The sequence below is a fragment of the Leptidea sinapis genome, chromosome 32 (genome assembly GCF_905404315.1).
Source record: "Leptidea sinapis chromosome 32, ilLepSina1.1, whole genome shotgun sequence".
Lineage (NCBI taxonomy): Eukaryota > Metazoa > Arthropoda > Insecta > Lepidoptera > Pieridae > Leptidea > Leptidea sinapis.
The window spans coordinates 8,396,493-9,502,740 of NC_066296.1; the positions used below are offsets into that span (position 1 = coordinate 8,396,493).

At 35.8% G+C, this 1,106,248-nt stretch overlaps 14 protein-coding genes, 1 long non-coding RNA gene, 2 other non-coding genes and 1 pseudogene across 29 annotated transcripts; 10 read left to right on the forward strand and 8 right to left on the reverse strand.

Moving 5' to 3' along the window:
• Window positions 1-2,369: 2,369 nt before the first annotated feature.
• LOC126974326 (uncharacterized) lies at window positions 2,370-6,969 on the forward strand (the record flags this gene model as incomplete). Its single annotated transcript, XM_050821785.1, has 2 exons — window positions 2,370-2,473; window positions 4,132-6,969. A coding segment is annotated over exon 2 (2,775 nt), but the record flags the coding sequence as incomplete, so codon positions are not given.
• A 5-nt stretch (window positions 6,970-6,974) lies between these two features.
• On the forward strand, window positions 6,975-11,850 carry LOC126974508 (uncharacterized). The gene is made up of 5 exons (XR_007731529.1): window positions 6,975-7,560; window positions 7,679-7,903; window positions 8,815-8,937; window positions 9,509-9,637; window positions 10,356-11,850. It is a non-coding gene; the product is annotated as an uncharacterized LOC126974508 (long non-coding RNA).
• A 2,930-nt stretch (window positions 11,851-14,780) lies between these two features.
• On the forward strand, window positions 14,781-22,099 carry LOC126974463 (uncharacterized). 3 transcript variants are annotated; one of them, XM_050821968.1, is made up of 4 exons: window positions 14,781-15,082; window positions 16,122-16,407; window positions 19,621-19,839; window positions 21,599-22,099. In XM_050821968.1, exons 1-4 carry the CDS (start codon window positions 14,885-14,887, stop codon window positions 22,069-22,071), a joined length of 1,176 nt encoding a protein of 391 aa, XP_050677925.1. In that variant the 5' UTR covers window positions 14,781-14,884; the 3' UTR covers window positions 22,072-22,099. The 3 variants fall into 3 exon arrangements, with proteins under 3 accessions (XP_050677925.1, XP_050677927.1, XP_050677926.1); XM_050821970.1 differs by lacking the exons at window positions 14,781-15,082; window positions 16,122-16,407 and adding an exon at window positions 17,580-17,695; XM_050821969.1 differs by lacking the exons at window positions 14,781-15,082; window positions 16,122-16,407 and adding an exon at window positions 17,844-17,941.
• On the reverse strand, window positions 21,980-36,018 carry LOC126974487 (probable methylthioribulose-1-phosphate dehydratase). The gene is made up of 6 exons (XM_050822002.1): window positions 35,850-36,018; window positions 35,664-35,758; window positions 34,568-34,681; window positions 33,057-33,207; window positions 30,345-30,547; window positions 21,980-25,268 (listed from the first exon to the last, which is right to left on the reverse strand). The coding sequence occupies exons 1-6, from the start codon at window positions 35,865-35,867 to the stop codon at window positions 25,157-25,159; spliced, it is 693 nt and encodes a 230-aa protein (XP_050677959.1). The 5' UTR covers window positions 35,868-36,018; the 3' UTR covers window positions 21,980-25,156.
• An 868-nt stretch (window positions 36,019-36,886) lies between these two features.
• On the forward strand, window positions 36,887-59,055 carry LOC126974410 (uncharacterized). 2 transcript variants are annotated; one of them, XM_050821892.1, is made up of 14 exons: window positions 36,887-37,024; window positions 37,894-38,080; window positions 38,865-39,011; window positions 40,462-40,590; window positions 41,198-41,410; window positions 42,649-42,885; window positions 44,379-44,564; window positions 47,056-47,574; window positions 48,251-48,346; window positions 49,459-49,608; window positions 51,199-51,319; window positions 52,919-53,055; window positions 56,008-56,059; window positions 56,740-59,055. In XM_050821892.1, the coding sequence occupies exons 2-14, from the start codon at window positions 37,913-37,915 to the stop codon at window positions 58,914-58,916; spliced, it is 4,332 nt and encodes a 1,443-aa protein (XP_050677849.1). In that variant the 5' UTR covers window positions 36,887-37,024; window positions 37,894-37,912; the 3' UTR covers window positions 58,917-59,055. The 2 variants fall into 2 exon arrangements, with proteins under 2 accessions (XP_050677849.1, XP_050677850.1); XM_050821893.1 differs by lacking the exon at window positions 56,740-59,055 and adding an exon at window positions 56,244-56,433.
• Window positions 59,056-62,803: 3,748 nt separating this feature from the next.
• Trnae-cuc (transfer RNA glutamic acid (anticodon CUC)) lies at window positions 62,804-62,875 on the forward strand. Its single transcript has one exon. It is a non-coding gene; the product is annotated as a tRNA-Glu (tRNA).
• A 15,158-nt stretch (window positions 62,876-78,033) lies between these two features.
• Window positions 78,034-103,604, reverse strand: LOC126974580 (spondin-2-like). Its single transcript, XM_050822112.1, has 7 exons — window positions 103,292-103,604; window positions 88,405-88,616; window positions 84,075-84,179; window positions 83,200-83,379; window positions 79,658-79,896; window positions 79,149-79,294; window positions 78,034-78,331 (listed from the first exon to the last, which is right to left on the reverse strand). Exons 1-7 carry the CDS (start codon window positions 103,461-103,463, stop codon window positions 78,138-78,140), a joined length of 1,248 nt encoding a protein of 415 aa, XP_050678069.1. The 5' UTR covers window positions 103,464-103,604; the 3' UTR covers window positions 78,034-78,137.
• Window positions 103,605-191,116: 87,512 nt separating this feature from the next.
• Window positions 191,117-840,492, reverse strand: LOC126974376 (delta-1-pyrroline-5-carboxylate synthase). 5 transcript variants are annotated; one of them, XR_007731514.1, is made up of 11 exons: window positions 833,170-833,371; window positions 805,669-805,845; window positions 805,030-805,173; window positions 803,952-804,059; window positions 798,154-798,324; window positions 793,788-793,976; window positions 790,519-790,711; window positions 789,445-790,449; window positions 788,210-788,347; window positions 784,276-786,432; window positions 191,117-191,137 (listed from the first exon to the last, which is right to left on the reverse strand). XR_007731514.1 is itself a non-coding variant. In XM_050821853.1 (10 exons), the coding sequence occupies exons 1-10, from the start codon at window positions 840,401-840,403 to the stop codon at window positions 786,311-786,313; spliced, it is 2,346 nt and encodes a 781-aa protein (XP_050677810.1). In that variant the 5' UTR covers window positions 840,404-840,492; the 3' UTR covers window positions 782,915-786,310. The 5 variants fall into 5 exon arrangements, 2 of the variants coding, with proteins under 2 accessions (XP_050677810.1, XP_050677809.1); XR_007731515.1 differs by lacking the exon at window positions 191,117-191,137 and adding an exon at window positions 643,994-644,014; XR_007731513.1 differs by lacking the exon at window positions 191,117-191,137 and adding an exon at window positions 705,660-705,992.
• LOC126974378 (spondin-2) lies at window positions 267,028-352,501 on the forward strand. The gene is made up of 8 exons (XM_050821855.1): window positions 267,028-267,196; window positions 290,682-290,919; window positions 324,199-324,398; window positions 326,402-326,506; window positions 330,832-331,011; window positions 341,203-341,420; window positions 342,487-342,671; window positions 344,070-352,501. The coding sequence occupies exons 2-8, from the start codon at window positions 290,730-290,732 to the stop codon at window positions 344,270-344,272; spliced, it is 1,281 nt and encodes a 426-aa protein (XP_050677812.1). The 5' UTR covers window positions 267,028-267,196; window positions 290,682-290,729; the 3' UTR covers window positions 344,273-352,501.
• Window positions 309,389-311,797, reverse strand: LOC126974383 (uncharacterized). Its single transcript, XM_050821860.1, has 2 exons — window positions 311,521-311,797; window positions 309,389-310,285 (listed from the first exon to the last, which is right to left on the reverse strand). The coding sequence occupies exons 1-2, from the start codon at window positions 311,744-311,746 to the stop codon at window positions 309,639-309,641; spliced, it is 873 nt and encodes a 290-aa protein (XP_050677817.1). The 5' UTR covers window positions 311,747-311,797; the 3' UTR covers window positions 309,389-309,638.
• On the forward strand, window positions 488,222-488,303 carry Trnak-cuu (transfer RNA lysine (anticodon CUU)). The gene is given in 2 exon segments: window positions 488,222-488,259; window positions 488,268-488,303. It is a non-coding gene; the product is annotated as a tRNA-Lys (tRNA).
• Window positions 705,660-728,103, reverse strand: LOC126974373 (MMS19 nucleotide excision repair protein homolog). The gene is made up of 7 exons (XM_050821845.1): window positions 727,775-728,103; window positions 727,309-727,692; window positions 725,947-726,296; window positions 723,934-725,391; window positions 710,544-710,807; window positions 708,014-708,181; window positions 705,660-707,241 (listed from the first exon to the last, which is right to left on the reverse strand). The coding sequence occupies exons 1-7, from the start codon at window positions 727,860-727,862 to the stop codon at window positions 707,041-707,043; spliced, it is 2,913 nt and encodes a 970-aa protein (XP_050677802.1). The 5' UTR covers window positions 727,863-728,103; the 3' UTR covers window positions 705,660-707,040.
• Window positions 728,957-736,904, forward strand: LOC126974327 (uncharacterized; annotated as a pseudogene).
• LOC126974379 (uncharacterized) lies at window positions 729,563-730,860 on the reverse strand. The gene has a single exon (XM_050821856.1). The coding sequence runs from the start codon at window positions 730,809-730,811 to the stop codon at window positions 729,702-729,704; it is 1,110 nt and encodes a 369-aa protein (XP_050677813.1). The 5' UTR covers window positions 730,812-730,860; the 3' UTR covers window positions 729,563-729,701.
• LOC126974377 (docking protein 2) lies at window positions 737,266-741,416 on the forward strand. Its single transcript, XM_050821854.1, has 2 exons — window positions 737,266-737,565; window positions 737,759-741,416. Exons 1-2 carry the CDS (start codon window positions 737,485-737,487, stop codon window positions 739,307-739,309), a joined length of 1,632 nt encoding a protein of 543 aa, XP_050677811.1. The 5' UTR covers window positions 737,266-737,484; the 3' UTR covers window positions 739,310-741,416.
• On the reverse strand, window positions 741,404-743,333 carry LOC126974382 (DNL-type zinc finger protein-like). Of its 2 annotated transcripts, none has more exons than XM_050821858.1 (2): window positions 743,254-743,333; window positions 741,404-743,018 (listed from the first exon to the last, which is right to left on the reverse strand). In XM_050821858.1, exon 2 carries the CDS (start codon window positions 742,970-742,972, stop codon window positions 742,472-742,474), a length of 501 nt encoding a protein of 166 aa, XP_050677815.1. In that variant the 5' UTR covers window positions 742,973-743,018; window positions 743,254-743,333; the 3' UTR covers window positions 741,404-742,471. The 2 variants fall into 2 exon arrangements, with proteins under 2 accessions (XP_050677815.1, XP_050677816.1); XM_050821859.1 differs by lacking the exon at window positions 743,254-743,333 and adding an exon at window positions 743,128-743,223.
• Window positions 754,756-775,682, forward strand: LOC126974375 (rho GTPase-activating protein 19). Of its 5 annotated transcripts, XM_050821846.1 has the most exons (10): window positions 754,756-755,076; window positions 755,166-755,353; window positions 756,838-757,047; window positions 758,139-758,347; window positions 761,446-761,636; window positions 763,398-763,570; window positions 766,235-766,380; window positions 766,633-767,184; window positions 769,652-769,833; window positions 772,184-775,682. In XM_050821846.1, the coding sequence occupies exons 1-10, from the start codon at window positions 754,964-754,966 to the stop codon at window positions 772,698-772,700; spliced, it is 2,481 nt and encodes an 826-aa protein (XP_050677803.1). In that variant the 5' UTR covers window positions 754,756-754,963; the 3' UTR covers window positions 772,701-775,682. The 5 variants fall into 5 exon arrangements, with proteins under 5 accessions (XP_050677803.1, XP_050677805.1, XP_050677804.1 ...); XM_050821848.1 differs by lacking the exon at window positions 766,633-767,184; XM_050821847.1 differs by lacking the exon at window positions 756,838-757,047.
• On the reverse strand, window positions 775,617-780,869 carry LOC126974381 (uncharacterized). Its single transcript, XM_050821857.1, has 3 exons — window positions 780,725-780,869; window positions 778,211-778,885; window positions 775,617-775,815 (listed from the first exon to the last, which is right to left on the reverse strand). The coding sequence occupies exons 1-3, from the start codon at window positions 780,751-780,753 to the stop codon at window positions 775,695-775,697; spliced, it is 825 nt and encodes a 274-aa protein (XP_050677814.1). The 5' UTR covers window positions 780,754-780,869; the 3' UTR covers window positions 775,617-775,694.
• Window positions 840,493-1,106,248: the final 265,756 nt, after the last annotated feature.

Here is a 1,106,248-nt window from a genome sequence, read left to right on the forward strand (position 1 = left end):
GCGGGAAGGGTTCCGTAGAGCTCTCTATAACTTTATCATTGCTATAGGTATTTTGAAAAGAAAGTTCTGTCGTTGTTGAAAAAGTTAACGAAAAAAAGCAACTTTTTTAGCTAGCATTATTGTAATTACAATGACACTTGTACACCGTTTCTAATGTCCCAACTGACCTCTACTATATACCACTGGACTGGCGGCTGTCAAAGTGCTTTTGTGCCTGTTTGATATTCGCCATTTTGGCGCTGTTGGCCATGTAGCGAGAGTCTGCGGTACTAAAACTAGTGATCACAACCTCAGCAAACATCGATAGATGGTGGGAAACTATTTACAAAAAATAATTGTGTACTTTATTACGTTGATTCTTGAAATATAAATAGCACAGAAAACGAACGAAATTTATTCGAAATGCAAAAATACTTCAGAGTATTGTACGTTCCTTCGCAGCCATTTGTATAATACGTCAAAATTAGTTCTCTGGATGCTCGCGAGTGGCGCTTCAAATAGGCACGAAAAATTTGCTGTCAAACATAATATGGAACAGCCTGTCCAGTGGTATTTATACAGGTCAGTGTATATATACTACTTATTCGACAATAATTGCCTCAGACCTGAAAAATGTCAGCACCAGAAACACAGCTTAGTTAACTTAAACTTAGGACAGAGAGACACACTGAGGTCATTGCGCGGACAATAGCTTACAGAAACCATAGGCTTAGAATAAAGCAGCGTATAAAAGACCTGGCAGTCTGATTATACGAAACCAGTTTTGATTGTCAATGTGTGTGTTACCTATGAGTGGTTTAATATAGAATGGAGCTAATGCCAAGCTTGAACTCAAGCCAAAGCCACGCTCCTCTAATTCCTCTGTTGTTGCAAGAGAATGTGGGCGGCGGTGATCACTTAACACCAGGTGACTTGTATGCTCGTTTGTCCTCCTTTTCCTTAAAAAAAGCGTGGCTTGCTGTTTAAGACTACTCAATCAAAATCGGTTACAGTAGTTTCGCTTAACTTTACTATCTTGCTCTATGTCCATTACAGAAGTTCCTCTCACTCGCACGCTTTGTGTTTATTGTCTATGAGCCAACAATTTGGTACCAACAACGGCGCCTATTTCTTTCGTGAAGCAGTAATGTGTAAGCATTACTGTGTTTCGGTCTGAAGGGCGCCGTAGCTAGTGAAATTACTGGGCAAATATAAACTACTAAAAATACTTAGCATCCTATGTCTCAAGGTGACGAGCGCTATTGTAGCACCGCTCGGAATTTTTGGGTGTTTCAAGAATTGCAATCCACAGCATTGTAATGGGCAGGGCGTATCAGTTAAAATCAATTGAACGTCCTGCTCAGTATATTACTAGTCGCGTGAACTCGGCCCACACTCCGCAACTCACCGCACATTACTTCCTCACTCTGTTATTGGACAGTTGGTCTTAGTAGTGACCAACAAAGCACCAAATAATATTTGCGAATTTATTTGTTTATTTCAAAATTTACAAATTTATAGGAACGTTGATAAAATCGTGAGCGTGCAGTGCCTTAATATACATCATATATCAAAAGTTTTTCTCAAAAATAAAATTTATACATATTTTCCTTTAGTGATTTTTGTCTGTTTGTTTGTGCAAAAATCGCATTCATATCAACTACTATCAACAACTAGCTTTCGAACAAAATTGTAATTTGAATAAGTGTATGTGAACAGCTAACCTCAAAACATAAGCGCAGAAGGCCCACCATTAACTTTTAATTAGCGATTCAATTCCGATGTAGTTTAGTTTAGGTACCTAAACTGAATCGCTGAGATTCGTACCATTAAGTGCCAATAACGGAATGGCGTTTGAATCGCTTATGGACGAATTTAAGAAAGTTTGTCTGTGGTCCGTGGTGTGAGAATGAGATGACGCTGTACAGTCGTTGCATAAGTCTGTCTCTATTACTCGAACCATATGCGTTGCGTTTTGAAACCAAAAATGATATTATTTAAGCGGATATTAGTCAATTGAATCGCAATAACAGTAGGTACATGGTAGGCCCGTAGGCTAGCGAAACTATCTAAGAAAAAAGCGATTCACTCGATTGTATGAAACATGCAGTCATTGATAGATGACGGCTATAATCTGGTAAAAAACGGAGATAGCCGAAATCCACTACGTTCTATGCAACTGTTCGCATTCAAACTTAGACGGATCATACTTCGTGGCCAATTGCCATACTGTAATTACTACAATTTAAACTTATGCCAAATAACTGCACGTTTCGTACTAAACTAAATTTTAACTTTTACTTGGGCAGTCCTGTCTCTTATTACGAAGTATTTATATCCTCTTTGCATAATCCAATAAAGAAGATTAAAATTCTGTTTGACTTCTGTCAAAGTAATGTCGATGTAACGGTGCGAATAAAATGTCGGACATTAATATTAACAAAACCAATCAAATATGAATACAGTGTAAGCTTCGAAATGTCTTTAAACCAAGGTAATCTCTTTACAGATATATTATTGGTGTCTTTATAGTAAACAAGTTTATCAAGTAGGAGGCACCTTTGCACAGCATACCGATTCGATTACTGGTACCACAACGGCGCCTATTTCTGCCACGAAGCAATAATGTATAAGCATTGCTGTGTCTCGATCTAAAGGGCGCCGTGGCTAGTGAAATTACTGGGCAAATGAGACTTAACATCTTATATCTCAAGGTGACGAGCGCAGTTGTTGTGCCGCACAGAACTTTTGGGTGTTTTCCAGAATCCTGAGCGGCACTGCATTCTGCTTCCTGTACGTCTCGTCCCTTATTGTTATAAAAAAAAGTTTTTATCAGTTGAGAGTCTAGTTTGCGACAGTAATTAAGTGCAACCATTATTGCTTCGGTTTGAACTTAAATTAATGGGCTAATGAGTCTTATCATCTTAAGTCTCAAATTGACGAGCACAATAATTATTGCGATGACGCAAAGAATTTTTGTTTCAATCAGGAATCCTGGGTGGTATTTCATTATCATGAGCAGGGCAAAATACTTTACTTTAGGTGAAAGTCTTGTTTCCTAGTATTTTCTTCATGTGATGGAAAAATCACCACTCAATTGTTCCCCTCTTGTCGTTTACCCTCTATTTGATATGTAGGTTAGGCGGTATGAAACAAAGTATGACTAGGTCTAAGAATATAGATGGTCTCCGCTGCGCTCCAACTAGATACCGCACTACCTAAGAACAATAGCTTTTTTATTACGGCAACTATTAGATGCTTGTGAGCGTGGCATCTTCACACTCAATGGCATCTTTCAAGTTTTGTTATTTTTAGAATGTTTTGCTACTCAACCCGGCATTTTAGTTTCAATTATTTGCAAAGTTTAACAGAACATATGGCACGTTGACGTCAATGTCACACATTGTTCAAGACTGACTCGAGTACCTACACCCATTTGGGCGTAGTACAAGTTGCCGCACTTTGCGACTACGTCTGCGTTATCTAGTTGGAGCGCAGTGGAGACCAATCCTTAATATAAGGATATTATATTTTTTTAATAACTAAATATTGAACTATCATACTTTTATAGGTGGTAGCCAAATTGTAAATTCGATAGAAAATTATTTGACTCAACATCACTCACCACTTCTTATATTCATCGCTGCTAGCTCAAATTAATTCGTCGACATACTCACATAGAGCGAAAATATGTTTGCTAGGGGTGGAACCATAATACTTAGATAGGGCTTCAGGAAACCTCCAGAAATATTATTTTAAGGGATGGAGTTATGAGCTTTTGAAACAAAAGTTATTAATGTTATAGGAAATTATATACTGAATTTACTTAAATAACGAATTCGTCATGGTACTTATTCCAACTAGAAAGTAGGGTTATTCATCTTAATTAAATATTATTTTAGTTGTTTAAAGGTGTGCCTTTTTCCCTTGACCGAAAACTTTCAGACAACTTACTCCGATATATTTGACATAAACTGACTACTTACGTTTCTATTCATATCTTTTTACTCAAATATATAATATACCTTATTACCTATTCAATATAATATTACTTATATATTAACTAACTATGAACCCCTTACGAAAAATATCTATGTGTCGATAGTAAAAGCATTTTCTGGCATTCTCATTTCTACTAAATTTTCCTTTCAGATCATAAGAACTACCAGTTCATATCATAAGAACTGCGTGCCATAACTACACCGCAGTACAATAATGGCAAAGAACCAAATTAATAATGTGATGCAAGGGAATTATATAAAAAGAAATTTACTCGAAAATTATTGTGACAATAAAGAAGATTTAGCTGATCATTCCGTCTGTTCGTGTAAGGAATGTGATTCAACTGAATGTTTTGCAATACGAAGTGCTTTCTCCAGTAATGCCCGCACTTGCAAAGAGTGCAAGCAGTTTAAAAATAATATTAATCGGGCTAAGGAAAACGCACTGAAGAATAAAACAATACTGATATCTGAATCATCCAAAAACATTAATTCTTCTAAAGAAATGATTACTAAGCATACTGGAAACGATTCCAGTTGGCACAAATTAGTTAAATCTGACGTTTGTCATGACAGCGAAACTTATGAAGTCAAACTGAAAAATCATACAGGTTCTTACTTTTCGGATATAAGAAAAAAATGTTCAAGCATCCATATTCCTACCGCTGAGCCGCCGGTCGTGAACAATACAACAGCTGAGCTCAGTGCGCAAATCATCTTGGATGGTTTAAATGACTATCCGACTGCACGTAGTCTTTTAACTAAACCCGCAACTGAAACAAAGCCTGATATATTTACTCGCCTCCGAAACGTTTACAAGGAGTGCAGCTGCAAAATATGCGAATGCATTTCTGTAAAGCCTTTCTTATCCTCAAGAGATAACAATACAAAAATATGCTCGTGTAAGTCTTGCTATTGCGACGATTGCAAAATTAGTTTTGCTTCCAACGATTTGTTACATAAGAAACTAGGCGAACCAGAATTTAATCCTGTTTATAGCAACAGAAAGAACAATCGTTACCATTTCAATTCAAGTGCTTGTACATGTTCGCCCTGCCAATGTATTCAGTGCAAGTTATCAGGCATACAAATATCGACAACGCACACTGTTGCGCAGGCTGAATATTCTGTACAACATAATACTTGTGATTGCTCCCCTTGTGAATGTTCTAACTGTACCCACAATTACAACAACACTTCCAATCTACACGGAAGATCTATAGCAACCGCTACACAAGAATTTTGTCCTTGTGAAATTTGTACAAACAATATGTGTAGTAGCGGAACGAACTGTCTTTGTGAAACTCAGAATAGTGTGATGAGGAAACCAATAAAAAGAGATCATGATGAGTACGACATAAGGAGGTTGTATATCAATAATTTGTCATCTCCACACAGGAACGCCGCAAGAAAATATGATGTGTTCTATATGCAAGACGAGGGCAATACAAAAGCGAAAATTTGTGCGCACAAATCTGATTCAAAAAATATTCTTAGGGAAAAATCTGACTCTGCATCTCCACTACATTGCGACAGTCAGGACTATCCAAGCGTAAGGATAAATTCAAAGAAGCTTCCTCCTGACTGTGAACTCCTTAATTGCAGGTTTCAGAATGATGATTACCATGCGCCAATATTTGGCAATAGCCTTATCTATTGTAACTCCAACATTGAAATAAGTAACCAATGCAATTGTATTGAGTGTGAATGCATCACGTGTCAGGCTCGTTTAGGAAAGGGCAACTTTGATAGAAAGATGATATCATACTGTAAAAGTAATATACCAACAAAAATATCCAATTCTTGTGATTACAAACCTTGCGAATGTTATATTTATAGAAAACATTGTAATGGATCAGAGAAATGTGTATGTAACGTTTGTGACTGCATGAATAGTAAAGATATAGATACCTCAAATAGAATCTATTTAAATAATGTTACACGTTATGCTAGCTTTATAACACATAAAAAGGAAAATGTCACAAGCAAATCATGTGAATCTGTGGATTGCTCGAAAATGAAGAAATCTCCTAAACTCGTAAATACATTCGAAACTTTTGAAAATGAAGCTCAATTCGAAAATATCAAGAGCGATTTTAAAGAACAATCACTTTCAATTTTAGGAGAATCGCAATATATAACTATTATGGAACCAAGTGCGATTAAGCAAACTAAGGAAATATCATATACACCAGTTTCCCCGGTTTTTTCACGTAACTTTTTTGACTGTAATAGAGTTGCCGTGGAGCATGATATTGATTCTGATTTATACATAAGTGCAAGAAGTTCCATTGTTTATTGCTCGCGAGATAAAATAATAGATACACCAATATCTGATAGCGAACGCTTACGTAAAGTATCCTCATTACTGAATGAAATTTCTTTATATAGTGACCTTCACACTATAGAAAAAAGGGGATCGGTATCAAATGAAATGTCTTATGAAAAAGACGCACCGAAGAACTATTTAAAAATAACTGAGCAAGACGTAACCCTTCCCATGTTAGATGATTGCAACAATTTAATCATCAATACAAATGGTAAGTCTGTAAATGACAGTAACAATCCCAGTTCTACACAGATCGAAAAACAGAGCAATAATTTAGAAACAAAAAGTAATATTGGCAATAAAAATACAAACTGTCTAATGAACGTTTTTTGTACGCAAGAATATAATTTAAATTATAAGAAAATTGAGAATACCTTGCGCGAGGCACAGAGTTTTTCAAATCGACTAAATGTAATTTTGGATACATACGAGAATGCGAATAAAAACTTTGTCAGTGTGTCACAGAGCTTAAAAAATAGTTACGAAGCAATAACTCTCGGTGTCAATGCAACCCACTATAGAAAAAGTGTTGAAAATTGGGACGATGATTGGAGACCTAGAAGTGAATTCAAAAAAATTACTAAATACGACAAAAATAATAAAAATTCATTAAATAATGCAAATAGAAGACAAAAGTTGGTAAATTCAGAATATACTAAAAGAAGCTGTTACAAAATATCTGAATGTAACAGTTTTGAATCCTCGAATAGTGAGGACGCTGGTTTAAAACCGATTTTAGGAAGTCATAATTTGCTTGAAAATCTTAGTGCTACTAAAATTTTACATCAAGATAGCAAGCCTGAAAACGACAGTAATAATTTAAATAGTAAATTAACTATTAAGCCCACAAAAGAAAACATTAAAAAAAGCAACAAAATTTACTTGAATTACAGCTCTAAAGCTAATAAAAAGAGCCAACTACTTATTCGAAATCTGAACCGATCAAAAATATTAAATACCACAAAACAATTGATTGCATTACGAACATTGCAACGAAAAGAAGTCATCGATAGTTCTACTGAGCCAGCAGTATTTGATGAAAAGCTTAAAACTATAGTATCAAATAATTCAACAAGCATCGATTCAACAGTAAAAGAAGATAAAATCTTAAATACAACAGAGTCGTGTGTGTCATGTAATTTTTTTAAGGATGTAACTACCGATGTAAATGGTTTGAATTCAATAGCAGTTTGCAAAGGAATCAATGTTAGTTTTGCACATTCAGACATATTGGATATGGAAAATATAAAGGTAATAAGGTATAGTTTTATTGACTTAATAAAAGTTTCAAAGTCTGTGTTGATGCGTAACTGAATTACTCGTTTTAATGAAATTAATAATATTATGGTAACACAAAACTATTTTACAGAAAAGCAACGAAGCAATTCTTAAGGTGTCTTGCGATATCACTAAGAAGAATTTATATTTAAAATCGACCCAGAATCAGAATCGTAAGCATATAGCTCCTTCAACTCTGATAGAATTAGAAGTGAAAAGAGCATTAGGAATGATATCTCAAGAAATGCAACCAGGTTTATTATCACAGGAACTGATATCAAGGGATAATAAGGAATACAGCCTGATGCATGGTTTGGTAAGTTCTTAGTACGAGATTATTAATTTAAAACGAAAACATTTAATGTTCTCAAATTTCGAGACGAATATTATTGTACAGATTACAAAAGCTCGGCTTGGACATTAATATAAATAAAATTTAAATGCATTTCATTTATTCCACCAAGACCAGAAATCTCAAGAAAGCTTTCTTCTTCTTTAGAAGGGTAGACGCATTTATAAGCGTCCCTATAAATCGTTTTCAGGTCACTTTGATATGTCAAATGATGGTGAAGTAAGTTCAGTTTTAGTGGGTTGTTTTTTTAATATGAGGAGGCAAACGGGCAAGAGGCTCACGGGATTGGTAGAGGTCAGGCAACCGCCCTTGAACATTCGCAACAACGGGGTGTCAAGAAATGCGTTGCCGGCCTTTAAGGTGTGAGTATACATTTTTCTTGAAGGTCCCTAAGTCGTATCTGTTCGGGAAAACCGCAGCCCGTAATTGATTCCACAAAGTGGCTGTGCGAGGCAAGAAATTTCTAACAAAACGCGCGATTGTGGAATGCCAGACGTTTGCTTTTAGAGGCCAGTTTCGCCTTCTCTTCCAAGTGACCACGGAACTAAACGTCGCTCGATATATCGACGCTAAGCATGCCAATACAGGCTGTGGCAGTTGCTGCGATAGGTCGGTAATTTTAGTTACGCATTTGGTATATTATATATGAACACCATACATATATTCTGGCCTAGTCAAGCCTTATTGGTAATCGAAGAGCTGATGTTTCATACTACTTTGGATAGATGGCTATTTTGGAATTTACAATTGTAGTTTTTGTTAAAGCGGCAATACACTGTCAATGTTTCAGCTGTCTAGATATTACGGTTTAGTTACTTTTAAACTTTTCTGGGGTGGCCTAGTTTATATTAAATTTTTATTTTTTATTTTCATAGGAAGAAATGAAAGAGCACATAATTGTGTGCTTAAATGAATTATCGTGCGCTGCAGTTTTAAAATCTGAATTGAAAAAGATTAAACTTAGTCTGACACAAGTGAATCCAGAATGTATCTCGGAGGTAAGATCTTATTTCGTTGACAATGTGGTTTCTCACGAAGAATTGTTATAAGCATTAACGTATTTTTCTACCTCTGCATCAGATGTCGATTTAGGATCTCGGTTTATATCGTACAATCAATCTACTCGAGAATCAAGGAACGTTTCAAAAAAAGAACGTATTACCACTTAATAGGCCAGCAACGCTCCTGTGGTGCCTCTGGTGTTGCAAGAGAATGTACCTTGCATGCAATTGCAGAGGTGGTGGTCACTTAGTTTCAGGTTACTGGCAAACCGTTCGCTTATTGGTCTTTCTTATCCATACCTACCATTTCACTCGAACGAGGTAATTTAGATTGATTGATTGACATAATAGCTTTAAGGGTAAATGTATTCACTTGTAATAAAATCCCAGCCGCGGTTCAGGCATTATCTATAAATAATATTAAATGTTGTTTTAAAAAATGGTTCTGTCGTATATCTGCCTTTTTATGAATACGTTTCGACATGTTTTACTGTGGAGCAGATTGAGATAACTCAATGTGGTTTTAATTTTTTTTTAATTATTGTAACTTACTCATAAATTATTACAGGAAATTGCTAGCCGCTACAGCAACGATGAACTGAAAGTAACCTTTTTAAAACTGAAGCGAGTTTCTGATCACACTGTGTTTGTTAAATGGCATATTCCAAAAGCGCTTTCTGAAGTTCGGGGTTACGAGGTATAAGATACCATTTTATATTTTTTGATATAAACTTAACATTTGTTGTAGGCATCAGATACCTTTGATATAGCACCTAGACCATTAATTGTATCTGATACAGGACTCCAGTGGACCAGCTAACATCAGGGTGTCAAATTTGCGTAACGGTGTTAACTGATAATTTATCCCTAACTCACCAAAAGATAACTTTTAAAACTAAGAGATATCCATCCAAAATTGAATTATTGAAATGAAATCTAAAACCTGTTATAGTTAATAAATCATTGTATTTGTTGGATGCGATTACTAATTGTGACCATCATGTTCACGAAGCATCCTTACACAAACAATGAATTCAAGCTCAAAAGGTTGATGCATCCAATATACAGTAATTTATATTTATACAGTTAATTATTTATTACTTTTCATGAAATAGTTTATATTATGTAAACACGACTCATATATTGGATGCAGCACTTTACAAACTAATTTGTTATGTATATTAGAGTCATTGTAAAATACTCTATTTGATTAAAAAGAGTGGCCGTTGAGTTTCTTATATTATGTTCGTCTCGCGAGCTCAACGGTCAAGCTTTACGAACATATGGTAAATTCAGTAATATAAAAGAAATATTTGTAGTGACGATTCAAAACCACTTGGTTTAAGCCTAATTGATTAAAGTTTATTTGACTTTGAAAAAGAATTGCTTGTAAGCCTGTGTATGTTCTATTTCAGCTTCAATTAGAAGGTCGGATCGTGCAGAAAATATCGAATCCAATTCGGAATGTGGCGGTGGTGACATGTCTTCCCCACGCAGAAAAAGTCCTCTTCAGCATCAAGACCATTACCAACGCTCCCAATATGCACTACCCTATCACCACTACAGTCTACTACCCCAGACAGAAGTCCTCTCATAGATCATTGACGCATTAAAACAGGATGTTTAGGAGTACCAGAATGAATAATGGTTGTTGTTTAATTCACTGGAATCGAAGCATGCCATAGTGTATATTGACTGATGTATGTGTAGGTTAATAACGAAACATTATCTATCAACAGAAAGCAAAACTTGGTAAATCCATATTTCAGGTCACTTGAAATCTTTCAATGGGAAAGACGCTTCCCTAAAAACGGTTCTAGGAAGTCATCCTAGTGCAACAAAAATTATGCGGCAAGAAATTTATCCAGTGCTACGAAAGTTATGCGGCAAGAAATTCCAGTGCTACAAAAATAATGCGTAAAGAAATTGATCCAGAGCTACGAAAATTATGCGTAATGAAATTAATGCAGTGCTACGAAAATTATGCGTAAAGAAATTGATCCAGTGCTACGAAAATTATGCGTAAAGAAATTGATCCTGTGCTACGAAAATTATGCGTAAAGAAATTGATCCAGTGCTACGAAAATTATGCGTAAAGAAATTGATCCAGTGCTACGAAAATTATGCGGCAAGAAATTCCAGTGCTACGAAAATTATACGGCAAGAAATTTATCCCCAAAACGACAGTCGTAATTTGAATAGTAAAGTAATTTGAAATACCTTAGGTAAATGATATATTTTTTAATGATGTGTTCAAATGTCAATAATGAAGTTCTGCTGCACTGGATGAAACTAGATTATCTCGTTGAAAATAGTAGGTACATAATAATTATAAAATAATGGTGTATAGCAAAATCCATCAGTCCCATACACACAAACTGACTGACAGTGTAATTTTAGTAACAGTACTCCCAGTACGGACAGCAAGATGATATGTAAAACAGCGTTTGTCCCACGGGATATTTAATTTTGGGTTTAAAATCAGTACGTCTGATATACGTAGTCCCGTTGCGAGTCGGAGTGGTGACCGGAATGTTGTTAACGCCAGCGTCATCAGGTGGACGTCAGATTGCACGCAATACATTTGACTAGCTAGATTTTTTAAGTGTCTGCCTGGAAGTGACGTCTTTATGACTCATTAAGATGGCGGCCTGTCCCTTTCTTGAATTGCGGGATTCTATTATGCACATGAATCGCATAAGGCTGATGACACTAGAATGTAAGAATGTTTACACTTAATAAACCTGGTTTTTATTCTTCTGGAGTTGTCTAAACATCCTGTTTTATGCTAACATAAACGTGGTCTAAACCACGAACTTAAGTTTGGATGTATTTATGTTATATAAATCACTCTTGTTTCAGTTTAGCCAATAACACTGTTATTTGTTCAATAAATTATTTCAATACTTTTGTATTGTTATTTTCTCTTTATCATGAAGATTTTAACCGACTTCAAAAAGGAGGAGGTTATCAATTCGATCGGTATTTTTTTTATGTATGTACACCGATTGCTCTGAGATTTTCGATCCGATTTTCGTAGTTCTCCTTTTATTTGATGCGTAGTTTTAGTACATAGTTTGCCCAAGTAGTTTTCATTTTATGAACATTTATATGAAAGTTTTCGTCTACCTGGATGACATAATTGTTTTTGTGTACGGCTTTTTTTTTGAGTTTTCATTCAGCTTGATTATATATTATTATTAACTGACACTAAAACGTAAAAAATAAAAAAAATACTACGTTTAAAAAAACGACTTCAAAAACTGAAAAGTAACAAATAACTAAAAATTTAATTTAATACCTACTCCTCGTATGCAAACCTAAAATAGGTAGAATAATAATAATAGACTTAAAACCTATCAATAGGTAGCACATATAGATAATAGCATTTTATTAATATTAAAGGTAAAGGTGTATTAAATTAAATAATTTAATAATAATTGAGGGATGATGCAGATGTTGAGCGGGAACGAAGGGCGATGTCGGAAAGAGCTATTATGGTGATCCGTAGGTTTGCAAGGTGCTCTTCAGATGGTAGGATTACTCTTTTTAGGGCCTACTGCATCTCATGCTACACTTGCAGCCTGTGGACTGACTATACCCTTCCAAAATCGGGAAGTGGAAGATATGTCACTAGATTCTTCAGATACACCAAAAAAGTAGTTTTAAAACATAAAAAGAGTTTCGTCGAACGATTCAATCTTACGAAATCGGCAAGTGCCCCCGCGCAGCGTCAATGTCAATGCGTATTATTTTACGTGTATTAATAGATTCTGCTTGTGAAAGCTATTGAAACAGGCTATAAGACCATGCAAAATAAACCACCTTATAAATCAAATGAGGGTCACAACTTGGTCAGGGTGTAGTGTGCCGTACGGCATTTCCGATTTTGGTGTATCTGAAAAATCTAGTGACATATTGCACTTCCCGATTTTGGAAGGGTATAGTCAGTCCACAGGCTGCAAGTGTAGAATGAGATGCAGTAGGCCCTAAAAAGAGTAATCCTACCATCTGAAGAGCACCTTGCAAACCTACGGATCACCATAATAGCTCTTTCCGACATCGCCCTTCGTTCCCACTCAACATCTGCATCATCCCTCAGGGAAGGTGTTACCAATTGGCCAAGATATTTAAACAGATCACCCGTTTCTAACAGTATTCTATTCAGCTTTATAGTTGCCATTTCTGTTACTTTCTTAGGCCCTCCCTGAAAGACCATGCACTTTCTCTTTTTAACATTATAAATCAGCCCGTGTTCAGCTGCATAGCTCTCACAAGTGCTTACCAACTTACAACAAGTCCACAGACCGAAGCGCTCAGCAGAACCATGTCGTCCGCGTAGCTTATGATTTTGAACCATACGTCATCTATGTGACAACCGACATGCTGTTTGCTGAGCGCCTCGATCATACCATTAACATACAGCTTAATAAACAGTGAAGAAAAAACTATAAAACACACTTATAGAAAACCGAATTAAAAAACTGAAAATTTATTTTGAAATTTAAAATTAACATTTGACAAAACAAATTGAAAAATGGAATCAAATTAATCATATCAAATAATTATCAAATTAATGTATTGTCATCGGTCCTCCATAAATCTACGAAGTTTAAACGAAATCTGGCCGTTTAAAGTGGGTCAAAATCGCGCCCAAATGAGTCATTTACAAACAAACATACATACAGGTGAAGCTAATAAGCGTCGAAAAATGGAGGGCAAGATAAACCCATGCCTCACCCATTATGTTGAAAGTTAAATAAAATAGACGGCCAAATAATATTATAGGCTTAGGAAGTTTTTTTGTTATCAAAATAATAGCCCGTCAAGTTACGTTACACGTTGAGAGTCCATTCGGGTGGTGCTAGTGGAGAAATCGATTGATACTACCATCGTGAAATACCTTGGCGTATGGGGTGTGACTGTAACAAATAGTTCATTAAATAATTTAAGTACAGTACCTTGTTCAGAGAAACACTTTTTCACTAGTTATAATACGCTACACATACTTAGAAGGGGAATATAAATAATAAAACACAAAAATACTGATATAATCCCTTAATTACACAATACAACACTAGCCCCCTTATTCATAATGGTCCGCTAACTTAAAACAGCCGCTAAGGAGTGTTTTTTCTCATTCTGACTTAGGGCAATAGAAGAAGACAGAGTGAGAATTAGCAATGCTTTAAGTTAGCAGACTATTATGTATTCATAGGGTATAGGGTAGTTATTTATGCAACTGTTGTGTAATAAGGGGTATTATAACACGAATGTGGATTATAATCAGTTTTATACTATGCTATAGTTTCACATGAGTGTTTTAATACCTAATTATCAACAGTTGCATACAAGACTGTATCTACACCCATAATATGAATCTCGGTAACCTCAATTTTTTACCAGATTATAGCTGTCACCTGTCAATCTATCAATGACTGCACGTTTCATACAATCGAGTGAATCGCTTTTTTCTTAGAAAGTTTCGCTTGGCTGAAATCTGTAAATTGAACGAAATTTGCCAATGATTTGCAATTTTCGTGTGATATTATTTTTTCTTATAAATGTGTTCAGTAATGTTAGACACACCATTTTTTAGTATTTAGATATAAAGTACTTAGCGGTGTATAGAATGTAATACAAAAATTAATTTTAATAAACGTTTTAAAATTTTTGGTCATTTCAATATTAATCGTCTTTTATATGATTAGTATGATTTATTACACTTTATTATTTTTGGGAGTATCGAGGTCCATAGGCACTTCTACAGATGAAAAAAAATTGGAACTTAGATAAAAACATAGAGACGAACTTATTAATATTCTAAGGAGATTAAATTCTAGTATTAAGCAGATACTTGACATAATATTTCAAGCCAATAGACATAACAAAATTACATTCCCGAATTATTTTTCATTGAACTATATATACCTAAACATGTAAAATGTACCGAGGTTCGCTTAGACATCCAAACAAGAAAGATGACCATCAGGCAAAATCAAAAGACAAGCCTTTCGAAGTGGAAGACTATCCACCAAAAGCTAAAAGACTTCTAAATAAATCACAGTTGAACAGAAGCTGTGATGTTAGTCCTGTAACGAAAGACCAAGCCTTATCTACGGAAAATGTAGCAGTGGATCAGGTAGGTACAAAAACGGTGTGATTTATGCCAAATTTGTTTGTTTTTTTTCTCTTTGTTTATTCGTTAGTGATACGCTCTCTCCATTACAATGTAGTGCCAACTTGATTCTTGATTGAACCCAAAATTCTGAACTACATTCAATTGCGTTCGTCGTAAAATAATACTTGTACATTGCAAAAAAGGCGCTGCTGTGGTGCCCATCAAGCTCGTATCCTGTCGAAAGGAGTCTACCACTCGTTGTCTTATCAAGCAAGAAAAAAAAATGTGCTGAACTCAAACTTAAAAGAATTTTCAGGTTTTCACCCCACTCACCGTTTCCTACAGCTTTACCCGAAGACTGTTCGCCATTTACATTGAACTCTTTCGTTTAAATATATTTTAACAGATTTAGGGCTCTATTTTTTCAAAAGTTTAATTTAATGTCATTGTGCATAGAGCTTTAGGCTTTGTCTTTGCACCACTACGCTCTACCATATAATGCACCTTACTTAACTATTTACAAAATAGAAAAACAACTCCAAACATAATTAAACTTTAAATCAAGTAACTCCGCTAAAAAGGAAAACATAAAATTTTTCGTAAGTAAGTAGGTAGGTACTGTAAGTTATTTATCTTTTAAGTGACCGGCAGTTCGTTTATAGTTTTAAGAGTTTTAAGAATTCTCATCACCCTATTCAGCTTAAGAATAACGTTTTTTTTATGAAACTAAGGGACGATACGAGCAGGACGTTCAGCTGATGGTAACTGATACGCTTTGCCCATTACAATGCAGTGCCATTCAGGATTATTGAAAAATCCCAAATATTCTGAGCGGCACTACAACTGCGCTCGTCACTTTGAGACAAGATGTTAAGTCTCATTTGCACAGTAATTTCACTTGATACAGCGCCCTTCAGACCGAAACACAATTATGTTTACACATTACTACTTCACGGCAGAAATAGGCGCCGTTGTGGTACCCATAATCTACCCGGCATCCTGTGCAAAGGAGCCCACTACCACAGGTATATACCTACGTGTTTATTTAATTAATTTTCAGTATCAAAAACTTTTACTGGAGCAGTATGGCTTCGACCCTGTTAGCCAGGACAAAGGGGAGACAATCCTATTCCTAAAGGACCATATTACCTTTGACAGCAACAGGATACTACCAGAGCATATTGTAAAAAAGAGAATAAATTTCGGCGATGTACTTAAAGTTGATAATGAAGCACAATATACAAAGTTATTAAAAGACCAGAGTGTCTCTTATGAAGACATAACCTGTTGGCAGAATGTAGAGAATGCAGATGATATCGAAAATATATTTTGCACAGAAAACGCTGGTAAGAAGTAATTAAATAACATAAGATTACACAGTACATCATATATTGTGATAAACCTAAGCTCGATTTTATAAATAGGCAGACGAATGAATGTTATATTCAACGATTGATACAGAGAAATAACAATTCAAAACTGGAACTCAACATTTTAGTAACACTTACATTGTTATAGTTTTTAAAGTTAAGATCAAGTGCAGATAACCTAGAAACTTTCTTTTTATGATAATAAGGGACGAGACGAGCAGGACTTTCAGTATCCCGTAGAAAGAATTATGAGGTAAAAAATATTGTAATTGATAGAGTTTTAGTCCACGATTATAATGCTACCACTCTTATTACAAGGTAATGCGCCGTTCCAGAGAAAATAGCATTATAAGTATTATAACCTAACCTAAAATTATGACATTTTTATGGGGAGAAAAGAAAAGGAACCGCCTAGAATTCGTTTTTGGTACTCGCCGGCTGCTTCCGCGGCCTCCTAGGCTCGGCGCGTGCGTTGTTTTAACTACTCTAACATAACCTAACCAATTTTAAAGAATTGTAGTTGATAGGGCTTTGGTCCACGATTTTAGTGCTACAACTCTTAATACAACGTAATACACAGTTTTCAAGAAAAAATTAAAAAATATTCTACCTTCCCCCCTCCCTAATTTCTTAATTGGGGCGGGAAACGCCTACAATTCGGTTCTGGCACTCGCCAGCCGCTGCCGTGGCCCGCTACGCTCGGCTCGTGCGTTGTTTTAACTGTTCTAACATAACCTAACCTAACCATATTTAATAAATTGATAGAGCTTTGGGGATTTAAAACTTTTACTAAAAGTGTAGTTTACAATTACAATGAACCCTTCTAAAAATGTTTTCCTTTTATCTAAAAAAAATTATTGATGAAGCCGTCTAATCTGTCACCGACTATTTTTTACATTTCATTTTACTGTTTTTCATACAATTTATGGCTGTATGGGCTTGAACCCTTTGCCTGTCCTAATATTTTACGAAGAAACCATTATTACGATTATTTACGTGATTTAGCTGTTTTAGGTTAGATTTTTTTTCGTTATTTTCTTGAAAACGGTGCATTACCTAGAAATAAGAGTGGTATCATTATAATCGTGGACTAAAGCTCTATCAACTACAACAATATTTTTTGCCTCCAAATTCGTGCTACGGGATACTAAGTCCAACCCAATGACGATGTGTTATGATCATTAACTGACCAATCAGCAGTTTGCCCGCTCACCTCGGTTGGTGCGAATATAGGAGTTACATTAGGAGTTTATTGGATTTTAAGGTCGATGTTTGTATTAGATCCCGCCCATAATTTTCCTCTGATATTATCTTTTGTTTGTGTGATAATTTGATCACCGAATCTGATGTTGAACTGCTTTGCAACTTCAAAGGTTTTTCATTGCGTTATCCTAATCCATTTTATGTGAGAGCTCGTTAAAATAGGTACAACCCGATTCAGAGATTAGCTGGTACGAACAGACAGACAGACGAAAATTAATATTGTTTTTCTGACATAAGCAGCATATAGGTACGTACACAAGCGTAAAAAGCTGTTATTTTCGCATTACAATATAAATGTTATTTAAATATGTGCATATATATAGGTAGAATTTACTTGCCTATTTATTATATTATTTAAACAATAACTGTGTTGGTGCATTAACACTTGTAATATTTGGTGCATATGTTAGATATATTTAAGACACGGACAAGTAAAAAAAAGGACTCCGTGTCACCTTACATAACAGTGTAGCACCAAAACAAGCCAATTAACGTGTAAATACATAGCCCCACGCACACACACTACTACAAGCCGATAGGCGGCCATTATGAGAATTGTCATCGTCTATGACAGATCAGTTTGCGTCTCAATAAAATATTTTAAAAATGCCGTTGTGCATTGTGAATTAGTGTAAAAACGATACTATATAAGTATTTGTGGCCATATATGATTATTTAAGGGAGAAAAAATTGTGTAACTAGTATCCCCCGTAACCGCACACACACTAGCATAACGGTGCTTCGCGCAGTCCTTCTTTTTTTACTCGTCTGTAATTTAAGATTACCTAAGTCACCGAAACAACGAATATCAAATCTAGTTGACTTCAAATAAGAATAAATGAAGTGACTACAAAACTGGAAGTTTTGAAAGGAACACTCACCAGACAGGAGCACACCTCCTTTGCCAATTCAGATGTCACAACACTTGATGTTTAGGAGAACCTATATAATTTCTGGTAGACTCGGCATTATAACTTGTACGTTCAAAATATTCCGGGTGATTGATCGATCTTAGACCTTAGTTTGCTATATTTTTCATCAGCGACGATGCGGTTACGCACGCGGCCATTTGAGAGTTTTTTTTATATGACAGTTCGCCAGATGGCGCACATCACGGTTGTGCATAAGGAGGAGGGAAAGTTTGAAATGGGATAAGTAGGACAATTAGTATACTAATTGTTCTGAAGCCGCAACAAATTGTGTTATTACAAAAAAGTTAAACAAGTGTTGAACACTAGCATTAGATAAGTTCTATCACAAATATGTGTTTTTCAGTTGTTTAGCGTTCAAAAATCTTTAGACATTGCTTATATTTAAACACGAGTCGAAGCTTGTCTAAGATGTGTCTAACGGATAGATCATAATATTCATATGGAAGCTCATTATGGAAGATTTAGAGTTTAGATTATGTGATGACAGATAGATGACAGCTGTCAAAAATGCGTTCCTTTAATGGTTCCTGTACACTTCCGTTTATTTTGTGCTTAATGACGTTTTAGTTAAACACAAGCTAAACAATGCTTTGTAATAGAAAAAGATAAACTCCACTTTCGACGTCATTATTGTTAGGTCACTGTTTAACAAAACACGTGTCTAAGCCATGTTTAAATATTTTTTTTATAATAAAACCGTAAATGATGGCAAAATATTTGAAATACTATAATCAATTTCAGATTTATAAGGGCATCACGTGCCGAAAATATAAGAAATAATGTCCCCAGAATATAAAAGATATTTTTTTTTTCGAATTGATTGCGGTGCCTAGCGATTCAATAATGCACCTGCGTATATAACGACGGCCGGTCAGTAACTGGCGATGAACGTTGAATGAATGATTCACTCAACCTAACGACGCGTCGACGGTCCGCGTATTCTGATCAGTTCAGTAGTTTAAAAGCAACATTATATTAATATTTATTTTTTCAGAAATTCCAATGCCGAGGCAAATAGAAATTTGCAACATACCAACGGTGAAGGTAGTCGCGGAAAAATATGCGAAATATAAGAAAAACGAAGTGGAAGTGAGGAAAACTGAGGAAAAGATTGTTTGCTTGGAATATGACGTTCTTCCGAAATATGGAAAAGTTATTAAACCTATGCAAAAGCTACGGGCTTATTTCTCTGTCAGGCCTACTGATTGCCAGGGTGAGATCTTTTATCATATAGGTACGGACTAGTAAAAAAAGAAGGACTCCGCACCGTGATATTAGCAAGTAACGCACCTTTATGCTATGCACCTTTGTGTGCGGTTACGGGGTATACCAGTTACACAATTTGTTCTCCCTTAAATAATCATATATCCACAAATACTTTTATATTATTGTTTTTGAACTCTTTCACAACGCACGACGGCATTTTTAAAATATTTTATTGCGACGCAAACTGATCTGTCACAGACGATGGCAAATCTCATAATCGCGACCGATGGGCTTGTATTAGTGTATGCGTGGGGCTATGTATTTACACGTTTACCGGCTTGTTTTGATGCCTCACTGTTATGTAAGTTGACACGGAGTCCTTATTTTTTTACTCTTCCGTGCATATAGGTATGTCAGATCGGCGCGATTTTGGCGCGGCCGCAGCGGCCTGTCAATGCGTATTATTTTTTAGATTGCTCTTAATTAGGATGATATGAGAGAATGTATAAGAAAGCAATTGAAACAAACTATAAGACCATGCAAAATAAACTATCTTATAAACAAAATTAGGGTCAGTATCTGGTCACGGCGTAGTGTGCCGTACGACACTTTTGATCTTGTATATGAAAGATCTAGTGCCAAAGGGCACTACCCGATTTTGCAAGGGGATTATTCTCCGCTGCGCTCCAACTAGATTCCACATTACCTAAGAACAATAGCTTTATTACGGCAACTATTAGATGCTTGTGTGCGTGGCATGGCCTTTCAAATTTTGTAACATTTAACGCTTCGTGTTATTTTACAATGAAATTAATCTAATATATAAAATTCTCATGTCGCGGTGTTTGTAGTTAAACTCCTTCGAAACGGCTTGACCGATTCTCATGAAATTTTGAGTGCATATTGGGTAGGTCGGAGAATCGGACAACATCTATTTCTCATCCCCCTAAATGTTAAGGGTGGTCCACGCCAATTTTTCTTTTAATTTTTTCATCTTCCATCTACGATCAACAGTTACTTTTGTATCGCGATTTTAATATCGTGGTGTCTTTCTTATTTCTTGTAGTATCATTTTTACAAATTTTTTTTCGCAACCCAATTTTAGTTTCAATTATTAGCAAAGTTTAACAGAACATGTGGCACTTCAACGTCACGCATTGATCGAGACAGGCTCGAGTACGCCCGCTTGGGCGTAGTAATAGTTGCCGCACTTTGCGACTACGCCTGCGCCATCTAGTTCGAGCGCAGCGGAGACCAATCCTTAATGGTAATCCTTAAGGGTATATATTATTGTTCTAAAAAATAGAATCCTTTTTTTATGGAAAAGCAGTACAAACGAGCGTACGGGTCACCTGGTGTTAAGTGATCACCGGCGCCCACATTCTCTTGCCACACCAGAGGAATCACAGGAGCGTTGACGGCCTTTAAGGAAGGTGTACGCGATTTTTTTTAAGGTACCCATATCGTATCGTCCCAGAAACACCGCACAAGGATGCTCATTCTACAGCCTTGAAAACAGTGGAGGATCCATCTGTTATTCTGATGTCGAGCGCTGCCGAACGCAAAGGCCGATTGTGCTTCTTTGTCGCTCGTTCCGCGCTCTCGCTTGCACTTCAAGCCTTACATGGAACGCCTCAGAGCGAGGTAACGCCGCATGAGTCATGTTTTTTCGTGCGTGCAGCCGGCTCTATCGAATTATAAGACGTTGTCACGTCAAAAAGTCACCAAAATTGGTCGAATAATAATAACAATTTTTTCCTTTCTAGATATTAAATCACCCTTAACATCGTCTGTACGACTGAAATTCAACATTCCCGAGAAGGACATGAACGCATTGAACGATAAGGAAATTGAAATTATTGACGGAAAGATCTCGGAAAATAGACTGTATTTGGAGGACTTGCGTCGCATTCTTAGACACAAACAGGACGTGTACGTAAAGAAAAACAAAGCGTCCCTCGACTTGATGTGTTTGTACAGAATGGCAAAGAGGCAGAAACCGGTGGAATGTTCTAGTACAAATGTGCTCTCCAAAAATGAATTGGAAGAGATTAAGAATTTGATCAAAGACAAATGCACGTCTAGTATGCACGGGATGGATCGGCACAGGATTAAAAGCGAGTCGAAGCGGAATAAAACCATGAACGTTGTATCAGAGAGTATATTCGCTGAAATTGTTAAAAGTTTGAAAACTGATAAAGCAGCCGCACACAAAAATACTAATGTAATAGCAATTTGAAATTAAAATGATTCATTCTGTACAATAAGACCTTTTTTATTTCACTAGATTTATATCTGTAAGCTTTAGACACACTTGAAATGAAATGAAAATGAATTTATTTTGGAAGAAAAACTGACACATTCACACAAAAATGTTTATGAGAACAAAATATATGCTTAATCCAATACTTAACTTACTTAATACAAAAGAAACAAAAGCAAAACTTGATGTGGCAGTGGTCTTCCAAAACTGGAGTCCACTCAGTTATAGTTGTGTCCATACATTATGAGCACAACACTGATTTTCAGTGACCCCACTGTGTGAAGTTTGGAGCTGAACTGACATATTTTAAAAGCAAAATATATATATAAATTGAAGCACTAAAATAATTATTATAAAAAAATTGACTAACAAAAAAATGTTACTAAAAAAAATAATGACAACAAAAATAATAAAAAACGTATGTGTGTAAGGAAGAAAAAATAATAATAAATACGAGTAGGTATTTTATATAATACAATGAAATTTAAACAGTGCTCACCAAGGCAGGAGATGTAGGGAGGTATTGGTCATTAATATGTATTTTTTATATTTTTTTCTAAAGTCGAGACTGTATATAAACCCCGTAGCGGCGGTGGTAAATTATTCCAGCACTTGGTGGCATTGTACTTGAAACTTCCCCTGAAAGCCGCAGTGTGATGCTTGGGAGGACAAAGATTGCCGACAGATCCTTGTCACCTATATTCAGTTAGGTATGTTGAAACTGTTTTGAGCTGTCAGCCATAGAGGGCCATATATTGTCCCAATCAGCGTCCAGGATTTGACGCTAATTGAAAGGACTTATGATCAAAGACGTAAGTGCTCTGCTGGGGCTCCGAGTAAAATGCCGTATGCCTAAAAATGGCCGCTGAATTGCTTGGAATTGGATGAGAGATCGGACTAGAGCGTAAGCAATATCCAAATTCCGTCGGAGATTTCTAGATCTGTATTTTCCCGGGTACGGATCGAACTCTGATCGGACGTAGTGTGAAAGTGCTCTTATTTGTTGAAATTGTCTGAAATTAAACAAGTTTTCATAAATTCACATCTTCTTTAAACAACAAATAAAATATTACAAAACGTTCCATGAAAGATATAAAAAAATAAGGACTTATACGAATACATTTTAATCTTAAAACAATATAACACGTACAATCCTAAATAATGTACAAATGACACGAGGTATTGGCTAAATCAATTTAGAATTTATATAAATTAATTATTAGGTCAGTTAAACTATAAAGGAGCAGATATTTTATAAACGCATTATCACGCATTTCGTATTCTAAAGCGCCCTAATTGGGGCGCATTTTGACAGCAACTGTTGTCAGTGACAAAAATATATTATTATCTTTATATTTCTTATTTTTTTTTAACTCATACAGTAATTACAGTAGTTTTTGATCACGCTATCGGTTTAACGTCATGTTAATGTGTCAGTATGATGCGCGAATTAATTTTATGTATATTATAATCATTGGACATAACATCCACCCTGTATAATTATAAGACGACACGACTATACCCCATGGAGGGGAATTATCTTAAATATTGTAGATTTAACATTTTACTGAAGGAAGACTATATTCTTAGGCTACAGCTTTAGTATACCGATCGAAAGGCTTATTTTTTGCTACATAACATAGCATCAGAAATAAAAGAAAGAGCATAATTATTGCATTTGATATAAAATTTTGTTCAGAAAAATGAAAAGTTCCCAACTATTATAATAAAACATAAACGTTAGCTGATAGAATCAGTGTTCGTTCCCATTTTGAACAACTATTATTAATATAACATAAACGTTAGCTAATAGAATCAGTGTTCGTTCCCATTTTGAACAACTATTATTAATATAACATAAACGTTAGCTAATAGAATCAGTGTTCGTTCCCATTTGGAACAACTATTATTAATATAACATAAACGTTAGCTAATAGAATCAGTGTTCGTTCCCATTTTGAACAACTATTATTAATATAACATAAACGTTAGCTAATAGAATCAGTATTCGTTCCCATTTTGAACAAATATTATCAATATATTAACATAAACGTTAACTAATAGAATCAGTGCTCGTTCCCATTTTGAACAAATATTATTAATATAACATAAACGTTAGCTGATAGAATCAGTGTTCGTTCCCATTTGGAACAACTATTATTAATATAACATAAACGTTAGCTAATAGAATCAGTGTTCGTTCCCATTTTGAACAACTATTATTAATATAACATAAACGTTAGCTAATAGAATCAGTGTTCGTTCCCATTTGGAACAACTATTATTAATATAACATAAACGTTAGCTAATAGAATCAGTGTTCGTTCCCATTTGGAACAACTATTATTAATATAACATAAACGTTAGCTAATAGAATCAGTGTTCGTTCCCATTTTGAACAAATATTATTAATATAACATAAACGTTAGCTGATAGAATCAGTGCTCGTTCCCATTTTGAACAAATATTATTAATATAACATAAACGTTAGCTGATAGAATCAGTGCTCGTTCCCATTTTGAACAAATATTATTAATATAACATAAACGTTAGCTGATAGAATCAGTGCTCGTTCCCATTTTGAACAAATATTATTAATATAACATAAACGTTAGCTAATAGAATCAGTGTTCGTTCCCATTTGGAACAACTATTATTAATATAACATAAACGTTAGCTAATAGAATCAGTGTTCGTTCCCATTTTGAACAAATATTATTAATATAACATAAACGTTAGCTGATAGAATCAGTGCTCGTTCCCATTTTGAACAAATATTATTAATATAACATAAACGTTAGCTGATAGAATCAGTGCTCGTTCCCATTTTGAACAACTATTATTAATATAACATAAACGTTAGCTAATAGAATCAGTGTTCGTTCCCATTTTGAACAACTATTATTAATATAACATAAACGTTAGCTAATTGAATCAGTATTCGTTCCCATTTTGAACAAATATTATTAATATATTAACATAAACGTTAACTAATAGAATCAGTGTTCGTTCCCATTTTGAACAAATATTATTAATATAACATAAACGTTAGCTAATAGAATCAGTGTTCGTTCCCATTTCGAACAATTTCCGTATGTGGGTTGAGAGATGGATCCAAGCCTAACTTCTTCATTTCGACGGCCATTTCAAACAGGTAATCATAGCATTCAGTCCTGAAATCATAAATCATTTATTTGCATCAATATATAAGAGATTTCCACCTATGTTTTGACTCATCGTGATATCTGTGGAACCATAAACACTCCGTAGATACATGGCTGATATGACGACTATTATGGAAATTGGTCAGGGTAAAATTGACAGTCCAACCTTGATATTCCTGACCTCAATATTCCGTACCAACATTATAGAAAAAAAATCTCCTCTATATTCCACTCATGCGCACAAACTATTGATCACGCTCCTTTTTACCACGTACTTCTAAAAATTTTAACAAACTAAAATCATCCGAAATAGATCTTTTTTGTTCCAATTTAGGTAGTGTTAAGATTCGTATTATACAAAGATTATTTTAATGACAAAATAATATGACGTGTATACTTTTAGGCGAAGAATAAGCAGAAAACACGCAAACATGGTGTTTTTAGACAAGTTTTGTTGTGAAAGTATAGCATTACGAGCTATGAACACTACTTAATCCTGTTACACATATCCTTAAGTCTAATTTGTAGGTTGCTAATGCTTGCTGTTGGTTATAGTTAGCACTGCCGAGCCTTTTAGAACTACCACATTTCTTTGAAGTTAAACAAGATTTTTGGCATGGCGTGGCGCATTTTTTCGGTACTTCTCTCAGAAAAGTTATTCTTATAGCTCGTACTTTTTTCTGTAGGTTCATTTATTCAGATTAGTAGTGAATAACACGGATTGTAAGCATATAAACTGTTTTCCACCCAAGAATTTTGAAAATATTAGCTTTGTTACATAAATCGCGGGCCGGCAGCCGTGAACTCATATCGCTCAAGGTAGCTGGCATTTAGTGTCGCCTTAAGTCAATTTAAATTGCAAAAATGCGTAAGTTACCTAGTACATAGTAATGCCTTAATTAGTTTAAGCATTTGTAAAAACGTTAAAAAACTATTTAATACCTATTTGTGGAGGCTCTTAATTGGCCCATATGTAAACATGTATTTGTATTGACGGCTGTTAGCCACCCTATGAAAATAAAATAAAATAAGGTGTAGAGTCTTGAAATTTGTTAAGAATAGTCCTTCTCACACTCCTCACCCGCTAGTTTTTTTTTTATTATTTACAGAAAAACTTCTGTCGGGTCAGTTAGGTATTATATATATATATATATATATATATATATATATAATATATTTATTGTGTGCGTGTGTACGTCACAGAACTCCTCCTAGACGGCTGGACCGATTTTTATGAAATTTTTTGTGTGATTCGAGGGGGATTCGAGGATGGTTTAGATTCACAATTGAACTACCTTCTAAACGGCTGGACCGATTTTGATGATATTTTTGTGTGTTCCAGTGAATTTGAGATTGGTGTGTGTCTTCAGGTGGATTCGAGAATGGTTTAGATTCACAATTAAACTACCTCCTAAACGGCTGGACCGATTTTGATGATTTTTTGTTTGTTTCAGTGAATTTGAGATTGGTTTAGATTCTCAATTCCGTCCATATAATATAATTCTCTTGCTCATGTGTATGTTAGTGAAGTCCTGCTAACGGCTGGACCGATTTTTCAAATTTAAGACGTGTGTACAGGACAACGTCTGTTGGGTCCACTAGTATATATATTATATGAAAACACTCATCACGATATCTCTGGAACCATAAGGAGTAGTACAGCATGACTGTGTTGTAGAAAGTGTTGTAACAACAAAATTTTTAGGACTTTACATTGACAGTAAATTAAACAGGAAGGCACATGCAATAAAACTAAAAAGATAAGTAAATTCTGGTACGCACTCTAAGAGCTTTCAAAAGTCTCTAATAGACAAACTGTTCTGACAGTATATCATGGATTCGTTGTATCCAACTTACGATACGTTAAATTTTCTGGGGAAACTCATGCGAAAAAGATATAATTTTTAAAACCGAAAAGAGCTGCATTAGGTAAATGTTACCAGTTGGAGGCTCCTTTGCACAGGATGCCGGCTAGATAATGGGTACCACAACGGCGCGGTGTAAGCATTACTGTGTTTCGGTCTGAAGGGCGCCGCAGCTAGTGAAATTACTGGGCAAATGAGACTTAACATCTAATGTCTCAAGGTGACGAGCGCAGTTGTAGTGCCGCTCAGAATTTTTGGCGTTTTTCAAGAATCCTGAGCGGCACTGCACTGTAATGGGCAGGGCGTATCAATTACCATCAGCTGGACGTCCTGCTCATCTCGTCCCTTATTTTCATACAAAAAAAAATGTGTTGTCTTAAAATAACAGATGGTTGTAAACCAGACAATACGACATGGGTACCTTCAAAAAAAGCGCGTACACCTTCCTTAAAGGCCGGCAACGCTCTTGTGATTCCTCTGGTGTTGCAAGAGAATGTGGGCGGCGGTGATCACTTAACACCAGGTGACCCGTACGCTCGTTTGTCCTCCTATTCCATAAAAAAAAAAGTTGTAAACCATTCCTTAGACAACTTAAAATTTTTACTTCGACCTAGTAAAAACTAACCATTATACATTTGTCAGAACATCCACAATATAAATTTGAGAAGCAAGAATAGATACGTTTACATGGTAGCAACACAGTTCCTATGTACAATAGTGTTCTTGAAATGGCGCCGAGAATATCTAACAAGCTACCAACTAATATCACAGTTGACGTATTTAAAAAAGAAACTATTTAATATCCTACTGACAAAATCTTACTATTCTATAAAATACTTATTTTCACTCAATTGACTTTTTAAAATATCATTTTACTTAATTTAATTACATACTTACTAACTAATGTTTTTACCAATTTAAATTATTTAGATGTCAATTTACTGACATTGTGTATATCTTAATATATATAAATTACGTGACACGTTGTTTGTCCGCGATGGACTCCTACACTAATGAACGGATTTTAATGGGGATTTAGTCTAGACAGTAAATTAATTCTTGATACACATATTGATAGGATAGGTAATAAAGCGAACAAAATGTATGGTTTTATTATGCGAACTATGCGTAATTTTAAGAAACCCTCAACGTTGTTACTTTTATACAAAACGCTTGTACGATCACAACTTGAATATGCTGTTTCTATTTGGAACCCACTTTACAGTAAATACATACAGTATCTTGAATCAATACAAAAAAGATTTTTACGCAGTATGCATTACAGATGTGCAAGAGCCAATATTTCGTATGATCAATTGCTTGAAAAATACAATATTCTAGATTTAAAAGCCAGACGTGAACAACTTGAAGTAATGCTTCTATACGACATATGCCATAATAAATATGATTGCATTGATCTAACACGCAAGCTGTATTACAGAGTTCCTGTACGTCATCTCTCTAGGGCTACACGCGCTCATCAACTTTTTGCCTTAAAAAAGTGTCGTACAAATGCTGGCATGCGCTCTCCAATTCATAGGATGGTCTCATCTTATAACCAAAACTTCCTTGACATTGACATACTAGAAACAAGAGTGGGTACCTTTAAGAAACTGATATTTAACAAGTTGCATAAAATAATTTCGTAATCTTTGTGACTAATATTGTTATATAATGTGGATAAGTTTTAATATATATATTTGTATGATTCTATGTATGTGTATATGTATGTATTTTAAAACCTTTGGGATAAGGTGAGTTTAGTGAATTTGTTTCTCCAACACAAATAAGTAATCTGTGGATAACGTAGTTGATTATACATGTATTTATATTGTAAGAATTGTAATTATTAAGTAAGATGTCATGTATAGTTGTTTGTTGTTCCCAATAAATAAAATAAAATAAAATAAAATAAAATTACTTCATGGAGTGCAATTTGGTCCAACTTGAGAGATAGGATAGTTTTAATTTCGATTTGGTATAATAATTTTGATTTTCAATATTTATTTTGAATGGACATATTTTCTATGAGAGAATTTAGTGACGCACGGTTTGACAGTTCCGCTGTGAAACAATTTCATTATAACAACAGGCAGCATTTTTTACGAAATAATTCTTGATGTTTTGAAATATTATTGGCAAATTTCCCATAAAACAGTATTTTTTTATTATCTACAGAACAAAGTCTGTCGGGTCCACTAGTAAATAATATATTTGTTTGACTTGTTATTAATTATTATTATTTGTACGCCATGGCATGCTGGCAAGGAATGGAGAACTTTTATTGTGATTTGTAACATCTTATGTATAACCATGACTACAAATAAATGATGATATGAAAATGATGTCATCAGCATGACCCCACAGTAAAGTATTTCATTTCTATTTAGATTTAGCTATAATCGACCAGTCATTATGCACTTTTAATACATAACATTTACTTGTATGTAGGTATCTAACGGAATGTATCCGAAATATTAAAATATAATGTTGGAAATATGTAATGTGTCCACTGACCTCTACTATATACCACTGGACTGACGGCTGTCAAAATGCTTTTGTGCCTGTTTGATATTCGCCATTTTGGCGCTGTTGGCCATAGTACTAAAACTAGTGATGACAACCTCAGCAAACATCGATAGATGGTGGGAAAGTATTTACAAAAAAAAATGTGTACTTTATTACGTTGATTCTTGAAGTATAAATAACACGGAAAACGAACGTAATTAATTCAAAATGCAAAAATATTTCAGAGTACTATACGCTTCTCCCGCAGCCATTTGTATTATACATCAAAATTTGTTTATCTGGACGCTCGCGAGTGGCGCTTCACATAGGCACAATAAATTTGCTGTCAAACATATGAAAAAGCCTGTCCAGTGGTAGTTACAAAGGTCAGTGGTTCCTACTACTATCAAAAATGTTTGCTTAATAGATTGGTTACAGAAGTACCTACTCAATAGAAATAAAAACGATTATTGATCTATATATACATATATATATTTTATATAATGAAAATGGTCTTTCTTTTCCGGCTCAATCACGCCTAAACCACTGAACGTTTCGACATGAAACTACCACCATTCGATGCGAAATTTATCCTAGATGGTGTATGGCTACATATTTTTTTATTCTATTTGTAATAAGATGAAATAAAATTAAATTTATCTCCTTTTAAAATTCGGGCGGGAACGGCTAGTATTAATATAAATGTACTCACATGGTCTTCGCTTGCTGCCAGCTGTCCCCCCACACGTAAACCCCATGTCTTCTCACTAGCACGGCACTGGTCCCCGGGTACTCGCGTATCGCTTCTCCGAGACTCTCCGCTAGATCTTTTTCGAACGGTGTATTCTCAATTATTGGTACTATTAGTTTTTCGTCGTACCGCAGATATCGACCAAGGTTCGCGTCTTTTATACCCTAAAACAGAAGGTTTATATTAATGCAATTATCATTAATACTTACTCTGGCCATAAATACTGTTACAATTAAAAATAAACAAAATATTACATTTGAATTTGGAATCTGTCATTTTTATGTGATTGTTCATTGAGAAAAATTTGTTTACGGATGAGAATTTTTAAAATTGAGCAACATTTTAACAAACAAATTGACCATATTTATGCTCAAAGCTCAAAGGAAGCTTCCCAATTATTCGACAGAGTGCAACGTGGGTACTATCCGACTTCAGTGATGGTTTGGTGGGGTATTAGCTATAAAGGAGTGACTGAGCCATACTTTTGTGAAAAAGATATCAAAACATCGGCACAAGCGTATCAAGAAACCATTCTTGAGAAGGTAGTGAAGCCCCTTAATAACACCATGTTCAATAACCAAGAATGGTCCTTCCAGCAAGACTCGGCGCCGGGTCATAAAGTTGGGTCTACGCAGTCTTGGTTGGAAACGATTCGGACTTCATCAGAGCCTGGCCGTCGTCGTCTAGCCCCGATCTTAATCCGCTGGATTATGATTTATGGTCAGTTTTAGAGAGTACGGCTTGCTCTAGACGCCATGATAATATGGAATCCCTTAAATAATCCGTACGATTGGCAGTGAAGAATTTTCCCATGGGAAGAGTCAGTGCTGTGAGAAAGAGTGCAGCCAATTCGAATGAGCTTCTTATATTTTAAATTGTTTTATGTTTGTTTGTTAAAATTTGCAATAGAAAAATTTTTGAAGTTATACTTCTTTAGGCGCGTTATGAAAAAATGATGAGAGTGAAATTTTAAGATGCACGCGCAACACTGTAACACAAAAACAACAGGGTGAAGTTGGTTCCTTAAATTTTCTGACGTTTGCGTCATTCGTTATTTTTTTGGTTTCTTCGTCCATTATTAGGACAGGCAAAGGGTTCAAGCCCATACAGCCGTATTCATTATTTAATAATTAATTGTCAAAGCGATCTTTGCAAGATTTTTACAAAATAGGACTTTTTAAAAACGTAGAATAGCACGAGAAATAAATCATTTTAATGATTTTTGCTTCGTTAGGCCAAAGAAGTATAACAACTTGCGTGCATACATGTACATACACACGTTTTTCTTTGTTTCAGTATTTATGGCGAGACTATGGTATACTAAATGTGTTAGTATTTATTTAAGAATGAGATGTTCAGTGATCAGTCACGCCCAGACCATCCGGTTCCATTCCGGCCTTAATGTTCGTGTGGGATGTATTTTTTTGTATGCGTTACTTATGTAACGAAATCTTAAACAGAATTTTCAGCACACAGCTCTACCCTGTACTTTCCCCGGGGCGTAAAAAGAATAGGGAAGTCCCAGGCCCATGAGTGTCGTCAGAGGCGACTAAGGGCTTTTTAGAAGTGGGAGAGTCACGCTGCCGTCTTTTGACGTCAGCACAATCGGGCCAGACTCGTCCGGGTTAATTACCACACTCGCACAGAATACCGGTGTGAAGTAGCGGCCTAGTGCCGCTATGTTTCGCATAGGTTAGTGTCGAGGACCGGTGGCCAAGTTAGGATATCATCCTCACCATCTGGATGTGTGGCGGTCCTCCACAGTGCGGTTTACAAGGAGCTTTCTTCCACGTACTACAAAGCTGTGGAATGAACTTTCTTGTGCGGTGTTTCCGGGACGATACGACATGGGTACCTTCAAAAAAAGCGCGTACACCTTTCTTAAAGGTCGGCAACACTCCTGTGATTCCTCTGGTGTTGCAAGAGATTGAGGGCGGCGGTGATCACTTAACAACAGGTGACCCTTACGCTCGCTTGTCCTCCTATTCCATAAAAATAAAATATTATCGCTATGACACAAACTTAAAACTATTATTTTCTAAACGGTACCATCTAAAAGTTCCAGCTTTTAATAGCTATGAAACTTACACCTAAAAGAAAAAAATTATGACAAATAAAACTGAAAACATTTTTTTTTAAACGATGCGGGACTCGCACCCTCGACCTCTCGCGTACCGTGCGAGCGGTCTTTCCAACTGAGCCAACCGTTCGAGTGACGCACCGTTTATAAAATCTTGTAAACTTTGTTCAGCTTCAGTTTTATTTGTATTATTAATCCCAGAAGTGAGAGTTACCACTTTAAAATATAACAAATTGTTTAGTTAGAGACAGAGTGAGTGGAAACAAAATCCAATTTTAAATATAAAATATTCATATTTACCAGTGAGAGATGTCGGCTAGATTATGAGTACCACAACGGAGCCTATTTCTGCCATGGAGCAGTAATGTGTAAGCATTATTGTACTGGGCAAATGAGACTTGACATTTTATGTCTCAAGGTGACGAGCACAATTGAAGTGCCACTCAAAAGTTTTGGGTTTTTTAATAATCTTGAGTGGCACTGCATTGTAATGGGCAAGGTGTATCAATTACCATCAGCTGAACATCCTGCTTGTCTTGTTCCTTATTTTCATTTAAAAAAAAAAAACGATATAACTCAGGTGACAGTCAAACCTTGATCATCTCCTGGTGAGTGATGACAAACTCTTTATCATAGAGTAGAGTGCATCTAACCGCATGTGGAGAGTGGGTGTGTATGACGGCTCCAGCATTACGGTCTCGGTAGGCCAGCATGAATAGAGGTGTACATTGACTCTTCTTTAGCCTGGAATCATTATAATATACCTTGAAGTAATATATAATGATTATATAATATATATATAAGAATTTTTTATATGCTTGATGTAGCAGTGAGGTTAAGATAACACTTAAGAACGCTTACTGCCTTTCGCATTCAGTACAACAATGGTTTCAGGTTAATGTTGGCTGCCCAGCTTTTGCAATGTTCGCGGATGCGAGGATGGACGGCTTCCATGCCATCCAACGCAAAAGAACCGCATCATTGTTGAAGAGGTTGCGGGGTAGCCATAACATCATTCTGCAAACCATTGCCAGTCATTACGATGCGCCGATTATAAAGGCATTTATGCGGCTTCATGTGCCTGTTTAGTTATAATTATACTAATATAATTTATTAAGGCCATTTGACTAACAATTATTATGGAATTTTTTCAGAAATAGACTATTATTATATTAAAAGAAAATTTTGACACTGTTGAATACATGACCTTATTTCTTTTAACATACTTTTCATGGCATCTGGAAGATGTTCACTGCTGGACAGCTGGAAAAAGGACTTCCCCAAAGATCATCATGACAATTTGTCCTGTGCTGCCCTCATCCAACCTATTCCAGCAATCTTAACCAAATTGTCGGTCCAACTTTTGGGGGGAGTACCAATACTACCATACAAATGATTTAAGTTTAAATCTTTAGTGTTAATTCCGCCAATATTTGTTTTTAAAACAATTCGACACATGTTTCACCTCTACACGAGGCATCCTCAGGACATGTTGTCTCGCCAAAATCTGGCACAAGACTCTATTCAGTCTTGTGTCGAATTGTTTTAAAAACAAATATTCGCGGAATTAACTCTAAAGAAAACTTTAATATTTGTATAATTATGGATTTCTGCAAAGTAACGCCTAATTCAATAAATTTTCCAATACTACCAGTCGCCATTTGAGGACTTTACTGCCCCAACGGTCATCTGTCCGTCAACCTATGTGCCCTGCTCTCTGCCACTTCAGTTTCGCAACTATGTGAGCTATGTTGGTAACTTTGGTTCTCCTATGGATCTCCTCATTTCTGATTCCATATTGTAGGGACACTCCGAGTGTAGCACTTTCTATTGCCCTCTGAGCGATAGTGAGTTGACTCAAAATCTTCCTAATAACTCTTTAACATACTTTTATCTCCAAGCAACTGTATATTCTATCTATGTACCTATAAGATAAATTATATTTGAATAGTTTGGAGCACTTTATCAAAGTTTTTATTACAAATGTAATAATAATGTATAAATAACTTAAATATAAGTATATTTTTTGTAATAACAACAAAAGGCAACAAAAATTGATTATTAGTTTTCTACTAGCTACGAACAAAATATTTTGTTATCTTACTTTTTTTCAGGTGGTGGTAATTCCAGATCCTCATCATTAATGGTCTGCACAAATAAGTCATCAGGCTTCATTCGTTCCTTCTGAACACCAGATGGCGCTATGTATATTTTATCTCTAAAAATATTTAATAAAAGTTTCATTTCCATATTATAGATATTGTAGCAACAATATTAATAATAAAGCCACAATTATTTTATTACCCTTTTATAGAATTAAAATATAAGTTGTGTTAGTAGGTTATTTGTACTGAAGAGGAAAAACAAGACGGTTTATATCTGATGATATGTGATCATCACTGCCAATACTTTTGTAACATCAGAGGAGTATAATTGCTAATCATATCAATGAATATATAATGTTAATATCGAATATATGTACTTTCTTAGATATAGTTCTTGCCAGAGTAAAGATTTCTTCAGTACACTGTTTAGTTGGTCTTCTGACTTTTGCTTAACATTGGTCCATTCCATATAGGAATTCGTATTATCCATCAGTTTTTAGTATCAAATTGTTAACAGTGACAGGTGGACAGGGTGAAGATGTCTATTAAAGGCTATGTCTCCTTCGCATCAACAAACTCGCTGCAACCATTGACAAGTTAGTGTGTTATTCTGCTAGATTTATGTTCAAATATTAGTCGTTGCGTCATAATTTATTCTTAGAAGCTTAACAAATTGATCTATTTAATTTAAAAGTTAATTATTTATTAGATTTAAACTTGTTTGTGAATTATTAGTAGGTGGTATTAAAAAAAAACTCCTTTTGATCTTATTTCTTTTATACATACATTTTATTATTATATATATCTATAAAGTGACATATAGGAATAATATTTAAAAAAATTGTAGCTATCCAATTCAAAAAGTATAATAAACAAAGATAAACCTACTTAAAATAGGGTTTAATTTAAATGATGGTCCTACAATACTTTTCTATTATTTTGTTTCTACCTCCCTACATCAAATTTATTATTATTATTAGTATAAGCAAGATTACTAAATCGAGTAAGTATTGTATACATTAATCATCATAAAAATAATATTTAAATTTCAGAAATACTATCTCAATTATTGATAAATAACACTTGTATGATTACCCATCCTTGATAGATATTCCACCGCCTGTTCCGGTGACCCAACCTAGGTGATAGAATTGGGAGCATAGCTCTGGGATGAGAAGTCTTGGATGTTCCTGAGAAGCCAATTCATACGGATATTACACATAATATATAATATATAAAAAGATTATAATAGTCTTATAAGTTCAATAATAATATACATACGGGGCTCAGATTCTCCATTGTGATTTACTGTATCACGCAGTTTTCGTATGCGACAACGTGATCAACTGTAGTTTATCTATTATCACTTTAATTATGATGTAAACTAAGTAATAATACACAATAAATATTGTCTTTTCTTCTTCTGCCGGCTGGAACACTGCTTTATCGAACTCTTGACGTTGACGCTTGACAACTGACATTTGACATTTGAATTTTATTAATCAGTAGCTCTCTAGTGTTGTGTCAAGCGATGATTTTAATTTTTAGGAATGCCTAAGTCGCCCCAAGAGCCTCTCTCGATAGAGAGTAGTATTTCCGAAGAATTTAGAAATCTTTCTAAGCCGGAAAATTGTCTCAATTTATTGTTTACCGTTCTGTCTTCTTTGACAATAAAATTCGTTATTTCATACATTTGATGGACGCCTCAGGAATTCTATACATTGCCAAGGTATTCCTCCATGTATGCAATTGAATAGAATACCTGAAGGTAACATCTAATATATAAAATTCTCGTGTCACGGTGTGCGGGACCGAACTCCTCCGAAACGGCTTGACCGATTCTCATGATATTATTTTCATCTGTTTAAGCATTGCTGTTGAAGCATATTGTATTCAAAGAGGACATAAATACTACGTAAAAAGAGGCGGGTCTGAATAAGTAAACAATGAAATTAAGTTTAGTATGAAGCGTGCACTCATTTGACATAAGTTTGAAATAGTAGTAATTACAGTATCGCGATTGGGGATGAAGTATTATCCGGCTAAGTTTGAAAGCGAACAGTTGCTTAAAATGTAGTGGATTTCAGCGATCTCCGTTTTTTACAAGATTATATCCTTCATCTGACAATTTGTCAATGACTATACAATCGAGTGAATCGCTTTTTTCTCAAAGAGTTTCGCTAGGCTGATTTTATTCTGTTCTATTCAACATTTTACACCATAGAATAGTTTTTCATTTAGTTTCTGAACTGGCCTACAAATAAGGTTACATATAGAAAAATATAAAATCTTCAAATAGTGCTGTCAATTTAAACAACAAAACAAAAATATATATTACGATAATTATGTTGGATACAAAATTTTAAAGAAATATTTTTAAAATTTAATACCATGATAAATATAGACACACGTATAAAATAATAGCGCAAGATCCACAAAGAAAACATTTTAATCTGGTTTGTATAGTACAAGGTCTTAGTGTCTCTCATAAGATAGGAATAATGCAAATAGACCCTTATCCTTTTGCTAAGCTTTTGAGAAGATGGTTCTTCTGCTTATAATATAATAAAAAAGATTATGACATATCTGGCAGGTTTCCAGTCGAAGTTTTCAGTACTCCGCGTATCATGGTACAAATAATTTTGCTAGGCTATTTCAAGTTTCTTTGTAGTCTTGGTTGACTGACGGGAGACTCTTGCAAAGAATGTCTTTTTGACTAAACTGGAGTCTTTTCTATTGTTAAGCAGCTGTGTCATCATCATAATCATCAGCTGGAATTTTGACCAGATCGTCGGTCCATCTTGTGGGGGGCCTACCAACACTGCGTCATCCGGTACGTGGTCGAGGACTTTACTGCCCCAACGCCCATCTGTCCGTCGAACTATGTGCCCTGCCCACTGCCACATTGGGAGTTAGCAGCAGTGTACAAGCAGAATATTTAATGTTCCGATTTGACCTGCGATAATGTCCCTGCACAGATTGAAGGTTTTCTAGAACTATTATCGTTACTGCAATGACGAGAGAAAGGCGTGTCGCTTAGGCACCAGCCGGGCAAGATCTCGTCTCTTTAATTAATACCCCTAACAAATCAACACTACTAACATGAAATCCATACCAATTTGCTGAATTCCCATTTCTTCTTCCCATTCTTTTTTTCCCCATTGCATTTGTTTTATAAAAAGGTGTAGGTGTAGGACACCTAACAGTTCGACGCAAAACAAACCGTCAAAGTTGTAATTGTATTATTTTTATTTTGTGCTTTATCATCATGATCATGGCTTGAGAAATGGTACTATATCTTAGCTCAATTTGAATTTATTTATAGTTTTTCATCAAATTAGAAAATGCATGACGCCCCTGAATGTCTCGTTCGAAGATATAAGGCTCTTGACGAACTTATTAAGGAGCTATCATCAAAATCAAACAGCGAGGATGAAGCTTCCGACCCAGCCATCAAACTTATGTGCAACTTTTGGAATATTCTCAAAGCAGACCAAGATTGCAATCTAACGGCGAGTATCATATTATGAGTCGACTACATATTCAAAGTAAATTTATGTTCAAACAAGCTTAAAAATGCTTTAGGAATCACTAACAAGTAGTACCTACCTACATTTTTCATCATCACCGAATATTTAATATTTCTGATACCTATACCTAACATTAAATAGATTACTTCGCTTTTGTGTTGTATACTCAAAAGCCTTATAAATACTGCCTTGTTATGTTTTATACATTATTGAGTGGAAAGTATATTTAAATGAATGATGTTACAAGTTATGTCATAACTTTAGATCCATAGCATTTGATAACATCAGCTGAAACGTAGATTTATGCCAACAGTGACTATTTGAGAATTTAAGAGATTGTTTCCATCATTGCTGCGTTTGTAGGCTTTGTTGCAGTTGCTGATGAAGTAAGAGATGTAGACAAACCTTACCGACCTTACAAATAAACTTGCAAATATAGTTATAAGTACCTGAAAATGAAAACAAGAATTTGCAAAGTGTTGACTATATCGCTGACTACACTGTAAATAGAATCATAATAATTAAATTTGATCAACACACTCACAAAGCAACAACTCATAATTCTGAGCAGTCTTGCCAATAAACACGGGAAACTATAAACGTCCGAATAAACCAATCGTATGATTGTGCAAAATGTCTATTTCTATTCTATTCTATAATAACCTTGTACGTTTATTTGTAAGGCCATATAAGATTAGATGTGGTGAAGTCAGCTTTTGCCGCCTTAGTATGTTGCTCTATGCTCAAGTTTTGTAAACATTTACAGAAACCAGTTCAACGAGAACTTAACCTCCACCCTGTAAGGGGCACAGACCATGCATTCCAGTACAAGCCTGTAACATGCTTTATGTCTGGATGCAGTAGGAAAAGTAATGAACCTAATAAGGAACCGCAGTCATCGAAAAAGTGGCAAGTATATAACGTAGCACTTTCTTAATAAAAGGCATAAAATGCATTTATTTTCTCAAAATTGATTCCTTTAGAATTATTTTGAATGTCATTTCAATTATACTAGACACTACTACCGCTTCAGAAACAAATGGCGCTCTGAGAGAACCTTGCCAGCATTTTTTTTGTTTGCGGTCTTTTCAATAAAAAAAAATTACAATATTGTACAGTCATTTCTATCGCTATAAAATCATAATAATCTAGTCCCAGGCTGTCCGATCACTTAGATATTTAGCTGTGGAGTAATAGGATTTACGACAGTGCCATTTTTTAATAAAACAAATAAGTAGTGTTATTGAAGTGAAATTTCTAATGCGACTTCCAACAAACCTTGTTGCTAACAAATGCTATCATGGAGGGGGTATGGAAGCACTGTCGCGTTAAACGTTCAACATTCGTGGGGAGAGGGGATAGAACGTTACAGAGCGAGAGTGAATGCGTGGAACTCGAATGCATGCGCGTAGTATACCTGTTACAGGCCAGCGCGAGCGTTAACAACGAGTAGAGTCCAATAGTAGAGTAGAGTCTATAATAAGAAAATAGCTTTAATTTAATTCGGATACGAAAAAAGATGGACAAGATGGCCGCCGTGCAAAATTAATTTTTCAACAAAATGGATATCGTGTCCGAGGTTCTCAAGGGTGCCGAGAAGGAATTTGTGATCATTTTTGAAATCCAAGATGGCCGCCGCGCAAAATTATGATTTCAACAATATGGATATCGTATCAACGATAAAAAAAAATATAAATAATTTCTAATATTGACAAGAAACATTCGATTTAGAGAACAGAGATTTAAAAATTAGTTTGCCAAAGATATTTCACTTCTGACATGTTTATTTTGTATACACGCTATTTTTTTGTGAGTTGGTTTGAGATTTAACTCAAGACTGACATGAACGAGCACGTAAAACCTCAGCGGGACTTTTTTTGTAATGAGAGGAAAATATGGACAAAAGAACGCACGAATTACATGATGGGTAATACTCTCTCGCAACACCAGAGAAATCACAGCAGGGGGCGAGCATTGCTTTTCTAGTAAGGTTGTTGGAAGTTGATCTTTGAAATATGAAAGATTACTTACCGTAAGTGATTAGTATGTAAAGGAGGTATCGTAAGGATAAATTTTATGAGTGGGCGCTAAATAGAAGTTTGGTTATAAAAAAGCATAACCAGATTGAAGTAAATTAACTTTAACACTAGTGCTATATTTATTTAGGTTTTTAACGAGGTTGGCCCTGCCTAATTGCCTATAAGATATGTACGCCCCTGAATCACAGAAGCATTTCCCGCACTATGTTGCAACGCCATTCAGATGATGATTATATTATTCAAGTTATTGCGTGATACTGGTATTTGATGACTAGTATCAGCTTAAATAGTTACAAAATTAAAAGTGCCGAATATTCCAGTGAGAGCTGTAAGAAGTCGGTGACACAAGAACAGCAGAAATCAACCTGTTGCTCGTCACGAACTGGTAGTAGCACACCAGGTTCAACTAAGGAGACGGAGCCGCTGAGCAAAGTTCTTAATAATTTGAACGAGGTAAGGTTTTATCTAGACTAATTTGTATGTTTGTGTGAACGTGCTAAGCTTAAGATGTGCCAGTCGGGTTGTAAAATTATTTTCATATATGACACCTAAATTTATGGCTATTTAGTTTAGTTTCGTTTTGTTGCGCCCATTCTTCTCAGGTCTGAGGCATACCTTTTGGAATTTGTGGTAGTTTTTGACTCTCAATAAATGTTAAATCCTATTTTGAATAAAAATATTTGAATTTGAATTTAATAGCTAAGTAACCGCTTTTTACGTGGAACGCTATTTCATTATCAATATAAAATACTCCTTACAACATGAGCTTTCTGCTGGTGGAAGTTCTGTCAAAATAGTTCTGTCAGTAACCGTGACCTACACACATTTTAAATATAAGTATCTACAACTACCCTCTATATTTAATATATGGAACAGACAATTCAAAATTGTTCATGTGCTTATTGATATAGTTGTTGTGTTGTCAACTTCTTTGTTATTATTGATGTTATGTTTAATTTCTGCCAAGATTTTTACTATGCTTATATTGTCAATATTATAAGTATTTTCACTATCAGTTGAGAATGTATTATCATATATATTTTTTTGCTTTTTTACAAAGGCCGCGTCGTTCGACAGAAAATGCAACGATAAGATAAGCGCTTTGCTGGCAACTCAGCAGGAGTTGCAAGATCAGATAATCCACTTGGAGCATCGTGAGCAGGAAGGGGCAGAGTTGTTAAGACAGGCGGACAACATGTGGACCAGTATGGAGGAGTGTTACAAGAAGAAGCTGAAGGAGTCACAGGATAGACAGCAGGAGTTGATGAAACAGGTTGAGGCCCTAAACCATATACTTATAACATACTAGCGTACCTACAGATAAACTTAGCGTGCAAGAGAAGAAAAGGAAAGCGAATCTATTGTTTCTGTAACTGATTTTGACTGACAATTCGTAAATAGTCAGCGACACTTTAAATAAGCTACTCAATGATATTATAGTATTAAAAGAGGAAATATCATTGAAGCTACTTAGGATTTTGAATATTAAATTAGCTTACGCACAGATTGACAAAATTAAAACTGGATACGCATTACCGGGGCATCAGGTCGTCTTTACGCTGGTAATTTGTAATGTTTTTAAAGTGACCCTCATTTCTAGGATTATTACACAAATAAATAGGGCGACATCTCAGGTCAATTTCCTATATGCAGATATTGGGGTTGAGCAGGTTATCAACTGTAAAGTAAATCCTGTAGATGAAGCCACAACCTGAGAGTTCAACAAAGCATACAAGATTTTATGACGATACGTCACTCTAACGGTTAGCTCAGTTGGAAGAGCAGTCACACGGAATGCGAGAGGTAGTGGGATCGAGTCCCGCATCGTTCATAAAATTTTGTTTTCAAGTTTTATTTGTGTTTACGAATGAAGTGAGTGAGATTTGTAGTTTTGGACCTTTTAGAAATCAATAAAATTACAGTCATATGTAATATATTCATTAGGATTCACCTATGTCATAGTTTTGTATACATTTCATCACTTTGAAGTGAAACTTCTTTAGAATCGTTGCGATTTGAAACTCGATGAAACGAAAAAGCGAGACGATAGAGACACAATCAGGTAAATGTATAGGATTCAGCCGGCGGGAGAATGAGATTTATTAATTACACGTTCTCGGTCTCTAAAAATGATTTAAAGCGACAGTAAAAAGAGACAGACACATAAATTCGTAAGATTTAACGTGGGAGAAAATGAGATAGGAAGCATTATAAAGTGTTTTGGTACCAGGCGATCATATACTTACGCGAGTATACCTTAATATATTCTGACGTCATGCGCACAACGTAGTACCACACCAAAAACAAAAAGTGGCGCAAGAAACTCTTACATCATGATGTAAGAGTTTCTTGCGCCACTTTTTCTCTTCCAGAGCGCCATTTGCTACCGAAGCGGGAGTAGTATTAGAAATAACATCAAAAATAATTCTAAAGGTATCAATTTGAGAAAATAAATGCGTTTTATGCCTTTTTCTATCCAATTAATTCTGCTGATTCTAAAATTTATTTCAGATGAAGGATATTGAAGCGAGCGTCAAAAAGTGGCGAAATAATAAAAAGGATCTTGAGTTACAACTCGACCACGTGAATAAATGCCAGCAAGAGATAAATGAGACATTTCTTCAGAAAACAAGTGATAGGAATTGTATGAAGAAGGAAATAGAAGACTACAAAAAGAGAATTGAAAATAACAAAAAAGAACTGGAAGCGACGACACGGTCATTAGCTTCAAGGAGACATGTTACTGATGTTAGTTTATATATATCAAATAGGCAGCTACTACGCACCAGTGGGACGCTCCTTTGCACAGGATCCCGGCAAGATTATGGGTACCACAACGGCGCCTATTTCTGCCGTGAAGCAGTAATGTGTAAATATTATTGTGTGTCGGTCTAAAAGACGCCGTAGCTGGTGAAATTATTGGGCAAATGAGACCTAACATCTTATGTCTCAAGGTGACGAGCGCAATAATTGTAGTGCCGCTCAGAATTTTTGGGTTTTTCAAGAATCCTGAGCGGCACTGCATTGTAATGGGCAGGGCGTTACAACTTCCATCTGCTGAACGTCCCGCTCGTCTTGTCCCTTATTGTCATAAAAAAACCGCTCATTGTCTGAATTGTCATATGTAATGAAATTACATTGACTGAATTATATTTTGTATTACGAATTTGAAATATAAGTTCCGGATATGTAACCACTAACATAATGTCATACCTTATTATACCTACTCTTAGAGTAATAATAATGTTATTCATAATGTTAACACCAGAAACAGACGTAAACTTATAATGCCTGCTACTCGGCTAAGTCGAGTTAATATGTCTTTTGTGGGGCGGTGTATATGCTTTTACAACAGGATCCCAGAAAGGTGTTCAAAACAAAGTATTAGGTTATTCAAAAGAATTGTTAAAAATCGTTTGTGTGGTAAAGGTTACTATTACATAAATGTCTTTCGCTTGTTTTGTTGCGCCCATTCTTCTCAGGTCTGAGGCATTCGTTTTGGAATGGGTGGTAGTTTTTGACTTTCAATAAGTGATGTCACATCCAATTTTGAATAAAAATATTTGAATTTGAATTTGGTACCTATTTTAGTGAATATGTTCTACGAAAATGAACACTGGTGGTGTAGTAGTACTTATGTTAGAATCAGCGTTTATCTGTGAAATGTTTCTTTATTTGCATTGTTGGTTTATATAACAAAACAATTTAACACAGAACACAATACCATTTTAATCTTTTCTAATATCAGTTAAAACAGAGAACAATTACGATAAAAACACTAATATTAAAATGCAGTCCAGTATGACAGGAGACTAATGGACACTAAATTGTTTCAAAAGGGTTTCAAATCTTTTCAGTCACTTTCTCATACCAAGGTTTCTGTGTAAGGATATTTTTTCTCAATTTCACACAGGGTTCGCCTATAATGCTAGTATACTTAGTTTATAGTTTTTCCTATTTTGGTCGTTATCACACTGTACCTCCAATTACGGAAATAAACTTAAAACTTTGTTTGAATTTAAAAAAAATGTTGGTTAGATTTGATTAAAATTTTATAAATCAGTGTCTAAGGTCTTCTTATAAAAATATCGCTCATATGATTATGATTTTATTGATTGTTATTAATTTGCCATTTGTTTACAAAACATTTGGTAACAATGATTTATAAGTACTGACATACTACTGGTAGTTTTAACTCAGAAAACAATTTCACTATTATATGCAGCAGAATAAATTTTTAGGGACAAATCGAACGCGTAGCTAAAGATGTGGCGAGATTGGAAAAAAAATTAAAAGAAGAACAGAACCGGAAGCAAGAGAAAGAGAAGGAGGGAAATGGTTACGTGAAAGAGGCGAGAGAAGATTTGCAGAAGTTATGCAAAGTTTTACTCAGGAAAAAACTTGAAAATGAAGATTTACAGGCTGAGGTAACAAATATTTTTTATAGTATAGTTTTTTATTGAAGTTATACTTCTTTAGGCGCGTTATGAAAAAATGATGAGAGTGAAACTTTTAAGATGCGCGCGCATCACTGTAATACAAAAGTTGGTTCCTAAAATATTCTGACGTTTTCGTCATTCGTTATTTTTTTTGGTTTCTTCGTCCATTATTAGGACAGGCAAATTGTTCAAGCCCATACGGCCGTATTCATTATTTAATAATTAATTATTTAATTATCATCGTTGCAAGATTTTTACAAAGTTGTTCTTTCTAAAAACGTAGAATAGCACGAGGAATACATCATTTTAATGGTTTTTGCTTCGTTAGGCCCAAGAAGTATAACTTCTTACGTGCTTACATAAGCAAGCACACACACACTTTTTTATTGTCTTTAGGACAACAAACAAACATACAAACAGTATAACTTATAACTAGTTGTTGAAATAATTAAGTATTTGTATAATCAACTCCGTTATTCACGACTTCCTAATGATAGTGGGGTCATAAACAACCTTGTCACTATAATATATAAGTACTAGTGGACCCAACAGACGTTGTCCTGTACACATGTTTTAAATTTGAAAAATCGGTCCAGCCGTTAGGAGCAGTTCACTAACATACACATGAGCAGGAGAATTATATTATATGGGCGGAATTGAGAATCTAAACCAATCTCAAATTCACTGAAACAAACAAAAAAGTCATCAAAATCAGTCCAGCCGTTTAGGAGGTAGTTCAATTGTGAATCTAAACCATTCTCGAATCCACCTGAATACACACAGAAAGTTTCATTAGAATCGGTCCAGCCGTCTAGGAGGAGTTCAGTGACCTACACACGCACACAAGAATTATATATATAAAGATTACATATAATAATAATAAGCCTTTAATTGATTGCAACAATCTTCGAATACCCCACTCTGGGTATAGGCCTCCTCCATCTTACTCCATGTATCCCTCTTCTGTGCTTTCCCTCTCCATTCTATTCCTGCCATTTTTATTTTCTCATCTACCCAACTGTTTCTTGGGCGGCCTCTTTTTCTTTTGCCAAATAGTCCATCCCAAATTGTCGGTTCTACTGTCCATCTTCCATTAATCTCGCCATATAACCTGCCCAGCGCCACTTTTGTGTTACAGCGTACTCAAGGGCATCTATCAGTTTTGTCCTTTCCTAATGCTATCACTTCTAATCTTTTGAATTTTTCTAATTTTCAACATATTACCTACGCTATTTATAAACTAAGTACTTAACTACTACTTATAAATAGGTACACCTAAACCAGACATTATCTTATGCTGTAAATAAATATTAGTATTTACAGGGTCACATTATTGAAGTTTCGATCTATTTTATTTTATACAGAATGGCCATCTTTGAAGCTTCGAAGCCTTTGAGAAGTTATAAACGGTTGTCTTTTATGTGCAAGGCTGTCATTTTAATTTTGTTTTCTTTAAGAAACAATTCATTTTATAATTCAATATTTATTTAACATACCATACATTTTAAATCGCATAAAATTATTGAAATTTTTAATATACCTATTAGGTCTTAGTGTTATATTATTATTAAACAAACACCTCTCAATCTTAGGTCTCAGAGATTGCAGAGCGTGTAGATTCTGTAATAGTGCAGATGAAACCCCGTTACACATTCTCTCTGAATGAGGTCCTTTAATGCGTAAACGTAGCATCTCTTTGGGAAGTCCAATTCTTCAACCATTTGAGATACGTCAGCTCAATGCAAAAGACATAATAAGATTCATGAAAAGAATCAATGTTTGCAGTGAGCTATAGTTAACAGTGGCTATCACAATAGATCACATTGGTCATAGTGAAACAGGGCTGAAATGAACTGGATCAAAGCCACTTTACAAACCATAACCATAGGTCTTAGTGTCCCAAATTTGAAAATACAAGAAAAAACTAATAAGTTTTTAAGCTTTGACACTTTTTAGTCGTATTATCAAGTCATAACTCTTTACTCTGAGCCTAATAGACAAGGAATAAGAAAGAGCATGAAAGATATCTCACAACTGAGTGTACTTTACTTTTTTGCTTTATTTATTACAACTATTTTGTTAATAATATTAAATACTAGCTGACCCGGCAAACGTTGTTTTGCCATATAAATTGTATTGATCTTTTCCTTGCTAGTTGATAAGAGATGGCGCTAGTTGTATTCATTAGTAACAATCACACTTCTTTTATATTTTGTATAATTTACACTATAGTTTTATAAATTATAGCCTATTTATTATTCTGGTGTGTAAGCTATATTATTGTAAAGTTTCATCAAAATCTATTCAGTAGATTTTGCGTTAAGAAGTTCAAACTTTCCTATTTAACATCCAGACATACAAACTTTCACATTTATAATATAAGTAAGATATAAAAAAACTTCGAATTAGTTGCCGATGCAAAAAGATTATTGTGGATAGCATAAATGATCAACAGCTCTTAAAACATATCATCTTTTAGGGCGAAGCTCTCTTCCTAGAACTGGAGATGTTGAAACAGACATACGACCAGTGCACAGTTACTTGTAAAAATAAACAGCAATCGATTGAAGACGAAATAAAAGCAACACAGCAAGAGATAGATGGCTTTAAAGTGAAATGCATTCAATGCCATGAATGTGTCGACACTAGTGACGTAAGAAAATTCTGCACTGATTGTCCAAGATGTGAACAGAACAGGGAGTGTTTGCTTGAAGGTGATCATTGCAGTCCAGATCATACATTTGATTGTGTTTGCATGGATGTCAAGCAAAAGTTCCTCGATAACGTGTTCGACAATATGTATACAGTATTGGAGGGTAAAAGCAAGAGTTGTAATGGCAAAGCCATTGCGGAAACAGTAATGGATTGCTTGAAACATAGCAGGAACGGTAAATTGAATTCGGAAACGAGAAAGATTCTGCAAGATTTTATACTGAATACTATTAAGAAGAACTTGAATGTAACTATTGTTGGAGGAGCTGTAAAAACAAGATGCGAGGTACATAGTTTATTGCTTTGGTGTAACCGTCTATTCTTTTTCGCTTACGTATAGTATGTTAAGCCGTAGGTTGAGCAGCTTAGCAATTCTCTAAATAACAACATCGAAAATGGGTTGTCAAACTGATAAGAGATGTAACATTAGCTATTATTATTGCTTATAATCATGCATAGAAACTGTATAAATTATAATTATGTGTACAAAGTAGGATATTCTTTTTTTAGCAATATTATAAATGTAAAATTTTGTTTACATTTTTTTATTGAAAACGAGCGCAGGGGTCACCTGGTGTTAGTGATCACTGCCACCCAAATTCTCTTGCAACACCAGAGAAAAGGTGTACGCGCTTTTTTGAAGGTACCCATGTCGTATCGTCCCGGCAACACTGCACAAGGAAGCTCATTCCACAGCTTTGTAGTATGTGGAAGAAAGCTCTTTGAAAACTGCTATGTGGAGGACCGCCACACAACCAGATGGTGGGGATGATATCCTAACTTATGGCGTGTTGTGCGAAGGTGCAATTCTGCGGCAGGAATATTTTGATTTCTTGGTCAATCTCGCCGTAGTGGCATAAATAATGTCAATGAAATTACATCATAAATGACGGAAAAGATACCCGCTAAGGCTATTGAATCCATAAAAAATCATAGCATAAGTGCCTTTAATAAACTTTTAGATGGATCCAGAAACTTACAACCAATTGATGCTCTGCTTGAAAGGAATCAAAGTGAAAATACCACCCAAAGTTGACAAAGGCAGTGCTGCTAAAAAGGTTAGTCATATAAAACATAAGATTGGTAACCAATGAGTTACTCGTTAAATCTTCTAAATTGCGTGTACATCTTGCGGACAGTGGCACAATTTATCAACAGGAATTTGCTGAAGAGTTTTTACGTGTTGAAATTTGCAGGTCGATGGATATTACATGAAAATATTACTGTCCCTCCAATGTCCGCTACACTTTTTAAATATTTCTCATCTTCTATGTTGCTAAGCTTTTGAGAGAATTGATATGGTTCCCAGTGGTTGTCGCATAGTTTTCGCAGTGGCAGTTGTAATGGGTTTCACAATTTGTCGCTATATATTTGAGCAGGTTAGAGGCAGATGGTTCTACCAATGTTCTAGCTCCAATCGTTATTCTCAACTGCACACCTTTCAGTTTCTCTCGAGTCTAGCTCCTGGGCTGCCACGGTCTACGTGCTATAGAACGAATAGGATACTCGCGAACAAGTAGTGGCCATATAACTACAAACTCGGGGTTTAAATAGTCCTGAATAGCCAGGAGCAGAAGGTAACGAAAAATAACTGCAAGTATCTTTTCCAAGCGAATTGTTATAGAAGCTTTCACAAAGGAATTTCCTCAGCTAGACACTCATAAAATGTATTCATTAAGAAAAAATCCTGAGACACGATGAAATGTTTAGCGTTTAGTATTGTTGCCAATGTGTCTAACGGCCGTTTTAAATAACCTATCTAACCTTAGTTTAACTTACTAGAGGTAGACAAATCTATCGTTTTCACGCTTACTAACATTTCAATAACCTATTGACAGATAGCATTGGTCTATAACTATATTGGACATAACTATGAATAGATAAGATCTTGTCATTAAATGGTGACAGCAATGTATCCGTAAGTTAAAGTAAGGATAGATAGGTTATTGAAAACGGCCGTAAGTCAATATGTCATCGTCAATAACGGAATTATTTGTTTATTTGCACGTGTATTGAAAAGGATACTAATAAAATAACATCTTATCATGATTAGAGCGATCACTTACCATAATAGGTCCTCAAAAGAGCTTGCAGGAAGAGGAGAAGGAAAAAACTGTACCATATAATGTTGATAACCTTTTAAATAATTATCTTCAGCTTCTTCTTCTAGGAACCTTGTCCACACTGGGGTGAGACGAGTGAATGCAACTGTCCGAAGGGATCAAAAGGAGCTAAGGAATGCATTTGTAGCAAAAGGGCTCTCACACCAGCAAAGGATCCATCCTCACATCCGGTTGACACTGATGATAAGCCGGACCCGGTAAGTGCTATTTATTTCCCAACTCTGGCCTAAATAATGGATCATACTAGGTACAAGTAAGGCTGTGTCTCTGGAGAAGAATTGGTAAGAAACTCACAACTTCCACAGTTTCTTTAATATTACATAATGTAAAAAATAATACTATATAGAGATATTCATTATTGGAACGGCCCTGGAACCTTTTAAATCCTTATAAAATATAAACAATTTGTTATATTTTTAAAGTGATAACCCTCACTTCTAGGATTATTACACAAATAAAAAATGCTTAGGTCAGGGGTGCTCAAACGGTCGAGAGTGCTTTTTGAGTCGATCTCGAGAAAAAAATCCGGTATGATAAACTAAAATCGGTAATTACGTACCATCTTATGAAAAGTATGCTCAGTACATGCAGTGTCATGCAGATTTAACGTCCAAAGTCGCTCGCTTTAGTTAAGCTTAGAACTTTAGAACGCGTTTGTTTTGTAAGAACCAATAAACTCGCAATTTTGAATAATAATTATGACTTTTTTTAAGTAAGAGCAGACCTACACTTAACTTGACTAAAAAAATGCATATTTTGCGCAAAACTAATATCTATGTCATCGTGACACTCTACCTAGACGACAATCCTTTATCACACATACTTGAAGCCTCTCAGAGCCGATCGATCGTAGTCTAACAATTTTGAGGTAGATCGCCAGCAGTTCAAGCTTGAGCACCCCTGGCTTAGGTGAATGATGAACAGAAAAAGATAATTAAATATTGTAATTCATTGGTTCGTTTCAATCAGTTTCCTATATTTTTTAAATAGTTATTAAAACTTTTTGTTTTCATAAACCCTTTGAGGTTTCTCTAAACATTGAATGTCGCTTGTTTACCGCGCGATTTAAACGCGGGCGCTAGCGCGTATTATTTTGTGTGTAGCAAAAGAATACTTAAATTAACGGTGATTTCAGTGAATTTATCTGAAAGCTAGTGAAACAATCTGTTATGATAAGTGCAAATTATTAGATTTGTAGTTTTATTTTATTTTACACAAATCTTTCTTTCGTCATAAAGTTGAGAAACAGCAAATTTATGGTATTATTTATTAGTATTTCTGGTTTTATAATCAACTTTATATGTTATTTCCAAAACAAAACTGAAATACACACGATTTGAGAGTTAATCTGAGATATTCATGCAGAAAGACACCCACGAAATGGACGATGAACCGAGATTGTACGCGTTAGTGACCGTATATTCAGAACCGTATGTTTAGTATCTTATAGTTTAGTATCTCGTAGACTTTATATACTGATCAATAGGAAATTTAATCTTATTTTTATTGAATAATAATACTTTGGATAATTTATAAAACCAAATATCTTATGAAGCATAATATTGAGCAACGTATGAAATTCACGACATAAATTCGAAGATTTTTTTCCTTATATTATGTCGTGATAATTTACGTTTTCTGTTAAAAAAAAACCTTCAACGAAATATGGAATCAACCAACCAGCGTGTCTGGGCATTTTACAATATTTACAAGTTTTTTTTTAATTTGTAACTATGTAGATGCCTAAATACAAGTACTCCAACATGTATATTGGTTAATTTGAACAGGATGAAGAGGTCACATGCCCTTACAAGGAATCGACACCTTGCGCTCCAGATTGTGGCATGCAAGGAGTTTCGGGAGGTGTTGATGCTAAAGTAGCAGCCTGGAGACCTAGTCCGTGTCAAGGTATACTTGCAAATCCATAAATAGATCAGGGATATTAAAAGCCATCTCCCACATTTTCAAAAGTTTATGCTTCTATCTCGCTTGAGAAAAAAATACAATAATTATTTACTCAGTCAAGAGACCAACTTCAACATCAATTATAAAACAATATGATAAAGAAAATTTATAAAACAGCTGCTTTTAGTAATATATTTCACCACAGTATGAAGTAAATAATAATTTTTGCACAGGATGCCGGCTAGATTATGGGTACCACAACGGCGCCTATTTCTGCCGTGAAGCATTAATGTGTAACTTGGGTCTGAAGGGCGCTGCAGCTAGTGAATTTACTGGGCAAATAAGACTTAACATCTTATGCCGTTCAGAATATTTGGGTTTTTCAATAATCCTGAGTGGCACTGCATCGTAATGGGCAAGGCGTATCAGTTACCATCAACTGAACGTCATGACCGTCTCGTCCTTTATTTTGATAAAAAAAAATAACACATTAATTTAATTACATCACATTAATAAATATTTATAAACAATAGGATGAATTTTAAGCAAAAATGCACATTTTTTTATAAAATAAGGAACGAGATGAGCAGGACGTTCAGCTGATGGTAATTGATACGCCCTGCTCATTGTCATCAGCAGGGCGTATCAATTTGGGCGTAGCAGTGTCGCTCAGGATTATTGAAAAACCCAAAAAATCGGAGCGACACTATAACTGCGCTCTAAAGTCTCATTTGCCCAGTAATTTCACTAGCTACCGCACCTTTCTGAGCGAAGCACAGTAAAGCTTACACAATACTGCTTCACGGCAGCAATAGGCGCCGTTGTGGTACTCAAGTGTATGTAAACATAAAAAAACAAAATTATTATGTTGACTAAAAAGATTCAGTAATAGATATCAGTTCCTCGAAACCACGCTACCCAATGGTGAAAACAGCATGAAAATGGGTCCAGTAGTTTATGAGTTTATGGCGAACAGACAGACAGACATATTTGTATACACGTATAGTTATAAAGTCTGAGGAAATTTCAATAACTAAATGAAAATCTGTACTTGAATATTGCGCTATTTACTAACCTCTTTCTTGATTCTCTGCGATCTAATATATAAAATGCTCCTGTCATGGTGTTAAACTCTTCCGAAACGGCTTGACCGATTCTCATGAAATTTTGAGTGCATATTGGGTAGGTCTGAGAATCGGACAACATCTATTTTTCATCCCCCTAAATGTTAAGGGTGGTCCACGCGAATTTTTTTTTAAATTTTTTTGACATTTTTTTTTAAATTTGTTTATGAGTCAGCATTAAAAATACATACAACTTCAAATTTTCACCTATCTACGATCAACAGTTACTTTTGTATCGCGATTTTAATATCGGCAATACAACGTTTGCTGGGTCAGCTAGTAATGTATAAAAAAAGCGGCGTTCACAGAATACACTTACATACCAAGTTTCAACAGTATAGTTATGTTAGTTGGCTATGACATATATGGACAGACAGACATGACGAATCTATAAAAGTTCCGTTTTTTGCCATTTGGCAATTAGGGTTCCCCTAATAAAATAGTTTTTTTTTTATGGTAATATTTTTTATTAAAACAGGTACATCGTGCCAATTAAAAAATATGAGAGCAGCACAATGCATGCTTGGGCAAGAAGCATTAACCTCTGTGACAAGAGAGAGAGATTGTGCACCAACATGTCAAATAACTGCCACCATCTCAAAACCTTCTGATGAGGTAAGTTAATAAAGAATTAAATGTTTGATACTATTTTATTACGATTCAAAATCACTTATTGAACGTCATAAACTACCACCCATAAAAAATAGACTGCCTCAGACCTGAGAAGAACGGGAGCAAGAAACTCAGCACGCTTTTTTTTTAATAAAAATATGGATAACAATAAACATTTATAAAATAGAGAGCCTGAGGATGTCCGCTTCATTCCCAGTCTGTGGTATCATTAAGAAAATCTTGAATGTTTTAATAACCTTTCCCACACAAACGTTTTTTAAAAATTCTTTTAAATTTCGTAACACATTTCTTTTGTACATTTTCTGGCATCATATTACTGTAGAAGCACGTACATCGCCCAATAAAAGACTTACTATATTATTGAGAAGCAAAATTTAAAATGTTTATTTCTTTAAATTTTCTCTTGGTTCATTAGGACCTAGGTTATATAAATAGAGCAAATAGCCCTCTTCTGCAGCACAAAGATGGTATTAATATCGGTTACACTGCCCCATAACAATATAAGATAGGACATAATACTATGAAAATAATTAAAGTATGCTTGTCGCACCGTATATGTCAGTTGACTGTCTAATTTTTTCAATATCCGCATATGCTGCATAACTAAGCCTATCCGCCAATCCTTCAATATGGGGGCCCATTGCCACTGGCGATGCAGGATGTGGGCGGCGGTAATCACTTAACATCAGACACTAACCCTATCAGATAAAGCTAGTCAGGGTGTCGAATTTGCGTGACAGTGTGCACGATAAATTTTCCCTAACGCGCCAAAAGAAGTCAAACTTCAAAAAACCACAATGGTCTATTCCAAAATGGCCACCAAATAAAATAAAATATTGTACAAGAGTGTTTACGAATTATTATTTTTCTGATATAATAGTACGGAAAGTTTATGGACGAGTGCGAATCGCATTTTAGTGATTTTTTTTGTAGTGAATAACCGTTGGCGATATGTTGTAAATAGAAACGATTTTATTTCTTTATACCCGCGACACAGTTGCACAGAGTACTTTTATCTGTTGTAATATTGTCCCAAGACATATAAATTCGAAACAACCAACATGAGCTCACATTCCTGATTTCGTATTAAGAATGTAACACTCAACAAACGTATTCCAGTATTCCAAGACGCTAGCTTGAATTCTTAAAAGGGTGGACGTAATGTCTCCGCTTCTTAAAATACTTCCTTTCCTTCACAATAAGATTTTTTAGTATCAGCTGTGGCAAGCCCTAGTTGCTTATTAGGGTTCCGTAGCCAAATGGCAAAAAACGGAACCCTTATAGTTTCGTCATGTCTGTCTGTCTGCTCGTGTATGTCACACCCACTTTTTTCCAAAACTATAAGACCTATAGTGTTGAAACTTGGTAAGTAGATGTAGTCTGTGAACCGCATTAACATTTTCGCACTAAAATAGAAAAAAAAAACAATACATTTTTGCGGCTCCCCATACTTACAACTGAAACTCAAAAATTTTTTTCATTAAACACATACGTGTATCAATGGATAGGTCTTCAAAAATGATATTGAGGTTTCTAATATTTCTTTTTTATAAACTGAATAGTTTGCGCGAGAGACACTTCCAAAGTTGTAAAATATGTACTGTAACTTCTAAAATAGGAGAATGATAAAACTAAAAAAATATATGATGTACATTACCATACAAACTTTCACCGAAAATTGGTCTATACGAGATCTAGTACCAAGGTTAAACTGAAAATGTTTAGAAAACGAAAAACGGCTTAATGTTGAAAGTTCCCAATATTTTTATTGTTTTTCGAAGTAATCTCCGTTCCCCTCTACACGTCGTCGCATTGGATGGAATCACTGATAAAAGCAGTGGGCCCATTCTTCCTTAGGGGTTTCTTCTATGGCATTTTTGTACGCTTTCACCGCATCTTCAGGGTTTGTAAAGCGAACACCTCGAATTTTATCTTTAGTTCTTGGGAATTAATAAAAGTCGTAGGGTGACAGGTCAGGACTGTATGGCGGTTGACTCATTATCTCAACACCTGCCATAGTCAAATATTCAACAGTCCGTTTTGCGGAGTGTGCTGAAGCATTGCCGTGCTGAAGGAGGATCCTGCTTCGAGGGCGCTGCTCTCAAATTTACCAAGACAACAGGCTAACAGTGATTGACATACCAGTCTTCAGTAACTGTCTTTCCATTTTCTAGCACAACTGTCGCGAAATGACCTTTCCGACCAAAGAATGAGGCAATTATCTTTTTTCCTAGAATTCTTCCATTCTTTACCTTAGTTGGCCGATCCTCGAAAGAAAACATCCACTGAGCTGAATATCTTTTGGTTTCAGGTTTGTAGCAATATAGCTTTAATTTTTGGGCTTTTCAAGAATCCGGAGCGGCACTGCATTGTAATGGGCAGGGCGAATCAATTACCATTAGCTGCTCGTCTCGTCCTGTATTTTCATAAAAAATTATGAAATCTGAAACGACACCGGTCCTGTACTCCAATTGTATTCGAACATAACTCGGATTTCTTTAAACAATTCAAAAGTATGCAAGCTTACTCGAATAAGACATTATTATTTTTTGGGAACAAGGCCGTAATCGAATAGATATATTACGCTTAAAAATGTAGTTAAGTTTACAGCACATTGAGTAGTAATCGCGATAGTTTGTGGGGAACAATAATTTCGAACAATGTCTTTACATTGTGTAACAACACTTTTGTTGTTAAAATGTTTACTTAAACTACAACTAATAAAACTTTGTGACTGCCCTGAATGTAATTTGAGTTGCCCTACTATTGTAATAATCAACAAATCGACATAAGACCACTTATGCTTTTGTTCTTCTCAAGGTACGATTTATCCCGTTCAAACTATATAGTTTAAACGATTTATCCCGTTGAAGAACGTCATAATAGCAATACGATCACTAAATACCTAAGACGCATAATGTTGTTATGTTTCAGGATAATTGTAAATGCGGAAAATCTATAAGGAAGCCATGTGCCTGTCGTAAAGGTAAAGTTAAATTGTGTTTACTATATAACGTACTTATGGGAGTACAAATAATTATAAATCAGCAATTAATTAAAAAAAAAAACTAAGTTTTTTTATAACCATTTGATTTTCCAATATTTACTTTTTATTGATTCAGTAAATTCCAAATGTTTATGTTCTAAAACAAGGGATTTCCTCGTTATAGATTCTAGGAGCCATCCGCGACAAAGAATGATCGAAGAGGTTATGGGAGGATTTTATTTTGGCGCCAATGCTATTGAAAAAGTAAGTTGCACAATGCTGAATGATGACTCCGTTGATGTTGGGAAATAGAAGACCGAGTGCTACACGAAAGTGCTGTTATGATTTTATTACTCTGTGTTTGTTTGGAATAAATGATGTATCCAAACTACACAAGTTTTTTACTAGTAAAAATACACGTAAAATTTGACTATAATAGCATATAAAATTTATATTTTAAAATAAGATGTTCCTGAGGGTTAGTAAGTCTTGATTATTTAATATTCATCTCAAGACTTATAATCATGCAATTATCATGATATTTTTTTTTAATAAATTTTGATTTACTCTTAATCTAATCGGCTGTGATTCGCTTTAATTTGGTTTGTACTCCCATACTACTAAAGTTTATATATTTTTTTGTTATTTCAAAGTTAATTTTGTGATTTGTATATTTACAGATAAAAAACTAATGAAAGCAGCAGTTAGTACACAATATAGCAGGGAATTATCCACTAAGCTTATACTCCCAAAAAGTAACAAAAAAGGAGAAACAACTGACGAATGCAACTCTTGTACTAGTGGTAGACATAGTCCATTAAGAAAATTAACTGCAAATGAAGCGAAAAATAAAAAACAATCTATAAAACACCTAGTATGTAAAGAAACATTAACAAATAACTCAATCAAGAGGAAATCGTTAATAGGCGTTCGACAATCACTGCCTTATAAAATAGAAACTAATCTGATAATCGAAAAGAAAGTATCTCAGCAAGATTTTTCAAATCTTTATAAGGGTGAACCAGAATCTGCTTTCCAAAAAGAAGTACAACTAAATGATTTCCGCAAGTCAAGGGCATCTTTTAAAGCAGTTGTATATGATGATAGTAATATAATTGAGGATGTTTATCCCAAAATTTCCAAAACATCATCAGGGAATTTAACTATGGAATTAGATGAAAACATTGTTAAGTTATTTAATTCAAAAATAGGAGTAAATCAAACAATGCATGCCAATTTAAGAGAAAGTGAGTCTGGCACATATTATATGGACTTTATGTGTGATAAAAGTAGTCCGCATAGTAATAAAATGATCGTTACGAAAACACCATCAGGGAATCTACAAGTGCTTATAAATAAAAGACCAATCGTTTCAAAAAAAGAATCTTCATTAACGGATCAAAACAAAAGTCCTGGCAATGTGAAACCCAATAACATACACCAATGGGAATTATCTGGGACTTTATCGGAAAAATCGTATACAGAAGCTGCAGAGGTTGAGAATTCATTTTGTAAAGTCACTTTTAAAGGTTTGGATACGATTTCTGATTCACAAATTCTTTTACAACGTACCTCATCTGGAAACTTTAAGATTATTATGGACAAGGAATTTGAGAAGCGTTTTAAAGAAACTATTAAAAAATGTAAAGAAGAAGATGACTTAAATCTTACTTCAATCAAATGCCTTAAAACAGATTCTGAAAATATTATTCTAAGTTTTGAAGATGAAACAATTGAAGGCTTTCAAAATACGGTTTTGTTCAAAACCGAATCTGGAAGTTTAAAAATTTTAATGAATCAAACTGAAAATAGATCTAATCTATTAGCAAGATCTTCAATCATATCCGCATCGACTTGTCGTAGCTTATTGCATACAATGCTTGTGTCCAGTGTCTCAATGCCTGAAGAACATTTATACAATAACAGACAACTAAGAGATAGATGTTGTAGTGATACCACTATTTACAATTTGCTAAAACTAAGCTTACCAAATCCCGAAACTGGAGTATTATCTCAGAATCTCAAGAAATCTCCATCAGGTCAATATGCCATACTGTTAGATCAGCAATCACGCAAATCATTTATCTCAAATATGAAAGATTTGAGTAAATCATCTCAAAAACTTGTTTCAATAAAAAAACAAGGAAGGGATGAAGCAGCAATTTTAAATAGTGGATTTGATGATACATTAAATGGATCTATAAAATTAACGCCCTCTAAGAATATTTATGTGACAATGAAGAAATCACTGGTCAAAAATGCAAAATCAGACTCCGCATCAATTTCAACATGGCAAGAGTTTATAGATACTGTAGAAAACCCAGCAGTGAAAGCAATAACAACAACGTGTCATAACAGCAATGATTGTGATTGCGATCTTTCAAAGTGTGTTTGTAAAAATATTCACTACAAATCGAAAAACTGGTATGTTGATTTACCAACAAGTGCTCAGTGCATTAACAGAACGTTAGATGGACCAAATACAATGGAACACTTTAAAAACTCTAGTGGCACTTATCACTCTAATGTAAGCGATACATTTTCATGTGCTTCAAAACCACCACATATAATAGTAAAGCCTCGCTTGTGTACTTCCAATTCTGGAAAAAATAACCAAAAACACTTGAATGAAATTTGCAACTATCACTCTCATAGATACGCAAGCATCTCGAACGACATAATTGAAAATTCCGGATATTGTAATGTATGTACAGAAGATGAGAACATAAAATGTGATGATAAATCAATTGCAAAAGATCCATATCGGTTAAGTTTAGGCCAGCCCAGAAATAAATATAACGATTCATTAGACTATCTTCCCCACCAATTGCCCTCATTTTTGATACCCAATGATTGACATCTTTTTTGAATTCGTATTAAAATATTTTGCTTAATTTATGTGACGTCATATTGATAAACAAAAGATTAGCGATAGTTTGTGTACCCGAAAATAGTGACTAATGAAAAATGGGTCAATAAATTTGAACGCGAGTGTTCTTGTTACTTTCAATATTTTCCCGAAGGTTAAATGGGCAAAGTTCTGCAAACGACGTTAACATTATCAGATCGCTGTAAAGAAAAATTTATGTGAGCGTTTCTACTGGAATGGTTCGTGATTTCCATTGTGCAAAACAATTTGTGTTACTCGTTTATTTGGAGTTGTTTGCCATAAAAATATCTGTATGAAATTTATAAGATATATTACAGTTTGCTCTTTGAAAGAACGTAATATTGTGTTAGATGGTTTGTTGACCAAGCTTTAAAAAGTAGATTCAATTATTCACAAAATATGTGAGGATGTACGAACATATTTCGCATACTATAGTTTTCAATATCCGTTGAAAAACGAGAAGGATAAACTAATAATAATGATAGGCAATTCTATAGGGGCAAAACACGCAATTGGTATTTGTCAACTGGTGAGTGAGTGCGTGCAACAATATCAAATAAAAACAAGTGGACAAGGGCGAGTAAGACCCAACGTTCCGAGGGTTCCGTCCGATAGAGTAAAAGACGCAAAATCATTATTGAATTTATTTTATACTAGATGCTGCCCGTGATGTAGAAAGCCGCGGTGAAAGCATTTAACGTGACAATATTTAGCCTAGTTGTCCCGACCTCTTGTTAAAATTGCACAATTGCCGCCAAACCACACTATAATATCGCGCAGTTATTTATCGTCATATCATAACTATTCAAATATTTGTCCAAATTATGTAGTGCGGCTTTTCGGCGTACGCCAGAATAGCTGGCAAAAATAAACGAAAATTCCGAAGACTAATAATTTATATTTACTGTCACATTAAACATTTGTTGAACAATGAACTAAACGTTTCAAGAGGGAAGCTAACAGTCATTGTTAACAGATAGCTAGCACTTGTCCTTGATTGTGAAACGCAGACTATGGAAAGATAAGATCTTGCCATTAAACGGGGATAGCAATTTATCCCTAAGTAGAGATAAGTTATTGAAAACGGCTGATAATTCATTAACAAAGAGAGATAGATCGAAATTCACAACATATTTAGATAGATCTAACGCTGCTCTAATTATCAAGGCAAATTAGAAGTTCCTGTTTTAATTAATTAAAAAGTACTCCGCGAGGTAAAGGTTAATTAAAAAAACCTACTTCTAAAAAAGGTTTATGTGTATTTCAAAGGAACAAATCTAGAGCTCATTGCATTAAATTTTTCCCAGAGGTTCTGTGGCTTCTGCCGTGAAGCAGTAATGTGTAAACATTACTGTTTCGGTCTGAAGGGCGCCGTAGCTAGTGAAATTACTGGGCAAATGAGACTTGACATCTAATGTCTCACGTTAACGAGAGCAGTTGTAGAGACGCTCAGAATTTTTGAGTATTTCAAGAATCTTAAGCGGCACTGCATTGTAATGGGCAGGACGAATCAATAAACAACAGCTGAACGTCCTGCTCGTCTCATTGATTATTTTTATAAAAAAAGACAAGCTGGTATCAAAATTTTGCTAAAGAAATAAATGGTATATTTATGAAATCGAATATAGGAATCGCAAATGTGTTAACTCGAAGAGAAGATTTACGTCAACATATTCTAGATATTTTATGGATACAATTGCTTCTCCGAACAGAGTGAAACATGATCATGTTGAGGTAGTATCGGGTTCGCTCGAATACCTAATACTTTCATGCCATCCTCATTAGAAGTTACGGCGCTGTAAAGGATCGTGGAAATGTTGTTGTGTAAGAAAACTCAGTTCTCTAGGTTGTGGGGTATCGTATCTATAGATAGAGATAAATTACTACCTTCTACTGTCAGTAATAAGCTGTCAATAAATCTGAAGCTGTCCCATTATACCCGATAAGGCATTCTTATCGCCTTATATTGGGAGGCGTGTGTGAATTGTGTGTGGTAAGCTATACGTCCTCCCATTGACAGGCAGCGTGTACGGATAAGGAGAGTTACCGCCGATAATTTTATTGGGACAAAAGTCCACGATAGTTACGATTTTTATCTCAAGTAGGCCACAACCGGAGATAGCTGTATTTCATATCATTTTCTTAAGAAACTTCCGCAATATAGAAATACACCATTAAATTATTACATTTAATCGGTAAGGCTTTTGTTTAACTAAACTACTGTTTTTGAAATAAGGTAAGAGTTATATAGCTGTAAGGGCATGTATTTACCGTGGCTATAAAATATTGTAACAAATAATAATTACTTTAAGTATAGTTTTTTCTTTTATTAACGCGAGTGTTACACATTTAAATAAAATACTTTTAAAGGATTAAAACGCGTGTAATTGTAACTTTGTCTTTATATTAGATTTTTGCATCAAACACAGACGTCACTCTAATTTGCTCATACAGCTGGTATGTGAACACACAACGGACCGTCCAAACTACTACGTCCGCTTTGACCAACCAAAAGATTTGTTGTTTTGTGTGCGGTCTAAAATTATCTATCACCAGGGATCCAACAAGTCCACATCACTGTCAGTAAATTTTGCCAAAAACCTTCTGTCTATATCAAATAACGCCTCCGTGACAATAAATGGCGCTAAACTTCACAATGACAACTATGACAAATACTATCTTTGACTCATTTCATCTGCAGTCCCCCTGAAAACGAGATCTGGAAAGGTTTTGAAACGTCGGGTTAACCACGGACGAGTAAAAAAATAAGGACTCTGTGTCACCTTACATAACAGTGAGTCACCAAAAAAAGCCGGTAAACGTGTAAATACATAGCCCCACGCACACACTTACACTAATACAAGCTGATCGGCCGCCATTATGAGATTTTCCATCGTCTGTGACAGATCAGCTTGAGTCGCAATAAAATATTTGAAAAAATGCCGTCGTGCGTTGTGAAAAAGTGTAAAAACAATACTATAAAAGTATTTGTGGATATATTATGATTATTTAAGGGAGAAAAAATTGTGTAACTGGTATACCCCGTAACCGCACACAAACTTGCATAAAGGTGCTTCATTTGTTAATATCACGGCGCGGAGTCCTTCTTTTTTTACTAGTCCGTGGGGTTAACTAAGATGAAAATAAATATATTTTAATGCTTTAATAGAGTTTTCTTTAAATACTTTTAGCATATTATACGTACATTGAATATGTAGTTTGTTAAAGGGAAATAGATATTTGAATTAATTATATCAAAGAATATTGCAGCTTATTCGAATCCGGCCCTTATTATATGGATTAAAGAAGATTTACTGAAAGTTCTAAAGTTTTTCCATTATCATATTATCCTAGGTTTAAAGAACTAAAAGAAATATCCAACGAAAGTGTAAAATATTATCAAGCGGAGTTTGGAAGAAACGAATTTACAATTCATGGAATAGCAAACTTTTCTTAAATCTGAGTTATTTCGGTATTGCCTGATTGTGTGTTTCTGTGAAGTATATATTTTTATTCCCTTTCGGCCTTACAAATAAAATTGGCATAAAGTTATTACTAATCATACACCAAGAAAATGCAAAATGTTTACAAATAGACATTTCGCTTACGAATGGTTTGTTGGGACGTATAACGTTTCCCGCGTTTATTTGCAAGGCTGCTTGTCATTCAGTAAACTTCAGAATTACCATTGTATTGACATTGATCTTTGACATTGTCAACGATATTGTAAACATTTTGCATATTCTTTGTCTATGCTTAGTTATAACTTATACTAAGTTTATTAATTGTAAGGCTGTTTGAGTTTAATTTGTTGGAATTTTATTATATACAATAATTTGAATATTTTGTTGTAATCCGGTATGGTCTAGTGGCTAGGATACCTGGCTCTCACCCAGGAGGCTCGGGTTCGATTCCCAGTACCGGAATTTTCTTTTGCATATTATTATTTTATGATAGTTTGAAATCTATTGATTTTTAATACGACTTATTCGTAAATTTTTGACTATGATAATAGATTTGTCATTGGTTACATGAACTTATTATGCCTATTTCTCAACAGGTCGGGTTAGTGAGTCTTTAGTGGTGTTTAAGCTTTAACAACATGATCCCAAAAAATATTTAATAACAAATGTATTACGAAATTTAAAAAAATTTTTAAAAGACGTTTATTGAGCATAAATGATACCACAGTCTAGGAATAGAGCGACCACCGTCAGATTATGAAATGAAATGGAATTGAAAATGAAGGTGAAGCGGAATTTTATTTAAAAAAAAATACGGTTTGCACTTCGGGAGTGCTGGCAGAAGTGAAAAATTGAACATTAACGTTGTGCATTTTTGAATATTTTGGAGTTAGGGAATAATTTCGCACTAATTGCTTTATTTATCAGTATAAAAGTACTAGCATTTATGTGGTAATAAAATAAAATATGGTAGCCGAACTATAATTAAGTAGTTTAGAAGTATAAATCTTTCATCCGTAATTTCAACGGCTGTCTTACGAATTTTCGATCAAGTTACGTGTCTTGACGCGAGTTTAACATACGCATCCCAAGAAATGTGCTCAACGCCGCTAAATAATTTTTCAATTAAAAAAACGCCCACTGTTTCTTGGGCCCGTTCTTCTCAGGTCTGACGAATTAATTTCTGGTTGAGTGGTAGTTTGTTGTTGTTGCAAGAGGATGTGGGCGGCAGTGATCACCTAACACCAGGCGACCCGTACGCTCGTTTGCCATAAAAATAAAAAAGTGTGTGTGTACTTATGTATGCACGCAAGATGTTATACTTCTTTGGCCTAATAAAGCAAAAATCCTTAAAATGATTTATTCCTCGTGCTATTCTACGTTTGTAGAAAGAACAATATTGTAAAAATCTTGCAACGATGTTTTTGACAGCTAATTATTAAATAACGAATACGGCTGCACGGGCCTTAACCCTTTGCCTATCCTCATAATGACCGAAGAAACCAAAAAAAAATAACGAATGGCGCAAACGTCACAAAATTTTAGGTAACCTAACCAACTTCACCCTTTTGTTTTGACTTTCAATAAGTGATTTCATATCCTATTTTGAATAAAATATTTGAAATTGAATTATATTAAATCTTTCCCGATAAAAAAACCTTGTTAAAAAAATATTCAATTTTCTAAGCGACCATGCATGGATGCATTCATCAGCTCTATCCACGCAGTTGAGGATGTGTGTTGCTAGTAATAAATAAGCAACTTGAAGCTAACAATAATTATTCCAGCGCTATCGTCAGTTTTTCCGGGGCTTCAACCCTCTTGCTGTCTGATTGATTAATGGTTGACTTGATCTGTTTTGCGATACTTTCGGATAAGCTGGTTTTTTGCTTACTAGTTTCGAGAGGAAAAACAACATGCATACTTGACTGGCCCTTTTTGCTCTCATGAATTTTAAATTAATATTTTTTTACAATTATTTGCGATTAGTATAATAGATATTTCATCTAAGATTCTCCAGGATTCTCCTCTTAGATATTTCCATCTAGATACCGCAGACGTAGTCGCAAAATGCGGCAACTAATACTACGCCCAAGTGGGCGTACTCGATCCAGCCTCGAACAATGAGTGACGTTGACGTGCCACGTGTTCTGTTAACCCCAGTGACCCCCGTTTTTCTTCTTTTTCGTAACAAAAGGGGGCACACTATATACGCTTTAAGCACCCAGTTCGTAGAACATGTCGACTTGAAAACTCTGCAAATATAAGTTTTGTAGACAATTTGCTTGGGCGTGAATGGATTTGGGGTTTGCATACTCAGTAATATAAACGTTGTTCAGTAAGTAGCAGTGCAGCCGGAGACGTCCGCTCCCAACCTATGACCGATTGGAAGTGGCGTTTTTCATGTGAACTAAAAGTATAAGTCTAGCACTGGCCGTTATTGCGCAGAAGTCAAAAGAAAGGTATCTGCGGGGCTAGAGGGATGAAGGGCGAATTTGCGTAGTGCCGATTGGCTCGCCAGTCGTATTCCGTCCCCCGTGCCGATACGGCACCCCGGGCACTTCCAGTGTACAGTCACGTTCTGAATAGTATTTTTATTTGATGTTATTATTTGTTGTTGCTTATTATTAAGTTTACGTTTTTTTGATGACTGTGGCACCTAATTAACTTTGTACAGAAGTACAGTAGTAACACTTAACATTAATACTTTTCAAAGTATAATATTTTCGTTCCCAAAAGAACCTACCCACATTTCGCTCTGTTCTAGACTTTTTATTTCTGATTACATAAAAATAATGTCATTAATATTATTTTACTATTAATTAATTAAAGTTATATTTGTAAAGCGTGCGCAATAGTATCCATGCGCAACTATCCCCTCCACGTTTCGTTCAGCGCTAGACTCACGCGCCGCCACTTATACTCATCTTGGCGTTTCCGTTGTATTAATTAATTTATCTACACCCACGCTTTAAATCCTCTATTAAAGATTCTGAAACAGTTAGCTTATTGCCGACATTAAAACACCCAATGTTCTAATAACGATTACATCATCAAAAAGAGTGATGTAATGTTGTACTGAATTTCATAACAACACTCCTATGTTTTTTTTATCCCTTCATGCGCAAAGAGTTTCAACAGACAGACACATTCTTATTGCTCGATGCGTGGTATCTGTATGAATTTCAAAAAAAGAACATTTTCGTTTTCCCGCGTTCCACACTACCAGAACGTCGCGCGCTGTAAAAAAACGTAGGTTATTCGAATCCCCGCCATTTATCTTCGATATTTTTATTGTTTTGTTTACAAAAAATGAGCGATTCATTTTAAACGCTGCAAAAGAACATTTTATTCGAGTGAATTTTAATTATTGCACTATACTAAATGTACTACTAAAATAAATAATTGTTTCATTAATACTTAGTTTATTTGTATATAATCAGTAATGAATGATATTAGGTTACTACTAGGACTGGTGTTTTAATGTTAGCAGTAAGCTAAATATTCCAGAATCTTTTAGAGGATTCATATTCTGGGTGTAGATAAAGTCTTGTATTCAACTGTTGATAATTAGGTATTAAAACACTCATGTGATACTTTTATCACACTCGGCTTTGCCGTATAATAATAAATCCACATTCATGTTTTAATACCCCTTATTATACAACAGTTGCATAAATAACTATAATATCATAGGTATATTTATGTCATGTCACCACATAACTCACTGTCCGTAGCTGACAATATAGATACAAACCGATCAGTAACCGGGCTTCGGTACCTTTTGTTTCAAAACAACAAGGGAATTTTATAAAATGTAGAAATAAACAGTTGCATTTACGTGAGATTTTTCTCGATTTAACCGATCAATCAGCGTTTAGAGGCGCGTTTGCCGTGGCCGGAATCAATCACGGCGCGTCGCTCGGAAACTCCCAACAATGTAATGTGTTGGAAAATTGAAAACTTCCAATGCAGTGAATAGTGATGTTTCTAGGATAGATAGTCCTTCAGGAATCGGGGAATTTATTGCTAAAGTTAAGCTATTTGTTAGCTCTACTTTCGGTTTTGGAATATAGTAATAATATTGACACACTCTTACATAAATTATCTTGCCCCAAATTAGGCATAGCCTGTACTATGGGTACAAGACAACGATATATTTAATATAATATACTTAGTTCAACATACATAAATACAAATAAACATCCATGTTTCGGAAAAAAACATTCATACTCATCAAATAAATGGTTGCACCTACCGGGATTCGAACCCAGGACCTCTAGCTCAGTAGGCAAGGTAACTACTGGGCTATAGGGGTCGTCAGTCGTATATTAAAGCTCTGTCTTATCATTCACAATAAAAACAGTTATGACAAGATAATACTTACATGCCTTCGAATTAAAAAAATTACAAAAAGTCCTTCTGCGATGTACTTATTGGTTTTGACATTTTTTTTGAGACGAGCAGGACGTTCAGCTGATGGTAATTAATAGCCCAGTACAATGCAGTTCCGCTCAGGATTATTGAAAAACCCAAAAATTCTGAGCGGTACTACAACTGCGCTCGCTACCATGAGACATAAGATGTCAAGTCTCATTTGCCCAGTAATTTCACTAGATATGACGCCCTGCAGACCGAAACTCAGTCATTACTACTTCACGGCACAAATAGGCGCCGTTATGGCACCCATAATTTAGCTGGCATCCGGTGCATAGGAGCCTCCCACTTATATAAATATCACAAACCTGGTTACCAGTAATGACTTCATTAAGCAAATAAACAGACCCTTTACTATAAGTAGGCGTGAGGCCGAAAAAAGAACTGATGATATTTTATACTACCGTTCAAACAACAAATACTATTCAAAGTCCTATGAGAAATATTGTAAAAAACCAACGTCAAAGTCAAATAAACTTTATTTAATTAGACATAAACTAAGCGATTTTGAATCGTCGCTACAAATATTTCTTTTAAATTACTGAATTTACCTTATGTTCGTAAAAAGTTGAGCTCGCGAGATGAATTTATAAGAATCTCAACGGCCACTCTTTTCAATCAAATAGAATATTTTACAATGGCTGTTATATACATAACAAATCAGTTTGTAAGGTTGATGCATCCGATATAATATGAGTCCTCTTTAATTTATACAAAAACTTTTTCATAAAAACTTATAAAGTATTAACTGTATAAATATAAATTATTATATAGTGGATGCATCAAAATTAAGTAATTCTTTTACTAATTCTTGATAAACGACGATGATCTTAGACATTGTATTCTTCTTAAAATAGCTAAAGATAAGGGGATTGTTCAGGTCTTCTCATATATCCATAGCAATAATAGTGAGCGGGCTATCTCTAGATATAGCCCGCTAACTAAAACTAAACTTAAAGTTAAACTTAGCAGTGAAATAATTATTAAGATATTTCTAATACAGCTTTTAACACAATAAAACAATTTACCTATCGAATCCCGGTAGGTAAAGTGTTATTTTACGTATACCAAAAGAATGCTTATAATTAGGATCTTATTAATGAATGTATCTGAAAGCTATCGAAACAAGCTATAAGACCATGCATAAATTATTCATATTGTGTTTTATTTTATTTTACACACATGACACAATGTTGAAAAACCTTTATATTTTAGAATAAATGAGTATTATCAATGAAAAAAATTGGTTTTATTTATTAGTGTTTATTTATAATCATCTTTATATGCTCTTTCTAATGCAAAAGTTAAGTGTACAAGCTTTCGTAGTAATAATTTGAGATATTCATTCCGATAGATTGAGAAGAATCCATTGACCTTGATCGACCTTGATGTGCGAGATTGCTTGTGTTTGTTTTAAAATGTAACTGCTATATTTGGACAAGATAACTATTGAAATATATTTTACGATCGTTTTCAAATAAAGTAAAAATATTTCAACATATTCCAAAATAAATAAATAATAAGAAACAGACTAATGAATGGACGCTATTTGAAGACGAATTTATATGAACTAAAACTATATACTATCGTATCATTATAATTATTGTAATGTCTTGGAAATATAGTCTAGATGTATTATAAGAATAGCAACTTACCAAATATATGGGAATACTTCGAAAAAACGCAAACATTCTGCTCACTTCATTAATATTTGTTTGTATATATATGTATAATATGATGATTATAAATGTATTCATGTATGCTTACATAATATGTGGATTGTATTGTTGTCTGGTCGAGAGAAGTGTGTCAATTATAATTATCTTTATTATGTAGGATCTTCTAGCAACAAACAGGGCCCGTTTACGAGTATGACGCATGTACCAGCCATCGTTTCCCTCGACCATATAGCAAGGAAGGGAATACGCCGCTATCGATACTTAAATGTGAAGGATTGACGAAGCCTGCCACAAGAACTATACTGAATAACAATATGCAAAGCTCTACAAAATACCTATTCTTACAATAAAAGGTGTAATTTATACCTAATGCACCTCAGATATTATCAATAGCACGTACTATGCTCAACAGTCGATACAATACGTGAAACGTGTTTCCATGAAATATTGAATCAAATACCGAGCGCAGTGTGTTGGAATGCAAAACAATTTTCTTCGTATTTTTCTTGGATTTGGGAAAATCTCGCACTCAATATTCTGTTCTAGCAAGCTATTCGGAGTCTTGTCTCGAAGGGGACCGCAATAAAAGTGACATAACTCGGAATTTTCTATTTGTTTTGGCTTTTGTGTGGCTTTAGGGTTCCGCGAGTAATGGGGAGTTTAAGGCGAACATCGAAATGTTTATATTTTCAAAAAAGATTAAAAGGCCTTAAAATTAATATTGCAGAGATGACGAGGTAACATTAGCTCTGACTTTTCTCAGATTTAAGAATTCAAAATGAATATATCAGTCACGCTAGTATGGTACGAGTATCACAGGTCGTTGTGTGTCTGTTGTTGCCGTAATCGGTTGCTAGTGTCGTTGGTACTGCTCACTAAGGCGTATCGCTCCACGAGTACGTTCGCACTGCCAGTTCTAGCAGGGGTACTTCCAGCCGATCTGGAGGTGTACCCCGTGGGCAAGATTTTTTTTCTTTTTTTTTTTAAATTTATTTAATTATAAAAGTATGCACAGTTGGTACTTAAATTTTACATCTCGCCAAATTTTTGCAACAGTTTGTTGGCGAGTTTACGCTCTTAAACTATATTATAATATCGTGCATCTATAATAAATTAAACTATACCTAATTTGTAAGTTATCTACACTATTACTTATACACACATTACTTAGTTATAAATTCATAATATTCCTAAAAACCTACTAAAATCTTACCTGTTTACATGTAACAACTACTACTAATATAAATATAATATATAAATACTAATTAATATTAAGGCTTACGTGGAGACGTTAAGGGAGTGCTCTTTTAATTCAAATTCAAATATTTTTATTCAAAATAGGATTTATAATCACTTATTGAACGTCAAAATCTAAATCGATCTTAGATCTTTAGATCGAAGCGACCAGGGGCGAAAGGGTAAAGCAGAAGCTCCGAGATGGTCAGCATGTGGCAGGAGCGTTGGGAACGCGAAGAGAGAGGTGGAGATCTCAAACGCTTCTTCCCATGTGTCGGGGAAAGACTTCTGGCGACGTTGGTGTATCCCGACCATTACACGTCGCAATTGTTGACGGGGCATGGGATATTTAATGCAAGGCTTAGGGACCTGGGGCTCAAAGGGGACAGCACCAGTCCATGTGGCGCGTTGGATGAGTACCGCGATCATGTGCTTTGGGAATGCAGTTTGCATGATCAGGCGAGAGCCAAACTCCTGGACCATCTAGAGGTGGAATCACTGCATTACAGAGACCTAGTTTCTTCAGAAGTGAACTTCTCGAGGTTGATAAGACTTTTCGCAAGTTGGCACCGTGATGGAGGGGTAAACCAAGACGGTAATAAAGACACAGAAAGGAAGACTTCAGGAAGAGGAGACGGAGACGAACATGGAGTGCCCTACGACGAAGCCGTAGCTGTGGTCGGCCACCCTCAGAAAGGGGGAGAGGGCTACCTAGGGACGTATAAAAAATAAGATCTTGTAGGGAGTCAAGGTCATATGCCGGACCTCAAGTCCAGTACATTCCCTTTGTTTCGGGTTGGTACCAAGGTCGATAAGACCATGGGAAGGATGTGGGTTATGTCCATTGCTGTGGGTGTTTAACACGACAGCAAGTAAAATACAGTCTTATAAACACACGGTATAATAATAAGAGAGAAACTTTTCACTTCACAAAGACAGCTGTTATAGATTACGTAATAAGAATGTGGTGTTCCCGGCATGAGCGTGCGGACACAACCACCTTGTTTGATAGTTCTTTCCTCATTGAACACTGACTAGTGACCACTCGGCGCTCGCCCGGCGCCTGTTCTCGCCCGCACACCGCACCGCATCTTCGCATTCGCTTCTTGGCTCGACGTTTTTGATAACGACATAAATTATGTCCCTTAGTGAAGAGAAAAATTATGATGCCACTCAAAATTTGGGGTTTTTGCAAGAGCTATTGAACTTGCCTGGATTGTAATTCAGGCAGAGCGATTCACAAATCATCATTAGTTCGGTGTCTGGCTCGTCTCATCACTTCTCCTTATAATAAAGCCATGTGAGAATTTGACATTGAAAATATTTCTCGATAGAGACTTCTAACTAATTAAATATTTAGAAAATCTGTTTAAACTAAATTTGTACCACAAGCTGGCTTATTTTTAATAAGCTCACAGAGCAGAAATTCCACGAATACTTAAGAAACAAGGAATCTAACTGGCTTATTAACTATAACCTTTTTGCTCTTAATAGTGATTTTCATTATTATAACACTAGAAATAAGGGATTGCTTGTAACTAATTCTAGTAGGCTTCATAAGATACATAATAGCTTTAAGGGTAAATGTATACACTTCTATGATAAAGTCCCAGCCACTGTTCAGGCATTATCTACAAATAAATATAAATGTTTAAAAAAAATGGCTCTGTTGCAAATCCTATTACTCCACTGCTGAATATCTAAATGATCGGACAGCCTGGGACTAGATTGTGATTATTTTATAGCGATAGAAATGACTGTACAATATGGTATATTTTTATTGAAAAGAGCGCAAAAAAAGAATGCTGGGAGAGTTTCTTGCGCCGCTTCTTCTCTCTCAGAGCGCCATTTGTTTCCGAAGCGGTAGTAGTATCTAGTAGTTATTAGAAATGACATCAAAAATAATTCTAAAGGAATCAATTTTGAGATCAATTGAGAGACTAATGCCTGTTATGCCTTTATGCCTTTTTATGCCTTTTATATCTAAGTTGCAAATCAACACAGCATGATAAGCAGAAATAGATATTTTTAAATACTGTATTAAAATAATGGACTTTGGTTGGTAAAAACAACCAAAGAAATAATTGTAAGCTATTGCTATATCAATAAAATACAATTAATCAACTATAATTAGAATATACAGTTATACTAATGGCAAAGGTGTATTGAGAATAAAGATTTTTTTCAATGCAGGAGCATTTTTATTCTGGAAGCTTTTTACTAGATAAAGATGCTGATGCGCGCTTTCCCACTTGCTTCACTAGAAATAATATTTAAGGCATGCTAATTGCAAACTTGGTGCTGAAGTCAACATAATATATTTTCCACATGAACATAGCCTTCATATACTAAATACACAATTCGAATAATTACTAATTCTGTTGTCGGAGGGTCGGTTATATATTTTTATTTATATTATCGCTTATAAAATGCACACAGAATACCTTTATCTATTTACGGTGTCTGTGGATGATGCAGCTACAGTGTACTCAAGAACTTTTCTTTTGTATTAATTAACATTTACTTTTTTGACTTACTCGTGTAAGATATTGACTATTTGACGTTTGAGTATGTTAGTTGCATTACTTTACATATTATTTGGAGTTGAAATGATTTGTAAAAGGATGAAAATGTAAATCTTGATTATTACGAAGAAATGAGTTTCTTGTAACTTCTTCTCATTAGCTCACCTTTTGCGAAGTAGCAGTAGATTTAATAGGAAAAAAAAAATTTTTTGGCATTCATAGGTGTCACTTCCGTGACCTACATGAATAAAGTGATTTTGATTTGATATATTCATTGATCAGCTCATTCAAACTAAAAAACAATGAATTATTCTGCATAAAGTTTATACATACACGTAATATATTAGTTTAGATATAACCGATGATCATAAAAAGAAGTACTAAATAAAGGTAAAAGCTTTACAGGCGATCGTTAACTCAACGTAATCAAGTAGCATCTAAGATGTGGGATCCAAAGTTGAGAGGATCTCATAAAGGTGGCTGTTTTGACAGTCTTATGGGTGAGATGAAAAGTTTGTGTATTTAGTATGTAACCCGCGGTAGGACACTCAATTGATGTTTCCGATTGGCTTCACCAAATATTTGTATAGAGTTGCTCCACTTAGCTAATTATATTTTCCTATCTTTCTTCGACTCTAGTTATATATGTATTTTGTATCGATAAATACATAAGTGAACAAGCACTTGTTAGGCTTTTCTGTTTCTTTCGGGTACTAACTTAACATTTTTTCAATGTTATTCGGCTTATTTGCTCAAAAGAGAATCAAGCTCAAATTTGAATAATATTTTAATTTTTATGATAGTGAAATTCACATTTAAATTCTTACAGTAGATGTAATAATGTCATTAGCACACTAATTAAATTAAATTATTTCCTATAAAACTCTGCCAATTGATATTTAGATATTTATATCTTTTACAGTCGGAATTACGAGTAGCTGCTATCGCCTTCGCCTTGTACGGTACTCACAGACCTATTCGCTCCAGTAGGCCTGGATATTTTCCATAAATATAATATGCTAAGAATAAAAGCAACTCTATATAGATACTTAAGAGAGCAGAAATCGAATCACATACTCCTTGATTTTGCGAAGTTCGCACGCAGAATACCAAATTAACGTTGTCCTGCGATCGATCCGATGTTAACATTTTACTGCTGCCGATGTAATCGGAAAAATACGCCAACATCACACAATTTTATTACAAAAACTACGACGAAGGGATAGCGCATGAAAAACGACTCGAACATGATTTGGATATTTTTTACGGCTTCTGAATGATTTATCTCACCGTTTTATTTTTGTATTGGTCAGATACCTACGAGCTTTGATGACAGAATAAGGTAGAACTAGATATGTAACTAAGTAGTTATCCACAACAATTTAACAATAAAACAACCAACTTCCAAAATCCTATTCCAAAACAATAGATATAATAATGCACTAAAATGTATAAAAATAATTGCGTATTTTTATTTTGTCAGATCTAGACCAAATTGCAATGAGACCACACGGGAAGCACCAACTTTCAAATAAAAAAGAATTATCCAAATTGGTTCACCCATTCGAAAGTTCTGAGGTATCAAACATAAAAAATATACTGCCGAATTGAGAACCTTGTTATGAACAATATATACATACCTACCCTTTTGAATTGGTTCGCAGATTATAAAACAGACGTCAATACGCATACTAACATAAAGTGAAGCTCTGACAACGGCTGGATTACTTAGGGTTGTGTAGATACGTCGCTTTATTGTGTGTTTTCTACCGCATTTATCAGTGTTCCGAAGAGCTGTTTCACCATATTCCTGACGCCGTATTCCAACTTAATCATCATTGGCATTCCTCCACACTACGGTTTTCAAGGAACTTTCTTCCACGTACAACCAAGCTGTGGAATGAGCTTCCTTGTACGGGTTTTCCGAGACGATACGACATGGTTACCTTAAGAAAAAGCGCGTATATCTTGCTTCAAGGCCAGCAACACTCCTACGAGTCTTCTGGTGTTGCAAGACAATGTGAGCGGTGGTTATCACTTAACACCAGGTCACCTGGATATTCTATAGACAAGAAAATATTACTCATGTCGCTCAAACGCTTACTAACTTTAACAATTTGTTGTTTGTGATAACCCTCACCTCTGGGATTCATTAAATTAAATTTGTAACCAAAAATTATGAACGATGCGAGACTCGACCCAGCGAGCTTTTGGGTTCCATCCAAGCCAACCGTTCAAGTGACTTAATCATCATCATCATTCGGAAGACTGCTGGACAAAGGCCTCCCCCAAAGATTTCCACGACGATCGGTCCTGCCCTGCCCTCATCCAATCTATTCCGGTGATCTTGACCAGATAGTCGGTCCATCTTGTACCGTCTACCAAAACTACGTCTTCTGGTACGTGGTGATTGATGACTTTATAGCCCCATCGACCATCTGTCCATTGAACTATGTACATTGCCCACTGCCACTTCAGTTTCGTAAAACTTGTTATAATTGTTTAGCTTTGCAAGAGCGACATCTCAAGTCAATTTCATAATATGCAATTATTGGGGTGGAGCAGGTTTTCAACTGTAAAGTAGATCCTGTAGTAGCTGAAGCTACAAACTGAGAGTTGATATACCAAGATTTAAGACGGTATGGTTATGTCACTTGAACGGTTGGCTCAGTGGAAGAACGCTCGGATGGAACCCGAGAGGTCACGGGTTCGAGTCCCGCATCGCTTACTTACTTGCTGTATTCTTTTGCACTGCATGCAGATGCACATTGTGACTCTTTTGAGGTTCTTATGTTTTATGATAAGCATATTATATTATTGTAATGGTAACTTTATTATTAACTTATTCAGGTTAATCGAAAGATTTGTGTGGCTTATTATTTATTCAAACAAAACAAATCTTTTAACTATATTTACAATACTATGACTACATAAAATTAAAACTATCATTACGGGGAAATGTACCAAGAATACTGGCAGCATTTCCGCGCTGGATAGCTAGGCTGATCCGCTGACTGAAATAACTGCCAGCGCTTGGGTTTCCAGTAGCCTTATTGGGCGTGAAGATAGTATTTTGAACATTCTCCGCGTCCCTGGGCTCCACGGGCCAAGTGTCTCAACACCAAACGGCACAAAGATGTTTGACTCAATGACAGCGACATATTTGCAACGCTTGCTGTCTTCGGCAGTCGAAACAGCAAGTGTGTTATTTTAAATTTGTTTGCATAGATTGCATATATATTTCAAAACACGCTAAAGTTCTTTATTTTCAAGTCTGTAAAAATAGCCCGCCGTAATTCAAATAGAGCTCTTTGCTAAAGCTGGCTTATATATTCATAACAAATTAAGCTTAGGCTTAATACAGATGGTTGTGTACCGTCCCGATAACCAGCAATAAACTGTTGGTTTTATCATCACCATCATTGTCATTTCATCCGAAAGACGTCCACTGCTGGACAAAGGCCTCCCCCAAAGATCGCCATGACAATAATTCCTGCGCTGCCCACATCCAACGTATTCCGACGATCTTAACAGATCGTTGGTCCATCTTGTGCGGGGTCTACCAACACTACGTCTCTCGGTACGTGGTCGCCAATCGAGGAATTTACAGCCACAACGGCCATCTGTCCGTCGAGCTATGTGCCCTGCCCACCCTGTTGGTTTTATATACATTGACAAATATAGCGTGGCCAAATCGTGGCCTAAGCCTTCAATAAATCACCAAGCTCTATATTATATATTTTACTTGTGTAAAATTGCAATATCACACTTTATGGACACTAAATCTGACCGCCATAAATTATTTTTTACGGCGTGGCGTACCTGGGGAGAGGCTAGTAGCCACAAATGGATGAAGGGACAAAAATTCATCTCTTACTGTTCTACTTACTATATTAGTTATAGACAAATGAGGAGAGTTTTACCGTTAAAAATTTTAGGGTTTAATATTTTACGACGTTTAATTTGCATCAGCTGTTAAAACATTTTTCATGAGCTACCTGAAAAGGGGTCAATTTTTTCGAGAAGGACGCGGAATGGGGTAAAATGAACATTTTTCATTTTTACCACCAGATTCAAATTCAAATTCAAATATATTCATTCAAAATAGGATGTGACGTCACTTTTTGAAAGTCAAAAACTATCACGCATTTCAAAAAAATGCCTCAGACCTGAGAAGAATGGGCGCAACAAACTTTGCGGCCTTTTTTCCATCAAAAAATATGTTAACAAAGTAATATTGTACATTTAATCTTATTATTTAATAGCCTGAGGGCGGTCGCTCCATTCCCAATCTGTGGAATCATTAAGAAAGTCATCTATGTTATTCAAACCTTTACCACACAAACGTTTCTGCGCAAACCACTAAAAACCCCATTTGTCGTATCACCTTCGACAACACTCCCCTTAATCCTTGTCTAGTAACGGTGTACTGGATCTCAAAATGTCGAGTGATTGCAAAGCCAACTTGACCTCGAAGAAACTAAAGATAATATACAGACTAAGGCTTCAAACTAGCCCACATTTTAGAGCCCTACAAAATGCAGGACTGGCCACATATGGAGTATTGATGTCATGTCTGATCTGGCGCTCTTAGCTCGAACAACGTCCAACGCAGAGCTGCTGGAATTTTCAATGACCCATTGCTTTATGGATGGCACGACGGACGATTCACTTGGTGTTGCATAATGACGAAACTTTTTGAGTGTCTTCCACCGCATTTATCACGAGGAGTATTCCGAAATTCTTATTCACTTGATTTCTGCCACCGAAATGCACCTTCGCACGACAAGCCACCGATTAGGATATCATTATTAATAACTGGATGCGTGGCTATCCGGTACAGTGTGATTTTAAAGAAACCTTCCTTTATGGATTGAGCTTCCTTACACGTTGTTTCCAACGACACTTAAGAGGTGACCCGTAGGTACGTTTCTCCTCTTGCATTTATAATGTCATCACTGAAACCTAACTGTTAACTTGTTGTATATTTAATATGATAATATGTGTATAAACATGTAAACATTACTTGTAATAAGTACAGTGTAATAGTCTTCTACGTATTTTCATAAACTTTAAAAATACCCCGCGAATTAATGAAGAAGATATGCAAAATGTGTTTCTGGGCTTTTTTTATTATCTTAGTTGTTGTTCTGTGCCGTGTAAATTTATTTTTATATATTACACTGAATGCACATGAAAACAGTTTGCAAATAAATGTTCCAAATATAGAAATAATGCGATATGTTATGGGTTTCTCGTTATTTGGAGTATCTTAATTTTTTTTAAAGCAGATTTTATTTAGTAAATAGATTGGCGAATTTTTTTTATTACCAAAAAATATGGCTTATTTATTACTATGCCATATTTTTGAGACAGAATGCGGAAAACCGTCTAAGTCGTATAATATATGTGTATGTTAGTAAAACACATTAACAGTAATTGTGAAGAACTTTGATATCTTTTGTAAGTATACAAATGATTTAAGTTTTCTTTAGTGTTAATTCCGCCAATATTTCGTTCCGCGAGACTCTGGCTCTCAGATTTTGGCGAGACAACACGTCCTGAGGATGCCTCGTGTAGAGGCGAAACACGTGTCGAATAATTTTAAAAACAAATATTGGCGGAATTAACACTAAAGAAACCTTAAATCATTTGTATAATTATGGATTTCCGCAAAGTAACGCCTAATTCAATAAATCTTTGTAAGTGTAAAAGTTTTTCATTAAAGTAAAAGACAGTGACCTTCTTTATAACTCATGTAGATAAGGCATCTTTGTATTTTTATATCTATTTATTAAAAAAAAAAATCATTTGTACAAATATCTATGGTTTCAATTACATAATAGATCACCATTCAAAATAGTCAATATGGGCACAAGAGTTAATGTTTCCGCAGTGTTTCCTGTCTCTCAGGGCGGGACATTCCCTGCCCTTTCCTGTCTTCTGCCTCAATACCTGTCGTGTTCTGAACTTGTCACCAAACCCACAAGTTACCGAGCACGGACTCCAGTCACTCCATTCGGACACTAGGCAATCGTTAGCTGAAAATAAAAATATCTAGTTTCAGAATAAAATTGTTTTTAATAATTATTAATCATCAAATAACCCTTGCGAATATTAAAATTGTAAACTTGGTAACCGGCAACGCTTTTGTGATTTTTCTGGTCTTTCAAGAGAGTGGGCACTTTATTGTTATGAAACCTGATGGTAGCCCGTACTTACGCACGATTGTCCTTCATTTACACAAAAAAATTACCGTACAAAATACAGATGTCAGAAGTGAAAATTCTTTGGCAACAAATTTTTAAATTTCGTTTTTATTTACAGTAATCTGTTCTCTAATGCTTTTATCAAAATTTCAAATATTTCATTTTTTTTAATTAAATTTTTGGTTATTGTAATTAAGATGTTCTATTTGAAGCTTCACTACAAGTAGAACATCTTCCCTAAGAGCGTTGTATCGGGCAGGCTTAGCGCGTGGCCGCGAGTAAGAAGAATACAACGCTAGAAGGGACGATGTTCTACATACTAGCTATGTGCTTCATGCTACGTTCGTCCTTTCTCATGCTCTCTCAATTGGTCTCAATCGCTCTTTCCCCTATATTGGACAAAAACATCCCACATTTTTGTGTAACTGTATTGCGTTTCATCCAATAAAATTTTGCAGGCGCGTTTTGGAATGGCTACGAGAAATAGACTATGCAGGGTATGTAGTGAATTACAAGTAAAGCGAATATGAAAATCTAATAACCTTTATATTCAAGTAAACTGCTTAAAAAAAGATGTTTCACTTCAAAAACATGCTTCTGAGACTGTTTGTCTCAGAAGTTTTAAGAGTGTATGCCATAAAATACTCACGCTGAATCTTATTGACTGCATGATGCAACCTGGATCGGAAATGTCGTGGCAAATGTTTACCGAGTCCCAGCTTCTTGCCCTTAGCTACCGCTAGTACGACATCGTCCATACTCTTTAGATTTACGTCGAATTCTTTTTCTGTTGTTCTGTGGAAATATTATATTTTTTTTATGAAAATAAGGGATGAGACGAGCAGTACGTTTGGCTGATGGTAATTGATACGCCGTACCCATTACAAAGCAGTGCCCCTCAGGATACTTGAAAAGCCCCAAAGTTCTGAGTGGTACAACTGGGCTCGTCACCTTGAGACAAGATGTAAAGTCACATTTGCCCAGTTATTTCACTAGTTACGGTGCCCTTCAGACCGAAACACAATAATATTTACAGATTACTGCTTCACGGCAGATATAGGCACCGTTGAGGTACTCATAATCTAGTCGGCATCCGGTGCAAAGGACCCTCCATTGGTAAACCTAGAAGACGAACAAGGAAAATTATGCAGAACTCACGTAATCGGAGACTGTGTGACAACAATCACATTGTTGTCGGGAATATTCGACCTGGGAGTCCCAACTGGATCCTCTTCCAGGTCTTTTAGCTGATCAATGGAACTCTTCGTAGTGATCTCATTGTGTACTTGTCGATCAGTTTTACGCGGCATGCCTTTCTTCCTGTCCTTCAATCTTAGACTATCTAGGAGTTCCTTACGTGCTAGATTATTTAGTTCTTTTGCTGAATATTCTTTTAGCTGAAAGAAGACTAATAATAAAAATGTCAATTGTATATAATGCATGGGCTCGAATATAATTGCCAAAAAAGCAACTATATGGTTTTCAGAGACCATGGTTAAAATGTATGTATTCCGTCAATAAAGCTAAATGGTGTTGAGCTTAAGAAAGTTCACCATTTTAAGTAACTTGGACCTTCGCACGACACGCCACAAGTTAGGATATCATCCCCACCATTTGGATGTGTGGCGGTCCTCCACAGTGCGGTTTTCAAGGAGCTTTCTCCCTCGTACTACAAAGCTGTGGAATGAACTTCCTTGGGCGGTGTTTCCGGGACGATCCGACATGGGTACCTTCAAAAAAAGCGCGTACACCTTCCTTAAAGGCCGGCAACGCTCTTGTGATTCCTCTGGTGTTGCAAGAGAATGTGGGCGGCGGTGATCACTTAACACCAGGTGACCCGTACGCTCGTTTGTCCTCCTATTCCATAAATAAAAACTTGGACACTACGTCACCGAAGTCCTGGAAGACCAAACTCGCAGGTTTGCTCGATGTAGCAGTGAGGTAAAGATTTTCGAGAGAGACTCTTTTAAAGCATATTGTCAAAACTTCTATGCGAGCAGCCTGTGGGTCAGATATACTCAAAAACCGCTTAGCGTTATTCATAGTGCTAGTCATTATGATAGTTAATATTAGAAGAATTAATACTAATAGCACTACTTTTGGCTCTATATAACAAAAAAAATTAAAAAAAAACAACCGACTTCAAACCACTATTCCAAAACAATAGATATTGAATGAGAACTAGAATAAGATTGTATAAAAATACGCAATTATTTTTAAACTTCTAAGTGCATATTATATCTATTGTTTTGAAGTTGGTTGTTTTTTTTTGTTAAATTTTATTTTTATTTTTAGTGAAAATGAAGTATAGTAACTAACAATTTGTCTAAATACTTGTAGATATTCTAAATTTTTCAATGCAGAAATGAACGTAAGCGCTTTGCAATTTGATTACAGACAGACCCTTCCAGTGATCATCATATTCGACTACGATAATTACTTGACCATAACTACGTTTTTTAAATATCCTCATAGCATAAAAAAGATTCGGGCGAGTATCGTTAATTTGCTCCTAAGAATAATTGAAGAGTTCCGTTACTTTATCATGGATTCCATAATCAGAACCCATCCAAAGTCTCACCAAACTACCTTTGAAGATATCCTTTCCAATTAAAAAAAGAATCATCGAAATCGGTTGGCGCGATATTGAGTTATTTGTAAATGTATTATCCACTTTACTATAGGTACGTATGTTTAACAAATTGAAGACTTTTATGGTTTTCTCATGGATGCCATTGTCAGATCTGGACCAAATTATAATGGGACTACACGAGAAGCACATATAATCTTTCAAATAAAAAAAGAATTATCGAAATCGGTTCACCCAGTCGAAAGTTTTGAGGTAACAAACATAAAAAAACACACCGACGAATTGAGAATTGATTACAAACCTATCATGGACACATCTCACCTATAACTATGTAGTTATAGGTGAGATGTGCTTGAGTCGTGAGGAGGCGGGAGGCGAGAGCGGGTCGCGGCAGAAGGACACCGATTCCAAAAATAACATAACAATAATCGTCACTAGAATTAGATTGTATAAAAATACGCAATTATTTTTATACTTCTTAGTGCATATTATATCTATTGTTTTGGAATAGTGTTTTTGAAGGTTTTGTTTTTTTTGTTAACTTTTATTTTTATTTTTAGTGAATATGAAGTACATGTCATACGTAGCAATAGCAAGAGGCTCTATCTAGACATATAAATTATCTATTAGTGTGTGCTTACGATTTTTCTTAGAGTATTTATTGATAAGAAGATCAGTAAGGGTTTGTAATAAAGGAATGTAATATAGTTTACTAATACTGTAATTAATATTCGATGGCACTACAGAAGGTTCATCTAAGTAACCCTATTACTTCACTCGACTTCATCAATTAGTGTTATTGAATTATATTGTATTTATCGGGCCAAGGTAAGATTATCTTGTACTGCTCATGAATCTATAGACTATTGATCACAAATTCCTGAAAAGTATGGATTATAAAAACCGGTATATATAAATATGAATTGCTGTTCGTTAGTCTCGCTAAAAGTCGAGAACGGCTTGACCGATTTGGCAAATTTTGGTCTTGAATTATTTGTGGAAGTACAGGGAAGGTTAAAAGGTGAATAAATAGGAAAATGCTCGGAATTAAATAATAACAACAAATTTGTTTTTCCATTGATGCGTACCCCGTCGAATTTATTGACGCAACTGCAACGGTTTGACAGTTATGCTGTGAAACAATAATTTTATTACAACAATAGGGTGCATTTTTACGAAGCAATTCTTAATTTTATTATCTTAACATTATTTTATTTATAATATACAGAACAACGTCTGTAGGGTCAGCTAGTTAGTAGTTATATAAATAAAATTTATATAAGATAAACAAATGAAATATAACTTTATATTTCATTTGTAATATATCTTTTTTAAGAATCATTAAATAACTAAAGGGTCTATATGAATGTTAATTGCTTACGTATATATTAGGCATAAAAGGCATTTATTTTCTAAAAATTGATTCCTTTAGGATTCCCTTTGATGTCATTTCTAATATACTAGATAGTACTACCGCTTCGGACACAAATGGCGCTCTGAGAGAGAAGAAGCAGCGCAAGAAACTCTGCCAGCGTTCTTTTTTTGCGATCTTTTTAATAAAATATACAACATTGATTTACCTCAAAATTCTGAGCGACACTACAATTGCGCTCGTCACCTTGAGACATAAGATGTTAAGTCTCATCTCTCGTCTGTTGTTATACAAAATAAGGTACACATAAAAAATTAAACTCAATAAATTGTTCAAATTATTGACCACTGATCTGATGAGATTATCAAGTAAAATTGTAATCAAGTAAAGTTGTGTTATTTTTTTTTTGTTTTTTTTTTTTTTTTTATGAATATAAGGGACAAGACGAGCAGGACGTTCAACTGATGGTAATTGATACGCCCTGCCCATTACAATGCAGTGCCGCTCAGGATTCTTGAAACCCCAAAAATTCTGAGCGGCACTACAACTGCGCTCGTCACCTTGAGACAAGATGTTAAGTCTCATTTGCCCAGTAATTTCACTAGCTACGGCGCCCTTCAGACCGAAACACAGTAATGCTTACACATTATTGCTTCACGGCAGAAATAGGCGCCGTTGTGGTACCCATAATCTAGCCGGCATCCTGTGCAAAGGAGACTCCCACTGGTATGTAATTACCTTGACAAATTCAATCTTAGCTATTGAAGGAAGCTCTCTCAAATTAGGATAATAGAATCCAGCAGCTGGGTGGTTTGGCTGACGAGGTCCGTGTCTGGTGACTGGTTCTGGGGGGACGGTCTCCCAGCGTGGTGCTGTGAAGGTCAGGCCACTGGCAGCACCAGCATCTAGAGGCTCCAGCTACGATGGTTGAAACAACATTTTAATTAACTTCAGTTTTTACCGCTGGGTTATAATGAGTACATTAAGTTGCATTGCATATTTCGACTTTTTTAAATGAAAATAAGGGACAAGACGAGCAGGACGTTCAGCTGATGGTAATTGATACGCCCTGCCCATTACAATGCAGTGCCGCTCAGGATTCTTGAAAAACCCCAAAATGCTGAATGGAACTACAACTGCGCTCGTCACCTTGAGAGATAAGATGTGAAGTCTCATTTGCCCAGGAATTTCACTAGCTACGGCGCCCTTCAGATCGAATCACAGTAATGCTTACACATTACTGCTTCACGGCAGAAATAGGCGCCGTTGTGGTATCCATAATCTAGCCAGCATCCTGTGCAATGGAGCCTCCCACTGGAAAAACTTGCCTTGAGACTTACATTTATAAATTGCTGCATTAGATTATGAAGATCATGAATAAAATTGAGTATAAATATTGTTCAACTAAACGATTATTAAATAATATTATTGTATCCGATCTTAGTGTAGATTTGTCTATAAAATTGAACCAGTGTGAAGTACTACTGGATTAAAGTCTTATAAACACATAGAATAGCATAAAAAGATCTGTACCAGAACTGGTCCTATTAAAGAACAAGATACAACTATTTATATGTATGCACATTGAACTTTCCCTCGATCAATAAACTTACATCAAGAGTGAGCTCTTCAACCCAAGATGAGTCCACGCACAGATCCACCCTGTCAACTCCAATGAACCAGTCTGGTGATGGTATTAAACGGCACACCACTGATATCTACAGAAAAAATAGATTGAAACAAGGTAGAATTGTTTTTATGCATTGCGTCTTATTGCCATATATATATTTAAAAAAATCAATTATTAAAATTTTGATGCAACCGGTTCTCAGACCTACCAAATATATCGTACTACAATTATTGTATTCGATTGCCATCTTGCAACCCTATATCGGTTTGGTGGATGGAACAGAATAGTATAAAAATCGTGATACAAAAACAGTTGTAGATTGTAGACGGGCGATTTTTTTTTATGTATTTTTCAATGCTGAATCCATAATAAAAAAAAAATAAAAAAAAATGTCATAAAATTAAAAAAATGCGGTAGACTACCCTTAACATTCAGGGGGATGAAAAATAGATAGTAGCCGATTCTCGGACCTACTGAATATGCATATAAAATTTGGTAAAATCAGTAAAGCCGTTTTCGGAGGAATAAGGTAGCTAACATTGTGACACGAGAATTTTATATATAAGATGTAGTGCCACTCAAAATGCTTTAAAAACCCAAAATTCTAATAAACACTCGTCTCTTCCCGACATGAGACGTTAAGAGAGCCCTTTCCATTTCTTTCAATCGTCAAAGCGAAAAGTATATTGTTTTATCCAACCAACGCATACCGCCTGTTGAGGACAAGTAAGAGAAAGAGATTGAACGTAAAATTGTGTGTAGCAATCAAATAAAATTTCTTCCAAGAAATATATTGTGTTTATTAAAATAAATATTTATCATATAGAATCTCCATTACATGCGCGAAGTTTCTTTTACTTTTATGTGTATACTAGCTGACCCGGCAAACGTTGTTCTGCCATATAAATTGTATTTATCTTTTCCTTGCTAGTTGATAAGAGATGGCGCTAGTTGTATTCATTAGTCACAATCACACTTCTTTTATATTTTGTATAATTCACACTATACTTTTATAAATTATAGGCTATTTGTTATTCTGGTGTGTAAGCTATTTTATTGTAAAGTTTCATCAAAATCTATTGAGTAGATTTTGCGTTAAAGAAGTTCAAACATACATCCAGACATACAAACTTTCACATTTATAGTATTAGTAGGATTATGAAAGCCCAAAGTTCAGGTAATGCAAAAAGCAGATATTTGGAGGGTTATATTGTTTATGAATATGAATATGTTTCTTAATATTTGTATTTTCGGCTTCAATAGAGAGATAGATATCAGTTTTTTTCTAAGGAAGATTACTCAAAACACCATAATCACGTATATGACGGTAGTCCGGTATTTTCACAAGATACAGCGCTCTTCAAACTAAAACACAATAATGTTTGCAAAATACTCTTTGTACATATTAAAAATAACTGGAGATAACTACGTAAAACATAATAAAACGACCCCCGACGATAAAAATACTCACGCCTTGTTATCGTCGGGGTAGGCAGAGACAATAGAATGCCATTTGCTTCTATCCTTACAAACCTCACGCGCTTCCTATACATTCATTACTCTTTTCCTACATGCTCGCCGGTTGCGGGTGCTTCGGACCTCTTCTCAAAACGTCCCCAATTTCATCGACGAATGTTCTACGAGGTCTCCCGCGACCGACTTGCCCACACACACTTGCCTTATATATTTGATGCGTCATTCTTTCTTCACTCATTCGCTCTACGTGTCCAAACCATTTAAGCATTCCTTTTTCAGTCCTTGTCACAACATCCTCTTTCAAACCACAGCGCGCTCATATTACCGCTTTCGGAATTCTATCAGTCAGTCTTACCTCACACATACAACGCAGTGATCGCATCTCAACTGCGTTAATTCTGCTTTTATGCTTCTTCTGCCATACCCAACACTCACTTCCATACATTAACGTGGCGACAAGCACTCCATTATGTACAGCCATTCGCGCTTCTATTGGCACAGTCTTACCGTTTATAAAGGCATGCAGCGCTCCATTCACACAATTTCCCGCAGTCACTCTCCTTTCAATATCACCTTCATATCTTCCGTCTCTTGTAAACATGCTACCCAAATATACGAATTCTGTAACTTGTTCTACCCTTTTCTCTTCAATCGTGATAGTAACGTGATGTAAACATACAAATAAAATTTGAAAACAAAGTTTTATGAACCATGCCGGACTCGAACCCACGACCCCTCGCGTTCCGAGCGAGTGCTCTTCCAACTGAGCCGTTCGAGTGACGTGTTGTTGATAAAATCTTGTATGCTTTGTTCAACTCCCAAGTTGTGGCTTCATCTACAGGATCTACTTTATAGTTAATAACCTGCTCAACCCAAATATTTGCATATTATGAAATTAACTTGAGATGTCGCTCTTGCTAATCTAAACAATTAAGTATAATAATAAAAAGGCATAAAAGGCATTTATTTTCTCAAAATTGATTCCTTTAGAATTCTTTTTGATGTCATTTCTTATACTACTAGATACTACTACCGCTTCGGAAACAAATGGCGCTCTGAGAGAGAAGAAGCGGCGCAAAATCTCTCCCAGCATTCTTTTTTTGCGCTCTTTTCAATAAAAATATACAATATTGTACAGTCCCAGGCTGTCCGATCATTTAGATATTCAGCAGTGGAGTAATAGGATTTACGACAGAGCCATTTTTTTTATAAAACATTTAAATTTATTTATAGATAATGCCTGAACAGTGGCTGGGACTTTATTATAAAAGTGTATACATCTACCCTTAAAGCTATTATGTATCTTATGAAGCTATTAGTTACAAGCAATCCCTTATTTCTAGTGTTATAATAATGAAAATCACTATTAAGAGCAAAAAGGTGACGATTTTTGTGAACGTATATTAAATTTGCAAAAATGTACTGACAATGAACAGTCATAATATTTATTTCTTTGAATGTTTCTTTGAGAGACTGTCTATAACCAAGCTGATATATAGCACGAACACCTCTCTTTTGCAGAGCAAACACTATATCAATGTCAGCAGCATGACCCCATAGTAATATACCGTACGTCATGATGCTGTGAAAATAACTGAAGTACACTAATCTAGCGGTCGCAACATTCGTGTACTCTCTAATCTTTCTAACTGCATATGCCGCAGAGCTGAGTCTATCTGCTAGATGGGCAATGTGTGGACCCCACTGAAGCTTTTTATCTAACGTGATACCCAAGAAGACCGTAGTTCCCACTAGTTCCAATCTCTGGTCATTTATAAGTACGTTGGTTTGTACCTCCGCTGTGTTTGGTGTAATGAACCGTAAACACTTTGTTTTTTTACTGTTTAAGTGCAGATTCATCTCAAACCAACGCACTATATACGCACATACAACGCACATTATAATCCCAGAAGTGAGGGTTATCACTTTAAAACCATAACAAATTGTGTAGATTCACAATAATAGCATAATCGGTACGCATTGTTTATTTCCAATGTCGTTTAATAACATATTATGTTTAATGCCAATGTAGGTTTGTATCACTATGCTATTATATATGCGAGCGAGATATTGTTGATGACCATCGGGAGATAATCTGATATACAACTTTGCATAACACCTTTTTCCAATAAATATTTGTTTTGTTTGTTTTAAAAACAGAATTCTTCAACAACTACACCAATAAGATACATAATAGCTTTAAGGGTAAATGTATACACTTTTATAATAAAGTACCAGCCACTGTTCAGGCATTGTCTATAAATGAAATGTTTTATAAAAAAATGGCTGTGGCGTAAATCCTACTACTCCACAGTTGAATATCTAAACGATCTCATACCCTAGATTATGATTATTTTATAGCACTAGCAATAACAATACAATTTTGTACATTTTATTAAGAAGAGCGCAACCAAAATGCTGAGAGAGTTTCTTGCACCGCTTCTACTCTCTCAGAGCGCCATTTGTTTCTGAAGCGGTAGTAGTATCTAGTATATTATAATATAACAATAATAATAATATTGACACACTTTTTACACAAATTATCTTGCCCCAAGTTAAGCATATATAGTCTGTGTTATGGGTTACAAGACAACGATATATTTAACACAATAGACTTACTTAAACATACATAAATACATTTAAACATCCATGACTCGGAAACAAACATCCATATTCACCATATAAATGCTTGCACCTACCGGGATTCGAACCCGATATTAGAAATGACATCAAAAAGAATTCTAATTGAAATAAATAAACGAAGGAATCAATTTTGAGAAAATAAATGCCTTTTATGCCTTTAATACCCGCACCGTTACTATAAATAGGAAGTTTACCATAGTGTGTCCTTCATCCAGAAATACCATATTGGAACTTTGTCCAACGCCCTGGCCCACGGGCGGTGCAGAGAAATGATCGTATACCTGCGGATCATCATCACCTTCAGCTATTAAGCTATCAAGCTTTCCGTACTGAGCGAAGGCTCTGAGGGATTCTTTGGCTACGTCTCCAACACGATATAAAACGTGCGATGAGTTGTGGGATTGACCTGGTAAAAAATATTTAAAATAATTAGTATTCAACGAGTTAAAGTACATCGTACAATCGAACTTTGTAGTAGAGTACTTTTAGTATATTTTCAATAATAAAAGTTACCTAGACGTTACTCCTTATTACAACACTTACACGCATATTCTGAATTAACAAATAAACAGATACACGAAAGTTCAAAATTTTATTTCGTTTTATATAAATTTATTGTATTGAAAACGTACAATAAAATATCATTTATAGGTACCTAAAAATTAATAAAATAATGATATTAATGAAAATTTCCTCTTCGTGATATTATACAACAAGCATACTAAATGTAACTGAAAAATCTACGTTAGTAGGAAAGATGTTCTAGATAATTACAGATAGAGCTGCAGGCTACAAGAACTTTGCTTATAAAGCCTGCCTGTTACGTGGAGTATCATTTTAAATGAGAAATTACATTAATTATACATTTAAAGATCAATAAAGACAATGAGACAAAAATTAAATATAGTTTTCTGGTTTTTTAAAGGAAACAGTCATTTCCTTTTTAACCGACTTCCAAAAGGAGGAGGTTATCAATTCAATCGGTATTTCTTTTATGTATGACACTAAAAAATATATAATAAAGAAAAACTTCGTTTAAAAAAACCGACTTCATATGCTGAAAAGTATAAAATAACTAAATATTTAATTTAATACACCTTTACCTTTAATATTAATAAAATACTATTATTTGTATGTGCTACATATTGATAGCTTCGAAGTCGGTGCCAAGCCAAATGTAATAGTAAGTACCTACACTCACCACGCGTGTCTTTGAGGGGTATAGCTTCGACTAGAACAAAATAACCCAAGCTGTTTATAATATTAAGTTTTATTTTGTTTAGGGCTTGGCACCGACTTAAAACATATCACTAGGTAGCACATATAAATAATAGCATTTTATTAATATTAAAGGTAAAGGTATATTAAATTAAATTTTTAGTTATTTGATACTTTTCAGTTTATGAAGTCGGTTTTTTTAAACGAAGTTTTTATTTATTTATAATATGTTTGTAACCAAATCAAATCAAAATCACTTTATTCATGCAGGTCAAGGAAGTGACACTTACGAATGTCAAGTTTTCTTTTCTTTTATTTACCACCACTTCGGAAAGGATTGAGCCTTAATGAGGAGACATGGCAAGAAACTCATTGCCCCTCTTTTAAATCAATATTTATACCTTCATCTTTTTTTATAAATCATTTCAGTTACAATAAATGTAAAGTGACGCAATAAAAATACTCCAACGTCAAATGTGTAAGTCGAAAAAGTAATTAATGTAAATCAATACGTAAAAACTTGAGTTATTGAGTACAGAAGATGCATCAATCCACACACACCGTAAATAAATTAAGGTGTCTTGCAATAATTTTACTAGCGATTTAAAAAAAAATATTATCTTTTGTTGATACCCTACAAGATGGACCGAAGATCTGGTCAAGATCGCCGGAATACGTTGGATAAGAGTAGCGCACGACCGATCTTTGGGGGAGGCCTTTGTCCAGAAGTGGACATCTTCCGGCTGATGATGATGATAATAACTTTAATCTTAAAAACAGGAATCATAGTTTCTGGTACCAGGATCATTCACAAGTAGCGCCTATATTAAGGGGAAGTGAGTCCCAAACACCACGTTTTGACTGTACGGAAAATCAATTTTAAGGCAAAAAAACATCGAATTTTAAATATTTTTTGATGATAAACATAAGTTTAGGATTCTAGTTAGTAAGTTATGAGAGTCGAAACGACTAAACTTGACTCGATACAATAATATGGCATAGTTTCCTCTAAATATTCATTGTTAGAGAGATACTTTTACGAAAAAAAGCAGTTTCATTTGCTAGTTATTCAACAATTTTCAATGAAATTTCCAAAGTTCCGAATTATGTTTCCAAGAAATGTATCGTTTTAAATAAATAATTTTGTATTAATAATTTAAAGTAATCTTGCCAGCAAATAATCATGCCAATAAATATAAGAATTAGGTGGTGGACTGACATTAGATAAACTACAAGTTTTTTGCAGTGGGAGACTCCTTTGCACAAAATGCCGGCTAGTGAAGCAGTAGTGTGTAAGCATTATTGTGTCTTGGTCTGAAGGGCGCCGTAGCTAGTAAAATTACTAGGCAAATGAGAAGACAGAGTTTTTCAAGAGTCCTGAGCGGCACTGCAATGTAAAGGGCAGGGCGTATCAAATACCATCAGCTGAACGTCATACTCATCTCGTCCCTTATTTTCATAAAAAATACAATGAACAGGTATTAAGTCAGTAAACAATTCCTATTCCACCTAAAGCCAAACTGCATTAATATAAATCCATCAGATATTTCACCAACAATTTCCGGCTTCGCCATATTTCTCAGTAAACAATAAATCGTTCGATATTTGAAACGATGACCTATAAATTTATCCCTCGCATGAACAGAACATTTAAGTCTTTTTCATACGCTCGGAAATTGAGCACTTTATTCTTGGCTTACAGCTATTGAACGTTCTACAATGAAGATGTGACTTATAAAGGAGCGCTTATATGAGAATTTAATAATATTTTAATCAGTTATTGATTTTATATTTAACGTTCAATAGCAATAGTTGGAATAAACTGTTAGTCCATATTATAGTCAAAAGGTTGGTCATATTTATAACACGCTTTTTATTAGCTTCATCTGTATGTATGTTTCTTTTTTTTTAACCGACTCATTTAGGCGCGACTTTGACCCACTTTAAACCCTCAGATTTCGTCCAAACTTCGTTGAATATCAAGGACCGATGACAATACATTAATTTGATAAAGTTATACCATTTTTTAAATTGCAAAATAAGATTTTTGTTATTTTATATTACTTTTATCTATAAGGCAGTAATTGATGTTAATTTTAAACTTCAACTTTAACTTATAAATTATCGAATACCAAAGAGAATTTTGTGCTTTTTTTAACTAATAAAATATAATATTTAAATTATAATTACATCTTTAGTTTTCTTATCTTATGACATATTCTTGCAAATAGTAAGATATAATGCTTCAGTTTTTTTCAAATTTGATTTTTTTCCAAAATATGCAATTATATGCATTAAAATTAAAGAATTAAATAAAACTTATGTTTGTGTGATTTAAACACTTTAATGTGCTTAAAAATTCAAATAAAGAATTCTTTCTCTGTTATAAGAAATCGATTTATGACATTGCGAAAACTGCCACCAATTTTTTTTACTAATACAATGATATAGATATGAACAATTGACATTATATGAAGAAATGAAAAAATAACAATACAAATGTTAAAAAACAATAAAGAAAGAGGTATTATTGCTATAAAATATTGAAGGATTATTTAATAACTTAGAATGATAACAAACGAGGCAGCAGCGCGATTCGCAAAAAGGAAAGTTCTCAGCAAAAGTTAAGACGTATATTCCTAAGACTGATATTATGAACTCCCTAGATTTTTTTACTCGACTATTTGCTAATCGCGTCGTATATATATCGCAGATAAATGCTAATAACAGAGATTTAGTCAATTCCCTAAGTGATTTGATCAAATCACGGAGTATGTTTAAAGAAAAACACGATTTTATCATTTCTCTAAACAAATCTAGTGATTAGATCAAATGCCAGGGTTGGTTCCGTGAAATGACAATGAGTGACGCGACTAAAAGAACTTAGGTTGTAAATGCGAGCGAAGCTAATAATATTATTAAAAAAAATATATATGGGCCCCACGTCGTCGGGCTTCTTCAAATTCAAATTCAAATATTTTTATTCAAAATAGGATTTATAATCACTTATTGAACGTCAAAATCTACCACCCATTCAAAAGAGACTGCTTCAGACCTGAGAAGAATGGGCGCAAGAAACTCAGCGGGCTTTTTTTTTATATAAAATATGGATTACAATGCAATATCGTACAATAAACATTTATAATTAAAGAGCCTGAGGGTGCTCGCTTTAATCCCAGTCCGTGGTGTCATTAAGAAAATCGTTTATGCTATAATAACCTTTCCCCCCCACCCTTTTTTTTAACAATTCTTTTAAATTTCGTAACACATTTGTTTTGTACATTTTCTGGGATCATATTGTAGAAGCATATACATCGCCCAACAAAAGACTTACTAACTCGACCCAACCGAGTAGTAGGCATAACAAGTTTATGTTTGTTCCTCGTGTTAACATTATGAATGTCACAGTTTCTAGAAAATTCCTCAATGTGCTTATGAACATACAAAAGATTATCAAAAATGTATTGAGAAGCAACAGTCAAAATGTTTATTTCTTTAAATTTTTCTCTTAATGATTCCCTAGGACCTAGGTTATAAATCGCGCGAATAGCCCTCTTCTGCCGCACAAAGATAGTATTAATATCGGCCGCACTGCCCCACAACAATATACCATAGGACATAACACTATGAAAATAACTAAAGTATACTAATCTCGCCGTCAGTTAACCGTCTGATTTTCTTAACCGCATATGACGCTGCAGAACTAAGCCTATTCGCCAATCCTTCAATATAGGGGCCCCACTGCAATTTGGAATCAAGAGTAATGCCAAGAAATATAGCAGATTCCACTGGTTTTACCACCTCTCCATTTAATAAAATATTCGCATCTACATTTTTGACATTTGGCGCGGTGAATTTAATATATTTGGTTTTATGATTATTTAACAATAAGTTATTGGCGCTAAGCCAGTACACGATGTCAGATAGAGCATTGTTTACTTCGTCATATAAAAGTTGGCTTCGTTTCACTTTGAATATAAGTGAAGTGTCATCCGCAAACAATACCACCTTATGTTTTTTTTCTACAAGGTTAGGTAGATCATTTATATAAATTAGGAAGAGGCAGGGTCCAAGAATAGACCCTTGTCCTTGACTTCGACCCTCTGAATCCTATTATTTAAATATGAGATCAGAAGATCGAGTGCAGATCCTCTTATACCATAGTGGCATAGCTTCCTGACCAGCGTTGAATGTTGAACACAATCAAAAGCCTTAGATAAATCACATAAGATACCAAGTGCATTCTGTGATTCCTCCCAGGCCTCAAAAATATTCTTGATGAGTTCAACACCTGCATCCGTAGTCGAGCGTCCCCTAGTAAAGCCAAATTGTTTTATATGAAGTAACTTAGAAGTGTTAAAGTGAGTAAGCATTTGGCATTTATCAGCAGTTTTTTTCATTTCTAAGGATCTGAAAGTTTTAATTATTTCTTCTGGGCTAACAACACTGAATTTGAAATTTTGTTTACATTCATTAACATTTTCCAAAAGAAGTGACTCGGCAACACTGGTGGAGGAGACAAGGGTGTTAGAGATGGAAACTGGAATGTCAGAAAAAAAATTCTCAAAAGCAGAAGCTACTTCCTGCTCAGAGTGGATTTTTGTATTGTTTATTATTAGGTTATATTCAAACTTGCACTTGGCTTTTAGATAAACTTATCTGTTTTGAGGTGAGGTTACATTAATTTGATTTTCAAGAGGTGCCTTAAATTTTCATGGGAATAGGGGAGTGAGCCAGGTAACAGAGGAAATCTCTCTCCCCCCTCCCCCCCTCCCCCCTCACCCCCCTCCACCTGCGACACGATACTAAATTCTTACCAAATTATGTCTAAGTCTTACCAAATAAATCATATAAATACCTATGAAAATACTTTTTGTTATTTCACGGAACCAACTCTAGCATTTAGTCAAATCACTAGATTTGTTTAAAGAAATGATAAAGCCGTGTTGTTATTCTAACATCCTCCGAGATTTGACAAAACCACTGTTTTTATCATATCCCTGCGACATATATGTATCAGTTAGTTGTCTGATCTTTTTAACCGCAGTTGGATACAAAGAAATCAAATCCTTTCTAAATTTTTCTTTAAAAATATGGTGTACTCGTACTCGTACTCCCAAAATAATAACCAAATAGTAAACTATTACTTTGACTCATTTAGAAAACATCATTAAGTTTATGTCAATATCTTTGAATATTTCGCTTTGTAGTAAATTTGTATGGTAGACAAAACTCACAAGCTCTTACCATTACATAATATAAATTCAGCCTATTTCGATGCGTACAAAATTCAATATTCTTGTAGGAGTTGAGTTTTCTTTTCTCGTCACGTTCACAGCTTATACCGCGTTCTGAAGAACTTAATTGTCTCGATTATTTATTGCAAGCGCGTTTCTTTTGTTTGTCAAATTAATTTATTCTTTTTGAATATTTCGTAACAGGAATCGAACAATGTTTACCAAGCAATAAGCGCCACTGTTTTTAATATTTGTAGTAAATTATGTGTATCACCTTATAAAACCAAATGGCAGGAAATACATTTATGAGTCGCTTTTGTAGTTTTTACAATTTACATCCTAATGAAATTGATATATTATCACTAAATATACAAAAATATAAGAAATAGTTGTTGTTGTGTCCTGTTCTTAACTATACTCTTATAACTGTTAAAATTTTGTTTTGATTAAATTTTCGTTTTGTTTGTTGTCATTTTGTAGTTTTCCCTTTTGGTTTAAAATATATTTGTTTTTTTTTTTTCATTATTGTCCATTGTAAAAATAATTAGTATTTTATTTATGGAACTGTTTTGTCTTCTAGTTTATGTCAATATAATAATGGTATTTATTTTGATTATATAAAAAAGTTAGATTAAAAAAAATGAATTTCAATTTTTCAGTACAAAACAGCAATTTTATACTCAAAACCCCTAATATTTAACTGTTCAAAGAAGAATCTAACCAGCCAGTACTTTGAAGAACGGGGTATAATTGATTCATTCATTACATAAACTTTTTACGATGTTAGATATGTATAATGTAATTGGTTGGCGAAAAACTTTATTCGCATTTAATATGTATGTGATATTTTCCTCGATGACCTTTTGCCATCTTGTAGTTAGTGACCTGATCTCATTGCTATAAAAATTTTGAGTTTTCGGATCAATGCAACAAGTAGTTTAAGCAAACCTGTCTTGATCACACATCCTTAAGAATTCTGAATAGAATGAAACAAGCGGAAATAAGGGGTTTATTGCGGATCCATTAACAGTGTGTGATCTAACGTTATGGTAGTAAATGACCACACCCTTTGATCAATTCCGGCTGTTGACCAGACATGTTGGCACCGCCGGTGTATGAAGCATACATTGTTGTGTCGTCTGCATAGCAATGACTACTGCTGATTTGCAGCATATCATTGATATGCAGAAGAAATATATAGTGTATGCACCGTTGATAACAATTTTATTGCTCCGATGCGCCAAAAAGGTATGACCCATTTGCACATCCTCTCGGGAAACCCATTGGATGGCAGTTTCGCTATGAGCACTTTATGCCACACCCGATCGAAGGCCTTTGCTATGTCCAAACTTACCGCTAACGCTTCTCTCTTCAACTCAATCACTTGCGCCGATTTATGGATGAGGTATACTAGAAAATCACCAGCTGAGCGACGCTGACGGAAACGGTACTTACAGTTGCTGACCAGCTAGTCTCCTCTTGGTATCCCAAGAGCTGGCGGTTGTTAATCATCTCCATAACTTTGGAGAAAATGGAGGTAATGGAGCGGTAGTTGGACAGATCCGAACATATGCCTTTCTTAGGAATCGGGTGAACTAAAGGCGCCTTCATTTCGGGACTACGTCTGATGAGTAGGACAGCTGGAAATGACGGGTAAGGGCCGGCGTCAATTTTTGAGCACTTGTCTGTGGCACTATCGGGGATAGAATTTATGAATGTCCAAGGTGAAAATCGCCTGAAGCACGACGTCATGCGTGAGTTTTACCTCCGGCATGTATGACTCGCACCGCGGAACATGCGGTGGTGGTGCAACTTGGTCATCCAGAGTCGTGTCGGACGTGAAGATAGAGCCCAGGTAATAAGCTTTCTCTTTCGTTTCATGGGCCAGTGAGTCATTATCCCTGTGAAGTGACGGAATGGCTGACTGGTAGCAGTTTCCTTGGACAGCTTTGGCGAGTGACCAGAACGCACGAGTTCCCGACGGTAGGCGTGCAAGTCTCGCAAATTCCGCCAATGTGCTTCGACTTCGCGTCAGCAATCACTCTATTGAGGGACCTCGAGGCATGTTTGTAGTGCTTTTTTAGTTGGTTGGAATTCATATTCTTAGATACCACCGCAGTGGCCCAAGCCTGATAGCACTCTTGCTTTCGGCTAGAGGCCATTTTGCAGGAGCGGTCAAAACATTATTGTGACCTGCCACCGATAGGCACCGAGGAGGATGGCAGCAACAGCGTCAGCAGCGGCATTTGGATCATCCAGCGAAATCACAGATTTGCCTCCACGGGTAGGATGCAAAAAATACCGCATCTCATCCTACTCTGCTGACCTATAGTGCCACACGCGGCAGCAACATAAAAAGCTGGGCTGTTGTAGGCGCATGATCTGCACAGTGCTCTGGATCAGGCAATGGTCTAACGACCCCAGAGGAGGGTCGACGGAAACTAGGTCCGTCCGGATGTGAGGTCAACAGAAGGCCCAACAAGGTGTATGATCTTCTATGTCTGGGATTCGCATTGGCGCAAGAACCAGTTGTGTCAGACTATGGTCAGTATGACATATGCTAAGGTGACGTTGTGAACAGATATCTGTGCATGATCGGTGGTACGTGAGTCTAGCCATTCGGCATGTTGGGCATTAAAATCACCAAGAAACACGATCTCTGCAGTGGGAATCTGCTCCAACACGGAATCTGTAGCCATTTGGATGTGCTGAAGGAAACGGGAAGCGTTACCGCTATGGGACCTATACAAGTATGTGTTGATTAGCGGATCGTCATCGCAGTCTACGCGCAGCCAGATAAGGGATAGTTTCTGTCCTTCAAGAATACTCAGGCGTCGAGAACAGATATCCTCTGACGTCTTCCTGACGAAAGTGCACACGCCAGCCCGTGGTATAAAGGGTTGTTCCAGATTATACCCCGGGTACAAGAGGTAAGATGTATCAGCCAGAGAGGATATCTGTTTCTCGGTCAAAAAGAGCAGGGTTAGCTTCGTCGTCTCCAGGTGGAAATGGACGGCGTCTAAAATTCAGACCCCGTGATATTGTAAAAGTTCACAGCAAATGTGGTGGAGGGTGATTTGAGCCTCTTGCTCTATTTGCCTCGAGTCAGCACAGGTTTTCCCGCTCCAGACTACGCGGGGCAGCCCGGGTATCAACTATATGCACTAATTGTGGATGCATGGATGGCCTAATTCAGTTGTGTCCCTTAGGACCTTACATGGCACTATCACTCATAACTGCTTGTGGCCTGAACTGCATTGAGAAAAGGATGGTACAGCCGTGCCGCTTGTTTTTGCTCGACTTGGCGGGGGCACTGTGACGCCCCCAGAAATTTTGGCAAAATTTTTTTTTTTGGATTAGGAGGACAAACGAGCGTACGGGTCACCTGGGAGGTGATCACAGGAGCGTTACCGGCCTTTAAGAAACGAGTATGCGCTTTTTTTGAAGGTGGATACTATGTCATATCGTCCCGGAAACACCGCACAAGGAATCTCATTCCACAGCTTTGTAGTACGTGGAAGAAAGCTCCTTGAAAACCGCACTGTGGTGGACCGCCACAAATCCAGATGGTGGGGATGATATATTAACTTGTGGCGTGTCGTGCGAAGATGGAATTCGGCTGCAGGAATCAGGTTAAACAGCTCTTCGGAACACTCTTCTCCCCGTGATAAATGCCGTAGAAGACACATAATGAAGCGACATCTCTACGCAACGCCAAGTGATCCAGCCGTCTACAGAGCACTGGGTCCCCGAAAATTCAAGCTGCTCTACATTGCACGTGGTCAAATGGGTCGAGCTGATACTGGGGTGCGCCAGACCAGAGATGACAGTAATAATCCATGTGTGGCCGGACCTGCGCTTGGTAGAGCGCTAGAATGTGGGCCGGCTTGAAGTATTGCCGTGCTCTATTAATGACGCCCAGCTTCTTCGAGGCCAATTTAGTTTTGCCCTCCAGATGGCCATGGAATTGGCAATCGCTCGAGATTTCGAGACCCAGTATTCCGATACTAGGCGAGGCTTTAAGGGTAGTGTTGTCGAAGAGCGGTGATACGACAAATAGGGTTTTTTTGTGGTAAACGCGCAAACTTGAGTCTTCTGGGGGTTCAATTGGACAAGGTTCAATCTACCCCATTCCGCGACCTTCTCGAGAGAGGACTAGATAGAAGACACAAGTTTCTCCCGTTCAGTCAACGATTTCCCGAGAGAGACCTGCATGGCCCGTGTATAAGCACGATTGGAGAAATGCCTTCCGGCTCGCTCGACTTCCTGACGTCCAACGAAAACAGAGCTCGCCTAATAGTTTTCTGTCTGAACTGTACTTCAGCATACTTTTCCCTATCCACTAGTACCTTGAGGGAAAGTTGAAAACAGGCGCGATGTATGTTGTCACGTCTGTTAGTGGACAGTCGATATAGGGTGTTCAGCTGTACTTCAGGGTGCTCACCCAAAAAAGTTGGCCAAGTAGCCACCTCATCTCGGTTATCCGAGCAACGGGCGCGGTGGCCTTCAATTGACCTGAAGTAGATGGTTCCGAAAGGTTCCTCGGCGGTTACCCGTCAAACGTGGTGGAGGTAGCTTTACCGACACGGGGGCTATGGGGGAGGGGAGCTCACTGGGTATCAGTGCCCCTCCATTGGTGTCGGAGTCGTAGTGGCTTGGCGCAAATGGGATGTAGATCTTGATAACCGAAAGGTTGGGAAGTCCATGGGAAGGGTAATTCCGCTTGAACGCAGCCTATGAGATGATCGGCTTCTGCTTTACCACCATAGAACCTGTAGACACACGCATAGACGCGGACGCGGTCCTCTAAATCTACGCGGAGCCAGAGAGTAGACAGGTCCCTACCCTTAAAATTGCCGAGACGGTGACAGTAGATATCCTCCCTAACGTACACACATACCCCGGCATGAGGCAATAAATTATGCTCAATTTTGTACCCGGGGTACGTTAAATATGACGTATCGCTAGGTCGAGATATCTGCGTCTCCGTAAGGAAATACAAGGCTGGCTGCGCCGTCTTAATGTGATGGTGGATGGCGTTTAAATTGGAGTGAATTCCCCTGATATTGCAAAAGTCCACGTTGAGCGTGGAGCGGAGTGCCGTGGTGTTACTGCCTCGTTTGTCCTCGGTCATGCCCGGTTCTGTGCCCTCCCCAGAATACGACGGGCAGCCCGGGGAGGGATTCTCCGACTCTGGTAGAGCCGGTACCCTCCTGGAGGAAAATCTCTTTGAGCACCGCTGTCATATTGGGGGGGGGGGGGGATATGGCCTCCGGTCCTCGACGCTAACCTATGCGAAACGTAGCGGTGCTAGGCCGCTACTTCACGCCGGTATTCTGTGCGAGTGTGGTAATTACCCGGACGATTCTGGCCCGATTGTGCTGACGGCAGAAGACGGCAGCGTGACCCTCCCACTTCTGACTTATTTTATTTCATAAAAGAAATCTCAGAAAAAATCTATGCGTATATTTTGTACAATTGTTAATTTGGTATATTATATGAATATCAATTCACAACTTTGATGTATTTTACTTTAAGCCCTTTGTTGATATATTTCCAGTAAAGCAATACAACTTAAGCTTGTTAGTGGAATCATGATCCGTTTCAAAACAATGCATAATTCAAGTGCCTCTCAGCTCCTGAATAAAAGAGGAATTTGTGAGTTGTTCCACAATAATTATCTACCTTTGTTTGAGTACATTTTTATTTAAAAAGTTCTTGCAAGATAAAAAGTGTTTTTGTAAATACCTACTGAAATTTTTGAATTCATAAATTCTCAATGATGGCTTTATTAACAATAATTAAATAGAAACTTTTTTATGCGGTTTCTTCGGTAAAATATTTTTTTCTTTCAACTAAAATTACGTATCATACAAATACGCAAATTAAACCTACCAATAGGAATTGCAAGTGGATAACGATGAAGCTTATGACGTGTGTCGATCAGGTCCTAATACGGCTAATGGAAGATTTTTGGAGAATATTTATGTAAATGGGTCGAATATTGAATTAATTTAATCCCGACAGTTTATACAGATATAGGAATTATAAACCTTGCGGCAAGGTGAATAGAACAAACACTGATTGCTCTGTCATAGCGTTTCTTGGGTCCCGACTTAATGGATTGTTGTCCAGATTTGAAAGAAAGTGAATGAAAGTTGCTCGTTATTTGATAGAACAGAAGGGTATTGAAGAAAATGTTAGTAATGAGAAAGTAATGATAATTAAGAGAGATGAATGCATCACAAAATGAAATATTATCGACAATCGACATAATTATATATATGAAATGGTACAACACATATATTAAATAAGAAATTATACATACACTTAATGGTGACAGTTGTTATACTTGAAAAGTTTTCCTTTTCAAAATATTACATGACTTAATTGATTCCAATCGTATTTTAAGTAACATTAAACTTAACTGTCCAAAACATTATACACGTTCTATAGATACATTCTTTATCCCTGTTCGTGGAACTAATTATACTAGCAATTGTTTTATTATAAGAGCATGCAACACATATAATAATAATTATAGTCACTTAGACATTTTTCATAGCAGCTATCGAACTTTTTCTAAACAAACTAAGGTTAGTGTAAGGAAGGAGCACAAAAATGTTCTCAATACCACGGTTTTGCCACTAACAAAATGACATGCACGTTTAACATAACTCGCCCAAGAATTAATACCAAGTTTTCGGAACGACTCGCACCTTATATATCTAAATATTTATATAATTTTATGCATAAACATGTTGGTATATTAGACTTAAGTACAAAAAATATGAAAATAAAAATCAGTAAATACCTAGGAGAATTAGATTATGAAAAAACTGAAAATATTTTGATCCCTTGTATTTAATTTTACACACACATACACATAAACACACACACACACATAAACTTACACACACACACACACACACACAAACTTACACACACATGTTGTTACTTTAATTTTATTTTACTTTCTTTTAAATTTAGTATTGATAAATTTGTAGTTTTTTTAATTAAATTATTATTTTACAGTTGTATATAGTGTCTTCAAAATTTGTAATAGTAATGCCAATGATGACAACCAAGATAATGGTTTACTGTTAATCATATCTTTATTTGATCCCACGATACAATCTCCGACTAGTGTGGTGATTCGATGGCAATCATAATTTAGTCATACTTATATATAAGCTTATAAAATATTTAAAGTTAATGTAATTTATGTAAAAAGATCAATTTAAATAAATTATTTTAATTTAAATTCTTATTCTTATTCTTATTCTTAAACATCCTTAAATTATGTCCAGCCGAAAAATTTGATAAATTTTGTTTCTTTTGTATTTTTGTGTACTTTTTTCGCCTTATGTTTAATTGTATATCAAATAGTTATATTTTGTATTATATTCACTACTACTTTGTTTATATTTAAGTGGAAACTTTGGTGAAGGAGATTGGAACTGGGTACCCAAGTGATATTTGTATTATATATAGGAATATCCTCAGCTGGATTGTCTCCAAGAAGGCAAGACTGGCTGTTAATAGAGACGTGTTGATTCGTAGGTATACTTATATGGCAGAAGATGAACAAAAGCATAAATAGTTTGAGTAATATCATATATGATAGAAACATATTTGATAGAAATAGTTTGAGTAATATTCCAAACATTCTTCATCATCATCATTTCAGCTGGAAAACGTCCACTGCTGGACAAAGGCCTTCTCCAAAGATCTCCACGACGATCGGTCATCCAATCTTTGATTTGGACCAGCTTGTCGGCGCATCTTGTGGAGGGCCTACCAACACTGTCTCTTCCGTCTTCTGGTTCCACACCATATTGGTAGTTGATTAAGAGACATTAGATTAAGATACATCGTCAGATAATAATTATTATTATACAAAAAAGCTGCTGCAAAGTTAAACTAGAACAAAGAAGCAAAGATACAGAAACAGAAAGAAAAGTAAGATAATGAGACACTTAGGTATATACTATAACAAACAACACTACAAAATAGTACAAATATTGTAATCAATACTTTCAATGTGGAGTTAAAAAAGTTATTGTAATATTGTTAAAGACTTTCGGTAAACATAAAACGGTAAATAAAAGTAGATTCAATGTTCAAATTTATGGAGCTGTTGTGAATGAAGTGTTAGGAAGGGCCACTATTACAAATATTCCACAATGCGATTGAAGTTGTACTGAAAGATAAAGTAATGTTTGAGGCAAATCATAGATACTAAGTAAGTATGTCATGATTAATGAATAATTTCTGGCAAGTAAATGATAACATTAAAAATCATAAAATCGTCACAATTTTTTGAGAATCGACGATTTGTCTACTAAAGTAAACCTGAATAAAAATAATTTTGTATCATGATTTGGTTGTGGGTAGAAAAATGTATGCTGAAAACCATAATGTGAATGAACGAACCAACGGCGACGGTAGCATGAGACTTTCAGACGAACATCATTTTTAATATTTCCAAATAATTTTAACCGTCAACGACTTTTGTTAATGCGTTGAGAAGCATATTATTAACTAATAAATCTTAGTTAGTGTTACGGTTATAAATACCCCATGGTTCATCAAATTATGAAATAAAAATTGTAAAATTGCTCACCAAAGACTGAAGACCATTGCGCTTTAGGTCGAACCAATGGGTAATCCTTCGGAAAAGTATCCTCACTCCATAAGAACTTGATAGTAACTTTATAAACAGCCATATCATCACATGCTTCACAAAAAGTCGCTACAAAAAACAAAATGGCCGCCACTTGAAGTCGTAATTTCATCGTGAATGGACGTGCTTTACTACAGAAATATATTCACAGTAGGTACACTCGAATGAAAGTTACTTTGAAAAATTTCGTTTGCGTTATTAAGTTTTCCGCGTGCGTGCGTCGAGACGGCAAAGAGAGTGTGGACTTTTCTATTTCGAGTGACGAGTCCCCTTTGCCGGTCAGACAAAAATAAACAGTGGGCGACGATTTGTATTTGTGTAAGGCGCATTCGAATGCCGTTTCACTGACTTCAAACAGCTGCAAATTGTATTAATTGGGTTACAATGGGCAAGACTTCAAACTGTAACCAGTGTCGACCAGTTTAACCTGGGATGTTTCAAATCATAAATACCTAAACATTTAAAAACTATTACGCAATTCTGAAATTTTTGCAATAATTTGATGATCATATTATGGATTATTCAAGAACTTGTATGTAATATACCCCACTTTGAATTATTATTTAGTGATAGGAGAGGACAGGAGATAAATAAGTGCTCTTTAGTTGAGGTGACATTAAATATATAAATTTTAACAAAATCTCATTATTCATAAATTCAAATTCAAGTTTTTTCATTCCAAAAAGGGATTTAAAATCAAATATTGAACGTCAAAAACTACCATCTACTCTAAAAAGACTGCCTTAGGTCTGAGAAAAACGGGCGCAAGAAACTCAGCGGGCTTTTTTTTATTAATATGGATTACAATGTAATATCGTACAATAAAACTTTATAATTAAAGAGCCTGAGGGTGTTCGCTCTTAAACTTAAACAATTCTTTTAAATTTCGTAACACATATGTTTTATACATTTTCAGCGATCATGTTGTAAAATCATATACATTGCCATGTAAAAGACTTACTAACTCGACTTAACTGAGTAGCAGGCATAACAAGTTTGTGTTTTTTCCTCGTTACATTATGACTGTCGCAATTTTTAGCAAATTCTTTAATGTACTCATCATCAACATCAACATATAGAACATTATCAAGAATATATTGAGATGCAACAGTCAAAATGTTTATTTTTCTTTAATGTTTTCTCTTAATGTTTCTTTAGGACCTAGGTTATAAATAGCGCGAATAGCCCTCTTCTGCAGCACAAAGATAGTATTAATATCGGCAGCGTTTCACAGAATTGAGGATTCAATTACTATTATGTAGAAATAATCTTTATTACTCGAGTAACACCATTTTTGAATAATTTGTTCAAAAGATTACATTTTAATCAGATATTGATAACTATTGTTATAAAATTTTTTTGTTATTGAGATGTTCAAATGTTTTCTAACTTCTGGCACGAGACTTAATCTCGTTGGCGAGTCAACATGTCCTGAGGATGCCCCGCGTAGAGGCGAAACACGTGTCGAATTGCTTAAAGACAAACATTAGCGGAATTAACACTAAAGAAAACTTAAAACATTTGGATAATTATGGTTTTCCGCTAAGTAAAGCCTACTTCAATAAAAAATGTTAGTGAGATGTTCACTCACTGCATTGGATAAGCTTAAAAGCACTTTAGAAATGGAGCATTTTATCTTAACACTGTGTAGGTATTGTGTATTCATATCAGCTTAAAAATGTTTTCTATTGAGACTGTAATGTCTTTGTAATGCCGTTGCGGTGACATTTTCAGGTACAGTTGCCAGGAAGTGTTCATGACGTATGAATATCGTTTGTGTCTGCAAATAAGTATACTTTTGTTCGTGACTGAACTTTCATTGTTTATAGATAAACTAACTGACCCGGCAAACGTTTTGCCATATAAAGTATAATTCATCCTATAAAATGAGTAAGACTAAGCTGTGACGTTTGGCTATTTAACGCTCATACGTAACGTAAAGTCGGCTTGAGTTGACTAAGGTACTGTTAAAATTTACAAGAGTAATCTAAACACAACTATCACCATCCAAATATTTTGAGTTTTCTTTAGACTTCGAGCCAGAGTTTGGCGAGTCAATATCTCCTGAGGATGCCTCGTGTAGAGGCGAAACACGTGCCGAATTGTTTGAAGACAAATATTGTCGGAATTAACACTAAAGAAAACTCAAAACAATTGGATAATTATGTACTACCGCAAAGTAACGCCTATCGACCGATGATCTGGTCAAGATCGCCGGAATACGTTGGATGAAGGCAGCGCAAGATGCATCATGGATTGTTTGAGGCCTTTGTCCAGCAGTGGACGTCTTCCAGCTAAAATGATGATTATCTTAATTGAATAATTTGAATAATAAATTGAATTAATTTAACAAAATTCAATTTCGTCTAGTAAATAGTTTATTAAGTTTACCACTGTTCACCACCGACTATGTTTATAGTGCGCAAGATAACTTCAGCCTCCAAGGCCCCGCCCGGCATTGCTGTAAAAGCCTTTAGGGCTATTAGCACAGAGGTTTTTAGTAGGTAGGGGGTGTTTTCACCTGCAATACGTAAATGTATACTCCTTTTATCCAAAAAAAAAAATTCAAGATAAGTGTGATTGTTCCCAAATTCGGAAGTAATTTAGGACTTGTTATGGATAATGTAATTAATGAATATAAGTCACGTCAGTTTCATATAAGTCACTAAATGGTATGTGCTCATCGTGGTCATAACTCCACTCTACTCTTTTTTAACACAAGAGGAATCATATGGACGTTGCCTTAATTTATAATATACTTGCCGTTGATTTATAAAGCGTCAAATATCCTACTTGTTTACCACTAGCAGCCTTCTTTGCAAAGTATGTCTTGGAAGGCTTGATTATGGGTACCACAATGGTGCCTATTTCTGCCGTGAAACAGTAATGTCTAAACATTATTGTGTTTCGGTCTGAAGTGCGCCCTAGCTAGTGAAATTACTAGACAAACGAGACTTAACATCTTATGTCTCAAGGTGTCGAGCATAATTGTAGTGTCGTTAAGAATTTTTCGGTTTCTCAAGAATCCTGAGAGGCACTGCAGTGTTATGGGTAAGGTAACAATAACCATCAGCTGAACGTCCTGCTCGTCTCGTCCCTTACTGTTACAAAAAAAACATACTTCTGAATTATTATATTTTCTTTGATTAACGCGAGTGTTACAATGTAAAAAAAAAAACACTTTTAAAGGATTAAAATCCTGAAAACTCGTAAATGTCAAAAACGTAAGTGCCCCCTGAAAATGAGATCTGGAAAGGTCATGAAACGTCGGGTTAACTAAATTTTATTATGTAACTTTTACGCAAAATTTTCGATTTTACTACCTTCGAAATTCAAATGTAATATTTTGTTTATTTTTAACTGTAGCAGTATTTATTGCCAGACTAAGTATAAAAAGTTTGATATAAAAATTACAATAATTATTCCGTTTTAATATACACGCGTTTTAATCCTTTAAGAGTGTTTTATTAAAATAATTTTGAATTCGACAACCGAAGATACATTCGAACGTGGCGGCCGAGGATCAAACCGGTGTCTATGGTAAGAGTCAACAGTTCTAACTATTACGGACCTCTTTTGAAATTTTATAATACTCTGATAATAATATACAAGTAAATACTGAATTTCTTACAATATGTCCAAGAAAATAGCATCAAAGCAATAAAATCCACTATTTAATATCATTTCCGAAGTTCTCAAAACAAAAGTTGAAATATCACGTTTCAGAACAGCTGTAAAATATCGAAGAACAGACTGGCTCCGTCTGATCTCTAGGGCTTCAAGATTTACGGGCAAACCTCGCAACTTTTACACCAGATGGCGTTGTTATTTGAAACAAGAATTGTGAGATCGTGCCTGAACATACCTGAACTTGACTGTGAGGACTTATGAGTATTTACGACTTCCATACCTTAGTGGTTAGACCCTTACCTCTGGAAGAATTTTAGGCTAAATTAATTATTTTTGTGGGGATTGCGTGTATCTACGATATAATTATTTTATTATTTCTTTTTACTCATGTGATGGGCCTTAAGTGAGTTAAAATTAGGTACGCATGTAACTGTTACTATTTTTACATTAGATTTTGTTACATTTATATATATAAAATGTAACAGAGTACCTTTGTATAGCGCGCGCGCTACTAAGAGAGCGTCGTTCTGTTATCCATGTTAATAAATGAGGCACGCCATTGAATCGAGTCCATACTCGATAGCCTTACGCAACTCGATAGTTTGTGGAATGCAACAGCCGGCATGACATGTTTTACTCCGACAGGAATAGTGTTAGACTGATATAGAGAACATTGTATTAAAGGTCGGAACACATTACAGCGCCGCTGCGCTGCGCGTTGTTTCACGTCGCTAGACGGTAACTACCGCACTACAGCTGCAGTAAGCGGCAGCTCGCGTCATATCTGTAGCACTTCGCGTGCGAGCAACATATGAGCGATAGTGACAAGAATTTGGTCATTATTTCTTTATTGTGTGCAGAAGAAGAAACTATTAATGGAAGACGAAAAAAATTTCAAAGTCAAATAAACTTTATTTAATTAGGCTTCAACTAAGCGCTTTTGACTCGTCACTATAAATTGTTCTTTTAAACTACTGAATCTACCATAATATTTCGGAAAAAGTAGAGCTCTTGAAAAGAACATACAAGAAACACAGCGGCCACTCTTTTCAGTCAATACAGTATTTCACAATGGCTGTAATATACAAAATAAATTAGTTTGTAAGGGTATGCATCCAGAATAAATATAAAATATTATAAAATTATTAATTTATTAAATTAAACCACTAAAATTAATAATTAAATTAGTTATTAAAATTAATTAATTTATAAGACAAAATTCTATAAATTTAAACAATTAACAGTATGCATACTGAGGCGACGCGCCGACTGCTGTGTCGCACTGAGCGTCGCTGCGCGTCAAAATATTATTCTCTCGGAGGCAACTCTGCCGCGACGCGCAGTGCAGGTGCGACAAGTTCGATACAAAATGGTTGGAATTATATTATGACGCTTAGTGCCGCGCAGTGCAGAGCTAATGCGTTCCGGCCTTAATTCTAATTAAATAAAACATTGATCATAATGTAAGCTTTGGTATTGGTGTGTTACTTCTAAATTTGTAAATACTTTTAATAATAAGAATTGTTATTGGTTAATTAGTTTTAATGATTTTGTATAAATATAGTGCATCCGAATCGAAATATATATTCGATATTACAAATCAAATCAAATCAAATCAAAGTCACTTTATTCATGTAGGTCACGGAAATGACACTTATGAATGTCAAAAAAAATATTTTTCTTATTGAATCTACCGCTACTTCGTAAAGGGTTGAGCTAATGAGAAGAAGTAGCAAGAAACTCATTGCCACTCTATTACTCAAGCAGTTCTTTTATTCAACCTACAAATGCTCACGGCTCAGTTTTTAAAATAGTATTGGATAGGCCTCCATTCCCATAATGATAATAACATGTCTGTGATAATAACAGAATAAAATTTAATGACAAACACCAACCGAAGAACGTTGGCTGGTTTGTCATATACAGTAAAGAGTTAATATTGTCTATCTATTATATGGTATAGTGTCTAAACAATATATCTTGGGTTTTTAAGATGTGGCGAAAACAGTTTTTTCCTAAGATCAAATCGATGTAATTTGTTGTGGGACGGAATCGGATATTGGATGAAATTTGATATGTCAGACACATGCCTAGTAAAATATTATCTTTCATGTTGTTAAGTTGTTAGGAATTTATTTACCAATAGCACATTATGTATTGATTTTTATTTCAATTATTAGCAAGATATTATTGTAAAAATGAATTGTAATTTAATTCAATTAATAATAACAGGATTAAATAGCTACATTTAATATATTGTATCCTTATATTTTGTAAAATAATTGTAAGAATGTTTCATTAATTTCAGGGCCTACTAACAAATACATCATCAGAGAAAGTTATATTATTTTTCAACGGTAAAATTAATTGCATTACACAAAGTAGGTATGGAGCCAAATGCCATTTTTAAAACTCTCCATACATTTGGTATTAGTAAAATGTTTGTGTACCGGGCATTATTAGGGTGTTATTAGGTAAAATGAGACGTCCTTTGTTTGTGACAGAAAAAGATCCGTCTGTCCACGTAGTGTTCGTATGAAAAAGGTGGTCAAAGCAGTAAGGGAGCATAAGAATTTGAAGAAATCCTGTCCGAAAGCAAAAGATTGCATATCGGGAGATGAAGGTAACACTATAAGAGACTTGCTGGTCATTTCTTAACTGATAATTTAAAAAAGAATAGGATGGTAAAATCGAAACAACTACTAAGGCGGTACGCAAAGGGAGGTCACAAAAAATTTTGTTTACGGATGAGAATTTTTTTTACAATTGAGCGACATTTTAACAAACAAAATGATTCACAATTCACAATTTGTCGACAGAGTGCATCTTGGGTACTATCCGACTTCAGTGATGGTGTGGTGGGGTATTAGCTATTAAGGAGTGACTGAGCCACACTTTTGTGAAAAAGGTATCAAAACATCGGCACAAGTGTATCAAGATACCATTGTTAAAAAGGTAGTGAAGCCCCTTGACAACACCATGTTCAATAATCAAGAATGGTCCTTCGAACGTATCGGACTTCAACAGAGCTGAAGACTGGCCGTCGTCAAGTGGCGATCTGAATCCGCTGTATTATGATTTATGGTCAGTGTAAGAGAGTACAGCATGCTCTTAACGCCATGATAACTTGGAGTCCATAAAACAATTCATACGATTGGCAGTGAAGAATTTTCCCATGGAAAGAGTGCGTGCTTCTATTGATAACTGGCCTCAACGTTTAAATGACTGTATTGCAACCAATGGAGACCACTTCGAATAATGTTTTATATATTTAAAATTGTTTTTTATTTAAGTATAAGCATAAGCTTTTGATTATTAACTTTAAAATATCAGTTTAAACTTTGGTTGCTAGTGAATAACTTCATGCGCAAGTTATCTCGTTCCTAAGTTAAAAATTAACTTCTGCTAAGTAGCGGTTAAGTTTAAAGTTCACTTGGAGAGTCCGGCACTCATAACTCTCTTCGAAGTTTTAATTTGATTAGTCTTAAGATGTCACAGAATGATAATCTTGAATAAGGATTATTGAAAATATTATTTGTAGATAATAATTTTTATAGTAATGATAAACGTATGAGAAATAGTTCTCACTTAGCTATTATTATTACTTTATTATTATTATGTTACGAGTATTTGGTCTTCAGAGTCCCCGGCAAAAATGTATTTAAAATTCCGTCATTGCGTGTGGTGTCGCACCAGAATAGAACCACCACATCTACTCCCGTGGGTGTCGTAAGAGGCGACTAACGGATACAAACAACAGAGAATGGGCAGCAGCATCTTCCGTTAAGAGCACACCAATTACTGCCAATTACGCCTGCCAAGCGTGACGATTAAGGCATAAAGCCCCCAAAATATGACAGACATTATTATAAGGCCCCGGCCCCCAGTACCCGGCGGCCCCGCTTGTGGTGGCTACGGTAGCAGCCACATAAGCGACGGGGCAGGGGGTGCTAAGAATCCCTGGATGCTGCAGCGCTACCACAAACGAAGACCTTTGGCCCTGGCAACATACAATGTCAAGACACTTCGGACCGACGAGAAGTTGGAGGAACTGGAGAACTGAGCAGATTACGATGACGAGGTCCGAAGACAAGGTGAGGACTCGATGATCCTAAAACGGATACATGCTCCGGGAGGGCGACCAACTGTGCCAGGTTGGTGTCGGGTTACTCGTTTACAAATCTCTCGTCAACAACTTAACTAAGGTGGGGAGCGTATCGACTAGGGTAGCTTACCTCATACTCGGAATTACTGAATGGTATTCGTTAAAGGTCATACAGGCTTACGCTCCGATTTCGACCCGCTCAGACGAGGTGGTGGAGGCCATGTATGAGGACATCCCAACAGCTAATTCACACTCCGAAGAACCACTTCAACTTTGTCATAGAAGACCTCAACGCAAAACTGGGCAAACGTAGCGGCGATAAGTTGAGACTGGGGCAATTTGGTTATGGAAATCGGAACGCCCGAGGCCAGATGCTGGCTGACTTCATGGAGAAGGAGTATCTCTATATGATGAACTCCTTCTTCACGAAGCCAGAACAACGCAAATGGACTTGGATCAGCCCCGATGGTGCCACCAGAAATGAGATCGACTTCATTATCTCTACCAAAAGACATATATTCATTGATATCTCCGATGAAATGATCAACTCAGTGAAAACTGGGAGTGATCACCGCATAGAAAAAGGCAAATTGAATATCAATCCAAAACTGGAGCGGTCTCGACTGGTGAAGTCTACGCTCCAACCCATCCAGATTCAAAACCCAGAAAACTTTCACCTCGAATTGCAAAACAGCTTCGGAGGCCTCTGTAGACATGGACGAGTATAATAACAGGTTCGTGGCAGCTTGCAAACGGCTGGGTCTAAGTTGTTCAAGGTCAGCCGTTCAAAAAGAACTGGAAAAATTTCAAATTGATGAAGATAAGACGCCAAATGACCCTTCAGTCCACGGACGATGTTTTCCAGTATAGGCAGCTATATAATAATAATAGACAGATCTCCAAGTCATTGACTAGCGACATACGCCGCCACAATACAGATTGTGTAAAGGCGGCCATAAAGCGTAAAAAAGGCACAAAAGTATTCGCACGAGATTTGTCTATTGGGCTGAGCCAACTGACGAAGCTAAAGACCGGTGACGGCATGGTAGTTTCGTCTACATCCAATCTTTTGAGGGAAGTCGAGAAGTTCTACGGACAGGTAATACACGACCGCACGAGCACCTGTTACCAACAAAGCTGAAGACTCAAGGGCCAAATTAACCCGACACTATCCCGAAGATATCCCAGACGTCAGTAAATTATTATTATTATTACAATTGTATCGAAATTCGCACTTACAAATTACAAACATTATTATATTAACTTGAAAGTTTTTTAATATTAAATGATTGATGGAACTGGAACCCGATAGCAGATTAAGTTGATGATGAAAATGAATGATAAAAATAATTGTTAAGAAGTGTATATGTGTTAGATATTACTATAACATAACACAGACTACTGCATTGTATTGGACAGGGCGTATAAAATACCATCAACTAAACGTGATGCTCGTCTCATCCCTTAATTTCATAAAAAAAAATCAATTGTATTTTTAAATTCGGTCTGAAATCTTATCAGTGTAATTACTCCGTTAAAATTTAATGTAAATCCGTCACTGGAAATGAGAAGGACTTAATTCCAAAGCGAACATAAATTAGACTGGCCACAGATTAGATAATAAATCCCGTGCTTCGCATAATTATTAAAATACGTTGCGATAACACGTCGGATTATTAGATTTATGTCTAACAAGTTAAACCATGCATCGCCGTCTCTTACAAGAATTGATAACGTTTCATTTGCAGCACAATGATCTTATTTTTTATGAAAATAAGGGACGAGACGAGCAGGACGTTCAGCTGATGGTAATTGGTACGCCCTACCCATTACAATGCAGTGCCGCTCAGGATTCTTGAAAAAACTAAAAATTCTGAGCGGCAATTCAATTGCGCTCGTCACCTTGTGATAAGATGTTAAGTCTCATTTGCCCAGTGACTTCACTAGCTACGGCACCCTTCAGACCGAAACACAGTAATGTTTACACATAACTGCTTCACGGTAGAAATAGGTGCCGTTGTGGTACGCATAATCTAGGCGGCATCCTGTGCAAAAGGAGCCTCCCACTGGTAAACTCGATTTGTTTTCGTAGTAATGTTAAGGCCACTATCCCAAGAAATCGCCAAAATAATTATAAAACTACAGAATATGAAAAGATTTTTTTTTACATTTCTAATTTTTTATTAACAGTGCGAGAAATAATCACAGAAACAAAAAAAAATAACAGATGGAGCAATGCTAATCATTCAATCTAGATAAAAATTCTATGAAAATTAATTGCACACCAATACTATTTACATATGACATACACTAATGCACACATGAATAATTGCAATAGGAGGGTTTATTACATTAATAATGGGAGAAGAACAAAATGATCCATTGATTCTTCTGCAGTTAGCAAGGGATATACCGAAAGGGACAGTGTAACTGAAAAAACTCCCACGTAAGCAAATAGCACTCACTGCCTACGTCCGCTACCTACCCCAAAACTTTTTTTTGTTGTTTGATAGTTCAGCTATCGGAGATGTCGTGGCGTCATATTTATTTTATTAGAGAAATATTTCTTAACTGTGGTATGGAATTCAATGAGTTCTTTTTTACTTTCGTAATTAGTGTATCTTTCCATAACATAAGACGGCATTTTAATGTTGTACCTATATCAAATTGAAAGCAATTCTATCAACAACAAACACGTGTGTATCGAGAGAGCGACTACGACCAAAGGGGCCAATTGCCTACATTAAGGCGATTAATTTTCGGCGCGCTAGTGACATATCTACTAATTAATTTAATATTAATACTGTAATATCATTGAGTAAGGATTTCTATATTGGTTTTATTTTTTTTCTATATTATTATCAAAATATTGTGTTTGTTGCAAATAAATACATTTATTCTTTCTTTCTATTACTATCACTGCTTGTGGCGGTGACATGGGACGGGTCGTCCCCTTCCCTAAAATATGGTTGAGGGAGGCGATGGCTAGCTCATGCGTGATACTCGTGAACGGGCGCTGCGTGTGGTAGCAGGATGATCCTGTTGCCGGAGACTCGGTTTCAGATTCTTAAAAGTTATTGTGTATATATGTATGGATATATACATGTTGATTTATTTATAATCGCTTATAAAATGCTCACAGAATACCTTTATTGATTTATGGTGTATGTGGATGATGCAGCTACTGTACTCAATAACTTTTGTATTAATTTACATTTACTTTTTTGACTTACTCGTGTAAGACATTGACTATTTGACGTTTGAGTGTGTTTGTTGCATCATTTTACATTTTACATAATATTATATTGTAATTGAAATGATCTGTAAATCTTGATATAAAAGAGTGGCAATGAGTTTCTTGCTACTTCTTCTCATTAGCTCAACCCTTTACGAAGTAGCGGTAGATTCAATAAGATTTTTTTTTTGACATTCATAAGTGTCATTTCCGTGACCTACGTGAATAAACTGATTTTGATTTGATTTGATTTGATATTCAAGAAAATCTGGTCAAGAAATTCCATTATTTCTTTATAGTGATATTTTTATACTAGTATTTGTTTATAGTCATTATTAATGAGGAGTGAATCCAATGAGACAAATAATTATCTACAACACGTCTTGTTAGAATGTTTTAGATAGCTAAGTCAATTAACGGCCGTTTTAAATAACCTAAGGGTAGACACTTAGTTTAACTAACGGATACATTGCTATCACCGTTTAATGACAAGATCTTATATATCCATGGTTATGTCCAATATAGTTATAGTCCAATGCTATCTGTCAATAGGTTATTGAAATGTAAGTAAGCGTAAAAGGATAGATTTGTCTACATCTAGTTAGTTAAACTAAGGATAGAAAGGTTATTGAAAACGGTCGTAAACCAACAATTTAGGCGGTTAGGTTTAATTATCATTGATCGATGTTTTAATAGAAGGACAGTTTGAAATATAACTTTTGGATGGATTTGTGTATGTTGATCAGGGAATTGGTTTTCTAGTAAGGTAGGCACTCTAGGTTTAACTAGCCGTAGTTGCTCTTTAGTCCGACAGTACTAGGCTTCGAGGTCTAAATATTGAAGTTGTATATCGAATATGCAATCTGGAGACTGCCTATCCTAGGTATTTAGGATCTAAGTCAAAGTCAAAGTTCTTTATTTGCCAGAAACATTCACAAGTTGTTACAAATTTAAGAACAGGCACATGTTTCGTGTTCACAGACATGCAAATATTTTTGTGGTTTCACTTCACAATATTATAAATCTAACACAATCAATAATTAGTGCTACATTTAATTAAATCAACGTAAAGCCTGCTAAAAGATCTTACACCTTTACAATAATAAATGAAATGCTAGGAGATAATGTAGTAAAAATAATCACAACAAAATATAATATTATTGGGAAGAATAGTATTGGTGCCAGTTACCACTTCGTTTGATAATATTCATTTAGCGTAAGGAAAAATTTTGTGAGTGGGTGTTCAATAGTTTGGTAATAAATTACGGAACCAAATTAAACTAAATTAACTTTAACACTAGTGCTATATTTATGTAAGTTCTTAACGAGGTAGACACTGCCTAATTGCCTATATGGTATGCACGCCCGTGATATTGATATGTGTTGAAGAAAGACCGCCCACGAGAGGAACTAGAAATACTGACATATGATAGGCTCCAAAGGGCGCGTAAATCGAGTGACTATCAAAATTGTCCATTTTATTCCTTATTTTCATATTTTGTCCATTATTTTCATGTCACTCAAAGTTATTCCACACGCTTAAGCCAGACGAACAGAGTACCATGCTATTTATTTTTCCTTCAACTTTTAGCAGTCACTAAGAGTAAACCTCACGTAGGTATTTCTCATACTTTTGCATAATTTAATAGATATAAAATATTGAGGGTTAGAATCCTATATTTATGCATATAAAAAGTGTTAATTTTAGAGATTTAATACATCCTATATATCCAATATGTATTTTATGTATTACTAGCCCTTACCCGGGACTTCAATCGCTTTGAATTGACTTTGGGCATTTTTTTTTATCTTTAAGGATACTTTTCAAATAATACACAATATACAAACTGCTCTTTCCGCTGCTGGCAGCGCTCTTCTATGATATAGCGCATATCTCTTGTCAGTGTAGACAGTCTCTTTAATAGTATTTCCCTGTGAACTTTAATCTCCTATTTCATCCCCATGTAGGTCAAAGTTTCAAAGATGCTCGAACAAATGTGCTTTTGATTTTTTTTCTTATCAAGTGCCTTAATACAAAGTTTCATGGTTGTATCTTCGATAATTACGAATTTCCATACAAACTGCAATCCCCTATTTCAACGCCTCCATTTTTTTTGCAATAAAAGGTGGCCTATGTCCATTTTCAAGCTCTAGTCTATCTCTGTACTAAATTTTATAAAAATCGGTAATTAATAAAAAAAAACCCTTATGACTTTAAATTAGTCCAGTTAGGAGGCTCCTTTGCACAGAATGCCGGCTAGATTATGGGTACCACAACTGCACCTATTTCTGCCGTGAAGCAGTAATGTGTAAACATTACTGTGTTTCGGTCTGTAGCTAATGAAATTACTGGGAAAATGAGACTTAACATCTTATGTCTCAAGGTTACGAGCGCAATTGTAGTGCCGCTCAGTATTTTTGGGTTTTTCAAGATTCCGGACCGGCATTGCATTGCTATGGGCACGGCGTATCAATTACCATCGGCTGAACGTCCTGCTCGTCTCGTCCCTTACTGTCATAAAAAAAGTAGCAAAACAATAAATCCTAGGATTTAAGTGATGTTTTAACCCCAAATATCAATAGATAAATAGATACGTGAATCTGACTCACACTTGACCAGATTTTAAGTGGTACTTCTTAGTTAATATATAATTACGCACGGATACAGAAACAAAAGCTAGCGCCTAGATATAATCAGACATTTCTGAAGTTACTCATACAATTTCTCAGACACTATTCAAAATGGCGCCCGCATTGTATGTGTAGAGCATATGTCATTTCGAGATAACTTGCCGTCGGCCCTTCTCAAATAATTTACAATTATTATTACAAGCAATCTTGTTCTTATTCTTAAGAGATTTAGTTCCTTTAATGCCAGTGTATTAGTTTCTCTGAAGCTGCGAAGGGAACGAAAAGATCAAATATTGGTGTATAAAATTGTAAACAAACCGTTTACAATTTTCATTATTCATAAAAATAAAAGCATTTTTATTTTGAACCGAATCCATAGTCAGACTTGACATAGCCATGCGTAATAACTAACAGTTCAGACACAGTATATATATTATACTATATATTTATTCAAACAAAACAAATCTTTACAATACTATGGCTACATAAAATTAAAACTATCATTACGTGGAAGCGTACTAAGAATACTGGCAGGATTACCGCGTTGGATACCTAGGCTGATCCGTTGACCGAAATAGCTGCCAGCGCTTGGGTTGAGGCGTGAAGATAGTATTTTGAACATTCTCGGCGCCTCTGTGCCCACGGGCCAAGTGTCTCAACACCGAACGGCACAAAGATGTATGACTCACTGAGACCGACATATTTGCGACGTTTGCTGTCTTCGGCAGTCGAAGCAGCAGCCCTTACACCAACTGACGTAACTTGGACATGAGAAGGAGCCAGAGTGTAAGTCCTTTCAGGGGCGATGTATATGCTTTAACGACCTGTACTTTTGATTTGAACATTTTCTGGGATCCTGTCGTGTAACGTAATCGGTATTCAAAAGAATTGTTAAAAACATTTGTGTGGTAAAGGTTACTATAACATAAATTATTTTCTTAATGAAACCACAGATTGGGAATGGAGCGACCGCCCTCAGACTATTAAACAATAAGTTTAATTGTACATTATTACTTTGTTAACATAATTTTATGATGAAAAAAATAAAAGCCCGCTGAGTTTGTTGCGCCAATTCTTCTCAGGTCTGTAGCATTCGTTTTGGAATGGGTGGTAGTTTTTGACTTTCAATAAGTGATGTCACATCCTATTTTTAATAAAAATATTTGAATTTGAATTTGTCTATGCGTAAAATAAAAGTCTTTGCCAAAAGTAAATACTATGGAAGGAACAGATTTTTAATAAGAGCTTGTGACTTAAACAATAGAAAGTATGAAGATTAAGACCACTTATGGCATAACATCCTTCCCATGACATACGCGAGACCGCAGGCAAACACTGGCTCGGATTGGCACAAGATAGGGATAAATGGCACAACCTGGAGGAGGCCTTCACCCGCACGGGGGTTCCTATAAATGAAATCAAATAAATATCACCTTAACTAATAAATACTGACAAAATATACTTTATTTCATTTTAAACAAAATGTTACTTAGTTCATAGGAGCAAGTAAAAAGGCTTTTTATTTTATTTTTATTATGGCATAACATCAGTAAATTTAAAACAAAGTTATTGAAAAATAGGTAAAAATGTTATAAATTAGAGTACCTGTGGATTTGTAACATATTATTTATGAATTTTAGTGTATACCTACTTTATGTTAACTCAATAAATAATAGCCGCAAAATTTAAGAAATCATGTTATCTATTAAAACTTAATGGGCGCATGTAATAATTAATAATTAGGCTAAGTTAAACACATATATTGTGTTGTATGCTGTTTGTTTTTCTAATAAAAAAAATAAAAAATTACAACAACTAAGATTTATTTATAATTCCTGCTCAGTTAAAATGACCCATCTCTAATGGAGATAAAGCGAGCAATGGAAAGCGGATTTTTTTTTTTTGAGAGGAGGAAATACTGTTACGTATTTACGCCCCGCAACGGGGCGTAATATGTCGGACTCGAGTGTCCGCGTAAGCGGACGCCCCATACCGACTAAAACCTCCTCTGTGCTGTTAGCAGCCCTTTCACAGCGAAGTAGGACGTGGGCCGTGGAGGCCGTAAAGACTACGCAACAACAGTCGCGGGGCGTCTCGTAAGGAGACTCGAACCTCAGACCGGCTGTGTGCTTGTGGGAAGGAGAGAGAATGAAAATGAAGATGAAAAGATGAGAAAAACACACTCGTCGGCGAGTGTGGTGATGTTTAGTGTAATGTATGTAAGTGTGTGTGTGTATGTGTTTATGATTGTATGTATGTATGTTTGTATGTGTGTAAGTAGTGTAAATGTTAGTGTGCATGTATGTTTGTGTTTGTGTCTGTTTGTGGAGTGTGTTTGTGGTTGTGTAAGTGGTGTATGTCAGTCCGTCAGTCAGTCCGTGTGTTAGTGAGTGTAGTGAAACGATTACAGGACGAGGACTAACGTCTCGTCGGGTATCAAAACAATGTGTGGTGTATCTAGGGTGCAGGCCGCTGGCCATCGTCAAAGTGACGAGTGAAACCACTGGGGTTTGCGGTGGTTGACCGCGCCTACGCCTGCGAAGGTGTGTGCGTGTCTGTGTCGGTGTTTGTGTGGGTGTCGCGTTCGCGATGGTGATATCGTCATCCGGGTCTACCGTTACGTGTCTGGGACGTCTTATTGGGTTGAGACTATGGTGAAGGGGGGTGTACCCGCATGCCTTCCTAACCAAGATGTTGGGATGGTTAGGCGCCTTGTCAAAGAAGCGTCGCGAGATCTCTTTAAAGTGTTGAGCTATCGTCGGAAGCTCTAGGTCGCGGTGAAGGTCAACGTTTCGGATGAACCACGGGGCTCCGGTTGCCATGCGCGTGAATTTATTTTGAACTACTTGCAAACGACGTAAGTAGCTCGGTCGGGTGTGCGCGAAAACGACGCTTGCGTATGACAGTATGGGCCGTACGATGGTTTTGTACAGCGTCACTTTGTGTTTGAGCGGAAGTTTGGAAAGCGGATTCTTACTCAAAACGATTATTATCTACAACCATGCTTTAAATCCTATATGAAAGATTCTAAAATAGTTAGCTCATTGCCAATATTAAAACATCCAATGTCCTAATACCACATCCAAACGAGTGTTGTAATGAAATTCAGTACAACATTTAATATCATCCGTTTTCATAATAACACCCCTTTGGATGATATTATTATGGTTACTAGGACTGGCTTTTTTAATGTTAGCAGTAACCTTACTGTTTCAGAATCTTTTATAGAGGATTCATATCATGGGTGTGATAGTCTTGTATGCAACTGTTGATAATTAGGTATTAAAACACTGATTTGATACAATAGTATCACATCAGTGTTTTAATACTGTTGATAATAATCAAACCCACATTCGTGTTTGAGTACCCCTTATTACACAACAGTTGCATAAATAATTAGAAGCTCATTGATATTTTGATTATAATAATATATAATAATAATAATAAATTATTTATTTGGACCAACAAAGGCTCATAATGTGTTAAAAATACCTTAAAACCTAGTGTTAGTACAAGATATCTTAAAATCTAAACCTTCCTAATCTAGGACAGGACCGACTTGTCAGCACATGTATCACACAGCAGTGGTTCAGGTACTGACAATCGAACCTGTGAGAAAATGCCCTTAGAATACCATTGGGGCTAGCCCGGCCCCTTTTCAACAGGGACGTACACCGCTTACGCATAGTCCCGTAAAAACAATCTACGCGTGCCTCAGCAAACATCCCCGACGCGCTGCAGTATCGTGGCAGCCCCAATAACATTCTGAACGTATTATTATACTGAAAACGCAGGGCATTGTACTGCTTCTGAGCATAGTCGACCCACAGACTGCTCGTGTAAAATGAGGTGCAGTATGCTTTGAAGAATATTTATTTAGATTATGAAACCACTAGCTAACGCACATATTGATAAAGCAAAATTGGTTCACGCATTGTTGAGCTGTCAGTTTGTCTATACTTATCTAAGTTTATGAATTAAAATATGCTTGGAAATTACAGAATTACTTTCTATGTCGTGTTATTCTAAGAGCAACCGCAATTGTTTCACATACTTGGCATGACAACAACTGTACGCCATTTTGGTTCTCTCGCTTACAACATTCACGCAAACGAACTACAAACTCGCGACATTCAGTGTTTTAAACAATTTCTTTGTTCTTTTCAACCGATTTTAATAAAGGTGGAGGTTAACAAGTCGAGTACATGTTTTTGTTCGCTTGTTACTTTTTGTTTTAGTTCCAGTTTGAACAAGAAGACCAAAACATGTATTATTTATTTTTATTTATTTAGTTAGAAATACCAACATTTGTTTACATTGATGCATTATATATTTATAATACAGACTACATAATAATGTACTTAATGTTACAAACAATTACAGGTCCATACCACATGCTTTAATAATTTTCAGAGTAAATATTAGTTTGCGGAGAAAAAAAAACATATTTACTAACAAGTAATAATGGTAAATGTTAGTTTTAAATTATTACTATATAAGACTAAGAAATTAAATTATTATGACTACATTTTATTCACAATATATTGAACATGAGGAAATGTATACAAATACATATAAATAAACTCCCACATCAAATATGTACTACTGAACTTCCATTATAATAAATTTGAAAGAAAAGAAAGAAAAACATTTATTTCACAAAACACCCACAGGATACGCTTAATATTATAACAAAATAAAAGTACAAAACAAACCGAAAAAGGACATATTTAAATAGTAATTGATTTAATATTGGAAAGTTCCTTTGCAGTGCAGGAAATGGGTCACCAATAAGGATTTTAATGAAGAAAGCGTATTATAAAGTTTAGGATTATATAGATAATAAAAATGTATGGATAATATGAAAACAGTAAAATGAGGATAAAACTTGGTTAGTTTCTTGTCGGTTCTTCTCAGACAAAGTCTCCTAGTAGACTCTTTAACTGATGGCACCATAAGTGTACAAATTGTACCTGAATTAATAAAGAAATTTCATTTCATATATATATATATATATATATATATATATATATATATATATATATATATATATATATCTTGTAGACGAGACGAGCAGGACGTTAGAAAAGAAAGGTGAACCATTAAATACACAATCCAAGAAAAGTGCTCAAAGCCGCTAAAGAAGTTATCACTTCAAAATACAAAAATATTAAATGCATATACCATATTACCTATTTGTTGTAACTATAATGAACCGAATAATCCACAAGCACAAGCCAATAATATAAAGTTGAACTTATCACTTACCCTATAATTGTATTAAAATCATTAAAGTTTTCGAGAGTTGAATGGCACACAAACTTTGATTATAATTTTAATTTGAAACCTGAAACCTATGTTGCTTAAGCATCGTGTTGCGGGAAACTAAGTTAGGAACAAGTTGCCGGAACATCGCTTAACTTACAGGATACATGAAGTAACTTTAGACACACGGAATTCGGTTTATATAGGAATTTAGTAATGAACCTACATACTGTATATTGTGTATTTTCTATATTTATAGAAAAAAGATACTTTTCATCATATTAAATAGATTTAAATCTCATGTGAAAAGTAAACTAATTGAGAAAGCTTATTATAAGGTAGTTGATTATATTAATGACAAGAATGCTTGGTCCTAAAAATATCATACCTATATTGTTCTCAAGTGCCCTTGATTAGTTTTTAATATATTATATGTTTGACATTAATGAGTGTAGTCTGTATCGATATTGTATAAATTTTAATTTAATTTATAATGAATGACATTCCTATATTTTATAAACATATTATTTGTATTTTTAAATGATGACGTATAAATTATAATTGTAATTATTTGACGTGAAAAAGTGTATTTTGAAATACCTACTTTCAATAAACTGTCTTGATTTGATTTGATTTGATTTGATTTGATTTGATTTGATTTGATTTGATCATTCATTGATGTTTGACGATGAATTCATGTTCTTTTCAATATCCACACTAATACTATTCGTAGCATAGAAGAGATTCAATTACTTTCGCCTTTATGAGGCATTGCTTCCTGAGACTCTATTGATTCGATCGTAACCAAATGTTTATTTTATCATTTGCTGGGCTGAATTTATTATAATAATTATAATTGAGGATGCCACAAATACTTATATTAATTATTACCTAAAATAATCATCGAATGGTCTTGTCGTATTAGCGTCTCCAAACCAAGCAAGCTTTTGAAGGTTTTGTTCACGCCAAGAAAATCGCAGACTTTTCAATGTGTGGTTGTATTCACGAGATTAGACTGATGTTAAGATAAAAGAAAGTGCTCGATAGTTAATTAATTATAGAAATAGAAATACAAATATAAATATATTTATTTACCGTAGGGAATATATCCGACACAGATACTGAAAAATCGATGATGAATGCAAGCTACGTCGCCAAGTACGGGTTGACGATAAACTCAAAAAATAAAAATAAATTTAAAAATAAAAACACTCCAAATATTTCGAAAATTTATTAAATTGAGCCACCCATCCATGCAGTATATACATTTGAGGTTACGATTGACCCAAGAGCTCGACTCATGTAAACTTTAACCAACCTAAGCTAAAAAATATGTGGAATGTTAGAATAAATAAATAATATCAATTATCTACACTAAAATGTGAATATATTATCCGTGTATCAGCATGTTCTATACATCTCTCTCAACCGACGTTCAGTTCCGCTCTCACTTTGAAGAGAAGGGCAAATTGGCCTCTTAAAACTTAGGGTACTCAGTAAGGCAAGATAGTACTTCACTACAAGCCACTACCTGCAACTATTTTATTTTTATTTCATTTCATTTCATTTCATTTCATTTCATTTCATTTCATTTCATTTCATTTCATTTCATTTCATTTCATTTCATTTCATTTCATTTCATTTCATTTCATTTCATTTCATTTCATTTCATTTCATTTCATTTCATTTCATTTCATTTCATTTCATTTCATTTCATTTCATTTCATTTCATTTCATTTCATTTCATTTCATTTCATTTCATTTCATTTCATTTCATTTCATTTCATTTCATTTCATTTCATTTCATTTCATTTCATTTCATTTCATTTCATTTCATTTCATTTCATTTCATTTCATTTCATTTCATTTCATTTCATTTCATTTCATTTCATTTCATTTCATTTCATTTCATTTCATTTCATTTCATTTCATTTCATTTCATTTCATTTCATTTCATTTCATTTCATTTCATTTCATTTCATTTCATTTCATTTCATTTCATTTCATTTCATTTCATTTCATTTCATTTCATTTCATTTCATTTCATTTCATTTCATTTCATTTCATTTCATTTCATTTCATTTCATTTCATTTCATTTCATTTCATTTCATTTCATTTCATTTCATTTCATTTCATTTCATTTCATTTCATTTCATTTCATTTCATTTCATTTCATTTCATTTCATTTCATTTCATTTCATTTCATTTCATTTCATTTCATTTCATTTCATTTCATTTCATTTCATTTCATTTCATTTCATTTCATTTCATTTCATTTCATTTCATTTCATTTCATTTCATTTCATTTCATTTCATTTCATTTCATTTCATTTCATTTCATTTCATTTCATTTCATTTCATTTCATTTCATTTCATTTCATTTCATTTCATTTCATTTCATTTCATTTCATTTCATTTCATTTCATTTCATTTCATTTCATTTCATTTCATTTCATTTCATTTCATTTCATTTCATTTCATTTCATTTCATTTCATTTCATTTCATTTCATTTCATTTCATTTCATTTCATTTCATTTCATTTCATTTCATTTCATTTCATTTCATTTCATTTCATTTCATTTCATTTCATTTCATTTCATTTCATTTCATTTCATTTCATTTCATTTCATTTCATTTCATTTCATTTCATTTCATTTCATTTCATTTCATTTCATTTCATTTCATTTCATTTCATTTCATTTCATTTCATTTCATTTCATTTCATTTCATTTCATTTCATTTCATTTCATTTCATTTCATTTCATTTCATTTCATTTCATTTCATTTCATTTCATTTCATTTCATTTCATTTCATTTCATTTCATTTCATTTCATTTCATTTCATTTCATTTCATTTCATTTCATTTCATTTCATTTCATTTCATTTCATTTCATTTCATTTCATTTCATTTCATTTCATTTCATTTCATTTCATTTCATTTCATTTCATTTTATTTTATTTTGTTTTATTTTATTAGGAAAACAAACAGTATTACATGAACTAAATAGGTTACAACAAATGTACATCTATTAACCATTTACAGTTTTCGCATATAAGAGACTATAAGCGTGTTACAAATCATTAACAAAAATACAAAAAAAGGTCAAAAAGTAATACAATAAAAGTATATAGATATAAATACACGAAGACAAATTGAATGGATATTATAGTATTCAGGTATTTAGCAATCAAGAGAACACACACTCATCCAACGCCTCGTCAATGTACCTCTTAACGCGTTTGGTGACGTATTGAATATATCGAAATCTGGCAAGTCTACTGATATCTGATTTATTCCTTGTGGACACCTTATAAAATATGAATGTTGCCTGTAATTAGTACTGCAATGAGGAACGTATATAGTACATTTTGTCCTGGTGTAGTTATTGGGCGCTTTGATACCAATTTGTGATGTTAATTTTGAAGAGTCTATCTTAGAGTGAAGTAACTTAGAGTAAAAGACAGTATCAGCTATTTGACGTCTTATTTGTAATGGAAGTATGTGATGCCTTTTACATCTTATTATATAATCTGCATCATATGTATTACACTTATGTTGTAAATATCTTAAAAAACTTGTTTGAATTTTTTCAAGTCTATTAATGTGAACTTCATATTGAGGGTTCCAAACCTGAGAACAATATTCAAGGGTGCTTCGAACATATGAACAGTATAGTATTTTAATGAGTTTTATGCTAGAAAATTGAGAACATATCCGTTTGATGAAACCAGAAGATTTCTTGGCCTTTTTAACTATGTGTAACACCGAGGTCTCTAATTTCATTAACAGAATTAAGAACAACGCCCTTTATTTCATATTTGTATTCTATTATATTATACTTACGAGAAAAATTAATGGAATGACATTTTAACGCGTTTAGGTCTAGTTTATTAAGAAGACAGTATGCTTCAAATCTTTCTAGATCCGCTTGAAGAAGCTGACAATCTGAATCTCTGGTGATATTTGAGAATATTTTCATATTATCAGCATACAGTAAAAAATTTGATGTTTCAAAGCAATCGTCTACATCATTAATAAATATATTAAATAATAGAAGGCCTAGTAATGAGCCTTGTGGCACTCCAGAACACAGTAATCAAATCAACATACAGTAATCCAAGAAGAGGCATAGCCTTTTACAACAACTTGTTGACCTTTTTTCAATGTAAGAGGTGAACCATCTGAATAGATTTCCATGTATTCCAGCAAATTGAAGTTTCTGTAATAGTATGCAGTGATCAATTCGGTCAAATGCTTTACTAAAATCGGTGAAAACAGCATCTAGTTGTCCACCTCCGTCCATACCTGCAGTCGTATAATCAATAAATGATAACAGATTAGTGGTGGTTGACCGATTCTGCATGAAACCATGTTGTTCAGGTATGAACGTAGATTTTAGAGAGCTATAAACCTGAGTGTGAATAATACGTTCAAAGATTTTGGCAAATATACAAAGCTTGGAGATAGGCCTGTAATTTTTAATGTCATTTTTATTTCCATTTTTGTATACAGGAGTGACGAAAGCGGATTTCCAAATTTTAGGTACTATACCTTCATTAATTGATCTGATAAAGAGTATTGTCAATGGTTCAACAAGGCTATTGGAACAAGAGGATATAAATAATGGGTCGATATGATCTGGTCCCGATCCTTTTGTAAGATCAACTGACTTAAGGTATTTCCTAACTGTAGAATCATCAATATATACGGTGCTGATAGTTCTGCTATACACAGAAGGACAATGATTAACTGTATGTGAGCTTTGATGAGGCTGTGACGTGGGAATGAGGAAATTAGACTGAAAGTATTGAGAAAGAGATCACATATTTTAACACCTGTATCAGCTACATGACCCTCTAATGTTAATGTGGATGGTAGGGAATTGGAGCCTTTTTTATTTGATTTTACGTAGGACCAAAATAGTTTAGGATTTGCAGCAATAGAAGTTTCCATAGTTTTAATGTAATTCCTATGACATTCATCCTCCAATTCCTCAGCTCTTTTCCGTAGGATAGAAAAGGAAACATAATCATCGGTATTGCCATATGTGTAATATTTATTTATATATTAAAATTTTTCTTTAAGTATTTTTTTCAGAGGTATAGTGTACCACGGTGGAAAATATTTCGCATTTATATATTTTTTCGGTATATAGTTATTAATTAAGTTATATAAGTGATTATAGAAACAGTCCACAGCTTCATCCAAGGTCCCACAATTTAGAAATACATCCCAATCGATCTCTCTAAGTGACGAATTGATATTTACATAATCACCTGATCGGTACAGATATTTAAACCTAGGGCTAACCTTAAGTAAATCAGTTTCACTAGGAGTTAATTATATAAAGAGAGACTTGTGATGAGCATCTTCCGGTACTAAGGGGTCTAGACAGGTTTTAACGGATAAGGTATTATTACTTAGAATCCAATCTAGTACTCTGTTGTTGATATTATAAGAAGAATTGAACTGCCGCAAGCTTGCTTCTAGTAAAATATCAAAAAAATATATTTGCGCGTCTCCCTTAATACCTGTGGGATCGGGGTGATCATCATTATGGTACGTAGTCCATTGGATATCTTTCATATTGAAGTCCCCCGCACTACTAAAAATGTCATCAGGACAGATATCAACTACTAAGGATAGTTTATCTGTAAAATTTGATAGCTGAGAATTAAAATTGTAGCCAAGATGTTCATCACATAAATAAAGTACACAGAAATGTATTTTGGTCATACCACTCTTAGATTTAATCATCACCGTGACCCACAAGTCTTCGTCAGATGAATTCCATTCAAGCTGAACGACAGCTGTTAATTCACAGCGAACTGCAATTAAAACACCTCCTCCGTATAATTCCTTAGTAGCTGAGTAATTTCTGTCTCGTCTCCATACTGTATAGCGATCATCAAATAATTCGCTATTGCTAATACTCTCTAACAACCAAGTTTCCGTAATAAGTACATCATAATTACTTAAAAAAAGGTTCCGTTTAAAAGCACTTGTTTTAGTTCGAAGCCCCCTTGTGTACTGATAATAATTTTTTAAATTATTAATAGCCATTTGATATTAATAATCTGAAGCACAATTATTACATCTAAGCTTAAGAAACCTACACCCTTTAAAGAACATTTTATAACATTAGTGACTACAGTTTCCAATAAAAAAATTATGATAATAAAATAAGCAATAGGGGTAAGCAAAGGTATTATTGAGCAATACACGTCCTTTAAGAAATTTACAAACGACAATTCACAGTCAATATTCAGAATACGTCTTGAAAATGGGATAAAATATTGATGAATGCAAATGTTTAAGCATATAATATATCTGAGAAAATATAAAATAACAAAAATGTATTTGAATAATGCAAACAACGATGTAGAAGTTAGTTACTATTATACAAAGATAGTTAATTGGTAATTCAAAAGTACGCACAAATTTAATTATTATAATATAAAGAACAGCACTATCTAAGTAAGATGCAAGCGATAATAGTCCCGAACTATGCAAAGCGCTAGCAAAAATGTGCCATAAAGCAACGCTGTGTACAGCGAAACGGTGTGATAAATGCGTGTTACTTGATTGACTTACGTGCCGGATCCGTCTGCACACATCACTTCTACCGGTCTTGCGATAACAAGAACAAAAGACATCGGATCTGTATGCATTTTTCAAGCTTCTTGCAGTGAAATATAAGTGTGTACTAAATATCGTAAAGAAAAAATAAATTAATAAGTGTAATACTAAATACATAAAGTTATTATAAAGAAATACGATATTAATTATTAAATAATTTTCCCTAAATTCTTTTCTTCTTTGATAAAAAACACGGGAGATGTATCGGACTTTCGGGCCATTATCTTACAATGTCTAACCCATATATAACGAAAGTTCTTCTCCTTTGCTAACAATTTTGCTTTACTGAGCAGATTTTTATAAAATGGAGTCAAGTGGTCGTTAAGGTAGAAGTTACCTGGATTGTCTTTGTAACCAAGATCCGACAGCTTGTTTGCTTTTAGTTTACGAGCTGAGGCGATAAGCTCTTCTTTCTTATACCGGTTATTAAACGCAATTAAGATCGGTTTCTCAGTGTTGGGTGACCGGGTCGGTAAACGTGCGATATAGTTGATTTCACTTCTTTCCAAAGGTATGTTGCACAACAGGCCAATCTTTTCCGCTATATCGTATAAATGTTCGTTTCTCTTAAGTGGTATGCCCCGTATCTCCACGTTATTCGCCCTTGCAAACTGATCACGATCATGTAGCTCCTTTGTAAGTCTAACCACCTCCTCCTTTAATGTTGGGACCTCACGAACCACACTCTCAACGTTCACTATTCTGAACTCCAAGCCCTTGATAGTTCCAGAGAAGTCACCGATCAATTGGTGTGCCAGTTCTAATGAGTCCTTTAAGTTATTAACGTCATCTCTGATGGACTTAATATCCACCGCTAAAGAGGACAACGGTGCCAGTTTAACCATAATATTGTTTGGTTGTTCTTGCATACTGTCCAGTTGAGTGGGCTTAGGCGAGCTTCCACCTTTGCAATATGTGCACCTCCATGCAGCTCGACGCTCTGGTCCAAGTTTGCGGTACCCGGTCTCCGACATACCCGCACAGCTATAATCGAAATTACGCTTGCATCCCGCACACTGTACTCCGTCATTTAAATCTTTTTTACAAGTATCACACTTCATCACTTCGACAAAAACTTAAAAATGTTTGTAATAAGAGTATAAATTATAAACAAAATGGTATTGAAGATGAGTTAATGATTGCATAAACAAAGTGATTAACAGAGGAATTGCGACACTATTATTGTATAAATAAGGTTCAGTTTAAGTACACTTCTAAGGACACCGTACAAATAAAATATGAATACGTGTTATTTGCAACGCGAATAATTCGTGACTATATACGGAGCTAATTCAGCTTCATCATCTTACAAGCCATCACATGAGCCTCTTATCCGTCAGCCTCCTCTGGTATTAAAAAAATACCATTTAAATGCATGATTTAGTGGAAATCTTAAAACTATTAACTCAATTAGACATAACGGACGGCCCTTGTGCAGAAGAAGTCTGGTTGAAAATGAAACGCTAACATATAAGCATATAATCTTGGAATGTGTCGGAGTGGCCAGCCAATGGGCAAAAACTCTCGAAAATATCAGGTAAGTCTGAGAAGTTTGCGAACATCCCAGAAAGATGAACTACTGGGAGGAGCTGGGCTGGTTGGAATAACTGACCAACACAGCACGCACTATCAACCCTATTATGTAGGTCTAATTATGGAAATAGGAGCCCTCATAATACAAAACTCGATCGGGTGATTCGTAGATGATGTAATGGATTTTTCATGCGTGCAAACAATTGGTGTTTATCTGAATTTTATTTAAAAGTTCTCAGGAAAGAGCAAAGAAATTGTAAATATTTCTTATATGAAATGTTTGATAAAAGAAAAAAAACAGGTTATCTACTAACATTATTTGACCAGATTGATTGGAACAGAGCAAACATACAATTATTTCAGGCTTATGTAAAGCTTTTAAAAAGAAATCTCCAATTTTCAAGGAAAGTTATCAGAATTTACGGTAATCGGCCCACAATAACCACTCCAAAGAATCGTCCTTGCAAGGGGAGTTAAAAAGATCTTGATCCTATAACAATTTGAGCGGTCACGTTCCTGCGATGTCGATGTTTACTGACCATTACAACTTAATCCGGGGTTTGCGATGCGGCTCATCAGTCTTGATCCTTGAAATTAGATGCGTGGATAACTTGAGGGTACTTTGCTAGCTAGTATGTTAGCTAAGACTTTGCATACATAAAATATGAGGTCATTGAATTTTAATTTGAAGGTACTTTAAATTCAAAATATTATAAGGAAATGACAGACTCAGACATATTTATATAGTACGATGAACTTAATAATATTTATAGCTGTAGCCGTTTTGAAAATATTTTATTGAGCTCCAACCGATAATTTTTTTATTCAACGTTATTTTTTTATCTATCCAACATCCTGCATAAAATTATGGAAATAAAAGTAACGATTTATTAATAAAGTTAAGAACTTCATGGGATATTATTTTGACATTTTTTTCTTCTTAAATTCAGTAATGGTAACTAACTGACTTTGTGTAGTTTTAAAATAATACCTTTTTATAAACATTTGGGGAACTATTTGAATATTTAAATATGACATTATGATAAATACAAACATACAATATGACATAAAAAAAGCAACTTATACTGCCTATAAGATTCCTTTTTTCTATCCTTGTTACGTTTTTATGAAAACGCCACCATGTCAGTCTGTCTCCAGGATCAGTTCTCGAAGCCTATCCGTCTGTAGCGCTTGTATGACACAAGGCGATGTCATATCGCCGAAGCTGTTCACCGCTGCATTGGAAGATGTTTTTTAGCTTTTGGACCTGAACGGGCTGGGCATCAATATTAAAGGCGAATACATCACTCACCTTCGATTTGCAGACGATATCGTAATCATGGCGGAGACCATGGGAAACTTAAGCTCGACGGTCTCAATACAGCTTCCCAAGGAGTAGGTCTCAAAATGAACATGGACAAACGAAGACGAAGATCAGGTCTTCTGTTCGCGTCGCACTTACTCTAGTAACAGTTGGGAAATGTATTCTTTTAATTGTTGACGAGTACCTCTACCTTGGACGAATAATCCAATCCAACTAGGATGTGATGACTCACGGTAGGCAGACGTGGTCTGATGAGAAAGCTCAAGGTTGCTCAGAGGGCAATGGAGAGGGCTGTGCTCAGAGTTTCTCTGCGAGATCGAATCAGAAATGAGGAAATCCGTAGGAGAACCAAAGTCTGTGATGTGAACCAAAGCAAATGATTGCAAAACTGAAGTGGCAGTGGGCAGGGTACATAGTTTGACGGACAGATGGCTGTTGGGGCAGTAAAGTCCTGGAATGGCGATCTCGTACCGGAAAACGCAGTGTAGGTAGGCATCTCACAAGATGGACCGATGATCTGGTCAAGATCGCGGGAATAGACCGATCATCGTGAAGATCTTTAGTGGAGGCCTTTTCCAGCAGTGGACATCCACCGGCTGACTTAATTGCTTGTTTAGTGATAAAAATGCGCGCCATATATAGTATTTTAAAATCAGATTTTATTTTACTTTGTACCATTGACTGATCCCACATATGAGAAGAAGTGATGAGAGAGACTGTCCATTACATAGCAGTGCCGATCGGAATTCTTGATTGAACTCAAAATTTGGAGCGGCATCGCAATTACACTGGTCAGTTTGAGACATAAGATGCCTCTCACTAGCACAGTAGTTCCAGTACTAACTGAAATAGAATAACTCTTGCATATTTCTGCTTCACGACACATAAAAGTTGTGAGGAGGAGATACGAGGAAGATCTTCAGCCTTTTCCCTTCTAAAATTGACGCTTCAGGTAAAATTGACATCTGCTAAATCCATTATAGCAGGTTGTTTAGGCCCTTTTTATGACTTTGCCGAAAAATACATAAAAATTTCAATTTTATTTGGTTCAGTTCTTGTGATAGTTTCCATCATACTCGCTTAAATGTCACTGCTTGTGGCGGCGACATGAGACGGGTCATCCCCTTCCCTAAAATATGGTTGAGGGAGACGCATACGTCATGCTCGTGAACGGGTGGTGCCTGCGGTGGCAGGATAATCCTGTTTCCGGATCCTCGGCTTCAGATTCTTAAAAAATATTATTATATATATATATGACGTTATGACAAGATCACCCACAGTCATTTTCCTGTCTAAAGGAAGATTTTATATATTTTTTTCTGGCAAAGTCTTAAAAAGTGCCCAAAAACCTGCTTAATATAAATGCAATGACTAAATAATTTATGGGAATATCTTCATTTAGGTATATGCTCTGCTAAATTTCAACAATAAGTATATAAACAAAAACAAGAACATTTACTTTTGCCCTATTTCTTATTAGGGCAGATAAAACACTACTCAAAACATTACCAAAATAAATTATTATAACACTAGAAAAAAAATGTAAGCTGTATTATAAAAAAGCAACACAATATCGAATGTTTAAGGGTATTGGACAAGAATAAATTTTGATTTCTTGTTAATTAAAATTCACACAAATTGTTTGTCGCTTACGTAACTTGACACTTTTTAGCACTTTCTATCCTGATATTAGAACCATTACTTATGGTTTATATTTAGGTGTAGTAAAGCCAAGGCTATTACTTCCACCTTTTTTGCAGATTGCTCAATTCACTCGACAAATCAATCACTGATGTTGACCAACTAGAACTTGTAACTCAATAACATCGCCCTCTCATCCCTCGGGGTATCCAAAACATCCACACGACAATGATTTATATAGTCTTAAGTAGCGATCCTGTCTGCAATATATGATAATAATTTATTTGTTTGGTAATTAATATTACTACAGTTACAGTTCACTCACATTCATTTTCCTGTCTATTTCAAATCAAATCAAAATCACTTTATTCATGTAGGTCACGGAATGACACTTATGAAGGTCATAAAAAAACTTTATTTCTTATTGAATCTACTGCTACGTCGTAAAGGGTTGAGCTAATGAGAAGAAGTAGCAAGAAACTCATTGCCACTCTTTTATATCATGATTTACATTTTTATCGTTTTACAAATCATTTCAATTACAATATAATATGTAAGGTGATGCAACAAACATACTCAAACGTCAAATAGTCAATGCCTTACACAACAAAGTTCAAAAATTAATGTTAATTATTACAAAACGAAAGTTATTGAGTACAGTAGCTGCATCATCCACACACACCGTAAATAAATAAATAAAGATATTCTGTGAGCATTTTATAAGCAAATATATAAAAATATATGTATATAACCTCAATTTTAATCGACTCTTTCACATATGTCACAGTCTATCTAGGCTAATATTGTAAAGCAGTAACACACCTTAAAATGAAGTAGCGTCCCCTGTGCCACGTGCAATAGTTCACATCCCTCATCATCATAACGTCCACTGCTGGACAAAGGCCTCCCCCAAAGATTTCCACGACGATCGGTCCGGCGCTGCCCTCCAACGTATTCCGGCGATCTTGACCAGATCTTCGGTCCATCTTTGGGGGGGCCTTCCAACACTATGTCTTCCCGTACGTGGTCGCCATTCCAGGACTTTACTGCCCCAACGGCCATCTGTCCGTCGAACTATGTGCCCTCTCCACTCTCCGAGGGAAACTCCGAGCATAGCCCTCTCCATTGCTCACTCAAAATGAAACTTCTTTGATTGTTTACCCATCGCTTGACTGATATATATGAGTAGCTACAATACCAAACTATATCCCTTAATTTGGCTATCATCATGTCCTTCGAATGCCTCAACGCAATTTTAAAGACGTTATTCATTTGAAAACGAATTCAAATTCAAATATTTTTATACAAAATAGGATATAAAATTACTTATTGAAAGTAAAAAATTACTAACCATTCCAAAAGGTATGCCTCAGACCAGAAAAGAACGGGCGCAACAAACTCAGCGGGCAAGGTGCTCTTTATATTTAAGTATGGTTACAATAGAAAATCGTACAATAAAATGTATTCTTTAATAGCTTGTAGGCGGTCGCTCAATTCCCAATCTGTGGTATCATTAAGAAAGTCATTTATGGTATAGTAACATTTTTAAACGTTTTTAAACAATTCATTCGAAATTCGTAATACATTTGTTTTGAACATTATATGGGATCTTGTTGTAAAAGCATATACAACGCCCCACAAAAGTCTCACTAACCCGACTTAGGCGAGTAGTAGGCATTATAAGTTTATATTTGTTCCTGATGTTAACATTATGGTTATGATAGTTTCTAGCAAATTCACTTACGTGCCTATGTACTTACATAACATTATCAAGAATATATGAAAAGGCAACAGTCAAGATGTTTTTTTCTTTAAATATTAGTCTCAATGATTCTTTGTGTTCTATATAATGCATAATGTCATTTACATAACAGAAAGGAAATAGTTATCGTCAGTATCCAGCCTTATTTATGCATCTTCTCTTTCAGAGTGCCATTACTGTCGTTATTTTTTGCTAGATATCTGTACGATAATATAGAAAGCTGGGTAAAAGGTGTTTTATCAGAGATTAAAAAAAAACGACAATAGACAAAAGAAAGACTTGATTTAATTGGTAAGAGGCAAGCAATAGAAGCTCCTGATATAACGGTTTTTTTATGAAAATAAGAGCTGACGGTAATTGATACGCCCAACCAATGCAGTGCCGCTAAGGATTCTCGAAAAATCCAAAAATTCTGAGCAGCACTACAATTGCGCTCGTCACCTTGAGACAAGAAGTAGGCCGGAACGCATTAGAGCGGCGCTGCGCTGCACGTCGCTTCACGTCGCTCGACGGTACCTATCGCACTACAACTGCAGTAAGCGTCATTTCTATAGTAGTCCGCGTGCGAGCAACATTGCAAGATGAGCGATAGTGACGAGGATTTGGTCATTATTTCTTTAATGTGTGCAGAAGAAGAATCAATAATTATGGAAGCGAAAAAAAATAAGATGTCAAAGTCAAATAAACTTTATTCAATTAGGCTTAAGCTAAGCTCTTATAAATCTTCACTATAAATATTTCTTTAAACTTACTGAATCTACCATAATATTCGGAAAAAGTAGACCTCTTGAGAAGAACACACAAGAAACTTTTAATGTATAGAGTGTTTACAATCGCTTTAATATACAAAATAAATTAGTTTGTAAGGGTATGCAATGCATCCAATATATGAATAAAATAAAATTAATAATGAATTAAATTAAAGTAATAAATTTACTTATTAAAATATTTTTATTTAGTTATTAAAATTAATTAAATTATAAGACAAAATTCTATGAACTTTACAATTAACAGTATCCATACTGAAGAAGAATACGCCGCTTGCTGTGTCGCACTGAGCGTCGCTGCACTGCGCGTCGCGTCGCTGCGCGTCATAATATTCTCTCGGAGGTAACTATGACGCGACGCGCAGTGACGCGCAGTGCAGCACCGCTCTAGTGCAACATGCTCTATACAAAATGGTTGAAATAATATTTTGACGCTTAGCGCAGCGCCGCGCTAATGCGTTCCGGCCTTAAGTCTCATTTGCCCAGTAATTTCACTAGCTACGTCCCCCTGCAGCCGAAACACAGTAATTATACGGGCGTGCGTTGGCACGTACATTTGTTATTTCAGCACTTTTACGCCACATGCATTAATTTAGGTCATTTAGAGAGCAGTTCGTCATCGGTAATCAATCACGCCGCGCGTAACTCATAAACATACCATTTTAGAATCTATCAGTTTATTTTAACAACTATCAATATATCATTTATCAACTATCAATATATCAACTATCAAAGACTTTTACTTCTCTCGGACTTATCATTAAAGGTGTAACTCATACATCTTTTGGTCCTTCGAAAGTGAACTCGCGAGTGACTTGAGTGACGTATAATCGGTGTACGTGAATCGTTTACACATTACTGCTACACGGCAGAAATAGGCGTCGTTGTAGTACCCATAATCTAGCCGGCGTCCTGTGCAAATGAGCCTCCCACTGGTAAAATGCTTAATAATGCACTGCAATAAATATAACCAAACTGGTATGTTTTTCGTCAAATGCATTATTTCTAATATAATTAAAAATTCATAACAAACCAAGTCTTTATAACGATTGACGTAAATAAAACCGAGTGCTCTCTCGAAGTTTGCAAGCAGTGTCGTAAAATGAAACCCTCTTGTTCCCACGGGAGACATTAAAAGAAACCTCTGGCAAAAGGCATACATGATACATTCAAACAACTCCAGTATTTTACGTTTCAAGCGAAGCGGGATCATGAATGTATTATTAAAACAATACTAAGGGTTCCGTACGTAAAGAGTAACCAACTGGAACCAGTTTATCCGTCTGAACCGTCGAGCTAGAAATAAAAAAAAAGTTAGCAACCAGTTAGAAGCGAGGGAATAGTTCCGAAATAAAATTTTATGAACGATGCGGGACTCGAACCCGCGACCTCTCCCGTTCCGTGCGAGTGCTCTTTCACTTGAGCTAACCGTTCGAGTGACGTCGTTGATAAAATATTGTATGCTGTGGAAGAGCACTAGCGTGGAACGCGAGACTACGTAATAGATCTCGTTCAAACCAGTCTTCGTAGAAGTTTGCATGGTAATGTACACCATATATTTTTTTTTTAGTTTTATCATTCTCTTATTTTAGAAGTTACACGGGCAGGACACATTTTACCAATTTGGAAGCGTCTCTTGCGTAAACTATTCAGTTTAGAAAAAAAACATATATTGAAACCTCAATATCATTTATGAAGACCGATCCATTTACGTATGGGTTTTCTTGAAAAAAAGAAAAATTGAGTTTCAGTTCTAAGTATGGGAAACCCCCAAAATTTGTTGTGTTTTGTGTTTGTGTGAAAATGTTAATGCGGTTCACAGAATACATCTACTTACCAAGTTTTAAGAGTATAGTTGTCACAGATTCGGAAAAAGTAGCTGTGACACACGTACAGACATACATGACGAATCTATAAGGGTATTCTTATAAAAAAGTATTATAACAAAATATCTTGTTAGATGGTTTGTGTGCGTCTGACTTGCACTTATGATGGATTAAGTTTTTCCAACCCAAATAGGAAATTCAAAATAATTTTATAATGCAATATAATATGAAAAGTTAAAAGTATATTTACAATACCATGATATTGTCAGTATGCGTATCACTTCAGCTAGGTATAAAACTGAATGATGCACATCGATGTAGATGTGTGCTCAGGAAGATCTCTTGGGCATCACGGGCTATCCTCGTCTGGTATATCTATATCGTGTGGGACGTGACTTGCGTCGACACTCTGGCTCCTTTTCATGTCCAAGTTACGTCAGTTGATGCTGGGGCTACTGCTTCGACTACCGAAGACAGCAAGCGTCGCAAATATTAAAATCGTCGCAAAAACTTAATGTCGAGACACTTGGCCCGTGGGGCCCAAAGGCGCGGAGAATGTACTATCTTCATGCCTCAATAGGGCTACTGGTAACCCAAGCGCTGGCAGCTATTTCGGCCAACGGATCATCCTAGCTATCCAACGCGGAATGCTGCCAGTATTCTTGATACGCTTCCCCGTAGTAATAGTTTTAATTTTATGTAATCATAATATGAAAAGTTATTCTAAATACTGAATTAAATATAACAAATCTCCATAGAACTTTACAACTCCGAACTGTAACTAATTGAGACTTGTCCGGTCATTGAAGCCCAACTTCGTTTGGTCTTTGTTAATAGGTAGCCAGAAATCGTATACAAAACCATTTATCTTGACTCGGAAGGGACAACTTAGCATCGGTTACAAGGATTACTTTTTTTATTGGAAAGTTTGTGTCCATCTATTACTTAAATATTAATTAATGATGTTTTAATGAGTTTAAGATATTTTACGTAATAATTTATATATTTTGTAAATCATATCGTGCCCGTTAGACTCCGTATAAGTGTTATAAATTAGAAACAGCTTGATCGAATTGTTTTTTTTTTATTATTTTGTTTAATGTAAATGTACACACTTTTAGCCCAGCCACTGTTCAGGCATTATCTATAAATAAATTTAAATGTTTTATTAAAAAATGGCCCTGTCGTAAATCCTACTACTTCACAGCTGAATATCTCAGTGATCGGTCAACCTGGAACTTGATTATTTACTCGTAGATTTCATTAAAAAGAGCGCAAAAAAAGAATGCTGGGAGAGTTTCTTGCGCCGCTTCTTCGCTCTTAAAGCGCCATTTGTTTCCGAAGCGGTAATAGTATCTAGTATATTAGAAATGACGTCAAAAAGAATCCTAAAGGAATCAATTTTGAGAAAATAAATGCCTTTTATTGCCTTTACCTCAATAATGTTTTGACTAAACGGAAAGGACCAGCTTAAAAATGTTGAAAAAGGACGCGTTTAAAACGTTTTTCAAATTAATTCAAACTTACTTTGCTTATTTTTGTACTTCTAAGAACTATTTCGGGTCGTCTGTGATTGTTTGAAAACTGAATAATATAGTCACAGCAAAGAACTTACTCTTTTTCAAATTAAATATTTTTCATTCGAATAGGAATTTGAAATATTTTATTTAACGTCAATGAATGTTTTATTGGGAAAAGCTACTTATTTTAAACGGAGTAAAATTAAGTAGTTCAACAACAATTATTATATAAATATTAAAACCTTAAATTTTTCCTATTTGTCATTAGTCAATAGATGAAAAAGCAAAATATACCGTTTTAGTACAAAGCAATGCAATATTGAAAGTTTGGTTGACTTTTACCAGGAGCAAATATGAACTTATTATGGTTTATACTGGGTTATGTTTTTTTTAATGAAAATAAGGGACGAGACGAGCAGGACAAAGGCTTCCCGTAAAGATCACCGAGACGATTGGTCCTACGCTGCCCTCATCCAACGTATTCCGGCGATCTTGACCAGATCGTCGGTCCATCTTGTAGGGGGCCTACCAACACTGCGTCTTCCGGTTTGTGGTCGACATTCGAGGACTTTACTGCCCCACCTATGTCCGTCGAACTATGTGCCCTGCCCACTTCAGTTCGGTTCTCCTACAGTCTTCAGAGCATACGACACTACAACTTCATGAACGCAAGGTTTATTATATAAAACACAACAGACTTTGCTCACCGAGCGATTTTCATTGACGGTTCAGTCTTATATAAATACCCACAAATTAAAGTGTTCACCGATCCTAAGAAATTATCCGAAAAGTTATTAGTATATCATATAATTCACTATAAGCTTACGGCCTTACACATATAAACCCCATATAAAGTTATACCTGAGAAAAAACAAGGAATATGTAAAATGTTGACTTAATATCGCTAGCAACACTAAATACAATGATAATTCGGAAGTTTTCCAAATGTCAAGCAGCCTTGCAAATAAACGCGGGAAACTTTATACGTCCGAATAAACTAATCAAACTGTAATTTGTAACTGTATAAATACAGTAAAATACAATAATTAAAAGTGTTTTTATTCAACATACGAACTGCGCATGCTTTAAACTATACGATGAGATATTTAACCATTCAATACTATCTTCAGAAAGCAAATTGAACACAGATTATTTAAATTTCATACCTAAAAGGCACACAACAAAATATTTTGATAGCTGTATACATTTTCACCCACACAATTTGGTCTTGATTTCGTTAGGAATATATTACCTGGCTGTAGGGTTCCATAATTGGCCCGGAGGTTTAATTTTCTGGTAATATATACGTGGTAATACGATTGGGAGGTTACGTACCGCCCGCAGGTATAACTCGTGACGCTTCGCCTGACGCCATATTGAATTACCACGTCATAGCTTCCCGCCACGCTCAAATTGCAATATGGAGTTAACATATAGAAAGTACTTTATAATTTTTAACCGACTTAAAAAAGGAGGAGGTTCTCAATCCGTCAGTATGTTTTTTTATGTTTGTTACCTCAAAACTTTTGTCTGGGTGAACCGATTTTGATAATTCTTTTTAAATTTGAAAGCTGGTGCTTCCCGTCTGGTCCCATTTTAATTTGGTCTAGATCGGACAGTGGCATCCATGAGAAAACCATAAAAGCCTTAAATTTGGTATACATACGTCTAGCAAAGTGATGATAAATTTACGAATAACTGATGCCAACCGATTTTGATGATTCTTTTTTTATTGGAAAGGATATATACTTCAAATTCACTAAAAATGAATAAATAAAAATATTTTAACAAAAAAACAACCGACTCCAAAAACACTGTTCCATAACAATATAAATAATACCCACTAAAAAGTATAAAAATAATTGCGTATTTTTATACAATCTAATTAATTAATCTAATTCTAGTTACGATTACTGTAATTTTTGGAGTCGATGTCATCCAAGATAGGTTTGTAACTACATACATAGTTATAGTTGAGATGTGCTTGAGTCGTGAGGAGGCGCGAGGCGAGAGCAGGTCGCGGCGGAAGGATACCGATTTCAAAAATTACAACAATCGTAACTAGAATTAGATTTATTAATTAGATTGTATAAAAATACGCAATTATTTTTATACTTTTTAGTGCATATTATATCTATTGTTTTGGAACAGTGTTTTTGAAGTCGGTTGTTTTTTTTTGCGGTTCATTACTATACTTTCTATGGGTAAATAACGGGATATTATTAAACTAAATATTATTCAAGTTCAAATTCAAATATTGTTATTCAACATATGATGTGACATCACTTATTGGAAGTCAAAAACTACCACCCTTTCCAAAAAGAATGCCTCAGACCTGAGAAGAATGGGCGCAACAAACTCAGCGGTCTTTTTTTCCATGAAAAAATATGTTGACAAAGTAATATTGTACAATTAAACTTATTATTTAATAGCCTGAGGGCGGTCGCTCCATTCCCAATCTGTGGTATCATTAAGAATGTCATTTATGTTATGTTGCCACGTTCCTTACCACGTATTACATTCGTTCTTATTACGTAATATATAGCTGTGAAGTGAAATGTTTCTCGTTGTCAGCGAAAACCTGCGAGAAACTTAAAAAAAATTAGGGACGAGACTAGCAGGACTTCAGCTAATGCGCCGTGCCTATTGCAGTGCCGCTCAGGATTCTTGAAAGTCCCAAAAACTCGGAGCGGCATTACAATTACTGCGCTCGTTACCTTGTAACTTAAGTTAGCTTAAGTCTCGTTTGCCCAGTAATTTCACTAGCTACGGCACCCTTCGGAAACACAGTAATACTTACACATTACTGCTTCACGGCAGAAATAAGCGCTGATTTGGTACCCAAAATCTAGCCGGCATTTTGTGCAAAATAGCCTCCCACCTCGGGAAAGGTTGAGCTTTAATGAGATGAAGTGGCAATAAACTCACCGCCACTCTTTTAAATAAATATTCACAGCTTTTCAGTTTTAACATATTGTATTAATTACAATATATTATGTAAAGTAATACACCAAAAACACTGTACTACCATTTGGTATTTACTCAATGTCTTACACGAGTAAGTAATAAAAATAAATGTATATTTATAAATAAACGCAAGACTTATTGAGTTCAGTAGATGCATCAATACGCACAAACTTAGAATTAAGGTTAATCCGAGAACAATGTTAACCAAATGATTTGAGTTTTGATTGTGATTTGCCAGATTTTGGCGACTCAACATGTCCTGAGGATACCTCGTGTAGAGGCGAAACCTAGTCGAATTGTTTAGAGACAAATATTGGCGGAATTAACACTAAAGAAAACTCAAATCATTTGGATAATTATGGATTTCCGCAAAGTAACGCCTAGTTCAATAGACAATGTTAACGATAATAAAGATATTTATGTAAAACTAGAAATAAGTTAAATGACTTTAATTTAAAAAAACATGACGCTGAGTTGCCGGATTGCAAGGATCATCCAGCCACCACAAGTAGCACCCTATCACGAGCATGACGCATGGACCAGCTATTGCCCTCCTCGACTTTATTTTAGGGATAGGCCACATAGGGATAGGTAAAAAGATAAAATATGTACTATGGGCTTACAAAGTGGTTCAAAGTATTGTTTATATTTAGATCTCATTTTAAAATGAAATTTGTTTGGAGTTCCACAGTTCATTCTGCCATATTTATTTATTAACTGGCTCCCTTTTACATCCAGCAGGGACATTTAATAAAAGCGACGTTTTCGGACGGGTATTGCATTTGAGGGCAACCCTGCGTAAAAAGGTTTTAGGCTCCGTTTCAAATTAATTCCATAAAAAATAAGCTTGTAAAGTCCATATTGCATGTATTACTTTTATCATCTCTTGCGTAATTAAGAGCGACAGGCGAGGGAAGTTCTATTTCCGATCGTAGAAGCATGGAATGGATATAATTTTACTGTGCAAATGAAAATTGACACGAATTTTAGTTGTCATTTTGAATATATTTTGTACATAAACCGCCTGCGACTTCATTCGCGTAGATTTTACTTGTTAAGCAATATGAAGGAATCAGATTTTTCAATACTATTCCGTGGTTATTATCTTTTCAAATATAAAGCAGATAAAGTTACTCTTTTTATTAGTCAAATTAGTTTTATACATACAGGGTAACGTGCCTGATATGTGCAACAATTACGGTGTACATAGCTTTACTAAAACACTTAAAATATACTAAGACTAAATGACTTTAAATTTTACAATAATTAATATCAATAATATAAACTAAATTCTTAAATGCGCCCAAATCTTTAGTTTAAAACTATATAAATAAAATAAAATTAAGCTGGGTTTTCAAACCTGCAACATGCTGAGTTGGGACCATTTTTTTAAATTGTATATAATAAAATTTTTCAGACTTTTTGTTTTTTGCTTGTTTATCAATCTTAAGTTTATATTAATTTTTTATGTTATGTCTTTGTACAAACTACTTACTTATACGTTTCAAAATAAAAAAAGTTCCTTTCTTTTTTCTTTTCAATATAAAGAGTCATGAAACACGTCCAGCTCAATACGACCATTTATTAAATTGTACTCCTCAAGAATGCACTTGATCCTTTAAATATTATATCACCGTTTTTGTTACTAGGAATAAAAAGCGGCCAAGTGCGAGTCGGACTCGCTCATGAAGGGTTCCCTAGCAGCAAGTAACATAATATAAAAGTTCTTGCAGTTCGTTGTAACTTTGATCGATGCTTTAACAATAGTGTATTTAAAAAAAACTACTTACTACATCTCGTTGAAACCAATTTTCTGTAGAAATTTGCATGGTAATGTACATCATATATTTTCTTAGTTTTATCATTCTCTTATTTTAAAAGTACATGTGTCTACTGTGGTAATGGGGACACACATTTTACCACTTTCGAAGTGTCTCCCACGCAAGGTAAAAAAATGATATTAGAAGCCTCAATGTTATTGAAGACCTATCCATAGATACTACCCGACACGTATGGGTTTGATTACAAAAAACTGTTGAGTTTCTGTTCTAAGTATGAGGAACCCCAAAATTTATTGTTTTTTTTTATTATTATTGTGTGAAAATCTTAATGCGGTTCACAGAATACATCTTTTTACCAAGTTTCAACAGTATAGTTCTTATAGTTTCGGAAAAAAGTAACTGTGACATACGGACGGACAGACAGACAGACATGACGAATCTATAAGGGTTCCGTTTTTAGTCATTTGGCTACGGAACCCTAAAAAGATAGACGTTAGATAAATAATGCATTTATAAGTTATTGAGAATGTGAAGAATTAAAAGGAATGGATCATTGCTAAATGTGACTTGTTTTTTTGTTTAATAGATATAATAATAGAATTATATCAATTATTTTATGTATATACCCCATAAATTTAGTATAATACCCACCGTAATAGACGAACCCTGTGTGCAAGTGAGATAACTAAACTTACGAACAAACATAGGTGTGAGAAAGAGACGGAATAGATGAAGACGATGAAACGGTTTTGAAACAATTTAGTGTCCATTAGTCTCGTGTCAAATTGGACCACGTCTTAATTTTAGTAGTTTTATCGCTATTTTTCTGTGTTTTAACGGATATTAATTATTAGTGTCGTAGTCTGTATCAGATTGTGTTGTTACATATAGCAACAATACAACTAAAGAAACATTTTACAGGTAAATAATGATTCTTCAATACTATTTTCGTAATATTTTTTTTCGTGGAATATATTAAGCACTAAAATACTAAATATTACATTTTATTACGCAGTAAACATTATAATAATTTCAGAAAATATGTATTAGATAATAAAAAATTGTATACACGAATATGACGCCGTTTATCAATATTGTGAATTGACCAAAAGCAAAATACTAACACACTTCAATAGCTCACTAACACATCTGTAAAACTATCACACATGAACATTTTAAATTTATTCTCGCGATAATGAGGAGAGTGTTATGTAAGTTTATGATATCAGATAACCATACCATAAAATAATAAATAAAATAATGCAAAACTTTAGAACTTCGAGTTTTGGATTATCTAAAAACAATGAAATGTGTGCTGGGATACATAGTAGAAGTGAAACTTCAACGGACAAAGTTTAAAAAAAATATTTCAAAGATTCCCGTCAATACTAAAAAGATATAGATAGATAAGAAATTATTCAAAGAAAAATATTTGGAACAAATATTTCAACAAAAATTAGTTTCCAAAAAAAATAATTAAATAAATTTTGTTTAAAAAATTTCAAAAAATATTTATTCTAAATATTTAAAAAAAAAATGTGTATACTTTCAAAATGATAAATAACGCGACAGTGCTTTCATACCCCCTCCATGGTAGCGTTAAACATTTAACGTAACCTTGTTGGAAGTCGCATTAGAAGTTTAACTTCAATAAATATTGAAGTGAACTTCTAATCGAGCAGGGGCAGAAAGCAGATATTACTCTTACAATTAAGTTTGTCAACGGATTGTTTTATCAACCGATAGTGGAAATTCAAATAAACGTCATTTCTAATAATCCAGGTTGAAAGTACCGTAAAAATATATTTGGTGAGAGCTCTGTCGGCACGGAGTTTAAGCCGTCGTCACGTCAGCAGATTTCGTCAACTGTAATCCAATATGGTCGCAGGACGACGGCATGCGGACGTTGGATGGCCTAAGAAGAAGACTATAGCGTGAAAATAAATGATAAACTATTATAGTTATTTCATATATAACCACATATATTCTACGTCTAGTGAGAAATCTGTTGCTTATTTAATCATGAACAGCTACTATATTGGGTTCGCTAGTATCACTGGTGAGACTGAACAATAGTTCAACTGATCTAAACAAAGTCAAAGTGAAACAAGAAACTAGCGCAAACTAGAAATAAACATTATAAATAATATTCTAGAAAAACCTGAAAAACAGCAATTGCAGTCAATATAAGCATGCATTTAATTAGAATAACAATTTCTTCCCTAGTTATACTGAGGAAAGGAACAGGACCTCAGTTCGCGGATCGCTAAATTATGAACAACTTTCATCCTGCTCGTACGGCATTCATGGAAACTGATACAGAGAATTAAGTTCAAAATATTCGGGTCCAAGGTGAATAACATTCTGCTGTTTAGATTTTACACGTGGAAGGTTACCAAGTCGATCTCGCATCAACGCTACGTTTTAGTTAGCCGATGTCTTCAGTATTTACTGTCCCGATAAAATTTCTCCATCTCCTAAGGGACTCAAACCATTACCGAGTCAAGCCCTTGATTAGAATTTCAGGAAAAACGCAAATACGACCGTCTAAAGAAACCTGATGAACCTAAAACGTCGGGGAAAAGTGAAGTGAAATCAAGAAAGTTGCTCAGAACTAATCCAAATGGAGAAATACTGTGGATACACTCTGCCCCAGCTAAAACAATCACATTTCATAGGGAAAAAACGATAGTAACGATTATGAAAGTTCTTATAGCAAAAATAGACATGGTATGATATGATTAAGGACGCTCCCGTTTACCGCATTTAGAACACATAGTTGGGTCCATTTTGCGTGCAGTGTTGGGCAGTAATTCTAACCAGCGCAGCTACTTTTTGAATTTCAGAACAGTCCTTGGGTGTTCGCAGACATCTCGGAGTGACTTCATAGTCACTTAGGGTTTTGTCCGTTGGTTAGTCACCCCCGATCATTCCAGAAATACATGAGTATCTGTTTCGTCCTAGGCTAGACATCCTCTGCGCTTAGGGCTGTCTGTTACGCCGGTTGTGAACCACCTCAATTCGGATATCGAGTCTGTATAGACTGATAAGTCGACGTGTCAGTTTGGGCGATAACATAGATAGTGCAGGAATCGCTTCATTCGTGTCTACAGCTTGAGATATTTATCCACCGGGTGTTGTGTAGGTTTTCGGTGAGAGAGCATATCCATGTACGTTTTTGACTGAAGGGCGTGGTACAAAAAACTAGTCTTATAATTGCTTTCAAGAAACATGACATGTAACTTACCTGACTTAGGATTTACATCTCATGTCTAAGCTTATGATGCGGCATCGTAAATAAATAAAAAAGGTCAAATACAAGATTAATAATAAAGATAAAATCAAGAGGGAATTGACAGTTCACTTTAGGTGACTTATGGTGGACGAAGTTACTATCATAAAAATACTAAAAAAGGTATTAAAAATTTATCAGAGAGTATAAGATTACGTCTTCCGACTTTTGATGATGATGATGATGAAAAGGTTACTAAAGTTAATTGCAGGTACCCTCAAAAATAATAAAGCTTCTTTCTCCTTTACTTTGTGGCATACGTTAAATATGAAATTGTAATATTTTTAGTTCTGCTAACTTACCGGTTTGACGCGCGTCGCAAATTTTTTATTAAAACATGTCGCCCTGTTATAAATCAATCAATTGAAATAAATGCTATATCAAATGAAATGTGCATTTTTATTCTAGGAATGGCCCATTGTATGCTTAATATAATTTCACCGTATTATGATTTGCCGTGGTTAATAAAGTAGAATTTAGAGTTATTTTTAAACATTTCATAGCTTCGCCTGCATCTATGTATGTAACAGACTAACTTGAGAATGAAAAACAATAATTATAAGAAAGTTTATTATATTTAAAAAACAAATATCAATGAACTTTATATTGCTATAAAGCGAAGTATCCATATTTAAAAATTGTTTTCTGATTCTAAAGTCTGAAATCTGGCAAATATAATATTATTAAATTAAATTTATAAGTCGCCTGGACAACTCTTTAAAGAGGCCAATGGACAACACGAACCCATCTTCAAGAAATGCGTTGCCGGCCTTTAAGATACGAGTATGTTTTAATCTTGAAGGTTAGACCTAAGTTGTATCGGTTCGGAAAACCAACAGCCCGTAGGTTGTAAAATTCCAAAATGACGGGGTTGGAATTCGGCTGCTGGCACCGGCACCAACCCAAACCACTCCTTTGAACACTGATAAATGCGGTAGAAGGTGCAGAGAGAACCCACACCTTTACGCAACACCAAAGCCAATACGAGCCGCACTTCGGAGCGCCCGCCCAGAGGTGAGAAGGTCATCTTGATACACTTTGACTGAAGACTGCACTCCTTTTTCACAAAAATGAAGCTTTGAAACGTTATATCAAGGAGAGGTGTCTTGAAAATTACTGTGGCTTTATACTTGCAATGTAATCACTGTTTTATTTAACATGGGGTGTCCATTATTATCTATACTTATAATAAATCTGTAGAGATCAAATTTCTGTACAAAGAAAAAAATATCAAAAGCGAGTCAGGGGGATGTAAGAAGAGAAATAGAACAAGTCCCGATTTTTTTGGAATTTCTTATTTCTCTGTCTGTTTGTCTGTTTGTACGGGCTAATCTCTGAAACTATTCGACCGATTTAATTGAAATTTTGCATGATGATACTTTACGTCCCCGGTCAACAATTTCACAATTCATCCCGGAAAATTAAAGTGTTCCCATGGGACAGTAGATAACCTCTACTTACTAATAGCGAAGGACACAACAACATATGCACATGTTTTAATAACATTTGGCATTTTGATATATTTTGATGCCGGTCAACACTTTAAATACTTTTCATTCCCAAAAATTAAAGAGTTCCCGTGGGATAACGAATTAGTAAAGTATCTTATATTGCTTAGTAAACAATAACTTATGCACCTAATTTAGTAAAATTTGTCAACCTTATATTGGCGGTAAAGCGACGGGTTCCCGTGAGAAAGTAAAAGATTACATAAATATAGCCCAGCATAGTGTCATTCATATTAAATCAATTGTGTGTGACGACATCATTTCCACCTGAGGCAGATAGTAAGAACGACAGGTCATTTAGGTCAGACATAATATATAGGTACATCGATACATACTTAACTTAATCTACAACCTTTTTTTTTAAATGGAATAGGAAGACAAAAGAGCGTACGGGTCACCTGGTGTTAAGTGATCACCGCCGCCCACATTCTCTTGCAACACCAGAGGAATCACAAGAGCGTTGCCGGTCTTTAAGGAAGGTGTGCGCGCTTTTTTTGAAGGTACCCATGTCGTATCGTCCCGGAAACACCGCACAAGGAAGCTCATGCCACAGCTTAGTAGTACGAGGAAGAAAGCTCCTTGAAAACCGCACTGTGGAGGACCGCCACACATCCAGATGGTGGGATTTAATATGAATTTCTAAAAAAATATGTAAAATGACGGTAAATGAGCGAAGTTTCTAACATAATAAAAGCGTTCCAAATTTGATTTCAAAATATTCAAATAAGATTTTTTTTATTTTTAACAAAATTTATAGCCTACTAAGTCTAATTTTATAAGCACTGAGAGCTTAAAAACTTATAATAAAATGTCTATGTAGGTTTGTACATGGTAATATATTTTACACGAAGCCCAAGAGCAAAGATTGGAAAGGAAAAAGTTGAATCTTCGGCAGGCCTATCTCACTCCCTGTGTAGGTATCGAAATCATTAGTACGTTCCATGGCCTCTACAGAGAGGCTATCCAGTAAGGACTCACGAGCGAGAAGTCACCTACTTCACCGGTCAGACCGATCATTTAGAAATGGAGACACATAAAAAAGCAAAACGAAAGGTCATTGCAATCAAAAAATTTTTTTAAGCTTCCTAAAGACGCTGAAACAATCTCATTTAAAGTGATGATTATTAAATTGAGGTTACCATTCACATTCATGTAAGAAGGTTTGACTATGCCGTGGTCTTCCAACTCATACTAGCTGCATCTAATGTAGGTTTAACAACGCAATAATATTGAATTAAAATTACGATTATATATCTATATTATAGAAAAAACTACAAAAATATTTAAACTGGAACTTCTAAACCGCTTTTCGATCCTCGTTGCCCCATATCTGTCAACGCGGAGTGGAATCGCATCAAAATACACTACACAGAGACCAGCTCCGTCGTTATTGGACATAAAACTAACACTAAGGCGCAATAGATGTCACAAAGAACTTATTGCCCCGAATAACGCAAGTGTACAAGACGATCTCAGGCAGCAATACCCGCAAATCCTCAAGAGCATCTATCGCAGTACATGCCAGGATAGAAGGGTGTGGGCCGAGAATATTGCTGATGGTGCTCAAAGAGGAGCGGACGCCGGAAATCTGAAGGAGATGTACAAAGCCACATGGACACTGACGGAGAAACATAGTTCAAGGAGAAAACCTTTAAAGAGCAAAGACGACCAACTTATTGTGGCTTCGTAAGGGAGCTACAACGCTGGCAAGGGCACTTTGAGGAACTCTTCCGCATACCCGTTGACCCCGCTAAGAACATCACGCCAACAGATACTTTGACCTCAAGCACTATTAACATTGACTATTTACCTCCGACTGGTGAAGAAGTATTGCACGCCATCCGCACACTTAAAAATGGCAAAGCGCCAGCAGCTGATCTCATCACCGCGGAAATGCTTAAGGCGGACATGGTATCAGCCGCAAACGCGCTGATGCCACTGCTCCGGCGCATCTGGCGAGACAAAGAAATACCAGATGATTGGAGTAAAGGTATTTTTATCACCTTTCCAAAAAAGGGAGACCGCAGGCAATGCAACAACTGGAGAGGCATCACTTTATTATTAATACCCTCCAAGGTGCTATGCAAAGTTATCATGGATAGGCTTTTGACGGTCATCGACCCTCTCATCCTTTAGTGAGCAAGCAGGTTTTCACCCCAATCGATCGTGTACGGACCACATAAACACTTTACGTATCATACAAGAACAGGCATCAGAATGGCAAAGAGAAATGTACCTTATATTCGTGGATTTTGAATAAGCCTTTGACACGTTGAAGTGGACACATAATGGGCTCATCTCGGATGAAATAGCGGTACATGCGGGTCTACGACAAGGGTGCCTGCTTTCACCTATTCTTCTCCTTGTCGCTCTTGGAATGGAATTCTATAAAAAGGTAACGCACAATAAGCGCCACGGTATAGAATGGGGCATAACAAATACTCTAGAGGATTTGGATTATGCCGATGATATATGCCAAATTGAGCGACCTGTGCGAGGAAGCAGCGAAAGCGGGACTTTAACTTAATATAAGGATGACTCAAGGAATGAGGTGCGGGGTGACGAGCTCAGGCCCAGAGGTAGTAGAACGCGTCCACAAATTTTCTTATCTCGGGAGCTGCGTGTAAGAGACTGGAGGGACTGAAGAGGATATGACTTCACGAATCGCCAAAACACGAGCAACCTTCGCACGGCTCTGATCCGTATGGCAATCACGGAAACTGACACGGAGAGTTAAGCTCAAAATATTCCGGTCCAACGTGAAGACCGTATTGATGTATGGGTGTGAGACGTGGAAGGTCACCAAGCCCATCTCTCATCAACTTCAGGTTTTCGTTAACCGATGCCTTCGAAATATCCTCGGTATTCACTTGCTCGACAAAATTTCCAACATCATCATTGGTAACGCTGTCATGAGGTTCCAATCGACCAACAAATAAAACGCCGCCAATGGAGCTGTATAGGCCACACAATCCGGAGGGATCCCAACCATATACCGAGGCATGCCCTAGATTGGAACCCTAAAGGAAAACTCAAACGTGGCTGTCCAATGCAAACCTGGTGGCGGACTGTCATTGACGAAGCGAAGGCCATCGGAAAGACCTGGAGTGAAATTAAGAGAGATGCTAAGGACCGATCGCGATGGAGATGCACTGTGGATGCCCTCTGCCCCAGCTAAGGGATGCAGGAATTTAATGGATAATGAATAGAAAAAACTGAGCTATTTATAAATGAAGATCTTGTACTAGGTAGATACAGTTTTAGATAAACAAGACAACCCTAATGTCGTCAGAAGAGGTAAGAGTCCTGCGATAGAAAGAGATGCAACTTCTAGGTAAATTAAAATGTAAGTTAATAGCGTTTTGCGATCTAAATTACACCTTATTGTATGACCGCAAAAGACTCTATTTCTTTAACTGATTTGGCGGAGTGAGACTTCTGTACTTGTACTATTAGATATTCTTTGTCTTCGGTTAAATCTCAATCTTATCGCTTAAGATGACATAAAATTCCTTTTGTGATTTAGGTCCGTGGACTCAAACCTACTTTATTGTTGGCCCCATTTCAATACAATATTGCGAAGTAAAACTTCTGTTGGTTGAAACTTCACAATCCCAATCACTTCAGGATTCGATGGTTAAAGTTTGTTACGATGCGAATTCTTGAAAATATTGTATTCAAATTGAAAACAAATCGAATTTATGTGGGGATATTCGTTGATAGAAAGTTTAAATCTGATATTGGAATAGTATTTTTATTACGTGTAGCGAGATAATACAACCCATTTATATATTCAATTGTAATCATTAAGTGGCGATGTGAGATTGGTATTTAAATCTATTTACTTTGGACATTTCTATAACCGATCAATAGAACGTATTTGTGATCTCGTTTTCAATCCTTCTACGGAAGGACATATTGATATTTGTATATGTGAAAGTAAAAATAAATTATGATTTACATATTAGAAAGGCAGATTTAGAAAAGTTCGACCTTTGGCATACAACCTGGATTTTATTTTCAAAGCGGTGGTTAAGTTACATTGAGAACTTCTAGCTGAAGGTAGACTAGGTATATGTGCTGCTTGCGCAATTTTTGTGTTACTTCTGGAAAGATCCTGTTTACTTATGCTTATAAGTGTTTGAAGCCAAATTTTATCATTTTAAATCAATTTGAATAACGTCATTTAAGGTGACATTGAATTGCGGCTTAACTTTGAACAAAGTTGTCAAAAACATGAATTTATTTAAAACATTAAAACTTTACGCCGTTCTACGTACCTAGTTATTATATTTAAACTGTAAAAAGTATCATGTCATAGATGTTTCTCACATCTTTATCCAAAGTTAAACCACAATCTAAAGTTACCCAAACCGAGGTTATTCTTATAAGTTTTGATTAAATTGCGACTGTTTAAAAATACGGCAAAAACGGCAATTTATTTTTTTATATATAATGAAAATGGCCTTTGTTTGAGGCTCTTTCAAGCCTGAACACTGATCGTATCTACATGAAACTACAACCATTCGATGCTTAATTTATCCTAGATGGTTTATGGGTACTTATTTTTTTATTGTTTTAATTATTCCCTTTTAAAATTCGCCAAGCGAAGCGGGCGGAAACGGCTTTTCTATCTATATATATACATATATATATACTCGTATAATGAAAATGGTCATTGTTTGTGGCTCAATCACGCCTAAACCACTGATCGTATCGACATGAAACTGCTACCATTCGATACCTACGAAATTTATCGTAGATAGTTTATGGCTGATTTTTTTTGGGAATTCCAATGTTCCTTCAAAAATCATAAACAAGATCCCAGAAAAAGTTCAAAACAAAAGTATTACGTTATTCAAAAGAATTGTTAAAAAACGTTTGTGAGGTAAAGGTTATTATAACATAAATGACTTTCTTAATGATACCACAGATTGGGAATGGAGCGACCGCCCCCAGGCTATTAAATAATAAGTTTAATTGTACAATTTTTCTTTGTAAACATATTTTTTTATGAAAAAAAGCCCGTTCTTCTCAGGCCTGAGGCATTCATTTTAGAATGGGTGGTAGTTTTTTTAATTTCAATTTGAATATATAAAATTGTTAACGTTGTAATTAACGGCCCCGATATTCTCTCGTTAATTAATGTATCCGCTCTCTTGAGACACCCGAGAATCAGCAGACGCGATATTTTACAACAAATACTGCAAAGTCCGACCTAGGTCACTTTCGTACTCATATTAGAATTGTTCGCACTTACAACTGTACGCCTTTCGAAAGTTGGTGGAAGTAAAGATACCTATTTCTAATTATGAGTCTCTGCGTTTCGGCATATACTTCGAAAACTGATATGTTGCTAAACACAAATATAATTTGCTGTTCAGCAAAAAATATGCATTTTATGTAATATTTTAGTTGTGCCATTAGAAAATATGTTTTTTTTTTATGGAATAGGAGGACAAACGAGCGTACGGGTCACCTGGTGTTAAGTGATCACCGCCGCCCACGTTCACTTGCAACACCAGAGGAATCACAAGAGCGTTGCCGGCCTTTAAGGAAGGTGTACGCGCTTTTTTTGAAGGTACCCATGTCGTATCGTCTCGGAAACACCGCACAAGGAAGCTCATTCCACAGCTTTGTAGTACGTGGAAGAAAGCTCCTTGAAAACCGCACTGTGGAGGACCGCCACACATCCAGATGGTGGGGATGATATCCTAATTTGTGGCGTGTCGTGCAAAGGTGGAATTTGGCGGCAGGAAGCAGGTGTTTTGTTAATTTTAATTAATTTTTAACTTTACTATAGAAACTATTTAATTTTAATTTAATTTAACATACTTTTTAATTAAACTTTTAATCGTATGTGGTCATTTCCTGTAAGTGCAATAACACTTAGATTTATTTAGAATAATATTCAATTTAATAAGTTAGTTATTATTGCTAATAAAAAAATAAATAAACAGTACGAAAAAATAAACAATTTTCTAGAAAAGAAAAATTTTAATATTCTTCCAAATTAAGAGATAAGTATTATTTACTCTGCAAGAATAGTCACTTAAATGTTTTTTGTAAAAACTTTGAATACACAACAGTCTCTGGGCTCAGTAAGAACTCAATATTAAAAAACTTTCAAGATGGCTACCGCCCCACACTTTACGTTTCAAAATGAAAATGACGACAAGTTTATTAAATAATATCCACTGTTTATTAACTGTAGCGCATATTAATATTGAATCCGTTTTGAAATTATCAAGCATCAATATCAGGATTGCTTCATTATATTTTCGAGTAATTATAGTTTTGAAGCTGTATTTTAAACTGTTCTCTGCCTTTATTAATTTCATCCACATATTTAAAATTTGTTAGCAAAAAAAAAAGAAATTTTAAACAGCCATCTATTTAAAATTTCTTTTTTTCAACGGCCATCCGTTGGGACAGTAAAGTCCTCGAAATGGCCCCACAAAAGATGGACTGACGATCTGGTCAAGATCGCCGGAATACGTTGGATGTAGGCAGCGCAGGACCGTTCGTCGTGTAAATCATTGGGGAGCCCTTTGTCCAGCAGTGGACGTCTTTCGGCTGATGATGATGATGATTTGAAATTTATCACTTTCTCTTATCGTACAGCTTAACCTTTCCATGATAGTGTTTTTTTTTAATATAAGAAGGGTCAAACGGGCAAGAGATTAACACGATGGGAAGTAATATGTCAACTGCTAATGGACATCCGAAACACCAGAGGTAAAAGATGCGTTACTGGCAACTAAGAAAAGTATAAATATACGAGTATGATAGTAAAAACACTAAGAAAACAACTTCGTTAAGTTAGAAGAATGCTCTGTTCTTGAAATGTAATGTATGTTCATAGGCACATAATTAAATTAGCTAGAGGCTGTCATAACCATAATGTTAACACCAGGAACGGACATCCTACTAATATTATAAATGTGAAAGTTTGTATGTCTGGATATATGTTTGTACCTCTTTACGCAAAAACTACTGAATGGATTTTGATGAAACATTATAATAATATAGCTTACACACCAGAATAACTCATAGGCTATAATATATAAAACTTTAGTGTGAATTATCCAAAATATGAAATAAGCGTGAAGTAGGTAAGTCGAAAAGAAATCTGCAAATTATATGGCAATACAACGTTTGCTGGATCAGCTAGTAAATTTATAATGAGGCTACTCGGCTAAATCAAGTTAGTAAGTCTTTTGTGAAGCGATTTATTTTATAAGATTCCAGAAAATGTTCAAAACAAATGTATTACATTATTCAAAAGAATTGTCGAAAAACGTTTGTGTGGTAACGGTTACTATAACATAAATGACTTTCTTAATGATACCGCCCTCAGGCTATCAAATAATAAGTATAATTGTACATCATTAATTTGTTAACATATGAAAAAAAAGCCCGCTGAGTTCGTTGCGCCCATTCTTCTCAGGTCTGAGGCATTCTTTTTGGCATGGGTGGTAGTTTATGAGTTTCAATAAGTGATTTCACATCCTATTTTAAATTAAAATATTTGAATTGGAATATGCTTTTAAATCAAGAAAACTGCAGGCGATTATTGATACACAGTTCTAAAGAAGTGCATTATGTTATTACTTGTACGTTGGGACAAAACCTTAAAAATAATCTAAATCGCTCGACGATTTCAAAATATATTCCAGATTATCGTTCTTTGACGTATATATTCCAGTCTGATCAAATATAAACTAAGAAACAGAATTATGAGTACCGGACTGTCCAACTTACTACTCGAACTACAAACTTAGCCGCTACTTAGCCAAAGCTAAATTTTAACTTAGGAACGGGCTAAGTTAGCTTCTAAGTTATCTTACTTGTAGCTGAAGTTGAAAATGATATATTAAAGTTGAAGTGCTTAAACTTACCAAATACTCATTTATATATCGTAGTTTGGATGCTATTGCTAGTTGCTATTACTGATTCCATCTTCTTGCAAACTGTTAGACTTATCAAATGGAACTATGTGGCATGACAGTTGTATAGTAAAAATCAATGTTGAATGGTTTTTGTACACAACAAAACATTTTTACAATGCTCTATTTTCAGAAATAAAATTTGAAAACAAAATTTTACGAACGATGCCCTCGAACCCACGACCTCTCGCGTTCCGTGCCAGTGCTCTGCCAACTGAGCTAACCGTTCGAGTGACGTTTCGTCATAAAATCTTGTATGCTTTGTTCAACTCTCAGGTTGTGGCTTCATCTACATACTACAGGATCTACTTTACAGTTGATAACCTGCTCAACCCCAATTTTTGCTTATTAGGAAATTGACTTGAGATGTCGCTCTTGCAAATCGAAACAATTTGTTATGTTTCTAAAGTGATGATCCTCACTTCTAGGATTAAAACACAAATAAAATTAAAAAAACAATTATGAACGATGTGGAACTCGAACCAACGACCTCTCGCGTTCCGTGCCAGTGATCTTCAAACTGAGCTAACCGTTCGAGTGATGTATCGTCATAAAATCTTGTAGGCTTTGTTCAACTCTCAGGTTTTGCTCAATTTTATTTTCAATTTTTATTAGTGTAATAATCCTAGAAGTGAGGGTTATCACTCTAAAAACATAACAAATTGCTCTATTTTATTTATTATCACTAAGCCAATGATTATCAACCAGCTTGAAGTAGGCCCGGCATCTACCAAAGCGGAGAGGAGAGGAGATGTATTTTGATAACCAATCAGATTTCGTTATCTCCTCTCCGCTTAGCTTCGGTGGAAATTGATCAAGCGGAGAGAAGAGTAGATGTCTCATTTGTCCATAGAATTTTGTGAACCATCGAGCGATTAAGCGACGCTGCTTTCTCCTGGCACCCCGAAAGCGTTGTTATACGCACAGCTCACATCTCCTCTCCGCTCTGGTGGAAATAACCTGACAGCTTCGCAGCTTATCTCCTCTCGTCTCCTCTCCTCTCCTCTTTTGTGGATACCGGGCCATAGGTACTCCATCAGATTGCGTGATTAAACATAGTCTTGCAGCAATTCAATCCAGTTCGTCCCATTTTATCTATTATATATATATAAACGATTTTGTATTATATTATAATACAAAATCGTTTATTTCACACTTTACACAGTAACATATATTATAACTATATGACTGGTACTGGTGGTATAGTCAAGATCTTCGTGGTTATCCATTGTCATGGGCGTTGAACACGACAGCAAGTAAAACATAGTCTTATAAATAGACGGTAAAATAATTAACAAGAAAAGTTTCACTTAACAAAAACAGCTATAACAGGTTATGAAATAAAAACTTGGTGTTCCTGGTATGCGCGTGTGACACAACTGCCTCATTCGATAGTTCTTCTTTTACTGCCTGTGTTCGAAGTGCATCGAACAGCATTATATTACAAATATTGCTTAGTATATAAAGTTAATTACTTATAACCATGTCTTGCCTTCAGTAAGGGAGTACGCGTGTAACCATTGATCGGGCTGGTCCTAGTTACCATTAACCATTCGTCTATTACAGGGCCGGTCCGAGTATCCATTTTAACCATTGTAACCATTTAATCGTAGAGATTACGCGGATCTCTACGATTAAATGGTACATAAACTCACAAGTAGAACCATTAATTAAAATTATTTAACGTGTCATAGATTAATTTAGTGTTTTAAGTAAATAAATATTTTTACCATACAAACCTATTTATATATCTAACCCTAAGTGCACCCCTTTTCAGCCTGCTCCGCACTCGCACCGCACGCCGGTTACACCCGAACTAAGACGAATACCAAATCATCCGACGACATATTTATAATATTATACAGTAACATATTTAATATATTTGCAATGTGAATAACAAAAGGTTTTAGATGAAAACAATGTATGTCACGGACCAAACGTAAATACAAAGCCCCACGCATACACTTACACTAATACAAGCCGATCGGCCCCCATTATGAGATTTGCCATCGTCTATGACAAATCAGTTTGCGTCGCAAAAATTTGTTTTTTTAAAATACCGTCGTGCGTTGTGAAAAAGTGTAAAAACGATAGTATTAAAGCATTTTTGGCCATATACGATTATTTAAGGGAGAAAAAATTGTGTGTTTGGTATCCCCCGTAACTGCACACACACTAGCATAAAGGTGCTTCACTTGCTAATATCACGGCGCGGAGTCCTTCGTTTTTTACTAGTCCGTGATGTATGTATGTAATAATATTTATTCATAAATGTTACAATTTCATTTAAACCATGCTTCGCAAAACTGCTTACACAGCTTGCCGCTCTGTTTTATTTAAGTAGCACAAGTATAAAAAGAAAACTTCACATAATATTTTGAATATAGATTCCCATATACAGCTATATTGGACTTTTATTATGTATTAATATATGGTTAAAGAACTTTATTTTCATTAAGAACAGAACATATTCACTCACATGAGAAAAATATGAACACAGCAAGCACTCCATCCAGTTTTATTTGGACATTTTATGTTTGTCCCAACAGTGAACAGAAAAAATATTTGCTTATTGACTTGAAATTGATAAATCGATGACGTAACAAAAGAATTTCGAAAAAACATAAAAATATATTGGAGCATAAAATGAGAAAGGAAAATATTGTTTTCTTTATACATCAATAAGGTCGCGCGATCTATGAATTTATTGTTACTGTTTACTCTCAAATAGGTAGTCACCCAGGGTGGCTTGCACTCGCAATTTATTAGATTATCAAGTTTTCAAGTTTTTATGTTATTATTTAATAAACTTAAAGAAGTAAATAACACTGAATACAACCTAATGTAAATAATTCAAAGTTAAAAAAGTTAAGTTTTGAAAAGTAGCTCATTTGTATTTTTAACCGACTTCAAAAAAGGAGGAGGTTCTCAATTCATCGGTATGTTTTTATGTTTGTTACCTCAAAACTTTCGACTGGGTGAACCGAATTTGATAATTCTTTTTTTATTTGAAAGTTGGTGGTTCCCGTGTGGTCCCATTGTAATTTGGTCCAGATCTGACAGTGGCATCCATGAGAAAACCATAAGTCTTAAATTTGCTATGCATACGTATAGCAAAGTGAAATGATAAATTTACGAATAACTCAATATCACGCCAACCAATTTCGATGATTCGATGATTGATATAGGTACTTCAAAGATAGTTTGGTGAGAGTTTGGTTAGGTTCTAATTACGGAATCCAAGACAATGTAACGGAACTCTTCAATTCTTAGCGATACTCGTGCGAATCTTTTTTATGGTATCCGGATATTTAAGTCATCTACCATATATAGATATGGCCAAGTTATTGTCGTAGTCGAATATGATCAATGGGACTCCTTAACGACTTACAGTAAGGGTGCGATCTGTGGTAGAATTTCTTACTGTCTGTAATCAAATTGCGAAGCGCTTACGTTCATTGCTGCATTGAAAAATTTAGTATATCTACACATATATTTTAGCCAAATTGTTACTTAGTGTACTTCAAATTCACTAAACATCATAAATTAAAAAACATTAACAAAAAAACAACCGAATTCAAAAACAATTCCAAAAATGACAATAATCGTAACTAGAATTAGATTAATTAATTAGATTGTATAAAAATACGCATACTTTTTAGTGCATATTATATCTATTGTTTTGGAATAGTGTTTATTAAATCGGTTGTTTTTTTTCTCCAATTTTTTTTTTTTGTATAGAAACATTAGTTATATTTACCCTGAAATGTGTGCCCTTCTGATTTGTAAATTAAGCAGAGGCAAAGGTCTTACATAATTTACTAGTTGGCCTGTCAGACGCTGTTCCGTCAATGGAAAAAATAGTAGTTAAAACACGCTTTTATAAAAAACCGAACTAAAAAATAGAAATTTTTTTTTGAAATTTAAAATTAACATCAATTCCTGCCTTATATAAATTAACAAAACTATTATTTTGCAAATTGCAAAATGGGATAATTTTATCGAATAAATGTATTGTAATCGGTCGTCGATAAATCTACGAAGTTTGAACGAAATCTGGCTGCTTAAAGTGGGTCGGAATCGCGCCGGAATCCACTCAGGTTACAAACAAACATACAAACAGGTGAAGCTAATATAAAGCGTGTAGAAAATATGATATAAGTATTCGGGAATAATGTAGTCTAAAGCCAAAATGGTATTTTTTGATTTATCATTTCCTTGAACTACCCTGTTAGTAGCAGGCAAGACGGTGCGGGGAGAGGGTCATGTTGAATTAAGCAAAGCGATTACTTCTAAGATATTATAATGCTCATTTAAATTATATGGTGTAAAGGAGTATAAATATATGGTACTTATTTAAAATGATGAGGATTAATATCGTATTTGTGTAAGACATACGCACACACACGAGCTCACACGCGCACACACACGCAAACACACGCGCACACACGCGTTCTCACCAGCACACACGCAAACACGCGCACACACACACACTCACGCGCACACGCGCACACAAACGCGCACACACACGCGCACACACACGCGCACACTCACATGCTCACACGAACACACACGCACACACACGCACACACACGCACACACATGCACACACACGCATACACACGCAAACACACGCAAAAGTACACGCTCCCACGCAAACACACGCAAACACACGCACACACACGCACACACACGCACACACACGCAAACATACAAAAAATCGCACGCTACTACGCAAACACACGCGCATACACGCGCACACACGCGCACACACGCGAACACGCGCTCACACACGCGCACACACACACACACACACCCGCACACGCGCGCACACACACACACACACGCACACTCACGTGCTCACACGCACACACACGCACACACACGCGCACACTCACGTGCTCACACGCACACACACGCACACACACGCTCACACACGCGCATACACGCGCACACACGCTCACTCGGGCACACACACAAACACACACGCACACACGCAAACACACGCAAATACAAGCACACACGCAAACAAACGCACACACACGCGCACAACAGGCGCCAAACGCAATCACGCGCACACACAATAACACACGCGCACACACGTGCACAAACGTGCTCACACGCGCACATACGCAAATACATGCGCTCACACGCACACACACGCATTCTCACGCAAACACACGCAAACACACGCGCACACCCGCGCATACACGCGCACATACGCACACACACACGCGGACACACGTGCACACACGCACACACACGCGCACACACGCGCACACAAGCACGACACGGTGTACTTCCTTATCACTCGTCCGTGGTGGTGGTTTACTTGAATATAAAGGTTATAAGTTTTTCTTTACTCGTTAGTTATTCGCTTTACTCCTAATTTCTATTCCCTATACTCTTATTTATTTATTTATTTAATAGGAAGCCCACGGTGTATACAATGCATTACCTTATAGTATATTTACACATTAATTACTTACATTATTTAACATCGTATACCCCATTTACCTACCTCGACATGCAATTAATTACTTAATTAAATTACAAGTGCTTAAAAACATTATTAACATATGAAAATTTCCTCGTTTACTATCTAAATTACTTTATAAATTAGTTGCCTACCCAAAAATATAAAAAACTTAAAACTCTAAACAATAAAGAAAAAAGTAAATTATATATAAACTAAATTTAAAATACAGCAACTATTATTAAATATGAAAAAAACGAATGATATTATTCAATAAAATGATTTTTAATTTTGCGCTTGAAAATCGATACAGAGTTCCAAAATATGTCCAATTCTGTTATTTTAAATATATTGTTGTAGGACATTACAATTCTGTTAATAGGAGCGGTCCTACCTAGGTTACTCTTTGTAATTATTGGCATAAAAGTAATTTTATTTTTAATATGTGACCGTGCATTTTGTCTTGGAACTGCTCAATAATTCGGGCTATCAATAGCTCCATTTACAATTTTATGCAAAAAACAGAGATCTATTGAGTTTCTACGATTGCATAGTGATATGGTTTTATAAAGTTTTAAGAGATCGTTGGTATTATTAATTTATTTTAATATATTTTCCTTGTAGGCTAAGTGTCTCTTTCTTCTTCATTCTTCTTTATGCACTTGATAGTAAGGATTCCATACAACAGAGCAATATTCAAGTTTACTTCTAATCATTGAATTAAACAGCGTTAATTTTGTGGATGATCTTTTAAATTCTTTTGTACTTCTTATTATGAAACCTAAAAGTTTAATAGCATTACTCACCAGATTATCAATATGTGGTATGAAACTCAACTTACAATCTAGAATGATCCCGAGATCATTTATTTGATTGACCGTTTCTAATATGTTGCCATTTATACTGTAATCAAAATTAATATTTCTTATTTTTCTGCTGAAGGTGATACTGTAACATTTCAAATTATTTAATTTTAGATTATTTTCATTGCACCAAACCGAAAGTCTATCTAAATCCTGTTGCATATTAATCGAGTCTTCAATATTATTTATTTCACTATACATCTTGAGGTCATCTGCATAAAGATGGAATTGACAAAACTTAAAACATTTGACTATGTCATTAATGAAAATACCAAACAACGTGGGGCCCAGAGTGGAACCCTGCGGAACACCAGATGTCGCAATAAAAGTATTTGACTGGTACCCTCCAATCCAACAACACTCATCTCACGGTTTTTTAAAAATGAGCCCATTCATTGAATAAGATTCCCACAAATACCGTATGCCCCAAGTTTTGCAAACAAAATGCGGTGATCAACGACATCAAATGCTTTTGCTAAATCTGTGTAAACACAGTCAATTTGATTTGAACTATCTATGGCCGCCGTGCAAATTTATGATTTTAACAATATGGGTCGATACCCATATTGTTTAAATCATAAATTGTTGTTATACCTCGGATTCGATAATCCGAGGTTCACGAGGGTTCAGAGAACGAATTTGGGATCATTTTTGAAATCCGAGATGGCCACCGCGCAAATATTTCATTTCAACAATATAGATATCGAATCCGAGGTTCTCGAGGCTGCAGAGAACCAATTTGGGATCATTTTTTAAATCCAGGGTCTATATGTGCTTCTTCTGTGTCAAGTGTCACGAAAATGTGAGACGTTTTTATCCAAGAAGAGGAAGAGGGGGATTGAGTTCGATTGAGATAGAGTGAGAAAGGCCGAACGTAGGATGAAGCACATGGCACCGTTAGTAAGTAGAAAAACCTCCCTACTACACTCTACAGGTTCAGCGCGCGGCCGCGATAACGTAGAACATCTTCCCCACTAGCTTTGTATCGTGCAGGTTTAGCGCGCGGATGCGAGTAAGTAGAATAATAATTTCTAATATTGACAAAAAACAATTGGTTTAGGGAACTGATCAGAATAATTGATACAAACGAGATTTAAAAATTAGTTTTCCAAAGAAGTTTCACTTCTGACACATTAGGTACACATTACCTACTTTGTACGCACGCCATTTTTTTTCATACAGCTCATTCGGAACGCAGGTTTGCTTAGAGAAGAATGAGCAAGAAACTCGAAGGTTGCTCTTTTCAAAACAGATTAGGTATTACAAGTTTTTATTTTTAATACAATTAACCATCATTTCAATTACAATATAAGCAAAGTGACGCAACAAAAATACTATACTATAAACTAAAAGGCTTACATGAGTAAGTCAAAAAATTTACCAGTGGGAGGCTCGTTTGCACAGGATGCCGGCTAGTTTATGGGTACCACAACGGCACCTATTTCTGCCGTGAAGCAGTAAGTAAGTGTGTAAGCATTACTGTATTTTATCTGAAGGGCGCCGTAGCTATTGAAAACTCTCTCTACTAGTCTATGCAATTATAATTATTTATTTGATTTATGCAGTATTTTTTTCCTTCGTTTTTTTTTCTTCGATATTTATTCAAATAATACTTCTGAGCGTCGTGACCGATAAGAAAACATTTTTTTTTTTTTTATTAAATAAATGAGAAGTAAGTATTGTTCAAAAAATTTTAATTATCTTACAATACATGTAGGTTATTCAAGAATATTTATCATTGAAACTATAGGTATTATATTATGGTAGGATATTATGGTAACTGAAATAAGAAACATAAGTTTCAGACTTGATGTCTTCTAAATATCTGGAAAATACCGCGTCAATGGTGGTCCCATATTTTGTTGTGGATTCTTGTGGATCATTATTCATTTTAAAATTCAATATTTTCGAAAGAAAAGTTGTCAACCGCTCTGATTTTTTATCAGCGAAGTTAGTGTTGAAATCGCCAGCCAAACTAAGTGGAAATTTATTACCATTTGTACCAAGTATTTTCGACCCGTCTTCTGTGTATAATATATATGAATAAAATGCTCTACCTCCTCCAAATTTGGATTCGGAGAAATGTAAATAATAATAAAAATTAAAAAAACGCGATAAAAAAAATCAAGACGTACCCCATGCTCGAACCTGGGACCTCCTGTATAAAAAGCATACGTGATAACCGCTGTTCCACGGCAACTGTAATGATCATGGCGAAATATCTATATACATGTAGTAAGTGGGATGTTAGGTTATTTTCGTTACGGAATTTCTGGATTCGGTCTCCACGCTCAAGGCCCGCGAAAGAAGCTATGCAATAGCTTTAAAAAGACATACACACTGGTCGTCATTCCAGCGGGGTTTTGGGTGGGACACAAATCTAAAAATTAAATTGAAATTCTAAGATTTACTACTCACCTATGAGTTCTGAACGGGTACGGCGGTACGTGGGACAAGTAGGTGTCAGTGGGTACGCTAGAGCGCGGGTACTAGATTACTTACAGTATGTTGCGAAATCATATTGTATAAAATTGATTTTTGTACAAGAATTTTTGGTGGTTATTTATTTCTTTATAATTACGGTTAAGTAATCCGCGCATTTTTTTTAATTTTGCCATTAAATGAATTATAGCTCCAGGCTGTATGTATTTTAAATTATACATTATTACAATAATAACAGAATATTACAAAAAAATAATTACATATTTCTAGTGTAATGCAATACCTACTAAATAGAAATATTTTTGTTTGTTTCAAATTCAAATTGTGCGCAAATTAAAATTGACACAGGCTCCGTTATATCTAAATTGGCAATAAATTTTACATTTTTCTCCATTTATACTGTTATTATGAATGTGTACCTCACAATATAAACGTTCAATTTGTAAGCAAAATACGTTTTTGAATATACAAGTAAATATAGTCGTATTTTACAAGTAAGTTCCCCTGGGATGAGTTGTATTTACTGATTTGTAAATTAAGCAGAGGCAAAGGTCTTTAATAATTTACTAGTTGGCCTGACAGACGCTGTTCTGTCAATGGAAAAAATAGTTGTAAAAAAAACTAAAAAAACACGCTTTTATAAAAAACCGAACTAAAAAATAGAATATTTATTTTGAAATTTAAAATTAACATCAATTCCTGCCTAATGTTAATTAACAAAAATGGAATAATTTTATCGAATAAATGTATTGTAATCGGTCGTCGAGAAATCTACGAAGTTTGAACGAAATCTGGCTGCTTAAAGTGGGTCGGAATCGCGCCCAAACCCACTCAGGTTACAAACAAATATACAAACAGGTGAAGCTAATATAAAGCGTGTAGAAAATATGATATAAGTATTAGGGAATATTGTAGTCTAAAGCCATAAATGTATTTTTTGATTTATCATTTCCTTCAACTACCCTGTTTGTAGTAGGCAAGACTCATGTTGAATTATGCAAAGCGATTACTTCTAAGATATTATAATGCTCATTTAAATTATATGGTGTAAAGGAGTAAAAATATATCGTACTTATTTAAAATGATGAGGATTAATATCGTATTTATGTAAAACACACGCACACACACCCACTCCCACGCGCATAAACACACAAACACACGCGCACACACGCGCACACACGCGCACTCACCAGCACACACGCAAACACGCGCACACACGCACACACACGCAATCACTTGCACACACACGCACACAAACACACACGCGCATACGCGCACACTCACTTGCTCACACGCACACACAAGCACACACACGCAAACACACGCACCCACGCAAACACACGCACACAAACGCACACACACGCAAACAGACGCAGCAACACACGCACCTACGCTAACACACGCACACACACGGGCACACGCACACACACATACACACGCAAATACACGCACACACACGCAAACACACGCATACACACGCTCACTCGCTCACACACGCAAGCACACGCATACACACGCGAACACACGCACACACACTCACTTGCTCACACGCACACACAAGCACACACACGCAAACAGACGCAGCAACACACGCACCTACGCTAACACACGCACACACACGCGCACACGCACACACACATACACACGCAAATACACGCACACACACGCAAACACACGCATACACACGCTCACTCGCTCACACACGCAAGCACATGCATACACACGCGAACACACGCACACACACGCACACACACGTGCACACACGCACACACACGCGAACACACGCAAACACACGCAAACATACGCACACACACGCACACACTCGCGCACACACGCAAGCACACGCGCACGCATGCTCACACTCGCACATACACGCGCACAATACGCGCCATACGCACACACACGCACACACAATAACACACGCACACAAGCACACAAACGCAAGCACACGCAAACACCCGCACACGCACGCACACCCGCGAACACACGCACACTCACGCACACACACGCGCACACACGTGCACACACGCGCACACACGCAAGCACCCGCAAACACACGCACACACACGCACACTTACGCGCACACCCGCGAACACACGCACACAAACGTTCACACACGCGCACACATGCAAACACACGCAAACACACGTGCTCACACGCAACACACGCACACCCACGCAAACACACGCAAACACACGCGCACACACGCGCACATACGCGCACATACGCACACACATGCACACACACAAAAACACACGCATACACACGCACATACACGGGCACACAAGTGCACACACGCATACACACGCGCACACACGCACGACACGGAGTCCTTCCTTTTCACTAGTCCGTGGTGGTGGTTTACTTGAATATAAAGGTTATAATTTTTACATATTCGCTTTACTCCTAACTTCTATTCCCTATACTCTTTTATTAAGAAAGTATAGGGATAAAATTGAAGTTGTAGATATGAGTGCTTTGGTGCTTTTGATGCAAAATACAGAGAAATAAAAATTGGTGATATTAGAGGTTAACTAGGATTAGTTTCAGCTTCACGCACGTAGATCAATACCGAATCCAATCTGTAATCCAATCCGATGCCCAATTAACAAACCAAAACTGTGATGTAAATTGGAATACTAAGATGATGGCCGCCGCGCAAAAATATGATTTCAACAATATGGGTATCAAATCCGACGTTCTCGAGGGTGCAGAGAATGAATTTGGGATCAATTTTGAAATACAAGATGGCCGCCGCCCAAATTTATTATTTCAACAATATGGATATCGAATCCAAGGATCTTGAGGGTGCAGAGAACGAATTTGGGATCAATTTTGAAATCCAAGATGGCCACCGCGCAAATATTTCATTTCAACAATATAGATATCGAATCCGAGGTTCTCGAGGCTGCAGAGAACCAATTTGGGATCATTTTTTAAATCAAGGGTCTATATGTGCTTCTTCTGTGTCAAGTGTCACGAAAATGTGAGACGTTTTTATCCAAGAAGAGGGAGAGGGGGATTGAGTTCGATTGAGATAGAGTGAGAAAGGGTGAACGTAGGATGCAACACATGGCACAGCTAGTAAGTAGAAAAACCTCCCTACTAGAGTTAGACTGTACAGGTTCAGCGCGCGGCCGCGATAACGATAACATCTTCCCCACTAGCTTTGTATCGTGCAGGTATAGCGCGCGGATGCTCTAAAGTTGAATATCTCCCCTACTAGCGTTGTATCGTGCAGGTTTAGCACGTGGCCGCGAGTAAGTAGAATTACAATTTCTAATATTGACAAAAAACAATTGGTTTAGGGAACTGATCAGAATAATTGATACAAACGAGATTTAAAAATTAGTTTTCCAAAGAAGTTTCACTTCTGACACATTAGGTACACATTACCTACTTTGTACGCACGCCATTTTTTTCATACAGCTCATATGGAACGCAGGTTTGCTTAGAGAAGAATGAGCAAGAAACTCGAAGGTTGCTCTTTTCAAAACAGATTAGGTATTACAAGTTCTTATTTTTAATGCAATTAACAATCATTTCAATTACAATATAAGCAAACTGACGCAACAAAAATGCTATACTATAAACTAAAAGGCTTACACGAGTAAGTCAAAAAATTTACCAGTGGGAGGCTCCTTTGCACAGGATGCCGGCTAGTTTAGGGGTACCACAACGGCAGCTATTTCTGCCGTGAAGCAGTAATGTGTAAGCATTACTATATTTTATCTGAAGTGCGCTGTAGCTATTGAAAACTCTCTCTACTAGTCTCAAGGTGACAAGCGCCATTATATTGCCGCTCAGAATTTTTGTGTTTTTAAGAATCCTGAGCGGCACTACATTGTAATGGGCAGGGCGTATCAAATACCATCAACTGAACGTCCTGCTCGTCTCATCCCTTATCTTCATAAATAAAAGAAAAGTAAATTAATAATTATAAACAAGAGTTATTGAGTATAGTAAATGCATCAATCGACACATACCGTAAATATTATATAAAAGCATTATGCAAGCCTGTTTTTAAATAAAAAAAAGACTTGTGGCACTCGGGGACTGCCGCGGTAAAGCTATTTCATACCATTTTTTATCAACTTATGCATTTATAATTATTTATTTATTTTATTTATGCAGTATTTTTTTCCTTCGTTTTTTTTCTTCGATATTAATTCAAATTACACTTCTGAGCGTCGTGATCGATAAGAAAACATTTTTTTTTCTTTTATTAAATAAATGAGAAGTAAATATTGTTCAAAATATTTTTATTATCTTACAATACATGTAGGTTATTCAGGAATATTTATCATTGAAACTATAGGTATTATATTATGGTAGGATATTATGGTAACTGAAATAAGAAACATAAGTTTCAGACTTGATATCTTCTAAATATCTGGAAAATACCGCGTCAATGTTGGTCCCATATTTTGTTGTGGATTTTTGTGGACCATTATTCATTTTAAAATTCAATAGTTTCGAAAGAAAAGTTGTCAACCGCTCTGATTTTTTATCAGCGAAGTTAGTGTTGAAATCGCCAGCCAAACTAAGTTGAAATTTATTACCATTTGTACCAAGTATTTTTGACCCGTCTTCTGTGTAGTCCAGTAAAGTGCGATGAATAAAATGTTCTACCTCGTCCAAATTTGGATTCGGAGAAATGTAAATAATAATAAAAATTAAAAAGACGTTATAAAAAAAATAAAGAAATTAAAAAAAATCAAGACGTACCCCAGGCTCGAACCTGAGATCCTGCACAAAAAGCATACGTGATAACCGCTGTTCCACGGCAACTGTAATGATCATGGCGAAATATCTATATACATGTAGTAAGTGGGGTGTTAGGTTATTTTCGTTACAGATTTTCTTGATTCGGTCCCCACGCTCAAGGCCCGCGATAGAAGCTATGCAATAGCTTAATATAAAAATAATTTTAATTTTAAAATGATTAAATAAATGAAAACATGAAGCAGACCTCCCGGTAACAAGATCATCCAACCACCCTTTAATTAGTAATTATAAATCCGTCAAACCAATAATTTGGCAAAATGTATATGCGTATTTTCTTAGGGGTTCCGTAAGTCATATATATATATATCGGCGCAAATACTACAACACACCTATTATAAAAACGATAACAATTTAGTTTAACTAATTTTAGTTAAAATTAGTTCATAAGTTACATTGTGATGTGAAATTATTGTAAAAACAACATGAATGTAAAACACGAGCACGTGCTCCGGGTCCTATAAATACAGCTCGCACGATCGACATGGAAGTCTGATAGGTTCCTTACGGAGAAGATCGCTCCGCTAATGACTGATACAATAAACAAGACAGTGGATGCCGCTATTAAAGCGAAATCCAAAAAATATAACTCGTCATCTGACGTTTGCGCCCGCGCCCGCTAGAGCCCGCGTACCACCTCCGACCAAGCGCCCGCCTCCTATTTTTATAGGAGACCGAGGCCGCTAGTTGGTAATATAAAATAAGATCCCGAAGACGCTCTCCTTCCAAGCGAGAGCGTACCAATCTCATATCAAATTAGAGACTAAAGAGGTAGCGGACCACCGCGCCTTGACATCTCTTCTTAGAGAGCTGAGTGTGGGTTTCCACACGAACGCCCTGCCTGACATTCTGTCGGACCTCAAAGAGCAGGGTTACCCGGCACACGAGGTGCACCGTATGCGCGGCACCACCACTAAACAACCATTCAACATGGTTCTCGTCGTCCTCGACCTCACGCAAGAGGGAAAGGAAATTTTCAACATCAAATCGGTTTGCTCCCTTCAGGGCATCCGGGCCGAAGCTCCTCGCAACCGAGGGGGGCCCGGTCAGTGTCACAGATGCCAGTTATACGGGCACTCGGCACGCAACTGTGAACACACCCCGAGGTGTGTGAAGTGCCTCGGCAAACACGGCACGCCGGAGTGCCCTCGACCAGCGCAATGCGCGGAGCCCTCGGCCTGTGTCTTGTGCGGGGAGAAGGGGCACCCCGCGAGCTATCGCTGGTATCCCAAGACACCCAAACACAAGCGTCACCCAGGGCGCCGCCAGCCGCAAGGCAGAGCAGAGAAGGTGGAGTTCACTCCGACCTTCAAACCTGCGCCGCCTCCTAAGGTAAACGCCTGGGCGAGGTCTCCTCCGGCTGCCAACGCTGCCACAGAGGCCACTCTCGAGGCCCCCGCGCCCCTGCGTCCCGCCCGGTGGCGTCGGTCCCGCGACCGAGGCCACCGGCGCCCGCGTCCGCGTCAACAGGCAACCTAGGCGGCACCGCCATTGCCTTCATGTTTGAGCTGTCAGAGCTGTTCGACATAGACGAAATCACGGCCCTGGCCAACAGGCTCGTGACTGTCCGGGACGACCCGCCGTCGCTCCTACAACTTATGGCAGACAACGCCAAAATATTCCGTGCCATCTCCGATATAGGGGGAAAATTGAAAAACATTCGCGATGCCTAATTACGTAAGCGGACGGGTCAACCCACATACGCTCCGTATAGCGTATTTTAACGCCCAAGGCCCTTAGCCTCAACTAGACTTGGTGAAGGAGTTCGCTCACGAACATCAATTAGACCTATTCTTAGTGCAAGAGACATTTCTAAAACCACGTATACGCGATCCGCGTATCGCTAATTATAACTTAGTCAGGAATGATCGCACCACCCGTATGGGCGGTACCCTCATTTATTTTAAAAGGTCTCTACACTGTATACCTAAAGATCCTCCGGTCCTCACTAACATCGAGGCCTCTGCCATCCGAGTCAGTATGGCGAATCACCAGCCGATCACTGTTATCTCAGCTTATCTTCCGCCTAACAAGCAAGTATTAGACACAGATATAGAAGCATTACTCGGCCACGGGGCCGCAGTCATAGTGGGCGGCGATCTTAACGCCAAACACTCCAGCTGGAACAGTAGAACAAAACAGTAGTACAAATAGAAACGGAATCTTATTAGATTCGCTGACAGACAAGCTGAATTTTTCAGTAATAGCACCCGACGAACCAACACGTTATCCGGATAGCGTCGCGCATCGACCCGACATACTAGACGTTGCGTTACTTAAAAACGTAACGCTTAATGTAAATTCAATCGAAGTTTTTCACGAATTAGAGTCAGACCACCGGCCCGTCGTCCTAAATCAAGGCCCACCGGTTAACTTTCAACCACCGACGAAAACAGTGATCGACTGGCAACGGCTGGAAAAGGATCTCGAGTCTATCAAGTCCGACGACCTTGACCTTATACCGGACGTCATCGACTCGGTCGACACGGCTCACAGTGCTATCTCTCATGTGACGTCACATATACAGAATAGGATCAAGGCCTGCTCCAGGCAGGTTCCGACGATGCAACCGCATCGCCTAAACCTGCCGCCTGAGGTCAGGAAATTACTCACACAGAAGCACAGAGTCACTAGAGTTTACGATAGGTATCCGTCGGTCGAGAATAGGCGCCACCTCCGCTACCTACAGCGGGTGGTACGATAAACGTATCGCGGAACTCCGCGGCGAACGTTGGGACCGCTTGCTCGGCAACTTTAAGCCATCACATGTGGCTTTCTGGAAGCTGCCTCGCGCGTTCAAACAGGAGCCGCCCACTGTCATGCCTCCTTTGGACAGACCGGGACTGCAGCCGGCGCTCGATGACGATGAGAAGACTGAATGCCTCGCCGATAGCCTCGAGAGTCAGTGCTCTCCAAATGCAGCAGCCGACCCGACACACGTTGACGAAGTTGATCGTGAACTTGAACGTCGCTCCGCTCTGAGCCCTTCAGGCGATGTAATAAATCCTACCTCTTACGAAGAGGTGAAGTAAATTATTAAGGAGCTTCACTCCAAGAATGCCCCGGGGCCCGACACTATATACAATAGGGTTCTTAACATCCTAACCTCGACTCTTATTACTTTATTGGTTACCAATTTTAATATTCTATTGTCTAACAGCGCGTTCCCCGAACAATGGAAGGATTCCATTGTAAACGGTATCCCAAAACCCAATAAACCTAAAGCTAAACCGAGTAGCTATAGGCCTATTAGCTTAATTAACTCGATCGGAAAACTTTACGAAAGATTAATCCTCGCGCGTCTTAATCATTACATCGCGGAGCCCAACCTGATACTCGACATACAGTTCGGATTCAGAACCGCTCACTCGTGTCCCCAGCAGGTTCACCGACTCACCGAGTACATTCTCGTACGGCGTCAACTTCACGCTACCACGGCAGCCGTGTTCTGCCGCTGCCGCTGGAATCAACCCGAACAGCTCCTCTGAGCACTCCCCGTGATAAATGCGGTAGAAGATGCAGAGAGAACCCACATCTCTACGCAATGCTAGAGAATTAAGCCGATCGGAAATGACTTGATGATCGATGATTCGAGCCGCTCTTCGTTCTATGCGGTCAAATGGAAGAAGCTGGTACTGGGGAGCACCCGCCCAGAGGTGAGAACAGTACTCCATGTGAGGCCAAATTTGCGCCTTATAAAGTTGCAGGTGGTGGCTTTTAGTGTAGTACTTTCTCGCCTTGAAACTACACCAAGCTTTTTTGAGGCCAGTTTGGCCTTCTCTTCCAAGTGACCATGGAACTGAACGTCGCTCGATGTATCGACGCCAAGTATGCCAATACAGGCTGTGGCAGTTAGAGGAGTGTTCTCGAATCGAGGGGATACGACAAAGGGAGACTTTTTAGTGGTGAACGCACAAACTTGTGTCTTCTTGGGGTTGAATTGGACTAAATTTTGTCGGCCCCATTCCGAGACTTTGCAAAGCATAGTCTCGATTTCAGACACAAGTTTGTTCCGGTTCTCGTCGACGCTATCCTGGGACATGTTGGCACGGCCGGTGTAGGAAGCTACCCTGTGCTGTCGTCCGCATAGCAATGAATATTGTTGATTTGCAGCATATCATTGATATGCAGAAGAAACAGCGTAGGGAATAGCACGCAGCCTTGCGGGACACCAGCGATTATGGGTTTTAAGTCGGAGCATGCACCGTTGATAACAACCTTGATGCTAGTTAACAATTTGCACAACTTCTCGGGAAGCCCATAGGATGGCAGTTTCGCTATAAGCGCTTTATGCCACACCCGATCGAAGGCTTTTTTTTTTTGAGAGGAGGAAATACGGTTACGTATTTACGCCCCGGAACGGGGCGTAATATGTCGGACTCGAGTGTCCGCGTAAGCGGACACCCCATACCGACTAAAACCTCCTCTGTGCTGTTAGCAGCCCTGGCTTTCACAGCGAAGTAGGACGTGGGCCGTGGAGGCCGCAAAGACTACGCAACAACAGTCGCGGGGCGTTTCCTAAGGAGACTCGAACCTCAGACCGGCTGTGTGCTTGTGGGAAGGAGAGAGAATGAAAATGAAGATGAAGTGAAGATGAAAGATGAAAAGGTGATAAGAACACACTCGCCGGCGAGTGTGGTGATGTTTTGTGTAATGTATGTAAGTGTGTATGTATGTGTTTATGATTTTATGTATGTGTGTTTGTATATATGTACGTAGTGAAAATGTTTGTGTGCATGTATGTTTGTGCTTGTGTCTGTTTGTGGAGTGTGTTTGTGATTGTTTAAGTGGTATATGTCAGTCAGTCCGTGTGTGAGCGAGTGTAGTGAAGCGATAACAGGACGAGGACTAACGTCTCGTCGGGTATCAAAACAGTGTGTGGTGTATCTAGGGTGCGGGCCGCTGGCCATCGTCAGAGCGACGAGTGCCAGTGGTTTGCGGTGGTTGACCGCGCCTACGCCTGCGAAGGCGGTGTGTATATGTCTGTGTCGGTGTATGTGTGGGTGTCGCGTTCGCGATGGTGATGGCGTCATCCGGGTCTACCGTTACGTGTCTGGGACGTCTTATTGGGTTGAGACTATGGTGATGGCGGGTGTACCCGCATGCCTTCCTAACCAAGATGTTGGGATGGTTAGGCGCCTTGTCAAAGAAGCGTCGCGAGATCTCTTTAAAGTGTTGAGCGATCGTCGGAAGCTCTAGGTCGCGGTGAAGGTCAACGTTTCGGATGAACCACGGGGCTCCGGTTGCCATGCGCGTGAATTTATTTTGAACTACTTGCAAACGACGTAAGTAGCTCGGTCGGGTGTGCGCGAAAACGACGCTTGCGTATGACAGTATGGGCCGTACGATGGTTTTGTACAGCGTCACTTTGTGTTTGAGCGGAAGTTTGCTTCGCCCACACACAAGTGGATAAAGGCGACTGAGGACAAATCGGGCTCTATTGCATACCGTATCAATATGTTTCTTGAAGTTCATATTGCTGTTGAACGTGACTCCTAAGTATTTGTAATCCTTCACCCACGGTATGGGTGTTTCATACAATTTGATGACGTCGGTCATCACTGTTATCTCAGCTTATCTTCCGCCTAACAAGCAAGTATTAGACACAGATATAGAAGCATTACTCGGTCACGGGGCCGCAGTCATAGTGGGCGGCGATCTTAACGCCAAACAGTCCAGCTGGAACAGTAGAGCCACAAATAGAAACGGAATCTTATTAGATTCGCTGACAGACAAGCTGAATTTTTCAGTAATAGCACCCGACGAACCAACACGTTATCCGGATAACGTCGCGCACCGACCCGACATTCTAGACGTTGCGTTACTTAAGAACGTAACGCTCAATGTAAATTTCGAGGTTTTGAGACACCAGACCACCGGCCCGTCGTCCTAAATCTAGGCCCACCGGTTAACTTTCAACCACCGACGAAAACAGTGATCGGCTGGAAAAGGATCTCGAGTCTATCAAGTCCGATGACCTTGACCTTATACCGGACGTCATCGACTCGGTCGACACGGCTCACAGTTCTATCTCTCATGTGACGTCACATATACAGAAAAGGATCAAGGCCTGCTCCAGACAGGTTCCGACGATGCAACCGCATCGCCTAAACCTGCCTCCAGAGGTCAGGAACCTACTCACACAGAAGCTCAGAGTCACTAGAGTTTACGATAGGTATCCGTCGGTCGAGAATAGGCGCCACCTCCGCTACCTACAGCGGGTGGTACGGAAACGTATCGCGGAACTCCGCGGCGAACGTTGGGACCGCTTGCTCGGCAACCTAAAGCCATCACATGTGGCTTTCTGGAAGCTGCCTCGCGCGTTCAAACAGGAGCCGCCCACTGTCATGCCTCCTTTGGACAGACCGGGACTGCAGCCGGCGCTCGATGACGATGAGAAGGCTGAATGCCTCGCCGATAGCCTCGAGAGTCAGTGCTCTCCAAATGCAGCAGCCGACCCGACACACGTTGACGAAGTTGATCGTGAACTTGAACGTCGCTCCGCTCTGAGCCCTTCAGGCGATGTAATAAAACCCACCTCTTACGAAGAGGTGAAGCTAATCATTAAGGAGCTTCAGTCCAAGAAGGCCCCGGGGCCCGACACTATAAACAATAGGCCGGGATAGGCCCAGCCGGATACCGCTCTTCCGTCGAGAGCAGAGAGTGTCGCGTCGGACACGGATGGCTTCACCACCGTGAGCCGTAAAAAGAAGCGGACAAAGGAAGCATCTAGCGTTCCTTCCTCCCCGCCGCCCGCAAAACGCGCTCCGCGACCGTCCACCGCGACCGACCATCCGCAAGCCGTGCGGCCCCCGCCTCTTTTCATAAGCGACAGGGCCCAGTGGCTTGCAGTAAAAAGGCATAAAAGGCATTTATTTTCTCAAAATTGATTCCTTTAGAATTCTTTTTGATGTCATTTCTTATACTACTAGATACTACTACCGCTTCGGAAACAAATGGCGCTCTGAGATAGAAGAAGCGGCGCAAGAAACTCTATTCTATTCTTTATGCGCTCTTTTCAATAAAAATATACAATATTGTACAGTCGCTATAAAATAATCACAATCTAGTCCCAGGCTGTCCGATCATTTAGATATTCAGCAGTGGAGTAATAGGATTTACGACAGAGCAATTTTTTTTATAAAACATTTAAATTTATTTATAGATAATGCCTGAACAGTGGCTGGGACTTTATTGTAGAAGTGTATACATTTACCCTTAAAGCTATTATGTATCTTATGAAGCAGTACGCAGAGCGATACCCTCATCGCTTCAATACACGGCCAAGGCCTATACCAGCTCTATTAAGATAGAGCTGAAGACAATTGCGGACCACCGCTCTTTAACATCTATACTATCGTCAACCGGAGCCCCGTGGTTCATCTGAAACGTAGACCTTCACCGCGACCTAGAGCTTCCGACGATAGCTCAACACTTTAAAGAGATCTCGCGACGCTTCTTTGACAAGGCGCCTAACCATCCCAACATCTTGGTTAGGAATGCATGCGGGTACACCCCCCTTCACCATAGTCTCAACCCAATAAGACGTCCCAGACACGTCACGGTAGACCAGGATGATGACATCACCATCGCGAACGCGACACCCACACAAACACCGACACAGACACGCACACACCGCCTTCGCAGGCGTAGGCGCGGTCAACCACCGCAAACCACTGGCACTCGTTACTCTGACGATGGCCAGCGGCCCGCACTCTAGATACACCACACATTGTTTTGATACACGACGAGACGCTAGTCCTCGTCCTGTAATCGTTTCACTACACTCACTCACACAAGGACTGACTGACGGACTGACATACACCAATTAAACAATCACAAACACACTCCACAAACAGACACAAACACAAACATACATGCACACAAACATTTACACTACTTACATACATACAAACATACATACATACAATCATAAACACATACATACACACTTACATACATTACACAAAACATCACCACACTCGCCGGCGAGTGTGTTCTTATCACCTTTTCATCTTCATTTCATCTTCATTTTCATTCTCTCTCCTTCCCACAAGCACACAGTCGGTCTGAGGTTCGAGTCTCCTTAGGAGACGCCCCGCGACTGTTGCTGCGTAGTCTTTGCAGCCTCCACGGCCCACGTTCTACTTCGCTGTGAAAGCCAGGGCTAACAGCACAGAGGAGGTCTTAGTCGGTACGGGGTGTCTGCTTACGCGGACACTTGAGTCCGACATATTACGCCCCGTTCCGGGGCGTAAATACGTAACAGTATTTCCTCCTCTCCAAAAAAAAAAGACATAGAAGTCAGTCGTGCTCGGGCTGTCGCACAGTACGGACCCTTTCTGGGACGTCGTAACGCTGCCCGTTGAATAAACGAAAGTAATAAAATTCTTACTCGTGTAGTTTTCTTTGGAAGAACCAATGAGTGTTCTTCAGCAAGATAGCAATTGTGATGTCAACAGTAATGACGTCACACCTTTTAAAAACAATACAGAGGTTCTTTCCTCTTCATCAGAAGTGGGATGCGACCAGATCAACTGCGACCAACCAACATCCAGCAGAAGAGACCGTTGGTAGATAACAATACGCCATTGGAAGCAGGGTCACAAGGACTGCAAGCATACCCATATTATGGAAATCAGATGGGAGGGATACCAAGTCATTTCTTGATTCAAATGATGGAGAAGATGCAGAAAATGTCGGTGCATTTATGTGCTTTATCTACCCAAGCGAAGACAAAGGATTCAAGTCTTCTTAATTTGACTGTAACGAGTGCGCTGCTATGCGTATTGCAGAACGACGTGTGATGTAACATAATACCTTGCGCAGTATTCGCATGATACAGCGACGCTGAACGGCTGGAAGACCAATGTCCCTGAGACTGTATCGGCAGAAAATGCATTACCCACTCACCGAGATATACCAGACGAATATCTTTTATAAATCCACGAGGGAGTCCTACGAGAAAAGTGCCTGAAACGCGGTACCTCTGGCGGTGGTAGCTCAGGCTAACAACGTCATACATTTGTGATAGCCACGTTTGCTTGATGTATTCATCAGAGATACCGTTGGGCCGCCTTGTGGAATCGTGAGTAGACACGTAGACGCCACAGATCCGTATGAATATCTGGAGAGTGGTACCTCTGAGCTTATCATGTCATAAACTTGTATAACCACGGACCCATGATGTATCGATAAGAGAACGATGGAGATACCGTTGGGAAGCCTTGTAGAATTATGATTAGAAACGTACACACCACAGATGCATACGCGTGTCTGGAGCGTGTTACCTCTGACCTACTCACGTTACACACTTGTGCTAACCACGGACTCTTGATGGATACACAATGTGAACAGTTTTATTCTATAATTCTAAAACATCCTGATGAAAACCTTTTATTAATCTCCGAGAACTCTACGAGACCCTCCGAGAACTCTACGATACTCTCCGAGAACTCTACGAGACCCTCCGAGAACTCTACGAGACACTCCGAGAATTCTTCGAGAACCTCCGAAAAGCCTCTTAAAAATTTTATATTTTTGCAGTTCAACGAGAACTCTACGAGACCCTCTGAGAACTCTACGAGACGCTCCAAGAACTCTACGAGACCCTCCGAGAACTCTTCGAGAACCTCCGAAAAGCCTCTTAAAACTTTATATTTTTACAGTTCAACGAGAACTCTACAAGATCCTATGAGAATCTCCAAGAACTCTACGAGAACCACTAAGATCCCTTAGTTATAATTATAACTAAGGGATCTTAGTGGTTCTCGTAGATTATAACTAAGTTAATTATATATATATATATATAGTTATAATTATAACTAAGGGATCTCAGTGGTTCTCGTAGAGTTCTTGGAGATTCTCATAGGATCTTGTAGAGTATAATTATAGCATTTGTGTTTATGTAACTACAGCAAAGCAACTCAAGTTGATAACAGATGCACTACTCATAAAAACTTTCTATACTTGCAGGTCAACAAGAATCTGCGAGGACTCTGCGATAATCTCCGAATCCTCTACGAGAACCTCCGAATCCTCTACGAGAATCTCCGGGAACTCTGCGAGAACCTCCGAAACTTCTACGAGAACCTCCGAATCCTCTACGAGAACCTCCCAATTCTCTAAGAACATCTTTAAGAAATCTACGAGAGCACTCAATCTTCTACGAGAATCTTCGAGAACTCTACGAGAACCTTCGACAACCTACGGTTATAATAACAGTCGATAAGAACTAACGAGAATCTATGAAGAGAGAATCTGAGAAGAAACCACTACAACTTACAAATACCAACCAGGCTGGTGCACAGCGCGAACTGCCTGTCAGAATGGCCGTATCGGTGTAAATACTACAACACACCTATTATAAAAACGATAGTAATTTAGTTTAACTAATTTTAGTTAAAATTAGTTCATAAATTGAATTGTGATGTGAAATTATTGTAAAAACAACATGACTATAAAACACGAGCACGTGCGCCGGGTCCTATAAATACAGCCCGCACGATCGACATGGAAGTCCGCCACCTACTGCGCCACGCGCTGCTACGTCCGCCGCACCACAGCGCAGTAAAACGTCCAAGCCAACCGTGGTCGACGCCCCCGCAGGGGGGACGAAGGCGAAGCGAGTGACGCCGCTGGACCCGCGACTCACCAAGGTTATCAGCACACTAAACCAGTTGCTGATGGCCATCTAGGAACAGCGTGACCCTATTCCGCTGATCCTGGGTTGCATCACGGAGCTCTGCACCCTTTATGTCTGAGCTCCGCATCGCTTTTTGGAATGCCGATGGGCTCTTAGCGCAACAAGCCCGTCTCTTCAAGACCTTGCTCTCTCAGCGTCAAGTGGACATCGGCCTGATCAGCGAGACTCACCTGTGGACAAGTTGAAGGTTTCCGGATACTTCGTCTACCGGGAGGACCACACCTCGCCGATCGGGACTGCTTACAGGGGTTTAGCAGTCTTGGTTCGTCGGAACGTCATCCACCAACTGCTGCCAGTACCTCAACTGCAGACGTCGTACGCCCTAGGCGTGGAGATCAGCGTCAACCCATCCGTGTGTATGCCTTCTACAAGCCGCTGCAGAATCGAATTGCAGTGGCTGATGTCCACACCTTACTGGACTCGCCGCTGCCCACGATCCTCGCGGGCGACTTTAACGCGAAACACACGGCGTGGAACTCCAACATAGTTAGCCTGGATGGCAGACCCCTACTGGACGACGCAGACCGCCACGGCTACGAGGTGCTAGCCAGACGCACTACCCGTACTGTGCAGCTCACATGCCGGACGTCATCGATATAGCCGTCACGTACGAGCTAGCCGCTGCACCGTCGCTAGACGTCCTGGATGACCACCTCATCTCCAATCACCCAACAGTCCTCTTGGCGCTGAAGACAACCCCGATGACGACATCGCTGCCTTCTCCGAAACATCGTCAGGACTGGCGAATCTTCGCCGAACACATGGCCGAACATTCGCCGTCCTTTAGAGTAGAGAGCCCTGCAGACGTCGACCGATTCACCACGGACCTCAGCGCAACAGTGTCCAATGCGCTTTGAGAGGCCAGACTCGACGCTGCATCTACTCGTAGGCAACCCCAGCTCCCTGCTTACATATAAGCGATGATCAAGGAGAAGAGGAAGCTGCGAAGGCAATGGCAAAACCTGCGGTGTCCGACCATGAAGACGCGGCTGAACGCTCTGCCAAGATCTCTGACGCACTGGAAACAGTTGCAGTCGATTTCTGGGCCTCCGCCATCGAGCGAGCCGATGACGACTGGTCCGGCATGCACCGCCTCTGCCGCCAACTCTCCGGGAAGCCCTCCCCGATTAGACCCCTCATGGCCAGTGACGGAACCCCACGTTACCGAGCTGAGGATCGAGCGGAGATATTCGCGGACCACCTGAAGACGCAGTTTACACCCAACCCAACTACGGATGCGCAGCACGTAGAGACCATCGAGCGACATGTGAAGAATTACTTCGAGTCACCGATAGCGCCGACAGAAGATCCCGTCGTGTTCTCCCCCGGACAAGTTCAAAGGATGATTCGACGAACTAGACTGCGCAAAGCCCCCGGCCCCGATCGAGTCACCAACGAAGCCCTGCGTCACCTACCTCCGCGAGCAATCGCGACGCTGACGCGGCTCTTCAACGGAATCCTCCGTACCGGGCACTTCCCATCGTCGTGGAAGCTCGGCCGAGTCATCCTGATTCCCAAGCAAGGCAAGAATATCATGTTACCTGGGAGTTACCGTCCCATCACTCTTCTGTCTACCACCTCGAAAGTCTTCGAGAAACTACTGTTGCTGCACATCACGCCTCATCTTCAACCACGCGACGAACAGTTCGGTTTCCATGCCGAACACTCCATCACTTTGCAAGTGACGAGGGTACAGCACCACCTCGCTACCGCCTACAACAAGCGAGAGCAGTCTGTCGCAGTATTCCTCGATATGGAGAAGGCGTTCGATCGCGTGTGGCACGCCGGCCTCGTGTACAAGCTGTCCACGTCTACTACTCCCCGTCGAGTAGTTAAGACTGTGGCCACCTTTTTGGAAGACAGACGTTTTCAAGTGGCGGTTGAAGACGCTCTGTCCACGGAGCGTCCCATCCGAGCCGGTGTGCGTCAGGGAAGCTGCCTGTCGCCCGTCTGCTATAGCAGATACACAGACGACATCCCAGTCGCCGACGGCGCCATTTTAGAGCTGTATGCCGACGACGCGGCGTTCATTACCACCTCGCTGAATGCCCCGCATGCAGCGCTGAAGATGCAGCGAGCACTGGACGCGCTTCCCATCTGGCTGAAGGACTGGAGACTCAAGGTCAACGTGGCGAAGACTCAGGTGATTTCCATCGGGCGGGCGCGCTTATTGCCGCCCCCGGTTTCACTCATGGGCGAGACCGTCGAATGGTCACCGAAGGCTAAATACCTTGGTGTGACCATCGACAGGACCCTCTCGATGCGGTCCCATGTGAAGAACGTGGTCACCCAGACGCGCGCCGCACGGAGCCTTCTTCGCCCCGTGCTGGCGTCTCACCTGCCTCTCCGTACGAAGCTGTGCGTATACAAGGTGTACGTTCGCACGCGACTCACATATGCGGCCCCGCATGGTTCGCGCTGACAAGCGAGACGTGTCGCAAGTCGCTGCGAGCGCAGCAGTCGCTGGCGCTTCGCACCATCTCTGGAGCACCACACTTTGTACGGAATCAGGTCATCTCCAAAGACCTGCGCATGGAGAGCCTGGACGACTTCGTTCGTCACCTGAGCACCTATATGTTCGCGCGCGCCGATGGTGCGCGATCCCAGCATTTGCGTGGCATCGCGTCATACCATCGACGGCCGCTGGACATTAGAGGACTACCACGTGACCTAGTCTCCTAGGACACGACTGCTTCCTCGCCGCTGGCTGATGGGCGCTTACCGGTACACTACCGGCGGGCTCGACCTCGCTGAGCGGCGGGCGCAAGCCAACCATGGACCTACCACCCTGCCGCAGTCCGCAGATTGCTCGCGACACTACGCGGGCTCGATCGCACTGCAGCAGGACAACACCGGACATTACACCATGGACCAACCGGTCGCTTACAGTGCCCCGCCTGTAATTGCAGGCGGCGATTATATCACTGAAAGGGGCCATCGCCCCGAACAGTTACCCCCAGGCCCGTGAGGACCTACGCGGAAGACCCAGGTCGACATGGAAGTCAGTCGTGCTCGGGCTGACCTCTCTAGGACGTCGATACGCTGCCCGTTGAATTAACGAAAGTAATAAAATACTTACTACTACGTGTAGTTTTCTTTGGAAGAACCAATGAGTGATCTTCAGCAAGATAGCAATTGTGATGTCAGCAGTAATGACATCACACATTTTTAAAACAATACAGAGGTTCTTTCCTCGTCATATATATATATATATATATATACAATAATATAATATAAATAATATAATATAATATATAATAGATATGTTTTATAACTTGAGTACTTATTATTACTTTTAAAAATAACCAATAATCTAAGCGTAAGAAAATAAATAGATGCAGTTTAAAACCTTAATATTATCAAAGGTTTCACATTTTTCTATATAATTTGCTTATTATAAATAACCACCATTTTATGAAGCCATTTTGGTTCTAAAACGAGAATTCACAAGATTTTGTAAGGACCACTTGTATAAGGAATATTCGGGCTGGAGTTTAGATAACCGCTGCACATATATTTTTCTTTCCGGACGTAAATATTATGTCAAAGGATGCGAAGTCCGTATGCCATTCCAAAAGTACCCTATCCACAAGTGTGATACAAGTAGGGTAACCAAGAGTTGGTAAAACATAGTCTATGGCAAATTTTAGGGACATCCCAGATCACAGGTTTTAGATACACATTATCGTACAATAGCAATCGCCAATTTTTATTATTATTTTTTGATCATAAAATACTAATGATAAATCGTTTTTATTAATTTTTATTTCATCCAAAGTAAAATAACATTAACAAAACATAAAAATAATAACTAAAATGTGTTCATGATTCATACTGCTGATAGTTTTAAACAAACATAAAATATGACGTATAAACTTAATAAAATCTCAATGGCTCTTTCTAAAACCCCACCGTTTTTGAATTGGGTGATGAAAAGTGGATCGCGTATGATGTGAAAGTACAAAAAAGCGGCCAAGTGCGAGTTGGATGCATGATGGGTTGCAGCATGGAACATAATATAAAAGTTCTTTAATAATAATAATATTTGAGTTGATTGAATGAAAGGTAAATTGTGACTTAAGATTTATGACGTATCATTGAAATAAATCATCATGAATCATTTTTGAAGACCTATCCATGGATACCTCAAACGTATGGGTTTGATGAAAAAAATTTGAGTTTTTCTTCTATTTTTGTGTAAAAATCTTATTGCGGTTTACATAATACATCGACTTACCAAGTTTCAAGAGTATAGTTATAGTTTCGGCAAAAAGTGGCAGTGGCATTCGAACAGACAGACAGACAGACATGACGAATCCATAAGGGTTCCGTTTTTTGCGATTTGACTACGGAATCCTAAAAAGGGTTCTGGTACAGGTCAGTCATACTTCACAGACTATGGCAAAATCCGGGATAACTCACCTAAGTTGACGCTGAGTCTATAGTAGGATTGAAATGGAATTGTTCATTATGTGCTTTTACTGCTGGGCATAATCATGGATTTACATCTCTTCATTCAACAACTAGGATAAGATACATAGAATACGATTAAAGCAGGCAACTCCGGCAACTTGAGAGAAAGTTGCCGGAATTGATCAATAGAACTGGTCTTTCACACACAGCCACTCAACGAAACTCAAGAGTTTGCATCAGCCTCCTCAGATTTCCACCTGTTTTGGTCTCTTCAGAATTCTCAAGGCAGGGTCAGGTTAACATCAAGCAGAGAGGGCCAAAAATAGACATCGCATTTTTTATCAGAAGTTACAAAATTTTATTCATGACAATATCTACAACGTGGCAAAAAGTCATTGAACAAATGGCACATGTCATACACGGACGAGTAAAAAAGAAGAACTCCACGCCGTGTTATTATCAAGTGAAGCACCGTTATGCTAGTGTGTGTACGGTTACGGGGGATACTAGTTACACAATTTTTTCTCCCTTAAATAATCATATATACAAATACTTATAAAGTATCGTTTTTATACTTATTCACCACGCACGACGGCATTTTTAAAATATTTTATTGAAACGCAAACTGATCTGTCACAGACGATGACATTTCTAATAATGGCCGCCTATCGGCCTGTTACACTACGTAAGTGTGTGCGTTACACACTTACGTTAATCGGCTTGTTTTGGTGCTACACTGTTATGTAAGTTGACACGGAGTCCTTATTTTTTTACTAGTCCGTGATGTCATAGCAATTAAATTTCAATAAATTTTGAATATAAAATAATGTCTTGAGTTTTCTTTTAAAACGCAAAGAAATCATTTCCTCAACTAAATATTTGGGTAATGTATCAGAGGTCAAATTGACTGACCTTCTTTTGAATCTTTACATTAACAAGATACAGGATGAACTGACTGGCCAAATGGTGTTGTCGACCAGTCTATCGATTATTTCTTACAGACGAGAGTGAGCTATTTTAGTGCCAGTGATCGAAGACAACTAAAGAATCTGGTAAAAACGGTTGTAGTAATGTAAGAGTGAGTGCAAAAGGACACGGGATAGCTTACCGACCCGTAGGTAATAGTTATTTTTTTTGCAATGGCCATTACACTGCAGTGTCGCTCAGGATTCTTGAAACACACCAATAATTATGAGCGGGACTACAACTGCTCTAGTCACCATAAGACATAAGATATCAAGTCTCATTTGCCTAGTAATTTCACTAGCTACGGTGCTCTTCAGACCGAAACATAGTAATGCTTACACATTACTGCTTCACGGCTGAAATAGGCGCAGTTTTGGTACCCATAATCTAGCTGGCTTCCTGTGGAAAGGAGTCCCACTGGTTTAAATTGATCTGCTCTATGAAATAAATTAAAGTATTGAATTGAAACAATTTAATAATTGTTTACAATACTGTCTATATTAAATTAAAACTATCACTACGAACGGCAGATAATACCATTTGGCTGTAAAATAGCTGGTTTATTTAGAGCGCCAAAGCCCTGCGGATGAATATTAACGCTGGCATAACGACTGATCAACATCATCATAAGCCGGAAGACATCCACTGCCGGACAAAGGCGTCCCCCAAAGATCTCCACGACGATCGTTCCTGTGCTGCCCTCATCCAACGTATTCCGGCGATCTTGACCAGATCGTCGGTCCATTTTGTGGGGGGCCTACCAACACGACGTCTTCCGGTACGTGGTCGCAAAGACTTTACTGCCCCAACGGCCATCTGTCCGTCGAACTATGTGCCCTGCCCACTGCCACTTCAGTTTCACAATAATTTGAACTATGTCGGTAATTTTGGTTCTTATACGGATCTCCTCATTTCTAATTCAATCTCACAGGGAAACTCCGAGCATAGCCATGGAGAGCCCTATTAGCGACCATGAGCTTTCTCGGATCAGTGACGACTGATACGGTATGCCAATCTTAGGCAGGACACCCCGAGCACATCTACAATAGATGAAATAAATAAATTGTAAAAGAAATATATTCTCAAAGTTTTTGAATTTTGCAATCTGAGCGTGGCAGGAAACGAAGCCGTTCGTTATAATTCAATATGGCGTCAGGCGACGCGTCACGATTTATACCTGCGGGCGATACGTAACCTCTCAGTCATATTACCACGTATATATTACCTCCGGGCCAATTATGGAACCCCACAGCCAGCTAATATATTCCTGACGTCATTAAAATCAAATTTAGCGTATTAAAATTTACACCGTTCGCCTACCAGCTGTCTTCGTTTACGTCTGATGTAATTTATTGTACTTGACATTAATAAAAATTAACAGATATACCGAAGAATATACAGAATTGCTGGAAGATTAAGATTAACAATAATATACAGAATGAGTTTGACTATCACTATAACAAATAGCGAACGAACGAACAAGAATAAACGCTATGTAGCGAAAGAGACAGAGATGTCACAGAACAGTTTACCTGTGGGGCGTTTGCTATTATTTGTTGCATGTGGGCAAGCCAATATTTATAATAAAAAAAGCGGCGAAGTGCGAATCAGATCCGCCCATGAAGGGTTCCGTAGCAGCAAGTAACATTGAACGAAAGTTAAATTGCGGTTTTCGATTTATAACGTATTAAAAACAAGCTATTTACTAGATCTCGTTCAGACCAATTTCCGGTGGAAGTTTGTATGGTAATGTACCACATATATAATTTTTTAGTTTCCATTCTCTTATTTTAGGGGACACACACACATACTTTTCCATTTTGGAAGTGTCTCTCGAGCAAACCATTCAGTTTGGAAAAAACTGCTATTAGAAACCTCAATATTATTTTTGAAGCCCATCCAAAGGTAGCCCACGTATAAGTTAGATGAAAAAAAAATTGAGTTTTAGTTCTAAGTATGGGGTATATAAACATCAAAATTTATTGTATTTTTTTCTATTTTAACCGACTTCAAAAAGAGGAGGAGGTTCTCTATTCGTCGTAATTTTTTTTATGATTGTCATCTCAAAACTTTCGACTGGGTGAAGCGATTTTGATAATTCTTTATTTAAAAGCTGGTGCTTCCCGTGTGGGCCCATTGCCATTGCTCCAGATCTGATAATGGCATCCATGAGAAAACCATAAAACTCTTAAATTTGCTATATATATGTACAGCAAAGTGGATGATAAATTTACGAATAACTCAATATCGCGCCAACCGATTTCGATGATTCTTTTTTTATTTTTATTAAATTGCAAAAGCGGCGGAAGGACACCGTTTCCAAAAATAACAATAAACGTAACTAGAATTATTACATTAATTAATTAGATTGTATTAAAATACGCAATTATGTTTATACTTTTTACTGCATATTATGTCTATTGTTTTGGAATAGTATTTTTGAAGTCGGTTGTTTTTTTGTTAAAATCTTGGACCCGTAGCTGAGAAAAAAATGCGATAATTTTTACCAACTTTTCTTGCCTGCCTCACTATTGTTGGCCTGTTCACATTTTCAAACACCCATTGACAAGATTGCTGTTTTTTTTCTGGTTCGAAACAATAATTCCACGTTTTGTCTCCTGTGACAATGTCATAAACAGCATCAGAATGTCAGTGGTCGTACTTCATTAGCATCTGTGAGCACGATTCCACGCGAGCCCGCTTCTGCTCCTCTGTTAGTTCATGAGGGATCCAACGACAACGTTTCCGGACTTTCAATTCTTCGTGTAAAATTTTATGAATTTGGCTCATAACAATCCTCAGTCCTCGAATTGTCTCATATGTAATCCGCGGGTTTTCTTCAATTAGCCGCTTAACAGTAGCCACATTATTTTCGTTGACGGCAGTTGAAGGCCGCCCTTCACAAAATTAATCATGTAAAGAAACCCGACCTCTCTCAAATTCAGCAAACCATCGCCTCACGGTGCTACAGCAAGGTGCAAGACGAGCGGCACAGTCTTGCGGAGAGAGAGAACTTTTAAAATCATAAAAAATTATCGCTATAAAATCTTTTTAACTTAATTCCATTCGTTGCGTACGTAGAACTTTGATGTGTGTTAAAAACAATTGTTTTTTTTTTATTACTAAGAAGGTTGCAACGTTTCAAAAAATATAACATTCGAAATTCAAATAGTTCCGATTAGCTAGAAGTGATGAACCTCCTGAAATCCCCCGCCCCACCTCTTCATCTTCGTTTTCACTCCTTTTGTAAATATTTTATGTAAATATATTAAACAAAATAATCTTTAGTTATAACTAACACAATAAATGTTTTATATAAGTAATATTATCAGTGTTTGTCAATTATAATCTAACTGCATGTATATTTGTTTCAGGTATAATAAGACAATAAATCTGTTTTTAATTCTGGGCACCGGTCATTACTATAATCACTTGTAAATTCGTTAACACCGATCAAATGACACACTCTAAGCTTGGTGGTCTACTGAAACGTGACATTGGCGAGTTGTGGTGCCCCTTCCACAGAAGCCACTTGAAAGAATAGAATAGAATAGAAGTGAAGAAGTGTAAAACTTTTAGTGTGCCCCATGTACGTCAAAATTAGTTCTCTGGACGCTCGCGAGTAGCGCTTCAAATAGGCACAAAAATTTGATGTCAAACATATGGAACAGTCTGTCCAGTGGTATTTATACAGGTCAGTGGTGACGAGTTAAATGGCTCTCAAACTCTTTGACGATTTGTTAATAATATACCAATAAAAACTTCATTTAATAAGGATTAATTCTATTAAATAATTGTATTATGAAAATAAAATATTGTAAAATTAGTTCATAATAATATTTCACCTTCTTTTCTTTTCTTAAAAAGCCGTTAATTATAAATTTTAATATATATATTATATGCTTAATTATATGTAAGTATAAATGATATTCTATCTAATAAGTTTCAGAGGATTGATAGTATAACAAATTAATTGATAAACGGTCTAACTAACTAAGCATAACAAAAAAGGGATCCTTGTTTCCGAAACCGAGTTGTCCCTTCCGGGTCAAGATAAATGGTTTCCATCAGCATTTTGGTTACAATTGCTAACTCTTTACAATGACCTCACAAAGTTTTGCTACAAAATGACAGAATTCGCCTCAATTAGTAAAATATATTAAGCCCTTAAGCTCTGTCAAGAGTTTGAATAACATTTAAAATTCTCTCAGATTTTTGTAAAAGAATTTTATAGTGAACTGGATTTGTATATATTACATTATATACATCAATAACAAAATCAAGCTACAGAGGTATTGTGAATATTGATCTTTAAAAATGTGCACTCGTAAGCATCTATTAAATTTATCCACACATCTTTTATATACAGGATTATAAATGAGATTGAACATCTTTTTTTTAAGTACTTTTTTGAGATTCCGTTTTTGACTTTTTCTGAAAACAGCTTAAATATAATTATTTCTGCCGTGAAGCAGTAATGTTAACATCTTATGTCTCAAGGTGACGAGCGCTGTTCTAGTGCCGCTCAGAATTTTTGGGTTTTTCAAGAATTCTGAGTGGAACTGCATTGTAGTGGGCAGGGTGTATCAATTACCATCAGCTGAAGGTCCTGTTCGTCTCGTCCCTTATTTTAAATAAAAAACCTCCTAACGAGAATATATATATATATATATATATATATATATATATATATATATATATATATATATATATATATATATATATAAATTAATTGCTGTTCGTTAGTCTCGCTAAAACTCGAGAACGGTTGGACCGATTTGGCTAATTTTGGTCTTGAATTATTTGTGAGAGTCCAGAGAAAGGTTTAAAAGGTGAATAAATATGATAATGCTCGGAATTAAATAAATAAAACAATTTTATTTTTCCTTTAACGTGTCCCCCGTCGTTCAGAAATCAAATTGAAAGAATAGTTCAAAATGAATAACTAATTAGTATTTTTATACATAATATCTTTCTGACTTTCTCAGGAGGTAAAAAATAAACTTAATTTTAGCTAACTATTATAGATTAACTACAGTTGTTACTTTTTTCTTCTGATAGATAGTATCACATTATTTTATGTAGATTGATAAATCTTAAGTTTTGTCAGAAATTTAATTTCTATATTGATATTGAAGTTTCTTTTAGTGGTAAACGCGCAAACTTGAGTCTTCTGCGGGTGAAATTGGGCAAAAGAGAGAGGGCAAGAGATGACTCGATAGAAGACTTATTCAAAATCGTTTAATATTTTCAAGTTTAAGGCAGGACAACGTCTGTCGGGTTCGCTAGTAATATATAAATTACCAATAATCCCATATAAAATAAAATTTAAACTCAACAACGAATATCTCTAACTACATTTAAAACGACAAAAAACTAAAGTTATTCAGATGTATTGTGTTTGCTCTTTTCCCGAGATGTCTTTTCATGCCTCCCGGAGGGTTTCATTTTATGAGACTGCTTGCGAACTTTCACAGAGCAGTCGGTTTTATTTTCAACAATTGTCGTTAAGGCCTGGTAAGTAATGAGTTTTGAATTTAGAACTTACGTTTCTTTGATTTTTTGTGTCAAAAGTTTTAATGTATGAAAGATTTTTCTAAATTGTGTGTACAATGTTGTGAAGCGGGTTTAGAGTTGCGCTAGTTACGAAATAAAAATATAGTTCTGTTAATAAAACTGTGCTCTTAATAGTATTTTCATTATTATAACACTAGAAATAAGGGATTGCTTGTAGCTAATTCTAGTAGGCTTCATAAGATACATAATAGCTTTAAGGGTAGATGTATACACTTTTATACTAAGCCACTGTTCAGGCAATAACTAGAAATAAATTTAAATGATTTATTATTAAATGGCTCTGTCGTAAATCCTATTACTACACAGCTGAATATTTAAGTAATCCGTCGGCCTGGGACTAGATTATGCTTATTTTATAGCAATAGCATTGACAGTACAATGTTATATATTTAAAAAACACACTAATGTTTACACATAACTGCTTCACGGCAGAAATAGGCGCCGTTGTGGTACCCATAATCAAGCCTGTGCAAAGGAGCCCCACTGGTAAGATCACGTGACCATACGCTGGTTTGTACCCATTTTGAATGAATAAAATATGTATATTTTGTATATAATGTTTATTTAGTATCTAGGAAAGTTTACTGTTTACTGGGCGGCCAGGCTTAGAACATAATAATATAATAGGCGGTCATTGTCATCGTCTGTGACAGATCAGTTTGCGTCTCAATAAAATATTTTTAAAATGCGGCCAGGTTGTCAATACGATAATATATATTTCAAGTCTATGTAGTATAATATATAAAACTCGATTTTCATTGTCATTATTTTGTCTGCATGCAAGTATTGTTGCCTCGCTTTCTCAGTGAAATAACCCGAACGTTAAAAAGGTAAAATATCAAAGGTAAAATAAAACGTTTATGTATATGTTTTAATGTTTCGTAAAAGTAATCCTAAAATAAACTTGTGTTCCCTTCCAAAATTGTTTTTTTAGTCTCAAAAAGGGGCCCTCATACATGTCGCTCGTGACACATGATCATATAAGAAATTATCAAAGCTCTTGAAATTATTTAATATATCAAAAGTTGTATTCAGTTTTGACTGAATTTGAGTTTCGTGCAAGAGTTTGGCGAGTCAACATCTCCTGAGGATGCCTCGTGTAGAGGCGAAACACGTGTCCGATTTCCGCAAAATAACGCCTACTTCATTAAATTTTCAAAAATTATATTTGTATTAATATTAATTATAAAATATCAGGACGAGCGAGCCTTGCTCGGATTTTTAAGAAAGTAATCAAACTTGACCAAAATTAAAAAACTAATACGCCATTTGCCGGATCACCAAATGTCCCATCTGAGCTATTACAGTCTTGTATATAGTGGCGAAATTTAACTTTGTATTCTAATGTTATTGTAGGTGTTTCTTATTAAAACATGGATAAAACTACAATTTTTTTAAATTTAAACCTAGCTAGATCGAGATGTCACCCCCGAAATCCCCAGTATACTAAATTTTATGAAAATCATTGGAGGCGTTTCCGAAATTCAGATTATATATGTATATACATAAGAGTTGCTCGTTTAAAGATATAAGATATGTTTTCAAACAACAGATGACTATGCCAGTGAAGTTAGGCTGCCAAATGTTTATAAAGTTGTAATTTGTCAGACTATATAATTACGTGGCCTTATAATTATCAAAGCAGGGACTCGGATCAATATACACAGGATCAAATAACGCGAAAATTATGCATTGGACGGCGCGGCTTGCAGCCGGCGGACTCATTTTCAACCCATTACACCACGTCGCTTCAGGGGCTCAACTAGACAGAGGGGTGGGCAAAGCGATAATTCTATTACATGCAGAATTATTAACAGGTCATTTTATGGATAACTTGCTGTTACCTGCGACTTCGTCTGTATTTAACAAAGTAGCTATATTAGTTTTAATCCTGCCATATGCATTTACAAAACAATCATCGCTAAGTCAGCGTTTGTAAAAATGGTTTTCGTTTGACGGTTTTTTCTCCTACTTAGCGAATCTGAATGCCACGAAAAAGTCTTTTGATTTTTGGGGATGATAACACTCACAAATAATTTGGTTTTCTATTGGTCATAGAATTTTCAAAAAATTTTCAGTAGATTACCTCCTAGAAACCTCATAAATTTTACCTCTAGTGTAAACTATTCGTGACTAACATCCATCTTTTAGAAACAAACATATACATTCCATATGCAACTGTTTGCACCTATCGGAATTCAAACACTCGTCTGTATCGATCGTCGAAAAAAAACAAGTATATGAATATAGATTTTTCTTACTTCAGTGGCGTATCTAGGACAATATGAAAACGGCGCTTGCTTTACGAATGCCATGACCTTATTATTGTAATAGATATTTAATCTCGCTTAATTATCCAAAAAGTTGAACATAAACAGAGTTTATACGCAGTATTCTACTTAATTGATACAAGACCTGTGTTAACAAAATAATTTCATCATTCCCTTTCATATAATATACATTTGGACCTGCTAGAAATGTTAAAAGAAGAGAGTTTTAAATTTTAGGTAAAACTTACTTACGTAAAAGAGTGTTAGCTTAGCATAATTTTCTATTTCATTTTTATAGTCATTTAACACCTGAAGTTATGATGAGTTTAGGCTAAGACAGGCCAATTCAAAAGTATAGCAGGCTCTATAGATCTCAGCCTTTCAGTTGACTTTCTATTCAAAAGCATAACGGCCTTACAATTAATAAAATTGGCATAAAATTATAACTAAGCATAAACCAAGACTATGTAAAATGTTTATAAATAGACATTTTGCTTACGAATGGTTTGTTCGGACGTATAACGTATCCCGCTTTTATTTGCAAGTGAGGTCATTAGGAAAACTTCAGAATTATCATTGTATTGACAGTGTTGTCAACGATAATGTAAATATTTTACATTTTCTTTGTTTATCATCAGTTATAACTTTATACCAAGTTTATTTGTAAGGCTGTAAAAGTATTATTAATTTAGTTAATTACATTTTCCTTGAAAATATATTTTATACGAGTATTAACACAGCTATGTGAATTTCCAATAATTCACGCCTAGCTATTCTTGGAAGTGTGTTGTTTCTTTCGCTATTATTTATTTATTTATTTTATTATTTATTTATTGCTCAAAAAAGTGTATAAAGGCAATGTACGGGATACGTGTGGAGCAATCGTGTTGATCAACACATTTAAAAAAAAAACTAGGATTGTTACCTTTGTCATCGCTTTATATTTTCGAGATATGTATGTTTAAAAAAAAATTAAATCCGCGGGTCTGACGTGATCCACAAAGACTCGTTCTACAAGATGTTCCAAAAATTACAAAATATAATAAAAGTTGTGTATGTAATTGTGTTTGTGTTTATAATAAGATACCGAGTAGCATTAAAAATTAAAAATTCTAGATTATTTAAGAATAAAATATATAGTTGGCTAAATGCTTATAAGTCTTATTTTGTTAAGGAATTCATGGTTATGAAATTCTGATATTAATTGTACTAGGTTAAATATTTGCTGCTAGGAATAGTGCTAGCAAAACATAAGATAAGCTCAATATTATAATATTTTAACACGATTGTATACTATATTTCTTGCAAATAAATATATTATTATAATTATATTAGTTAAGGTAGCGAATGATGGGTGTGCCAGATGAATGAGTTTTAATTCTGAATGATAGCATATTAAATTAACAGAAATGAAAGTTTTCCGTAGCATGTGTGCTGTTTATTTGAAAGACTCATTAATAAATAATGACGTTACAGAGCAATGGAGAGTAAAAGAAGAGGTGTGGACAACTAGTAGTAAGTGGTTATGGCAAACTATAGATGCAGATAGTTCCTGTAGAAATAGAGAGATGTCTATGGGTATAGACAACAGACGCATTCGAATCTGATTGCCTAACGCCAATTGACTCTCGCGCCGGTTAATAACCAATTGTCACCGAGCACCGGTAGAGTTCGCACTCATTAATATTTCAACAGTGGTCAACGACTTATTCTCATCGCATAAAAGTACTTGGTGTAACGCAATTCATTCACAAAACGCCGAGCGAGCATAGTAGCAAACTTTAGCACCAGGAGTTCCTAGAGGATTAGCGGGGGCCTCCAGCTGCAGACCATCTCTTCCTTGAACCTCATGTATGTCTTTCTATTGTTTCGCCGTAACTTATTCATTTTTAACATCATATGTTTTTCTACGCACGCACACGCGGCTACACAGTAAGAAAATATTGGGATGGCTTGGTCATGTAGAATGGAAACGTTGGAAAGTTCGACTTTGATGTTTTTTTATTAAAATAAGGGACGAGACGAGCAGTTGTTGGAAACTGATACGCCTTGCCCATTAAAATGCACTTCCACTCAGGATTCTCAAAAAACCCGCAAATTCTGAGCGGCTCTACAATTACGCTCGTCATCTTGAGACATAAGATGTTAAGTCTCATTTGCCCAGTAATTTCACTAGCTACGGAGCCCCGAACTGAAATGCAGTAATGTTTACACATTACTGTTTCACAGTACACAATGTTTACACATTACTGTTTCACGGTAGAAATAGGCGCCGTTGTGGTACCCATAAACTAGCCGGCATCCTGTGCTAAGGAGCCTCCCACTGGTACATTCCACGATTAGATATAGATATATAAAAGGGGCCAGATCTAGAATATTCAGATGTGTAAATAGGTTAGAGCCATAAAGAAGCTTGCAAGACAGAATAACACCTTTTGTGGAGATACAAGATGGAAAGGAAAGTGACTCTATTGTCACTGTAAACATTTTTGATTGACCAGTCAGCCACGCTTGGAATTACTTGACTTACTTGACCTAACTTCCTGTATAGGTGGGGCAGAGGGCATCCACAGTGCATCTCCATCACGATCGGTACTGAGCATCTCTCTTAATTTCACTCCAGGTCTTTCTGATGTCTTTCGCTTCGTCAATGACAGTCCGGCACCAAGTTTGCCTTGGAAGGCTACGTTTGCATTTTCGTCGATTGTTCCAGTCTAGGGCTTGCCTCGGTATATACTGGGATCCCACCGGAGTGTGTGGTCTTTCCAGCTCCATTTGCGGCGTTTTATCTGTTGGTCGATCGGGACTTCATGACAGTGGTGTCAAAGATAATCGTTGGAAATTTTGTCGGGCCAGTAAATACCGATGATATTTCGAAAGCATCGGTTAACAAAAACCTGAAGTTGTGAGATGGGCTTGGTGACCTTCTACGTCTCACACCCATATATCAATACGGTCTTCACGTTGGACCGGAATATTTTGAGCTTAACTCTTCGTGTCAGTATCCGTGATTGCCATACGGATCGGAGCCGTGCGAAGGATGCTCGTGCTCCTTAGTATTTAGAATATTGAACTAGCACACATTGAACAATTAATTGATCACGAATTTATCGGGCTGTAAGGTTCTTCTATGTGCTAGTATATTGAAAGTCTATGGTCAGGATCGTGTCAAATGGAAGTAACCTCAGCCTGAATATTTGGGAGACAATCGTGATTGTCTCCCAAATATGCAGGAGATCTTTATGTATGTGTGTATTCAAATAAATATAATAATAATATTGACACACTCTTGCACAATTTATTTTGCTCCCAAACTATGCATAACATAACATACATAAATACAAATAAACATCCATGACTCGGAAACAAACCTTCATATTCATCATATAAATGATTACACCTCTCAGCTCTCTAAGCTCAGTAGGCAGGGTCACTAACCACTGGGCTATAGGGGTCGTCAATGAAATGATCGAGGATATAGCAAATTATGACACATTATAACAATGTTAATACCTTAGCTAGGGTTAAAGACTCCTTCATAAGTCTTGGAATTCAATTATACAATTAAAATTCCTGACAATATATACTAGGACTCAATGAGCCAGCCATCGTTCTTATACATTTTTTGTAGCTTTTTTAGTATCAAAAACAACCGTACTTCAAAAAAAATTTTCTATTTCCCACTCATTTGGCTGAGAATATCGATTTCCATCGCCAGTACTAACTATACCCCATGTAAACTTGTAACTCAATAACAGTTCTCCCCTATCTCTAGGGGTTGTTATAAAAACTGACTCCGCGAATGATTTATATAGAGTTTGGTAAAGCTCTCAATTCTAATAGAGGACAATTGATTTGTTTGATTTACTTGATTTACGATAGATAATCGAATATAACATTTTTATAAAGGTTTTTAATTTAATACACTTACACAAAATTATCAGCAACTCAATTTATTTAATTCCATGTCAACCTGCTTTCGTCATAATGTCATTGACTCCCTGCGTAAGGGAGCAAATTTGTAGAAATTACTATTATTTTTGTTACACTACTTTAAACGATCTGTATGTCTCTAAATCTTTTGTACATGCCAGTTATTGGTATTTTTGCTATGTTTCTTTTAGTTTTAAGTCTCCTTGTTGATATTTTTACATTTGTGCATGAATATTGTTGGCTTGGCAAATAAAGTAAATAAATAAATGAAGTCTTCAAATTTTGATATTGCATTATATCAAAAATATTACCAATTTTTTTATCAAATATTATTCGACATTGTAATATTATCCATACACATAATTATTAACATAAATTTCTATGTGTAATAAAAAAATAGCCTTAAATACGAGTAGTATATTTAATTCTTTAGTGAGACTTATCTTATGAAATGCTCACATAATGCCTTTATTTACTTACGGTATGTGTGGATTGATGCATCTACTATACTCAATAACTCTTGTGTTTATAAGTATTAATTTACTTTTTTTTTTCTTTTTTTTTGACATTTGAGTATTTTTGTTACGTCACTTTGCATATATTGTAATTGAAATGATTTGTAAAACAACTAAAATGTAAATCTTGACTTAAAAGAGTGGCAATGAGTTTCTTGCTACTTCTTCTCATTAGCTCAACCCTTTACGAAGTAGCGGTAAATTCAAGAATAAACAATATTTTTATATTTTTTTTTTGACATTCATAAGTGTCATTTCTGTGACCTACATGAATAAAGTGTTTTTGAATTTGAATTTGAATTTATCCTTGAATATAAATCTGTAATTTGGTTTCCATACTCAAAAAATATATAATTTTAATTGAATTAGTTCAGAAAAAAAAACAGTGTCTTCACTTAATAATAATAATAATAATAAACTTTATTACACTAAAACGGAGGTACACAGCACTTAAATATATATGTACTACGTCTTAAAAATTAACTTATCTTAAATAAAATGCAGTGTTGAATTGAAACTCTGATACCCATGATAAGATCTAACCTGTGTTATGGGTACCAGTGTTCGCGTAAATCAATTTATATTGGTTTAAGATAATAATAACATTAAAAATGAAGGAGCACGCATACATCTAAGGTAATTAACAATATTTTACAATAATTCATAATATATGTAGAATATTCCTACGTTGTAAACAGTATGTACTCATTAGTACTTTTTAGTTTTATATATTACATATCTTGAGGAGATCTTCAGTTTCTGTGTATGTTTTTGATAGGAGCCATTTATTAACAACGGAATTACAGGAAAATTTTGCAAGAGGATATATGTGACATTTTTGATTTATTTTATTATAGAGATGACTTGCGAATACTTGATGATGTCGACTGGTTAGAGAAGATCTAAAATTTGGAACTGGACAAAGTCTTTGCGATTTTATTCTTTTACTTTCATTTTTATCACTCTCATGAGTGTGGTGTGTTTTTTTTATTAAGGAATGAAGTATAAAGAGCTGTCGAACGGTCAGAACTCCAGATTCTTTGTAAAGCAAGCGCGTAGAGTATCTAAAAGGTTTAAACGTCATTACCTAAATCACAGCTCTTTTTGCCCGTTCTAGTTCCAGAAATCTTGTCTTTGCGGCACCTCCCCATATTGAAATGCAATAGCTGATGCTGAACTGGCACAGATCAAAGTAAATAAATTTTAGCGTATCACTATCAGCGGATGATCTTATCATTTTCAATATGTATATTAATTTTCGTATACGCGAGGTGAGTTTTTCCAGGGGAAATTTCCAGTTTAATTGGTTATCAATATAGACTCCAAAATATTTGATATTATTAGACCTAGATAAAGTTGGACAATCACACAAAGAAGCTGAGAAACAATTTGTGCAGGAGTGAGCCTTAAACGGGAAGATTTATGGAGATGTTTGACCCGGACATGTTATTGAAAAGGTTAAGTAAGTTGTCTTTGTAAGGTTAAGGGCCAGGAGATTATTAGAAAGCCAGTCAAGTACGTTTCCGAGGGCTTGTTCCGCTAGGCCAGTCACGTCCATGGACTAGGAGGGCTGTATCATCTGCATAGGTGATGATCGAGCATTTAGGAAGAGAAATATTGCAGAGGGCATTTATATATATGAGGAAATGGGTGGGGCCTAAGATAGACCCCTGGGGAACACCAAAACTTCACCACTCACAAATGAGTCAAGTTTTACGCACTGGGTTCTATCAGAGTATCTCTTTGAAAATATCTAGGGCGTGAACACGTATCCCCATTCTTTTCAATTTATTTAGCAGATGCGGAACTGAAACTGTGTCGAATGCCTTGGAAATATCTAAGAAAATTCCTATGCATTTGTTATGTGTGTCGAGTTTGTTAACAACATAGTCGACAAGAAATGACACTGCGTCCTCAGTTGATTTTCTCCTTCTGAATCCAAATTTGCTTGGGGCTAGAATGTTATAAATCTCTAGGAAGGAAAGTAAGCGATAGTTGAGTATTTTCTCTAACACTATAGTTGACAGCACAGATATTGGCCTATAGCTACTATATTTTCTTTGCTTTCACTTTTTAAATACTTTTGGAAATTGACTACTCATAATATAGTTTTTACATTTTACGTATTTTGATAATAATTGGTACCAGTATGCTACTGCATTGTTGCAGTAATTTACCGGTTATATCGATAAAAGCTATCATATTTATAATAACAAAAAAAGGCTAAAATATAAACTAGAAATTGATTCCCTGGAAGTGCGTAGAAAGTCAGCCTGGTTGACTTATCTTTACAAACTCATAAACAACCTTATAGACTACCCAGATATTCTCCAAAATATTGACTTAATTGTTGAAAAAGAAAACGGGAAGAAGTATCCCCAATATTTAGTAAATCTTATAGAAATAACTACGGTTTAAACTCTCCCACTCAACCCATGTGTGTAAACTATAATCTTAATATTCATAAATCCAGTGTCCTGATGTTTGTTTCCAGTAAACTCCTAAACTAATGAACGGATTTTAATGGGGATTACTTCATGGAGAACAGTTTAGTCCAACTTGAGAGAAAGGATAGTTTTTATTTCGATTTGGGACTCATAATTATTTTTATTTCCAAAATTTGTTTTGTATGCACATATTTTTTGTGAGAGAATTTATTGACGCACGGTTTGACAGTTCTGCTGTGAAACAATTTCATTACACCATAAACAATTTCAATACACATGGAGCATAAGTTACCAAATAATTCTTGATGTTATGAAAAATTATTGACAAATACATAAAAAACAGTATTTCATTTATTATGTACAGAAAAATGTCCGACGGGTGAGCTAGTAAAATATATAAATTATGTCATAATACTGATATTTTTAAAATCATAGATAATACTAGTTAAAAATATTAAATATAGATTAGTAAATAAATAATTAATAGTTATCTATGCTTACCTTTAATTAAGACACATAAATAGTAAAACTTATGATTGTATATCTCATTGGTAAATGTTCAATTATGTATCTAGTTGGTAAGCATACATAAATATAATAATTTCTAGAGAAGTTTCATTTCGCCTTCTTGTAAACCTTAATTTCAATTTGTACATAAGAACCGCCGATATAATATAATCGCGACAATTCAAACACAATAATTCGGTCACAATCGGATACGATTCATGAAATTAGAGCATAAAATGAATAGACATTATTCAAATGGTATTTCTGGTATGCGAATTACCGAATGATTTGTGAGCATAGATAATATGATACATGTAAATGAAACCAACAGAGAGGTTAAAATTGAATACCAATTGTTCCAGCTGAATGAATGATATTTTCACAATTTGGTTAAAACTAGGTCATATAAGCAACGGGAGTAAGAAGTATGACGAGTAAAATTTATGTTGTTATATAAGTGACACTTCTAACGTGACTTCCAACAAGGTTGCGTTATAGTTATTTATTTAACTGTTGATAATTAGGAATTAAAACACTCATGTGATACATGTCACTTTATCTACACCCAGAATTTGAATCCTCTAAAAGATTCTGAAACAGTTAGCTTATTGCCAACATTAAAACAGCCAGTCCTAGTAGTAACCTAATATCATCCATTACTGATTATATTCAAATAAACTAAGTATAAATGAATGAATTATTTATTTTAGTACTAATTTACATTTTGTATAGTGCAATTATTAAAATTCACTTGACTATTATGCTCTTTTACAGGGTTTAAAATATTTGGCGGTGTGCTGTCAACACTTGAATCGCTCATTTTTTGTAAACAAAACAATAAAAATATCGAAGAAAAATGGCGGGGATTCGAATAACCTACTTTTTTTACGGCACGCGATTTTTTGGTAGTGTGGAACGCGTGTAAACAAAAATATTCTGTTTTTGAAACTCATACGGATACCACGCATCGAGAAATAAGAATGTGGCTGTCTGTTGAAACTCTTTGCACATGAAGGGATCGAAAAAATAGCCAAGGAGTGTTGTTATGAAATTTAGTACCACATTTCAACACTCTTTTGGATGATGTAATGGTTATTAGGACATTGAGTGTTTTAATGTTGGCAATAAGCTAACTGTTTTAGAATATTTAATAGAGGATTTAAAGCATGGGTGTAGATAAAACATTTAACGCTACCATGGAGGGGGTATGAAAGCACTGTTGCGTTAAACGTTCAACGCTTATTATTATTACTAGTTGCTAGCCTAATTATAAAAAATATATAATAAGAATCCTAACAATATGGAAACAAATACTTAATATATTATAATATAGATATTGGCTCTGCGCAATCTACCTCGAAATACGATGATCGCAAGTAGTACTTATTAATTCACCATTATTTTATTTATTGAAGTGAAAACATCTTCAGCATCAAGTAAAATTTGAAAACAAAATTTTATGAACAATGCGGGACCTCTGGAGTTCCGTGTCAGTGCTCTGCCAACTGAGCTAACCGTTCGAGTGACGTATCGTCATAAAACCTGAGAGTTGAACAAATACGTCACTCGAACGTTTAGCTTATTTGTGCATTAATTAAATTAAAAACAAAACAAATTCTTTAGCATCGTTATGATTTGAAAGTGGATGAAACGAAAAAGCGACAGTAAGAAGAGCAGACCCATAAATTCATAATATTTAACATGGGATATAATGAGATAGGAAGCATTATACAGTGTCTTGGTACCAGGCGGTCATAGTTGAAGAACAGATTGTCTTATGTATGACGAGAGTATACCTTAACATATTCTGACGCCATGCGCACGACGTATTACTACATAGACACCAGGAGAACATATATAATGTATTAGTGGTGATAGTAATGTCATTTGTAGCGGTTGAAATCGTGTGGCATCCTAGCAACACAGCGGGCCTACTATGAACCCTTATTGCGATTCAATTGACAACCTAAAATGAACCGCTTTGCTATTTCGTACCACAACGTCATTAGAGCTATCCAATTCAGATTGATGTCGAATCAAGCCAGAAATTGAATCGCAAACTGTTTTAGTTCGTTCATTCATTCGTACCATGAGGTAACATTTCAATCTAAACTGGAAAGCTAATGTGTCGGAGTGAGCGATTCAAAAAAAGTTGCCATTTCTTAGCGGAAAGTGAATCTTCCTCGGCAACATCGGTCTGCATCGACAATCCAGCTAAGCAGGTCCATTTCGCGAAAGAAGTCAATCGTCGAACACACTCGGATGGGCAGCGTTCGGAAAGCTCCGTAAAATCTTCTCGTCCCAAATACAACAGTGTCTGAAGACGAAGGTTTTCGACCAGTGTGTGTTGCCAGTGATGACTTATGGTATGCAGACGTTCTCGCTAACCATGGGCCTGATGAGGAAGCTCATGGTCGCTCAGAGGGCAATGGAGAGGGCTATGCGATAGAGAGATCAAATGAGGAGATCCGTAGGTGAACTGAAGTCACCAACATAGCCCAAGTGATTGTGAAGAATTGAAGTGGCAGTAGGCAGGGCACATAGTTCTACGGACAGATGGTCGGTGAGGCAGTAAAATCCTCGAATGGCGACCACGTATAGGAAGAAGGAGTTATGGTAGGCTCCCATCAGATTGACCTACGATCTGGTCAAGATCGCCGGAAAACGTTAAGTGAGGGCAGCACAGGATCGTCCGTCATGGAGGTCTTTGGGTGAGGTCTTTGGCCAGCAGTGGACGTCTTGCGGCTGATGATGATGGTGGTTTGAAACTAGATTTACTGTAATGTATAGAGCGATTGTGGATGGAAGTATTGGTAAGTCAAACCAAAATTATGTTATTCATTTTATGTACAATAATCATTCATTTGGCTAAAGGTAAAATAAAAATGGCGTCTCTAATATAGCTGACTTTTCCCCGCCTGAACACACGTGGATCTTAGATCATTTATACGTCTAGATAGACTGTGGCAAATGTGAAAAGGTTGAAAAAAATTGTGGTTAACCTGTTAACCTCCATTTCCCACTTAACACTAACACAAAGTGACATACAAATCGCGATATTAAGACGTAGCTAGTCACGAACACTAAAGTAATAATCCTGAACTATTTTCGTCGGTTCTATAAGCATGAGGCTCTATCTAAACGAAGTCCTCCTTTTCTTTAAAAAAAATATCTCGATGTAAAAATTATATAAGGCTTGGGAAATAAATGGAAATAGTATTAGTTATTCTGTTCACTTCCAGCCAAATAATTAATAATTCTTTCATTTCCTGACCTTGGAGTTTTTTGGCAGCCTGTCAGAATAAGACAACGCCTTTCGTGTTCGGAAATTAAAGTAAAAGACCATTTATTGTATTTCTGCAGGTCATGACGTCTGACTATACTGAAACGTTACAAGGGGAGAATGATGCCAGCGATGAGTCGGCATTTCGTCAATTTGCTCAATTTTATTGTGCTAAGAAAAAGTCATGGATTAACACCTTTTGTTGCTTTCTGGATCTGGATGAAAAAGCCTTGCGCTGCGTAATACTTGTTGTCGATCGATTATTAGTAAGTTTCAGCAGTGGGAGGCTCCTTTGCACAGCATGCCGACCAGATTATGGGTACCACAACGGCGCCTATTTCTTCCATGACGCAGTAATGTGTAAGCATTGCTTTGTTTCGGTCCGAAGGGCGCCGTAGCTAGTGAAATTACTGGGCAAATGAGACTTGACATCTAATGTCTCACGTTAACGAGTGCAGTTGTAGAGCCGCTCAGAATTTTTTAGTAGTTCAAGAATCTTAAGCGGCACTGCATTGTAGTGGGCAAGGCGTATTAATTACCATCAACTGAACGTCCTGCGCGTCTTGACCCTTATTTTCATAACAAAAAAGGCTTTTTAAATCTCCTCTTACATAGTACTGTTAATTCACTGCATTTAGTTTAAGGTAATACCTACGTAAGTATTCATCCCTACACTGTGCTAATACTAAAGATATAAATTGTTGTTTTTTTTTTATGAAAATAAGAATAACCCTAAAAATTCTGAGCAGCACTACAACTGCGCTCGTCACCTTGAGACATAAGATGTCATAAGTCTCATTTGCGCAGTAATTTCACTAGCTACGGCGCCCTTCATACCGAAACACAGTAATGCTTACACATTACTGCTTCACAGCAGTAATGTGTAAGCATATTATAATATCTGTTTATTTATTAATAACTAGCTGACACGACAGACGCTGTTAGGTCAATTGAAAAAAAAAAAGATGTGCTTAAGTATTCGGGAATAATAAATATAGTCTAAAGCCATCGGGGATTAATGATTTTATAATATTAAGTAAAAAACTGTTTAAGGTCAATATCGTATTCGTGTTTATTTATGCAACTGTTGTCTGATAAGGGATATTTAAACACGAATATGGGTTTATACGATAATGGTATCACATGAGTATTTTATGACCTAATTGTCAACAGTTGCATACAAGACTTTATCTACACCCATAATATGAATCCTCTTTAAAAGATTCTCAAACAGTTAGCTTACTGCTAACATTAAAAAAGAAAGGCCTAGTAACCATAATATCATCCAAAGGAAAACGCATAATATAATGTTGTACTGGATCTCATTACAACACTCATTTGAATGATGCAATGGTTATTAGGACATTGGGTGTTTTAATGTTGGCAATAAGCTGTTTTAGATTCTTTAATAGAGGATTTAAGGTATGGCCTCCTCTGCTATTCAGAACTTGTCGGCAACGATTATTCATTGAATTAATGAAACTGCTTATGTCATCTTGCGGTATTCACTCCCAATGGAATTGTAGCAAACCTTTCAGCTGTTGGGTTGTTGTCACTCCGTCCAAGTCCTTCAAAACACGTCTCTGGAGCATGTTCCATGCGTGCTCGACGGGGTTGAGGTCTGGCGATTGTGCAGGACAGGGCAATACCCGGACGTTCTCCGTTGCCAAGTATTGACTGGTTCGCAGAGCTGTGTGTGAACGCGCATTGTCATGCATTACCGTAAAACGGAGCCAAAGGCTTGTGCTAATGGATGGACATAAGGTAAAATATCCTCAACGTAATTTTCAGCGTTCATGTTTCCATTTACAAAAACGAGCTCAGTTCGCCTGTTCTTCATAATACCCGCCCATACCATAACTATTGAGCCGCTGTATGGATGAACTTCCTGAATGCACCTGAGCCTTTCAGTATTTCCGGGCTGACGGTACACTCACACCCTTCTTGTATCAGGCCTAAACCTGAATCCCAACTCTTTATTATATCTCAATGAGTTTAGACAGCAATTTCGTTGAATGTTGATGGCTTATTTTTTTCCGACATTTCCAACAAATATCGTTAATGTATTCACAATATATACAAAAACTAAACAAATTATATACCAAAAACTTTCTAGAGAATTACGCTATCCATTGTTGAAAACAGCACGACAATCGGTGCAGCAGTTTTTAAGTTTTTCGCGTACAGAGAGACATACAGACGAGGCGGAGGACTTTGTTTTATAATATGTAGTGATAATATTGTAGTAATCCTTGTTCTGCATACTGTAACAAAGCGAGGATGTGACGTCATCGACGTCAGGTCTATAGATAATATATACGGGTACATTATGCTGCTGATACATTTTTCCCGAGTTCAATACGAATCGAGTAAGACATCGCTCATATTTTAGGAGCTTTATCAAATATTAACACGTTTTTGAACTTTTTCACAAGCCTATATAGAAATTATCCATTAAGTTACATATTTATCCGTTCACCAGTAGGAGGCTTCTTTGCACAGGATGCCGGCTAGATTATGGGTACCACAACGGCGCCTATTTCTGCCGTGAAACAGTAATGTGTAAGTATTTATTGTGTTTCAGTCTGAACGGCCACCGTACCTAGTGTAATTACTGGGCAAATAAGACTTAACATCTTATGTTTCAAGGTGACGAGCGAAATTGTAGTGCGACTCAGAATTTTGAGTTTTTCAAGAATCCTGAGTGCCGCTGCATTGTAACGGGTAATGCGTATCAGCTACCTTCAGTTGAACAACTTGATCGTCTCGTCCCTTATTTTCATAAAAAAATATACTTTCAACTGTATAACAAAAAAAACACAATTTCTTAAACGATTTTGCAAGAATCATGCTTCATATTATATTCATTACATAATCATTCCACCTAAATGGTAAAGAAAGGGCGCTGGAATATAATAATAAGGAATATAATAAATAGATGGTACAAGTTGAACGCGAAAAGTGGCCAAGTGGAAGTTGGACTCGCCCATGAAGGGTTCCGTAGCAGCATGGAACATAATATAAAAGTTCTTTAATAATAATAATAGTTGAGTTGATTGAATGAAAGGTAAATTGCGGTTTACGATTTATGACGTATTAAAAAAAACTACTTACTAGATCTCGTTCATACCAATTTTCGGTGGAAGTTTGCATGGTAATGTACATCATATATTTATTTTCTTATTTTAGAAGTAACAGGGGGGGGACACACATTTTACCACTTTGGAAGTGTCTCTCAGGTAATAAAAAATTATATTAGAAACCTGAATATCATTTTTGAAGACCTAGCCAGTTAGCTAGATACACGTATGGGTTTGATGAAGAAAAATTTTTGAGTTTCAGTTCTAAGTATGGGAAACCCCCAAAACTTATTGTTTTCTTTCTATTGCTGAGTGAAAATCTTAATGCGGTTTATAGAATACATCTTTTTACCAAGTTTCAACAGTATAGTTTTTATAGTTTTGGAAAAAGTGGCTGTGACATACGGACGGACAGATAGACAGACATGACGAATTTATAAGGGTTCCGTTTTTTGCCATTTGGCTACGGAAACCTAATTATAAATGCATCACATTCGTGTATAAATTTTTCCACGGAATGCTGCGTTAATTATGCCGGTCAGGACTCTTGAAAAACCCAAATATTCTAAATGGTACTACATTTACGCTCGTTTCCTTGAGACATAAGGTGTTCAGTCTCGTTTGCCCAGTAATTTCAGTAGCTACGGCACCCTTCAGACCGAAACACAATAATGTTTACACATTACTGCTTCACGGCAGAAATAAGCGCCGTTGTGGTACCCATAATCTAGCAGGCATCCTGTGCAGAGGAGCTTTAATGTAGGTTTTATCTACAAAAACTTTCTAGATAATAAAATAATTCAAAATTTTTTGAAATTAAGATATAACTATAACTGCTGTTCTAATATTATTCTACTTATAATTTTAAGAATTCTTCATTATTATAATATTAAATTAATTCACTTTGACATCTATGAACAAATGATTGAAGTTAAAAAGAAAATTCTAACACAGTAAAATTCCCCGAGAACTCGCGGGATCTACCGAGATGTCACGCTTACAAACGACCGGCGTAAATAAAACATTACTCCAAACAAAATGCAGTAGCTCCATTTTCTTTAATATTTATAAGCGCGCTGACAGACAGGCGAATAAAACGACGCTTTAATGTTTCAATCGTAAATCTCATTTTGGCATATTATAATTACTATCTATCGACCACTGACTTGTATAAATACCACTGGACATGCTGTTCCATATGTATGACAGCAAATTTTTGTGCGTATTTGAAGCGCCACTCGCGAGCTTCCAGAGAACTAATTTTGATGTATAATACAAATGGCTGCTAAGGAACGTACAATACTCTGAAGTATTTTTGCATTTTTGAATTTATATCGTTCGTTTTCCGTGTTAAGTATACTTCAAGAATCAGTGTAATAAAGCACATTGTTTTTTAAAGTGAAACTTTTATTACATCGTTTCAAACTTTTTCGTCTGTGTGTTGCATGTCGCGTGACGGTCGGGCGGCGCCTATAGTTCATATTGGATGCAATTCCGTTCGGGTGGAAGAGTAAGTTCAAATCCCACACAGTTGATAAAGGTTTTTTTATTTTATGAAAATGTAAAGCATAATATATAAATTTGTTTTTTTTTTCTATGCTGATTTATACCTATGTTATTTTGAGAAAAAAAGTTTCACTTGCATCGTGGTTTAATAAAACCACACAATTGCTTTTTTGTAAACAGTTTCTCACCATCTATTGATGTTTGCCAGTGGGAGGCTCCTTTGCACAGGAAGCCGTTTAGATTATGGGTACCACAACGGCGCCTATTTCTGCCGTGAAGCAGTAATGTTTACATATTACTGTGTTTCGGTCTGAAGGACGCCGTAGCTAGTGAAATTACAGAGCAAATGAGACTTAACATTTTATGTCTCAAGGTGACGAGCGCAATTGTAGAGCCGCTCAGAATTTTTGGGCTTTTCAAGAATTCTGAGCAGCGCTGTATTGTAGAGTAGGGTATATTAATTACCATCAGCTGAACGTACTGCTCTTGTCGTCCCTTATTATCATAAAAAAAGGTTGTCATCACTAGTTTTATTACCGCAGACTCTCGCTACAAAGCCAACAGCGCCAAAATGGTGATCATCAAACAGGCACAAAAACACTTTGACAGCCGCCAGTCCAGTGGTATACAGTAGAGTCTATAGACTTACAATACATTGGCGTAAAGACAAACAATGCGTGCGAGAGAGAAGAACACATGCGGCTGCTGTATCAAGCTAGAAAAGGTAAGCAAATCCAATGGTACTACCGATTTTGATTGACAAGTCGTAAAAAGCCAGACACGGTTGACATTTATAGTATTTTGGTTACTAAGACACTAGCTTATATAAACACTGACAAATCAAAATTAGTCACGCAATATGTATGGGCTGTCAGTTCGTCTATAAGCTAGTTAAGAACGCTGGGAGAGTTTCTTGCGCCGCTTCTTCTCTCTCAGAACGCCATTTATTTCCGAAGCGGTAGTAGTATTTAGTATATTAGAAAAGACATCAAAAAGAATTCTAAAGGAATCAATTTTGAGAAAATAAATGCTATATTCTGATCCCATGTATGTTATATTATGCATAAAAATCAATTTCAACGGATAAGCGAACCAAAGCTTACAATAATTGATATCACGAATTTTTTTCTTCATTTGGTATTTTTCTTTTTTAAGATTAACAAACTAGGAATTTTAATATAAGTCTCAAAATAACAAATGCAATCACCCTTAGAATTATTGATTTCCAAAAGTCTTGCGTTGATGCCTTTCTCATTTTATCACTTTTTTTTAATAATAATATAAAGTTATATTGACACACTTTTACACAAATTATCTTGCCCCAAACTAGACATAGCCTGTACTATGGGTACAAAACAACGATATATTTAATACAATATACTTACTTAAACATACAGAAATACATAAAGACATCCATGACTCGGAAACAAACATCCATATTCATCACACCAATGTTTGCACCGACCGGGATTCTAACCAAATAAAACACGTCACTTTTTAATTATTGTTAGAAGAAAAAATTACAATATCTCCGGGTCGTCGAACTGATGTAAAAAAAACGCAGCAGTTATAATCTCACATGTGGTTAGCCTTTAAGACGCGAAAGTAAAAAATAGCTTCAACTTGTTACAATAAAGCTTTTGTCATGAACTAGCGCAGCGGTGCTCTTAAACACTTAAATCTTAAGTCTTGTATCGCTTTCAGTTGTGAATTCTGAATGTGGAGCGCACAAGAATGGTTTTGAAGTTCTGACGGTTAAGGGACATTATTGTGTGAATTTGAGTCGGCTTTGTTGTTAGATTGTGCTATATAGTCAAGAAAAGTAGTGAACAATAAATATGTAGCGTTTGTGTTTATAAAAGGTTAAACGAAAAAGGGTATACAATTAATATCCAAAGTTCTCACCCGCACAATAGTTTCACAATTGCAAGCCAAGCATTTTGCTGCGACTATTCAAGTCTAACTGGGTTATGAATTTCTTTTGTTGCTACGAATATACAAGTCTAACAGTGGTATGAATTCCTTTAGTTGCTACGAATATACAAGCCTTACTGAGGTATGAATTTCTTCTGTTGCTACGAATATACAAGTCTAACTGGCGTATAAATATCGTACGTTGCTACAAATATAGAAGTCTAATTGGGGTATGAATTTCGTCTGTTGCTACGAATATACAATGCCAACTGTGATATGAATTTCTTTTATTGCTACTAATAAACAAGTCTAACTATGGTATGAATTTCTTCCGTTACTACGAATATACAAGTCTAACTGGCGTATAAATATCGTACGTTGCTACAAATATAGAAGTCTAATTGGGGTATGAATTTCGTCTGTTGCTAAGACTATTTAAGTCTAATTGGGGTATGAATTTCGTCTGTTGCTACGAATATTCAAGTCTATTTGGGGTAGCTTAGATAATACTCCATAAAAATGGACTAGTTCAAGGCTTACTCGAGCATAGAAGGTTCAGTACTTTTTATATTAGAGGTAAGTGGTACACGTGATGAAACCAACCACCCACATACATCAGTATCACACTTTTTTCAAAGGCTTGAATGTCGTAAAGGTTCTAGTATATAGCAGTTTGTGGAATGCTATCAATAATAGCTAATTTACAATTAATGTACAAAACTAAAACAATATAATGTACAAAGATTTTGATTCTCTGAATTTTTTCTTGCCTTGTTACTCTTTCTAAATTCATGATTCTAAGACAAAGGTATTTTATTAGGTTTAAATGGCCGAATATATTTATCGACTTGATAGTAGGTTTGTTTTGTCATCATACCTATTTGAAAAACGAAAATTAGATTTATTTTCTGATTCGTTATATTTCTTTTTCTCTTCTGATTGGTCCGTAGTTGTCCTTTATTGTGTTTATAAGAAGTTCACAAGAGGTCGAATGCATGATGTATTAATGCTGTTGGCACATGAACACTTGTATAAATTGGTGCATATGTTAGATATATTTCAGATTACCTAAGTCAGCGAAACAAAGAATATCAAAACCTAGTTGGCTTCAAATAAGAACAAATATAGTGGCTACAAAACTGGAAGTTTTGGAAGGAATACACACTGGTCAGGAACACACCTCTTTTGCCAATTCACACGTCACTAATAATGTAAATACTAATAATGTTTTAGTAATCATATATAACTACTGGTAGACTTAGTACTATAACTTGAATGTACACAGTTGTCCAGGCGATTGATCGATCTTAGACCTTAGATTTCTATACTCTTCGTGAGCGTCGATGCGGTTACGCACGCGGCCATTAGGAATTATATTTTGACAGTTTGCCAGATTGGAGGCAAAGTGGTCTGAAAAAAGTCATATGTATACTGCATTCTTCATCTTAATTTTTCCTGTCAAGTTTTCTGCCTAGACTTCAAGTTGGTCCCCTATTATTATTATTGTAATACCACTTGACAGTGTTGCTTAGAAAGATCAAATTCTGGGATTAAATAAACAAATCAAAATAGAACCCAAATAAGCATCGTCTATTAATAAAATTTGTATATTTAGTCTCTGAAGTGAGAAAGGTTAAGAAAATAAAGTCCTGTGTCATCCTTGACCATGTCTGTTAACTTTTTAAATTATTGTTTGAATATATTTTAGGATCAAAGAGTACAAAGGCGAATTTGCAAGTAACACAGATTATAATTTACAATGCAACTTGGCCCGCAACACAGACTAAGCTTATCCGAGCTGATGAATTATGCGGCACACTTCAAACTATGCGATCTGTGTTATGAACATATAGCTACAACCGGTTTTTGATACACAAATGAAAAATTTGAAAACAAAATTTTATGAACGATGCTGATGACTTGAGATGTCGCTCTTGTCAATCTAAACAATTTGTTATGTTTTTAAAGTGATAACCCTCACTTCTGGGACTAATACACAAATAAAATTTGAAAACAAAATTTTATGAACGATGCGGGACTCGAACCCACGTACTCTCGCGTTACGTGCGAGTGCTCTTCCAGCTGAGCTAAACGTTCGAGTGACGTATCGTCATAAAATCTTGTATGCTTTGTTCAACTCTCGTTTTTTTATGACAATAAGGGACGAGACGAGCAGGGTATTCAGCTGATGGTAATTGATATGCCCTGCCCATTACAATGCAGTGCCGCTCATTCTTGAAAAAACCAAAACTTTTGAGGGCACTATAATAGCGCTCGTCCCCTTGAGACATAAGATGTTGTCTCATTTGCCCAGTAATTTCACTAGCTACGGCACCCTTTAGACTAATAACAGGAATGCTTACAGATTACTTTTTTTATGAAAATAAGGGACGAGGCGAGTAGGGCATTCAGCTAATGGTAATTGATACGCCCTGCCCATTACAATGCAGTGCCGTTCATTTTTGAAAAACCCAAAACTTTTCAAAGCGCGCTCGTCACCATGAGACAAGAGATGTTAAGTCTTGTTTGCACAGTAATTTCACTAGCTACGGCACCCGTTAGACCAAAACACAAGAATGCTTACAGATTACTGCTTCATAGCAGAGAAAGGCTATTATGAGCAAAGGAGCCTCCCACTGGTAAATGCCATTTGCCGCTACTTTTTTCCACTTGTCCTAAGATATCTATGTCCGCAGTCTATCTAATAACAAAGATTATTTAGTGACGCTGCTACTTTCCACCTAAAAAGATGCTGCGATATTCCATTAAGGTTGGTATACCCAAGAATAATACATTGTTCACCATATGTTAGCAAATTCTTCTAGTGTGCAGTTTTAAGCCAATTGGGAACCACGGGTGCAATGCTCTTCATAGTACTCCTATGAGCATAATTAAACAGTAAATTATTTCACCAAGTTAATGTTTCCTACGATGGTGTTATTTCTAAGGACGAGTCGTAGTCGAGGGCTAACCAATTACTTACATGCTGGTGAAGGGGAGTCACACTTTCTGTCCTGAATAATCATTTACGAATACAACGAAATTTACAATTACGAACAATATTACGAATCCGTAATATTTAGTGTTACAAAACCGAGTGCTTTCAGTTCAAAAACTTAAAAATTCATAAAATCTTGTAACTTGCGCCGTGGAACAAGTGTGTTGTCTCACAATAGTAAATATTGTATGAGCTCCTTACCTTTGGACGAGCACACCTGCGACCTATGACCTGCATACTAGCTCCTCTATCTATAATTTTGATGTCAGGATATATATTTGTTCAACTCTCAATCTCTCAACAATATATAGTAAAAAAGCGGCCAAGTGCGAGTCGGACTCGCCTATGAAGGGTTCCGTAGCAGCAAGTAACATAAAAAGGAAATAAGAATAAGAATAAAACAAGTAAAAGGCAAAACAAAACTTCGCTCAAAATCATACAGTATAAATGAGCTTTCATCATTTATAAGTATAAAAAAACTACTTACTAGATCTCGTTCAAACCAATTTTCGATGGAAGTTTGCATGGAAATGTAAATCATATTTTTTTTTTCTAGTTTTATCATTCTCTTATTTTAGAAGTTACAGGGGAGGGGCAACACATTTTACCACTTTCGAAGTGTCTCTCGCGTAAACTATTCATTTTAGAAAAAACATGATATTAGAAACTTTAATATTAATTTTTAAGACCTATCCATAGATATACCAAACGTATGGGCTTGATGAAAAACAATTTTTGATTTGCCGTTCTAAGTATGGGGAACCCCCAAAATATTGTTTTTTTTTTTTTATATCTTTGTGTGAAAACGTTAATGCGGTTCACAGAATACATCCTCTTACTAAGTTTCAACAGTATAGTTCTTATAGTTTTGGAAAAAAATGGCTGTGACCTCCACGGACAGATAGACAGACATGACAAATCTATAAGGGTTCCGTTTTTTGAAATTTAGCTACGGAACCCTAATATAACGAAAAGTTTCAGGTTCTAAGCATGTACTTTGTTTTATTGAATTAGGTGTACATTGCGGAAATCCATAATTATACAAATTCTCTCGAGCCAGAGTTTGGCGAGTCAACATCTCCTGCGGACGCCTAGTGTAGAGGCGAAACAAATGGCGAATTTATTCCATACAAATCTTGGCCAAACACTCAATAAAACTCAAAAAAATTGTACAATTTTATTTTTCAAGCACGTTTTTTCAAATTCATATATTTTCATTCCAAATATATATTTAAATCAGTTGAAAATTTTGTTTGTGAACCTGAAAAAAAACGGGCGAAAAACATTTAGAAAGCTTTTTTTTTTCATAAAATTTCGTTACATAATGTTGATACAATAGAGATATTTTTCATATTCTTTGTAAGAAGGAAGTCTTTAATGTCAGATGGATAACGATGCCATACCTCTGTAAGGTGGATTTTGCCAATAGATTATCCTGCTGAAATGTGAAAATCCCTCTTCATCTACTAATAGTTCCATGCATTATTACTCAATGTAAATTTTCATTTGGATTAGCATTATGTGTAATGTGTACTTCCACTTATAAACAATCGGTGGATTTAGAATGGCACTATAGTTGGGCCATCACACGTGCGAACTGAGTCATAAAGAATACGTCAAAGGGATGTGACAATGCCGCACCACACGTTATCGATAAAGGGATGCCGCTCGATAACTAATGCAATAAGGTCAAATGTAGGTGTTTGTGAAAATTAAAAAAAAAAAGATTTATGCCATTGACCAACTGGCAATTGAGCATGGTCACGTATGCTCACGTACGCTGCCACCGTATCACTGCCAATATAATCCTATTGAATTGCTATGGGCTCAAACAAAGGGCGAATTGGCATCAAAAAACAATACTTTCAAAATTTTTTAACAAAGAAACAACCGACTTCAAAAACACTATGCCAAAACATTCGATGTATGTATGTAGTAACAAACGTATCGTGGATGACACCGACTCCAAAAATTACAATAAAAATATGTGCAGATACGAGTATACTACAGCCTCTGATAATAAATTTACATGAATAGCTGACAGAGAATAGATGACAGCGATAGCTGCTCAGACGATGACATTGACGTAGATTAATATTTCAAGCTGATCTTTGATTCGGTTTAAAAATTTTTATATTTATAATTATATTAATTTAAGTTGTATAAGATTTAATGTATTGTATGTTTTAAAAAAAGACAATAAAAACATCCTAAAAAATATTTTCCATTATTTCGTTAACCTTTCCTTAATTACCTGCTAATGACTATAGACAAATCCCTTCTTTATTGCACACAACACTAGCAGTGCGATCGAGTTCCGATATGTCAATAGGTGTGAGCGAGAGATCTGATAAAATGATATTTTATGAAACAGTTCGGACGTTTGTAATGGCCCAACTATAACGTTTAACGTGTATATTATATGAAGTATGTAGATATTTGTAGATCTTGGATTTATACATCTAGATAGAGCAATTTTTAGGCGACGCATTACAACAGGCCAGGTTTTACTTTAGTATGCGGGACAGCTACGCCTTACTGATTTATTTGTCACTTTATTTTAGTGTTTCGGAAAATAGAGTTTATCTGTTCGCCGCTATTTTATTCAATCAGTGTTCACAGCTGTCACAGTCTATCTAGATTATCTATTTTGTTATTTGGTTGGCAGACGACCCTGCATGATTAGTGCTAACTAATAATGTAAGTTTCCTTGTATTTTTATTATGAACAACGCCATTGGTTTTGGGTAAAGAAATATACTGACACTTTTATTATAAATGGTTAAAAAAATATTTTACTAAGCCTATGTATTTAAAATAATATACTATTGAAAAGAAGATTAAATTTCCTTGCATATTCAATCAAAAACAAGATAAAGCTACACACCAAAAATGTCGAGAAAATGAGTTTGAATAAATGTTAATTCATTACAAATCATAATAAAAAAGTTCTTTTTGCCAGTGGGAGGCACCTTTGCACAGGATGCTGGCTAGATTATAGGTACCGCAACGGTGCCTATATCTGCCGTGAAGCAGTAATGTGTGAACATTACTATATTTCGACCTGAAGGGCGCCGTAGCTAATTTTGAAATTACTGGGCAAATGAGACTTAACATCTTATGTCTCAAGGTGACAAGCGATATTGTAGTGCCGCTTAGAATTTTTGGGTTTTTCTAGAATCCTGCATTGTAATGAACAGGTCGTATCAATTACTATCAGCTGAACTTCCTGCTCGTCTCACCCCTTATTATCATAAAAAGTTACCTCTTTATAACAAAAGAATAGATATAGATAAAGAAAATTTCAACGCGACAAGTTTCAACCTGTTCAAACATCCCTCCCTCTTCATTAACTAATTGTTAATTATCCCCTGTCCGGAAGACGGTGACATCTTGATGAAGTCGACGAATTAATTTCTTTCCCCACTTACTAACGCGACTTACTTTCAAGATCCATTTCATTGATGTTACTTATGGAAACGTGAGCAGCCATTTTGTTTTTAATGTGATTTGTTTCATCTTTCCGTTATTATTTGAGCAGTACATTATGAAAGGCATAAAAGGCATTAATTTTCTCAAAATTGAACAGTCATAATATTATCTATTTCCTTAAATTTTTTTTTTAGAGGACCGTAATGTATTATGATTACCTATGTATAATTAATTGGGTAGGTATTCTATTTTTAAACAGTATAAATTTTATTGTAGCGTTTGATGCTCTCATTTTTTTATAAAAGAGGGGAAAAACGAGTATCAGGCTCAGTTGAAGTAATGAAGATGTCATGCCCCCTTTTAAAGGGAGAGTATGCTGTAAGGTTGAAGGTTGGTATGTTGTATACGAGCGGTTGTTTTAGAATACTAGATGTCAACATGGTGTGGGTGGAATTTCGTAAGAAATCATGATCTGTGGTGGGGTTCGGTTGCTGTTATCAAGGTGAACAGTTCCTCTGAGCACTCCAGGTCCTTTTTTATGGAAAAGGAGGACAAACTAGCGTACGGGTCACCTGTTGTTAAGTGATCACCGCCGCCCACAATCTCTTGCAACACGAGAGGAATCACAGGAGCGTTGCCGGCCTTTGAGGAAGGTGTACGCGCTTTTTTTGAAGGTACCCATGTCGTAGCGTCCCTGAAACACCGCACAAGGCAGCTCATTCCACAGCTTCGTAGTACATGGAAGAAAGCTCCTCGAAAACCGCACTGTGGAGGACCGCCACACATCCAGATGGTCAGGATGATATCCTAACTTGTGGCGTGTCGTGCGAAGGTGGAATTCGGCGGCAGGAATCAGGTCAAACAGTTCTTCGGAACACTCCCGACATTTTCTCGACTCAATTTTCTCCAAACATTAAAACTCGCACATTCAATGCGGATTATATGAAAAATAAAGTGAATGAATTCTTCCCCTGGCGTTCGAGCCACAATTTGTTTGAGTGCATTAAGGACCTACGAATCTCAAATTTTAATTGTAATTAGTTAAATCAAATTAAAATGTTTCATTGAAAAAGTAAGTAGTATTTATATATTCTATAATAGAGAGAGCACCGGTCATATGAAAGGTCCCTTTCTAACTATCAAATAATTTTATCAACTATTGACAAAATGCACTTTACGACAAAGTGTATGTACATTTTATTGCTCTTTAAATTTGGTAGTAATATTCCTTTCACCGAGTAGGGATCAGCTAAGAACGGACTTTATGAAATTCCACGTGCAAGAGTTTTTTTTTATTATGAACAGACCAACGCAACGTCTGTCAGTGATGGCTTATGGTACGCAGACGTGGTCGCTAACTATGGGCCGTATGGGAAAGCTCATGGTCGCTCAGAGGGCAATGGTGAGGGCTATGCACGGAGTTTACCTGCGAGATCGAATCAGAAATGAGGAGACCCGTAGGGTTCTCCTAAAGTTACCGACATAGTCCAAATGATTGGGAAACTAAAGTGGCAGTGGGCATGGCACATAGTTCGACGGACAGATGGCCGGTGGTGCAGTAAAGTCCTCTAATGGCGACCATGTACCGGAAGACGCAGTGTTGGTAGGCCCCCATAAGATGGACCAACCAGATATCTTTAGGGGAGGCCTTCCAGCTGATGATGATCATGAACGTCTGTAGGGTCAGCTAGCAGTCGATATTTGAATGAAGCACTTTGCTGTTTAAAAACACAAGGTTATGAATGTTAAAAATGATTAATATTTACACTTTTAAATTCAGCCCCAACAGTTGGGGCCAGTGAATACCTTAATATTCACTCGACTCATAGTTACATTAGTAAAATACACATTTAAATAAAACACTTTTATAGGATTAAAACGCGTGTAATTGTAACTGTTTTTTTTTACATTAGATTTTTGCGTAAGAGTTACATTTTTATTTTAGTTAACCCGACGTTTCAATACCTTTCCAGTTCTCGTTTTCAGGGGGATTGAAACCCCAGGGGTTATTATACGCGTTTCAATCCTTTAAAAGTGTTTTATTTAAATGTGTAACACTCGCGTTAATCAAATATAATACTAAAATACACATCGTAAGAATAAAATAATATATTTTAATACTTATCACACTTCTCTCATTCACCATGTCATGATGCAAATATTATAAAGTATTTCTTCCAAAGATATAATCCCATTACATATTCTAAAAGCATCATAAAGAATCTGATCGTTAGAACAGAGAGTTTGGGGACCAGGGGACCGGAGTAACGTAGAAAACCTTTCCGTGGAAGTATGATGGAATCATTTGATATTTCATACAGATATTTCTGCTTTAACTATTTATCGTTTTTAGGGTTCATTCCTAGATCAAGACCCTTTATTACGGAAATATGTGGAGGTGTTTAATCTCTTACGAGAATCAAAATTTATAGGATACTAGCTGACCCAGCAAACGTATTATTGCCATATTATACTGTAATTAAAAAAAATTCAATTATTAAAATTTTTGAGGTACAAGAAACAGATGCAATCGATTTATAGACCTACCAAATATAATTCACAATTATGGTATTCGATTGCCATCTTGCAACCCTAATAATATGCAAATCGCGATACAAAAATAGTTGTAGATCGTAGAAGGGCGAAAATTTTAATTTGTATGTATTTTAATGCTGAATCATAATAAAAGAAAAGTAAAAAATAAAAAGCGAGCCTTTTCATTCAGGGGCCATGGAAAATAGATGTAGGCCGATTCTCAGACCTACCCGATATACACACAAGTTTTCATACAAATTGGCTTAGGTGTTTCGAAGGAGTTTGGTAACAAACGTAACACGTGGCACCGACTTAAAACGTATCAATAGGTAGCACATATAAATAATAGTATTTTATTAATATAGGTAAAGGTTTGCTGAAGAGGTGTATTAAATTAATTTTTTAGTTATTTCATACTTTTCAGTTTTTGAATTCGGTTTTTTTAACGAAGTTTTTTTTTAGTTATATTTATTCATATTGTTATTGTTATGCTGAAATTTTCAGTCTTTGAGCAGCCATAATCTTAATCTAATATATAAAATTCTCATGTCTCATGTTTGTAGTTAAACTCCTTCGAAACGGCTTGACCGATTCTCATGAAATTTTGAGTGCATATTGGGTAGGTCCGAGAATCGGACAATATCTATTTTTCATCCCACTAAATGTTAAGGGGTGGTCCACGCCAATTTTTTTTTTCTTGACATTTTTTTTAATTTGTTTGATTGTGAGTCAGCATTAAAAAAATACATACAACCTCAAATTTTCACCTATCTTCGATCAACAGTTACTTTTTATCGCGATTTTAATATCGGCAATACAACGTTTGCTGGGTCAGCTGGTATATAATATAAATTACGTGACACGTTGTTTGTCCGCGATGGATTCTAAACTAATGGACGGATTTAAATGGGGATTACTTCATGGAGTGCAGTTTGGTCCAAATTGAGAGATAGGATAGTTTTTATTTCGATTTGGGACCCATAATTATTTTTATTTCCAATATTTGTTTTGTATGGACATATTTTCTGTGAGAGAATTTATTGACGCACGGTTTGACAGTTCCACTGTGAAATAATTTCATTATAACAACAAGGAGCATACATTACGAAATAATTCTTGATGTTTTGAAATATTATTGGCAAATTCCTTTAAAACAGTATTTTTTTTTATTATGTACAGAACAACGTCTGTCGGATCAGCTAGTATGTTATATTTTATGTATAAATAGATCTTGAATTGATATCTGATACTATACTTAATTATTATAATAATTATGATAATAAAATTCAAATTTAAAGTTATTTATGTCAAGAAAATTTGAAGTTAAGTAATATGGTTATAGTATATTAGTCTTGTCTATATTTAAGCTATTTTAAAAAAATACGTATATTATGAGCGCTTAAGGCATGCACAGTTCCTAATAATATGTACGGAACCATTGCACTTGTCAGGTTTCTTAAACACAATCTTTCATCAGTAAACATGTTATTTATTTTTATTTATTTTATTATTAGGGTCAGGTATTGGAAAGTAATATTTAGCTTAAAGGAACGAGTATTTATTTGTTTTCACTTCCACGAACTTTCACTTTGCCGGTCTGCCGCTGTTTCTCTTCAGCAGGTCACACCGTACCGAAACACTAGTTCTCTTCTATCTTCTCCTCACTCGATCACTTACCAATAGTTTTCACTACTTCTTCTTCTCTTCCATCTTCTCCTTCTCAATTTCGAGCAAAGAAGATGTAAATACTACGTTATAACAGGTAACTAGGTAAAAATTTAAATTTAGTTTAATATGAAACGTGCAGTCATTTGACATAAGTTTGAAATAGTAGTAATTACAGTATCGCGATTGGCCACGAAATATAATCCGGCTGAATTTGAAATTGAACAGTTGCTTAAAACGTAGTGATTTTCGACTACCTCCTGTTTTTTACAAGAGTATAGCCTGTCTGATGGTGTCAGGTGACTTCAACGCAAAAATCGGAGCAACGACAACGGATAATGAATTGCGAGAGGTTATAGGAAGATATGGCCTTGGTCAACGAAATGAGCGTGGCACAAGGTTTATACAATTCGCGGCAGATAATGGTCTTACCATTACGAACAGTATGTTTAAACACCATCACAGAAGACTCTACACGTGGATTTCACCAGACGGGCATTACCGAAATCAAATCGACTATATACTGATCAGGTCAAGATGGAAATCATCCGTTAAAAACACCGTTACTAGGCCGGGCGCAGATTGTGGTACAGATCACCAGTTGCTGGAGGCAGAAGTTAAGGTAAAACTAAAGGCCGCGAGATCCACTGAGAAACGCGCTCGTATAAGTGTCGTGGACTGCGAAAAATTTTCCAAAAGTGTAGAGGAACAGAAACACAACTGGGTAAACCAGAAACCTGATCAGTGTACAGTAGATGAGGTCTGGTCTCAAGCCAAATCGATTATAATAGATTCCGCAAAATCTGCTGACCGAACGAAGGACGTGACGACAAAACGCCAACGTTGGATGACGGACGAGACTCTCGCGCTTGTCGAAAAAAGACGTTTTTTAAAAGTTACTGGGGCTGACATTACGCAGCAGAACCGTCTAAGTTGCCGAATTCAAGCGGCTTGTCGTCGTGATAAAAATAGGTTTCTTCAAAATATATGTACCGAAATACAAATCCATGGCGAAAAGCATGAAACCAAAGACCTTCACAAGAAGATTCGTGAAATTACAAAAAAGTTCAGTTCTAAAACATGGACCATCGAAAACTCGGAGGGAAAGGTTGTGGCTGAACTGGAAAATACTCTGAAAGTCTGGAAGAATTACTGCCAGTCGCTCTTCTTTGACCCTGATTCGCGCAGCTATATCTCCACTGAACCGGAAGATCAGGACTTGGAACCTCTTATTCTTAGAGAAGAAGTTAAAGCTGCAATCAACCATCTAAAAGGAGGGAAGGCAGTTGGAAATGACTGTATTCCAATAGAGACAATCAGATGTTGCGGAGATTTCGGAGTAGATATGTTTCACACCATATGTAACAAAATTTGGGTGAGCGGAATGTGGCCGAAGGAATGGACCCACTCTGTTTTCATACCATTACACAAAAAGGGGTCTACAACGAAATGCAATAACTATCGTCTTATAGCGCTCATACCACATGCCAGCAAAATTTTACTCCATATAGTAAACGAAAGACTGAAGGAAATAGCACCAGAGCAGGCCGGTTTCGTAAAGGGCAAAGGTACACGAGAACAGATCCTAATTGTGAGACAAATAATAGAGAAAGCAAAGGAATTCAACAGACCGACTTTCATATGCTTCGTTGATTTCCAAAAGGCATTTGATTCTGTTAAATGGGCACATCTATGGAAGATCCTCATAGAGATGGGAGTGCCCAAGCATTTGGTGCAAATCCTCAGAGCCCTTTATGAACATGGTTCCGCTTCAGTCAAGGTGGATAATGTCACGTCCGACCCACTTCATCCCTCTGCAGGAGTCAGGCAGGGCTGCATTTTGTCGCCTCTTCTGTTCAATATTTATACGGAGCACATTATGAGGATAGCTCTAGAAGATTGGACAGATGGCATACCAATTGGCGGCAAAAACATATCCAATCTCCGATATGCCGACGACACCACGTTAATAGCGACAAGTAAGGAAAACATTGCTGAATTATTACATCGTATCGAGCATACCAGCCTCCAGTATGGCCTTAAAATAAACCGGCAGAAAACAAAAATGATGATTGTCGATCGAAGTCAAAACAATGCACCAGATATAGTCGAGATTGCTAATTGCGAGGTTGTACAGTCATACATATACTTAGGATCACTGGTCGCTAATACTGGTGGCTCGGAAGACGAAATTAGAAGGCGAATGGCTATTACCAGATCTGCAATGCAGAAGTTGACGAGGATATGGCGGGACAGGAATATCACCAAAGCTACTAAAGTTCAGTTAGTAAGATCTCTAGTGTTTCCCATACTACTATATGGTGCCGAAACATGGACAGTCAAAGAACGAGAGAGACAAAGGATTGACGCACTAGAAATGTGGTGTTGGAGACGAATGCTACGAGTATCTTGGACACAACGCCGCACAAACGTCTCGATACTTGAAGAGCTCAAGGTGAAAGAAAGGCTTTCATCTATAGTCAGAGCCCGTATCCTCAGATACTTCGGACATATCACGCGACGTGGAGAGCATGCCATAGAGAGACTTGTTGTTCAGGGAAGGGTCAACGGCAGTAGGTCAAGAGGACGCTCCCCTATGCGCTGGACAGACCAGATCAAAGCCTTAACCAATACTCCCCTCAACACATGTGCCAGAGAAGCAATAGCCAGGGATAACTGGCGTAGAATCGTTCGTCGTTCGACGTGACCACGACTGCTCTGTCAAGAGTAATCCGACGAAGAAGAAGAAGAAGCCTGTCTATCTTATCAATGACTGCACGTTTTATACAATCGAGTGAATCGCTTTTTTGTTAGAGAGTTTCGCTAGGCTGACTAGAACTGCCTTAGGCCTCGCTTGGTACGGCTTATATACCCCTGTTCCATTTTCAAAATGATTGTCTTCCATCTTTCAATTTAAATTGTACTAGAAATTTCTTTTAACTATTTTCATCCTGCTAACAAATTTTGTATCCTATTTTTCAACAGATCTAACAAGATTTGATCCTGAAGTCACTAGAAATTTCCTTTAATTATACAAAAAACAAAAAAATCCTTACACTGTAACGAACACGGGTCTCCAGCGTCTGAAGTAAACACTTTTCCGCTGACCTACGAGTATTGTTGACAGAGCTGAGTTATGTATGTATATATAATCTGAATCTCGGAAACGGAAAATCAATCAAGCTAGGTTTCAATTGTAAAAATGCAGTTCTATCCGTGTTTTAGAAAGAAACTGCTACAATAACATTAGAATACAAAGGTAAATTTCGCCACTATATACAAGACTAATAGCTCAGACGGAACATTGGGTGATCCGGAAAGCAGAAGACCCCGATTCGAATCCAGATGTCCTATTTGTGGTTTTTGTTCAAGTTTTGTACCTTCTTTAAAATCAGAGCAAGGCTCGGTCCTCCAGGTACTGTTATATGATGCCTGAATATAGGTTATATATAACTCATAGTCAAGCATAAATAATAATATGGTATAAATTTTATTTATAACACCATAGAACATAGAAACCCGTATTCAACATAATTGAACTTGACACTTGAAAACAAAAGAAAAATCTAGTCAAAAATATATTGCTTCGGTTTCTCCCGCGGAGATTGTTTTAAAACTTTTTAAACATTACGATATAAACTGGTAGGTATTAAAAGTTTATTCGTAACTATTAACGATCATAATAATTAGGTCATGATTTAAAAATGAAAATTAACTATTAAAATATATTCTCAAACTCCTACAGTGGAAACTGAAGTTTTAACAAGTTTGGCTTGAAAGTGCTCATAAAAATAATTACGAATGGACCACGAATTCGTTCCGCTGAAAATATTTTACCCACTTGAGAAACAATTTTATTCATTCGACCGTAACGCCATGATTTTACAATTTACCATGATATATGAAAGTTAGATGGAGCCTAAAATTTTTTTGGAGCAGTAAAATCAATCTGGAATATTTTAAAGATATTCTTATTAGTGATGGACGAAGATGCTTCAAATCCCTTGGACAGCATCATCCAATCCATCCTTCATACTCTAGGTGTAAAAACCTCTCATTTATCTCCGTCCTTAGAATGTTAGAGTTCTTTGGACATATCGCCAGAATAGGTAGCCGCAACCTCGAACAACTGATGTTTACTCGGAAGGTCGGAAGGTAGACGGACAACGCCCCAGAGGTGGCAGCCCTATAAAATGGTCTGATCAAATCCGCACATCTCTGGATACCGGACTTCATGACGCACTGCATGTAGCCAAACACAGGCGAACTATTGTCAAATAGTTGAATCCTCAGAGAAATCACGATCCTTAGAGATGAGGAATACGACGCGAGGAGAGAAGTGGAGAGGATTTCTGTTTAAATATATTTGTTTTGTTTTGTCAGTTTAAGACTGGGTTTTTGATTTCCGCCCTAAAATCTGCTCTCTCTAATCTATTTTTTTTCGGGAAGAGTACGACAAACGGGTCACCTGATGTTAAGTGATCACCGCACCCACATTCTCTTGCAATACTAGAGGAATAACAGGAGCGTTCCCGATCTTTAGATTGGACGGTGCAAACCCATAGATCTGAAGTCGTATTCACTAACACAAAGAAAACCAGAGAATGGGAAGCCACTCGAATGAAAGGCTGGAGCTAAGACACCTCTATCAAAACTTCTACTCCTATAGGCGTGTGCAGGAAGCATCGAGTAAAACTACTCGGTCACTTAAGAGAACCAGTACCTAATGGCTTCAATGTTTACACCGCCAAGGGTATGGGAATCTAAGCATGAGCTTAAGTAAATGTAGAGGGCATTAATATAGATCTCCATGGAGATAAATGTTTCAACCCCAAACATATTTAAAGAGCATGGATAAGAAGTGTTTTGTTTTCTCCTTTCAAATTTAAATATTTTTTTTTTAAATATGATATGATACCTCATTCGAGAACGTATACCTCAGACCTGAGAAAAACCTGCGCAAGAAACTTAGCGGGATTTTTTTCAAAGAATGGTGGTTACAGTATAATATCATATTATAGTAAAATTTATTATTTAATGGCCTGAAGGCGGTTGCTCTATTCCCAATCAGTGATATTTTACAAACATTTATTAACAATTATCTTGAAGTTGTTGTATAAGCATATACATCGCCCTACAAAAGACTTACTAACTCGACTTAGCGAGGTAGTAGGCATACAATGCAAAAGATGAGAAAAATAAATTTTATATTATTAATCAGGTAATAAATATAATTTGATTTATGTTTTATCTTCAATAGTTAGATTATGCGCCGCCTATGCGGCCTATGCGGCGCCTATTTCTGCCGTGAAGCAGTAATGTGTAAGCATTACTGTGTTTCGGTCTGAAGGGCGCCGTAGCTAGTGAGATTACTGGGCAATTAATGAGACTTAACATCTTAAGTCTCAAGGCGATGAGCGCAATTGTTGTGCCACTCAGAATTTTTGTGTTTATCAAGAATCCTGAGTGGTACTCCATCGTAATGGGCATGGCGTATCAATTACCATCAGCTGAAAGTCCTGCTCGTCTCGTCCCTTATTCTGATAAAAAAAGATTATAGTTCAGTATTATTTGTGTAAATATTGTAAGACCTTAGTAATATTTTTATTCACTTTATTCAATAACAAAAGCAAAATATCTTTATTCATTTGCTTTACAACTCTATCTATGCATATTCATAGTCAAAACCTGCCATATTTTTTTTTTACTCACCCTATCCTTAAGCCCTTGTATCTCGAGGTGTTCGTTTGCAATTAAAATAATTAAAGTTGCAGTTGGGTTTCTGGGTCAAATTCAGATGAAAACAGGTTATATCTGGGCTGATTAATGCTCGCCCACTTCCCCTAGTATGCTTCGCTACAATTGTCCCATTTTCACTGAATTATGAAGCACAGCTTCACTATTCAGATGCAACTTGCTTCCGCTCATAGAAGCGGTTTATAAAAATATTTAATAATTTTAATCTTGTTCCAAATATAATCTTGTTGTTGCGTTATCTTTAAATTTTATTGTATATAATAATAATAGTGACACACTCTTACACAAATTATCTTGTCCCAAATTAGGAATAGCCGGTACTATAGGGACAAGACAACGATATATATATAATAAAATATACTTACTTAAACATAATATATAAATACATAGAAATATCCGTGATTTGGAAACAGACATTCATATTTGTCATATAAATGATTGCACCTACCGGGATTCGAACCCGGGACCTCTAGCTTAGTGGTCAGGGTCACTAACAACAATTCAGCTACATGGCTCGTCTTCGGCTTGTTTCATATTATGATGATTTAAACCAATCATGCTTATTAAAATATATAATGTTATAATAATAAATAATACATTAAGATTTTCAAGTTTCGTTAGAGTTAGAAAATATTTTTTAATGTTTTTTTTTTGTAATGAGAATAAGGGACGAGACTAGCAGGACGTTCAGCTGATGGTAATTGATACGCTCTGTCCAATACAATGCAGTGCCGCTCAGGATTCTGGAAAAACCTCAAAAATTCTAAGCGGCACTAAAATTGCGCTCGTCACCTTAAGATATAAGATAATTATCATTTCCCCAGTAATTTTACTAGCTACGGCACCCTTCAGACCGAAACACAGTAATGTTTACACATTACTGCATCGCCGCAGAAATAGGCACCGTTGTGTACCCATAATCTAGCCGGCAGAAGGTGCAAGGGAGCCTCCAACTGGTAAACCGTTGGTGCAACCCAGCCTTAACACCACTAGCTACCTCATGCAATGTCAAATTAAATTTGATCACACATTATTAAGCTCTCAGGTTACGTTATTATATTGTAAGTTTTATCAAACAGCTATTATGAGCCTCAAGGAAGTGATTTTGGAATCCAAACAACTATTTTCTTTGCTATGATTTTGTTTTATATAATACTAGCTGATTCCCGCGACTTCGTCTGCGTAGATTAAGGTTTTTTTTAAATAATAATCAAGTCATTTATAAAGTTTGGAATTGAAGATTATCTCATGTCCTATTCCAGTTCCGGTTCCCGTTTTTGCACCCGTTCCCTACATATTATATGAATCTTATTTCGAGGTAGATTGCTATGGCAAACTAAACCTACTATTGGTATAGATATAGCTCATCGACGTGAATTTCAATTTTTCACACATCCCGCGGTTTTCCAGGATAAAATGTAGCCTATGTCCTTTCCCAAGCTTTAGTATAGACTAGCGAATAGCGATAGCGCTGTACCAAATTTCATCAAATTCGGTTCCGTAGTTCCGTCATAAAAGCTTAAAAAACAAACTTACATTCACATTTGTATATATTTTTTACCTGTTGTTAAGTGATCACCGCCGCCCACAATCTCTTGCAACACCAGAGGAATCTCAGGAGCGTTGCCGGCCTTTAGTATTAGTAGGTATAAAGGTATAAGAGGCATAGATTTTCTCAAAATTGATTTCTTTAGAATTCTTTTCGATGTCATTTCTAGTATACTAGATACTACTACCGCTTTGAAAACAAGGTGCTCTGAGTGAGAAAAAGCGGCGCAAGAAACTCTCCCAGCATTCTTTTTTTGGGCTCTTTTTAATGAAACATATAATAGTACTGTCATAGCTATTGCCAAAAATAGTCAAAATATAGTCCCAGGCTGTAGGATCACATAGATATTCAGCTGTGGAGTAGCAGAATTTACGACAGAGCCATTTTTTTATAAAACATCAAAATTTATTTATAGATAATGCCTGAACAGTGGCTGGGACTTTATTTTAAAAGTGTATACATTTACCCTTATAGCTGTTATGTATCTTATGAAGCATGTGTGGATTGTTTCCATGCCATAATGCACAAAAAAAACGGTCTCCATGTTGCAGCGTCTACGTGTAAGCAGTAACAGCATCCTAAATCATCTTTAGTTGCCAGAGCCGACTGCTCCTTCCAGAAACACTGGGTAGAGTTAGCTCTAGGTTTATGAACATATTTGACTAATAATATCAACACAGTTCAAAGTCAGAAGATATGCTTTCAGTCACATTAAGGTCAGTATAACTTAGTCCTAAATCAGACAAGACTACTCCGTACCGTGTTTTCATGAATACGGATCGAACTTTTATCGGACGTAGTGCGAAAGCGCTCTTACAAGTGCGTGACTTAAACTTTATTTATGTATAACATGTTAACATGTATCTTATGAAACCTACTAGAATTAGTTGAAAGAACAACAGCTTACATAGTACCTAGACTGATTAATAAACTGCCACGTGACTTGTCCGACTCGTTGACTGAGACAAATTTAAAACAGAATTTAAAAAAATACTTTTTAAGCCTTGACTGACCACCGATCAACTTATCGTGCTTAACTATTAATTGTATCAAGTACTTTTACTTTTATTTGTAAAATTATAATGTATAGCTAAGTTTCTAACGATTGTGAACTATTTTTCTTTTATTAATTTAACTCTGTTGGTGTAGACTTAATTTAGCAATTGTACAAACCTCAGTGGTTTTTATTGCTTTGAAACCGCAATGTAAAATTTGTTTTTTATTAATAAATATACATAAATAAAAAAGTTACAAGCAAACCCTTATATCTAGTGTTATAATAATGAAAATCACTATTAAGAGCAAAAGGGGAGCAGGGATTAAAAATATGTGATATATTTCTTGCAGTTCAAGAATACACCCGCATATAGTCGAACAGAAACTGTAAGTGGTGCTCCACACTGCAATTATTTCTACGACCTAGAACCTGGAGTTGTTTGAAATAATTATTGTAGTTGTGGCCTTAACGACCCGCTGCTTCAGTATACTCGGCCTTACTACAGTAAATTTAGGGTTGTGTATTGTAATATCGTGTTTTTGTAGGTAAAGTATGAACCAAAAGAGTATTTATGTTTGATAGTACCTAACCTTCATGGTCCGTCCTTATTTACCTTAAGCGTGTACAAAGCTAAGTTTCATGCAATTTAATTCACTTTACTCATGTTGGTCAAGAAAATGACACTTATGTATGTCTAAAGTTTTATTTCCTTTTTATATTTATCACCACTTCGGAAAAGGTTGAGCATTAATGAGTAGAAATGGCAAAAAAACTCACTGCCACTCTTTTAAGTCAACATTTATAGCTTCACCTTAAAAATTGGTAATAATAGAGACATAGTAAATAAATATGATAGGCTTTCAGGAACAGGAGAGAGTGAGGAAAAGCTAAATAGGAGATGAAACAAAATTAACTGATGTGTTATCAAAAACATATCAGATTAAGTGGAGGTGAAGCTAGGACAAATTGGTGACAATGGTACCCCCAGAGATGATAAAATAAATAGAGGCCATTAGTAAAAACGGTGGAATGATGAGCTCAGCCTCACAGTGGTACGAATTGGAGACGAGCTGCGATGGATAGTTTTCAATGGAAACTGTTTGAGGAGGCCTTTTCCAACAGACACAATACCAGGTATCCAGAGATATCCTGTTATTAAGATTACAAGATAAAAAAATGCTTATTTATTATTATTTAAAAAGTTGTTGCGATGGGAGCAGAGCATGTCTCCGGTGACGGTGTAAGGCATAAAAGGCATTTATTTTCTCAAAATTGATTCCTTTACAATTTTTTGGCATAATTTCTAATATACTAGATACTACCACCGCTTCGGAAACAAATGGCGCTATGAGAGAGAAGAAGCGTCGCAAGAAACTCTCCCAGAATTCTTTTTTTGCGCTCTTTTTAATAAAATGTACAATATTGTACTGTAATTGCCATTGCTATAAAATAATGATAATCTAGTTCTAAGCTGTCCGATCACTTAGATATTCAGCTGTGGAGTAAGTAGTATTTACGACTGAGCCATTTTTTAATAAAACATTTAAATTTATTTATAAATAATGCCTGAGCTATTATGTATCTTATGAAGCCTACTAGAATTAGTTACAAGCAACCCCTTATTTCTAGTGTTATAATAATGAATATCACCATTAAGAGCAAAATGGTGACGATTTTTGTCAACGTATATTAAATTTTCATAATTGTACCGACAAACACAGTCATAAATTTTATTTCTTTAAATTTTTTTTTGAGAGACTATCTATAACCAAGCTATATATATATATAGCACGAACAGTAAGTACTTCTGAATTATTAAATTAATAATTTAATTAATAAAAACAATTTTGTTTCAATCTGCCAATTAATAAAACATATTTTTTATTTTAAATAGGTTTGTCAAAAAAGTCATAAGCACGTTTATAATATCAATGAAGTCCTTTTTCAGCCCTTTTCACACTGTTGCTATACGAAGTACAAAGCAAGAGTTAAGTGAAAGCGAGAACAATTCGAGGAAGCATATCGTCAGTGTATTCGAATGAACGCAGTTTGCCAAGCTCTCCAGAATTTCCCGCGGGATTGTACTAGCAACGATAGAAATTGACACTTGCCGAAGTCTGCTTTAAAAAGGAAACAGTTAACCGAAAAGTTTATATCCTTTTATATGAATCAGTTATATCATAACAAACATCAAATTCAGAGTTAGGCTTGTACCAGACAGCCTCAGTTATGTCTGCAGTACTCAAATGTATTTTTGAAGGAAAATTTACACTTTTTGGTAGGGGAAAATCTTATGGAGCTGCGTCAACGACATGCTCATGACTGGCGTATGCGATAAATAAAAAAATAATGACACTTTTTGGATGGGGTAAATCGCGTGAGTTCGCGTCACTGAAACGTTTTTAGCAGTATATCTGTACAGCTAACGTATTGTGCAAAGTTAGTGCTGTGAATACAATGACATATCATTCGCAGTCTGATAAAGGCACGGCAAAAGTGTGCTTATAGACCATGTAAGCACACTATTCTCCTTAGTCGTGTGTCAACTGTTTGTCAATCAACAAGCCTTAGTGTGCTATTAAAAGTGCTTAAATAATACATGAACGACTCAAAAACATAGATGGTGTGACTCATCATCGGTAAGGTTATTTTATTTATTTAAGATTGATATGCAAAAAGCGTAAGTAATTTATTAAATACGAATATTTTTTAATTAAATATGGCACAATTATTGACAAGTCCCCAGACAAGACCCGCTTGTCAGAATGGACACATGAAAGGACACAGTCAAAAATAAAAAGAATTGAGTCGCTCTTTTAACCGACTTCAAAAAAGGAGGAGGTTCTCAATTAGTCAGTATGTTTTTTTATGTTTGTTACCTCAGAAATTTCGACTGGGTGAATCGATTTTGATAATTCTTTTTTCATTTGAAAGCTGGTGCTTAGTAACAATAAGAGATAGATAATATATAATAATAGACTTAGTTTTATTGCATATTATATCTATTGTTTTGGAATAGTGTTTTTGAATTTGGTTGTATTTTACATTACATTTTTTACATACTAGCGCTTTTTACACCTTATAACGGAAATATCCACAGCCTGAGTTATAACTCAGGCTGTGGATGTGGTTACACAGCTAGTTGAAAAAGTTGGTTATGGCGTTCATATCTTCTTCTTCCAATAATTTGAGAATATCTACTGGTATGCTTTCGGGACCTAAAGCTTCACCAGTTTTAGCAGATCTTAGTGCTTGTTTCATCTCCGTTGTTAGAATTGACGGTCCAGAGTGAACCGTGATAGTGACACTCGCGGAACTCCTAGAAGCATACTCAAACATTCTGACTATGTACTCACTCCACATCTTCTTCTCGCTTTCTTCAATGAACGATTCTAGAAAGTTCTAGAAGAAAACTTACGACTCGGTCTCTCATTTTCTCAGATTTAGCTGGATTGACACCAGACACCAAAATCAACAAAAATCACCTGATGACGTACAAAAGTGACAGATATCAAATGAAAACTGTCATAAGTTTCTTTTTATGTATTTTTACAGTTTGGTTAATTCATTGTTCCAGTCCAATAAAAACAATTTAATTATTGTCAATGGTTATTTCTTCGCAGCATCGACAACATCCCAGCAAATATGTTGCCCTTACCAGATACAGGGTTAATTTGTAAGGTGCTACATCCAATCCATGAATCGTGTTTATGAACACTATCACATATTTCATAAAAAGCAATAAATAACAAATTGTATAAATCTAAATTATCGTTTATTGGATGCAATCAACCTTTTGTATGTCTTTAGCTATTCTCAGAATAAGTCAAATATACAACATGAAAAATTTATTTATAAAAATAAATTTAAATCTCATTTTTTATTTGATTTATGAACCAACAATTTCGACTAAAACAAAAAAAACTAAATCATTCACTGGCCGTAAATAAATAATTGGGATTCGGATATGTTATCTGAGAGCTTTAAGTACATTCTGCCGAATATGGAGAGTACCTGCAAAAGCACTTAGAACTTTTGGTGGGCGGTTCAACATGAAAATAATGGCGAAAATAGGAGGCAGAATAGCAATGTATCAGCGTGGATATAAAGATGTAAATATAAGATAGAACAGAAATAATTGTCTACTTTGACTTTTAGGTCCTACTTTTTTTTATGAAAATAAGGGACGAGACGAACAGGACGTTCAGCTGATGGTAATTGATACGCCCTACCCAATACAATCCAGTGCCGATTAATATTCTTGAAAAACCCAAAAATTCTGAGCAGCGCTACAATTGCGCTCGTCACCTTGAGACTAAGATGTTAAGTCTCGTTTGCCCAGTAATTTCACTAGCTACGGCGCCCTTCAGACCGAAACACAGTAATGCTTACACATTACTCCTACACGGCAGAAATAGCCACCGTTGTGGTACCCATAATGTAGCTGGCAGCTTATGCAAAAGAACCTGGTATTATTATAAATAATCCTATTATAATATTATAAATGTGAAAGTTTGTATGTCTGGATGTATGTTTGAACTTCTTTAACGCAAAAACTACTGAATGGATTTTGATGAAACTTTGCAATAATATAGCTTACACACCAGAATAACATATAGGCTATAATTTATAAAAATATTGTGTGAATTATCTGTACATTTAAATAAAATTGGAGTGTCTCTTTGTAATATTGAAATAACCGTTTTTTACTAAATGTATATTATGAACCATATATTATACACCAAAATAACATTTTTTACAATTTTTTCGGTCTGTCTGTTTGTTCCGGCTAATCCGGCGACTTTTAGTTTAGATGTAATAAGGAGTAACTTAGGCTACGTATATTTAAGAAAAATAAAGCAATGTCCGAGAAACGGTCTAACTCTAAAAATAATTTATATGGCAAAACAACGTTTGCCGGGTCAGCTAGTTGTAAATATATATAAAATATTCAAATAAGCACATGAATACGAACATTAGCAAGAAGTTATGAAGAGATAAGAGTAAAGTAAGCATTAATTTGTCTGAGTATGTTAGGTAAGTAGTGTGTATTTTGCTCTTAAGGCTGCCCCTATACGGTTTCCAGATGAAAGTAAACTGTACATTACCAGGGAAAATTTATTTATGAATATCTCACAATATCTTATTATCTACCTAGTTTTAATTTGTAATAATACAAAATCAATCTAACAACAGTTTCAACAACCAGGCTCCTTTGCACAGGATGCCGGCTAGTTTATGGATACAACAACGGGGCTTTTTTTTGTCGTGAAGCAGTAATGTGTGAGCATTATTGTGTTTCGGTCTGATGGGCGTCGTAGCTAGTGAAATTTCTTGGCAAATCAGACTTAACATCTTAGTCTCAAGGTGACGACCGCAGTTGTAGTGCAACTCAGAATTTTTGGGTTATTCAAGAATCCTGAGCGGCACTGAACTGTAATGAGCAGGGCGTATCAATTACCATCTGCTGAACGTCCTGCTCGTGTCATACCTTATTTTCATACAAAAAGTAAATTTTTAATAAGACAAGAATATTAGCGATTCTTTTTTTTTATGGAATAGGAGGACAAACGAGCGTACGGGTCACCTGGTGTTAAGTGATCACCGCCGCCCACACTCTCCTGCAATACCAGAGGAATCACAGGAGCGTTGCCGGCCTTTAAGGAAGGTGTACGCGCTTTTCTTGAAGGTACCCATGTCGTATCGTCCCGGATACACCGCACAAGGAAGCTCATTCCACAGCTTCGTAGTGCGAGGAAGAAAGCTCCTTGAAAACCGCACTGTGGAGGACCGCCACACATCCAGATGGTGGGGATGATATCGTAACTTGTGGCGTTTCGTGCGAAGGTCAAATTCGGCGGCAGGAATCAGGTTGAACAGCTCTTCAGGACACTCCCCGTGATAAATGCGGTAGAAAACACAATGAAGCGACGTCTCTACGCAACGCCAAGTGATCCAGCCGTTCACAGAGCGCTAGGTCCCCGACAATTCGAGCAGCTCTGCGTTGCACGCGGTCAAATGGATCTAACTGATACTGGGGTGCGCCAGACCAGAGATGACAGCAATACTCCATGTGAGGCCGGACCTGCGCTTTGTAGAGCGCTAGAATGTGGGCCGGCTTGAAGTATTGCCGTGCTCTATTTATGAAGCCCAGTCTCTTCGAAGCCTATTTGGCTTTGCCCTCCAGATGGCCACGGAATTGGCGATCGCTCGAGATTTCGAGACCCAGTATTCCGATACTAGGCGAGGCTTTAAGGGAAGTGTTCTCGAAGAGCAGTGATACGGCAAATGGGGTTTTTTAGTGGTAAACGCGCAAACTTGAGTCTTCTGGGGGTTAAATTGGACAAGGTTCAACTTACCCCATTCCGCGACCTTCTCGAGAGAGGACTCGATAGAAGACACAAGTTTCTCCCGGCACTGGTCGACGTTTTCCCGAGAGAGACCTGCATGGCCCGTGTATACGGCATCACCAGTGCTGTCGTCTGCATAGCAATGCATGTTGGCGGTGTCCAACATATCATTGATGTGCAGAAGAAATAGCGTGGGAGATAGCACACAGCCTTGGGGTACTCTAGCGTTCACGGGCTTGGGATTCGAGCAATAACCGTCGATAACGACCTGTATGCTGCGCCCAGTGAGGAAGCTGTAGGTCCACTTGCATAAGCTCTCGGGAAGCCCAAATGATGGAAGTTATGCGAGGAGCGCCTTGTGCCATACATGATCAAAGGCCTTCGCTATATCCAGACCAACTGCCAGGCCTTCCCCCTTGCTTTCAATAGCCGCCGCCCATCTATGTGTTAGGTATACCAGAAGATCGCCAGTCGACCGATCATGGCGAAAGCGGTACTGCCGGTCGTTGATCAACTGGTGACCCTCAAGGTATACCAAGAGTTGGCGGTTAATTATGCTCTCCATGATTTTGGAGAGTAGGGAGGTAATAGCAATAGGCCTGTAGTTTGCCGGATCCGAACTGTCTCCTTTTTTTGGGATCGGATGGACAAGGGCTGACTTCCATGAATCAGGGACTACGCCTTTTGCATAAGAGTGCCGGAATAAACGCGTTAGCACCGGCGTCAACTCAAGGGCACACATTCTAAGCACGATTGGAGAAATGCCATCCGGCCCGCTCGACTTCCTGACGTCCAACGAAAACAGAGCTCGCCTAACAGTTTTCTGTCCGAACTGTACTTCAGGCATGGAGCTCTGACACCGCGGGATGGTCGGCGGTGTTTTTCCGTTGTCGTCAAGAGTCGAGTTGGAGGCAAAAAGAGTGCACAGGAGTTCGGCTTTCTCTTTTGCCGTATGGGCCAGGGTGTCATTCCTCATGTGCAACGGCGGCATGGACGGCTGGTTGAAGTTACCAAGAGCAGCTTTCGACAACGACCAGAACTTGCGTGTTCCGGTCGGGTAACTGGAAAGCTGCTCGCCAATTTTGACGACGTGCTTCGATTTCGCACGGGCGATTTGCCGCTTAAAAAATCTGGAGGCACGGTTATATTTCCTCTTCAGAACTTTGCAGTTCGGATCCTTTGAGCCCAGCGCCGCAACCCAAGTTCGATACGCCTGTTTTTTGCAGTCAGATGCTGCTTTAACTGACGCATCGAACCAGGGCTGCGATCTGCCACCGATCGGTACTACAGAGCTTGGTATAAAATTATCCATGCCCTGCAGTATCACATCGGCTACAGCAACGGCGCAGGCACTAGGATCATCCGACGGGAAACAAACCCTGCCCCAAGGGTAGGATGCAAAAAAGGAACGTATCCTATCCCAATCTGCTGACTTGTAGTGCCAAACGCGGCGGGTCGCTGGTGGTCTGCGACGTTGGCGACGGATAGGCACTACACTCCTGACCAGGCAATTGTCGGACGTTCCGAGAGGGGCGTCGATAGAGACCTGGTAACCATCGGGAAGTGTAGTCAGCAGAAGATCTAATAAGGACGGCATGTGGCTATCCACATCCGGGAGCCGCGTCGGCGACTCAACCAATTGGGACAGACCATACGCCAATGCAAAATTATGCACAGATTGCCCTGCGTAGTCTGTGGTACGTGATCCAAGCCATTCGGCATTTCAGCGGAGGGGATCTGAGCAAGCACGTCATCAAATGCCGCTTGAACGCAGCCCATGAGGTGATCCGTTACTGCGTTACCACTATGGGACCTGTAGACACACGCATAGATGCGGACGCGGTCCTCTAAATCTACTCGGAGCCAGAGAGTAGACAGGTCCCTACCCTCAAAATTGCCGAGACGGCGACAGCTGATATCCTCCCTAACGTACACACATACCCCGGCATCAGGCATGAAATTATGCTCAATTTTGTACCCGGTCTACGTTAAATATGACGTATCGCTAGGTCGAGATATCTGCGTCTCCGTAAGGAAACACAAAGCCGGCTGCGCCGTCTCAAGGTGGTGGTGGACGGCGTTTAAGTTGGAGTGAATTCCCCGGATGTTACAAAAGTCCACGTTAAGCGTGGAGCAGGGTGCCGTGGTGTTGCTGCCCTGTTTGTCCTGTGACATACGCGATACTGTGCCCTCCCCAGAATACGAGGGGCAGCCCGAGCGCGAATGCTCGGGGAGGGATTCTCCGGCTTTACAAGATCCGGTACCCTCCTGGGGTAGTTTCTCTTTCAATACCGCTCTCATATTTTGTTGGGGGGGGGGGAGGACGGGGGGAATGGCCTCCGGTCCTCGACACTAACCTATGCGAAACATAGCGGCACTAGGCCACTACTTCACGCCGGTATTCTGTGCGAGTGTTGTAAGTAACCCGGACGAGTCTGGCCCGATTGTGCTGACGTCATAAGACGGCAGCGTGACTCTCCCACTTTCAAAAAGCCCGTAGTCGCGTCTTACGACACCCTTGGACCTGGGGCTACCCTATTCTTTTTACGCCCCGGGGCAGCACAGGGCATTTCATAGGAGGATGTGGTTGTCAGACAGCAAGCGAAGCCTCACTATATTAAAGTATAGGAGTAGCACTTTCTCCTGAGTTGCGCAGGTAATTAAGGCAATAACTACATCTCCGAGAAAATAGATCCCCGAGTATTTGAAATATTAACAAAAAATATTTTAAATAAACAATATTCAATTCTTTATGATCTAATATTAAATTATTGTAGTTGAGCAGGTTATCAGCTGTAAATTCAACCTCATGCATCGTTCTTGTTTAATATACAACAAAGAATACTGTTCAATTGATTACTTTTCAGGTTCGTTACAGAAGTTGATTGAACAAATTAAGAAAATGTCTTATTTTAGACGTTCAGCTGATGGTAATTGATACGCCCTGCCCATTACAACGCAGTGCCGCTGAGGATTTTTGTGAAACCCAAAAATTCTGAATGGCACAACAACTGCGCTCGTCACCTTAAGACATAAGATGTTAAGTCTCATTTGCCCAGTAATTTCACTAGCTACGGCGGCGGCCATTACTGGTAACCTCAATAAAAAACATAAATAAATATAAGAAACAATAGATATAGATAAAAACTATTGATCAATTTCAGATGTCTCGAAGTGACAACACATACAATATCTAACGGAGAGTGTAGAGACAATTCAATCACAATAAAACAGAACCAATCTAAACCTGAGACGTATTTACAACACTTTTCGAACAAGCGAGCTGTTCAATTGGGGCTTTGGCCGCTTTTATTTTTCTAGACCAATTTGGAATGTTAAAATATGTCGCAATGAATGTATTCTTTTTTTTAATGAAAATAAGGGACGGGTCGAGCAGGAACATCAGCTGATTGTAATTGATACGCTCTGCCCAGTACAATGCAGTGCCGCTCAGGATTATTGGAGAACTCCAAAAGTTCTGATAAGTCTCATTTGCCCTGTAATTTCACTAGCTACGGCGCCCTTCAGATCGAAACAGTAATGCTAACACATTACTGCTTCACGGCAGAAATAGGCGCCGTTGTGGTACCCATAATCTAGCCGGCATCCTGTGCAAAGGAGCCTCCCACTGGTACTCGCAACATACATACCTAGTCTTGCCATAAATACTGAAACAAAAGAAATTTTATTAACTTAACATTAAATTAACATTGATTACTTTGAGCATAAATTCGGTCATTTTGTTTGTTAAAATGTTGCTCAATTGAAAAGAAAATTCTAATTATTCGTAAACAAAATTTTTCTGTGAACTCCCTTTGCGTACCGCTGCTGTAGATGTTTCTAGTTAACCACCCTATTCTTTTTTAAATTATCAGTTAAGAAATGACCAGCACGTCTCTTATAGACTGCAAGTCCTAAGTCATCTTTAAAACACGCGACACTGTTCTAGATGCTATCTTCATCTCCCGAGATAAAATATTTTGCTCTCGGACAGGATTTCTTCGAATTATTTCCCTTACTGCCTTTATCACCTAAATCGTACGAACACTACGTGGATGGCCAGATCTTTTTCTGTCACAAACAGAGGAGGTCTAATTGTACCTATGAATAGTACACAAACATTTTACTTATACCAAGTGTGTGGAGAGTTTTAAGAATTGCATTTGGCTCCATGCTTACTTTATGTAATGCAATCCCAGCGATTCGGTTCTCTCTACCCCATTTTAATTAGGCATAATATTGTACAATGTATTGGTGCCAAAATGAGAAAACTCAATGAACAATCACATTATGAAAATGACAGATTCCAAATTCAAATCTAATATTTTGTTTGTTTTTAACTGTAACAGTATATTTTATGGCCTAAGTAAAGATTCACGCTATGGACAGGTTTGGATTGGGATTTTGTGAGACAAAAACGAATCAGTCATACGTGAAAGATATTCATTCATAATTTGGGATCTAAATTCATGGGCTAATGCATTCCCATAACGCTCTGGCTGTTTGATATAGACTGTTAAATGAGATTTTTTTCTTTGAAGTGAAAATTTATTTAGAAGTTCTGAGTATTCTGTTTTGGCGGTATTGAATGAGACTGAAGTGTTATCTCAGCAATGTTACGCTCACGGATAAAGTTGGCTCGAATCGTTTACCAGTGGGAGGCTTCTTTGCACATGATGCCGGCTAGATTGTGGGTACCACAACGGAGCCTATTTCTGTCGTGAAGCAGTAATGTGAAAGCATTACTGTGTTTCAGTCCAGTGAAATTCCTGGGCAAATGAGACTTAACAGCTTATGTCTCAAGGTGACGAGCGCAGTTGTAGTGCCGCTCAGAATTATTGAGGTTCTTCAAGAATCCTGAGCGGCACTGCATTGTAATGGGCGGGAATTATCAAAATCGTTTCACCCAGTCGTAAGTTTTGAGGTAACAAACACAAAAAAAACACCGACAAATTGAGAACCTCCTCCTCTTTTGAAGTCGCTTAAAAAGATCATTTAAATGTAGTTTTCTAATTCTATTCAAAAAACGAATTAAGCCGTTATGCGTCGGGGTTATCATATCATAATAATGCAATGTCGCATCTGTTTTTTAAATGATGCTTCAACGAGAGAATGCAATTACTAATATTGTTATCGAGGAGCTTGTTAAGTTAATCATTATTAATAGTTTCTTGACCCTGTCATCTTCCATCATTGTCATCGACAATTTTAAATTTGTACGAAGTGATTGTTAAATAAAATTGTTTAGATATTTTGTGTCCTCTGTCATTTAAGGCGCGTAGTATCGTGAAATAATTATCTTTTTTATTAGTTTACTGGGAGATCAAAAAAAAAATATATATGTTAGTGACTGATATAATATGATCTACGATCTGAGGTTAAGTAATTTTGAAATTTGATAGTGTTAAAAATTTATTTAAATCCATAGTTGACCACCTACCTGTTAGTGACCCTACCTATTGAGCTAGGGATCCCAGGTTCGAATTCCGGTAGGTGAAATCATTTATATAATGAATATGTATGTTTGTTTCAGAGTCATTGATGTTTATTTGTATTTATGTATGTTTAAGTAGGTATATTGTATTTCATATTTAGTGTCATTTGAAGGTGTTTTTATGATATGATGCGATGAATACATCGATTAATTCTTTGCGCGGGTATTTTTTTTACTTTTTCTATCAAATTTTCGATCGACGTTTCAACAATCAGGGTGGGAGTAGAACGGGATGGCGTCATCATGAAAAGCAAAAATGACCGACCGGTGCCAAATCTAGGAGCAAACTGAACTATCGGCTGAGTCTGGCCGACTAAACAGTCGGTGGTTAATGAATCCCTCGAGAATTATACGTCACTCGAACGGTTGGCTCAGTGGAAAGAGCACTCCAACGGATTGCTAGAGGTCATGGGTTCGAGTCCCGCATCGTTCATAAATTTTGTTTTTAAATTTAATTTGTGTAATTAATCCCATTATTTATGTATCGCTTTTGCATAGATTACGAATGTCTCTAGCAACTAGGAATTGGCCTAGTTTAAATACTAATGGCAATATGATAATGTAAGATTACAATAATTGTTATTTATATTCATTAATTATGTATTTCTTAGTATATTTCTTCTTTTCTTTTTTAATAATTGATAAATAATCATCAAGATATTTAAGTACCTCTATAGATTTTTTTTTTATTTATTCACATAAAAGTTTACATAAAGAAAATACTTAAAGCTAGCATCAGAAAACCACCCGGTTTGTAATATATGCCCACAAAGAATTAAATCTAGGTACCTACTTATCTGGAAATGAAATGAAATTATTTATTTTGCTTTGGAGTAGGGTATGTCCAGATCTTCTAAATTATAATGTGTCCTCTATCCAGCTTATATTAAAAGCATGCAAAAATCATCCAAATGTTTTAAGTTTTGTTTAGTGTAAATTCCTCCAATATTTGTCATTAAACAATCCCACACGTGTTTCGCCTCTACACGAGACATCCTCAGGACATGTTGTCTCGCCAAACTCTGGCACGAGACTGAATTAAATGAGCTGGAAACCGCTCTTCTTCACGAACTGGGATTGGTCGGCTGTTGTAACGTATTACCCCCGGAAGAGATACGTAACAATGGTGAAGGGACCAAATTTGTTTGTTCATTTAACAATGTAACATATTATTTTTGTGTTTTTTTATTTCTTATTGCTCTAACACATTCAATAGAAATAATAAAACACAAAAATAACATGTTTACATTGTTGAATGAACAAATAAATTTAGTATTTGGTAAAAAGTATGATTTCAGTTTTTTCTTAATATTACGATATCAGAGCTGACCGTTAATTTACAGCTTTCACAATATAGTTACCATCAAATTTAACAGCATTAGTATTATATCCATAATATTTAGTAAAACTATCGTTTAATCTGTTCAATTGAAATAAGCAATTAATAGTGAGTAAAGTGCAATCACGTTCGAATATTTGACTCTACAGCAGAATCGATTTTGCTACCGGAAACACCGATTTGAATTTAAATTAAGAACGTCCAACGGAAACGGATATACGTCCGGAAATTGGCTTAGGGCTTATTTCCAAACGCTTTTAAAATACACAACATTCTTTTTAAGTAATGATATTAAATTTAGTCTTAATAATATTATTATTCTATGTATTATGATTCTTTTACTAAGATTGCCATTAGTGTATTCTGAATTTAATATAAAAAATAGCGTGCGTACAAAGTACATAATATGTCAGAAATGAAACCTGCTCAAAAAACTCAAACGTAAAGGCCTAAAACAGACGAGACGAGCAGGACGTTCATCTGATGGTCATTGATACGCCCTGCCCATTACAATGTAGTGCCGCTCAGGATTCTTGAAAATCCCAAAAATTGTGAGCTACACCGCAATAAGCGCTCGTCTCGTTGTTAAGTTTCATTTGACGAGTAATGTCACTAGCTACGGCGCCCTTCAGACCGAAACACAATAATGCTTACACATAACTGCTTCACGGCAGAAATAGGCGCTGTTGTGGTACTCATAATCTAGTCAGCATGGATCAAAGGAGCCTCCCACTTGTGAATCTCAATCTCGAATGAAAACAATAGAAACGTAAAGTATCCTGAAATGCAAATATACCCAATTTGGAATTTAAAACAATCGTTTAGATGGTTGGCCACGCTAGCAATTAATCTAAGTGTCCGACCCTCCATAAATCTTGTGCCCAGTTGAACTGCCTCCACACATCTTATAACAACGGTCTCACCGCTAATCTTCTTATTATAATAATAGTATGTCTAAATTTAAATAAAACACTTTTAATGAATAAAATCGCGTGTTATTGTAACTGTATTTTAACATTAGCTTTTTGCGTAAAAGTTAAATTTTTGTTATTTTATTTTAGTTAACCCGACGTTTCAAGACCTTTCCGGATCTCGTTTTCAGGGGGACTGCTATGAAATGCTAAATACAACCTAGTCTCGCCTTAATATTGAAACAAAGAAAAAAAAAAGACGTGTGGCACTCGGGGTCTGCCGCGGTGACGCTATTGCATAGCATTTTTTATCAACTTATGCAATTATAATTATTTATTCATTTTATTTATGCAGTATTTTTTTTAAATAAAATTAATTTAAAAAAAAGCAAATGGGTACTGAGTAAAATTTAACTTGCAAGATTTGATCTTATCTATATCAGACTACGGGACAGGTGAAACTAAACAAAAATGCTTGTCATAATAATAAAAATTAAAAAGACGTGATAAATAAAGAAATTAAAAAAATATCAAGATTTACCCCGGGCTCGAACCTGGGACCTTCTGCACAACGAGCATATCTGATAACCGCTGTTCCACGGCAACTGTAAAAGTGTGCCGAAATATCTATATACATCTAGTAAGTAAATGCGAGGTAATTTTCGTTACGGAAATTCTGGATTCGGTCCCCACGCTCAAGGCCCGCGTTAGAAGCTATGCAATAGCTTAAAAATTGCAACTAACGTTTATTACTTTTATCTACACCAATGCTTCAAATCCTCTATTAAAGATTCTGAAACAGTTAGCTTATTGCCAACATTAAAACACCCAATGTTCTAATAACCATTACATCATCCAAACGAGTGTTGTAATGTTGTACTGAATTTCATAAAAACACTCCTATGTTTTTTTTAGATCCCTTCATGCACAAAGAGTCTAAATTCAGCCACATTATTATTATTGCTCGATGCGTGGTATCTGTATGAATTTCAAAAAAAGAATATTGTCGTTTATACGCGTTCCACACTACCAGAACGTCGCGCGCCGTAAAAAAAAAGTAGGTTATTCGAATCCCCGCCATTTTTCTTCGATATTTTTTTTGTTTTGTTTACAAAAAATGAGCGATTCATTTTAAACGCCAAATATTCGAGTGAATTTTAATTATTGCACTATACAAAATGTAAATTACTACTAACTGTTTAAATGTTAGCAGTAAGCTAACTGTTCCAGAATCTTTTAGAGGAATCATATTCTGGGTGTAGATAAAGTCTTGTATGCAACTGTTGATAATTAGGTATTAAAACACTCATGTGATACTATTATCACACTCGGCTTCGCCTCGAGTGATGAATCCACATTCGTGTTTTAGTACCCCTTATTACACAACAGTTGCATAGATAACTATTACAAAAGTATGGCTCAGTCACTCCTTTATAGCTTATACCCCACCAAACCATCAATGAAGTCGGATAGTGTCCATGTAACACTCTGTCGACTAATTCGGAGGGTTCCTTACAGCTTTTAGCATAAATACGGTCATTTTGTTTCTTAAAATTTTGCTAAATAATTCTAAAAAATGTTTTCATCCATAATTTTTTTTTCTGTAACCTTGTAGTTGTATCGAATTCACCACCCTATTATTTTTTACATTATCAGTTAAGAAATGACCAGTACATCTCTTATAGGCTGCAACTCCTAAGTCATCTTTTAAAATACGCGACATGGTTCTAGGTTCTATCTTCATCTCCCGATATAAAATCTTTTGCTTTCAGACAGGATTTCTTCGTATTCTTTGCCTTACTGCATTGACCACCTTTTTCGTACGAACACTTCGTGGACGACCATATCTTTTTCTGTCAGCCCGGTACACAAACATTTTACTAATACCAAGCGTATAGAGAGTTTTAAAAATTGCATTTGGCTCCATACCTAATTTGTGTCATGCAATCACAGCGATTCGGTTCGCCATTCCATTTCATTTCATTCCATCACCCCACTCAAACCTTAAAATCGCAAAATATTGTAAAATGTATTGGCGGCAAAATGAGAAAATGCAATGATATTTTGTTTATTTTAATTATAACAGTATGTATGGCTAGACTAAGTCGTTATATATGTATAACAAAAACATCCAAATGTTGCGAGCCTTTTTGAGTTTAAACACGAGACTCGTGCCAGAGTCGGGCGAGGCAACATCATCTGAGGATGCCTCGTGTAGAGGCGAAATACGTGCTGAATTGATCGAAGACGAATCTTAGCGGAAGTTACACTCAAGAAGGTTCACAACAATTGAATGATTAAGCCTAATTAAAAAAAAAAAAACAAAAACAATAAATGCAAACTCGAGAATAACATTGCAGTATTATCATTATACTAGCTGACCCGGCAAACGTTGTTTTGCCATATAAAGTATAATTCATGCGATAGTTTTATAAGTATTAAATTATTGCCTATATTAAAGCCTGTACATCATTTTGTTCTATTGTCAATAGTTTTTGCAGCGCACGCAAAAATAGGTTTTCGATTTTACACCTTGTGTTACAAAATAGCAATTTTATTACGGATCCCTAATTTTGAAAACAAATAAACATAGCCTATAGCCTTCCTCGATAAATGGACTACCCAACACTGAAAGAATCATTCAAATAGGACCAGTAGTACCAGAGATTAGCGCGTTCAAACAAACAAACAAACAAACACTGCAGCTTTATATATTAAGTATATAGATTAGTATATTAGCCACAAGTTCAGAGCACTATTGTTAAATAAATACGTCAGCAGGGAAAACGTGTTATCCAAATCATTATTTACCAAGTATAATGAGGCAGAGTTTGAAACACTCGTAAAATAAATTCAGGCTATGATGGGATACCGTGATAACGGGTTATGAGTTCGTTTACTGTCGGCTAACACGCTACAATTCACTTAATACTGATAAGATGTACCTGCCTGGCTTTTATTCAACGGAAGCTCTGCAATAATAATATTATGACGTAACAAAGTCGAGGCTTTTCGATTCTGCTGTGAGATCGAAAAAGCGTACTTAGATTTTCCTGTTTTTTATGGAAATAAAGGACAAACGAGCGTACGGGTCACCTGGTGTTAAGTGATTACCGTCGCCTACATTCTCTTGCAACACCAAAGGAATCACAGGAGCGTTGCCGGCCTTTAGGGAAGGTATGTATATGTTTGTATTTAATTTAGCTTGGAGAATGACTAAGATGTATTGATTTTGAAATCAATATACCGCACGAGCAAGATTGGGAATTATGTTTGATGTCAAAGCGCTGTCACCGACCCAAAACACATTATGGTGACCTGAGAATGGAAGAACAACGAAATAACATCTAGAAACTTCTAAATCGGAGAAATCTCGCCGTATTTTTTTTTTATAAAAAAATATAATATATCATTGCTATTTAGTCCCAGGCTGTCTGATCATTAAAAATATATTCTAAAAATAAGTATAAAAATTAATAGTACTGCCTTTATTTTAATTAATCCTTAAACGTTATATATAGAAAAATAGTAGATAGACTCATAAATATTTATATGTTAGGGGTAATAATAGAAGGTTGATTAAACTTAGTTAGTAGTTAGTAAAGTTAAGCCGAAAATTAAAGCAACATTAATTTGTAAAAGGCATAAAAGGCATTTATTTTCTCATAATTGTTTTTTTTTACAATTCTTTTTGATGTCATTTCTAATAAACTAGATACTACTACCGCTTCGGAAACAAATGGAGTTCTGAGAAAGAAGAAGCGGCGCAAGAAACTTGCCCAGCATTCTTTTAATGCATCTGGCGTTATAATATCTAGTTGTACCCAATACTGGCTGGTAATACTAGTAATTCCAGGGTAAACCTTTTTTTATGATAATATAGGACGAAACGAGCAGGACGTTCAGCTGATTGTAATTGATACGCCCTACCCATTACAATGCACTACCGCTCAGGATTCTTGAAAAACCAAAAAGTTCTGAGCGGTACTACAATTTCGCTCGTCACCTTGAGACATAAGATGTTAAGTCTCATTTGCCCAGTTATTTCACTAGCCACGGCGCCATTCAGACCGAAGCACAGTAATGTTTACACATTACTGCTTCACGGTAGAAATAAGCGCCGTTGTGGTACCCATGATGTAGCCGGCCTCCAGTGCAAAGAAGCCTCCCACGGGTAAACCTAAGATTACATATCTTTCTAACATTACCTGTAACATTTACAGTTATATGAGTAACAATTTATTTAGTCTTTTCGCGGCATAAGATACTTTAAGAGCAACAAAACCAATTCGTAGTAAATTAATACCGAACAAATAATAGTCATTCACATAAAAGCCTCACAATTACACATAATGCCCTCAGCTATTGAAATACAATGAAACGAAAGGAAAAACGTGATAATATTTATTGATTGTTGCCAGTAACAATGTCTGCTTTAAACGTGATGTGAATTTGATTTGTTCAGTTCAGAAAAATGACGATTCTTTTACGATTTGATGCTAATGCTGAGATAAAAACGTGTTGCTAATATGAATTGCATCATAAGATACATAATAGCTTTAAGGGTAAATGTATACACTTCTATAATAAAGTCCCAGCCACTGTTCAGGCACTATCTATAAATAAATTTAAATGTTGTATAAAAAATGGCTCTGTCGTAAATCCTATTACTCCACTGCTGAATATCTAAATGATCGGACAGCCTGGGACTATATTGTGATTATTTAATTTGATTATTATTTTTAATGACTGTACAATATTGTATATTTTATATTGAAAAGAGTGAAAAAAAAGAATGCTGGGAAAGTTTCTTGCGCCACTTCTTTTCTTTCAGAGCGCCATTTGTGTCCGAAGCGGTAGTAGTATCTAGTATCTAGTAGTTATTAGAAATGACATCAAAAAGAATTCTAAAGGAATCAATTTTGAGAAAATAAATGCCTTTTATGCCTTTTATAAATATACTAGCAAATATAAATATTAATCGGCCTCTTTGATTTTACAATAAACAAGCACTGTCCGTGACTTTGTTCATGTAAAAAAGTACGATATTAAACTTTAGAAAAACATAAGTTTTTATTCGATTTTTATTAGCTTCACCTGTATGTATGTTTGTTTGTTTCGACTCGTTTGGGCGTGATTTTGACCCACTTTAAACAGACCGATTTAGTTACTTCGTAGATTTATCGAGGACCGATGACAATACATTAATTTGATAAAACTATTCCGTTTTTCAATTTGCAAAATCTTATTTATATAATTTTCATCTATCGTCTATAATTGATGTTAATTTTAAATTTAAATATGAATTTTCTATTTTTTAGGACAGCTTTCTATAAAATGCATGTTTTTTAGTTTTTTTCCCTACCAGTTAAATACTTGTATACTATGTGGTAATGTATTAAATAGTATTGTACTTAACCTAATAAATAAACCACAAACATTGTGAAGAATAAGATTGGGAAAGGTGAGCCTGTGTTTTTTTATGAAAATAAGGAATAAGACGAGCAGGATTTTCAGCTGATGGTAATTGATACGTCCTGCCGATTCCAATGCAGTGCCGCTCAGGATTCTTGAAACCGCAAAAAATCTGAGCGGCACTACAACTGCGCTCGTCACCTTGAGACAAGATGTTAAGTCTCATTTGCCCAGTAATTTCACTAGCTACGGCGCCCTTCAGACCGAAACACAGTAATTCTTACACATTACTGCTTCACGGCAGAAATAGGCGCCATTGTAGTACCTATAATCTAGCCGGCATCCGGTGCATCGGAGCCTCCCACTGGTGAATTATAAGTATTTCAATGTACTAGGCTCTCATAATAACAGTGAATGCATATATTGTTACGTAGCAATAAAGTATTATGATATCACGACCCCACAAAGCCTCACGTTTTATTAAGCTGTGTACATGTAACGCGTCAGTATCAATAAAAGTTTGGTCTTTGTTCGGCAGGAATTGGAGATGAAACACAAATATTTCGTTACACACAACGCGTGCCCTGTTATGCTTCATCATTATTTATTATTAAAAAGGTGGTACAACAAATTTTAAAACACAATTATTAAAATTTGAAAACAAAATTTTAATGAACTATGCGGGACTCGAACCCACGACCTCTCTCTGAGAGTTGAACAAAGCATACAAGATTTTATGACGATACGTCACTCGAAGGGTTAGCTCAGTTGGAAGAGCACTCGCACAGAACGCGAGAGGTCGTGGGTTCGAGTCACGCATCGTTCATAAAATTTTTCTTTCAAATTTTATTTGTGTACTAATCCTATAAGTGCACTTTAATAACATAACAAATTGTTTAAAAAATAAATAGACGAATTTCTGTCAGGCGGTTATGAAACTAATCAAAATCAATAATTTTGAACGAATAATTCAATAAATATTTCTATAGTACAACCGTAAGTTTATATTAAATTGCTTTATATAATTAAAACAAGTTACTCAAAGGCTTAAAATTAATTACAATATTTCAGAACGAAACTAATTAATTAGATTCATCCTATTAGTCCTAATATGATTCGTCGTTTAGTTTGAAGTTTGCTTCGTCAAGGCTTTAGCTCTGATAACGAGCGAATTTGTTACCAATTACGTCAAGTTAAGGTAATTAAATTTCAGAGACTTTGATAAAAAAAAATGTGAGCATTAATATTCGCTCATTATAGATATTTCTATGAGATTTTCTGAAAGCGTTTAAGTAGGTTAAATATTTTAGATGTATTCCAATTTTCAGTTTTTAAACGACTTCAAAAAAAAAAAGAGGTTTTCAATTTGATTGGTATTTTTTTATATATGTATTGATTATGTTGAGATTTCACCTTCACACGCCACAAGTTAGGATATCATCCCCACCATCTGGATGTGTGGCGGTCCTCCACAGTGCGGTTTACAAGGAGCTTTCTTCCTCGTACTACGAAAATGTGGAATGAGCTTGTGCGATGTGTCCGGGACGATACGACATACCCATGTCGTCTACCAAAGCGTACACCTTCCTTAAAGGCCGGCAACGCTCTTGTGATTCCTCTGGGGTAAGAGAGAATGTGGGCGGCGGTGATCACTTAACACCAGGTGACCCGTACGCCCGATTGTCCTCCTATTCGATAAAAAAAAATTATGATCTGATTTTCGTGATTCATCTCTAGTTTGATGCGGAATGTTTGCCATTTGGTCCAATAAATTTGACATAGTTTGGCCCAGTAGTTTTCATTTTATGAATATTTTTGTTTACGTGGATGATGTCATTATAGTTTGTGTACTGCTTTTTTAGGAGTTTTCATTTAGTTTGATTATATATTATTATTATTAACCCGTTTGCCGAAAAGTGGGTCTTAGGCTACCTGTTATTTATAGGTAACACATCTAATGCTAATCTTATACCTTTGATATTAATAAAACTCTTTTATTTGTATGTGCTACCTGTTGATAGGTTTTAAGTCGGTGCCAAGCTAAATGTAATAGAAGGTACCTACACTTGCCACGCGACTTTGAGTTGGATAGTTTCCGGTAGAATGAAACAACCCAAGCAGGCAAAGCACCGATTTAAACCCTACCCTAGCACATACAAATAACAGTATTTTATTAATATTAAAGGTATAAGCTTTGCATAAGGTGTATTAAATTAAATCTCTATTGAGTTTTTGGAGTCGGTTTTTTTAAACTTAGTTTTTTTTTCATGCTTGCTTTTAAATACAGTTTTCTTGGGGAATTTTTAATTTACCAATATTGGTTGCAAGCGTCGTTATGCCATTGCTTGCAACAAAAATCTTAATTTGTACAAATATAAAAATACTTACCCATTTCAATCTTCAAAACTAAATATTATTATGTTTGAGATAATAACAAAATAATACTTGAAAATGCATACAACCAGTCTCTATTTTGTACCAAGTTTTTTACTGTTTTAATGAAATTTGTTCATTTCTTTCGCTTTATTGTTTGTTCGCTGGATTTCCCCGAGGATATCTGTAACTTGGCGATATAAGATTTCATTTGCACTAAAACTATAAATAATATTACGTTATAATTGTATGTATTTTTCATGAAATGTTAATGTATCTAATGTTCTATAGTTAATTTGATGACTCTTGGCAAGGAGTCGGGGGAACCAGAACGCGCATATAGGGAAATTATTGAGAAAAGCGCAAAAAAAATTAGTAGCACTACGAAGAGCGTTCAATATAAGTGGGTAAGGGTAATAATAAGTGAACACCAATACAAATCTATGCTCTCTTTAAGCAATAAAGTGGGTGTGTAGGTACCTACTATTACATTTGGCTTGGCACCGAATAAAACCTATCAATAGGTAGCACATTCAAATAATAGTATTTTATTAATATTAATATTAATATTAATATTAAAGGTAAAGGTTTGCATAAGAGCTGTATTAAATTAAATTTTTAGTTATTTGATACATTTCAGTTTTTGAAGTCGGTTTTTTTAAACGTAGTTTTTTTTTATTGACTTTCAATAAGTGAAGTCACATCATATTTTGAATAAGAATATTTGAATTTGAATTACGTAGTACCTTAACGTGCAAAACTGGTTATATATTTTTTGTAACTTTAGGGATATTTCTATAAAATATACCCCAGTCATTCTCAAATGATATTTTCTGAAGATGATTGTTCTAAGAATAATTTAGCGCCACAAAAAATGTTGGTTATATAAAAAAAAATAGAAACACAAGACGTATCATAGTTTTATCTGTGATTAACGCGAGTTTTACACATTTAAATAAAACACTTTTAAAGGATTAAACCGCGTGTAATTGTAACTGTGTTTTACATAAGATTTATGCGTAAAAGTAACATTTTTATTTTTATTTTAGTTAACCCCACGTTTCAAGACCTTTCCAGAGCTCGATTTAAAAGGTCAAAGATAGCATTTGACATAGTTGTCATTATAGTTGAGAATATTGCCTCCGAGACAATAAAATGCGCTAAACTTCACTATCTTTGACTCATTTCATCTGGAGTTCCCCTGAAAAAGAGATCTGGAAAGGTCTTAAAACGTCGGGATAACTAAAATAAAAATATAACTTTAACGCAAAAATCTAATGTAAAAATACAGTTACAATTACTGGCGTTTTAATCATTTAAAAGTGGTTTACTTTAAAAGGCGTATCATATAAGAACCACAATGTCTTATTTTGTTAAATACCCCAGTCATAACCAGACTGAACTCATCAAAAAGATCTTAGCACTAAATATAAATGAAACGGATACCAAAATAGGATACTATTCTAACAAATTCATGAAGTATTATTAGCATACTCGAGACAAGATCCTTTATATTCTTAATAAAACTGAAACGGCGAGTGTTTCGTTGGAAAGTATCAACGTTTCATCAGTTCTGAATGAGTCTCGTCTCCCGGATTTTGTGATAAGCAACAACTTTTGTTTAGCTATTTTAAAGTTATTTCATTTGTTGTATTAGAATATTCTTTTCGATTTGACTTGGAATTACGTGGTAAGTTATCGTGTCGCAGATTCGTTTTTAGTAGGCTGATTTAGTTGGGTTTTTGTCTACCATTTCTTTTAACAGAATGAAATATTGTTAGCAAATTTGAGAAACCCACACTTGTTTTGCGATGATATATTTATTATTTTATTGTTTGTATTTATATATAGTTGAAATAAATTACAATTGTAAGATTCCTTTCATTAATAACATCTACTTCGCAATATTTTTATTTATTCATTTATTTACTTTGTAAACGTATAAGTAAGTAGTATTATACAAAGACATGACATTGATAAACAAGCAAAGAACAAAAAAGACTGAAACATTTCTATTATTTATATACGATTCAAAAAATGGTCCCAACTCAGCATGTTGCTGGTTTGAAAACCAACGATGGTTGGGCCATTTTGTGACGTCACGAAAAATATTTTGATATAAAATAAAAGCAAAACTTTTTACTGGTAGGAAACTAAAAGTAACGTGGTATAAAAACTAAATCTAAAACTCACATAAGGTTACCTAATTAAGGCATTAATTAAAATAGTACATTGATATACTTTTTAGTTCAGTTTATCGCATGGAGCAGTTTTGAATAACGTCAAAAATTAAAATTCACCAGTGCATCCATTTTTACTCTTAAACGAAACGTCAATTCTGGGGATTGCAAAAAGCGCCAATTGTTTTGCAATTTCCAGCTCGTAAGCCTAACAACAAAGCTATGTGTCTACCAATTTTAGTATTTTTTGTGTATTATCTATATATATAAAAATGAATTGCTGTTCGTTAGCCACGCTAAAACTCGAGAATGGCTGGACCGATTTGGCTAATTTTGGTCTTGAATTATTTGTGGAAGTCCAGAGAAGGTTTAAAAGGTGAATAAATAGGAAAATGCTTGGAATTAAATAAAAACAAAAATTTTTGTTTTTCCTTTGATGTGTCCCCCGTCGTTAGGATATCAGAAAGAATAGTTTAAAATGAATAATTAATTTGAATTTTTATATCTATCCAACTTTCTCAGCAGATAAAATATGAACTAAAATTTACCTCAAATAAAATTTGGAAACAAAATTTTTATGAACGATAAATCTTAAGTTTTGTCATAGGAAATAAAAAATATTATAAGTGCTTAGTCATATGTGTACGCGAACGAAGTCGCGGGTATCTGCTAGTTTCCAATAAAACCGTTAAAATACTTAATTGGAGTAAGGTATATTAGATCACCCGTACGAATGGTATTTTATTTCAAAATCAATCCAAAAAGTGTATCTGTTTTATCAATAAATACATTTTAAATCTTTTATTAAACGCAGACTTATCTCGAAGGCTTATTACATTATTGAAGATTACGTAAACGATATTACAATATGGAATTGAATAGTATGATAGTTGTTTTTTTATGAGTTTTATGGTCCAGCCTTGTATTGTTTTACTGAATTGTATTATTTTTAAAATATATATGTTTAAACTTTTGTGTAATTAGAATTTTGTATTTGAATTGTATTTTTAGTGATAGACGTTGACGAGCAATCTGTTGACTTTATGTCACTAATTTTTTTTGTATTTGACTTTGAATACCTAGTACTGATGGTGACCAGTTAACAAAATAAAAATTTCAAATAAAATCGATAAAATATTCACAAAATAAGTCTTATGTTAATATTTTATACAGCATTGTAAAATATTTTTTACCATCTTTCTCATTCTAACAGCCTTCTCAGCCATATTAGTGGTGGTCTTCTTCAGACTATGCCTTTTAACTCGGTCTTGTGCTACTTCCATCCAGCACGGCTTTTCAGATTTCTTTTTGTCATCCTTCCGTCAGAACTGTGGTCTGCAGGTAGGTCCCCGCCATCTGGATGTTTCATATGGCGGTCCTCCACAGTGCGGTTGTCAAGGAGCTTTCTTCCACATACTACAAAGCTGTGGAATGAGCTTCTTTGTGCCGTGTTTTCGGGACGATCCGACATTACCTTAAAAAAAGCGCGTTCCCGTTCCTTAAAGACCGGCAACGCTCCTGTGGTCCTCTGGTGTTGCAAGAGAATGTGGGCGGCGGTGATTACTTAACATCAGGTGACCGGTACGCTCGTTTGTCCTCCTATTCCATAAAATAAAAATAAAAAAACGGCAATTTCATATTTTAACCCCTTTTTATAATTCCCGGGCAGTTAATCATATTCACTTTTATTTTTGTTACAAGGTCTTCATTAATATTAATTATGTTTTATCGTTGTTTTAGTTTTAGTGAACTTCAACTCTAGACTTTAATATTAATAATTTAATCACATAATTATATTTTGGGGTTGTCTCTTTTTGAATCAATTTAAAGCCTACGGTGGGCAATTTATTATTATACTGAGGCAGAGTTACATTTTGTGAGCAGCATATTTTGCTATATACATAATATATCATAATTATATAAATAGTACAATGACGTTCTATACATATCGACATATCATCCGCAGTCTGATAACGGAACGGCAAAAGTGTGCTTGGCATAAAGGCATAAAGGCATTTATTTTCTCAAAATTGATTCCTTTAGAATTCTTTTTGATGTCATTTCTTATACTACTAGATACTACTATCTCTTAGGAAACAAATGGCACTCTGAGAGAGAAGAAGCGGCGCAAGAAACTCTCCCAGCATTCTTTTTTTGCGCTCTTTTCAATAAAAATATACAATATTGTACAGTCATTTCTATCGCTATAAAATAATCACAATCTAGTCCCAGGCTGTCCGATCATTTAGATATTCAGCAGTGGAGTAATAGGTTTTACGACAGAGCCATTTTTTTATAAAACATTCAAATTTATTTATAGATAATGCCTGAACAGAGGCTGGGACTTTATTATAGAAGTATATACATTTACCCTTAAAGCTATTATGTATCTTATAAGGCCTACTAGAATTAGTTACAAGCAATCCCTTATTTTTAGTGTTATAATAATGAAAATCACTATTAAGAGCAAAAAGGTGACGATTTTTGTGAACATAATATATAAAATTTTCATAAATGTACTGACAATGAACATTCATAATATTTATTTAATTAAATTTTTCTTTGAGAGATTGTCTATAACCAAGCTGATATAACAGCACGAACAGCTCTCTTTTGCAGAGCAAACACTATATTAATGTCAGCAGCATGACCCCATAGTAAAATACCGTACGTCATGATGCTGTGAAAATAGCTGAAGTACACTAATCTAGCACACTTTTCTCTTTAGTCGTGTGTCAACTGTTTGTCAATCAACAAGCCTTAGTGTGCTATTAAAAGTGCTTAAATAATACATTAACGACTCACAAAAAATGTGGCGTGACTTATCATCGGTAAGGTTATTTTTTTATATAAGATGGATACGCAAAAAGCGGAAGTAATTTAATAAAACGAATATTTTTTCATTAAATATGTTACAATATTATTGACAAGTCCCCAGACAAGACCCGCTTGTCAGAATGGGACAGATGAAAGGACACTATCAGAAATGTATAGATATAACAGTCGAAGGTTATTATGGTGCCATTTGTGGCATGTGCCATATTTCGGCTTTGATTTTGTATGAGGTGCATTGTCTATATGTATAGAACGTCATTGTTTTAGTACAAGAAACTATTTTTATTCATTCCAAAGATATAAATGTTGAAAACGTACTTACTTTTTGGAGTTGCACATGGCGGTGTGCCTAGACATAATGAGTCATTAGAATATCTAAATACGTTTTGTATTGTTTAATAATTTGTTTTTACAATTAATATCAGTTGTTACGATTAACTTACATTATTAAAGAAATGGTCTATTTCATAGTGAAGTGGCAGTAGGAAGTGAAGTGGCAGTAGGATGGGCACATAGTTCGACGATCAGATGGCCGTTGGGGCAGTAAAGTCCTCGAATGGCGACCACGTACCCGAAGACGCAATGGTGGTAGGCCCCCCACAAGATGGACCGACGATCTGGTCAAGATCACCGGAATACGTTGAATGAGGGCAGCATAGGACCGATCGTCGTGGAAATCTTTTGGGGAGGCCTTTGTCCAGCAGTGGACGTCTTCCAGCTGATGATGATGATGATCAAAGTTTTGATAAAACTACATAAATTTCGTTTGTCAATACAATTCTTTATTCACACAAGTTTAATAATGTAGTGTCGAATAGAAAAACGAATAATGATGATTCTAAAATCTGTTTTTATTTGTACAAAAAGAAAAATACTGATCAAAAACATTTTCTACTCCACTTTTTACAAAAGCGATACAAAAATAAACCATTTCTATTGAATATTCTGTGTCTAGCAAAAAAGACATTTAATTTTCCAATTTGTATTCAATTTTCACGCGAGCGTAATTGTGTGAAAAACGAAAGATATCGCCCTAATGGGAGTTTTATGGGAAGATGGAAAACGGTATTTGCATTCGACCATATTGTGTTTGCACAAAGTTAAATATTTGTGTGAAAAAGTATTTATCATTAATTTAAGTTTAACATTGTTTGAGGTGGGCAAAAAGGCTAAGGATAACTTGACGTAGTAACTTATCTATATGAAATAGTAACTTACAAAAAAAATGTAATAATGTTACACTTCCTTCTACATCTTAGATTGCATTTAACTTAATTTATCTGGTCAAGTGTGAGTCGGTTGCTACAAATTAGCATAATTTGTTTTTTATTTATTTTGCTATTTTTTATTTGTAGAGGAGGGGCAAATGAACGTCACGGCCACTCCCACGAACATGTTAAGTTAGTGCCCGATAGGTGTCGCTGGTCATATATCACGACTCACAGACAACAGATGGACGATAAAGACAACGAAATGGAAAGGGCCGGTGGGCATTAGAAAAGTTGGAAGACCGTGTAAGAGGTGGGCTGATGATGTGATTGTATACGCTGGAAAAGACTGGCTAATATTGGGCAAAGACTGAATAGTGTGGAAAAAAATGGAGGAGGCATTCAGCCAAAGAGGGGCCCATACTACTTATTAAACATTTATTATAATTAAGAAATAGAAAAAAAAATACTAACATAAAACTATTCTCTTTTTAAGTTCTTATAATATTAGGCTTAAGTTAAGTTTACTAACAATAATTATAAGTTTGTTTTAATTTTTAAATTTAGCTTAAATTAATAATGTAATTATGTAATTTAGTATGGGAATAAAAGGCTTTTTTATTTTTTTATTTTTATTTTATAGGTGTCGCTGGTAGCAGTGTTTCTTATCTTTTGTACCATAGGTCGAATTGATATGAAAATTTGTATAATATACGCATTTGATCATCCACTAATATCGTTACACTGGTAATTGCAGACAAAGTCGCGGGTAACAACTAGTTATTTAGTAAAAAAATAAAAGTCGTCACTGTTCGAAGGCGACTTAATTTATGCAAAATCGATCTTAATGCTATTTATTTAAATTCGAATGTTAAACGACATGAACCACCTTGAATTTCCACCAAAATAAATGTCATTGAGTGAGAGAAAAATTACAATAGATTGAACATTACACGCTCCATTACATTTTCATTGTGGCTAGCAGTTTTATGATTGCTATAAAAATTCGCCTCACGAGTTTCGCCTCTCAATATTTATGTGAATTCACATAATATAGGTATATAGCTATTATATTATGTAGCAGAGTGGGATATATGTGTTGTGGGATACATTATGTAGCAAAACATGTTTAATATAAATCTATTTGTAATATTCATTTGTAGTGTGCCATATATTGTGTTTTTTTATGACAAGGGACGAGACGAGCAGGACGTTCAGCTGATGGTAATTGATATGCCCTGCCTATTACAATGCTGTGCCGCTCAGGATCATTGAGAAACCCAAAAATTCTGATTCGGCACTACAATTGCGCTCTTCACCTTGAGACATAAGATGTTAAGTCTCATTTGCCCAGTACTTTCTCTAGCTACGGCGCCCTTCAGACGGAAACACAATAATTAATACACATTACTGCCTCACGGCAGTAATAGGCGCCGTTGTGCTGTCCATAATCTAGCCGGCATCATGTGCAAAGGTGCCTCCCACTGGTAGATGTTAATATAAGTTATGCCACAAATAGGTGTGAGTTATGTTTTATTGGTGTGAAATAGAGTCCTAATTAATGGTGAAAACTATCAAAAACTACACAATAATTAACATATTATATCATATTTTAATACACAGTAATCAGTAGAGATTCCTTGCGATACTTTGCGATATTTACCCGACCAATGAGCATTCAGTACGCCCCCAATAATCTCAACTGAAGCAAAGAAATAATAAAAGAGGTCTTTAATATACAGACACCACCCGCGACCCATTGACATCCTTAGTGCCCCTTCCCCGCCACCGTCTCTCACCCTGTGGGACGGTCGCGCACACAGTCGTCGGACTACAACATATACACTATTTTGCAAAATATAATATATATATATTATAATAATTTAAATAAATAAGTAAATAGTAGTTTCTGTCAATTTTATCATTACATTTCAAATAAATTAATGAATCTGTTCTTTAAATTATTCTATTCTTTATAGATTCCGATAGCGATACATACATTATATATTGGCGAAGTCATAGAAAACTTAATATATTATTTAGATTTATATGGGCGAAGTTAATTTAAAGCTGATAATTAAGTGGTATAAAAAATCTTTCGTAAGGTTAAAAAGAAGTCTATACCTAGTCTTGCCGTAAATACTGAACAAAGAAAAAAAAAATTCTATTGCATACAACATTTCATATTATTTTAATATATTTTTCTTGCACAAACAGAGAAATTCTCATTGTACCTATCAATAGCTCGGTACACAAACATTTTACTAATACCAAGCGTATGGAAAGTTTTAAAATTGCATTAAGCTCCATACCTACTTTGTGTAATGCAATCACAGCGAATCGGTTCTCTAATCGCAAAATATTATACAAAGTATTGGCGCCAAAATTAGAACACTCAATGAACAATCATAGATTAATGACAGATTCCAAATTCAAATGTAATATTTTCTTTAATCTTAATTGTAAAAGTATTTATGGCCAGACTAAGTATATAGACTCAACTCAACTAAAACGCAGCAATTCCACGCCTTCTAAATTCTCAACAGAATATTATTGTTAATATTAGCATAAAATGTAAATGCGATTTCATGTATCAATCGGTTTAGTGTGCTCATGGGAGCATTATTACTGGACAGCATACAATCTTCCACAGTTAATACAAACCTTTTGTTACGCGAGCGTTGCAGAGCATGGACAAACACAGCGAGAGAGAATCTACAACGAAGATTGACTTTTAGAATTTCCAGCTCTAGTCTCGTTTCTATTTATCCTTCGATTGTCATAGGGGTCGGGTTGTTGGTCATGTTTGAGAGTGAATTTCCATTTAAATTTGCTTTTACGTAAATGTAACTTTGGACTTAAAAATTGCAAAGGTTTTGATCTAGTAATTTATAGCTTTACAGTCCACGAAGATATCTTAGACTAAATTGAAATATTTAAGTAAAACACTTTTAAAGCATTAAAACGCGTGTAATTGTAACTTGGTAAAAGAGAATAAATTTCTCCCAAGACTGGTACGTGAAGCTATTGAAATTAAAACACCCAAATTTGAATAGAGAAATCGGTCTAAGATTATCTAACACTTGGGATCCAATAATATCTAAATTAAAATCCACAACTACACATACCAAAAAGAAGAGGACACTGTCAGTAAATTTTGCCAAAAAACATCTGTCTATAGCAAATACCACTTCCGAGGCAATAAATGGCACTAAACTTCGTAATGACAACTTTGATAAATACTATCTTTGACTCATTTCATCTGCAGTCCCCCTGAAAACGATATCTGGAAAGGTCTTGAAACGTCGGATTAACGAAAATAAAACTAAAAATGTAACTTTATTAACAGTTACAATTATACGCGTTTTAATCCTATAAAAGTGTTTCATTTAAATATGTAACACGCGTTAATTAAAGAAAATACAAAAATGAAATACAATGGAAAAAATTAAGATTTTTAGTTGAAAAATATTAAAGTCCATAGGTTTTCCGGTTGATAATTTGAATTCTGTTATAGCCTCTATATTGGGTGCCATTAGTGAACTCTATTCAAATATGCCCCAAATTGTTGTTAGAATAGTTCTAACCGAAATAGAAAATCCCCCAAAAGCAACACAGTTCAGCGAAAATATTAACAATTGTTAGAACAGCCGCTCATAAAATTTTACGACCAACAACTGTAGTCTATTCGGTTACAAACTGGATAAAAACATCACACGATTCCTATTGATGGCTTAAATTTTGTATGAAACTTTGTTTTTTCACTCGTCACAACAGTTAATTTAAAAATTTATGCGAATTTGTTAAATTGTGTTTGCAATCAACCCTACCGAAAATGTGAACGAAAAAGTTTTGAACATTAAATGATTTTACCACCAATTATTATTTATTACCTAGGTAGGTACTATAATTACAGAACAGATAATATTATGTATTTTGTGAAATTCTCATGGTATATCGAAAATATCGCAGTATTAGGGAACCCTTATTACCACCTATCCCATAGTTTCACTAGCGGGATGCTTCTTTGCACAGGGTGCCGGCTAGATTATGGGTACCACAACGGCGCCTATTTCTGCCGTGAAGCATTATTGTGTTTCGGTCTGAAGGGCGCCGTAGCTAGTGAAATTACTGGGCAAATGAGACTCAACATCTTATGTCTCAAGGTGGCGAGCGCAAACGAGCCGCTCAGAATTTTTGGGTTTTTCAAGAATCCTGACCGGCACGGCATTGTAATGGGCAAGGAGAAATGACCATCAGCTGAACGTCCTACACGTCTCGTTCCTTATTGTTATATAAAAAAATCACTTTGTTGTCCGTCGGTCGATCTGTCTGTCTGTCAAGACCGTTTATCTCGGAAACGCGTGGAGGTATCGAATTGAAATTTAAATGTTATCCTTAAGTCTACAGTCTCTTAAAGCTGTGAAAAAATCAAAAAATTAACTTTTAAGACTTTGATTTTTTCATTGTGAGTAAATTAATTGAATTCATGGTTTAATGGCTAATAAAATCTAACAGTTGTAATTGTGTTACACAATAGTAATTTATTATGACGGGTACTCACGATATATCCCTACTAATATTATAAATGTGAATCTAAGTTTGTTTGTCAGGCTTTTACGCCTAACCCACTGAACTGATTTTGACGAAATTTAATACAGAGATAGAACAGAGCTTGGAAAAGGACAAAGGCTACATTTAATTGCGATAAAATAAATGGAGTGGTTGCAATATATGGGGTTGGAAGTTTGTATGGGAATTCGTCATTTTAGGAGATAAAACCATAATCTTTCTATTTAGGCACTTGATAAGTAGTAATTTATAAACATTTGTTCGAGCATTTTTTAAATTTTGACCTACATGGGGATGAAATAGGAGATTACATTTCGTAAGGAAATACTATTAAAGAGACTGTCCACAATGACAAGTGGTGTCCGCTGTATCATAAAGAGCGTTACCAGCAGCGGAAAGAGCAGTTTGTATGTGTATTACTAGCAAAGTATTCTAAAAAATTAAAATGCTGCTCAAAGTAACTACTCGTATTCCACGCGGACGATGTCTAGGGCCCAGCAAGTCAACAATTGTGACGTCAACGGTTTTTTTCTAATTTAGTTATTTAAGAAAGAAACTAAGCATCAAAAACATTGCTTGTAAAAAAAAACACGTCTTGCAAATCAGTTCTACCGTAAAAAGTTGTGAGATCCATGTAATTCTAAGTCGGTCAATTTATTCAGTCCCTTCTTAAGTGTCCTTCTGTCTTAAGTTATTACGTAATTAGCTAACCAGACTTCATCTTATAGTAACCATATTGTTTTATAAATATTGTATGTTTTAAATATTAAATTAACTTTAGGTTCACTTGACCATGGCATGAGAACACAGTGTATCTTCTTCTTCTTTTTTTTTCATGAAAAACAAAATGTATCTCACAAGTAATACATATAATATTAAATTAAATTGTTAATTGTATTCTGGCTTCTAATTTTATACATAACAAAATTGTAGGGGGTCGAAAATGACCTGAACTGCTTCGAAAAAAGGATAGTACGGCTGTGCCGCTTGTCACTTTAAATATGTATATATAACCTAAACTTAATAATACATACAAACTTGCACACATATTTTTATTCAAAATAGGATTTTAAGCCACCTATTCGAAAAGATTTACCTGAAACCTGAGAAGTACTGCTATTGTATTTAATCCATTTAATACAAGAAATAGGCTTAGGTTTATATATGATATTCAGAGATATTTTTCTTACATACTTAACAGCTCCCGATGAATTTTCGAGGAGGTGTTATAGTGATTCGGACAGTTATAAAACATATTAAATTCCACTCTAGACACACCAATTAACACGAGTTAGAGACACAATTCACAAAACTTCCTTTGCATTACAATCGAGTTTCTTATCGTGGTCCATCCCAACGAATAGTTTTAATACTTCGCCCGTTTTTGTCTCAGCTGTGAGGATTCGCACCATTTGCCATTGTGTGAATTCCTAACGAATGAAATAACTTTTAAATGTGCGAGCCTTGTGGTTCCATTGATGTGCTGTCAAATCGTTACAATATAGGCTTAATAAATTATTTTCTTACTCACCGACTTTTGTTTTGTTGCGATAAAACAGAATCACTTCATATAACTTTTTATTTATTTATTACATAGTCTTCCAAACTGGATAAACAATTATTACTATGTCTACTTTATATTTTCTTACTTCTTTCTTTATTACTTTCACCAGCTCCTTTGCCAGGATGCCGGCTAGATTATGGGTACCACAACGGCGTCTATTTCTGCCGTGTAGCAGTAATGTGTAAATACTGACTGTTTCGGTCTGAAGGGCGCTGTAGCTAGTGAAATTACTGGGCAAATGATACTTAACATCTTATGTCTCAAGGTGACGAGCGCAATTCTAGTGCAACTCAGAATTTTTGGGGTTTTTCAAGAATCCTCAGCGGCATGGCATTAAAATGGGCAGGGCGTATCACTTACCATCAACTGAAATCTTGTCTCTTATTTTAATTAAAAAAAATATATATTAACTTATTTTTTTTTTACAAATATCTATTTTACTTACATTTATGTTATCGCCAAACGTTACGTTTACGCGAGTTGCCCTCATTAATCGTATACACAATACTACTATTAGTGTCTAGTTAGGCTATCCTAATGGTATACAAAAATAACATAAAATTGTTCTAAAATTAAAGTATGATAAAGTAAGATAACTATATTATTATGATACTTAAGTAATCTGATGTTTATCTTAGGGGTCTGTCTTAACATGTCTATATTATTAAAAACATAGGGTACCATATATCTATCTCTCTGTTAACTTGTTATTTTTAACATCTTATAGCTCAATGTGAGGAGCACAATTGTAGTGCCGCTCAGAATTTTTGGGTTTTTCAAGAATCCTGGGTGGCACTGCAATGGGCAGGACGTATCAATTACCATCAGCTGGACATCCCTTATTTTCACAAAAAAGAAGTTTAAATTATCTAAGATATTAACATAATACGAAAAGAAAACTTGTATACTAAACGGGCTATCTGTTGGAAAAATAAGAAAACTTTTCGGTTATAATAATAAGAAAATATTGAGTTTCACCATCTTACCTTGTAAAATTTTCTAAGTAGGAAAGTTCGGTGGTTTTAATTTGTCAGCCTTTATACAGTTTGCTTTTCTACGAAACAAAAGACTTATGTGGGGACCTGAAAGAAATACTGTTCATATACATCAATATTGAGGGTATTTTGATAAGTATATCCGAATAAGTCCACATTATGCATTAATGAGAAAAGTGCATTAAAGTATTGAGTGATCATAGTTAAATGTTGAAACTTATTATCAATATCATAACGTTACTTATAGTTAGAAATTGTTATCTAAGAAGTATGTGATACATTAATTTTTATTTTAAATGAAAATAAGGGACAAAACGAGCAGGACGTTCAACCGATGGTAAAGATGATGGGTGCTCGTCACCTTGAGACATAAGAGTTAAGTCTCATTTGCCCATTAATTTCACTGGCTACGGCGCCCTTCAGACTGAAACACAGTAATGCTTACACATTACTGCATCACGGCAGAAATAGGTGCCGTTGTGGTACCCATAATCTAGCCGGCATCCTGTGCAAAGGAGCCTCTCACTGGTAAAATAAATTTATGTATAAATTATCACTATAAGTAAAGAAAACGGGTTAACTTTGCGTAAAGGTGGTGTACTTATTTTGTTTTACCTGAAATTCGTTAATAAACTGTAAATCCATAAAAGCACTATTTAATAATACCTTTTATACTAAAAAGGAATGATTCTACCACTGTGACTCAGCTTATGTAAAAAAAAAACTTAATATTGTATTTAAGATAGTAATATACAGAATTAGTTTTTACCTGTTAATATTTTGCGAATAGTGTCTTATAAAATGAAATAAGTTATATATTTTTAGTGGAAGGCTTTAATTATTAGATAACATCTTTGTCGCGTATGTCAGATGGTAGTACAAAAGCTTCTTTTGACATTTTCAAATGAAACCTAGAACACAGAAAATTTAATAATATCTTCCTTGCAAGACAACTCGTCATCATTCCCTCGAGGAACACTATACGCATTCTTTAAAAAAAATAAGGCTCCAAATCCATTGGTGTTCAATTATTTTAATCAATTAAGTACAATAAAACCTTTTTTTTGCCCTGATATATTTTTGGCCTGAGCAAGGACACGGGCAACTTTAGAAAATACTAATTTCATCTCATTTGTTTTTTTATTTCATCATTTCATCCATAATTATAGAAGAATAAACAAGACATAAATTCCCAAATGTACCAAGAAAACATGACAGTATAGGAGATTAGAGTCCGCACAGAAAACATCTTGCTCTACTATGAAACTATGAGAAAGCTTACGCACAGCTTCTGTTATCCTATTACCTACACCTAGACCACAATAAGCATATAATTCTTTCCTGCGCACCTCTGCTCCTTTATCTCTTTCACGCAAATAAACCTATCCTTGTCTAACCAAGTTCGGGTCGGAGTTTCAGCCTTCAGCTCCCAGTTTAAATCGCGACCTCACGGTGAACGGACGTGTCCGTGATTAATATCTTCTCTAAAATTGGTTTTCGGGTGTGTTGTCGATCCGTAATGAAAAATTGATGAATGCTCGTAAATTATAAGCATTATTCGTAGCGGTCTAATCGTTGTGCTTTAAGAAGGATAGAGTTACAATGTTTTATTTATGGTAAGTGTATGCAGTACCACAATATTATTATTATAATTTTTTAAACATTCCCATATTATATTCAAAATGAATCATTTTTTTATGAGAATATTTTATTGTTACTCTGTCTCTACCTACTAGCATGGGCCAATAACAAATTGAAGAGCTTCAAGATATTATTAAAAACATACCTACATAGTTGTCAGTAAATAATTTTCTTTTACAGTATTAGGCAGTATATAATATTATTTAAACACATACGAAGGTAAATGAAGAGTCCGTTCATATTTATTCATTAAAAATGTGAAAGATTAATGCGTGATTTGAAAACTAATGTTGATTTTCGATAAAAAATAAATTGTATGTTAAATCATTTGAAATGACACATTATTTATCGAAATTTGTAAATACATGTTCCTTAGTTAGATCTAAAAACCATTCAAGATTATGTGTTTGATAGTGTGCCATGAAAATATATTATTCGTGGATGTAAAATATTTCTTTAATCTAATGTGCTCGTAAATAAATTAGACAAAATAAAAGCTTACGTTTAATTTGTAAATCAGCCAATTGCGACTCTGAAATGTGTATTGGTCGAAGCTTGAATTATTTGATTTTTATTTTATTATATTGTTTTATAGATGACGAAAACAAACATGTGTCACCTGATGGTAGGTGATCACTTCAGCTCATACTGGCATATATATATAAAGGTTCGACCCTTTATATATAAACGTACATAATAGTGAATTCGAATAATAGATTTCTTTTTTTATATAAATAAGGGACGAGACGAGCAGGACGTTCAAATGATGGTAATTGATACGCCCTGCCGCATACAATGCAGTGCCGGTCAGGATTCTTGAAAAACCCAAAATTTCTGCGCTCGTCACCTTGAGACATAATTCAAGTTTCATTTGCCTAGAAATTTTATTAGCTACGGAGCCCTTCAGACCGAAACACAATAATGCTTACTGATCCACGGCAGAAATAAGTGCCGTTGTGGTACCCCGGATATCTAGCCGGCATCCTGTGCAAAGGAGCCTCCCACTGGTTCTAACTACACTTACAAATTAGTACTCAAAATTATATTTAAAGGAATTAAACACATGATGTTTTAGTTGCATCTTCAAATTAACGTTTTCAAGAGAAATATCAGATACTTTGGTCTGTACGAAGCTTTATGGCATTACAGTGAATTATCTATATAATATTTTCATCTACCTGATTGATTATTAGCTTGGATCTTTTATAGTATAGTCTAGATAGACTGTGAGAGCTGATAAATATTGAAAAAAAATAGAGGTTAACAGTTAACCTCTATTTTGATCAATACACGCACACTAGCACAAAGTGACGTACAAATCGCGAGTGTAAGACGTAGCTAGTCACGCACACTAAATAAATAAAACTGGCTTACTTTCATCGGTTGTCTAATGTGATGTGTAATGTAATGATCTAAGATTATTAGTTCAAACTCATATAGTATCTAGGTAGATAGCCTCATTATTGAGTATAGGTATACTCAATAATGAGGAGACCCGTAGGAGAACCAAAGTAACCGACATAGTCCAAACGATTGCGAAACAAAAGTGGCAGTGGGCAGGGCACATTGTTCGATGGACAGATGGGCGTCGGGGCAGTAAAGTCCTCGAATGGCGACCACGTACCGGAAGACGCAGTGTTGGTAGGCCCCCCACAAGATGGACCGACGATCTAGTCAAGATCGCTGGAATACGTTGGATGAGGGCAGCGCAGGACAGATCGTCGTGGAAATCTTTGAGGGAGGCCTTTGTCCAGCAGTGGACGTCTTCCGGCTGATAATGATGATACTAACAATGTTATTAACTACAAATTTAAACTAGAAGTAACAAAATACCAAGTGCGAGTCGTAGTCGAACACGAAGGATATTTTTTTTACAACGACAATGTTGAAATATAATATATAATAATAAATCAATCCATACATAATAAATAATTATATATGAACACTAGTGGACCCCACAGACGTTGTCCTGTACACAGGTCTTAGATTTGAAAAATCGGTCCAGCCGTTAGGAGGAGTTCATTAACATACACATGAGCAGGAGAATTATATTATATGGACGGAATTGAGAATTTAAACAATTCTCAAATTCACTGGAACACACAGAAAAATCATCAAAATTGGTCCAGCCCTTTAGGAGGTAGTTCAATTGTGAATCTAAACCATTCTCAAATCCACCCGAAGACACACAGAAAGTTTCATTAAAATCGGTCCAGCAGTTTAGGAGGGGTTCAGTTACAACAGACTCACAAAAGAAATATATATTAAGATATCATTTTTGATAAGTTCGATTACTCGTAGATCCATCAGCACGCACTTTAATCAATAAATATCTCCACAACTAAATAAAATTCAACTCAGCCAAGCACTTCACCACAAACAGTTGATAATAAATGAATCATCGCCCGATATTGAACAGCATGTAATAACATCGTCATATCTTTAATTCCAAAGTAAATTAATACTTCAGTTTTCGTTCTCGACAGCTTCATTTAATATTGACAACGACATTGTGGCTCCTAGCTTACGGTATTGACGGTGTGGTCAATGGTTAAAATTGGGTCATATTAAAACTTGCTGTTGTGTTATAGTTATTTATGCAACTATTGGCTAATAAGGGTTATTAAAACACTCATGCGATACTATTATCACATGAGCGGTATTAAGAAAATAAACAATTAGGTACTAAATTTCATTTGATGATTCTTTAACCAATTTTTATAGACTTTTTTAGTTAAACAATAACAAATGAAAAGATCACTTGATCTAGTAAAAAAAAATTATAAGCATCAGTGTAGAATCATGAACACTGTTAATGGATAACAAACTTACCTACATTTATTTTTTAGAATTTCTTCATCGCCGACATCATCATCTAAGTCCGGCTAATTATCAACAGTTGCATACAAGACTTTATCTACACCCATAATATGAATCCTCTATAAAAGATTCTGAAACAGTTAGCTTACTGCTAACATTAAAAAAGCCAGTCCTAGTAACCATTACATAATCCAAACAAGTGTTGTAATGTTTAACTGAATTTCATTACAACACTCGTTTGGATGATGTAATGGTTATTAGAACATTGGGTGTTTTAATGTTGGCAATAATCTGTTTTATAATCTCTAATAGAGACTTTAAAGCATGGGTCTAAATAAATAATATAATAATATTATAAGATAATATTGACACACTCTTACACAAATTATCATGGCACAAACTAGGCATGGCCTGTACTATGGGTGCAAGACAACGATAAAGTTAATACAATATACTTATTTAAACATACATAAATACATATAAACATCCATGACTCGGAAACAAACATTCATATTCATATTATGAATGTCTGCACCTACCGGGATTCGAACCCGGGACCTCTAGCTCAGTAATCACTGGGGTCGTAATCTTTATATATAAAACTTCGTGTCTTGTTTCTTGTCCGCGATGAACTTCTAAGCTACTGAACAGATTATAATAAAATATTGCACAACTTATGTCAGTTTGATGTAACTTGACAGATAGGTTTTGTTTTCATTCGTGACGCTTATCTTTGAAGTGAAACTTCTTTAGAATAGCTGTCATTTGAAACTCGATGAAACGAAAAAGCGAGATGATAGAGACACAAAGAGGTAGGATTCAGATTCAGATGAGATAGGAAGCATTATACAGTGTTTTGGTCTTATGTATGACGCGATTATAGCCTTACATATTCTGACGTCATGCGCTCGACGTATTACTACATAGACACCAGGAGAACATAAATAAGGTAGCGGTGATAGTAATGTCTTTCATAGCGGTTGAAATCATGTGTCATCCTAGCAACATGTACCAAGACTTCATATGCAGTTAAGAAGTTAAATTTTAATTTTGCATCGAATACAGATATTCCGTTGATTGATTGTATCATCAACAAGATCAATATCAGGAATTGACGCAGTATTCCAAAGATATATGGACCATATTAACACCAAAGTATTTATTATTATTCATTCTTTAGTTACCATAAGTCTCTTGTATCATTTATAGAAAATTTAAGCTCCGAGTCTAAATCTATAGTAATATATACGAAAAAATGTAAAATAATTATCAAACTTTGTATCACTATGATCATTGCTAAAACCTACAATTATCCTCATCCCGAAATATAACAATCGTCCCATTATCTTAAAGCCAAAGTTTATGAAGGTTTCACTTCTTCGGAAACAATTGCACGCTTGTTTTTTTATTTAAAATTTTTGACTCTTCGTTTGACAGTTCTACTATGACAATATTTTATTACAAGAAAGGGGAAAGAGAAAATAATTCTAGTAATGACACGGTCTAGTAAAAAAAGAAGGACTCCGCGCCGTGATATTAGCAAGTGAAGCACCTTTATGCTAGTGTGTGTGAGGTTACGGGGGATACTAGTTACACAATTTTTTCTTCCTTAAATAATCATATGTCCACAAATACTTTTATAGTATTGTTTTTACACTTTTACACAACGCACGACGGCATTTTTAAAATATTTTATTGAGACGCAAACTGATTTGTCACTGATCGGCTTGTATTAGTGTAAGTGTATGCTTAGGGCTATGTATTTACACGTTTACCGGCTTGTTTTGGTGCCTCACTGTTATGTAAGGTGACACGGAGTCCTAATTTTTTTAACTCTGAACTTTCACAAATTCCCCAATGAACAAACAATATTTAAAATTTTGGTATGATATTTTGTATATAATATGTATTTATTTTGTTGAAACCAAGTGTCACCATCTAGCAGTATATATAAATCAGTGATATAAATCATATAATTGAGGGGGTAAACAGAATGAAGATAGTGGCGATTTTCAATATAGGATTATGTGTTGATAATTGAAATTAAGCCCTACAACTTATTCTATTACCTTCTTCACTACATTTCTCTCAATAGAAAGTCGCATGGTTTGTTTTTATCAGAAAAAGTAACATAAATAAGAATTTCACCTGATTACAATGCAGAGCATTATTGATTGAACCTAAAAATCTCACTTTAATGCTAGCTACGGCACCCTTTAAATCAAATTACAATAATGCTTGAAGATTTTTATTACGGCATGAATTGCTGTGTTATCCACATGGATAGCATTCTGTGATGAAATAAAATCTACACTTATTATAATATTAATAAATAAATGAAAGTAAACTGCATAAAAGGCATTTATTTTCTCAAAATTGATTCCTTTAGAATTCTTTTTGATATCATTTCTAATATACTAGATATTACTACCGCTTCGGAAACAAATGGCGCTCTGAGAGAGAAGAAGTGGCGCTAGAATCTCTCCCAGCATTCTTGATTTACGACAGAGCCATTTTTTTTATAAAACATTTAAATTTATTTATTGACTGTGTCCATACAGTGGCTGGGACTTTATTATAAAAGTGTATACATTTACCCTTAAAGCTATTATGTATCTTATGAAGCCTACTAGAATTAATTACAAGCAATCCCTATTTCTAGTGTTATAAAAATAAAAATCACTATAAAGAGCAAAAAGGTGACGATTTTTGTGAACGTATATTAAATTTTTCATAAATGTACTGACATAATATTTATTTCTTTAAATTTTTCTGTGAGATACTGTCTATAGCCAGGTTTATTACTATAGTGTGCGTGACAAGCTACGTCTTACACTCACGATTCGTATGTCACTTTGTGTTAGTGTGCTTGCATTGCTCAAAATGGAGGTTAGCTCACAAATAAAATTGGAAAAACAAAATTTTATGAACGATGCGGGATTCGAACCCACGACCTCCGGCGTTCCGTGCCGGTGCTCTAACCAACTGAGCTAACCGTTCGAGTACCGCCTCGTTACAAAAAAATTGTTTTTCAAAATTTATTTGTGTATTAAACCTAGAAGTGAGGGTTCTCACTTTAAAAAAAACAAAACATATTTTTTAGAGGTTAATTCTCAACCTTAATTATTTTCGACGTTTTCACATCCGTCACAGTTTATCTAGACTTATAAATGATCTAAGCAATATATCATTCATGGATATTTGAATTATTTTTAAATAAAGATCTGTTTTTTCTTTATTCAGACATAAAAGGTTGGATTCAATACGGGGTCAAATATATTTATGTACGAAGGCCTTCTATATTGCTTCTATACGCAAGTTTACCATGAAAACCACTTAAAAACTTCATCAATAAATTCGTTGGGTTTTATTGATGTGCAAATTTTTCTACTATAAAATCAACAAGCCTTCTATTATCCATACGCTTTCTGAATATTGATATTTCAGCGCTTCAGGCGCTACGTTTTACAAGCAATGTCGCTTCCAATTTCTGTAAGAGCGCTTCAAACGCTGCACGCGTGATGTGTGTAAGTAAGCAGTATTGGAGATGAAAACGCTAGAGTAGTTTTGAATTGTATTTTATGGTGAATAGAACGCAACGTGAGAAGAAATTTGATTAAAAATGTGTTTTACAGCATTATTTTTTTAAGGAATAGGAGGACAAACGAGCGTACGGGTCACCTGGTGTTAATTGATCACCGCCGCCCACATTCTCTTGCAACACCAGAGGAATCACAAGAGCGTTGCTGGCCTTTGAGGAAGGTGTACGCGCTTTTTTTGAAGGTACCCATGTCGTATCGTCCTGGAAACACTGCACAAGGAAGCTCATTCCACAGCGTTGTAGTACGAGGAAGAAAGCTACTTGAAAACCGCACTGTGGAGGACCGCCACACATCCAGATGGTGAGGATGATATCCTAACTTGTGGCGTGTCGTGCGAAGGTGGTATTCGGCGACAGGAATCAAGTTAAACAGCTCTTCGGAACACTCCCCGTGATAAATGCGATAGAAGACACACAATGAAGCGACAGTTTGGTGCAACTTAAAATATTATATTTAAACTAGCTGACCCAGCAAACGTTGTATTGCCAATTAAAGTAATAAAAAAAAATTCAATAATTTGGGATGTAAAAAATAGATGACGACCGATTCTCAGACCTACCAAATATATCGTACATAAAATTTATCGTACTACTATAATTATTATATTCTTCGATATCCATCTTGCAACTCTATTGCGTATCTGTGGATGTAATAGAATTATTAATATTAAAATCGCGATACTAAAATAGGTGTTGATCGTAGACGGGTGAAAATTTGAAGTTGTATGTATTTTTTAAGATAAGAGAGACCCCACCCTTAAAGTGACTCCTAATAAATAAGTTAAACCGTTCGAGTAACGGATCGTTATAAAATCTTGTTTGTTTTGTTCATCTCAAGTCAATTTCCTAATATGTGTGTATATCTATTGGGGTTGAGCAGGTTATCAACTGTAAAGTAGATCCTGTAGATGAAGCCACAACCTGAGAGTTGAACAAAGCAAACAGGATTTTATAACGATCCGTTACTCGAACGGTTGGTTCAGTTGGTAAGAGCACCGGCACGGAACGCCGGAGGTCGTGAGTTCGAGTCCCACATCGTTCATAAAATTTTGTTTTTCAAATTTTATTTGTGTATTAATCCTAGAAGTGGGAGTTATCACTTTAAAAACATAACAAATTGTTTAGATTTACAAGAGCGACATCTCAAGTCAATTTCCTAATATGCAAATATTGGGGTTGAGCAGGTTATCAACTGTAAAGTAGATCCTGTAGATGAAGCCACAACCTGAGAGTTAAACAAAGCAAACAGGATTTTATAATGATCTGTTACTCGAACGGTTGGCTCAGTTGGTTAGAGCACCGGCAGAACGCCGGAGGTCGTGAGTTCGAGTCCCGCATCGTTCATAAAATGTTGTTTTTCAAATTTCATTTGTGTATTAATCCTAGAACTGAGCCCACGTAAACCTTGTAAACTTATTTGAAAATTTCTCGCAGAACAATTTTGGGGATCAATTCACCTGTGTCGCGATTATGCAAAATTATAAACGATTATAAATGCTTAGACAAATTCAGTGATTCGCTGCCAAGCTTTCGCAAAAATGTAAAAGAATATATTGTAAATAAATAATTATAAATATGTATTCTTGATTTATTTAGTACCTACATATATCTTGACTTGTTTGGTAGATTTTTGTTGATTTCCTTATTTCATTGCATCATAGAATGATTTTTTAATAAGTTATACTTATTTTATATAACTATTTCACACATATTTTAGCATGCGGTATTACTTTAAAAGGTCGACTATTGAAATACTGCAACGGTTTCAATCCAAAATGCTTCGAATGATCACATCTGCTTCATGGTACACTAAAAAAGAAACGTCTACATCGAGAATTAAATATAAAAACTATAAAGAAGGCAGTAGATAGTAGACTCACTGCAAACTTATTAGAAACCATCCAAACCAACTTGCAAGGAACTTAATGAAAAAGAAACCCGGCACAACATTTATAAGATTGAAAAGACGAGCGCTACAAGATCTGATGGACAAGTAGATTATGAATCATATTTGGCCAAATCACAGGATTCTACTCCAAACACGACTCTTCATACAAATAACTAAACATACATACATACATACATAAATTCACGCCTCTTTCCCGTAGGGGTAGGCAGAGACCACTTCTTTCCACTTGCTACGATCCTTACATACTTCTTTCGCTTCGTCCACTTTCATTATTCCTTTCATACATGCTCTCCGGTTTAGGGTACTCTTGACCTGGCCTTTTTTCAAGACGTCCCTGATTTGATCTTGAAACGTCCGCCTAGGTCTACCCCTTCCAACACTTTCATTCACACTGGCCTTATACACTTTCTTCGTCAATCGTTCTTCATTCATTCTCTCGACATGTCCAAACCATCTCAGCATACCTTTCTCAATTTTTGTCACAGCATCTTCTTTCAGACCACAACGTTTTCTTATCTCACTATTCCTTATCCTGTCACTCAGTGTAACTCCTATCATACTTCTCAACGCTCTCATCTCAACTGCATTTATTCTGCTTTCATGTTTCTTCTGCCATACCCAACTTTCACTTCCGTACATGAGTGTTGGAACCAACACCCCCTCATGCACAGCCAAGCGAGCCTTATTAGACACGTTCTGACTGTTCATAAAGGAGTGCAAAGCTCCATTCACCATGTTTCCTGCATTCACTCTTCTTTCAATATCACTCTCATACTTTCCATCTCTTGTAAATTTAGAACCCAGATACACAAACTCATTCACCTGTTCAATTTTTTCATCTCCAATCACGATATTGCAGTCTGTCACTACCTCATCTCTTTCAAGCACCATCACTTTCGTCTTCTTTACATTCATCTTCATTCCCTTTCTACCAAAAGCTCCATTCATAGCAGTTACCATCTCTTGCAACTCCTCGGCTGAAGATGCAAGTAATACTTGGTCATCAGCATAGAGAAAACATTTGACGAGTAACTCATTCATTCTCAAACCACTGTCATTCTCTTTTAAACCTGTCAAGCAATTGTTCATGAACAGATTAAACAGCCACGGTGACGCTACACATCCCTGTCTAACACCTTTTTCGATATTAAACCATTCAGTGTATGCCCCGTTTATCCTTACACAAGCACTAGAATCTCTATAAAGCGATTGCAATGCTCGTATGAGGACACTGCTCACACCGCTCGTGGACAATGCTGACCACAATTCATTCCTCGCCACTCTATCATAGGCCTTTTCTAGATCCACGAACGCGCAATAGACCTTTTTGTTTTTAGCCAAAAACTTTTCGGCTATGGAAAAGACCTGATCCGTACATCCCATTCCCTTTCTAAATCCCGCTTGTGCATCCCATACTTTTTCGTCTGTTTCATTCACAACTCTTTCAATCAACACTTTTGCATACAATTTACCGACGACGCTGAGAAGGCTTATACCGCGGTAATTTCTGCAGTCTTGTCGTGACCCATTTCCCTTATACAATGGCACGATTACAGCTTTGCACCAGTCTCCTGGTACTTGCCCATTTCGCCAGCACACATTGAAGAGGCGGTACAGCTGGCTAGCCACTATGCCCTGACCAGCCCTCAGCATCTCGACGGTAATCCTGTCATACCCTGCAGCTTTACCTAATCTCATACTTTTCAATGCTTTCACTATTTCATCCATGCTTATCTCACTTTCATCAACATTTATATTAGTTTCAATAGAAGCTGCCGGATGTTGTTCATGCACTTCCTCTCTTTCAAACAAACTTTCAAAATACTCTTTCCATCTCTTTAGCACACATTCTTCTCCTCTTATAATGTTCCCATCTTGACTCCTGATTATACTGAGCTCCGAGGTAGACGTTTTTCCTCTGGCTGTTTTGATGGATTTCCAGAAGAACTTAATGTTTGACTGGAAATCTTCAGTGAGCCTCCTATCAAAATCATCCTTTCGTTCTTCTTTCTTTCTAGACACAACTGCTTTCGCTGCTGATTTCAATCTTTTATACTTCGTTCTTGCTTCCTTTATCTCGTCATCCGTTGCCTTTTGTACTTTTTGGTTAGCTTTTGTTGCTAACCAATCCAACCAAGCTTTCTTCTTTTCTTGCACCGCCATTTGTACCTCTTTATCCATCCACAAATTATAGTTCTTTCTTCCTTTCCTTCTTTTAGCTACCCCGCATACCTCAACAGCAACATTCACGACCCCTTTCTTAAATGTCTCCCAAAAATCTTCAATCACACCTATCTCTTCTATGCCTTTAAAACTTTCTTTCAGTTTCTCTACATACTCGTCTTTCCTTTCTTTTTCTTGTAGATTTTCCACTTTTACTCTGTCCAAAACACTCGTAGGCTCAGCTCGTCGGTGTCGCCAACGTTTAAAAAGGCCGCGCATTCGGGCTATGACCAGGAAGTGGTCTGTGTCGAGGCCTACACCGCGGTATGCCCGAGCATCTAGTACTTTCTTTCTCAGTCTTTCATCTACAATTACAAAATCAATCATACTTCTAGACTCACCCTCATCTCTTGTATACAAATGGATCTTTTTGTGGTTAAACATTGTGTTGGCCACGCAAAGATTCCATTCCAAGCATACTTCAAGCAGGCTTTTCCCATTTTCATTCACTCTCTCGTCCCCAAACGGACCCAGAACTCCTTCATACCCATCACGCTTTACTCCAACCCACCCATTAAAATCCCCTAACATCACGATCCGTTCATTTTCTCCGCATTTATTCAAGACCTCTCTCATACTGTCCCAAAATTCCTCTCTCTCTTTTTTGGCTTTTAATTACCCACCTCCGCACAGATCCGTCGGTGCATAGACCCCAAGGATAAACAAGCGAGTGAGTCCGACTTTTAACCTAATCCAGAGGAGTCTTGGGCTAACACATTCATGCTCTATCACACATTCTACTATTCGAGCGGAAAGAATCACACCAACTCCCTGACAGCCTCGACTGGTTTGGGGGACTCCGGACCAGTATGCCGTGTAGGGACCATGAACCGTGATATCACATCCTTTCCTCTTCGTTTCATTCACGCACAGAATATCTATGGATCGTTCATCCATCATCTGACATACTTCATCTACCTTATCATCCACTCCTCCTCTTACATTCAACGTAGCAAAGCGGCTCTCCATGGGCCGCTTTAATAACTAAAGTCCATATAAAATGTTATTATTGACACATTGCAGGAAAATAAGAGTTAAAAAAAACCTTAAAAGGTAATGCATTTAGTAAAAAGACCTTTGTAACTAAGAATAGATGTAACTGTATTATAATTGTAATTACCACTGGTGAATATAAATAAGTAATAAATGCAACAGCGAATATTTCTTAAAATAATTCTCTTTATCATTATTTATAACCTAGCTAAGGTTATAAATAGCACCAAAAGCCCTCTTCTGCAGCCCAAATATGCTATTAATATCGGCTGCGGGTGCACTATTAAAAAAGTACAGGACAAAAAGGAAAACGATAGATTATTGACAATTTACAACCGTTTGCCAATACTTATTTAAAGGAACATGTCATATTGCTTATCTTAAGGATGGGGACTAAGCCAACCGCCTTGAGGAATCGAGCGGAGCTAGGTTACCTCTCTCGCACAAGATTGCCATAGTTTTAATTCAGAATTAGAAGCATTTTTAATTTATTACCTACATAATACAATTGTCTTTACAAAAATAACAATGTTTAATAGTACTGGTAAACAGTTAATAATTTTTGATAGAATTTTTATCTAGATTCAATGATTAGCATGGCTCCAATTATAAGACTAAGGGGTATTTTAGTCTATTTATGTCTATTAAAGATAGAAATGCAAAACAAAAATGAATTTTCTTCTCATATTCTATAGACATAATTTTTTTTTTTTTTTGTAAAAATAAAAGCGTTATATAAACTGTTAAGAAATGATATGTTATGTTTTTTTTAAGTGATAACCCTCACTTCTAGGATTACTACACAAATAAAATTTGAAAAACAAAATTTTATGAACGATTTTATGAAGCCTGAGAGTTGAACAAAGCAAACAGAATTTTATAACGAGGCGGAACTCGAACGGTTAGCTCAGTTGGTTAGAGCACCGGCACGGAACGGCGGAGGTCGTGGGTCCGAATACCGCATCGTTCATAAAATTTTGTTTTTCAAATTTTATTTGTGCGTTAAGAAATGGTTTTTATAATGTGCTATTTTGGCGATTTCTCGGAATAGCAGCCTTAAAGGCCAACGCCAAGAACCCAACCTTCTGATCTTTTTAAAAAGCGGATATTACAGTCTATAGCGTTACTATTATAATGATGTGGTCTTCCTCACTGAAAACAAGACGCGGTGATATACTGACGGAACGTTCATTAAGGCGACCTATTTACGGTGTATTTCGAGAATATAAACGCCTACGAATACTATATTTAACTTTATAACGAGTCCAAAACCAACTATCGAATATCGGGTAAGCAATATCTATCGTCTTTGGCTTGTAAACATCATTAAATATTTTAAAATACATCGTATCTTTCTTAATGATTAGTTCAACTTCAAGCTTTGAGTTTATATTGAAGTTATACTTCTTTAGGCGCGTTATAAAAAAGGGATGAGAGTGAAATTTTAAGATGCGCGCGCATCACTGTAACACACACAGGGTGAAGTTGGTTCCTAAAATTTTCTGACGTTTTTGACATTCGTTATTTTTTTTTGTGTCTTCGTCCATTATTAGGATAGGCAAACGTACAGCCGTATTTGTTATATAATAATTAATTGTCAAAGCCATCGTTGCAATATTTATACAATATTGTTCTACAAACGTAGAATAATATTAATAATATATAGCAAGAGGAATAAATATTTTTAAGGATTTTTGCTTTGTTAGGCCAAAGAAGTATAACTTCTTGCGTGCGTGCATAAGTACACACACACTTGTTTTGTTCTATAATTGTGTTTTTTTGCCATTAAAACTGCCATTTAACTGGGATAAAATGCGTTATGACAATTTCATTAAAAATAAATATTTTTATTAAAAATCCCAGTAGTGAGAATCTAAATTTTCATTAAACAGGATCTTCGAATTATAGTTGGCATCTTAACGAGAGTTGAAACAGGCACTTAAGTAACCCTAGAATGTACAGGAGTACCAAGAACCGGCAAGAATTCGCAAAAATATGAGCTCGCTTCGAGCTATGTGTGAACCAAGAAGGTACTGGACTTCTGCTAGGAGTGCACGGCCAACCCGGCATGCAAAATGGACCAAACTATACCCAGTAGGTAGTGAGGAAAATAACTAAAAATAAAAAAATTCACAATGTTTATTATAAAATTAATATTATATCTGGATATTTTTACGGCCTTACAAATAAAAATGTCATAAAGTTATAACTAAGCATAAACCAAGAATATGTAAAATGTTTACAATAGACATTTTGCCTATGGTTGATTTATTTGGACGTATTACGTTTCCCGCGTTTATCCGGCGGCCATCTTGGATTTCAAAAATGATCACAGAATCGTTCTCTGCACCCTCGAGAACCTCGGATACGATACCCATATTGCTGAAATCATAATTTTGTGCGGCGGCCATCTTGGATTTCAATTATCTTAAATATTATATACAAAAATCCCGTGTGGCATAATATTCAAAATAATATTACGTAAATTTTATTTTAGTACTTTCCGACTTACATTTACCTATATATTTGAACAAATACGCTGTCGCATCATCATTATTTTTTTACTATGATTCCCGCTTTGTACTTGTTTGCTAAAATCTTACGTAATGTGAGCCCGAGAGACACGAACACAGTACCTTCCTTGACAGTGGTCACGGGCGTACTGCTGGCTTGAGCGAGCATGCAACCAAGGCGTCGCGTTTGATTTATTACGAAAAAAATTAATATAAAATAATTCAAAAAGCGTATTGATAAATCCCACACTAAAAACTTATAAATACTAATAAACTATCGAATAAAATAAGTTTTGTGTTTATAGCTATCATAGTTTTATGATAATATAAACAATTCAAATAAAATAGACTATTTTTCAAAAAATAAATCTATCGAGATTTTTTTTCGTAATCGTGTTTTCGAAACAGCGATAATTTAGATAAAGAAATGAAGATAAACATGTCAAAAAATTGGAGCCGTAGTATTTGTAGAAGTATTTAAGTAGATTTTTAAATATGTTACTTTTTAGGACTATAGCGCCTTAAAATGGAGTGAGGTGATAACGAGAACCGAATCGCTGTGATTGCATTGCACAAAGTAGGTATGGAGACAAATTTAATTTTTGAAACTCTTCATAAGCTTGGTATTAGTAAAATATTTGTGTATTTTGTGTATTAATAGATACAATGAGACCTCCTATGTTTATGACAGAAAAAGATCTGGCCGTCCACGTAGTGCTCGTAAGAAAACGGTGGTCAAAGCAGTAAGGGAAAGAATTCTAAGAAATCCTGTCCGAAAGCAAAAGATTTTATCTCGGGAGATGAAGATAGCATTTAGAACCATGTCGCGTATTTTAAAAGATGACTTAGGACTTGCAGTCTATAAGAGACGTACTGGTCATTTTTAACTGATAATTTAAAAAAGAATATGGTGGTAAAATCGAAACTATTACTGAAGCGGTACGCTTAGGAAGGTCACAGAAAAATATTTGTTAACTGATGAGAATTTCTTTACAATCGAGCAACATTTTAATAATCAAAATGACCGTATTTATTTTCGAAGCTCTCTTCCCAATTAGTCGAGAGAGTGCTACGTGGGCACTATCCGACTTCAGTGATGGTTTGGTGGTGTATTAGTTATGAGCCATACTTTTGTGAAAAAGGTATCAAAACATCGGCACAAGTGTACCATACTTGTTTTGAGAAGGAAGTGAAGCCCTTTAACAACACCATTGTCAATAAATAACCAAGAATGGTCCTTCCAGCAACACTTGGCGCCGGGTTATAGAGGTCGGCCTACACAGTCTTGGTTGGAAATGAACGTTTCGGACTTCATTACAGCTGAAGACTGGCCGTCGTCTAGTCCCGATCTTAATCCGCTGTACTATGATTTATGGTCAGTTTTAGAGAGTATGGCTTGCTATAAACGCCATGACAATTTGGAGTCCCTAAAACAATCCGTACCTACGATTGGCAGTGAAGAATTCTCCCATGGAAAGAGTGCGTGATTCTATTGATAACTGGTCTCAACGTTTAAAAGACTGCATTGCAGCCAATGGAGACCACTTCAATTAATGGTACACCATAATGGTAATTAATGTTATTAGCAATAGAAAATTTGTTGCTTTTGTATGTATTGCAAGACTAGGTATTATTCCAACAGGCTGGTTTCTCCACATATTACAAAAAGCTTATATCTTATTTATACCCAAATGTAATTCTAGTCTTTAATAAAACACGCGTACTTACGAAATGACAGAATACAAACAAACGAATGAAATTTTGATATGAACAAAACAACGTCAAAATAACTGGTGAATTTCACCGCAAAATACACAACAATGCTTTCTCTATTAACATTTGATAGACAGTTTTAATGAAGCGTATACTGACGATAACATGTTTCCATCATTTCTGTTTATACGGTGGAGTGTGAAATATGTTTAAGCTGGTTAAATTATATTTCAACTATAAACTCTACAGGATACTTTGATAGAGCTTAAAACTTACAATGGAGTTATTTTAGTTAGTAGTTAGATTTTTAAAGTTAAGCTGCAATTTACTAGAATAATTGGTCCGTATGGGTCTTCAGTTCACTTTGAAATATATATTTATACCACATCAATGTAGATGTGGAGTTCAGGTAGATGCTCTTAGGCGTCACGGGTTATCCTGCCTTAAATCGGCAGGCCTTATCAGTTGTCACGCCAGTATTCATGAAGTCATCCGCAGGGCATTTGCCGCTCTTAATATACTAGCTGTTTTAAAGTCAAATAGTATTACCCGCCGCGATGGCAAGCGTCCTGATGGAATGACGCGACTTGCGTCGACACCTGGCTCCTTCCCATGTTACAAGTTACGTCAGTTAGTGCTTGGCCTGCGTCTTCGACTGCTGAAGACAGCAAGCGTTGCAAATATGTCGGTCTCAATGAGTCTTACATTTTTATGCCGTTTGGTGTCAAGATACTTAGCCAATAAGGCCCAGAGGCGCGGAGAATATACAAAGTACTATATTCTCGCCTCAATAAGGCTACTGGCAATCCAAGCGCTGGTAGCTATTTCGGTCAACAGTCACTCTAGCTATCCAACGTGGAAATGCTGCCAGTATTCTTGGTACGCTTCCCCGTTATGACAGTTTTATGTAATCTTAGCACAGTTGGATTAGATTTATCAATTTAAATCTATAATAGTACTAAAATGTTCGAGCCAGCGTGAGTGAGGAAGAAACTAATGAAAGGAAGGAGCGATAGAACTTTTAAAACGCCTTATATTCTGTCCATTCTGTCTATTATTGTATTTGACGTATTGAAATTATACAAATGATTTAGGTTTTCTTTAGTGTTTATTCCGATAATATTTGTCTTTAAACAATTCGACACGTGTTTCGCCTCTACACGAGGCATCCTCAGGACGTATTGTCTCGCCAAATTTTTTTGGTTTTTTTACTTTGTTTGGTTACAATAAAACAATATACCTTTGTATTGTATAGACAAATTGGGGTTATAATTAATTTTAATATGATAATAAATTATTCAAATTTCCGAGCTTACACTGATTAAGAATAGAACTGCGCAGGCTTTAGCAATATCATGAATTGTTAAAACTTTATTAGAGAGTACAGCAACGAATAATAAACTCCTACCAACTTAGTTGTAGCTAATTGAATTGTTAAATTTGTGAACATTCTTTGAGTAGTCCTTGAAATGTTAACGAAATTTCAACGATATTAAGGAAAATCTTTACTAGCCCCGTGATGATTTTTAATAAATTCGTAAATAAGTTAAGAAATATAGTTAAATAATTAAGAAAGTTAATTCTTGTGTTTTTGTAAAATAATTCAATAAAAGTAATCTATGTAAAACCATGGTCCCTCAATTTAATAAATAGCAATTCTTCTAGAATGTGGGCCAGCCACATTCCAGCGCTCTACAAAGCGCAGGTCTGGCCACATATGGAGTATTGTCATCTCTTGTCGGGGACCCAGTGCTTTGTGTACGGCTGGATTAATTGGCATTGCGTAGAGACGTCGCTTCATTGGGTGTCTTCTACCGCATTTATCACGGGGAGTGAGTCCTGCCGCCGAATTCCACCTTCGCATGACACGCCACAAGTTAGGATAGCATCCCCACCATCTCGATATGTGGCGGTCTTCCACAGTGTGTTTTCAAGGAGCTTTCTTCCACGTACTACAAAGGTGTGAAATGAACTTCCTTGTGCGGTGTTTCCGCAACGATACGACATACCTTAAAAAAAGCGCGTACACCTTTTTTAAAGGGTGGCAACGCTCCTATGATTCCTCTGGTGTTGCAAGAGAATGTGGGTGACGGTGGTCACTTAACACTAGGTGACCCGTACGCTCGTTTGTCCTCCTTTTCCCAAAAAAAAATTAACTGTTCTTCAAAATGTCGTTTGACAGGTCAAATTGGATTTGAAACATGGAACTCGCTAAAAGTGCACATTTAGCTGCAGAGGAAGAACAAGCGTACGGGTAAAGTGTTTATAAGTGATCACCGCAGCTCATACTCTCTTGAAACACCAAAGCATGACAAAAGGTTACCAGCCAATCAATCTAGAAACATCGCTTAGTGAAGCACTCTGAATTTTTGTTTAATTTTTCGAAGTTTTACCCAATATTTTGTAAGTTGCTTTTTTAATAATACATCTAAACTATATTTCCAAGACATTAGAATATTTATAATAATATGATAATGTTTTTTTTAAAATATAAATTCGATTTGGAAGAGTGTCTCTTAACCTAAAACCCACGTTGATCGCGGCTAATCTAGTCCAAAACTGTGGATTCGTTCGAGAGATATCGTGGACAGAAGAAAAGCGAAAAAAGTGTTTTTTAATCGACTTCAAAAAAGGAGGAGGTTGTTAATTCCTCGGTATGTTCTTTTTTTATGTTTTTTACCTCAATACTTTCGACTGGAAGAACCGATTTTGATAATTCTTTTTTTATTCGAAAGCTGGTGCTTCCCGTGTGGTCCCATTGTAATTTGGTCCAGATATGACAATGGCATCCAGGAGAAAACCATAAGTCTTAAATTTGCTATACATACGTATATAGCTACCTTCAGACCGAAACACAATAATGCTTACACATTACTGTTTCACGGCAGAAAAACTTATACATTCAGCATGGCTATGACATCGAGAACAAATATTATTCTGCCATACTCACAGCACTGAAGTACTCCATAATTTACGATTAACACCCTATTGCTATAAATTTTCACATTAACGGAATTAATAATCGTAAACTTGACTGAAAGTTTCAAAGCCTCCCCTGTTAATTCTACCATTTTCACTAATTCTGTGTTAAGCCATTGCGAAAGCACTCTGTTTTTAAAGACTCCTTAGGTTTTATTATTGTTTTATGGCAATTTAGACTCAAGGGAAATAGTTTATACCCACAATATTATATCATATTATTATCATATACCTGAGTGATTCCTATGATATCATCCCCACTATCTGGATGTGTGGCGTTCCACGTACTACAAAGCTGTGGAATGAGCTTTCTTAAGCGGTGCTTCCATGATGATACTACATGAGTACCATAAAAAAATGCTCCTGTAATTCCTCTGGTGTTGCAAGGAAACGTGGGCGGCGGTGATCACTTAACAAAGGTACGCTCGTTTGTAAAAAACATTTTGTACAATATCGTTTATTGTGTAGATACTTATTATATTATTTTTGAACAGAATTAATTCAGTTGTCATATTTGTTTAGCAAACGTGATTTGAAAATAGATTTGTTAAACAATGCTATGGTAGCATACGAGTACAATGGTTCGGTAAGTTATTGTTGTATGCATTCATCTAAACTTGAGTAATTCTATTTGTTTAATGCAAACACAACATATCAAATTAAATAACTTAGGTACAACATTTTTAACCGACCTCAAAAAAGGAGGATGTTCTCAGTTGGTCGGTGAGTCGGTGTCAGCGGAGATAAGTTTGTAACTACATACATAGTTGTAGGTGAGATGTGCTTAAGTCATGAGGAGGCGAAAGGCGAACGCGGGTCGCGGTGGAAGGACACCGAAACTTACAATAATCGTAACTAGAATTAGATTAATTAATTAGATTGGTTAAAAATATACAAATTTTTTATACTTTTTAGTGCATATTATATGTTGTTTTGGAATAGTTTTTTGAAGTCGGTTGTGTTTTAGTTAATTTTTTTTGTGTTAAGGCTTGGAACTAAGCCAACGGCCTTGAGAAATCGATTCATAACAAACATAATACAATTGTCTTTACAAAAATAGCAAAACTATGTTATATTAAATAGTATTGGTAAACAGTTAATAATTTTTCATACATTTATTATCTAGATTGTATGATTAGCATGGCTCCAACTATAAGACTTAGGGGAACAAAAAACTTAGAAAAGGGGACTTAGGGGAAAAAAAGGGGAATAAAAACTCAGGGGAATTTCCTTCTCATATTCTGTAGACATATAATTATTTTTTGTAAATAAAAAAAAGGCATAAAAGGCATTTATTTTCTCAAAATTGATTCCTTTAGAATTCTTTTTGATGTCATTTCTAATAACTACTAGATACTACTACCGCTTCGGAAACAAATGGCGCTCTGAGAGAGAAGAAGCGTCGCAAGAAACTCTCCAAGCATTCTTTTTTTGCGCTGTTTTCAATAAAAATATACAATATTGTACAGTCATTTCTATCGCTATAAAATAATCACAATCTAGTCCCAGGCTGTCCGATCATTTAGATATTCAGCAGTGGAGTAATAGGATTTACGACAGAGCCATTTTTTTTATAAAACATTTAAATTTATTTATAGATAATGCCTGAACAGTGGCTGGGACTTTATTATAGAAGTGTATACATTTACCCTTAAAGCTATTATGTATCTTATGAAGCCTACTAGAATTAGTTACAAGCAATCCCTTATTAAAAAGGTGACGACGATTTTTGTGAACGTATAATAAATTTTCATAAATGTACTGACAATGAACAGTCATAATATTAATTTCTTTAAATTTTTCTTTGAGAGACTGTCTATAACCAAGCTGATTTATAGCACGAACAGCCTTATATAAACCGTAAAGCAATACTTTTAAAAATACACTATTTTAGAAATTTCTCGGAACAGCAGCCTTAACTTCAAAAGCTCTACGGCTATGTTTGATGTTATTTAATGTTTTTAGAAAGCGCTTTTTATATCCTTCAGTTATATAAACAACTTAATTCATAGCCTCATAAGTCCTTTTCAACTCACATTTGAGAAACGATTTAAGAAATGCAGTTAATGGATTCATCAAACTTAGTTGTCTCGATGTTTTAAATACTATCAAAGGACTGAAAATAGAAACGGCCACTCACCTCAAAAGCTACACGTCTCTCGCTTCATCCACAAAATAAAACTAGTATTTGTCGAGAAATCAAAACTGTTTTAGTTAGTTATTTCAAATAGTGATATCTGACGACCTGTTTAGCCGAGTGGTTAGCGATCCTACCTACTAAGCTAGAGGTACTGTGTTCGAATCCCGGTAGGTGCAAGCATTTATATGATGAATATGGATGTTTGTTTCCGAGTCATGGATGTTTGAATATATTTATGTATGTTTATATGCATGTTTATAAGAATTTATGTATGTTTAAGTAAGTATATTGTATTAAATATATCATTGTCTTGTAACCCATAACACAGGCTATATAATATGCTTAACTTGGGGCAAGATAATTTGTGTAAAAAGTGTGTCAATATTATTATTATTATTATATCTCAATTACTTTTTGAGTTTCACGAACTGAAATACCTAAGATTATTTGTGACGTCATTCAAAATATGATTTGATAAATGAATGTGAGAAAAATAAAAGTCATTTTTAGGATTCCGTAGCCGAATAGCAATAAATGAAACCCTTATAGATTCGTCATGCCTGTCTGTCTATCCGTGTATGTCACAGCCACTTTGTTCGAAAACTATAAGAACTATACTGTTAAAACTTGGTAAGTAGATGTATTCTGTGAACCAAATTAACATTTTCACACAAGAATAAAAAACAAATTATAAATTTTGGGGTTTTTTCAGCAATCCCATTTGTGTGGGGTCTTCAAAATTGATTTGAGGTTTCTAATATTCTAAACGGAATGGTTTGCGCGAGAGACACTTCCAAATTTCGCCTTTTCCATTTAAATAATTTCATATCATTTTCCTATCTACATAATAACTTGTATACTACATAGCTTGTATATTATGTTATTTGCTGCTCCGGAACCCTTCATGGGCGAGTCCAACTCGCACTTGGCCGCTTTTTTATTGATTTTACTTTCAAAATTATATTTTTAAACTCAATTATTAATAAAATATTAATAAACCCATTACACCAAGAACTTGTTAGAGATAATCTTGCCTGTTGCCTCTCAATATATTCTTGATAATGTAATAAATGTTCATAGGGACATAAGTCAATTTGCTAAAAACTGTCATAACACCAGAAACAGACATAAACTTATAACGCCTACTACTCGGCTAAGTCCAGTTTGTAAGTCTTTTGTGGGGCGATTTACATGTTATATGCTTTTACAACAAGATCCCAGAAAGTGTTAAAAACAAAAGTATTACGTTATTCAAAAGAATTGTTACAAAACGTTTGTGTGGTAAAGGTTTCTATAACATTAATGACTTTATAAAGGAATAGAGCGACCGCCTTTTCAATATTACATTTTATTTTACGATTTTACATTGTACCCATACTTTTATAACCTAAAAGAAGCCCGCTGAGTTTGTTGCGCCAGTTCTTCTCAGGTGTGAGGCATATCTTTTGGAATATTACTACTATTTTGATTAAAAATATTTGAATTTGAATTAGTTTTGTTATTGCATTCATCACCTTACACATCATCATCATCTCTATTTGTTCTACTTGTCTCTTTGTAAATCTATATTTTAGAAATATCTAGAAAATATTTACAAAGCGATCCATGTCACTCGTATGGTGCAAAGCGACTTTATTGTTTGTTCCGAAAAAATATAATTTAACTAATATAATAGAAGTCTACTCCATTCCTTTTTTGCCGCAGCAACTTATCGAACTATTAAAATAAATGGTTATCAATTAGCATTTTATTACTTATTTAACTTTTACAATATCAAAAGATATTTTAACAGAGTAAAAATTTAGTTTCAGATAAAAACATTAAGTAGTTTTGTGATAATGTATTGTGTCAGCCAAAAATTCATCTCACTTTTAATGTTTCGAGGGCAGTTATACACCCAAGCATTACTAACTTGGTAATGAGTTTTTCATGACGCTTTCCAATACAAGTGATAATAAACTTGATTTCGAGTTTAATTGAAGACTGGACATTTAAGATAATTGTGCTTAAAATTTGAAAGAACAAAGTTACATTCACAGAACATTAGTACAAGATCCCACTGCTTAAATCTGCAGGATTTTTTGATTTATCTAATTTTAAATTAATGTTGAGAGAGTATGCAGTGTATTAGCGATAAAAAATCGGCTACAATTACCTGACAATTAATTTCAGTACTTATAATTAATTTGCTCATATAAATTGCAATTGTATGTATGTATTTTTAAAGTATTCAGCACTTCGGAATCGGTCTGTAGGGCGCCGTAGCTAGTGACATTACTGGGCAATTGAGACTTAACATCTTATGTCTCAAGGTGACGAGCGCAATTGTAGTGCTGCTCAGAATTTTTGGGATTTTTCAAGAATCCTGAGCGGCACTGCATTGCAATGGACAGGGCGCATAACTTACCATCAGCTGAACGTCCTGCTCGTCTCGTATGTAAAAAAAAGAAGAAGAATGTGAGGAATATACTCCAACATTATGAAATATCGGAAATGTCATCCAAAACTCTTCTTATAACCAAATATATGTTTGAATGTGTTCAAATGTACATAATTCTTTTTATTACAGGTACCAACCCTGAAATAATGAACAGCTAGTGCAGTGCCCGTTATCGATATGGCAAGATTAGTGCTAGTGTTGCTCCCCGCGCTCGCGGTGGCAGCACTGTCGCCGATCGATTCAGACACATGTAACCCGGACAAGATGACTGTTTATAAGATGGTCCTGCATACATACTGGACGAGAGAGAAATTCCCGAAGCATTATCCGGATTGGCGGCCGCCAGCGCAGTGGTCACGTATCTATGGTGAGTAACGGTTTTGTTTACAAATACTAAATAAAAACAATATGAATTATCAACTAACAAATTCCTAGTAACTGAAAATGGAACAGTTTGTCAATGCTAACCCTGTGCGGGAAATGCAACCTTAAAAATATCCTTTGAAAGTTCAAATCTCAACGATCTTCTCGAACATGTTCTACATTCGATTTAGGTCGTCTTCATTATGAATTCCTTTATTAGAAGTTCGGATTATGAACGACTCGGTTCATAATAACACTTAACTCCAATGAAAATAATTTTAAAATCGCTCGTACTCAAAATAAAAAGCGCAATTGTAGTGCCGGTCACAGTTTTTGGGGTTTTCAAGAATCCTGAGCGGCACTGCATTGTAATGGGCAGGGCGTAACTATTATCATCTGTTGAAGGTCCTGCTCGTCGTCCCGTATTGGCAAAAAAAAAGAAATATGAACTACACTGGCCTTCAAAACATCACACTTTTAAAATTGGGATAACGTTTTGAGTTCACAATATATACTTTCGAAATAAAAAGGACTCCAAAGGGAATTTAATTTTGTTTATAAAAACTTTATAGTCGGTAACCTTCTTTTAAGAATTGGCTGAAAAAAAACTTCAAAAACAAAACCATTCCTTTTTCAAAGTGGACGTTTCCGAATTACAATTTTACCATTCACATTTTTCTTTCTTTTTTAAATTTTTTTCAAGATCGATGGGTCTTGTTTTAAAAATTTATGCTAAAAAGCACATAACATTTATTGATCATGCCTCCTTCAGTTGGAGAATGTGCTAGGATCATGGCTTTTCTGGAACTAGGCATCAGTATGCGTCGCACTGCAAGAATGGTGGGTGTGACGGTACGAACGGTCCAGAAGGTAAAGCGAAGGTACGAAGAGACTGGACACCATCTGAGGAGACCTTGTAATGGCAGACCCAGGTGTAACAGTGCCCGTGAAGATCGTTATATTATTTCCACTGTGTTAAGAAATCGCCACCAAAATGCAGTTGAAGTCCAGCAACAGCTACTTCAGACCCAGAGGGACTACATTAGTGACAGTACAGTGAGAAGAAGACTTGCTGAAGCAAATTTGAAACCCCGAAGACTAGCGAGTGGCCCAAAACTCGAGAGATAGCATCGAATAGCGAGACTGCGATACGCCCGTGAACACATGCAGTGGGATGAAGAAGAATGGTCAAGAATTTTGTTTGCAGATGAGTCTCGATTCTCCCTTTACACTTCGAAGGCGAAGTGTTTACAGGCGACCTGGTGAGCGATACCTTCAAGCCTGCATCTCAGAAAGAGTCCAATACGGTGGAGGCAGTGTACATGTATGGGCTGGCATATCTTCAGAAGGTTGCACAGAGCTAGTAGCTATAGAAAATATCACCCTCACTGGGCAAAGATATGCTCTAGAGATTCTCAATGAGTATGCAGGGCCGTATTTAGCAAATATGGGTGATGGATCGATGCTGATGCATGATAATGCCCGGCCACACACGGCTTATATCGTACAAGAGTATATTCAGGAGGTCGGTATCAGCGTGATGGCTTGGCCATCAAGAAGTCCTGATCTCAACCCGATTGGACACGCCTGGGATGAGCTTGGGAGGCTAGTCAGAAATCGCAGACTACCACCTACTACCGTCAGGGCACTAAATCAGGCCCTGGTAGAAGAATGGGAGAATATTCCCCAACATCGGCTCCGAAACCTAGTGTTCAGTATGCCAAACCGGCTCGAAGCTGTAATCAGAGCTCGAGGAGGCAATACCAGTTATTAAAAATTAAATAACATGTAATACATTTTAGTTGAATTTTTTTACACTAAACTAAAAATGTCTATTTTCATTGTTTTATCTTTTTTAAGTTAAAAATGTTACTACTGTAATTTTAGTTTCTAAGAATTAAAGCCTATAAAATTTTCAACAAAACGTTTTTAATCTTAAATCTCCACCTTCTATAGTTAAGAAAAAAAAACTAATTTGAAAAGTGTGATACTTACTTTTGCAGGCCAGTGTAGATGTATTTCACGCCTTAAATATTCAACCAATCATCAAGAAATCTTACACAACAGAATAGTGCGAAGGGTACTTTATGTCCCGTAAGTTTTTAAGAGTTCGCGAGGGAGAACAATAAAAATATAACAATAAAATAAAAAGACATATCATAATAATCGTTGTTACATTATGGATAAGGTTACAAGAAATAAAACTAGAAAACAAAATTTTATGAACGATGCGGGACTCTAACCCGTGACATCTCGCGAATGCAAATCTAAACAGATAGATTTGCAACAGCGACATCTCAAGTCTATTTCCTAATATGGAAATATTGGGCTTGAGCAGGTTATCAACTGTTAAGAAGATCCTGTAGATGGAGCCACAAGCTGGGAGTTGAACAAAGCATACAAGATTTTATTAACGATACCCATTAGTTATCCCGTTAGCCCATTTGGAAGAGCACTCGCACGGAATGCAAGAGGTCGTGGGTTAGAGTCCCGCATCGTTAATAAATTTTTGTTTTCAAATTTTATTTGAGTAATAAACCCAGAAGTGAGGGTTATTATATTTTAAACATAACAAATTGTTTATCATTAGAAAGTTCTCAGAGTTGCCGAGAACAAATATGGAACCATTTTTGTAATCAAAGATGGCTGCTGCGAAAAAAAACACGCATGTTTAGGGTTCCAAATGTTTAACTGAAAAATTCAAGGCCAAACGTACCTATGAGCTTTTATATTGCATTTTATTTTTATTGAGTTTTAGTTTATAACATTAATAAGAAATTGGAAGGTTTGTTTGGAGATGTTTTACGTCTTTCACAACATAGCTTGTATTTTATTAAGAATTCCCTAGGGAGCGCATAAATTAATGCAGACGAAGACACAGGAAGAAGATAACAATTATTAATTATCCTGAGCTAGTTTTGAAAAATATGACTATATTTCATTCATTTAAGGACCCATAATAATTCTTGAACAGTAATTGTTTGTTAAATATCGCTTTTCAGGTTCAGGAGAAATAAAGAAAATATAATTATGCATTTAAACTTAGTAAAAAACAACCGACCTCAAAAACACTATTCCAAAACAATAGATATATATGCATTAAAAAGGATAAAAATAATAGCGTGTTTTAATACAAGCTAATAAATTAATCTAATAATTCTAGTTACGATTATTGTTATTTTAATAATCGGTGTCCTCAAACCGCGGCCCCGCTATCGCCTCTCCCCTCCTCGCGTGGAGCGTGCGACTCAAGCACATCTCACCTATAACTATGTATGTAGTTACACACCGACTGCCATGGACCACACGGGAAGCACCAGCTTTCAAATAAAAAAAGAATTATCAAAATCGGTTCACTCTCGGAAAGCTCTGAGGTATAAAACATAAAATACTAACTTGAGAACTCCTCCTTTTTTGAAGTCGGTTAAAAATAATTTTAACTAGCTGACTTGGCAAATGTTGTTTTGCCACATAAATTATATATGTAAACATTCCTTGAGCTTCAACAAATCAATTACAAAAGATTTCATTGTGATCGGTCGAATAGTTTAGGAGTTATTTGAGAACATACAAACATACATTCTCTGTTATATATATTGATTATTTGTTCAAATGAAAAACTCCATCCAACCAATAACTTAATGAACAGTCTCGTTTATTGCACTTCACAGCGCAAAAGCATTTGCAAATGGAACAATTAGTATAAAAATACAGGTGTCTAGGGAATTATTATGAGAATAAATTTAATTGCGAAACTCTCTCATCACTACAATGGAAACTACCTTTGGTTAAATTTACTATTCGAAAAGCAGTACGGGACAAATTATTTATAAACTGTTTTGAAATATTCGTTTCTTTTCACATTTAATTACTTAGCATAAGTGGTAATTTTTTATAAGAAAGATCATCATAATTTTCTCCCTATTCCTCCTTATGATTCCGTTGCCCATCTTCAATATTGACTTTTAAATTATTGTAAAATACTCTATTTGATTGAAAAGAGTGGCCGTTAAGTTTCTTGTATGTTCTTCTCACGAACTCTACTTTTTCCGAACATACTATGGTAGATTTAGTAAGTAATTTAAAAGAAATATTTGTAGTGCCGATTCAGAAGCGCTTAGTTTAAGACTAATTGAATAAAGTTTATTTGACTTTCACTTTGAATTCTTCGTAGTTGGGTTATTAAGTCTTCTGTTGGGCAATGTATGTGCTTTTACAACATGATTTACCATAAAATGTTCATAACAACTGTGCTAAACGGGTTTGAAAAATGAGATTTTATATTGAAATGGAAAGTTCGATATAAACTCCACTGGTCTAAAATAGCTAAAATAAATTCTCAAGGAAACCATTTCGAATTTTCATATCGAAATATTAAAATAATACATTTTTTAAAGGATGAAAACGTTTCAGCTGAACGTCCTGCTCGTCACGTCACGTATTGTCATAAAAAAGTGTTTTATTTAAATGTGTAAAACTCGCGCTAATCAAAGAAAATATTATCAAAAGATGTTCCTACTTTATCTCAGCAGGTATTATTCCGAAGCTACTAAGAAATCTACATTCGTTTGCAAGACGAGCATTTTCTTCTTTGAATGTTAAAATATTGTTGCATCAAGTTCACCTTTGAAACGTAAGATGTTAATAGCGCTGGTATGGGACTCATCCGCCCTTTGGTCTGGCCGAGCGCCAGCAAATACCGCCGAAATAGACACTTATCGATACTGACAGGAAACATGCGTACAACACTACTATGTCGGAAAGTGGCAACAACTTAATTATGTAAGACGATATAAAATCAATAGAGAAGAAATAAATCTTATTTGTTTTAAGTAATTCATTTTTGTATTTTTACATAGAGACCAATGACAACGCCAAACGAGAAAGTAGCTCACCTAATAAGATGTAAGAAGCGTCACTCATGTACATCTACAGGATGTCCCAAAGTTATGGGACATGAAGGGAAAGTACCTTAAATATCGTAAATGGGGTATTTTACGGTTTTTAAAAGTTAGTAATACTGCATTCAAAGATTTTCTAAAAATTACTTGCCTCATCTGTGTCTCGAACCGACTTTTATGATACTAATCGAAAGAAGAAGAAACTTTTAAGCCATTAATTTTAAGAAAGCAAATAACTTTTCATAAGTAACATAGTATTAGCAAGTAAAAATACTGGGCAAATGAGACTTAACATCTTATGTCTCAAGGTGACGAGCGCATTTGTAGTGCCGCTCAGAATGTTTGGCATATTTCAAGAATCCTGAGCGGAACTGTATTGTAATGGGTAGCGCGTATCTATTACCATCAGCTGAACGTCCTGCTCGTCTCGTCCCTTATTTTCATTAATAAAAAAACTTACGTAAAACTTTGCTGAGTGTTATAAAACGCGAAATTGAATTTTGCATTGGGCTTGTCTTATGTTAAGCTCAGCATAATTTCAGATGTCAAATGACTATAAAAACTAAATCAAAGATTAAGCTTAGCTAGCTTAAGATTAGTGTGTGGTGATGCACCAGAACAGTTCCACCCATCGCCTCACGAGGGTGTCGTAAGAGTCCACTTGCAAGGGATTTCAAAGAATGGAGGATGGGCAGCAACATTTTTCCAAGAAGCACAGACATCTACTGCGATCGCCAACCCGCCTGCCAAACGTGGTTATATGGCAGAAACACTCCAAACTGAAAACAGACACTGTAAGGCCCCGGCAGATTAAATCGTAATCATGGTAGAGACCATGGAAGACTTAAGCCATATGCTCGATGGCCCCAATACAGCTTCCCAAGGAGTAGGTCTGAAAATTAACATGGACAAGACGAAAATCATGTCTACTGTTGTGATTGTGATTATTTTATAGCGATAGAAATGACTGTACAATATTGTATATTTTTATTGAAAAGAGCGCAAAAAAAAAGAATCCTGGGAGAGTTTCTTGCGCCGCTTCTTCTCTCTCAGAGCGCCATTTGTTTCCGAAGTGGTAGTAGTATCTAGTAGTATAAGAAATGACATCAAAAAGAATTCTAAAGGAATCAATTTTGAGAAAATAAATGCCTTTTATGCCTTTTACTGGGTCTGTCATGTCTGTTGGGAACTGTTCTCTCAAAATTGTTGACGAGTACGTCTACCTTGGAGAAATAATCTAGTTGGGCAGGTCCAATTTCGGGAAAGAGGTCACTCTTCGAATCCAACTTGGATCGCGTTCGGAAATCTCCATAAAATCTTCTCGTCTAAGATACCACAGTGTCTAACGACGAAGGTATTTAACTAATTTTGCCATGCCAGTGATGATTTACAGTAGGTAGACGTGGTCGCTAGTAATGGGCCATACTTCCTCATATAAAATATAATATTGTCGTTATTGCGATCATTAAGTGAGGTTGAAAAAGCATCCTAACAATTTTAATAGGGAGGATGGTTTTAGGCTAGCGCAAACGTGGAATCTCGTGGTCTCTCTCTGCAGTACGAATGCAATAAAAAGATTTAGAAGTATGGACGTCGTCAGTAGTGTGTGTCGTGAATTAGGGAGTCAAAGACCAAAACGAACTAGGCGCCAAGTGGACAGATTGTACTATTAGTGTCAAGTGTCAATGTGTCAAGTATGTTTCGCCGCCAGCGCAGTTCCGCCGTGACCACGATTCATGCAATTGGATCGAAATATCGGCATCAAATATATAAAATATATATCGTGAGTACCCGTCATAATATTTACAATGTTGAGTGTGGTTTTTGTCCAGCAGTGGACGTCTTCCGGCTGAAATGAACACTCAGCTAAGTTTTACGTGAGTAAAGTCTGAGCAAAGTTTTAGTACGCTCTATATGTCTAAGCCGTAATGCGTTTCCGGCCTTTGAAGGGAGAGTATACTCGAACCTTTAAGTTCCCTTATTCATATCGGTAGGGAATAATGTCAGCTGTTGATGATTCCATAACTGGCTGTCCACGGAAATATGATTTTTGCAAATCGTTCGGTTTTCGAAATGCCAGACATCAAGTTGGCGCAAATGAAATTTTACATTATGGCGCAGTGTTCGATGGTAAAATTCAATTATTAACTTGGACAGTTTCTCCGGTTATGTCCCTTACTTTCTCACGATCTGAGTCTCTGGTTTAACTTTTGAAACGGCTGAACAATTTTTGAGTGGCAGTTAGTTAAGACGTAACTAATAGCGCCTCTTGTTCGAAAATATTAATAAGATTCCACTCAAAAACTTGAGAACAAAACCAGATTTAACGGAACAAACGAAATATACGCGGTCGAGTAGCGGATGGTTGCAATAGCTGTTAGTTGTTTTAAATAAATTACAGAGAAAACGGTACAAACAAATATTTCGACAAAACAATAAGAAACGTTGCAAAAGAATCTTCTTTTAGTATCCAAAAGTCAGACTATGCGGTCTCTGGTACACTGAATAACTTTTTCCTTTACATTTACAAGATTTGGTATAAAGTTGGTGAATCTGCTTACATTCCTGTTATTCAGTCTTATCTGTTCCGCCTTTACTAAAATATTCAATGTTTCGTGAGACAAACTTTTAAATAAAACTAGTGTAGCTAAGCTTATTTTTAAACTTGTTTATGTTAAATTGCTTCTTTTAAATGGTTTTGATTATGTCTAATCTAGCCGTATTAATTCAAGAATATAATAAATATTACATATTATTATTATGAAATTGATCCATGTCTAAAATCCATTCTGCTTGATGATTGTACTCAACCGGTTGTAATAAAATGTTTGTCCAAAACTCCTCGGTGACATGCTTACTCGGTATCTTAACGTCTATATTTTCATTATAACTGTCTAAACTCTATATAACCTATGTTCGTCTTCTGTAAACATTTTATTCTGTCGTTTTCTGCTATTTATTTCTTCATATCGCTTTATTCTGCCTGCCAGAGCTTTTATTCTTTGTTTCAGTATTTCTTCTTTACTTTTTTGTTCTATTTTATTATTTATGTTATATTTTGCATATAGTTTATCTCTGGTCTTTATCATTTTCCTTGAATTAACTCCTCCTGAAATTTCCACCATCTGTCCTAATTCTTTCCTCAAAATCTTTATCTTTATCCTATTTTTCCATGGTGGGTCTGTATGTGGCTTTATTGTGCTACTAGGCGAGTAAGGGTATTGGTTGTTGTTGACTATTAAAGTTCTCGCGGCGTAATAAATAATGTCATTAGTACCTCGGAGAGTGCAATTTCTTGACAAAATTATTGGTAAATAGTTGTCGATTATTGTTAAATTTTGCAAAAAATGTCTATTGATTTTAGCTTTCGGCAGGTAATCACGCTCTTCGATAGGTATTTCTTTTGTTTCGGCTAAACATTGTTCGAATTGGACAACGATAGGGCTCTTCATCATTGTCATACGTTACGGCACATTGTGCTATCACTTAATCAAATCTGTTTCCACTCTGAATATCTAAGGTGTCTTGTTCATTGGTTTCCATAATCCTATATCATGAATGTTATACTTTCGTTTGATATAATACTGTGACTTTTATCAGCATAAAAAGGCTTAAACGCATTTATTTTGTCATAATTGATTCCTTTAGAATTCTTTTTGATGTCATTTCTAATATACTAGATACTACTACCGCTTCGGAAACAAATTGCGCTCTGAGATTGAAGAAGCGGCGCAAGAAATTTTCCCAGCATTTTTTTTTGCGCTATAAATTTAAATTAATCTATCATGTATTAAATTTATCTATAAATTTAAATTTATATATCTATAGTATAAATTTTATTTATCGCCCGATAAATTTAAAGTTCAACAAATAAAACAATAATTTGTGGAATATGATTCAAAAATAAAACCCGGCAATATTTCAGAAGCTCAAAATGTACTTATAGATGTTGAGTGTACTCAATAAGTAAATAGTGGCATTTATCTGGATATAAATTGCATGTCTTAAGAGATTAGGAATTGTTTACTGCCGCCTACACAGCGAAGAAAATTAGTCTTGTTTCGTTATCCAATTCACTTTCGAAGGGTTCTACTCTGGTACCATAGACATTTTAATGTATTAATGTAAGACTATTTTATGTACACAAATAAAAAATGAAAACAAAATTTTATGAACGATGCGGGACTCAAACCCGCGATCTCTCGCGTTCCTTGCGAGCGCTCTTACAACTAAGCCAACCGTTCGAGTGATGTATCGTTGGTAAAATCTTATATGCTTTGTTCAACTCTCGGGTTCAGGTCAAGGAACGTGATAGGTCACGGGTTCGAGTCCCGCATCTTTCATAGAATTTTGTTTTCAAATTTTAATTATAATAAATTTGGTAATTAATCCCAGAAGTGAGGGTTATCACTTTAAAAACAAAACAATTATTTAAGTAAATTTTATATATCTAACTATTTTTATTTACTAACGGGTAAAGCATGAAATTACAATTCACAATTCGTAATAATTTGAGAACTTGTAGAACTTTGGGTTGATGTATTCAACATATTTAGACAAATCCCTATATCAAATGAAAAATAATAAAAAAATTATTTAGGTCAATTTATATACAACTACAATAAAATATTAATAATGTTATCATTAAACTGTGAATATGATTATTTATTGAAGATAATACAAGACCTCCATGAAAAACTAGATAACAATATTGTTTTTACTGTCGGTATATTCAATATTTAGACGATAAGTAGTGTAAATATGTAAAATAGAATATTATGCAATACTGTAAATCTGTTTTTGAGCTGCTGTAATATAGATATATTATGTATTACAGAACATTGGCGTAAGAGTCATCAGCTCCAGTTTAGTTTTAGAGAACATAAAGTAGTCAGTTCGTTTTGTAGAAGTAGGGCAATACATGGAGGTTCCCTAATTATTATTAATAATAGATTAAAATGTAAAAATAGAAGAGATATTGTTAATCTCTCTATAGAACAACTAATTGAGATAGCTTGTATAGAACTAGAGCAATTTATTATTGTAAGTGTATACCGCGCCCCCACTGCATCATATGAACAATTCCAACATAGAATGGAGGAGGTACTATAAAAAATTTAGCAAAACTAGCAAGTCAATTATAGTGTGTGGAGATTTTAATATAAACTTGCTTGAACCTTCGGCCAATTGTACTAGCCTTAAAAATTTATTTCAAAGTTTTAATTTGTTCAATGTATTTTGGGAACCTACTAGAATCACTTCTACAACAGCAACCTGTTTAGATAATATTTTTACAGATGTTACTATTACTAGTAAACTCATAATTAATAATCTTCAGTCCGACCATAGTGGGCAACTTATAAAAGTAAATACAAGATTGGACAATGTCAGACCAAAAAAGGTGACGATTATACCAGTTACGGGTAGCCGTCTTGAGAGGTTTAGAAATAATTTGGTAAATACGATACCATTTTTACACTGTGGTGAAACTGCTAATTTTCACTATAACTTAGTCTTCAATTCCTTCTGTGAGGAATTTGACAGGATTTTTACTCCAGTAACGGTGTCAGTAAACAACAAACATAGTTTTAATGATTGGGCAACAATGGGTATCCACAAAAGTCGTAAACGCTTATATGACCTTTATTATGAGAAACATTACAATAATAGTGAAGACTTTAAAATATATGTAAAAAAATACTCCAAGCTTTTTAAAATAGTTTGTCATGAAGCGAAAACACGTTTCATTGCAGATAAAATTAAAAACAGTAATAATAAAGTAAAAGCGACTTGGAGTGTAATTAACAATGAAACTGGTAGATCGAATTGCCGTAACACCTCTATCTGTTTAAATATTAATAATCGCGTTATAAATTCGGAAATAGAAATTGCAAATGAATTTGATAAATACTTCTCCGAAATCCCGATTGTCACGACCAAATACCTTAACGCTTCGCCAAAAGCAGCATATGATATGCTTAAATTACACGTACCAGTATCTTCTACTGACTTGAAATTTAAGTATGTTACAGGTAGCGATATAATAAAAATCTTCAAATTAATTAACCTAAAAAATACAAAAGACCTATGGGGCCATTCGACTAATATTGTTAAATACATACTTGACATTATAGCACCTGAATTAGCAATAATATTTAATGAATGCATAGATGAGGGTGTGTTCCCTGACCTCATGAAATACAGCAAAGTTATACCTTTGTTTAAATCGGGCAGTTCTTTTGACCCTGCTAATTTCAGACCTATTTCAGTGCTGCCTGTTTTTAGTAAAATTTTTGAAAAACTTTTGCTTCAACAGCTACAAATGCATTTTTGTAAATTAATGAACAAAAATCAGTTTGGATTCACTAGGGGTTTATCAACAATTAATGCGGGTACTAGACTCATTGAGCACATCTTTGACGCCTGGGAAGAGTCACAGGATGCATTGGGCATTTTTTGTGATTTGTCAAAAGCATTTGACTGCGTCCACCATGAAACTTTACTCCTAAAACTAAAGCATTATGGAGTGAAAAATAGAGCCCTAAATCTGTTAAAATCATATTTAAGCGAAAGAGTTCAGATAGTCGATGTAAATGGCAAACGGTCTTCGGGTAAACCTGTGCGAATAGGTGTTCCACAGGGTTCTATTCTCGGTCCTTTCTTGTTTCTTATATATATTAACGATCTACCGTTTGTGGTAGATGATAGCCATGAGATTGTATTGTTTGCTGATGATACTTCACTTATTTTTAAAGTGAAGCGACGTGCGGATATTGATGACGAGGTAAGCAATGCACTCTCAAAGATAGTGCGTTGGTTTGAGACGAATAATCTGCACTTAAACAGTAAAAAAACAAAGTGTTTACGGTTCATTACACCAAACACAGCGGAGGTACAAACCAACGTACTTATAAATGACCAGAGATTGGAACTTGTGGACACTACGGTCTTCCTCGGTATCACGTTAGATAAAAAGCTTCAGTGGGGTCCACATATTACCCATCTAGCAGATAGACTCAGCTCTGCGGCATATGCAGTTAGAAAGATTAGAGAGTACACGAATGTTGCGACCGCTAGATTAGTGTACTTTAGTTATTTTCACAGCATCATGACGTACGGTATATTACTATGGGGTCATGCTGCTGACATTGATATAGTGTTTGCTCTGCAAAAGAGAGCTGTTCGTGCTATATATCAGCTTGGTTATAGACAGTCTCTCAAAGAAAAATTTAAAGAAATAAATATTATGACTGTTTATTGTCAGTACATTTATGAAAATTTAATATATGTTCACAAAAATCGTCACCTTTTTGCTCTTAATAGTGATTTTCATTATTATAACACTAGAAATAAGGGATTGCTTGTAACTAATTCTAGTAGGCTTCATAAGATACATAATAGCTTTAAGGGTAAATGTATACACTTCTACAATAAAGTCCCAGCCACTGTTCAGGCATTGTCTATAAATAAATTTAAATGTTTTATAAAAAAATGGCTCTGTCGTAAATCCTATTACTCCACTGCTGAATATCTAAATGATCGGACAGCCTGGGACTAGATTGTGATTATTTTATAGCAACTGTACAATATTGTATATTTTTATTGAAAAGAGCGCAAAAAAAAAGAATGCTGGGAGAGTTTCTTGCGCCGCTTCTTCTCTCTCAGAGCGCCATTTGTTTCCGAAGCGGTAGTAGTATCTAGTAGTATAAGAAATGACATCAAAAAGAATTCTAAAGGAATCAATTTTGAGAAAATAAATGCCTTTTATGCCTTTTATGCCTTTTGTAAATACCCAAGGTTAATCAAATAAACTATATATTTACAATAATTTTGTAGACCACAAAAAACGAATTGTATATCTACATTACGAGAATTGAACCCATGACGTTACGTGTAATTGACGACATTATCAGGGAAGCAATTTCAGCGTCACACGATATTTTGATGAGACTAGCGAGTTGAGCACATAATGGTGTGAAATAACTTGAGACATATCTAAAGTAATTTGAACCGTGTATTAAATATAATTGATACGAATTTGGAAAGTACTTAATAATTACTTATTGCGTATTTTAATGATACCTTATCTAATAAAGAAAAAGGGTAGCGGTATTTATCATAGGCGTAAAGGGATGATAATAATGAACTTTGAGTAAGGAACAAATACTTATATTTGCGGTTCTTTAACGGTCGTCAGCTGCCTTCAGTATCTTGTCGACGCAGTTGATTCCTCCCACCAAGTAGATTCTGTATATGCAGACTTCTCAAAGGCGTTCGACACCGTGGCCAACGGACTACTAATTAAAAAACTAGAAAAATATGGTATCTTTGGAGCAGCCCTAAGTTGGTTTGCCTCTTACTTATCGACTAGACAGGAATACGTGGTAGTGAAAGACTATAAATCGAATACATTCATAGCAATCTCAGGTGTTCCACAGGGTTTCCACATAGGCCCTTGGCTATTTAACGTGTTCATTAATGACATAGTATCTATCTTCAGTAATAGCAAAGTTTTTCTCTTTGCTGACAAGCTCAAGCTTTGACGAGTGATTAGAACCTCTCAGGATACAGAACTGCTACAGAAAGATTTTTCAAGTTTGTCGACTTGGTGTTCGGAGAATGGAATGTTATTAAATACCTCGAAATGTCACCATATAAAATTCACACGCAAACATAACATCATTGAATCCCGGTACCACTTTTGTGGAACAGAATTGCAAGAGGTATATTGCATTCGTGATTTAGGAGTAGTCTTCGTTAATAAACTCACATTTCTCCCACATATTGACAAAATTGCATCACATATTAAGAAATTGTAATCATTTTAAAAACCCGCTCACTAAGATTATTATTTATAACGCCTTTGTGAGAAGTACCTTAGAATACTGCAGTGTTGTGTGGTCACCAGTCTATAAGGTTCACCAATTGCGCATTGAGCGTATTCAAAAAAGAGTTTTGAGACACCTGTCATATTCGGTTGGTCTACACAAACTCCATAAACCATGTGTCGAAAGGCTGAATTATTTTAAGGTGGAAAGTCGTGAATTATCAGATATGGTGTTCTTGTTCAAAGTACTGCGAAGTTTTGTCGATTGCCCTGTGTTGCTTAAATCTTTCAATTTTAGAGTTCCTCGCCGATTACCATATAAACCCCGAGGTCTTTTGCGTTTGCCGTTAGCTCGTACTAATCTGAAAATACACTCACCTATATCTAGACTATGCCAAACATATAATTCTCTCGATGTATCTGTAGATATATTTAACACGTCACCCATTGCATTTAAGACTGCTTTTCGGAAATTTTTGAATAATGTTAAATAGTATTTAAGATAGTTTTTAATTCTTAAGCTAAAATAGTTTTGACTGATATATTTTGTTACTTGGTTTGCATGTTGTGGCACCTATATTCAGTGCACTTACAATTTTATTTAGACATTTACCTATTTTAAGATTACTTTTAGTGTAACTGTAACTGGATGTCCTTAAATAAATAAATAAAATAAATGTTATATTCTTAATGAGAATAAAGTTCTTTAACCACAAATAATTTTAAAATATGTGAGTAAAGTAAAGTAGTGTGTTTCGAAACAATTCGAATTATATTGTTTTCAAATACAGTTTTGAAAAAAAAGTGGAAGGAAGTCCTCTTTTATATACAATTTAATAGCTATATTTTAATTATTCCATACGGAACCTTTGTACGCAAATCGGACTCTCAATTAACTGCTTGACTATGTAATATTAGAAAATTTATTGAAGTAGGCGTAACTTTGCGGAAATCCATAATTATACAAATGATTTAAGTTTTCTTTGGTGTTAATTCCGCCAATATTTGTTTTTAAACAATTCGACACGTGTTTCGCCTCTACACGAGGCATCCTCAGGACGTGTTGTCTCGCCAAAATCTGGCACGAGACTCAAGTCTCGTGTCGAATTGTATAAAATCAAATATTAGCGGAATTAACACTAAAGAAAACTTAAATCATTCGCGCTATTTATAACCTAGGTCCTAAATAATCATTCAGGGAAAAATTATGAGAAATAAATATTTTGACTGTAGCATCTCAATATATTCTTGAAAATGTTCTATATGTTCATAAGCACATGAAGGAATTTGCTAGAAACTTTGCCAATCATAATGTTAACACGGGAATAAACATAAACTTGTTATGCTTACTACTCGGTTAAGTCGAGTAAGTAAGTATTTCATTGGGTGATGTTTATGCCTTTACAATATGATCCGAGAAAATGTACAAAACAAATGTGTTACCAAATTCAAAAGAATTGTTGAAAAACGTTTGTGTGGGAAAGGTTATTTTAACATAACGATTTTCTTAATGATACCACAGACTGGGAATGAAACAGACACTTTGATAGTGTCCGCTCTTATTAATTATACATGTATATTTTACAATATTACATTGTTATCCATATTTTACAAAAAAAAGCTGCTGAGATTCTTGTGCCCGTACTTCTAAGGCCTGAGGCAGTCTATTTTGAATGCGTGGTAGTTTTAGACGTTCAATAAGTGACTTTGAATCCTATTTAGAATAAAACTATCTGAATTTGAATTTAAATACAAATAACGATTCATATTATTTTATACAGTAGTATTTTTGTTTGTTAGACTCACGCCATGACCCATATTATGATGTGTGAAAGTGACTTCATAAACCACTTGATACATAATACGTTTACTATGAATAGTCATTCACTAGTCGGTGATTCATAAGAATGGACAATACTCATTTCGATGGCGCATACAATATTTCATCACATAATTAAGATGTATTGAAAGCAAGCTCCAAAGGAAAGCATCGTGTTAGTCTAAATTTATACGACAAGGCGTGTCTATGGATTCGCTGTTAGCAATTGGCATTCATTCAACGGTCGTCGCGTTTTATTCTGTACCTGGGAGCTACTAAATACATTCTAAAAATTGTTTAATTATCATGACACCTCGACAGTGAGTCATGAATTGTATAAATACTGCAATATCATCGCAATACACCTCATTATATATAACATATCTGACACCTCCAACATACATTGCTATGTAGACGACAGCACTGGTGATGGCCCGTGTATACGGCCATGCATGTCTCTCTCGGGAAATCGAGGACCAGTGCCGGGAGAAACTTGTGTCTTCTATTGAGTCCTCTTTTGAGATGGTAGCAGAATGGGGTAAATTGAACCTTGTCCAATTTATCCCCAGAAGACTCAAGTTTGCGCGTTTACCACTAAAAAAACCTATTTGTCGTATCACCGCTCTTCGACAACACTTCCCTTAAAGCTTCGCCTAGTATCGGAATACTGGGTCTCGAAATCTCGAGCGATTGACAATTCCTTGGCCATCTGGAGTGCAAAGCCAAATTGGCTTCGAAGAAGCTGGGCGTCATTAATAGAGCACGGCAATACTTCAAGCCGGCCCACATTCTAGCGCTCTACAAAGCGTAGGTCCGGCCACACATGGAGTATTGCTGTCATCTCTGGTGTGTCGCACCCCAGTATAAGCTCGACCCATTTAATCGCGTGCAACGTAGAGCATCTCAAATTGTCGGGGACCCAGTGCTCTGTGAACGGCTGGATCACTTGGCGTTGCGTAGAGATGTCGCTTAATGGTGTGCCTGCCGCATTTATCACGTGGAGTGTACCGAAGTGCTGTTTAACCTGATTCCTGACGCCTAATTCCACCTTCGCACGACCCGCCACAAGTTAGGATATCATCCCCACCATCTGATGTGTGACGGTCCTCCACAGTGCGGTTTTCAAGGCGCTTTCTTCTACGTACTACAAAGCTGTGGGATGAGCTTCCTTGTGTGGTGTTTCCGGGACGATACGACATGGGTACCTTCAAAAAAAGCGCTTACACCTTCCTTGGAGGCCGGCAACGCTCTTGTGATTCCTCTGGTGTTGCAAGAGATTGTGGGCGGCGTTGATCACTTAACACTAGGTGACCCGTACGCTCGTTTGTCCTCCTATACATAAAAAAAATATAAATAACATCGACTTGATTCTGAGCTTTAATTAGAATAATTATTATTTCCGGTTTCCGTTTTATGGCTCGTTTAATTAATTATTTTATATATCGAAGTAAAATAAGACTCAAAGATAAAAGGCTTGAGGGAAAAGCATATTTTTTATATTTTTATTCGATACTATAAATAGGTTTATAACTAATCATGACAAAATATTAAACGTAACTCAAACTACCCAAAAAAAAAGTGTTAAAAGTGGATGACCTACATGTGCACCAGTGGGAGGCTCCTTTGCACAGGATGCCGGCTAGATTATGGGTACTACAACGGCGCCTTTTTCTGCCGTGAAGCAGTAATGTGTAAGCATTATTGTGTTTCATCTGAAGGGCGCCGTAGCTAGTGAAATTACTGGGCAAATGAGACTTAACGTCTTAGGTCTCAAGGTGACGAACGCAATTGTAGTGCCACTCAGAATTTTTGGGTGTTTCAACAATCCTGAGCGGCACTGCATAAAGAAATAGGCGCCGTTGTACCTATAATACGGCATCCTGTGCAAAGGAGCCTAACACTAGTGATGGTTAATCTTTTTAAAGATCATTGTGCATGATAAAGTAAAAACCATTAGGCCAATCAATTTGATGGAAAAACTATACTTATAGTACAAGTAAAAACAAGAAAACTATAGTCGCAACGAATTAATACCACCGCTATATAGACAGTTATTTTTCTCAGCGGACAAGAAAATTAGGAAGAGAGCTTTGGCAAAACAAGGCCATTACTTCAAAGTACTCGGTTAATTGCTTTGGCAAGTCTTTCAGGGAGGGACGAACATTAAGAATGAATACGTAATGCATTCGAATATCAAAGAAATCTATATTTCATTAAAATAGTATTTCAAAATGTATAATAATAGTGTAAAGCAAAAAATGTATAGTAATAGTTATTTATTCAACTGTTGTGTAATAAGGTTATTAAAACACGAATGTGGATTTATCATAAGGGTCCGTTCACACAGACCGGCTCGGAGAGCATCGGCCTGCTTTTTTCTTTTCACACAGACCGGGTCGTATACGCTTGGAATTGGCCGGAGCGGAGCCGCCAACTATTTCACATCGACCGGCTGGAAGAGATCTGAAAGCGGGTGCGGTTGGATGTGCTCGGAGCCGGTCGGATGCGCTCGGAGTCGGGTGGATACACTACAAAGGCAGTGCCAGTATTCCGCGCAGTCTAAGTTTTGTTTTCGGTGTGTTAACGTGTGCTTTTCGAAACATGGATTTAGATAGCTCCGACGAAGAAATATATTTGTTAGCAAGATTACTTGAAATAGAACATAGGAAACGTAAGCGCAAGCGGAAACAAATATGGGTAAAACATATTTGGAAAAACAGACTAATCCATGGGGAGTTTCACACCATTTTCGAGGAATTGAAGAGAGATAGCCTAAAATTTTATGAGTATTATCGTATGGAATATTGGCAATTTTTGAAATTGACAGATTTGTTAAGAGTACATATAACAAAAAAGACTACAAATTATCGTTGCACCATTACAGCCGAAGAAAGGTTAACGGTAACTTTAAGATAAATAAAAAACAATTATTTATACTAATCATGTTATTTAGATCACAAAATCACAGCCCTCCATTTATTAAGCATTGTTTACGTTAATGAAATGTAAATTACTTATACTAATCATGTTAAATAACACAAACATCTAAATAGATCACAAAATCACAGCCCTCCATTTATTAAGCATTATTTACGTTAATGAAATGTAATTAAATAGTACAGATTTGTGTGTGTTTAATTATTATTATTATAATTATTATTGTTTTTGATTGTTTATTATTTTGTATTTTGTGTGCTGGTATTGTACCCGTAAGTAGTCTGATCTGGATAGTTTTGAGGAATATAGGTTTCGTTTGACACTAGGTAAGTAGATTGATTAGTCGATGGCGGTGAATTTATAGACAAAGAATAATTCAAATCTGTACTATTTTCATACAGACTTAATTCAGCTTCATTAACAATGTTAAACACGCGCCTTTTAATTCGTGCTTGGACTTCTTTTGGGAATGTTTCCACTGTATCTGACATAGACAAAAAAAAATTACGTAATGCCTTGTCACGGGGTGTAGTATTTCTTTTTTCTTCAAGATACTCTTCGAAAACCGTAGCAACATCTTTGCTTAAGCGTGGTCTCTTTTTCGAGCCAGAAGTACTTGCAAGCGATTCAACTTCAGAATGGTCAGAACGTTTAGATGATGTCGATGGTGGTGGTATTGGTGTGCCAGGCTCTGAATCATCCGATGATAATGTTACATTAGATATTTGGTTTCGATTGCGAAAAAATGGTATTATAAAAGAAAGTTCTTTTTCAAATTTTATCAATTTGGACGTAGTTGCACCATCGCCACTCTTGCCTTTTCGGTTATAATAGGCTTTTCTGAAGTTATCTCGCAGTTTCTTCCAACGATCCTGGCACTGCGTCACTGGAAAGAACAGAAATGAAAAATTAATAACATAACTCTTTTTTATTTTATAGTTCGTTTTGGTACGGCAGTCTTATATTTCTATTTTGTGTGTTTGTTTTATTTTTACAGATTCCTCATCACTGGTTGCAGTTTCAAAAACTTGTCATTTAATTTTCGAATGGGAATTTCTACAGTTCATTCAATTATTCATGAGACAATCAGAGTAATTTGTGATGTTTTGATGCCCATAGTTATGCAGATGCCAGATGAAGAAATGTGGGAAAAGGTTTCACGTGATTTCTTTAATATTTGGAATTTTCCTAACTGTTTGGGCGCTATAGACGGAAAGCATGTCAATATACAGGCACCAGATAATAGTGGAAGCTTATACTATAATTATAAAAACTTTTTCAGTACAGTGTTACTAGCTGTGGTCGACGCGAAATACAGTTTTTTAATTGTTGATGTCGGATCATATGGTAAAAATAGCGACGGCGGAATTTTACAGAAAAATTTCAAAATTTTGGAAAAAACTCAACACCAATAAGTTAAAGCTGCCCCCAAATAAACCTCTACCTAGTACCACTGAAAGCTTACCACATGTTTTTATAGGAGACGAGGCATTTCCTTTGAGCAATAATATATTGCGGCCGTATCCAAGAGAACAAGCAAGAACAGAATTATCAAAAAAAGTATTTAATCTGCGTTTAAGCAGGGCAAGAAAAGTCGTAGAATGTGCATTTGGAATGCTTACTCAAAGATTTGAAATTTATCAAAAACGAATGAAAATTCAGCCGAAGTACTGTGATTTAATTATATTAGCAACTACATGTTTACATAATTTTTTAATAGAAAATCGGACGCCAGGACAAGAGAATGAATTTCACAGCAATATAAATTTATTAACAGCAATAACAGACAATAATAATGAAAACAGTTCTAATAGCGACGCAGTTCTAACCACAAGGAATAAATTTAAGGATTATTTTTCATCAAGTGGTGCTTTAGATTGGCAAGATCAAGTGGCTACGCGAGTTTCTTAAGTTATATTTAATAAAAATTGTCTACTACATAAGTATATTCTAACGATCAGATACTCAAACGAGTTTTTAAAGTAAGGGCGCATTTAAACTCATGTTATTCCTATTTTGACTTTGAATCTAACACGTCGCAGCACGAGTTTAAGAAGCCCTTGCTTTAAAATTCGTTTGAGTATCTGGGGGTAGGTGTAAAACAATGAAAACCTTACTTACCACTTATTCCGAGACATTTGCTAATTTCCTCCCATGCATTGTCTTTCATTATCCGATCGCTATATGATGGCTTGGTTATGTCAAATAAACACTCATATTTTGACACGAGTATTATTAATTTTTCATCATTCATCTTTTCGTACAAGTACGCACAACTATTACGTTCAAATGTTGCTATCAAAATGGCAGTCGGCGCGGCCGCAGCGGGCACGCAATCGGAGCCCATCGGCTGCGCGAGCGAGAAAGAGCACGCAATCGGAGCCGACAGGCTGCGCAAGCGAGAAAGAGCACGCAATCAGAGCCGATCGGCTGCGCGAGCGAGAAAGAGCACGCAAGCGGAGCCGGTCGGCTCCTTTTATTACTTCACACGAAGTGCGTTCAGGCATTTTTAATGACAAAAAAGGTGCAAATGCAAAAATAAACTTTACTACAATCACTCAAAACACTGTTTCCAACGTGATAAAAATCTGCTCTCCTCTCCGAGCCGGTCTGTGTGAACGGACCCTATTAGTATCACATGAGTGTTTTAATACCTAATTATCAACAGTTGCATAAAAGACTTTATCTACACCCATAATATGAATCCTCTATAAAAGATTATGAAACAGTAGGCTTACTGCTAACATTAAAAGAGCCAGTCCTTGTAACCATAATATCATCCAAAGGTGTGTTATTATGAAAACGGGTGATATAATGTTGTACTGAATTTCATTACAACACTCGTTTGGATGATGTTATGGTTATTAGGACATTGGGTTTTTAAATGTTGGCAATAAGCTAACTGTTTTAGAATCTTTAATAAACGATTTAAAGCATGGGTGTAGATAAAAATTGTTTATAGTTTCTTATATTTTCCAAATTCTTTGTAGATATTGTTTGTTTATCTTGTTAAATATTTTTTTTTATTAAGTTAATAACCTGGAATAATTCCAATAGAAGGCTCTGAGGCCGAGCTTAACTGGCTTAACTTTATTTTTTATATTTATCTTCGCCATGCTCCATCTCAGAATAACTCTAAACGGCATAACCATGTAAGCTTAACTGACATTTCCAGCGATCTCTATGGGCAGCACTAACAGATATAATAGACTATTTTACGAATATTATAAACACGTTTCATTTTATTTTCGTTTAACGTGTCTAAAATGGAATAAAAAAAATACGGGTTGCACTCCGGGAATGCCAGCAGAAGTGAAAAGTTGAAGATTAACATTGTGCATTTTTGAATATTTTTGAATGGTTAGGGAATAATTTCGCACGAATTGCTTTATTTATCAGTAAAAAAGTATTAGTATTTATGTGGTATAACAATGAAAACATATTACGATCGCATTTAGTCCAGCGCTGATGAATGCTACGCGCGGACAGCTACGTCGAGTATAGTACGAGAATCGTCGGTCGGACGTCATCCGTAGATGCGCTATGGCGATAAATTAAAAAAATAATAAATAGGTAAAGATGATATTATCTTCTCCATCTTTTATTCCGTAATCTTTTACATAAGTAGTACGCACATATTAAAGAAATTAAAAATGAATTCAGTTTTCCTCGCAATTGTACACACGCAATCAAATTTGCTGTCAGCTGAGAACTAAACGCATCATGGTCGACGCGTACGACATGGCACTACGATCGACCGACGCGTCGGTCGTCGACGTCAGCGCCGACCGTTGGTCGAGCACTAAATACAGCTGAAAACATTATGGACTTGCAAGATATTTACAAAGATCTTATAGATATTTTTATTAACGACGTAATTAACACAGTTTTGGATGAATACATACACTGTTCATTACGTCACAAGTTTTTTTTTTATGGAATAGGAGGACAAACTATCGTACGGGTAACCTGGTGTTAAGTGATCACCGCCGCCCACATTCTCTTGCAACACCAGAGGAATCACAAAAGCATTGCCGGCCTTTAAGGAAGGTGTACGCGCTTTTTTTGAAGGTACCCATGTCGTATCATCCCGGAAACACCGCACAAGGAAGCTCATTCCACAGCTTTGTAGTACGTGGAAGAAAGCTCCTTGAAAACCGCACTGTGGAGGACCGCCACACATCCAAATGGTGGGGATGATATCCTAACTTGTGGCGTGTCGTACGAAGGTGGTTCTGCGGCAGGAATCAGGTTAAACAGCTCTACGGAACACTCCCCATGATAAGTTTGATTCGTCTGCCATTAAGCATAACATATCTATAAAAAGAAGACATTAAAAGATGAATAAAAAGCTTACACAAAGTGATAAATTCGTGACAAATAATCTCAAATAAAATTCAGACGCCTGACACGTAGTGGAGTAAAACGCGACGTAAGATATGTTGATTTAATGCGAGTTGCATGTAATGTTGTAGCGGAGCCAACTGGCAGATCCCGAGTTCAACAGCATCTGACTCATCCGTTATGTAAACAATCACACTTGATCTTAGGTAATTTATTACATCAAATCAAAGTAAACAAGTTTACACTTTCATTTGAAGGCAATTAAATGCTGATATTGCTTGATTGACTTGATTTATAATTCTTCTATACAGGATGGTTTTTCGAGAAGGGCGGTGATGGCCAAGTTGGAAATTCAAATTCAAATATTTTTATTCAAAATAGGATGTGACATCACTTATTGAAAGTCAAAAACCTACCACCCATTCCAAAATTAATGCCTCAGACCTGAGAAGAATGGGCGCAACAAACTCAGCGGGCTTTTTTTTCATCGAATAAATATGTTTACAAAGTAAAATTGTACAATTAAACTTATTATTTAATAGCCTGAGGGCTGTCACTCCATTCCCAATCTGTGGTATCATTAAGAAAGTCATTTATGTTATAGTAACCTTTACCACACAAATGTTTTTTAACAATTCTTTTGAATAACGTTATACTTTTGTTTTGAAAATTTTCTGGGATCTTGTTGTAAAAGCATATACATCGCCTCACAAAAGACTTAATAACTAGACTTAGCCGAGTAGTAGGCATCATAAGTTTATGTCTGTTCCTGGTGTTAACATTATGGTTATGACAGTTTCTGGCAAATTCACTTATGTGCCTATGAACATACATTACATTACATTATCAAATAAGAAACTACGAGACTAAGAGGAAACTCATGAAAGGAGTCATGCCCTCGATTTATATGAAACCAATAACTGCATATTTAGTTTTTTTTTATTTCTTAAACTTTTGACGGAAATCAATTCGAATGATTTTTCAAAAAAAAATATGTATTATTGAACCAATGGACTCTGTTGCTAATAAAGATCAAACTTTGCGAAGATATGTATTATGAAAGGTGCCTAAAATAATAATTTTACGTGTAGCAAAAGAATGCTTATAGTTAGGATGATTTCAGTGACTGTATCTGAAAACTATCAAAACAAGGTATGATACCATGCATAAATTATTTATATTGTGTTTTTATTTTATTGTACACAAAAGTTGAAAAACCGTTATGTATTTAAGAATAAATGAGCATTTTCAATGAAAACAGATGATTTTATTTATCAGCGTAAGTATTTATCAGCGTAAGTATTTATCAGTGTAAGTATTTATCAGTGTAAGTTTTTATAGTTATAATTTGAGATATTCATTTACAAAGACTAAGAAGATGTATAAAAATTGAGAGTGAGTTAATACGTAAATACTTTTTTCATTGGATATTTGACAGCATCAATTTGAGAAAAAATTGCGCCTCAGAATATAGTACTTAAAATATGACGAACATAATAATAATAGGGTAAAGAGTGAATCATTTAGAACATTTTTATTCGGTACTTCAAGGAAAACGAAATGTTTTGTTTCGTACAGAAATACTTTCTAGGTCACACACGAAACGTTCGCTTAGTGAATAAAATTAGAATTGATGAGCTCTTTGCTAAGGGAATTCTTGGTATCAAACCGTACCTAGTTGTTTTGATTATATTTCAATATTTAATGTTGTTTCGACTTATTTTACTTTTTATTTACTTTTACTGGAGATGAGAAATTTTCCGAGGAATCAGATTGATTTGGTTCACATAACTACTGTGTTTACTCCCGACGCAAAAGATACAATATGTTATAAGTTGAGTGGTGTCGTTAGTAGAAAAAATATTGCATTTGTTTTTTTAACATAAATAATTGTAATTTGACAGTTGACATAAGATGCAACAAACAGTCACCATTGCGCCCACTGAGTATACATTATAGAAGTATAAACTTAAAATTAGACATAATAGAAGTTTATAAGGTTTTAGTTAAGTATTTACTCGTTACTTTAATTTACTAACTAAAATAAATGTTGTCACCAAATGGCTCAACGGGAGATCAGCGTTGGTTTTCACACCAGCAAACATACTGAGTACCATTTTTGTAACGTATAAGTAGTATTAATATTTGAGGTTTTGTTTGTTTATTGTTTGTCTCCTTTATAAGTTTTTTTAAGTTATTTGTATATTTATGTGTAATATATTATTATTATGATTTGGGGATTTCAATGCACTTAAATCCTATGATCTATTGTGCCCCCTTCTTGCGCTAGCGCGCCTGCCCTCAACTCAAAAGTTAAGGAGGAGAATCGAGGCTACTAACGTGTTACTGTGCCGAGATTTAAATTATATCCTCGAGACCTACTCTTAAAAGGCGTAGGATCCTCAGAGGGTCTTGGCAGGGCACGTGCTTTAAGTGAAGGTATTTTAAGATGCCTGATTCTGGCAATGGCTTCGCATTCCAGAAGAATGTGTATGGGGTCTTCAGCGGCTTCGCAGCAGAATGTGCACAGGTTTGATTCACTGAGACTCATTCTAGCTAAGTGCTCATTCAGCTTGCAATGGCCGGATTGGAACCCCGTAAGTTGTGTCCTGTGCAAGCCTATGCATTTTTTGGCACGCTTACGTTGATAGTTAATTAAGTGAAAACTAAGAAATATAAATTATTATGACTACATTTTATTCACTTAATTATTTGTTTGTAAGTTTAGTGAATAAAATGTAGTCATAATAATTTATATTTCTTAGTTTTATAATATATATAATAATAATTTAAAACCAAATCATTTAACGATTATTACTTGTTTGCATATATTTTTGTTTCCTCTTAAACTAATATTTACTTTGTGAAAATTATTAAAGCATGTGGTAGATACCTGTAATTGTTTGTTACATTAAGTACGTTATATTTTGTCTGTATTATAAATATATAACGCATCAATGTAAACAAATGTTGGTATTTCTAAATAAATAAATAAATAGTGGCCTAGTAGCAGCTATGTATACTATACGTTTCAAATAAACAATCATTTCATTCATATAAGTATATCGGTAAACGTAGATATAAAACGAATGGATCAATTTTGATTCAGTATTTTTTATAAGTGATGTAATTGAGATGATTCTATTATATGAGTATGAATGTTTGTTTCCAAGTCATGGATGTTTATATGTATTTATGTATGATTAAGTAAGTACATTGTATTAACCCTAGAAAGATAACGTGCGTTTCAGAAGCGCCCGTGAAATGTATTCTATACAAAAAAAAATCAACGAAAAAAAAAACAACCGACTTCAAAAACACTATTCCAAATCAATAGTTATAATATTAGGCACTAAAAAGTATGAAAATAATTGCGTATTCTTAGACAATCTAATAAATTAATCTAATTCTAGTTACGATTATTGTTATTTTTGGAATCGGTGTCCTTCCGCCGCAACTCAAGCACATTTCATCTATAACTTTGTAAATTCAAATTCAAAAACACTTTATTCATGTAGGTCACAAAAAGGATACTTATGAATGTGAAAAAAAAAATATATAGATATTGTTTCTTATTGAAAAGTAAATTAATACTTATAAACACAAGAGTTATTGAGTATAGTAGATGCATCAATCCACACATACCGTAAATAAATAGAGGCATTATGTGAGATAATAAAAAACACACATCAAGCAGACCTCCCGGTAACAAGATCATCCAGCCCCCACGAGGAGCACCCGTTCACGAGCATGACGCATGGACCAGCCATCGCCTCCCTCGACCATATTTTAGGGAAGGGAATGACCCGCCCCACGTCGCCGCCACAAGCAGAGGCATTTAAGCGAGCATGACGATACCTGCCACGAGAAATCTACCGAATAACAAAACAATTCAAGTTCATCTACATATTATGCAATACTTACTAAATGCCTCTACTTACAATTTTGTTTCAAATTACATAACTCATGATAATGATTATTAAAATTGATTAAAAAACAGAAACAATATTAATATTTATATTATATAACTATAATGACATTTATCAAACTAATACAGACATGTAACAGCCCAGCAGCTCAGTCCCAAGGGTTCTTTAGATCCAGATATTCAGATATATTATAGTACCCTTTTGTATACAACTTTTTCTTTAGCACTGATTTATATTCATTTAAAGGTATGTTCTGAATGTCAATAGGGACCTTATTATAAAAACGTATACACAGACCTCTGAATGAAGTTGTGACTTTTTGGAGTCGACTTACATGAACAGCAAGCCTATCCCTATTTCTAGTATTGACATTATGAGTATCACTAATTTTTTTAAACGAATTTATATTTTTTTTACATAAACAAGGTTTTCATATATGTATTGCGATGTCAAAGTCAAAACTTTTATTTCCTTAAATTTTGCCCTTAGTGACACTCTTGCTCCTAATTTATAGATGGCACGAATAGCTCGCTTCTGCAGTGTGAAAATGGTGTTAACATCGGCAGCATGTCCCCAAAGTAAAATACCGTATGTCATCAGACTATGAAAATAGCTGAAGTAGACCAACCTCGCGGTATTTTCATCCGTAAGTTGCCGAATTTTTTTAACTGCCTATGCTGCAGAACTAAGCTTTTTCGCCTAATTCATAATATGAGGACCCCTCTGAAGTTTGGTATCTAAGGTAATCCCTAAAAATACGGTTGTATCTACAGGTTTCAACTCATCGTCTTTTACTACAATATTTGTGTCTACCTGTCTAGCATTAGGCAGGGAAAATTTAATACATTTGTTTTTTTTTCTTTCATTAAGAAGGAGATTATTCGTAGTGAACCATTCCACTACTTTGGAGATAGCATTGTTCACGTCATCAAAAGCAGTATGCTGTCTATGTAGTTTAAAAAGTAAAGAAGTATCATCTGCAAACAATACTATCTCATGTTTATTTTGTACAAAGTATGGTAAATCATTTATATATACAAGGAATAGGAATGGCCCAAGAATCGAACCCTGTGGAACGCCCATGGTAATGGGAGATCCAGCTGACCTCTTACTGTTCACTTCAACCATCTGAAACCTGTTGCCCAAATAAGACTTCAGAAGGCCAAGTGCTTCTCCCTTGATACCATAATGATGTAGTTTCCTGATTAAGATTTCATGATGAACACAGTCAAATGCCTTAGATAAATCACAGAAAATACCAACGGCATCCTGATAATTATCCCAGGCTTCAAAAATTTGCTGAATAAGCTCAACACCAGCATCTGTTGTTGAGCGACCCCTTGAAAAACCAAATTGTTTAGTGCTCATTAAATTGTTACCATAGAAATGATTAAGCAATTGTTGTAAAATAAGCTTTTCAAATATTTTACTTAGCGTCGGTAGAATAGATATTGGTCTAAAATTTGTGGGGTCAGAAGAACTACCGGCTTTGAATAATGGAATGACTTTACTCTGTTTCATCAAATCAGGAAACACACCATTGTCAACACATAAGTTAAATATGACAACCAAGTATGGAGCAATACAATCAGCTATGGAGTGAATTATTTTAACGGATAAGCCATCAAGATCAGCAACCTTTTTCAATTCTACTGATTTAAAGGCTTTCATTACATCATTGTAAGTAACATGAGTGAATTTGAACTCTATTTTACATTCATTTACATTAGACATAATTATAGATTCAGCAAGAGTGGCAGATGACTTTAGGGCCTTGGTGGTGGAAACTGGAATATCAGCAAAAAATCTTTCAAAAGCATCCGCAACATCTTGGTCTGTATCCAAGATTTTATCATTTATTTTTAAACTAAAATTTAAGTTGCGAGGTTTGTTTCTTCCAGTCTCACTGTTTAATACTTGCCATGTTGATTTTATTTTATCTGAACTATTTTTAATTTCATTACTTATATACATTGATTTTGCTAAGGTACATGAGCGTTTAAATATCTTTGAATAATTTTTTACATAGTTAGCAAATCTTTCTGAGTGATTATACAATTTTTCCTCATAAAGTGAGTATAATTTCCTCCTGCTAATATGAATTCCCACCGTTGCCCAATCACTGAAAGACAATGAATTATTTTTCTGTATATACTTTGGCTTAAATATAACATTATATTCACCTTTGATGACATCAATAACAGAATCATATAGTTCATTTGGGTCCTCATAATAATTTAAATTAGGTAATTTCATTAAAGTATTTGATCTAAAATTATTTAGGCGACTAGTGTTCACAGGTACATATTTAACACTGAACTTAGGTTTACTATAATTAAAATTAAAAGTGGTTAGTAGGCCACAGTGGTCTGATTCTAATTTATTTATAATTGACTTTGACTGTGGAACAATATTGGTAAATATATTATCAAGACAGGTTGATGTAGTCACTGTAATTCTAGTTGGCTCTAAAAATAAATTTACTAGATTATAGCATCGAAATAGGGATATTAGCTTAGTGCTCAGGCCGGATTCAACTAATAAATTGACATTAAAATCTCCACATACAATAATATTTTTATTATTTTTATTACTAATTTTAAATAAAACTTCATCCATAATTTTTTCAAAACTATGTAGTTACTATACTACCTTGGCTGACATCGAAGGTAACAACTTTGAAGAAATGGAAAAAAAAACAAGTCAAAGCGATCAAGAAAACAAAAACAAACTGTATATTATTAGCTTACAAATTATAGAATACTAGCGCAAAAATTCAGACCAGCCTAACAAACCCATTTTTATTTTCATCCCTAACTTGTAAAATACCTAATTAAAAAACTAGAACCGGGATAAGCTATAATTAGTTAAGGCACCAAAAGAAATGACGAAAAGCTACAAGTTTTACACAAGGGGCTTAATTCACTTGAAAGTCACAAACAAAATTCATTAACAAAACGCTTTGACGAAGTTAAATTAAATCTTAGGACGACCGTGAAAAATTATAGATGGAGCGATTTGAGAGCAATCCAGTTTTTTTTTTTCAAATAAAACACTGGATTGCTTTACTAACATTAATATTAAAATTGAATAATATATTGCTACAATCTTACAATACATGGGAACAAAATGATAAAGGTATGTTATTTTGTAGGGATGGTTTTAGAGTCAGTTAGTTGGTAGTTTCAAAGTTTAAGTTTAAAGAGGCTAAAGTAGAGGTTTAAGTTCTATTGATTATCTTGCGCCATTCTTTTCGGGTCTGAGGTATCTATTTACCAGTGGGAGGCTACTTTGCAAAGGAAGCCGGCTAGATTATGGGTACCACAACGGAGCCTATTTCTGCCATGAAGCAGTAATGTGTAAACATGAGTGTGTTTCGGTCTGAAGGGCTCCGTAGCTAGCGAAATTACTGGGCAAATGAGACTTAACATCTTATGTCTCAAGGTGACGAGCGCAATTGTAGTGCCGCTCAGAATTTTTTCAAGAATCCTGAGTTGCACTGCATTGTAATGGGTATGGCGTATCAATTAACATCAGCTGAACGTACTGCTCGTCTCATCCTTTATTTCCATTAAAAAAAATTGCTCTCTTAGCAATCAATCAAATTCTTTATTTGCGTATCTTCCGAATGGATGGTAGATTTTGTCATTGAGACGTGATTATAAATCTAATTAATAAATTAAAAATTTAAATAATTTTGAATGAAAATAAAGGTCATCCCTATAACGCGGTAAAGTGGTTCTGCGTTATAGGAAATCGCGTATTCTTATATAGCTCGTTTTCATGACCTCGTTATTCCAAATAATAATAATAATTAATCACAATCGTAACATATATTTCAAATTGTTAACCTAGTTTTTCTAGTTGGTTTTAAAATCATAAATTTAATAAAATAAATTAATAATAACGCGTAGCTAATTATGAATTACTGTACAAATCATTATAAATTTGACAGTACAGAAATATGATTGTCGGAAATCCCCGCGTTATATGGTGTACCTGCTCGTGGTATACCAGTCAAATCGCAGAATATTAATACGCGTTATAAGGGTACAACGTTATAGAGAACTTAACTGTAGGTATTTCAATTTGAACCAACAGTGAAATTTTCCTAATTTTTCTAACCATTAATAGTTATATTATTAATAAGGTCAATATAATTATACTTCGGCCTTATTGACAATAAGACTAAGGGTGGATTCGACCAAACCGGAGTAAGTATTTACTCGCGAGTAACTACTCGTATTCTAAGATTAAATCTATTTAAATGTTAAACTGAGAATAACGGATGTCAGAGCATCACATATCATTCGTCACCTCGAATAAAAACGTAGATAGATTAACACTATATTCGCTGTCAGCGTATGTAAATGACATGTTATGTTATCGTGTTTTCTTTCTGAACAATTTGTACAACGTTATAGACAACAAAGTCCCTTTTAATAATAACTGAATTCACATCAAAACACTCAATTACGTATTGACTATCAGAATTTATTCAATTAGAATTTAAATTAAATAGTATTGCACAACGACAGCCATTGTTTGTTGGGACAATGGTTGGGTCCGAAAAAAATCGAATTCGCGAAAGGGATACTGATACAGAATTTGTAGTGTATCTCGTTTACTCCCAATACCAATGTAATTTATGTGTCTCTGTCACATTATTATTGTTATTTTAGCGACGCATCTTTTGTTTATCTTCTATCTACGAATAAAAATAAACAACTGTCAACATTTGACATTTCACTCTATTATCCTACGAAATTGAATTGTTATCGCATTTCATGTAACGTTATAACAAACAGTAGAACATGGATTTTTGTCGGTATACACATTCGTTCCCTCTTCGTTTATCATTCACACTTTAAATATAGTATAAGAATACCGAGATAGTGTACTCAGATCAGTAAGTTTAAGGGGAAAAATTATCCCCGTATAGTTATCCTCGTGTAACATCGTGTTTGGTTGAATCGGCCCTTAAAAATGCAACGTCTCGAAGTCTTCTTAATTAGGGCATTATTCGTAGTTGTTTCAATGAAGTAATACACTCTATCCATCTTGATTCTCAGTCAAGATCTAACCTTAAAGGGTAACAAATTGCTTTATAAACATGAAAAAATGGAAAGAATATTAACGGTATTTGTTGGGTCTCGAGAATTGGAATCTTCGGCCAAACTTTTAATCCGTTCCGAGGCTGCTCTTTTTGCCCCCGCGTTGATTCACGAAGTTAGTTGGGTTTTTCCTAACTCCAAAGATATTTCATAATTTGTTTTGCTTGAGAACTTCGGACTTGTAACAAATCCTCTTGTAGTTTATATATTTACACATAGTCTTAGGACATAGTCTTTCTATTCTGCTCAGTATTCTTTTTGATTAAAGTGTCCCCAGTATTTAAAGATAAAGATTTTTATTTGTGTGAAACGCTCTCGCAGCAGTCTGCTAACGCTAACCAAATTTTTGGTTTTATCCTATTATTACACTTACTTATTACGTTTTACACTTAACCAACTTAACTTTTATTTAGCAAAATATGATGGTATCAATCTATAGTTCAATAAATTTGATTAAGAAATTATTTTAAAGAGATTGCTGATTCGCTTGATTATATTTCTAAGTATTACATACAAATTGGAACTATTATTACTGCTAAGAAGAATTATCATTACGATAACGATGATTATAATGATTATATGAAGGCATAAATACCTAATATCTATTGAATACTTACATACATACCTACATGGTACACAGAGATTACAAACTTTTATTCGCACGGTCCTGACGAATTCTTCGTTCCCTTGATGTGGCAGCTTTTCATTCATCAAAACTTAGGTCGCTTTTCATCAATACGTTATTTCTGTGAAGCCGGCTTATAGATATTATTATTTTCATCGTTACTCTCTACATAATCTAGTTTAAGGAACTGTCATTTCGAAAACTCATAAAAATTTACTTTCATATTCATAATCTTCTTAATATATATAAATTACGTAACACGTTGTTTGTCCGCGATGGACTCCTAAACTAATGAAAGGATTTTGATGGAGATCACTTCATAGAGTGCAGCTTAGTCCAACTTAAGAGATAGGATACTTTTAATTTCGATTTGGGACCCATAATTCTTTTTAATTCCAATATTTGTTATGTATGGATATATTTTCTATGAGAGAATTTAGTGACACACGGTTTGACAGATCTGCTGTGAAACAATTTCATTATAACAACGAGCATACGTTACGAAATAATTCTTGATGTTTTGAAATATTATTGGCAATTTTTTTTTTATTATCTACAGAAAAACGTCTGTCGGGTCAGCTAGTATATTGATAAGGATTTATTTGATTAGAACATATTTGCTTTAAAAAACTAAGTCCGATTCAAAGAGAAAATTTGGAAGCAATGCAACCCAAGTTATATCAATATTTGTTTGTTAATCTCTCTACATACTATCCGGAGCCTAATTGTCGAAAATTCCCTCTTGCGTAATACTTTTTGTTCCTAAATAACCTGAGTTTTTTTTCAGGTGTCTCACACAGCCGATCCTACGTACTGTTCCGGCTAGGACGTCGCGTTTCCTCTTCAATGAAGCAGTTTGCCGAAACAGGCAGATCAGATTCTCTTGCCTCCACTCAGGGCACACTGGATGAATTTGGAGCACCAGCTATTGGACAAGGAGCTGGTCGCAGTGAAGCCGAGTTCTTTGTGGATGGCAATCATTCTAGAGTATGTTATTTGATATTGAGTTGCCATGTTGTAATATAATTTAATACTTATTTAAGAGAGGTTGTAGTTTGACTGTACAAATTTTTGAGGCAAATATGGATAGAAGTGTAGAGAAGAAGAGAGTTTGACCTAGAACCTAGACTAGATCGGTAATATTATAAATCAAAATTATAGTCCCTGACTCATGGAAGTCAGTCCTTGTCCACCCGATCCAAAAAAAGAGACAGTTCGGATCCGGCATACTACAGGCCTATAGTTATTACCTCCCTGCTCTCCAAAATCATGGAGAGCATAATTAACCGGCAGCTCATGGTATACCTAGAAGGTCACCAGTTGATCAACGACCGACAGTACGGCTTTCACCATGGTCGGTTGGCAGGCGATCTTCTGGTATACCTGACACATAGATGGGCGGCGGCTATCGAAAGCAAGGGGGAGGCCTGGCAGTTAGCCTGGATATAGCGAAGATCTTTGATCATGTATGGCACAAGGCGTTTCTCTCAAAACTATCAATTGGGAACCATATTAAGAGTACCAAAAATTATAGAGCTCACAACATGCTATTCAAAGAAGGCAATAAATCAGTACATACGGACGGGTGAAGAGCGTAGTCATAGTAAAATAATATCCTTAGTGTTTCTCTCGGGTACAGAAGCCAAATAAAAGATCATCATCATCAGCCGGAAGACGTCCACTGCTGGACAAAGGCCTCCCCCAAAGATTTCCACGACGATCGGTCTTGCGCTGCCCTCATCCAACATATTCCGGTGATCTTGACTAGATCGTCAGTCCATCTTGTTGCCTACCAACATTGCGTCTTCCGGTACGTGGTCGCCATTCGAAGACTACTACCCCAACGGCCATCTGTCCGTCGAAAAATAAAGGATCATTTAAAGGTAAATAAACCAAAAATGATAATATTCAATGAAATGATGTAGCAAAACCATAACATGGGCTAATTATAATAAACTGCAATGAAAACATTCATACATTAAACGAAACATCATAAAATAGCGTTCGGAATATCGTATTTGGTAATTAATGTCCCCGAGTACAAACAATAATTATACGTCACGAAATAAAAACACGACTCGATACTAATGGAGCGGTAATAAAACGTTGAATTTATCGCGACGCGGCCATTTTGCGAGTTAGGGCACATTTTGTTGACTATTTGTTTGGCTTTTTTTGATGAGTAAAGTTTTAATTGATGGGTAGTTTATTTGATAAACGTTGTGTTTGAACTTTTTTATGTATTTGATTGGAGAACGCTCAGAAATGATTGAATTTGAAAATAATTATGATAAATTATTTGGTAAATGGAAGATCAGAGATAAATTATTATAAATTAAAGGAACTGATACAGAAGTACATAGAAAACACGGGTAAGACTCGTAAAGGTCTGTAATTAAATTGTGTAAAACTTTTGTTAAACTTTCCTAACTTCATATTGCTTCCGACTAGTTTCTTACCATATTGATGTCCATAATCAGGAATGACTTTGCGGTGACATCCCGTCTCACATAGTGTAAATCGTGTGTAAAGCTGATATTTATTTTATTGAAAAGGAGAGCAAACGAGCGTACGATTCACCTGGTGTTAAGTGACCACCGACGCCCACATTCTCTTGCAAAACGAGAGGAATCACAGGACCATTGCCGGTCTTTAAGGAAGGTGTACGCCCTTTTTTTTAAGGTACCCATGTTGTATCGTCTCGGAAACACCGCACAAGGAAGCTCATTCCACAGCGTTGTAGTACGTGGAAGAAAGCTCCTTTAAAACTGCACTGTGGAGGACCGCCACACATCCAGATGGTGGGGATGACATCCTAACTAGTGGCGTGTCGTGCGAAGGTTGAATTTGGCGGCAGGAATCAGGACAAACAGCTCTTCGGAACACTCCCTGTGATAAATGCGGTAGAAGACACGCAATGAGGAGACTAGGTGAAGTGAAACGTGAAAATATATAAAAATGGGATATTTATCAGGTTTTTTATTATCCAGGTGTCAGTGATGGCAAGGATGATTCCATCACCGGACTGGTTCATCGGTGTGGATAGTTTCGACCTCTGCGTTGATGGCAACTGGATTGACAGCATCACCATTGAGGTAAAATTTCCGTAGTAATCGTATTTCTCAATTAAATCAGGGACCTCTTCAACAAGACTTTTTTTTAGGAAAATAAGGAACAAGACGAGCAGGACGTTCAGCTAATGGTAATTGATACGCCCGGCCTATTACAGTAAAGTCCCGCTCAGGATTATTGAATAACCCAAAAATTCTTAGCAGTACTACAACTTCGCTCGTCACCTTGAGACATAAGTTGTTAAGTCTCATTTTCCCAGTAATTTCACTAGCTGCGGCACCCTTCAGACCGAAACACAGTAAGGCTCACTCATTACTGCTTCACGGCAGAAATAGGCGCCGTTGTGGGACCCATAATCTAGCCGGCATCCGTTGCAAAGGAGCCTCCCACTGGCTATCTCCGCCTACTAAATCTGGTAGGATCCGTAGCCAGTACGTAAGTCGGTGTTAGCTAGAAGCCAATCTAATTTCATCAGATAATTATGTTTGAGACGTTTAAAGTATATAACATCTATATTTTATAAGCTGACCCAGCAAACGTTGTATTGCCGATATTAAAATCGCGATACAAAAGTAACTGTTGATCGTAGATCGGTGAAAATTTGAAGTTGTATGTATTTTATTTAAAAACAAATTTAAAAAAAAATTGTCAAAAAAAAATCGTGTAGACCACCCTAACATTTAGGAGGATGAAAAATAGATGTTGTCCGATTCTCAGACCTACCCAATATGCACTCAAAATTTCATGAGGATCGATCAAGCCATTTCGGAGGAGTTCAATGAACACCATGACACGAGAATTTTATATATTAGATAAAGCCCAAAACCAGCAACCACAATAGATACAGACCACCTTAATATCATCGCGAATATCCTCGTGAGAAAATATTAAAATCGTTGAGTTTTGTTTTATAAGTGGGATCAAAAGCTATAATACAGCTTCAAATATTTGCCAACAATGGCAGGAGATACGCGAGGCACTTATAATGTCATATCAAGATAAAACTTAAAAATTATAATATTTAAGGTATATTTTTATTGGTTTTGTTAATTTCTTGATGGAACTTAGATGCCTACCTGGAGCTCAGTATCGGATATTTTATGAGCTCAATCATCGTCTGGGGAGGAATCCAATAATGAATTACAATTCCCTCAATTTGCTAAGGCTCTTTTTAGCTTATCAAGATTTTGACCACCGTAAGCTCTTATCATTGTAAATATATGTATGTGAAATAATTTCTACGAATTATTTTTAATTGAATACTGATAATTTATGTTAATCAATAAAATACATTTGGGATTATTTTAGTAAGAACTGGATACCATTTTGTTAGCTCAATATTAAAAGACTATCAGAAATCTCCTTTGTACAGGATGCCGGCTAGATTATGGGTACCACATAGGCGCCTATTTCTGCAGTGAAGCAATAATGTTTAACATAACTGTGTTTCGGTCTGAAGGGCGCTGTAGCCAGTAAAATTACTGGGCAAATGAGACTTGACATCATATTATGTCTCAAGGTGACGAGCGCAATAATTGTAGTGCCGCTCAGAATTTTTGGTTTTATCAAAAATCCTTAGCGGCACTGCATTGTAATGGTCTAACGGCCGTTCCCAATATTCAGTCTATCTCTTACTTGAGATAAAAATCGTAACTATCGTTGACTTTTCTGTCCCAAGAAACTTATCGACGGTAACTCACTTTATCCGTACACGCTGTCTGTCAATGGGACGACGGGCTTACAAGCGAGAGAAGTTTGTATGGAAATTGCAATTCACGCGTCCCAATATATGGCGATAAGTATGACTTATCGGATATATTGTGACAGCTTCAGATTATTGACAGCTAATTACTGACTGTAGAAGGTAGTAATTTATCTGTATCTGTTGATAGTATATAGTAGGGAACGGCCGTAAGCATATCGATTGCCATCAGCTGAAAGCCCTGCTCGTCTCGTCCCTTATTTTCATAAAAAAATATATCTAAATAATTTTGTTAGCTCAATATAGGATAAAAGTATGGCAATGCTTCTGTTACGTTGCAAGACAGTGGCGAAGCTCTTTTTATTTCTCGCAAAATCGCGTGTATTTTACGTTCCAACTTCTACCCACTTCACTTTGTAAATCTGATTAGAGAGGTGTGGAAAGTAAATAGAATCTCAACATGTGACATTAACATTTGCAGTGAGACTTAATGTGGACACTTGTAGCTCGAAGATCTGCAAAGTAAAGAACAAAAATTTTGTCGAAAGTAAAATGCTGTTGGACCATACTGTGGCACGTTATAGCAGATACAGTTGCCATCACCACCTGTTGAACGCTAAACCGATTGTATGGCTGTAACAATATCTTGTGGCGATGACACGTCGATGATAAACCTATTAATATAAACTACGTTTAAAATAAATAATAGTTTAAAAAAACTAAAAAACACGCCTTTTATAGAAAACCGAACTAAAAAATAGAAAATAAATTTTAATAAATTTAAATTAAGAATAGTGTTTAAAATTTCAATAAATGTAAATTAATAATAGTGTGGAAAAAAAAAACAAATTATTTTATTTTAAAAAAGCGTGGGGTGCGTGGTGTCAATAGTTATAAATATTTTATTGACAGATATGAGTAGAGTGATTATCATTTTGATAATATCTTAAAAAGCACCCCACGCTTCTTTTAAAATAAAATATTTTTTTTTTATTCACACTATTATTAATTTATATTTATTGAAATTTTAAAAACTATTCTTAATTAAAATTTATTTTCTATTTTTTAGTTCGGTTTTCTATAAAAAGCGTGTTTTTTATTTTTTTTAACTATTATTTTTTTATCAATTTAGTGTAATATCATCGGTCCTCGATAAATCTACAAAGTTTGAATGAAATCTAGCCGTTTAAAGTGGGACAAAATCGCGCCCAAAGAAGTCTGTTACAAACATACAAACATACAGGTGTAGCTAATAAAAAGCGTAGAAAAACCGACTTCGAAAACTGAAAAGTATAAAATAATAAAGATTTAATTTAATACGCCTCTAATGCAAATCTTATACCTCTAATATTAATAAAATAATATTATTTGTACGTGCTACCTATTGATAGGGTTTAAGTCGGTGCCTGCCCGCTTGGGTTGTTCGGTTCTAGACGAAGCTATACCATTACATTTTGCTTGGCACCGACTCCAAACCTATCATTAAGTAGCACATGCAAAGAACAGCATTTTTTTAATATAAATGGTATAAGATTTACATAAGAGGTGTATTAAATTAAGTCTTTATTAAGTTATTCTATACTTTTTAGTTTTTGAATTCGGTTTTTTTACGTATTTTTTTTTATTTCTTACATTTGAGTGTCATTAATCAGATAAACTCTTATAGATTTCGTTGCTTTTTAGTCTCATATATTAAATAGTAATTTTTTTAAGTAGCTATATGTAGGCCTATGAAAGCCAGTGGGTGATTCACATAAATGTTTATTTTCAAGACAACTATTTATGTAGGTATATCGAATATTGTTTTTGAAATGACGACTTATTTTAGGTAGGCCGAGTAATTTATCATTTGGGTATTGATGAATTAATTGGTGAGTAGTTATGTTCGGCTATGTAACGCTAGAAGTTAGTAAAGTCAGCTCAAGTTGACATAAGGAAGACTGGCTTGATAAGCATAGTTATAATTCGTATATTAACCTCGTATTGATTAAGTTTTCACTTATGTACTGTGGCCTTAAGATACTTATTATATATTTTTAATGTTTGCTTTTATTTTATTAAATTACTATTTTTGATGAAAGATATACTAAGAATCACTGAGTACAAATTCAAGAAATATTATTCTTTGACAAAGAAGGCTTACTATAGTCTAATAGATTATATTACAGAGGATAATGATGCATGGATCATGTTTGGCTATATATATAAATAAACTAAGTCGTTATATGATTTAAAAGATGGGCTGGGAGTTTCTTATCAGTTCTACTCCCTATGTCATAGCCCGTTTACGAACTGACGTAGTTTCATGACGTTTACCAACTGTTGTTGCAATATGTTATGTTATAGTCACTTTTATTAGTAAATAAAAATACTTTTTTCCACCCCGATGAAAAGCTGTCTTTTACTCCCTGGTACGAGAAACAAAAGTGGCAGATTCTCTGCCAGCAAGACGACTTTTGGCCCTCGTACCAGGGACTAAAAGCAAGCTTTTCACCCAGGTGGGAACAAAAATCGTATACGCACCACGTGAGATAAGTAGGACATTTCCACCTGCGATTGTCAATATTCCGCGCCTACTTTTCTCCATAGGTGCGTAATATACTATTCTATTTCTCTATTAGTAATGTAAAATAATTCTGTTGTCAGGTGGATCCCTTGGACGCTGGTACAGACAACGGTTTCACTTTCACAGCTCCAAACTGGCCAACGGCTCCCCAGGGCGTCGCGTACAGGATCACATCCCGATATCCATCGCATCCAGCCGGATCCTTCTTCTATCCTCATCTCAGAAGACTGCCGCCGATAGCTACCTTCCAATTTATTAAGGTTGGTTTTTTAATTTATATGTTATTGGCACGTTAGGGAGAAATAGTCAGAGTGAATTATTACGATGCGTGCACACTGGCGTTAGCTGTTCAACTATTTCATTTATCTCATACCAAGCTCATATCTCTTCAGCTACCAAGCCTCTTGTAACTCATATGTTGACTGAACTACAATCAATGGACGAGAATTAAATTAATTTCAATTTAAAGTTTAAAAAAAATAAGTTGGTAAGGTAACTGTAAACCATGCCGCTAATTCCTGGGTAGTTTAGCTCGGAGCGGCTAACACCAACTTTTTTCAATTCATTGTTTTTCACCTGTTAGGTCTTCGACGTGGTTCATTCTTCAAATCAAATTTTCATCACATCTCATTTCCACAGCATTTTTACCAAAATCGCACGGTGCGTTCATTAGCATTTCACTATCCAAACGCAACACTCATATTGCGAGCTGTTTCTGCCGAATTTTCGAAGTATCCATCCTTCTTGTCTAAGCTGAATAAAAAAACAAGTGAAAGTCGATAATCGTCGCTGTTTTAATGTTGCACATTTTTTAAAAGAAGAACTACATCGGTGGCTTGTGAAAAAAGTTTCATTCAAAAATCTCAAACCATGACGATTCTATGTCAATTCGAAGTACCTATTGTAAAAGGGAATTTCATACTTCAACCTCTATTATTGTGACCTTTTGCCACTCATTCCTGGAAATGATGCAAATATCGTGTGAATTACGATTCTAAATTTATAATAGCATTTGTTTTAATCAAATATGTAATTTATGAAACTATTGCTCCACTTCTAAGCAAACCATTGTTATATTTAAATTTTGAAAACAACTGAGCTTACGAAATGCGTAAAACGAACCATATGGTTTGCTAATTTGGTTAATTCATACCGGCAAGGCTTGAACCATATATAGCGGGTGTCTTTAGCCTCGTTGCATTCAAAGAGTTAAAGAACATTAGTAGAAACTAGGTCGGGGTGTTATCACATTTCCTTCCAAGGCACTAATTACTGCAGACAGAAATACTGCACGAAATTAACTCTCCCATATTCGAGTTTATGCGGAAAGAAATAAGTGGACATGATAAGCAAATGTTTGAATGAGTATGAACGACTTAGGCATATTATTAATGGAAGCAAAAATGGTTTTAGTTATTTAAAAATGGGGTTAGTTTATAAAATAGTTTATACAATACCTAATATACTCACTATACCCTATACATACACCTTCTTTAAGTAAGTTTGTATTGATGTGTCTATGCGGGTAGAAAGTTGTATGAAATTCAATTCTAACGTTTTTTTTATTAAAATGAGGGACGAGACGAGCAGGATGTTCAGGTGATGGTAAGTGATACGCCCTGACCATTACAATGCAGTGCCGCAAAGGATTCTTGAAAACCCCAAAATTCTCAGCGGCACTACAGTTGCGTTCATCAACTTGAGACGTTAAGATTTAAGTATCATCTGCCCAGTAATTAGCTAGCTAACTAGCTTCGGCGCCCTTCAGACCGAAACACAGTTATGTTTACACATTACTGCCTCACGGCAGAAATAGGCGCCGTATTTTAGTAAAAAAAGTACGAGTAAATCGTAGTGTGCGTAAGCTTATATATCACTGTGGTTATAGATCCAAAGGAGATAGGGCCTAGGTACGATTAAAAATGAACCTTATTTGCGGGCACCTAAAGTAGCTATTTCTTTAAAAGGTGTAACGAAGTGAGCCTTCTGTTACTACTCTTTACTCTGTGACCAGGTGGTATCTTCGTGAATCGATGATACAAAGAATGTATAGTTATGAAGATAGACCGATAGTCAGTTTGTAATAGTTTCCAGTTGAAGGCTTCTACCCCTATAGGTATAAGGTAAAAGGTACAGGACGTTCAGCTGATAGTAATTGCAACGCCCTGCCCATATCAATGCAGTCCCGCTCAGGCTTCTTGAAATACCCAAAAATTCTGAGCGGCACTACAACTGCGCTCGTCACCTTGAGACAAAAGATGTATTACCTAGGATATTAAATACACTACCTGATGATCTTAAAGATATATATCTAAAAAGATAAAAAACTTTAAATCTAAAAAAATACTAATTGTAAGCTAAACCAGGAATGCCTATTTGAATATTTTAATATAACTACTATTTGTTATATTAAGCCTTAAGTACTGAAAATAATTATTGTAATGCGAACTTACCGCTCGCACATAAACCTTAGAGATTTTCCGACTGTATTTATTAATGTATATATTAAGATCATTTTGTTCATTGAATAAAAAAAGGTGATCTACCCCAGTGGCGCCTTTTTCTGCCTTCAACAATTGGTGTTGCACCAGGCACTGAAAATTACTGGGCTATTTTGACTATTTTGTCTCAAAGTTACGAAGCGTACTCGCAGTGCCGCTCAGATCTTGGGTTTTTCAAGAATTCTGAGCGGAGCTGCATTGAAACGTATCACTGACCATCAGGTAAACAGATTACTAGTATCGTCACCTTTTCACAAGTTTCAATAGTCATAAAATTACAACAGACGGACTTATATAATGTTACTAGCTGACCCATCAAACGCTGTATTGCTATATAAAGTAATAAAAAATATTAATTGAAATTTTATATGTATAAAAAATTGACGACGACCGATTCGACCGAAACAGAATAACATAAAAATCGCAATGCAAACATAGGTGTTGATCTTAGAGGGTTTTGAAGTTGTATGTATTTTAATGCATTCAGCAAAATATTCAAAAGTTGTCAAAAAACAATATTTAGAGGTTACCCTGAACATTTTGGGGTATGTAAAATAGATGTTGGCCGATTCGCAGACACTTTCACACAACTTTCACGGTTCAGTCGTTTCGGAGGAGTTTGGTAACAAACACCGCAACACGAGAACTTTATATATAAAATAAGTATTGATATCTTTATTTATAAAAAAAATTGTGTCACTTGGTTTGTCCGCGATGAACTCCTAAACCGATTTTAATAAATGTTGCACACTACAGTGTGATCTTCCTTGAGATAGGAAAGGATGAAAAGAAAGAAATAAAATACGGAACAATGAAATAATAGTTGATATAATGATTGAACTTCTAAAAACTTATAATCAAAAATACAAATCGGATATATCTTCTCTAATTCAATTGAAAAAAATCTAGAAAAACGTTCCAAACCACAATCATGTCGTAATTGTTTTAAGAACACAAAACTGGACAAGTAATTCATATTAACAGACTGACATAAAATGATAGCCCTACTGTCACTCTTTAAATGACATCATGACTTAGTAACCCAACCCACATATTGTATGGTTTACACTAACATTCATTAAACTTTAAACATGAATTCCTTAAAATGTGATGTTTGTCGCTTGGAACGTTTTTCAGGAACAACATCCAGTTATCAACCGGAAGACAAAATAATTCGCACCTTTTATCATCCAAATTAATAGATAATATATGCAGAAATAAATTTCTTTTATTTCTGTTTTCTTTCGTTTAGATTTTCACAATATATTTTGACATTTAAACATATACGGCCTTACAAATAAAATTGGCGTAAAGTTATAACTAAGCATAAACCAAGAATATGTAAAATGTTTACAATTTGACATGACAGGACGTATAACGTTTCCCGCGTATATTTGCAAGGCAGCTTGTCATTCGGAAAACTTCAGAATTATCATTGTACTGACAGTGTTGTCAACAATATTGTAAACATTTTGCATGTTCTTTGTTTATCATCAGTTATATTATACCAAGTTTATTTGTAAGCCCGATACAGTTTATAGATGTAAATACTACGTAATAAGAGGCGGAACTGCCTAAGTAAAAATTTAAATTCAGTTTAGTATGAAATGTGCAGTGATTTGATATAAGTTTGAAATAGTACAGTATCGCAATAATAATATTACAGTGTCGCGATTGGCGACGAAGTATAATCCGGCTAAGTTTGAAAGCGAACATTTGCCACTGACCTGTATAAATACCATTGGACAGGCTGTTCCATATGTTTGACAGCAAATTTTTTGTATCTATTTGAAGCGCCACCCGAGAGCGTCTGCGAGAGAAGCGTATCTGAAGTATTATTGCATTTTGAATTAATTTCGGTCGTTTTCTGTGCTATTTATACTTCGAAAATCAATGTAATAAAGTACACAATTATATTTGTTAAATAGTTTCCCTATCGATGTTTGTTTAACTGAGGTTGTCATCACTAGTTTTAGTACCGCAGACTCTCGCTATAGCCAAATGGCGCGCTTAAATGGCGAATATCACCGAGCACAAAAGCACTTTGACAGCCGCCAGTCCAGTGGCATATAGTAGGGGTCAGTGACAGTTGCTTAAAACGTAGTGAATTTATGCTATCTCCTTTTTCTTTAAGATTATTATCTGTCAATCTGTCAATGACTGCACGTTTCATACATTCGAGTGAATCGTTTTTTTCTTAGAGAGTTTCACTAGCCTGAATTTAATAGAAACTTAAAATTATGCATTCTTATATATATGAACTTAGTTACAAACTCAGAAACATGTTAAGGAACCTAAATTACAAAGCTACTTGAGAATCTAATCCGTTAATGTCTACTTATTAGGTTTAGCATTTGATAAATAAAAAGCTAAACACATATTATTCACACACACACATACAAATACACAATACACCCAAAATTATATATAAAATAGTTATTGTTGTCATCATTAATTGCATAACCACAATTGTTAGTCAAACAGTCTTAAAATATGTTGATGTGTTTGCATTGACATTTTGCATTGCACAACTAGGAAGACACTAAAAGGCATAAAAAGGCATTTATTTTCTCAAAATTGATTCCTTTAGAATTCTTTTTGATGACATTTCTTATACTACTAGATACTACTACCGCTTCGGAAACAAATGGCGCTCTGAGAGAGAAGAAGCGGCGCCAGAAACTCTCCCAGCATTCTTTTTTTTTGCGCTCTTTTCAATAAAAATATACAATATTGTCATTTCTATCGCTATAAAATAATCACAATCTAGTCCCAGGCTGTCCGATCATTTAGATATTCAGCAGTGGAGTAATAGGATTTACGACAGAGCCATTTTTTTATAAAACATTCAAATTTATTTATGGATAATGCCTGAACAGAGGCTGGGACTTTATTATAGAAGTATATACATTTACCTTTAAAGCTATTATGTATCTTATGAAGCCTACTACAATTAGTTAGAAGCAATCCCTTATTTCTAGTGTTATAATAATGAAAATCACTATTAAGAGCAAAAAGATGACGATTTTTGTGAACATAATATATAAAATTTTCATAAATGTACTGACAATGAACAGTCATAATATTTATTTCTTTAAATTTTTCTTAGAGAGACTGTCTATAACCAAGCTGATATATAGCACGAACAGCTCTCTTTTGCAGTGCAAACACTATATCAATGTCAGCATCATGACCCCATAGTAATATACCGTACGTCATGATGCTGTGAAAATAACTAAAGTACACTAATCTAGCGGTCGCAACATTCGTGTACTCTCTAATCTTTCTAACTGCATATGCCGTAGAGCTGAGTCTATCTGCTAGATGGGTAATATGTGGACCCCACTGAAGCTTTTTATCTAACCTTGATACCCAGAAGACCGTAGTGTCCATAAGTTCCAATCTCTGGCCATTTATAAGTACGTTGGTTTGTACCTCCGCTGTGTTTGGTGTAATGAACCGTAAACACTTTGTTTTTTACTGTTTAAGTGCAGATTATTCGTCTCAAACCAACGCACTATCTTTGAGAGTGCATTGCTTACCTCGTCATCAATATCCGCACCTCGCTTCACTTTAAAAATAGTGAAGTAGCATCAGCAAACAATACAATCTCATGGCTATCATCTACCACAAACGGTAGATCGTTAATATATATAAGAAACAAGAAAGGACCGAGAATAGAACCCTGTGGAACACCTATTCCCACAGGTTTACCCGAAGACCGTTTGCCACTTACATCGACTATCTGAACTCTTTCGCTTAAATATGATTTTAACAAATTTAGGGCTCTATTTTTCACTCCATAATGTTTTAGTTTTAGGAGTAAAGTTTCATGGTGGACGCAGTCAAATGCTTTTGACAAATCACAAAAAATGCCCAATGCATCCTGTGACTCTTCCCAGGCGTCAAAGATGTGCTTAATGAGTCTAGTACCGGCATTAATTGTTGATAAGCCCCTAGTGAAACCAAACTGATTTTTGTTCATTAATTTACAAAAATGCATTTGTAGCTGTTGAAGCAAAAGTTTTTCAAAAATTTTACTAATAACAGGCAGCACTGAAATAGGTCTGAAATTAGCAGGGTCAAAAGAACTACCCGATTTAAACAAAGGTATAACTTTGCTGTATTTCATGAGGTCAGGGAACACACCCTCATCTATACATTCATTAAATATTATTGCTAATTCAGGTGCTATAATGTCAAGTATGTATTTTACAATATTAGTCGAATGGCCCCATAGGTCTTTTGTATTTTTTAGGTTAATTAATTTGAAGATTTTTATTATATCGCTACCTGTAACATACTTAAATTTCAAATCAGTGGAAGATACTGGTACGTGTAATTTAAGCATATCATATGCTGCTTTTAGCGAAGAGTTAAGGTCTTTGGTCGTGACAATCGGGATTTGGGAGAAGTATTTATCAAATTCCTTTGCAATTTCTATTTCCGAATTTATAACGCGATTATTAATATTTAAACAGATAGAGGTGTTACGGCAATTCGATCTACCAGTTTCATTGTTAATTACACTCCAAGTCGCTTTTACTTTATTATTACTGTTTTTAATTTTATCTGCAATGAAACGTGTTTTCGCTTCATGACAAACTACTTTAAAGAGCTTGGAGTATTTTTTTACATATATTTTAAATTCTTCTTCACTATTATTGTAATGTTTCTCATAATAAAGTCATATAAGCGTTTACGACTTTTGTGGATACCCATTGTTGCCCAATCATTAAAACAACGTTTGTTGTTTACTGTCATCGTTGCTGTAGTAAAAATCCTGTCAAATTCCTCACAGAAGGAATTGAAGACTAAGTTATAGTGAAAATTAGCAGTTTAACCACAGTGTAAAAATGGTCTCGTATTTACCAAATTATTTCTAAACCTATCAAGACGGCTACCCGTAACTGGTATAATCGTCACCTTTTTTGGTCTGACATTGTCCAATCTTGTATTTACTTTTATAAGTTGCCCACTATGGTCGGACTGAAGATTATTATTATTGATGATTATTAAATATTATCTAAACAGGTTGCTGTTGTAGAAGTGATTCTAATAGGTTCCCAAAACACATTGAACAAATTGAAACTTTGAAATAAATTTTTAAGGCTAGTACAATTGGCCTAAGGTTCAAGCAAGTTTATATTAAAATCTCCACACACTATAATTGACATGCTAGTTTTGCTAAATTTTGATACTACCTCCTCCATTCTATGTTGGAATTGTTCATATGATGCAGTGGGGGGGGGGCGGTATACACTTACGATAATAAATTGCTCTAGTTCTATACAAGCTATCTCAATTAGTTGTTCTATAGAGAGATTAACAATATCTCTTCTATTTTTACATTTTAGTCTGTTATTAATAATAATTAGGGAACTTCCATGTATTGCCCTACTTCTACAAAACGAACTGTTCTTCTACTACTTTATGTTCTCTAAAACTAAACTGGAGCTGATGACTCTTACGCCAATGTTCTGTAATACATAATATATCTATATTACAGCAGCTCAAAAACAGTTCAATTTCTAATTCCTTACTTGAGATACCTTGTATATTCTGGTGAACAATATTTATGAGCTTTATATTATGATTATCTATAGCAGTAACATTTATATTTGGTGAATGTTGCCTATTTTGTATGATATTGTAAGAGTTGTCCTCCCTTGTCAAAACTGACCCCCCATGTCACGGCCTAATCTAGTTTGGGGTCGACGGTAATTTTAAGTAAATTTTATTTTTGCAATAAATAAAGATTTATTTTAATTATTTATTATGAACAGTCTGACAGAACAACGACTGTCAGGACTGCTATTATAGAAACAAAATAGAATACATAAATAATAAGTAAAATTATTAAATCCACTTACATTATAAATTTTTTATATCTTTGATGTAACCCTAAGCAGATTAATCAATAGCTTTTCCTTACCACAGAGACTGTAAGCTTCAACATATTTCCTTTCTATTTATTTACATTTTCCGTGTCAAAAATTGGATCAAACCCTTTACAACGCCCTTAAGAAGATCAAATAGAAATGCTTTCTTGTACTCTGAACGATGGAATTTACTGAATAATATTTATTTTATTCGGCGAGCTCGATATTTACATATTTTGTTCGATCTTAATATATATAAATTACGTGACACGTTGTTTGTCCGCGATGGACTCCTAAACTAATGAACGGATTTAAATGGGGATTACTTCATGGAGTGCAGTTTTCTCCAACTTGAGAGATAGGATACTTTTTATTTCGATTTGGGACCCATAATTATTTTTATTTCTAATATTTGTTTTGTATGGACATATTTTCTATGAGAGAATTTAGTGACGCACGGTTTGACAGTTCCACTGTGAAACAATTTCATTATAACAACAATGATCCGTGCATTTATTATGAAATAATTCTTGATGTTTTGAAATATTATTGGCAAATTCCTATAAAATGGATTTTTTTTTTTATTATCTACAGAACAAAGTCAGTTGGGTCATCTAGTTATTTTATATTTCTTAGACCAAGTTAAAAATGAATTGTTTCTAATTTTACCAATATAGATATACAATATATAAATGGCTAAATTGCAATGCAATGGGTTGATCGGTAGTCCTTATTTGATTTTAAAAGCGAAATTGTCGGCAGCAGTACACATTTCAGCTTCCACAAATTTAACCGTAACTACTGCAGAAATAAATGACAGTAAATCAATTTTTCAACAAATTAAAATAAATATAACAATAAATACCAACATTTTTATTTTATGAAAATAAAGGACGAGACAAGCAGGGCGTTCAGCTGATGGTAATTGATACGCCCTGCTCATTACAGCCCAATGAAGTGCCGCTCAAGATTATTGAAGAAGCCAAAAATTCTGAGCGGCACTACAACTCGTCACCTTGAGACATAAGATGTCAAGTCTCATTTGCCCAGTAATTTCACTAGCTACGGCGCCTTTCAGACCGAAACACAGTAATTACTGCTTCATGGCAGAAATACCTAATGGCTCATTTGTGTTTATTTTTTTTTACTCCTTTAAATAACTATATTTTAGCCTCATTGTGCATTAAATGCTATTTAATGAAGATATACTTCTTCATAATCAGCCGGAAGACGTCCATTGCTGGACAAAGGCCTCCCCCAAAGATCTCCACGACGATCGGTCCTGCACTGTATTATCCTTATTGCATCCAACGTATTCCGGCGATTACGAAAAATTATCCAGAATTTTAAAGATTAAAATAAATTCTTTATTAAATTATTGTTCTTTCTACAAACTTTTGTTTTGTTTTGGCGGCGACATGGGACGGGTCGTCCCCTTCCCTAAAATATGGTTTGGACGATTTCTGGCTCATGCATCATGCTCGTGAACGGGCGCTGCTTGTGGTGGTGGGATGATCCTGTTGCCGGAGGCTTCAGATTCTTAAAAGTTATAACATATTATCTTGTAAAATGCTCACAGAATACCTTTATTTATTTACGGTGTGTGTGGATGATGCAGCTACTGTACTCAATAACTTTTGTTTTACTCGTATAAGGCATTGGATATTTAATATTTGAGTTTGTTTTTGCATCACTTTACATATTATATTGTAATTGAAATGATTTGTAAAACGATGAAAATGTTAATCTTGATTTAAATGAGTGGCAATGACTTTCTTGCTAGTTCTTCTCATAAGCTCAACCCTCTACGAAGTAGCAGTAGATTAATAAGGAAAAAAAATTGACATTCATAAGTGTCATTTTTGGGACCTACATGAATTAAGTGATTTTTGATTTTTTTATTTTATGCCAAAGAGATATACGTGCGTGTATAAGTACACAAACACTATTTTTTTATTTATCTCTCAAACACGGAAAGCTTTTAATTATAGTACTGAATTCCGACTATTGTTTTGTAAATTTTTATTTTAAATCTTCGCAAATAAATGATTTATTTTGATTTGTTTAGCTCCGCGAATACGAGGTCTCCGAAGTATTCCACCGCGACAGCGACGATCGAAAGTACGACGTGATCAAACTAGACAAACTTAGCCACAACAGCATCGACGTTCTCGACGGGAACCGAGCGCTGTCCATCGCCGACGAGGTGGAAAGAGAAGAAGCGCCCAGGATCTATGCAGACGGTGCCCTGACCACACCAGATGGTGCCTATTCGTTCTATTCAATGTATGTTGTTTTCTAATCATTCAAAATAATTAGAAGTTTCTTTGTAAAGTTGAACATTTTTAAAAATCGGGAAGTTGAAGGTATATTTTGAGAAATCTCAAAACAACTACGAAAAGTAATGTTTTCTAAATATGTTTTTATTTTTTGGAATAGTTTTTCAACGGCTTTACCGATCGACTGAAAACTGCGTGAAATTCGGTTTATTCATTCAAAAGCAATTACGGTTTAATAATTTATTAAATAGGGTTTTATCTACTTTTATCAGACTTGACAGCTTGAAGAGCTCAAAATCGTCATAGTTTCAATTTGAAGCATTTAGGTATAGAATTAGCGGGAAATTGTAGGATGTTGCAGTTGGGAAGTTGCAGTTAGCGGGATGGCCTTTGGAAAACAATGGGAGTAAGGTGGTTAAGTGGGACTCACAAGAGCCTACGTGCCTACCCACTAAACACCACCTGAGGTTGACTTTGATCATGTTAAGCCTTTATCGCAGACGAGCTCTCTTTTGGGAGAGAGAGGCGCAAGTGGCACTCCTTTGGGAGTATCCCCTGGGATGCAATAGCACAGAAGTTGCTATCTGGATAGGACTAGTGACATCAGAAGGAGACATGAGAAGGATGAATCTTTATTCATAATTTAATTTTTTCTATATAAAAGAAATGGGGAGTTGTGAGGGAACCGTCCATGGACCTCCGCAACACAAGAGATGCGTTGCTGATGCTGTCTTAAAGTTAAGAGTATACTCTTAGCTTGAAGTTTGAAGCTACGGCGCCCTTCAGACCGAAACACAGTAATGTTTACACATTACTGCTTCACGGCAGTAATAGGCGCCGTTGTTGTACCCATAAACTAGCCGGCATCCTGTGCAAAGGAGCCTTCCACAAGGACGCCATAACGCCAAAAAATTGATAAACCAGTAAATCGCAATTATCCCCAAACTAGATAATTTGAGCTACTTAGTTAGCACGGCGACGATATAAAGCAAATATAAATAAAAAGCTATACTATATAAGCTGCTTCAATTTTAGATATTAAGTGTCAATTTACAAGAATTATCTTTTCGTAGAACAAATAATGCATCAAGTACAACAGAAGAGCCGAGGTCAGCGAACGAGCTCCCGACGTCGGGCCCCACAGCGAGCGAGCAATCAGCATTGCGGAGCTTAGCGCGACGATACCGGGCGAGGAGACGACGTAAGATGCGTGCCGATAACACGAACCCTGCTGAGAGGAGAAAGAGAAAAAGAGCGAGTAAGTATCTCTTATTAAACGGACTTCAAAAACAGAAGCTTTCGTGTTTGTTTTATGTTTTTTTGATGCGAAACTTTTATTCGGACGTTCGGGCCGCTCATCGCACGTGCTGTCTACTCGAGCGTCAGATTTGATTGCGTTACATGAGAACGTCAGATTTAGGAACGTTACACGATAATGTATATATTTATAGGTCCCTAAAACCAAAACGTAAACAGGTTTCAGTAGGCAATGATGTTTTCAAAGACAATTTTTTTTATATTTCGTATTTGAATCGTATGTTGGAACGATTTGAAAGACATTTCTGAACTACACCTTCGTGCGTTTGTATGGATGTATATTGGCGGAAAATATGTGCGAGCACCCGTTACATTAGCGTGGGTTAACTGGCTGAAATGTTACATAAAAATCCATTTTTACATACATACATAAAATCACGCCTCTTTCCCGTAGGGGTAGGCAGAGGCCACTTCTTTCCACTTGCTACGATCCTTACATACTTGTTTCGCTTCTTCCACTTTCATTATTCCTTTCATACATGCTCTCCGGTTTAGGGTACTCTTGACCTGGCCTTTTTTCAAGACGTCCCTTATTTGATCTTGAAACGTCCGCCTAGGTCTACCCCTTCCAACACATTCATTAACACTGTCCTTATACACTTTCTTCGTCAATCGTTCTTCATTCATTCTCTCGACATGTCCAAACCATCTCTGCATACCTTTCTCAATTTTTGTCACAACATCTTCTTTCAGACCACAACGTTTCAATTCCATTTTTACCCTAGGTTTTACTCTTTTTTTCATATTATGACAGACTGCAATAGTGGCCAATTACAATTTCAAGCTTAAATGAAGAATTCAAATAGCTTTCTGCGTTGCACATGAACCATTGATAGGAATCGAATTCCATATAAATCTAAACGTTTTTTGTGGAAAAAAAGGACGCTTGTTCTCCTTTTATCATGTATCATATCATATCGTCTATGGATCACTTTTGATTACCTATAGTTACCGAATATCGTATTATTTTACATTTACTTTTTTATATAATAACTTTTGTTTTGTATTATTTTACATTTACTTTTTTGACTTACTCATTCACTATTTGACGTTTGAGTATGTTTGTTGCATCACTTTACATATATTGCAATTGAAATGATTTGTAAAATGATGAAAATGTAAATATTGATTTAAAAGAGTGGCAATGAATTTCTTGCTACTTCTTCTCATTAGCTCAACCCTTTACGAAGTAGCAATAAGAATTATTTTTCGACAATCATAAGCGTCATTTCCGTGATCATCTATATCTACATCAATTAAGTGATTTTGATATGATTTGATTTGATGATGGTTATATATATTAACATATAAAAAAAATATAACCTCATCTATTTCCTAGGATTGCTGGATTGTCGAGTATCAGACTGGGGCGAGTGGAGTCCATGCCGCAGTGATGCAGGCTGTGTGGGCTCAGCGCTTCGCACAAGAAGGATCATCCGACGTCAACGACAAGGGGGTAATCCTTGCCCCCCCACAGTGCAATCCAGATGGTGTGCCACAAACTGTACTGCACACCAAGACTGGCGGATTAACCTCACGTAATTTCTGATTTTTATGTAATGGACTGACCTCCATCTATAAAGCATCACAACTCGACTGTCAACATCAATACAATAAAATAAAATACAATAGTATTCTTATTAATATGAACTTTAAATAATTACTAGTTTAAAAAATTAAAAAACACGCTTTTTATAGAAAACATAACCAAAAACAGAAAATTATATAAATGAATGGAATAATTTTATCAAAATAATGTATTGTCATCGGTCCTCGATATATCTACGAAGTTTGAACGAAATCTGGCCGTTTTAAGTGGGTCAAAACCGCGCCCAAATGAGTCGGTTACAAATAAACATACATACAGGTGAAGCTAATAAAAAGTGTGTAAAAACGATAATTGAAACCCACTGTAAATGCAGTCATTGCTCATACGGATAGTTAAGGTTACTGGTTTTCTAATAATATCGTCTTAAGATGTCATGATCTAGAGGTCAGTCGTAATAAAAGCACATTAAAAAAAATTGTAAGAATTTGCGTAAAAACATTGTTGTGTTGTCGAATTTATTACATCAGGAAATGTATTTCACCAAAGAAGTCTTGCAAGTTATGAAAACACAAAAATTTGTCGCTATTGTTTGTCAAGAGTTTTCACTGTTTGTAAATTTCATATTTCTTAACACGGCCTATTAAAAAAATAAGGACTCCGTGTCACCTTACATAACAGTGTAGCACCAAAACAAGCCGATTAATGAATACATAGCCCCACGCACACACTCACACTACTACAGGCCGATAGGCGGACATTATGAGAATTGTCATCGTCTGTGACAGATCAGTTTGCGTCTCAATAAAATATTTTAAAAATGCCGTCGTGCGTTGTGTAAAAGTGTTAAAACGATATTTTATAAGTATTTGTGGCCATATATTAAGGGAGAAAAATTGTGTAACTAGTATCCCTCGTAACCGCACACACTAGCATAACGGTGCTTTACTTGCTAATATCACGGCGTGGAGTCCTTCTTTTTTTACTCATCCGTGATTTCTTAACAGTTATCAGTAACAAATTTAACAGCCTTAATTACGTAAAAGGTCTAAGTTCTAATAAATGTAGTATTTTATTTGTCCGATTTCTATTATTTTTGCGTTGACATTTGTATTGTCCGTCCAAATATTTTTTTTATGTAAACCACTCTTTTCTATTAAAAAAAATATCATAAATGTAAAGATATATTAAGTAACAGACTGCTCGTGTGGTGTAGGTTAGCTTATGTTGTTTGACGCTGTATCTAAAAGCTTTCTTTTTCGTTTGTCTATGGTAAGCATTAAGATTAAGATTAAACACCTTAGGTTAAGGATTGGTCTCCGCTGCGCTCCAACTAGATACCGCAGGCGAAGTCGCAAAGTTTGGCAACTAATACTACGCCATTGTGTGACGTTGATGTGCCACATGTTTCATTAAACTTTGCTAATAATTGAAACTAAAATGCCGGGTTGCGTAGTAAAACGTTGTAAAAAGAATACTCGAGAAAATATAAGAAAGACACTGGAATCACATATCATCAGTAAGTATTTTGGATTTTATTTGGTAATTTCAATGTAAAATAGCATGAAGCGTATGTTGCAAGATTTGAAAAACGCCATTGAGTGTCGAGATGCCACGCACACAAGCATCTCATAGTTGCCTTAATAGAATACTATTGTTCTTAGGTAGTGCGGTATCTATTTGGAGCGAAGCGGAGACCAATCCTTCTAATCTCGATCTAAGTTCGACACATTATCGAACGTGGCTGATGTTACCCGCAACTGTCTTTCGTAAATATTTTTTCAAGGGATTAATCTAATACTTAGAGGTACATAAAAATGCTTCAGTACAAAATGCTAAACAAATAAAAATTTACAGATATTTAAATAATTCAAGCATATTATTGTCTTAAGGTTTCTTGTGGGCCTCTACATTATAAATATTAATGAATTATTTAAATCATATGTTCCTTGAAATTCGTTTTAAAAATTAGTCGAATTAATTAGAAATAAATATTTTTCTGTTTTTCAAGAAAGTGAATGATATGTTATGGATCTTACGTAGATTTAACTGTACCATTGTCTTAAGAACAATAACTTCAAACAAATAAAAAATACTTGAAGGAAATTACTTTTATCATATTATGGATTCATTATATAATTACCAATTTTCCCAAATAAATCGATTATAAACTTACTAAGCATATTAATTTCCGTAATATGTTGTTTTAGCTTAACTAAACTTACTTAAAGTGTGCATATTCATAATGGTAAGAGAAATAATATACCTAATACAGTTTTGTCAATTAGTAATATAGTCTGTTCTTACAAACATATCTCTTTAACTTACCTAGACTACCATAAACAAATAAAGAACGTTTCTTTCGAATATATGAATCTGTAGATATTTTTATCTACACCCATGCTTTAAATCCTCTATTAAAGATTCTTAAACTGTTAGCTTATTGCCTTCATAAAACACCCAATGTCCTAATAACCATTACATCATCCAAACGAGTGTTGTAATGAAATTCAGTACAACATTACAACACTCGTTTGTATGATGCAATTAATGGCTGGTAGGACTGGTTTTTTTAATGTTAGCAGTACGCTTACTGTTTCAGAATCTTTTATAGAGACGCAGTCATCGAATATTCTATATTCACCATGCTTTCAGAATCGTATACACTTCTATAGTAAGGCCAACGAGTTGAGATAAAGAATGTAAACAAAGTTTCAGGGCTTCAAAACATTTTTATTTGAATAAATAATATACAAATTTTCGATTACCTATTCTAATCGCTTTCGTCTGTGTTAGTCAAAGATGACTCGTCGGAAGAGTCCGAATAAGCCGTATTTACGACAATATAGCTCGTTGGTCTTAGTATAGACACAGATCTAATAACCGATCTTGAGCCACTATACGGGTGAATTAATTTGCACGGCCTGCATCTAAAACGCTTAATTTTAAGACCCAGTGATACATCTTCCCTACCAAGCAGCGCGTCAAAGTAATACTGTATTATTACTCTCATTGTTCACGTCTGCTAACATGTCTGGTTGTTCGATATATTATGATTTATTGATTGATGATTAAAAGTTATTTACTCGATAGCATAAAACACCAAAGTAAAACTTTGAGCGACGTTTTTTACCGTTTTACTACTAAACGACCCATTTTTGGAGTAGTATATCAAATTTGCTAGACTTTTAATGAATTTTACTCAAACCTCACAAGAAAATATTTGCACTTATGTCATTAATATTATCACAAAATGAAATAAGGTTAAACGCTTACGTAAATTGCTAGTACTGAGATTTATCCGTGTCTATGGTTATTTTGAATGAGTTCTTCGGTCGAGATGACGATATAGAAATAAAATGGAGCCGGCTCTAGATTGTCTCTTAATTAAAAAAAAAAACAATGAAAGTCTCATAAATACTAATTCCTGATTTGACCGATATATAAAGTTGACAAAAAGGTATAAGTGAAGTAATAATAATGAAAGTAGGGTGGAATAAAATGAAATGATTGAGATAAAAAGCGTCGCATTTAGAACATTTTGAATCATCAAATGGGCTATTCAGCCAATATGCAGAGATTTTACAAAATATCTCAAACAACAGTGGCCTAGAATACTGGCATACAAAATACTCAACTCGAACGCAATGGAACTGACAACAAACATCGAACGTAATGAAAATCTCGAAGCTTCTAGCAATATTCGCCTTGTGAATTCTGTGTGAATAAACGAAACAGAATTCACGTTGCTGAGTGCTAAGTTTTTTTTAATTTGTTTTGTATAATATACATTCGAAAAGCTAGCAATTTTAATCGTAATAAGGATAATGGTTTGATTCTTGAACTTCGTTATTGCCTTGGTTTTGGTATTATGTGGCCGCCGGTCGGAAAGTGGGTTAATAATACGTTCACATATTTTATTTTTTATTTTTATGTAATGTTTAATATGTTACGTATGTTCTTCATTTATTTTTGTTTGTTGATTAAATAGTTTGACAGACTAAGGTACATGTAGTTACAATAACCATACAATCAGCCTAGCACAACTCTCTAAGAAAAAAGCGATTCACTATATTGTATGTAACGTGCAGTCATTGATAGATTGACAGATGACGGCTATAATCTGGTAAACAACGTAGATAGCCGAAATCAACTACGTTTTAAACAACTTACTTCGTTCACTTTCAAACTTAGCCGGATTAAACATCGTCGACAATCGCCATGCTGCGATTACTACTATTTCAAACTTATGTCAAATGACTGCACGTTTCATACTAAACTAAATTTCTATTTTTACGTAGGCAGTCCCGCCTCTTATTACGTAGTATTTACATCCTCTTTGATACAACTAGATGCCAGCCACTGACAGTCTGAATATTTTCTTAAAAGGGCTGTATAAAACAGTTGTAGAGACTCACAAATGATTTTCTAAAGGGCTAAAATTAAAATAGCTTGTTCGTATCTTAACTCTAAGTGATTGAGGCCGACTTTGTTTTTCGCTGTTTTGCTTGCAGTTATTATTGTACTATATTCTTGTTTATTTATATTCAAATTTTGTTATTATTTGATTTCTACAGCTTAATTATGTTTGATAGTATTCTTCAATATTTTCAATACCTTCTTTTTCAGTTAATAGTACATTAGCAAGGGATTATGTTAATCTGTTAGTCTATTAAATCATCTTTGTGCTGTAACATTGCAATTGTTATGACGGGATCTGACGATATATATTTTATTAATTTGTGTGATGTCGATATTATTTAGATCCAATTGCATGAATAGTGATCGCTGCGGAACTGCGGTGGCGGCGAGAAACTGTTGACACATTGACACTTGACACTAATAGATCATCAATCAATCTACGTGGCGTCTAATTCGTTTTGGTCTTTGATTCCCTAATTCACGACACACACTACTGTCGACGTACATACCTTCGGGTCTTTTTGGTCAATTTGTACAGCAGAGTGAGACCACTGGATTCCATATTTGCGCCAGTCTAAAACCGTCCTCCCTATTAAAATTGTTATAATGCTTTTTAACTTCATTTTGCTTCTCTAACAAGCCGTGGAGTGTATTAGCGTTCAGCAGAAATCAATTGTGGGTTGTGCAGCTCGATCCAATGGTTAGTACCGGCTTTAAGCAAGTGTTCGGCTATTGCGGATTTTTTAGGATCGTTATTTTTTACTGCGCTGATGTGTTCCTTAACGCGTTGAGAAATATTTCTTTTTGTCTGTCCGATAAAGGAGCTTCCGTAGCTGTATTCAGTTTTATAGACCGTGCAGAAGTTTAAAGTTCCGCGATGATAAAAGTTTAAAAACATACATCTTTGCGTCTGCCATTTGATGCCTTTACGTAATTTAATAACCTTACACAATCAGAAGAAGTATTAAATATCTTCAAAGCACCTACTTTCACATAATAACATTACAGTTATAATTAGAAACAAAATATTTGTATTGATATCAATGTAATTTCAATCAGTAAAATTCGTTATTGTAGTCAATACGTTATCAATTAATTATATCAATAGAATTATTGATTCGTTCACGTGTTTCATGTTAAAGTATTTATTATATGTCAGAACCAATATAATACACTACATTTTTTATGGTAATGGCAATACGGAAATAGATGCGGGCCTTTTTTATGTGCATACCCTTCTTGTGGTAAAAGAATTACAGTATGAACATATTTGTAGATTGGTTTCATAAAACATGATGTTTACTAATGTTTGATATATATATAATGTAAGATACGGGAATATTGAATTCATGTCTACTAGCAATTATGACAGCATTTTTTGTATCATCATCATCATCAGGCGGAAGACGTCCACTGCTGGACAAAGGCCTCCCCCAAAGATCTCCACTATGATCGGTCCTGCGCTCATCCAACGTATTCCGGCGATCGTCGCTCGGTCCATCTTGTGGGGGGCCTACCAACACTGCGTCTTCCGGTACGTGGTCGCCATTCGAGGACTTTTCTGTCCCACCGGCCATCTGTCCGTCGAACTATATCCTCTGCTACTTCAGTTTTGCAATCATTTGGGCTATATCGATCGTATATAAGGCTGTTATATCACTATTAATTGTATATTTTGACGTTAATAAATTGTGGCGACGGAATATTTATAGAGCTTATTTAGAATTCCTGGTATGATCGTTATTCTTGGCGGGCTGTACCAGCACAATACAGTAATGGGACTGTACTTTAAATTCATACAAGAGCGCCAGAATCGACGCACACACGCAAACACATGATTTACACTGCCGAAATCCTGATTATGACGAACCACCACTCACATAATATTTTAGCCAAAATTGATAACAACACTTTTATTGATATTCAAAAAGTGTTGTTTTAATTGCATTTGCTGTTATAGATAAGGTTTAAGTCAAATTTAACGTTAGTTTAACTTTAGTAACGCTGACATTAACATAGACTGCGGAATGTGTTGCACCATCGTATTCCTTGGCATAGTTCCAGTTAATGTTAAAAAGTGAAATATCAAGTCAAGTTTATTTGATTTTTTTGACATGTCGCTATTTAGCTATTTTACATTAACAATAGCTTTAAGCTGCGAAGATTGAATGGTTCAGTTAACAGTTAAACTTATGACCTCATTTCAAAATTGCCAAATAGCGTAACACATTTTTTGCTTAACCGGTTCTTGAACATGTTTAATTATTGATATTCAATCATTTATTGTGGATTTCCAAAGGATTAAAAAGTCGTCATATACATATAATATAATATTCCAAAGAAGCAGCTTTTATTTTTAATACATTAAATGTTATATAGATAAGTTTGTATGTAGCGTAAGTTATGGTCAAAGCCTTCTGTGAAATACTTAGATTCGAGTGTTTTCCTCGTATTATTTAACAAGTGTAGCAAGATAATTTAAGTGATAACCCTTACAATTAGAAATAGGCATTACGGTGCAATTCTTCATAAAATATAAAAGTGTAATTTTGAATTTATGTTTTATATATTCACATAAACACATAGACATAATAGTAAATCGTTTTTTATCTGTGGTTGTACCAAAGAAAGTATTAATTGTATCAGACTTAAATGTTTAACAGTTATTCAATGCTTAACAATTAGTAATATATTGAAATATGTAACAAAAATATAAGTTTACTTTCATAACTATATAACATGACTTTAATTAAACTTTAATTTCTAAGATAAGTTAAACATTACTCTTTTAATTTGAGTTTATCTCTCTTTATCTGTCCAACAATATTATATTTTAATGCTTTTGTTAAGCTTTATGAGAAGTATTAGAACCAACTGCATGTGCTCTTCGTATGGGGCAGTACTGCCACTGTTTTCCAATTTACATACAGGCACAGTCCTCTGTTTTGAAGTAACAATAAATTCCGTTTCCACATTAGTTATATATCTCATGCTGCACGCAGTGGTCGCGTGCCTTTATAGCATAGCGCGCCACTCTGAGTGAAGCAGCTTAGTCTCGACACAGCATTATCAATCAACTATTTTTTTGCTTTTTTAATACAGTAATGGTAATGTATGGTATTTTTTATCTACACCTATGTTTTAAATCCTCTATTAAAGTTTCTAAAACAGTTAGCTTATCGCCAACATTAAAACACGCAATGTCCTAATAACCATTACATCATCCAAACGAGTGTTGTAATGAAATTCAGTACAACATTACATCATCCGTTTTCATAATAACACTCCTTTGGATGATATTATGGTTACTAGGACTGGCTGTTTTAATGTTAGCAGTAAGCTAACTATTTCGGAATCTTTTAAGAGGATTCATGTTATGGGTCTCCATTCTACTAAACCCTCATTCGTGTTTTAATACCCCTTATTACACAACAGTTGCATAAATAACTATTATGCATTGGTTAGTACCTAATTATTATTTAATCAATTTATATTTATAATTTCATTCAACATTTGATTAAGACTTACACATATTATAACCAAAATCAAAACTACATCAAAATTCTGCTAACATTTAATTATATAGATATTTTTTTTTTAAATAAGTAAACACTAATATTATTATTCAAGGTAATTAATTAATGTTCTTTGATAATCTGTCTCCTTATACGATGTAATAATTAATTAATGATAAATTTTTTTTTTAGTTATACCTACCAAAACTTGTTATTGTAAAAATTACTGACTATGATTATTTTTACAGTGTAATTTATTCTGATTTCTTAATAAAATATGAAATATGATTTGAGTTTTATTTATAACTTAGGTAGGTATAGTAATAATCTGTAGACTAACCAACCTAACACAATAGCTATAATAAGCCGATGTTTAAAATTCAAATAATAATTCAGAAGTCATCAATCGTATTATTAAAAAAGTATGTTAAAAAAAATTAAAATAAAGAAATGTCATAACATAACATTTTTAGAATATTGCAGATGAAAAAAACCTAATATTAATTCTCTGTTAATTAGAAGGGCTATTCCCACTAATAGAGATGTCTTCGCGCTGTTTAAAACACATATCCTAAAGAATCATTAAGAGAAAAATTTACGGTCTTTCCAAATATTCAGTCTATCTCTTACTTGAGATAAAAGTCGTCACTATCGTTGACTTTTCTGTCCCAATAAACTTATCGACGGTAACTCACCTTATCCGTACACGCTGTCTGTCAATGGGACGACGTATAGCTTACCAGCGATAGAATTTTGTATGGAAATTGCAATTCACGCGTCCCAATATAAGGCGATAAGAATGACTTATTGGGTATATTGGGACAGCTTCAGATTATTGACAGCTAATGACTGATAGTAGAAGGTAGTTATCTCTATCTGTAGTATATTGGGAACGGCCGTTAAAGTAATAAATATTTTTTAACTGTTCCATCTCAATATATTCTTGAAAATGTTGTGTATGTTTATAGGCACACTATACGTTCCCGCCCGCTTCGCTTGGCGCATTTTAAAAGGAAATAAATTAAGTTTTATTCATCTTATTACAAATAAAATGAAAAAAAAATAGTAGCCTTAAACCATCTAGGATAAATTTTGCATCGAATGGTGGTAGTTTCATGTCGATCGAGTGGTTTAGGCGTGATTGAGCCTCAAACAAAGACCATTTTTATTATACATTATATGTAGAAGAAAGAGGAAGCTACATAGATTAGCGAATATTTTGAAACTGTGTTAATCATAATGTTAACACCAGGAACAAACGTAAATGGGTTACAACTAATTACATTAAGTCGAGTTAGTAAGTCTGTGTTGGTGTGTTCTAAAATTCAAATTAATTGTAAAAGAAACTTTTGTGTGGGAAAGGTTAATACCTTAATCTAAATGATACCACAGATGCGGAATGAAGCGACTGCCGTCAAGCTATTTAATAATTAAGGTAATTAGCCAGAAAACCTCTTCTTAGTACTTAGTAGCATACTTTTTCGAATGGGTGGTACTTTTTGACCCTTAATATAACTGATTGTAAATCTTACTTTGAGTCTAGTCCTTTCAATGGAGGAATGTGGTAGATTCTCCAAGGATGACCTTTTTCTCAAACGGAATGAATATAAACATGGTAAACGCAAATTGAATTCCAATATAGCAAAATAAATCGCAAAAGACCTGGATAATTTTAAATTTGACTTTAAAGCCTATTTTGAGTTGAATTATCTCAATGAAGAGCGGCGGTAGATCGCTTAGGTCGACCCATGTGGGGACGAATCGCCCACCGTTGGACTAAATATTAACATTTTCCCAACGATATGAATATTTATTTTATGACTATAAGGGACGGGACAAGCAGTACGTTCATCTGATGGTAATTGATACCCATAACAATGTAGTACCGCTCAGGATTCTTGAAAATCCCAAAAATTTTGATCGGCACCACAATTGACACTTACTTGTTACTTATTTACTTCAGACATAAGATGTTAAGTCTCGTTTGCCCAGTACTTTTACTTACTACGGCGGACTTCAGACCGTTGTGGTACCCATAATCTAGCCAGCGTCCTGTGCAAAAGAACCTCCCACTCGAATATAATGTGATGATTCGAATGCTGTAGACACAGACAGTTCAATTTAGGCCAAACATGATAAACATAAACCGAATTCTGGCATAGCAAAAAAGAACGCAAAATATCTGGAAAATTATGTTTCAGATTTAAAATTCTATTTTTAGTATACGAGTAGACCTTTCAATGAACGACGGTAGATCGCCCGTGGAAGACCCAGGAGCAAATCCGATATTCTATGAAAAACAACTTGAATGCACGAAGCATTGCATGCACGGTCAGTTAAAATTTGAAGTTCAGTTAAAATAATGCTCCATTTAACATCAATGTTGTATTATGTAACTAGAAGTCCCCATTAAAGTAGGCTTTCACGGTCAAGGAACAGATAGAACTTTAGAATTTAAAGTGATATTAAATTTTACGTTAGGCAGATGTAACTTATTATTGTTAATGATAATTCTTCTTTTAGAATAAAGAATGAGACGAGCAGGACGTGCAGCTGATGGTAATATATACGCCCTGCCATTACAATGCAGGAATATTGAATAACCCTAAAATTCTGAGCGGCACTATAAATGTGCTCGTCATCATGAGATATTAAGTTTAATTTGCCCAGTAAAACTTCACTAGCTACGGCGCCCTTCAGACCAAAACAAAGTAAGGGCTCTCATATTCCCCATATTCCTCTACGCTGCTGAGACATGGACCCTACGAGAAAGTGAGAAGAAAAAGATCAATGCTCTTGAGATGTGGTGCTGGAGAAGAATGCTCGGTATATCGTGGACCGAATTCCGAACCAATGAGTCCATTCTTCGGGAGCTCGGCATCGAACAGAGACTGTCCACTACCGTACAAGCTCGCATTCTCACTTTCTTCGGGCATGTATCGCGACGTGGAAGCGACTCCATAGAACGCTTAATAGTGCAGGGTAAAGTCGAGGGCACTAGACCAAGAGGCAGGTCCCCGATGAGGTGGACGGACCAAGTGAGGCAAGCTGTCGACGGTACTCTGCATGCTTGCACGAGAAGAGCGGCAGTTCGCGACGAGTGGCGTCGCATTGTGAAACAGGCCACTAACCTCGACGTGACGACCACGACCACTCTGACAAGAGTGTAACGCCGAAGAAGAAGAAGAATTCAGTTTATGTCGACAATGTTTTGCTTAAATTAAACTATCTGTGTTTACAACATTTGAATCAATTAATTATATTCCAGTGGGAGGCTCCTTTTTTCCAGAGCGCCATTTGTGCCAGAAGCGTTTGTAGTAGATACTACTAATCTTCTTACTACTACTTCTAATATATATACTAGATACTTCAAAATACTATCTTCCCGCCTCAATAAGGCTACTGGAAACCCAAGCGCTGGCAGCTATTTCGGTCAACGGATCAGCCTTGCTATTCAACGCGGTAATGCTGCCAGTATTCTTGGTACGCTTCCACGTAGTGATAGTTTTAATTTTATGTAGTCGTAGTATTGTAAATATAGTTAAAAGATTTGTTTTGTTTGAATTATAAAAGTTTTATATAATATAGACACATATATTTAATATACCATAGGGAGTGATAATAACATAACATATTGCAACAACTCTCGGTGAAAGACATGAAACTACACCAGTTAGTAAAGGGATTTTAATAAGACATAAAAGGAAATTATTTTCTTAATATTAATTCCTTTGGAATTCTTATTGATGCAATTTCTAATATACAAGATACTACTACCGCTTCGGAAACAAATGGCGCTCTGAGAGAGAAGAAGCGACACAAGAAACTCTCCCAACATACTTTTTTTTGCGCTCCTTATAATGATATACAAAATTGTACTGTCATTGCTATAAAATAATCATAATCTAGTCCCAGGCTGTCCGATCACTTAGATATTCAGCTGTGTATTAGTAGGATTTATGACGGAGCCATTAAATCCTACTAAAAAAAAATTTTTATTAAATTGGTGTCCCTAGCACGTCTTTTAATTATTAATCATATAATAACAAAATTGCTGAATATGTTAAGTATTAACATAAAACATATAATTTTAGGTGGCCTGTACAGAACCAGTCAGATACATTCTTATCTTCTATATAATCTGCTAAACTACGAGTATATTAGCTTTCTTTGTCAAAGAAGTTTTATATTTCTTAAATTTGTGCTCAGTGAGTCATAGTAAACGGTCGGGTATTTTATTGTGAATATTAAAAGTGCCCTTAATCCTTGCAAGCTATATAGTTTTATAGAAATAACAGAAAGAGATTTGCTTCCTTAAAACAAAATACCGTAATTATATACAGGATGTTACAAAAGTGAATATTTATGTAAAGCCGAAAGGAGGTGAAATGGCTATAACGAGTCCATTCACAATATTTAAGAACCGTAGTAACGCTGTATAACATACCCAAAAAAAAACCCTATTTCAGTAAAATGAAAGAGTTAACTATGCAGAATGTGCATTTCTACCAAATTCGCGAAACGATGATAATTTTAAAAGACCCAACCTAACAAAATAACCTGAACGAACACTTACTTTTTCATAATTAACGTCAAATTTACAGAAACGGCTCAAAGTGTGCTCCGCCTTGCTCAATACACAACCTCGCTCATCGGGATTTGGCTTGTGTTGCAATTCGCACTATCGTCGGTGTTATTCATGCGAAAACCGATCCAACACGCTGTTCTATCTCGCCAACCGTTGGGTAATCGGAGAAATACACTCTGTCCTTCACAAAACCCGACAAAAAGAAGTCTAAAGGTATGAGGTCCGGAGAGCGAGCAGGCCATAGCACCGGTCCCCCGGCACCTGATCCATCCTCGCGGAAAGCGAACATTAAGATTTTCTCGTGCGCATTGCGAACAAAATGTGCCCGAGCTCAGTGGTGGATTAACGCATAGGCCCGTGAGGCCCGGGCCTAGGGCGGCACGATTTGGGGGGCGGCAAAATTTCAGAACGTTAAAATTTAAGAGCCGAACAATTATACCAAAAATTTATTTTTAAATTGGCTCTGTTTTTTTTTATATTTATTTAAAAATTTCTATGGACTAAAATATAATTCTTTTTTCATTGACTTTTCAATTTGAGGGTGCATTATTAATATTTTGATGGAATCAATTATAGTCCAATAAGTGTAAGAGTACTCTCATGAAAGATACAAAAGTGAAAAGTTTATTTATTTAAGTAATTCGAAATGATGCATATCAATTGGATTTTTTTTTAATAACCTTATTCCATAAATTATATATAGAGCATTTGAAATTACTTATTGCTTTTTAATCTCCCGCATTTCCTTTGAAAATCGAAGAATTTTAAAACAGAAATAGGGATCTTCATATTTAAGAGCCTGGGAAGTTTTTCTGAGTATTTTAAGCATGACGTCCCCCCGTGTGTGTGTGTGTGTGTAAACAAAATTATTGTCGTACGATATCTCAAGAAGGAATCAACCGATTGAGACCCGCGACACGGCGTTCGAAAGGGTTAACCAAGACTTAGATCTGATTAGATTTTGTTGAGTCAATCGATCGAACGGTTTCAAAGATATTCAAAAAATAAAAATTAAAAAATATATATTTTTCCGTTTCCTTGAAATAACTTTGCAATTTCGCATCCAATCGATATCAAACTTCACATATGTTAAGTGTTAAAAAATGCACCGAATGCCCCTAAGCCGATCAAAATCGAACGACGCATTCAATTTAAAATTTTATAAAATAACGTTTTCTTAGATTAAGGCTGAAGATTTTGAGCTCTTCGAGCTCAAAATTTACAATTATAATCGAAAATATAAACGAGATCCGAAAATAAAAATTTTGAGCTTGAAGAGCTCCAAAAAACAGGAAAGTCGTTCTATTGAGCTTGAAGAGCCCAATAACTTTGTGAGATATTTTCGAGCGCTTTGATTCAAAATAAAGTATTACAACTTATTTCTAAAGAAGTGCAATCTGCTAAGCATTTTGGTGTGATTGTGGATTCTACGCCTGACATTGCACATGTTGATCAGCTTACGATAATTATTAGATATGAACGTGATAACGGTGAAGTTGTTGAGAGATTTTTAGAATTTTTACCAAATACTGGCCATAAGGCTAAAGATATTGAAGATGCTTTATTAATATCTCTTGAAAACAGTTGTTTGGACATAATGAACTGTCGTGGTCAATCTTATGATAACGCAAGTAATATGTCAATATTCAGGAGTGCAGTCAAGAATCAAAACGATTAATCCTTTAGCAGAATAAATTATGTTCCTTGTTCTGTCCATTCGTTAAATTTAGTAGGAGCTTGTGCAGCTGAGTCTGAAACCGAAGCAGTTGACTTTTTTTCTACTTTACAAGAGCTTTATAATTTTCTCACTATATCAACACATCATTGGGAATATTAGTGCAGCATACAAGTTTAACACTTAAGAGTCTCTCTCAAACTCGTTGGTCTGTTCGTCATGATGCATGTTATGCGTTACAAAAAAGTGGCCTGGAATAATTAATGCACTGAACTTTATTGCTCAAAAACATGATGAAAAACCGACTTCGCGATCTGAAGCTACAGGATTGCAGAGAAAATTACAGCAAATAGAAACGGCAATTTTGGTCATAGTTTGGAATGTTAAATTAGATCGTTTTAATGCTGCAAGTAAGAAGGTTCCAGAACCTCATGCGGATTTATCATCTGTTGTACAAATTTATGGTTCTTTGGCATTATTTCTTCAAGATTCAGGCAGCTGAGTCACGGGTGAATGAAACAATACCTTCATCTGGTCACGAAAATTTACACACCCAATGTGTATTACCGAATTTTAGTTACTTTAAGCGTACAAGTGCTTATAAATGTTACGAAAATTTTATTTTTTTTGATAATTTATCTGACATAGATACGATTGAATGGAAAAATCTTGCGAATAAATTAGTTAAAAAGTATCCTAATGATTTGAAAGAGACATGAGACAATGAATCGAAACAAACATAAACACGCAATTCCATCTACTAGGCTCCGTAAAATTGCTAAATCTTTTAAAGTGGATTGTGTTATATTTTATGATAAACTCCCAAATGATATTAAAATATTACCTATTAAAAAATTTAAATGTATCGTAAAAAATAAATTAACATCTGAGGCCTATTATAATGTGAAAGATTATTTGAATGATAAAGATAGTTAGCAATTAATGTTCTTACTTTTGTTAGTGAATATTGTTATACTTATTTGAATGCTATTGTAATTTTTGTACTTCATCCTGACTTGCACTAAATAACTTATAAAGTTTAACAGTGGGTAACGATTTTTTTGAGTTTGACTTTGAATTTATTCGTTTACAATGTCAGCTCAAAGATTCCCTAGCAAATACGGAAGATGTACGCTCCGCACAAGAAATATACAAGAAATATACAAATTGCATTCTCAAAATCTTCGAAATGTTTATCCGAATGTAGACATTTCTCTGCGTATTCTTTTGAGTATTCGCGCTACCAATTATTGTTCAGGAGAAAGAACTTTTTCCACCTTGAAAAGGGTTAAATCTTATTTACGAGCAAGTATGGGCCAATACATACTTAATGCTTTGGCATTGCTGTCTATTGAAGCTCATCTAGTTCAAGAAATTGATAACGATGACATAGTTGATGCTTTTGCTCGGACAAAGGCCAGGAAGATGACATTTACAAATTGAGCAATACCTTATAATTTGAAAAAAATAAATGCTTATTATTATTTGTAGCTAGCATAGCTAGAGTTTTATATTTTTTGTATTATTTAATTTAATAACAATTGTGAAACAAAATACATAGAATTTTGTTGATCAAAAAGGGCGGCATATCACACAGGGCCAAAGGCGGCAGTAAGCATAATCCGCCACTGCGGCCGAGCTCCATCATGCTGAAACACCAAAATTCTTTGGTTCTCAAAGTAATCCCAAAAGTAAGTAAGTAGCAAACATTTATGAATGAAAAATAGAAAAACTATTTAAGTAGATAATTATTAGATAAAATAGGTACGTAGGCCTTTCTGTATCATAATCTGGTTCCCTGACATGACACCTTACTAGGGTTGACAAAATGTTTGGCTTTGATAATTAATTATATATTTTTACGGGGTATTTTGTAATACGTTCAATAATTAGTTCTAAAACCTTGTTCTTCAATACGTCTCACACTCTGGGTAATTAAACTGAAAACTCTTTGCCTTCGCTCTAAAGTTTCAAAACATAATATGTGTTTGACATCATAAATATATTATGCGAAGATGAAAAGCTATTACGTACGTGTTTCAATATGAGAATGTTTTCACGAACTCAATCTACTATAGCTCGTTTTCTCAATAATGTTCCCATTTTCACGAAACACGTTGAATACAGGTAATATATTAAGTTTTATGGCACAGATTATACGATTCAGAATTTTTCGCTGTGCATAAATTTCGTTAAGGGCTGCTATAATTCGCTTTGATATTGTTATAACTTTTGTGTGGCGACATAAGGTCAGTAAATTGAATCACAGATTTCGTTAAGTACCTACTAAAGATTGTTTTAAGCTATATTTTTCTTTTTACAAGGAAATCTTTTACAAATGAAGCCTATTAGGTGTTCCAAGAACTATATCGAAGTCTCCAGTCTATTAGTACTTATATTTAAATAATTGGATTGTAATTTTATCAAATAAAACTACTCAAATATTCGTTTGTAGATTTTTTATATGAAAAAAGTAAAAATAAGCATAGAGATTACCTAAGCAGTAATCACCGTAACAGTAGGGAACTGTACTCTTGAAATTATTGACGAGTACGTCTACCTTGGACAAATAATCCCGTTAGGCAGATCCAATTTCACGAAAGAGGTCAATCGTCGAATCCAACTCGGATGGGCAGCGTTCGGGAAGCTCCGTAAAATCTTCTCGTCTAAAATACGACAGTGTCTGAAGACGAAGGTTTTTAACCAATGTGTGTTGGCAGTGATGAATTACGCTACGCAGACGGGGTCCCTAACTATGGGCCTTATGAGGAAGCTCATTGTTGCTCAGCAGGCAATGGAGAGGGCTATGCTCGGAAATGAAGAGATCCGTAGGAGAACCAAAGGCACCGAAATAGCCCAAATGATTGCGAAACTGAAGTTGCAGTGGGCAGGGTACATAGTTTGGCGGACAGATGGCCGTTGGGGCAGTAAGGTCCTCGAATGGCGACCACTTACCGGAAGGTGTAGTGTTGGTAGGCGCCGGAGTAGGCGGAGGCCTTTGTCCTGCAGTGGACGTCTTCTGGCTGAAATGATGATGAAGAATCACCATCACCGGTACCTTCACTCTCTCGCATTACCAGGAATCAAAAGATGTTTGTATTTTTTTTTAAATCGCTCTGTGGACGTATGCATACATCCACGATGTAAGCCGTTGACATTAGATAGGTGAATCATTTGAGTTGAATAAATAAATGATAATTGTGTTTGAAATTCGAATTAATTATTTTTAGCTGTAGTGTGTACAAAGTATCGTAGGCTTGATAGGCATTACGGCAAACAGCTGAGTTCAAAACGCCACCAAACTGCTTATATTTTTATCTGTATTAATTAGGATTTCTCCAATTTAATTCGTTGCGTATGAGGTAAATATTATAGTCATAAAAAACATACATTTCATACCAATGTTCCCATAATCCAAATAGTATTGCTGTCATCTCTGGTCAGGCGTACCTCAGTATCAGCTCGATCCATATGACCGCGTGGAACGCAGAGCAGTATTAGTGTTTATCACTGTAAACGGCTGGCTTAATTGACGTTCAGAGTTACAGACGTCGCTTCATTGTGTGACTTCTATCGCATTTATCACAGGGAGTGTTGCGAAGAGATGTTTCAGCTGTTTCCTGCCGCCGAATTCCACCTTCGCACGACACGCCACAAGTTAGGATAACATCCCCACCATCTGGATGTATGGCGGTCCTCCACGGTGTGGTTTTAAAGGAGCCTTCTTCCACGTACTACAAAGTTGTGGAATGTACTTCCTTCAGCGATGTTTCCGGGACGATACGATATGGGTACCTTGAAAAAAAGCACGTTCACCTTCCTTACAGGCCGGCAACGCTTTTGTGATTCCTCTGGTGTTGCAAGAGAATGTGGGCGGGGCTGATCACTTAACACCAGGTGAACCGTACGCTCGTTTGTACTCCTTCCTTGTGTGGTGTTTCCGAGACGATACGACATGGGTACCTTCAAAAAAAGCGCGTACTCCTTCCTTAAAGGCAGACAACGCTCCTGTCATTCCTCTGGTGTTGCAAGAGTTTGTGGGTGGTGATCACTGAACACCAGGTGACCCGTACGCTCGATTGTCCTCCTAATCCATAAAAAAAAATGCAAAAATGACAGCTATTTATACATTTAGACAAAAGTAAGCCAAAAGATACAACGTGTAACCTTACACACTGAATTCAAGTATTATCTACAACAAAAGGAGATACAATATATTACGGAGCATCTCACGAGGCCTATTAATCATCAACAGGAGGAATTGTTTGCAACAATATCAAAGTTTTATGATTAAATATTAAAATTTTACGATTAAAATTTCTACATGAAAAACTTATTGGCTTGCCACGTTCTAGAATTTAGATTATTGTTATTATTTAAGGTTATACTTCTTTTGGCACGTTATGAAAAAAAGGATGAGAGTGAAATTTTAAGATGCGCGCGCATCACTGTAACACAAAAGTAATTATGAGGATAGGCAAAAGTAGAATAGGCAAAAGTAGAATATCACGAAGAATAAATAATATATGGGATTTTTGCTTTATTAGGATTGCGGTAGTAGTATCTAGTATATTAGAAATGACAACAAAAATAATTCTAAAGGAATTAATTTTGAGAAAGTAAATACCTTTTAAGCCTTTTTAATCTAATCTTTAAAATATTCTGAATCTTAGAAAGTGATGGAGCCGTTTTTAATGAAATTTAGTATTCCTACAGGTAGTTTCGAGGGCGAGATATCGAACTAGCTAGGTTTCAATTTTAAAAAATGTAGTTTTATCCGTGTTTTAATGAGAAACTGCTACAAAAACATTAGAATACAATGGTAAATTTCACCACTGTATACAAGACTATAATAGCTCAGATGGGACATTGGGTGATCCGCAAAGCTGAAGACCCCGGTTCGAATCCAAATGTAGTATTAGTTTTTTTTCTTCAAGTTTTGTACATTCTTAAAATATTATTTAGTAAAGTAAAGTATGCATTCATTCATGACAACACAACACATATATACATAGTAAAATTAACAATTTAAAAATACGATGTCATGAAAAGGACACCCACTCAGCATTTTTGGAATTAATTTCCAACACTGGATTTTCAATAGATAATTACGTGGTAACTACCAAGTTGATAGCAGCAGCCATAGACGACACGGCTCTTTTTGTTATAGGTCTTAAAAGTGACCGGCTAAAAATAGTAGAAAAAGAGAAGACACTTAAAACATTGTATTCGAATGCGTTTAAACGTTAAAACATAGTTTTAATAGATTTTTATTTTTATTTTATTAAATAGGACATGTTTTGATTTATTTATGCTGTTTATTTTCTGATTTTATGTCTCTGATCTCTAGAGAGAGCTCTATTAGAAACGATTTCGACGAGACAAGCAGGACGTTCAGCTGATGGTAATGCATACGCCTTGAAAATCCCAAAAATTCTGAGCGGCACTACGATTGCGCTAGTCAGCTTGAGACATTAGATGTTAAGTCTCATTTGCCCAGTAATTTCAATAGCTACGGCACCTAAATAGTAATGTTTACATATTACTGCTTCACGGCAGAAATAGACGCCGTAGTGGTACCCATAATTTAGTCTGCTTCCTGTGCAATGGAGCTTCCCACTGGTAACATTTTTGATCTTTAAAAGGTGTCGGCAAATCATTCCACTTATCAATCATTTAACTTACATGGGCGTTCTACAGGTGACTATTAACAAGATTTTATCAATTTTGCGATCTCTACGATAAACAAAAACGTGCACGTGTTTTTTTTTGTATGACCGATGTTAACTGCAATGATTGTACTAACATTGTTGGTAGTACAAAATCCAACAGGACATAGCTATTGATGTATGGAAAAGCATGCAGTCTTTGTAAATATTTGCATTCATGGGTCGAAGCGATGTCCGAATAAATACTTTCGAGAATGACATGACATGTGTTTCGTCGTAAGGAAAGAAATACTATTTCGCCAGAGACTATGTTTTATTGTAACACAAAATACTGCGATATGTGGTTTCTATGTATTATCCAGGCCGGTTGATGTAATATTCTTTCTTATTTATTTATCACAAAAGTGGGTGACACCTGTGGGCGGCTCCTTTGCACAAGATGCCGGATTGATAATGGGTACCACAACGGCGCCTATTTCTGCTGTGAAGCAGTCATATGTAAGTGTTATTGTTTCGATCGGAAGGGCGCCGTGGCTAGTGAAATTACTGGGAAAATGAGACTTGACATCTTATGTCTCAAGGTGACGAGCGCAGTTGTAGTGCCGCCCAGAATTTTTGGGTGTTTCAAGAGCAATCCTGAGCGGCACTGCTTTGTAATGGCCAGGGCGTACCAATTACCGTCAGCTGAAAGTCCTGCTCGTCTCGCCCCTTACTGTCATAAAAAAAAGGTGAAAGATATTATTAGTAACATGGAAATATCATAAGGTTTTTAATTTTTGCTGTTAATTTGGGCTTATTTCCTTACATTTAGCCATATTATTATAGATTCTTTCATATCTCGTATTTTGCCCCTTCGTTTGATATTTTTACTAAACATACCTACATATTGTATATATTTAAAGAGAGGCTACGTGCGTAGGCTTCGTTTACATGGCTGGTGACCAATGAATGACATTTCGTTCAGGAAATTAATGATATTTAATGATTAAACATGTAACTATATTGTACAAGTATTTTGATTTTACAAACAGCTGCTTTAATTTTATTAAGTATTTTCTATTATTAACGCGAGTGTTACGCATATAAATAAAACTCTTTTTAAAGGATTAAAACGCGTGTTAAAACTGTGATCTGGCATTAGATTTTGCGCCAAATTTATATGTTTTGAAAGCACTGAAAACGTGCTCTGAAAAGTTGATTTAAAAATTATTTTCTTGTAATCTAATATATAAAATTCTCGTGTCCCATTGTTTGTTACCAATTCGATTTGTATGAAATTTTGTGTGCTTATCGGGTAGGTCTGAAAATCAGCCAACATCTATTTTTCATTATAAGGGTACCCACTCCTAAATATATATTCTCTAATTTATTTTATTATTTCATCATTAGTAAGCATTAAAAATACACACAAATTCAAATTTTCGCCCTTCTTCGACCTACCACTATTTTTTTATCGCGATTTTTATATTATTCTGTTCCATGCACAAAACCGCAATAGCGTTGCAAGACGATTATTTTTGGTAGGTCTGAGAATCGGTTGCATATATTTTTTATTCCCTAAAAATTTTAATTAATATATATTTTTTAAATTACTTTATATGGTAATACAACGTTTGCTGGGTCAACTAGTATATAAGTATTTTCTTTGATTAACGCGAATATTACACATTTAAATAAAACACTTTTAAAGGAATAAAATGCGAGTAATTATAACTGATTTTACATTAGATTTTTCAGGAGAATTGCAAATGAAATGCAGTCCACCTGAAAACGAGATCTGGAAAGGACTTGACACGTCGGGTTAACTAAAATAAAAATATAACTTTTACGCAAAAAATCTAATGTATTAGACAACCTGGGACTAGATTGTGATTATTTTATAGCGACAGAAATGATTGTACAATATTGTATATTTTTATTGAAAAGAGCGCAAAAAAAGAATGCTGGGAGGGTTTCTTGCGCCGCTTCTTCTCTCTCAGAGCGATATTTGTTTCCGAAGCGGTAGTAGTATCTAGTAGTTATTAGAAATGACATCAAAAAGAATTCTAAAAGAATCAATTTTGAGAAAATAAATGCCTTTTATGCCTTTGTAAAAACAGATAGAATTACACGCGTATTAATACTTTTAAAGTGTGTTATTCAAACTAGTATTTTAATCAAATTTACCTTAATTTATTATTTAGCTCTTAGGTACGGCTTATTTACACGCAATCCCAGAACAATGTCCTGGTTACATGACCCGTTTATAAATCTGACGCTGGAGGGAGCGAAGGAAATTAAAGATTCTATCTTTGAACGAACGGTCCAAAACTAGCTCGACGAATGATTAACCAATTTGAACTTTGTGAATAATCACATTACTGTGATTTAGGTAGACTAGTATTTTTTTACGGTCTCATAAAAAATTGTGAAAATATAATAACTATCCATATATCGACGACCTGTATAGCCAAGTGGTTAGCGATCCTACCTACTAAGCTAGAGGTCCCGGGTTCGAATCCCGGTAGGTGCAAGCATTCATATGATATGTATGTTTGTTTCCGAGTCATGGATGTTTAAATGTATTTATGTATGTTTATAAGAAAAAATGGGTGTTTAAGTAAGTATATTGTATTAAATATATCATTGTCTTGTAACCCATAACACAGGCTATATGCTTAACTTGGGGCAAGATAATTTGTGTAAAAAGTGTGTCAATATACGGGTATTTGATTCTTTCTTATAAACTCAGCAAAGCCAAGCAGAGTCATTACGTAATTAACTTCATGGAGTGCAGTTAATCCCCATTGAAATGCGTTCATTAATTTAGGGGTTCACTGAAACAAACATCAAGACACTTGATTTATCTACAATTCAGATGATATCACTTATTATATTGGTACAAATGATTTAAGTTTTCTTTAGTGTTAATTCCGCCAATATTTGTTTTTAAAACAATTCGACACATGTTTCGCATCCTCAGGACGTATTGTCTCGCCAAAATCTCGCACGAGACGTCTCGTGCCAGATTTTGGAACAAGTGTCGAATTGTTTTTTAAAAACAATTCCTGAGGATGCCTCGTGTAGAGGCGAAACATGTAAAACTGCATAGTTCTTAAGAGGAAATACAACCGTGCCTCCAGATTTTTTAAGCGGCAAATCGCCCGTGCAAAATCAAAACACGTCGTCAAAATCGGCGAGCAGCTTTCCAGTTACCCGACCGGAACACGCAAGTTCTGGTCGTTGTCGAAAGCTGCTCTTGGTAACTTCAGCCAGCCGTCCATGCCGCCGTTGCACATGAGGAATGACACCCTGGCCCATACGGCAAAAGAGAAAGCCGATCTCCTGTGCGCTCTTTTCGCCTCCAACTCGACTCTTGACGACAACGGAAAAACACCGCCGACCATCCCGCGGTGTCAGAGCTCTATGCCTGAAGTACAGTTCAGACAGAAAACTGTTAGGCGAGCTCTGTTTTCGTTGGACGTCAGGAAGTCGAGCGGGCCGGATGGCATTTCTCCAATCGTGCTTAGAACGTGTGCCCCTGAGTTGACGCCGGTGCTGACGCGTTTATTCCGGCACTCTTATTCTAAAGGCGTAGTCCCTGACTCATGGAAGTCAGCCCTTGTCCATCCGATCCAAAAAAAAGCAGACAGTTCGGATCCGGTAAACTACAGGCCTATTGCTATTACCTCCCTGCTCTCCAAAATCATGGAGAGCATAATTAGCCGTCAGCTCTTGGTATACCTAGTTCCAAGATCCAGTTGATCAACGACCGACAATACGGGTTTCGCCATGGTCGGTCGGCAGGTGATCTTCTGGTATACCTGACACATAGATGGGCTGCGGCTATTGAAAGCAAGGAGGAAGGCCTGGCAGTTAGCCTGGATATAGCGAAGGCCTTTGATCGTGTATGGCACAAGGCGCTCCTCTCCAAACTTCCATCATTTGGGCTTCCCGAGAGCTTGTGCAAGTAGACCTCCAGCTTCCTCACTGGGCGTAGCATACAGGTCGTTGTCGACGTATATTGCTCGAACCCGAAGCCCGTGAATGCTGGAGTGCCCCAAGGCTGTGTGCTGTCTCCCACGCTGTTTCTTCTGCATATCAAGGATATGTTGGACACCTCCAACATTCATTGCTATGCAGACGACAGCACTGGTGATGCCATATATACGGGCCATGCAGGTCTCTCTCGGGAAATCGTCGACCAGTGCCGGGAGAAACTTGTGTCTTCTATCGAGTCTTCTCTTGAGAAGGTCGCGGAATGGGGAAAATTGAACCTTGTCCAATTTAACTCCCAGAAGACTCAAGTTTGCGCGTTTACCACTAAAAAAACCCCATTTGTCGAATGACCGCTCTTCGACAACACTTCCCTCAAAGCCTCGCCTAGTATCGGAATACTGGATCTCGAAATCTCGAGCGATTGCCAATTTCGTGGTCATCTGGTAGGCAAAGCCAAATTGGCTTCAAAGACACTGGGCGTCATTAATAGAGCACGGCAATACTTCAAGTCGGCCCACATACTAGCGCTCTACAAAGCGCAGGTCCGGCCTCACATGGAGTATTGCTGTCATCTCTGGTCTGGCGCACCCCAGTATCAACTCGATCCATTTGACCACGTGCAACGCAGAGCAGCTCGAATTGTCGGGGACCCAATGCTCTGTGAACGGCTGGATCACTTGGCGTTGCGTAGAGACGTCGCTTCATTGTGTGTCTTCTACCGCATTTATCACGGGGAGTGTTCCAAAGAGCTGTTTAACCTGATTCCTGCCGCCGAATTCCACCTTCGCACGACACGCCACAAGTTAGGATATCATCCTCACCATCTGGATGTGTGGCGGTCCTCCACAGTGCGGTTTTTAAGGAGCTTTCTTCCACGTACTACAAAGCTGTGGAATGAGCTTCCTTGTGCGGTGTTTCCGGGACGATACGACATGGGTACCTTCAAAAAAAGCGCGTACACCTTCCTTAAAGGCCGGCAACGCTCCTGTGATTCCTCTGGTGTTGCAAGAGATTGTGGGCGGCGGTGATCACTTAACAACAGGTGACCCGTATGCTCGTTTGTCCTCCTATTCCATAAAAAAAAGGATGTCTAATACATTAGATTTTTGCGTAAAAGTTATATTTTTATTTTAGTTAACCCGACGTGTCAAGTCCTTTCCAGATCTCGTTTTCAGGTGGACTGCATTTCATTTGCAGTTCTCCTGGAAAATCTAATGTAAAAACAGTTACAATTACTCGCATTTTAATCCTTTAAAAGTGTTTTATTTAAATGTGTAATATTCGCGTTAATCAAAGAAAATACTTATATACTAGTTGACCTAGTTTCGTTGTATTACCATATAAAGTAATTTAAAAAATATATATTAATTAAATATTTTAGGGAATAAAAAATATATGCAACCGATTCTCACACCTACGAAAAATAATATCGTACTATAATTATTGTATTCTTGTAGCATCTTGCAACGCTATTGCGGTTTTGTAGTAATATTGGCGGAATTAACACTAAAGAAAACTTAAATCATTTGCATAATTATGAATTTCCGCAAAGTAACGCCTAATTCAATAATTTTTTTTTTAATATGTTGGTTCTTACCATCGAGCCCCGGTTGATCTGTTGGTGACATGATTTGATTTCACTAATTACTTTATTATATTTATACGAAAATTATTAATTGATTTTAATAATAAAACAGTCAAACATATGGTCGGCTTGTTAGATAACCAACAATGTTATAAATTTAAAACACAATGGCGAACTAAAAGCAGATATGTATCCATATCAGACCGTGTAAAGAGAATAAATTACTTATAATAGTTAATAATTTAAGCTTAATTAAGTTCTCCATTTACATTTCGATATTTGTTCGTAGCACCGAAATTGCTTCCGGAATTAAAATTAACAATTAATAGTGCTTGCGAACGAATAATCACTTCGAGTCCGCTTTGTGATCATTTGTTACTACTTATTATTATTGCTTTATGAATATTAATGTCTATAAATTAAATAGAATTATTTTTATAGATCTTTATTAGCTTTGTGGAACTTGTTTGTAAGTATATATTCTGGTCGGATATTCTCTAAGGCGACTGCTAAACAGCTAACATAAGAAATTGTCCTTTGATCTGTTGCGAAACAATCCTACCATCTATTATTTTTATGAAAATAAGGGACGAGACGAGCAGGACGTTCATCTGATTGTAATTGATACGCCATTCTTATTACAATGCAGTACCGCTCAGGATTCTTGATAAAACCAAAAATTCTGAACGGCACTACAATTGTGCTAAGTACATGTTAAGATTACGGCGCCCTTCAGACCGAAACAAAATAATGTTAACACATTACTGCTTCACGGCAGATATAGGCGCCGTTGTGGTACCAATAATCTAGTCGGCATCCTGTGCAAAGGAGCCTCCCACTGGTGGTCCCTCCCACTTCCCACTACTTACTCGCTGGTGGTCTATAAGTCACCTATACTTAAAGCATATATTTTACTTCTATTACCTTCTTATTTAGATTTCAATGGGTGATATACTAATAGGTGGCATTTTTAAATATAATGTACACAAAACAATAGTGGTAAAGATTTACTTCTACAATCACATTCAACATAATGAAATAGAAATAGAGAGTCTTCTTCCGCATTTACCACGGGGAGTGTTCCGAAGAGCTGTTTAACCTGATTCCTGCCGCCGAATTCCACCTTTGCACGACACGCCACAATTTAGCATATCATCCCCACCATCTGGATGTGTGGCAGTCCTCCACAGTGCGGTTTTCAAGGAGCTTTCTTCCACGTGCTACAAAGCTGTGGAATGAGCTTCCTTATGCGGTGTTTTCGCGATGATACGACATACCTTCAAAAAAAGCGCATACTCCTTCCTTAAAGGCCGGCAACGCTCCTGTGATTCCTCTGGTGTTGCAAGAGATTGTGGGCGGCGGTGATCACTTAACACCAGGTGACCCGTACCCTCGTTTGTCCTCCTATTCCATAAAAAAAAGAGTAAATACAATATATGTGCTCATATCAACTGAATTCGTGTTGAACTTTCAAGGTGGTTTCATGTGGAAATTTATCCTAGATAGTTTATTTTTCGAATTCCAACGTTCCTTCATTAATTTATTTCCTTTTAGAATTCGCCCAGCAAAGCGGGCGGGAACGGCTATTTTTGTATAAAATAAATTACGCAGTGCATACTAAAGATAAGATACCTACTGTTTATATTGTTTTTCTCGTGTAAGTGAATCCTGTATTCTTAATGAGAATAAAGTTCTTTAACCGTAGAAAATAAATGCATTTTATGCTTTATTGTCATGAGGTTGAAGTAAAGTGCAAACAAAGGTCAGATTTAACAACGATTCGCTAAAAAGAAATTTATTTTAAATGATTTTCTAACATTCGGAAGTTACATTATAGCTTCTAGACGTACAAGTCAACGGTGTTACCATTCGATCTGATGTGTTAACACCAGGAACAGACATAAGCTTATAATGCCTACTACTCGGCTAAGTCGAGTTAGCAAGTCTTTTGTGGGGCGATATATATATGCTCTTACAACAGGATCCCAAAAAATGTTCAAACCAAAAGTATTACGTTATTCAAAAGAATTGTTAAAAACAATAGTTCAATTTTGGACGAGGTGTTACTAGGAATCATTGGGACTAGATAAATAGCCACCCTCTTCAAATAATAATAATAATAATCTACATATAAATTATCTATGAGTGAACTGTAACGGCAACCGTAAATTAACCAATAATTTAGCACTACATTAGTAATGTGTCAACACTGAGACTGCCATCAATCAATCTATCAGCTGTGTTTGACATTGTTGACATAGATTAGTTTACACTGTTTCAATTGTAGTTGCATTAATAATTACTGTCATTTGAACAACTTGTTATTTTATTAAAGTGATAACCCTCACTTCTAGGATTAATACACTAATAAAATTTGAAAAACAAAATTTTATGAACGATGCGGGACTACAACCCACGACCTCCGGCGTCTTGTGCCGGTGCTCTTACCAACTGAGCTAACCGTTCGAGAGACGTATCGTTATAAAATCTTGTATGCTTTGTTCAACTCTCAGGTTCAACCCCAAAGGGTTTGAGCAGGGGTTGAGCAGGTTATTAACTTTAAAGTAGATCCTGTAGATGAAGCCACAACATGAGAGTTGAACAAAGCATACAAGATGTTATAACGATACGTCACTCGAACGGATAGCTCAGTTGGTTAGAATGCTGGAGGTCGTGGGTTCGAGTCCCACATCGTTCATAAAATTTTGTTGTTCAAATTTTATTAGTGTACTGTCATTTGGTTTTAGGATTTCAAACATACGTAAGTCAAATGGAATGAAATGAGCTTGGTGAACTTTTAAAACATTAAAAATATAAATTTGTCATGAAAGATAACATATAGTTGACATAACTGTCTTTATAGTATTTTATTGTATAAGAAGTGTCAAAAAACGCGAGTGTCGTGGGTTGGGATGCGAGCCGCAGGCGAACTTTATTTGAGCTCGAGTGGACGCGGGTTCGAGTCCCGCATCGTTCATAAATTTTGGTCACAAATTTTATTTTTTTTATTAATCCCAGAAGTGATATTACTTTAAAAGTAACAAATTGTGCAATAAAGCAATTATGTTTTTAAATACATCAAAATATTTTAAATGCTTACTTAAAGTAAGTAAAGATAACGTTGTAGTGTTTTTTTGCTTCACTTTTCATAGATTGTGCTTAAAATGTTTATTAAATGTTGAAGCTGCGAATATATATTTTTTTAAATCTCTAACTTAACTATATATCTCTAACTTATCTTTAACTTAACTCTTTTCAGTTTCTCATTAAAGCTAATTTCTTATCAAGTATCAATAAAGTATGGTGTTATGGTTGACATTCCAATTAGTACCAACATTCAGTTATGATAATATTAATAGAATCATTTGTAACCTGTTGATATTATATTGTGTTAGTTATTATACTTAGTATAGTCTTAGTAATTGTATAATCACGTGAAAAATCTTAGTGATGTCACTTTAATATGTAGTTGGTAGTTTCGTATTAATAAGATTGGTAGTAGTATCTATTACGAATTGCTCTCAGCTATTGGACACTTCTTGTTGGGGCAGTCGAAAGTGTCAGTTGTGCCGGCTGCTGGTCACCCGACAGCCCTATTGTTATAAATCATTTAGTGTTACTTGTATATAGTTATGACTAGCTGACCCGACAGACGTTGTTCTGAATATGAATAAATAAAATAATGTTTTTTATGAATTGAAACGTCACCGTTACAATGGATAACCGAAGTACATAAAGTTCTCGCACGTGGCGGTAATCGTCACTCACAAAAATAGAAGGATGCACTCTTTGTCTAAAGTATCGATGGACATAGAAGATGGATTCAAATGGTTCATAAATTTAAATTTGTGACAAAACTTAAGATTTATCAATGTACATAAAAATATTCTGATAGTTAACAACCGTAGTTAATCTGCCAACTATTATCTAAAATTAAGTTTATTTTTTAACTCCTGAGAGGTAGAAAGATATATTACAGATTCTAATTAGTTAATTATTTTAAACTATTCATTCAATTTGATTTCTGAACGACGGGGGAAACATCAAATGAAGAACAAAATTTTTGTTTATATTTATTTTTGTCCGTTTTCATATTTATTCACCTTTTAAACCTTCCACGGACTTCCACAAATAATTCAAGACCAAAATTAGTCAAATCGGTCCAGCCGTTCTCGAGTTTTAGCGAGACTAACGAACAGCAATTCATTTTTATATATATTATAGATTATAGTGAAATAATTGAATATATATTCTATTCAAGTGGTTGGTTTTGTATTTTTATTATAATAGTCATACAAAAAATAGTGGGTAATCACTTAATCTAATTCAGTTTCTTGTTAAATTTATACAATTCACAATAAAACGCTTATGATAAAGCCGGCCGGAGACTGTATCCGTTCGTATGTCATTGACTACACTCACTCACAATATCATTTGATAACAATAAACTTCGTAGAAATCGATCATTTCATAACCTTGGTTTTAATCTCATAGTAATAATAAATTGTTGTTAAAAAAAACTTATAAACACGAAATTTAGAAAACAGAACTGAAAAATAGAAAATTTATTTTGAAATTTAAAATTTTGAGCCTTATAGACGATAGATGAAAATTATATAAATTACCAAAAATCTTATTTTGCACATTTAAAAATGGATTTTTTTTTTCAAATTAATGTATTGTCATAGGTCCTCGATAAATCTACGAAGTTTGAACGAAATATGGCCGTTAAAGTGGGTCAAAAAGGCACCCAAATGAGTCTGTTACAAACACATATAGGTGAAGCCAATAAAAGGCGTGTAAGAGTATGATTTTTAACCAATGGTCCAATTGGAAGAATTTTGTACATGCTTAATTAAGCATGTACAAAATTCTATTCCAAGGGGTCATTCAGATTCTCTCAAGTGTTGTGCTATAGTCGATATATTATTTAAGCAAAGCGTTATTTATACAACAATTTGATTGATAACAGTTATGGAAACCCGTTGTACCTAAGACAGTTTTTTAAATACCAATTTTTTTTTTTATTTGAGGAACTGTACTTCAACGATTTTTGCATATTTTAAAAGGTCAATTTATTTGAGTATTCACCACCAAAATATCGAAAATATATATGTCATACTTATAAGTGTTTTAATAATTAAATCGATAAAATGGATTTATGGCAAAGGTACAACATACCCTATGTAGGTACCTAGGCCAGCACTATGTGGTGTACATATGAATTGGGGGTAATTTATAGAAAATATAACTTAACTAAAACTTTAATAAATATTCGTTTTTTAAGTATTCGTTTAAAAAACAAATTGCTCATAAATTCTGATCAAAATCAAAATGATATTCATAGTTTATTTTTTCTAATGAGACAAAGCTTTTATATTTTATTAGGAATATCATATTACGTGAAAATGTGAAATAATTTAAATAAATATTCTCCTGGCCAAATCACAACATCTAAATGTACCCTGGCCACTGACCAAGGTACAATTGATTTACAGTGACCGAGGTACAACACTACTCTATTAATTTTTTCTTTTAAATAATCATTAAAGATCACGCTAGGACGAATTAACCAAGAAGAATATATGGAATCACATTCGACTTATTTCCGCACATCGAAAGGGACTAAACTTATTCACAGTATTATAATCCAACCAAATAACTTATCAATTAAATTATACAACATCCTTGAATCGTGTATATGTACTACTTACCATTTAATGTACTCGTGTGCATTTACTAAGAATACTTTTTATTACTTATATTTTGTTTCATACCAAATTCTATTTATTTTGCGCAAAAATGGCCACTGTTACTTTGGATTGCTTACACGAGAAAAGTCAAATTTTTTGATTGACCGCTGCGCTGTTACAAGTTAATTTATACCCTACTAATCCTATTAATATTATAAATGTGAAAGTTTGTATGTCTGGTATGTATGTTTGAACTTCTTTAACGCAAAATCTACTGAATAGATTTTGATGAAACTTTACAATAATATAGCTTACACACCAGAATAACAAATAGGCTAGAATTTATAAAACTATAGTGTGAATTATACAAAATATAAAAGAAGTGTGATTGTTACTAATGAATACAACTAGCGCCATCTCTTATCAACTAGCAAGGACAAGATCAATACAATTTATATGGCAAAACAACGTTTGCCGGGTCAGCTAGTTATAAGAATAAGTCTAAGCTGAGAATTTAGTAGTAATACTACTAACAATTACTACTAATTGCGAACTTGAACCAACTAATCGTGAGCACGTAATACATATTTGTAATTCCTACATAATACGGGTAATTAGAGTTAGTCGTATCTGGCATTTAGATCATCGCAACCAATTAATGATAAAGGGAGATACCGACAGATGGACACTTTAATTAGTCGTATTGGGCTTAATCCAAATGACCACTAGCAATGGGGCTTCCTCTATTGACGATTATTTAGACTTACTGTGTATGTTTGTTAGTAAAAGCAAACTTTAGTTACAATTTGTAAGGTTTTTAAGTGATAACCCTCACTTGTGGGATTAAATACTTTTCAAATTTTATTTGTGTAACTTCAGTTACGTCATTACATTTTCGCGTTGGTATTATGCATAGAACAATAAGCCTTTATTCAAATTCAAATAATTTTATACAAAATAGGACGTGACATCACTTATTGAAAGTCAAAAACTACAACATTCCAAAACGAATGCCTCAGACCTGAGAAGAATGGGCGCAACAAGCTCAGTGGGATTTTTTTTTTCATCAAAATATATGTTGAAAAAGTAATATTGTGCAATAAAAATTATTATTTAATTCATATTCATATTTATATTCATTTATTTGGACTCCTTTTTGGATATTTAAAATTGTATTTATTAATTAATGACAAAAAATTTATAGAAAAACAAATCAATGTCTGCAATAAGCTTATAATGATTTTTGTACACACATACAATTATTATATTATTGTGATATATTAATAAAGAGCAACACTCACACACTGGAATTTCGTTATAAGATAGTTAAAAGTCTCTATTTTTTTTAAACACAGACCTTTCTTTACTAAGATGCAAGACCGTCCCCTTTTACAAGTTCGGGAGCAAAATGAGGCTAATTCGTAGTGTTTAAGTATAAATTTTTTTTCTACTCCCGTTTTAAGAAAAGTTTCTATCAAACAGATGATATCCGGCTTAATCTTCATGTCCGAAAGTGTCAAGCCTAAAATTTCTGTTTTAGATAGGAGACCTTGTATGTTTTGGTGTAGCAAGGACATATTTGTTTCCACTTGAGGGACGAAAATTGAATTACTGTCCGGTTTTAATTCATTAACTTGCCGTTTAGTAAGCATTGGAAAATAATAGGGTATGGTACCTTCTATACATGCGTTAGCAGTCGAATCGTCTGTTTTAGGCTGACACATTACATTTGAAGGTTTAGGAGCGCGAGGAAAATAGTCCAAAAGAGTTTTTCTTCTTTTTCGTCTGTTTTGAAAGTTCAAAAACATAGCGTCATATTCGTAAGTGTCAATTAGAAAATTAATTTTTTTGCAAACGGATTTGATGTATATATACTGACATAGGTTTGACTTGTCAATATTTATAAAAGAACATTTATATGAGTTTTTGGTCCAGAGTTTAAGGTAATAATTCAAATAAGATTCATTAAGATATATTCATTAAGATTCATTCATACCTGAGGTCGGTCGCTCCATTCCCAAACTGTGGAATCATTAAGAAAGTCATTTATGTCATAGTAACCTTTACCACACAAACGTTTTTTATCATTTCTTTTGAATATCGTAATGCTTTTGATTTGAACTTTTTCTCGGATCTGGTTGTAAAAGAATATACACCGCCCCGCAAAAGACTTACTAACTCGACCTAGCCGAAAAGTAAGCATAACAAGTTTATAATTGTTCCTCGTGTTAATATTATGATTGTCACAGTTTCTAGCAAATTCCTCAATTTGCTTATGATATTAGTTTCGTTGTTTTTATTTTAGGCTTATTCTTATATTTTATTTTTATTTTATGCTATTTTTATTTAAACTTGTAATAGTTAATGATCTATTTATATTTTATCTAGGATATAACGATTTGTATGAGATTTACTAGACGTCGGTTGACCTAGATAGCCTTCTCTGGAAAAATGTGTTATTACGTGCGTTCGTTGCCTATTCAGAGTTTTAACACGTACTATTCGGATAAATTTGAAAGCTTCACTAGAGATTAAAGAATTCACCTTCGACTTTTAAATCATTGATTCTGATGATGAAGCTTATTTGTTTACTGATGCATATAAGTAAGTTTGAGCTAACGGATGAGAATTAAAGATAACAACATTTGCTTTTCATACATTTGTGCAGAGGCAGTCTTGAGCTTTTCTAATCACACTTGACCTTTGTATTGGAGGGAGCAAATGGAAAATAGGCTCGCCTAATAAAAGGCATAAAAGGCATTTATTTTCTCAAAATTGATTCCTTTAGAATTCTTTTTGATGTTATTTCTAATAACTACTAGATACTACTATCGGAAACAAATGGCGCTCTGAGAGAGAAGAAGCGGTGCAAGAAACTCTCCCAGCATTCTTTTTTTGCGCTCTTTTCAATAAAAATATACAATATTGTACAATCATTTCTATCGCTATAAAATAATCACAATCTAGTCCCAGGCTGTCCGATCATTTAGATATTCAGCAGTGGAGTAATAGGATTTACGACAGAGCCATTTTTTTTATAAAAATAGACTCTAAAAGAATCAACATGATCAGCCAGAGGTCAAAAGATGCATTACCGCCTTTTCATTTGGGTGTATGCCTTGAAGGTACCTAAGTTGTATCGGTTCCTGAAAACAGCAGCCCGCAGATGTGGCCCAAAATGTGGCTGGCAGTTTTGGAGGTCATACATCAACGTAATGTGGGTGGATTTGGAGGATTTGTCCGGTTATAAAAATAGGCTGCTGGTGTTAATCTAAGATCTGCTCTGAATACTTCCCGTGATACATGCGGTAGAAGATTCAGAAAAACCTCATATCTATACACAACTACAAATACACAAATAAAAGTGAAAACAAAATTTTATGAACGATGCGGGACTCGAACCCGTGACCTCTCGCGTTCTCCTCTTTTTCCAACTGAGCCAACCGTTCGAGGCACGTATCGTTGATAAAATTTTGTATGTTTTGTTCAACTCTCAGGTTGTGGCTTCATCTACAGGATCTACTTAACAGTTGATAACCTGTTTAAAAAAAAAGTGAAGCAGACCCTGTAGATGATGAAGCCATAACCTCAAAGTTGAACAACATACAAGATTTTATAAATGATACGTCACTCGAACGGTTGGCTCAGTTGGAAAGAGAGCTCGCACGGAACGCGAGAGGTCATGGGTTCGAGTCCCGCATCTTTCATAAAACATTGTTTTCTGTTTTATTTGTGTATTAAATCTCAGAAGTGAGAGTTATCACTTTAAAAAAACTTCCAAACAACCAGTGGGAGGCTCCTTTGCACAGGATGCCGGCTAGATTATGGGTACTATAACGGCGCCTATTTCTGCCGTGAAGCAGTAATGTGTAAACATTACTGTGTTTCGGTCTGAAGGGCGCCGTAGCTAGTGAAATTACGGGGCAAACGAGACTGAACATCTTATGTCTCAAGGTGACGAGCGCTATTGTAGTGCCGCTCAGAATTTTTGGGCTTTTCAAAAACCTGAGCGGCACTGCATTGAAATAAAAAAAAAAACAATAAATTGTTGACACCTACAAATATTCAAGTCAATCGGAGATGAGTTATGATGAAATCGTACTGAGCATACCAAACTATTTAACCGGCTTCAAAAAAGGAGGAAGTTCTCAATTCGTGGGTATGATTTTTTTTTTTATGTTTATAACTTCAAAACTTTCGACTGGAGGATCCAAATTTCATAATTCTTTTTTAACCGACTTCAAAAAGGAGGAGATTCTCAATTCGTCGGTTTTTTTTATATATTTGTTACCTCAAAACTTTCGACTGGGTGAACCGATTTTGATAATTCTTTTTTATTTGAAAGAAATTGGTCCATATCTGATAATGGCATCCATGAGAAAACCATTAACGTCTTAAATTTGATATACGTATGTGGATTATAAATTAACGAATAACTCAATATCGCGTCAACCAATTTCGATGATTCTTTTATTGGAAAGGATATACTTCAAATGTGGTTTGGTGAGAGTTTGGTTCTGATTACGGAATCCATGACAAAATCGAAATCTTCAATTCCTAGGAGAAAATTAACGATACTCGGCCGAATCTTTTTATGCTATTAGGATATTTAAGTCATCTACCATAGTAATTGTCGTAGTTAAATATGATGAACAATGGGACTCCTTAACGACTTACGGTAAGGACTGCGATTTGTGGCAGAATTTGTGAGTGTCTGTAATCAAATTGCAAAGCGCTTACGTTCACTGCTGCATTGAAAAATTCAGTATATCTACACATATTTAAACAAATAGTTAGTTAGTGTACTTCAAATACACTAAAAATCGAAAGAAGGGTTTAAAATAAACAGAAAAACCAACCAACTTCAAAAACACTATTCCAAAACAATATATATAATAGTCATTAAAAAGTATTAAAATAATTGTGTATTTTATACTTTCTAATTAATTAATCTAAATCAAGTTACGATTATTGTAATTTTTGGAGTCGGTGTCATCCAAGATAGGTTTGTAACTACATACATAGTTATAGGTGAGATGTGCTTGAGTCGTGAGGAGGCGAGAGGCGAGAGCGGGTCGAGGCGGAAGGATACCGATTCCAAAAATAACAATAGTTGTAACAGGAATTAGATTAATTAATTAGATTGTATAATAACACGCGATTATTTTTATACTATATATATTATATATTTTAGTATATTTTATACTATTTAAATAAATAGTATAAAATATAGTATTTATAATAATTGTGAAAAGTTGAACCTTATCATCAAATCAGTGCAGTAATCACTTTCATCGTCCGTACATAACAATACAAAGTTGAACGTCTCACCTAACTCAAAATCTAATCCAAGTACATCTGAAGCCCTTATAAATAAAAACATATAATCCACTTGGAACATCAACATGCACCGCGCGACACTTCATTAGGTTACGTTTTCGTCTCCCCAAAGATATTAAATATAAATATAACATTATTTCGTATACGCACTACGCTTTAAATTAAAATTTAAATTGACTAATTTGCGTTCGTGATGTATATGTAATTATTAATTCAAATACACTTTAAAGAAGGACAAAAAAGCTTGTTGATCGCCGTGTATTATTTACGTATGTTTATGGATTCGGTTAGTGCAGATGCAACTTAAGGCCCCTATACCAAGAAATCGCCAAAATAGCGCATAATTGAAACAATTTCTTGGCGGTTTATATAAAGCTGATATTTTTACAAATAAATAATTAAATATCTACAGAATATGAGAAGAAAATTCATGTTTTCGTTACATTTCTATTTTTTATAGCCAGTGCGAAAAAAGTCACCAAAATACCCCTAACTTTTACAGTTAGAGCCATGTTAATCAATCAATCAAGATAAAAATTGATGACTTGTACATCAATACTATTTAACATGATATAGTTTTGTAATGGAAATTTTATTATGTTTGTAATAAATTAAAAATGCTTCTAATTCTGAATTAAAACTATGGTGATCTTGTGCGAGAGGGTTGACCTAGCTCTGCTCGATTCGTCAAGGCCATTGGCTTGGTGCCCAGCCTTAACAGCGGCGCCTTGTGCCAGCATTGTTTCGGTTTTTAAGCTTATCACATTGTGCTATCCTTATATATATTAACTCTCAAAATGACGACTGCTTTGTGTTTTTCAAAAATCTTGAGCTGCCTTTTCATGGGCAAAGCATATACCTGTAAGTACGTAAGCTTCATATTTGTATAAAGAATCCACCCTACGTATCTAGTTAAATGTGTCGGGAACTTATAACACGACATAACCATAGATTACATTGAGATTACATATATATTGAGACTAAAAGAGACGAAAAGACAACGTAGAATTTGAATTAAGTTAAAAAGCAATTGTATTAAAGTTTTACAAAATCATCTCTTATGATTTACAGCTTGCTATGGATTGAGTAGAAAAATACAAGGTGTTTTATCATCCTATCTCAATTTAAAATCTAGATTTCACATCATCTGCCAATTGATGATGGATCTTCTTTTATTTTTAAATATTAGTTACAATTTCCAAATCCATATAGCATACATAATGCCTGTCAACGATTTTTGTATTTTACAGTAATAGCCAAATACGATGGAATGTTTTTAATTACATAGAACAGTTAAAGAACAAAAACAAAGAAAACTAAATAAATAATATTTAGTAGTGGATCCGACAGACCTTGTCCTGTACACACGTCTTAAATTTGAAAAATCGGTCCAGCCGTTAGGAGGAGTTCACTAACATACACATCAGCTTGGAGAATTATATTATATGAACGGAATTGAGAATCTAAACCAATCCCAAATTCACACACAAAAATTCATTGAAATCGATCCAGCCGTTTAGGAGGTAGTTCAGTTGTGAATATAAACCATACTCGAACCTGAAAAACACAGAAAGTGTCATTAAAATTGGTCCTGCCGTTTAGGAGGAGTTCAGTTACAACAGACGCACAAAAGAAATATTAATATTAAGATATATATCATTTTCTTAACAATTTATTTAATAATTAGCATATACTATACAAAAATTTAACTGGTTTTAGGTGGATAATTGATTATTATAAATTTTATTCTTTGTATAGTCTTCAAAACCTTCAGATAAAACTCATATACTTTGATCATGACACTCTCAGTGCCCTTATCGCACTCGCCTATTACTCATGTGCATTATATAACATCGAGTTTAATGACCAATATTACCAATGTGACATACTAGTTTTAAAATGATCTATTTATGTTACGTTTTTAATACCATAACGTGTAAATGCACAGTGAGTAAGCAGCGTGAACGAGTGTTCATTATCATTTGTATTCAGTCGAAGAGGGCCTGCACCTGGAGTACTGTCAACAGGAAAGATTTATATTTCAGCAGAATTGAACGAAATCCGCTTTTGTATGCTAATGTACCTCGCTACAGCTTAAATACAGAATCACTGTATCTAATTTATGCTAAGAATAGCTTCAATTTAATGTTATATTAGTAATAATTTAATTATATTAAAATATTTTTATACTAGCTGAACTGACAGGCGTTGTTCTGTACTGTAAAATAGTGTTTTTTTATGAATTGGTCAATAATATTCCATAACATCAAGAATTATTTCGTAAAATATTAGGTCCTTACATATGAAATTGACGTATTTCGTACTGGCCACTTTAATCACGGTGTTCTCCTCTTTGGTAAGGAATTCCAAATTCAAATTTGTACAGCTATTTAGTCATGTATTTGTGCTTCGATGACCGTCATTCATTTGTTTTTTTCTGTTTGCGTCGCTCATTTTACAAAATGGAAAACTTAAAGTATCGCATTATTTACGAGTACGAGTTCCGCCGTGGCAGTAGTGCTGCGGAAACGACTCGAAGGGTGAATGATGTGTATGGCGGTCATGTTGCAAAAGAAAACACAGTTCGTTTTTGGTTCCAACGTTTTCGTTCTGGAAATTTCGACCTGCAGAACAAGGCCCGTGGACGGCCTGAGACCCAAGTTGATAATTAAGTATGTAAGTAAGGCTATTGTGGAATCGGATCCATTGCAAACCACGTCCGAGTTAGCTGCAGGCTGCGGTGTTAGTGATAAAACTGCTCTAATTCACTTGAAGCAAATTGGGAAGGTTAAAAAGCTTGAAAGGTGGGTACCTCACAAAATGACTGAAGCAAACAGGCAAACACGCGTCGACTGCTGCGTTACATTACTGAACCGGCACAATAATGAACGTATTTTAAACCGAATCATTACCTGTGATGAAAAATTGATTCTTTACGATAATCGGAAGCGCTCAGCGCAATGGTTGGATCCTGGCCAGCCAGCCAAATCCTGCCCCAAGCGTAAATTAACCCCAAAAAAGTTACTTGTAAGCGTTTGGTGGACTAGTGCCGGTATTGTTCATTGCAGTTTTCTCAAATCTGGCCAGACAATTACGGCTGATGTCTATTGTCAGCAATTGCAAACCATGGTGGAAAAGCTAGCGGGTAAACAACCTAGGCTGGTCCATCGCTCCACGCCACTGCTACTTCACGACAACGCTAGACCACACACTGCACAACAGACGGCTACCAAATTAGAAGAGCTTCAATTGGAATGTCTAAGACATCCTCCGTACTCCCCGGACCTTGCTCCAACAGATTATCGACTACAACGATAACCATTTTTTTCGAAATTTGAACAACTTGCAAGGGAAAAAATTTAACTCTGATGGGGCAGTCCAAATCGCCTTCACAGATTTTATTGATTCCCGTCCGTTTTTTTAGTAAAGGGATCAATGAACTACCTATGAGATGGCAAAAGTGCATAGAAAACAATGGTTCATACTTTGATTAATTAAATATATTATATTTAAAAATATTCGACTTTTTGTTCCTCCCATACAAAACGCCAATTTCATATTTAAGGACCTAATATGTTCCCTGTTGTTATAATGAAATTGTTTCACAGCGGAACTGTCAAACCGTGCATAAATGAATTCTCTCATAGAAAATATGTCCAAACAAAACAAATATGGGAAATAAAAATAATTATGGGTCCCAAATCAAAATAAAAATGTGTGCAATGCTATTCACGACACATGATTTCAACCGGTATGAAAGACGTAACTATCACCGCTACCATATTTATGTTCTTCTGATGACTATGTAGTAATACGTCATGCGCATGACGTCAGAATATATTAAGGTATACTCTCGTCATACATAAGACAATCTGTTCTTCAACTATGATCGCCTGGTACCAAGACACTGTATAATGCTTCCTATCTCATTCTCTCGCCGGCTGAATCCTATACACAAACAGGTAAATACCTGTTTGTGTCTCTATCGTCTCGCTTTTTCGTTTCACCACGTTTCAAATCACAATGATTCTAAAGAAGTTTCACTTCAAAAACTATCCTATCTCTCAAGGTGGACTAAAGTTGGGTCCGTTTATTAGTTTAGGAGTTCATTGGAAACAAATATCAAGACACTAGATATATATATATAATACTAGCTGACCCAGCAAACGTTGTATTGCCATATAAAGTAAAAAAATCCATTGCCACCTCGCAACACTATTGCGGATCTGTGGATGTAACAGAATAATATAAAAATCGCGATAGAAAAATAGGTGTTTCTCGTAGACGGGTGAAAATTTTAAGTTATTTATATATTTCGTAAATTTAGTGTATATTTCACCCATCTACGATCAACAGTTACTTTTGTATCGCGATTTTAATATCGGCAATACAACGTTTGCTGGGTCAGCGAGTATACTATAAAAGACTTGATACATGCCTGCTGAAATCGTAATTTTATGTTCTCTAATTGGTATTGATGGTGGACTTATGAATATTGTAAGATATTCTTGAATAAACGAATTAAATTTTAAATTTAATAATTTAATTTTTAGTGCTATTAGTGTTTTGTCATAAACAAAAAAAAATGACAGTTATAGAGACTGGTAATAGAAGTGAAAACTTAGAATTCGCAATTTCATTATGTTTAAAAACAAATAAATTATTAATTTAAATTTATTTTTAAAATTTATTTTCAATAATATTTGAATCATACAAAAACACAATTTCAACAATGCACCGTATATACACATTTTCAGAACAGTAGAACTTTTCACTAAATCCATTCAATTTCAATTATAAGATACACACAGTACTAATGATGCACAAAAGGCATCAGTATAGATAGCTACAGATATACTGCTTAAAGCATTTCGGTGATGCGAACTCACGAGGCTTCACCCATCCAAAAAGTCTCTAACAATATAACATTTATTTTTTTATTTATTTATACCCATAAGATTTTCCCTAACAAATAGGACCCAACGCGGCTAGAGAAATTTTCACTTCATAAACTTTCTTAACGGCTGTGAGTTAATTATATTATGAAATTTGTTTAATGTCTTCATAAAAAAGGTCTTGTAGACAATATTAAGGTGACACTAAACGCCAGCGACCTTGAGCGATATAAATACACGGCAAAGCCAATATTTTCGAAATTCTTGCGCGGAAAACGTTACGTGAGAGTAGTACTAAGCAAATGCGTCATGCCATGCGAAAAAACTTGTTTAACTGCAAAGAAAAGTGGTAGTTCAAAAAGGCTCTCGAGTGTTAACTATAACCTACAGCAAGCATTAGCAACCTACAAATAAGACTTATGGGTATTTATAACAGGATGAAGTAGTGTTCATAGCTCCAAATGCTATATTTTAACCATTAAATTTGTCTAAAAACACCTTGTTTGCGTGTTTAATGCTTACCCTTCGCCTTAAGTATAAAGGCGCACAGTCACTAATCAACATTTCTAACGGACACATTCAGGCCATTCAAAACCGTGTCACTGGTGAGCAAAGAACTGAATGAAACACCTTCATTATGATTCCCTTTCATTCTGCTTACACACCTGGCTTCTAACAATCTATTCGAAATTCAACCTTTAGTATTTGTCAATAGAGGCTATTTCGGCGCAATGTAACTTCGCTCTATTTTGACAAGACTGTGTATGAAAGCAAATGATGTAATAAGACGTATGCTTAATGACGTTCTATACATATAGAAAAATCACGTATCCTTGGTTAATAAGCGGCAATGTAAAATATTTAATCAGTTCAGCTTCATGTTCATATAATTTAATATAATACGAGTATTAGTAGCTGACTCGGCAAATGTTCTTTTTAACCGACTTCAAAAAGGAGGAGGTTCTCAATTCGATTAACTTCCTGTTTGCTCACGTTGCCATATGGCAACGGCATGAGGCCACCGCGTAGTACGCGTTATGAAGTTAGCGCACAAGACATTAATATTTTTTTTATGAGATTTATGATCAGATTTCCGTGATTTTCTTTAGTTAGATGCAGAATGTTTGCCATTTGGTCCCATAAAAATTTGACATAGTTTGGCCCAGTAGTTTTCATTTTATGAATATTTTTGTTTACGTGGATGATGTTATAATAATTTTTGTACTGCTTTTTTGGAGTTTTCATTTAGTTTCTTTATATATCATTAACCCATTTGCCGAAAAGTGGGTGTTGCAAATGATGTAACGTTCTATACATATAGGCTCATCCTTGGTCAATAAGCGGCAATGTAAAATATTTAATCAGTTCAGCTTTGATTCGGACAGTGACAGCTGATACAAGAATAAGGAGAAAAGTGTGCTTACATTGTCTTGAAGCACACTTTTGCCGTTCAAATTCAAATTCAAATATTTTTATTCAAATAGATATAAAATCGCTTATTGATAGTCAAAAACTACCACCCATTCCAGAAGGTATGACAGACCTGAGAAGAACTTCTTTTTTTATAAAAACATGGTTACAAAGTAAAATCGTACAGTAAAATTATTATTTAATTGCCTGTCGGTCGCTTCATTCCCAATTTGTGGTTTCATTAAGAAAGTAATTTATGTTATAGTTACCTTTACCACACAAACGTTTTTTAACAATCCTTTTGAATTTCGTAATAGATTTGTTGTAATAGCATATACAATGCCCCACAAAAGACTTAGTAACTCGACTTAGCCGAGTAGTAGGCATTATAAGTTTATGTTTGTTCCTGGTGTTAACATTATGGTTATGACAGTTTCTAGCAAATTCACTTAAGTGACTATGTACATACGTAACATTATCAAGAATGTATTGAGAGGCAACAGTTAATATGTTTATTTCTTTAAATTTTGTAATAAAATATAACTAACAAATTTGATTTATTATTAAGTCGTAGGCAATTCTAGGATGTGCCAGCTATTAACGTTTTTTAAAATTAGTTAAAAAAAAGTATTGCAGATGGTTTTTCGTTACAACCTTACGTTTCCATTTTGGATAAAACTACTTAAAATTAATAAATATTAACATTAACACACGTCTTTTTAATGTTACGTAACTGGTCATTTTAATCACGGACTAGTAAAAAAATAAGGACTCCATGTCACCTTACATAACAGTGTAGCATTAAAACAAGCCGATTAACGTGTAAATACATAGCCCCACGCACACACTTATACTACTACAGGCCGATTAGCGGCCATTATGAGAATTGTCATCGTCTGTGACAGATCAGATTGCGTATCAATAAAATATTTTAAAAATGCCGTCGTGCTTTGTGAAATCGTGTAAAAACGATACTATATAAGTATTTGTTTCCATATATGATTATTTAAGGGAGAAAAAATTGTGAAAAACTAGTATTCCCCTCAACCTCACACACACTAGCATAACGGTGCTTCACTTGCTAATCGGAGTCCTTCTTTTTTTACTCGTCCGTGATTTTAATGTGAAGCAAGAAAAAAAATCCATGATCCCTGAGAAAAAAATAATTCTCATTCTATTGAATATTTTTTAAGTTACCTTAGAGTTACATAGTGATAATCCATTTTATATATTTTTTTATCAGATTTGAATGAGATTTTCACGGGGATTTGAGAGAACTACTTAATATTTAAAGTTATATATAAACATTGATTCTGACATTTATGACAACAAAAAATATTTGTATACAAAAATATGGACGTGTCATCTGGTGTAAAGTCATCACCGCCGCCAACATTCTCTTGCAACACCAGAGGAATCATAGGAGCGTTGCCGGCCTTTAAGGAAGGTGTACGCAACTTTTTTTCGAGGTACTCATGTCGAAAAACAAACCCGGAAAAAGTCCCGGAAACACCGCACAAGGAAGCTCATTCTGTGGAATGCTTTGTAGTGCTTTGTAGTACGTGGAAGAAAGCTCTTTGAAAACCGCACTGTGGAGGAACGCCACACATCCAGATGGTGGGGATAATATCCTAACTTGTGGCGTATCTTGTGAAGGTGGAATTAAACAGCTCTGCGGAACACTCCACGTCATAAATGCGGTAGAAGACACATCCTTGACGTCGCTACGCAACGACAAGGACTTCCTGCATACACCTTGAAGTAAGGAAACTAAAATTTTCTCTAGTAATGTTAATTACACAATGTAAAGTCACACAAGTCACTCACTAAAGTACATTTATCATTACATCAGATCACGCCAATTCATTACAATGAAGAAAAGAAATAAATGTAGAGAGAGAGAGAGCAACCCATGACAATTCCAATAAGCTGAAACATGGGTAAGAAAATTAATTACCAGTTTAGTTGGATTTTACCATTTTATGTTTGGTTGCTTACCTATCTCTTTAACTCTGCAATGCTAATTTTGGGAAGGTGGCCATTCTTCGCCTTTTCCACATTGCACTGATAAATGGATTCCTTTCTTTAGATTATAATGAATATTTTTCGCATTTGAAACACTAGAAGGAGGCTCCTTTGCACAGGAAGCCGGCTAGATTATGGGTACCACAACGGCGCCTATTTCTGCCGTGAAGCAGTAATGTGTAAGCATTACAGTGTTTCGGTCTGAAGTGCGAAGGAGCTTTTGAAATTACTGGGCAAATGAGACTTAACATCTTATGTCTCAAGGTGATGAACGCAATTGTAGAGCCGCTCAGAATTTTTGGGTCTTTCAAGAATCCTTAGCGGCACTGCATTGTAATCGGTATGGCGTTATTACCATCAACTGAACGTCCTGCTCGTCTCGTCCCCTATTTTAGTAACAGATCATATGGATTTGATTGCCTTTAATTATTTGCCGTAAAACCCATCTATACCTATTTGAAAAGAAAATTCTTAAATATGCTGATGAAATTTGTCAACTAGGTATAATAATGGAAGATATGAAAGCTTAAAATAGAAACAAGGTCTAATAAAATTAATTAATCCTTGAATAATCGCAATTTATGCCTGAGCATTCAGTAAATCTCTGGGTCCCTAAATCATAATTAATTGTGTTACGTCTTTGAAGGGCAAGATGATAAATTATAATTGTGATGGATTTCATTGAATTTGACAGATCATTTGTTACAACGTAGTGTACTTGTACAATGAAATAATTTAGTTTGGAACGTGGATTGGAAAAGCTTTATTAAAATGGTACTTATGAAATAACTTATGATATCTGTATACTGAAAAATATAGTGAACAAAAATTTCCCAATTGACTTTACATCTTCATATAATTTAATATAATATTGACTCGGCAACTATTCTTTTTACCGACTTCAAAAAGGAGGAGGTTCTCAATTCGATTAAGTTCCTGTTTACTCACGTTGCCATATGGCAACGGCATGAGGCCACCGCGTAGTACGCTGTTATGAAGTTAGAGCACAAGACATGAATTTTTTTTATGAGATTTGTGATCAGATTTCCGTGATTTTCGTTGTTGTAGTTTGATGCAGAATGTTTGCTCAAAATGCGCTAGAATGTGACTTGAAGTATTGCCGTGCTCTATTAATGACGTACAGGTATTTCTGAGTCAAAAAAGATAGGTTCCACATAAGTAAATACCAACATATCATACACTAAAGCCATCTTCGAAACACGCTGCATCTTCTAATAAAAGGCGTAAAAGGCATTTATTTTCTCAAAATTTATTCCTTTAGAATAATAATAACTATTCTAATAACTACTAGATACTACTACCGCTTCGGAAACAAATGGCGCTCTGAGAGAAGAAGCAGCGCAAGAAACTCTACCAGCATACTTTTTTTGCACTCTTTTCAATAAAAATATACAATTTTGTACAGTCATTTCTATCGCTATAAAATAATCACAATCTAGTCCCAGGCTGTCCGATCATTTAGATATTCAGCAGTGAAGTAATAGGATTTACGACAGAGCCATTTTTTTTATAAAACATTTAAATTTATTTATAGATAATGCCTGAACAGTGGCTGGGACTTTATTATAAAAGTGTATACATTTACCCTTAAAGCTATTGTATATCTTATGAAGCCTACTAGAATTATTTACAAGCCATCAATTATTTCTAGTGTTATAATAATGAAAATCACTATTAAGAGCAAAAAGCAAAAAGGTAATGTAACCGCTCTCCATTTACATATTGTTATAGATACAAAAAGTTACTTATGAATACCCTTGATAATTTTATTTTCTAAATAGCTTATTATATTATATGTTAAGTTTATATTATAGTAATTGTAAATATATTGTTACCTTATACTGGCTTGTTTGTTTAATACCTATATACTGTAATCAGTTTTGGCCTTATTTTTCTACTTTATATTATAATTATCTTAATATATATAAATTACGTCACACGTTGTTTGTCCGCGATGGACTCCTAAACTAATGAATGGATTTTAATGGGGATTACTTCATGGAGTGCACCTTAGTCCAACTTGAGAGATAGGATAGTTTTTATTTCTATTTGGGATCCATAGTTATTTTTATTTCAATAATTGTTTTGTATGGACATATTTTCTTTGAGAGAATTGATTGAAGCACGATTTGACAGTTTTGCTGTGAAACAACTTCATAACAACAACAGGGATCATAATATTATGTTACGAAGTAATTATTTATTTATCTTTTGGGATAAATAATAAAAAAAAGTCTTATTTATGATGTACAGAACAACATCTGTCGGGTCAGCTAGTATTATATACAAATTGTGACGCTGTAAATTATATGAAAATAAATAAATAAATAATGCCCGTTTCTTCACGTTAATCACGTATCGCACTTGGAAAAGCTTATTAATTTTAGAATAAAATGTACGGTTTTATGCCCCTGATTTTGTGTTCAAAATGTGTTGGGTTTTTTACAAATACAAATTGGATTGATTGCAATGCGTTGAAATAAAATCACTACACATTATAAAACAAAGTCCTCCGCCGCGTCTGTCTGTCTGTATACATCTACTTACCAAGTTTCAACAGTATATTTCTTACTATAGTTTCGGAAAAATGTGGCTGTGACATACGGACAGACAGACAGACATGACGAATCTATTAAGGTTACGTTTTTTGCCATTTGGCTACCCTAAGAACAGGAAATTGTAAGATTTTTTACTAAATGCAAACACTACAAGCACATAAGCTGAAGTAGTGAAACAAAACTGTACGCTGTTGTCCTCATGTTAAGAGGAAAAAGCTTTTAACAATCTAAGCTTTGTGTACAAGGATAATTCATAAAAGATGTTATCTTGCGTGACATGGCATAATAGCTGTAATGGTTGCAACAAGGAATGCTCATGGCGGCGTGTAACTCCAACCGTTTAATGAGCGCGCTAAATGTACTAGTGATGTAACATGCATGTTGATTATTTATACATCTATCGAGAAAAATATTGTGATAACACAAAATAATAAATTTATGTTTCATTTACAATATTCACAAGCTCAGCCTGAGCTTCAAAGTATTTAAAAAGAAAGACGAAAGTAATATATTATGTACTCGTAGTATGGCAGACTCTAAATTACTCTTACCAAGATTTTCAAGTATTTATGGTAAGAACAGGCTCAAGTATTTGGTTCCTAACCTTATAAATGTACTGCCCAAAAAACCTGAAATTTAAAATAAATCAATATTTTCTGTCAAAACTTAACCAATGTTTTAATTCATATAGAAATAATAAAAAAAATTTTTCACCCTCCTCGTCGTTCTTGTAGTGTTGTATTGTTTCTAAATAAAATAATCACTCTGTATTTATATGCTTTATAGCAACAATACTTGTAGTGTTAATATTGAGGGTATTTGTAAATTATTTAGTTTGTAATGTTGTTCATAAAATTTCTTAGCACCTAAATGTTTGTGCTTTTGTTTTGTTTTTTTTTCTGAATAATTAATATTTGTATGTAGTTTTAAGTTGTTTCATTTTCCTTTTAAAATTAATTAAGTATTAAACTTTAAATTTAAATAATATTATATGTATTTCGACGTCCTTATTGTACACGGTAAAACTCGAATGAGTTTATGTATGTACAATAATTTTGTTATCTATAATATATAATTTGTTAATAAGAAATAAATAAGTAAAAAAAAATAAGCTGTTGGTGTAATGTGGAATTTAAATTTCCACAATTGAAATATTTCTTAGTGAATAAGTATAAATAAGTCTTTATAAGTAGAAACTATTAATGACAAATTCAAATTCAAATATTTTCATTCAAAATAGGATGTGACATCTCTCATTGAAAGTCAAAAACTACCACCCATTCCAAAAAGAATGCCTCAGACATGAGAAGAGCCGGCGCAACAAACTCAGCGGGCTGTTTTTTTCATGAACAAATAGGCTTACAAAGTAATATCGCACAATTTAACTTATTATTTAAAAGCCTGAAGGCGGTCGCTCCATTCCCAACCTGTGGTATCATTGAGAAAGACATTAATGTTATAGTTATCTTTATCACACAAACATTTATTAACAACTATTTTGAATATCGTATCCTTTTGTTTTGAACATTTTATGGGATCTTGTTGTAAAAGCATCTACATCGCCCAACAAAGGACTTGCAAATAATTAATATAAAATTGAATACTATTAATAAAAAATAAAAAACAATTTTTTACTTTATATTACCTTTTTATAATAGATTGGACCAGAGCTGATTCTAGTAGTCTCAATAATTTATTGATTACCTGTAATACAGTTTAAATAATGGAGTAAAAACAAACAAATATTACTATGATTTTATCCATTGTAACTTCTTCTTAAATTATTTTATTATCGATAAAAACGCGTCGCATCCTTAGCCACAAAGTACAGAATTGCTTAATAAATGTCGTGCACCGTATTCGAGCCCAATTGGAAGATGGTGTCATCATTACGTTTATCGATTAATGTTGGACATTAGCGCTAATGTTCCATCGCTCTGTTATATATTATCGATATTAGACTATTACATCACTTTTCAATTTATATTGATAGACCACGGATATGGGAGATGGTATACGAGTATATATTATATTTATCATAATTACAACTAGAACCTATGTATGTGTATACAAGTCATGAAAAAAATATATTTAAAATTAAAATCTTGTTTTTTAAAGAGACATTTATGGACGAAAGTGTAAATGTAGGCCTAGTAGAAGCCCACACATACGTAGATCAATCGATGATTTGTTATGGCAAAGGCTTATACAAGCTGTTACAAAATACCCCGTAAAAATATAATTAATTATAAAAGCTCAAAATTTTGTCAACCCTAGTAACCATATCAGGGCACCCGATTATGAAACAGAGAGGCCTACGTACCTATTTTAGCTAATAATTGTCTAATTTAATAGTTTTTATATTTTTCATTCATAAATGTTTGCTAGTTACTTTGAGATTACTTTGAGAACCAAAGAAACTAGGTGTTTGTTAACACATCAATAGTGAAACAATTTTTCATATCGGTTCAATAGTTTCGAAGCCTATTCAATGCAAATAAAGAAACAATCGAATCTTTCATCTAATATTAGTATAGATAACTTTTATGGTGAAATAGCTCAATATCCCAATATTTTTTTTTACTAATTCAATCTAATTCCAATTGCATGTGTGGGGTAAGACTGATTGATAGAATTCCGAATCCGATAATACGAGCGTGCTGTGGTTTGAAAGGGGATGTTGTGACAAGGACTAAAAAAGGAATGCTGAAATGGTTTGGACACGTGGAGCGAATGAGTGAAGATATAATGACGCATCAAATATATAAGGCAAATGTGTGTGGGCAAGTCGGTCGCGGGAGAACTCATAGAAGTTCGCCGACCAAATTGGGGTCGTTTTTAGAAAAGGAAAGGTCCGGAGCACCCGCAACCGGCGAGCATGTATGAAAAGAGTAATGAATGTAGAGGAAACGCGTGAGGTTTGTAAGGATAGAAGCAAGTGGCTTTCTATTGTCTCTGCCTACCCCGACGGGAACAAGGCGTGAGTGTATGATGATGACTAATTAAATCCAACTGAACATACCTAATGTATGTTTGCGTGAAACATAAATTAATTCATAGTGCATACAGTATCCTTGATACAAAGTTCTTACAATCTAATTAATTAATCTAATTCTATTAACTCTTATTGTTATTTTTGGAGTCGGTGTCAGCCAATGTAGGTTAATATTTAAATAAAAAAAGAGTTATCAACATTGATTCAACCAGTCTAAAGTCTTGAGGTAACAAACATAAAAAAAGAACATACCGACGAATTGAGAACCTCCTCCTTTTTGAAGTCGGTTAAATATTGTGTATATTACAAATATTTTAATGAAGCTGCAGGCATTTTTAATTTAACGCTTTTAATCTTGAATATGAGCTCAATAACGAATGTTATTGCTTGAAAAAGTAATCAAAAGCTATTTAATTTGATTCCAGACTCCTTAAACTGCATATACAATTCACACAAATTGGATGTATCGATCTATTTTATCGATACATTTTTTTTTTTATATAATCCCTTATGAAATGCTCACAGAAAATCTTTATTTATTTACGGTGTGTGTGGACGATGCAGCTATTGTACTCAATAACTTTTGTTTTCTATTAATTTACATTAACTTTTTTTGACTTACTTGTGTAAGGCAGAATTATATTTTCTTTGTTGCTTTAATACAAAAATTCCCCAAAATGACCCCAACGGCGCCTGTATCTGTCGTGAAGCAGTAATGTGTAAACATTACTGTGTTTCGGTCTGAAGGGCGCCGTAGCTAGTGAAATTACTGAGCAAGAGAGACTTAACATCTAATGTCTCAAGTTGACGAGGGTAATTTTAGTGCCACTCAGATTTTTGGGTTTTTCATGAACGCTGACCTGCACTGCATTGTAATGGGCAGGGCGTATAAATTATCATCAGCTGAACGTCCTGCTCGGCTCGTCCCTTATTTTCATAAAAAGTAATTGTACAACCAGTAGAATCACATAAAACTTACTATCGAAAGACTTATCTTCGACAATGTTTTGTTAGAAATCCACTTAAACTTTGGATATATTGAAATGGGGCAAGTTTCGGTCGTATGGACTAGACAAGACAAAAGTTTTGTTGTTTAAATTGAACGAGAATAATATGTTCTGAACCTATTTACGGTTTGATTACGAAGGAGCGAATACATTTTCATTTTGTGTCGAGGATTCTGTTTAATTTCATTTGAGAGCTTTTCACTTGAAAAGTAATCTCTTATCTTTTAACGCAAAACTTTTGGAGTGTCTCCAGTATTTTTTATTATCTAATACTTTTTCTCTTAATTGTAACATGTTAAAAACTCCCATTTTTTCAAATTTGAAACGCGTTTATTACGTTAGAAACATCGATCAATTCCCGCCGTTGCACATTTTTTTGGGTGGTAGTTTTTAACAGTCAGTAAGTGATGACACAGGATGTGTCATCACTTACTGACTAAAATTTGAACTTTTGAATAAAAATATTTGAATTTGAAATTTGAATATAAACTAAAGGATAAAGTAAGACCACCACCTGTACGGTCAGTACTGTCAGCAGTATTTCGTCCTCAAACAAATCAATATTTTGTGACAATTGCCGGCTTGTATATGTGCATCAGGAATTTTTGCTTTTTCTTTGATTAATCCGCTTTACTACCAACCAAATGCTGGAATGATTTACCACCACCACTCCGCAGCTTTAAGACTGTTTTTTTTTTTTTTTAATTTATTTAATCATAAATATGTTGCAAGTTTCCGGAAACATGTTTAAAAACTGATGGATAATTAATAATTATTGAGTATCGGTATGCAGCAGCTGTACAAATATAAAATTATTTAGTTGTATAAACACATAATGTCTGTCATGTTTGGGGGGGGGGTTGATGATTGATTGATTGAAGATTGATTGATTGCGAAACTGAAGTGGCAGTGGGCAGGGCACATAGTTCGACGGACAGATGGCCTGTGGGGCAGTAAAGTCCTCGAATTTCGACCACGTACCGGAAGACGCAGTGTTGGTATGCCCCCCACAAGATGGACCGATGATTTGGTCAAGATCGCCGGAATACGTTGGATGAGAGGGGAATACTTTGGGGGAGGCCTTTATCAAGCAGTGGACGTTTTCCGATGATAAAACCACTTTGTAACTTATTTCTTTTTCTGAGTTTCAGTAATATAATATTTTCCTTCTATTGCTCATTGTGTGGATCGCGTTTTTTTATTAACATTTTAATTGATTTATTGTACTGGAGCGATTAAAAATAAAACAAGATTTCGAATTTATTTATTAATACGGCTTAAGTCACGTTTTACCGACTAGTTTCGGACCATCAGTGTGTTGTCGATAACGTACCGTCTGCTACTGCGGACTTGTGCTCGTAGTGCGCGGCCGGACATGAAGGGGGCCGCGGGTGGCACCGGTGGTGATTACGAGCACGGTATCACTGACACTGTGTCACAATTGGTGTCCACGGATGCACTAAATGTACTCACAATGGCCACTATGCGATCATCGGCACTATGGGTCTTATTGCGAGATGCGTTTTGTAACATTGGATTCCAAATAGGAGGCAGAGTCCAACCCTTGTCTCTATTAAACTTAGGTCGACGGTCAATTACTATGGCTTCTAGCAGCTTGAGAGACACAAAGTTTTTATTCTGAACCAATACTTTCACCCTATCGTACCTAAAATAATGTGACGTGTCGGAGTTTAGAGCGTGCTCTGCCACTGCCGAGGTGCTGCTCTCTAACTTACGTACACTGCGGAAGTGCTCGGTGAGTCTGGTTTTATATGTTGCGTTCCGTTACACCAATGTAGCTTTTGCCGCACTCGCATGGAATTTCGTAGACGCCAGGGCTCTCCAGAGGGCCCCGATCCTTAGGAGATCGTAGAAGACTTCTAATCTGCGTCAGGGGGCGGAAAATTGTCCTAGTGCTATATCTACGGCGTAACAGGTGTCCAATTTGATCCGTTACCCTTTCCATGTATGGTAGATATGCCGGGACCCGCTCCACATGCTAAGGCTGCTGTTTGATGGCAGTGTTTGCCAGTCGATAACACTGTCGCCAGTTGTAGCCATTGTCTTCAAACACGTGCTGTACGTGTGTCAATTCTGACTCAATAAATTGCAATCGCACAAACGAAGGGAGGATGAAGGACCTCCGAATGGTCCGAAACTAGTCGGTACCGACACGAATACAACGTGAGTAAAGCCGTATTAATAAATAAGTAAATAATGTCTCACGAAAGTTTTAATAATTTAACATTTCTAATATTATGTACATGACTATCAATATATCCATGTAATACGGCCGTAGTTACCCATCGGATCACGTCCCGTTTCTATGGGGCTAATTAGCCCCAACGTCGCCTGTTCACAGTTTGTGTACAAAGGCACCCATAATGAAGGGTGACACTAAGAAATCAACACACAATGTTTACTCTGTACGTGAGTTATTAACGATGCAACGCTCAAAGACATGATATTAGCTTCGTTACACCTAGCTGGTTGTGATCAAATTTACTACCTTCTTTAATTAATGAATTTTGTAATAGGTATTTTTATAGCGGTCTATTTTCACATATGAGAGCATGGTAAAAAATTTAATGCTCTTAAAAATTTGATTTTGAAAGAGGCTCCTTTACACAGGATGCCGGCTAGATTATGGGTACAACAACAGCGCCTATTTCTGCCGTGAAGCAGTAATGTGTTAACATTATTGTGTTACGGTCTGAAGGGCGCTGTAGCTAGTGAAATTATGTCTCAAGGTGACGAACGCAGTTGTAGCGCCGCTCAGAATATTTGGGTTTTTCAAGAATCCTGAGCGCCACTGCATTGTAATGGGCAGGGCGCATCCATACCATCAGCTGAACGATTTCTGGTCTTGTTCCTTATTTTCATAAAAAAAAACTTGCAAATGTTCATATGACGTGTCTTATTAATCTATATACATATATTTATTGACTGATCCTAACTGACCGCTTCATCGACACAGAAAAAAAGAAAATAAATTAGAAAACTGAACACTAAGAATCGTTAATTGGATATTTTATCTATAATGATCAACCTTCGGAAATCGGCAAGTGCCGCATTGCACTAGATTTTTCAGATACACCAAAATCGGAAGTGCCGTATGGCACACTACGCTTTGACCAAGTTGTGACCTTCATTTGGTGCATAAGATGGTTTATTATGCATGGTTTTATAGCTTGTTTCAATAGCTTTCTTATAAATTCACTCAAATTTTCATAATTGTAAGCAATCTATTAATAAACGTAAAGTAAAGTACGCTTTGACAGGGCGTTGCGTGCGCGCCAACAGCGTGTCTATCTATAGCATACCGCGGCGCGGGGGCACTAGCCAATTTCGAAAGGGTTGCTGTATAGAATTTCACCATTTTCAAAGTTTGTGCGAAATTTTCCTATGAATACCCACAAATATAATTATTAGCAGTATGAGGGCGACTTACGATTTGATTATTTGTATCGATAATCCCTCAATGTGCAGCGAGGCTTTATAATTATGCGTATCTCGTAATCATAGGTTAGGCAAAAACCTTTTTTATGCATTTTACATGAAAACTCGAGATATATTTTTTTGTCTAATTTTATTTACATTTACATTAACACCATCTTCATCATTTTCGTTACTGCATCTAAAACGACCTCTTTTGGTAGATGTCGTACTTCGTCTTGTATTTGATCTTCTCTGAGCACTACTAAATAATAAAGTGATATTTAAAAAGTAATTCTTAATCGGTAAATAATCGCAACTACACAAACCGTATTCATCATTATGTACATTTTAGGAAAAACAAACACAGATATGTTTGATAAAAAAAGAAATGCAGGTAGGGCAAAATTAATGTGCGATTTATCTGTGGCTTTTCAATATTTTGTCAGTGTTTGTACAATATTTATATGTGAAGATAAGAAATTATAGTAAAAGCCATTTATTTTAAAAGGCATTTTACAATTCTATTTGATTTCATTTCTAATTTACTAGATACTACTACCGCTTCGGAAACAAATGGCGCTCCGAGAGAGAACAAGGGCCGCAAGAAACTCTCCCAGCATTCTTTTTTTTGCGCTCTTTTTAATGAAATATACAATATTGTACTGTCATTGATATTGCTATAAAATAATCATAATCTAGTCTCAGGCTGTCGGATCACTTAAATATTCAGCTGTGGAGAAGTAGGATTTACGACAGAGCCATTTTTTTAAAAACATTTAAATTTATGTAAAGATAATGCCTGAACAGTGGCTAGGACTTTATTATAAAAGTGTATACATTTACCCATAAAGCTATTATGTATCTTATGAAGCCTACTAGAACTAGTTACAAGCAATCCCTTGTTTCTAGTGTTATAATAATAATGAAAATCACTATTAAGAGTAAATGTAAAAAAAAAAGCTTATGATCATAATATTTTATAATATGTTTCTGAAAATCAGAAAATCTAGAAATTCGGCTGCAAATTTCTAAGTTTCATAGAAGATAAATACAAAGTCAAAGGTAATTAATACGAGTAAGTCAAACAAGACGGGCATTCGTACTTCTTAATAAGACACTTCAACTTGAATGTAATTACTTGGACCCAACCTGACCCAAGTGAAGGACCCTTTTACTTTAGCATATGCCCACAATGAAAGCAACGTAAGGCCGAAGGACACTCAATCCCAGACAAGTTTCTCACACGATTTTCCGATCAATTTGGGAGTCAAAGGAGGTAGATATGAATTTCGTTTACTTTAAGGTATACGAACATAAAGAGGGTTCTGTATCTTCAATATATTATTTTTTAGTAATGACAAGTAGTGTCCTACAAAATTTTTGACACGAGAGTGGGTCAGGGAATAATGAATCCGTTTAAAAGAACGAGTCTTTATTTGCGGTCACTTTGGAAACTTGCACATCGCCGGTCTGCCGTTGTTCCTCTTGTCGATGGCGGTGATAACAGATAACACAGCACCGAACACTTGTAGTCTTCTATCTTCTTCTTCTTCTTTCTCCTTAATCACCTCCACTTTTAACTACTTCTTCTTCTCTTCCTTCTTTTCCCTTTTCATTTTTGAGTCAGAACTAGAACTGCCGTAGACCACGCTTAGTACGGCTTATATATCCCCGGATCTGTTCTATTGTCATAATGATATTCCCATTACATCCTTAAATTGTACTAGAAATTTCATTTAACTACTTTTAATCCTGCTTACACATTTTCCATCTTTTTTTCTCTGTTCGATTTGATCCTGAACTTACTAGAAATTTCCATTAACCTTACATACACTGGTAGGTGTATCGAACCACCCGGGCTACAGCGTCTGAAGTAAACATTTGTCCGCTGAGGTACGAGTATTGCTGACACAGATGTCGAAATTGTCAATTCCTTGAATTTGACAACTCTCGTCATGTACGTCAAAGCGTTGCTACGCGAAAGTATTGGGGTATTTTTTAATTTAATTTAGAACAAAACAATAATTACTTAACCCTTAATCAATTATTGGGAATTTATATCCCATTTGACGCTACCGTAACCTTTCCCTTTTTTTCTTTATTGGTAACTCTAATCAGTACCAACCTCAGAAACAAAATAATCCTACAGGTTTTTTAAATCTTATTAGATAAGATGCAACATTTTAGAAAGATAAAAAAAGCAAGCAAAGTAGGAGCAACTAATATGTATAGAATTTTTAGTAAAAATGTAGCAAAAGTTGAGTCTGTTCTGGATATTGGGAAATAATATTCCACTTAAATATATTTTGCTTTGAAATACCAGATACTGGGAAATAAATTCCCACCGTAAAACCAGCATTAAAACCCTCTTAATAGAAAAAGGAGGCTTTTTTTCGAAATTTTGAATCTATAAAGATGAGTTTTAGAACCAAGTGACCTAAAAACCTTTACTAGTTTTCAGTTTTCTCAAAAAATAATTGTGTTTCATTAAGGGTTAACATCAATGATATTACTTTAAATATCATTGCTTAACATTTGAATATTATAATCAGTTTTGATCGTTGAACTAACTAAAAATGTTTTACGTTAAGTTTTTCATGCAAATTTGAGTAGTAATATTATTCTTTTGCTCCTTCGGTATTAAAACGAGCAACTTGATTGTATTTTTAAGATATGTAGGAGGTAACAAAAAGTTCTTAGAATGAATTTAAATATCCATTAAACAATTCATAGGGAAGCCCTAGTTGTAAATTGAAATCATAATTTTTTATTACAATTAGGGACGAGACGAGCAGGACGTTAATCTGATGGTAATTGATACGCCATGTACATTACAATGCAGTGCCGCTCAGGATTCTTGCAAAATCCAAAAATTCTGAGCGGCACTACAATCAGACCGAATAATGCTTACACATTACTGATTCAAAGCAGAAATAGGCGGCGTTGTGATACCCATAACCTAGCCGGCATCCTGTGCAAAGGACAAACCCACTGGTAAAATTATAATTTCATATATTTTTTGTGTTTATGGTAACATTTGTAGTTTATCATTTTAATTAAAATAAAATAAAAAATATTAATGTAAAGATCTGTATTTCAGGTATCTTAATCAATAATTATAATAATAATAAAGCCTTTATTAATGATTTTCCATTTGATTTTCTACATTTTAGTGTTAGTATGTTAGTACGGTTAGTTGACGAACATGATTATTTTATTTACTTTTATGTTAGTAAGTTATAATGCATGCACTATGTTAGTTTTCTTCAAATGGATCCCAGTTGGTAAAGGCCTCCTCCATTCCTTTCCATTCCTTTCTATTTTTTCCTTTTTCGAGCCAGTTAGTTCCGCCAAACTCCCTAATCTCATCGGTCCACATTTTATGTGGTCTGCCCACATTTCTCTTTCCTGCAGGTCCCTTCCATGTTGTGGTATGAATGGTCCATCTAGCGTCTGTTAGTCTGGAAATGTGTCCGGCGTATTGCCACTTTAGTTTTGTTTTCTTCCTTATCTTCTGGCTAAGTATCTTATTAATTTTCCTTAATTTAAGCATGCTTCTTTCCATTCCGCGCTGACATGTCCTAATTAAGTGTTGTATTTTTTGTATTACTCAATCAATAATCAAGTGTATTTTGTCACTCTGTAAATATTTGTATATCGAGAACTGCTTGGCTGTATTCTCGTACAGAATTACTTGACTATTGATGTAAGCCGTGTGATAGCTACACCTTTTATTTGTCAAATATACATGAGTTGATTTCGACTCAGTTGGATACCTACGTTATTTTTAGGATTCCGTAGCTAAATGGCAAAAAACGGAACCCTTATAGATTCGTCATATCTGTCTATCTGTCCGTCCGTATGTCAGAGCCAGCTTATATCCAAAACTATAAGACCTAAACTGTTGACACTTGTTAAGTAGATGTATCCTGTGAACCCAATGTATGGGCAGATCTTCAAAAATGATATTGAGGTTTCTAAAGTACTTTTTTCTAAGCTGAATAGTTTGCGCGAAAGACGCTTCCAAAGTAGTAAAATGTGTCTCCCCCCCCCTAACTTCTTAACTAAGAGAATGATAAAACTAATAAAAATACATTTCCATGCAAACTTTCATCGAAAATTGGTTTAAACAAGATACTAAACTAACTTAACTAAACGAACTACAAAACTACAAGAACATTTATATTATTTTACTTGCTGCTACCCTTCATGAGCGACTCGCACTTGGCCGCTTTTTTTATAATCATATATTGTTTTAATGGTTCATTATATTTTAACTGCTTCTTGCTATACCCTACAAACATTTTAGCTGTGTCATTTGCTTAAGCTGCAATCATATTACTGTCTAACTCTTATTAACTATCACAGTATATAAAATAAAACTTAATATGCCCCTCTATGTCCCACCCTTAGTTCTTTCAGTTCTGGCATTACATTTTCTGACCCGAAACGAAAATGTACTACAAAATGATTCTGCAAAATGTTTAGGAACTTTATTTCTTAGGTCGTACAAAAGCTATCCGTGCCAAACTTTATCAAAAGCTTGCACGATATCTGACATTAATGTTATACAAACATTATTTTCTTCAAGCACACTTATTATATAGAATTGATCAATGGTTGCATAGTTCTTTTTCTTAATAGTCGTTAAAAAAATTATATCATTTGATCGTATTCGCTTGTAGAACAGTTATCAAAAAGATGCAACATCTAATAGGTAATAACGAAAGTAAGTCGTTACCAAGCAAGAAAAACCAAAACAAAAAGATGGCTTTTCATGTTTTGGCAAGATAAAAGCCACAGCCATTTTTCATATAATATCAAGATATTGTCTCAAAGAGTGAACTTCTCATGCAATGAAATAAAATGAACTTGCTTAGAAATATTTTTGATCCACCCCTATTTCGCCCATGCGATATCCTCCCAACTATTTGATAGACCGAGATAGTCCTGTGCTTCCCCGGGGCGTGAAAAGAATGAGGGGAGTCCCAGACCCAAGGAAGACTAATAGGAGACGAAGGACTTTTTAGAAGTGAGAGAGTCACGCTGCCGTCTTATGACTTCAGCACAATCGGGCCAGACTCGTGAAGTAGCGGCCTTGTGCTGCTCTGTTTCGCATGGTTGAGAGGACCGGAGGCCATCTAGATCTTAGTGTCTGTGCTAAGAACGTGTGCCCCTGAGTTGATACCGTTCCTAGCGCATTTATTCCGGCACTCATATTTAAAAGGCGTAGTCCTTGACTCATGGAAGTCAGTCCTTGTCCTTTTGATCCAAAACAAGCAGATGAGTCGGATCCAGTAAACTACAGGCCTCAAGCTATTACCTCCCTGCTCTCGCTAACCATGGAGAGCATAGTTAGCCGCCAGCTCTTGGTATACCTAGACCGACAGCGGCTTTCGCCATGCTCGGTAGGCAGGCGATCTTTTGGTATACTTAATACATAGATTGGAGGCGGCTATCGTAAGCAAGTTAGCCTGGATATAGGAAAGGCTTCGAAGAAACTGGGCGACATAAATAGAGCACGGCAATACTTCAAGCCAGCCCGCATATGGAGTATTGCTGTCTTTGGTCTGGCGCACCCCAGCATAAGCTCTATCCATTTGACCGCAACGGAGAGCAGATCGAATTGTCGAGGACCCAGTGCTCTGTGAACGGCTGGATCACTTGGCGTTGCGTAGAAACATCACAAATCAGAATATCATCCCCAATATCTAGATGTGTGGCAGTCCTCCAAAGTGCGATTTTCAAGGAACTTTCTTCCACGTACTACAAAGCTGTGGAATGAGCTTCCTTGTGCGGTGTTTCCGGGACGATACGACATGGGTACCTTCAAAAAAAATGCGTACACCTTTCTTAAAGTCTGGCAACTCTCCTGTGATTCCTCTGGCGTTGCAAGAGAATGTGGGCGGCGGTAATCATTTAACACCAGGTGACACGGCTCGTTTGTCCACCTAAGATTCATCAAATAAGTACATTTCATGATGATGCAATGTCATGGCTGCAGCTGTAACATTGGCAACTGGCAACCACTATAAATGGTGTATTAGTTCCTGAAAGAATTTCAATTAAAACTATCCAGAAAAATCTTCTAACAGTATGCTGATGAGAAGATGTAATAGCAGTCGAAAGTCCTATGTTCATCAACACCGCAGGAACATGGCAGTAAGTTCAAGTGTCAGATTGTTAGTGTTGCTAATACTTGTAGTGTTCCCAATCAATCGCTTTCAAGAGACTTGAGCTGTGAATCGGATAATGTAGTTAATTACACACACGGTACGTTCTAGAAGGAAACAGATTGGAAATGTTTACTATCTCTAAATAGATATATTTTTGAGCGAGTGACGAGCGCAATAGTAGTGCCGTTTAGATTTTGGGTTTTTCAAGAATCCTGAGTGGCGCTGCATTGTAATGGGCAGGGTGTATCAATTACCATCAGTTGAACGATCTGCTCGTCTCGTACGATCAGATCAGATGTTTTAAAGTGAACAAAATTAAGAATTTCCAATAATACTTTTAATTCTACATTTTTTATTTTACTCACTTTACGTTATTATTGGCGTTATTGATACGCCCTGCCCATTATAATGTAGTACCGCTCAAGATTATTGAAAAACCCAAAAATTCTGAGCGGCACTACTATTGCGCGCGTTACACTCAGACCAAAACACAATAATGTTTACACATTACTGCTTCACGACAGAAAAAGCCTCCCACTGTGGTGCAAGGGAGGCTCCCTGGTATTTTTGTGAGTAATATTTAGTGTTTGTATTGATTATAAAAATACCAAAATCTAAACGGATAAAGTCGCAGGCACCCACGCGTTATTTTAAATTCTGCATAAAGACAGAAAAATACATTCGTCGGATAATAAGTAAACCGAAACTAGGACATTCACTGTTGATTTCTAGAAACTGTCTAGCGACCGAGAAACTTTGAGAATAAATAACCATCTTATAAAACGAATTGCTAACAAGATAAGTTGTGTTGTGTTGCAAAGTCTGATGTCATGCCAGATTTTATTTTACTACACAATTGGGAACACTAAACTAACCAGAACTATTATAATGAAAGATCTGGGTGTCACATTTGACCAACAGCTCAACCTTTAAAGATCATATAACAACCATTGCAAAGGAATCTTTTCAACGGTTGGGATTTGTCTTGAGAAATGTACGCAATTTTAAAACAGAATGTGTCTTTCGCCTTCTATATAATGCGCTAGTTCACAGTAAATTAGAGGCAAGCTTATGTGTTTGGAACTCCCTTTATTCCACCTATGACAGGCTACTTGAAAAGTTCCAAAAAACTTTTCTCAGGTTTTCAAATAAAGAAATAAATATTGTGACAATCTTAATTAATAAATAATAATAAAATTGATACCTACTACCAAACTTATTTGTCTGTGCTGTATCAGAAGATGAACAGGACGTTCAGCTGATGGTAATTGATACAGTGCCGCTCAGGAATATTGAAAACCCCAAAAATTCTGAGTGGCACTATAATTGCACTCGTCTCCTTGAGACATAAAATGTTAAGAAGACATAAAATGTTAAGTCTCATTTGCCCAGTAACTTCACTAGCTACGGCGCCCTTAAGACTGAAACACAGTATTGTTCACACATTACTGTTTCACGGCAGAAATAGGCCATTGTGGTACCCATAATCTAGCCGGCATCCTGTACAAAGGAGCCCTTGGTTTTGTCCAAAATGAAGAAATAATGTATATGTAACAAATTCGCCTAAAATCATATATAACAGAGTTAGTCAAAATTTTAAGATTCAGCTTATGTATATTTACATTATTTCAAATTATCTTTGTTAAACTAAGCTGAATTTGCCTTTAATCGTCCAATTATTTTGTATTCATTGGATGAGGCTATTACAAATGCACCCTCTTGTAAGCTTTTACAAAATTATCCCTATTCTCGGGTAAACGTAGTTGGTATTTTGCAACGTTTGGATGACCGCAATCAGGGTAAGTGCATACAATCGTCATAGATTGCAAATTTAATGTCCGCCATTTTTATTTCGCTTTTGTTTGATCGCGTGACGATGTGAAGTAATTTAGATGTGCACATTTTCTATTTATGTTTTTGTTTGAATGAAAAATAGCAAAAAAATGTCAATAGGCAAACAAACGAGTCACCTTATTTTAAGTGATCACCGCCGCCTACATTCTCTTGCAACACCAGAGGATTTACAGGAGCGTTGCCGACCTTTAGAAAAGTGTACGTGCTTTTTTGAAGATAGTCATGTCGTATCGTTCTGGAAACACCTCACAAGGAAACCCTTTTCACAGCTTGGTTGTACAAGGTAAGAAGTTCCTTGAAAACCGCACTGTGGAGGAACGCCATACATCCATATGGTGAATGATATCCTAATTTGTAGTTTTGTGCGAAGGTGGAATAGGAGGACAGGAACTCTTTGGAACACTTTCCGAGATAAATGCGGTCGAAGACACACTACGAAGCGACCCCAAGTGATCTAGCCGATCATAGAGCACTCCGACAATTCAAGCTGCTCCGTTGCATGCGGTCAAAAGGTTCGAGCTGCTAGTGGGTGTTTTTTTAATTGGACTTGATTTGTTTTTCTCAATTTCGCGACCTTCTCAAGAGAGAACTCGATAGAAGAAACAAGTTTCTTCCTTTACTGGTCTACGATTGCCCGAGAGAACACCAATAACTATAATAAGAATCAATTATTTTTAAAATTTATTTCATAAGAATTATTTTTGACGTTAAGGCGGTCGTTTTATGGCCAAAAGATTTACCAATTTAGGAAGGAGCATATCTTTTGTTTTGAAATTTTACGTGTGTGGATCTTAAGTTTCGGAAAAGGTCCACTTATAAACGTAAGACTTCTTTATACATAGGTACTTAAGACATTTAAAATAGATAATTTATGGTTGATTTCATTTGAGTTGGGAGGCGAAAATAATCTTGCCAGACAATGCAAAAGACGGGAGGACGAAATAAAAACGGTATCTGATAGTAAATAGCTTAGAAGAGAACCAATTGATATTTTTAATATAGAAAAGATTCAGAAGAAATTTAACTCGTTTTCTCTCCAATAGATTTAGAGTAGAATACCCTCAGCGCTGTCAGAAATTTCATTTAATACCACTCCAGCTTAGAAGAGACTCAACAGATATTAGGTTTCTTTTAAAAATAGCCCAAAGTGTGGTGGATTGTCTTGAACTCCTCAGAATGATTGCGTTACGAACTCCAAATCGAACATTAAGGAAGCATGATTTACTTTACGAAGCTACCAGTAATTCTCAAAAAAGAATAAACAGTGACATACCACGCGTCACCAAATTTTATATTTGTGATTTATAATTGTGATAGTCGATTTGATATTTTTAGTATAAAAAGCATAAAAAGTGCGTTCGCAAAAGATTTTACGAAATCCTTAGACTAGTTTAGTGTAATTATCTTTATATCTGTGTATGTATAAGTGTTTATATTCTAACCCCCTTATTCATAATGGTCCGCTAACTTTAAAAAGCCGCTTAGGAGTGTTTTTTCTCATTCTGACTCAGGTCAATAGAGGAAGACAGAGTGAGAATTAGCAATGCTTTAAGTTAGAAGACTATTATGAATAAGGGGGTAAATCTATATTTATAGTTAGTAGGACTAAGCAAATTTCTTTCTGAATATGGAAGCTTGTAATTGGCATTTAGAATTATGTAAATACAGTTTACTTGACTGATTTGTAAATGTTGCTATAAGCTCCCCAATTAAAAAAAATTGAACTGTAACTTTGACATAGAATGTATTATAGGTAACGTACATAGAATGAGTGAATTTCTAATTAGTATTATTACTATCACAACTGCGGTGCGTTCATAAACTATCAGTCTTAGCTAAATGTTATTCCAGTCCTAAAATAATTTTAGCCAGTAATGAAGTTACATCGGATACTATATTGTAGCTTTATTATACCAAAATAATGTATCGATGCTTTATGTTATTATAAATGAGGATAAATAAATATTCTCTTCAATATTTTGGAGAAGGTGCCTAGTTAAGCATGAAAGATATGACATTTAATACGTCATATAGTATATACCTAATACTCTGACCTCTACTATATACAGCTGTACTGGCGGCTATCAAAGTAGTTCTGTGCCTGTTTGATATTCGCCATTTTGGCGCTGTTGGCCATGTAGCGAGAGTCTGCGGTACTAGGTACTAAAACTAGTGATGACAACCTCAGTAAACATCGATAGATGGTGGGAAACTATTTACAAAAAAAATGTGAATTTTATAACGTTGATTCTTGAAGTATAAATAACACGGAAAACGAAAAAACATTAATTCAAAATGCAAAAGTATACTTTAATAATACTTCAGAGTATAGTACGTTCCTTCGCAGCCATTTGTATTATACATCAAAATTAGTTCTCTGGACGCTCGCGAGTGGCGCTCCAAATAGGCACAAAAAATTTGCTGTCTAACATATGCAACAGCCTGTCCAGTGGTATTTATGCAGGTTAGTGACCTAACATAATTACTGTCAATGCTAATAATAATCAGTCTCAGTTAGTGTTTACCACAAATTCCAAATAGTTTTTTTCTTAATGCAAGTAGTATCAATCTAAAAAGCACTTCGAATGAAAAAAGAGTAGGAACCACCAACGTATCGGCAACAATATTAATTCAACACGCGTAGGTGATGAAAAAGAATCTATAAGCGCATGTACGTGCGTAGGAAAATTATATTATTATATTAAAAATGAAAAGTAGTTATAGCGAAACAATAGACGGACATTCGCGAGGTTCCGACGAGAGATGATCTGCTGGGGGCCCCCGCTAATCCTCTAGGAACTTCCTGGCGTAGGTGCTAAAGTGTATGTCCGCTCGGCGTTTAGCGAATGAATGAAATACACAGAGTACTTTGATGTAATGCAAATATACCCGCTGATGAATTATTAATGACCAGTGACCAAGTGACCAGTGGGAGGCTCCTTTGCACAGCCGAATTTGCATGCCGCGGCCGGCTAGATTATGGGTGCCACAACGAGCAGTAATGAGTAAGCATTACTGTGTTTCGGTCTGAAGGGCGCCGTAGATAGTGAAATTACTGGACAAATGAGACTTAACATCTTATGTCTCAAGGTGACGAGCGCAGTTGTAGTACCGCTGAATTTTTGGGGTTTTTCAAGAATTCTGTACGGCACGGCATTGTAATGAGCAGGGCGCATGAATTACCATTAGCTGAATGTCCTGCTCGTTTCATCCCTTATTTTCATAAAAAAAAAAATGATTAAGGTTAACTGGCGCGAGAGTCACAATTGGCCTATAGGTATCTCTCTATTACCTACAGGAATCTATCTGCACTATAGTTTGCCAAATCAAAAAATTGCAACAAATAGAATAGACAATTGCGGTGCACATAAAGAAGAGAAGAAATATACTGAAAATATGGTACATCCATATAATATGTTCTAATAACTAACACTACTCGCTACCAATATCAATCACCTGTTAGGTAGATTTCAAATTTAAAAAATGGCAAAACGAGGTACTCATTTCTTTTAACACTGAAAACAGAATTTAGAATACCATTATAGTTTAATAAGTTACATTCTCAGCAAACTGGATATATTATTTTTGATATTACCTCTGCTTCGTAAACAAAATACGACACTGTGAAAGTAGAAAGAGCAAACTAGGGAAAGAACAAGATTGTTGGTTTAAACCCAATTGGCATTAGATCAGCCAATCAGATACTAATGCGTCTGTTGTCTATAGGTATCTCTCTATTACCTAAAGGAATCTATCTGCTCTATAGTTTGCCATAACAAAGAGAAAAAAAAACAAGATTGTTGAGTTAAACCCAACAATCTTGTTTTTGTTTTTGTCACAGAGTCATCTATTATTAAGACAAGTGTTTGACATTTTCTAAATGAGGTGATCTTTCTGTGTTCTGTGGTGAATAGCATTCCTTATATTATATGTCGTAGGTATATTGTCAAAGTCGTGATATTACAATTTCTCTAGTGATATTATAATTTACCGGTAGATTGTCAATCGATTTCATTTCTTATAATATAACGGCCTGGTTTTAGTGACATTGTAATGTTACCGATACACTATAGTCACAGTAGACACATGTACATAGTGGATATTGTAAGACAATGATATGTTGACAATTTTACTGGTTGTTAGTTTATAAGGCCGTCTCTGATTGGTTTTTTTCTTCTATTTATTGTATTTAGTCATATTTTTAGATATGCATTGGTGTAATCAATTATTTGTTATCAAATATTTTGTTCACTGGTAGGTCTCAAAAACAAATTCAGACTGTTGACCACAACGCACGAGCCGAGCCTAGCGTGCCACGGTAACGGCTGGCAAGTGCAAGAACCGAACCGGCCCTTTTTAGTAGGTCCCAAAAAAAAATTAACACTGTTAATCACAACATGGGAACCGAGTGCAGCAGATCACAGTAGCGGCCGACGAGTACCAGAACTGAATCGGCCCTTGTTCAATATTATTTCAACAATAATTTCCAATGGAAAATTGTATAAATGCATAAAACAATATTATTGTTTTGCAAATTGCGTATGAAAAAAAAAATTACCAACCAGAACGTTCGACGTCTCACACTGCTAACTTCATTTGTAATATACCTAGATTTATTATAATATCACGGCTTTGACAATATACCTGCGATATATTAGTAAACAAATAAATGTGGTGGTAACGTTGTAAGACAAAGCAGAATCCCATAGTTAGTAAATTCAAAACCTACATTAACATTTCGAGTCTGAATCTCAAATGATTGCGCATTCATTAAAACTAAAAGCAAGTTATGAGTTTATTGTGAAATTGTCCTTAACTAATGTTCTACGTGCGTCATAAACATTTAAATGAAATGTATGACACGAGAAACGTATAAAGATGGCGTCGACATATAAAATTAAAAGTTTTATAACTTTACTTTCATTCTGAATACGATTCCTAAGTAAGATATCACAGACAATTAATCTATGATGTTTTGTGATTCTAATAGTTTTTGATATCGATCGTACGATCACGTTGTTAAGGGCTAATATTGTTTTTTTTTTTAAGTTAAGGGGAAATTCGTTATAGTAAGATACCACCGCTGACAATTCTTTATGGCTAGACAAATACTGAAAATAGAGAATAATAAAAGAACTTCATTCGATATTATATCAAAAAATGGTATTTGAAACTATAAAGCAGGTGTAAAGGTAATACAAATCTATATTAATCAATGATATCAATATTGAATTCAAGATTGTTTCAACCTCTTTTTAAAATATAGCATAACAAATATTTAAATAGAATTGCATCGAAACAACAAACAACAAACGATTGCATCACTCAAAACATATAAATTTTGCGTTGCTTGTTTTTTGTTTAAGTAATTCCTGTTTGAGACAGATTTAACAATGATTTTCCGAGTATAAGTTACGCATTAGTCAGCATTCGGCGTTGATGCATCATCCTCATAGAAACACTTAGGATTCTTGAAAAATTCAAAAATTCTGAGCGGCTCTACAATTGCGCTCGTCACCTTGAGACATAAGATATTAAGTATCGTTTGTCCAGTAATTTCACTATCTATGGCACCCTTCAGACCGAAATACAATAATGCTTACATATTACTGCTTCACGGCAGAAATAGGCGCTGTTGCGGTACCTAACATTGCAAAGTTCTTAAGTATTTCTAAAACTATTAAATTTTTTCGTCTTTTGAGATGTGCCTAAGTCCTTCTCAGACAGAATAATTTATGAGTTCACGTTTGATAATATAATTACAAGACATTCATATTAATTTTATAAGCATGATCTGCGATAATATGTTTTGCAATTTGTTTTCGTTCACTTATTTATCTAGTTATATAATAATATGTTATTATATATTCCTAAGTAAGATCCATTGATAAATAATATGAGAGATCTTCTGGTTTTTTCTGACGCTTGAGCATAGCATCATACTTTGTCAATTGTAGTGTGGATGGCCAGAAAAGTGTGAAGTTATGAAATTATAATTAAGTGGCTCCTCAATGCAGGTAAAATTTCAGTATCAATTAACTACATAAAATCCTACCAGAAGAAATAGAAAGCAATCATGAAATAATTTCCGATCTACTAAAAATCTGCCGACTTCCCAAAATCTTATATATAAAATTGTCGTGTCAAAATGTTAGTTACCTTACTCCTCCGAAACGGCTTTACTGATTTTTACCTAATTTTATATACATATTCAGTAGGTCTGAGAATCGGCTACTATCTATTTTTCATCCCCCTAAATTTTATTTTTTATTTTTTTGGACATAACAGCATAGTCATGTGCTTGAACATTATGGTGTGTCATCGCTCTCATTATTCTTTTATCTCAGTTTTTAACTCAGTTTTATCTTCGAGTACTCCAGGGAGATTCAAACTGTGAATCAATGCTATGCTTTTATTGTTCCTTGCTTAATGGCAGAAGCTATATTGGAATATTTTTATTCAAATAAAGTTCTAAAATCACTTATTGAACCTTCAAGACTACCTACCGATCGAAATAGTATGCCTCAGACCTGAGAATAATTTGGGTAAAAATTTGCGGGCTTATTTTTTTTTTAACTTAGTTACAATATATGTGGTATCGTTAAGAATATCACTTATGTTAAAGTTTACCTTTACCACACAACACGATTTTTAAAAAATTCTTTTAACATATTATTTGTTTTGTACATTTTCTGAGATCATATTGAAAAAGCATATACAATAAAAGACTTACAAGCTCGACTTAACCGAGTAGTAGGCATCACAAGTTTATGTTTGTTCCTCGTGTTAAATATATGATTGTTGCAGTCTCTGTCATATTCTATAATGTGCCTTAGAACATTATCATGAATATATTTAGATATTTCTCTTAATAATTCTTTAGGACCTAGTTTATAAATAGCGCGAATAGCCCTCTTCTGCATCTAAAAGATGGTATTAATATCGGCTGCTAACAATATACCATAGGACATAATACTATGAAAATTACTAAAGTATGCTAGTCGCGCCGTATCTACGAGTATGTCAGTTAATTGTCAAATTCTTTTAACCACAGTCTGACAGAAATGTGTAAAAAACGTGACAAACTTTTTTACATATGGCGTCAAGACATGAATAATGCAAATAATAGGCTTATATATAATAAATACAGAAATAAAACAAATAAATATGCGCAAAGGCTCAAATATACGTACACCATGAAAACAGTTTCGAATAATTTTAATAACCCCCGTATGGTGTGGAAAATAATAAAAAATTTGACAGGTAAAATCACAAAAAGCATAGATGAAATTTTAATAAGATCCTTTAGTCTAGAACCATTACAATTAGCAAATAATTTTATACAAGAATTTGATAGAAATGTTAAGAAAATCACCAAAAAATGTCATGCTAAACCCTAATGTATATAATAACATTGCTGACCGCGCTATATGGATTGGAAAAGCAACAAAGGAAGAAGTAAGTCAAATTTAAAATAAACTTAATATTGATAAAAGTCCAGGTTATGATGGCATACGAGCCTATGACCTAAAATATATTTCAGAAAAGATGGTCCCAATATTAACACACCTCATAAACTGCTCCATTAAAACTGGTATTTATCCAGACCTGTTAAAGATAGGAATAGTACGACCAATATATAAAAAAAGGCGAAAGGAATGATTACAATAATTATTGTCCAATAACAATTTTATCGAGCATAAATAAAATAACAGAGCGATATATTTGTGATGAAATAAATGCTTTTCTAACCAAAAACAATATAATAAACGAAAATCAATTTGGTTTTCAAAAAAAACAAGAGTACTTCGCAACTTTTAGAAAAATTCTCTAATGAAATAAATGGTCACCTAAACAATAAACTAAATATATTAGTGATGTTTATTGATTTCAGCAAGGCTTTTGATGTTCTAAATTACGATATACTTTTTGAAAAGCTCTCGCAAAATGGGATACAGGGACCATTTCTTAACTTAATCAAAAGTTATCATAATAATCGTTGTACATCAGTGAAAGTATTAAACACTAAAAGCACTATGATACCTACACTAAGCGGCTGTGCTCAAGGCTCAATCTTAGGACCTTTAGAATACTTACTGTATGTAAATGATATGTGTGGTGTAATCACAAAAGCATCAGTGTACCAATTTGCAGATGACACTTGTTTGGCTGTTGCAAACAAAAACCTTAAATTAGCAGAACATGATATGCAATCAGATTTCAATAATATGTGTATGTGGGCTCATGATGTTGGATTGGTTATAAATATTGACTTCCTAAAGTTTAAGTGTGTGTTATCATATTGTAAGCTATAACTATATTGCATTTTAAATAAATATTCTAAAAAAAAACTGCAGAACTAAGCCTATTAACCAATCCCTATGAAGCCCTTTAATTTAATATTAGGGCTTCATTGCAAATTGGAGTCAGATTCGGAATAATGCCGAGAAGATTTACCATTAGCAGTAGCAGTTTAAATAACAGTTTCCAACACTTTTACCACCTCTCCATTTAAGAAAACATAACATCAACATTTTTGAAATTTGGCAGGATATATTTAGTATATTTCATTTTATGGGTATTTAACATGAGGTTATTAGCACTAAGCCAGTACACGATGTCACATAGAGAATTGTTTACTTCGTCATATTCAACTTGGCTTCTTTTCGCTTTGAATATGAGTGAAGTGTCATCGGCATACATTACTAGCTTGTGTTTTTTTCTACAAGATTAGGTAGATCATTTATGTATATTAGAAAGAGGAATGGTCTTAAAATAGACCCTTGTGGTACCCCCCATACCGTGAGGAGTCCCAGGACATCTCCTGCTATTCACACCGACCTTCAAATTCATAGACAATACATTTTATATGATAATGAGTCTCACCCTACACTCTATACCCAATCAAATACAATACTCAGTTTTTTTTTATGGAATAGACAACAACAACGAGCGTACGGGTCATCTGTTGTTAAGTGATCACCGCCGCCCACAATCTCTTGCAACACGAGAGGAATCACAGGAGCGTTGCCGGCCTTTAAGGAAGGTGTACGCGCTTTTTTTGAAGGTACCCATGTCGTATCGTCCCGGAAACACCGCACAAGGAAGTTCATTTCACAGCTTTGTAGTACGTGGAAGAAAGCTCCTTGTAAACCGCACTATGGAGGACCGCATCAGTTTTTTTTAAATCACATAATTAGTTAAGGTGATGCATTATTTTTATTCGTTTTATTTCATGAGCGGCATCGTAGCCGTCCAAAACAAACAGTTTCCGTATCAGTGCTTGGCGGTAGAAAATGACGTCGCTTTAGTTCCAATCAAAGTGGGTTCCCATGCATGGCATTACCAGCATCCAGGCGCAGAGATGCAGCAATTCCTTACTGATAAGATAGACAAATATACCGTCAAATAAGATTGTCGAGAACATCAAAGAATTCGTTTTGATATTTGAGTGCAATTTCGAATGTGATGGCGTCTCGTCGATTTAAAATGATCGATTAGAGTAAGTAATCAGAGATTTCCCGAGGGTTGAAAATTAGATGAACCGTTTGCATTTCGTGAAGTATGCTCAGATGCTTAGGTAAATGTAATTACTTTTCGTCGCCCCTCAGTAAGTTGATTGAATCGGTTGACGTGAGTAATTCCCCTTTGTTGCTGACGTATGCATCTGCTAGGGGAGAATCTGCCTGTAAGCGAATTTGCAAATACACTTTACTATTTTACTACAGACATCAGTTGATAGGAAGCTCCTAAAATACTGTAAGGGATTAAAATATAATATTTTTTTTATTTTAACAGTTATTAGAACAATAAAGAACGAGACGAGCAGGACGTTCAGCTTATGGTAATTGATACGCCCTACCCATTACAATGAGATGCCGCTCAGAATTCTTGTATAATAATGCTGATGTGTGAACACTGCACGTATGTTAAGCCTAAAATATGTTTATCCAGTATATTTGTCTAGTCAGGTGCTGCTTAATGTGGACTGCCAATTTTTGTGTAAGGTATACCAGAAGATCACCCACCAACCGACCATGGCGAAAGCCGCACTGTTGGTCTTTGATCAACTGGTGACCTTCTAGTTATACCAACAGCTGGGGGTTAATTATAATCTCCATGATTCTGGAGAGCAGGGAGTTTATAGCTGTAGGCCTGTAGCTTGCCGGATCCGAACTGTCTCCTATTTTTTGGATCGGATGAACAAGGGCAGACTTCCGGGACTACGCCTTTTGAGCAAGAGTGTCGGGATAAACACGTTAGCACCGGCTTGCATCTACTGCAGTCGTTACTTATTTTTTTGTGATTAATAATCCCTTTTTCTTCTTTTTTTCAACTTACTCAAGTAAGAAAAAACGCTTCAGTAACATTGGTGTATCACTTCATATACTTTGCTTAAAATATAATATAAAATGTGTATACTGTTAATATAGATCAAACAGAGTGGCAATAATATTATAATTTAACAAATAACGCGTCAATGAAAACATTAATACAAATTTAAATGAAGTATAAAGATACTAGACTACTATTAGTCTAGTATCTTTATACTTCATATAGTCTAGTATGTCTATACATATTTCATATTTCAGCACTTGTAGTCTACGTAGCAAAAAAGAAGTTATTATTGAATTTGAGACCCATACGCTTCAGCACAAAGCCACTAATTATTCAAAGCCTCAGATAAACCAATACAGTACCTAATTAAGGGTGGGTTATGACGTATTAATTTAGTTGCTCAATACGAAGGAGTCCCATTATCATGAATATTATATAATAGCTATCTTATACATTTATTAGCTCTTATATGTATAGTTTTCACTTTTGTCTAACCTCTGAAGATTATGTCAACACACTTTAATAATATAGGTTAATTATATTTACGTGTAAGTGCATGGAAAAGATTCTAGAGTTTGAAAGATATATTCAATATTAAGAAAAAAACAACCGAATTCAAAAACACTATTCCAAAATAATAGACATAATATGTACTAAAAAGTATAAAAATAATTGCGTATTTTTATACAACCTAATGAATTAATCTAATTCTAGTTACGTTTATTGTAATTTTTGGAATCGGTGTCCTTCCGCCGCGAATCGCTCTCGCCTCTCGCCTCGTCACGACTCAAGCACATCTCACCTATAACGATGTATGTAGTTACAAACCTATCTTGGATGACACCGACTTCAAAAATTACAATAATCGTAACTAGAATTAGATTAATTAACAAAATTGCATAAAAATAGGCATTTATTTTTAAAGTTTTTAGTGCATGTTATATCTATTGTTTTGGAATAGTGTTTTTGAATCCGGTTGTTTTTTTTTTTATTTTTTTTAATTTTTAGTGAATTTGACACTGACTAACAATTTAGATTTACTAAATTTTTCAATGCAGCAATGAACGTAAGCGCTTTGCAATTTGACTACAGACAGATAGAAATTCTGCCACAGATCACACCCTTTCTGTAAGTCGATAAGGAGTCCCACTGATCATCATACTTCTATCCTTACAGACCTCACGCGCTTCCTCTACATTCATTACTCTTTTCATACATGCTCGCCGGTTGCGGGTGCTTCGGACGAGGTTCTCAATTTTTTTTTTAAAGATTTTAATGGTTTTCTCATGGATACCACTGTCAGATCTAGACCAACTTAAAATTGGACCACACGGGAAGTACCAGCTTTCAAATAAAAAATAATTGAGAACCTCCTCCTATTTTGAAGTCGGTTAAAAATAAACAAACTAGTATGGTCAACAAAAGAAAACTCTTCAACACCAGTATTCTGCCTGTATTGACATATGGCTGCTAAACGTGGTCCCTAACAAAAGCACAAATCAAAAGACTTGAAACATGTCAGAATGCAATGAGTAGAAGCATGATGGCGAAGAAACTTTTAGATTAAAAATACCAACCATAAAAAAGCACACAGCAACGAAAGATGTATCTATCACTATGAATGGAAGTGGGCAGGGCATACAATCAGAGAACAGGCAAAATGGAGTAAAAAATTAATTAATATACAGGATGGTATGATGGTATAATATGAGGTTTACAGGTCACATGAAAAGAAATAGGGACTATAGAAATAGTGGACCTTTCCAAAAATGGGTGGACATGGACCAGAACTAAGGGACAAAGTAATTTATGGAGCAAATTCTAGGAGGCCTTTGCCAACAATAGGCAAACAGACAAGGTGGTTGAGGGAGTCTAAATTTTATTTTAAATATAAATATTCTAGGTTAAGTCTTTACTTATTTTTTACACTTTTTACACTTTGTATCACTATTAATTATATTTACGACCATATTGAATTTTTTTTTATAATTAAACCGAGTCTGAGGTTTGCATAAATTGGTACTACAGAGTTTGGAGTAAAATACTTAAAGTGATGTTCAATAACATCAGTAACTGCAGTGACAACAGCAGCAGAAAACAATTTCCCCAAGAATAGGATGTAGAAAGGGAACGTATTTTATCGCAAACAACTGCCTTGTAGTCGCGTCGTTAGCAGAAGATCCAGCAAAGATGGCTCTTGGCTATCTATGTCTGAGAGAAATACCATACAAATTATGCAAAGCCCGTTGTGCACGACTTAAGTCTGTTTTCACTATACGTATTTAAGTCATCTAAGACAACTTAGTACAAAGAATCCATGCAAGCACGTTTTGCTACAGTTTATTGTGATTTAAAAGGATAACCCTCACTTCTGGGATTATACATACAGGTTTCTAATATGCAAATATTGGGGTTGAGCAGGTTGGGCTACGTAGGCAATGAGTTTCTTCCTACTTCTTCTCATTAGCTCAACCCTTTACGAAGTAGCAGTAGATTCAATAAGAAAAATATTTTTTTTGACATTCATAAGTGTCATTTCCGTGACCTACATGAATAAAGTGTTTTTGAATTTGAATTTGAAGCCACAACCTGAGAGTTGACCAAAGCATACAAGATTTTATCACCGATACGTTACTCGAACGGTTGGCTCAGTTGGAAATAGCGCTCGCATGGACCGCGATAGGTCGCGGGTTCGAGTCCCGCATCATTAATAAAATTTTATTTCCAAATTGTGATTTGTGTCTGTCTTTATTGAATTACGTCATTATGACTTGCAAGACCAGTGTTGTAGATGGAAAGGTTTGAGGGATGGGCGCCTTTACTTGGTTGTTTGAATTGGTACTTGGTATATACGACACCCAACTATGCCACTTCACGATGGTTTCCGTGCAAGTGCAATACGTATCAGGCAATCAATCACAAGTCGCCCCTTACAAAGGAAAATGAACTTTTGGCCTCTTCAAATTAAGATCAACAGATCATAGAGAAAATATATGAGTATATGAAAATCTCATACTTTGTGTAAGAATGTGATTCTTAAGTCAGTGTACTGTTATTTTTTTTTATGAAAATAAGGGACAAGATGAGCAGGACGTTCAGCTGATAGTAATTGATACGCCCTGCTCATTACAATGCAGTACCGCTCAGGATTCTTGAAACCCCCAAAAATTCTGAGTAGCACTTCAACTGCGCTCGTCACCTTGAGACAAGATGTTAAGTCTCATTTGCCCTTAGTCAAAAGTTATCATAATAATCGTTGTACATCAGTGAAAGTATTAAACACTAAAAGCTCTATGATACCTACACTAAGCGGCTGTGCTCAAGGCTCAATCTTAGGACCTTTAGAATACTTACTGTATGTAAATGATATGTGTGGTGTAATCACAAAAGCATCACTGTACCAATTTGCAGATGACACTTGTTTGGCTGTTGCAAACAAAAACCTTAAATTAGCAGAACATGATATGCAATCAGATTTCAATAATATGTGTATGTGGGCTTATGATGTTGGATTGGTTATAAATATTGACTTCCTAAAGTTTAAGTGTGTGTTATCATATTGTAAGCTATAACTATATTGCATTTTAAATAAATTTTCTAAAAAAAAAACTGCAGAACTAAGCCTATTCACCAATCCCTATGAAGCCCTTTAATTTAATATTAGGGCTTCATTGCAAATTGGAGTCAGATTCGGAATAATGCCGAGAAGATTTACAATTAGCAGTAGCAGTTTAAATAACAGTTTCCAACACTTTTACCACCTCTCCATTTAAGAAAACATAACATCAACATTTTTGAAATTTGGCAGGATATATTTAGTATATTTCATTTTATGGGTATTTAACATGAGGTTATTAGCACTAAGCCAGTACACGATGTCACATAGAGAATTGTTTACTTCGTCATATTCAACTTGGCTTCTTTTCGCTTTGAATATGAGTGAAGTGTCATCGGCATACATTACTAGCTTGTGTTTTTTTCTACAAGATTAGGTAGATCATTTATGTATATTAGAAAGAGGAATGGTCTTAAAATAGACCCTTGTGGTACCCCCTATACCGTGAGGAGTCCCAGGACATCTCCTGCTATTCACACCGACCTTCAAATTCATAGACAATACATTTTATATGATAATGAGTCTCACCTTACACTCTATACCCAATCAAATACAATACTCAGTTTTTTTTTATGGAATAGGAGGACAAACGAGCGTACGGGTCATCTGTTGTTAAGTGATCACCGCCGCCCACAATCTCTTGCAACACGAGAGGAATCACAGGAGCGTTGCCGGCCTTTAAGGAAGGTGTACGCGCTTTTTTTGAAGGTACCCATGTCGTATCGTCCCGGAAACACCGCACAAGGAAGTTCATTTCACAGCTTTGTAGTACGTGGAAGAAAGCTCCTTGTAAACCGCACTATGGAGGACCGCATCAGTTTTTTTTAAATCACATAATTAGTTAAGGTGATGCCTTATTTTTATTCGTTTTATTTCATGAGCGGCATCGTAGCCGTCCAAAACAAACAGTTTTTGTATCAGTGCTTGGCGGTAGAAAATGACGTCACTTTAGTTCCAATCAAAGTGGGTTCCCATGCATGGCATTACCAGCATCCAGGCGCAGAGATGCAGCAATTCCTTACTGATAAGATAGACAAATATACCGTCAAATAAGATTGTCGAGAACATCAAAGAATTCGTTTTGATATTTGAGTGCAATTTCGAATGTGATGGCGTCTCGTCGATTTAAAATGATCGATTAGAGTAAGTAATCAGAGATTTCCCGAGGGTTGAAAATTAGATGAACCGTTTGCATTTCGTGAAGTATGCTCAGATGCTTAGGTAAATGTAATTACTTTTCGTCAAGAGTCGCCCCTCAGTAAGTTGATTGAATCGGTTGACGTGAGTAATTCCCCTTTGTTGCTGACGTATGCATCTGCTAGGGGAGAATCTGCCTGTAAGCGAATTTGCAAATACACTTTACTATTTTACTTCAGACATCAGTTGATAGGAAGCTCCTAAAATGCTGTAAGGGATTAAAATATAATATTTTTTATTTTAACAGTATTTAGAACAATAAAAAACGAGGCGAGCAGAACGTATGGAATACAATGCCGCTCAGAAATCTTGTGTAATAATGCTGATGTGTGAACACTGCACGTATGTTAAACCTAAAACATGTTTATCCAGTCTATTTGTCTCGTCAGGTGCTGCTTAATGTGGACCGCCCATTTTTGTGTTAGGTATACCCAGGGGTGTGCATATCATATAGGCAATTGAGTAGTTACCTCGTTATGAACCTAAATAAATGTAGCACTAGTTAAAGTTCCTTACGCTAGATACTAAATAATTACGGTAAGCTATCTTTTCATACACCAAACTACGACTATTTAGATCCACAGTGCCTACCTTACTAGAAAACCAATGCACGCCCCTGGGTATACCAGAAGATCCGACCGACCAGGGCGAAAGCCGTACTTTTGGTCGTTGATCAACTGGTGACCTTCTAGTTATACCAACAGCTGGGGGTTAATTATGCTCTCCATGATTTTGGAGAGCAGGGAGTTTATAGCTATTAGACCTGTAGCTTGCCGGATCCGAACTGTCTCCTTTTTTTGGATCGGATGAACAAGGGCTGACTTCCGGACTACGCCTTTTGAGTTAGAGTGCCGGGATAAACGCTTTAGCACCGGCTTGCATCTACTGCAATCGTTAAACAAATTTTTTTGTGATTAATAATCGCTTTTTCTTCTTTTTTTCAATTTACTCAAGTAAGACAAAACGTTTCAGTAACTTTGGTGTATCACTTTACATACATTGCTTAAAATATAATACAAAATGTTAATACTGTTAATATAGATTAAACAGAGTGGCAATAATATTATAATTTAAATCGTTTATAAATAAATAACGTGTCAAGTATCTTTAAAATAAATATAGTTTCATTTTTACTCATATTTTAGCACTTGTAGTCTACGTAGCAAAAAAGAAGTTATTATTTAATTTGAGACCCATACGCTTGAGCACAAAGCCACTAATTATTCAAAGCCCCAGATAAACCGATACAGTACCTAATTAAGGTCGGGTTATGACGTATTAATTTAGTTGCTCAATACGAAGGAGTCCCACTATCATGAATATTATATAATAGCTATCTTATACATTTATTAGCTCATATATGTATAGTTTTCACTTTTGTCTAACCTCTGAAGATTATTATGTAAATACACTTTAATAACATAGGTTAATTATATTTACGTGTAAGTGCATGGAAAAGATTCGAGTGTTCGAAAGATATATTCAATAAAAAAAAATTAACAAATTAAACAACCGACTTCAAAACCACAATTCCAAAACAAAGATATAATATGTACTAAAAAGTATAAAAATAATTGCGTATTTATACAATCTAATGAATTAATCTAATTCTAGTTACATTTATTGTTATTTTTGGAATCGGTGACCTTCCGCCGCGACCCGCTCTTGCCTCTCAACACCACTCCACTCAAGCACATCTCACCTATAACTTAATGTATGTAGTTACAAACCTATCTTGTATGACACCGACTTCAAAAATTACAATAATCGTAACTAGAACTAGATTAATTAACAAAATTGTATAAAAATAGGTATTTATTTTTATACTTTTTAGTGCATATTATATCTGACGAGGAAAGAACCTCTGTATTGTTTTTAAAACGTGTGACGTCATTACTGTTGACATCACAATTGCTATCTAGCTGAAGATCACTTATTGGTTCTTCCAAAGAAAACTACACGAGTAAGTATTTTATTACTTTCGTTTATTCAACGGGCAGCGTTACGACATCCCAGAGAGATCCGTACCGTACGACAGCCCGAGTACGACTGACCCAAGTGTCTTTTTTTTTTTTTTTTTTTTTTTTTTTTTTTTGAGAGGAGGAAATACTGTTACGTATTTACGCCCCGGAACGGGGCGTAATATGTCGGACTCGAGTGTCCGCGTGAGCGGACACCCCATACCGACTAAAACCTCCTCTGTGCTGTTAGCAGCTCTGGCTTTCACAGCGAAGTAGGACGTGGGCCGTGGAGGCCGCAAAGACTACGCAACAACAGTCGCGGGGCGTCTCCTAAGGAGACTCGAACCTCAGACCGGCTGTGTGCTTGTGGGAAGGAGAGAGAATGAAAATGAAGATGAAATGATGATGAAGGATGAAAAGGTGATAAGAGCACACTCGCCGGCGAGTGTGGTGATGTTTTGTGTAATGTGTGTAAGTGTGTATGTATGTGTTTATGATTGTATGTATGTGTTGTTGTATGTATGTATGTAGTGTAATTGTTTGTGTGCATGTATGTTTGTGTTTGTGTCTGTTTGTGGAGTGTGTTTGTGATTGTGTAAGTGGTGTATGTCAGTCCGTCAGTCAGTCCGTGTGTGAGTGAGTGTAGTGAAGCGATTACAGGACGAGGACTAACGTCTCGTCGGGTATCAAAAGAATGTGTGGTGTATCTAGGGTGCGGGCCGCTGGCCATCGTCAGAGTGACGAGTGCCAGTGGTTTGCGGTGGTTGACCGCGCCTACGCCTGCGAAGGCGGTGTGTGCGTGTCTGTGTCGGTGTTTGTGTGGGCGTCGCGTTCGCGATGGTGATGTCGTCATCCGGGTCTACCGTTACATGTCTGGGACGTCTTATTGGGTTGAGACTATGGTGAAGGGGGGTGTACCCGCATGCCTTCCTAACCAAGATGTTGGGATGGTTAGGCGCCTTGTCAAAGAAGCGTCGCGAGATCTCTTTAAAGTGTTGAGCTATTGTCGGAAGCTCTAGGTCGCGGTGAAGGTCAACGTTTCGGATGAACCACGGGGCTCCGGTTGCCATGCGCGTGAATTTATTTTGAACTACTTGCAAACGACGTAAGTAGCTCGGTCGGGTGTGCGCGAAAACGACGCTTGCGTATGACAGTATGGGCCGTACGATGGTTTTGTACAGCGTCACTTTGTGTTTGAGCGGAAGTTTGCTTCGCCCACACACAAGTGGATAAAGGCGACTGAGGACAAATCGGGCTCTATTGCATACCGTATCAATATGTTTCTTGAAGTTCATATTGCTGTTGAACGTGACTCCTAAGTATTTGTAATCCTTCACCCACGGTATGGGTGTTTCATACAGTTTAATAACGTCAGTCGGTTGTTTTTTAGCGCGGATGCTATTCGCGTTACCGAAGAGTACCGCTGCACTCTTGGTGGGGTTCACTTCAATCCGCCATTTTCTGAACCAGTTGCCTAGTTCATCGACGGCGGCTTGAAGCACTTTGATGTTCTTGCTCAAGGTTGAGCGGTTGGAGCCGAAGTAGAGTGCCGTGTCGTCAGCGTACTGAGCGAGCTGGACACTCGGAAACTTGGGAATGTCGCTCGTGAAGAGCGAGAAAAGAGTGGGAGAGAGGACCGAGCCCTGTGGCACGCCAGACCTGATGGGTCTGGGTGAGGATAGGGTGCCCTCTACTCGATATCGGAAGGAGCGATCGGTAAGGTAGGCTCGAATGATGCGCACGAGCCTGTCTGGCACTCCCAGTTGATACAGCTTGAATACTAAGCCGTTGTGCCATACCTTGTCGAAGGCCTTCGCGACATCGAAAAACACGGCTGCCGTGGTAGCGTGAAATTGACGCCGTATGAGAATGTACTCGGTGAGTCGGTGAGCCTGCTGGGGACACGAGTGAGCGGTTCTGAATCCGAACTGTATGTCGGGTATCAGGTTAAGCTCCGCGATGTAATGATTAAGACGCGCGAGAATTAATCTTTCATAAAGCTTCCCGATCGAGTTAATTAAACTAATAGGCCTATAGCTACTCGGATTAGCTTTAGGTTTATTGGGTTTTGGGATACCGATAACAATGGAATCCTTCCATTGTTCGGGGAACGCGCTATTAGACAATAGAATATTAAAAATGGTAACCAATAAAGTAATAAGGGTCGAGGGTAGGATTTTAAGAACCCTATTGTTTATAGTGTCGGGCCCCGGGGCCTTCTTGGAGTGAAGCTCCTTAATGATTTGTTTCACCTCTTCGTAAGAGGTGGGTTTTATTACGTCGCCTGAAGGGCTTAGAGCGGAGCGACGTTCAACTTCACGATCAACTTCGTCAACGTGTGTCGGGTCGGCTGCTGCATTTGGAGAGCACTGACTCTCGAGACTATCGGCGAGGCATTCAGCCTTCTCATCGTCATCGAGCGCCGGCTGCAGTCCCGGTCTGTCCAAAGGAGGCATGACAGTGGGCGGCTCCTGTTTGAACGCGCGAGGCAGCTTCCAGAAAGCCACATGTGATGGCTTAAGGTTGCCGAGCAAGCGGTCCCAACGTTCGCCGCGGAGTTCCGCGATACGTTCCCGTACCACCCGCTGTAGGTAGCGGAGGTGGCGCCTATTCTCGACCGACGGATACCTGTCGTAAAGTCTAGTGGCTCTGTGCTTCTGTGTGAGTAAGTTCCTGACCTCTGGAGGCAGGTTTAGGCGATGCGGCTGCATCGTCGGAACCTGCCTAGAGCAGGCCTTGATCCTACTCTGTATGTGTGACGTCACATGAGAGATAGCACTGTGAGCCGTGTCGACCGAGTCGATGACGTCCGGTATACGGTCAAGGTCGTCGGACTTGATAGACTCGAGATCCTTTTCCAGCCGTTGCCAGTCGATCACTGTTTTCGTCGGTGGTTGAAAGTTAACCGGTGGGCCTAGATTTAGGACGACGGGCCGGTGGTCTGACTCTAATTCGTGAAGAACCTCGATTGAATTTACATTGAGCGTTACGTTTTTAAGTAACGCAACGTCTAGAATGTCGGGTCGGTGCGCGACGTTATCCGGATAACGTGTTGGTTCGTCGGGTGCTATAACTGAAAAGTTCCGCGTGTCTGTGAGAGAGTCTAATAAAATTCCGTTTCTATTTGTGGCTCTACTGTTCCAGCTAGAGTGTTTGGCGTTAAGATCGCCGCCCACTATGACTGCGGCCCCGTGGCCGAGTAATGCTTCTATATCTGTGTCTAATATTTGTTTGTTCGGCGGAAGATAAGCTGAAATAACAGTGATCGGCTGGTGATTCGCCATACTGACCCGGATGGCAGAGGCCTCGATGTTAGTGAGGACCGGAGGATCTATAGGTATACAGTGTAGAGACCTTTTAAAATAAATGAGGGTGCCGCCCATACGGGTGGTGCGATCATTCCTAACTAAGTTATAATTAGCGATACGCGGATCGCGTATACGTGGTTTTAAAAATGTCTCTTGCACTAAGAATAGGTCTAATTGATGTTCGTGAGCGAACTCCTTCACCAAGTCTAGTTGAGGCTTAAGGCCTTGGGCGTTAAAATACGCTATACGGAGCGTATGTGGTTTGACCCGTCCGCTTACGTTATTAGGCATCGCGAATGTTGTTTTTATACTTTAGCCCTATTTCGGTGAGGGCACGGAATATTTTGCCGTTGTCTGCCATAACTTGCAGGAGCGACGGCGGGTCTTCCCGGACAGCATCGAGCCTGCTGGCCAGGGCAATTATTTCGTCGATGTCGAACATCTCTGACAGTTCGAACATGAAAGCAAAGGTGTTGCCGCCTTTGCTACCTGTTGCCGCGGACGCGGGCGCCGGTGGCCTCGGTCGCGGGACCGACGTCGCCGGGCGGGACGCTAGCGGAGGCCGGAGGGGCGCGGGGGCCGCGAGAGTGGCCTCTGTGGCAGCCGGAGGAGACCTCGCCCAGGCGTTTACTTTCGGAGGCGGCGCAGGTTTGAAGGTTGGAGTGAACTCCACCTTCTCTGCTCTGCCTTGCGGCTGGCGGCGCCCTGGGTGACGCTTGTGTTTGGGTGCCTTGGGACACCCGCGATAGCTCGCGGGGTGCCCCTTCTCCCCGCACAAGACGCAGGCCGGGGGCTCCGCGCATTGCGCTGGTCGAGGGCACTCTGGCGTGCCGTGTTTCCCGAGGCACTTCACACACCTCGGGGTGTGTTCGCAGTTTCGTGCCGAGTGCCCGTATAATTGGCATCTGTGGCACTGACCGGGCCCCCCGCGGTTGCGAGGAGCTTCGGTACGGATGCCCTGAAGGGAACAAACCGATTTTAAATTGAAGATTTCCTTTCCCTCTTGTGTGAGGTCGAGGACAACGAGAACCATGTTAAATGGTTGTTTATTGTTAGTTCCGCGCATACGGTGCACCTCGTGTGCAGGGTAACCCTGCTCTTTGAGGTCCGACAGAATGTCGGCCTCGTCTAATTCTTTGGGGACGTTTCTAATAACGACCCTCAGGCGCTTCTCCTCAGGCAGGGCGTACGTGTGGAAACCCACACTCAGCTCTCTAAGAAGAGATGTCAGGGCGCGGTGGTCCGCTACCTCTCTGGTCTCTATTTTAATTAGTGATTGGTACGCCCTCGCCTGGAAGGAGAGCGTCTTCGGGATCCTGTTTTTGACGGTTAACCATCGGCCTCGGTCCCCTATAAAAATAGGAGGCGGGCGCTTGGTCGGAGGCGGTACGCGGGCTTTAGCGGGCGTGGGCGCGGACGCGGGAGCGGAGCCAGTCGTGGCCGCGGCTTTCTTCGCGGGTGTGCTGTCTAGAGAAGGCGATTCACGACCGCGCTTCTTCTTGCGGCTGACGGTGATGAAGCCGTCAGCATCCGACGCGACACTCTCCGCTCTCGACGGTAGAGCGGATTCCGGCCGGGCCGGTGATGCACTGGAAGCCTGAGGGGCTACCGTGCGGACAGGACTGACCGCGGGGACCTTAGGGGTCGCCTGCGCGTCAAAGTACGCCTGAAGGACAGGCGGGCGGGCTGATCGGGTGATCACTTTCCTCGGTTTGACCGAGGCCACGGAACTTGCGTCGGACGCATTGCCTAACTCCATTTCGGATTCCCCGTCGGAACTCGAAACGTCAGTTGTCGATTTATATTTTTTGGATTTCGCTTTAATAGCGACATCCACTGACTCATCTATAGATACCTTAATTAACGGAGCGATCTTCTCCGTAAATAACTTATCTAAGAGAGCGCTGAAGAAGCCCTCGTCGGGAACCAATGGTGAAGCCATGGTTGTTATTATAAGTTAAGCGGGTGACAACCCCCGCTGCCCGAGTCAGGCAGAGGGGGAATATACTGATAAAGTGGACAACTATACTTTTGTTGTACACTTGCACATTAATAAAATACTATTAATAATAATGAAATATACAAAAATTAAAAGAAATTAATAATAATAATTAAGCCTAAGACTTAGCTTTGCTGGCTGTAGACTGGCTGGGCCGGAGCCCCGATGTACGCTGTGCAGGCCCCCACGGAGAAGACACACACGGCACGATCTGCAACACTCACAACACACACGATTAGCGTGCAGAATCGCTAAACACAGCACAGGTGCTAACTAACACGATCGTAGAACCGGGTAATTAACACTTATTATAACTAAGCTACGTTCCGCGAAGGAACGTAACAGGTGCGAGACTCAAAGAGTCCCGAACAATGGCGCGCGATAACAATAACTAGCCCAGGTGGCCTGAGCAGATAGTGCGATAACGCAGGTAATAAAATATTCGAAGGAGGACAGATAACGCGGCACGTGTGCTCGCGTTGCCTGCCTGAATCGACGACGACCCAAGTGTCGACCATGCGGCTGTATTTATAGGACTCGGTGCACGTGCACGTGTTTTCAATTCGTGTTGTTTTATTACAATAATTTGACGTCACAACGTAATTAGAGGATAAATTATAAATTAATTTAAACTAAAATTAGTTAAACTGAATTATTCTCGTTTTTATAAAAGGTGTGTTGTAGTTTTTGCGCCCATACGGCCATTCTGACAGGCGGTGCGCGCTCTGCACCAGCTTGGTTGGTATTTGTAAGTTGTAGTGGATTCTTATAGATTCGATAGTTCTTATCGACTGTTATTGTAACCGTAGGTTGTCGAAGGTTCTCGTAAAGTTCTCGAAGATTCTCGTAGAGGATTGAGTGTTCTTGTAGATTTCTCAAAGATGTTCTTAGATAGTTGGGAGGTTCTCGGATATTCTCGTAGAGGATTGGTAGTTTTTCGCAGAGTTCTCGGAGATTCTCGTAGAGGATTCGGAGGTTCTCGTAGAGGTTTCGGAGGTTCTCGCAGATTCTCGTAGGTTCTTGTTGACCTGCAAGTATAGAAAGTTTTTCTGAGTAGTGCATCTGTTATCAACTTGAGTTGCTTTGTTGAAGTTACATAAACACAAATGCTATAATTATAACTGAGGGTTCTCGTAGAGTTCTTGGAGAGTCTAATAGGATCTCGCAGAGTTCTAGTTGAACTGCAAAAATATAAAGTTTTAAGAGGCTTTTCGGAGGTTCTCGAAGAGTTCTCGGAGGGTCTCGTAGAGTTCTCAGAGGGTCTCGTAGGGTTCTCGGAGGGCCTCGTAGAGTTCTCGTTGAACTACAGAAATATAAAAATTTTAAGAGGCTTTTCGGAGGTTCTCGAAGAGTTCTCGGAGGGTCTCGTAGAGTTCTCGGAGGGTCTCGTAGAGTTCTCGGAGGGTCTCGTAGAGTTTTCGTAGATTAATAAAAGGTTTTCATCAGGATGTTTTGAATTATAAAATAAAACTGTTCACATTGTGTATCCATCAAGAGTCCGTGGTTAGCGCAAGTGTGTAACGTGAGTAGGTCAGAGGTAACACGCTCCAGATACTCGTATGCATCTGTGGTGTGTACGTGTCTAATCATAATTCCACAAGGCTTCCCAACGGTATCTCCATGGTTCTCTTATGGATACATCATGGGTCCGTGGTTATCCAAGTTTATGACATGATTAGCTCAGAGGTACCACTCTCCAGATATTCATACGGATCTGTGGCGTCCACGAGTCTACTCACGATTCCACAAGGCGTCCCAACGGTATCTCTGCAATCAAGCAAACGTGGTTATCACAAATGTATGACGTTGTTAGCCTGAGCTAAAATTCCTAATTTCAGCTACGTTACCCACGCTGAATGACTGCCATCACTGCAATCGGCCAAGATTAATGCCAAGCTCGCAGATATCATGAGTGTTATGGACGCAACCGTGGCCTTCTAAAAAATTATCTAGTCTTTCTTCATCGTGTCATGTTCCGTTATATTCTTCGGTCAAACCTGACCAAATGTCCTATCCCTGTGAAGTTAATATAAAGATCTCACTAATTTGTCACATCGACACACTTTCTTAGAGACATAGGTCTTCCAGTCCTTAAGCGTCGCTGTATCAAGCGAATACTGCGCAAGGTATTATGTAACATCACACGTCGTTCTGCACTACGCATTGCAGCGCACTCGTTCCAGTCAAATTAAGTAACTTGAATCCTTTATCTTCGCTTCGGTAGATAAAGCACATAAGTACACCGACATTTTCTGCATAGTCTCCATAATTTGCATCAAGAAATGACTTGGTATCCCTCCCATCTGATTTCCATAATATGGGTATGCTTGCAGTCCTTGTGACCCTGCTTCCATTGGCGTATTGTTATCTACCAACGGTCCCTTCTGCTGGATGTTGGTTGGTCGCAGTTGATCAGGTCGTATCCCACTTCTGATGACAAGGAAAGAACCTCTGTATTGTTTTTAAAAGGTGTAACGTCATTACTGTTGACATCACAATTGCTATCTTGCTGAAGATCACTCATTGGTTCTTTCAAACAAAACTACACGAGTAAGTATTTTATTACTTTCGTTTATTCAACGGGCAGCATTACGACATCCCAGAGAGGTCCGTACCGTACGACAGCCCGAGTACGACTGACTCAAGTGTCGACCGTGCGGCTGTATTTATAGGACTCGGTGCACGTGCACGTGTTTTCAATTGGTGTTGTTTTTTATAATAATTTCACGTCACAATGTAATTAGAGGATAAATTATGAACTAATTTTAACTAAAATTAGTTAAACTGAATTATTCTCGTTTTTATAATAGGTGTGTTGTAGTATTTGCGCCGGTATATCTATTGTTTTGGAATAGTGTTTTTGAAGCCGGTTGTTTTTTTTTTTAATTTTTATTTTTAGTGAATTTGAAGTAAGTACTTTCTTACAATTTGTCTAAATATGTGTAGATATACTAAATTTTTCAATGCAGCAATGAACGTAATCGCTTTGCAATTTGACAACAGACAGATAGAAATTCTGCCACAGATCGCACCCTTAGGCTGCCTCCCCAGTAGGCAAACTGTTAGCCGCCGACTGAGTTAGCGGCGTATCGGTTTAGTACGCCTTTCCATATATTTCAAATGGAGTGTTCACAGTTGCTAGTTTTGCGCTCACTGTACGCAGTTTGCAGCGTTACGCGCGCCGACTATCTTAGTGAGCGGCCGACTCCCACCAAAACCGGTTCCAGTCGGCGGCGGCGATTGGTTGTTCGCCGGGCGTAGTGAATCAGTTTGCCGCAAACTGATTATTCGAATAGTTGGAAAAAAGCTATCATCGTGTTAGGACGTGTTTTTTTGCATCGCACCTAACTAATCTCAACGCACACACACATCACTGAAAATCCAAGATGTCCTTTGATACGGTAAGGTTCATTAGTGTAATACAGACTATTCTGTATTACACTAACCAACATGTGGTCTATACCATGCATATGGAACATGTCGAGTGAAGAATACAGCAACAGAGTATTAAAGCAGAGCAATTGGAATGAAGTCGCTGATATTATATACGATGATTGGCAAAACTTAGAAGAAAACACTAAACAAAAAAGAAGTAAGTTCCATTCTAATGAATTTATTATTTATTCAACAATATACTTGTATCACTCACTACCTAAAACAAAGTATCATAATTTACATAGTATTTACGGCTTTACACACTCCATTACACTATTTCTTCCTGTAGCTACAACTTACAAATATTTCTCTTGCCAGGGTAGCTTTCCTTCGTTAAGAAAATAGTTTTTAAAGTTTTCTCTTGTTATTTTTCCAGAATTTGATACAGTAATAATTTGGCTCCTTGAACTTGTAAGAGTTATTGAGGTACGTCGCGAAATATGTGCATATTGTGCTTGTTCTCTTGCTATGACAAAATTATGTAAAATACAAACAGCTTTTACGATAGCGATGGTTGTATTCACATTAGTAGCGATCGGTGTATGCAGAACTCCATTTGCTTGTTAGGATGCCGAATGCACATTCCACGCATCTCCTAGCTCGACTATGACGATAATTGTAAATTCGCTCTTCCTTATTTAAACTTTTATTAGGAAAAGGCCTCAAGATATGCTTTTGTAATCCAAATGCCTCATCTCCAAGAAACACGAAAGGTTGGGGCAATCCATTTGAATTAGGCAATTTAGTTGAGTTAGGAATCTTCAGAGACCCATACGCCAATTTTTTTCCAAAACCACTTTCTTTAAATATATTACTGTCAGCATTTCGTCCGCAAGCACCTACATCAATAGCAATAAAAGAACAGTTTGCATCTGCTACGGCTAACAGAACAATTGAGAAGAACTTCTTATAATTAAAATAGTTAGACCCACTTTTTGGTGGTTTTCTAATACGGATATGCTTGCCATCGATAGATCCTATACAATTAGGATAGTTGGTTTTTTTATAATATCGTTTTGCTATTTCTAGCCACAATTCTTCATAAGGTTCCGGCATTTCTTGTGGCTGTAAAATATCCCATATAATGCATGCAGTTTCACTTATTATTTTCGATACCGTCGATTTTCCAACAAGAAACTCTTGTGCAATTTTTCTGTAACTTAGTCCACTTGACAGGAATCTGGAAAGAATATTGAACTACCGATTATTTCTGTTTCAGTAAGAGACCTACAAATAAAATGGAAGGGTTTGTGCGACTATTATTACTACACCAGAGAAAAAATTAAGGATATCTCAGTCAAAGGCGGAAGTGGGGCAACAAAAAAACGCAAGACACCATACTTGGACATGTTACACTTTTTAAATGTTTCTGGAGCTAGCAACCAGACATCTGGCAATATTAGGGCCGAGACGTCTAGCGACAGTAGCGCTATTTTAGATGAAAATGATTCTACTGACTCGGTAGTTAATGTCAGTAGACCAAAAAAGATGACTGTGTTTCAAGAAGCACTAATTAACTCGATGGAAAAAAAAAGAGATAACGATCCAGATATGAACTTTCTACTAACTACTTTACCGGAAATGAAGACAATGGCCCAACACAGAATTTTGAATTTCAGTTCGAAGTGATGAAAATTATTAAAAATATAAAATATCGTGTACATAATAATTATGACGGTGGTAAGATGCAAACTGGATGGACGAATGCCTACCAGTACCCACATCAGTATGGCTATGCGAGTGGAAGCAGCAGTACACCAAATGTGCAAAACTACCCTCGAAACAGTCCATCAAATAGCTCTACAGGTTCTTCAGCGGAAGTAGAATACATAGAAGCAATATTGCGAGGCGATTCAAACCACATTGAAGATGAGGAATGACTGGTTATCAACTTAATGTTACCATATTTGTTCCTAATTCAATTTAATAATACACTAATTTTGAAAAGTGATTGTTAAATTATAAATGCGAAAGTGACTTTGTATTAAAATAAAAATAACATATTTTTTTGAAAATCCTAAAGCGTTAATTATTTACTTACCTCAAAGTTATAGTAAGCCTTATATATCCGTATCTTCGGGATATAATGTACCTCTTGTGATATTATTTTTAGCTATGTACTGGGTTATAGATTTCAACAATTCATCAAATATATGAGAAGTCATATTGAAATAGTCGTGAAAAAATTCTGGATGTTTCCTTAGTTCTGGGTAAAGAGTGTGAAATTGTCCAATGCTCAACCTTTTCTTGTATAATGGGTGAACCCAGTGCTTCCTTTTATCCTCTTTCAGCGCTTCTAAGATACCAATTACTTCAAAATAACCATCGTGACCAACACAACCACTCCCTTCGTACAACAAAAGTAAAGTGATAATTCAGTCGTTCGGCTAAATAAGCGGCTAACTCTTAACAGTTTGCTTGCGACGCACGAAAATTGATTTGAGTCTGCAGCTAACTCACATTTCAGTTCGCTGCAAATTTGCGGCTCACTCAGTCAGCCGCTCACAGTTTGCCTACTGGGGACGCAGCCTTACTGTAAGTCGATAAGGAGTCCCATTGAACATCATATTCGACTACGACAATTACTTGACCATAACTGTGTTATTGGCTATGACTTAAATATCCGGATAGAATAAAAAAGATTCGGCCAAGTATCGTTTATTTGCTCCTAAGAATTAAAGAGTTCCGTTACTTTGTCATGGATTACGTAATCAGAACCTAACCAAACTCTCACCAAACTATCTTTAAAAAAAGAGTCATCGAAATCGGTTGGCGCGATATTGAGTTATTCTTAAATTTATCATCCGCTTTGCTATACGTATGTATAGCAAATTTAAGATGTTAATGGTTTTTTCATGGATACCACTGTTAGATCTAGACCATATTATAATGGGGCCATACGGGAAGTACCAGCTTTCAAATAAAAAAAGAATTGGGAACCTCCTACTTTTTTGAAGTTGGTTAAAAATAAACAAACTAGTATGGTCAACAAAAGAAAACTCTTCAACACCAGTATTCCGCCTATATTGACATATGGCTGCCAAACGTGGTCCAAAAGCACAAATCAAAAGACTTGAAACATGTCAGGATGCAATGAATAGATGGGGAAGAATCTTTTGGATATATTAAAAATATCAACAATTAAAAAGTACACAGCAACGAAAGATGTATCTATCACTATAAATGGAAGTGGGCAGGGCATATAATCAGAGGACAGGCAAAATGGAGTAAGACATTAATGTATATACAGGATGGTATGATATGAGGTATACAGGTCACATGAAAAGAAAAAGGGGTGGACCTTTCCAAAGATGGGTGGACATGGACCAGAATTGCGGGACAATTCTAGGAGGCCTTTGCTAACAATAGGCAAACAGACAAGGTGGTTGAGGGAGTCTAAATTTTATTTTAAATATAAATATTCTAGGTTAAGTAAAGCACTTTGTACCACTTGTCTTATTGTTAATTATATTTACGACCATATTGACATTTTCTTTATAATTGGACCGAGTCTGAGTTTTGCATGAATTGGTACTACAGAGCTTGGAGTAAAATACTTAAAGTGATGTTCAATAACATCAGTAACTGCAGTGACAACAGCAGCAGAAAACAATTTCCCCAAGAATAGGATGTAGAAAGGGAACGTATTTTATCGCAAACAACTGCCTTGTAGTCGCGTCGTTAACAGAAGATCCAGTAAAGATGGCTCTTGGCTATCTATGTCTGAGAGAAATACCATACAAATTATGCAAAGCCCGTTGTGCACGACTTAAGTCTGTTTTCACTATACGTATTTAAGTCATCTAAGACAACTTAGTACAAAGAATCCATGCAAGTACGTTTTGCTACAGTTTATTGTGATTTAAAAGGATAACCCTCACTTCTGGGATTATACATACAGGTTTCTAATAGGCAAATATTGGGGTTGAGCAGGTTGGGCTAGGTAGGCAATGAGTTTCTTGCTACTTCTTCTCATTAACTCAACCCTTTACGAAGTAGCAGTAGATTCAATAAGAAAAATATTTTTGTGACATCATAAGTGTCATTTCCGTGACCTATATGAATAAAGTGATTTTGATTTGATTTGATTTTGATTAGATTTATCAACTATAAAGTAGATCCTGTAGATGAAGCCACAACATGAGAGTTGACCAAAGCAAACAAGATTTTATCACCGATACGTTACTCGAACGGTTGGCTCAGTTGGAAAAAGCGCTCGCATGGACCGTGATAGGTCGCGGGTTCGAGTCCCGCATCATTAATAAAATTTTGTTTTTAAAATTTATTTTCGTTTTAAACTACTGAAGGTCCAAATTATGATTTGTGTCTGTATTTATTGAATTACGACTACGTCATTATGACTTGCAAGACCAGAGTTGTAGAAGGAAAGGCTTGAGTGATGGGCGCCTTTACTTGATTCTTTGAATTGGTAATTGGTATTTGTGACACCCATCTATGCCACTTCACGATAGCTTCCGTGCAAGTGTAATACGTATCAGACAATCAATCACAAGTCGCCCCTTACAAAGTAAAATGAAGTTTTGGCCTTCGAATTAAGATCAACAGATCTTAGAGAAAAGATATGAGTATATGAAAATCTCATACTTTGTGTAATAATGTTATTCTTAAGTCAGTCTACTGTTAATACAATCATTATTACATGGGAATTCACTTCTTATTATAAATAATTTCAAGGCATATTTTTGTATACTGTTTATATGGACGCAGAACAATGTCCTTTACCATTTAGGTTTATGAATTTATAATCCACTAGCTGACCCGACAGACGTTTTTCTGCATATAATAAATAAATGATGTTTTTTTATGCATTTTAATTTGTCAAAAAAATCTTAAGATTTATCAATCTACATAAAAATAATCTGATAGATAGTTAACAACTGTAGTAAATCTACCAACTATATTTAGCTAAAATTAAGTTTTTCGCCTGAGAAATTTAGAAATATATAAAAATTCTAATTAGTTATTCATTTCGAACTATTCTTTCAATTTGATTTCTGAACGACGGGGGACACATCAAAGGAAAAACAAAATTGTTGTTTTTTTTAATACCGAGCATTTTCATATTTATTCACCTTTTAAGCCTTCTCTGGACTTCGACAAATAATTCAAGACTGAAATTAGCCAAATCAATCCAGCCGTTCCCGAGTTTTAGCGAGACTAACGAACAGCAATTCGTTTATATATATAGATAAAACCACAGAACAGTTTAAAGAGATTTATCTATGTGTTGACCAATTATAGGGCTGCGTTAGTGGTTACGTATATGTGCGAATGCTTGTGTTTATTTGACTAGGGCGTGTCTCGGGCGTATCTAGGGCGTGTAGTATAACATCGAGTGACAACAGTTGTTCCCATTACGCATGATGGCCATTCTAATGTCTTTTACCTTTTCTGTGCATAAAACATTAGGAAAGATACGATAACAGCAATATAAAAAAACATTTTTTATATAAACTATTTGGAGAGAGAAAAGCTATTGAAACAACTTTTAATACATAATCTTAATATATATAAATTACGTGACACCTTGTTTGTCCGCGATGGTCTCCTAAACTAATGAACGGATTTAAATGGGGATTATTCCATGGAGTGCATTTTGGTCCAACTTGATAGATAGGATAGTTTTTCGATTTGGGACCCATAATTATTTTTATTTTCAATATTTGTTTTGTATGGACATATTTTCTATGACAGAATTTAGTGACGCACGGTTTGACAGTTCCGCTGTGAAACAATTTCATTATAACAACAGGGAGCATTTTTTACGAAATAATTCTTGATGTTTTGAAATATTATTGGCAAATTCCTATGACACAGTATTTTTTTTAATTATCAACAGAACAACGTCTGTCGGGTCATCTAGTTTATTAAAATTTATTGTTGTGTAGTTTATTATTTATTGTTTGACACAAATTGTATCTCTATATTGTTTCTATTTGCTTCAGAACTAGTTAATTGTACAATAGCTTTTGACTATCGACGGTGTGACGGTTTTCCGAGATAGATTGAATACCTCGGGACTCTATTCAATCGAGATAGTTATATCGAGCATACAATTACTAATTGTGTATTAGATTGGTTGCAGATTGAAAACCTTTAGTGGCGTTGGGTGGGCTAAATGTTAAGAAAAATAATAATAAAATAAGTTATATGTGTTTCCACTAATAATTATATATAATACTAGCTGACCCAGCAAACGTTGTATTGCCGATATGAAAATCGCGATACAAAAGTAACTGTTGATCGTAGATGTGTGAAAATTTAAGTTGTATGTATTTTTTAATGCTGACTCATAATCAAACAAATTAAAAAAACATGTAAATAAATTAAAAAAAAAATCGTGTGGACCTTAACATTTAGGGGGATGAAAAACAGATGTTTTCCGATTCTCAGACCTACCTCATGCACTCAAAATTTCATGAGAATCGGTCAAGCCGTTTCGGAGGAGTTCAATGTTTAACACCATGACACGAGAATTTTATATATTAGATTATGGCAAATTCTAGAGGGAATCTAATTAAACAAACTAATGTAACTAGTACTCTGGACCCGATCAACAGTTGACAAAATATTGTGGAAGAAAAAGGGGGAGGCCTTCGCCCAGCAGTGAGATGAAGTATAAACTAGAATTTATATTAGAATATCAGATTTGTATAGTTAAAAGTAGTTTTAAGGCTTAAATAAGTAATGTAACTAGTATCGACGAGCAAACATTATTTTGGATTAGTAAAATAGGTACTAATAGATAAAAAAAACTAAACATATTATTAATAGTTCGAAATTCAAATCGGATAGGCAGCGTTCGGAAAGCTCCATAAAATATTCTTGTCCCAAATACCACAGTGTCTAAAGACAAAGGTTTTCAACCAGTGAGTGTTGACAGTGATGACATACGGAACGGAGACGTGGTCGCTAACTATGGGATGAGGGAGCTCTTGGTCGCTCAGAGGGCAATGGAAAGGGCTATGCTCGGAGTTTTCCTGATCGAATCAGAAATGAGGAGATCCGTAGCAGAACCAAAGTTATCGACATAGCCCAGATGGTTGCGAAACTGAAGTGGCAAAAAAATCTGCGGTTTTTTTTACTTAGTGACAATATGTAGTGTCGGTCAATAAAATTTATAATTAAATACTCTGAGTGAAGGAAGCCGGAGGGGGTGAAGGGGAATGGAATTCAGTACTACACTAATAATAAACCACCACAGATTCGCTTTAGGTAGAACGTCGATTAATTGGATATTTAATTAAGTACTTACACATTTGCATTAAATAATAATAGTGTGTCTTAAAACTATTATAAATTTCAGTACTAGCGCCATCTAGTCATGGCTATGGGAAGTAGAATTTAATTGCGGTTACATAAATGAATGGTTAAATTCAACGTTAACATACCGCCCACCAAGGGCAAAGTAGACTTTGTCCCTTTACTTATGAAAAGTGAACATACATGCCGCCCACCATGAGCTAGCTTATTCCTTATGCAACTACCTATTACACAGTTAATTACACAAAACATCTTAAATCAAAATTTTACATAAAATAGTTGAACCTTTTTTTAACTTAAAAACATATAACAATCTTCAAATATAAACACTATAGGAACCCTTATAAATTTAAAACACATACCTTTGAAATTACAAGTTTCTTAAACTTAATATTATATTACTTATCGACAGGTAAAATACACAATTTTGAGACAGGCTTTTAAGAATGCCATTTTTCGTTTGGAGAGTAACTACTCGAACAATATTGTCTTCACCGGGATGGGTAGCAATTATTCGTCCGTACAACCATTTACATGGAGGTAAATTGTCCTCCTTAATCACTACCACATTCCCGAGATTAACTTGTAAATCTTGATGAGTCCATTTATGCCTAATTAATAATTTATTGCAAACCGTTTCATCAATCTTATCAAAATGTGCTTTTACCACTTCCCGATCTTATGTTTTTTGGTTTCCGTCTCATTTCAGCTATGTCTTTTGAAGCTGTTACTTCTGAGTTCACCACTCCAGATAATATGCAGCCCAGATTGGTTGCTTGCGTCACAAGCGTACCAACTGGCTCTTTTTTCACTCCATCCCGAAGTATTTGACAATACACTTCTGCACCTAACAGAAGGTCAATACGGTTAGGTGTATTGAAATCTGGATCAGCCAGCTTCAAATTCTGAAGTTCTTCCCAATCCAAGGCTTCCACTCTTCTTGTTGGAAGAAGAGAGGTTATGCTTTTTAAAACGTAAGCCTTCACCGGTATGATTCCAACATAATGTTGGAATCAATCCGGGACTGTATGTCGATGCTAACCATTGCCTTTGACATTACATTTTTGTTTTCTCCTAGGCCGGTTATTTTGCTCCTTATTGGCATTTTCTTTAAGCCTAGGCACTGCACTGTTGATTCAGTTACGAACGAACATTGTGATCCTTGATCTAAAAGTGCACGAACATCATGACTGCCTCCGTGTCGGGACATAGCCTTCACAATCGCCGTGACGAGTAAGACTTGTTGTTGTACCTTGTCCGTAGAAAAACATGAGACCATTTGCGTAGAGTCGGATGTATTCACTTCTAAAGCAGTGACACCACTCGTTTCATTTTTATTTATATTGGGATTGTTACTTCCCGTGGGATGTAATATGGCGTGGTGCCTTCGCTTACATATCCAACATTTAACATTTGAGCGACAGTCTTTGGCCGAATGGTTGCTACCCATACAATTAAAACAAATAGTATTTTGTAACACAAACTTGCGACGAGAATCTACAGTTAAATTTTGGATTTTTTACATAATGGTAAGTTGTGATCAGACTTACAGAATGGGCAAATCAACATAACGTCGCTTATATTTCTAATATGCAGCGATTTTACCTTAGCTAATTGGCCTAATATGCCCTGAACTTGGCTTGGTACCTAAAAATTCAAGCGCTTTAAATCTATTTATTAAAAATTCTTCAAATTCTTTATAAGTAGGCAAATCATTAGTCAGTTTAGTTACATTGAATTCCCACTGACGCCTTGACTCTGTGTCCAATTTTGATGTTAAGATATGTATAATTATAATATCCCAACTGGTTGTATCAATGCCTATATTATTAAGGGATGCCAAACAATCGTTTGTGGTATTTATTAAATCTTTTAGCCCATTTGCAGACTCCACAAATAAATTCTTTTGGCTAAACAATCGTTTCAACACGTGGTGAGAAATATGTCTTTTGTTGTTGTACTTCTCAACCAACAATTCCTAACACCTTTCAAAATTACATTCCTGTATAGGAATGTGCCTTACCAATTGCTCAGCTTCGCCGAGCAACGAACTTTTTAGGTAGTGCAACTTTTAAACATTGCTTAATGAACAGTTATTAATAATAAGTGAACTGAACAAATCTTGGAAAGAAGACCATTCAGAGTAGGTTCCAGAAAAAGTAGGGATATTAATTTTTGGCAATTTCACAAAACTTTGATTATTGTTAGAGCTAGTATTAGATCCTTCGATTTGTGTGTTAAAGCCTGCAAGTTTTTGTTTCAAATCACTTTTGTATTCTATAACCACGTCTTCTGTCTTGTCATATACATCATCCGGATTATAATTTTTAAGTTTTAACTCTTTTGAATTATATTCAGAGATCAATTCATTATGGCCTTCTTCGAACTTGAACCATAGAGAATTTAAAGCTTCTAATCTCCCTTCAAGGTATTCCTTAGTTATACGATCTTTAGGAGATTTTTTAAAGTTACTGTGAGCCCTATTTACTCTTGATTGTAAATCTATTTGTAAATTAATTGTAGATTTCATTGTACACAAAAATTAAAAAGTTAAAAATTCAAAAAAATATTCTAAGTGTCACATAAAATTGATGAAAATTTTCTAAGTGTTTGAACACTCTTTAACCGAAGAAAAATCGGGCATAGGTTCCCCGTTTCATCAGATTTTATACAATTATTCTAAGTCTAATCATCAGATTTTATAAAATTATTCTTAAGTCTAAACTAACATGCAATTAAAATTAACTAAGTTCTTATTGCTAAAACTTAAAGTTAAAACACAAGTTTTATAGTTCAAAATTACAAACACTAAATATTAACAACATGAAAAAATTACAAGTCCCAGAACACAAAGTAAATTTTCAAAACAAATGATTCTAAGTTCAAACACGATCTAAGAATAGTTAAAGTTCCAGAAGGTTAAGATTTAAAGTTCAATATTGCAAAGCAAATAATATTCTTTTAACTTATCACTTCACTAGTAGTGTAAATATAGCTTTTTACTCAGGATTTCATCACACCAAACACTTATCTCGTGACCTTCCAAGAGTAACTTGCACCCGGATCCTGACATTGCTGCAATTCCACCACGTCCCTTCCGTCCAGACACTAACGCTCCCGGCTGCTTGCTCACCTGACAGTCTCCTCCCACGAGGATACTGGCGGACACTTGACGACTTGAGTCTCCCACTTGCGATTGCAGCAGCAACCCACTGCCCGCAAGTAACTCACAAAAAGCTGGCTCCGTCTATATGACAGATCCGGCTGCGCAGGGCCATAAAGGAAGCCGCAGGGGGTGAAGAAGAATGGAATTCAGTACTACACTAATTATAAACCACCACAGGTTCGCTTCACGTAGAACGTCGATTAATTGGATATTTAATTAAGTACTAACACATTTGCATTAAATAATAATAGTGTGTCTTAAAGCTATTATACACTTCAGTACTAGCGCCATCTAGTCATGGCTATGGGAAGTAGAATTTAATTGCGGTTCCATTGGATGAATGGTTAAATTCAACGTTAACACTGAGGACGTTTGCTCCTTTCATAGTATATGGTATCATTATGAAAATCATTTATGTTATAGTAACCTTTACCTACTTTAATTCAGGAGAACGAAAGTCATCCATAGCCCAAATGATTGCGAAACTGAAGTGGCAGTGGGTAGGGCACATAGCTCGACGGACAGAGATAATTGTTAAATAAATAAATAAATCTTTAATACTTATAGAAATATAAATAAGAAGATGTGGGGCCTTTTGAGTGCGGACAGGGGAATGGATTACCAAGCTATACAACGAGGTAAAAACAATTTATGCTTAAAAAGTTTCACAGTTTAGAAGTTACTGAACATTTTCGAAATTTCGAGAAAACACATTACATTACTACGTACGCTTGCAACGTTTCGGATATTGAAGGACTTACAACAGCCGGGCAGCAATGAACTGATGAAAATGATGGCAATACGAATAAATTAAGAATAGTGAAAATAAATCAACATAATTTTATTTTAAAAAGGAGAGTTTGTTAAAAAAATAGGCTTACCTATAAAAATAAGATTTTGAATGGTAGTGTTGCAGGTTTTGGAAGATTTTCCGCAGTTAAATATACTTAAATACTCCTAAATAACGCGTTGTTTCACCTTTGCTGTTCCGATGAATACTAAATCACTACTAACTCAATGATATACTTTAGACGAGATTTGAAACGCCATCATGTCACATTCAGTACCTACATTTTCTCAAAATGTAGTACCTTCCAGTTTGGAATTATTTAATTCCAAATACTAATATTATGACGAGTTTAAGTTTGATCGCTTTAATCTCTGAATCTATCTTTATAAAAGGACATAATTAACTTTACACGTATATGTAATAAATAACACAATTGTATACTCATAACTTTAGTTTTAATAGCTATAATATTACAAGTAATCTAGCCTGACGTAATACTGTGTGTGTATTTGTTTTTTTTTATGAAAATAAGGTACGAGACGAGCAGGACGTTCAGCTGATGGTAATTGATACGCCCTCTCCATTACAAATGAAGTGCCGCTCAGGATTCTTGAAAAACCCAAAAGTTCTGAGCGGCCCTAAAATTACGCTCGTCACCTTGAGACATAATGTTAAGTTACATTTACCCAGTAATTTCACTAGCTACACATTACTGCTTCACGGCAGAAATAGGCGCCGTTGTATATATGATAATATTGACACACTTTTACACAAATTATTTTGCCCCAAATTAGGCATAGCCTGTACTGTGGGTACAAGACAACGATATATTCAATACAATATACTTACTTAAACATACATAAACACATGTAAATATCCTTGACTCGGAAACAATCATCCAAATTCACCAATAATAATATATCTTAACTCAAGCCACAATATACATTGTATGTAAAATAATAATGTAGGCTGAAAGTACGGTATATTATTAAATTTTACGGAAAGTGATCGTGACTTAAATTTGATGCAGTTGGTTTTCACCGAAGCTATTTTGTAGTGTCATAGATTGTGCTGCAATTTACAACGCTTTCAGGTGTAAATCCGGAAGGTAGCGACATCCGACGGAGTGCAATCATTTTATCGAGTTAAGTTGTACTACTGAGTGACACAATTTCTTATGGCTCAATATTTCGTTCGCTGGTTTCTATAAAACCCAGCGTCCTAAGAAATGGTAATAAAGCTACTAAAGTGAAAACTTGATCAATTGAATATTTTAAAAACTATATAAATACTTTGATAAGTAACCAGTGGGAGGCTCCTTTGCACTTCCGGCTAGATTATGGGTACCATAACAGCGCCTATTTCTGCCGGAAGCAGTAATGTGTAAGCATTATTGTGTTTCGGTCTGAAGGGCGCCGTAGCTAGTGAAATTACTGGCCAGTTGTAGTGCCGCTTACCATTTTTTGGTTTTTCAATAATCTTGAGCGGGCCTGCATTGTAATGGGCAGGGCGTATCAATTACCATCAGCTAAACGTCCTGCTCGTCTCGTCCCTTTATTTCCATAAAGTAAATAGGTGGATAGAAGATATAAAGTCAACAAAAACTTATGGAAAAAGATAGCAACAGGACAGAGAAGCCTGTAGGAGGCCTATACCCAAGATGGGATTCCAATAAATAATGATGAAAACAGTACATAGATATTAATACCAATAAATTATATTTTTTCATGAACAAAGCTACCCATATAGCCCAAATGATTGCGAAAGTGGCAGTGGGCAGGGCGCATAGTTCGACGGACGGAAGGCCGTGGGGGCAGTAAAGTCCTCGAATGGCATCCACGTACCGGAAGACGCAATGTTAGTAGGCCCCCTACAAGATGGACCGATGATCTGGTAAAGATCACCGGAATACGTTGGATGAAGGCAGTGCAGGACCGATCGTCGTGAAAATCTTTGGGGAGGCCTTTGTCCAGCAGTGAACGTCTTCATGATGATATTGATGATGACGGTTATATAAAATGAATGAATGTGTAAAAATTACTATGGTAAATTTTGCTTTGACTTATCGAGCTCCTTTTGAACCGTCAACTCGAACCAAGTTTACCAGCGTGATAGATCAGGCCCATGGAATGAAATTAAATTCCTTGCACGGTGTATCAAGTACGATACAGTCGGAAAAAAATAATGCCTACCACAAAATCAAAATGATTATTTTTCATCCTCATACTACTAATACATCTATATATATAAAAGATATTTCCACGTATATAATCACTCATCACGATATCTCTGGAACCATTAGAGCTAAAGACTTGAAATTTGGAAGGAATATTCTTTCCACCGAGTAGAGGTCAGCTAAGAACGGATTTTACGAAATTCCAAGTTTTTTTTATTATGAACAGAACAACGTCTGTCGGGTCAGCTAGTCTTAATATATATAAATTACGTGACACGTTGTTTGTCCGCGATGGACTCCCAAACTAATGAACAGATTTTAATGGGGATTACTACATGGAATGCAGTTTGGTCCAACTTGAGAGATAGGATAGTTTTATTTCGATTTGGGACCCATAATTATTTATATTTTCAATATTTGTTTTGCATGGACATATTTTCTATGAGAGAATTTAGTGACGCACGGTTTGACAGTTCTGCTGTGAAATAATTAACAACAGGGACCAATGAGGTTCTATACATAATAAAGAACACAGAACAGAAAAACAAGATAGAACGTCTATACATAATATCGAACGTCATTGACAGGAAGCATATTTAAAAAAATAATGCTTCTTCAAAATAAAAAAAAAAACAGTATTTTTTTTATTATGCATAGAACAACGTCTGTCGCGTCAGCTAGTCTTAAAATATATAATTTACGTGACACGTTGTTTGTCCGCGATGGACTCCCAAACTAATGAACAGATTTTAATGGGGATTACTACATGCAGTGCAGTTTGGTCCAACTTGAGAGATAGGATAGTTTTATTTCGATTTGGGACCCATAATTATTTATATTTTCAATATTTGTTTTGCATGGACATATTTTCTTTGAGAGAATTTAGCAACCGTGCGTGACAGTTCCGCTGTGAAACAATTTCATTATAATTATAAATATTTTCTACAGAACAGCGTCTGTCGGGTGAGCTAGTATTATATAAAATCAGTCTATATTTGGGTACGCGGCCCTAAGCACTATGTGTACCTAGGCCGGTTGCTATACGCAAATTCCCGCGATGTTTAATTCTTTTGTCTAGTGTATTCTGTAAGTCACTACTGACTATTCAATGTGAAAGTAGTTACTTACCGCCATTAAGCCGGTGTTTGGTGTTATCGACGTTAAAAAGTTTTTTTTTTTTGAAAAAAAAAGTAAGTATTTGTAATATGATTTGAAGTCTGATAGTTTTAAACGTTTTATAATAATCACTGAACTTTTATTGTGTTGTAAATCAATTGTACCTTGGTCAGTGGGCAAAGTACATTTAGATGTTGTACTTTGGCCATGAGAATATTTTTTTTAATTATTTCACATTCACTTAATATAATATTCCTAATAATATAAAATCTTTGTCTCATAAGAAAAAAGAAAATATGAATATCATTTTGATTTTGTTAAGGATTTATGAGTAATTTTAATATGTTATTTAAACGAACAAAACGGCTTTAGTTCACAATAGTTATATTTTCCATAAATTACCTCCAATTCCTAGGTACACCAATACACATAATAGTACTGGCCTAGGGTATGTTGCACTTTGGCCATAAATCCCTTTTTGGTTTTAATTATTAGACCAAGTGTAAGTATGAAATGTACATTTTTACATACATTATAATTGACCTTTCAAAATATACGAAAATTGTTTGAGTACAGTACGTCAAATAAAAATAATAAAAAGATATCTAAAAACTGTCCTAGGTCCTCGGTACAACAGGTTCCATTATATACATCCATATGGACTCAAAAACAGCTGGAAAGCTTAACATATGAGTGTCAGGCAATCTTTAAAAAGAACACAGTCATCGTGACAAAATTGGTAGCAACTGGATCAATATTTTCTAAGCTTTGTCCCACTTTCAAACAATTAAATTTCAAAATAATAATAAATGCGTATTCAATTGTACAATATGAAGTCAAAATAAATCTATATAATATAAACTTAAGATAAATTACTACAAAGAGAAGTGAAGCGAATAATGAACAAATGTTTTCTCCGCTAGCTATCACAGATCACCGTTCACTCATTTATCATCGGATATCAGGGGGAGGCTATTGTCCGGGCACGACCCACAAACTTTGACTGATCTTTCAACCAGTCCATTAAAAACATCAAAATATTTGTAAATTACAATCTATAAGACTTCATTAGAATATTACTTTGTCAGATTTAAATTATGACGACCCACTGGACTACTGAGCTAGAGGTCCCGGGTTCGATTCCCGGTAGGTGCAAACATTTATATGATGAATATCGATGTTTTTTTCCGAGTCATGGATATTTATAAGTATTTATGTATGTTTAAATAAATATACTGTATTTAATATATCGTTGTCTTGTACCCATGACTACGCCTAGTTTGGAGCAAGATAATTTGTGTAAAAGTGTGTCAAAATTATTATTATTGGTTTTCTGTTAGTACCTACTATCAGCAGAATTGATTTATGAACTAATTTGCTGAAAATTCTTTTAAATCATAAAAACAGGTTTAAATTTGCAAAAACATTATATTATGTGAATTGGTGGACTGCCAGTATCTAACAAAATGATAACAGTTACTTATTTCACAAATAAAATTTGAAAACAAAATTTTATGAATGATGCGGGGCTCTAAGCCGCGACCTCTCGCGTTCCGTCTGAGCGCTCTTTCCAACCGAGCCAACCGTTCGAGTGACGTATTATTGATAAAATCTTGTATGTTTTGTTCAACTCTCAGGTAGTAGTTTCATCGACAGCATCTACTTTACAGTTGATAACCTGCTCAGTCCCAATATTTGCATATTGGGAAATTGACTTGGGATATAGCTCTTGCAAATCTAAACAATACTTTATAAATTAGAGTTACTTTATTTCACTTAATTATTATTTTATAATGGCATTAGTTTCTTAAGATTGACATTTTAAAATTCATTATATATTTTGAATGGAATTTCCGTTTCAATAATTAAAAAAGTATTTTACAGGTATTGAAACGGTCTTTAATAAAATATCTTTCAACTTTTAAAATCTAAAAAAGTAGTTATAGTGGCATAACTACAGTAGTTGGACATATGTATCGCGGACTTTTTTAAAGATTTTGATATGTGCCACACTATAGAACATATTTTTGTTCTACCATCAATAGTTTTCTCAGCGCACGCGATGACAGATTTCTTAAGACAATTTTTTTTACATTTTGGGTTATATTATTGCATTTTTATTAGGGATCCCTATTTTTTACGATAAATGTTGTATAGTCTATGTCACTCAGTGAAGATGCAGCTTTCTTATGATGAAATAATTTTTGAAATCAGTCAAGTAATATTTGCGTGAAAACATTACAAACACACATACAAAAACACAAATAATTCCACTTTATGAGTTTAGATGTATTGTGAGGGAAGGGTTAGGATGTTTATCAACTTGAATGTTTCCCGAAGCGAGTCTCTTGTCGCTTAAAAATTACTGTAAAAGCCCTCTTTTGGTACACTAAAAGGCATATTAAACTACATTATATATAAATCGGTTTGAATCCCGGTAGGTGCAAACATTTATATTGCATATTTAAACATTTATATTGTTTCCGAGTCATGGATGTTTATATGTATTTATGTATGTTTAAGTAAGTATTGACACGAGAGTGTGTGAGGGATTGGAAATAATACTCCGCTTATAGGAAAAAGTCTTTATTTGGGGTTCACTTTTTCTGAACTATGCCTAATTTGGGGTAAGATAATTTTTGTAAAAGTGTCAATATTATTGTTATTATTATATGGTAGTCTCAAATACACATAATAGCGCCTATTTTTGCCGTGAAGCAGTAATGTGTGTGTTGCAGTCTGAAGGGCGCCGTAGTTAGTGAAATTACTGGGAAAATGAGACTTAACATCTCATATCTCAAGGTGAAGTGCGCAATTTTAGTGCCGCTCAGAATTTTTGGGTTTTCCAATAATCCTGAGCGCCACTGCATTGTAATGGGCAGGGCGTATCAATTACCATCAGCTGAACGTCCTGCTCGTCTCGTCCCTAATTTTCTAAGAGTTATAGCTGATAAATTTGCAGGACTAATTTCCCTATAGCTTCAAAAAAATATTTTTACTATTTATTTACAAGCTTTCTTTCGTACTTTCAAAACTTGAGACACATTAAAATTACCTAAGTTAAGAGTACTAACATTCCAATTTTTTGAAGTTTAAAATTGAAAAAGAAAAAACTATAAAAAAAAAATATTTTAGTAACAATAATGGTACAACAATAATAGTGGATGTGACCTTTGTTAACAGTACCAAAACTAGGGATCACAAATTAAGTCTATAAAAATATAATATAACAAAAGAAAAATATTACACGAACAGGATGTTTGTGTGTGTCTGTGTGTTTGTGTATGTGTGCGTGTATGTGGTGTGTATCATTATTACTTTTCGTAAAACACTACTTATTGTACTATCAAGAAGGTATACCTAAACTTTACTCCGTATTCAGGGCGACACTTATTTTACTCACAGTCTAGCAACAAGTAAACAATTTAGAGAATTAAAACAAACAGTTGGGGGAGGGCTCGGTATCCAGCCACTCTTAAATATTATCTTATATTGGTGTTTGTGACCACGCGACTGTTCAACCCTTTGTTGACTTGACTGTATAGCTTTGATCATTGGTAAATGTAATTTGTACGACGAATACATCTTCGCGTAGCTTTATTTAACAAATTTATCTATTTGTTATTGTAAAACTTATAAACTGTTGGTACAAGTTCAAATGACATACGCACTTATTTGATTGGGATTTTTTAATTGTTGAAGTTATACTTCTTTAGGCGCGGTATGAAAAACTTATGAAGATGCGTAACATAATAGTTATTTATGCAACTGTTGTGTAATAAGGGATATTAAAACACGAATGTGGAATTATCACACGAAGCGAAGCCGACTGTGATAATAGTATCACATGAGTGTTTTAATACCTAATTACAACAGTTGCATACAAGACTTTATATACACCCAGAATATGAATCCTCTAAAAGATTCTGGAACATTTAACTTACTGCTAACATTAAAACACCAGTCCTAGTAGTAACCTAATATCATTCATTACTGATTATATACAAATAAACTAAGTATTAATGAAACAATTATTTATTTTAGTAGTAATTTACATTTAGTATAGTGCAATAATTAAAATTCACTCGAATAAAATGTTCTTTTGCAGCGTTTAAAATGAATCGCTCATTTTTTGTAAACAAAACTATAAAAATATCGAAGAAAAATGGCGGGGATTCGAATAACCTACTTTTTTTTTACGGCGCGCGACGTTCTGGTAGTGTGGAACGCGCGTATACGAAAATGTTCTTTATTTGAAATTCATACAGATACCACGCATCGAGCAATAAGAATGTGGCTGTCTGTTGAAACTCTTTGCGCATAAAGGGATTTAAAAAAAAATCAGGAGTGTTGTTATGAAATTCAGTACAACATTACAACACTCTTTTGGATTTTTGCTTTGTTAGGCCAAAAAAGTATAACTTCTTGCATACACACACATGTTTATTATTAACACGAATGCTTACACTAAATTTATAAGAAATGACCAATCTTTTATTTTTTTGTCTCAGTATGCCTAATTTCCGACACGGATTATTTTTGACAAGACTTTCTCTGGCAGATAGCTGTGTTAAAAGGAGTAACTCAAGCAAGTTAACTTGAAAAAAATCAATAATTCACGAGAATTGGCAGAGTAGTAGGTACATGGGTGTGTTGTATGTATAGTAAATTCCTATGTAATATAATAAATAAGTAGTTGGTAAGAGCGTTAGGGCGTAGAAAGGCCCGTGGCCTGAACTCGTGTTGTTGTTGTATAACCTAGTAGTTGGCGTGATCACCTACAATAGAGGAATAACCATTTTCTACTGTTTATGAATAGACTAAAACTACAGATAAAATGTTATTCTAATTCAAATATTATTATTCAAAATAGCTTATTGAAAGTCAAAAACTACCACCCATTCAAAAAAAGACTGCCTCAGACCTGAGAAGAACATGCGCAAGAAACTCAGCGAGCTTTTTTTATAAAAATATGGATTACAATGTGATATCGTACAATAAACATTTATTATTAAAGAGCCTGAGGGTGTTCGCTTCATTCCCAGTCGTAGTATAGTATCATTGAGAAAATCGTTTATGCAATAATAACCTTTCCCACACAAACGATATTAACAATTCCTTTAAATTTCGTAACGCATTTGTTTTGTACATTTTTTGGGATCATATTGTAGAAGCATATACATCGCCCAATAAAAGACTTATTAACTCGACTTAACCGAGTAGAAGGCATAACAAATTTACGTTTTTTCCTCTTAATTTTAGCTTAAACCACCAATAATCCTATTTTCAACAGCCCATTTACTTCGACATTTCGAAATACCCTCGAAAAGCATAAAATATATAAATTTGTCAAAGAAGTCCAGGCAAGCGTAAATAGCAACAAGCCTTTTCAAAGGATTATTCCCCTTCACCCTCCATCCGTAATGAGAGGTATTATGAATTTTTTTTTCTGAACTCGAGTCGCACTTCATAAGTACTCTCACTAAAAGAGCTATTTGAGCTTTGTGAGAGCTTTAAATGCACTTTTCAGTGGATTAAAAGTGACAGAGTTTTGAAAATCACGTAAACCGCAGACGAAACTTATTTGAATTCCATTTGAAGTGTGACTTGGGTCGAGTGTAAAAATAAATTTACCTACCTATTTAAATTTAACACTTCTATGAAGTAATTGTTGAGATAAACTGCCAGTCAGTACATAAATACATTTAAAGGACTCTGAATATAATCTAATAATGAGACTTACATTTAGAAAAATATGCAAAGTTGCTATCTGGATCAAACGGGATCAAATCCACAACCCATTAATTGGTAGACATAATATGATAATTGAGTATCATTTTTGAGTTTTTTTTTTTTATGAAAATAAGGGAAGAAACGAGTAGGACGTTTGGCTGATGGAAATTGATACGCCCTCCCTATACACAAGTATATTACAATGCAGTGCCGCTCGGGATTATTGAAAAATCTAAAAATTCTGATCAAATATCAAATCTTAAGTCTCATTTACCCCTAATTTCACTAGCTACGGCGCCCTTCAGACCGATTATTTATGCTTAAACACTGCTTCATGGCAGAAATAGTCGCCGTTGTGTTATCCATAATCTAGCAGGCATCCTGTGGATAGGAGTCTCCCAGTGGTATTGTATCGAAATAGAATATTTTTTATTTTAAAATAGGATCACACACTTGTGTACAGGTCACCTATAGGTAAGTGATTATTATTAGTATTATTTTACATTCAGATGAAGAGGATGATAGATGTATTAAAAGTACATAGACAAAACTAGATGAACCACTTTTTAAAGAATTAAACTGCATGTATTTGTAACGGTTAGATTAAACATTAGATTTTGCGTAAAAGTTACATTTTTATTATTATTTTAGTTAACCTGATGTTTCGTGACCTTTCCAGAGCACGTTTTCAGGGGGACTGCGGTTGAAATGAATCAAGATAGTAAATTGTCATTATTAAGTTTAGCTCCATTTATTGCCTCGGAAGTGGTATTTGCTGTAGACAGATGGATTTTGGCAAAATTTTCTGACAGTGCCTCTTCCTTTTTGGTATGTGTAGTTGTGGGTTTTAATTTAGAGATTATTGAATCCCATATGTTATATAATTTTAGACCGACTTCCCTATTAAAATTTGGATGTATTTTCAATTCAATGGCTTCACGTATAAGTCTTGGGAGAAATCTATTTTCTTTTACCAAAATTTTTGGATGGTCCAAACGTGCGTAGTAGTTTGGACAGTATGTTGTGTTCACATAAAGATAGAGTGACGTCTGGGTTTGATATCCCCAAAGTGTTCTTTAACGGTTGTTTTCAATAACCAATCTTTATCAGTTTAACTTACTAGAGATAGACAAATCTATCTTTTTACGCTTACTTACATTTCAATAACCTATCGACAGATAGCATTGGACTTTATCTAATAATTTAACAATATTTGACACAACTATGGATAGATAAGATCTCGTCATTAAACGGTGATAGCAGTTTATCCGTAACAAGAGATACGTTATTGAAAACGGCCGTGAGTCGGCTTGAGATATTGCTTTCAATAAGTGATGTCACATTCTATTTTGAATAAAAATATATGAATTTGAACAATAGCATGAGATTATGATATTAAAAACAGAAATTTAAATTTAATTTATATAAAAAAGACACTATAAATCTATAACGTTATCATTAAAACGACTAAGAGTTTCATAGTGCAAACACTAATGCAAAAAAAAAATATTAAAGACAAAAGTAAATCTTTCAAAATAACTTCTTTCTACTGTCTAAATTCAGTTCCGGATTCATAATGAAGAATTAAAACCACTAACACGACGAAATATAACAAATTGAAATTGCTCAGATCCCGCCAAAATATTTTTGACAGATGTCAAAAAGTAGGATTGCGCTTAGTTACAACACAACACTAGTCCAGTACATGTGGGGTTTGGGAACAAAACGCATTTTACGAACTTTATTGGTTTCAAAATAATATGTCTCATGATAAATAGAAATCATTGCCAGCATAAAATAAAAACCGAATATATGGACTAGTGTTCCTTGGAAAACAAGCGATTCAATTAAAGATATCTGTCAATAAAATTTCGCATCAAGGCGAGGCAATATTATTTGCCTCAAAAATCTATTATCACAAGAAAGTATTAACTGCGGGTAACTTGAGTTTCTCAATATAAAATTCGTGAGTCCTTGGAGTACTTGCGGTAAGAATATTAAAAAACTTTACCCCTTCATATTTGTATTTTCCTTCGAAACGTCTATTGTCCTACTTTTACCTCTTTGCAAAGCTGGGGAAATTTTGAAGAATAAATGTAGAGATATTTAATAATTTGAAAGACGTTTCTTGTATTATAAAAATTCAAGTTAAATCCTCCCAAGACTAATTATTAACTGACAAGAATTAGGTAAATTACGAATTTCAAGCATTTAAAAATCTGATAATACTAAATTTTATATTTCGCAACCTTGCCAAAAAACAAGAATTATTATTTCCGATTGTTGCCATAATTTACAGGATCGCTTTCAATCATGATTTTTGAAAAATTTACTGAAGGATTATGATATATTATGGAGGTAGTTGCATAACACATTGTTTGAAAATATGGTTGCTGAAATGAATGTTAATAATTTTTTTTTTATAAGTAATGCACATTTCATTAAATAACTAAATAAAATTTATGATACTAGCTGACCTGACAGACGTTGTACTGTACATAATAAATAAAATACTGTTTTTTATGTATTTGTGAATAATATTTCATAACATCAAAAATTATTTCGTAGCATATTCTCCTTGTTATTATAATGAAATTGTTTCACAGCAGAACTGTCAAATCGTGCCTCACTAAATTCTCTCACAGAAAATATGTCCACACAACAAATATTGAAAATAAAAATAATTATGGGTCCCAAATCGAAATTAAAAGTATCCTATCTCTCAATTTGGACCAAACTGCACTCCATGAAATAATCCCCATTTAAATCCGTTCATTAGTTTAGGAGTCCATCGCGGACAAACAACGTGTCACGTAATTTATACATATTAAGATTAAGAATTAAAAATTTAAGCAGGTTCTAAATCTTAAAACTTTAAAAATATAATATAATAAGTAAATTATATTATTAAAAGGAGTCCCTTTTGGCAAGGTTCCAAAGATATTTACTTTGACTTATTCTTTGTCCGAGGTAGCCTCCAGTTCCTCGGTCTCCTGTGATGTCAACTAACCTCATTGCTATTTCCTCAAAAATCTTTATAGCGCTAGGACGCCACGGACCAAGGGCCTCGACCCCGAATGGGACAAAATCATATTCGGAGCCCAGACCCCTGTATTTGCATGCCTTAGCTTTTTCAGCCGCTTCATTTATTATATATTAAAGAAAGAAGAAAGTGCTATAAAACTGAGAGTATTTTAAGGCTCTAGTTGCTGAAAGTAAATAATAATAAGCAAGTAAATAATTTTATTACATTATAAGAACAAGATTCGAGTACCGAGTATAACATTATCGTGAGTGTGATGTGAACGCTCTTGTGATTTTTCGGGTGTTGCAAGAGAATGTGGGCGGCGGTGATCACTTCGACGACGACCCGTACGCTCGTTTGTCCTCCTATTCCATAAAAAAAAAGAGTGTTACACCGGTAATACTCTACATTTATTTAATTATTTGGACAACAACAACAGATACATCCTTAAACATAAAATAGATCTCGTGAGATAGATAAGGACATAAGGATGTCACCCAAACAGATTTACTGTGTACAACTCGTAACTCGTACAACCTTGTAATAAATAATTAAATTATAACATATAAAGGGTAGATATCTATTTGTATAATAACTGCGCGTCTTATTCTTAATTAATTTAACCTTTACCAGTGGGAGACTTTTCGCACAGGATGCCGGCTAGATTATGGGTATCACAACGGCGCCTATTTCTGCCGTGAAGCAGTAATGTGTAAACATTAATTTGTTTCGTTCTGAAGGGCGCTGTAGCCAGTGAAATTACTGGGCAAATGAGACTTAACATCTTGTCTCATTTGTAGTGTAGCTCAGAATTCTTGGGATTTTACAGAATCCTGAGTACCTGTATCAGTAAACATCAACTAAACTTTGTGCTCGTCTCGTCCCTTATTTACATAAAAAAATAAAAAAAAACCTTTTTCATGCATGACGCTGACTAACAAGTCTGAAAGTCACGTGACGAAAGTGAACACTAACGCTTCATGCTCTCTTTCATCCGGGGAATCATATGAGCACTAATTAACTCTTTTTAGAGTATGCCAGTCTTTTTACACGTCCAGTCTGTGGACTAATTACACCCAGAGAAGTTACAGCGCCCTACGGAAGGGAAGCCTTGGCGCAGCAATGATTGTGCATGCCCGCGTGGACGATTTCTATGCGATTATGTCCATGATGAGTAGATTTGCGAGTAGCACTAACCCTCCTCAGCACATTGGCATTTCGACTAGACAGTTCTCTCTGGAACAGGCTCATGTTAGCACTAGGGAGTGCAAGTAGTTTTAAAAGGTAGAGTTAAGGATTAGCGGTAGCAAATAATATAGATATATATATAAATTATATATTATTCATATGGGTAGAATGCCAGAAATAAATTATTTTATATTAGTATATTTATTCAAACAAAACAAATCTTATAACTATATTTACAATACACAATTTATAATATGACTACATAAAATTAAAACTATCATTACGTGGAAGCGTACCAAGAATACTGGCAGCGTTTCCACGTTGGACAGCTTGGCTGGTCCGTTGACCAAAATGGCTGCTAGTACTTGGATTTCCAGTAGCCTTATTGAGGCGCGATGATAGTACTTTGAATATTCTTCGCGCCTCTGGGCCCAACGGGCCAAGTGTTTTAGCACCAAACGGCACAAAGATGTATGAATGATTGAGACTGACATATTTGCGACGCTTGCTGTCTTCGGCAGTCGAAGCAGAAGCCCCAGCACCATCTGACGTAATGATGATAATAATGATGATTTTCTTATTACTATTATGTCATTGAAACTACCGACAGGTTCTTTCAATGCCGGTACACGGTATACGAAAGGAAATCTCCTACTTCCAAAGTTTAGCTGTATCAATGAATCTAAGTAATCATTAGAACTGTCTACTATACGCACCCTACATAAAACACCAATATTTGCTGAAAGACTTTAGAACAAAATTTAAAAGTATCGTACGATAGTACAAACAAAGATAATCACGTATCGATGTCCGTAGCTTATGAATATCCAGCGCACGAACTAAGCTTCAACGAGGAATTTTCGACGCGTGTACAATTCCTGTTTGCATTTGAACAGCTGCTGTGTAAGTACCGAGCAAGATAGACCAGGAGATGGAGTGAATTAATAGTTATTTATACAACTGTTGTATTATAAGGGGTATTAAAACACGAACGTGGGTTTGTGATAATAGTATGGGTGATAATTGTACAATATTACTTTGTAAACATATTTATTCGATGAAAAAAAAAGCCCGCTGAGTTTGTTGCGCCCATTCTTCTCAGGTCTGAGGCATTCATTTTGGAATGGGTGGTAGTTTTTTGACTTTCAATAGGTGATGTCAAATCCTATTTTGAATAAAAATATTTGAATTATATTTGAATATCACATGAGTGTTTTAATACCTAATTATCAACAGTTTTATACAAGACTTTATCTAGACCCATAATATGAATCCTCTATAAAAGATACTGAAACAGTTAGCTTACAGCTTACATTAAAACAGCCAGTCCTAGTAGTAACCTAATATCATCCTAGTAGTAACAAATAAACGAAGTATTAATGAAAGAATTATTTATTTTAATAGTAATTTTTATTTTGTATAGTGCAGTAATTATTAAAATTCACTGGAATATTATGCTTTTTTGCAGCGTTTAAACCATGTGGCGGCGTGCTGTCAAAACTTTAATCGCTCATGTTTGTAAACAAAACACTAAAAATATCGAAGAAAAATGGCGGGGATTCGAATAACCTACTTTTTTTACGGCGCGAAACGTTCTGGTAGTGTGGAACGCGCGTAAACGAAAATGTTCTTTTTTTGAAGTTTATACAGATACCACGTATCGAGCAAGAACAATGTGGCTGTCTGTTGAAACTCTTTGCGCATGAAGGAATCGAAAAAAAAATCAAAGTAGTGTTGTTATGAAATTCAGTACAACATTACAACACTCGTTAGGATGATGTATTGGTTATAAGGACATTGGGTGTTTTAGTATTGGCAATAACCTGTTTCAGAATCTTTAATAGAGGATTTAAAGCATGGATATAGATAAAATATATTACACAATCATGGACAAATTTAGCGGAATGCAAGAAAAACATTTGAGTTTTCTTGGTGTAATCATTATTGTGCGTACTGGCTGGCCACAAACCTAAATAAATCCCATAAAAAAAATAAGTTTTAGAATGTTTCGAATTTCATTTGTTATAAGTGTCTTAATAAACTGCGAAAACTTCTCAACTTTTGAATTTGAATTTCAATATTCTATAAAGCTTACTTTGATTGTCTTGTTAGTTGTTCTAAGTGCAAATCGTTACAGCAAATAAGCTAAGAATGCCGCTCAAGAGGCTAGAGCTATTACTGTAAATTGAAACTGGTCACACATACGACAATGTGGCCCAATTTTGTGAACTAGTATCCAAATATGTACTATACTGAGTTGTCAAATAGAATCATCGGCGGACTGGACAGCTTATGGACAGGGACAGTCAGTCCCCTCCAAGCATCCAACCTCAACACTAGAATGATTTTAAATTAAATAACTGCTCATAAAATAAAATAAAAAATATTTAAAAAAAACTTCTCCAAAGCTCACGTATAACAGTTCTATAGACTTTGAACTTAAACTCATATGGCTTTATACCTTTGATAATCGTTGCATTGTGAATTAGGTGGGAAATAATTTTCTCTAAGCTTTTATATCGCGCCATCAAAAAAAATACAAAAACTTTAATCATTTTATGGAAGAACAATGTCCATCCATCAGATTCAAAGATACAATAAGTTATTATGTAAATTACTAACTGGTAACTAAAATTCATGGTTAGTTATAAATTGAAATAAATTATCAATACACGAACTATAATTTGTTTATAGCTATTCAAATATATTATTGTGCATGAAAGGGTTTTAATTCAAAGTACAACTTTTAACACCATCTCCTGGTCTATGAATTCTAGTAGGGGTTGCAATCAAAGCTGACTCTTGACCCTCTGGCGAATTTGAAAACTAAAAAATTCCTTTGCTGTTGTCTAGCATAGACAGGCTAGTTTGAAAACGAAATAAAGTAACCATGAATGAAAAAATAAAGTATACCTTCCGTTTAATAATAGTTGTTACAATATTTTTGGGCTCAAGCTCCGCTCCTTTGTTTTTAATACGCTTATTTTAGCTTATATGTAGGTATTCTATACAACGCCATCTTTTAACGTGAATTTCACTGTAGTCCATTGAAATTTAACCATTTAAGGATCTATTAGCATATATCACGTGAAGTGTTTCGAAGAGCTGCTTCACCTGATGCCTGCCGCCGAATCCCACCTTCGCACGACACGCCACAAGTTAGGTTATCATCCCCACCATCTGGATCTGTGGTGGTACTCCACAGTGCGGTTTTCAAGGGACTTACTTCCACGTACCACAAAGCTGTGGAATGAACATCCTTGTGCGGGAACATCGTTTCCTGCACGATACGACATGGGTGCCTTTAAAAAAAGCACGCACACCTGCCTTAAAGGCCGGCAACACTACTGTGATTCCTTTGGCGTTGCAAGAGATTGTGGGCGGCGGTGATCACTTAATACCTGGTGACCTGTACAATCGTCTGTCCTACTTGTCCATAAAAAAATCTAATATTGCATTTTTTAGAGGAGGCAATTTTATTTTTGGGACATTATGTGTGGGTGACCGGATTCTCATGAACATTGACGAACCCGGCCATAGGGCAAAAAGTTATACATATTTGTAGGGAAGAGATTTGCTACAAATTATGTTCTTACGAATGTTTTGTAGTTTCCGAGATATCGCGAAAAAGATATTTGCACCCCTTTTTCCAAGATGGTGGCCGGAGGACAAGGGCGGCAACCCCACAAACTTGGGGTTGAGCTTCTTTTTCCCCCCCCCCCCCCTTTTAAGTCCCAAAAATAAAATTGAGACCTCAACAAGATCTATAGCTCATGGAACATAATAAACATTCGAATGGACTTTTGAGTTTCAGATTGAATTCAATCTTCGCACACTTATCAAAGACCGACAGGCAATACAATAATTTTAAAAGACCGTCCCACTTCTTTTAACTTTGTATGTACGTAGTGAACACATATTAAAAAAACATGAATGTAGCGAAATCTTTGAACCAAATTGCGATCTCTCCAAAACGTCGAAATAATTAGAAAAGTTGCAAATAAATATATATATATAGAACCGATAGCAATCACATATCTATGGTCTGTCCCATGATGTTTACCAGAATCTTACGAATTTTTTTAAATGTAGTTGTGCTAAAGACTTGTGCACACTAAAAACTCTGTGGTATTTAATTTATATAAGTTTAAGAACTATATTTATGGCGAGACTAGTCATATAAAAAATATGTTGCTTATAGGAATGGTAATGCGATACTTACTTCCTGTGTCTTAACTAGCTGAAGAATCTCATGAAAGGATCAAACCGAATGATATAAGCTGCTATAGAATGGTTGTTGAAAACCCGCGGTCATTTTACGTCCGATAGATGCAATGCCTTTCTTCATGTCTAACATGCGTTTGCTGTAAGATACAAGAGTTTACTTAGAGAAATTATACGGTAAGACAAAAATGAAATTTTGTTTGATATAGATGAGGGCACTGGAATGAGCAATCGAGATATATTATGGTAAACATAGTAGTTTTTGTTTGTTTAAAACAATAAGATTTCACTTTAATTTCCATTTTATGCTGCTTTGGTATCTAGAAAATTTTATTCCCCTTCGAATTACGAAAATTCAATCCCAAAATAACTATCCAGTATGGAGCTAGCTCGATATAAAAAAATAAAATAGAATCACGTTCATACATCATAGAACTAAATTTCTATATGAAGTTAGGAATGTAAAGGAAAAGAATAATCATGCATTGGAATGCCGTTTCCGTTACTCGAGAAAGAAACAAATGATAAGGTGAGATATTAAGGCTATTTGCTGGTAGCAGGTTCGATTCGTACTGGAAACATCGAATTATGCTATGGGGTTGTAGTTGTTCAGGGATTTTTTGGGGTCTCTAGTCGTTTCGCTAACTTCAAGAAAATTAGACATTAAATTCATAGAATACTATACTTAGTTATATTTTATTACTGATACATCTACTCATAAATTAATTTTAATATTTTTAAACGAGCAATTCATTTAAATATATTTTAAACATTTCAGAGACGACTTGATGGACGTTTTTGGCATCGAACTACCGATCTAACTGGATCTCAAATTGTTCTCTGAGAAAATGTGTTTTTTTAGAATTTTTACGTCGAGCAGTTCTTCATTAGATAATTAAATCATAGATTAATTAAATAAAAAGAAAGAAGCTCATGGTCGCTCAGAAGGCAATACAGAGGGCTAGGCTCGGAGTTTACCTGCGAGATCGAATCAGAAATGAGGAGACAGATGGCCATTGGGGCAGTAAAGTCCTCGAATAGTGACCGCGCACTGGAAGACGCAGTGTTACCAACACTCAGGTCTCCTACAAGATGGATCGACGATCTGGTCAAGATTGTCGGAATAGGTTTGATAAGGGCAGCGCACCTATCGTCAAGGCGATCTTTGGGGGAGGCCTTTGTCCAGCAGTGGACGTCTTTCGGAAATAAAAAGATTAGGTACTTAAATTAATTTTCAAAAAACGTTTGCAGTTAAAATGTTTGGTTGGTAACAGTTTGTGAGAAATTTCTCGGTGAAGTAATAAGACAACAATAGGATCTTTATTTTGAGTAGAAAGTTTTAAAAAGAAATATTAACCGCCAAACTCCTAACACATGGAAACGTAAACAGAACAACGATTGAAGGAAATTGCCCTGTGTTTGAATTTAGCCATCGATATATCATTTCAATCTTGTCCCAAGGTTCCAATATTTTCTTACATAATAAATTATAAAATAAAGATAAATATTAATTGGCCATTGGCTCTCTTTTATTCGCTCGCTGATTGAATTAAAAGCATTTTGAATTTGGAACAAGCACAAATTATATACAAAAAAAAAATATTAGAACATTCTGAAAGCACCTGGATGAGTAATTGGAAGTATTCAATAAATATAAATAAATTTTATATTTTCATAAGCAATAAACAAAACAAAGGCAGCAAACATACAGGCAGTATAAAAAGTGGTTGGCGGGCCATGCCTTCCCACCTAACCTGTCCGAGTAGGAGTTTGACTCAAGACTCTGATGGTCGCTTCGCTCGCTTTTACATCCTAAGTTCTTCTAGTGGCGTCACTTATTGTCATTTCACGGAACCAACCCTGGCATTTGATCAAATCACTTGATTTGTGTAGAGAAATGATAAAATCGTGTTGTTCTTTAAACATACTCCGTGATTTGATCAAATCACTTAGGGAATTGACCGAATCTCTGTTATTATCATTTCCTTGCGACATATACACTTCATAAAGTGCTAATGCAAGGTCATAAAAAATATATAAATGAAGAAATATCTGAACAAATTTTAAATATATGAAGTTCTCAGACTCAGTTAAAGTTAAATTACCCTTGCTGTCTCGCAGGTTATAGTCAACACAGCCAAATAAGATTCCAAAACCGATACGTCATCGATCTCTTTGTTTCTTCTCTTAAAATAAATAAAGACCACTCGCCGAAAACGTTAAACAGTAATTGCTGTCATTTAATAGCCTTTATTCAAATTACAGAGGCATTAGCAGAATTTCCCTTCAATTATAATAAAATCCGCAGAGCAGTTGAGAAGTCATAACAAACAGATCAATTGCGCAAATTGAGCCATTTTCTGTCGCGGTAATAAATTTGTAAGCGGAGAGCTCGTTTTACTGCGAAACCTTAAAGAAGTTCTTTATGAGTTTTAAGGACAGAGTTTTGTTAGATTGAATACAAAGCCAAACTAATGTTATATACAGAGACAACATATTTTGTGAAATAACGTAAGAATGAATTGTAAAATTTTAATTGAAATTTTATATGACAATTCTGATTGTTTTTTTTATTTGGGAAACAAACAGCATCCCTTATAATACTTATTTAGATTTAGAGTTAACTAGAAAGTATTGTGTATTTTTATTGCGAGAAAAAGATATTACGTTACATTTATTAATAATAAGTTGTAACAGATTAATATTGCAATATTTACAGATTTCATTTAAATCATCCTGTAATAAGCAGATTGTACTGCTACAGTAGGTTTACTTATTGTTTTAAATATATTCATGTCATTATCATTGTGAAGAATTGAAGAATGTTAAAATACTGCATCTCATTAATGTATAGATAAAAAAGAAGGGGGGGATGAGATCCTTGAGGAACACCATGAGTAACAGGCACAAACATAGAGCAACAATCTTTAATTATAACAGCCTGGCTTCGATCATTGAGGTATGAAGCCAACAGAAGAGGCCGCCATGTATACCGGGTTCTTCAATTTAACGAAATGAGATTAGATGACAGATTTTATCCACTAGGTGGCACCACGTATGAATTCTAGATCTATTAATAATTTTCAAATGATTTTTTTTAATTCTCTTGACTCTTGAGAATAAATTTGATAAAAGCCTTCTTCTCTCACTAAATAGATAAAACAAAATGTAAAGCAAGACAAAAGAATATCACTGAAGTTCAATGTGAGTTTTCCCCCAAAATGCTAAATCTTTGCAGAAGGTTGTCGGTGCGTGAAAGCCTGATATTTCGGCTCATTACTTTGAAGGCGCAATTTTTTACCCAACTCTAACAGGTATAAGCCTATACTGTCCTCATTTGCGTAATGTCTCCAAGATTATGTCGAGTGTGAAGTATCATGAATAAATTTATGAATCCAGAGCTAAAGATAAATCGTGGAAAGGTACTGTAATTCATACATCAAGATATGCCTATAGTCGTTTGAATCTTTTGTTATTATAACAGTCACCGCCTGCGACTTTTATCGCTTAGATTTCATTTATTACACATTTTCGCATGAAGTTCTATCTCATTTTCTAAAATTTCATTTATTTATATCATCAGTTATCTGCCCGTAAACTTTTGTTAATCTTCGTCTGACTGTTTTGGAGATTAGTTGCAACATATAGGCAAACAGATAAAAATTATTGATTCCACGGTTTCGCCTAAGTATGTGTATCTGCCTCTCAATCAAAATAGGAAAGTTGTTTAGAAAAAAAATCAATAAATATTTTTATAAAAGTAAATTTAAAATTGCACAGGTTTATTGTAATAAAATAAATATCAATGCGTAAAACAATCTATTTGCTACATTGCTGGAGCCTCAAAGAAAATGACCCTCATGATGATGGTTAAGATTAAAAGTAAATATACCACTTTCAAGGTAGTAATAATTAAGTTGACGTTTCGTACGTGTCAAACCTTTTCATATAAACAATTGGGTGAATGACGTTAGTAAGTAGTCGTAACTTTGCAAACGGCGCTATGAACGCCACTAAAATTTTCGATTGTCCCTGTATTGTGGGACCAAATTTATCAATAGATATCAAATATAAAAAGCTGTGGAAGAGCTTCCTTGTGCGGTATTTCCGGAACGATACCACATGGGTACCTTTCAAAAAAAGCGCGTACACCTTCCTTAAAGGTTAACACCAGATGAACCGTACGTCTGTCCTCCTTTTTCCATTAAAAAAATATCAATTAGTTTTTCAACGTAACTGTTATTAATTTTCATCCATAACTGCTACAAATCACATCCTTACTTTATTTTAATCGTCGATATAACTAAATTAACAAACTAATACTATAGGATTCAATTTTCAAATCCCTCTCAAATGATATATGCGTGACAGCAAAAATATTAAATAACACAGAGCGAACAGAATATAATATACCTTGTCTTGCCACAAATACTGAATAAAAAAAAAACAAAATTTTCTATTGCAAATAACATTTATTTCTCTTACAGTGTGTTAGTTCAATACATTAATATAAAACAATTTAAAATATAAAAAGCTTATTCGAAGTGGTCTCCATTGGGTGCAATACAGTGCTTTAAACGTTGAGGCCAGTTATCAATAGAAGCACGCACTCTTTCCATGGGAAAATTCTTCACTGCCAATCGTACGAATTGTTTTAGCGACTTACGGCAACTTCAATTATCATGGCGTTTAGAGCAAGCCCTCTTAAACTGACCATAAATCATAATCCAATGGATTAATATCGGGAGTAGACGACGCCCATTCTTCAGCTCTGATGAAGTCCGCATTGTTCGTTTCCAACCAAGACTGCATAGACCGAGCATTATGACGTCTTGCTGGAAATCAAATGTAATTTATTGTTTATTTTTAATTGTAACAGTATTTATAGCTAGACTACGTATAGTTCAGAGTTCTTCTAACACCAAAAGTGCCTACGTGCTTGAAGAAAGTTTTTCACTTCAAAAGCTCATAACTATTCACCAAATAACTTGACAAAAGTCCATCTACACAACAACCAAAATCATTAAGCCTTAAAGTACGGGAAGGTTGTCAAATAACATAATGGTTTGGTCGAATCCACCCGAGATACCTTCAACCCTCGCCTATCGGTAGAGTACTTGTAAACAGGTTTCGCTAACTTTGTAATTCCGTAAGACAGGGGTGAAAGGATCAACAAATTCCGACTAAAATCATTATTAACTTTGTAATATTTAGTGATAAGCGAATTATTTCGGTTTAATTACAAAATTACTTGGAATAGTGCTTCTTATAATGGATTTCCTAAGTAACTAAAGTAAGTAGATACTTTTTAAGGGTCCAATGGCAAAATACGGAACTATTATAGATTCGTCATGTCTGTCTGCCTGTCCACCCGTATGTCAAAGCATTTTTTTCTGAAATTATAAGAACTATACTGTTGAAACTTGGTAAGTAGATGATTTTTGTAAGCCACATAAAGATTTTCACACAAAAATAAACAATAAATTTTGGGGTCCCCCATACGTACAACTGAAACTCAAAAATTTTTTCATCAATACCATACATGTATCTATGGATAGGTCTTCAAATATGATATTGAAGTTACTAATATATTTTTTTCTAACACTTGACACTTCTAAAGTGGTAAAATGTGTCCCCCCCCTGTTACTTCTAAAATAAGAGATCAATAAACCAAAAATAAATATATGATGTACATAACCATGCAAACTTCCACCGAAAATCGGTTTGAACGAGATCTCGTTCTAGTACTAGGTCTAGTAAATTGTTTTATTTTCATAAATCATATTATCAATAACGTAATTTAAAAAAATACACCATTATTAAAATATCGATCAAAGTTACAACGAACTACATGAACTTTTATATTCTGTTACTTGCCGCTACGGAACCCTTCATGGGCGAGTCCGACTTGCACTTGGCCGCTTTTATTAAAAGTGACGTAACGAGCAATATTTACCTGATGGTGATACGACTAGCCCATTACAAATACAAATATTATTATTCAAAATAGGATTTTAGGTCATTCGAATGTATGCCGTAAACCTGAAAATAACGAGTGTAAAAAACTCAGCGGTTCTCCTTTTTTTTTTAAATTTCGTTACAAATAAAATTATTATTAAAATAGTTTGAGGATGGCGACTCCACTCCCGATATATGGTAAGTAACCCTTACCATTTCTTTTGAATTTCTTAACACATTACATTTACCGGTGGGATGCTACTTTGCACAGGATGCCGGCTAGATTAAGGGTACCACAACGGCGCCTATTTCTGCCGTGAATCATTAATGTGTAAGCATTATTGTGTTTCGGTCTGAAGGGTGCCGTAGCTAATGAAATTTGTGGGCAAATTAGACTTAACATCTTATGTCTCAAGATGACAAGTACAAATGTAGGCTGCACTGCATTGTAATGGGCAGGGCGAATCAATTACCATCAGCTCAGCGCCTTGCTCGTCTTGTCCCGTATTTTCATTAAAAAAACTTGTTTCTTACATTTTCTGGCATCATGTTATATTATTATTATTAATTAACAACAATACTAACATGTTTCTAAAAGTAAGATTTAATTTTTGAAAATTATTTTGTATTTAGTATTACCAGTACAAAAACAAAAAAAATATTTTTATTCTTATTTTTTTTTAATAATTCATATCAGCGGAGCGTAAGCCGAGAAGTAGAAATAAATAAATTTAAAATGTGTAAATAAAGTGTTATCCCTCTCCTAATTATGATTACGTAAAAAACGATAAAAACTTTGATTAAATCCGCACATTTTTCGTGTAATCGTCGCAATAAAAGTTTAAATTGCCGAGTCTCGTGATAATCGCGGATGTAATTTTAACGTGCGCAAGTAAAACGCTACGGATTCTTAGGGACTAAAAAGGGGACTATTTTCAACGGTCGACATTTTATCTTCTTTTATTGAATACAAGATAGTGATCTTACAGATCAGCTGATTGTTAGTGATAACTAAGCTAGTGGACTCTCCCCTTATTCTAAATATATTTTGTTACACAGGAATTAGACAACTAAAAAATTGGACGAAGAAGTAAAATTCGTATTTATTGAAGTTATACTTCTTTAGGCCCGTTATGAAACATTTTGAGAGTGAAATTTAAAGATGCGCGCGCATCACTTTAACAAAAAAGTAACAGCTAGAAGTTGGTTCCTAAAATTTTCTGACGTTTACGTCATTCCTTAATCCTTTTAAATTATGAATTTTATTATTTCAGATGTCACGAATTTAATTTCTCGTGAAGTAACAATTCAAAATAATTGTAGTGAAATAAATTTATTTGCATAATTTTATATTCAAATATTCTATTTTAGAGCGTAACTTAAGATATATTATACATATATTCTACAGCGTGGCATCAATATCCTAGTGTCCTTTGCTGCTTCAAAAATTTAAGAACACCTTCTCAAAAGCTATTAACAAATATTGAAAAAGAATGATTTGATAATTGCAATGTAGTAATAATGTAGGTATTAAATGATGTTCGTACTAAACATGTCTACCTCAAAATTTGTAATTTGTTTTTTAATTACCCTACAGATGTGTCACTCTTCGTAATCAAAAACAGTTATGGCTAAACAATAGGCCGACACAACTGAGATTCCGAGGCGAGATGGTATGCAGCTGGGGGCCCCCGCTAATCCTCTAGGAACTCCTGGTGCTACAGTGTGGGTTACTGTCCTCTCGTCGTTTGTAGAAAAGATTTATGAGTTGCGTTACACAGAGAACTTGATGTGATACCATTAGATCTTTAATCACTGATGAAGTATTAAAAATATTGCGTATTATATGTGTATAGTGTTCAAACTGTGCTAGTGCCTAGTGACAATTTTGGTTACTTAGCTGTACGAGAGACAACTGGCGTTAGTTTAGCCACTTAGATGCCAATGCGTCTGCTGCTTATGGTATCTCTCTATGTTTTTTTACAGGAAACAAATTTGCGGCACATCCAGTCATAATTTGATAAAAAAATCACCAAGTAATAACAAATAATGCTAATTATTGTCTTAAATATAATACAAAAATAATTCACAATACCAATCACATTTATAATAAAATCTAAACAAAACACGATGTGTCACACATTATTTATCTCGCATTCGCTTTAAATAACGAATGACGTTGAGAATAGCACGCGCGCTGTTTGGCATTTGTCGGTAATATTCCTTTCATCTGTAATGAAGCACATAAGATTCCATATGACTAAGCATATCTCGTTAGCGGTGCTTCTGATTTATTGCTAAAAGCTCGGGTCAATGGCAGCCCTTGTTATGACTACTTATAGATAAATAGCTTAGTAGTTCAATCAGAAAACCGTGTATGATTATTCGTTTGTCTATGTCCAATTTATTCGGTGCTACTAAAAGTCGATAGCAATGAAATGAAATTTATTTATTTACCAGAAACATTGTACTTACGATGTTTTTTTTTTACGTGACGTGACGTGTGACGTGTATGTTAATATGGATTGCAAAGTAGTAAAATATACAAAAATACTATTTATCAATTGAGTCTACTGGATGTGGACGTGGCATGCGTGATTAAGTGAAACAATAACTACAGCGCAACAAAACACGCTTAACAAACAAGCTTGATAAAGACAGGACTAACAGCCAATAAAAAGATTAACAGATTACTTACTTGCTAACTTATCTATGTACTTAATTTATTTTTTATTTTGGGCATATTGTCACAGAAGATATCTATAGCATCTCTGTAATAATTTGCAAAAAATTGCATTCTATAAAGCGGACTATGATCACCAAGTTTGGTTCTGCTTTGTGGCAAACAGAAAGTCTTGCGATTATGTAAGCGGCTACAATCACGAGGCACAACGAACTTCAAACGTTCAAGTAATTCAGGCGCGTCAAATGTGTCCCTTCATTAGCTTTGCCAAGAAAATAACATCTGCAATCATTCTGCGGTCTTTAAGTGATTTCATTCTATAGTAAGAGAGACGAGAGTCGTACGAAAACAATTTATTACATTTGAAGTCTTTGTAAGATAGATGGTATAGAAACCGTTTTTAAATTCGTTCTATTCTATCGGAATGAACTTGATACCCTGGACTCCATACCGTGCTGCAATATTCAAGGATACTGCGGACAACACTGTTGTAAACGAGTATTGATAAACTGGGATCCTTAAATATTTTCATTTGTCTGTAGACTAGCCCAGATATTTTTGACGCTTTAGATGTATTTGTTCTATGTGTGGGTGAAAAACTTAAAGCCGAGTTAACATAAAACTTAAAGCCGAGTTAACATAATATTATTGATAATCCAACATGTTTCGTCAATTGATATGCAAAATAATGTTTAAATACCAACACACTACTGTTATACTGAAACATGTCGGATTCAGAATGCTATCTTTAATATTTATAAAATTAAAATTTAAAGATGTTGTAATATAAGCAAATGACTTATTACTACAATAAAATGGAAATAGTCCCTTTCATTATGGAAAAGGATGACAAACGAGCGTACGGGTGTCACCTGTTGTTAAGTGATCACCGCCGCCCACATTCTATAGCGACTCCAGAGTAGTCACAGGAGCGTTGCCGGCCTTTGAGGAAGATGTACGCGCTTTATTTGAAGGTACCCATGTCGTATCGTCCCGAAAACACCGCACAAGGAAGTTCATTCCACAGCTTTGTAGTACGTGGAAGAAAGGTCCTTGAAAACCGCACTGTGGAGGAGCGCCACACATCCAGATGGTGGGTATGATATCCTAACTTGATTTATTTTGATTTCTTTAATGTTCCTACTTAAGACATTATTGTTGTCTTAAATATAAAGAGTAAAATTTTTTTTGGGATTTAATTGAAATGTTTAATAATTATTTGATTTGTTTTTGATAAATATAAAATAGTTATTCAGTTCACCCCTAAGTCTTAATTCATACCTGAACTTACATTGGAGAGAACAGTATAAAAAAAATGGGGTAACACGTTCTATAGGTCTATGACACTCTCGAATTCTGGCAATTTAAATAATTAGGCATTGGCGTATGGTCTGTCCCAATTGGTTGAGTCGCCGACGCGGCTCCCGGATGTGGATAGCCACATGCCGTCCTTATTAGATCTTCTGCTGACTACACATCCCGATGGTTACCAGGTCTCTATCGACGCCCCTCTCGGAACGTCCGACCATTGCCTGGTCAGGAGTGTAGTGCCTATCCGACGCCAACGTTGCAGACCACCAGCGACCCGCCGCGTTTGGCACTACAAGTCAGCAGATTGGGACAGGATGCGTTCCTTTTTTGCATCCTACCCTTGGGGCAGGGTTTGTTTCCCTTCGGATGATCCTAGTGCCTGCGCCGTTGCAGTAGCAGATGTGATACTGCAGGGCATGGATATTTTTATACCAAGCTCTGTAGTACCGATCGGTGGCAGATCACAGCCCTGGTTCGATGCGTCAGTTAAAGCAGCATCTGACTGCAAAAAACAGGCGTATCGAACTTGGGTTGCGGCGCTGGGCTCAAAGGATCCGAACTGCAAAGTTCTGAAGAGGAAATATAACCGTGCCTCCAGATTTTTTAAGCGGCAAATCGCCCGTGCGAAATAGAAGCACGTCGTCAAAATTGACGAGCAGCTTTCCAGTTACCCGACCGGAACACGCAAGTTCTGGTCGTTGTCGAAAGCTGCTCTTGGTAACTTCAACCAGCCGTCCATGCCGCCGTTGCACATGAGGAATGACACCCTGGCCCATACGGCAAAAGAGAAAGCCGATCTCCTGTGCACTCTTTTTGCCTCCAGCTCGACTCTTGACGACAACGGAAAAACACCACCGACCATCCCGCGGTGTCAGAGCTCCATGCCTGAAGTACAGTTCCGACAGAAAACTGTTAGGCGAGCTCTGTTTTCGTTGGACGTCAGGAAGTCGAGCGGGCCGGATGGCATTTCTCCGGTCGTGCTTAGAACGTGTGCCCCTGAGTTGACGCCGGTGCTAACGCGTTTATTCCGGCACTCTTATTCAAAAGGCGTAGTCCCTGATTCATGGAAGTCAGCCCTTGTCCATCCGATCCCAAAAAAAGGAGACAGTTCGGATCCGGCAAACTACAGGCCTATTGCTATTACCTCCCTACTCTCCAAAATCTTGGAGAGCATAATTAACCGCCAGCTCTTGGTATACCTTGAGGGTCACCAGTTGATCAACGACCGGCAGTACGGCTTTTGCCATGGTCGGTCGACTGGCGATCTTCTGGTATACCTAACACATAGATGGGCGGCGGCTATTGAAAGCAAGGGGGAAGGCCTGGCAGTTTGTCTGGATATAGCGAAGGCCTTTGATCGTGTATGGCACAAGGTGCTCCTCGCAAAACTTCCATCATTTGGGCTTCCCAAGAGCTTATGCATGCGGACCTCCAGCTTCCTCACTGGGCGCAGCATACAGGTCGTTATCGCCGGTTATTGCTCGAATCCCAAGCCCGTGAACGCTGGAGTGCCCCAAGGCTGTGTGCTATCTCCTACGCTGTTTCTTCTGCATATCAATGATATGTTGGACACCGCCAACATGCATTGCTATGCAGACGACAGCACTGGTGATACCGTATACACGGGCCATGCAGGTCTCTCTCGGGAAAACGTCGACCAGTGCCGGGAGAAACTTGTGTCTTCTATCGAGTCCTCTCTCGAGAAGGTCGCGGAATGGGGTAAGTTGAACCTTGTCCAATTTAACCCCCAGAAGACTCAAGTTTGCGCGTTTACCACTAAAAAAACCCCATTTGCCGTATCACCGCTCTTCACACAAACAAACACTTCCCTTAAAGCCTCGCCTAGTATCGGAATACTGGGTCTCGAAATCTCGAGCAATTGCCAATTCCGTGGCCATCTGGAGGGCAAAGCCAAACTGGCTTCAAAGAAACTGGGCGTCATAAATAGAGCACGGCAATACTTCAAACCGGCCCACATTCTAGCGCTCTACAAAGCGCAGGTCCGGCCTCACATGGAGTATTGCTGTCATCTCTGGTCTGGCGCACCCCAGTATCAGCTCGATCCATTTGACCGTGTGCAACGCATAGCAGCTCAAATTGTCGGGGACGCAGTACTCTGTGAACGGCTGGATCACTTGGCGTTGCGTAGAGACGTCGCTTCATTGTGTGTCTTCTACCGCATTTATCACGGGGAGTGTTCCGAAGAGCTGTTCAACCTGATTCCTGCCGCCGAATTTCACCTTCGCACGACAAGCCACAAGTTACGATATCATCCCCACCATCTGGATGTGTGGCGGTCCTCCACAGTTTTCAAGGAGCTTTCTTCCTCGTACCACGAAGCTGTGGAATGAGCTTCCTTGTGCGGTGTTTTCGGGACGATACGACATGGGTACCTTCAAGAAAAGCGCGTACACCTTCCTTAAAGGCCGGCAACGCTATTGTGATTCCTCTGGTGTTGCAGGAGAGTGTGGGCGGCGATGATCACTTAACACCAGGTGACCCGTACGCTCGTTTGTCCTCCTATTCCATAAAAAAAAAAGAAAAATCCAAAGAATCGTGCCCCTTGGCATGTACATATATAAAATCTATGTCATTTAAGTGGACTTCTTCTAGAACAAAAGTAAAAACGGTGCATATTGCTCAGCAGCATTGAACAAAAGTTATGTGGTTTAAAGAACTTGTATAACTATGGCAAAATTGTTGTTATAGATACATATTTTGTATACTAGCTGACTCAGCAAACGTTATATTGCCATATAAAGATATAAAAAATGTTGTGTGTATAAAGTACACATGTCAGAGGTGAAACTTCTTTGGAAAACTAATTTGTAAATCTCGTTTCTATTAATTATCTTAATCTGTTGTCTAAACCAAATATTTTTTGTCATTATTAGTAATTCTTAGATGTTCTACTTACTCGCGGCCACGCGCTTAACTTGCACAATACAACGCTAGTAAGGAAGATGTTCTACTGTTTCGCGGCCGCGCGCTGAACCCTCGATAACCTCGGATACGATTTCCATATTTTTCAAATCATAATTTTGCGCGGCGGCCATCTTGATTTAAAAAATGATCCCAAATTCGTTCTCTGCACCCTCGAGAACCTCGGATACGATATCCATATTGTTGAAATCATAATTTTGCGCGGCGGCCATCTTGGATTTAAAAAAATAAAATGGCGCGTAACTGAAAATCGCGACGATTTGCTAAAAATATTCTCTCATACGTCGATAAAGAAGTTTCACTTCAATTAATCTTTTTTTTATTTATTCGTAATAATAATATCCTAGTGATGCTTGTTTTGCACACCGCAACCGTCACAAAGCGACGATGTGACGTCATCAACGTGATGTCCAGAGGTAATGTAACAGTAGATAGTATTTATAACACATTTCTTTAATCCTTATGGGAATGGTGAGGGGAAATCACTTAAAAATAACAAATTCCTAGATTGTCATTAAATAACTGAGTAGGTAAAAACATTTCAAATTCCATACATCTCGCATGAAACTGTGGTCCCACGGAGATCACTGCGGAATTTATATTGGGTTTATGTGACCGTTGGCATCTAAAGATGCCAATTTTGTTTGCAAACATGGACGTTAAATTTACTGCAGCATTTTGCTTTTGCTTGACTTGTAAATTTAAATATTATGTATCTTTTGTAAGGTTTAATATATTTATTTAATCGAAGACCCCTCGCATTCTATATATTTTTACTAACATTAAATTGTATGCTTTTTTGGTAGAACTTTTTGAGGAGAATTTTTTACCGTATACAAAATATCAAAAATGAGTAAATTGATGATCTGGAGATGTGGTGCTGCGGGAAAAGCTGGTAGTTTCATGGACCGAGTTTCGCACCAACGTCTCCATTCTCCAAGAACTTGGCATAAAACAACGCCTTTTGATGTTAATACACAGTCGCATTCTTAAGTTCTGCGGACACGTCTCCCGCCGCGAGAGTGAGTCCATTTAGCGCCATGTCGTGCAGGGCAAATTGGAGGTCACCAGAGGGCGAGGAAGGTCGCCCATGCGTTGGACCGACCAGATTAAGTCTGCTGTGCGCTGTCCATAGAACGAGGGTACCAGACTGTCGGTTAGCAGGAATAGCTGCCAAGAGTGTCACGAAGAAGAAGATAAAATGTCAAAGACGCTGAAAAATGGTAATTCGTTGGGGCTACAACTGGCAAGTATGAAGGATGTGGCAGGGTATCTAATTGTAGGTCCTGTGTTGTTAAACGTTAATTTATTTATTTATTACAGTTTTCACATAACAGTAATTAAAAATATGGTCCCAAAATACCATCTTGATGGTGTGGCTGTGAGATCAGCACAGTTTTGATAATAATATAATAGGTAAATCAATGTAAAGTTATGGAACTTGGAAGTTAAAATTGTTACATAATATTGATCAGCATTACTAAGGACTATTATTATCTAATTGTTATTTAATACTGTGTCTAGATTGTTGTATAATATTTTATATTTACAATCGAGCTTTAAATCCTCTATTAAAGATTCTGAAACAGTTAGCTTATTGCCATGGATTCATCCATTTGGATGATGTAATGTTGTACTGAATTTCATAACAACACTCCTTTGTTTGTTTTTGAAAACCTTCATGCGCAAATAGTTTTCAACCGACAGCCACAGTCTCATTGCTCGATGCGTGGTATCTGAATGAATTAAAACAAAGAACATTTTCGTTTACGCTACTAAAATAAATAAGTCTTTCATGAATACTTAGTTTATTTGTATTTAAACAGTAATGGATGATATTAAGTTACTACTAGGACTGGCTTTTTTAATGTTAGCAGTAATTTCAAAATCTTTTATAGAGGATTCATAGTTGTAACTGTTGATAATTAGGTATTAAAACACTCATGTGATACTATTATCAATTACAACCCACATTCGTGTTTTAATGTTTGATCTTATTATACAACAGTTGCACAAATAACTATTTTACATTACTTTAAACTTTATTTTATGACATTCGTGTCTTATGTCTTCAGGTAAACAATTAAATTTATATGGGATTTTCTTAATGCTGCTTGAGCCGTACGAGGTTTTGCGTTATCATAGAGCATGGAAGATCTTCAAAGATGGTTGACTTCTTCTGTTGATGGTTGGTAAACATCTGATGACAGGATCTAAGGAACTGTTTGTGACAGTACATAATGAAGTGACCATCAAACAGTTACCGTCACCTTTCTATGGGTAAGCCTCGCTTTAAAAATCGTTCTTTCCGTGCCCATTAAACATGCTAAGGCTAGCATCAATGGGCGCTTTTCTCTGTAGTTTACTTACTCTACTTTCTCTTACTTTCAATGTACCATTACATTAGTGAAAAACAATTGAAAGTCAACAAAATTATCAAGACTAGGAGACATGAGTGATAATATTATGTATGTTAACATACGAAACTCTAAACATGAGCTATTGTGCTTAAAATAAAACGCGGGAACTACTTATGCAATGTTTCACTGGTTCATTCGGTTTAAATTATTATTAAAAAAAGAATGTGCTGCCGGCCTCTAGAACAAACCTTCGGATGATGGACTCAAACTCACATTTAGTTCGAATTGGAGATGAGTTGGCCCTTTCCCAGAAGAATACAGAACTCAGAGAGAATACTATATCCTATAAACAAGAGTTCAGCATAAAGGGCTAATGTATTTTATATTTATTATGAAAAAAGGAAATTATATTCTTAAGGTACTAAATGCAGACATAGTAACCACAGAATATGATTAAGGTGGTATCAAGTTCCACCCCAACAGTCTTATCGTCTAACAAGGGGAAGTGCAATAATGCCTGGAGATAGCGATTGTCGTAGATATATAGGAACTAGATGTGCTTACATTTAATTATTTATTTACACCCGTGCGTTAAATCCTCTGTTAAATATTCTAAGATACTTAGCTTAGCTTATTGGCAACATTAAAACTCCCAATGTCCTAATAATCATTACATCATCCAAACGAGTGTTGTAACGAACACAACATTATATCTTTTCATTACAACATTCTTTTGGATGATATAATGGATACTAGGACTGGCTTTTTTAATGTCAACAGTAAGCTAACTGTTTCAGAATGTTTTATAGAGGATTCATATTATGGGTGCAGTATACTCATGTGATACTAAAACCCACATTCGTGTTTTAATACCCCTTATTACACAACAGTTGCATAAATTACTATTACAATTCCATACACATACGACCAAACTGTGGTATGAATGTCTCTATGTTGTGTTTCTAGATAAAAATGACATGTAATATCTTCAATAAAAGCGAACTAACGATCATATTCAACGTATTGTAAATGTTTGCACTTACCGGGATTCGAACAAGGGTCCTCTAGCTCAGTAGGCAGGGTCACTAACGACTAGGCGCTTGGAGTCGTCGTCTTTATTTAAAAATTCGACCTTTTTGTTCTAAATAGTGATTTTCATTATAATAACATAATACATCCATATTAGCTTTAAGGGTAAATGTATACACTCTTAAATTAATTATTATACGTCCCAGCCAGTGTTTAGGCATTACCTATAAATAAATTTAAAAGTTTTGTTGAAAAATGGTTATTTTATAGCAATAACAATGACAGTACAATATTGTATATTTCATTAAAAAGAGCGCAAAAAAAGAAGGCTGGAAGAGTTTCTTGCGCCGCTTCTTGTCTCTCGGAGCGCCATTTGTTTCCGAAGCGGTAGTTGTATCTAGTATGTTTTAAATGACATCAAATAGAATTATGAAGGAATCAATTTTGAGAAAATAAATGCCTTTTATTGCTTCTATCACTTATAACAGACCATTTTTCATTATTCTTAACTTATTTAATTTTGGATTTTCATAAATCCTCCTTCCTGTATTATATTGGGCCGAAGTATTGGTTTAGTTACTTGTAAAATTTAATATAAATTAAAATCCGCATCAATTCAAGCACCATTGCTTTATTTTCAAGGCCTTCTTGACACAAGCAATATATTGATTATAAAATTTATTAAACTGTTCTAATAGGCGCTTGAACTTTAAACAGTGGGAGGCTCCTTTGTACCGGATGCCGGTTAGATGATAGGTACTACAACGGCGCCTATTTTACCGTGAAGCAGTAATGCGTTTCGGTCTGAAGGGTGACGTAGCTAGTGAAATTACTGGGCAAATGAGACTTGACATCTTATGTCTTAAGGTGACAAACGTAGTTGTAGTACCGCTCAATATTTTTGGGTTTTTCAATAATCTTGAGCGGAATTGCATTGTAATGGGCTTTTTTAATAACTTTAAGTACATTTCTTTGACGAAGTATTGGGGGTTATTTAGGACTCCAAAATGCACATAACTCCTTCCCTCATTACTATAGAGTGACGCGTCAACCACCACACACTGCGACGTAATCAGATTAGTAATAGTATAGGTGCTTAGATTGCATAGTTGTTATACGAAATATGAGCTGTTGGGGTCAATTCAGACCCCGATACCAGCTGCGGGTTAAGATAGTTCTAATATTCTATCCAGAAACAATAATTATAATACCAAGCCTCATCTACCAGTGCTTAAAATATAGTGACAAGCTCTCATCCAGCACGTTGTAAGTCCATGTTGGTGTGGTATTTGCTTACCAGAGGGTTTATTTGTGAATTCTAAACCCTTCTCCCTTATACATTATATTATACTTGACATAATATTATTGTTAAAAGGTACCGACTACATTAAAAATGTATTGTTTAATTATGAGTAAAAATATAACAAATTACTTTTTTTTTGTGGAATAAGGGACGACAAACGAGCGATATGATTACCTGATAGCAAATGATCACCGCTTCCTTCACTCCGCTGCAACACTATAGGATTTTTAATTTGTGTAGTTTCATTGACTTGAAATCCACGAGCAACGAAGCTCAGTCCACCGTTCACATGAAAGAGGATTCCTTAAAAACCGCATTGTTAAAAGGGGTAAAAAGCATGGCATTTATTTTCTAAAAATTGATTCCTTTAGAATTATTTTTGATATTATTTCTAATATACCAGATACTACTACCGCTTCGGAAACAAATGGCACTCTGAGAGAGCAGAAGCGGCGCAAGAAACTCTTTTTTTTTGCGCTCTTTTTAATGAAATATATAATATATGTAATTGCTTTTTCTTTAAGATAATCAAAATCTAGTCCCAGGCTGTCCAATCACTTAGGTAGTCAGATGTGGAGTAGTAGGATTTACGACAGAGCCATTTTTTAATAAAACATTTAAATTTATTTCTAGATAATGCCTGAACAGTGGCTGTATTATAAAAGTGTATACATTTATCCTTAAAGCTATTAGGTATGTTATGAAGCCAAGCAATCCCTTATTTCTAGTGTTATAATAATGAAAATCACTATTAATAATGAAAGTATATTATATTTTCATAAATGTACTGACAATGAACAGTCATAATATTTATTTATTTAAATCTTCTTTGAGATTCTTATTACATATATAGCACGAACAGCTCTCTCTTGCAGAGCAAACACTATATCAATATCAGCAGCATGACCCCATAGTAATATACCGTACGTCATGATTTTATGAAAATAACTGAAGTACACTAATCTACCGGTCGCAACATTCGTGTACTCTCTAATCATTCTAACGGCATATGCCGCAGAGCTGAGTCTATCTCATAGTTGGGCAATATTGAATCACACATCCAGGTGGTGATTAATTCATTTATGTTTTCTACAACACCCTCCGTGGTTAAGATAATATGTAGCAGAGTTTTATAGATGCAACAATTTGCTCACCTACTACAAATAGACTGTGATTTTTTTATGAAATAGGATGACAACCACCTTTGTCTACAATACCAGACTAATCACAGAAACGTTGCAACCTTTATGCACGGACGAGTAAAAAAATAAGGACGCCATGTCACCTTACATAACAATGTAGCACCAAAACAAGCCGATTAATATGTAAATACATAGCCCCACGCACACACTTACACTACTACAGGCTGAAAGGCGGCCATTATGAGAATTGTCATCGTCTGTGACAGATCAGTTTGCGTCTCAATAAAATATTTTAAAAATGCCGTCGTGCGTTGTGAAAAACTGTAAAAACGATACCATATACGTATTTGTGGCCATATATGATTATTTAAGGGAGAAAAATTTGTGTAACTAGTATCCCCCGTAACCGCACACACACTAGCATAACGGAGCTTCACTTGCGAATATCACGGCGCGGATTACTTCTTTTTTACTCGTCCGTGCCTTTATGGTGTATTTATGCGTCTTTTTGAAGGTAAGGAAGGAAATGGTAATACAAAATGAAACTAAACACTAAAAATTAATAATACAAATAATAATAAATAATATTATAGCTGACCCAGCAAACGATGTATTGCCACATAAAGTACGAAAAAACATTTTCAATAATTAAATTTTTTTAGGGCTTAAAAATAGATGATTACTGATTCTCAGACCTTCCAAATATATCGTACATAAAATTTATCGTACTAAAGTTATTGTATTAGATACTGCAACCCGCGGATCAGTTCATGGAAGAGTAATATAATAATCGCGATTAAAAAACAGGAGTTAAACGTGGAAAGATGAGAATTTTAAGTTCTATGTATTTTTTAATATTAAGTCGTAACAAAATAAAAATAAAATAATATCAAAAAAAAACTTGTGAGTGGGTCGGGTTGGGTCACCCTTTTCATTTTGGGGTATGAAAAATAGATGTTGGCCGATTCTTAGGCCTAACCAATATGCACACAACATTTCATATTATGGTTCAGCTGTTTCGGAGAAAATTGGTAACAAACACCAGGACACGAGAATTTTATATATTAGATTAATAATAAAAATTACGTGACATCATCCTGGTGAGTCCATCAGACATATTATGTCCGGTTGTTCTCGTCTTGCCAATGGAGAGTATTTAAACAAACACAATCAAGTAGCCGGGATTATCCATCAGCACCTTGCTCTTCGATACAATCTTGTGCATTTTGAAGTTCCGTATTATAAGTATAATCCGGAGCCAGTTCTGAAAAACAGCCGTGCCAAGCTCTAGTGGGACCGAAATATCAACACGGACAGAACTATCATTGCTAATAAGCCTGATATCGTGTCGGTAGATCGGTTAGAGCGTCGTTCCGTGTGATGAAAACCTTGTGAAAGCTGAAATACTGGTTACTGACATGTGGTATGTTATGTCTTACAGCAAAGAGCCTGGACTCTTATCTCAAGAGGCTCTCGCTAAATAACTGGATGAAGGGTCAGATACAGAAGGTAGCTATTTTGGGAATGGCGCGTCTCGTGTAAGGTGAGGGAAGTCCCTCAGTGTGTCGCCCTAACCACCGGCGGAACTGTAGTGAACCAACGCCGGTGAGACTCTATTTTTTATATTTATATTGATAATTTTGTTTTTTATAAATAAAAAAATATTATAATTATAAGTGTAGGAAATAAGATTTAGTTGCAATAAAGTCTATCATTAAAATTAAGATTATGCGTACCACAACGGCGCCTATTTCTGGCGTAAAGCAGTAATGTGTAATGTGTTTCGGTCCGAAGGGCGCCGGAGCTAGTGAAATTACTTTTTTTTTGTGGAAAAGGAGGCCAGATGAGCTTACGGGTTACCTGGCGTTGAGTGATCACCGCCCACATTCTCTTGCAACACCAGAGGAATCACAGGAGCGTTGCCAGCTTTTATGGAAGGTGTATGCGCTTTTTTTGAAGGTACCCATGTCGTATCGTCCCGGAAATTACTAATGTCTCAAGGTGACGAGCGCTGTTGTGGTGCCACTCAGAATTTTTGGGTATTTCAAGAATCCTGAGCGGCACTGCACTGTAATGGGCAGACCGTATCAATTACCATCAGCTGAACGACTTGCACGTCTCGACCCTTATTTTCATAAAAAATATAAAAAAACATGCAAGTAACCCATAACACTCCTATATGCCTAATTTGGGGCAAGATATTTTTTGTAAAAATTGTGTCAACATGATTATTATTATTATTATTATCTGTATATTAAATTATATAAGAGATTTCCGCCTATATATTGACTCATCACGATATCTCTGGAACCATAAGTCGTAGACACTTGAAATTTGGTAGGAATATTCCTTTCGCTGCGTAGAGGTCAGCTAAGAAATTCCATCTGCAAGAGTTTTTTTATTAGTGAAAACATTTGTCGGGTCCGATAGTAGTACAAAAAATAGTAAAAGATGATATCATCGTCATCATCATCAGGTGGAAGACATCCACTGCTGGACAAATGCCTCCCCCAAAGATCTCCACGACGATCTGTTTTGCGCTGCCCTCATCCAACGTATTCCGGCGATCATGACCAGATCGTCGGTCCATCTTATGGGGCCTACCAACACAGCGTCTTCCGTTACCTACGTGGTCACCATTCGAGGACTTACATACTGCCCTAAATGGCACATATGGTTAGTTCCTCTCTTGGATTTTCTTTATATGATATATTCCTTCCATCTTCCAATAATACTCTTATACACTGATATTCTAAAACAATGAATCATGTCATTAGTATTTGCTTCGCCTACAGACGCTTATATTAACGTAAAAAGAATAATCTACCGTTAAAACCCTTTGCCGTTGTTTGATATTAAAAAAAATCACATATAACATTGATAATCATATTCAGCCATATCATTATCATCTCTTTCCAATTCTCTTTCTCTTACTGTTACTATAAATGAATTATATAAAACAACTGACATAATTTTATGAGAGAATATAAAAACAAAAGTAAAAAGAGACCTCTCTCGGGAAATTAATATTGTATTTAATATTCACAAATGCTGGACAGCGCTTAAAAATTCAGTATTTACGGCACCGTGTTTGGCCCGACTTAATTTTTTGTTTTAAACTTTATTTATATAAATCTAAAATACTTTAAACATGTGACCTTTTAATTTAATAGAAGCCTTTATTAACAATCTTCATAGAGAAACAAAGTAAATGATTGCGAAACTGAACTAGCAGTGAGCAGGGCACATATTTCAACGGTCAGATGACCGTTAGGGCAGTCAAGTCTTCGAATAGCGACCATGTACCCCCATAAGATGGACTGACGATCTGGTCAAGAATACGTTGGATGAGGGCAGCGCAGGACAGATCCCTTTGGAAATCTTTGGGAGAGGCTTTTGTCCAGCAGTGGACGTCTCTGGCTGATGGTGATGATAAAGACAAACATAAAATTACTCCATCTTCCTTAACAGTGAAGTTTCATATCAGTTCTTGATACAGGATAGTTAGGCTAGTTGCGTAACACAGCGCGGCCTTTTCTGTTTTGAAGCAGTGAAATACGAGCATTATTATGTTTCGCCTATAAGGGCGCCGTAGCTAGTTAAATTACTGGGCGTCATAGTGACGAACATAATTGCGATGACGTTCTATCTTTGAAAACATCAGCTATGATGCTGGGATCACTAACTCCGTCAACACTTAACGTAAGGGACGGCATACTATTATTTGACTTATTTGTAGCCTTCCAGAATTTTCGAAAATCATGCTGTGAGTGATGTGAAGCCAGAATGTCTATTCTGATCGCCACGCTATTATTTTGGCACCACTTTAAGCTCGACATAAAGAAATCTGAGTTCCGGCTTCTTTGCATACACATGACCCGCTGTTGGTCTACCACACCATATCCACATCAAAAAAGCAGTCCTGGTCTCCCGATGAGCAGCTTGAACATCTCCATCAAACCACATCCAACATTCCATCCTACCACAGGCCGCTTCCTCTTATGCTTAACAACGTAACTGGATTCAGAGGCAGCCTCCCTTAAAATAGTAACAATATTATTTAGTATACATATATTGGTCGAAAATATTTAGATTATGCATAATTTATTTTATTTACTTTTTATTTTATTTATTTTATTATAATTGGAAAACTTACAGCTAAATACAGTAAAAGATTGGAAAATATTTACATTGAAGGTTATTTACAAGTTTTCACAGATATTTACTAGCTAATTATAAAATAAATGATTAATAGACTAATATAAACAAATCGTAGAAAAAAAACTAATCTAGCGACTTGGTAAGATTCGTTAGTTTATGTTAGAGTGTTAATTCCAATGAATTTTAGAACTACTATCACAGAGGTTTTCGTTTACTGGTTGTAATGTACTCAATCTGGAGAGCAAAGCCAAATTGGCTGCGAAGAAGCTGGGCGTCATAAACAGAGCTCGGCAATACTTCAAGCCGGCCCACATGCTAGCGTAGGAGACCGCGTCCAACCCAGTGCTCTGTGAACGGCTGGATCACTTGGTGTTGCGTAGAGACATCGCTTCATTGTGCGTATTCTACCGCATTTATCACGGGGAGTGTTCCGAAGAGCTGCTTCACCTGACACGCCATAAATTAGGATATCATCCCCACCATCTGGATGTGTGCACCACTGTGCGCATTTCGAGGAGCTTTCTTCCACGTACTTACTACAAAGCTGTGGAATGAACTTCCTTGTGCGGTGTTTCCAGGACGATACGACAGGAAGGTACCCAACCTTCGAAAAAAGAGGTACACCTTCCTTAAAGGCCGGCAACGCTCCTGTGATTCTTCTGGTATTGCAAGAGAATGTGGGCGGCGGTGATCATTTAACACCAGTGACCCGTGCGCACGTTTTTCCATAATAAAAATCTCTCTTCCCATAATTTACTATATAAGCCCGTCATTAAATTCGCGTTTAATCGCGCATTAAATCGTTATTAAATTTACTGTTGCACGATACTTTCGGTTTTATTTAATCTAAATTACTTTTAATAACTAATGAATATAGGTCATAATTCCATGATACAACAGAAGAGACGGTCAGACACCTAATCCTGGAGTGCCGTAATGTGGCAACATACCGGGGGTCACCGAGGACTCTCCCCGAAGTCATGGGTGACATCAGAGGTTTGGGTAACTTCCTTGAGGAGTTTGGATGGCAAGATTACTACAGAAAACCCAACTTTACTACAAAAAAACGCACATAGCAGACGTTGAGTTGTGTAGCGTAAAGTAGCCCGTGAATACCTTTACCTATACCTATTCCAAGACACAAAAACGTTCCTACAATTTGTATAAGTAAGCACGTAGGTATTATATTAATTCTTTGAACTGACATGATTAATACTCATTGCTGTCCAATTATACAGATGATCCGTGTTACGAATTCATAAAAAAGTAACTAAAGCATAAGAAATCTCAAGCAAAATTTCATTGATTCTTCGATTATTAATATTTTATTTGTTCTCCTTTATTCCATATAAAATTTAATCCAATTAAGTAAGGAACACTTTAGAAATATTTCATCAACATTTACGACTTTCCGGAGTCAGTTTACGAGGGAACGAAACAGCAGTTTCTAAAAGTTCCCGGTCAGCGTATAAATTCTTAGCAGCTGTACTTTATTTACCTCTTGTCACTGACTTAACTTTATGATAATGTAAAAATTATGTTTTCTGGAGAAATTGGGCGCAGAAATACCCGATTCTAGTAGAAAATTTGTAAACGCCCTCTAGACGTGAAAATGAAAAAAATACCTCTTTGTTTGTATGTCGACTAATCCTTTTTTTATTTACTTTTTGATTTTTAGTTACTTTACAATTTGTTATGTTTTTAAAGTGATAACCCTCACTTCTGGGATTAATTACACAAATACAACTGAAAACAAAATTTTATTAACGATGCGGGACCCGAATCGCGACCTCTGGCGTTCCGTGCGAGCGCTCTTTCCAACTGAGCCAACCGTTCGAGTGACGTATCGTTTATAAAATCTTGTATGCTTTGTACAACTCTCTCTCTTTTTTCAGTTTTATTTGTGTACTTTAACTCTTGTTAGTGACGATTCAAAAGCGCTTAAATTAATGCCTAATTCAATGATAATATTTATTTGACTTTGACTTTTACAACAAAAGCGTTAGTATCAACTATGTTTCATATTAAACTGAAATTTAACCGTTGTACAAAATGAACTGCTAACTAAAAACAATATTTAACTAATTTTCATCTCTGATAGAAAATTTTATCTAAGCAAAGATAAGAATGGTCATATTATTGAAGCATATAATTTAAGGTGCAGTTAATAAATTTTAATACACATTGCTATAGGAACCAAATCAATATATTTTATAATCATTTCTTAATATATAATATATAACATAAAGAGAACGTATGAAGTAAAGAAATCTTCATAAAAGTTTCAGCAACAAAATCATAATAAAAAGGATATGTTATGTATATATCATCATCATCATCAGCCGCAAGATGTCCACTGCTGAACAAAGGCCTCCCCCAAAGATTTCCACGACGATCGGTCCTGTTGTTCCATCCATGCTCATCCACCATGATCTTGACAAATGATTGTCGGTCCATCTTGTGGGCCCACCAACACTGCGTCTTCCGGAACGTGGTTGCCATAAGACTTTACTGCCCCAACGGCCATCTATACGTCGAACTATGTGCCCTGCCCACTGCCACTTCAGTTCCGCAATCATCAAACATGACAAACATTACCAGCCTTACAAATAAACTTGGTATAAAGTTATAACTGATGATAAACAAAGAAAATGCAAAATGTTTACATTATCGTTGACAACACTGTCAATACAACGATAATTCTGAAGTTTTCCTAATGACAAGCTGCCTTGCAAATAAACGCGGGAAACATAATACGTCCGAACAAAACATTCGTAAGCAAAATGTCTATTTGTAAACATTTTACATATTATTGGTTTATGCTTAGTTATAATTTTATGCCAATTTTATTTGTTAGGCCGTACGTTTTTATAAAACTTAATAATTTTAGATAATTATTAATTATCCATCAGTTTTTAAACATGTTTCTGGAAATTTGCAACAGTCTTCAAGCTGCGGAGTGGCGGTGGAAATCATTCCAGCACTTAGTGGTGCTAGGAATATCGGATTAAGCGGATAGATTACTTACAATTAGAAGCAGAGACGATTGTACAGATAATGTTCCTTATAAAATACAAATTATAACGCCTTACATATTTTTACTAGCAAAGTTTTGCTAATCAATATTGACTTAGATATTATCTTAACGTTTTATATTTTATACTAATCGCTTTCCGCGACCATAAAGCAGTACAAATACTTGCATCTATCGTGAGAATGTCTAGCATATATTATATTGTCCTACCCTGTTGTTAATATTTATGCAAAATTGGAATTAGTTATATTGAGTTGTTTTTGTTTTTTCATGGACATAGTTACGTACAGAAAAACAAACAAATAGACTAACATACAAAAAATCTACAAAGTAATTTTTACGAATTGGTATCTATTGCTTGTAGACCTTAGAACTGAAAAGCAATTAGTATTCCTTAAAAAATATCAAATGAGCAGTAATAATTGCTTTTATAACCTTGAAGCTATAAAAAATGGGCGAAAACGTTTTACAAAATATATATAGTCTTCGACCCCTACAAATATAATATACTTCTCTCTCTCTCTCTAATTATAAGTAACGCCGCTGTGGTTAACATTTCAGTCGGCATTATGTGCTAAGAAGCGTCGTGCTGGTAAAATTAACAAAATTAAGAAATAATTCGAATAGTTAGCTCAGTTGGTTAGAGCACTGGCTCCTTAGCACGGAACGCCAGTGGTCGTGGGTTCGAGTCCCGCATCGTTCGGAAAATATATATTAGCAAGTGAAGCACCGTTATGCTACTGTGTGTGCGGTTACGGGGGATACTAGTTACACAATTTTTTCTCCCTTAAATAATCATATAATATTGCCACAAATACTTATATAGTATCGTTTTTACACTTTTTCGCAACGGACGAAGGCATTTTTAAAATATTTTATTGAGACGCAAACTGATCTGTCACAGACGATGACAATTCTCATGATGGCCGCCTATCGGGCTGTAGTAGTGTAAGTGCGTGAGTGGGGCTATGTATTTACACGTTAATCGGCTTGTTTTGGTGCTACACTGTTATGTAAGGTGACACGGAGTCCTTATTTTTTTACTAGTCCGTGAATTAAACTTTTATTTAATAGCCTGAAGGCGGTCGCTCCATTCTGTGGTATCATTGAGAAAGTCATTTATGTTATAGTAACATTCACCACACAAACGTTTTTTTAAAAATTCTTTTGAATATCGTTATACTTTTTTTTGAACATTTTCTGGGATCTTGCTGTAAAAGCATATACATCGCCCCATAAAAGATTTACTAACTCTACTGAACCGAGTAGTACGCATTATAAGTTTATGTCTGTTCCTGGTCTTAACGTTATGGTTATGACAGATAGATAGATAGATATAGGTACAGAAGATGAAAAAAAAAATAATATAATTATTGATAACCAAAGCGAAATAAGGGCTTGCCACAAGTGGGAATTTCATAAAATAATATCAAAAGACCAATCCTTTATGAAAACATATATTAAACAAAATATTTCAAGAATCTTTCAATCTTTTATCATCAAAGTTGTAATACTTTATGCTTTATTAAATTCTCTTATATGTATCTAAAACTCTAATTTCACGTTCCGTACACAACAAAAGGCCTTTCTGAGAGATGATGTAAAAAAGTATGTAATAATTTGCCATATCTGGAATAATTCAATAATGAGCAGATATTTGTATACTAGCTGCTACCCGCGACTTCAATCGTGTGGACGATAAAAAGTAGCAATAATACGATACCTGCATCTAGCGTGATAATTTGTATATCCTAAAATGCTGTCCCGACCTCTTATACAAAATTTGAGCTAAAACTTCGCCGCCCAAGGTATTCTTAACATTAGCCTCCATTACTACATGTTTTTTTAAATGAAAATGAGGGACAAGACGAGCAGGACATTCAGCTGATGGTAATTGATGCGCCCTGCCCATTACAGCGCAATGCCGTTCTGGATTCTTGAAAGACTAAAAAATTCAGAGCGACACTACAATTGAGCTCGTCACCTTGAGACATAAGATGTTAAGTCTCATTTGCTCAGTAATTTGACTAGCTACGGCACCCTTCAGACCAAAACACAGTAATGCTTACACATTAATGCTTCACAATCTTGGGCCGAGGAAGTTAAAGCATTCGACATGACCAGTGGGAGGCTCCTTTGCTCATGATGCCGGCTAACTTATGGGTACCACAACCGAGCCTATTTCTGCCGTGAAGCAGTAATGTGTAAACATTATTGTGTTTCGGTCTGAAGTGAAAGTGAAATTACTGTACAAATGAGACTTAACATCATATGTGTCAAGAATTTTTGGGTTTTTCAATAATTCTAAGCGGCACTGTATTGTAATGAGCATGGCGTATCAATTACCATCAGCTGAACGTCCAGCTCGTTTCGTCCCTTATTTTCATGAAAAAAAAAAACAATTTTATCGTTCTTTGATTATTAACGCACTGTAATAACTAAAGATCGATTAAAATGTTAACCTAATAATACCCACATTACTTACCTGCAGTGTGCTTCAGTCAATTAGCCAACGTCGCAGCCAGCCAGTCTAATCCAGTGCAAACCGGATCAATCTAGGTGTCATGTTTACAGGATTATATCCGGTTTTCCACTCTACAGCTTAAGCACTGCCTTGTGCAATGTTGCCTCGAACGATTAGTTTCGCACGTTGCTAGCTTTCGACCGGTTTCCGTGTTAAATAAAGGACTATTATTATTGTCTTTATTACGTGTATTAAAAATATGTCTATAGAAACATTAATATAAACTTGATCTTTCTTCAGTGAACATATAAATTTAAATAAAATAATGATAGAAATATTATAAGTGCTAATTCCAAAAGCTCTATATATAAGGAAAATGGTCTTTGTTTGACGCTCTTTCACGCCTAAGCCACTGATCGTATCAACATAAACCTACCACCATTCGATCTGAAATTTATCCTGAATGGTTTATGGCTACTTATTTTTTTATTGTTTAATCTATTTCCATTTAAAATTCGCCCAGCGAAACGGGTGGGAACGGCTAGTATTTTAATATGTAAGAGATTAAATTTCTAAGATTATTAATAATGACCAAAAAGTGATGAATTTTTTATTTTTATTTAGTTTCTGCAAATATTAATAATAAACTGGTAATTATTATAAATAATTTTCAATTAATCATACTTACCGTAGTATAGATTATATAGCTACATATAGATACTGTGCAGTAGATACTGATATTGTGCAGTAACGCAGGAGAGAGCTATTCGCGCTATTTATAACCTAGTCCGAAAGAATCGTTAAGAGAAAAAATTAAAGAAATAAACATTTTAACTGTTACATCTCAATATATTCTTGATAATTCATAAGTGCTGGAGACGCCTCCTAAAGATCCCGTGGACGGCATTTCACACCAATGTATCTATCCTCAAAGAGCTTCGTATTAAAGACAGACTATCGTCAATTGTGCAACTAAGAATACTGAAGTTCTTTGGTCACGTCTCTAGAAATGAGAACTCGATGGAGAGACTGGTAGTTCAGGGCCAGATGGAAGGCAAGAGAGCCCGCGGTCGATCGCCAACCCGCTGGATAGACGCCATCACAAAGGCTACTGAGTCCACCATAGTCCAGTGTACTCGCAACGCCTCTAACCGCCAGAAATGGAAGCACATCGCCAGGAGATCTACCCTCAGAAAGGATGTTGACCCACCGAACACTCCACCATGTACCTCGTCAGCGCAACCACGACCACTCTGACAAGAGTGTCCGACTAAGAAGAAGAATTCATAAGTAATAAAGTTTATAAACACATTATCAAATTGTATTACAAATTTTATTAAGAAACTGTGATAATCAAAATATAAAACAATTGGAAACGAAATTCAAAAGTATTGTTAAAAACCATTTGTATGGCTGTAGCCTGTATGACTTTCTTAGTGATACAACAGACTGGGAATAGAGCGACCGCCCTCGGGCTACTTAATAATAAATTTTATTGTACGACATTATATATATTGAAACGAATTTAAAAAAACCCGCTGAGTTTCTTGCTTCCGTTCTTTTCAGGTCATAAGGTCTGAGGCATACTATTTCGAATGGGTGGTAGTTTTTGACGTTCAATAAGTGATTTGGTACACTTGGCCCGTGGAGCCCAGAGGCGCGGAGAATGTTCAAAATATTATCTTCGCGCCTCAACAAGGCTACTGGAAACCCAAGCGCTAGCAGCTATTTCGGTCAACGGATCAGCCTAGCTATCCAACGTGGAAATGCTGCTGGTATTCTTGGTACGATTCCCCGTAGTAGTGATAGTTTAAATTTAATGTAATCATAGAATTGTAAATATAGATAAAAGATTTGTTTTGTTTGTATAAATATTATAATATAATATTAATAGATTTTAAATTTGAATGGTGATATTACGAAAATATTAAGAATCTCAACGTGAAAAATAATAAATAAAATTAAACCTATTTTTTTTAAAGAGCCAGTAATTTGAAACCTCCCTGCGAGACACCTGTGTATAGCGCGACTATTCAACTTCTATTACTGAGTATTACATTTGGATATCTATGTCCGTGACCAAGTTCACTATAAAATCAAGGGTGTATTGGGAAAATAGAGAAATTATATTAATTTTAAATAATAAATGCTGAAAACGTTAGAATTACATAAAATTTATTCCTTTTTAACTAGTGTTATAATGATATTAAGTTACACTTTCGTTAGATAATATGATACTATTTAGATATTGTTAATGAGTTTGGAGCTGTTAATTATATTACATTATAATACTAACTGTTTCCCGCGACTTGTCAGTATTTACCAGTGTATAAACTATATTAATTGATGTTTCAAAGTTACCTACATACATATAATTTAAAAAACAATCAAATATCTCTTATCCTCAGGGCAGTGTTCGCAAAAACCCGCCTAACACGAAAAATACTTTAATTTTTAAGGTTAATATATACCATATGACATTTACAAAAAAATGTGGCTTTCTATTGGTAACAGAATTTTGAAAAATCGGTTCAGTAGATCCATGGATGAACCTCACAAATATAACCTCTTTACTATATAAGTAACTACCTATTTATATATATCAAATCAAGTCAGAAATATTTTATTTTGTATTTAAATTGCATTACACTTGAAATATGTAATTTTTTCATACAGCTCATTCGGAAAGCATATTTCCTTAGAGAAGAACGAGCAAGAAACTCTGAGGTTGCTCTTTTCAAAACAGAATGGTATGACATTTAAATTTACAAATCATTACAATTACAATATATGGAAAGTGATGCAACAAAAATACTCAAACGTCAATTACTAAATGCCTTACACGAGTTAGTAATAATAATAATAATATTGACAATATTGACACACTTTCACACAAATTATCTTGCCCCAAGTTAAGCATATATAGCCTGTGTTATGGGTTACAAGACAATGATATATTTAATACAATATACTTACTTAAACATACATAAATTCATATAAACGTAAATAAATACATTTAAACATCCATGACTCGGAAAAAAACATCCATATTCATCATATAAATGCTTGCACCTACCGGGATTCGAACCCGGGAACTCTAGCTTAGTAGGTAGGATCACTAACCACTCGGCTATACAGGTCGTCTATACAGTAAAAAAAATGTAAATTAATAAGTAAAAACATAGTTATAGTTATTGAGTACATACATATACTCCAATACAGTAGATGTATCAATCAACACATACCGTAAATTAAATAAAGGCATTATGCAAGCATTTTGTTAGCTATTACACATATAAAAAAACAGCCAAGTGCCTGTCAGACTCGTCCATAAAAAGTTTCGTAGCATCAAGAAACATTATAAAAGTTCTTGTAGTTCGTTGTAACTTTGATCGATGTTTTCATAATAGTGTATTTTAATCAATTAAGTTATTGACAATACGATTTATGACGTATTAAAAAACGCTACTTACTAGATCTCGTTCAAACGAATTTACGAAACTTCTAGTTTGCATGGTATGTACATCATATTATATTTTTATAGTTTTATCATTCTTATTTCTGAAGTTACAGGTGGGGGCACATTTTACCACTTTGGAAGTGTCTCTCGCGCAAACTATTCTGTTTTAAAAAAATATATTAGAAACCTCAATATCATTTTGGAAGACCTATCAATAGAATGAGAAATTTATTGTTTTTCTTTCTATTTTTATGTGAAAATCTTAATGCGGTTCACAGAATACATCTACTTCCAAGTCCAACAGCATAGTTCTTATAGTTTAGTTTCGGAAGAAAGTGGCTGTCACATATAGACGGACAGACAGATAGGTATGACCAATCTACAAGGGTTCCGTTGTTTGCCGTTTGGCTACGGAACTCTAAAAACGCTGGTCAGGAAGCTATGTCACTATATATAAATACATTATGTTTTGTACAGGTGAGGTTGATTTATTATCTAATCTTTAATTTCTAGTGTATCTTTAATCCATAATAAATTTAATAAATTAGTTTTAAACTGACCAATATATTTTACTGCGGTTATATTCTCACTGTCCATGGATATCATGTTCATGTCCAGCTTCCGTAGGAACCGCTATTCTACACTCTATCGTAACGGTATTAGATTCATTATTGAAGTGTCAAGAATATTGGCCTGAAATAGTGCATTCGTATTCGGACTGCTTCCGCCATTAGTTTTAATAACCGCCGATTTCCTCACAGGACATTCGTATTTATAGCAATAGCTACCTCTGCCGCATAAAGTCTGATATCGCTTGGCAGTTTCCCAAGCGAAGGTAATAACTAGAGATTCACTTTTGAATATATGCGTTGTAGTTCCCGCTTTTGGTTCCGTATTCAAATGTGGAACTAACTTTCTAGCTTCTAACTAATCTCTACGTCTGTCCGTCTGTCTGTCTATCACCAGATTATATCTCAACACCGCAATTCCTAGACAATGAAATTATAACAGAATGAAGTCAAATTCAAATAAACTTTATTCAATAAGACTTAAATTAAGTGCTATTGAATCGTGTTACGTGTATTGCAAAGACTTAGATTAGTATATTCTATAGACTACTAGACAACCCGATAATTTGTGATCAATTTTGATTCATCAATGTGTGCGTTAGCATTTTTTGTCGGCGGCGCTAGGCACTTGAGCAGATTGCTGAAGAACTAAGCCTATTCGCCAATAATGCAAAATGGAGGCCCCAGTGCAATGTAGAATCAAGAGTAATGCCAATAAATATTGCTATTTTATATATATTTTAATCTGCTGATTCCACCGGTTTTTAACCACCTCTCCATTTAATACAACATTCGCATCTAAATTTTCGAAATTTGACGTGGTAAATTTAATATATTTATTTTAATGACTATGGTTTATTGCACTAAATCAGTCAGATTGAGCATTGTATACTTAGTCATATAAAACTTGGTTTCTTTTCAATTTGAATATGAGTGAAGTGTCAATAATACTACATTGTGTTTTTTCTCTACATTGTTAGCTATTTTTGTATAAAGTAGGAAGAGGAACGGTCCCAGAATCAACCCTTGTGGTACCCCCTTACCCATACCGAGAGGAGTCCAAGAAGATCCCTTGCCATTCACATTGTCCTTCTGATTTCTATTATATTAATAAGAGATCAGAAGATCCAGCGGAGATAGTTTTATACCAATGTGAGCTAGCTTCCTGGCCAGCGTTGAATGTTGAACACAATCGAAAGCCTTAGATAAATTACAGATACCAAGTGCTTTCTGTGATTTCTCCCAGGCCTGAAAGATATTCCTGACAAGTTCAATACCTGCATCCTTAGTTGAGCGTTACCTTGTAAAGCAAAATTGTTTTATATGAAGTAACTTATTAGTGTTAAAGTGAGTAAGCATTAGGTTTAAAATTATTTTTTCAAAGATTTTTGTATTGATTATTATAAGAGTTGCGGTCTTTTTCTTTTCCAGATTCCCAGTTAATAACATTCCAAGTCAAATTTACTTTATTTGATGCAATTTTTATTATTTTTCTAATATAGACACTAGACTTTGCAATAGAATACACATGTTTAAATAATTTAGAGTATTTTTTAACATACGCGATAACAGATGCGATCAAGATATTTATTATGATACTGATCCTAGGAATGCCACCCGTTGTCCAATCATTAAATGACAAGAGACCACCTAAGTTCGAAGTAAATGGAGCAGCAAACTCTGTTTTTGATTATTTTAAATAACATACAGTACATCTCAAATAGAGATTTGAGAGTTTTACCGAAACATTACCTCTATATATCTCCATTCGCCTATTATTCACCGGAACAAACAGAAACTTTAAATTCTAGCAATGCAATGCGAAGGGCATAGCTCTATACTAATAGGAGAATTTCGTGGATGTTTTGCTACTTCTACTCATAAAAAATACAGCCTGAGTTAGCGGGGGGTACACCACATTATATCCTTCCTTCCTTGTTAGTCCCAGAAAACGCTAGTAAAATTTCATACAATCACAACCGCGGGCAGTCTACCCAAAATACATCTACTCGCGTCTACATCTGCTAAATTAATATATGGTGAAAATAGTTTGTATTAGTACACGTAAACGTTAAACAAAAGCTTCAACAATCTCTTTTATAGCCCGGTTTTATGTGCCTCGTAAACCTACGAGTGTTTGTACAACAATAACGAAATATGAAGTTCCGACGAATAAAGACATTATGTCACAAGTGGTTTATTGCGTTTACCGCGGAAGTTTTGAATGGAATTGCCCTTAAGTTTGCTTAGAATTTGGACGAGTATATTCTCTATAGCTACATTATTATTTGATGACTTCATGTGTGGCTGGACCTACGCTTTGTAAAACGCGAATGTGGACCGCCTTAAAGTATTGCCTTGCTTGCAATTAAGTGGATTCAAATAAAAATTCTTTAATTTAATACTGCTTTTTCAGCACTGCAAGCTCCTCAGTATACACTGTGTCAGATACTGCCTAGCCAGTAAACAGCTACTCGTACTCGGCTTGCCTGTTCTGGCTACACGATACATAGTAGCTGCTCTACAGTCATGCGAGTTCGAGATGTCAATTCAAATTGTCTTAATTATTAAAGAGAGAGAAAAGGGTTTGGGTTATGGAGAGAGCACAAAGAGAACTATTTGTACACTCAACTCTCTAGTTGGCACTGGTGAGCTTCTATCGAACGAGTCCAAATAATGTGAGAGATGACAAAGCTGCTGATGTGCAAGTAGCTACCGGGCGAAAAGCCGAGTGAAAGCAAAACATTTGAGGTAACTCGCTTGCGAGCCCAGCCACCCTTCCAACACCCCTTTCCCATGGCAGAAGTTCTGCGGGAACGGTTTTAACTGAATCCCGCTAAAACAACTGATGTGTTCACACACAGTAGTTTGATTCCTCTTTTTTGCGGTAGAGCAACCAGTGGCATTTTTTGGCCAGATTAAAACAAAAATTCAGACGTGATATTTATTCAAACAAAACAAATCTTATTACTACATTTGCAATACTATGATAACATAAAATGGGCAGTAATAATATGACAGCGGTACTAAAAAAGATCTTACCCCAGGAGGGTACCGGCTCTACCAGAGTTGGAGAATCCCTCCCTGGGCACTCTAGCTCGGGCTGCCCTTAGTATTCTGGGGAGGGCACAGAACCGCGCATGACCAAGGACAAACGAGGCAGTATCACCACGGCACCCCGCTCCACACTCTTCGTGGACTTTTGCAATATCGGGGGAATTCACTCCAATTTAAACGCCATCCACCACCACCTTGAGACGGCGCAGCCGGCCTTGTGTTTCCTTACTGAGACGCAGATATCTCGACCTAGCGATACGTCATATTAAACGTACCCCGGGTACAAAATTGAGCACAATTTTTTGCCTCATGCCGGGGTATGTGTGTATGTTAGGGAGGATATCTGCTGTCGCCGTCTCGGCAATTTTGAGGGTAGGGACCTGTCCATTCTCTGGCTCCGTGTAGATTTAGAGGACCGCGTCCGCATCTATGCGTGTGTCTACAGGTCCCATAGTGGTAACGCAGAAACCGATCATCTCATGGGCTGCGTTCAAGCGGCAATTGACGACGTACTTGCACAGATCCCCTCCGCTGAAATCGTAGTCTTGGGTGATTTCAACGGGCACAATGCCGAATGGCTTGGATCACGTACCACAGACTACGCAGGGCGATCTGTGCATAATTTTGCATTGGCGTATGGTCTGTCCCAATTGGTCGAGTCGCCAACGCGGCTCCCGGATGTGGATAGCCACATGCCGTCCTTATTGGATCTTCTGCTGACTACACATCCCGATGGTTACCAGGTCTTTGTCGACGCCCCTCTCGGAACGTCCGACCATTGCCTGGTCAAGAGTGTAGTGCCTATCCGACGCCAACGTCGCAGACCACCAGCGACCCGCCGCGTTTGGCACTACAAGTCAGCAGATTGGGATAGGATGCGTTCCTTTTTTGCATCCTACCCTTGGGGTAGGGTTTGTTTCCCTTCGGATGATCCTAGTGCCTGCGCCGTTGCAGTAGCCGATGTGATACTACAGGGTATGGATATTTTTATACCAAACTCTCTAGTACCCATCGGTGGCAGATCACAGCCCTGGTTCGATGCGTCAGTTAATGCAGCATCTGACTGCAAAAAACAGGCGTATCGAACTTGGGTTGCGGCGCTGGGCACAAAGGATCCAAACTGCACAGTTCTTAAGAGGAAATACAACCGTGCCTCCAGATTTTTTAAGCGGCAAATCGCCCGTGCGAAGTCAAAACACGTCGTCAAAATCGGCGAGCAGCTTTCCAGTTACCCGACCAGAACACGGAAGTTCTGGTCGTTGTCGAAAGCTGCTCTTGGTAACTTCAGCCAGCCGTCCATGCCGCCGTTGCACACGAGGAATGACACCCTGGCCCATACGGCAAAAGAGAAAGCCGATCTCTTGTGCACTCTTTTCGCCTCCAACTCGACTCTTGACGACAACGGAAAAACACCGCCGACCATCCCGCGGTGTCAGAGCTCTATGCCTGAAGTACAGTTCAGACAGAAAACTGTTAGGCGAGCTCTGTTTTCGTTGGACGTCAGGAAGTCGAGCGGGCCAGATGGCATTTCTCCAATCGTGCTTAGAACGTGTGCCCCTGAGTTGACGCCTGTGCTAACGCGTTTATTCCGGCACTCTTATTCTAAAGGCGTAGTCCCTGACTCATGGAAGTCTGCCCTTGTCCATCCGATCCAAAAAAAAGGAGACAGTTCGGATCCATCCGACAAACTACGGGCCTATTGCTATTTGCTCCCTGCTCTCCATAATCATGGAGAGCATAATTAGCCATCAGCTCTTGGTATACCTAGAGGGTCACCAGTTGATCAACGACCGACAATACGGGTTTCGCCATGGTCGGTCGTCAGGTGATCTTCTGGTATACCTGACACATAGATGGGCTGCGGCTATTGAAAGCAAGGGGGAAGGCCTGGCAGTTAGCCTGGATATAGCGAAGGCCTTTGATCGTGTATGGCACAAGGCGCTCCTCTCCAAACTTCCATCATTTGGGCTTCCCGAGAGTTTGTGCAAGTGGACCTCCAGCTTCCTCACTGGGCGTAGCATACAGGTCGAGGTCGACGGATATTGCTCGAACCCGAAGCCCGTGAATTCTGGAGTGCCCCAAGGCTGTGTGCTGTCTCCCACGCTGTTTCTTCTGCATATCAATGATCCAACAATCATTGCTATGCAGACGACAGCACTGGTGATGCCATATACACGGGCCATGCAGGTCTCTCTCGGGAAATCAGTGCCGGGAGAACCTTGTGTCTTCTATGGAGTCCTCTCTTGAGAAGGTCGTGGAATGGGGAAAATTGAACCTTGTCCAATTTAACCCCCAGAAGACTCACGTTTGCGCGTTTACCACAAAAAAAAACCCCATTTGTCGTATCACCGCTCTTCGACAACACGATACAAAGCCACGCCTTGTATCGGAATACTGGGTCTCGAAATCTCGAGCGATTGCCAATTTCGTGGTCATCTGGAAGGCAAAGCCAAATTGGCTTCAAAGAAACTGGGCGTCATTAATAGAGCACGGCAATACTTCAAGCCGGCCCACATACTAGCGCTCTACAAAGCGCAGGTCCGGCCACACATGGAGTATTGCTGTCATCTCTGGTCTGGCGCACCCCAGTATCAGCTCGATCCATTTTACCGCGTGCAACGCAGAGCAGCTGGAATTGTCGGGGACCCAGTGCTCTGTGAACGGCTGGATCCCTTGGCATTGCGTAGAGACGTCGCTTCATTGTGTGTCATCTACCGCATTTATCACGGGGAGTGTTCCGAAGAGCTGTTTAACCTGATTCCTGCCGCCGAATTCCTACTTCGCACGACACGCCACAAGTTAGGATATCATCCTCACCATCTGGATGTGTGGCGGTCCTCCACAGTGCGGTTTTCAAGGAGCTTTCTTCCACGTACTACAAAGCTGTGGAATGAGCGTCCTTGTGCGGTGTTTCAGGGACGATACGACATGGGTACCTTCAAAAAAAGCGCGTACACCTTCCTTAAAGGCCGGCAACGCTCCTGTGATTCCTCTGGTGTTGCAAGAGATTGTGGGCGGCGGTGATCACTTAACAACAGGTGACCCGTACGCTCGTTTGTCCTCCTATTCCATAAAAAAAAATTGAAACTATCATTACGGGGAAGCGTAGCTAGAATACTGGGAGCATTTCCACGTTGGATAGCAGGCTGATCCGTTGACCGAAATAGCTACCAGCGCTAGGGTTGCCAGTAGCCCTATTGAGGCGAGAAGATAGTACTTACTTTGTACATTCTTTGCAGATCTGAGCCCTACGGGCCAACTAGCTCAACACCAAACGGCACTAAGATGTAAGACTTATTGATACCGATACATTTGCACCGCTTGCTGTCTTCTGCATTCGAAGCAGCAGCCCCAGTACCAACTTGGACATGAGAAGAACCAGAGTCCCTGAACAACGCCTTTCCCCGTGCCCAACTTACTTACTTATTTCGCGTGCGATCGCCCGGGCCGCCGGACCGACTAGATAACTGGTTTTGTTTGTTTATAATCCAATTCACTTGAGTCAACAACTTCCTTACTTTTAGTTTTTAATATTGTTTTGTATAACTTGCAATGAGCGATTCTCTCCTAACACAGATTATCTAAATCTACCAGGAGAGTTTCATATGTGATTGTAAATGACTGTGTACAAATAAAGAAATTTTGAATTGAATTTGAATTTGAATTGAATTTGAAGCCACCCGAGTCATTCCATCAGTGGTATTGGTATGGAAACAACAACCGAAATTGGGTATCTTTCGTTATCTCATAGGAGAAAATGATTTTAAGTTTTAAGCCAAAAAACGGTGTGCAGGAAGCTGGTGGAAATTTTTACATAAAATTTAACGTGTAATTAAACTGAATCCTGCTGTTAACTGGACATTGTCACCCTGTTTGTCGGAGCAAAACCGAATGCGAAATTCGGAATGATCAGTTTTTTGCAGATCCTGCGTAAAACTGTACCTGCAAAAAATGGGATATTGCCGTGTGAAAGGGCTGTAAGTTACGTCAAATCAGTGCGAGTTACTGCTGTGCAGTTACTTGGCAGGCTGAATCGTACGCCAGGTCGCACTGAGCAAACTTGCATTAAGTGCCAAAAATAAGAAAACTTCTACCAAAGAATTTGACCTGGACGGATCTGGATGTGTGGCGGTCCTCCACTGTGCGCTTTTCAAGGAGCTTTCTTCCACGTACTACAAAGCTGTGGAATGAGCTATCTTGCGCGGTGTTTAAGGGACGATACGACATGGGTACTTTCAAAAAAAGTGCGTACACCTTCCTTATAGGCCGGCAACGCTCTATGATTCCTCTGGTGTTGCATGAGAATATGGGGGCGGTGATCACTTAACCCCAGTTACTTCTTACGGTCGTTTGTCCCCATTTCCATAATAACAACCTTAGATACATAATTCCATAAAATTTATTGAATTAGCCATTATTTTGCGAAAATCCATGTTATGTGGTATCATAAGTGTTAATTCCGCTAACATACTTACAAACCACACACAATTACATTATAAGTTTTATGAAATTGTCTATCAATTCCTAAGTTATTTAGTTAAAGTAAGATATTATAACGCTTTCCAATAATTCGTAGTAAATATAGAATTGCTTTATGATCCAACGCTTAGTATGCCACAGACTTGGGAAAGGTTTCATTGAAAATCCCGTTCAAAAATTCCAAAATTGGAATGATCGCATCTTCAATCTTCTAAGAGTCGTCTCAAAAGATTATCAATAAATTCTTAGCACTAACGTCCAAATTCCCATAACAGGTTCTCGAAATGTGACTTTTCACATTGCGTTGCCTTCTTGTGAATAGGTCTGAATAGAGCCTTTGTATGGCCTTGTATGTTCACCATCCCAGCCGGAAGCGAACCCTGTGATGGAATTTTTAATGGAGGCCGGTCGTTTCGCAATATGACAATTTTCGTTTATTGTTATAACACAATGCTTCACGGGTTGTGGTTAATTGGACATGAATTTTAGATATTATGTCGAGTAAAATTGTGGGATTGGTTAATTAAATCGGTTTCGTACATAGAATGTCTCAAGAATTCATATATTTTCGTTGTATTTAGTTTTAGTCAAATTGCAAGAATATATAACAACATAATATCTACAAACTACTACTAATTTACTCACACAATCATTTTACTTTTCTTTAATGTTATTAATTAAAGCGTCGAATAATCCTTTTTTTTTTATTCAATATTGATACGCGACATGTGTATTTTAGCCTTAGTCATGGGATTTTTATACAAAAGAAAGAGTAAGCCCTTAGTTAAAAATAATCACTAAGTCTAAAGTCATTCGAATTTAGTGTTAGAGTTGTTCATATGTTGAGAGCCTTCTTGAGTGTAAATTCCGCTAAGTATCGCCTCTACACGAGGCATCCTCAGGAGATGTTCACTCGCTAAATTCTGGCACGAGACCGAATTTGGCGAGTCAAATTAATACATAGATTGATAGATTTTTGAAATCTTCATAACAGCATTCTCACTCTCAAAGGGAACGATTAGTAAATAATTTGTTTTTAGCCCAATAATTAATATACTTAATTAAATTTTCTACAAAACTGACAGACAATGTTCCTTTTAAATAAACGTAACGAAGTATTTCATTGAACTTTAATAACTTGGAGTAATTACCCAAAGATTAAATGAGGGAGTTGAATAGTATAATATTACTAATAGGAATTTTCAATTCAATTGAAAATGTTAGAAATTTTGTTAAAACCACTGAAATACAAAATACTTAATTGAAAATATTTCATTGGAATGAAAAGCAATATATTTGAAAAGATTTTAGATAGATGTAATTATAAGTCTTACAAATTTAAATAAAATACTTTACGCTCCCCCTGAAAACTTTTTTGGTTAATTATGTAAATTATAACAATTGTAACCTTTACGCAAATAACTTATGTAAAAAATACAATTACATTTACACGCTATTTAATTCTTGATATACTATTTTATTTAAATATAAGATGGATGGGCAGCGTTCAAGAGGCTCCATAAAATATTCTTGTCCCAATTACCACAGTGTCTGAAGACGAAGGTTTTCAACCAGTGTGTGTTGCCAGTGATGACTTACGGTACGCAGATGTGGTCGCCAAATATGGGCCTTATGATTTCTCATAACCCTGTGATTATCTCATGGTCGCTCAGAGGCCAATGCTATGCTCGGAGTTTCCCTGCGAGATCGAATCAGAAATGGGCAGACGTAGCCCAAATTATTGTGAAACTGAAGTGGCAGTGGGCAGGGCACATATCTCGACGGACAGATGGCCTTTGGGGCCGTAAAGTCCTAGAATGGCGACCACGTACCGGAAGATTGGACTTGTCGGTCCCACAAGATGGACCGACGATCTGGTCAAGATCGCCGGAATACGTTGGATGAGGGCAGCGCAGGGCTGATCGTCGCGGAAATGTTTGGGGGAGAGCCTTTGTCCAGCAGTTGATGTCTTCCGGCTGATGATTATGATGATGAGGATCATAACTCTCCTGACAAAGTAATAGCTGCTAAAGTCTCCATTAAAGGAAACTACTCACCTCCCAAACCTCGGGACCAAATTTCTATGAACCGTTACAATATCCTTTGCGTTAAACGCGTTTTATACGTTATGTGTTTTATACTCACAGACGAGTAAAAAAGGAAGAACTCCGCGCCGTGATATTAGCAAGTGAAGCACCGTTATGCTAGTGTGTGTGCGGTTACGGGGGATGCTAGTTACACAACTTTTACTCCCTTAAATAATCATATATGGCCTTTTTAAACGACGGCATTTTTAAAATATTTTATTGAGACGCAAACTGATGTGTCATAGACGATGACAATTCTCATAATGGCAGCCTATCGGCCTGTAGTAATGTAAGTGTGTGCGTAGGGCTATGTATTTACACGTTAATCGGCTTGTTTTGGTGCTACACTGTTATGTAAGGTGACACGGAGTCCTTATTTTTACGAGTCCGTGATTATACTGTTGTTATTTCAGTTTTATTGACAGTTTCACAGTCAAGCTATGGGCATTAAACGAAAGTTAGGTCACGTTAATGAATGTCTGTATTGGACAGGACCTTTCTATGTACTAATCCAATAATAAATTTTTATTTCATGAAATAAATCCACAACCGTGCCAATTTTGGTTCAATATAAAATTTGGATTTTTTTTTCTGTAACCCACTGTTCTGGGTCCAAAAATAGTCTGTCCCAGAAAGTCTTGCTAACTCTTAAAAAAATCTGGGATATATTGAACAACAAACATTTCAAATTAATTTATTCTTGACTGAATAGTAGCCACGACCAGTCACCTGTGGCTTAAATCAATCAGGCAACCTCTCGGCTCAGAAACAGTCTAATCCAGTGCAAACCGGATCAATCTAGGTGTGGAGTTTACACATTCCGGCTTTATAGTGTTACTAGTAGGCTTACTTGCATGCTTAATTTTGTTGATTGTTATTAAATATAATATGATAGAGATTCAGTAGTATTTTTTCTTCATTTTCTCCTTTCTGGGTATATTCCTATAATAATATAGGAAGTAGCCGTCGAATTTCCATCCTATCCATTATGTATTCGTATGAGACTTTCGGATCTTCTAGGAGTTAATTTAGCGTTAATTTCTATGCTTCATTACTGCGCAGGTAATGCTTTTGATATTGGACAATATTATTAAGAAATATAAAAATTTTCGGGCTGATATCACTTGGAAATGTAATCATGTAGGTAGTTCACAAAAAAAAAATTAATAGAATTAGGCGTAATTAACTGGAAATGTATTGCTTTTTAAAATGTTTTGAGTGAATCTTTAGTGTTAATTCCGCTGAGTTTCACAAAATCATTTCAATGTGTTATTTGCCTCTGAATATTTATATTATTGAAGCTATTGCGAGAATAATTTGTTATATTTTTAATGTCAGATCACCCTCACTTCTAGGATTAATACACAAATAAAATTTTGAAACAAAATTTTATGATCAATGCGGGACTTGAAACCGCGATCCCGTTCCGTGCCACTCGCACGATTTTATGACGATAAGTCACTCGAACGGTCAGCTCAGTTGGGAGAGCACTCGCACGGAACGCGAGAGGTCGTGGGTTCGAGTCCCGCATCGTTCATAAAATTTTGTTTTCAAAATTTTATTTGTGTATTAATCCTAGAAGTGAGGGTGATCTGACTTTAAAAATATAATAAATTATTCTCACAATAGCTTAACCTAACGTCCAGTTTCACTTAAACAAGCAATTCTTATCCTTATCACAAGGAGTTAGAATACATTTTATGGAAGTCTTGTAAGCGGATCTGAAATAGTGAATTCGTATTCGTACAGATACTGGCATTAGTTTTAATAACCACCGATCACCTCACAGGACATTAGTATTTATTGCAATAGTTACCTTTGTCGTATAAAGTCTGATATCGCTTGGCTGTTCTCCAACCGAATGTACCTTATAACCGGATATCCATTTTTGAATAATGTTTATTATGTGCTGTGCTCCTGAGGCTTATTTGAAGTTCTAGACTTTTTAATTTGACGTAAAGATGCGAGTCTGTCTATCCATACATACAAATTCGTTTCCGTTCACTTTTTTTCTAGATTCAAATTCAAATATTTTTATTCAAAATAAGATGTGGCATCACTTATCGAAAGTCAAAAACTACCACCCATTCCAAAACGAATGCCTCAGACCTGAGAAGAATTGGTGCAAAAAACTCAGCAGGCTTTTTTTTTGCGGGCTTTACAAAGTAATATTGTACAATTAAACTTATCATTTAATAGCATGAGGGTGGTGTCTCCATTCCCAATCTGTGAAAGAAAGTCATTTATGTTATAGTAACCTTTACCACACAAACGTTTATTAACAATACGTTTGAATAACGTATACTTTTGTTTTGAACATTTTCTGGGATCTTGTTGTAAAAGCATATACATCGCCCCACAAAAGACTTACTAACTCGACTTAGCCGAGTAGTAGTCATTATAAGTTTATGTCTGTTCCTGGTGTTAACATTATGGTTATGACAGTTTCTAGCATATTCACTTATGTGCCTATGAACACACATTACATTATCAACAATATATTGAGAAGCAACAGTCAAGATGTTAATTTCTTTGAATTTTGCTCTCAATGATTCTTTAGTACCTAGGTTATAAATAGCGCAAAAAGCCCTCTTCTGCAGGAAAAATATTGTATTAATATCGGCAGCGTTGCCCATAGGACATAATACTATGGAAATAACTAAAGCATACAAATCGCGCTCTATCTATGTCAGTTAATTGTCTAATCTTTACGAGTAATTCTAAGAAATATAGCAGATTCCACCGGTCTTATCACCTCTCCGTTTAACAATAGGTTACTAGCGCTAAATTAGTACACGCTGTCAGATTGAATATATCAATATTTCAAGTTCACTTCGTCATACTTAGCTTGGTTTCTTTTCACTTTGAAAATCAGTGCAATGTCGTCCGCAAACAATACTACCTAAATTATGTTTTTTCTCTATAAGATTTGGAATATCATTACTGAGTCATAATCATCAAATGTAATACTGGTGGTGGATTTTTCTAATAAATTAATATTAAAATCACCACCTTTGCACCACGATATGCCTGTTTCTTAGACTCATATAATTTTAATAAAACCTCCTCCAATACACTTTCAAATAATTCATATGCTGCGTCTGGGGTTTTTTTATGATAATAAGGGACGAGACGAGCAGGACGTTCAGCTGATGGTAATTGATACGCCATGCCCTTTACAATGCAGTACCGCTCAGGATTCTCAAAAAACCCAAAAATTCTGAGCGGCACTACAATTGCGCTCGTCACCTAGGGACATACGATGTAAAGCCTCATTTGCCCAGTAATTTCACTAGCTATGGCGCCCTTCAGACCGAAACACAGGATGCTTACACATTACTGCTTCACGGCAGAAATAGGCGACGTTGTGGTACCCATAATATAGCCCTCTGTATATATATTTATCTCTGTATATACTAACAACAATGGCACGCTCGAGCTCTGCACAGGCTATTTCAATGGTACGTTCAACAGAGAGGCCCACAATATCTTCTCGTTCCTTGAATCCCTTCTCTGCTAAACGCACTTGCCACCTGATGACCACTGAAGTTAAAGATGAGCTCATATTTTCTGAGCCAGTGCTCTGTTAAACATAAAATATGTATATCTTTATAATTCATAAATAACTCCAGTTCAAGTTCTTTACCAAATAATCCTTGCATGTTTTGGTGCATCAGGTATGCAATTTTACACTTATTACTTATTTTTTACATCTAGAACTTGTTATATTACTTATTTGTACACTGCTAGAGGAGTCCCCTATTGTCTTATTGCTTAGTTTTTTGGAAAAGTTCCAAATCTTTACTTAAATTAGTACACTGCTCAATAGAAGCAGTGGTTATTAAATTAATACTCTGCTCAATAAAAGCGAAGTCCAAAAAGTTATCATATTACAGTGCTCAATAGAAGCAGTGCTTATCAACTTAAAACTAACCTGCTCAAAAGAAGCAGGGGACTGGGTTGCCAAATAGTTGGCTGTGCTATAAAATAATATGATAGCGATTTTGCTATCTGTCTTTTATAAAAATTAGGTATGTGTATAACCTATCAGATGTCAATATCTTACATTTTTAATAATTAATTATATTATTGATCATTGATGTCTAATATCTGTATTTTATTAGATAATATTATATTACCATTACATGTCAAATAAATACAATTAGATAATAGGCATAACATTCTGTCCAATTATATCTTATTTTTTTTTCCTGTGGCAAATCAGGCATATGGACTTTGCACTTTCATGAACACATAATTTAAGTGAAACATCTGAAGCGACTTCCAACAAGGTCGCGTAGAACATTAAACGTTTATAATTATTGCTAGTTGCTTACGTAATTAACAAATTTTTTTTTGAGAGGAGGAAATACAGTTACGTATTTACGCCCCGGAACGGGGCGTAATATGTCGGACTCGAGTGTCCGCGTAAGCGGACACCCCATACCGACTAAAACCTCCTCTATGCTGTTAGCCATACTTTTACAGCGACATAGGACGTGGGCCGTGGAGGCCGCAAAGACTACGCAACAACAGTCGCGGGGCGTCTCCTAAGGAGACTCGAACCTCGGACCGGCTGTGTGCTTGTGGGAAGGAGAGAGAATAAAAATGAAGATGAAAAGATGAGAAGAACACACTCGCCGGCGAGTGTGGTGATGTTTTGTGTTATGTATGTAAGTGTGTAAGTATGTGTTTATGAGTGTATGTATGTATGTATGTATGTATGTAAGTAGTGTAAATGTTTGTGTGCATGTATGTATGTGGAGTGTGTTTGTGATTGTGTAAGTGGTGTATGTCAGTCCGTGTGTGAGTGTGAGTGGAGTGAAACGATTAATAAATAATAATTAACAAATTAAATATTAAGTATTCTAACAATATGAAAACAAATACTTAATACGCGTTTTAGAGTACATACATACTGATTGCCAGCACCATCTTTTAGCAAACGATGTAGACATACATCTCGAATAACGATGATCGCAAGTAGTAGGTACTTATTAATTCACCATTATTTTATTTATTGAAGTGAAAACTTCTTTAGCACCGTTGTGATTTGAAATTCGTTGAAACGAAAAAGCGAGAGAAAAAAGAGCAGACACATAAATTCATAAAATTTAACATGGGATAGGAATGAGTATGAGAGAGGAAGGATGGATGTAATGAGGATGATGGATGTAAGGATGTAATGAGATAGGAAGCATTATACAGTGTTTTAGAACCAGGCGATCATAGTTAAAGAAAAGATTGTCTTATGTATGACGCGAGTATATCATAATATGTATATTCTGACACCATGCGCACGAAATATTAATACATAGACACCAGGAGAACATATATATATTAGTGGTGATAGTAATGTCGTAAAAAGCGGTTGAAATCATGTGTCATCCTAGCAACACGTACCAGGACTTCATATGCAGTTTAGAGGTTCATGCACAATGCAGGTTTCACTTCTGACATGTGTACCTTGGACGCACGCAATTATTTTTTAAGCGGATATAATTATCTTAGATACAAACAAATGTACATAAAAGTTTCTGTGTGAGTATTAAACATCATATTTTGCGTTTTGAAAATCTAAAATTACGTAGAAGTTGAAATATTGTATCTAACAAATACTCTTGCAAATCTATACTAATATTATAAAGCTGCAGTGTTTGTTTGTTTGTTTGAACGCGCTAATCTCTGGTACTACTGGTCCGATTTGAGTGATTCTTTCAGTGTTCGGTAGTCCATTTATCGAGGAAGGCTATAGGCTATGTTTTTTTTTTCAAAATTAGGGATCCGTAATAAAATTGCTATTTTGTTACACAAGGTGTAAAATCGAAAACCTATTTTTGCGTGCGCTGCAAAAACTATTGACAATAGAACAAAATGATGTACACGCTATAATATAGGCAATCTTTTATTACTTATAAAACTATCGCGTGAATTATACTTTATATGGCAAAACAACGTTTGCCGGGTCAGCTTGTATAAAATAACCTAACAATAACTTTACGGCCAAATAATACAACCCAAAAACTATAAATATAATATATGAAATCTTGATAAAAACTAAATTGAATTCAATTACTATTTACTTATCAGTATTTATTTATCTTATTCTGAACAATTTATTTCTTTAAAGTGATAACCCTCACTTCTGGGATTAATTATACAAATAAACTATGAAAACAAAATTTATGAAAGATGCGGGACTCGAAATCCCAGAAGCGAGGGTTATCACTTTAAAAAATAACAAATTGTTTATATTAATTGAAAGAGTGACATCTCAAGTCAATTTCCTAATATGCAAATATTGAGGTTGGGCAGGTTATCAACTGAAAAGTAGATCCTGTAGATGAAGCCACAACCTGAGAGTTGAACAAATCATACAAGATTTTATAAGCGATTCGTCACTCGAACGGTTGGCTCAGTTGGAAAAGCGCTCGCAGAGGTCGCAGGTTCGAGTCCCGCATCGTTCATAAATTTTGTTTGTATAGACAAAATCGTTTTTCCTGAAGGCTTAAGCGATTTAGATACATTGTTTATTGTTACATTATTGTGTGTATTTTATTTCAATCGATTCACAAAAAAAAAATATAGTTAAATAATTTAGAGTATAATTTTAATTAAATATAAAAAAAGATGCTTTATTAGGTGTTTTTATAGCTATGTCTACATTTAAAAGTCAGCAATGCTCCTGTGATTCCTCTGATGTTGCAGGAAAATTGGGAGCAGTGGTGATCACCTTATATCACGTGACATATATGCTTCTTTGTCCTTCCTTAAAAGATAAATATGTAATTATAACATTCCCCTAACTAAAAAAAAACTCTAAAGTAAAAAAGTCACAAGGGAATGTTAGAAGCAGAAATGATCAATTTAGGGGATAATTCAATCGACGAGCGGTAGAAAATAATCTTTTTCAGCTATATCTCCCCTTCTAACTTTAAAGCCTCGGTTTCAAAAATGGGAAATATTGATAACTCGAATATACAATTTTTGTATAAAATTTTCCTTATCAATTCAGTACGATTATGAAATTAAATTTCCTCTGGAGCCTGATATACATTATACTAAAATTTATTCTGTTTGTGAATTAAATAGTCTTTGTGTTAAATTGCGATTCAATGAATTAGGACCACAAAACATATTTAAAATGAATTAAGCTCAGTTCTTAGATAAAGCTTGTAAAATATCATTTATTGTAAAAATCACACTATAAAGTTATATACTATAAATAGTTATACCAGACGAGCTTGTAAACTTTTTAATGAAAAATTTGAAAATTTTGGTATTTTTCACTTGCCGTTTGCAAAATTCAAAATTATGACTTAAGAAGCCATGTCTAAACATAAGTAGCATAAGTAAATCTTTCTGTTTTATTTTCATATCGTAATAAATTAACTTTTGTATTTTAAATGTTTTATATTTTATCACTTTATTTGCAATATCCGGACGACCGAGCCTTGCTCGGATTTTTAAGAATGTACAAAACTTGAACAAAAAAAAAACTAATAGGACATCTGGATTCGAACCGGGGTCTTCTGCTTTCCGGATCACCCAATGTCCCATCTGAGCTATAATAGTCTTGTATATAGTGGCGAAATTTACCTTTGTATTCTAATGTTATTGTAGCTGTTTCTCATTCAAACATGGATAAAACCATTTTTTTTAAATTGAAACCTAGCTAGATCGATTTATCACCCCCGAAATCCCCTGCATACTTAATTTTATGAAAATCGTTGGAGCCGTTTCCGAGATTCAGATTATATATATATACAAGAATTGCTCGTTTAAAGATATAAGAGTTAAAAACATATTATTTTATTTATAACAAAGCACTCACATTGTAAGTATTAAGTAGTTTTAAAATTATTTTATGGAACTATCGGTCTTCATTAAATAATATAGCTTTTGAATTCTGACCCTTTGTATCCTGAATAAATGAAATGAAATGAAACGAAATGAAATGAAATGAAATGAAATGAAATGAAATGAAATGAAATGAAATGAAATGAAATGAAATGAAATGAAATGAAATGAAATGAAATGAAATGAAATGAAATGAAATGAAATGAAATGAAATGAAATGAAATGAAATGAAATGAAATGAAATGAAATGAAATGAAATGAAATGAAATGAAATGAAATGAAATGAAATGAAATGAAATGAAATGAAATGAAATGAAATGAAATGAAATGAAATGAAATGAAATGAAATGAAATGAAATGAAATGAAATGAAATGAAATGAAATGAAATGAAATGAAATGAAATGAAATGAAATGAAATGAAATGAAATGAAATGAAATGAAATGAAATGAAATGAAATGAAATGAAATGAAATGAAATGAAATGAAATGAAATGAAATGAAATGAAATGAAATGAAATGAAATGAAATGAAATGAAATGAAATGAAATAAAATGAAATGAAATGAAATGAAATGAAATATGAGCTTATAAAAGGTACATGGGGTTTCATCTTTAATTCTTCTGATAACGGCCAAAATGTGATTTGATCGGGGTATGTTGCGATTATCATTTTTTATTTTATATATGTATGTCATTTTGGGTGCAACATAAGTATTTCAGTTTCTATGATTACATATAACTCACCCAACAATAGACTTCTAACCTGATTTAGCCCAATAGTAGGCGTAACAGGTTCATAAATATAAGACACGTAACGAATATAATTGACAATAATAGAAATAGAAGAACAATTGATATTAGGATAACATCTTAATTTTTTCTCTAAGCCCTAATTTATAAAATGTGCTAATAATTGTAAAAAAAATTCCCACCTGGGTTCCTAAAATCTATTATAAATTAATACAAACAAAATATGTTACTTAATTTAAAATAGGATGTGTCACTTATTGAAAGTCAAAAAGACCTACCAAAGTCAGTCAAAAAGGTCTACCCCCTATTCCGAAAAGTAGCCTTAGACCTGAGAAGAAGTGGCGCAACAAACTAAGCGGGCTTTTTTCATCAAAAAATTGGTTTACAGAGTAATATTGTACAATATAACTTATTATTTAACAGCCTGAGGGCGGTCGCTCCATTCCCAATCTGTGGTATCATTAAGAAAGTAATTTATGTTATTTTTAGTTTTAGTATGTAGTTATTATTAGTAACCTTTACCACACAACCGTTTTTAACAATTTTTTTTTGAACATTTTCTTGTATCTTGTTGTAAAAGTATACATCGGTCCCACAAAAGCCTTACTAACTCCACTTAGCCGAATAGTAGGCATTATAAGTTTATGTCTGTTCCTGGTGTTAACATTCTGGTTATGACAGTTTATAGCAAATTCACTAATGTGCGTATGAACATACATTATCAAGAATATATTGATTAGCAACAGTCAAGATGTTAATTTCTTTAAATTTTGCTCTCAATGTTTCTTTAGGACCTAGGTTATAAATAACACAAATAGCCCTCTTCCGCAGCATAAATATTGTATTAATATCGGCAGCGTTGCCCCATAGCAATATACTATAGGACATTACTATGAAAATAACTAAAGTATACTAGTCGCGCCGTATCTATGTCAGTTAATTGTCTAATATTTTTAACCGCGTATACTGCAGATATAAGTCTGTTCGCCAATCCTTCAATATAGGGGCCCCATTGTAATTTGGAACCCAGAGTAATACCAAGAAATATAGCAGATTCCACCGGTCTTATCACCTCTCCGTTTAACAAAACAAAATTGTATTGTTCAACTCTCAAGTTACATGTTTGATTTGTATAATTAACACTATACGATGAAGCGATACGATGAAGGTATCAAAAGGGTAAGGTTGACAAAGCATAAAATTTTTTATGCCGATACGTCACTCGAACGGTTAGCTCAGTTGGTTAGAGCACTCGCACGGAACGCCAGAGGTCGTGGGTTCGAGTTGCGCATCCTTCAAAAAATATTATTTTTAAAATTTTATTTGTGTTTTAATCCTAGAAGTGAGGGTAATCACTTTAAAATAACCAATTGTTGATATGAGTTCAAATCATATATTATTTCCATGTTTCAAAGAAATATTACCTAATGACATTAATTTTCCTTAACCGTAATAAGAAGTAAGTAATATTAGTACAAGTAAACGTTAAACAAAAGCTTTAACAATCTCGTTTACACACCCCCGATTTTATGTGCCTCGTAAACCCCACTATACGTGTGTTTGTACAACAATAACGAAATATGAAGTTCCGACGAATAAAGACATTATGTCACATGTGATTTATTGAATTTACCGCCGAACTTTGGAAAGTCGATGACCTGGGGTTTTGTATTTGGTCGAGAATATACGAAATACTCTCGTCATTTTTGAAGTGAAAACTTCTTTAACGGCGCTGAGTACTTTTCTTGAGATGGATATAAAATGTTAAGCTCGCGTCAGGACACGTGGCCTGATCAAAAAAGTCGTAAAACAAACGTTGAAATTTTGGATGAAAGATTTATACTTCTTACTAATTAAAGTAAGCTTTTTGCTTTATAGCTTAAGTTATTGCTTTTCAACAATTGCAACATCAACAACAACATTCTCTTGCAACATCAGAGGAATCAAAGGAGCGTTCCCTTTATTAGCATTGTAAAGCATTTATGTCACAAACAAATCAACTTAACAAAGCAGTTTCTATAAATCGTATCTATAATGTAACAAACATTTAATGTTCGCTTTTTGCATTGAAATCGAATATCATCAGCAACTGTAACGCCCCGAGGAAATTAAAGATTCTATCCGAAGCTAGAACTTAATCCCGTAGTAATAGTAAGCTGGAAAATTGCAAATTAAAGACCTTACTTGACAGAGGAAAATGCGACTAAATCGCATAACTTAAAGGTGATTCTTGTGTGTATTGAGTTATATGTGGAAAAGATAAAAACGGATTGGTGCGGTTGTAGATAGATTCAATTAATTAAGGATGCCTATATTGAGGGTTGCGGTTTCAACAGTAATATACATAATTTCGCTTACAAATTAGTGACAGATAAGTAAACTTATATTTTCAATACATTTTCTGTATTCAAACTATTCGAATCGAATTCGAATTTCAATTATCTCCGTTTCATAAAAACCCTTTTTAAGATTGTAAATTCAATATGAAATGTTTTGTGGACACGATTATAGTTTCAATAGCATGGTAATAAAGGACAATTTGTTTTTGCTAATAAATTTTTAGAAGCTCAGCTATAGTTTTTTTCGTTTATTTCTCTTATAGTAATTACTAAATCATTGTATTTGTTCTTGAGCATCGTGTTCACGTAGCATCCTTACACAAACAATGAATTCAAGCTCTAAAGGTTGATGCATCCAATGTAGTATAATAATTTATGTTTAGACTGTTAATTCATTATTACTTTTTATGAAATAATCGATATTTATAATGCTTTTAACTTTGAACATGATTCATATTATATTGGATACAGCATCTTTCAACGAATTGTATATCAAAACAGATTAGTTTAAAAGCCATTGTAAAATACTCTATTGATTGAAAAGAGTGGCCGCATTTTGTATGTTTTTCTTACGAGCCCTATTTTTTCTTAACATTTATAGTGACGATTCAAAAGCACTTGGTTGCAGCCTAATTGAAATGAAACAGATCTATGTGTATGAATCGTGGTAACATAGTCCTTAACAATTGGCAGATGTAGTAGTGCTCTGTGAACGGCTTGATCACTTGGCGTTGCGTAGAGACGTGGCTTCATTGTGTGTCTTCTACCGCATTTATCACGGGGAGTGTTCCGAGCTGTTTCACCTGATTCCTGCCGCCGAATTCCACCTACGCTCGACATGCCACAAGTAACGATATCATCCCCACCATCTAGATGTATGGCGGTCCTCCACGGTGCGGTTTTCAAGGAGCTTTCTTCCATGTACTACACAGCTGTGGTATGAGCTTCCTTGTGCTTCCGGGACGATATGAAATGGGTACCTTAAAAAAAAACGCGTATACCTTCCTTAAAGGCCGGCAAAGCTAACGGGATTCCTCTGCTGTTGCAAGAGAATGTGGGCGGCGGTGATCACTTAACACCAGGAGACTCGTACGCTCGTCTTTCCTCCTATTCCATTAAAAAAAAATTAAAGCACAATTCGCCAATAAATCAGCATACAAATATTTGATTGTCAATATTGGAATTTTTTTAAGTGAATAAACTTTATTTAACTTATCTTGACCTCTCATGTAAAAACTTCAGAAGCAATCCAATAAATTGGAAACACAGTTAATAAGTTCAATTCTCTCAAAATAAGAATGCATTCCACATCGCAATGCAATGGAACATTGGAGAGTTCACTTAATTTCTTCCATTGCTTTAATGAAAATAGCGTCAAGCTGACTCGGGTCTGTTTACAGAAAGCTGTGAGGAGAAAGTTTTCTCTATGAATATTAAGTGCCGTGGATTGCTGAAGTTGTAAAGATTTTGTGCTTTCATTGCGAGACTTAATGTTGATTTCAGTTTCTTGATTTAAACGGGGTCACTGATTTAACTAAAAAGATATAATAATAATATTGGCACACTCTTACACATATTATCTTGCCACAAACTAGGCATAGCCTGTACTATTGGTACAAGACAACGATATATTTAAAACAATATACTTACTTAAACATACATAAATACTTATAAGCATCCATGACTCGGAAACAAACATGTATATTCATCGTATAAATGTTTGCACCTACCGAGATTAGAACCCGGGACCTCTAGCTCAGTAGGCAGGGTACTACAATAATAACTATTCTATTTTCTAATTATGTCTAATGCTTAGCTAAGTCGAGTTAGTAAGTCTTTTATGAGCGATTAAACTACATCCCAGAAAATGTCCAAACAAATGTATTACGATATTCAAAATAGTTGTTAAAAACCTTTGTGTGGTAACGGTTACTATAAAATAATTGACACACATTAATGATAACACAGATTGGAGCGACTGCACTCAGGCTGTTAAATAGTAATTGTTGTACGATATTACACTGTAATTTTTTTTTATGAGACAAAAAAGGAAGCCTGTTGAGTTTCTTGTGCCCGTTCTTCTCAGGTCTGAGGCATACTATTTCGAATGGGTAGTGGGCTTCGTGTGGCGTAGGTAAATGTCTATTCAGGCGTTTGTCATTGAAAGTCCAGAGAAAACCATACCAGCTTCTTCGTAGATTAGCTGCAATAGAAAGTTTTATTTGCAATAGAAAATATTTTTTTTTTCTTTGCATTAGTATATCCATCTATTTATAGATTTACAATATACTAGTGTATAGGCACAGACAGCATTCGTGACAGAAGAACATCTTTAACGGAGATACAGCAGGATAGAAAAGGAAAGCGAATCTATTGTTACTGTAACCGATTTTGATTGACAAGTTGTCAACAGTCAGCCACGCTAAGATTTACCTTATTCTTAGTAGTTTGAATATTAAACCACTAGCTAACGTACACATTGACAAATCAAAATGGTCACAAATTGACGGGCTGCCTGGTCGTTTCTACCCTAGTATATTCTATTCTAAGTCTGTGTTAAAACTAGTTAGTTATATCATATTTTAAATTTAGATTCGTTTATTTTATTTTATTGTATATTTACTTAGCTTAGATTTAAATTTTTGTCATATTTAGGTGTAATTAAAACACTAACGGCCTTACAAATAAAATTGGCATAAAGTTATAACTAAGCATAAACCAAGAATATGTAAAATGTTTACAAGTAGAAATTTTGCTTACGAATGGTTTGTTCGGACGTATAACGTTTCCCGCGTTTATTTGCAAGGCAGCTTGTCATTAGGAAAACTTCATAATTATCATTGTATTGACAGTGTTGTCAACGATAATGTAAACATTTTTCATTTTCTTTGTTTATCATCAGTTATAACTTTATACAAAGTTTATTTGTAAGGCCGTTATTATTTGTTTCCATAACTATCCTTAAAATAATTCCCAATTGGTTATTGCAACCTTAAAAATTCTTATTTGTATAATTATTTTTCTCTGGTTTTAGTTTTTAAATCACTTTTAGATTTATAAAGTTCCTAATGATAAGCGAAATTAGCATGCAGTGTTTGTTAGCATGCATGATTTTTCATACCCTGTGCATGTAATTTAAATTGTTAAGAGTTTAAGAAATATTTTTATGTTAAATCGCTGGTAGACCAATAAATACATAATTAAAACCACTGAACACATGTATTGCTAACTGACAACGTGCGTAAGTTATGTTTTTACACATAGTAAATTTAAGCGTCTAGATAGAGCCTTTTGCTGTTAGACAACGCATGATAACAAGCCAGGTTTACTATTTTAGTATGCGTGACAAATTACGACTTACACACGTGATACGTTTGCCACTTTGGTTTAGTCTGAAAATAGATGCTTTTTCTATGACGTTCAGCTGATGGTAATTGATACGCCCTACCCATAATAATGCAGTGGCGCTCAGGATTCTTGAAAAACCCGAAAATTCTGAACGGCACCACATTTGCGCTCGTCACCTTGAGACATAAGATGTTTAGTTGTCTCATTTGCCCAGTAACTTCACTAGCTACGGCGCCCTTCAGACCGAAACACAGTAATGTTTACACATAACTGCTTCACGGCAGAAATAGACGCCGTTGTGTTGCCCATAATCTAGCCGGCTTCCTGTGCAAAGGAGCCTCCCACTGGTAAGATTTCGCCTCTGTCACTGACTATCAAGACGTAGAAAGATCTAAGTTACGTTGCAACTTCTTGCGCTTTCATGCTTGAAGTAACTGTATTTTAACATTCAGATCTGGCAATGAATGTGTTATTGAAGAATATATTATTTTGGATAATGTTAAGAGAGGTGTGAACAAGGATCGCGTATCGTGTAAGTAGAGACTTCATAAAACTTTTGTGTACAACAATGCTATCAACATTGAGTATCTTGTTGCCGACCGTCCTAAATTTTCTACACATAAAGTTGATGATGTACTGAGTACAAGACATTATGGCATATTATAAAATTTATTTATTTATGTTTTTTTAAGGGAGGAGGACAAACGAGCGTACGGGTCGTTGTACCTGTTGTAAAGTGATCACCGCCGCCCACAATCTCTTGCAACACCAGAGCGTTGCCGGCCTTTAAGGAAGGTGTACTCGTTTTTTTTGAAGGTACTCATGTCGTATTTTATGTAATATTTATTATTTAAGATAAAATACACATTCAAATTATAACTCAATTGTTCCCTTGGAACATCTCACTGAGAACATAGATGTTAAAGATAAAAGCGACATCTACTTAGTTGCAACCGTGCACGTACAATTTACAATTAAAGTTAGTTGCAGCAAAGGTAAGTAAAACTTGGTAAAAGTAAGCTATATAATTGTAAAACTAGAATGTAGAATATAAAAATAATGAGATTTAAGTTTGATTAGAACTGACAATTTTTTTAAGATTAGCTTTATAGATAAATAGGGGTAAAAGGGAGCACTGAAACATATCAATGTTATTCAACGTGAGATGATATAGAGTACATATTCTGTGAAGGAAACAAGTAGTATTACAATAATATTATTGATATTATTGTGCTGACAACAACGTTATATCATTTTAACGTATGTCTTTAGGTTTCACTTACATTAGCAATTAAATTAGCTTTTTTTTAATTAAATTAAGATTACTCTATTTTATACAACATAATGATAATAAGCTGTAGGTCACACTAAAAGTTTTGCGTAACTTAAAAAAAACAACATGTTATAACCAAAATATTATGTTTATTACTTTTCAAAATACTCTCCTTTACATTTTAAGCAAACATTAACAAAACATTGGTCGGGGATACGTGCAGGATTGGGTGACGAGTTGTACTTTTTTGGAAGCTAAAAATGACTAAGGATGTAGGATAACGCGGCTTTTTGGTCGTCTTTCGCGAATTTTTTTTTAACACTCTGGGTAAGCAAATGGTAGAATACCACTCGGCATTAACAATCTTTTGATCTTCAAGTGGAATTGTGCAGGTGAGACCCGTAGCTGAGAAAAAAATTCAGAATTCAAAAGATTGCTGTTTTTATTTCGGTTTCAAAACAATAAATCCACGTTTCGTCTCCTGTGACAATGTCATAAACAGCATTAGAATGTCCGTGGTCTTACTGCATTAGCATCTGTGAGCACCATTCCACGCGAGCCCACTTCTGTTCCGCTGTCAGTTCATAAGGGATCTAACGATAACTAAGTTTCCAAACTTTCAATTCTTCGTGTAAGATTTTCTGAATTTGGCTCATACCAATCCCCAAAAGTCCTGGAATTGTCTCATAGGTAATCCACGGGTTTTCTTCAATTGGCTGCTTAACAGTAGCCACATTATTTTCGTTGACGGCAGTTAAAGGCCGCTCTTCACGAAATTCGTCATGTAAAGAAACCCAACCACTCTCAAATTCAGCAAACCATCGCCTCACGGTGCTCAAGCAAGTGCTTCTCTCCAAAAAGCATTTTGAAGACGAGCGGCAGAGTCTTGCGGAGAAAGAGAAGTTTTAAAATCATAAAAAATCATCGCTCTAAAATCTTTTCGACTTAATTGCATTTTCGTTGCGTACGTAGAACTTTGATGTGTGATAAAAAAAACAATTGACAAAATATGTATATATTTCCCGCCAATAGTTTATTTATTACTAAGAAGGTTGCAACGTTTCAAAAATTTAATATTCTAAATAGTGTGCCCCATGTATATAAAAATAGTGTGCCCCATGTACGAGTATATAAAATTTAGTTTCTAGAATAGACCTTTAGTAGATAAACGTGTCAAGTATTTTGTAATAATTATTTCTGAACTATATATTATTCGGTCTAGTATAAAGTTTACTTTGGAATCTAGCTCGTTGCAACCCAAGCTTAATTTTCTCCCAAATACTAAGTTTGTAGGAGGGTTAATGTTACACTTAATTGTTCGTAAAACCAAAGTTTTCCGAGGCGATAACGCCCGTACAGCTAAGGAACTCATAACTTGCAGAGTTATGCACGATTTAGAACAAATCGACTTAATTTAAAACGACACAATATAAACTTTAATGAATACAACATATAAATTTTAAAAGATACATTTTGTTATAAGAATTACACAGTTTTTAACATTAATTGAACAGTTTTTTACACATGCATGGATTAAAACAGAAAATATTCTAGTAATACGAGAAATAAATTTTAAATTTATTATTTATAATTAAAACTTATAGTGAATTTCAACAAAATACTTTGTTCTGGAAGCCATGGATCGAAACTAGAAAAAACCGTCAACTATCTATCGAAACCTGTCCACAGGTGGTCACCGAAAACTGAGGTAACATATTCAATTGAATTTATTCCCAGAAGGCTCTGGTTTTATAAGTATTAATAAACCTTGTGCTACTTCATAATGTTTGTCGCATATAGGTAACTCTTCTTTATATTTATAGAATGGATAAGGTGGAAGAAGGAAAAACTCGATATATGTGTTGCTGGCGTTTGACATGAGAACATTCACTAAGCTAAAGGTACTTCGCCAATTAAAAGAAAAAGAAAGGGATGATGTTCCTATCAAATAATTTAATAATAAATAGTATATAAATATAAATCCCCGGACTTTTGTTTCAATATTATTCCACTATCTGGGTGAACTCGAGCAGATACGAGTAAAAGGAGTCAAAGTTGACAAATATTATGGGCCTTCAAGCGTAATCGATGTCGACCGTAATGTGTAAAACTCCTCAGTATTCAAACTAAACATTAAAACGGGTCTGGCGGCGGATTATTATAATTTATTGAGCTGGGTTGATCACCTAATAATATATCAATAAGGCAATCCATACTCAAACTTTATTCACATCATCATTGAGGATAATGATATAGTAGGACGCATGGCATCAATCTTAATTGTGATTCTCAAGTAAAATTTTTTCACGTTTAAGTGTCCGCTCACACAGACCGGCTCAGAGACCATCGGCCGGAGCTCTTATTTTCGTTAGAAGCTTAAGAAACGCTTAGAAGTGGCAGAAGATGACCAAATTCACATAAACTGGCTGGAAGAGCACGGATGAGTGAAAGAGCATGCACTCGGAGCATTTCGTATGAGCGAGCGCAGAAGATTACCTTCCGCGCTCTTTATTAGTTCCCAATATTCAGTCTACCACTTACTTGAGATAAAAATCGTAACTATCATTGACTTTTCTGCCCCAATAAACTCACCTTATCGGTACACGCTGTCTGTCAATGGGACGACGTATACCTTACCAGCGATAGAAGTTTGTAATGAAATTACAATTCACGCGTCCCAGTATAAGGCGATAACAATGACTTATCGGGTATATTGGGACAGCTTCAGATTATTGACAGCTAATTACTGACAGTAAAAGGTAGTAATTTATCTCTATCAGTAGATAGTATATTGGGAACGGCCGTAAGTCGACTCTTATGATTTCACTCTAAGCGCATAGGTTTACTCTCAAGCATTCTCAATAATCAAAGAATGATAAAAATAAACCTTATTAAAAATCTGCTCTCCTCTCCGAGCCGGTTTGTGTGACACTCAGAGAAGCTGTTGCTATTGATCATCATATGAATTGTGTGTCTATCCACAGTAATCTCCTGAGAACCTCGAAAGAAAATAAAACTGTTCCACTGATTAAATCTATGCAACAACTCCACTTAGAAACTTTTTCATTATTTTTTCTCATTCAAGATTACTCCAGATAAGTGCGCCGTAAAACTTAACTTGGCTGTATCTGAAATGCATTTGCAAGCCAACTGTCGCTTCACACATCGTCTGGCAGTCTAGACTTACTGAACGTCGAGGTAAATTCAATTTATTTACTGCAACTGGATTTAGACTGGCCAACTTTGGTTTCAGATAGCACTCGAGGGATTTTCTACATTCGAACCATTCCTTATTTACTATCTCGATTTATTATTATTTCATGTCATCCGTCAATGAATGACGAAGGCTTTCATTAATGCATAAAAGGCATTTATTTTCTCAAAATTGATTCTTTAGAATTCTTTTTGATGTCATTTCTAACACAGTAGATACTATTACCGCTTCGGAAACAAATGGCGCTCTGAGAGAAAAGAAGCGGCGCCAGAAACTCTCCTTTTTTGCGCTCTTTTCAATAAAAATATAAAATGTTGTACTGTCATTGCTATTGCTATAAAATAATCATAATCTAGTAGTCCTAGGGGAACTCTTTCGCTTAAATAATTATGATTTTAACAGCTTTAGGGCTCTATTTTTAATCCATAATGCGGAGTAAAGAGTGGACGCAGTCAAATGCTTTGGACAAATAAAAAAAAAAATGCCCAATGCATCCGGTAACTCTCCCCAGGCTTCAAAGATGTGCTCAATGAGTACCCGCAGTAATTGTTGATAAGCCCCTAGTGAAACCAAATTGATTTTTGTTCAATAATTTACAAAAATTCATATGTAGCAGCTGAAGCAAAAGCTTTTCAAAAATTTTACTAAAAACGGGCAGCACTGAAATATGCCTGAAATTTGAAGCGACAAAAGAACTGCCCGATGTAAACAAAGATATAACTTTCAGTCAGGGAACACACCCTCATCTATGCATTTGTTAAATATTATTGCTAATTCAGGTGCTGTAATGTCAAGTATGTATTTTACAGTATAAGTCGAATGGCCCCATAGGTCTTTTGTATTTTTCAGGTTAATTAAAAATCAAGTCAATTAAGTCATGTGATACTCATCCCAACTTACCTGTCCGGAAGTTGTGGTATAGTATACGGGTATGCGACCCCGGCTCCCCTAGCTATTACTTAGTCCTTATCCTTGCCCTCCTGGGCGGTAATATCCTACATTTCATATTTCCCACTTTAACTTACCAATCTTCCTTTCACACCACCTATCTTTCCCTTTCCCTATTCCTACCCTGTCCGCCAATCCAACGTCTGCCGCGCGGATGGATGCATGGCTAGGGGCAAGCCTAGTCGTTAGCGTGCCTCACTGCCCTGGGACCGGGCGTCCCAGAATCAGGCTAGCCTTACCCTGGCATGCGGGGCTCTGCTGGGGTGGACAAACCTTTCCCTTGCTATTCGTGGGAACGCAATGGAGACTAATAAAAAATAGGTTATTTCACCAAAATGGCGGCGATGTGGTTCGCCACCCATCACGTCTCGTTTCTCGCGGGGGCGAAAAGCGGCCCATGGAGAGTCGCTTTGCTACGTTGAATGTAAGAGGCGGAGTGGATGATAAGATAGATGAAGTATGTCAGATGATGGATGAACGATCCATAGATATTCTGTGCGTGAATGAAACGAAGAGGAAAGGATGTGATACCACGGTTCATGGTCCCTACACGGCATACTGGTCCGGAGTCCCCCAAACCAGCCGAGGCTGTCAGGGAGTTGGTGTGATTCTTTCCGCTCAAATAGTAGAATGTGTGATAGAGCATGAATGTGTTAGCCCAAGACTCCTCTGGATTAGGTTCAAAGTCGGACTCACTCGCTTGTTTATCCTTGGGGTCTATGCACCGACGGATCTGTGCGGAGGTGGGTCATTAAAAGCCAAAAAAGAGAGAGAGGAATTTTGGGACAGTATGAGAGAGGTCTTGAATAAATGCGGAGAAAATGAACGGATCGTGATGTTAGGGGATTTTAATGGGTGGGTTGGAGTAAAGCGTGATGGGTATGAAGGAGTTCTGGGTACGTTTGGGGACGAGAGAGTGAATGAAAATGGGAAAAGCCTGCTTGAAGTATGCTTGGAATGGAATCTTTGCGTGGCCAACACAATGCTTAACCACAAAAAGATCCATTTGAATACAAGAGATGAGGGTGAGTCTAGAAGTATGATTGATTTTGTAATTGTAGATGAAAGACTGAGAAAGAAAGTATTAGATGCTCGGGCATACCACGGTGTAGGCCTCGACACAGACCACTTCCTGGTCATAGCCCGAATGCGCGGCCTTTTTAAACGTTGGCGACACGGACGAGCTGAGCCTACGAGTGTTTTGGACAGAGTAAAAGTGGAAAATCTACAAGAAAAAGAAAGGAAAGGGAGACATTTAAGGGGTCGTGAATGTTGCTGTTGAGGTATGCGGGGTAGCTAAAAGAAGGAAAGGAGGAAAGAACTATAATTTGTGGATGGATAAAGAGGTACAAATGGCGGTGCAAGAAAAGAAGAAAGCTTGGTTGGATTGGTTAGCAACAAAAGCTGACCAAAAAGTACAAAAGGCAACGGATGACGAGATAAAGGAAGCAAGAACGAAGTATAAAAGATTGAAATCAGCAGCGAAAGCAGTTGTGTCTAGAAAGAAAGAAGAACGAAAGGATGATTTTGATAGGAGGCTCACTGAAGATTTCCAGTCAAACATTAAGTTCTTCTGGAAATCCATCAAAACAGCCAGAGGAAAAACGTCTACCTCGGAGCTCAGTATAATCAGGAGTCAAGATGGGAACATTATAAGAGGAGAAGAATGTGTGCTAAAGAGATGGAAAGAGTATTTTGAAAGTTTGTTTGAAAGAGAGGAAGTGCATGAACAACATCCGGCAGCTTCTATTGAAACTAATATAAATGTTGATGAAAGTGAGATAAGCGTGGATGAAATATTGAAAGCATTGAAAAGTATGAGATTAGGTAAAGCTGCAGGGTATGACAGGATTACCGTCGAGATGCTGAGGGCTGGTCAGGGCATAGTGGCTAGCCAGCTGTACCGCCTCTTCAATTTGTGCTGGCGAAATGGGCAAGTACCAGGAGACTGGTGCAAAGCTGTAATCGTGCCATTGTATAAGGGAAATGGGTCACGACAAGACTGCAGAAATTACCGCGGTATAAGCCTTCTCAGCGTCGTCGGTAAATTGTATGCAAAAGTGTTGATTGAAAGAGTTGTGAATGAAACAGACGAAAAAGTATGGGATGCACAAGCGGGATTTAGAAAGGGAATGGGATGTACGGATCAGGTCTTTTCCTTGCGGTGCATAGCCGAAAAGTTTTTGGCTAAAAACAAAAAGGTCTATTGCGCGTTCGTGGATCTAGAAAAGGCCAATGATAGAGTGGCGAGGAATGAATTATGGTCAGCATTGTCCACGAGCGGTGTGAGCAGTGTCTTCATACGAGCATTGCAATCTCTTTATAGAGATTCTAGTGCTTGTGTAAGGATAAACGGGGCATACACTGAATGGTTTAATATCGAAAAAGGTGTTAGGCAGGGATGTGTAGCGTCACCGTGGCTGTTTAATCTGTTCGTGAACAATTGCTTGACAGGTTTAAAAGAGAATGACAGTGGTTTGAGAATGAATGAGTTACTCGTCAAATGTTTTCTCTATGCTGATGACCAAGTATTATTTGCATCTACAGCCGAGGAGTTGCAAGAGATGGTAACTGCTATGAATGGAGCTTTTGGTAGAAAGGGAATGAAGATGAATGTAAAGAAGATGAAAGTGATGGTGCTTGAAAGAGATGAGGTAGTGACAGACTGCAATATCGTGATTGGATATGAAAAAATTAAACAGGTGAAAGAGTTTGTGTATCTGGGTTCTAAATTTACAAGAGATGGAAAGTATGAGAGTGATATTGAAAGAAGAGTGAATGCAGGAAACATGGTGAATGGAGCTTTGCACTCCTTTATGAACAGTCAGAAGGTGTCTAATAAGGCTCGCTTGGCTGTGCATGAGGGGGTGTTGGTTCCAACACTCATGTACGGAAGTGAAAGTTGGGTATGGCAGAAGAAACATGAAAGCAGAATAAATGCAGTTGAGATGAGAGCGTTGAGAAGTATGATAGGAGTTACACTGAGTGACAGGATAAGAAATAGTGAGATAAGAAAACGTTGTGGTCTGAAAGAAGATGCTGTGACAAAAATTGAGAAAGGCATGCTGAGATGGTTTGGACATGTCGAGAGAATGAATGAAGAATGATTGACGAAGAAAGTGTATAAGGCCAGTGTGAATGAAAGTGTTGGAAGGGGTAGACCTAGGCGGACGTTTCAAGATCAAATCAGGGACGTCTTGAAAAAAGGCCAGGTCAAGAGTACCCTAAACCGGAGAGCATGTATGAAAGGAATAATGAAAGTGGACGAAGCGAAAGAAGTATGTAAGGATCATAGCAAGTGGAAAGAAGTGGTCTCTGCCTACCCCTACGGGAAAGAGGCGTGATTTTATGTATGTATGTATTAAAAATCAATGGAAAATACTCGTACGTGTAATTTGAGCATATCATGTCGTTTGGTCGTGATAATCGGGATTTCAGAGAAGTATTTATGAAATAATATAATATAAATAATAATCTTGCAATATACAAACAAAATATATACGAGCTATTGTATTACAAAAAAACAGATGATAATCTTTATTAACTTGGTACCAAACAAGGTGTTGTCAAGTGATTGTATTCAAGACAACAGTTTACATTTTGTCATCAAGAACTACTTAATAAGGAAGACGTCCCTAGTCTAAAAACGACACTCCGTACAGTTGCAATGCAATATAGTTCCAAAAAGTACTGCGATAGTAAATACTTATAAAGAGAACTCAAATTTTTCATTTAAATAAAATTTATTTTTATTCATAAAACATGTTTCATTTTCCCGTTATTTTATAGGTAGTTTAAAAATGATAAATATGACTAAAATAAATTCATTTTACACGTTGCCGATGGAACAGCAGGTATTCTACACAATCCCTAGGAATTGTATTTATTACCTAGGTAAAGTATGTAATGGATACTGATATTCATAATATTTGTGCAACGCAGAGTAGCTCGAATTGTCGGAGACCCAGTGCTCTGCGAACGGCTGGATCACTTGGCGTTGCGTAGAGACGTCGCTTCATTGTGTGTCTTCTACCGCATTTCTCACGGGGAGTGTTCCGAAGAGCTATTTAACCTGATTCCTGCCGCCGAATTCCACCTTCGCACGACACGCCACAAGTTAGGATATCATCCCCACCATCTGGATGTGTGGCGGTCCTCCACATTGCGGTTTTCAAGGAGCTTTCTTCCGCGTACTACAACGCTGTGGAATGAGCTTCCTTGTGCGGTGTTTCCGGGACGATACGACATGGGTATCTTCAAAAAAGCGCGTACACCTTCCTTAAAGGCCGGCAACGCTCTTGTGTTGCAAGAGAATGTGGGCGGCGGTGATCACTTAACACCAGGTACGCTCGTTTGTCCTCCTATTCCATAAAAAAAAAATCTTACATTGCCTGGACAACCCAGGTATTATATACATTGCCTAGGTATTGTATACAATGCCTGAATTATACAGATTGCCGGTAACACATACATGACTTTAGTTAGACACAGTAGACATATTAGTACTTTAGGTTTGATGTCGAAAGAACGCTCACCATAGACTAAAATATTATAGATGTTTTCTAAAGATATTGGAGAACGAGCGATTGACTTAGTTGTGTCAACTTGGCTACCAAGTTAGCGTTTTCTACAATCGCTTACTCCGAATCGTTGACGGTTGTAGAAAGTCAATCGATACAAAGCGTTTGTAATTTGGCTAGGCCTGCTGATCCGTCACAGACGATGGCAGATATCATAACGGCGGCTGATCGGCTTATTTTTGTGTAAGTGTATGCGTGGGACAATGTATTAACACAATAACTAGCTTGTTTTGATGCTTCACTGTTACGTACGTGACACAGATCTTTTTTTTTTATCGTCCGTGCAGACTGCAAAGAAAAATTTTTCTGATTTTTCGGGTAGTTAGTTAGTCTGGCCATAAATACAGTTACAATTAAAAATAAACAAAACATAACATTTGAATTTGGAATCTGTCATTTTTACATAATTGTTCATTGAGTTTTCTCATTTTGGCGCCAATACATTGTACAATATTTTGCAATATTAAAATGGAGTGGGGTGATAAAGAGAACCGAATCGCTGTGATTGCATTACACAAAGTAGGTAAGGAGCCAAATGATTTTTTTAAGAGTCTCCATACGGTTGGTATTAGTAAAATGTTTGTGTAAGTGCTTGCTATTAATAGGAACAATGAGACCTCCTCCGTTTGTGACAGAAAAAGATCTGGCCGTCGACGTATTGATCATACGAAAAAGGTGGTCAAAGCAGTAAGGGAAAGAATTCGAAGAAATCCTGTTGGAAAGCAAAGCATTTTATGTCGCGACATGAAGAAAGCACCTAGAAACATATCGTCTATATCATCGCCTATGTCATCTTTTAATAACTTAGGACTTGCAGCATATAATAGACGTACTGGTCATTTCTTAAACGTCGAAACAACTATTGAAGCGTACCGCAAAGGGAGTTCACAGAAAAAAATTGTTTACGGATAAGAATTTTTATACAATTGAGCAACATTTTAACAAACAAAATAACCGTATTTAGGTTCAAAGCACTAAGGAAGCTTCCTAATTAGTCGAAGGGGTGCAACGTGGACACTAGCTGACTTCAGTGATTATTTGGTGGGATATTTCTTAGCTATGAAAGAGTGTGACTGAGCCATACTTTTAAGAAAAAGGTATCAAAACATCAAAGTATATCAAGATACCATTCTTGGTAAGGTAAAGAAGCCCCTTAACAACACCATGTTCAATAACCAAGAATGGTTCTACCAGCAGGACTCGGCGCCGGGTCATAAAGCTCAGTCTACGCAGTCTTGGTTGAAACGAAGGTTTCGAACTTCATCAGAGCTGAAGACTGGCCGTCGTCTAGTCCCGATCTCAATCCACTGGATTATGATTTAAGGTCAGTTTCAGAGTACGGATTGTTCTAAACGCCATGATAATTTGTAGTCCCTATAACAATCCGTACGATTGCCAGTGAAGAATTTTACCATGGAAAGAGTGCTTGCTTCTATTGATAACTGGCCCCAATGTTTAAAGGGCTGTATTCCAGCCAATGTAGACCACTTCGGATAGGCTTTTTACATTTTAAATTGTTTAATATTTATGTATAAAACTAACGCACTGCAAAAGTATTGAATGTTATTTAGAATAGATTTGTTTTTCTTTGTTTCAGTATGACGATTAGGTACGACGGCAAGACAAGTAATAGCTGATAAACTTGATCAAACTTATAAGTATGCCTAAAAGACAATTTGACTAACTGGCTGAAGCCTTTGCATATGATAAAAAGTGAAAATATATATAATATAAGGATGAAACCTATTCGAAAAGGAAGAGAATATAACAAAAATGAAAGATTCATGAATGAATGAGAGATTTTGTACAAGATAAAAACAAACCAAAAATGGTTTTGGTATTTGGAATTTTACACATAAATTTTGAAGTTAGGTGAAAAAAGTGTGAAAACAAAAGTTGTAGATCTTTTTATTACCTACAAATTTGCCATTTAACTTTTTCCATAGGACTTCGAGAAATCGAAATACCATTTTTTACCCTTAAACACCCCCCCTTTATCACTTCCCGACCTCAGAGCGCCTGTAATTTATTTTTCCTTTCATTTTTGTTATATTCTCTTCCATATCCGATGGGTTTCATCCTACTATTATTTTTTTTGGTTTCAAAAATTATCGACACTGGTCTAAATGGGCTAGTCGATGAAGAACATAAAAAATATTTTAACAAAAAAACAACCGACTTCAATACCACTATTCCCAAGAATAGATATAATATGCACTAAAAAGTATAAAAATTAATTGCGTATTTTTATACAATCTAATTAATTAGTCTAATTCTAGTTACGATTATTGTTATTTTTGGAATCGCAATTGTTAATTTTGGAAGCTTTCAAATAAAAAAAGAACTATCAAAACCCAGTCGAAAGTTTTGAGGTAACAAACATAAAAAAAAAACGATGAATTGAGAATCTCCTCCTTTTTTGAAGTCGGTTAATAATATCTTATAATGAATGAAAACCCAGTATTATGGAACAAATACACGATATACACTTCACCTATGCAGATGCGTCATAAAGGATTCATAACGCGCCACCGAGTACATTAACATGCCCTGATTATTGTACTATGAATTATTTATCACTCCATTTGATACATACAGCTTCTCTTAATATAATTGCTTCGTGGCAAAACGGCATATAAGCCCAATATACTATGAATTGTAATAATACAATTTTTCTTGTGCTAATAAAGATAGTGCGTTGGTTTGAGACGAATAATCTGCACTTAAGGCTAAGAGTAAGCAGAAAACACGCAAACATGGTGTTTTTAGACAAGTTTTGTAGTGAAAGTAGCATTTCGAGCAATGAACACTACTTAATCCTGTTACACATATCCTTAAGTCTTATTTGTAGGTTGCTAATGCTTGCTGTTGGTTATAGTTAACACTGCCGAGCCTTTTTGAACTACCACTTTTCTTTGAAGTTATACAAGTTTTTTGGCATGGCGTGACGCATTTTATAGTACTTCTCTCAGAAAAGTTATTCTTATAGGTTGTACTTTTAGGTTTAGGTTCAGTTATTCAGATTAGTAGTGAATAACGAGGATTGTAAGCATATAAACTGTTTTCCATGCAAGAATTTTGAAAATATTGGCTTTGTTACATAGATGGCGGGCCGGCAGCCGTGAACTCATATCGCTCAAGGTCGCTGGCATTTAGTGTCGCCTTAAACAGTAAAAAACAAAGTGTTTACGGTTCATTACAAAAAACACAGCGGAGTTACAAACCAACGTACTTTTAAGTGACCAGAGATTGGAACTTGTGGACACTACGGTCTTCTTGGGTATCACGTTAGATAAAAATCTTCAGTGGGGTCCACATATTGCCCAACTAGCAGATAGACTCGACCGCTAGATTATTGTACTTCAGTCATTTATACGACGACCGATATAGCCGAATAGTTAGTGACACTGACTACTAAGCTAGAGGTCCCGGTTTCGAATTACGGTAGGTGCAATCATTTATATGATGAATATGGATGTTTGTTTCCGATTCATGGATGTTTATAAGTATTTATGTGTGTTTAAGTAAGTAAGTAAGTCTTAAATATATCATTGTCTCGTACCCATAGTACAGCCTATGCCTAGTTTGGAGCAAGATAATTTGTGTAAGAGTGTGACAATATTATTATTTTCACAACAACATGACGTACGGTATTTTACTGTGGTGTCATGCTTCTGACATTGATGTAGTGTTTGCTCTGCAAAAGAGTTTGTGCTATATGTATATCAGGTTGGTTATAGACAGTCTCTCAAAGATACATAATAGCTTTAATATCTAAGTGATCGGACAGCCTGGGACTAGATTATAATTATATTATAGCAATAGCAATGACAGTACAATGTTGTATATTTTACTAAAAAGTGCGCAATAAAAAGAATGCTGGGAGTGTTTCATGCACCGCACTGCATGAATTTTAGAGCCCTTCCCTATGAGCTTCTTGGCTAGATGGTGCAATGATGCTCAGGCCGCACGCATTTGCAGTTGCTTGCTTTTTGGGATACCGCTACTGCTTTCTCGTGTTGCTTTGCTGTGTTGCTTGATCCTAGTGTAGCATATAGTCATGACCTTGTCGTGGTGGGAAGGCTTACGCTAAACGCCTTAGGCTGTATCCCAGCCGGGACTTTAGCAACGAGGAGCTCAAATCCAAGCCAAGATGTCAATCATGGTACTGACGGCTGAGTGGCACCAGGATTCTTATGACGGTGTCTTGAACCATCTCTTTGGGGCACCAGGGGGAACCCCATAGTATTCTACCCCTTGCCCCAGCATGCGGGGCTCTGCTGGGGTGGACCTTCAGTTTCCTAGCTACTCGTGGGTTCTATATGGACAAAAAAATCGACGAACTATGCAGGAATACCCCTGCATCCCTTGCTGCCACGGCAGTTGAGGAAGCTTTACTGGAAGGTGGAAGTAGTAGGAGCAGAGCCATCCCAACTCCATCGACAGTTGAGAAAAAGACCGGACTTCCTCGGTCTTACTACCCCTCGATAAACGTCCAGTCTGTCCGGAATCTCTGGAGCAAGCATAGCCCCTGCCCTCAAACAGTAAACCTGCGGAGGGGAGCGGTGATAAGCAACCTTCTACCTCCAACAGTCAGGATGTTGAGAGAACAAATAAAAAGAAGAAATGGGCCTCTAAGTTCGCCTTCCCTTTCCCACAGTTGGGTGAACCAGGTGGCTTAGACGACCCCCTACGAAGAGGACTAAGCGGTGCAGCCACCAAAAGATACCTCTACATGTTGCATGAAGGACGCACGTCTGAGGAAGCGAGGAAATTGGCTATCGCTAGAAGAGCCAACCCGACCATCGCCGGAAAGAGAGGTGGGGACTCTATTACACCCCCCCAAAAACCGCAACCCAAGAGGCGCAAAGTGGAGACAAGTCCTGTCAACCCACAGGTCAGTTTTGCTAATGCTACCAAATCCATCAAGGTAGCCATAGTAGCCAAGGATCACCTTAGCAAGACCCTGACCAAGGATGAAATCAGTGTACTTGAGGTAGCAATCATCGTTGAAGTTGCCAAATCAAAATCTGGTGAGTCCATCAGATTCATAGGCATTACCTTCCGCACAGGATGGCTACTTCTGCACTGTTACTGTGAACTGGGTCCAGGAGTTCATCCCCAAACTCAGTGATTGGAAGGGAACAGACCTGGGCACATGCATTGGTGATGAAATACCGCAAGACCACTTCATCACTATCTTCCTGCCACGCAGCTCCGATCTCGAGGACTCCACCCTTATTCAGCTACTGGCGGCGCAGAACAGAGGTGCCCAGGTCGACACTTGGAGAGTAGCCAAAACCAAAAGAGAAGGAGGAGGGGTTTTGAATCTGGAATCTGTGACCAAGCTTGGCTGCACATCGAACATCAGAAGTCTCAGCTTTTCTTCCGCTTCGGAACCATCCCCGTGTACCATGGTAACTCAAAAAGAAAACTGGTGAAGGTACCTCGGCCGTAATGGATAACACACCATTAGTGGCGGAGTCACTGGACAAACTGGATGACCGGCTTGCCAGTCTTGAAGTAGGTGAAGACCAGACCAACTTGGGCTTACCTACACTCCTGTAGGAGGAAGAGCTGCTTGGCATGGAGGCAGGTCTGGAAGGTTACACGAAAACCCATTCTTCCACCTCTACAGAGAAGGCGTGCACAGGTGATCTGGTGCTTCCCCTCCCTGAGGGAGGATCGGAAAGCACTGATGGATGCCTATAAGATTGCCCAGCTAAATGCCCATCACGCTAGGGGCGCATCCGCGGTCCTATCAAACCTCTTCGCTCGGGGAGAGATGGGCATTATGCTGATACAACAGCCCTGGGTCACGCACGGCCAGGTAAGAGGATTGTATAACAAATTCTCCCGTGTTGTGTGGGTCCGAGCGTGTGACCACCCTCGTGCCTGCATAGTTGTAAGGAATAGAATTAATTTCACATGTGTTCCAGAGATCATGTCGAGGGACCTTGCAGCCCTGCAAATCCACTGTGAACTGGAGGGCAGGAAGCAAACCCTCTTTATTGCTTCAGCATACAGCGCTGGTGACAGATCCACGCCAACCTCTGAGATCGTCCGACTAGCGGACTACTGCAGCAGCAAGAGGCTGCCCCTACTCCTGTCGTGTGACGCAAATGCCCACCATATAGAATGGGGTAGCAGCAACACAAATATATGAGATGAGTCGTTTCTTGAAATTATAATTTAAAATAATTTAGAAATAATAAATACAGGTAACACTCCAACATTTGTAACCACAGCTAGGAAGGAGGTACTAGATGTAACCATCGCATCTCCTGCCCTCTGCAAGCAATCACAATGTGGTCAGTTTTCCCTGAAACCTCTTTATAAGACCATAGAATCATTAGATTCAACATTGAAGGTGTACATGGTCAGAAAGGAGTCAAGAATCCTAAGACAACGGACTAGCTGAAATACGAAGAAAAGCTAGCCGCAAATTTAAATAACATCTTTGCTGCAACAGGCACCCCTAAAACCCTGGAAGTAGCAATGGAGAACCTTAATCAGGCCGTAATAACGGCATATGAAGACAGTTGTCCCAGTAAAACCCGTCATGGTATGAAAACCGTACCCTGGTGGAACAAAGAGCTGACGCAACTAAGAAAGGCAGTACGCACTCAATTTAACCGAGCAAAGCCTACGGGCTAATGGGAAAAGCAGGCCTTATACTCATACAATAAAGAAATCCGCAGGGCCAAGAAAGCAGATTACAAAGAATTCTGCTCAAAAATTCGCTCGGCCCCGGGGGGCACTAAATAGTACAGAACAATGGAAAAGGAGGGGACACAGGGGGCACTAAGAATGCCTAACGGTGCCTACACCTGCAGCGAATCTCAGCGTCTCAATTTACTGCTTGAAACTCACTTTCCAGGTTCATTCCCGACGGACAGAGCAGAGACAGCAGTTAACTACAGGAGGCCTCTGCGTGAGGACTGGAAGGTCGCCGCGATGGTCTGCTCCTCGCATCGACTTGACTGGGCAATCAACTCCTTTGACCCCTTCATATCCCCAGGTCTGGATTGAATTTTCCCAGCCTTTTGTTAAAAGGCAAAGAGAGTCTTCTACCTCACATAATAAGGCTATGTAGAGCAAGCTTGGCATACGGATACATCCCTGAGCCATGGAGGAGAGCTACAGTCATATTTATCCCCTAAATCATATAGACCCATCTGTCTTACCTCCTTTGTACTAAAAACATTGAAGAAGACAGTGGAGAACTATATAAGGAATACTGCTCTCGAGAGAAGAGAACGAGTCCTCTGCATCCCAGCCAGCACGCATACCGTGCTGGCTAACGACGGAGATGGCTCTTTATGAATTAACCAACCTCCTCAGAGATGCTATAGACAACAAGGAGACAGCACTCTGTCTTTTCACGGATATTGAAGGATGCTTTGACAACACCTCTCGCCAAGCCATCTCACAAGCCCTCAATGACAGGAAGGTTGAACCCACCCTAGTCAGATGGGCAGACGGTCTGCTCAAAAACAGGTTGGTAGTCAGCAATGAAACAACCAGGAAAACCACCAGAGACACGCCTCAGGGTAGAGTCACATCACCACTGTTCTGGACAGTTGTGGTTGATGGGCTGCTGCATTCCCTCGCTGCACAAGGCATAGCATGCATAGGCTATGCTGACTAGTAGTCAGAGAGAAAGTTCACTATGCGAGCTTCTGCAAAACGCTCTCTACATAGTAATCAAATGGTGTATATCGGTAGGCCTGAAGTTGAATGTTTCCAAAACGTGTATTACGCACAGGAGGAAAACCAACTTCAAGCCTATTACGGTAGATGGTAAATCGCTTGAATGGAAGACTGAAGTGAAATATCTGGGCATAACCCTTGATACCAAACTCAATTTCCACACACACTACTAGCTAGGATGGAGCCTCATCCCCCTTCATAGGCCCTGAACCCTTTTATGGAGCAGGAGAATCTCTTATCTTAGCCCTCACAGGGTTCCTATCCGGCCATTGCAAGCTGAATGGGCACCTAGCCAGAATGGGTCTCAGTGAATCAAACCTGTGCAGATTCTGCTGCGAAGCCACTGAAGACCCCATACACATTCTTCTGAAATTCGAAGCCATTGCCAGAATCAGAATAAAACACCTTCACTTAAAGTAGAGGATGTGCCCTGCCTGGACCCTCTGAGGATCCTACTCCTTTTAAAAGTAATAGGTCTCGAGGATATAATTTAAATCCCGGTACAGTAACACGTATCCTAGTTAGTAGCCTCGATTCTCCTCCTTAACTTCTATATTGAGGCCAGGCACGCTAGCGCAAAAGGGGGCACAATAGATCCTAGGATTTAAGTGCATTGAAATCCCCAAATCATAATAATAATAATAGTATTTTAGAAATGATATCAAACAGAATCCTAAAGCAATCAATTTAAAGAAAATAAATGTCTTTTTTTTAATACGCTCGATAATTTTTTGTAGATATCATTCCGAATCGATCGAGCAGCAATATTTTCAAGAGTTTTGTCAAGAATTAACACGATATAAAATATTTAATCTCAAGTGGGTCTGTAATAAGAATAAAAAAAATATTGGGTAACATTAAAAAAAACCGGAGAAGATCAAAGCAAAAGAATTTGTTCCATCTATTTTAAATTTCATTATCTCATTTTAGTCAAGACGGACTGAAATTACGAAATAACCTGTACCTTGTACAATTTAACTCTGCTGTCTAAAAATTTAATCAAAACATTATTTTCAATACAGCCTTTTATTAAATTTGACTCAACATTTGCCTTGCACGGAGAGCTGTAAAATTGCTCATTCGCCTCGATTAAAAGTTTACGTGCCTGTATCAGACGTTACAGAATTAATTAGGAGTCCCGGCTCGTAAATCTACGCAAGGAATTTGTTTCGAGATTAAAATCGTAAGGCACCTTCGACTCGACGCTTCGGGGTATGAATGATTTAATTGGAGTGACGAATTATATGCTTATATTAAGTTAATAACATTCGTGCGCGTTGCTGAGTTATCAAACACGTGTACGGTGTAGCGCCAAATATTGTTATAAAGTAGCTGTTACTTAGAAATTTTAATGAACATAATTTAAATTTAATAATTGCATGGGGAAGGGCGCTGGTGTGGGACGCGACTTGCGTCGACTCTCTCATGTCCAAGTTACGTCAGTTGGTGCTGGGGCTGCTGCTTCGACTGCCGAAGACAGCAAGCGTCGCAAATATGTTCGTCTCAGTGAGTCATACATCTTTGTGCCGTTTGGTGTCGAGTCATTTGGCCTGTGGGGCCCAGAGGCGCGGAGAATATTTAAAATACTATCTTCGCGCCTCAAAAAGGCTACTGGAAACCCAAGCGTTAGCAGCTATTTCGGTCATCGAATCTGCCTAGCCATGCAACGTGGAAATGCTGCCAGTATTCTAGGTACGCTACCAGGTAATGATAGTTATAAGATTTGTTTTCTTTGAACAAAAGTTATATAGATTTTAATTTAATGTGATGAAAAAAATATTATATTAATATTATTTGTAGCGAGACACTGGGTCTGGCAGAAAATCTATAAAGATAAATGGAGAGCAGTTTTTTCCTTCGGTGATACTGCGAAAGCTACTACTGTAGAGATCGGATGGTCGGATGACTAAGAAATATTTATATGATCGCAATACATATAATTCAGTCGATGACATTTTACTACATACGACAATTAATACAATGACTGGGTGCGGGGCACTGATCTATATAAATACCACTGGCCAGGCTTTTCCATATATTTGATAGAATTTTTTTTTGTGCCTATTTGAAGCGCCACTCGCGAGGGTTCACAGAACTAATTTTGACGTATAATACAAATGGCTGCGAGAGTACTCTGAAGTATTATTGCATTTTGAATTACTTTCGGTCGTTTTCCGTGATATTTATGCTTCAGGAATCAACGTCCATATTTTTTTGTTTTATAAATAGTTTTCCTATCGATGTTTGTTTAGCTGAGGTTGTCATCACTAGTTTTAATACGCTTTCGCTATATGGCCAACAGCGTCAAAATGGCGAATATTAAACAGGCACAAAAGCACTTTGACAGCCGCCAGTCCAGTGGTAAATGGAAGAGGTCAGTGGTGCGGGGTCAAGATAACGTTTGCAGGGTCAGCACATATAAAATAATAAACTGATAGGTTGTGTATGAATTGTGCAAATTAATTTATTTAAAAAAAAATACACATAAATATCAATTCAATATCTTGAAAAGAAAATAACTAGGCTGCTAGCCTAGAAGGCTTTTGTCTATCAGAAGTAAAACAAATGCCCTCTAGGCTGCTAAGAGTATTTTTTTTAAGATTTTTTTTTTTGAAAATAAGCGACTCGACGAGCAGGACGTTCAGCTGATATGGTAATTGATACGCCCTGCCCATCACAATGCAGTGCCGCTCAGGATTCTTGAAAAACCCAAAAAATACACTACAATAATTGTGCTCGTCACCTTGAGACATAAGATGTTAAGTCTCATTTGCCCAGTAATTTCACTAGCCACGTTGTCAGACCGAAACACAGTAAACACGCTGCTGCTTCACAGCAGAAATAAGCGCCGTGGTGGTACCCATAATCTAGCCGGTATTATGTGCAAAGGAGCCTCCCTCTGGTAAAATAAGTTACCTTAAAAAAAAAATAACCGTAGGAACCTGGAAGGCTTTAGTCTAACAGAAGTAAAACAAATGTCCTCTAGCTCTGCGGAGCTCCAACTTTCCAACCGAGTAGTCAACTATTCCTTCGGATGTGATCTTTGCCGAATTTTTTAATGAGTTACTGAACTTTCACCTCCAATTTTTTTTTGGTTAGTACAAATGGAGCGATAGCCTCACAGTCTGACCGCAAATTGATGGAAAAAATAGAGGTAGGCAAGTTAAGCCCTTTCCACCTTCGCACGACACGCCACAAGTTAGGTTATCATCCTCACCATCTGGATGTGTGGCGGTCCTCCACAGTGCGGTATTCAAGGAGCTTTCTTCCACGTACTACAAAGCTGTGGAATGAGCTTCCTTGTGCGGTGTTTCCGGGACGATACGACATGGGTACCTTCAAAAAGAGCGCGTAAACCTTCCTTAAAGGCCGGCAACGCTCCTGTGATTCCTCTGGTGTTGCAAGAGAGTGAGGGCGGCGGTGATCACTTAACAACAGGTGACCCGTCCTATTCCATAAAAAAAAAACAATGCAAAGCATTATTATCCTTGGCGTCGTGTGCCGGGTCGTATCCTTCCCTTAAATATTTACGACGAGAACGATAGCTGGTCCACGTGTCAACTCGTGAACGAATGCTACTTGTAGTGCCAGGTCAAACTGTTATAGTTGTAATACTGATTGTATTTGTTTGAAACAATGTTCGATTACTTATTGTGACAGTAATCAATCGCGGCCATCATGTTCGAAGCATCCTTACACAAACAATGAGTTCAAGCTATAGACATTGATACACGATAATTTATATCTAAACTATTGATTTTTATAACGTTTTATGATATTTTTGATATTTAAAACGCATTTCAACTTTGAACATGATATTTAAATATTGGATGCAGCATATTACAAACTAATTCGTTATAAATATTATAATAGCTATTGAAAATACACATTGATTTAAAAGAGTGGTCATTCAGTTTCTTATATATTCTTCTCAAGAGCTCTACCTTTTCCGAACATTTGATAGAGTCAATAAATATTTACAATGACGATTCAAAAATGCTTAGCTTAAGCCTATTTGAATAAAGGCTGAATTTTACTTTGGTAGCGATATGATGGGATCATGCTGTAGGCCTTCGTAAAGGACTGGGAGTAGGAATGCATTGAGGCAGTTAGGTGAAATGCCAAAGGAAGAACAGATAGAGTAGGTCTAGTGATAGGGACACGTAAAGATATAATGGATATACAAAAGACCAACCAATTGCTCACTGTCGTAATTTATCTGAATAAAGGCTTAGTTACTAGTTATTTATTTACCGCATTTATCACGAGGAGTCTACCGAAGAGCTGTTTCACCTGACTGCTGCCGCCGTATTCCACCTTCGCACGACACGCCACAAATAAGGATATCATCCCTACCATCTGGATGTGTGGTGGTCCTCCACAGTGCCGTTTTCAAAGAGCTTGCTTCCACGTACGCCGTGGAATGAGCTTCCTTGTGCAGTGTTTCAGGGACGATACGACATGGGTACCTCCACAAAAGCGCGTATTCTTAAAGGCTGGCAACGATCCTGTGTTGCCTCTGGTGTTGCATGAGAATGTGGGCGGCAGTGATCACTTAACACCAGGTACGGTCGTTTGTCCTCCTTTTCCATTAAAAATAAAAATATTATACAATTTTCGAACAACGCATCAACCTGTTTGTATTTTAATACAATTCGTATATATTGTTGCGTAGCAACCCTTCGAAGTATATGACGAGAGTTGTCAAACTTCAAGACATTATTAATTTCAACAGCTCCGTCAGCATTACTCGTAGCTCAGCGGAAAAGTGTTTACTTTAGACGCTGTAGACCCGGGTTCGATACACCTACCAGTGTGTGGAATTTTTTGGGTTTTGTAAAGTTAATGGAAATTTCTAGTAAGTTCAGGATCGAATCGAACAGAAAAAAAGAGATGGAAAATGTGTAAGCAGGATGAAAATAGTTGAAAGAATTTTCTAGTACAATTTAAATTTAAAGATGGAATGGGAGAATCATTTTGAAAATAGAACGGATCCGGGGGTATATAAGCCATACTAAGCGTGGCCTACGGCAGTTCAAGTTCTGACTCGAAAGTGTAAAGAAGAAGAAGAAAAGAAGAAGTAGTGAAAAGTGGAAGTGTTCCAAGAGGAAGAAGATAGAAGAGAATTAGTGTTCGGTGCGGTGTGACGCGTTGAAGGTACCGCCGCCCACAAGAGGAACAGCGGCAGACCGGCGTAGTGCAAGTTCAGAAAAAGTGAACGCAAATAAAGACTCGTTCCTATAAGCGGAGTATTATTTCCAATCCCTGACCCACTCCCGTGTCAATTGGTGTCAGAAGTGGGATTGGAAAGATGACATTAGTGCCCAGGAACGAGAAGAGAGTGACCACGCGAGCGGGAGCAGCTGCAGTGGCAGAGGACGAGTCACAACAAGCATCCGGCTCTGGACTTAGTGCGACCGTGTCAGGACCGCAGGCTCCTGTCGTAGACATCAGCGCGCTCATGCAGCAGATGGCCGCCATGATGCAAGAGCAAGCGCGCTGACAGGAGGAGCAGCTGCGGGGCTTGCAAGAGGAACAAGCGCGCCGACAGGAGGAGCAAGTGCGCCGACAGGAAGAGCAAGCGCGCCGACAGGAGGAGCAGCTGCGGGGCTTGCAAGAGGAACAAGCGCGCCGACAGGAGGAGCAAGTGCGCCGACAGGAAGAGCAAGCGCTCCGACATGAGGAGCAAGTGCGTCGACAGGAGGAGCAGCTGCGAGCCTTTCAGGAAGAGCAAGCACGTCGACAGGAGGAGCAGCTGCGAGGTCTGCATGAAGGCCTCTCCAAGGAAATTTTATCAGTGGTGCAGAAAAACTCCGCCCGGATTGACGCTGTAGAAAAGGAGATCACCCGGATCGACACTGTAGAAAAGGAGATCGCCCGGATTGACACTGTGGAAAGGAAGATAGGGGAGATGGAAGCATTCATTCATCAGCTCAATAGAAAGGTCGTGTGTGGAGGTCCTCCAGCCAACCCAGGAGTCACCTGCGGAATCACATCGACCAGAAGTTTGAAAGTACCCCCCTACGACGGCAAGTCTTCCTGGGCCGCCTTCAAGCTACAATTAGAGACGGTCAGAAGAGCAAGTGCTTGGAGTGACCAAGAAGCACACTCTGCCCTCACACTAGCGCTCCGTGATGAAGCACTTTCCGTATTGGAAGCACTCGGCGCTGGGAAGGAGGAAGTAACCTATACGGACCTTCTTGACGCGTTGGAGGCACGTTATGGCGATAAACATCTTGAGCATATGTATCGGGCGCAGCTTAAGGACCGCAGTCAAAGGGCCAACGAAACTCTGCAGCAGTGGTCTGTCGAAGCTGAGAAGCTAGTGCGTAAAGCATATCCGTCGTCGCCAGCTGCAATAAAAGAAATGTTGCTCCAAGTGTTCATAGATGGAATACGGGACGCCGAAGTAAGAGCAGCCGTACGACTGAGTCATCATACTAGCTTGAAGGAAGCGGTGGCAAATGCGTTGGAAGTGGAAGCGGTTCGCCACGATTCTCGGGCGTTGAGAATCCGCAAAGTTGTACCAGCAGATTCCAGCCGAAGGCAAGCATATAGCCCAATATGCTATGGGTGTGGGGAGCGAGGGCACATTAGGAGCACTTGATCCAGGCGTGAGAGCATAACGCAAGGATGCGGCGGTCTCAACATTACCGCTGGAGCAGCAGGAAAACTAGAAAAGGCCAGGACCGTGGGGTGGGCGCTGGCTGGTAGAAGCAAAGCCCCAAGGATCTTCGTTAAGCAGACATGTGACGGAAACACTTTAGTTATAGAGGGAATGATAAATGGAAAATCTTGCCGTTTCACTTTGGATACGGGAGCCTCACGTACAGTCGTTAGCCAAAGAAGACTAGAGAGCATCGGAAGACGACATATGCGAGAAAATGTAAACTTAACACTCACAACAGCCACCGGTCAGCGCATAGCAGTCCAGGGAGAGAAGATCGTGGCCATAAAAATCGGTGATAAGTTGTACTGGCAAAAAGTGGTAATCGCGGATATAACAGATGACTGCATCATCGGGTTGGATTTTCTTCGAAATCATCAGTGTACCATTGACATGAAACACGGTGTATTGAAGCATGGAGGTGAAGAAATTCCAATAAAAGGCGGAATTTTTGGAAAAGTGTTGTGCTTGAGGGACACTACCTTAAATCCGAGATCGCAGACCTAAGTCCCGGTAGTCCTGCCAAGGGATGACAGAGGAAGATCCTGTAATTGCGTCATAATTGAAAGAGAGACATCGGACACGACGTGGATCCCAGCCAGGACTGTTGTGGGAAACTCCCAAATTGCGATGGTTCCCGTGTTTAATCCTCATGAAGAGAAGCAAGTCGTTCGGAAGGGGACAGTGATCGGAGCTTGTGAGGAAATAGCTTGGTTAAGAAAGTGTGAAGAAGGGAGGAAGACCGTAGCTGCAAGCCAGGATGTGAACATACAGAAACTTCTGGATGGCTGTAAGGACAACCTTACCAAGCTACAGTTAATAAAAGCGAGAAATTTCCTGCTACGCTACGCCGGGATGTTCTCGAAGAACGACGGGGACATCGGAAGAACTGGTTTGGTGAAACACAAGATCGACACAGGAGACACTGTTCCGATACGGCAAAGACCAAGACGTATTCCGTTTGCACGTGAACAAGAAGTGGAAGACATGATTCGGGATATGAAAGAAAATGGTGTGATAGAACCGTCATCGAGTCCATGGTGTTCTCCAGTGGTTCTGGTGAAGAAGAAGGATGGATCAACTAGATTTTGTGTGGACTATCGGCGTTTGAACGATGTAACTAAGAAAGACAGTTATCCATTGCCAAGAATCGATGACACATTAGATTCACTTTGTGGCATGACGTGGTTCTCTACTCTTGATTTGAAAAGTGGCTACTGGCAAGTCGATCTGGAGCCTAAAGACAAGGAGAAGATGGCTTTTTCAACCGGAAAAGGGTTATGGCAGTTCAAAACAATTCCCTTCAGATTATGCAATACCCCAGCTACTTTCGAAAGGTTGATGGAGCATGTGCTGGCAGGTATGTTGGGAGAAACCTGCCTTGTCTACTTGGATGACATAATCATAATGGGACGAAGTTTTGAAGATCATCTTAAGAAGCTCGAAAAAGTCTTCACAAAACTGCAGGGTGCCAACTTGAAGTTGAGTCCAAAGAAATGTTCCTTCTTTCAACGTCAGGTGAATTACTTGGGGCACGTTATCTCGGAGCAAGGCGTTGCGACGGATCCTGCCAAGATAAGTGCTGTCAAAGAATGGCCGACGCCAACAGAAAAGACACATGTGAGAGCATTTCTAGGACTATGCTCTTATTATCGACGCTTTGTGAAAGGGTTTTCCGATGTTGCTAAGCCCTTACATCGACTGACGGAGGACAAAAGAGCCTTTTCCTGGGATGAAGAATGCGAACAAGCTTTCTTAGAGTTGAAGAAAAGACTATATGAATCACCTATCCTCGGATATCCTGACACAGAGGGAAGATTCATAGTGGATGCTGATGCTAGCAACACCGGAATTGGTGGAGTACTATCTCAGAAGAGAGGAGATCAAGAAGTTGTAATTGCATACTTTAGCAAATCTTTATCAAAGCCGGAGAGAAACTACTGTGTAACTCGTAGGGAGTTACTGGCCGTGGTGAAGACATTACAACATTTCAAAAAGTATTTGTTGGGTCGCAAATTCCTCGTAAGGACTGATCATGCCGCCTTGAAGTGGTTACTAGAATTCAAGAATCCGGAAGGACAAGTGGCCAGATGGATTGAGCAACTTCAAGAGTATGACTTTGAAATCGAGCATCGAGGAGGAAAAAGTCATGGAAATGCAGATGCGTTATCTAGAAGACCTTGTCCGATGGAATGCAAACATTGCATTCGTCAGGAGGAGAAAGAGAATTTTATGATCCGGCTGATCAGAACAGAGTCGATCGACGAGAACTGGAGCAACGATGCAATTAACAGAGCTCAGGAAAATGATAAGGATCTTCAACCACTTTTACATTGGCTAGCAAGTGGATCACTTAAACCAAAACGGTCTGAAGTGGCTAGACACAGTACGGCTACCAAGAGTCTCTGGGCACAGTGGAACAGTTTGGTGATGCATGACGGGTTGCTCTGCCGTAAATGGGAAATGCCGCAAGGAAAGGATTGCCATCTGCAACTGGTCGTTCCCAGGGAGAAGGTGAACGAGATCCTGAGAGCTTATCACGATGGTTCTTCAGGTCGACATTTGGGAATAAGAAGAACTCTCACAAAAATTAAAGAACGATTTTACTGGTTGCATTGCCGTGATGATGTGGAAGACTGGTGCCGAAAATGCAAGAGTTGTGCTGCTGTCAAAGGACCTCAGACCAGAAGCAGAGGAGCTATGAAGTTGTACAATGTTGGGGCTCCGTGGGAAAGAGTAGCTCTGGATGTGGCCGGACCGTTCCCAGTCACCAAATCTGGAAACCGTTACATAATGGTGGTGATGGATTATTTCACGAAGTGGCCGGAAGCATTTGCTCTACCGAATCAAGAAGCAATTACCGTTGCGACGAAGCTGGTGAATGAAGTTTTCTGCAGATTCGGTGTGGCTTTGGAGTTGCACAGTGACCAAGGGCGGAACTTCGAATCACAAGTATTTCAAGAAGTTTGCAAGATCTTGGGAATCCATAAGACCAGAACTACGCCATATCATCCACAGTCGGACGGGATGGTGGAGAGGTTTAACCAAACATTGGAGCGACATCTGGAAAAAGTAGTGGACAGTCATCAGGATAACTGGGATGAGTACATTCCACTGTTTCTTATGTCGTATAGAAGCGCAATACACGAGACGACAACGGTGACTCCTGCGTACGCCAATTTTGGAAGGGAATTGAAATTGCCAGCTGATTTACTCTCAGGCTGTCCACCGGATACTCCGAAAAGTATAACAGAATATGTGGATGAGTTACGGAAAAAGATGGTTGACATCTACGAGGAAATTGGAACAAAGGCTTAAAAAAAATTAGAATTAGGCTTAAGGCAAGTGAACGGATGAAGACCCGCTACGATCGAAGAGCTAATATTCCTGGTTTTGAAGAGGGAACCCTGATTTGGTTACACAATCCTGTAAGGCGAAAGGGGAAGTCTCCGAAGCTCCAACCAAGTTGGGAGGGACATACAAAGTAATCACAAGGATAAATGATGTGACTCTCAGGATCCAGCGTACCCCTCGAAGTCCCTCGAAAATCGTACATGTCGATCGGGTGGCTAAGTACTACGGAAGCAACGATGATCGGGACGATCATGTCTTGGGAGGGGGCAGTGTTGCGTAGCAACCCTTCGAAGTATATGACGAGAGTTGTCAAACTTCAATACATTGTTAATTTCAACAGCTCCGTCAGCATTACTCGTAGCTCAGCGGAAAAGTGTTTACTTTAGACGCTGTAGACCCGGGTTCGATACACCTACCAGTGTATGGATTTTTTTGGGTTTTGTGAAGTTAAAGGAAATTTCTAGTTAGTTCAGGATCAAATCGAACAGAAAAAAAGGGATGGAAAATGTGTAAGCAGGATAAAAATAGTTAAAAGAATTTTCTAGTACAATTTAAATTTAAAGATGGAATGGGAGAATCATTTTGAAAATAGAACGGATCCGGGGGTATATAAGCCGTACTAAGCGTGGCCTACGGCAGTTCTAGTTCTGACTCGAAAGTGTAAAGAAGAAGAAGAAGAAAAGAAGAAGTAGTGAAAAGTGGAAGTGTTCCAAGAGGAAGAAGATAGAAGAGGTACCACCGCCCACAAGAGGAACAGCGGCAGACCGGTGAAGTGCAAGTTCAGAAAAAGTGAACGCAAATAAAGACTCGTTCCTATAAGCGGAGTATTATTTCCAATCCCTGACCCACTCCCGTGTCAATATTATTATTTATCTTTTTTTGATTTAATATAGTATCTTGTTTATTTTGTGTATATTTTAACGTAATAATATATGGCATGAGATATTTTTTTATTAAAAATTCAAGTCCTCAATTCAAATTGATTGAATTATTCGTATCAATTTACAGCCCACGAAACGAAATCTACATTTGAATGTCTGAGTGGAGAGTCCTGTTATTAATTTACATTTAATGAAAAACGTCCCTTTACTTATTTCAAGGTTTGATTTGTGATTCAAATAAACACAAAGGTTTCGTCGAAACGACTTTTATGGTTCCGTACCTCAAATGGGAAAAACGTTACTTAAAGGATCACTTTGGTGTCCGTCAGTTTGTCTGTTTGTCAAAACCCTTTATCTTAAGGAAGGTGTAAGATAACCATTTCTTATCGTCCCGGGGACACCACACAAGGATGTTAATTTCACAACTGCTTTTTGGTACGTGGAAGAATGCTCCTTGAAAACCGCACTGTGGAGGACTGCCACACATCCAGCTGGTAAGGACGATATCGCAATTTGTGAAACAGCTCTTCAGAACACTCCCCGTGATAAATGCATGTATACGACATACAATGTATACGACGTCTCTACGCAACGCCAAGTGATGCAGGCTTGAAAGAAACCTGTCTGGACACAGCACTGGGTCGCCGAGCTTGAGGCCTTGACGGGAAAAACGCAGGCCCTTAAACAGCAGCAACTGTGGATAGTGTGTGGAATAATATTTTTTTATTTTTTAGTCAAAACCTTATTATAAACAGACCAAGCGCTCGTTAACATTCCAGGTATCTATAAAAAAAAAGATCTGTTCTTCAATGCAATAATAATGACACGGGAGTGGGTCAGGGATTGGAAATAATACTCCACTTATAGGAACGAGTCTTTATTTGCGTTCACTTTTTCTGAACTTGCACTTGCCGGTCTGCCGCTGTTCCTTTTGTGGGCGGCAGAACCTTCAACGCGTCACACTGCATCGAACACTAGGTCTCTTCTATCTTCTTCTTCTTGGAACACTTCCACTTTTCACTACTTCTTCTTCTTCTTTACACTTTCGAGTCAGAACTAGAACTGTCGTAGGCCACGCTTAATACGGCTTATATACCCCCGGATCTGTTCCATTTTCAAAAAGAAGTTTGACAACTCTCGTCATATACTTCAAAGCGTTGCTACGCAACAATAATATATATTGCAATAAAGGTAGTGTATATTAAAAACTCTATTAAATATCAACCTTAATAACTTAATTGCATAATTTCCAATAACAATTTTTTCTCTCAATATTCTTGGAAAACTGTTAAGCGTTCACTTAGGTTCAAAATATTTCCACTCAACTTTCTTAATTAAATATTATTTTCTCTGACGGTATTTATAAGCTCTTAGTTTTTCGTAAGTATTTTTTTAACAAATTGTTTCGCCTTAAGCTCGAATCGATACACGCCATCGAGTTTTGTTATTTTTTTATATGAAAATTAGGGACGAGACGAGCAGGATGTTCAGTAATTGATACGCCCCGCCCATTGCGATGCAGTGCCGCTTAGGATTCTTGAAAAAACAAAAAAATTCACTAGCTACGGCTCCCTTCAGAATGGAACACAATAATGCTTACACATTACTGCTTCACGTCAGAAATAGGCGCCGTTGTGGTTCCCATAATCTAGCCGGAATCCTGTGCAAAGGACCCTCCCACTGGTAAAATTTTTGTGTGTTTATGATGTACACTTTCAAAATGATTAAATTTTCACCTTCCTTAATGGCCGGCAACGCTCCTGTGATTCATCTGGTGTTGCAAGAGATTGTGGGCGGCGGTGATCACTTAACAACAGGTGAGCCTTACGCTCGTTTGTCCTCCTATTCCATGAAAACAAAATAATATCCACAATCTGTAATGATTTTTTTTAATAAAAAACAAATGGTAAATCATATATTTATAGATAATGACAATATTAACATACATATAACCTACATACTTAAGCTCAACAAAAACACGGCAAACACCTCAGTATTAATGGGGTCATCCTTAAAATAGATTAGTACGATTCAGTGGACAAAATTAACGTCGATCCCAAAATAATACCGCGCAATAACGAGGACCGTTTTTAATTACACTAAGCCCACAATCCAACCCAATGTTTTTCTCATAATTAATTCTCGATATCCCTTGATAAGCTGTGCAGAACTATGGCACACATGCAAGCAAGGATTAAGGCCTGCTGCCTACAAAAAGTCATACTGGTGTTTTCATAACTATTGTTTTTTTGTTATGAAAATAAGGGACGAGACGAGCAGGACGTTCAGCTGATGGTAATTGATAAGCCCTACCTATTACAATGCAGTGCTGCTCGGGATTCTTGAAAAATCCAAAAATTCTGAGCGGCCCTACAATTGAGCTCGTCACCTTGAGACATAAGATGTTAAGTCTCATTTGCCCAGTAATTTCACTAGCTACGGCGCCCTTCAGACCGAAACACAGTAATGTTTTCACGTTACTGCTTCACGGCAGAAATAGGCGCCGTTGTGGTATCCATAATCTAGCCGGCTTCCTGTGCAAAGGAGCCAGCCTCCCACGGGTAAACTGGTTGTATCGTATTTCTTAGAACGCGTTTGAAAAAAAAGTGTGTGTTACTTATTACGCACGCAAGATATTATACTTGACTGTGTAATGGTTATTTGACATTCCAATTAAGACCAAATGTCAGAGATAATTTTAATAGAATCATTTGTAACCTGTTAATATTATATTGTTTTAGTTATTATATTTAGTATAGTTTTTAGTAATTGTAATATTACAATATAATCACGTGAAAAATGTTAGTTAGAGTAGAGAGTTAGTTAGTAGTTAGATAGAGTTTATCAAATAAAATTTGAAAAACAACAAAATTTTATGAACATGCGGGCCTCGAACCCACGACCTCCGGCGTTCCGTGCCGGTGCTCTAACCTTGTTATAAAATCTTGTATGCTTTGTTCAACTCTCAGGTTGTGGCTTCATCTGAACCATGAAATTTTGTTGTTTTTCAAATTTTATTTGTGTATTAATCCTACTAGTGAGGGTTATCACTTTAAAAACATAACAAATTGTTTAATCTTAGTGATGTCACTTTATTATGATGTTGGTAGAAGGGTATCTGTTACTCTCAGCTATTGGCTTCTTCTTGTTGGGGCAGTCGAAAGTGTCGGAGATGCTGGTGGATGGTCACCCGACTGCCCTATTGTTATAAATCATTTATTCCATTCAAGTGGTTCGTAAAAGTGTTTTTATTATAATTGGTGTAAGAAAACAAAAATCTTAGAAAAAAATTATTTTGCGTGGTATTTTAATTTTGTAGAAAGAAGTGAAAAAATTATTGAACCGAATAAACAAGTTACAGAGCGTTTATTTAAAATAATTAAATTATTTTTATACAATTAGCAAGAAATGAAATTAATGTTTTATTTTACAACTTTTACATAATTATTCTTTATTTTGGATATAATATTTTCATGTTTTGCTTTTATTTTTCATTTTTTTCAAATAAGTACAAATTTTTACAATAAGTATCCATGTATCGAATTATAATGTCTCTTGCTGTCTGGAAAATCGAAATACAAAGTTTCCGTTAACGGATCGTATATTTTCCTATTACGAAAGTGTTTCGGATCCGAAGATCGATACGAAGATGGCGATTACACATTTTTTCTTCTTCTTTTACCTTCTTTTTTCGTTTACCTTATTCCCAAATTCACTTGACTTTTTCGCTCTATGACATTATTATGATTGTAACGTCCACGCTTTTGACAGCCTAATAGGTTTCGTTTATGATAATAAATATATATTTTTGTATTCTAAGATGGCACGCTTTTTAGATATTTTTTATTAGCTTCACCTGTATATATTTTTGTATGTAACTGTATCATTTGGGCGCGATTTTGTCCCACTTTTAACGGCTAGATTTTTTCAAACTTCGTAGATTTATCGAGGACCGATGACAATACATTAATTTGATAAAACTATTCAATTTTTCAATTTGCAAAACATGATTTTTGTCAATTTATATAATTTTCATGTATCGTCGTATAAGGCAGGAATAGATGTTAATTTTAAATTTAAAAATAAATTTTCAATTTTTTTGTTCGGTTTTCTATAAAAAGCGTGTTTTTTAGTTTTTTTTAACTACTATTAATTATTGTAAGAAGAGGTCTTCTTGTTCAAAGAAAATCTTGAAAAAGCAAAAGAACAACGTAATCTTTGGCAATAATTATTTCATTTTAATCAACTTATTCCCGATGGGCATTTTGTTTTGAATTATCGCCTTAGTCAAAGTTTATTTGAAAAACTTTGCGGAGAGATCATCCCAATAAAAATTCAAGAGAGGAATCGATCCCACTATCATGGTTCGTTGTATTATTTTAGATTTCCAATTGTTTACATTTCTAACAGGAACTCGATAGTTAAGCCCTAATTATGTAAAAGATTTATTTATTGCTAGGTATTGCATAACAGCCATTGTTAAGTATAATATTTATATGCTTATTATTTATAATAATTTTTATATGCTTATATATAAGTGTTTATTTACATACCTCTAAGTTTTTCCTTTACTTTTGGGTAAATATCAAATACTTTCATCTGGAATCCACTATGACGTTTAATATATATACGGAACTTCAATGAGATTTCATTATTTATTTCCTCACAATTTCCAAGGCATTTTATAATCACCAAATGTTACACATTCATTTTAATATTAAAAGATTAAACATATCTATAAAAAAATATCAATCTATTTGAAAACTATTAAAAATATTTGCTCTTACATTTTCATCGCTTATTCTATCAACACAAGTGGTGATGACGAGCGTAGTATCACTAATCGGTACCCAAATCGATAAATCGTTACTAAAGACGTATTAAAAATTACTATAATAATATGTTTCAAGGCAACGCAACGCTCCTGTGATTCCTCTGGTGTTGCAAGAGAATGTGGGCGGCGGTGATCACTTAATACCAGGGACCCGTACGCTCGTCCTCGTCTTGTCGTCCTATTCCATAAAAAAAATCAATATTTTTTGTTGATATTTTTTCTATTAAATAATTAAGACTACCTACTAAGATAGAGGTCCCGGGTTCGAATCCCGGTACGTGCAAACATTTATATATTGAATTTGGATGTTTGTTTCCGAGTCATGGATCTTTATATGTATTTATGTATGTTTAAGTAAGTTATCTTATTAAATATATAAGTATTATAGTTTTCTCGCAACCCATGGTACAGGCTATGCCTAATTTGGGGCAACATAATTTGTATAATTATATTTGTATATCTTTTCTTTGAAGTTAAACAAGTTTTTTGGCATGGCGTGACGCAATTTTTTGGTACTTCTCTCAGAAAAGTTATTCTTATAGCTTGTACTTTTTTGTGTAGGTTAAGTTATTCAGATTAGTAGTGAATAACGAGGATTGTAAGCATATAAACTGATTTCCACCCAAGAATTTTGAAAATGGTGGCTTTGTTACATAGATGGCGGGCCGGCAGCCGTGAAATCATATCGCTCAAGGTCGCTGGCATTTAGTGTCGCCTTAAGTAGTGTTTCATCCCTTCAAATATCTTTTATAATTTTGTCAAGACCATAAGACGTTCTATATACCACAGAAATAGTGGCACTTACGAGCATTTCTGAATTTTTCTTACCAGGCTCATAAAATAAAATCATAATAAACATGAACAGGAACAAATCTATTGGGTCGACTTGTGAGAGATAAATAAAAACTAAACAGGGATTTTGTTAAAATTGGTATGCTGGGAAATAATGAAAAGCTTCTCATAGCAATATATTTTGTTAGAGTAAGTTATAAAGATAGCTTTGTGTACTTCCCAGCCCTTATGTCCACATCTAATTTAGTTAAGGTCGAACCCTTCAGAGTGGATTACAAGGGACAATTTATTTTATTCATTCTAGTGATTCGAAAAATATTTACGTTTATTTAGTGATTTTATACAATGATTCTATATCTAAAAGGACCTTTCTAGGTTCTAAATCAAGGGATTTGGAGGCCGAAAATTTTTTGCCAATAAACGTTTCATTAGAAAAGCCTTCGGAGACTTTAAGACTAATATTCTTTTAAGTTATATTATAAACAATTAGTTATATTTTTAATATATTATATTGTAATCCTCACTTCTGGGATTAATTACACAAATAAAACTGAAAACAAAATTTTATGAACGATGCAGGACTCGATCCCGCGCCCTCTCGCATTCCGTGCGAGCGCTCTTTCTAACTGAGCCAACCGTTTGAGTGACGTAAAGTTCATAAAATCTTGTATGCTTTATTCATCTCTCAGGTTGTGGCTTCATCTTAATTCATTCATTTAAAATAGCCTGAGGGCGGTTGCTTCATTCCCAATCTGTGGTATCATTAAAAAAGTAATTTATGTTATAGTAAACTTTACCACACAACCACCATTAACAATTATTTTGAATTTCGTAATACTTTTGGATATTGTTGTAAAAGCATATAGATCGCCCCCACAAAAGACTTTCCATATTACACAATATATCATTGTACTAATCAGACGAAAGTCAATCACCGATTCCAATCACGTTGAACTGCTATTAATGTCTCTAATCATTCTTACGATCGTGATATTTCAGTAGCAAAGAGTTCACATCTATTTCGGTGAGTTAGGACATTTTGAAAGTAACAGATACGGATCGAGTTAAAGAGAAATGGCACAGTGGAAAGGCAATGAAGTTGCAACCTCCTCAATCCGGAAGTGTGTTTGAATTTCTTCGATAACTGGCTCAAAACTAAATTTAAGAATGATATGAAATCCAATATATAGTAGTCAAATATGTTTTTTCAAAAATGCTAGTTAAACCTCTGATTAAACTCTATTAGAAATCAAAAAAGTTATTAATGTATTATAACTACCTAGAATTTGAAAGATCTCAACGTTTTTTATTAATGAATTAATCAGAACGCCATTTGTTTCCAAAGCGGTAATAGTAATTAGTATATTAGAAATGACAGCAAAAAGAATTCTTGAGGAATCAATTTTGAGAAAAGAAATGCCTTTTATGCCTTTATGCCTCTTCAAAAGCGATTAGTTTAAGGCGAAGTGTAAGCAGAAAACACGCAAACATGGTGTCTTTAGACAAGTTTTGTGGTGAAAGTATAGCATTTCGAGCTATGAACACTACTTAATCCTGTTACACATATCCTTAAGTCTTATTTGTAGGTTGCTAATGCCTGCTGTTGGTTATAGTTAACACTGCCGAGCCTTTTTGAACTACCACATTTCTTTGAAGTTAAACAAGTTTTTTGGCATGGCATGACGCATTTTTTTGGTACTTCTCTCAGAAAAGTTATTCTTATAGCTTGTACTTTTTTGTGTAGGTTAATTTATTCAGATTAGTAGTGAATAACGAGGATTGTTAGCATATAAACTGTTTTCCACGCAAGAATTTTGAAAATATTGGCTTTGTTACATAGATGGCGGGCCGGCAGCCGTGAACTCATATCGCTCAAGGTCGCTGGCATTTAGTGTCACCTTAATACTATTTGACTTTCAATTTACTGAATTTTAATTCCAGGGCGTTACAATGACACTTACTAACTATAAAACAAAATCAGTAGAAATCAAATCATAAAAAGTATCTTAATGAATATAGCTACAGAAAATATAGCCAACCATTCAATCGTGTTAGCAAATAAATTACAATGTGATGCTAACAGTTAAACCCATATTAAATTTTACTTTTAAAAATCAATATGTAACTTGCACGCTGTAAACAGGGCATGACGAAACTTATTAATGATCCAAGTACAACTGACTAACTCGTTTTAGCTACGATATATAAGCGAACGCCTTCAATTCGTTGTATTTGTCTGATTTTCTGTTGAACGATAGAGAATTACTATTTACTTTTTAATTTATATTTAACGAATTAATGCTAAAGTGAGTTCATGAAGAATGAATCACGGAAGAACCCTTTATACCTAGTATGATATTTTAAATTTAACAATACTGCATCAATTGTATTAATTATTCGAATAGTTAATAACATATTTGGAAAATAATTAAATAAAATTACAAAAGAACATAGCGTCATCAAATATCCCTATTAATATTATAAATGTGAGTGTAATTTTGTTTGTTACGCTTTCACGCCTAAACCACTAAACTGATTTTGATGAAATTTTATACAGAGATAGTCTAGAGCTTAGAAAGGATATAGGCTACCTTTTATTGCGAAAAAATTAATGAAAGGGTTGAAATAGGGGATGGAAGTTTGTATGGGAATTTGTCATTTTTGGAAATAAAACCATAAACTGTGTATTTAGGCACTTGATAAGTAGTAATTTATAAACATTTGTTCGAGTATTTTTGAAACTTTGACCCATTTGTGGATGAAATAGGAGATTAAAGTTCGTAGAGAAATACCTACTATTAAAGAGACTGTCCACAGTGACAAGGGATATCCGCTGTATCATAGAAGAACGCCACCAGCAGCGGAAAGAGCTTTAAGCTTAAAAAATGAAAATGCTGCCCAAAGTAACTATTCCACGCGGACGAAGTCATTATTATTACATTATTATTTTGAAGTTTAATCAAAAGTAAAATATAAAAAGTGTTCGGAATGCAATTAAGTAGTATTGTTATAAATTAATTGTGTGCAATGGTCCTGAAACTGGAGCGAGTGAGGCTGTCTATAGAATTTTACAACCTATTTAAAGCGATCACACATTACAATCCCTTATTGCACGTAAATGGGCCACCTGAATAACCAACTTCAATCAAGGAGGACATCGTCAAGGCGTATGTTATTTTTTAGTTAATAAAAAAAAAAAATAAAAACTTTTATTTTATCACCAACAACCAAAATTACAATATAGCGAAAACTTAAAAATACAGGGGATACATAAGTTTTGGTCGTGCATCGCTGGTGCCTGTGGTAGGTAATAAAATACCTGTATTACTGGTCACAAGGATTCCACTTTTATACAGTGACTAAAAAGCTTGAAATTCCAAAAGATAGAGGTAAATGTGTGTGTATGTGTGTGTGTGTGTGTGTGTGTTTATGTGTATGTGTGTGTGTGTGAGAAAGAGAGAGGGTGTGTATGTGCAAACATGCGCGAAAAAGGAGCGATTCGTGTGCAGTTGACCGACATTTGTACATGTTTAGACCATACAAACATAATACCTTGTGTAGCTTATTATAAAGGTACGGTTCCAGAAAGTTCTAATGATGGAATCTATGAGTAAATGAGGAAATTCCTAAAACTATAGTTATTTATTTAATTTGTTTTTCATTGATATTGATAAGAAATTTAGGCGACTATAACTAACAAAATTTATATTGTCCTTATTATGACTATGTTTAATAGCCGGAAATAATTAAAAAATCTATGGACGCAGTTAATTTTTTTTTTTTTTATTAAAATAAAGTCTTCCTTCAGTAAAATATTACATCTACAATATTTAAGGTATATGTCGCATAGCTGTGGGACACCCTGTATACACTATAACTATGTTTATTACTGTATACTATGTTTTTCACTTTTTTTTATGGAATAGGAGGACAAAAGAGCGTACGGGTCACCTGTTGTTAAGTGATCACCGCCGCCCACAATCTCTTGCAACACCAGAGGAATCACAGGAGCGTTGCCGGCCTTTAAGGAAGGTGTACGCGCTTTTTTTTTGAAGGTACCCGTGTCGTAACGTCCCTGAAACACCGCACAAGGAAGTTCATTCCACCTTTGTGGTACGTGGAAGAAAGCTCCTTGAAAACCGCACTGTGGAGGACCGCCACACATCCAGATAGTGAGGATGATATCCTAACTTGTGGCGTGTCGTGCGAAGGTGGGATTCGGCGGCAGGAATCAGGTTAAACAGCTCTTCGGAACACTCCCGTGATAAATGCGGTAGAAGACACACAATGAAGCGACTTCTCTACGCAACGCCAAGTGATCCAGCCGTTCACAGAGCACAGGGAGCACTTACTTATTTATTTACATTTTTTTGACTTACTCGTGTAAGGCATTTAGTAATTGACGTCAGAGTATTTTGTTACATCACTTTGCATATATTGTTATTGAACTGATTTGTAAATTTAATTGGAAAATAAGAACCTGTAATACCATTCTGTTTTGAAAAGAGCAACCTTAGAGTTTCTTGCTCGTTCTTCTCTAAGTAAATCTTCCTTCCGAACGAGCTGTATGAAAAAATTACATATTTCAAGCGTAATGCAATTTAACTAAAAAATAAAATATTTTCAGTTTGATCTTGATTTATATAATTAGTTAAAATTTAAATAATCTATCAAATAATACAAACTTAAATACATTTTAGTTCTATACTGTAACGTCCTTCACATAATCATTCATGTTGTAATATGCTTTCGACATGAGCTTGCATTTAATATGGCTAAGATGAATCATACTAGCTGTTAAATAAGGTTTAAGTCAAATTTAACGTTAACAGTAACGCTGAATTTAATATAGACTGTGGCATAGTAAAAAATAAAGTCAAATATTTATTTGACAAATGGGTCGCTTATTTATCTATTTAACATTAACAATAAATAGCTCTAACCGGCGAAGGTTGAACGGTTACGGTTAACGTTTAAGGTCATGACGTCATATAAAAATAGTCAAACGGTGCAACACATATTTTGCATAACCAGCACTTTAACATGTTTGTTATAGCTAAAGGTAAATCAGCCTAAGTGACAAAAATGATTTATTGACAATCGAGTTACTTTTTAGATAATTTGACACGACTGCTTGGATGAGAACTAGTAGGGGGGACAATCTCCTCCTGCTCCTTAGTCGTTCACTCTTGACAGAGTGGTCGTGGTTGCATGATGAGACTGTAGGTACACACAAGACGTATCTGTGGTGGATGATGCAGCCCTTGCAATGCGCCTCCACTTGCCACAATCTTCAGCGTTGCGGGAACATTCGACTATGGTGGTTTGTGTCGCAGCCTTTATAAGGTCTGTCCAACGCGTAGGTGACCGACCTCGTGACCACTTGCTTCCACTCGTCCTAGGCCGACGAGCCGTTCCATGCAGTTTTGGTTTCGCTTAACGTGCCCAATGTACTTGAGGATTCGTATTTGTACAGTAGACGATAATATCTCCTATAAGTAGGGGGCACAATCAGCTTGTAATTATTGAATATGTTGGCTGTACATTAAATGAAATGAAATGAAATTTATTTGCAGGAAACATTGTACTTAAGGTGTTAACAATATAATGGATAATCCAATATGTTTCGTCAATTGACATGCAAAATATGTTACAAAATTGTCTAAACACTAATCGTACTGTTATATTGAAACATGTCGGATTTCACAATGATATCAATAATATTTATAAAATGAAATTTTAAGATATTATAATATGAGACGTAAATAACTTAATAATTCATTTAGTACCTATGTATAATATTAACAAATTCAATGTCATAAAAGTATATTAATTTACATATATTATTATCAAATAGACTAATTCATTTTGTATTGAAAAATTCATTTAAACTATAGAAGCACTTATTTGTTAACCACTGATGCAGTCTTCTTTTAAAAACTTTGAACGGTAAATCTTTCAATTCATTGGGCAATTTATTATATATTTTCACAGACATGCTGAAACAATTTCTACTAAAAGATGCAGTTCTACAGAAGGGCATTATGAGTTTATTTGGATACCTTGTATTTAAAACCTTCTGGCTTTTTTTTGTATAGAAATCACACATATGTTTTTGAACAAATAGGGTTATTTCATAAATGTATAGGCATGGCAGCGATAGAATTTTCAATTTTTTAATTAGCGGTCCACAAGAATCTAGGGGGCCGGCTCCACAAACCGCCCTGATACACTTCTTCTGTCCAATAAATAAATGCCCTATGCTCACCGAGTTGCCCCATATGACCAATCCATATCTTAAAGCTGAAACCACGAATGCATGATATGCCATTAGCGCTGTTTTTTCACCTATTGTTTTTGATACGCGTTTGAGGACAAATACATGTTGGTTAATTTTTTTGCTAATTTTGTCAACATGTGACTTGAAGGACAAGTTGCTGTCTAAAGAAATACCAAGAAAATTTACAAGTTGTGCTTCTTTAATATTCTCATTATGATAATTAACATTAATATCTTTTCCTTTCCCATTCTTATTATAATACTGCATATACATTGTTTTTTTTATATTTACAGTCAGGTTATTTTCAGTAAGCCATTCAATTGTGTCCTTTATTGTTTTATTAATTTCTATATCATATGTCAATTCATTGTTACATTTAATTACAATAGAGATGTCATCACCAAAAAGAGTACAGTTATTAGTAGTAATGCTAGGTAAGTCGTTTATGTAGATTATGAATAGAAGTGGACCCAATATACTTCCTTGTGGTACACCTTTTGTTTTAAGTCTAAGTTCTGATCGATAAGGTATTACTTCTTGTTTATTATTTAATTTAGCAATTTCAACGTATTGAGTACGGTTTGAAAGATAACTTTTAAGCCAGTCATTTGCTAGACCTCGAATACCATATTGAGCGCATTTATCTAATAGTTTTTCATGACAAACATTGTCAAAAGCTTTGCTCATATCAAAAAATACTGATGTTACTGGAATTTTTGTATCCATGCATTCCGATATTTCTTTTATTAGCGAAAAACACGCTAAAGTTGTTGATTTTCCTTTTTGGAAACCATTTTGTTCCTCCAAAATGATATTATGTTTAGTTAAAAAAGATGTTAATCGCTTGTGCAGTATCTTTTCAAAAATTTTTGAGATAACAGGAATGAGTGTGATTGGTCGATAGTTGTTAATATCCTTTTTATCACCCGCTTTGAGTAAAGGTGTTACTTTTGCCTTTTTTAAATTTGATGGGAAAGTACCTTCTTCAAAAGATAGATTTATTAAGTAGGCTAGGACTGGAGCTAGTTCCTATGCACATTCCTTTATTACCTTTGTTGCTATTTCATCGCAGCCCGTGGAATTTGAATATTAAGTGACTTAATAACGGTTATTATCTCCATTTCATCAGTTGGCATTAAGAAAATATTTGAATTGTTATGTTTTAATTTATATGTAGGTTTTTTATTTTTTACATTTTGACTTTGACTTTGTGTGACTGTATTTATAAAATAATTATTAAAAATAGTAGCAATCTGAGTTGGATTATTTATAATTTTATTTTCATATTTAATTTCATCGATACTTCCTACATTAGAGTTAGTTTTATTTTGAATCACATTCCACGACGCTTTGCATTTATTTTTTGAGTAAAGTATATATTTGTTGTTACTACTTCTCTGAGCTAGGTCTATACACTTGTTGAGAATCTTTGAATAATTATTAAATTTGTTTTTGTTGGCAGGTATTTTATTCTTATAATATTGATACCTTAATTTTCTTTTTGTTGCACATGATTTTTTTATACCTCTGGACAACCATTTTATTTTTGAATTTGAAACATTAATTTTATACTTAAGAAGAGGAATACATAATTTATAAAATATGATTAATGTATTATAAAATTCATGAAAAGATTCGTCCAATTTCTGGGCATCATACACGTCTATCCAGTTAAGACTTTTTATACAGTCCTTAAATTTGTTTATGTTTTGATTACATAAATCTCTTTTGAAAATTAACTTATACGACGGTGTTGAATTATTTATTTTTGTCGGTACTACTAAGAATTGTGCTGTGTCATGATCCGATAGGCCTAACTGACGAATCTCCCCTGTGGCATTTTCTATATTACTAACAAAGAGGTCAATACAGGATTTTTGCCGAGTAGGTTCATTAATATATTTAAAAAAATTATAATTTCGCAATAAATTTGTAAACTCCAGATTCGTTTTAGTATTTTTTAGAGTGTCGATATTAAAATCACCAACAATCACAATATTACTGGTCTCCCAATATCTTAATTTGTGTAAAAGTAAATCAAGCTTATTCAAAAATTCAGCAACGTTCGAATTCGGCGTCCTGTATAGACATATTACAATTAATTTGTGCTTTGGTATTCTTAAGCCACAACATTCGAAAGAATATTCTACACATAGCTCATCCATGACATCAAATTTTACAGCCTCAGTATAGTCTCTGACTAGAATGCAGACCCCACCACGCTTTTGCTTAAGTCTACAAAAAGCAGATACCATTGTATATCCATTCAACTTAATATTAGATCTGTTTTCTGCATTCACGAATGTTTCTGATAGACATAGAACATCTACTACTTTTCCATTTTCAAAAAGTTCATTATTATTATTATTTGAAGAGGGTGGCTATTTGTCTATTCCTAATGATTTCTAGTAACACCACGTCCAAAATTGAACTATTGTGTTCGCCCCTCATACTTATAGCTCGTCGTCAAGCCCTGCTGCCTTTACGAACCGCAGTATCTTCTTGACTTCTTACAAACAGCATCTGGGAGTAAGATGTCACCAAGGATGGTGTTACGCTTATGTATAAGTGGGCCACAATCGCAGCGAAGATGAAGAGGCAGTTAATCAGCCTCAAGGCAAGATCTTCAAGTTTTATTGTTTTTGATTCTGACCACACTGAGGTGCTTGTTGAGGCGACAGTGCCCAGTTAGCATCCTGGTTAGTACGCATAGATTTTTCCTGTTCAATGATAGAGCTTCATTCGCGTATCTACTGTTTAATACCACTATCAGTGCTTTGGAATGGTCTAGTGGCTGTCGGTCCTAATATGAATATCATCGTGTTTTTCCATAAGAAATTCTAGTGGGCTCGGTTTGTATCAACTTATATTGTAATGGTTTTATCCATCGTTATGTTCACTAGTTGTAAGTGCTCACGGAACAGAAAAAAGCAGTTCGTGCTATTTGTAGTTATGTAGTTAGTTTATATTATGTGTTAAATTAATCAAAATGGCTTCCCAACTAGATATACAATTGTCACCTTGATGTGTTAACAAGCGCTACCAACGTCATGAACTGCACAAGATATCCCAATTAATAATAATTTCATTTATTTAACTAACTCACTACTGTGTTATTTTATATAATTATCACTGATTAGAAATAACTAAAATGTTTTTGCAATTATATTACGAAAACCAAACACACTACATAAAAACAAACAACATATATGAAACCAACAATTATCGAACTATGTTTGGCTCGATTCTTGGTTGATTCATCATTATAGAAATATATATTTTTACTGTTTTTCTAGACATTGTCATCTGTCTCTTGTTGCCCCATAGTCGGAGTAAAAAGGGATAGCGAGGAGGCAAAAAGGTAAGGTCCTAATTTTAAAGGGTTTCATGAAATAATAACTAGAAAAGATTTAATGGAAATCAAAAGTATATTTGTTTTTCAAAAAAACAAAAAATAGCAAATACAGTTAGTATTATTATAGAAAACAATATATTCTCTTCATTTGAGTACAATTAAATTTAATTCGTCTTATCAAATTACAATATATTTTTTGGAAAAATATAAAGTTTAATTGATAATTCCTAACTATCTTACCACTTTAATTAGTAACCAGTCTCAGTTGAAAAGCAAAATTAAATAAATCAGAACTTAAAATTTTAGAATATTAAACATAGATATTTAAACTCCTATAAAACAAAAACAATTGAAATAAACATTAAACAAAAAAACTCTCACTACGTATTATAAGAAATATTGCTTTGGTAGATATTTCTGTTTTATCTTAATCAGTTTCATCTTTTTCTGAATCACAATTATTGTTACATACAAAGTAAACGCAACCTCTGTTTGAAATACATTTTTCAATATGTAAATGATTTGGGGTAAAAAAGACCAACCGGAGCTTTTTACCCCGAGCACGTGAGAGTATTTATAGAAGTTATACAAAAAAAATCAGTCTAACTTAAAAATGACAATACACTTTAAAAAACGATTAAATAATGTATTTCAAAACTATGTTCAGTGATTGTTAACTTAAAAACAATCCTTGAAACCAAAATATGTTAAAATTTGGACACATGATCGTGTCTTGTTGCTCCTCCCGCAACCGTTTCTTTACACTCGTATCGTTAGCAACAACGATGCGTCACTTGTTTTTGAGATTTTTGTGGTTGACCTTTTTATCCGCGGACCTTTAAGCCCCGCCCTACCCTACCGACCCTCTTCTTCATATATTTGTGAAATTAATCAGATATCATATTAGGTAAATTAAAAGGGTGAAATAGAAATAAAAAACTTCATAAATCTATTTCGAACATGCAAATACTGTATAACAATTTAAAAAAAACCTTTTCCCTACAACAATTCGAAATTGATAATCATTATTACCTGAATCTATTCATGATTTTTACTATCAACTTAGCACCAACTTCATAATGTAGTAAGTTAATCATTCATGGTCTGGCGCACCACAGTATCAGCGCGATCCATTTGACCGCGTACAACGCAGAGCAGCTCGAATTGTAGGGGACCCATTGCTCTGTGAATGGCTGGATCACTTGGCGTTGCGTATTGACGTCACTTCAATTTGCGTCTTCTACCGCATTTATCACGGGAAGTGTTCCGAAGAGCTGTTTTAACGTGATTCCTGCCGCTGAATTCCACCTTCGCACGACACGCCACAACTCATCAGGATATCACCCCCACCATCTGGATGTGTGGCGTTCCTCTACAGTGCGGTTTTAAGGGGCTTTTTTTCACGTACTACAAAGCAGTGGAATGAGCTTCCTTGTGCGGTGTTTCCGTTACAATACGACATGGGTACCTTCAAAAAAGCGCGTACACCTTACTTAAAGGCCGGCAACGCTCTGTGATTCCTCTGGTGTTGCAAGAGAATATGGGCGGCGGTGATCACTAAACACCAGGTGACCCGTACGCCCGTTTGTCCTCCTTTTTCCATAAAAAAAGTATAAGTAATGAAAAAATAAATATATTGTATCAAATTAAGTTTGATACAAGTTATAACGGCTCTGTCTGACAATCTAAACTGAACCAGACCATATAACTCCTAATACAGCCAATATATAAAAGCTAAATGTAGTCATAAACTCAATTTAACATGTCCTCATGTTCCCCGTATCCAGGGAGTAAGCGCGGGAAGCTACAAACACACTTTGTGCATTACATAAATGGGTATTTAATGCACACTTTTATTACTCCCTAAAAGTTGCCCCCTCGCCAAATGTTTTATCCGCAAAATCGTTTCGAAGTAAACTGAAGCGGTAATTATAATGCAAACGTCTGGTCTTACTTTATTTATGAAATGCTACCATATTACAGGCTCTTTATTAGCTTCACCTGTATGTATGTTTGTTACACATTTTGACCCACTTTAAACGGCCAGATTTCGTTCAAACTTCGTAAATTATCGAGGACCAATGACAATACATTAATTTGGTAAAATTATTCCATTATTAATTTAATAATAAAATTTTTGTTAATTTATATATTTTTTTCATCTATCGTCGATAAAGTAGGTATTGCTGTTAATTTTAAATTTCAACCAAAGCACACACTGAAATTGAAATTTAAAATTCTTTCTTCTTAGTTTTTTCAAAATATTTATATTACTATTAATCAATTCAAATTTTTTTTTCAAGCACTCGTAGGTAGTCTAAACGTAGAATGGATGGAACCCAAATACACACCCGTACTCTTACACACACACGCACACACACATACACATAACACACACACACACGTGGCGACCAGTAATATGTTTCCAAATTTATTTTTTATGCGATTTTTGTAAAAGTTTGTTTTTAATCATTTCTGTTTATTTATATATAGAAATTTTCTCAACGATATTGTTTTTTAAGAAAGAATCCGCTAAGGAAGTTGTGAGACATTCCCAATACAAGTGTCCAACCTACTTTGAAGCCTTAGCCACTAAATTGTATATGCAATCTTTACAATAAGCAAAATTTTAATTTATTTTTTAATTACTTCAAACAAAGGTCAAGGTCCACCATTTCCAAGACTTATATCCTCTTTCGTTCTTCCTCGTGTTGTTAACTTTGAAATAATTAAAAGTTCATTATTGACGACCCACATAGCCGAATGGTTAGTGACCCTGACTACTAAGCTAGAAGTCCCGGGTTCGAATCCCGGTAGGTGCAATCATTTATATGATGAATATGAATGTTCGTTTCCGAGTCATGGATGTTTATATGTATTTATGTATGCTTAAGTAAGTATATTGTATTAAATATATCGTTATCTTGGACCCATAGTACAGGCAGTGCTTAGTTTGGGGCTTGATAATTTCTGTGAAAGTGTGTTGAAAAAAAATCTGTTCACGCTTTGTACTGCTGCTGAACAGTTCATTATTCAAATAACTTACTTTCTACGTGTTTACAGATCGCTACGATACTAAGTTTTTTTTTAATGCACAAACACTTCAAGTTATTTGTAGTTTATTGAAGTGAAAATTTCTTTAGTCGCATTGGACACTATTGGTGGCGCACATCCTATGGGTTCGCGTCACCGACATGCTTATAGCAGTATATCTGTAGCTATACAGATGACGTATTGTGCAGTATTAGTGCTGTGTATATCTTATATACTGTGCATTGTTGAAATAGTGTTTGTGTTTGATTAATATATTATTGAAAAATATTTCTTCAAATAATAATAATTTAACTGTTTTTAAACATTATGAAATTAAAAAAATTATAACTTACTAGAAGTTGTGAGCTTTCATTAAAAGGCATAAAAGGCATTTATTTTCTCAAAATTGATTCCTTTTTGATGTCATTTCTAATAACTACTAGATACTACTACCGCTTCGGAAACAAATGGCGCTCTGTGAGAGAAGAAGCGACGCAAGAAAATCTCCCAGCATTCTTTTTTTGCGCTCTTTTCAATAAAAACATACAATATTGTACAGTCATTTCTATCGCAGTCTCTTTTAACTAACTAACTAACTGACTTAACTGCCATTTTTTTTGTTTATATTTTTATTAATTTTATTTTAAAATTCTTTATGTGATAAGTGGCTGACTTAAATAGCGCTGGATGCCACACACCCTTCGCCGTAGAGACGAATGGAGTAAACTTTTTATTTATCACCAACAACCAAAATTACAATATAGCGAAAACTTAAAAATACAGGGGATACATAAGTTTTGGTTGCATCGCTGGTGCCTGTGGTAGGTAATAAAATACCTGTATTACTGGTCACAAGGATTCCACTTTTATACAGTGACTAAAAAGCTTGAAATTCCAAAAGATAGAGGTAAATGTGTGTGTATGTGTGTGTGTGTGTGTGTTTATGTGTATGTGTGTGTGTGAGAGAGAGAGAGAGGGTGTGTATGTGCAAACATGCGCGAAAAAGGAGCGATTCGTGTGCAGTTGACCGACATTTGTACATGTTTAGACCATACAAACATAATACCTTGTGTAGCTTATTATAAAGGTACGGTCCCAGAAAGTTCTAATGATGGAATCTATGAGTAAATGAGGAAATTCCTAAAACTATAGTTATTTATTTAATTTGTTTTTCATTGATATTGATTAGAAATTTAGGCGACTATAACTAACAAAATTTATATTGTCCTTATTATGACTATGTTTAATAGCCGGAAATAATTAAAAAATCTATGGACGCAGTTAATTTTTTTTTTTTTATTAAAATAAAGTCTTCCTTCAGTAAAATATTACATCTACAATATTTAAGGTATATGTCGCATAGCTGTGGGACACCCTGTATACACTATAACTATGTTTATTACTGTATACTATGTTTTTCACTTTTTTTTATGGAATAGGAGGACAAAAGAGCGTACGGGTCACCTGTTGTTAAGTGATCACCGCCGCCCACAATCTCTTGCAACACCAGAGGAATCACAGGAGCGTTGCCGGCCTTTAAGGAAGGTGTACACGCTTTTTTTTTTGAAGGTACCCATGTCGTAACGTCCCTGAAACACCGCACAAGGAAGTTCATTCCAGCTTTGTGGTACGTGGAAGTAAGCTCCTTGAAAACCGCACTGTGGAGGACCGCCACACATCCAGATAGTGAGGATGATATCCTAACGTGTGGCGTGTCGTGCGAAGGTGGGATTCGGCGGCAGGAATCAGGTTAAACAGCTCTTCGGAACACTCCCGTGATAAATGCGGTAGAAGACACACAATGAAGCGACTTCTCTACGCAACGCCAAGTGATCCAGCCGTTCACAGAGCACTGGGAGCACTTACTTATATATTTACATTTTTTTGACTTACTCGTGTAAGGCATTTAATAATTGACGTCAGAGTATTTTGTTGCATCACTTTGCATATATTGTTATTGAACTGATTTGTAAATTTAATTGGAAATAAGAAGCTGTAATACCATTCTGTTTTGAAAAGAGCAACCTTAGAGTTTCTTGCTCGTTCTTCTCTAAGTAAATCTTCCTTCCGAACGAGCTGTATGAAAAAATTACATATTGCAAGCGTAATGCAATTTAACTAAAAAATAAAATATTTTCAGTTTGATCTTGATTTATATAATTAGTTAAAATTTAAATAATCTATCAAATAATACAAACTTAAATACATTTTAGTTCTATACTGTAACGTCCTTCACATAATCATTCATGTTGTAATATGCTTTCGACATGAGCTTGCATTTAATATGGCTAAGATGAATCATACTAGCTGTTAAATAAGGTTTAAGTCAAATTTAACGTTAACAGTAACGCTGAATTTAATATAGACTGTGGCATAGTAAAAAATAAAGTCAAATATTTATTTGACAAATGGGTCGCTTATTTATCTATTTAACATTAACAATAAATAGCTCTAACCGGCGAAGGTTGAACGGTTACGGTTAACGTTTAAGGTCATGACGTCATATAAAAATAGTCAAACGGTGCAACACATATTTTGCATAACCAGCACTTTAACATGTTTGTTATAGCTAAAGGTAAATCAGCCTAAGTGACAAAAATGATTTATTGACAATCGAGTTACTTTTTAGATAATTTGACACGACTGCTTGGATGAGAACTAGTAGGGGGGACAATCTCCTCCTGCTCCTTAGTCGTTCACTCTTGACAGAGTGGTCGTGGTTGCATGATGAGACTGTAGGTACACACAAGACGTATCTGTGGTGGATGATGCAGCCCTTGCAATGCGCCTCCACTTGCCACAATCTTCAGCGTTGCGGGAACATTCGACTATGGTGGTTTGTGTCGCAGCCTTTATAAGGTCTGTCCAACGCGTAGGTGACCGACCTCGTGACCACTTGCTTCCACTCGTCCTAGGCCGACGAGCCGTTCCATGCAGTTTTGGTTTCGCTTAACGTGCCCAATGTACTTGAGGATTCGTATTTGTACAGTAGACGATAATATCTCCTATAAGTAGGGGGCACAATCAGCTTGTAATTATTGAATATGTTGGCTGTACATTAAATGAAATGAAATGAAATTTATTTGCAGGAAACATTGTACTTAAGGTGTTAACAATATAATGGATAATCCAATATGTTTCGTCAATTGACATGCAAAATATGTTACAAAATTGTCTAAACACTAATCGTACTGTTATATTGAAACATGTCGGATTTCACAATGATATCAATAATATTTATAAAATGAAATTTTAAGATATTATAATATGAGACGTAAATAACTTAATAATTCATTTAGTACCTATGTATAATATTAACAAATTCAATGTCATAAAAGTATATTAATTTACATATATTATTATCAAATAGACTAATTCATTTTGTATTGAAAAATTCATTTAAACTATAGAAGCACTTATTTGTTAACCACTGATGCAGTCTTCTTTTAAAAACTTTGAACGGTAAATCTTTCAATTCATTGGGCAATTTATTATATATTTTCACAGACATGCTGAAACAATTTCTACTAAAAGATGCAGTTCTACAGAAGGGCATTATGAGTTTATTTGGATACCTTGTATTTAAAACCTTCTGGCTTTTTTTTGTATAGAAATCACACATATGTTTTTGAACAAATAGGGTTATTTCATAAATGTATAGGCATGGCAGCGATAGAATTTTCAATTTTTTAATTAGCGGTCCACAAGAATCTAGGGGGCCGGCTCCACAAACCGCCCTGATACACTTCTTCTGTCCAATAAATAAATGCCCTATGCTCACCGAGTTGCCCCATATGACCAATCCATATCTTAAAGCTGAAACCACGAATGCATGATATGCCATTAGCGCTGTTTTTTCACCTATTGTTTTTGATACGCGTTTGAGGACAAATACATGTTGGTTAATTTTTTTGCTAATTTTGTCAACATGTGACTTGAAGGACAAGTTGCTGTCTAAAGAAATACCAAGAAAATTTACAAGTTGTGCTTCTTTAATATTCTCATTATGATAATTAACATTAATATCTTTTCCTTTCCCATTCTTATTATAATACTGCATATACATTGTTTTTTTTATATTTACAGTCAGGTTATTTTCAGTAAGCCATTCAATTGTGTCCTTTATTGTTTTATTAATTTCTATATCATATGTCAATTCATTGTTACATTTAATTACAATAGAGATGTCATCACCAAAAAGAGTACAGTTATTAGTAGTAATGCTAGGTAAGTCGTTTATGTAGATTATGAATAGAAGTGGACCCAATATACTTCCTTGTGGTACACCTTTTGTTTTAAGTCTAAGTTCTGATCGATAAGGTATTACTTCTTGTTTATTATTTAATTTAGCAATTTCAACGTATTGAGTACGGTTTGAAAGATAACTTTTAAGCCAGTCATTTGCTAGACCTCGAATACCATATTGAGCGCATTTATCTAATAGTTTTTCATGACAAACATTGTCAAAAGCTTTGCTCATATCAAAAAATACTGATGTTACTGGAATTTTTGTATCCATGCATTCCGATATTTCTTTTATTAGCGAAAAACACGCTAAAGTTGTTGATTTTCCTTTTTGGAAACCATTTTGTTCCTCCAAAATGATATTATGTTTAGTTAAAAAAGATGTTAATCGCTTGTGCAGTATCTTTTCAAAAATTTTTGAGATAACAGGAATGAGTGTGATTGGTCGATAGTTGTTAATATCCTTTTTATCACCCGCTTTGAGTAAAGGTGTTACTTTTGCCTTTTTTAAATTTGATGGGAAAGTACCTTCTTCAAAAGATAGATTTATTAAGTAGGCTAGGACTGGAGCTAGTTCCTATGCACATTCCTTTATTACCTTTGTTGCTATTTCATCGCAGCCCGTGGAATTTGAATATTAAGTGACTTAATAACGGTTATTATCTCCATTTCATCAGTTGGCATTAAGAAAATATTTGAATTGTTATGTTTTAATTTATATGTAGGTTTTTTATTTTTTACATTTTGACTTTGACTTTGTGTGACTGTATTTATAAAATAATTATTAAAAATAGTAGCAATCTGAGTTGGATTATTTATAATTTTATTTTCATATTTAATTTCATCGATACTTCCTACATTAGAGTTAGTTTTATTTTGAATCACATTCCACGACGCTTTGCATTTATTTTTTGAGTAAAGTATATATTTGTTGTTACTACTTCTCTGAGCTAGGTCTATACACTTGTTGAGAATCTTTGAATAATTATTAAATTTGTTTTTGTTGGCAGGTATTTTATTCTTATAATATTGATACCTTAATTTTCTTTTTGTTGCACATGATTTTTTTATACCTCTGGACAACCATTTTATTTTTGAATTTGAAACATTAATTTTATACTTAAGAAGAGGAATACATAATTTATAAAATATGATTAATGTATTATAAAATTCATGAAAAGATTCGTCCAATTTCTGGGCATCATACACGTCTATCCAGTTAAGACTTTTTATACAGTCCTTAAATTTGTTTATGTTTTGATTACATAAATCTCTTTTGAAAATTAACTTATACGACGGTGTTGAATTATTTATTTTTGTCGGTACTACTAAGAATTGTGCTGTGTCATGATCCGATAGGCCTAACTGACGAATCTCCCCTGTGGCATTTTCTATATTACTAACAAAGAGGTCAATACAGGATTTTTGCCGAGTAGGTTCATTAATATATTTAAAAAAATTATAATTTCGCAATAAATTTGTAAACTCCAGATTCGTTTTAGTATTTTTTAGAGTGTCGATATTAAAATCACCAACAATCACAATATTACTGGTCTCCCAATATCTTAATTTGTGTAAAAGTAAATCAAGCTTATTCAAAAATTCAGCAACGTTCGAATTCGGCGTCCTGTATAGACATATTACAATTAATTTGTGCTTTGGTATTCTTAAGCCACAACATTCGAAAGAATATTCTACACATAGCTCATCCATGACATCAAATTTTACAGCCTCAGTATAGTCTCTGACTAGAATGCAGACCCCACCACGCTTTTGCTTAAGTCTACAAAAAGCAGATACCATTGTATATCCATTCAACTTAATATTAGATCTGTTTTCTGCATTCACGAATGTTTCTGATAGACATAGAACATCTACTACTTTTCCATTTTCAAAAAGTTCATTATTATTATTATTTGAAGAGGGTGGCTATTTGTCTATTCCTAATGATTTCTAGTAACACCACGTCCAAAATTGAACTATTGTGTTCGCCCCTCATACTTATAGCTCGTCGTCAAGCCCTGCTGCCTTTACGAACCGCAGTATCTTCTTGACTTCTTACAAACAGCATCTGGGAGTAAGATGTCACCAAGGATGGTGTTACGCTTATGTATAAGTGGGCCACAATCGCAGCGAAGATGAAGAGGCAGTTAATCAGCCTCAAGGCAAGATCTTCAAGTTTTATTGTTTTTGATTCTGACCACACTGAGGTGCTTGTTGAGGCGACAGTGCCCAGTTAGCATCCTGGTTAGTACGCATAGATTTTTCCTGTTCAATGATAGAGCTTCATTCGCGTATCTACTGTTTAATACCACTATCAGTGCTTTGGAATGGTCTAGTGGCTGTCGGTCCTAATATGAATATCATCGTGTTTTTCCATAAGAAATTCTAGTGGGCTCGGTTTGTATCAACTTATATTGTAATGGTTTTATCCATCGTTATGTTCACTAGTTGTAAGTGCTCACGGAACAGAAAAAAGCAGTTCGTGCTATTTGTAGTTATGTAGTTAGTTTATATTATGTGTTAAATTAATCAAAATGGCTTCCCAACTAGATATACAATTGTCACCTTGATGTGTTAACAAGCGCTACCAACGTCATGAACTGCACAAGATATCCCAATTAATAATAATTTCATTTATTTAACTAACTCACTACTGTGTTATTTTATATAATTATCACTGATTAGAAATAACTAAAATGTTTTTGCAATTATATTACGAAAACCAAACACACTACATAAAAACAAACAACATATATGAAACCAACAATTATCGAACTATGTTTGGCTCGATTCTTGGTTGATTCATCATTATAGAAATATATATTTTTACTGTTTTTCTAGACATTGTCATCTGTCTCTTGTTGCCCCATAGTCGGAGTAAAAAGGGATAGCGAGGAGGCAAAAAGGTAAGGTCCTAATTTTAAAGGGTTTCATGAAATAATAACTAGAAAAGATTTAATGGAAATCAAAAGTATATTTGTTTTTCAAAAAAACAAAAAATAGCAAATACAGTTAGTATTATTATAGAAAACAATATATTCTCTTCATTTGAGTACAATTAAATTTAATTCGTCTTATCAAATTACAATATATTTTTTGGAAAAATATAAAGTTTAATTGATAATTCCTAACTATCTTACCACTTTAATTAGTAACCAGTCTCAGTTGAAAAGCAAAATTAAATAAATCAGAACTTAAAATTTTAGAATATTAAACATAGATATTTAAACTCCTATAAAACAAAAACAATTGAAATAAACATTAAACAAAAAAACTCTCACTACGTATTATAAGAAATATTGCTTTGGTAGATATTTCTGTTTTATCTTAATCAGTTTCATCTTTTTCTGAATCACAATTATTGTTACATACAAAGTAAACGCAACCTCTGTTTGAAATACATTTTTCAATATGTAAATGATTTGGGGTAAAAAAGACCAACCGGAGCTTTTTACCCCGAGCACGTGAGAGTATTTATAGAAGTTATACAAAAAAAATCAGTCTAACTTAAAAATGACAATACACTTTAAAAAACGATTAAATAATGTATTTCAAAACTATGTTCAGTGATTGTTAACTTAAAAACAATCCTTGAAACCAAAATATGTTAAAATTTGGACACATGATCGTGTCTTGTTGCTCCTCCCGCAACCGTTTCTTTACACTCGTATCGTTAGCAACAACGATGCGTCACTTGTTTTTGAGATTTTTGTGGTTGACCTTTTTATCCGCGGACCTTTAAGCCCCGCCCTACCCTACCGACCCTCTTCTTCATATATTTGTGAAATTAATCAGATATCATATTAGGTAAATTAAAAGGGTGAAATAGAAATAAAAAACTTCATAAATCTATTTCGAACATGCAAATACTATATAACAATTTAAAAAAAACCTTTTCCCTACAACAATTCGAAATTGATAATCATTATTACCTGAATCTATTCATGATTTTTACTATCAACTTAGCACCAACTTCATAATGTAGTAAGTTAATCATTCATGGTCTGGCGCACCACAGTATCAGCGCGATCCATTTGACCGCGTACAACGCAGAGCAGCTCGAATTGTAGGGGACCCATTGCTCTGTGAATGGCTGGATCACTTGGCGTTGCGTATTGACGTCACTTCAATTTGCGTCTTCTACCGCATTTATCACGGGAAGTGTTCCGAAGAGCTGTTTTAACGTGATTCCTGCCGCTGAATTCCACCTTCGCACGACACGCCACAACTCATCAGGATATCACCCCCACCATCTGGATGTGTGGCGTTCCTCTACAGTGCGGTTTTAAGGGGCTTTTTTTCACGTACTACAAAGCAGTGGAATGAGCTTCCTTGTGCGGTGTTTCCGTTACAATACGACATGGGTACCTTCAAAAAAGCGCGTACACCTTACTTAAAGGCCGGCAACGCTCTGTGATTCCTCTGGTGTTGCAAGAGAATATGGGCGGCGGTGATCACTAAACACCAGGTGACCCGTACGCCCGTTTGTCCTCCTTTTTCCATAAAAAAAGTATAAGTAATGAAAAAATAAATATATTGTATCAAATTAAGTTTGATACAAGTTATAACGGCTCTGTCTGACAATCTAAACTGAACCAGACCATATAACTCCTAATACAGCCAATATATAAAAGCTAAATGTAGTCATAAACTCAATTTAACATGTCCTCATGTTCCCCGTATCCAGGGAGTAAGCGCGGGAAGCTACAAACACACTTTGTGCATTACATAAATGGGTATTTAATGCACACTTTTATTACTCCCTAAAAGTTGCCCCCTCGCCAAATGTTTTATCCGCAAAATCGTTTCGAAGTAAACTGAAGCGGTAATTATAATGCAAACGTCTGGTCTTACTTTATTTATGAAATGCTACCATATTACAGGCTCTTTATTAGCTTCACCTGTATGTATGTTTGTTACACATTTTGACCCACTTTAAACGGCCAGATTTCGTTCAAACTTCGTAAATTATCGAGGACCAATGACAATACATTAATTTGGTAAAATTATTCCATTATTAATTTAATAATAAAATTTTTGTTAATTTATATATTTTTTTCATCTATCGTCGATAAAGTAGGTATTGCTGTTAATTTTAAATTTCAACCAAAGCACACACTGAAATTGAAATTTAAAATTCTTTCTTCTTAGTTTTTTCAAAATATTTATATTACTATTAATCAATTCAAATTTTTTTTTCAAGCACTCGTAGGTAGTCTAAACGTAGAATGGATGGAACCCAAATACACACCCGTACTCTTACACACACACGCACACACACATACACATAACACACACACACACACGTGGCGACCAGTAATATGTTTCCAAATTTATTTTTTATGCGATTTTTGTAAAAGTTTGTTTTTAATCATTTCTGTTTATTTATATATAGAAATTTTCTCAACGATATTGTTTTTTAAGAAAGAATCCGCTAAGGAAGTTGTGAGACATTCCCAATACAAGTGTCCAACCTACTTTGAAGCCTTAGCCACTAAATTGTATATGCAATCTTTACAATAAGCAAAATTTTAATTTATTTTTTAATTACTTCAAACAAAGGTCAAGGTCCACCATTTCCAAGACTTATATCCTCTTTCGTTCTTCCTCGTGTTGTTAACTTTGAAATAATTAAAAGTTCATTATTGACGACCCACATAGCCGAATGGTTAGTGACCCTGACTACTAAGCTAGAAGTCCCGGGTTCGAATCCCGGTAGGTGCAATCATTTATATGATGAATATGAATGTTCGTTTCCGAGTCATGGATGTTTATATGTATTTATGTATGCTTAAGTAAGTATATTGTATTAAATATATCGTTATCTTGGACCCATAGTACAGGCAGTGCTTAGTTTGGGGCTTGATAATTTCTGTGAAAGTGTGTTGAAAAAAAATCTGTTCACGCTTTGTACTGCTGCTGAACAGTTCATTATTCAAATAACTTACTTTCTACGTGTTTACAGATCGCTACGATACTAAGTTTTTTTTTAATGCACAAACACTTCAAGTTATTTGTAGTTTATTGAAGTGAAAATTTCTTTAGTCGCATTGGACACTATTGGTGGCGCACATCCTATGGGTTCGCGTCACCGACATGCTTATAGCAGTATATCTGTAGCTATACAGATGACGTATTGTGCAGTATTAGTGCTGTGTATATCTTATATACTGTGCATTGTTGAAATAGTGTTTGTGTTTGATTAATATATTATTGAAAAATATTTCTTCAAATAATAATAATTTAACTGTTTTTAAACATTATGAAATTAAAAAAATTATAACTTACTAGAAGTTGTGAGCTTTCATTAAAAGGCATAAAAGGCATTTATTTTCTCAAAATTGATTCCTTTTTGATGTCATTTCTAATAACTACTAGATACTACTACCGCTTCGGAAACAAATGGCGCTCTGTGAGAGAAGATGCGACGCAAGAAAATCTCCCAGCATTCTTTTTTTGCGCTCTTTTCAATAAAAACATACAATATTGTACAGTCATTTCTATCGCAGTCTCTTTTAACTAACTAACTAACTGACTTAACTGCCATTTTTTTTGTTTATATTTTTATTAATTTTATTTTAAAATTCTTTATGTGATAAGTGGCTGACTTAAATAGCGCTGGATGCCACACACCCTTCGCCGTAGAGACGAATGGAGTAAACTTTTTATTTATCACCAACAACCAAAATTACAATATAGCGAAAACTTAAAAATACAGGGGATACATAAGTTTTGGTCGTGCATCGCTGGTGCCTGTGGTAGGTAATAAAATACCTGTATTACTGGTCACAAGGATTCCACTTTTATACAGTGACTAAAAAGCTTGAAATTCCAAAAGATAGAGGTAAATGTGTGTGTATGTGTGTGTGTGTGTGTGTTTATGTGTATGTGTGTGTGTGAGAGAGAGAGAGAGGGTGTGTATGTGCAAACATGCGCGAAAAAGGAGCGATTCGTGTGCAGTTGACCGACATTTGTACATGTTTAGACCATACAAACATAATACCTTGTGTAGCTTATTATAAAGGTACGGTCCCAGAAAGTTCTAATGATGGAATCTATGAGTAAATGAGGAAATTCCTAAAACTATAGTTATTTATTTAATTTGTTTTTCATTGATATTGATAAGAAATTTAGGCGACTATAACTAACAAAATTTATATTGTCCTTATTATGACTATGTTTAATAGCCGGAAATAATTGGACGCAGTTAATTTTTTTTTTATTAAAATAAAGTCTTCCTTCAGTAAAATATTACATCTACAATATTTAAGGTATATGTCGCATAGCTGTGGGACACCCTGTATACACTATAACTATGTTTATTACTGTATATTATGTTTTTTACTTTTTTTTATGGAATAGGAGGACAAAAGAGCGTACGGGTCACCTGTTGTTAAGTGATCACCGCCGCCCACAATCTCTTGCAACACCAGAGGAATCACAGGAGCGTTGCCGGCCTTTAAGGAAGGTGTACGCGCTTTTTTTTTGAAGGTACCCGTGTCGTAACGTCCCTGAAACACCGCACAAGGAAGTTCATTCCACCTTTGTGGTACGTGGAAGAAAGCTCCTTGAAAACCGCACTGTGGAGGACCGCCACACATCCAGATACTGAGGATGATATCCTAACGTGTGGCGTGTCGTGCGAAGGTGGGATTCGGCGGCAGGAATCAGGTTAAACAGCTCTTCGGAACACTCCCGTGATAAATGCGGTAGAAGACACACAATGAAGCGACTTCTCTACGCAACGCCAAGTGATCCAGCCGTTCACAGAGCACAGGGAGCACTTACTTATTTATTTACATTTTTTTGACTTACTCGTGTAAGGCATTTAGTAATTGACGTCAGAGTATTTTGTTACATCACTTTGCATATATTGTTATTGAACTGATTTGTAAATTTAATTGGAAAATAAGAACCTGTAATACCATTCTGTTTTGAAAAGAGCAACCTTAGAGTTTCTTGCTCGTTCTTCTCTAAGTAAATCTTCCTTCCGAACGAGCTGTATGAAAAAATTACATATTTCAAGCGTAATGCAATTTAACTAAAAAATAAAGTATTTTCAGTTTGATCTTGATTTATATAATTAGTTAAAATTTAAATAATCTATTAAATAATACAAACTTAAATACATTTTAGTTCTATACTGTAACGTCGTTCACATAATCATTCATGTTGTAATATGCTTTCGACATGAGCTTGCATTTAATATGGCTAAGATGAATCATACTAGCTGTTAAATAAGGTTTAAGTCAAATTTAACGTTAACAGTAACGCTGAATTTAATATAGACTGTGGCATAGTTAAAAATAAAGTCAAATATTTATTTGACAAATGGGTCGCTTATTTATCTATTTAACATTAACAATAAATAGCTCAGACTGGCGAAGGTTGAACGGTTACGGTTAACGTTTAAGGTCATGACGTCATATAAAAATAGTCAAACGGTGCAACACATATTTTGCATAACCAGCACTTTAACATGTTTGTTATAGCTAAAGGTAAATCAGCCTAAGTGACAAAAATGATTTATTGACAATCGAGTTGCATTTTTAGATAATTTGACACGACTGCTTGGATGGGAACTAGTAGGGGGGACAATCTCCTCCTGCTCCTTAGTCGTTCACTCTTGACAGAGTGGTCGTGGTTGCATGATGAGACTGTAGGTACCCACAAGATGTATCTGTGTCCACCACAGATGGCTGAGGATGATGACACCACAGATGAGGAGGGCTGCATCATCCATGATGCAGACCTCGCAATGCGCCTCCACTTGCCACAATCTTCAGCGTTGCGGGAACATTCGACTATGGTGGTTTGTGTCGCAGCCTTTATAAGATGTGTCCAACGCGTAGGTGACTGACCTCGTGACCACTTGCTTCCACTCGTCCTTGGACGACGAGCCGTTCCATGCAGTTTTGGTTTCGCTTAACGTGCCCAATGTGCTTGAGGATTCGTATTTGTACAGTAGACGATAATCTCTCCTATAAGTAGGGGTCATAATCAGCTTGTAATTATTGAATATGTTGGCTGTATATTATTATTATTATTTGAAAAGGGTGGCTATTTGTCTATTCCTAATGATTCCTAGTAACACCGCGTCCAAAATTGAACTATTGTGTTCGCCACTCATACTTATAGCTCGTCGTCAAGCCCTGCTGCCTTTACGAACCGCAGTATCTTCTTGACTTCTTACAAACAGCATCTGGGAGTAAGGTGTAGTCACCAAGGATGGTGTTACGCTTATGTATTAGTGGGCCACAATCGCAGCGAAGATGAAGAGGCAGTTAATCAGCCTCAAGGCAAGATCTGCAAGTTTTATTGTTTTTGATTCTGACCACACTGAGGTGCTTGTTTAGGCGACAGTGCCCCGTTAGCATCCTGGTTAGTACGCATAGATTTTTCCTGTTCAATGATAGAGCTTCATTCGCATATCTACTGTTTAATACCACTATCAGTGCTTTGGAATGGTCTAGTGGCTGTCGGTCCTAATATGAATATCATCGTGTTTTTCCCTAAGAAATTCTAGTGGGCTCATTTTGTATCAAGTTATATTGTAATGGTTTTATCCATCGTTATATTCACTAGTTGTATGCTCACGGAACAGAAAAAAGAAGTTAGTGCTATTTGTAGTAAATGTGTGAAATTAATCAGATATCGTAATAGGTAAATTAAAAGTGTGAAACAGAAAAAATATTACTTCATTAATCTACTTCGAACGTTCAAATACAATATAAAAAAAATCTCTACAATAATTTGAAATTGACACTTATTATTATCTGATTTAAAGTGATAATAAGTGTCAATTTTGAACATCATATATAAATCATGATCTATTCATGATTTATACTATCAACTTAGAACCAAACCTCATAATAATGTAGTAAGTAATAATTCATGGTCTAGCGCACCACAGTATCAGCGCGATCCATTTGACCGCGTGCAACGTAGAGCAGCTCAAATTGTAGGGGACCCATTGCTCTGTGAACGGCTGGATCACTTGGCGTTGCGCAGTGACGTCACTTCAATTTGCGTCTTCTACCGCATCTATCACGGGAAGTATTCTGAAGAGCTGTTGTACCTGATTCCTGCCGCTGAATTCCACCTTCGCACGACACGCCGCAACTTATCAAGATATCATCCCCACCATTTGGATGTGCGGCGGTCCTCCACAGTGCGGTTTTCAAGGAGCTTTCTTCCACGTACTACAAAGCTATGGAATGAGCTTCCTTGTGTGGTGTTTCCGATGTGTTTCCGACGATACGACATGGGTACCTTCAAAAAAGCGCGTACACCTTACTTAAAGGCCGGCAACGCTCTGTGATTCCTCTGGTGTTGCAAGAGAATATGGGCGGCGGTGATCACTTAACACCAGGTGACCCGTACGCCCGTTTGTACTCCTTTTTCCATAAAAAAAGTAAAAGTAATGAAAAAATAAAATATATTGTATCAAAGTTTGATACAAGTTATAACGGCTCTGTCTGACAATCTAAACTGAACCAGACCATATAACTCCTAATACAGCCAATATATAAAAGCTAAATGTAGTCATAAACTCAATTTAACATGTCCTCATGTTCCCCGTATCCAGGGAGTAAGCGCGGGAAGCTACAAACACACTTTGTGCATTACATAAATGGGTATTTAATGCACACTTTTATTACTCCCTAAAAGTTGCCCCCTCGCCAAATGTTTTATCCGCAAAATCGCTTCGAAGTAAACTGAAGCGGTAATTATAATGCAAACGTCTGGTCTTACTTTATTTATGAAATGCTACCATATTACAGGCTCTTTATTAGCTTCACCTGTATGTATGTTTGTTACCGACACATTTTGACCCACTTTAAACGGCCAGATTTCGTTCAAACTTGTTAAATTATCGAGGACCAATGACAATACATTAATTTGGTAAAATTATTCCATTATTCATTTAAAAATAAAATTTTTGTTAATTTATATATTTTTTTCATCTATCGTCGCTAAAGTAGGTATTGCTGTTAATTTTAAATTTCAACCAAAGCACACTTTGGTTGATTTTTAAAATTCTTTCTTCTTAGTTTTTTCAAAAACTATTTTTATTACTATTAATCAATTCTAATTTTTTTTTCAAGCACACGTAGGTAGTCTAAACTTCGAATGGATGGAGCCCAAATACACACCCGTACTCTTACACACACACATACATACACACACAACACACGCACATACACACATATATATCTAGACGACCTGTATAGCCGAGTGGTTAGCGATCCTACCTACTAAGCTAGAGGTCCCGGGTTCGAATCCCGGTAGGTGCAAGCATTTATATGATGAATATGGATGTTTGTTTCCGAGTCATGGATGTTTAAATGTATTTATGTATGTTTAAGTAAGTATATTGTATTAAATATATCATTGTCTTGTACCTTGTATAGTGCATTGTTGAAATAGTGTTTGTGTTTGATTAATATATTATTGAAAAATATTTCTTAAAATAATAATAATTTAACTGTTTTTAAACATTATGAAATTTAGGAATTTATAACTTACTAGAAGTTGTGAGCTTTCACTTCTATCAGCCGTCTCTTTTAACTAACTAACTAACTTAACTGCCATTTTATTTTTGTTTATCTTTTTATATATATAAGTGACTGACTTAAATAGCGCTGGATGGCACACACCATTCGCCGTAGAGACCATGTTTGAATTTGACCAATTGAGTAAAGCCATCAAATAATGAAGAAGAGGCCTTACAGATAGAGTGGTAGAAATTTAGTTAATGATACAATGTAAATATATTTGTATGTAATTTTATTTTCTGAACTACAATGCTCCTGCGATTCCTCTGGTCGGCTACATTTATACATTTAATTCTTTATTACTTCTTATGAAATTGTTTATATATACACGTCTCATATATGAAATAAATAAATAAATAAATTTCGTTTATTTCAAAGATTACATATAAGTTAAGTAAGTTGTCTTAGGACACTTGTATTGGTAATATCTCGCAACTTCCTTAGCAGATACATTTTATTTAGTAAACAATATAGAAATAAACAGAAATGATTAAAAACCAAATTTTACAATTTACAAATAATAATAATGTGTGTGTGTGTGTGTGTGTGTGTGTGTGTGTGTGTGTGTGTGTGTGTGTGTGTGTGTGTGTGTGTGTGTGTGTGTGTGTGTGTGTGTGTGAAATTAAACATACATGAAAGTAGTAGTAGTTGTAATCATTTACCATAAAGTAACTCAGACGCTCATTAGTTCTCATTTTTCAAAAATACTAACTAATATCAGACTTTGGAATATAGTCGGTGTCCTCCTCTTATATAAAAAAAACTGCAGTTGTATGTACTGATAGATGTGAAAAATTTGAACTTTTATTATTAAAATGTCAAATTTGATACTGTTTAAATCCATTTTCACTAAATCCATTCAATTTTCACTTATAAGATATACACTAATGGTGCACAATACGTCAGTTGTATAGCTACAGATATACTGCTATGAGGATTTCGGTGACGCGAACTCACGAGATTACAACAGTCTAAAAGGTGTCTTACTATATAATAATAATATAGCCTTTCATTCAGATCTCTTAGTACAATGAATTTTTAAACTTATGTAAAGGACTAGCATTAAAATCTTAAACTTAATAGATATGAATAAATAAAAAACTAATATTTGATGCTTGGTTATCTTTCCTAGATCTGTTTGCCACTCGGCAAAGGCCTCCTCCAACCTTTTCCATTCCTTTCTTTCTTGAGCCACTCTGTTCCATGTGACCCCTGCCCCTTGTCTAACGTCAACGTCCCACCTTTTCTGTGGGAGGCCTCTTTTCCTTTTGCCTTCCCTTGGGTACCACCAAGGGTGGGTGGTGGTGGTCTTACTATATACATATTTATATTTATTTTCTCAACAATTACTTATCGCGTTCGTCAGTGATGAGCATGTCAGTGACGCGATTTTCCCCTGCCAATGCCCAATGCAGCTAATGAAGTTATCACGTCAAAAAGATTGCTTTGACTTCAAAAACAATAAATTAATGTGTTACGAGTTCGATTGCTGAAACATTATATAAATGAAAGTTCATTCCGTAAGAGTCAAGTTAGTAAAGTCACCCTACTTCTCCCATAAGTGTTCCACGTGGGTGAGGTCCAAGGTAGCTCGTAAATGTTCTGATACACGGTTCAGCACTTTGAAACTCATAAACGCATTCTTTGTTAGCACCCTACCTGGTATAATGCTAACAATAGCACACTTTAACACACGTGCTGAATTTCGCAACGTATTTTTAATGAATAGCCTGGTATTTCACGCAATGTTATAAATTTTGCTGTTTAAATTCTATGTCGAATATTTTACTATTCCATTTTTTCACTTCTGAAAAGTTAAACTCACTTGACAAGCTATATAATTATAATAACTCAGATAAAAGTAGAGGTCCTTTAGGTGCAGCTTTTAAGTTTAATCTACCATAAACTCTTAGTCTGGTACCGGCAGGTTATAGACTTATATATCATCTAGAATCTGTCTTGTCAGGGCTGTCAATCGTCACTGTTTGGAATGGAATGGAATAAATAAATGGCAAAGGACTAGAACCTTGCCATTATAATAAGAAGCGCTACAACGTTCTCGTGTAAAATGTTAAATCAGTTAAGTTAGCGACACATAACTGTAATTAAATGTAAATTTAATTTCCAATGCGTAGATCAACCTTTGATGCGATTAACAAATACGAATATTATTAAAATATTATGAATACCAATTTAAAATTAGAATTATTTTAAGAAACTTGTATCGCTTTTAATATTAAGTAATCTCTTCCATTTTATTATTAGTAATTTATATAAAAAATTATAGTTGCTTATACTGAAAATATCTGTTTTCAATGGAAAGGATTAACAAAATAGCTGACAGGGCATCGTACGTCTGCTAGCTACGCATGATCTCTTGCAACACCAGAAGAAACACCTCAAGTCTGTAAGTGAGTAGACCACAATCAGAGCGGGCTTCTACGAGGTGATTAAACAATTTCAACGCACGGTCGCCGCAGTGCGTGCTACCGTGGGACACGCGGGTACCGCCAGCAGGCGGTGATTTATGTGCGATTATAATTGTCAGGTGTATACAACCAAATCAGCTCATTATGAATATCAGGGGCATCTATTAAACCCCGGCTAACTTTAAGCTAGAGTGTTGTATCCGATGCAACCGATGAGATCGCCGTTGGGTATAAGTGCGGGTAGTAACTCAGTTTCCGCTTATACAGGATACGCGAAAATACTTTTTGTACTTTCTCCAGCATAAGGGAATAGGTTACTTCATAGGGATTCCATACGCCCGAGCTCACTTCAGGCTTACTACGCATGAGGGTACTGTAAAGCAGATGCCTTATATTGACGCTGTGGAAATCGCGCGCATTCCTTAATACGAACCCTAGTCTCATAAATGACTCTTGAGTGACAGCTATTATATGGTCGTGGAAGGTAAGCTTTTAGTCAAATGTCACACCCAGATCTTTAATTGATATTCGTCTACTTATGAGCTTACCATTAATGCGGTACTGATAAGTGGGAGTCCTTATAAGTGGCCGGCTCCTTTGCACCGGATGCCGGCTAGATTAAGGGTACCACAATGGCGCTTATTTCTGCCGTGAAGCGGTAATGTGTTAGCATTACTTGTTTGGTCTGAAGGGCGCCGTAGCTAGTGAAATTACTGGACAATTGAGACTTGACAACTTATGTTTATGGGTTTTTCAATAATCCTGAGCGGCTCTGCATTGTAATGATCAGGGCGTATAAATTACCAATCACTGAACGTCCTGCTGATCTCGTCTCTTATTTTAATAAAATAAGTGTTGTAATATTCGTAGGACGAGGAAAATAGGTTAAAAAAATCTTTTCTCAAAAAACCCACGACATATATAATATTGTTGTGCATGTGACAGCCCTTGCCTATCCTTAGATGATAACGTGCGCTTTGAAGTCGTTTCGCGCGTAATACGAGGCACGGTTCAATGAACTTTTCACCGTTTGTGCCTAACAGTATGGAACACGAAAATATAACATCGCCATCAAAATATATACGTTTGTTATATACATTAACGTTAAGGAAAAACCTTATAAATGCCTTCTTTAAACAAAATATATTTAAGTTATAATGACTGAATGAAACAGTCAGTCTATACTATAAAGTACCTATATTTTATTTTATTTATTCGACCATTTTTAAATTATTGAATTTTTTAATTTTCACTCCAACGATTTAAGACCGTCGCACCCATAGAGACATAATATTTTTATATAAATTATTACACAATATAGCTGATTCTGCATAATCTATTATGTAAACTAGGATTACGCTGCAGAAGGCCTACATCCCGATGTAATGATATATTGCCTATGCAAGAACAGTACACGGAAAGAACAGGTTTATAATTTGGGCATGTAGCTGTTTTAATAGAGTATATAGTTATATTGACATATTTCATGAAAAGTAAAATGTTTTCAGATCATTGGTTTAAAATAATATGGCGATAATTTAAAATAATTACTGTTTTGTACACCCCATTCTTATATTTTTTTTTCTGAATACTTAACTCATTTGTAACTAATTCATTATAGTATTGTATAATAGGCCTGTATAGTATTGTGTGACTTATATAGCCTGTAATTATTAAATTATTAATTATCAAAAGTATAGTGAATTTTACTCTTACTGATGGCTTGAATTTGACGCCTTGAGCTGACTTTATGATTATGTGGTCAAGCATGTTATCACAGTCTTATTCAAAATCGGCAAAGTACACAGCGCTAAAAAAATCTACCTCAGTTTCAAATTTCCCACCATTGAACTCACCTTTAAACATCCCATAAATAGCCACGCAATGATATTACAATCATAAACAAGAGTTAGAAGTAAGCCCCATAATAACTTTATATTACCACATTTATTTTCTCGTTCTACGTGATGTAATGAAGCGGGAATCTAATAGTAAGACAGGTCGATTTTGTTCAAGCAGGCAACGTGAGATCAATTAGGACTTTCATATTTTAAAAAAGGCATAACATGCATTTATTTTCTCAAAATTCATTCCTTTAGAATTCTCTTTGATGTCATTTCTAATTTACTAGATACTACTACCGCTTCGGAAACAAATGGCGCTCTGAGAGAGAAGAAGCGGCGGAAGAAACTCTCCCAGCATTATTTTTTTGCGCTCTATTCAATAAAAATATACAATATTGTACAGTAATTTCTATCGCTATAAAATAATCATAATCTAATCCCAGGCTGTCCGATCACTTAGATATTCAGCTGTGTAGTAATAGGATTTACGACAGAGCCATTTTTTTATAAGACATTTAAATTTATTTATAGATAATGTCTGAACAGTGGCTGGGACTTTATTATAAAAGTGTATACATTTACCCTTAAAGCTATTATGTATCTTATGAAGCCTACTAAAATTAGTTAATAAGCAATCCCTTATTTCTAGTGTTATAATAATGAAAATCACTATTAAGAGCAAAAAGTATTAGATTCAGTACTTTCTAAGATTTTTGGTGTGATTTTTATGCCTTTGTATCTTTGTAGGTTAAGTTATTTTGTGGTTACACACCACTTAGTGTCTTCAAATATTACATTAGGAATAAGGGTTTATAACACTTATTTTTCTTTCAAATTAATGTATAGATCTACCTTAGTATGCAAGCTAAATCATATTATAATGCAGATGGAATGGAGTTAGTAGGATAAACTGTATATATAGGGTGGTTTTTTGAGAAGGGCAATGATAGCCAAGTCTGAAACTACGAGACTTAGAGGAAAGTCGTGACAGGAGTCATGTCCTCAATTTATAAGAAACCAATAACTGCATATTTTTATAAATTTTCTTGCACTTTGGACAGAAATTGCCCGAATGATTTTGAATTGAATTGAATTTTTGAATTGAATGATAAAGACCAAATTTTGTTAAGAAATGTATTACTAAAAATTAAAGCAGTTTAGTAACCTTAACTTAGGTATTCAACATAATAATATTTAGTAGCATTGGCGCCGAGGGTTAGCCATGTTTTCTTACCTTGTACGACAATGTTTAAGTCCGTATAATATGTAAAATAATTTGTAGAAAATTGACAATATAAAATGTAATTGTACTGACTAATGATAGCCGCCAATATGTGTCTTTTAAACAATTCGACACGTGTTGCGCCTCCACACGAGGCATCCTCAGGACATGTTGACTCGCCAAAATCTGGCACGAGACTCAAATTTTGGCGGAGTTAACACTAAAGAAAACTCAAAACATTTGTATAATTATGGATTTCCGCAAAGTAACGCCTACTTCAATAAATTTTCTTGATATAGTGATTTTTAAATACTACTACAAAAATGAGGATTTATCCTTAATGATAAATATTTTTACACATTGATGAATGAATTTCAACTGAGCCAACGTTCGAATGACGTACGTATCGTTGATAAAATCTTGTATGCTTTGGTCAACTCTCAGGTTTTGGCTTCATCTACAGGACCTAATCTGGTAAGAGCGCTCGCACGGAACGGGAGAGGTCGCGGGTTCGAGTCCCGCATTGTTCATAAAATTTAGTTTTCAAATTTTAAAAATTTAATCCCATAGTGAGGTTTATCACTTTGAAACGTAACAAATTGAGTCTCGTGCCAGATTTTGGCGATGTCCTGAGGATGCCTCGTGTTGAGGCGAAACACGTGTCGAATTGTTTAAAAGACGTATATTGGCGAAATTAAAATTATTATAAACAATTTGTTATGTCCAAACGTTTTGGACATAACAAATTGTTTATAATAAATTTTATTGAATGCTACCACCAATGTTTTTTCTTAAATTGAATTATAAAACGCCTTACATTAAACTGCCGTCAATATGGTAGTTCACCTCATAGCAACAAATTTGTTTTATCTCTTCATTTTTCAATAGTTCAATATAGAAAACTAGTAGATTAAATATGCCGTCTACAAAGATTCTGATCCGTTCTTCTGTCTCTTCGTTACCAGCATAATTAATAACCTATTCATTCATTTTAAATAACTCCAATCAGTGATCCTAGGCTACTGATAGCGTTCGATAGCTAATAAAGATGATATAAAACCAGTCATTCGTTCGTTCAAATGTACGCAGTGAACGAAATAGGTCAACAAGTTCGAGCTACTTGATAAAGGATAATCTATTGACGAAGAACAATGATGAAAATGTAATTAAGTATAAAAATTAATCATTTTTATACCTCAGGAGAATTTTATTACAAAAATTTTGTTTTACTACTGAGTAAAAGGACTATCCAACTACTATGTATCAACATATGATTCAATAAAAAAAAATACTTAACAACACGCCTTTTAATACCATTAAAAGCAAAATTCGATATGACAGGTTCGACCAGTCACACGAAGCAGCAACCTTTCACGTCCATGGACCAGAATGACCCACCCCACGACCCAGCCATAAACCATTCGAAGATTTTTTAATTATCGAATCGAATTGAGTTATTAAATGGATGAAACCCATATTCTTACCTGTTACTGTCGTATGACTCCTTCCCACTCAAACAAAAAACAAATAAGTAATATATATCAATATAAATAATACTACAGAGGTTTTTCATGTGCGCGCATCATGGAAAAACTATAGGATCAATTTCAATGAATTCTTCTAAATTTTATTCCTCAGACACTTGGCCTTTATTAAGAAAAAAAATATCCGATATCTTTATTTAATATAACGTTATTAAAGTTTTTTTATAAGTACTAATAATGAGTTTTATTTTATTAAGAAAATAAGGGACGAGACGAGCAGGACGTTCAGCTGATGATAATTGATAGGTGCCCATTACAATGCAGTGCCGCTGAGGATTCTTGAAAAACCCCAAAAATTCTGAGCGGCACTACAAATACGCTAGTCTCCTTGAGACATAAGATGTTAAGTCTCATTTGCCCAGTAATTTCACTAGCTACGGCGCCTTTCAGACCGAAACACAGTAATGCTTACACATTACTGCTTCACGGCAGAAATAGGTGCCGTTGTGGAACCCATAATCTAGCCGGCATGCTGTGCAAAGGAGCTCCCCACTGGTGTACGCGGATGAAGTCGCGGGAAACAGCTATTTAATATAAAGTTATTAAAGTTTTATTACATCAAAAAAAATTCTAAAGGAATCTTTTTTGAGAAAAAATAGATGCCTTACTATGTGTTCAAATGTGTACGCGGACGAAGTCACGGATATCAGCTAGTTGACAAATAAATCAGTAAAATAGGGGCAACACATCATTCCGTCAACAGTCACTACGTCTACTAATTAACGAGTACTTTAACAATAGCGAAGGTATCAATATCCCCTACAAGATTAAGAACTTGTCAAATAAATCACGACCCTCCAATTTATTCGAGAGAATTTTCCATCCGTGCTGAAGAAGCCGAGCAAATTGATGGAATCCAGAAATTCCGAGATGTTAGTCAGTGAAGCGTGGTTTTAAATGAATTTTTACGTTGCTCGTTCATTACGTGAGTGCTTTTAAAGCCATTCCTTGATAGGACTTAAAGATGTTACACGTTATATTTCATCCTTTATTTTATTATTTTTAGATAAATATCACTTAAATGTAATATTTTCCTTTGTCCCATAATTTTGGAAACTTTTGAAGTATTAGACTTAGATAAACTATATTAAATATAATTCTGAAGAGGATCATTTAAATAGAAGCGATACGTAAAAAAGTGAATTACGATGGTCTATCTACAAGTGTCTTTACATTTAATATCTTTAAAAAAATATACACTCTCGTATGATATAAAGCGAGGCCAGAAAATGTATTAGGCAGCATTTAGTGCTCAACCGACGGTCAGCGCTGACGTCGGTCAAGCGTAGCAATGTTTCGTTTAGTGCTCAGCTGACAGCAAACTTGATTGATATGTGCGTACTATATACGAAAACTATGACGGAACTAAAGTAGGAGAAGATATCATGTTCACCCAACTATTATAGAGTACCTAATTGAAGGAGAGATTTGTACCATATATTTGACATTGCCAGAACACGAATTTTATTTTCGATTTTTGATGACGATGAAACACACGCGCGTACAGTCGGTCACTCGGTCAGCGTAGAACTGAACCCGCTCATTTATCGCCATAGCGCGCCAGTGGACCAACGTACGTCGGACCAACGAGCTCGACTGACGATTATCGTCATCGCGACGTAGTTCTACGTGCGTAGCAATTCATAAGCGCTTGACTGACACTTCATAGTTATAGCTACACTCGACCGACGTCAGCGCTGACGGTCGGTCGAGCACTAAACGCAGCCTAAAGGATTTTGTTTGTTAGCTTGGCAGCTATATTAGCATGATTTCGCACATTGCAATTACATTATTTCACACATTGCATGTTATCACATTGGGTAAAATCCGAAAATTTAAGCAACATTAATTTATATTCTGTGTTTACCCGTGTACATCTAGGTCTACCCAACACTGGCTGGGTATTGCTAAATGTTGCATCATATGATCATTACAAAGTATAAGGCCATTGCATGTATGTATGTATTGGAAGGTAAAGTAGCAGCCCTTTGGCTCATATTTAACCTAACCTAACATTACCCAGCCAGTGTTGGTTACATGTACAGCGTTGTACAAAAATTTAATAATGTATAAAAAAAGGATTATGTTGTTTTATGAAAACACGGTAAAAGTGAAACTTTTTTCACATTATAGACATTTAACTAAAAATTTTTGGAATAATATTTACATTAAACACTGACAAAAACAAATAAAATAGCGTGGAGCACTTCCACAAATGAGTAATAGTCTATATACTACACGGTCAGCTGCTGCGAACTATAGGCGCCGCCCGACTGTCACGCGTTATTGAACACAGACGAAAAATTTTGAGACGATGTAATAAAAGCACTATAACTTTTAGCTAGGGACGGTTAATACCGTAGTATCAATGCACGTGGTGTTTACCTATAATTAGTTATTCAATAAGTAATAGTTATGTACATTTTTGTTGCTTTTTTATAAGTATATTGTAATAACTGCTGGTAGACCTTAATCCAAGAAAATAAATAAATATACACGGGTAAACGCCGGATACAAACTAATGTTGCTTAAAATTTCGGACTTTACCCAAGGTTGGGTAGTACTAGTTATACCCGGATTTAACTAAGTTTATTAAACCTTCTAGCATTACCCGCAATGTGAAAGCGAATGTGAGATTGTTTTTATACCTGTTACCTTCTGTAATATAATATGGTGTTGTTAGAGTATTTTATTGAATCACTTTATATAGTTTGTATTCAATATTTATTTAAAATTATGAAATTATGGAATGGATACGACATTAAATGAACACACGGGTAGTATGTAATGTAACCTTAATCGTAAAAAAATAATATTTACCTTTAAAGTATATAACTGAAAATTTTAAATTTTCAAACAAACAAATTATATATTTAGTACACAAAATTTTAATCACCCTTACTTACATGGTCGCCTAAGAAGGTACGAAGTAGGTGTCAGTGCGTGCGCTAGTGCCCGGTTACTCGATTACATACAGGATGTTCCAAAATGATATTATAGAAAATTTATTTATTTAGGTGAAATATGTATTATTTTTTTGAATATTTTTTTATGATTACGGTTGAGTAGTTCTACCCGTGTGTTTATTTAATGTCGCCATTGTACTGCCACGCTGTATATTAATTTAAAACAGTAGCAATAAGTTTCTTGCCTCTTCTTCTTTAAAGCATTGTTTTCCCGAAGTGGTGATAAATAGTCAAATGTATAACTTTAACAAATTGTTTAGATAAGCAAGAGCGACATCTCAAGTCAATTACCTAATATGCAAATATTGAAGTTGAGCAGTTTATCAACTGGAAAGTAGATCCTGTAGATGAAGCCACAACCTGAAAGTTGAACAAAGCATACAATATTTTATGACAATACGTGACTCGAACCGTTAGCTCGGTCGGCAGAGCACTCACACGGAGAGCAAGAGTTCGTGGATTCGAATCCCACATCTTTCAAAAAATATTGTTTTCAAATTTTGTTTGTGTATCATAATTATTTTTAACTTCATGGATAAAATAGATAAATACAATAATAAACAATATTATTTTCCTTTGAATTATTTTTATCTAAAAACTATTCCATTTAAAAGTTTGTACAAAACACCGCGTCGTGTTGGAGTTGTTTTTTTTACAGCAGAATTGAACATAAGAGCATGTGCAACAGTGATTAATGACTCTTACGATACCTAGCAAAGTTTGGACATACGTGGCGAAGTTGCGGATGCTGTGAAGTTGTAAAACTTTCAATCGATTTATCAACATGGGCGGTGGAATACTTTTAGTGGGAGTAATATATAAACGTCACGGTTACAATGATTAGGGTCGGTTACAATCATTTAAATACGTCTGGAGACTGTGACAGCTGTGAAAACGTCGAAAAAAATTTAGGTTAACCGTTCACCTCTATTTTGAGCAGTGCACGTACACTGACACAAGTAACATACAAATCGCGAGTGTAAGACGTAGATTTTTTTAATGAAAGTGAGGGACGAGACGACCAAGACGTTCAGCTGATGGTAATTTATACGCCCTACCCATTACAATGCAGTGCCGCTCAGGATTCTTGAAAAACCCAAAAATTCTGAGCGGCACTACAATTGCACTCGTCACCTTAAGACATAAGATGTTAAGTCTCATTTGTCCAGTAATGTCACTAGCTACGGCGCCCTTCAGACCGAAACACAATAATGTTTACACATTACTGCTTCACAGCAGGAATAGGTGCCGAAATAGAAATAATACTAATATAGCTTGTCACGCACACTAAAGTAATAAACCTGGCCTGTTTTCATCGGTTGTCTAGTATTACGAGGCTCTATCTAGAAGTATGAATTATCTATGGGTTTTTCGGATGATTTTATGATGCTTAAGTAGTTATCGAGTTATACCAAGTAATTAAGAATTATATTGTGGTCTGGAGTGAAAAACATCAGGGTTAGGTTTGGTATGATCTATTGAATTACGTGTTACTATCGAAAATATCATCTATTTTAATAGATATATATACATTAAATTTAATTAATTATAAAGGTTTAAGCCAGTTAAAACGTAAATAATGGATTTATTATAAAAAAGTATTATTTTATAGCACAGTGTACATAAAATATTTAGATTTATGATGTATGTTCATCTGTCTAATTAAATGAAAAATATTGAAATAACATAAAAATATTAAGTTATACAAACAGAACCAAAGTCTAATAAACTCTATTCAATTAGGCGTAAACTAAACGCATTTAAATCTTCACTGTAAATATTTCTTTTAAATTATTGAGTCTACCATTTGTTCGGAAAAAGTAGAGCTCGTGAGAAGAACATAAAAGAAACTCAACAGCTATTATTTTCAATCAAATAGAGTATTTTACAATGGCTGTAATATACATAACAAATTAGTTACTAAGGTACTGCATCCAATATATGAATCGTGTACAATATCAAAATTATACAAAATACAAAAATATAAACAATTCTAAACTCTGGCACGAGACTGACGAGATTTCTCGTGTTAGGCGAGTCAACATCTCCTTAGGATGCCTCGTGTAGAGGCGAAACACGTGTCGAATTGTTTGAAAACGAATATTGGCGGAATTAACACTCAAGTAAACTCAAAACATTTGGATAATTATGGAACTCCGCAAAATAACGCCTACTTCAATAAATATACAATATCAAATATTTCATAAAAAGTAATAAAGAATAAACTGTATAAATATATATAAACTAGCTGACCCGGCAAACGTTGTTTTGCCATATAAAGTATAATTCACGCGATAGTTTTATAAGTAATAAAATATTGCCTATATTATAGCCTCTACATCATTTTGTTCTATTGTCAATAGTTATTGCAGCGCACGCAAAAATAGGTTTTCGATTTTACACCTTGTTATACAAAATAGCAATTTTATTACGGATCCCTAATTTTGAAAAAAAAAACATAGCCTATAGCCTTCCTCGATAAATGGACTACCCAACACTGAAAGAATCATTCAAATCGGACCAGTAGTACAATAGAGATTAGCGCGTTCAAACAAACAAACAAACACTGCAGCTTTATAATATTAGTATAGATTGAGCTTTGGATGCATCAACAAAAGCATACGAAACACTTAACACCGCCGTTTCAAGCCAAATTTACTTCATATTCATATATATATACCAGTGGGAGGCTCCTTTGCAAAGGATGCCGGCTAAATTATCGATACCACAACGGCGCCTTTTTCTGCCGTGAAGCAGTATAATCATTAAAATGTATAATCATTACTGCGTTTCAATCTGAAAGTCGCCGTAGCTAGTTAAATAACTGGACAAATGAGACTTAACATCTTATGTCTCAAATTGACGAACGCACTTGTAGTGCCGTTCAGAATTTTAGGTTTTTCAATCATCCTGAGCGGCACTTCATTGTAATTGGCAGGGTGTATCAATTACCATCAGCTGAACGTCCTGCTCGTCTCGTCGTTTATTTTCATAAAATAAATAGATAGAAATTTACCTAAAACTGAATCCTCCCTATACCAAGTAACAGAATTGCTTATACAAACATATTGACGAAAGGTTACCAAATATCTAATATTACAATCTCCAAATAGTTTACACGGCGATAAATAATCAAATATTGCAAGCGTTGTCGGAATGATCGAAAAATCTGCCATTTCTATTCGGGACCCTCGGCCATATCTTCAAACTCAAATGCTCTCGAAAATCGTTCTCAGCTCTTCGCTTTATTTTTCTTAGAAAATAAACTGAAATTATTTCTTTAATACTCTCCTCTTTGTCCTTTACAACGTTACTACCTGAAGGGTTATGTAATATATATTTTCATATAAAGTCTTCTTTCATGCTTCCAGAGCGAGAAAATTTTAATCTGTATCAATGTTAATTAATTTCGAAAGCAAATTATAGTTCGATCGTAGAATTTAAAATAGGAATTCGAATATCGAACGTCAAAAACTAAACCGATTCGAAATAATACTCTCTTTGTTGTAATTTTTAAAATTTTAATATCCTTTAAATAGCAAAATTTTCGCTGGTATTTTCATTCCATAATTGTATCACAAATAACTGAATCGTCTCGATAATCATCATCACCATTATCATCACTACTCTCATTTTCATAGTCATTGTCATCACCGTGGTTTGAAGTGTTGTGTTGTTGTATATTAGCAAAAATATTATAATCTCTAGGCAAAGGAATTTAGGGGTATTTTTTATTTAACCTTTAATAATAATGTCGGCATCTAAGACGGTAATTGGTCCTACAAACCAGATAACATCAATCAATCTGTCAAGATTTCAGCTATATTGCCATTTGATCCCATAAAAATTTGACATAGTTTGGCGCAGTAGTTTTCATTTTTTGAATATTTTTGTGTACTGCTTTTTAGGAGTTTTCTTTCGGTGTGTTTACATATTATTATTAACAACCCGTTTGCCGATAATTAGGCTACCTGTCATTCATAGCTAACAAACGTTCTTCACGATATTTCAGTGTCTCATAAGAACGTGAAATAGGGATCTATACTGTGTAAAGCACGCGGAACCTTTCGTAGGCCTACCCATAGCTATTTAAAAAAAGTACTATTTAATATATGACAATAAAAAGATTTTTGAAGCGGCAAATCGCCCGTGCGAAATCGAAGCACGTCGTCAAAATCGGCTAGCAGCTTTCCAGTTACCCGACCGGAACACGCAAGTTCTGGTCGTTGTCAAAAGCTGCTCTTGTTAACTTCAACCAGCCGCCGTTGCACATGAGGAATGACACCCTGACCCATACGGAAAAAGGGAAAGCGATCTCCTGTTCGCTCTTTTTGCCTCCAACTCGACTCTTGAAGACAACGGAAAAACACCGCCAACCATCCCACGGTGTCAGAGCTCTATGCCTGAAGTACAATTCAGACAGAAAACTGTTAGGCGAGGTCTGTTTTCTTTGGACGTCAGGAAGTCGAGTGGGCTGGATGGCATTTCTCCAATCGTGCTTAGAACGTGTGCCCCTGAGTTGACGCTGGTACTAACGCGTTATTCTGGCACTCATATACAAAAGGCGTAGTCCCTGACTAATGGAAGACAGCTCTTATCCATCCGATCCAAACAAAAGGTAACAGTTCCAGCAAACTACAGGCCTATAGCTATTAGCTCCCTGTTCTCCAAAATCATGGAGATCATAATTAACCGCCAGCTCTTGGTTTACCTAAAGGGTCATCAGTTGATTAACGACCGACAGTACGGCTTTCGCCAAGGTCGATCGGCAGGTGGTCTTCTGGTATACCTAACACATGGAGGGGCGACGGCTTTTGAAAGCAAGGGGGAAGGCCTAGCCTAAAGGAAGGCCTAGTAAGCCTAGATATAGCGAAAGCCTTTGAGTTTACTTTTGATACTTTTGAGTTTTTGAAGTCGGATTTTTTAAACGCAGTTTTTTTTAATACAAGTTTCAAAAAGTTTAATAAAAACAAACAAACCTTCATTCAAACAATCATTTGAAAAAACATTATATTACCTGTAAAGGTGCGATGCGCACTAATGCACGCCGATAACATCCAGACAGCCCGCATTACGTCCGAGAACGTTGCTAACTCTTACATTATTAGGATTGTTAACTTATCGTGTACTAGTTGACCCGGCAAACGTTGTTTTGCCATATAAATTGTATTGATCTTGTGCTTGCTAGTTGATAAGAGATGGCGCTTGTTGTATTCATTAGCAACAATTACACTTCTTATATATTTTGTATAATTCACACTATAGTTTTATAAATTCTAGCCTATTTGTTATTCTGGTGTGTAAGCTATATTATTGTAAAGTTTCATCAAAATCTATTCAGAAGATTTTGCGTTAAAGAAGTTCAAACATACATCCAGACATACAAACTTTCACATTTATAATATTAGTAGGATTGATGGTTTTGATGTAATATTTTTAACAGTTTATTTACCTGTTGGAGGTTCCTTTTCACAGGATGCCGGCTAGATTATGGGTACTACACCGGCGGCTATTACTGCCGTGAAGAAGTAATGTGTAAACATTACTGTGTTTCAGTCTGAAGGGCGCTTGTAGCTAGTAAAATTATTGGGCAAATGACACTTAACATCTTATGTCAAGGTGACGAGCGCAATTGTAGCGCCAATCAAAATTTTTGGGTTTTCAAGAATCCTGAGCGATACTTCATTGTAATGAGCAGGCTGTATCAATTAGCATCAGCTGAAAATCCGGCTCGCCTCGTCTCTTATTGTCATAAAAAAAATCTATAATGCGCCAATTCATTAGTTTTTTTTAAGTAAAAACTTCTATAGACGCGCTGAGCACTTTATTTTGTGAGTACTGAATGAGACTGTACTGTCACGATCGTTTTATAACCTCGCTTTGATGAAGTTCTCATTTTTGTACTGTAGTCTTAAAAGGCCTTGAAAAAAGTGCATTTTCCCTAGCGGCGCCTATAATCCATTGCCCATCTATCTTCTAACGCACAGTATATTAGTAAAGGAAGAATGCTTTCAAGTTAAGAATATTGATCTTGTACAAATCCACTTTCCAAAGCAGTAGCGATTGTTAACTTTATGTTGTGATTAGTAAGTAGAACATCTTCCCTACTAGCGTTGATTGATGTAGGTTTAGTGCGAGACGCATGTATGAACCTTAATCAGTCTATTTTTCGTAGATTTGCCGACATCGAATCTTCAAGACATACGTAAATTTATATTTTTTTCTTTCAACATTTCAAAAACTTATAATTACAAAGTCACTTCACAAAATATGATATTTAAAAATAAATTTGACATTTGACTTACATATTTTAAAATAATTTTAGTCCAGATTGAAATAAATTGTTCTTTTTTAAATTTCTTTTCTTTTATTATTTTATTTAATATCATTAAATTAATATGATTTAATAATAACTCAAAAGTGCTAGCCCTGACTGTTCTTACGTAATGATCGCTGGCAAGCGGCCTCTACCCACACCGCATCTCCTATTTATCGCAACTGTATCGTCATAAATATAACGTTTCATACACTATCTGCTATAATTCACACACTTCTTTACCGAGCTATTTACTTACCTTACCTACTTATTTTACCTTACCTCCAAAATCAAGTAAGCAACTGCAACCTCGTTAACTCTCACGAAATGAACACACTTCTTGTTGGTAGGGCTGTCGAATAAAACAATTTACGAACCGGCAGTAAGCATGCTTTAATTAATTGTATCACGTTGTGTACACGAAAGCCTTCACAATATAAATTACTGAGCCGACATGAATTACAACCGCTATGTGGGAATTTATTACTTACACTGTGGGTGGCTGAGAATAGCGCATGAGGACAATATGTTTGTAATAATAGCCGGGCTGATGTCGTGTTGGCTGAAGCTAATCATAATAATATAATAATTGCATGACTAATGCATTGCATATATGCAGAAAAAAAACCACAATTGCTGCACCAGTGTTCAGTACTGATGAAATAAGAACAAGAGGTGACTCTCACACATTAGAGTAAAATCTTTTGGTAAATTGATCCCGATTAAATACCTAGTCTTGCCATAAATACTGAAACAAAGAAAAAAATTCTGTTTCCAAATAACATAAATAAGTACATTTCACGCAAATTTCTAGGAACCCGTTAATCTTACCAGTGGGAGGCTCCTTTGCACAGGATGCCGGCTACATTATGGGTACCACAACGGCGCCTATGTCTGCCGTGTTGCAGTAATTTGTAAGCATTACTGTGTTTCGGTCTGAAGGGCGCCGTAGCTAGTGAAATTACTCGGCAAATGGGACTTAACCTCTTATGTCTCAAGGTGACGAGCGCAATTGTGGTGGCGATCAGAATTTTTGGGTTTTTCAATAATTCTGAGCTGCAGAGCATTGTAATGGGCAGGGCATATCATTTACCATCAGCTAAACGTCCTGCTGGTCTCATCCCTTACTGTCTTAAAAAAAAACTCAGCTAAGGCGTTACGTCAGACAACCTCTGCATGCGTGCAGATGTTTTAAATTTCTGTATACTTTACGTATGTGTTATGCGCAGATAACATCAATAATAATTAAGAATTGTACACCGAAATAATGCATAATTTTGAATGAAATGTTGGTGAGTAACTGCTAAGTTATTCCTTGGCTCACCTCAATATACAAAGTACATTTAATCTTTACAATAAAGTAATTGCGACTTTAACAATGAAATATTCAAAGCTCGTCGCATTAAATTTTCAACAGACTCGTGAAATGTTTACGAGACAGCAATTCTTTTTAATATCATCTTGAATACAATTCTTACGCCTTGAAAATATTATAGAGTGGAATATATTTAACTATGGTTGTATATATTTTATTATCTGGTGATATTAATAATAATAATATTGACACAATTTTAACATTTATTATGTTTCCCCAAACTGGACTGAGCCTGTACTACTATGGGTGCAAGACTACGATATATATAATACAAAATACTTCAAAAAATATTGCTGAATGGTATCCTGGACAACATAAAAGGAAAAAAGGCAGACCACGTCTTATATGGGAAGATGACATAAAAAAGTAGCAGGTGCAACCTGGTCGAGAAAAGCGAGAGACCGCTCACTATGGAAAAGATATGGGAATGCCTATGCCGAAAGGCAAGACATCCAATAATTACCGGTGTTCATAGTAATTACCTACGAATGAAAATAAAAATAAATATAAATAGAATTTAAATATAGCTTGGATTAGATTAGCTAGGTAAGGAATCATTGTACATAAGTAAGGATTGTAAATACAGGCTTTTATTATTATTATTATTATACGTACTTACTAAAACATACATAAATACATATCAACATAAATAACTCGGAAACAAACATACATATTCATCATATAGATGTTTGCACCTACCGGGATTCGAACCCGAGACTTCTAGCTGCAATCCTGTGCGGCACTGCAATGGGCACGGCGTATCAATTACCATCAACTGAACGTCATGCACGTCTCGTCCCTTATTTTCATAAAAAAAATTGTGGTATTTATAAAATTAATGTATATATGCTTCGAGCTTAAAGGCTTATATTAGGTCAAGCCAGCACTTGAACCGAGCCGCTTAATCTTATCCAGTTAGTATTCTTTTAATTATACGGTTGTATGTATGTGCGTTCACTACGTTCTATTCTATGCTATTCTTCCTATTTTGGCTCCTGTGGAAGGTATACCACAAGTTTGCCAATGTCATGTTAAAGTAGACCACCAAGCTTAGAGTATTTTTGTATTCTTATTTGATTGGTAGTAATCGGTGCTAAAGATTGAAACAAGTTTTATTTTCTTATTTTAAACCTGAAACAAATATACATGCTGTTAGACTAAAAAAGGACATACACAAATATAATTAAATAAATTATTACATGTACTTAATGATATTTACAACTTAATCTTATTTTTAAATATATTTAAGTGAAAACTAGGGAGAGGAGACATTTAAAGGAAGTTGGGCGGGGTACTTCAGCAGGTATAAATTTGTGTAAAGAAGATTGCATTAAAGGACAATTGAAGAACAAATGATCCACATTTCCTTCATCTAGACCACATTCACAAAGGGAGTTGTCTCTAATCCTAAGTTAAGCTAAAATACTGGAGTACAAGCGTGGTTAAGGCGTAAGGCGTAAGGGTGCGTAACGTCAATTTGCGGAAATTGGCTAACTATAACAGGTTTCAGTTGCCAAAAACCAATAACATATATGACAAAAGAAAATGGAACTATATATGTCCAAAATCGTAATACAAAATTATTGTTTTTAGGGCGATGTAAGAGACATTTCTTGGGAATGAGTGCCGCTGATCATGGCCACATACTCTAGGAAATGCCTGTTACTAATGAGCATAGCCTGGGTGTCTCATTTTTTCATTTTGCTTTGTCTCCTTTGCTATTTCATTCTGTCATGTCAGAATAATAAATATTAAAATATTTTAAGTTCTATATAAGGTTATATTAATTAGATGCACATTTCGTTATCATAATGCGCTATCCAACGAGTGTAAAACGCGTGCGCACGATACAGTTGAAATATTCCGCCCAGATAACACATTACTTCCTTACTTGAAAGACGCCAATATCCTGAATATGGAAGGTCGGAGGCGTCTTCATTTGGCAACACAATTCCTCTGCTGTTGCAAGAGAATGTGAGCGGCGGTGATCACTTAACACCAGGTGACCCGTACACTCGTTTGTCCTCCTTTTTCCTTAAAAAAAAGGTAGGGTGAATCGTGTCATATATATATTAGTAATGCACACAATATGCATTGTTTTTGTCAAGGTAAGTGTGTAGGTCTACTCTAAAATGTCAATGAAAAAACTCATAATTATTCAAAATTGCGAGTTTATTGGTTTTGCGGCTTTTCTTTGACAACTACCGAGCGTTCCTTTGATAAAGCCGCCTTTTGCCGCTAGTTAGGGATTATTTCGATAAAAAAAGTGATTTTGTTATGCTGGCCTAATTGTAGATCGAAAAAATGTGATTATTTTATTCATTGCATTTTGGTTTAGTAACCTAAATGTATAATCTGTGAATAGTTCTATATCGGATTTTTTTTCTTGAGATAGACTCAAAATATACTCGCGATCGACCGTTTGAACACCCCTGCGCTAATGAGCTATGACCTTTCTTCTTCAACGACATTTAATCCATATAATCTTACGCCCTTACTAATAAACTTATACAGTTGTACCTGATAATAAGCCAAGATTATGCAAAGTTGGTCTACATATATATACCATATATGCTATACCATACAAATCTAAGATAACTACAGTGTATTGGACATTGTAAGGCATCTTCAGCTACGGTATGTGTGTATATGTAAATATATGTCAAGTGTCGTTGTTTATTATTTACATGAATCTTTATATACTAATGGCCTTACAAATAAACTTGGTTATACCTGAGAACAAACCAAGATTGTGCAAAATGTTTAAAAACAGATTATATTTGCAAATTTTGCTTATGATTGGTTTATTCAGACGTATTACGTTACCCGCGTTTATTTGCAAGGCTGCTTGACATTCGGAAGACTTCAGAATTATCATCACACACATCACAGTGTTGTCAGCGATATAGTCAATATTTTGCGATACCGGTTGGTGATATCACACCAACTTAATGACCTCAAGTCAAGGAATCTATTAAAAACCACTTATTGACGACACGCAGACAAAAATATACCAAGGTGCCACCTCTATTATCATGGTGCGGGGGTAACACGTTACATTGAACAACAGTTTCGGCAAATTATGTAAATTTTAAAGTGATACTTTTATAACATCGTCTCAAACTTTCGTCTGCATGTCAGATGACGGTCGGGCGGCGCCTATAGTTCGCAGCATCTGACCGAGTAGTGTACAGACTATTACTCATTTGTGCCAGTGCTCCACGCTATTTTGTTTGTTTTTCTCAGTGTTTAATGTAAATGTTGTTATTATACCCTTAATGAAATATTATTCCATAAATTTTTAGTTAAATGATTGATGAAAAAATTTCACTTTTAGCGTGGTTTCATAAAAACACACAATCCTGTTTTTGTTTTCATTTTTCTTTTGTATTATGCTTCAGTATCGTATGTTTGTATTATGTCAGTATATTATTAAACAATTTATATATATTTTTTGTTGTAATATGTGGAACTCTAGGTATATTTATTTATTACTAGCTGCCCACACAGACTTCGTTCTGTCTAAAGTAAAAATTATATAAATATAACGTATTTCCAGGTAATACCGTTATTTAAGAAGAAACTACTGTTACTTACACAAATAAGGTTTTTTGTTTCGTAGACTGGAATACTTTTATAAACTTGGTGATACTCATGCTAATGTTCTATGGTTTATATATTTTTTCGCTTACTTAGCGTGTAAACAAATAAAGCTGACGGTTCCCTATCGCAGGAACAGGCAACATAAAACTGTCCATGGAGAAGCATGGGTTTTTAAGATTAACGCCGCAATATTGAAAGACTGACCCCCTTGTCGAGCCGTTCTCGAGTTTTGCGCTTAGCAACATTCATTTGTATTTAAAAAGTTCTTATTTGCTGAGAACTGTACGTTTCCCAAATAAATTTAAAATAAAACAGTCTATCGTTACTCCGGTCTTGCTTGCCACTTGGAATAATTGGTTGGCTTGGTTTCATACCCGTTATGATGATAAAAACCGATGTTCATATACCGGTAATCCCAATTCATTCCCTGAAATTTAAGTAGACTTAATTACGCTTAAAATAAGTTTCTTTCAAGTGAAAGACCTGGCAAATCATTCCATTTAGAAGATTAGCTGCTGGAACGGACAGACAAAATTAAAAAAAAAATGTGAAAAGGGCACGAAATGATGGGTTAGCTAAAATAATAATAAAAATGTAAGTTTTACCCAAAAACTCATATAAAAACACAGATACAATTACGCGTGTTTTAATGCTTTAATAATTATTTTATTAAAATAAGGAAATGTGTTCTTCCAAAAAAGTTTAATGCAAATACTTAAGGACCTGTTTAATAATAAATGGTCCCTGGCGGCAACATTTTTCAAAATATCAAACATCAGAATAGCTGATAGGACCAAATGATTTGGCAAAAATCTGGAATAAGTAACAAACTGAGCAAAATTACTTTTTTTTTAAAGCAGTAAAAAGTGTTCGTAGAAAAAAAAACCTGAATTAAAAGCTAATAACCATTATATATATTTTCAAAGGAAGCATAAATTTTTGAATGGGTGATGATTGTTTTTGAATTTCAATAAGATATTTAAATTAATTATTTTGAATACAAATATTTGTATTTGAATAGATATTTTAACGGTTGGTATTAGTGTCAGAGTCTTTCGTGGTCATGAGCCATGAAAACATAATATATAATACGCACTTAGTAATAAGCTGCTATTTTGTTATTTCTAATAGAAATTTATAATTATAAAAGTTAATACATAAATATAATACAGATTACAAAAAATGGCGTCCGTTATATTCATCCCTTTCTTATATTCGTATTTCATTAATTCTTAGTGACCGTTACTCATTTGAAATGCTGAAATTTCAAATTAAGAATTCCCAACTTTGAAAAGAGTGCATCCGTGGAATTACATTAAGTTGCCAAAAACAAACGCTGGGGGGCGTTTAAGTTTTAATTGCTTTTGTAGAGGCAATGGCGTAATTAAAATATAACTTGAGTCTCTCGGGAGACAAAGAGGAGCGTCGAAAAGATTTGCGAGGTTTATGGGAATATCGGAGCATAGAGTGTGATTACTTGAAGCGGCCATTTTAAAATGATAATAATTAAAATTTATGTGGCTTTGTTTTTAACATTTTGAAAGTATTCTGTTTTGTGTTTATTGGCGTGGAAGCAGTTAAGTACCTTCCTTAAAGATACTTTATGATAATTAGGTAGTAAAAATATGACACTTTAATCTAATTATTAAAACTTTCGTGGGAGAGTGTAGATGCCGACTAATTTCGGACCTATCGGAAGTTATCGATCCTTCATGAAGGTGATTGAGATATGATGGTACTTATACCTATTCGACGTAGGCTTAGCCGTTTAGTTTATTATTTTATTATGTATTTAAAAAAAATTAATGAACTACTTCTATGTTTGACTTTTATAGCAATATTGAGATTCTTGTCTACCTATTGAATAACGGGTATGTAACCAATTTTACACCGGGCTTGAAGATTTTTCACCTAATTTAAAAATATCGTTTCCTATTTGATGAAAGTATTTATTTCATTTCATGATTTTTGAGCTGAATGAAATGTTATATGTAGTGAGTTTTAGGTTAAATTACTTCTTAATTAATCTTACTATCAAGCTGACTCATAAAGTAGTGCGTCCCATGCAATTTGATACTTTTAATCATCTGGAAGATTTTTGAATATTTGCAATATTCAGCCAAGCATTTTTAGCTTCGTTCATATACCAAAGAAATTACTATGAGTTACCAAGTCGCAGTGCAGGTACTATAAAGGTATCAAAACAAACTCGGCAATAATCACAATTTGGCCACGTAGCCAGGAACTGGCCACCCGCCAGTTATCTACAACTATTTTATCGTATTTTATGTGTCTGCCAGCACCGTGTAACGGCCGGTTATTACTAGATTGCGGAATTATAGCTCTATAATATGATTGCTCAGTTCAGGCTTATCTTCAATTCGTATTTGTACTAAAATTTTTGTGATTTCACACTGAGGAATTTGCTAGAAACTGTGACAATCATAATGTTAACACAAGGAACGAATATAAACTTGATATGCATACTACTATGCTAACTTAGTAAGTCTTTTGTGGGGTGATGTATATACTTTTACAACAAGATCCCAAAAAAAGTTTGAACATAAAAGTATTACGTTATTCAGAAGAATTGTTAAAAAACGTTTGTGTGGTAAAGGTACAAAAAAGTACAGGTTACAGTAAGTAACAAGAAAGTCATTTAGACTTTCTTAATGATTCCACAGACTAGGAATAGAGCGACCGCCCTCAGGCTATTAAATAGTAAGTTTAATTGTACAATATTACTTTGTAAACATATTTTCTGATAAAAAAAAGCCCGCTGAGTTTGTTGCGCCGATTCTTCTCAGGTCTGAGGCATTATTTTTGGAATGGGTGGTAGTTTTTGACTTTCAATGTCACATCCTTTTTTGAATAAAAAAATTTTAATTCGTTACATCTCCATTATTGATTCAGATATTAAAAAGCAATCGTTTAACTCGTATTCCGACTTCTTTTAGGCTGGATGTAACAGAATAAGCATCATCTACAATATAATCGTTGATTACGTAACCGATCTATTACCAGCTAATAGTTGTTTAAACAAAACCACGTTTTTGTGTGTTCATCATGAATTTTTATCCAATCCAGCGTTTTTACACGCTTTTTATAAGCTTCATCTGTATATAATTGACCCAATTGGGCGGTATTTTGACCTATCTTAAACAGTCAGATTTCGTTCAAACTTTGTAGTTTTATCAAGGACCGATGACAATACATTAATTTGATAAAATAATTTAATTTGCAAAAAAAGATTTATTTTAATTTATATATTTCCTTCATGTTTCGTCGTTAAGGCAGGCATTGATGTTAATTTTAAATTTCAACCATTATATTTTCAACTAAAGCGTGTTTTTTAGCTTGCTTAAACTATTTTTATGGAATAACTGATTTCGAAATGATCGAATGGTGTAACATTACTGTGTACAAATGACACTTTATTCAATTATAATTGCTTTTAACCAAATGACATCGAAAAATGGAAATTTAACATAGTAATGCTGCAAAATGTAATGCTCGTTTCGTCAAAGTTATGTTCATAACGTGAAGATCTTTTAATTTAGCAACTTTTCTTCTGTCAATGTAATTGATATTGTTATTGTTGCGATTTAAACAAGTACCTAAGCAACCATTGCACGATAATTTTGTCATTGCGCTGTTTTCCTTTTGGAAAGAGAAAATGGAAGAAAACGGAAGCGTAAATCATTTATACATCGTCTTCACCAAAAATATAATTCAAAGCGTCTCGCATTTTTAATTTTAAACAGACATGTCACACAATTTACCACGTCATAACACAACCTACGTGTGCTACTCGTTTAAGTTAATCAATCGGTTAAAGTACCTAACCAATGGTTAGGGTAATTTAATTTAAACCTTAAGTAGTTGTTCTTTATTTAAACGTCTGTTGGTGAAATCGGCTCTAAGAAGTAAAAATATAACAGTTTGCTTGTTATAACAGCAAAATGTTTCAATCTAATATTGTGAACGCTTGTTAGCTTTTTTAATATTATTACAATTTACGTTCCAGTCTCATAATTTTTTAAATTAAATATAGCGCACCGTTACTATATTACTTTTTTTTTCTTTTTTTGGCAATAGCGTTTACTTTTTGCCAATAACGTAAATTAAAAGATTGGGAAACTATGTTAAAAAAAGGATACGGAACACGGGAAAGGATCAGATAAGTAGAAAGAGGATTGAAACGGATAATATAAATTTCATTAATATACATATATACTTACTACAGGGTGGTCCAAAAGTCCGTTAACATTTGATTCGGTTGCCGCGTCTAGCAGCAGCGGCGGAGGGGGGTGGAGGGGTTACGCATTGCAAGAGCGGCCAATGGGAATTTAGTACCATGGCGTCGTTCAGCGGTAGTCAACGTGCGTTTAGTGTACGCGAGTAATATCGAAACAACGATTCTGCGACCTTAGCTCAACGAAAATTTTGCAATCATTATAAGATACGATACAAAAATCAAGCTCCATCAGGTGTGTTAATTAAAAAATGGGTGCTCAAGTTTGAGAAGATGGATTCAACAAAGGATTCACCTCGATCTGGCCGGCCTAGAACATCGAGGGACCCCGAAAACGTGGAGCGAGTAAAATCGTCTGTTCATGACCAACCTGGACTTTCAACTCGAAAGCGGTCTGCTGTCCTTAACGTGCCAAGATAATGATGTATTAAACCGCATTCTCAAGAAAGATTTAAGTCTACATCCCTATTCAATCCAAATGATGCAGGAATTAAGGCCTCAGGACCATGCCACTAGGTTGCAGTTTGCGAACGAAATGGTAGAGCGATTCACAAGTTTTACAAACATTTTTTTCTCAACGAGGCACACTTCCACCTAAATGGGCATGTTAATAGACAAAATTGTCGTTATTGGAGTGACACTATGTCATGGTGATCAAAAACCCCTGCATTCCAGCCAACCAACCCAGCCAACCAACTTTTGACGAATTAAAGGATCGTATTCGCACAGAAATCCAAAACATCTCAACAGAAACATGTAAAGCTGTCATCGAAAATTTCCGCTCTAGATTGCAGCAATGCCAGAATAATGAAGGATTGCATTTGGATAATGTGATTTTTAAGAAATAAATTCCCCTTTTGTTGACTATCGAAAACAATAAATAATTTTGATCTATTGTAATTAGTTTTTTTTTAATCTTCATTTCAATTATAAACGGACTTTTGGTCCACCCTGTACTTACACAACTAATATTTAAACTTTAATATGGTTCTGAAGAATGAAAGATGACAATATTTTATAAAATTTACATGGATACATAATAAGACAGGATATACAGGTAGGAAAAGAAACATTAAGAGATATTAGATCAACAATATTACCTACAAGCTGTTGCGAAATGATATTATAGATTAATTATTTCTTTAGGTGAATTATGTATTTTTTTATTTTTTCACGCTGCATATACTCGTAGCCACGCCTGTCACCCAAGGTAACATACATCCATTTGCCACGCTCGCGGTACTTCCCTGGACTCCACAACTCTTATTATTCTTGCAACCTACTTTTGAAAAAGAACTCTTCTTCGAATAATTTTTAATGGTTCTTCGTTAGCATATCAATATTTTAAACTTAGATCATTAATACATCCAGATTGACTGTGAAAGCTGTGAAAACGTCGAAAAATATTGAGGTTGACAACACCAAGTGATTTGTAATCACGAGTGTATGACGTGCCTTTTCACGCATACTAAAGTAAATAGCCTGGCCTATTTTCATTGGTTGTGTAGAGAGATTTTAAAATATTCATTACCAGTTTGAACAGGACTGTTGAAAGGAGCATCTTACGGTTTAGTGAGGCACGCTGTTGTCGAGAACTATTGCAACGTGCATGCTCTTCATCGATGGAACTGTCACCAGTTGGAGGCTCCTTGGCACAGAAGTACCACAACGGAGCCTATTTCTGCCGTGAAACAGTAATGTGTAATCTTAATTGTGTTTCGGTCTGAAGGGCGCCGTAGCTAGTGATTTTACTGGGCAAATGAGATCTTACGTCTCAAGGTGACGAGCGCAATTGTATTTCCACTCAGAATTTTTGGGTTTTTCAAGAATCCTGAGCGGCATTACATTGTTTTGGGCAGGGCGTATCAATAACCATCAGCTGAACGTGCTGCTCGTCTCGTCCCTTATTTTCATAAAAAAAGCCTCCATGCAACCAGTGAATATGATTACACACCTTGATCATGGAACAGGAGGTCCAACGAGCATACATACGGGCTACCTAATGGTAGGTGATCACCGCTGCCCATATTCTCTGGTAACACCAGTAGAATCACATGAGCGCTGCGAACCATATAAATCGTCGCATTAACGTACATATAAATTCAAAAACTGAAAACACATAGGTATATGGCGGGCGCGGATCGAACCCGGGGGCTCCGTGGTGAGAGGCAACGATTCTATCTATTGTGCCACCGACCTCAACATCTTTTTTATTTGTTTTTAGTTATAATGATTACTCATAGTTTTTTTCACTTTTGTGACTACTAGTACGATTAAGCTTGTATTCCGTCACTAGTATTATACTTATGCACAAGTTGAAAATATTTAAAATTTTAATAAATTTTTAGGCATTCAATTTTTTTTTATGAAAATAAGGGACGAGCAGGACGTTCAGCTGATGGTAATTGATACGCCCTGACCATTACAAGTGCAGTGCCGCTCAGGATTATTGAAAGACCCAAAAATTCTGAGCGGCACTACAATTGCGCTCGTCACCTTGAGACATAAGTTGTCAAGTCTCATTTACCCAGTAATTTCACTAGCTATGGCACCCTTCAGACCGAAACACAGTAATGCTTACACATTACTAAACCACAGCAGAAATAGCTGCAGTTGTGGTATCCATAATCTAGCCGGCACCCTGTGCAAAGGAGCCTCCCACTTCGAAAAATTTACTTCAATGTAATTAAAATAAATTTTGAAATTATAAACAAACTCGATTTCATAGAAAAATTTGAAAGTCATACTTACATTAATACACTTTTAATTAATATACATATTTATTGAGCTCATATTTGTTTAAATGAAAGAATATACCAATGAATTAATATTTATATCATTTTATGTACAGTTTCAGTTCAATACAAAGTACAGAGTAGAATGATAAACTAACACTAAAACGTATTAGAGGCGAACCAATATCGTTGATCAACTCTAAAGCCCTCTGAACACAACACGTCATAAAATCACCGGCCATTATTTTTTCCATATTTCAAAAAATTCCTTGTCGTTATCTTGTTGAAATGAAAACTTCCTTTAGCGCGGTACGAATACTTTTAGATGAGATAAAATCTCTCTCGCTCGACTCTCGACACCGTTACGAGACCCAGCTATAGTGTCTGCATATATGCATACGTACATATAGCAGACCGTGAATGCGTCAAGATAAATAAAATGTAGATATTATATTATTATATATTATTCGAATCAAAAAATTTTATTTCCTATTTTAGTTACCAAGAACCTATAGTTTCTATTTTAGATATTTTTTTATGATAATGATGATGCTGATACAAGAGTTGTCAAAATTGTTAACGATGATTCATAAAATAATAGGAAATGTATTTTAAAGTTTCTAATAATTAACAAAATACAATTCATAACCCAATTGCCCTAGTATCCATCTTAAAAATTTCTAACGCGCCAAAATAAGTTTTCACTACTGTCGGCACTCCCGGAGTGCAACTCGTAATTTTTTCATTAGTTGCCCTGGGCAACAAGCATATAAATTTGTGACTTACATAAAACATAACTTTTTTCGGTTGTTTTGAGAGTAGAGTTCTGTCAGTGGTTTAATCATCTTAGTAAATAATGTGCTTTTAAATATAGGCCATTAGATTTAACAGCACTTCATCACTGAAACAGATTCAATAAACTCTCATTACAAATTAATGGACAATTATATAAGCAAATTCCTTAGATAATTATACCTGTAGGTAGAGTCACTCGCTGCTGCATATAACCGATGAAAACAGGCCATTTTTATTACTTTAGTGTGCATGACAAGCTACGTCTTACACTCGCGATTTGTATGTCATTCTGTGTTAGTGTGCGTGCATTGCTCAAAATAAAGGTAAACTGTCAACCTCAATTGTTTTCTACGTTTTCACAACTCTAGATAGTCTAGATAGACTATGACAGCTGAGTCAATTTTTCTAAGGTCAGTAAGGTAAATTCATACCCTTTTGAACTCATTAAGTCGAAGGACAGATTGAATAATAACTTTAAAAAAGTATTTAATAAATAAATATCGTCTGGGCTACAAAACCAACGTTTAAGTAATAATTTCAAATCAAATATATGGACTGTTATGTATATAATTTAAATAAACATAATATTCATTATGTATTTCTAATGTTCTTAACTTATTATTAATTTTATTTGAAACATGACAACATGTTACGTAAACTAGAAAACTTGATTTTTATAATAAATATCATAATATTATATTTCAACAGATTGGATTAACAATAGTGTATGTAGCATTGTGTAAGATAGCACTAATTTTCACGTGGCTGATTTACTAACCCTCACGTTTGGCTTGCAATTACTTTCGCCGGCGGAAACAAACATGATTGATGGAGTGCTCACTTTAATTGTTTCCAATATCCCTGTTAAATACTCATATTGGTTCTTATAAAAATATCAATTACATGGATTATTCTTATTGGTGTGAACCATTGTCAACGCCAGATTTCTTTAACATAAGGAGTTTTATTGTATGACCCATATTAAATTACCTAAATATTACTTCGAAACCTACTATATCAAATATACATCATACTTTTTTTAAGTAGCAATGGGTAGGCCTGCGAAAGGTTCCGCGTGCCTTATATATTTCTATTTCACGTTCTTGTGAGACACTGAAATATCGTGAAGAACCTTTGTTGCCTAGGCCCCACCTTTCAGCAAACGGGTTAATAATAATAATATACAATCAAACTAAATGAAAACCCCTAAAAAATCAGTAAACAAACTATAATAACATCATCCACGTAAACAAAAATATTTATAAAATGAAAACTACTGGGTCAAACTATGTCAAATTTTAATGGGACCAAATGGCAAACATTCCGCATCAAACTAGTGAAGTATCACCAAAACCGTATCATTAATCTCAGCGTAATCGGTGTACATATATAAAAAAATACCAATCGAATTGACAACCTCCTCCTTTTCGATGTCGGTTAATAACTGTCAAACACAATATTCACACATTCAACTTCTACTACTTTCACACGGCATCTGCACTAGATAAATCTTTGAGAAGATACCCAAATCTTGTTCATCGCAAACAAATATAAATCTGTAAACACTACAAGAAATAACGAGAGAAGGGCGAATGCTTTCAGGTACCATATTAGGAACAAAATCTTATATTAGCCAATAGCAATTGTCTACGACATGCTGTGATCATTACCTGACCAATGAGCATTCAGTATCCCGCGGCTTCTCGCCTCAGTTGGTTGACCGAATTGGGTTCATTGCGAATATTTAACACATGAAAAAATATCTTATATCAATAATAAGTTAATAATGGAATCTCGCAAAATAACGCCTAATTCAATAAATTTTCCCATAAAAACACATAAAAAGGGGATTTTTTAATATAACCCTAAAATGTTTTGTTTAATAATAGCCCACCTACCTTTCATTATACATTCAATATTTTTCAAAACCGCATTCCTACAGGATCAATCGGAAATCTGGCGGGGTTCGCTGGCTCAACGCCAGACCGAGGGACCGACAGAGCGTCCTAATTGCTTCCTACAAGTACCACACTCGATATTAACTCTACCATAACTATGCTGGCTTCCGGAATGTTTTTACTCTTATATGCATGGAGCTAATTTGACAGATTTGGCGTGTTATTGGGTACAGCCTGGCAATATTCAAGTTGTGTTTCGGGATATTTTCTGCTGCTTTTAAAGTTCTTCATGTATTGTTTATGCTACCTTTGTATCGCCCTGGTAGTGTTGTGACAACTGGGACCCAAATGTAAAAAAACAAAAAAAAAATATTGACTTTCTTATGATTTTATTATGTGTATAAATAGCTTTTTAATGGAAGAGGAGGACAATTGCAACACCAGAGAGATCAAAATACAGTAATAGAACAGTAGCGTAACTGAGCGGTCTCCTTGAAATTTATACCTATGTGTGGGTGAGCGTTAGGGTTGGTACATAGAAAAAGATTGACGACGCGACACAGCTAATTTAACTCGGTCAGCGACCAGTCTCGGCGGCGTACGGCGTGCGACTCAATAGTTTGGTCTTCCCAAGGTTGCTTAGCGGCTGAATGAATCATACGTCATTTCGAGCACTTTTCTAGTATGAAGTTAAAGAATGTTGTATTACAGTATTCTGTCGTTGTCAACACTGTTTAGGGTTCCCTAGCTAAATGGCAATAAAACGGAACCCTTATAGATTCGTCATGTCTGTCTGTCTGTCCGTCCGTATGTCATAGCCACTTTTATCCGAAACTATAAGAACTATACTATTGAAACTTGATAAGTAGATGTATTCTGTATACCGCATTAAGATTTTCACACAAAAATAGAAAAAATACAATAGTTTTGGGGGTTCCCCATACTTAAAGCTGAAACTCAAAAATTTTTTTTTTATCAAACCCAAACGTGTATAGGTCTTTAAAATGATATTGAGTTTTCAAATATTATGTTTTTCTAAATTACATAGCTTGCGCGAGAGACAAAGTGGTAAAATGTGCTCCCCCCCACCCCCCACCCCCTGTAACTTCTAAAATAAGAAAATAATAAAACTAAAAAATATATGATGTACATTACCATGCAAACTTCCACCAAACACGGTTGACCGAGATCTAGTAAATAGTTTTTTTAATACGTTATAAATCATATAGTCAATAACTTATTGGAAAACAATTCACTATTATTAAAACATCGATCAAAGTTACAACAAACTACAAGAACTTTTATATTATGTTACTCGCTGCTACGGAACCATGGACGAGTCCGACTCGCACTTGGCCGGTTTTTTTAACTTGAATTTATTTTATCGATTGAATTCTACTCGTTTCTTCGTATTTCTAGAGCACGTTATCTAACTGTTAACAAACCGTACAATATACAGAGACTATTCTCAAACATACTATCTTGGTCAGGAAGTTGCTTTTCAACTTAAACTAAAGTGCTAGAAAGTTCCAGTTGCATCATATATTAAAGTCTGGATCAGGCGATACAAACCCTTGATTTTCTATTTGGGTTTTGATACATACTTATATTTGCCTTTGTCCAGGAATGCACGTCTACCGGCTGAAATAATGAAATAACTTATATTATTTAGAATTGTAATTAGAAATTATGAAAATAAGCATATACTTTTCAAAATATTTTAAATTTAACTCAAATTTGTTTCAAAAATGTTAATATGACCAGGTATGTAGTGTTACGTTGATCTGGACATATTCCACTCAATAACTTTGCGTATCCTATGGGTCAAGTAACCTCACCTTTAATTGTGGTTGAATGTGGTAGAATTGAGGATGCATACCATTTTATGGTGGAAAGTGTCCGAATCAAGGCTGATAGAATAAAATTTAGGGCGTACACCTTCCTTAAAGGCCGGCAACACTCCTGTGATTCCTCTGGTGTTCCAAGAGATTGTGGGCGGCGGTGATCACTTAACAAAAGGTGACCCGTACGCTCGTTTGTCCTCCTATACCATTAAAAAAAATCTCTGAAATTCCAAATGAACTTATATGAAATAGGAGCATGTAATCTTATGAATTTCATATTATAACCCCCCTTTCGTAGGAAGCTAAGAGTATATAAGTTGGTTAAGTTAGGTTTAGATAGGAATAGGAGATAATATAAAATATGATTTTATTTTGTTATTTCTATCATTATGACAGTGGCATGTTCACTCTGTTACAAACCCTCTATAATATTTAAAAGAAATAAAGTTTAATTTTCAGTTTCGTAAGCATTTTAATATGAAAATGGCGACATGTTTTGTTGTTATGAAACTACCCAGAACTCGAAGTTAAAATAATAACTCGATTGACAGCGCTCATCATATACAGCTCTTAATACTAGCGAAACCCAAAATAGTATATTTCATCAAGAGTGCGGAAGAGGAACAGGTTCCATACGTGTACTGAACAACTATTTTTAATACAGTTGCGAAAAAATGAAGCAATTTAATAGAATAATAACACAATAAAATCAACTAACTGGTGCCAACCGTAAAAGAATATAAGCAGAGTTTTTTTTTTGATTTCTTCACCCATTCTGGGTAGGCAAAGGGAACTATGCCCATACAGCCAAGTCTTCAGGAGATTTTTTTTAGTGATATGAAATGAAATAAAACCCAACCTAACTCATTGAACCAAATCATTATATCTGATATTGAAACAAACTAATAGCTTCTATTAAGAAATATTTGCATAAATCATAAAAACTTCGTGGTTGGTTTTTTCTTTTTAATAGACAGTATTTTGACAGTTGGGAAAGAGAACGCACGAGTTCGGAAAAGGTAAAGAAAAGGCACGAGTATGTAATAGCCCACATCCCGAACGCTATACGTCCCTGCAATACGCTACTTTTTGAGCAATTGTATTAAAAAAATATTTATGGCTCTGGTCGTATGCATAATAAAACAAGCATTCTGCTTGTTTTATTATGTATGTACTATATATTACTGTACTTATTTAAACACCTATACACTTTTGTTTGTCCTTCTGTTCCAAATAAAAACATTAAGTAAACTTCAACTCCTTCGAAATTTTCATGATTTATGTTTAACTACGAGTATCATAAGCGTTACATTTTAACAGGCTTATTAATAAAATCAGAAGAACAAGAAAAGATATTTGAGCGAAACATTTTATATTAGTATTATCATATCAGTCAATATTTTTGCAGCGCCAAAAGGTTATTCACATCTGTTTCCGATGGTGCAAATTCTAGATAAGACAGCGGTCCTACATGCCATATGTTTAGTTTATAGTCTACTTACTTTGATAATGCTCGAACTTATCATAACGGTCATATGTCTCAAAATCTAATTAATTAATCCAATTAATTAATATTAGTTTTGGAGTCGGTGTCAGCCAAGGTAGGTTTGTAACTAAATACATAGTTATAGGTGAGATGTGCTTGTGTGACGTGACGAAGCTAGAGGCGAGCGCGGGCTGCGGCGGGAGGATTCCAAAAATAACAATAATCGTTACTAGAATTAGATTAATTAATTAGATTGTATAAAAAAACGCAATTTTTTTTATTCTTTAATAACTTTACCATACAATGGGACACAAATGGCTGTATTTCCTATTTATAATCTCTTCTTGATGAAGTGTTCATTTCTGTCGGGTGGTCATAAGCAAACACCACGCTTTTACTTCAGTCAATACAAAAATGGAAATGCTTAAATACTTAATATGTTACATCACAATGCATGCATTTAAAAATATTTATCGAAATTCTGAAACTGTAAATGTTGATTTAAAATAGTAGCTGATAATTTCCTGCCACTTCTTCTCATCTTTTACCAACAAATAACTGTACAATGTCTAACTTTGACATTCACAAATGTTTACTTTTTTGACATACACTTGTTAGAATAGCTACCAGAAATAATGTATAGGGAATAGAAATTAAAAGTAAAGCGAATATGAAAATCTAATAACCTTTAAATTCAAGTAAACCACCATAATTTTAGAAATAATTATATTTATTATGTCATGACACTACATCGGTTCATAAAGGAGCTTTGACATGGGGAGAAGAACCGATAAGAAAGCGAAAAAGATGCGCTATCTTTTAAATCACATAACAACATATACAGTATGATCTATGTACAACATACATCGAACAAGTTGAGGAATCTTTAATAAATAGGACTTATGTTAAAATACTAAAATATCACTTACTAGCCTCATTTTATATTCACAAGGGGTGACGCTATTAGATTATTGATAGATACTACAGAAAACTGTGTAAAATAATGAATAATTATTAACAGCCACCAGCCAAATGTGACTAAATTCAAATATCGTTAACCATGCTGCACCAATCGAAACCTTGGTAGGCTTAGGTTGGCAATCCTAGCTCGAACAGCCAATCAAGAACAAGCTCCTAGTGGCTGTATTGACTTTAAAATACAATTGAGATACTTTTTAGTTTAGGATGTTAAAAAATAACTTTTAATTATTTACATTAGATTTTATTCAGTTTTATTTACTTCTTTAAAATGATTAAATTAGCAATGATAATGATAATAAAAGCTTGTCCTAACTCTTTTAAACTTAAGGCGACACTAAATGCCGGCGACCTTGAGCGATATGAGTTCACGGCTCCTATGTAACAAAGCCAATATTTTCCAAATTCTTGCGTCGAAAATTTAACATTTTAAGAGGCGCAAATAGTTTAATTGCTTAAAATCCTCATTATTGATTACTAATCTTAATAAATGTACCAACACAAAAAAGTAAAAGCTATAAGAAAAACTTTTATGAGAGCAGTATACTAAATAAATGCATCATGCCGAGAAAGTGCGCAAGTGTACTTATTTAACTGCAAAAAAAAACTGTTTATTCATAATAGCTCTGGAGTGTTAAGTTTAACGAACAGCAAGCATTAGCAACCTACAAGTAAGACTTAAGGTTATGTGTAACAGGATAAAGTAGTGTTCATAGCTCCAAATGCTATATTTTCACCACAAAACTTGTCTAAAAACACCTTGTTTGCGTGTTTTTTGCTTACTCTTCGCCTTAATATAAATAAAATTAAAAAGTAAGGTAAAGTTAGGTAAACCTACCTATCTATATGATAAAAGAATCCCAAACACATTGTATGCGGTATAAGCTGCCCGGGCTGCGGTTCACTAGACCATTGTCAGGAAACAACGAGCATGGATATTGATCGCCCGTACTGGGTTAAGTGGATATTTCACTGTGGATTTTTACTTTACACGCTAAAAGCTGAACTCAGAATTTTTCAACAACGACTACAATCGAGGGATATCTCAAATAGATGAAAGCGTTATAGATTTGACTCTGTTTTTATTCAGTTTCATAAAGAACTTCGACATTCTTCAACTTTGACAAAGCCATTACTTCGACAAGACACTAGTTCGTCTATTACAATGCCTAATCAAATCGAATCAAAATCACTTTATTCACGTAGGTCACGAAAATGACACTTATGAATGTCAAAAAAAAATATTTATTTTATTGAATCTTCGTAAAAGGTTGAGCTAATGAGAAAAAGTAGCAAGAAACTCATTGCCACTCTTTTATATCAAGATTTACATTTACATCGATTTACAAATCATTTCAATTACAATATAATATGTAAAATGATGCAAAAACACACTCAAACGTCAAATAGTCAATGTCTTACACGAGTAAGTCAAACAAAGTAAATGTAAATTAATACAAAAGTTATTGAGTACAGTAGCTGCATCATCCACTATGTGTCTAGGACAAAACAATAGTACGACGACACACAGCTTCAAATTCAAATAATTTTAATCCAAATAGGATGTGACATCACTTGCTAAAAGTCAAAAACTACCACCCATTCCAAAATGAATGCTTCAGACCTGAAACGAAGGGTTACTTACACCTTAGACAGAACTCTTCTCCGGCAATTCAACTTATTCGGCATCAAAAAAAGGAAACGCCAATTAGGTAAATATAAAAATTGGTTAGGTTAGGTTTTTTTTATGAAAATAAGAGACAAGACGAGCAGGACGTTCAACTGATGGTAATTGATACACCCTGTCAATTGTAATGCAATGCAGTGCCGCTTAGGATTATTAAAAAACCCCAAAAATTCTGAGCGGCACTACAACTGCGCTCGTTACCTTGCAGCTTTTGTTGTCACTTTTAGAATAGTGTTTTTGAAGTTGGTTGTTTTTTTGTTAAATATTTTTTTTTTAAATACATAAATGGTATGTCCGCAAAAGTGGTTTAAAAATAATTGGTCATTGAAGTTAAATAAAATATTTATAAATCGTTTTACTACCTATCTATTGTTTTGGAGTAGTGTTTTCAAAGTCGGTTGATTTTTGTTATTTTTTTTTTATTTTTAGATTATTAGTGAATCTGAACTACACTAACTAATAATTTGTCTAAATTTGTATGGATCTACTAAATTTATCAATGCAGCAATGAACGAAAGAGCATTGCAATTTTTTTACAGACGGTTAGAAATTCTGCTACAGATCGCACCCTTACTGTAAGTCGTTAAGGAGTTCCTATTATATATATTTGACTACGACAATTACTTGACCATAACGACGTTACGGTAGGTGACCAGAATATATCCGGATAGCATAAAAAAGAATTGGCCTAGTTTCGTTAATTTGCTCCTAAGAATTGAAGAGTTCCGTTACAATGTCATGGATTCCATATTCAGAACCTAACCAAATTTCCTTTGAAGTATATCCTTTCCAATAAAAAAAGAATTATCGAAATTGGTTTGGCGCGATATTGAGTTATTCGTAAATTTGGCGCACACATACTTATAGCAAATTAAAGACTTTTGTGGTTTTCTCATTGTTGCCAATGTCAGATCTGGACCAAATTGTAAAAAAAAATCCATTCCCGTGTGGTCCGGAAGCACCAGCTTTCAAATAAAAAAAGGGTTATCAAAATCAGTTCACCCAGTTCAATTTTTGAGGTAACAAACATAAAAAAAACATACCGACGAATTGAATACCTCCTCCTTTTTTGAAGTCGCTTAAAAAAACAATTTTTACTACTTCTCTGGCCTTAGGTGAGTAACAGGAAAAAAGCTAGAAAATGCGAGCTTCAATAATGTTTCATTCCAACTCAAATATATAAACTGAGAATAATATTTAATGAACGGCGTACCATAAAACACTTTATTGATAAACTTAAATCACTTTCTGAAGGAGCCATAACAAAGATAATATCCACGAAATATTGCTTATCCCCGTCGCAGGCAGATGCTATCTGCGTTTAACAGGCGAACTGAAAAATTATGATTTACAATCGCTTTCCTTAGAGAAAGCCATAAAGTGTTCCCCTGTCATCTCCAAACGAGTTTTCCCAATCGAATGGTGAAGCTGAACAAATATTTGGTCGACAAATTGGTCAATATGGTTGCAATATTCATGATTTATTGTTAGTTTCCTTAGATATGACCTGTAATTTTTTATACGATCTTCCAATACGTGACATTTGTATGACCGCATTTCTTGTAGGCTTCGGGAAAGGGTTGAAACGTATTAACTATTACTTATCATATTTTGAAAGTCGTCAATTTTCAATAGGTATATAATTTTTGACATTAATATCCAAAATATTACTGTAAGCCACGGACTAGTAAAAATATAAGGACTCCATGTCATCTTACATAACAGTGTAGCACGAAAACAAGCCGATTAACGTGTAAATAAATACATAGCCCCACGCACACACTTACACTACTACAGGCCGATAGGCGGCCATTATGAGAATTGTCAACGTCTGTGACAGATCAGTTTGCGTCTCAATAAAATATTTAAAAAATGCCGTCGTATGTTGTGAAAAAGTGTAAAAACGATTCTATATTTTTTGTGGCCATATATGATTATTTAAGGGGGGGAAAAATTATGTAACTAGTATCCCCCGTAACCGCACACACACTAGCATATCGGTGCTTCACTTGCTAATATCACGGCGCGGAGTCCTTATTTTTTTAAACGTCCGTGCTGTCAGCAACATTATTATTTTGATTGGTAAATATGATATTAAGTTGTTCTATACTTCTATATTTTATTGTAAATATATTATGTATATTTCGCTTTGTATGTTTAAACGCATGCTTGCCCTCTAGGCATAATTTTTAAACTGACAAGTTTTCAACGACAATTGCTGGGACAGTTTCTGCCGCTTCTTCTCTCTCTGAGTGCCATTTGTTTCCGAAGCGGTAGTAGTATCTAGTATTTTTTATGAAAATAACGGACGAGCAGGACGTTCAGCTGGTGGTAATTGATACACCCTCCCCATTACAATGCAGTGCCAGTGTGAAAATCTGAGCCTACTCCAAACCAGATTCGCCGGTCAAAATCCCTGGTACAACGTCCGCACCTGGAGTCTGTATCATATTCCAGAACCGGATGAAAATGGCAAAGTTCGCATCGTCCTTGGTATTCCGGAAGAAGACGTAGTGGAGCTCAAAAAACGAGACCGACGAGTCTCGTACAAATGTGGCTCCATATATGTACACTTCCCCGACGAGGAAGGTAAGGGCAGCGAGCCTCCGAAACCCAAATCGGAGGCACCGCAGCCGAATCTGCCTACCTCGTCTGCTCCTGAGGCATCGCCCGACATCCGTATGGATGACGAGCCGGAGGGTGGACAAGACCTCACCTCAGGAACAGCCCCTGCGGCCACCCGTCAGGGGACAGACGGTGTCTCTGTGACCACCACTCCTAAAGAGGGTGGAGCTCCCACAGAGACCAAGCCGCACTCCAAGGACTGGTGGCAGCAAGGGGTTGGGGAAGACCATCAATTAAAGGAGCTGGAGGAAAGTCTGCTGCATAGTGATGGCAGCCCAGACCCATCCACCTCCACTCCTTAAAATTCTACAAACAAACCTCCAGCACAGTTATACCGCAACGGCTAACCTGCGAAGGGTGCTGGAGGAAAACACCGGGACCATAGCCCTAATCCAAGAGCCGTGGATTAGACATGGCAAAATATGTGGTCTGAATAACATCGGAGGCAAAATTCTAGTGGACACTGCCACCGAAGGTAAACCACGTTCATGTATCTACACACCAAAGCATGTAACGACTACCATTATAAACGAGCTATGTTCCAGAGATCTAACCGCTGTCAAGCTCCAAGCAGATGACCGCCTAGGCCTGCCAAGTGTGGTCCTAGCATCGGTCTACATGCCAGGTGACGAAGAAGTACCATCGTCGGAGCTGTCTGCGCTGGTGACATACTGCAAGACAGAGGATCTCGAGCTCATCATCTCCGCAGACTCCAACGCGCATCACACCATCTGGGGCAGCCAGAACACCAACAAAAGAGGTGAGGATCTACTTACTTTTCTCTTTTCAACCAACCTTAATATACTAAACAGGGGCTCCGAGCTGACCTTTGTCACAACGCGAGCCCAAACCGTTATTGACCTAACGCTAGCAACCGATCATGTATCCACACACATCACCGACTGGCACGTGTCGGATGAACTTTCATGCTCGGACCATAGGTGGATTAGGTATAACCTACACATAAACATAAAACCTGCCCTACCAAGGCGCAATCCGCGCAAAACGGACCGCGCCAAGTACAGCAAATTGGTGAGGAATGAGCTTCAGTCCATCACCATACCGTATGAATACAACGACACGGCGGGTATTAACACACATATAACTGACTTATCTCATGCATTAATCAACAGCTATGAACAGACGTGCCCTCTTACTTCGACAAAGTCCATTTCAAGCAACAGATCTGCGTGGTGGGGTCTAGAGCTGGAAAGGCTGCGAGGCAAAGTAAGGAAGCTGTTCAACAGAGCCAAGAACACCCGGGCAGAAGACGACTGGGACGCGTACAAGCAAGCCCATTACCGGTTCAAGAAGCGTATCCGCGATATGAAGAGGAAAGGATGGAGACGCTTCTGCACCAGTATAGAATCCACTAATCAAGCGGCTAAAGTTAAAAACATACTTTCACGCGACCCAGAGTGAGACTTAGGTTGCCTGAAAAAATCTGACAGAATGCACACCAAATCCGACACCGAGACCTGCGAATTGCTTCTGAAAACTCACTTCCCTGGCTGCCGCATCACCAACAACCAGTCGTGGAATGAGGCGTCGCAGAGTAGCACACCGGATCAGACGGATTGGACCACAACTCACAGGGTGGTAGACACAGATAAGGTAATGTGGGCAATCAATAGCTTTCTTCCATTTAAAACAGGTGGCCTTGACGGTATTTTTCCGGGGCTGCTACAATGGGGAGACACCGGGGTGCTGGCCCTGCATCTCACAGCTATATACAGGGCCTGTCTAGCACACCGATACGTGCCACTCCAATGGAGGGAGGTGAAAGTAGTATTTATCCCTAAGCCCGGCAAGAGTGACTACACGAATCCCAAATCGTTCAGACCAATCAGTCTTACATCCTTTCTGATGAAGACTTTAGAAAGACTTTGTGATATTTATTATTATTATTAGGAAAAATGCTCTCCTACACAAACCACTACACATCAACCAACATGCCTATAGTCAAGGCAAATCAACTGAATCTGCCCTTTACTGCGTAACATCACTTGTAGGTAAAGGTCTATCACGTAAACAATCAAATTTAGGTGCATTTATTGATATTGAAGGCGCCTTTGACAAAACTCCTTTTACTAGCATAGGCCGAGCGCTAGCTGAACACAATGTTGATCCTACAATTGCCGGGTGGATAGACAACATGTTGAGGCACAGAGCGTTACGTTTTACTGTGAACACCAGCACAAGATGTGTGGTGGCAACTGGATGCCCACAAGGAGGGGTACTCTCACCACTCCTTTGGAACCTTGTGGTGGAAGAGCTCATCGCGGAGCTAAACAGGAAGAAACTAAGAATAGAATAGAATAGAATAGAATAAAAATTTATTGATAACAAAAACCACCACCACACAATTATAAAAATGATACAAACCAAAATAAGTAATAATTTCTTAGAACTAACAAATAAAACAAATTAAATAATACAATTTATAGCTTAAAACGAAAAAGGTACTGTGCGGCAGTGAATGTCACCAAATGGAGCTAACTCAGTAAAAAGCTGCAATAGCGTGGTGCTAATGTAGCACTGGTTTTCAGTAGCCCCAACATTATTGAGTCTAGGAGTGGCAGCGACTAGTAATTTTTAAATTATAATTATGAATATAAATAAATGCAGTACAGATCTAATTTTTTAATTTAACTCTTAAAAAAATATATATAAATTTAAAAAAAAAAAAAATTTTTTAACGTTAAAAGAAGATCATGTAGATCTTAACGACGGGAAAATCATAAAAAATGAGGTTATTAATAATAAATAAGTTTTAATATATATTATGGTTACTATAAATGTTAATATTGTAATATTAAATTTAAAAGAGGTACAAGCAGTTAAACAGGTTTATAAATATCATTAAGTAGGTAATTATTAGTTTTTATTTTGAAATTTTGAATGGTATTACTAAGTTGAAGTGGAGGTGGCAAATCATTCCAGCACTTGGTGGCTTGATATCTAAAACTTCCCCGAAACGCAGCAGTTCGGTGGCTAGGAATAGCTAATATACGAAAAGCTGACCTCGTATCCATATTCAAAGCTTTATGCTGTCCAAGCCATTCTAACTTTTGATATAAGTATGCTGGTGTTTTCCAAGCAATTATGCCAAAAAGTAACACAGCAAGGTGTAAATGCCTTCTTCCGTCCATCTTGAGTACTTTTGCCTCTTTGAGATATGGTGTAACGTGACTACGGGGAGGAATATTCCAACAAAATCTAGCGCACGCATTATGCACTCGCTGTATGGCATTTTTAGTTTTACTAAGTAGTCGTGGGCCATAAACGGTGTCCATATAATTAAATTTAGAAAGGACGAGAGCATCACACAGACGTATGCGTGTTTCTAAATTTAAGTATTGTCTTAATTTATATAACACTTTAAGACGATAAAAACAATTTGAAATTGTCAAGTTTATATATTTCTCGAATCGCAGACTTTCATCCATTATCAGTCCTAAATTTCTTGCTTCATGCACACGTTCAATTTTATAATTATTAATTTTTATATCAAGATTGTATCGCTCAATTGTATTTAAACCATTCTGTGTACCGAAAATCATATATTTTGTTTTAGCTGGGTTGAGAATTAATGAGTTTTTCTCTGACTATTTGTAAATTTCGTTTAAATCTGAATTAATTAAATTGATTGCATCAACTATGTCGTGAGGATTGAAAGATAAATATAGTTGAATGTCATCTGCATACATTTGATACTTACAGTGCTTTATATTTTGCAATATGTCCGCACTATACAAAATAAATAAAAGAGGGCCTAATATAGAACCCTGTGGACCTATACACAGTAGGCTATGCGGACGATCTCGCCATTCTAATAACAGGTCCATTCGAGAATGTCCTATGTAATCTCATGAGATCTGCTTTTAAGATAATCGAGGAATGGTGCACACAACATCGGCTAACCGCTAATCCATCAAAGACTGAGCTAATACTTTTCACTAACAAACGCAATTTTGGCAATCTTACATTACCTAAGTTGTTCAATACCGAGATAAGCCTTACTAAAGAAGTTAAATACCTGGGGGTCATACTGGACAGTAAGCTGCTTTGGAATAAACACACAGACCACAAGCTGGAAAAAGCATGTTTAATATTTTGACAGTGTAGAAGACTCGTAGGGAGAACCTGGGGTCTTGCTCCAAAGATATGTAAATGGCTATATACAGCAGTTATTAGACCAATTATCACCTACGGAGCAATAGCTTGGTGGCCCAGGACAGAGCTAACAACAGTACAAACCAAGCTGCAGCGATTCCAACGGCTGGCCTGCACAGCCATAAATGGTTGCATGCGCACTACGCCAACATCTGCCCTAGAAACCATTCTAGGGCTCACACCGCTTGACATACATATCCAACATGAGGCGACAATGTCGGTTCTCCACCTGAAGCTGATGGGTGTATGCAAGAATGACGACTGCCTCACAGGAAACCTCTGGAACAGAGTAAGGAATGATTTCCCACTCTGTGAGGCACCCTGTGATAGAATACCCAAAACACACATCTTTCAAAAGAATTACCGTATTCAACTGTTCGAAGTGTGGGAGCAGACCAGTCAGGTGTAAATGAACTCAAAATTTACACAGACGGCTCCAAAATGGCAGCGGGAACTGGAGCTGGCATCTTCTCACAGGAACTGAATATACACACCTCTATACCCTTAGGCATACACAGCTCCATATTCCAATGCGAATGCATAGCCATCAAGGAAGCTGCAGACGCGATACTAAGAAGGAAAATACACGGATTTTATATCCGTATTCTATCCGATAGTATGGCAGTACTGACTGCGCTGGGGAGCAACACCTATAACTCAGCGCTGATATACGAGTGTCACCGATCCTTAGAACGAGCTGCCTCTAACAACTGGGTAACTCTGCAATGGATCAAAGGAGACAGCGGTTCGTTGGGGAACGATGCAACGGATGAACTTGCAAGGCGGGGGTCGGAAACGCAAGTGGCTGGCCCAGGGCCAGTCCTGCCGCTACCCTTCAGCCAAATGCGGTCATGGATACGCTCTCTCACCAACAACCCACATGGAACCCGATGGACAAATGTCTCAGGCTGCAGACAGTCGAAAGAGGCGATTCCTGCACTATCGCCCAAACTGACACGTTGACTTATTAGCCTAAACAGACATGACATCTGAATTATGGTCGGCACCCTAACGGGTCACACATCACTGAACAAACACCTATTTACAATCGGCGTTACGGACAGTCCTAAGTGCAGGGGCTGTCTAACCGAAGATGAAACGGTCACTCACGTAATCCTGGAATGTGCTGGGGTGGCCAACCAACGGGCACAAACCTTAGTAAATACAAGGTCGCTCCAGGAAGTCTGCGAGCACCCCAGGAGTGTTCTGAACTTCTGGAAGGAGCTGGGCTGGTTGGAACGACTGGCCAACACTGCACGCAAAATGGACCCAATTAAGTGGTCTAATTGCGGAAACAGGAGCCCTTTACCAATACCAATACCAATACAATGCAGTGCCGCTCAGGATTATTGATAAACCCAAAAATTCTGTGCTCGTCATGAGCACAGTTGTAGTGTCGCCCGAGACATACGTTTTCAAGTCTCATTTGCCCAGTAATTTCACTAGCTACGGCGCCCTTCAGACTGAAACACAGTAATGCTTACACATTACTGCTTCACGGTAGAAATAGGCACCGTTGTGGTACCTAAAGGAGCCTCCCAGTGGTGTATATGAGAAATGACATCAAAAGGAATCCTAAAGGAATCAATTTTGAGAAAATAAATGCCATTATGCTTGAGAGTTGAGACGCAGCTAGATACCGATCTCGTAGAGTACGTTTTCAGAATTAAGCTGTAAAAGTGAAATCAGTCACCACCAGTGAGTGTCATTAAGCCCGACTTTTAAGTTACTGAGAGCCGAAACACGATTTTAAAACATATCGATAGAACAAAATGCCAAAGGTTGCACAAAGATTTTAAGCGTCTAACTATTAAACGAAAGAGTACTTGAAGTCAAATTAAAAATTCAGAAAACAAATTGTTATGAAGGGTTCTTCTGTATTAAAGTATATCTTTACTCGAACAATCAAGTAATTTTTATGAAAATATCAGTGAAATTTCACTGAATCGATTTTTTTACCACAAAAAATATATATAGCACTTAATGAGGCTATGGAGTAAAAATGTATTAATTCTGAATCTTAGCCCTTTACAAGCAAACTTCATTGAAAATCTATAAATGATAGATATCTTCTAAAAGAATTCACCCGCATCCGAAATAATAAATTCATCAGTACATTTTCAATTCCACTTTACTGGTGCCATAAAAAACACTAAAGTTGCATTGGGACTCGGATCCATTAATGTGTAATTTGTCTCGGTCACAACAAAAACTGACGCGTCCACTATTTCACAGTACACGTAATTTGTATCAGTGGCAGTATTGTGCTTGTCCAATGATATTTATAGTTGCTGCGTTTCTTGCCTGACAGTTTTATTTAACTGTCAAGTTGAATGTCGCTTTTAAAATGTTTTCAGTGGGTACTTAGTATTTTGCTCTGCCCCTTACCACTAAAATGGAAATTATATAAGTATGCGCGCGACAAATGGACGAATAACTTAATATCGCGCCAATGACTTCGATGAAACCTTTTTTTATGCAAAGGATATACTTCAAAGGTAGTTTGGTGAGAAGTTGGAAAGGTTCTGCTTATGGTATCCATGACAAAGTAACGGCATTCTTCAATTCTTAGGAGCAAATTAACGAAACTCGACCGAATCTTTTTTATGCTATCCGGATATTTGAGTCATCTATCGTAAAATCGTTATAGTCAAGTAATTGTTATAGTCGAAAGTAATCAATGGTACTCCTTAACGACTTTTAAAAAGGGTGCGATCTATGACAGAATTTCTAACTGTCTGTAATCAAATGGCAAAAATAACAATAATCGTATCGTAATATCTTAATTAATTATATTGGATAAAAATACGGAATTACTTTTAAGTCCATATTATATCTTTTGTTTTGAAATAGTATTTTTGAAGTCGGTTGTTTTTTTGTTAAAAATTTTTCCATACGTACAGTTAAAAAATATCTTACATACTGGCACTGACTTAATATATTGTGCAGAAAATATACTTAGTATTAGCAACTGGACGTGTGGCATTCTTCCATATTGCGGTTTTCAAGAAACTTCCTCTTGGTTTCTCAAGCTTTTCCATTAAAGTAAGCTTTAATCCAATTTACAGAAAACTGCGTAGCCGATTCGCCTTTGATTCACGAATCGCGATAATCCAAAACACAAGCGCTTAATTATCGTCGCCTCATTAATTACACAGTGGATGAATAAGATTTGAATCTTATTTGAAATGTAAAACAGTCGAAATGAATTTCGTTTGCGGAGTTGATCCAATCTAAAGTTACTCATCCACTGCGCGAGTTATTTGTTGAAGATATCCGTTAATGGTTTAATTGATTTTAGGAGCTGTCTCTGTTCCTTATGAAGTACCGATGCGTTTAATGAAATCATTCGCTGAATTTGTGATCTCACTCTTCTTTATGGATTTCCAACACGTTTTTCCAAACTCAGCTACAACTACGACATCGTTAGGTTTCATTATGAAGTATTCCAGTTAGTCAATCTTTAGCATTGGGGTTTAAAAAATGTCGCTCAATGCCTTGTTGTTTGGGGGATGTATGGTCACTTCATCAAACAAATCTTCTTAAATCAAAAAGATTTTATTTCGTTGGTAAATGATATTACACTTTTGATGGTGATGATGATGAAGCTGTAAGTATTGAAAAAAGTTCTATTTGTACGGGTACCTGGTCAAATTTGTGAGATAATATGTTATGTTTCTAATTGACAGGTGTTCAGAACTTTAAGAAGTTTTCGAGAATCCCGATTTGGCACTGTATTGGATACATATTACATACGGGAATTTTACTTTAAGTGAACGTTTTAACCGTCTCCAAAAATATAAACAACTCAATCAGAACCTATGTAAGACTTGCTGCAATGGAAAACTAATTAACGCTTGTCCATACAAAAGTTATAAAGCTTCAAAGTTTGTATGGAAAACCATCCTTATTTCTTAGTATTAATTAGACAAGTTTATTGGCTAAACCTGAATGAACGCTATTGTCGCTTCAAAATCCAGCTGTGAGTGTAAATATAAACCATTGATCTTTTCGAGCCACCTGTAGTTTCAGACATTACCTATTTCAATTAACACTATATCAGGTGTATAATTAATTTATCAGTCTTGTATTTACGACTCATTGATACTACTTCGATCCTACTTGTACCCTATTCCTAAGAATCATCTGACTGTCAGTAGGTTTATCTCATAAATTAGCCAGATGAAATTTTAACAGAATATGTATTACTATTGATTCATTATTAATGATTGCGAAACTGAAGTGGCAGTGGGCAGGGCACATAGTTCCATGGATAGGTGGCCGTTGGGGCAATATATGGGACAAATATACATACAGGTGAAGCTAATAAAAAACGTGTAAAAAGGTTTCTTTTATAAATCTATAAAAGGTACGAAGTATGTTCTATGATGGCATGGAATCCTTCGTTAGACAGCTCGACTTGCACTTATCCATTCATTTGCTGCTTTCCCCACTTTAAATATTTCCTCTTACTTAAAATATATATAACAAATATATTTATTTATTTCTTTTAAGTTTTATGAAATTTATCGCTAAGTCCGTTCTCACTTTACTTTGATCCTATATTGGGAGATCTATTAATGAGAGATGTTAGTTTTGGAATAGCGATTTGAAATGTATCAAAAAGCACGGGACGCACTTCTTTGTAAGTCAGCCTTTGATGATCTTTTGATCTCATCTACTAACATAACAGAGCGTGCTCGTCTTTTGGCTGTGACACAAAATGAGTCGGGCTTTTGGTTACAAGCCTTGTCTTCGGCGCCGATTGGAACGCTACTTGACAATATGACATTGTCAATATGCGTATCACTCCGGCTAGGTATAAAACTAAATGAACCACATCAATGTAGATGTGGCGTTCAGGTAGATGTTTTTGGACGTCACTTGTTATCCTGCCTAAAATCGGCAGGCCGTATCAGTCGTCACGCCAGCATTAATGAAGTCATCTGCAGGGCATTTGCCGCTCTTAATATACCAGTTGTTTTAGAGCTAAATGGTATTACCGGCCGCGATGGCAAGCTTCCTGATGAAATGACGCTGGCGGCTTGGGCACCGGGAAGGCTGCTGGTGTGGGACGCTACTTGCGTCAACACTCTGGCTCCGTCTCATGTCCAAGTTATGTCAGTTGGTGCTGCAGCTGCTGCTTCGACTGCCGAAGACAGCAAGCGTCGCAAATATGTTGGTCTCAGTCAGTCATACATCTTTGTGTCGTTTGGTGTCGAGACACTTGGCCCGTGGGGCCCAGAGGCGCGGAGAATGTTCAAAATACTATCTTCGCGACTCAATAAGGCTACTGGAAACCCAAGCGCTGGCAGCTATTTCGGTCAAAGGATCAGCCTTGCTATCCAACGCGGTAATGCTGCCAGTATTCTTGGTACGCTTCCACGTAATGATAGTTTTAATTTTATGTAGTCGTAGTACTGTAAATCTTAATATATATAAATCTCGTGTCACAATGTTTGTCCTCAATGGACTCCTAAACTAATGAACGGATTTCAATGGGGATTACTTCATGGAGTGCAGTTTAGTCCAACTTAAGAGATAGGATAGTTTTTATTTCGATTTGGGACCCATAATTATTTTTATTTCCAATATTTGTTTTGTTTGGACATATTTTCTGTGAGAGTATTTTTGACGCGCGGTTTGACAGTCCAGAGAAGGTTTAAAAGGTGAATAAATAGGAATGCTGCTAAATTAAATAAAAACAACAAATTTGTTTTTCCTTTGATGTGTCCATACATAATTTCTATGAGAGAATTTATTGACGCACGGTTTGACAGTTCTGCTGTGAAACAATTTCATTATAACAACAAGGAGCATATTATTATGTTACAATTAAAAATTATTGACAAATTCATCAAAAACGGTATTTTATTTATTATGTACAGAACAACGTCTGTCTGGTCAGTTAGTTATAAGATTTGTTTTGTTTGAATATAAATAGAGATTATTAGATTTATATATGTCGGAGAATTAGAATATAAAAGTAATATGGCCTGTATGATTATATTCTACTCTGCGTATTGGGCTGAACTGATGGCGAACGTCATCTTTCAAAGTGTGTTTGGAGTTGTCACAGTGAACGTTACTGTCGGTGACGTGATTGAAGTTAGTTATTGTTGTCCATCAGTAGAGCGCTCATTGAGAAGTCGCATTCGTCTTCAAGCTAGCGCCCGCGCCGGTTGTGCGCACTGATCGACTTAAAACAACATGGAGGATACCAACACCGTGACGCCCGATTTTAAATCCAAACAAATCTCCGAGATATATAATATAGATTAGTACAAACATGCTCCTATTAGAATTCAAAGTTGTTTTAGAATTTCAAAATGATCCGCTAAAAAACTTTAGGAGAAATGCGATTTTGAAATGGCGAACATTTGTATACAGATTAGTACAAATATTCTCTTATATGAATACACTAGGTTCTTATAGAATAAAGAAATGAAATTCGAAAAATAAACCATCTAGGATAAATTTCGCATCGAATGCTGGTAGTTTCATGTCGATACGATCAGTGGTTTAGGCGTGATTGAGCCTCAAACAAAGACCATTTTCATTTAATATATAGATTGTTATTTTAAAAAAAAAAGTGATCGGTAAAGAAGTTTAGGAGCATGGGGATTTTGAACAAGCGAACAGTTTACAGAATTTCAGATATATTTAGATGATATCATATTGAACCTAGAGCGGTGCTACGAGTCTATTACTTAATTGAATGAGTAGCATTGCATGATAAATTCGATTCAGTTTCCCAGTAGTAAGCTCAAATGGAAATATTCTGTTGTGTTCATTTCTCGTAGCGGGTGCACCTTGTTAATTGGTATTTACACGAAACAAACAGAGATTATCTGTTAATAGGATGTCTATGTTAAAGTCTTTATTAAATTAATTATACTTTTAAAACAAGATATATAAAATACTGGTCACGTTTAATTTTTTATGAGAATCGTCAAATAGTCACTTTAAGAATAAGACGTTACGTTACACCAGTTATTTCACTAAATATACCATAAATTCCATCTACTAGGCTCGGTAAAATTGCTAAATCTTTTAAAATGGATTGTGTTATATTTTATAATAAACTCCCAAGTGATATTAAAATATTACCTATTAAAAAATTAATTGTATCTTAAAAAAGAAATTAACATCTAAGGCCTATTATACTATTATAGATTCAAAAAAACCAACGTGTGTAATATTTTTTGATATGAGCAAGGCTTTTGACTTCGTATCACACACCATCTTGTTGGATAAGTTGGAGCAAAATGGCGTTAGAGGACCAGCTCTTAACTGGATGGAGTCCTACTTAAAAGACCGTAAGCAATGTGTGGAGATCAATTCTATCGACGAAAAGGCTACCATAATTGCCCAACAATCAAACTTTAAATTAAATAGATTTGGTGTTCCGCAAGGAAGCGTCCTTGGACCATTATTATTTTTAATTTATATTAATGACCTGCCTAGTGTGACAAAAAATGACTGTTATTTATTTGCCGATGATATATCAATAATTATGACATGTAATAATAAAAATGAGATTGATATTTATGAAAGTGAAATTAATAATGAAATTAATACAGTGGTAAATTGGCTAGAGGATAATAATCTTCAAGTTAATATTAAAAAAACCTCATTTATGCAATTTAGTTTAAGTAACCGCTCTAATAACTATAGCCTTAAGATAAATTATACAAATACCCAAATAGAAGAAGCTTTGCATGTTAAATTTTTAGGAGTACTTCTAGATAAAAATCTAAAATGGAAAGAGCATGTAGACATGGTATGCCAAAAATTGATAGATATGTTTATGTGTTATATAGATTGCGTAAAACGGCTTTACAAAGTACAGTCCTGGCAGGTTATCATGGTTATGTCGCATCAGTACTTCGATATGGACTAATCTTGTGGGGAAACTCTAGCGAGGCTAATAGGGCTTTCATAGCCCAAAAGAGATGCTTAAGAGCTATGACAGGAGCTTTTTACTTAGATTCGTGTGAACCACTGTTTAAAGAATTACGTATTCTTCCATTTCCCTGTATGTATATATACGAAATATGTATCTTTGTCAAACAACATGACCATTTATTTACAAAAGCAAGAGATATTTATCCGAGAAATACAAGAAACGGTGACAGACTGGTGATTGCACACAAATTTCATAATGCATCCTACGGAAAATGTAGCTATGTCATGTGTATAAAAATATTTAATAAACTCCCTCCAAGCTTACGCGTATTACCTGTCCAACGATTTAAAAAGGATCTTTTTACATGGCTTATAGATAAATGTTTTTATTCCATAAATGAAATATTGACACATTAGGTTAAATTAAATTGACTTTAAAATATATATTAATTCTAGTCTTTAAATAATGACATTTAAAATAATAATGATAATTTAAATTAACCTAAGTGCTTAAAATATAGAGTTTGTTAATCAATTATAATAATAACTAGAATTTTGTTAATAATAATTTTGCATGCCAGAAATGGCCGATAACATTGATACATTAAAACTACTTACACCCATTGTTACATGTTTTCTAGCAAAATAAAGAATTTATTTATTATTTATTTATTTATTTATAATGTGAAAGAATATTTGAATGATAAAGATAGTTGGAATTAATGTTCTAAATTTTGTAAATGAATACTGTTATACTGATTTGAATACTAAAACTATTGTAACTTTTGTACTTCATTGTGACTTCCACTAAATAACCTATAAATAAGAGATTTCCACGAATATAGTCACTCATCACGACATCTCTGGAACCATTAGAGCTAAAGACTTGAAATTTAGTAGGAATATTCTTTTCACCGAGTAGAGGTCAGCTAAGCACGGATTTTCCAAAATTCCATCCGCAAGAGTTTTTTTTTATTATGAACAGAACAACGTCTGTCGGGTTAGCTAGTAACCTATAACGTTTTACAGTGAATATAGATTTCTTTTACTTTGACTTTTACTTCAACCTTATAAACAAACTTGATATAAAATTATACCTGGGAATAATAATCCCGATAAAAAACGACCACAACACACCAAGCACCAAGCTGGTTAATAGATGAAGCGTATTTTATATTCAATTTAATATGTCATTTAATATATTGCTTATGGGTTGTTTAAAAAATTTCAGTATAGGATATGATTAATTAATAATTTAAAATTAACATGTAACTGGTTTGGTTTATAGACAAATTCCATACCCATCGAAAGTATGAAGCCCATAGAATATGCAAACGTTAGATTGCCCATTGTTATCCTGTACAACTCTCGGCTAGCCTGGTATAAACAGGTAAATCGATACTAGCAACTTGTATCGGTCTCGTTATTGAATTGATGAAAATAAAGACTATTTCATTACGAACACGGTGGTATAAGATTGTCTGCAAAAAATGAGTCCTGAATTCCAGTTGTTGAATTTTGAAAGTGAAATATTGCTGCGAGTGAAGATGTGCGACAGAGAGGTCCTAACCAACCATCCCATGGGATAGAAGAGGATACAGCATAGCAGCTGCTGTTTGTAGACCGTCCATTTAAAGAAACCAGTGGGAGGCTCCTTTGTATTGGATGCCAGTTAGAAATGACATTAAGACGAAAGCAGGTTGACGTGGAATTAAATAAATTGAGTTGCTGATTATTTTGAGTAAGTGTATTAAATTAGCGACAAATACGATTGGTGACAGTATGCCTCATATTTTACGTCACACAAAACAAGAAAAATATGACTTAGAGCAAGTCCAGTGAACAAATTGCCACCATATCAATATCGCGAATACAATGGCTTCGGGACGTCGCCATATTGTGCGTGTGTACAATGTTACCCGATGGACGGAATATTAAAAATTCCATCAAACTTCGCACTTTATAGGACTCGGGTTTTGATAGACCTTGCTTATGTTGTACGTACGTTGGGGAACGTTGTGAGGAGTTCTCGTGTGATATTATAATATTTTAATAATGCTTGATATTGAACAGTTAAATATTAATAGCGTCGGGTGTAAGTCGACTTCTTGTAGGGAGATATTGGAAAGCTTGCACAAAGCTCTTAGTATTTACCAACATTAGTGGAGTAACTCAAATATGTTTAAGCCATTTCAAATACTGACCTGTATAAATATCACTGGAGAGGCTGTTCCATATGTTTGACAGCAAATTTTTTGTGCCTATTTGAACCGCCACTCGCGAGCGTCCAGAGAACTAATTATGACGTATAATACAAATGGCTGCGAAGTAACATAGGTACAATATTATGAAGGATTTTTGCATTTTGAATTAAGTTCGTTCGTTTTCCGTGTTATTTATACTTCAAGAAACAACTTAACAAACTATACAATTTTTTTGTAAATAGTTTCCCTCCATCTATCGATGTTTGCTGAGGTTTTCATCACTAGTTTTAGTCCTGCAGACTCTCGCTACATGGCCAACCACGCCAAAATGGGGAATGTCAAACAGGCACAAAAGCACTTTGACAGCCGCCAGTCTAGTGGTATATAGTAGAGGTCAGTGATTTCAAAGCACTGATTAAGGTATTCAACAGTAAAAAAGCGAATAAAGCCCAATCAAAAACAGGAAAAACCTATGCATACTTCACAAGATACTAAATGTCGTCTTAATAGGCACCTCGGTGTGATTGGAATCAAAACGAAAATACTTGCAGATTTTAAGCTCACGAAATACGCCTTCTTACGCAGCACTCAACTAAATAATTCTATTATAAATCTCACAATATTTCTCCCTGTATTTTTAGATGTCCAAGGGATCAGTATCTTTGGAGAACATTTCAGTAACCATTATACTGGCGCTGCATCTGGAGCGCTTTTTATTTTACAAAAAAAATGAGGGTACCTACCTGTTTTGTACGGATAAGAGTATTGGGCGACTATCAAGCACCACCTAAATAAACTGCACATGATACGCTGGTGTGCGGATGTCACACTTCTAGACAAAATCTGAAATGACACATGTACATCAGAAAAAGTTTTAAAGTTGCCCCAATAGTCAACAAGTTCAAAGAGAAACGCTTAAGGTGGTTTGGTTACATTCAAAGGCACCCAGGCGATCATATGTGATATGGTGAAGCTGGCCCTAGACATGCCAATAACGAAGCGTATGGAAGACCACCTGGTTGACGACGGTCCAAAAAGACTTGGCGCAAAACCGTGCCCAATGAAAGAAAATGACAAGGAAGGCCGACCCAAAGTAAATGGGAAAAAGGTCTATGAGGAAGAAGAATAATTTTTAAGGCTACCTGAGCTTGTGTCTACCTTAATACTTAATAGCCTGTACATTACCTGGTGAATCTACCTATCAAATTAAAAAAAGTTATTATAGATGAATATTATTGTTTTATTTGTAAATAAAATCTGTCTTCGAACACAAATCTGCAAAACGATATAACGACAAATCCATTTCATTTTCTGTACAATAACGTATTCACCCCAATCGGGGTCCGAAGCCCATCCCAAGTCAGCAAACACACAATTTGAAATTCCTACTGATGCATAACCTCGGCTAAACGAACTCTCTACTTATCTGACGAAAACAGAGCCTATTCAATTTCATGAGTGCCTTTAGGGTTCAATAATGTAATGGTGAAAGCTGGACTTTGAATATATTTGGTTTCGAGATGCTTTGTCGTAACAGGAAAGACGTTTTGTGATTTAAGAACGTTTACTTACCGTTTTATTTTGTTTTAATATTATTTTATGATAACGCTGAAATCCATTAAAGAAATTCATTTTCTCAAAATTGATTCCTTTCGAATTCTTTTTGATGTCATTTCTAATATACTAGATGCTACTACCGCTTCGGAAACAAATGGCGCTCTGAGAGAGAAGAAGCGGCGCAAGAAACTCTTCCAGCATTCTTTTTTTGCGCTCTTTTTTATAAAAATATACAATATTGTACTGCTATTGCTATAAAATTATCAATATCTAGTCCCAGGCTGTCCGATCACTTAGATATTCAGCTGCTGTGGACTAATAGGATTTACGACGGAGCCATTTTTTAATAAAACAATTAAATTTAATTATAGAAAATGCCTGAACAGTGGAAATTTATTATAAAAGTGTATACCTTTACCCTTAAAGCCATTATGGATCTTATGAAGCCTACAAGAATTAGTTACAAGCAATCCCTTATTTCTAGTGTTATAATAATGAAAATCACTATTAAGAGCGGTATTGAACAATTAGTATATTTTTATTAAGTATTAGGAAAGAATGCTTTTTGTGTCTAATGTCTCTTTTTATTCGTTGAATTTTAATAACAAAGAGAGCGCGTTGGAATGAGATCTTGGTAACAATTTGGAGAGAGTCCGAAAAACAAATTTGACAAACTGATACATAAAATTGATATTATCCGGTTCCTTTAGCGATGTTCTACGTTATAATCATCGAATAAGTAACACATTATTCTTGATTAGAAATTAGCAGTGGGAGGCTCCTTTGCACAGGATGCCAGCTAGATTTTGGGTAGCACAACAGCGCCTATTTCTGCCTTGAAGCAGTAATGTGTAAGCGGTATTGTGTTTCGGTCTGAAGGGCGCTCAGAATTTTTGGGTTTTTCAATAATCCTGAGCGATACTGCATTGTAATGGGCAGACCGTATCAATTACCATCAACTCAACGTCCTACTCGTCTCGTAAGCCCCCCACAAGATGGACCAAAGATCTGGTCAAGATCGCCGGAATACGTTGGTTGAGGGCAGTGCAGGACCGATCGTTGAGGAGATCTTTGGGGTAGGCCTTTCTCCAGCAGTGGACGTCTTCCAGCTGATGATGATAATAAACCTCGCCTTGATCAAATTTTCACCGTTTTTTTTAGTATTAATGAAGAAACGAGCAAGGCGGTAAGGTATCATCATATAAACACAAAGTCAGGATGGATCCTTACGTATTAAAATATAAGGTATATCATATTTTCTTTTTTTTATGAAAATAAGGGACGAGACGAGCAGGACGTTCAGCTGATAGCACTACAATTGCGCTCGTCACCTTGAGACATAAGATGTTACGTCTCATTTGCCCAGTAATTTCATTTATCTTATATTATATTTAGCTACGGCGCCTTTCAGACCGAAACACAGTAATGTTTACACATAACTGCTTCACGGCAGAAACAGGCGCCGTTGTGGTACCCATAATCTAGCCGGCTACCTGTGCAAAGGAGCCTCCCACTGGATTTTCCCTATTATAGTGAAATAAATGAGAACTACGGCATGGCTTACCTAAATTAACTTTTAAAGTAAATATATTGACTAACATTTCTTTTGTAGCAATTATTTTTTAATAATTAATTAAATTTTATAATAAAGTCCCAGCCACTCTTCAGGCATTATCTTTTAATAAATTTATATGTTTTATTAAAAAATGGCTCTGTCGTAAGTCCTACTATTCCACAGCTGAATATCTAAATGATCCGACAGCCTGGGACTAGATTATTATTATTTTGTAGCAATAGCAATGACAGTACAATATTATATATTTCATTAAAAAGAGCGCAAAAAAAGAATGCCGAGAGAGTTTCTTGCGCCGCTTCTTCTCAATCAGAGCGCCATTTGTTTCCGTAGCGGTTGTAGTATCTGGTATATTAGAAATGATATCAAAAAGAATTCTAAAGGAATCAATTTTGAGAAAATAAATGCCTTTTATGCCTTTTATTAGAATAACGCACTAAAGAACCCATATAACTTTCGTGGCTATCTTTTCACGTTTTACAGCAGTATCCCCAAAAAAATAAAAACTTCTCCACAATAACGTAATGGATGTTATAGTACAAAGTTTTAATATTTTCGTCTTTTTTGGGACCCTCCGTAAAGCTTTGTTGGTTCCCCTATGTTTGGACATCAATGGAACTTTTATTCAAGAAATATGTCGTTAAAAATAACAATATTGGCCAAGCATTCGAGTACTTTATTTATGTTAAAGTTGTTGCTTTTGTATACTTTAACGTTTACTATAAATATTATTTTGAATATATTAATACTAATGATAATTATTATATTTTAATAATAAATAATTATATATTAATATAATAATCATCAGCCGGATCACGTCTACTGCCGGACAAAGGTGGGAGACCTTTACTAAAAATCTCCACGACGATCGGTCCTGCGCTGCCCTCATCCAATCTTGTGGGGAGCCTAACCAACACTGCGTCTTCCGGTACGTGGTCGCCATTCGAGGACCTTACTGCCCCAACGGCCATCTATCCGTCGAACTATATACCCTGCCCTCTGCCACTTCAGTTTCGCAATCATTTGGGCTATGTAAGTGATTTTGGTTCTCCTACGGATCTTCTCATTTCTGATTTGAGACAGTAGACTATATTTATCATTAGATGATGAAGGTAGTATTGTAACTGTTTACATTAGTAATCTATTAACACTTTATCGGATCTTATCTTTTAACGGATCACGTTTTACTATCGAAATTACATTTTGTGTGTGTGTGTGTGTAGGAGGAGCATTCTTGCCCAAACCGCTTCGCAAAAAACAAGTAAGGAATTGTGACAATGACAATCACATTGTTGTTGTTTGAGGTTAGGTTGCGTTCAGAAAATTTTATAAATGAGTACTTAAGTGATTCGCCGCTGGCTTGTGGCAACATCGATTCAGTACCAATCGTAAAATTTAGTTTTTGAAAATATATTTACGACTAGACTTTTCCAAAATCCCTTAGTAATCAAATCATACAACACACACGGACGAGTAAAAAAAGAAAAACTCCGTGTCACCTTACATAACAGTGAAGCACCAAAACAAGCCGGTAAACGAGTAAATACATAGCCCCACGCACACACTTACACTACTACAGGCCGATATGCGGCCATTATGAGAATCATCTGAGACAGATCAGTTTGCGTCTTAATAAAATATTTTAAAAATGCCGTCGTGCGTGTTGAGAAAGTGTAAAAACGATACTGTATACGTATTTGTGGCCATATATGATTATTTAAGGGAGAAAAAATTGTGTAACTAGTATCCCCCGTAACCGCACACACACTAGCATAACGGTGCTTCACTTGCTAATATCACGGCGCGGAGTCTTCTTTTTTTACTCGTCCATGCTGTATAGCTGTATTTTCATGTTCTCCATTGTTCTCATATAGTATAGAATACAATTACCTGAAATAAAATACAATACTTTATTATAAAATACGGACGACAACTATTATAGGTTTTCATTGCACTAAACAATAATTCAATAGGATAATAACTAGCTAATTATATTCATAGAAATATTGTACGTAAAATATTTTAAGTTGCAAGATTATCTGCTGAATAAGAACGGTTATTGAATGACAAGACGGCTGGTAACTTTGACAGGATACTGACATTAAAAAATATTCTAGATTTCTAATATACTAGATACTACTACCACTCTGCAATGGATCAAGGGACATAGCGGTTCGTTTGGAAATGATGCAGTGGATGAGCTTGCAAGGCGGGCATCGGCAAATATAGTAACTGGTCCATTGCCACTTCTGCCACTGCCCTTCAGCCAAATGCGCTCATGGATACGCTCTCTCACCAACGACCTGCACAACACCCGATGGATGAATCTCTCAAGCTGTAGACAGTCGAAGGAGGCGATACCTGCACTGTCGCCCAAACTGACACGCAGACTTATCAGCCTCAACAGACATGACATCCGTATAATGGTGGGCACCCTAACGGGTCACACATCACTAAACAAACACCTTTTCACAATCGGCGTAACGGACAGTCCTAAGTGCAGAGGCTGTCTGGCCGAACACGAAACGGTCGCTCACGTAATCCTGGAATGTGCGGGGGAGGCCAACCAACGGGCAAAAACCTTAACCAATACGAGGTCACTCTAGGAATTCTGCGAACACCCCAGGAATGTTCTGAACTTCTGGAAGGAGCTGGGCTGGTTGGAGTAACTGGCCATTACTGCACGCAAAATGGACCCATGCTAGTGGTCTAATTGCGGAAACAGGAGCTCCTATACCATACCACTTCGAAAACAAATGGTGCTCTGAGAGAGAAGCGGCGCAAGAAACTCTTAGTTAAGTTTAGTGTACAATATCTTCTACGAACATTTAGTTACACTAATAGTGGCTATTTTTTTGTAGAAGAGAAAAATACATTTACGTATTGAAGACTCCGAAACGGGGCCCATATGTCGGTCTCGGGTGTAAACACCCCCTACCGACTAAAAACCTCTTCTGTGCTGTCAGGTATAAAGGCTTTAACAGCGACATAGGTCGTGGACAGATAGTTGCTAAAAAAATGTTGTTGATTTATTTGTAATCTCATGAGAATCATTTTACCAAATTCCTTTTGTTACTCAAAATTGGATTTGAAATCACTTATTGAAAGTCAAAAACTACTACCAATTCGGAAATCTATTCCTCAGACCTGAGAAAAATGGGTCGGAAGAACAAAGCGGACTGCTTTTTGGAAAGAACATTTCGATACAATCAAATTTAAAGTGTGTATAGCCTGAGGGCGGTCGCTTCATGCCCGATATGTGTTAATATTAGGAAAGTCATTTATATTAATATAACCTTTACCACATAAACGTCGTTTGAATATTCTTTTGAATTTCGTAATACATTTTGTTTTGAACAATTTCTGCGATCTTGTTGTAAAAGCATATGCATCGCCCCAGAAAAGAATTACAAACTAAACTTAGCCAGGTAGTAGTTTAAATTATGATCATGACAAATTCAAGAAAAACCACTTATATGCCTATGTACATACAAAACATTATCAAGAATATGTTGAGAGGCATCAGTTAAATTGTTTATTTCTTTAAATTTTGATTTTAATGATTCCATGTAACAATTACAGAACAATATAATACAATTAATGCATTGCTGTTTGTTTAATGCATTTCTTTGATTTAATTAATACTTTCCGCTAATAGCTTTTTACAGGCGTCTAGAAGGAGTTTTCTTACCAGAGCAGCGTTTGGCCTGTTTCAAAGGATCACCATTAAAAGGATTATACCACAACGTTGCCCTTTTTAATTAAAAAATGTTTCATAAAGTTTAATCACAGAGAATATTATATTTGTTCCGCTTTTCTTAGTTTTATTATTTATTTCTATTCTATTGCCATGTATTATTATGCATAAATAGCTTTAGAAGAGGACTAGTACGTTTTTCAAACGTATTTTTTAAGTGAAACTGCTTTAAACGTGCATGAGGGTAAATTTTTTACGGATGAAACGCAATAATAATCATTAGTGACACGAAAATGTGTGACGTTTTTGTGTAAGGAGAGGGAGAGAGCGATTAAGACCGATTGAGAGTGAGTGAGAAAGGGCGAACGTAGTATGAAGCACATAGCGCCGCTAGTCTGTAAGTAGAACACCGCGCGCTAAACCTGAACGATACAACGCTAGTAGAGAAGATGTTCTACTTTAATTACAAGAAATAAAAAAATAAGTAATAATTTCGTATATTATCAAAAAACAGTAGATTTAGAGAACAGATAAGTATAAATATAAATGAGATTTAAAAATTTGTTTGCCAAAGAAGTTTCACTTCTGACATGTGTAGCGCTGTACAAAGCGCAGGTCCGGCCACATATAGAGTATTGCTGTCATCTGTGGTCTGGCGCACCCCAGTATCAGCTCGATCCATTCGACCGCATGCAACGCAGAGCAGCTCGAATTGTCGGGGACCCAGTGCTCTGTGAACGGCTGGATCACTTTGCGTTGCGTAGAGACATCGCTTCATTGTGTGTCATCTACCGCATTTAACACGGGGAGTGTTCCGAATAACTGTTTCACCTGATTCCTGCCGCCGAATTCCACCTTCGTACGACACGCCACAAGTTAGGATATCATCCCCACCATCCACAGTGCGGTTTTCAAGGAGCTTTCTTCCACGTTCTACAAAACTGTGGAATGAACTTCCTTGTGCGGTGTTTCCGGAGCGATACGACATGGGTACCTTCAAAAAAAGTGCATACACCTTCCTTAATGGCTAGCAACGCTCCTGATTCCTTTGGTATTGCAAGAGAATGTGGGCGGCGGTGATCACTGAACACCAGGTGACCCGTACGCTCATTTGTCCTCCTTTTCCATAAAAAAATGTGTTCTTTGTACCCACTATTTTTTTTTATGTTATATGAGGGTAATTCATTAATATGTGGTGTAACCTTTATTAATTTACTTGAAACACGAAAAAAAGTTGCTCGCAACGTATTGCGTAATGTTATACGGCCGTTTTCTATAACCTAAGTAAGTACCTTAGTTTAACTTACTAGAGGTAGACAAATCTATCCTTTTATGCTTACTTACATTTCAGTAACCTATTGACAGATAGCATTGGACTATAACTTTATAGGACATAACTATGGATAGATAAGATCTTGTCATTAAACAGTGACAGCAATGTATTAAGGCCATTAATCTCTAGTCTGGTGTATCTGAGTATCTGCTGAAATCATATCATCGTGTAACGCCTCGTAGAAATACTCGAATTGTCAATCCAGTACTCTGTTAATGGCTGGATCGCTTGGATTGTTTGTTGGGGCGATCTAGACCCCAAACGCGTGAAAGATCTTGAAGAATCTGAGGCCGAATTCCACCTTCGCATGACATGCCACAAGTTAGGATATCATCCCCACCATTTGGATGTGTGGTGGTCCTCCACAGTGCGGTTTTCAAGGAGCTTTCTTCCACGTACTACACAGCTGTGGAATGAGCTTTCTTGTGCGGTGTTTCCGGGACAATACGACATGGGTACCTTCAAAAAAAGCGCGTACACCTTCCTTAAAGGCCGGCAACGCTCTTGTGATTCCTTTGGTGTTGCAAGAGAATGGGCGGCGGTGATCACTTAACACCAGGTGACCCGTACGCATGTTTGTCCTCCTATTACATAAAAAAAAGAAAAAAAAAGAACTTACGTCAAACAAATGACTAAATCGTAGACTTGCAATGTATATACAATAGGTATACTATTATATGTATCAAAAAATGGCTCTGTCGTAAATCCTATTACTCCACAGCTGAATATCTAAGTGATCGGACAGCCGGGGACTAGATTATGATTATTTTATAGCAATAGCAATGACAGTACAATATTGTAGGTATATTTCATTAAAAAAAAGCGCAATAAAAGAATGCTGGGAGAGTTCTTTGCGCCGCTTCTTATCTCTCGGAGCGCCATTTGTTTCCGAAGCGGTAGTAGTATCTAGTATATTAGAAATGATATAAAAAGGAATTGTAAAAGAATCAATTTTGAGAAAATAAATGCCTTTTATGCCTTTTTTACTTGCGTATAGAGTAACAGAGTATGCCAGAGAGGAGATCATCTCTAATGAATATACAAAAAGACAGAAAATGAAAGCGAATTTATAGTTACAGTAACTGATTTGACTGAGAAGTCGTAAACATTCAGCCACGCTTCTAATTAGCTACATAGTATTTTGAATATTAATCTAAGTGACCACTCGCTAATCTATCTATATATATAAAAATGAATTGCTGTTCGTTAGTCTCGCTAAAACTCGAGAACTTAACTTAATCTTGAATTGTTTGTGGAGGTCCAGAGAAGGTTTAAAAGGTTAAATAAATATGAAAATATTCAGAATTAAATAAAAACAACAATTTTGATTTTCCTTTGATGTGTCCCCCATCGTTCAGAAATCAAATAAAAATAATAGTAAAATGAATAACTAATTGAATTTTGACAGGCTTGTCAGCGATATAGTAAAAATTTTGCCTATTCTTGGTTTGTTCTCAGGTATAACTTTATATCAAGTTTAGTTGTAAGGCCGTATGTATTTTATTTATCGATTGAGGCAGTACGAAGTCTGCCGGGTCAGCTAGTTTACTATATTTTTATAATGCTACGTTACTAAAAATCATTTACGGCCGTTCCAAATATACTATCTGCAGATAGAGATAAATTACTACCTTCTACTGTCAGTATAGCTAGATGTCAATAATCTGAAGTTGTCCCAATATACCCGATAAGTCATTCTTATCGCCTTATATTTGAACCCGTGAATTGCAATTTCCATACAAACTTCTATCGCTGGTAACCTATATGTGTTCCCATTGACAGACCGCGTGTACGGATAAGGTGAGTTACCGTCGATAAGTTTATTGGGACAAAAAACTCGACGATAGTTACGATTTTTTATCTCAAGTAGGCCACAACCGGAGATAGACTGAATATTGGGAACGGACGTTAAAGGGTTATTACAGATTCAAATACAATAACTTGCTAATTTATAATTAGTTTCAGAAAAATGTACTGAATTTAATATGGAGGATATACAAATGCACAAATTAAATTTTAAAGCGATTTGCTGCTTAAATTTTTTCCCACTCCATATTTTTTTATGATAATGAGGGACGAGGCGAACAGGACGTTCAGCTGATAGTAATTGATACGTGCTGCCCTTTACAATACAGTTCCGGTCAGGATTTTTGAAAACCACAAATAATTCTGAGCGGCACTACAACTGCCCTCATCACTTAGAGACATAAGATGTTAAGTATCATTTGCCCAATAATTTCACTAGTTACGGCGACCTTCAGACAGAAACACAGTAATGTTTACACTTTATTGCTTCACGGCAGAAGAAAGCGCTGTTGTGGTACATATAATCTAGCCGACATCCTGTGAAAAGGAGCCTCCCACTGGAAAATTATCAAATCAATACCCTTCATATAGAGAGGGATGTATATGACATGTTTGGAAATATATTCTAGCATCAAACATCGCTTAGTTAATTGCAATACACATCCCGGATTTGAATATTCAATCAAAATATTACCTACGGTGCATTCAATTTCCGCAGTTTTAATTGACCTAAAATCCCGGAAACGAATAATTCAAAAATAATATTATTTTATATATGTATCGGAAATCGAATAGTTTTAAATGTAGTTGCCTTTTTCTCTCTAAAATCTAAAATCTAAAACTTAACGAGATCATGTTACTTTTTATGACTATCATTTGGCATTGGCATTCTTTTGTAAATTATTTTCCGGGTTACAATGACATCTCAAGAATGGAGAACTCTTAAAAATCTTACCAAATAGGTTCATATATGACGAAGGTTTGAAATAATAAACATTTATTGTCACGAAATAAGAACTTTTTTGGACAAAAAAGATAATTATTATTTCACTGTTAATTAAATGACCTAGACACTTCCAAACAGACACTTAAAACAAAATCAGTCGCAAAGCAGATTAACGGATAAATTAATTAAAAACTTAGATTATTCTCGTACTTTTTCTTGTAGGGTTCGGGGTCATGATAAGATATATAAAATTTATGTTAAAAAAAATTTAATACTGTTATAAGTTTTGATATTATATTACTTTTACTTCTTTTGGCGCGTTAGGGAATTATTTAAGAGGATATTTTACGATGCGCGCTCACACCGCCACACAAATTCGACACACTGACATCAGTTGGTCAACTAGACCATATGTACCATTCTTTAGTTACCAAGTCTTATAACTCATATGTCTACTGAAGCACAACCAATGGATGAGAAATCAATAAATTTCAATTTTGCAATCGCCCCGTCGTAAGGAGTTACCTTACTCCTGAAGCTTGATCTACTTAGTGATTTATTTAGTATTATGTCGTAAACTGAAACTTTCACGTACAACTGACCAAATATGATCTCCAACAAGGTTGCGTTAAACGTTTAACGCTACCATGGAGGGGGTATGAAATAACTGTTGCGTTAAATGTTTAACGCTTATTATTTTTACTAGTTGCTATCCTAATTAGCAATTTAATATTTTTTTTTTGGAGAGGAGGAAATACATTTCCGTATACATACAAATACTATGTAACAACAGTCGCGGGGCGTCTCCTAAGGAGACTCGGACCGGGTGTTTCATACAATTTAACAATCGTCGGTCTATTGTTTTTTAGTTCTGATGCTATTCGCGTCACCGAAGAGTACCGCTGCACTCTTGGTTGGGTTCACTTCAATCTGCCATTTTTATATTCTTGCTCAAGGTTGAGCGGTTGGAGCCAAAGTAGAGTGCCGTATCGTCAGCGTACTGAGTGAGTAGGACACTTGGAAACTTGGGAATGTTACTCGTAAAGAGCGAGAATAGAGTGGGAGAGAGGACTGAGCCCTGTGGCATGCCAGACCTGAAGGGTTGGGGTGATGATAGGGTGCCCTCTACTCGATATTGGAAGGTGCAATCAGTAAGGTAGGCTCGTATGGTGCGCACGAGCCTGTCTGGCAGTCCCTTGTTGGTACAGCTTGAATACTAAGCCGTTGTGCCATACCTTGTCGAAGGCCTTTGTGAAATCGAAAAACACGGCTGCTATGGTAGCATGGAATTGACGCCGTATGAGGATGTACTCGGTGAGTCGGTGAGCCTGCCACGAGTGAGCGATTCCAAACCCGAACTGTATATATCGGGTATCAGGTTGATCTCCGCGATGTAATGATTAAGACGCGCAAGAATTAGTCCTTCGTAAAGTTTCCCGATTGAATTAATTAAATTAATAGGCCTATAGCTACTCAGGTTGGTTTTAGGTTTATTAGGTTTTGGGATACCGATAACAATTGTTCTCCTTCCATTGATCGTGTATAAAATAGGTAACCAATAAAGTAATAAGAGTGGAGGACTGGATTTTAAGAACCCTTTTGTTTGTGTTGTTTTGTGTGTTGAGTGAAGCTCCTTAATCATTTGTTTCATAAGAGGTGAGTTTTATTACATCACCTGAAGGGCTCAGAGCGGAGTGACGCTTAACTTCACGATCAACTTCGTCAACGTGTGTCGGGTAGATGATGCATTTGGAGAGCACAGACTAAGCATTAGCAACCTACAAATAAGACTTAAGGGTATGTGTAACAGGATAAAGTAGTGTTCATAGCTCCAAATTCTATATTTTCACCACAAAACTTGTCTAAAAACACCTTGTTTGCATGTTTTATGTTTACCCTTCGCCTTAACTCGTTACAGAGCTCTAACTGCCAGTGACTAGAGGTCGTCGGTACCGTTAAGGGCTTCGAAATAGAATCTATATGTTCATAATGATCATAAGCACATCCAGGAATTTGTTAGAAACTGTGACAATTATAATGTTATCACGAGGAACAAATATAAACTTGTTTAGCTACTCGTTTAAGTCGAGTTAATAAGTCTTTTATTGGGTGTATATGCTTTTATAGTATGATCCTAGAAAATTTACAATACAAATGCGTTACGAAATTTAAAAGAATTGTTAAAAAACGTTTGTGTGGTAAAGGTTACTATAACATAAACGATTTACTTAATGATACCACAGACTGGAAATGAAGCGAACACCCTCAGGCTCTTAAATTATAAATGTGTGTCGGGTAGATGATGCATTTGGAGAGCACAGACTCTCGAGACTGTCAGCGAGGCATTCAGACTTCAACTCTTTTTCCTTTATCCCCAAATTTCTTTACGCCTTAGAGGATACGATGATCGATTCTTTATAAATTGAAAGAAAGAGTGAAAAAGCATTTATTTCAACACACACACACAAATAACAAAATGAAGCAGCTTAAAAATATACAAATATAAAACGTGTGATGTTTAAAAGGGAGCCAGCATATGTTTCAACACAAGTGTGTTGCAATGCTGATCTTGTGTGACCCCCGCGTGACACATGAACCTCTAGGGCGACACCTCGTCTGAATTAAATTATTACAATAATAACTTACTTAAAAATTGGTGCATCGTGTCCACAATTTATCCGTGTTCCTACCTCATATTGAGGCACGCAAGCGGCTCGTGATCCGACTGGTTTCGCATGGTCCTCCGAGCCGGATCATATGTTAAATGCCAGGCTCCAGTTGTGATGCTGGGAGTCTCGACTAAATAAAATACACTTCAATATTGAATAGACTTTAATAGCTGTATTATCGCTGATGAGACAACCGAATGTGTGCACACGACGAGAGGCGGCAAGCGAGTCTCCGGTGGTTGGGCACGGCGCGTCGCTGGTGTGGCCAACGCGAAACCAGTCCGATGACCAGCCGCTTGCGTACCTCGATGTGACGTACGAACAATCCCTAAACGTTGTTCCGTGTCGTTGGTTGCTCACATTAGATCAAATATCTCTCTTAGAACTTGTTTCTTGAACACTGGCACTTTTGCTTCACCATTTCAATTTGCCTTTGACGCATTAGTTTTTTCACGCAATGCATACATAATTGAAAGGATAGTATTAGCATAGAGCAGGGATGGATACTTAAGTATTAGCCATATAATAGTAGTTAGCCTTAGCCATTTGAAACATTATCTACAATAATAAAACTCTTTTCGAATGAAATGGAAAAGAGTATAAGTAAGTTGCAAACACAACATAATCTTTTGGTACAATTTTATTGGAAAATTATATTGCAGAATAAACATACATTGCTTAAGGCAGATAATAACTTAAATTTTGTTAAATATTATACAATTGTTTGGCGAACAACTACTTAACAATATTTGGCAAATGAATTGTAATGCAATAACTAATTTTGTCAGTTTTGTCAAAAGGAACTTTGTATTTAGAATGGAGGGTTAGATTGGTTATCACGTAAATTTTATAGACACCCTTAGCAAACTTGTAAAGTCACAAAATATAACCAGCATTCTCACATACAAAATAAAAGTCAGACTTCTAACTGGGAGCTAGTGTGCGCGGATATCCGTAAAACGGTACCGAGGGATGATTTTGTAAGCCTTCTTAAGATGTTTTACCCTCTGAACTGCGACTCATAGCCCATACTATTTGCTTCATTTCTATTTTCTTATATATAAATAAATCTAATATTATTTGGCAATGAATATTCAAAGCTTTGTTTGGACCGTCTCATCCGATATCTCTAGTCAAGTTTAAAATTATTTGTCCCTGTCATGTTATTCTGTAGTGACAAAGGTAAGATAAAAAAAAAGATTCTAATTTAGAATAACTTTACTTCGCGTTTATTAATAACGCAGATTATATTTAAATTTAGTCGGAGAAACACTCTAGGTCCTCGGCCTTCCTTATTGCGATCGTAAGTGGTAGGCCAGTGAGTGTCTTGATCTGGTCCGACCAGCGGATGGGTGATCGTCCGCGTGGTCTCTAATTCTTCTCTAAATTATTTTTAAATTTCTCTTGTCTAAATTATTGGGAAGTCGTTGGGCAGTGTGGCCAAAATACCCCAAGATTTTTTTATAGCAGATTGTGCACAATCTAATGTCAATGCAAAGTTACTCCAGGATAGAGTTTCTTGTTCTCTTGTCCGTCCACGGTATGTGAAGCATTCTTCTCCAACACCAGATCTCAAACACGTCAATCTTTTTCCTATCAGCCACTCGGATCATTCACGCTTCAGATCCATAGAGGACAGGAGTATTGCTATGTTTAAAAATCATAACTTACATTCAGTTGCAAAGAGCTCTCGCACGGAATGCGAGAGGTCGCGGGTTCGAGTCCCGCATCGTTTATAAAATTTTGTTTTTAAAATTTTATTTGTGTATTAATTCCAGAAGTGAGGTTTATCACTTTAAATCATAAAAAAATGTTAGGATTTGCAGGAGCGACATCTCAAGTCAATTTCCTAATATGCTAATATTAGAGTTGAGCAGGTTATCAACTGTGAAGTTGATCCTGTTGTAGAAGCCACAACCTGAGAGATGAACAAAGCATACTATATTTTATCAACGATACGTCACTCGAAGGGCTGACTCAGTTGGAAAGAGCGCTTGCACGGAACGCGAGAGGTCGCGGGTTTGAGTCCAACGGCGTTCTCACTAAACAGTGATTAATACACAAACAAACATTTTTATTTGTGTATTAATCACAGAAGTGAGAGTTATTACTTTATATCATAATGAATTGTTAATAACTTTCGTATATTTAACATTACAGATGTGTTGGTGTCGGGCTGCATAATAATTGGAAAAGAGTTTTAAAGGCCATTGATCGAGGGGCTGAGCAAAACCATATCATCTGCATAACTGAGATCGATCAAGGCATTGACATATGGCTTCGGCAATAGAGATGTCAAGAAACCTATATCTTGCATATTAGCGGACTATTTTCCGCAACTCGGCGTCATTGCTTCATAGATCATGAGTTGACGACGTTACTCTTGCCGATATTAGATTCAATTCAAATGTTTTTATTCAAAATCACTTATTGAACGTCAAAAACTATCACCCATTCAAAATAGACTGCCTCAGACCTGAGAAGAACGGGCGCAAGAAACTCAGCGGAATTTTGTTTTATATAAAAAATATGGATTACAATGTAATATCGTACAATAAATATTTATAATTAAAGAGCCTGAGTGTGTTCGCTTCACTCTCCGTGTGTGGTATAATTAAGTAAATCGTTTATGTTATAGTAACCTTTACCACACAAACGTTTTTTAACAATTATTTTAAATTTCGTAACACATCGTTGTTTTGTTCATTTTCTAGGATCATACTATAAAAGCATATACATCGCCCAATAAAAGACTTACTAACTCAACTTGAACGAGTAGTAAGCTTAACAAGTTTATGTTCGTTCCTCGTGATAACATTATAATTGTCAGTTTCTAACAAATTCCTCGATGTGCTTATGAACATTATGAACATATAGATTCTATTTCGAAGCCCTTAACGGTACCGACGACCTCTAGTCACTGGCAATTAGAGTAACGTAACGTGGCGAGTTAAAGTCGATCGAAGATAATTTCAATGGTAAGGGCTACGTCAAAAACAGACGCAAGCTAAGTGTGCGGATAAAAGTCTACACAGTCGGACAAGCGGGAAAATGTGGCCACATAGAATTGCTCCTTTGATGTATCGCAGCCCGCTCACATATACGTGCTTATACTGTTTATAGATATATACTTCTTGATGTACACTTCTAACGTTTGGGTGACTTTTGAGCCCTTTTCATCCTTATATTTTATCTAATATTATTATTATTATATTGGAGAGTGATGACGATAAGAAAATTTCTACACAAATGACTATATTCCTGAGCCCGAAAATAAAGAACGATTCTTATGATTTGCATAGTGATGTTCATAAGTTGACAGATAAAGAAACAATAGATGCAATATTTCATGCAAATACTGAAGAAGTGTCTAGTGTTGATATGCAGTTAAATTTATCTAAAGTTGACGTGAACGATGACAAAGCTGAAGAGGATTATCCAGACGATTTTTCAGCCGACGTCGATAATTACAACAGCCCATCTGAATATGAACAAAATTCGCCGATATCGTTTGCTAAATACTCTGAGGATAACCTTTGGGGCTGATATATTATTACTTTAGTGATAGATGTTCCATATTGTCTGGTAACTTTAAGTATTTTACTTTTTATGGTTAATGTTGTGATTGTGAAGACGCCGATGTTTTGAGATAGGGTAACAATGAGAAATTTTAAAGTGAAACTTTTATTAGATCGTCTCAAACTTTTTCGTCTGTGTGTTGCATGTCGCGTGACGGTCAGGCGGCGCCTATAGTTCGCAGCAGCTGACTATAGACTATTACTCATTTGTGCCAGTGCTCCACGCTATTTTGTTTGTTTTTTTAGTTAAATGTCTATAATGTGAAAAAAGTTTCACTTTTACCATGTTTTCATAAAACCATACAATCCATTGTTTTTTTAAATAGTCTTATATATGATTGTAATTTTAAAAAAATATGTGTCTTTCTTTATATTAATTGAAATATTAGTAAATGTGAATTAAAAAAAATAGAAATAGAGAAACCAATTTCAAAATTATTATCTAAAGGCTTATTTATAGCAATGATTTAAGTAAAGAATGAACAATTTGTATCTGTTATATTGTAATTATTATCACATTATTGTGTAGATTACTAAAATCAATATAGTCGGTCCATATTAAATTTAACATCGTATAATAAATTATAGAATATGAATATGAATGTATTCATTCCACAATTATGATTGCGTCAGATTTATATTGAAACTTTAATAACCGAACGTGTACAAATTGTATCGAAAATATTATCAACGACTGAATCGAATACATGTTTTAAAGTTTAATACATTACACAGCGTTTCCCTGTAAACATGCCATTTTCCGGTTGAAATGAAACTGTAAAACAAACGAGATTCGCGATAACATTCATTTAAAACTACTTCGAAATGTCGAGATATTTTGCGGATTTATTTTCGTGAGTTTTATGACACGTAGTGTAATGATGCGAACGTAGTTAATACGATTGATATGCCAGTGGCAGGCTCCTTTGCACAGGATGTCGGCTAGATTATCGGTACTACAACGGTACCTATTTCTGCCGTGAAGCAGTAATGTGTAAACATTACTGTGTTTTGGTCTGAAGGGCGCCGTAGCTAGTGAAATTACTGGGCAAATGAGACTTAACATCATATGGCTCAGGGGGACGAGCGCAATTCCAGTGCCGCTCAGAATTTTTGGGCTTTTCAAGAATCCTGAGTGGAACTGCGTTGTAATGAGCAGTATGTATCAATTATCATCAGCTGAACGTTCTGCCCGTCTCTTCTCGTTATTTTTATAAAAAAATTAATAGACGCTCTCTGAGAGAAAAGCCAATTATATTTAAATTTTATTTGTTGGGCATATCCTCTTGTTAACCGACAATAAAAATGTACAATCTTGCGGTTTTCGTTTGTTCTAATTTTAACAAATCATTGTATTTTAGATTTACCCACAAAATAATGTACTTAGTTTGCTAAATAAACTTTTACTAAGAATATTATACTCTTGTAAGAAATTAATTTACAAGCGTTGCATATAAAGGGAAATTTTAAAAAAGAATTCACATTAAATGCCTTCGGCCTCACGATAAGAACTCGTCCAAGTCCTTATACATTTTAAGTAGGCTTAAGTGTTAAGTAGTGGTAAGAGACTTGTATGAGCTTTTAAGCTTTCGACTTGTAATTTAGAGTTTGCGACAAGCCGAATATAAAATTCTAGAATTTTTATTTTTTAAAAATTACAAAAAATGACTAAGCAATAAGTATTTTTTATTGTTTATGTATTCGTTTGACTTGTGTATTAGCGTGTGAGTAGGATACCATATAATGTTAAGAAGGAGGAGAGAGGAGAAGTGAGAAGGCTCTGTGGAGAGCCTGTACTGTTGGGGGCCCCCGCTAATCCTCTAGGAACTGCCTGGCGTATTGGTGAATGAATTTTGCTAATATGCGGGTGCCCGGTGATAGATTGATTGATGGTTAATCGGCGCGAGAGTCACAATTGGCATTAGATCAGCCAATCAGATACTACAGTTCTTTTATCTACAGGTATCTCTCTATTACCAACAGGCATATATATGCACTGTAGATTGCCTTAACAAAAAATTACAAAAAAAAAATAGTTAATTGCGGCGCAAACAATTGTGTACCGTCAACAGAATCCAAAACTATATTGCGGTGTAATAAATAGTGCACTGGTAGGTTCCATCAGATCTGTTTTTTTAACAAGAGGATCCAATTTAAATAAAACACTTTTAAAGGATTAAAATGCGTGTAATTGTAACTGTTTTTACATTATATCTAATATATAAAATTCCCGTGTCATGGTGTTAAACTTTGAACTCCTCCGAAACGTCTTGACCGATTCTCATGAAATTTTGAGTGCGTACTGGGTAGGTCTGAGAATCGGACAACATCTATTTTTCATCCTCCGAAGTGTTAAAGGTTAAACACTAAATTTTTTTTACATTTTCTTTTTTAAATTTTTAGTTTGATTATGAGTCAGCATTAAAAAGTACATACAACTTCAAATTTTAACCCATCTACGATCAACAGTTACTTTTGTATCGCGATTTTAATATCGGCAATACAACGTTTGGTCAGCTAGTATTATTATATTATTTTAGCTAACCGGTCGTTTCAAGACCTTTCCAGATCATTTAATAAAAATATAACTTTTACGCAAGAATCTTATGTAAAAACAGTTAAAATTACACGCGTTTTAATCCTTTGAAAGTGTTTTATTTAAATGTGTAACACTCGCGTTAATCAGAGAAAATACTACATGGGTCCAATATACCTCAACAAGCTTACAAAAAATACAATCAAATTAAGAATGTCCTCCAGATTTTGAAGTCGGTTAAAAATTAATTCATGGTTGCTAGCTGTTCTGATATTGAATCTATTTTTTATATATATTATCAACAGCTGTTATTAATACCTTCTGTCCAAAGTTAGATTTGTGTGTTTGTTTGTAAACAGTCGTTGAACTTGATGTTTTTTACACAAACAAACCACAAAATAAATCACATCAATTGAATATTATATATGTGCCTTCGTAGTTTTAGAATGAAGAACACAACTTTTAAAATTATTAGACAGGTTTGCCGATGGTGTTGAGTGTAAATGGTTAGTAGGGTAGATATGAAAACTACTAAATAGTGTATTCCAATAGATTTTATAATATGAAAACATTGCCTTACGGAATTGTTCCCCTAAGAATGAGTTTTGTATTTGAAGGTCTCATTAGTGTACTAATGAGACCTTGTAAGGCGGTAAAATATCGTTTTCGTGGAGTTCAATACGAACACGACTGTCGTCAGCCTGTGAAGCTAATTTCGGAGAAATATTATCCGTCGTTCATATTCACGGTCACACTGCCATTTCAGTTTTGCAATAATTTGGACTATGTCAGTGACTTTGATTCTCCTACGGATCTCCTCATTTCTGATTCGATCTCGCAGTTACAATTGTTATGGGAGTAGGTGCGACATGGACATTTCACATGATCTTCGTCTATGTTAATTTTGAGACCTACTCGTTGGGAAGTTGTATTGAGGCCAATATATAAATCCAAATATATTTTGGACAATTAGCCTGCTCAATCCACCAAAACGACAAAGGCGTTATTAAATTCCGTATCAAAATAGCTCATGCAACAAATCCCAAACTAGGAGAAGCGCGCACAATTAACCAGAGAACAATAGCACGGCTTTATCTAAGAGATCGGTGTTTTACTCCGCACCGCGCCCCTTGTACGAGAAATCCTGTCTAAGCTGCCTTAAGCAGATATACACGACCAGTGTAACTTGAGCTACCATATTATGCTCATTTTTGGTGATTTATTGTTTCAGTCGTATTCCGTGATAATTGTAGGGTCAATGCCCTCGTGCGTGCGAAATGATAAATGTATGTTTGTTCCAGGATTCTGTGAAATAGAATTCTGCAATTCAAACCATTGAAACTGTATGTAAAACCTACCATATAAATTAAATGTTAGTATAAGATTATTAAAACGTATTGATAAGATTATTAAACGTGCAACATTAGTGCTGTGTATATCTTATAAGTCGAATTAAATGGCATTAGTGAAAAGTTCAATGTGTTGATTGATATATTATTGAAAATAACTTTTAAAAATAAATGAAAACTAATAATTTAATTGTTTTTAACTGACTTTAAAAAAGGAGGAGGTTCTCAATTCGTCGGTATGTTTATTTTTTTGTTTGTTACCTCAAAACTTTGGACTACGTGAACCGATTTTGATAATTCTTTTTTTATTTGAAAGCTGGTGCTCTTGTCTTCTCTTCTCTTTAATTCTTAATTTCCTTAATTCTTAGGAGTAAAATAATGATACCAGGCCAAACCTTCTTATGCTATTATCTACTCGAATTTATGCTATCCGATCTCCAAAATAATAAAATTCGTTACTAGAATTAGATTGTATAAAAATACAATGCAATTACTTTTATACTTTTTAGTGCATATTATATCTATTCCATTGGAATAGTGTTTTTGAAGTCGGTTGTTTTTTTGTTAAAAATTTTTTTATTAAACATTATGAAATTTCAAATTTTAATACTTAAACTGTAATTGCTATATTTTTTTATTTTAATCCTTGGCAGTTTACGTGAATTTCACTCGGTTTTGTGGTGATATAGTGAATATGAAGTCAATATCGGTAAGTTACACTTTCAGTGATATAAATATATGTTAAGGGAAGTATCAAGAAAATTTCTTTTATGAGAACAAGGGACCAGACGAGTAGGACGATCATGTGATGGTAATTGATACGCCTTAACCATTACAATGCAGTACCGCTCAGGATTCTTGAAAAACCCAAAAATTCTGAGCGGCACTACAACTGCGCTCGTCACATTGGAACATAAGATGTTAAGTCTCATTTGCCCAGTAATTTCACTAGCTACGGCGCCCTTCAGAACGAAACACAGTAGTGTTTACACATTACTGTTTCACGGCAGAAATAGGCGCCTTTGTGGTACCCATAATCTAGCCGGCTTCGTGTGCAAACGAGCCTCCTACTGGTGAAATATATGCTAAGAGAATATATTAAGAGGAATTTCACCAGCTACGGCGCCTTTCAAACCGAAATACTTGCACATTAGAAAACAAAGCAGAAATAAGTGCCGCTACTCAAATACTCACCTGGGCAACATCCTAAGCAAATAAGTACCAAAATTTTTAGTTTTTCAAGAATCCTGATTGGTACTGCTTTGTATTTTAATGCGCCTTTGATTGAGTTTTTGTTATTACTTCGAGTATTGAGACTAAGGAACTGAGACCATTACGGACCAATCTGCACTTCATAACCAAACCAAATCATCCTTGTGTATATCATAACACGGTGTTGTTAGCTTATAATTAATCCTAACCCATAAGGCATGCAAATTTATAATACTGGAAGTCAACGTCAAATAAACTCTATTAAATTAGGCTTAAACTAAGCACTTTTGAATCGTCGAATATTTAAGTAATTTTCAAGTCACTATTTTCAATCAAATAGAGTATTTTACAATGGCTGTAGTATACATAGCAAATATGTTTTTAAGCCTGTATCCAATATATGAATAAATAATATCAAATACTTCATAAAAAAAAACTGTATAAATAAAATTATCGTATATTGAAGGGTCAACCTTTACAGCTTGAATTAATTGTAAAAGGATGCTTCGTGAACATGATGGTCGTGATTACTGTCATAATTAGTAATCGCATCCAACAAACACAAACTTAGTAACTTCACATTCTTTCGTAAAAGCAAATATTAACCCACGATTTAACAAGCCTTAATTTTTTTAAGCTTTTGCATAGTTTCTATCGCGGGCCTTGAGCGTGGAGACCGAATCCAGAAATTCCGTAACGAAAATAACCTAACACTTACTTACTAGATGTATACAGATATTTCGCCACGGTCATTACAGTTGCCGTGGAACAGCGGTTATCACGCATGCTTTTTGTGCAGAAGGTCCCAGGTTCGAGCCTGGGGTACGTCTTGATTTTTTTCATTATTTTTTTATCACTTTTTTTAATTTTTATTATTATGACAAGCATTTTTATTTCGTTTCCCCTGTCCCGTTGCCTGTCTGTAATCAAATCTTGCAAGTTAAATTTTACTTACTTCCCGTTTGCTTTTTTTTTTAATTAATTTTATCAAAACAAATACTGCATAAATAATGTAAATAAATAATTATAATTGCATAAGTTGATAAAAAATGTTATGCAAATGCTTTACCGCGGCAGTCCCCGAGTGCCACACGCCTTTCTTTTTAAAATAAGGGACGAGACGAACAGGACTTTCAGCTGATGGTAATTGATATGCCCTACCCATTACAATGCTGTGCCGCTCAGGATTCCTGAAAAACCCAAAAATTCTGAGCGGCTCTACAATTGCGCTCGTCAACTTGAGACATAAAATGTTAAGTCTCATTTGCTCAGTAATTTCATTAGCGTAGCACCCTTCAGACTGAAATACAGTAATGTGTAAACAAAGTGTAAGGGCGCCGTTGCGGTAGCCGGCTTCCTGTGCAAAGGAGCCTCCCACTGGTAATTATTAAAGTTACATTAAAAGACTATTTATTATTAGCAATTCCTATTATTTGATTAGTCTTTTTTATTCCACGCTTATTAAATTTTTTAGTTTAGCCTTTACACTGATACAAGTGACATATTAGTTATTTATGCAACTGTTGTGTAATAAGGGGTATTAAAACACGAATGTGGTGATAATAGTATCATATAAGTGTTTTAATACCTAATTATCAACAGTTATTGCATACAAGACTTTATCTACACCCATAATATGAATCCTCTATAAAAGATTCTGAAACAGTTAGCCTACTGCTAACATTAAAAAAGCCAGTCCTAGTAACCATAATGTCATCCAAAGGAGTATACAAATGATTTGAGCTTTCTTTAGTGTTAATTCCGTCAATATTTGTCTTTAAACAATTCGACACGTGTTTCGCCTCTACACGAGGCATCCTCAGGACGTGTTGTCTCGCCAAAATCTACTAAAGAAAACTCAAATCATTTGTATAATTATGGATTTCCGCAAAGTAACGCCTACTTCAATAAATTATCCAAAGGAGTGTTATTATGAAAACGGATGATATAATGTTGTACTGAATTTCATTGCAACACTCGTTTGGATGATGTAATGGTTATTAGGGCATTGGGTATTTAAATGTTGGCAATAACTGTTTTAGAATCATTCATAGAGGATTTAAGGCATGGGTGTAGATAAACATATATAAAACCATTTGTTACACACCCTGCTATGATTAACAGTTCAACAAAATCCTCATCAGAAACATCTTACCAATCATTAGGTCCCTGGGGTCAAGTTACACTGGTCACTCACCCCACAGTTTCCTTCTCATATATACAACTATATTCATACACACTAATTGTTTGGGAGGCCTCTGCCTATAATATTTGTGTTCCGAGGATCAAAGACATGTCAGGTAAGGCTATAGGGAGGGTTTTTCTTTTCCTTTTCAAACCGGAGCTTTGTTTTGTTAAGTGAATTTTAGATGGAGGGATGATGCTTGAGTTATAGGAAAATGTGCCTTAAAAACATTCCTTGCTCTCTCTAACTCTATCATATTGTTTACTTTTCCATTACTGTTGAAGTATCATAATATCTAATATATAAAATTCTCGTGTCACATGTTCGTTCCCGTAATCCTCCGAAACGGCTTGATCGATTCTCATGAAATTTTGTGAGCATATTGAGTAGGTCTGAGAATATCGGCCAACATCTATTTTTCATCCCCCTAAATGTTAAGGGTGGTCCACACGATTTTTTTTTTTAATTTTTTTTACATTTATTTTAAATTTATTTTATTATAAGTCAGTCTTAAAAAATACATACAACTTTAAATTTTCACCCATCTACGATCAACAGTTACTTTTGTATCGCTATTTTAATATCGGCAATACAACGTTTGCTAGGTCAGCTAGTAATATATAAAAAGTATTCCATAAAATAAACCTTAGTGAATAGATTACCGTGTATGAGCGGTCGGTACTGTTTTCTATACTTAATTCCGTTTAGTTTAAATATCTTTGTTAGAGTTTACGCGCTTTTTTTAGGATTCCGTAGCCAAATAGCAATAAACAGAACCCTTATAGATTCGTTATGTCTGTTTGTCTGAACGTTCGTATGTCACAGCCACTTCTGTCCGAAACTATAAGAACTATAACTGAAACTTGGTAAGTAGATGTATTCTGTAAACTGCATTAAGATTTTTATACAAAAATAGAAAAAAAAAGCAATAAATTTTGGGGGTTCCTCAAACTGAAACTCAAATCTATGGATAGCTCTTCAAAAATTATATTGAAGTTTCTAATGACATTTTTTATAAACTGAAAATTCGCGAGAGATACTTCCAAAGTGGTGTTGGAGTTAAATGCCCCCCCCCCCCCCTGTAACTTCTAAAAAAGTGAATGATAAAACTGAAAAAATATGTAATGTACATTACCATGCAAACTTGAACTTTGGTTTGAACGAGATCTAGTAAGTAGTTTTTTTTAATACGTCTTAAATCGTAATCCGCAATTTACCTTTCATTCAATCAACTCAAATATTATTATTATTAAAGAACTTTTATATTATGTTCCATGCTGCTACGGAACCCTTCATGGGCGAGGCCGACTCGCACTTGGCCGCTTTTTTATTAAGACACACTTGACGTATCGGTGGGAAAATACTGCGCAAGGAAACTCATTCCAAATTAAAAAAAATCCTTGAAAATCAATCTTTGAAGAACACTACACATCCAGGTATTCAGGCAGATATTAATAACAAGTGATGGAACACGCAGTTGGCCTATATTTAGTATTGATATACTGTTTTTAAGTGACAATATTATTTGAACCGCATCGCTTGCCCAAATAACATATGACGTAACATAACGCGGAACAATCCCACCCATGACGTCATCATATGAAATGAAATGAAATTTATTTATCGCGTCGAATACAATATACATTATAGATCTTACATTTAGTACATAAGTTTTAGTATATATTTCTGTATAAATAAATGCATTATTGAGTTAAAATATAAATAATGTAATATAATGCTAATCTAATTTATACTGAGTGCTAAAATTCAATACTCATGCACATTTTAATCCTCAAGAAGGTATTAAACCAAAAACAAACACAAAATGGCTTCCGTTCGTGTACACAAGATAATTTCTCTCTAATTTTATTTTCATTTCTCATTTGCTAATACTCATCAGGCACGGACGTCACAATAAGAACATTTCGTATGCAAATCGAATTTGCCGGCTGCCAGCGATGCAAGTTGAAATGAGTAATTCATGTTTAAATGCATATTTGCACAAATGCCGTAGCATAACTTAAGTGTCTTCATACGGAAATATGAAAACGTATTTTATTATACTATATTCAGGCTGTTCCTTTTTTTGTTATAAAATTGACACACTTACACAAATTGTCTTGCCCCAAACTAGGCATAGCCTACTGTACTATGGGTACAAGACAACGATATATTTATACAATATACTTACTTAAGCATACATAAATACAAATAAACATCCTTGACTTGGAAACCAACATTCATATTCATCATATAAATGATTGCACCTACCGGGATTCGAACCCGGAACCTCGGAACTAGGCAAATAAGGCAGGGTCACTAACCACTGGGCTATAGGGGTCGTCATATTTATATAATCTATATAATTATTATACGATTTTGAAGTATTTTTTTTTTTTATGGAATAGGAGGACAAACGAACGTACGGGTCACCTGTTGTTAAGTGATCACCGCCGCCCATACTCTCTTGCAACACCAGAGAAATCACAGGAGCGTTGCCGGCCTTTAAGGAAGGTGTACGCGCTTTTTTTGAAGGTACCCATGTCGTATCGTCCCGGAAACACCGCACAAGGAAGTTCATTCCACAGCTTTGTAGTACGTGGAAGAAAGCTCCTTGTAAACCGCACTGTGGAGGACCGCCACACATCCAGATGTATGTTTGTTTAATGAATTGCAGGATTTTTTATATAATTATTATTATATTACGATTGAAGCAATGAAACTTAATATTATAAACAGATTACTTACTGTAATAATTATCAACGACATCTACCCACTTGGGTTGTTGTGATGTAGACGAAGCTATCCCGCTCAAAGTCACGCGTGGCGAGTGTAGGTATCACATATTTTGGATTGGCACCGACTACAAACCTATCAAAAGGTGACACATACAATTAATAATAGTATTTTATTAACATTAAAGGTATTCGGTTTGCATAAGAGATGTAATAATTAAATCATTATTAAGTTATTTTATAGTTTCTAGTTTTTGAAGTCGGTTTTTTAAACGTAGTTTTTATTTTTAGTGTCTGTAATAGATTGTACTGGTAACTACAGTAGGTTTTTTTTCTTGAATACATTAGGTGAACTATGATTTCATTACATTATATTGTCATTTATTAAATAATTGTTATTTTTTGTAGTTACGGGTAACCAAGGGTAAACAATATAAAGTAAAGTAGCCAGTCACCCAGGGAACGGGAACGGAAAATTTAATCAACTCCGATAAATGGTGTTTGAAACTCTTTTTCACATTCTTGTGAGAAAATGAAAAAAGACAGGTAGCCTAAGACCCGGTTATACGGGCTACTGATGATATATAATCAACCTGAATGAAAACTTATAAAAAAGCTGTACACAAAATAAAATTACATTGTCCACGTTAACAATAACATCATCCATGTTAACATGAATGTTCATAAAATGAAAACTACTCGGCCAAACTATGTGAAATTTTTATGGGACCAAATGGCAACTACTATTTAATATATAACATGGGATTAAATTTTAACCCAAATTTAATCTAAAATTATATTACGGCATTAGATTGAATCACGGTAGAAAGTGTTTTTATACTTAGAGTTCATTGACTTTTTATTATTTTTTATTTATTTATTTATCATATTACATATACCGATATAAAACTAATAAAAGGCTAACAACTAATGCTAATAACACTTAATAATACGTCACAACTCACAACTTATGCTATAAATTAAATGAACAACAGTAAAAATATTTTAAGAGACATAAAAACGAATAAATATAACTTATAAATATGACTTAGCAGGTTCAAATTCTCTTAGCTGCTATAATTTTTGTAATAGATAATCTTTTAGTCTGTAATTAATGTGTTTAGTATTTAAATTTTGCCGCTCAATGAAGGGCAGCTCATTTAGCAAGCGAGGTATTATGTAATCGGCAGTTCGTTCGCCGTACACGTTGCAGGCCCATTTTATAATTGTCCATTTAATAATACGCGAATAAAACAGAGAATTGTTATTGGTTATTATAGAGATACACTAAGCATTAGTTCGTGTCTCACGTGCACAGGTCATTATCGACTCCAATCTACAACGTGCAAGTTAATCGACGGACGAAGACAATATGTTGAAGACCTTTCGAGATAGAATTGCCGACCCTGTCGAATTATTAGTATTATCATTTATATTATAAATATTAATACTTTACGAATATGACGCAATTCGTATTATTTAATATCGATTTGATGAAGTATTCTGTTCTGTCATGTGTCAATAGGAAGACGAGAGTATCAGTAGTAGTAAAAATAGGACTAGATTCAGCTCGAACAATTTGACTGCGTGCAATGCATAGCTGCTCAAATTATCGGGGACCCAGTGCTCGTGGGAGGCTCCGTTTGCACAGGATGCGGGCAATATTATGGATAGCACAACGGTGCCTATTTCTGCCATGAAACAGTATTGTGTAAGCATTACTGTGTTTTGGTCTGAAGGGCGCCGTAGCTAGTGTAATTACTGGGCCAATAAGACTTAACATCTCATGTCTCAAGGTGAGTAGCGCAGTTGTTGTGACACTCAGAATTTTTGGATTTTTCAAGAATCCTGAGCGGCACTGCATTGTTAGGTTATATAAATAACCATCAGCTGAACGTCTTGATCATCTCGTCGCTTATTTTCATTAAAAAAAAACACTCGACAGTGCGTTTTTCAAATAACTTTCCTCAACGTATAACCAAGCTGTGGAATGAATTTCCTTGTGCGGTTTTGCAGGCGATACGATGTGGGTACCACCAAAAAAGCGTGTACATTTTTCTAAACGGACGGCTCCTTTGATTCCTCTGGCATTACAAGAGAATGTGGGCGGCGGTAATCACTTAACACCAAGTAGCCCGGCTCGTCCTCCTCTTGAATATTTTTGCTGTGACAAATACTTTATATAGTAGGCTAGCTGCAGTTTGTTCGTGAATCTGTATTATAAAATTAATGTGTGGAAATAAAATCATTTACATTGTATTATTTCTAGCTATTGCGATCCATGATGGATAATATGCTGATAGATAGATGACTTGCGATATGTTATTTATAACCTAGGTCCTAAAGAATCATTGAGAGCAAATTTAAAGAAATTAACATCTTGACTGTTGCTTCTCAATATATTCTTGACAATGCATGTTCATAGGCACATAAGCGAATTTGCTAGAAACTGTCATAACCATAATGTTAACACCAGGTACAGACATAAACTTATAATGCCTACTACTCGGCAAAGTAGAGTTAGTAAGTCTTTTGTGGGGCGATGTATATGCTTTTACAACAAGATCCCAGAAAATGTTCAAAAGATAAAGTATTACGTTTTTCAAAAGAATTGTTAAAAAACGTTAGTGTGGTAAAGGTTACTATAACATAAATGACTTTCTTAATAATACCACAGATTTGGAATGGAACGACCACCCTCAGGCTATTAAATAATAAGTTTAAATGTCATTTTTTCGATGAAAAAAAAAGCCCACTGAATTTGTTGCGCCCATTCTTCTCAGGTCTGAGGCATTCGTTTTGGAATGGGTCGTAGTTTTTGACTTTCAATAAGTGATGTAACATCCTATTTTGAATAAAAATATTTGAGTTATTTGAAATATTTTATTTTAAATCTTAATACATAGAATACTAAAGTGTCGAAAATCGCATTTGTTTCGTATGAAGACGTCACAAACTACGAGTGGCTCTATCTCAAGTACTGTGGGAGTCGCATGTTAATGCCAATATTGTTTGCCGGTATCAATACTCCATTCCTAGTACTTGCTCGGTAAAGTTTGGCGTTGTGTTTGTTTGTTACAGACCTGTTTGATATTATCAATTTAATTAAACATGAATTTAAGATATCAATGGCATATTCGTCTATACATATAAATTACATTAGTGTATATTTAATCAAGGCCTTGTACAAATACAAAGAAACACGGCGAATTAAATCAAAATAAATATTATCTATCTTTCTCTTTCGTTGCATTTTTTCTCCGTCGTACGTCGTGTAGCCTCCACCGAATATCGATATGAATCAGTAATGTGTAAATGAAATTGTGTTTCGGTCTGAAGGGCGCCGTAGCTAGTGAAATTACTGGGCAAATGAGACGTAACATGAGACTTAGCAGCTTATGTCTCAAGGTGACAAGCGCTATTGTAGTGCCGCTCAGAATTTTTGGTTTTTCAATAATCAAATAATCAATAAATTATTTATTTATTTATTATAAATGTATTATTGTAATTACCACTGGTGAATCTAAATAAATAAATAAAAATAAATAAATAAATCTTGAGCGGCACTTCATTGAAATGGGCAGGTCGTATCAATTGCCATCAGCTGAACGTCCTGCTCGTCTCGTCCTTTATTTATACGAAAACAGGAAACATTTTTGTGTATTTGTTTTGGCTGGACCAAATTCTACGGAAATTTCAATGACAGATAAATACATTCAAAGCTGTTTTCATAGATTGAAACAAGTAACGATCGTATGACCTGACGATAAGTAATCACCGTCACCGAAACCAAATAGCCGGGAAATAGAGAAGCGTTGCCGGCCTTTAAGATTCAAAATATCAAGTTTTTAAGAAAATACCTTTTAATATACGCGACATGGTTCTAGGTGCTATCTTCACCTCTCGAGATAAAATCTTTTGCTTTCGGACAGGATTTCTTCGAATTCTTTCCCTTACTGCTTTGACCACTTTTTTCGTACGAACACTACATGGACAGCCAGATCTTTTTCACAAACAGAGGAGGTCTCATTGTACTTATTAATAGCCCCGAATACACAAACATTTTACTAATACCAAACATATAGAGAGTTTTAAAATTTGGATCCATACCTACTTTGAGTATTGCAATCACAGCAATTCGGTTCTCTTTATCTCCCCACTCCATTTTAATATCGAAAAATATTGTACAATGGTGCCAATACACCAAAATCCCAATGAACCCAATGAACAATCATATAAAAATGACAGATTCCAAATTCAAATGTAACATTTTGTTTATTTTTAATTGTAACATTAATACTGTTACCAGTATTACTGTTAATACCACACTAAGTATAATACTATATTGTGCAGTACAAGAAACCTCATTCAGTATCACAGTGTGATTGGCAGAAGTGTCTTTGTAAACCGCACTGGAGGAACGCAACACATATACCAGTGGGAGGCTCCTATGCACAGGATGCCGGCTAGATTTTGGGTACCACAACGGCGCCTATTTCTGCCGTGAAGCAGTAGTGTGTAAACATTATTATTATTATTTGAAGAGGCTGGCTATTTCCTAGTCCTAAAAATTTCTAGTAACACCGCGTCCAAAATTGAACTATTGTGTTCGCCACTCATACTAAAGCTCGTCGTCAAGCCCTGCCGCCTTTACGAACCGCAATAGTTCCTTGACGCGAGTGTTGCAAACACTATCTGGTGGCACGAAGTAGTCGCCAAAGATTGTGTTACGCTTATGCATTAGTGGGCCGCAGTCGCAGAGTAGATGAATAGGCGTTTCATCATCCTCAAGGCAGAACCTGCAAGTTTTGTCGCTTTTGATGCCGACCACACTGAGGTGCTTGTTTAGGCGACAGTGCCCGGTTAGCATCCTAGTGTGTAAACATTACTGTGTATCTATCAAAGGGCGCCGAAGCTAGTGAAATTACTGGGAAAATAAAATTTAACACGTTATATCTTAAGGTGACGAGCGCAATTGTAGTAACGCTCAGAAATTTTTGGGTATTTAATAATCCTGAGCGGCATTGCATTTTAATGTTTAGAGCGTATCTATTATCATCAGCTGAATGTCGTGCTCGTCTCGTCTCTTATTTTCATAAAAAAAAAATATCAATAATACTATATAATATGTGGCCGGACCTTTTTAGTTATGTAACGTTCTATTATGTCCATCATTGTCTTGGAAACCAATAATATTAACATCTCAGATGATCGTGATATTTCACGAAATTTTTGACCTTTAGTATTCTTGTAATAGTCGAAGCATTAATAAGAGGTGTGCTATCGAGCAGTGATACTACAAAATGGGATGCTTAGGAAGAAAATTGTCTTTTTCTTTAAGACTGCATCGACAGAAACTGTAACATTTCTTCTTTCTGAAAAACAATACTAATGATAAGATCCATTAAGAAATGAGGGTATTACTTAATTTTTTTTACAATGAATCAAGGATTATATAGAGGGTCTTTAAGCGGGCAGATGAACTGATCCCCTAAAGGATATTATATTTTTTCGGTAAAAATTTAGCTGTCTAACTGTTGCGGCTTATGAAACACTAGCTGACACCCTGCGACTTCGTCCGCGTACGTACAGGACTGAGCACGTAGTAGACCCAGGGTCACTTAGCATTCAGCTAGAATGCTAAGTGACCCTAACTTCTAAGCTATAGAGGTCCCGGGTTCGAATCCCGGTAGGTGCAATGATTTATATGATAAATATAGATGTTTGTTCTCGAGTCATGGATGTTTATATGTATTTTTGTATGTTTAAGTAAGTAAAGTGTATTAAATATATCGTTGTCTTGTACCCATAGTAAAGGCTATGCCTAGTTTGGGGCAAGATAGTTTGTGTAAAAGTGTGTCAATATTATTATTGTCAGTTATAACATATGCTGTCGCTCCACGTTTTGTAAATAATGATGTGTACTACAAATTCTTACTACCTACATTATATTATTCTGTCATCAATAATTATTGGAGTTTTAGTAAGGATGCCTAATTTTTTTGAAATATAATATAGCCTTTATCGCCCGGGGAAAGTGTACCTTCCCAACAGTGAATGAATTATTCAAATCGGTTCAGTAATTTCGGAGCCTCTTGAGTGCAAACAAACAAACAAACAAACAAACAATGATATCTTTCCTCTTTATAATACAAGAATGGACAACGCGCTGACATTGAGATATAATCTTCATAACAGAGTTAGTTTATATTTTAAAAGAAATTCAACTTTAAAAGACTATAAGCTACCAATAAATTCGTCAGTTAAAAGAAGCTATTTCTACGGACAGATTCTGGATTTCTCAAAGACTAGATAGACACTCGTAAGACCACTGAATACACTAGAGACTGGCTTTAAACGTACAGCTAATAGAATTGCCTTGAAATGGAAACTATTAAATGTCTTCACGCTATTTAGTTTTAACGCAAGTGATATCAGTTACACGGCTTCCATTTAGCTTGGATAAATCGATGCCACAACTATTGCAATGTGCTTAATGGCTCTATCGATTTGTTGCAATAAAACATTAGGTTAATAAAACGCACATGTGGAGTTTGTCCTATGTATGATAGGAATTATGAAAAGACTGAAAAGATTTTGATTACTTTTTTTTATGGAAAAGGAAGACAAACGAGTGTACGGGTCACCTGGGGTTAAGTAATCACCGCCGCCCACGTTCTCTTGCAACACCAGAGGAATCAAAGGAGCGTTGCCGGCCTTTAAGGAAGGTGTACGGTACGTGTAATGTGTACGGAAGGTGTAAGGTTACGGAAGGTTCCGTGCGAGTGCTCTTCCATTTTTTTTTATGGGATAGGAGTACAAACGAGCGTACGGGTCACCTGGTGCTAAGTGATCACCGCCGCTCACAATCTCTTGCAACACCAGAGGCATCACAGGAGCGTTGCCGGCCTTTAAGGAAGGTGTACGCGCTTTTTTTGAAGGTACCCATATCGTATCGTCCCGGAAACACCGCACAAGGAAGCTCATTCCACAGCTTTGTAGTACGTGGAGGAAAGCTCCTTGAAAACCGCACTGTGGAGGACCGCCACACATCCAAATGGTGGGGATGATATCCTAACTTGTGGCGTGTCGTGCGAAGGTGGAATTCGGCGGCAGGGATCAGGTTAAACACTCCCCGTGATAAATGCGGTAGAAGACACACAATGAAGCGACCTCTCTACGCAACGCCAAGTGATCCAGACGTTCACAGAGCACTGGGTCCTCGACAATTCGAGCTGCTCTGCGTTGCACTCGGTCAAATGGAGCGAGCTGATACTGGGGTGCGCCAGACCAGAGACGACAGCATACTCCATATGTGGCCGGACCTGCGCTTTGTACAGCGCTAGAATGTGGGCCAGCTTGAAGTATTGCCGTGCTCTATTAATGACGCCCAGTTTCGTTGAAGCCAATTTGGCTTTGCCCTTCAGATGGCCACGAAATTGGCAATCGCTCGAGATTTCGAGACCCAGTATTCCGATACTAGGCGAGGCTAAAAGGGAAGTGATGTCGAAGAGCGGTGATACGACAAATGGGGTTTTTTAGTGGTAAACGCGCAAACTTGAGTCTTCTGGGGGTTAAATTGGACAAGGTTCAATTTACCCCATTCCGCGACCTTCTCAAGAGAGAACTCGATAGAAGACACAAGTTTCTCCCGGCACTGGTCGACGATTTCCCGAGAGAGACCTGCATGGCCCGTGTATGCGGCATCACCAGTGCTGTGGTCTGCATAGCAATGAATGTTGGAAGTGTCCAACATATCAATGATATGCAGAAGAAACAGCGCAGGAGATAGCACACAGCCTTGGGGCACTCCAGCATTCACGGGCTTCGGGTTCGAGCAATGTCCGTCGACAACGACCTGTATGCTGCGCCCAGTTAGGAAGCTGGAGGTCCACTTGCACAAGCTCTCGGGAAGCCCAAATGATGGAAGTTTTGAGAGGAGCACGCGTTGATAATATGCTCAACCCCAATAATTGTATATTAAGAAATTGACTTGAGATGTCGCTCATGCAAATCTAAACAATTTCTTATGTTTTTAAAGTGATAACCCTCACTTCTGGGATGAAATTTATTATCCTAGAAGTGAGGGTTATCACTTTACAAACATAACAAACGTTTACTAGTTACGGCCGATTTTGTTGTGGAGTACCTACCACTATGAGATCTGATTTAATGTTAGTAAACAATGTTTGATTTGACATTATTCCAGTGAAATTTTAGAAGAACAATAGCGGCGTTACAAATAAACTTGATATAAAGTTATAACTGATGATAGACAAAGAAAATGCAAAAAGTTTGCATTATCGTTGACAACACTGTCAATACAATGATAATTCTGTAGTTTTCTTATTGACAAGCTGCCTTGCAAATAAACGCGGGAAACGTTATACGTCCGAACAAACCATTCGTAAGCAAAATGTCTATTTGTAAACATTTTACATATTCTTGGTTTATGCTTAGTTATAACTTTATGCCAATTTTATTGGAAGGCCGTAGATATATATCTATACAAATAATAAATATCATTAGCTTGTCGTATACAGTAAATATTTAATCAATAACGATTTATTCTTGTTTTATTTCGTTTACCGATGGCAAAAATACCCCTTTTGTTACATGTCTATGGTCGATTTGTCTTTTCTATGGAAGCTTCTTCCATTTGACAGATACAACGAAGAGTGGTTTGAATCATCGACGATCGGCTTAATTCTTTAAAGTTGCTTAGAGCTGTGGGTTCTCTCTGCATATCCTATTGCATATACCATGGGAAGAGCTCAGGGATGTTCAGGTTCACCAGCAGCCTATTTCCACCATCGGGTATTACGACAAAATGCCAAATTCCACCCACAGCATGTTGATGACTGGCATACTACGACCAGTCACTTTTAAACCGACTTCAAAAAAGGAGGAGGTTCTCATTTTGTGAACTGGAATAGTGCTTTTGATGTCGGTTGTTTTTTTATTAAATTAGTTTATTGCGAAATAATTCTTGACTCCAAAGATAACAATAATCGTTATTAGAATTAGATTAATTAATTAGACTGTATAAACATACGCAATTATTTTTTTTACTTTTAAGTGCATATTATATCTATTGTTTTGGAATAGTGCTTTTGAAATTGGTTGTTGTTTTGTTAATTTTTTGCAAAAAATTTCTTGCCTAGCCCAACCAGTTTTTGGAATTAATTAGCGACTGCAGTTTCCCGAACCGATACGACTTAGGGAGCTTGAAGTTTAGAGCATACTAACCAATAACCATCACGAGAGGCTGTTGGCCGTATGCCCCCTTTTATATAAGAAAGTGTAATCAAAACATTTACAAAAAACATGACATTTATGATTTGCTTAAATTACTGGGCTACTTGGATTAAAATTTTTGTCTCGTGTTGTCGAGCGTAATTAAGTTACCGCTGAGAATATTAAGTTTTAGAGAATCCTGAATAACATTGCTTTGTAATGTTGGCTCGACATTAGTAACTTTAAGCTGAACGACTTGCTCGTCTCGTCACTTCATGTCATAAAAATCACACATTTAGAATTCCAAGACGATAACTGAAAAGATTTATTGAAATTGAAAGATTTGTCGATACAAAAAAATCGGATACGCGAAAGGGATAGCATATATTGTAGTGTATCTCGCTTACTCGCAATACCAATCTAATTTATGTGTCTCTGTCACATTATGATTGTTATTTTAGTGATGTACTATTGGTCATCTTATATCTACGCTATCATCGCTACCGTATTTATGTTGTCCTGGTAGCTATGTAATACTACTTCGTGCGAATGACGTCAGTTTTTTAATTCTTACAGAATTCTAGCTGACCCGACAGACGTTGTTCTTTACTTATTTCTTTCAGATAATAAAAATATTTCAAAACATCAAGAATTATTTCGTAACGTATGCTCCTTGTTGTTATAATGAAATTATTTCACAGCAGAACTGTCACTAAATTCTCTCATAGAAAATATATCCATACAAAACAAATATTGAAAATAAAAATAATTTTGGGTCCCAAATCGAAATAAAAAGTATCCTATCTCTCAAGTTGAACTAAACTGCACTCCAGTAATCCCCATTAAAATCCGTTCATTAGTTTAGGAGTCCATCGCGGACAAACAACGTGTCACGTAATTTATATATATTAAGATAGTTATGTTAGTTTAACAGATAACAATCCCTGATCAAACGTTCTCTCCGAGTACTGCTCCTCTCAGCATACCTTGAATTAGCTAATATTAGGTATTTATTTTATTTTATTCGGAAAACTTACAGTTTACTTTAATACAGTTTTGACTAATATGAAATGCTATATGCTGGGATCTAATGTCGAAAATTAGCCGTACTCAAAAGCGGAATTATAATCGAGGCCTCGCAAAATATATCAGGAAAATAATTTTCAAAGAGCATCACTCATTGCTCAAAGACAAGTAACTTAAATTCGTGACCCAAATGCCGGTAATAAGATAAGGCGCTATAAAACAGTCGCACCTACAAAAGCGCTGTACAGTATTAAAGGAATTGTGAAGAAGCGAAATAACGCTAAGAAATTTTATTATCTCGAACGTGGAGGCTGAATCGTATTCATTGTCCAAACAAAAGAGCGTTCCTGTTTCAGATAGCGCGCTTAATGCCCGGGCCACTAAATACATTTCTGTTATAAGCTGTAGCGGATTATTTGTTTATAGAAAAGGAGTCAGATGAACTAACGAATTACTAATGGTAAGTGATCACTGCCACTCTTATAATAATTATAATAATTTATTCCAGAAAAAAAATCCGTGATAATTGTTAGTAAAATGTCCTTAATAAATAATGTTAGTATAATTATAACTAAACAGACACATAAAGCCGCATAAATGCCTTTATAATCGGCGCATCGTAATGACTAGCAATGGTTTGCAGAATGATGTTATGGCTACCCCGCAACCTCTTCAGTAATGACGCGGTTCTTTTGCGTTGGATGGCATGGAAGCCGTCCACCCTCGCATCCTTGAACATTGTCGAAACACTCCATAAGCAGGGCAGCCCCAACATCAACCTGAAGTCATTTTTTTAATGAACGCAAGCGCACTAAGAGTTCTTTAAGTATAGACATCTGACCCACAGGCTGGTCGTATAGAAGGTTTGACAATATGCTTTGAAAAGCGTTATCATAACCTCACTGCTACATCGAGCAAACCTGCGAGCCAGCATACTACTCCTCACCGCCAGTGCCTACGTTCCCTCTCTTAATCCATTTGGTCTTCTTATGCAATACCACGATTGCCCATCATTACATTTACGTAGGATGTGCAGATGTAAGTGCTTCCTCTGAGACGAGAGATATCAGCCTAAAAACATTGTGCGCAAGGAAATTATTTCGATATTTTCGTTGTACGTAGAAGAAAATTCCTTGATAGCTGTAGGTGTACACCATACATCCATATAGTGAAGATATTTAATATTTGATAGTGGTGTGTGGTTTAATGCTGAATTTTAACAGCAACAATAGGTTTAAGTAGCTCTTTGGAGACAAGGTATGGTGCGTAATGAATATAAGTATATGTGAATAAAGTAGGAGATGCGTAATTACGACGAAACGCGAAGATATCGAGTCGTAGAGAGCATGGGACTGGCTACTCATACCAGTGGGAGGCTTATGGGTACCACAACGACGTCTATTTTTGCCGTGAAGCAGTAATGTGCAAACATTATTGTGTTTCGGTCTAAAGGGCGCCGTAACTAGTGAAAGTACTAGGCAAATGAGACTTAATAAGTGTCAAGGTGACGAGCGCAATTGTAGTGCCGCTCAGAATTTTGGGTTTGTCAAGAATACTGAACGGCACTACATTGCAATGGGCTGGGCGTATCAATTACCATCAGCTGAACGTCTTGCTCGTCTCATCCCTTATTATCATATAAAAATGCATTAAATAGCTCGAGCTGACATATAAGAGTGCAAAAAAGTGTAAAGATGTGTGCAAAAAGTGCAAGAGAAAAGATGAAGCTGTTTTGTGACCGAACTTTACAGAGTGTTTGATTGTTTATTGCTTTTTTATAAGCACAAAATGATCAAAATTGTGTAAATTATGAGATTATCAGAGATCTTCAAATTTTTATTATACTTTCTACCTACAAGAAATATTTAGTCAGTGTTTTCGGTTAGAGTCAAGATTGTTGTTTTATGTCCGACAAGATTACCCTTATGTTTTTCTGATCCTGATGACAATTCGTGTTTAAAAATCCATGTTAGGTTTAGGTTTAAAGACTCTATCTCTCAAAAAGAACAAAAGTTCACTTACATCAGAACAATAATTTTACATAAATATAAAAGAAAACATAATTTTAAAAGTTACGGTGATTTTAAACAATAATAATTCAAAACACGCTATGTTCTAAGATAACTAACTATTGTGTTTGACAGTGCTTTTTTAATTTAGCTTTAAAATTTTGGAAAATATTTTTCCTCAAATATATCTTTCGGCGAGTCTTTATACAGTAGCGCTCCCTCAAACTGTATAGTTTTTGTACCGTAATTTGTTCTGGCTTTGGTTAATTGTAGTTTATGTTTGTTTCGGGTACCATGTTTATGTGATTTTTGTCTTAAAAGTGATTTGTGTATGTACGGAATCGAAGAAAATTTTCCTAACTAGTATGCATTCTTTGTATTTGTATAACTGACATATAGATAGCTGAGCAGTTTTATTATATAGTTCTCTAGTCGGGAAGTAATAATCCAGTTGGAACATTAACAGTTTTTTTTGACATATTTGAAGATCTTTTGAATTAGTTTTATATGCACATCCCCAAATCTCTATTATGTATTCCAAAATCCATGTTGATAACCGTACAAGGTTAATAGAAAACAGTAAATTAATTAATATTTTAAAACACAAACAGATTGTAATAAATTCTTAGCCTTTTGAAATTAATTAACTTACACTAGAGTTATCAAACAATTTAATTAAATTGTAATTTTTTTCAAATCGCTTTTTTCGTGGATTGATACTTAGAAGCTTTAGAAACGGAAAAGAAGACTAGGGCTTCCTAATGAGATGTTCTTGCATTTTTTTACAGTTCGCTTTAAAATACAGACGATATAAAATATAAACAAATGAAAATCTAGTTGTAGAACTCTATTCAATATAAGCTACGCTAGAGGTAATCAATGTTATTAATCTAGCACATTTTGTAGAATGATGTGTCCCTGCGGCTAGCAGTGTGGTCTTAGATAATTTATATCTCTAGATAGAGCCCTTTGCTGCTATACAATCGATGAAAACAGGCCAGGTTTATTACTTTAGTGTGCGACACGAGCTTGGTTTTACACTCGCGATTTGCACGTGGCTTTGTGTTAGTGTGCGTGCACACAATAGAAAATATTGCACAAAATAGAGGTTAACTGTCAACCTGTAATTTGCACTGCTTTCTTTCGTGCTGCTAATCTGTTTACCGTTGAAAGGCATTAATTTTCTGAAAATTGATTCCTTTGAAATTCTTTTTGATGTCATACTACTACCGCTTCGGAAACAAATGGCAGTCTGAGAGAGAAGAAGCGGCGCAAGAAACTGTCCCAGCATTATTTTTTTGCCCTCTTTATAATAAAATATACATTATTGTACTGTCCACAGAACAGGTTAAACATACTGCCATTGCTATTGATATAAAATAATCATATAGTCCCAGGCTGTTGGATCACTTAGATATTCAGCTGTGGAGTAGTAGGACTTACGACAGAGCCATTTTGTAATAAAACATTTAATTTCGTTTGAAGATAATGCCTGAACAGTGACTAGGACTTTATTATAAAAGTGTATACATTAACCCTTAAAGCTATTATGTATCTTATGAAGCCTACTAGAATTAGTTACAAGCAATCCCTTATTTCTTGACTTACAATAATGAAAATCACTACTTAAAGTAAAAAGGTGACCATTTTTATGAACGTATATTAAATTTTCATAAATGTACTGACAATGAACAGTCATTATATTTATTTCCTTAAATATTTCTTTGAGAGACTGTCTATAACCAAGCTGATATATAGCAAGAACAGCTCTCTTTTGCAGAGCAAACACTGTATCAATATCAGCAGCATGACCCTATAGTAAAATACCGTACGTTGTGATGCTGTGAAAATAACTGAAGTACACTGATCTAGCGGTTGCAACATTCATTCTCTAATCTTTCTAACGGCATATGCCGTAGAGCTGAGTCTATCTGCTAGTTGGGCAATATGTGGACCCCACTGAAGCTTTTTACAACATGAACCGTTTGACTTAGTCCTTCCGTCTTTGGGTACACTGTATCTCATAAGCCGTAATAGTTAGATAGCTGCAATTTAGAGTGAGTGCATATTATGACGATATGCGCTATAATAAATTAGCGAAACCAAAATAGCGAAATCCTAATTGCCCGCCACCCAAGTGATGACACTGTGGAAGTAATATCCTGCGTTGGCGTCGACAAACCTTTCACATACTCAAATGTTTCCTTTACGAATAACTTTGTTTCAAGATTCATTTGCCAGTTAATTATTACACCAACAATTACAGTAGAATAATGCTTACAACTATAGTTTCAATATTTAATATCATTACGTATAGTAAAGACTATTCCAACACATAGCAAAACTGATTCTTTGGACTAAATATTTCGGGTTCTTAAGTAGTTTTATTGAGCCGAATGGATACTCCGTATTTGTACATTGTACAATCTCCATCTCATGGGCCAAACGTATTGATAACAAACCATCATGCTTTATCAAATTCAAATTATCTAAATGAGGCTTAGATTAACAGGACGAAGCTGTACAAATACATTTAAATATTCATAAATAATAATAACACTGATGATATTACCACATCCATTATTAATCTTCTCAAAACCGTAAAGATTTTATCCTAGTCAATATTTTACCGTATCCAACATTTGCTTATGTACAACGGATACCTATCAAGTTCATTCAATCTTCCAATAACACTTTCTTTTTCAATACAAATATATAATTATAATGTTAGAAAATACATAACGTTTGAATAAATAACATTGAATAAAAAAGCAATTAGTTAGCCTTCCAATGTTGCTGTGTCCTTACAGGACGTCACGTTTTGTATTTATATTTATTTATGCAACAGACCCAATAGACAAAATGGCTAAAGCTATTTGGATGCAGATTTTACTTATGTATTATAGGACGCTTAATATAACACGAATGTAAAAACATATAAAGGGCGTTGGTGACTTTCTGGAGTGGAAAAACTTTCAAGGTAATTCTAATATACATATATTAGATCGTAATATAATGTTATAATAAATCGATATGGTAGTTCCTATGTACTACAAAACGATTTGATGACATTTGCAGACAATCTTTAGATTATATATATTATATATATTGCAGACAATCTTTAGATTATATATAAGAAAAAAAACACAAGGTGGTATTGTTTACGGATGACACTTCACTTATATTCAAAGTGAAACGAAGCCAAGTTTTATATGACAAAGTAAACAATGCTCTATCTGACATCGTGTACTGGTTTAGCGCCAATAACTTATTGTTAAATAATCATAAAACCAAATATATTAAATTCACCGCGCCAAATGTCAAAAATGTAAATGCGAATATTTTATCAAATGGAGAAGTGCTAAAACCAGTGGAATCTGCTATTTTTCTTGGCATTACTCTTGATTCCAAATTGCAGTGGGGCCCCCATTGAAGGATTAGCGAATAGGCTTAGTTCTGCAGCATATGCGGTTAAGAAAATCAGACGGTTAACTGACATAGATACGGCGAGATTAGTATACTTTAGTTATTTTCATAGTATTATGTCCTATGGTATATTGTTATGGGGCAGTGCGGCCGATATTAATACTATCTTTGTGCTGCAGAAGAGGGCTATTCGCGCGATTTATAACCTAGGTCCTAAAGAATCATTAAGAGAAAAATTTAAAGAAATAAACATTTTGACTGTTGCTTCTCAATACATTTTTGATAATGTTTTGTATGTTCATAAGCACATTGAGGAATTTTCTAGAAACTGTGACATTCATAATGTTAACACGAGGAACAAACATAAACTTGTTATGCCTACTACTCGGTTGGGTCGAGTTAGTAAGTCTTTTGTTGGGCGATGTATATGCTTCTTCAATATGATCCCAGAAAATGTACAAAACAAATGTGTTACGAAATTTAAAAGAATTGTTAAAAAACGTTTGTGTGGTAAAGGTTATTATAGCATAAACGATTTTCTTAATGACACCACGGACTGGGGTTACAGCGAACACCCTGAGGCTCTTTAATTATTAATGTTTATTGTAGGATATTACATTGTAATCCATATTTTATATAAAAAAAAAAGCCCGCTGAGTTTCTTGCGCCCATTCTTCTCAGGTCTGAGGCAGTCTCTTTTGAATGGGTGGTAGATTTTGACGTTCAATAAGTGATTTTGAATTTGAATTTGAATTAGCTCAGGGAGCTGTTGGATAAACAGCATTAGTTGAATATTTTATATAATGATAGCTTGTTTGTAACTCTTTTACGGCTTACCTGCTTAACCAATCATCATATAATTTCCTACACACGCTGTCAGGGGTACAAATAGTACATATATTATATCCTCAAACTTTTAAGTGTTCCCGAGGGAGCACCATACGTAACATGAGATAATTGTCTTTCGCCGTTGTGTAGAGACATCGCTTGATGATACGTCCTCTGCCGCATTTATACCACTGCCCGTGTTCCGAAGATCTGTTCGAGCTTATTCCACCTGCTTCTGAATCCCATCAACCCACCACATGCCACAAATTAAATAATCATCCTCACTAACTGGATATGTAGTATTCCTCCACAGAACACCTTCTCCACGGCATGAACTTCAGTCAAACTCAAAGTCGATTAAACTTACTTCAATAAGTCGTATTAAATTAAAATTAAAATTTTTAAATTAAAATTTTTTAAATTACTGAATCTACCATATGTTCGGAAAATGTAGAGCTCGTGAGAAGACCAGTGGGAGGCTCCTTTGCACGGGATGCCGGCTAGATTATGGGTACCACAACGGCGCCTATTTCTGCCGTGAAGCAGTAATGTGTAAGCATTACTGTGTTTCGGTAGCTAGTGTAATTACTGGGCAAATGTGACTTAACATCTTATGTCTCAAGGTGACGAGCGCAATTGTAGTGCCGCTCAGTTTTTGTTTTTCAAGAATCCTGAAAGGCACTGCATTGTAATGGGCAGGGCGTATCAATTACCATCAGTTGAGCGTCCTGCTCGTCTCGTTCCGTATTGGCATAAAAAAAAAAAAAAAAGAACAAACAAGAAACTCAACGGCCATGATATGAATATATATGAATCATATTCAAAGTTAAAAGCGTTGTATTATCAAATATTTCATTAAAAGTCATAAAGAATAAACTGTATAATATATATAAATTATCATAAACTTTTAGAGATCAAATTTATTGTTGGTATAAGGAAGTTTTATGTACGTGATGTTCGTGATTCGTCATACTAACAGACATACGAAGACATGGTGCATTTACCGACGCTGAGTAACTATTGGGAGCAGCTGTTACTCGTATAAACTTTATCTCTTTTTAATTTAACTATTGGTTAACTAATAGCACTGAACAGATTAATCGTTTAATTTAATTATATAAATTTTCACAACGGCCGCTAAAACCGCAATCCAGCCACACCGCCGCAGTAGTAAGCCGACAATTTTTCACATCAATTAACGTCTAGAAATTAAATAGGTTTGCATTTGCCTAACATTTTAACTTAGAATTGACACCTCATTTCCGAAACTGTATAACGTAATATAAGGTAATTGCGAATTACATAATTTCCGCTGGGATCACATCCATAAATATAGAGGGGAAAGCCTCCTTCCTAAGCCGAACCAATTTTCAATGTGAGTTTCGCTGGAGCACTAAATATTGGCAGCCAATTAGGCATACGCATCGAAATCGTATTTAATTGATCGGAAAGCTCGGCCATTTTGAATTTTGTAGTGCCTCCTATATTATTTTGTTATTTTACAAGAATTTTATAGAAATAGCGATGCATTCTCTCTATGAATATGAATAATTTTATTGTTTGCTTTTAATTTAAGAATTTAAGATGTTTTTGTTTTGCTTATAAATACACTGTTGGCCAATATTTTGTATTATATTTTCTAGCTAATAAGTAAAGTACCTATTGTGATAGATTTTATGAAATACAAAAAAAAATTAAAGACAGTTTATTTTGCTATATCAATTATGATTTGACAAAAACGTTACAGGTAATTAATTAATTAATAAGAGTACCTATCGTTAAACTAATCAAAGTTTTTGTAAATCTATTTACTATGTAAAATATATTGTTGTCTTGTACCCATAGTAGCGGCTATGCCTTTTTTATGGAAAAAGGAGGACAGACGAGTGTACGGGTCACTTTATGCAACTTTCTTGCAACACCATAAAAGGCATTTATTTTATCAAAATTAATTACTTTAGAATTCATTTTGATGTCATTTCTAATATACTAGACACTACTACCGCTTCGGAAACAACTGGCGCTCTGAGAGAGAATAAGCGGCGCAAGAAACTCTCCCAGGATTCTCTTTTTTGCGCTCTATTTAATAAAATATACATTATTGTACTGTCATTGCTATTGCTATAAAATAATTATAATCTAGTCCCAGGCTGTTGGATCACTTAGATATTCAGCTGTGGAGTAGTAGGATTTACGACAGAGCCATTTTTTAATAAAACATTTCACTTTATTTATAGATAATGCCTGAATAGTGGCTGGGGCTTTATTATAAAAGTGTATACATTTACTCTTAAAGCTATTATGTATCTTATGAAGTCTACTAGTTACAAGCAATCCCTTATTTCTAGTGTTATAATAATGAAAATCACCATTAAGAGCAAAAAGTTTACGATTTTTGTGAACGTATAGTGCGATATAACAAGTGATACAAATGCTGGTAGGTTATTGGTGATCAGTCCTACTGTGGAATGAGTTATTGATACTTAGTTACAAGTATACTACTGACTGTTGCGACCTGCAGTATACAATACTACCAATAATACCCAACAGACATTGTTCTAGTTGATAATAAAAAAACTTTTACGTGAAGAATTTCATAATATTCGTTCTAAGCTCGGTGAAAGAAATATTCCTACCCAATTTCAAGATTCTACGCCTTATGGTTCCAGCGATACATATATGAAAATCTCTTATACATGCATTTGCTTTACTCGAAAAAATCCTCAATACATATTATAAAATCCATTCGAATTATTATGATAACAGAATGTTGCCAACATAACAATGGCGTCACAACAAAAACTTGGCAGAGGCTGTGAAATAGCAGGCGCTATTTGCAACGGCATGCCGTCAATGGCACGTGTCTGTGTTGCCTTTATTAAAGCAGCTCTAACAAATAACCACCTCTTGTGCAAGGCTTTCACCCCAACCAAGTTAACTCGATACTACAATAGGCTATTCTTCGATGTTTTAACAGTTATTTGTTCAACAAGTGAGCAAAGTTATTTTTTGCTGCGAGTGCTGACTTTAAATCACAAATTGGCGAAGTAGTCGAGAATTGAATATAGACTACTGAGGTGTGATTTAAAGGCACGAGACAAAAAAAAATATGCTCTCGTGTGAAACATACAACTTTTCAACTCGACTAGCGAGAAAAGTGTTATGGGTAAGTAAGAGAAACAATTAAGATAATATTAACCAATGTTTATTATAAATAACATTACTAGTATTTAATTTAAATATTAAGTCTTTAAAAAGGCAATAGTAAAATTTAGAAATCTAAATTTCGATAAGTAACATATAAATTTTTGTGACAATGAGATAATACGCTGGGCTAAAATTAGTTTCGGAACGTACCGGATCGCATTGTTTATTTTTTTAACGCGGAGTAATTCCCGGATGTATGGTCGAGGTAGTTGGGCTCGAAATTTAAATCACTTTGCCTCACGCTTTCACGTAGCGCCCTTTTCGTGCTGGAGAGGTGAAAAATATACACTGGCCTGCAGAAGTAAGTATCACACTTTTCAAATTAAATTTTTTTCTTAACTATAGAAGGTAGAGATTTAAGATTAAAAACGTTTTGTTGCAAATTTTGTAGGCTTTAATTCTTAGAAACTAAAATTATACATTAGTAACATTTTTAACTTAAAAAAGATAAAACAATGGAAATAGACATTTTTAGTTTAGTGTAAAAAAATTCAACTAAAATGTATTTAATTTTTAATAACTAGTATTGCCTCCTCGAGCTCTAACTAGAGCTTCGAGCCGGTTTGGCATACTGAACACTAGGTTTCGGAGCCAATGTTGGGGAATATTCTCTCATTCTTCTACCAGGGCCTGCTTTAGTGCCCTGAGGGTAGTAGGTGGTGGACTGCGATTTCTGACTAGCCTCCCAAGCTCATACTAGGCGTGTTCAATCGGGTTGAGATCAGGACTTCTTGATGGCCAAGCCATCACGCTGATACCGACCTCCTGAATATACTCTTGTACGATATGAGCCGTGTGTGGCCGGGCATTATCATGCATCAGCATCGATCCATCACCCATATTTGCTAAATACGGCCCTGCATACTCATTGAGAATCTCTTGAGCATATCTTTGCCCAGTGAGGGTGCCATTTTCTATGGCTACTAGCTCTGTGCGACCTTCTGAAGATATGCCAGCCCATACATGTACACTGCCACCACCGTATTGGACTCTTTCTGAGTTACAGGCTTGAAGGTATCGCTCACCAGGTTGCCTGTAAGCACTTCGCCTTCCATCAGAAGTGTAAAGGGAGAATCGAGACTCATCTGCAAACAAAATTCTTGACCATTCTTCTTCATCCCACTGCATGTGTTCACGGGCGTATCGCAGTCTCGCTACTCGATGCTGTCTCTCGAGTTTTGGGCCACTCGCTGGTCTTCGGGGTTTCAAATTTGCTTCAGCAAGTCTTCTTCTCACTGTACTGTCACTAATGTAGTCCCTCCGGGTCTGAAGTAGCTGTTGCTGGACTTCAACTGCATTTTGGTGGCGATGCCTTAACACAGTGGAAATAATATAACGATCTTCTCGGGCACTGGTACACCTGGGTCTGCCATTACAAGGTCTCCTCAGATGGTGTCCAGTCTCTTCGTACCTTCGCTTTACCTTCTGGACCGTTCGTACCGTCACACCCACAATTCTTGCAGTGCGACGCATACTGATGCCTAGTTCCAGAAAAGCCATGATCCTAGCACATTCTTCAACTGAAAGAGGCATGATAAATAAATGTTATGTGCTTTTTAGCATAAATTTTTAAAACAAGACCCATCGATCTTGAAAAAAATTTGAAACAGAAAGAAAAATGTGAATGGTAAAATTGTAATTTGGAAACGTCCACTTCGAAAAAGGAATGGTTTTGTTTTTGAAGTTTTTTTTCAGCCAATTCTTAAAAGAAGGTTACCGACTATAAAGTTTATATGTACAAAATTAAATTCTCTTTGGAGTCCTTTTTATTTCGACAGTATATCTTGTGAACTTAAAACATTATCCCAATTTTAAAAGTGTGATACTTACTTTTGAAGGTCAGTGTATTATAAAATGATCGTAGAGATTCGATAGCCAACTTATATTTTTATTTCATTCAAAATTATTCCACTTTTTGCTAAGAAAAACTGTTTAAAATTTAAACGCTAAATAGTCGCGCCAAAAAGGGAGCCGCCATGATCGTGACGTCATAATAACATAACCAAAGAAACGTCAAATTTGCAGTACAATCCTTAATGATTTTTATAAAAATAAAAATGACTTTTCATAGTCCGTATTTTTGGTGTATTGCTAGAATCAAAATATTGTTTCTGCTATAATAGTGACGTCACAAAATGGTGGTCGGCGTTTACGGTCACGTGACACACATATAATAAAACTATGCTTTTAATTTTGAATATATAAATAATCCTTGAGTTTTTACAACAAATTAGGGTTGAATTCGTAATTCTTATTGTAAATACACTGTAAATAACATGCTTACATAATTTAATTTCAATAGATGAAACTCGCCTATTCATTGACAGTGACCAGTTTTCAGAAAATTTCTGATTTTTAGTAAGTTATTGCATCTATGCTATAGAGAAACTTTATTTTATAGATTTACAAATACAATAATAAATCACGCGAAATATAGCGCCTCTTTTCTACTAATACATACATAAATGCATATATTTAATTTTATTAATAGTTAATTACAAAACTCGCATGTTTTGAAGTGACAATAGTAGGGACTGCCGTGTGGGATTATGACACTGATATGGTCTGAAGTGCAATTTAGCTGAAAGATAATATAATATATAGGTATATATATATACGCTAGAGTGTGATACTGATGTGATACTTTTCTTAATATGTAGTTATTATGATAAGAGTTTACCTAAACCTATAATAACTTATTTATACTACTTATTTATAAATAAATCTGTTAAGCGAAATATATAAAAAAGCAATTCATAAACATCTGCAAAGGAGTATAAAGCGGTTCTGGTTTCTAGGGTTAATCTTCAAGTAAAAGAAACACTCTTAGCAGAACTTATCTGTATGTCCGTCTGTTAACACACATTTATTTGGACAACGCGTGAAGGAATCGAATCAAGTCAAAATTAACTTCAAACCCTAACGAATAAAATCTAATAAAATACATACATGTAACTATTTAAATGTTAAAGATATATTGTTTAATTTAAACAGTATAAATTTAACTTGTAAAATTTTTATGGTATTAGGTATTATATCGCGTAAAACCATAATCATCCAAATGTTAAGTGATGTCTTGAATGTAAATTCGGCTAAGATTTATCTTTAATCAATCCGACACGTGTTTCTCTAAGCGAGGCATCCTCAGGAGATGTAAACTTGCCGAATTCTGGCACGAGACACATATGTCTGTAATGAGCGAGTCTCTAAATACTTGACAGATTGAGTTCGTCATTTGTTCAATCGAATCAAAATAATGGGGTTCATTCTCAAATTTCGAAGGCTTGGTTACTGACGTCATTGCCAACAAGGCTTATTATTACATGGAGAGTATTACTGACTCATTCATTGAAATAAATGTTAATTACTGAATTGCAAAGATAACATTCACGAAACACATAAACATCGCTGTTTATTTAGTTCTAGTACAGCTTGAAACAACTGTTGATAATTTATCATACATGATAATTATATATACTAGTTATTAACTACCAGTGGGAGGCTCCTATGGGCAGGATGCCGGCTAGATTATGGTTACCACAACGGTGCCTTTTTCTGCCATGAAGCAGTAATGTGTAAACATTACTGTGTTTCGGTCTGAAAGGCGCCGTAGCTAGTGAAATTACTGGGCAAATGAGACTTAACATCATATGTCTCAAGGTGACGAGCCCAATTGTAGTGTCCCTCAGAATTATTGGTTTTATTAAGAATCCTGAGCGGCACTGCACTGTAATGGGTAGGGCGTATCAGTTGCCATTAGCTGAACGTCCTGCTCGTCTCGCCCGTTATTTTCAAAAAAAAACACCGGATACACACAAACAATTCATAAAAGTACCAAGCCAAATAATCGTGTTCCTGCAATTACATACACAAACATACACATAAAAATATTAACAATTTAATATTATACCTAATGGAATGCCCTGGTGGCTTGGGCACGGGGAAGGGCGCTGGTGCGGGGCGCGACTTACTAGCTCCAATCGTGTGTTCAGGTTACGTCAGTTGGTGCTGGGGCTGCTGCTTCGACTGCCGAAGACAGCAAGCGTCGCAAATATTATGTTGGTCTCAGTGAGTCATACATCTTTGTGCCGTTTGTTGTCGAGACACATGGCCCATGGGGCCTGAGAGGCGAAGAATGTTCAAAGTACTATTTACGGGCCTCAATAGAGCTACTGGTAACCGAAGCGCTGGCAGCTATTTCGGTAAACGGATCAGCCTAGATAGCTTTAATTTAATGTCATGTATTGTAAGTATAATGTTAAGATTTATAATTATTATATTATAAGGAAATTTAAGTCTCATAAGCTAAAATTTCAGAACAATATAAAAATATAAATTAATTTCACAACTCAAATACTAGGTACAATGTCTCTCCTACGTTATTACTAAAATACAATAAACAATACTTGTCGAAGAAAAAATTAGATCTATACATTTTACAAATCATGTCAGGTTTCTCTTAAATTGTGCTACTGTATCTCCAGAAACATCTATAGGTCGCTTGTTTGAAATTATAATTGTCGCAACAGCATATTCAGTGGGGAGTTATATCCGAGATTAGACTTTGCTCCATCAGGTACAAACGGTTTGTATGTAGCCAGTTGAGGTGCTCTAGTTGTCATGCGAATCTTACTCAATAGCTGTTTACAATCCAACACCCTATTCATGATTTTATAGAAAAGTATCTGTTCATGGTCTACGATCCTCCAAAAATATCATTTTATAATGTGCTAACTGCTAGCCTGGTAGGTAATATAGCTGTAGAAATGTGTAGTCTTTTGGCTAAATAATATTTGGAAACTCTCAACGCGTTTTATATACTCGTTATAATAAGGTTTCCAAGCAACAGAACAATACTCAAGGCAATTTCTCACAAGCGCATTTTAAAAGACAATCATTGTTTCAGAATTTATAAATTCCTTGGCAAAATCCAAGCATCTTAAAAGCCTTGGAAGTATTGCTATTAAGGCTGGGGATCCAGCCAACGGCCTTGAGGAATCGAGCGGAGCTAGGTTACCTCTCTCGCAAAAGATCGCCATAGTTTTAATTCAGAATTAGAAGCATTTTTAATTTATTACAAACATAATACAATTTTCTTTACAAAAACTATGTCATGTTAAATAGTATTGGTGTACAATTAATAATTTTTCATACAATTTTTATCTAGATTAGCATGGCTTGAACTGTAAAAGTTAGGGATACTTTGGTGATTTTTTTTCGCACTGTCTATAAAAAATAGAAATATAAAAAAAATTGTTCTCATATTCTGTAGAAATATAATATTTTTGTAAAATGATTGTTTTTAAATAAACCTTCAAGAAATGGTTTCAATTATGCGCTATTTTGGCGATTTCTTGGGATAGCGGCCTTAATGTGTAGGTCTTAAGTTGCTATCCAAGATCACTGCAAGATTCCCAAATCACCTTAACTTACTTAAGAGGTGTGTCACAATACACAACATCTTTTCAGCTATTTCTGGAAAATCTCTGATTAAAACATATCTCAGCATTTAATACCATAAGGTTACATTTTCATTGGTGAGCTAAAATATTTAAATCCTCCTGAAGTTTTTCAGAGTTGCTAGGACTATCCACACATCTGTGAATTTTTAAATCGTCCCCAAATAGCATTCTGAATTAAGAATAATGTTGGATAGGTTATTAATAAACAAATTTAATAAAATTGGTCCCAGATGGGAGCCCTGTGTGTTAAAATCGGAAATTCCCCCGACCTAACCAATGTTAGACAATACCGTAATATATTTTCTAATAAGTTTTTTTTAATGAAAATACGGGGTGAGCAGAGTAGGGCGTTCAGGTGATGGTAATTGAAATGCCCTCCCATTACAATGCAATGCCGCTCAGGATTCTTGAAAAGTCCAAAAATTATGAGCGGCTCTACAATTGCGCTAGTCACCTTGAGATATAAGATGTTAAGTCTCATTTGCCCAGTAATTTTACTAGCAACGGCGCCCTTCAGACCGAAACACAGTAATGTTTACATAACTGTTTCACGGCAGAAATAGGCGCCGTTGTGGTGCCCATAATCTAGCCGGCTTCCTGTGCATAGGAGCCTCCCACTGGTAAGGTGTTGGTGGATGATAAAAATAAATAAATTTCACTTTATTATGTACTAAATAATAATAATAACTACTTATCCGTACTTTGTGAGCATACCAAAAATACTACATAATATAATCTACAACGGAGATGCTACGAGACTATTGTACTACGTTGCTACAATGATCCGATGCTTAGTTGCTACATAGATCTTAGGTCATTTTATAGAGCTTTATAATGAGGTGTGTTTTAAAATATTTTTTTATACCATATTATATGAATTTTTTAAGTTTTAATAATTTACCACTAAAATGAATTATAACAATATTTTATACACATAATATTTTTGAAAACTTACATCTATATTTAATAATCTTTTCATCTCCTTCTATAACAAGAGGCCGTTTAGGAGTTTTTGCAAAATATATGATTCTTATTATTAGAAAGATTATTAATAACAGTTAATTTCTATACATGATTTTTATAATAGTATTGGTATTTATTTAAAGATATAACTTCATAATTGTGTTAAAATATTACACGTAATTCATTACATCAAAAAGTGTACATGTATATATCAAGCATGTTCAGAGATTTCAAGTTAAATAGCTTAAATTAGAATATTAATATTTAAATTATATTTCAAATTATTTACATATGACTTAATAATTAATACCGCTATTTAAATAAATAATAATAAAATAAAACTTAAATAATCTAACAAAATTAATTAATTACAAATAGAAAATATGATTAAGATCGCTATCGGCAGGTAAGGTGCCCACGAAGCTGGCAACGTTACCTCTTTGTATAGCCAAACTTATCCTTTGACAGAGATACGTACCAGATCTTGGGTCACCTGTTAAATCGGTTATTTATATTTAAATAATAACTTTAAAGTTATAATTAATTATCTATTTTCATTAAACTATTACATCATTCGTTTTATAATGTTCGTTATCTTATTTACATAATGTATAATAAATTAAGCTGCTGTTGAGTTTGATTTTCTTTTTCAAGGTAAATTTTTATTTCTTCGTCCAATATAAGGACAGGCAAAGGGTTCAAGCACATACAGCCATGTCTTCATCGTTTTTTCTTATAATTTTCAAGGTAAAATTATACCGTTAATTGATGTATATATCGCAGGGAAATGATAATAACAGAGATTTGGTGAATTTCCTAAGTGATTTGATCAAATCACGGACTATGTTTAAAGAACAACACGATTTTATCATTTCTCTAAACAAATCTAGTGATTTGATCAAATCACTGTTTTTATCATATCCCTGCGACATATACACAGAGTATTAAATATTCGTACACGCGTTGTTTACATAAAACAGAAATGTTATACCGAAGTGAAAATATTTCTATAGTATCGTTTTCCATATACGAAGCGAGGAATAGTTAACATAATTGAAATTCTCCGCCTTTTGCTATTAAATGCTAACGATTGTTATTTGCATACTAGTTGGAATAGCTTTAAGTGTTGCATTCTAGATATATTTTACTAAAACTAGATGTTTTATTTAGTTTCATTAAGCTACAAATGGGCTTTAATATTACAAAGGTTTTATTAAAGTTTACTACAGTATAGAAATACAATATACAAAGCGTACACAAGATAGAAAAGATTAGCAAATCTGTTGTTACTGTAACTGAATTTGATGGACCAGTCGTAAAGAGTCAGCCACGCTTCGCATTAGTTCCTCAGTATTTTTATATTATATACTAGCGGACCCGACAGACATTGTCCTGTAAATAAAAGTAAGTAAAAATCATCAAATTCGGTCCAGCCGTTTAGGGGGTAGTTCAATTGTGAATCTAAACTATCCTCGAATCCACTTGAACACACACAAAAAATTCATTCAAATCGGTCCAGCCGTTTAGGAGGAGTTCACTGTCAACACACGTACCTACAGAAGAATTATATATATAAAGATCAGCAGCTAACGTACATATTGACAAATCAAAATCTGTCACGCCCTATTGTGATGTCAGGTGGTCGTTATGTTAATATATCTAAGTACTTTAGTCGTTTTTAGTTATATATAGCTGGTTACTTTTAATTTGTTAATATTTTTATGTATATTCTTTTTGTTTCACTCAAAAACAAACAATAATGAATAAATAATGTAAATTGTAAACTGATCTGTGATCACATATTATAACTTTAATGTTTCGAACTCAGACTGACGTTTAACAGAGTTGTCAACTAAGAAACTTCAGAAATTGACAACTCAACTTGTTTACTAAGTCTACGCATTAGTTACTATATAATAATTATCTTTAAGGCGACGTCACCAAATGGCCCAACGGAAGACCAGCGCTGGTTTTCAGACCAGCAAAGCTGAGTTGGGACCACTTTGTGACGTATAGAAAATAATATTTCTCAATTTTGTTTTATGTTTTATTGTACTATCGTCATGAATAAACTTTTTCTTTCTTTCTAAGTTTATGTATTACAATTTGTCCATTGTCAATACCTTAGATAATTTATTCGTCTACATAGACAGCTGTGAACACGTCGAAAATAAATAGCGGCGAACTGTTAGACTCTATTTTTAGTAACGCACGCACACCACCAAAGTGACTAACGTATCGCGAGTGTAACATGTAGCTTGTCATGCACACTAAAGTAATATACGTGGCCTTTTGTCTTTTTTTTATGAAAATACGAGAAGAGCAGGACCTTCAGCTGATGGTAATTGATACGCCCTGCCCATTACAATGCAGCGCCGCTCAAGATTATGTAATGCTTACACATTACTGCTTCACGGCAGAAATAGGCGCCGTTGTGGTACCCATATTCTAGTCGGCATCCAGTGCAAAGGAGCCTCCCACTGGTAAAATGCGGAGCCGAACAGCAAGAGGCACACTCTAGACGTATCTAAAGTCAATACAATGCTTTATAATAAGACTATGAGCCTCCCGACCTCGTAAAAGATGAACATAGTAGTGTAAGAAGTAGAAAATGGTTGCCTTCAAAAAAAGCGCGTACACCTTCCTTAAAGGCCGGCAACGCTCTTGTGATTCCTCTGGTGTTGCAAGAGAATGTGGGCGGCGGTGATCAATTAACACCAGGTGACCCGTACGCTCGTTTGTCCTCCTACTCCATTAAAAAAAAATGGATCGCTTTGTTCTTATACCAAAGTATTGTAAAGCAACATTGGCTCCGATTTTAACTCATATTTACATCATTTCAACTTAGATACGTAAAGATCGCTCGCCGCTATCCCGGGAAATCGCCAAAATAGCGCGCATTTAAAACCATTTCTTGACCATTTTATATAAACCTTTTTTTTTTAAAATACTTATACGTTTACGGAATATGAGAAGATAATTCATTCTTTCATTTCCATAAAAAAATATGTAGTTTATGTATTTATTTTATGTGTTTATATATATTGTTTAGCAATTGAATTTTGAAGAAAATTCCCATCAAAATGAATCTTACACGTCCTATATCTAAAACCACAATCAACTGTGTTCTCTTGTGAAAAAAAAGATCATCTCAGAATATTCATAGAACGTCCTTTAGTTAGACCAAATGTATTTGTTTACTTCTCCTAAAGTTCACCAAGATTTATTATTCGTAAACATGCTCACTGAACTTATCCAAGAATAAGTCGAATTAATCAGCATTTTAGCTTCACTGATAACAACTCGAATTACGTGGCTTCCATGAATCGCTATATGTATACATCTAAATTGAACCTAATCTCTTTGCGATTAAGCTCAAATTACAACGTTTCTAATTTTGTTTCGACACCTATATTACCACTTTCACAAGTCTCGTTTAGAAGACACAAACATATCAGTCAAGATAGAATGCTAATGTTCGGTTGATAAGAACCCAACTTTTAAAATCTTTCAATTTAATCAATCAATAATTTTATATATTGAATTTACAATAAACTTATTTATTCAAACAAAACAAATCTTATAACTGTATTTACAATAACAATAAGATAGTACTTTGTACATTCTCCGCGCCTCTGGGCTCCACGGGCCAGTTGTCTCGTCACCAAACGACACAAAGATGTAAGACTCACTGATACCGACATATTCGCGTCTTTTGCTGTCTTCGGCAGTCGAAGCAGCACCAATTATATTCGTATGTGATTATTATTGTTATAATGTACGCCAAATAAATCTAACATACAGTGTAGTAACATAACAGTGCCCTTCAGACCGATATACAATAATGCTTATTACTGCTTCACAACAGAAAAAAGCGCCGTTGTGGTACCCATAACCTAGCCGGCATCCGGTGTAGAGTAATGAGAACCCGATCCCATCGTTCTGCGAGCGTTACGGTGAGCCTTGAGATAAAATGTGTAAAGTGCCCGAATCACACTGGCATTCCCTTTCGAATTGTAAAAAATACATGTACGCGGCTGTTTTGTGAACACTATTATTATTTGCCCAGTAATTTCACTAGCTACGGCGCCCTTCAGACCGAAACACAGTAATGCTTACACATTACTGCTTCACGACAGAAATAGGCGCCGTTGTCCTCTCTTGTATCCTGTGCAGAGCTTTCCACTGTTTCCTAACTTTTGGATTTTGTATTTCTTGCGAACATTCAACGTACGACGTTTTCTTCGTAACAATATCTCAGAGAAGTATTTAGCTAGAGATCTATCAATAATTCACACAAATTGTTCCGTAGCAACATGTATTGGATGCGTACAACGGCACGGATTAGAAGATTACAGCGAGAGGACCGTTAGAAGGATGAAATTGAACGTAGACGCTTTGTTCTCAAATGTATGGCGCTTGTTGGAGCGTTATCTGTGATTTGTATCATTGATCTGAGCCTCTAACAGTATTTAGACTCCGTTCTAGACTTTGATTACTGGCTTAGCTCACAGGCCTAGATTGTATCGTTTTGTCTTAGGCTTAGCTCAAGCCTTACGTTTGTTGATTTTCTAAGCTAAAAATACTTTCATGACAATGGAGCCCCCATATTGAAGGATTGGCGAACAGGTTTAGTTCTGCAGCATACGCGGTTAAAAAGATTATACAATTAACTGACATAGATACGGCACGACTAGTATGCTTAGGTTATTTTTATAGTATTGCTAGCTGACCCGACAGACGTTGTTCTGTATATAATAAATAAAATAATGTTTCTATATGAATTTGTCAATAATATATCATAACATCAAAAATTACTTCGTAAAATATCCACCCTGCTGTCGTAATGAAATTGTTTCACAGCAGAACTGTCAAACCGTGCGTCAATAAATTCTCTCATAGAAATTAAGTAAGTATATCTTTATTTGGAACAAACACTACGAATACACGTGAACATTTACAAAATATAATAACAAATAATATGAAAAAACTTATCTAAAAAATTACTATAATATGCCTAATCTAAGTAAAACTAACAAACATTAAAAAACTAAAGTAAGGCTTATTCTATATCAACATAATAAGGTGGTGTTTGCAGTGTTATGTCCCAAAAAGGTTTGCTACTCAGCATTCTTCTTCATCTTCATTTTCATTCTCTCTCCTTCCCACAAGCACACAGCCGGTCTGAGGTTCGAGTCTCCTTAGGAGACGCCCCGCGACTGTTGTTGCGTAGTCTTTGCGGCCTCCACGGCCCACGTCCTACTTCGCTGTGAAAGCCAGGGCTGCTAACAGCACAGAGGAGGTTTTAGTCGGTATGGGGCGTCCGCTTACGCGGACACTCGAGTCCGACATATTACGCCCCGTTCCGGGGCGTAAATTCGTAACAGTATTAACTCCTCTCAAAAAAAAAAAAAAAGGCTACTCAGCATATTAATTGGGTATCACCCAACACTGATTTTCAGTAGCTACCTTCAATAAGCCGGCCGTCGCGATAACAGCCACAAGTGCTTCCATTATTAAATACAATAATTATGTATGGACACATCAAAGGAAAAATAAATTTGTTGTTTTTATTTAATTTAGCAGCATTTTTCTATTTATTCACCTTTTAAACCTTTTCTGGACTTCCACAAATAATTCAAGGCCAAAATTAGCCAAATCGGTCCAGCCGTTCTCGACTTTTAGCGAGACTAACGAACAGCAATTCATTTTTATATATATAAATGTCCTATGGTATATTGCTATGGGGCAACGCTGCCCATATTAATACAATATGCGCTGCAGTAGAAGGCTATTCGCGCTATTTATAACCTCCTTTAGAATTATTCAAAGCAGAATTTGAATAATTTAACATCTTGACTCTTGCTTCTAATATATTCTTGATAATGTAATGTATGTTCATAGGCACATCATAAGAGAATTTGCTAGAAAGTGTCATCAGGAACAGAAATAAACTTAAAATACCTACTACGCGACTAAGTCGAGCTAGTAAGTCTTTTGTGGGACGATTTATATGCATTTACAACAAAATCCCTGAACATGTTCAAAACAAAAGTATTTTCTTATTCAAACGAATTGTTAAACAACTTTTACGTGGTTACCTTTAAGGTTACTTACTATAACTAACATAAATGACTTTCTTAATGATACCATTGATTGAGAACGGAGCGACCGCCTCAGGCTATTAAATATTAAGTTTAATTGTTCAATATTACTTTGTAAACATATTTTTTGATGAAATAAGAAGCCAACTGAGTTTGTTGCGCCCATTCTTCTCAGGTCTGAGGCATTCATTTTGGAATGGGTGGAAGTTTTTGACTTTCAATAAGTGATGTCACATCCTATTTTGAATAAAAATATTTGAATTTGAATGGATTTTGAGCTAAAGAACCAAGGATAGAATGGTTGAATGACTGTTAAAATCCCTTTTTTGCTATTATAGCATTAATATCTGATTAAGAATATGATGCATATTCGAACACGTAACTGGAGTTTCATTTACAATACAATATTTTTAAATAATCTCCTAATATAGGTAACAATGCATGACAATTGTATAATAATCTAGGTAAGTTTCAAAAGCAGTTACACCCTCGGGACTCAGACGGCTCTCGGCATAACGTACGTAATTAAGCCCAATTAGAGCAAGTAACGTTGCGAGTTACGTCAAATAACATGTCATTTAGAGAACTGGAAGGCTGTGGTCGAGGTCTAATAGAGAGGGGGTGCAACCCTTACTTTTGTTTTGCTATTAGGTATTATTTTACAAAAATCAACGTCCTTTTATTAATGACAATAAACGACGATACGAACAGGTCGTTCAGCTGACGGTAATTAATGCACCTTGCCCATTATCGGGTAGTGCCGCTCAAGATTCTTGAAAAAATCAAAAATTCTGACCAGCACTACCTTTCACTCGTCACCTTGAGTCATAAGATGTTAAGTCTCATTTGCCCAGTAATTTCATTAGCTACGGCGCCTTTTAGACTGAAACACAGTAATACTTAGACATTACTGCTTCGCGGCAGAAAAAGGCACCGTTGTAGTACCCATAATCTAGCCGGCATCCTGTGCAAAGGAGCTACTCGTAAAAATCTTAAAGTGTGTAATTGGAAAGTGCAGATTGTGTTAATATAAATAGTAAAATAATCAAATCTGGTTTTGACTTTGCCTGATATCTGTATAACTATATAAATATGTCATTCGCAATTGTAACATCCTAATAAATTATTATGGAAACATTTCAAAAGTATATTTAAGTACCTACCCTTTTGAAGACAGAATGCGTTGGTTACACATTTTTAGATTGACAAAGTAGTTATAGGTTTTTTTAGGCATTTTAGGGAATTGGCAACGAGGCCATAAGCTCAGTCAAAAATCCATTGAAAGAAGAATATCTAAATCATTTTTCGATATAAGTACCTACTCGATTACAAAAAAACCTATTTATGGGCAAAAAGTACGTCGTGACACTTGGTAAGTTTCAGGATATAAAAGATGGTAATAAATCCTGTCATTCAATAATTATAAATAAATTCTTTATTGCCATTAATAACATAACTTAAAGTTAAATGCATAATTCGGCTAGGCGATAAAACAATTAGGCAAAAAGAGAAGGCCCCGCTTCACCTGACTTGGATGGACACCGGATTATGGATTCATGTTTCAATACGGCGCTGTTTTTCAGCCATCCCCTCCTCCCTAAGGTATTGAGTGGGAGTGGATGATTATCACCACAGATTAAAAACTTAATCTAGATTGTATAAGCCAAGAGTATCTACCAAGTGTCATCACTGTAATAACATCGATAAAAAGTAATTCCGTGCCTAATTTACTCCTGGCTTCGCAGATCTCGTTACACAAGATTCGTATTCAGAGCGAACGTCCGAATAAGTCCGAGGATAGGTCCCAAGACGCCTAATGCGAAGGACCTTTTCGAGTAACAGTATTAACTCCTCTCAAAAAAAAAAAAAAAGGCTACTCAGCATATTAATTGGGTATCACCCAACACTGATTTTCAGTAGCTACCTTCAATAAGCCGGCCGTCGCGATAACAGCCACAAGTGCTTCCATTATTAAATACAATAATTATGTATGGACACATCAAAGGAAAAATAAATTTGTTGTTTTTATTTAATTTAGCAGCATTTTTCTATTTATTCACCTTTTAAACCTTTTCTGGACTTCCACAAATAATTCAAGGCCAAAATTAGCCAAATCGGTCCAGCCGTTCTCGACTTTTAGCGAGACTAACGAACAGCAATTCATTTTTATATATATAAATGTCCTATGGTATATTGCTATGGGGCAACGCTGCCCATATTAATACAATATGCGCTGCAGTAGAAGGCTATTCGCGCTATTTATAACCTCCTTTAGAATTATTCAAAGCAGAATTTGAATAATTTAACATCTTGACTCTTGCTTCTAATATATTCTTGATAATGTAATGTATGTTCATAGGCACATCATAAGAGAATTTGCTAGAAAGTGTCATCAGGAACAGAAATAAACTTAAAATACCTACTACGCGACTAAGTCGAGCTAGTAAGTCTTTTGTGGGACGATTTATATGCATTTACAACAAAATCCCTGAACATGTTCAAAACAAAAGTATTTTCTTATTCAAACGAATTGTTAAACAACTTTTACGTGGTTACCTTTAAGGTTACTTACTATAACTAACATAAATGACTTTCTTAATGATACCATTGATTGAGAACGGAGCGACCGCCTCAGGCTATTAAATATTAAGTTTAATTGTTCAATATTACTTTGTAAACATATTTTTTGATGAAATAAGAAGCCAACTGAGTTTGTTGCGCCCATTCTTCTCAGGGTAGTCAGTACCTACTCGATTACAAAAAAACCTATTTATGGGCAAAAAGTACGTCGTGACACTTGGTAAGTTTCAGGATATAAAAGATGGTAATAAATCCTGTCATTCAATAATTATAAATAAATTCTTTATTGCCATTAATAACATAACTTAAAGTTAAATGCATAATTCGGCTAGGCGATAAAACAATTAGGCAAAAAGAGAAGGCCCCGCTTCACCTGACTTGGATGGACACCGGATTATGGATTCATGTTTCAATACGGCGCTGTTTTTCAGCCATCCCCTCCTCCCTAAGGTATTGAGTGGGAGTGGATGATTATCACCACAGATTAAAAACTTAATCTAGATTGTATAAGCCAAGTGTATCTACCAAGTGTCATCACTGTAATAACATCGATAAAAAGTAATTCCGTGCCTAATTTACTCCTGGCTTCGCAGATCTCGTTACACAAGATTCGTATTCAGAGCGAACGTCCGAATAAGTCCGAGGATAGGTCCCAAGACGCCTAATGCGAAGGACCTTTTCGAGGATTAGCTGAACAAATCCAGGGCAGCGATTCAATTAAAATTTGCATAGCCGTTCTCTTTATTTAATATCATAAACGATCCAGTGTTTAGAGAGTGTTTAAATAGTAGTGAAAAGTATGTTACTTATATGTACGATAAAGACTTTCGTTATTCTGGATAAATGTTTCAATGCTATTCTACCTATTTAAAGTATTTAACAGTACATGATCTACTATAGTAATTACTTAAGATTTATATTAACCGATACTGAAACTACAATTTAAATAAATAATAATATTTAGCTAAATAAAATAGGTACCTGTTTAAGGATAAAAACGCGTGTTTTGTAATTGTAAATGTATTTTTAGATTAGGCTTTTGCGTAAAAGTTATATTTTTATTATTATTTTATTCTACTTAATAGAACTGTCCCCCTGAAAATTCACGTGTTAATCCTTTAATAAGTATTTATTTAAATGTGTTACACGCGTGTTAATTAAAGAAAATACTAGATAAGAATAAGAAAGCAATTCGTATGTGCTTTATTTTTTAATCTCGTGATACGAGGGAGTACGCGCCGCGGTAGTAACATAATAACATACATTTCCAGATTTGTTACCACGTCATTATTATACAAAAAGCAAAAAAAAAAACATTAAAGTTCTTTTTCTAAGGAAAGGTATTTCATTTTTAAAAAAGTGCTTATGAACCCACTTTCAATTAAGTAACAATAATTAAGTCTTATATTATGTAGGTCTTAGAAAACTTATGTCCCTATCTATGTTTTAGATATATGTTTTGGAATTCATCATATCATTAATATTAAGTATATAAGATTTTTTTAGTTTTGAGTTATTTTAGTGAGACACACTTTCATTTTATTTTTTTTATAGTGTTTATATGTATTTATTACTTTTATTTATAGTAACCTTAGAATTGGATAATATTTTAGGTTGAAACTTAATAATTATGTTCATGAATATGGTGAAAGTTAGTTGGCTTCAAAGACAATCTAACTAGGTAGGTAATCATGAGATTATATTGAAATTAACATCGATATTCGATTGAATTGCTAATTCAGTGATAATACGTACAAGTTATATAGGACCTAAAATTACAGTGCATTGATTACTGAATGTACTGACATCATTTGATTGATTATAATTTATATCACAGTAGAGACTCGATTATCTGGACTGTTTGTTACTATGAGTCTTTCGGATTATAGAAAATCCAGATTGTTGGAATAAAAGTGATATATGTACTTATTAATAACTTAGTTAACCGTAAGTATACACTGGTAGGTGCTTATACGACACAACAAAAATATTTTTTTATGACAATGAGGGACGAGACGAGCAGGACTTTCCGCTGATGATAACTAATACGCCCTTCCCATTACAATGTCGTGCCGCTCAAAAATTCTGATCTTAAAAAACCCAAAAATCGGAACTACAATTGCGCTCTTCACCTTGAGAGATAAGATGTTAAGTCTCATTTTCTCAGTAATTTCACTAGCTACGGCGCCCTTTAGACCGAAACACAGTAATGCTTACACATTAGGGTAGACCGAGGCGAATCGGATCAATGGGGGAATCGGATCAAAATAAAAAATCCGTTCATATTTTGAATAATTCGCCGAAACCGAACGCAAGTGACTGGCGTCTTACGACCCTCTCCCACCCTGCACCTCCCGCCATCGGTAGTGTTTAGATTCGACCAGTACATCAGTGTCACCGCTGCTCCCCAGCTAGTCAGGTGTTAGTGTGCGTTACAATTTTGCCGCTCATCTAAGGTAGGTACTAACCATTTCTTCGTGTAATTCTAAGGATTCGTGTTATAATATTGAAATTCATATCTTATATGGATTGGGAAAGGACCTATTTTAGAATAAATTTTAGTTTTTAAACATAATATAATAGGTTAATGTGTAAAATACTTATTGCAAAAGTCTTTAGTATTAGGGTTATTCGGATCGCGTCATTGGGGGCCAAGTGGATCACTTTTTTAAAATGATTATTTTATATTAGAGGTTAATTATGCAATTTTTATTTCATTGTAGATGGTACGCACGTACAAAAGGAAGACCAATGCGGGAGAATGGTCACAAGAAAAAATTACAGAAGCCACCAATAAAGTCCTGTCCAAAGAACTCACCTTACGTCGGGCTGCTAATATTTAGAAATTGCCCTACACAAGCTTACATAGAAGGGTCTCTTTCTTCAATGGTGTAATTAAGACACGTGGTTGACAGCCAGCCTTAGATAAGTCTGCTGAAAAGATTTAAGCAGATCGTTTCCTGCACTTAGCAGGTCGTGGCTTTGGAATAGCACCCAAGGCGGTTCGTAAATATGCATTTGAATTTGCAGAACGTCAAAAAATTAAACACAATTTTAACAGAGAAGCAGGAATGGCTGGTCAAGACTGGTTTCATGGCTTTATGAAAAGAAATAAGGAGCTAACGATAAGGAAACCAGAAGGATTGTCAAGAGCAAGGATTGACGGCATGTAAAGAGAAAAAGTGGCCGAATTCTTCAAGACTTTGGAGGCAGTGGTAGACAAGACCATTTTAAGAGGAAGACCTGAATGCTGTGAAAAAAACTGATGATAAAGAAAATGTAAGGCAAAAGCAGAAGAATAAAAGAACACCTGGAATAAAAATGAAAGGTTCATCTGGAAAACGAAGAGATTGGTTTTGTATTTACTGCTCAGAAAAATTCATTCATCCGCGGATTGGATAGAGTGCCAAGCATGCGAAGAATGGTGCCACGAAAAATGTGCTGATATGGGAGGGAAAAAAGGCCCGTATAAATGTGATTTATGTGTAAAGAATTAAAATTGATCCCATTATTTCAATTTTGTTAATGATTTCAAAGTTTAACGTGTTGATTTAATTGTAATATGTTTAATTTTTACTATGTAAGGTACGATCCCATTCGCCCCGTAAAGTGGGGCGATTCGGATATTTCTGTCTTTAAAGTTTTTCGTTAATATTTTGAAAAATTAATGAACCATTTAAGTTTTGAAATGTTTATTGAATAGTTGAATTGTTACTGATTACTATTTTGCTAATAAAAGTTACTTAGATCACACATTAGTATGATTTTCATCGTCTCAAAAACAAATTGATCCGATTCGCCTCGGTCTACCCTACTGCTTCACGGCAGAAATAGGTCCCGTTGTGGTACACATAATCTAGCCGGCATCCTGTGCAAAGGAGCCTCCCACTGGGAGATTTATGCTATCAACGAAAATAAATATTATTAAATATTAAATTACGCATATTGTTAAAATAGTATATGTTAATATTGTGGTAAATACAGCCTGTCCCATACATAAAATTCTGTCAATAATTATCTTTAATTGTTGAAATTTGACATTTGAATGCGGTTGAAAATACTAAGTAAGTGTCACTAGACTAAAACAGTTTATTTTGTTAAGGCCCCGCATGTTTTCTGCGTCTATTGTTTCATTGTGTACTATCTGCTGTCCGCTTGCAAGAAAATGTGTTCAACAATTTCGTAAATAAATTGATTCTCAAATCATTAGGCTTCAGCCTAGTTTAATCTCGTAGTTGGCAATACGGATAATTACGAATCTATATTATTGGGGTCCGTACCTATAGTTGTTGTTGGAAAATATTGACACTGACAGAAAATCTACTCGGGAGTGTCGAGACTGGAGGAACTGCAGAGAATATCACTTCGAGGATTGCCAAAGCCAGAACAACCTTCAACTCGACCCTTTATAGTTATCACGGAAGTTGACTCGCAGGGTTCAGCTAGACATATCCAGGTCCAACGTTAAATGCGTGACGTGGAAGATCACAAAGTTGATTTTACACCAACTCCAGTGTTAGATTAAAATTGCCCGTTTCCACCAATTCCAGGTCTTCAATAAACTGCTAGGCGACTACTGTCGAATTAGTTATCTGGTAATGGAATCCGTGAGATATTGAAAGAACTCCTTAAAAGTTACAGACAATTTTTTGAACAACGTATCAAGTATTAGTATAAAGAACGTATCATTTGATGTTGAAGTGAAGTGGATTTAAATTGAAGTGGAACTGACGATAAAGATGAGTAATGTTCACCGGATCTTTTTAATTGTATTCATGAGTGGCGACAAGACAATCTACAAAATTCAACGGTAATGAAAATAGTGCGTATGGTAATAGATTGAACTGATCTGACACGAAGCCGGAAGGTGGGCTTTAGAAGTCCTTAATGCTCTGGCCATGAATAATGCTACATCCTTAAAACTGCTAACTTAAATTTTTTCGAATCGAAATTTTAAAACGCGTTTTAAGCGTTAGTAAAAGTGCAGCATCAAATGAGTCACAAATTGATAGCTTGATCGATTGCTTCATTTTGTGAAAAAGTGTTGAATACTTTAGCCAAAGCGTATCAAGAGATGGTCTTAGATCGTGTTAAAAGAATCATTGAGAGCAAAATTTTAAGAAATTAATATCTTGACTGTTGCTTCTCAATATATTCTTGATAATGTAATGTATGTACATAGGCACATATGTGAATTTACTAGAAACTGTCATAACCATAATGTTAACACTAGGAATAGACATAAACTTATAATGCCTAATACGCGGTTAATAAGTCAAGTTAGTAAGTCTTTTGTGGGGCGCTGTAGGTATATGCTTTTACAACAAAATCCCAGAAAATGTTCAAAACAAATGTACCTATTACGATATTCATAAGAATTGTTAAAAAAAAGTTTGTATGCTTAAGGTTACTATAACATAAATGACTTTCTTAATGATACCACAGATTGGGAATGGAGCGACAACCCTCAGGCTATTAAATTATTAGTTTAATTACTTTGTAACCACATTTTTATGAAAAAAATAAGCCCGCTGAGTTTGTTGCGCCCGTTCTTCTCAGGAATGAGGCATACTTTTTGGAATGGGTGGTAATTTTTGACTTTCATTAAGTGATATCACATCCTATTTTGAATAAAAATATTTAATTTTTTTTTGTAAAACCTTGGACTGTTCAGCAAGACTCTCCACCTGGTCACATGGCATGAACTACCCGAGCTCCCAAGCTTGGCCGAAAGCAGCTCAGCGTTCTGGACTTGTATAAGAGCTGAAGACTGGCCCTCGTCTCGTCTAGAACTGAATCCAACTGGACAACAAATGATAATCAGTTTTAAGAGACTTGGGCTGTTCTAACGACACGCCAACATCAAGTCAAGAAACGAATCTCTAGAACAACCAGTGACATAAATTCCCGAGGAAACAGTGCGTAAAACTAGATTTATGGCCAGACAGATAAAAGATGTCCATTAAAGCGAAAGGTAGTCCCAAAAGTGCCGCTAAGAATTTTTGGGTTTTTCGAGAATCCTGAGCGGCACTGCATTGTAATGGGTAGGGTGTACCAATTACCGTCAGCTGAACATCCTGCTCGTCTCGTCCCTTATTATCATTTAAAAAAATGTAAATGTAAGCCGCGCGCTTTCATAGATACGGACACCTACTTCGTGCCGTTTTATGCGACCACGTAAGGGTGATTAAAATTTTGTGTCCAAAATATATATTTTTTTTGTTTGAAAATCTCAATTCACAAATAACATTTGAAAAACAAATTTTTTATGAACGATGCGGGACTCGGACCCACGACATCCGGCGTTCCGTGGGGGTGCACTAACCAACTGAGCTAACCGTTCAAGTGACATATCGTCATAAAATGTTGTCTGCTTTGTTCAACTCTTAGGTTGTGGCTTCATTCTTAATTTTAATTGTTTACAGGTTTGAATTATTTTAATGTTATTTATGTTAATAATGTTAATAATTTATATTAATGTTAGATAGCTCTACCCGTGTGTTCATTGAATGTCGCCATCATAGCGACACGCTGCATAAAAAATATAAAAAACACTCTCTTCAGATTGTAATGGTATTGTCGCTCGTAACAATTATTGCTTTTCCGCGCTACTCTTGATCTTGCGTTAATCAACTGCCATTTTAGATAACTAAGTGTCAAATAATGAGAATTGCAAAAAAAATACCGCCCTCAAACATGCATATATAGGTACCTACTTGAATATTATAAAATATGGTAACTTAAAAGTAGAAATTTTGTGGATGTTCTCTATAGCATTGTTTAGTTGCTGATTAGGTATATACGAATTACTACCTGTGACTAAAAAATGTATTCATTAAATGTATTTACATAACATTCATCAACATCAGCCGAAAGACGTCCACTGCTGGACAAACACAACCCCAAAAGATTTCCACGACGATCGCTCCTGCGCTGCCCTCATCCAACGTATTCCGGCGATCTTCACCAGATTATTGGTCCATCTGGTCGGGGGCCTACCAATACTGCGTCTGCCTCTACGTAGTCACCATTCGAGGATTTTACACCTGCACTGCTACATCTGTCCATCGAACGATGTGCCACTGCTACTTCTTCGACTTTGGTTCTCCTACGGATCTCCTCATTTCATTAGATCTCGCAGGGAAACTCCGAGCATAGCCCTTTCCATTGCCCTCTGAGCGACCAAGTGCTTTCTCATAATCTCATATTACTAATTACATAATACAATATATTTACATACCTACTGAATGTCGTACAAGATTTATGTTTAACTTGGCACTAACTTCAAAATAGTAATTAGGTAATATACATGACGCCTGAGAGGGTGAAGGCCCCCTCCGAAGAACCCCAAATACTTATCTAAAACCAGTGAAACTCGTATCCAGTAAATTTCATTGGTTCTTGAAGATTGTACCCGAAAAATGTACCTAAGTATATAAACAGGCATTGGAGACATTACACAAGAACATAAAGGATTTAAATATGAAAAGACTAAGCTTTAAAACTCAATCTCAAAGGCAACCCTTCATTAACATTTAAAGTGCGGCAAATGCTGGAAAGCGATAAGAGATTATGTTAATTCAGATCAGTTGCTAGTTGCAAACAGCGAAAGGACTTAGATATACAAATCTATAGCTATGGGCTTTGAATGGAAGTATGGTACCAAATTAATACATTTATATTATGTTAAAAAAATAAACCTATTATAATGTAGACTTTACATTACTTTCGTAGTTTTTTTTAAATACGGGACGAGACGAGCAAGAGGTTCAACTGATGGTAATTGATACGCCCTGCCCATTACAATGCGGTGCCTCTCAGGATTCTTGAAAAGCCCAAAAATTTTGAGCAGTACTATAAGTGCGCTCGTCAACTTGAGACATAAGATGTATACTCTCATTTTCCCTATAATTTCACTCATAGACCGAAACACAATGATGCTTACACATTACTGCTTCACGGCAGAAATAGGCGCCGTTGTGGTACCCATAATCTAGCCGGCATCATTAAAATATAATCATAGGCGTAATTTTCTTTTTTAATTTTACTAGCATTGCTAAAGTGACATTAGATTAGAAGACGAGAGAAGTTATTTTTAAAATGACAGCAGCTCTTTTTTTAGCAAGTCGAGCGGTCCCGTGGCGGTGCTGAGAATGAGCGACACTTCGGTTTAGTAAGCAAGCTGCTTACTTATACTTGACAGATTTGAGTGACCAACATAAAAATCAATTCTTTATTAATTTGTAGCTATTTACAGAACCGAAGGTTTTTAAAGGTTTTTAAGAGGTTTTTGGTATAATCTTGTTCAACTCACCTGTTGTGGTTCAAACTACAGGATGTAGGTACTTTACAGTTGATAACCTGCTCAATACCAATAATTGCTTATTAGGAAATTCACTTGAGATATCGCTCTTTCAAATCTAAGCAATTTGTTATTTTAAAGCGAACACCCTCAGGCTCTTTAATTATAAACGTTTATTGTACGATATAACATTGTAATCCATATTTTTATTTATTATTTCAAAGCAATTTATTATTTCAAAGTGATAACCCTTACTTTTGAGATTAATTATACAAATTAAATTTGTAATTAAAACTTATGAACGAACCCGCGACCTCACGGGTTCCATCCCAGCGCTTTTTCCAACTGAGCCAAGTTCCCAGAAGTAATAATAATATTGATACACTACACAAAATATCTTGCCCCAAACAAGGAATAGCCTGTACTATGGGTACGAGACAATTATATAATTAATACAATATACGTAAACATACGTAAATACATATAAACATCCATGACTCGAAACAAACATTCATATTCATAATATAAATGTCTGCTCCTACCAGGATTCGAACCCGGGACCTCTAGCTCAGTAGGCAGGGTCACTAACCATTGGGCTGTAGGGGTCGTGCATTATATTCCTTTACATTGCTATGTTCAATCTAATTAAATGAATTCAAAATGTGCAGATGCGATATTTGGTATATAATGGTAATAATACACAAAAGATAAGGCAACATTTAATTTAGAGATAACACGACTATAATAAAAACATTTAAATAACATTCTCTGTGTTATCAATAAAGGCGAAGTCAAGTTATTCCAAGTTTAAAACTTTTGGTTTTTATCTTACCTTTGTCACTACAGATTAACATGACAGGGAAAAGTAATTTTAAACTTCGAATAACTATTTGCGTTTATTTATAATACAGATTATGTATTATTTGTTTTTAGCCATTTCTATACTAGTCTATATTAGTCGACAGTTTTAAAATGTATAAAGATGTCCCAAATCTATATATGTATAAAAATGAATTGCTGTTCGTTAGTCTCGCTAAAACTCGAGAACGGCTGGACCGATTTGGCTAATTTTGGTCTTGAATTATTTGTGGAATTCCAGAGAAGGTTTAAAAGGTGAATAAATATGAAAATTTTCGGAATTTTAAAAAAACAACAATTATGTTTTTCCTTTGATGTGTCCCCCGTCGTACAGAAATCAAATTGAAAGAATAGTTTAAAATGAATAAATAATAAGAATCTTTGTATCTGTCTAACTTTCTCAGGAGTTAAAAAATCAAACTTAATTTTAGCTACCTATAGTTGATAAATTAACTACAGTTGATGGTGATACTATGATGGCAATACAACGTTTGCTGGGACAGCTAGTAGGTAATAAATACAACAACGGAACAATTAATTATTGATATTATGCTATGTTATTAAGTTTTACTCCATAATTTTAATTTTTACATATACTTTTTTCAAATATATACATTTTATGTACAAAGACATTGCAACTGACGACAAAAGCCATGTGCACATACTATAAAAAAACGGCGGACGAAATGTCTATCATCTCTTTCACTCAACTTGTTACAAATACTCTTTCTCTTTCGTAACATAACACTCTTTCGTCGTCGTTCTTTAAGTTATGTGGATGCGGTATTACGCTACTTTACATTCAGAAATAATATTAATCAATATTTTGATTTAAATATTAACAAAACTTGATGATTTTAATAATATTTTTGGAGAAACAATTATCCAAATGTTTTGAGTTTTCTTAAGTACTAATTCCGCCAACATTTGTCTACAAATAATTCGACACGTGATTCGCCTCTACACGAGGCATGCGCATGCAGTCTCATGCTAGAGTTTGGCGATTCAACATCTCACTGATGCGAAACACGTATCGAATTGTTTGCAGACAAATATTGGCGGATTTAACACTAAAGAAAACTCAAAATATTTGGATAATTATGGATTTCGGCAAAATAACGCCTATTTCATTTTTTTTTTTTTGAGAAATAATTATTAAAATCTCAGACAAAACCTATAGACTCTGTATGTTATAAATGTAAGTTTGTCAATAAGATTAATAATTTCTTCTATTCTGTATCTTCGCCGGGTGCACCCACTAAGTACCAACGCGTTCGGGCGCGAACCGCCGCATCTCTCACGAGCCGCTTCTTGTCGTCGAGAGATGGCGCTAAGCCGAATATTACGTCCGATTTGTATGGAAGCAACAAAACTGTTTTGTAATTGTTCGCTATTTCATATAGACACTGCAAGCTTTTTATTCTGACATCCTGGAAATTGATAATTTAAAATATAATAAGAACATTTTATTATGGCCATAAAAATACGATTGCAATAAAATCAAATCTTATCATTATGGGCGTAGTTATAGAGTTTACTTGATGTAGTTTTCCCAGGATTGCAAGAAAGATGGGTAACCAAATTACATTACGACAATACAACACTACTTTCAAATACACGAGATGTTAATAAGGGAGCCGAAGGTGTCATGATAATAATCAACTTTGCGGCACAAGTAGTTACATAAATTTATGTAAAATAGCACTTATTGCAATAATGTGGTATCAGCCTTCGTTAAAAATATCTTTAGTATGTAAGTATAGTGAATTTATTCGCATTTACAACGTAACTTATTGTAAATGTAAATACTGTCATTAAATGAAATAATAAAGAAGTTGTATATTTTTTAAGAAACGTGTATAAGAAAATAAAACTTATAAAATAAATACTAATAAAATTAGAAAACATATACTCTAAGCTTGGTGGTCTACCTCAACGTGACATTGGCACACTTGTGGTATGACTACCACAGAAGCCACAGTAGGAAGAATATAATAGAACATTAACAATAGCTTTAACAAGCGAAGAGTGGACGGCTAAGTCAAAGTTATGATGTCATCTAAAAATTGTCAAATGGTGCAACACATTTTTTTCTTAACCAGTACTCTCACATGCTTTTTACATACTTACTTTAACATGTTTGTTATTGCTAAAACTTGGTTGGTGCAACCCAGCCTTAGACATATAGAAAATAATACCAACCATAGACTCGATATAGCCTGAGCGATGAACGAGCCGCGGCAAAATGGTCTGTAAACTTTCAGCAACAGAAACGTGTTTGGCTTGCACAAAGTGAATTAAAACATCGATCATAGTGACGAGCAAGTTTTTATTATCGTAACACAAGCTGTCGATGATTAACGGCGTTATCTGCAACAAAGACTTGTACGGTTTTATTAAGTACAAAAAAATAATCTAAACATGGCTTAGACACTTGTTTTGTTAAACAATCACCTGACTACAATAACGTCAGCGACCTAACAATAACGACTTCTAAAATGGAGTTTATTTTTTTCTATTACAAACCATTGTTAAGCTTGTGTTTAACTAAAACGTCGTTAAGTACGAAATAAACTAAAGAGTATAGGAATAATGAAACGAACGGAACGCAAGTTTTGACAGCTGTCATCCATCTGTCATTATAATATAATGTAAATTCCCACCCATTGTGGACCAAATTGGACCAGCTATCTCAAGTCCTTAGTACACGCAATCCCTCTTCTTATCTATTGGATAGTTTCCGTAAGTTTACCAATGAAGAAAATTTGGTTTAAAAATTCTAATTACCCGTCAAGCCAATGTCTAAAGATTGTTGAACGCTAAACAACAGAAAGACACAGATTTGTAATTGAACTACTTGAAAACAAGTGTTCAACACATGTTTAACTTTATTATAATAACACAGAGAATGGGTTAATGTTTAAAAGACATCGCACTGAATTACTGCAGCCGAAATTGAACCAGATAAAAATGCTGGACTAACTGTGGTCCCCAGAGTCATAAAGCATGCAGTTCTCACAATTAATATTGTAAGCAGTAGAATTTTTCATAATAAAATAATTGGTTCAATCTGCCCTGCGCTTCCCCGGGGCTTAAAAAGAATGGGGTAAGGTGTCGTATAAGGCGACTTAGGGCATTTATCAGTAGGCTTCTTAGCACAAGATACCGGCTAGATTATGGATACGACAACTGCACCTATTTCTGCCGTGAATCAGTAATGTTTAAGTATTATTGTGTTTCGGTCAGAAGGCCGCCGTAGCTAGTGAAATTACTGGGCAAATGAGACTTAACATCTTATGTCCCAAGATGACGATCGCAATTGTATCCGCTCCGAATTTTGGGGTTTTTCAAGAATCTTGTAATGGGCACGGCGTATCAACTACCGTCAACTGAACGTCCTACTCCTCTCATTAATGTCATTAAAAACAACTCTCTTTAAGAATTTCTACAGCATACAGACTTTAATACGATTTCCATTACATTCGCGTGTAAGTATGTAAGTATGTTCTAGCTGGTACCCGCGACGTCATCCGCATGGAAGCTATAAAGCAACATAAATACTATGCCTGCACGAAGCGTGATAATATGTACCGACCTCTAATTATCTAATATATAAAATTCTCGTGTCATGGTGTTAAACTTTGTACTCCTCCGAAACGGCTTGACCGATTCTCATGAAATTTTGAGTGCATATTGGGTAGTTCTGAGAATCGGATAAGATCTATTTTTCATCCCCCTAAATGTTAAGTGTGGTCCACACGAATTTTTTTTTTATTTTTTTGACATTTTTTTTTTTAATTTGTTTGATTATGAGTCAGCATTAAAAAATACATACAATTTCAAATTTTCACCGATCTACGATCAACAGTTACTTTTGTATCGCGATTTTAATATCGGCAACACAACGTTTGCTGGGTTAGCTAGTATATACCTATATAAAACTCTCGTATGACAATGTGAGTTGCCATACTCCTCCGAAACGGCTTGATAGATTTGGAAGGTCTGATAAATAGGCCGTAATAATTTTTTTCACCCCAAATGTTTTTATTTATTTAAATGGCGGTACAACGTTTCCCGGGTCAGCTAGCATTAGTATTTATGAACACAGCATAGTTTCCTACTCAAATGCTCTTGTTAATTACTGGGATGAGTCTCTAGTCGGCTACTTATCTTATCTGGTTATATGGACTCAATTACTTGACATGAAAACACTTCCCTCTGATACCACAAATAATAATTAATACAAATGAAATGAATTATTAATAATAATTGAAATATAACTACTCTACAGAGGATTTAAGGAATCATTGAGAGCAAAATTCAAAGAAATTAACATCTTGACTGATATCGGCAATACAACATTTGCTAGGTCGGCTAGTATTCATATAGAAAATTAGAATTAAATATATGCAGGAGTTCTTGCATTTTCAAATATACAGACAAACAGACAGGATGCCAGCTAGATTATAGGTACCACAACAGTGTCTTTTTCTGACGAGAATCAGTAATGTTTAAGCATTATTGTGTTTCGGTCAGAAGCACTAGCTAGTGCGATTACTGGGCAAATGAGACTTAAAATATCTTATTTCTCAAGGTGACAAGAGCAAAGGTGTATTTCCTCTCAGAATTTTTGGGTTTTCCAAGAATCCTGGCGTATCAATTACCATCAGCTGAACGTACCGCTCGTTTTGTCCCTTATTGTCATAAAAAAAAGATTCAACAATATACTTACTTTATTTACTTCACTATTAAGCACACTCTTCGGAGCCTTCTCCAAAATATACGACCATGATATTAAATAATTTCCTTTACTACTCTCCCATGGTCCCAATTTTTCAACAGAAGTAGAGAACGATTGAAATATTCTCTGTTTATACAGAAGACTTGTTCTACAATGGTGTTTGGTGTTCAAGTTGTCGGGGCTTTCTGTCATTATCACTCTTATTGCCTCTGATGCTTGTCTAGAGCATTCTGGTTGTTTTAAAGCTATTAGAATCTGAAATAGACATTTATTTCATTAATATTATTACATTTAAAATTTATTTATTACTAGCTGACCCGACAGACGTTGTTGTGTATATAATAAATAAAATAATGTTCTTCATATGAAATTGAATAATAACATCAAAAATTACTTCGTAAAATATGCACCCTGCTGTCGTAATAAGATTGTTTCACAACAGAATTGTCAAACCGTGCGTCAATAAATTCTCTCATAGAAATTATGTATGGACACATCAAAGGAAAACAAATTTGTTGTTTTTAGTTAATTTAGCAGCATTTTCCTATTTATTCACCTTTTAAACCTTCTCTGGACTTCCACAAATAATTCAAGACCAAAATTAGCCAAATCAGTCCAGCTGTTCTCGAGTTTTAACGAGACTAACGAACAGTAACTCATTTATATATATATAGATTACATTTAGAATTTATTTTTTATCTTACTCTGCTGACTGAGTTAGGGGGACCCGGGTTCGAATCCTAGTAGGTGCAAACATTTATAATATGATGAGTATGGATGTTTGTTTCCGAGTCATGGGTGTTTATATGTATTTATGTATGTTTAAGTAAGTATATTGTATTACATAATTATATTGTTGTCTCGCACCCATAGTACAGGCTATACCTAGTTTGGGGCAAGATAATCTGCGTAAAAGTGTTTCAATATTATTAATATTATTTATTACTAGCTGACGCGGCAAACGTTGTTTTGCCATATAAATTGTTTTGATCTTTTGCTTGCTAGTTGATAAGAGATGGCGCTAGTTGTATTCATTAGTAACAATCACACTTCTTTTATATTTTGTATAATTCACACTATAGTTTTATAATTTATAGCCTATTTGTTATTCTGGTGACTCGACTCAGATTCGACATACAAACTTAGGATTATAAATCAGAATAATCTATAACATATAACTCTTGTAATTTATTACTTTTGTATGTCATAGAATTTGTGTATTATTGTTAAATCACCTTAAATACATTGAAATCAATATGACTTGTAAGATGATGGTGATATATATTGATTTGAAAGAGAGGCAATGAGCTTCTTGCCACGTCTTCTCATTAAACTTCAAGTTATATACATATCAATTCGTTAACTATGACGATTGTTAAATGATTATAATTAATGTTAAACCATTTTGTATTAATTTACATTTTTTTTTTTAATTTCTTGTGTAAGGCATTGACTATTTGACGTTTGAGTATGTTTGTTGCATCATTTTACATGTTACATTATATTGTAATAATTGAAATTAATTTGTAAAACGATGAAAATGTAAATCATGATTTAAAGTTGGCAATGAGTTTCTTGCTACTTCTTCTCATTACCTCAACCTTTTACGTAGTAGCAGTAGATTCAATAAGATTTTTTTTTTGTGTGTGATGTTAGTGATGAACCATAATATTACGACACATGGTTCATTTATCTTTACATTTAATCAATGTAACTTATGTTAATGTTAGTTAATGTAAACGATAAAAATATGTTGCTACTCAACAAGTGCATGCATGTACATATCGATATTATTTTATCGAAATAAATTTTACCTTTATAAATTGTATTCAAGTATTTCTCTTTACCATGCATCTTGCGATAAGGGTGTAAGCAAGCAAAATGCTATAATATGGTTGTGGTAATTGTGTACATAAAATGTGTAAGATTCCATGTGTAAAATTTTAATATTTGGCATACATAAAGGTTCTACCGTTAAGGTTAAGTAGAGGAAATACGTCAAAGTATAATTTAATTTACATACTACACGCACTAACTATGCACAAAATGCCTTCATTCATCGTTCTTGTTTAGTATACAACAAAGAATTCTGTTCAATTGATTACTTTTCAGGGTCGATACAGAAGTTGATTGAACAAATTAAGAAAATGTCTTAGTTTTAATTAATTCTCATTAGTATTATATATAATAAATATTGCATCTCTTTATTAACTTAAAAATGTATGCTATTATTATTAATATTATTACTAAAATCATATATAATTTTCTATAAATATTTTGTTATTTTCAATTCAATATATTTAATTAATATTTATTATTTTCATTACAAATAGGTACTTTTAAATTGTAATTAATTTGCTCGCATTTTTCTATGTACTATTTAATTGTAGAAACTTTTATTGGTCAGTGATTTATATTTTAAGTTTTATTTTTTAAGTGTATTAAGTTGTACTGTTTGTTTCCCGAATAAAATAAAATAAAAATAAATAAAATAAAGAATTGTAAAAAATAGATCAAATATCATGAATTCTGGGATTATTTGCCATAATTATAGCATATGTACATCATAATATAAAATATATATTTTAAGACTAACAAAATTATTAATACTTCATCAGTATTTATGGCTTCTCATTAATCATTCGTTACTGGTTGTTTTGGAAATTTTCTTTCCACACGCGCATTACGTATGGAAACAGTACGGTTTATAAAATCTCATATCTCACTGGCCCCTGGGTTTGTACAGAATAACAATACTTATAAAAAAAAATATGTTTTGTGTGTGTAATGCATGGCACAATTGCAATGTTTTGATAGGACTTTTATTGGCAGGTGATGCTGATGTATTAAGGAGTAACGTAGGCTACGTTTATTTTAGAAAAATAAAGTAATGTTGCAATGTCCAAGAAACAGTCTAACTCTAAAAATTATTTATATGGCAAAACAATGTTTGCCGGGTCAGCTAGTAATATATATAAGATTGTAATTTTTTGTGCTCTTTTAAATATAAGTCGAGGTCAATACCATATGGGTGCCTCTGAAAAAGATTGCTCTCACTTACAGGCTGGCAACACTTGTGTGTGGGAGTTATCACAATAAAGGCATTGACTATTTGACGTTTGAGTATGTTTGTTGCATCATTTTACATGTTACATTATATTGTAATAATTGAAATTAATTTGTAAAACGATGAAAATGTAAATCATGATTTAAAGTTGGCAATGAGTTTCTTGCTACTTCTTCTCATTACCTCAACCTTTTACGTAGTAGCAGTAGATTCAATAAGATTTTTTTTTTGTGTGTGATGTTAGTGATGAACCATAATATTACGACACATGGTTCATTTATCTTTACATTTAATCAATGTAACTTATGTTAATGTTAGTTAATGTAAACGATAAAAATATGTTGCTACTCAACAAGTGCATGCATGTACATATCGATATTATTTTATCGAAATAAATTTTACCTTTATAAATTGTATTCAAGTATTTCTCTTTACCATGCATCTTGCGATAAGGGTGTAAGCAAGCAAAATGCTATAATATGGTTGTGGTAATTGTGTACATAAAATGTGTAAGATTCCATGTGTAAAATTTTAATATTTGGCATACATAAAGGTTCTACCGTTAAGGTTAAGTAGAGGAAATACGTCAAAGTATAATTTAATTTACATACTACACGCACTAACTATGCACAAAATGCCTTCATTCATCGTTCTTGTTTAGTATACAACAAAGAATTCTGTTCAATTGATTACTTTTCAGGGTCGATACAGAAGTTGATTGAACAAATTAAGAAAATGTCTTAGTTTTAATTAATTCTCATTAGTATTATATATAATAAATATTGCATCTCTTTATTAACTTAAAAATGTATGCTATTATTATTAATATTATTACTAAAATCATATATAATTTTCTATAAATATTTTGTTATTTTCAATTCAATATATTTAATTAATATTTATTATTTTCATTACAAATAGGTACTTTTAAATTGTAATTAATTTGCTCGCATTTTTCTATGTACTATTTAATTGTAGAAACTTTTATTGGTCAGTGATTTATATTTTAAGTTTTATTTTTTAAGTGTATTAAGTTGTACTGTTTGTTTCCCGAATAAAATAAAATAAAAATAAATAAAATAAAGAATTGTAAAAAATAGATCAAATATCATGAATTCTGGGATTATTTGCCATAATTATAGCATATGTACATCATAATATAAAATATATATTTTAAGACTAACAAAATTATTAATACTTCATCAGTATTTATGGCTTCTCATTAATCATTCGTTACTGGTTGTTTTGGAAATTTTCTTTCCACACGCGCATTACGTATGGAAACAGTACGGTTTATAAAATCTCATATCTCACTGGCCCCTGGGTTTGTACAGAATAACAATACTTATAAAAAAAAATATGTTTTGTGTGTGTAATGCATGGCACAATTGCAATGTTTTGATAGGACTTTTATTGGCAGGTGATGCTGATGTATTAAGGAGTAACGTAGGCTACGTTTATTTTAGAAAAATAAAGTAATGTTGCAATGTCCAAGAAACAGTCTAACTCTAAAAATTCTTTATATGGCAAAACAATGTTTGCCGGGTCAGCTAGTAATATATATAAGATTGTAATTTTTTGTGCTCTTTTAAATATAAGTCGAGGTCAATACCATATGGGTGCCTCTGAAAAAGATTGCTCTCACTTACAGTCTGGCAACACTTGTGTGTGGGAGTTATCACAATAAAGGCATTGACTATTTGACGTTTGAGTATGTTTGTTGCATCATTTTACATGTAACATTATATTGTAATAATTGAAATTAATTTGTAAAACGATGAAAATGTAAATCATGATTTAAAGTTGGCAATGAGTTTCTTGCTACTTCTTCTCATTACCTCAACCTTTTACGTAGTAGCAGTAGATTCAATAAGATTTTTTTTTGTGTGTGATGTTAGTGATGAACCATAATATTACGACACATGGTTCATTTATCTTTACATTTAATCAATGTAACTTATGTTAATGTTAGTTAATGTAAACGATAAAAATATGTTGCTACTCAACAAGTGCATGCATGTACATATCGATATTATTTTATCGAAATAAATTTTACCTTTATAAATTGTATTCAAGTATTTCTCTTTACCATGCATCTTGCGATAAGGGTGTAAGCAAGCAAAATGCTATAATATGGTTGTGGTAATTGTGTACATAAAATGTGTAAGATTCCATGTGTAAAATTTTAATATTTGGCATACATAAAGGTTCTACCGTTAAGGTTAAGTAGAGGAAATACGTCAAAGTATAATTTAATTTACATACTACACGCACTAACTATGCACAAAATGCCTTCATTCATCGTTCTTGTTTAGTATACAACAAAGAATTCTGTTCAATTGATTACTTTTCAGGGTCGATACAGAAGTTGATTGAACAAATTAAGAAAATGTCTTCGTTTTAATTAATTCTCATTAGTATTATATATAATAAATATTGCATCTCTTTATTAACTTAAAAATGTATGCTATTATTATTAATATTATTACTAAAATCATATATAATTTTCTATAAATATTTTGTTATTTTCAATTCAATATATTTAATTAATATTTATTATTTTCATTACAAATAGGTACTTTTAAATTGTAATTAATTTGCTCGCATTTTTCTATGTACTATTTAATTGTAGAAACTTTTATTGGTCAGTGATTTATATTTTAAGTTTTATTTTTTAAGTGTATTAAGTTGTACTGTTTGTTTCCCGAATAAAATAAAATAAAAATAAATAAAATAAAGAATTGTAAAAAATAGATCAAATATCATGAATTCTGGGATTATTTGCCATAATTATAGCATATGTACATCATAATATAAAATATATATTTTAAGACTAACAAAATTATTAATACTTCATCAGTATTTATGGCTTCTCATTAATCATTCGTTACTGGTTGTTTTGGAAATTTTCTTTCCACACGCGCATTACGTATGGAAACAGTACGGTTTATAAAATCTCATATCTCACTGGCCCCTGGGTTTGTACAGAATAACAATACTTATAAAAAAAAATATGTTTTGTGTGTGTAATGCATGGCACAATTGCAATGTTTTGATAGGACTTTTATTGGCAGGTGATGCTGATGTATTAAGGAGTAACGTAGGCTACGTTTATTTTAGAAAAATAAAGTAATGTTGCAATGTCCAAGAAACAGTCTAACTCTAAAAATTATTTATATGGCAAAACAATGTTTGCCGGGTCAGCTAGTAATATATATAAGATTGTAATTTTTTGTGCTCTTTTAAATATAAGTCGAGGTCAATACCATATGGGTGCCTCTGAAAAAGATTGCTCTCACTTACAGGCTGGCAACACTTGTGTGTGGGAGTTATCACAATAAAGGCATTGACTATTTGACGTTTGAGTATGTTTGTTGCATCATTTTACATGTTACATTATATTGTAATAATTGAAATTAATTTGTAAAACGATGAAAATGTAAATCATGATTTAAAGTTGGCAATGAGTTTCTTGCTACTTCTTCTCATTACCTCAACCTTTTACGTAGTAGCAGTAGATTCAATAAGATTTTTTTTTTGTGTGTGATGTTAGTGATGAACCATAATATTACGACACATGGTTCATTTATCTTTACATTTAATCAATGTAACTTATGTTAATGTTAGTTAATGTAAACGATAAAAATATGTTGCTACTCAACAAGTGCATGCATGTACATATCGATATTATTTTATCGAAATAAATTTTACCTTTATAAATTGTATTCAAGTATTTCTCTTTACCATGCATCTTGCGATAAGGGTGTAAGCAAGCAAAATGCTATAATATGGTTGTGGTAATTGTGTACATAAAATGTGTAAGATTCCATGTGTAAAATTTTAATATTTGGCATACATAAAGGTTCTACCGTTAAGGTTAAGTAGAGGAAATACGTCAAAGTATAATTTAATTTACATACTACACGCACTAACTATGCACAAAATGCCTTCATTCATCGTTCTTGTTTAGTATACAACAAAGAATTCTGTTCAATTGATTACTTTTCAGGGTCGATACAGAAGTTGATTGAACAAATTAAGAAAATGTCTTCGTTTTAATTAATTCTCATTAGTATTATATATAATAAATATTGCATCTCTTTATTAACTTAAAAATGTATGCTATTATTATTAATATTATTACTAAAATCATATATAATTTTCTATAAATATTTTGTTATTTTCAATTCAATATATTTAATTAATATTTATTATTTTCATTACAAATAGGTACTTTTAAATTGTAATTAATTTGCTCGCATTTTTCTATGTACTATTTAATTGTAGAAACTTTTATTGGTCAGTGATTTATATTTTAAGTTTTATTTTTTAAGTGTATTAAGTTGTACTGTTTGTTTCCCGAATAAAATAAAATAAAAATAAATAAAATAAAGAATTGTAAAAAATAGATCAAATATCATGAATTCTGGGATTATTTGCCATAATTATAGCATATGTACATCATAATATAAAATATATATTTTAAGACTAACAAAATTATTAATACTTCATCAGTATTTATGGCTTCTCATTAATCATTCGTTACTGGTTATTTTGGAAATTTTCTTTCCACACGCGCATTACGTATGGAAACAGTACGGTTTATAAAATCTCATATCTCACTGGCCCCTGGGTTTGTACAGAATAACAATACTTATAAAAAAAAATATGTTTTGTGTGTGTAATGCATGGCACAATTGCAATGTTTTGATAGGACTTTTATTGGCAGGTGATGCTGATGTATTAAGGAGTAACGTAGGCTACGTTTATTTTAGAAAAATAAAGTAATGTTGCAATGTCCAAGAAACAGTCTAACTCTAAAAATTATTTATATGGCAAAACAATGTTTGCCGGGTCAGCTAGTAATATATATAAGATTGTAATTTTTTGTGCTCTTTTAAATATAAGTCGAGGTCAATACCATATGGGTGCCTCTGAAAAAGATTGCTCTCACTTACAGGCTGGCAACACTTGTGTGTGGGAGTTATCACAATAAAGGCATTGACTATTTGACGTTTGAGTATGTTTGTTGCATCATTTTACATGTTACATTATATTGTAATAATTGAAATTAATTTGTAAAACGATGAAAATGTAAATCATGATTTAAAGTTGGCAATGAGTTTCTTGCTACTTCTTCTCATTACCTCAACCTTTTACGTAGTAGCAGTAGATTCAATAAGATTTTTTTTTTGTGTGTGATGTTAGTGATGAACCATAATATTACGACACAAGGTTCATTTATCTTTACATTTAATCAATGTAACTTATGTTAATGTTAGTTAATGTAAACGATAAAAATATGTTGCTACTCAACAAGTGCATGCATGTACATATCGATATTATTTTATCGAAATAAATTTTACCTTTATAAATTGTATTCAAGTATTTCTCTTTACCATGCATCTTGCGATAAGGGTGTAAGCAAGCAAAATGCTATAATATGGTTGTGGTAATTGTGTACATAAAATGTGTAAGATTCCATGTGTAAAATTTTAATATTTGGCATACATAAAGGTTCTACCGTTAAGGTTAAGTAGAGGAAATACGTCAAAGTATAATTTAATTTACATACTACACGCACTAACTATGCACAAAATGCCTTCATTCATCGTTCTTGTTTAGTATACAACAAAGAATTCTGTTCAATTGATTACTTTTCAGGGTCGATACAGAAGTTGATTGAACAAATTAAGAAAATGTCTTAGTTTTAATTAATTCTCATTAGTATTATATATAATAAATATTGCATCTCTTTATTAACTTAAAAATGTATGCTATTATTATTAATATTATTACTAAAATCATATATAATTTTCTATAAATATTTTGTTATTTTCAATTCAATATATTTAATTAATATTTATTATTTTCATTACAAATAGGTACTTTTAAATTGTAATTAATTTGCTCGCATTTTTCTATGTACTATTTAATTGTAGAAACTTTTATTGGTCAGTGATTTATATTTTAAGTTTTATTTTTTAAGTGTATTAAGTTGTACTGTTTGTTTCCCGAATAAAATAAAATAAAAATAAATAAAATAAAGAATTGTAAAAAATAGATCAAATATCATGAATTCTGGGATTATTTGCCATAATTATAGCATATGTACATCATAATATAAAATATATATTTTAAGACTAACAAAATTATTAATACTTCATCAGTATTTATGGCTTCTCATTAATCATTCGTTACTGGTTGTTTTGGAAATTTTCTTTCCACACGCGCATTACGTATGGAAACAGTACGGTTTATAAAATCTCATATCTCACTGGCCCCTGGGTTTGTACAGAATAACAATACTTATAAAAAAAAATATGTTTTGTGTGTGTAATGCATGGCACAATTGCAATGTTTTGATAGGACTTTTATTGGCAGGTGATGCTGATGTATTAAGGAGTAACGTAGGCTACGTTTATTTTAGAAAAATAAAGTAATGTTGCAATGTCCAAGAAACAGTCTAACTCTAAAAATTCTTTATATGGCAAAACAATGTTTGCCGGGTCAGCTAGTAATATATATAAGATTGTAATTTTTTGTGCTCTTTTAAATATAAGTCGAGGTCAATACCATATGGGTGCCTCTGAAAAAGATTGCTCTCACTTACAGTCTGGCAACACTTGTGTGTGGGAGTTATCACAATAAAGGCATTGACTATTTGACGTTTGAGTATGTTTGTTGCATCATTTTACATGTTACATTATATTGTAATAATTGAAATTAATTTGTAAAACGATGAAAATGTAAATCATGATTTAAAGTTGGCAATGAGTTTCTTGCTACTTCTTCTCATTACCTCAACCTTTTACGTAGTAGCAGTAGATTCAATAAGATTTTTTTTTGTGTGTGATGTTAGTGATGAACCATAATATTACGACACATGGTTCATTTATCTTTACATTTAATCAATGTAACTTATGTTAATGTTAGTTAATGTAAACGATAAAAATATGTTGCTACTCAACAAGTGCATGCATGTACATATCGATATTATTTTATCGAAATAAATTTTACCTTTATAAATTGTATTCAAGTATTTCTCTTTACCATGCATCTTGCGATAAGGGTGTAAGCAAGCAAAATGCTATAATATGGTTGTGGTAATTGTGTACATAAAATGTGTAAGATTCCATGTGTAAAATTTTAATATTTGGCATACATAAAGGTTCTACCGTTAAGGTTAAGTAGAGGAAATACGTCAAAGTATAATTTAATTTACATACTACACGCACTAACTATGCACAAAATGCCTTCATTCATCGTTCTTGTTTAGTATACAACAAAGAATTCTGTTCAATTGATTACTTTTCAGGGTCGATACAGAAGTTGATTGAACAAATTAAGAAAATGTCTTCGTTTTAATTAATTCTCATTAGTATTATATATAATAAATATTGCATCTCTTTATTAACTTAAAAATGTATGCTATTATTATTAATATTATTACTAAAATCATATATAATTTTCTATAAATATTTTGTTATTTTCAATTCAATATATTTAATTAATATTTATTATTTTCATTACAAATAGGTACTTTTAAATTGTAATTAATTTGCTCGCATTTTTCTATGTACTATTTAATTGTAGAAACTTTTATTGGTCAGTGATTTATATTTTAAGTTTTATTTTTTAAGTGTATTAAGTTGTACTGTTTGTTTCCCGAATAAAATAAAATAAAAATAAATAAAATAAAGAATTGTAAAAAATAGATCAAATATCATGAATTCTGGGATTATTTGCCATAATTATAGCATATGTACATCATAATATAAAATATATATTTTAAGACTAACAAAATTATTAATACTTCATCAGTATTTATGGCTTCTCATTAATCATTCGTTACTGGTTGTTTTGGAAATTTTCTTTCCACACGCGCATTACGTATGGAAACAGTACGGTTTATAAAATCTCATATCTCACTGGCCCCTGGGTTTGTACAGAATAACAATACTTATAAAAAAAAATATGTTTTGTGTGTGTAATGCATGGCACAATTGCAATGTTTTGATAGGACTTTTATTGGCAGGTGATGCTGATGTATTAAGGAGTAACGTAGGCTACGTTTATTTTAGAAAAATAAAGTAATGTTGCAATGTCCAAGAAACAGTCTAACTCTAAAAATTATTTATATGGCAAAACAATGTTTGCCGGGTCAGCTAGTAATATATATAAGATTGTAATTTTTTGTGCTCTTTTAAATATAAGTCGAGGTCAATACCATATGGGTGCCTCTGAAAAAGATTGCTCTCACTTACAGGCTGGCAACACTTGTGTGTGGGAGTTATCACAATAAAGGCATTGACTATTTGACGTTTGAGTATGTTTGTTGCATCATTTTACATGTTACATTATATTGTAATAATTGAAATTAATTTGTAAAACGATGAAAATGTAAATCATGATTTAAAGTTGGCAATGAGTTTCTTGCTACTTCTTCTCATTACCTCAACCTTTTACGTAGTAGCAGTAGATTCAATAAGATTTTTTTTTTGTGTGTGATGTTAGTGATGAACCATAATATTACGACACATGGTTCATTTATCTTTACATTTAATCAATGTAACTTATGTTAATGTTAGTTAATGTAAACGATAAAAATATGTTGCTACTCAACAAGTGCATGCATGTACATATCGATATTATTTTATCGAAATAAATTTTACCTTTATAAATTGTATTCAAGTATTTCTCTTTACCATGCATCTTGCGATAAGGGTGTAAGCAAGCAAAATGCTATAATATGGTTGTGGTAATTGTGTACATAAAATGTGTAAGATTCCATGTGTAAAATTTTAATATTTGGCATACATAAAGGTTCTACCGTTAAGGTTAAGTAGAGGAAATACGTCAAAGTATAATTTAATTTACATACTACACGCACTAACTATGCACAAAATGCCTTCATTCATCGTTCTTGTTTAGTATACAACAAAGAATTCTGTTCAATTGATTACTTTTCAGGGTCGATACAGAAGTTGATTGAACAAATTAAGAAAATGTCTTAGTTTTAATTAATTCTCATTAGTATTATATATAATAAATATTGCATCTCTTTATTAACTTAAAAATGTATGCTATTATTATTAATATTATTACTAAAATCATATATAATTTTCTATAAATATTTTGTTATTTTCAATTCAATATATTTAATTAATATTTATTATTTTCATTACAAATAGGTACTTTTAAATTGTAATTAATTTGCTCGCATTTTTCTATGTACTATTTAATTGTAGAAACTTTTATTGGTCAGTGATTTATATTTTAAGTTTTATTTTTTAAGTGTATTAAGTTGTACTGTTTGTTTCCCGAATAAAATAAAATAAATAAAATAAAGAATTGTAAAAAATAGATCAAATATCATGAATTCTGGGATTATTTGCCATAATTGTAGCATATGTACATCATAATATAAAATATATATTTTAAGACTAACAAAATTCTTAATACTTCATCAGTATTTATAGCTTCTCATTAATCATTCGTTACTGGTTGTTTTGGAAATTTTCTTTCCGCACGCGCATTACGTATGGAAACAGTACGGTTTATAAAATCTCATATCTCACTGGCCCCTGGGTTTATACAGAATAACAATACTTATAAAAAAAAATATGTTTTGTGTGTGTAATGCATGGCACAATTGCAATGTTTTGACAGGACTTTTATTGGCAGGTAGCTGATGTATTAAGGAGTAACGTAGGCTATGTTTATTTTAGAAAAATAAAGTAATGTTGCAATGTCCAAGAAACAGTCTAACTCTAAAAATTATTTATATGGCAAAACAATGTTTGCCGGGTCAGCTTGTAATATATGTAAGATTGTAACTTTTTGTGCTCTTTTAAATATAAGTCGAGGGCACTACCATATGGGTGCCTCTGAAAAAGATTGCTCTCACTTACAGGCTGGCAATGGCAAGTGTGGGAGTTATCACAATAAAGGCATTGCCTATTTGATGTTTGAGTATGTTTGTTGCATCATTTTACATATTATATTGTAATTGAAATGATTTGTACATCTATGGAAATGCAAATCTAGATATAAAAGAGTGACAATGAGTTTCTTGCTACGTCTTCTCATTAGCTCAACCCTTTACGAAGTAGCGGTAGATTCAATAAGAAAAATATTTTTTTGACATTCATAAGTGTCATTTCCTTGACCTACATGATTTGAATATATAGAAGAAATTTCTGTAAAAAATGCATAACTTTATGTACTTACCCATATTTTTTCTGTATGTATACACTCTTACAGAATTCACTTTTTGTGTTATGACCGTTATAGAAGTGCATTTATAATTACCTTTTGTAACCACCCGATGAAGTGATCACTACCTCTCATTATCAAAGCCTTTGTAATCCAACCAAACAATTGTATCAAGGGATCACAAATATTTGCATCCTCTTTATTACATAATAATAGGCAACCCTTTAACAACTCATACAATAGTTCAAATCTCTGTCCAACATCCGCTTTGTTTAAAATATGTGCTATTAAACAACATGCACAGGTCCTAGTTAAAGTTTTTTCACCATTCAATGCATATTTTAAGGATAATTTCAAAACTTCATCTAAATATTCACTATGAGCGTTCTGATGCAATGATCTGTATAAGCATTCTAAAACTGGGAAATAAATTTCTTCGTTGTTACATTTTTCCATCAAATCGGCACTGTATCTATTAATAATTGCCAACTGTTTATCACTAGGCAGACTGCACATAGTGTTTGACACCAGTGTAAATCCATGCATTAATGAATCTTCAGAATTTGTTTTTATTTCTTTCAGTAGCCATGATAAAACTGAGTCAATTAGCCCATGGTCACTTTCTATTTCTGTTACTTTCTTATCTGTATACAAGCTCGCATTTGATAATGAATAATTTAATTCTTTCACAACCACACAAGCATTTTCATCATTTATAGCTATCACCTTCAACATTTCTTCTAATATGACTTTGGTAAAATCATCAATACTTGCTAAATTTGATAGTAATCTCAAACGTGTTTGTAAATTAGTTTTTTCTTCTACTAGGCTTTCTATATTACATTTACCTCTAACAACCAAATCCATTATTAATTCCGGATGCTTTCTAGCAATGGTATGTATTGTTTCCACGCTAACAGTAAGAATGTCGTCGTCTACACCATGCTTAACGATATGAATTAAAACTTCAATAAACGGTAAAACTAGATCTGCTCTCAAAGCATTTACAACTTTTATTAAAGTTTTGAAACCTCTTATTTGGTATTCTTTTACTGGTTCACTTACTGCTGTTAGACAAAGTCGCGGGATTTCATCCAACTGAATTTCTAAGTCGGAGAGAATTTCCCAATGTTCAGCCAGTCCGTACAAATCAGCGAGAAATTCTAAACTAGCTACTTGCAACTTAGCTGACGTTTTGAACTCATAATATGAAACCACAGCTGGTATCATCAAGCGGGTAACAATAACACATGCCTCTTTTGAACTATTTCCAGTTGTTAACAGTACTTTAGTAGCTTGAACAAACTGGGCAACTGTCTTTGCCTCTGCTATAGCTGTCTGCATAGAAATGATGATTCCTTTGACAAATGTTTCAAATGATTGATCTGTATTTACAGATGTTGCTAATTTTGCAACCAGAGCAGACAAAGCCTCATGAGAAGCTAACTTTAATTCATCGTCAGTTTTCTGTGATATTTCTCTGTGTAGAGATGACCATAGCGTTTTCAAAAATGGTATATAACTTTGAACATTAAATTTTTTACAGCTTGCAGCCTGAAAATAGTAATATATATATGCTTTATTATCTATATAGTATTTAATAAGGGGGTTCTTTGGACAAGACTTCAATTTATCATATGATAACCAGCTTCCGTAGAACTAATGAGAGTTATGCAAGTAGTTTTATTTATTTAATTAAATATTAAACTTGTGTGGGTAATCGTGCCTCTTAACTAATTTTAGAAGTTTGAATATTTTCGAGTTTTAGTTGGAAAAATATGTCTAAAACAGATTAGATCAATCAATCAATGATTATATGAATGATTATATCAATTCACAAAAGGGCTTTATCTTTTCTGAAGTTGCGGTTTTTGCACGTAAAGTGGACAAGTCCAACTTATTTCGGTTTAGATTAAAGAGTTTCTGTTGTATTTTGTTTTTGTTTCTTACTGATTCTCTTTAAAGGATTTTTATACTACAAAGGCCAGAAAAGCAGTTCTCTAGAATGATTGTACAATTCACATATCTATAATTAACAACAATCAAATTAAGCTTAAAAAAATAAAATAAATATGGGAGAAATCACACAAAACTATATGTTCTACTTACCAATAGCCTCAAGGAGTCCAATTTGGCCACTCTCAAAGTCGAGTCTAACTTCTCAACTAACAAAACCAAGCACAGCTGGCCAAACTCAGGAGATGCACAGAGGCATGGACAGAGTGCATTAGCCAACTCGTCTCTCGTAACAGCTGCTGGGTCATTTGGTGATGGATGAAAGTCAATAGGATAGTAGCAAGATACGACTTCAAACATTTCTTCAACTAAATGTCCTAATGGGATATGAGTCAGGAACTTTGGTAGTAGGTTAAATAAGAACAATAAATTTCTTGGATCTCTTTCACCATCCATGGCCGATATAAAACCAAACACAAAATCAGGTCCAAGAGATATTATATCTGAAAAATAATATATTGACAAATAAATGTAAAAAATAATATCAAGTGCATAAAATATAGTCTACTAAAATATATTGGTATTGGATTCAAGTATGTAAGAATACTGAGGAAGATATACAAGGAAAGTACAGGATGCATACAGTTTGAAAAGAACTATTTAGAATACAAATGGATGATTATGATACAGAGTGACCCGTAATCCCCAAAAAATTTCTGTTCAGCAGTTCACAAAATGATTAAACATTGCTATTACTGCAGAATGCAGTTTTTTCCCCCAAGAACTCATATAAAAAACCTCATCAAATGCATCCCCACAAAGAATTGCAGCACTTATTTTAACCAGTGGAGGCCACACTCAATATTAATTTAAGATTTTATAGTTTATAACTTTTAGTAAATTTAATTTAGTTTATTTTTTACACATTGACATCAGTAAATAATATTTATTTTATTAACATCAAATCCCTTTTACAACTGTTAATACTCAAAGTTATTTCCCCTTTTATGATAAGACCCCCAATTGTGAGCCTTCTCACTAGGTTTGTGGTAAAAAAATACTGAAATAAATCAAAAGTGACAGTTTTTTTTCAAAGGAGTTTATATTATCTTAGTTATATTAGTGTCTCGCTTTTCATGTTTCATCACTATAACCACCTATCAAACTCACAGGTCTGGTGGGTGTGGTTGAACACCTCACATCAATTGGTTCCCCGCCATACTCAGTATGTGGGCAATGGACAATCCATATTTGATGGTATGTACCATCTCCGAGCTGAGACCATGTCCGATCAAACATTCAAGTTCATTGAATCACTGACCAAGTGACCCAATTCTACAGTATGTACACATTTGCTCAAAATGAAGTCTTCTTTTTGACAACATTAATGCACAGCTTTTGTTAATTTTTTTGTATATTGTTAGCAAATGTGCTAACAAGTATGTAGCTACATTTATTTCATATATGCAAGTTTCATACTGTATAATAACAATAACATTGGAAAACATTACTTACATTCTTTATCCTTATCCAGGAGTTTTTCTACAGTTAAATAAATATTATGCCTATCTTGCCTTACTTGAGACTGACAAGAAATTTCCCTAAACAAAACATTTAAATATTCTCCAGAAAAATGTATGTTATAATGCTTCATATCAATAAGGGCCAAATATCCTTCTAAGACTTTTGGGATAACTCTGTGATTATCTTTTAATCGATCTGTATAAAACTTTGATATAAACTTTAATTGCATTTCCGTTAGAAAATCATTAGGAAGCTCACTAAGAACTTTTGTAAAAAATCTTATACCCTTTTCACGGTTTTCTGGTTGTTTGTCTGTCAATACACCTGCCATATTTTCAACTACTTTTGTAATGTCGATTCGGCGATATAATAAATCTGTAAATTAATTCAAATAAATATACTTAGTGGGCACATACATAATGGTAAAACATTTCGAACAATAATAAGTAGATTATACCTGTCACTAAATTAGGGGTTTCGAGAATATAATTATCATTTTTTATTAATTCATCAGATAAAACTGTACTAAACCAGATAGGTTCCATCGTAATTTCCAATTATTGAATACAATATTTGAAATAGTAATTACGGAAAAAAACGAAACAGATTGAGGAATAGTACAATAATTTGTATCACGTCAATAGTAACGGATATATAAAATTCAGACAATGGCCAATGAATATCTGTTCTCCTGTAATTTATTGCTGTAAAAGTTAGTATTTTATTATTTTTTAAAGTTTTAAATTTTTTCGAAATCTAGTATCTACTACATAATTATCATAGGTTATTTTTTATTATTTTGAAACCTGATTTTTTTTTTTGGAGATTGTATGACCTGGTAACTAAGACCTTGACAAGTCTTATTATTATTTAAATTTATAAACTTTTCATTTCACAGTTCACTAATCACTTCACTTTATTTTATATTTTTTGAATTGTATTCTTAATATATTAATATATTGGTTTATAACTTCTTTTGTCTCTTAATAACTGATCAAGTGGAGGTGGGCGGGACGAAGAATTAAATGAAAATTTTGAATCACTGATGTCACTAGCCAGCACAAGTCTGTCAATCAAAAATGTTAGGCAGTCGATAATAAGATGTTCCACTGTTGCTTCGTTTGAGATGCAGTGTGAGCAAATATTACTCTCCATATGGCAATCTCAGTAAAGTGCCTTTGTAGAGTATGGAAGCTTTAATTATGTGTATAATAAATTATATACGAATATTCAAAATTCATATTATGTATATTCAAAGAAAGAGCACAGAATATTCGACAATTCAAGTAGCGTGTGTTGCACGCTGTCAAATGTTTCGAGCTGATGAGATAGAGTTGACCCGTACGCTCGTTTGCCCTCCTTTTCCTTAAAAAAAACATTATTTTGTATAACGTAGATATTTGAAATTTTGACTAAGCGCCTATTTAACTACTTTAGTCGACAATAATATAATTTTTTTTAACTCAGCATACTTCAATTCGTAAACAATTGCTACATTCACCATATTTCATACCATACTCTGTGTCTAGAACAGCGCCATTGTGGAGGGTTTTTGAACTGCTATTTACTACATAAGCGTTTCAACTTGTCTCCCTTAAGAGATGATAATCGTTTGGATAGCTGGATGAATGTCGTGATAATGAAGTAACATTGAGGTACCTTGACAACTTTGATATTCTTAAATACAATTTAAAACCACTCCCAAAATACTCTTTCATAAGTGAAGCCATTACACATATTATTCGAACATTGAATTTGAATTTCAAGACGTATCTTTAAATTCAAAGTTCAAATATGTAATGGCTACCAAAATACCATAGTATTATGGTCTATATTAAGACCTTGTTTTAATAATGTAATATTGAGAAGCAACTATATTACTTTGTAACCATATTTTTTTATGAAAAAAGAGAAGCTCGTTGACTTTGTTGCGCAGGTTCTTCTCAGGTCTGAGGCATACTTTTTGGAATGCGTGGTAGTTTTTGACTTGCAATAAGTGATATCACATCCTATTTTGAATAAAAATATTTGAATTTGAGTTACGTAATACGAGATATAACTATTGATTTGATTTAATTTGAATCTAAATATGATTTTCTGGAGTTTCTTGGTGTTGAGAACGATTTCGTTAAATCGTATGCAAATGGCTCTAAAACTAAAGATTGGACTAGTTTTGCATTTTATGATTCTTTGTAGAAGCACTCAACAGGTAGTATTTTAATTTTAATTAAAGAAATGAAACAAATTTATTGCTTGCTGACGCACGTGTAATTGAACAAGAAGGACATAACAGTAAACCCTTACAAAAATACATTAAACATGTAAATATAAACTTTGCTGGTTTAAAGCTGCAGGCGTCGACATATCCCCACCCGTGGGAAAACCTATTTCCCACCATCTTCAGCATCCTCAGTGCAGATTGGCAGTGGACAGATCTTGGTGACAGCACGTCGGAGTATCCCGTTGGAACATTTAACATCTGCGACCCTTGTCACTCCATCAGATCCTGGGTGAACTCCCACAACGCGACCAAAGCGCCATTTCAATGGTGGTAGATGATCATCCTTTACCACTACTAATGATCCCATTGTCACCTCACTTTTCGCCAACTGCCATTTAGACCTTGTCTGTAACTCAGATATATACTCTTTGGACCATCTGTTCCAAAAGTGTTGACGTAACTGCTCAATCCGTTGATAACGACTTAGGTGGCTTGTACACTGATCTGTGAGGTCACTTGTTGGTAACGATGTGAATGGTCTCCCAATCAGAAAATGTCCTGGTGTTAGTGGCATCAGGTCGTCAGGCTCCGATGACAGCGGGGTCAGAGGCCGTGAATTTAACAGGGCTTCAATTTGAACCAAAGTTGTGTTAAGCTCCTCGTACGTTAAATGACAATTTCCCAGCACGCGCACTAAGTGATACTTGGTCGACTTAACACCAGCCTCCCATAATCCGCCAAAATGAGGACTGTACGCCGGTATATAATGAATATTAATGCCTTCATTGACTGCACCTTCAGCAATCGAATCACAGTTGCTTTTTAGAAATTTAGAGAGCTCATTATAAGCACCTACAAAGGTGGTACCATTGTCGGAATACATATTAGAGGGTTTTCCTCTTCGCGCTATAAATCTACGCAATGCCGACAAGTAGTTATTGCTCGTTAAATCACCTACTAACTCCAAATGAATGGCCTTAGTCGTAAAGCAAATGAAAATGGCAATGTAAACCTTTACAAATCTGCAACCACGACCTTGACGACTTGCTGCGGTGATAGGACCAGCATAATCCACCCCTACGCTAGTGAATGGGTGTTCTCCTACAGCGAGACGCTGCTGTGGATAGTTCCCCATTATAGGGTTGACGGTTTGACCCTTCATGCGGCGACATAGCACGCATTGATGGTAGCATATCCTTGCTAGGTTGCGACCACCTATGGGCCAATACATTTCTCTAATTGTGGCCAAAAGAAGCTGGGGGCCTGCATGCATAAGACGTTTATGTTCATGTTGAAATAATAATTTAGTAAAACGATGTGTGGACTGTATTAAAATAGGATATTTTTTTATCATATAAAAACTGTGAATTATTAAGGCGACCTCCAACGCGAATTATATTGTTTTTGTCTAAGAAAATATTAAATTTATTTAAAGAGCTCTTCGGAGGAAGTTTCTGTTTGTTTAATAGTAACTCATATTCAGGAAAGGACTCTTTCTGTACCATTTGAATGATTAAATACAACGAATTCCGTAATTCATCTTCACCTAAATAAGACGTTGGCATGATTTGCCTTTTGCAACGATTGATGAAACGTAACATGTACGCAACGGAACGCTGTAATCTAGTAAAGTTGGAAAAACGATGAAATTCAATAATTGAGTTTTGAGAGCTCTGGCTTTTCATTGTATGGAGAGTTATTTCTGGGCGAGTCTCTGGTAAGTCGCTTGCGACCGCGGTAACGTTAGGCCAGCCAGATTTTTCTAATTGAAGAAATTCAGGACCACACCACCAAGGGTCTAAAGACTTGATCAAATTAGCACCAACTCCACGAGTTATGAAATCTGCGGGATTCTGGCCGGTTGGAACGTGTCTCCATGGAAATGGATTGGTTTTTTCTACTATTTCGGCGACGCGATTACGAACAAATGTATTTAGTTTGCTTGGTAACATATTGAGCCATCCAAGAACAATTGTTGAATCCGTCCAAAATGTCACTTGCCTAATTTGAAGTCTTAACGAACCAATAGCCTTTTCATAAAGACGAGCTCCCATCACAGCACCGCACAATTCAAGTCTCGGAATTGTCAATGTTTTAATTGGCGCCACTCGACCCTTTGAGAACAATAGTCGTACTAAGACGTCACCTACACTATTTACACTACGAACATACACACAGGAACCATAAGCACGCTCCGAAGCGTCGGTAAATATGTGAAGTTCTACAGATTGATGTGAATTACATATAACACAACGTGGAATGCGAATGTTATTCAGAGTAGGTAATGTTACAATTATCTTAGACCATAGATCTGAGAATTCTGGTGGTAGTGGTTCATCCCACTCTATCTTTAATAGCCAGAGTTTTTGTAAAACCATTTTTAAGGTTATCACAAACGGTGCTAGGAGTCCTAACGGATCAAAAATCTGAGCAATAACTGATAATAAGTTGCGTTTCGTATTTTCGTTAGAAATATTTTTAGGACTATAAAAGCACAGTTTGTCAGTGTCTGTCAACCATCCAAGGCCTAAAGTTTTACTTGGCTCGGGAGAGCCGATATTTAAATTTACGGAAGATTGATTTCCTTCACCAACTAATGATAACTCATTCGACCTCCATTTCCGTAAAGGCAAACAGGCGGATGCAAGTTCCGTGGTGATGACCTGCTGTATAAATTTGAGTTCATCGACTGTGGCGCCCCCTGTGAGCAAATCATCAACGTAGAAGTCATGAATGATAATATTTGCAATCCGCTTGTCTTTACACTCTAACCCTATCTGTTTGAGGCATCTCGTGGCGAGATATGGAGCACTAGCCGTACCATAGGTGACCGTGTTCAGCTGATAAACATCGAGAGGCTGAGAAGGATCGTCACGCCACACGATTCGCTGTAAATGTCTGTCATGAACATGTACCGCCACCTGCCTATACATTTTTTCTACGTCGGCAGACAATACGTACCTATGTTGCCTGAAACGTAGAAGAATCGATAAGAGGTCATCTTGAACGGTAGGGCCGACCATCTGAAGATCATTGAGAGAAAAGCCTGAGGTAGATGGACTGCTAGCGTTAAAAACTACTCTCAATTTGGTTGTCGTACTGCTTTCTCTCAGAATGCCATGGTGAGGTATATAATATGTATGAAATATTGAATCGGTAACCGCGCACTTAGACATATGACCTAAAGATTCATATTCTGACATAAAATCATGGTACATTTGGTTGAATACATGATTTTTACTATTTCTGCGCTCCAATGAAAATAAACACTGCCTAGCACGATTTATTGAATTTCCTAATAAATTTGGATCTTGTTTAATAGGTATTCTAACACAGAAACGGCCGTCTTCTAAACGTGAAGTTGTTTTTTGAAAATATTCTTCACATAACCGTTCTTCTACTGAAAAGCTATGTGACTGAGGGCTTACTTCTTCAAGCTGCCAAAAGCGCGTAAGTTGGCTTTGAATGTCCTCACAGCTTTCGTTCATCATATCTAATTGAAGATAATTGCATTTGATATGCCGAGAAAAACCTGGTAAATAGCCGCTGTTAATCGGGCCAGAGACTAACCACCCAAGTCTAGTCTCGTAAAGAACCGGTTTTCCATGACCTAATTTAACGCGTTGAGTACCTAACAGGTTCCAAAACAGATCAGCTCCAATCAAAAGGTCAACAGTTGCAGGCTGATTAAAATTAGGATCGGCTAAGCAAATATCAGACGGAATACTCAGATTCACTAAACTTATTTTATTTGAAGGCACCTTATCAGTGATGGATGGCAAAATAAACCATTTAACATCAACTGTATAATCCTCACATAACGAGCTCAAAGGTGCGCTGCATACTTTACTTGTATGCGACAAAGAATTATTAATGCCTAGTATAGGTGTATCTATACGATGTAAAGGCAAGTTAAGCTGTTTGCATAAATTTTCCGTCATCAGGCATGACGTACTGCCACTGTCTAGTACAGCACGTGCTATGTGTTCACGATTCTCACTATCAAATAATTTGACTAACGCCGTAGACAATAAAACTTCACAGGGAATCGAACCCGGGACATGTACTGAAAGAGTCAACTTAGCGCTTGAGTCATCAGTACAAACAGCACTAGAGGCAGGACGTGACGAAACCGGTTTGTTATCATCGGTAGCCGTTGGTACAGCGGCCAGCGGCGCCGAGTTCGTGATGGGGTTTGGTTTCAATTCTGCTACGTGAACTAGTGTGTTATGTTTACGCCTGCAAATCTTACAGCCTGGTTTCTTGCACCGATTCGAAAAGTGGCCACTGCGAAAACAATTAAAACAAATTTTATAATTAGGCAACAGCTGTAACCTTGCACTATTACTAAGCGCTAAAAATTGAGGACAATTATTTAAAGTGTGTTCCCCGTGACACTTAGGACATACTTGAGATAGCGAGAGCGAAGAGTTAGATCTGTTGTGATTATTTTGAACGGAAATCATAGATTTAATTTTAGTATTAGATTTATTGCACTCTTTGGGACTATTATAAGCACTATTTCGAGATAATTCTAAAGTTTCAATTAAATCTGCGCGACTACGTATGAAATTCATGAAGGAGTTAAAGGATATAGGTGCATCCTTGTCTAATCGGCCCTTAAACTCCTCCCATTCACGATATGTTTTAGTATCTAATTTATGTGTGATAATGTGAATAAGAAGAGTGTCCCAATGTTTGACTGGTTCTCCTAACGATTCTAATGCACGCAAATTTTTATTTATTTGGTCGATAATACGCTTCAACGCAAATGACGACTCCTTTGTTATATGTTCAATATTAAATATAGATGTTACATGATTTTGTACTAGTAACCGTTTGTTATTGAACCTTTCACACAGCAACGTCCACGCAACATTGTAATTACTAGTTGAAAATTCAATAGACTGAATTACCACTGCAGCAGTTCCCTCCAAAGACGATCGTAAATAATGAAATTTATTTATTTCATCAATGTCGTCATTGCTATGTATCAGACTTGTAAAAGTATCTCTAAATTCGAGCCAATTGTCGTAAGAACCACTAAATTTAGGCAATTGAATTGTAGGCAATTTAACAATGTTGTTGCGGTTTGCCCGAGTATGTTTTGAACTCTGACCATCCTCATTAGCTTTGCTAAATGACGTTAACATTTCGTGTGCTGTAGCGAGCATTTTATAATACTGCGACTCGAATGCATTCCTTTCTATCATCTGTCCATCAGGATCACTACTACACTCTAATCGCAACTGTACCTCGTCAAATTGCTCGTAGAGGGATTCCAATTTACCTATACGCAACTGTAACTCGCCTGCATCGGCAGCAGTCATTGAACTGGCAGTCAGGGTGCTCAAATAGCTGGTGAATGTCGTGAGACGACCCTTGAAACTACCGCGTTTCTTAATGAGTTCTTTTTCTTCGGACATTATGGAAGAACTAGTGCTTTGTCAACCTGGAACGTTATACAATGCAAATTAAATAAAGATAGGTAATAACTAACAATTTAAGAACCTACACAAATATTAGCTCTCGATATAAAGTCTTATCTCTAATTAACTTAATTGCAATGTACAAGGTGCCTATGTACCTATCCTTGATTGCTACAGTTTATTTAAAATTAATTACATATACAAATAATAAGATTTGAGGAATCTAGAACGCAATCTGTAATAAAATGTTATTAAATTAACAGTATACCTATATAATTGAGATATATTTATATCTCTCTATATAATATTATATGTTGATACTAATTTCTTACATTCGGTAACTATATGTTACAATTTTAGTTGCAAGAAAATTAAGTTACAACCTTCCATTAAGACTTACAATAATATCTGCACTGTAGATACTTATTGCTTATAATAATAATCACTGTTAATGAGGTATCAATACAGTTTGTGTCAATTATTAAGATAGTTAATTGATGTGGTTTAAACCAACAGTACTATTTGTAAGCACAAATTAACTTAATTTCAAATATAAAATATTTAATTAACACAAACCAAGTTATAATGCACGTGTGCTACCTGCTATTAACTAACAATGACAATGTAGGTATTTAGTTCACAATTAACATTAGTAGGTAATATTTATAGGTACTGACCTTTTAATTAAGCTTAATACTACCTGTTATCGAACACTGGGTGTATAAAAAGAATAATTGAGGCTTAACACAACTTAATCCTGATGCATTATGTCCAATCCAAATGAACCTTCTTCATAATAATTCACACCGGTAACCTCAATGACCTTGTGATTTTAATTCTTCTTAATTTCTTTTAATTATCGCTGAATTTCCAATGTACTCCAAGTAATTGGTAAAACTTATATATCCGGCTTGATCTAGGACCATGTAGAAGCACTCAACAGGTAGTATTTTAATTTTAATTAAAGAAATGAAACAAATTTATTGCTTGCTGACGCACGTGTAATTGAACAAGAAGGACATAACAGTAAACCCTTACAAAAATACATTAAACATGTAAATATAAACTTTGCTGGTTTAAAGCTGCAGGCGTCGACATTCTTTTTTGGATGTAGGGAAAGTCGTCACAATTTCTTATTTGTATTTTTGGCTGAGATTCTTGGTATAATTTTTGCTTTAGAACACATTAAATGTAGCTGTAGTGAGACAATTTTTTTAATATTATCTAATTCTATGAGCGCCTTGGACACTCTGAAAAATAAACGTATACATCCATCTGTTGATTATTAAATTTATAAGTAAAGAAGTTGTCTATTAAATTTATAAGTCAGGAAATTTGTTGATACGCTTACCAAATCCACAAATAATATTCAGACTTAAAAAGTACCACATTGTGATTTAGATACCTGAAACGCCTTATGATAAAACATTGTACTGATTCCTCGGCTACATCTAAGCATGAAGGAAGGCAAATGTTTGACTGAAATAGTATCGGTTTCTAGTACTAGGTTATGGTTTGAAAATCATAAAAAATATTTAGGACGGCCTATAATTTCGGCCGTGCGCGTTTATCTGCACATCTATTGTGATTTAGACCACATTTTCTTTCATTTTTTTTATGACAATAAGAGGCGAGACCAGCAGAACGTTCAGCTGATGGTAATTGATACGCCCTGCCCATTACAATAAAGTGCGACTCAGTATTTTTGAAAAACCCAATAAATTCTGAGTGGCACCACAATATTGCGCTCGCATCACCTTGAGACATAAGATGTTAAGTCTCATTTGCCCAGAAATTTCCTAGCTACGGCATCCATCAGACCACCTATAACACAATAATGCTTACACATTACTGCATCACGGCAGAAAAAGGAGCTTAATTGACGTAAAAATATGTAGGATGAAATGTTATTCCGAACCCGGTTCAGCATCTTTTAAGGTATCCACAATTATATCCTGTTATTTTGTTTCGAATGTAAATGTTTCACCTTTGGTGATTTGTAAATTTAATACTTCTTATTTATTTTTATATTTAAGTTGGTTAAATTCATATTTCATTTTATTACTTATAGTGTTTAAATGGTAGTTTATTGATTGATCCTGTTAGTGTTCTTTTAATTTAAAAACGTTGTTTTTAATATAATTATTTGGTTATGACAGAAAACTTGTTTTGTTGAAAATATTGTATTATGGTTTGGGCTGGTGTCACATTGCCAATGCTCTAAATAAATTTAAAAAAAATTGCTAGCTCGTCAGAGTAAGTGTTCCTTGATTGACTTGACAGTTGACAGTCGCTGATGAGTGATGACTGATGGATCATGGAATGGAATATAAAAAAGTAAAAACCTAGGTACCGAAATCTGGATACTACTGAGTTGATGAATTATTATTGATGCGTGATGATCGGTAATCCAATCAAAAATAGGAATGCAATCTTACCACGGAAATTAAAAAAGATAGTTTGGAATGTTGTGCTTATGGACATAAAAGTTAAGAATTACTAGGCAGAAATCAAAACATGGACCAAGACGAGCTTAAGTCAGGTTGCCTTTTGTTCCCACCAGCCGGGGGAAATGTTTTTAGTAAATTTCCAAAAAAGGTTTGTAATAATTCATATCCTTGCAGGTTTTCTTATTTATAACACAGCATGTGACGCAATTTACTAGGATGCATTAAATGAGATTACTTTTTGAGTTAGTTGTCTTTCACAAGCATAGATATCCAAAACTGTTGCGTTTAATATTTCTTAGGTAATTAATTCTTACATCCTCATAAATTTATTGTTATTTCAGAAAAACTGGCAACAAAAGTATTGTGTCTTATTCAGTGCAAGTAAACAAGGTATAGAAAGATTGGAAATATATGACAATAAAGAAGAGGTGACCACTGGTGCCATTCCTAAAATTATAACACTAGAAAACTGTATTAAAATAACACACTCTAGTCCTAACACAATTACCATATTGACTAAGACACTAACACAGCAGTTAAGTGCTTTATCAGAAGCTGAGACTTTAGAATGGGTAACAGCACTGCAGTCTGTCGCATTCAGAGGTAGTTCATGCAGTCCTATTAGTTGTGATGAAGATAATGATCTGTATTGTTCATCTGGTGAAGGAGTATTTTCAGTGAAAATGTGTGTCTCAGAAGCTTCAACAAGGTGTGGTTTTGAGTCTGTTAGATATTTGCTTTTACTGACGGCAACAGCTATAGAATTGAGAGATATTAATGATAATAAACTTTATGCTACTTGGCCTTATAGATACATAAGACGGTATGGTTATAGACAAGGCAAATTTACATTTGAAGCTGGTCGAAAATGTGATACAGGTGAAGGGATCTTTCATTTAGAACATCCTAACCAATCTGAAATTTTTAAATGTTTGTCTTTGAAGATGAAGACAATGAAGCAAATGATTGGAAATGACAACTTACATAGCCCTGAACATTCTGAATTTAATATTCAACCATGTGTTAACTTGTTCCCTGGTTCAAGAAGTCCCTTAGTTGCTGCAAGGCCTGAAGATCTCAATTTAAGTTCACTGTCATTTAAAACAAGTTCCATTTCCAGCCAACAAACCATAAGTACAGAGAGAGATTCGGCTCCACTACTTATGCCTAAACCAGCCCTCAAACCAAAACCCCAGAAACCTCCAAGAAAAATTATCAATGTCCCCAAAGTTAAAGATGTTTCAAGCTCTATAGATGATAGTATAGACTTTGGAAGATATAAAAAACTTGATAATTACGAACCCATTGAACAAATTAGGAAAGAAAGTCCTCCCTTAGTGCCATATGATAAAGTTGAAGTAAGAAGTGAAGCATGGAAAACTTTAGGAATTGATGATCCAGACCATACTGAGTTCACTCCAAATTTGGGTGACAGTTCAAACTGCATGAAACTTATATCGAGATCACAAGACAATTTAAACACTTCTGGCCCTGAGTCATCAAGAATAATCCTGTTACCCAGTCCTATTGTTGATCCAGAAGATGAAAATTATGATCGTTTGCAATATTTTGGTTCAACAAGTAAATTGAATAAATCTTCAAAGTATAAAAAAGTTGAAGCTAGGCCAACAACACTGTCCTTGAATGATTCAAAGAGTAAAGATACATGGAATGATTATGATGAGGTTGAAAATGTAATGCAGCCGGCACGGCTGGCTGATGATTCACACCTAGGATATGGTATGATAAGAAAGCCCAACACACCTGGCCCTCAGGTACCATCAGCAGCACAAGCTCAAGTCCTGCAAAATCAAATTGGTATTGAAGATGTCACTCATAACAATTGTAATGGTACAGATTATGCTGTTGTAAGCCGTCCCAAAAGGGTTTAAACTTTAAAGAGTATAATCATAGTTTTTAAGACTGAAATGACTATGTTATGGTAACAAGTATTCTTTTTATATAACCGTAAATAAAATAACTCAAATAATACTATCAATTTGACTATTGGATTTTTCAAGATTTTATAAAGCTTGATAATATGACCATTTGAAAATTAAAGACTGCCATACATTCCTTTATTGATTTAGACATTGTGTAAGTACTTTATATAGGAAATTTTTATATGTGTATGAAAACATCGAATTTCAATCAACTATGTGATTTTAGTGCCTTATATTTTTATAGTATTTTTTAATAATATAGGATTAATATTCCAAATATAAATCATTTGTTAAATAATATGCTGTCTCTTTTTTAAGGACTTTACATATTAGTTATATACCATTAGTTTTTAATTACCAAAAAGAAGTTTGGCAATGTAGAATGCAGACATTAAATGAAGTATTATATAATAAACTTTCAAAGTACTGCCTATTATGGCCTTAATAATGACTCACTACATTCTGTTTAAGTGCAAGGCAGTGAAAGCAAGGGGCAGAGAATAGAGTAGTGGGGCTTGTGGAGTTATTTTTGCTAAGAAATTACATACACAGTTAAAGTAATTGAATATGTCAATGATTTGCTGTTTTGATACAGAAATTTTAAAATAGTGGTTGTATATCAATGGTTACCTTGTGTAAGTGGTATATAATCTTAATATATATAAATTACATGACACATTGTTTGTCCGCGATGGACTCCTAAACTAATGAACGGATTTAAATGGGGATTACTTCATAGGGTGCTGTTAGGTCCAACTTGAGAGATAGGATACTTTTTATTTCGATTTGGGACCCATAATTATTTTTATTTCCAATATTAGTTTTGTATGGAAATATTTTCTATGAGAGAATTTATTGACACACAGTTTGACAGTTCTGCTGTGAAACAATTTCACTATAACAACAACGAGCATACGTTAAGAAAGAATTCTTGATGTTAGGAAATATTATTGACAATTCATAAAAAACAGTATTTTATTTATTATACATACAGAACAATGTCTGTCGAGTCAGCTAGTATCTTATATTTTTTTGATGCCTATATCATTTTTCTGAACATAAGAACATGTGTAAAATATCAGTATTGGATAATCTAATATAACTTCTAATAATTCTTACAGCAATTATTTTATATGAATGAAATGTAACTGATATTACATAATGAATGGTTTTGCAATTTTCGCCTAGGACAATGAGCCCCAATACACACACTTGAGTCATGTTTTGTGTGTGCTTATAACACACATTCTCTCCTATTTAGTTTATTTTATCATATTGATTAACAGTCATGCTTAAGTACAATAGAGTTTCTTATATGAGCCCAGTGTGGAGTGAGGATCTCTTCTCATGGCTATCATATAACTTACTTGGATAGCATTGAGTGTGTTACAAGGTAATTTCTTTATTAACACTAATTATAATCTAGGCCTGTTGGAGAGAGGAATGGAGTACAAATACAATGAGTATGAATGAATGTTGTTTGTTTTCAACCAAGGGGAGAATGCCAGTGTATGTGGCATGAGGCCCTCAGCCGCACCCAAGTAGGGGATCACACCTGAGTGTCACACTTTATGCACCTTCAAGAATGAAAAAAATAATTTTACAAATTTAACTCAGCTATTTAATGTGTTTCAAAGCCCCTTTTAATGAATATTGAGACTTCATTCAGTTTGTGAAATATAATAAATTGGACATGGATTTTTATACAATCCACAAATTTGTACAAAATAAATGAAACAACTCTGTTGTCACACCATTACAAGGCAATTTTCGAGGTATTAATACATTTTTTACAATATTGATGTTAATAGAGAAAATGTTAAAAAACACATGCATATTCCTTTTTTGTCATTATGTTACATTAGTATATGTATTATAATATTGGTGCCAATTTATAGTAGTACATAAGACAAAATGGTGCTTTGATTATATTAGCACAAATTAGTTTTAGTTATTGATGTAGGTATATGTTAAAGAATACTTTATTTATAGTTTTGCCATATTGTGAAGATGTTTAGTGTTAATCAATTTGAAATAAAAATATTATATTGGATAATTATTTTTTATTAAAGCTACTCATTAACATAATTGTACAGAATATTTAACAGCCTTAGGTTCTGTTTCACAATGTAGAAGTAAAGCTTTAAATAGGCACTAGTGTTTCAACTATAAATCATTTGTGTTTCACTATATTTTAATAACGATAAATAATTTATTTCAGGCTACAAGGCCCATAAAATAAATACCTTATAATCTTACATACATTTTTAAAACTTAAATCTACGTAACATTTTCGCGGCGATGTGAGGCGCGGGTTCGGTAACTTCCGGCGGTCGGCATAATAGAGTTAACCAGCACATATGTAATTATAGGATGGTTCATGGCAATTCAAATCATGACAATTGTTTAGTTGACACTCCCAAATTTCTATACCCAAATGTGCAAAACAATTATTATCATGATTGATTTATTACAGACTGTATTTCATCAAACACAACCATAGATTCATATACCAAACGAAAATATGTAATGAAACTTACATTTTTTTTCTAGAAACGGTTTATTTTATTTCATCAAACAGAATGTAAGGTTGCCAGACCAACCTGTTTATATGTCATCTGGTAAATAAGTGTGTGAGAAACGCAATATGAGTTACTAAAATAATTATGCTTCTTTATGTAGACATTGTGAAACAGGACCTTTTAATCAATTTGCATTAACATAACCTCTTCAGAAAAAAAGATGTATTATTAATAATATCTGAGAGTATAGGTCACCCAATATTCAGTGATCAACAATCAATCTTATCAAAGAAGTGCTGCTTGCTTTTTAGACAGGTTTATACACTCTATTTGTCAACACCTTTCTAAAAAGCAAGCAGATTATTTTGCTTGTATGGGTCAGAAAACTCCTTGAATTCTTCACTAAAGACGGACACTACATGGATGGAATCTGGATTATTATGAAGATAAAATCCAAGTTTTTTAATGTGAAGTTAGAATTCTGCGGGAGTTATCTGGACAAACAGCTTTTTGGAACACTTCCAGTGATTAATGTAGTACAACATATTAAAGCGACATTATTACTCAACTCCAAGTGACTCATCATTAGTTACCCTAATAATCCAGGCTCTTTAATAATATCTTTAGCTATATATTCTAAATCTTCTGATAAAATTTTCTGAACAGTTTCACCCTTTTCTGCCATGATATCTTCAATATTCTTCTTACCATTCATATCAGAGAACCAATTGAGATTATCAGCTATCAAATGTTTGTTCTCACAACCATCACAGATGACAATAACAACACCTTTGTAATATGCCAACTTTGTGATGAGTTTTGAATTTCTTGCGCTACATTTTTTACAAGTAAACATTAACTGGAACTTTCCTTCTGTTTTACTGGGCTGTTCATTTGCTAGGGGTATTTCTGTAAAATTTGTTGTGCTTGTGGTAAATCGCCTAGGAGACTGAACTTTGGAAGCACAAATAGAATTAGCTAAGCGTCTTCCCAAAAATGAATTTCCACTGCTCGGGAAAAACACAATATTATTTAACAAACGTGGTTTGTGATATTTTACCACAAAATCTATGAGAGTTTTGGATGTCATTGTATTAATTTACACTAACCACTACTATATTATTGGAGATGCAAATCTGTAAAACAATTAATTTTATTGATTTTATTCACTGGATAGTTGACACTTCTAAGGAAAAATAATATTTTTACTAGAATAAGAAAACAATACTAAACGTATAGGTATACTATTATCCCCTACCAAAAACCAAGCAGCTTCTAAGTTCTAAGTCAAATCAATGGTTTATGGTATTGCTGCACTATTGCATCATATTCACACATTTACCCTAGACACAGTAGAAAATATGTACCTACCTAGTCTGTGATATGTACCAGTATGGAAACTGCCTACAAACGTTCGAAATGACGCATGCGCATCGACGAGGCCCCTAAACAGTTTTCGCGGTCAATACGAGTTGAGTGTCACGTTGTTATTTGTTTCTGCGATCTTTTTAAAAATGCCAGCGTATTGCGTGGTATACGGCTATTTGAACTTGGCTCCATAAAAATTACTCCAGTTTTCGTTTTTTAAACTATAAAGTAGTATAACAATGATCTATTATTATATTATTACTAGCTGACCCAGCAAACGTTGTATTGCCGATATTAAAATCGCGATACAAAAGTAACTGTTGATCGTAGATGGGTGAAAATTTGAAGTTGTATGTATTTTTTAAGGCTGACTCATAATCAAACAAAATCAACAAAAAAAAATTCGTGTGGACCACCCTTAACATTTAGGGGGATGAAAAATAGATGTTGACCGATTCTCAGACCTACTCAATATGCTCACAAAATTTCATGAGAATCGGTCAAGCCGTTTCGGAGTACAGGAACGAACATTGTGACACGAGAATTTTATATATAAGATTATAATTAGTATGTATTCAAATTATAAGTCCGTGAGATCGATTATAATAAATTCGTGAACATAATTCACAATTTACCCTAAGATGGCGGCTGCAATATTTATTACCATTTTTTTATGAGTGTGGTTTAGTGGTTTTAAAAATACTTACCTACATGTGTTTTGTCATGGTTTTCGTGAGTGTTGAAACCAATACCAGCAAGTGCTGTTAAAATGTAAATCCAAGTTGGAGCTACATGAAATTATCAACTTGTTTATCATGGGTGTTGTTTTCATGATTCTCGAGGGTGTTGTAGCCGATAATGCTCGACTTAAGAAAAGAAGACTGAAATAATATATAATAATATGTAAAAAATAATATATGAAATAATATATATATATACACTGGCCTGCAAAAGTAAGTATCACACTTTTCAATTTAATTTTTTTTCTTAACTATAGAAGGTAGAGATTTAAGATTAAAAACGTTTAGTTGCAAATTTTATAGGCTTTAATTCTTAGAAACTATAACTATACATTAATAACATTACTGAGCACTAGGTTTCGGAGCCGATGTTGGGGAATATTCTCCCATTCTTCTACCAGGGCCTGCTTTAGTGACCTGAGGGTAGTAGGTGGTGGTCTACGATTTCTGACTAGCCTCCCAAGCTCATTCCAGGCGTGTTCAATCGGGTTGAGATCAGGACTTCTTGATGGCCAAGCCATCACGCTGATACCGACCTCCTGAATATACTCTTGTACGATATGAGCCGTGTGTGGCCGGGCATTATCATGCATCAGCATCGATCCATCACCCATATTTGCTAAATACGGCCCTGCATACTCATTGAGAATCTCTTGAGCATATCTTTGCCCAGTGAGGGTGCCATTTTCTATGGCTACTAGCTCTGTGCGACCTTCTGAAGATATGCCAGCCCATACATGTACACTGCCTCCACCGCATTGGTCTCTTTCTGAGATGCAGGCTAGAAGGTATCGCTCACCAGGTCGCCTGTAAACACTTCGCCTTCCATCAGAAGTGTAAAGGGAGAATCGAGACTCATCTGCAAACAAAATTCTTGACCATTCTTCTTCATCCCACTGCATGTGTTCACGGGCGTATCGCAGTCTCGCTACTCGATGCTGTCTCTCGAGATTTGGGCCACTCGCTGGTCTTCGGAGTTTCAAATTTCTCACTGTACTGTCACTAATGTAGTCCCTCCGGGTCTGAAATAGCTGTTGCTGGACTTCAACTGCATTTTGGTGGCGATTTCTTAACACAGTGGAAATAAGATAACGATCTTCTCGGGCACTGGTACACCTGGGTCTGCCATTACAAGGTCTCCTCAGATGGTGTCCAGTCTCTTCGTACCTTCGCTTTACCTTCTGGACCGTTCGTACCGTCACACCCACCATTCTTGCAGTGCGACGCATACTGATGCCTAGTTCCAGAAAAACCATGATCCTAGCACATTCTTCAACTGAAAGAGGCATGATAAATAAATGTTATGTGCTTTTTAGCATAATTTTTTAAAACAAGACCCATCGATCTTGAAAAAAATTTAAAACAGAAAGAAAAATGTGAATGGTAAAATTGTAATTCGGAAACGTCCACTTTGAAAAAGGAATGGTTTTGGTTTTGAAGTTTTTTTTCAGCCAATTCTTAAAATAATGTTACCGACTATAAAGTTTTTATGTACAAAATTAAATTCTCTTTGGAGTCCTTTTTATTTTGAAAGTATATCTTGTGAACTTAAAACGTTATCCCAATTTTAAAAGTGTGATACTTTCTTTTGAAGGCGAGTGTATATATATAAAAGAGTGGCAATGAGTTTCTTGCTACTTCTTCTCATTAGCTCAACCCTTTACGAAGTAGCGGTAGATTCTATAAGAAAAAAATTTTTTTTTGACATTCATAAGTATCATTTTCGTGACCTACTTGAATAAACTGATTTTGATTTGATTTAATTGTTTATTCACCGACACTCACGAAAATCTCGACAATGATACCCAATTGTTGATTTTATTGTAAAAGTCACATCCGCCATCTCGGATCTCAAAATAGATGTCATATTCGTTATTGACACTCACGAAAACAATAATTGCCCTGTCTAGACATGTTCGTGGGATGACTGCGGGGAAGAGTTTCTTAAGACTGCAGTAGAATTGAAACTTCAACGGACAAAGTTAAAAACACAAGTATTTCAAAGCTTCCTGTCAATGTTTAAAAAAAATGTTTCCAAGAAAAACATTCAATAAAATGTTGTTTAAAAATATTACATAATATCTTGTAGACAATAATATTGCATTATAGACTGTACAGCTATCATACATACACTATACATAAAAATCTTACGCTATTTACTTTTTTACGATTTGCAACGCACTATATGGAACTTCGTTCCAAAACACCTTTTTTAAAGTCAGTTAGAAAAATAACCTGACAACCCTATTGCTTCAATGGAGTGTAGGCAAATATAGGTAAGTATTTCATCAACAAGGCGTAGTTTCCGTACTGATACATATGTCTCCTGTGCCCTAGACGAGGTCATAATATTATGATGAACCACAGAACACTCACTCTTCTGATGAACATTGAAGTTTGAACTTAGAATATAGACCACGTTGTCATATTTTATCCTTTTCTTTATATTGTGGCTTTTGTGGAAAGGTCACCACAACTGAGCCAATGTCAGGTTGAGGTAGGACCGTAAGCTACCCACTAATGAGTAAAGGGTACGCCGGTACGGTGCAGGTGTTGAAGAGCATTCCAGTTTTAAGGGTTAAGATCAGGGTTTATATACAACAATTGAATTATTTTATTTTAAATCTGAAAAAATAACACAAGCTGTTAGTAAAATAAGAAAATGACTTAAAAATCACACACACACATAATACTACAATATACTTATAAATACTTGTGTAGGTATTAAGAATTTTAAACTTAAAATCTTATTTTTCCTAATACACAAGATATTTACAAATGCAGTAAACACCAGGGGAAAGGATATACTTTAAGTAAGTAGGACGAGGAATTTCAGGAGGTATACAATTATATAGGGAAGAATGCATTAAAGGACAAGTAAAGAATATATCAGTCCACATTTCCCTCATCTAGGCCACAATCACACAGAGAGTGATCTATAATCCTAAGTTTTGATATAGATGTGACAGATGGGCAACTATAACTTAATATAATTCTAGTAGAGGGAATTCATACTGCTAGTCCAACAGGACTGCTGGGGACTTTAGATGAATCAGTAAACATTTTATGCCAGTTTTGGGAGTGCATTATGTTGGACAAGGCTTTATTTGCTTCTATTGTGTTCTCATCTTCCACTTCTAAAAAGCCCTTAGTCGCCTCTTACGACACCGATGGGCCTGGGACTCCCCTATTCTTTTTACGCCCCTGGGAAAGTACTGGGCAACCTATCTCTCGAGCGGTTAACATCGGCTGGAGTCTTACAGTCAGTTGTATGTACCGGTCTTGCCGAGTGGTTGTACTCCTTTTACAGCCTGAATGCTGTTCAGCAGGTTCCCTTGTATTATTATAGCGCTGCCAAAGACGACAAATAACACTTATATCAATGATATTTAAAAGTATAGATAGGTTACCTAGACAACATTCGGTGTTTGTAAATGATACACAAACGCACACATGAATAATTAAACATTGCAATAGCACACTACATTACGATTACACGTCAAAGAAGGATAGTTAATGCAATTATCGCAAGTGAAAAAAAGATAAGTCTAATTTGCTAATTGCTTCGTATTTGCATAGCAAAAACACAGAATCATTCACCAGATATGATTTTTTACCGTACACGGTGTACGGGATTTATGCCTAAAATACGATTAGTTCATGAGTTCATGTAATAAAAGTTAGTTAGTAAAACTACATTTAAATTAGGTGTTATTGATTTAAAAAATAATAATTTAATATTGATTATAATATATAGCCATAGTGTTGATATAAATTATTTGTACATAAAATAATAAAAAACATACAGATATATCAAAACAAAACCGAAATATATTAACAATAAGGGTTCCATTTTTACAATTTTACTAACGACGGCTCCCAAAAAGTTTTAAGTTTACAATTATTATTTCTTGTATATTATATTATTCATGAATGTATTTCTGTTGAGGGTTTATTACAATAAGATAATGGGAGAAACAGAAAATGATCCATTGATTCTTCTGCAGTTAGCAAGGGATATACCGAAAGGGCAGTGTTACTGAAAAAACTCCTACGCAAGCAGATAGCACTTCCTGTCTACGTCCACTATCTACTCTAAAACTTGTTTTAGTAGTTTGATAGTTCAACTATACGCACTTATTAAAAAATATTAAATTTCGTATTACATTCACTGCAACAACGCCTTTATCACATCATTTCCTAAATTGTCCTAAAATATACTACCTAGATCATCCCGCAGCAAACAGGGAAGTTGCGGTATATTCGGAGTATTATCGTATCGTTCCAAATGTGTCGTTGTCGATTTTGCGAGTAGACCTCCTGGTACGTTACATACATTCCAAGATTAAGTACTAATAAAATATTAAATAGCCTGCTATTACTAATCTCATTCTATACCGCCTTTATTATAAGACTTTGAAAGCCAGAACTTATTATAATCATCATAATATTATTTGCTTTGCCCTGTGCTGCCCCGGGGCGTAAAAAGAATAGGGTAGTCCCAGATCCAAGGGTGTCGTAAGAGGCGACTACGGGCTTTTTGAAAGTGGGAGAGTCACGCTGCTGTCTCATGACGTCAGCACAATCGGGCCAGACTCGTCCGGGTTACTTACCACACTCGCACAGAATACCGGCGTGAAGTAGCGGCCTAGTGCCGCTATGTTTCGCATAGGTTAGTGTCGAGGACCGGAGGCCATTCCCCCCCGTCCTTCCCTCCCTCCCCCCCCCCAACAAAATATGAGAGCATTGGTATTTAAAGAGAAATTACCCCAGGAGGGTACCGGCTCTTGTAGAGCCAGAGAATCCCTCCCCGAGCATTCGCGCTCGGGCTGCCCTTCGTATTCTGGGGAGGGCACAGTACCGTGTATGTCACAGGACAAACAGGGCAGCAACACCACGGCACCCCGCTCCACGCTTAATGTGGACTTTTGTAACATCCGGGGAATTCACTCCAACTTAAACGCCGTCCACCACCACCTTGAGACGTCGCAGCCGGCCTTGTGTTTCCTTACGGAGACGCAGATATCTCGACCTAGCGATACGTCATATTTAACGTACCCCGGGTACAAAATTGAGCATAATTTCATGCCTCATGCCGGGGTATGTGTGTACGTTAGGGAGGATATCTGCTGTCGCCGTCTCGGCAATTTTGAGGGTAGGGGCCTGTCTTCTCTCTGGCTCCGCGTAGATTTAGAGGACCGCGTCCGCATCTATGCGTGTGTCTACAGGTCCCATAGTGGTAACGCAGAAACGGTTCACCTCATGGGCTGCGTTCAAGCGGCATTTGATGACGTGCTTGCTCAGATCCCCTCCGCTGAAATCGTAGTCTTGGGTGATTTCAACGGGCACAATGCCGAATGGCTTGGATCACGTACCACAGACTACGCAGGGCGATCTGTGCATAATTTTGCATTGGCGTATGGTCTGTCCCAATTGGTTGAGTCGCCGACGCGGCTCCCGGATGTGGATAGCCACATGTCGTCCTTATTAGATCTTCTGCTGACTACACATCCCGATGGTTACCAGGTCTCTGTCGACGCCCCTCTCGGAACGTCCGACCATTGCCTGGTCAGGAGTGTAGTGCCTATCCGACGCCAACGTCGCAGACCACCAGCGACCTGCCGCGTTTGGCACTACAAGTCAGCAGATTGGGATAGGATGCGTTCCTTTTTTGCATCCTACCCTTGGGGCAGGGTTTGTTTCCCTTCGGATGATCCTAGTGCCTGCGCCGTTGCAGTAGCCGATGTGATACTGCAGGGCATGGCTATTTTTATACCAAGCTCTGTAGTACCGATCGGTGGCAGATCACAGCCCTGGTTCGATGCGTCAGTTAAAGCAGCATCTGACTGCAAAAAACAGGCGTATCGAACTTGGGTTGCGGCGCTGGGCTCAAAGGATCCGAACTGCAAAGTTCTGAAGAGGAAATATAACCGTGCCTCCAGATTTTTTAAGCGGCAAATCGCCCGTGCGAAATCGAAGCACGTCGTCAAAATTGGCGCGCAGCTTTCCAGTTACCCGACCGGAACACGCAAGTTCTGGTCGTTGTCGAAAGCTGCTCTTGGTAACTTCAACCAGCCGTCCATGCCGCCGTTGCACATGAGGAATGACACCCTGGCCCATACGGCAAAAGAGAAAGCCGATCTCCTGTGCACTCTTTTTGCCTCCAACTCGACTCTTGACGACAACGGAAAAACACCGCCGACCATCCCGCGGTGTCAGAGCTCCATGCCTGAAGTACAGTTCCGACAGAAAACTGTTAGGCGAGCTCTGTTTTCGTTGGACGTCAGGAAGTCGAGCGGGCCGGATGGCATTTCTCCAATCGTGCTTAGAACGTGTGCCCCTGAGTTGACGCCGGTGCTAACGCGTTTATTCCGGCACTCTTATTCAAAAGGCGTAGTCCCTGATTCATGGAAGTCAGCCCTTGTCCATCCGATCCCAAAAAAAGGAGACAGTTCGGATCCGGCAAACTACAGGCCTATTGCGATTACCTCCCTACTCTCCATAATCATGGAGAGCATAATTAACCGCCAGCTCTTGGTATACCTTGAGGGTCACCAGTTGATCAACGACCGGAAGTACGGCTTTCGCAATGGTCGGTCGACTGGCGATCTTCTGGTATACCTAACACATAGATGGGCGGCGGCTATTGAAAGCAAGGGGGAAGGCCTGGCAGTTGGTCTGGATATAGCGAAGGCCTTTGATCGTGTATGGCACAAGGCGCTCCTCGCAAAACTTCCATCATTTGGGCTTCCCGAGAGCTTATGCAAGTGGACCTCCAGCTTCCTCACTGGGCGCAGCATACAGGTCGTTATCGACGGTTATGGCTCGAATCCCAAGCCCGTGAACGCTGGAGTTCCCCAAGGCTGTGTGCTATCTCCCACGCTGTTTCTTCTGCATATCAATGATATGTTGGACACCGCCAACATGCATTGCTATGCAGACGACAGCACTGGTGATGCCGTATACACGGGCCATGCAGGTCTCTCTCGGGAAAACGTCGACCAGTGCCGGGAGAAACTTGTGTCTTCTATCGAGTCCTCTCTCGAGAAGGTCGCGGAATGGGGTAAGTTGAACCTTGTCCAATTTAACCCCCAGAAGACTCAAGTTTGCGCGTTTACCACTAAAAAAACCCCATTTGCCGTATCACTGCTCTTCGAGAACACTTCCCTTAAAGCCTCGCCTAGTATCGGAATACTGGGTCTCGAAATCTCGAGCAATTGCCAATTCCGTGGCCATCTGGAGGGCAAAGCCAAACTGGCTTCAAAGAAACTGGGCGTCATAAATAGAGCACGGCAATACTTCAAGCCGGCCCACATTCTAGCGCTCTACAAAGCGCAGGTCCGGCCTCACATGGAGTATTGCTGTCATCTCTGGTCTGGCGCACCCCAGTATCAGCTCGATCCATTTGACCGCGTGCAACGCAGAGCAGCTCGAATTGTCGGGAACCCAGTACTCTGTGAACGGCTGGATCATTTGGCGTTGCGTAGAGACGTCGCTTCATTGTGTGTTTTCTACCGCATCTATCACGGGGAGTGTTCCGAAGAGCTGTTCAACCTGATTCCTGCCGCCGAATTCCACCTTCGCACGACACGCCACAAGTTAGGATTTCATCCCCACCATCTGGATGTGTAGCGGTCCTCCACAGTGCGGTTTTCAAGGAGCTTTCTTCCTCGTACCACGAAGCTGTGGAATGAGCTTCCGTGTGCGGTGTTTCCGGGACGATACGACATGGGTACCTTCAAGAAAAGCGCGTACACCTTCCTTAAAGGCCGGCAACGCTCTTGTGATTCCTCTGGTGTTGCAGGAAAGTGTGGGCGGCGGTGATCACTTAACACCAGGTGACCCGTACGCTCGTCCTCCTATTCCATAAAAAAAAAAAAAAAAATTAAGAAAGACGCTCACTAACTAACAAGAAAACTCAAGTTCCGCAATCAAGCGGTTACGAACGCTATGTATTGCCTACGGTTTACGATTACGATGTACTGCCTACGATTTTACTTCTGGTTGATTAATCTATGACACATACTATTTGTCCTTGTCGCGCTGCAGTTGTCATCATATTCTCTATCTTGCTCGAACCACCACGTTAATAATTCGAGATTTATTTGTAAATAAGAAATAAAATCGTGATAAACTACAAATACGACGTTCTTTTATATAATTTCGTATGGTATGAAATACCTTCACTCTTATATATCTTGCAAACATAGTTTTTACATTTTCTTAACACACACGTTGGCATTTTAGATTATTAATGTCACGCCACGAATACGTTCCGATTAGCTCGCTGCCGACTAAATGAAATTACGACAATTGTCTGAATTTGTCTGCAACATTTTGCGCGCGCTAGTGCGATATCTACCTCTTTATTGTATATAATACAGGGTGGACCAAAAGTCCGTTTATAATTGGAATGATGATTAAAAAAAAACTAATTATAGTAGATCATAATTGTTTATTGTTTTCGATAGTAAACAAAAGGGGGATTTATTTCTTGAAAATCACATCATCCATATGCAATCCTTCATTATTCTGGCATTGCTGCAATCTAGAGCGGAAATTTTCGATGACAGCTTTACATGTTTCTGTTTAGATGTTTTGGATTTCTGTGCGAATACGATCCTTTAATTCGTCGAGAGTTACTGGGTTGGTTGGCTGGAATGCAGGGGTTTTTGATCACCATGACATAGTGTCACTAACAATAACGACAATTTTGTTTATTAACATGCCCATTTAGGTGGAAGTGTGCCTCGTTGAGGAAAAAATATTTGTAAGTGGCATGGTCCTGAGGCCTTAATTCCTGCACCATTTGGATTTTATAGGAATGTAGACTTAAATCTTTCTTGAAAATGCGGTTTAATACATCATTATCTTGGCACGTTAAGGACAGCAGACCGCTTTCGAGTTGAAAGTCCAGGTTGGTCACGAACAGACGATTTTACTCGCTCCACGTTTTCGGGGTCCCTCGACGTTCTAGGCCGGCCAGATCGAGGTAAATCCATTGTTGAACCCGTCTTCTCAAACTTGAGCACCCATTTTTTAATTAACACACCTGATGGAGCTTGATTTTTGTATCGTATCTTGTAATGATTGCAAAACTTTCGTTGAGCTAAGGTCGCAGAATCGTTGTTTCGATAGTATTCGCGTACACAAAACGCACGTTGACTACCGCTGAACAACGCCATGCTACTAAATTTCCATTGGCCGCTCTTGCAATGCGTAACCCCTCCATCCCCCTCCGCCACCGCTGCTAGACGCGGCAACCGATTCAAATGTTAACGGACTTTTGGACCATCCTGTATCATTGAAATCCTGTATCATGAATGCCAAAATGCCGAGATACCTGAGATTGATTACTTCCCGCTTGTAACATCCCTACAGCTCTTTGCATTTCATTTGTCGTCAAATGACGTCGCTCCATGACGTAAAGAATATCTAACAATTCAATTTTGTCGCTAACTCTATTTAAATGGTTGGTAAAATTATAATATCGAGACTAAACGTAGCAATTACAACGCACTTATATTCAAACAAACCCTTTCATTTAATTTTATGAGAAAAACAAAACATAATCGATTTTTTTTTACAACCAGCCAGTATGTCATCAATAACAAAAAAGTTTACACACCTATGCACTTTGAGTGAATAAAGACTTAGAAATTAATTAATATAAATGGTAAATTTGTAATATCATGCATGTTGCTTAAACTTTTTTGATGTATGTATAAACATGTGTGCTTTGTATTTATTAAATATTGATTTATCAATGTAGTTCATACAAATTTATATGAGCTATGCACATAATTAAATGTTTAATTTAATATGGAGATTATATTATATAGCGCATTTCACGCCAAATAGACAATTCTTAACCTAACCCATTATTTTATTTTATTAATATCTATATTTTTTTAATGTTATTATGATTAATTATTTTCTATTAACAATTTTTGTAGTTTCAGTTATGATAATTAATGATTCGATGATATAATTATAATGATGTAATCATGTAAGATCTACTTAAATGTAAAATATATGACATATTATAATATTTCGCCGGATAGTCGTAAAAAATGTAAATAAAATAAATATGCATGTACCTATACACACACACACACACACATTCGAGTCGGGGTAGGCAGAGACAATAGAATGCCATTTGCTTCTATCCTTACAAACCTCACGCGCTTCCTCTACATTCATTACTCTTTTCATACATGCTCGCCGGTTGCGGGTGCTTCGGACCTCTCCTTTTCTCAAAACGTCCCCAATTTCATCGACGAATGTTCTACGAGGACTCCCGCGACCGGCTTGCCCACACTTGCCTTATATATTTGATGCGTCATTCTTTCTTCACTCATTCGCTCCACGTGTCCAAACCATTTAAGCATTCAAGCTTAAATGGTTTGGATTAAATGGTACCTATATACATATTCATTAAGCATTTTCTTTAATGCGTTTATTTACCCTTTCATGATGTCAATCATTTTAATTAATACGCTTTTATTAGCTTCTGCTGTATGTCTGTTTGTAACCGACTCCATTGGAATTGATTTTGTTTAGTACCGTTCGAAGACAATTGCTCTTGAGGAGTAAACTCCAGTCGTGACGTGCTTCGAAGCTGACACACACACTTTTTTTTGACATTGTTTTTAAAAGTATTAAAAGTAGGTATACTTTTAAGAGGCTTAATACTCTGCTGCTGGCCTAGAGCTATTTAAAAAAAAATTAAACCGTTGTGGGAAATGACATTTCAAACGTTTTGAAAAGTTGAATGGTATTGAAAATAGTGTTTTGACTCGTATTTAAAGTTGTGAATATTAATATAATATTATATAAAATGGTTTAAATTGCATATAAAGATAATAAAATGGTGATGACCGTCAGTAAGCATTACTGTTTGGTTTCTTATAATTTCTAGTGTAAATCTTTTTACGGACACACAACTTTTTTTTCTTTATTTATTACAAATAATGAGTACTCCCGATACGCAACTCATAGAAAAGCTTAGACAGGAGAATGTGGAGCAATTTTTTATATTGGTGCGAATGCATTTATCATTTGTTGTAGATATCAACACCGACGAGTAAGTACACAATTGAAAGTATGTGATTAATATTTTTTACTGCCTCAAAGCAGCTTAGCTTTGCTTACCTGTTGTTTATAACATTCCAGTGTCGACTGCTCGACTGATAAGCCAAAACAATTCCGTTGGAATTTTAATAAGAAAACAAAAACTTCGAGTGTAGCTTCTAGTCAAAACAACACATTTACATCAAAAAGTATTTCAGAAACAAATGCGATTACTGAAGAAGGAATATCTAGGCTTAATGAATTGATAGATTTTCTGTCAAAACCTACAAGTAAGATTAAACTACGTATCGGTTATTATATTGTATTTCTTACATCTTCATGAATAAAATTATACTAAAGTTCTTGTGTTAAAGTATGTAAACACAGAAATAAGGGTTACATGTTTAGTGGTCATAGCTTTTGCTGGTCTGGAATCATAGGAATATTACTTTTGCCTGGAGCCTCATATTAAGTGCCTCAAAAGGACATAATAATATGTGATTCTATGTTTAAGCTAACAGCACTATTTAATAATTTAGTATGGTTAACTAAACACATATAATATAATATATAGATATCACTCAGTTGCATTATGATTTTCCATAACTTGCAGTTAAGTTGTTGTTTAGTTTTACCCAAGCCCTACATAGCTAGTAAATACAAAAGTGTAAACAGCTGTACTATAATATTCAGAGTAACAATGAATCACTTAAATAAATCTACCTTATTAGCCTGAGCCTTGCTCTAATTACATACGTAATTTTGTCAAATAGACATTTATTTATATTAACCTTTCCATTCTGGGAAACTCACTAATTCCTTAAGGCATACCAGCAGATCAAAGCAATTTCAATTTCAGTCACACAGCATTCTGTCAATGCATATTATTTTACGTCTGGCCATAGATTGCTTATAATTAGGATGATTTGAGTTAATGTATAAGAAAGCTATTGAAACAAGCTATAAGACCATGCAAAATAAACCGTCTTATAAACAAAATAAGGGTTAGGACTTGGTTGGGGAGTAGAGTGCCATAGCACTTTCAGTTTTGGTCTTTCTGAAAAATCTTGTGCCCTGGGACACTCCCGATTTTAAAAGGTAAAAGAAGTTAAAAGTATTTCTGCCACAAAATAGTGTTGTACTTTGGCCATATCACATCACTCTACTCACTCATACCTTGGTTTATTTTGTTAAGGTAGCCACGCAGATAATATTGGTTAAGGATGCATTTAGTGCTTGACCGACTGTCAGAGCTGATTACGGTCGAGAGTAGCGTGTACCATATTATAATAATTGTTTGCAATTACGGAATAAAAGACGGAGAAGATATGTATGTTTACCCAATTATTGTGGAGTGTCAAATTGAAGGTGATATTTATACAATATATTCAAATTTGCTACAAATTTTTGTATGTGATGATACATACGCGTGTGTGTTCGGTCGCTCGGTCAGAGTCGCACTGAACGCAAAAATTTATCTTCATAGCTCGACCGACAATTCTTGTCAGCACTAACTGTCAGTCAAGCACTGAATGATACAATCGAAGAAACATGTGTTCTCAAACATATATTATGGGTGTTATAAATGTTTTTAAATGTATATTGTGTCTTGATAGTAACTAGTAGTAGTTGTCAAACTACCCTCACAAAGGTCCTGCACTCTTCATATGCTTTCAATATTATTAACATTATTATTTTAGAAATATTGTGTGTGGCTTTATATAGCAATTATTCATTGTTGTGACGAACTGGAAATTTGTGTTAACAATTATAGATGTAACACAAGAGGGTATATTCAGAAGAACTGGGTCATTAAGTCGACAGCAAGAACTTCGACAGTTGCTTCAAGCTGGGTCTAACCTGGGTCTTGATGATGGAAAGTTCTCTGTCCATGATTGTGCATCTGTGTTGAAGGGGTTCCTAGCCGAATTACCACAGCCACTGCTTATGGATCAGTATTACCAAACATATTGTACTCTGGCAGGTAAATGAATAATTTACAGCTTTATCATTTTACTTATATTTTTAATACAATCTATGCACAACCAGTGGGAGGCTCCTTTGCACTGGATGTCGGTTAGATTATGGGTACCACGAGAGCGCTTATTTCTGCGGTGAAGCACTAATGTGTAAGCATTACTGTGTTTCAGTCTGAAGGGCGCCATAGCTAGTGAAATTACTGGGCAAATGAGACTTAACATATGTGTCTATATAATATATGTCTCAAAGTGAAAGGCACTGCATTGTAATGGACAGGGTGTCGATTACCATCAGCCGAACGTCCTGCTCATCTCGTTCCTTATTTTCATAAAAAGCAATGCAACAACTCACTTAATGTTAAAACAATTGTAAGTAAATAATAAAATACTTAAAGAGTTGTTGAGTGCAATGCATGCAACAGTTCACACTCAAATGAATAAAGACTGTTTCCATGCTACCATCATTTCCCTTGAACATATTTTAGAAATGGGAATCTATGCCCCACAACACCACTAACAACTGTTTTCAATATAATATATAAATAAGTTAAATGTTTGATGATTTTTGCATTTTGTTGTATTTCCCACTAGAAAAACAATCTCAAATATCATTGTTGTCTGTATGGCTAGTATTTTTATGAATCTTCAAAAGTCTGTCAGTGCTATATGTTGTCTAGAAAGTAGTGGTTGTTAATAACAACATTTTAAACAAGAATTATAACAATGGCAGTCAAGTTGATAATTGTTTCTCTTTGTCAATAAATGGAAATATTAAAATATATTAAAAAAACTCAAAATATTATGTTCTATTTAATAAATAACAAAAAATCTTTTAAAACTCTAATTAAAATTCATTCTTTGTTTTTCATCTTTTTCTACTAATTCTAAGATGGTCACTTTTAAGACCTATAACAAAAGGAACCATGTTATCTTTGGCTGTTGTCAGCAGATCGACTTGGTAGGTACCTACCGAAAATTTGTGTTGGAAAAAAATTCCAAAAAAGTTGAATGGGTGTCCGCCCTATTCTTATTTTGCTAATTTTACTATGTATATATTATGTTATGTGTTATGAATAAATGCTTATTTTACTTACAGGTCAATACCCTCCAAGCATAGATTCATCGGAAGGCAAGCTACTTACAGCTCTTCAATTGCTGCTCCTGCTCTTGACACCAACTCATCGCAGCTTCCTTGAGAGACTTCTACAGTTATTGACGCTTGTAGCAGACAATGAAGCAAGCAATAGAATGTCACCCGATACTCTTGCAACTATGTTTACCCCACATTTATTATGTCCAAGGAAGGTAGTGTGAATTAATATTATTTATCTTTTATTTAAGTGGGTGTTTAGAAGTTGATTCTTCCATTAATAACAAAATGAATGATGGAAAATGTTTTTTTATGAGAATATAAGGCGATACAGCTATCTGTTGTATTGCAACATTTTAAATTAAATCATTTTTTACACTATGTGATGGGATATTAATCATTATTCAATGAGTCAACAGGGAAATTGAAAAACTCCTTTGTATATTGTAAAGAGGAATCATCTGTTTACAATGTTTAGATAATTTACCGATCACAAGATAAATGAATAAACATAGTGATGATTATACATTTATTATTATATTATTGTTTATTATTATATTATTGTAGTATTGATTTAAAGTGAAGCATCATCATCATCAGCCAGAAGACATCCACTGCTGGACAAAGACTTCCCCCAAAGATTTCCATGACGATCAGTCTTGCGCTGCCCTCATCCAACATATTCCAACACTGCGTCTTCCGGTACGTGGTCGCTATTCGAGGACTTTACTGACCGAACGTCCATCTGCCCGTCGAACTATGTGCCCTCTGCCACTTCAGTTTCGCAATCATTTGTATTATGTCGGTAACTTTGGTTCTCCTACGGATCTCCTCATAGCCCTCTCCATTGCCCTCTGAGCGACCATGAGCTTTCTCATAAGGCCCATAGTTAGCGACCACATCTGCGTACCGTAAGTCATCACTGGCAACACACACTGCTTGACAACCTTCGTCTTCAGACACTGTGGTATTTGGGACGAGTAGATTTTACGGAGCTTCCCGAACGCTGCCCATCCGAGTTAGATTCGACGAGTGACCTCTTTCGCGAAATTGGACCTGCTGGCGAAGCATACCGCGATACATCTCAGCACGCTTCGCACATTACCTAGGACTTGAGTTGGATTGTCTCATGCAATAAACTTTTATCTCTTTCTTTCTTCGTTGTATAGAGCAGTGTTCCTCAAACCTTGTTCTGCCATGGCCCGGTATTTTGCACAATATTCCTGGGTCTAATACACATTTATGTATAGTAAAGTAGGTTTTATTAGTTAAACATACTTTGCTGTCGCCTGTTTAGTCACTATTTTTTTTTTTTTACTAAAGAATCCAAGTTCGCGGAAAATGTCGAAAGTTTTATCCTAAGGTCTGGTTCCACTTCAAGTTGGTTTCTATACTATATTTTAAGGTACCTAAACGAGTGTTGAAAACCTAGCTTCATATTTATAAGTTGTGACAAAGCACATTTAAATAAGTTATTGCTGAGGCATTTTTGTATATTCTTGACATCAAGATACTACCAGTGGGAGGCTCCTTTGAACCGGATGCCAGATAGATTGTGCGTACCGTGCCTATTTCTGCCGTGAAGCAGCAATGTGTAAGCATTATTGTGTTTCGGTCATAAGGGCGCCGCAGCTAGTGACATTACTGGGCAAACGAGACTTATGTCTCAAGGAGACGAGCGTTATTGTAGTGCCGCTCAGAATTTTTGGGTTTTTCAAGAATCCTGAGCGGCACTGCATTGGCAGGCCGTATCATTTACCATCAGCTGAACGTCCTGCTCGTCTCGTCCCTTATTGTCTTAAATAAAAATATCCTGACGACCGAGCCTTGCTCGGATTTTTAAGAATGTACAAAACTTGAACAAAAAAAAAACTAATAGGACTTCTGGATTCGAACCGGGGTCTTTAAATAAGTAATATTTTAATATTTACTATTTACTTAACAACGCCATCTGCTGTTGTGTCGTTAAAGCAATTGGTTGCTCACAAAAATAGTATTATTATTCGCCAATAGATGTCAGGAAGAGTCATATTTTTCAGTTGAGACTACTCAAACGCCTCCTTTTTGTTATTTTTCTTCCAAGTTTATGTTTAAGTTGATTATCGATAAAACACGAATAAAATGACATTTTCTAAAAATGATTCCTAGCTAGATCGATTTATCGCCCCCGAAACCCCCTATATACTAAATTTTATGAAAATCGTTCGAGCCGATTCCGAGATTCCAATTATATATATATATATACAAGTTCCAATTATATATATATATATATATATATATATATATATATATATATATATATATATATATATATATATATATACATGTTCCATATTTCGGCTTTGTTTTTTTGGTCTTATTAAATACTTAAAATGATGTTAATGTAGTGATTAATGGTTATAGAATACGCTGAACTAGAATATTATCTTAAATTAAAAATTTTTAAATGTATTTTCGCATCATGTATACAATGTTCACCCATGTGTTACAACAGTACCTATTAACAATAACCACAGCAAAATGTGAGTGATTTGGCGGGATAATGTGAATAAAGATTTTATTATAACTTTTAACTTTAATCATCATCATCATTAGCCGGAAGATTTAAAGTGCTGGACAAAGGCCTCCTCCAAAGATTTCCACGACAATCAGTCCTGCGCTGCCCTCATCCAACGCATTCCTGAAATCTTGACCAGATCAAATTCAAATATTTTATTCAAAATAGGATGTGATATCACTTATTGAAAGTCAAAAAATTACCACCCATTCCAAAATGAATGCCTCAGGCCTGAGAAGAATGGGCGCAACAAACTCAGCGGCCCTTTTTTTTTCATCAAAAATATGTTTTACAATTAAAGTAACATTTACAAAATAACAAAGTAACATTGTACAATTAAACTTATTATTTAATAGCCTGAGGGCGGTCGCTCCATTCCCAATCTGTGGTATCATTAAGAAAGTCATTTATGTTATAGTAACCTTTACCACACAAACGTTTTTTAACAATTCTTTTGAATAACGTAATACTTATGTTTTGAACATTCTCTGGGATCCTGTTGTAAAAGCATATACATCGCCCCACAAAAGACTTGTTAACTTGACTTAGTCGAGTAGTAGGCATTATAAGCTTATGTCTGTTCCTGGTGTTAACATTATGGTTATGACAGTTTCTGGCAAATTCACTTATGTGATCGCTGGTCCTAGCTATCTTGTGGAGGACTACCAACACTACGTTTTCCGGTACGTGGTCGCCATTCGAGGACTTTACTGCCCCATCGGCCATCTAACTTTGATCAGTAAATTTTAATTTCAGTTATCTCCAGAAAACTTCCATACTGATTCAATAGCACTGTCGCCAGTAATAAGCTTCATGATTCGACATTCGGCTCGGCTGTTCGACGCGCCAAACCAATTAGTGACAGACGCTGCGGCGTATTTCGCTCTGAGGGAGAGGAAACGGATCATGTCGCCGGATATCGATTTAGATGAGAGTATAACGGATAGGTGAGTTGATAAACGATATTTTAACAATTAATCGACGAAATATTCTTCCTTTGTTGTTATATGGAAAAGGAGGAGAAACGAGCGTACGGGTCACCTGGTGTACAGTGATCACCGCCGCATACATTATCTTGCAACACCAGAGGAACCACAGGAGCGTTGCCGGCCTTTAAGGAAGGTGTACACGCTTCTTTTGAAGGTACCCATGTCGTATCGTCCCGGAAACACCGCACAAGGAAGTTCAGGTGGTGGCGGTTTGGTGATGATATCCTAACTTGTGGCGTGTCGTGCGAAGGTGGAATTTGGCGGTAGGAATCAGGTGAAACAGCTCTTCTGAACACTTCCCGTGATAGGTGTGGTAGAAGACACACAATGAAGCGATGTCTCTACGCAACGCCAAGTGATCCAGCCGTTCACAGAGCACTGGGTCCCTGACAATTAGAACTGCTCTTCGTTGCACGCAGTCAAATGGATCGAGCTGATACTGGGGTGCGCCAGCCTTGCGCTTGTTCGTTTAGGTCGTATAAATACGTCGTTTCTTAAGCACGGATACTAGGATGCCATTAACTCGCAATTACTAGGCATAAAACGCATTTATTTTCCCAAAATTGATTCCTTTACAATTCTTTGTGATGTCATTTCTAATTGCGGCTTCGGAAACAAATGGCGGTCTGAGAGAGAAAAAGAAACTCTCCCAGCATTCTATTTTGCGCTCTTTTTAATGAAATATACAATATTGTACTGTCATTGCTATTGCTATAACATAATCAGAATCTAGTCCCAGGCTGTCCGATCACTTAGATATTCAGCTGTGGAGTAGTAGGATTTACTTAAATACGGACTATTTTCATAGGTCCATTCTGGTAAGAGTTATTTTGTTAGTGTGTTTTGAATTTCAGTGTTGTATTTTGTAGTACTAGCAAAAAAAAAGCTTTACTATGCAAAAAATATTGCAGGCCAAATTTTCAAAATTCGGCCATTTCATTTTTTGCTTAAGGCGAAGAGTAGGCAGAAAACACGCAAACATGGTGTTTTTAGACAAATTTTGTGGTGAAAATATAGCATTTCGAGCTATGATCATTACTAAATCCTGTTACACATATCCTTAAGTAGCTTGCTAATGCCTGCTGTTGGTTATAGTTTACACTCCCGAGTCTTTTTGAACTACCACTTTTCTTTTGCAGTTAAACAAGTTTTTTGGCATGGCAGGACGTATTTTTTTAGTACTACATTACAGTTAAAATTAAGTGAAAAGCATAAGCTGGCGGAGTGATTGCAACGTAGTTCCTACTTAATTTATAAATAAAAATCTTTCGAAAATCTCGAAGTGGACGGAAGACACGACAATAAATTTCATTGAAGAATACATACAGGACGATTGTTTATGGAATATTAAAAGCTTAAATTACAGAAATAAGCAAGCAAAACAACATCGTCTTGCCGCTATAGCGTCAGCCATGGCGATTGCAAATGTTGGTGTTAAAGAAGTTGAAACAAAAATAAAGAGTATTGGATCAACATATTCGCAAGAATTGAAAAAAAATAAAGATTCATCACAATCTGCGTCCATCTTGAGCGAATAAATGAGTTTAACTAGTTATTTAGTATTTTTACGTGTAAACGGTTATTTAAAATTAAGTCGCTTGAAATTTAGTTAAGACTTGGCAACTTAATACGTGTAAATCAGCCTTAACAGCTAGCGCCAAGTTACTACTTTTTTTGTTTATTTATGTGTATTTGTTCAATTCAAATAAAACTCACTAGGACAGCAGCAACTACAGTATACACATTTGTGGACCAGCATCGAACCCGCGCTGAAAATGAAACGAATCCAACCGACACGGCCTTGGCTCAACTGTACGCACACATCCAAGCATTGCCCGACTCACAGCACAAGAGGCGGCTTGTTAAACATTTTAATAGACAGAATGGCTATGGTAAGTAGAAGATAAGATAAACTTTATTTGCATTAAATAGGTTTCATTACAGGATGGTACAGTACAAATTTTTATCTACACCCATGCTTTAAAACCTCTAGTAAAGATTCTGAAACAGTTAGCTTATTGCCAACATTAAAACACCCAATGTTCTAATAACCATTACATCATCCAAACGAGTGTTGTAATGTTGTACTGAATTTCATAACAACACTCCTATGTATTTTTTTTGATCCCTTCATGCGCAAAGAGTTTCAACAGACAGCCACATTCTTATTGCTCGATGCGTGGTATCTGTATGAATTTCAAAACAAGAACATTTTCGTTTACGCGCGTTCCACACTACCAACGTCGCGCGCCGTAAAAAAAAGTAGGTTATTCGAATCCCCGCCATTTTTCTTCGATATTTTTATCGTTTTGTTTACAAAAAATGAGCGATTTTAAACGCTGCAAAAGAACATTATATTCGAGTGAATTTTAATTATTGCACTATACAAAATGTAAATTAATACTAAAATAAATAATTGCTTCAATACTTAGTTTATATGTATATAATCAGTAATGAATGATATTAGGTTACCACTAGGACTGGTGTTTTAGTGTTGGCAGTAAGCTAAATGTTTCAGAACCTTTTAGAGGATTCATATTATGGGTGTAGATAAAGTCTTGTATGCAACTGTTGATATTTAAGTATTAAAACACTCATGTGATACTATTATCACAGTCGGTTTCGCCTCGTGTGATAAATCCACATTCGTGTTTTAATACCCCTTATTACACAACAGTTGCATAAATAACTATTAACACACATATAATCGTGTAGTAATAGGCACTTCTTAGTAATTCTTTTTCATGAAAGAAATAACTCTAAACTCATATTAAATTATCGATATAATATTATTGAAATTAAATAAATAAAAAATATTGTGGCTTGCTTTGTGAGCATTAATTTTGTAATTTATAGTTTAGTTTTATTACTTTTTATGAAATAATTTATATTGTTTAAACAGAACTCATATATTGGGTGCTGCACTTTACAAACTAATTTGTTATGTACATTACAGCCATTGAAAAAAACTTCAATTTGATTGAAAAGAGTGGCCGTTGAGTTTCTTATATGTTCTTATCACGAGCTCAAACTTTTTACGAACATATTTCAGTAATTTAAAAGAAATATTTGTAGTGACGATCCAAAAGCGCTTAGTTTAAGCCTAATTGAATAGAGTTTATTTGAGTTTGACTTTAGAAAAAGACAATTAGGAATGAAGCGTAAATACGCTTGCCATAGTATCATGGCTAGGAATGTACACGCCTCTTGACGTATTAGGCCGGGACCACATAGCATAACGTTTGTGTGCAAAGAAATTAATCATTTAAAAGTTTGATGGTGTGATGAGAATATAGACATTTAGTTCTGAACGCTTTGTCGCACAGAAATCCACCCGACGCTGTAAAGCGGGTTTCACAGAGTACGCTTTTTTTATGCCAATACGCGACGAGACAAGCAGGACGTTCAACTGATGGTAATTGATACGCCATGCCCATTACACTGCAGTGCAGTTTTCTTGACAAATCCAAAATCTCTGAGCGGCACTACAATTGCACTCGTCACTCTGAGACATAAGATGCCAAGTCTCATTTGCCCAGTAACTTCACTAGCTACGGCGCCCTTCAGACCGAACCTTCAGCCTTTTTTCCCAGTCACAGTGGGAGGCTCCTTTGTGCAGTTTATGCTGGCTAGTTGGGTACCACTTCTTCTTCGCGTGCCTCTCCGACTAGCGAAGGTCTGCCGCACTCGCAATTCCTATCTATTTTCGGATGTTGCGCAGCCAAGACTTTTTTCTGCCACCTACGCCTCTTCTTCCGGTACGACAGCGGCTCCTTTTTCTGCCGCGAAGCAGTAATGTGCAAGAATTATTGTGTGTACAAGCAATGCAACCGATAATCAATACTATCTTTGTGCTGCAGAAAGAAGTGGTACTTTTTGACGTTGAATATAATATCAAATCAAAAAATATTTTATTTCGTATGAAATATATAATTTTTTCATACAGCTCGTTCGGAAGGTAGATTTCCTTAGGGAAGAACGTGCAAGAAACTCAAAGGTTGCTCTTTTCAAAACAGAATGGTATTACAGGTTCTTATTTTCAATTAAATTTACAAATAATTTCAATTACAATATATGCAAAGTGATGCAACAAAATAAATGTCAACAACTAAATTCCTTACACAAGTAAGTCAAAAAAATTTAAATTAATAAGGAAAAACTATATAATAGCTAATAATATATAGTTATTGAGTACATACTTAAAGTACAATACAGTTTATGCATCAATCCACACATACCGTAAATAAAATAGAGGTATTTTGCGAGCATTTTATTGTTCGTTTCTGTTTAGAATGATGATTATACAAATGATTTGAGTTTTATTTAGAGTTAATTCCGCCAATATTTGTCTTTAAACAATTCGACACGTGTTTCGCCTCTACACGAGGCATCCTCAGTACGTGTTGTCTCGCCACAATCTGGCACTCTGAGACTCAGGTCTCGAGACTAAAGAAAACTCAAATCATTTGTATAATTATTAATTTCCGCAAAATAACGCCTACTTCAATAAATTTTCTAGAATGATGATATTAATTTGACATCTAATTGAATTTCAGGCACTCCCATTCAAATTCAAAGGACAGGCAAGGCGGCTGCATCTAAGAGTTTCGGCGACTCGATCAAGAGGCACATATTCAACAAGGGATTGTTAAATAAAACGCCGAAGAAGGGTTCCTCGTCAGCTATCAATACTATTGAAGAGGTTCGCCCTGTTTATATTTTGTTCAAATCAAATCATTTTTACAACTTTTATTACTTACAGCATTCTGATTTTTACAATACGTACTTATTTATTCACAAACTTGATTTACAATTTTTGAACAATTTCTTAAACTTTAATCAACTACAATTTTCATTCATCATATATTGAAACTTTTCTAATATCTCTTACATGCTAACAACCGCTACATTGTGTGACTAACCTTTCCTTCCTAATCGCATGCCTTATTTACAGAAAACAAAGACAAAATTTAAATACTCGGATGACAGCAAAGATGTTTCTCACAAGAGTATAGTATTGAAAAACTTGGCACAGAAAATGGCGAGCACAGAATCTCTAGACGATGACTACGAGTCAGATGCTAGTAATAGCAGTACGCTATCTGAGGGCGCCCTAAATAAGTCAAAGAAAATGAGTCCAAAATTCGTGTCCGAACCAAATCTAAGCGCGATCGACGCAAATGACGAAACACCGAAGAATACAAAGAAACGATCAAGATTGTTTCGATCGAAAGTAGTGTCTCATAGTAAAAAGTATCAAAAGCGTGCGAGCGCCAGAGCGTCTTGTGTTTCATGTGTCGATCACGATTCGGATAATGATGTATTTGTAACAGAGACGCCAAGTAAAAATGAGAACTATGCCGATGGGCTAGAGTTCAAAGTTCATTTGACAAGTACGCCGGGTTTGTGCGAAGCGGTTTTTGATGATTCGACACCTTATTCGGAGTTTCGTACGTCTATGTCGCCCATTACGCAGTCTACTCAAAAGTTGTCTAAGGCTATGCAGGTTTGTGCTTGTATGCATGTATTTGTCTCTGTTCATCTACTGAATGTTTTCTGTGTTTCTATAATTTAGATATAAGTGGCGGCACGTATGTCTAGCGCTGACCGTTATTGTGCTGAAGTTAAAAGTAAGGCGTCTGCGAGGGGTTAAAGGGATGAAGGACGAGCTTGCGTAGCGCCAATTGGCTCGCCAGTCGTATTCCGTCCCCCGTACCGATACGGCACCCCGGGCACTTCCAGTGTACAGTCACGTTCTGAATTGTATTGTTATTTGCTGTTATTTTTTTTATATTTTTGTTGTTAAGTTTGAGTTGGTCTGTTAAATACACACACTCACTCACTCACACACACACATATTCTATTGTTGAGAAATTTTTTGACGACTCTGGCATGTAATTTACTTTATCTACACCCCTGCTTTAAATCCTCTATTAAAGATTGTAAAACAGTTAGCTTATTGCCAACATTAAATCACCCAATGTCCTAATAACATCATCCAAACGAGTGTTGTAATGAATTTCAGTACAACATTACAACACTCATTTGGGTGATGTAATGGTTACTAGAACTGGCTTTTTTAATGTTAGCAGTAAGCGAACTCTTTCAGAATCTTTTTATAGAGGATTCATATTATGGGTGTAGATAAAGTCTTGTAAGCAACTGTTGATAACTAGGTATAAAAAAAAACCCTTATTACACAACAGTTGCATAAATAACTATTGTACAGAAGTACTTAACACTAACATTAAATATTTTTCAAAGTGTAAGAAATATTTGCGTTCGCAACAGTACTAGCTATTTATCATTACATTAAAATAATGTCATCAATATTATTTTAATATTAATTAATTAAAGTTATATTTGTAAAGTGTACGCGACAGTACCCATACGCAGGCTCTATCCCCTCCACGTTTCGTTCAGCGCTAGACTTACGTGCCGCCACTTATAACAATAACATAGTTCCATTATTATCTGCCCTGTCTTCAATATGATCATATTCATACTAATACGAAGTGTATTGTTCTGTATAATATTTTAAGTATATGGACAATTTAATGTTATTAGATTTTTTTATGGAAGAGGAGGACAGATGGGCGTACAGGTTACCACCAGGTGATCACCGCCGCTCACATTTTCTTGCAACACCAGAGGAATCAGAAGCTTTGCCAGCGTTTAAGGGAGGTGTACGCGCTTTTTTTGAAGGTACCCATGTCGTATTGTCCTGGAAACACCGCACAAGGAAGCTCATTCCACAGATTTGTTGTATGTGGAAGAATGTTCCTTATTAGATTTTTCATTATTGTTGTAGACTGAAGACCAGTGTTTCCTAAAGTGGGGCCCACGCTCCACAGGGGGACAATTTGATAGTTTAGGGGGGCAATTTGATAGTTTAGGGGGATAATTTTATAGTTTAGGGGAGCAATTTGATAGTTTAGGGGGGCAATTTAAAAATGGATTTGACATGACTTTAAACATTTCATTTGGTTTATTTAAATGCAATGCTAGCAAAATCAAAATAACAAAAAAAGGGATATTCCAAGAATGTGCAAGAAACTTTTATTATCGTTTCCATGTTCATGTTTAGCTGAATGTGGATTTAGTGCTGATATAGATATAACACAACGCGGAGACTTGAGATTAAAGCTAAGTAATTATATTAAGTATTGGCTTCAAAGAAACTGGGCGTCATTAATAGAGCACGGTAATACTTCAAGCCGGCCCACATACTAGCGCTCTACAAAGCGCAGGTCCGGCCACACATGGAGTATTGCTGTCATCTCTGGTCTGGCGCACCCCAGTATCAGCTCGATCCATTTGACCGCGTGAAACGCAGAGCAGCTCGAATTGTCGGGGACCCAGTGCTCTGTGAAAGGCTGGATCACTTGGCGTTGCGTAGAGACGTCGCTTTATTGTGTGTCTTCTACCGCATTTATCACGGGGAGTGTTCCGAAGAGCTGTTTAACCTGATTCCTGCCGCCGAATTCCACCTTCGCACGACACGCCACAAGTTAGGTTATCATCCTCACCATCTGGATGTGTGGCGGTCCTCCACAGTGCGGTTTTCAAGGAGCTTTCTTCCACGTACTACAAAGCTGTGGAATGAGCTGGGACGATACGACATGGGTACCTTCAAAAAAAGCGCGTACACCTTCCTTAAAGGCCGGCAACGCTCCTGTGATTCCTCTGGTGTTGCAAGAGATTGTGGGCGGCGGTGATCACTTAACAACAGGTGACCCGTACGCTCGTTTGTCCTCCTATTCCATAAAAAAAAATTTTGAACCTAATATAAGATCTATATGCAGCAAGTATCAAGCGCAAGTATCGCAATTTAAATGAATATAGAAAAATCGGTAGAGATACCTTCTCTTAAATATAGGTTTTAAAGTCGGTCTTAATTTCTATTTTATTTTATATTCATAGTAAATATGACTAGTGCTGTATTCAGTAATGAAGTATATAAATGGTTGTAGGAGTCTATAATGACCCCTCGGTCCCGCAAGCCTCTGATACTGACGTGCGAGCAGAGAGAGAGCATACCTGAGAGTGAGAGGGACGACGTGTCAGACATATACCGCTCTCAGTCACTCTCGCCCAGGAACGACAGCGACTTCGTGTCCTCCGAGGATGACGTCACACGCTCGTCTGGAGATAGGTGAGTTTTTTTTTTAAAAAGTGTATTCTTATGTATGTATTATATATTAAGTTATACTTCGTATTAATTCAACGGAAACATTTTGCTATTTATTAAGAAAATAAGATTCTTTTTTAATTTCCCGCTAAGAAACTTGAAAATTCGGGAAATATAAGAATTGGTTGAATTGGTTTTACCCCGTTTTTGGTAAATCGAGTTTTCATCAGATCTCGCCGTTTAAAGGTCCTAGGACCCTTCTCTGACTATTCCCGCGATGGTGTCCGTGCGTCTGTCTGTGTGTGTGTATGTGTGTGTGTTTAGCTTTTTTTTCTGAGGAGCAAAATACTATTATGTATCGTGGGAACAGGATGCCAGGGACCACGTATGTCGGACTCGGTCTGGTGACCTATACCGAATAAAAAACCGCCTCTTTCTTCCATTCCCTTTTTTTTTATCAAAATAAGGGACAAGAAGAGCAGGAAGTTCAGCTGATGGTAATTGATACGCCCTGGCCATTACAATGCAGTGCCGCTCAGGATTCTTGACAAACCCCAATAATTCTGAATGGCACTACAACTGTGCTCGTCACATTGAGACATACGATGTTAAGTCTCATTTGCCCAGTAATTTCACTAGCTACGGCGCCCTTGAGACCGAAACACAGTAATGCTTACACATTACTGCTTCACGGCAGAAATAGGCGCCGTTGTGGTACTCATAATCTAGCCGGCATCCTGTGCAAAGGAGCCGTCCACTGGCTACTTGACGCTCGCCTTAGTTGGGCTCTTTCTCTCTAGGATGCGTAGTTCCTTTAGCACTTCGGTTGCATAGGCGTTTGTAGCATCCCAGGCTTCCTGTGATTCCAGCAGTATGGTTATAATAATTTCTGCCTGAATCCTGGTTGTGCTTTTTACCGCCTCTTCTCATTTACTTCGGGCAACTTCGAATCGTGGACATATAAACTACGTTTAAAAAAACCGACTTGAAAAACTGAAAAGTATCAACTAACTAAAAATTTAATTTAATACACCTCTTATGCAAACCTTTACCTTTAATATTAATACCATTATTTGTATGTGCTACCTATTGATATGTTTTAAGTCAGTGCCAAGCCCTACACAAAATAAAACTGAATATTATACAGCTTACTTACTGTATTTATTTAGGTTGTCAGGTCTTGCGTGTCTGTCCGCTTGGGTTGTTTTTTTCTAGACGAAGCTATCCCGCTCAAAGTCACGCGTGGCGAGTGTAGGTACCTTTATTACATTTGGCTTGGCACCGAGTTCAAAGCTATCAATATGTAGCACATACAAATTATAGTATTTTATTAATGTTAAAGGTAAAGGTTTGCATAAGAGGTGTATTAAATTAAATTTTTAGTTATTTGATACTTTTCAGTTTTTGAAGTCGGTTTTTTTAAACGTAGTTTTATTTTTTACGTTTTAATGTCAGTTTATAATAATATATAATCAACTTGAATGAAAATTCCAAAAAAAAAGCCGTACACAGAAAACAATTATGTCATCCAGGTATACAAAAATTTTCATATAAATGTTCATAAAATGAAAACTACTTGTCCAAACTACGTAATTATTATGGGACCAAATGGCGTCTATTTCGCATCAAACAAAAGAAGAATTACGTAAATCGGATCATAAATCTCAGAGTAATCGGTGTACATACATAAAAAATACCGATCGAATTGATAACCTCCTCCTTTTGGAAGTCGGTTAATAAATTCGGAATTTCGAAATTCGGAATTTCGAAATTCGGAATTTCGAAATTCGGAATGATGCACACCGTAACAAAGCGACAATGTGACGTCATCGACGTCAGGTCAAGAGATAATGTAACCAACTGTACTGGTTACTATTTAAAACGGAACGCAATCCCGTATACTGTCAGCCGTTTTTTTTGACGCAGCATTCAAATGAGTATTAAAGTTTTCTAGTTCATTAAAAAAACTGTTGGTTCAGTCCTGTCACATTAAAAATATTAAGGATTAAACTGTTGGTATTTTTTATAAAACGTTAGGCACTCGAGTGGTTCTGACTGATCACGTGATCAAAGTACTGCGAGTAGCTTACCTCGAAAACGCCAGTGCTCACAGTAGAATATAGCGGCGATTTATGACGTCATATATTTTTCTAGGGTACTGCGGCAGTATACTGCCAGTCCATAGCGGAACGAATTTTTCTACAGTGATAGCACTATGCAGTGCATATCGGAACATACCCTTAATTATATACCTACTTCAAACGGAACCATCTCAGATCGTAGTATGAAGATGTACTGAATAGACTAACAGGCATGAAACACCTCAGTATGTCGTATTTCTTACTCTTTAACTGAACTTGTATTTTTTTTTCAGATCAAACAGCTCCAATACATCTCTAAATCCGGCTAGCATCTGCCCTGTGCGGTATCAGACATCGAAATGGTACACCAGCACAGAGAAACATCTCGGTTTGAACACAACATTGTGTGGTATAGATGATCTACCACAGACCAACACACACATACCTGAGGAACAGTCATTATCACAACCTTTTAAAGATTATCTACTGAGTAGATCGGTCTTAACAGCTACACCTATTGATCTATCTATGTTAAATAAATCTAGTGACGATGAACGAATATCTGATTCATTGCTATATTGTCTCGATGGTAATGTGCCATCGGACCTAGCATCGTCAATCAGTAATCTTGCTGTTGACTCGAGTGTGTCTCAATTACGATCTCCACTAAAAAGTATTAAAAATATCGACCTCAGTCCAAGTAGAAAGAGATGTGGCAGTACAACAGATTTAGGTACGGATAGCAAAAAAGTTATTATTGAAAAGGAGAATTTGAATGAAGCATTTGAGTTGCGTGAGACTGACTTGTAGTATAGTATTTATGTTTATTAGGAGCAGTATGTTTATACTGTGATATGAATAATAATTTACCAAACTATAGAATTTGCTAGGTTAGGTTTAAAAATTAATAATTATGTTACTCTATTCTATGCTCGTCTCTAGAGTATTTTTCCAGTAATTGTGCATTCATGCAAAGTTTGTATTTTTTTTTCGGTTTCGTTTATGTCTAAATATATTCTAGACAGAAGAAAACTTGTTTTTGTGCTCTAGTGCACAAGTGAGCACGGCAAGTGTTTCTATGGTCCTATGTTACCGTGTCCCTATGAACACGGCAACACAGCCGTCAAAAAACTGCCAATATCTACGTATCGCTTGATAAAAACACCAGAGAGTTTTTTTCACCGGGTGTATTATTAATTGCTCTTGATTCTAAGAGCCATAAAACAAAGCGCAACGCTTTTGAAGACAAAATATATTGGTATTTATTTGGCCTTAGCTGGCGGCGGCCATTTTTGTGTAGCATACAACGGTAACATTATTTTGTGAATTTGTTTTTCAAGAAATCATTATTTAACGTGTCCACTATAGTAAAAATAATACAAAGAATTCAACTGCAATATTTTTATTTTGACGTATTTATCAAAATAGTAAATTTTTCGTACAAATCTGAAAAAGCGGCGTCATTCAAAGCACGAATCTATCACAAATCACATTTTTATTTACAATAACTACGGTTGTTTATCTAGCAACTCCCAAACTTAATGATACCTCGAGTATTATAAACACAAGTGGGTATCACGTTTCAAGTGGCCGCGCCGTGTTTGGCGCCAAAATAGCTGAGCAAGTGGCTTCTGCGTGCGCGCGGGACGTGTTGGCATACCAGAGGTTAAATATCTCAACAGTTCTATATAGCGAGTTACCAGTCTTCTTCAAAATAGTAAATATGTATAAATAGTATAATGTTATATTACACTATCTTAATCAATACTAATAAATTATGAATCTGTAGCCTGTGTCTGTTATTATATTTCTTTTGTGATAAAATACGTTATATGACTGACTGACATCAGTTTTATGATTATTGAAATATTTGTCCTTTTATAGCTCAAGAACAACTTGCACTATCTGTCACGTGATCGCCTTTATATGATGGCTATATCGTTCCCTCGACTTTCTTAAATTCGTAATTAAATAATAAGTTTCATTTAAAAACAATTTCATAATTCAGTGCGTCTACACGGAAATCGATAAATCACACTACAATTTTTGACAAGTGATTTTGATTTGATTTACAACTTTGCCTGTAATGTACACATTATGGAACAAGTGAATGGTTCTACGGGTGATTTTTAATGTGTTCTTAGTGATATTCTGTAACTCAAGTGCCTAGTAAATAATAATAATTTAATACAGTAAGCTAACGACACGTCTTAACAGGATGTTAAAAATAAAAGTCCAACCGCCACGTTACACGACGGCGAAAGAAAGCTATGGAACGAAAGAGAAAGAGTATACGCATCGAGCCGAGAGAAAGAGATGGGATAATGGGTCTCGTGCGCTGTCGTTGCTTGAATATACAGGGTGATCCATGTAGATTGGTCAGTATGGGCGAGTATACAAAGATCTAAACAATTTGTTATTTTAAAGTGACATCCCTCACTGCTGGCATATATATACAAACTAAATTTGTAACCAAAATTTATAAACGCTGAGGGAATCGAACGAAATTTTGGTGTGTCTTGTTCAACTCTCAGGTTGTGGCTACATCTACAGGATCTACTTTACTCTACGAACGATGCGTCACTCGAACGGTTGGCTCAGTTGGTAAGCGTAGCGCTCGGATGGAAATTATTTTCTTATTTATTTTTATTTATTATTTTATTTTTATTTCGACATTGATTGTGTAGGTCATGATCAGTATTTATGCTACTATGAAAATTAACATCTAAAGTTAATAAAACGTATTGTTTTTCGTATCCTATTTAATAGAATTACTTACTATGTTATTACAAAAAAGTTCAACAAACAACTGTGTTATTTAAAAAAAATTATACACATATCTGTGTCTTACTGTTGTTTAGAGTTCGACAATCTTTAGACATTGCTTATATTTAAACACGAGTCGAAACTTGTCTAAGGTGTGTCTAATGATAAGATCATATTAATATGGAAGATTTACATTATATTATGATGACAGATAGTCAGATGGCAGTGGACACAAATTGCGTTCCTTTCCTTTGATTGTGCACTTCAGTTTTCTGTTGTGCTTAACGACGTTTTAGTTAAACACAAGTTAAACACTGTTTTGTAATAGAAAAAGATAAACTCCATTTTAGACGTCGTTATAGTTAGGTCATTGTTTAACAAAACACAAATTAATAAATTGATTTTTTCTAATAACACCGTTAAGGTTTAAATATAATTTTTTAAAACTTCCTCCATTGATTTGTCAATCGAAACCGGACTGACTACTGCTTTTTTTAAATCTATGATACTGACCGATCTAAATGGGCCACCTGTATAAAAGGCCACCGTAACATTCCTATTGTATATTATATAAAAGAATACCAAAGAAGTTGATTTCTATTTTGAAGTCGATATGAGGTCGCTGTTACTAGGCAACACTATTAATACAATCACTGCTAATCTCCGAAAGTAAAATCACTGCAATACGTCTCTTCTTATGTCTTACCGGTAGTGCGGACAACACGCCCTGTGCGTAATTTTTGTGATACATTAAATCAAAACCAAAATTAGCGACCAAACATATCACAATCAGATGATTTGCAGAGTTGATTATTGTTATAAAATTCAATAACTGAAATTTATTCAATCCTGGTAGAAAGACAGTCGTTGGCTATCTGTGTGTACACAAAAAATTGTGTATTTTATTTTAATACATTCACAATTTTGTTAACATGTTAAGATTTGTTTACTCGTTGTAAAAATGTTGTATGTTTTAAAATAGATACTATATCGTTAGGTATTGTAATAAATGATACTGTATACTTATATTTGTTTTATTTAAATGAGAAAAATAACAGTGAACACGATGACCACAATACAGGTGAGGTAACAGTACAGTTGACAGCAAACCTTGTAGCAGCAGTTCACGAATCTGTCCGTTATTGTTCTCCTGGTATTGCTGGAATATAATTAACATATATCTTATATCTTTAAACGAGCAATTATTGTACCTATAATAATCAGAATGTCGGAAATGGCTCCAATGGATTTTAATGAAATTTAGTATACAGGTAGTTTCGATGTTGCTAGATTTCAATAAAAAAAAAATTAGTTTTATTCGTGTTTTAATGAGAAACATTAGAATACAAATGTAAATTTCGCCACTATATACAAGACTATAATAGCTCAGATGGGCCATTGGGTGATTCGGAAAGCAGAAGACCCTGATGATATGAGGAGCGGGCAAACAAAACGATATGATTAAGTAGGTACCATATTTAGTTCTATAGGAACAGTTGTTCTAACTTAGATTAAGGATTGACCTCCGCTGCGGTCCAACTAGATACCGCAGGCGTAATTGAGCCAGTCTCGAACAATGTGTGACGTTGACGTGCCACATGTTCTGTTAAACTTTGCTAATAATTGTAACTTAAATGTTGGGTTGCGTAGTAAAACTTTGTTAACATAATACTACAAGAAATAAGAAAGACACTGGGATCACATATCAGTATTTAGTATTTTAAATAACACGAAGCGTATATTAGTTACAAAATTTGAAAGATGCCATTGAGTGTCAAGATGCTACGCACACAAGTATCTAGTAGTTGCCGTAATAAAAAAGCTATTCTTCTTAAGTATTGCGGCATATAAGTTTAAGCGCAGCGGAGACCAATACTTAATCTAAGTGTTCTAAGATATTTATACTTGATCATTATTCTTTATAACCTGGAATGCAATTTTAACAAATTTTTAGGCTTTTTATCGTAAATGAGATTTACCGCGTCGTTAGCCAGGTTCTCATAATATATTCATGAAATCATTTATTGATGACGCTGTTCCTCGAGCGGATTCGATGACCGCTACAGCCAACGCTATTTATACAGAATAGACCAGCTTCAATGATGCGATTAAAACTAACCAATCACATGGGTTCCTACCAAAAGCTGTATGGTTTCCTACCATGGACAACACGCCTAGCGCGTAATTTTTGTGATATAATCAAAACCAAAAATAGCGACGAAGCAAAGCACAATCAGATGACTGTATAATATACATATACGACTAAGTCTAATGATAATTGTGTTGTTTAAATGCCCAGAAGCAGCAATTCTCATGTTCAAGTTTACATACAACATTATACACAATAACATACGTATTTTTATTCTTTTAGTAAACTAAGTCAATTGTACTCACGGTAATTTTTTGGTTTGAACTATTCTCTTGGTTTTGTGCATCACAAAACGGAACAATTTGGTATTGTTTGTTATTCGTCTCGCGCTGCACGCTCTGTGTCTGAATGCCGACTGAACGCGCATAAAACGTCAGTTTGTAAGTAGAGGTCACTTGACCGCTGCGTGGTTCAAGGGGAAACCCAAGCAGCCGAGTTATTATTGATGTTGGTCTATTCTCTATTAATGTCTTCTGCTACAGCCTTCTGAAGAGCTGTTTGACTTGATCCCTGTCACCTTATTCCACCTTCGCACCACATACTAAGGAACAACCTGATCATGGATGTGGGAGGCTCCTTTGCACAGGATACCGGCTAAATTATGGGTATCACAACGGCGCCTATTTCAGTCGTGAAGCAGTAATGTGTAAACATTACTATGTTTCGGTCTAGAGGGCGTCATAGCTAGTGAAATAACTGGGCAAATGAGACTTAACATCTTATGTCTCAAGGTGACGAGCGCAACTGTAGTGCCGCTTAGAATTTTTTTGGTTTTTCAAATATCCTGAGCGGCTCTGAATTGTAATAGGCATGGCGTATCAATTACCATCAGCTGAACGTCCTGCTCGTCGCATCCCTAATTTTCATAAAAAAATGAATGGAGGAGAAAAAGAGCATCATCCACAATGTGGTTATAACAGAATTTTCTTCCAATCACTTACAACGAAACTCTAGGATGAGTTCCTTGTGCGCTGTACCTTCCTCAAACAACATTGGCACCTACCATGAGTGAAACAATTTCGTATACATCTAAACTTCTAAAGGTCGGGAATGCTTGTGGGATTCCTCTGGTTTTGCAGGAGACTTTGGGCGGTGGAGGATAATCAAGCATACGTAAGTGTCACTAGATAGTGTGAAAACCACGCTCCAAACACCAGTCGAACCACTAGAGCGTTCCTGACCTTTCGTATCAACGTACCTACGTAACCATCAATTTACAAACCGAAAATACATTCGTAGTCGACCGTACTACCGAGAGTCAACGGTAGTATTTTCACAAGATTCCTATTGGATCACCCACGTTTTTAGAAAGCGCGGTGATCACTTATCCTCATTATATATCTTCTCTTCCTTAAAAAAAGTCTGGCGCTCTTTTTTAACGAAACACATATATATAAGTACTTACAATTTGTTCACAGTCACATATTTAGACCGAGCAGTAGGTCTTACGCACGGCTTCTGTTTTTCTATTTTGTATTGCGGTTGTTCGACAATTACAATATTAGGCAGGGGTGGTTCCTCAATTATTTTCCTATTTTTTTTTAATTTAGTTTTTGGAGTTGGGTTTTCTTCTTTTATTTCTTCTACACGTTTTATAGGTTTCAGGGGCCTTTCCTTTATATTTAAACTTTTCTCAGCTTCATGTGTATTTTCTTTTTTAATTTTTTTGGTTTTGATAACTGGTGTTGGCTCATTATAAATAGGGCTGTCGTACAAACGTTGAACTCTGCGCTTTCGTTCCTTTTCAAGTCTTTTCTTTTTTAAATTTTCCCATATAGTCAATTCATGCAATCGCTGGTTTTCATATTCATCACGTCTTGCAGCGTCTTCTGCCCGCAGTTCTTTCTTTCGTTCATTCTCGAGTTCATTCAAAGCGCGCCTTCTCTTATACCATTCACATATATTAACACTTTTGTTTGGTTTCCATTCAAAAGTAAGTTTTCGAGATCTCCATGTAAATGGGTTGTATAAGAAGTTGACCAAGATTTTCTTATCTTTTAGTACTTTTGTTGGATTTGGAGTTTTATTAATTGTAATTGAGATTGGCAGTCGTTCTGGTTCTTCAACATATACTCGAGGCCTTTAATATTAAAAAAAATAAGTATCTAAATAAAAACGCAACAAACGTCCGACACAACATAAAATTAACAGCAGCAACTAGAAACTAAATACAACAAACAACAACAATCAGAAACAACTTCAGTCGACACGGAAGAATGCTTTGCATGTAATTACTGTAATACTGGTAAATTAATATTTCTGTGGGACTATAAATTATTAAATTCAAAGTCAAATAAAGTTTATTCAATTAGGCTTAAACTAAGCGCTTTTGAATCGTCACTATAAGTATTTCTTTTAAATTTATCATATGTTCGTAAAAATTTGAGCTCGTGAGAAGAACATAAAAGAAACTCAACGGCCACTGTTTTTCAATCAAACAGAATTTTACAATGGCTATAAATATGCATGACAAATTAGTTTGTAAGGTGCTGCACCCAATATAAGAGTTGTGTTGAAATAATATCGATTATTTCATAAAAAGTAATAAAGATTTAACTGTATAAATTTAAATTATGTTGGATGCATCAACGTTTAGAGCTTCAACTCATTATTTGTGTAAGGATGCTTCGTGAACATGATGGTCGTGATTACTATTAGTAATTGCATCCAACAAATACAATTAATTATTAACTATAAGAGGACGACCTGAGACCGCAAGCAGCACGCGTTCGTGAGTTGACACATGGACCAGCCATCGTTCCTCTCGCACATATTTCAGGGAATGAGACGACCCGGCATACGACGCCGCCGCAAGCAATGCCATTCAGTGAGCATAACGAACCATGTTATAACATACCTACGCATGATAACTATAAATTACAAAAATACTGTTCAGAAAACAAGCCCAATAGATAATATTTTTTATTTTTTTATTTCAATAATATAAATTGAGACTTATTTCTTTAATGAACAAGAATTAGAGTTATTTTTTTTCATGAACAAGAATTACAAAGATGTTCCTATTACTACACGATTATACTTGCCATACCATGTATATACAATATTTATTACATTATCATCTTTGACCACAAAGTTCGTTCAGATTTTCATTCTATGGGTCAGGAAAGACGTGAACAATACTTACAGCCACCACCAATGTATTACTCAAATGTTGTAACCACCAATTTCACTTTGGTATTATCGAAGAGCGCAAAATAGGTACCTACCTACTTACTTGTCTAGCGGCACTTTAGCGACGCGAACGTCCATGAGGTCGTACGCCTTTTGGTTTCTGGCACCTCTGAATTTGTCGGTGTTTTATGTTTAGCGAAAGTACGCTTTTGAGATGTCCTTTCTAAATATATACGATCTCTATATTTTGATTTTCCCATTTCACGTTGGCGAGTAGGTATATACCGATAAAGAATCCGACTGTTATGTTTTCTCTTTAACATCCTGTATCACATATAAATATGTATCTCGCTTAGTATTTTTTTAAAGTAACCGATAAATATTCAACTCCTGACGGTTTATACATTAATGAGCATCGCAGCCTTCCAAATCAATAGATATTCGAAGTGAAACTTGTCTGATGCTGCAAAAATACGTCAAAAAAGGGGTGTTTTCCTCTTATTGGGCGCAGCAATTCACAGTCCTCACTTAATGTCAAATACGTTAATTCTTTGGCTATCAACTGGTATAATTATGTATGAACCCTACCACCTATCCTGCCACCAAATCAATATCCCCTAATTTTGTTAACATTACTTTTCTGGTTTGCCTCGACGTTTTCACGCAAAAGGGGGGATAGAGGGCAAACTATTTGTGCATACGATAAACCTATAAATAGATACTTATGTATAATATAGTATAGTAAGAGATAAAGAAGAAATAATTATTACTGGAAATGTTTTCTAACTTCTCTGTTACCGGATGTGTTTCGACCATTTGGAGAATTAGTTTTTGGGGACAAATAATGCCTTTGAACAGTCATCTGGAGTCCTCATTTTTCCACTTTGTTTCATTTAACTTTTACACTGAAATTCTGTAATATTTTCAATTTATGTCTATGACATTTTGAAAGAATGACACTGAGCCATCATTTTGTTTATGGTTATGGTATTTTTTGTTGTCTAGGTAGCCTAGACTAGACTTTTCTATTGCTACTTTTATTTAAAGGAAGTATACTTTAAAAATATTTTTGCAAAAGACGGTGTCTACCGATATATAGACCGTTCGGCGAGCTCTGATTTCTATGGACCCTCTTATCAACTTACTAGCTGTTCCCGCCCGCTTCACTGGACGAATTTTAAAAGGAAATAAATTAAATTTTATTCATCCTATTATAAATACAATAAAAAAATGAGCAGCCATAAACCATCTAGGACAAATTTTGCATCGAATGGTGGTAGTTTCAAGTCGATACGATTAGTGGTTTAGGCTTGATTGAGCCTCAAACAAAGACCATTTTCATTGTATATGAATAGATTTGACGCGTGTAAAGCAGAGTAATATCCGGGTTTCAGCATTCTGTGATCAACTAGCATTTATCTCGATTCCTATCGCCTGTGGGATTCGCCACATTCACACGAAACACCACAAACTAGGTTATCATAGTCACTATCTGGATTTGTAGCCTTCCTCTAGTTTTCACTATCTGCCACGTACAGCTAGACTAAATTGTAATTTACGTAACAATTTAATATGAATATTAATATGTTACTACTCTGTTAGAGGATACTATATAATATGATAATCTGTAGCATATGTTACATACAGGCTACATACGTTAGATGCGCTACAACCATAGTATTTTTGCTGTTTATAGCGTCCGAGCGGTCGAAGTTACGTCACGTCACGTCACGTCGCGGGCTGAAGCTAGTCAATTATAAACATTCATAGAAATACCAACATGAAAATATTTGGGGGTTAAAGTATGAAATTGCCGGTTTGTATTGAAAAATTGAAATTCGTTTTTTTTTTAATTTAACATATTTATTTAATTTAAATAATTACCACTATTATTTATACATTTCCGCCATCTAGTAGCAAAGTCATTTATGCATTTTGCGGTAGAACTGTGATGATCTAGATTCGACACACTGTGTGAAAGCATTTTGTACTGGCTCCGAGTAGAAAATTGTCCAAATCACGAAAAAAATTGTAGTCCGATGGAGCAACGTCTGGAGAAAATGGAGGGTGACGAATTTCTAATTGCAGTTATTGTAGGGTTTAGGTTAGGTTTAGGTTAGGTTCCTAAACGGTTTCTCGTGCTGTATGTAGTCTCGCGTTATCATTGATAAACAATGGTGAAAATCGATTCATGAGTCGGGGCTCTTTTACTGCTAGTTTTGCTATTATATTGTTCGGAGTTTGGCACAGTACACATCGGCCATTATTGCTTGACCAGATCGGAGAAAGCTATAGTGAATAACACCATGCTGACGCCACCAAACATTTACCATTACCTTTGGGGTTAGCCATTGCATTTTTCGATTACGGTTATCGTAAAGAAACCACTTTTCCAGATCAGTCAAATCATGAGGTACCCATTTTGCATATTTTTTTATTTTATTTATTTGACGCCAATGAGTCAATATTGTTGGTAAGGTAACGTTGTAGGTTTTTAGGTAGGTTTGCTTGGATCGGCTTCCACCATCTCTTTCAACTCATTGTTATTCACCTGTGTCAGCGATCTTCCACGTGGTTCGTTCTTCAAATCAAAGTTTCCATCACGAAAGCGTTTAAACCAAAATAGCACGGTGCGTTCATTAGCAGTCCCCTCTCCAAACACAACATTGATATTGCGAGCTGTTTCTGCCGCGTTAGTTCCGCTCCGGAACTCCTATTAAAAATCACTAGAATTTTCGAACTACCCATCTTTTTTGTCTAAACTGAATAAAAAAAACATCTGAGAGTCGATAGTCGAATGGTGCACATTTTTTAAAAGAAGAAATACAGAGACATCATGTAAAAATAGTTTCATTCAAAAATCTCAAACCATGAAGGTTCTATGTCAATTCGAAGTACCTATTACTATAAAACGGCAGTTTCATACTTTAACCTCCATTATATGAGCAGAAGGCGGTTTATCAATAATAATAATAACTGTAGGTAAAAGTATATTTATTATATCAAAGACATTTCATATTAATTAGCTAGAGGTAAAGCAATATACATAAGCACATATCCAAACATAATTGGCCTTACAAATAAAATTGACACAAACTTATACCTGTTAATAAACCAAGAACATGTAAAATGTTTACAAATAGATATTTTTCTTATGATTGGTTTATTCGGACGTATAACGTTTCCCGCGTTTATGTACTAGGCTGCTTGACATTCGGAAAACTTCAGAATTTTCATTGTATTGACAGTGTTGTAAACGATACAGTCAGTATTACGAGTATTATGCTTATTCTTGGTTCATTTAATTTTATTTTGTAGAATCACTTATCATAATCAAATCAATAATTTCTTTGTTAATTTCGTTGCAAAAAAATACTCTTATAGAAGTGACATTTTATGAAGTTTCCCACTCTTAGCATCATCATTTTAAAAATTACAATCTATGTGAAAAAAATGTAAATTAAAAAATATCACAATAAAAACAATAACGTAGATGTATCAATTCACTCCTACAATAGATAAATAAAAGTATTTTGCGAGAATTATAATAAGTATCAACTTTATGAAGATAGTAACAATATTTTAGAACAATAAAAATAGTATTTTATTTTTTGAAGTTATATTTCTTTAGGCGAGTTATGAAAAAATTATGAGAGTGTAATTTTAAGATGCGCGCGCATCACTGTAACACAAAAGTAACCTAAAATTTTCTGACGTTTGCGTCATTCGTTATTTGTTTTTTGGTTTCTTCCTCCATTATTAGGACAGGCAAAGGGTTCAAGCCCATACAGCCGTATTCATTATTTAATAATTAATTGTCAAAGTCATTTTTGCAAGATTTTTACATAATTGTTCTTTCTAAGGTCATATAATATGTACCCACAATATATTACTATAACAAATGACCAAGAGCTTTAAAGCTAAGTGCTGTTATTACTTATTGCTTCTATTATTTAATAAAAAAATTCTATACGATAAAAATTAAGCTTCTAAATTATTCATAATCTTTATATATATAATTCTTGTGTGCGTGTGTATGTCACTGAACTCCTCCTAGACGGCTGGACCGATTTTATTGAAACTTTCTGTGTGTCTTCAGGTGGATTCGAGAATGGTTTAGATTCACAATAACTACCTCCTGAACGGCTGGACCGATTTTGATGAGATTTTTGTGTGTTCCAGTGAATTTGAGATCTCCTGCTCATGTGTATGTTAGTGAACTCCTCCTAACGGCTGGACAGATTTTTCAAATTTAAGACGTGTGTAAAGAACAACGTCTGTTGGGTCCACTAGTCTATATATATAAAAATGAATTGCTGTTCGTTAGTCTCGCTAAACCTCGAGAACGGTTGGACCGATTTGGCTAATTTTGGTCTTGAATTATTTGTGGAATTAGTCCAGAGAAGGTTTAAAAGGTGAATAAATGTGAAAATGCTCGGAATAAAACAAAAACAACAATTAAGTTTTTCCTTTGATATGTCCCCCGTCGTTCAGAAATCCATTTTAAAGAATAGTTTCAAATGAATAACTAATTAGAATTTTTATATCTTTCTAAGTTTCTCAAGAGGTAAAAAATAAACGTAAACTTAATTTTAGCTAACAATAGTAGGTAGGTAGACTAACTACAGTTGCTAACTATCTATTAGATTATTTTTATGTAGATTGATACATCTTGAGTTCTGTCACATTATATTTAGCAACCATAATAACCAACCATAAACCTTCGACTACCAACAATATGTAGATTGATAAATCTTAAGTTATTAAATTCATAAAAAACAGTAATTTATTTATTATGTACAGAACAACGTCTGTCGGGTCAACTAGTATTTAATAATAGATTACACAGCGCCGATCTAGCTCTCAGCAACGTGGACAAATATCTTTAAAAACTAATTGAAGCCGGGGGGAAGGGGTATCTTTAACAAATTAAATTAAATTATCACATTAGTGAAATTTACTTACAATAAATTACCAACTCTAATGTAAATTTATCTATATTATTTTTTAAATAAGCCGGCCGTTATTTTTTTTTAAATTTATGGCCCACACGTATTATATAAAATTTATATATCTAGATTAAGAAAAACTTTGGGAATAGTGAAATCTTAAATGATTTTTTTTATGAAAATAAGCGACGAGACGAGCGGGACGTTGAGCTGATGGTAAATGATACGCCCTGCCCATTACAATGCAGTGCCGCTCAGAATTCTTGTGAAATCCAAAAATTCTGAGCGGCACTACAATTGCGATCGTCAACTTGAGACATAAGATGTTAAGTCTCATTTGCCCAGTAATTTCACTAGCTACGGCGCCCTGCAGACCGAAACACAATAATGTTTACACATTACTGCCTCGCGGCAGAAATAGGAAAAAATGGTAATAAAATACAGAAACCTAAAACGAATAACATTGTACCTATCATGTTATTACTTAACAAATTAAATTATATAAGGAATTCACCTATTGTTTTATTTTCAGTAACATTTAAATATTTTTGAAATATGCATCACTGAATAGAATTACTACCAAGGGTTCAGATCGGATTCGGATCGGACGTAGTACGAAAGCGCTCTAACTGTCATACGGTACTAAACGCTCGCGAAGTGTTATATTTTTATTATTATTATGTTCTCATAAGAACTGAAGCATGCTACCTTTAGCCTTGTGCTAGTAATAATGATGTCCATATAATATAAGCCACAGTACTCGACGCGCAGGTTTAGCGCAAGACGCGATCTTCTATCGAACTTTTTTGTTTGTAGCTTCGCTAACAAGACACATTTTTTTTCTTTTTTTGGGACGAGACAAGCAGAACGTTCAGCTGATGGTAATTGATACGCCCTGCCCATTACAATGCAGTGTCGCTCAGGATACTTGAGAAATCCAAAAATTCTGAGCTCGTCACCTAGAGACATAAAATTTTAAGTCCATGCCCATTAATTTTACTAGCTACGACCCCCTTCAGACTGAAATACAATAATGCTTACACATTACTGCTTCACGGCAGAAACAGGCGCCATTGTAGTACCCATAATCTAGCTGGCTTCATGTGCAAAGGAGCCTCCCACTGGTAATTTCTGCGACTTTTTAATACCTTTGTATAAATAGATAGTTTATTAGTCTACTACACTTCGCAATGTTCTTGAATTACAGAATTTTAACTTACTCGTTACTTACAAGATAACCATTTGTGTATTATTATTTTTTGGTCTAGTATTAAAATTTTAATATTTTGTAATCGCATAGGAAATAGACTTGAAACTGATGTTTTTATTGTGTTGCTGAAATATCTGTGTTAACAGACTTAATTCCCGATCAGCTAATGTTTATCTCCGTAGATGATCTTCTTTATTTTCATAATTATAACCAGTCAGTTGATTGGTAATGTTTCGTGTAGCCACTGACGTCTGCCCTCGTTGAATTCGGCGGCCGTGTGATCCGTTCCCTCTAGTATCCATTTCGTTGTTAGAAGACCTTCAACTCCAACCGGACCTGAAGTACAAATGAATCATTATTGAAGATGTTTCATAAATGCCTTTATGCAATCAAAAACATAACTTGTAAAAATGAAATACAATATTCATTTATTGCGCTATCGTACACAAATATGACAATTTATACTACAGTAGTGACCCGAGAGTCGTAGTCCTGTACATACGTGTTAAATTTGAAAAATCGGTCCAGACGTTAGGAGATCACTAACATACGTAGGATAATTATATGTCGACTGTATTGAGAATCTAAAGTTTAGATACCTAAACCAATCTCAAATTCACTGGAACACTTTAAAAAAATCATCAAAATCGATCCAGTTATTTAGGAGGTAGTTCAATTATGAATCTAAACTATCCTCGAACCCACTGGAACACACATAGAAAATTTAATTCAAATCGGTCCAGCCGTTTAGGAGGAGTTCTCTTTCAACACACGTACAGAAGAATTAATTATATAAAGATAAAAAATTTAACACTTCCGAACTATTATAATTATTTTACATTAAAAAGTTTATCACTCAGAAAAATCAATTTTCATCCATTATTTCAACGACTGTCTTACGGATTTTCGATCAGGCCACGTGTCCTGACGCGAGTTTAATATTTCTACCCATCCCAAGAAAAGTGCTCAACGCCGCTAAAGAAGTTTTCACTTCAAAAACCAATTCTCGCAACTCAGTTATTCTTCCGTAAAAATTTGTGAGATCCATGTAATAACAACTAGGTCAATTTATTCAGTCCCTACTTATGTCCCTTCTATCTTAAGTTATGACGACTACATCATCTTAGAGTGACCATATTTATACAATGCCTGCTTGATTACAAAAAATTCAGGCTTCTGGATTTATCTACAACAAAGTGACGGGGGGTGAGAAAAGGATGGCACGGCTGTGCTGCTTGCTTTTGCTCGACTTTGCGGGGGCACTGCCGTACCCCCGATTTCTAGCCCAGTCTGTATTCAAAATAGGTAACTAACTTTAGCAGAAAATTCGGAATTACTCTGAAATGACACATTCGGAATGACATGGAAAACTGCAAGAGAATGAAATAACTGTTAGAGTTCAGGGGTGCTCAAGCTTGAACTGCTGGCGAACTACCTCAAAATTGTTAGACTACGATTTATCGACTCTGGGAGGTTTCAAATATGTGTGATCAAGTGAAGGATTGTCGTCTAGGTAGTGTCACGATGACATAGATATTAGTTTTGCGCACAATATGCATTTTTTTAGTCCAGGTAAGTGTAGGTCTGATCTAAAATGTCAATGAAAAATCTCATAATTATGCGAAATTGCGAGGTTATTTGTTCTTACAAAACAAACGCGTTCTAGTGTCTAAAGTTCTAAACTTAACAGTGACTTTGGATGTTGAATCTGTATGACACTGCATGTCCTGAACATGCTTTTTATAATATGGTACGTAATTACCGATTTTAGTTACCTTAAAATATTTTTTTAGGCAGACTCTTATTATACTTATTAACTTGTCAAAGCTAAATTATATATGGATTGGTATGAACTTGAAATTGATCTAAAAAAATATTTAAATAATAAAAATCATCCCTGCAAAATGCTTCGAAGTCATCAATTTCTTTTGCGTCGCAAATCGCTTATTCACGAGTGTCTACTTGAATTATTTATGAGCTCACACATTATTTTGTACCAAATAGTTATGAGCAAAATTGTCTGATTTCAAGGATACTTCCATAAAGTCTACACATCGAGATAAAGGCACAAATATCTCGCGCCTCATAAATCTGTAAGTAAGTTGACACCGACCTCTAGCGTGGATTCTGGCAGTTGAAATGCCAACCTCAGCGCCGAGACCGAACCGGAAGCCGTCGGCGAACCGAGACGATACGTTGTGGAACACGCAAGCACTATCCACCGACTGGAGGAATCTTTTGGCTGTTACATCTGAAGAAATAACATTATAATTCATTTATATTATTACAAATTGTACAAAATTGTAGAGTAAAAGAAAAGGTAGTGATAGTATGAAAAGAGACAGTAAGGGACGACACGAGCAGTACGTTCAGCTGGTGGTAATTGATACGCCGTGCCCATTACAATGCAGTGCCGCTCAAGACTCTTGAAAAACCTAAATATTCTGAGCGGCACTACAATTGCGCTCGTCACCTTGAGACATAAGAGTTTAGTATCATTTGCCCGGCAATTTCACTAGCTGGCTAGTGCCGTCCTTCAGACCGAAACACAAGCTCCCACTTTTGGGTATATGGTATCTATACTTTGTGAAAAGTGGTGTACTGCATAAATTGGAATCGATTAATTGAAAATTACTACAAGTTCTCGGATTACATTTAACATGTAGAGTAAAACAAAAGTCAAAACAGGGGTTAGAAACCTTGAATTGGATGCTCCATCTATTTGTATCGCTAGTAAGTACATAAATATAATATTTTCATTTATTTAAATAAAATAAAATAAATTTAAATTAAAAATCAAAATGCGTGCAATCGCGTCATGTGTTAAAGTTATATTTTAATTAATTTTTCCTATTATCGTACGCAAAATTCGATTTTGCCCATGCATTTGAGTTCGCAAAGTACCACTTTCCCCACACGTTGACAAAAGCGTGCGGGAATGTAACTGAGCGTGCGGGAATGTTTGAAAATAATTATAGTGGTCGAACTTTGCGCAACTTAATAGAAAAAATAGTATACGATACTCGTGCGCACGTAGGTCATCCTGCACTCGCATCGCTCGTGCGGGAACGACCTACTTTGCGCACTTGTATCGTAATGTACTATTTTATTAACGCGAAGTTTCGTAAACTTTGCAGGATCACGTTTTTAAGGGATGCGTTTTACTCCTTTGAAAACTATTTTATTTAAATAAATGTGTAACATTCGCGTCAATGAAACTACTGCTTATTTTCGTTGCAAATTTATAAATATAATTAATAGGAACTAAAAATATTTTCAGTATAAAATTAGTAAATCAGATTCAGCTTTTGTTGCCAAGATGTTAATGTAATGATTGTAAATACTTACCATTCTCAGTTACTATAACATCAGTGTGCGAACTACCAAACTTATGAATATGATCGACTGCCTCTTCCATATCCTTCACAATTTCAATACAACATTCCAAAGCGCTGTACTCATGTCTCATACTTCTGGCTGGTGGCGGTCCAAATGTTAAATGGCCTGACAACTTAGGCCCTGCGTTAATTTTCACCCCTTCTTGCTTCAACAAACTACAAATATCACTGAATAGTTGCCCATTCAGATGGTCTTCATGTATTAATAACGTCTCCATCGCGTTACATGCTGCTGGGTAGTCACATTTTGAATCTCGTACTATTTTTAAAGCTTTTGAAACGTCTACTTCTTTATCAATATAAACGTGACAAATTCCTTCAGCATGTCCCAATACAGGGATATGTTGAGACTGTTTTTGTATGCTACGTACCAATTCTGACGATCCTCTCGGAATTATAAGGTCTATGTGCTTTTCCATTGCCAGTAAGTCACTAATTTCCTCCCGAGTTGATACGAGCGATATGGCGTCTTGTGCGCCAACTGTTTGCAGTGACTCTTTAACTAATTCCATTAAAGCTTTATTTGAGTAAGCTGCTTCCTTGCCACCTTTCAGTAAGAGACCATTTGCTGACGCCATAGCTAATGCGGCTACTTGTGGCAATGAATCCGGTCGAGATTCAAATATAACCAATAATACACCAATTGGTACGGTTACTTGACGTAATATTAAATTTTCTGCTAATTTTGTCTTTCTTAAAAGTTTCCCCACGTTATCATAACTGGAATCGGCAATCTGTTTTAGACCTATTGCCAAAGTTTTTAATTTTCCTTCACTTAATGCCAATCTGTTTAATAGTGGCTTGGCTAGTCCACTCTTGGTAGCTTCATCCAAATCCTTCGAGTTTGCTTCTAGAATTTTATCCTTTTTGTCAACAAGAAGCTCTGCTAAGGAGTGGATCGCTGAGGCTCTATCACCCGGAGACAATTGTTGCAATACTCGACTGCCCAACCGAGCTAGAAGAAAAACAAATTTATACATTTTTGCTATAAAATCTAAAAAATAACCTTAAAATTTGTGTATACCGTTCTCAGCCATCACATCGACGGATGTTGTTGATGTGATCGGAGAATCTGTAAAGAAAGTTCCAACTTTTCTCCCGCTTATGATAGTTTTGATTGCCTTTTCTTGCATGCCGTTACAGATCACAACACTGACTCCACGTGCCATTGCCCACGTTGCGGCATTCACTTTTGAATCCATTCCTCCCGTACCAACCTGAACAATAATTAAATTTTAACTAAACAATTTTTTATGTTTTTAAAGAGATAACCCTGACTTCTAGGATTAATACACAAATAAAATCTTAAAAACAAAATTTTATGAACGATGCGGGACTCCAAACTCACGACATTCGGCGTTCCGTGCGGATGCTCTAACCAACTGAGCTAGCCGTTCGAGTGACGTATCGTTATAAAATCTTATAAAGTCCCGCATCGTTCAGATTTTTTTTTTCATATTCTATCTATTTTATATAATACTCGCAATACTACAAATAGTAATTATCTTATGCAAGAGTGTTTCTTGAAAAAATATTGTTTACCAACATATAACTATTATTTAAGGCGCCTGGTATCGTGAACACCTACTTCACCGATCCGACCGATATTTTAAAAATGGAGGAACATAAATAAAGCAAAGCATATCAAAGGTTATTGCGATCCAAATTTAAAATTTTTAAGCTTCCTTAAGACGCTGACACAATCTAATTTAAAGTGATTATTATAATAATGAGATTTCCATTCATGATAGCTACCTATTAATTTCCTTTATACTAAGTAGGTTTTAAATGAAATGATTGCAAAACTGAAGCGCATAGTTCGACGCACAGATGGCCGTTGGGGCAGTGAAGTCCTCGAATGGCGACCACGTACGGGAAGACGCAGTGTTGGTAGGCCCCCCAAAAGATGGACCGACGATTTGGACAAGATCGCCTGAATACGTTGGATGAAGGCAGCGCAGAACCGATCGTCATTGAAATCTTTGGGGGAGGCCTTTGTCCAGCAGTGGATGTCTTCCGGCTGATGATGATGATGATGAAGTAGGTTTGACTATGTTGTGGTGTTCCAACGCATACATTACTATCTGAAACGAATGTAGGTTTGACAACGAAAGGGTATTGACTTAAAATTACGATTACATACCTATTTATATTGTAGAAAAATCTGAGCTTTTTTTATAAAATTACCTTATACTATATAGGTACCGTTTTAGGTGAAGAAGTCAACCCTAATGTTGTCAGAAGAGGTAAGAATCACGCGATAGAAAGAGAGGCTACTTCGAGGTGAATATAAATGTAGGTTAGTAGCGCTGTGCGATCTGAATTACACCTTATTGTATGACCGCCAGAGTCCCTATTTCTTTAATTGATTCTGCGGAGTGAGGCTTCCGTACCTGTACAATTATATATTCTTTGCCCTGAGCCTTAATATACATTAATGTCAAACTTCTAACTATAAAGTTCAGCCAGAAAACTCGTCTTAAGAGCCCCTATCAACATGATGATGCAGTTTAATGCATCATAGATTATCAATTATAGAGAAACCAATAGGTGTGGCCAGATTTGGAACAAGATTATTAACGGTTTTAAAAATTTCGCCAACACATTATTAAGTATAACAATAGAAATTTTTAGAACAGAAATTTACAAATAATATTCAAACGAATAGAAGCTCCAGTGACTAACCGTCCACCACAAACAAAAGAGCAACCCGCAGCCTCTCAACTCTTAATCTCTAGGAAGCTGCGCCACTATCGAGATTATACTTTAACTTTGAGTACACGGCCGTTTCACAAACAAATCGAAACGAGAAATCTTACACTTCATTGCCTCACTTACATCTCAAAAAATACGTTTGTGTTTTTAAAAGGAAATAGGAATACTGTCTATATTGTTGTTATCAATCTGTGTCAATTCTTATAATATAAAAGCAAGTATTACATAGTCAAATTTTATTAAAGCCTCTTTTATCTTTAAATTAAAAAATAGCTAGTTGTAGAAACAACACTTAACATGCTTGTTTCCAAATATCCTCATTTTTATAAAATGAAAATAAGGGACGAGACGCGCAGGACGTTCAGCTGATAGTATTAGTTGCGTCCTGCCCATTTCAATGCAGTGCCGCTCATTATTCTTGAAAAACCCCAAAAATTCTGAGGGCTACTACAATTGCGCCCGTCACCTTGAGACATAAGATGCTAACTATCATTTGCCAAGTAATTTCACTAGTTACGGCGCCCTTCACACCGAAACAAAATATTGTTTACACTACTGCTTACACCAGTACTTACTTCGTAACACCAGTGGAATAACAAGAGCGTCGCAGAATTCGAAAACCAAAAAGCCACGACTAAGGATATCATCTCCACAATCTGGATGTGAGGCGGTCCTCCACAGTGCGGTTTTCAAGGAACTTTCTTCCTCGTACTACAAAGCTGTGGAATAAACTTCCTTGTTTGCGGGACGATTCGACATAGGTACCTTCCAAAAAGCGCGTACACCTTCCTTAAAGGCCCGCAACGCTGTGATTCCTCTGGTGTTGCAAGAGAATTGGGCAGCGGTGGTCACTTAACACCAGGTGACCCGTATGCTCGTTTGTCATCCTCTTCCATAAAAAAAAAGAAAACACAAAGGTACCTAGTCGGTGAGGAACGAACCTTGAGATATTGTGATGGGAGTCAACGGCACTCCGCCACAGACACAAAACTAAACGTAAATAATTTTATCTAAATTCTTTTATATATTAATCTAAATATTATGACTGTTCATTGTTAGTATATTTATGAAAAATTAATATACGTTCTTCAAAATCTTCCCCTTTGTGCTCTTAATAGTGATTTTCATTATTATTACACTAGAAATAAGGGATTGCTTGTAACTTATCTTATTCTAGCATGCTTCATAAGATACGTAATAGCTTTAAGGGTAAATGTATACACTTTTATAATAAAGTCTCAGCCACAGTTCAGGCATTATCTATAGATAAATTTTAGTGTGTTCTTAAAAATTGGCTCTGTCGTGAATCCTACTACTCCACAGCTGAATATATAAGTGATGCGACAGCCTGGGACTAGATTATTTATAGCAATAGCAATGACACTACAATATTGTATATTTCATTAAAAGGAGCGCCAAAAAAAGAATGCTGGGAGAGTTTCTTCCGCCGCTTCTTCTCTCTCAGAGCGCCATTTGTTTCCGAAGCGGTAGTAGTGTCTAGTATATTAGAAATGATATCAAAAAGAATTCTAAAGGAATCAGTTTTCAGAAAATAAACGCCTTTTATGCCTTTTATACCTTAGATTTCTGTCCGAACTGAACCAGGTCACGATCGTTGGCAGTGTAGGTGTGCATCATTCTCGCTCCATCTTCCCAGGGGGGCTTGTTGTATATCCCATCGACGTCTGACATCATGATGAGGAGATCCGATTGGATTTCTGCTGCTAATAATGCTGAGAGACTGTCATTGTCCTTTATACCTATACCCTGCAACGTAAAATTACTTATTTCAAAAAGTGTAAAGTTGTCGCTTTTCAGTTTCTCTCTATAAATCTGAATGTATATTGTTTTATTTTATTTATTAATAAACAAACACAGATAACAGATATTTTTTTTAATGACAGTAAGAGATGAGACGATCAGGACGTTCAGCTGATGGTAATTGATACTCCCTGTCCGCAGTGCCACTCAGCATTCTTGAAAAACCTAAAAATTCTGAGCGGCATTACAATTGTGCTCGTCACCTTGAGATATAAGATGTTAAGTCTCATTTGCCCAGTAATTTCACTAGCTACGACGCCCTTCCGATTGAAACACAATAATGCTTACACATTTCTGCTTGTACAAACTCTCACGCCTCCTCCCTCCCACTGGTAAGTCTGGCGGTATGGCAGTACCTCCGCCAAGACGACCAAAACAAGCTGCACGGCCGTACCAATCTTTTCTCGAAGTACTTGAAGCCATTTTCAACCCACTATAACTTCGTTGTGGATAAAACTACAAGCCTAGGGATTGAATAAATTGACCGACTTGTTATTAAATGGATCTAACAACTTTTAACTGTAGAAGAACTGTATTGCGAGACTTTGTTTTTTTACAAGTTATGTTTTTGAGGGCATTTAAGTTTACAAAGAGGCGTTAATAGTAAATTAGACCCACAGTTTTCTCAGAATTAATATGACAAATTAAGAATATACGTACAGGAAAACTATAAATTATACAAAAATAAAAAGGCACAAGCAAAAAAGCTAATATTATTTATTTACTCTTTAATAAGTTTGTTATTGTTATGTAATAATAATAATATTACAATTGTTCAAATCTCACTTCACGTCAGAAGACTCTCTTTAAGACTATATTTATGTTTATGGTATCTTTAAAATGTCTTTTCCGCCTGACATGACATGAATGTACTAATTAAAAATATCAGGTAAATTACAAGAACTTTAAATGTCATTTACTGATAATTAATATTCAGTATATCCATAAATTCTGCTAAGTTTTGTCTTTAGTCAATTCAACACGTGTTTCTCCTCTACACGAGACATCCTCTACGTTTACTCGTCAAATTCTGGCACAAGACTGAGAAATTTCGTGCCAGGATTTGGCAAGTCAATAAAAGTCACAACATTTGAATCATTATAGATTTCAATTTAAATCAATTTAAATTTTCATTATTCAGTCTCTTTCTAACACAAACATCTTAATAACAAAAGCAATAAGGGTTCATGCACTTGAAAAACATAATAAAATCTCAGAGAAAGAAATTATAATTCGGGAAGGGTTTCTCTGACACCGCACAGTCCATTAGGGTTTAGCATAACATCTAAATGGCATCGTAACGTGGGGAAAGCATCTTGCTGTAACAATAAACTTTCATCTTACACTCATTTTGTTTCACTACGATGTTTTATTTTATTTATAGAGTATACAGTTGTCTTTTCTCCAGGGTTTGTCGATATTGTCTTATGCTCTTACGGAGACCGATGGGATTAGGGTTCTTGATAATGTTATGTATGTATAGATATAGGCTCATAAGTGAATTTGCTAGAAACTGTCATAACCATAATGTTAATACCAGGAACAGGCATAAACTTATATTGCCTACTACTCGGCTCGAGTCGAGTTAGTAAGTCTTTTGTGGGGCGATGTATATGCTTTTACAACAAGATCCCAGAAAATGTTCAAAACAAAAGTATTACGGTATTCAAAAGAATTGAAACGTTTGTGTGGTAAAAGTTACTATAACATAAATGACTTTCTTAATGATACCACAAGAGGGAATGGTGCGACCGCCCTCAGGCTTTTAAATAATAAGTTTAATTGAACAATATTACTTTGTAACCATTTTTATGAAAAAAAAAATGCCCGCGTAGTTTGTTGCACCCGTTCTTCTCAGGTCTGAGGTATACCTTTGGAATGGGTGGTAGTTTTTGACTTTCAATAAGTGATTCTATATCCTATTTTGAATAAAAATATTTGAATTTGAATTATGTTTTGACGTGTTATGACCGATTCCATAGTTTGGGCAGTAAATACCTGAAAGAACTCGAGGCCTATAATTGCAAGTCGTTATGAAAAAAGAATTATTTTTCGAGAATTTTCTGCAAGACACTGTTCAAACTAATTACTGATTTTATTACCCTGACAAAAACACTTCCCGCTAGTTGCAGAAAGCATCCTTAAAGTTAATGTTTCATTTCATACGGTCCCTTTCATTTTAATTTTTAACCGACTTCAAAAAGGAGGAGGTTCTCAATTCAATCGGTATTTTATTTATGTATGTACACCGATTACTCGATCGAATTAATCGATTTATGATCCGATTTACGTTATTCGTCTTTAGTTCGATGCGGAATAGATGCCATAAAATTAAAATTTAAAAAGTTTGGCCCAGAAGTTTCCATTTTATGAAAATTTTTGTCTACGTGGATGATATAATTGTTTTCTCTGCAAGGCTTTTTCAGGAGTTTTCATTCCGGTTGTTTATATTTCATTATTATTAACTGACACTAGAAGGCAAAACATAAAAAAAACTACGTTTAAAAAACCCAATTTCAAAAACTGAAAAATATCAAATAACTAAAAATTTAATTTAATGCACGTTATGCAAACTAATACCTTTAATATTTAATAAACTACTATAATGTTTGTATGTGCTACATATTGATAGCTTTGAAGTCGGTGCCAACAAATTTGAATATACTTTCTGCAACTAGCGGTTTACAAACTATTTATTTAAAAAAACTACATTGTATGTACCTTGTATTGGTATATTACAAGATATATCGAAGCCAGATAATTAAAATAAACTATCCTTTCAAGAGTCCTAGATCTATATTACAAACATTTTTTAATAAGGTTGGGAATAAATCTAGGGGACAAAAGTTATAGTTATAGTAAAGTTACTGCGACATCAGGTCGTGAAAGATAGATAATAGATAGGCACCAGAGGGAGGCTCCTTTGCACCTGATGCCGGCTAGATTATGGGTACCACAACTCTGCCGTGAAGCAGTAACGTGTAAACATTACTGTGTTTCGGTCTGAAGACTTGACATCTTATGTCTCAAGGTGACGAGGACAATTGTAGTGCCACTCAGAATTTTTGGGTTTTTCAATAATCTTTAGCAGCACTGCATATTAATGGCCAGGGCGTATCAATTACCATGCTGAACGTCCTGCTCGTTTCGTCCCTTATTTTCATAAAAAAAAGACTGACAAGAAAGCCAGCTTAAATATTAAAAATATAAAAAGTGTCGTTAATGCAATGCCTTTTTGCATAAAATTTGTCACGACTTACAATAATATAATCCAACTAATATCTACCAAAAGGGAACGAGATCTAGGAAGGTATACGAAAATTATTTTAAATTACAGTTATTTCACTCGCTTTAGGTAATAGTGTTATTGCATGAATTCCGGTTATACTAAATCCGCCACAAATAAGAGTTTCATTTTAATCTAGAGAAATAAAACAGGTCAACTGAGCGAAAGGCTTTAAAAAATATGAAAAATGTAAAATTCTCTCAAACACAGAGCTTTATATCCAGTGCTGGATTAAGCTAGCGTGGGGCCCGTAGCGAATTCTTTCCACCAGCCCTTGATCTTTCATGGCAATAGTGAGTTCCCGAGTGTCTGATTTGGATTGTCTTAGTAGAAAAAGTTGTAATGTTTCACCGTTTTTGTCACATGAATTAAATTCAATATAGCAGTAGTTTTACTCTAAAAAATATTCGTTCAGGCAAAGATGAGTGGGTTTAAATATGTGGGGCCCCCTTTCGCGCCGTGCCCGTAGCAATTGCTACACTTGTTACGTGGTAAATCCGGCACTGTTTATATCTTGTTACGCTTAGGTTTATGAATTTTGATATTGTAGTTAAATTAGCAACTTCTTTATATGACAACAATGACGAAATAACGAAATCTAATAAGAAGTTCTTTTAATTAAAAAAAATACACAATTATTAAAACCGATCAAAGTTACAACAAACTACAAGAACTTTTATACTATGTTACTTGCATTACGGAACCCTTCATGGGCGAGTCCGACTCGCACTTGGCCGCTTTTTTATTTAAAAACCAAATTGAGTATTCCCGTATAACAGTTCCCATTCCAAAGCCAAGGGATTATATTATTAACAGATAATTTTCTGATAATCTTACCTTTTTCCCAGTTCCGGGGACGACCGTGTCATCATGTATGTACATAGGCGGGCTAACTGCGTCGTTTGTGTTCACTATGGGGACTATATTCAATGATATTAGCTCGGACAATGTGCAGAATAAATTCTTCCTTGTTTCTTCGTTGTAGAAGTCCGGCTTCGTAACAAGAACCTGTAATATAAATGTAACCTTTATTTGGATCTAATTAAATAGGTAAATGGAGACAAACTCATTAACAGCCGTTTTCAATAATCTATCTATCCTTAGGTTAACTTACGGATACATTGCTGTCACCGTTTAATGACAAGATCTTATCTATCCACAGTTATATCCAAATATATATCCAAAATAGTTATAGTCCAATGCTATCTGTCAATAGGTTATTGAAATGTAAGTAAGCGTAAAAGGATAGATTTGTCTAAGTCTAGTAAGTTAAATTAAGGATAGATAGGTTATTGAAAACGGCCATATGAAGACAGAACTATGGTTAAAGGCAGTGGTAGGATATACTTGTGCTAAGATTGTTTTAGGGCGCGCTTTGGTCGACGATTTAATTGTATATTTTTACAGAGTTATTGACGAGCTTATATTAAATTATTGTATTACTTTTGATTCAGTAAGTTAAAAAAATTACTACTTGCGAATATTTTGTATTATTTTGTGTTCTTCTTTATATATAATAATATAACATAATATTGATTTTAATGCCCCAAACTAGGCATAGCCTGTACAATGAGTACAAGACAATGATATATTTAAAACAATATACTTACTTAAACATACATAAATACATAAAAAACATCCATGACTCGGAAACAAACATCCATATGCATCATATAAATGTCTACACTTACCGGGATTCGAACCCGGGAACTAGTTCAGTAGTTAGTCGGCAGGGTCACTAACCACTGGCCTATATGGGTCGTAAATAATTGAAGCCATAATTATGGATTGACTCGACTGGACACAAGATTGACTCGACAAATCAAATCTGTGGCTTTCCGTGCATGAGTGCACTCAAATAAACCGAGATGGTGACGATTTGTGAGCATTACATCTAGCTTTAAACATTATGATAGCCACGACCGATCTATCAAGAGAGTAGCGACCGAGAAGATATCAATCTATCCAATCTAAAATATTCTAGCTAATATATCTAAACGAATAAATTAAGTTCAAAACTAATTCCACTACATTTTCTTTCGAACGGAGGAACGGAGGAACGAATAATTTCAGCGAGAAGAAATTATTTCACATTTAAGTCGAAGTTTGTTAACGTGACTAATGTTTATGAAGAGTTTCCGGAGCAATATATCTTTAGTACAGCAACTCTTTACCAGTTTACAAAGTTTTCATCAACCTATATATATATTATATTGTAATATATATATTGTATTATAGGTTTTACTCGATAAATACTCTTTCAGTACAAAATATTCAATAAAAGTTTTTATGATAATAAGTTGGCGTCTTCTGATCTAATGATACTGACAAATAAAATACGCTTTACAACAAAAAAAAAAACAATAAATTTTTATGAAAATAAGGGACGAGACGAGCAGGACGTTCAGCTGATGGAAATTGATACGCCTTGCCCATTACAATGCAGTGTCAATCAGGATTCTTGAAAAACCCAAAAATTCTGAGTGCCACTACAATTGCGCTCGTCACCTTGAGACATACGATGTTAAGTCTCATTGCCCAGTAATTTCACTAGCTACGGCGCCCTTCAGACGGAAACACAGTAATGTTTACACATTACTGCTTCACGGTAGAAATAGGCGCCGTTGTGGTACCCATAAACTATCCGGCATCCTGTGTAACCGACTCCCACTGGTATTCATTAATTACAACTATTCGTATTAAATTATTTTCAAACAGTAAACAAGATCAATCGATCATCCATAAATTGCTTGCTCGAAATAACTTGAGAGAAAATTGACAAAAACATCAAAGTATCAATAACGAGTAATGTCTACAATAACAAGCTACACGCGGCTCTTTGTGCGATTTTACTCAGTTTTCTCGATAACACAAAATATGAGCTTTCGCCTTTTTATGAACAGCCAGAATCCTTTTGTTATTAAAAGAGTTCATAACACTTGCTTTTATTGCATTACACTTTCTAGTCGGAATTAATTGAATGTTCATGAGATTGTTCTACATAATATTTTCTTGTAACACAATGAAAAATTTTTTTTTTATGAAAATAAGGAACGAGACGAGCCGGACGTTCAGCTGATGGTGTTTAATACACCCTGCCCATTACAACGCAGTGCCGCTCAAGATTATTGAAAAACCCAAAAATTCTGAGCGTTACTACAATTGCGGTACCTTGAGACATAAGATGCTGAGTTTCATTTGCCCAGTAATTTCACAAGCTACGGTGCCCTTCAGACCGAAACTGCTTAAACATTACTGCTTCACGGCAGAAAAAGGGGCCGTTGTGGTACCCATAATCTAGCCGGAATCCTGTCCATCCTAGCATAAAGGAGCCTCCCACTGGTGAACTTAGTATTTATTCATTGCCATTGTGAATAAAATTAGGATTTCTGTAACAATTAGACCCATATTTCTTTAATATGTTGTAAATCAAAAGTAAGTGAGACCGTTTAACGTCGCTAGTTTCACTCAGACTTATTATTACTATGTAATAGAAAAAGTGGGGTATCTTCGCGTCTGTACTACTTTTACCCCAAGGGTATTTCCATCTAATTATTTTTTTATAAACGAGTGGGTATTTTGGACAATGGCCTCCCCCAAAGATTTCTACGACGATCGGTCCTGCGCTGCCCTCATCCAACCTATTCCGGCGATCTTGACCAGATCGTCGGTCCATCTTGTGGGGAGCCTACCAACACTACGTTTTCCGGTACGAGGTCGCCATTCAAGGGCTTATCAGACATATTATTATTTAATAGAAAAAATGGGGTAACTATGCGTCTGTACTAGTTTTACCCCAAGGGTATTTTCCATCTAATGATTTCTTTGTAAACGAGTGGTATTTTTCACTTCTTCCGGTAAGGATTCGTTTGTGCAGTCATGTGACTATAATGTAGGGACACACGTATTATGGAAGCTATTTGTATATGTATGCGTGTCCATACGTGTTCCCATCAATTATAATTTTATTATATATTCAGTAGCGGTCTGTAACTCATTTAGTTCGGTTCACTTATAATAAATGTGATTAAGTAATATACATATTGAAGATTCTATATTGGATTTTTATTGAAGACTACACATCCGCCGTTAAATAGGACCCTAATGTACACTATAAACTCAGATTTTGTTCATAATGTTTTGGCTCGATACTATACTTAGTTTTTTAACATGACATAATGTTCTGGTTTAAGTAATATTCGAACTTAGATCATTTATAAGTTTAGATAGACTATGACAGCTGTGAAAACTAATTAAAGTAAAGTAACATTGAGGTAGACAGTTAACTAAATCGCTAGTGTAAGACGTAGCTTGTCACGCACACTAAAGTAGTAAACCTGGCCTGTTTTCATCGGTTGTGTAACAGCAAGGGGCTCTATCCAGACGTATAAATAAGTATAAGAAGTAGTTAGTCATAAACTGTTTCAAGGGAAACTTTTACTAAATCGCGTCTAAATTATTTTCCGTCCATCTATCGCAAGTTGCATTACATCCGGCTGTGGATTGGGGGTGAAGTTGAATCAAAAAAATAGCCAGGTTAGTTGAGTTGTCAAAGGCGCCAGAATTAAGATCTGGTTCATTGTGTGGCTGTTTGGTTTCATAAAAACCACTTTTTGGATGTCAAGTGTAGATAGAACAGAACTTTAACTTAATACTAGAGCGCCCGAGTCGACGCACGCACACATACACACAACTTGCACGGCCGCTAAGCATTCTGGGGGAGACAAAATTATTGAGTGTCACGTCGTACGCCGCTGAGACTGGTCGCTGTCCTAGTTGAATTAGCTGCACCATGCCATCTGCGCCGTCATCTTTTTGTATGTACCAACCCTAGCGCTTCGCCCCGAAGTAGGTATAAATAAATAAACATTGAAAACAAAATTTTATGAACGAATCCACGACCAAGTGGGCGTTATCACTTTAAAAACGTAACAAATTGTTTAGAGTAGAAATAAATTCAAGGAGACCGCTAAGTTACTGTTCTAATAATTGTATTGTGACTGTTGTTTTTTCTTCCCAATGTTTAGGCTTATCTTAACATAAGTATGTAAATCTTCCAAAGGAATGGTCCATTAAGACGACCTGTATCGCCGAGTGGTTAGCGATCCTACCTCCTAAGCTCCTCTAGCTTCGAGCCCCGGGTTCGAATCCCGGTAGGTGCAAGCATTTATATGATGAATATTGATGTTTAAATGTATTTATGTATGTTTATATGAATTTATGTATGTTTAAGTAAGTATATTGTATTAAATATATCATTGTCTTGTAACCCATAACACAGGCTATATATGCTTAACTTGGGGCAAGATAATTTGTGTAAAAAGTGTGTCAATATTATTATTATTATATTATTATTAATAGGATTGGCTGTTTCTTTCAAGTTAAAAGCAAAATATCCAGATTTCTCCACCAGTGCCCATATTATATACCTACATACGTACAACGGTTACAAAAAAACATGCATACGTTTGACATTTGACCCACTTTAAACTGCCAGATTTGTAAGATTTGTAATGCTTAGGCTTATCTTAACTTAAGCAGGTAAATCTTAACAATATTTTATGTTTTAAAAGTGATAGCCTCACTTCTAGGATTAATACACAAATAAAATTTGAAAAACACATTTTATGAACGATGCGGGATTCGAACCCACGCCTCCGGCGTTCCGTGCCGTATAAAATTCTGTTTGCTTTGTTCAACTCTCAGGTTGTGGCTTCATCTACAAGATCTACTTTACAGTTGATAACCTGCTCAACCCCAATATTTGCATATTAGGAAATTGACTTGAGACGTCGCTCTTGTAAACCTAAACAATATGTTATGTTTTAAAAGTGATAACCTCACTTCTAGGATTAATACACAAATAAAATTTGAAATCATCGTATCATTCGCATCGTTCATGAAATTTTGTTTTTCAAATTTTATTTGTGTAGGTAATTCTTCCAAGAGAATGGTTCGCATTAAAACGATTGGCTGTTTCTTTCAAGTTTAAATCTAAATTTCTAGATTTCGCCACCAGTGACAACATTATATACCTACAGCCAATAACTTTCGTCTGTTATATTTTTTTTATTACACGCTTTTTATTGGCTTCGCCTTGTTTGTTATGCACTCATTTGGGCGTAACAAAAACAAAACAGCCAGAATAATTATATTAACACATGACATTATTATGCACACGTGCAAATTGACGGCACAAGATAGGAATAGATTTCATAGTGAAAAATGATCAGCACTTAATTTATTAAAAAAAAAACCAGCAGTTTAGTTAAAAAAAAAATTTAGTAATATTTTGATTGGTATAATTGCAGTTTATGATAGAATTTCCGCAATCACATTTACTGGAAATCACCGTGTTTACGCGTCACGTCCTCCGTTCTGATCAAATACTAAATCACAACTTACTCGTCGTGGTCTGTATCTGTGAGGCGACCTGCTTAATGCACCTGCATTAACCTTTCTACTTATTTTTAGTTTATACAGAACAAATACATAACATTTATATGAAATAAGTACCACGAAAATCTCACGGGTTTAACTGGGTACCTAGACCCATTCATTTTGTTTTTAAAGGTGAGTTTTAATTTTTTATAGATTTTTAGATTTCTATGGTATATATAGATAAAGAAGGTTACCTGTGCTATTTTGACATTATATTGTGAGAACATGGCGTCATACATCGCCATTAGCTCAGACTGGCCTACTGCGGCGGCTGCCCTCGGATCCAGAGTGCTTCCAGCGTCCTGTTATAGTAAACATTATATCAATATTATCCAATCATACAAGAAAATATTAAATGAATTAAGTAACTATTGAAGAACTCCCTTTGAACAAATTTAAGTGACCATCAAACAAATAATGCAACAGAGGCTACCATTACAAAGTTTATGAAGAGCTGTTTCACTTGATTCCTGCCGCCGAATTCCACCTTCACGACACGCCACAAGTTAAGATATCATCCCCACCATCTGGATGTGTGGCGGTCCGTTGCATCCATGCTCCTTGAAAACCGCACTCCACAGTATTCTTCCACGTACTTCAAAGCTGCAGAATGAACTTCCTTGTTTCCAGGACGATACGACATGGGTACCTTCAAAAAAAGTACGTACACCTTCCTTAAAGGCCGGCAACGCTCCTGAGATTCCTTTGGTGTTGCAAGAGAATGTGGGCGGCGGTGATCACTTAGCACCAGGTGACCCGTAAGTTCGTTTGTCCTCCTTTTCCATACAAAAAAAAGAGTTTTTGAATTTCAAGCAAGCGTGGAATTAAGTAGGAGTGCACCAGTGGGAGGCTCCTTTGAACAGGATGCCGACTAGATCATGGGTCCCACAACGGCGCCTATTTCTGCCGTGAAGCAGTAATGTGTAAGCATTATTATGTTTCAGTCTGAAGGGCGCCGTAGCTAGTGAAATTCCTGGGCAAATCAGCTTAGCATCTTGTCTAAAGGTGACGAGCGCAGTTGTAGTGCCACTCAGAATTTTTGGGGTTTTTCAAGAAACCTGAGCTTCACTGCATTGTAATGGGCAATGGATTACTATCATAATTAGTAATCGCATTAAACAACTACAGTACTATGGAATGAGTTTCCTTGGTGGTGTTTTCATCTCCGAGAGTTTTGCATTCACCATTCATCCATCGCACCACCAAGACAGCGTTTATTCTTCTTAACCCATAAAAGTAATTTAAAATGTTTTCAGTCCGTGGAATAGTTACCTCTCTAGTATGATCACTGGGTGAGAGCGTTTCCCTCATAGACATTGACATCAGCAGCTCCTGGGTCAGCTTCTGTCGACCGAAGGCCACAGCTCCGCTCGTCACCATAATACACTCTCTACCTTCGTGGTGACACTCAGCAACCTGCAACGAGTGACTAATATTATAGATACCGCAGTTCCAACGAATAACAGTTCAGAAAAGGGTTCCAAAAGTAAACAACTCGAGTTGTTACTGACTTATGAAGACACTAGCCGGTGCCGCCCGCTTCGCTCGGGCGAATTTTAAAAGGAAATAAATTAAACAATAAAAAATAAGGTAAAAAGTAAGATAAAAGCCATAAACCATCTAGGATAAATTTCGCATCGAATGGTGGTAGTTTCATGTCGATACGATCAGTGGTTTAGGCGTGAAAGAGCCTTAAATAAAATCCATTTTCATTATATATATATACTAGCTGACCCAGCAAACGTCGTATTGCCGATATTAAAATCGCGATACAAAAGTAACTGTTGATCGTAGATGAGTGAAAATTTGAAGTTGTATGTATTTTTTAATGCTGACTCATAATCAAACTATCTAAGGCGAGGATTTTTCAGTATAAAATAAAACAAACTGTGTCGTTTCCTCCACAATTACCTGCTCTATGATCGAAGCCAGACGTCCCAGAGCAAGTCCATTACCATCTTCCCTGGTAATAACTGCACTCCCAAGTTTCACCACCAATCTCCTGGCGTACTTCAGCTGAGATCTGTCCGAAAACGTGCGTTGTTTTCTTTCGCCGTTCACCAGAGTGCGCTTATCCACATTCAGACCCTGAAAAGAAAATATGTTAAAATTTTATTAGCAACTTGTTGCGGAGACACTGAACTAGGCCCACTGTAAATGCCTATCTCTAAGGATAAACTGGTTTATGGCCACTGTCCCAGAACAACATTATACCTAAATACGCAATGTGTAAAAAATTATTTAATCATCTATCTCTAGACATAAAAAACTTACCACAGAAACGATTTACTGGACTCCTGTTTAAATGGTTAATCGACAAAAAAATTATAGTGTTAAGGATTTTAAGTAAAATTTGGATGCTAATTAATAAATTAGCCGAAAAGAAGACACTACAATAAATTTTAGATCTATAATGTATACTGTATTCGATACAATAAATAAATTTCATTTTATTTCACTCACACGCAATGATCCATGCAGATGCACTCACACACCCAAACACACCCACACACACTCACACACACATACACTTGCAAGGGTACTAACAAAACTTTTTTTTAAATTTTTCATTAAATAAGAAAGATTGTTGAAGTAGGTAATCGGGGAGCCATAATACATACACTCCTCTCAACACTTTAAGGAGGAGGGGATGGCTAAAAACAGCGCATAGAAACAGAAATCTATGATTCCATGTCAGATGACGCTGGGCTTTTTCCTTTTGCCTAATTGTTTCATCACTTAGCCTAAATGTGTATATTTTAATTTATGTAATGTTCTCATTTGTAATAAAGAATTAATTTATTGTTTATTTAAAAGGTTTTCTCCTTAGAAGTAACTCATGATTTAGCTGTGATAGTGATGTGTGATAGTGATGCGATTAGACCAGGGTCTACGTATAGACTACGTTTTAGTATCAGGATACTAAAACGTAGTCTATACAATTAAATTAAATCAAAATTACACTAAATGAATGAATGTTAAAAGTACATTTTAGTACCATTTACAACTACTTCGTACTTTCAGCTTTATTGTAAAGAACTGGCAAGAAACTCATTGCGTCTCTTAAATCAGTTTTTACAGCTTGGTGGAAACAATAAAAGCTAAAACGTTTTAGCTTTAACTCGAGTAAGTAAAAATATATTTTTTTATACATAAGAGGCAAACGGGCAAGAGGCTCACAGGGAGTGGTGAAGTAACTGCCCATGGGTATCCGCGACACCAGGGGTGAAGAGATACGCTACTGGCCTTTAAGATGGGATTATGCTCGTCTTAGAGCAAGCTATTGTAAGCATTTTTCTTAGTGAGTGCAGTAGATGCATCAAATTCAAATTCAAATTAAAATATTTTTATTCAAAGTAGGATTCAAAATCACTTATTGAACGTCAAATACCCATTCAAAATCGACTGCCTCAGACCTAAAAAAGAACGGGCGCAAGAAACTCAGTGGCCTTTTATTTTTTAATAAAAGTATGGATTACAATGTAATATCGTACAATAAACATTTATAACTAAAGAGCCTGAGGGTGTTCGCTTCATTCCCAGTCAGTGTTATCATTAAGAAAATCGTGTATGCTATAGTAACCTTTCCCACATAAACGTTTTTAACAATTCTTTTAAGTTTTGTAATACATTTGTTTTGTACATTTTCTGGGATCATGTTGTAGAAGCATAAATATCGCCCAGTAAAAGACTTACTAACTCGACTTAACCGAGTAGTAGGCATAACAAGTTTATGTTTGTTCGTCGTGTTAACATTATGATTGTCATAGTTTCTAGCAAATTCCTCAATGTGCTTATGAACATATAAAACATTATCAAGAATATATTGAGAAGCAGTAACACACATACTGTTAATAAGTTGTATGCGAGTATTATATCAACTTTATGATGATACGAGTATATCATAGTTAATAAATATTAATCTGTATGCTTGGTCTTTATGTCCATTTATACTTGACGGATGTCCAAGACAATTTCAGTCCATTGTGATGTATAGTCCACTGTTAAGACTTCTTTAGACACGTTAGGCCCTTTTGGTATGTGAAGACACATATTGTAAGTATTGTCGGATACGTACGTGTGCAAAAGTTTCAAGGACATCACACGTTTTGAAGGCGGTGAGAAAAACGCTGCATCGGTCTTTGAAAAACTTATAAATGAGTCAATATAACCATTTGATGAGGACTCAAAAACTAATAATTTTTTAACTGCTAATAGAAATTTGATAATACAAAGACATCATAGATACAACAATTAGGACCAATGCGACAATATCGGGATCCTCAAAAGTTATTATTAAATAATGGTGTTAAGGGTTCTTATAATGTTTCACAGTAAACAAAATGGTATTCCACGTAACGAGTAATTTTGAAAAAGTCAATAGAGAAGCCCTTAAATATAATTTTATTATTATAATTTAAAGACAAGTAAATTTGGACTTTTACTACAAGATTCATAATTCATTTGTATTGCCACTATTTTTCACACTATTACTGCTCTAGTTCATTGATATCAGGAGCCTTAGAAGCGTACGTAGCAATGTAATGTATGTATCTACTACACGACCACCTCACTGGAACGTGAAGTCCCCTCCCTTTCCCCTTTCACCCCTCGCGCTCGTCTGTTGCGTTAGTACGGTTTGCAAATTCATTACCGTTAGATGTGATATTTTCGCACCGCTTTGTTTTTGCAGATTTCACTGTAACGTTTTTACTTTTGTTGTTAATATTTCTGTTGTTATATGTCGCTATAATAGTTCTGCCAGAAAAATTAATACTTTTTTTTACTTAACACAAACTCTTTCATTGATTTTTCATAATTATAATAATAAACAGCATCGCGACACATTAACATCAATCAATAAAACACATAAAATAAATCGTTGTTTATTTGTTAATTATAATATCCTAGTGATACTTGTTTTGCACACCGTAATAAAGGGATGATGTGACGTCATCGACATCAAGTGCAATAATGTAACAGTAATATTGTATGTATATATAAGCGAATGTCGTATTCCTGTCCGAATTTCTATCGCCTTCTAATTAAGATATTTATAGTGGAAAATAACGAAAGTTTTAAAGTTATGACAGCAACTAATTTATGTAGTTTCGTATTGTTTTGTAAAATATAAAGGAAAGCCCTCGATAATAAATGAAGAATGACAAAGCCAAAGAATGCTAAGACAAACAGAATAAATATTGTATTATAATTGTAAAGATAGAGAATTTACAATAGTAAATTGATCAAATTTTAACTGTTTCCTCGACTTTGATAAACAAAGAAGAAGTCACAATAAATTGTCATTTCGCTGACATATATTTTTGCTACTCCGCAAAATTACACTAACGGACTTTATATTCTTAGTTTATTCTCAGGTACAACTTAATACCTATTACCGCCTGTAATTCATATATTTTTAAAGTTCACTCTACGAATGATACGATCCTTAAGTCGCGGATCCAGTTCTTCGGGTCTCGAAGACACAAGCAATTCATTCTGTATGAAACCTTCACGCACGCCATACCAGTTGTTACACTTAATATTGTATTTAGTAATTTTGTCATACTTTTAATAATATATACATTTAAGTTCAAACATCATTTATTTATGTTCAATTACTGAATAAAATCCAGTCTATTTGTAAGGCGGTAAGTATTTAATGCTAAACCTTTTCCAATAGTGGCATTCTATTGATTTGGCGCGAAGAAACTGCTTCATTTATTTAACACACATATGAGGGCCGAAAAGTTTTATGAATTTTTTTTCCTAACGTGATCATCATTAGTTTGTTTTACATAGTTATTTACTGATTTGGAAGAGAACTATATTGGCCATTAATAATTTATGAACTAACTTTAAGATGGTCTTAAATTTTTTTTTATAGGGCTGTCAAACAAAGATCAAATATCTTTTTATATATGGATAAAAATATCAATTTGTGCAATTGATATTTTTATCCAATTTGCTTAAATTATTATTAACTTCTTTTTTATTTTCCTGTTGCTGTTAGACAACACAATATGAGAACAAGGGCAGGTTTTAAATAACCTATCTATCCTTAGTTTCACTTACTAGACGTAGACAAACTATCCTTTTACGCTTACTTACATTTCAATATCCTATTGACAGAAAGAATTGCACTATAACTATATTGGACATAACTATAGATAGATAAGATCTTGTCATTAAACGGTGACAGCAATTTATCCGTAAGTTAAACTAAGGTAGATAGGTTATTGAAAACGGACGGTGTGCATACTTATTACACGACAGTAAGCTGAAAATTGAGACTAATTTTTTTTGACGTGTTTACAGCTGTCACAGTTTATCTAGGCATATAAATTATCTAGACGCAACCATTGATAATCGTAGACAGCCCCATGTTATTATCTGCTAGCTATCAACTGTCTAGACAAAATCTAAACTACCCTCATCTGTCTTCATCTTGACAATTTGCTTCGAGACCCCTCAAGGCCTTCGTAGGCTTTCTTATTTATGAGCTGTAGAAGAGATATGGTCTCTAGGCTCTATCAACAATCTACAATGGTATTGAAGCCAGGATAAAAATGTGATTTTGTTGGGCGTGTACTGACTAAATAGTACATCATAACAAATGTTTGCCTGTAAAGTCGGTTTACGGATGATAATTTTACGTGATAGCTTCATAAGATGTTTTACCAGTGGGAGGCTCCTTTGCACGGGACGCCGGCTAGATTATGGGTACCACAACGGTGCCTATTTCTGCCCTGAAGCAGTAATGTGTAAGCATTATTGTGTTTCGGTCTGAAAGGTGCCGTACCTAGTGAAATTACTGGGCAAATGAGACTTAACATCTTATGTCTCAAGATGACGAGTGCAGTTGTAGTGCCGCTCAGAATTTTTGGGTTTTTCAATAATCCTGTTGGGTTCTGCATTGTAATGGGCAGGGCGTATCAATTACCACCAGCTGAGCGTCCTGCTCGTCTAGTAAACCTTGAGACGTTAGATGTTAAGTCTCATTTGCCCAGTGATTTCACTTGCTACGGCCGCCCTTGAGAACACAGTAATGCTTACACATTACTTGTTCACGGTAGAAAAAACCGCCGTTGTGGTATCCATAATATAGTCGGCATCCTGTGCAAAGGAACCTCCCACATGTATATTTGAAGACCAAAAACACACTGAAACGAGGCGGGCGTGAAACGAATCAAATGCGTGTAGAATACACAAGCACTGACTACCAATAAAGCTACAATTCTTTTCTAGCACCTATTTCTTTACAGAAAAAAGTAAAAAAGCATGACGTCTGTGTAAAGATTTGTCAAAAAAATCAGTCATATACCTGAACCATTGCTTTTCTTAGCAAAAAATCCTATTGGGCCGTTGCCTTGTCTTGACGTGAGTAAACATAAAACACCCTCATGTTTGATTGAGTGCTTCTTCAACATTTTCCGGGATCTTTATAGGAACATAAAACATATACATTTTGTGTAAACATGCGATATACACTACTATTAAGATGGATTGCAAAGCTTATTTGGTAGTGTGTCATTTTTGCCGGCAAAAATAATCTAACGAATGCGTAGCAGGTAAAAATTTGTTTTTGCAGTGGCAGTTTATTTCCAAACTGGTAATGAAATATTGTTGAATTTACTTTAGGTATGATGGGTTAGATACTTGTATTATTATATATCCTTTGGTAATAATTATGGTGTGTAGATTAAGTTGTATTTATCTTAAACTTTCACAAACTAGTTGTGTGTAACTCTTAAATAGTGTGGATTTTTTGGACTGACCATACATGGGCCATGGTTGTGTCAGTTATAATATATTTGTCAGTTTAAATTACATTTTTACATTCAGTTTGCTACTAAATATATAGTGCTTTCTTATCCCGAGAATTAAAAAGGATTTTATATTATTGAAATAATAAAATCAAACGTTATTAATTGAATCATAATCGATTAAGAGTGGCATCTTAATAGTACATTATTTTAATAGATCGATTGTTTTTGGAATCTAATAATATGTTACAGTCTTAGGTTGTAGCCAATTAAGATTGAATCGAAACAACTTGTCATGTGGTTTCATTGACATTCAGTGTAATTTTTTGCGTAGGTTTGTTTTGCCTACTAAAAACCACAGAGTAATTTTAGTTATACTTGAAACTAATTTTATTTCAATCCTATTCCGCTGTTTTGTATTTTTTTACGTCAAGTTGAAATACTGTACTTTCCTCGGAGCGTAAAAAGAATAGGGGAGACCCATGTCCAAGGGTGTCGGTTAATTATCACAGTTGTACAGAATACCGGCGTGAAGTAGCGGCCTAGAGACGCTACGTTTCTTATACGTTGGTGACGAGGACCGGAGGCCACCCCTCCCCCTCCTCCATAATATGACAGCGGTGCTCAAAGAGATTTTACCCCAGGCCCTACCAGAGTCGGAGAATCCCTCCCCGAGCATTATCGCTCGGTTGCCCGTCGTATTCTGGGGAGGGCACAGAACCGTGCATTTCCGAGGACAAACGAGGCAGGCACCCCGCTCCACGCTCAACATGGACTTTTGCAATATCAGGGGAATTCACTCCAATTTAAACGCCTTCCACCACCACCTTGAGACCAAGAAGACTAAAATTGAGCCAAATTAAGGTGACCTTTGCTAAGATAAAAATAAAAGTAGCTGCAAACTGGTAGGCATTTAGAATTGACCCACTGTATAAGGTATTTTTGTCGATGAAATAGTTTATAAATACAGTTTCATTACTACATGCCAGGACACATTGTATATATATACCTATATACTATATTAACTAAGAAAATATAAAAACTATAAATGGAGATCTATTATGTCCACATCCATGCTATGTTTATCGATTTTCATATACGAACATGAAGAAATGTTTCATCTCGTAATACTAAAGTATGTCACTTATAAAAGCGTCCATTTTCGTTTACGACTTTATAAAGTGGGGTCACGCACGTTTTATTCTCAATGCGTGCTCACAACGTCCTACAAGAACTGATATTACATGCTTCTGATCGCTGACATTATATCAATAAACGTTTTTATACACGACGAACGGAACATTGATATTTCATGAAACATGATATTTTGTATTGCGATCCCATCGAGAAATACACGAAGTTTTGTTGGTTTAAAGTTATCTTTGGAATCTTGTTGCTCTCGAAAGGAAAGCTCTAGAATAGAACATATTTGAATTTGAATATTCTCAACGGATTTTGTGACTTCAAATCAATATCTATAAAATCAACGTCTTTATACAGATAGCATTATTAATAATATGTGTCATACTGACAGCTCGCCATTTCATCGCTATTTTATATACACTCTCATGTATAGCAAGTCTAAGGGGTTGTTTCACTCGAAAATAGTTGGAGCACAGCTGAGAATAGTCATCGCAACTGATGACGTGTTCTTAGAACAATCACGTGACCCAGCTGGCACGGGAAGAGAATACCAGGCGGAGTATACTATTATACCATGTCTAAGAAAATTTATTGAAGTAGGCGTTACTTTGCGGAAATCCATAATTATCCAAATGTTTTGAGTTTTCTGTTATATCGTGCCAGATTTTGGCGAGTCAACATGTCCTGAGACACCTGTTTCGCCTCTACACGAGGCGAAACACGTGTTGAATTGTTTCAAAGACAAATATTGGCGGAATTAACACTAAAGAAAACTCAAAACATTTGGATACCATGTTTAATCGTTTAGGTCTTAGAAATGACACTTATAATTGTCAAAAGTTATAATATATTTTACCATTCAACTCGGAACGTTGAGCTGAGATGTGGCAAGTTACTCATTGCAACTCTTTTGAAACTTTCACCGTTTTACAAATTGCTTGAATCTATGTACGCAACAAAAATACTCAATAAAAAAATAAGTAATGGTAATAGGTAAATAAGCAAAAAAAAACAATACTGCTAGAGTAGAGTAGATGCATTAATACATATACACTGTAAATAAATTAAGATATTATGCGAGCACTTACTTAGACAGATAACGGCGGCCCTAACTAGGCGCGGTCCTTATAATAAACACCTATTTAATATGGGCATAACTGACAGCCCCCTGTGCAGAGCCTGCATAGTGGCAGAGTATACTGCTGCACATGTACTTCTGCATTGTCCAGGTGTAGCAACTTACCGGGCTCAACATCTTGGTATCCCAAGCACACTCCCGGAAGTCTTTAGGAAGTAGAGGAGGTTGCTTAGGTTTCCGGAGGAATTAGGGTAGCAGGAATAACAAATATATTCCCACTTACACAAAATAGGCGCGCAGTCGTTGAGTTACGGAAATTAGCCCGATTATACTATAGCATAGCATATGCGAGCAGTATATTAAGTTAATTATTATAAACATTTCGTCAAATATATAGATGTATTATAATGCCTAATATAAATGCCTACTACTCGGCTAAGTCGATGCTGATGTGAACTCTGTATATGCTTTTACCACAAGATCCGAGAAAGTGTTCAAAACAAAAGTATTACGTTATTCAAAAGAATTGTTAAAAACGTTTGTGTGGTAAATAAAGGTTACTATAACATAAATGACTCTCTTAATGATACCACAGATTGGGAATCGAGTGACCGCCCTCAGGCTATTAAATGATAAGTTTAACTGTACAATATTACTTTGTAAACATATTTTTTCGATGAAAAAAAAGCCCGCTGAGTTTGTTGCGCCCGTTCTTCTCAGGTCTAAGGCATTCATTTTGGAATGGGTGGTAGTTTTTGACTTTCAATAAGTGATGTCACATCCTATTTTGAATGACAATATTTGAATTTGAAATGCTAACTACAGAAATATTACTTCTTATTATGTCCAATTTTTCCTCATCCTGAAAGGATTTTTCATTTAATTAATTACAACGGAACTTTAAGAAGGGATGGGCGGTAAAAGGATTTCGCCATTAAAAGGATCAAAGTTAAGTCTTACAAAGAAACGCTGCAAACTTCGCAATGAGGAGCTCCGAGTGAATATACGAGACGTTGCTGAAAATGGTAGATCTAGTTACAAAGGATAGTCGCTAATAATTAGATTATTCGATTTGAATTAGCGGACTTCTGTGATATTATGAAGGGTTTTTTAAATTATTTTTGAACGCATTAATATCTATGAGACATGTTTAATTAATTCCTCTTGATAATGACAGCCACATTCAAATGTAATCATAAAGTTATCTAGCATTATTCTATACCTCTCTTGAATGAATGAATGAAGCCTTTATTGTAAGCAAACTAAAAAGGTACATTTTAAACTTGTGCTACAACTTAATACCCTAAATGATTATAATTATATTTGACCTAATATATACTATATCTTATGTTAACCATTGCTTGCTTATCCTCCTCCAGATCTTTCGACATTTTCCTGTCATAACTTGTTCTTGTCCAAGTTAGTCCAGCAATCTTTTTGAAATCATCACCCCATTGTATCGTTTGTCTCCCTCTATTTCTTTTTCCATATCTTGGATACCACTCTTTAATGTTTTTTGTTTATCTTATTTGCTTCTTATCACATATCCTGTTACGCCATTTTAGCTGCTTTCTTTTTTCACACTTTTGTTTTTTTTTTGTTATGTTTGTTATTCTTACTTTATCTTGCTTTCTTATTTTCAACATGCTGCGCTCAATCACATGTTGCATTCTTCTCTTGGCTTAGCCCTAAATAGTTATTTTGCTGAAGTGAGCCGCAAAAAGGCGACGTTACGTACGCTGACGTAACTCTTAGTGATAAGCGTTAATACAACAACAAAATTTGATTCCCACCTAGTTATTATATAAAAAGTCCACTACACTATGTTATGGTTATTTATTTTATTATGCATTATTTTATCATTACTCGCGGGTACGTTACGTACGGTTCAGATGTCACGAGGTGTGAGATGGTGATAGTTTTAAATAGAATAGTATATATTTAAATATAAATAATAGTAACTTTGGTAGTTTTCCAATTACAGCACTTAAAATTTAAGTTAAAAATAGATCGAAACTTTATTCAAATATTATACTACCACTATATATATATATATATATAATATTTACTACAATTTTCGAAGTTATACTTCTTTAGGCGCGTTATGAAAAATTTATGAGGGTGAATTTTAAGATGTGCGCGTGTCACTGTAACACAAAAGTAACAGGTTGAAGTTGGTTCCCAATATTTCTAGTTATTTCTTTTTAGTTTCTTCGTCCATTATTAGGATAGGCAAAGGGTTCAAGCCCATACAGCCGTACTCGTTATTTAATTATTAATTGTCAAAGCCATCGTTGCAAGATTTTTAAAATATTGTTCTACAAAAGTAGAATAGCACGAGGAATAAATAATTTTAAGAATTTTTGCTTTGTTAGGCCTAAGAAGTAAGTTCTTTCGTGCAAAACTACACACACTTTTTTTTTAACACAAATGTACTACAAGTCCCTTACGCAGTATTTCCAGGACGATACGATATACCATAAAGAAATCGTCGTTCACCCTACGCTACCTAAAGGGTTCCTGTGATTCCTCTTCTATAAGTAAAGGCATTACTATTGATTCTAAATAACTTGAATAACTAACTTAAATATTTTGCTAAAAGACTCAGCTTGCAGTATACGTGGTTTAAAATATTAGACAGTAATTAATTGACGCATTGCAATATTATGTCCTATAATCACAGCTTTGAGGCTATAGTAGACTGTTAACCGAGAGTCGAAAGAATCAATTCCCGAGGTATTTAGACGGCTATAGTCCGAGTAGGAATTGATTTTTTTACCCGTGTTAAACTCTCTACTTTTCATTTCGAATATGAGGAAAATAAAACTATTTGTTAATCTAAACTATTCTTAGATTATATGTAATAATATTAGTAGTACCTATTTAAAATTAATTGTCAAATTAGGACAATTTATGTCGACTTTTTTAATTTTAAATATAGAATTCACGGCGTAATTATTGCGGCTTATTCCACTCAAAGAAGTCTGTGCTAAGTTCACACTGGCTGTTTAGAAAGTCACATGGCCGCAGCATTTTTTTTATTAGTTTTTCTTTTACATAAAACTCTACACAGCTGACAGCAGTTCTATTTTTAAAGTTCATTCCGGCCCTTGGGTGGGAAGTAATTTGTAAGAAGAAGTTGTTTTTCCGTCTCTGTGGAGGGAAGCAACATTTTCTACCCAATAATCAGATCAAAACAACAATACTTTGCGAGTATGAGAAATGAAAAATATATATAGTGTGTTGCAGTAGAATGCTATTTGCATTTCGGTGACTTAGTTCATTAAGAATCTTTTAGAGAGAATTATACCTATATTACATCAACTCACAATATATCCTTCGTAATGTAAAATGTTAGAATATATAGGGAAGATGACATAAAAAAAGTAGCAGGTGCAACTTGGTCGAGAAAAGCGAGAGACCGCTCACTATGGAAAAGTTTGGGGGAAGCCTATGCCGAAAGGCAAGACATCCAATAATTACCGGTTTAAATAGTAATTACCTACGAATGAAAATAAAAATAAATATAAATAGAATTTGAATATAGGTTGGATTAGATTAGCTAGGTAAGGAATCATTGTATATAATTATGGATTGTAAATAAAGGCTTTTATTATTATTATTATATTGTAAAATATATAGATAAGCACATAAATGAAGTTTTCAGAAATTGTAGTAATACCTACTTAGAAATATTAGCTAGGAAAATGACAAAATTAAACTTGTAATGCCTATTTCATGGTTAAGTGGAGTTTGTCTTTCGTCGGGTGAAATTAATGCTTCTGCAATTTGAACATAAGAACAGTCAAAACTATGTAATGAGATTCCTATATATAATATATACTAGCTGACCTGGCAAACGTTGTTTTGCCATATAAATTACTTTTAGCGTTATTAAACCGTTTCTTGGACATTGCAACATTACTTTATTTTTCTAAAATAAACTTAGCCTAGGTTACTCCTTATTACACCAGGTACCTGCCAATAAAAGTCCCGTCAAAATCAGTCCAGCCATTTCAGAGATTAGCAGGAACAAACAGAGAGACAGAAAAAAAAATATGTTGGTGTGCGTATCGTATACATATTCATGTAGGTACATCTAGTAAATAACGGTTATTTCAATATTACAAACAGACACTCAAATTTTATTTATATGTTTAGAAGATAGATATAAATGTCATATTGTCCTGAATGTATGATACTAGATTTAAAAAAGCCTAAAAAGTCTTCGGCTCTTATGATATAATGGTAACTCGGTTCTAGTGAAGGTGATCCAATATTACAGTAACGCGACTCATTATATTCGGATAATATATATATTTTTTCATCACACATTTACATAATTTACCTTGCCCCAAACTAGGTATAGCCTGTACTATGGGTACAAGACAATGACATATTTAATACAATATACTTAGTTTAACATATATAAATAAAATGCCATTTGCTTTTATCCTAACAAACCTCATGCGCTTCCTCTACATTCATTACTCTTTTCATACATGCTCGCCGGTTGCGGGTGCTTCGGACTTCTCCTTTTCGCAAAACGTCCCCAATTTGGTCGACAAATGTTCTACGAGGTCTCCCACGACCGACTTGCCCACACACACTTGCCTTATATATTTGATGCGTCATTCTTTCTTCACTCATTCGCTCCACGTGTCCAAACCATTTCAGCATTCCTTTTTCAGTCCTTGTCTTAACATCCTCCTTGTCTTCCGAAACCAGAACCTCTAGCTTAGTATTAGGGTCACTAACCATTCAGCTATATGGGTCGTCAAATATTATGTGCATATCTTGCTCAGTGTTCACAAAAGCTCAGCCGATCAGCTTTCAAAGATATAAACATTTATTGTCAAAAGTTTGTTAAGGCGACACTAAATGCCAGCGACCTTGAGCGATATGAGTTCACGGCTAACAAAGCCAATATTTTCAAAATTCTTGCGTGGAAAACAGTTTATATGCTTACAATCCTCGTTATTCACTACTAATCTGAATAAATTAACCTACACAAAAAAGTACAAGCTATAAGAGAGCTTTTCTGAGAGAAGTACCAAAAAAATGCGTCACGCCATGCCAAAAAACTTGTTTAACTTCAAAGAAAAGTGGTAGTTCAAAAAGGCTCGGCAGTGTTTAACTTTAACCAACAGAAAGCATTAGCAACCTACAAATAAGACTTAAGGATATGTGTAACAGGATTAAGTAGTGTTCATAGCTCGAAATGCTATACTTTCACCACAAAACTTGTCTAAAAATACCATGTTTGCGTGTTTTCTGCTTACTCTTCGCCTTTAGATAACATCACTACCTCCCAGTTAGGCCAACCTCGTTCTAATACAAGTCGCACTAATGTACATTAGGATATCCAGAACGCCGTTTAATTTGAAGCTCGATTGAATGTGTAATGATTAGGAAATAATTTGTCTCTTTAATGATTCAAATCTTAAATCGAATCCTTTAGATCCAGTGTTTTCTGGGCGCTTTGTATGTATACTATAATATATTATGATCAGTTTATTATTTTAAAGTGATAAAAAATTCTTCTCTCTCAGAGTGTCATATGTTTCCGAAGCGGCAGTAATATCTAGTACATTAGAAATGACATCAAAAAGAATTACTTGGTAAAACCTCTTTAGGAAACTAAATATTATTAATAGTTAGTTCACAAAGTGGTATCAAAATTTCAAGAGATAGCGAGGAAGATGTATTATTTGAAGAAATTATTGATCTAGTGGTGTGCTTTACAAGAAATTAGTTGCTTATTCGATAACCGATGGGAACATATTTCTCCAAAATTGCGTGCATATATTTTAAGAGTGTATTCCGGGTGGTAATAAAGTTTATTAATAATATCCGACGAAGCAATGAAAACCGTTCACTGGTTTATGGGTGATGAAGTGGAGATTGTACGATTCGGACGTATTTTTTTTTATGAAATAAGGGACGAGACGAGCAGGACAGGCAGCTTATAGTAATTGATACGCCCTGCCCATTACAATGCAGTGCCACTCAGGATTCTTGGAAAACCCAAAAACTCTGGGTGGCACTATAATTGCGCTCATCACCTTGAGACATAAGACATTAAGTCTTATTTGCCCAGTAATTCCACTAGCTGCGGCGTCCTTAAGACCGAAACACAATAATGTTTACATATTACTGCTTCACGGCAGAATTAGGTGCAGTTGTGGTACCCATAATCTAGCCGGCTTTCTGTGCAAAGGAGCCTTCCAATGGTCTGTACGAAATTTGTGTATTTTGCGAGTAGCTACATATTCAAAGGAAAAAATTCTGAGGGATGATTTTGTTGCGGGGTAAATTACCTACCATCGAATGTGCATCGTTTGGTTATGTATTATATACAACAGACGAGAAGCGAGGCACGGAGAAGGGAGACGGAACTAAGTTAAGTAAAACTAATATACTTAAGATCCTTCCTACGAACCTATCTAACGTACTTAAAAACTTTTCTTAATGGACTATCGTAGTTAACATTTGGCTTTTGGTGTAGTTATCAGCAGGACGTTGAATGCTTATTAAATCCAGTTAAGTTTATCTTTCGATATCGTGGTTTCGAGTCCCGCATCGCTCATAAAATTTTGTTTTCAAATTTTATTTGTGTACTAATCCTTGAAGTGAGGATTACACCTTAAAAACATAACAAATTGTTAAGTTTATCATTATTCAGAGTATGTGGTGACTTAAAATATATAGTTCTATATGTTCATAAGCACATTGAGGAATTTGCTAGAAACTGTGACAATCATAAAGTTAACACGAGGAACAAACATAAACTTGTTATTCCTACTACTCGGCTAAGTCGAGTTAGTAAGTCTTAAGAGATCCCAGAAAATGCTCAAAACAATAGTATTAAGATATTAAAAAAAATGTTATAAAACGTTTGTGCGGTAAAGGTTACTATAACTTATATGACTTTCTTATTGATTCCACAGATTGGGAATGGAGCGACCGCACTCAGACTATTAAATAATAAGTTTAATAATTGTACAATATTACTTTGTTAACATTTTTTGATGCAAAAAAGCCCGCAGTGTTTATTGCGGCCATTCTTCACAGGTGTGAGGCTTTCTTTTTGGAATGGGTGGTAGTCTTTGACTTTCAATAAGTGATGTCACATCCTATTTTGAATAAAAAAAATTGAATTTGAATTTATCGGCGTTATAATATGTATATAATACACATTAAAATAATTAGAATCAAACCGCACGTGTAGATGTAATTGATATAAACCTTCAACCGCAATAAACAAACATATCTAAGTCAATAATATAATATATGCACGGAAATGCACTTGTTCATGGCCACATGTTTATTTCACCGATGTTGTGAATTGGCTCCAATGTCGCCCACTAATTACGTACTAACTAGAGACATAATAGATAATAATACTGCGTACTATGGACTAGAAGATTATCTAATCTTCGCGCGCATGGAAAATGTCTTTGAGAATACTTGAAAAAACCGGTTAAACTGAGGGTTGCTTGATGAAGATGTGATTCTTTGGCGTTATCTAAAATTATATTATCATGCCATGACATTACAATCTTAGATCCAACAGTGGGAGGCTCCTTTGTACAGGATGTAAGGGTTAGGCTATTTAAGGGTTAGTGCGCCTAGGGCCAGGGCGCCTATTTCTGCTGTGAAGCAGTAATGTGTAAGCATTACTGTGATTGTGACTGTGACAAACACAGTAATGCTTATACATTCTTATTCATTCATCTGAAGGACGCCGTAGCTAGTGAAATTACTGGGCAAATGAGACTTAACATCTTACATCAAGGTGACAAGGTGACGAGAACAGTTGTAGTGCCAAACTTTTGGGTTTTTCAAGAATCCTGGCACAATTCACGCACACTAACACAGTGTCATACAAATAGCGAGTGTAGGACGTAGCTTGTCAAGCACACAACTAATATGCCTGGCCTTTAAAAGAAAGAGACAAAAAGGATGTAAATACTATATAATAAGAAGCGGGACTGCCTGAGTAAAAATTGAAATTTAGTTTAGTATGGAACGTGCAGTCATTTGACATAAGTTTGAAATAGTATTAATTACAGTATTGCGATTGGCGACGAAGTATAATCCAGCTAAGTTTGAAAGCGAACAGTTGCTTATAATATAGTGGATTTCGGCTATCTCCTTTTTTCACAAAATTATAGCCGTCATCTGTCAATCTATCAATGACCGCACGTTTCATACAATCGAGTGAATCGCTTTTTTCTTAGAGAGTTTCGCTAGCCTGGCAAGACTCTATACGTGTAAATTATCTAAGATTACAATATTGTATATTTTGATTAGAAAAGCACAAAAAAAAAGAATGCTGGGAGAATTTCTTGCACCCTTCTCCTGTCTCAGAGCGTCATTTGTTTCCGAAGCGAAGTGTGTGAACTAACATCAAATAGAATTCTAAAGTAATCAAATATGAGAAAATAAATGCCTTTTATGCATTTATCGAAAGGGAAACTCGACTCGAGAATTACCTGTATTATTCTGTAACGTCAAAAAATTAAAAGGAATTTGGGAAATGCAAATAAGTACTAAGCTCAATAAAAATACTTTCAATTCATTCAATTTCATTTAAAAAAGAAAATAAAAATACAATGGATTTGGAATCAATACTGAACAGCAATGGACAATAAATACAATTTGATAAAACGTCTTGTAGCAAACAATGGATCGATCTTCGGAGTCATACGACGGAAACTTAAGACAAACTATGAAGCCATAACAATTTCGCGGTTCGTAAACTTTTGATCCGGAAAACCCGTGCGGGAAACTAACGCCGGGTTTCAATATTTGATCTCTAACATAAGGGTTTTTGAATCCAGGTTTTATATCATCTGTCAATCGATTCAAAACACTCAGGGAGGGATTCTGTCAACTCTGAATAGAAAACGCTCAGCTCTCATACACAAATAACTAATTAATAATTCATTTGTATTAATTATTATTTGTGGTATCAGAGGGAAGTGTTTGCATGTCAAGTAATTGAGTCCATATAACCAGATAAGATAAGTAGCCGACTAGAGACTCATCCCAGTAATTAACAAGATCATTTGAGTAGGAAACTATGCTGTGTTCATAAATACTAATGCTAGCTGACCCGGGAAACGTTGTACCGCCATTTAAATAAATAAAAACATTTGGGGTGAAAAAAATATTACGGAATAAGCCGTTTCGGAGGAGTATGGCAACTCACATTGTCATACGAGAGTTTTATATAGGTATATACTAGCTAACCCAGCAAACGTTGTGTTGCCGATATTAAAATCGCGATACAAAAGTAACTGTTGATCGTAGATCGGTGAAAATTTTAAATTGTATGTATTTTTAATGCTGACTCATAATCAAACAAATTTAAAAATAAATGTCAAAAAAATTAAAATAGATGTTGTCCGATTCTCAGACCTACCCAATATTCACTCAAAATTTCACGAGAATCGGTCAAGCCTTTCGGAGGAGTTCAATGTTTAACACCATGACAGGAGAATTTTATAGACTAGCTGACCCGGCAGACTTCGTACTGCCCCAATCGATAAATAAAATACCTAAACTTTTGTATAAAACCGCCGCCAACGCTCTTCCCGCAATTTTTAAATCTGTAATATCTTCGAAAATATTCATTTAAATCATATGCTGTAAAGGGCCATGTAGATCTATATTAAATCAACAATGTATTTAAGGTATTTAAATACCTAAGGATTAATGCTGTATTGGTTAAAACTCGCTTCGAAAATTAGCCATTATTTGTCGTAAAGAGTAAATAACAAAAAAATGGTAATTGTGGGATATCCATAAGAGATAGACATATACCGTAGCGGAGTTTTCTGTAGACCTTTTCAATGTGTACAATACTTAGTACATTATTTTGATAAATCTCGTAGGGTTCAGCCTGCGTTTGCAATGTAAGCGGAAAAAATGTATTTATTTAGGATATCACATTAGAAACCTTAAAAATAACAGTATTTCGACACTATTTTATGGATGTTATCATACATATAAAGATTTTTTTTATTTAATAGGAGGACCAACGAGCGTACGGGTCACCTGGTGTTAAGTGATCACCGCCGCCCACATTCTCTTGCAACACCAGAGGAATCACAAGAGCGTTGCCGGCCTTTAAGGAAGGTGTACGCGCTTTTTTTGAAGGTACCCATGTCGTATCGTCCCGGAAACACCGCACAAGGAAGCTCATTCCACAGCTCTGTAGTACGTGGAAGAAAGCTGATTGAAAACCGCACTGTGGAGGACCGCCACACATCCAGATGGTGGGGATGATATCCTAACTTGTGGCGTGTCGTGCGAAGGTGGAATTCGGCGGCAGGAATCAGGTTAAGCAGCTCTTCGGAACACTCCCCGTGATAAATGCGGTAGAAGACACACAATGAAGTGACGTCTCTACGCAACGCCAAGTGATCCAGCCGTTCACAGAGCACTGGGTCCCCGACAATTCGAACTGCTCTGCGTTGCACGCAAATATAAACCTTCCTCTTTAATAACTTTATCTATTAAAAATATCGCATCCGTTGCGTAGATTTAAAGATTTAAGCATACATAGGGATATAGGGACAGAGAAACGACAAAACGACTTTGTTTTATACTATGTAGTGATTATAAAGAGGTAAGGAAGTTTGTGATGATGTAGGTGATAATGAGACGACTTAGTCGTCTCCTTCCCTCAAATATGTGCGAAGGGAACGATGGCTGGTCCATGCGTCAACTCGTGAACGGGTGCTGCTTGTGGTGCCAGGTCGGCCTGTTATAATTAATATATCTTCTTATAATATTGTATTTGTTGGATGCAATTACTAATTGTGACAGTAATCACGACCATCATGTTCACGAAGCATTCTTACACAAACAATGAATTCAATCTCTAAAGGTTGATGCATCCAATATATGATAATTTATATTTATACAGTTAATTCTTTATTAATTTTTAAGAAATATTTTATATTATTTCAACACGACTCATACATGGGGCACACTAAAAGTTTTGCACTTCTAGCTAATCGGAACTGTTTGAATTTCGAATGTTATATATTTCGAAACGTTGCAACTTTCTTGTAGTAAAAAAACAATTGGCGGGAAATCATTTGTCAATTTGTTGTGGGCTTACTCAACAACAAAGCTATGACAGGCTGATATTAGCATTTCTTAATGAAGCCCCGTCTCGTGCCACTGTAGGACTGTGTGGACGTAGCAATCTCAATGATGATCCGCGTGAGGGACGTCCTTTAACAGCAACTACTGAAGATAACATCAGTGCTGTGCGACGCATGATAGAGGAAGATAAGAGAATGACCTATCAGCAGATACGGGTAAGCCTAGGCATTAGTATGAGTCAAGTTCAAAAAATATTACACGAACATTTAGGCGTCAGGAAGCTTTGTACCAGATGGATTCCCCATAACCCCTTTAACCGACGACTAGAAACACCTTTGCATGGACTGGTGTCGCCTAATGTTAGATAAGTTCAACGACGGTGACTCAAATGCTGTATTTGACATCGTCACAGGTGATGAAACCTGGATATATTGCTACGAACCCGAAACCAAAAGACAATCAGCTCAGTGGGTGCATCCTTTCGAGGATAGGCCAACTAAGGTAAAGAAGGGAAGAAGTCAAGGAAAAAAGATGATTGCCTCATTATTTGGTCGGAAGGATCATTTCGCGACAGTTGTGCTAGAAGATGAAAGGACAGTTACTGCAGACTGGTATGTCAATCGCTTTTTGCCTGTTGTCTTGGAAAAAAAATCGACAGAAGCGCCCACGAAGCAGGATCCCCCTTCACCACGACAATGCTTCAGTGCACTCCGCAAAACGGACTGTTGAATATTTGACTATGGCAGGTGCCGAGTCATCCGCCATACAGTCCTGACCTGGCGCCTTTGCGACTTTTATTTATTCTCAAGAACTAAAGCTAAATCTCGATGTATTCGTTTTACGAGCCCTGAAAATGCGGTGAAAGCGTACGAAAATGCCATAGAAGAGACCCCTAAGGAAGTACGGCCCCACTGCTTTTCTCAGTGGTTCCATCGAATGCGACGATGTGTTCTCTACACAATGGAATGGAGATTACTTCGAAAAGGAATAAAAGTATTGGCAACTTTCTACATTAAGCCGTTTTTAATTTTCTAAACATGTGTTACCTAGGTATATGTTTATTGTGGCAGCAATGGAACACAAACTCATGTGGTTACACTATTCATGCGAACGAAGTCGCAGGTGACAGCTAGTTAGAAATTTAGTTAAAAACCACTATAATTTAGTTAAATTTAAATTTTTGTTTTGTGCTTTATTAAATTTGACTTTACACTGTTTCTGGTAATATTTTCTATTTGACGAGCCCTATTGGTGCTATTTCATTACATTATTACTAGAAACAAATATAAACTTATTGGGTAAAGTGTACGTTTTTGCAACATTTCGTTTATCGTTTCCTTAAGGATATGGGTACGTTTGGAATCATAATAGCTTACGTTTTCATGAGCTAACTTGAATAAACATAAAACGAACGTATTAAAAGGCATAAAAAGCATTTATTTTCTCAAAATTTGATTCCTTTAGAATACTTTTTGATGTCATTTCTAATATACTAGATACTGCTACTACTTCGGAAACAAATGGCGCTGTGAAAGAGAAGAAGAGGCGCAAGAAACTCTCCCAGCATTGTTTTTTTGCGCTCTTTTTAATGAAATATTCAATATTGTACTATCATTGCTATTGCTATAAAATAATCATTATCTAGTCTACTGTTTTGCACGACACGCCACAAGTTAGGATATCATCCTCACCATCTGGATGTGTGGCGGTCCTCCACAGTGCGGTTTTTAAGGAGCTTTCTTCCACGTACCACAAAGCTGTGGAATGAACTTCCTTTTGCGGTGTTTTCGGGACGATACGACATGGGTTACTTCAAAAGAAGCGCGTACACCTTCCTTAAAGGCCGGCAACGCTCCTGTGATTCCTCTGGTGTTGCAAGAGATTGTGGGCGGCGGTGGTCACTTAACAACAGGTGACCCGTACGCTCGTTTGTCCTCCTATTCCATAAAAAAAAAAAATAAAAAAAAACTGTCATTGCTATTGCTATAAAATAATCATAATCTAGTCCCACAAGTTAATACATCAATCATTATAATTCTTACTTAATGCTACGCAAAATTCAGTCCATAGCAGAATTCTGTTAAAGCTATTTGTGATAAAAAACGATGAAAATAGACGTTATGTAATATCATTTATGTCTTAATGAAGGTGCCTCGATAAAGCTAAAAATAACTATTGTAATTTCGAAGAAATATCTTGAAGAAAAATTCCTTGGCTCTATACAAAGCATCATCAATGTTCATCAAAGTCAAGAGGCAGATTGTGGAGCTGTTAAGTCAGAAACGGCCCACGACAATGGCTAATTGGCTTAATATTTCATGGTATCATGAATGATGGTGCACTGTAAATGATTAAGGGTGCTTTAATCACTCAGTTAAGTGAGGTATACGATATGACCATCATTACATAATTTTTATGAAGCTCTTACAAAATCAAAACTTACAAAGGAGACGGGGATTTCTGGGCAAACATGTAATAAGTTGAGATATGGTTTAAAAAAATTGTCATATTTTTCTATTTTAAAATATAGAAAATTAGCCTAATTCACAATCTAGAAAACGAGAAATCTTAAAATAATTTTTCATCATCTCAAAATTCACGATTAAAATGGGATATCGATTACTATAATTGATTAATGTGAATGAGTTAATACAATTCAACCATTTGCATCAGATGATTGATTCAATAAAAGTACAAAAAATACATCATAATTAACATAACATAATGTCTTTAGTTAAAAAAATTAAATATCAACATAGTATAATATAGAAATCGATCGAAGAAAATTCGTCGAAGAAGTCTATTCTGAATCTCGTTCTGTATTTTTAGTCTGTGCTGGCAGTGACAGCTACTGAATTGTCTAGAATGTCAATTGTCAATCACTCGTTTCGTAGTACCTATCGTTTATGCGTACCTATGCGCTTTGTCATTTGAGTGTTTCCCGTTGTTTAATTGATATTTTCCTTCTTTCTATTTTAACTTCTGATATTGCTAAACTTGTACGATCAATATCGTTCAAAAAAAACAATCGCATTTTAAAAATCAGCTGTTAAAATATAGATTGTTGCCCATATATTGCATAGCCTCAATTTTACATAACCTCCTATAACTCAGCTTTCAGATTGCCAAGAATCCTCAAATTCTCAGTGATGCTTTTTTAATTTATAAGCTATTTATTGACACTAATTTCATCCTTTTACATCTTGGCCCAATAATGTATGAAAGGGTATACGTCTCCTTTAATTTCTTTATTTATTATTAAAACCTTAATTTATACACGCCAATACAAAAGCTAAGCACGTTTTGCTTAAAATGTCCAAGCTGAACATAATGTCAGAACTTTCAGCTCACATTCATAATTTTGTTGCTAATGAGCAAATTGAAGTATGGAATATTTTTTTAAGAACAACCAAACTTAAATTTGAAGTATTACAACGTATTTCACTCGAAATAGGATTTAAAATCATTATTATCGATTTATTGAACAACAAAATTGATATTTGAGAATTGGATCGCTGGTCTCGCAACCTCCATACTCCAAGTTTTTTCAAGGAACATTCTTCCACATGCAACCCTTTTGGATTAAACTTCCTTGCACGCTGTTTCAAGACGATCATTAGATCATTGAAAGCAAATTTAAAGAAATTTATATCTTGACTGTTGCCTCTCAATATATTCTTGATAATGTTATGTACGTTCATAGTGACATAAGTGAATATGCCAGAAGCTGTCATAAACATAATATTAATATCAGGAACAGACATAAACTTATAATGCCTACATTTTGACTAAGTCGAGTTAGTAAGTCTTTTGTGGGGCGATGTATTATATTTCTGAAAATAAGGTACAAGACGAGCAGGACGTTCAGCTGATACTACGCCCTGCCCATTACAATGCAGTGCCGCTCAGGATTCTTGGAAAAACCCCAAAAATTCTGAATGGCACTACAACTGCGCTCCTCACCTTGTACATGGTTTTAGAACAGAACATGTTCAAAACAAAAGTATTATCTTAATCAAACGAATTGTTAAAAAACTTTTGTGTTGTAAAGGTTACTTTAACATATGACTTTCTTAATAATCCTAAAAAGAAAAATACACTTTTTCTTTGAGTTCATCAAGACTAGATAAACTGTAACAATAACATTAATGTTGCAAATCTCGATAATCGAAAAAAATAAACTTGGAGGATAAACAGGTGTACAGATTATTATATATGTACCAGCGGGAGGCTCCTTTGCACAGGAAGCCGGCTAGATTATGGGTATCACAACCGCGCCTATTTCTGCCGTGAAGCAGTAATGTGTATGTACTACTGTGTTTCGGTCTGAAGGGCGCCGAAGCTAGTGAAATTACTGGGCTAATGAAACTTAATATCTTATGTCTCAAGGTGATAAGCGCAATTGTAGAGCCGCTCAGAATTTTTGGGTTTTTCAAGAATCCTGAGCGCCACAGCATTGTAATGGGCAGGGCGTATATTGATACCAAAAGCTGCCTGTCCTGCTCGTTTTATCCCTTATTTTCATAAAAATGATACGTCCGAATCGTACAATCTCCACATCATCACCCATAAACTAGTGAACGGTTTTCATTGCCTCGTCGGATATCTATATTATATATAAAAATGAATTGCTGTTCGTTAGTCTCGCTAAAACTCGAGAACGTCATATATGGTCTCAAGGTTATATTATTTAATATTTATTTTCATAAAAAAAAAATATTACCACCGTCACTGACATTCTTCCTCTGCACCACAAAGATGCAGTCAATATTTGAGGCATTATCACACCACTGCTGTTTTTATTATGGAAGAGGAGGACAAACGAGAGTACGGGTCACCTGATATAAAGTGATCACCGTCGCTCGCAATCCCTTGCAACACCATAGGAATCTGCCAGTCTAAATGACTGGCAGATTCCTCCAAAAGTGTACGCGCATTTTTGAAGATAACCATGTCGTATCGTCTGGAAACACCGCGGAAGGAACGGAATATATAGTTTGTTTGTACGTAGATAGGCACTGTAGAACGACACAAATCCAGATTTTCAGGATGATATCCTAGTTTGTGCCAAGTATTTGGGTTCATTCATGAATCCTTGGCGTGAATGTCTTTCTTGACTTGCCACTATTTGTCATTAAAAAGTACTACTCGGTTATATTGTCTGGACTTAACGTCGATGACGTCACATGGTCGCTTTGGTACGGTGTGCAAAACAAGCAACATTTGGATACTATTATTAACAAATAAACAACGATTTATTTTTTCAGTATTGTAAATGTAAAGGTGTGCTGTGATTCTGATTATTATTATTATACTTAATGATGAAAAATCAATGAATGAATCTGGTATTTTCTTTGATTAAAGCGAGTGTTACACACTTATATAAAATACTTTTAAAGGATTTAGACGCGCCTAATTGTAACTGTGTTTTTACATTAGATTTTTGCGTAAAAGTTACTTTTTTATTATTATTTTAGTTAACCCGACGTATCAAGACCTTTTCAGATCTCAAAAATAAAATTTGAAAAACAAAATTTTATGAACGATGCAGGATTCGAACCCACGACCACCGGCGAATTTTATTTTTGTGTATTAATCCTAGAAGTGAGGGTTATCACTTTAAAAACATAACAAATTGTTTTCAGATCTCGTTTTCAGGGGGACTGGGGGTAAAAACACAGTTACAATCACACGCATTTTAATCCTATGTAAGTGTTTTATTTAAAAGAAATAATTTCGGTTAAGTTCAAAAAGTATTTATTGTTCTGGCGGTACTGTAATAGCGACACGGAACAACAGAAACTACAGAACTATTAACAACAACAGTCAAAACGTAACAATGAAAACTTCTAAAACAAAGCAGTGATAGCACGAAAATATCGCGACATGTACCTGACGGTAGTGAAATGACAAACCGTACTGGCGCAACAGGACGAGCGCGAGGGGGTGAAAATAAGCGACGAGACAAGTAGGACGTTCAGCTGATGGTAGTTCATACGCCCTTCCCATTACAATGCAGTGACGCTCAGGATTCTTGAAAAACCCATAAAATCTGAGACAGAAGATGTCAAGTCTTATTTGCATAGTAATTTCACTACCTACGGCATCCTTCAGACAGAAACACAGTAATGCTTACACATTACTGCTTCACGGTAGAAATAGGCGCCGTTGTGGTACCTATAATCTAATGTGGCCGTGTAGTAGGCCTATTACTTATCTTAATATATATATTTCTTTTGTGCGTCTGTTGTAACTGAACTCCTCCTAAACGGCTGGACCGATTTGATGATTTTTTTGTGTGTTCCAGTGAATTTGAGATTGGTTTAGATTCTCAATTCCGTCCATATAATATAATTATCCTGCCCATGTGTATGTTATTGAGGAATTTTCTAGAAACTGTGATATTCATAATGTTAACACGAGGAACAAACATAAACTTGTTATGCCTACTACTCGGTTGGGTCGAGTTAGTAAGTCTTTTGTTGGGCGATGTATATGCTTCTACAATATGATCCCAGAAAATGTACAAAACAAATGTGTTACGAAATTTAAAAGAATTGTTAAAAAACGTTTGTGTGGGAAATGTTATTATAGCATAAACGATTTTCTTAATGACACCACGGACTGAGATTAAAGCGAACACCCTCAGGCTCTTTAATCATAAATGTTTATTGTACGATATTACATTGTAATCCATATTTTATATAAAAAAAAGCCCGCTGAGTTTCTTGCGCCCATTCTTCTCAGGTCTGAGGCAGTCTATTTAGAATGAGTGGTAGATTTTGACGTTCAATAAGTGATTTTAAATCCTATTTTGAATAAAAATATTTGAATTTGGATTGAACTCCTCCTAACGGCTGGACCGATTTTTCAAATTTAAGACGTGTGTACAGGACAACGTCTGTCGGGTCCACTTATATATATGAATACGTTCTCATACTTCACGGACATTGTTTATTCAATGGTTAGTGGTTTAAGTATTTGATAGATGGTATCTTACCCGCCTTGTTAGTTGTTAGAGGTCGATGTCACTGGAGATAACTGAAGAGTAATTGCGAGGTCATTGTGGCGGTCACGCGTGTAATGGTGGTCTTACACTATACTTTATCTGTTTAAAAAGGTTTAAGAGAATATTTAGTGATATGAGTTTAGTTTTACTAACATTTTCATGAACATTATTGTTTTGTTATTTATTCATGTAACGCGTTTTCGTTTAAAGCTTCCAAACTGAGCTGCAAAAAAGCTGTTTAGTCCGACACGTCCAACAAATATCGTTAATGTATACAAAAACTTAACAACTTATATACTAAAACCTAACTCAAGAACAACGCTATCAATTGGTGAAAACATCAAGAAAATCGGTGCAGTATTTTTGAGGTTATCGCGAACAGACAAACAGACAGACAGACACGGCGGAAGACTTTGTTTTATATTATGTAGTGAAGGGAATTAATTTTGGAACTTTTATGTGTACATCCACTTTTTTATTTTTAAGTATCTTGCTGTATTTTGTAAGAACACAATATTTTATTATATAATTGACTTTTGAACTTTTATTTATGTTTTGAACAATTATTTTGTTTTCGCTAATCATATAATTGACCATAACATGTTTATCTTAATATCGCATCATATACGTGACGAATAATAACTGTATTATATACAAGCAGAGCCCGCGACGATATCCGGGTAGATTTAGGTGTTCTATTTTAATTAACTTGCTTATAAACCGATTTAAATGAGCTAAACAGTAAAAAAAAAAAGCAAAAAATTGGTAGTGCATCGAGAAACAGACAAAAACTCTAAAAACTGCCTCTGCTACTTAAGTACAAATATAATTGCCATTTACTACTCGTTTACGGCCGTTTTCAATAACCTATCTACCCTTACTTTAACTTAAGAGGTAGACAAGTCTATTCTTTTAGTCTTACTTACATTTTTATAACCTATCGACAGATAGCATTGGACTATAATTAATAATATAACTATATTGGACATAACTATGGATAGATAAGATCTTGTTTTAAACGGTTATAGCAATATATCCATAACTAGAGATACGTTATTGAAAACGATCGTTAATGTTTTCCTAAATTATTTTACAATGATATATATAAAAATATTATGTAAAATGAATTATTATTACTTGATACTAATTGTTTTGTTAATAAATCACTGGTTAAGAAACAGTATGATAACACATTATTTATCAAGTATTTATTTAATATTTCCTCATTAGATTCAATATTTTTAAATTGTACTAAATAATAACACGAATTCTATAAACATAATCAAACTCACCTCTTGACCTAAGCCTATTTTTCCAGCTGGCAATGAATCTATTCCATTGATAGAATAACATCTTGCACCGGCTCGTACTTTTAGAAAGCACCCAGATCGCAACATGTTCGATTTTCAAACACTTAACACAATCACCAGAAAAGAGGTTTTAATGTTAAAATTTCCAGCCAGTTTTAAACAATCACTATTAAAATATATGACGCGCGGTAAGTGCGTGTTCCATTGAATGATAAACGAAATGAGAGTATTAAATCAGCACTGATAGTAATTTAAAAAATAAAAGTTCTGTACGAACGTAACACCATATAATTGTTGAACAAATACATTATTTATCAGCTGTTCTGTTTGGCTCATTAAACAGTTTCGTTATTATCAATAAAGGAAGTTGGAAAGTGTGTTGTTCTCATACAAATTCAGAGATCAAAACAATCATTAAAAATATGTTAAAAGAATTTAATTACTACTTATAACAATAATAGCCATCTGCCAATGAACATGAGTCGAAGTCGATACACCCAAATTTGAGTTTAGCTGGTTTACACTACAGATAGACATAATATCAAAAAAAATTGCTGGTATAAGTTTTTTTATTTTTATGAAAATAAGGGACGAGACGAGCGGGACGTTCAGCTGATGGTATTTGATATGCTCTGTCTGCTGCCCTGTTACACTGCAGTGCCGCTCAGGATTCTTGAAAAACCACAAATTCAGAGTGGCACTACAATTGCGCTCGTCACCTTGAGACATAATATGATGTTAAGTCTCATTTTCCCAGTAATTTCACTTGCTACGGCGCCCTTCAGACAAAAACACAATAATGCTGACACATTACTGCTTCACGTCAGAAATAGGGGCTGTTGTGGTACTCAAAATCTAGCCGGCATCCTGTGCAAAGGAGCCTCTCACTGGATACGTACTGTGTCAAAATTAATAAGATTACTTAAAAGCAGTATACTGTAATTTTGGTTGCAATTATGGAAAGAGTACCTGGCAATGGATCAAAGGAAGTAACTCACTGGGTAATGATGCTGCATAGGAACTGCCAAAGGGGGATCTGAGGCAGTAGAATACGGGCTGGAAGTCATGCTACCGATCAAAACATGGCTTTTATAACAGAATAAGTCCCCTTAAAAGAATGAAATACCGGTGAAGGATACAGGCAAACAAAGAATGGAGTTTGGGTGGCCACAAAGAGGATTGCTTGCAGATTGATCAGACAACACATGTACAAAATACACAAAATCCTTGGTATTACAACTGATACTCGTCACGATAGACACGTCATAGTCTACTATCCATACACGATAGGTGTGATAGACAAATCTTTTAGGAGGGGATGCATTGAGGTGAATAAGCGCCACAGTGCTTACAGAGTGCAGGAGCGTGGCGAGACAACGGGTACAAATCCTCTCATATTCAGCATCGCTCCAAAAGTAAATCAACTGAAAGTTTGCCTGCAGTAAACTAAAAAGTTTGCTAGCTATCTGGGTCGGCCTGAGATTGCTGGAGTTAGAAGATTAACCTGCTAGAAGATTTAGCCCATTCAAACCAACTTCAATGTTAGTGAATTTTATGAGAAAAAGTGACAAGAGGAGTTAGATGATCACGGTATGGCAAGTGATATGTCCTAACCATTAAAGTTCATTGCCGCTGATGATTCTTGATTAACCAAAATCTCTTCGTCACATCACTTTGAGACATAATATGTTTAGTCTCATTTGCCCTGTAACTTCACTAACAACAGAGCTCTTCAAACTATAATAATGCAGACGGGCAGGACCTCGTAGGGTCCTTTGCACAGGATGCCGGATAAATTATGAGTGTGGTGGAAATTACTGGGCAAATGAGACTTAATATCTTATGTCTCAAGGTGACGAGCGTAGTTATAGTACCGCTCATAATTTTTGGCGTTTTTAGAGAATCCTGAGCGGCAGTATATTGTAATGGTCAGGGCGTATAAATGACCATCAGCTGAAGGTCATGCTTGTCTCGTCCCTTATTTACATAAAAAATCACGGCAGAAATAGGCGCCGCTGTGGTACGCAACTAGGCGGCATCCTGTGCAAAGAATATGCAACGTAGTAGTAAAAGTACAGTACAGATACTTCAAGTCATCTTGGCGCGCGGTGCAATGTGTGTGCGTTCTTGTAAATATGTAGCTTCTTTGTGTGTGACAGTAGACGTGGCAGGCATCCGCCGAGCAATTATCTTTGAACATCACCACTGGCCTCTACTTAATACCACTGGACTGGCGGCTGTCAAAGTACTTTTGTGCCTGTTTCATATTCGCCATTTTGGCGCTGTTGGCCATGTAGCGAGAGTCTGCGGTACTAAAACTATTGATGACAACCTCCGCAAACATCGATAAATGGTGGGAAACTATTTACAAAAATAAATGTTTAGTTTATTACGTTGATTCTTGAAGTATAAATAACACGGAAAACGAACGAAATTAATTCAAAATGCAAAAATACTTCAGAGTATTGTACGTTCCTTCGCAGCCATTTATATTTTGCGTCAAAATAAGTTCTCTGGACGCTCGCGAGTGGCGCTTCAAATAGGCACAAAAAATTTGCTGTCAAAAATATGGAATAGCCAGTCCAGTGGTATTTATGCAGGTCAGTGAGTATCACACAGATCAAAACTGCATATTTACAAGTACACGCACACATGAATATGACTTGAAGTATGCAATGCATGCAGCTGACAAGACACATGTACATAACAGTATAATTTTCGTTTATTATAACTTCATTTTATAAAATTTAAGGTTTTCTTTCAAAGTTACTAAAAAAATTACTTGCAAATCAATTTCAAGATATTTAATTTATTCGACACCTGAGAAGTTTTCGTAAATAGAGCTCAAAGTTATTATTGTGAATAATTATGGTGTTTTAATTAATATCTACAGTATTCTAAGCACTTGTTACAAATATTCATTTACATTATATTTCATTTCATTATATTTCATTACATTATAGAATGGTTGTTTTATAACTTATATTTATTTTATGTAACTATTTCACACAATATAATTTAGCATGCGGTATTCACCTTAAAAGGTAATGCATTTAGTAATAAGACCCTTGTAAATTAGCATAATAATAATAATTATAAATGTATTATTGTAATTACCACTGGTGAATCTAAATAAATAAATAAATTTATTAGAATATTAAAAAAGTTTCAAAGGCTAAGTTTATTTTAATTTCAGACCAACCTTTGTGGTTTTTGGCCTGTTATATTATAGACACTGTAATCATCATGAGAGTCTTTTAGTTATACTATATTGTATGTAGGCAACATTTTCTTTCATAGTCGGTGATATTTTGCCTACCTTATCCAATCTCTACTGCTGTGGCTTCAGATGTCATCCACCAAGCAATGCAGTGGTCTGCCGGACTCTAGTGTTCGCGTATTTTCTTGGCAGATGACACTTTACCAGTGGGTGGCTCCTTTGCAGAGGATGCCGGCTAGATTATGGGTACCACAACGGCTCCTATTTCTGCTGTGAAGCATTGTGTAAACATTATTGTTTCGGTCTGAAGGGCGCCGTAGTTAGTGAAATTACTGGGCAAATGAGACTTAACATATTATGTCTCAAAGTGACGAGCGCAATTGTAGTGCCTCTCAGAATGTATGGATTTTTCAAGAAACGTCGAGCTCGTCTCGTCTCTTATTTTCATAAAAAAACTTTTTTCCCTCTTCCACTTTTTGTTCGCTATGATTGCCACGACTTTTTTTCCTTTTATCTTACTGCGATTCCGTTTTAGGTACACGCAGGGTGATTAAAAGCATTTCCATGTCCATCTACGCACTTTTGAGTAAGCCAATCTTCTGAAGTAGGGGATTGCAAGGGCATGACATAGGCTTAACTTACTTAAAAACTTAACCATGTTGTCTCCCAGAGATAACTGCAACATTTGTCACGACCCTGACATATTGCTTCTTCCACTTAAATGAACCCAATTAATAATAATTTTAAAACTTGGTTTATACCCGTTGAGTCGGGGACAATCCGTCATCTAATTGACACCAGATCCAGGCAGGGAGTGGTAGAAAATTATCAATGTACCGTTTGCATTTGATGCTGATATATTTTCCAAGAGAGACCGGCATAGGAATGCATGTTAGAAGTATCCAACATATAATTGATATCTCTCTCTCTCCCTGTGTTGATGCGGCAAAAGACACACATTGAGGTGATACGCAACGCCAGGTGATCGAGCCTTCATAGAGTAGAGAGGGAGATCCCCAAATTTCAAGCAGCTCTGCGTTGTACGCGGCTAAATGCTTAGACATTCAATTATATATTCCATACTGTAATATAAAAGGTATTAAATCAATTTAATTTTATCATTATTATAAGGTGTCCTCGAATTTCGGCTTATTTCATCTTTAGTTGTTCTAGCAAGCTTGAAACACAATTACTTAATTGAATGTAAACCTGGCTAAATAATTGTGAACTTTAAAGCTAATCAAAAATATATCTAATCATCTAGCAGGCCTCTCCCTGAGTAGGTATCGAAATCGTAAAAAGACGCGGCGGCCTCGCCAGCGTGGCTATACAGTAGGGACTCACGTGCTCGCACGACTGATTTATTAAAAATGGAGAAACACAAAAAAAAAAAAACATATTCAAGGTCATCGATCCAAAATTTTTTAAGCTTCCTAAAGATGCCAAAAGGTAATCTATTTTAAAGTGGTTATTGTTATTTTGACCATTCATTATATATACCTATTAAAATACTTAGTAGGTTTAGTAGGTTTCGTTCTTTGTACTTAGAACAAGAGCCGACCACAAAAAAATTGACGTTTCAAGAACTTTCCAGCTCTCATTTTCAGGGGGACTGCAGATGAAATGATTTCATAAAATAATGTAACTTTTACTCAAAAATCTGATATAAAAACACAGTTGCAATTACATGCGTATATAAGCACTATATCTATATGTTATATAGACGGCAATAATCCTTGAAATATTATTGCTTAGTACCTCTACATATAAATTAATACTTACACTATGCAAATAAGCAGAATAAATAGTAAATGTTGGTATAAGGATAAACAGTTCTTAGAAACGTTGTTTATAGTAATTGCAGTAATATCTTATCTTAATATATATAAATTACGTGACACGTTGTTTGTCCGCGATGGACTCCCTAAACTAATGAACGGATTTTAATGGGGATTACTTCATGGAGTGCAGTTTGATCCAACTTGAGAGATAGGATAGTTTTTATTACGATTTGGGACTCATAATTATTTTTATTTTCAATATTTGATTTGTATGGGCATAATTTCTATGAGAGAATTTAGTGACGCACTGTTTGACAGTTCGTTTGTGAAACAATTTCATTATAACAACAGGGAGCATTTTTTATGAAATAATTCTTGATGTTGTTTTGAAATATTATTGGCAAATTCCTTAAAACAGTATTTTTTTAAATTATTTACAGAACAACGTTTGTCGGTTCAGCTAGTATTAATATAAATTTAGTATGAGTTTTCTTATATGATGATCACAGTTTTAATTAACATTTACTGTAAGAATACTAGATAGGGTTTATGTGGTCGATCTCCTAACGGCCATTCCCAATATTAAGTCTATCTCCGGTTGTGGTCTACTTGAGATAAAAAATCGTAACTATCGTTGACTTTTCTATCCCAATATACTTATCGATGGTAACTCACCTTATCCGTACACGCTGTCTGTCAATGGGACGACGTATAGCTTACCAGGGATAGAAGTTTGTATGGAAATTGCAACAGTGAACTAGCGATAAGAATGACTTATCGCATATATAGGGACAGCTTCAGATTATTGACAGCTAATTATTTAAATAAAACACTTTGAAAGGATTAAAACGCGTGTAATTGTAACGGTTTTACATTAGATGTTTGCGTAAAAGTTACATTTTTATAATGTAGTTAGATGTAGTAGATTGTATATTGGGAACGGCCGTTAATCAGTTCAAAGTCAAAGTTAAATAAAATTTATTCAAATAGGCTTATACTAATCGCTTTTGAATCGTCACAATAAATATTTCTTTTTAATTACTGATTCTACCATATTATGTTCGTAAAAAGTTGAGCTCGCGAGAAGAACATATAAGAAACTCAACGGCCACTCTTTACAATCAAATAGAGTATTTTACAATGGCTTAACAAATTAGTTTGTAAGGTGCTGTATCCAATATATGAGTCGTGTTTAAATAATATAAATTATTTCATGAAAAGTAATAAAGAATTAAATGTATAAATATAAATTATCGTATATTAGATGCATCACCTTTAGAGTTTGAACTCAATGGTGATGATGATGTATTTATTGAATTAGTTCTCTTAGATGAACATTATTGTATTAATTTTGAAAGTAGCTATCGTGGGGCGGGTCATTCCTTTCCCAGAATTGGGTCGTGATATCTGGTCCATAGGTCATGCTCGAGAACTGGCGAAGTTTGCTGTGATAGGTCCTGGCATTTTCGAATTCATTTTATCTTAATTACGTATCAAATTTTGTCTTTCAAGATTGTTTATTTTGTGGCAAATAAATAATAGGAAATAATTTATATTTATGAGTTAAATACTAAAAAAAAAATTAAAGTGTATTTTTTTTTGAGATTTCATAAAACTTCCAGGAGATAACATTAATTTTTGGAACAGCGTATTTAAGCATATTTAATAATTCTTTCAATATATACCTCTTACTATTCTCTTAGTTGTTTCACAGAATTATTTTAATATAACCTAATTCATACAGTTTTTTTTTTAAAGTTCTTTATATTTATTTTATTTTATTCCAGTTTAAAACATAATTGAAGTTAATTCAATATAAACGTTACTACAACTTCAATATAAACTTTATTGAAGTTCAGGCATATGGTAATGGGTTTAATATCTATATTACATCATTATTATTTACAAATAATCAATTATTAAACTTTATAATAATGTGATGCTTGGATGACTTTGAGCCTTGAAAAGTAGTGCTTCATAAAATTGTTTTAGGAAGGAAACAGCTCAACACCGTTTCTGAACAAATTTAGATATATTGTTAATATTTTTATTATATTACTATGATATGATGTTAATAAAAACTAAATAAAAAATATTATACTTTTAATTCACTCACATTCAGGTGACGAGTCTGTACGCTAAATTTTCTAAATGAAAATAACGGTGGTCTCCATTTGGCGTTTTTCACAGCACCCACTAGATAGCCGTAAGTCATCTTAGAAAATTATCACAGACAAGTATTTTTTTTTAATTATATGCCACAACAGAAATGGCACATCACAAATCGATCGGAAAGTTATAACTGCGACATGTTTATACCTCCGTATCTAATAGGCACCTATTTGATAATAATTGTGTCGTCATATAGTATATGTCATTATAATATTGTATATCATAATATAATGGGTATGTTCCGATATGCACTGCGACCACTGTACCGTGTGACGTGAATTTAGTATACTGTGAAGCCGTTCCTTTATAGCCAGTTATACTGGTTACTATTTAAAACGGAACGCAATCCCGTATACTGTCAGCCGCATTTTTTGACGCAGCATTCAAGTTTTCTGGTTCATTAAAAAAAACTGTTGTTGGAGTACTGTCAAATTAAAAATATTTGGGATTAAACTGTAGGTATTGCTTATAAAACGTTAGGCACTCGAGTGGTTCTGACTGATCACGTGATCAAAGTACTGCGAGTACCTTACTTCGAAAGCGCCAGTGCTCACAGTAGAATGTGGCGGCGATTTATGACGTCATATATTTCCTTAGGGTACTGCGGCAGTATACTGGTACACAAATAAAATTTGAAAAACAAAATTTTATGAACGATGCGGGATTCGAACCCACGACCTCCGGCGTTCCGTGCCGGTGCTCTAACCAACTGAGCTAACCGTTCGAGTACCGCCTCGCTATAAAATTCTGTTTGCTTTGTTCAACTCTCAGGTTGTGTATACTGGTAGTCCATAACGGAACGTATATTTCTATAGTGATAACTGTGCAGTGCTCTCAGTGCATATCGGAACATACCCAATGTAATATCACAGACACACTTCCTAGTTCGCATCGATAAACTTATAAAACTATGGTCTTGGCAAAGTAACCTTTTAACGAAATTGGTTAGTGAAGTTTATTTTAATAGCGGTTCTTACTTGTGCGTACCTACATACGTTATAAAAAATATTGCTTGAATTTAGTATAGTTAACTGAAGTAGCTAGTGAAATTACTGGGCAAATGAGACTTAACATCTTATGTCTCAAGGTGACGATCGCAAATGTAGTGCCGCTCAGAATGATTGAGTTTTAAAGAATCCTTAGCGGAACTGCATTGTTATCGGCAGGGCGTATCAATTACCATCAGTTGAACGTCCTGCTGAGGGTTCCCTTATTGTCATAAAAAAACTATTTTACTCCAATTCAGAGCTTTTTTGTGGATTCAAAATATAATCAATATATCGTATTGTTTTTAGTTTTTACTAGCTGACCCGGCAAACGTTGTTTGGCCATATAAAGTATAATTCACGCGATAGTTTTATAAGTAATAAAATACTGCCTATATATATATTGTACATCATTTTGTTCTATTGTCAATTGACAATTGAAATTTTTGATTGTTTTTGACCGACTTCAAAAAAGGAGGAGGTTCTCAATTCGTCGGTATGTTTGTTACCTCCTTTTTTATGTTTATTTGGTCCAGATCTGACAATGGAATACATGAGAAACCATAAAAGTCTTGAATTCTCTAAAAACTCAATATCGCGCTAACCGATTTCGATGATTCTTTTTTATTGGAACGGATATACTTCAAAGGTAGTTTGGTGAGACTTTGGTTAGATTTTGATAATGGAATCCATGACAAAGTAACGGAACTCTTCAATTCTTAGGAGCAAATTAACGATACTCGGCCGAATCTTTTTAAGCTATCCGGATATATAGACATAGATAGATGTAACGCAATATAAATAAATAAAAATAAGATATTTGGGTCACCTACCGTAACGTCGTTATGGTCAAGTAATTTTCGTAGTCGAATATTATGATCTGTGGAACTCCAGTAAGGGTGCGATCTGTGGCAGGATTTCTGTCTAATCTAATCAAATTGCAATGCACTTACGTTCATTGCTGCTTTGAAAAATTTAGTAGATATTTAGACAAATTATTAGTTAGAGTACTTCAGATTCACTAAAAATAGAAAAAAAATTAACAAAAAATCAACCGACTTCACAAACACTATTCCAAAACAATAGAATATATAATATGCACTAATAAGTATAAAAATAATTGCGTATTTTATACAATTTAATAAACTAATCTAATTCTAATTACGATTATTATTTTTGGAGTCGGTGTCAGCCAAGGTAGGTTTGTAACTACATACATAGTTATAGGTGAGATGTGCTTGAGTCACACGCGTGATGTGAGGAGGCGTGAGGAGAGAGCGGCGCCGCGGCGGGAGGACTCCGATTTCAAAAAAATAAATTGACATACAAATCGCAAGTGTAAGACGTAGGTTACACACACTAACGGCCGTTTCCAATATACTATCTACAGATAGAGATAAATTACTACCTTCTACTCTCAGTAATTCTATTCTATTCTAGTCCCAATATACCCGATAAGTCATTCTTATCGCCTTATATTAGGACACGTGAATTGCAATATCCATACAAACTTCTATCGCTGGTAAGCTATACGTCCTCCCATTGACAGACAGCGTGAACTCACCCTGAGTTACCGTCGATAAGTTTATTGGGACATGTCATCGATAGTTACGATTTTTATCTCAAGTAGGCCACAACCGGAGATAGACTGAATATTGGGAACGGCCGTAAGATAATAAATCTAGCCTGTTGTCATCGTATGTCTAGCAGCAACAGGCTCCACCTAGACGTATAAATTATCTAAGTAATATATTCTCAGATAATATAAATTTAGATTTACTCTTAAGTTTTAGCTAAAGTAATCACATAGGATTTTTATTCTCACTATAGATTCACTTGGAAAGAAAGATAAATATCTGAAACAAGCATTCCAAATCTTGTTTCTTTATTACGTCTCAAGTATTTCTTTATATTCATCTACATACAGAAATGCTCACCAACGTTTGCCAAAAGATAAATCAGCCGCAAATAAAACAAAGGCACGCATAATCAAACGGTATATTTATTCTACATTTGTTCAAAAGGTTGATCTTCAAGTTGCTCCATAGATAAGATAATAAAGACGGTAATTCAGATGTAATGAGAGTTATACAAATAATTTATTGATATTTATAAGAGTAAAGTTATTCTTCAATGATAATGAAAGTAGGTAAAACAAATTGAGTCTGTCTTATAACGATAAAGGGTAGTTGTTAGCCATTTTAGCATTAATTATGACAGTAATCACGACTATCATGTTGACGAAGCATCCTTAAATAAACAATGAATTCAATGCGTCCAATATACGATGATATAAAATAAAATAAGTATAAATTAATACAGGTAATTTTAACTTTATTACATTTTATGAAATAATTTATATAATTTCAACACAACTCATATAACATTTGATTCAGCACCTTACAAACTAATTTGTTATGTATTTACAGCCATTGTAAAATACTGTATTTGATCGAAAAGAGTGGCCGTTGAGATTTTTGTACGTTCTTCTCACGAGCTCAACTTTTTCCGAACATATGATAGATTCAGTAATTTTAAAACAAAATTTGTAGTGACGATTCAAAAGCGCTTAGATAAAGCCAAATTGAATTAAGTTTATTTGACTGCAGTTCATTAGTCGAAGTCAAAACTTCGACTAATGAACTGCACTGGGTATACATTTGGTATATAATATTGAAATGAGTTGCGTTCCAAAAAGTTAAATTGGTAAAAAAATGAAATCTATTTAAAATTAAATAGATTTCATTTTTTCATGATTCTTAATTAAGAATCATCATGGAAGTCGAATCTATAGCTGAACATAATGATTCTCATTTCTCTTAAGATATTGAAGTTAAAACATCTTTGAGCGCGGTGAGCACTTTATTTTGATGATAATGAATTTTTTCAAATAAAAATAAGGGACGAGACTATAGACTATAGTATTTAACTTTGCCTTGATGAATCTTTCAATTTAGCCGTGTGGTCTGATGTGTGTCACCATTGATGAAATAAAGCCATACGAGCAAACGGGTCACTGTTAAGTGATCACTTTTGCCCTCACCCCCTATTAATACCAGAAAGCTGAGCTAAGAATACTCAAACTGTTTTAAGTTCCATTATTAAATTATGAAATCATAGAATACAGAAAATAATAGGAACCAATTTAAGCATTTCCGCTAAATTTGTTTTCACAATCGAAACATGCTTTTTTTGTACGATTTAGTGAAATTCGAATTTTCACATATAGAAATAGATTTGTACAGGATAACGTTTAATACAACGTTATAGACAATGAACGTGTGACAGCGTAGTATAGTGTTGTTCATTTACCAGTGGGTGGCTCCTTTGTACTGCTGGCTAGATTATGGGTACTACAACGGCGTCTATTTCTGCTGTGAAGCAGGAATGTGTAAGAATTACTCTGTTTCGGTCTATAGGGCGACGTAGCTAGTGAAATTACTGGGCAAATGAGACATAACATCTTACGTGTCAATGTGACGAGCGCAATTGTAGTGCCGCTCAGAATTTTTGGGCTTTTCAAGAATCCTGAGCGGCACTGCAATGTAATGGGCAGGGCGTATCAATTACCATACGCTGAACGTCCTGCTCGTCTCGTCCCTTATTTTCATAAAAAAAGTAACCTTTTGTATACCACGTTTTGGATGTTTTCTTTGTATTTATAAGTAATGTTTCTAGTTTGTTTCCATAACTATGTAAGTTCTTTGTAACTTTATATAATATGGACGATACGATAATGTGGGCGGCGGTGATCACTTAGCGTCAAGTGTACGTACGCTCGTTTGTCCTCCTTTTCCACAAAAAAAACTTTATACATCTTAAACAAAATAAATTCCAAATTGTAATTATTAATTTGGCTCGTTAAGGATCAGAATATATGTTTAATAATTAATAGCTTTTTGTTATAATAGGTTTTGAAAAATGTAACTCGTGATTTGTGACGCTTGATAGAACAAAATTGTTTTTTCAAAGTAATAGCACAGGTAATAGGAACGAATACAGACTAAACAGTACATTTATAATATTTGTTTATTATTTACTAGCTGACCCGACAGATCCCGTTTTGTCAATAACAAAAATAAAGATTAAGATTTAGGAAATAATGTAGTCTAAAGCCATCGGAAATGTATAATAATGTATTTATGAATGATTAGGTATATACTAATAAAATAATAAGGATTAATATCGTATTTGTGTAAACAGCATTTACATTACCGCTTTATAATTACCAATTTTTTAAAGCATTAACATGGATTTAGTTTGTTATTCTTATTAGATAGACATATGCCATCGTGGACCTTTCGGAAGACCTATATAAGCTACACAATTCCACCATACATTATTTTTTTATATCTCAAAGGGTTTCGACAGCAGTTTCTCGAAAGCTCCCATACGGCTTATTTTTTCTGACACCTCCAACAAATATCTATATTGTATATAAATGTGTATATAAAAACTTTACAAATTTCATACTTAAACCTACATAGGGAACCACGCTATGTATTGGTGAAAACAGAATGAAAATCGGTGAAGTAGTTTTGAGTTTGTCGCGAACAGACAGACAGACAGACGCAGCAGAGGACTTTGTTTTATAATATACTAGCTGACACGACAGACGTTGTTCTGTAGATAATAAAAGAAATACTGTTTGATAGGTATTTGCCAATAATATTTCAAATCATCAAGAATTATTTCGTAATGTTTGCTCCTTGTTGTTATAATGAAATTGTTTCAAAGCAGAACTGTCAAACCGTGCGTCACTAAATTCTCTCATAATAAATATGTCCATACAAAACAAATATTGGAAATCTCTCAAGTTGAACTAAACTGCACTCCATGAAGTCCCCTTTAAAATACGTTTATTAGTTTTGGAGTCCATCGCCGACAAACAACGTGTCACGTAATTTACAAATATTAAGATGTATGTACTGATGATGTTCTAACATCATAATTTTTCAACGTTTTTCAGGAATTGACACTTAAACATCATGTAGAGATTTATTCGCACAATACAGCATTAATAACATAATATACAATTACAGAAATAAAATTTGAACATCGAAATTTTAATATGATGCGGGACTCGAACACGAACTCCGGCGTTCCGTGCCGGTGCTATAACCAACTGAGCTATCCGTTCGAGTGACGTATCGTCATAAAACCTTGTATGCTTTGTTCAACTCTCAGGTTGTGTCTTCATCTACAGGATCTACTTTACAGTTGATAACCTGCTCAACCCCAATATTTGCATATTAGGAAATTGACTTGAGATGTCGCTCTTGTAAATCTAAACAATTTGCTATGTTTTTAAAGTGATAACCCTCACCTCTAGGATTAATACACAAATAAAATATGAAAAACAAAAATTAATAATTTTTCAAATCCTAGAAGTGAGGGTTATCACTTTAAAAACATAACAAATTGTTTAAATATACAATTAATAATAGTATTTTCATAAAGTTCTCATAATACAATAATTTTAAGTGCCTTAATAATTTAAACAATTATTTATAATGTTGTAAGAGGAACAGAATTTAATAAATCTGTAAGTATAATATCTATAGTTCAAAACCAAAATATGATTCAAGTTGATACTTCAAACAAACTTTGTGCCAAACATGTATGCCTAATCAAATATGTTTGAATAACCCTGTCGTCCACATTATGCGAATAATATCCATAATATGAATACTTTATTACGCTGAACAATTTCTTTTGTGGGTCGCACACAGGCGATTCATGATCGGCTGTGTAATGCTTGTTTTTGTTGATAATAGGCGAAAATAAGTGATGAATAGTTTATCGTGTATTAGATTTAATAAAAATAATAATCGTTTATAGATAAAGATATTAATATTATAAAATATCTATAGGAATAAAAAGAAAAGTGTGTAACAGGTGTATATTCTAATAATAAATATGGATGTCAAACTTGCGTTCTAACAGGCCATCTCTCAGAAGAAGTTAAAGTGTGCCAAATCTCTATAGAAAGGAGTGTAATTGGAGTTGCGAGATGAGACAAAGGAAAGTTAGAGAACGTTAAGAGTCAGACAAGATGTGTTAAAAGCAAAAGTGGACATGGACTGGAGGGAAAAGAAAGAGAAATGGACAAAAACCGTTACAGAATGATATCCAAGAGACGGGAAACGAAGGAAGGGTAGACAGATTAGAAGGTGGGAGGATGATATTAAAAGGATAGCAGGACCGGACTGGATGAGAATAGCTAGAGACCTAATAAAGTGGTATTCCTTAGAAGGTTGCTGGGAGGCTGGTGGTTAGGTGGCCTTTGTCGAGAGACAAATTACTAGTTAAGTTAATTTAAATTTTATTTATACGAAAACCTAAGTTAGTAGTAATAATAAAGGTTATTTTATTTTTATTTTATTTTATATTGGTAGGTTTCATCCTACGATTGTTTTTTATCACTCTATACTACTACAGAGGTTTGTATTTGAAATATATGAATCTAACAAGATGATTTTTACTATATAATAAATTGAGATACTTGATGAATATATATATTAGAATATACTACATACGTAGTTGTATTTCATATTATTTTATTCACGTCACCTTGATGAAGTTTTGATTTCTGTGGTGTGAACCGTTTAGTTATTTATGTTTTAATTTTTATTTTTACATCTTTAAGCAAAATTTACCTTTTTCGCAGGAAAGCATGAAGTAGTCAAAAAGTAGGAAATATCATCAATTACCTACTTACCTCAATTTTCCAATCCTGCCGATTCCATCACCATCGCCAATGCTAATTCCGATACACTCACATACCAGGCAGTCCTTGCCCGCGAGGACAAGGTTCCACTATTGTGAGGTCCGCTTTCGTCAGGCTGATTGACATCTAATGATCATTAAATTTTGGATGTGGATGATACATCACAGACAACATAGACAGTCAGAGGAACTTTTCAGCTCAGCTCCTTAGTATTTTGAATATTGAACTACTAGCTAACGCACACATCGAAAAATTAAAATTGGTCACGTAGTATCGGGCTATCAGGTCATCAGGGGAATGTTTGGCGCTCCAAAACCTCGGACTCTTGATAAGCGGCTCTCAGCAACTATCCTTTTTTTATGGAGGACAAACGAGAGGTCACAAAATTGCCTTTTAACAAAATTTATTTCTAGGTAGACATTGTTTTTTAAAACATTTATGTTATAGACACGCTGTCATCATGGCGTTAATATCTTCTCCATTTTTAGAAGCACAGCTGCTTTGGAATCATTGTTCCAATGTTGCGGGCCCAATGACTTGTAGCCCTGGTTTTCATTACCTATTTCAAGCACTCTATTTCCAGGTCTCTCACAATTCAAACTATGTCTTAATATCAATATTAATAAACTGTGTATACTATGTGATTGTAAGAGAAAATAATTACATTTTTAATTTTTGAATTTTGTGGTTGTTCTATGACAAAACTTTTCACAGACGCATTTATTTCATCTCACTGTGAGCCGGTTATTTGCCAGGTACTCCCACAAGAAAGACCTTACGGGTAGTGCTTTTAGGCATCATACATTCATCCCAGGCCAAAACATACGTTGCTGGATCATTTTTCCGCACTCACTGCTAAAAACTGTCATTTCCTCAAGAGCTAAGTTCAATGGCAATTTAAGAACTGATTGTGCTGTCCGTCCCTCACCAACTTCTCATAAACATATTTCCCGGTAAATTTACGTATAAATAGTAAACATACATTTGTTTGATTTCGACTTCCATACGACCTTTCATTCTCTATTTCCACTCAATGTAGGTGGAGATTTTAAAAACGCTCTAACAAATATTTATTTACATCTTATCAAGTGACTAAATACAAAGTCTCATGGTTTTATCCGTGACAATGGGAGTCTATCTCCGCACAAAAATTCAACAAAGTCGATTCAGTGGATACAACGTAAAAAAGTAACAGACAGATAGAGTTACTTTCGCATTTATAATATAGTAAGTAGGAATATACACATTACTTCTAGCACAGAAATTATGGTAACACATTGTTTGTATGGTGTAAAATTGAAAATGAGTTTAGTTATATAACTCACCTCACTCAATAGAAATTTGTTTTATTTGCCTAAATCTATCTAAATATTAAATATAAAAATTCTTATTTATATCGGCGCAAATACTACAACACGAATTGAAAACACTTGCACGTGCACCGAGCCTCATAAATACGGCCGCATTTCAAAACACGTGGATTAGCACGTGCGCCGGGTCCTATAAATACAGCCGCACGGTCGACACTTGAGTCAGTCATGCTCGGGCTGTCGTACGGTACGGACCTCTCTGGGACGTCGCAACGCTGCCCGTTGAATAAACGAAAGTAATAAAATACTTACTCGTGTAGTTTTCTTTGGAAGAACCAATGAGTGATCTTCAGCAAGATAGCAATTGTGATGTCAACAGTAATGACGTCACACCTTTTAAAAACAATACAAAGGTTCTTTCCTCGTCATATACATGTACAATTAAAGTGTTTATAAAAATATCAAGAACAGAAACATTACACAAATAAAACTGAAAACAAAATTTTATGAACGATGCGGGACTCGAACTCGTGACCTTTCGCGTTCCGTGCGAGCGTTCGTTCCAACTGAGCCAACCGTTCAAGTGACGTAAACCTGAGAGTTGATTTGTTCAAAACTTGTATACAAGATTTTATCAACTATCCGTCACTCGTACGATTAGCTCTGTTGGAAAGTGCGCACGCACGGAACCCGGGAAGTCGTGGGTTTGAATCCCGCATCGTTCATAAAATTTCGTTTTCAGTTTTATTTGTGTAATTAATCCCAGAAGTGCGGGTTATCACTTTAAAAACATAACAAACTGTTTAAACAAGAAACATGAATAAAATAATATCAAAGTATAGCGTAGCTGTCATAGAGTGAAATCATTACAAAGAATACGGCCCCCAACCACGGAACATGAAACACATTCGTAAGTCACATTATAAATGAATAAATGCGTGTTTCTACGGTTTTTAACACATATTTAAGGGGTGAAATTTGGTATAAAAGATTACAGGAGAGTTTCTTTGAAGTAGCGTGTAATCGTTTTCAGCAAATCACATTACGCATTCAAAGTTTGTACCCAATTTCCGTCGTATAAAAACTCGTGTCTGGAATATTTTCCAATACCTATATATTATTATTACGTTTTTCATACGGGATTGAATCTTTATAATATTTCATTTTTAATAGATGATAAAGGTTATTGAGTAGAACATATTGGAAAATAGTCTTGCAGAGTCTGAATTATAAATTCAACAACGCTCCTGTGATTCCTCTGGTGTTGCAGGAGAGTACATACGTACATCAGGACGTTTGTCCTTCTTATCTAAGAGACAATATGTAGCTTAAATAACAAGACGTTACAGCTACTAATTAAGGGCATGCCTCGAAATTATATTGAAGATTTACTAACCTAAGATACGCTCTGACATCCCGCGCGCCCGCAGACGCCACGTGCGGAGTTGTTTTGGCGCCAAACCCGGCGCGGCCACTTGAGGTGCTATAGCCACTTGTGTTAAATTAAGCGGTTAATTAAATTAAACTTGGTTATTGCAAACAAAAAACGTAATTTTGTGAAGATTCGTGCTGTGAATTACACCGCTCTTTTAGAGTTTTTACGAGAAATTGTGACTATTTTGCTTCAAAATAAAAATATTGCAATAGCATTTTTTGTATTATTTGTACTATAGTGGACACGTTATAATATCTCTTATGATTTAAGCTTTAATAAGCTGTACGTTTTCCTTTAAAATATAAAAGATAATAAAATTTTGCTGTGCACTACTTTGCTACTAAAATGGAGAAAGGCGTTATATTTTGTACATAGGATACTATCAAAGTCGGGACAAGCGGTTTGTATTAAATAAAAGGTGAAACGGATGCTCAAAATAGTCAAGATTGTAACTAAATAATAGCTTTGAGTTTATCTTTGTTTAGTTAGGACTAAGTTTTAGGTTGACATACAGTCCGACCTACAGTCATAACACCACTACACATTTTTTCCACATTAGGGAAACCACAGTCATTCCCCTAATGTGGAAACAGCCCTGCGTATATTCTTATCGCTTATGATTACAAATTGCTCAGCGGAACGTTCTTTTTCAAAATTAAAAATATTAAATAATGAAAAAAGGACAAGGATGATACAAGAAAGGCTAGATAATGCTCGGAATATATATAATATAGATAATAGCGGCTTTGCAAGGCGCATTTCAATAAATAAATAAATTATGCTTTGCTTTTTATTCTTGTCGCACCTACGCCACCTTATTTTACAAAAAACTAAAAAGTTTTAGGCGGTTTAAAGACCGCTTCTTCGGTGTGGATTGTTTAGGGCATCAAGTAGTCTTAATCCGTCACTGCTAACTACTAACTCCTAGTTGTAGGCAACACGGAAAATCCTATTTTGATTAAGAAAATTTAGGTGTGTAAGTTTCTTACCTCTTGTAATGCCGATAGAAGTGAAAACTATAAAATAACAATAGTCTGTTTGAATCTTTAATAATGTCTAGGAAGTGCCAAGACTCTTTTAAAATTAAATCGAAAATTTTAAAAGAAGAAAAAATTTTTAAGGAACTTTTTGGGTTCGTGTTCGTAATTGTTTGTAGAACACGCAGCAAATATTGTTTTATAAATATTCAATATACATTTATTACTTGGTAAACAAATTTATAAACAACTATATAAATCCCGCGACTTTGTCCTCGTACACAAATGACTAAGCACGTAGTTATTATAAAAATCTTTCGTTATTAAAACTGTTTTAACTTTATATTAAATGGAGATATTTAATAATATTTTTATCTATATACGGTTCATGTGTCTGTGGAATAAAACTAAGAATACTTAATTGATATCTGATCGATAGTAATTCCGTGATGCGCGCCCAAATGAAAATCTCAATCATTTTATTTATATAGGTATTATATTATATTACTTGGTTGTTTTTTTGTTTGAGTGGGAAAGAGTCGTAGGACGTTAACAGGTATAATAATAATAATAATATTGACACACTTTTTACACAAATTATCTTGCCCCAAGTTAAGCATATATAGCCTGTGTTATGGGTTACAAGACAATGATATATTAAATACAATTCAATACAGGTATGAAGATGGTTATCATTCATTTAATAAATCGTTTCTATAATTCAAAAATTCTCGAATAGCTCGTGGCTGGGTAGTGGGGCGGGCTATTCTGGTCCATGTACATGAAAGGAAAGGTGCTGCTTGGTGTGACTGGTCGATCATGTCATAACGAACTTGGTTTATATTGGTATTAAAAAGTGTAATGTTGAGTATTTTTTTTTTAATAATTCAATTCATGTTGATACAATGTAGTTGTACTTATTAATTATTATATTGTATTTATTATTAAGACCCTTAATCTCGGGAACGCGTGAAGGTATCGAGTTGAAATTGTAGCTGTGAAAAAGTTAAATTTCGTAGTTAACGTAAAATAAAGATACGGACGGTTATGAAGCAGCAACGTATATTTCGACACTCTCAAGTGAATCTTAATATATAGGATATAACTGCTGCTCGCGACATCGTCCGCAAACATGTTATAAAAGAGCAAAAATAATAAAAAGTAGGCTATATATTGTCCCGATCTCTTATTATTTATTATTGCAAAATAAGAAATCAATTTAGTAGACAGACATTCTATAAAATACTACTATTAACTTTAAAAATATATTTCTTAACGGGTTTTCTTGTGTTGGAGTGCAATAACATCCAAAATTATATTTCAAATTAGATGATACAAATACCAATATGAAGTTTATATTATCCACTATTAACGACGAAGTGAGATATACCTTTTTGTCTATTAAAAAGATGCGTTTTGTAAAAGTTCTAACGAATAATGTCCCGTTGGTTACGTTTTCTTTAAAAGCTCTAATTGATTTTAAAGGTATTGCTCATCTCTTATCATGTTGTCTATCGCGATACATGATTGGCCCATTACAATTGTAGTTTTTTACAATTATAATAACGATGGGTTCTTGCATCTTCCATTATTTTATTTCATCATAATCATTATCAGCCGGAAGACGTATACTGCTGGGCGAAAGCCTCCCGCAAAGATCTCCACGTCGGTCGGTCCTGCGCTGCCATCATCTAACATATACCGGTGATCTTGACCAAATCGTCGGTACATCTTATGGGGGGGCTACCAACACTGCCTCTTCGTTAGTGGTAGCGTTGCCGCACCCGGGGATTCTTAGCACCCCCTGCCTCGTCGGTGATGTGGCTGCTACCATGGCCACCACCAACGGGGCCGCCGGGAACTGAAGGCCGGGGTCTTACAGTGTCTGTCATGTTTTTATTTTGGAAATTTTGCCATAATCGCCAAGCTTGGCTAGTTGGCGATCGCATAGTGGTGCTCTTTTCAAAAGATGCTGTTGCCCATCCTCCGTTTCTTGTATCCCTTAGTCGCCTCTTACTACAATCATGGGAGGAGATGGGGTGGTGATATTCTGGAATAACATATTTAATTTCCTCACAAAAGATCTTACACTTATCCAGTAGATGAATGTTACAGTTTTTACAGCTGGTACTTGTTAGGAGCTGGTGTCTGTGTCTTCCAGCATAGGACAAAGCATGATGTTATTAACATCCGAGTAACTACACAGCTTTAATTAACTGAGCTTTACTAACGAAGTCAAGTACCAAGGTACTTGACTACTGGTAAGTAAGTTCTATAACGCAAGCTGGAAAAGCGTTTCAGCAGTGTAAAATACTCATGGATAAAACCTTGGGTCTCGCTCCAAAGATAATTAGATGGCTAAATACAACAGCCACAAGACTAATTATCTCCATCGGAGCCATGGCTTGGTGGGCCAGGGCTTGCAAGTGACAAACAATTCGACACGTGTTTCGCCTCTACACGAGGCATCCTCAGGAGATGTTGACTCTCCAAACTAAAATAATATTGGCGGAATTAACACTAAAGAAAACTGAAAACATTTGGATAATTGTGGATTTCCATTTTCCACAAAGTAACGCCTACTTCAATAAATTTACAACTTAAGAGTACAAGCTGCAGCGATTCCTACGACTGACTTGCGTTACGTTTAAAGAATGCAAAACACGCCCTAGAATATATCCAAGGGCTAATACTAGTAGACACAAACATTAAACTTTTTACTTTGATTTGCTGCATGTAATAATCTATATATATACACTGGCCTTCAAAAGTAAGTATCACACTTTTAAAATTGGGATAACGTTTTAAGTTCACAAGATATACTTTCGAAATAAAAAGGACTCCAAAGAGAATTTAATTTTGTACATAAAAACTTTATAGTCGGTAACCTTCTATTAAGAATTGGCTGAAAAAAAAGCTTCAAAAACAAAACCATTCCTTTTTCAAAGTGGACGTTTCCGAATTACAATTTTACCATTCACATTTTTCTTTCTGTTTTAAATTTTTTTCAAGATCGATGGGTCTTGTTTTAAAAATTTATGCTAAAAAGCACATAACATTTATTTATCATGCCTCTTTCAGTTGAGGAATGTGCTAGGATCATAGCTTTTCTGGAACTAGGCATCAGTATGCGTCGCACTGCAAGAATGGTGGGTGTGACGGTACGAACGGTCCAGAAGGTAAAGCGAAGGTACGAAGAGACTGGACACCATCTGAGGAGACCATGTAATGGCAGACCCAGGTGTACCAGCCCGAGAAGATCGTTATATTATTTCCACTGTGTTAAGAAATCGCCACCAAAATGCAGTTGAAGTCCAGCAACAGCTACTTCAGACCCGGTGGGACTACATTAGTGACAGTACAGTGAGAAGAAGACTTGCTGAAGCAAATTTGAAACCCCGAAGACCAGCGAGTGGCCCAAAACTCGAGAGAAAGCATAGAGTAGTGAGACTGCGACACGCCCGTGAACACATGCAGTGGGATGAAGAAGAATGGTCAAGAATTTTGTTTGCAGATGAGTCTCGATTCTCCCTTTACACTTCTGATGGAAGGCGAAGTGTTTAAAGGCGACCTGGTGAGCGATACCTTCAAGCCTGCATCTCAGAAAGAGTCCAATACGGTGGAGGCAGTGTACATGTATGGGCTGGCATATCTTTAGAAGGTCGCACAGAGCTAGTAGCCATAGAAAATGGCGCCCTCACTGGGCAAAGATATGCTCAAGAGATTCTCAATGAGTATGCAGGGCCGTATTTAGCAAATATGGGTGATGGATCGATGCTGATCGATGATAATGCCCGGCCACACACGGCTCATATCGTACAAGAGTATATTCAGGAGGTCGGTATCAGCGTGATGGCTTGGCCATCAAGAAGTCCTGATCTCAACCCGATTGAACACGCCTGGGATGAGCTTGGGAGGCTAGTCAGAAATCGCAGACCACCACCTACTACCCTCAGGGCACTAAAGCAGGCCCTGGTAGAAGAATAGGAGAATATTCCCCAACATCGGCTCCGAAACCTAGTGTTCAGTATGCCAAACCAGCTCGAAGCTGTAATCAGAGCTCGAGGAGGCAATACCAGTTATTAAAAATTAAATAACATGTAATACATTTTAGTTGAATTTTTTTACACTAAACTAAAAATGTCTATTTTCATTGTTTTATCTTTTTTACGTTACAAATGTTACTAATATATAATTTTAGTTTCTAAGAATTAAAGCCTATAGCATTTGCAACAAAACGTTTCTAATCTTAAATCTCTACCTTCTATAGTTAAGAAAAAATTAATTTGAAAAGTGTGATACTTACTTTTGCAGGCCAGTGTATATAGATTATTACTGGATAGCTAGGGTATACCGTTGACCGAAATAGCTGCCAGCGCTTGGATTTACAGTATTTAGGTGCGAAGATAGCACTTTGTACATTAAACGTGAATAACATTAGTTTCAATGGCGCTGAAACATATTTATTCCTTTTTGCTCAATTTGTGTTCAATAACGTAATATATTTAGGTAGCAATCAGGCTCCCACTCAAATTAATTAAAGTCGTTAACATTTGATACAAATATAGCTTCAAAGCTATTTTCGTACTAATTGATAATGTTTCAAGTTTCAACATAATTATGATGTATTTGGTACACATATGATATTGATGTCATTGTAAATTTCGAAGAATAATATCTTTTCTGTAACTATTACAAAAGCTATTATTGTTAGGCGTTGTAGAAACCTGCCCACCAAAGCATCAGCCATGTGGTCTGGCCGTAGGAGTAAAGTAGAAGACCAATTTTCAGGGCACTCCCTTTGCCACGAACTTGATATCAATGAAACGACACCGCCTAACATCTCACAATATCTGAGCTCTCTGCCTGAACTAAGTACAGTTTTGACAGTAAACTGTGTGGCTTTGTTTTTATTGGATATTAGAAATCGAGCGGACCATGTTATACTTCTCTCACTGAGGAAATTATTGTAAAAGGCTTAAGTAATTACAGATTCATAGTCGATAGATCTAAAAGGAAACAGAAATTTTAATAGAACCACGTTGTTGTACGTACATGCGTCTATCAAGACTCTAGGAACCTGTTAGGTATATTAATTTTAGCATCAACAGCAATTTTTGTTAGTAAAAATCGAGGCCCTTACAAACTAAACCAATCGAAACAGCCATTTTAGTGTAATATTTTTAGCATCACAGATAAATTACAACCTATAGAACTTTCCCACTAATCATATATTCAATAAATTTTACGAGTAACAAGGTGTTAGAGCCTTTGTAAAGTAAAAATCCTAAAATTTAGCACCTGCTTTTAGTGTCCACAAAATAAACGACGGCTTCGAGAATCAAGAAAAGGTAATACTGATTAGAAAAAAGACTTCCTCCCTGATAGTTCCATAAGCATTTGATAAAATTTTCAGGCCATTATACAGCCGAAAGAAATTTTAATTGATTGAGTAGTTTTTGAGTTTATCCATAACAAAAATATACATAGTATAAGTTTAAAAGTGTAGTTGTACGAAGGTGAGTATAGAATACCCATAGTACAATATATTTCAATTAACCTTCAATATGTCATCTTGATAAAGTGCTCCTCAAAATATTCCAGAGGCGAGATTGACCGCATACTCCGCATACTTCATTGTCTTGAGGTATCGCTTATCAAATACCACTAATAAAGTATGAGCTTTATTCCATCTCATGTAAGCTAAAATTCACAATGCCTTGGCATTCACTTCTTGAAGTGAGTACAAAATATTTACCTTTCATATTCCTGTTACCTCTATATATTTGCCGGGTGTTCTAAAAAGCAATCTACAAAATCTTTTCTGTAAATAATTCTTCATAGCATGTGACTATAGCGATGAAATGCAAAGATTTATAGTAATAATAACTCTTTATTTACGTATTATATGAATAAAATGTTGCAAAAATTACATTACATGGCATGCAAATTCCATGAGCTTCGTTACCAGTCATTATATAATAATAAAATGTAACATTATAAGTATAACATGTTTCATTCTTACATCATATTAATATCTAGACAAAATATACAATAGGTAGTCAAAGTTAAACACAAGATAAAAAAGTCACAAACTTAAAAAAACTGATACCGCGTAGAAATTGTTATTAATTAGCCATTTGTGTAGTTTTTTCAGACTGAAATAGATCAATATCCAATATTTAAATCGATACGGGAAGTTTATTAAATACTAGCTGACCTGGCAGACGTCGTACTTCCTCAAGCGATAAATAAAATACCTAAACTCTTGTTTAAAATAAACTTAAAACAAACAAAAGGAATCCTTTTTTATAAAAACAAACAAATAAAAAAATACTCGGTACGAATGACAACAATCATCAACAACAAAAGATACCTATTCTATTAGGTTCTTTTTCTGAACTTACATACCTCACCTTAAATTACGATTTTTGAAAATAATTTCCGTAATATTGAATTGATCTACATCTAAATTTTAACCAAGATCTTAATAGAAAATTCTAAACGCTCTATTTATAGGCACGCTCTCACCGTCCGCGTCGGGCCGGCCGGAACCGCCGCAAAAGCTACGTCCCGCAATTTTTAAATCTGTAATATCTTCGAAAATATTCATTCAAATCATATGCTGATTAATGCTGTATTGGTTAAAATCGCTTCGAAAATTAGCCATTATTTGTCCTAAAAAGTAAATGGCGAAAAAATTTTATTGTGGGATATCCATAAGAGATAGAATTATATAGCATAGCGAAGTTTTCTGTAGACCTTCTCAATGTGTACTTGTAGTACATTGTTTAGATAAATCTCGTAGGGTTCAGCCAGCGTTTGCAATGTAAGCGGAAAAAATGTAATTATTTACGACATCAAGTTAGAAACCTCAAAAATAACAGTATTTCTCCACTACTTAATGGATGTTATTATACATATAAACCTTCCTCTTCAATCACTCTATCTATTAAAAAAAACCGCATCAAAATCCGTAGCGTAGTTTTAAGATTTAAGCATACATGGGGATATAGGGACAGAGAAAGCGAATTTGTTTTATACTATGTAGTGATTTGAAAAACAATTGTCACTTCAAATATTTACAAGCACAAAGTAGTAGGTTTACAAAGTAGTCCTGAGTGCTTTTTTGTAAACGAGGATATTTGGATGTCTTATGTCTCTTTACAAAAATACAAATTTCGTAAATGTATAAGCACGGCAAGGTTAACAAGTTTAGTATAATAAACAGCAGTTTGCACGGTTACGGGACCGCACACATTTTTTTTCTGCAATAAATGCTTTTTGGATGTTTACGCCATTACCACAACTTATAAGACCACAATCTCTAGATAGTGAAACATGAGTAATATATATAGATAAGTTGAAAGTGTGGTCCTAAAATTTTAATTAATCGTGGGCGCCTCAGGTCATAAACAAATTTGTTTACTCTACCACAGACCTTATTTATGTGTGATGTCCATTAAATTTCAATGTCTAAAATACTACCTAAAATTAAAGCTTCCCTTTTTTCAACCATAATAACATTATATTCCATTTTCACATGCATTCTACAGAAAATATGTCCATACAAAACAAATATCTATATATATATATATATATATACTAACTAGATATATATATAAATCTAGTTAGTCTCGCTAAAACTCGAGAACGGCTGGACCGATTTGGCAAATTTAGTTCTTGAAATATTTGTGGAAGTCAAGGGAAGGTTTAAAAGGTGAATAAATAGGAAAATGCTGCTAAATTAAATAAAAACAACAAATTTGTTTTTCCTTTGATGTGTCCATACATAATTTCTATGAGAGAATTTATTGACGCACGGTTGGACAGTTCTGCTGTGAAACAATTCCATTACGACAGCAGGGTGAATATTTTACGAAGTAATTTTTGATGTTATGATATATTATTGATAAATTCATATAAAATCATCATTTTATTTATTATATACAGACCAACGTCTGTCGGGTCAACTAGTTGGAAATAAAAATAATTATGGGTTCAAATCGAAATAAAAATTATCCTATCTCTCAAGTTGGACTAAACTGCACTCCATGAAGTAATCCCCATTTAAATACGTTCATTAGTTTAGGAGTCCATCGCGGACAAACAACGTGACACCAGGGGCGTGTATTGGTTTTCTAGCAAGGTAGGCACTGTAGATCTAACTAGTCGTAGTTGCGCTTTAATCCATAGCACGACATAAGTTGTATGAAACGCTGCTTGTTTTGTATATGTAATCTGTAGACTGCTTACTGTAGGTAGTAAATTACTTTAACACTAGTAATATATCTATTTAGGTTCATAACAAGGTAGGCACTGCCTAATTGCCAATATGATATGCACGCCCCAGCGTGACACGTAGTTTTAAATATTAGGATATTATTTCAATGAAAAAAAAAAACATACCGACGAATTGAGAATTTTTTGAAGTCGGATTAAAAGAAATCAACTTAAATGTGTCTTTATTAGAGTTTTTTACAATTGCCAAAATTTTGTGAGATTGATTCAAAAATATACCTAATAGGTATATATACTTTTACATGCATTGTTATTGGATAGTTACATCCAAAATATAGTCAGATGTTACATTTACAACACAAAGTAATCGTTTTAGAATGCTGTTCACATTATAAATTTATTGCACTTGAAGCAAACTAATCCTGTTTTACTGTCTGTTTTTTGGCATAATTGAAATCGACTTCTCTTAACTTCCTCTGAATACTACACCGGCTGTTCATATATTGTAAGATTTTCGGAAGGAATGTAATTAAACGTCATAGGTTATGAACGTCACGTCTAAAACTAAACGTCACTGTCAAACGACATGACACATGACAAAAACAGCATTTGACGCCTTTTAATTAACGACATCTAGCGGCTATTGTTTATTATCGGGCCATCGATAAATCGCTTCCTCGCTGATATATATTTTATACTTACTTTATTAAGCTCAAATCTGGTAAAAGTCATGAAACATCAAGCCTCAAAAGAAATTAGCTTTAAAGTTAACTTTTGATGTTATGATATATTATTGATAAATTCATATAAAATCATCATTTTATTTATTATATACAGACCAACGTCTGTCGGGTCAACTAGTTGGAAATAAAAATAATTATGGGTTCAAATCGAAATAAAAATTATCCTATCTCTCAAGTTGGACTAAACTGCACTCCATGAAGTAATCCCCATTTAAATACGTTCATTAGTTTAGGAGTCCATCGCGGACAAACAACGTGACACCAGGGGCGTGTATTGGTTTTCTAGCAAGGTAGGCACTGTAGATCTAACTAGTCGTAGTTGCGCTTTAATCCATAGCACGACATAAGTTGTATGAAACGCTGCTTGTTTTGTATATGTAATCTGTAGACTGCTTACTGTAGGTAGTAAATTACTTTAACACTAGTAATATATCTATTTAGGTTCATAACAAGGTAGGCACTGCCTAATTGCCAATATGATATGCACGCCCCAGCGTGACACGTAGTTTTAAATATTAGGATATTATTTCAATGAAAAAAAAAACATACCGACGAATTGAGAATTTTTTGAAGTCGGATTAAAAGAAATCAACTTAAATGTGTCTTTATTAGAGTTTTTTACAATTGCCAAAATTTTGTGAGATTGATTCAAAAATATACCTAATAGGTATATATACTTTTACATGCATTGTTATTGGATAGTTACATCCAAAATATAGTCAGATGTTACATTTACAACACAAAGTAATCGTTTTAGAATGCTGTTCACATTATAAATTTATTGCACTTGAAGCAAACTAATCCTGTTTTACTGTCTGTTTTTTGGCATAATTGAAATCGACTTCTCTTAACTTCCTCTGAATACTACACCGGCTGTTCATATATTGTAAGATTTTCGGAAGGAATGTAATTAAACGTCATAGGTTATGAACGTCACGTCTAAAACTAAACGTCACTGTCAAACGACATGACACATGACAAAAACAGCATTTGACGCCTTTTAATTAACGACATCTAGCGGCTATTGTTTATTATCGGGCCATCGATAAATCGCTTCCTCGCTGATATATATTTTATACTTACTTTATTAAGCTCAAATCTGGTAAAAGTCATGAAACATCAAGCCTCAAAAGAAATTAGCTTTAAAGTTAACTTTTATTCATTAAATGGTCCAAAATTGACCCAAAGACCATATGAAGGCTAGTTGACCACCTAACGTCAGCGTGTCGAATTTAGGTGAAGAAAATTCACTCACACCAAATGATGTATAATTAAATAAACTGGCCGAATGTATTAATTATACCCGTACAAATAATAATTATTCATAATTTAAGTAATTTGGTCCCTCGATATCACATTCACAAAGTTTAGATGCAAATTAATCCTTAAACCCACAATAATTTAAATCGTTTAAACTCTCGCCACCGCATTTTAGAAACCTCAATTACATTAAATGCGGATATTAAGGTCTACGATTACCTACCCAAGGATTATCAAGATGAATTTAACTTCATTAATATGAATTTTTGCCATCATGACTCTTTATTATCCTATATTTCATGATTGCACCAATGCTGTTTTTGCCATATTAGTGTATGTCCTGTGCATGATGGCATATCCGGTGGTAGTCTGCTGCAGTGCGATCGAGCCCGTGCCCGAGCAGTGATAGTTATTTATGCAACTATAATATTATACTCTTTCCATTTGGATAGCTGTAAGGAATCATAAATAAATGAATATTGTAAGACTACATTATTATTTTACTGACAATATGGTACCGAAAATATAAAGAAATTTTAAAATATTTTGTGAAAACAACCCTTAAAAATTCCGTAAAAAAGGGCTTCGGCTGAACCCACATTCATCAGTTTGTCAGCACAGAAATAGATCAATATCCAATATTTAAATCGATACGGGAAGTTTATTAAATACTAGCTGACCTGGCAGACGTCGTACTTCCTCAAGCGATAAATAAAATACCTAAACTCTTGTTTAAAATAAACTTAAAACAAACAAAAGGAATCCTTTTTTATAAAAACAAACAAATAAAAAAATACTCGGTACGAATGACAACAATCATCAACAACAAAAGATACCTATTCTATTAGGTTCTTTTTCTGAACTTACATACCTCACCTTAAATTACGATTTTTGAAAATAATTTCCGTAATATTGAATTGATCTACATCTAAATTTTAACCAAGATCTTAATAGAAAATTCTAAACGCTCTATTTATAGGCACGCTCTCACCGTCCGCGTCGGGCCGGCCGGAACCGCCGCAAAAGCTACGTCCCGCAATTTTTAAATCTGTAATATCTTCGAAAATATTCATTCAAATCATATGCTGATTAATGCTGTATTGGTTAAAATCGCTTCGAAAATTAGCCATTATTTGTCCTAAAAAGTAAATGGCGAAAAAATTTTATTGTGGGATATCCATAAGAGATAGAATTATATAGCATAGCGAAGTTTTCTGTAGACCTTCTCAATGTGTACTTGTAGTACATTGTTTAGATAAATCTCGTAGGGTTCAGCCAGCGTTTGCAATGTAAGCGGAAAAAATGTAATTATTTACGACATCAAGTTAGAAACCTCAAAAATAACAGTATTTCTCCACTACTTAATGGATGTTATTATACATATAAACCTTCCTCTTCAATCACTCTATCTATTAAAAAAAAACCGCATCAAAATCCGTAGCGTAGTTTTAAGATTTAAGCATACATGGGGATATAGGGACAGAGAAAGCGAATTTGTTTTATACTATGTAGTGATTTGAAAAACAATTGTCACTTCAAATATTTACAAGCACAAAGTAGTAGGTTTACAAAGTAGTCCTGAGTGCTTTTTTGTAAACGAGGATATTTGGATGTCTTATGTCTCTTTACAAAAATACAAATTTCGTAAATGTATAAGCACGGCAAGGTTAACAAGTTTAGTATAATAAACAGCAGTTTGCACGGTTACGGGACCGCACACATTTTTTTTCTGCAATAAATGCTTTTTGGATGTTTACGCCATTACCACAACTTATAAGACCACAATCTCTAGATAGTGAAACATGAGTAATATATATAGATAAGTTGAAAGTGTGGTCCTAAAATTTTAATTAATCGTGGGCGCCTCAGGTCATAAACAAATTTGTTTACTCTACCACAGACCTTATTTATGTGTGATGTCCATTAAATTTCAATGTCTAAAATACTACCTAAAAATAAAGCTTCCCTTTTTTCAACCATAATAACATTATATTCCATTTTCACATGCATTCTACAGAAAATATGTCCATACAAAACAAATATCTATATATATATATATATACTAACTAGATATATATATAAATCTAGTTAGTCTCGCTAAAACTCGAGAACGGCTGGACCGATTTGGCAAATTTAGTTCTTGAAATATTTGTGGAAGTCAAGGGAAGGTTTAAAAGGTGAATAAATAGGAAAATGCTGCTAAATTAAATAAAAACAACAAATTTGTTTTTCCTTTGATGTGTCCATACATAATTTCTATGAGAGAATTTATTGACGCACGGTTGGACAGTTCTGCTGTGAAACAATTCCATTACGACAGCAGGGTGAATATTTTACGAAGTAATTTTTGATGTTATGATATATTATTGATAAATTCATATAAAATCATCATTTTATTTATTATATACAGACCAACGTCTGTCGGGTCAACTAGTTGGAAATAAAAATAATTATGGGTTCAAATCGAAATAAAAATTATCCTATCTCTCAAGTTGGACTAAACTGCACTCCATGAAGTAATCCCCATTTAAATACGTTCATTAGTTTAGGTGTCCATCGCGGACAAACAACGTGACACCAGGGGCGTGTATTGGTTTTCTAGCAAGGTAGGCACTGTAGATCTAACTAGTCGTAGTTGCGCTTTAATCCATAGCACGACATAAGTTGTATGAAACGCTGCTTGTTTTGTATATGTAATCTGTAGACTGCTTACTGTAGGTAGTAAATTACTTTAACACTAGTAATATATCTATTTAGGTTCATAACAAGGTAGGCACTGCCTAATTGCCAATATGATATGCACGCCCCAGCGTGACACGTAGTTTTAAATATTAGGATATTATTTCAATGAAAAAAAAAACATACCGACGAATTGAGAATTTTTTGAAGTCGGATTAAAAGAAATCAACTTAAATGTGTCTTTATTAGAGTTTTTTACAATTGCCAAAATTTTGTGAGATTGATTCAAAAATATACCTAATAGGTATATATACTTTTACATGCATTGTTATTGGATAGTTACATCCAAAATATAGTCAGATGTTACATTTACAACACAAAGTAATCGTTTTAGAATGCTGTTCACATTATAAATTTATTGCACTTGAAGCAAACTAATCCTGTTTTACTGTCTGTTTTTTGGCATAATTGAAATCGACTTCTCTTAACTTCCTCTGAATACTACACCGGCTGTTCATATATTGTAAGATTTTCGGAAGGAATGTAATTAAACGTCATAGGTTATGAACGTCACGTCTAAAACTAAACGTCACTGTCAAACGACATGACACATGACAAAAACAGCATTTGACGCCTTTTAATTAACGACATCTAGCGGCTATTGTTTATTATCGGGCCATCGATAAATCGCTTCCTCGCTGATATATATTTTATACTTACTTTATTAAGCTCAAATCTGGTAAAAGTCATGAAACATCAAGCCTCAAAAGAAATTAGCTTTAAAGTTAACTTTTATTCATTAAATGGTCCAAAATTGACCCAAAGACCATATGAAGGCTAGTTGACCACCTAACGTCAGCGTGTCGAATTTAGGTGAAGAAAATTCACTCACACCAAATGATGTATAATTAAATAAACTGGCCGAATGTATTAATTATACCCGTACAAATAATAATTATTCATAATTTAAGTAATTTGGTCCCTCGATATCACATTCACAAAGTTTAGATGCAAATTAATCCTTAAACCCACAATAATTTAAATCGTTTAAACTCTCGCCACCGCATTTTAGAAACCTCAATTACATTAAATGCGGATATTAAGGTCTACGATTACCTACCCAAGGATTATCAAGATGAATTTAACTTCATTAATATGAATTTTTGCCATCATGACTCTTTATTATCCTATATTTCATGATTGCACCAATGCTGCTTTTGCCATATTAGTGTATGTCCTGTGCATGATGGCATATCCGGTGGTATTCTGCTGCAGTGCGATCGAGCCCGTGCCCGAGCAGTGATAGTTATTTATGCAACTATAATATTATACTCTTTCCATTTGGATAGCTGTAAGGAATCATAAATAAATGAATATTGTAAGACTACATTATTATTTTACTGACAATATGGTACCGAAAATATAAAGAAATTTCAAAATATTTTGTGAAAACAACCCTTAAAAATTCCGTAAAAAAGGGCTTCGGCTGAACCCACATTCATCAGTTTGTCAGCACAGGGTTCAACTCTACTGTCCCCTAATAGCATCACATCAATCTAATGGACATGTTATTTCCGGCTTTTCTATGTTCCTATCTTAGTGTGAGTTTATAATGTAACTTTTAAGAAACTATGTTAATACATTTTTAGTTAGTACGTGTCCAAGCATAACTTACTTCTAAATAAATCAATATACTGTTCAAAAATACTCACTGATTTAAGTATTTATTATTTTTTTATTTGATGCCGGGTCTAGCTGTTATAGTTAATCATAGTATTTGTTGGATGCAATTACTGTAATCACGACCATCATGTTCACGAAGCATCCTTACACAAATAATGAGTTCAAGCTCTAAAAGTTGATGCAACCAATATACGATAATTTATATTTATACATTTAATTCTTTATTACTTTTTACGAAATAATTTATATAACTTAAACACGACTCATATATTGGATGCAGCACCTTACAAACTAATTAATTATTTATATTACAGCCATTGTAAAATACTCTATTTGATTGAAAAGAGTAGCCGTTGAGTTTCTTATAAGTTCTTCTCACGAGTTCAACTTTTTACGAACATATGGTAAATTAAATAATTTAAAAGAAATATTTATAGTGACGATTCAGAAGCGCTTAGTTTAAGCCTACTTGAAATTTATTTGTCTTTTGACTTTGAGACAATCTTCAGACGCTGATATCTATAAAATGGTCATAACCACTTATGACTGGGTCTATCGTTATTATAAATAGGCATTTTATGAGCAGATAATTCAATTAATGTTTTAAACAAAACATTGTTGAACTTCTCTCAAAGTGTTAAGTGAAACCTTGTTATCAAGTTGTTAAAATTTCAATCTGCTTATATTGTAACATCGAAGTTAGCGATAACATATTGCTATCGTTGAGCTTGTAATGGACAGATTTATAATTAGTTTTTGATACGAAGAATATTGATGTTTCAAATTTTACTTATGCAGTTATTTTTAATAATTTGTGGGGTGTACCTATCTGATACTTAATATCTTTACATGTTTTAATACGTAGGTCACATTAAAAGTTTTGCGTAACTTTAAAAAACAACATGTTATAACCAAAATATCATGTTTATTGCTTTTCAAAATACTCTCCTTTACATTTTAAACATTTTTTCATGCGATCGAACCATTTTTTAAAACAGGAGGACCACAGATCTGAAGGCATGTTTTCTACGTGCTGATTGAACGCTATCACTGCCTCTTCGGAATTGGTAAAAGTGAAACCTCTCATCAAATCTTTGATTTTGGGGAAAATACAGAAATAACAGGGTGCTACGTCGGGGCTAAGTGCAGGATGGGTGACAAGTTGTACTTTTTCGATAGCTAAAAATGACATAGTTTTGTTGTGTGAAGAAGCGTTGTCATGATGTAGGAGAACGCGGCTTTTTGGTCGTCTTTCGCGAACTTTTTTTAACATGGTAAAATGGTATAATACTCAGCATTAACACTCTTTTGATCTTCAACTGGAATTGTGCAGATGAGACCCATAGCCGAGAAAAAAAATGCAATAATTTTTTTACCTGTGATAATGACGTAAACACCATTAGAATGTCCGTGGTCCTACTTCATTGGCATCTGTAACCACCATTCCACTCGAGTCCGCTTTTGCTACGCTGCCAGTTCATGAGGGATCCAACGACAACAAAGTTTCCAAATTTCAATTCATCGTGTAAAATTTTCTGAATTTTGGCTCATTCCAATCCCCACCAGTCCTCAAATTGTCTCATAGGAAATCCGCGGGTTTCCTCCAATTAGCCGCTTAACAGTAGCCACATTATTTTCGTTGACGGCAGTTGAAGTCCCCAGAAAATTTGTCATGTAAAGAAACCCGACCTCTCTCAAATTCAGTAAACCATCGCCTCAGGGTGCACAAGCAAGGTGCTTCTCTCCCAAAAGCATTTTGAAGACGAGCGTCACAGTCTTGCGAAGAGAGAGAACTTTTAAAATCATAAAAAATCAGCGCTCTAAAATCTTATCGACTTAATTCCATTTTCGTTGCGTACATACAACTTTGATGTGTGATAAAAAACATTCGAAATTCAAATATGTAGTTCCGATTAGCTAGAAGTGCAAAACTTGTAGTGTGCTCCATGTATAATCACTTTGTAAGACAATTTATAAAATGTTTTTCACTGTGCGATTCTGGTAGTGTTCATTGTGAATAATGTGTAATAATAATAATTTTAATAAGAATTTAAGCTATTTGTTATTTTACGCGAGTATATTGTGTGATTATCGGACGATTGTATCATAGACAACGAAAGACTTATATTATCTCTGATTGGCTAGGTAAAAATTTTAGCGAGATAATAAGTGTCTATTTAAAACAACCAACAAATAACATATGTATGCCTGGTGCTAGGTTATATCACTTAATACAACATATAAAAACAATAAATTTGGACTCAACATCTACAGTTATTATACTATACGGTGATAGCATTTCTGTCACAAAAAAGAGATCATTTATTTAAACAATACTTTGATGGACCTTCATACAAGTAAAGGTTGTAGGTTTATTGTTTGTAACATGCCATATGCAAGAAATCTATCTGACATCCAAAACAAGCATATACAAAAACTTAATTCATTATTATATACTAGTACACTTTTTTACAATAATGTAAATTTATTAATTGACCTAAATAAGTTTATTAAATCATATATATTGACAAAAGATAGAATGTATCTATCTCTTTTTTATAGGCGACATATTGCTAAGTTATTAGCATACAATATTCAAATTGACCCAGGTACCACAAGGGTATCTATTTCGGCCAATATATTGGTAAAACAATCTGCTTTTATTCAGCAGAGTAAATGTATTTTAAACTAGATAAGGAGACAACAGAGGCTTTCTCTTGCTTGAAAAGTAATTTTAAGTAGGGTTTACTCACAAATAAAGTGAATCAAACCACTAAAAATACACCACATGTTATCAACCTGGTTCACCAAAATATCAGATGTATAAAAGGAAAAGAACTTGAAATAGAATTGTTTTTAAATAACTTTAATATTGATATAATATGTTTCACAGAACACTGGTTAAAAAACCAGGTTGGTAGCTTGTTCAGGTTGGTAGAACCGCTGCAATTCATGGAGGTTCATTAATTTTACTGAAGAAAAAGTTAAAGTATAAGAATCGAAATGATGCTTCAATTGAATTAGAGCAATTCATTTTTGTGTCTGTTTATAGACCACCCTGTGCCAACTTTGAACTTTTTGAGAAAGTTATGGATGAAGTTTTATTCAAAACCACAAATTTAAATAAAAAACTGCTTGTTTGTGGAGACTTTAATATAAATATTCTAGAAAATAGTGCTTTAAGTATTAAATTATTAAATCTATTTAAATCATGCAACTTATCCAATATGTTCATGGAACCCACAAGAAGAACTTCTACTAGTGCCACATGTATTGATAATATTTTTACAAATGTGAGGGCTACTAGTAAAAACATAATTAGTAAATTAGATTCGGACCACTGTGGTCAGTTAATTCAGTTTGAATCTTTAAAACCCAATATAACTAAACACAAAATACTTTTTGTGCCAGTTATGTAACTAGCATACCGCATAGAAAGAGTGAGGGCCACCCTTGTTAGAGACCTCCCATTTTTACATAATACATTAAAACCAAATGAAATGTATAATTTATTCTTTAATAACTTATGAAAGAATAAATTATATAAATATAATTTTTGAATGTGATAAAATCTTTAAATTTGATCATGTTTCTGGCTCTGATGTCATAAAAGCTTTTAAATCTATTAAAAATAAGGCGACAAATGATCTTTGGGGCATATCAGTTAAACTTGTCCAGTCTTTGATTGATATTATTGCGCCAGATCTGGCTATAATATTTAACAATTCTATAGAATATGGTGAATTTCCTGACCTAATGAAACATAGTAAAGTAGTTCCACTGTTTAAATCAGGTTGTACCAGTGACCCTACTCATTATAGACCAATGTCTGTACTACCCACTTTTAGTAAAATTTTTGAAAAGTTAATTTTAAATCAATTGCTTCGTCATTTTTTCCATAATAATTTATTGCACTCCAAACAGTTTGGTTTCACCCAGGGTCGTTCAACTACCGATGCTGGTATTGACTTGATACATTATATATTTGAAGCCTGGGAGGAGTCTCGTGATGCACTTGGCATCTTTTGTGACTTATCCAAGGCGTTCGATTGTGTTGAACACGAAACATTAGTTAGAAAACTTCACCATTACGGTATTTAAAAGTAAGCATTGGACTTAATGACATCCTATTTAAATTGTAGAATACAAAAGGTGGATATGGCCACAGGGCTCGATTTTAGGACCTATTCTATTCCTTATTTATATAAATGATCTCCCTTATATTGCAAAGGATAAATATCAAATTGTGTTGTTTGCTGATGATACATCACTCATGTTTAAAATATACCGTTGCATACCTAATTTTGATGTTGTTTAACTAAAGTTGTGCATTGGTTTGAAGCTAATAACTTGCTACTTAATACTAATAAAACGAAATGCATTAAATTTACTTTAGCTAATGTTAAGCAAGTGTCAATCGATATTCAGCTTAAAAATGAGAAATTAGATATAGTTGATACCGCTGTTTTTCTTTGAATAACGCTAGATGCCAAACTCCAATGGGGCTCTCATATAGAAAATTTATCAAGTAGATTAAGTTCTGCTGCATACGCAGTAAAAAAGATTAGTTCCTTAACAGACATTGATACTGCAAGATTGGTTTATTTTAGTTACTTTCACAGCATTATGTCATATGGTATATTATTATGGGGTAATGCTGCTGATATTGATTCTATTTTCGTGCTGCAGAAAAGAGCTTTTCGGGCAATTTATGGTATGGGACCAAGAGAGTCGCTTAGATCTAAATTTAAAGATTTTAAAATTATGACTGTTTCTAACCAATATATATATATGAAAATTTAGTGTATGTTCATAAAAATGGCAATAAATTTCAAAAGGTATATGAAAAACATGATATTAATACTAGAAACAAAAATAAACTGTTGATGCCCACTTCTAGGCTTAGTAAACTCGACAAGTCATTCATCGGTAATTGCGTTAAATTTTATAATAAGCTTCCTGAGAATATAATGGAAATGTCTCTCAACAAGTTCAAAGCCTATATTAAACATAAACTTATGGAAAAATCATATTACAATTTAAAGGTTTATTTAGATGATAAGAAAGCATGGGTATGAATTGCTCTAAAAGATTTGAGCTTTAGTTATCCTTAATTAATTATAATAGTATTTATAATTATGAATAATTTTTGAAAAATTGATAATTTATACTAAAAGCAAAATGGTCAAATAATGGGTTGAGGTGTTTAGTGAGTGTTGTTGAATATAGTTTAGATGAACATTCTTGTTTTTAGTTATTTGGTTGAGTTCCTGTGACAGTTTTCATCATGCTCGCTTAAATGTCACTGCTTGTGGTGGCGACGTGGGACGGGTCGTTCCCTTCCCTTAAATATGGCCCATGCGTCATGCTCGTGAACGGGCGCTGCTTGCGGTGGCAGGATGATCCTGTAGCCGGAAACTCTGCCTCATGGTTTTAAAATTAAAATTTTTATATTTTTATAATTGCTAATAAAATGGTTGCTAAATACCTTTATTTATTTACGGTGTGTGTGAATTGATGCATCTACTGTACCATGGCCTGGTATTATTGTTGATACAGTACTAGTCGGCCGTGAATGTACTCAATAGCTCTTGTTTTTTACATATTAATTTACATTTTTTTTTGAGTATTTGTAGTTTGAGTATTATTGCTGCATCACTTTACATATATTGTAACTGAAATGATTTGTGAGTGATTGCCACAAAGAGTTTCTTGCCACTTCTTATTACAGCTCAACCCTCAAAGGAGGTGGATATAAAAAGAAAAGTCATTTCCTTGACCTGCCTGAATAAGGTGATTTTGATTAGATTACCCTAAAGGATTGAGCTTTTGATTACTGTTAGTAAAAATATAATATTAATTACAAGTTTAAGCAGAATTATCAAATTGTAAGTAGAGGTATTTGGTGAGTATTGCATGATATGTAGGATTATATGGATGTATTAGGATTATTTTATTGTTGTTTGCTGAGTTCTCGTAACAGGTTTCATCATGCTCGCTTAAATGTCACTGCTTGTGGTGGCGACATGGGACGGGTCGTCCCCTTCCCTAAAATATGGTTGAGGGAGGCGATGGCTGGCTCATGCGTCATGCTCGTGAACGGGCGCTGCGTGTGGTGGCGGGATGATCCTGTTGCCGGGGACTCGGTTTCAGATTCTTAAAAGTTATTGTGTATACATATATATGTATGGATATATACATGTTTATTTATAAACAGATGATGCAGCTACTGTATTCAATAACTTTTGTATTAATTTACATTTATTTTTTTGACTTACTCGTGTAACACATTGACTATTTGACGTTTGAGTGTGTTTGTTGTATCATTTACATTTTACAAATTATATTGTAATTGAAATGATCTGTAAATCTTGATATAAAAGAGTGGCAATGAGTTTCTTGCTACTTCTTCTCATTAGCTCAACCATTTACGAAGTAGCGGTAGATTCAATAAGAAATATATTTTATTTTTTTTGACATTCGTAAGTGTCATTTTCGTGACCTACTTGAATAAACTGATTTTGATTTGATTTGATTTGATTAGACCAGTCAGCTGTTACTGTGAACTTTGTGTATTTCTTAAAAAAACTTCACACGTTGAAGAAATAATATTCTTAACTTATCAACAGTGACCTCTTTCTCGAGAGGAGGAGACGAGACTCTCGAGTCACTCGTCGAATCCAACTCGGATGGGCAGCGTTCGGGAAGCTCCGTAAAATCTTCTCATCCCAATTACCGCAGTGTCTGAAAACGAAGGTTTTCAACCAGTTTATGTTGCCAGTGATGACTTACGGTACGCACAAACATGGTCGCTAACTATGGGCCTTTTGAGAAAGCTCATAGTCGCTCAGAGGGCAATGGAGAGGGCTATGCTCGGAGTTTCCCTGCGAGATTGAATCTGGAATGAGGAGATCCGTAGGAAAACCAAAGTAACCGACATAGATTGCGAAACTGAAGTGGCAGTGGGCAGGGCACATAGATCGACGGAGAGATGGCCGTTGGGGCAGTAAAGTCCTCGAATGGCGACTACGTACCGGAAGACACAGTGTTGATATCGATTGAACTCAATAAATCTTTTGATGTTTTTTTTATGATGTATTTACTTTTTCTACTTTATCTGCAGGTCTGGTTTTTCTATAGGTCGAAGTATATTAGTGTTTTTGTTGCATCACTTTGCCTCGATTATATCAAAAATATTTTATTTTTTTATTTAATATTATTTATATACTACTTCTTCTCTTTGTTTTGCTAAGTGTTTAATTCATAGTTTGTATCTAATTGTGTGTGTTGGTACTTACTGTATTTTTCTTTTCCTCCTTGTTACTTTAAGGGAAAACCGTTAATTAGCTGTTTGTTTTATATAATTTATCATTAGCTGTAGGTTTTTGTTAAATAATTATGAAGCTGTAAATATTGATTAAAAGTAACAATTTTTCAAGTATTAATTCCTTGCAACTTCGTCTCATTTAAGCTCAACTATTCCGACGTGGATACTAATAGTTGTGTAATAAGGGGTATTAAAACACGAATGTGGTGATAATAAGTATGACATGAGTGTTTTAATACCTAATTATCAACAGTTGCATACAAGACTTTATCTATACCCATAATATGAATCCTCTATTAAAGATTCTGAAACAGTTAGCTTACTGCTAACATTAATAAAGCCAGTCCTAGTAACCATTACATCATCCAAATGAGTGTTGTAATGTTGTACTGAATTTCATTACAACACTCTTTTGGATGATGTAATGGTTATTAGGACATTGGGTGTTTTATGTTAGCAATAAGGTTACTGTTTTAGAATTTTAGATAGAGGATTCAAAGCATGGGTGTAGATAAAATGTATAACGCTTTCAAATATATGTGTCATTTTAGACCTACATGAAAAAGAGAATATTTATTGAATTTGACTTGAATTGAACACAAAAGGTGGTGCTACTAGCGCAGAGATGTACTCCGATGTACTCCTGTACATCGTTTCGCTGCAAAATCTATTGTGATTATACATATAATAATCTAAATACGTACATTCCAGAAACTGAGATGAGCGCAAATTTACAAATCATACCACCCCCGGGATATGAAATCCTATATTAATTCAGTCGTTTAATTAAATTTGCTATAATGTCAAAGTTTACGCTCAAAATAAAGACTGCGGTTCCTGGCTTCATAAAGTTATATCCGATTTGGTCGACGGCTCAATATTTTTAACCATTACAGCTTAATGTTTTCGAGAACTTATTTAGATTTTAGTTTGGAATATCATTTTTGGTGTGTTTTTTATGTTTTCTATAAGTTTAGATTATCACGTACAATAATATTCTCATAAACATGGCGGTGTATTATTATATTTATGTTTCCATTTAAAAAAATACGTACAAATCTGGGTTTAAAAATTTATCGCGTACCTCAAAAAAACATTGCGTGCGTACAAAGTACACATGTCAGAAGTGAAACATGCACGGTGCATGAACCTGTAAACTGCATAATAATAAACTAATATATATATAATAATATGTTCTCCTGGTGTCTATGTAGTAATACGTCGTGCGCTTGGAGTCAGAATATATTAAGGTATACTCGCGCCATCTCTTCTTTAACTATGATCGTTTGGTACCTAAACATTGTATTATGCTTCCTATCTCATTATCTCCCATGTTTAATATTATGAATTGATGTGACTGCTCTTTTTACTGTCGCTTTTTCGTTTCATCGACTTTCAAGTCACAACGATGATAAAGAAGTTTTCACTTCAATAGTATGCATATTTCTGTCTCATTCTTTGCTGGCTTCATCCTACACATTTTGTCTCTTACCTGTCGTTTTTTCCGTTGCATCCGGTTTGAAATCACAACGATTCTAAAGAAGTTTCACTTCAAAAAAATGACAACAATGGGATAATTTACGTCCCTTAAAAGATTGAGAGATAAATCATTAATTCATACGAAACTTTGCAAACAAAAATAAATTTCTATTTTCCATTGTAGTATTAAAACAATCAACAAACTTTTGCTAGACTTTGCTTTATAACTACGAGACTATCGTCATTATTCTCAAAGCTTTGTCTCGTCAAATGCTTTCTCAACAAAGTTTCATGTCATACGGGTAACAATTTTAGATTATGCATGCTTCTAACAGAGTGCTTACTGCAAGAGCTTAAACTAAATATTAATTCATACATATCATGTTGAAACTTATAACTAATACAAGAAGCCTTTCAAGGTTACAAGGTTTACCAGTGGGAGGCTCCTTTGCACAGGATGCCGGCTAGATTATGGGTACAACAACGGCGCATATTTGTGCTGTGAAGCAGTAATGTGTAAGCATTACAGTTTTTCGGTCTGAAGGGCACCGTAGCTATTGAAATTACTGGGCAAATGAGATATACTATCATAGAATGATATCACTTATTGAAAGTCAAAAATTACTACCCATTCGGATTAGGATTCCTCAGACCTGAGAAGGACGGGTGCAAGAAACTGAATAATTTATTACTCTTCCAGTAGCATACCTTAAAAAGGAATTGTAATTGGATGAGTAGGGAATAAACTCTTAGGTACATCTATTCCAAATACAAAATTAATCTCCAACGACCAATAACGGTCGCAATTTACATAAAAAAAATATAAGGCACTTACAAAGTTGGCTGTATGACTGGTTCCCTTAGCGCCTATTACGAAGCAATGTTCACAAAACAAATATTTAGGTTCATACTCAGGAGTACAGTTATTGTCAAGAGAAAATTCTTTATGAAAGCGTTATGTATTAAGTCGTCGTATAGGTATTCGTAATGTTTTAACTGAAATTATTAATACATTTTTATAAACAGTACTTCCTTAGGGCTACTGGAAACCCAAGCGCTGGCAGCTATTTCAGTCAACGGATCGGCCTAGCTATCAAACGCGGAAATCCTGCCAGTATTTTTGGTACGTTTCCCCGTTATGATAGTTTTAATTTAATGTAATAATTGGAAATATGATTTATTTATTTGAATAAATTCATTTTCATATAATTTGTACAGTTTAAATAAATTACTTAAAACAGAACTGTAGTAACTGATGAACGGCCAGTATAACAATAAAATAATGATTCAAAATGTAACTTTTTCTTGATATTTTAATTGCATTTATTTATCCGTGCTTTACCAGTGGGAGGCTCCTTTGCACAGGATGCCGGCTATATTATGGTTACCACAACGGCGCTAATTTCTGCCGTGAAGCAGTAATGTGTAAAATTTACTGAGTTTCGGTCTGAAGGGCGCCGTAGCTAGTGAAATTATTGGGCAATTGAGACTTAACATCTAGTCTGTAAATGTATATCCAGGTGATGAGCGCAATCGTAGTGCCGCTCAGATTTTTTGGTGTCTTCAAGAATCCTGAGCGGCACTAAATTGTATTGGGCAGGGCGTATCAATTACCATCAGTTGAAAGTTCTGTTCGTCTCGTCCCTTATTGGAATAAAAAAACCATTCACTTACAATATACTAACGTACAGGCCACCTAACAGTCCGATGACGCGTGATGACTTATATTTTTGAAAGAGTGCGTCAGCTAGTGGTTTAATAATCAAAATACTAAGGAGCGTGGATGACAGTTTACGACTTGTAAATCAAAATCGGTTACAGCAACAATATATTCGCTCTTTTATCTTGCTGTATCTCCTTTACTGATGCTCTTCTCCGTTGCACGCGTTGTCTATTTTTTATTTTTATTTATTTAATAGGAAGCCCACGTTGTATACAATGTATTACCTTATGGTATATTTACACATTAATTACTTATATTATTTAACATCGTATACCCCATTTACGGACTAACTCGACATGCAATTAATTATTTAATTAAATTACAAGTACTTAAAAACATTGAATTAAATAGCGTTAATTTTGTGGATGATCTTTTAAATTATTTTGTACTTCTTATTATGAAACCTAAAAGTTTAAGAGCATTACTCACCAGATTATAAATATGTGGTATGAAACTCAACTTACAATCTAGAATGATCCCGAGATCATTTATTTGTTTGACCGTTTCTAATATGTTGCCATTTATACTGTAATCAAAATTAATATTTCTTATTTTTCTGCTGAAGGTGATACTGTAACATTTCAAATGATTTAATTTTAGATTATTTTCATTGCACCAAACCGAAAGTCTATCTAAATCCTGTTGCATATTAATCGAGTCTTTAATATTATTTATTTCACTATACATCTTGAGGTCATCTGCATAAAGATGGAATTGACAAAACTTAAAACATTTTACTATATCATTAATGAAAATACAAAACAACGTGGGGCCCAGATTGGAACCCTGCAGAACACCAGATGTCGCAATAAAAGTATTTGACTGGTACACTCCAATAACAACACTCATTTCACGGTTTTTTAAAAATGAGCCCATCCATTGAATAAGATTCCCACAAATACAGTATGCCCCAAGTTTTGCCAACAAAATGCGGTGATCAACGACATCAAATGCTTTTGCTAAATCTGTGTAAACACAGTCAATTTCATTTGAAGTATCTATGGCAACTGATAAATCATCGACAAACAATGCTAAATTAGATATAGTAGACCTCTTTTTAAGAAAGCCATGCTGGTTCTGTATCCTTATTGATCTTAAGTGCCATGATAATATCGGACAGATTAATGATTCAAATACTTTTGAAATTTTGTCTATACGCTAATATATAACAAGTCTATGTGCCTGACAGTCTGGCCTGTGATCTGTTACGTGGAACACTACAAGCCTATAAGACCTTCCATCCTTGTGTCACGGATGCATTCCGGTCATAACCGTTTTCAGTAACCTTCAGTTACTTATCATCCAAAAAGCAAGTATTAAAACCGTCGGTGGCACCATAAGTAGATTCGATGACTCTCACCACGATCCTCCGGTTCCATCGTTCTAATATGTTCTTTTTTCAATTAATCAATATGTACTATGAACAAAACTGTATCGTGATTCGAATCTATTGTTTTTTTTTTTAATTCATAATCATGTACTATCGACAATATTCAATCGTGACCCTCCTTAATGTCATTTTCCAACAGTAATAATAAGCAAGTAAATCGTAATTCGCTTGAACCTACATTTCCAAAGTTACTCTTATCATTTTATAAGACACTCATAGTCCTTAAACTGTCATATTATTCATGCAAATATAAACCTAATATAATAAATTAAAAAGAATTATAAGCAAAGTGGACCACGAACCACTTTTGTCGATGGTATGGGTATAGGACGCTTCATAAGGTCGGACGCTCTTGTGATTCCTCTAGCTCTTTTTCTATGAAAATACGGGACAGGACGAGCAGGACGTTCAGCTGATGGTAATTGATACGTCCTGCCCATTACAATGCAGTACCGCTCAAGATAATTGAAAAACCCAAAAATTCTGAGCGGCACTACAATTGTGCATCTTGAGACATAAGATGTTAAGTCTCATTTGCCCAGTATTTTCACTAGCTACGGCGCCCTTACCGAAACACAATATTGCTTACACATTATTGCTTCACGGCAGAAATAGGCACCGTTGTGGGACCCATGGTAATATTTCATGTGTGTGTCAAATAAAAGATATTATTATTATTATTAGATATCTAATACGCCCCATTGTAATGACTTGCCATATATGCTATAAAGGTAAAGAAAGTACCTACTATATTCAAAAATTAATAGTTTCTAGAGATTATTATTAATTTTTGAACTATAGCGCTTAATCCAAACCATAGTGACGTTGCAATCTCTCTAGTAATTTCGGCACAGTAAGTATTTCATGACCGCAACCATAGAAATTATAGTGAATGCTAGCTATAGAACAATTACAGATGCCCTCAATTACTCAAAGTACAAGTTGGTAAACGTGACCAGCTCAGGTAGATAATTGATTTGCCTTCAATTATGTCAGAAGTTGAATACTACTAACTTAGCAGCAACACAGATACAGTTACACATCAAGCTGTAGACAGAGCAGCTTCCATAATAATGTGGCTTTATATAGGACGGAACATTCAAATAATAAGCAGTACCATCTACCCCCTACAGTGATATATTAATAATTTACGACAGGAAACACAAAAGAACTGTCTTATTTGCTTGTAATTTTTTTTAACCGACTTCAAAAAGGAGGAGGTGCTCAATTCGATCGGTAATTATACATAGTTTGGTTCAATAGTTTTCATTTTATGAATATTTTTGTCTACGTGGATGAGGTAATTTTTTTTAGTGTAAGGTTTTTTAGGAGTTTTTATTCATGTTGATTATATATTATAATTATTAACTGACATTTATGGCACAAATATGTGTGGGTTTCTATGATAAACAGAAACTTTGACTAAACAGAAATCTATTGTAGTTTATTCGTATAGTTTTGTATCCAGTAATATCTTGCCATAAGCCGATGGACTAATAGGACTGATTTAAGTAGTGCATTATTTGGAAAGAAAAAATCGCCCATACCATCTAATGAAAACTAAGAAAATAATAATAAATTTGTGAAAGTATTGCCGTATTACAAATAAAAAAATATGAATTATAAGAATTATATTACATTCTTGAATGCGTTTACAGAAACTATGCAACAGATCATGTGTTACTAAAACCGTGCCAATGAGAAAATTTTGGCATGTAAAGAATAAATATTGTAAAGAAGTCGTCATTGATGTAAATTTCTAAAGATAAATTCTATATAGATCAATATTTCTATAGAGCACAACAGGCATACAAAATAAATTAAATTAAATTCGATGATATTACTATATTTTGTTTTGGTAATTATATTAGTAATTTAATTAGTAAAGAAAAAAGCAATTTGACTATTATAGTAAGTAAAAAGAAAAACATTTAATGAGAAAATCTCCCGAAGAATCTCAGAAATGTATATGCAAACTACAAGGGTTAATGTTTGTTGAAAATTCACGTACTGTTGCTCTATCTGGACTTGTTAATAGACGATGCTTCATTTTAACAATGTAGATAACATTACTTTAACGACACAAGATAGGATAACAATTATAATTTTAGTACTATCGTCGAGTAACTGTTATTCTGAACGCAGACGGGATGTATTATATTGTAAAGACAGACATTTTTAAACGAGCCGCGATAGAATTGGTTCAATTCCTCTTCTCGTTTTTAGTTTGCAACTATATGATGCCGTTAAGGTACCGTCTGCCTAATTTCTAGATTTCCGTTTTCTAGATTTTTCTACACGAGACTGTGTATAGTATTAATAAAACTATTCAATTTCAGTCACTTTTTCCACATCATATTATTATTATGAATCAGTCCATGCAACTCAGAAAAGCTTTGTATTTAGACTATAATTTGTGAACGGTAGTACACTTGAAGTTACGGATTCACTCACAAGACCAGACGTTAGTTACAAAAGTTTCGTTTCAAGATATCATCTATGTACTCGTCTTTTACTCAGCAGGATAAAGCGCAGCGAAATTCAAATTAAGTTTTCCAACTCGACTTCAAGAACAATGAGAACAAAGCAAGCTAAACACTTCTGAAGTGAAAAACATCAATTCTCTCGTTGTGTCGCGAAAGTAATCTTGGTATTACAATGTCTTCGTTTCAATTGATATTAACGATTCAATACTTTGTCATAGTTCTGTAGTAATATCACAGAGTACGGGTGGATACTTACTATAAATTATTAGTATGAACTAGTAAAATAGTATAGAGATATTTACGTTCTTTTTAAATATGAACAAGCTAAGCACAGGATGCCGGCTAGATTATGGGTACCACAACGGTGCCTATTTCTGCCATGAAGCAGTAATGTGTAAGCATTACTGTGTTTTGCACTAAAGGCCGTAGCTAGTGTCATTACTGGGCACATGGGACTTTACATCTTACGTCTCAAGGTGACGAGCGCAATTGTAGTGCCGCTCAGAATTTTTGCACTGCATTTTAATGGGCAGAGCGTATCAATTACCATCCGCTGAACGTGCTGCTCGTCTCGTCCCCTATTTGCATAAAAAAAGCTTCTGCCAGCGACTTTATAGTTATCATCATTATTTTAGCCAAAAGACGTCCACTGATGGACACAGGCCTCCCCAAAAAGTTCTCCTCGACGATCGGTCCTGCGCTGCCCTCATCCAAAGTATTCCGGCGATATTGATCATGGGTCCACATTGTGGAGGGCCCACCAACATTCCGTGTTCAAGTACATTACGCCCGCGACTTAGTTCACGTGAAATTCGCCTCTATATTCTTTCATATTATAATCCTCATAAAGTGTGCGCAAAATTATATTATGTTCGGTTGAACTCCACCGTTAACGCGTGCAAGCGAAACGAACTCCCATTCGCATTCATTAATCACCTTCACTTGGAGTTACAGCAATACCAATAAGTCGTCATTGATGTAAATGTCTAAAGATATAAAATTAAATTACAAAACGATAAGACGTTTGTAACATAAAAGCAGCTCCAATAAACATGTTACACTACGAAGCTCAACACGTTAAAAGCTAAAATAACACAGCTCGTTATCTACGAGACTTTATGTTTGAATCGTTTCTATTGTTGCTGCTGAGTTTTATTCCCTTAACGCTTAACTCGTTGCACTTTTGTTTTTGTTTTATTTAAATTGTTTTCAGAGTATTTGATAACAGTTACGTTTAAAACAAAACAAATTGCAGAGTAATTATAGTGAATCAAAAATATTGTAATGAGTATGAATAATTTATTTTAATCGATCTTTTTACATGATATACATTGTCATTAAATTACAATAAGTTTAAATATTTTACTTATTATAATATATGTCACATTAGTCGGACACTGTATCGTCGGATCAAAGAAATCTATGATTAACAATAAACCTTGGCAGTCATCATGTGCGTGTGTAAGTGTGTGTATGGTTTTTTTCTGAGGGGAAAAATACTATTCCGTAGCGTGGGGTCAGGATGCCGGGGACCCCGTATGTTGGACTCGGTCTGGTGGCCTATACCGACTAAAAAACCGTCTCTTTCTTATGTTCCCTCGTTGTTCCCCGCGGGATTGCCGTCAAGCATTTGTTTGGGTGCGTAGCTGCTGTAGCACTTCGGTTGCAAAGCCGTTTGTAGCATCGCAAGCTTCCTGTGATTCCAGCAGTATGATTATAATATTTTCTGACTGAATCCTGGTTGTGCTTTTTATCGCCTCTTCCCATTTACTTCGGGCAGCTTCGAATCTTGGACAGACAAAGAATACGTGCTCCACGTTTTCATTGGTCCAGTGCACGTAGGGCATTCCGGAGAGTCGTCATGCTTAAAGCGGTAAAAGTATTCGCGAAAGCAACCATGTCCAGAAAGCATTTGTATGAGGCAGTACCCAGCTTTTCCTTGTTTGCGGTTTAACAATACTTCTACTTTTAGTATGAGCCGATGAGTCCATCTCCCTTTACTTGAGACATCCTAGTTTGCCTGCCAATGACCCAGGCTCCTTTTTCTTTCCTTACACCTCAGTTCGGTTGGAGTCAGGTGGGAGTTATCTTTTCTGAGGTAGTAAAGAGACCTTCCTTCTTCGGCGAGTATTTGTAGTGGTAGCATACCAACAATGATACACACTGCGTCCTCGGAGACAATTCGGAATGCACTTGCTACCCGCAATGCACTTAGTCTGTACACAGATGCAGCTTTACGCCGAGATTCTTGATTTGTAAGTGCATGTGACCAGATAGGAGCGCCATACATCAGTACTGATGAAGCTACTGAGGTCAGCAAGAGCCTTTTCTGTTTTGTCCGTCCGACATTCGGCATTAGTCGTGACAGATTAGCCACCACTGCTGTTGACTTTGCTGTTATGCTTTCAACATGTTTCTTGACACTAAGACAGTCAAAGTCAATCTAGCCCGACTTGCTGCATCCAGTTTCTAATGACTTCGTAAGTTTGGTCGAAAGCCCAGTTGATTTCTTCGATGTATTTAGCAACTCTTACGATAGCCACATCGTCCGCGAAAACAACATGTCGTGCTTTGGCTGGAAAGTCTTGTTTCAGCAATGCGCCATACATGATGTTGTGATGATTCAGCAGAGGGCCCATCACTGACCCCTGCGGTACGCCTCCCAATGGAGGTCTTTAGGTCCAATGTCAGTGTCGTACTTAAGAACGTGGTCCAAGAAGTAGCTCCCTACTATATTCCGCAGATAGATAGGTACATTGAACTGGGTTAATGCTTCCATAATCACATCTCATTTGGCTGAATTGAAAGCATTTTTGATATCTAGCGTTGCAACCAGACAGTTCTCTTTTTTGCCTCTTTTCCATCTGGCTCCATAAATTGCCCGCTGTGCAGTACTGATCACCAGGTCTATTGCATCTAGGGTAGATCGGCACTTTCGGAATCCATACTGGTTACCAGAAAGTTGCGGTTCTACAACGCTTTCTATGTGTCTGTGTATGATACGCTCAAGTACTTTTCCGGCGGTATCTAGCATGCATAGTGGCCGGTATGATGATGGCTGATGATGAGTCGTCATGCTTAAAGCGGTAAAAGTATTTCAGGCACAGTTCGATTCGGTCGATTGTGCTTGTGCATTTACTGGATAAGTGACCATGTCTCCAGCATTTGAAGCACTTAGGGTGTTCTGTTCTCCTGATTCTGCAGTTGACCCAACCGATTTTGATTTTGCCCTTGGCACCTATGGCTTTTATAGCTATTGCCTCCACCAGTTTGATTACCGCTGCTTGAGTTCCACCGTATGTTCGTCGTATAGAATTGATTGCGTCTAATGTAATGTTGCTCTCATTGCCAGCAGTTGTTTGTAGCACTTCTAAGATCTCCTCCTTGGTAGTTGTTACGTCAAGGGCCTTGATCTCTATAGTTGTTTCTGAAGCTCTGCTAGTGACTACTGCTGTACTTCCAAGGATGTTGGCACTGGTCTTTTAAATACTTGACGCTTTGTCGTTGTTTCCTTGGATAGGACGAGTAACATATCTCCAGCTGTGGTTCTCTGTATTTTGTCTACGTACTGGCCTACTGTTTCGGTAGTGGCGCAAATTTTTTACTCGCTGGAGTATGTCGGCATATTATTCCTTCTCGTTTTGTCTAATATATAGTATTTATAATGTGTGTCTAATATGTATAAGTACCGCATTCGATCGGACTTTAGCTGTCTTATTTTTTCTGGGTTTCTTCTTTATCACATGCCAATTTGTTTCAGATGGCGTCATTTTAACCTGTTCTTCTACTGGAGGATCATGGTCAGCTTCACTCTTCCTCTTCTTTGTAATCTCTTGTAGTTCTTCGGGCGGGGTGATCTCTTTGCGCTTTGCTCGATGATGATGGTGAATTAAAGGTGTTGTTGCTACTATTTTCTCCGAATAATTATTTCGTAGTGATGGCGTCGTCTGTGTTTCTGCCTGAGTTTCGAGTGTGCTTCTTTCTAGTTCCTGCTGGATCGTCTTGAAGGAACTGCCCAACGACGCTGTAAGATTCCTTATTTAGCCATGCACATTCATCTTGCCCTTGATGAATTCAGCGAGGCTATTAATTATACGCTCATGTGTTGATTGATTTGACTTGATTTCATTCAAGTTGTTCCCACGAGAACCTAGGGAAATAAACGGTCCACTCCGGCAGAGCCCCGGTTGCCAGAGTAAGGACTAAATACGCCTGGAGTTCGACCTGTTCCTCCAGGAGAACCGTTCGTAACATCTCTCCCCAGGTGCCATGCAGTCCTCGACACGGTCTCTAACATCTTGGCTTGGGCGTGTTTTGTCCGCGGAGACTATTTAATTTCGTCTCTACCCTCCTTACTCAAAAGTCGGTGTGAGCATTCCCCTATCCGCACGAGGGACGCGCCTGGTGGCAGTATCACGTCAGCCCCAGGTGTTTGTGTACGTGTGTGTATGTGTGTGTGTAATTATATATAGCAGGTATTACCTACATCTAATTACTTTTGAAAATAACTTATTTGGATACGTTGGCCGGTTTTGGGATGAGGAAAAGGATCATCATCAAGTAATTGACAGAAATTTTAAATTTAAATAATGTTTAGTTTCTGAAGCTGAGATGCTTTTACTTCTGTCGTCTGACAGTTTTTCTTTCTATGTCATTTGGAAATCTTAGTTTCGATCGAACCCGCATTTTACCTCAGATTGTTTTGTAAATACCTCATAACTAATATCATAATATAGTTACTGTTATTGGCAATAGCCCCTTATTAATAACGCTTACAACATAGACACATTACCGAATTATGAAGAAACTGTTATAATCATAATTATGTTGAAACTAGGAACAATCATAAGCTTATAATGCTTACTACCGGGCTAAGTCAAGTTAGTGAGTCTTTTGACAACATGATCCCAAAAAATGTTATGAAATTCAAAAATTTTGTGAAAATACAATTATGTGGTAAAAAATTCTTAAACATTAGGTAGAGCTTTCTTACACAACTTGAGAATGGAGCTACGGTTATCAGGCTATTTAAACTGTCAATTTGATTGTAAAGAAATTATATAAAAAAGAGGAGCCCGCAGTTTCTTGCGCCCATTCTTTTCTGGTTGGTCAAACATTTTCAAATGGGGAGTAGTTTTAGACGTTCAATAAGGGATTTCATATCCTATTTTGAGTCAAATTATAAAATTTGAATATTAGGTAATATAATCTGCTCGTTCATCGAGCCACATCACATACTGAGTACTTAAATGCACATTATTTTCGGGATTTCAACTCAAATTTAATATATTTTTAATTTGGCCAGTCGAAGTGATATGAATTGCCACTGGCACTGTTCCAACTCACCAAACTAAATGAAAATTTATTGTCAGATAACTTTGAATAAAATATTTTTTACGTAAGGGATTATACTTGTTTAATCTCTCTCTGCTTTCGTAACTTCCACCATTTGGGCTTCCCGAGACCTTATGGTACTTCCTACACTGTATCTTCTGCATATACATTGTTATGTCGATGACACAGTCCTGAAGATGCCGCATACATGGGCCATGCAGATCTCTCGGGAATGAGCTTCTTACGCGCTACGACATGGTTACCTTCAAATGAAGCGCGTATGGGCTCGCAACATTCCTGTAATTCCTCTGGTGTTGCAAAAAATGAGGGCGGCAAGAGTCACAGTACCCGTCACCTTGAGAAATAAGATGTTAGGACTCATTGGCCCAGTAAATCACTAGCTACGGCGCCCTTCAGATCGAAATGTGATATAATATAAATAACAATAATGCTTTCACATTACATCTTCACAGCAGAAATAGGCGCCGTTGTGGTACCCATAATCTAGCCGGCAAGCTGTGCAAAGGACCTGGTAAATAACTGGTTAATAAAGGTATTGGAAGGTTAGGAGGTTGAAGTTAATTTTGTACCCTTTACCATTTCAATTAGTCTTTATAAATAATATATATTTTTTAATATTGGAATCTCTTATCGACGTAACATGACAATATATTTAATTGTTTCAACTCAATCAACTTAATAACACGTATGAATCTAATTAGAATTAGTTATTTTTATCGTTTTATACGATACTCGCGCGGGTCTAAGCGTTCCGATAAATTACATCCACAGTATTAATCACAGACTAAATATTTCCTCCTGGAATTGTTTATACCGCCGGCTGCCAATTTTTTTTTTGAAGATATACTGATATCTGACTTCAGAGAGGGTGAATTAATTTAACAGATTAATAAAAATGAGCATTATTTATTAAAATTATTAATAAACTTATTTGGTCCAATAAATTGTCACAAGGCAATTAAATTTTGACATGACGTAGTAGAGAAGGTTAGAGATATGAGCCTAATTAGAGACACGCAACTAACCTTCAGAGACCATATCGACACAGTATCAGCTGACACATTTCGAAGTATGTACATATATACCCTAGTCCGAATCAAACTGGAAACAAGCACCTGTTTCTGGGATCTGTACGAGACAAAGTACGGACTATTAATAGAAAAAGTGCAGAAGGCCTTCCTATGGCACCTGTACAAACGTTGCTATGAATATTATCCTTTCATGTATTTTTTTTTTATGGAATAGGAGGACAAACGAGCGTACGGGTCACCTGGTGTTAAGTGATCACCGCCGCCCACACTCTCCTGCAACACCAGAGAAATCACAAGAGCGTTGCCGGCCTTTAAGGAAGGTGTACGCGCTTTTCTTGAAGGTACCCATGTCGTATCGTCCCGGAAACACCGCACAAGGAAGCTCATTCCACAGCTTCGTGGTACGAGGAAGAAAGCTCCTTGAAAACCGCACTGTGGAGGACCGCCACACATCCAGATGGTGGGGATGATATCGTAACTTGTGGCGTGTCGTGCGAAGGTGAAATTCGGCGGCAGGAATCAGGTTGAACAGCTCTTCGGAACACTCCCCGTGATAAATGCGGTAGAAGACACACAATGAAGCGACGTCTCTACGCAACGCCAAGTGATCCAGCCGTTCACAGAGTACTGGGTCCCCGACAATTCGAGCTGCTTGTATCCAACCAAATTTCTCTTAGGTTGTTTGGGTTTCAATTCCTTGGCGGTCAGGCGGACTTACGACCAGCTAATAATTATGTGTCGAATTTTACGAGGAGACGTTGATACTCCAGATCTTCATGAGCAATTGTGTCGTAGACGTGTCCCTCAATGTAATAATCTTCGACCACGACAAAGTAAACTTTTTGAAGTCCCTCTTCATTGCACCGTTGCCCGTTCCATGGTACCAATACCGCGTACATTCTTGGACAAGAATGCTCAATGGACTCATTTAATTATGGGTGGACTTCCTTAGTAGACTGAATGCGAAAATATTCGCAAAAAAATTGAATAATGAACCCTGAGATGACTAAAGGTAATTCACAATGTTTACTATAATCAAGAAGGTACAAGATAAAACCTTGTTTTTATTTTAATAAAATATCCATATATACCTATATATACTTCAAGTATCAATTCACGTCAGATAGTATGAATTTATGTTGGACGCATTACATTTATTCTCAGACAACTAAAGTCGACAAAATTATATTTATAAAGTATTTACGGATAGGTAAATCTTCAATAAAATAAAATTATTAATGACACGGGAGTGGGTCAGGGATTGGAAATAATTCTCCGCTTATATGAACGAGTCTTTATTTGCGTTCACTTTTTCTGAACTTGCACTTCGCCGGTCTGCCGCTGTTCCTCTTGTGGGCGGCGGTACCTTCAACGCGTCACACCGCACCGAACACTAAGTCTCTTCTATCTTCTTCTTCTTGGAACACTTCCACTTTTCACTGCTTCTTCTTTTCTTCTGCTTCTTCTTATTTACACTTTCGAGTCAGAACTAGAACTGCCGTAGGCCACGCTTAGTACGGCTTATATACCCCCGGATCCGTTCTATTTTCAAAATGATTCTCCCATTCCATCTTTAAATTTAAATTGTACTACAAAATTCTTTTAACTATTTTTATCCTGCTGACACATTTTCCATCCCTTTTTTTCTGTTCGATTTGATCTTGAACTTACTAGAAATTTCCTTTAACTTTACAAAACCCAAAAAAATCCATACACTGGTAGGTGTATCGAACCCGGGTCTACAGCGTCTAAAGTAAACACTTTTCCGCTGAGCTACGAGTATTGCTGAAAGAGCTGTTGAAATTAACAATGTCTTGAAGTTTGACAACTCTCGTCATATACTTCGAAGGGTTGCTACGCAACACTGCCCCCTCCCAAGACATGATCGTCCCGATCATCGTTGCTTCCGTAGTACTTAGCCACCCGATCGACATGTACGATTTTCGGGGGACTTCGAGGGGTACGCTGGATCCTGAGAGTCACATCATTTATCCTTGTGATTATTTTGTATGGTCCCTCCCAACTTGGTTGGAGCTTTGGAGACTTCCCCTTTCGCCATACAGGATTGTGTAACCAAATCAGGGTTCCCTCTTCAAAACTAGGAATATTAGTTCTTCGATCGTAGCGGGTCTTCATCCGTTCACTTGCCTTAAGCCCAGTTGTTCTAATTTCCTCGTAGATGTCAACCATCTTTTTCCGTAACTCATCCACATATTCTGTTATACTTTTCGGAGTATCCGGTGGACAGCCTGAGAGTAAATCAGCTGGCAAGTTCAATTCCCTTCCAAAATTGGCGTACGCAGGAGTCACCGTTGTTGTCTCGTGTATTGCGCTTCTATACGACATAAGAAACAGTGGAATGTACTCATCCCAGTTATCCTGATGACTGTCCACTACTTTTGCCAGATGTCGCTCCAATGTTTGGTTAAACCTCTCCACCATCCCATCCGACTGTGGATGATATGGCGTAGTTCTGGTCTTATGGATTCCCAAGATCTTGCAAACTTCTTGAAATACTTGTGACTCGAAGTTCCGCCCTTGGTCACTGTGCAACTCCAAAGGCACACCGAATCTGCAGAAAACTTCATTCACCAGCTTCGTCGCAACGGTAACTGCTTCTTGATTCGGTAGAGCAAATGCTTCCGGCCACTTCGTGAAATAATCCATCACCACCATTATATAACGGCTTCCAGCTTTGGTGACTGGAAACGGTCCGGCTATATCCAGAGCTACTCTCTCCCACGGAGCCCCAAGATTATACAACTTCATAGCTCCTCTGCTCCGGGTTTGAGGTCCTTTGACAGCTGCACAACTCTTGCATTTACGGCACCAGTCTTCCACATCATCACGGCAATGCAACCAGTAAAATCGTTCTTTAATTTTTATGAGAGTTCTTATTATTCCCAAATGTCCACCTGAAGAACCATCGTGATAAGCTCTCAGGATCTCGTTCACCTTCTCCCTGGGAACGACCAGTTGCAGATGGCAATCCTTTCCGTGCGGGGTTTCCCATTTCCGGCAGAGCAACCCGTCATGCATCACCAAACTATTCCATTGTGCCCAGAGACTCTTGGTAGCCATACTGTGTCTAGCCACTTCAGACCATTTTGGTTTAAGTGATCCACTTGCTAGCCAATGTAAAAGTGGTTGAAGATCCTTATCATTTTCCTGAACTCTCCTCATTGCATCGTTGCTCCAGTTCCCATCGATCGAATCTGTTCTGATCAGTCGGATTATTGGATTTTCTTTCTCCTCCTGACGAATGCAATGTTTGCATTCCGTCGGACAAGGTCTTCTAGATAAAGCATCTGCGTTTCCATGAGTTTTTCCTCCTCGATGTTCGATTTCAAAGTCATACTCTTGAAGTTGCTCAATCCATCTGGCCACTTGTCCTTCCGGATTCTTGAATTCTAGTAACCACTCCAAGGCGGCATGATCAGTCCTTACGAGGAATTTGCGACCCAACAAGTACTTTTTAAAATGTTGTAATGTCTTCACCACGGCAAGTAACTCCCTACGAGTTACACAGTAGTTTCTCTCCGGCTTCGATAAAGATTTGCTAAAGTATGCAATTACAACTTCTTGATCTCCCCTCTTCTGAGGTAACACTCCACCAGTTCCAGAATTGCTAGCATCAGTATCTACTATGAATCTTCCCTCCGTGTCAGGATATCCGAGGATAGGTGATTCACATAGTCGTTTCTTCAACTCTAAGAAAGCTTGTTCGCAGTTTTCATCCCAGGAAAAGGCTCTTTTCTCCTCAGTCAGTCGATGTAAGGGCTTAGCAACATCGGAAAACCCTTTCACAAAGCGTCGATAATAAGAGCATAGTCCAAGGAATGCTCTCAGATGTGTCTTTTCTGTCGGCGTCGGCCAGTCCTTGACAGCACTTATCTTGGCAGGATCCGTCGCAACGCCTTGCTCCGAGATAACGTGCCCCAAGTAATTCACCTGACGTTGAAAGAAGGAACATTTCTTTGGACTCAAGTTGGCACCCTGCAGTTTTGCGAAGACTTTTTCGAGCTTCTTAAGATGATCTTCAAAACTTCGTCCCATAATGATTATGTCATCCAAGTAGACAAGGCAGGTTTGTCCCAACATACCTGCCAGCACATACTCCATCAACCTTTCGAAAGTAGCTGGGGCGTTGCATAATCCGAAGGGCATTGTTTTGAACTGCAATAATCCTTTTCCGGTTGAAAAAGCCGTCTTCTCCTTGTCTTTAGGGTCCAGATTAACTTGCCAGTAGCCACCTTTCAAATCCAGAGTAGAGAACCACGTCATGCCACAAAGTGAATCTAAGGTGTCATCGATTCGTGGCAATGGATAACTGTCCTTCTTAGTAACATCATTCAGACGCCGATAGTCCACACAAAATCTAGTTGATCCATCCTTCTTCTTCACCAGAACCACTGGAGAACACCATGGACTCGACGACGGTTCTATCACACCATTTTCTTTCATATCCCGAATCATGTCTTCCACTTCTTGTTCGCGTGCAAACGGAATACGTCTTGGTCTTTGCCGTATCGGAACAGTGTCTCCTGTGTCGATCTTGTGTTTCACCAAACCAGTTCTTCCGATGTCCCCGTCGTTCTTTGAGAAAATCCCGGAGTAGCGTAGAAGGAAATTTCTCGCTTTTATTAACTGTAGCTTGGTAAGATTGTCCTTACAGCCATCCAGAAGTTTCTGTATGTTCACATCCTGGTTTGCAGCTTCGGTCTTCCTCCCTTCTTCACACTTTCTTAACCAAGCTATCTCCTCACAAGCTCCGATCACTGTTCCCTTCCTAATGATTTGCTTGTCCTCATGAGGATTAAACACGGGAACCATCGCAATCTGGGAGTTACCTACAACAGTCCTGGCAGGGATCCATGTCGTGTCCGATGTCTCTCTTTCTATTATAGCGCATTTACAAGGTCTTCCTCTATCATCCCTTGGCAAGACTATCGGGACTAGGCTCTGCAATCTCGGATTTAAAGTAGTGTCTCTTAAGCACAACACTTTCCCAACAGTTCCGCCTTTTATTGGAATTTCTTCACTTCCATGCTTCAATACACCATGTTTCATGTCAATGGTACACTGATGACTTCGAAGAAAATCCAACCCAATGATGCAGTCATCTGTGATATCCGCGATTACCACTTTTTGCCAGTACAACGTATCTCCAATTTTCATGGCCACGACCTTCTCTCCCTGGACTGGTATGCGCTGGCCGGTAGCTGTTGTGAGTATTAAGTTTACATTTTCTCGCATATGTCGTCTTCCGATGCTCTCTAGTCTTCTTTGGCTAACGATTGTACGTGAGGCTCCCGTATCCAAAGTGAAACAGCAAGATTTTCTATTTATCATTCCTTCTATAACTAAAGTGTTTCCGTCACATGTCTGCTTAACGAAGATCCTTGGGGCTTTGCTTCTACCGGCCAGCACCCACCCCACTGCCCTGGCCTTTTCTAGTTTTCCTGCTGCTCCAGCGGTGATGTTGAGACCGCCGCATCCTTCCTACGTTGCGTTATGCGCTCACGCCTGGGGCAAGTGCTCCTAATGTGTCCTCACTCCCCACAACCATAGCATACTATATGCTTGCCTTCGGCTGGAATCTGCTGGTACAATTTTTCGGAGTCTCAACGCCCGAGAATCGTGGCGAACCGCTTCCACTTCCAACGCATGTGCCACCGCTTTCTTCAAGCTGGTTTGATGACTCAATCATACGGCTGCTCTAACTTCAGCGTCCCGTATTCCATCGATGAAAACTTGGAGCAACATTTCTTCTATTGCAGCTGGCGACGACTGATATGCTTTACGCACTAGTTTCTCGGCTTCCACGGACCACTGCTGTAGAGTTTCGCTGGCCCTACACATGTTCGAGGTGTTTATCACCATAGCGTGCCTCCAACGCGTCAATAAGGTCTGTGTAGGTCACTTCCTCCTTCCCAGCGCCGAGTGCTTCCAATACGGAGAGTGCTTCGTCACGGAGCGCTAGTGTGAGGGCAGAGTGCGCTTCTTGGTCACTCCAACCGCAGGCTTCTGACCGTCTCCATTTGTAGCTTAAAGGCATCCCAGGAAGACTTGCCGTCGTAGGGAGGTACTTTTAAATTTCTGCTCGATGTGGTTCCGCAGGAAACTCCTGTGTTGGTTGAAGGACACACGACCCTCCCACTGAGCTGATTAATGGTAACTTCCATCTCTCCCATCTTCCGCTGAAAGTTCTCTTCAACTTTGTCCATCTTCTTTTCCACACTATCCATCCAGGGGATCTCTTTTTCCACAGTCTTTATTGAGTCTTTATTTGCGTTCACTTTTTCTGAACTTGCGCTTCGCCGGTCTGCCGCTGTTCCTCTTGTGGGCGGCGGTACCTTCAACGCGTCACACCGCACCGAACACTAAGTATCTTCTATCTTCTTCTTCTTGGAACACTTCCACTTTTCACTGCTTCTTCTTTTCTTCTGCTTCTTCTTATTTACACTTTCGAGTCAGAACTAGAACTGCTGTAGGCCACGCTTAGTACGGCTTATATACCCCCGGATCCGTTCTATTTTCAAAATGATTCTCCCATTCCATCTTTAAATTTAAATTGAACTAGAAAATTCTTTTAACTATTTTTATCCTGCTTACACATTTTCCATCCCTTTTTTTCTGTTCGATTTGATCCTGAACTTACTAGAAATTTCCTTTAACTCTACATAACCCAAAAAAATCCATACACTGGTAGGTGTATCGAACCCGGGTCTACAGCGTCTAAAGTAAACACTTTTCCGCTGAGCTACGAGTGTTGCTAAAAGAGCTGTTGAAATTAACAATGTCTTGAAGTTTGACAACTCTCGTCATATACTTCGAAGGGTTGCTACGCAACATTAATTTAAATATTACAACAGTTAGGATATTTTGAAGGATGTTTTTATATCTTAAATAAAAAAATACTTCAACCAAACCCGATATATAAAGTGATTATAATATTGAACACTGTTTCATTTGAATCAAGAATATTGAATTATGAATTGTAAAGGCGAAAACCTCTTAAATTTATAATTCAAGTCACATACGTTTTAACACTTTAATCTTATACTTTCCAATTCACTGAAACTTAAGTGTAAGATCGTGTTCAAAATAATATAATTTAATCAGTATTGTTACGTTTCATAAAATTAATTGAGATTAATATAAATGTTTAGTATAAATTATATTGTTCTAACTTCATCGTGTCAAGCATCGAATTTTTAATTTATTTTATGCTTATGTTTACTCTGTCCATTTCAATCTCGATTCAGAACAGCACATTCATAAAACTGTATTGTTCCACAGGAAAAGCACCAAAACACTCCAAGTTGTGTGATAAAATACTAAAATCCCCCAAATTCTACGACGACCGGTCCTGCGCTGCCCTCATCCAACATATTTCGGCGATCTTGACCAGATCGTCGGTTCATCTTGTGGGGGGCCTACCAACAGTGCGTCTTCCGGTACGTGGTCACTATTCGAGGACTTGACTGCCCCAACGACCATCTGTCCATCGAACTATGTGTCCTGCCCACTGCCATCTCAGTTTCGCAATCATTTGGGCTATGTCGGTAGCTTTGGTTCTCCTATGGATCTCCTCATTTCTGACTCGATCTCGCAAGGAAACTCCGCGTTTAGCCCTCTCCATTGCCATCTGAGCGACCATGCGCTTTCTCATCAGGCCCATAGTTAGCGACCACGTCTGCGTACCGTATGTCATCACTCAGTGGCGGATTTACCAGCAGGCTGAGTAGGCTGGAGCCTAGGGCGGCAAATTTTAAGGAGTGGCAAATTAAGTTCATAAATTTTTTATTTCGATTTACAAATTGTAAATAAATTATACACACAGAAAATACGATTTTCGAAAATTGGAGAGATATTAAAATATTTTACAAAAATCTAAATATAGACCTATAAACAATGCTAAATAATAAATATCTCTACATAAACAATTGCTAAACGCTTTATTAATTAAAATAACAATTTCTCGTTAAATCCGATATGAGTCTATCTATGACAACGAGAAATATGTTAACCCTGAAATAATATCAAATCGCTATTGCGTTATTCTAAAAATTAATGATCTAACACGGTACCATGATACTATTTCTCAATGATACTAACCATACGGGAAATGTTGATGTAACGAGGATGATGGAGCACAAATCATAAAGTTGGAAATTTTTTGATATAAAATTTATATGATTTTGTGGACCAAGATATCAAAATTTTGAGGCGGCAAAAATTGAATAGCCTGCAGGCGGCAAATCTGTAAATCCGCCACTGTCAACACACACTGATTGAAAATCTTCGTCTTCGGACACTATGGTATTTTACCGATCTTTCCGAACGGTGCCCATGAACGACAGGGTATGTGAAATATACATTATATTCCTGCTACTTTAATAACTTAAGATGTATTAATTATTAACAATACATTTTGGACAAACAAATATGCTTGTGAAATTTAACATCAAATTTATCCTTAACGAAGAGGTCTAATTAACTTGTAAACGGTAGAATTATTATCCCAAAGGGATTTGGAATTTATCCTAGATAATTATGTTAGAATTAAGACTAATTAATATTATAGTAAATTTTGGCGAAATTTATTTAACATTTAAAGTTGATTATTGGTTAATAATATTAGAACGGTTATTTATCTTGAATATTTGCTACCACAGATTTTTTTTTGTACGTGGTTGTCTCCGCAAATTTATTAATTTGGGCTTACCTACAGCAAATATAATTATTAAACTTATAGTTTTATAAGCTCTAGCCATTAAATAACCTGTACTGATTAAAATTATGTTAAGTCACTTTTTAAATGATTAAAACGTGTATAATATTGTTTCTATATTTTACTTTACATTTTGCGTATAAGTAAATTTTTGTTAATATTTTAGTTAACCTAATTATGAAGTTAATTGTCATTATGAAGTTTATTACCATTTGTTGCCTCGGAGGTGGTTTTTGCTGTAGACAGATGGTACAAACCAGGGGTGCTTCGGATATTCGCATCCGCATCCGCATATGCGGAAGATTCGCATTTATTCAGACAGCCGCATCCGTATCCGCATTCGCATCAATTGCTAAGGATCTATTGCGGATGCGGATCAGCGGATTGTTTTAAAGTTTTATAGGCTATAAGTATTAAGTACGATCAAAAATTGTTTTAGTTTTGTTTGTTTGTTTTTGTATTTAATAAAAAACATAAAAAAATAAAACTATTTTTATTTATTTATGGACATAAAATTAGAATCTCTTTAAAAAAATCCGCATCCGCATCCGTATCCGCGGATGTCAAAATATTTGCATCCGCAACAACCCCGGTACGGACATTATTTAAATGTGTAACACTCAATCTCACTCTTAATAAAAAAAAATGAGTGCAAAATTAGTAACAATATTGAATCTTATTTTGGTCAGACTGACATGTGATCGACACGATGGCACTTGCTTTTTAATAAATAAAAAATATTTCTTAAAAAATAGACTATTAGGAACTAAGTGAATATGTTCGGTGTCAATTTAATAATAATGTATTTTTATTCGGCACTTCACAAGGTCGGCAACAAGACTGTTTATATTGCCTTTTTTTATTAAATTTTTTGAAGCGAAACTTCTAATACGACTTTTTAACGCTACCTTCGAAGGGGTATGAAACCACTATTAGTGTTGCGTTAAACTTTCAACGCTTTTTATTATTATAAAGTAAGTCAAATTTAAATTTTCTATATTTGTTAACAAAAAAATAAAAATAAATCTTTAGTATTACTAGTTGCTAACCTTATTAACAAAAATAAGTATTAAGTATCCTAACAATATAGAAACAAATACTTAAAGCGCGTTTTAGAGTACATACGTGGGAGATAATGAGATAAGCATTATATAGTGTGTTGGTACCAGGCGAATAGAGTTGAAGAAGAGATTGTCTTATACGCACGACGTATTACATAGACACCATGAAAACGAATATATTAGTGGTGATAGTAATGTCTCTCATAGCGGTTAAAATCATGTGTCATACTAGCAACACGAACCAGGACTTCATATGTAGTTTAGAGGTTCATGAACAATGCAGGTTTACTTCTGACATGTGTACTGTGTACGCACGCAATGCTTTAGTTTATTAAGAATGTTGTTTTTCTTTTGTTTGAGTGTAAATGTAGTTAGATTATAATGGGGCTGACATGTACATGCTTATAAAAGCCCTTAAAAAAATGAAAAAAAAAAGCTCAATATAAATTTCACCAAAATTTACTTTAATATTAATTAGACTTAATTCTAACATAATTATCAAGGATAAATTCCTAATCTCTTTGGTATAATAATTCTACCGTTTACAAGATTTTCAAGCAGTGTTTGTTGCCAGTGTTGACATACGGTACGCAGACGTGGTCGCTAACTATGAGCCTGATCAGAAAGCGCATGGTCGCTCAGAGGGCAATGGAGAGGGCCAAACGCGGAGTTTCTCTGCGAGATCGAATCAGAAATGAGGAGATCCGTAGGAGAACAAAAGCTACCCACATAGCCCAAATGATTGCGAAACTGAAGTGGCAGTGGGCAGGGCACATAGTTCGACGGATAGATGGGCGTTTGGGGCAGTAAAGTCTTCGAATGGTGACCACGTACCGGAAGACGCAGTGTTGGTAGGGCTACCCACCAGATGGACCGACGATTTGGTCAAGATCGCCGGCTAACATGTACATGCATATAAAAGCCCTTAAAAAAAATGAAAAAAAAAGCTCGGCAATGCTCGTCAATTCCATCTCTTCCATAAAAAAAAGTCTGTTAACTCTTATTGGTACACCTGGATTATATTTTGCTATAAAACTTCAAAAACACGTAGTGCTTGTCAAGAATACAATTTAATTAAATACGGGAAATCTATTAGCATTTGAAAATGTTCACAAATTTCCCCGGTCTATAAAGCACTACATTGTACTCAGCAAATCAAACATTTATATAGAACGTAAATGGAAAAGTCGATCTGAAAAGATTTGTTGTCCAGTTCTGTATGAGAACGGCCAGCTTTTGTTGATATAAATTAGATTTCAAGTAGTTCAATGTTCGGATATAATGTCCTGCAATTTTAGCTTAGTACTAAAAAAGCAATGTACTATTATCTGATATACTGATAAATTATAATCTCACGAAATCAACGACCTCATCCTTCGAGGTCTCTCTCTCTTGAAAATTTCCCGGAACCAGATGAAATTAATCTCCGTCTATTTATACGCCAAAAAAAGTGAATGATTACACGTTAAAGATTTAGTGAAAACGTTTGTGATACATATTATATATATCTATATATACCGTTATTCTTATATACTTTAAAACCAGCACTTTCGTGTCCGGTTTATGAAGAAGCGGATGCAAAGATAATATTCCATGCTCGCCAGATTTATATGTTGACAATATGTTGTTTCGACATAAAAAATCATGTTCATTCATGTGCAAAATATAAGAAAATATCCAAGTTTCCGTAGAAATTACTGTTGGAAAATATCAAAGTGTTATCAATGGTACTTTATGAAGCTTTAGGATCTCATCAGCATTTCACGTATTGGCAGGATGTGATTTAAAGTTGGTCTTTTTTAGGATAGGAAAAAGTGTCATTTTACAATAATGCAATTCGGAGTACTGGGTCTCGAAATCTCGAGAGATTGCCAATTCCGTGGCCATCTGGAGGGCAAAGACAAATTGGCTTCGAAGAAACTGGGCTCCAAAAAAATTATCACGGCAATACTTCAAGCCGGGCCACATTCCAGCGCTTTACAAAGTACAGCTTCGATCACATATGGAGTATTGCTGTCATCTATGATCTGGTACACCCCAGTATCAGTTTGATCCATTTGACCCCGTGCAATGCAGAGCAGCTCGAATTGTCGGGGACCCAGCGCTCTGTGAACGGCTGGATCAACTGGCGTTGCGAAGAGACACCACTTCATTGTGTGTCTTCTACCGCATTTGTCACCTGATTCCTGCCGCCGAATTCCAAGTTCACACGACGCGCCACAAGTTAGGATATCAAATTCAAATTCAATTTTTTTTATTCAAAATAGGATTTAAAATCACTTTTTGAACGTCAAAAACTATCTATCCCCACCATCTGGTTGTATGGCATATACCACATGGGTACCTTCAAAAAAAGCGCTTACTCCATCCTAAAAGGCCGGCAACGCTACGGTGATTCCTCTGGTGTTGACAGAGAATGTGGGCGGCGGTGATCACTTAATACCAGGTGACCCGTACGATCGTTTGTCCTCCTTTTCCATAAAAAACACCAAAAAAATTCACCGAGTGTTTCAACCAAAGTATAATATCATATAATATATTTAATAAGATACCGGACAATAACAGAGAAGATATTTTGGAGAAAAACAAAAGCAAAAACATCCACGAGGCAAAAGAAAATATATTTAAAAAAGCACAATTACTTCGACACTGGAATATAACGTATTTGCCCAACACCATGCAGATCAGATCAATCAACATTTTTTAAGAGAATGTTATAAACCTCAAAACAGGACACTTGCATATCAAAATATTCCAACTACTGATAAATAACGACAAATAATATTCAATAAAACAAAATAATATAATTCCCAAGGCAGAAGTTTGTATCACCTGACAAAATGTCTTCAAGGTCAAATGATTTTAATGCCACTATAAATGGACTATAAAAGTACTTACATTCAGTACAATCTTTAGAAATATTAACCACTATTAACGTTAAAAACTATACAGAAACTTGTTAGTACTTGCCTATGAATTAACTTGTAAAGAGTCTGGTGAGGAGGGAATGGTGAAGTGCATTATAAATAACCTTAGCAACATTTTAAAATATTTTTTCTTAATTATTCAAGCTAAGCTTTGGGTTTTTAATACTTTAAGTAAATTAGCTTTAAGATTTTAATTTCAAGTAAGTCATGGATTTCTTTTTATTCTTGTCTTACTCTACAAGATGCTTCTTGCTTTTTTTATGAAATTAAGGGACGAGACGAGCAGCACGTTCAGCTAATGGTAATTGATACGCCCTGCCCATTACAATGCAGTGTCGCTCAGGATTCTTGAGAATCCCAAAAATTCTGAGCAGCACTACAATTGCGCTCGTCGCCTTGCGACATAAGATGTTATGTCTCATTTACTCAGTAATTTCACTAGCTACGGCGCCCTTTAGACGAAACACAGTAATGCTTACACATTACTGCTTCACGACAGACATAGGTGACGTTGTGGTACCCATAATCTAGCCGGAAACCCGTAAACCCCTTGCCTTTATTTGCTCTTGCCTCCCATTGCCATATTCTGGCTTCATCCGAGAATAATACTCTACCCCAGTCCTCTTGAGTCCACGTCGAGTAATTTCGAGCGAGGCTTTGCTAAACGAAAGCAATAGCAGTGTGAAACCCGATCAATATAAAGTTTAGCAGGGACTTACTAAACTATCAGAAGCAGTCGATGATTGATAAAGTGAATTCTTGATAGATTTTTGATCAAACCGTTACATCTTGTATATTATAAAAGAACAGGATACTCACTGATAGATTTACGAGAAATACTGAGCCAAAATCTCTTTGTATATAATCGGTTTTTTTTTCAATGAGTTAGATTTATTACCATCTCATATCATCATGCCAAAATATATTTGAAACAGCCTATTTTCAAAGTGTGTATTTTTACAATCGTATCATAATGGATTCTGTTTAGATAGCAAAAGTTAATGTTTTAATTTTATGTCCTCCACTCGGGTAAGTCATGTCTGCTTATGCTACCTATTGCAAACCTTACACCCTTTTTTTTCCAGTTAATTTTCTAGGAAATGTGTCGGGAGTTAGAATGAATGGAGTCGTACATAATGGACAAAATTGTATTTCATTCAGGTAAAGAATGGTATTATATAAAAGTGTATAATTTAAAATTTGAAGAGCAATCAAGAATATAAATCAAAAACTTTATAATATATAAATTAACTAGCTGACCCGGCAAACGTTATTTTGCCATATAAATTATTTTTACGTTTGACCATTTTTCCTGCGTTTTTTTTGGGCCGACTACCACGAAAAATGTGACTTTGTATTAGTAACAGAAATTTTAAAATCGGTTCAGTAGATCCAGAGATTGTCATTATTAGAAAAAATTGTTGATTTATGTAACTCCTACGGGCTTTGCGCCGCAAATATGAATATTTCGCAGATTGTAGGTTTTTTTTCTTCTTCTTTACACTTCACACTGATACTTTATAAATTACAACCTATGTGTTATTCTAATGTGTAAGCTATGTTATTGTAAAGTTTCATTGAAATCCATTCAGTAGTTCTTGCGTGAAGACGAAACAAACATACACAAACACTCACAAACTTTCGCATTTATAATATTAGTAGGATAGTCGGATTATAATTAATAAATATACTAATAAATGGAGAGCTGGTTTTTTCTTTTAATTATATTGCGAAAACTACTGAACCGAACAGAATGATATTTATAATATATATAATAATATAAATAAGATACAACGTGTTTCGGTTAAGGTATTACTACATAATATGTTGGTGATTTTACTTTTTGACTTACAAATACCTATACATTCGCTAAACAAATAATTCCATATGACAATTCACACAATGGGGTCACTGAAAATCAGTGATGTGTTTATTATGAATGTATTTTTATTATTTTCATTTATTATGTATGTACACAACTATAACTGAGTGGACTCCAGTTTTGGAAGACCACTGCCACATTTATTATTGATTTTTTCTTCTTTTGTATTAAGTAAGTTTAGTATTAAGATTAAGTATATATTTTGTTTTCATTAACTTTTTTGTGTGAATGTGACAGTTTTCCTTCCAAAATAAATTCATTTTCATTTTCAATGAGCGGCCGAGGGATACTTAATAATTTATATGACATAGCAAAGTTAACCAAGTCAGTACTTTTTAATTAATATTTGATTAGCTTTTTATTCCGATTTAAGTTAATTAATTTAATATGATTACTCGCAGAGCCAATTAGAAGCATGTTCAATTTCCTTCGGGACCCAATCGTGTAAGTAAATCCTATCAATTAGATATCTAAGATGTCTTTAATGTTATAACTCAAAGGAATTCCACACAAAGATCAATTTAATTCTCTCTCATACTTACGTGCTGAGAATGAATTATTATTTATATCTGAACTATTATTAAGCAAAGGAAGCGTTCCTTGAACACATGGGACATTTTTGTAAATATTATTCATTTAAATAAATATATAATATCAATATTTACTTGATGGTGATGATACGGCTGGTGATGAGGAATTATTGTCTTGTAGAAGCCTATTATTAAGCAGCAAATTGCCCATGTGTGGTCTATGCACGTCGTCCATATAGGTTCAATTTTTAAAGGAACTGTCCACAAAAGCACTGTTGTTACGACAATAGAAGTACCCCATGTGCATGTACAAAGCTGTGGAATGAGCTCCATTGTGCGGTGTTTCTGGGACGATACGACATGCGTACCTTCAAAAAAAGCGCGTACACCTTCCTTAAAGGTCGTCAACGCTCCTGAGATTCCTCTGATGTTGCAAGAGAATGTGACCCTTACGCTCGTTTGTCCTCATTTTCAATAAAAAAAGAAGGCACTGCCAACTATCCCCCGGTGTTACAGTTCTTTTTTTATGGAATAGGAGGACAAACGAGCGAGGCTCCTTTGCACAAGAAGCCGGCTAGATTATGGGTACCACAACGGCGCCTATTTCTGCCGTGAAGCAGTAATGTGTAAGCATTACTGTGTTTCGGTCCGAAGGGCGCCGTAGCTAGTGAAATTACTGGGCAAATGAGGCTTAACATCTTATGTCTCAAGGTGAGGAGCGCAGTTGTAGTGCCGCTCAGAATTTTTGGGTTTTTCAAGAATCCTGAGCAACACTGCATTGTAATGGGTAGGGTTTATCAATTACCATCAGCTGAACGTAGTGCTCGTCCCGTCCCTTATTGTCATTAAAAAAATCTACCTTAAAATGTTCATAAAAATTTGCCACGGTAGTAAAATAAATTTTAAAATACAGTTAAATTTAAGATTTTTCCAGTTCTTTTTTAACGGCTGGCCTTGAAGAACTTAGACCCAGCCGTTTGAATAGCTGTCACGAACCTGTTATTATACTCATCCACGTCTACGCAGTCACCGAGGCATTCGAAGCGGTTTTGCAATTCGAGTTGAAAGTTTTCGGGGCTTTGGATACTTCACCAGTCGAGACCGCTCCAGTTTTGGATTGATATTCAATGTGCCTCTTACTATGCGGTGATTACTCCCAGTTTTCGCTGAGTTGAACACGGAGATATCATTGAATACAATATTATGTCTTTTGGTCGACATAATGAAGTCGATCTCATTTTTGGTGGCACCGGCGTGTAAATTATATACATACTACGTATTTTGTTGATATATAGCTACCACGAACCTGTTATTATAATCGTTCACGTCTACGCAGTCACCGAGACATTGGAAGCGGTTTTGCAATTCGAGTTGAAAGTTTTCGGGGTTTTGGATCTGGATGGATGCGGGTCGGAGCGTAGACCAGTCAAGACCACTCCAGTTTTGGATTGATATTCAATGTGCCTCTTACTATGCGGTGATCACTCCGCAACAGATTTTGATGGGGTTTTTTTTAAAAGACAGAGTGATTGAAGAGGAAGGTTTATATGTATAAGAACATTCATTAAATAGTGGAGAAATATTGTTATTTTTGAGGTTTCTAATGTGATGTCGTAAATAATTAAATTTTTTCCGCTTACATTGCAAATGCAGGCTGAAATCCTACGATCCCTAATGAAGTCTATCTCATTTTTGGTGGCACCGGCGTGTAATTTTCGTTGGTATTCAAGAAACAAATGTAAATTAGAGTGGAACACTTAAATGTAGAATGTATTATAGTAACACGAAATGCCCATAATACATGATGAAGGACCGTCCACTTTCACGCTGACAAACTTTACGATCGTATCTTGTTAAGGATCTCGTTAAGGATACAAAGCTTCTATTCGTCAAAGAATCTAATATTATTTTGTTCATGGTTTGGTCAAATTCAAACTAAAATATTTTAATTCAGTATAAGATATTAAAATCATTTATTGAACGTCAATATTTGAGAAGAATGACGTAAGAATTTCACCAATTCTTTACTTAAAAAAACTGCATTACTATACGATTTATTTATTAAATAGACTTAGATTAGACTAGAGAAGAGTGAAGGCGGTGTTGTATCATTTAGATAGTTAAGTAGACGAATTCTGAGAACCGCATTAAGATTTTCACACAAAAATAGAAAAAAAAACAAAATATTTTGGGGTCCCCATACTTAGAACTGAGACTCAAAATTTTTTTTTCATCAAACCCATAAGTTTGGGGTATTTATTGATAGGTCTTCATAAATGATATTGAGATTTATAATAAAAAAAAATCTTAACTGAATGGTTTGCGCGAGACACACATTGAAAGTGGTAAAACGTGTTTCCCTCCCTGTAACTTCTAAAATAATAGAATGATAAAACTAAAAAAAATATATGACATGTATTGAATGCATTATTCCACCGAAAATTGGTTTAAACGAGAACTAGTAACTAGTTTTCTTTTATTTAAAGAAATACACTATTTTTAAAACATCGATAAAAGTTACAACGAACTACAAGAACTTTTATATTATGTTACTTGCTGCTACGGAACCCTTCATGGACGAATCCGACTCGCACTTGGCCGTTTTTGGCTATTAATAATCGCAGTGTTAAGTTACTCCCAGTTTATTTGCTAGGGAGTTAAACAAGCCTATAAATATGTAGAAGCGTGCATGCCCTGCCTGTAGTTTGTCTTGCCTGTGTAAATATGACCAATGTTAGGCTGTCTAAGTGCAACTATCCTTGTACATAGTCCTATTAACTCAAAACAATCAACAGCACCGTTTGCTATGCTAATTAGGTAAGTCAATCCAGCAATTTATCCTCGTTTATGTAAGGGAAGAGAGTATGTATATATTATAAAGTGGAAAGACGGCATTGGTAATTTAATTCCTCAGCAATCACACCTTTGCATAGGATGACGGCTAGATTATAGGTACTACAACGGCGCGTTCTGCCGTGAAGCAGTAATGTGTAAGCATTATTGTGTTTCGGTCTGAAGGGCGCCGTAGCTAGTGAAATTACTGGACAAATGAGGCTTTACAACTTAATATGTCTAAAGGTTTTATAAAGAACGTAGATTTCAAATTTCAAGTTGAAATAACTATAGTTACGACTTTTCTATACAAACTTTATCCCTCTATTTCACTACCCTTAAAAGGGGATTTTCCAAAATGACTTACACAGATTTTTATTATTTAAAGCTAATCTCTAAATGTCGATTTTCACGTCTCTAGGTTCAAAAATATAGGACTTTCATACAACCTTCGACCCTCCCTTTCACCCCTTTGGGGGAGGAGTTTCTTAAATCCATTTCTAAGCAGACACCTTCGTCCTAGAAAGAACTTCGTAGTTTCTGAGATTTCTTGATAACTCAATTATGGTTGGAAATCTCGTATACTCGTTTATATATGTACAGATTTTCTCGGATCATTCTGTTCGCCTTACAAAATACTTAATAACTCAACTAATACATATATATAGTGATACTTAACATTATAAGGAATATATTGAAAGGCAACAGTGAATATACCCATTTATTTAAATTATTTTCTTAATGAGTCTTAAAGACCTACGACCTTACAAATAAGATTGGAATAAAATTATACCTGAGCATAAACCAAGAATATGTAAAATGTTTTCAAATAGACATTTTGCCTATGGTTGATTTATTTGGACATACCACGTTTCCCGCGTTTATATACAAGGCTGATTGACATTAGGAATACTTCAGAATTATCATTATATTGACAATGTTGTCAGCGATATAGTCAACATTTTGCATATTCTTGGTTTGTTCTCAGGTATAACTTTATATCAAGTTTAAGTTTTGTAAGGCCATAAGGCTATAAAAAGCGAGAATACAGCCGTCTTCTATAGATTAAATATGTTAATATTGACTTGAAAATATTGATAGATCTTAAATCAGTACCATGGTGCTAAAATATTCTTAAACATTATATTAATAATGATATATTCAAAATACATGTTTTGAGAATATTCCGAGTTAAATATGAATTTAAAATGGTAAATTATGTTCGCCAAGATAAATCTGCAAGTGATATGATTTATGAATAATGCGATTGTTGAAACTGCAGTGTTTAATTTCCATTTACTTTGTGTTCTTATTTAAATTTTATAACACATCGCTGTAAACGATGTGCCTCCTCTTTTAAAAACTTTCCCTAAAAATTATATATTTTTTTACTCTGTAGTGCACACAATCAAGACTAAAAATTTGCTGTAGTAGTTTAAACAAGATCGTGGATTTTTATAATATCATCATCATCAGCCGGAAGACATCCACTGCTGGACAAAGGCCTCCCCCAAAGAATTCTACGAAGATCGTATTCCGGTGATTTTGACCAGATCGTCGGCCCATCTTGTGGGGGACCTATCAACTTTGTGTCTTCCGGTACGTGGTTGCCATTCGAGGACTTTACTGTCCCAACGGTCATCTGTCCGTCGAACTATGTGCTCTACCTACTGCCACTTCAGTTTCGTAATCATTTTGGCTATGTCAGTGACTTTGGTTCTCCTACGGATCTCCCTTATCTTAGCCCTCCCGATTGCTCTCTGAGCGACCATGAGCTTTCTCATAAGGCCCATTGTAAGCGACCACGTCTGCGTGCCGTAAGTCATCACACACACTGGTTGAAAACCTTCGTCTTCAGACACTGTGGTATTCGGGACGAGAAGATTTTTTATTTTCTTATCTTATTATATTTTTTCTATATGCGGCGACTCTTCCCATGTTGAGAATACGTGAAACAAGTTCGAATAATTGTCTTATAGGTATAATAAATAAGCTGTGACTCAATATATTAAACACCAACGTAGTACAAGTAGAACTCGCAAATATTGCAGCAAACGAAAACGCCCTCAGAATACTGCTCCAAAATATTTAATGCTAATTTATTATCCTTTTGTCTTTATGAAGAATTTATGGTGTCCTATGTCATTTATAATGCCATGGAAGTTGACATTTTAATTAATGAGTTTGCATTTATGGTAAGATTTATAGGTAGTTAATTAACGTTTTGTATTTCAATTACATACTTAAGACATATTTTATTGTAAGGTTTTTCTACATTTTGGAAACTTGAGTGTATTACAAATTGCATTTAGTACTGACAATGTCGAAACTTATATTTTTTTAATCGTCACATAAGTTATACAATTTAGCGTGTGTGAGTAAATTATTAATTTCTTGACTTACTTATAAACTTTTGAATTAACTTTAGTAACTCTGCTTCAATTTACTTATGATAAATATTGACAAAATACATGGATTTACTAGTTTTTTTTCGAACCACATTCAGACTTTAGTTCGAATTTCCTTTAATATTATTTCTATGTTTTAAAAGGTCTTAAAAATCCTCTTTGGAAGCCGGTGATTTCATCGTATTTTCTATTTTCATGAGAACTTCCTTGTCAATATTATTATCATGTTCATATCATCATACGAGATGATCCATTTTTTTGCAATATTCAGTAGGTCTGAGAATCGGCCAATATCTATTTTTCATACCCCTAAATGATAAGAATTACCCACCCCTAAATAAGTATATATTTTTTTTATTTTCGACAAACAATTTTATTTTATTATGATTCAGCATTGAAAAATACTTACAACTTAAAATTTTCACCCTTTTACGATCAGCACCTATTTTTTTATCACGATTTTTATATTATTCTCTTCCATCCACAATTCCACAATAGGGTTGCAAGATGGCAATTCAATATAATAATTATTGTAGTACGATAAATTTTCATGTATAGTTTATAATTACAGTTTAATTAAAATTGGTATTTGGTAGGCCTGAGAATCAGTCGAATTCTTATACATTATTTATTTATTATACCCCAAAAATTTTTATTATTGATTTTCTTATTATAATACATAACGTTGTACGTTTTCTGGGTCAGCTCGTAATATATATGAATGTGATGTTCACGGATGAAAACGATTTTTTTGCGTGCACAAGGAAAGGGACAAAAATTCTAAAATCTTATTTTATTATAGGACTTGTTTTCAAGTCAGAGCAACTGTCAAATTGAGTGAGTCCACAATATCTGTATGATTTATAATATTTATTTAATGTTAGTGGTTAGCAATATTTACTTATTTGATACACAATTATTACATAACTTTTAAGAATATTTACTTACAGTCATGTTAATATAGTTTGAGATATATTGAAACCTAAACCAAACTGCGAGGCCGTGCAATTTTATATAAATTTTGATGCTTTAATTTCTAACAGTGGGGGTTGCGGAGATGAAGTAAAGCACCTTACGGCGATAACAAGAACTGGGATTGAAAAATTGAAAAAAAATATGGAAGAACAGAAACATAACAACACCTATGAAAATCCGGCTCGTCCAAGCACTTGTATTCCCATATTTTTTATGTTGCAGAGACGTGGACTTTGCGATAAGTCGAGAAAAAGAAAATTGATGATCTGGAAATGTTGTGCTGGAGGAGATTGCTGGGAGTTTCATGGTCCGAGTTTCGCACCAAACTCTCCATTCTCCAAGAACTTAGCATACAACAACGCCATACTGTGCTAGTACAAGTCGCATACTTAAGTTGTTCGGACACGTCTCCCGGCGCGAGAGTGAGTCCATTGAGTGCCTTGTCGTGCAGGGCAAAGTGGAGGGCACCAGAGGGCGAGGAAGGTCGCCCATGCGATGGACCCACCTAATTAAATCTGCTGTGGGCGGCCCATTGATCGAGTGTATCAGACTGTTGGTCAGCAGGGAAAAGTGGCGACTGCTCGTGGGGCGAATCACATCTGCTCAAAAGATGTCACTTCGTGATGACCACTCTGCCAAGAGTGTCACGAAGAAGAAGAAGATATTAAAACCCGATGAGAGTGGCTTTACCACTTGGTAGCCCCTTACACACTAATACCACTTAAAAGAGACAGGAGAAAGAAAAAAGCAAATTACGCCACGTACTAGATAACATATTATATTGCTTTTGTGAGATACATAACAACTGTAACAAACGTTATTAAATCGGTAAAAAATGGGGTGCAAAGGTATAACTTTACATTTTTTTCTATGAAGATAATTATTTTAATCGTTTTGGCTCTTGTTGTATTTAAAATTATATTTCTAAAAACAAGGCCTGCCAATCTTGCAATGTGTATTTTCTGTACCCATCAACTTCACATTTTTAGTTTTCATGACATTTCATTCTTTACACAAACCTTGATAAAGCTTGCACAAACGAACTAAAAGTAACTAGTACGAAAATTTGAATTCATAAAAAAATATTTGTTCAAACAAAACAAATCATCTAACTATATTTATTATACTATGATACCATTAAATTTAAACAATCATTACGGGGAAGTGTACCAAGAATACTGGCAGCATTTCCGCGTTGGATAGCTAGGCCGTACGTTGACCGTAATAGCTGCCAGCGCTTGGGTTTTTAGTAGCCTTATTGAGGCGCGTAGATAGTATATTTATAAAACTTGTTCTACTTCCAAAGCTTTCTTCACCTCTCAAATGATAGATTTTTTTTTCTGGAAGCTGCAAACCTTTGTACATCCAACATTCATCTTCTATACTAAGCACAAACAATAATGATTGAAACCCGTTTTGTTTCCAGTCCCCGTTTCTCAATTAAACACTACACGTTTGATGGTGCAACGCTTTGAAATCTCCTCGCATAGAATCTGCAATATTTCAAACTTCACAAAGTGTGAATGGGAACGATATGAAGAGTACGGCACAAAGTGTTTTTGTTGTCAGGGGATTATATTTTCACTCGAGTGATTTGAGTGGATTTCTTTAGATATGCAATATCTGACTCAAAATTTTAGTACATATATCGGGCAGCCGACCATGCCGCCGTTGCACATGAAAGCCGATCTCCTGTGCGCTCTTTTCGCCTCCAACTCGACTCTTGACTACAACGGAAAAACACCGCTGTGTTGAGCGAGCTCTGTTTTCGTTGGACGTCAGGAAGTCGAGCGGGCCGGATGGCATTTCTCCAATCGTTCTTAGAACGTGTGCCCCTGAGTTGACGCCGGTGCTAACGCGTTTATTCCGGCACTCTTATTCCAAAGGCATAATCCCTGACTAATGGAAGTCAGCCCTTGTCCATCCGTTCCAAAAAAAAGGAAACAGTTCGGATTCGGCAAATTACAGGCCTATTGCTATTACCTCCCTGCTCTCCAAAATCATGGAAAGCATAATTAGCCGTCAGCTCTTGGTATACCTAGAGGGTCACCAGTTGATCAACGACCGACAATACGACTTTCGCCATGGTCGGTCGGCAGGTGATCTTCTGGTATACCTAACACAAAGATGGGCTGCGGCTATTGAAAGCAAGGGCGAAGGCCTGGCAGTTAGCCTGGATATAGCGAAGGCCTTTGATCGTGTATGGCACAAGGTGCTCCTCTCAAACCATCCATCATTTGGGCTTCCCGAGAGCTTGTGCAAGTGGACCTCTAGCTTCCTCACTGGGCGCAGCATACAGGTCATTGTCGACGGACATTGCTCGAACCCGAAGCCCGTGAATGCTGGAGTGCCCCAAGGCTGTGTGCTATTTCCTACGCTGTTTCTTCTGCATATGAATGATATGTTGGACACCTAACATTCATTGATATGCAGACGACAGCACTGGTGATGCCGTATATACGGGCCATGCAGGTCTCTCTCGGGAAATCGTCGACCAGTGCCGGTAGAAACTTGTGTCTTCTATCGAGTCCTCTCTTGAGAAGGTCGCGGAATAGGGTAAATAGATCCTTGTCCAACTCAACCCCCAGAAGACTCAAGTTTGCGCGTTTACCACTAAAAAATCCCCATTTGCCGTATCACCGCTCTTCGACAACACTTCCCTTTAAGCCTTGCGTAGTATCGGAATACTGGGTCTCGAAATCTCGAGCGATTGCCAAAGCCGTGGCCATCTGGAGGGCAAAGCCAAATTGGCTTCGAAGAAGCTGGGCGTCATCAATAGAGCACGGCAATACTTCAAGCCCACATTCTAGCGCTCTACAATGCGCAGGTCCGGCCACACATGGAGTATTGCTGTCATCTCTGGTCTGTCGCACCCCAGTATCAGCTCGATCCATTTGACCGCGTGCAACGCAGAGCAGCTCGAATTGTTGGGGACCCAGTGCTCTGTGAACGGCTAGATCACTTGGCGTTGCGTAGAGACGTCGCTTCATTGTGTGTCTTCTACCGGATTTATCACGGGGAGTGTTCCGAAGAGCTGCTTAACCTGATTCCTGCCGCCGAATTCCACCTTCGCATGACACGCCACAAGTTACGATATCATCCCCACCATCTGGATGTGTGGCGGTCCTCCACAGTGCGGTTTAAGAGGAGCTTTCTTCCACGTACTACAAAGCTGTGGAATGAACTTCCTTGTGCGGTGTTTCCGGGACGATACGACTTGGGTACCTTCAAAAAAAAAAACGTACACCTTCCTTAAAGGCCGGCAACGCTCCTGTGATTCCTCTGGTGTTGCAAGAGATTGTGGGCGGCGGTGATCACTTAACAACAGGTGGACCCGTACGCTCGTTAGTCCTCCTATTCCATAAAATAAAAAAAAAATAAAAAAAATCATATCTTAACCACGCACGCGCGCATATAATATCTATAATCATGGGTGTACGGTTTACGTATATTATATCAACATTTATTTCACCATAGAATTGAAAAACAAAATAAATAGTTTTTAACTTAATATACACTGGCCTGCAAAAGTAAGTATCACACTTTTCAAATAAATTTTTTTTCTTAACTATAGAAGGTACAGATTTAAGATTAAAAACGTTTTGTTGCAAATTTTATAGGCTTTAATTCTTAGAAACTAAAATTATACATTAGTAACATTTTTAACTTAAAAATGATAAAACAATGAAAATAGACATTTTTAGTTTAGTGTAAAAAAATTCAACTAAAATTTATTACATGTTATTTAATTTTTAATAACTGGTATTGCCTCCTCGAGCTCTGATTACAGCTTCGAGCCGGTTTGGCATACTGAACACTAGGTTTCGGAGCCGATGTTGGGGAATATTCTCCCATTCTTCTACCAGGGCCTGTTTTAGTGCCCTGAGGGTGGTGGTCTGCGATTTCTGACTAGCCTCCCAAGCTCATCCCAGGCGTGTTCAATCGGGTTGAGATCCGGACCTCTTGATGGCCAAGCCATCACGCTGATACCGACCTCCTGAATACACTCTTGTACGATATGAGCCGTGTGTGGCCGGGCATTATCATACATCAGCATTGATCCATCACCCATATTTGCTAAATACGGCCCTGCATACTCATTGAGAATCTCTTGAGCATATCTTTGCCCAGTGAGGGTGCCATTTTCTATGGCTACTAGGTCTGTGCGACCTTCTGAAGATATGCCAGCCCTTACATGTACACTGCCTCCACCGTATTGGACTCTTTCTGAGATGCAGGCTTGAAGGCATCGCTCACCAGGTCGCATGTAAACACTTCGCCTTCCACCAGAAGTATAAAGGGAGAATCGAGCCTCATCTGCAAACAAAATTCTTGACCATTCTTCTTCATCCCACTGCATGTGTTCACGGGCGTATCGCAGTCTTGCTACTCGATGCTGTCTCTCGAGTTTTGGGCCACTCGCTGGTCTTCGGGGTTTCAAATTTGCTTCAGCAAGTCTTCTTCTCACTGTACTGTCACTAATGTAGTCCCTCCGGGTCTGAAGTAGCTGTTGCTGGACTTCAACTGCATTTTGGTGGCGATTTCTTAACAAAGTGGAAATAATATAACGATCTTCTCGGGCACTGGTACACTTGGGTCTGCCATTACATGGTCTCCTCAGATGGTGTCCAGTCTCTTCGTACCTTCGCTTTACCTTCTGGACCGTTCGTACCGTCACACCCACCATTCTTGCAGTGCGACGCATACTGATGCCTAGTTCCAGAAAAGCCATGATCCTCGCACATTCTTTAACTGAAAGAGGCATGATAAATAAATGTTATGTGCTTTTTAGCATAAATTTTTAAAACAAGACCCATCGATCTTGAAAAAAATTTAAAACAGAAAGAAAAATGTGAATGGTAAAATTGTAATTCGGAAACGTCCACTTTGAAAAAGGAATGGTTTTGTTTGTGAAGTTTTTTTTCAGCCAATTTTTAAAAGAAGGTTACCGACTATAAAGTTTTTATGTACAAAATTAAATTCTCTTTGGAGTCCTTTTTATTTCGAAAGTATATCTTGTGAACTTAAAACGTTATCCCAATTTTAAGTATGATACTTACTTTTGAAGGCCAGTGTACATCCGCCAACCAAACCGTAGGTAAATGATGCTAGATCACAAAGGTCGAGAATGTATTTTTATCGATTATTAGAATTCGATTCAAAATCGATTTAAGAACTTATTACTAACTAAAGTTAGTAATAAATTCTGGATGAATAAATTGAAATAATCTGGGCGATATAAAAATTATTTTTAATGATTCAAAATTAAAATGACATTGATACAACACTATTTTAGGGGAGCCCAAAGCTCCTAAGCGGATAGTCATTCTCCTTTAACCAATGCTTCAAGTTTCCAATTTAACACTAGTTTAAATTGATGAAAAATTATTTTAAAAATTTTTTCATTCTTTTATCCAAATAATTGGATCACAAATTTTTGTTCGGCCTTTCTTCTATATATAATATGTCTACAACATCTGTCGCCATTTCTCGTGTTTGATGATTTATAAAAACTCGTTTCTTTTGGAACGGAAACTGATTTTCGGATGAGTCGTTGTTAAAAAAAATTCGAGTTTTACTCCGAGAGTGCCGGCAGGAGTGAAAACTTGAACATTAACGTTGTGCATTTTTGAATATTTTGGTATGATTAGGGAATAATTTAGCACGAATTGCTTTATTTACCAGTATAAAAGCACAAGCATTTATGTGGTTAAATACAATATTCATTTATTGCGCTATCGTACAGAAAAATTATAATTTATATTACATAAAAATTTTAACACTTCAGAACTATTATAATTATTTACATTAAAAAGTTTATCTCTCAGAAAAATGAACTTTCATCCATGATAAACAGTAAAAATATTACACGGCTGAGATTCGATCCTCAATGATTCAACCACTGGTCTAATGACCGTATGATCATTGAGTTGAAATAGCCGAAATATAATTAGTTAATAATAATAATTATTTATTATATTTTAATTAGTTAGAAGTATAAATCTTTCATCAATTATTTCAACGACTATCTTACGACTTTTCTATCTGGCCACATGTCCTGACGCGAGTTTAACATTTTATACCCATCACAAGAAAAGTGCTCAACGTCGCTAAGGAAGTTTTCACTTAATAAAAATTTAACTATCTGTTCTTCATTTAATAATAGTAATTGACGCACTTGTTTCCATTCCACAATGTCCAAGTAAAGCAGCAGATTGTTATAGGCTAGGTAAATTACTGGCCACATAAAAGTTCCGAATAAAACAGATTGCTTTTCACAATCACTTCACTGCATGTTTATTTACTAGATGACTGATCTGACTGATCTGGTAACCTGGCAAACAATAGTTTCGTTTGTCGAAATAAAAACATTAAAAAACTGTTTTTGATACGAAATAATGTAACATAAGTTTTATGGCTTTTAATGTAAATTTTAATTCATATTTTACAGTTTTATTTTTATGTAATATAATGATTTATATAATGATTAAATTTGCATTGTACATAACTTTGTCCAAATCGTCAGCCTTTTGAATATTTTTTTTACTTTATTTCTACAATAGCACTTAATAAATTGGTAAATCTGTATTTAGATCTTGAGCTCCGCAACCATTAGATAAATTGACATCATTTTGTCAAATGCTTGTCACTCTGTCAGGCGATCTATCAGATAACTATGATATCAGCTACTATAATACATCCATCCTATAATTTAAATGGCGCTTATCTGGTGCTAACCTAACGGTAACTTAATAGTTTGCTGTTAGTCTTGAGTCGTCGTATGTAATTATACCAAGTATTGCCATAAATACTGAAACAAAGAAAAAAAACAAAATTATCTATTGCAAATAAGATAATTTATAACTTTTACAGTGTTTTAGTTTCATACATAAATATAAAGCAATTTAAAATATAAAAAGCTTATTTGAAGTGTTCTACACTAGGTGCAATACATCGCTTTAAACGTCGAGGCCAGTTAAAAAATAGAGACACGCACTCTTTTCATGGGAAAATTCTTCACTGCCAGTCGTATGGATTGTTTTAGGGACTCCAAATTATCATGGCGCTTAGATCAAGCCGTACTCTCTAAAACTGACCATAAATCATAATCCAGCTGATTATGATAGGGACTAGACGACGGCCAGTCTTCAGCTCTGATGAAGTCCGAAATTTTCGTTTCCAACCAAGACTGCGTAGACCGAGCTTTATGACCCGGCACTGAGTCTTGCTGGAAGGACCATTCTTGGTTATTGAACATGGTGTTGTTAAGGGGCTTCACTACCTTCTCAAGAATGGTAACTTGACACACGTCTTGTACCGATGTTTCGATACCCTTTTCACAAAAGTATGTCTCAGTCACTCCTTCATAGCTAATACCCCACCAAAACTTCACTTAAGTCCTATCATGCCCACGTCTGTTCCCACGATCTGTCGACTAATTGGGAAGCTTCCTTCGAGCTTTGAGCATAGAATATTTTAAACAAGTTTTTTTCTCCTCCTTTTGCGTACCGCTTCAATAGTTGTTTCGATTTTACCACACTATTCTTTTTTAAATTATCAGTGTAGACATGACCAGTTCGTCTCTTATAGGTTGCAAGTCCTAAGACATCTTTTAAAATACGCGACATGGTTCTAGGTGCTATCTTAATCTCCCGAGATAAAAACTTTTGGTTTCGGACAGGATTTCTTCGAATTCTTTCCCTTACTGTTTTAAACACCTTTTTGATGAAACACCACTACGTGGACAGCCAGATCTTCTTCTGTCACAAACAGAAGAGGTCTCATGGTGATGGTACCCATTAATAACCCGGTACACAAACATTTTACTAATACCAAGCGTATTGAGAGTTTTAAAAATTGCATTTGGCTCCATACCTTATTTGTGTACTGCACTCACAGCGATTCGGTTCTCTTTATCACCCCACTCCATTTTAATATCGCAAAATAGTTTACAATGTATTGGCGCCAAAATGAGTAAACTCTATGAACAATCATATAAAAATGACACATTCCAACTACAAATGTAATGTTTTGTTTATTTTTAACAGTATTTATGGCCACACTAAGTATTTAGCCAATTTGAATGCCATAATTCGTTCGTAAATGATTGACATAAATTAAAGATTGTAATACCCACGTTATATACAATCTATCGTTGTTGGATACTAGTATCATGAAGCTGACAGTTTCAGGACACTATCCAATTAAACTGGGTTATCAGATTAGCCGGTGATATGGAAACAAACCATTTACACTAAGCTGATCAGGCGAGCCTATCGTGGTATTCGATTACGTTTATTCGTAATAGTAGGGTTGAATGTACAATAACAATGTAAGTAAGGTTAACCAATTTGTATTAGGGCCTGATGAATATGTTAATTGTTTAGAAATAAGCTAAGGTAAGGATTATTACGTCGCATGTTCTATTATTTATTAGTTTAATTCATCAGATGAGTTCAATATAATATGGTCTAGGTTGAATTTGAGGAAATATTTTTTGTACGGCATTAATAAAACATTTGATTTTTTTTTGGTAGGAGGAGGAAGAATCACTTTACGTTTTAAGTCTCAAAAATAGGGCCATATGTCGGGCTCCACACACACCTCCTTGCGAGACCCTTACTGAACCCTAAAAACCTCTCATATGCCTGTAGCACGAACGTTTTTCCAGCGACATAGGAAGTATTTACTTTTAGAAAGTGACATAGTCAATTATTAAAGGCATTTATTTTCTCAAAATTGATTACCTTTAGAATTCCTTTTGATGCCATTTCTAACACTACCACCGCTTTGGAAACAAATAACGCTATAACTAGACTAACTCTAACAAGAGAAGAAGCGAAGCATAATTAACAACATGACGTAGTCGTAGCTACTATGATGTCATAGTACTATCAATGTTTATAACTAAGTTAGGTAATTTACACGTCTAGATAAACTGTGACAGCTGTTAATACGTCGAAAATACCTAAAATAGGAGTAAACAGCTAACTTCAATAATTTTAAGCAACGGACGCTCTTAAACATAAATTACAATTTACATATGTATTGCGAGTGTAAGACGTAGCTTGTCACGCACACTAAACGAATAAGGCTTGTTTTAATGCGTTGCCTAATAGTAACAATATCTATATTGACATAAAAAAATCAAAGATTTATAAGGTGCCTAGCCTAAAGAAACAACACTTCCATAAAATTAACACTAACTGTATATATTTATTTAAACTTTTTTAATAGTTTTTAACAATAATTTATTTCAAAATAATTTGTTTTCTTTTTATTTATTCGGTACGTCTGTGAATTTCTAGTAATGCATTATTATTAGAAGTTCCTTTAAGTTTTAATTAAACTATCAAATTCTTCGATGAAGTGTCTTTCTACAAAATGTTTCTACTTTAGGCGATATAAGCTTGCGGCATCATTTGGCATCATATAACTTATTATAGAACCATCAAGTGACTCCAAACTCTATGTAGTTTATTTATTTATCTATCTACACCCATGCATTAATAATTCTCTATTAAAAATTCTAAACCAGTTAGCTGATTGCCAACATTAAAACACCCACTGTCCTAATAACCATTACATCATCCAAACGAGTGTTGTAATGAAATTCAGTACATTCAACGTTTCAGAATCTTTTATGGAGGATTCATATTATGGATGTAGATAAAGTCTTGTATGCAACTGTTGATAATTAGGTAGTAAAACACTCATGTGATACTATTATCATACCCCCACCCCATAAACCCACATTCGTGTTTTAATCCCCCCCTTATTACACAACAGTTGCATAAATAACTATAACAAAGTTCCCATCGCCAAATTACAGCTCCTCCATTAGACACTGGAAATAATCCAAAGTTTAATCGATCGTATTATCTTGTATAGTTTAAGAGTATCTACTTATGGACAGCTTCCGAATCCAACATCAGACTAAACTTACGATATCATATTTTTACTTTTTCACTCAGAATATGATAGCATTCTAAATTTGAGTAAAATCGTCTCAAATGATACCAATTAACAGCGGTTTTCAATAACGTATATCTAGTTAGGGATACATTGCTGTCACCGTTTAATGTCAAGATCTTATCTATCCATAGTTATGTCCAATATACTTATAGGCCAATGCTTTATGTCGACAAGTTATTGAAATGTAAGTAAGCGTAAAAAGTTAGATTTGTCTACCTATAGTAAGTTAAACTAAGGATAGATAGGTTATTGAAAACGGCCGTTAGAAAGATTTGACAACAACAACACAGCATGTTTAAAAATAACACAAATAAAAGCATATAAATAAAAAAAGCATTTTAGTCTTTATTTTTATTAGTGTATCTTAAAATTAAATTTATTATTATTTTAAGTTATTCAAGAAAAGCTATATTAATTTTAGAATGTTCGTCTGTTTGCGTTTGTTCTCTCTAATATCATAAACATTCTGTGTAGTTCATTATGGGCTCTAATAAGAAATAGCTTAAGCTAAAATTAATTAATTTTATTACATATTCTGTTTATAAACAAAAAAGCTAGGATGTTCAGCTTGTTTTATAAAAAAGCGGCCAAGTGCGAGTCGGACTCGCCTATGAAGGGTTCCGTAGCAGCAAGTAACATAATATAAAAGTTCCTTTATAATAATTATAATATTTGAGTTAATTGAATGAAAGGTAAATTGCGGTTTATGACGTATTAAAAAAAAACAAATTCCGTTGGTAGTTTGCATGGTAATGTATATCATATATTTTTTTAGTCTATCATTCTTTTAGAAGTTACAGGGGGGACATATTTTACCACTTTGGAAAGGTCTCTCGCGCAAACCATTCAGTTTAGAAAGAAATGATATTAGAAACATCAATATCATTTTTGAAGAACCACACGTAACCCCCTAAATTTATTGTTTTTTTTCTATTTTTGTGTAAAGATTTGAATACAGTTTACAGAATACATCTATTTACAAAGTTTGAACAGTATAGTTCTTATTGTTTCGGAAAAAAAGTGGCTGTGACGGACAGACAGACAGACAGACATAACGAATCCATAAGGGTTCCGTCATTTGCCATTTGGCTACGGAACCCTAAAAACGACAATCAGTATGAACACTAAGAACTTATTCAATAACATAAGATAACTCTATATGACTTTTACTTTGTTCTTGTTCAAAAAATAATTATATCTTTGTAAATAAGAGAGTAGTAGTTGGACTGACATATTTCATAATGGAAGAATAAGTCTAGATAGTTTACAAAGAACGCGAGGTTATCCTCTTCTTGGGTTACCAATATTGGAGAACTGATTAAATTGTTTGCCGCCATAAAGTGCGGAATGCAAGGGACCGTACTGCTTGGAATTCGGTCCAATAGAACTCGAGACAGGGAGATGCACATACCATTCATACGTCAATGTGTTATTCAATATCACGGAAATTGTACATCTTTATGTGATAAGTGTTAATTTATAGTTTAAAATAATTCATGTTCCAAATGCACGTTATTTATATCACTAACATAACTGCCTCACCAAACTTGATCTGATTTGTGAAGTTCTTGCAGATATTTTTTTATATTCACGTTGTTAACTTATTTATACAATTATTACAGTATTTAGTATTCCTTTTTTAACCAACTTCAAAAAAGGAGGAGGCTCTCATTTCGTCGGTTTTTTTATGTTTGTTACCTCAAAACTTTGGACTTCTTCTTTTGATAATTCTTTTTTTATTTGAAAGCTGGTGCTTCCCGTGTGGTCCCATTGCAATTTGGCGGTTTGGTGGTCCAGATCTGAAAAAACCATAATAGTCTTTAATTTGCTATAAGTATGTGTGCGACAAATTTATGAATAACACAATATCGCGCCAACCGATTTTGATAATTCTTTTTTTATTGGAAATGAAATACTTCAAAGGAAGTTTGGTGAGAGTTTGGTTAGGTTAGGTTCTGATTATGAGGTGAGATCTGCTTGAGTCGCACACGCGACGTGAGGAGACAAGAGGCGAGAGCGGGCTGCGGCGGAAGGACACTGATTCCAAAAATAACAATAATCGTAACTAGAATTAGATTAATTTATTAGATTGTATAAAAATACGCAATTATTTTCATCCTTTTTGGTGCGCCCGTGTTCACGCTATACTATGTTTCATATGTAAAAAAAACAATTTATATTTGCCCTTGCAATACCATGCCAATCTCGGAGAATCCCTCTAAGCATTATTTATCGCCATCTTGCTAAAAGGATGGCAACGCTCCTTGCAGTTTGGGCGGAAGTGATCACTTACAAAAACGTGGGCGATTCTCACGCTCGTCTATCCTCCTATAAAACTATATAAAAAATCTATCAAATCAATTTTGATTTGAATTATCAAATCAAATCAAAATCCCTTTATTCCTGTAGGTCAAGGAAATGTCACTTATGAATGTCAAAACTTTACTTTTAAGGTTAAGCTACAATGAGAAGAAGTTGCAAGAAACTCATTGCCACTCTCTTAAACCAACATTTACAGCTTCATCGTTTTACAAATAATTTCAATTACAATATATGTAAAGTGATGCAACAAAAATACTCAAACGTCAAATACTTAATGCCTTTATCTATAATATTATTAATATTAAGAATTCCTCCTACTGCATAGAACTATATAAAAAACTATAAGATTAAGTTTAGTGCTTCGTAGCAAGGACTTGTCTAAAACTCAGACAGTAAAGGGATTTTCTCTAAGCCTAATTGTAATTCAGAGACACAGTGTGTGGCAAAATTGGATTTCTTCCAAGATAGAACTTTATAATACGTGGCTTTTATTTCGGAGCATTATAAAATATGAAAATATTTAAAAAAAATATTAGCTCTGATCGACAGGTACATAATTGTAATATTCATACTATCACAAAAAAAAAACAAAACAAATAATAACCAACTTTCTATCTATAATAATCTAAACTATGGTCGTGTGTTATTCACAGTTCATTTTTTTTTATTATTTTAAACAATCCCGTTCTTACTATTAGGTAAGCCGTAGTAGACTCTAATAGGCTATGTTTTTGTATTTAATAATAATTAAATATTTTTATTGTATTTTTTTTATTGAAAATAAGGGACGAGACGAGCAGGACGTTGAGTTGATGGTAATTTATACGCCTTGCCCATTAGAATGCAGTGCCGCTCAGAATTATTGAAAAACCCAAAAATTCTGAGCGGCACTACAATTGCACTCGTCACCTTGAGACATAAGATGTTAAGTCTCATTTGCCCAGTAATTTCACTAGCTACGGCGCACTTCAGACCGAAACTCAATGATGCTTACACATTAATGCTTCATGGCAGTAATAGGCGCCGTTAGGTCCTGTGCAAAGGAGTCTCCCACTGGAGCAACTATGTGTATTATGCTGTTGTCAGTCTTAATAAAATAAAATAAGATAATTGAAATTTTTATAAATACACAGTTCAAACCGACCGGCTTAACCACAAAAATTGAAGCCCTTTAAAACTCTCACTTAACATAAATATTTACAATACAAAACTAAAAATATTGAAAAACAAAAACTATATTCGTTCAAAATAACAGATCCCTACTGATATGCACTTCATTCAATTATATTTTGAAACATTCTCTTCAAACAAAATCTGAACGTAAACACTTCACAAAAATATGAATACGGTGCATTTCACAAACAGTTTCATGTTTCATGTGGCTCTCTTTGAACTCAAATATTTTGAGTGGAAACATTTATAATTTTAAACTAAAATCAAATTTTGTTTTGTTGTTTCATGAAATAACTTTATTTTTACTACAATTTGAATAAGTGGAAGTCTCGCTAAGTTTCTGAGCTGAATTTGGGCTCGTTCTTCTTAGGTCTAAAGGGTTTTTATATTTTAAGGGGGAGGGGGGGGGGGTAATACCACCACAATTAGGTCAAGAGATGTGTTGTTCTTTAAAATGGAATAGGTTCCGACTTTCAAGAAAAGACTTTTAAATGTAATTGAAATAATAATATAATTGATGTTATTTATTAATACGGCTTTACTCACGTTTTATCGGTGTCGGTACAGACTAGTTTCGGACCATTCGGAGGTTTTTCATCAAGGGTGAGTGTGGTAGGTTCGGGATAAGAACAGTAAGAGGTGGGACGTTACCGTAAAAACGTAAGTAAAGCCGTATTAATAAGTAATTTAATAATGACTCACGAAACGTTTAACTATTGATATTATATCTAATTTATAGCTATTAATGTTTGTTGTTGTTTAATGATCTGGAGAAGCTTATTGTGATGCAACTTTGCAAACTAACTAAGTTGCTTGCACTTGCGCGAAATTTATAGATAAAGTCAAATATACTTGTTTACTTCAAAATGGGCCGCACCGTATACGGGGGTTAGTTAGTATTGAATGAAATAAAATAAGTGAACGAAATAGTTTTTTAAGATTGAGAAGCTTTGAATTCGTTGCGCAAATAGAAATAATTTTATACACTTATTGAATTGTATGCCGTTTCAAGTATATTTATAAATAATGGTCTATACTAATTTTCCTGAAGCGTGTTTTATGCACCAATAACTAATTTCTATGTGTTGCAATTATTTCGCGATTTGTTGTAAGTTGTTCGTCGCTTGTTCAATGTTTATCGGGAAGTTTTCGGAGCAGTATTTATCTAGTTTAGCAACTGAAATTGAAATAGTTTTAAATCAATATACTTTGGTAGTCGTTTAAGTACAAGTTTTTGTTGATATACATTTGTATAAAAATTAATAAATTTATGATATAGTTAACCATTACGAGAAACTATAACAACATATTACTTTTGCCTCTCCACATTGTTCTTGAAAGGCGCGCTTTTATTTGTTTTTTGAATTAATCAATTCTGTTTTAGTAGTACACATATCAAGAAAAATTAATAACAATATCTTAAATATAATACAAAAGAAATTAAATTAATAATATATCTACTAGGTATTCGACTAAATCATTTTAATTGAGATGAAACCACGGCAAAGAAATTCAATGGCTGTATGTGAAGTTTGGCTGCTCGTAATTAGCAGCGTGGTCAACAGAGGAGGAAGGGCTCAAAAATGGCATGAATCCAAAACAAAATAGAAGCATAGACGTGCAGAAAATACCATAACAAGACCTATCCATACGCAAACAAATAAATTTACTGAAAATTACCAAACGTTATATAATCTTCCTCTTCGTGTTCTCGATAAATGAAGGTCGTTCGTCGTCTTCTTCTTGTGAAAGACCTTCACTTATTTATCAACAAGCAGCCTCCACTTTAGCCTGTCCTCGGCTTGTTGCATTCGGGATATTAAACACTATATTGGTCTTAACTTGGCCGGGCCAGCGGGTCGGTCGAGGACCCGGTGGTCTTTTGCCCTCGATGTTTGTACATTTATGAAAATTTAATATACGTTCCCAAAAATCGTCACCTTTTTGGTCTTAATAGTGATTTTCATTATTATAACACAAAAAATAAGAGATTGCTAGTAATTAATTCTAGTAGTATCATCATCATCATCATCATGAGCCGGAAGACGTCCACTGCTGGACAAAGGACTCCCCCAAAGATTTTTACGACGATCGGTCCTGCGCTGCCCTCATCCAACGTATTCCGGCGATCTTGACCAGATCGTCGGTCCATCTTGTGGGGGGCCTACCAACACTGCATCTTCCGGCACGTGGTTGCCATTCGAGGACTCTACTGCCGCAACGGCCACCTGTCCGTCGAACTATGTGCCCTGCCCACTGCCACTTCAGTTTCGCAATCATTTGGACTATGTCAGTGACTTTGGTTCTCCCATGGAAACTCCGAGCATAGCCTCTCCATTGCCAAGCGAAATCAAAATGTACAAAATATTGAAAGTTCTCTCAGCCACGAAATAAGAAATATAAAATACAAGTCACAGGTTATTACACACACGTTAAGGGAGTGACATTCTGTATAAAATCTACGTGGAAGTCTCTTTGAAGTAATACATTGTCGTTCTCGTCAAATAACCTTACGTATTCAGTGTGTTGCACCCTTTTTCCATGATTAAAGTAGTCTTGACATGAAGGTTTTCTAATAAACGTCAAATCGTTTTTATTATTGAGCAAGTATTATAAGGTTGCAAAATTAAAATGATTTAAACGTTTAGTTTCACTATGATTTTTTTTTTTTTAATAAGACACGACAAACAACAGACATGGAGCGATGTCTTTGTGTACTAATACAGTTTCACTTACTCACCTTTTGGACTGAGGCGAGATAGACAGTTCAAAGAGCATCTCGTTGACAAGGGAAAAGTAGAAGGTACTAAACGTTTTAACGTGACCGTGTGGTACATCACTTATACCAAATATCAGCAATTTTGAGGCAATTACATGAGTGTATACGAATCAAATTAAGCAGAGAGAAATGGCAAGAAGATTTGATGCATGCAATGAGGACCGCAACCTGTCTATCAAAGACCTACTGACTGAAAGAAGAAAAGTGAAATGCGCGATGCTTTAAGTGAAGTTTGCGTTGAAAACTAGCGCTTGAACTGTCAACGTCAAAATATTTGTATAGCAAACAGCGTAGATAGAAGAGTGTTCAACTTCTATCAACTGTTGTGAGATCTCACAATTACTGGACGTTTGACTGAAACTTGAAAGATAAAGCTTGGGAAACAAAGAGGATGTAAATACTACGTTTGGAAATAGGAAATCTGTGACTGTATTGCTAGCTTCTAAAAATGCGAATCTTACAAAAAGGGTGTTTATTTATTTTAAAATGAAAAAAAATATCGTGAGGTTTTTTATCTTATCTACAATATTATAAGAAACATACATCTAGTACAATAATTATGCACACACACATAAAACATATACCCTCACACATGCATGCAAACTTATTTTGGTTTTTTTATATCCTAAGTACCTTAGTATAGTAATTATAATTATTTTACTTATTCCGGTTTTTTTTAATCATAATAGTTCTTCTTTTGTTTAATACCTTTGAACTGTAACAGTTTTTTTCCTTATTCTTCTACTTTATATGATAAACATAACTTTGTATGTTCATAGGCACATAAGTGAATTTGCTAGGTATTTTCATAACCATAATTTTAACACCAGGAACAGGCAAACTTATAATGCCTACTACTCGGCTAATTCGAGTTAGTAAGTCTTTTGTGGGGCGATGTATATGCTTTTACAACAAGATCCTAGAAAATTTTCCAAACAAAAGTATTACGTTATTCAAAAGAATTGTTAAAAAACGTTTGTGTGGTAAAGGTTACTATAACATAAATAACTTTCTTAATGATACCACAGATTGGGAATGGAGTGACCGCCCTCAGGCTATTAAATAATAAGTTTAATTGTACAATATTACTTTGTAAACATATTTTTTCGATGAAAAAAAAAAAGCCCGCTAAGTTTGTTGCGCCCGTTCTTCTCAGGTTTGAGGCATCGTTTCGGAATGGGTGGTAGTTTTTGACTTTCAATAAGTGATGTCACATATATATTTTGAATAAAAATATTTGAATTTGATGTATAATCTAATTAAGATGGTTTAGCTTACATGAAAATAAATAAATAAATATTGGACAGTGTAACAATACGTACGATTCACCTGATGTTAAGTGATCACTGCCACCCACATTCTCCTGCAACACCAGAGGAATCACAGGAGCGTTGCCGGCTTTATAGAAGTGATATCGTATAGTCCTGGAAACTAAGGAGGAAAATTAGAAAGCTTATTGCATAGTTCGGTTGCAAGTGAGAAAAAGTTCCTTGAAAACTGCACTGTAGAGGCTGTTAAATATACTACTAAGAGACTTTTACCAGTGGGAGGCTCCTTTGCACAGGATGCCGCCTAGATTATGGATATCACAACGGCGTCTATTTCTACTGTGAAGCAGTATTGTGTGAGTTTTATTGTACTGGGCAAATGAGACTTGACATCTTACGTCTCAATGTAAGGTGATGAGCGCAATTATAGTGCCGCTCAGAATTTTTGGGTTTTTCAATAATCCTGAGCGGCACCGCTTTGTAATGGGCAGGGCGTATCAATTACCATCAGCTGAACGTCCTGCTCGTTTTGTCCCTTTATTTCATTAAAAAAACCTTAATTTTACGCAATTACGTAAATAATTTTACAAAACCATTGTACAAACCAAAAAAACACCTTCAAAAACATAACCAATTAGAATTAAGAATATGAATAAAAACTATTCTTAGTGATAATACCTTTTGCATAATTAATTACCTGATAATTTTTAAATTTGAAACAACAATGTGCATTAATTTAAATAAATATATAGATTTACTTTACCTTACTAAAGGTATTAGCAGTTAGTATGTTCACTTGTACCCCAAAGGAAAGCTAGGCATAAATCAATTTACGAGTACTTTTCACTTACAGAAACTTGCCGGCAGAGTTCGATCATAATTTATAGCTCATCGCTACGGTGAATAGTTTCGAAGTGCTGATGGCACTGCAAGTGAATAAGATATTGGAATATGTTTATTTATGAGATAGACTGGCGTGATTAATATAATTATGAAACAAATCTGTTGACAATAGCTAAACGAATTAATATATTGATATTTTATCCTACTTACTGGCACATTTTAGTATTTGTATGACTACGCAGAAACTGTGCACTCAGGTCTTCTGGTTTTCTTATTAACCGACTTAAAAAAAGGAGGAGGTTCTCAATTCGACGGTATTTTTTTTATGTTTGTTATCTCATAACTTTCAATTGGGTGAACCGATTTTGATTATTCTTTTTTTTATTTGAAAACTGGTGCTTCCTGTGTGCTCGGTATCAGGCAGTTTTAGGTGAGATTTGCTCGAGACGCACGCGCGACGTGAGGAGGCCAGAGGTGACAGCGGAGCCGCGGCGGGAGGGCACCGATTCCAAAAATAAAAATAACCGTTGCTAGAATCAGATTAATTATTTAGAATGTCTAAGATTACACAATGATTTTTATACTTTTTAGTGCATATTATATCAATTGTATTGGAGTAGTGTTTTTGAAGCCGGATGTTGTTTTGTTAAATTTTAGTCTAATGACTGTAAAGTCAGACTATTGGGTGTATACTTTATAACTATTTCGATCCAATTAATAAGTTGGTCTATCTCAACCATTCAGGAGCTACATTATACTCTTGATTAAAAGATGAAAGGCAACTGTTTATAAAAGGTAAAACAATAACGTAAATGTTGGCATGGCACGTAATACAAACCACATTGTACGATCTCTAGAACAATACTTCTCGCAGCGCTTCTTTCGTTGATAGCAACGAAGTAAAATGGAAACGTTCTTCTATCGTTGCTTTTATTATTTGTGGAACGTTATATATGAGTTTATGATTTTAAAGCGAAACTTGAATTGGGGATGGTGTAAATTGAATTTTATGAAATGAAAACGTGTAACGAAAAATCAGTACAAAATGCTTTCACATAATTTGTCGAATCTAAATCACCACAGTTCTATCACAAAGGCATAAATGACCTTCCTTTTAGATGGCAGGATTTTATAGATAATAAGGGTAATTATTTTTATTAAATATGTTAAAAAAATGGTTTACAATTTAAATTTATCAGTACAAATCGGTAGTTTCATACTTTTACCCCTAATAATAGCCCCTTGCCATTAACACAGTCTTAACATAAGAAGTGTATCTGTAATACCAGAGATTAATGGCCGGCCATTGACATTGGAGTATACTTTAGAGTTGAAGGTCCCGAAGTTGTATCGGTGCGTTTTATTGAAATGGTTCGTCCGTGGTTTATTGAAGTGCGTGGTTTTGGTATACCAGACATCAAAGTGATGTAGGTGGGATTCAAATTTTGACGGATGTCCGGTGATGAAAATCGGCTGCTGAATGCCTCCCTTAATCACTGCCACACAGAGAATCAAGCGGATCAGAGATGACTTGATCGGCCATTATGGAACTAACTGGTACGTGGTAGTCCTACATAGAGGTGAGAAGAGCACTCTTTTGAAGTCACATGGCGCTACTTTTCCAGGAGATCACGGAACTGAATGTTGCTCGATATATCGATGTTAATAAGTACCTAGATAATAATAAGTAAGTAAAATAACGAGTTATCAAATAGATGAGATGCAGATTTATGCAATAAACGCAAATACTTGTGACAGCTTAGGATTTAAGTGGACTAAATTAAGCTAAACCCATTTCGAGGCTTCAGTTAAGTGTTCAGTTTCAGTGTTTCGGGTCTCTTCGACGCTATCCCGAGAGATGTATGCTCGACTGGTGTAAAAAACATACCCTGCTATCGTCTGCATAGTAATGAATGCTTTTGATTTACAGCATATCATTGACTTTTTTTATGACAGTAAGGGACGAGACGAGCAGGACGCTCAGCTGATGATAATTGATACGCTTAGCTTATTGCAATGCAATGCATTCTTGAGAAATCAAAAAATGCTAAGCGACCCAACACGCTCTCAGACCGAAGTTCAATAATACTTATACATTACTGCTTCACGCTAGAAATAGGCACTGTTGTGGTACCCATAATCTAGCCGGCACCCTGTGGAAAGGAGATATGCAGAAGAAACAACATGGGGGATAGAACGCAGAAAATTTTGGATTTCACATGAGATTTCATTAACTTATACAAATTCTGAATAGAATTCTATATTCACACCAAAACCAGTTGCGATAAAAGATCATAATATAAAAGAAGGAATAATATTGGAAATCATCAATAATTGGGGTGTGATTTATGGTTACGTCCAGGGTCCCGGTGTTAAATGGCTCAAATTAACAATACCAGTTGTAATTTATACGTGTGATAAAGTTTATTGAGATGAAACGATCCAATTGTACGGCTATGTTACCTTTGGGACAGATCTGTCAGTAATTAAAACATATTTTTCTGAGCGTTGAACTTAATTATGATTATTATCTTGATTAAGATTGTAATATATTATATTCTTTTTCTGTGAAATCCACTGTAATTGCTATTTAAAGAATCGTTTTATGTGGTCTTATATTGTGAGCATTATTTAGGTTAAGATAGTTTATCACACTCTATATTCCATGAAAATAACTTATATATACGTGTTCAGACACAAATCTTTTAGTAATTAATATATTTAATGGGGCAATTTTATTTCGTTTTAATGTCATAATTGCTCGCCGCACATTTGTAACAACGAAATTTGCGTTATTATAAGCGAGTCACGTATATTAGATTTTAAGCCCAAAATATTTCAGAGGGTCGAAAGAGTTTTGAATATTTTAATTTTTATGTCATGCATAAGATATACCAGTGGGAGGTTACGTTGCACAGGATGTCAGCCACTATCCAGGGTGTTTTTTATGGCATATATGATAAGGGAAAAGCAGGACGTTGGGCTGATGGTAATTGATACGCCCTGCCCATTACAGTGCCGCCCAGGATTCTTGGAAACCTCATAAATTCTGAACGACACTACAATTGCGCTCGTCACCTTGACTTTGCTTAGCAATTTAACTAGGTACGCCGCCCTTCAGAACATAACACAATAATGATGAGACATCACTGATTCAAGGCAGAAATAGGCGCCGTTGTGGTACCCATAATCTAGCCGGCATCCTGTGCAAAGAAGCCGCAGGTTCAACAGCGGCACCTTTGTCTGCCATCAAGCAGAAAGTGGAGAAGCATTGAATGCTTAGGTGTCTAGGTAGGAGTAAAAATATATTACTAGTATTGTAAACAAAGTTTTTTTTTTCATATAACAGGAGGCTCACTGGATTGGGATTGGTGAGGCAACCGCCCATTGACATCTACAACAATAGGTGTCAAAAGATAAGTTGCCGGCCTTTTAAGTGGGAGTATGCTCTTGTCTTGAAGGTCCTTAAGTCGTATCGGTTCGTATAATTAGCAGCCGGTAGTAATTGATTCCACAAAGTGGCTGTGTGAGGCAAGAAATTTCTTGAAAAACGGGCGGTTGTGGAATACCAGACGTCAATATGATGTAGCATTTTGACGTAATGTCCGGTGGTGGAATTCCATTATTAGCTCAAGTTACTAAAACAATAACATTAAATATACACAATTTAAGTACACGACAATTAATTATAATTTCTAAATTATAATATGATCAAAAATGTAAAGCTTTATATCACTGGAAGCAGCGTACGACAGATGATTTTGTTTACTTAAGGATGTTATGTCTAATGAAGCGTACTAGGTTACGTATTTATCGTTGAAAATGTTTGAATTTAAAAGCCCCATATATTGTTTTTATACAGTGAACTCGTTAAGCAAGATAATTTTGTTAATTTAAATCAAATAACATGTATGTTTACACGGTTCTAGCACAAACCATAAACTTATGCGAGTTTTACTGTGTACTATAGTCAGCAAACATGCGTTAAAGAAAAAAATAATTAAGAAAAAAAAAACGGAACATAAACATAAGTATTTAGTCGATATATTATGTCGTTCGACAAAAACAATAGGTATTTGAAACAAAGCGCTCTCTGATTTCTTAGCGTGTACCATCATTGTTAAAATTAAAAGTATTACAATACTTGTAGTAGCAAAATATATCCAACTCTTGCTATCATTTGTCGTTTAGTAATCCACGCAGCCTGCCATCGGAAGACAAGCTTTTCCCACTTTAAAAGCCACTCCATGCCAGTAAAAAGAGTTGACACTGACTCTTCATTCCCCAAAGCCCCCGAAGAGCCAGCCTCACAGGAAATATCCACTCATGAAATCATTAAACTCATTCAAATTGCAGGACACTTGAAACCGTTGCTTCGCCGCAGCATGAGCTTCGAGCAGAAGATCGTCATTTTTTTAATATATTTGTAAACGGCATACACACCAGCTATTTTAAGAAATCGAATCTTTTGATGTATGCTGATTATATAAAAATTTACAAAGAAATTAACAGCTCTGATGACTGCCACATATTACAATAAGACTTAACTAAATTTGTCAAAATGTTTCTGCATGATTTTTAGTCCACAAGAGAATCCGACACAATTTAATAATAAACTTAAAAACCATGAACTAAACCGTGTCGATGAAATACGCGATCTGGGCATCATACACGACTCCAAATTAACATACCAAAAACATATTGATCACACAATTAAAAAAATACAGATAGATAAATAGATAGATTACATACGGATCAGCCTTGCTATCCAACGGGGTAATGCTGCCAGTATTCTTGGTACGCTTCCACGTAATGATAGTTTTAATTTTATGTAGTCGTAGTATTGTAAATATAGTTATAAGATTTGTTTTGATTAAATAAATAACTTTAACAATTAAAAAAAGGTAATAATGTCTTAGGATTTGTAAAAAGATCTATCATTAAAAATGTGTATACTTCGATCAACTTTAGGAAGGCTATTTGTAAGGGCGAACAATTCTATTAAGAGTACGAAAGTGACCTGGGTTAGACTTTGCAGTATTTGTAAGAATGTATCTTATCTGCTAATTCTCGCGAGTCTCATGGGAGTGGATACATTAATTAACGAAGGAATATCGGGTTATAGAAATAAGTGTCTGAGACCTACATATATAAGGCTTAAGTGTAAATTGCTAAAATAAGTGGATTATAAATCATTTGTAACATATTATATGAATAATGAATACGTATAGGCTTTTAAAAGTGGTAAAAAACACTTTTTTGGCAGTGTGGAGATATGATGGCGACATTGAATGAACACACGGGTTACGCAACTAAAACTTTATCATAAAAAAATAAACTCAAAATTAAAACAAAAAACAAATTAATTCAACTATATAAATCAATTTTCCATAACATCATACCATCGGATGCACCGAATTCCACCACTGGACAGTACTCCCCGATGGCGACCTGTAATACACATTCCCCGAACAAAAAGTTCATTTGCACAACGCCAATATAACTATTTGGGACGATATCTTTTCAAAAATATTAATACAAAACTTAAAATTATGCATTGTAATACATATGAACTTAGACATAAACTCAAGAACATGTTAAGAAACCTAAATAACGAAGCTACTGAAAATGTTATTCGATAACCACTACTTATATTAAGCATTTGATAAATAAAAAGCTAAACTCATACTCACACACACACACCCACATACACATACACACATACACACAAACACACAACGCACTCCTTTAAATTATATATAAAATAGTTTTTGTGTTCATAATTTGTTTCATAACTTCCATTGTTAGACCTACAATGCACAACTGGGAAGAGACTGATCCCCATGTCACGGGCTGTCCTAGTTTGGGGGTCGAGGGTAATTTTAAGCAAAATTGTATTTTTTTTTGCATCAAATAAAGATTTATTATTATTATTATTATAATTATTATCATTTCGGAACATCCTGTAAGTAATCTTCCATACCGCGCCGTAGTCGTTTACAATTCGTAGAGCTAGTGTAGGCACTGACACATCTTCCATACCGCGCCGTAGTCGTTTAGAATTCGTAGTCACAGTAGCGCCTGCGTAAGAGTGATTGAAATTTTGTTTTATAAATGCATAATATCTTTGTATGAAAATTTCGAAATTTCAATTATTTTCTTTAATTATTTTCTGTGCTTACGGTTAAGTAGCTCTAAGTACCCCTGTGTTCATTTATTGTCGCTATTGCCAAAACACAAGTGCTGAAAAAGAAAATCCGTGGTGATTATATGACGACCCCTATAGCCCAGTGGTTAGTGACCCTGCCTACTGAGCTAAAGGTCCCGGTAGGTGCAAACATTTACATGATGAGTATGAATGTTTGTTTCCTTGTCATGGATGTTTATATGTTTTATGTATTTTTCAGTATGTATATTGTATTAATTAATATATCATTGTCTTGTGCCCATAGTACAGACTATGCCTAATTTGGGGCAAGATAATTTGTGTAAGAGTGTGTCAATATTATATTTTTATTATAATCCATCCAGTGATCCCGTTTGTTAGATAGATAAACAGACGGACAATAAAGGTTATAACTAGATGTCTCATAAAGACTTGCAATATATTAAACCATGCCAAATAAAACATTATATAAATGGGAGTCGACAAGTTCCATTTCGAATCTGGTGTGATATTATCGTCTGGACGTGAAACAGCTGTGAAGGTGGGATCACAATAATTTCAGAACTTTAAGAATTATTGGATAATTAGCTCGGTGAGATATCGCCGTCCTAAAACAACTGTTATATTTTATATTATACAGAATCTTGTTCATATTATTTAACTCAATGTAATCTTTTAAAGCAATATTTTGTTAATATTCGTCAATTCAGTCAAGATAGTAAAACAAATCAAACAAAATCACTTTATTCATGTAAGTCAAAAACATTATTGTCGACGCCAGATTTCCTATCGTCGACTGTATTAAATTAAATTTATTATTATATCAAGCCATGCATCTTAACCAATCAAATTACTCTAATATTACTCCATTTACCTACTCTGTCAATCATACTTCATCCTTCATCTATCTGTCAAATACAACATTCATTCTGTAATTCTATTCTACTTCAACTACTTGCACACGACACCTGAACTACACAAGAAATTATAATGATATCTAATCCTGTTACGACACATAAAATGTACATCTTTAAGAAGATATCAATCTTTCTTTTGTTCATCGCGAACACTTATGAATGTCAAATGATTTCTTTTCTTTTTTTACCACTTCGGAAGAGGTTGAACTATAATGAGATGAAGTGGCAAGAAGCTCATTGCCACTCTTTTAAATCCATATTAACTGCTTTATCTTTTTACAAATCAATTCAATTACTATATATGTAATGTGATCCAATAATAATACTCAAACGAGTAAGTCAAAAAAAGTAAATGAAAATGAATAGTAACGTACTACGTAAAAACAAGAGTTATTGAGTAGATGTACCATTTCACACACACCGTAAATAAATTAAGTTATTTTGTGTATGTCTGGTAACAGGTTCATCCTGCCACCACAAGTAGCGCCTCTTCTTCCAAAAATAACAATAATCGTAACTAGAATTTGATTGTATAAAAATACGCAATTATTTTTATACTTTTTAGTGCATATTATATCTATCTATTATTTTGAAATAGTGTTTTTGTAGTCGGTTGTATTTTTGTTAAATTTTTTTTAAATGATTTAAGATTGAGATTTTCATAAAAGCACGAATTTCTTCTTTAACAGTCGAGTCTTACATGCGTATTTAGGACCTGTCTTCATTAAGAGACACAGGCGCGGAATTTTTAGTAAACATTGTCTGGTGAGTAAATTCAAGGAATATTTTTATAAGCTTCTTACCTATAAACACAGTTCTAAATGTTTGGAAAGCTAAACATATAAAGGTCGACTGACACGTCCGCGAGATTGATGTGATGCTATTTACAAGACAGTATGAATTGTGCCCGGTCTGACATACTGATTTATGGGCAGATGAATGCCAGTTGCAGTACAACAATGTGGAGTGGAGGATGTGAAGATTTCGGATTACACATTATTAATTCACATATCTTGGATATTTGTGATAAATAATTTATATATATATATATATATATCACAGATAGATACGGCGCGAATAGTTTACTTTAGTTATTTCCATAGTATTATGTCCTATGGTATATTGCTATGGGGTAGCGCTGCCGATATTAATACAATAATTCGGCTGCAGAAGAGGGCTATTCGCGCTATTTATAACCTAGGCCCTAAGGAATCATTGAGAGCAAAATTCAAAGAAATTACCATCTTGACTGTTGCTTCTCAATATATTCTTGATAATGTAATGTATGTTCATAGGCACATAAGTGAATTTGCTAGAAACTGGCATAACCATAATGTTAATACACGGCTAGGTCAAGTTAGTAAATCTTATATATTATGCTTTTATAACAAGATCCCAGAAATTGTTCAAAACAAAAGTATAACGTTATTCAAAAGACAATTATTTTCTAAAAGAACCGTTTGTTAAAGGATGTTCGTATAGGTTACTATAACATAAATGACTTTCTTTCTTATGAGAAATCTGTGGTATGCCACAGATTGGGAATGGAGCGACCGCCCCATGCTATTAAATAATAAGTTTAAGTATACAATATTACATTATAACATATTTTTTTGATGGAAAAAAAATCCTGTTGAGTTTGTTGTTTAAAAATATTTCAATTTGAATATCTGTGAAAACTGTTAACTTGTTATGTTATTTTTAGCTTTTAAACCCAATAATAATGTGATTGGCGTATCGCGAGTGTAAGACGTAGCTGTCATGCACACTAGATTAAAAAATCTGGCCTGTTGTAATGCGTTGCGCTTTATCTAGACGTACAAATTATGTACGTCTGAAATATTGAAAACAAAAGTGTTGAATCGATTGTGTTGCAACCTCATTTATCAGGGCACTGAAATAAAATGAAATGAAATCTTTATTCATTTAGATACAATTTGTACGCTTAGTTAGTTAGTTAATAGTTAGAAATCTAGAAAGTTAATGCCATTCTGTGGCGGCTATTCAGAAAAAATAATTTGGCGCTTCTGTATGGCACCTTTTATGCACGTTTATTCATATCGAAGGCTTTTGATTCTGAATGAAGCTTTGAAATGAATATAAAACTTTTGTATGTCATCTGTATGTAAGACTTATATGTGATTGGAATCATAATGAAATAAACATACATAAACCAATGGATTTGATCAGTTTTGCCGTGTCATTTGGTTTTATATTTGTATTATTTTGTCATTTGATATACTTCAAGCGGCTTTTTTATTTATTGTACAAAAGTCACTATTATAAAAATTTAAGAATATCATTTATACTTAAGTGCAATCAAAACCATCAACTATCAAATTTAAATCATATGTTGTTAGTATGTATGTAAAAATCAAAATAAGACCTTCATCAGACATAACTTTTCATCGTACAATATGAAAAAACTGGATCAATTGTTGTTACAACCATTAACGTTCTTAATTATTTTTAGATGCGATTGTTAGAGTTGCTACAATTTGTTAACCCAAAGCAATTAAAATGGGTGAAAGCTATTTGGGGCTTGAGGAATAAATCGACTTCCGCGTCCTAAAAACTTTATCGGCCTTACAAATGAACTTGGTATAAAGTTATACCAACGAATAAACCAAGAATATGCAAAATACTTATAGATAGACATTTTAAATTATTAAAACTTTCGTGAGTCATTATTAAATTATTTATTAATACGGCTTTACTCACGTCGGTGTCGGTACCGACTAGTTTCGGACCATTCGGAGATCCTTCATCAGGGTGAGTGTGGTGGATTCGCGATAACGTCCCACCTCTTACTGCGTACTTGGGCTTGTAGTGCGCGGCTGGACGGGGCGGGTGGCGCGGGGTGCGCCGGTGATGACGAGCACGGTACCACTGACACTATGTCACTGTTGGTGTCCACGGGTGCATAGAATGTACTCACACTACGTGATCATCGGCACTATAGGTTTTATTGCGAGACGCGTTTTATAACACAGGTTTCCAAGTTGGTGGCAGAGCCCAACCCTTGTCTCTATTAAAATTAGATCGACAGTCAATTTCTATGGCTTCCAGCAGCTTGCGATACACAGAGTTTTTATTGCGAGCCAATACGTCTTACACCCTATCGAACCAAATAAATAATGTGACGTGTCGGAGTTTAGAGCGTGCTCTGCCACTGCCGAGGTATTGCTATATGACTTACGTACACTACGGATGTGCTCGGTTTTTATGTTGCATCCCGTTTCACCAATGTAGCTTTTGCCGCACTCGCATGGAATTTCGTAGACGCCAGGGCTCTCCAGAGGGTCCGACCGACACAGACAAAAACGTGAGTAAAGCCGTATTAATAAATAATTTAATAGACATTTTGCTAATGATTGGTTAATTCGGACGTTTGACATTTCCCGCGTTAATTAACAAGGCAGTTTGACTTCAGTTGAAGCCACAACCTGAGAGTTGAACAAAGCATACAAGATTTTATGACGATACGCCACTCGAACGGTTAGCTCAGTTGGTTAGAGCACTGGCATGGAACGACAGAGGTCGTGGCTTCGAGTCCCGCATCGTTTATAAAATTTTGTTATTCAAATTTTATTTGTGTATTAATCCTAGAAGTGAGGGTTATCACTTCAAAAAACACAACAAATTGTTTATACCAAATTTAATTGTAAGGCCGCAAATGTTTTCCTAAAGTTTTTCATTTATTTCATTTGCAATAAATTATTAGTTCCGAGGAGAAATTTTATGGGTGTGACCACATAATATAACGCGATTAGACTTTTGATCATAAGTGGCGCGAATAAAGAAATTAATTATTACACCATTATAATCATCCAAAATATAAATAATACATTTTCAGGTTTCAAGTTTTGCTTTTACAGTATTAATAGCCTTACAGAACGCAGCCGCACCCACCTTTCATGGTCTTCTACAGGAGATATTATGGTATAACTATTGATAGTATGAAATACTAACATAATTATGACTGATCCTAACTGACAAAGCGTTTAGAAAGAAAGAAGAAAAATTTTAGAGGTATACTCTGTGCTGTCGTTAGTATAATGATGAATGCCACTGATTTCCAACACATTGTTAGTATGCGGAGCAAATAGTGTAGGGCAAAGCACGCACCCTTGCGGGACACCAGCATATGCGGGGCTTAAGTCGGACAATGCACTGTCTATATCAATTTTGATGCTGCGATCAGCCAAAAAGCTAGTAACTCATTTGTAAAACCTCTCGGAAAGCCCATAGAAAGGCAGCTTCTCTATGAGAATTCTATGAAAAACTCGATCGAAAGCTTTTGCTATGTTTAGATACACCACTAATGCCTCTTCGACTCGAACCTTTTATACTACTGAGCGGCATTGTTATGATACGACCAGGGCGTTTAACTTATAATCAGGTGATCTTCTTGCCTCTTCTCTTTCTCTCGCCTCGTCACTCACACACACACACATCCTTTCTCTTTCGATTCACAGCTTCCATTCTGGATCTGCGTTACTGATCTCAATTCATTTTTTTCCTGTATCAAATTCTGAAAATTCCAGACTCCATCAATTATGTTTTTCTCTAATCCACTATTAACTAATAGTTAGATAAATAATTTCATATTGTTTGTATCGATATTGATTTCTATAAAGTTAAATGCTATATAAAATAAATATATCACACAAACTATGTCTATCATATTGTCTATTCCTATGATTTTCCCAGCAAAATTGCTTCTAATAAAGGCATCTTTAATTTGATCGCAGATCAGATGTCATTAGCACTACAAAGGCTGATGCATTATTCATCTGTCGTGTCTAGCAACTGCGTATAAATTTCTGAATAGCTTAAAGCGATTCCAAAAACGTGGCGATATATTATAATTTATAATATATTATTATCTGTCTTTGATGTAAACTTATCGATCAATGGTTAAAACATTAAATAAAATACATTATTAAACAGCAAATCAGTTATGACCTGAAGCATTGAATGAACTACTAAAGATTGTTAGTATGTACCGTAAACATAGTTCAACTTTAGTACTAAATATTATATCTTAAATAGTATAAATAGTCATAAAACGTTTCTGTATCACAAAATTTCGCAAAACAGTGTAATAATATACAGAGGCTACATATTTATAAAGTAGGTAGTAATGATTAGCTGATAATTAAAGCTACCTTACTTTTTTTCTTCATATTTTAAATTCAATCGCTTGCCGAAAAACGGCCAAAATAAACCACAGAGCTTGGTGTTAGAGTGAGCTTATGTTAATATTGTACTTTTTTTTATTTGTTGTAAAGATTATGTAAGAACACTATTACTAATATTTTTACATAATTTGTCTTACCCCAAACTAGACATAGCCTGTGCTATGAGTGCAAGACTAGAATATATTTTTTACGAAATACTTTCTTAAACATATATAAACTCTCTCTCGTTCAACTCCTTCAGGCCTAGATTAGATAGATATTTTCTGGCATAAATATTTTTCGGCACTCAGCCCCATGTTTCAAAAAATAAGTCAAAAAAATTATGAAAGTTCTGCAAGATGGTTAGTCAAAGTTCGTAGTTATTGAATTTTTACTTTTGTTTTTCTTGTTTATTATGTAAGAATCTAATTATATTTTTTTATCAGCCTTTTGATTGTGGCTTTATTTTTGTTATATTTTTAAAATTGTAACATAAAGTAAAAAGTTTTAGTTAAACAAAGAATGTATTAAGCATGTTGAGTTAGAATATAAGTGGAGTGTACAATATTATAAAATAATTTTTAGATGTATCCGTAGATTAAGATAGTTGTATGCACGTTGGCTTCCTAATAAATAAATAAACTCATTCACAGACTGCCAAGATTCCAACACGGGACCTCTAGCTCAATAGTCAGGTTCACTAACCACTGGGCTATATGGGTCGTCATGTTGTTTGTTATAAGTTAGATCTCAAGGCTATAAACATCATTTATTACTGAAAGTATTTTCTTGCTCGCCTCATAAATGAGACTTATTAAACGAGCATTTTCAGTCATATACATTCGTGTAAAACTTTAATTTAAAGTATAGAATATAATCTAATAATAAACAATACAAAAATCCATTCTGAGCAGGAAGTAGCTTCTGCTTTTGAGAAATTTTTTTCTGACATTCCAGTTGCCATCTCAAGCACCCTTGTTTCCTCCACCAGTGTTGCCGAGTCACTTCTTTTGGAAAATGTTAAGGAATGTAAACAAAATTTCAAATTTAGTGTTGTTAGCCCAGCAGAAATAATTAAAACATTCAGATCCTTAGAAATGAAAAAAACTGCTGATATATGGGGCATATCTGTAAAAATAATAAGTTCTGTTATTGACGTCATAGCACCATATCTAGCACTAGTTTTTAATAGCTGTATTGAACATGGCGTGTTTCCTGACCTTCTGAAGTATAGTAAAATTACACCAATATTTAAATCGGGACTCACTTCTGACCCGAATAACTATCGCCCTGTTTCAGTGCTGCCGACCCTGAGTAAAATTTTTGAAAAAAATATTTTAAGCCAATTGCTTACTCACTTTAACACTTATAAGTTACTTCATATAAAACAATTTGGCTTTACTAGGGGACGCTCGACTACGGATGCAGGAGTTGAACTCATCAGGAATATTTTTGAGTCCTGGGAGGATGTGCACTTGGTATCTTCTGTGATTTATCTAAGGCTTTTGTGTTCAACATTCAACCGCGCTGGTCAGGAAACTATGTCACTATGGTATAAGAGGATCTGCACTCGATCTTCTGATCTCAAATTTAAATAATAGGATTCAGAGGGTCGAGGTGAATGGCAGGAGATCTCCTGGGACTCCTCTCGATATAGGGGTACCACAAGGGTCTTTTCTTGGACCCTTCCTCTTCCTAATTTATATAAATGATCTACCTAACCTTGTAGAAAAAAAACACAAGGTGGTATTGTTTGCGGATGACACTTCACTTATATTCAAAGTGAAACGAGGCCAAGTTTTATATGACGAAGTAAACAATGCTCTATCTGACATCGTGTACTGGTTTAGCGCCAATAACTTATTGTTAAATAGTCATAAAACCAAATATATTAAATTCACCGCGCCTAATGTCAAAAATGAAGATGCGAATATTTTATTAAATGGAGAGGTGGTAAAACAGTGAAATCTGCTGTATTTATTGGCATTACCCTTGATTCCGAATTGCAGTGGGGCGACCATATTGAATGATTGGCGAATAGGCTTAGTTCTGCAGCATATGCGGTTAAGAAAATTAGACGGTTAACTGACATAGATACGGCGAGATTAGTATACTTTAGTTATTTTCATAGTATTATGTCCTATGGTATATTGTTATGGGGCAGTGCAGCCGATATTAATACCATCTTTGTGCTGCAGAAGAGGGCTATTCGCGCGATTTATAACCTAGGTCCTAAAGAAGCATTAAGAGAAAAATTTAAAGAAATAAACATTTTGACTGTTGCTTCTCAATACATTTTTGATAATGTTCTGTATGTTCATAAGCATATTGAGAAATTTTCTAGAAACTGTGACATTCATAATGTTAACACGAGGAACAAACAAACTTGTTGTGCCTACTACTCGTTTGGGTCGAGTTAGTAAGTCTTTTGTTGGGCGATGTATATGCTTCTACAATATGATCCCAGAAAATATACAAAACAAATGTGTTACGAAATTTAAAAGAATTGTTAAAAAACGTTTGTGTGGGAAAGGTTACTATAGCATTAGCGATTTTCTTAATGACACCACGGACTGGTTATAAAGCGAATACCCTCAGGCTCTTTAATTATAAATGTTAATTGTACGATATCACATTGTAATCCATATTTTATATTTAAAAAACAAAACCCGCTGACTTTCTTGCGCCCATTCCTCTCATGTCTGAGGCAGTCTCTTTTGAATGGGTGGTAGTTTTTGACGTTCAATAAGTGATTTTAAATCCTATTTTGAATAAAATATTTGAATTTGAATTTGAATCTCGGAAACGGTTGTGATGATTTTGATTAAATATTGTATTAAGATAGAGTTTTACTTTGAAATTTTTTCATAATATAGTTTCCTGAAAAAGTGGTAATCTTATAAATACAATTAATGTAATATCATTCCATACCATAACAAACCAGTCGATGGTCCATTGCATAGGATGCCGGCTAGATTATGTGTAAGCATTATTATGTTTCGGTCTGAAAGGCGCCGTAGGTAGGTCTCAAGGTAACGAGCGCAATTGTAGAGCTGCTGAGAATTTTTAGGTTTTTCGAGAATTCTGAGCGGTACTGCATTGTAATGGGCAGGGCTTATCAATTACTTCCAATTACTTATTGTCACTAAAAAAACCTTAAGCTAGGAGTCCTATGTGGAGCAAACTTTCAACGCAACAGTGAAAACTGCATTCAAATCGGTTAAGCCGTTACTGAGATTGCGACAAACGTACAGACAAACAGACAAAAATTCTTTTGCGTTCTATTGCGTTCATGATGTCCCCCTATAATAGTTTTTCTTATTTATCTTCGATGTACGGACAGCAACCAGACCACGATTCTATTATATGTATTGATATACGAATTAAAAACTAAGAGGTCCGTCTTAGAAGTGACTTCTACTAGAGAGTCAACACACTTCGAATAAAATTCACAACAGATTTAGAAACAAACACTTAGCGCAAACAACAGGATATCATTATTGAACTGTAAAACTCTGAAGAGGAAAGAAGATTTAAGAAGAAGTCTGATTTAAGTAACGCGTATGTAAGGATTTAAAACATAAGGATAAAAAGTAAGGATGACAAATAATTGTAACAATAGAAAAAAAATGTCCTACAAAATACCAATTTGATGTTAAAATTATTACAAATTTAAATATTTTTATTCAAAATAGGATTCAAAGTCACTTATTTAACGTCAAAAACTACCACCCAATCAAAATAGACTGCCTCAGAACTTAGAAGAAAGGGTGCAAAAAAACTCAGCGGGCCTTTTTTATATAAAAATATGGATTACAATGTGATATCGTACATTAAACTTTTATATTTTAAGAGCCTGAGGGTGTTAAGGGTGTTAATGATACTACAGACTCGGAATGAAGCATTCCCAGTCTGTAGTATCATTAAGAAAATCGTTTAAGCTATAGTAACCTAATAATTAACATCGGCCGAACTGCCCCGTAACAATATGCCTACATATATATAGGACATAATACTATGAAAATAAGTAAAGTATACTAGTCGCGCCGTATCTATGTCAGTTGAATTTTTAATTTTTTTAACCGCATATGCTGCAGAACTAAGCCTATTCGCCAAGCCTTCAATATAGGGGCCCCACTGCAATTTGGAATCAGGAGTAATGCCAAAAAATATAGCAGATTCCACTGGTTTTACCAACTCTCCCTTTAATAAAATATTCACATCTACATTTTTGACATTTGGCGCGGTGAATTTAATATACTTTATTTTATGACTATTTAACAATTATTTATTATTTACAAAACCCCGATTCCAACAGTGATTTTCACTGAGTACCAATTACTACCAGGTATGGTATAAACTTTTTTTTTTTTTTTATGGAATAGGAGGACAAACGAGCGTACGGGTCACCTGGTGTTAAGTGATCACCGCCGCCCACATTCTCTTGCAACACCAGAGGAATCACAAGAGCGTTGCCGGCCTTTAAGGAAGGTGTACGCGCTTTTTTTGAAGGTACCCATGTCGTATCGTCCCCGAAACACCGCACAAGGAAGCTCATTCCACAGCTTTGTAGTACGAGGGAGAAAGCTTCTTGAAAACCGCACTGTGGAGGACCGCCACACATCCAGATGGTGGGGATGATATCCTAACTTGAGGCGTGTCGTGCGATGGTGAAATTCGGCGGCAGGAATCAGGTTAAACAGCTCTTCGGAACACTCCCCGTGATAAATGCGGTAGAAGACACGCAATGAAGCGACGTCTCTACGCAACGCCAAGTGATCCAGCCGTTCACAGAGCACTGAGTCCCCGACAATTCGAGCTGCTCTACGTTGCACGCGGTCAAATGGATCGAGCAGATACTGGGGTGCACCAGACCAGAGATGACAGCAATACTCCATGTGTGGCCGGACCTGCGCTTTGTAGAGCGCTAGAATGTGGGCCGGCTTGAAGTATTGCCGTGCTCTATTGATGACGCCCAGCTTCTTCGAAGCCAATTTGGCTTTACCCTCCAGATGGCCACGGAATTGGCAATCGCTCGAGATTTCGAGACCCAGTATTCCGATACTAGGCGCGTCTTTAAGAGAAGTGTTCTCGAAGAGCGGTGATACGACAAATGGGGTTTTTTTAGTGGTAAACGCGCAAACTTGAGTCTTCTGGGGGTTAAATTTGACAAGGTTCAATTTACCCCATTCCGCGACCTTCTCGAGAGAGGACTCGATAGAAGACACAAGTTTCTCCCGGCACTGGTCGACGATTTCCCGAGAGAGACCTGCATGGCCCGTGTATACGGCATCACCAGTGCTGTCATCTGCATAGCAATGCATGTTGGAGGTGTCCAACATATCATTCATATGCAGAAGAAACAGCGTAGGAGATAGCACACAGCCTTGGGGCACTCCAGCATTCACGGGCTTCGGGTTCGAGCAATATCCGTCGACAACCACCTGTATGCTACGCCCAGTGAGGAAGCTGGAGGTCCACTTGCAGAAGCTCTCGTGAAGCCCAAATGATGGAAGTTTTGAGAGGAGCGCCTTGTGCCATACACGATCAAAGGCCTTCGCTATATCCAGGCTAACTGCCAGGCCTTCCCCCTTGCTTTCAATAGCCGCCGCCCATCTATGTGTTAGGTATACCAGAAGATCACCTGCCGACCGTCCATGGCGAAACCCGTACTGTCGGTCGTTGATCAACTGGTGACCCTCTAGGTATACTAAAAGCTGGTGGCTAATTATGCTCTCCATGATTTTGGAGAGCAGGGAGGTGATAGCAATAGGCCTGTAGTTCGCCGGATCCGAACTGTCTCCTTTTTTTTGGATCGGATGGACAAGGGCTGACTTCCATGAGTCAGGGACTACGCCTTTGGAATAAGAGTGCCGGAATAAACGCGTTAGCACCGGCGTCAACTCAGGGGCACACGTTCTAAGCACGATTGGAGAAATGCCATCCGGCCCGCTCGACTTCCTGACGTCCAACGAAAACAGAGCTCGCCTAACAGTTTTCTGTCTGAACTGTACTTCAGGCATAGAGCTCTGACACCGCGGGATGGTCGGCGGTGTTTTTCCGTTGTCGTCAAGAGTCGAGTTGGAGGCGAAAAGAGCGCACAGGAGCTCGGCTTTCTCTTTTGCCGTATGGGCCAGGGTGTCATTCCTCATGTGCAACGGCGGCATGGACGGCTGGTTGAAGTTACCAAGAGCAGCTTTCGACAACAACCAGAACTTGCGTGTTCCGGTCGGGTAACTGGAAAGCTGCTCGCCGATTTTGACGACGTGCTTAGACTTCGCACGGGCGATTTGCCGCTTAAAAAATCTGGAGGCACGGTTATATTTCCTCTTAAGAACTTTGCAGTTCGGATCCTTTGTGCCCAGCGCCGCAACCCAAGTTCGATACGCCTGTTTTTTGCAGTCAGATGCTGCTTTAACTGACGCATCGGACCAGGGCTGTGATCTGCCACCGATCGGTACTACAGAGCTTGGTATAAAAATATCCATGCCCTGCAGTATCACATCGCCTACTGCAATGGCGCAGGCACTAGGATCATCCGAAGAGAAACAAACCTTGCCCCAAGGGTAGGATGCAAAAAAGGAACGCATCCTATCCCAATCTGCTGACTTGTAGTGCCAAACGCGGCGGGTCGCTGGTGGTCTGCGACGTTGGCGTCGGATAGGCACTACACTCCTGACCAGGCAATGGTCGGACGTTCCAAGAGGGGCGTCGACAAAGACCTGGTAACCATCGGGATGTGTAGTCAGCAGAAGATCTAATAAGGACGGCAGGTGGCTATCCACATCCGGGAGCCGCGTCAATTGCAGCTTGAACGCAGCCCATGAGATGATCGGTTTCTGCGTTACCACTATGGGACCTGTAGACACACGCATAGATACGGACGCGGTCGTCTAAATCTACGCGGAGCCAGAGAGTAGACAGGTCCCTACCCTCAAAATTGCCGAGACGGCGACAGCAGATATCCTCCCTAACGTACACACATACCCCGGCATGAGGCAAAAAGTTGTGCTCAATTTTGTACCCGGGGTACGTTAAATATGACGTATCGCTAGGTCGAGATATCTGCGTCTCCGTAAGGAAACACAAGGCCGGCTGTGCCGTCTCAAGGTGGTGGTGGACGGCGATTAAATTGGAGTGAATTCCCCTGATATTGCAAAAGTCCACGTTGAGCGTGGAGCGGGGTGCCGTGGTGTTACTGCCTCGTTTGTCCTCGGTCATGCGCGGTTCTGTGCCCACCCCAGAATACGAAGGGCGGCCCGAGCGAGAGTGCTCGGGGAGGGATTCTCCGGCTCTGGTAGAGCTGGTACCCTCCTGGGGTAATATCTTTTTACGGACCGCTCTCATAATTTGTGTGGGGGGGGGGAAGGGATGGCCTCCGGTCCTCGACACTAACCTATGCGAAACATAGCGGCACTAGGCCGCTACTTCACGCCGGTATTCTGTGCGAGTGTGGTAATTAACCCGGACGAGTCTGGCCCGATTGTGCTGACGTCATAAGACGGCAGCGTGACTCTCCCACTTCTAAAAAGCCCTTAGTCGCCTCTTACGACACCCATGGGCCTGGGACTCCCCTATTCTTTTTACGCCCCGGAGAAAGTACAGGGCAAAACTTAAGATATTATCTGTTAACCCACGAAATGTAAAATATTACTTCCTACTTCGTCATTATTTGTAAACACGCACTGTATTTTACCCAAATGGTTTTCCTAAGCATGACGTCCATTGCTAAAGATCAGGCATCATTAGCACCTCAAAGTCTGTTGCATTATTCATTGGTTCTGCTTCACATGGGCGAAATACTAAATAGCTTGGAGCATGTGTTTATATATTTGGGACACGTATATGTTAGACGTGCCCTTGGTATTGTTTCTAAAGGTCGCGCTAAATTTTTCCAGTGGGCTCCTTTGCACAGGTTGCCGGCTAGATTATGGGTACTGTTGGTGATAGGGCTTATAAAGAGTTCAAAAAAATTATACACGTGATGTAAACATTTATTGTGGAGAACACACACACAGCACTACCTATACTATAAAATACAAAATATCGTGAGCGCGCGTGGCATTGCGCATGGGCGGTAATGGACGACTGACGCCTCGCATATTCATTGATGCGGGGCGGCTTCATATTAAAAATTCTAATTTTAAATGAAAAAAATCTATCTATGTTTGTTATGCCAGGTGGAACCATCGCCAACAGGTACTTCAACTGCCCTTATTTCTGTCGTAAAACAGTAATGTGTAAACATTATTGTGAGTCGGTCTAAAAGGCGACATAGCTAGCGAAATTACTGAGCAAATGTGGCTTAACATCTTATGTCTCAAGTTGAAGAGCGCAATTGTAGTGCCGTTCAGAATTTTTGGGTTGAGCTGAACGTCCTGATAGTCTCGTCCCTTATTTTCATAAAAAATCAAAGTTCATATAACGTAACAACGATTTTTATTTTCTTGAGGCGGTGTACAAAGTTTGTTTTGACATCTAAAGTTCGCTTTCATGTTCGAAATTCCTGGATTAAGAAAGAACAAATGGATAAACAAGTCACAAAAGACCTTGACTTAGGGATTAACCCTTATAAGCTGGCCAGTATTATTTGTCCCTTACTGTGTTTACCCAATTGCGGATTTCTCCAAATAAATCTAAGTGTATTCTATCCGTCGTCAACCATTGCCGAGGTAAGCTCCATTGGTGTTCAGGACGATTTCGATGGAAAGCTTTGCTTTATATGTAAATAAAATACGGACCATTTTGACCCAATAGAGATAAGCATATTAAGATTTTGTTACGTAAAGATGCCAAGAGATCATATGTAAAAGTAAGGTTCAAGTAAGGCAGGCATTTATTTTTTCTCAAAATTGATTCCTTTAGAATTCTTTTTGATGTAATTTCTAATATACTATTTTTTTTTTTTATGATAATAAGCGACGAGACGAGCAGGACGTTCAGCTGATGGTAATTGATATGCCATGCCCATTACAATGCAGTGCCGCTCAGAATTCTCAAAAAACCCAAAAATTCTGAGCGGCACTACAATTGCGCTCGTCACCTTGAGACATAAGATGTTAAGCCTCATTTGCCCAGTAATTTCACTAGCTACGGCGCCCTTCGAACCGAAACACAGTAATGCTTACACATTACTGCTTCACGGCAGAAATAGGCGCCGTTGTGGTACCCATAATCTAGCCGGCTTCCTGTGCAAAGGAGCCTCCCACTGGTACCACTGGTACCACCACTAGATTAGTATCTACCGCTACGGAAACAAATGGCGCTCTGAGAGAGAAGAAGCGGCGCAAGAAACTATCCCAGCATTATTTTTAACCGATTTCAAAAAAGGAGGAGATTCTCAATTCGTCGGTATGTTTTTTTTATGTCTGTTACCCCAAAACTTTCGACTGGGTGAACCGATTTTGATAATTCTTTTTTTATTTGAAAGCTGGTGCTTCTCATGTTCCCATTAAATTATATTAAATTGAATTTAATTTTTGGAGTCGGTGTCATCCAAAATAGATTTGTAACTACAAACATAGTTATAGGTGAGATGTGCTTGAGTTGTGAGGAGGCGAGAGCGAGTCGCGGCGGAAGGACACCGATTCCAAAAATGACAATAATCGTATCTAGAATTAGGTTAATTATTTAGATTGTATCAAAATACGCAGTTATTTTTATACTTTTTAGTGCATATTAAGTATATCTATTGTTTTGAAATAGTGTTTTTGAAGTAATTTTTTTTTTTGTTAAAAAATTTTTTGCGTTCTTTTCAATAAAAAGATACAATATTGTACAGTCATTTCTATCGCTATAAAATAATCATCATCTAGTCCCAGGCTGTCCGATCACTTAGATGTTCAGCTGTTGAGTAATACGATTTACAACAGAGCCTTTTTTTTAAAACATTTAAATTTATTTATAGATAATGCCTGAACAGTGTCTGGGACTCTTTTATAAAAGTGTATACATTTAAGTTGCTCCCTCTTAATAAATGACTTTGAATTTAACAAACTTTAAACTCTAATTCAATAGTATGGTATTCTTAATGTGCTAAATATTATAATTCGCTCAGTTTTTCAGTGTAATGAAAATAAGACATATACAAACATAAATTAAACTTATTAAAATAAAAACAAATAAATATCATATATAATATAATAATAATTAAACCAATATATTAATATTGTAAAAATGAACAAACTGTTTGCCCAACTGTAATAATAATCGCGCACAAAGTTTAATTAAATAAATTTGTATGTTTTTTTGAAATTATCGACTATAAGTGTTATTAAATCGGTTTGAATTTTGTAACTTTCGCAGAACAATAACTTAACCAAAACAAAATAATATATAATAGTAAAAGTACGGAAGTCTCACTCCGCAAAATCAATTTAAGAAATAGGGACTCTTGCGTTCATACAATAACGTGTAAGTCAGATCGCACAGCGCTACTAACCCACATTTTTATTCACCTAGAAGTTCCCTCTCTTTCTATCGCGTGACTCTTACCTCTTCTGTCGACATTAGGGTTGACTTCTTTACCTAAAACAGTACCTAGTATTAAGATACCAAAAATAGCTCAGTTTTTTCTATAACTTAAATAGGTATGTAATCGTTATTTTAAATCAATATTCTTTCGTTGTCAAATCTACACTAGTTGCACATATTAATGTATGCGTTGGAACACCACAACATATTTAAACCTACTCAGTATATACGAAATAAATATGTAGCTATCATGAATGGTAATTTCATTATAATAATCATCATTTTAAATTAATTTGTTTCAGCGTCTTAAGAACGCTTAAAAATTTAAATTTGGATCGCAATGACGTTTAATATGCTTTGCTTTATTTATGTTTCTCCATTGTCACTGCTCGCTCGTGAGTCCCTATTGGCTGGCCTACTGTATAGAGGCCGCCGCACGCACTGACGATTTCGATACCGACACGGGGAGTGAGACAGGCCTGCGAATCATACACTACGATTCGTCTGTTCATCTGTCACGAAAATAAATACGTCTCAAAATATTGTTAACCTTCTGAAGAAAGCAAAGCATCTCTCAGTATAGGTAACAGGAGTATATCGGTGGACATCTGCAAATATCTCATCTCTTAGTATAGGTAACAGGAGTATATCGGTGGATATCTGCAAATATCTCATCTCTTAGTATAGGTAACAGGAGTATATCGGTGGATATCTGCAAATATCTCATCTCTTAGTATAAGTAACAGGAGTATATCGGTGGATATCTACAAATATCTGATCTCTCAGAATAGGTAACAGGAGTGTATCGGTGAATCCTGCATATATCGCGATTAACGAAAACCGAATAAGAAAAACAAACTGAAATAATTGATAAAATGTAAGTCATCAATGCTAGAAGAAAATGAAAACTTGAAAATGCGAAACATTTTTTTTTATGAAATTAAGGGGCGACACAATGCAGTACCGCCCAGGATTCTTAAAAAAAACCCTAGCATTCTGAGTGCCACTACAATTGCGCTTGTCACTTTGATACATAAGATAATGTCAATGTGATAAGTCTCATTTACCCAGTAATTTCATTAGTTGCGGCGCCCTTCAGACCGAAACTAAATAATGCTGACACATTACTGCTTCACGGTAGAAAAGGTGCCGTTGTGGTACCCCTAATCTAGCCGGCATCCTGTGCAACAAACCTCCTACTGGTAAATGACCTAACTCGCCTCTTACGTCCCCCTTGGGGTTGGTACTTCCCTATCCTTTTCATGTCCCGGGGAAGCACAGGGCAAAAAAAAAAAATATTTAAAAAAAAAACACAAAAGAAACTATACTACTAAATAAATAAATAATGGAAATTATACGCATTAATAATATTAATATGAATAGCTATTTTCCTTGTATCGCATATTACCTCTATACACATCATGTTAAACAAATGAAAACTGTATTTATTATTCTTTTGTTTTGCCATTGGCCTTCTTATTTAAAAGCGTAAACAACCTCTGTGTATTTTACATTAATAGACAATGTTTACAGCGTTTGTATAAGTAATGTAGTCAATATTTTGGTATCGAATTAAGTTCTGTATTAATTCTGTGTGAACCGAATTCTTGCGATCCTTTTTTAACATTCTTCCGAGAGCTATAAGATTTCGCGTGATTATAGTTTATGTACCTATGTTATATTTGTTTATTTGTTACGACGCCTGGCTATTGAGCTAATATGAATTTCATAGTAACTAAGTAATAATATATTGTTAGACAGCATGAACAAATATTTCACAGAGTAAAGGAAATTGAAATGGTAGTTATAAAGTGTAACGTAGAAATCGTGAGCAACAACTTACCCAGATAAACCCTCTAGGAGTTTTCATGGTATTTAAATGTATAACTCACATTGTATGATTTTATTTGGAAAAAATATTTTTCTAAAGTAAAATAAAGTAAAGCCCAGCTTGTATCGGCATACTTGACGTCGATATATCGAGCGACGTTCTGGTCAGTTGGATGAGAAGACCAGTATGGCTTCTAAAAAGCTTGGTGTACTCAGTAATGCGAGACAGTAATTCACTATAAGCCACCACCTGCAACTAATAAGGCGCAAATTCAGCCTCACATGGTGTACTGTTCTCACCACTGGGCGGGGGCTTCCCAGTACCAGCTTCTTCCATTTGACCGCATACAACGAAGAGCGGCTCGAATCATCGACGATCAAGTCATCTCCGATCGGCTTGATTCTTTGGCGTTGCGTAGCGATGTGTGTTCTCTCTGCATCTTCTACCGCATTTATCACGGGGAGTGCTCAGTGGAGCTGTTCGGGTTGATACCAGTGGCTCAATTACACCACCAAAACGTTACATCAAAATGATAAAAACCAGCCGCATCACGACTGGCATGCTATAACCGCGCGTTTTGCTCGAAATTTCTTGCGTTCCACAGCCACTTTGTGGAATCAATTATCTGCTGCTGTCTTTCCCAACCGATAAAACTTAGGGACCTTCAAGAAAAGATCAAACTCACACCTTAAAGGCCGACAACGTATATCTTGACCCCATGGTGTTGCGGATGTCCATGGATGCATGCCACACCACTCCACTAAATACACTAAAAGTAAATGCGACTTTCCAACGTACTCAAAACATTTTTTTAAAAACGCGAGTGATTAGTATGAGTTTTTAAATAGGGCGAATTTGGTAAAAAATATTTTATATTAAATCCGTCGTTTCATTCCCAATCAAGCTCAAGGTTTTAAGTGGACTGAGGTTGACAGGAGTCGAGAAAGTAATTGTCACAGTAATTAATACAAAAAATTGTTCCGATTATTTGCCGGGAGGTACCCAAAGGTTCCGTACAAAATGAGTAATTAAAAAATTTTAAGTGTATTAAGGCTGGGTTTCACATCGTAACTTTAGCAATAACAAACATGTTAAAGTACTGGTTAAGCAAAAAATGTGTTGTTCCATTTGACAATTCTTAGATGACATCATAACCTTAACTGTTAATAGTAACCGTCCAATCATCGCCAGTTAAAGCTAATATTAATGTTAAAATTAATAGCTACCTGTCAAAAATTTCAAATTAAATATTCTACATTGACTTGATATTTTATTTTTTAACATTATCTTTAACTATGAAAAGGAATACGATGGTGCAGCACATTCCATAGTCTATGTTAAAGTCAGCGTTACTGTTAACGTTAAATTTGACAAACCTTGACTATAATAAATAAAAATATAATAAATAAATAAAAAAGGCATAAAAGGCATTTATTTTCTCCAAATTAATTCCTTTGATGTCATTTCTAATATTATACTAACTAGATACTACTACCATTTCGGAAACAAATGGCGCTCTGAGGGAGAAGAAGCGGCGCAAGAAACTCTCCCAGCATTCTTTTTTTGCGCTGTTTTTAGGAGTTATACAATATTGTATATTGCTTTTTTTATAAAATAATCATAATCTAGTCCCATGCTGTCGGATCACTTAGATATTTAGTTGTGGAGTAGTAGGATTTAGAACAGTGGCTGGGACTTTATTATAAAAGTGTATACAATTACCCTTAAAGCTTATTATTGTGTATCTTATGAAGCTTACTTTTGCTCGCTTAAATGTCACTGCTGGTGGCAGCGACGTGGGACGGGTCGTTGTCCAAGTATGGTCGAGGGAGGCGATGGCTGGCTCATACTGTACTCAACAACTTTTGTTTTGTAACAATTTACATATACTTTTTTGACTTACTCGTGTAAGGCATTGACTATATGACGTTTGAGTATGTTTGTTGAATCACTTTACATATTATATTGTAGTTGAAATGATTTATAAAACGATGAAAATGTAAAGCTTGATTTAAAAGAGTGGCAATAACTTCCTTTCTACATCTTCTCAGTAGCTCAAATTCAAAAAGAAAAAATATTTTTTATTTGACATTCATAAGTGTCATTTCTGTGACCTACGTGAATAAAGTGATTTTGATTTGATTCCCTTATTTCTAGTCTTCTGAAAAGGACTAATAGGAAAATATCTAGTTTGATGCAACTCAACCTAACAATATTAAGAGTTTCCTACATTTAATATGTGAGAGTGTGTAAGTTATATACCTCAAGATGAACAAGTTGTGCAAAGTGTAAAGTCTTGTAGCACGATTATATTTCATCTTACGAAGCAATTTTCGCAGACATATTATTTAATAAATTGTTTATTTTGACTCATGAGTATTTGATTGGAGAAGGACTTTCTTACTATTATGCAACGATTGGCACTTTTATAAACAACGTTAGTAGTCGGTAACTTATTACAATAGAAAACATGTTTTAATACCAAATACAAGTAAACCGCCTTCTAGCCTTCCGTAATCGGCAAGTACCCCCGCGTCGTGGTCTGCCTCAGATCTTCGTGATTTTGGCGCTCGCGCAGCGTTCTGTCAATGCATATTATTTTACGTCTAGTATTAGATTGCTTATAATAAGAATGAAACCATCTTATATACAACATAAAGGTCAGAAATTGGTGAAAGAATAGTGTGCCGTACGGCACTTTCGATTTTCGTGTATCTGAAAAATCGTTTGCCCTGCCCGGTGCGGGGGTACTGCTGATTTGATTTGAGATGCTACGGATGGCTAGTTATTTAAATTAAAAAAAAATAGTTGTGACACATTTTATATAAGAAAAGAAGACGCGTAGACTTTCTCGCGTCCGTTCTTCTCAGGTCTGAGGCAAACATTTTCGAATGGGTGATAGTTTTAGACTTTCAATAAGTGATTCCAAATTGTATTTCCAATAGAAATATTTTAGAATTTATAATTAATATAATAATTGAAATAATCATTTCTGATTATTTTCTGAAGAAGTAAGGAAAACTAACGGGATAATTTTAAATTTGTCTTTTAAGAGCATAACTGATGATTGGTAGTTGGAGTAGAAGTAAATAGTTTAATTTAAATTCTTCATTCCTATATATTTTGTTAAATATTGACGCAATAATAGTAGATGCGCCGCAATTATCTGCTCTCTTTTCTTGTAATTTTGTTATGGCAAATAATAGGCAAACGAATTCCTGTAGAAAAAAAAACATAGACATATATACATAGAAATACCATAGACAACAGACTCATTGTCATCTGAGAGGCACATCTAATGACAGTTGTCTCTTGCGCCGCATAATATACAAATATTCTTACCGATCGCAATACACGCATAATATAAATCGATACTTCATCAGTGATCAACGACCTAATCGTTAAGTTCTCGGTGTAACGCCACGCATAAATTATTTTCATACACACGCCGAGATGAAGTAACACCAGGAGTTCCTACAGGATTAGCGGGGGGCCCCAGCTGCAGACCATCGCGCCTCGGAAACTCAGATACGTCGGCCTATTTTTCAGCCATAACTGATCGTAATCTGAAGTTTAATAATATAAATAGTAAAGCTTCTTTATTATCGACGATAATAACTAGACTAAATAATACATTTGACAGTTGTTAAATGAATAGGTTATCGGTGGAGATATATTGTGTAGTTTCTTGAATACAAACATATCACGCACAATTTACATAGAAAACATCTCTAAAACATTTGAATTTAAACTTCGTGTCGGCAGTCTGAGACCAGATCAGAAACACAAATAATACTTTACTGTTGCAAGGTTTCTAATATTACAAAAGAATCAACACTCTTTTCTGTTGAAGACTTACATAAAATATTAAAGAAAAGAAATAGAAAAATTCAAAAAAATTCAATAACTTATAACTTTATAATGAAATAAGAATAAAATTAAAATTTCGTGTTGAAGACTTACATAAAATATCAAAGAATTACTGAATAACTTGAAATATTTATGCTCAAAACTTTGCTGTTCAGAACGAAATCTATAAATAAGAATAAATAAATTTACAGAAATAAAGTATTGGGAATAATGCTCTGTGAATTGTTCAAGCTGTCTCCTGTGCAAATTAGGTGCTGTGAAGCTAAAGAAAATGGAAGTCACGGAATGTCACCGCAAAATACGCCTATAACTATTGATTACCCAAATAAAATTATTTATATTACACAATAAGTTTTAAGCTTACTTAGTTTTACTTTTTTAGCTATTGCATAGCTTCTATCGCGGGCCATGAGCGTGGAGACCGAATCCAGAAATTCCGTAACGAAAATAGCCTAACACCACGTTTGCTTTTTGTGCAGAAGGTCCCAGGTTCGAGCCTGGGGTACGTCTTGATGTTTTTTAATTTCTTTCTTTTTATTATCACGTTTTTTTTTTAATTTTTTTATTATTTACATTTCTCCGAATCAAAAATTGGACGAGGTAGAGCATTTTATTCATCGGACTTTACTGGAGTACACTGAAGAAGGGTCGAAAATACTTGGCACAAATGGTAATAAATTTCCACTTATTTTGGATGGCGATTTCAACATCAACTTCGCCATGAAAAAATCAGAGCGGTTGACAACTTTTCTTTCGAAAATATTGAATTTGAAAATGAATAATGATCCACAAGAATCCACAATAAAATATATGGGACCACCATTGACGCGGTTTTATCCAGATATTTAGAAGATATCAAGTATATCAACCTATACTTTCAATGATAAATATTCCTGAATAACCTAGATGTATTGTAAGATAATAAAAATATTTTGAACAATATTAACTTCTCATTTATTTAATAAAAGAAAAAAAATGTTTTCTTATCGGTCACCACGCTCAAAAAGTGTAACTTGAATTAATATCAAAGAATAAAATATTCTGAAACAGTTAGCCTACTGCTAACAATAAAACAGCCAGTCCTAGTAGTAACCTAATATCATCCATTACTGATTATATACAAATAAACTAAGTATTAATGAAACAATTATTGATTTTAGTAGTAATTTACATTTTGTATAGTGCAATAATTGAAATTCACTTGAATATAATGTTCTTTTGGAAATTAATCGCTCATTTTTTGTAAATAAAATAATAAAAATATCGAAGAATAATGGCGGGGATTCGAATAACCTACTTTTTTTTACGGCGCGCGACGTTCTGGTGGTGTGGAACGCGCGTAAACCATTATTTCCTTTTTTTGAAATTCATATAGATGAAGGGAATAAAAAAAAAATAGGAGTGTTGTTATGAAATTCAGTACATCATTTCAACACTCTTTTGGGTGATGTAATGGTTATTAGAACATTGGGTGTTTTAATGTTGGCAATAATCTAACTGTTTCAGAATCTTGAATAGAGGATTTAAAGCATGGGTGTAGATTAAATTATAAAAAATGCTATGCAATAGCTTTACCGCGGCAGTCCCCGAGTGCAACACGTCTTTTTTTTTATTTTCATGAAGGAGAAGAGGATTCATAACGCAAAACTCATATATCATCATAAATTTGCACTATTTCAGGCGAGATGTTTTTAAAGGTGAAACCAAATATATTTTAAAACTTAATAGAAAAGGACAATGAATATTAACACGTCTGAGAATAGGCCATACCAATGCATCCCATATACATGTTATATCACGAAAAGCACTCCTAAGTCTTGTCTTAGATGTAGCTTACCATTTACAGTCAAACATGTTTTGTTCGAATGTGCTAGTTATATTTCTGAAAGACAAATGTTTAATTTTTGTAGTGATTAATATTAAGTGATCCTGATATGTATTGTATTGTTCTATAATTCCTCAAATTTTGTAATCTGTTTAGTTTGATATAATTATTGTAATTGTGTTTCTGGTCGCTGATAACCTTGTTGTTCTAAGCGTTTTTTCCCCTTTATTTAATTAAAGGGAAAAAAATAATTATGAAGGTTAGTACTTTTTGAATCTTTCTTACATATATATTATATTCGTTTGCACTTATAGTATGTATGAGATTTATTATAGGTTTATTTATGACATGACATGATCAAGTTACCGACATAGCCTAAATGATTGCGAAACTGAAGTTGCAATGGGTAGGGCACATAGCTCGACGGACAGATGGCCGTTGGGGCAGTAAAGTCCTCGAATTGCGACCACGTACCGGAAGACGCAGTGTTGGTAGACCCCCCACAAGATGGCGTGACGATTGGGTCAAGATCGCTGGAATGCGTTGGATGAGGGCAGCGCAGGATTGATCGTCGTTGAAATCTTTGGGGAGGCCTTTGTCCAGCAGTGGACGTCTTCCGGCTGAAATAATGATGATGAATATTATTCTAAATGTATATGATGTCCTTCAATCTCATAAAATAATCTTTATACAGTAGTAATACTCGAAATTTATATTACAACTCTTCTATATTCTACCAGCGAGTATTGAATCTCAATCGGTTTGGTAGCATTGTATTCAAAGTTGTATAATATATTACCAAAAATGCGATATTAGTCTCTATTTATTGTTATGCTTGTTAGTTCTCTGTTATTAGAACGAAGCAACTTCTTTAATTTAAATTTAAAAATGATAAAACGATAAACCATACAAATATAAGCTTAAAATATTGGGTCAATCTTATACAATAAAATGTGGTAAATAAGCATTTTCATACACTTTATTAAGAATAATATATTTAAATAAATACAAAGTGACTATATTTTTTTGTTTGTTTGTTACCTCACGTTATATTCGCTATTTATGTATTGATTGAAAAAACTTTTTCGTTTGAAAGGCTATTCTCCCAGTTTGGTCCCAATGTTAGAAAAACAGATTTAAAACAGAAATCTATGCGTTATGTAGAACATTTCAAGTTGTGTGTTTTGTGTTGATATATTTTATTAATTAACATTTATTTTTTTACCTACTCGTGTAAGGCAATCAGCATTTAACGTTTAAAAATTTTTGCTGCATCACTTTACTCTGACTTTCATTCCCTTTCTCATAAAATGAAGAATATATTTTGATCTGTAAATATACAACTTGCAATGAATATACAAACAGCTGAGCAATCATGAAACACTAAATTATCTACTAATATTATCATTGAACGTGGGACATGATTAACTTATTTAGTAATACAGCTTTAACTCACGATTTATCGTTATGGGTAGCCAATACTTTTTCGCGAAAAAACTTTGTGTCTCGCAAGCTGCTGGAAGCCATAGAAATAGACCGTCGACCTAATTGGGTTGGGCTCTGCACGAACTTGAAAACCAATGTTACAAAACGCGTCTCGCAATAAGACCCACAGTGCCGATGATCACGTAGTGGACATTGTGAGTACATTCTGTACACCCGTGGACACCAATAGTGACATAGTGTTAGAGATACGGTGCTCGTCATCAACACTGGCGCCCCCCACCCTTTCCAGCCGCGTACTACGAGCACAAGTCCGCAGCAAGAGACGGGACGTTATCGCGAACCCTCCACACTCACACTGATGAAGGACCGATGGTCCGAAACTAGTCGGTACCCACACCGATAAAACTTGAGTAAATTCGTATAACTAAATAAGTTACCATGCAACACTAACTAACACTATTGTTGTAAGTTAGTAAGTAGGTAAGGGTTGTTTCATATATTTTATTAAGGGTATAAACGAGACTTAATAATGTTTAAGTTACGATCAAGTTTGATGAAATAGTACATTGTTTGTCATTTCCAAGAGGAGAATGCTAGCGATTTCTACGAGGGTGTAATATTTTTTTGGAATGAAGCTTAGGGCTTCAAGACACCCGAGTTACTATGTCGCACTTTATTATACGAGGGCGGGACTGAAAATTTCGGGAATCAAGGAAGTGACACAACATTGCTATTTAAAATGTATTTATTGCTTTTCTAAGTATTCTCCGCGAAATTTGACACATTTTTCCATACAATGGAACCAATCATTGAAGCAACCATTCCATTCGGAAGTTAGGGTCTCCAAAATGGCCGTTTTGTAGGCGTCCACAGCTTCTTCAGGTGATGAAAATCTCTGACCACGCAATTTATTCTTTATTTTAGGGAACAAAAAAAAACAACTTTTTTACACCTAATTGTTCATGCAAGATTATTTGTATTTGACTCATGCCAATGTCTAAAGTTGCCTGAATTTCGCGGTATATCACATGTCAATGTTCCTCAATCAGCTTACGCACAGCATCAACGTTTTCTTTGGTGACTGCAGTTTTTGGACGACCTTGACGGGGATCATCACTGAGCTTGACGCGTCCACGTTGAAATTTATCAAACCAACGATAAATTGTGGTTTTGGCTGGGGCTTCATCATGAAATTTATGTAAAAAGATCAATTTAAATAAATAATTCTTATTCTTATAAATGCAGAAATCATCCGGTCAACACACTGTTTTTGTGTTAAACCACTACGAAAGTCATAATAAATCATCGCTATAGAATTTTCTCGAGTCAATTCCATTTTCTCAACGACTAAACAAGTTTGACAAAACCTTGTGACAAGACCGAGAATCTTTTTTTAATACATAAATGGTATTCAATTTTTAAAACCAAGGAGTTTTAAATTAAAAAGATTTAAATATAACAAGAACAGTGGAAATAATCCATTCCCAATACTTTTAGTGCAGCAGTTATGATTATTGTAGTGAAAACTTCTTTAGCCGCGTTGGGCACTATTTGGTAGAGGAAAATCTTATGGGTTCGCATCACCGATATCTCATGACTAGCAATAATAATAAATAAATATAAATATAAATAGTTACACACTTTTTGGATGGGTGAAATCTCGTTAGCTCACGTCACCCAAATTTTTATAACAGCAAATCTGCAATGCTATTCAAAAGAATATGTAGATAGGTTACGTATACAACATTCGGTGTTTGAAAATGATACACTAACGCACAAATGAATAATTTAACATTGCAATATCATACTACATTACGATTACACGTCAAAGAAGGATAGTAAATGCAATTATCGCAAGCAAGAAAGGGATAACTCTAATTTGGTAATTGCTTCGTATTTGTATAGATAAATACAGTTAATTCATCAGATATGATTTTTTACCGTATACCGTGATTTTTTGCCTAAATAACGATTCATTCATGAGTTCATGCAGTAAAAGCTATATAGTAGTAAAACTGCATTGAAATTAGGTAGATAATGTGTCATTGATTTTATAAAAAAATATTTGAATATTGATTATAATATATAGCCACATTGATGATATCAATTATTTATATATAAAATAATAAAAAAACATACAGGCACCAAAACAAAACCGAACCGAAGGAGTGGTAGTGCCATGTTGGGTCCTCACGGACACAACCGAATTGGGCTGGCACGCCCGGAGAAATCACTCCCCCACTCGAAACCGGCGTGAAATAGCGGCTATGCCGCTGTGTTTCGTCCGGTGAGTGGGGTATCCGGAGGCCTACACCCCCCCTCCCAAATACAAATGGCAGCACAGACTAAAACGAGACTACTCCAGGACGGTACCAGGCTATGCAGCCCTGGAGAATCCGTCCCTGGGCGCAATTAGGGCCTGTACCTAACAGTGGTTGCCCAGGCTGCCCCGCGTATTCTGGAGGCGGCAAATCTGCGCTGATTCGGGGCAAATAGAGCAGGAGGCTCAAACCACCCTCCTCCACACTAGCTGTGGACTTTTACAACATCAGGGGGCTTCGCTCAAATTTAAATGCCGTCCACTTTCACCTGGAGACGGCGAAACCGGCTCTGCTCTTTTTAACCGAGACACAGATATCCTCCCTGGCTGATTCATCTTACCTTTCCTACCTGGGGTATAATTTGGAACACTCCTTTATACCACGGGCTGGCGTGTGCGTTTACGTCAGGGAGGATGTCTGTTCTCGACGCCTGAGTTTTCTTGAAGGACAGGACCTATCCATCATTTGGCTGCGTGTAGACTGCGATGACCATCCGCGAATCTACGCATGCCTGTATAGGTTCCATAGCGGTAACGCAGAGACTGACCGGCTCCTCGAACACATCCAAATGGCTACAGATTCCGAATTGGAGCAGATCCCCACTGCAGAGATCGTGTTTCTTGGCGATTTTAACGCCCACCACGCCGAATGGCTAGGCTCACGTACTTACATATGCTCACGTACTTACATACGCCTTAGCATATGGTCTGACGCAACTGGTTATTGCGCCAACGCGAATCCCAGATGTACAAGATCATACACCTTCACTGTTGGACCTTCTTTTGACCTCACATCCGGACGGCTACCTAGTTTCCGTTGACCCTCCTCTGGGATCGTCGGACCACTGCCTGATCTGGAGCACCGTGCCGATCACGCGCCTAACACGGCCCCGCTTCTTAGGCTGTCGCCGCGTGTGGCACTATAGGTCAGCAGAGTGGGACGAGATGCGGTGCTTTTTTGCATCCTACCCGTGGAGGCAGATCTGTTTTTCGCTGGGAGATCCAGCTGCCGCTGCTGACGCTGTTGCTAATGTGGTACTGCAAGGTATGGAACTCTTCATTCCATCCTCCTCTGTGCCTATCGGTGGCAGGTCCCAACCATGGTTTGACCGCTCCTGCAAAATGGCCTCTCGCCGAAAGCAGGAGTGCTATCAGGCTTGGGTCAATGCGGTGGTATCTAAGGATGTGAATTCCAGCGAACTTAAAAAACACTTCAATCATGCCTCCAGGTCCTTCAAAAGAGTTACTGCTGACGCGAAGTCGAAGCACATTGGCAGAATTGGCGAGAGACTTGCACGCCTTCCCTCGGGAACTCGTGCGTTCTGGTCGCTCGCCAAGGCTGTCCAAGGAAACTTCTGCCAACCAGCCATTCTGCCACTGCACAGGGATAATGACTCGCTGGCCCATGACGCGAAAGAGAAAGCTGATCTCCTGGGCTCCCTCTTCGCGTCCAACTCGACTCTGGATGACCAAAGTGCACCACCACCGCATGTTCCGCGGTGCGATTCATATATGCCGGAGGTAAAACTCCGGCATGGTGCCGTGCTTAAGGCGCTTCTCACCTTGGACATTCACAAATCGAGCGGGTCCGATGGCATTCCCCCGATAGTGCTGCGGACATGTGCTCCGGAACTGGCGCCGGTCCTAACCCGTCTTTTCCGGCTCTCCTACTCATCAGGCGTAGTCACGAAATTATGGAAGGCGGCTTTAATGCACCCGATCCCTAAGAAAGGTGTACGCTCAGATCCATCCAACTACCGCCCAATTGCCATTACCTCCATTTTCTCCAAAGTAATGGAGTCGATCATCAACCGCCAGCTCTTGGGATACCTAGAGGGGCACCAGCTGATCAGCGACTGCCAGTACGGTTTCCGTCAGGGTCGCTCAGCTGGTGATCTTCTTGCGTACCTCACCCATAAATGGGCGCAAGCGGTTGAGTCGAAGGGAGAGGCGTTGGCGGTGAGTTTGGACATAGCGAAGGCCTTTGATCGGGTGTGGCATAAAGCGCTTATAGCGAAACTGCCATCCAATGGGCTTCCCGAGAAGTTGTGCAAATGGGTCACTAGCTTTTTGGCTGATCGGAGCATCAAGGTAGTTATCAACGGTGCATGCTCCGACTTAAAACCCATAAAGTCTGGTGTCCCGCAAGGCTGTGTGCTATCCCCTACGCTGTTTCTTCTGCATATCAATGATATGCTGCAAATCAGCAATATTCATTGCTATGCAGACGACAGCACGGGGTATGCTTCCTACACCGGCCGTGCCAACATGTCCCGGGATAGGGTCGACGAGAACCGGATCAAACTTGTGTCTGAAATTGAGACTATGCTTAGCAAAGTCTCGGAATGGGGCCGACAAAATTTAGTCCAATTCAACCCCAAGAAGACACAAGTTTGTGCGTTCACCACTAAAAAGTCTCCCTTTGTCGTATCCCCTCGATTCGAGATCACTCCTCTAACTGCCACAGCCTTTATTGGCATACTTGGCGTCGATATATCGAGCGACGTTCAGTTCCGTGGTCGCTTGGAAGAGAAGGCCAACCTGGCCTCTAAAAAGCTTGGTGTACTCAGTAAGGCGAGACAGTACTTCACTTAAAGCCACCGCCTGCAACTTTATAAGGCGCAAATTCGGCCTCACATAGAGTACTGTTCTCACCTCTGGGCGGGTGCTCCCCATTATCAGCTTCTTCCATTTGACCGCATACAACGAAGAGCGGCTCGAATCATCGACGATCAAGTCATCTCCGATCGGCTTGATTCTCTAGCATTGCGTAGAGATGTGGGTTCTCTCTGCATCTTCTACCGCATTTATCACGGGGAGTGCTCAGAGGAGCTGTTCGGGTTGATTCCAGCGGCCGAATTCCACCATCGGACATTAAGTGCAAAGTACCATCCGCATCACGTAGACGTCTGGCATTCCACAACCGCGCGTTTTCTTCGAAATTTCTTGCCTCGCACAGCCACTTTGTGGAATCAACTAACGGCAGCGGTCTTCCCGATCAGATACGACTTAGGGACCTTCAAGAAAAAAGCATACTCCCACCTTAAAGGCCGGCAACGCATTTGTTGACACACCTGTTGTTGCGGATGTCCATGGGCGGTTACCTCACCTCTCCCCATCCCGTGAGCCTCTTGCCCGTTTGCCCCTACTCACATATAAAAAAAAAAGGACGATATCTACAGTAAGGGTCCTTTTTTTACAATTTTACTAACGACGGCTCCCAAAAAGTTTTAGGATTACAATTGTTATTTTTTGTATCTCATATTATTAATGAATGTCTTTTTGTTGAGGGTTTATTACAATAAGGTAATGGGAGAAGAAAAAAATAATCTATTGATTCTTCTGTAGTTAGCAAGGGATATACTGAAAGGGACAGTGTTACTGAAATAACTCCTACGTAAACAAATAGCACTCTCTGTCTACATCCGCTACCTACCCTAAAACTTGTTTTAGTAGTTTGATAGTTCAGCTACCTATACTATATACTATACCTATACTATACGCACTTACATTCACTGCAACAACGACCTTTTTACATCATTTCCTAAAATATTCTACCTCAATCATCCCGCAACAGACATCATCAATATTTTGTCATTTCTGTACGTGAATCTATGATCGGCTTGGCGGCGATCGGCGTTGTCATGGCGACATATTTATTTTGTTAGATAAATAATGAAATCAAATAAAATGTTATAATTCATGATTTCTTAACTGTGTTATGTAATTCTATGATTTTTTTTTCACTTTCCTAATAAGTGTATCTTCCCATAACACAAGACGGCATTTTAATGTTGTACCTATATCAAATTGTAAGCAATTCTGTCAACAACAAACGCGTGTGTACCGTTTTCGTATCGAGAGAGCGACTACGACCAAAGGAACCAATTGAATCCATTTCGGCGATTGATTTTCGGCGCGCTGGTGACATATCTACCTCTTTCAATACTTTAATATCATTGCATATCTGTAGCCATAGAATAATAACGCTCAGAACGATAGTTTCATTCATAGTTATGTCAATATAGACGTACCATTATAATTACTTCAAAATTACTTACATTCGCCAACACGCACACAGAGAGCCAAATAATGTTGCAAGTGAATAGACATTTCCCTAAATCAGTAAATTGTAAGAAACACTAGATTATATGTATTAAGAAAGCAGACATAAAATATTAATTAAGAATTTAATAGAAACAATTTTTTCAGTGTCAGTTAAGGAGTTCTTTAGAATAGTTGTTATTTAAAACTCGATGAAACGAAAAACAAACCTTGATAATACTTGATGGCTAAATTGGTATATAATCATCACCATCAGAAACATCATGTGCAGGGCTTGCATATCCGTCTAACTCATGATTGACGTTATCTTCTTTGTCCGCATTTTTGATCTCGACTACAACGTGATCAGAATTTTCGTCATCTGATCATGGAGTTCCCTCTAACACGTCTTTATCTAACTCCAACAACCATAATTCAATTCACCGTTTTTGGTGCCATTATCGGGTCCAAAATAAAAATAAAAAAACAATTACATAACATAGAAGTACGAACAAGGTTATTTCATTAAATTGAATACCATTTATTACTAATGATGCTATAAATATAATATAGAACAAGAATAATATCGTAAACATGTAGGAAAAAATACTGACGTCAACAGTCGCGCGGATGACATGCGTCCTCCACCCACAATTTCGAACTACTCCTGACTCATCCAAGCCACTACATCATATGGATGTTACTGATATCACGAAGCGTATCAAAGGCATTACTAAACTCAGCGCCAGATAGTTGTTCCCATATAAAAACGAAAAATTAATTAGCATGGATGACATATTTCATCCGCGCGACCATTCTAGGGTTAATGTTCTCACGATCACAACTTTTTCCAAACATAATGGTAAATTCAGTAATTTAAAAAAAATATTTATAGTGACTCTTCAAAGCGATTAGTTTAAGCCTAATTGAATTAACATTATTTGACTTTGACTTTGAATACTTATAGCATCATGTGGCGTAGTACATTATAGCCTCCATTCAATATCTATCAATAAATATAAAAAAACTATCCCAGCGGAGGAACTCGGGGTATATAATATGTTTATAGCTGGCAACATATTTTTTTGATGGCGTCTGTTATGTTTACAAAATATTTTGCTGTTTTGACGAATGTATTAGCTTAAATTAAAAGTTGTGAAATAGTATTTAGGTGTGAAATGTGATTTTCTTATCATATTTTTTATTATAAGACGCTTTGTGTCACCCTTTCACTGCACAGTTAGTAATTTTTCAATTAAATTTCGCGCACTGATTGTCCTGGAAGTTGACAGAATGACACTGACGCGGCGGGAAACTTATGTGGTCATAAACGACGTGGTGAGCCCCTTAAATATTTTACACCCATTGTTACATGTTTTCTGGCAAAATAAAGGATTTATGGTATGATTTATTTATGATTTGTCTTAAATCAACACTCTGTCTCTTAAGGAAAACCACATCAAAATCGGTTCAGTAGTTTATTATTAATTTATCTTGAACAGACGGACATAATACAGACGAGGCGGGGGATATTATGTAGTGATTACAAAAAAAGGCGATCCAACTTTTTTTTGTGTCAGCTTCACGTGTAATTGATGTGGCCACTAAACTTGATAACTGGTTCTCTTTTAACATTTTAGAGTATACTATAATAATAGTACTAGTATAATATTCCTAGTACATATTATAATACTAGGAATATTATATTTTTGAAGCGAGAACTTGTTGCCTGCGGGATGTGGTTCTCCATAAACAATACCCTAATTCAAGTGCATCCCCCCATAACGGAAGTCAAACATTGGTGAATCACTGAAGTAAAGTGTCAACTTTATAATACTTTCATAGTTAAAGTTATTATAGTTGCGTATTAAGTAATAGTTATTATACAAATAATATCAGAATATTCAATCCGCTGAAAATCAGCGCTGTGTTGGTATTATTCCAATGCAACATGACGCTGAGTCAGTTCCTTTAGATAACAATAACTGCTACACAAGTATTTTTAAATTATAATAATCACTATAATATTATGCATACATTTGCTTTTTTTATCATTTGTATTTTTTTATGCTATAAGTTTTTAATCATTTTTTTACCTCTAAGTCTTTTTTAGTTGTATTATTCTGTGTGGTTTGTGTTTGTTATTAATAAAGTTTTCATTCATTCATTCAATATAGAAGAGATAAATATCATAAAAAAATATTATTCAGTAGGTACCTTAGATTATTAAAGTGGTAGGTAGTAGGTACTATAAAATAATTATAAAGGTTTTTCTTATGAAGCGGTGAGTCATAGGTATTATGCACAAAATAGCTGTGAATAATTATTAATTAATACGAATACGAAAAATATTAGAAGAAAGTGTGCACGTGTAATCTTAACGCGCGATTGAAATAATACTTAATAATAATTAACTTTAGGAATAATTAACAGATACATTAATATATTACATTAAACTGCCTTGTTACCAAATAAGGATATATAGGAGTGGTAGTGCCATGTTGGGTCCTCACGGACACAACCGAATTGGGCCGGCACGCCCGGAGAAATACCACTCCCCCACTCGAAACCGGCGTGAAATAGCGGCTATTCCGCTGTGTTTCGTCCGGTGAGTGGGGTATCCGGAGGCCAACACCCCCCCTCCACAACTCCACACTCCTCAATACAAATGGCAGCACGGACTAAAAATAGACTACTCCAGGACGGTACCAGGCTATGCAGCCCTGGAGAATCCGTCCCTGGGCGTCCACAATTAGGATCTGTACCTAATAGTGGTTGCCCATGCTGCCCCGCGTATTCTGGAGGGGGCAAATTTGAGACGGCTATTTGCTCAACTTTAGTTGTGATCACAGTCAGATCATTCATTTTTAATTATTATAGCAACAGGGTAACAAAATTTTTTGTTAGAGTAATCATACTCATGGTCACAATGTAACAGCCCTAGGGATAATGGACTAACAGTAGCACATACTGAGTGTTTTACTGTGGAGGCGCTTTTTAAGCGTATTAAAAATAAAGGTTTATTATTATTATTATCATAAGAATTAAATAGCTACCAATGATGAATTGAAATTTCAATCAATCCCTTATTACTAGTGTTATAATATTTATATCTACACATGTTTAGCTCCGAAGGTGTCTGCTTCCGCTGTCAGTTGTCACCTGCTAGATAACGAACGTGGCTCTGGTACTAATACTAGTATTGGTGGTAGAACCACGAACCGGATCGAGCAACTGATAAATAATAGATATCTCTACGTTCAAAAATCTATTCTGAGAATAATGTTATATTGGGGTTTTTTTTTTAATGATTTCGAATTAAGAATTTACTGATAGTAATGTTTCTCCCTGCCCATTACAATGCAGTGTCGCTCAGGATTCTTGAGAAACTCAAAAATTATCAGCGGCACTACAATTGCATTCGTCACAGTCAGTCGTACAGAGCAAATCTATACTAATATTATAAAGCTGCAGTGTTTGTTTGTTTGTTTGAACGCGCTAATCTCTGGTACTACTGGTCCGATTTGAATGATTATTTCAGTGTTGGGTAGTCCATTTATCGAGGAAGGCTATAGGCTATGTTTTTTTTCAAAATAAGGGATCCGTAATAAAATTGCTATTTTGTAACACAAGGTGTAAAATCGAAAACCTATTTTTGCGTGCGCTGCAAAAACTATTGACAATAGAACAAAATGATGTACAGGCTATAATATAGGCAATATTTTATTACTTATAAAACTATCGCGTGAATTATACTTTATATGGCAAAACAACGTTTGCCGGGTCAGCTAGTGAGACATAAGATGTTAAGTCTCATTTGCCCGGTAATTTTACTGGCTGCGGCACCCTTCAGACCGAAACAAAATAATGATTACACACTACTTCTTCACGGCAGCAATAGGCGCCATTGTGGTTCCCATAACCTAGCCGGCATCCTGTGCAAAGGAGCCTCCCTCTGGTACTAACTGAACTAGGAACTGTATTCTGCCACAATATTTGATAAATATTCAGTGGCTTTACTAATGCTCTTGGATTCAACCCATTAAAATTATTCGTATCGGGATTGCAATATCTGCACTAATGCTCAGATTGATGAAGAACCTCAAAATTTACTATTGGATTAATTCAAAACGAATCACTTTGAATTTTGATTTCTTATTGTGCAACTTTAACTATCCGCTTTATTTGTGTTATTTTCATTTTAGTTATGAAATCTGGGTTCGGCAGAAAATTTAATATTGGAATGTCTCTTTTGTTGTCTATTCTATTTTTTGTAATATTTTTATATTTTATAATTGGAAATTTAACTATTAATTATATTTAAAGATATATACAAATTATTTCAACTACTTAAACTGAAATAAGCTGACGTGGATAAACAATATTATAATGACATAAGTTTGAAATAGTAGTAATGACAGTATGGCGAATGGCCACGAAGTATAATCCGGCTAAGTTTAAAAGCAAACAGGTGCTTTTAAAACGTAGTGGATTTCCGTTTTTTACAAGATTATATCCGTCATCTGTCAATCTATCAATGACTGCACGTTTCATACAATCGAGTTAATCGCTTTTTTTAGAGAGTTTCGGTAGGCTGTACAGCATTTTGTTATTGTGATTTAATATTTAAGAAGTTCGAAGTAGCGGTCAATGAATTTGAAATTTTTAAATTCCATAGTATCGTTCTTAATTTAAATTCAAAAGTATCAAAATGAGATGTTTTTAAGTTGTAAAAATATTTGCGGCCAGACCACTTCAAACTATGTTTTGTGCCTTAGATTCACTTTGCTCGCTGAGATTTTTTTAATGAGTCGTTATAGTATCCCACAAGCACACAGCCGGTCTGAGGTTCGAGTCTCCTTATGAGACGCCCCGCGACTGTTGTTGCGTAGTCTTTGCGGCCTCCACGGCCCACGTCCTACTTCGCTGTGAAAGCCAGGGCTGCTAACAGCACAGAGGAGGTTTTAGTTGGTATGGGGTGTCCGCTTACGCGGACACACGAGTCCGACATATTACGCCCCGTTCTGGGGCGTAAATACGTAACCGTATTTCCTCCTCTCAAAAAAAAAGTCGTTATATATATATTCGCGCCGCAATTGTATATTCTCTTTGTTGTAATTTTTTGTTATGGCAAACTATAGTGCTGATACTTCCTGTTAAAAATAGAGAGATACCCATAGACAACAGACGCATTTATATCTGATTGGCTAATCTAAGGCTAGTTGACTCTCGCGCAAGTTATAACAAAATTATCACCGAGCACCGAACAGAGTTCGCATGCAATACACAATACGCATAACAATTAAAATAATAATTCATCAATGGCCAACGACCTAATCCCATCGCATCAAAGTTCTCGTTGTAACTCAATTAACAATTTATTCTACAAACGTCGAGAGGACAGTAACACCCACTTTAGCACCAGGGGTTCCTAGAGGATTAGCGGGGGCCCCCAGCTGCAGACCATCTCTTCCTGGAACCCCAGGTATGTCTGTCTATTGTTTCGCCATAACATATTTTAATTTTTAATATCATAATACATTTTCCTACACACGCGCTAAGACTATTTGTATCTGGTTACAATTGAGTGGACTGTATACATTAAAAACGTCATTCTCGTCTCGGCCCCCGCGCCGAGCAGACAACTACACGCGCCTGTGCTCACGCTCCGCTACGCCGCCACGCTACGCCCAGTGCTACGCTACGCAGCTCCGCTACGTGTGGTACGAGGTATACGCTACGTCAAGTTCGACTGGTTACGTCGAATTCGTTCCGGCCCGCAGCTTGCTTACAGCAATTTTTGTTGTAGTAAGTGAGTTGCGTGCCATCGCGGTTGAGCTGAAGGATACCTAACGGTGACAACTAACTCGGCTAACGTTGACCCGGTGCGTTTCTCAGGCCTCCTGACCTGAGAGAAACCGGACGACCCGATCCCATAGCACTTGGGCTTTCCCAAGGGTGACGGTTCGCGGCTATAACCATTAGGGATAGCCGCGCCACTTCCAACCCCCATTGCTCCCTGCCCTCGGCGGGGAGGCTTCTCCATCAGTATGGCTCCATCAGCGGACCCTCGCAACGCCCTTTTAATCCAGATTGCGGCTTTACTTAAAGCTGCAAATATCCACGTCGACCAGACGTTTCTCGATATCTTCATCTCCACCGCGATTAACTCTCAAAGTCAGCCCCTTGCTGACTCTCCCGCGTCCCCCGATGAGCCCTCCGCTCACAAACCTACTTCTGAGGACATGGAGTTCTCCGACCCCGCCTCCTGCGGCCGCAAGCGGCCAGTCCATTCCTCCTCGGAGGAATCAGATAACGGAACTCTCACTGGTTCCGTACGCGACACCTCTCTCCGTCCCTATCGTCCCTCAGACGATTCATTCCAACTGGTTCAGTCCAGAAAGAAGCGTCAGGCCAAGCGCGTCGCGTCTGACAAGGTTTCAACCTCCTCTTCCCACCCAGTTCCATTAATGTCCCTCGACATTAGTTTACCCCCGGACTCGCTCCCCTCCTCTTGCCAACCGGCGACACGCTCGCCCGTCCACCCTAGCAACAAGCCTCCACCGCCTATTTTCCTCCGTGATAAGGCAAAGTGGACATATGTAGCCCAACTTTGCACCGATCACAAGGTGCGATACACCCGTGCCTCAAACACAGGTGAGGCAATACGCATAGTCGTACCGACCACGGACGACTTCCGCAACCTCACCCTCCTCCTCTCGCGTAACAACGTGCCTTACCACACCTATGCGCTCCCGGAAGAGCGCAAGGTCAAGGCTGTCCTCCGAGGCCTCCCGTACGAGCTCTCTAATGAGCTCATACAGGAGGACCTTGTCAAGAAAGGCTTTCCGGTCGAGGCTGTACATAAAATGTACAGCCGTACCGGAAAGAAATATCCGTTAGCGTTAGTCATTCAAACTAACGTCCCTGAAGCCAGGGAACTTTTCAAAGGAGAGTTCACCATATGTGGGCTCTCCAACATACGTGTGGAAGCCCCACACAAGCGGGGGTTCCCCGGCCAATGTCACCGCTGCCAGATGTATGGCCACGCAGCGGCAAACTGCTCTGCTCCTCCCAGGTGCGTAAAGTGCCTCGAACCCCACAGCACCAAAGAGTGCAAACGCACTCGCGACGAGGTAACACCTCCCGCATGCGTGCTCTGCGGCCAGGAGGGCCATACCGCGAATTATCGCGGATGCCCTTGTGCCCCTCGTTCCGCCCCGAAGGCTGCTAATAAGCAAACTTCCAGGCCGCCAAAACAAAGGCCACCTCTGGCCTCTAACCTCACCCAATCCCACTTTCCTCATATGAGGAATAAAACTGTCGGGCCCCAACTCTCCACCTCATGGAGACAATCAGCCCCTCCCTCTCAGGCATTCAATGTCTACTCCCGCCCCGCCCCGGCCACCTTCAGTGGCCCCAGGCGGGCAGTACCTCCCCAGGCTCAATCACAGGTGCAAAGCACCCTGAAAGACCTGGAAGAGATTTACGCCTCACTAGGCGAAGTCGACATCCAAGAAATATCCGTCCTGGCACGGAAACTCAGGACGGCTAAGTCCTCCAAGGAGCGCCTCTTTGCGCTGGCGGAGCACCACCATTTGGTGGCCTCCTTGTAATTCCTAAAGCGCTTAACGCTTACCACATAGTGCGGTACGAGTGAAGCCTAGGGGCGTATCACTCGATCTTACCAAATCACTATTTTTAAAATTCTCCTCTCTCAATTTTTCGTCTGACCTGGATTGACAGGTACCAGATACATGTAGCCTCACCTCCCGTTTGTGATCATCCTTCTGATGTCACCAAGTCTCTATTAGACAGCACCTTCTGTGCATTCCCAGCGAACACTCCCTAGGGAGTGCCGCTTGCGCCTCTCTTCCCCGAGAGATGGTCGCCTTCGATGAAGGCTTAGAGGGCACACTGCCCAAAGCCAACCTCAGGTGGTGTTTAGTGGGTAGGCACTTAGGTTCTTACGTGAGTCCCACATAACCAACGCAGCCTTAGGCTGCGTTGGTATGCATGAGCATTCACCACCTCCCTCCCTTCGTAATCCCGGAGGGTAGCCCTTTCCCTTTGTCTGGGCGCAAAAAAAAAAAAAAAAAATTAAAAACGTTAACCAATAATTATTACTTCTACAGGCTCATCTTATATCATATATACATGTAGATAGACTGTGAAAGCTGTAAAAAGTCGAAGTAAATTAGAGTTGACAATGAACGTCTATTTTGAGCAATGTACGCACACTAACACAAAGTGACATACAAATCGCGAGGCCACGTTCAGATGATAAGCGCTCAACGCTCGTTAAACGTGCGTTGAATTTTTGTATAGAGTTCACATGGTACGCGTTTGTCAGGCGTTTAATTCGTACCGCCATGTTTTAGTTTCTCCTTCGATTCATTCTCTCTCTCATCTCCTCCGTTTTTGTTACTGGCTATGGAGTGTATGTTACTGGCGATGAAGAACCCCATTGCTGTAGTATGACCATAATGTGCTAAATTATTTGGCACACTATATTGCTGTGATTTATAATCATGATATAGAAAGCTTTCAACAGAAGTTTGATCACGCTGCTCTTGTGACAAATAATTTATTTCTAAAATATGTCTATCCACGTCAAAAGCGCGCGCTCATCTGAACGGAAACATAGAAAACAAATGATCGAGCGCTAGGGCAGCATTCAACGCACGTTAGAATATGTACGGCCTGAATAAAATGTATGTAGTTGTAAGCGCGCGTTATCAAAACGCACGTTGAGCGCTTGTCACCTGAACGTGGCCTAAGACGTAGCTTGTCACGAACACTAGAGTAATAAAAGTGGCCTAGTTTCATCGGTTGTCTAGCAGCATGTCTATCCTTCCTTAAAGGCCGTCAACACTCCTGTGATTCCTCTGGTGTTGCAAGAGAATGTTGGCGGCGGTGATCACTTAACACCACCCGTACGCTCGTCTATCCTCCTTTTCCATAAAAAAGCCTCTTTTTTTATCTAAATCTAAGAGGATCATCACACGTTCACTTAATTTGATTAGACAGACTATTTATTGTGCTCTATGGGTTGAGACAAATGAGAGAATAGAAAGACCTTTAACCAATTTATAGCTTTATTTAACATTTTCTGCGTCAAGTGTTTTTGTTCACTTTTCCACTCAGCCGAAGCTTTATAGCTTGAATAATTGAATTTTATTTTGTTGATTGATTTGTCTGCAAAGATTGAATTTCTATCTGTATTTAATTAGCTTCTGTTGTTTTGATTCACAGAGTGTGCCAAAGTGAAACTAGTGATCCTTGTACTGTTAATATAATTTTCGTTTTAATTTACTTCGAAAGTGGTTTTACTTTAAGTAACTACGATCTAATTATCAACACTCCTTTCTCATTCGTTATATTCAAATACTTTAATTCAATGTCTGTTTGTGTTATAAAATAAGGCATTTTAGCTATAGCTGTTTTTACTTTTTTTTATGAAAATAAGGGACGAGACGAGCAGGACGTTCAGCTGATGGTAATTGATACGCCCTACCCATTACAATGCAGTGCCGCTCAGGATTCTCAAATTCATGTTTCTGAATTAATCTTCGCAAAAATGGAACACCCGTCGGAATAATTGATTTACTTAAACAATCATTAACTTATTATGCCTACTGCTCATCTAAGTCGAGCTAGGTGTTTTGCTTTGACTGTATTGTTCCTTCTATGGAGTTCTTATTGTGCTAATCTTTCGATTCAGGTATTTTTTAGGGTTTCGTAAACAATGGAACCCATATAGATTCGTCATGTCTGTGTGTCAGTCCGTCAGGCACTTTTTTTCCAAATTAATAAGAACTATACTGTTGAAACTTGGCAAGTAGATGTATTCTGAGCATCGCATTAGGATTTTCACAGAAAAAAAATTTTCATCATACCCATACGTGTGGGGATCTATGGATAGGTCTTCAAATATCATTTGTTTCTAAACTGAATAGTTTGCGCGAGAGACACTTCCAAAGGGGTAAGATGTGTCCCCCCCTGCAGCTTCTAAAATAAAATAAATATGAGATTGATAAATCAAAAAAAAATATATTAAATACCATGCAAATTTCCACCGAAAATTGGTTTGAACAAGATCTAGTAAGTAGTTTTTTGTTGGCTTACTTCAACTTTTGGGCCATTTAATATTATGCAAAGTCGTTTTAAATGTGGGGTCAAGTAATATTGACCTATCTGAAATAATATTTAACTAAAGATCCTATGGACAGTTTAAAGCTTTTACGACCGATAGTTATATATAATCGACATCCTGCCCTTCAGCCCTCATCACCACAAAACTTACCGACATCTCACTCTATATTGAAGTTGATAATATTCTATGTGATGAAAATTGAATATTATATTCCGATAAAGATTAGGTAAATGTAGGTCACATTAAAAGTTTTGCGTTACTTAAAAAAACAATATGTGATAACTTAAGTATTATGTGTATTGCTTTTCAATATACTCTACTTAACATTTTAAAAAATTTTTCATGTGTTCAAACCATTTTTTAAAACAAGAAGACCACAGATCTGAAGGCATGTTTTCTACGTGATTGAACGCTATCACTGCCCCTTCGGAATTGGTAAAAGTGAAACTCTCATCAAATCTTTGATTTTAAGGAAAATACAGAAATCACAGGGTGCTAGGTCGGTGCAGGATGGGTGACCATTTGTACTTTTTCGGAAGCTAAAAATGACTTAGTTTTGTTGGCCATGTGGCCTTTCACAACATTCGTCATGTCTCTCTCTAAAATTCAGCAAACCATCGCCTCCACAGTGAGGCGATGGAGCACAGGCTCAAGCAAGGTGCTTCTCTCCCAAATGCATTTTGAAGACGAGCAGCACAGTTTTGCAGAGAGAGAGAGAACTTTTAAAATCATAAAAAATCATCGCTCTTAAATCTTTTCGACTTAATTCCATTTTCGTTGATTTTATTTGATTTGTGATAAAAAAACAAATGATTTCCCGCCAATTGTTTTTTTTATTACTTAGAAGGTTGAAACGTTTAAAAAAATATAACATTCGAAATTCAAATAGTTCCGATTAGCTAGAAGTGCAAAACATTTAGTGTGCCCCATGTATATATAGGCGTCGAATAAACATAGATAATTATGAATTCGAAAACAAATTGGTACGTGGCGGGCGAGGATCGAGCCAGAGGCTAAGTGGTGAGAGTCAACGATTTAAACTATTGCGATACCTTCAATAAATAAAATGTCAGAAATATTTTAGGTGAGAACGAAATATTTACGGCTTCAGTGATACCAGACGACATCAGCGTGCTTGTAATATTATTTAGAATTCATTACCCCGGTGTGAAAATATTCACGCTCAATTTTATGATACCTCCTTCCTAACATGTATTCTGAGTAAACGCTTTATTTTTCTTTCGATTTTTTAATTCGAGGCTTGATGTATTTCAGAAGCACATTGTAATAACCACAGCTGACCTGACCGACGTTGAAAAGAAGAAGAATATATTATTGATAATGTACTGTATGTTCATAGGCACATAAGTGAATTTGCCAGAAACTGTCATAACCGTAATGTTAACACCAGGAACAGACATAAACTTATGATGCCTACTACTCGGCTAAGTCGAGTTAGTAAGTCTCTTGTGGGGCGATGTATATGCGTTTACAACAAGATCCCAGAAAATGTTCAAAACAAGAGTATTACGTTATTCAAAAGAATTGTTAAAAAACGTTTGTGTGGTAAAGGTTACTAAAACATAAATGACTTTCTTAATGATACCACAGATTGGGAATGGAGTGACCGCCCTCAGGCTATTAAATAATAAGTTTAATTGTACAAATTGTACAATATTACTTTGTAAACATATTTATTCGATGAAAATAAAAAGCCCGCTGAGTTTGTTGCGCCCATTCTTCTCAGGTCTGAGGCATTCATGTTGGAATGGGTGGTAGTTTTTTTGACTTTCAATAAGTGATGTCACATCCTATTTTAATTAAAATATTTGAATTTGTTCTGTACATAATAAATGAAATACTGTTTTTCTATGAATTTGTCAATTATATTTCATAACATCAAGAATTATTTCGTAAAAAATGCTCCCTGTTGTAAAAATCAAATTATTTCACAACTGAACTCTTAAACCGTGCGTCAATAAATTATCTTATAGATAATATGTTCATACAAAACAAATATTGGAAATAAAAATAATTATGTGTTCCAATTCGAAATAAACTATCCTATCTCTCAAGATGGACTAAACTGCACTCCGTGAAGTAATCCCCGTAAAATCCGTCCATTACTTTAGAAGATCACTGGCAACAAACATCAGGACACTGGAGTTATATATATATAAAGATGTTGGGCTGGAGGATAGTTATATTAATAAAATTATTTTAAAAATTAAAAATATCACACCTTTTCAGCTATTGGTAGAAATAAATATATATATTACGTGATCATGTCATGTCATAAATAAACCTATAATAAATCTCATACATACTATAAGTGCAAACGAATATAATATATATGTAAGAAAGATTCAAAAAGTACTAACATTCATAAATATTTTTTTCCCTTTAATTAAATAAAGGGGAAAAAACGCTTAGAACAACAAGGTTATCAGCGACCAGAAACACAATTACAATAATTATATCAAACTAAACAGATTACAAAATTTGAGGAATTGTAGAACACTACAATACATATCAGGATCACTTAACATTAATCACTACAAAAATTAAACATTTGTTTTTCAGAAATATAACTAGCACATTCGAACAAAACATGTTTGACTGTAAATGGTGAGCTACATAGTGAGCTACATAGTGATATATCATCATATATTTGCACTATTTCAGGCGAGATGTTTTTAAAGGTGAAACCAAATATATTTTAAAACTTAATAGAAAAGTACAATGAATATTAACACGTCTGAGAATAGGCCATACCAATGCATCCCATGTACATGTTATATCACGAAAAGCACTCCTAAGTCTTGTCTTAGATGTAGCTTACCATTTTCAGTCAAACATGTTTAAATGTGCTAGTTATATTTCTGAAAAACAAATGTTTAATTTTTGTAATCAATTATTCCGACGGGTGTTCCATTTTTGCGAAGATTAATTCAGAAACATGAATTTGAGAATCCTGAGCGGCACTGCATTGTAATGGGTAGGGCGTATCAATTACCATCAGCTGAACGTCCTGCTCGTCTCGTCCCTTATTTTCATAAAAAAAAGTAAAAACAGCTATAGCTAAAATGCCTTATTTTATAACACAAACAGACATTGAATTAAAGTATTTGAATATAACGAATGAGAAAGGATTGTTGATAATTAGATCGTAGTTACTTAAAGTAAAACCACTTTCGAAGTAAATTAAAACGAAAATTATATTAACAGTACAAGGATCACTAGTTTCACTTTGGCAAATTCTGTGAATCAAAACAACAGAAGCTAATTAAATACAGATAGAAATTCAATCTTTGCAGACAAATCAATCAACAAAATAAAATTCAATTATTCAAGCTATAAAGCTTCGGCTGAGTGGAAAAGTGAACAAAAACACTTGACGCAGAAAATGTTAAATAAAGCTATAAATTGATTAAAGGTCTTTCTATTCTCTCATTTGTCTCAACCCATAGAGCACAATAAATAGTCTGTCTAATCAAATTAAGTGAACGTGTGATGATCCTCTTAGATTTAGATAAAAAAAGAGGCTTTTTTATGGAAAAGGAGGATAGACGAGCGTACGGGTGGTGTTAAGTGATCACCGCCGCCCACATTCTCTTGCAACACCAGAGAAATCACAGGAGTGTTGACGGCCTTTAAGGAAGGATAGATTTGCTGATAGACAACCGATGAAACAAGGCCACTTTTGTTACTCTAGTGTTCGTGACAAGCTACGTCTTAGCCCACGTTCAGGTGACAAGCGCTCAACGTGCGTTTTGATAACGCGCGCTTACAACTACATACATTTTATTCAGGCCGTACATATTCTAACGCGCGTTGAATGCTGCCCTAGCGCTCGATCATTTGTTTTCTATGTTTCCGTTCAGATGAGCGCGCGCTTTTGACGTGGATAGACGTATTTTAGAAATAAATTATTTGTCACAAGAGCAGCGTGATCAAACTTCTGTTGAAGGCTTTCTATATCATGATTTTAAATCACAGCAATATAGTGTGCCAAATAATTTAGCACATTATGGTCATACTACAGCAATGGGGTTCTTCATCGCCAGTAACACACACTCCATAGTCAGTAACACAAACGGAGGAGACGAGAGAGAGAATGAATCGAAGGGGAAACTAAAACATGGCGGTGCGAATTAAACGCCTGACAAACGCGTACCATGTGAACTCTATACAAAAATTCAACGCACGTTCAACGAGCGTTGAGCGCTTATCATCTGAACGTGGCCTCGCGATTTGTATGTCACTTTGTGTTAGTGTGCGTACATTGCTCAAAATAGACGTTCATTGTCAACTCTAATTTACTTCGACTTTTTACAGCTGTCACAGTCTATCTACACGTATATATGATATAAGATGAGCCTGTAGAAGTAATAATTATTGGTTAACGTATTTAATGTATACAGTCCACTCAATTGTTACCAGATACAAATAGTCTTAGCGCGTGTGTAGGAAAATATATTATGATATTAAAAATGAAAATATGTTATGGCGAAACAATAGACAGACATACACCTGGGGTTCCAGGAAGAGATAGTCTGCAGCTGGGGGCCCCCGCTAATCCTCTAGGAACCCCTGGTGCTAAAGTGGGTGTTACTGTCCTCTCGACGTTTGTAGAATAAATTGTTAATTGAGTTACAACGAGAACTTTGATGCGATGGGATTAGGTCGTTGGCCATTGATGAATTATTATTTTAATTGTTATGCGTATTGTATATTGCATGCGAACTCTGTTCGGTGCTCGGTGACAATTTTGTTATAACTTGCGCGAGAGTCAACTGGCCTTAGATTTTTTTTTTATGTAAATAAGGGACAAGACGAGCAGGACGTTCAGCTGATGGTAATTGATACGCCCTGCCCATTACAATGCAGTGCCGCTCAGGATTCTTGAAAAACCCCAAAAATTATGAGCGGCACTACAACTGCGCCTGTCACCTTGAGACAAGATATTAAGTCTCATTTGCCCAGTAATTTCACTAGCTACGGCGCCCTTCAAACCGAAACACAGTAATTCTTACACATTACTGCTTCACGGCAGAAATAGGCGCCGTTGTGGTACCCATAATGTAGCCGGCATCCTGTGCAAAGGAGCCTCCCACAGATTAGCCAATCAGATATAAATGCGTCTGTTGTCTATGGGTATCTCTCTATTTTTAACAGGAAGTATCAGCACTATAGTTTGCCATAACAAAAAATTACAACAAAGAGAATGTACAATTGCGGCGCGAATATATTATTACGACTCATTAAAAAAATCTCAGCGAGCAAAGTGAACCTAAGCCACAAAACATAGTCTGAAGTGGTCTGGCCGCAAACATTTTTACAACATAAAAACATCTCATTTTGATACTTTTGAATTTAAATTTAGAACGATACTATGGAATTTAAAAATTTCGATTCAAATTCATTGACCGCTACTTCGAACTTCTTAAATATTAAATCACAATAACGGAATGCTGTACAGCCTACCGAAACTCTCTAAAAAAAAGCGATTAACTCGATTGTATGAAACGTGCAGTCATTGATAGATTGACAGATGACGGATATAATCTTGTAAAAAACGGAAATCCACTACGTTTTAAAAGCACCTGTTTGCTTTTAAACTTAGCCGGATTATACTTCGTGGCCATTCGCCATACTGTCATTACTACTATTTCAAACTTATGTCATTATAATATTGTTTATCCACGTCAGCTTATTTCAGTTTAAGTAGTTGAAAGAATTTGTATGTATCTTTAAATATAATTAATAGTTAAATTTCCAATTATAAAATATAAAAATATTACAAAAAAATAGAATAGACAACAAAAGAGACATTCCAATTTTAAATTTTCTGCCGAACCCAGATTTCATAACTAAAGTGAAAATAACACAAATAAAGTGGATAGTTTAAGTTTAGTACAGCATTCACAAGCAAAATATAGGCAGTTGCACAATAAGAAATCAAAATTCAAAGTGATTCGTTTTGAATTAATCTAATAGTAAATATTGAGGTTCTTCATCAATCTGAGCAGATATTGCAATCCCGATACGAATAATTTTGATGAGTTGAATCCAGGAGCCAAGTAAAGCCACTGAATATTTATCAAATATTGTGGCAGAATACAGTTCCTGGTTCAGTTAGTACCAGAGGGAGACTCCTTTGCACAGGATGCCGGCTAGGTTATGGGAACCACAATGGCGCCTATTGCTGCCGTGAAGAAGTAGTGTGTAATCATTATTTTGTTTCGGTCTGAAGGGTGCCGCAAGCCAGTAAAATTACCGGGCAAATGAGACTTAACATCTTATGTCTCACTAGCTGACCCGGCAAACGTTGTTTTGCCGTATAAAGTATAATTCACGCCATAGTCTTATAAGTAATAAAATATTGCCTATACATCATTTTGTTCTATTGTCAATAGTTTTTGCAGCGCACGCAAAAATAGGTTTTCGATTTTACACCTTGTGTTACAAAATAGCAATTTTAACAATAAAAATAACATAACATTAAAAACATAGCCTATAGCCTTCCTCGATAAATGAACTACCCAACACTGAAAGAATCATTCAAATCGGACCAGTAGTACCAGAGATTAGCGCGTTCAAACAAACAAACACTGCTGCTTTATAATATTAGTATAGATTTGCTCTGTACGACTGACTGTGACGAATGCAATTGTAGTGCCGCTGATAATTTTTGAGTTTCTTAAGAATCCTGAGCGACACTGCATTGTAATGGGCAGGGAGAATCATTTACTATCAGTAAATTCTTAATTCGAAATCATTTTAAAAAAACCCCGATATAACGTTATTCTCAGAATAGATTATTGAACGTAGAGATATCTATTATTTATCAGTTGCTCGATCCGGTTCGTGGTTCTACCACCAATACTAGTATTAGTACCAGAGCCACGTTCGTTATCTAGCAGGTGACAACTGACAGCGGAAGCAGACACCTTCGGAGCTAAACATGTGTAGATATAAATATTATAACACTAGAAATAAGGGATTGATTGTAACTAATTCTAGTAGGCTTCATAAGATACATAATAGCTTTAATGGTAAATGTATACACTTTTATAATAAAGTCCCAGCCACTGTTCAGGCATTATCTATAAATAAATTGAAATGTTTTATTAAAAAATGGCTCTGTCGTAAATCCTCCTACTCCACAGCTGAATATCTAAGTGATCCGTTATAGGTGTTACACATATTTCTAAAACTTAGACACAAACACAAGTCTTGAATAAAATAGAATGCATAATAAAAATCGGAATATTTACAAATTGAATTAAACGTAAATGAATAAGAAATCAATAATTAAAACAAGCATCATTTCACAATTATATAAAACAGACTTAAATTATAAACAGTATTGTTTATCCACGTCAGCGTATTTCAGTTTCAGTAGTTAAAATAATTTGTATGTATCTTTAAATATACTTAATAGTTAACTTTCCAAATTTAAAATATAAAAATATAACGAAAAAATAGAATAGACTACAAAAGGGATATTATAATTTTAAATTTTCTGCCGAACCCAGATTTTATAACTAAAGTGAAAATAACACAAATAAAGTGGATAAACTATCCACTATCAATCCCAGAACGAATAATTTTGACGAGCTGAATCCAAGAGCATTAGTAAAGTCACTGAATATTGATCAAATTGTGTGTCAGAATACAGATCCTAATTGTTAATTTTGATTTAGTTCATACCAGTGGGAGGCTCCTTTTCACACGATACCATCTAGGTTATGGATACCACAACGGCGCCTATTTCTGCCGTGAAGCAGTCATGTGTAAGCAATATTTTATTTCGGTCTGATGTGTGCCGTAGCTAGTAAAATTACAGGGCAAATGAGACTCAACATCTTATGTCTCAAGGTGACGAGCGCAATTGTAGTGCCACTCAGAATTTTTGGGTTTCTCAAGAATCCTGAGTGGCTCCGCATTGTAATGGGCAGGGCGTATCAATTACCATCAGCTGAACGTCCTGCTCGTCTCGTCCCTTATTGTCATAAAAAAAAACCAATATAAAATTATTCTAAGTACAGATTAGCGAACGTAGTACGTAGAACCACGTTCGTTATCTAGCAGGTGACAACTGACAGCGGAAGCAGACACCTTCGGAGCTAAACATGTGTAGATATAAATATTATAACACTAGTAATAAGGGATTGATTGAAATTTCAATTCATCATTGGTAGCTATTTAATTCCTATGATAATAATAATAATAAACCTTTATTTTTAATACGCTTAAAAAGCGCCTCCACAGTAAAACACTCAGTATGTGCTACTGTTAGTCCATTATCCCTAGGGCTGTTACATTGTGACCATGAGTATGTTTACTCTAACAAAAAATTTTGTTACCCTGTTGCTATAATAATTAAAAATGAATGGTCTGACTGTGATCACAACTAAAGGTGAGCAAAAATAGCCGTCTCAAATTTGCCCCCTCCAGAATTCGCGGGGCAGCATGGGCAACCACTATTAGGTACAGATCCTAATTGTGGACGCCCAGGGACGGATTCTCCAGGGCTGCATAGCTTGGTACCGTCCTGGAGTAGTCTATTTTTAGTCCGTGCTGCCATTTGTATTGAGGAGTGTGCAGTTGTGGAGGGGGGGTGTTGGCCTCCGGATACCCCACTCACCGGACGAAACACAGCGGAATAGCCGCTGTTTCACGCCGGTTTCTAGTGGGGGAGTGTTATTTCTCCGGGCGTGCCGGCCCAATTCGGTTGTGTCCGTGAGGACCCAACATGGCACTACCACTCCTATATATCCTTATTTGGTAACAAGGCAGTTTAATGTAATATATTAATGTATCTGTTAATTATTCCTAAAGTTAATTATTATTAAGTATTATTTCAATCGCGCGTTAAGATTACACGTTGCCACTTTCTTCTAATATTTTTCGTATTCGTATTAATTAATAATTATTCACAGCTATTTTGTGCATAATACCTATGACTCACCGCTTCATAAGAAAAACCTTTATAATTATTTTATAGTACCTACTACCTACCACTTTAATAATCTAAGGTACCTACTGAATAATATTTTTTTTATGATATTTATCTCTACTATATTGAATGAATGAATGAAAACTTTATTAATAACAAACACAAACCACACAGAATAATACAACTAAAAAAGACTTAGAGGTAAAAAAATGATTAAAAACTTATAGCATAAAAAAATACAAATGATAAAAAAAGTAAATGTATGCATAATATTATAGTGATTATTATAATTTAAAAGTACTGTGTAGCAGTTATTGTTATCTAAAGGAAATGACTCAGCGTCATGCTGCATTGGAATAATACCAACACAGCGCTGATTTTCAGAGGATTGAATATTCTGATATTATTTGTATAATAACTATTACTTAATACGTAACTATAATAACTTTAACTATGAAAGTATTATAAGGTTGACACTTTAATTCAGTGATTCACCAATGTTTGACTTCCGTTGTGGAGGGATGTACTTGAATTAGGGTATTGTTTATGGAGAACCGCATCCCGCAGGCAACAGGTTCTCGCTTCAAAAATAATCAGGATGTAGTAATCCCAGGACACGCCGCGTCGCAATAATAATCTACGCCATATTAACAAATGCGGAAAAAAATTTAATAGCGCGTTGCTGTTACTGTATGTAAATATACACAGCGCCATCTAGTTGGTATCCGGTTAAACAAGCACGGGAAGTCCCCCTCAATTTATTTGTACTATTATAGCTCCTTGGCCTGTCGTAATCAATTATTTATTATCATTAAAACACACAAATTGCAATCATTTAATAAGCTTTTTTTGTAGCTGCTGACCTACAACTGATAAACTTTATTTATTCAATATCATTACCATCAGCGCCGTGTCGTAAACCGTAAGAACAAAACTATTGAAGCGAATGCTTTCCGAAGCGAGTATTATTTTAAACAACTTTAGTGGTAAATTCACTCAATAATATAATATTCCTTGTATTATAATATGTACTAGGAATATTATACTAGTATTATTATTATAGTATACTCTAAAATGTTAAAAGAGAATCAGTTATCAAGTTTAGTGGCCACATCAATTACACGTGAAGCTGACACAAAAAAAAGTTGGATCGCCTATTTTTGTAATCACTACATAATATCCCCCGCCTCGTCTGTATTATGTCCATCTGTTCAAGATAAATTAATAATAAACTCCTGAACCGATTTTGATGTGGTTTTCCTTAAGAGACAGAGTGTTGATTTAAGACGAATCATAAATAAATCATACCATAAATCCTTTATTTTGCCAGAAAACATGTAACAATGGGTGTAAAATATTTAAGGGGCTCACCACGTCGTTTATGACCACATAAGTTTCCCGCCGCGTCAGTGTCATTCTGTCAACTTCCAGGACACTCAGTGCGCGAAATTTAATTGAAAAATTACTAACTGTGCAGTGAAAGGGTGACACAAAGCGTCTCATAATAAAAAATATGATAAGAAAATCACATTTCACACCTAAATACTATTTCACAACTTTTAATTTAAGCTAATACATTCGTCAAAACAGCAAAATATTTTGTAAACATAACAGACGCCATCAAAAAAATATGTTGCCAGCTATAAACGTATTATATACCCCGAGTTCCTCCGCTGGGATAGTTTTTTTTGTATTTATTGATAGATATTGAATGGAGGCTATAATGTACTACGCCACATGATGCTATAAGTATTCAAAGTCAAAGTCAAAAAATGTTAATTCAATTAGGCTTAAACTAATCGCTTTGAAGAGTCACTATAAATATTTCTTTTAAATTACTGAATTTACCATTATGTTTGGAAAAAGTTGTGATCGTGAGAACATTAACCCTAGAATGGTCGCGCGGATGAAATATGTCATCCATGCTAATTAATTTTTCGTTTTTATATGGGAACAACTATCTGGCGCTGAGTTTAGTAATGCCTTTGATACGCTTCGTGATATCAGTAACATCCATATGCTGGAGTGGCTTGGATGAGTCAGGAGTAGTTCGAAATTGTGGGTGGAGGACGCATGTCATCCGCGCGACTGTTGACGTCAGTATTTTTTCCTACATGTAAACGATATTATTCTTGTTCTATATTATATTTATAGCATCATTAGTAATAAATGGTATTCAATTTAATGAAATAACCTATTGTTCGTACTTCTATGCTATGTAATTGTTTTTTTTATTTTTATTTTGGACCCGACAATGGCACCAAAAACGGTGAATTGAATTATGGTTGTTGGAGTTAGATAAAGACGTGTTAGAGGGAACTCCGTGATCAGATGACGAAAATTCTGAACACGTTGTAGTCGAGATCAAAAATGCGGACAAAGAAGACAACGTCAATCATGAGTTAGACGGATATGCAAGCCCTGCACATGATGTTTCTGATGGTGATGATTATATACCAATTTAGCCATCAAGTATTATCAAGGTTTGTTTTTCGTTTCATCGAGTTTTAAATAACAACGATTCTAAAGAACTCCTTAACTTACACTGAAAAAATTGTTTCTATTAAATTCTTAATTAATATTTTATGTCTGCTTTCTTAATACATATAATCTAGTGTTTCTTACAATTTACTGATTTAGGGAAATGTCTATTCACTTGCAACATTATTTGGCTCTCTGTGTGCGTGTTGGCGAATGTAAGTAATTTTGAAGTAATTATAATGTTACGTCTATATTGACATAACTATGAATGAAACTATCGTTCTGACCGTTATTATTCTATGGCTACAGATATGCAATGATATTAAAGTATTGAAAGAGGTAGATATGTCACCAGCGCGCCGAAAATCAATCGCAGAAATGGATTCAATTGGTTCCTTTGGTCGTAGTCGCTCTCTCGATACGAAAACGGTACACACGCGTTTGTTGTTGACAGAATTGCTTACAATTTGATATAGGTACAACATTAAAATGCCGTCTTGTGTTATGGGAAGATACACTTATTAGGAAAGTGAAAAAAAAAATCATAGAATTACATAACACAGTTAAGAAATCATGAATTATAACATTTTATTTGATTTCATTATTTATCTAACAAAATAAATATGTCGCCATGACAACGCCGATCGCCGCCAAGCCGATCATAGATTCACGTACAGAAATGACAAAATATTGATGGTGTCTGTTGCGGGATGATTGAGGTAGAATATTTTAGGAAATGATGTAAAAAGGTCGTTGTTGCAGTGAATGTAAGTGCGTATATAGGTAGCTGAACTATCAAACTACTAAAACAAGTTTTAGGGTAGGTAGCGGATGTAGACAGTGAGTGCTATTTGTTTACGTAGGAGTTATTTCAGTAACACTGTCCCTTTCAGTATATCCCTTGCTAACTACAGAAGAATCAATAGATTATTTTCTTCTTCTCCCATTACCTTATTGTAATAAACCCTCAACAAAAAGACATTCATTAATAATATGAGATACAAAAAATAACAATTGTAATCCTAAAACTTTTTGGGAGCCGTCGTTAGTAAAATTGTAAAAAAAGGAACCTTACTGTAGATATCGTTCTTTTTTTTTTATATGTGAGAGGGGGCAAACGGGCAAGAAGCTCACGGGATGGGGAGAGGTGAGGTAACCGCCCATGGACATCCGCAACAACAGGTGTGTCAACAAATGCGTTGCCGGCCTTTAAGGTGGGAGTATGCTTTTTTCTTGAAGGTCCCTAAGTCGTATCTGATCGGGAAGACCGCTGCCGTTAGTTGATTCCACAAAGTGGCTGTGCGAGGCAAGAAATTTCGAAGAAAACGCGCGGTTGTGGAATGCCAGACGTCTACGTGATGCGGATGGTACTTTGCACGTAATGTCCGATGGTGGAATTCGGCCGCTGGAATCAACCCGAACAGCTCCTCTGAGCACTCCCCGTGATAAATGCGGTAGAAGATGCAGAGAGAACCCACATCTCTACGCAATGCTAGAGAATCAAGCCGATCGGAGATGACTTGATCGTCGATGATTCGAGCCGCTCTTCGTTGTATGCGGTCAAATGGAAGAAGCTGGTACTGGGGAGCACCCGCCCAGAGGTGAGAACAGTACTCTATGTGAGGCCGAATTTGCGCCTTATAAAGTTGCAGGCGGTGGCTTTTAGTGAAGTACTGTCTCGCCTTACTGAGTACACCAAGCTTTTAAGAGGCCAGTTTGGCCTTCTCTTCCAAGCGACCACGGAACTGAACGTCGCTCGATATATCGACGCCAAGTATGCCAATACAGGCTGTGGCAGTTAGAGGAGTGATCTCGAATCGAGGGGATACGACAAAGGTAAACTTTTTAGTGGTGAACGCACAAACTTGTGTCTTCTTGGGGGTGTAGGCCTCCGGATACCCCACTCACCGGACGAAACACAGCGGCATAGCCGCTATTTCACGCCGGTTTCGAGTGGGGGAGTGGTATTTCTCCGGGCGTGCCAGCCAAATTCGGTTGTTGATATCATCAATGTGGCTATATATTATAATCAATATTCAATTATTTTTTTATAAAATCAATGACACATTATCTACCTAATTTCAATGCAGTTTTACTACTATATAGCTTTTACTGCATGAACTCATGAATGAATCGTTATTTAGGCATAAATCACGGTATACGGTAAAAAATCATATCTGATGAATTAACTGTATTTTTCTATACAAATACGAAGCAATTACCAAATTAGAGTTATCCCTTTCTTGCTTGCGATAATTGCATTTACTATCCTTCTTTGACGTGTAATCGTAATGTAGTATGATATTGCAATGTTAAATTATTCATTTGTGCGTTAGTGTATCATTTTCAAACACCGAATGTTGTATACGTAACCTATCTATTCTTTTGAATAGCATTGCAGATTTGCTGTTATAAAAATTTGGGTGACGTGAGCTAACGAGATTTCACCTATCCAAAAAGTGTGTAACTATTTATATTTATATTTTTTTATTATTATTGCTAGTCATGAGATATCGGTGATGCGAACCCATAAGATTTTCCTCTACCAAATAGTGCCCAACGCGGCTAAAGAAGTTTTCACTACAATAATCATACATAGGCTGCACTAAAAGTATTGGGAATGGATTATTTCCACTGTTCTTGTTATATTAAAAAAAAATTAATTTAAAACTCCTTGGTTTTAAAAATTGAATACCATTTATGTATTAAAAAGATTCTCGGTCACAAGGTTTTGTCAAACTTGTTTAGTCGTTGAGAAAATGGAATTGACTCGAGAAAATTCTAGAGCGATGATTTATTATGACTTTCGTAGTGGTTTAACACAAAAACAGTGTGTTGACCGGATGATAAGAATAAGAATTATTTATTTAAATTGATCTTTTTACATAAATTTCATGATGAAGCCCCAGCCAAAACCACAATTTATCGTTGGTTTGATGAATTTCAACGTGGACGCGTCAAGCTCAGTGATGATCCCCGTCAAGGTCGTCCAAAAACTGCAGTCACCAAAGAAAACGTTGATGCTGTGCGTAAGTTGATTGAGGAACATCGACATGTGATATACCGCGAAATTCAGGCAACTTTAGACATTGGCATGAGTCAAATACAAATAATCTTGCATGAACAATTAGGTGTAAAAAAGTTGTTTTTTTTGTTCCCTAAAATAAAGAATAAATTGCGTGGTCAGAGATTTTCATCACCTGAAGAAGCTGTGGACGCCTACAAAACGGCCATTTTGGAGACCCTAACTTCCGAATGGAATGGTTGCTTGATTGATGATTGGTTCCATTGTATGGAAAAATGTGTCAAATTTCGTGGAGAATACTTAGAAAAGCAATAAATACATTTTTAAATAGTAATGTTGTGTCACTTCCTTGATTCCCGAAATTTTCAGTCCCACCCTCGTATAATAAAGTGCGACATAGTAACTCGGGTGTCTTGAAGCCCTAAGCTTCATTCCAACAAAATATTACACCCTCGTAGAAATCGCTAGCATTCTCCTCTTGGAAATGACAAACAATGTACTATTTCATCAAACTTGCTCGTAACTTAAACATTATTAAGTCTCGTTTATACCCTTAATAAAATATATGAAACAACCCTTACCTTTTACTTACAACAATAGTGTTAGTTAGTGTTGCATGGTAACTTATTTAGTTATACGACTTTACTCACGTTTTATCGGTGTGGGTACCGACTAGTTTCGCACCATCGGTCCTTCATCAGGGTGAGTGTGGAGGGTTCGCGATAACGTCCCGTCTCTTGCTGCGGACTTGTGCTCGTAGTACGCGGCTGGAAAGGGTGGGGGGCGCCAGTGTTGATGACGAGCACCGTATCTCTAACACTATGTCACTATTGGTGTCCACGGGTGTACAGAATGTACTCACAATGTCCACTACGTGATCATCGGCACTGTGGGTCTTATTGCGAGACGCGTTTTGTAACATTGGTTTTCAAGTTCGTGCAGAGCCCAACCCAATTAGGTCGACGGTCTATTTCTATGGCTTCCAGCAGCTTGGGAGACACAAAGCTTTTTCGCGAAAAAGTATTGGCTACCCATAACGATAAATCGTGAGTTAAAGCTGTATTACTAAATAAGTTAATCATGTCCCACGTTCAATGATAATATTAGTAGATAATTTAGTGTTTCATGATTGCTCAGCTGTTTGTATATTCATTGCAAGTTGTATATTTACAGATCAATATATTCTTCATTTTATGAGAAAGGGAATGAAAGTCAGAGTAAAGTGATGCAGCAAAAATATTTAAACGTTAAATGCTGATTGCCTTACACGAGTAGGTAAAAAAATAAATGTTAATTAATAAAATATATCAACACAAAACACACGAAATGTTCTACATAACGCATAGATTTCTGTTTTTAAATCTGTTTTTCTAACATTGGGACCAAACTGGGAGAATAGCCTTTCAAACGAAAAAGTATTTTCAATCAATACATAAATAGTGAATATAACGTGAGGTAACAAACAAACAAAAAAAAAAGTCACTTTGTAGTTATTTAAATATATTATTCTTAATAAAGTGTATGAAAATGCTTATTTACCACATTTTACTGTATAAGATTGACCCAATATTTTAAGCTTATATTTGTATGGTTTATCGTTTTATCATTTTTAAATTTAAATTAAAGATGTTGCTTCGTTCTAATAACAGAGAACTAACAAGCATAACATAAATAGAGACTAATATCGCATTTTTGGTAATATATTATACAACTTTGAATACAATGCTACCAAACCGATTGAGATTCAATACTCGCTGGTAGAATATAGAAGAGTTGTAATATAAATTTCGAGTATTACTACTGTATAAAGATTATTTTATGAGATTGAAGGACATCATATACATTTAGAATAATATTCATCATCATCATTTCAGCCGGAAGACGTCCACTGCTGGACAAAGGCCTCCCCAAAGATTTCAACGACGATCAATCCTGCGCTGCCCTCATCCAACGCATTCCGGCGATCTTGACCCAATCGTCACGCCATCTTGTGGGGGGCCTACCAACACTGCGTCTTCCGGTACGTGGTCGCAATTCGAGGACTTTACTGCCCCAACGGCCATCTGTCCGTCGAGCTATGTGCCCTACCCATTGCAACTTCAGTTTCGCAATCATTTAGGCTATGTCGGTAACTTTGGTTCTCCTACGGATCTCCTCAGTTCTGATTCGATCACGCAGGATATATTAAGAATAATATTACTAATAAAAATACATTATTCAAAATTTAAGGAGACATTTTAACAAACAGGTAAAGATTTGCGTTGATTTACTTTAAATAACAAAATAATGGTGAAACAATTACTATTGATAATAACTTGTTATTATGGAATCAAGCGAGCTTTTGACACGTAATATTGAAACGAAATTGCATTAAATAATGCCCCAGTTTTATTTGTCAATCAACTAGTTAAAAGTTATTTGTCCGATTAAATTAACCGCACACGATAAATGATTGCAGTCCATTTTGTAATTCGAAGAGATTTAATACATTCACAATCAGTTATTTATTATGTACGCAAAAATCATTATGTATTCTTATTCCTTCAGTTTTATTAATTGTTAATTATTTTGAATACAAACGTAATATCAGAATTTACATGCTGCATTTTATCAACTGCAGTCTCCCTAAAAAACGTGATCTGAAATGGTCTCGAAACGTCGGAATAACTAAAATAATAATTTAAATGTAACTTTTACCCAAAGTCATTAGCAAGAATAAAGTTTTTGCGCGGGTTTGAGTCCCGCATCATTCATAAAATTGTGTTTTCAGATTTATTTGTGTAATTAATCCCAGAAGTGAGGGTTATCACTGTAATAACATAACAAATTGGTTAGATTTGCAAGTGCGACATCTTAAGTCAATTTTCTAATATGCAAATCACTGCAATCTGGTTATCAACTGTTAAGTAAGATTTCATGACAATACGTCACTCGAACGGTTAGCTCAGTTGGAAAGAGCGCTCACACCGAACGCGAGAGGTCACGGGTTTGAGTCCCGCATCGTTCATAAAATTTTGTTTTCAGTTTTATTTGTGTAAGGACACACTAACAATTAATCGCGTTTTATACTTTTAAATAGTGTTTTTATTTTAATTTTATTAATAATATCCAGGTAAGCATTATCTTTCGGACAGTTTTCAACCAATTGGATGTTAATTATTTATAAAAATACAGATATCCGCGTAGTCAGTTTTTTGTGACTCGATGATTTTTGTGTAGTTTTTTTTTATGCCAATACGGGACGAGACGAATAGGACGTTCAACTGATGGAAATTGATACACCCTGCCAATTACAACGAAGTGCCGCTCTGGATTCTTGAGAAATCCAAAAACTCCTAGCGGCACTATAACTAAGCTCGTCATCTTGAGACATAAGATGTTAATTCTCATTTGCCCAGTAATTTCACTTGCTACGGCGCCATTTAGACCGAAGCACAGTAATGCACACATTACTGCTTCCCGGTAGAAATAGGTTCCGTTGTGGTACCCATAAACTAGCCGGCATCCTGTGCAAAGGAGCCTCCCACTGGTGAAAGAAAGTAGTTTCAAGTTTATAATAATATTGATACTTGACAATTGACATAAATGAAAAATCCAAATTCTCTATATAGGCTTCAATTTTTTGCTTTCGATAAAAGTAATTCTAATTCAGAAATTTTATTTAAGTATTTTATTTATTTTAAGAGTATAATTTTGACAAGACGATTTCGTATTTAATATGTCATAATAAATTCTTTGACAGCACCGTAGCGCGCTACCGCTCAGATGTGATCATCATCATTATCATCAGCCGGAAGACGTCCACTGCTGGACAAAGGCCTCCCCCAAAGATCACCATGACGATCGGTCCTGCGCTGCTCTCATCCAACGTATTCCGTCGATCTTGACCAGATCGTCGCTCCGTCTTGTGGGGGCCTACCAACACTGCGTCTTCCGGTACGTGGTCGCCATTCGATGACTTTACTGCCCAAATAGCCACCTGTCCGTCGAAGTTTTCTTGAAGGACAGGACCTATTTATCATCTGGCTGCGTGTAGACTGCGATGACCATCCGCGAATCTACGCATGCCTGTATAGGTCCCATAGCGGTAACGCAGAGACTGACCGGCTCCTCGAACACATCCAAATAGCTACAGATTCCGTGTTGGAGCAGATTCCCACTGCAGAGAACGTGTTTCTTGGCGATTTTATCGCCCACCACGCCGAATGGCTAGGCTCACGTACCACAGATCATGCAGGGAGATCTGTTCACGACTTCGCCTTAGCATATGGTCTGACGCAACTGGTTATTGCGCCAACGCGAATCCCAGATGTGCAAGATCATACATCTTCAGATACCTAGTTTCCGTTGACCCTCCACTGGGATCGTCGGACCACTGCCTGATCTGGAGCACCGTGCCGATCACGCGCCCAACACGGCCCCGCTTCTTAGGCTGTCGCCGCGTGTGGCACTATAGGTCAGCAAAGTGGGACGAGATGCGGTGCTTTTTTGCATCCTACCCGTGGAGGCAGATCTGTTTTTCGCTGGGAGATCCAGATGCCGCTGCTGACGCTGTTGCTGATGTGGTACTGCAAGGTATGGAACTCTTCATTCCATCCTCCTCTGTGCCTATCGGTGGCAGGTCCCAACCATGGTTTGACCGCTCCTGCAAAATGGCCTCTCGCCGCAAGCAGGAGTGCTATCAGGCTTGGGTCAATGCGGTGGTATCTAAGGATGTGAATTCCAGCGAACTTAAAAAACACTTCAATCATGCCTCCAGGTCCTTCAAAAGAGTTATTGCTGACGCGAAGTCGAAGCACATTGGCAGAATTGGCGAGAGACTTGCACGCCTTCCCTCGGGAACTCGTGCGTTCTGGTTCGCCAAGGCTGTCCAAGGAAACTTCTGCCAGCCAGCCATTCCGCCACTGCACAGGGATGATGACTCGCTGGCCCATGACGCGAAAGAGAAAGCTGATCTCCTGGGCTCCCTCTTCGCTTCCAACTCGACTCTGGATGACCAAGGTGCACCTCCACCGCATATTCCGCGGTGCGATTCATATATGCCGGAGTTAAAAATCTGGCATGGTGCCGTGCTTAAGGCGTTTCTCACCTTGGACATTCACAAATCGAGCGGGCCCGATGGCATTCCCCCGATAGTGCTGTGGACATGTGCTCCGGAACTGGCGCTGGTCCTTACCCATCTTTTCCGGCTCTCCTACTCATCAGGCGTAGTCCCGAAATTATGGAAGGCAGCTTTAGTGCACCCGATCCCTAAGAAAGGAGTACGCTCAGATCCGTCCAACTACCGCCCCATTGCCATTACCTCCATTTTCTCCAAAGAAATGGAGTCGATCATCAACCGCCAGCTCTTGGGATACCTAGAGGGGCACCAGCTGATCAGCGACTGCCAGTACAGTTTCCGTCAGGGTCGCTCAGCTGGTGATCTTCTTGCGTACCTCACCCATAAATGGGCGCAAGCGGTTGAGTCGAAGGGAGAGGCGTTGGCGGTGAGTTTGGACATAGCGAAGGCCTTTGCTAATTTAATTTAACTAAACTGCCATCCTATGGGCTTCCCGAGAAGTTGTGCAAATGGGTCACTAGCTTTTTGGCTGATCGGAGCATCAAGGTTGTTATCAACGGTGCATGCTCCGACTTAAAACCCATAAACTCTGGTGTCCCGCAAGGCTGTGTGCTATCCCCTACGCTGTTTCTTCTGCATATCAATGATATGCTGCAAATCAGCAATATTCATTGCTATGAAGACGACAGCACGGGGTATGCTTCCTACACCAGCCGTGCCAACATGTCCCGGGATAGCGTCGACGAGAACCGGAACAAACTTGTATTTGAAATTGAGACTATGCTTTGCAAAGTCTCGGAATGGGGCCGACAAAATTTAGTCCAATTCAACCCGAAGAAGACACAAGTTTGTGCGTTCACCACTAAAAAGTCTCCCTTTGTCGTATCCATCCCATCGATTCGAGATCACTCCTCTAACTGCCACAGCCTGTATTGGCATACTTGGCGTCGATATATCGAGCGACGTTCAGTTCCGTGGTCACTTGGAAGAGAAGGCCAAACTGGCCTCTAAAAAGCTTGGTGTACTCAGTAAGGCGAGACAGTACTTCACTAAAAGCCACCGCCTGCAACTTTATAAGGTGCAAATTCGGCCTCACATGGAGTACTGTTCTCACCTCTGGGCGGGTGCTCCCCAGTACCGGCTTCTTCCATTTGACCGCATACAATGAAGAGCGGCTCGAATCATCGACGATCAAGTCATCTCCGATCGGCTTGATTCTCTAGCATTGCGTAGAGATGTGGGTGCTCTCTGCATCTTCTACCGCATTTATCACGGGGAGTGCTCAGAGGAGCTGTTCGGGTTGATTCCAGCGGCCGAATTCCACCATCGGACATTACGTGCAAAGTACCATCCGCATCACGTAGACGTCTGGCATTCCACAACCGCGCGTTTTCTTTGAAATTTCTTGCCTCGCACAGCCACTTTGTGAAATCAACTACCGGCAGCGGTCTTCCCGATCAGATACGACTTAGGGACCTTCAAGAAAAAAGCATACTCCCACCTTAAAGGCCGGCAACGCATTTGTTGACACACCTGTTGTTGCAGATGTCCATGGGCGGTTGCCTCACCTCTCCCCATCCCGTGAGCCTCTTGCCCGTTTGCCCCCTCTCATATAAAAAAAAAGAACTATGTGTGCGCTCAGATGTACCTTTTTATATATGTTGCTGAAATTTAGTATTTTAATCAAGATTGTCAATTTAATTATTTATTTTTGTCAGTTGAAACCGTGGTCTAACTATCATGGTATATATAATGCTTAGTTTCTCTATCGTATTATATCTAGTTATAATATAATTGATATTTTTATACACATCTGTAGGTTTTTGAATTGTAAGGAACAGAAAAATAATGGTTCCTCTTGTAACGAACTCAGTAATAAACAAGAGGTAAATACTTTGAAATAACGCATTAAGTTTCAATTTTCAAATTGAATTTAAGAGGTCTCATTGAGGTTTTACGTTACATTCATATCATATTTCTAAATAAACATGACAACTTGATATCTGCGAGATAATTGGCAAGTGAATTACAGTTCATTTATTTTTAGTTTCTTATTAACTGCCAATTTAAAATACCGAATTATTTAATATTTTAATGCACCCAATCCATGGGGTGCTACGAGAGATTACCCCTATTAGATTTCATCAGTGTTTTTTACGAAACCGTAAACATGAGAATTCTAATTAAAACACGTAATAAATAAGCCTTGGATGTTTCAATATCGGAAAATTTTCTTTTATTTTAGATTTTGTATATTTTAGTAATTGTGCTTTGAAAATTCTTGATGATTATAAACAAACCTTTTGTCAGAATTCCGTTTAATAAAAGAAAAGCATTCGTTTGCATAATAAACCGATTTTCAAATTTCAAATACCTTAGTATACAGGATGGGTTTTTTGAGAAGGGCGGTGATGGCCAAGTCGAAAACTATGAGACTTAGAGAAAAGTCGTGAAAGTATTCATGACCTCGATTTATATGAAACCAATAACTGCATATCTTTGCAAAGATATTGGTTAAGAAAAATGAGAGCAAATACAAAAAAAATTGCACATTGCTTTTCATATCTCACTATTACCTAACTAATAAGTTGCTCAAAATAGTTTCCGTTGACTCCAATGCATGAGTTTATACGTCTCTCTAATGACCTTACTGCATTTGATACCATTACAGGGTTTATCCTCGATAGAATATCAACAAAAAAGTAAGATTTCTAACAAAGTTTGAATAGAAGGTGAGTTTTCTTCCGTGTAAAAATAATAAAACAGAAAATTTGGTATTTCCTTTCATTTTTAGTAATACATTTCTTTGCAAAGATTGATTCTTATGAGCAACATAGTCCATTGGTCCAATAATACAGGATGTAATATTTTTGTAAAATCATTCGAGTCGATTTCCGTCAAAATTTCAAGAAATTAAAAAACTAAATATGCAGTTATTAGTTTTTTATAAATCGAAGGCATGACTCCTCTCATGACTTTTCTCTAAGTCTCGTAGTTTCCGACTTGGCCATCACCACCCTTCTCAAATACATCCTGTAAAATTTAAATTTAATTTAAATTTAAACGATAAGGGAAAGACTGTTTTAGTTTGTGACTGAAAAAAAATAATCTTCTACATTATAGCTAATCTACAGATATATATAATGGAAATTTTGGTTGATATGTGAATCAAACGCATTTTAGGGTTTGCAAAGATTTTTGATTGCAAATCAAAAACGTTGCATGCTATTTTGAATTTTAATTACATTTGCTTTGAATTACGATTTAAATTTCATTATTTATTTATTTATGTATTTATTGGTAATCAACAGCGTAACAGTAAACGTTAAAAAACAATAATATAAAACATTATTGTTAAGGCTATTGTAGATTATTCATATTGACAATATTATTTTACAACAAGCTGTATTACAGAACAACTGCCTCTTGTGTTTCTTATTTTCTGTGTATATGTTTGTGGGTGGGTGTGAATGCGTATATGTGTGTATAGTAGATAATAATATGTATGTATGTTAAAGAAATGAGTACGGAACTGCTTTAGACTGATGTAATTTAATAATTTCACGCTTCAATTTATTCTTTTCTAACATGAAGATATCTAGAAAAAAATATCCTTTATTCGATTGTCCGCTTGATCCGGAGTTCAATGCTATTGAAAATTGTATTTGACACCATAGACTAATAGAAAAATTGCGAAAAGTGTTTAGACCAGATGAATAAAAGCTTCAACCTATAATTACAATCGACAATCGGCGGGTGACGTACTTGCGCCGCAGGGTTACCGCACGCATTTGATATGTTATGTTATTGCTTGTTTTCAGAAAAATACTCAATGGATTGTTATCAGGTGTTTTTTATTTAGTTGACAGACGACCCAGCTTGATTATAGCTAACGAATAATATGAGTTTCCTTGATTTATTATAATGAACAACGCCATTGTATCTGGGTAAGGAAATATCTGACATTTTTATTATAAATGGCTAAAAAATCATTTCACTAAATCTATGTATTTAAATATACTATTGAAAAGAAGATTTAATTTCCTTGCGCATTCAGTCAAAAACAATCAATGTTACATACCATATATGTCGAGAAAATGAGTTTGAAAAAATAAAAATAACCGTAATGGCATATTTTTACGATTCAAAATTGTATGTCCATAAAGCGGTCGTATTTGGTAAATAAAATATCAGGCACTAAAATTTTTGATTTTCATTGTAGAAAATATAATATTATTACATTTATATGAAAGCACAATATAACTCTACAACACAGAAATCTTGCTACAAGAGGATAAAGAACACAAGAAGGACAATAAATTGCCGCGTTTAGGACTTGTAATAAATGCTATCTTATGTTACAAGTTCCATATTCGATAAAAATACAGAAGCAAATGTATTTCAATGAACTGTTTCCATGTTACATGTTTTATTAATATACATTTCATACAAAAATATTATGATAAGAGTCTCGAAACTTTCATCACTTATCGTTCGCTTTATCAATTTTCGCGCGTAATTCAAATACCTACTTCGTGTAGTAGTAGCCAATGTGACATTTGAAGTTTGACATCAGTAATGTATGCCAATACACCTAGATTAAAACGGCACAAACACTAAGAAGGTTATATATATCAAAATTAGAGTTTTGTTCGATGTCACCTTGCTGTGACGCACACGCAGCGGCCGCAGACAACGACATGTGACACCATTTCGGTTATAGAAGTCCGCCGCTAGCAAACAGGAGCTTTTGAATAGAAATACGTCAAAATATTTATAAGAGTATATTTATACATTATGCTTATTATTTTCGATTTAAAAACAATTCTATGTGGATTTATCAACATTTTCATATCGGCCATTATATTTATTTGGGTTATGACTTATTTGGGTTTTTTGACAATAGTGGCTAATAATCCGCCGTAGTTGTTTATGTTTAGAAAGCTGCAAGATGGTTTTAATAACATGTTTCTATTGATTTGAATGCTATGCAGATGGTTATGTTCAAATGTTCATGAAGCTAACATTCTGGTTGTAGATATAATATTCATATTTACTTATCTAGTGTCATTTCAAATAACAGTTGATAATCTAAATATAGGTTAACTCTGCTGTGGGTTGAATAAAGAACTAATTAATTAGCACTACTAATCTAGGTGACCTACTACAAAACATTGTAACAGTACTTTTATTCTGTTTTCTCTGTCCCTTATCCGTTTCAAATGCAACTGAGTACTAAATTAATTTAAAATGTAGTGGTAATTATTCCACAGATAAATTTACATTGGCTTGAATTTAAAATTTTTTAATGAAACTCTTGGCATATAATAATGAGTCTTTGGGAACTTGTCATCGCTTAAGAATATTTTTTTTTATGGAAGAGGAGGACAAACGAGTGTACAGGTCACCAGATGTAAAGTGATCACCGCCGCCCAAATTCTTTTGCAACACCAGAGGAATCACTGGAGCGTTGTTGCCTTTTAATGTCGTATCTTCCCGAACACAATGGCACAAGGAAGTTCATTCCACAGTTTTGTAGTACGTGGAAGAAAGCTAATTGGAAACCGCAACGTGGAGGACATCTAAATGGTGATGATGTCCTAGTTTGTGGCGTGTCGTGTGAAGGTGGAATTCGGTGGCAGGAATCAGGTTAAACAGCTCTTCGGAACACTCCCCGTGATAAACGCGGTAGAAGACATACAATGAAGCGACGTCTCTACACAACGCCAAGTGATTCAGCCGTTTTCAGAGCACTGGGTCCTCGACAATTCGAGTTGCATGCGGTCAAATATGAACAAGGAAGTTCAAAATTATTTTCTACAGGAGGAGGGTTCTGTGTACAGAATGCAGGCTATGTCGCTACCACAGCGCAGCGGCGCGATTATCTGCCACCAAGCAGAAAAGTTTTTTATGGTATTTTATGCAATCGTTGTATAAGAAGCGTCAAAGAACGCGATTGTCGTGGGTGGTGAATGACGCCACGATATAGTTGTCTGTGGCACCGAAACAACTGTGATTTTTTGGCGCACTATAAGTGCAGTAAATATTGCTTTTTTAGGCCATAGAGTATAGACTTTTCTAAGACTCATTAAAGTATGTACTTATATTACTAATCGTTGTTATATTTTTTAGTTATAATTGTAACAGAATTTAAAACGTGAACTGAGTTTGTATTCCAGTTTTAGTCTGCATGCCTTACGGGTTAGGCTAAGAGCACCTTGTCCTGCAATTAAAGATGATTTGATTTGATCGTGGCTGTATAAGTGACAGATACAAGGAGACAAGTAGAAAAAGATTATTTTCTTTTTCAACAGTTGTTTTGGTACCACATACAATTAAATCTAAGTTAGGTAATATTAGGTAAAACGTTTAATATTTTAAGTACGTAGTACACACTGTCGCATAGCAACGCTTCTACGTACATGACGAGAGTTGTCAATCATCATGTCGCGTAGCAACGCTTCTACGAACATGACGAGAGTTGTCAAACTTAGAATCGCGTAGCAACGCTTCTACGTACATGACGAGAGTTGTCAATCTTCATGTCGCGTAGCAACGCTTCTACGAACATGACGAGAGTTTACAATCTTCATGTCGCGTAGCAACGCTTCTACGTACACGACGAGAGTTTTTAAGCTTTATGCCGCGTAGCAACGCTTCTACGTACATGTTGAGAGTTGTCAAACTTAGTGTCGCGTACCAACGTTTCGACGTACATGACGAGAGATGTCAAACTTCAAGGCAATGATAATTTCGATAGCACCGTCAACAATATTCGTAGCTCAGCGGAAAAATATTTACTTCAGACGCTATAGACCCGTGTTCGATACAGTGTAAGGATTTTTTTGGGATTTGTAAAAATACGTACATACATAATATTTTCATGTTTAAATCATTAGACAAAACATTTTAATGTCAACTTAAGAAAAACAACTCACAACACAATGTTCGGTTGTTTGAGTGTATACAAATACTAGCTGACCCGGTAAACGTTGTTTTGCCATATAAAGTATAATTCACGCGATAGTTTTATAAGTAATAAAATATTGCCTATATTATAGTCTGTACATCATTTAGTTCTATTGTCAATAGTTTTTGCAGCGCACGCAAAAATAGGTTTTCGATTTTACACCTTGTGTTACAAAATAGCAATTTTATTACGGATCCCTAATTTTGAAAAAAAAAAACATAGCCTATAGCCTTCCTTGATAAATGGACTACCCAACACTGAAAGAATCATTCAAATCCGACCAGTAGTATCAGAGATTAGCGCGTTCAAACAAACAAACAAACACTGCAGCTTTATATATTAGTATAGATATAATCATTTTAAATAATTGAAACGGTAAAATGTTCATTAATAATATTCTTACAAGTAGAAGCGGAGTAGAAATTAATACTTAGTCACATAGCGAAGTGAAATATAAAATGAAATATAAATTGAAAATGAGGTTTTGATTGAAAAACGAACTCCCCTCGGGCAACATCACAATTTGATATCATCAATAGAATCTATTATGAATTATTTTAAAAAGAGGAGGATGAAATAGCGTTCGGGTCGTCTGATTGTTACTGGCCACAGCCGATATTATTTCTTGTTATTATTTTTTCTACACCAGTTGAATCAAACTAGAGTTGCTTTTAGGTAAGTACCAGGAAGTTAGAGGAGTATTTTTTTATGACAATAAGGGACGAGACGAGCAGGACGTTCAACTGATGGTAATTGATACGCTCTGCCCATTACAATGCAGTGCCACTCAGGATTCTTTAGAAAAACCCATAAATTCTGAACGTAACTACAACATTGCTCCTCACCCTGAGACAAAAGATGTTGTCTCATTTGCCCTGTAATTTCACTAGCTACGGCGCCCTTCAGACCGATACACAGTAATGCTTACACATTATTGCTTCACGGCAGAAATAGGCACGGTTGTGGTACCCATAATCTAGATGGCATCCTGTGCAAAGGAGCCTCATCTGCCTAGGTATAGTAGTACCACTGGAGGGAGTATAGATATAGGAGCCTATCCAGGATGAACAGTATTATATTTAGTAGATACACATATGATACAAGACCAAATTGATTCTTTTTAAGGAGAATATTTGTGTACATACATAGATGAAAATTTTGATGCATCAAATTTTCTAACCAAATCTCGTTCACACGATTTCCGCTGTTCATTTTGGTTTGATGCATCACGATCGGTGCTACAATCCAATGTTTCGTTGTATTGCATGTTTCATAAACAAATTCAGATATATATTTGAAGGATTTGAGGATATCTATTATCCTTCTTGATTGTGGATTTATGTGTCACGGTTACACTTGTAATGCTACATCTATGTATAATGGGCCGTTTAAATTTCAAACAGTTCTTTTCAGGTCTAGCTATATGAGGTTGAGGTACCTATATGTAGGAAGCTTATATCTTTTCGGATGAGTAGATTGTCATATTTAATAGGTGATCTTAATCCTTTTTTGAATAAAACAACACAAACCTACTCCTAACATCTGCCCCTGCAACTAATTCCGAATTGTAGGTATCTGGATCTGGACCCTTATGCATGTATTCTAAAGTACCCGTCACGAGAAGCTATAAATTATGTAAACAAACATCTTTTACTAAGTAAACATTTTATACTGCGAGATAATAATAAATTACCATATTCAATCGACATGAAATATAGACGGGTTATATGAAAGTAACAACCTATTTAATTCAGTCGGATCACATTTTAACGACGCTTTTGTGTTTCTTGGTACCGGAACGCGTCCGTCGCAGGGATTGTAATCTATCGGGACGCCATTTTGAAATAAAGGCGTCATTCGAGTTTCGAATGCGTACGAGTTTGTTTCATTGCATTGCATGTATCGCGGATCTGGTTGTTATTGTTAATTTTTTTATATTTTCGTTATCACTTTTTTATTGTTGTTACTTTAATTGTTGCGTTAATTTTATTTGTTATTACGTATAATGGAGCCAGTAGCCAGTACATCTAAGGAAATAAATTCGCCTAAGGAAATAAAAAAATAAATTCATCTAAGGAAATAAAAGGAAATAAAGAATCAATGGATGCAACACATTTTAAACAATGGTTTGAAAACGTTCTCCCAAAACGTGGAGAAAATGCAGTAGTGGTAATGGACAATGCACCATACCACTCAAGGCGTCTTGAAAGAATTCCTACTACTGCCTGGAAAAAAAATGATATACAAAATTGGCTTGTAAGTAAGAATATTTCTTACGACGACAATGAAATTAAGACTGAATTACTGCTAAAAGTAAAAAATGTTAAAGACAATTTTAAAACATATGTAGTGAACGAGCTCGCAAAAAAATATAATGTGGAAGTATTGAGACTCCCGCCATATCATTGTGAGCTTAATCCAATTGAGCTAATTTGGGCCAACGTAAAAGGATATGTTGCTCGCAAAAATACAAATTTTAAATTTGACGAGGTAAAACAATTATTACAAGAGGGACTGCAGCAGATTACTTCGGAAAATTGGAAGCGTTGTGTGGAGCATGTTATCAAGGAAGAAGATAATTTTTATTCCAAAATCGATGAGATAATTGATAAAACTGTAGACAGCTTCGTGATACATGTCACTGATTCTGACACAGAAATGGGAACATCTGAATCTGACGAATAATTATTCTTAAATAATATATGTTAATTAATATTAGTTATTTCATAATTTATTAAATCTTAAACAAATTCATTTTTTTTGTTGGTCCAAATGTTGTGAACTCCTGAACACTTGTTTACAAAATTTATAGCTTCTCATGACGGTTACTTTAGCTAGTGCGCGTGTGTATGTGTGTTTACCAATCCTAATTGTGTACCTACGGGCCCCTTCCTATCGTGTTCCTAACGCCCTAGCCCTAACCATAGGGTTTGAATAATATATATAAATATTTAGAGATTAGTACGGAATTGTCTGTCACCAGGGCTCCTGCGGTGACAGACGGTATTTGGGTAGGAGAGAGGGTGTACATTGTGCAATGTACACAGGATGGACTTTCTCACTGCTGGTCAAGCGGACTCACAAGACCCACGACTGGCTGCTTAAGGTTTCCTGGTCGCAGTGAGAGGATGCTTAAAAGCATAGAGTAGCTGCAATAGCTCTTCTAGCTGGTGCTAGGGACTTCTCGTGGCTGACAGCTTCAATAGCTCTACCAGCAGTTGCTTGGGACTTCTTTATCTTCTTCGGAGGGAAAGTGATACTCGACACAGTTCTTGATTTAAATTAATTTATTTACATTTTCCTACAGTATTTATACATAAAATAACGATGATTTTATAATAGTGTACTGTCGGGGTGCCAAATTTAAATGGTTGCGTACTTATTGCCTCAATTAATATTCGTCACAAAATATTTACAAGAGTAACCTAGATTCAATAGTTACACGAGTGCCCTAGATTAACAGTTCAACATATAGTCTGTTATGCGACTTGCTTCGTTGACATTTATTTATTAGAATATTTTTAAACAACTTCAAAAAAGGAGGAGGTTCTCAATATACTTCAAAGGAATTCTGGTGACAGTTTGGTTAGGTTCTGATAATGGGATCAGTAAAACAGTTAACAGTTACAGTTACAGTAAACAGTTAACAGTTACAGTGAGCAGTTATCAGAAACTTTTTTATCAACGTATGAGAGAAATTTTATAGCAAATCAGGGGATCATTTTTGAAATCCAAGATGGCCGTCGCGCAAATTTATGATTTCAACAATATTGATATCGAATCCGAGGGTCTCGAGGGTGCAGAGAACGAATTTGGCATTATTTTTTAAATTTAAGATGGCCGCCGCGCATATTTATGATTTCAACAATATGGATATCGTGTCCGAGGTTCTCGATGGTGCAGAGAACGAATTTGGTATCATTTTTGAAATTCAAGATGGCCGCCGCACAAAATTATGATTTCAACAATATATAGAATATTTTAATATAAGTATTACGTTGAAATGAAATATTTTTAACTATTACAATAATTTTAGTCTGTGTATTTATCCTATTAATATTATATATTACATAATAAGTAGTAATAATAAAGTTATTATTGTTCAATGAGTTGAACAACATTGACATTTTTATCCAAATTAAGTACCTACTTATTAGACTAACGCAGTATTTAAACAAATGTTTTTCTTTTTTAATTTACGGTCAGGATTTTGTTAAAGCGTGACCTGCATAACAATGCTCACTGCCAAGAATAGAGTAAAGGAAAAAATTAATTTATTAAACATATTAATATTAAGATATACATAGCGCCAATCGTTAAGTATGGATAAAATAAATCCAGCCTTATTCAGACAAATCCTTATGCAAGTAAACACAGAAAGAAATAATACTGGCTTATGAGGGTTAATCCCTTTGTCTACAACCTCCCGACCTGTTTGACCATGACTTCTCTAGGGAGTTACAAAACATAAAAACTAACTTTAGGCACTCTAATATATATTTTAAAGCTGCGCATAAGTCTTGACTTAAGATAGTTAATAAGGGTGTTTGAGTGCTCGAAATATTTATAGTATATATATATATTATAGTATAGGCTGCATCAGTTTTTATTAGATTATTAATAATACACTGATTCTTGTTCGTTTTTAAGTCAAAATGTTAGTTACCAGTTACTTCACTAATCGCCAAACGTAAGCATGTCACCACTGCTTCTTGGACATCAATTATTACTGTCGATTTTTGAATATATATATATATACTTTTTAATGGAAAAGGAGGACACACGACCGTACGGGTCACCTGGTGTTAAGTGATGTCCGCCGCCCACATTCTTTTGCAACTCCTGTGCAATCACAGGAGCGTTGCCAGCCCTTAAACAAGGTGTACGCGCATCTTTTGAAGGCACCCATGTCGTACCGTCCCGCAAAAACCGCACAAGGAAGCTCATTCCACAGCTTTGTAGTACGTGGAAGAAAGCGCCTTGAAAACCGCACTGTGGGGAGCTGCCACTCATCCAGATGGTGGGGATGATATCCTAACTTGTGGCGTGTTGTGCGAAAGTGGAATTCGGCGGCAGAAATCAGGTGAAACAGCTCTTTGGAACACTCCCCGTGATAAATGCGGTAGAAGACACACAATGAAACGACGTCTCACGCAATGCCAAGTGATCCATCGGTAAACAGAGCTGGATCCCCGACAATTCAAGCTGCTCTGCGTTGCACGCGGTCAAATGGATCATGGAGATGACAGCAATACTCCATGTGTGGACCTGCGCTTTGTACAGCGCTAGAATGTGGGCCGGCTTGAATTATTGCCATGCTTTATTACGCCCAGCTTCTTCGAAGCCAATTTGGCTTTGCCCTCCAGATGACCAAGAAATTTTCAATCGATCGAGATTTTGAGACTCAGTATTCTGATACTAGGATTCAGAACTCGATAGAATTTCGATAGAATAGTAGTTACAATATTAATAGTTTTTAAACTGAAGCTTTTATTACATCGCCTCAAATTTTTTCGCCCATCTATTGCATGACGTATTACTTGTAGGGATGAAATTGTATCATTAATATCAACAACTGCTTTCAAGTATGTTCGCGCGATTTAAGGCGACAGATTTAAGCTCTGGTCAAAGTCAAAGTCAAAGTTTTTATTTGCATAAACATGTTAGATTGATGTTACATAAATATTATTAAGAACATGTTTGCCACATTTATGACGTACAAATTTTATAAAATACATTTCTAAATCATTAGTTTCAATAATATAAATTTAACAAAAGATTAGTAGCAGTATTATATAGTATATAGTCAAGTTTTTAGTTGAAAATATTCGTCTAATGAATATAAGCAGTTTTTACTCAGGTATATTTTCAATTTAGATGAGAAATTCCTATTTGACGATACCTCTCGTATTATTTTTGGGATGTGATTATAGATTTTTATGCACATACACAAACAGTTTCTCTGAAATAATGTAGTTCTACAGCAAGGTACTTGTAGTTTTGTGGGGTCCCTGGATGGGAAAAGAGAAGTGTTTTCATGTTTACTGAATTCGCTAATTTTTTTTCGAACAAACATACATCGAGCCAACAACATTAGTTTTTTCCATTTTCTTGAATAATGTTGTTTTGAAGCATTAAAAAAAAAAGAAAAAACGAATGCTTTACTTAATTATTGAATGTTTTTTTGAAAATACATTTTTGTGAAATATTTTTTTACAATTAAATTCTTTGAAATATTTTTTGTAAAATATTGACAACTTTTAAATATTTGCTTTTTAAGATTTGTCCGTTAAAGTTGCACTTGTGGCACAAGGCTGGCTATTTTCTTTTATTTGCCTCTGATTTTAACATAAGAAGACATACTATCATACTCTCGTTTTAAATCTTTAAAACAGCGTTAGTAAAGGATAATTAAAATCTTGTGACTCAAAATACTTAATTAATAATAAGAAGATTATGGTTTGGCGAAAAACGCATTAAAGTAATACATAAATTGATCGGTCTCTGTTGTAGGACTGAGACATGAAGAGACTTTTCTCCTACCATGGAATAACTTTTTTTTATGTACGGTAAGGGCCGAGACGAGCAGGACGATCAGCTGATGGTAATTGATACGCCTTGCCGATAGCAATGCATTGCCGCTCAGGATTCTTGAAAAACTCAAAAATTCTGAGCGGCTCTACAATTGCGCTCATCACTTTGAGACATAAGATGTTAAGTCTTATTTGCCCAGTAATTTCACTAGCTACTACTTCACGGTAGAAATAGGCACCGTTGTGGTACCCATAATCTAGCCGGCTTCCTGAGCAAAGGAGCCTCCCACTGGTAAAATCTCTATGTTCCATAAATTCAATTGAACTATAGTTCAATAATATAGTTATAGATATATATATACAAATAATCTTCAAAATTAAATGCTCTTGGAAATATGACATGGCCAAATTGACCGCGCATTCCGTTAACTTCATTACTTGAGACATCACGTATACATAGACATACAAATCTAAACCTTATTTAAATGTATATATGTCTTAATTCAGAATAGCAAGCAGCAACCACAACCTTTCATATTTCTGTGTCCTTTCATGCACGCTAAGCATTCCGAAAGCCAAGCCAAATTGCATTCGGACAAGTTTGTAAGCATGTGTTTTGCAATGGATTTGAGCAATTAAAATTTTAATATATATATATATATATATATACCAGATTACCAGGCTTATACTATATATAATGTAAGTTTGTTTAATATAAAATGATATATACAATTATAGAAAAGCGTGTTGTTTTATTAAGTTTATGAAGCTTTTATGTCACTATTTAATAATCATAAAGTACTAAATAACACCGAATAAAAAATAATGTAGATAATTCAAAGTTAAAAGAGTTACGTTTTTTTTTTTTATTATTATTTATAAAACAGCACATTACATCTCTTATTAGCTAGATAATAAAGTACAGATCATTGGACAGCAGTGATTTTATATTATATAGGCAAATACTAAAAAATAATCTTGAATTCATAAATAATCTACTCAAGATAAAGCAAATATAGCGAAGCAAGCAAGGAAGAAAAAATAAATGTAAGCATAATATCGTGTTTTCTGTGTATGTGTGTGTTTGGGTGTGTAGTGTGTTGTTATTGTCGGTGCTTTTTAATAATTTTGGTGGTTTGACTGATGTCATCTTTGTTTAACAATATATTTATAACATTCAAAATAAATTTATTTTTGGTAAGGTGGAAAATATCTAATCCCGTGAAAGACGTATTATAGATGTTGGGAATGCGGCTCGTTGATCGATTTTGAGAGTATCTCGTGTGACAATGTGGTACAAAAAACATGGGCTCTTAGTTTGAGGATATTATTTAATATCTAATAGTTTTGATATCTTAAAACTAAAAAGTAGCTCATTTGTATTTTATAGTCAATACAGCCAATATTAGCTTATTCGATGGTCGAGCAGCCAATCAGAAACAAGCAGCTAGGATTGCCAACCTAAGTCTACTAAGGTTTCGTTGGTGCAGCGCAGTATTGCTTAGTCACATTTGGCTCGTAGCTGCCGCACCGAACGGTCACGTCAGAGTTAAGTACTTATAATTATTATTCATTATATTATTCTCTATTTTCTGTTCTGATATTATTATCTCTATTAGTACCTTTTAATAATCTAATAGCGTCACCCCATGTGAATATTAAAGGAGGCTAGTAAGTGCTATTTTAGTATTTTAACATAAGTACATTTTATTAAAGATTCCTCAATTTGTTGGATATATGTTATTTATTATTATAGTTAGTTATTTGAGAAAATAGTTCGTTGATACAATATTCGAGCGGTTCAGCAAATTTATTTTTCTGACGAAGCCCACGTCCACATAAATGGGCATGTGAACAAATAAAATTGCAGATTTTGAGAGTGTAAAAACCCTAAAGTAAAACATAAAATACCTTTACATACTCCAAAAGTGACGGTTGGTTGGCAATAACTTCTAAAGGCGTTAAATGCTACGGAATTTTTTTAACCATAAATACAGCATTTTGAAGGTTACAACAGTAGGACATAAAAACAGCAAAATGGCGCCACCCGCCATACATATAATGAAAGTTTATCCGTGATGAAGGGACAATTCCGTAACAAATTGATCTCGCGCAGAACGCAGATCTAACTCCAGCTGATTTCTTTCTATGGGGTTATCTTAAGAGAAGAGTCTACAAGAATAAACCGGAAACAATACCAGAATCAAAGAATAATATTCGCCAAGAAATGGCTAACATACCCAGCGTTCTGTTTTGAAGATTTTCGAAAATCTGAGTAAGTCCTTTTATTTAATTAAATATTCATTTCAATTCAATGTTTAGTTTATTTTCTATGCTAATCTTAAAAACTTCTTGCCTATCCTATATTGTTACTTTTTGTTATGATTTCTAAAAGGCAACTCAAGGGAAACCATTATTATGCTTTACGCGTATTTTGAACGAAGTAGGGAAGAGACTTTAATGAAACCATTAAAATGAAAATCAAGTTTTTTAGCGGTTATGAATCTTGAGTTATAATCTCTTTTATTCAATAAAAATTGCGCTTCTTTGTAGAAGTTTGAGATTTATTGAGCAACAACGTCGTTGAAAATAATGAACATTATCTTTGCCGCTAACTTTTACAACAAGAAGAAGACACAGACAATAAGTATAAGTAACGACTTTTCACTTTATTATCTTTTTTATATACATGTACATAAGACGTTTATATATCATTTTATGCAACGTATTATAAAATTAATGTCACTACGTGAATATTTGTTTTAAAGATATACAATAGATTAAATATAGATTTGAATAAGTAGATAGTAAACGATGTGTTCCTTTTTTACATTCTAGCCTTGGGTCAAGGTTTGTTTCCCTTTGGATGATCCCGTGATTTTGATGCCGTGGTTATAGCCGATATGATATTAAAGAGCATATCATATATCAGGATATCTTATACCAAACTCTGTAGTACCAATCGGTGGCAGTCCTGGTTCGATGTGTCAGTTGAAGCAGCACCTAACTGAGAAAAACAAGCGTATCTAACCTGGGTTGCAGTGCTGGGCACAAAGACTGGGCACTGGGTAAATAAGAAAGCCGATACCTTGTACACTCTTTTTGGCTCGAACTGAATAAAAACGAAAATACACCGCTGACTATCCGGCGGTGTCAGAGCTGTATGCCTGAAGTACAGTTCAGACAGAAAACTGTTCAACGATCTCTGTTTTTTGTTGGACGTAAAGAAGTCCAGCAGGTCGGATGGAATTTCTGTCATCGTGCTTAGAACATGTACTCTTGAGCTTAGGCCGATGTTAACACGTTTATTCCTGCATTAATATTCAAAAGGCGTAGTCCGTCCGGCTTACCGCCAGCTCTTGGAATACTTATATGATCGCCAGTTGATCAACGACCGATAGTATGGCTTTCGCCATGGTCAGTCGGCAGGCATTCTTCTGGTATATCTAACACATAGATGGGCGGTGACTATCAAAAGGATGGGAGAAGGTTTGGCAGTTAGTAGTAGTAGCGTATGGGACCAAGCGCTTTGTCAAGCCTGTTTCGTGCGTAAAGCAGTAATATGTTTCGGTTTGAAGGTCGCTGATAGTGAAATTACCACTTTAAATCTTGTCTCAAAGTTACTCATGCAATTGTGACTCAAAAGTTTGGGTTCCATCAAGAATAATATATGAAACTGACTTGTATTGGATAGGGCGTATTACTTATCATTAAGGTGTTGTAGAATTTACCATATTAATATGTTAAAAAATTTAATTATTATTCGTAAAAAAAATACAAACATATTTAAAATTGTTTCAAAAGTACATGTTTTGGGTGAATATACACCAAAAGATAATTATATATAATATAGAAATATTCATTAATATTATTTCTGATGGTTATTTAACATGACTTTAATTGATTTTAATATTACATTAAATTTTAACCTTTTTCAACAGGCGTACAGTAAGTGGCTACAAAAATCAGCCAAACGTTGAGAGAGGCGCTCTTAACATAAAATCACTAGTTAACGAGGGTTACGGTCCAACTATTCTCGCATTTACTGATTGTACTATTTACGAGTTTAGAAAGATTTTAGATTTTATTTTACTTTAGTAACATCAAAAGATTAACCTTTGTTGTTACTGAATCAGCATAATATAAAAAGATTAACATTGGGTTACTTATAATGTAAGCTCAGATCGATTACATTCTGTGCGTCTCTCATAAATCTTAATATATATAAATCCAGTACCCTGATGATTGTTCCCAGTGAACTCTTAAACTAATGAACGGATTTTAATGGGGATAACTTCATGGAGTGCAGTTTAGTCCATCTTGAGAGATAAGATAGTTTTGATTTCGATTAAGTAGAACCCATTATTATTTTTATTTCCAATATTTGTTTTGTATGAACATATTTTCAATGATAGAAATTATTGACGCTCGGTTTGACTGTGAAAACAGAACAACGTCTGTCATGTCAGATAGTGTATTATGTAATTGTTAGTACACAGTTAGACGTAAAGAAAGTTGTCATGCATAGTTAAACGCCGAAATGACTTCGGCCAACTTGGATTACCGCACGAAAATCTTATTAATCTCAGTTCTTAAATCAAAACGGACTCATTTCTGTTTCATTTACTTTTTCTTAAACCATATAATATTATTTGATTTATCAAGGCTCTTACCAAACCCATTGTTATTGATTGAATGTTAGATCTGGTTATTTACAAGGAATCTAAATAATGAAATGGAATCTGCGATCTCATCGCACTCACACTGGTGAAGGACTTGCGATTGTTCTGAAACTAGGCGGTCGGTGCCTACACAGATTGGACGCTGCTTTTTAGCTGTCTCAATTATTTAATGTCCATGGTGGTTGCCACAACCATAGAATTAAAATATACTAGTATTTAGACAACCCGACAACCAATTGATAACCAATTTGAATTGTCAATGTGACTCTTAGCTAGATGTTTAATATTCAAATAAGAATAGTTTAAGAAACTAAAAAACACGCTTTGATTGAAAAGATAATGGTTGAAATTTAAAATTAACATCAATTCCTGCCTTATCGAAGATAGAAGAACTTGAAAAATGGAATGATTTTATCAAATTAATGTATTGTCATCGCTCGTCGATAAATCTACGAAGTTTGAACGAAATCTGGAGATATAAAGTGGGTGAAAATCACAAATGAGTCGGTTACAAACAAACATACATACAGGTGAAGCTAATAAGAAGTGTGTAAATACTAAGGAGCAGCGAATGACAATAACAATCGGTGACAATAACAAAAGGTTCGCTTTCCTTCTCTATCTTACTGTATCTTCGTCAAAGATGTTTTTTATCTCTCTCATGCTGTTTCTATATACGCTAGTATATTGTAAGTCTATGCCTTCACCACTTCGCATCTCGTGAGTCTATTTTCCATTTTTCCCCAGTTAGATAAAAAAAAGGTTTCAAATATATATTTTTGATTTAAGTACATAAGAGACGAAAAATGAAAAAATAGCAGCCAAGTGCGAGTCGGACTCGCCCATGCAGGGTTCCGTAACAGCAAGTAACAAAATATAAAAGATCTTGTAGTTCGTAGTAACTTTGATCGATATTATAATAGTATAGTATTTCTTTTCAATTAAGTTATTCAAAATATTATGATTTATGCCGTATTAAAAAAAAACTACTAACTAGATCCCGCTCAAACCATTTTCGGTGGAAGTTGGCATGGTAATGTACATGATACATTTTTTATAGTTATATCATTTTCTTATTTTAGAAGTTACAGGGAGAGGACATTTTACCACTTTGGAAGTGTCTCTCGCGCAACTTATGCTGTATAGAAAAAAATTATAGTAGAAACCTCGATATCATTTTGAAATACCTATCTATTGATATCCCACACCTATGGGTATGATCAAAAAAAATTTTTGAGTTTTAATTCTAAACCCCAAATATTATTGTATTTTCCTTCTATTTTTGTAGAAAATCGGAATGCGATTCGCAGAATACATCTACTTACCAAGTTTCAACAGTATAGTTTCGGAAAAAAGTGGCTGTGACATACGGATGGACAGACAGATATAGACATGACGAATTTATAAGGGTTCCGGTTTTTGCCATTTGGCTTCGGAATTCTAAAAACCATTTTTTTTTTCCAACTAAAATAAAGAAAGGAAGGTGTTGTTTTCATAAAGTAAATCGAGATAGCATTCGCAACAAAGAAGAAAATCAACTGGCTTTAATTAAAGGAATGCTTACTGTTACTTGAACTCATTGAAAAGTAAATTTAAATTTCGATTTAATTTGTCCTGTTGAGTATCTAGTCACTCGAAATGAAACAATCCTAGCAAGCAATTAATTTCATATTCATTTGATAGTAGATAATCATTTCCAGTTAGAGTTTTACTGAAATTATTTTTTAAAACTACTATCATCATCAGTCGTAAGACGTTCACTGCAAGACAAAAGCCTCCCCCAAAGATCTCCACGACGATCGGTCCTGCGCTGCCTTCAACCAATCTATTCCGGTGATCTTGACCAGATTGTCGGTCCATCTTGAGGGGAGCCTACTAACACTTTGTCTTACTACTAATATATCCATCGATAAATCATTAGCCTGCCAAAATTAAAACATGCTTAGATGAACAGTGTGTGTTTAAATTATTAGAATTATTTGGTGAAGTCAAATTGCTGATAGTGATGACACAAAAGCCCATTGTGACTTCTCAGTAGTAAATAACATAAAATAAGGGAGTGAAAACAAGTTGTTATTTTAAAGTGACATTCCTTACTTCTGGGATAAATTATACAAATAAATTTTGTAACCAAAATTTATGAACGATATGAACGACCCGAACCCGCATCACTCGGGTTCCGTCCGAGCGATGTTACCAACTGAGCCAACCGTTCGAGTGACACTTGGATCATAAATCTTGGTATATCTTGTCAACTCTCACTCTCATAGCGTAACTAAAAGAGTTATATCAGAACGGAAAGATACTCTCTCTCGTAATGAAGGGTTCCGTAGCAGCAAGTAACATAATATAAAAGTTAAATAGAAATTTAATATCATTTGATATTAAATTATTTTAGTGGAAAAGACAAAAATCTTTGCTCAAAATCATACAGTGGTTTTCATCATTTATGCGTATTATAAAAAACTACTTACTAGATCTCGTTCAAACAAATTTTCGGTGGAAGTTTGCATGGTAATTAATATACATCATATATATTTTTTAGTTTCATTAAGTGTACAAAGAGCCACCCACAACTCCATTTTATTGCAATGATATAAATTTGCGCGGTGATCATCTTGGATTTCAAAAATACGACATTGTCAGTATCCTGTTCAAAGAAGCCACCCTCAACTTCATTTTGTAGCAATGATATCTATATGGGCGGTGATCCTCTTGGATTTCAAAAACACCACATTGTTAGTATCCTGTGCAAAGACCACCACCCACAATTCGATTTTGTAGCAATGATATTCATTTAGCTAACCTATTGAACCTATTGAGCGGAAAGTACAGTATATTATTTCTCCTTCAATTAAAAGCCTTCGTCCTTCTTTGTTGTATTTACAAAAGCCGGAAAGAAAAACAGTGACATGTAAGCTGAATTGCTATCATAATTTCTCGCTCTGGTAAAGGTTTAATGACTAATATCCGCAAAGGGTTAAACCTGTATATCACGCACCCATATTCACTCATTCACATAATATTGCAGAGTTAATTCTACACGCCAACAATGTCATAATTTATTTACAGCTTACGTCGTTAAATGAAAAGCGTTGTTTAATCCCTTATTATATAAGGGTAAGGAGAAGGGAAAAGGTTCATTATCTTTTGAGATACGTATATTATGTACCAACATGCATTGTCTTGAATGGGGCTAAGCATGTCAAATAAGGTTAGCTCCTCCAATGCAAGCATTTTTTATTAGCATATTAAGATTTAACATTAATATTATACTATACCATATATACACAGTTTTATTTGTGGTAGTTTATGTTGTAGAATTGTATAATGTTTCGTGCGTCATTATTGAATTACTCGTATCTATTAAAACGGCTTTACTCACGTTTTCGGTAACGACTAGTTTTAGACCACTCGTAGGTCCTTCATCAGGGTGAGCGTGGTGGGTTCGCGATAACGTCCCACCTCTTACTGCGGACTTAAGCTCGTAGTGCGCGGCTGGACAGGGGGGTGGTTGAGGGGCGCGCGGGGTGCGCCGGTGATTACGAGCACGGTATCACTGACACTGTATTACTGTTGGTGTCCACGGTTGCTGACGGGGTATACCTAGAGGGACACCAATTGACTGTCAGCAATGCTTTGCAATGGTGGTCTGGTTGGCGATCTTCTGTCATAACTATGTGTTATAGATGGGCGGCGACTTTCGAACGCAAGGGGGAAGGCCTGTCAGTTGAGTCCTTCTGTAGACAGGTACTTCTCTAGAAACTTCCATAATTTTGGGCTTCCTTTTATTATGCTGACCAACGACCAGCGTCCTCACTGGTTCCAGCATACAGGTGGTTTTTGAACACTGGGAGATCGCAAGGAACTTGTACTGACCAATAATACTAAACTTTTATTATAAAACATAGAAAGTATTTTATTTGGACTACACTAATTACTGTTTATGTATGATGTATGCTCCACGTGAATACTGTGCTAACCTAACTGCAAATGCTATTAACGCTCTTAAGAATTTAGTTTCTCTTATAAAAAAAAACAAATCTTATTACTATTCTAGGAAATAAGATCAAAAGGGAATTTTAATACCACCAACTAAAAATTCACTAACAAGCTCACATCGAAATAATTAACTTTTAAATTATAGATAAATTTTTTAAGCTTCTGAGAATACATTTTTAATATCACGATGACTAATATTCGAACAGAAATTGGGCAGAGTAACGACCTAACTAGTCAACGGTTTCAACGAAAATGTATCGATGCTAGGGAGACGTCGCCTTTTAAAGAAGTCTTCACCATGTCCACCTGTCACTGTCAACACTATATTTAGAATACTATGGTACTTACATAAAATAAAAACTATCATTACCGGGAAGAGTACCAAGAATACTGGCACCATTTCCGCGTTGGATAGCTAGGCTAATCCGTTGACCGAAATAGCTGGGTGCTGTACTTTGAGCCCCATGGGCCAAGTATCTCGACACCATACGGCACAAAGATGTATGACTCACTGAGAACCACATATTTGCGACGCTTGCAGTCTTCGGCAGTCGAAGCAGCAGCCCCAGTATCAACTGCCGTTACTTGGACATGAGAAGGAGCCAAAGTGTCGACGCAAGTTGCGACCCACACCAACTTCCTTCCCCGTGCCCAAGCCACCAGCGACATTCCATCAGGACGCTTGCCATCGTGGCGGGTAAACCATTTGGCTCTAAAACCGCTGGTATATTAAGAGCGGCAAGTGCCCTGCGGATGACTTCATTAAAGTTTCTCTTTGTATATAATAATCGTGTGATGCGTGCACCTTTGGATTTTCCAAACTATTCATTAAATTTTTCGTAGTTACTCAAGTAAGTCGAAACGTATTTGAGTTACTACGTCACCACAAGGTGATCCTCGCACAAACTGTATGAATATTTTTGCAAAGCTGAAACTGTCTGACGTGGTCGCTAACTAAGCTAATGGACCTTATGAAAAACCTCATGGTCGCTGAGAGGGCAATGTAGAGAGCTATGCTCGAAGTTTCCCTGCGCGATTGAACCAGAAGAACCAAAGCCACCAACATAGCCCGAATGATATTGAAACTGAAGTGCCAGCGGGTAGGCTCATAGCTCGAAAGACAGTTAGCCGTTGGAGCAGTCATTGGGGCATGGGGCAACAAGTGGCAGTGTTGGCCCCCCACAAGATGAACCGATGTCAAGGTCGCCGCAATACGTTGGATGAGGTCAGCGCAGGACAATAGGTCATAGTGGACATAATATTTCGGCTGATAAGTAAAACTGTCTGTCATTGTTTATTAACTTTTTCGAAGTGGTGGTAATTAGTAAAATATACCTAAGACTAATATTTAGGAGAATCAGTTTTTGTAGTGTGTTTTTTCAAGTGAAGTTTAATTAATTAAATATGTTATTGAATAAAATTAAATCATGAGAAGTAAAGGTGTAAAATTTGTAGTAAACTACGTACGCTATTCAAAATTGTTCGAATTGATCATTATTCATTCATTCATTATTGGATTCCTCGTGCAGTTTATGATATGCAAATGAAAATTTCTGAAATACCGGAGCGCTGAAATACCAAGTCTGCCTTTACAAGACTTCGGTCGATAATAGATAATATTTACACATCTCACAGTTTGCAATAAACTAGGCTCATAGGAAATAGTTTTTGTCAAACATTTTATTAACCTTTAAAGTTTTATTTTTACTTAACTAAAGAAAGTTTGTGTTAAATACCTTGCCTGTAAAATTTTACCCCACAAATTGCCTCATTCTGTTAATTATTTTCTTTAATTAATTAGACTTTGCTCACAACAAAATGAAAATATAAATAAGCATTTATTATGCTTATTTTTGTGGAAATCTATATATATAAAACAACGTCGTGTTAGTTACACTGTTTATAACTCAAGACGGCTAGACCAATTTTCCTGTTGTTAGATTTTTTCGATTTCTCTTAGTCAGGAATAGGATAATAAGTAATAACATATCAAAAAAATCACGAAAAAATATTGTTATAAAAAAAAAATCTGATACATTTTGTATGTATTGACATTTTGATGACATCTCGAGAATAGAAAGAATTCAATTAAGTTTTTTGTTAGTTTCACGCTACATGAGTAACATAATACAACTGACAGTGCACGTCATGTTATTCAAGTTGAGTGGTTGGTGTGTTTGTTTCGAGTTTCTATTAGCTTATTGTGCTGATATTATCATTAACAATGTCACGACCAAGACGATCAAATTATTCCCGACAAAGACGTAATGCAACTAGGATTTGAAACATTGCCAATGAAAGGAATGAAGAAGAACAAGAAATTGCAGGTGAAAAGAACCGCGTTAGTATGGATCGACTTCGTGCTATGAATCACAAGAAAATGTGAGATCAGAGATCAACAGCTAGATAATTTTCGACGCACAAGAAGAAATTTATGAAGTTCTGATTTGAATCGAGGATAATTTTCTAGCAAACACTCAAAAATACAATGTTTGATTCTAAATGACCCCATTTGGGGCAGACATTATCTAAGAACGAAGACATTCAAGGTATTTATTTATTTATATACTTACACACAATACAGTAGAAGAATAACATAAGTACTTATTCCTGTGAATAATTATTGTTATACAATAAAATATACCGCTAATTCTAAAAAAAGTGTTTATAAATCAGTAATACGGACTTCGCTTTCGATATTAAGGACAGATTCACCATCGGATTTAATCATTGCAACCTCTCGAAGATGCCCAGCATAAATTTTTACAATTATACTTCATGGGCAACATGGAGGAATAACTTGATCGATGTCAAGAGATCAATGCAGCAATGAAAATATCAATTCTCCAAGATCTGCAGCAACTACTTCATGAACATTTTCACGTCGAGTTAGCCCGCAAATCTTTCCTTTCCAATCCGTCTCGCATTCGCCCTGACCATTCAAATCTTAAGCCCAATCCTTCAAAGTTTGTGGTCTGAATCTAGAATCCATTTCCCATGTTCAATTAATTATAAGTGGCATGTTCACGGGATGGTAGACCATCTGCGTTATTTGCTTTTGCGCATGATAATAAAACGGTAAATGTCGTCTATCACAAGGTGCTTCACTAAAGAGTACAACCCAAGCCCCAAAATACACAGCCAATAAAGAATCATTAACGAACTTGATTTTTTTTTATTTCCTTATATTTATTATCCTATTAAAATATTGAAATTAATTAAATCCAAAATCTGCTCATTTATTGCCTCTAAGGCGGAACAGTGTTCGCCGGGTCAGCTAGTATTTTTATAGAAATTTATACATCTATAAGCTATTTCATTCATTTCACTGAAAGCAATGAAAGGCTTTTCATCAATGTTTAAGTTTTACGAGAGTTATAAATGATCATTATAATTTTGTAAAATACTTTTTATAAAACAGCGAATGTTGTGACCTTCTATTTTATCAAAGATTTCTAAATTATAATTTAAGTCTCGTATATTGATACACTTACGTTACACAAATTATCTTGCCCCAAACTACGCATGTACTGTATACATTAATACAATTACTTACTTAAACATACATAAATTTTTATAATCATCCATGACTCGGAAACGAACACCCATATTCATCATGTAAACGTTTGTGCCTACCGGGATTCGAACCCGGGTCCTCTACGTACTAACTACGGTCACTAACCAGTGGGCATTATGGGGCGTCGCTATATAATAATATTACTAAAGTATTACAAACTCTTTAATCTTCAACCACCACACATGTAAATATTTATTTTCCCGATATAGTTATGGTAGACGCAGTATTATAAAATTCAGAGCAGTTTGTCGATACAAACTAAATATCGATATATTGAATTTATTTGCAGTCACTATTAAAATGACGTTGGTAATTAAATAGGATTGTTATTAAATTACTAGCTGACCCAGCAAACGTTGTATTGCCGATATTAAAATCGCGATACAAAAGTAACTGTTGATCGTAGACGGGTGAAAATTTGAAGTTGTATGTATTTTTTAAGGTTGACAAATAATCAAGCAAATTAAAAAAAAATGTCAAATAAAATTAAAAAAAAAAATCGTGTGGACCGCTCTTAACATTTAGGGGTATGAAAAATAGATGTTGGCCAATTCTCAGACCTACTCAATATGCTCACAAAATTTCATGAGAATCGGTCAAGCCGTTTTGGAGGAGGGAACGAACATTGTGACACGAGAATTTTATATATAAGATTTATCAAAATTTCAAGTAACAATTGAATCAATTGCTTTGTTTTTGTAACAAAACACTATGAATTCACGTGTTTTCGTATCTTACAGATGTAAATGATATGAATTGTGAACGATTTTTTTCTTATATTCTCTTATTTTTTATATTAATAAAATACTATTATGTGTATGTGCTAGATATTGATTGGTTGGAAGTCGGTGCCAAGACAAATGTAATAGTAGGTAATAGTATAGTAGGCATAGGTTCGTCTTTTGTCTAGAACCAAACAACCCAAGCGGGCAAACACCGACTTTTCGTATTTTTTATGTCACAATGTTTGTCCGCGATGAAAACCTATACTACTGAATAGATTCTAAGCAAATTTTTCACACTGTGCAGTTTGTTCTTATTTCAATTCGCGACCCTTTAATTTTTTTTTATTTAAATTTTTTTTCTATATGAATAATCCTATAAAATATATTTTTGACGCAAAGTTTGGAAGTTACTGTGATCTTAGATTAAGAATTGGTCACTACCTAAGAACAATAACTTTTTTATTACGGCAACTATTAGATTCTTGTGTGCGTGGCGTCTTGAAACTCAATGGCATCATTCCAGTTTTGTAACCCAACGCTATTCTACATTGAAATTAATAAAATACAAAATACTTACTGATGATATGTGAACCCAGTGTTTTTCTTATTTCTTGTAGTATTATTTTTACAAATTTTAGTTTCAAATATTAGCAAATTTCAACAGAACATGTGGCACGTCACACATCGCTCGAGACTGGCTCGAGTACACCCACTTGGGCGTAGTATTAGTTACCGGAATTTACGACTACGCTTCCGGTATCTAGTTGGAGAGCAGCGGAGACCAATCCTGTGATATTATATCATTAAAAGAACAGGGAAAAACTACAAATTTCGTAATTAAGAAAAAAGATTTAAAATTTTCACCGGTCACCAACTAGTAACTTATAAAACTGCTTCTAAGCATCGAAATTTCGGTCACATACAAATCAATACAAAGATTCAATAAGGCTTTTAAAATCAGTGCACATTTTCCACATCTATAAAGGGATTGAATATTCTCCACAAACAAACATTTCTGTTCTCGGTAAATCGAAAAGTCATACTGAATGGATTTGTTTTTCCATTGTGTGATTCTCTCGTGTAGAATAATAATATATAATATAATATTGACACACTTTTCACACAAATTATCTTGCCCCAAGTTAAGCATATATAGCCTGTGTTATGGGTTACAAGACAATGATATATTTAATACAATATACTTACTTAAAAATACATAAATTCATATAAACATACATAAATACATTTAAACATCCATGACTCGGAAACAAACATCCATATTCATCATATAAATGATTGCACCTACCGGGATACGAACCGATTTTATTTGTAAATTATATATTTTGTTTAGAACAATCGGGTATAAGTTTGATATCAAAATGCTTACTTACATTGTATCTACCGACTTCAAAAATTTTGTTGATTAAGTAGATCAGGAATCAATAAATTTATTAAATAAATCGTAGTGGACATCTTTGGGTGAGGCCTTTGTCCAGCAGTGGACGTCTTCCAGCTGATGATGATGATGAAGTAAATATGATCTGAATCTTACGAACTGATGCAGCTTCATGGCTTTTACCAAGTGTTGTTGCAATATATTGAACGTTGGTCACCGCAAGTTGATGAGCCCGTTTTTGAAGATGCAAATTGCTTAAAAATTACTTTAAAAAATCAACTTGTCGTACTAGCCCTATATCGATCGCCGTCATTTATAAATACATCGCCTTTTCTAGATTCTCTAGCTACAGTAATCCAAGATATTAAAGATGCTCGTTGTGTAATTGTTGCTGGGGATATTAATATTAATATTTGCTCTAATGATGATAGTCAAATGGCTACTTGCGCGAAATATCTGTGTTTGTTAGCAGAGCTAAACCTTCAGCCTATCGTAAATAAACCTACACGAATTAATTCGTGCCTAGATCACATTCACGTAACTTCTAAGTACCACTCGGAGTCAGTTATTTACAAATCAGATATTACAATTGCTGGAATAGTAACTAAAGATACCAAACAACATAAAACTTGCAGACTCACAAAGAATTATAATCTAGAGCGCATTGTAGAAGAATTAAGACAGGCTGACTGGACAGAAGTCTATAATAGCATTGATATAAACAAAGCAGTATCTGTTTTTGATACTATTCTAACAAACATTATAAGCAAACATTTAGAAGAGAAACGAATAAGTCGATCCAGAATTACTTTCAAGCCTTGGATGACGCCTGGTCTAATTAGGTGTGCTAGGCACAAAGATCGCTTACATTTACACTTACGTAAGAATCCCAACAATAACACGGTCAAACTCATTTACACACGTTACCGAAATTTTTACTATGATCTTTTGCGAAAACTAAAACACAAACATGAGTCATTTGAATTGGAAAAAAACAAACATGACCCTAAAAAGCTCTGGAAGAGTATAAGAACAATTTCCCACACCAAGAAAATAAATCAAGTACCACTAGAACTCACCAATATTAAAGATACTGTAACGGAATCTCTGGATTATTCCAATGAATATTTTGCAGGCATAGGTAAAATTCTTGCAAACAAGATACTCACAGCATGCAATGAAACAGAAGTTTCACTCGCTAGTAAGATAATACTCGAAAATACTCCAACGCAATCATTTTTCTTAGGACCCACTGATGAACGAGAAATTGAATCCTTGATAAGTAACGCTAATCTTGACAGTGCTCCTGGACTGGATGGAATATCAAACCGCCTTTTGAATATTAGCAAAAAATATATTACTCCCCCCCTGACGAGCATATGTAATCTAAGTTTATCTCAAGGCATTTTTCCTACTGCCTGGAAAATGGCTGCAATTGTTCCTATTCATAAGTCGGGTAACAAATTGAATCCTACGAACTATAGACCGATTTCTTTATTAGGATCATTCTCAAAAATTTTGGAAAAACTAGTACACAAGCGATTGACAAGTTTTCTTGACGCACATAAAATAATATCTGACAGACAATTCGGGTTTCGCACTAAAAAATCAACGGAAAACGCTGTAGACTTAGTAACAAAAATTATTTCTTCCAAACTAGATAAGCAACAAGCATGTATCGGTGTATTTTTAGACCTCGCGAAGGCTTTTGATACAGTCTGTATTCCTATACTTTTACGAAAACTTGAGCTCCTAGGTATTCGAGGTAATTGCCTGAACTGGTTCAAAAGCTATTTAATGTGCCGAACTCAGTGTGTTATAGTGGATCATAAGAAAAGCAATCCAAGTACAATAGATTTTGGCGTCCCCCAAGGAAGTATATTAGGCCCCACGTTATTCCTTTTGTATATAAATGACATCAAAACTAAAGTATCCAGCTCTGACGTCATCTGTTATGCCGATGATACAGCTCTTTTATTTTACGGGAAAAACTGGGATACTGCACTACACACAGCGGAACAAGGAATGAGGAATATTGCAACTTGGCTACAAAATAATCTTCTCACTTTAAATCTCACTAAAACACAGTACATCTGTTTCCATAAAACGAAAACTTCATCCCCTTCCCACATTTTTGATATTAAAGTCCACACATGTCCTGTTGCTCTATCTGGCCCTTGCTCTTGCAATAGTATAAGTAGAACTACTCATATAAAATACTTAGGAGTCGTCATGGACGAAAACTTAAACTTTAAGCAACATCTTAATACAACAGCGAAAAGAGTCCGCAAGCTGATCTATATTTTTAAGAACTTACGCGCTTCGGCATCTTTAAATCTGCTAAAAACCATTTATTTTGCAATCGGTCAATCTGTATTATCTTATTGTATCACCGTATGGGGAGGGGCGGCTACTTCACACATGATACTCTTAGAAAGAGCACAGAGAGCTGTCCTTAAAGTGATTTTTAAAAAACCTATTAGATACCCAACACATAAACTATATAAAGACTTAGAACTTCTTTCTGTCCGAGGTATATTTATCTTGCGTGTTATGACAAGCATGCATAAGGAGGTCTTGAATTTGCCTAATTATAAAAACCTACTAGATAGCCGTTCGTACAAGATTCCAACACCAATAATAAATACAACATTTGCAAGTAGATTTAGCCCATTCTTACATACATATATATACAACAAGGTAAATTTAAAATGTTCTATTAAAAATTGCTCGGTCCATCAGGTCAAATTTAAAATACAGAGATGGTTACACACACTCACTTATGCAGACATGGAAGCTATTCTTAAAGTGATAGCTTAGCATTCATATAATGTTAATACTTTGTAACATGATTAAGCAGATACTAACACTCACTCACACCCACCCTCACACACACACACACACACACACACACATACACACACCCAGAGACACACACGTGTACACACACACATATACAGAGTGCACTTTTTGACCTTTCGGTTCATATTGTTAACCTTAGGATGTAAATTGGTTGCCTACAGGACAGGCTACGCCTAGTGTAGGGACCAAATATAATGTAATATTATGTGATAAAGTGTCTGTATATAATAAATAAATAAATAAATAAAATAAAAAAAATATGTTAATGGCACTCCTATGATAAATAAATATATTTCTATTCTATTCTTTAGAATACTTACCTAAGAGAAGTTAAGACAACACCTCAACATACATGTCCTGTTTTTTTTTATAACATTAAGGGACGAGACGAGCAATACCATACGCCCTGCAGTTAGTACAATGCAGTGCCGCTTAGGATTCTCGAAAAACCCAAAAACTGTGAGCGGCACTACAATTGTGCTCATCACTTTGAGACATAAGTTGTTAATAATTCTCATTTCACCATTAATTTCACTAGCTACGGCGCTCTTCAGACCGAAACACAATAATACTTACACATTACTGCTTCACGGCAGAAATAGGCACCGTTGTGGTAGCTATAATCTAACCAGCATCCTGTTCAAAGGAGCCTCCCACTGGTTTTCTTTTAAGTTTTTGTTCATCACAACAACTCGTTTTATTTGAAGACCATAAAGTACGATATCTTTTTAAATTTTGATAGAAATGAAAGCAAAAATCCGCAGCCTCAGTTAGTAGTATCTCTTAATAACAATGAACGGTGTTGGCCATCATCAATAATGATCAACAAGGATTAAAAAAAAATGAAATAACCTTCAACATAATTATGTGGTACAGAGTCAATTAAATTTAAGCTAAAGGAATCATTACATAGTTTGTTTTTCTATAAGATAAATCATAAAATCAGTAGTAGTAATGTTTAATATTATTAACTTAACAATAATTTGAATCTGTATTCTTGATTTTAATAACTTATCAAAAGTTACGTTTTTTAATTTTAGAAACGGAAGGTTAGTGTAATTAGCGTTCATTATAGCCCCCAAACACATTATCATAAAGTTAAAAAACTTTTCAAATTACCGCTTGACTTTCACGGTAAATATTTCATTTTAGAAGGGATTTTTTGGATTAAATCTTTAATATTCGTGATCAGTTAGAATAGTAGGTAGTACATTAAGTACGTTAAGTTAAAATTATCAATTCAAATATTCTATATGAATAAATATTTTTGAAGAAAATAAAGGATGAGACGAGCAGGACGTTCAGGTGGTGGTAATTAATACGCCCTGCCCATTACAATGCACTGCCGTTCAGGATGCTTCAAGAACCCAAAAATTCTGAGCGGCACATCAATTGCGCTCGTCACCTTGAGACTTAAGATGGTTAATCTCATTTGCCCAATAACTTCACTAGCTACTGCGCCCTTCAGACCGAAACACAGTAATGCTTACACGTTACTGCCATGAAGGCAGAAATAGGCACCTTTATGGTACCCATAATGTAGCCGGCATCCTGTGCAAAGGAGCCTCGCACTGGTAAATATTTATAAATAAAAATTTCGTTACTACATTTTGTGATTATGCTACACTCAATATTAATTAATACAAACATAAAAGTGTGTTTATATACTTTAATATCATAAAACCTCCATCATGCGTTCAAGAACCGCACATTATGACCACGTTAACAATAGACTGTTTTGGTAAAGCAAATTATTATCTATCATATCTGTGACAATGTTATCATTGCTAAATAATAACATCGTTTTTGAAAATATTATTTCATTCAAATTTCGAACATCTTAGAAAAATAAAGAAATTTGATTTACTTCTATTCTAATACCAGTCGAGATGACGTTTTGTTCCAAATGAAATGTCAATTTGTCGAACGATATCATAGTTAGGGTTACTCTAGTTTGTCTCTGAATTAAAAAAAAAACAATAGCAACTGCCAGAAAAATCTTCATTAACGCCATTACCATTTAAAATGTATGGTGGTCTCGTGAATGCACCATGAAGGCTAATGATATATGGGTAGATAAAGTAGGAATAATTTGGCAACGCTGCCGATATTAATACCATGTTTGTGCTGGAGAAGAGGACTATTCGCGCTCTTTATAACCAAGGTCCTAAAGAAACCATTAAGAGAAAAATTTAAATTTAATTAAATTAAATATTTATCCATTAAAAGAAATATTCTTGATAATTTAATGTATGTTCATAGGCACATAAATGAATTTGCTAGAAACTGTTTTTACCATATTGTTAACACCGGGAACAGACATACACTTATAATGCCTACCACTCGGGTAAGTCGAGTAAGTAAGTCTTTTGTGGGGCGATATTGAAAACAAAAGTATTACGATCTTCCTAAAGAATTGTTACAAAATGTTTGTGTGGTAAAGGTTACTATAACATAAATGACTTTCTTAATGATACCATAGATTGGAAATGGAGTGACCGACCCCAGGCTATTAAATAATAAATTTAATTGTACCATATTACTTTGTAAACGTGTCAGTAAATAAGTGATATCACATCCTATTTTCAATAAAAATATTTGAATTTGAGTTTGAAAGTGTAGAATTAATTAATTTAAAATTAGCTAATTTAAAAGTGTAAAAAAAGTAAATAATTAGGCATTAAAAATTCTATTAAAACATGTCTTCAAACTAATCATTATAACTGATGACCTGTATAGCCGAGTGGTTAGCGATCCTACCTACTAAGCGAGAGGTCCCAGGTTCAAATCCCGGTAGGTGCAAGCATTTATATGATGAATATGGATGTTTTTTCCTAGTCATGGATGTTTAAATGTATTTATGTATGTTTAAGTGAGTATATTGTATTAAATATATTGTTGTCTTGCAACCCATAACACAGGCTATTTATGCCTAATTTTGGGCAAGATAATTTGTGTAAAAAGTGTGTCAATATCATGTATTAAGATGGATATAATATGTTATCCTTAAGTGATTTTCTATAGACCTATATAAGATGCACAATTCCACAATACATTATTTTGTTTTAACTAAAAGGGTTTAGACAGAGTTTTCGTTGAAAGCTACCAGATGGCTTATTTTTATCCAACATCTCGAAGGAATATCGTTTTTGTACACAGAAATGTACACAAAAACTTAATAAATGTAATAAAATACTTAAACATTCCTCAAGAACCACGCTATCCACTGGTGAAAACAGCACGAAAATTTGAGAAGTAGTTTTTGAGTTTATCGCGTACAGACAGACAAACAGATGCAGTGGAGGACTTTGTTTTATAATATGTAGCGATATTGCGCAAGGCTTAACAAAAAATACATTTTTAATAATTAATTCATTTAACATGTTTCATTCTTGATCTGAAAAAATAACAGTTATAATAAAAAAAAAATTCCAATAAATAATATAATAAAGGTCGAATTTCAAATTAAGTATAGAATTTCTAATAATAATTGAAAACTTTAGAAGTCGTCTGAAGTCCCCAGATGGTAATACAAATTTAATTAAAATTCCTGTCGTTCGAATGACCGGCTTCATAATCGGGATACAAAATATTAACATCGTATATTTAATATATTTAAATTTTATTCAGTAGAATATGAAATATTATCAAATTAATTCGCTACTTAAAGTCTACTAATTTTACTCACTCTATTTAATATGAGTAGTCAATTAATGCCATATTTAACATTTTTTGTGTGAAAAAATATAACAGCATGCCTTGTGAAACACTAACTATGTTTGAGTTACATTTGGCTCTCTACTATGAAGAAAAAACTGTGTGTGTACTTATGTAAACACGCAAGAAATTATACTTATTTGGCCGACTGTAATATATAATTTAGTTCATTCACTAATTTTTAAACAATGTCTAGTAAAAGACTAATGAAGTTCTTAGTACGTAATTTAGTTATCTTGGCAACCAATTAACTTGTTAAATGTCTAAAAGTTTCGTTTAACGTCGAAAGGTCAACGCATTACCAAATATTTCATAAAAAGCTTTCCGATGTTAATATGACTTTAATGGTCTTTTTTAATAGAAGTTACAGAAAAAATACGAATTTATTAATTATAAATTATAAATTGTATTGTCTTTGATATTACATCCAAATTAATGATATAAAACAAAATAAAATATGTAGGATTTTTTCCTTTACTTGTTTGATAAATACATTAAGATAAGTTTCATGGTTCGGTTTAATGAGATTGGTACGAATGTTTCAATCTGTACTCTGTGTTCAATGGAGTTTTTGATTATATATGATAAAATATTCGGCACAAAGGGCAATGTCTTTTGGCGTATTAATAAGCATGATTTTTCTGCAGCTACAAAGGTTTTGAAATACGGTTATAGATAATGAAATGATCCTGTATACATCGGCCATCACTAACCTCTACTATTAACCACTGGACTGGCGGCTGTCAAAGTGATTTTGTGCCTGTTTAATATTCGCCGTTTTGGCGCTGTTGGCCATGTAGCGAGAGTCTGTGGTACCTAAACTAGTGATGACAACCTCAGCAAACATAGATGGTGGAAAACTATTTACAAAAAAAATTGTGTACTTTTTTACCTTCATTCTTAAAGTATAAATAAAACGGAAAACGAACGAAATTAGTTCAAAATGCAAAAATACTTCAGAGTATTGTATTTATCGTTTCTCTCGCAGCATCTGGGGTAAATTGAACCTTGTCCAATTTAATCCCCAGAAGACTCAAGTTTGCGCGTTTACCACTAAAAAAACCCCATTTGTCGTATCACCGCTCTTCGAGAAAACTTCTTTTAAAGCCGCGCCTAGTATCGGAATACTGGGTCTCGAAATCTCGAGCGATTGCCAATTCCGTGGCCATCTGGAGGGCTAAGCCAAATTGGCTTCGAAGAAGCTGGACGTCATCAATAGAGCACGGCAATACTTCAAGCCGGCCCACATTCTAGCGCTCTACAAAGCGCAGGGCCGGCCACACATGGAGTATTGCTGTCATCTCTGGTCTGGCGCACCCCAGTATCTGCTCGATCCATTTGACCACGTGCAACGTAGAGCAGCTCGAATTGTCGGGAACTCAGTGCTCTGTGAACGGCTGGATCTCTTGGCGTTGCGTAGAGACGTCGCTTCATTGTGTGTCTTCTACCGCATTTATCACGGGGAGTGTTCCGAAGAGCTGTTTAACTTGATTCCTGCCGCCGAATTCCACCTTCGCACGACACGCCACAAGTTAGGATATCATCCCCACCATCTGGATGTGTGGTGGTCCTCCACAGTGCGGTTTTCAAGGAGCTTTCTCCCTCGTACTACAAACCTGTGGAATAAGCTTCCTTGTGCGCTGTTTCCGGGACGATGCGACATGGGTACCTTCAAAAAAAGCGCGTACACCTTCCTTAAAGGTCGGCAACGCTCTTGTGATTCCTCTGGTGTTGCAAGAGAATGTGGGCTGCGGTGATCACTTAACACCAGGTGACCCGTATGCTCGTTTGTCCTCCTATTCCATAAAAAAAAGCCATTTGCATTATAGGTCAAAATTAGTTCTCTGAATGCACGCAGGTGGCGCTTAAAATAGGCAAAAAATTGCTGTCCAACATATGGCACAGCCTGTCCAGTGGTATCTAAACAGATCAGTGCCGGCCATGTAGGTGTCATGTCAGGTCAGCAAATTATCAATAAATACACCTATGAGTGCCTCTAGATAGTTTGATGTGAACATTAATGTTTTTCTTATAAACACCGTTTCGTAATAGCCGTAAAGGGAACAAACTAGAGCAGACATTGTAGCCTTTTTCTCATACTCTGTTTTTCTCACTAACTTTCTATGTAAGTATCAATTTTATAGAGCTTGTGGGAATATTGTTACTTATTGGTTATCGGGGATTCTAACTTGTCTGAATTTTATGGCACTAATCGTGTCAGACAACCTACTCCACACATAGTGTATGAATCAAGCACAAGTAGCTTACCTAAAAAGGAAATTATTTCAATCAAACGTGAGGGAATTTGTAAGAGGAGAGGTTTTTTTTGTTAAAAAAAGAGACGTGAAGAGCGGGTCGTTCAGCCGATAGAAAATGATACGATCTGCCTATTATAATGCAGCGCCGCTCTTGCGCCCGTCACCATGAGACATAAAATGTTAAGTCTCATTTGCCCAGTAATTTTACTAGCTATGGTGCCCTTAGACTGAAACACAGTAATGCTAACACATTACTGCTTCACGGCAGAAATAGGCGCCGTTATGGTATACATAATATTGCCGGCATACTGTGCAAAAGGGCTTCCCACTTGAATACTTTTGGATTGGACCTGTTAGAAACATAGTTTTGATAATGAAACCTACCAACAATCAAGAGAACGAACGTCATTTGATAAAACATAGTATAGTTGCATGACAATACATACAAACACATGGCTTTATCAAGGAGTGTCGATGCATGTCTCTTAACGTAATATGTCGATATTACAAACAGTGCACAAACAGTGTCAAACAGCTATTTTTTGTTTTATCAAATGATGTTCGTTCTCTTGACTGTTGGTAGGTTTCATTATCAAAACTGATTATGTTTCTAACAGGTCCAATCCAAAAGTATTCAAATGGGAAGCCCTTTTGCACAGGATGCCGGCTAGATTATGGGTACCACAACGGCCCCTATTTCTGCCATGAAGCAGTAATGTGTGAGTATTATTGTGTTTCGATCTGAAGGGCGCCGTAGCTAGTGAAATTACTGGACAAATGAGAACATCTTATAGCTCAAGGTGACGAGTGCAATTATTGTATTGCCGCTCAGAATTTTCGTGTTTTTCAAGAATCTTGAGCGGCATTGCATTGTAATGGGCATGGCGTATCAAATACTATCAACAGAACGTCCTGCTCGTCACGTCCCTTAATTTAAAAAAAAAAAGTTTTCAATGCACTTTCATCCACGTTTAATCAAACTGTCGATTAATCTTACTTCCCCGGTGTATCGACATACGACATGTATACCCTTAATAAAAGCGCCTACCAAAGAAAATTCAAAAGGATGCCAATTCCATTGTGTTGTAAGAGAGAAAATTACCGGTGTCCACTTTCTATCACACAAAGAAAATGCTCGTTAGCTTCCTAATCCCAAAAGAAATAAACCCTTTTAACTTAAATTCCTTATCAGTTCATAATCCATTAAACTGAGTGTGTAACAAACACTTTTAATACTCTAACAATACTTTTTAGTAACTTATTTATTGAACTCTGTTTCGTGACCTTTGCGGGAGCAAGTTTTCAGTAGTAAAAAAATAAATGATAAAATAGTAAATTTTACGCCTTACCTCATGTAAAAAATACAGTAACATGCGTTTTAATCCTTTAAAAGTATTTTATTTAAATGTGTTACACTCGCGTAAACAGAGAAAATACTATAACTTTATTGTGTAGGTAGCTACAAAGTTTTAATACAAAACTGTGATTGAATATTATAATATTATAATCGTTGTAATCTAGGTCATATAACCTGAAAAGACAAAAATATTTTTTGCATTATTAAAATAAACTTAGATTATTTATACATCTTGTAAAGGAGTACTTATCTCCTTTACAAGCTATAATAAAAAAATTGAAATACTTAAAGACAAAAAGAAAATGCCTGGAAACACCTACATTACAGAGGATTTCTCTCAAGAAACTTTACAAAAGCGCATAGAACTCCAACAAGAACTGAAACAAGAAAGAGAAAAAGGAAATATAGCATTTTTAAAAGCAATAAGATTATTATAAAACCCAAAGAAATAGAGAAAAGGAAACGAGACAGCTCGATATCACCACAGGCACTTTCGCAACAAGATGGTGAGAAAACTTTATTAGCACCAACGAAACTACACAAAACCGATCCGTTTGCATATATGAGATCCAGATCCCACTCTTTAAGTGACAAAACAACAACCCAAAAAATACAAGTATATATATATAGAAACTCTAAATACAAGAACACTAAAAACACAAGAAAGATTATACGAACTAGAACATGCATTAAAGAACATAAAATGGGATATAATCGGCCTGAGCGAAATACGAAGATCTGACGAGCAAATTGAAGAATACAATAAATATATATTGTATTACAAAAATAAAACCCCAGGTCTTTATGAAATTGGGTTCTTGATAAAATAGTGCAAGTTTATGCCAATAGAAAATGCAAAAGAAGAGACATAAGACGATTTTTATAATAGTCTAAAACGAACTATGGAGAATTTACACAAAATAGTGATAGTAATGGGAGACCTAAATAGTCTAATTGGTATACGCAACAGCAATGAAAACAAATGCTTAGGCTTATTTACATCCGGAAAACGAAATTCAAATGGAGAGAAACTAATTGAATTTGCTCAAGAATATAACTTACGGATAATGAATAGTTTTTACAATAGGAAACTTCAACATAAGTGGACATTTATTTCACCAAACGGAATTTTCAAAAACGAAATAGATTTTATACTTACTAACAATCCAAATATATTTTTGAATGTTAATACGATAAAACAGCTAGACTTCAACACTGATCATCGAATGGTGCGCGCCCAAATCAGGACTTGCAATAAAAAACACTCAAGAAAACACTTTAAATCTGGCGGACAGCGACCAAATATACCTGTACCAGATAACATGTTGGAATATGTTAAAACAACACTAAAAGAAAAAACAAACGCAATACAGAACGTACAAGAACAGTGTGATGTTTTAGTTAACGAATTAAAAAAAGCAGAAAAAAACTCAGCTCAAATAACCTGATAAAGGACAAAATTGGAAAAGAAGCCCACGACTTAATCCAAACAAGACGAAATATGAGACAACAAAAACCAATAAATAGACAAGAGATAGCAATTATAAGCAAACAAATAAACACATCAATTCGAAAACATAAAGAAAAGATAAGAATAGAAACCATTAAATACCACATAGAAACTACCGGAGGAGTTAAAAAAGCACAAAGAGAACTGCAAGAATATACAAATTGGATACCAGAAATGAGCAAACACGAGAATAAAAAGAATAAAACCAAACGACAGGATATACTAGACATAGCAACATTCTTCTTCCAGAACTTGTACAAGGATGACACGATATATTCAATAAAACACCTTTTTTATACAGAACAAGAAGAAGCGATTCCATTAATAATGAGGAACGAAGTTGTAAAAGCGATTGACCTTAAATAATGAGCTTAAATGGTTAAAGAATGCTGTATTGGATAACTTAGTGAATCTGTTTAAGTAGATTCTAAAGAAGGAACAAATACCCTTCTGATGGGCAACATCAACCATAACTTTAATTCACAAAAAAGGTAAAAAAGACGATATTGGCAATTATAGACCCATTAGCCTCATGTCAAACCTTTACAAGATATTTTCGAAGATATTATTGGATAGTATCACGAGCGTGTTAGAGCAAAACCAACCGAAGGAACAAGCTGGTTTTAGAAGCGGGTTTTCTACTTTAGATCACATACATACAATAAAACAGGTCACAGAAAAATACAAAGAATATGGTCTACCCTATTATCTAGCGTTCGTTGACTAAAACAAAGCATTTGACTCTCTCAAACATGGGCCGATATGGAAAGCATTAGCTGACCAAGGAGTACCAAAGAAATACATCAGAATAATTGCAAATGTCTATAAAAACATGACAGCGAAAATAAAAACCGAAAGGGCGGGAGATCAATTCCAAATTAAAAAAGGTGTAAGACAAGGAGATCCTCTTTCCCCTAAACTATTTTCGGCTACATTACAACATATATTTCGCAAATTAAATTGGACAAAATATGGGATACGAATAAACGGGATGATGCTGAACCACCTCCGATTTGCCGATGATCTGATAATAATTACAGACAAGCCAAGTAAACTGCAGGTCATGCTCAAAGAACTAGAATCAGAAAGCGAAAAGGTGGGCCTGCAGATGAATACAAAGAAGACCAAGCTGATGACGAATAGTTTAAGATCACCGATTGAAGTAAACAGCGTAACAATAGACTACGTCGACGAATATACTTACCTCGGCCAGATAATCTCCCCTACGAATACTACCTTAAAAGGAAATACATAACAGAATAAATATAGCATGGTAACGTTACTGGTCCCTAAAGGAGATTATGAAAAGCCCGTCACTAAAACTCAAAAGTATTGTTTACAACACCTGCATATGGATGCAGCCATGACGTATGGATGTCAAACATGGGCGCTAACCAACGATAATCTCAACAAACTAAAAACATGTCAACATAACATAGAAAGAAGTATACTAAGGGTTAAGAAAAGCGATAGAATAAACTTAAAAGAAATAAGAAAAAGAACAAACATTGCAGACGTATCACAAACTATTAGTAAACTCAAATCGCAATGGGCAGGACACCTAAAACGAGGCAAACAAGAAAAATGGGCCAAAATAATAACAGAATGGTATCCTAGAGAAGGAAAAAGACAGAGAGGGAGACCGAGTCGTAGATGGAGCGACGATTTAAAAGATGCCGCTGGTGTGACGTGGAGCAGATCATGTCATGACCGAGAACAGTGGAAGAGCCTGGGGGAGGCCTATGCGAAAGCAAAACAATCTGTGCCGATGTCTACTGCAAACTAAATGTAAATCGAAAACTATGTAAAGATTGTTATTAAAGGCTATTATTATTATTATTATTATGTATACATCTAGATAGACTGTGTCAGCTGTCAAAACGTTGAAAAAAAATTGAGTTTAACCTCTATTTTGAGCAATGCACGCACACTAACGCAAAGAGATATACAAATCGCAATTGTATGACGTAGCTTGTCACGCAGCAAGAGGCTCTATCTAGAAGTATAATTAATTATCTAAGAAAATATATTGAAGAAGAAATTATTATTTATTGTGATACTGATTATTATTTCAAAAGTCAGGTCCGCAATTTATGGGAAAATGGCATTTGTCCTTCAATTATCTTGTTACTCCTGGCCGTAAAGAATTACAATGATATTATGTCTATGACAGTAATTTCCGACCCGCCTAATTATCGGCCAAATTATCAGATAGGTCGTAATTTTCTCAAATTAATTTTATCGCACCTACACAGCTGCTACGATATCACGCTTGTTCAGAAATAGGAAATTGGCATCATTTACAGTTTTGTATAAAGGTTGGTTTTGTATGGCTGTGTAGGATTACATACTAGCCCCAATTATGTTCAAACTAAAGTCTGAACATACAAATTTATATTATGTGAAAGTGTATTTATAAAAATTGGCGCGAATGTGTCTATTGATTTTTTACTCACTTCTATTTCCTTTATTGTTACTCTTTTCTCTATGCTATCGTTACAATGTTTGCACATATTTCTGTACTCTTGTAAAATTATTGAACAGGTAAAAATACATATCATAAGTATTTAAACAAAACGAATAAATCAATGATACATCAGGAAAATTATTAACTACAGACAAAGACATCAATCAATAACATGTGATAAGAATATTTTCAAAAAATACTAAATGAAGAATTTCTGTATCATCTCCTCATTCTCCAATTTCTGACCCTATAGAAGCCATTGCACCTACCGAAGTAAGAACCGCTATTATTGAAATGAAAAATGGCAAAGCAACAGGCCCAGATGAAATAAATACTTGCAGAGCTATGGAAAAAAGCACCTGCTTTTTTCCAGGCACCTGCCTATGGTGTAAAATGACTAACAAATCTATTCAGCCTTATTTTATTTTTTAACTATTCCAGACATGTGGAGACTGAGCAACATGGATACCATTCTACGAGAATAAGGGAAATATAGCAGAGTGTGGAAATTTCCGAGCTATCAAGTTGACGTCACATACTCTTAAGATCTGGGAAAGAGTTATGGTCAGGAGACTATATAAACTCACAATGATATCACCAAACCAGTGCGGTTAAACTGCGGGAAAGGGCAAGACTGGCATACCAACGGACAAGTACAAAGCCGTTTAAAGGACCTGCATAATATGGTATTCATATAAAAATATCTATTGCAGTAAATTAAATACAATACAAATAAAATTAAATTAACATACTGTAAAAATAATAAATAACATTTAATATTAACATTTTATGTTAATTTAATACATAAATATAAAACAATTTGAAATATAAATAGCTAATTCGAAGTGGTCTCTATTAAGCTGCAATAAAATCTTTAAACGTTAATGCCAGTTATCAATAGAAGAACGCATCGAATCGTACGGATTGTTTTAAGGACCAAATTATCATAGCGTCTAAACCAAGCCGTACTCTCTACAACTGACCATAAATCATAAACTAGCGGATTAAGATCAGGACTACACGACGGCCAGACTTTGGTTTATGACCCGGCGCCGAGTCTTGCTGGAAGGACCATTGTTGGTTATTGAACATAGTGTTGTTAGGGGCTTCAGTACCATCTCAAGAATGGTATCTTGATACATTTGTGGCGATGTTTTGATACATTTTTCAAGAAAGTATGGCCAAGTCACTACTTCATAGCTTATACATACATTCTTCGAATTCTTTTCTTTACTGCTTTGACCTCCTTTCTCGTACGAATAGTACGTGGAAGTTATACAAACATTTTACCATAACCAAGCGTATGCAAAGTTTAGAAAATTGCATTTAGCTCCATACCTAATTTCTTTACAATCACAGCGATTCGGTTCTCTTTATCACCCCACTCCATTTTAATAACGCAAAATATTGTACAATGCATTGACACCAAAATGAGAACGCAATGAACAATCATATACAAATTCCAAATTTAAATGTAATAATTATATTGTTTTATTGTAAAAGTATTTATGGCCAGAATAAGTACATATATATATATGTATATTTATATGATGTCTCAAATAATCCTTCATCTTTTAAATTTAAAGAAATCACTAAACTGAAAGTCTGCTAAATGATGCTTTTATATGAGTATTTACGAGCCACCATCACGGATATTGCTTGTGCAGAAAATACTTAAATCATTTAAGATGTTTGATGCCCAGATCTATGGAACATTAACTGATCGTATTTTTTTTAATTAAATCTCAATTCAGAAATATCTTCGAAAGAAGTATTTTGTCCTTTGAATAAAAAGCGAATACGTGACCCGCCAATAATTTAGCAAATATTCGTTTCACAAATCTGTCGTGACCTTTCGTGAAATTAAATCTGGATCGATTAGTTCCAATAAAATGTTATATGTTTATTATTATTATTTATATATTATAATCAACTTTTTGGGGTTACGGTTATGTTAGAACATAATATTAACGGTACCTGGTTCGAGTCGCGGTAGGTGTAAGTTTTGTATTGATGATCATATAATATATTTATCTTATACCTTTAAACGAGCAATTCTTGTATATAATATATAATCTGAATCTCCAAAAATTTTTAAAATTTTGCAATACAAAGGTAAATTTCGCCACTATATACAAGACTATAATGGCTCAGATGGGACATTGGGTGATCAGGAAAGCAGAAGACTCGGGTTCGAATCCATAATATTATGTCCTATATACAAATATGTCCCAAAGTTATGGGACATGAAGGGAAAGTACCTTAAATATCGTAGATACGGTATTTTACTGAAAGAAGACTTTGTTATTTTTAAATGTTAGTAATTTTGCATTCAAAGATTTTCTAAAAATTACTTGCCTCGTTTGGGAATCGAAACGACTTAAATGTAAAAAAAACACCCCTACTTTTATGATATGTAGAAATGAGAAAGTAGTCAATTAAGTGGATATTTTTTTGTAAATTAATTAATTAAATGCTCAAAATGTGATCCCTCCTGTCTTACGCAAATCGCCAATCTTTTAATGAGTCCGCTGCCTTTTGACTTTCTTATCATTTTATGGTGAATACTCGACCTGGCATGGCACAATTCTGTTTGTAACTCGCCCACGTTCTCGTAACGCTTGTAAACTAATAAAAAACTATGCTATAAAGTATTTTAATTATGAACTGGGTACTTATTTACGAATAATCAATGCTATCTATGGAATGATAATATCTCTACTTTTCGGACGTCATCGACGGCAATAAACAACTTTCTTGAAATTTGATTCAAACATTTTACGTTGCTCCTTTCTTTTAAAATACTATGAAGAAAGAATTATTTAAGAAGAGTTATTAGTTTTTGGCCATTCTTTCGATTGGCATCATCAAAGTAGAGGTGTTTTTTTTTACTTTTAAGTCGGTTCGAGTCCCAGACGAGGCAAGTATTTTTTTAGAAAATCTTTGAATGCAGAATTACTAACTTTTAAAAATAACATAAAGTCTTCTTTCAGTAAAATACCCTATCAACGATATTTAAGGTACTTTCCCTTCATGTCCCATAACTTTGGGACATGAAGGGTAGACATGACATGTACATTCCTGTATATTGTATAAAATAATATCGTTAAGTTTGGTACTGGATACCTTATTACGGTAGTGCTCAGTATTCTGGGTTTTCAAGAATCCAAAGCGGCGGTGCATTATAGGAGAATAGGGCTAAACATTAGGTAGATCCTACTTCGAATCATTAAAATGAAGAAAGTTGAAAAAAATATGCTATTTAATATAAGTTTCAAAATATTACTGATTATAAACTGAAATTTGTTCTATTATTAAGGCGAAGTGAGATCGTGGTTGCATAGTTAGCAGATAAGGACAGACGATCAACGGCGTGTTCGGTCGATCCACGCGCAATTTCACTGGATGCTTTTTTATATAATATGTATTTTTGCTTCAAAATAAATACCTTTTCGCAATAAAATAAAAAAAAATTAACCAAAAACCAACCCACTTCAAAAACTCAAACTAGATATAATATGCACTTTAAAGTATAAAAAAAATTGCGTATTTTTATACAATCTAATTAATTAATCTATTTCTAGTTACGATTATTGTTTCTTTTATCCATTAAATATTTAATATTAGTTCTTACAGATATATCCAGGAATTTGTAGTCATATACAATAAAAAAAATCAAAATATGTGATTTAATAATTTGAAATCTCCATCACAGCCCATTTCACACTAAGATCCAACAAAACTATTGACTTCTACCAATAACACAAGCGGTTACGATCAGCACAAATGTAATTCAGGCCATTTGACCCCATTAACCTGTGTGAGTAATAAATAAAGTAAAAATATTGCGTTACCCTTCTCAAGTTACACGTTGCCTTTGAAAAACGTTTCAAGTGAGTTTTCAAATTGAATTTATTCAGGATTGATGTTTCACACAGGTCGTTACGTTTATATTAACGTTTTACTAAACTCACGTAAACCTTTGACAAATCAATGTCTGTGTAATATTTCTATATATAGTAAAGTCCTTCTTTTACACAGAAAAGGTGTAACATGCAATTTTTTTTAACGTGGATCAATATTTCTAAGGTATGTAATATTTTATACAGAAAATTCCGCGTAGAAGGGTCACTTTCCGTTGAAATTTAGTTCACCTGAACGCCTTGACAATTACAATGTAAACTCAATAATTTCACTAGCTACGGCGCCCTTCACACCAGAACACATTAATGCTTACACATTACTGCTTCACGCCAGAAATAGGTACCGATAATCTATGTATGTATGTATATCTGAAATAAAGTATAATAATCATTATTATTATAACTATAAATAATCGAAGCGAAGCGAAGGCGGGTATTTGGTAATAAGTTACCGTGAAATAACTTACAAGCTCGAATATCTGCCTGTTACATACAAATTGCCTGATACGATAAATATAATTATGTTAATATTTCCTTTACAGTGAGTTGCAATGAATAGTGATCATCATCTTAATGTATATAGTTTATTATTCAGGTAATTTATCACACGAGCGATCAAGTGAAGTATACAAACGTGCTATGAATTATTAACGGTACTGGGATTAGACTAGCCGTGTGAATGCCAGTTTTGCTGCGTAAGTTTTAATAATAAATGGGCAATTTGTTTACCAGACGTATGTGCTGAGAATCTGGACAAGTTAACAATTCTGTTTCACCGGTCTGAATAGTTTGCTTCTAAATATTGGGATGAATGTCGTTCCTACTGCACCAGTTATCATTTTATTATATTTTTAAGCGTGCAGCCCCGGCGACTCTGCCGGAGTAAATTTCGTTTACATTTCTAGTGGATTATGTTTATAATTTCATAGTATTTTAAAAAGGCACAAAATTCATTTATTTTCTGAAAATTGATTTCTTTAGAATCCTTTTAATGTCATTTTTCAATTTATTACTCAAGAAGAGTTATTATTTTTTGGCCATTCTTTCGATTGGCATCATAAAAGTAGGGGTGTCTTTTTTTTTACATTTCAGTCGGTTCGATTCCCAGACGAGGCAAGTAATTTTTAGAAAACCTTTGAATGCAGAAGTACTAACTTTTAAAAATAATATAAAGTCTACTTTCAGTAAAATAGCCTTTGATATTTAAGGTAATTTACCTTCATGTCCCATAACTTTAGGACAACCTGTATATTATATTATTACTATTATACGAATGCTTTTTGCGATCACTGCTGCGATGGACATATTTTTTCCAGTATTTAAAGTTATGATAAGGTTTTTTTTCTAATAAAGCAAGAATTACAGGCTATGTTACTAAAATACCTTAAAAAAATTAAAGTGTTTGGTGTTTGACATTTTTTACCGAGTTGATCTGTGAACAACATGAACTCAAAGCAGAGAACATGTTCAAGACTTAGGAGCAGCCTTATTTAATAATAATATTATGTTAAAAAATATATAGAAATTGGTAAGGTACTCTATAAGTTGTTATTTAACTGCGTATTTAAAATATTTGGCTTAAATTCACCGTACACCTGCATGCTGCATCTGTTTCAAAATTTGCTTTAATTTACTTATATATAATTATTTACCTTAGGAGATATAGAGGTAAAAGTATCCTGTACTTCCCCGGGGCATAAAAAAATAGGGAAGTCCCAGGCCTAAGGGATGACTAACGTAGCTAGTGAAATTACTGTGCAAAATAGAGTTGATATCTTATGTCTCAAGGTGTCGAGTGCCGATTAGAAATTTTTTCGTTTTTTAAAAATTATTAGAAATTTAAATACACTGCATTGTAATGGCTAGGGCGTATCCATAACCATCTGCTGAACGTCGAACACAGTAATTTTTACACATTACTGCTTCGCGGCAGAAATTAGCGGCTGTGGTACCCATAAACTAGCCGGAACCCTGTGCTAAGGAGTCTCCCACCATCTGCAATTATTTATTTTGTGACAGAGATTATAAACAGTGCTAGAAATGTTAAAGTTGGATCTGTTTAAATGAATGAAGCGTAAGCCGCGATATTTCTTTATAGATATTTAGGCGTTAGACCCATTGATTGCCATTTCCTATAAATGTAATCGATGATAATTTTTTGTGGCAATATACGTACAGGACGGGATTCAATCTCGATCAAGATTTTGGAGAGTCAACAGCTCCTGAAGATGCCTCGTGTAAAGGCAAAACACTTATCGAAGTGATTTAGAGAAACCAAAAACCAAAATATTTAAATCCCGATACTTTTTATAGCTTCAGTCATAAAGATGAAACAAAACAAAATTCAAAATAACTTTGCAAGCGTAAGTTCAAAAACAATAAGCATAAAGCTACTTTAACAAATACAGTGAAACCCATCGGGACTTCCATTTTGTTGCAAATGTGATCCCGGCATTACAATACTCTTTTGTTTTATTTGAACTTTCTGATTCAACACTTTGCTGTTGTGAAAACTCAATGTTTGTTTTGTGCTGTTTACATTGCATGAATCCCTCCTGGCTGCATATTCCTTATGGTTATGTTCTCTTTAACGACAAACGAATCTATTAGCACTGTTCACTGTTTTGAGATCAAACCCCATAATTATTAAAGATCGTATTTAGTAACAAATTACTGTAATAATAGAATTTAAAACATTAATCGACCACCCCGTACCGGTGCTACAAATTGAATGCCTGTATTCGTGGTCAACTGACAACGTCACATTGGTGTTGTCAGTTGACTGTCTATATTTTACATTTTAATAGATTATTTCAATTTAACAATAAAATTATTAATAAAATAAATCATGCTAATTAAATTAAATCAACCACATATAAAAAATAAATGAATTATAATTATAAATATGTTAGTAACGCCAACAAACCCTTATAGAAAGTGATGTATATTTAAAGTATAGGTCGTTTATATCCCTTGCCTGTCTGTTAAAGTGCAGATGTTATTTTAAATCCAACAAAACATTTTATCGGCTAGTTCGTAAGTTTTGAAAAAATAAAATCGTTAAGCATTACTATCTCTAAATATAAATCTAAATCTTATTTTGTCACAATGAATCAACCTAGCTATCCAACGAGGAAATGCTGCCAGTATTCTTGGTACAATTGGTAATGATAGTTTTAATTTAATGTTATCATAGTATTGTTAATATAGTTATGTTATAAGAAGCATTGTTTTATTTTCAATTAAGAACATTTTGAAAGTTCGAAATGTTAATAAGCATATTGCAATAAAAGAATGCATTTCGGAGTACGTTTTGATGTCGCGGAGAGTGAGAGTGAGTGAGTTAGCTCAGCTAGAGGAGCCAATCACCTATGGTTGCGGGAAAGGAAGCTAAATAGCTTCCTTAAGTATATTTATCTCATGGACGCAAGGAAGACGCTCAAATACGACTATTTAGTAAAGTTGGTTCCAATTGTAAGTGATTTACACACTGAACATACATAGTATGCCCTGAATATGTATGTCATATTATGATCTCATGAAAATAAGCAATTTTTTTAATCAGTGTGCTTGTAATGTGAATGATTCTTTTTAATCTGATTGAAGTCAGTAACTATCACTGCAGTGTGCAGAATATATTGGAACTGCATTTGATGGTATGTCATTACCGTCATCATGTCTTCTTGCCATAAAAAAGGATTTTTTTTTATTAAATATATCGATGACTTCAGGATATTTTTTCACGACAAGAGCTAAACAGAGGATCAGGACAACATAAAGAGCCATGGAGCGAAGGATATTAAAAATAAGGAAAATACACAAAGTCAGAAGTGAAAAAATTAGACAAAAAACAAGGTAACTGATGCCCTCATGCAAGCCCTTGAAATGGCAATGGGCTGGTCACGTAACTCGCTATAAAGACAGCAGGTGGACACTCAGAACCACGCAGTGGAAGGGACCTAAAGGAAAACGACGAGTAGGAAGAGCGAAGAGAAGGTGGGCTGATGAAGTACTAGATAAAGCCGGGAATGACTGACAAATAAAGGGTAAAGACAGAGACGCGTGGAAAAAGTTGAAGGAGGCCTTCATCCGAGGAGGGGTTCATATCCAAAAATAACACTACAGTTATGTAACACGTACTAACATCTCGATAATAAGAAAAATATAAACCAACACTAAATAAAAACATCTGAAATGTACATATTAAGATATGAAATAAAAAGGCTTTATTATTATTATTATAATTACTAAGCCTTCATAGCTTATATCATATATATATATATATATCATAGCTTCTTTTTTGGCTAAACTCGAATTTGATCTATTTAACCGACCGTTTTGTCACTATTTTAATATATTCGTAATTTACACTAAATTAGGTTTTAAAGTTAAAAAGTTCTAATTAAACAATACCGATTGTTATAACGTGACAATAAGTTAGGATTCATTGATCAGCTGAACACAAACATCGTTTGAAGTGATGATGGCAAAATAGGTTCTTGACTGGGCTGAGGTGATCACTTACCATCAGCGAACTGTTCCAATGCTCATTTATGCTCCTTCATACAAAAAAACTAGTGACGAAAAACAGATTCCATGTAAACTATAGGAACGTGGATTAGAATGGTAAGTATTTCCATTGAAAATGTTTACTGTTGATTCTCTTTTATTTTTTTTTGTATGGAATAGGAGGACAAACGAGCGTACGGGTCACCTGGTGGTAAGTGATCACCACCGCCCACATTTTCTTGCAACACCAGAGGAATCATAAGAGCGTTGCCGGCCTTTAAGGAAGGTGTACGCGCTTTTTTTGAAGGTACCCATGTCGTATCGTCCCGGAAACACCGCACAAGGAAGCTCATTCCCCAGTTTTGTAGTACGTGGAAGAAAGCTCCTTGAAAACCGCACTGTGGAGGACCGCCACACATCCAGATGGTGGGGATGATATCCTAACTTGTGGCGTGTCGTGCGAAGGTGGAATTCGGCGGCAGGAACCAGGTTAAACAGCTCTTCGGAACACTCCCCGTGATAAATGCGGTAGAGGACACACAATGAAGCGACGTCTCTACGCAACGCCAAGTGATCTAGCCGTTCACAGAGCACTGGGTTCTCGACAATTCGAGCTGCTCTGCGTTGCACGCGGTCAAATGGATCGAGCTGATACTGGGGTGCGCCAGACCAGAGATGACAGCAATACTCCATGTGTGGCCGGACCTGCGCTTTGTAGAACGCTAGAATGTGGGCCGGCTTGAAGTATTGCCGTGCTCTATTGATGACGCCCAGCTTCTTCGAAGCCAATTTGGCTTTGCGCTCCAGATGGCCACGGAATTGGCAATCGCTCGAGATTTCGAGACCCAGTATTCCGATGCTAGGCGAGGCTTTAAGGGAAGTGTTCTCGAAGAGCGGTGATACGCGCAAACTTGGGTCTTCTGGGGGTTGAATTGGACAAGGTTCAATTTACCCCATTCCGCGACCTTCTCGAGAGAAGACTCGATAGAAGACACAAGTTTCGACGTTTTCCCGAGAAAGTTTGAGTGCCATAGACGATCAAAGGCCATCGCTATATCCAGGCTAACTGCCCAGGCCTTCCCCCTTGCTTTCAATAGCCGCCGCCCATCTATGTGATAGGTATACCAGAAGATCACCTGCCGACCGACCATGGCGAAAGCCGTATTGTCGGTCGTTGATCAACTGGTGACCCTCTAGGTATACTAAAAGCTGGCGGCTAATTATGCTCTCCATGATTTTGGAGAGCAGGGAGGTAATAGTAGTAGTTTGCCGGATCCGAACTGTCTCCTTTCTTTTGGATCGGATGGACAAGGGCTGACTTCCATAAGTCATATTTGGAATAAGAGTGCCGGAATAAACGCGTTAGCACTGGCGTCACGTTCTAAGCACGATTGGAGAAATGCCATCCGGCCCGCTCGACTTCCTGGCGTTCGACGAAAACTGAGCTCGCCTAACAGCTAAGAATTATATTTCCTCTTAAGAGCTTTGCAGTTCGGATCCTTTGTGCCCAACGCCGCAACCCTGGTTCGATACGCCTGTTTTTTGCAATCAGATTCTGCTTTAGCTGATGCATCGAACCAGGGCTGTGATCTGCCACCGATCGGTACTACAGAGCTTGGTATAAAAATATCCATGCCCTGCAGTATCACATCGGCTACTGCAACGGCGCAGGCACTACGATCATCCGAAGGGAAACAAACCTTGTCCCAAGGGTAGGATGCAAAAAAGGAACGCATCCTATCCCAATCTGCTGACTTGTAGTGCCAAACGCGGCGGGTCGCTGGTGGTCTGCGACGATGGCATCGGATGGGCACTACACTCCTGACCAGGCAATGGTCGGACTTTCTGAGAGGGGCGTCGACAGAGACCTGGTAACTATCGGGATGTGTAGTCAGCAGAAGATCTAATAAGGACGGCATGTGGCTATCCACATCTGGGAGCCGCGTAGGCGACTTAACCAATTGGGACAGACCATACGCCAATGCAAAATTGTACACAGATCGCCCTGCGTAGTCTGTGGTACGTGATCCCAGCCATTCGGCATTGTGCCCGTTGAAATTACCCAAGACTACGATTTCAGCGGAGGGGATCTGTGCAAGCACGTCGTCAATTGCCGCTTGAACTCCGGCATGAGGTAAAAAATTGTGCTCAATATTGTACCCGGGGTACGTTAAGTATGACGTATCGCTAGGATGACATATCTGCGTCTCCGTAAGGAAACACAAGGCCGGCTGCGCCGTCTCAAGGTGGTGGTGGACGGCGTTTAAGTTGGAGTGAATTCCCCTGATGTTACAAAAGTCCACATTAAGCGTGGAGCGGGGTGCCGTGGTGTTGCTACCTATTTGTCCTGTGACATACGTGGTACTGTGCCCTCCCCAGAATACAAGGGACAGCCTGAGCCCGAATGCTCGGTGAGGGATTCTCCGGCTCTACTAGAGCCGGTACCCTCCTGGGGTAATTTCTTTTGAATACCGCTATCATATTTTGTTGGGGGAAGGGGGGGGGGGAATGGCCTCCGGTCCTCGACACTAACCTATGCGAAACATAGCGGCGCTAGGCTGCTACTTCGCGCCGGATTCGGTGTGCGAGTGTGGTAAATAACCCGGACGACTCTGGCCCGATTGTGCTGACGTCATAAGACGGCAGCGTGACTCTCCCACTTTCAAAAGCCCGTAGTCGCCTCTTACGACACCCTTGGGCCTGGGACTACCCTATTCTTTTTACGCCCCAGGGAAGCACAGGGCAAATTTAATTACTATTAAGAATATTCAAATTAATTGTCTTTAATAATTCCCCCATTCAGATAACACTTTGGTTCGCTAACGCTTTCATCTAATAAAGGTAAAAGGTAACAAAAGAGTACATTAACTCTTACAATATCCATCTGTGTAAAATGATATGAACAATATAGAACCTTCACGGAGGATGGAAATCCTTTCACGTTTAATATTACAACACATTGTGTTTGTCATTACGCTGTTTGGGATATTGTACTTATTTGATTTGAATGTTACTGCGGGTACTGCTGAAAATATTACTGTTAACTCAATTGAATTATTAAGTAATGTATTTTCAAATTCAAATTCAGATATTTTTATTCAAAATAGGATTTAAAATCACTTATTGAACGTCAAAAACTACCACTCGTTCTAAATAGACTGCCTCAGACCTGAGAAGAACGGGCGCAAGAAACTCCGAATTTTTTATATTAGATATGGATTACAATGTAATATCTTACAACAAACTTTTATAGTTTAAGAGCCTGAGGGTGTTCGCTTCATTCCCAGTCTGTGGTATCATTATGATAATCATTTATGTTTTTTTTTTATGGAATAAGAGGACAAACAAGCGTAAGGGTCACCTGGTGTTAAGTGATCACCGCCGCCCACACTCTCCTGCAACACCAGAGGAATCACAAGAGCATTGCCGGCCTTTAAGGAAGGCGTACGCGCTTTTCTTGAAGGTACCCATGTCGTATCGTCCCGGAAACACCGCACAAGGAAGCTCATTCCACAACTTCGTGGTACGAGGAAGAAAGCTCCTTGAAAACCGCACTGTGGAGGACCGCCACACATCCAGATGGTGGGGATGATATCCTAACTTGTGGCGTGTCGTGCGAAGGTGGAATTCGGCGGCAGGAACCAGGTTAAGCAGCTCTTCGGAACACTCCCCGTGATAAATCCGGTAGAAGACACACAATGAAGCGACGTCTCTACGCAACGCCAAGTGATCCAGCCGTTCACAGAGCACTGGGTCCCCGACAAATCGAGCTGCTCTGCGTTGCACGCGGTCAAATGGATCGAGCTGATACTGGGGTGCACCCAGTTTCTTTGAAGCCAGTTTGGCTTTGCCCTCCACATGGCCACGGAATTGGCAATTGCTCGAGATTTCGAGACCCAGTATTCCGATACTAGGCGAGGCTTTAAGGGAAGTGTTCTCGAAGAGCGGTGATACGCGCAAACTTGAGTCTTCTGGGGGTTGAATTGGACAAGGTTCAATTTACCCCATTCCGCGACCTTCTCGAGAGAAGACTTGATAGAAGACACAAGTTTCTCCCGACACTGGTCGACGTTTTCCCGAGAGAGACCTGCATAGCCCGTGTATACGACATCACCAGTGCTGTCGTCTGCATAGCAATGCATGTTGGCGGTGTCCAACATATCATTGATATGCAGAAGAAACAGCGTGGGAGATAGCACACAGCCTTGGGGCACTCCAGCGTTCACGGGCTTGGGATTCGAGCAATAACCGTCGATAACGACCTGTATGCTGCGCCCAGTGAGGAAGCTGGAGGTCCACTTGCATAAGCTCTCGGGAAGCCCAAATGATGGAAGTTTTGCGAGGAGCGCCTTGTGCCATACACGATCAAAGGCCTTCGCTATATCCAGACCAACTTCCAGGCCTTCCCCCTTGCTTTCAATAGCCGCCGCCCATCTATGTGTTAGGTATACCAGAAGATCGCCAGTCGACCGACCATGGCGAAAGCCGTACTGCTGGTCGTTGATCAACTGGTGACCCTCAAGGTATACCAAGAGCTGGCGGTTAATTATGCTCTCCATGATTTTGGAGAGTAGGGAGGTAATAGCAATAGGCCTGTAGTTTGCCGGATCCGAACTGTCTCCTTTTTTTGGGATCGGATGGACAAGGGCTGACCTCCATGAACCAGGGACTACGCCCTTTGAATAAGAGTGCCGGAATAAACGCGTTAGCACCGGCGTCAACTCAGGGGCACACATTCTAAGCACGATTGGAGAAATGCCATCCAGCCCGCTCGATTTCCTAACGTCCAACGAAAACAGAGCTCGCCTAACAGTTTTCTGTCGGAACTGTACTTCAGGCATGGAGCTCTGACACCGCGGGATGGTCGGCGGTGTTTTTCCGTTGTCGTCAAGAGTCGAGTTGGAGGCAAAAAGAGTGCACAGGAGATCGGCTTTCTCTTTTGCCGAATGGGCCAGGGTGTCATTCCTCATGTGCAACGGCGGCATGGACGGCTGGTTGAAGTTACCAAGAGCAGCTTTCGACAACGACCAGAACTTGCGTGTTCCGGCCGGGTAACTGGAAAGCTGCTCGCCAATTTTGACGACGTGCTTTGATTTCGCACGGGCGATTCGCCGCTTAAAAAATCTGGAGGCACGGTTATATTTCCTCTTCAGAACTTTGCAGCTCGGATCCTTTGAGCCCAGCGCCGCAACCCAAGTTCGATACGCCCGTTTTTTGCAGTCAGATGCTGCTTTAACTGACGCATCGAACCAGGGCTGTGATCTGCCACCGATCGGTACTACAGAGCTTGTTATAAAAAATATCCATGCCCTGCAGTATCACATCGGCTACTGCAACGGCGCAGGCACTAGGATCATCCGAAGGGAAACAAACCCTGCCCCAAGGGTAGGATGCAAAAAAGGAACGCATCCTATCCCAATCTGCTGACTTGTAGTGACAAACGCGGCGGTTCGCTGGTGGTCTGCGACGTTGACGTCGGATAGGCACTACACTCCTGACCAGGAAATGGTCGGACGTTCCGAGAGGGGCGTCGACAGAGACCTGGTAACCATCGGGATGTGTAGTCAGCAGAAGATCTAATAAGGACGGCATGTGGCTATCCACATCCGGGAGCCGCGTCGGCGACTCAACCAATTGGGACAAACCATACGCCAATGCAAAATTATGCACAGATCGCCCTGCGTAGTCTGTGGTACGTGATCCAAGCCATCCGGCATTGTGCCCGTTGAAATCACCCAAGACTACGATTTCAGCGGAGGGGATCTGAGCAAGCACGTCATCAAATGCCGCTTGAAAGCAGCCCATGAGGTGATCCGTTTCTGCGTTACCACTATGGGACCTGTAGACACACTCATAGATGCGGACGCGGTCCTCTAAATTTACGCGGAGCCAGAGAGTAGACAGGCCCCTACCCTCAAATTTGCCGAGACGGCGACAGCAGATATCCTCCCTAACGTACACACGGGGTACGTGACATGAGGCATGAAATTATGCTCAATTTTGTACCCGTGGTACGTTAAATATGACGTATCGCTAGGTCGAGATATCTGCGTCTCCGTAAGGAAACACAGGGCTGGCTTCGCCGTCTCAAGTTGGTGGTGGACGGCGTTTAATTTGGAGTGAATTCCCCGGATGTTACAAAAGTCCACATTAAGCGTGGAGCGGGGTGCCGTGGTGTTGCTGCCCTGTTTGTCCTGTGACATACGCGGTACTGTGCCCTCCCCAGAATACGAGGGGCAGCCCGAGCGCGAATGCTCGGGGAGGGATTCTCCGGCTCTCCAAGAGCCGGTACCCACCTGGGGTAATTTCTTTTTTAGGACCGCTCTCATATTTTGTTGGGGGGGGGGGGGGGGGGAAGGACGGGGGGAATGGCCTCCGGTCCTCGACACTAACCTATGCGAAACATAGCGGCACTAGGCCGCTACTTCACGCCGGTATTCTGTGCGAGTGTGGTAAGTAACCCGGACGAGTCTGGCCCGATTGTGCTGACGTCATAAGGCAGCAGCGTGACTCTCCCACTTTCAAAAAGCCCGTAGTCACCTCTTACGACACCCTTGGACCTGGGACTACCCTATTCTTTTTACGCCCCGGGGCAGCACAGGGCGAACTATAGTAACCTTTCCTACACAAACGTTTATTAACAATTCTCTTAAATGTCGTAACATATTTGTTTTGTACATTTTCTGGGATCATATTATAGAAGCATATACCAATAAAAGACTTACTAACTCGACTTAACCGAGTAGTAGGCATAACAAGATTATGAATGTTCCTTATTTTTGTCCCTTATTTCTTTCACAAAACTGATGCTGAACTTCTCAAGAAAATTTTTAATTTTAAAAAACAATAAAAATTGAAATATTTTTGCATGCGTTGGATGAATATTGCAAAATTTATAAAATTTTGTGTTCAAATTTAATTTGTACCAAAATTCGTAGCGGGTTCGAGCCCCGCATCGTCTATAAATTTTCTAAAGCCTCTTGGATTCCGCTGAGATTTGCAAGAGCGACATCTCAATTCAATTTCCTAATATACAATAATTGCGGTTGAGCAGATTATCAACTGTAAAATTGTTATATTTGATTTATGTCAACAATAGTACAGAAGTATAACAAAAATAAATTAAGTCGGAGAGGACTTAAACGATTGCCAAACCCTAGCTAACCGGTCAGTACTCTGTGTATTTGGCATAATTTGTACGAATAAATCCAATCGTATCTGTATCTGTCGCCAGCGATTGACGAGGTAAGCTACGTTAGGGTCCTCAGAGATGTGATGGATCAACGAAAGCCTTTTACTTTGTATGTAAATGAAAGAACGGCCTTACCTAAGCCGACTATCGGCCTAACGAACATAGGTTTTATAATTACGCTTTTATTTCGTATGCTTATAAAAAAGAATCTATATTTATTTATTCTTTAAATAAAGATTTACCAATAATCATACAATCATTCAAATTACTCTATGGACATAAAGAAACACATACTTAAGCTAATGAGCTTTATTATTCAATAAATTTCCGTGAGGAGTGCCAATATCTTTGTCAGTCTCGCATTTCTGGTATTTTTTGAAAGTTTTCTGCATTGGTTGTAGTGATTGCCTTACTAATGGAAAACATTTGCTGCTCTCGGCATAATAAATTATCGAAACGTCAGACATGTTTGATTTGTCTCCATATAGCTACCGTAGGATGAGGCAAACCATCTACAGTTATCTCTGGCGTACCGATTTGTTATATCAATGACTAACAGTACGACTTCCGTCATGGTCAACTGGCTGTGTTTCTTCTGGTACCCAATTCGTGACACTAATGGGTCACGGCTATCGTAATCAAGCAAACAGGGTTGGGAGTTACTCTGGATTTTTGAGACGTTTAATAGTATGGTAAAAGGAGCTACACACTAAACTTCAATCGCATGGGTTTTTTGAAAGAGGCCTGCTTTCTTTTTTTTTATCAAAATAAGGGGCGAGACGAGCAGGACCTTCAGCTGATGGTAATTGATGCACCCTGCTCATGACAAATGACAAAGCAGTGCCGCTCAGGATTCTTGAAAAACCCCAAAAATTCTCAGCAGCACTACAACTGCGCTCGTCACCTTGAGACATAAGATTCAGACCGAAACACAGTAATGCTTACACATTACTGCTTCATGGCAGAAATAGGCGTCGTTGTGGTACCCATAATCTAGCCGGCATCCTGTGCAAAAGAGTCTCCCACTGGTTTCTTCCTGGGCGCATATAGTATACAGTTTGTTCTCAACGGACATTGTTCGAACTCTATACCCGTGCACGCTGGAGTTCTTCACCCTTGTGTCATCGCTAAGTATCGGAAGTTTAGGTTTCGAAATGTCGATCTACTTATTTCCTCTTGCAGATCTCATAATTAAGAAAAAATCTATTTTGCTTCACATAAACGCTGGCGCTTTTGCGTGTAAACTTGATATAAAAAATGTATACAGCATAGTTCATTTCACCCCGTAGAACCTTGGAATACTTATTCAAATTGTTGCAATGATAATTTTATTCGACAGCCATCTTCAATTTTAAACAAAATGCCAAATTCGGTATTTACCATACCGAGAACCGAAACGATATTCATATTGTTGTAATGATAATTCTGCGCTGCAGTCACCTACAATTTCTACAATGAACCCTAATTTGAGCTCTACTACGCCGAGAACTTTGGAAAAGAACAATATGGAATATATTGTTCGTATGATCATTAGTTCAGCGGCCATTTTCGACTTGAAAAATTGTTCTCATCCCAAATTCGTTAGATACCAAACCAATATTCTCCATATTGTTGAAGTCCTCGTCATCTTCTCAACTGTTGAAAATACTTTCTATTGAAAGTATTATTTCGTATTTACGTTTTCTGCTTTGTTTTGGTTATAGTGATTGCCTTACTAATACTCATCCTACGGTAGCTATACGGACACAAACCAAACTCGTATGAACCCTAACGCATAGGTAATTTATTATGCCAAGAGCAGCGAATGTTTTCCATTAAAGTCAAAGTCAAAAAATCTTTATTCACTGTAAAACTTTATAAGTTATTTAGTGCAAGTCAGGATGAAGTACAAAAGTTACAATAGCATTCAAATGAGTATAACAATATTCATTAACAAAATTTAGAATTCCAACTATCTTTATCATTCAAATAATCTTTCACGCTATAATAGGCCTTAGATGTTAATTTATTTTTTACGATACATTTAATTTTTTTAATAGGTAACATTTTAATTTCATTTGGGAGTTTATTATAAAATACAACACAATCCACTTTAAAAGATTTAGCAATTTTACGGAGCCTAGTAGATGGAATTGCGAGTTTATGTTTGTTTCGAGTATTGACACTGTGTACATCACTATTCTTTTTAAATTGGCTAATATTTTTATGGGCGTATAGGAGGTTCTCGTATATGTACTGGCAGTGTACTGTCATAATATTTATTTCACTAAACTTTTCTCTCAATGAATCCCTTGAACGCATTTTATAGACTGCTCGAATTGCTCTTTTCTGCAGCACAAATATGTTTTCAATATCTGCAGCCCTACCCCACAATATAATTCCGTAAGACATGACACTATGAAAGTAGCTGAAATATACAAGTCTAGCCGTTTCAACATCTGTCAGCTGCCTAATTTTTTTTATCGCAAATACTGCAGAGCTAAGTCGATTACATAAGTTTTTTATGAGAGCACCCTATTGTAGCTTAAAGTCTTATGTAATGCCTAGGAATTAGTAAGGCAATCACTACAACCAAAACAAAGCAGAAAACGTAAATACGAAATAATACTTTCAACAGAAAGTATTTTCACAGTTGAGTAGATGACAAGGACTTCAACAATATGGAGAGTATTGGTGTATCATATACTTTTGCTGTACAGTTGGGGCGACACCAGGCACATAATATGTGAGGCCCGGTAAGGTCTGATAATTACACTATGACATTGTCCTTAAACTGACACCAAACATTTACGCATCGTCCCCTTCTTCTTTTCATATAATAAATTTGCATGCAATCTTGGATTTTATACAACATATACATACGTCACAATATCAAACTTGCAAGTTACGTAAAATTCTCCAAACTCTCGTAAAATATTCCAACCTAGGAGCAATAACTGAAAAACAATTCTTAAGAACTCCAAAAAATTGTTAATATCAAGGTTTATAAGTAATTATCAAATCAAATCTAAAATATTTTTATTTCATAGGTAAATCATATTAGACTTGAAATATGTCATTTTATGTATAAATTTAATATGTATTCGAACAACTTCAAAATTTGATAATAATTATTACAATTAATTAATTTAATTTGTTATGTTTTAAAAGTAATAACCCTCCCTTGTAGGATTAATACACAAATAAAATTTGAAAACAAAATTTTATAGCTATGCGGGACTCGAACCTACGACCTCCGGCGTTCCGTGCCGGTGCTCTAACCAACTGAGCTAACCGTTCGAGTAACGTATCGTTTATAAAATCTTGTATGCTTTGTTCAACTCTCAGGTTGAGACTTCATCTACAGGATCTTCTTTACAGTTTAAGTTTAGTTATAACCTGCAACAATTAATTATTTTTTTGTTAATTAGCACCACGTTGTAAACTTTTAATTTTGTAGTTATTATAATTATTAATTTTTTAATTTTTTTATCATATGGTTAATATGTTATTAGTTAGTATAATTATATAACAGTTCACCACAAGAATCCATGATCAAAGTAAGAAAATCACGTAAAATTATTATGAAACAATAAAAAATATAAAGATAATTTTATATTAATGTTAGAGTTCCATTTGAAAATATCAGTTAGCAGTACTTCTTAGTCTCTTTGTTAAGCTATACAAAAATATCGTTTAAAGAGCTAGAAGGTTCCACAAACAAACGGGGCGACAGAAAAACATAAATTTTCACACGCCATTTTGTCTCGTTGTAATCAAGGAGAGATGTGCTTCGTGATATATACTAGAGAACGGACAGCGTGACTTTTATAATGCTCCATGCGTTTGTTTTATCGTCATTTTTTACCTTCTATAGGATAAACAATATGAACTTTGAACGGAAAAACAGTAAGGTAAGTCTTTTTACTTTCTGTAGGTTATATAAAGGAATGGATGAAAACAGGATAGGATATAAAACAATTGAAAAATATGGAGGAGGCTTTAGGAAGGGGTCCAAAATAAACCAATAAGTAGTATTAACTGTACAAACTTAGCTTACATTAGAATTAACTGTTTTAATTTAAATTTTATAATTATATTCATACAAAAACAAAATGTAATAAGTGTTTTGGAATAAATAAAGATTTATTGTTATTATTATATTAGGTTATGCTAAGATGGTTTGGCCATGTCGAGAGAATGAATGAAGAACGATTGACGAAGAAAGTGTATTAGACCAGTGTGAATGAAAGTGTTGGAAGGAGTAGACCCAGGCGGACGTTTCGAGATCAACTCGTCTTGAAAAAATGCCAGGTCAAAAGAACCCTAAGCCGAAGAGCATGTATGAAAGGAATAATGAAAGTGGACGAAGCGAAACAACTATGTAAGGATCGTAGCAAGTGGAGAGAAGTCGTCTCTGCCTACGGGAAAGAGGTGTGATTAAATGTATGTATGTATGTATATTAGGTTAGTTGGATGAAAATTAGATTGTTACTAACAATAAAAAAATGAGGTACATAGTCTTTTAGCGGTAGTATGCCCGTAGCGTAACACTAGCGCCAAAAATAGTACAAATATAATATACCTACACCCACGCGGGCGTCCATTTTAGAGATGAAATATTGATATTTTATTCAGAGTAAATGCGAGCTATGAAAATGCGAGTTTCATTCGGAGAAAACATTCTTATTAAAAATTCAGAAAATAATAATATAATTATAATTAATAATAGTAGTAGCCCGGTCTCTCAGAAGTCCAGTTTGTCTAAAATAGGAATATCTCAATTCTGCAATAAAGTTCAACTACATGCCATGAATGGATTAAAAGAGCTATTTAACTTACTCTTACCTTGAAACATTTAGATTACATAAAATTAAAACTGTCATTACGGGGAAGTGTACCAAGAATACTGGCAGCATTTCCACATTGGATAGCAAGGCTGATCCGTTGACCGAAATAGCTGCCAGCGCTTGGGTTTTCAGTAGCCTTATTGAGGCGCGAGATAGTATTTTGAACGGACGGCGCACGGACCCGCCCATGCGAATTTATATAGAAAACAAGGAATAGTTATTTTTAACCTAATAAGTCATTCTATTGAGTCGCCAATCGTACACTTTGTGGAAAATTATTAGCCAAAAATTTATGCTAAAGAAAAATAATGAAATTCAATGCCATTTAGAACAAGTTACAAAAATTCAAACAAAAAAGGCTTCACTTTGAGATGTTTTTTCATCTATTTATAACATTATAAGAATAATTTCAAACGTTCAAACTAAAATATAAAGTCCAATAAATAACATATATTTTTTTTTTGTTCATTTATATTCACTCAATAAAGAACAGTTACATGGAGAAAACCATTTATTGACATACATCTACACAAGCTTTAAGGACAGAAAATAGTACATTCTACATTCTCCGCGCCTCTGGGCCCCACGGGCCATGACGTGTCTCGACACCAAACAGCACAAAGATGTAAGACTCACTGAGCCCGACATATTACGTGACGTTTGCTGTCTTTAGTAGTCGAAGCAGCTGCCCCAGCACCAACTGACGTAACTTGGACATGAGAAGTAGCTAGAGTGTCGACGCAAGTAACGTCACCTTTGTTGGAGATACGGTCCTATATTCGTATTGTGTAAAAAAATATAAAATACTTCACAATTTTCAACTCGTATTTTAAAAATTAAACCTAAGCCAAGCCGGGCAGGTCGCTAGTAATTAATGTCTAATTAATTATATAGGTACCTACTAATTTTCTTGATACTCTCACTCGAAGACCATAATGGTGGTACCAATTTATTTATCCATCAAGTTAAAACTTTATACAGAAACCCTCTGAAGCTTTGGGTCTTAGTATTACAGTTGTATTCTCAAAACATATCTTAAGAATTGCTTCCAACATTAAAAGTTAGCTTTTCAAACCTTACACGTAAAATTGCCTGAGGAAAGGAAATGTAGAATATAAATAAAATAATAATCGTAAGTGCTTCAATCCTCTAGTGTATTATTCTAAATGGAGTGAACAGAAACATTTTTCATATTTGTAACTAAAAACTATGAAATAATTGTATTAATATTTTGAAAAGTTTCTTTATTAATTAATTCAAATCACCTTCAAACACATATTTCAATAACTCCGAAACGCAGCGGATATTTATATATATTTTTTAAAAACTTAGTTTTAAATAGGTGTCAAAGCGGTATTTTTTGTAAAATGTTAATTATTGCAGTTATACTCATATAGGCGCGTTATGAGGAAATGATCAGAGTGAAATTTTAAGATGCGCGCACATCACTGTAACACAAAAGTAACAGGTTGAAGTTGGTTCCAAAAAAATTCTGACGTTTGCGTCACACCTTATTTTTTTATATCTTCGTCCATTATTAGGACAGGCAAAGGGTTCAAGCCCATACAGCCGTATTCATTACTTAAGTAAGTAAGTAAGTAAGTATATCTTTATTTGGAACAAACACTACAAATACACGTGAACATTTACAAAATATAATAACAAATAATATGAAAAAACTTATCTAAAAAATTACTATGATATGCCTAATCTAACTAAAAAAAACATACATTAAAAACTAAAGTAAGGCTTATTCTATATCAACATAATAAGGTGGTGTTTGCAGTGTTATGTCCCAAAAAGGTTTGCTACTCAGCATATTAGTTGGGTATCACCCAACACTGCATTTTCAGTAGCTACCTTCAGTAAGGCGGCCGTCGCGATTACAGCCACAAGTGCTTCCATTATTAAATAAAATAATTATGTAATAAATAATAAATAAATAAATGATAGTACTCAAAACATAAGGTAAAAAATAAAATTATAGTAGATGGCTAGGTTTTTATTTTAATAATTAATTGTCAAAGCCATCTTTGCAAGATTTTAACAAAATTGATCTTTCTAAAAACGCAGAATAGCACGAGGAATAAATCATTTTAATGATTTTTGCTTCGTTAGGGCAAAGAAGTACACACACACTTTTTTTATTTCGTGTATGTTACCCGATCTTTGCTAAACTATACTAAGAAAAAAAAAAAACAGAGACATTTTAATTTGCTGAAATACTATCAGATCGTATATAAGTGAACGCATATATTATTATACATTGAGTGTATCATAAGTTAAGACAAACATGAAAACGCTTTCAGCAAATGACCGCAAATCACAAGCTATAACGAACAACAATAATATAAATGTGGGTTAATAGTATTGTTACTGATATATTTCTTCAATACATTGCTTTTCCTATTACTATTTAAATTCACTAGAATATACGGTAGTAACTCTAAGCTCACTTATGAAGGTTTAACTTTGTTTGCCCGATCACTGAAAAGGCGAGGACTCGCAACCGGCTAACTAAAGCCCTATTGTTAACCGAGAGATCAGTGAGACGTAGCCGTATCTAGAACATCCCCACTGAATCAATGATCGACAATTTTCTAGTATATCTAAAACACAAATAGGCAGCGCCCATTGAAAGCAAAGGAGAAGACTTTGCGGTTATTAGTTGGCATGAGAAATTTATTGGGCTGATTCTCTCATAAAAAGAAACAAATTAAGAAATTACACTTTTATGTTTTTAATCTTTTCGCCACTTTTATCCACCTAAAGAAACATCGTTATAAACATTTTAAGAACGGTTGAAAATGTTGAACTTATTGAATGTAGTTTCTTTAAGGAAATTAATTTTTTTCTTGAATCACTTTAACTGAAAAGTGCTCTTCGACCAGAAGCGGAGCACTACTCTATCATGAAATTTATTCCCTTGCTTACAATGAAAAATAAAAATAAATCGGTAACTGAGGGTGGTCAGCCAATTGCCCCCAAAGGAACCAAAAGATTACCCAAGCCTTTAGGAAAATTTAAGGAGGTATGGCAACTCTGAAACAGCCTTTGGAAACAGAAGTGTGAATACCAAAACGAATAAGCCCAAGAAGCTATCCGGGGCAACTAAGAAAAGATTCACATAATTTCTAATCATGGGTAGATCTACCTTTAAGGAACTGGCCGGCCTTTCACGTGTGGGAATATGACGTACCCAAAACATTAGTGAGCAGGAAATGAGATAGGTACGCCGCATGCTTCCAACCCCAATTACCAGTGGGAGGCTCCATTGCACAGCATGCCGGCTAGATTATGGGTACCAAAATGACGCCTGTTATGCCGCGAAGCAGTATTTATATTATTAGTAGCTTATGTCTCAAGGTGGCGAGCGCAATTGAGCTTGCCGCTCAGAATCCTGAGCGGCACTATATTGTTATGGGCAGTTCGTATCAATTACCATCAGCTGAACGTCCTGCTCGTCTCGTCCCTTATTGTCATAAAAAAAATCCCGATCACCGAACAAGGAAACGTGGTGAAGTATATGGGTTTTGCTCGCAAACCTGGCGGGATTCTGGTAACAAGTAACATCACCTAAGTCGTGAGTTAAGTGGCTTGTGGAAAAAATCACATATTTGAAGCTGTTATGAATGTTGAAGTAGCTACTGCCAAAGAAGAGAGGCTGACTCCGTTTAGGAGGCACTGAAGTTGCTCCGAGCTGAAAATGCGAGATTAAAGTATAATGTAATTTTATATTTTATTATAAGTAGTAAACTTTGTATTTGATGGAAATTAAAATTGAAAAGAAACAATGAATGAATTTATATGATGAATACATTGCATACATTTTGGTTACAAATTTTATTTAATTAATCCCCATATTGGGGTTATCAACTGTATAGTAAATACAGTAGATGGAGCCACAACCTGAGGGTTTAACAAGACATACAAGGATTAACGAACCATGCGTCACTCGAACGGTAAGCTCAGTGGTAGAGCGTTTGGATGGAACCCGAAAAGTCGCAGGTTTGAGTACCACATCGTTCATAAATTTTGGTTACAATTTTAATTTAATTAATCCCAGAGAGTAATGCCCCTTCAAAAACAAAAGATTGTTTAACAATAACTACTTTCGATTGCGGTGAAAATACTTTCTATTGAAAGTATTATTTCGTATTTACGTTTGGATTAAGACCCCGATTCGCAAGCCTCACAAATAATATTTGAATAAAGCCAAGAAATCTGCTTAAGCTGCCCTTAAAAGTCAAGGTTCAACATTCTTATTCAAATCAGCTTAGTGGAATCTTATTGAATGAAATAACATTTAATATTACGTTCATTTATAACAGTTTTGATATAAATCACACAATTTGCGGTTTATATTTTACTTTACCGTAGTAATATTGAGAAGATGGTGATGGAAATGTTAAAAAAGCTTATTCCTTGCGTATATATTGTCGCGTAGCAACGCTTCGACGTATATGACGAGAGTTGTCAAACGTCATATAGTGCAGCAACGTACATGACGAGAGTTGTCAAACTTCAAGACATTGATAATTTCAACAGCTCCGTCAGCAATACTTGTAGCTTTGGCGTAAAAGTGTTTAGACGCTGTAGACCCGGGTTCGATACACCTACCAGTGTATGGAATTTTTTGGGTTTTGTAAAGTTAATGGAAATTTCTAGTAAGTTCAGGATCAAATCGATCAGAAAAAAAGAGATGGAAAATGTGTGAACAGTATAGAAATAGTTAAAAGAATGTTCTAGTACAGTTTAAATTTGAAGATGGAATGGGAGAATCATTTTGAAAATAGAACAGATCTGGGGGTATATAAGCCGTACTAAGCGTGGCCTACGTCAGTTCTAGTTCTGACTAGAAAGTGTAAAGAAGAAGAAGAAGAAGATAAGAAGAAGTAGTGAAAAGTGGAAGTGTTCCAAGAAGAAGAAGATAGAAGAGACTTAGTGTTCGGTGCGGTGTGACGCGTTGAAGGTACCGCCGCCCACAAGAGGAACAGCGGCAGACCGGCGAAGTGCAAGTTAAGAAAAAGTGAACGCAAATAAAGACTCGTTCCTATAAGTGGTGTATTATTTCCAATCCCTGACCCACTCTCGTGTCAATATATTTAATCTATCCCTAAGTTCTGTTGCAAATAAAAAATATTTTATTTTTTTATAATAAAATGTCCACGAGGACCAATCTTCAGCTCATTCAGACCATTTTTAAAAATAAGTTTCCGCCTGACTTTGGCTGCTCTTCAAATTTAAGAGTATAGTAAGATAGTGTTCAGGTTGATGGCATTGAAATTAGATATCAATGAATGCCATAGAAACCAACAATTGAAAGACAAAAAATATTGTATTGCGTATTTTGTTACGCTTTAAGGTATTTTTTTATTAAAATAAGGGACAAGACGAGCAAGACGTTTAGCTAATGATAATTGATACGCTCGATCAGGATTCTTGAACAAACCCAAAAATTCTGAGCGGCACTACAACTGCGTTCGTCACCTTCAGACATAAGATGTTGTCTCATTTGTCCAGTAATTTCACTAGTTACGACACCTTTCAGACCGAAAGACAGTAATGCTAACACATTACTGCTTCATGGCATTAATAGGCGCCGTTGTGGTACCCATAATCTAGCCGGCATCCTGTGCAAAGGAGCCTCCCACTGGTATGAACTAAATCAAAATTAACAATTAGAAAAAAAAAATAAAAACAATAAAACTTTTTAATATGTAATTTGAACACTATACCGCCGTCAATTTTGTAGATATCCTCATCATCAATCGTTGTGCTTGTTCACGTTGAAATGCGCGTCCGCGGTGTCAGGTGCGTGCGCGGTGGACGTCGTGAGCTCTTGTTCACATTGGTCGCCAGGCATTGGCGCGAGTGTGACATGTTGTCAGAGGTTTGAAAATATGGACGAGGATGACCCTTTCTTTATTTTTAATCGAAAACTTATACCGAAAGTGGGAATTGTCAAAATTAGAATGGGTGTGCACGAAATTGGTCCATGGAGAGATCTATATAGTTAGACGACGCGGACCGGACTACTCGCGGTGTCGCGCCGCACAAACATTTTTGTTTTTTCAAGAAATCTGAGCGGTACCACTTTACAGCGGATAGGGCGTATTTTTTTCTACCGGGTGAAAACCTAGTACATGTAATTCGATTATGCAACTTAATATAAAATAAATCGATTAATTATTTATGGTAATGACAATGGTAATACACAAATTTTTGATAGAAAATTTTGTGTTTTCAATAAATACTTCATGAAAAAAATTAACCCGAAAGGAAATTGTATATACATAATAATGATCTCGACCTTATTGACACATTTGGTATTCTTTGACGAAAGTTCAAGTATTCTATTCAAAGTAAAATATGAAAAGGTATAAATTATGTTCAAGACTAGTTCCACATTTTCTTTTCAAAGCTAGGCTTATTCTACAACTACTAATGTATGCAAATGTGAGGTTAAATTAGTATTAGTTTTAATTAGCCCTTTTCATAAATACCTATTTTTTCGGATAAAATTAATTATATAAATTTTTGTTTTTAGTAATTTCACTTTGTCGAATTACAATTTTGTAATTTATAACAAACAAAAACAGCCTTACAAATAAAATTGGAATAAAGTTATATCTGAGAATAAACCAAGAATATGCAAAATGCTTACAAATAGACATTTATGATTGGTTTATTAGGACGTATAACGTTTCCCGCGTTTTCTTGCAAGGCTTGACATCAGGAAAACTTCAGAATAATAATAATCATTGTATTGACAACTTGTTAGCGATATACTACAGGTAGAGATAAATTACTACCGTCTTCTGTCAGTAATTAGCTGTCAATAATTCAGATTATTGAGTATATTGGGACTGCTCTGAAGCAGTCCCAATATACTCGATAACGGCCGTTCCCAATATAGTATCTAAAGATAAAGATAAATTGCTACCTTCTACTGTCAGTAATTAGCAGTCAATAATCTGAAGCTGTCCCAATATACCCGATATGTCACTCTTATCGCCTTATATTGGGACGCGTGAATTGAAATTTCCATACAAACGTCTATCGCTACTAAGCTATACGTCATTCCATTGACAGACAGCGTGTATGGATAAGATGAGTTACCGTCGATAAGTTTATTGGGACAGAAAAGTCAACGATAGATATATTACACTTTCCATAGATATACCGACACGACTGTCCGTCTGTCGAAGACATAAATGGTCGGGGCAGCCGCGTACTTTTAGAACTAAAAAGGTTGATAATGCTATTAAAGTCAAAGTCAAAAATATTTTACTGTCATAAATTCAACAGATTGCTCGTCAACGTCAATCACCAAAAATACAAATCAAATACATGCTAATTACACAAAAGTTTAAACATAATAATATATACTTTATGAACATAAATAATGCAATTCAGTAAAACAATACAAGGCTGAACAATAAAATCCACAAAAATAACAACCATAATACTATTCAATGCCACATTGTAATATTGTTTACGGAATCTTCAATACTGCAATAAGCCTTTGATGTAAGTTTGCGTTAAATAAAAGAATTAATTTTTTTAAAGATAATTCAGATATACTTTTTGTTAATTAATTGCAAAATTTAATACATTGCATGCAAAAGAATTGTTTACTTTACAGAGCCTAGTAGGGGGCACTATAAACTTATTGTTATTAAAGCCAGAATTCAGTGAAATTCTAAAAGGAAATAAAAATTGCCCTACAATTGTAGAGTCCTGGTGCTAACCGTCCATATATATATATAAATTAATCCCGAATGTAAAGAGGCTGTATCAAAATGCTTGTTGAAAACAGGCGGGTGATAAAAACACAAAACTCCTTTTACTAATATATAAAAAATCCACAACTATTGATAATATTTGCCTGTGAATTTAAAACTACATTAATATCATTGTCTTCTATATTAAGTGTTCCTCGAAATATTTGAACATGTTTTGCGGAAGGACCACGCACTTCAAACACTTCGTTGTCATGAGACCCCACAAATTAAAACATACACTACATCATCTAAACCTTATGATCCATCCAATAAGATCTAATTTGCTACAAACAGTATGAGAACACAAAATTGTATCTACCTTTTATAAACGTGGCATTCTTTCATATTCCCCGAGCAGTCTAAAACACATCTACAAATTGCTTTCTGAAAAGATCTTCTCTAAGCCGGCGCTTTATAATATAATGGTAATATGGAAACTTTTAAATAACATGTTGATTAGATTCTTTTTTGTATTTTCGAAGTATTTAAAGTTAGACGTGTAAAAATATAATAATAATTCCTTTATTTCAGGCTACAAAGCCCATAAAATAAATACCTTATAGTCTAACATACATATGATATATAACTTAAATCTTCGTCACATTTTCGCGGCGATGTGAGGCGCGGGTTCGGTTACTTCCGGCGGTCGGCGACGTCCGCGATACTTGCGGAACACGACCCCCTTCGGCCACAGCTGCACCTCCAGGAAGAGCGATATATGTTCTGTCGGAACGCGAACAACAAAAGAGTTGAAGTCTATAGTGTGACCTTGTTTTCTCCACCAAGTACTGAACAATGTCGGATGCCTTGGTGGTGTCGTGAAAGCGAGAGACGTAGTAGATATACGTCGCTGGGATTACGGGACGCAGGAGCTGGTTCTGTCCTATTGGTGCTGTGCCACATCGGTTGTGACTAGGAGGTTTCCTCTTCGTCCGCTCCACCTTAATGAAGCCATCCTTGTCGGTCAGACCCTTCGACACAGTTCTACAAGCGGGTTCGTTGCGGAGCTAACCGTTCGAGTACCGCCTCGTTATAAAATTCTGTTTGCTTTGTTCAACTCTCAGGTTGTGGCTTCATCTACAGGATCTACTTTACAGTTGATAACCTGCTCACCCCAATATTTGCATATTAGGAAATTGACTTGAGATGTCGCTCTTGTAAATCTAAGCAATATGTTATGTTTTTAAAGTGATAACCATCACTTCTAGGATTAATACACAAATAAAATTTTAAAAACAAAATTTTGTTTTATAACATATTGGTATATAATATATTTCTTAAATTACATTATTTATATAATAATTAATGATTTATTTAAAAATATTAGGCATAACGTTGTTAACATCTGAAGTAGTAACTCAAAACGGATCGTATTTGATTTCAAATTCAAATATATTTATTCAAGATAGAATGTTACATCACATATTGAAAATCAAAAACTACCACCCATTCCAAAAAGAATGCCTCAGACCTGAGAACAACGGGCGCAACAAACTCAGCGGGCTTTAATTTTTCATTAAAAAAATATGCTTTCAAAGTAATATTGTACAATTAAACTTATTATTAATTATATATTATATTATTTAATAGTCTGAGGGCGGTCGCTCCATTCCAAATCTGTGGCATAATTAAGAAAGTAGTTTATGTTATAATAAGTAACCTTTACCACACAAACGTTTTTTATCAATTCTTTTGAATAACGTAATACTTTTGTTTTGATAAATTTCTGGGATCTTGTCGAAAAGCATATACATCGCTCCACAAAAGATTTACTTACTTCTATAATTTAAACATAATAATACCCTGGTTGACAGTTGACTCAATATTCTGCAGCCGCCATTTTGTTAAGCCATGTCATTAATATGAAATGAGAATACTTAGATTAACAAAACCAAGCAATTCCTTTCTACTGTCAGCTATTTGCGGTACCTTGTTGTATATTGCTGTTATCTAAGATAACTGTCATTATTAACTAAAAATTATATTTTACTAGCTGACCCGACAGACGTTGTTTTGTAGATAATAAAAAAAAAACTGTATACCCATAGGAATTTGCCAATAATATTTCAAAAGGTCAAAAATTTTTTCGTAAAAAATGCTCCCTGTTGTTATAATGAAATTGTATCACAGTGGAACTGTTAAACCGTGCGTCACTAAATTCTCTCACAGAAAATATGTCCATACAAAACAAATATTGAAAATAAAAGTAATTATCGTTCCCAAATCGAAATAAAAACTATCCTATCTCTCAATTTGGACTTTACTGCACTCAATAAAGTAATCCCCATTAAAATCCGTTCATTAGTTTAGGAGTCCATCGCGGACAAACAACGTGTCACGTAATTTATATATATTAAGATACTTCTTTAATATTTATAAGAGTATCGCTGGTGCCAACTCTCACTTCTGATTTACTATGAATCTCTTATGATTTAAAAAAGAAGACGCAGTTAAATTTAATGTTATATGTTTAATGTTATTTAATGTTAATGACCGCAGATTCCAGTTATTAACAAACTTGCCTAGTAAATTATCCATGATGAACAAATAAGCTTTTAAAGACTCAAATAATCACATTGTAGTGATCTAGAATTGATAGAGAGGGCCACGATTTTTTTTTATGGAATAGGAAGTGATCACCGCCGCCCACAATCTCTTGCAACACATCACTGGTGATGCCGTATTCACGGGCCATGCAGGTCTCTCTCGGGAAATCGTCGACCACTGCCAGAAGAAACTTGTGTATTCTATCGAGTCCGCTCTTGACAAGGTCACAGAATGGGGTAAATTGAAACTTGTCCAATTTAACCCCCAGAAGACTCAAGTTTGCGCGTTTACCACAAAAATAAACCCATTTGTCGTATCACCGCTCTTCGACAACACTTCCATTAAAGCCTCGCCTAGTATCGGAATACCGGGTCTCGAAATCTCGAGCGATTGTCAATTTCGTGGCCATCTGGAGGGCAAAGCCAAATTGGCTTCAAAGAAACTGGGCGTCATTAATAGAGCACGGCAATACTTCAAGCCAGCCCACATTCTAGAGCTGTACAAAGCGCAGGTCCGGCCACACATGGAGTATTGCTGCCATCTCTGGTCTGGCGCACCCCAGTATCAACTCAATCCATTTGACCACGTGCAACGCAGAGCAGCTCGAATTGTCGGGGACCCAGTGCTCTGTAAACGGCTGGATCACTTGGCGTTGCGCAGAGACGTCGCTTCATTGTGTGTCTCCTACTGTATTTATCACGGGGAGATTGCTGATTCCTGCCGCCAAATTCCACCTTCGCACGACACGCCACAAGTTAAGTAAGTAGAGGATATCATCCCCACCATCTGGATGTGTGGCAGCCCTCCACAGTACGGTTTTCAAGGAGCTTTCTTCCACGTACTACAAAGCTGTGGAATGAACTTCCTTGTGCGGTGTTTCCGGGAAGATACGACATAGGTACCTAAAAGCGCGTACACCTTCCTTAAAGGCCGGCAACGCTCCTGTGATTCCTCTGGTATTGCAAGAGATTGTGGGCGGCGGTGATCACTTAACAACAGGTGAGCCGTACGCTCGTTTGTCCTCCTATTCCATAAAAAAAAAGTATTCTAAGTTATAAGTGCACAGTTTTTTATAATAATGTATGACTTTATAATCGTACGTTTAATTGCCCTCTATTCCTACACGTATAATTCACGAGTTACCCGAGTAAATTGAAAACTTTCTCGAGAAAAACCTTCATAAACCACGATACCTAAAAATTCCAAACTAAAACTATAAAATATGCAAATGTGAGTTTTGCTCACTCTTCGTCATGGGTACAGAAAAGGATACAGGGTACTTTTGGCCCGAAATTTAATGTATCCAAGGGAACGCGGTGTAACCAAATTACGCGAGGATGAGTCGTGTGTAGAATTCAATGACAGTATTCAGTTGGCGCTAGACAATAACATAAAAAAGCGGCCAAGTGCGAGTCGGACTCGCCCATGAAGGGTTCTGTAGCAGCAAGTACATATTATATATTTTTTTTATTCTTATCATTCTATTATTTTAGAAGTTACAGGGGGGGACACATTTCACAACTTTGGAAGTGGTGTCTCTCGCGCAAACTATTCAGTTTAGAATAAAATGATATTAGAACTTCAATATAATTTTTTAGATGCCCAACAGGTATCGGTTTGATGAAATAAAATTTTTGAGTTGCAGTTCTAAGTATGGGGAACCCCCAAAATTTATTGTTTTATTTTCTATGTTTGTGTGAAAATCATAATGCAGTTCACAGAATACATCTACTTACCAAATTTAACAGTGTAGTTCTTATAGTTTTAGAAAAAAGTAGCTGTGACATACGGATGGACAGACAAACAGACAAGACAAATCTGTAAGGGTTCCGTTATTGGCTATTCCCAATTGGCTACGGAACCCGAAAAATTGCTATACTTTTTTGGTATTGCAGGCCTATTTGAGATAATTGTTATACAATAAATACTGGCTGTAGTAAGTTTCTTTTGGCATCAGCGTAGGCTGTCGTTTTATTTGCGATAATAGACATTTCTCTCCGGCATTCTCAGGGAATAGGTTGTTTAAAATTATATCGAACCAGTAAATAGCAAGGATTTAGTGAAGGCATTAGTTTAAGAAAAAAATGTGGTAGGTAACTTAATTCTATAAAAAGAAAGTAAAAATTTTTTCAATTAGGTCAAATTAAACTTATGAATAGCAAAACCTTTTCCACCTCTTCGGAAAAGTTAAACCTTAATGAGAAGAAGTAGCAAGAAACTCATTGCCATTCTTTTTAATCTATATTTACAGTTTCAGCATTCACAGCTTTTACATTATATTTTATTATATATATAGAGTTATGCCCCAAAATGACTCAAACGTTTTGAATTACTTGCTAAGTTAAGAAGAAATAGAAAAAGAAGTCTTTAATCATAAAAAAAACTCAAAAGTGTGCTCAAACGAATGCAGTAGATTTATCAATTCGCATACACTGGATATAAGTAAAGGTATTTATGTCAACAATTATATAATATTTAAACGAATAACTTAAAATAGTATATTATCAATATAAAACTAAATATGTCATAAGGTAACTAATGTCACACAATTATACATCTAACCAGTGGGAGGCTCCTTTGCACAGGATGCCGGCTAGATTATGGGTACCACAACTGCGCCTATTTCTACCGTGACGCCGTAATGTGTAAGCATTACTCTGTTTCGGTCTGAAGTGCGCCGTAGCTAGTGAAATTACTGTGCAAATGAGATTTAACATCTTATGTCTCAAGGTGACGAGCACAATTGTAGTGCCACTCAGAATTTTTGGGTTTTTCAATAATCTTGAGCGGCCCTGAATTGTAAGGCAGGGCTATAACCATCAGCTGATCAACCTGCTCGTCTTGCTCAAACCTCCATATTCTTCTAGCTCCTTTCTGAAATTAATTCCCAGACTACTGTGGTATTTTCAAGTCATGCGGAATTCTATTAACCTTTGTATAAATTTTTGAAGGTTGCAAGATGTATGCAAGCGTTAAAGTTTTAGCACAAATCATAGGTAACTTTGTCCAGCAAACTTTTAGTGATGCAAAGCTGGAGAACAGCGACAACAGTTACAAAGAATGGCCTCAGTGAAATTTATTGAATTTCTTTTCCTTCTTGAAAATATTACCTGCATTATAAATGCCAGCTCAGCTTCAGTGGTGGTGGACTTGTTTAAAAATGGATGATGTATGCGTAAAGTAGCTACGCTAGTACGAGCAAATGCTACTCAAGCTGACTTTAGCAAAACAACTGTAACATAATGGAGACTGCTCAGTCTCATTCTGATCGAGTAAGTCTCCGTAGTAGATTTAAGCTGACTTTAGCCGGATGATTTTAACATAAACTAGATAATTGAATCTCATTTTGATCGAGCAAGTCTCCCGTAGTAGACTTGAGCTGGCCTTAGCCCAATGATTGTGACATAAACGAGATAACTCACTCTCATTCTAAGCGAGCAAGTCTCCCGTAGTAGACTTGAGCTGACTTTAGCCGAATTATTGTAACATAAACGAGATAATTTAGTCTCGTTCTAATCGAGTAAGTCTCCCGTAGTAGACTTGAGCTGACGTAAAATAACCGAGACAGTTCAGTCTTATCTAGTACCATGAAGACTAAAAGGTAAGCACCGATTAAAGAATATTTCACTTCAACAAAAGAAGAAAGTAAGCTTTCACAATTTGTCGGATGCTAGGCTATAAGTTACATAATGACTACCACGTTCGTTGAAATATGTGCTAAAGCTTTTATAGAGAGGAAACATAACGCGTCCTCCTTACGTGACGATTACTGTCAAGGGAATCATAAGTTGGAGAGTGTTGTATAATCTGGGAACGGGTAGCTGGAATCAGATCAAACAGCTCTTAAGAACACTTCTTGTTATAAATGCAGTAGAACATCTGTACACAATGGCGATTTAGCTGTTTGTAGAGTCTTGTATCCTCGAGCAGTTTTATTGTAAGACGATATTATAAAGATAATGTTATTATTGTTCCCACAAAATGGCTCCATTGTGCAGGATGCCGGTAAGATTTAATGGAAACTACAACGGCGCCTAATTCTGCCGTGAACGTGTAAACATTGTGATGCGGTCTGAAGGGTGCTGGAGGTGTCTCAAGGTGACGAGCGCAATTGTAGTACCGCTCAGAATTTTTGTGTTTTTCAAGAATCCGGAGCGGCATTGCATTGTAATGGGCAGAGCGTAGGTATCAATTACCACCAGCTGAAAGTCCTGCTAGTCTCGTCCCTTATTTTCAAAAAAAAAAATTAAATAGCAAGCCAGAACATGGGCCTCTAAGTGCCAACTTAGACTCGAAACGGACGATCAACGGGCTGATAAACCCATAAAATATGATGCATAATGAAAAGCTATATTTTATAAGCGTACTACTTAATAATTACTTATAATGAAAACAGTTCAACTCAATGCTATTCTGATTGCCTTGTATCGCGACAACGTGGAGTGAGTAAAGTTTTGTAATTATCACTCTAAAGCGAAACTAACTTTTGATTAACATTCTTGATGTATAATGAGAAACTGTTGCTATTATTATAATTTAGGAAAAACTTTTGTTGCTCGATAGAAGTTAATCAATATAGGAGAATACATAGGCTTGTGATTCAAGTAATTATTGATTACGGTTAATAATAGACCAGCATTATGTGCAGCATCTCTAAGACCGACTAGAGACGATCCGATCTTCAGTCGAGTATCTGCTGCCCGATGCTACGCGATGGTATTAGCCCCTTATTCATAATAGTCCCCTAACTTTAAACAGCCGCTTAGGAGTGTTTTTACTCATTCTGACTTAGGTCAATAGAAGAAGACAGAGTGAGAATTAGCAATGCTTTAAGTTAGCAGACTATTATGAATAAGGGGGTAAATATCTTTTGGTCCGGGCCACTTAGAACGAAACTCATAATTTTTTTGCGATTCTCATTGAGACGTTTTTAACGACATATTATGGGGTCTGTACCTATTGATTGTTTGCTAAGGAATCAAATTTCCAAAGCCTTCTTCGTGCTTTGATTATTGCTAGAAAACGAAGATATTTGTGTAAAACTAGTTTGTGTATTAAATTTGTGTAAACTCTAATTTTCGAAATGGCTTATGTTGTATGCAAAATAAAGTAATGATGCATTAGTACTTAGTGTTTGGTTTAATTTCATGATTTCACAAATAAAAAAGATGTACCTATTATTTTAAAAATAAGACACAGAAAGTTTAGTAGTAATAAACACTGAAAATTTGATTCACGAAAGTTTTGATAGTTTATCTAACATATAAAATTAAAAAAAACTGAGAGTATCAACAAATGTATGTTGTAATAGTATTTACTTGGATAAAGATATTCTATGTTCTTTCCTTTTTATATTTATATATCTAGTTATACCTTTGTTTAAATCGGGCAGTACTTTTGACCCTGCTAATTTCAGACCTATTTCAGTGCTGCCTGTTTTTAGTAAAGTTTTGAAAAACTTTTGCTTCAACAGCTACAAATGCATTTTTGTAAATTAATGAACAAAAATCAGTTTGGTTTCACTAGGGGCTTATCAACAATTAATGCGGGTACTAGACTCATTGAGCACATCTTTGACGCCTGGGAAGAGTCACAGGATGCATTGGGCATTTTGTGTGATTTGTCAAAAGCATTTGACTGCGTCCACCATGAAACTTTACTCCTAAAACTAAAGCATTATGGAGTGAAAAATAGAGCCCTAAATCTGTTGAAATCATATTTAAGCGAAAGAGTTCAGATAGTCGATGTAAATGGCAAACGGTCTTCGGGTAAACCTGTGGGAATAGGTGTTCCACAGGGTTCTATTCTCGGTCCTTTCTTGTTTCTTATATATATTAACGATCTACCGTTTGTGGTAGATGATAGCCATGAGATTGTATTGTTTGCTGATGATACTTCACTTATTTTTAAAGTGAAGCGACGTGCGGATATTGATGATGAGGTAAGCAATGCACTCTCAAAGATAGTGCGTTGGTTTGAGACGAATAATCTGCACTTAAACAGTAAAAAAACAAAGTGTTTACGGTTCATTACACCAAACACAGCGGAGGTACAAACCAACGTACTTATAAATGACCAGAGATTGGAACTTGTGGACACTACGGTCTTCTTGGGTATCACGTTAGATAAAAAGCTTCAGTGGGGTCCACATATTACCCATCTAGCAGATAGACTCAGCTCTGCGGCATATGCAGTTAGAAAGATTAGAGAGTACACGAATGTTGCGACCGTTAGATTAGTGTACTTTAGTTATTTTCACAGCATCATGACGTACGGTATATTACTATGGGGTCATGCTGCTGACATTGATATAGTGTTTGCACTGCAAAAGAGAGCTGTTTGTGCTATATATCAGCTTGGTTATAGACAGTCTCTCAAAGAAAAATTGAAAGAAATAAATATTATGACTGTTTATTGTCAGTACATTTATGAAAATTTAATATATGTTCACAAAAATCGTCACCTTTTTGCTCTTAATAGTGATTTTCATTATTATAACACTAGAAATAAGGGATTGCTTGTAACTAATTCTAGTAGGCTTCATAAGCTACATAATAGCTTTAAGGGTAAATGTATACACTTCTACAATAAAGTCCCAGCCATTGTTCAGGCATTATCTATAAATAAATTTAAATGTTTTATAAAAAAATGGCTCTGTCGTAAATCCTATTACTCCACTGCTGAATATCTAAATGATCGGACAGCCTGGGACTAGATTGTGATTATTTTATAGCGACTGTACAATATTGTATATTTTTATTGAAAAGAGCGCATAAAAAAAGAATGCTGGGAGAGTTTCTAGCGCCGCTTCTTCTCTCTCAGAGCGCCATTTGTTTCCGAAGCGGTAGTAGTATCTAGTAGTATAAGGAATGACATCAAAAAGAATTCTAAAGGAATCAATTTTGAGAAAATAAATGCCTTTATGCCTTTTAATATAATATTGGAACTACGGCAGCCCCACAGTTTCTTATAGCTACAGTTTCAATATTACAGGAGGACAAACGAGCATATTACAGGTAACCTGATGGTATGTAATCAGCAAAACCTTTATAATCTTCAGATTAATTAGCAGAAGATAGTAGCGGAAAAAAACCATCCTGTGAAGGATCGCCACACAATCAGATGCTAAGGATTATAGCTAAATTTATTGCGATAATTGTGGAATATGGCGGCAGGAACCAGGTGAAGCAGATATTCAGAACAGGAGTGATAGCATGAATAAACAGCTTGTCGAAACAATTTTGGTCATGAATGCGGTGGAACACACAATGATTCCAGCGCCAAGTGCAGATCGCATGCGAAATTTGTTAGATCTGATGATGGGGTGCACTAAACGAGATCAGAGCAATATTATGGAGACATATGGATGTATACAGACCCAGCCTATATAAAATATAAAATGCTTAAAACCCATCCAAAATAAATCGAATATTAATCAAATGCAACTATTCCCAATAACTTAAATTATATAATTTTTTTTAAAGTGATAGCCCTCACTTTTGGGATTAAATACTCAAATAAAACTGAAAAAAAAAATATGAAGGATGCGGGACTCGAACCCGCGACCTCTCGCGTTCCGTGTGAGTGCTCTTCCAACTGAGCCAACCGTGCGACTGACGGATCTTTGATAAAATTTTAAAACATAATAAATTGTTTAGATTTAGCAAGAGCGACATCTCAAGTCAATTTCCTAATATGCAAGTATTGGGATTGAGCAGGTTATCAACTGTAAAGTAGATCCTGTAGATGAAGCCACAACCTAAGAGTTGAACAAAGCATATAAGATTTTATCAATGACACGTCACTCAAACGGTTGGCTCAGTTGGAAAGAGCGCTCGTACGGAACATAAGAGGTCGCGAGTTCGAGTCCCGCCTCGTTCATAAAATTCTGTTTTTAGTTTTATTTGTGTATTAAATTATATTACATTTGCATTACTTAAAATTTTTAGATAATAATTTTTATGATAAACAATTGATATGAAATTACTTTAGATGAAATTACTTCAAAATCCAGAACTTCTATCAAAATAACTTCAACCAGTACATTGCGTAGTTAAACGAGAGTTTTATGGTTACAAACAGCCATTACAGCGTCTCTTTATTTTACTCTAAGTCGACGCGAACGTGTTTGTTGAGTGTTGCAAAACATTCAACTTTACACTGAGTACAGTTTTAAGATATCAAGATGGAAATATTTGGTATAAGTTACATTTGGTTTTATTTTATGACAACAAGGGACGAGACGAGCAGGACGTTCAGCTAATAGTAATTGATACGCCTTGCCCGTTACAATGCGGTACCGCTCAGGATTCTTGAAAAACTCAAGAATTCTGTGTGGCACTACAACTGCGCTCAACTTGAGACATAAGATGTCAAGTCTCGTTTAGCCAGTAATTTCACTAGCTACGGCATCCTTCAGACCGAAACACAATAATGCTTACACATTACTGCTTCATGGCAGAAATAGGCGCCGTTGTGGTACCCACAATCTAGCCAACATTCTGTGCAAAGGTACTGGTAAATTTATTTATTGCCTTAAATTGCTTAAGGCACTGAATAAATTTACTTTGATACACATCTTATAACTATATTTACAATACTATGACTACATAAAATTAAAACTATCATTACGTACCTAGAATACTAAATAATAAAACTGAATATGAAATACCAATTTTCAAAAAAAAAACTATATTTCTTTTTGAGTTTCTTATTCATCGAGATCTGGGTCTTTACCAATAGTAATCTAAATTTGTATTTTTGTAATAAAATTACCTGTGTGATAAAGATTACAATAATAATAATATGGGGAAATATTTTTTAATATTTGGCAAACATGATCAAAATGAGATATTTACTAAACATCCTGTGCATAATACCCACAGATAAAGCAACCTCCTTGTTATAATCATAACAATTGCTTTATGAATTGAGACCAATGAAACAAAAATAAATTAATTCAGATAGAAATCCGAGAAAAATTGCTGTCGAAGATTTATTTTATTTTTAGGGACTAAAGCTGAGGCAACTTCCCTGAATTGTATTAGGAAACATAAGCAATTTGAACTCAAGAGAAACGTGAATGAAATAATAAAGCATCTACAATGTTAGGGATTATTGCCACGTATATTGTGACGGTCCTTCTAACTCAACTGTGTTTTTTGTATATTTGATACTTTATATTATGTTTTGAAATTGATCACAGATTGGAGCCATTGAAAAAATTAGATCTGATGATGGAATTTAAAGGAAATTGAGGTAATTTCATTAAATTTTATAGTTAAACAAATGGTCACTTTTGAAGAGCAACCTCAAACTCTAAGGTTGCTCTTTTCAAAACAGAATGGTATAACAGATTCTTATTTTCAATTTAATTTTACAATAATTTCAATTACAACATATGCAAAGTGATGTAACAAAATACACAAACGTCAATTACTAAATGCCCTACACGAGTAAGTTAAAAAAAGGATTAAGTGGTTTTATGAAAGCACTGTAAAAGTGAACTTTTTTTCACATAATAGACATTTAGCTAAAAGTTTTTGGAATAATAATCCATTAAGGGTATTAAAATCGCTTTACCAATCTTAATTTTATACTTGGAAAATTGAAACATCAAATACTGATAAACAAAATTTACACCAAACACTGACAAAAACAAATAAAATAGCGTGGATCACTGGCACAAAAGAGTAATAGTCTATACACTACACGGTCAGCTGCTGCGAACTATAAGCACCGCCCGACCGTCACGCGACATGCAACACACAGACGAAAAGGTTTGAGACGATGCATGTAATAAAAGTTTCACTTTAAAAATGTAAATGAATAAGTAAAAACATTGTTATTGAGTACATACTTAAAGTACGATACAGTAGATTCATCAATCCAAGGTAGGTATCGTAATCCTAGCCCTGTTTGAGGTAATTAAAATTGTCATGAGGTAAATATTCTCAATTAAGTTTCTATCATTTATATTCCTTAGACTGTATATGTATTCTCTAATTAGTATGCAAAGAATATACAATAGGGTCTCTATTGAGTTTAAGTTGCTTCTGGAAATAAATTCAAAACATTATTTATGCTTAAATGCCGACCATACGAAATTTGAACCTGCCGTCTAGAGGTAACGTCTCTGGCACTGATAGCCCAACGAATATAATTCTAAGCTAACTGTCAAATGACACATTGTACCATAATCATATGATGACCATCTACAGGGCTCCATAAAATTGCTATTTTTTTTAAAGTTGATTGTTTTATATTTTATAATAAACTCCCAAATGATATAAAAATATAACCAATTAAAAATGGAAATGTATCAAAAAAATAAATTAACATTTACAGCCTATTATAATGTGAAAGATTATTTGAATGATAAAGATAGTTGGAATTAATGTTTCTAAAGTTAATGATTAGTGTTACACTCATTTGAATTATATTGTAACTTTTGTACTTCATACTGCCTTGCACTAAATAACTCATAAAGTTTTCCAGTGAATAAATATTATTTAAGTTTGAATATGTTCAAATTCCGCATGGCTCATAAACTTTAAACTAATATTAACGTTTGTAAGTTAAATAAATAATATGTAATAAAATGCCCACAGTACCTGTACTGAATAACTCTAGATTTTAATAATTAATTTATGTTAACTTTTTTGATTTACATGTGTAAGGCATTATTTTTAAGTATTTGACGTTTGAGTATTTTTGTTGGGTCACCTTACATATATTGTAGTTGAAATGATTTTTAAAACGATAAAGCCGTAAATGTTTAGAGAGTGTTAATGAGTTTCTTCTTTTCCTATACTTCTACTCAGCTCAACCTTTTGCGAAGTGGTGGTAAATTTGAAAAGAAAATAAAAATTGACATTCATAAGTGACATTTCCTTAACCTACATGAATAAAGTGATTTTGATTTGCTGTAAATTCAATTGTAGTAATTGATGTTCTTGCATCTATTAACATCAAAGTGGTGATAAAAATAAAGAACACAATAATCTCAATTCAAATTGATCTCAACTATATTAATTAATTAATATTTCATCGACGTAACAACTGTTTGCAAATGTTGACATTTTAAGAAGATTTCAAAGCATTGGAATAGCAATCGCTTGCGGTTTGGGTTCGACAAAAGTAGCTCATTGTCACTAAGGGAATTATCTATCTAGTGTTCAGGTAAGATGCGGGTTAACAAACTTGAGGGTGATCTATGTGGATACTAATCCGTCCTTGACAATAAAATTCACCATATTATATTTTGGTCATTCGTTGACAATCTGTATTTAGACGTTACTTATATTTTTTACATAATATTTATTTCTATCACGTATTGAAGGTTCTCAATTCGATTGGTATTTTTTTATGTTCGATTACGCTGAGATTTGTGGTCTGGGTTTCGTCATTCTTTCATCTTTATTGTTTAAGGCACACGGAACCTTTCGTAGACCTACCCGTATCTACTTAAAAAAAAATCTATTTACTATATGAAGAGAAAAAGCAACGAAATCTTATAGTTAATGACACTAAAAAGACAAAAAAATCGTTTAAAAAAACCGACTTCAAAAAGTGAAAAGTATAACATAACTTAATTAAGAATTAATTTAATAGACCTCTTATACAAATGTTATAACTTTAATATTAATAAACTACTGTTGTTTGTATGTGCTACCAATTGATAGGTTTGAATTCGGTTTTTTAAAAGAAGTTTATTTTATATTTTCTTTTCTTAATTCGATCTTACCTATTAAGTCTAGTTTCAACTAAAAAGTTTTAATAACAAAACTCACAAAACTGAACTGAATAGATGTTTCAAGTGTTACCATCATATATTTGTATATTTATAATGTGTACTTCTATAATTAAACTAGGTTTATTTATTACGCACCTTAATAACATCATCGTCAATATTGGGTACAATAAGTTAAGGCATGGTCTTAATAGGTATCGGAATACCAATATCTACATGTTAAAACCAGGAAATGGTAGAAATCGATGTACTACTCTCAGACGATCAGTTTATTGTTCTAACCGCTTTGGGATATCTTTTTGTTTACTGATGAGAGTAGTATGGCGTTGAGATTCTTACATTAACATCCAAAAAAAACCGCTTGTATCCCAAAGCTAAGATATCAATCTGTTTCCCATTTTGATTGCCACGTCTTCACTATTGCAGCAAATCTATACACGCACTCACGTAAATAAAAGTAACTAGCAGTATTTGACATCGAATAAAAGATTGGAAAAATATTTTGTTGAATTATTGCAGAAATGTTGCATGAAATATTTTAATGATCTATATACACTCCGTGACTGCAAGCGATGTGGCAGAAAGAATGAAAGGTTAAAAGTTTTGTGTTAATGTGATAATAGTTAGAAGACAAGCTCTTACTTAACTTACTGTTATTTATGACGCCGAGTTTATAAGCATGCTTTAAAAATATTTAGGGCCAAATGGTATTTGGGTATGTCTTAAATTTGGCGCGACCGATGATGGAATGACCCTCGAGGCTTAAGCACGGGGAAGAGCAATGGAGAGAGCTTGCTTTTAGTTTTACTGTCAGGTCGAATCAAAAATGAGGAGATCCATAGGCGAGCCAAAATCACCGACACAATCCGGACTACTGCAAAAATTAAGAGGCAGTGGACAGGTCACTGAACAGGTCAGACAGCTCGAGGGACATGTGGTGATTGGGGCAGTAAAGTCCTCGATTCAAGTATTGAGCCATAATCCGGTCAAAATCGCCGGTAGCGTTGGAGGAGAGTAGTGCAATACCGATTGTTGTGAAGGTTGCATTTAGTGCTCGTCCGAATGTCAGCGCTGACTTCGGTGAAGCGTAGCGCTGATGAATTGCTACGCGCGTAGAGCTACGTCGCTCTGACGAGAATCGTCGAACCCACAAATGAGTGCCTTCAGTGCTACGCTGACCGAGCGACCGACCGTACGCGCGTGTAACATCGTCATCAAAAATCGTAAAGAAAAATTCGTGTTCTGGCAATTTCGAATATATTGTACAAATTTCTTCCTTTATTAGGCGCTCTATAATAACTGGGTGAACATAATATGTTCTCGATTTTAATTCCGTTATCGTTTTCGTTACTAGTACGCACATATCAAAGAGGTTAAAAATGAATTCACTTTGCATTTTCATTTGTGCACGCGCAATCAAGTTTGCTGTCAGCCGAGCATAAACGCAACATGGTCAGGTGTATGGTATGCGATACGCTTGACCGACGTCAGCGCTGACCGTCGGTCAAGCACTGAATTCAGCCTTACGGGAGGTCTTTGTTCAGCTGTGGTCATCTTTTTCCTGAAATGATGATGCTGATGAATAACATGTATTGTCATGAAATGAAATATGTTTACAGAAGCTTTCAGTGTTCTATTATATAATATAAGCCATTCTTTTCCGATGAATTTTCATAGAATTCTTATTAAAACACCATCAATATTATTAATGAACGCGAAGTAAAGTTATTTCAAATTAAAATCTTTTTGTCTTAATCTTAGCTTTGTAACTACATAATTATACGACAGAGAAAATGTTATTTTTCTATTATCGTGCGCAAAGTTCGATTTTGCGCATGCCTTTGCGTCCGCGTACCACTTTCCCACACGTTGACAAGAGCGTGCGGGAATATTTGAAAATAATTATAGTGGTCGAGCTTTGCGTAACATAATAGGAAAAATAATATACGACACTCGTGTGCTCGTAGGACATCCTGCACTCGCTGGCTCGTGCGGGGATGACCTACTTTGCGCACTTGTATCGTAATGTACTATTAAATTACAATAACTTTTCTTCGAGTTTATTAATAACACAGCATATTATGACTCAAAATATATATTTTATAAATTTCAGACAAACTTCTGCAGCCCTGGTTTTCTTCCGATATAATTATGTGATACTGAGTATTTTGGGCTTTAAAAAAATCTCAAAATTGTTTATTGATTTTAAGGAATAAATGACGCTTTAGTGAAACATAGAAAAACAGTTTCTAAGAGAGATTGTTGGTATATCCAATGGATTCTTTTTAAGTTTAAAATACATGCCATGCCAAGGAGTACCTAATTTTTGAAAAAATATGAAAAAAAAAACCATAACAACTTGATACTTAAATCTATCTAAAACGTACGTAACAATAATTATCGGGACAATTTCAGCTCATACGTGTGGTCAACGTTGTGGACATTAATGTGCATATTTTATGTAATTGCTGTGTCGAGAGTTTAAAGGATTTCAGTTCTGGATTCTCATCAACCATACATACATACATCCAAACCATAATCGATCATATTTGAATTTTATTATAGATATAATCGTCTAAATAATGCGTGTTAAAGTGATAATATATATATATATATATATATATATATATATATATATATATGCTATATTTAATAAAATAACTACATTAATAAAACTGTAGAATTGTCTTGTCTGTACATAGGATATTTTTTTCTACAAACCGATTGTATGTGATAAAGCTGACATGGGTTACGTGAACGCAAAAATACGAATATAAAAATTGCCCGTCTGTCTGTCTATCTGTTCTTCGTACACACAAATTTCTGGAACTATTGTACAGACTTTTATGAAACTTTCACGAATTCCTTCAACGTAGCCTGGAGCAATATCAAAGCTGTATTTTGATCAAAATCGGTGCATGCCGAAAAAAGTTATGTTTTTGTTTGCATGGTTTACATTAAAAGTAAGCACAAAATCACATTAATTTACATAAAGGAAGTGGAGTTCACAGCGGCTAGTAGTAGCTTGTCTTATAAAAAAATAGTCTCGTGTTTTTATGAATAATATAATAATACCATAAAAACTATAATTATTGCTCCTCATTAGAAAGAAAGTTTTTCACCATATTTCACATGGCAGCAGAATTAATATAAATTATTGAATATTGGATGCATAACCTTTAGAGCTTGAAGACTCAGTGTCTATAGGCCCTTCCCACAATCTCGTCAAGATCGCCTGAATACGATGAATGAGGACAGCTCAGGACCAATCATAGTGGAGGCCTTTGTCCAGCAATCTTCAATTCATCATCATCAAGTCTTCCGGCTGATATGATGAAGATGACCAGGTCAGACTGTTTTTCAGAACAATTCCTGTGATAAATGATTTAGAAGACGTACTATGAAGCATCGGCTTGATCACTGACCCAGTAGTCAGGCATGCCCCAGCCATCGCTTAATTTCAGTGAACGTATATCCCTTTGCATTATCTAAGAGTAGCGAAAGGGAGAAATTCGAGATTTCGCTATTCTAAGAGTTCAATCATATCTATAATTGATGAAACTTTGGAAAATATCCAAAAGGTTATGATATATAGACAAATCTTCTTTAACAGACTGCCAATATTTGTCTTTAAACAATTCGACATGTGTTTCGTCTCGTCCCAGATTTTGGCGAGTCAACACGTCCTGAGGATGCCTCGTGTAGTGGCGAAACACGTGTCGAATTATTTTAAGACAAATATTGGCGGAATTAATACTAAAGAAAACTCAAATCATTTGGATAAACTAGTGTTATTGGGATTTCGAGCATAATAAAGGATAAGTACCAAAAAGTATCTATAAATATTAGATTTCTTTTTTAACGATACTCTCATCAATATAATTTTCTAAACATTACAATTAATATGTAGTAAATTTCAGCCCAGTCATAATATTGAAACAGGCAGTAACTGCAAGCTCAAAGAAAGGGACTCATTAGTATATTACTTTTTAAAGAAGTCAAAGCTCCTAGACCTTCGGACCTGACTTTTAATTAGAGAAGAACTTTATGATTTAAATATTGATGAGCCGAGCACAATTCAAGTAGCCTGCCAACCAAATACTATTAGTTCTGTAGTTTTTTCGAGCGTCGTTCAAGTTTCGCAACAATCATCTAACGGGCTGCTCGGAGCCGTCCGGTTATTTAAAGGCATTTATTCTCTCAAAATTGATTGCTCTAGAATTCTTTTTGATGTTATTTCTAATATACTAGATACTACCACCGCTTCGGAAACAGCTCTGAGAGAGAAGACGCGGCGCAAGAAACTCTATCAGCATTCTTTTTTTGCGCGATTTTCAATAAAAAATATACAATATTCAGCTATGGAGTAATAGGATTTACGACAGAGCCATTTTTTTTAAAAACATTTAAATTTATTTATAGAAAATGCATGAACAGTGGCTGGGACATTATTATTAAAGTGTTTCACATACCCTTAAAGCTATCATGTATCTTATGAAGCCTAATAGAATTAGTTACAGGCAATCCCTTATTTCTAGTGTTATTATAATGAAAATCACTATTAAGAGCAAAAAGGTGACGATTTTTGTGAACGTATATTAAATTTTATTAAATGTACTAACAATGAACAGTCATAAGATCTATTTCTCTAAATTTTTCTTTGAGTGACTGACTGAATGTCAGTGACTGAATAAAAATCAAAAATTGGTGTTATATTTTTCTAAAACGAGCGCTAAACCATAAAGTTTTCATAACCATTGTTCTTATATTGCCATCTATATTATTATTCCTATCAGGATTACGGCGATAGATTCTCTTAACTTGTTGTTGGTTGGATTCAAGGCGGACTACTTAATTTTGATTTCTGGTTGCGTAATGTCTTACTTAATCTTCACTCGAACGGTTAGCTCAGTTGGTTAGAGCACTGGCACGGAACGCCAGAGGTCGTTAGTTCGAGTCTCGCATCGTTCATAAAATTTTGTTTTTCAATTTTTATTTGTGTATTAATCCTAGAAGTGAGGGTTATCACTTTAAAAACAACAAATTATTAATAATTCAGTTTTACTTACGGCTGTGGTATACTTATCTGGCGTAATACTAAGTGACTGATTCCAAAACGATTTGTCGCAATGGTTGAAATCATTTTCCTTAATATTTCAGGGCACTTGAACAACCATAGATTCGCGGAAAATATAGTTCTATTAGCTGTAGAATCTGCAGACCTACCATAGATAATTTTGTCACTACTTTTTGTAGTGATAAAATCATCTCTTGGAAGCTCTAAGTAGACTCAGAAACAAATGCAAAAAATACCGACCAATAGCTACCAAGTACCAGTTGGCTCTTCCTTTGTTTTTTCTATGGCTGCCAAATGTGGTCATAATATAGCAACAATAGAAAAAGCTATGGAAGGGTGGATAAAGAAGGTGCATAAAGTTTAAAATAATAAAATAAGGCAATGAAAAAAAATCGAAAATTACCCACGCATTACCAATCATCGACGATCAAGTCATCTCCGATCGGCTCGATTCTCTAGCATTGCGTAGAGTTGTGGGTTCTCTCTGCATCTTCTACCGCATTTACCACGGGGAGTGCTCAGAAGAGCTGTTCGGGTTGATTCCAGCGGCCGAATTCCACCACTGGACATTACGTGCAAAGTACCATCCGCATCAGGTAGACGTCTGGAATTCCACAACCGCGCGTTGTGTTCGAAATTTCTTGCCTCGCACAGCCACTTTGTGGAATCAACTACCGGCAGCGGTCTTCCCGAACAGAACGACGATTTAGGGACCTTCAAGAAAAAATCATACTCCCACCTTAAAGGCCGGCAACGCATTTCTTGACACACCTGTTGTTGCGCATGTCCATGGGCGGTTGCCTCACCTCTCCCCATCCCGTGAGCCTCTTGGCCGTTTGCCCCCGCTCATATAAAAAAAAAATCCCGTAGCACGAATTATGAGGTAAAAAATATTGTAATGGATAGAGCTTTAGTCCACGATTATAATACTACCACTCTTATTACAAGGTAATGCACCGTTCCAGAGAAAAAATCATTATAACCTAACCTCAAATTATTACATTTTTAAGTGTTGGGACATTTTTATGGGGAGGAAAGAAATGCCTAAAATTTTTTCTGGCACACTATTGTTTTAACTGTTCTAACATAACTTAACTTGCCAATTTTTATAAATTACTAGTGGACCCGACAGACATTGTCCTGTACACATGTCTTAAATTTGAAAAAATCGGTCCAGCCGTTAAGAGGAGTTCACTAACATTCACATGTGCAGTAGAATTATATTGTATGGACGGAATTGAGAATCTCAACCAATCTCAAATTCACTGGAACACACAAAAATCATCGAATTCGGTCAATTGTGAATCTAAACCATTCTCGAATCCACCTGAAGACACACAGAATGTTTCATTAAAATTGGTCCAGCCGTTTACGATGAGTTCAGTTACAACAGACGGACAAAAGAAATATATATTTTAAGACAGTTGATAGACGATTATATGAGCTTTAGTCCACGATTATAGTGCTACTTACTAATCTTGTTACAAGGTAATGCATATTTTCCTTTAGATTTTGGTACAATTATTTACTTTGAAAATTGTCGGACAGATAAATAATTATTAGTTATACGACCATCGTATGATTTAAATATAATAATAATCAAACAATTGGATGAATATACACTTATTAGTTTTTTTTATGTTACATTACGATATATAATATAATTTTGCATTTTTAATTAAAATAGAACTTATGGCCATACTACATATATATAGTACCCAGAACAAAATACGATGTATAATAAAGTGGAACAGGTTTCCATGCGTACCTTATATGTTCATAAACGCGATATTGTTTACTGAATAGTACCAGAGTAAACGAGATGCTTTTTAAACGTCCGAGAAAATATATTCAATGCGATGCTCATGATAAGACGCCACCCATGTGAGTTATTTTAAGCAGAAAATAAAATAAAAATATAGAATCACGGTGTTTCTTGTGAACTTGTGATTTAACTATATTTAAATATGTATATACAGTGTGTTAAAAAAAGCCTGTAAAATAATTGACACGCATATGAAGTAGAATGCGTAGACAGCACTAAAAAAAACAACCCATTAATTATGCTACAGTAAAAAGAACATTTCATATTAAACAGTTTCAAAAATCTTTAGAACCCCTGACTCATTTACCCCAGGAGGGTACCGGCTCTACTAGAAGCTGCCCTTCGTATTCTGGGGAGGGCACAGAACCGCGCATGACCAAGGACAAACCAGGCAGTTACACCACGGCACCCCACTCCACGCTCGACGTAGACTTTTCCAATATCACGGGAATTTAGTCCAATTTAAGCGCCGGCCACGTCCAAGGTGGTTTGGCGCAGCCGGCCTTCTGTTTCCTTACGGAGACGCAGAAATCTCGACCTAGCGATACGTCATATTTAACGTACCCCGGGTACAAAATTGAGCATAATTTTTTGCCCCATGCCGGGGTATGTGCGTATGTTAGGGAGGGTATCTGCTGTCGCCGTATCGGCAATTTTGAGGGTAGGGACCTGTCTGATCGCGTAGATTTAGAGGACCACGTCCGCATCTATGCGTGTGTCTACAGGTCCAATAGTACTAACGCAGAAACCGATCATCTCATGGGCTGCGTTCAAACGGCAATTGACGACGTACTTGCACAAATCCCCTCTGCTGAAATCGTAGTCTTGGGTGATTTCAACGGGCACAATGCCGAATGGCTTGGATCACGTACCACAGACTACAAAGGGGGATCTGTGCATAATTTTGCATTGGCGTATGGTCTGTCCTAGTTGGTTGAGTCGCCAACGGGGCACCCGGATGTGGATAGCCACATGTCGTCCTTATAAGATCTTCTGCGGACTACACATCCCGATGGTTACCAGGTCTTTGTCGACGTCCTTCTCGATACGTCCGACCATTGCCTTGTCAGGAGTGTAGTGCCTATCCGACGCCAACGGATAAGATGCGTTCCTTTTTTACATCCTACACTTGGGGAAAGGTTTGTTGATGGGCAAGGATGATCCTAGTGCCTGCGCCATTGCAGTAGCCGATGTGATACTACAGGGCATGGATATTTTTATACAAAGCTCTGTAGTACCGATTGGTGGCAGATTATACCCCTTGTTCGATGGGAGTTAAAGCAGCATCTGCCTGCAAAAAACCGGGTTGCGGCGCTGGGCACAAAAGATCCGAACTGCAAAGTTCTTAAGACGAAATATAACCGTGCCTCCAGTTTTTTAAGCGGCAAATCGCCAGTACGAAATCAAAGCACGTCGTCAAAATCGGCGAGCAGCTTTCCAGTTACCCGATCGGAACTGTATGTATGAATAATTGGTGATCCCATTGCTAATCCTTCCTTTTGGCGATAGAATTGATTTTTGAATTTAAAATAATTTTGTTTCATACATAACCTAGTAGGATTGATGTTGTCTTCTTTTTCACCGGGATGTATCCTCTGTTTTTCAAAGAGGTCATCAAGGATAATTAAACTTTGTTCATATGCAACATTGGTAAATAAACTATCTACATCGAGAGACAATAATTTGGCATTTGGTGGAAGGTTGGTATTATTTACTTTATTTATCAAATCTAGACTATTTTCAAACTATGCTGAGGATTGAATAATGATTTGTTTTTTATTATTACATTAAGTTTTTTGGCAAGGTCGTACGTCGGGGCACCGATATAAGAAACTACTGGACGGACACGTTTATTTTCTTTGTGAATTTTAGGTTCACCGTATAATTAAAATAATTAATTAAAAGAAATCCTAGATTGTAATTAGAACAAAATAACAGTTATGTTATTTTATCATCAAATCAATGCTTTGCTTTTTAAGTGATGTATTTATTGTAGACGACCTGTATTTGGCCGAGTGGTTAGCGATCCTACCTACTAAGCTAGAGGTCCCGGGTTCGAAGCCCGGTAGGTGCAAGCATTTATATGATGCATGTTTGCTGCCAAGTCATGGATGTTTATATGTATTTATGTATGTTTATATGTATATTTATGTATCTTTAAGTAAGTATATTCTATTAAATATATCGTTGTCTTGCAACCACCACAGGCTACGCCTAATTAGGGGCAAGATGATTTGTGTAAAAGTGTGTCAATATTATTACTATTATTATTGTTACTAACTTAACTAAAGTTCTTAAATAAAAGGATTTCGGTATATTTTCAGTATTGTTATATTTATAGATAATAGTCAGATTCTTTTCTTTTTCACATTTGTTCACTCTGAACATATCCTAGAAGATTTAATAAAAATTGGTGCGAACACACACCTCCCGGTGGGTTATAGAATTGTAAATAATATATCGTGTGGGGCGTGAGTCTCAACCGGCATCATGTAACCCGTATATTGTAAGAATCACATAACATATTTTTTAAATATATTGTTCTTGTGCAATATCCAAACACTTTTAGAAGAAGCTTATCGCCGGATTGAGCTATAGGTACTCAAAGCCACTACAAAGCCTGCAATTAGTAATCTTAATTACGTTACTATTTAGCACCATCTATTCAGGAATCCACGAATTGAAGTATTCAAACAAAACAAATCTTATAACTACAATAACAATACTATTACTACATAACATCAAAACTATCATTACGTGGAAGCGTATCAATAATACTGGCAGCATTTCTGCGTTGGATAGCAAGGCTGATCCGTTGACCGAAATAGCTGCCAGTGCTTGGGTTTCCAGTAGCCTTATTGAGGCGCGAAGATAGTATTTAGAACATTCTCTGCGCCTCTGGACCCCATGGACCAAGTGTCTCGACACCTAACGGCACAAATATGTATGACTCACTGAGACCGACATATTTGCGACGCTTCCTGTCTTCGGCAATCGAAGCAGCAGCGCCAGCACCAACTGACATAACTTGGACGTGAGAAGGAGCCAGAGTGTCGACGCAAGTCACGTCGCACACCAGTGACCTTCCCCGTGCCCAAGCCACCAGCGTCACTCCATCAGGACACTTGCCATCGCGGCTGGTAATAATAGCATTAGGCTCTAAAACAGCTGGTATATTAAGAGCGGCAAATGCCCTGTGGATGACTTCATTAATGATAGCGTGACGACTGATACGGCCTCCCGATTGCGTTTTCCAAACACAGGGATTTCAACCGGGAAGACGGTTTCCAACTGCAGACAGCTTTGTATATAGTTCCTAAGCTATTTATTTATTTTCCTTTTAGAAATGGAATCACAAACCATCTACTTATAGATGAATTTATCTGACATACTTTTCTCTTACAGATTTTCAAATACCTTTAAAAGAAGGAGTAAATCTACCTTAACGATTGGCAACGGTATTGTGATTCCTCAGTTGTTGCAGCGCAGTATGTTCAGTGGTGATCACATCCCATCTGGTAACCTGTACGCTCATTTGTCCATCTACAACATGTATGACAGACTACCACACCTATCTCTTTAGATAGCAAAAGGACTTGTTTTTGAGTATAAGAGTCATTTTAGGATACTTTGCATATAATACATATACAAACTGCTCTTTCTACTGCTAGCGGTGCTCTTCTACGATACAGCGGTTGTCTCTTGTCATTGAGGATACTCTAGCATTACGAAAATCCGGCTCGTCCAAGCACTTGTTTTTTCCAATTTTTTGTATGTTGCAGAGACGTGGAATTTGCAACAAGTCAAGAAAAATATAACTGATGCTCTGAAGAAGTTTCATGGACCGAGTTTCACGCCAACGTCTCCATTCTCCAAGAACTTGGCATAAAACAACGCCTTTCAGTGTTAGTACAGAGTCGCATAGTTAAGTTGAATGCTCGCGGGGCGAATCACATCTGTCCCAAAAGATGTCACTTCGTGATGACCACGACCGATCTGCCAAGATTGTCGCGAAGAATAAGAAGAATCATGTACAAAAAAATTCAGACACGTCGACTTTACAGTTTTATTATAGTATAAATTAAACTCACTTAATTCTTTTTCAATTCCAAAGTTGATCTGAATCTTATGAAGGGTAAGGGTATCGGTTACAATACTATTTTTTGTTGTAGATAGGTTAATGGGGTCAAATGACCGGAACCAAATGCATTTCAAACAACCCATTTCATTTAAACTTCTCCTACTGTATCTGCTATTGAGATTTAGTAAAAAACACCTTTTAAAGGATACAAAAACGTGTGTAACTGTGTTTTGTGACCTTTACAGATCACGTATTCAGGGGGACACAGTTACAATTACACGCGTTTTAGTCTTTTAAAAAGTCTTTTATTTATATGTGTAACACTCGCGTCAACCAAAGAAAATACTATTATAAGCCATGTAATAAATCATACAAATCATAAAAAATTGTAGTCAGTTGGGGCCCGCTTTGACAAGCTGACGATATCGAAGGAATTGCAGTTCGCATTAAGCCCTAAAACAGGTTGTCATGGATCATGTCGTGGTCCATTAAATAAGGCAAAAATAATTCTTCTAGAACTGAAAAAAGGTCGAAATTTCTATAATTCGGTAAATTCCAATCATTTTTAACATTATATTGTTACGGTCTTACCAACAAATAAAAGTAATATCTGAGAATAAACCAACATAACAAAATTATCTTTTTGTAAAAATTTTGTTTTTTTCTTATCAAATAACTTATTACCTTCTTTATACCAAGTTTATTTGTAAGGCTGTTTAATGATTTGTTAACAAATTTTCGTATATTTTTTTTGGATTAATTTTTAAAATAAGAACATCAAAATGCCGCAAAAAATGCTCAGCTTGTTTGTCGCCTCACATGGAGCAATGTTCTCAACTCTTAGCGAGCGCTCCCCAGTACCCGCTTCCTCGCATAATGTTGTGCAATACACGATTGCGGGTTTCTCTTATTACTTTATGCCACGAACTCTTTATGGAATCATCTACCAGCTCCAGCATTACTGATCCAAAACAACAAAGGGACCTTCAAGTCTACTCACTGTACTCTCATATCAATGGCCGGCAACGCTTCTCTTTACCTCTGGTATTACTGACGTTTATTGGTGGCTGTTTTTTTTTAATTCAATCGGGTGAGTCAAATGCCTATTTATCCCATCTTATATAAAAATAAATATCAATATCATACGGGGAAATACTAAAGTCACAGATGCGCTTAATTTCTCACAAATGCTAAAATGGCGTTGGGCTGGCCATGTAGCCAGGATGAGCGATGACCGATGGACTTCAAGACTGACGTTGTGGCGAGGCACTGCTGGTGTTAGAAAGACCAGAAACTCGCTGGGATAATGATATTAGAAAAATACATGGTAAAATTTTGAAGACAGTTGCCAAAGATAGAGACAAATGTAATAGTCTGAAGGAGGCCTTCACCCTCACATAAAGTATGTCTGTAATTTTTTACTTTTTATAATGCGAGAAATAAAAGGCTTTTTATTATATTTTATTTTATTATTTATTTATTATATAAAAAAAATACAACAGATCGTTAGTCTCCTGTATTTTGTACGTATCTTAAAATACTCTATAAGGCATTCCAAATATACAAAATAACAGGTGGAAGTATATTATGACAACAGAGCTTGCAACAACTGGAAATCTCAATAGCAGAAAAGTTACTTCTGACACTCGTTGATAATTGCCCGTTGGAGACCTGTGCAGTCAGCTTTTGTGGCAACTCCAGACCTGTATTTAAAAAACAATGCATTTTAGAGAAATCCATAGCATTATTGATATGCAGAAGACGACAGCTTAAAAGAATCAACGAAAAATATAGGTGACTGAAGAAATTTCTCTCTGAACTACCGTTATTCATATTACGTATTCCAGTGGAAGGGGTAGTAAACCCATGAAGCAAGCATATTTTCAGCTTCGTATTGAACGTCTTCAAGACCACTGTCTTGAAGACCAGTGGAACCAGTACTTGTAGTGGCCGTGGTAGATAGATATTCTTAAAGTGACCTTTAAAATTGCTGAGACATAAGTAACAATCCCCCGTAACGAACACAACTATCTGGACATGATGCACACAATTATGTGCTCTAGAGGTACGTTATATAGGAGTGTCACTTGGTTGAGATATCGAGGAGACTCCACTAGGAAAACCAATATTTATTGCGCTGTATTGTAATGAACAAAAACATGATTCCTGCCGCCGAATTAGAACCTCTCACGAGACGCCACATATAAGGATATCATTCCCACAATCTAGATGTGTGGCGACCCTCCACATGCGGTATTCAAGGAACTTTCTTCCACAAGTGAGAGGCTCCTTTGCACAGGATGCCGACTAGATTATGGGTAACGCAACGGCGCCTATTTCTGCCGTAAAGTAGTAATGTTTTAGCATTACTGTGTTTTGGTCTGAAGGGCGCCGTAGCTAGTGAAATTACTGGGCAAATGACACTTAACATCTTATGTCTCAAGGTTACGAGCGCAATTAGTAGTAGTGCCGCTCAGAATTTTTGGGTTTTTCAAGAATCCCGAGCAGCATTGCATTGTTATGTACAGGGCGTATCAATTACCATCAGCTGAACGTCGTGCTCGTCTCGTCCTTTACTGTCAAAAAAAAAATAAAAAAGGTGTGAAATGAGCTTCCATGTGCAGTGTTGCCGGATGTTGGATGATATTATGACATGGATACGTTAAAAAAGCAGCTACACTTTTCTAAAGGGCCGGCAACGTTCAACTCCTCTAGTGTTTCAAGAGAGTGTGAGCGGACATTAAACATCAGGTGATCCGTAGGTTTATTGGTTCTCCTCTTACATAAAAAAACATTCTTGAAATGGAAAACTGCAAGTTTCGAATAGTAATATATTTAAATATACTTTCCAAGTAATAAAACCATCAAATAATCTGTTAAAAGAATCACAATATGAAGTTAGTCAACCTACTTCGAAATGTGACTTTTTCTGCGGTCAGCTAGCATATGATGAATGAGTTTCACTTAGCCCTGTGAGCTTTCTGAGATATAAAAGAAAATAAATGATGTGTAGTCCCGTGATATTTGTGTTTATGTAACCAAGCAAGAAAAACTTTTAGGCTGCAGAATTTTTTTACATTTCACGAACTATATATTCCGACTATAGTGTTGTTCTCTTATTAAATCAAACATATCATTTTATATGATTATTGTTTATACAATAATACGTAATAAGATACATAATAGCTTTAAGGGTAAATGTATACACTTTTATAATAAAGTCCCAGCCACTGTTCAGGCATTATCTATAAAAAAAATATTGAAAAGAGCGCAAAAAAAGAAGGCTGGGACAGTTTCTTGCGCCGCTTCTTCTCTCTCAGAGCGCCATTTGTTTCCGAAGCGGTGGTAGTATCTAGTATATTAGAAATGAAATCAAAAAGCATTCTAAAGGAATCAATTTTGAAAATATAAATAGCTTTTATGCCTTTTTATGATAAATATATAGAGGGGATAATCAAAATTTCTTTATTATCTTACAAAAACAAATTTGTAAGTATCGGTAATCTATCCATAGGTATAGTATTTTAGTTTATCTGACTATTATTTTATAATTTTATAATATTATTTAAAAGTTATCTCAACCGGACGTAAATTTATTAAGTAATTTCATGATGTGCGAAGCGAAAGAAAATTTATTGCACAAAGTATTGCTTGGATCGCTCACGCAATAACAGCGCTGTAACTTTGTTCATAATAATATATTCTTCATTGGTAATTGACGAAGCGGTAACTTATATCATGCATATAAGTTTCGTATTATTTCAAACATCTAACAGTTTCTCGTTCATATCATAGTCATACTCATACTTAGTCAGACCATAGATACTGTTACAATTAAAAAGAAACAAAATATTACATTTGAATTTGGAATCTTGGTATTAGTAAAATATTTGTGTACCGGGATATTAATAGGTACAATGAGACCTCCTCTGTCTGTCTGACAGAAAAAGATCTCGCCGTCAACGTAGTATTCGTACGAAAAAGGTGGTCAAAACAGTACGAGAAAGAATTCGAAGAAATCCTATCCGAAAGCAAAGGATTTATCTCGGGAGTTAAAGATAGCACCCAGAACCATGTCGCGTACTTTAAAAGATGGCTTAGGACTTGCAGCCTATAAGAGACGTATTGGTCATTTCTAAACTGATAATTTAAAAAAGAATAGGGTGGTAAAAAAAAATTTGGTTCCTAGATGCGCTAATAACTATGTTATATCTATTTAGTAAGTAGATCAGGGTTCGTAAGCTAAAATTATAGTTTTATCTAAGTATCTCACAGGGCTAATCGGCTCGAAGGACCATCATGAGATGTACCCACCGCCACCGCCATATATGGTGGGCATATTGAGCTCCAGATAAATTCTATGCGCTTAACGGACGGGTATCACGAGTTTTTGTTTCCTAATCCAGTATCGGCCGTTTCGTCATTCCTAGCACAGCCCCGAAATCAACTCTTCACCAAAGAAGAATGGAGGCACTCCTCTCTGCACACTTTTCTTCACGTTTCGGGGCCCCGATTAGACTCCAGGCGGGCGAATTATGCAAGTTAATATATATCGCTTCAGATAATTCATACTGAAATTGTAAGCGGTAGTAGTATCTAGTAGTTATTAGAAATGACCTCAAAAAGAATTCTAAAGGAATCAATTTTGAGAAAATAAATGCCTTTTATGCCTCTTAAGCGTTCAATACAAAACAAAAGCATTAAATTTTCGTATTCAGCGTTAAAATTTTCAATTAAATTGATAGGTGATTGCAACAAATTGTAAAATCAAAGCAATTAACGTTGTTGAGAACGAATTGGTCAAATGGGATTTAATTGAACTCGTCGTCAGAGAAACGATATTCGTTAAGATAAAATATTATTTTAATTTATGTTTATTCTGATTCATTTGTGAGATTATTATCAAAATTGTGCAAAACGTTCAGTCAGCATATCGTCATTGTGACGTTAATTTTATGAACAGATATTGCTTTTCACGGCTGAAATGCTTTAAAGCATAATATAGATTAAGAAAAAATATAGAGATATTTATTATAAGCGATTAATAAAATATTTTTAAATAAATAGTTTTCACGACACGTTTAAGTCATATAGAAATAAAGTTTTAGAAAAAATAACGACCACGGTAGATAATAGTTTGTATTAGATTGTTAACCACTTATTAATTCTTACTTTTATTTTTGTAATTTCATACTTGTCACATTATAATTATTTACAATTTCTTATGTTTTGAAGGTGATAGCCCTCACTTCGAGGATAAATAAACAAGTAAAATTTATAAAACAAATTTTACGAACGATGTGGGATACGAAGTTGAGAGTTGAACAAAGCAAACAGAATTTTATAACGAGGCGGTACTCGAACGGTGGCTCAGTTGGTTAGAGCACCGGCACGGAACGCCGGAGGTCTTGGGTTCGAATCCCGCATCGTTCATAAAATTTTGTTTTTCAAATTTTATTTGTGTATTATTTACATTGTATAGTTTCTAGAATTAAGATTCATTATTAAGTTACATAATTTTTTCTTATTTAAAATGTTGAATGTACTAAATTAGAATAACCAACCCAGAAAAATCAATTGTTAATTTTAAGTTGAGTTGTTGGTACATCTAAAATAAATAAAAATAAATAAATATGCGTGATACTCAATGTATTTTTAACCGACTTCGAAAAGGAAGAAGTTCTCATTTTGATTCGTTTCTCACTGAGATTTATGATCCATTTTTCGTAATTCTCTAGTTTGATGCCAGGCCATTTGGCCAGCCATTTGGCCTCATTAAAATTTAACATAGTTTGGTCCAGGAGTTTACATTTTAGGAACATTTTTTATCAATATTTTTGTTTACGTGGATGATGTTATTATAGTTTGTGTACTGCTTTTTAGGAGTTTTCATTTAGTTTGATTATTATATATTATTATTACTAACCCGTTTGCCGGAAAGTGGGTCTTAGACTACCTTTCATTTATAGCTAACAAACGTATTTCATAATTGTTCAGTGTTTCACAAGAACGTGAAATATGGGATCTATATTGTTTAAGGCACGCGGTACCTCTCGTAGGCCTATAGCTACTTAAAAAAATACTGTTTAATATATAGGTTTTATGTCAGTCTCAAGCCAAATGTAATAGCAGGTACCTACACTCGCCACGTGTGACTTTGAGCGGGATAGCTTCGTCTAGAACCAAACAACCCAAGCGGACAGGCACCGATTTAAACCCTATCAAAATTAGGTAGTTTTTAGTCGATTTTGCATAGGTGCATTTAACTAAATCATTATTAAGTTTATTTTATAAGTTTTAGTTTTTCATATTATTATTGGCGAAATGAGCCCTATAGTCTGTTGATGCTCGAAAGCACTCCCTAGTGATGACTATGCTCGCAGTGATGAGATAGTTGGACAACAAAATTATTCACTTGCATAATCGAAGTACTTAAATAGGTGCAGTATCCTCAGTGGACACAAGGTAGGTCCTTTGCCTTGATATTGAGGACTGGATATTGAGGTGATAAAATCGGTGGAATCTGCTAAATTTCTTGGCGTAACTCTGGATTCCAAATTACAATGGGGTTCTGCAGCATACGCGGTTAAAAATATTAGACAATTAACTGACATAGATACAGCGCGACTTGTATACTTTAGTTACTTCCATAGTATTATGTCCTATGATATATATGCTGTGGGGCAGCGCTGCCGATATTAATACAATATTTGTGCTGCAGAAGAGGGCTATTCGCGCTATTTATAACCTAGGCCCTAAGGAATCATTGAGAGCAAAATTCAAAGAAATTAACATCTTGACTGTTTCTTCTCAATATATTCTTGATAATGTAATGTATGTTCATAGGCACATAAGTGAATTTGCGAGAAACTGTCATAACCATAATGTTAACACCAGCAACAGACATAAGCTTATAATGCCTACTACTTGGCTAAGTCGAGTTAGCAAGTCTTTTGTGGGATATGTATATATGCTTTTACAACAGGATCCCAGAAAATGTTCAAAACAAAAGTATTACGTTATTCAAAAGAATTGTTAAAAAACGTTTGTGTGGTAAAGGTTACTATAACATAAATGACTTTCTTAGTGATACCACAGATTGGGAATGCAGCGACCGCTCTCAGGCTATTAAATAATAAGTTTAATTGTACAATGTTACTTTGTTACTTTTTAAATGTTACTATAATTGTAAAACATATTTTTTATAAAAAAAAGCCCGCTGAGTTTGTTGCGCCCATTCTTCTCAGGCCTGAGGCATTCATTTTGGAATGGGTGGTAGTTTCTTTTGACTTTCAATAAGTGATGTCACGTCCTATTTTGAATGAAAATATTTGAATTTGAATTTGAACTTTGAGGCATCCCGCCATCATTGTGGTGATGACCTCACATTCCCGAAGGATGTGTTTAGGATCTTCGTAGGCCTCTTGGCAAAATCTACATAGTCCGGATATTATTTTATCATAATGCTATTTTATTTGTGAAAGTTTTATAATGAAATGTACACATGAGAGTATGAACTGTGAGTACGGCATTATATTATTATTATTTTTAGTTGTATTTATTAAACTACAAGTTGCAGCGAATCGAAACGATGTTTGTGACAAACTGAGACCTGTCTAGTAAACTCAAGAACGACTTGACTTTAACATCTGCGAAAGCACGATAAGTTGGGAAAAATAGTTTAAATATTTACTAGACCGAATGTAGAATGCATTGGATGAATGCGGGACATATTTTCCTTGAGATAAATTTATTATAAAATTAGATAAATTTACTTTTTAGTATGTTTTTCTTTAAAAGTTACTTTACTTACACATGACATGACTTAATCATTACACTCTTTATATAAAAATAACTTAAATAATCTATTAAAACTAATTAATTACAAAAAGTATATATTGCGAAGATCACTGTCAGTAGGTAAGGTGCCCATGAAGCTGGCAACGTTACCTCTTTGTATGGCCAAACTATCCTCTGACAGAGGTACGAACCAGGCCTTGCTTTACTTGTCTCATCGGTTAGACGCCTGGATAACTCTGTTATAAGTTTTTGTTCCGATGAACCCCAAGCACCCATCTTCTTCATCCCAAAGGGAACAAATATGTGAGACTTATAGGTATATATATAAAATAATGAGTAAGATCCAGTATAAAATATAGATAGACGAAAAGCATGTATTATAATTATGATCACCGTCTGATGATGTCTATAGTTGATATTCTGGTAGTCTCAGTAACCTAACCTAATCAGCACGAGCTATTTGGCTACGTCAAACACATATCTGCTCAACGGTCGAGGACCCAGAACTCAATTCACTCAGCTCTTCGTAGATACGACGCTTCGTTGTGTATTTCCAACCGTATTTATTACAGCGATTATTCCGAAGAGATGATAGATATGTCTGCTGCTGCTAAAGTCCATCTTCGCACCACACTCTACCAAAAACCTTCCCCACCATCTGGATATGTGGCATTGGCCACAATATGGCTTACAAGGAGCTTTCTGCACCGACAGCCAAACTGTGGAATGAACTTAACTGCTGGTATTTCCAGTACGATACGACATGAGAACCTTCAAAAAAAGCGCGTGTAACGTAAAAGGGAACAGAAATAGCGAAAGAGTGTGGACGGTGTTGATCACTTTCAACGAGTCAACATCTCCTGAGGATGCCTCGTGTAGAGGCGAAGCACGTGTCGAATTGTTTGAAGACGAATATTGGCGGAATTAACACTCAAGAAGACTCACCATCACTGTACTGTACGCTTATTAAAACTCTTGTTCCAAATAAAATTGGACGATATTATTATTTAATTATTATTGAGTGACCATACAGCATCATTATGGACCACCAATCTGATGCATTTTAGTAAAACGTTCAGAAACTAAGACCAAAGCGGGCAATCTATGTTTTGTCTTAACTACACGTTGTTTTTCATTTTAAACCACTTTATATTGTTGAAAAGTCAGAGAAGGAGCAAAACGAATTCTAAATATTCGTGTATTTCAATTTTATTTTTAGTACAAAACACAGTAATGTTTACACATTACTGCTTCACGTCAGAAATAGGCGCCGTTGTGGTATCTAGGCGGCATCCTGTGTAAAGGAGCCTCTCACAGGTAAATTATCTAACTAAAAAATTTATTAATAATCTAATATATATAATATATTAGTTAAGTTTATATATTATTCTGTTTCCAGTCTGTAAAATATAATTTTATTCCCGAATCGTATAAATGCTGTACAAACGGAAACAAAATATATCAAAAGCATTTTATGTCCTTATTTAAATACCCTCGCTTTGTTTTGCTTAGCTACTATAATTCTATTTACAAGAGACGCTTTAAAACAATACTTAAAAATATAAAGAAGAGACAAACCTTGCGATATATTTTAACACAAACTATTTTGTTAAGTCGTTGTTTTTGTCGTAATGCGTTGGATATTCTGATTTCTTTTACTTTTTTCTTTTGTTTTAGAATAGGGAGTGTTCCGAAGAGCTGTTTAACCTGATTCCTGCCGCTGATTTCCACCTTCGCACTACCCGCCACAAGTTAGGGTATCATTCCCACCATCTGGATGTGTGGCGGTCCTCCACAGTGTGGTTTTCATGGAGCTTTCTTCCATGTACTACAAAGCTGTGGAATGAGGTACCTTATGCGGTGTTTCCGGGACGATACGACATGGGCCGGCAACGCTCCTGTGATTCATCCGATGTTGCAAGAGACACTCGTTTTTCCTACTATTCCACAAAAAAACGGCATACCGTAATAATTACATATTTTAGTTACCACTTGCTTGTATTTGTTAGACAACGGTGTTTTTAAATTTTATCGAATTTAGTTTTTACTCTCAAAACAAAACTAAAATGTGAAATTATTAAATTACACCAGTCTAAAGCAGTGCCTTACTCATATGTTTAAAATATATACATATATTATAAACAAATATATATACATATATATATAAAAAAAACAATATAAATACATATATCTACTAACAACACACATACGCTTTCACACCCACACACAAACATACACACAGTAAATAAGTAACACAAGAGGTAGTTGTTGTATAATATATCTTATTGTAAAACTATTGTAAAAAATATTGTCAATATGAGTAATCTATAATGGCCTAAAGAATTATGTTATATATTATTGTTTTTTATAGCCTTATGTTTATATTAACAGTAAGGGAAACACATTAAATCAGTTTTTAGTAATTTTTGATCTGATAGAATTTGTGGATGAATTAAACAGGACAAACCCAGGAAAGCCTTTTAGATTATTCACGTAGTGAGATTCTCTTGAGAAGAATGAGTTTTGTTTGTAATTTGACGCATATAGGGTATTTGTAAATATTTAGGTTGTCTTGCGGAGATTCTGGGAATATTTAAATATATGTTCGAGAGAAGATGTGGAGCGTCAATGTGACATTGTGCTATTTTTCTTAAGAATAGAATATCAACTATTTTGCGTCTCTCATGGAATGGTTATATATGATGTCTCTTGCATTTTAACTCATAATCATTGTCGTATGTCTTGCACTTATATTCAAGGTTATTAACAAATCGACGTTGGATTCATTCTAATATATTTATATATTATCCTGCCTAAAATCGGCAGATCGTATCTGTCTCCATACCAGCATTAATGTAGTCATCCACAGGGCATTTGTCGCTCTTAATATACCAGCTCTTTTAAAGCTGGTAATTCCTAAGCGTCGTGATCGAATGAACCTCGTGACTTGAGCACGGGGAAGGGCGCTGGTATGGGACGCGACTTCGTGACTTTGCGTCGAAATTCTGGCTCCTTCTTATGTCCAAGTTACGTCAGTTGGTGCTGGGGCTGCTGCTTACGACTGCCGAAGACAGCAAACGTCTCAAATATGTCGGTATCAGTGAGTCATATTTCTTTAAATCGTTTGGTGTCGAGAAATTTGGCCTTTGGAGAATGTACAAAGTACTACTACAGTCAACGGGTCAGCCTAACTATCCAACTTGGAAATGCTGCTAGTATTCTTGGTACACTTGACCGTAATTATAGTTTTAATTTAATGTAATAATAGATAGTATTGTACAAATCATATTATTGTTACATAACATTGTTTTGTCATAGAACATATACGTTCAATTAATTTAGTAGTCCATAGTTAATGTTTACTGGCCATTGGTAACTAAACCAACTTACTAAATACCAACTAAGTTACTAGAGATTCTATTAATCAAGACAGACTTGTAATAAAAAAAAATTGTTGCTACAGTTTAAATTCTCATTTATTACAATTCCATGAGGAATTTCTTATTCAACAACTTATTTGAACGGGGTGAAAATATTCACATTAAAGTGGAAGTTTGTCTGAAGCCTGACTAATGTCTATTGGGGAGTTTGGAAGGCTGTATTTCTTTAGTATCGAGACAGATATTAAAATAGTTTCCAATTCAATTGTTTACTTTACTCCTACAGAGAAATAAAACTTCACACAGTATTTTCTTGATAGAATTATTAGTTAGGTTTGAACATAATATATACACTTGCACCATAAAAACTAGCCACTTTATGTGATGATAACTAAAATGAAATAATTGTTTAAACGTTTACAAGAAAAACTGAAAATGAGATTACGTAGTGAATTTTGTCAGAAAATTGTCCAAGCCTCAAATAATCAATGACGAGTAGTGGCCGGTTATTTTATGAAAAAAAAATGTGACGAGACGAGCAACATGTTCACCTAATGTACCTAAGTGATCACTCAGTGGACATGATTAAATAAAAAAATATATAATTAATAAATATTACAAAAATAATTCAATGCTTATGTTTTCAAATAAATTTTACTTAGATAATATCTATTGAAATATTAATATTCGATTCAATTGAAATGATTTTTAAAACAATGAAAATGTAAATCTTGATTTAAAAGAGTGGCAATGAGTTTCTTGCTACTTCTTCTCATTAGCTCAACACTTTACGAAGTAGCAGTAGATTCTATAAGAAAAAAAAAATTTATGACATTCATAAGTGTCATTTCTGTGGCCTACATGAATAAAGTGATTTTGATTTGATTTTAGTATAATATTATAATATTGACACACTTTTACACAAAATATCTTGCCCCAAACTAGGCATAGCCTATATTAGGGGGACAAGACTACAATATATTTAATACAATATACTAACTTAAACACACATAAACACATAATATAAACATCCATGACTTGGAAACAAATATTCATATTCATAATATAAATGTTCCTACCGGGATAATATATAATAACAGAATAATTATCATTAAAATTTCTCGGTACATTCAATTTTAAAATTCTACTAAATAAAATGAGTATATAATAAAGTAGCTGTCGCCTTTCCGTCAGTGTTGACTTAAATCTATCTCGGCATATTTTAAATCTTCCATTAAATTCTTACGGATAAAGTTCAAAGTGAATAAAATTTTAATTTGCAGCTCAAGAGTTTAACAAGAGAAGCGTTGAGTTCGCACATAAAACGAGGTTCAATTAAATTTTTATAGTCACTGTACTATGAGATGTGACCATTATAATATTAATTTATAATTTACGCTATTTATAATGGAAGTTATTTTACGAAACAAATTATAGTACATATTTTAACAATTTTAGAGATTCGTTACAGCCGTTTTGAAATTTAATTATCTTTACAGATCTTGTTGTTCAATAATCTTACGTTATATCAGCATCAGCTGCAAGACGTTCACTGCTGGACAAAGGCCTCCCCCAAATATCTCCACGACGATTGGTCCTGCAGTGCCCAGTGTATTCCAGCCATCTTGACCAAATCGTCGGTCCATCTTGTGGGGGGTCTGCGTCTTCCGGTTCGTGGTCGCCATTTTAGGACTTTTCTGCCCCAACGGCCATCTGTCCGTCGAACTATATGCCCTGCCAACTGCCACTTCAGTTTCGAAATTGTTTATTATATAATTAATGGGAGAATTAAAGAGCAAGCAATTATATGTTTGATTCAAATATTCTATAACTAACGTTATATTTTTCTGTACATCAAATTTTTGAATTATGTTCACAACTTATATATTGACTACGCATATTGTTGACACAAAAGTTCGGGATGAACAAAATAATTTTAATAAACTTTAAATAGACGGTTAACATCAGTGAAAAAAGTTAAGCAAAATATGTGGAAAAATAATTTCTTACATTTACTCTTACTTAACCTATCTGGTATTGTTCATATATTTGGATTCGGTAGCATTAAAAAGTTTGTCTATGTGTAGCCAAATTTTATTTATGGTATTACTTGCAAAGTACCCTATAAATTTTGATTCCCATGAGACTTTCCAAATACACGTTTTTTGTGTTAAAAAGGCTGTAACTTATTTTACGTTCAATTTGAATTTTGATTTATTAATAGCGTCATGAAACTATAAATTTGAATATATCATTTTAATTTCAATTCGATAGCCCCACGTTCTCCCTAGATAAAGGGTTTTAACAGACAAACAGGCAGACAGACGAACAACAGAGTGACTAGTTTATTAGTTCTGAGGTAATAAGCATACAGAAATACATAATTTTTAATTTACAAAATCCTCTGTTTTATTTAATTTTCATACCAGTTCGCATCTGCTAGTACAATATAATAAATTATATTAGAAGACGTGGTGTATTCTCCTATCTATACTGTTCGCGATGAACAAAAGAAAGATTTATATCTTCTTAAAGATTTATATTTCATCTGTCTTAACAGGATTAGATAAAATAGTTCTTGTGTAGTTAGGTGTCGTGTGCTAGTAGCCGAAGTAGAAGAGTGAATGAACGAATGTTATATTTGACAGATAGATGAAGGATGAAGTAGATATAGTGACAGAGTAGGCAAATGGAGTAATATTAGAGTAATTGTTTGATAGGTTTAGGTGTATGACTTGATATAATAATAAGATTAAATTTAATCCAGTCGACGATAGGAAATCTGGCGTCGACAACACTTTTCAAATAATTAAGTGCTCACTCCATCTCAGTCACTTTTTTGGTATGAATTTATCCGAGTGTTGCCTCTCATCTTTATCTACTAAGCAAAGTCTAGAAGAGGTAGGGATTAATCCAAATTTACATTCATAAAAATGCATTATTCAAGATTTTATAACATTTATTAAACGTCAGAAACCATACTCCATTCGAAAATATACCTATGCGATACTATTCCATAAGACCTAAGTTTATTAATAAAATAACCGCTCCATTCCGAATAACAGTGGGAGCCTCCTTTGCATAGGTTGCTGATTAGATTATGGGTACAACAACGGCGCCTATTTCTGCCGTGAAGCAGTGTTTCGGTCTGAAGGGCGTCGTAGCTAGTGAAAGGGCAAATGATACTTCACATCTTATGTCCCAAGGTGACGAGCGCAATTGTAATGCCGCTCAGAATTTTCGGGCTTTACAAGGACTGCATTGTAATGGGCAGGGCGTATCAATTACCATCCGCTGAACGTCCTGCTTGTCTCGGCCCGTATTTTCATAAAAAAAATCCCAAGATTCAAGATATCATTAAGAAAGTCATTTGGATATTTATTTTTTAAGTTTTTATTTTTATAGTAACCCCTTATGGTAAATGTTTTTTAATAATTATTTTGAATTTCATAACAAATTTGTTTTGTACATCTTCTATAATGTATTAAAAGCATAAACATCGCCCTACAAACTACTTACTAGCTTAGTTTAACCTTAACTTGTCTTCAAGTTAAAAGTTATTAAAAGTCTTTTTTTGTTGGTAGTCTTTTTATCCTGGTATTATTATGAATAATGAAATATCAAACGAAATAGTCAAATATTCCTGTAAAATATATTATACATTTGGCACCGGCTTGAAATGTAAATAATATTATGTAAATTAAAGAACAAAATTATTTTCTACGGAATGAATATCGTTTATTTATGAACATATATTATACAATATACCCTGACAAGCGCCAACCATTATAAAAAAGAGAAAAATAACAAATTAAAGAGATAAAAAATATTGTAATTACAAACCGTAGCCATCAAGAGATATTGTGTTCATTTTCTGACGAAAATTACAGACTCTTATAATTTCTTTGAAAATTTATAAAATATGTTTCTGATAAGTCAAACATATCATCATAAATCTAAAAAGCGGCTAAGTGCAAGTCGGACTCGCCCATGAAGGGTTCCCTAGCAGCAAAAGTAATATATAAAAGTAATATAGAAAGGAAAATGATATTAAATTATTTAAATGGAAAAGCCTAAAAATATTTGCTAAAAATCATACAGGGCAAATGAGCTCTCATCATTTATACGTATAAAAAAACTTTCTTACTAGATCTCGTTCAAACCAATTTTCGGTGTAAGTTTGCATGGTAATGTATACTATGTATTTTTTTTAGTTTTATCATTCTCCTATCTTATAAGTTAAAGGGGGGATAATAAAAAAAATATAAAATTATATTAGAAACCGCAATATCATTTATTAAGAAAAGAGCGCAAAAAAGATTGCTGGGAGAGTTTCTTGCGCCGCTTCTTCTCTCTCAGAGCGCCATTTGTTTCCGAAGCGGTAGTAGTATCTAGTAGTTATTAGAATTGACATCAAAAAGAATTCTAAAGGAATCAATTTTGAGAAAATAAATGCCTTTTATGCCTGTTAAGACCTATCCATAAATACCCAACACCATATCTGAGTATGGGGAACCCCAAAAATTTATTGCTTTTTTTTCAATTTTTGTATGAAAATGTTAATGCAATTCACAGAACACATCTATTTACCAAGTTTCAGCTGTATAGTTTCGTATAGTTTTGGAAAAAAGTGGACTTTGACATACACGGACAGACAGACAGACATGACGAATCTATAAGGCTTCCGTTTTTTGCCATTTTTTTTTATTTATATAAGAGGGGGCAAACGGACAAGAGGCTCACGGGATGGGAGAGGTGAGGCAACCGCCCATGGACATCCGCAACAACAGGTGTGTCAAGAAATGCTGGCCTTTAGGGTAGG

Excerpts from the sequence above, each read along its gene's own strand:
- LOC126974463 (XM_050821968.1), top strand. The coding sequence starts at position 14,885 with ATGTACCGAGGTTCGCTTAGACATCCAAACAAGAAAGATGACCATCAG. Across the intron at positions 15,083-16,121 it reads AAAATGTAGCAGTGGATCAG|TATCAAAAACTTTTACTGGA; the intron begins GTAGGTACAAAA and ends ATTAATTTTCAG. Across the intron at positions 19,840-21,598 it reads CAGGCCTACTGATTGCCAGG|ATATTAAATCACCCTTAACA; the intron begins GTGAGATCTTTT and ends TTTCCTTTCTAG.
- LOC126974487 (XM_050822002.1), bottom strand. Across the intron at positions 33,208-34,567 it reads TTACCACCACCTGAAAAAAA|GCTAAAGAAGAGTCAATGTA; the intron begins GTAAGATAACAA and ends TAATGATTCCAG. Across the intron at positions 30,548-33,056 it reads CTCACCAGGAGATGATCAAG|GGTATAAAAGACGCGAACCT; the intron begins GTTTGACTGTCA and ends CTTCTGTTTTAG.
- LOC126974410 (XM_050821892.1), top strand. The coding sequence starts at position 37,913 with ATGCATGACGCCCCTGAATGTCTCGTTCGAAGATATAAGGCTCTTGAC. Across the intron at positions 39,012-40,461 it reads AGTCATCGAAAAAGTGGCAA|AGCTGTAAGAAGTCGGTGAC; the intron begins GTATATAACGTA and ends TATTCCAGTGAG. Across the intron at positions 42,886-44,378 it reads CAAGGAGACATGTTACTGAT|GGACAAATCGAACGCGTAGC; the intron begins GTTAGTTTATAT and ends ATAAATTTTTAG.
- LOC126974580 (XM_050822112.1), bottom strand. The coding sequence starts at position 103,463 with ATGAAATTACGACTTCAAGTGGCGGCCATTTTGTTTTTTGTAGCGACT. Across the intron at positions 79,295-79,657 it reads GTCACACAGTCTCCGATTAC|AACAACAGAAAAAGAATTCG; the intron begins GTGAGTTCTGCA and ends ATATTTCCACAG. Across the intron at positions 78,332-79,148 it reads TGCAGTCAATAAGATTCAGC|CTAACGATTGCCTAGTGTCC; the intron begins GTGAGTATTTTA and ends TTTTATTTTCAG.
- LOC126974378 (XM_050821855.1), top strand. The coding sequence starts at position 290,730 with ATGGCAAGATTAGTGCTAGTGTTGCTCCCCGCGCTCGCGGTGGCAGCA. Across the intron at positions 290,920-324,198 it reads GCAGTGGTCACGTATCTATG|GTGTCTCACACAGCCGATCC; the intron begins GTGAGTAACGGT and ends GTTTTTTTTCAG. Across the intron at positions 326,507-330,831 it reads TTGACAGCATCACCATTGAG|GTGGATCCCTTGGACGCTGG; the intron begins GTAAAATTTCCG and ends TTCTGTTGTCAG.
- LOC126974383 (XM_050821860.1), bottom strand. The coding sequence starts at position 311,746 with ATGGGCTCCGATTGCGTGCCCGCTGCGGCCGCGCCGACTGCCATTTTG. Across the intron at positions 310,286-311,520 it reads CAAATGTCTCGGAATAAGTG|TGACGCAGTGCCAGGATCGT; the intron begins GTAAGTAAGGTT and ends TGTTCTTTCCAG.
- LOC126974373 (XM_050821845.1), bottom strand. The coding sequence starts at position 727,862 with ATGGAACCTATCTGGTTTAGTACAGTTTTATCTGATGAATTAATAAAA. Across the intron at positions 726,297-727,308 it reads CCTGGATAAGGATAAAGAAT|ATATAATATCTCTTGGACCT; the intron begins GTAAGTAATGTT and ends ATTATTTTTCAG. Across the intron at positions 725,392-725,946 it reads TGGACTCCTTGAGGCTATTG|GCTGCAAGCTGTAAAAAATT; the intron begins GTAAGTAGAACA and ends TACTATTTTCAG.
- LOC126974379 (XM_050821856.1), bottom strand. The coding sequence starts at position 730,811 with ATGCATGCAGGCCCCCAGCTTCTTTTGGCCACAATTAGAGAAATGTAT.
- LOC126974377 (XM_050821854.1), top strand. The coding sequence starts at position 737,485 with ATGGACCAAGACGAGCTTAAGTCAGGTTGCCTTTTGTTCCCACCAGCC. Across the intron at positions 737,566-737,758 it reads TTAGTAAATTTCCAAAAAAG|AAAAACTGGCAACAAAAGTA; the intron begins GTTTGTAATAAT and ends TTGTTATTTCAG.
- LOC126974382 (XM_050821858.1), bottom strand. The coding sequence starts at position 742,972 with ATGACATCCAAAACTCTCATAGATTTTGTGGTAAAATATCACAAACCA.
- LOC126974375 (XM_050821846.1), top strand. The coding sequence starts at position 754,964 with ATGAGTACTCCCGATACGCAACTCATAGAAAAGCTTAGACAGGAGAAT. Across the intron at positions 763,571-766,234 it reads TAATAGACAGAATGGCTATG|GCACTCCCATTCAAATTCAA; the intron begins GTAAGTAGAAGA and ends ATTGAATTTCAG. Across the intron at positions 767,185-769,651 it reads AGTTGTCTAAGGCTATGCAG|GAGTCTATAATGACCCCTCG; the intron begins GTTTGTGCTTGT and ends AAATGGTTGTAG.
- LOC126974381 (XM_050821857.1), bottom strand. The coding sequence starts at position 780,753 with ATGGTCGAAACACATCCGGTAACAGAGAA. Across the intron at positions 778,886-780,724 it reads ACACATCCGGTAACAGAGAA|GCCTCGAGTATATGTTGAAG; the intron begins GTTAGAAAACAT and ends TTAATATTAAAG. Across the intron at positions 775,816-778,210 it reads TATGTGACTGTGAACAAATT|CAATACCAGGAGAACAATAA; the intron begins GTAAGTACTTAT and ends ATTATATTCCAG.
- LOC126974376 (XM_050821852.1), bottom strand. The coding sequence starts at position 833,274 with ATGTTGCGATCTGGGTGCTTTCTAAAAGTACGAGCCGGTGCAAGATGT. Across the intron at positions 805,846-833,169 it reads AAATAGGCTTAGGTCAAGAG|GGTCTGAATGTGGATAAGCG; the intron begins GTGAGTTTGATT and ends TTTTCTTTTCAG. Across the intron at positions 790,450-790,518 it reads CGATGTGATGGCTGAGAACG|CTCGGTTGGGCAGTCGAGTA; the intron begins GTATACACAAAT and ends TTTTTCTTCTAG.